Source organism: Ambystoma mexicanum, chromosome 14 (assembly GCF_040938575.1).
Source record: "Ambystoma mexicanum isolate Mex_15411 chromosome 14, UKY_AmexF1_1, whole genome shotgun sequence".
In the NCBI taxonomy this organism is placed as follows: Eukaryota; Metazoa; Chordata; class Amphibia; order Caudata; family Ambystomatidae; genus Ambystoma; species Ambystoma mexicanum.
The window spans coordinates 650668836-651744431 of NC_090940.1; the positions used below are offsets into that span (position 1 = coordinate 650668836).

At 48.6% G+C, this 1075596-nt stretch overlaps 3 protein-coding genes across 9 annotated transcripts; 1 reads left to right on the forward strand and 2 right to left on the reverse strand.

Annotated features, from left to right (window-relative positions):
• Window positions 1–39856: 39856 nt before the first annotated feature.
• On the reverse strand, window positions 39857–212327 carry XRCC3 (X-ray repair cross complementing 3). Of its 4 annotated transcripts, XM_069638190.1 has the most exons (9): window positions 212136–212327; window positions 192464–192535; window positions 191153–191260; window positions 149220–149357; window positions 148844–149056; window positions 95205–95359; window positions 51711–51923; window positions 40865–40911; window positions 39857–40170 (listed from the first exon to the last, which is right to left on the reverse strand). In XM_069638190.1, exons 3-9 carry the CDS (start codon window positions 191205–191207, stop codon window positions 39921–39923), a joined length of 1071 nt encoding a protein of 356 aa, XP_069494291.1. In that variant the 5' UTR covers window positions 191208–191260; window positions 192464–192535; window positions 212136–212327; the 3' UTR covers window positions 39857–39920. The 4 variants fall into 4 exon arrangements, with proteins under 4 accessions (XP_069494291.1, XP_069494288.1, XP_069494290.1 ...); XM_069638187.1 differs by lacking the exon at window positions 192464–192535; XM_069638189.1 differs by lacking the exons at window positions 192464–192535; window positions 212136–212327 and adding an exon at window positions 211977–212113.
• ZFYVE21 (zinc finger FYVE-type containing 21) lies at window positions 212270–283546 on the forward strand. Of its 2 annotated transcripts, XM_069638184.1 has the most exons (8): window positions 212270–212779; window positions 218898–218948; window positions 239943–240111; window positions 249961–250036; window positions 250167–250258; window positions 264681–264734; window positions 277430–277572; window positions 282610–283546. In XM_069638184.1, the coding sequence occupies exons 1-8, from the start codon at window positions 212285–212287 to the stop codon at window positions 282643–282645; spliced, it is 1116 nt and encodes a 371-aa protein (XP_069494285.1). In that variant the 5' UTR covers window positions 212270–212284; the 3' UTR covers window positions 282646–283546. The 2 variants fall into 2 exon arrangements, with proteins under 2 accessions (XP_069494285.1, XP_069494286.1); XM_069638185.1 differs by lacking the exon at window positions 264681–264734.
• Window positions 283547–283549: 3 nt separating this feature from the next.
• PPP1R13B (protein phosphatase 1 regulatory subunit 13B) lies at window positions 283550–736490 on the reverse strand. Of its 3 annotated transcripts, XM_069638181.1 has the most exons (17): window positions 736169–736490; window positions 654591–654738; window positions 651816–651935; window positions 615929–615999; window positions 538088–538189; window positions 535291–535465; window positions 528366–528562; window positions 512598–512762; window positions 498137–498317; window positions 385403–385554; window positions 368537–369032; window positions 352358–353106; window positions 322241–322378; window positions 322017–322150; window positions 288300–288466; window positions 286152–286351; window positions 283550–285364 (listed from the first exon to the last, which is right to left on the reverse strand). In XM_069638181.1, the coding sequence occupies exons 1-17, from the start codon at window positions 736175–736177 to the stop codon at window positions 285323–285325; spliced, it is 3246 nt and encodes a 1081-aa protein (XP_069494282.1). In that variant the 5' UTR covers window positions 736178–736490; the 3' UTR covers window positions 283550–285322. The 3 variants fall into 3 exon arrangements, with proteins under 3 accessions (XP_069494282.1, XP_069494283.1, XP_069494284.1); XM_069638182.1 differs by lacking the exons at window positions 615929–615999; window positions 651816–651935; window positions 654591–654738; window positions 736169–736490 and adding an exon at window positions 572074–572222; XM_069638183.1 differs by lacking the exons at window positions 615929–615999; window positions 651816–651935; window positions 654591–654738; window positions 736169–736490 and adding an exon at window positions 543535–543677.
• Between the last annotated feature and the right edge of the window lie 339106 nt (window positions 736491–1075596).

A 1075596-nucleotide genomic window follows, 5' to 3' on the forward strand; every position in this document is an offset into this window, starting at 1 on the left:
ACCAGGTGGGATTTTGGAAAGTTGATGGAGAATCCCAGGTCCGTGAGCAGCTGGACGGTCTTCGCAGTGTGCTCCACGGCGAGCTCCCTTGTCCTTGCCCGGATGAGCCAGTCGTCCAGGTAGGGGTAGACGTGGATCCCCTGTAGGCGCAGCCACACGTGCGAGGCACTTGGTGAACACCCTGGGTGCCGACTTCAATCCGAACGGGAGGGCCTTGAACTGGTAGTGCCGCCCTTGGACCACGAACCTGAGGAACTTTCGGTGTCTTTTTAGAATGGGGATGTGGAAGTATGCATCCTCCAAGCCCAACGACGACAGGAAATCGCCCTCCTCCAGCTGTCCCAGCACGTGCTGGAGGGTGATCATACGGAACTTCTGTGCCTTGATGTACTTGTTCAGTCGTCGTAGGTCCAGGATGGGGCGCCATCCTCCTGTCTTCTTTTTTACGAGGAAGTACCTTGAGTAAACTCCGGAGCCCCGAAGCCTCTTTGGGACGAGCTCGATGGCACCCTTCTTGAGCATCGCCCTTACTTCCAACAGTAGTTGAGGGACGTGATTTTCCTTCCTGGCCACGGGTGGAACACGAGGGCACTTCTTCTGAAACTCGAGGGCGTGCCCTTGGGCCAGGGTGTCCAGCACCCAACGGTCGGTGGAGATGGACTCCCACACACTGACGAACCTCGCCAGCCGGCCTCCCACCGGGGTGCTTAGGCAGGGGCCCGACCCCACGGTCGGTTCAATCTCGTTTGGAGGCCGCCTTGCCCCCTTGACCTCCTTGTCGACGACTACGGGCACCACCTGACTTGCCGCGTCCCCTGTAGGCTTCCTGGGACGAAGATCTTGCCGCTTGGCGGTAAGTGGAGGAGCCACTGCCGGATCCCTTGGAGGCACCTTGTCTGCCTCCGGAGCTCCGAAAGGACGGCCGTCGCCGTTGGAGCACTCCCAGTGCCCGGGCCGTCTCTGTGTCTGTCTTGATGGCCTGAAGGGACTCATCAACCGCCTTCCCAAACAGGTTGTTCCCGTCGAAGGGCATGTCCAAGAGCTTGGTTTGTACGTCCTGGCGGAAATCCGTGGCCTTGAGCCATCCTCGTCTCAGGCAAACGCCGTTGCCCAACTGACGGAAACCGGTGTCGGCGATGTCCGTTGCCACCGTGATGGCGTAGTCCGAAGCGATCTCCCCCTCCTGTAGGATTTCAAGGGCCTCAGCCCTTTTGGCGTCCGGAAGGAAGTCTAACAGAGGGGCGATTTTGAACCACAACTCCCTGTTGTAGCGGGCTACGATAGCCAGGGCATTGGCCGCCTTGATAGTCGTCGCTGCGGATGAGATGATCCGTCGCCTCATCGTGTACAACTTCCTGCCCTCGCCGTCCGGCGGGGAAGTTGATGTCGAGGCCGATGCCCCCCCAGCTTTCTTCTTTGCCGCCGCCGAGACGACCGAATCCGGGGTAGGTTGTGCCCGAAGGCACAAGGGGGCAGCGTCGGGGACCCGGTACTTCTTCTCGTACCGGTCCCTCTTTGCCCGCGCCGTGGCAGGGTTCTTGAGGAGGGCGAGCCCCTCATCCCAGATGTCATCAAGAAGCGGTACGGAGAGGACCGTCTTTCCTTTTAGCCTCACGCCGCTGGTAAAGGAACCCTTCTTTCTTCTTTTCTTCTAGGCAGAGCTGAAAAAGCTCGGAAGCCCTGGAAATCATGGCATGAAAGGATCCAATCTCGTCGGGCGGGGACGCCCGAGCAGGGGGCGACGTGGGACACGTCCCGTCGTCGCCTCCGTTGTCATCTGTACCTGTCGTAGCCGTGCCTGTATCATCCCCGTGGGTAGTAGACCGGGGGAAGGCAGAGCAGGCCGCAGGAGGTGGGAGAGGTGGCGTAGGATGTGTCCTCCTCCTCTTATGCGGTGGACTCTCCGAAGGTCCTGGCTCCGGTTCCTCCGTCGGGTCTGGCTCAGGTACCTCCGTCGGGGGAAGGCGCAACCTTGTCCTTATCTCCGAGCATAAGGACTGAATCGCTGACAAAATGGCCGCCGAGGTGTCCTGCAGCGCCGGAAACGACAGGTGCGAGGGCTCTTGAGGAGCCTTGTCGGCAACACCGTCGCTCTCGTCGTCGCCCTCGTCGGGATCCCTCCCGATGGGCTGGGCCTCTTCCACGACTTCGATGAGCTCTTCTTCAGAGGTCGTGTCCGTATCCACGATGGCCATCAGCCCCTCCCCCACCTTCTCCAACGAGGACTTCGTGGGGGTCTTCTCAATGGGCCTGAAAGACGACTCCCTCCGCGGTGGCAGAGAGACTCTGGGTCCTGAGGGCGCCTCCACTGGTCTAGCCTCCACAGGCTGAGCCAGGGCCGCGGCGACATTCTCAATCGAGGTCTTAGCAGGGTGAATTAAGGCCATCTCCACCTTCTGGACGCACGGGGCCTTCACCTTGGGGGGAGGGTCCGAGCCTCGCACCCCCTCTGCCAGAATCTTCGAGATCGACCGGGGCCTCTCCAGAAGCTTCGCCGGGTTCTCGGACTTCCTCTTACCCGAGCCAGAGCGTTGGCTCGTGGTTGATGGCGCCGGGGAGGATGCGCCCTGCCTGGCAGCCAAGGAGCCCGACCGTTCGGCGCTCCCGGTGCCCGCGGACTCGCGGTGCTTAGCCTTTTGTTGGTCCCCGGTCGCCGGGACTCCCTCACAGGACTTAGAAGACCGCTCTGACTTCTTTTTCTTCTTCTTCTTCTCGCCTGACGGGCTCTTCCCTTCCAGCCAGTTGGCGAGACGGAGGTGGCGATCCTTCATGGTCCGCTCCGACATGTTCCCACAAAACGCACAGTCCTTCTCCTTGTGCGTCTTGTCCTCATGGAGACAGTAGAGGTATAACGAATGCTCGTCCTCCTTGAAAACATTCTGAAGCTGGCATCCAGGGCAGGTCCTGAACAGCTTCCCGGGCGTCGAGCTTCCTTTCTCCTGGGCCATGTCCGAGGTAGGCCTTGGAAAATTCTGGAATCCTCCAAAAGCGTAACTCGACGAAATCTTCACCCTTGAGGGGCGTAGAAAACTCCGAAGTGGGTCCCCGTTGATCGGATGTAGAAACGGTGGAGCTTGAGGCTCTATTTAACCGAAAAATGAGAAATCTCCTGAAAATGCACGAGAACGCAGCAAAAGCACGACAGCTACAGCACGAGGACTCCCAACACTTGAATGTGCGGTCAAAATCTGAGGATGGCTGCCGGAGATGGTCTTCTCTTTTAGTGTTCCAAAATGGTCTGATATTGTCTACACAGTTTACTAGGGAGGAGGGTTCCCTTCCCCTAGTTTCTTCCCAGTATGTTCCACGTACAACCTGGCTCCTGTTTCTCCTTGGTATCACAGCCAACCCGGTACACTATGCTGCCAGGTACTGTAAGTATGAAAACTGCTTTAGCTCTCTCTTCATATGTGAGTGAGTTCCAGGCTTTGTCCTCTGTGTAATTTCAAATTGTGCATTATCATGCTTGACACTGCTGCTTTGCTGTTGAACCAGGAAGAAAAGGGTATACCCACCCGATCAATGCGCTGAAGCCAGTATTAATTTACTACCTGTTGTCGCACAGGATTTGAACGTGGTATGGAGTGCTCGTCTAGCCTTACATATAAATAAAATAAATAAACTGGTGTTGAAATCTCTAATGCGCCAATTGCCCAAATGCAGTGTTGCCTTCAATAAAATATCCATGGTTCAAAGATATATCAAAACCTCATTTATTCATGATTAAAGCCAGACTCTGGGGCATGGAACGAGCCAACACATGTTTGGAGAATTTGTTATCTTACTAGAGGCTCCCAAAATCATTCGTCAAAAATGATATTTTTATTCTTCAATAAAAATAACATATATTATGGCTTCTATCAACTACTGTGATGTTAGTATTGTGACCGGCTCTTATATAAATATTGTTATTACAGAGATTGGGTCCTATCTTTTCTAACACACATATAAGATGACCTAAGTACATTAACATCAATGATTTATCAATTTAAAAATGCATCCATGTCCATGAACAGTTGAGAAAAGGACAAACACAGAAAAAACATTTTTTTTTATTTAAGGTGGATCATATTGGTTATACATTTTGACCACCATGGTCTCCATGATAAAATGGAAAAAGCATATATCAAATGAAGAGGAAAGAAAAACGAAAAAAAAAAACACCGGAATAGATGAATGAATCAGAAAAGAAGCAAATCTTCGGACTTCGTACACCATGTGCAGACCAAGCCTGTAATAGGCCACTTTCCTAGTTCTTCCTTTACTCTTCAAGTTGCTTTTTCATCACTATTAAAAATTTAACCAGAGCCAAAGTTATCGATGTCTTCTCTCCTGCTAGCAAAATTTTCCACCAAACATCTCTTGTTCTCTGACCATATTTGGTGATCACCTCCTGCATTCATTTTCTTCTTTGTTGGTCCAAGGCTTTGCAGTCCATTACCAGATGATCAATAGATTCCTGTGAGTCTTTAGCCTTGCACAGTCGACAGATTAGTGACTTGCCATCTAATTTGCCCCAGTTTTTTCTCTTGTTCTGAAACAAGTTCAAACGGAATCGAAAAACTGATCTCTGAAAAACCAATATGGGAAGACTAGCAGGTATTTTGGAAGAATGTTCAGTTTCCTGCACTCGTCTAATGGTCTCCCATAGGTTTTATATTTCTGTCTTTCGGCCTGTGTCTGAAACCAATCCTGGATAAACAGTTTCTTCTTAGTTTTATCTGGATTGTCGACAAGGGATTGCGGCGATTCCTCAATGCTAGCTCAAAGCGTCTTGCATTCCATCACCCATTTTAGCAACATAGGCTCATTTTGTTCAGCTTGAGCTTTTTTTAAAACATATGAAGCCCCCTTTTCACCTCCTCTTAAATGCATTTCCTGAAGAAAGACAGTATTTTCCAATCGGCTATTGCCCTTAGTGAGGTGAGACAGAGTTTCATCCTTACTGCCTGGATTGGGGTACTTACGGGTATGTTCAATGCCCTTTTCCAAAAAGCACCTTCTATTTTTTCCCAATTCCCTGGGTTAAAATTAAGGTAACCTTCCGCTCCATATGCCGATACTTTGGAGCGGTAAAATCTAATCAGTGGAAGCATCGAGTAGCCACCATACTTTTTAAGTAAGATCTTTGGTTGGCCTGCCAGAGTCTGTGCTTTCCTTACAAGACTCTCCTGTCTCTGTGTTTCGTTGGTACTGGTATTTAGACAGACTCCCAAATAGGTAATAGAGGCCACCACTGGGATCTTTGTTCCGTTCAGGTTCCAAGCGTAATGTTTTGATTTCCCTTGCCGGCATCCTAATGGGATGACAAATGATTTTTTTGGGTTGATGATTAAACCATTTTTTTCAATGTATGATTGTAAGGCAACCAATTGTCTCTGTAACCCAATCTGGTTTGATCAATAAGCACCACATCATCAGCGTATAGCAATCTCCCTATTTCCATGTTGGCTATTTTTGGAGGAAAGCAAATAGTTTCATTCAATGTGGAGTCGATGTCCGAGATGAAGAGTTTGAATAGATCCGGGGCCAAAGTGCACCCCTGCTTCAGACCTTTATTTGTTGCATTTGCTTTGGTTAATAGCCCCGCTGCATTCAGTCTAACTTTGATCAATGTTTCGCTGTGCAGGTCTTTAATTGGGGCTAACAGTGAGTGCGGGCAGCTCCACTGATGTAATTTGGACCAAAGTGACGAGCGTCTCACTAGGTCAAATGCCTGCGTTAAATCTATAAATACGATATGCAGTTTCTTGGCACTGCTGTTTTCAATACGGGCTTTTAGCAAATTCATTAAAAAGATGTTAATACTTGTGCCCATACCCTTTTCAAAGCCGGACTGCCAGATGTCAATATGCCCCGAGGTAATAGCCCATCTTCTCAAAGGCTTCAATATTTAGGAGGCAAAGATTTTCCCCGGGACATCTATCAAGGCAATTGGGCGACAATTAGTCGGTCTGCTCTTGCTCCCTTCTTGTGGATTGGAATGATGATTAATTCCCTCCAAGAGGTTGGGATCTTCCTAGATTTAATTATTTGAACATCATTGACAGGGAAATCACCCATTGGTCTATGTCTTGTTTTAAAATAATGTTGCTCAAATCATCAGGGTCCAGAGCTCTTGAGTTGGAGGATTTGGAAATGATTTCCGCGATTGAATCTGGATCAGATTCAATCGTATCCCATTGCTCGTTTGTTGGTACACTCCAGTGCGTTCTGTTCAGATTTAAAATTGCTGCTTCCTGTGGGGAATCCTGTTGATGCATCACTCTCCACGTTTCAGATGCGTTCTTTGTGCTGAGCAAGGTTAACATTTTCTCTGCGTCATTCCTCATGATTACTTTTTTGTAGCGACTCAGCCAGTTGTGGTAATGTTGTTTTATCTTTTTCCGCTGGATATCTGCTATAAGCGGACTGACCTTTTTTAGGGAATCGATCTTTTTCCTCATATTCCTTTTCTCTTTGGCAACTGTTGCGTCGTAAGCATGCCGGTGTGTAATCCCTTCTTTGGTACATCTCCCTAGTTTAACCTCGAACAGATTAAATAGTCCCAGATAGTTTATGGGTCTTAGTTCTTCATTGGATTGGGCACAATCGATTGCATGTCTCAGTTGGTCAATTAGCACTGGGATTTTTTCCGGTGCGCTTTTAACTCTGTTTCTTCCGCTGGTTACTTCCACATCTGAGGGGTATAAGGCCCCCCAATTATACTGAACAGGAATCAACTTTGCAGACAGTAAGTTGTGGTCGCTTTCCTCTATATGAACCACCCTCAATCTGTTTGCGACGTCCACCATCTCTCCAGAGATGCATATATAATCAAGCACCTTACCCCCACTTCTTCCATTTCTTATAATCTTTGCCGGGATATTCCCAATGGTGTTTCCGTTCAACACTACAATGTCTAGGCATTCAATAGTTTCTTTCCATAAGATCCCCCTTTTTTCCGCTGCTGTAATTTTTATCGGCTGATGTAAAATTGGTGATCCAAAGTTATCCACACAGACTGCATTCAAGTCCCCACAGTTCACATACCAGGTATCTTTCCATTTTAGCCTACATTTTTCTATCAAATTTGTCACTTGAGTTGGGAAATTCATACTTGCTATACTTGCCGGATTCCAATACAAGTTAAGCAGGATTAGGATTTGTCCTTCTTTGTGAGTTTTCCAGTTTATTTTTCCCACCAATATTTGTATTAGCGGTGTCGGTAACAGCTCTTCAAGTACCGTAAATTGGAGTTTGTTTTTAATCAGTATAAGCAGACCTGACATAGGCCGGCCTTTTTCTCCTTTGGTCTCTGGATTAAGATGCGATGAATAGCCTTCTATAAATGGCAATGATCTCAACCATGTTTCCTGCAGACAGAATATATCATGTTCTTCAATCTTGTCACCTCCGGTGGTCAACAGGTGCTTGAAGCCCCTAGTGTTCCAACTTGCCACAGTAAGGGGTAGCGAGTCAATACTCTGTTGAATCTATGGCTTTTTTTTATCTTGTCTGCAACCATATTCATCAGCTATATCAGTTTTCTTAGAATCTGTGTACTCTTCCCCTCTATTCTTTTTTTCTTGATGTCATCCTTTCTTGGTCATTTCTCCTGTTATAGGGGGACCGTCTTTTGCTGTTCCTGCGATCCCAGTTATCCTCTCTCCGTGGAGTTCGTGGTTTTTGATCTCGCCGTCTACTCGGCGATCTTTCTTGTCGATACCTTTCCGTGGTCTTCCCTTGGTTTTCACCACCCCTTCTTGATCTCTCGGATCTCCAATCATCTTTTTGGCGTAACTGCGGTACTTTCGCTGGTTTAAGTATAATTTTTACTGTCAGATCTAACCCCAGCGGTCTTAATAGGGGTGCTTCTTGTTTCAATAATTGCGTTATGAGTGGAGTGGTAGGGTATATAATCACCCTATCTGTCCGTTCGTCATCCAAAAACTCCACTATTGCCAGGTCGTCAGATGTCAGAGGTCTTAGGGAACGCGATGTAATAATCTTAAAAAGTTTGCTCTATTGAGAATTAGTCCGTCTGATTCCCTGGTCATTTTTTCCAGCAGTAGTCCGTCTTGATAACCCCATATTCCATTTACCTCTGATCCTCCTCGATTTTTCCCCAATTTTCGGTCCTGGGAGTTTGATCTTCCCTCTCTTCCAGCAAAAGAGCACAGGAGTTTCAGAGGTGATATTTTGTAGGGTCTAACATCTTTATTCTGGTGGTCTTGTGCAGCTGGGCATTCACTTGAATTTACCATAGGTGGATTGGGAATGTCTAAGGGATCCTTGTCCTTTATTAATTCAGCTAGAATTGTTGATCTTCCCTTTTTTGTTATGGCATCTTGCTGAGGATTCTCCACTGACCATTGGCTTTTCGGTTTCTCTATTTGCAGACATATTGGTTCTTTGGGGACCTCAGACTGCTCTGATGAGTCGTCCATATTGTTTTTTTCTGATGTTTCATCCACAATACTTTCTTCTTCCCTCTCTGACTCATCATCCGTAGCGTAGTCTGAAATCGAGTAGGTTGTCATGTTCATTAAATCTTTATCTGGAGTTCTCTCTTCCTCTATAGTTTCACTCCCGTTTTCTTTACTGACTTGTACTCCATCTTGGTGACGAATTGGAGCTTGAATTTCCAACTGCGGGAGTCTGTTGATTTTCTCCAGAAAAAATATAGTTTTGGTGGTTGGCACTGTTATGTTGTTAATACATTTTTTAACCACCATCCCTCTCAGTTTAGCCGGGATCTTCTGATTTAGGGATGGCCTGCAATTTCTTGTTTTCCCTTTAAGGCAGGAGCCCCTTTACACTTGCAGCAGATTTCGGTGGTCTACTATCTTTCTGCTGAGTTGCCTGTTGACTCCTGTGATTTTTCGTAAAGATGGGGCATATTTGTTTCGACAAGGTATGTGAGGGAACCGAGTTCTTCCCTTGGTCCGTCTGCTTCTCGAGCGCTATAATAGCATCTGGTGCATTTTGTGCATTGATGTTTTTTTCCGCAGTAATTTTTGCTATACGCTCTTGAATTGGATCTTTTCACTCTGATCTCGTCTCCTCTCTTGATGGTATCACATATGGTTGATTAGAGCTACAAGCTTCTATTCCTCCAGCCCCCTCTCATATGGGGGGACTAATTTATTTTTCTTCAAATGGATAGTTGGATCCCTCAATAGTTTTTTCCTCACGGATGTTTATTTCCGAAAGATCAAACGTTCTTGACATCAGATGCATTTCCTTCTCCTTAATTAAGGGATCAAGGATTGTGTGAAGTAAACCAGTGACATTTGCCATACTTGAATATATGTCTTTTTATATTGCGGTTATAAAGGCTTCCACAAAAATCATTTTCGATGTCAACATGGCCAACATTGTCGTTTGGTCCTTCAGTTGATCCCCTACCTGTTCATTCAGCTTCATAAAAGGTGCCATTATAGCTGTTAATGTCCTTATTGTTGATGCCTCAGTGTCTTTCTGTTTTTTCAGGATTATCCCTCTTCTCATTCACATCCGTCTTATTTTGAATTGTTTGGCATTCAACTTCAACTCCCAGTTTGTTAGATGTATATGGTTTTGCAAGCTCCGATTTTTCCCCTAGGCAATTCTCCTTTGTGCCCTCCTTATTCAAAGATGTAAACTTATTAGATTTTTGGGTATAAGAATTACTCGTACCCGCATTGACCTCGTCCCCTTCAGCTGGTCTCGACATATGTTGGGTTGGAGGTTGCTTGGGGTGGTACGTGCATGATGAATCACACTCCAGTGTTGATGCAGATTCCAACAAGAGTTGATCTGGAATCTCCATCAGCTCCGGGTAAAAAAAAAAGTCTTTCCTGACCGTAAAATCAAATTTGGACAGACCTCTTGGCTTCCATATATTTATTTCCGGATGTTGGTAGGGCAGGGCTGCATGGTTCCTGGTAGGCGTTGATCGGATCTTTGTTTTGCTGACGTTCATGGACCAGTGTTTGGATTGTTGAGGGATCCCCGCCCCCCCCCCCTTTGAATTCAGATTGACAACAAGGATCAGTTGCCTGGACCCCCGTATTGATTGCCAATGGTACGCACTCGCCAACCCCTGCCGTCTGGTTTTCCCCTCTGAGATGTAGGTCAATGGGATTCGGTATTTCCATCTGAGGGATTACCGTATCAATGACACCCGCCCCCTTGCTAACTAGTGGTGCGGTTAAATAACCCGCTTCAACTAGTGGGACTTCGGGTGGCTTAGTCGTTATCAGTGCAGTCGGGACCGAGGGGGCTAATGATACTTCTTGAGAAAGCGTCCCCATTACCCCCGCCCCCACCAGCTTCAATGACCTCATTAGTAGGGGACTCTTGGTTCACAAGTTTTGGTTGGACTGGTCCAACTATTTCAAATTCTCCTGGGGGGGGGGGGGGTGTGAGTTCCTTAGCTGGTTCAATAGTCATACATTCTGCCATGTGGCTAGCCGTACTCGCTATGACTACCACGTTCACAGTGTTTATAGGGCATGGTAGGGATTTGCTCTTCTCACTCACCCCATCCGCCACTTCCATGGTGCTGCTGTGTTTTCCAAAGGCTCTCACACAGGCGTCTCTCGTGCTGGACAAGCTTTCCCGGTTCAGAGGTTTCCAGTTAGAACCTCATCGTTAGTTGATATCTTCAATCTGCCAGATGAAAAGTAATATGTTGCGAAGGCTAGACTGGGCTGCAGTAGCAGTGAATACTGTAACCGGGTCACTCTTCACCAAACACCTTGAGCCGAACACTCAGCCAAACACTCCACCACACTCCGCTTGTGGCGAGTGTTTTGTGCTGCAGGCTCCTCCTCCTCAGGCTCTCAATGGACAGAGCCAACAGACTGCAGGAACTGGAACAAAAAGAAAATAGTGGCCACACTCGGCCAAACACTCTGCCAAGCTCCGCTTGTGGCGAGTGTTTTGTGCTGCAGGTTCCTCCTCCTCAGGCTCTCAATGGACAGAGCCAACAGAGTGCAGGAACTAGAACAAAAAAAACATAGTGGCCAAACACTCCTTAAAAATGCATCCATGAACAGATGAGAGAAGGACAAACACAGAAAACAGAAAAAACAACAATTACATTGTACACATTGTCCCAGCGTCAGACAAAGGAAGAATATAGATTTATTTTTGCTGTGAGTGGGTATTTCCCCATGTGATCACCCAAAACCATTACAAAGTCGTATGCAAACGCAAATAGTACAGAACTGTTGCCGACCAATAAGCCAAGAATAGGTCTGGAAAGTAGATTGCTGGTGACAGTAAGTACAGATTCCTAAAACGTGAGCCTGAACCAAAGAATTTGAATGGGCACCTTAAACAGTGGGTCAAGTCTTGGTAAACATGCTCCAAACAGTGAGGGATAGCAGAGTATGGCGTCATTATTCGTGCACATACCTTGTATCTAAAAATGATGTATCAGACTGTGCGTGCTGCAAATGCAAATCACTTAGTTACTGACCAACAGAATTTAACAGTAAAGCGCAAGCATGAATAAATGCTCAAAGACTCATGCCGTTCTTACAGACGCAGTAAAGCTTGTTAGCGAGTTGGGTGCAGAGCATGCCTGGAGATTCGTCTTAATGGTGTGAAGCCGCACTTTTGCTGTACCGACTGTTGGCAAGATAGCCTGATCAAGCAAAGGATGGAACGGGTGAGCATCCTCTTTCCATATGCATCCATGCGATGAAAAGTGTGTTAGCCCGCCTGAAAATGTGGCACTGCAAGAAATGGAAATAAGTGTTGAGTAAAATGTTGAGCCAGAAGCATAGCCGTATGAGATAATCAGGTGGGTACTGCTCCTCGCCAACTGGAGCTCACACCCAATTCAACAACAGTTTGGGTACTTGCTGTCCTATCGTCAATGGAAGAACGTGCTAGCAGTGCAGGTGTGTTAAAAATGCTGTGTGGCGTCGTCCTGTAGATGCGTGCAGAGGAAAGCGAAGATGGACTGAATGCAAATAGATATTAGACTGACAGCCCGCAGAGCACCATATTGCACATACGTTCTACAGCACTGGATCTTTCATGGATTCACATGTTGTGAATATTCCCCATCGTCTGGCTGGGAATCCCCGGTTACTTGATTTTGTAATTTTCCTGTGGAAAACTTGACACCTTGAGTGCCCCATCAATGTAGTTGTGGGTGCTTTTGGTCCCCACCAATAGGACATTGAGTGTATAGAGCTCTGCCCCAGCAGCTTCCCCCAGATTTCAACAGTCTTTCAAGCTGGTGGGATTCCTCGAGTTCTTCTCTCCTGAGAGAAAATATAATTGCACACAAAATTGATATTTATTCAACTTATTCTCCAACCGGAGCAACCAACGACTCATCTACGGTCCCGTTTACGACCACAGAGACCGCTGGACTGAAAATGTCCTTGTTCAGGCCCTGTGACACTTGCGGCCTAAAAAACATGTACGAAGGTGACGGGCATGCAGATCGTCTATACTGCTTCTATCCTAACCATTCCCCGGGGGAATGTGAAATCTGCCAAGGTTTTTCACAGAAAACCCTTAAAGACAGAAACTGTCGCCTCATTTGTTGGCTTAATGAAGGAGCACACCCAGCGTCGGAAGCGGGTTAGTCAAGGAGTGGGAGAGCTACCACTCCCTCTGACTAGAGGTCGCCATCAGGTCACAGGTCCAAGTCTGAAGAACCTTTGGTAAAGAAACAGAAAGGTTAGCCAAAATAGTGCACGAGCCACGATAAGGCCAAACACTCTCCTGTTAAACAGCAGGTAGCGCTGAGGGGTCCCATTCTGGGTCTAAGCACTTGTCCAAAGTCCCGTCAACGAAGATGCCATCTGAAAAACTGGCGGATAAAGGCTCACGCCTGTCGACTAAAGCCACGTCTGACTCATCCAGAAGGTCCTCTCTGATGACGGACAAACACAAATCCAAGTCATCCACAAAGACCCTGCCTTCATCAGCAAAAAAGAAACACCATTTGTCCTCGGAGTCTTGCACTTCTAAGGAAGGTCACAGATCCTCTTCTGGACAAGAGTCGTCCACGAAGCACCCTCCGGCGACCAAATAGTCATCGACACCCACTCCGATGACAAAATCAACAACATCAGGACATCGCTCGTCAACAACCAAAAAAACACTAATAATCCAGGGGTAAGGCTGCACTGCCATCAACCACTACCACGACTGAAACCACGTAATTACCTATCCAACTATTTCAACAGGACAGTATATCATCCAGCAAAGAAATACTAAAAACCCTGACAAGGGATCCTGTAAACCACAGGCTTCTTCCTCTAGGAGTATCTCCTATAAGCTACCCCGACATCATGCCAGATGACATCTTAAAGTATGAAATCACTTCAGATTTTGAGCCTCCAGCAGAGGAGTGCCCAGGGGTCACGGAGTCCGATCCTGAGGAAGGCATGTCCCAACCTCATATTCAGGCAAACCCTCTGATCGCCTGCCATCAAGAGGAGAAGAAACGCCTCTAAGAATACAGAACATACCACCTACTCTACAATCAACACCTTTGGGAACGGGAGATATGACTCCACAATACCCCCTTTTAAACCCGCAATCCTTGCTCTCCCTGAAAGTGCTTTCCACTCTACAAATTGGGACAACTCAATGCCAGGCTTCCACCTCCTCAACTGCAGGCAGTTCATTTATACAAGAAATGCCAGGATACACCCGGTCAGCAGCAACAAAGGGATCCAGGGCATTCTTCCAGGGACCAAGACAAACGTCCAAGACCCCAATCTCCTCATAGACCTCCACAAAGGGATAGTCCATGAATATGCGAACAAGAAGAGGGGGAACTAATAGATACAGACCAAGACACAGATCCAAGGGACACAAGCTCTACCACCTCTTCATCTCCTCGCAGAGACGATCCGTGGGACACGGATGACCCAGATCAAGATACACAAGCTAGTCCTGCTCAATCCTTGCCTCCAGATGACATTGGGGCTTTCCACTCCATGGTATCTAAGACTTGACAGGAATTCGGTTTAACTCCTGCAGAAGAAAAGAGAGACCATTTTCTTTTTTACCACATGGGTAAGCGCAGAAAGGCTGTGTTTTCTATACCTATTTTAGATCATGTTTGGCAAGAAGGCCTACGTACTCTCAAACATCCATTCTCTGAACCAGTACTTAAAGGGAGATTGGACAAATAATTTAAGGCGCCAGACACAACACCAAAATGTCTCACCTTACAGCACTTTCCAGAGTCGGTTGTGTCAGCAGCAGCGGGTAGCAAGGCTCACACGCATTACAAATGCACCACTCCCCGAGATAACAAAGGCAGAAAAATCGATGACTTCCGTAAAACAGTGCTCATCATCGGGGCAACAACAGTCAAAGCGGCCAATGCCCTTGCAATATTTGCTCGCTACGATCGAGAAATGTGGTATTGCTTGGTTCCTTTTCTAGAGCACTTGCCAGAGCAATAGCGTAAAGAAGCCAAGACACTGGTGTGTGAAGGGGAGGAGGCCTCGGGATTAACATCGCAGTGGATCTCATAGAAACAGGATTCAAACAAATTGGTGATGGGTTCATCCTCCGAAGACAAGGGTGGCTACGTTGCACCGATTTCAGACAGGAGGTACAACACAAGGTGGTCGACATGCCGTTTGAGGGAGAGAACATTTTTGGTGACAGAAATCGATGAGACCTTCAAAATGATGAAAGCAGACTCCGATACTGCTAGGTCCCTAACATCCTTACAGGATAGAGGTCTTTTCGTTCCTTTTGAGGTGGCTCGGGTCACTATAGGTTCTCATCCTCAAGGGACAACAAAACCACAGCAGATCCGGGTACAACTACTAGGAATACAAGAGATACTACCAGTCGGTACAGCAGGGCATATCGCCAGGGACAGCGCAAAGGCGGATCATCAACCTCTCAAAGAGGTAGACAGAGCAAAGCCCAGCAATGACTGCCTCAGGGGCACGCGTGTGGGGGGAAATGTGGCGTTTCATCTCCACAAGTGGCAAGCAATCACAAAAGACAGATGGGTGCTAGATGCCATCTAGATGGCAACTTGTTGGAATTCAAACGCAAACAGAAACCGTTACCTCCCATAAAGGTATTGAATCCGCACTTTCCAATTTTACAACAGGAAGTGCGTCAAATGTTAAAGAAATTGGCAATCGAAAGAGTTCCTCATTCTTCAAAGGGAAAGGGAATATACTCCAGATATTTTGTCATCCAGAAACCAGACGGAAAGGGGTGTCCAATCCTGCACTTGCGAAAGTGAAACAAAAACATCAAAAAGCAAAAGTTCAAGATGGTCACGTTACAAGATGCCATAAAGGCGGTACAACCCTACGAATATCTAGCAGCGTTCGACCTAAAGGTGTCAGAACTCTATGATATTCCTGGTTGGAGTTCTGCTCTGGCAGTTGAACCCGTCGTGTAGCAGACGAGTTCATTCTGCCAATGTACCTCTCAGGGATGTATAAAAATCGCCTGAGAAGTCTATTGACCTAAAGATGGATGGACGCAACAGGATTCCACTGGCCTGCAAAGGAAAGTCAGGGTTAATACCAAAAAGTATTTATGTGAGCAGTAAACAAGGCAAGCGTGTGATCCTGAGCAAACAGTAGAGCAAATGAGGAGTTGTACCTTTGGACTAGCGGGTAGGGTCCCTGTAATAGGATCAGTAATCCTGATGTAAGTTAACTGGCGTATCCTATGAAGACAATAACAGAGTATTGGAAATTGATTATTTAACCAATCATTGCAGCAGTGGCATGAACAGTATGACAAATAAAGACAACACTCTTACCATATGCCCAAGAGTAGGGTTCCGTAGAATGTAATATCCAGAATTGGATTTGTTAGGGAATGATGTCGATACACCTACCAGCCGGAAAACAGTCCTTGTACAACAGACGTGAAGAAAATGCTCCTCCTATGACCTGCCGGCACGAGGACGCCTAGCAGAGTTCCCAGAAGGCAGTCCAAGTTCAACCGATGTGAAGAAACGCTCCTCCTAACACCCGCAGGCACGAGGACGCCTAACAGAGTTCCCAGAAGGCAGTCCAAGTTCAACCGATGTGAAGAAACGCTCCTCCTAACACCCGCCGGCACGAGGACGCCTAACAGAGTTCTAGGATACAGTCTGGATACATAAGAGGAAGGAAGTCTCGATAAAGTTAAGTGTAAGGAAACAAGCAAGCAAGGATTCCTAGGATGAATGCGGGAATGTTTTTTTTTTAATGCGTGCTATGGACAGCAAGTCCCCAGAGCAGGAATAGGAGTCAGGTGGGTTCCGAGTCGATAACAGAATGAAGTACAAAATCGGTAAACGTAGCAGGTCAAATAGCGTTCCAATGGTCATAACGTAGCTTTCTTGAAACAGACAGACATGGAGCAAGACAAAAGGATTCTGTAAGACGTAGCCGGGTAGGTAACCAAGAAAACAATATCACCAAATGCAGAAAGGCCGTAGAAAACAAATTCAGAAGCAGGAAATTCAAAACAGGCGGGGCATAAGTAGGAACCCTAAATCACATGACAAGGTGAAATTGAGCTAACGTGAAAAGACGCGTGACCTGATGAACGCAGAAGGACCTTGTTTCCATGGTAACTTCCAACGCCACCAAACAGATACACGGCGGATAGTCACAGTTTTGGGAATACGTGGAACAGATGCCTGACAGTGCGAACGTGAGGGGGAGCTAGGGAACGGACCCCTTGCTTGAATACAAGTTCTTAATTTCCCCAAATGTCTGGGCCGCTGCAGTTTCTGGACAGTATCCTCCCCCAATGGTGACAACCCCCCTAATTGACGAGAGGAAACGTGACATGAGTAGTGGGGCATGGATATTAGAGGCAGGGTCCCACGTCCGATCTGCTGGACCATAACCTTTCCAGTCCACCACAAACAACCTAGTACCCCTAGAAACCTTGGCATCAAGGAAGGCATTGACTTCGTATTCCTCTGTGCCCTGGACCATAACAGGGGAAGGGTGAATAGGTAACCTAGCATTCTCCGCACGGCTTGAGTAAAGATACGTGAAATGCATGATGTATTTTCCATGACCTGGACAACTCCAACCTGACAACCACTAGATTAACCAGTGCCTGTACAAAAAAAGGACCCAGAAAACAAGGCAACAGACACGTACGGACTGGGAGGCGGAGGTTTTTGGTGGACAACCATACCCTGGAACCAATGGAATACCGAGGGGCCTCCTGACGGTGTCACGGTGTCGATCAGCATAAGCCTGTCATGATCTCTGCTTCCAAAAGGTCAGGGTTTTCCCAACTCCCTTGGAAGCAGATCCATAACCCAGGTTCCGAGTGCCAACCAGTCCCAATTGGGACCTTTTGGACCCAGTGGCACCAGGCTCATAAATATGCCCAGTCCCAGCGCTGAAAGCGCCGGGCTCATAATGCTTGGGTGGACTTACCTGCAGCAGACGATGCTGCTTACTTGCCTGCCAGTTGAGCCTCTGATCCTCTTCTGTTTGGAACTACTTTTCCTGTTGGGTGGGGCAGGAGCCACTCCCTGGATTCAGAACACTGGAACTCTTCTGGAAAGTAGGAACTCTTTTCTTACCTAGGCGTGGCTGTGGAAGGAGACACCTAAGCACTACAGGAGGCTATTTAAACCACACCCGATGGATGAATCTTGCTTTGCGTTATTCTGCATCCTCTGCAGCAGAACGCTCATCGTGTCTTCTGCATCTGATCCTGGGCCTAAGGAAAAAGGCTTACCATCCTGAATCCAGTCTTCAGCAACACCTATAAAGACAAGAAAGAACAGGTTAGCATTACGGTCTTCAGTGACAGCTCTTCACTTACCTGGTCCATCGGCTGTCACCAACGCCTCGCGCTGCATTCCGGCATCTGAAAGACAAAGGCTTACCTACTCTTCGTGCGCTCCGGAGGTCTTCACACTGCATTCCGGCATCTGAAAGACAAAAGCTTACCAACTCTTCGCACGCTCCGGAGGCCTTCGGCGCTGCATCCCGCATCTGAAAGACAAAACAAGGTGCGTTTAAAGACATTGGGGAACTTTAATACTCACGTGCCATTACTCCTTTCCACATCTAACCCAGTGGGTATTCCGGCACCCTGCAGCCGCTCCGAACTTATACCTGCAAAATAAAAAGGCAGTTAGAGCGCATCGTGAAGCAGGCAACAAGCGCTTACTTACGTGCTTCCAGGCGCTTCTATTCATCACACGGGCTCAGTCTTCAACTCACTTCAGCCCGTCATCCGCCATCGCCGGAACCCTGCAAAACAAGAAACATCATTACTAAAGACTTTAAAGACATTAGAATTACTTGAAACTTACCGTTCGTGCAGTAAACAACGGACAGCAGTCCTCTGAAGTCAAGAGGCCTGCTCCCCTTATCCAGTGAAGAAACTGGTTACAGCACCCTGCCCCGAGGCAGATGGAGAGCACGGCGTTCACTTACCTAAGGTGAGAGCGTTAACCTTTGGGGTTCTACAGGAGAAGAGAAAGGGAAGAAGAGAGAGACATTCAATAGCCCAGTTCCTTAATCCCATATTTTCTATCTGCAGACATCTTACCCTTCGTGTCAGATATACCGTGCACAGAGGTCCAGCCCAAAGAGCCAGCCGTGTGTTACACATCACCTGTGAAGATACGGTATACGCCCAGTCAAGACCGGCGTATCTACGGAAATCAGGTGAGCGTTACAAAGCCTTCGATTTCTCTTGGGCCTCCGTCAAATGGAGACTAACTGCTTTATGCACAGCAGAAAGGTCCCGAAGGCAAGCGTGTACTGCAGGGTTGGTCATATCAGAAGTTAAGTCCATATGAATGGTCTGTGGGTTTTGGCCGTACATAGCATGGAATGGTGTGGTACCATTAGAGGCATGGACAGAGTTATTGTAAGCAAACTCAGGATGAACAAGAACCGAAAACCATGTTTCCTGGTATTGTAGAGTGAGACAACGCAAATACTGTTCTACGGTAGCATTAAGGCATTCAGTCTGCCCATCAGTTTGTGGATGATAGGCACTAGAATAGCGATTTTCAATACCAATGGAACTGGTGAGGTGTTTCCAGAAACGGGAGGTGAACTGCGTCCCCCGGTCCGAAACTATAACGCCTGGAAGACCAAACAAATGAAAAATGTTGTGCAGAAAAAGATCAGCGAGAGCAGGAGCGGTAGGTAGTTCCTTGCAGGGGACAAACAGGGCTAGTTTGGTAAAGTAGTCAACTACCACCCATATGGTGACATATCCCATGACTGGAGGGAGTACCACAATGTAATCCATTGAGATCATGTACCACGGACATTCAGGAAGAGGCTGTAAGAGTCCCTTTGGTTTAGCTGTAGTACCTTTACATTTGGCACATATGGAACAAGAGGATATGTAGGAGGACACATCCCGGTACATAGAGGGCCACCAGCACCAACGTTGCAAAAGTTCCAGAGTTTTGCGTTGAACAAGGTGAGCAGCCACCAATGAATCGTGACACCATTGTAAGGCCACGTGTCTCGTAACTTGATCGGGAATGTAGACATGGCCTTGAACGTAGGGCAAATTCTTGATCACATCCATGTTGTAATCCTTGATTTCGCTAGGTTCTTTAGCTACCCATTCCTGGGTCAAGGACTTCAACGTCGGTTCTAAGTGCATGAACAGACCACCTGGTTATCAAGGAGGATGGCACCATCCCATGTCCGGTGTGGAGAACCGTGAAGCTGTGAAAGAGCATCAGCTTTTGAGTTAAACTGACCTGGACGATAACTTAACACAAAGTTGTACATGGAGAAGAATTTGTGCCATCTGGCATGACGAGCCATGGTGCATTTCAAAGATTGCAAGGCAAGTAGGTTCTGATGGTCCGTGTACACTTGTACAGGAGAGGCAGTACCGAGTAGATTGTGTCTCCATACTATGAAAGTGTCCCTAACAGCTAGGAGTTCGCATTCAGTGACCGTATAGTTTTGTTCGTACTGAGTGAGTTTACGTGAGTGATAAGCCACTGGATGTAACAAACAGGTGTCATTGCATAATTGAGAAAGGACCACACCTACCACGACTTCTGAGGGAAGTCCGGGATCAGGGTGTTGCAGGACTGGGGCAGTCGTAAAAGCCATTTTCAATGCATCAAAAGCTTGTTGGGCCTCTTCACTCCATATAAACTGACGTTTGTTACTGGTTAATGCAGTCAATGGAGCAACAGTTTTCCGAAAAAGACCGGATAATCCTCCGATAAAAGTTTGCAAAGACAAGAAATGACTGCAAGGCCTTAACAGTGGTAGGGGTGGGCCACTCCAAAACGGCCTTAACTTTTGATATCACTCATCTTGATACCCATATTGGTGATGTCATACCCAAGAATCTCAACCTCCTTAACATGGAACAAACATTTCTCGAGCTTGTCATAGGCATACAGATGGTTTTCCCTTAAACGTTGTAGGACAGCGGACACGTGTTTGACGTGTTCTTTGTAGGAAGGGGAATATATTAGGATATCATCCAGATATACGACTACGTACCTATCCAACGTGTCACTCAGTACGTCATTGATGAATCTCTGGAAGGTGGCCGGGACATTACAAAGCCCAAATGGCATAACCAAGTATTCAAAAAGGCCCTATTTGGTCTTAAAGGCCGTCTTCCACTCATACCCTTCTTTTATTCTAACGAGATTGTAAGCACCCCGTAAGTCCAGTTTCGTAAAATATTCAGAGGTACCCAACTGATCTAATAAGACAGATATGAGTGGTATAGGGTATTGATTGCGTATGGTTATCGCATTGAGTTCCCGATAATCAATACATGGGCGCAGGTCCCCTTCCTTCTTGAGTACAAAGAAGAGAGGAGAGGCGGCCGGAGAATGGAAGTGACGTATGAAACTGTTCTAAGAGCTTTGTCCAGATATTCCTTCAGGACCGTATTCTCTTTTTGAGTAAGGGAATAAACCCTCCCTTAGGGAATCCTAGCCCCTTCAACGAGGTCAATGGGACAATCGTAAGGACGATGTGGTGGTAGTTTCTCTGCCCCTACCTTGTCAAAAACGTCCCGAAACGCTTCATACTTCTTAGGTAGAAGAACCGATGATATGCCTCCAATCACGGAAGCTGCATCTAACAGTGGAAAACATGGACTGGACACTTCGGACGTTGGGGCAAAGCAGCAGTTTTCACGGTGTTCAGAAGTGAACTTGACCATACCAGTTTGCCAGTCCACCAAAGGGTTATGCAACACTAGCCATGGTAAACCCAGTATGACCTTGAACTGAGGTGCTGCAATAACATCAAAATGTATCTCCTCCACATGCCCAGAGGAGAGGGTCATAACAAGGTTTACGGTACGTTCAGTGACCAGACCTGATAATAAAGTGGTACCGTCCACTGCGCTGACTAACTCTGGATGGTCTTTAGGTGTGACAGGGATGTTCCAGTCATGTACATACTGAGCATCAATGTAATTCCCTGTGGCGCCGAAGTCCAAACCCACCTGAACAGACCATGAATCCTTATAAGGACAGGTCAGTGTGGCATGTAAGACAAAAGGTACTGATAAGCAGGAACCCTGTTTATTCTTGCTCGGCAAAGGGGTTCCCTCTATTGCTGGGCCCTGGCATTTCCCTGCTTCTTAGGTTTTTTCAGGCATTCTCTTAGGAAATGTTCTGCGGAACCACAATAGAAAAATAAATTGTTCTTTTTACGGTGCACCCTTTCCTCGAGACAGAGGACCCCGAATTACCCTGATCTGCAGGGGTTCTCCATCACCTACGGATGAAGCACTTACAGGAGGTGGAGCAAGAAACACACCTCTTTTCTCCCCTTTCTTTTCCGACCTACGAGCGTCTCTTTGCAAGACTAGATCCACAAATTCTGGGAACGTGGATGGCACCACCGATACTGTGGTAAGGACATCCTTCAATGTGTCCGACAAACCTTTGTAAAACAGGGCAACCTTGTTTTCATCAGGCCACCCCGTCTCGGCCACCAACTGATTTAAACGGGCAAGATAAGCCAACAAAGGGGTGTCCCTTTGTTGCAAGGACAAGAGTTCCAAATCATTGGCCTGGCATTTGTATCTGGTATCGAATATACGTGACATAGCAGTGATTAATGCATCACAATCATGAAGCAATTGACTCCCTTGTTCCAACAACGGATTAGCCCAAACCGCCGCTGTACCACCTAAGTAGGACAAAATGAATGCAGATTTGGTGGTAGAATCTGGGAACGAGGATGGCCGACACAAAAAGTGTCGTTTACACTGATTGATGAAGGTACAAAAGTGTTTTGGATCACCATGGAAACGTTCCGGTGGAGCAAGAGGAAACTGAGCTGCCATGTACACAGGAGTACACTCCTGTCTGGTGGAAGAACCGCCTGAAGCGGAGCCCGATGCCACCCTGAGGTGCTCGCTCCACTAGGTTGCATGCTGGCATGAAATTTGTGAAGGTTTCATTGAGTGGCTTTGTGAGCGGCTGTCATGTCAGCCCTAAGGTCTGCCACTCTCTGAGCCAGCGTGGCCAACGGGTCACTAGTAGCGTCCATTCAGGAAAGAGGCTTCTGAATATGTCAGAACTCTATGATATTCCTGATTGGAGTTCTGCTCCGGCACTTGAACCCGTCGTGTAGCTGACGAGTTCTTTCTGCCAGTGTACCTCTCAGGGATGTATAAAAATCGCCTGAGAAGTCTATTGACCCAAAGATGGATGGACGCCACAGGATTCCGCTGACCTGCAAAGGAAAGTCAGGGTTAATACCAAAATGTATTTACGTGAGCAGTAAACAAGGCAAGATTGTGATCCTGAGCAAACAGTAGAGCAAATGAGGCGTTGTACCTTTGGACTGGTGGGTAGAGTCCCTGTAATAGGATCAGTAATCGTGATGTAAGGTTAACTGGCGTATCCTACGAAGAGGATAACAGAGTATTGGAAATTGATTATTTAACCAATCAGTGTAGCAGTGGCATGAACAGTATGACATATAAAGACAACACTCTTACCATATGCCCAAGAGTAGGGTTCCGTAGAATGTAATATCCAAAATTGGATTTGTTAGGGAATGATGTCGATGCACCTACCAGCCGGAAAACAGTCCTTGTACAACAGACATGAAGAAAATGCTCCTCCTATGACCTGCCGGCACGAGGACGCCTAGCAGAGTTCCCAGAAGGCAGTCCAAGTTCAACCGATGTGAAGAAACGCTCTTCCTAACACCCGCCGGCACAAGGCCGCCTAACTTGAGTTCCAGGATGCAGTCCGGATACACAAGAGGAAGGAAGTCTCGATAAAGGTAAGTGTAAGGAAGCGAGCAAGGATTCCTAGGATGAATGCAGGAATGTTTTTTTTTAATGCGTGCTATGGACTGCAAGTCCCCAAAGCAGAAATAGAAGTCAGGTGGGTTCCGAGTCGATAACCGTGCAGACAGAATGAGGTACAAAATCGGCAAACGTAGCAGGTCACATAGCGTTCCAATGATCATAACATAGCTTTCTTGAAACAGACAGACAGGAAGCAAGACAAAGGGACGTAGGTAACCAAGAAAACAATATCACCAAATGTAGAAAGGCCATAGAAAACGAATTTAGAAGCAGGGAATTCAAAACAGGCGGGGCATAATAAGAAACCCTGAATCACACGACAAGGTGGAATTGAGCTAACGTGATAAGACACGTGACCTGATGAACGTGGAAGGACCTCGTTTCCATGGTAACCTCAAACACCGCCAAACAGATAAATGGCGGATAGTCACCGCTTTGGGAATACGTGGAACAGATGCCTGACAGTGCAAACGTGAGGGAGAGCTAGGGAACGGACCCCTTGCTTGAATACAAGTTCTTAATTTCCCCGAATGTCTGGGCCGCCGCAGTTTCTTGACAAAAGGACGCATACTTCCACATCCAAGACACCGAAAGTATCTTAGATTCAAGGTCGGAGAAAATCATAACCAATTTTGAGTACTTCCATTCGGCCTCAAATCATCCCCCGGAACGTTTACCAAATGCTGGGCACCAGTGGCAGCTTTTCTCAGGAAACAGGGCCACCACGTCTATCCATACCTACACAACTGGTTGGTTAGAGGTCCAACATTCAACAAACCACGGTTTCTCTGAGCCAAACGGAAGCCCTTCTCCAACAATTCGGATTTGCAATCAATTATGCCAAATTGGTGGGGTGCTCACCTAGACAAGCACCAGGTCAAAGGCCTGTGGACCCATGAAGAATCCATCCTCCAAATAAGTGTGCTAGAGCTGCAGGCAGTAAATTGGGTCCTAAAGTCTTTCCTCTCTCTAATCAGGAATTAATTTGTGCGAGTCCTCACGAACAACACAACCGCAATGTGCTATCTGTGCAAACACCCTATCTCAAGAAGCGAAGACCATTTGGCAGTGGGCCATTCACAACATTCTGTTGTAAATCTTGCACCTCCCGGGAATACCCAACAAACAAGTGGACACTCTCAGCAGGGATTTGTCGCAGTCCCACAAATGACAACTACACAACCACCAAGTATCCTAAATCTTCTTGACATGGGGTCATCCTCCTCTGGACCTCTTTGCCACTCAGAGCAACAAGCACTGCAAGAAATTTGCAAGCAGGATTCCACATCCCGATTCTCAAGGGGACGCATTCTCGTTCCCATGGACCGACATGTTTGCATATCTGCCCCCCCCCATTCCCTCTCATCAGGAAAACAATCCAGATGATACGCAAATATCACTGCAAAATAATTCTGGTAACACCGTACTGGCCCAAAGAAACCTGGTTCTCGGACCTCCTTCAACTGACGGCGGATAGTCCAATCCATCTAGGATCTCACAGCAATCTCCTATCGCAGAACGACGGGGTTACTCTACATCACAACCCGGCTCCCTCAAATTAACAGTGTGGCTCCTGATCACACCAAATTCGGGCCACTTGAATATCCCGCAAGACTGCCAGGGCATTCTAGCTGCAGCTAGGGCTCCATCCACTAACATTTCCTACAACCACAAATGGAAAAGGGTCTGTACGTGGTGTGCACAGCAGCCCAACCTTCAACCACTGGCCAAAAAACCTCAACAGGTTCTTTCCTAAAAGAAGGTCTAGTGATCTCCCCTATAAAGGTACACTTGGCTGCAATCTCTAGATTCACAAGGAAGAGTATCACCTCCTCTCTACAGCGACAGGCTACTCAAACATTTCCTAAAAGAACTTTCGTACTTTTCCTACAAAGAAAAGAATTCCACCGGTATGAAGACTGAATGTGGTACTGGCCGGTCTCTTGAAAACTCCTTTCGAATCTCTATCAACAGCACACCTCAAGTTTGAGACCTGGAAAGTGGCATTCTTAATCGCTGTTACTTCCTCCAGATGAGTTTCGGAACTACAGGCTTTAGTGGTGGACCCTCCATATCTCCGATTCATGAAGGACAAAGTAATCCTTTGCACCAATCCTCACTTCATCCAAGAATGCAACCATAACCCTGCCTACATTCTTTCAACACGCCACTTCCCCAGTGGAGAGAGACCTACACACTCTGGACGTGAAAAGGGCGTTAAAATATTATCTGGACGGACAAAATCATTTAGAGCAACCAAACAGCTCTGTCGCCTTTGGCCCCTCAAACAAGGGTAAAGCCATAACAAAACAATGCATCGCAAGGTGGATATCCTCCTTGATTTCCTTCTGCTGCAAACTACTGCTAGAGCACATTCTACAAGGTCCACAGCCGCCTCAGCGGCTCTCTGGTCCGGAGTGCCCATCAAAAACATTTGCCAGGCGGCAACATGGGCAGTGCCTCACACATTTACCAGGCACTATGGCCTTCAACAGCAGCACGCGGAAGATGTGCAGATGGGACGGGCAGTCCTTTAATGGCTGTTCCACTAAGGTAAGCCCCACAGCTTCCATGGTATTTTCTTGTACTTACATATGTATACTTTTCGCATTAGCGCAGAAAAATGCAAAAGTTTCTAATCTTGGTTTGCCTGGTTTATCTCCCCGTAACATGTATACTGCTATACAATCTATTCACAGCATGTGAATCCATGAAAGATCCAATGCTGGAGAATGGAGTCATTTCTTACCTGTAACTCCATTTCTCCAGCGTTGTTATCTTTCATGGATTCACATGTGCCCTGCAGCCAGGCAAACATCCTCTACAGTGGGTTATCCTCCAGCTAGAGTGGTAAAAATCTGAGGGAAAGCTGCTGGGGCGGAGCTATACACTCTACATCCTGTTGGTGGGGACCAAAAGCACTCACAACAACGTCGATGGGACACTCAGGGTGTCAAGTTTTCCATAGGAAAATTACTAAATCAAAGTTACTGGGGAGTCCCAGCCTTACGATTGGGAATATTCACAGCATGTGAATCCATGAAAGATACCAATGCTGGAGAAATTGAGTTACAGGTAAGAAACTACTCCCTTCTATGTGATTCACTATAAAGTGAGGGGTGGCAAGAAATGTGAGTGGGACATAAGCATGTACTCCTATGTCATGTCCCCTTTCCTCCATACTGAATGGGCGTCCCTCGCTAGGGACGGGAGACAGAACCTTTTTCACCAGAAAAAAACCTTCTTCCCCTTTAAATTTAGAAGCGCAGCCTTGGCAGCATGCGTTACCCTGACTCAGCCCACCGGCACCACTCCTCAGTCCTCATTTCCGTGTCGACGGGAATTAACCGATTTCACCAGCACTTCTGGGTTTGGTTTCGGCTTTGTAATTCCACATGCTCTTCCCTGGATACTCTTTTTTTTTTTCCTTTGCCCTTCTAATCTTTAATCAGGTACTCGGTCCTCTGGTGCTGCGCTCCTTCCCAGCGCATGTCAATGTCCTTGGGCTTCAGCAGGTGTCCAGCCTGCGAGGGGCTCTTCCCCACGTCCGACCCCCACGCTCTGTGCCTCTGCTGCCTTGGCCCTGACCACGGCGACGCGCTTAGACTGTGCGCTCTGAAGAACAGGTTAGCTCGGTGGAGGGAGCTCTTTGAGAAGTTGCCTCCAGAGGACTTGAAGAACTTCATAAGGCACAAGTCAAGGTACAAGGTAGGGCCGCTTTTTTCCATTGCACCCGCAAGGGTGACTCCTTTTCTAGGGAAACGTCTGAGTGGGAGGGACCGTTCAGGTTCCCACACAAGCACAGTTACCGAGGCTCATTCAGCTACCGGCCGCCAGGCAGAGGGGTCGTTAGATACTTCCGGAGACAGTGCTGAGGGACCGCAAGGTTCTTCTACCAGGGTCCACGCGAGATGCTACGCCCTACTACCGGACAAATGTCTGAAGGGGCGCCTGTACGCAGCACTACCAGCGACTCAGCCGAGGGCACCACGCCTACCAGGCTTCAGCATGAGGTGCAGGATAGGCCTCAAGCTCCACCGCCAAAAGTTCAGGAGGAGGCTGGTGCCAGCGAGCCAGGCACCACGATGCAGGCACGTGGCATGCAGCTCGACAAAATGGCCGCCACGCCAGACAAGATGGCAGCTCGTCCGACACCATGCCCATTCGGGGAGCAGGTAGGAGATAGTGTCCAGGTGGGACTGGTCATCACCAAGTACGTGGCCTACAACTTATCCTTCAGCGTCACAGGGCAGATATCCTCCACAACCAGCAATGCAGAGTACGCACAGGCCCTAGCAGCCGCCCGCTACTCCCTCAATATCACCTGCCACGCCACCAGTCTGTGAGGACAGGTTTTTTGAGAAATTTCTCACATTGATGAGGTCCCCTCAGATGGGCTCCATCCTTCGGGGTGTGATCAGGGACATGCTGCCTCCAGTCCCTCCGCCAGCACCCATTGTCATTCCTCTTATGGCTCCGATGCCTCAGGCCCCTGTGCAGCCCAAGCTGCCCATGGCAGGCCCTTCGATTGTGGCTCCCACCCCTCCTACTGTTCAGGCGGTTCCACACCAGCGTCCACATTAGCCTCTGGCTCCGGTCACCACACCTCAGCCTTCGGCTCCCAGCACTCCTCCCCCGGCACCAGACCAGCCTGATACACTGGTGGACACCGATGAGGAGGAGGAGGACCCTGACACACCATCTTCAGCCAAGGCCTTCCATGAACGACTTGCAGGTTTGGCCGAATACTTGGGGCTTCCACAACCCGAAGTTGAACAACCTGAGGCGGGGGACCTGTCTGAGGTCATCACTCTACGCCCTGTGGCTAGAACGGGGATTCCGATGCAGAAGGACGTTGTCGCCTTGGCCAAAAAGGGATGGCTGAAACCCCATTCTGTGCAGCCCACCAACAGGTGCCTCAACGCCAAGTACAGGCAATTGGAGGGGGATACACTATTGTTAGCACACCCTCTTCCACACTCCTCGCTGATTGCTGTGGCCTCTAAAAGCCACAATCTTCTTTGGCCACCTCGTCCTCGGCTCTGCTAGGCAAGGTGGAGAAGATCTTGGAGGCATATGGAAAGAAGGTCTGTTCCAACGCCTCGCTGCACCTTCGTCAGTCTAATATGGATGCCATGCTCGCAGCCGTTAACCAGAGGCTTTGGCGGGAAATAGCCGACTTCCTTCCGGAACTTCCGGTACACAGTCAGGCAGGTTTCAAGGCGGGGCTGGCAGAAGCAAAGATGGTGGCTCAAGACATCATGGAGTCCACAGTGGCGTATATTGACACCTCAGGCCGGCCCATCTGCATCGCCATGGACATGACGGACTGCCTGGCTCTGGGCTACCAAGTTCAACCCAGACGTCCAGGAGCGCATATTGAACCTTCCATTCGAGGGTAGCGACCTCTTTCATTCCACCACCAATGAGGAACTTGATAAGAAGAACAGTTCACAAACTGCAAAATCCTTATCCATCCTCAAAGTCCATGCCCAAGACTTACAGTCAAACGCACCAGCGTTCCGACAAGGGGCGGGCCTTTCGTCTGGTTCTGGGGCTTCCAAGAACAACAGTCCAGGTAGCCGACCGATCTCCGAGTAAACATTGCTGCAAACAGCACAAGGCAGCCCCTCCTCAGCCTCAGAGGGGAAAAAAGCCATGACACTCCCCTCCGGGTCCACATGTATCCAGTGGGAGGCAGGCTTGCCCTCCACGCACAGAATTGGCATGCGAGGTTCACGGACCCTTGGATCCTATCAGTAGTCTCCATGGGCTACCACATACCGGTTCCTCCGTCTATTACCCTCCACTCACACATATTGGGAAAACTCTGTTGGTGGAAATTCGATCAGAGCCAGGTAGTGCAAGAAGTCCCAGCCTCCCACTGGGGTATGGGCTTCTACTCCAGGATTTTCACCATACACAAGAAGAACCAGGCTGGCCTGAGAGTTGTGTTGGACCTTTCTACCCTGAACCTTTCCCTTCCGCTTCAAAAGTTGAAGACGATTACCCCAGCGCTTATTCCAGAGACACTGTGCAAGGGAGACTGGATGTGCTCCCTGGATCTGAAGGACGCTCAACTACACGTCCCTATTTGGCAGCCCCATTGGTTCTTCCTGAGGTTCTGGATCATGTGCTTTCATTTCCAATACAAGGTTCTACCGATTGGCCTCAATTCCGCCCCCAGGGATTTTACTAGGCTTATGAATGCAGTGGCAGCCCTTCTCAGGGCCCAGAGTCACCATGTCTACCCTAACAACTGGCTTGTCAGGGCGAGATCCCCGGAGGCGGTCCATCATACCTCCTCCCCCCTCATGAATATGTTGCATGACTTGGGATTCTCCATCAATCTCAAGAAATCACAGCTGGAGCAGACGTAGTGTCTTAACATTCCTGAGCCTCATCTGAGAAACGAGATCCGAGAGAGTAGTTCCCTTGGAGGACAAGATCACAGCCATTAAGAGGGCCACAAGTCATTTTCTCAGCAGAGAGGTGACCTCAGCATGGTGGTCCCAGCACCTCCTGGGAATCATGGTGGCATGTCTTCTGGCAGTGCCTTACACAAGACTCAAAATGAGGAGAGTACAGCTGCACTTCGCAGCCTCATTGAATCAGGAGCAGGGTTCCCAGGCGGAACTCGTCAGCATTCCTCCCTTTCTCTACCAGGACCTAGTCTGGTGGAGCACGGACTGCAACCGGAGGATAGGCAGGCCCTTCCGACAACCAGCACCGCAGGTTACCATCACCACAGACTCGTCTTTGGAGGGCTAAGGAGCTACCCTGGACAACCACAGCGTCCGCAGAGTTTGGTCCTTTCAGGAACAGGAGGTCCATATCAATTGGCTACAGCTGAAGGCCATCTGGCTGGCTCTCAATGCCTTCCTACCACTCATCAGTAGCAAGATGATCCTCATTCAGACTGACAACTACACCAGCATGTATTACATATTACATGTTCGTTAGAGTGCCACAGTAGCCAATCAATTTATGGAATGTTACAAAAGTGAAGGCAATGATTTATTTTAAGTTGAATGCAAACTCTGCATCTGACAAATAATGTGGCTGTAATCTATATACTTGCATCTTGCCCCCTTAATTCTGTGCAAAATAGCAACCCGATGTTATGCTGCCTTCGAACGCTTCATCAAATGCTTGTTCAGCTGGTATTTCAAAGACCGTTTTGCAAACTATTTGCCCTTTTCTGTCCACCAGCTCCTTAACTTTTTAAAATAGTTCCGAATAAATGTTTCCACTTTTGCCTGACAGTAGTTACTATACCAGGGTAACAAACGTCTTATGAACAATTCCATGTATGGTTTATATCTGATAGAAGGGTTGTGGGCAAGAGTTAAATGTCCCATGTACATGCTTCTCAGCACTGCTTTTAAGGTGAGCCAGATTGTCATTGCTCCTAAATATCATCAATCTGTTTTCCTTCTCAACTTGTTGTGCTTTAGGAACTAATTTCCTTTCAATGTAAATTTGGTTGACTCTCGTAGAACGATGTTACTGTAACTTGAAGGCACTCAAGGAGTACTCATTTGTTTGGTCTAGTTGACAATATAGGCATTTAATACATTGACTGCTGGTAGCCGTCCCGCAATATGCTGTGGGATATTATTACACGTTCCTTAATGCCAATCATTTTTCTTGTACAGGCTCCCCCTCCCCCCCCAACCCGCGGTCTGGAGCCTGATTGTGCCCTTTAATTTGCAACAGTCTCAATCAAATTAGATACCCTTTGCAGCCTCTCTTAAAATACTCAGCACATTGCCAAAAAATCCTGCCTTTTGTGAGGATGTAAGAGTCGGACACAAGGGTGGCATGTTGATTTACGAAGACTTATTAATAACAAAACAAGAAAGAATGGCCAGGGCACCTTTTCCAAGCCATCTTGAGGGACCTAGACCATTGGTGGGCAGACACGAGTCCCAGGTATTGCGACTAGGAAGAATAGCCTAGTTTTCTCTCCCAAGCTGTGTTGAGAGTCCCTGACCCTTTTCTCAGTACCCGCTCCTTGGTCCACTCTCCTGCCAAGTAGGGTACTCCACGTTCTCCTCAGTTTTCTGTCTAACTTCACTTCCACCCACAACCTTGTTTTACTCTCCTGCCAGGGTCTCTTGAGTATCACCTGAACATGTAAGGTTTGCATTCTTCGCAATCATTGTTTGGGTGACATCACCGTAAGCCCCAGACTCCATGCACTTGGTTACTATTCTAGTTCTCTCTCAATTCTCCCTCCCCCCCACAGTCTTGGTTTAAACTCCTGCCAGGGTCTGTTAGTACCACTTGTAAAGTTCATATTCCTCTTTAGTACTGTTTGGGGTACACTTCCCCAGCGTGGGTCCCCAAACCCCCTTCACTTGGTTACTCTACCCGAGTTCTCTTTGTCTGACCTGTTTTCAAGCCACAGCCTCGGTTTACTCTCCTGCCAAGGTCTGTGAATATCATATGTATATGCAAAATATGTATTCCCCTTTATTACTGGTCTGAGTATTCCATCCAGATGTGACACCATTCACTTGGTTATTCACAACATTCACTTTGTGTGATCTCTCTTCATTCAACAGCCTTGGTTTACTCTCCCGTCAAGCTCTGTGAATATATTAATAGTTACTCACTGTAGTGACTAAAGTACTCTTAGTCCATAGTCCCCTTTCCTCCATATTGTATGGGCGTCCCTCGCGAGGGACGGGAGACAGAACCTTTTTCCAAAGAAAGAAAATCTTCTTCCCCTTGAAATTTAGAGGAATGCAGCCCTGGGAGCATGCGCTCGCCTGACTCCGCCCACCGGCGCCACTCCTCAGTCCCCATTGGCACGTTGACAATGATAGGCATTGCCTAATGACACCAGTATTATTAGGGCGAGGATGGTGGGAAGTATGGAGGAAAGGGTACTATGAACTAAGAGTATGTCAGTCACTACGGTGAGTAACTATTAATCACTCTTACGTCCTGTCCCCTTTCCTCCATACTGTATGGGCGATTACAACTGAATGTAGCCCCAGGGTGGAGAGGTGCCCCTCCTTAAGAAAACAGGTTTCTTAGAACCGCCTGCCCGAATGCCGCATCTGAGCTAGAGGCTGCGTCCAAACAGTAGTGTTTACAGAAAGCCAAAAGGGGTGGCCCAGGTAGCCGCCCTGCTGATGACCTGCCGCGGCACATGCCGTTGGAACGCGATGGATGTGGCCTTGGCTCTGACCGCATGGGCATGTAAGTTAGCTGGCACTGGTTAATGCTGCCCCTCATAGGCCTCCTTGATGGCCGTAACCATCAGCCTTGCTATAGAGGCCTGATAACCGGGCTTTGACCCCACTGAAAGTGACAAACAAGGCGTCCGACTTGCGGAAGTCCTTGGTTCTGTCCAGGTAGTATTTCAGCGCGCGTCCGACATCCAGACGGTGCAAGACCCTCTGAGGCTCGTCCTTGGGATTTGCGAAGAAAGTGGGTAAGACTATTTCCTCTTTGAGATGGAAGGAGGAGGTCACCTTGGGTAGGAAAGCAGACCTTGTCCCTGTGAAAAGTGGTGTACGGTTCTGATGCCACCAGAGCTTGGATCTCGCAGACTGCACGCTGAGGTGAGGCCCATGAGCAGAGCTGTCTTTATGGTGACCAGCCTGATGTCTGCGGACGCCATAGGCTCAAAAGGTTTGTGCGCCAAGGCGCCCAACACAACATTAAGGTCCCGCACCGGGTGTGGCTTCTTTATAGGCGGGTAAAGCCTGTGGAGGCCTGCCAGATGTCGCTTGACCACCGGGTTGGAGGAGAAGAGGCCCTCCTCCGAGTTCCTGTAAGCCCCTATGGCTGTTAGATAGGTGCGGCATGTATCCACCTGCGCACCGGAGTGGGCGAGGAGAGCACGTCGTCCAAGGTGTACTTAAGAGGGTCGATCTCCCTAGAGTCGGCTCAATGACAGAATCTAGACCATTTACGCTTATATTGGCTCCTAGTAGCCTTGCTTCTAGCGCCCTGGATTATCTCTAGGTTAGCCTGAGATAGGCTTAAGTGTTTCAGCGTGACCTGCTCAGGAACCACGCTGCGAGGGCTAGCTTGTGAGGAGCAGGGTGAAGTACCCTGCCCCCTTGCTGGACCAAGAGAGGAGCTGGGCCCAGCAAGAGGTGAATGGGTGGTCTGTCCGAAACGCTGAGGAGCTCAGAGATCCATGGTCTAGCCGGCCACCAGTGAGCTATCAAAATGATGGTAAGGTGCCGGGATTCCTTTATCTTGCAGATCACCCTCTGGACTAGGGGTGTGGGTGGGAAGGCATATGCCGTCATGTCGTTCCATTGGATCTGGAATGAGTCGCCCAGGGAGTCGGAGCCCTGCCCCTGCCAGGAGGCAAACCGTTGGCATTTCCTGTTGTCCCGGGAGGCAAAAAGATCCACCTGGAGATGCCCCCACCCGAAGAAGATCTCCTTCAGTACCAGGCCGTTCAATTGCCACTCGTAATTGTGTGCTTCCAGGTTGGATACCCCCAGGAGGTGGACAGCCATGAGGTAAATGTTCTCCAGAGCCCATTCCCACATGCTGACTGCTAGGTTGCACAGTGGAGGGGATCTGGTGCCTCCTGCTTGTTGACATAGTACATGCTGGTGAAGTTGTCTGTCTGGATAAGAACTGTCTTGCCCTCGATAAGAGGGAGAAAGGCCTTGAGAGCCAACCATATGGTCTTCAATTCCAGCCAATTGATGTGGGACTCCTGCCGAGTCCAGACTCCATGGATGCTGTGGTTGTCCAGGGTGGCTCCCCAGCCCTCTAGGGAAGAGTTCGTAGTAACTGTGAACTGAGGGGCCGGCTGCCAGAAGGGCTTTCCCCTCCTCAGGTCGAAGTCCGCGGACCACCAGTGGAGGTCCAAGAGGAGAAAGGTAGGAATGTTGACTGGCTCCTCTTGGAAGCCCTTCTCCCGATTCCATGAGGCTGCGAAGTGCAGCTGTAATCTCTGCATCCCGAGTCTTGTGTGGGGCAAAAGGACCGCTGCCATAAGCCCCAGTAGGTGTTAGTACCACCAGGCCGAGGTCACGGGCTTGGAGAGGAAGTGAGCTGTAGCTCTCTTGATGGCCACATCTTGTCCTCCGAGGAAAAGACTCTCATAAAGCTCATGTCCCAGAGGAGGCCCAAGAAGGCCAGGCTCTACGTGGGCTGCGGCAGAGACTTCTTGAGATCGATAGTGAACCCCAGGTCGTGGAGTGTGTTCATCATTGCAGAGGCAGTATGCTGAACTGCTTCCAGAGAGGTGGCCCAGACAAGCAGGTCGTCCAGGTATGGGTAAACGTAGTGGCCCTGAGGAGGGCTACCACTGCATTCATCAAACTGGCAAATACCCTGGGAGCCGAGTTGAGGCCGAAGGGTAGCACCTTTTATTGGAAATGGAAGCCCATGATCCTTAAGCACAGTAAGGAACGATGCAGCTGCCAAATCGGGACATGTAGGTAAGCGTCCTTCAGATCCAGGGAGCACATCCAGTCTCCCCTGTCCAGTGTTTTCGCAATAAGAGATGGCGTAACCATCTTGAATTTTGCGGAGGGAGGGAGAGATTGAGGGTGGAAAGGTCCAACACAACTCTCAGGCCAGCCTGGTTCTTTTTCTGTATGGCGAAAATCCTGGAATAAAAGCCTGAGCTTCGCTGGGAGGTTGGGACTTCTTCCACGGCCTGGCTCTCGACGAGCGACTGTATCTCTGCCAGTAGAATTGCTGTCCCAATCTGTGTCAGAGGAGGGGAGGAGGGAGGAGAGGAAGGTACCGGTAGGCAGTACCCTATGGAGACTACAGAGAGGATCCAGGGGTCAAAACAATTCTGGTATCAAAATTGCACGTTAAAGGCAAGCCTGCCCCCACCAGAGACACGTGGACCCGAAGGGGCATGTCATGCTTTTTTTCCCCTCTGAGGCTGTTGCGGAGGAGGGGGATTGGAAAAAACCCTTGCAACCCCCGCCCCATCCTTTTGTTGTTTCCTCCAATGCCGACTATGAGAACGGGCCGGTTGTCTGGACCTCTGTTTTTGGAAGCCTTGGAACCTGCCCCTTGTCGGAGCGTTGCTGCGACTGGGTGTAGGCCTTGGGTGTGGCCTTCGTAAGAATAAAGACTTTGCGGTTTGCGAGCTGTTTTTCTTTTCATCTAATTCCTCATGTCTGGTAGAGTGGAAGAGGTCACTGCCCTCGAAGGGAAGGTCCAATATGCGTTCCTGGACATCGGGATTAAACTTAGTAGCCGGAGCCAGGCCGTCCTTCTCATGTCCGTGGCAATGCAGATGGCCTGGGCAGAGGTATCGACGTGGGCCACGGACTCCATAATGTCCTGCACTACCAGCCTGGATTGTCCTAGTCCTGCCTTGAAGCGCTCTTGGCTCTGTGTCAGACGTTCTGGGAGGAAGTCCGCAATTTCCCGCCAAAACCTATGCTTAGCGGCTGGCAACATGTCATCTGCGTTGGCCTGCCGCAGGTGCAAGGAAGCGTTGGAGTGCAGCTTCTTCCTGTACGCCTCCAAGATCTTCTCCGAACTTGCCTAGCAGCGTCGAGGACGACTGAGGCTTGGAATAGAGTGACGCTGCAATTATCACAGAAGAGTGCAGTTGAGGATGTGCTGAAAGTAAGAGTGTCCCCCCGTCCATCTGCCTGTACTTGCTGTCAAGGCGCTGATTGACGGCTGGGCCGAGTGCAGCTTGAGCCACCCATTCTTGGCCAGTGCAACTACGTCTTTCTGCATAGAATCCCTGTTTTGTTAGGGGGTCTTAGGGTGAGGACCTCTGCTAAGACCCCCTCCTCAGGCTGCTCTACCTCGGGCTGAAGAAGGCCCATATACTCTGCCAAACCGGCAAGGCGTTCGTGGAAGGCCCTGGCTTTAGATGGCATGTCGGGGCCCTCCTGTCCATGTCCGCCAGGCTCGGGGGGTCCGGAGCTGGTGGAGAAGTGCTGGGCGCCGTGGGCTGCGGAATGGAGACTGGAGCCAGTGGCTGCTGCGGAGGTTGGTGTGGAAACGCCTGTACTGTGGGAGGCAGAGAAGCCGGAATCGGAGGAGCCGGCTGGGGCAGCGGCGCCTGCACTGGGGCCTGTGGCACCGGAGCCATCAGAGGAATGACTATGGGTGCGGGTGGGGTGACCTGAGGGAGCATGTCCCTGATGGCATCCCAGAGGATGACCCCCATCTGGTTAGTTTGCATCAGCCCTAGGAACCTTTAGAAGAACCTGTCTTCGGAGGCTTTAGAGGTGGCAGGTGTTATTGACGGAGGGGCCAAGGGCAGCTGGGGCGGGGGCACACTCTGCCTGGGGTGCAGGGGAAACCTAACCTGCCCTGCTGATGGATAAACTGTAGGCCATGCACCTGGTTGACACCAGCCCACCTTGTGACTCTTACCCCCTCTGGCAGAGCGGGTGGAGGAATCAGATGAGCGGCCATCTTGTCTGCCGCAGTGGGCATTTTGTCGAGCTGTGTGCCAAAGTCGTGGTGCCTGGCTCGCTAGAGCCAGCACCGTACAAGACGCTTGGTGCTGGAACGAAAGGCCTATCCCGCACCTAAGGCCGTGACCTGGAAGGCGTATTGCCCTTGGCAGAGCTGCTGGTAGTGCTGCGTGAAGACGCCGCCTCGGACATGATGCCGGTACTAGCGTGTTGCCCCTCGGGAGAAACCCTGGTAAAAGAACCTTGCAGTCCCTCAGCACTGACACCGGAAGGATCTGGAGACCCCTCGGCCGTGAGGCCGGTAGCTGGACTAGCCTTGGTACGTGTGCTGGTACTAGAACCCAACAGGTTCCTCCCGGTCAGGCGCTTCCTTAGGAAGGCGTCGCCCTTATGGGGTGCGATGGTGAATAGAGGCCTTTCCTTTGGCCTCGAGCTATGTTTGACGAATTCCTTTAGGTCCTCTGGAGGTGGCTTCTGGAAGAGCTCCCTCCACCTAGCTAGCCTGTTCTTCAGTGCCCGTGGAGTCAATCCGTCGCAAGCGGAACAACCTTCCCAGCCATAGTCGGGGCGAAGGCAGCGGAGGCATAGGGCATGGGGGTCAGTTGTAGGGAAGAGCCCCTCGCAGGCTGGACACCTGATGAAGTCGACATGTGCCGGGGAGGAGCGTCGCATCGGAGGACCAAGTACCTATTGAAAAGAAAAAAACGAAGATAGAAGAATATCCGGGGTAGAGCGCGTGGTACTACATGGCCGAAGCCAAACCCAGGAGGGCTGGTGAATTCGGCCCGTTCCAGTCAACGTGGAAAAGGGGACTGGGGAGTGGCGCCGGTTGGCATAGTCAGGCGAGTGCATGCTCCCAGGGCCGTGCCCAACGCGCCTCTAAATTTAAAGGGGGAAGAAGATTTTTTCTTGTGAAAAAGGTTCCGTCTCCCATCCCTTGTGAGGGACGCCCATACAGTTTGGAGGAAAGGGTACAGGACAGAAGAGTACATCTGTATATGCAAAATGTATGTTCCCCTTTATAACTGGTTGGGGTATGCCTTTCTGATATGGGTCACAGACACCCTTCACTAGATCACTCTGCCCCAGTGAGTATTCCTTCTGTTCTCTGTTTCAGGCCTTCAGTACTCTCTGGGTCTCCCGCAACTCTGGGACTAGCCACTGTTGCACATATAGGGCCTTGGCCGTCACCATCCGGTTGTTTCGCGGGGGCCTAGGAAGATCGTGGTTTTTGTTCTCCCTTGTTCTCCTCCCTTGCCTTGTCGCGCTCTGAAACACTTGTGTATGAGTGTGATACAAATAAAATATCAATATCCCAGGAGCTTCAGTGGCTTCTCTGGCTAACCAGTAACTTCACCTGTCTTCCATGCATCTCCTCTGCAGTTCGCCAGTGGTTTCCTTGCACTCCAGCGGCCTCCGTCACCAGCGGGTAAGTTTCCCCTTCTCCGGTCTGCCTTTTGCGTTGCGGAACTTCAGCGAGCGCGTCGCTCCCTCGGACACCGGCTGCCTCTCTGCCTTGCAGTTCTGCGCGTACCTGGGCACTTGCCCGGCTCCTGCTGAGCCGACAATGGAGATACCTTCTCTTCCCTCGCTGCCTTTGAATGACAGCTTGCCAATAGGATTGTTACAAAGGCTAGAACATGTACATTTGTTCTCATCAATGATCTCCATTACTTGTGGCCTCTTCCTCGTCCCAGTAGTTCTTGTCTGAGATGTATTACAAAAACACTTAGGGACAATGGCGAGTGTGAAATTGGAGGGGTTTTGAGAGCAGGTTAGAGGATCGAAGGAAAACCATGTTCTCCTGAGATGACACTGCTCTCAATGGGGTTCTTCCTCCCCATGAGATCCTCCTGCTGAGCACCACACCCAGGGGGACTATTGGGTAGCGGCCTCACCTCCTTGGGCTCATGGAAAGGGGCTACTCAATCTAAAGCAGTGACGATACCTCAGGATTCGTCAAACTTCTTTCTTTGAAGTATTAATATCTGTTTATTGACACCATTGTATTGCCTCTTCTCGTTTTAACATAGACCAAAACCTCTTGCATTTTATACAGCTCTACAAATAAAAAAAAGACTCAATTTCAAACATCTGATTTCGCCATTATTATCTTGTGCATTTTTCGATCAACAAGCCTTACCGAAAAATCTCTGTATCAAGTGTTTGTTCATGAGGGAAATGTTTCCTTAACTTTCAACGTTAATTTCGAGACTCTTCGCTCTCAGGATCATCAATCCATCCTGCACGCGACATTTCAGCCACGACATAGCAGTCCGAGGCATTTTAATGATAGGTCGAAACAGGGCAGTGAAGAAAATGTTGCTTTACAAGATCGAAACACAGAGCATTGGATACATAGGACAGCAATACCTGGCACATTGGATATATAATGGCATCATCTGGCAATTTAATGGCGATAACTGCACATTATGACAATCCCTGACCTTGAATGGCAATGCTGGGGCACATCAGGGCAGTACTTGGTACACAGTTTGAGAAATTGGACGTATGATGCGAATACCAGATATGCTATAAATAAATACCCAGGCATTTGTTGCCACTACCTGATCACTCGATGCAGTGCCCTGTGATGACTTTACTGGATCTGTGACGCCACCTGTGTATATGATAAGAAACATAGCCACCTGAGATGTTTTCCGATAACCTGGTCAGTGATTATGCTGCCCTCCTCCTGCATCTCTCCCCTGAGCTGTGTCCTGTGGTCCGTAATATGTTTTTTCCAGCTTCCACACTGCAAGCTCCCTCTTTTCATTGTGTCCATGTCTTCTTGCTTCCTGGCTTGGTCCTGCAGCCTCTGCCTGAAAACATTCCCACTATAAAACAGCAAAAACTACTGGCTTTGTCAATGTCTGTTTTGTATTCTGTCGGTGTTTTACATATGCGTTTGTGCATCTATTTTTGGCCAAAGTGTGCAAAAACATGTACATGCTTTGCACTGCAAAAACATTCCTAACTTCTGTGTAAGACACAACCTTTTCTCTGGGAAATCACAAAATGCAATCCTACAAAACCTTCAGTAACACCCTCTTTGGTGTGCAATCATTTCCCCACATTTATACAAAGTCGGAGATGTAATAAGCTGATAATTCTTCTTGGGCCGGAAATGCTCCCTTTACTTGATAGCAATACTGCACGCAATCCAACACACTTTCAAATGTAATTGCTTTAGAGAAAGAAAAACAGTCATGACAGAATGTTCGCAGATTTAATCCAGATGACCTCTTTAAAGCCAGGTCTGTGAGAATGCATTGAAAGTCAGCACATTTGCAGTTTATCCTGCACTCCCCTCACTCCTTCCAAACCAATGGTGTAGTAGCAAAACGTCTGAGGGAGATGTGGTGCGAAAACCACCTCTAGAGTGCGCACCACTTGGCTGCAAGACGCTAGCCCCTCTCCGGCACACGCCTCTTGCTCGTTGCTCCGGGTCCGAGTCACCATTAGCCTCATCAACAGCTGATTGGACCACGTGATTCCCAGCGCCGGGGCCACCTTTTTATCTAGTACACTAGTCAAGAGATGAAAAACATATATCCAAACATGAATCAAAAGAGCACAGCTCATTGACCTTTAAAATGAAAAACATGAACCATTACAAAAAATACTGGAATGCATTTCAATGTCAATAGAGCAAAATCCTGCTTCCTGGAGAGGCCCGTTGATGTTCCATGCATTGCCTAAGAAAGAGGTCAAAGTGCATGGAGGTATCTAAAGAGCAAGTAAAATGGCAGGCTTGATGGCCCGAGCAGTGTTCTTGATCTCTCGCAGTGATGGTCACCCAAGCTGCCAACATGGTTCACTTGTGCCATCCAGGATGGCACTACCCAGGTAGTACTGCCAACAGCCTCCACAAGTGACCTCAAAGTATCGGTACCAAGTGGCAACGACTTGTGATGAACACAAAGGTGGATTAGAAATGGTTACCTGGCAGTAAAAACACTTTGTTTTTAAACTCTGCCTTAGTGCTGAGCTATGCAGCCCTTCCTGTAATGCTTGGTATTCCCCATGCTGTTCTAATGTTTGTCAATGGAGTAATGTATATCTTATGAGAAATTAAAACAAAAACCCATACATTTACTGAATTAAAATACTCTTCAAAAGTTTCTCACCCATTCTCTGTCCCGCCACCCCAACAGGTACTGTTTAGTTTAAAATGTAAATGTATATATACACATGTGCTTACAATGCAAATTAAAACATACCCGACATGAGTCTGTCCAATAGCCTGGTCTCCCACTGCATCCGTGACCTGAAGAAGATTCAACGAAAAGATGTAAACTGGCCCAAATACACATGGACACTCATTTATCAAAGACACTATGGCTGGATGCAGGCCCATCTTTCTAGGGCTAGTCTGGTACTTTCAAGACCTAAGGCAGAGTCTAGGTCTTACATAGGGGGCACTCATACTCAATTTAAATACGGAACATGAGCTGGTAAAGCATCCTCGTGCAGCTTGAAAACCTACGACCCTATAAATGTTCCTGACCCTTCCCCCGTGACTCCTATACTGACTACCACACAGGTTTATTTGTTTGGCTTTAAACTTATTTCTTGCAGCAAAGAAAAAACATCTGAATCAAATGAACACCCCTTTTGTATGATCTTGGAACTGATGGACCGCGCGATACAGAGAGCGCATCCCCCGAGACGAGCCCGTGGGGGTGATGGTAGATGCACACCAGGGTGTGCTAACGGGGAAGGGATATGGGCAGCACTTGATCTGCACGCTGCGGGTGGAAAGGTACCGCCACTGAATAGCCCATTGTGAACCCACTCTTCCACACAAAACATAGGAGTGGTAAGTATAGCACTCCAGAGCATACAACTGGGGGGACACGAGCCACAGTCAAACAAAACAGTGAGCGTAGGATAGGGTACTGTCACTAACCAACCCTACTAAAAAAATCAAAACTCACCCTTCTCCATACACCTCTCACACAACCACACAACAAACCCCACGCACATTACTACAACACAACAATGAACCAAAATACACATAGCCTCGCACAAAAGCACATGCTGGCTATCAACCGAAAATCACACCTACGCTCAGCATATGGTGTAAACCAAACTGAAGCTGCCAACAACACATCACAGCTCCGTTGCTCTTTTCTCCCGCTCAGTCCTACTAACTTACACCCCTTATCCTCTTGCTTTACAGATCCGCCAGAGCGTCAAGGTACCATGCAGGTGGTGACAGTGCGCGGTAAGAACCTTTAACAGAACATGATTGAAATAGAGACCCTCGCGTCTTTCACTACGGTTGTCAGAGGACAGCAAGGCATGTTTGATTCCCAGGTTTTGGAATTCCAACCTTATACCATGCAGAAGATCCATGTGGTATCTCTTTAATGCTAGCAACCAACCGAGTGCCTGGCCCCTCACACACATTATATAGAAAGCACTTGCTAAAAGAACCCAACGTCTTCTACTCTTAGAACTTTATTTACTGTCAAATGTTATAAAGTATGAATTATTTTATGACATCTTAATTTATATTTTAAACATTGCCATCATTTTGTCATAGCTTTATTATCTAGGTATTTGTATCGTATCTGTTTTTTATATTCTATGGTATATGTATTTATGATGGAAACCCCAAAATAAGGTTTCTCATGATGACGTTGACTATTCCGCACTTGGACCTTATGACCAGCAAATTTCGGCCTGTGGCTGCATTTAGCCATTAGTAGGTAACATCGCGTTTCTCTACTTTGCCTTGCAAAAGGTTAACCGACTTATCCCTACACCCACTTGTTTTGTGTCTAGTAGTATTAGGAATAACCTGCAAGCACCAGGATTTCTGTAATCCATGGTGTTTTAGCAAGTGTGACTCAACCTTTGTAACCCAAATATCAGCTCAGATCTCTACTAGTTGGGCTTGTAACCTCATTCCAGGTTCAATATACATAAATATGGGTGTGTCGCGAGAACAAAGAAACGTCCTTCACAGCAACCCAGGCTCACACAGATAACCGGTCCAATTATAAGTAACACAGAAGCCTGAGTGAAATGATGTCTCCACTGCCGACTCCAGAGACATCCCTGCTGCTCTTAGGGGGTCGCCCATCAGTCTTGGTCTCAATTTTAGGGATGAGGGCTCATAGCAAATTTGTGTAGAACAACATCCACCCCCTCAACCCCCCCCCACCACCACCATAACAGAGACTGGGTGTCCTGATCCCACCGTTTCCTCCCATGGTTACTTGTAGATCCATTGCTGACAACTGCCCTCCCTCCCCGGCTCTTAGATCCCCACTCCCTAGTTTCTCTGCTCCCCAACCTTGTTCTTCCCCCTATGATTGTAAAGTGCTACGCTGCTTCCAAAGCTAGGTCTGCGCTCAATAAATATCCTAATCATAATAATAATAGGAGTCGCTTTGACTGTCTTTCTAAATAGAATTAAATAGTTCAATTAGAAAACCTATTGTTGATGCTGAAAGAATAAATGTAAAGAAAATGAATACAAATGTGTGATCACTCTTATTTTAATAGACACGTTACTTGTGATCCTGCAAATTAACAAACAAACGTTACTTGTAATCCTGCAAATTAACAAACAAACGTTACTTGTAATCCTGCAAATGAACAATCAAATGTTATGTGGATATTACATCTATTTAGGAAACAAGAAGAAGGATAGCTTCAAACTTTGGGAATGTATAAATAAAGAGTAGAATTGGCCATTTCAGCTAAGACGGCACACACACAGTGTCAGCCAGTAGCCATCAGTGGAAGTACAGCTGCAGGTCAGACCCACGCTAGAAGCCATTATGGCTATGCAAATAAGCAGAGAATCGTGCTTGCTGTTTTTGGGTCATTTACCTCATGATTGACGTTGCCCGTTTTATTTCCCAGTGTTGATCATATATTGGGGCACCTTAAGAAAGCAGTTGCATTGAGAGCCTATTCCCCAGGCATAGCAGCATGAAACAAAACAAGAGTGAGAAAACAGCTGGGCTGTGATTTGCCCTACATACAGTTAGGGAGTTTTTAAGACTCTCTACTTGGCAATACAGAGCTCCAACTTCTAGTATACGTCTGTACCACTCGAGGCTGAGGTAGAAATAGCAGAGCAGCCAGGCTTATCTTAGGAGGGAGAGAGGGCTGTAGCCTGCAAGAAGATACAAAGAACGTCTAGCATACATATAGAACAAAGAAAAACCTCTACATGTAAACATAAGGGCTTGTTTTATATATACAAAGACAATGAGAATTCTTTAGAAAGGTAAGTACAATCATAAGCAATAAATACAATACAAAATAAATACAATACTTCTTGTAAGTAAACCAAAGTGTAAAAGACTTATAGAATGGCAGTATGCCAGTCAAGGTAAGTAAAAACCACTTTGCAGAGAACCTTGTTATACTTTCTAGAATGGCAGCATGTAATCCAAAGGTTAGTAGTAACTTTCGAGAATAGAACAAACAATTCAAAGGTAAGTAAGAACTTGGTAATTACTTTTCAGAATGACAGTAGGTGATTCTAAGGCGAGTAATAACTTTGTCACACTTGTATAACTTATTCAGTTGCAGGAATAATGCAGCTACACTTGTAATACTTTTTTTAGAATAGTATACACAATTCAAAGGCAAGTAAGAACTTTGTTCAAAATCCTTATTACAGAAACAACAACAACACAAGGTACGTTACTTAGCAAACTTTTTAAAGAGCATAGGCTTCAAGAGTCCTTGCCTATCTAGTTCTGAGTCTTTTTCAGCATCAGATTGGAATTAAAAAAGGCAGGCACAAGCTGTATAAAAGTCAAGAGTTCTTGTGGAAATCTTCTGTAGCAGTTAATTAACAGTTATTGTTGGTAAGAGGGGTTCAGGGTCTTCGGAGAAGGATCCCTGAATGCATTTCAGCGTTAGGCCTAGGCCAACTTGGATGAGTGAACTCCCAACTACACGCATGACCCCCCCGTACCTTAGGAGCGATGAAGAAGATGAAGCTGGATGCCTTCACCCGGTCTTCTGTTCCTTGGTCGTGGTGATGAAAGGAGGGACTCTGGATGGGATTTCCAGCAAAGGATTATTTGTGCTCCAACGCAGATCTATGATTTTTGGCACCTTTTCAAAGACACTGGAACAGTTCTCGTCCGATCGATTTGCCCTGCTTGCTCGGTCCTGCACTCTAGTGAGGGGATTTGGGGAGTGGAATCTTGCTTCTGGAAGTCCGGCAGGAGTCCACCAAAGTTTTGGAAGAGTTAATTTATGGGAAGACGATGCACTGCAGGATGGTCGCAGGTTCCACAGTATTGGAGGTTTACAGCCCAGAAAGGTAGCTGGTTGTGGGAGGGCTCAAATTGCAGGTTTACGGACTGATTATGCCCACCAGTTCATGGGAGGAAGTCATCCTCTTCAGAGCTTTCCTGTTGATTCGAAAACGGGTTCAGGACAGTGTAACGCTCACCTGATTCCCGCAGAGGCGCCGGTCTTGACTGGGTGAATGCCGTATCTTCAAAGGTGATGTGTAACACACGGTTGGCTCTTTGAGCTGGACCTCTGTGCACTGTATGTCTGACTCGAAGAGTAAGATGTCTACAGATAGAAAATATGGGATTAATGAACTGGGGTTATTGGGTGCCTCTCTCCTCTTCCCTTTCTCTTCTCCTGTAGAACCCCAAAGGTTAACGCCCTCACCTTAGGTAAGTGAAAGCCGAGCTCTCCATCTGCCTCGGGGCAGGGTGCCGTAACCAGTTTCTTCACTGGATAAGGGTGCAGGCCTCTTGACCTCAGAGGACTGCTGTCTGTCGTTAACTGCACGAACGGTAAGTTCTGGGCACTTCAAATGTCCTAAAAGTCTTTTGTAATGATATCTCTTGTTTTGCAGGGTTCCGGCGATGGCGGATGGCGGGCTGATGAGAGTTGAGGATCGAACCCGCGTGAGGAATAGAAGCGCCTGGAAGCACGTAAGTAAGCGCTTGTAGCCTGCTTCACGATGCGCACTAACTGTCCCTTTTATCTTGCAGGTACAAGTTCGGAGCTTTAGAGAAGCTGAAGGGTGCTGGAATACCCACTGGATTCGGCGTGGGAAGGAGTAATGGCACGTGAGTAATAAAGTTGCCCAATGTCTTTAAACGCACCTTCTTTTGTCTTTCAGATGCGGGATGCAGTGCGAAGACCTCCGGAGCGTGCGAAGAGCTGGTAAGCTTTTGTCTTTCAGATGCCGGAATGCAGTGCGAAGACCTCCGGAGCATGCGAAGAGTAGGTAAGCCTTTGTCTTTCAGATGCCGGAATGCAGCGCGAGGCGTTGGTGACAGCCGATGGACCAGGTAAGAGATGCGCTGCCACTGAAGACAGTAGTGCTAACCTGTTCTTTCTTTGTCTTTACAGGTGCTGCTGAAGACTGGATTCCAGGATGGTAAGCCTTTGTTCCCTTAGGCCCAGGATCAGAAGCAGAAGACACGATGAGCGTTCTGCTGCAGAGAATGCAGAATAACACAAAGCAAGATTCATCCATCGGGTGTGGTTTAAATAGCCTCCTGTAGTGCTTAGGTGTCTCCTTCCACAGCCACACCTAGGTAAGAAAAGAGTTCCTGCTTTCCAGAAGAGTTCCAGTGTTCTGAACCTAGGGAGTGGCTCCTGCCCCACCCAACAGGAAAAGTAGTCCCAAACAGAAGAGGATCAGGGGTTCAACTGGCAGGTAAGTAAGCAGCATGGTCTGCTGCAGGTAAGTCCACCCAAGCATTATGAGCCCGGCGCTTCCAGCGCTGGGACTGGGCATCTTTATGAGCCTGGTGCCACTGGCGCCAGGACAGGGTCCAAAAGGTCCCAATTGGGACTGGCTGGCACTCGGAACCAGGGTTATGGGTCTGCTTCCAAGGGAGTCGGGCAAGTCCTGATCTTTTGGAAGCAGAGATCATGACAGACAGCAGCGGTCACTTCAGGAGGCTTCACTGGTTACTGGAAGGGGCTGCAGGTATCTCTGGTCGTTCATCTTCAGTTGCATTGGTCGACTTGTCTTCAGCTTCAGAATCTATGCCATTTATTCAGGAGCCCAGCCAATCGGCACTCATACTACATTCAAACTTTGGGAGGGGTGCCAATGTAGAAAAATACGAGTGAGAATGAACAAGCATAAATCCTGCATTAGGAATAAAAATGCTCTCCCAGAAGTAGCAAGACATTTTGTAGACAAAGGACACAGCATTACACAATAGAAATTAAGTATTAGAACACCCGCACAATTCGCAACAGAATACAAAAAAGAAAAGAGCCCAACGTGAAGCATTTTGGATAGACAGACTGAATTTTCTTTCCCCAAACAGGATGAATGAGGACTGGGGCCTAAATTGTTTCCTGTGAACAAGATGAAGCACCATTGATGAACTGATTGCATTCAGTTGTGAACTAGGACTACTTATTGTTCCAGACAGCATTTACATTTAAGTGAGAAAGTAGAAGCTTGGTCACTCGGCATGAACAGTTTCATCCACACCCCAAAAGCTCTTTGGCGCAAGGTCATTTTGCTTTGATGTGTTAGAGTGTGTCTTCTCCATGGATCATGGAGAATAATAAACCATAAAACCACATTACGGCTAGGTTTTAGGATCCGTTTTACCCTTTAGATTAGTACATTTAAGATAGTATTTCAAGCTCTTGATATGCCCGCGATGATTAATATCTCATCAGTAGGTTCATCACATTTTGTCGCAGACTTACAACGGACGGTGACCCCTTAACAGTAGCCACATAAATCGATAAAATGATCTTACTGGATCACCAGAGATTGTTCCATATGTTGCAGCCTCACAGCGAACATAGAAAGCTTAACACAAGGTTGCGCCACAGATCAATGAAATGATCTTACTAGATCACCAGATATTGATTCTCATGCTGACTGCAATAGCCGGCGGTCACCAGTATCTGAACAGCATCATACCGCATTAATTAAAGCGTATTTAGGTAAACATGACTCACAGAGTTTCAAATGCAGTTAAATTGTATTTTATACACCCGCTTGGAAAGGACAAGATAAGTATGTTTTTTAAGACACTATACAGATAGATTATCTGACCCTCTTACTTTTGATAAGAGAGATCGAGCCTGCATTTTAGCATTGATATTGATATTTTATTTCTATCGCGCTCGTACACAAGTGTTTCAGAGCGCGACAAGGCAAGGGAGGGGGAACAGGGGAGAACAAAACAACGATCTTACTTGGCCCAGTGACATTGAGAACGTGCAAGTGCATGGGAGAGGGGAGGGGAAAAGTGCATGGAAGGGGGGAGAAGTGGAAAGTGCGAAGCAGAGAAGAAACAGATAAATAAATAAATAATAAAGGCAACAAACAGTGGTAGTGCAGCTAGCAATTGGCAAGTGCTAGGTTTAAGGCAGCAGACAGGGTAGGTCTGATAAGTGCAGGAAGAAAAAGGGGGGGGGCTGTATGGTTACAGACACAGACCCCAGTTTAAGGGGTGGCCCGGAGGCAGTGCAGGAGGGTGGCAGGGTGAGCAGGTACCTGGGTCCGGAGGACAGAGGGTGGCTAGGTGCAGGGTGCCAAGAGAGAACAGATCAGCAGGGGAGAGGGGTGCGAAGACAGAAGAAAAGAGGAAGGTCTTGAGGTGCTTCCGGAACCGGACATGGTTCTCCTCAAGTTTTAGAGTGGCAGGGAGGCTGTTCCAGAGACAGAGATCTGCCCCCAGCTCATTTCTTTGAAAAACGACTGACCCTGAGGGAGTTAGAGGAGCGAAGAGCTCGAGAGCGGAGGTATTTGTGGAGGGATTGCTGAAGGTATTTTGGACCCAGGCCCCAGAAAGCCTTGTGGACAATGCAGGGGGTTTTGAATTTAATCCTTGCATCCACTGGGAGCCAATGAAGGGATTTCAGAGATGGAGAGATACAATCCCAGGGCTTGAGGCCAAGGACAAGTCTTGCAGTCCTGTTCTGGATTAGTTGCAGAGGGAGGACAGTAGAGGCAGGTAGATTTAGAAAGAGGCTGTTACAGTATGCAGGAACATATTCACAATAAGCCTTCTTGGTCTTTTAAGGTGGCCGCATTCTTTACCTCCGACTCATTCCGTTCTGTTGCAACCACTCACTTCCCCATCACCATGACAACTGGCGAGTTTATGCTAATTTGTACAGCAACGCCATCTGCGTTGCCTCCCCGATCCGCATTCAGCGATCAGAATCTTTTTCTCTCTAGATGTCCCGGCGCCGCTGCATACGGCGGTAAGCACCACTAAGGCACTTTAATCCACATGCATATGAACGCACGTTGTTGCTAGTTTTAGGACGTATGCTTTTATCCTACAGTTAGTCCGGATACTTCCTACTATTCTCTGACGCATATTAGAGGTGGGTTCCAACGGTAAGCTACACCGAGTAGAGATCTGATAAGGAGTACATTTTCTGCTATGATACGGCACACAGTAGCACGTGAGACAATTTAATTCCACACACATTACGATAGAGAGTGCCATTAAGCAAGATCAAATGCATGAATAGTAACACTTATAACCGTTTGGTTTGAATATAAATAATAACAGTATTCCTTATGTTTTATTCATGCTCCCTTATTTGTCTCATCTTTCTTATACGTTGTTTGTGTCGTGTTCATAATGTGGCCAATTGTCGTATTTTGATTCTCGATTGCCTTACTTTATATGGGTGTTGTTGATGATACCATGTGGCTTGCTATACAATTTGATATGCTGAACTAACTGTGTACACAACGTTTGTGGGTGGATGACTTTACATGATTGACTGATCTGTATTAGATGGGAGCTAATGGCCCTGAAGAAAGACTAATAATGTCCAAAATACATTGGTCTGATTAGCATCTGCACTATTGTTTCAATTATTAAAACATATAAGAAACTAGATTGCTGCCCATTTTGCTTTTTTTGAACTATCATGAAATCTATATAACTACTGCAAGAACTCCAATACTAGAGATTCAACCACATAGTGGATTTCAGGGAGCGCAACCTACACTGAAGGCTATCCAGCCTAGGTCCTTTCATTTATTGTCCTTTCAGGACAGCCAGCCTCCCAGTTGGCACTGGTAACAGGCAGGCATGCCAGAAGACAAAGGATTGCAGAGTTTCAGACTCCTCCCTCGTTTCCTGTCTTCAGACACTCTGGGGCCTTGGAGGGTTTCCCAAAGGATTCCTGATGAAGACAAAAGTCAAACTAGGGCCTCCCCCACCAAGGACGGCAGAAGGACCAAGAAAGGACAAGCACACAAGACATGGCGAAAAAACAATACAATAACAAACCAATAGGCCTGCAGGGCAAGGCGTAGTACATCTCTGGTGCCCTGTTTTGTCATGGAAAAACTGAGGAGAGAGGACGTTTAACTTTCATTTAGATAACCCGTGTCACTAGGTAAATGTCCCTGCACAGACTCCAACTGTCCCTGAGCATGGGCGTGCTATCCCTAGACTGCGGTGGTGGACCGCCTATCTAGCTGAAGGACGGAGAGGTACTGTCCCTATCTGTGCTACTTCTAAAAATACACTTGGTTCCATACTAGTCATTCATTTTTATTTTCCACCGTTAGACCAATAGCTTAAAAGAAATTAGTTTAAAAAAGGAAACTCTTTTTTTTTCTTGTGGCAAAATAGAAAAAAAGCAATTGGGGAGAGATTTCACTTGTAAATGTAATATCCCGATAATTTCACTAGGTGTGCGTTTTTGCCTTAACACATCCGGTTTGGCACTGGTTCCAGGCAGGCATGCCAGAAGACAAAGGACTCCTTCCTCATTGCCTGTCTTCACAGACACTGGACATTTGGAGGGTTTCCCAAAGGATTCCTACTGATGACAAAAGTCAAACCAGGCCCCCCTCCCCCGACCCAGGACAGCAGAAGGACAAGCACACAAGACATTGGCGAAAATCAAATACAGCCAAAGTTTTTGGGGTCAATTGTGACCATTCTGTGCATTACCGGAGCTGTGAACACAGGCTGCGGGTAAAAAATCACACAAAGGCCGATAGAACACGTCCACCGCCAGCAGCCATTGAGGTAGGCCTGTCACTGTAACAGAAATGTTACAGGAGCAGTGAGAAAGGGGTAACACCTCAGCACTCCACATAAGGTGGGGTGTGCTGAACGTAAAAGGGATAAAAAGTATCCCTCTACCCATGGGAACAGTAGTTCAGACAAGGAGAATAAAAGAAAATGCAAAGGGAAACCCAAAAGCCTCCCAGCAGCACTGCACAAAAGGTGCCGCCTACTACAGAAGTAAATTACAGATGCCTTATTTTGATGGAGTCTTGTATTACTCATATGTTAGAAGTACCAACATAATGAACTAGGGTTCCCGTAGACAGTAAAAGACGAGTGAGGAAAATGTTCCCTCTTACTCAGGAGAACAGACCAAAAAAAACATGAGTCCAGCAAAAAGTGCAGGGGGTCTCACAGGTAAATGAAACATCTACCCAACACATACACAACAAAATAAGGACTTTATGCCACATTTACTGGCATTGTGAGCAGGTCTCTAGGACCACACAGCTTAACAGATTCAAACATTAATTACAAAATGTGCTTTGAAGACTAAAATAAATCATGGAGAAATGCTTATATTTTCTCCATCTCTCTAGGTTTCAAAAACTACAACCCATCAATGGCACAGCTGTCGTGTTTGAAGGCAGATTTCATTATTCTGCAAAAGTCAGATGTTGTAGACGACTCATTGGAAACCGAGCCAGCGGGAGACTCCCAACTGATCATGAAAAGCACAGCTTTCTACGCTGCTACATAAACCCATGTCCCATTAACGGGTGGCAAGGCAGGACAAGTGCCAGCCTTTCAATTTGGACCCAAACCTTCAAGTTCCAGGGGCCACATGTTCAAATCAGGAACAGCATATTAGTGCACGCAGTTTTTAAACAAACGTATATTCATTCATGTTTTTGCAAAACGGCACCTTAAATCAAATCCCTTCTTTTGTGCATTGGTGTAAATAGTGGGCATGCATAATTCAAAGAAGCTTAACAGACTGCTTCGTACCAGTGTTGCAAAAAGCACACAGATTGTAGCGCGAGCTGTGTTGCTACTACTTGACAGGAACTGCTTCCTAGTTGAATACCTGGTTGATGCAGAAGACAGGAGTCATGAAGCGGCTGCTCAGGCTGTGAAGTTGTGCGGCCAACGTCTGAAGATGCTTGGCTTTGGCGACGGAGTCCTTGGCTGCAAATTCACACCGAAACAAAGCTGCGATCGAATCAATGACGATCAGCCGGACCAAGCCTCGCAGAAGCAAGATGGGCACTCTCTTGGCAATGCAGTTATTGAGGGTGTCCTGGAAGAAAGTGCAACACATCTGTTTAATGTACTGATTACCTCACCTCCCTGACCCCAGCTTTGAACTGCATCAAGTCAACATCATAACTGACTCAGAGGAATGAAAGAAACGTGACTTCAGTCTTGCTGGCACCTTGGCACCAACAGCACCCTCATCCCGTCCACCAATTCCCCAACCTACTCCTCACTGGGAAGAGCCGAGCCAAACTCCACCTTCTGACTCGCCCACGGACTACTCAACTCCTGCGGAAGAGAACCCTGGAGAAAGCAGGCGTCTTCCTCCTTGTGTTGGCTACTTGGCAACTCCTGCAACACGACTCTTGTGTCCCTCTTTCCAAGCCCAGCCAACCCCACCATCAAGAAGATGGTGCCTCGCTACCCCCTCCATTTCCCAAGTAGTTGCCTCTTGGCATTGGCTCATCAGGATTGTGGCCCCTTGGCTTACGTGATTATGATGCTCTCACCTCGTTGGTTTCTTCCTCCCACAACCCACCCAGCATTCGGCATGGATTAGCTTTACATGCTTGGACTGTATCAAAAAAGAAATTATTAAAAGAGACCAACCCTAACGATAACTGATGCAGATCAGAAATGCTCAGACTTGTAAATGGGCTGCTCTCTTCCTATTCCACAGAAAGTACTATGGTGTATTTTGGGCACCGCACTAGCGACACTTCTCTTCCGACACCATTACGAGTCAAGCAAATATCCCAGCAGTGCTTCCCTGAAGTAAGAAACATTTTAGTTTCCAATTCATGAAGCACAAGAGGCGCTCAGAAAGCAAATCGCCCCACTGAATTGCCGAAGGATCATTTGGAAAGTGTAGCAGCAAACCAAGCAGAGTCAAAATAGTGCCACACTCTCTCTCCCATGCAGTCAAACTGTAACACTTAAGAGATCAGAGGGACTCTATGAAAAAAGAGTCCAGACGCGCAAATATCTTTTTGACAAGCCCACAATGTTTCTGCTTTTCCAGTGCGAGTGCTGAAATGCGGAATGGAATGAGCCTTCAGAAGAAATGGCAGGATCCAGAATCCGAGTAACTAGGTATGTATGTATCCTCAGTCCAAAAGGCATTATCTTTGGTACGCTGCACTGTATTATGCACTATTCTGTGGTGGTTAGTCCGATGTTTTACTCTGTGCTAGATGTAAATGTGTTCTCTTTATAAATACGCATACATGCATACATACATACATACATACATACATATACAGTTTCTGCTTATGCCCTGCTCTGTGACGTCTCGTCTGAGCTAAACATATAACTACATACATGAAATTAAACTGGCACGGCACGCTCTGGCCAAAGCTTCCCTCTGATACTTAGCTCCGAAGGGATGTCTTATGCCGCTAAGTAGTGACAAGCAAACACTAATGTAAATAAGGATGATAGTCATCATTGAATACCCCAGAGGTGGCTCCCTTAAGACCCGCTATCGTATAGTGTAAGACGGGCATCGTATCAAGAGATGACACAGACAACAGATTGTGTACTCACAGATAGACTTTTTATTACGAATAACAATGGGTGTAATGCCTAATAACTGGCCCTATTGGTATGGTGGGGATTTCATTCACTAAAAAAACTAAGGAAAGTCTATGGGCCTCATTACGGGTCTGGCGTTAACCCTGCCGGTGCTACGGCCGGGTTGCCGCCAGACCAGTAATCATTTATTACGAGTCCGGTGGTACATTTGTGAATCCCCAATTCCCATGCAGTCCTACAGGACTCTATGGGAGTGGGGACACGGGAGCAACAGTGCCGGTGCTCCCGTGACAGGTCTGCCTACCGTGGCTGCTGCGCTCGGCAGGGTCAGACCTTTTCGGGCACAGAGGCTCCGGCAGGCAGACTTCTAATTTGCCGGTCTGGAAACAAGGGTGCCGGTGAGTTTACCGATGTTTCCGGACCAGCAAACTGGTCATGAGGCCCTATGTCCGTAAGTCCAAAACAAAAGTCTGTCTGTGTTAAAACCTATACTTGCCCTTATGTCGAATATAGAAATGTAGTGGAGGGTTAGTCCAAAATAAAGTCTGGAGCAGCCTCTAGCTCCCTTGGCAAGTTCAGGATACAGTTCCAACAATAATAGGTTTCAAATGTTCCTTCAGGACTTAGGGCTCCCTTCCCCAAGCTTCAACCACTGGTTCACAAAACAAGCTTGCACTATTCAGCGTGGTCTTGCTTCAGCGTTTCTTTCACAAGTCTCCTGAAGTTGTTGGGGCTTCGTGGTCTAGATGCAGTTCGTAGGCCACAAGTCCCACCCATAACAGGTCACGCAACCAGTTGCCCGTGTCCAGCTTTCTCCCACCTTGGCGGTTCACAAAGACTCACAAGTTCATATATTGATGGTTTTGCCTTCTTGCTACTACTTTAGCTCTCTTTTCCAAAATGTACTTCGTTGGCTTTCATTTACAACCTTCACTTTTGTTCAGCTCACTTTTGCCCGTTCAGCATTTTGATCACACTTCGCCGGCACGCCTCGGCTGATCATTCACAGCTTTCATTCGATTATTCACAGTATTCTGCTTTGTGTTACTTTCCCAATGTTCTTAGTTAATTAGAGACTTTTGAACACGTACCGCTCAAACGTGACCACTCTGATATAGTTTTTCTCCAAGAATCCCTTTTAAATATTTAAATCGGAGGCTTTTGAGAATGTGCCGATTGCATGCGATCACGCCAATACAATGCAATTCAGTCTCTTTCATATGCGCACCGGGTTTCTCGCATTCCTTTCAAACTCACTGGTCGCAGCGTTCTTTTCCTCAGTTTCCTCATTATGATGCTTTCTAAAATTTGAGGTCAGGGTCTCACCGCCAGCCCCTTAGGCACCCCTGAATTGGTACTTGCATTCAGGGGAACAAGCATTTATTGGCCATAGCGAAGGGACAGCCACTTTCCACAGTTCCCTTCTCCAGCTCCCACGAGACACGGCTCCCTCACCACGCAATAACACTCTGCCTGGTCCTGGAGTCTTTCAGCTTCTCAACTCTGGCTTCCTGCGGGTTGGGCTGGCCTTCCTGCTGCTCCCTCCAAGTTCTCTGGTGCCCCACCTTTTATACACCTGAGCTCCATGGGGTTTCAGGTGTGATTCACTTGCCTGGTTTGCCGGACTCCAATTAATGGGACATGCCAGACCTTCAGCCCTGTAGTCTTCAGGATCCCTCTTCTTCGTTCCAGTACTATAGAGGTGTTTCCTATAGGTAGCCTGTATTACTCTGTGAGGCATCCTCTTCTCATCAGTACTTTGTGTTGTTTCAGGGGGAAAATTAGGCTATGGACAGTAATATCCTACAAAGGCTGAGGGAGGGTAGGTTAAGTCAATGTCAGGAAAGGGGGAATACCGTGCCTCGACCCCTCAGGCACCCCCTCCCCAAGGAGCCTTCACTGAAGTGATCCTCCCTCTCTTGTCCACCTGCAGGGTCAGTATCCAAAAGAAGTGTCCCTTCCCTGGCCACCTGGGTAGAAGATCCATGGGGAGTAGTCGTGAGAGTGCCTTCAGGTTTCTCACAAAAGCCATAGAATGAAACCGCATGTAAGATCAATCCCACGCCTTCTGCAAGAAGGCAACCTTCAAAGAACAAGGACACAGGTATCACTTCACATTTAGTGGCTAGGCATAGCACATTTCTTTTATTCATTCTTTCTGTCTATTCGTTTTTCCTGCTTGCTGTGACCGACCGCATTCACTCTGTATGTCCTGCTCTTTCATTAGGCCGCCTTTGGGAATTTACTTGGAGGTACCATAAGTAGATACTTGAGGTATTTTAAGCCTACAAATCTACCAAGATTGCCCAAGCATGTTCTTGAGCCCCCTCATACATCAACAAACACTAAGCCATCTCTATATCTTATAATATTCCAAAACCATCTTGGCTTTCCGAGTCACCTCTCCATAGATAAGTCCATGTATAGAGGACTAACACGCATTCAGGCGAATACTAAATATTTCTCCTGGCCCTATTCCCTCCCTGTCTCTACAGCGCCTTACCCAGGTTTTCTTCCTCTTACATCACCCTTGCTCCTGGTGTTCTTTCCAGCAGACTGTGGTCTGGGTCCCCCAAGACGGATATAATGATGCCCCATCCTATGCATCTTCAGCTAAGAGAGAAAGAGGTTGGTGAGCTTGTGGGGTCATGGTCACTCCCCATTAAACACTGGTTTAGGTAGGGCGTTTTAGCATTGATCCATAGAGATTCTATGGATCTCATGACTAGCAAGCCTGGAACCTGCTGTAACAAGTGTTACAAAGAAGAAACCAGGGCCGGACTGTCCACCCCAAATATGTGTAGTAGGTTTAGTGAGCAGAGCTCAACAACAGTAAAAAATAGCCATCATTCAAACACATCTGCCTTCTAGCTGATTTTTTCCCCTCACCTCGAACCTGCTTCTGCCGGTCACTTTATCTGCCTCCACTCTAGCTCTTTATCCATCGTGGTCACATCCCTAACATAGTTGGCTGTCCCACCTACCTGCACTTCAACATATCTAATGTTGATTGGCCTTAATCTTTGTAAATCCACCCATGTATTGTGCCTGGTGATGTTTCCATGTACTCCCCTCCAAAACCTGGCCAGAATGTCACTCAAACGCAACCCACTATTAGAAGCTTCCCGTCGAATCTGATTTTTAATCTATTTTAGGTTCTTTTGTGATCCAAAGAGCATTGTCCGTTCCTTTACATAAATAAATAAACCAGTGTATCCACTCTGCTAGGGCTGCTGATAAAAAGAAGACATTTCCATCTCTGAAAGAGCTAAATAGAGCTGGCTGCATATATGCATTCAAATAATTAATAACAACAACAACAAAACATTCTGAAGAGACTGTATAGTAACATTTCCTAACTTCTAAATGTAAATGACCGAGATTGCTTGTGATGCTATGTTAATACCAAAAGCAATAAAAAGGCTGGGGCAAAATAAGAAACAGGATTTTCATTTTCTTCTTAAGCAGCACACCAAGTCGGCTAAGGACAGAATGCTTACTGATTCTGTGGCCACAAATTTAATAATTGCAGCCCTTATTCTCCTAATCCAAGGTCTCCATACATGCCCCACAAAGAATAAACCATACAGGTTTCCATAGCAAATATTTACACTGGTGAAGCTGGGACCCAGAAGTAGCTTTTTTAAAAAATATATATTTTTATGGATTTATACATATTACAACAAACATTGAACATTCCCTTCCCCAACCCCCTTCCCCTTTACCCTCCCTCCCCCGGAAAGGTCCATCAATTCCATAACCTTTTTGTTTCCATAAGCTTTTAATTGAATAAGTCTAGAATCCGTGGTGTAGCTTTAAACACACCCACCCAACCACCCCCCTCCAGCATCGCGCCTTGCACTCTTTTCGAGCCTTCTAGGCAGGGTAACTGGTAGGACCTAATCCACTTATTGGGCGTTGGAAGCGAGGTAATATGGTGGAAATGGGTCTATGAGAACAGTGGTCATGAATGAAAGTAACATGTACTTATTCTGAAGGATACTTATTCCTATGGATTATCCAGGCCGCTTTCCCCAATACTAAAGATTTCCAGACAGAGGGAGTAGGAGGAGAACTTAACTCTCTTAAGCAGACACATTTACAAGGACACACGGCGTAAACGAGCAGTGAGCCCATACACTGGCATCTCTGGAGTAAAGCCTGCAGAAGGCGAGACTCGCAGAGAAGACTGGCTACATATTCTCCAACATGTTGGTGAATTGCTCCGATTCTCCGAGCATGGAAACCCTTGGAGGAAGGAGCTTTTTGACTGTGCAGCACTGCAGGATACAAGGAACAAGGCATCAGAAGCCATGTGGCAGCGTTTTACTCATTGCTTTTAGAAACTGGAAGTAAAGGGATTTTTCTGGGTGTAAAAATGAAGATCATGAACAACAGGGATATTTTTCGACAATGAGAAATACATTCTTCATTTTAAAAACATAGGCCTTTTTGTTGCAACACATAGTTTCTTTGTGCCAAGTACTGTTTTTTAAAATGTTTAATTATGCCTTGTTCAGATCCGACAACAGTGGAACTGCTGAAGGGCTCCTTTGTGTGGCCTATACTGCTGAGGTCTAAACACATCACCCGGTGGGGCAAGCAAATGCAACTCTGTTACTCCTTTTTTGCTGCTCGCAGGGTTTGCCTACTTTTATGGAGTCAATTAGATAAGGTACACTCCCCTTATCAGAGGGGCTCCCAGTTTCAAAAGTTCAAATATAACAAGAGCATTCTAAGAGCCTGGTTCTTTACCTAGATCAAATTTCAGGGCCTTTTTCAGCTTCAAGGAGTATGGCCCAGGCACCAAAAAGGTCCCCTACAGTATGGCAGCACTGACACTTTGACCCAGCCACACCTTCACTGCATTAACTCTGCTGAACAGCATTTCACGTGACCTACTATCTGCTCACGTGTTTGTAAACCAAGTCCTTTGAAGTGTTCAGAAGGTGACATGCAGGTTTGGGTCTATTTGACCTAAAACATTTGACCTAATCACATTTGGTCGAATTTATTTGACCTTTTTCTAGGTCTAAAATACAGGAGGAGACCCCCTGCAACCTCCCCCACTTCCCCTCAAGCTAATCTATACCCTTACCCACATATATATCGTTCAAATGTTTTTAGGTCAATGATGCTAACACCGACATGGCATGGCTCCTTCTGAAATGCCACAAACAAATAGCGCATCAGAAAGGGGGATTACTGCAAATGGCAAAGAGACATTTCTTCCAGGTCAATGTAAGTTTTGGAGAGGTCGTTGGCCACAAGCCTAAGAAGGACAGCTGAAAAAGTGCTGGGTAAAAAAAGAAATAGAAAGACCAAAGGAATGATACTTGCTGGGAGGTCCAATCTGTCATTTTAAAAACACACTGTTATACTATTGACCAAAATCCGAAAAACAATTAGAAGTTAAAGAAAGTTTCATGTAAGCAGGCAAGGCCCACAGACGCATAGAAAGCTATATTTTCTAAATGTTCAATGTGTTTTACGGGCTATGTTTAAAGTTTCATGCACCTCGATGGGAACCAGGTGTATAATAGTGAGAGAAGGAATGCAGGGAAAACATAGGAAAACACATGGAATTGATTAACCCGGTAAACTTGCCTGTTTATTAAAATTCTTTCTGGAATTCCAGCACTAACTGCTCCAGCCTTTTCTGGTGCCAAGCGCCAGCCTGAAATGTTATTTTTTGGCTGCAAGGCCTTCCATCAGTTGGAGAGCGGAAGCCGTGGGGCACACCACGCTGAATCAGTAGGATAGACACCGTGTGCATTGCCACTTGCGAGATATTTCCCCGGCCTTTTCATTGGCCTCATATTTGGCTAAAACCTGATTTTACTTGGCATGGGGCAGCCGTGTTGCTGAAAACTGAACCCTTAAATAAGCATGCCCACCTTTAGTTTAACCCACGCACCCATTAAAATACTGGTTCGTAAACACCTTTAACCATCTATTTTTGAAAGGGCAAAATCACAAGTCCAGATCCCACTATATACTGTTCATAGTGATCGCCCCATGTCAAGCCACCGCCTTTTCGGCTGCTCCGATAATGCTGCACTTTTGCATGTGGGATTTTGGTCATGACGCACCTGTCTCTGTATGGGTTCCACACGCTTTTCTGTTGTAATCGGTGGGGGTCTAGCTCCGAGCTGGCCATACTGTGCCCGTTCTCTCCCTCCTACACTGCCCCAATCGATTCTAACAGTCTGTCTCCCGACCCTACCCCAGGACGCTGCACTGTCCACTTGACGCAGTTTTCCAACTTTACTCTCAGTTCCCCCTTGATGGTCCCATGGAACCCGCACACGTGTCTGTCTCATGCAGCCTCTGGGATCACTCGCCAGTTGCAGCACACACTCATGCATGGCTTGCAATGCTTTGCATGGAACATACTATGCTTGTGTTGGCCTTCCTGCTGAGCAGCATGTCCTTGTCACCCTTTTTTGAAAGCTTTCAGTTCATGTGTCATGTGTGTACAGGGTGTACTGGCAGTGCGACGGGAGTCAGCAGCTGCACCAGCCCACGCAGGGGGCACTAGAGGTGCAGCTCACACAGTGGGCCGCCCCTCTGGAAACCCCCTCCGTGGGCTGGCCCCTTCGAGGTGGGCGTAGTGCAGGTGCCCTCAGGGGTCCGGCCGGCCCCTCGAGGGACATAAATAGCCTGGGCTGAGAGTTGGGTGGGAGGGTGTTTGCTGCTGCCTGGGCTGGAAAAGAAACCTTGCTCTCTAAGCCCAGGCTATTTATGCCCCTCGAGGGGCCGGCTGTTTCTGACAGGACCCCCGAGGGCACCTGCACTACGCCCACCTTAGAGGAGTGGGGGGGGGGGGGGGCGAGCCCACGGAGGGGGTGGCCAGAGGGGTGACCCACTATGTGAGCTGGTCCGGCCAACGGTAAGCCTCCTATCAGACGCTCCCTCATAGACGTCCCTCCCCAGCCTCCTGCCTTATTGCCACAACCTAGCACCCTTACCTCTCCCGCTTGATATCTATCTAATATCGGCCACTCGTCCATGGGTCTCTTCCCTGCTGAGAACCCTATCTACTTTTCAGATCGGCTATCCAGCCTCCCTGGCACCCTTATCTGGGAGGACCAGTTTACAGCATTTTGAAGTCCACCCCTTAACTCAATTGGGCAAGACTCTGCTTCTTCTACAATTCTTCAACTAGGCTGTCATATCAAATTCTTTTGGCCCTTGACTCAACTAATTGACTCTCCTTTTCCTTGGTCTCCCTTGGTACATTGTCTCTTACTCTGTCTCAATTTTACTTTAACTGTAATTATACATCTTGTCATGCCTAAATGTAACTATCAACTGTTATATATTTTGCCCTGTTATTCACCCCGTCACCACCACTCATGATCACGGATTTTACTAATTACCAATCTGTTGGCACAATGTGCTTCCATTCCTCATTACTGAAACTATTAAATACATGCATATTGAATGGCAATATATATGTTATAAATAACAATGGGTATTACCATGTCACTTCACGGTGCACATCACATCACCACCAAATCACAGCCTTGAAAAAGACTTAGGTTGAAATGCGCGTCGGCTGTGTAGCGAGTTACCATGTCAAAAACTTGTCATTTATTTCTACAATGATGTTTTCTTTGGTGCTATAAATAAACAAAGTAATGACTATGACCTGACTGGACCATATAATTGATCTAATCGCTCAACTGCGACCATTGGACCACCACACCCTACCAGCGCCCAACTGATCCAGAGTTTGTCATCCCCACAATTCTTACAAATAAATGGGAACCCCAGAGTTGGTTCCTCGACAAACTAGGATCCAGGCTGCTGGTCAGATTCGGAGATAAGAAAAGAGGAGGTGCGCAGGAGAAAGGGAGTCCCGCCACGATTAACTCCACCCTTGCTAAAACTACATGTTTCCAATCAAGTGTATTATGTTTCCAACTTTCTATGTCGGATCTCTGATGCAACTGAGCCTTTCTACTGTGTTCCTTTGTTTGGAGGTGGAGTGAACAAGGACTTTAAAACACCATGCATAGCGCAGAGCGTGTACAGGCAGTGTTGCAGTTCAGCAAGGGAGCCAGACGTTTCAGACTCTTAAAACCAGAGAATATCAGAGACTATCAGTTAATCCTATCTCACATGTACGACCTGAGGAGTGGGGCTAAGGTTCAACCGCGCCATGAAGTCATGACCCAGGATTGCACAGTCACAGATAATGAGCTCCTGCAACTTGCTATCGATTTACTGCTTCCACCATCCCCCTTCTAGCGGTACGGCTGGTAAAGATTTCTGTTCCTCTCAGAGGGACGGTCCACCGCAAGTAACGAGCTGGTGGAAAAGTCTGGTGGGAAGATAACCACCTACTTCCAACCGGCGCGGGTGTCTGTTTAACAACGGCAGGTGGGGCTTTTACCCTCCTCTACTAATCAAAGACAAGGAGAGTCCATTATGCAGCATATGGAGGCTAGTGGAGATAGCCCAGAGACAGACCACTCGGTGGGGGTTTTGAGGATGTAGAAAAGTGGCTAAATGAGACCATGGCTCCCCGACCATAGCGAAATCTCGATCTATGATTCGGGGTCTTTCTTCTAATGCCTCAACTCTGGCCTTTCACGCTCCCCCAACCCCGCGCCTGTCGGCTATGCTACGACAGGTGGGTCCACGAGCGGAAGAAGGGGGCGGATAAGAGCCAACACTTGGTGCCAGAAGAAATTAACCAAGTGTTAAGCATTCTGGTTTCTTTGTATGAAGGACTCAAAGTAGACGTCAAAACCCAATCAACTCTGCTGGAGTCTATTGTTCAGATTTAATAATGTGGGAATCCAATATAAGCTTAAACATTTTTTTGCCAGTAAATCAAATAGCCAAAGATCATATCAAGAAGCCAGGTGTGCCGATTCCCTTAAGAAGGGTGTTTGTGACAATGGGACCTCGATTGATTCAGCCTGTGTTGTGCCTGGTTCAATGGCTAGTCCCCGGATCACGGCATACCGCAAGTACGGGCGCACAATGACGAGCAACGGACGATACTTGTCAATTACTGAAGGAGACTTTAACTAATGAGGAGGACATGCAGCTTCTAGCTGTTATTAATAATTCTGACCATTTGGTCATCTTGGCGGATGAGGGAAATGCCCCAGAACACTTCCCCGAACCAAGTGAACAAGAAACAGCCTGCAAAAAAGATATCTGCTTGTAAAAAGCAATGCGCCCCAGCTACTCGTCAAGATGATCCTATAAAGAAGTCATACACGAAAATTCTTATGAACTCAGCCATCTGCCGCAGCAGTACTTAGAAATCAGCAACCAAAATAGCATACGAAAGTTGGAAAAAGTACTGCGATAAGTTCCCAAAGTCACACACTCGGAACCAGCCCTCTCGGCAGTGCAAAGGAGCAGGAGCTCCTCGGACCAGATTCCACCCCTGCAGGAGCAGCGGGCACCTAACAGTAAGCTGCCCTGATCAATGCCACAATTAAGGCAAGCGCTAGACTGTAGCGCCTTACCGCAATTTATTCATCCCAAACGCCGCATCTGCTTCTGCTTTTGAAGCTTTTATTATTTGGAGCAAAGCCGGGCCAACGTGCTTTCTCAAAAGCACAAAATCGTCTGAATTTGCGCTCCCGCACCGGAATCGCCATTAGAGTACACGAGGTACTCGAAATTCAAAAATGCCCAGGACACTTCCCCAAGCTACACTGATAGGCTGTCCTGCCTATTTCATCCCCCATTGGCTGCCGGCAGGCGAAGCCGGCCCACATCCATCAAGGCCCACTACTACAAGACCAGCACCTGTTTGGTTCCTGTTTGTGCCTGTGTCTGCCATCTGCCAGACCCCCCATCTGTCACATACAAGGTAACACATATGCAACCATGACTTTGCCTTATCTAGCAGAATCACAAATGCATCTAGATTATTGATTTTGCCTTTTGACCACTCTAACTATTGCTTTTACTAGTGGATAAATTGACATTAGAATGCCTCTCAGCTACTGCATCCAAACTGCCTCAACCAGCATGTCCACTGCCTCTTTACGGCATATCTATCACCACATTTGCCCGGATTGCTAAAAATCGAATTCAGGTGACCCACTGCCTGTGCACCCTGCTAGCTACCCGTGTTGATGTTATGACTGCATTAGTGTTTTACCTGCCTGTGCTGGATTATTGCTGGATTATTGTACCTAGCCCATGATTGCATTTAGCCTGCCCATGATAGTTGCATCTAGCCTGCCTATGATGATTGCATTTAGCCCGCCCATGATAGGTGCATCTAGCCTGCCTTTAAAAGCTGAATTTTGAAAATTGCATTCAGCACGCCCAAAATAGTTGTATCTAGTCTGCCTATGATAGTTACATTTAGCCTGCCCTTGAAAGCTGTACTCTGAAAATTGAATTTAGCCTGCTTATGACAATTGCATTTTGCCTGCCCATGATAGCTGCCTTTATTTTTAGTCAATTGCTACTATCTCAAATAGGTGTTCCATCTAAGTCAATTGCCCCATTGCTTTGAGCCACATTGTACCTATGCGCTGCCTACTGCTTTTGAGTCAAATGTACTGCCCATCGTATTTTAGTCAACTGCCATCTCCTCAAACATAGGTGCCGTCTACTATACCTGAGTTACCTGTCTTATTCGCACATGCTCTAACCTTGATTAGGCTGGAATACACAGGTTTACTTTAGCTCAAACTGCCTACCCCTCCACGGCGACGTCACAAGATGCAAACATTACAAGCCACATTCGCCCTCCTCAAATTAACAACACTCCTAGTCTACACACTTAGACTCACTCCCACCATTGAACACACTACCCTTCAACGTTTAGCCCACTCCCCTGCCATGATGCAGACTCAACCCCAACCACTGATGAATCGTAATGACCAAACCGAAGAACCTCAACAATATAGGACCTTCGAATCTAAACCATGCAACACCAGATCCAGAAACGCTAGACTCCGAGCCAGACTCGCAAAACTATATGAACCACGCGCCAGAACGCTGACCGCATCTAACCGTAGCAAACCCACTCCTAATAGGGATATAGAAAGACCACATAGCCTAAACCTGAAGACACAGAATGCACGTATGCACACCTCTGTCACAACCCAAGAAAAGATATGCACATCTCCATCCACCATCCCACACCTAAAAGGTGCACTAATCAATGCTAGGTCCTTGATTGCTCATGCCATTGAGATTGCTGATCTCATCCAGACCGAAAACCTTGACTTCCTGGCCATCACGGAATCCTGGCTACATGCCGCCGCAGGACCAACCATCATGTTAGCAATCGCCAACGGCTACACCATCCTAAGAGCAGACAGAAGTGAAGCCCGGGGAGGTGGCATAGCCCTCATTGTCAAATCCAACTTATCCACCAGGCTTGCTCCCTCGAATGACACTAAATCTTGCAAAATCCTAACAGCCAAATTTGCTATTAACAATTCCCAAACCCTCACCATCCATCTTATTTATAGACCTCCAGGCCCTATTGGAACCTTCGAGGAAGATATCCCCACCATTCTATCGCATAACCTAAAACAATCATCACAAGTCATCCTGCTAGGGGATCTTAACCTAGGCTTTAATGACCAAAACGGCCCACAGGAAAGCAGAGTGGCTAACTTACTCTCTGAATTAGGCTTCTCACAAAAAGTACTTCACCCAACCCACAACAAGGGCAGAATACTTGATTGGGTGGCAGACCACAACTGTAATGCCTCCATCCTATCGATCTCCCCACTAATCTGGACAGACCACCACCTTATAACATTTGCTCTAGAAACGGTCAGACCTACGGCCACCGCAGTCCAACCAGCACCATCCATCCATCCATCCCAACCAGGAACAAGAAAAACATCACCCCAGATAACCTACTCCCGCTCATCCTACCCACACTTAATTCACTACCAGACAACCTGGACCCTGAAACTCTAGTGAATGAGTACAACAAAATTATGTCCTCTGCCTTGGACATAATTGCACCATTCAAAATAAGACGCAGCAAACCCAAAGCCCACCGCAACTCCTGGTACATCCCCCATCTAAATGCGAAGTCGCATGGAAACTACAACCATCGGAAGAAAATAAGAGCACTCTGAGAGACATATCTACCCTCTACAAAAAGGAAATACTGTCGGCTAAATGGGAAACCTACAACACTAGAATAGCCCAAGCCAACCCCAGCATGAAGGAACTCTTCATTATCCTAAAGGAAATAGAATCCCCCATCCCAGTGCCTAACAACTGTGTCAAAGACAAAATATGGTGCACTAACATTCAGCAAGCCCTAACTAACAAAGTGACAACTCTCCAATCTAAAATTGCCTCGAAAAAATCCTCGCTCAGTCTAGATACTAAGGCCAAAACAGCTATCACCCCTCCCAAAAATAACATCAACAACCCTCGCTTCAAGTTCACTAAAGTATCTATTATTGAGACAGAAAAAATCATACTGTCACTCAAACCATCTAACTGCCAGGGGGAGCAATGTCCAGCCCAACTGATAAAGGACGCAGCTAGAGACCTGGCTCCCTTTATCTCAAAACTCATTAACGCCTCATTCGCAACAGGTTCCATACCTAGAAACCTAAAAGAATCTTGGGTACTCCCATTGCTTAAAAAACAGACGCTAGACCCTGCCATACCCACAAACTACCGCCCAATCACTACTGTGCCATTCCTCTTAAAAATCATATACAAAGTGGCGTACTCACAAATACAGAACCACCTTGAATCCAACAATTTACAAGGAGTACGGCAGTCTGTCTTACGTCCCCAGCATGGGACCGAAACTGCCCTCTTAGACCTAAAGGCGCAAATTGATGAGCTAAGGGATCAAGGCAAACCAGCCTTACTCCTCCTCCTGGACTTATCAGCTGCATTTGACCTTGTTGACCACAAGGCCCTTTGTAGGCACTTGAATATAGCTGCGCACTTCTCAGAAGAAGCCACAAATTGGATCCAATCCTTGCTCAATAATAGGACCATGAGAGTTTTCTCCTCTACTGCGGCAGCAGACTCCATCCCCATAACATGTGGTGTGCCCCAGGGATCCTGTGTTTCTCCTACACTCTACAACATCTTCACTAAGCTCCTTTTCGATGATCTGGACCTTCTTGGTATCACCTACACTAATTATGCAGATGATACCCAGATTCTCCTACCACTTACCGGTGATTACGACAAGGATTTGGCCTTGGTGAACAGAGTGTATCTCATCATCCAGGCATGGATGGCCACTCACGGACTATGCCTGAATGATGACAAAACTGAAATCATCATCCTGGGCACACCCCCCACCCTCAAAAAACTGGGCCCCAACTACTCCTCTTTTAACATTCACAACAACCAAATTACAACCGCCCATGCGGTAAAAACCCTGGGCTTCTACCTGGACTCCACCCTCTCTTTCAACAAGCAGGTCAATGCGATGGCTTCCGCAACCGCCTATACCTGTAAATTGATAAGAGCAGGCAAACCCTTCCTATCGAACAACAGCTGCATCACTCTCGCGATTAGCAAAGCTGGACTACTGCAACTCGCTCTATATTGGGGATAATAAGGAAGTTATCAAAAGAATTCAAATTTTGCAGAACAACGCGCTTAGAGCAGCACTTAGTATTCCCAGGAGAGCCCACATCACCGAATTTAGACGAGCCAATAACTGGCTTTCTACTCAGGAGAAAATCCAACTAAAAGTCGCCTCTTTGGTCCACAAATGCCTAAACAACGCTGCATCGCAGTACCTCTCTGCGAGATTCACGAGATTAAAACCTACAAGACTCACCAGATCCGCTAACTCCAACAACATATCTATACCTAGAGTTAAACTGACTAAAGTTGGTGGCTGCAGCTCTCAGGTGAAAGCAGCTCAACTCTGGAACTCCCTACCACCCTCCCTGAAGACGGATCAACCCTTCCTCACTTTCCGACACAACCTCATAACGTGGATCAAAAATGAAGACACACAATAGATCATCCACTGCCTAGACTTATTTAATCCCTAGTAGCTTCTGATTAGGACCGTAAATACATGCATCCTCATTTTCGCCCGTTGTATATTCCTGTATATTTTGTATATTATTACTTTATATGTTTCCTGTTTGCTTTATTTGCCATGTGATCTTGTAACCAAGCTTTGAGTTGTCTTATAAAATGCGCCCGGTTACCCCTGGGTCTGGTGCGCAATATAAGTAATATAAACAAACCAACAAACAAACTAATAACAAGGTCGAAAGGGGCACTCAAGCACGCCTTCTCCTTGAGATCATCGATGCAGAAATATAAGATATACAAATTAGTAGGGGGACACAAAGCCTGCCTCTGCCGGCATCGGTAAATGGGTTCATCCCTACAGGTGTGCTGACAGTGGGTTTTCAACGGTGCACAAGTAATTCCTGTTCTTCAGACACAGTCCATAGGCAGGCACAACCAAGAAGGGGGAAATCCCTTGGGTAATATGTTGCATAGGGAAGATGGTCCCCCAATCTGCGTTAAAACCAATGCAGACTCATTTGTACTGCCCGCAGTATCGGTGCAGGTTGTGAGAACAGATGAATTGGAATATAGATCGTATAAGGACGGTTCAGCAACACGTTGCTCCCTCGGCCCCTCTCATACAAAATAGGGGTCCATTTAAGGAGCCCAACTTAAATGTCCATGGAGTAAATCAGAACGAACATAAATTGCATTGCATTCTGATGAGGGCAAGGGGCTCTGACTGCCCTTTTTCTGCAAAAGGAATTGCCACCAAGTGGTGGGCGGAAGGGATGGAAACATCTCCAGCTCACAAGCTGTTCATTCAGCCCCATCGACGGGGTGTAATGCCTGTTACCAGAATAACAGGAGGTGTCTTTAAAATCGATCAAACATTTTGAAACTCTTTGGTACTGTGTTGAATTTGAGTGCTCTTGCAACCAATAATATTGCATTGTCAGGTTCCCATTAAGTATCCCAGCTAAAAGGAAGCTGAGGGTATGGAAGAGGTGTGTTCTGCACAAGGGAAGTGCTTGATCTCAAGTCTCTTGCCTAGTGTGGGTATTTAGGGGCTGGACTACTTCTATTTTTCCTTAACAATACTTTTTTAGGATTCAGGAATAGTCCCAATTAAAGATGGTGGACTTGCTGAGCAGCAATGATTGGTTTAGAGGTCATTGTGAGGTAGTTTGGGTTCTAAAATGACTTTCATTCCTGTTAAGCTCAAGGTACATCACAGAATCCAGAGCTCCAGTATTAAACGATATAGAAAGCAGGTGGAGATATTTTCAGGAAAGCAGACGTTTTAGCGAGACCTCCGGTCATATGAGAAGAATCAGAAGTTCTCAGATAAGTGAAGTAGCAAACTAGAGAATCATTCTATGAAAGTCAAGTGTTTTTGAAAGTTAAATTGTACATAGTTTCCAAAATAACCTAACAAGTTGTTTGAAAATGCTAACTGAACTGTTATGAAAAACTCAGCTTCTAAAGAGGACTTGCGTATGAACTAAGACCTTTATTCAGTCTAAATTGAATTTACAGCCTCCGAAGTCAGTTGCAAGCTATTCCAGTAAAGGACCCTAAATTACGCACGTACTTCATGCGAGCAAGTCAGAAGATTTTGTTTATTGTAGAGTAAGCGTTTGGAGCAGCGCAGTGAGCCACTATCTGTGAGGGAGAGCAGAGCGCGTTGTTTCCAATAGGCGCTGTGTATGGAACATGCAAGGCACTCATGGAGGCAACAGTAAAGACCGACACAAGCGCGCACCGGGAAGCACAGTAAAGCGCTGTTTGCTGGCCAGTCAGGATAGTATATACAGTGCTCGTGAAGTCTCTTACTGGATTCACGAAGTATCGGGCCGGAGGACGTCTTTAGCAGTTGCACCACGCTGCCTGGAGTGTGCGTTGGTGGCTCCGCCTATTTTGTGCCTCGGGCACTTTTTCACTTCTACAAATTCCCATGGTGCAGCGCACTCGCGCGCGCACGGGGAAGCACAGTAAAGCGCTGTTTGCTGGCCAGTCAGGATCGTATATACAGTGCTCGTGAAGTCTCTTACTGAATTCACGAAGTATCGGGCCGGAGGACGTCTTTAGCAGTTGCACCACGCTGCCTGGAGGTGATTGAGCGTGTGAAACATTCCTCTTGGTCTTTTTTCTTTTCTCCTGGACTACAAACGGACTTTGCCATATGGACTTTGTCTTACATTGTATTTACAATTTCTTTTCTATTGTTTTTCTAGTATGCGTTGGTGGCTCCGCCTATTTTGTGCCTCGGGCACTTTTTCACTTCTACAAATTCCCATGGTGCAGCGCACTCGCGCGCGCACCGGGAAGCACAGTAAAGCGCTGTTTGCTGTTCGCGGTTTGTGTTTTTTGTTTTGCTAAATGACTTTGTTTTAGTTTTTAAATCTATATCCTAGGTGGTGCCAGGTTTTTGAAGCTTTCCTAATGAGAGTTGAATATTCTGTTGTGCAGGGGGAAAGTTTCAACTAATATCTAGACTTTAGTAGACTGTGATAGAAGATATCATTTCTTCCAACAATAATAGCGATATGGGTAAATTTAAATTAAACGCTCTCCGTAAAGATCATAGAGCGGATTTCTTTAATGCCGTCAGCACTCGCAGGGCCAGTTTAGCCCGTGCGGCTGCCCTACCCCTACCTGCCCCTTGTGTAGATGAGGAAGAAATGTTACAATGTGCGCAAGACTGCTCAGCAGAAATCAGAAACAATGATGGAAATCTGGACCCTTCCCAACCAATGTTTGATCATGAGATAGAAGGGATATGTGGCGAATTACAGCAAGGGGATGATATAACTGAAGAGACGCGTAGTAACACACTTAAAGAAAAAATCACTGATGGGATGGGCATTCTTGATCTAGACACTCCCGCCATCTTTATTTCGGACGATAACTTGCTGGATCCCATATATGACAAACTCTGGGGGTGTCAACGAATTTCCACATATGGAAGATACCATGACCATGTTGGGTATCTTTATTAGAGCAATTCTGGCTGAACTGAGGAAAAATAATGAATTGCTGACGACATTAGTATCAGCTTTTGACAAGATTCCAAAATCTATATCAGATGCCTTTACACCAATAGTGAAAAGTATAAAGGTATGACCTAAAGATTTATCTGATTTATTAATGCCCCTACTAAAAGGAGTCCATGACAATGAGGGCAGTCGAAGAGAAATGTTGGGGTAATGTGGAAGATGAAGGGCAGATGTCGAGTCCGTCTGATTCCTCCGAATTGTTGAAAAAAAAATAATACCCATGAATACTGAGAGAGTTCCCACTTTTTCGGATATTGTGGCAAAGAAGGCTGTAGCTATACCCAAAAACGACCCAAAGATCATAATTATAGACCCCGAGACGGGCAATACGCTATCCAGGGCAGCTAAAAAACAAGCCAAAAAAAATAATAATAAATCAAAAAAGGCTGACCTCAAGAATAAATCCTCAAGGAAATACTTAAGAGATCTGGATATGAGGCATATGATTGATGAGGAGGTAGAAGATGTAACTGCCGATATGGCCTTACAAAAGGGTGACAGGCATACGATTATGTTGGAAACTGGGAGAACCTCCTTAGATCAGGCGACCCAGAGTGAGTATGAAGAAGGAATGGATGGCATATATGAAGTGATGAAAAAGAAAAAACCAACGGATTTACTTGTGAAGAACAAGAGTCTGGAAAATGGGCTAAGTGACATTTTTAAGATTTTTAAAGTATCACCTACCATTGAGGGTAAGGGTGTAACTATACGAGAGACAGATGAAACTAACAAGATCTCTGAAAATAACTCTGGTACTGATCAAATTACTAAAAACCAACTATCTGGTGACCATGGTGAGTTAACTAAGCCCAGAACAAGGCCAATTGTTCACTCGGTAAATACTGGTTTATATCATAAAGATACTCTGAAAGATAACACTCTGTCATTTACAAGCAAAACGTCTGTTACTTCTGGTAACAAACTAGATGAAATATCCTCACTTCAATGTAATAAGGAAGGATTTCCCAACTCCAATCCCTCCCCAACAAAGATGCAGCTATATGTGGAGGATATTCTCAGAAACATGCAGGATTTGATGATTGAAAACAAAAGGTTGAAAGAAAAAAATGATGCTAATAATGTTAAGAGTGATATCCCATACACTAAAAGTGATGGACTGGTATCACAAACAGAGAAACCAACCAGGGTTGTATCGGATAAATTTAAATCAAATGAAGCTTTGACTGACATAACGAAAGATCATAAGGCTAATGAACGAGATCTAATTGGTGAACTGCTAAAAAATATGCAGGATATTGTGGAAGATAATAAAAGGTTGCGGAATAAAGATGCACCTCTTACATGTGAGAATAGAGAAAAGGTCTTGTCCTATGAAGAGAGGAACGAACGTGAATATCGCTCTTATGTAAGAGGGGAGGATAAATGGTACAACGAAAAACCTCCATATGATCAAAATCAGGTTCAAGAGTCTAGACCTTTGGCTTTTCCAACGATGCCGGGACTGATTCTATGCTCATTGTTTAAAGACGAGAGAAATCAACCATTGAATAGATCTTATATTCTTTCACTATTTGCGGGGGTACCTGAACTCAAACTTATCACTTCAGCTGATATTCATCTGGTTGATTTTATAGATAATGAAAGAATAGACTTTGTAAGGTTGGTAATTCCATCCCCTTTAGTTCGTTCAATGATTTTGAAGGAGGCAGAAGCACTGCAACGCATGGGGTTTGATCTTTTTCCCCTTCAATGACTTAGCAACCACTGAGCAAGCCCTAGATAGAGGAAGACCCTGAGTACAAGAAGGTTCTGAACAGGCAAAATACCCCCCGAAACAAAGTAATGATGAAGTTTTAGAAAAACAAGATTGGAGATGGCTGGCACTATCATTGCGTGATGCAATCTCCAACCTAAAAGAATTGGTTAAACCTGCATAGCTAGTAAACACAATTTGAAGCTGCTTTGCTGGAATTCGCGAGGCAACTTCAATCTTTTCAATAATGAACAACTGATGAGAGTTGCATGGTTTTGATTTCTTAATGTTACAGGAAACTTGGCTTACTTCGCGTGTAGGTTTGGTAGACTTTGTGGTGGACGACCTATGTGCCAAAAAGGGACCAAAAGGTAGACCAAAGGGTGGTATATTTACTGCATCTAAAGTTTCGTCAAGTATCTCGAAGATAAATTCTCAGAAACAAGGTCACTCCTTTCTCATTACGGAATATGTGGTTGGTGAGAAGTCGAACTGTTTCTCTTTACTGGTCATTAATGTATACTGGAATGCCAATGAATTAAGAGATCAACAGCTCGAAACTAACTTAATCGATCTAGGTATTATAATTGACCAGTGGACATTAACAAACTTTGATGGTCAGATTATTATAGCAGGTGACCTTAATGCTGATTGTAGCGTAGATAAACTGACAGGAGAACTTTTGTATCTCCAAGTAGCATCTAGTTTGTTTGGCAACCAGAAACTTGGAGGCTTTTTATGGCTTAAATATACTGAAATGTGGGGACTAAAGCAGATACCCAATGATCATTATACTTGGAATACGAGAGGTTGTGTGTCCACGATTGATTATATTTTTCTGAGTGCCAAACTGAGTTATTCAATGTCCAAATTAGAAGTAAGAAATGTGGCGACGAGTGACCATTGTATGCTGATAGTTGACTTCGAATCTACAATTTATGAGAAAACTAAACGAAGTTACAATAAGGAACTATTGGTCAATACTGCCAACAATAGAATAAAATGGTCTTTTAACACTACCAATAAATTTATATCGACTCTGGTTGCTGAATACGATAACACTAAGTTGGAACAACGTCTCCAAATGTTCTCTGTACTAGAAATCAATTCTACTATTGGAACCAAAATTAAAAGTGTAATGAAGTATGATAAAAAAAACTCAACCCATACTCCATAGACACTCTATGGATATAGAGGTCTATGAAAGAAAAAGAGAGCTGAATAGGGAGATCCGTAGACTACGCAAATTGAGTAGAATTGATGCCAGTGCCTGGATTGATATTAAACATCTGAAACAATCTTATACAAATTGGCTGATTAGCCATAAAGGTATCATTGCCCAACGCGATGGAGAAAGTATTTTGAATGCTATGAGGGGGGTGACATCCTCAAACGTTTGGCAATTAATGAACAATGTTGATTCATCTCAGGTGATGACAACGGTAAACCCAATTCCTGAAAGTACTTGGGTGGGTCATTTTGCAGAGCTATATAAATCCAATGAACAAAGTCAAGCATTTCTGAGATTGGGATCTTCTGAATGGTCTATGAGATGCGAGGTGGATATAATTAGGAGTCTTATAATGAAATCTAAAAACACGGGGGCCCCAGGCCTCAATAACTTAAGTAATAAGGTATTGAAATGTAACCCATTATTGTGGGCAAAAATATTATGTATTCTATTTAAGGATGTGTGTATGTCGAAAACTATCCCTCTTTCTTGGAGAGTCTCTGTGGTTATTCCGATATTTAAAAAAGGCTCAAGATTATTGCCCACCAACTACAGACCGATAGCGATTGCAGATTCGGACTCCAAAATATTTGCTTCTTTGGTTCTTATTGATATTCAGAGATGGATGGATCAGAATCAGATCTTGAGTATGAATCAAATTGGCTTTAGAAAAAATTGTGGTACTGACTGTGGTGGATTGATTTTGAAATGTCTGCAAAGTAAAACCTGGACTAAAGGTAAGGGCCAAACTTATGTTGCATCTATGGACCTTAGCCAGGCATTTGATCTTGTGGACAGACAAAGGGTATGGCACAAATTACAATCCTTAAAAATGCCAAACCATTTATTAGACATCGTTATAGAGTTGTACACGGACACAAGACTAGTGGTACGAATGAATGCGGGGGGAGATCTATCCACAGAGTTTGTAACCAATAACGGACTACGCCAAGGGTGCATGTTGGCACCGACAATCTTTAATCTGTATGTTAGTGGAGCCCAATTTGCTTTTGTAAATGGAGGTTTGATTTCGCCTAAATTGAATGGGAAGGAAATATCTTGGTTGGCTTATGCCAACGATTTCATTCTCATGGACAATACCAAGGTGGGCTTACAGCGACTGATTGTCATTTTTGAACAATTTATACGCAATTTGTTTTTGAAAATCAATCCTGATAAAACGACTATTATACGAATGGGACGAGTAAACAAGAAACAAGATTCTTACTCTTGGTTTTGTGAGGGTAAGCGAATTAAGATACAGAAAGCATTCAAGTTTCTTGGATACTGTTTTACAGGCGTAGAATCAGTCAGTTTACTCAAAAACCAATTGAAGACTAAAGCAGAGGTGGCCCTAAGACAGATGAGAATGCTAGAGAGAAGATTTGGGGGGTTTTCTTTGAAACCGATGAGAGTTTTATTTAAGAATGGTGGTCCCGCGGATCACTTATGGTTTGGAATTCTATCATGTAGGTATTGTAGACTTTCTGAAATCTCTGGAAAGTCTAATATGGAGGGGTCTATTATTCTTTCTGCCTAGCTGTATATCCTTTGAAGTGCTAAGGTATGAATTGGGTTTACAATCACTTCATTCACTTGTTGTAACCAAAAGATGCATGTTATGGAGAAAATGTAGGTTATTAGGCCCCACAAACTTTTATTTGGAAGCAGGCATCGACACTTCATGTCCTTTTATGCTTGACCTAAATAAATCCATTGAATCCACGATTGAGGACTGTGGTATAGCTAAATGCACGGTGATAAATAAAAATAACAAATGTAAAAGGATTTTAAAAGGGATGGATTGGTCTCTTACCAAATCAAAGGTATATGCTTCTAAATTGTATAATCAGGTACACTCTTTCTGGAAACTTGATATGGTTATGGAAAACTACTTAAACAAATATCCATCTAGAAAGTATAGAAATTCTTTTATGCGATTTAGACTTAATGTTATGTACACTCGTAGTATATTAAACTTAAGGAATCCTTTGGAAGAAAAGAGATGGTGTCGCTTTTGTAACATCTCAGAAATGGAAGAGACTTTAGAACATATTTTGGTGAAATGTTCCTATTTGCGTAAACAAAGATCAGATTATTTTATGGAGTTATTTGATAATGGTACTTGTAATGACCCTAAGTTCATATGGTATAGAATGAGAAATGGTTACTCATCGACTCTGATTATTCGATTAATTACGTTTTTAAAAACAGTATGTGATTTGAGTTAGAAATGTTTTTATCTTTTCTAAATGTGTACATGGTTCGGTTTCTGATGCTTTCGTTATGATTTTGATTGTAAATTCTTAACAGTGTTTTGTTCTTTTTTTTCTTTTCATTTTAAAAAAGTGTTATTTTGTAAGATCGATTTTGTAAAGGTTTGTTTAAACCAAGAACAAATAAACAAATTAAAAAAAAAAAGACCGACACAAGTGATCACAGCTCAAGGGTGTTTATTAAACTGTAAAGGTATGTTGGAAAAATGCCTAATCTAAACCTAAATCTAAGATGGGAGTAAGCATCGACCATGAAACAATAAGGCAGTCCTTGTGGCATCTTGTCAAAATAAAAGGGCATATACTAAGCAAAACCTATTGCCAATCCTTAGGCTAAATGCAAAACAAGTATGGGAATCTGTTCCTAAGAAAGAAGGGTGCACAAAGAATAGGTCAGGATGCAGTGGTTGGGATCTCCTTTCCCTGTGTTTTCAGCACGGGATAAGGTGAGACTGTGGAGCACAGCACACGCTCGAGCCTACCCAGCACGAGCCAACAGTTCCGCCCTCAGCAATCAGGGACTTTGACGGGTAAGTCCCTTTTCCGCAAAAAGAAGCCTCTTGCCTCCGAGGACCTGATGGAGTTTGAATCGATAAACAAAATGTTCCTTTCTACTTATAGTTTAGGTGATGCCTTGTCACCTCTGGATTTGCCCCTTTTCCGGGCTCAGATCCCTGGGAAGTTCTTCAACAATACCAGAATCCCTGAAAGTTGTTTTCTCCTGGTTTCAAGGATCTGTCAGGTTCAAAATTCATTAACAAAAGTTCCTTTCTACTGCGCATAATCTTTGGGTGATGGCCGTTCACCCCTTAGATCACCCTTGTTCGGGCTCAGAACCTTTTTGGCAATCAATGTCGCTTGTGGCCTTCAAAGGTTAGCTTCCCTTCGTTGGGTTCACTTTATCTTTTAACACCAGTTCATCAGTGATATTCACAAATCTTAATGTCTTTTCAACAGTTTACGGTGGACATCCCTCTGCCGGGTTCACTCTTGTCAACACACAGTTTTCGGGACTGTAGACCTCACCCCCCTTTTTGCCAATGTCCCTCGTTCGGGTTCACTTCTGCCAATCTTGTGAGTTACACAGTTTCTGCTTCAACTTTTGTGATGCAGGAGTCACTTCCCTTAACTTCACAATCATCTGTTGGTCAAAGACTTTCGACTATACAGAGGATTTTACAAGACCCCTGTATGGCCACTTTACCTGAAGCAGACGTCCTTGGGAAAGGCAAGAAGGGGGTCAGTTTCTACCTTCGGGTAATCGCCCAGAGGTTCTTGAGTGACCACCCACGTGGTGCCAGACTCCTCTGCTGCTGGTTCCCCCCCCCCTTCAATAAGAACAGTTCTTTGTTTGCTCAATGTTCAATACTCCCCTTGCTACTTTTCGTTCAACGCAGTTTCGTTTCTTATCAGTGCTCATCTCGATTCACCAGCTGTGATGAACCGTTCGGCTTTTCTTTTCTCTGGGGTCAAGGTCGGAACCTCTGAGACAAGTGTCTCTCCCAGGCTTGGTTATCAGCAGAGGAGGGTCTTGCGTACCATTGACATCTGCTACAACACACGCTGGCTATTGTTTGCAGCCTTATGCTTATTTCTGCAGAGGTTTCACAGGCCTGGCTCCGGAAGGGCAAGGTCGCTTCTCTCCTTGTCACCCTCTCACTGAGTTAGCCCTCTCGTCGTGCGTTCTGCCTTGCTCATACTGTGCTGTCGTGCTCCACCTTTTATCCCAGTGGGGAAGGGAAAGAACCGTCAGGTCTGTGTGCAATTCTGGTCAATTGCAGGACTTTGCCTAACCCTTGTGTTGGGATAAGTCAAGTAGATGGCTTGGGTGTTTGTCCGTCTTCTTTCGTGGTGCGCGAAAGTGTTCCTGTTAGAAAAGTGTAAAGAGGTTGAATGACCTATATAGTAGGATGGAGAAGAGGGGCTGACAGAAGGGGAATACCGCGTTTTAACCGTCAGCGTTCCCGTTCCACTCCCCAAGGAACACCTCCCTTCAGGTGATCCTCCCTCACTGGTCCATACCCAGGAACTATATCCAATAGCGATGGCCACCTGGATGACAGATCCCCAGGGATTAGATTGGGAGACACCTTCAGGTTTCTCAGAGACAGAAGAGGCGGAAGGAGAGCACCAACATTGCGCACAGGCGCTGAGGAAGAAGAAACTACCTACGAAGCGTGCAGCGGCATGAGCTGAGGAGCGGATTGTAAATAGTAGCAAAGTGCACAGGCATTCAAGCGTCTCCAATTTAAGTAGTAAAGTCCATCAAAGCAATCGCCACACAGATGCAATTTATACACTAGTTTGCGTTTTCAGTTTACCTGTGGAGAAAATAAAAGAGCTCTTCTATAAGCAACTTCAGCAAGAATAGATGAGTGAGTCAAGTCTTCCTGTCGCAGGACAAAAAAAGTATATTGAAGAAAAGTATCGCACAGACAAGCACAGTTAGGATACAGGACTGACAGCAATTGCTGGGAAAAAGGTATTTCTTGGAACAAACTCAAGGCACTAGCTGAAGAAGGTTTCTGTGGCAAAACTGGAAAGAGATAGTTCTTTCTCAAAGGAACCTTTCAGTCTTAGTGTTCCACTGGGAAAGCTACAGTTGTGAGTTGAAACAAGAACAGAGCACAACACAGCTCTTAAAAGAGACCTCAAAGCTTTTTGGCAGAGGAATACAGGTAATTAAAGGAGAGTGGGTATTGAATACATTTAGTGTGTAAGATGCAGAAATGTACTGTAACCACAAAGTGTGTTCATTTGCAAGTTTCCAAAAGGCAAGATGTTCAGCAGTCTGAGGGCTACTGACAGGGACCTGTTCTTTTTTTATTTTACCCACTTCCCCTTTCCCCCCGGGTTGGTCAGCTCTGTAGTCGTAACACAAAGATAGTTGGGTGGACCGGGCTAAGGGGTCTGGAGGACTCATCGTTTGCTCCTACAGGATTTTGGAACTAGGACCTTACATGCACGAGTTGATTTTTGTCTACCTTTTTTTTGTACTGATCGAGCTCTGCTGTATATTCATTTGAAGGTGGTTTTTGATCTTGTTATGCTGGAAACCTTCTCCTTATGTCAGGCAGGATTTGAAATAACACCTTATTCTCAGCCACAGGATAGGAAGGGACTTGAGATCTTGGACTCGGTCCCAATTCTTCAACCAAATTAACTGCTTGTATCCGCAAATGTGCATAGTACATGGTTACCCCCATCAATAACTGAAGCAATGGTGGGCAAGTAGAGCATGACTGGTCATGGGTTGGAGGCGCCTTAAATGGTCGAAGAAGGGAGCAATTGGATCAGTGTTCCCTTTAGTAAAAAGGGTTGCCGCTTTTGTCTTTTGGAATACCAGAGCCCACAATACATTGTTAAGTGATCCGGTGTTGGGGAAACATTTAAGACAATGGAGTGTTATCTGCAGCCGGAAACTTTGTTAAGATATGTTTGTGTCCCAATTAGCTATACCAATCTCTATAGGTCATACCGCATGTGGTTTACTCATTCTCCTAAAAATCAATATGGGAATGAAGGTTACATCTACAGACGCCTTAACTAGGGGCCTCCTGTGTGTTCACGTTGAATTGTCTGTGGGATGCCTTGTGGTAAATCTCCTATTGTTAAATGTTTACTGGCATCGGGAATTAGAGTTCTGGAAATTATGTTAAATGCTATTTTTTCCTGTGTGAATGGTTGGTGTGGGTCGAATCCAGGGGATCAGGGGGAATTTGTTGTACTTGTAGGAGATTTGAATTCTCCCCGCTTGGAAAATCCTATGGTCGGGGTCAGCCAAGAGCTGCCCTCCGATTAAAAATGAACATAGTCTGGCTGGCTGGAGATGGTGTGTTAGTTTGGCAGGACTAGGTCAGGGCATGCTAAACTGGTCTCCCCTACAGACCCGAGGAGCCATCCTTTTTTATTTATTCACATTTGTAGAGCACACAACAGCCTGCAGGCATCGTGGCGCTTGTTACAGTGGGTGATCATAGCTTAGTTACATAAAGACAACAGTCATGCATGCTTATGTACAATTGTATACAGCAGTTAGTGAAGCATGAAGATAGGGAAGCTGGTGGTGGAGGAGAGTATAGAGCGGTTAGTTGAACAGAGCAGTTTAAAGGTTTTTCCGAAAGGCATGGAGAGAGGTTTCAGCTTTGAGCGCAGTGGGGAGCGCATTCCATAGCTTCGGGGCAAGATATGGGAAGCCTATCCCTCCTGCCTTTGCCCTGTTGATGCACGGTACGGTGAGTTGGTTGGAGTAGCATGTTCTAGTAGGCCTGGTTGAGAGCGATCTGGATAGTGTGTCTGAAAGGTAGGATGGTGCTGTGTAGTTAATGCATTTGTGTGTGGTCGCGAGAATTTTGAACGTGATGCGGTCTTTGACTGGAAGCCAATGAACATTCTTTCTTGCTTGTGAGATGTGGTCTCTTTTTTGAATACTTAGGGCTGCTCTGAGTGAATTGTTTTGGGTAATTTGGAGTTTATGTTTTTTTTGGCGGTGCCGACTAGGAGCACATTGCAGTAATCAAGCTTAGCCCATATGGTAGCTCTGGCAATCGAGAGACAGTTGTCCTTTGTTAGGAAAGGTTTTATGGCGTTAATGAGTTTGGTGCTTAAGGCGGAGGCAGAGACGATAGCGCTGACTTGTTTGTTCATGGACAGTGTGGCATCTATGTGGACCCCTAAAGTTTTAACAGAGGATATGACTGGGATGACGCAGTTGTCGATGTGGAAGTTGCCGTAATGAGAGTCAAGATTAGCTAGAGTGGGCTTTTGGCCAAGAATAATAATCTTGGTCTTGTCCCCGTTTAGACAAAGGCCATTTGTGGCCATCCAAGATTGGATGTTGGAGTAAATTTGCCGTAGGGTTGTAGCGTCTTGGTGATAAATTCCTGTTCGAGGAAGGAGCACCTGGGTATCATCAGCATAGTTTGTGTATGTGATCCCAAGTGCATCCAGTTTATCAAAAAGGGGCTTTGTGAAGAGATTGTATAGCGTAGGGGCAGTACAGGATCCCTGGGGGACACCACAGTGAATGATGGTGGGAGCTGCATTTGCTATGTTAGAGAAGACTTTCATGGCCCTTCCTTCTAAGAAGGAGATCATCCGCGAAGTTGCTTGGTTGGAGAAGTGCGCAGCATGCGTGAGATGTTTGTTAAGGGTTTTGTGATCTACCAGATCGAACGCCGCTGAGAGGTCTAGGAGGAGGCGTAGGGCAGACTTGCCTTTGTCCAGAATATGGGTGATTTGAATCTTAGGTCTAGTAGGGCGGTTTCAGTTCCGTGCCCTTTGCGAAAACCAGACTTTTTCCTAGGATGGAGTTGGTTTCAAGGTTGGGTTGGATTTGGCTGTGGGCGGCCTTATATAATATTTTAAGGAGAAACGGGACGGTTGTTATGGGCTGGTAGTTATTAGGTTGGGAGGGGTCTAGATTAGGTGTTTTTTAAAAGGGGGCACGCCCAGGCCTCTTTAAGGCCATCAGGGACTATGCCTGATTTAAAAGAGGAGTTGATGAAGGCTGTCAGGAAAGGAACAAGTGGCTCTGCACACTCGTTGGTGATCTTGGGGTGGGGGGCACACATCGCCCTTACTTTGCGATGGTTTAAGATGCTTGAGGATGTCTATGGCCCTCATTACAACACCAGCGCTAAACCATGGCGCTATTAGCACCATGGTTGGTGCCGGTGTTGTAACGGGTCCACCATGGTTCAATGGGGAATTACCACCCCATTCCAAGGTTGGCGGGGCGGTAATTCCCCATTGAACCATGGCCCTTCCCCATCCCCATTTTCACCCCGTAGGGCTCTATGGGAATGGGGAAGGCGCTAAGTACGGTACCGCAAATTGCGGGCTACCGTACTTAGCACCAAGGTCCCTTTGCGGGTCCCTACTTTAACGGCTGGTGTAGACCAGCCGTTAAGGTCGGGTCCCGCAAAGGGACCTCGTAGTAAGGCGCTAAGTGTTTAACGGCGCCGCAGCCTTTTACGGCGCTGTTAAACACTTAGCGCCAGGGTCGTAATGAGGCCCTATGACTTTTGTTTCTGTGATTTCCTTAAATGAGAATTTGGGGAAGTTGATAGTTTTGCTGTTGGGCAGGGTCTGAATAGGTTGGTTCTGCTTTGGTAAGGCCTTAAAATGGTCAAGAATTGTGTTTTGTAGAAGGTCTATTTTTTTAGCATAGCAGCTTGTATGCTAGTGCACCAAGCTTCATCTTTAACAATCTCCTCAGTGCAGATGGGAGGATCTGTGAGTTCATTAAAGGTGGTAAAGAGTTCTTTGGATTGAGAGCTAGCATCGGATATGGCACAATAGCAATGCCAGTTCAACCATGGATTATATATTTATGGATGAGTGTTTCTGGGGACAATGCACACCTCTACTAATTACTAGAACCACCCTGAGTGACCATTCCCTCTTAAGCACAGAAATTAATTTGCTATTGGGTGAGCAGGTAGGGGGGTGGGTGGACACCAGGATATTGAGGTTAGCGGTCACTGAAATCTTATTTTTTGGAATACAAATAGAGTTTGCCAGGCAAATCAGGCGTTTGAGGAATGGTGCTGCTCTACTGCTGGGGACTGGATTTTTTTTTTAAACTGTTTATTCAATTTTGGAACATATTTAACAATACACTCCATTTTCCCTTCCCCAACCTCCAACCCAACCCCTTAACATTCGGTGCACATTGTATGCAGGATATTTAAACACAAAATCACTTAACAGCCTAAGCCATTGTGAAATACACTAAGGGTTCACATACCCAGAGGGGATACATTCACACGTTGTTCAGGAGAGTTGCATCCGCGTACACAGCTGGAACCCATATTAATGCCCCAGGCGGCGAAGCACCTGGAAATTAGACCAGAAATGATGGTATAGTACCTTGCAGGCCACACAGCACAAAAGGAGAGGGGGAGCCATAATGCCAAAGCCCCATTTCATGAGTCAGAAAATTCCACAGTCTTCAAAATATAGGTATGGAAGGGTGCCCAATAGTCTAGTGGTCTTCCACCCAGAGGGAGGGAGCAGGAGTAAACAGATTCACGCATTTCACACATTCTCATCAAGTTCACCCACTCCTTCAACAAGGGGGACCTCTGTCTCATATATGATTTGGCGATTACCGCTCTAGCAACCACTGATGCCATGGCGAGTAATTTCTTTTCAGATCTTGTTGAAGCGACAAAGAATGCTAGCAGCCAGGCTGCTGGGAGTCGTGTGGGCATCCAGGGACGATTGTTTTGTTTTCTTATACCAGACACCCTCTCCCAGTAGGACTGCATATGGCGGTAATTCCAAACCATATGTATGAAATCTGCATCGACAAATGTGCATCTTGGGCAGGCCAAGCTTCTCTCTGGATAAAATGTGTGCAGTAGTGCAGGGGAAAGGTAGGATTGATGTAGAAACTTGAACTGTATCAAGCCAAATTTGGCGTTCAAGGAAATTCCTCTAGTCATTCTACAGATTGAGTGCCACTGGTCCTCCCGTAGAGGTGAGCCTAGCACAGTGTCCCATTTAGCCCTAAACAACACCCGGGGAGCTGGACGCATAGTTTTTATCAGTTTGTATAGGGCTGAAACCATGTGAGTGCAACTGGAAGGGTTAGTCAAAAAATGCATCAAGGAGGAGGGGTCTGGGGCAACTGGAAAATCCCTGTAGTGTTTCCCTTAGTCTGTAGTAGAGGAAAAGGGAAACTGCGTTCCAAGGTCCCCAACTCTTTAGGAGATCCCACAGTACAAACTGCCCCTTATATGTGAAGTCTCCCAGGGTATGGATCCCCAGTTTCTGGAATTGTATTCTAAATGATTTTTCAGATGTGAGAGGGTAGCTGTGAACCGAGAACACAGCAAAGTCTGAGTGGTAATTGCCAGGAACGCCGGCCTCATCATTCACACAGTCCCATGCTCAGCGGGTCACTGCCATGGGCTCTATCTCACCCTTAGGGACACACTGGGGGTGTCCCCCAGAGCAAGCCTTTCAAATCATATGGGTGGGCGATCACCCTTTCCAGCCTGATATGATGGAGTTCCAACGTGGGGTGCCACCACCACACTGCATATTGCAGCTGGGCGGCGAGATAATAAACATACATATCGGGGTAATCCTGGCCCCCGGATGCATAAGGAAGAGATAGTGTATCAAGTGCTATCAAGTGCTATCCACGCGCGTTAATCCGCCCACACCAACTTAACCATCATAGCTCGCACACGCCTCCAGAACCAAGCTGGGGGGACCACCACCATTTTGGCCAGAGCTAACCGGGCAGCCTGGGACAGGGGAAGGCGGATCCAGATTTCCACCTTGCGCTACAGCTGTTGAAGGGCTGCAACATAATTATCCTCGTATGGGCGGGAGGGAGAAGTAGAAACAATTATTCCCAGATAGCTTATGCCCCGGGGGCACCAGCGAAAGTCGGTGCCAATATCAGCCGGGATCACTGAGGAGGTTAAAGTAGTATCTCAGACTTAGCCCAATTAATGCGCATTCCGGAGAATTCCCCGAACAATCAGATTTCATGTACCAGTGCCTAAAAATACTGTTTGGGACGTTTGACATACAGCAGGAGGTCGTCGGCATAAAAGGAAATGATTGGGACACACAAGTGTATCCGCACTCCTCTATGCAAATGAAATTCCCTGATGGCGCAGGCGAGAGGCTCCACCACCAGGGCAAAAAGGATAGGTGAGAGGGGGCAGCCCTGCCGCATACCTCTAGTAGGAAAGATGGCATCCGAAGTTTGCTGATTGGTAAGGATTAATGCTTGTAGAGAAGTGTATAACAGTCGTATCCAACTATGTAGTTAAGGCCCAGTTCAGATCTACGGAGGACCTTGAACAGGAAAGGCCACTAAGTCGAAGACCTTTTCTGCATCGAGTGCCACACCACGATAGGGATCTCCTCGTTAACATTGTGCATCTTGGAGAAAAGGCATCAAAGATTATTCTGTGTGAACCTACCTGGAATCAAGCCGCCAGGGCCCCCAAGTGGGGTCATAGTCTATCTGCGAGCAGTTTGGCAAGGATCTTATTGTCAGTATTAATAAGTGAAAGAGGCCTATATGAGGTGCAGTTGTGGGGATATTTATTTGATTTGGGCAACAGGGTGACTACAGCTGTCCTGGTGGACTCAGGGAGGAGACCGGCGTATAAAGCAGCCTCAAACATGCTACACAAATGAGGGGCAAGTATCTCAGCATATTCCTTATAGAACTCGGCTGAGATACCGTCCTGCCCTGGGGTCTTTCCATTGGGAAGTTCCCGTATAGCTTTGCATATCTCCTCTGTGGTGAATGGAGCATTCAGAAGGTCTGCTTGGGCGGGGTCTAGCCAGCCCAGGGCCATACGGTCCAGGTATAACCCGATAGCTTCTGGTGAAATGGTTAGTTGAGACGAATACAGTAGACTGTAGTAGTCTAGAAACACCTTTAAATTTCAGATGTATCGCGAACCAGTAGCCCATTGGGGTCTGCTACCTCGAGTATACCGCCCAGGCCCTTTTCACTCTGAACTGCCGAGGCGAGTGCATGGCTGAGTCTGCCACCCTCCGCGTAGTTTTTCGTGAGGGCAGGGTCCCCTAAAAATGTATCCTCCCGCTGCGCCAGTTCGGAGAACTCAAGGCACTTATCCCGCAGTTTCTCTGAGACCTATGGGTTCGTACTCAGAGCCTGTTCTCCCTTGAGTTCCCTTATCTCCCCCTCCAGACAACGAAGAGATGAGCTCAGGGATTTGAGAAATCTGCCCTCCCTGGAGATGCAACTACCCCTAATAACCACCTTAAATGCCTCCCAAATGGTCCAGTCTTCTGGGACGGAGCCAACAGTGATGTGAAAATAGTCAATAATATCATTACGTTGCTCCTTCTGGAAAACCACATTCTCAAGGGCCCAAGGACAGAAGCGCCACCGAGGGGGGTGGCACACCGCTGTCGCTATGGATATGACAGCTAAGACAGGGGAATGGTCGGATAATGTCCATGGCAACATGTTAGTAGTTTGCGTGGAGCGGGCAAGGGGGAGGGAGAGCATTATATAATCGATCCTAGAGGCTGTGCCGTGTACAACAAAGAAGAATGAAAATGTCCTTGTATCAAGGTGTGTCTGCCTCCATATATCCACCAGGCCCATTGACTCAGCTATGTCCCTCCAAGCGAGAACCCCTCTGGGGGGAGCAGTTTGAGCAGCGGTAGAGCGAACCACATCCAACGTCAGTGCCCTATTAAAGTCCCCAGCCCAGATAATCTCGTATGTAGAGAATTTATTTTTTACTGCAGTGCAAGTCCGAAAAAATTCAGGTGAGTCAGTATTGGGGGCGTAGACGTTGACAATCAGAACCTTCATACCCAAACATTCCCCCGCAACACACAAATAGCGCCCCTCAGGATCCATCACCTTATTGTGTAAGCAGAACTATAGGGATTGATGTAAATAAATTGCAACCCCCCTAAATTTGGATGAAAAGGAGGATCCATATCAGTGTACACCCCAACCCCTGGCCGCAGGGAGGGCACCATCCACCGGGAGGTGTGTCTCCTGTAGATATAATACATTGACTCCATGCAGTTTTGCGTGATTAAGCACCATTCTAAATTTCTTGCTGTTTGTGACCCCTTTAATATTCCAGGACATTATCGTTGGAAAACTACAGGACATTGCAATAAAAAACAGACAGCCAAACCATGATGTCCATTACAAACTTTAGCAACATGCTGTAGTTGTGCATTTCCGGATTAACAGTGTACACATTAGACAAAGTGACTGCTGACTCTGAGTTATGAACCTGTGCACACCTTATGAAAACTCCAACTTCCCCTAGCCCACCTCCCCCGTCTACGCCTGAAACATGAACTTACTGGCATCAAGCCCACCCCTCAAACAAAACAACAATATCTTATGCAGTGGCTGCGTATACGGGGTGGCGAGCGTGGCTGTAGCGCTCAAGTGTCCAGTGCCAGATAAATAAACCTTTAGGGCAAATATGTATCAAAAGCGGTCGCAGTCTGAGGACCCTGTCTGGAAGGCACACAGCATCATGGGAAGGCCGCAGGAGTGTTACCACTCAGCGGGCCTGGGCCCACCACGGGTATCGGGTAGTTCCGACACGAATTTGTCTCCTGAAGCTGGGGTGGTGAAGAACAAATTCTTCCCTTTGTGGGCTACTCTGAGCTTAGCAGGGAATAGCATTGTATATTTAATGTTCTTTTTCCTGAGGAGAATGTCCCTATCCCTGTAATTGAGGATCCTAGCTATGATTGGTCTGTCTGGGGCACCAACGGAGATGGGAGTGGGGGGCCTGGTAGCAAGGGAGCGATGCACATGCTCCTCCAGGAACATCGAGGACAGGGGGGGGGTGGCCGGGGGGGGGGGGGGGGGGAGTGACCAAGGATTATCAACAAGGAGTTTCTCAACAAACAGTTCCATATTGTCAATGTGCGTGGACTCTGGGACTCCCACAATGCGGATGATGTTGTGGCGTGATCTCCCCTCCAGATCATCATTCTACTCGACTGTGCCTTATGTAGCTCCGTAGAAAGATTGCACCCAGCAGCTCCCCCGACGGTCCGCCCACCTAGGAGCAAAGGGATGAAAGAAAGGACGTGAAAGGAGCCGTTAGAGCATCACTCCGTCCGCAGTGCTACCAATTCTGCTACAGCGGCGGGTGGTTGGGGCACAGCCAGGCCAGCATGTGGATCAGGCGCCCATGAATCCGACAGTGCTCTCCGCACCCCCGACACCAGAGCTGGTAACAGCAGGAAGGGGCCCCGGCCGCACCCGCATCTACAGCTAATGTGAGGTAGATATGTGTCAAGCAGCTCTCCCCGCATTCTGGGCCACACCAGGGACTAAGAGCCAAGGAGCCAAAAAGCTGACAGTGCCACTCTCTGCCTGCAGTTAAACAGTAGTGATAGGGGCCTGGGGCATGGTCAGACCAAAGAGCGGATCATGTGCCGCACAGCGGCCGGAAGAGCAGCGCCCACGTGGGGGGGACGGGGGGTTAGATAAAATGATTCAACGCGCCACTGAGGAGAAGGCTGCCCCCGCCGTCAGAGGGTAAGTGGCAGAGTCATGCTCCGTCCAGGTCCACAGCCGGCATTCGAGATGGAGTGTCAGCAAGCTAGGAGACGGATGGTGCGCAACAGCGCCAATGCTGTGAGACCACGGGGATCCAGGCCGCGGCTCCCCGTCAGTCCCAGGCCGAGCCGGTTTGAGCACTGCCACAGTCATCTGGATATCGGAAAAGAGACCAGAAGAAAGCTCTCAGTCTCTTGAAAGCAGCGCCGTTGTCCCCGTCTCTTTAGGAGGATGATAGAGCAGGATGTGAAAGGATTATTTTTTGGCACCAAGCGCGGGCTCTCTCAGGCAGCAGCCATCTTCCAGCCACGCAACAGTGCCCCCCACAGGGTATTGGATAGTTAATACTCTTGACGGTAGAATCCTTTAATCCTTTCGTTGAAAGGATACAATCCAATGTTTTCAGGCCTTGGTGTCCAACATCTAAGATTCTCACTTACATAAGTTTGATTGTGAAGTTGCTGAACGTAAAAAGAGGCTTGGAGCAGAAATTAAGGCTACTAATGTTGTGTTGGATACCCGTTCAACGAGGTGCAAGACAAGGCTACATTCTTGCCCCATACCTTTTTAATTTATATACTTTGGATGTTGGGGAGTACCTGAAGAGCGCAACATTCGCCTTCCCTAAACTGGCCCATTTTAGGGTAACATGGCTTTGTTGCTTGCTGTTTGACTGCACTGAACGGGGGCTTCAGTAATTTGGGATTCTCAGAAAACCATGCCAGGAAGGCGGGATAAAGGAAATCAAGTGAAATGGCCTATGCTAAGGGGAGCTAATGCCCTTGGTCCAATATTCAATCCCTATTCTAATTCACTCAGTGTCTGCACTGTTCAGATTACCACTCTTGTCGTAGGGGGCTTCCTTGGGTAGGATTTCCTCCCCCGGACCTGGGTTCTGATGCAGGCTGCCATAATTGCAACACTGTCAGCCCAGGGTGGCCCCCTAGCGCTAGACCCGACCGGTTATATGTGATTTTACCATCCACAATTACAGTGTGGTATATTTTATCAGGGGCAAAACACCGACATTTCTTTAATTTGGGAGGGTCCCCCATGATTTTCATACCCTTATAACGCCACCCCGACCCATTTTAACCACTTACCCCACTTCCCTTTATATATTTATTTAATCTTTTTTGTGATTTTCAGTGTTATTGTCCGCTCTGTTATATACCACTCTGTAATGTTTGCGATAACATTACTGGATACTGGCCCAATCAGCTCTTCTCAGGCTTTCAAGGTTGCCTTCTTCTTTGTAACTCTGGTAACTTTGCAGTTACCACTAGGATCTGGCTAGAGTTCCCAACTGAACACTTGCTCTCTTGCTCCTTCTCTTTATTATCCTCTGGCTTTTTCCAGCTTCCTGGTCAGGTTAAATAAGATCGCTCCCAAATATTGATTATGTTAACTATCAAATATTTATTCACATGAAATCAGATTTTTAACTGATGCGATGATCCTACTCTTTACATCAAATTACTAATTTATTATAATAAAAAAAAAATCAAATAAAAAGTTCCTTAATAAAGTGGGTTGAGACTTATCCATAAATTCTACTATAGTGTTCCTTGTACAGGTAATACATTATTGTAGACTTTCAAAATTATACAGTGCACATCTGCACGTTTCAACGTTGTACGAGTGCACACAATTATCCCTGCCCATTCCTCTCCAGGAAGCTTCTGGGCAGGCTATTTGCTCTATAGACTCCTGGAAGGATCGGTTATTTCACAGTGTGGCATCACAGACGGGGAGAAAAAACCAGAGGAGCACAAATTTGGCTGCAATAGGAATATTCTGGTGGTTTATTAAAGAGGAAGGATGGAGGTAACACAAAATCAAACAGGACAACTTGGTCAGTGACCTGGGTACTTCCTGAAGTTTCCCCAGCCTAAATGAACCGTTCACACACAGGCAAATTCCCGGATGAGCAATAGGAGGTCAATGGTTCGCCCTGACTTCGGCTAGGTCCTACCAAGGTCTCAGGATGGCCTAAAAGAGAAAGATATAACTCTTAGGATGTAAGTTAAGCAAGAACACCTCAGGGTAAATTGGTTCACTAAAGCGCCATGGAAATTGCCCTAAGCTAACTAACAGAAGGTCCAAAGTCAAGGTGGAAGGTGGTTCCAACCAAAAATGCCTAGGCATCAGCCCAAGACTGTAAGTACTCCATATGTCTCCAGTAGATTTAGGGGGGATGGTCTAGATGATGGATACTGCCACAATGGATCCCATATGTCATTTTTTTCCAGGACATCTTCTCATTCTGGAACATGGTTTCCCCCTCTGGCATGTTCCCATTTCTCAGGGTATGCTCTTAGATATTCTCTTTGGCTCAGGGCCTCCTGGTTTTCTGGGATTCCCTTTCCAACCTTCCCTTCATTTATACCTGTTCTATTCTTCTAACGGTTTGGTAGCCCTTTACCTCTCACATATTTTCTTAAATATTCTGCATTCATTGCTTTGACTGCCACACTTCCTACATTTCTTTCAGTGATGCCTCCACTCAATTTCCTCTCTTATGCACTTTCCGGCTCCCTTTTTTTCCCCCCAAATTCCTCTGCACCTCCTTGTCACTTCTGTGCTTTCAACTTCTATTCTTTTTCCATTTCCCTAGTGGTATCTTTCTCCCTTCCTTCATGTGCCTTTGCAATGTTCCATCTCCACTTCCCTGGTCTCGGGAGGATAGCTCAGGGGCAACGCACCCACCTTGGGAGCAAGACGACACGGAGCAACACAGGTTAGAACCCCGGGTCCGCGCTTAGAAAACTCTGGGTATTAGGCGCATTATAAATAACCTATCATCATCATCATACCTGTCCTCATCCTCTCTTCTGATTTCACCTGTTCTATCTTTGCTTCAATATCCTCACTCTTCTCCCTACAAGTTGTAACTCCTTTACTCTCACCTCCCTCACTGGGGAGTACCATCTGTTATCATACCTATGACCAGACCATTCAGAGACACCTTTGTCCAGAAATTCCCTCTGTGGCTCACTATGGAGTTTGGCTTAAGATGCCGATGAATATGTCTCGCCCTGTCTTCAAATGAAAGCCAATTGCCTGGAGAATTGGTTCTCAGCTGCGTGACTCCAAGCTTTAGGTCTCATCTTTTCATTTTGATATGAGACGGCCTATCTGGGGACATGCCTGTCATGTGTTGTTGATCCACTATGTCAGCATCTCTTCCCACCCCAAATCACTATGTTCATTTCTCAAAGCAGTGTTTGAGGGCCCCAGTCAACAACGGACCCGCCAACAGCAAGCTAGCTTCCCCCAAATTCAATAGGGGAAGACTTTAGCAACAGTCTCCAAGCCCCTGGTTATGAGAGAGTGTGAGAGAATGGTGGATAGAATGAGGGTTCACATTGGGGAGTTACAATTCTGCAGGTAACATGACATGAGAGTGGTATTATTTATTATTTTATTTTTACATTTTTAAAGAGCTCACACAGCCCGAGGGCATTGAGGCGCTGTTAGAGGAATTGTTTGTTTTTCAGTTACGTAATTGTTTTGTCTTAGTTGCGTATTTATAATGCGCTTAAATACCCAGAGGTTTCTACACGCGAACCCAGAGATCGAACCTGTGTTGCTTCGTGTCGTCTTGCATCCAAGGCTAGCACGTTGCCGCTGAGCTACCCTCCCGGGTAGGATTGTGCCCCCAAAGGGAAACTATAGCCTTCTGGTATGACTTTTCACCTTGAACTTTTCAAGCCCTAACCACTTTAGATTTTACTGAAGACACCTGAAGAACATGACATATGCCCTTCCCAGGTGCTGCTGAAACTACTGCTGAGAGATGGTGAGCTACTACAAAAGTTAACTCTTTGGGAACTGTGTACTTTACTCCTAAAGTCATGAATAAGTGTGTCCCAGTTTAATTTATTTTGCCAAATAGCAACAATTAAGAAAGGGCTATTGCTTAAGACTGGTCCATTTGGTTTTGAATGGGCCAGTCTAAAGCAAAGACCCCTGCCGGGCAGGGAGTAACCTCTCCAAAGCTTGCATGGTTTCCCCTGAGACCATCACATACAGCCTAGTACGGGCAGAGACAAAGCTTCATCCACATCAAGTCTCTGTCTCTTTATGAGATAACATGCAAAAGGCTTGTCCTGGCATCCCCAAGGCCTAGAAGTGCTAAAGGATGCAGAGTGGCTCAGCTGGAGCTCTTAACAGTAAACATCTTCACAGGTCCTTGACCTGTGCTACAAAGGTGTCCAGGAGCTTGGCCGACGGCCAGGAATGAACCACTCTATGGGTTATACTTTTCGCAAACTCCTCATCATTGAGTGGAGGAACGGAAACTGGACTTGGTGCCATTGATAAATGTAAAGAGGGCAAATAAAAGCCCTCCGGTAATAGACTGTGCATTGTATGAATGTGTGTAGTACATGTTAATACAAGTGGAACCCAAAGAATGGGTTTAAAGAAGGACAACGAGACAGAGAGTGGGGGTCCACAGTGGGACAAAAAAGAAACATCAGAATTTGGGAAGTACATGTTGAGTGGAGAAAACGGTGAACCTCCCCATCAGACTACCAAAAAATTGCCCCAGAAGGAAAGTGAAGTACTATGAACCATCAAAATCGGATTCCTCCAGGTCTAAAAGTACACATTGTCTGTCAAGCAGTATTGAGGATTTGGAACTGAAACTAGCACCTCACCAAACTTGGCAGAGGGACCACCAGGTACCAGAAGAGAAGAGATGCTCTAGTTTTTACTCTCCAAGCTTTTAATTCTTAGAAGAAAGAACTGTGGTAGGAGGCGGCTTTGGTACCGGAACTGGTACCAAAGTATTTAAAGATTGTTCTTTAAGGTAGGCTCGGATAGCAAATCATGTTGGTCATTTGTTAGGTCGGAAGAAGCCCAAGGAACAACCAATCTAGATGGTCTAGTATTAGGACCATGAGAGACAGTGATCTTGACTCACGGATGCCCAGAATCCACCAGAGCAGAAGACAGTTTCTGTACTAAAAGGCAGCTGATCAACTCAACAAAGGCCTGTGCTCGTATAACAGTTTGTCAAAGCTGGGGCTGCCATCTGCTGAACTTTTTTTATTAGTCATCCGGTACCACAGAACCCCAGTCCAAGAATGGAAAGGTTTCCCTTCCAATATTTATCAACCTGCAATTCTACCCAGGGTATCTCCCCTTAAATTAGGTGGACAACCTATCCGGACCGGAGGAGGCGATGATCTTACCAGCACTGAAAGAAACTGAAAAACATGGTCCAGGGCCTGGTACTAAACCTTCCTTACCCTAGTCAGAAAGTGTGTGACTTTCCCCCCCAAAAGGTTTGTAGCCTCAGGGATAGGTTCATTCCTGGACATTAATTGGAGCCTGGATCTCAAACACCTCAGAGCTAAACTGTAGCGGAAGGCACAGGTGCTCACTGCAAGGAGTTTACTAAGGGACGTCTAACAGGCTAGGTGGTTGTCCATCACAGGAAACTGCTTGGCACAACCAATATATCTCTTGAGTTTGGTCATACTCAGCATGCAGTGAGAGAGGCAAAGTAATTCACAGACTTGCGGGAGCCGAAGTTTAGCCAAATAACTTCACCCTTGCAGAGTGTGACCAAAATGGAGAGGTCGCAACTACAAAGCACTTCCTGCCTGTCCAACTAGGGCTAAACAGTGATGGTTTCATGCTCCGTTTATGGTGGGGGGGAGGGGGGTAGCAGTCTGTGTGCATTGGGATATGGTACTGTGGATCCTACACTAAAAGCAATAAAGTGGTAGCACATATTTTAGAAATGCTTTCAGATTGCCTGGCAGTGCAGGCATTCCAGCCAGGACAAGTAATGTACAGCATGATGATCTCGAAATACAGAATGTTGGAAAGCAGGGATGATCGTCCTAGGCCACCCAAGAGGTTCCGGATGAGGCAGAGGCATGTTGTAGGTGTTTGGGTAGGTTGCAGCGGGGTGTCAATAGAAGCTGCATCAGGGGCAGGTTATTATACGTTTGGGTGGGTGTAGATTGCACGGGGAGTGAAACGCCATCTTAGAAAACAGCAGCCTTTTCGAAATCTAGAACGGTGTCTAGTCAAAGGATCGAATCCAAAGGGTCGACAGGTCAAAGGATCGACACCAAAGGGTCGACAGGTCAAAGGATCGAATTTTCTTTTTTAATTATATATTTTTTTTGGGTTTTCGTTTAGGGACAAAAAGCGTTTTTTAGCAAAAGAAAGGGGGGTTAGGGGGGACCCCCCCCCCAAAAAATAAATTAAAAAAATAAAATAAAAAATAAAATCGATCCTTTGACCTCTCGACCCTTTTACTGTCGATCCTTTGACCTAGTGCTGTGCTGTAGCCAGGCCAGTAGGCCCGGGCTCAGAATATAGAGAAGTTTGTGCATGCAGGGTCGGGTTGAAACCTAGGCCACAGTGTGAAAGACCAAACCCACGGAGATTCATAAACCTCTCATTGTCTCATACTATTAGCACTCATATCTCAGAAGGAAGGCGCACTGCAAGGCCATGATGGGGCCGAGAGCTCCCTTTGAAAGCAGGAGGGCATGAGCCTCCCACCTTCACCAGTCCAAACCCTAAGTTATAGTGCTCAGGTGCCCCCATCCCAAGACCCCAACATTCCAGTGTACCAGCCAGCCCCAGACCACCGACCATAAAACTGTTAGATAGCCAATTTATCAGGAAAATCACAGCAGAAAGGCGGGTTCACCACATCCTGGAACCCTGTGATTTGTGCTGCCTAAAACCAGGGTGGGAAAATTTGGGAGGTAGGCGACATGTCTGGGATCGAGCTGGGGTTTGCAAGTTGTCGCGACTTCAAAAGTATCCTCTGCACCCATAACTGCAGTACCAGGTGCAGATTAGGCCACAGATAGGGAATGCAATGGTTTGTGTTGTTAATTGCCAATTAGGAGCTTTGCGCTTGATGACGTATAAAGAAGAATCCCACATGAAAGAAGACTGGCAGGAGAAGCCGGGACTAATGGCCTGGCATCAGTGGAGAAGCTGGCAGCATATGTATGGGGTCGCACCAACCAGCCACCTGCATCTGTAACCCATGTAATCTGCACCACTTATGACGCTGTGTGCCTTTATAACTTGTTACTTATGCTGTTTTCATCAGTGCGCTCTGTGTTAGCAGAGTTCTTGCTGACGTGTATTTTCCTTTGGCGTGATTAAACCTTGTTCTCCTTGCAAAAGGCATCTTGGGTGTTTTTCCCTAGCGGATTGTATTTTTTCTACATGTGTGCATTGGAGGTCTGCCATACAATGATAGAAAAGTTGAATGCCATTTATTGGAATTACCTGAAATGCGACTAAAAATAAGTCTGTATGTATATCATTTTGTGCCAAGCACAATTTGAATATTTGTTAATAGATTCACAACTTTCTTTATACAGGAGCTGAAAAGATTCCAACAGGTTTGCTGCTGTACAACAATCCAAATACACTAAATACATGCACGGTTGTGTGAGGACTTCGCAGTAAAAAAGTACAACTTACTATATCTGCTGCATGCTCAATGAAAATATTGTCTCCGAAGTTAATTTTCTTTATAACATCCTGGGAAACATCTGTTCTTAGTTTGTGCTGTAGGTCAATTAGTTGCTGCAAACGTTTATTTGGGAAGATATCTTCCGTACAGATGTAGACAGCGCCTACAAAAAAAGAAATCCAATGACTGTAAAAAAGTTACAAATTTCACATTTTGTCTTCATGATTCTCACAGCTAAAGGTCTAGTAAATTAAGGGATGGAAGGTTGTGTGGAATTGAGTATCTCAACCCTGTTTTTATTTTTTTCTATGCCATTTTTTATGTAAAATTTCACATGCCTTGTATGCAGACAGGTCTGGCACATATTCTCTTCGCCTTGGTAGAAGTATTTCAGGCCCATTGTGAATTCGGCCCACATTTCATGCTTTCAGTTAAAGAAAAGTCATTACAAAGTGCGGAAGCTGCAAATTCAAAGTGGAGGGATAATACTCAATGACATTGGGGGTCATTACGAGTTTGGTGGTATCCCGCCTGTAAATCCAGCGGGATACCACCAAATGGTAATACCGTTACCGGCACTTAGTCTGCCGGAATTAACGGCAGATTTCAAGTGCCGGTAAGGGTGGTAAATCACCATTCCATGGAGTCCTACAGGACTCCAGGGGGGGTTTGCTGGTATTATGGCACAAAATAATATTGGCTTTTTTTGCCTGTCGGGTGGCAGAATTACCTCCAGCTGTTAGCTGGAGGTAATTCCGCCGAGCCCACTGGCAAACTTGTAGTTTGCTGGTGCGGAAATGTGCCAGTAACTGTGATTACAGGCCTGTTATTTCCGCACCGGCAAACTTGTAATGAAGCTCAATATCTCCAAAATGTGATTGAAGCAGTTTATGTCCACCCTCAATAGTATTCACACAAAATACTGTGTGCAAAAATCTCCCACGCAGTATGTGAGTGCACACTGTCTTTTATCTGCAAATTCTGAATGCATAACAATGCAACACAAAAGACCTTTATAGCCATTTAACCACTAAACACATACACAAGTATACATATTACATGCAGCACCAACATAACAATGTTTAATGTAGATATCTAATAATGCACCCACCTATGGAAACATAACAGAGGCACATAAAAAAAATCCACCTAACAAAAACATAAACCTTTATTGTGATAACTGCGGCAGACGTGTCCCGCAATGCCATTCAACCAATATTCATGGAGGACACCACTGCCGAACAAGGCCCCAAAAGCTACCATGCACCAATTCAACTGCATCATGTAAACTAAAAAGCAAACACTGCACCTATCCATACACTGAACACACAAAAATAAGTAAACATCCACCTATCCCATTTGCTCCTTCGGAAGCACAAGGTCACAATCGTTGTTCAGCTGCACCAATAGGGCGGCAACAATCACCTTGAAAACAGCTAGATTTGAGTCAGACCATAATGATGCAGACGGATCAATGCCACAGAACAGACACCCAACAGTAACAGGTCAGGCAAACACCCAAATGACAGACAGTGTAGAGTGATTTTGAGCAGGGCCTCCGCACAAAAAGGTCTGCAAGAAAGAAAACATTTCTGTCGGCATATGTCTGAACACACAATCCCACACATACCAAAGCCAGAAATGCCAGACACTAAAAATGTGCTGCACTGCTAAATATACCTGCCAACACAGCGCACCTGCTCTACCGTACCAATGCGATCTGCCAATCCAGAAATAGGCAACACACTACCCACACGGAAATGCGCACATTATGAACACACACTTTTTGAGCATACTTTATTGTTTTACAAAAACAGCATGTGCAATCTAAAATGTAGACTTTAAATATTTATACACATTATCTATTACATACATTTAGTTTTTCAATGTTTTTGGTTATTATAATTCCAAATACTCATAAAATAATTAAATGCACGTAGATAAAATGAGTTTTCACTTCTGAAATATGCACCCGTTAAAATTATAATTCTGATAGTGGTAAATTAATAGAATACATGGGTCTTATCCATTGTATACAAAAGGACATTTACTTGTCCGTATGGTCTGCTCTTGAAGGAATTACGTTTGCCACATTTTTATTCAGGCATCGCAAAATCACACTAGACCTGCAGGGCAAGTTCCTTAGTTTACATACTCGACCTAAGAGAAATGTACTCAACCCATGGTGAAGGGTGACAAAATATTTACCAGTTATTCTGTGAAAGTGTGCATGTCACCATAAGAACACTTTATAGTTTGTCCAATACTACCTACCCAAAGACCAGCCTTGGACAGGGAATCTTGTAATTGTCTCTTACTACACACAAAATCTGTCTGAGGTAAATGTAAAATAAAGGTTTCAACCGTCCACATACTCACCACATGGTCGAGTACCATGAAAATTGTACTCGCCCTTCATAAAATCCCTTTGCCACTGCAAAAGGGCTAGTACATTTGCAAGTCCTTCTAAAAGAACAACCAAGTTGCTTAGATTTAACACCCCCCACAGAATAAATACAGAGAAGCAATATTTAGATAATTGAGCTGCCCGTACAGGTAGGCCGACGTAAGAATATTCATCATAAACACAGAAGCAGGATATGCTCATGAGATTTTCCCCCATTACTTACTTTGCTATTCTTCTAGTAAAAGACCCGTCCAGGCACCAAACATTTTGGTAGTTGAGATCCAATTCAAATTCATTAGCATAACACTCTACAGATCGATCTGTATATTACTCCCACAAGGTTAGGTGCACCAACCCTTCTAATTACAGAAGGCTGCCAAATATTCGCTCACTAATCTCTTGTTTTTCGGATAGATTAGATAGTTTTCAATTTTCTTTAACTATGTTTTTGAAAAAAACAGTCTTCTGTTTTAGGGTCTGTGCAACAGAATCACTTGGTCCTTTTGTACTCTTTCCTGAAACATCAGATTCCACATCTCATGCAAATCTTGTACAAGGAGAATTCCTGATTTACGTTAAAAAATTAAACTTCTTTCCATATTTTTAAAATTGATCAATATACCGAAGATTGAATTTTATTACAAAATGTAAGCCAATGATACATCATATGTCTTCAGTGACTAAAACTCATACCCTAAGTGGATAACTCCATATGGGTTCCTTTACTCAGACCCAAGCATAGCTTTGAAAGCCAAGCCCCCAAATGCTTGAGGGCAACCCTTTTCCCTCACGAGAGCCAGTTTTCTGACCTTACAGATCTTCAAAAGGAGGTCAGATTCGATCCCCAATATGGCAATATGAGCCACACGTGGCTCCGGAGTTAGTTACGCTGCCCAATTTGCAAAGGGCACAAGAATGATCTGACCCTGTTATGATTTTCTTTTGTGTGACTGCCCCAAATGGGGATGGAAATTCATTTTTCTTTTTTAGTTATTTCACGAGAAGGGCCTTTAACAGTCCGCCTCGGTGAAATACGCTCCCAGCAACCACTTCATTGCTGGGAGCTTGTCATATATTAGTGTAAGGAGTGTGGTCCCAGCACTAATGTACAGTAGGGGGTGGGACAGCGCATCTTTGTGCCACTGTCCAGTCCCTCCAGAAATGCTCCGGTCACATTTGACAGTTAAAATGAATACAGGAGTGTACTTTTCAGTTCTTAATTCTGTTACTTATCCACCAAAATACGATGCAGCATTTGTAGATCAAATTCAACAGCTTTGTGTTGAACTCCAATTTTTCTTTTTGGAGATTTTAATCTTCACTTGGATAACAAAAAGATTTAGGGTTTAGTCAGCGCTCACCTGGACCTGCACATGTAGCTGGACACCTTTTGGATCTAGAGTTGGATTTTAAAATCACGCTAAAAGCGGTAGCTATCTCATATCTATTGTGGACAGACCATGCTCCAATCACTTTTCACTGTGATACTAATTGACCAGTGCCTGTTCTAAATCCACGGATTAAGGAAATGCAATCTTTTCGTAGACTGCATCTGATCAACCCAGATGAATTACAACACTGTACGGTTCCTATCCACAATGTGATTTCTACCTATAATCAGACAATTTACTCAATCATTTTTATGAGAAGATTTTATGGTGTCTCGATTCTCTGGACTCTTTGATCCATAAAGAACAATAATGTAAGCATGGTCATGCTAATCCCTAGTTTACTCCGGAATTTAGCTCTCTTGAAAGAAAAGATCAACAATTAAGGCGCACATCGCACCTATGCTTAGAGAAGGAGATTTGCAAAAAACATTGTTTAACTTATAAGAAGGCTATCCAGGCTAAGAAAGCATATTTTCTAGAGCGTTTCTCTAATGCTTCTTCGGATAGTCAAGAGTTTTTTAACATTTATCGTGAACTCACAGGTTCACATAAAGCTCAATATTCCACTATTCAGTCCTAAGAGACGTGTGATAAGCTTGCATTATTCTTTGTGAACAAGTGGCTAAGCTATGAGAGTCTATTAAGTGTTTAAAAATGTTGACTTTTTGTTCAGGGCAGACATCATAAAGTTCATGGACTTATAGCCTCTGGTGCTTTCGTGGATCCTTTACCTTCCAAATTGATTAAAGAGCATGTAGTCCTGCTGGCGGAAGACCTGGCTAACCTCATAAACAAAGAGGCCATTATCCTTCTCTTCTGAAAGAGGTTCAAATATCTCTATTATTATTTAAAAAAGTCACATTTCGGTTTTATTTTTTAAGCAAGATCATAGAGGGGGTGGTTGCTAATCAACTATCTGACTTTTTGAAAAGGAACATTTATTTGCCAGTATGCAATCAGGTTTCCATCCACATCATGGCATAGAAACGATATGTTTTAATATTCGTGAAAAAGTTCTGGCGCTAAGGGAATGAGGAAATCCAGCTGCCCTGATCCCCCAAGATCTAGTTGCAGCACTTGAACCTGTGAAGCACAGTATCCCCTGGAACAGACAAAAGAGGTTATTAATATATCAGGCTCTGTGTAAGCGTGGCGGAGGTCTTTTCTTAAGGACCGACATCACAGAATCCAACAGGGCAATTTAGTTTCTTCACAGCAGCCGTTATCCAGTGGCGTGTCGCAGAGATTATCTCTATGACCCTTACTTTTTAATATTCCCTTTGGCTCAGTTAATTGAGAAGACAGGGCTGTTATGTCAGCCATATGCCGACAACACACACCTTCTGGTTGACCTTCACAGTAATGCGAATGATGGTCAAGAAGAGTGCCTAGGCTTTGTGCATAGGATGGACGCAAAATAACTTTCTTTGCCTGAATGGCGATAAACAGACATTCTACTGCTAGGCAGGATGGCACAATCAACTCTACCTTAAGTATGTCACGCTGGTCTTCAAATCCCTCCGATACCGATGAAGTTGGTCAGAAATGTGAGGGTAGCTTTTGACTATCAATTGTCATTTACGAAACAGGTAGATATGGTGGCCAATACAGCACATATCCATCTCTACAGTATTAGCAGATGTGCTAATCTGCGGGAGAAAAACCATGTAAAAATGCTGGTCCAATCGGTGGTGCTCTCTCGAGTGCAATACTGCCTATCAATTTACTTGGGAATTTCTAAGAAACTACGTGGGAAACTTGAGGGGGTTTTAAATCGTACAGTGCGGGTGATCTGTGGTCTAAGAAGGTTTCAGCATAGGTCTGAAGCAAGAAGATCCCTGCATTGGCTATTTATAGAGTTTCAAAGTGAGATGTTATGTTGACTTATACTGCGCACCGCTAGCACCCAGGGACGATCTCCAGGCTCTCACGTGCGCCTGCAAGAAAGAGGACATGGCTGGTTAGTGAGGGTAGAGTGAAAATATAGGTCCTGAACCAGAAGAAACTGGTGTCTGTGCGTGTTGGCTTGCAGATGGGTTGAATGCAGGCATTGGCTTGTATCCGTAAGTGTGAAGCCCAATGCCTGTGTTTGTTGTATGTGAATATTTGTTATCTTGGGTGTGTGTCTGTGTGTTTTATGTGTAGATTGGCTGGTATTTAAGGTAGTGGTTGTGCGCATTGGTTGTGGTATCACTAGGGGTATGATCTGGGGGTTAGGGAGGGTGTCTAGCCCAATTGGGCGTGTATAGTACTTGGGAGGTGTATTGAGCGGAGCAGGATGGTTAGTACATTGGGTAATGTCAAAGTTCTTCCAGGTGACTAATCTTCACAATTCTAGCCAAAGGCAACGCATTGGCCAATCCTCATAGATCCATCCAAGTGTGATGCAAGGCTGATGTTCACATATCTATCTAATGTGATGCATTGCCAATCTTCACAGATCTATCAAGGGATATGCATGATTGATTTCACAATTCTATCTAACTGTGGCGCATGGGTAAGCTTCACAATATATCTATTTTAACACATTTCCTGCCCCCACCAAACATACAAGTACATGAAGCAGATGGGCTAAATCCAACATATGGCTACCGTAAACAATTGGGCTAAATGCAAAATATGGCTACCTTGCACAATTGGGCTAAATTCAAAATATGGCTACCTAACACAATTGGACTAAATGTAACATATGGCTAACTAGCGCAGGTGGGCGGAATGCATGTAGGCATATCATATTAGGTTATTAGAGTGGTGGGGTTTTACTGGAGTTCATTGCTGGCTGTACCCTCCCGTCCACACCACACTTACCTTATCAGTCACTGTAGGATGTATGCATCAGGTGTCCCAGGCGAACACAGGCAAAAATGGGTTGGAGCTGCTTAGGAGGGAGCTGCGCTTTGCCTCTGACCCTTAGCCAATGGATACCCCAGCAAGGCTACCCATGGTCCTGCAGTGAAGAGGGTGTCTAAGGCTTCTAGGAGGTTCCATGTGTTAAAATCGCAGCAAAAATAGCCGTGGACACAAAATATCGTGGCAAAAAGGCTGCGGTTTTGCCACCGCAATCCATGTAAAGTATGCAGAGGACACCTCCCAAACCCCAGACCCATTATACCATTTAAGGGGAGCGGGGGACACCCCCGCAACCCCTGCTCCCCTTAAATGGTGTAATGGGGTACACCTTTAACGGGTCAAACCACAGCATTTTTGATCGTAGATGGAAGGTAGGAAGTAAAGGAGTCGGGGCAAAGAAATAAAGAAGGAAAAAGCGAGGCGAAAGCTCAGAAAGCAAGATGCAAGCGGCACTCGCCTGCGACGGAACAGCTGCAGCAGGGTCAGTTTACACAGGTCCACTGCAGATCTAAAAGACGCTCCATGCACTAGACTGGGGAAGCCAAGGTGTCCAGGAGCCAATTGGCAGAGGGAGGAGGCAGGAGGACAGAAGGGAGAAAAGGCCAGAGGACAGATCGAAAATGGAAGGAAGTAAAGGAGTCTGGGCAAACATAATGAAACAAGCAAAAAAAGCAAGGAGAAAGGCCAGAAAGCAAGAAGAAAGGGGCACTCACCTGCGACGGAACGGCAGCAGAAGGGCCCATTTACACAAGTCCTCTGCAGATGTAAAAGTTGCTCCGTGCACTAGACTGTGGAAGCCAAGGCTTCCAGGAGCCAATCTGAGGAGGCGGGAGGAAGGAGGGAGAAAAAGCCTGGGGGTGGGGGGATCAAAAATGGAAGGAAGGAAGAAAAGGAGTCGGGACAAAGGAACAAAGAGAGAAGGAACAAGCGAGGAGAAAGGCCAGAAAGCAAGATGGACGGGGCACTCACCTGCGACAGAGAGGCTGCAGATGAGAGCCTGAATACAGATATGGAAGATTGTTCATGGTATTTCACCTTCCTATCTGACCAACATTGCCTTACCCTACATTCCCACTCGATCCCTTCGGTCTAGTTTGTTGATTGTCAGGAAATACAATACTACTCATTTTGGGAGTAGACTGATGTGCACTCAGACTGTGCCTTATGGAACAAGCTCCCGTTAGCTATGTGAAACTGCTCCTCATTGGCAGCCTTTGAAAGTAGACTTAAACAACACATGTTGTCCATTGATGTTCCATTCCATTGAGTCGCTTGTCTAGGCTAGTTATGAGCTGGTTTCTTATTGTTTAAAATATTTTATGTTTATTTATTTTTGTGCCATTGTGTTTATGTATTATGTTTATATATGTTATTTGTATGCGCCTTGATACTGCTCACCCGGTGATAAATTATGCTTTATAAACACATTTTACTACTACTGTCACCTCAGGCTTTGGTCTTCCAGTACCCTTAACATGAGGGAGGGATTTTTAAAGCACCTTAATTAGCTTTTCATTCTTGGGACACAAGGCATGGATTACTACCACTTTCTTTCAAATGCTGACAGCGATGTTCCAGGTGGTTTTCCAGGGTGACCATGTGCGTCTTCTGTTAAGTTATGAATCCATTGGCTCCCCGTTGAGAAGCGTATGCTCTTCAAATCGCTCTGCATCATGCATCAAGCCTTTTACAAACTAGATGCAGAATATCTTCAGGCTAAATTCATTCTTTATGTTCTGTCTCATCTGCTCCGTTCTCAGTCTGCTCTTCTTATTCAGATACCGTGATTCAGACTTTCCCGCATGGGTGGCCGCGCCTTTTCCTTCGCTGCTGCCAGGGCCTGGAATTCTCTTCCTCATTCCCTTTGTGCCATTTATGAGCATCTGATCTTTCGTCGTTCTCTTAAAACATTCTTGTTGCGATTATCTACTTTCTTCTTTGCCGTTTTCGGTCTGCCGGTATAGCACCAGGATGCCCTAGGGTGAATGTGCACTTTATAAAGATCTATAACATAACAAACATAACACTATACTCCCATCCAAGGCTTGTAGGTCCAGGCTTCCAGATGTATAAATGGTGAAACTTCCTGACCAGTCAAGGAGCATATGAAGCCAGCTGTCACGCCTCTGGGTATCTGGAGGCTGTGGAATAAATATTGATGGGGCGGCCATTGAATGTTCCATCACATATTCGGTTAATGGTGTGGTGACGGTCTAGCTTTTTTATTTTTCTCTGACGCGCGGCTAGCTGGGAGGTACATTACATTCTTCCTCCCAGCTACCCGTGCGTTGCAATGTCAGAGTTACGCTTCTGCTTTCTCCCTCGTATTCGTTCAGCGCTTTTTTCAAATCTTCCCTCTCGGTGGTCCTTCCACTATTCCTTTCCTTCTGCCTTCCCCTTTCTATTTGTTTTCCCTCCTATCATTTTTGTGGTGAGTTTTCTATTCACTGCCCTCTACCTGCCGGTTCCCAGTAGTGACGGCGGTGCTTTTGGTAGTCAGTCTTTCCCGTGACTATGTTTCCCTTCCACTTACCTCTTTCCCTTTCTGCAGCGACCTTCCTCTCCCGGAGCGGCGGTCTTACAATCAGCCGCCAACTTGTCATCTGAAGCCGTCATCTGTTTCCGCTGCTATTCCGGAATTGAGACTGCACTGGGTTAGCGTCTTTCTCACGCTACCATCAATACAGAAGACTACAGTCTACAAATACATCTGGCAAGAGGTTTTTTTCTGCCTCTGGATTTTTCCCCAGACATTTTGCCTGTCTCGGTGAAGGAGTCACAGGGCTACAGCTCACAGGTGGCCACTGTGGCTTCATATCGAGGCAGGTTTACACCTCAACAGCCTATCAACAGATGCCAGTATAGAGAAATCCCAGTCCACTACAGATCATCAGGTGAGGAGACAGAGGAGGGCAGTGTGTCAGAAGAGATTAAACTGATTTGTGACACCAGCGTCCAGGTCTGGTCACAAGGATCGTAACCTTTCCAGTTTACTAAGTATTTTAGACAACCACATTGATATTGTGAAGCACAGATTTACCTGACCTCATATTCGTCGGTTTCACTGCCTGGAACTCTGAGGAGTCATCAGCAAGTTTGAGTTGCTGATGCACTGAATGGTTTTAATAAGGATGAAGGAAAGACGGCATGAATCCTCTTCCATGTGGCTGATAAACGTATTTAGTAGGCTACAGGGTCGATGCAGTCCTCTAAAATGAACGGTTCAAAATACTTGGGAGAAAACTCAGAGGGCACCAAATTCCTAGAGAGATGTCTAGAACCTAGCCACAACTTACTTGTTACAGGGTTGGTAAAAGGCGCATCATATCTTTTTTTCTCGGCATGCAGGTTGTCATAGGTCTTTGAGCCCTCAGCTACATACAGCATCTCGATGGGCATCGTGTAGTCTGTGTAGAGGAAATTCCAAGGAGGGGAGTAGGAGCTCCTTGCCAACTGCTATAAGAAAGGCCAGAGGATGGTAGAAGCAAGACAAAAAAAGGACTCCTCCTTAATGCAGTGTGGTTCGAATTCTTTTAGCAGATTTTGGCCATAGCCAGCAGAGATTCCCAATGTCCCTGAGGAATACTTGGGCCTAAACCTCACCTCATTTGAGGACGACCAATGAGGCTGAAACATGTCTTGGGTTGCTTGTGGTTTCATGCAGAAGGGATGTGACCAAACAGTTCAGGCTGGACTCCCCTTTTTAAATGGTACCAATCCTGATTTGGATATGGTCTTTCCCCTGTAATGGCAAGCGATGAACAATGGTCTTGAGGGTTGTCCACAGTGAAGCCAGTGGTTCAGATTAATTCTAAACCTTCCAGCCATCACCTCCTCTGTTTTCCTGAGGAATACTTGCGCCATTTTAATAGCTGTTGGGACCATTGGAAAAGTGTGCTAGCTTGTTGTAGGAGTCCACAGTTACAATTATTGCAGTAAAACCACTCTAACAGGGAATATCCACTATAAAGTCAGTGGATATGGTATGCCACGGTCCTACAATCACTCTTACTTGTTGGAGTTTAGCATGAGATAAATGATTAGGTGTTTAGACTGAGTACACACAACACGTGTGGATACATGGATTTATATATACTTGTGGACCATAATGCTGGACCTAGGCCCCCCCTTCTGTACCTCTAATTGTCTTCTGTTATGTGTGCATATTGAGGGCCATGGGCAAGATGCACGTTATAAAAACAGAATAATAATACCAAATATAATATTAAGTACTTCAGTACGTCTTTGGACCAGGAAGGACACCAGCAGCAATGTTCCATCAGTTTTCTTGTGCATAAGACCCCCATGATGTCCGGCAACAAGGTTGTCATGACATAGTTGCAGTACATGATTCCGTGGGGGCTATGTAGGAATCTACAATCTCTTTTGCAAGAACAGATACTCCTCCTCCTTTTGTAACTGAAACTGGTTGGCATCCTCAATTTCCTGAAATAGCTTGGAATCCACAGTGGCCTGGCAGACTTCAGACAGAAAGGACACTATGGTCCCAATAATCAGTTGTTTGGGTATGATGTGTTTTAAGGGAGACAAGGGATATGATCCGGATGTCAAGACAAGGCATCGGCCTGGAGGCTTTCAGATACAGGGATGCAAGTAATCCTAAAATTGTATTGAAGAAAAAAGTAATCCCATCGTGCTTGCAGGCTGTTGCGGCATTCAAATTGTTGCAACACCCATAGATTTCGGCGATCATTACTCCCTTCAAGGATATGAGATGAACCTGTTTGGGTATAGATGGATCTTTATCTCAATAGAAAGGAAAGATTCACGTTGTGTGCACCATATTAATGTTTTAAGAATGGATTTGATAGTTACAATGTTGAAGTTTTGCATGTATCTAGAATAGTTAAGGGTTGTGTTAAACCTTTAGTGTTATTTTGTACCAAGTATGATATATGTAGATGTGCAGACATGTAGCAACATAATGAAGATTGTGTGAACATAATATGGGAGCACATTGTGCAATTTAGCGCAATGAGATTTAAAGTTCAGAGCAGGCTTCAAGATGGCCGCCGTACCGATAACACCGTGAGGCGGTGCTCTGCGTCCTCGCATGATCTGAAAACCACAATAAAAAGCTGAATATCCCTTCCCCGGGACACAGCAGGCACATGGAAGGTGTACAAATGAAGTCCCGTTCAGGCTTGTCCCCTTGCGACCCAGGAAGTAAACATCAAAGGGGAAGAACAATACCTGACAAACTAAACCGGAGAGAGAAGGGAATGCAGGCTCCAGCACGCTACGAGCCACGAATGCAGCCCAGGGTCACTCAGGTGCAGAAACACCCACAAATACAAGCCAATGAGACCAGAGCCCCAAGTCAATGGAACCCGAGCCCCAACCTCGGAGTTAAAGACCCAGCAGAGGCGACCCAAGCACTGTAACGGACACCCCGCGAAGAGGTACGCTGGAGTGTCCCGCGAGGAAGGAGACACTAAAAGGAGCCGGGCTGGGAGGCAGTAGCCGGGGGGAGCAGAAGACACCGTCCAGTAGAAAAGCGGGTAAGACCCTCGCCTCCCACCCCCGACTGAAGCGCCCCCTGAGGAGCTCACACCACGCACTGACAAGACCTGTGACCCTAAACAGAAGGGAGGACTCCCGCTTGGCATCTCCTCCCCCCTCAACACAACAGAAGCGCAGTGGGCAAGCCCCCTACCCAACACGAGGTGCGGGGGTTGGGGGGACAACAAGAACTCATTCCGAGAAGGGATGTGCCAAGGCACCCCAGAAGGAGGGGGCACACAAAGCACTGGAAAGAGCAGGCACCAGTGGCTTCAATGAGAGCCAGCCGGGCCAACGCATAGGGGCAACCATCCACATACACAGGACAGGGACAACAGACCCTCCCTGATGATCAAAGAATTAAGAGGTAGTGGACCTACCACAAAGCCCTATAAGGAACAGAGGCACCCCAACTCGGCACCCCCTCCACCCTATGCGCCCTGACACAAGAGAAGTGAAGCAGGCGTGCCCTCTGCCAGTCGGGGACAAGGGTTCAAATCCAGAAAGGGGGTTGGGGGGTGTGAAGGCGCCCCAGAAGGAGGGAGCACACGAAACCACAGGGAACCAGCCGGCTCAAGGCACAGGGGCACCCATCACTACAATGAGCACAGGGACAACAGACAGATACCCCCTGGGAAAAGAAGAAGGGAAAAGGTAGGGACCTACAATGACGCCCCATCAGCAACAGGGTCCAGGCGGGAAAAGAATAACTGCAACCACACGAGAACGGTTCAGCTATCCAACTCTTTCAAGACCTATCCCAGGTCACGCTCACCAAGAGAAGGCTGATGCATCCAATAGTGCAGGAGCTGATGAAGAGAGAAATCAAATACAGATGGACCTTCCCCTTCGGCCTCCTGTTTGAGCTTGAAGGCAGGCAGAGGAGATCACAAACAGAGGAAGGAGCCTTGGGAAGAGAGTTCGACTCAACCAACAGTGAGGCCCAGGGACCACCGAAAGAGTAATTGAAAAGAAAGGCATGGGAATTAACCGCCCAAGAGTCAAAAAGGAAAGTGGGGAAAAAGAGGGGCCCAGGGTCACCACCAGAGATGGTCCGCGGTAAAAAGATCCCCAAAAAAATGGTACCTCCACCTAAACGCAGAACCATGGGACCAAAAAGGGAATACAAATTGAGTACCCGGGGAGGGAACACACACATTAACCACGGCGGGGAGGGGAAGAAGAGGGGGTCTCTTGGACTCAAGACATGGGTCGGGGGCAACCTGCAATGGGCAATGCTGGGGGAGGAAGTGAATTCAACCCCCAAAGAGGAGTTTTGGGAGGGGCTAGATGCCGGTTGAACCAACCCAGCGAGGGGTGGGTAAGAGAGGGAGAGGCTCGGGGGGCAACCGGGTCAAATCCAGCCAATCAAGGCCACAAATCAAAGCCTGGAACCATAAAAACCTCAATGGCTAAGGAGAAAATATTAAAAATCATATCACTAAACATCAAAGGCCTAAACTATCTGATAAAAAGGAAAACCTCAAGCACTACCTGTCGAGAGAAACCCCAGACCTGATAGCTGTGCAAGAAACCCATGTGCAGGGGAAAGACAAACACAAGATAACATTCAGAGGCTATAACCAGATACAACAATCGAATGACACGGCAAAAAGGGCGGGGTGAGTCTTAATAGCTATAAGGAACAACTCAAACCTAAAGACGTGAACAGAGACACCAACGAGAGATATGCAATTCAAAGGGGGGTTTGGGAGTCTCTCTACCAGCACAAACACAGCCCATTGACCTGTTCTTAGGTGGGTGGCCCCTGAGAGAGTCTCAACCAAGTCTTTAGCTCACTGTCCCTTTCACAGAGGAGAAATATCCCTGCATATCAGTCTTTGTCCTGCCCAGGGGTAGTCCAGCATCGAAATGCTAGGCAATTCTTCTCTGAGCAAGAGTACCAACAGCAACCCCAGACACGTGTTTCAGCCTAGTTGGGGCTTACCAGTGAGGTGGAGCTGTGCCTCTCTAAGAACAGTGAGCAAGGGGTCCACGTCTGGATTCCCCTGGTAACTTAGGGTGAGAACCAAAGTTACTTAATATGCAAATCAAAGGGGAATTCGGGAGTCTCTACCTGCACTGGGAGATACCTTGCCATTATTCTTCAGGTGACGGGAGAGACCACCACCCTTGCCCCCATATAAGCACCCAACACAGGGCAAGACCGATTCATCCAAGCATCATTAAATAAATTAGAGGCATTCGCGAAGGGAAGAATAATACTCACAGGCGACTTTAACCTAGCATGGCACCCTGAAAGGAACACAAGCGCTAGAATCTCTTACTCCCACAACAAACCCTTGAAGAAGCTGAGGGAAAAAATAGATAACCTATCGCTGGTAGACGCTTGGATGGAAAAGAGAGGCGACACTATGGAGTAGACATTCTACTCACACATTCACAGGTCAGCATCAAGGATAGACTACATCTGGGCCTCTTGATCCTTGCTAGGGCAGACAGAGGTGGGCGCAATAACGCTATCGGACCACGCCCGATCACTCTGAAACTTAGAAGGAAACCATACCTCCCGGGGCTATGGAAATGGAAATACCCAGTTTACATCTTTAAAGATGAGAACCTGAAAGGGGAACTACAGGAATGGGATAGAGAACTTCTGCCAAATCAATGACAGTCAGGAGACTAGCACACATATGATCTGGGACGCTTTCAAAGCCATGATTAGGGGGGAAATAATAGAAATAAAGACCAAAAGAGACAGAAAAAGCAGACTCTTCGAGGAGGAGCTAGAAGCGAAATTGAAAGTAGTCATGTTGAAGATGGCATTAAGGGCGACAGGTGAAACTAGAAGGGAATACAGAGCAATCAGGGGCCAGCTTGAAATTATACAAACTACCAGAGGAGAGCGCTCCTTAATGCACCCAAGACAGAGATACTACATGAAAGCAAAGAAAGCAGACAAACTCCTAGCAAGGATGTCGAGAAAAGAGGAAAGAGACAGAACCATTCTAAAGATCAGGACCCATGAGGGAATTTGTGAAATAATATTCGTCCCTATACAGGTCGGATGACCCAAGTAACCAGACCCAAACAGAATATCTGGAAAACTGTTCCCTTCCAAAAATATGAAACCAAGAAAGGGCAGCACTTGAGAAGGACATTACCATAGAGGAGGTCTGCAAAGCTATCTCAACACTCCCATCCAATAAAGCCCCGGGCCCAGACGGTTTCACGACTGACTTTAAACTATTCAGGGAAAGTCTGGCCCCTCGTCTAACCGCCCTATTTAACAAGTTCGGGCCAGGGGGAGGGATCTCACTTTCAATGGAATAGGCTAAAGCCGTATTGTTGCCCAAATCAGGGAAAGACCCGATACTGTGCGGCTCATACAGGCCGATAGCACTCATCAACACGGATGCTTAGATTTTCACTAAAATCCTTGCAGACCGCTTGGAGAGCATCCTGCCCGGACTGATAGCCCGTATCAGTCAGGCTTTATTAGAGGCAGACAGCTGCACAACACCACCCGTAGAATCACTCACTATGTCGAACAAGTCAATAAAACACACACGCCAGCCCTACTGGTGGCACTGGACGTAGAAAAAGAGTTCAATAGGGTAGAGTGGAAATGTATGCTTCACACCATGGTCAGAATGGGCTTTGGGGAGGACTTTATGGCCAAAATAGCCACAAACTACCGCAGGTCCTCCCTACGCCTGTTAATTAACAGAGATTTGTCAGACCCAATAGCAGTAACGAGAGGCACGAAACAAGGTTCTTCCCCTGTGCGGTAAAGCGCTCCAAGATAACCACTTTCCAGTCACCTGTTATGCTGATCGTCAGGAACCCACAATTTACACCGGGCTTGACAGGCAATGGGTTTGGCAATTGGCAGGATGGGGGATGCCACAAGATCCGGGATATGTTTGAAGGAGGGTAGATAAAAACCTTCCCCTAGTGCAAACAGGACTTCGGGGTGGGTGAGGGGGAGAGATGCCATTACGCTCAAATAAGACACTGGCTTGAGGACCCTAAGGTGAAAGAGACGGCAACAAGAGACCTGACCCCCTTCGACAAATACATCACCACCAACACAGGTGACAGGCACATAGTGGGGGCAATATATGGCCTAATTAAAGAAGGGGAGGAAACAGGCGAAAGATGCTTCATGGCCAACTGGGAAAGAGAGACTGAAAAACAAACAGACGTGGATCAATGAACAAGTCTATGGTTAAACCTCCCCAAAGTCGCACACTCATACAGATACAAGAAATCTGGATAAAAAAGATGTACCAATGGTACCTTACCCCTATTAAATTGTCTAGATTCTATCGGACCACATCCAGGCTCTGCTGGAGGGAATGCGGGGAAGAAGGGACTTTGGGGTACATCTGGTGGTCATGCCCGAAAGTCCAACCATTTTGACTAAAGATCCAGGAAGCAGCAAATGAAATACTAGTGGTGGGGAGAAGGGAAACCTTGGGCTGTTCATAATGGGCCTGGGATGGGCACTGGAGCACCTACCCATGAGAGCACAGAGCAAAGTCTACAGGATTCTGGTAATGGCAGGGGCCCTCCAAGTAGCCGGCAAATGGAAATCAAAGGCTGCACCCACAGAAAATGAATGGGTGGGGAAAGTTTGGGAATTTGTGGCCATGGAATGGGTGTCATACACTATCCGCGGGGGACCACCAGAGATTCCATATGGACTGGGATCTAGTGATGACATTTCTCAGGAAGGACTCCAGGAATGCATGGTGCCCGAGGAAAATGAAACTACTGGGAGTAATTTAAAACCTCAGCCCCTCCAGGGGGAAAGTCAATCTGGCAAACCAATGAGGGGCGAGGAGGGGGAAGGTGCGACAGCAACACAAACCTACGAGGAGAGGAGCGGGTACTCAAGGGAACACAACAGGAACAAACGAAACAAGCAAACGCAAGAAGAGAAAATGAACTGGAATTACCAAGACCCAGGAAGTGGAGAGGGAAGTTGGGTGGAGGGGAGTTTACTTTAAGTTTATTCTATGTTTTACTAAAATGCCAATAAAAAATTATATAAAAAAAGTTCAGAGATTCATACAAATGGAAAACGTCTCTTGAATGGCAAATCCATTATGAGGGAATACAGTCGTTTTGAGACACGCAAGCTGAGACCTGGTTTGTGCAATAGAAGTCTAGCTTGTTCAGAAGACTAGCTGGCTAAGGAGGAAAGAATCAATTGGCAGAGGAACAGCTGCAACAACATGGAAGCGGCTATTTAGAGCTGAAACAGAATGGGCTCAGGGTTTATTAGCTTGAAAATTGTTGTTTGAGTGGCCGAAGAAGCATCTGCCACTTGGAACTGTCAATCTAGGGTTAGTGGCTAAAACTGTAAAATTGGTGACTGGGAGAGGAGATGACCGCAGGCCTATGATAAAGTGGAAAAAGATTATAATTGGGAACGAAGGCCAGATGGATTGAACTGGTGGTCGCATAATAAAAGGGCACAAGAGGACACCAAAAATAAATATCCAGGGTGCAGAATTGTTTGGGAAAACGAGTTAGTGCCTGATCAAACGAGCCTTTTTGTTAGCCCTCTATAGCTTCATAAAGTGTCTATACATAGAACATGTATGTCAGATTTAGCATTGCAGGTCTATGAACAAGTGGAATCCCATGTTAGGGTTGTGTATCTTGCATGTCTAAGGGAATGGTGCCTCAGTGAAGTGTGAGACACCTAAAGGTGTCTCATCTGCTAGTCCCAGGGGATCTGTCATCCAGGTGGCCAGGACACGGCCATCACTATTGGATCCAGTTCCGGGGGGTGGACCAGTGCAGGAAAATCACCTGTATGGGGGGTCTTCGGGGAGTGGAAGTGGGACACAGAAGGACGAGATGCAGTATGCCCTTTTAATGACAACTTTTCCCCATCCTGCCTAGTAAGATATTTAGAAACTCTACCCTTCCCCCCTTTTCCAACACGAACACTTTCTTACACCGTGATCGACACCGGACTAATACCAGAGCCGTTTACCTGACATGTCCCACCACAACGGTCAGGCAGAGTGAGCAACTGCCGACAACTACACACACTGGACTGCCCCTTTCCCTTCCCCACAGGGATAAAAGGCAGAGCACGCAAGGCCGAACACATGAGGAAGCAGCTATTCCAGGACGGCAGTTAAATCGGAGAAAGGCGGCGAGACCTGAGAGGACATCAAGGAGGAAATTGCCCTTGCCCTTTTCAATCCAGAACCGCAAAACCTCAGACAAAAGAAACATAAGACCCGGAATCGCAGCTGGAGAATGGTGTGACGGATGTCAGCGGTACATGGAACCATCCTGCACCAACAGCCGGGACAGGGAGATGCGGTTACCATTGTGGTACCGCCCTTGACCCCAGCAGCAAAATAATTGCCAATGAGTACAACACAGCCGGTGAGTCGGAATAACCGGATAGTGGACCGGACTGTGTTAGGCTCAAGGTTATAGTGGCAACAGTAAGAAGATTAAGATACAAAGCTTTTTTGTGTGAACAAACTTGGTACCAGAGAGGAGTGGTCCGGGCCACGTGGGCGGTCATTCGAAGGTCTCTCACTGGTAACAAAGAAACTGTATTGAACTGAAAAGATATTGAAGCCCCAAGTACCAAAAGCCCATTGGGAAGTCCTGTGTGAGGTGTCAAGGTGGTCATACAAGGGTCGAGCCAAACCCCTTGTATAATTGAAAGTCCTTGACACGTTGTTGAAGTTTTGACGATTGTGAACCCGACTGAGGGAATTGTGAAACAGGCGTTTGCACCCGGCTGAGGGGAAGACAGCGTGAACTGTGATTTTGTGAAGCCCGCACTTGCCATAAGGTAACAAAGTGACCCCGCGAGATGAGATCACCCTACGGAGGTCTCTTTTTAAATTGGCAAGTGCTTTGGGAGATTGACGCTGAAAGAAGGGTCGGAGCCCGGCTGAGGGGGATCCAAGGCCGAAGGGTAATCACCCGATGTGAAGCTTAACAGAAGGAACTTTTGTTTTGGCATATCAGGCCCTCTGAAGCAAGAGACTTTGCATGAGAAGAGGCTTGGGCACAGAAGGCCCTGATACAGAGAAAAGGAACTGTAAGCTTGTGCCAGAGAAGCCCAGGAGTGTGCACTGCTCAAGAGTCCCACCTTGTCCCGAGCTAAAAACGTAGAGAAAGGAGAACCCGGCCATAACATCCTGACTTATTTTGTGAACACTTCTTTCTTTTCTTGTGAACATCTTCCCACACTATTTTGTAGCATAGCAGTAAGGATTGGAATTTATTTTTAGTATAGACCCTTTTTATTTGACTAGACTCTAAAGGGACTGTATTATTATTATTATTTGATGGTTGTAGCTTGCTCCCATCTTAGATTTAGGTTTAGATTAGGAGTTTATCTCACCCATTATACAGTTTAATAGGCACCCTTGCCTAAAGAAAGCAGCCAATGAGATTGCAGGAATTAGATTTCCTTGTATAGGGCCAACCCATTTATATTTTGGGTGATGACTTTGTACGGGGAGATGTGTGAGTGTGTTAACTGTTCTGGAAATGTATACATACAGTATCTGTTCTGTGGTTCCATCTCCATGGAGTTATTTAGCTTCTCTTCCAGTGGCCGTTGTGAAATAGACTTGGTTTAATGACAACGTGCATGCACTTCTTGAGATGTGGGCTATTTTAGAGCGCAGAGATACAAGGTCAGCCCTTACAAACCCACAGGAGAGATCTCCATCCAGCAAAAAGTATGATTCATGGCAAAAAGCTCTTTTTCAATCACCAAGTAATTGACTTCATATGGAGTATGTTTCTTAGACAGGTATGCTACCAGATATTCCAGTCCATCGTTGGCTGATCGAATCAAGGCTGCTTGTATGACTGCTATATCCAGTGCATCAGTTTCAAGAATGAAAGGTCTTGTGGCATCAGGATGTTGAAGAATAGGCGCAGCAGTAAACTGGGACTGTAGTTCACAAAAGGCTGTGCTGGCCTCTTTTCCACATGAGAATGGCTCTTTTGTCCTTTAAAGTGCATGTGATAGGAGCAGTGGTGTGTGAAAAACCGGGGATATACTTGCAGTAAAAGATCAAGAGCCCAAACATCCTTCCGAGTACATGGTTCCAGCCATCTTGTTATTGCAGAGATCTCCTTAGGGTCCATAAAGACACCATCAGGCGACAGACTGGAGCCCAAGTAAGAAATTGTCCCTGATCAAACAAACGCTTCTCAGGTTTTGCTAATAAGTGGTGGGAGCAGAGTCGATGCAACACTTTGCTGACATGGTTGGAATGGTCTTGTTGCGATGACGAATACACCAGGATGTCAACCTAGAAAACGATAATGGTGTGGTATAGTAAATCAAAAATGATGTCGTCCATGTATCGTTGGAAGAAAGCCCGGGCGCTCGTGAGGCCTAAAAGCATTACCCTATATTCATAATGCCTGTATGGAGTCCAGATGTCGGTCTTCCATTCGCAATCCTGTCGTATTCGACGCAAATGGTAAGCACCAAGTAGGCCCAATTTGGTAAAGATCTTGGCTTACAGGAAGGCTTCAAGAATGTTCATTAATGAGGACAACAAGTAATTGTCTTTCACTTTTATCTTGTGGAGTCTGCAGTAGTCTAAACAAGAACGCAGCCCAGTGGTGCCTTTCTTCGGCACAAAGAAAAGAGGTGCACAGGGGTGACTTGGATTTAGAAATAAGATCATTCTTTATTTTGGAATTCAACTAGTCTTTCAATGCACTCTTCTCAGGCTCTGGCAGTATAAACCTCCAGCAAAAAGACAGAGGAGAATCATGTAGTAACTCGATGGCACAATCCAATGGTCGATGTAGCAGAAGAGTTCTTTCTTTAGGATCTGAATAGATGTCGGAGGGAGCGCTTGGACTCTGCCTCCTTTTTCTGGAAAACAGTTGCATACTCAATATTCTGAACCTAAGAATAAGGTCTCAGATGTCCAATTCTGTAATGGCTGAGCTGGCACAACCCAGAGATGCCCAGCATGACAGGGAAATGTGCGGCCTTGATGAGATCGAAAGAGAGACCTTTTGTGTGTCATCGTCAGTTTGCGCGACCACTAACAACGAAACTAGGGGTTGTCCGTAGACTTCTATGGCTAATGCTTCTTCCTTCTGTAGCCTGGGAATCTGGTAACAATTTGCCCATAACATTTCCGGCAGCACAGGAATCGATCAGAGGCTGGAACCGAGTAAAGGATTGCATTTTCCCATTCTATTTGTATGCTGACTTGTAGGTTTAGGAGACTCCACTGGAGAGAAGGCATGGCGATGTCTGGGTTTGGAACTGTAGGGTTAGCACGATATTACAAGTATGACACTGACAACGGGTACAATTTGAACAAACCTTTATTGAAGCTTTGGGGTTTGGTAAAACTCCTACTTTGCCTTATAACTAAGATGGGAGTAGTCTTGGCCATCAAAATAATAAACAAAGCAGACCTAGTAGTCTGTCCAATGTAAATGGCCTATGCTAACAAAACCTAATGCCTGCCCTATCTCTTGTACAAAAAGTGTATAAAGGAGAAAGGTATACAAAGGAAAATAATCTGTGTTCAAATTAATAAAAAGGTAGCTAAATCAGCTCTCCTCCCCACGTTAGACCCCACGGAATGAGGCGGTCTTTGTAGGCAGGATGACACACTCTGGCTTGGAATCTTAGTACAATAAACATTTCCAAAATGTGGATCGAGGCTCACCTGGCCTTCCACATTAAAATTTCTCATTCTGACCTCCAAACAATGTTTCAACACAAAGTTCACGTAGGTCCCCCTCCGTCAGGCTCAGACCTCTTCAGACACAAAGTTCAACAAAACTTGCAAAGGGGGCTCCCGTCCCCAAGCTTATTACACTTCAGGTCTCCCTCAGCTGGGCTCAGACTACTTTCGGATGTCGAAGACTTTCAAATGTGCGTGGCTCATTTTGCAGACCTCCGCAGAACCACTTCGACTTATAGTTAAAGATTCAACTTCCACTCTTCCCTTCTCTAGGAGATAATTCTGCTTGCTTTGCTTTTGAACTTTACTTGCTTTATCGTTATAAAAAAATGTACCTTTCACAGAGACTTTCGAGTGGGCTACTTCCTTTCGCCGGACCACTCTGTTACTCAATATCGCTGATTCCACAACTGTCTTTTTACTTCCAAGTTCATTCACAGGTCTGCCTTTCTTTGCGTCTCATCCACAAGCTTTCAGCCTTCACTGGCGATATAATGTTGCCACTTCAAATTTTCTTTAACACACACCGGTCTCTCAGGTCACTTGCCAACTCACCGGCTATGTGCGTTTCTTTCTTGGTTCTATGTTATCCAATTCACGAGTCAAGGTTAGTGCCACAGGCTTGGCCTCGACTTCCTTACTCTGCCATTCACCCGGGAGGGTCCCTGGTGTCCTTGAAACACAATGGGGTCTTCACTTGCGGGATCTGGCCTTCCCCACGGGTCTTTCACTGCCTGTCGGAGGCAACAACCTCCAGTAGGGAACTCTCAGGGTTTTTCGACCTGCTGCTCTCATCCCCTGGTCCGTCACTCTGCTCCAGTAGGTTTGCCTTTGCCCCAGAAGTCCTGGTCATACTCATGTTCCACCTTGCTCAGAGTGTGTCTTTAGGGTGTGCCTTTTATCCGTGTGAGGAGAGCAAATTGGTATCAGTTATATGCACTTGAAGTCAAGTGCCTGACTTTGCCTGACCCGATTAATGGGACATGTCCAGTACAATGTATGAGAGCTAGTCTTGTTCCTCACAGTCACCCTCTTTCTCGACCCAGTGTTTGTGTAAAAATAGTGGGGGGCTGGGGGGTTGGGACCTCTGAGAATCCTCAAAAATTGGATGGGGTAGATGAACAAAAAAGGGGGGAAATACTGAGTCTTACCATCAGCTGCCTCGCCCCCACTCCCTGACGACCCCTCACCCAGGTGATCCCCCCCCACATTGGTCCACCCGCAGGACCAGTCCCAGTCCCTGAGGACCAGCGGGTGAGACACTCTTTGGTTTCTCACATAGCTTTCCCCTATGCAAGGTGGATGTTTGGCGGAAACCTGTGCAGTTCCCTCTGGGACCACTGCAAAAGATTTAGGACTACAGGCGTTGGCGGTGAACCCACTTAGTAGCAGTCTGTACCACACAGATTCACTTGGTAGCTGTGGCTGAGCAGTCAGACTTCTCTCAAGAAAAGTTGAGCAGTATGTGGAGTATACAAAATAGGGCAATTCTTCAAAGCAAGACAAGCAAACACGCAACGAGGCTTAGTGTAACGATATCAAGGTATTTATTTATAACACAACATCTATGGAAAACACTAAGCAAATCACGGCAAACAAATCAAACACAATTACTATACGAAGTAGAAAACGATCAATCCCCCTAGCAAAATATCGACAACTCTAGGTTCTACTGGTACCACTTATTTTCAGACAGAGGTGTATACCTGAACCTAGATGACACTTGACTATTAGTTAGGAAGGGAGAGAAAAAGATAGGCAGGTTATGACATCAACACAGTTCAATCCTACGCGGATAAAATGCAAGGCAGGAAGGCAAGAACCGCAATAGATCATAAAGTTCAGAGGCCAGGCCCACTCGGAGAGAGGCAAGGCGCGATGTCCCGAAAAGTCTCTAGTGGAGATGCATTCAAGTCTTTATAGCAAGTTGTTATCGGCAGATTGAACCAGTTCAGAACAAAGAGTGAGCAAAGCTTGGAGGCGACCCAGCGGAACGCAGAGGATTAAGACACCTCACTCGAACCGATCGAAAGGGAAGCCAGGCGGACACGGTACCTTGTTGTGGAGGGCAGCTCCGGCGGGGGCAGTTGTTCCTGGTGGTGGATGCACGTTGGGTCTTTGCCAAGAGTAGAGAGGTTCTCGTCGTCGAAGAAAAGTGAAGTCCGGTGCACCACCAGGGAAGAGACCAGCCGCGGAGTGCTCCGTCACAAGGCACCACCTTTTGGTCGCGGTACAGGGGTAGTGGCTATCCGGTTGCCGAGGTGCTCTGCACGGGCAATTCGACCACTGCGTCCTGAGGCGAATAAAAAGCAAAGGGGACTGGTTGTTCCCACCAGTCAGGGGAAGAGACTCTCCGGCAGGGAGATCTCCTCTGTCGTCGGGAAGTGGTGAGTCGGCTCAGCAGGGCTCCACCAGAGGTGTCGTCGTTGCAGGTCGGCTCAGCGTTACCCTCGTCGGATTCTTAGGTCCTGTGGCGACTTCTGAAGATCCAGTCCCAAAAGCCCTGCTTTTATGCAGAAGTCCCCCATTCATTCAGCCTAGCTGTCAATCAGCACATGCTAAGTGGTGAGCGGGAAGGCTCACCACCTGGGCCAATCACTCCAGAGTGCGACCGGAGTTGGCAAGGCAACTCGGTCCAGGGTGCCTAAACCCCCTCCCACACCCCTGTGGTAACCCAGACAGAATGGCACCACTTTGGAGAGTCTCTGTACAGAGGCCTGCCAAAAGTGGAACAAAGGGCTCGACCTTTGGTTTAGGAGTCACAGAGACAAACACAGACGCCATTTTACAAACCGAGTTCTGGCAGAAAATACCACTCGATAAACTTATTTAAGATAAGTAGATCGGTGGTACGTTAGAGATTAACGAGAAAAAGAGCCAATCTCCAACAATGGGACGAATCCCATAGGGTTATGTTCGGGGTCGAACATAACAAGTAGTTTCCACTGCCACCAGCCAAAACTCGACGAGGGGGGACGGGACAGTGCCCCCTCGAGTAACAGATCTAGGAGTAATCGAATTACCCCTACTGGTACGTCCACAATAAGATTGTTGGTACTAGTTCTGTTAGTAAATTTAGGTCTAGTAAAGCCAATGGTGACCTTACATGCCCGGGGAGACAGTAGTCAGTCCCCGGGTATGGAGTCTATGGTGGGGGACCCGCTAGGGCGCCCCCGTGTTACGGCACGTAGGGTGCGGTGTAACACACATAGAAAAACATATGAGACCCTATGGAGTAAAAGACCCCATAGCCCATCGAACACATTGACATTTCAAAGGAATTACACACATACATGTCCAAGAGTGGGAAAAATAAGAGTCTCACTCTTGGCAGGATGGAAAAAAAACAAACTCCAGAAATCCAGCAAAGCTGCTGGGGGACTCACTAGGTTAGGAAATTCAGCCTAAACAGAGAATTCTCCCTAACCCTCGCCCCCCACAGACTAAGGGACAGGAGGATTTAATCCACTCCTGGATGAATCTCATACCTCTAGTCGATGACATACATCCTAGAGAAACCATCAGCATTTTGGTGGTGACACCCTGACCTGTGCTCAATGGTGAAATCAAACCCTTGCAGGCAGATCGACCATCTCAATAGTTTTGGGTTTTCCCCTTTCATTTGCATTAACCATCTCAAGGGTTGGTGGTCAGTCTGAATAACAAAAGTAGAACCATACAAGTAAGGCCTAAACTTCTTCAGAGCCCACACAATAGCAAAGCACTCTCTTTCGATTGTTGCCCACCTTGTTTCAGGATCCTTCAGCTTGCGGCTGATGAAGCAAACGGGGTGCTCCCTACCTTTCCCATCCAGTTGACTGAGTACGGCACCTATCCCTACATTGGAAGCGTCTGTCTGCACAATGAAGTGTTGGCGGTAATCAGGAGCTCTGATTACTAGGGCTTGGCAAAGAGCCTGTTTCAGGTTTTCAAAAGCCTGATTGCACTCCTCGTTCCATTTAACCTTTTTAGGAAATTTGGCCGAGGAGATGACATTCAGTGGAGAAGCTATGGTCCCATAGTTCTCTATGAAATTCCTGTAATACCCAGTGAGGCCTAGGAAGGCTCTCACCTGGGTTGGAGTAGTCGGTGTTGTCCAATTTTGCACAGCTTCAATCTTACTGAGCAAAGGCCTTATTTCTCCACCGCCTACCTCATGCCCAAGATAGACTACCTTACTCTGTCCAATTTGGGATTTACTCGCCTTTATGGTCAGATTGGCTCGTCCAAGAGCCTGCAAAACATCTCTCAGGTGGGTTACATGTTCTTCCCAGGAATTGCTGAACACTGCGATGTCATCCAAGTATGCCATGCAGAAGTCCTCCATCCCATTCAGAACCCGGTTTACCATCCGTTGAAACGTAGCAGGTGCATTCTTCAGTCCGAAAGGCATTACCTTAAACTGGTATAAGCCAACGGGGGTAGAAAATGCAGTTTTCTCCTTGGCATGGTCTGTCAGGGCTATTTGCCAATAGCCTGACGTCAAGTCAAATGTGCTGAGGAACTTGGCGGCGCCAAGTTTATCCACCAACTCATCTGTTCTTGGCAAAGGGTGGGCATCAGTCTTGGTGACTGCATTAAGAGCTCTATAATCCACGCAGAATCTAAGTTCTTTAGATCCGGCCTTTGGTACTAACACAACTGGGCTAGACCATGGACTAGTAGAGGGCTCTATTACCCCGAGATCAAGCATCTTGCTGACCTCACCTTTGATGTGGGTTCGTACGTTTTCTGACATGCGGTATCCTCTGCTTTTGACTGGCAGACAGTCACCAGTGAGTATGTCGTGCTGGCCCCAAGGGGTCAAGCCTGGCGAAAGCGAGAACAGAGAGGCAAACTGATTCAACATAGATTTGCACTCTTCTTGTTGCTCGGGTGTCAGATTGGAGGAGAGATTCACTCCTTCAATTTTTTCATCTAAAGGTAAGCCTCTGAGGAGATCCGGAAGAGCTTCACTCTCTTCTTCTTCCTCTGATGATGCTAGAAGCAACGCTCCTACATCAGGTCGCGAGACATACGCTTTAAGTCGGTTGGTGTGAAAGACTGTCTGAGCCTCCTTGGGATTGCCCAAGTCCACCAGATAGTTAACCTCTCCGAGTTTACCCACTACTCGGTAGGGTCCCATCCACTTATCTTGCAAGGCCCTCTGCCTTGTTGGGATCATAACGAGAATGAGCTGGTCTTGAGCGAACTCAACCATGTTAGCCTTTTGATCGTGCCAGTGCTTGACCAATGCTTGTCCAGCTTTCAAGTTATCGCTTGCTTCCGTCATGTGCGACATTCTCCTCCGGAGACCTATCACGTAGTCAGTCACTCTGACTGGCTTGGGGGAAGGAGCACTCTCCAACCCCTCCTTAATCAGGGCCAATGGACCTCTGACGGGATGACCATAGAGTAGTTCGAAGGGAGAGTAACCTACTCCCTCCTGAGGGACCTCTCTATAAGCAAAGAGAAGGCATGGCAATAGAAGGTCCCACTTACGCTTAAGGGGTTCCTCTAAAGCACCTATCATGCTCTTCATGGTTCGGTTGAACCGTTCTACCAACCCATTGGTTTGTGGGTGGTAAGCCGTTGAGAACTTGTAAGTTACTCTGCAGGTTTTCCACATGGCTTTCATGTAGTGGGACATAAGGTTTGACCCCCTGTCAGAGATTCCTTCCTTAGGAAACCCGACCCTGGTAAAAATACCAAGGAGGGCATTAGCCACAGCCGGAGCTGTAACAGTCCTCATAGGAATTGCCTCAGGATACCTAGTAGCATGGTCTACTACAACAAGTATAAACCTGTTGCCTGAGGAGGTTGGAGGATCAAGGGGACCAACGATGTCAATCCCTACTCTCTCAAATGGGACTCCCACAACTGGGAGAGGCACTAACGGTGCCACATTCTTGGATCCAACCTTACCAGAGATCTGGCAGGTGTGGCAGCTCCTGCAGTGTTTTTCTACTTCGGCCCCCATCTTTGGCCAATAGAAGTAGAGCGAGAGCCTTTCCTTAGTCTTCTTGAAACTCAAGTGACCAGCCAAAGGAATCTCGTGGGCTAACTGCAAGAACTGTGGTCTGTTCTCTTGGGGTACTACAAGTCGTTTGTAGTCTCCAGGTGCAGACTCGGTCGGTTCACTGTAGAAGAGGGCATCTTCCCAGTGCAACCTGCATTTCCCAGGCTCTTGCCCTTCAGCCTGAGCTTCTGCCTGATGGCGAAGACCTTCCAGAGTTGGACATTCTCTCTGTCCCTTACTGAAGTCTGCCCTGCTGGGTCCACCTTCTGCCAGTAAAGACTGCAGCTCAGGATGGTCAACAGGATCCAGATCTCCAATGAGTTCCTGGCCTTCCATTAGCTCTTCCTCAGGGTCTAATTCTACCACGCAGGGTTGTACCTCCCTCTCAGCCTCGGCTGGAGGTGGAGTTACGGGTGTGACGTTGGACAACCGCGGGGAAGTCCGTGTCGGCTGCACTGGAATGCTGGCGGCTGGTTTCGGGATAGAAGTCTTAGGTCTCCCCTTCGCTTCTGATTTCTTGGAGACAGCGACCGACAATTCCAGTGGAGCAGGAGTGATTTCTCTCTTCATCATCTCCTGGAGAATACCGCGCATGGTCCTCTCTCTTGCGGGACTAGTTAGCTCCTGTAACCGTTTACTAGGAGGTCTGGGAGTATGCGATACAACTCCGAGAGTTTTCAAATCGTTACCCAACAGTACGCGTCCTGGTACCTCACTCTGTACGCTGACAGGTATCTTCACAGTCATGTTGTTACACTGGATGAGAACTGGTAATTGGGGAAGCATCTGCACAGGCCCTCCAGCTAACTTGGTGAGGCGTTTGGGTGCCTTAGCAACATCCTCAGCCTGAAAAAACGATTTATCTACCACAGTTATGCTGGCCCCAGTGTCCCTAATGGCAGGAGTCTCCTGACCATTCACCTGGACACTGTCCTTATAATACTCTTTAGTATTATCGGGGATAGAATTATAGACATCTAAATTCTGTTGTTCCCACAACCCCAGAGATACTAAAGAAACGCTGGCTGAGACTCCAATGGGTTCGTCAGCTAGCAGTAGAAAGTTTCCACTTGCCATTTGGACTTCCTCCTCTGGAGCGAAGGCTAAGAAGACAAGCTGGACCCCTGAAGGTTTACCCTTACATCTGGGATCTCCTTTCACGTGGTCAGTCGAGCCACAAACAAAGCATTTACCGAATGCTTTCTGGAATGGTGGCTTGTTCTGACCTCCTTCCGGTTTGGCACCAGAAGACACACTATTCTGCTGTGGTTTTCCCGATGGCTTACTCTTCTGGTTTGGTTTGGGGCCCTCTTTGGAATGTGAGTTATTGGAATTCTCGTTTGAGTTTTTTTAGGGTGTTTTCCCTCGTCCTTTTTCTGAGTTGCCCCAGAATCCTTATGAGTAGCCCTGTTGGCAACCCACAAGTAAGCAGCCTTAGCTAGTGCCCTGGAATCCAATTCCTTCGAATCAGCCAAGTGCTGTCTGAGCTCAGGAGAACAGGCATCATAAATAGACTCCAACATAAAAAGATTTCTCATACCTTCATAAGTGTTCACTTTGTAACCCTTGATCCATCCCTCTGAGTTTTTCAACCCTTCACTCACCCAGGTAGCCCAAGGGGTACCATCATGCTTTTTGAGGGTTTTAAACCTCTTAAGATACTGGGAAGGGGTCTTCTCGAATCTAGCTATCAAAGCTAGTTTCACACTTTCGTAATCCGTCTTATCCGCCTCCCCCAACTCCATTACCACATCAGTCGCAACAGGAGGGAGCCTAGAGAACAACCAGGGAAGCAACGCATTCCCGGTGATGTCCTGGAGCCCATGATTGTATTCAAACAGTTTCAGCCAATCCAACACATCCAATCTCGGTTCATACATACCCACTAATTCCTTCGGCATCCAGGGTCTTTTGGGACTGGAGCTCCTAGAGGAACGAGAGGAGAGAGAAGCATTTTCCATAGACAACTTTTTCATCTCTAATTCGTGATTAAGTTCTATTTCTCTGAGTCTCAACTCAGCTTGCTTCTGCTCAGCCTGTGCATTCATCCGTCTGAACTAGAGTTCTTGGTTTCGTTCAGATTGAGCCAAGAACCGTTTGTATTCTAGTTCGAGCTTCATTTTTTCAAGTTCAAAATAAGCAGGGTTACTTGTGGGACCTGGTATGGGCCCCGTAGGCACAGCTGGTAAGGCAGGTAGAGGAGCGGGGGAGACAGTTTCGTTAGCCTCTCCGTCCTCGTCAGCCTCTTCATCGCTATCATCAGAATTACGATTCAGATCAACACCATTACTGTCGTCTACATTCGCTGGGGAGATTGGTTCCTCTGAACCAGTACCCAGACTTTGGTTCGCCAGCAATCTCTCTATTAGTTCTAACTTCTTGCCTCTTACAGAAAGATTTGCTTGCCTACAGAGAGCTCGCAAACTCTCAGTATTTTCACCTGACAAAGACTCTTGACTGCAAGTTTCCATCGTAGACATGTTTTTGAAAGTTGCTTTTTGTGCAAAGTTTTGTGGTTAGTTATCCTACAGTGTCGAAAAGCACTCTAAACTGTATACTCGATACAAATCCCACCGCTGCCACCAGTGTTAGGCGGAAACCTGTGCAGTTCCCTCTGGGACCACTGCAAAAGATTTAGGACTACAGGCGTTGGCGGTGAACCCACTTGGTAGCAGTCTGTACCACACAGATTCACTTGGTAGCTGTGGCTGAGCAGTCAGACTTCTCTCAAGAAAAGTTGAGCAGTATGTGGAATATACAAAATAGGGCAATTCTTCACAGCAAGGCAAGCAAACACGCAACGAGGCTTAGTGTAACGATATCAAGGTATTTATTTATTTATAACACAACATCTATGGAAAACACTAAGCAAATCACGGCAAACAAATCAAACACAATTACTCTACGAAGTAGAAAACGATCAATCCCCCTAGCAAAATATCGACAACTCTAGGTTCTACTGGTACCACTTATTTTCAGACAGAGGTGTATACCTCAACCTAGATGACACTCGACTATTAGTTAGGAAGGGAGAGAAAAAGATAGGCAGGTTATGACATCAACACAGTTCAATCCTACGCGGATAAAATGCAAGGCAGGAAGGCAAGAACCGCAATAGATCATAAAGTTCAGAGGCCAGGCCCACTCGGAGAGAGGCAAGGCGCGATGTCCCGAAAAGTCTCTAGTGGAGATGCATTCAAGTCTTTATAGCAAATTGTTATTGGCAGATTGAACCAGTTCAGAACAAAGAGTGAGCAAAGCTTGGAGGCGACCCAGCGGAACGGAGAGGATTAAAACACCTCACTCGAACCGAACGAAAGGGAAGCCAGGCGGACACGGTACCTTGTTGTGGAGGGCAGCTCCGGCGGGGGCAGTTGTTCCTGGTGGTGGATGCACGTTGGGTCTTTGCCAAGAGTAGAGAGGTTCTCGTTGTCGAAGAAAAGTGAAGTCCGGTGCACCACCAGGGAAGAGACCAGCCGCGGAGTGCTCCATCACAAGGCACCACCTTTTGGTCGCGGTACAGGGGTAGTGGCTATCCGGTTGCCGAGGAGCTCTGCACGGGCAATTCGACCACTGCGTCCTGAGGCGAATAAAAAGCAAAGGGGACAGGTTGTTCCCACCAGTCAGGGGAAGAGACTCTCCGGCATGGAGATCTCCTCTGTCGTCGGGAAGTGGTGAGTCGGCTCAGCAGGGCTCCACCGGAGGTGTCGTCGTTGCAGGTCGGCTCAGCGTTACCCTCGTCGGATTCTTAGGTCCTGTGGCGACTTCTGAAGATCCAGTCCCAAAAGCCCTGCTTTTATGCAGAAGTCCCCCATTCATTCAGCCTAGCTGTCAATCAACACATGCTAAGTGGTGAGCGGGAAGGCTCACCACCTGGGCCAATCACTCCAGAGTGCGACCGGAGTTGGCAAGGCAACTCGGTCCAGGGTGCCTAAACCCCCTCCCACACCCCTGTGGTAACCCAGACAGAATGGCACCACTTTGGAGGGTCTCTGTACAGAGGCCCGCCAAAAGTGGAACAAAGGGCTCGACCTTTGGTTTAGGAGTCACAGAGACGAACACAGACGCCATTTTACAAACCGAGTTCTGGCAGAAAATACCACTCGATAAACTTATTTAAGATAAGTAGATCGGTGGTACGTTAGAGATTAACGAGAAAAAGAGCCAATCTCCAACAATGGGACGAATCCCATAGGGTTATGTTCGGGGTCGAACATAACAAGTAGTTTCCACTGCCACCAGCCAAAACTCGACGAGGGGGGACGGGACAGTGCCCCCTCGAGTAACAGATCTAGGAGTAATCGAATTACCCCTACTGGTACGTCCACAATAAGATGGTTGGTACTAGTTCTGTTAGTAAATTTAGGTCTAGTAAAGCCAATGGTGACTTTACATGCCCGGGGAGACAGTAGTCGGTCCCCGGGTATGGAGTCTATGGTGGGGGACCCACTAGGGCGCCCCCGTGTTACGGCACGTAGGGTGCGGTGTAACACACATAGAAAAACATATGAGACCCTATGGAGTAAAAGACCCCATAGCCCATCGAACACATTGACATTTCAAAGGAATTACACACATACATGTCCAAGAGTGGGAAAAAAAGAGTCTCACTCTTGGCAGGATGGAAAAAAACAAACTCCAGAAATCCAGCAAAGCTGCTGGGGGACTCACTAGGTTAGGAAATTCAGCCTAAACAGAGAATTCTCCCTAACAGTGGATAGGTTTGTTCTTCTCTGAAGTCCTGTCGCCTGAGGACTAGGAAGAGGACAAGTGGAAACTTTATCCCGGGACTCTCGCATATCCATGTAGTTTCTTTTTGACTGTGCTGATAGGGGCTGGATGTTAACCTTAGTTCCCTGTGAGTAGCTCATGCAATGGGATTGAGGAGATTTGATACAACTAATCTCTCTATGAGGGCCTGTTCCGTCCATTCCCATACCGGGGAGGTCTGGGAATAAAAATCAGATTGCCACCGATCTTGTGGTGTAAATTCTCTGGGTGGAAAAGGAGGCTCTTAAAGAAGGGTGGAAAATTCTGGAAAGTCTCTCCCTATCATAACGTCTTCCGGAAGTCCAGGGATAATGGCTGATGATACTAGCCGGGATTCCCCTCCGATATTAATGTACACTGGTACTCGGGGATAGATCTCGTTATTTCTGTGTACACAGGTGATTCTAACCATGGTTGCATGTTCTAGAGCTGAAGGTGCGGTTTAAGGGGGCAGTCTTGAGGGATGTCTGGAGGGTGTTGAGGGGGGAAGGAAGAGGGCTACACTTTTCTCTCAGACGTGCATAGAACCCAATCCAGAATTGATTATATCTGGGTCTCGGCGAGTCTGGTGGGAGGGGTAGAGCGGGTGGAGGCTGGCCCCATGGGAATCGCTGATCACAAGGTTGTGCAGATGAAAATGCAGTTGGGTAGGCGAAGGTCAGGGGTCTGGAGTTGGCACTTTCCCGGGGAACTCCTGAGAGACCAGGTGATCAGGGAGGAGATAGGCAACAACATTAAAGATTGTTAAACATGTTGTGTTTGAGTGCCCATTTCCAAATGCTCTGACCATTTGAATAGCCGTGGAGAGCGGGTGCCTCCCTGTTTGTTCAAGTAATACAAGGCCATAGTGCTGTCTGTAAGGACCAGTATGGTATTGCCTTGCAATTGTATCTGAAAGGCTTTCAGGGCTTTGAACACAGCAAGTAGCTCTAAATGGTTGATATGTTTGTTCGCAACTGATTGTGACCAGATTCTATGCACTCTCTGGTACAGAAGGTGTGCTGCCCACCCTAACAGGGACAGGGATACGTCTGTGGTGAAAAGTGGCTTCTGCTGAGGGGGTGGTGAATGATTTTCGCTTTAGAAGGTTCTCCTTCGACCACCACTGCAGAGACAGAACGAGGGCTGTCGAGACAACCACTAGATCGTCCCACTGACTGCTTCCTTGACACCATTGGCTCGAGAGACACTCCTGCATAGGATGCATGCGCAGATGGGCGTGTGGAAGCAGGAACATGCAGAATGCCATAATTCCTAACAGCCTCATAGCTTTCCATATGGTTATTCGACAACCGGCTACATACTGTGGGATCTGAAACATGTTTTGGACCCTCTCGTTGGAGGGGAAGACGAGCCTGTCTTCTGTTTGAATTAGAGCGCCCAGCAATAGTTTGACTTGGGATAATACTTTTTCTTGTTGATGGGGAACTCCAGGTTGAAAAGAAGAAACTATGGTCTTTTGGGTGTTCTCTAGGCACGTTTGGTGTGAGTATCGAGTTATGAGTCAGTCGTCTAGATAAGGGTATACCGGAACGGACTGTCTGCGCAGATGAGCTGCCGCCACTGCCAGTACCTTGGTAAATACCCTCGGGCTGAGGCAATTCTAAAAGGGGAGTACTTTAACCTTAGGTACTTCCTGTGCACTGGCAACATTGAAATATGAAAGTAAGCAGCTTTCATATCCAAAGTGGCCATGTAACCCCTTGCTTCCTGTAGCAGTGTTATCCTGAACTTTTGAGGCATACTTGTTCGCAGGTCTAATACAGGGCTGTGAGAAACCTGAAGGTGTCTCCCCAGCTAGTCCCCGGGGATCTGTCATCCAGGTGGCAAGGACATGGCCATCGCTATTGGATCCAGTTCCTGGGGGTGGACCAGTGAGGGAGGATCACCTGGATGGGGGTGGTCCTCGGGGAGTGGGACACCTATGGGTGAGACGCGGTATCCCCCTTCCTTTAACACTTTTTGCTCATATTCTTTCCTAGGACATTCCGAACCACTACCCCACCCCCTTTTCCAACACAAATACTTTCGCAACACAAGGGTCTAACGCCACAGCCGTTTACCTGACTGTCATGATCTCTGCTTCCAAAAGGTCAGGGTTTTCCCAACTCCCTTGGAAGCAGATCCATAACCCAGGTTCCGAGTGCCAACCAGTCCCAATTGGGACCTTTTGGACCCAGTCCTGGCGCCAGTGGCACCAGGCTCATAAATATGCCCAGTCCCAGCGCTGGAAGCGCCGGGCTCATAATGCTTGGGTGGACTTACCTGCAGCAGACCATGCTGCTTACTTGCCTGCCAGTTGAGCCTCTGATCCTCTTCTGTTTGGAACTACTTTTCCTGTTGGGTGGGGCAGGAGCCACTCCCTAGATTCAGAACACTGGAACTCTTCTGGAAAGCAGGAACTCTTTTCTTACCTAGGCGTGGCTGTGGAAGGAGACACCTAAGCACTACAGGAGGCTATTTAAACCACACCCGATGGATGAATCTTGCTTTGCGTTATTCTGCATCCTCTGCAGCAGAACGCTCATCGTGTCTTCTGCATCTGATCCTGGGCCTAAGGAAAAAGGCTTACCATCCTGAATCCAGTCTTCAGCAACACCTATAAAGACAAGAAAGAACAGGTTAGCATTACGGTCTTCAGTGACAACTCTTCACTTACCTGGTCCATCGGCTGTCACCAACGCCTCGCGCTGCATTCCGGCATCTGAAAGACAAAGGCTTACCTACTCTTCGTGCTCTCCGGAGGTCTTCACACTGCATTCCGGCATCTGAAAGACAAAAGCTTACCAACTCTTCGCACGCTCCGGAGGCCTTCGGCGCTGCATCCTGTATCGGAAAGACAAAACAAGGTGCGTTTAAAGACATTGGGGATCTTTAATACTCACGTGCCATTACTCCTTTCCACATCTAACCCAGTGGGTATTCCGGCACCCTGCAGCCGCTCCGAACTTGTACCTGCAAAATAAAAAGACAGTTAGAGCGCATCGTGAAGCAGGCAACAAGCGCTTACTTACGTGCTTCCAGGCGCTTCTATTCATCACACGGGCTCCATCTTCCACTCACTTCAGCCCGTCATCCGCCATCGCCGGAACCCTGCAAAACAAGAAACATCATTACTAAAGACTTTAAAGACATTAGAATTACTCGAAACTTACAGTTCGTGCAGTAAACGACGGACAGCAGTCCTCTGAAGTCAAGAGGCCTGCTCCCCTTATCCAGTGAAGAAACTGGTTACAGCACCCTGCCCCGAGGCAGATGGAGAGCACGGCGTTCACTTACCTAAGGTGAGAGCGTTAACCTTTGGGGTTCTACAGGAGAAGAGAAAGGGAAGAAGAGAGAGACATTCAATAACCCAGTTCCTTAATCCCATATTTTCTATCTGCAGACATCTTACCCTTCGCGTCAGACATACAGTGCACAGAGGTCCAGCCCAAAGAGCCAGCCGTGTGTTACACATCACCTTTGAAGATACGGTATACGCCCAGTCAAGACCGGCGCCTCTACGGGAATCAGGTGAGCGTTACAGAACGCAAAGCCCACCACAAAACTCCCGTCCAGGCGCTATGGAAACCTCGGATACCGACCAGCTAGCCCAGTTACTTGGGGAACTAAGGGCAGAAGTGCATGCAGCCCGTCAGGAAACGAACGCTCTAAGAAGGGAACTGATTTCCAAGGAGCGAACAGATGATCTCGCTAGACAATTGCTACAGTCACAAGCCGGACAGACCCCGTTACCCGCATCTGGGGGAAATCTTCCGTCTACATCCTCTATGAATCCAGTGCAGATCAACCTACCTGGGAATGTACCTCTGGCTCCGCCCGAACGATTTTCTGGTGACCCAAAGAGGTTTGCAGTATTTATCAATCAGTGCCGGTTGCATTTCTTATGCCGGCCAGCAGCCTTTCCAACTGATCAAGCTAAAGTAGCTTTCGTGCTTTCGTACCTTAGTGGCAATGCGGCAGACTGGTCGACCCCTCTAGTAAATCAAGATGATCCGGTCCTCCATGATTTTCAAAACCAGTTCCGTGACCTCGCATTTCGTGATACCTATGGTCCTCATTAGCCCTGATAATCCGGATCGATTACATGCAATTGAAGCTTACGTCGACAGCGGTGCCATCGGCAATTATGTGGATCATGAAATGGTTTTGAGGATGAATCTAACTCTTTGTCCCAAGGCTGTAAAGGACGTCATTACTACGGTGGATGGTACGGAGATAGCCTCCGGGCCAGTAACGCATACCACTCAAGAGGTGACGCTAGTAAGTCAAGATGGACACCATGAGAAGATCGTGTTCGATGTGATCAAGGCCCCTCAGTTTCAGATTATTCTAGGAATACCTTGGTTAGAGAAACACAATCCTCTGATCGATTGGCGAGCAAGAACGGTCCAGTTTCCAGAATGTGCCTCTACTTGTCACCCTCCACCTGGTGTTGCACTGGCAGCAATTTCTTCAGAGACTCCCCAGTTACCTCCCGAATACCTAGAATACCAAGATGTTTTCCGGAAGGATCAGGCTAACTCTCTACCTCCTCATAGGTCTTATGACTGCCAGATAGACCTGATACCTGGATCTACTCCTCCTTGTAGTAGAATTTATGCCCTCACCGAGCCTGAGAACCTTCACCTTCGACAATACCTGGATCAATACCTGGCAAATGGGTTTATTCGTCCTTCCAAGTCCCCTGCTTCTTCAGCTTTGTTCTTCGTTCCAAAAAAGGAAGGAGACCTTAGAACTTGTATAGATTATGCTCCCTGAACCAGATCACCGTTAAGAATAGATATCCGTTACCTTTGATCCCTGAACTCCTGGACCAAGTCAGAAAAGCATGCATATATACAAAGCTGGATCTTAGAGGAGCTTACCACTTGGTACGAGTAAAAGAGGGCGATGAATGGAAGACGGCCTTCCGCACCAAGTATGGGCTATTTGAATATCAGGTCATGCCCTTCGGACTTTGCAATGCCCCGGCCGCCTTTCAATTTTTTATGAACGATGTCCTCAGAGAGCTCATAGATGTGTGTGTTGTTGTTTACATTGACGACATCCTCGTTTATTCTTCATCGGAATCTGAACATCGGAAACACGTGAAAATGGTCCTCGAAAGATTGCGTCAACACAAACTTTTCGCTAAGTTGGAAAAATGTGTTTTCAACGTGACTGAAGTTGAATTCTTGGGATTCATATTATCACCTGGCGGAGTGCGTATGGACTCAAAGAAGGTCGATGCAGTTCTCAAATGGCCATCACCATCCTCCGTAAAAGGTGTGCAAAGCATGTTAGGCTTCGCTAACTTTTATCGCAGGTTTATCCCCGAATTCTCTCGAATAGTCCAGCCCATCACTGCCTTGTTAAAGAAAAACAAACGTTTTGAATGGTCTACCGAGGCGGAACAAGCTTTCCAGGATTTGAAGACTAAATTTATCTCTGCACCAATCTTAAAACACCCTCGCCCCGAACTCCCCTACATCGTGGAAACTGATGCTTCAAGCCTTGCCATGGGGGCAGTTCTATCACAAAAGGACCCGGTAACCAATCAGTTGCATCCCGTGGCATTTTGGTCCCGCAAATTCTCGCCTCCTGAAATCAATTACACGATTACTGACAAGGAACTTCTGGCTATCAAGTCTGCCTTTAAGGCTTGGCGGCATTATCTGCTGGGGGCCCGACACACCGTTACTGTGATTACGGATCACCGAAACCTGCAATATTTGAAAACCGCAAAAGCCCAATCCTCTAGACAACTCCGTTGGGCATTATTCTTTGCCGAGTTTGACTTCATAATTACCTATCGACCTGGTACAAAGAACGGTAAAGCTGATGCCCTTTCTCGGATGGGAGTGGAAGAACACTTGATCAACCCTAAACCTGTACCAATCATTCCCGAACAAAGAATTCTGGGTGTAATCGCCACAGAATCCATAGAGGAAGTTAAGGATAAAGCCAGGCAACTTGTAACTCCAGCAGACATACAGAATTGGCATCTGCAGGGAAAGGACTTTGCAGTAAAGGACAACTTATTGTATTTCCAAGAACGATTATACCTACCCAGCACAGATTTACAGAAAAAAGTAATCTCTTGTTATCACGATTCTTTAATGGAAGGACATCCCGGTATGGCCAAGACCTCAGAAAAGATCAAGCGCTACTTCTGGTGGCCGTCTTGGAAAAAAGATATCAGAGACTTTATAATGTCCTGTGGAGTATGCGCCCAAAACAAGAGTCAAAAGGAAAGACCAGCAGGCCTCTAACGCCCTATTGACATCCCACCTCGCCCTTGGCATACGCTTTCTATGGACTTCATCACCGATCTACCTCCATGCTCCGGATACAATACGATTCTAGTAATCGTGGACTTATTCTCCAAGATGGCGCATTTCATTCCGCTCAAAGGCTTGCCAACAGCAGCAACTCTGGCCCGAGAATTTCTCGAAAACATCGTCCGACTGCACGGTTTTCCTTCGGTTCTAATTTCGGATCGAGGTAGTCAATTTATTTCTCATTTTTGGCGAAGTTGCTGTCGGTCGGCTCAAATTGATGTGAGACTATCGACCAGTCACCACCCTCAGACCGACGGACAAACCGAGAGGACCAATCAAACTCTGGAACAGTATTTACGCTGCATGCTGCAACAAACTGAAAAAACTTGGAAAGACATCCTTTGGATAGCCGAATATGCCTATAATAACTCTGTCCATTCGGGAACTGGGAAAACCCCGTTTTTTCTTTTGTACGGCAGTCACCCTCGAACCTCGGAGTTGGATCCCCTCCAAGATCTTGAAACACCAGCAGTAGACTACCTGCATTCTACAATCACCCAAGCCTTTAAGGAAGCTGTTTCTCACCTTCAAAGGGCTAAAGAACAATACAAGAAAGGAGCAGATCAACATCGGAAGGAAGCCCCTCAATATCAAGTAGGGGATCAAGTCTGGTTATCCACCAAATATCTACCTCTAAAAGGGCCACGCACATTCAACCCAAGATACCTTGGTCCCTATTCCATCACTACCATAGTAAACCCAGTAGCGGTCAAGTTGGACTTGCCCCGCACATGAAGATACATCCGGTCTTCCACGTCTCTCTATTAAAACCCGTGCAACCTCAAACCCGACTAACTAAATCTCCAAAACCTATCCTAGTTGATGGAGAACTTGAGTTTGAAGTCAAAAGCATTCTGGACTCCAAGATCTCCAAATCTAAACTATTTTACCTAATTGACTGGAAAGGCTACGGCCCCCAAGAGAGATCCTGGGAACCTGCTGAATATGTCCACGCTCCTCGCCTAATCAAAAGATTTCACCGAACATTTCCTGACAAGCCAAATCCCCCGGAGAAGCCTGGTTTGGGAGGGGCCTTGAGGGGGGGTACTGTCATGATCTCTGCTTCCAAAAGGTCAGGGTTTTCCCAACTCCCTTGGAAGCAGATCCATAACCCAGGTTCCGAGTGCCAACCAGTCCCAATTGGGACCATTTGGACCCAGTCCTGGCGCCAGTGGCACCAGGCTCATAAATATGCCCAGTCCCAGCGCTGGAAGCGCCGGGCTCATAATGCTTGGGTGGACTTACCTGCAGCAGACCATGCTGCTTACTTGCCTGCCAGTTGAGCCTCTGATCCTCTTCTGTTTGGAACTACTTTTCCTGTTGGGTGGGGCAGGAGCCACTCCCTAGATTCAGAACACTGGAACTCTTCTGGAAAGCAGGAACTCTTTTCTTACCTAGGCGTGGCTGTGGAAGGAGACACCCAAGCACTACAGGAGGCTATTTAAACCACACCCGATGGATGAATCTTGCTTTGCGTTATTCTGCATCCTCTGCAGCAGAACGCTCATCGTGTCTTCTGCATCTGATCCTGGGCCTAAGGAAAAAGGCTTACCATCCTGAATCCAGTCTTCAGCAACACCTATAAAGACAAGAAAGAACAGGTTAGCATTACGGTCTTCAGTGACAACTCTTCACTTACCTGGTCCATCGGCTGTCACCAACGCCTCGCGCTGCATTCCGGCATCTGAAAGACAAAGGCTTACCTACTCTTCGTGCTCTCCGGAGGTCTTCACATTGCATTCCGGCATCTGAAAGACAAAAGCTTACCAACTCTTCGCACGCTCCGGAGGCCTTCGGCGCTGCATCCCGCATCGGAAAGACAAAACAAGGTGCGTTTAAAGACATTGGGGATCTTTAATACTCACGCGCCATTACTCCTTTCCACATCTAACCCAGTGGGTATTCCGGCACCCTGCAGCCGCTCCGAACTTGTACCTGCAAAATAAAAAGACAGTTAGAGCGCATCGTGAAGCAGGCAACAAGCGCTTACTTACGTGCTTCCAGGCGCTTCTATTCATCACACGGGCTCCATCTTCCACTCACTTCAGCCCGTCATCCGCCATCGCCGGAACCCTGTAAAACAAGAAACATCATTACTAAAGACGTTAAAGACATTAGAATTACTCGAAACTTACCGTTCGTGCAGTAAACGACGGACAGCAGTCCTCTGAAGTCAAGAGGCCTGCTCCCCTTATCCAGTGAAGAAACTGGTTACAGCACCCTGCCCCGAGGCAGATGGAGAGCACGGCGTTCACTTACCTAAGGTGAGAGCGTTAACCTTTGGGGTTCTACAGGAGAAGAGAAAGGGAAGAAGAGAGAGACATTCAATAACCCAGTTCCTTAATCCCATATTTTCTATCTGCAGACATCTTACCCTTCGCGTCAGACATACAGTGCACAGAGGTCCAGCCCAAAGAGCCAGCCGTGTGTTACACATCACCTTTGAAGATACGGTATACGCCCAGTCAAGACCGGCGCCTCTACGGGAATCAGGTGAGCGTTACACTGACATGTCCAAATACAAGAGTCAGGCAAAGTCAGACAATTGATCAAAATCACACACGCCTAACGGCCCTTTCCATTCCCCACAGGGATAAAAGGTTGAGCCAGAGAGCACAGTACGAGTAAGGCGAGCACGGCCGGCAGACAGCACGATGAGAGGGCTAAGCAGGCACAGCAGTTCAAAAGAAGGAGAAAGGCAGCAGGTATCGAGAGGGTGGCGAGGAGAGAAGTGACCTTGCCCTTTTCGTCACTGACCCGCAGAACCTTCGAGGAAGAAAGCCTAAGACTGTCAAGAATAGCAGGAGTGTCTTGTAACCGATGTCAACGGTACACGGGGCAAGCTTATGCCGATAAGCAGGACCGAGCGAAGCTTCCGCTCCCGTGGTACCGGCCTTGACCCAGAGAAAGCCAAAAGCCAAGCGGTTCATCACAGCCAGTGAGTCGAGGGGAGAATCGATAAGAACTGGGCTGTGTTGGGTGAGAGAATCGCAAAGTGGCAAGTTTGAACCAGGATTAATGCATTGTGTAAAGAACTGTAACAAGTATTTAAGGGGAGACCTGCTGCAGAGGGAAACCGGCACCACGTGGGTGCTAACTCGAGAGACTCTGGTCGACCCCATATGAGAGAAACCACAGATACCAGAAAGTCATAGGAGAGCCAGCAGAATAGGTCAAAAGGGTCATACTGAGGGTCAAACAAAATCCCTGTACAATCTAAAGACTTTGATCTATAAACTGTGTGATAGCAAGGGAAGTGAATCCCGCCAAATGAGAAAGCAAGGGAAGTGAATCCCGCAAATATAAGCGAAGGTGAAGTTGGCAAGAATGAACCCGTCAGAGGGATGCTGATGAAAAGGGGACAAGTCTAAAGTCCCAAGAAACAGTGTATTAACAGGGCGGAGGGATGCCCATTGAAACTGTTTGAAAAGACAATAATAAGATTTGCGAAAGAGCTATCTTGCGAGCAAATGAGAAGCCGTAGTGAACCCAGAGAAGGGAGGTTGAAAGTAAAGAAGGGTCAGCGCCCAGGGAGACCCAGGGGTGAACCCTTCACCCAGTGAACACTGGAAACAAACTTTCATTTGTTAAAGGAACTTTGCTTTGAACTGGAGAGGTCCTCGAAAGCGAGAAAGCATAGCCATCTGGGGTCTTGTTATCTTTAAACAACTTTCTAGGGATTTGCGCCCAGAAGAGGGGAATCCCGGGGTGAAAGTCGTCAGCCAAAGTCCATGGAAAAGATACGGTGTATTTGTTTTGTTAGTTGAACACATCAGGGCCTCAACGGCAAGAGACTTTCAAGAGAAACAAGATTTGGCCATCAACAGCCCTGATAGCTGAAAGCTCAAGAGTGTGTCCTGAGAGCTACCATTAGAACTGTCGTCTCATGATGTAGAAGCTCGAGACTGTACTATGCTCCAAGCTCCCATCTTACCCTGTGTCCAAAACATGGTGAAGGGAGTTCCAGGCTACTGTGAGAAACCTGAAGGTGTCTCCCTATCTAGTCCCCGGGGACCTGTCATCCAGGTGGCCAGGACATGGCAATCGCTATTGGATCCAGTTCCGGGGTGTGGACCAGTGAGGGAGGATCACCTGGATGGGGAGTGGGACACTGACGGGTGAGACGCTGTATTCCCCTACCTTTTACACCTTTTTCCCAGCCTCTCACAAAGGACATTCCAAACCACTGCCCCGGCCCCCCCTTTCTAACACTTTCGCACAACACAAAGGACAACAGACTAACACCAGAGCCATTTACCTAACATGTCCCAATACAAGGGGGTCAGGCAAAGTCAGGCAATTGATCAGAATCACAGACACACACGAGGCCCTTTCCCTTGCCCACAGGGATAAAAAGGTGGACCCAGAGAGCAAAGTACGAACAAGGCGAGCACGGCAGACAGCACGACGAGACGGCTACCACGCGGCAGTTGAAACGAAGGAGAAAGGCAGCAGGAATCAAGAGAGTGGCGAGGAGAGAAGTGACCTTGCCCTTTTTGTCCCAGGTCAGCGGAACCTTTGTAGAAGAGAGCCTAAACCACGAACAATAGCACAAGTGTCCTGCAGCAGATGTCAACGGTACACGGGGCAAGCCTATACCGATTAGCAGGAGCAACAGAATCTCCTGCGCCCATGGTACCGGCCGTGGCAACAGAGAAGCCAAAAGCCAAACGGTTCATTATAGCCAGTGAGTCGAGGGGAGAACCGATAAAAAACAGACTGTTGAGTGAGAATCGCCAAGTGGCAAGTTGTGAACTAAAGCAGCTGAACTTTGAATAAACTGTTGAAAGTGTGAACCGAGGGGAGACCAGCTGCAGAGGGAAAACGGCACCACGTGGGAGCTAATTCGAGAGACTCTGGTCCAGCCCCAAATTAGAGAAACTACAAGTACTAGAAGGCCAGAGGAAGGGCCGCAAAATAGGTCAAAGTGGTCATACACAGGGTCAAGCAAATTCCCTGTACAATCAAAAGACTTGGATCTACAAGCACTGTAAAAAGAAAGGGAAGTGAATCCCACAGCGAAAGTGAACATTGAGAAACCAAGGTAATTGAATCCCGTTAAAGGCAAGAGGGGTCCGTACCCAACCGAGGGAGATCCAGGGGTGAAGTCATCACCCAAAGTTGTTTGATATAAAATTGTGGTATTCAATTGAGAAGGGTCACCACTCAGAAGAGGGGGACCCAGTGGTGAATCTTCACCCAGTAAACATTGGAGAAGAACTTACATTTGCTAAAGGAACTTTTGTTTTTGTTGTTTGAACACGTCAGGTCCTCGAAGGCAAGAGACATTCAAGTGAAACGAGACTTGGCCATCAACGGCCCCGATAATTGAAGGCTCGAGGGATAAAAGCTGAACTATCATCTCATGCTAGGGAAGCCTGAGAGAGTATCCTGAGAGATGCCACTGGAACTGTCGTCTCATGCTGGAGAAACCCGAGACTGTACTGTGCTTCAAGCTCCCATTTTACCCAGTGTCCAGAACGTGGGAAAGGGGGACCCAGGTTACTGCATCCGGACATATTATTTGAGAACACTTCTTTCTTTTCTTGAGAATTATCCCACAACCCTTTTTGTATTAATTGTGAGGTTTGGCAATCAGTTTCTTAGTATAACCCTTTTATTTTGACACAACACCACTAGGACTGCCTTATATTTATTTGATGGTCGACATCTGTCTCCATCTTAGATTTAGGTTTAGATTAGGCATTTTTCCAACCCGCATACAACTTTAATTGTTCAATAAACACCCTTGAATTGTGATCACTTGTGTCTGTCTTACTTGTTGTTCCTCACACTACAGCATCCTGACATATAATTTGAGAACACCTCTTTCTTTGCTTGAGAATTATTCCACACACCTTTTTGTATTAGTTGTGAGGTTTGTCAATAGGTTTCTTTTAGGCCCTTTTTTTATGACAACGCCAGTAGGACTGCCTTATTTTTAATTTGCTGGTTGACGCTTGCTCCCATGTTAGATATAGGTTTCGATTAGGCTTTTTTCCAACCTGCATACAGCATTTATTGCTCAATAAACACCCTTGAACTGTGATCACTTGTGTCTGTCTTACTTGTTGTCACCATGGGTTTCTCACACATGGTGTTAGAGGTGGGATATGATTCAACTGATAAAAATTGAAACCCATGCTAATAATTGTGGTCCCACCGGAAGGGAAAAATAAAATAGTTGATCTCCTAGAGTCTGCCCGTATATCCCGCTTAAAATAGCTGTTGTCCTCTCAGTTACATATTCGCTCTAGTCAACTAGATCTGTTCTTTAAGACTCAAGTATTACTTGTTGTCTCCATGACTTTCTCACAGGGCCATGGTCAATAACCTTTTTGGGCACAAGGAAGTATATTTAATAAATACCCTAGTTTACCTGATGATCTGGGACGAGTTTGAGCACTCCCTTTTGCAGCAGGGTATCCACTTCTTCGGTAAGGATGAGGAGATGTTCGGGAGACAGTCTTCTGTTCTTTAGCAGTTGATATTGAGATGGAGGAAGAAACTTGATACAATAACAGTCGCCTACAGTCTTGAGCACCCACTGGTCTGAGGTTATCCCCACCCAAGCGTGGGTGAAGCATGTTAACCATCCTCCTACTGGAGAGGCATGGGAGGGGACCCGAATCGTAGAGTCATTTGCTGGCAGGTGTAAGGAATGCATGGTATCAAACAGTAAGACAGACACAAGTGATCACAGTTCAAGGTTGTTTATTGAACTTCAAAAAGGGTTTGAAAAATGCCTATCTAATCATACATCTACAGATCCAAGCAAGCTACGACCATCAAATAATAATAAACGCAGTCCTTGTAGTGTCTTGTCAAAATAAAAGGGCCTATACTAATAAACCTATTGCCAATCCCTAGCTCTACATACAAATAGTGTGGGAAATAATGTTGCAAAAAAGAAAGAAGTGTTCACAAAATCATATTTCAGGATGTTCAGGCTGTTGGCCTCCCTTCCTCATGTTTTCAGCACAGGACAAGGCGTTACACTCAAGGCGGTACACTCTAGCTTAGCGCTCTGGCTTCTCTAGCACGAGGATACAGTTCAATCATTCGCATCAGGGACTTCCGTGCCCAAGTATCTTTCCTTTTCAAAGTCGCTTCATTAAGAGGGCTTGATGTTATAAACAAATAAGATCCTAGGAGATTCAATATTCACCTCGGATCCCCCTCACTCGGGCTCCGATCTTTTCACGACAATGTTTGTACGTTATTTTTGCATAACGGTTCACCCCGGATCTCCTTTGGTCATGCTCAGATCTCGAATCCCCCTCGGTCAGGCTCCAATTCCTTTTAACACAATTTTCAAAACTTTACACAAAAAATTGCTTTTAGCTGATCTCCCTCCGCCGGGCTCGGACCAACTTTCTATATGATTTCATGAACCATCGAAGACTTTCGAATGTGCACAGGGATTTGCTTGACCCGTTGCAGGACCACTCCGACTTCACAATTCTTTATCACTCTTAACATTTGCCGCCTTCAGCTGGATACTTAACAGAGACTTTCAAATGAGCACCGACGTGGTGTCGAACCACTCTGTTTACGGTATTGTATCTTGACTTCAAAGTTCAATCACTCATCCGCTGATTACTTGTGTTTGCGTTGCTTGCCACATACACTTCATAACACTGTTTCCTTCAGTTTTCATTATACAATGTTGCCGCTTGCAACCATGGATTCAACACAGACCAATCTGGTATCAGTCTCCCCGACTCACTGGCTGTGCTGACTTCACTGGCACTGCTTTGTTGTAGGAGCAAAGGACAGTTCCACAGCGGCACACAATTCGCCCCACCTTGACTATCAACGGAGGAGAGCCCCGTGTACCTCTGACACACACAATGCAGCATTCTTCAGACTTGATTCCTGGTCTTACATTTCCTATTCTCGAAGGTTCTTGAAAGTAACAGTCTTTTGTTGAAAAGGTCAAGGACACTTCCCTCCTTGCAATCCTCTTTGACTTTGCCGTCTTTCGCCTTGTATTGAATTGCCATCTTGGAAATGTTGCTTCCTCGTGTGCTTTGCCTTGCTCAGAGTGTGCTTTCGTGCTCCGCCTTTTATCCATGTGGGGAAGTGTGATGGAAGTCAGGTGTAAGTAATGGTCAGGGATTGCCTGACCCTGCCTGACCATTGTATTGGGACATGTCAGGTATACGGCTCGGGTGTTAGTCCGTTTTCTCTCACAGTGAGCTGTCCGTGAGAAAGTGTTTGTGTTGAGAAAAGGGGGCAGGGTTTTGAATTCCTAAGTACCCTGTCTGGTAGGATGGGGTAACAGCGTTACAGTGAAGGGGATACCGCGTCTCGCCATCCAGTGTCCCACTTCCACTCCCCAAGGACCCCTCACCCAGGTGATCCTCCTGCACTGGTCCACCCCCAGGAATTGGATCCAAAAGTGATGGGCATGTCCTGGCCACCTGGTTGACAGATCCCAGAGACTAGTGGGAGAGACACCTTCCGGTATCTAACACAGGGCTGCCACTGGCTGCTGCATTTCTTCCCCTTCCTTTGCCATGCCGAAATCTCCACTGTTGTGGGGTTGGATAAGTGCTGGATGTTACTTGGCCAGAATACCAGGATGGACCGCCTGTACTATAGGCACCCTGATTGGTGCGGGAAAAGGATAGCCTGCGAAAAGACTGGCGGGTATTCAACACCCTGCCTTGTACATACAGTCTGCTAGAGATCTTATTAAGATATTTTGAAGTCTCATGATCTATCTTTGCTGTCTCAAGTCTGTCGTCCACCGCTATGCCAAACAGAGGACGGTTGATGAACAAGGCCTGTGTCTCAGATTTAAACCCGGGAATATTTAAGCCATGCATGGTGTTTTAAAAGAGTGCACTCAGCCAACACCCTACCTGCCGTTTCCGGGGCGTTGGGTGTTCAAGATGTTCTGTGTGACAGGACGTCCTTCCTGCACAATTGCAAGTAGTTGCAATTTTGTTGGTTCAGTCACATTTTGCAGACCCCACTGGACATCATTGAAGGTAGCAAGGAGAGTGGGATTGTAAGCGATGCAGGTACTGTAGGCCGCAGAAGAAGTGATTCTTTTGCCCAAGGCGCAGCGTTTCTTACAGTCTTCATCAGAGGGAGACTCCCATGAAGACAGGAGAACCTGCACGTTTTCTAGTCGTGGTAACGACCAGAGAGTCTGTGTCAGAATGGCACCAGATATAAAGTGGACCAGAGGATTCGCGCCCGAGTAAGGCAGGAGAATAAGCAAGGCGGGGGCAATGCACTTTTTAATGCAGTTAATAAGCGGGATACCCTGGCTAACTGGAACGTTTTCCTTGAGGAGGTCCTCTACGAAGTCAGAGTCAGCCACCGTCTCCTGAGTGACAATCTTAAAAAGCTTCTGAAAAATATTATTGAAGAGCATTTGATCATCAATAGAGGATGCCTTCCTTGGTTGGGATACAGAAGGGGCGTCCAAAAAGACTATCATGCTCTGAATCATAAGCAGGTGTAGTGGGCCAATTCCCCTGCTCCTCTGTAGGAATCCAAGCATCTGGGTCGTGAGAAATAGGGACCTGGGAGCCATCATCACGATACAGAAAATAGTAGATGTGATTGCCCTGATCATATTGATCATCCTAAAAAATTTCCTCAGAGGGATCGGGCAATTTGTGTCTAGAAGAAGCAGAGTGAGCCCCAGGGGAGTGAAGCCGAGGAGTCTTAGAGGGCCTAGGGCCTTCCTCAAAGGAACGGGAACGTTTAAGAATTTCATCGAATTTATCTGAAAACCCAATAAATTCAAATACTTTCTCCATGCTGTGTTCAAACATTTATCTAGTCCAGGAAGTAGATGTGGACATTTCTGGAAGCGGAAACGCTAGATCAGAAGGAGCTGGGTCTATCGGCTCTTGTAGAGACTGGAAGAAAGGAGATGAGGCCTGGGTATACCCTGAGGGCAGAGAATGGGCCTTTTGGGGTCCGGAACCATTGGAAGGGGTCTTTGAATGCTACTCCCTTAGTTTGGGAGGAGTGTTGACAAAAGAAGTGCATTTCGACGTGTCTTATGACGCATTGGATACATGCGTCAAAACTTTAGGGGGGGCACCCTGGTTACCGGAAGACTTGGGATCATGCGCCAACCATGACGGCAGAGGTGCAGCGGCCCCCGATACCCAGGGCCGTTGAAACTCAGCAGACTTGCGGGTGCGATGGTTCTCTCAAAGGAGGCCTACGGGTTGTGTGCTTGGCCTTGGGAAGAGAGTGTGTGCCCTTGTCGTCAAGGTGTGGTTTCCCTGCAGCAATGCACTCGGCATGCCTAGCGGGACTGGGGGCGGGCATGTGGGAGTTGGCTGACTCCACAATTATGTCTTCGGTCTCTGAAACTGAGCCGTGGCTGCTAGAGTAATCCTTGTCCGAGGCAAAGGCACCGGTGGGAGAATGACTCTCGGCCTGCATAGTGGATGCCACCCACCGCTTTGTGCACCCATCTTTAAGCGTCTTGGGCCTAAAGAGTCGACAGGCCTTGCAACGCCTCCTGTCATGGTCACGAGGTAGACAATTATTACACTCCCTATGAGCGTCCTTCCACAGAAACGTCCTGTTACAGGAAGGGCACAATTTAAATGGAGTTATCTCCATTTGAAAGTGCAAAAGGAGCAGCCAGACAAGTAAAGGAAAAGGAGGGAAAGCTAAGAAAAGGCATTCCCCAAAGTATTGAGAAAACAAGCCCACACTCACCTGACTGTAAGGCCGAAGGGACAAAGGCAAAGGCCGACGACAGCCGTTGAGTTGTATTTTTCAAAAGAAGATCCAGAGGACGCAAAGGGTAACAGTCATTGATGGATGGGTCAAAGACGCGTGGAACAGCAATAAATCTCATCAACAAGTGCTCTGAATAAAAGCGACCAACCAGAATGGCGGAATAAAACTATCTCGGGGGACCTTGGCATGCTAGGGATCTTGGGTACCCTACATGTCATGTTAGGGATAGTGTTACAGACACGTCCAGGTCGACGTCCCTTTTCACCACTAGATGTCAGACTATATGCACAGCATGATATTCTAAGCAGATTCACAAGCATCAGAAATATATATCCTTTTTACACTTTCAATTGGCCTGGTATACTTCCAGTGCTTTGCACACCCCTCCAAAATGTATAGTCTCTTGTTTTTGCTTTTTCACAGGTACAGTAAGAGTCTTCCTGCGTGAGTGATGCTGGCCCACCAGACCCCCACAAGTCTGCCCGCCCTATAGTCTCTTAGCTGAAATAACTACCTAACGGGCAAACCCGAAGGGAAAGGGGAAATGGGATAAAGTAACAAACACAGATCTTCACAGCACCCTCTGCTTCTGCATTGTTCTTGGACTGCATATGCTGGAGTCTATTCTCTGATTATCTCCCAGTGATACTGTGAGGACCTAAAAGCAATACAATAACTATTGCTACACTCATCTTCCAACAACTTTTACCTGCTCTTCTTGCCCTCACAGACCCTCCAATACCTGTAGCCTATGCTTGCTGGCTGATGGGCTTTCTTAATTCTTCTACTGAAGTTTCTAGCAAGTCTTTAACACATTTTAAACTCTGTGCATAAAACTTAAGTTGACCTGTAGTTTCTCTTCAGTTCTCTCAGACTCTCCATTCTGCCTTTTCTTAGGTTCTTGAGAGTTCTAGAGAGTCATAGAAATATTTGGCTAACTAAACTAAAAATGCTTCCAGGTATCTTTATTACTCTATTTCTAAGAGTCCACTCTGGAACTGCCTTGCCTGCTTGCATTGTTCTGCTTAATTGACGGCAGAGTTTTTACTAATGATAAATGTTACATCTGGAGTACTGAAACCTCGATTCTAACTGCCTCCTTCAAATTAAATTCTGCTTCTTTTTGTCTTTTCACCACAAGTTCACTGTTTGCATTTTATTTAACTGAACATCTTCCTAAACTGCTCCGTGAGGCAATCTTGTGAAGATAACTGCAAAGAGATGACCGCCTTTTAAAAAATCCCGACGGAAATATGCGGCTCTGCTCCTGCGTACGCATCAAGAGGTCCTTTACTCTAATCCGCCGCCCGAAAGGAAGGACACGACGCGCATTAAAGAAAAACTTATTTACAAAAGTAAGTTACTAAATTAGTAAATCCTTAGTTTATAGGTTAATAAATACATTGGCGCTTATATGCCTAGACCGCACGCCTCATAAAAAGGTTAGCATTCGTTTAACTCGAGCACAACAAAAACACGTGCACTGTAAAATCACACGCACCCTTCAGAAAACAAAACATTAGCCGCAATGTTGTTACAAACTGCTTGACTCTCATTTACTTCAATTGTATTAACTGTTACAAACTTCAACTCAAGCGTGTTCTTGATCTACATGCTTATTGCAAATGAAATGAAACAGTTCTACAGATAACTGGTTTTCATTTTCTGTTTTTTCTTGTAAATATTCACTGGCACTTATCTTGCTTCATCTGTTCACGACTTCCATTGTTCATCAGCATATTTTATTACTTCTTCAACTGCTTTGAAATCTTTGAGTCTCTCCTCTGAAATATAATCTCTAGACTTAACTATAAAACTCAAAACTCTGCTGAGCTATAAAACTGCGACCTGCTTCCCTGAATGCTTGAATGAAAGGCAGTTTAGAATTCTTAGTAGAATTCCAAACTATCTCACTGCAGTCTCCTCCAATCACTGCTGCTGCTGAGAGACTCCATCTTGCCTTGGGGAAACAAAGGCCTCCTGAAGACTTCATTAAGGGAAAGTTTCTTTGTTTTCAAGTCATTACCCATACAACTACAACCACCTGCAAACCCACACCATTGTACCTCCTCCAACTAGAGTGTTTCAGGCATGCATTTGTATATGTACTCCTAAAAGGACGACCTTTACAGTGAATGCCCTTATGTGAAAACCTTATTGTGTACCCTGGAACCCTGACATATGTGTATCGCATAAACTCACCAACAGGAAAGATATGTGTTTTCCTTCAGTTCTGTAAATATTCTCTCGCTCTTTCTCCCTCATATGGTTCATAAATACTCCTTCAGTGTTGACATGGCTGCCAATACGCCCCGGTGTCCCCTCTTCCTCTGGGTGGACTCAAAGCTCTGGCTGGCGAATTGCTCATTCTCCCACAGTAAGCCGGTAACAGTTGTTTGGCGTTTGCTCTTCTGATGCTGCATTCGTTACTTGGCTTCGCTTTATTCTGCTGTCATGGCTGGGCTCATCTGCTTTGTATCTTCAAGCTCCGGCAAGGCGAAGGCTGCTTCCAAACATCTACGAACGCCGGCAAGCCCTCTGTTGACTTCTGGCATTCCCGCAACGTGTTTCTTCTCGTGGTCAGCTTCTCTATCTCTGCTTCCCGAGCCGGTTCGCTCCACAGCCCTTTCTCCATCATCACAGTCTCTCAGCTCTGTTCGAGAGAAGCAGCTTTCTCTCTCTAGCAGTGCACCTCAGTCAGCTGCTTCACTTGTTTAAATCTCCTGGTCCCAGGTATGTGCTCGCAACAACTAGAGCACACCATGTATTTCTGGCCTTCCTGGATCTGCATTATTCCGTTCATCTTCCTCGTTGCAGTTTTCTGGTAGTTATGGAAATGGAAGTCTATTCTTAAAGTTTTACAGGTAAAGTTTGGATAATTTTTCTTTAAAGTTAAATCAGTTGTAGATGACTTGTAGGTAGAGGCGGAGAAGGTGTTTTCATTAATTTTAGAGGGTAAGTCAGATGTGATGTCTTATATACACTTCTCATTAGAAGATATTCAGCACCTTCCCTAGGTGTATGAGGGGAGGTGTTTCAGTAAGCCATTAATACTTTAGCCATGCTGGGGTATCGTCAAAAGAAGAAGGGGGATACCAGGTCTCATCCAATGGCACCATGATGTTGTCCCAGAGGTTGTGGCCCCCCCACCCCCATGTGATCCTACCTCATATAGCCACCCCCAAGGTCACTATCAGGTAGTGGCTGCCATCTCCTCGCCCCACATGGCGAAAGGTCACCGCCAGGAAAGGAGTGCTGACACCATCAGATTCATCACAGAGCCCACCACAACTACCCACATCTTACAAAAATCATCCCTCCCTTGAGTCTCTTCTAAATGCCATTATTGTAGAGGGAATGGACTACTTGACGTCTCTTATTCAATGGGAAAATAACCAAGAAGCGAACCTTCTTCATAGAATCAATCCGAGAGCACATATCACTTTTTGCAACCTAGCTTCACTAACTTCCAGTGACCATGCACAGTCATTTCAAGGGCCTCACGTGGCCCATTGGGCAGTCTTGGTTACAGGCTCAATCTTTTTGGAAAAGCACCTTTCCATCGCACTTGTGCTATTGGCAGCTTTGAGCCCTAATGCAAGAGCACCTAAATTAAAGAGGGCCAACATTTTTTTTTAAAGGGTCAGAGCAGGAGTTCGATCCACAGTGATGGCAGGGCCTGGGCTCGCTAGTTAACTCCCAGTAACAATCAGAAATGTAGAAACCCCCAGCCTTTTTTGGAAACATGCAAACGAATCTTTTCTGCAAAGAGCTTGCTTTTAAACTATTTCAACATTTCACAGAGTCGGTTGACCCACAAACTCTAAAGGAGCAAACTGAGCACAAGCTGCATAGAATCTATGTTTGCACAAAATAACATAACTTCAGGTGACACCGTCACTTGCACCAATGTAAGAGGGGACATACAGAACAAAACTAGAAATGTAAAGTCACATAGGACATACCTGCTTCTAATCCTCCCTGTTTGTATGGATACTGAACAGAAAGGCACAGTTGTATGCTTATTTGGGTCTTTCCGGCAGCACTTTCCCCACCAAGTTCTGTAATTCCCACCAAAGGTAGACCACCTTTTAGCAAGCGATCCAACACTGGGCATCCCAGGCTCAGTCTCTGATGCTGGGCGGCAAATAATTCCTTTTCACGGTACATCTGCAAAACTAAAAGATGGAAAACACATCATAAAACTGACTTTGCTGATGTGAAGCAAAACACGAGGGAAAGTTTCTATGACCGATTCATTAAAGTTTCTCTTTTTCTGAACTACCCAGTAATATCCCATTTCTAAAATATACTTAGAATATCAGTTACCAGACAGATTACCTGTGAGCACAGATGGTTTCTGCAGTGTTGCGGAGACTGCTACGATTAAGTGCTGTACATCAATGTTCGACAACTGTGTCAGTCTTTGCAACTCAAGGCCAGAGAAGTTCAAGATGTCTTTTGCTGACTTTATTTTAGCTGAAAGTGAGCAAAATGCACTTTGTTAAAGAGCAAAACATTCAAATGAGAAAAAAAATCTAATCATAGAACTTGAACAAGAGAGTCACCTTACGGCTCAATGCCTCTTAGATGATTTTGCAGATCTTAAAATACCTAAGTACAGCCGTAAACAGCACTGTATGCTAAGAAGAGGGTTTCAAATGTATGCCTGTTTCAAAATCCCATACAATAATCATTTAAATAGCCTGTTTAATTTCACTAATTGAAATCATTTTTTTTAAATTGTCTTCAATGATACGAAATATCATAGAAATGGATGAAAAGGGTTGCCATACATCCACAGTTATGGTTTTGACAGCAAAGGCCTCATAGCTCACGTAAAAGGATGTCAGTTTTGAGGCATCTGGACTTGAAAGAAGAGATTGGTACTGATGAAGCAGACAATTTCTTTATTCAGAACATCAATGATGCAGCATTTAACTTTGCTGCCAAATACAGCAATCGCTTTGTTATCAGGCACTCCCTTATTTAAAAAAAGCCCTATTAATCTGCACCTCTCCCTGCCATTAAAAGCAGCATACTGGATGATGACATGGCAGAAAAAGCAAAAACATCCTGCGAGGCAATGCAGTGCAGAAGAGATCCTGGGTGCTTTGTCATCCAGCACGTTTGCTCCATACCTGGGACTCATGGACAGACCAGCCCTGAAAAGTGCACTCAGGGAACCCTTGAGTACCTTATCTCTGGCGAGGAGACTGTCCAGATTTAGCCATGCAGACACACTTTACCAGGCGTCCAGAGAAAACAGAGAGTGGACACTTGCACCGAGCCAGGAGCAGTCACCATGTATACTTTAAATAGCAGGGGAGAGGTAGGGGCACCCATGGTGGGCCACCGATCCAGAGAGTGAGACAGGGATACCATACACACCAGGAAGTGAACAGCTAAGCCACCTACAGTCAGAGGGGAATCGCTTTGTTATCAGGCACTCCCTTATTTAAAAAAAGCCCTATTAATCTGCACCTCTCCCTGCCATTAAAAGCAGCATACTGGATGATGACATGGCAGAAAAAGCCCTGAAAAGTGCACTCAGGGAACCCTTGAGTACCTTATCTCTGGCGAGGAGACTGTCCAGATTTAGCCATGCAGACACACTTTACCAGGCGTCCAGAGAAAACAGAGAGTGGACACTTGCACCGAGCCAGGAGCAGTCACCATGTATACTTTAAATAGCAGGGGAGAGGTAGGGGCACCCATGGTGGGCCACCGATCCAGAGAGTGAGACAGGGATACCATACACACCAGGAAGTGAACAGCTAAGCCACCTACACTCAGAGGGGAATAGCACCTTGTATATAGAGAAAAGTTAAGTTGCAAATCGTCTATTGTAAGAAGGGAGGCAGGACCTTCGAAGAAAAATGTAGTTAAAGACTCAGCCCAATAGAATACCAGATGGGATGTCAAGGAGGAGGGGCAGATCAAGTAAGCAGCAAACACTAGAAAGCCCTATATAAGGAAGGGGAGACAGCGCCACATCAGCCTCCAAGTAGATTGCACAATTCAGTAATGGGTTTTACCAAGAACTGCTTCGCGGAGCTGATTCGAAGGAGAACTCCAATCGTCCGAGGAAAAAAAGGTGGACATGCTAATGCACTGGCCTTGGTTTGATAAGATAATAGGTTATCTCAAATTGAAATTGGGAGAAGAACAAACTGCCAACTGGTCAAATTCTGGTTTATAAAACAAAGTATTTAGTTAATGCAAGTTCTTTTTTTTAAAGCATTTTATTGATTTTGTGACATTTCAGGTTCCATCTTGGCAGACGGCCTACATCATTCCAACTTTGTTCCTCTGCCCCGCTTTATGTCACGTTTTCACCCCACATGCTCCCAGTTTGAATCACATAGTCCATACATTCCGCTCCAGCGGTGCACTTTTGGTACATTTCTATTACAGCTCGTGCTCCACAGGTGCCATATCCGTCGCTGATATTGTGGCCACCAAGTGTCTCCAGGCCGCCAGAGTTGCAGCCTCTTCCTCCTCCCCTCCCCCGCCGCCTCTTGCCATACTTCCGTTTCCACCTCTGCCCACCTCTGCAGATCCTGCCGCCATATGTGCGCTGACTGTTTTATGCATGCCTTCCAGTTCGTCACTATTCTGCGTTTGGCCAAAATGTATGCCAGGTCTTTGAACTTGCCTGCATGTTTCACCTTCTGCGGCCTCGGGTATCCCCCCCATAAGGCATCCCCAGGGGTTCTCTATGTCCAAGTTAATTTCCCATTTTTCCATTTGTCGGGCCACCTCCTCCCAAAACCTCTTAATTTCGGGGCATGCCCAGAACATATGTGTCATTCTTACGTTCTCGTCCCCACATTTCAGACAATACTGTGTGTCTGTTTGGTGGAACTTGGCCACCTTCTGAGGCGTCATATATGCTCTGTGGCTCATGTACAGCTGGATCTGTTGGAATCTGGCATTCCTCAACACCTTTTTGTGGTATCTTTGCAACCTTATCCACACCGCATCTTCCATTTGTGTCCCCACCGCCTCCTCCCAGTCTGTTCTCATTTGGGTAATCTCCTTTCCTACCTTGGACATCAAGAGCTCATAAATACGGGATACTTTGTGCCCTCCTTCCGACACGACACGTTGTACAAGGGTTCTACCACCACATCTTCCTGTCGGGTTAGCACTCTGTCGGGCCACATACTCTTAATGTTCCGTATTATCATAAAATATACTATGTACTGGCCTTTATGTAATCTCGCTGCCTCCGCCAGCCCCTCAAATTCCTTAGGCTGGCCTTCTGCCCACACATCTCCTATTGTCGCTACGCCCACTGGTACCAACATCCACCTTATGCTCTTCTGCATTTGTTCGTCCGTCCCCTGAAGCACCACCAGCGGAATTTGTGGGGACCATGGGTTTGGATTGTTCAATAACCGGCACACTCTGTGCCATACCCACCCCCACCCCCTCCAATGTTCAACAGGCTCCCTTTTTTCTCCCCCCTACTTTGTCTCACTACCCATATTCTCTCGTTTAAGAAGTATGGGGCCCCCACCTCTGCTAGTAATTTGGATTCCGCTGTTGGTGCCCCAGAGAGCCACCTAATTACGAATTGCAGCTGGCTAGCTAAGTAACACACTTCGGAATTTTGTAGTCTAATGCCTCCTTGTTCATATCAGTTTTGCAGTTTCCATAGCGCGACTCTGTTCCTAGAATTGTGCCATATGAATCTCCTACATATGCTGTTTAATTTAACGAAACATCGCCTGGGTATATCATAAGGCACATTTGTGAACCCTTGCAGTAGCCGTGGCAACACCACCATTTTTAACAGCGCCACCCTTCCCATCATAGATAGTTGTAGTTTGGCCCAGAACGTCATACTCCTTTCTATGTTCGACACCATCTTTTCCGTGTTCTGTTTGTCTTCCTCTGCTGCATGATGATACACCTATACGCCCAAGTATCAGAAATGCTCCGTCTCCCATCCTATTGGTAGTATTGGCAGCTTTTGTCTCGGAATGCCTACGTATCTCCCCAGAGGGAATGTCCTTGACTTGTGAGGATTTATTGTAATGCCCGATAGGATAGAGTATCGTGCCATCACCTCTAAAATATATTGCAAATTCTCCTCAGGGTACTTCAAATACAGCAGCATATCGTCCGCATATAGTGATATCAGCTGCTGCACCCCTGTGACTAATACCCACATCCCCATATTGTTGACGCAGGTATGCTGCCAGAGGTTCTAACGCCAAAATGAACATTGGTGACCATGGGTACCCATGCATGGTGCCCCTGCTCAGCTGCCACCTTTCTGAAATGCTTCCTCCCGTCTTGACTCGTGCCATCGGCTCACTGTATAGTAGACTAACCCACCTCAAGTATGTGGGTCCCAGTCTGTACTCCTTCTGCACTGCCAACAGCCAAAGCCACTTGACAGAGTCAAATGCTTTAACTGCGTCCAACAAGACTATTGCTACCTCCTACGTACTTTCTCTGGTGTAATCTATTACATGATGGATCCCCCTCAAGTTTTCAGTTATGTTCCTGTGTGGTACATACCCCGTCTGAGCCTCATGTATCAGTTTGTGTAACAGCGGTTTCAATCTGTTTGCCAGTATCGCCGTCAGGATCTTACTGTCCTGGTTGAGTAATGATAGGGGCCTATATGACCCACATTCCGTTTCCGGTTTAGAAGGCTTGCGGAGTTGGAGGATCATCGCCTCCTGAGGTGATTCTGGTAGTTTCCCTTTGTCTAGTGCCTCATTGAACATTGTCAGCATGGGGGGGTTTAAGTAGCTCGTTTTTATAGGTTTTATAGAATTCGCTCGGGAGCCCGTCTGACCCCAGAGCTTTGCTTGTGGGCAATTGCCTTATCACTAAGTCCAGTTCTTCCCCTGTTATCAGGGATTCTAGGCTCTCCCTATCAGATTCTACAAGCTTGGGGAGTGTGATTTCCTCCAGGGCCCCTTGTATGTCCATCTCTACCTCTTCCGGGGGATCTGCATATAGTTTTTTTTATAATATTCCAGAAAGCATTTGTTCACTCCCTCCTGTGCATCTAATATCCACCCATCCTCCCCTTGTACTGCCCTGATGGGCTGCTTAGAGGTTTCCCTTCTGTAGAGCCAAGCCAGTAGTCTGCCAGGTGTGTCCCCTTCCGCATGCTGTCTCTCCAAATACTTCCTGTAGTTCAAATTACTTAATCTCTCCCAATGATCTTTGCATTCTTTTTGCAGTGTGGTTCTACTCTCTGCTCCTTCTCTCTTTCCGACCTCTTTCCGCATTATCCTTTCTAGCTTCTGTTCCGCTTTCTGTAGGTCTCGCGTTCTAATATCTCGTAACCCTTTAGACTTCGCTATTGCTGCTCCCCTAACCACCATCTTGAAGGCCTCCCATATTCTTCCCCGCTGAGTCTACACTCCCCATATTCCTATCAAAATATTACTTAATATCATCCCTTGGGCTTTCCCTGAACCCAGCGTCTTTCAAAGCTTCAGTTCTCATTTTCCAAGTGGGGATCCTCGCTGTCGGCGGCCTGACCTGCCATGTAACTAGCAGAGGTGCGTGCTCCGACAACACCATCGCTTTGTAATCTATCTGTGTCACTTCTCGTGTTGTATCCGTCCCCATAAAGATATAGTCCAGCCTGGTGTGTAGGTTGTGCGGGCCGAGAAATGCGAATATCCTCTCGCCTGCGGGTGCCGCTCCCTCCATACATCTATCAGCCCAAAGGTTTGTATCAGGGAGGTCAGGGCTTTGGCCGCTGGGATCGGGTGTGTGAGTTTCGTGACTGACCTGTCCAGGAACAGATTCAGTGTGCAATTAAAATCCCCCACATACCACCATGCTGTCCATACATTGACTAATCTTAGTGTACCGGGATCCAAGATAAGCAGTAGTATCCTGGTTTGGTGCATACATGTTAATATATTTTTCTCTATTTTCCAACCACCCTCTGATCCACGCCAGCCTCCTGCCTCTGTCTACCTCTGATTTCAACAGCTTAAACGGAACATGGGGTGCTATCCAAATAATAACCCCCCTGGCGTACGCCAAAAATGTGGCCCCTATAGTTGTACCCATCCATTTGCGAGTCAACACCTCTAATTTATTTTTAGTTCAATGGCTTTCGTGTAATAATTCAATATCTATCCTTTGTCTGTTCAGGTACGTCATCACCCTGTGACGCTTGATATAGTTGTTCAGCCCCCTGACATTCCAGGATATTATCTTAATTTCTCCCATTTCCTCCGAGATGCCACCACCTCCGTCTCTGGTCTCTTAAGTCGCTCTTTACTGTTGGCCCCCCTCCCAACTTCCCCAACCCCCCCCCCCCCTCCATCCCCAACAACCCCCAACATTAGCCCAGCTCCTATACGGGTTCTAAGGCCTCCCCGCATCTCCCCCTTTTCCCGACCCTATGACGGTACTCAGAGCGCTGCAGGTGGATACCATACTACTTATATCCTCTCTCAACTCCCTGCTGGGGTGGTATCACTCCCTCTGTCGCTGTTACTGATGCTGCACGCGTCGCTCCCGTGCATTATTACCTCCCATAGGCTACTGAATGTAACACGCTAAAGGTCCAAGTGTCTCCTTCGCCTCCCCTTCTTTATCCCACCTCCACACCACTACCCATTTGCAATCCCCCTTCCCTTTTCACTTATCACTCTCCGCTTCTGCTCGGTCGCGCTGTTCTGATGGCATGTTCTGGGTGTCCATCCAGGCATTCACATCCTCCGGAGTCTCGAAAAAAAGAGCACAATCTTTGTGAAGCACCTTCATCTGAGCTGGATATAAGAGTTGAAACTTGAGGTGAGCCCCATTCAGCCGTCTTTTCACTGTGCCATTATCTATCCTTCTTTTCTGCACTTGCCAAGTATAGTCCGTATACGCGGTGATGGACGCTGACGCTCTATGGAGGGTGCCTCCTTTACAGAGGTATTCCAGTATTTTCTCCCTGTCTTTGTAATTCAAGATTTTGGCTATAATTGTCCTAGGTGGGGCGCCCGGCTGGGGTCTCCTCATCAGGGCTCTGTGTGCCCTCTCAACTGTGAAACCTTGGGTGAGGGTGCCCGCTCCTACTTTCATATCTTCGATTATAGTTGCTCGGGTTCTTGCCTTACTCACCTTCCAGCAGTCCGACTATGCGAACGTTGTTGCGCCTTGCGTGCCCTTCCGCTTCTTCTGCTCTGTTCTCCAGATTTTGGACTTGGTATTTCAAGGTGTTGATCTCTATAGCATGCTCTTTGCCGTTATTAGTATTGGCCGCAACATCCTTTTCCAATGCTCCAGTGCGTTCCGCCAGCGATCTAACATCCTTTCTCAGCAGGTTCACATTTATTTTCGTCAATCTTATGTTCTAGTGACGCCTTGAGGTCCGCTATTGCCCCCAGGATTTGTTGATCCATACACGGTTGTGTTTCCTCTTCCTCTGGGTTTATGGCCTGTGCTTTACTGCTCTCCATCACTTGTGTCGGCCTGGCGAATGTATCCAGGGACGTCTGTTTCCCTTTAGTGTTATTCCCCTTCTGCGACATTGCTTTTGCTGTGTCTCTGGCACTCCTCGTCCTTCCTGCCACCCGTGGGGGCGAGATCATGTTGCGTTGTGTCCTCGCCGTGGGGGTGCTCGGCATCTCTTCCTATGCACCTCCTCTGTGTGCATCCGTCTCTTACCCTGTTGTTTATACTCTTCTATCCGGAGCACAGGAGGTGGTCCTGCCCCATTTCTTTGCCCTCCTCTGCTGCAGCTGCCTCGGCTCTGTGTGCCCCCGTTATACCTTGCTGCCTCTTCAGCTTCTCCTGCTTGCTGCCGCTGGATTGCCCACACCCCCACTGTCCGCTTTCTCTCTGTATTCTGCACCACCCTCGGGGTGTTTCTGCTGAGCTCTAGTTGCCCCCCCTGTTGTGAGGCCCCCCCCCCCCGTTCGCGGTGCGTCTTCGCCTCCCCCTCTGCACCCTCTTTTCGGGGGGGGGGGTGTGGGTGTGTGTGTGTGTGTGTGTTTTTTTTCTCCTTTCTCTCTCCCCCCACCCTATGGGTGGTTTAATGCTGGAGGAGCTCATGAGCAAAGGAGACCGCTATCAGGAGGGAAAAGCAGTTTCAGTGTCCGAAGCAGAAGGCAGACAGCAGAACTCCTTCATCCGGCAGGCTGGAGCCTACGTAACGGAGGTGTGACCCCGTGGGGGTGGCCCAAGAGGTCCGACAACAACACCTACAGTGCTGTGCCAGGAGACACGAGAAGCCTTCGCAGAGCAGAGGAAGCGGGAAACACAAACTGCAACTGCAGAGCACATACTGAAATCCTGAGACTCCAGGAAGAACCGAAAATCGTTATTCCAACGTGGTAACTATAAGGAAAGCATGGTATCAAACAGTGAAGACAGACACAAGTGATCACAGTTCATGGGTGTTTATTGAACTTCAACTGGGTTTGAATAACGTCTATCTAATCCTAAATCTAAAGATGGGAGCAAGATACGACCAGCAAATAATAAAGAACGCAATCCTAGTAGAGTCTGGTCAAAATAACAGGGCCTATACTAATAAACCTATTGCCAATCCTTATTTCTAAATACAAATGATGTTGGAAACAGTTTTATACAAAAGAAAAGTGTGCAAGAAATGATATGTCAGGATGGTTGAGCCGTTAGCTTCCCTTCCCCACGTTTTCAGCACAGGACAAGGCAGCACACTCGAACTTAGCACATACTCTGGGTTTTCTAGCACGAGGATGCAGTTCAAAATCATATTATCAGGACCTTCTGTGCAAAAGTCTCTTTGCCATTCAAAGTCTTTTATTTCAGAGGACCTGATGCGACAAACAAACATTCAAAGTTCCTTCCTCTTCAGGATTCTCCTATGCACAACTTCTCTGGTGATTCACTGTTCACCCCGGGCTCCACTGCCCCAGGCTCAGACGACATTTATCTCATTTTCAAACGTTCTTTACTATGTCAAAATCTTAAGACTTTCAACTATGCCTCGGATTTTGCTTGACCAGTCACAGGACCACTTTGAGTCACAATTCTTTGTTCCCTTCACAATATATCCCTTTTAACATCTCAGCTTGACACCTTACAGTGACCTTCGATTGAGCACCCACGTGGTGCCGGACCACTCTGTCAAAGGCATCGTATCAAAGTCTCTTCAAAGTTCAAACACTCATCAGCAGTTCAACTTTACTTGCGTCTTTTATCACAAATGTTTTAACAATGTCCATTCCAGCGCTCGACAAACAATGTCGCTGCTTACAACCTTGGCTTCAACACAGAATGGTATTGTATTGGTCTCCCCAACTCACCAGCTGTGTTGATTTCACCGACGCTGCTTTGTTCTTGGAGGCAAGGACGGTACCATGGCGGCTGCTGCTTCTCCCCACCTTGATTAGTGACGCATAAGGTCCCTGCGTAGCTCTGACACACAATACAGGATTCTTCAGCTTGGTTTCCTGGTCTTATGCTTTCTAATCTTGAGGGCTCTTGAAACTAACTGCTTCTTGTCGGAAAGATAAAAGGGAGCTTCCATCCTTGTGATCCCCTCCTGTTTTGCTGTCTTTCTTCTCTCGTTCAGCTGCTGTCTCAAAACTGCTGTTTCCTTGTGTGCTTTGCCTCACTCAGTGTGCTTTCGTTCTCCGCCTTTTATCCGTGTGGGGAAGCTTAATGGAAGTCAGGTGTGAGTGATGGTCAGTAATTGCCTGACCTCGTCTGACCATTGTATTGGGACATGTCATGTATATTGCTCAGGTGTTTTCTACCAGAGCAGGCTGTCAGTGTGAAAGTGTTTTTGCAGGAAAAGGGGGCGGGGGATAAAGTTCCTACGTATCCTATCTGATAGGATAGGGTAAAGGTATTACAGGAAAGTGAGGAGTACCGTGTCTCACCATCCAGTGTCGCACTCCCACTCCCTAAGGACCCCTAACCCATGTGATCCTCCTGCACTGGTCCACACCCAGGGTCTGGATCCAAAGGTGAGGGCCGTGCCCTGTCCACCTGAGAGAGCGAGAGAGAGAGAGAGAGAGAGAGAGAGAGAGAGAGAGAGATCTACAGGGACTAGTGGGTGAGACACCTTCTGGTTTCTCACAGTAACAAACAAAGTGATCTTAAGCAGAAGAATACTTGGCAGTATAGTAAATCAAGTATTGGGAGAGGGAGCCGCCCTCAAGCCAGTAGGCAAGAAAACCCCACTGACCTCCAGAGAAGGGTCAGTGACCCCAAAAAAGAGCAAGGCATTGGAAGAATTCTTCTGCGTGTCAGTGGTGGAGTCATAACCACTGACCACCAGAGAAGAGTCACAAATCCCAAGAGTCATGAGGACTATTTGTGCATCAGAGGAAATCTTCCTTGTGTCACTGGAAGCAACAGAACCATTGATGATCAGAGAAACCCAGGTCGAGGATCAAAGCCCAAACAGAGACATGAGTCATCTTCCTCATGGCAGGATTTGGCAGGTTAGTGAACCAAGTCTGCAGACTCAAAGAAGAACGTGGGTCTGGGACCTAAGCACAATTGGAACTTTATCTAACACTGAACAGAAGGCACGCTGTAATATCCAGGGGGAAGGGAATCATTCCACCTGGGTCTAGTACGATTGGCATGTTGTAATGAGAAGCATCAGGAGGAGGGAGTCATCCCCCTGATAATAAGTAGAGGAAGTAAGGACAAGTTTCCAGCCAGGATAAGGGAGTCATTCCCCCTGGCCTTTTGACTACAATGTGTCAACAGAACCTTTCAATCAGGCGAAGGGATGTGTAGAGGAGCAGGTGGCTACCTCTCCTTTGGTCCCCGCCCCCTCACTGCTATCTTATTAGGAGTAGCAGACGAAGAGCTACAATTGGGAACCCATGCACGAGTTTATGCGACAAATCCATATTGCGTTGATTGTATGAAAGACGATATGCACTCAGACAGCCATTCAGAAGATACACTCATATTGAGACAGTGCAAGGATGCTACCAAGAAGGGTGTCCACTACCAAGATGCCAGAATGTGATTATAAGTAATGGATGAACTCTAAGTCAGAATGATATCACAAAAAAGATGTATGAACCTACGCCGAAACTATGTGAAAATACTTAAAAGCGACAATGTAACTGAAGCACAAAGAGAAAGATGTATAGAAAAACAAAGTAACCATGAATGAAAGAAGATGAAATAATGTGCTGATCAATAACTGTAAATACGCATAGAATGTTGCTATAAGGAGGTATATATTCACAACGTTTAGGACAGCCATTGAAAGAAAATGGACGATGGCCTGTGTTAAGAAACAACCCTGTTACCTCAAAAGACGAGCCTAGGATTACAAATTGAAGAACTGGTGAAGAAACGGTTTTCGTGGGCAGAATAAGGGAGTACCTTGGCCCGGGATCAAGAAGGCTATTTCGAGAGATGGGTCCAATGCACAAAGGGAGTCGAAGGAACGAACAATGTGCACAAGACATATTTCTGCTAAGATTAGGAGAGACAAGGACATTTGCAAGTGCCAAGTACTGAACAATCATGAGAGCAGAAGGACATTTAAGTTAAACGGACATTCTGACAGATCCCTTTTAGTCTTTAATTAAGGCAATGAAACCCTCATAGAAATAGGGACTGTTGGAGCCTTTTCCTTTCTTTTAAAGAATAAAAGTCTTTGCCAACCATCATGCCACCTTTGTGTCAGTCTCCTTCTGCACCCTTAAATGCCCTACAAAGAAATAAACCACATGTGCCTTCTCGTGAAGCCACTACTCACCATGGCAATCTCCTATCCTGGGGGTAGTGTGTAAAGCCATTGAGTAGAAGTGCCTCTGGTGGGTTCCCTTATTCATGTGGGGGTTCTTCTTTAGGTGTGAGCTGCTAGTAGGGTTCCCCTGTGCAGGGTGTTTACTTACTTCAATCAATTAACATAGGAATCAATGGGCCAATAGACATAACATTAGGACTTGGGGATAAATGTGTTCCTGAGGCCTGTGTGCCTCCCAAAAAGTGCAGATGAACTTCTGTGACCATTCTATAGTCCTCTGAGACCACTGTCTCTATTTTCTAACCATATTATGAAACATTATTTTACTGTGTTCTTACCTGTATATTTTGCAGTTATTTCACTTGTATAAAAATGTCCTTTTACAGATCAATTCTATGTCAAGACCGTAGGCTCCCATTATGCTTCTTTCTTTAATTTGAAATTAACCATAGAAGCTCAGCAGCTAGATTTTAGCATGTGAAGTTTCATACCAAAAACAACTTGCATAGGTGCTGAAATCCCAAAATCAAAAGTTCTAAAAAGAAAATTGTCCAAATAGTCCAAGGTATGTTAAGTTCCTTGAGACAGTGAACTAGTCACGAAACATGTGACCGTTTACAGCCAATGTACTGCAGTTAGCCCTTTCAAATAGCAGTAATCCTTGAACCACTTCCTCTTTCTTTGCGGCTCACAGCAAGAGATACATGGATTTTATTTACTTAATCTCTCAGAAAGTAATGTTATAAATTGATATTGCTAAACTTGTAAGAGCAGGAGCATCAACGCTCCTCTATCGGTTTTTTCCTTACTGAGAGGTGTTTTCACGTGACGGTCTCTCAGGAGAGTTCTGTCATCGTTTGAATTTGTATTACGCCTTGTACTCTGGGATCGTAGCATTTCACTGTGCCGGTTACCCAGCAACAGTGACAGTTGTCGACGCAGCCTCACAGCCGCGTTCTTTCCCGCCCCTCTGGCACCCACTTACTCCATTGGGGTGCCGGGGTCATCAGGAAGCCGCGCGTGGCTCATTAACTTCAGGCTCATTTATTTATATAATTCAGGCTCATTTATATAATGTATCTTTTTGATCGCGCTTAACGCTCAGCAGGGGACTTTCCTCTGTTCCTCCTTGACTCCGGCCCTCGCTGACGTGTTTCCTACTAATCAAACAGAGCCACCGCAGAGAAGGAGATTTAACCTTTTTTGAATAATACATACAAAAATAAAATCAAAGCAAAGGGGAGTGGGAAGGCTTGCTGGAAATACACACACTGCCCTTACTGGTAGGCAGTAATATACTGCTCCATACACCATTGCCCATAAGAATTAAATACTGAAGGGCAAACAGGCTATACATGGCTGTGGAATACACTCCTCAAACTGACCAGGAATGGTCAGAGGACGAGGAGAACACTTAGGAGCAGGATGTGGCTCTAGCAGCCATTTTCAAGAGAGTACTTGGCTCATCTGTTGAAACTACTATAAAAAATAAGCGGCAGCAGACATGCTAGTCCTGATCCAACTATGCCTTGATGACATGGAGGTGCACCTCAGGGGAGCCCCCATTAATATTAAGGAGAAAGCTCATAGAAGGAAGAGCGCTCCTGAAGGGGGGGGAGGGGAGTACACCGGCTTGAAAGAGAACTCTTTGACCCCCCCCCCCCGAAGACCTTGGGAGACAGCCACAACCTCAGCCACAGCTGCCACTATGGATGCCTTATCAAGGCTCAGGAAAGCCCTTCTGGGTAGGAAGGAGATCCCTTCCGTCTCAAGGCCCTCTGACCCGGAGGAGAATAAAATGGGTGACAGACCCTCAAGCCCGCAGGAACGTCAACAGTGCACAGATGATGACGATCATGAGAATGAGCAAACTCCTCAAACAACTAAGGACGAGGATGACCAAGATAAAGGGTCAAGGCCAAGCACACCCTATAATGCGGCAGTCCCCATTCCCAAATGACTACCTAACGCGCAACCTGCTTTAGAAGGAATGTTTGTCCCACAGGACTAAATTCACCCCATATCTTCAGACTGGGCCCTGTCATCCAGAGCTAAGGATTACATCAAGGACAGCCTGCGCCGGCCGCTAGATAAAGAGGTCCAAGCCAAGCTAAGAGCGGAATGTCCCCCGTCCAGATATCCCTGGGAAAGTAGTGCTCACACCAGAGCTTGACGCTAAAATGATCACCTTCCTTGGCATAAAAAGCAAGGATCCTTGTCCTCGATATTACCGGTCCTTTAGCAAAGATTATAAACCTCTCAGAAGAAGCCTTGGACACAGGGAAACCCATTGATCCAGTCACCCTGTCAGGGTGGTCGCAACAGGGTGGTAGCCCTCTGCCTGCTCGGTAACACGAATTGTGCTATCTCAACCGAGCAGAGGAAGGACATTCTTATGAAATAGATCCTAAAATAGCAGGGCTTGCCATCACCATCGGGCCCTGCCCGCCATTGCCGGCCATTTGGCGATCCCTCAGTCAAGGAAATGGCAATATTTGTGGGGACATTTACTGCTCTCGACAAGACACAAGCCTCGATAAAGAGGGTTTTCTCGACAAAGGTTTTTTCATGGGCCGGACGAGGCAGGGGCCGCTCCTCCGGACGTTATTACCTGGACAGACGGTCCCATCAATCACGAGACCATCACTCCTACTGGCAAGACAGAGCAGACACCTTCTTCCCCTCTAGAGGAAGAGGCAAGGGCCAAGGCTGTAGAAGAATAGCAAGGCACCAAGCACAGCAAACTGCAGGCGAGTGTCAAGCGTACAGCTCCAGCGCTGCAAGTCCCATAGAAGGCAGCAGAGCACTATTCGCGCAAGCATGGGACTGCTTATCATGAGATGCCTGGGTCAGAGACAACGCAAGGGGTTTTTACATCGACTTTTTCTCTCAACCCATCCAAGCACACCGCCCAGCACAGATAATGTTGCACACAGATTGACTAGCCTTAGACCACGAGGTTCGCAGGCTACACCTCAAGGGCGCTATACGTCCATGCACAGACCAGGGCGGATTCTTCAGCCCAATTTTCCTGGTACGCAGGAAACAAAAAGGTCCGTCCTGTGATGAATTTCAGAGCCATAAACAACTTTATTCTCTACCGCCATTTAAAAATGGAGGGAATAGACATGCTCAGGGATATTTTGAGACCGGGCGACTGGCAGATTTCCCTGGACCTAAAGGATACCTACCTAGCAGTGCCCGGTCAACAATATATAAAGTACCTGAGGTTCACATGGAGCGGTCAGGACTGGGAATGCACGGGCCTGGCCATCGGGCTCTCCTCAGCACCCTGGGATTTCACCAAGCTCATGTGGCCTGTAGTAGCCATCTCAGGGAAAGGGGAGTAAGGCTCATCGTATACCTCGACAACATCATCCTCATGTCACAGACCGAGGACCTGGCAAAGCATCAGGCTCGAATTGCCATAGACTTGTTCCACAACCTAGCATTTCTCATCAACTGGGAAAAGTCAGTACTAGTGCCCTCGAAGAGCATGGCATTCCTGGGCTTCATAGTAGACACCCAGGACTGTCGGCTCCGTCTACTGACATCCAAAGTACACTCTACTCGCCGCCAGATTTGGAGTGGGGATCTCTTACGCCTTTCCCCCCTTCACTAGGATAGCGAGGACCCTGGTGAAGGCCCATCAGGAGCAAACAGAGCTAGTCCTCGTAGCCCCAGTTTGGACCTCTCAAAGTTGGTATCCAGTTCTTCTGGAACTTTCTTCGGATTTTCCAATCCTACTACCCCAATATCAGATCTGCTGTCGGGTCAGAGAGGGGAATGTCATCCCCTCCTCCTTTGCGGGTCCTTGACCCTAGCAGCATGGAGGATTTCAGGGCGAGAACGAGGGTCCCAGGCATTTCACGCAAGGCTGTCACAGCCACATTGAGAGGTGGGCTCCCGTGACCTCCAAGAGATACGCAAACTCTTGGGGTGGATGGGTACGCTGGCGCTTGGAGGGGGGCCCCCATCCATTTTCAGCAGCGTATCAGAGATTTACATTTTTCTTGCTATCCTTGTAGAATGCAGTCTAGCTTACAGAACAGTGAACGCCTGCAGCTCAGCGATTTTGTCCGGGCATGACCTTGTGGATGGTTTGCCAGCTGGCAAGCATCATCTGGTATGCAGGATGCTTAGAGGAGTCCGTTTAACAGTACCACCTCCGGCATGCTACAACAAGCTTTGGGGCGTGAATACCGTACTTAACCTTTTTCTTTCCTGGCCACATACTGAGGAATTATAACGCACAGCTCTCTCAGGCAAGCTAACTACTCTGCTATGCCTAGTATCTTGCAGAAGAGTTTCTGATGTCACAGCCCTCGACTTACCAGGCAGGACTTTTTCCCCTGATGGAATAGCTTTCCACGTGTCCATAAGGACTAAATGCCACTCTGCCACTCGAGGGATTTCATATCTAGCCTTTAGCGAGCAGCCAAAACTATGTCTAGTGCAATGCCTAGAGGCTTACGAGGAGGTAACCTCCTCCTTCAGGGTCAACAATAGAGGTCAGCTACTGATGGCACTCCGCAAACTACACAAAGCGGTCTCCGCTCCTACCCTAGCTTGCTGGGTACGCTGGATCATCACGCAGGCTGGCATTGATACCAACCAGTTTGGTGCCCATTCAATGGGGGATGGCTATGGCGTCCAAAGCCTTTCAGGTAGGAGTTCGGCTACAGGACATCATGAGAATGGCCGACTGGGCAGGAGAGTCCGTTTTTAAGCAGTTTTACCTGAAGCCGGCGGAGCAACCTGCCACCGTAGTGGTAAGTAAGCTTTAAAGTAGCATAATGGGAGCCTCTGGTCTTGACATAGAATAAAGATTTTCCAGAATAACTTTAAGAAATATCTTGATTCTATTAAAGACACAGAGGCGAGCATTATCCCGGCCGACTAAAGAATTTAAAAGGCATGAAAAAAGGCAGGGCGTAGGGGTATTTTACCTAATCCATAACGTTATCGTTATTTATTTGCTAAGAATGTAAAGTTATTTTTTACCTTTGCTAATTTCTTTCCCTCGCGCACATCTGATATAGGGTTACCTTTCACACCCAGTAGACCTTTGATGTTTTTCTTTTTTCCGCAGGATGTCAGACAAGCCCTCTCGAAGGGAGAAGAGTTTCAACACAGCGGCAACAGCTGCCGAGCAGTCCCGCAACACGCGTTTGGTTACATATGGTTATCAAAAGAGGAAGTGGTTCAAGGATTACTGCTATTTGAAAGAGCTAACTGCACTACATTGGCTGGTAAGGTCACACCCATGGGAAACAGTTTTTTTTACTGAGGAGCTTTGGACTGTTTGGACAATTCTTTTTCAGAATTTTTGAATTCAGCATTTCAGCATCTATGCAAGTTGTTTATGTTATGAAACTTTACATGCTAAAATCTTGCTGCTGAACTTCTATGCTTAATTTTAAATTAAAGAAAGAGAAGCATAATGCTCGCCTGCGTGTCTTTAATAGAATCAAGACTATTCATAAAGTTATTCAGGAAAATCTTTATTGTGTGGACATTGCTTTATTGCAAATTTATCATAAGTAAACAGCTCACATCTTCCAGAGGGTTGCCCTGACTGCTCAAGCCATTCTACCAATTGGACCCCAGATAAAAAGTCAGTTTGCATCTGGGGCCTAAAATAGAGCCTACGAACGATCTAACACTGCAACACTGCCCCAGGCTGCAGATCTATGGGGAAATCGTATTGTCTGTGCAGTGGCAGGTCAACTGCCTCCTGATCGTTAAATACATTCTTCAATGCCCAGCTATTCACTAGGAATGGTAAAGCTGGCCAAGGCAGTAAAAGCCACCCAATGTAAATGGATGAATTGTGTTAATGTCTGTGGTGGCTCAGCTGTATGTAAACCATAGTATTAACAATAGATTCATTAAAATAAAACGGTCAGAGCAATTCAGTCTATGCAAGGATTATTTTGGACTAACCATGGAATCCTGAGTAACAACTTTAATTGAGGGGCATTAATTACATCTATTCAGAGATGTATGGAATTACTCATACACTGTATAACTAACAGGTGAGACTGAGGTTTCCAGATGAGAGTTCAGTTCAATCTACAGGACTAAGAGGTTCTGGGTCAGGCTTAAGCTGCTCATTTTGAAAAGTTGTATTTATTGTACATTAGTTAAATATCAAAACCTTCAGCACATATTACATAACAATAAATGACTTTTGTGCCAAGATGGACGAACAAACAAAAATACAGAAGGAAGTACATCCAACACAAGGGGACGAGGGAGAGGAGGAAGAAAAAAACGTGGAGGGGGCAATAAATTCAAACAGCAACCCCCCGCATCGGTCTCTGCACTCTGGCAAATGAATGACGTTGTGATACTAGCTATGAATAAACAACAAATCATCAATCTGTCTGATCACGTTTTAACAAATGAGGAAACTCAAATATTGAATTTGGGTCTGAATTTTTATCCATTGGCTAAATTTGATTACGTACAGACCAGAATAGATTTGGATAGCTTTATATGCAAACTATGACTCAAAAAATTCTTTGCCACCTCGTCATTTAAGAAAAGACCTAAAAAAACATTAGAGGGACGGACACAGAACACAATTGCAGAATTAGACACTTTAACCACCCTTGTTGAATTACAACAGGAAAGTTTTACAGCAACTCCAGAAGATACCATCGATCTCAGCACATTGGGCATCAGCACAGACAAGAATTCGACCAGCAAACTAAAGTGTAAATCGAAATTCAATCCGCTGAGTACACAAAACTGCCATATAGAGGCCTTCTCTAATGTAGTCATTGATGACTTAAAAAATGAAAGACGGAAAATCAAACGGCAACCAAAAAGCAATCTGTCAAGAAAACAGCAAAAAGTATTATCTGATGTTAGCAAATTGGACAAGTACATAATTAAAGCTGCTGATAAGGGTTGCAACATAGTCATTATGAATAAACAAGACTACATCCGAGAAGCTTACAGACAACTCAATGATGGGAATTGTTATGAAAGACTACCCACCAATCCCATCAAACATCTGCAAAGAGAGGTATCAGCCTTTCTAACTAAATGGCAGCATGCAGGTATCTTAGAGGAGGATATGGTCAAATGTTTAATGACCAAACATTCTGTAATTCTAACCATCTATTTTCTCCCCAAGGTTCATAAACATCCCACTAGACCTCCAGGGAGACCTATAGTGACCCTCAGTAGCTCCCTCCTTGAAAACATGTCCAAATTTGTGGACGAGGTACTCAGTACTTTCGTATCCTCCTTACCCTCAAATGTCAGAGATACCACAGATTTTTTATCCTGAATAGATGACCTTCCATGGGAACCCAAATATATACTAGCAACCATGGGTGTGGTATCCCTATACACAGCTATCCAACATAATGATGGAATACATGCTTGTCAAAATGTCCTTAATGATAGAGTTGTGCTTGAAAACAATATCTTTCTCTTTAACAATGAAGTGTTTCATCAAATTCAGGGGACTGCCATGGGTATGACTTTTGTGCCCTCATACGCTAATCTGCTGATGGGTCACTGGGAAAAAAAATACTGTCTGGGCAGAGACCAATGAAAAATATATGGAAAACATCATACTGTGGCTTCGCTACATAGATGATTTATTAATCACCTGGAATGAATCAATACAATCATGGTGTGAATTTGTAAAGCTGTTAAATGTTAACAATTTGAATTTGAAGTTCATTGAACACCATAGCAGATAATCCATAGTATTCCTGGATGTGAAAGTTAAAATTGTGGCTCAAAAGGTAGGGTGGGAACAACACAGAAAGGTAACAGAAGCCAACATTCCCCTACATGCCAACAGTGCACATCCGAAAGCTTTGCTGTGGAGCATTCCATATGGAGAATTTATCCGCATCAGATGGAATTGTAGTGAAATCTCCGATTTTGACTTAGCAAGTAAAGTTACGGTTCAAAACTTTCTTCAGCAACAATATCCGAAGAGAATAATAAAAAGGTCGTTTCTGAAAGTATGAGTCATGGACAGACAGAAATTGCTTAAAACGTCCAAGACAGACACAAAATATGGATGAGGAAAATATTAGATTGATTCTGACATTCGGAAGCCATTCGCAAATCATCAAACAAATAATAAAGAAATATTGGAAAGTACTTAAAGCTGATACGGACCTAGGCAGCTTACTGAATGATCATCCAGATATTACTTTTCGTAAAAGTACTTCTATCGAAGATTTGGTGGTTAGTAGCTATATGGCTCCAGTCAAATCTGATATATGTATCAATTGGTTGTCCACAACAGGAGATGGCTTTACAAAGTGCGGCAGATGTAAAATCTGTATGTACGCACAAAACTGCAAAAGTTATAGCCATCCCATTTTGAAACACTCCATGCTCATCCAGAGCTAAATCACATGCAAGTCTGACTTGGTCGTGTACGTTTTGACCTGTCCATGACTCAAGTGGTATGTCGGAAGTACTCAATGTAAACTTAAGGTACGCATACTACAACATGTCAGAGCCATCATCAACAAGCACTGCACATATCCCATGGCTCAACACTTTTCGGAAGTTCATGGTGGAGACCCCAAAAGCCTGACATTTTTTGGCATTTATAGAGTAGTCACTGGCCCGAGGGACAGAGACAGTGAAAAACTACTTCGACAGGTGATAACAAGGTTTATTATTGATTTTGAAAGTAAACATCCTATTGGCCATAATGTCGATGAGGAATTATACACATTGCTAGGAATGGGATATATATATATATATGAGAAGTAATATGTATAACCTCAGGGCTGCTATCTTTTGTTTCTCTGCTGTGCTTTATCCTTCAGGGTTTTATTCCCTTTTTATTCACTTGATTGTTATTTTGTCTTGTAAAAAATATGTGACTGTTAATATGGTAATACAAGATTTTATCTTTTTGGTCAAATCTGGTGCGCGCAGGCACAATTCAATTGAAGATATATATAGCGTGAGAGACAGGGCAGAATGTTGCTTTCTTGGCTCATTGATATCTTTCAGTTCTGATTAGCACTATGCACCTTCGATCTAAGTGCAGCATTTTAAAACACACTTTGCACTTTATTAAGGGTAATGTCGGGTCAAGAAAACATACAACTGATTATCAATTGGGAATAATTGAAGATTTCTTATTATATCAGATCTTAGACCATGTGGTTGTATTTACACCATGTACATTCTACATCAAATACATTTAAACCCATTGACAATTAAGAACTGCTCTTATGTTTGAATCATCTTAATGTCCAGCGTATGCTGTTTTTTTTAATGATAACGCATCATGCACTTTAATTGCCAGATCTTACTGATGACAATGGAAACATATATCTAATTTCATAGCACTATATCAATGGGAGTAAACTTTTCAGAGAAAGTTACATATATAGATTATGAGATACATTCAAGCTCTGACTCTGTTTTATTAACTCGTCCTTGCACTTGATCTGTCGCACCAGAAATTGACAACATAGGAAGGTTCTATGTATTATAATTGTCTCATGGGCATTCATTTTAGGGTACGCTTTGGAGTAAATGCACAAGTCATGCAAGTTATCATATGGAATTCCATTTAACAGTGTTTGGTTGTATTAGCAATCTGGTGAGATGGCTGTACTTGGGACACATAAAACTTTGGGAATATAATGTGCATTTTGCACTTTACTCTTCCCGAATTCAGTGTTTATTAATATTAACACGCTTTTCTTGTCCGGGAGTACAATCTGAAGGTCGTTTCAAAAACCTGCTATTTATTTATTTATTTTTGTACATAAATGCATGCATGACGAATGCCCTGCTCAGCATCATGCTCAACAAGAGAGACATTATATATATATATTCATTATATATATATATTATGTATACTTGTCATTATGACATGCTTGTTACTACAAATGGAGCCTGTACTTTCAAAGATGGCCGTTATAAATCCAATGTGCTATCAGTCACCTTTTGTATGTCTACTACTGTGTTTTTAAATTGGTTTCCCTGGAAAGGGAGGGGTTACTGTGATCAAGCCACAGGTGTGTGGTGAAACACGTCAGGCTGCCAGCCGGCATTGATGTGACTGGGAAAACCACATTTTAATTGCACAATTTTCAAATAAAGGTTGTTTTACTAATTCAACCCTTGCAGTTTGTACGTTGGCTTCTGCTTTGCTGCAATAACTTGAAAAGACAGTGATATTCACGCATGGGAGTGCTGCTCGCTGAAATGGCGTTTTTGCTGTTTATTTTTTTAAATACATTCTCAGGCCGATTCATGGAATAATTAGCGCGGCGCAAGTGGGCAAAAACGTGCGAATCGCAGTGGAATAGCGAAAATCGCAGTGCAAGTGCGAAAATCGCACGAAAAGCAGCGCACATCGATTCATGGAAGGCCGTGCGCGAGAAAACCATCGGATGTGCGATAAAAAGTGCGCGGCGCACGTTGGCGCACAGGCCATCTAACTGCGTGCGCCAGGTCACAGCGAAAATCGCACAAGCCACAGCGAAAATCGCACATAGCGCGGCGCACGCAACAAAAGTAGGCGGAACACGGGGCGTAACACTCGGAATGGGGAACAACTTGCCAAAATGTGGGCGTCACGGGGGAAGTACAGGGTACAAGTGCGCGGAACGCCCACACGCTCGCCTACAACACGTATTCATGGAATAGAATAGGGCAAAAAAGCGCACGCTCAAACCAGCGCACAGGCACAAACACGACCGCCACAAGAAAGCAGGCGGTAGCGCCTCTGCGCCTGGAAGAAATGTGCACCAAAAGGTGCGCCAACAAATAGCACCTATATACAGCCATGATGAATGTCCTATACTGTGGCCCTACAGGACAAATGACGTGCAAAGGGGTACCCACAAACACGGACACCCGCTGACAAAAAATATGTGTGCGTGTATACCGGGGTGCGCGGGAAGTCTGACACGCGATTTGGCAGGGTACGTGGATTTCAGGGGTGCGCGGGAAGTTCCACACGCGATTTGGCCGGGTACGTGCGCGGGAATTTCCACACGCGATTTGGCTGGGTACGTGGATCTCAGGGGTGTGCGGGAAGTCCCACACGCGATTTGGCAGGGTACGTGGATTTCAGGGGTGCGCGGGAAGTTGCACACGCGATTTGGCAGGGTACGTGCGTGGGAATTTCCACACGCGATTTGGCTGGGTACGTGGATCTCAGGGGTGCGCGGGAAGTCCCACACGCGATTTGGCAGGGTACGTGGATTTCAGGGGTGCGCAGGAAGTTGCCCACGCGATTTGGCCGGGTACGTGTGCGGGAATTTCCACACGCGATTTGGCTGGGTAAGTGGATCTCAGGGGTGCGCGGGAAGTCTCGCACGCGATTTGGAAGGGTACGTGGATTTCAGGGGTGCGCGGGAAGTTCCACACACGATTTGGCCGGGTACGTGCGTGGGAATTTGCATACGCGACTTGGCTGGGTACGTGGATCTCAGGGGTGCGCGGGAAGTCCCACACGTGATTTGGCCGGGTACGTGCGCGGGAATTTGCATACGCGATTTGGCTGGGTACGTGTATTTCAGGGGTACGCGGGAAATTCTACACGCGATTTGGCTGTGTGCTCCCAGGTATTCCCTGTATACCCTCCACGGCCCCTGCAGGCAGCCGACACCACAGGGGACTACCCTGCACACCTGCTCATGTCACCCAGCACCCCCACCCCCCAGCAGTGTGGGGCACCCTCCACCAGGCCCCCACTCATGGCCCCCATCACCCCACCCCCCAGCATCCAGGGGCACCCTCCACCAGGCCCCCACTCATGGCCCCTATCACCCCCACCCCCCAGCATCCAGGGGCACCCTCCACCAGGCCCCCACTCATGTCTCCCACCACCTCCATCCCACAGCAGTGCAGGGGCAGCACCACCAGGCCCCCACTCATGTCCAACTCATGTCTCCCACCACCCCCACCCCCCAGCAGTGTGGGGCACCCTCCACCAGGCCCCCACCCATGTCTCCCACCACCCCCACCCCTCAGCCACCATGGGCACCCTCCACCAGGCCCCCACCCATGTCTCCCACCCACCCCCACCCCCCAGCCACCATGGGCAGCCCCCACCAGGCCCCCACTCATGTCTCCCACCCACCCCCACCCACCCCCCAGCCACCATGGGCAGCCCCCACCAGGCCCCCACTCATGTCTCCCATCACCCCCACCACCCAGCAGTGTGGGGCACCCTCCACCAGGCCCCCACTCATGTCTCCCACCACCCCCACCCCCCAGTAGTGTGGGGCACCCTCCACCAGGCCCCCACTCATGGCCCCTATCACCCCCACCCCCCAGCATCTAGGAGCACCCTCCACCAGGCCCCCACTCATGTCTCCCACCACCTCCATCCCACAGCAGTGCAGGGGCACCCTCCACCAGGCCCCCACTCATGGCCCCTATCACCCCCACCCCCCAGCATCCAGGGGCACCCTCCACCAGGCCCCCACTCATGTCTCCCACCACCCCCACCCCCCAGCAGTGCAGGGGCACCCTCCACCAGGCCCCCACCCATGTCTCCCAGCACCCCCACCCCCCAGCAGTGCAGGGGCAGCACCACCAGGCCCCCACTCATGTCTCCCACCCACCCCCACCCCCTAGCCACCATGGGCAGCCCCCACCAGGCCCCCACTCATGTCTCCCATCAACCCCACCCCCCAGCAGTGTGGGGCACCCTCCACCAGGCCCCCACTCATGTCCAACTCATGTCTCCCACCACCCCCACCCCCCAGCAGTGTGGGGCACCCTCCACCAGGCCCCCACCCATGTCTCCCACCACCCCCACCCCCCAGCAGTGTGGGGTACCCTCCACCAGGCCCCCACCCATGTCTCCCACCACCCCCACCCCCCAGCCACCATGGGCAGCCTCCACCAGGCCCCCACTCATGTCTCCAACCCACCCCCACCCCCCAGCCACCATGGGCAGCCCCCACCAGGCCCCCACTCATGTCTCCCATCAACCCCACCCCCCAGCAGTGTGGGGCACCCTCCACCAGGCCCCCACTCATGTCCAACTCATGTCTCCCACCACCCCCACCCCCCCAGCAGTGTGGGGCAGCCCCCACCAGGCCCCCACTCATGTCCAACTCATGTCTCCCACCACCCCCACCCCCCAGCAGTGTGGGGCACCCTCCACCAGGCCCCCACCCATGTCTCCCACCACCCCCACCCCCCAGCCACCATGGGCAGCCTCCACCAGGCCCCCACTCATGTCTCCCACCGCCCCCACCCCCCAGCAGTGTGGGGCACCCTCCACCAGGCCCCCACCCATGTCTCCCACCACCCCCACCCACCAGCCACCATGGGCAGCCTCCACCAGGCCCCCACTCCTGTCTCCCACCCACCCCCACCCCCCAGCCACCATGGGCAGCCCCCACCAGGCCCCCACTCATTTCTCCCACCACCCCCACCCCCCCAGCAGTGCAGGGGCAGCACCACCAGGCCCCCACTCATGTCCCCCTGCACCCCCACCCCCCAGCAGTGTGGGGCACCCTCCACCAGGCCCCCACTCATGTCTCCCACCACCCCACCCCCCAGCAGTACAGGGGTAGCACCACCAGGCCCCCACTCATGTCCCCCTGCACCCCCACCCCCCAGCATCCAGGGGCACCCTCCACCAGGCCCCCACTCATGTCTCCCACCACCCCCACCCCCCAGCAGTGCAGGGGCACCCTCCACCAGGCCCCCACCCATGTCTCCCACCACCCCCACCAGTGTGGGGCACCCTCCACCAGGCCCCCACCCATGTCTCCCACCACCCCCACCCCCCAGCCACCATGGGCAGCCCCCACCAGGCCCCCACTCATGTCTCCCACCCACCCCCACCCCCCAGCCACCATGGGCACCCTCCACCAGGCCCCCACCCATGTCTCCCACCCACCCCCACACCCCCACCCCCCAGCCACCATGGGCAGCCCCCACCAGGCCCCCACTCATGTCTCCCACCCACCCCCACCCCCCAGCCACCATGGGCACCCTCCACCAGGCCCCCACTCATGGCCCCTATCACCCCCACCCCCCTGCATCCAGGGGCACCCTCCACCAGGCCCCCACTCATGTCTCCCACCACCCCCACCCCCCAGCAGTGCAGGGGCACCCTCCACCAGGCCCCCACCCATGTCTCCCAGCACCCCCACCCCCCAGCAGTGCAGGGGCAGCACCACCAGGCCCCCACTCATGTCCCCCTGCACCCCCACACCCCAGCCACCATGGGCAGCCCCCACCAGGCCCACACTCATGTCTCCCACCACCCCCACCCCCCCCCCCAGCAGTGCAGGGGCAGCACCACCAGGCCCCCACTCATGTCCCCCTGCACCCCCACCCCCCAGCAGTGTTGGGCACCCTCCACCAGGCCCCCACTCATGTCTCCCACCACCCCCACCCCCCAGCAGTGCAGGGGCAGCCTCCACCAGGCCCCCACTCATGTCTCCCACCCACCCCCACCCCCCAGCCACCATGGGCATCCCCCACCAGGCCCCCACTCATGTCTCCCACCACCCCCACCCCCCCAGCAGTGCAGGGGCAGCACCACCAGGCCCCCACTCATGTCCCCCTGCACCGCCACCCCCCAGCATCCAGGGGCACCCTCCACCAGGCCCCCACTCATGTCTCCCACCACCCCCACCCCCCAGCATCCAGGGGCACCCTCCACCAGGCCCCCACTCATGTCTCCCACCATCCCCACCCCCCAGCAGTGCAGGGGCACCCTCCACCAGGCCCCCACTCATGTCTCCCACCCACCCCCACCCCCCAGCCACCATGGGCACCCTCCACCAGGCCCCCACCCATGTCTCCCACCACCCCCACCCCCCAGCCACCATGGGCAGCCTCCACCAGGTCCTCACAATCCCCAATCATGTGCGTTATGGTCAGCCTCCACAGCCAAAAAGCCCTACCAAGTAACCCATTCACCCACATGGAAATGGAAATTACATGTTACACCCCCAATGTTCATAAAGCTAATGAACCCATGTCCGTCACACACAATGGTTGCAATTGAATGGGAAAACACCCAACATGACATGCATGAAACCAATGAGATGATACCACACAGTGAAGTATGAAAACAAAATTGTATTAAAAAAAAAAGAATGCAAAAGAAATGAAACAAACTACAATGGGAATGAAAAAAAGATAAGCTGCATGTCTGTTTAAAAAAATAAAAACACCAAATCCTAATCCAAAAAAATGTTGTCCAAAGTCAAATGAAAAATAAAATCAATCCAATGAAGAACTATGTACAAAACATCCAAGGGTCCATGAGCCCAACTGAACAAAGGAAACCTACAAAAAACCCTAACTAAAATGCAACTATATACAAAAAGTGGAGCAGTGTCCGTCGACTCCAAATCATAAGAACAAACAAAGGAAACCTAAAACTAAAGAACTATATACAAAGGCGGCGGGCAAGTCCAGCGGCTCACTCCGTGGTGTTCCGGGCCAGGGCAGCATCGAACTCCTGTTCGATGTCCCGGAGGCGGTCCTGTTCCATGGCCCCGAGGGTCCGCAGGGACGACGCCGTGTCCTCCTCCAACCCCCTGCGGATTGCCTCGAGGCACTCGGCCCGCCTCAGGGCCCTCCGCATGGAGTTCTCCGCCCTGACCATTGTGAGCCGCGCCTCTTCCGCCCGCCGCCGCTCCGCACCTATGGCGTGGCCCAACCGCTGCCACAGGGAAGACACTCTCTGTCCTGGGTCCTCCTGCCCTCCGGCCGATGCCTGCCCCTCCGATGTCGAAGGCCCGAGCCTTCATGGCTCCCACCATGTTGCTGCTGCTGCTCTGCCTCTGCCCGTGCACTGCCTCCTGCATATCCTCCGCCGGCTGGGGTGCAGTCGTAGATGTGGCCACCCCTGCTGGACGTCCGACTCCCGACTGTGGCAGGGATGCCTCCTCCACCAGCCTGGCCGCACCGTCAGAGGCAGCACCACAGGGCACCCAGGTGACTGATGGGTGGGAAGATGGCACAGAGGACGACTGGCGCGTAGGGGGTCCAGTTGAGGAGGGGGTCGGAGCAAGCCCCATCAGACGGAGGAATCCGGCCTGGGTGACCTGTCCCAGCAGGCTGACGTGGTCAACGAGCCATTCGAGATGACGTGCAGTCTCTCCATGAAAAGACTGCAGGTCACCTCGCATGGCCCGCTGACGCAACGCCACACCAGCCAGGACAGGCTCAACCCGGACCTGGATAGCCACGTCCGCAGGCAGAGGAAGGCCAGTTGACGTCAGCTCATCCCCTGCCTGAAAACGGGTCTGGACGTAGGCATCCCTGCTGGTGCAAGATGATGCAGGGACAGGATCGGGGACAGGATTGCACACAGGCACCTCCGCGGCGGCCTGTGCTGCCTCCTGTCCCTGGTCCTGCACTGCACCACTAGCACCAGTGGGATCCCCACCTCCAGACCCCGTCTCTGGTGCTTGCACGGCCTCCTCCTCCACCAAACCCCCCACCAACCTGGATGACTCCGTGCCATCTTCCCCTGTTGAGCCCTGTGGGGTCCCAGCTGCCCCTTCTGCTGCCGAGGAGTCCAACTCCAACCTCCGCCTCTTGGACCTCCCCCCGGCAGCTGCGGCCTGGTACGCGGCACCGGACTCCTCACTCCCCGACGAGATGACAACACGGGAGGGGAGCCGGGCCTTGCGTCTCCGGCTGGCGGTGGGATCCCCGCCGCTGTGCTCCACAGCACCTTCTCCGCCCTCTTCATCAGTTGACGCTGCAGACAGGGAGAAACAAAACACAGGCATCAGGGCACTGTACAATGGACACATACACACATGACAGTTGCACATGAGTGGCATTGGCAAACCTCAGACATGTCATCACAATCCCCAACACACATGTCATTACAACTCGCACACATGAGCCATACCACAGCCATATCGCAACTGCCACCACCATCCCTACACATACAACAGCATGAGCAGCCAAAGGTGAGCCAGACATCACATGCAACACAGGAAGTGCACCACACATGTACACACACCACCACACTTGCATGCATGTGTACACCTCTGCCAAGTGTTGCACTGTTCAGACGGTCATCCATGTCACATCTGCCAATCAGGCTTCCACATACCGCTGTCACATGCATCCATGTTGCATCACTGTTGCACCCTTGTCAAATACACACACATGCACATGTACACAGTGCTGATGCATGCAGCCGAAAACAACATACATGCGTGACATCACGGACATGTCTACTTACATACACATTCATCCAAACATGTGTGCCCACACAACTGCATTTGGCATGCAAGCCTACACACACAAGCACCATCCATGTCTCACACATTACAGCCCTCGCATGTGTCAGCCCCACGCCCTGTACACCCCCACCCATACTCGACCCCATACAAACAGATGTGCAACCTGCACACTACCGAATAATCACCACACGCACTGCTCACAATCAGGATGCATGTACACTCACCGCTCGACTCCAGACGGGTCTGCTTCTCTAGGACCTGGACGTGGAGCGCTGGGGATATGCGTTCCAGGACCCTCATCTGTTCTTCCGACAAGTGGCCCCGGCGCCCCTTGGCATCCGCTGCCTTCAAGAGGCGCCGGGCCTGGGCTGTGGAGCGATGGAATCTCAGTCGGGAGTCTTCGGTTCCAGCAGGGGTGGTCACAGCAACAGCACCCCTGGCTGATGTGCAGGCAGCAAATGGCAGTGCACGTGGGCAGCAGACAGTCAGGCAGCAGCAGATGGCAGGTGGGAGCGTGCTCGGGGCTCTGGGGGGCAGTAGTTCGGCCTTCTGGGCAGGAGCGTGGTCTTCCGTGTGCATACGCGTGGCCAGCTTGATACGGAGTGATTTGGCACGTGAAAAGTCTGCACGTCAGCGTGTAATTCGAGGAAAGGCCCTTAGCGCGTAAGCGCGTCTGCACGCATACGCATTTTCATTGGACAGAAGGCCCCGCAAGCGCCCCTGTGACGTGACGCGTACAGACGCGCATGCGCATTTCAGCGCGCGTGAAAAACTGCACGTCCGCGTGTAATACGTGGAAAGGGCCCATGCGCGTAAGCGCATGTGGAAACTGCATGTCCGCGTGTAATACGTGGAAAGGGCCCAAGGGTCCTGGAACGCATATCCCCAGCGCTCCACGTCCAGGTCCTAGAGAAGCAGACCCGTCTGGAGTCGAGCGGTGAGTGTACATGCATCCTGATTGTGAGCAGTGCGTGTGGTGATTATTCGGTAGTGTGCAGGTTGCACATCTGTTTGTATGGGGTCGAGTATGGGTGGGGGTGTACAGGGCCGTGGGGCTGACACATGCGAGGGCTGTAATGTGTGAGACATGGATGGTGCTTGTGTGTGTAGGCTTGCATGCCAAATGCAGTTGTGTGGGCACACATGTTTGGATGAATGTGTATGTAAGTAGACATGTCCGTGATGTCACGCATGTATGTTGTTTTCGGCTGCATGCATCAGCACTGTGTACATGTGCATGTGTGTGTATTTGACAAGGGTGCAACAGTGATGCAACATGGATGCATGTGACAGCGGTATGTGGAAGCCTGATTGGCAGATGTGACATGGATGCCCGTCTGAACAGTGCGACACTTGGCAGAGGTGTACACATGCATGCAAGTGTGGTGGTGTGTGTACATGTGTGGTGCACTTCCTGTGTTGCATGTGATGTCTGGCTCACCTTTGGCTGCTCATGCTGTTGTATGTGTAGGGATGGTGGTGGCAGTTGCGATATGGCTGTGGTATGGCTCATGTGTGCGAGTTGTAATGACATGTGTGTTGGGGATTGTGATGACATGTCTGAGGTTTGCCAATGCCACTCATGTGCAACTGTCATGTGTGTATGTGTCCATTGTACAGTGCCCTGATGCCTGTGTTTTGTTTCTCCCTGTCTGCAGCGTCAACTGATGAAGAGGGCGGAGAAGGTGCTGTGGAGCACAGCGGCGGGGATCCCACCGCCAGCCGGAGACGCAAGGCCCGGCTCCCCTCCCGTGTTGTCATCTCGTCGGGGAGTGAGGAGTCCGGTGCCGCGTACCAGGCCGCAGCTGCCGGGGGGAGGTCCAAGAGGCGGAGGTTGGAGTTGGACTCCTCGGCAGCAGAAGGGGCAGCTGGGACCCCACAGGGCCCAACAGGGGAAGATGGCACGGAGTCATCCAGGTTGGTGGGGGGTTTGGTGGAGGAGGAGGCCGTGCAAGCACCAGAGACGGGGTCTGGAGGTGGGGATCCCACTGGTGCTAGTGGTGCAGTGCAGGACCAGGGACAGGAGGCAGCACAGGCCGCCGCGGAGGTGCCTGTGTGCAATCCTGTCCCCGATCCTGTCCCTGCATCATCTTGCACCAGCAGGGATGCCTACGTCCAGACCCGTTTTCAGGCAGGGGATGAGCTGACGTCAACTGGCCTTCCTCTGCCTGAGGACGTGGCTATCCAGGTCCGGGTTGAGCCTGTCCTGGCTGGTGTGGCGTTGCGTCAACGGGCCATGCGAGGTGACCTGCAGTCTTTTCATGGAGAGACTGCACGTCATCTCGAATGGCTCGTTGACCACGTCAGCCTGCTGGGACAGGTCACCCAGGCCGGATTCCTCCGTCTGATGGGGCTTGCTCCGACCCCCTCCTCAACTGGACCCCCTACGCGCCAGTCGTCCTCTGTGCCATCTTCCCACCCATCAGTCACCTGGGTGCCCTGTGGTGCTGCCTCTGACGGTGCGGCCAGGCTGGTGGAGGAGGCATCCCTGCCACAGTCGGGAGTCGGACGTCCAGCAGGGGTGGCCACATCTACGACTGCACCCCAGCCGGCGGAGGATGTGCAGGCAGCAGGAGGCAGTGCACGGGCCGAGGCAGAGCAGCAGCAGCAACATGGTGGGAGCCATGAAGGCTCGGGGCCTTCGACATCGGAGGGGCAGGCATCGGCCGGAGGGCAGGAGGACCCAGGACAGAGAGTGTCTTCCCTGTGGCAGCGGTTGGGCCACGCCATAGGTGCGGAGCGTCGGCGGGCGGAAGAGGCGCGGCTCACAATGGTCAGGGCGGAGAACTCCATGCGGAGGGCCCTGAGGCGGGCCGAGTGCCTCGAGGCAATCCGCAGGGGGTTGGAGGAGGACACGGCGTCGTCCCTGCGGACCCTCGGGGCCATGGAACAGGACCGCCTCCGGGACATCGAACAGGAGTTCGATGATGCCCTGGCCCGGAACACCACGGAGTGAGCCGCTGGACTTGCCCGCCGCCTTTGTATACAGTTCTTTAGTTTTAGGTTTCCTTTGTTTGTTCTTATGATTTGGAGTCGACGGACACTGCTCCACTTTTTGTATATAGTTGCATTTTAGTTAGGGTTTTTTGTAGGTTTCCTTTGTTCAGTTGGGCTCATGGACCCTTGGATGTTTTGTACATAGTTCTTCATTGGATTGATTTTATTTTTCATTTGACTTTGGACAACATTTTTTTGGATTAGGATTTGGTGTTTTTATTTTTTTAAACGGACATGCAGCTTATCTTTTTTTCATTCCCATTGTAGTTTGTTTCATTTCTTTTGCATTCTTTTTTTTTTAATACAATTTTGTTTTCATACTTCACTGTGTGGTATCATCTCATTGGTTTCATGCATGTCATGTTGGGTGTTTTCCCATTCAATTGCAACCATTGTGTGTGACGGACATGGGTTCATTAGCTTTATGAACATTGGGGGTGTAACATGTAATTTCCATTTCCATGTGGGTGAATGGGTTACTTGGTAGGGCTTTTTGGCTGTGGAGGCTGACCATAACGCACATGATTGGGGATTGTGAGGACCTGGTGGAGGCTGCCCATGGTGGCTGGGGGGTGGGGGTGCAGGGGGACATGGGTGGGGGCCTGGTGGAGGCTGCCCCTGGATGCTGGGGGGTGGGGGTGGTGGGAGACATGGGTGGGGGCCTGGTGGAGGGTGCTCATGGTGGCTGGGGGGTGGGGGTGCTGGGAGACATGAGTGGGGGCCTGGTGGAGGGTGCCCCACACTGCTGGGGGGCTGGGGGTGGTGGGAGACATGAGTGGGGGCCTGGTGGAGGGTGCCCCACACTGCTGGGGGTGGGGGTGGTGGGAGACATGAGTGGGGGCCTGGTGGAAGGTGTCCCTGCACTGCTGGGGGGTGGGGGTGGTGGGAGACATGAGTGGGGGCCTGGTGGATGGTGCCCCTGGATGCTGGGGGGTGGGGGTGCAGGGGGACATGAGTGGGGGCCTGGTGGTGCTGCCCCTGCACTGCTGGGGGGTGGGGGTGGTGGGAGACATGAGTGGGGGCCTGGTGGAGGGTGCCCCTGGATGCTGGGGGGTGAGGGTGATAGGGGCCATGAGTGGGGGCCTGGTGGAGGGTGCCCCACACTGCTGGGGGGGTGGGGGTGGTGGGAGACATGAGTGGGGGCCTGGTGGAGGGTGCCCCTGCACTGCTGGGGGGTGGGGTGGTGGGAGACATGAGTGGGGGCCTGGTGGAGGGTGCCCCTGGAAGGTGGGGGATGGGGGTGCAGGGGGACATGAGTGGGGGCCTGGTGGTGCTGCCCCTGCACTGCTGGGGGGTGGGGGTGGTGGGAGACATGAGTGGGGGCCTGGTGGGGGATGCCCATGGTGGCTGGGGGGTGGGGGTGGGTGGGAGACATGAGTGGGGGCCTGGTGGAGGCTGCCCCTGCACTGCTGGGGGGTGGGGGTGGTGGGAGACATGAGTGGGGGCCTGGTGGAGGGTGCCCCTGGATGCTGGGGGGTGGGGGTGCTGGGAGATATGGGTGGGGGCCTGGTGGAGGGTGCCCCTGCACTGCTGGGGGGTGGGGGCGGTGGGAGACATGAGTGGGGGCCTGGTGGAGGGTGCCCCTGGATGCTGGGGGGTGGGGGTGATAGGGGCCATGAGTGGGGGCCTGGTGGAGGGTGCCCATGGTGGCTGGGGGGTGGGGGTGGGTGGGAGACATGAGTGGGGGCTGCCCATGGTGGCTGGGGGGGTGGGGGTGGGTGGGAGACATAAGTGGGGGCCTGGTGGAGGGTGCCCATGGTGGCTGGGGGGTGGGGGTGGGTGGGAGACATGAGTGGGGGCTGCCCATGGTGGCTGGGGGGGTGGGGGTGGGTGGGAGACATAAGTGGGGGCCTGGAGGGGGCTGCCCATGGTGGCTGGGGGTGGTGGGAGACATGGGTGGGGGCCTGGTGGAGGGTGCCCCACACTGCTGGGGGGTGGGGGTGGTGGGAGACATGGGTGGGGGCCTGGTGGAGGGTGCCCCTGCACTGCTGGGGGGTGGGGGTGGTGGTTGACATGAGTGGGGGCCTGGTGGAGGGTGCCCCTGGATGCTGGGGGGTCGGGGTGCAGGGGGACATGAGTGGGGGCCTGGTGGTGCTGCCCCTGCACTGCTGGGGGGTGGGGGTGGTGGGAGACATGAGTGGGGGCCTGGTGGAGGGTGCCCCTGGTTGCTGGGGGGTGGGGGTGCAAGGGAACATGAGTGGGGGCCTGGTGGTGCTGCCCCTGCACTGCTGGGGGGTGGGGGTGGTGGGAGACATGAGTGGGGCCTGGTGGGGGCTGCCCATGGTGGCTGGGGGGTGGGGGTGGGTGGGAGACATGAGTGGGGGCCTGGTGGAGGCTGCCCATGGTGGCTGGGGGGTGGGGGTGGTGGGAGACATGGGTGGGGGCCTGGTGGAGGGTGCCCCACACTGCTGGGGGGTGGGGGTGGTGGGAGACATGGGTGGGGGCCTGGAGGAGGGTGCCCCACACTGCTGGGGCGTGGGGGTGGTGGGAGACATGAGTTGGACATGAGTGGGGGCCTGGTGGAGGGTGCCCCACACTGCTGGGGGGGTGGGGGTGGTGGGAGACATGAGTTGGACATGAGTGGGGGCCTGGTGGAGGGTGCCCCACACTGCTGGGGGGTGGGGGTGGTGGGAGACATGAGTTGGACATGAGTGGGGGCCTGGTGGAGGGTGCCCCACACTGCTGGGGGGTGGGGGTGGTGGGAGACATGGGTGGGGGCCTGGTGGAGGGTGCCCCACACTGCTGGGGGGTGGGGGTGGTGGGAGACATGAGTTGGACATGAGTGGGGGCCTGGTGGAGGGTGCCCCACACTGCTGGGGGGTGGGGGTGGTGGGAGACATGAGTTGGACATGAGTGGGGGCCTGGTGGAGGCTGCCCCTGCACTGCTGGGGGGTGGGGGTGGTGGGAGATATGGGTGGGGGCCTGGTGGAGGGTGCCCCACACTGCTGGGGGGTGGGGGTGGTGGGAGACATGAGTGGGGGCCTGCTGGAGGGTGCCCATGGTGGCTGGGGGGTGGGGGTGGGTGGGAGACATGAGTGGGGGCCTGGTGGGGGCTGCCCATGGTGGCTGGGGGGTGGGGGTGGTGGGAGACATGAGTGGGGGCCTGGTGGAGGGTGCCCATGGTGGCTGGGGGGTGAGGGTGGGTGGGAGACATGAGTGGGGGCCTGGTGGGGGCTGCCCATGGTGGCTGGGGGGTGGGGGTGGGTGGGAGACATGAGTGGGGGCCTGGTGGGGGCTGCCCATGGTGGCTGGGGGGTGGGGGTGGTGGGAGACATGGGTGGGGGCCTGGTGGAGGGTGCCCCACACTGCTGGGGGGTGGGGGTGGTGGGAGACATGAGTGGGGGCCTGGTGGAGGCTGCCCCTGCACTGCTGGGGGGTGGGGGTGGTGGGAGACATGAGTGGGGGCCTGGTGGAGGGTGCCCCACACTGCTGGGGGGTGGGGGTGGTGGGAGACATGAGTGGGGGCCTGGTGGGGGCTGCCCATGGTGGCTGGGGGGTGGGGGTGCAGGGGGACATGAGTGGGGGCCTGGTGGTGCTGCCCCTGCAATGCTGGGGGGTGGGGGTGCTGGGAGACATGGGTGGGGGCCTGGTGGAGGGTGCCCCTGCACTGCTGGGGGGTGGGGGCGGTGGGAGACATGAGTGGGGGCCTGGTGGAGGGTGCCCCTGGATGCTGGGGGGTGGGGGTGATAGGGGCCATGAGTGGGGGCCTGGTGGAGGGTGCCCATGGTGGCTGGGGGGTGGGAGTGGGTTCTGGAGACATGAGTGGGAGCTGCCCATGGTGGCTGGGGGGGTGGGGGTGGGTGGGAGACATGAGTGGGGCCTGGTGGGGGCTGCCCATGGTGGCTGGGGGGTGGGGGTGGTGGGAGACATGGGTGGGGGCCTGGTGGAGGGTGCCCCACACTGCTGGGGGGTGGGGGTGGTGGGAGACATGGGTGGGGGCCTGGTGGAGGGTGCCCCTGCACTGCTGGGGGGTGGGGGGGTGGTTGACATGAGTGGGGGCCTGGTGGAGGGTGCCCCTGGATGCTGGGGGGTCGGGGTGCAGGGGGACATGAGTGGGGGCCTGGTGGTGCTGCCCCTGCACTGCTGGGGGGTGGGGGTGGTGGGAGACATGAGTGGGGGCCTGGTGGGGGCTGCCCATGGTGGCTGGGGGGTGGGGGTGGGTGGGAGACATGAGTGGGGGCCTGGTGGAGGCTGCCCATGGTGGCTGGGGGGTGGGGGAGGTGGGAGACATGGGTGGGGGCCTGGTGGAGGGTGCCCCACACTGCTGGGGGGTGGGGGTGGTGGGAGACATGGGTGGGGGCCTGGTGGAGGGTGCCCCACACTGCTGGGGCGTGGGGGTGGTGGGAGACATGAGTTGGACATGAGTGGGGGCCTGGTGGAGGGTGCCCCACACTGCTGGGGGGTGGGGGTGGTGGGAGACATGAGTGGGGGCCTGGTGGAGGCTGCCCCTGCACTGCTGGGGGGTGGGGGTGGTGGGAGACAGGGGTGGGGGCCTGGTGGAGGGTGCCCCACACTGCTGGGGGGTGGGGGTGGTGGGAGACATGAGTGGGGGCCTGGTGGAGGGTGCCCATGGTGGCTGGGGGGTGGGGGTGGGTGGGAGACATGAGTGGGGGCCTGGTGGGGGCTGCCCATGGTGGCTGGGGGGTGGGAGACATGAGTGGGGGCCTGGTGGGGGCTGCCCATGGTGGCTGGGGGTGGTGGGAGACATGGGTGGGGGCCTGGTGGAGGGTGCCCCACACTGCTGGGGGGTGGGGGTGGTGGGAGACATGAGTGGGGGCCTGGTGGAGGGTGCCCATGGTGGCTGGGGGGTGGGGTGGGTGGGAGACATGAGTGGGGGCCTGGTGGGGGCTGCCCATGGTGGCTGGTGGGTGGGGGTGGGTGGGTGGGAGACATGAGTGGAGGCCTGGTGGAGGGTGCCCATGGTGGCTGGGGGGTGGGGGTGGGTGGGAGACATGAGTGGGGGCCTGGTGGGGGCTGGCCATGGTGGCTGGGGGGTGGGGGTGCTGGGAGACATGGGTGGGGGCCTGGTGGAGGGTGCCCCTGCACTGCTGGGGGGTGGGGGTGGTGGGAGACATGAGTTGGACATGAGTGGGGGCCTGGTGGTGCTGCCCCTGCACTGCTGGGGGGTGGGGGTGGTGGGAGACATGAGTTGGACATGAGTGGGGGCCTGGTGGAGGGTGCCCCACACTGCTGGGGGGGTGGGGGTGGTGGGAGACATGAGTGGGGGCCTGGTGGGGGATGCCCATGGTGGCTGGGGGGTGGGGGTGGTGGTAGACATGGGTGGGGGCCTGGTGGAGGCTGCCCCTGCACTGCTGGGGGGTGGGGGTGGTGGGAGACATGCATTGCTGATCAGTAGTGCAAGGTGACATGTGGGTTGGCTGGGGGGCATGCCCATGGTGGATGGGCTGCCTGCGGGACATGAGCAGGGGTGCAGGGTAGTCCCCCGTGGTGTGGGCTGCCTGCAGGGCCGTGGAGGTTGTCGAGCGTATACCTGGGAGGACCCACACGGCCAATTCACGTGTAGTACTCCCCAGAACCCCTGAAATTCACATACCCTGCTGAAATCGCGTGTGGAACTTCCCGCGCACCCCTGAAATACACGTACCCTGTTGAAATCGCGTGTGGAACTTCCCGCGCACCCATGGAATACACGTACCCTGCTCGCACTGGGCCAATCGCGTGTGGAACTTCCCGCGCACCCCTGAAATACACGTACCCTGCTGAAATCGCGTGTGGATCTTCCCGTGCACCCCTGGAATACACGTACCCTCTGAAATCGCGTGTGGAACTTCCCGCGCACCCATGGAATACACGTACCCTGCTCGCACTGGGCCAATCGCGTGTGGGACTTCCCGCGCACCCCTGAAATACACGTACCCTGATGAAATCTCGTGTGGAACTTCCCGCGCACCCCTGAAATACACGTACCCTGCTTGCACGGGGCCAATCGCGTGTGGAACTTCTCGCGCACCCCTGTAATACACGTACCCTGATGAAATCGCGTGTGGAACTTCCCGCACACCCCTGTAATACACGTAGCCTGCTTGCACGGGGCCAATCGCGTGTGAAACTTCCCGCGCACCCCTGAAATACACGTACCCTGCTCGCACAGGGCCAATCGCGTGTGGGACTTCCCGCGCACCCCTGAAATACACGTACCCTGATGGAATCGCGTGTGGAACTTCCCGCGCACCCATGGAATACACGTACCCTGCTCGCACTGGGCCAATCGCGTGTGGAACTTCCCGCGCACCCCTGAAATACACGTACCCTGCTGAAATCGCGTGTGGAACTTCCCGCGCACCCATGGAATACACGTACCCTGCTCGCACTGGGCCAATCGCGTGTGGAACTTCCCGCGCACCCCTGAAATACACGTACCCTGCTGAAATCGCGTGTGGAACTTCCCGCGCACCCCTGGAATACACGTACCCTGCTCGCACGGGGCCAATCGCGTGTGGAACTTCCCGCGCACCCCTGAAATACACATACCCTGCTGTAATCGCGTGTGGAACTTCCCGCGAACCACTGAAATACACGTTCCCCGCTTGGCGTTTGCTGTTTGCCAGCCCGGTGAACTGGTCCAGGGTTAGCGCAGCCCTTTGCGATTATTTGGGGATTTTGAAGGCTTTTCCTTGCGCGAGGGCGTTCTTGGGGGCGTAACTGGCGCTGCTGCAGGGTCGCTGCGCCACAGCTGGTTTTGGATGCGAAAATCCATGAATGCGCTGTGCGCGGAAATCGATTTTAGCGCACGCGGCTGGCGCAGACAATCGCACGCGGACACTCTGCGCCAGCCGCTTGCGACACTTTTCTGCGAAATTCTATGAATTACCCTGTATATATATATATATATATATATATATATATAAATAAGAGAGAGAGAGAGAGAGAGAGAGAGAGAGAGAGAGAGAGAGAGAGAGAGAGAGAGAGAGAGAGAGAGAGAAATACGTAGTTAATTCAGCAAATTCATATACTGAATAAGGGTAAAATACAATCTAGAATGCAGACAAAAACATTAGTAAAATTATGATATTTTCCAATCATATACACTATGCCTATTCTATGTGAGCAAACGTAGGGCCTCTTTCCAGATTAAAAAAACGTCACTACTACTGAGAGGGCACAATAAATATTATTCCAAAATTGATCCGATTGGAAACATTCCAGATGTGTCCCAATAGAGTAGTATCCCTTCAAATAAGCTTCAGATAAGAGCGGGCAGCTGGTGAGAATGTGAAGGGCGTTTCAATAGCACTATGACATAAACAACATGTTCTGCCTTCGTACTAAGTCCCATTCCAACTGCCAGTATGTTCTCTGGTAGGAAGTATGTTAAATCTCAGTTAAACAATAACTCTTTTCAGCTACCTACTACAAGGTTTAGCCAAATACGAACAGGAAATATTGGGAGAAAAACATTGAGCAGAGAATATTCTATAAAACATTTTTAGAGTGAAGGCTACAAAGGCTAGTGTCGGTGTCCCAAACAGAAGTGTGGTTCTTCAATAGGTTCTCTGCAGTAGGGAATCAACTAAATACACCACCTATAGACCAATGTTATCAAGACGTTCTGTAAAGGTGATATGCAATTCCTGCAGGAATTAGTTGGTACGAGTTAGTAAGAACTGTTTAGCAATGAGGCCCAGTAGACTATCATTAGATGTTAAGGCAGCATACAAACATAATGCAAATTTGCAGCGCTGTACAGGCCATATGGACCTCAGGGACGAGCCACCAAGTTCAAGTCTAAAAGCTTCCACAGGTACAGAAGGAGGCACACTAAGAATAGATCTCACAGGTTTTCCTTCTAAGATTTCCAACCATTTCAGTTTAGACTCAGGTACAAAAATAATACCATATAAAATACCTGGTGTGATACTGGTATGATAAATAGGAATTCATCCTTCAATGTTAAAACCACTGTGTTTACAAACAACCTTTTTTTTTTAAAAAACCAACATTTTTTAAGACTCTTGGGTAACAAAATAAATCACAATAAAATGTGCAATTGGGGCGAAATGTAACAAGAACCCGAGGATAAATGTAGCTTTCCGACTATTTCAAGTGGAGTGCCTTCAGGTTTCCAGACAAAAGGGATCTTACTCTTCAGCCTGGCACCAGTCCTAACAATCTTAGTTTTACTAATATTGATGCTTAAGTTGTTCTGCTTAACGTAAAGGGACAAGACATGAATCAAATGTTGGAGACCAATCGGGGCGTGATCCAGTAAAACAACATCAGGATATTAAGCTGCTCAATAAGTTTTATTTCTGGAGCTTACTGGATATTGTATGGGTCTGGAAGGAGGAGACGGACACACAGGTGGCATGATTGTTGCTAAAGACTTGTATTCATAGTAAAATAAAGGAAAGATCCCATCTAACCTGATCACTAAGAGGGGTTGCCCTGCCTCAGTTCAATACTAAGGATGTGTCAGAATGTTCATACCGAAAAGTTCACTGTCCTGTGTCAAAACCTATTTCCTCCCTTACACTTATAACTAAAACTAAAAGGTTGGTGCATCTTCTTAATGCAGAAGAATGGTTTGCTCATTGTGTAGAGCGGACTACCAGGCCAGTAGTCTGGACGTACTATTTCCTTCCCTAGGTCGCAGTCCCTTTCAAAGGCGCCACACACCGTTCCAGATTGAAAAGTGTCAATTCACAAATAAAGCAAATGTCCAACTCAAAACCTTGGTAAGAAGAGAATGGCTGTCTTCGCTTGGTCTTTCTCGGGCTTCTCACAATGTTCACAAATAAAGCAATGTTCTTACTCCAAGACCTTGATGCCAAGAGAACGACTCCCTTCTCTTGGTCTTTCTCAGGCATCCTCTTGAGCCTCTCCAGCGGCTCAGTCAGGCAGACCTGGTACACGCTCCTGCTAGGTACTGCAATAAAGAAGATGCACTTGAGCCTCTCCAGGGAGTCAGTTGGGCGAAGCTGGTATACTCCCTGCCCCAAAGAGGATATACGCCTAAGGAACACCTCCTCGGTTATTGATGGGTCTCTGACCCTGTATTTATCAAACTGGGTTTCTTCCATTATTGCTGGTATCATTCTCTGCCGGGTATACTATATCCCCACTTGAGGGTTCTCGACCGTTACAATGGTTTTTCGTCTTTGGGTGCCAGACTACTTACACTGCTTTCTCGGATTCAGGTCCCAGACCCCTTTATACAAGTTTCTCTTGTGCCCCCGTAGGTTCCAGGCAGCCCCTGTACCTTCTATTTGGGCACCTGACTGCTCACCTCGCACTCAGGCTTCTACGCATCTTCTGACGGTTCTTTGTTGTGGTTTCCTGTTTGCACATTGCCATACGCGGTTTCCCAGCACTTCCCGGAAGCCGAGGGGCACGTACCTGTTGAGCCGTACAATTTTCTCTGTTCTTCTTGGTTTATGCCAACACCTCTCTACCTACTTTAATCTCAGCGTATAAAACTGGACTAGGGCAAGCCTCTCGCTCCAGTGAGACTGTCAGGTGGTGTCACATCTCGGCGATGCTCTGGGTGTCGTGATAGCTCTTTTTTCCTCTGCAGTGCTCGCTGTTTCACTCTCTGGCAGGTCAGTGTTCTTAATTACTGAATCTCCCCAGTGAAGGACTCTTGTCAGCTCGAGCTCTGCTTATCCGCAGTTCACTGGGTTTGTTCAGGACCCCACTTCTTCCAACAGATCACATTGACCGGAGTCTGCCTCTATTTTTGATATCCTTCAGTGTCTCATAATCAGAAGTATGACAATAACCATGAAAGAAAGAAAGCTGATTGCATTTCCCCACTGACCCCTCCTCTGGAACTCCTTATCTCCAGAAATGGGATTACAAGAAACTTTCAGCAAGTACAAAAATGCTCATAAACGGACCTGTTTAGACATGCCCTCCACTAATACGTCTTGAAACTGGTTTCTCAGGATAGAATTTGATCAGAAATGGTTAACTACTTCTAGTGCCATCACTTATTTGTCACTCTTTGTGTTTCAAGCACCAGCGGTTCTGTTTTAGGAATAAGACTTTGGTTATGCTGCAAATGTTTTGACTGCTGTTCTTTCTCGTCACGACCGTACTGTTAGCGGTCATACCCACCACCTTTGCCCCAAAACTACTCAACTCTGCCCACAGCCACCTATCACTCTATCCCCATCCTCCCCTACCTGAACCCTGAAGTGACTGGTACTTTACATAGAACTCAAAATAAGAATACCATTTACGTACCAGTGCTGTGTTTGTTATCACTATAGGAGGATCGACAGGGATCGGAAGGAAAAGCATAGAAATTAAGGGTATTATGATAGCAGGAAAGGGCTTACCCTTAGCCACCACACTATTTCATCAGATTGGTCAAAAAATAAGCCGAGATCAAGATGATCCATAAATACCTTTTTTAACAGCAGCTATCACTTTGGGATTTAGGTCCAACTCGTCCCAGTCCATTTCTTCCCACAGGGGATTTTTGGGGAGACTGAATTACATTGCAAAACTCCTTCCTGTCAGAATGAAAGAAAATATGCATAATTATAAACACAGTTTGCTTTAAGAAAGGGTGCATCTATAAACCTTTACAAATACCAAGCCATAAAATAGTTCATGTCAATTGAGGGTTGACCCATGAAAACCTTTATATTCAGCCTCATTACAAGTCCGGCGGTAGCCGTGCCGGAAAAAATGGCAGGCTGCTGCCGGACATGTTATACCATTCTGCCACCATTCTGCATCCGTGATTGCCGGAATCACCGGGTCATTACAACCCCGGTGACCCGGTAATTCTGGAGGCGAAATTCTGTAAATCCCCATTCCCATGGAGTCCCATAGGACCGTCTATGACAGAGCCGATGTTTCCATGTCCATCTGCAGGTGGGTAGTGTTACTCCCGCCAGGTCAGACCTGGCGGGAGTGACACCTCCCGTGTGCAGGACTCGGAATCAGCCCATTGTGATGAGGACTTGTAACGAGGCCCATTGTGTCCTTATCACGTTTTCTCGAAATTCATCAGGCTACGGTAGTGACCCCTTTCTCGCAGAAAGATGTGGAAGCAGAGATTTACAAGAAATATATTCATTGCAAACACAAGGATATGGAGCAAGCTCATTTCACCTCTGGCATCTGTATTGAGAACTAGTGACAGATTGACTACCCCTCTCTAGGTATCCTGTATGTACAACAAGGTGGGATGTGGTGAGACTACCTTATTAGTAGGTAGAACTAACACATGGATAGGGGCAATTATTTGAGCAGTAAGCTTTTCATGCAAAATAAATTTCTCTTTAATGGTTTTTCATAAAAGCATGTTAAAATCATCATTCATACGACAAGGATTTATACAATAACGGGGTAAATCAAATTTGGTCTTCTTCAAGCATAACAGTTGGTAATATATGCATGTATGACATAGGAAAAATACATTAGATTTCCCTTTTCAGTCGACATATGTTTCGGCCCTTGGAAATGTAACACACTTGACTGGGGTGGTCACTAGTCGGAGTGTTGGGCCATCTTCAGGACATAATTATTCATTCTGGAAGATCAGTTTTGTTCCCCATTAATAGATTCAGTGATCAATAAAAACACATAAAAAATGAAATGCGTATTGTAAAGAAAGTTATTGTGAAAAAAAGAGCATGTGCTCCCCGACTGGGTTATTTAAAGGTGACGACTCATTTTTTGTTTAGAGAATCGAACACCACACCCACCTGTTGTCCATATGCTGTAATTTAGGACATCTGAGCTAGGTATTTAAATTGTGATGTCCAGTATCCAGTTCCCTGAAATGATAGGGAAAGAGGGAAATAGTAAAAGTACCGTAATTTACTTGTTGAAAATAAAAATATAAATATATTATTGGTTCAGAGTTGATTTAAGAGAGATTTACAGGAATACACGTTATTAGGCTGTCTTTTCTTACGTGGGCGTCTCAGTCAAGTGGAGACCCAATTGGACATCCCCTGAGTTAGAGCGGCACTTCACAAATGATTGCTGTGATGATATCTGTAAGCAAGGTGGAATTGGGGATGTTTAAATGGACCCCCTTTTATGTGTTTTTTATAACGTTGTGTAACCAATTTACAAAATATACAGTGTTATTTATATATTGCCCTGCTGTCTAAAGGGCAACTGAAAGATATACAGAACGCTTATCTGAAATACCTTAGTCATGTTGGAGCAGTATCTATCTACTCTTGAGGACTATTTTTAGAAAGGCAAGGCAGCAAGTCTGCGCAACTTACCTTTTATCTCTTTAGTAGCAGGGATTTGTTCTCTGTGCACTAGCCGGTGCGTCCTGCGGGTGGTTTCTGAGAACGCTAGTCGTATTTGACTAACTTGTTCAATGTCACATGACTGTGGGTATGCAGTTTGTGACATTGTACGTGCCTGAATGCAAATTTGAAAGTCTCAGGGAAATGCGAGTACAATTTTGGATACCGGACGAGTACATCGTAATTTATTTTTGAATGGTATCGATTAAACAAAAATGCCCTTAATTTTTGAAAAAGCTAACTCGTTCGATGTCACGTGACTGTGTTTATGTGCTCACGTGGCATTTAGCCGAAAACAGTGCAAGTTTCAAGGTCAAATTAATTTTGCACCAGACAAAGACTAAAACATAGTTTGTGTACTGGAAGCATTGCCGCAACCATTAGCATAAAAATAGCAGACTGGATTGCTCGAATAATGTGCGGGCAGAGTCAGCGTGAAATTACTGTAATAAAGGTAATAGCTGTATCTATTTAATCGCTTGACGTATAGTAATGCTTTGTAATGATGGTTATCAAGGCTAACGTTACAAATCTCAAAGCTTTTCTGAGATGCTGAAATTCTCAGCCTTTGTATGGTCTAAAAGGGGTTTTACCACTTGACTACCGTATTGTAAGTAGTACGGGGTAAGTTGGTCTTCATTACAGGGCACGTGACGTGTTGTACACTTGTGATATTTATTGTTGTGTTGTCATGAGAATCATCCAGGATGTATTGTGAATAGAGTGCCTCTGATGTAATGGCCACTTGTTAAGTAAAAGTAAAAATGTGTCCTTGCAACAATGTTTATCTATAGACATAGCGCAGGTGCCTTTGACTGCTCAGCAGCATTGTGGGGTGAATGCAGGTGCTGAATGTCATATTGAAAAAGCAAAACAGCAATGTAGCAGTGATAACATTTTGTTTGACAAGACCCATCTCAGATTAGTTAAGAAGTGAAACTTGGTGCTGAAGTTATGAATAACAGCACTCAAAAGGACTGGACCTGCCTCAAAATGCAGCCATGTTCTACAACTAGCTGTTAAATGAATGCACTTCATTCTACGGCAATGTTAAGGCCGTACTTGACCGTATCAAGGTTATAGATCCACCTTTGTTCACATCTGGTGAGGTTGAGATCCCTATTGCCACCTCTTGGGGATTGCTTAATGACCTGGATCACGCACCACAACATGTTAGTACATTTATGCTGTTTGGCTATAAAGTGGGCCACTAGGGGTTTATTCTCTATTTTATTGCGGATACAAGATTTATGCTTGGAGATTCTTTGGCAAATTTGATGTTTGGTTTTCCCTATATATACAAGATCACAGGGGCATTTAACGGTGTACACTACCCATTGTGTAAGACAATTGGTAAAGGACGTAAATTGGACTACAGAGTCTCTCAGTTTGATGCTTTTCATGGTCGTGGTTTGTGCGCATAGCAAGCGTTTTCCACAACGATGGTGGCCTTCAACTGGAGGGAGACCCCACAAAGATGTTTGTAATGGTCTATCCCTAGTGGTGTTAGGGTACGTGTGTACAAGAGTATCTTTAATATTGCATAGCCTTTTGAAGGTAAAACGGGGTGTGGATGGATTGAAATCCTCTGTTTTTATCATATGCCAATGTTTTTGAATTATCTTTCTTAGTTGGCTACTGATAGGGCTATATGTACTCACACATGTCATTTTTTCCAGGTTCTGGCGCTGTGAGGGTTCTAAACAAGCGGCTCTATTGGTGTGTAGAGTCCTTTTATATGCCCGTTGCAGTCATTTTAGGGTACCCTCTGTCTTTTAGCCTAGATTTTAGTGTCTTTCCGTGTTCTTTGTATGTGTTTACTTGGGTACAGTTTCTGCAAATTCCTAAAAACTGACCGTATGGGAGCCCCTCCTTAAGACTGCGAGGGTAAAAACTATGGTAGTTAAGGAGTGTATTCTTATCCGTCGGTTTTCTGTAGAGGATAGTTTCTAAAACTCCGGGGTCTGTTTTCTGTATTTCCAGGTCTAGGAAAGGTATGTTGTTTGGATCAGAGTGTATTGTGAATTGAATAAAAGGATTTTGAAGATTAAGCCATTTGTGAAACAGAATAAGTTGTTCAGAAGTGCCGCTCCAAATCATGCAGATATCATCGATATAGCAGAGCCATATCTTAATGAAGTTGGAATGCGGGTTAGTGGGCCCGTAAGTTGATCGTTGTTCTAAATCATCCATGTACAGATTGGCGAGATCCGGTGCAAATGTTGCTCCCATGCTTGTACCTTTTAGCTGATTGTAAAAAAGGCCATTATACAGAAAGAAATGTTCCGTTAACGCCAGCCTGATACATTCCAAAATGAATGCGGTTGGAACTTCTGTAAGTGTTGTGGTTCGATTATCTAGGTATTTGGTCATCACCCTTAGGCAGTCGTGTTGAGGGATACTGGTGTATAGGCTCACCACATCTAAGGTCACTAAGATGTCGGTGGAATTTAGCCTGATGGTTTGCGAGAGTTTTTAGCATACTTGTGGTATCTTTCACATACAAAGTCATTTTTTGACGAAAGGTCTTAGGAACCAGTCGTCATAGATAGATAAAGGCTCTAAGATACAGTTTATAGCTGCCACAAAAGGTCTTCCTGGTGGTACTAGTGGGTCTTTATGTATTTTGGGGAGGATGTAAAAAGCGGGTATTGTTGGGTGTTCATTGATCAAGAATGCTTTTTCATCCAAATCTACCTATCCTTCTTCCACTGCATGCTTCATGAGACTTTGAATCTCCTCTTTTAGTCTAGGTGTAGAGTCTCGATCAAGTTGCTTGTATGCGGTTCAGTCATTAAGGTGTTTCATGACTTCAATTTCATATGCTCCTTTTTCCAACAAAACAATGCCTCCCCCTTTATCAGCGGACTTGATTATAAAAGTTCATTGCATTGTAAAGAGTGTAATGCTTCTCTCTCTGATTTAGTGAGGTTGTCTCTACTATTGTTCTTGGTTTTTAAGACTCCCTGGATTTCGTGGGATATTCGTTGTTCGAAGGCTAAAATAGCCGGGCTTACCATAGCGTTAGTAGGGGTAAATTTAGAAGGAGGTTTGAGGCCTGTGATAGTTGGTTCTTTTGTGGAAGATATAGGATTCCTGAAGTAGTATTTAAGGCATACTGTTCTGTAGAATTTCTGCAGTTCTACTTCCGTTTCGAAGGATCTAGCCCTGGTAGTCGGAACAAAAGACAGACCTTTGGATAAGACACTGATCTCTGTTTTTCAAAGTACTTATGATGTTTAATTGAAAATTGGAGCTACCAGTTTTGTTGAGGAGGGCCCTGCCAATTCCTGGTCTGCATTTGAGGTGGGCCCTGGTGTTTGTTGCGTCCTCGTTTGCCCTGTCCCTGAAAAAATTGGGGAGGTGGTCCTGTTGTTCCCGATTGGCCTGCATCAGAGCCGCTACTGGTAGATGCATTAGAGGAATTGGAGAAGTTAACAAATTGTTTCCTTCTATTACCCGTATTGTTCATTCTGCTTTGATTTCGTTTTTGTAGATCATCATAGTAAGTTTCTATGAGTAAGGGTAAGTTTTAGTCTCTTTGTACTGTTCAATGTCTTTCTTTAATTGCCAGATCTTTTTTCTAAAGTCAATTTCTTGAATTTAGTAATTTCTTCTTCTATCTTCTCCAGGGTATCTTTGATATCTTTAACAATATTTTCTGGGCAAAGCACAGATGAGAAGGTTTGATGTTGTGCTGAGTCTGGCTTTGGGAATGCTGTCGGCCTGGGTGGAAGTGCTCAGAACCTCGCTAAATGGGTGCAAAGTTCATTGAGGTAGTGCAGGCATGGCTCAGTGTGAGTATGCATTAACAAAGTATGCCTTAAAGTGTGCAGGACACACTTAGATCATCTTCCAAGAAATATACATCTCGACTTTGCTATCTGGATAGCCTCACTAACTACATTGTGAAACACCTAGGACAAGGCTCTGCAAGATATGGTTCTTCATGTGTTTTGGACTACAACTCCCTTTCAGTTGCAGACACCTGATCTAGGGTGCTGCAACAGAATTTACCATGTCCTTCTACTGACTAGATGAGCATACATAAACGATTTTTTTTTGGCATCCAATTACCTATTTTAGATCATACCCATGTGTTTTTGTATAACCTAATATACAGGCTACTAGAGGGACCCTTTGAATAGAATAGAATGAAGTCAATGAACAGAACTTTCAGTTTGTGACAAAAATAAAAATAATTATATCAATATAATGGTCATCACGCTGTAATGTGAGATTAATGTACCTCCTTTTTATATATGATGAATACTCTTAGCTATGATGTACAACACGCTTCATCTGGCAGAATCTTCATAGGTGGTTGGTTAGCTTTAACACATCCATTTCAATTGCCCTAATATCTTATTCACTATGTAAGGTTATTTCATAGAATAAAATTGCTGAGTGGTAAAATTACTTTTAGCAGTACAGTAGGTACATGTATGCTGAGGCGTAGCAGCTATACAGCGGATAAGTGTGGGTAGTGCGATATTGGAGGACAGCCCCCATTAAAAGAAGAAAAAAAATGAAAATACCACAAAATAATTTCGGCGATGTAAGTCAGCACTCAGTAATTTATATCTATGAAATCACGTGCAACTCCCCTGTGGTCACCACTACTATTTCAGGATATGGCACTTGGGCTTGGGCATACGGCTTGAGAAGAGAGGAAACGGGACACCGTCTTGATTCATTCACCTACTTTATTAATAATGTTGCATCTTCCTCCCTGATGCTTCTCCTCTTCCTCCCCTTCCAGCCTTGCCTCTTAACCCTTAAGGGTGCAGGCTCTTCCCTCGCAACACCTCCCCCTCACATATCTCCTTACATCCAGGTTACACTTCTTCAATGAGTTTGCAGGGCCTTTTGATAACCCGTCGAGGCCATCCTTCTGGATCCGCCTCTTAACGCCTCTCTCCTGGTACGTGTGTATCACCCACGCCTTCTCCTTTGTTTCGGTCTTGCATCATCAGTTCTTGTCCTGCTCGTTCTCCCTGGTGCGGTCTCCGTCTGGCACAAAATGTTTAAAGAATGGTGCATTCCTGGTGACCGCCCTGTAGGGTTTGCCGGCTGTCACCATCGTCCCCTTCACGCCAGTCACTCTGAGGGGTGTACGGTCATACCTTGCGTCAGTCTTCCTCTGTATTCATTGCTTCACAAGTACTTCGTCTCCTTCTTCGAACTCTTCGACTCGCCCCCCTCCCCCCCCCCTCTGTAGGGATGATAATGCGGCAGCCCCTCAACGTTACTCCTTGTTCTGACACTGCAAGCTCTGTGCTGATCTTTCACTGTGCATTCAAGTCCCTGCCTATTCACTCCCTCCTGGTGATGTAACATTCTCTTGCAGTACCCCCATTTGTTGGAGGCCATGTGCTCCTTCGACCCACCTAGAGTATGGGTCGGCCTGTAATGCTCTGGCCAGGTCCTGGACAGTGAAAGTGGGCGGTAAGGCCTGTTCTGTGATGTAGCATAGGTATTCTACGTTCCCTTCCCTGTGTGTCATGTCCCTTGTCGTCGGGTGGCGCAAGATGTAGTCCGTGGGGTTGCTGTCTCCCCCCTCATCTGTGCGTGATTTCATAGTCGTATTCATGTAGGCGGATGCCCCACCTTTCTATCCTTGGTGGCATCTTTGTTCTCGGGTTGCCAAATAGTGATAGGAGGGCAGGGTGGCCCTTTATGAGGGTGAATCTCTTCCCGATCATGAAGTGGTGGAAGTATTCGCAAGCCCACACCGCTGACAAGCTTTCCTTCTCTGCCTCCGAGCATGTGCTCTGCATCTGGGACAGAAATCTGCTTGCGTACGCCACCACACAGCTTGCACCCGCGTTCGGTCTCTTCCGCTGCGCAAGGATGGCCCCTAGGCCAACCGGGCTCGCGTCGACCACCAGTTCTGTGTGCCATTGTGGATTGAAATAGGCGAGATGGGTTGCATTTGCCAGTTTGGATTTAATGGTGTCAAATGCCTTCTGGCACTCATAGGATCAGGTGAACGGCTCATCTTTCTGTAGCGGGAGTCTTAGCAGTTCGGTGGTAACGGCGTACCGAGGTAGGTATCGAGCACAGTAGCCGGCCATCCCCAGGAATGATCTAACTTCACCCACGTGGGTGAGTATCTGGAGTTTGTTGATGGCTCATACTTTCTCTGGGTAAGACTGCATCCTCCTCAGAGGTATTTCTCCTTTTCTCTCCTTCCCCCAGAAGCTCACTGTCTCCAGAGCTATGGTTCTCTCTAGGCTGGACTATTGCAACAGCCTCTTTCTAAATCTGCCTGCTTCTACTCTCCGCCCTCTGCAACTCATCCAGAACCGGACTGCGAGACGTGTCCTTGGCCTCAAGCCTGGGGATCGAAATGAGCCAGGACTGAAATCTCTGCGCTGGCTCCCAGTGGCTGCGAGGTTTAAGTTCAAACCCCTCTGCATTGTCCACAACGCCCTCTGGGGCCTCAATACCTTCAACTCTCTCTTCCGAAATATCTTCCTTCTCAAGCTCTTCGCTCATCTGCCTCCAACTCCCTCAGGGTCAGTCGCTTCTCCAAGCAACAAGTTGGTGGTAGATCACTTTCTTTGGCTGGGGCCTCCCTCTGGAACAGCCTCCCTGCCCCCCTGAAACTTGAGGAGAACCAGCTCTGGTTCTGGAAGTACCTTAAAACATTTCTCTTTGCTTCTGCTTTTTCTCCTCCTCTCCCTTGCTGATTTCCTGGCTGATACCGAAACTGCACTGGTTTACCTGGCCACCCTCTGATCCCGGGCCCAGGTCCCCTCCTGCGCCAGTCGCACACCTGCACTGCCCTCCTGGCAACCCCCACACTTGGCGACTGTTTTCTGTATCCCTACAGTCCCACTATCAGCGCTTAACACCTGATACCTGCACTTCACTTACTCTTTGCCCTTGCCACCTGCTGGCAGTACTTTACTATTGTTATTTATTCCATTACCCCATGTACTGCACTGTCCCCTCCTCCTTCCCCCCTTCACTTTCCCCTTCCCATGCACTTGCGCGATCTGAATGACACCTGGCCTAGTAGGATCGCTGTCCGTCTTCCCTCTGTTCCCCCTCCCTTGCCTCGTCGCGCCTTGAAACACTTGTGTATAGGCGCGTTCTAAGTACCATATCATATATCCCTTTCCCCAAGAAGATGTGGCCGTAGAACCGGAGTCTGTCCTTGCTGATGTTGCATCTTTCAGGATGTTGCATACGTCGAGGAGGGCTTGGTCATGCTCTTCCTGGGGGGTGCCGTATATAAGAATGTCATCGGAATAAGTAAAAGCCAAGTGGGGGAAGCAGGTGTCTAATGGTCTTCTGAAAGATCTCTGCGGTGGAGGAGATTCCAAAGTTTAGCCGCTTGTAACGAAATAAGCAGTCATGGGTGGCAAAGGTGGTGATTCCCCTGGAGTCAGGGTGCAGTTCCAGCTGGTGGTACCCCTGGATGAGGCCTAGCTTGGAGAATTTTGTCGCACGGTTTAATTGCACAATCATGTCCTCCATCATTGGGCCCAGATGTCGTTCCCTCTCTATCGCAGTATTTGCCACTCTCATTTCGATGCATAATCGAAGTCTGTTTCCATCTTTGGGAACGACCACTAGGGTGCAATCCACGGCATCAGCCCGGTTGCAGTCTCTATGAAGTCGTTCTGTCGTTCTCCAGGAGCTGCCGTAGCTGTCGTGAGGCAGCTTCCTGCAGGTGGAATCCCACACTTCTAGGGTGTTGTAGGATGGGCTTTATTTTGTTGTTGATGTGCAGGCTGATCACCTTGCCTTTCAGCTTTCCCAGGCCCTTGAAGAGTTCAGGAAACATGGTCCCGATCATCTCTTCGTTCACTTGGGCTCCCTTCGTGCGACATATGGTTTAATTTCCGCACCGGTCTCCTCTGCATACCACCACGTCATTGTCCTGAAAGTGAATGTCTATGAGGCCAAGCTCCACCGTGATGCGATATCTCAGCAGGCACTTCATGTTGACTGGTCTTCTGAGCACATGAATGACGGTGTCGGCCGTCTTCCCTTTGAATGAGAGCGTCTTTCTGAATTGCCCCCGCCATGGCAGTGGCATGTTTATTACATTTCTATTGCGCAACCATAAACCCATGGGTGTGAGGGCGCAGACAAACAAGAAAGGTCAGGAAAAATGAGTAGATCCGAAAGCAGACGGAGAGATTAAGGATCATATACTACTACTTGAAAAGAAAGGTTTTTAGGTCCTTCTTGAAATTGCTCAGGGCTACAGAGAGTCTCAGCTGCAGTGGTAGGGTGTTCCAGATAGCTGGTGCCACAAAGGCGAAGGCACCCCATTGGGCTTTTTTGGTTTTAACTTTGGACTGATGGAGCAGGTTCTGATTGTTGGAGCGAAGATTTCTGCAAGCTGGCTCCCCATTGGAAGATTCTTACCCTTGATGTTACCAGATCCCGTCTGCTCACAGATAGCAGGAACTCCTCTTCTCCCATGATATTGACGGTGGCTCCTGTATCAATTAGGAAGAGGCGAGTGACTTCATCCATTTTCACCGTTACCTTCAGTGCTTCGCTGTAGTCTTGCTCCCCGTGTACTAAATTCATGAATTCATCAAGAAATTCTATCCTTGCCATATACAAATTCATCCTAGTTTATGTACGGGTCGGCCGGGTAGCCCTAATGATCTGTGAAGTAGTCTGGTTGTGGCAGCTGATCAAGTCTAGGCCCTGTTTCATCGTTCTTACCATTCTCTTTGGCTGCTGTGAGTGGAACTGCGGTTGTCTCCACTGTGTTGTTGTCGGGCTAAGCCTGTATGGCTGTCTGCAATTGCTTTGTGCTGCTTAAATATGTGGAGCTGGCGGGAATGGTCTCCCTTCTCGACAGACAGATTGAAAGTGGCCTTCTCTTCTGCACCTGGAGCATCGTTGGCTCATTGCTGGGCATGGGTCCATGTGAGGGAATATCTGGCCACATAGTAGTATAATCTCTGCAAGCGCAACCCTGGTCTCACTTGCGTGTATCCTTCCCTTGGTGATCCCCCTCAGCGGGTTCTGGTAGTCGAGTGACCCCCTTCCTGCATGTCTATCGGTATTAGTCTTTTTCTTGGGCGTCTCCAGGGCGGATGCTTGGATCTCCACCCTCTCGTGGACTCTCGCGGTTTCGATGACCTTGTCGATTGTCAGGGGATACTTCAGGAGTTGTTTTCGCAGTACAGATGACGTGCATCCTTCGATAACACAGAGTCAGAGTGCTTTGTCGTCTGAAAAGTCTGAGAATTGGCAATGGACCAGCTTTTGGTACTTATTGAACACATATCGTTCATAGTCCCTTTTCGGCTGTATGACCAGTTTCTTATCCAAGGCAGTCACAAGTGCGTTGTAGGCGATCCTGTCTTCTGCTGGGATGGTTTTAATGATGCTGTTGATTTCCGTACCAGCCATATTTGTGAATATGTCCTTGAACACTGGTGACTTTTCTTCACCTGCGGCCATGATGAAGCCATTGAAGTCTTCGACCCATACGGCCGTCGGGGCCTCTGTCCAGCTGAGGTTGGAGGATGAATGGGCACGGCTTCCTCAAGAACGCTGCGTTACTGGTGCTCGGTTGTGCTACTCCCTGTTCCCCTGCTGGGTCCACCATGGTGGTCGTCTGTGCGTTGGGCTCTTGTGGCTAGTAGGGGTGTTTGTTCTACGAGCCCATGCTGTTCCCTCCTTCTGCTGACATGGGTGGTATGCATTTATGTGCGCATGGCGGGGGAATCATTACTCTGTCCACCTCACTGTGTTGTTTGTGGGTGTTGTGTGCCCCTTCTGTTTCGCCTGGCTCTGTGGGTGGGCCATCAGGTGGTGAGGGACGTACTTTCTATTCTGTGGTGGTGCCTTCCCTTAGTGTCCTGGTCTTTGTAGGACTTTCCCTTTTGTGCCTCAGGTGCACCGCCCTTGTTCGTTCTATTACAGTGAAAACAGTCAAGTGTTACTCGTGGTTTCCCCTCTTGGTTTTTTCTCTCCAGGTGCTCACCTGTTACAGACTTTCCCGAGTGGTATCGGTCAGGTGGGATGACGTGTTTGGGCGGGTGAATCCTCCTCTTAGACTTGGGGTGGGCCGACAGTGTGTGAGCGTTGTGGCTCCTCTTCTGGTGATGGACGAGTAGACAGCTCAGGCTTGGCAGACACGCTCGCTGTGGGGTCGTGAAAGCGGTGCAAAAGAGGCTGTCCTCTCCGGGAACAAGAACGGGCGGACTGCCCCCAAGGAACGCTGGTCTCTCCAGCAACAAGGACGGGCGGATTTCCCCAAAGACTGCCAGAATCTCGTTGGGCGAGCCGCTGTGTGGCTCGCAACAGGACGGCCGCTCGGGCACGCCGGACAGGATGATGTTTTTTTATCCTTGTCGTCAGTTGTTGGGCTTGGGCATACGGCTTGAGAACAGGACACTTTCTTGATTCATTCATCTATTAATAATGTTGCCTCTTCCTCCCTGAAACTCCTCCTCTTCCTCCCCTTCCAGCATTGGCTCTTAACCCTTGAGGGTGCAGGCTCTTCCCTCGCAACAGCACTGCTGTAGGGCTAATCAGCACTAATGGCCTAAGCAGGCATTGCAGAGATAACAATTCAGGAAAACAAGCTAGAAGAGGTTATACATGCCAACCCTCCCGATTTAGGCAGGAGACTCCCGTTTTTTCCGTGAAATATATTGCTATTTTTCACGTCCTCCCGCCTTCAATACATCTTTGCCCAATGCATTCCTATGGCAACATTTTTGTCTCCCGATTTTTCTGATAAAATCTCCCTCCCTAGTGGGTTGGAATGTTGGCATGTATGAATGGTGTCTAGAAATGTGACAATATTACTCCACATTTAAGGGATTATAATTCTGCTGCTGCACTCAGCCTCGGCTACTGCCAGCGAATGTTCATTCTAAGGATGTGACAAGTCTCTGAGGGAGCAGAAGCAGGGGAGAACACACAGCGGTTTAATGTGCTTTCGCTAAACTCCCACAGCACCTTTGATGCAGCAGCATAGTACCGGAAGAGATTTACCATGGACAGTTTCTGCTGAAGTCAAGGTTGAAACTCCAGAGGTGCTTGACAAAGGAAGTATCAAAAAATTGAAATCAGTAGTCATGTCATGGTAGAAAGGGTGTACAGAAATAACACTAAAGTAGGAAAAACAAACTACCCTGCCTTGTTTCCCATTTCTGTGTGTGACACCTCAAGCCAGTCCTGTTTATTTGCTACCAATGGCATACCAGGACTTGTAGTTTTGTTTTTTCCGTTGAAAGGGTAGACCAACAAGTCCCAGCATGTAGTGCAGCAGGGGAAGTGGGTGACAGACAATATCAAAAGTTCTGCGTGGAACAGGGAAACTAGGCAACTATGAACTAAGCACACGGTGTACACATTTAACAAACCTCAATGAGGTGAATAAGAATGCTAAGGTCAGCCGATGCAATGGTCGACCAACCATACCTAAGGGTTTTTCCCTGAGACTCAGGGTTTTTAACCATTTCTCAGAGTCTCAGGGGAAGACCCTGGAATCTCAGGGTTTTTTATGCAGTTTCCAGGTCCTGTCCGATCCTCCATCCAATTGGCTGCAAAAAACTGCTGCTGGTGGCCAAGTTTGCCTTATGTTTTAGTCGCCCGAAATGGAAGGACAACTAAAACATAAGGCAAACTTGCCAAAAAGCAGGCTAAGCTGTGATGGAGACTGCCTGGAAGACATGGTGAGGCACTTCCCAAACCTTTTGAAGGCTAAGGAGGTAGACCAACTAGGTGCCGAATTCAGAGAATACCAGCTCATGCAACTCGTAGATGAGCAATTGCAAAGTGATAGACAAGACCGGTTATCAGACTGGATTTCAAAATTGGAAAGCTCTGGGACTGGCATACTTCTGTTACCACTCCAAGGCAAAGTTGCCAAGGCTGTTCTTATTCTACCACACAGCAATGCAGACTCTGAGAGGATTTTCAGCATGGTTAAGAAAAACAAGACCGAATTACGTGGCTCTCTGAATACTGATAGAAGCATAAACTTAGAGCTACAAGTTTTGTCCTTGGACATTCACATTTATTTAATTCCACTGTAAAGTGCAAACATGTTTCTAATGACAGCTACAACAACCGAGTTTACCTTTTTGACAGGTGGTCGGGGCATGTAGGCAGAACCGTGTGCAAATGGGCAGAATCTTGTGTGGGTGTGGGCAGGGCTTAAATCTCAGGGTTTTTGGTTTTCAAATGTAGGCAGGTATGTGACCAACCTGTTACGAAGTAATGTGAACATGCGCGGGCCGCAACGAGAACGCGCATGCGCTGTGAAATAAAGGAAGCCTGTGCTGGCAATTGCAGCCGGGACTCCTTAGTGACCAGACTTGTCTCAGTGTGTTCTTGCAGGTATGGGGGCAGGGGGCCTAACTACGGAGGAAACCCAGGGCTCTAATTAGCATTTAACACTGGCGACGAGGTCGTGCCTGGGTGGGGAGAGAATTTTGGGATCAATCACTCGATTCCAGAACATTTTTCTCGGCTCCCATTAGACGTGTTACCCGCACACGGTGCACGTGCGGTTGCTATTTTGTGCATAACGGTAGCGGACCCTCACAGGGTGCTCGTGCGCCGTTTTCTACTATTTTTGGAACCTTCACAGCTGTTATTCACTATTTCTATTCACTATTTTGGACAATTTTGATGTTGTGGTCCACTTCTACAGCCACCATCAAGAACATCCTGCTGTGGGGTGGACACTTCTGGGTGTTTTGGAATTTGTTTAACACTCACAGCCATAGTGTACTACAGGCTGCGTTCCTATTCAGGATTGTGTGCTGTTTTTGGACAGTTTGAAGCTTTGGCCCACTGGCACAGCCATCGTCGAGACATCCTGCTGTGGGGTGGACAGTTCAGTGGCCAACCCTGCTGCAGATCTGCATGGAAGCCTGTGATGGCACACTGACCCTTTCAGGGGTGAATTTCTGTGGGGCCATTGTCCTGGAGCATGCCGTTGAAGGGTGAGCACACCTCGCACTGGACCTGTGCGGACAAATATGTTGCTGGCGCTGACTTGCGGCCTCTGGAAGCATGAGAGGTGCCTGTGCAGTCTGCAGCCATGAACGACAACGGTGATGGCCAAGGGGTGGTAGCACCACCTGCTCCTGGGGCACTGCTCCCCGTCAGACCTGTGCCTCGACAACAAGGCACGCTGGCACCCATGCTAGAGTTTGACATAGCTGGACCTCCATTGAAGCTGGGCCCCAAATGTCTACTGTGGGTTAAGAAGCTTGAGATGTACTTTAGGGCCACCGGTGAGATGGAGGATGATGCGATGGTAGCTACCGGTTCCAATGTCCATCGGATATACGAATCACTGAACCCTCCGGCTACCATGTACCAGGCTGCCAAGGATGCCCTCAAAGAATACTTTTTTCCCCTGGCCAACCAGGACTTTGACCGCTTTGTGATGTGTGGGGAGAAGCAGCATGAGGATGAGTCACTGGACAGTTTCTGCGGGAGGCTGCAACACCTGGCAAGCACGTGCCAGTGGGTGAATGAGGAAGGCATGGTTAGAAATCAGCTCATTCAAGGTTGCAGTTCAGGCAAACTGTGGCGCCAAGTACTCCGTGAGCCAGGGCTCACGCTGACTCAGATTCTGGACATGGGGGGAGCACATGAGCTGGCGGACAGTCATGGCTCAAGGATGGACGCAGCGGTCAAGACCAGTAGAAGTGAGGAGGCGTATGCCGTCGGGCGCAATGTGAACTCTGTGCCGCAGCACCCAAGATGGACTCAAAGGAAATTTGAGCCACTGCAGAAGGGCGAGGTCCCCCAACAATGTCAGAAATGTGGATATGACCTCCCAAATTCCGGCGAATGCCCTGCAAAGACAAGGGTGTGTGGAGGATGTAGTATCATCGGCCATTTTACCAGGATGTGCTGGGCGGCCAACCCAGTGGCTGTCTCGAGGGGCCAAAGTAGAGCGAACAGCGGGGGCCTGTGCAAGCAGAAACGCATGGCCGCTGTCCAGCAAGACCTCTAAGAGCTGGACATTGCGGAGGAGGAAGAAGAAGAGGAGGAGGTATTCTTCATCTCGAACATTGATGCTGTTGCAAAGAAGCGCCGACAGCCCATGTATGAGGGCGACATTTGTGAGACTCTTACCCCAGTCCTCAGACACGGGTGCGTCAGTATGCGTGATGGCCTTGCGATACTATGAGGCACTGCCAGGACCGCCAGCGTTGGCCGAGTCCAAGGCCAAGATATACTCGTTTGAGGGGGATCACCCACTTCCCCTCCGAGAGGTTTTAACAACGTCAGTGAGGCATGCCAACCGATCCATCAAGGCCAAGTTCTTCATGACCGATGTAAGCCCGCACTTGCTGCTGAGCTGCGCAGCGTCAGAGGCTCTGGATATAGTGCACTTCGCACTATCCGTGTACCAGTCGGACATCCAGTGCCCCAACAAGCCGTTTGCAGGACTTTTTGAGGGTGTGGGCAAGCTCAAAGGAGAACCGATATGCCTGCACATTGATGAATCTGTGAGGCTGACGGCGCTTAAACACCGACGCATTCCCCTTCATCTAAGGGCGCAGGTGGAAGAGCTTCAGAATCTCATTGACCTGGACATCATTGAGAGAGTGAAAGGCCCTACCCCGTGGGTGTCTCCCATTGTTGTGGCAGCGAAACCCAAACAGCCTGGGGCCGTGCGCATCTGCGTGGACATGAGTTTGCCAAACATGGCCATCAAAAGGGAGCGACGCCTGACGCCAAAGCTAGACGATGTGGCTGGGGAGCTGCAGGGTGCCAAGGTGTCTCAAAGCTAGACCTGCGTTCAGGTTACCACCAGCTCGAAAAACATCCAGACTCCCGGTATATTACCACCTTTACCACCCAAAACGGTCTGTATCAATACAAGAGACTGAGGGCCTCATTACAACCCTGGCGTTGGACCATGGTGCTATTAGCACCATGGTCCATGCCGGATTCTGCCATGGTGGATGGCGGATTTACCGCCCCATTCCAAGGTTGGCGGGGGGGTAAATCCCCATTCACCATGGCCCCTTCCCCATTCCCATTTTTGGCCCATAGGGCTCAATGGGAATGGGGAAGGCGCTAATTACGGCACCGTAAATTACGGTGCCGTAATTAGCACCAAGGTCCCTTAGCGGGTTGGTCTTTAACACCTGCAAAAAGCAGGCGTTAAAGTGTGAATCTGGCGTTAAGGGTTTAACGGCGCCGTAACCCCTTAACGCCAGGGTTGTAATGAGGCCCTGAGTTTTGGAATATCCTCAGCCGCAGAAGTATTTCAAAATGTGATCAGGGGTGCCTTAGCCGGACTGGGCGGTTTGATCAATTTGAGTGATGACATCTTAGTGTATGCCTCCACGTAAAGAGAGCATTTGGCCAGGCTGGAGAAGGCACTGGACAGAATTTGCGACCTCGGCCTAACCTTACATTGTGAGAAATGTGAATTCTTGAAAAAGAGTATTGAATTCTTTGTGTTCATTTTTCACGCTGAATGAATTTCACCAGACCCCCAAAAGGTTAAGGACATTCAGGAGGCCAGGGCTCCAGACACTCCGTCCAAGGTGCGCAGCTTTCTGGGGGTAGTTAACTACTGTGGGAGGTTCATTAAGAACCTTGCCTCCCTCTCGGAACCACTCCGGGCCCTCACCAAAAAGGACGCTGCCTAGACATGGTCAGCGGTTGAGCAGAAGGCTTTCGACACCATCAAGGAGGCGCTCACTGGGGAGGAGACAATGGCATTCCTTTGACCCCAAGAAGGAGTCAGAACTGTTTGTGGATGCCAGCCTGGTGGGATTGGGGTGGTACTTCTTAAGCCGGACCCTCAAGGGCAGATGCGGCCCATAGCATATTCCAGCAAGGCTCTCACAGATACTGAGCAACGGTATTCAAAGATAGAGAGAGAAGCACTGGCCATTGTGTGGGGCTGCAAGCATTTTCGGCTGTACATACTGGGAAAGCCTGTTTCGGTTTTCACGGTCCATAAGCCCCAGATTCCCATCGTGACAGGTGCTTCATCCAAACCGCCCCTGAGGATTGAGAGGTGGATGCTTACCCTCATGGAATATGGGGTGAAGCTGCAGTACAGGCCTGGAACGAACAACCCAGCGGACTATCTGTCCCGCTATCCAAGGGGCCGTGATACACAGAGAGGTCAGCCTGGAGAGGACTGTGCCGAGGCGGTTCGGCAGGTAGTCGAGGCAGCCATGCCCATTGTACTGACACTGGAGACGGTGGCCAGAGCCTCGCGAGCAGATGAGTGTTTCCAGCTGGTTCAGTCAGTCATGGGCAGTGGGGACTGGAAGAGGCTCCTCGCTGACCTGTCCCGAAGAGGAACAGAGACAAAGCAAGATCTGCAGGTGCGGTGGCGAGTGCGGTACGAACTATCGGCATCCGAAGAAGGGCTGCTACTGAGGGGAAGGCAGATTGTGGTTCTGCGGTTATTGGTGGGCCGTGTAGTGGAACTCGCTCATAGCGGCCACCAGGGTATGGCCAAGACCAAAGCACGCCTGAGAGCCAGGGTCTGGTTCCCGGACCTGGAAAGATGGGTGGATGAACACGTACAACAGTGTGTCTGGCAGCCGCTCCAGTGTCCTGCATCAAGTCGATGGACAGGAGCGACCAGCCGTTGGGGACGGTGCACGCGGAATTTGGGTCCACCGGGAGGGGCATGCACTTCCTGGTCGTCATGGATCAGTGATCCCGCTACCCGGAGGTGAAACTGGTCGAGTCCACCTCCTGCGATCACACCATCCAGGCGCTGTAGAAAATCTTTGCCACCCACAGGTTTCCGCAAGAACTGTGTTCGGACGATGGTCCCCCGTTTGAGGGCCGCCAGTTTGCAGCATTCATGGAGGAATGCAGTGTCACCCACCAGAAGGTTACCCCTGGGTGGCTGTGAGCTAACAGGGAGGTGGAACATTTTATGCGGACCCTCAACAAGGTGTTTTGGATCACCCATGGCCAAAGGGGGAACTGCTGAGAAATCTATACCAGTTCCTCCAAGTGTATCGAGCCACACTCCACCAATCCACAGGGATGGCTCCACTCAAAGCCTTGTTCAGCCGGTGCCCACGTGGCCTGCTGCCAGAGCTGGGAGGTTGGACCGCTGGGGTCATCGATAACCAGGAGACTGTGGAGGCCAGGAGAGAGCGCAATGAACGTCAGAACGTCTGCCGGAATCTCATGCCGGTGAACATTGAAATAGGGGACACCGTCCTCGTTCGCACCCGACATCCAGAGGTGAAGCTGTCCCTCAACTACGAGCCCAAGCGCATGGGGGTGATCCACGGTGACGGTGTTGGACCGGGACAGTCACCGGGAACTCTTGCTTCTTCAAGAAAGTGGACCTCAGGGACAGCTCTGACAAACATCGTGGTGGTGGGGGGTCCACTCATGCCTCCAGTGCGGTACCTTGGCTGGAAGATGACCCTCGGGACCCAGTGCCGGTGGAGCCTCCTCGGGATGTGAGCAGAGAGGAGGGGTGATATCCCCGCCCGGGAAGGTCGGCGATGCCCAGTCCGTTTCAAGGACTATATTCTCATAGCTCTCAACTCACCCGCTTTTGGTGGGTGTCACCAGCCAAAAGCATCCAGACACCCGCCCACCCGCCAGCTCATCTGTTTCACCCGCCTTGGAGCCATGGACTAATTTTTGCCGGGACCCGATTTCGAAATTTCAAAATCCCGAAATCGGGTCCCGGCGCGACTCTTCCTGCCGAATGGGGGCTTGAAAAGCAAGTGAAGTGCTTTTCATCGCCCCATTTCCTACCCCTACCCATCCCCGGTGCTCTACTCCAATGAGAGGATTGTGCCTGGGAGCGCACCCCCCTGCAAAAGGTCAGCGACATAGACGTAGGACTACTGTTTTATTTGTTTTTACAGCAGTCGTAATTTTATGTTTATGGCCTGTCTTGGTTTTCTTTTTTTTTTTTTAAATCTGGTCACCCCAGTTTTCACCCGCCTTGGTGTCAAAAAAGGTTGAGAGCTATGTATTCTGGACCCAGCAACCTAATGGGCCAAAGCCTCAGGGACAGCCCCGACGAACATCGTGGTGGTGGGGGGTCCACTCATGCCTCCAGTGCAGCGCCTGGGCTGGAAGATGACCCGGGGGACCCAGTGCCGGTGGAGCCTCCTAGGCATGTGAGCAGAGAGGAGGGGTGATATCTACGCCCGAAAGGTCGACGATGCCCGGCTCGTTTCAAGGACTATATTCTGGACCCAGCAACCTAATGGGCCAAAGGGGACGGTCAGGGCCCAAGCCGGGCCTCCGCCAAGTTGTGTGTAATGTTTATCACTGTGTGTGTCCTGTTGACATTTCTCTGGTTATTTCACTGTTTGAGTTTATTTGTTTGTTATGAAAAAGGAGGGATGTTACGAAGTAATGTGCGCATGCGCGGGCCGCAACGAGGCCGCGCTTGCGCTGTGAAATAAAGTGAGCCTGTGTGGGCAGTTGCAGCCGGGACTCCGTAGCGACCAGACCTATCTCTGTGTGTTCTTGCAGGTACAGGGGCAGGCGGCCTAACTATGGAGGGACCCGGGGCTCTAATTAGCATTTAACACAACCCACGTTTCAATACAACTAAGGCAACACTGCACACATTTAGAGTTTGCACAGAAACTGAAAGAAAAGAGAGGCACGTTTCTGACTAGGCAACCACCTACCTCAACAACTTAAAAGAAGATTCGTCCTTCCCGCTCAAAGTCTACCAATGGGAAGCTGTATTCTTTGGCGTTGTGCACTGGGATTGGATGCACCAAACGGTTGCAGGCCCGGCGTCCCACCCACCTCAAGGCTGAATGAAAAGATTCGGCTTTTCCCGCCAATAATTTACCAATGGAAAGTCGTATTCTTTCCTGTTCTGAACTAGGAATGGAAATGATGAAATACTTTGCAAATACACATTACAGTCGTCCAGTGTGAGCACGGGGCGAACATTGCGGTAGGCAAACAGTCGGTGGACTATCCGACCTCCGGATATGTTACTTACCGAAATATGTAGCATTGCCAGGAAAGCTGAGATAACTGGAAAATCCAAGTAAACCTATGAGAATGCACGGCACTAAATAAAATATATACTATAAAATAACAAAACTAAAGCCATTACAAAAATAATATGTTTACATCGTTATTCTATGGTCCCACTCACCAGAATGCGTCTCACTACTAAAATGGCCGCCTGCTTGGCACCTACACCACACCTAATGTATGAATGAGAAGCGACCGTTGTCCGTCTTCTATATCGGGCAACCGTAAAAGGATTCTGGCTATGCACTTCTCTCAGGTCAACAGTCAAAGATGATGTTTAGATCTGTTATCTATATTTACAATCGCAAGCAACCAAAAGGCGTTCTTCCATTGGCTGTGCTAGCTGCCTCTCAATCACAAGTCCTGGCCTTAGCGCGAGTGCGGCGATTGGATGAAGAGTGGCGGGACAGTCCGCCTTATTGGCTGCTGAGACACAGAAGCGGAAAGGGCATTGGTTACTTTCTGACGGGACAGACCCCTCAGTTCCCCAGCTCAGCAGAAGTTACGGGTCCGTGCACAATGTTTGTGCCTGAGCGGGGTTCAGCCAATGGCAGCGCGGGCTCCGCCCTTGTGCCACCTATGAGGCCGGCCATTGGCTGGATCAGAGGGGCGGACATGGGGATGGCAGGAGGGGTGGGCCCAAAAATGTCTTCCGATGGGAAGAAACTGGTGCGCTCCCCTAGCGGGCTGCGCATGGTGCCCGAGAGCGGCGTCGGCTGCAGCCCGTTCTGCCTGGAAGAACCGCAGTGGGTGCCTGACAAGGAGGTGAGCCCGTGCGCGAGGCTCCCGCTGTAGGACTGGGTAGAAAGGCGTGGGGGGGCTAGCTGGGGAATGTAATGGGTCTTTGACAGGTTGCCCGACCCACTGATCACACTCTGGGGTGCACGCCCATCTATGGTTTCTACTGGATCCAGATGCTGGCATATATTGGGCTGTGAATGGCTCTTGCCCTGTTGCTGGCATATGTTGGGCTGGGAATTCCTATTGCATGTGTTTTCTACTGGATCCTGGTGCTGGCATATGCTGGGCCGGGAATATCTCTTGCCCAGTTGCATATTGTTTCTATTGGATCCAATTGCTGGCATATGCTGATTTGGGAATTCCTCTTACCGAGTTGCATATGGTTTCTACTGGACCCTTTTGCTGGCATATGCTGGGCTGGGCATTCCTCTTGCCCAGTTGCATGTGGTTTCTGCTGGGTCCTGTTGCTTGCCTATACTGGCTTGGGAATTCCTTTTGCCCAGTTGCATGTGGTTTCTGCTGGATCCTGTTGCTTGCTTATACTGGGCTGGTAATTCCTCTTGCCCAATTGCATGTGATTTCTACTGGATCCAGATGCTGGACAGGAAATTCCTCTTGCCCAGTTGCATGTGGTTTCTACTGGATCCTGTTGCTTATGTATGCTGGGCTGTGAATTCCTATTTACCAGTTGCTTATGGTTTCTACTGGATCATGTTGCTGGCAAATACCGGGCTGGAAATTCCTCTTGCCCAGTTGTGGTTTCTCCTGGATCCAGCAGATGCCATATATGTGTTTATAGAAAGGGAGTGTGCTGCTCTGGAGGAGTGAGCAGTGGACTAGGCTATGTCTTCGCCCGTCATTTTGTGGACAATATTGTGCATCAAAACCACGGCAGGCACAATATTTTTTTTGTGGGAGTGGGGCAGGTACGTTTGTCATTGATTGATTGCTTGCAAAGGAATGAACTAAGGCGAAGAAGCCTAAAAGAAGATGTAAAAGGGGTGTTTGCTGCAGGGGGTATGGGTGCAGGGTTCAGCGAGATGTCCCCTGAAAAACACCATGGGTGGGGTGCACTCCCCCCTTGAAAATGCGAGGATGGAAAAGCTCTGTGCAATGACGGAGAGTGGTACTGGGGATGCGTAAAACAAATAATCAACAGGAAAATGCTGCCTACAGGGGAAGAGGAGAGGCGATAACAGGTGGAAGCCAGAAGGACTGGTATCTGTAGAGACAGAGCGACCGGAAGTGAGTAGGCAGTGGGCCAAGGAAGCGGAAACCATGAATCTGGGTTCATGTTCTGCAGGAACAAGACCTGCAGAATCGTGACCATGATCAATTGGCATTTGGTGTCAGTTTCTTCTCTGATAGAAAACCAGACTAATATTGTGGATCCCCTGCAAACGTCAACTCATATAGTGGCCAGTCAGTTCTCAAACTGAACCTGCACCTCTCTGCGGTTAAGAGGTCACATTGCTCACTGACCCCATATATATTTACGGTGGAAGCGTACACCCTAAGGGCACACAAGGGGTAAAGATAATTGTTTTTGTTTATAATCTGGTTGGCTTCTGTTTTTGGAGATTGTCTTGTCCCCTTTTGGTGAGTCGCGGTACAGGCACTGATCTAAAGCGGCTCCTAAACCATGTTACTGGGATTTGTACCATGTTCCGCTGTACTTTGCGTGGTCCCTAGGAGCTTTGGAAGGGAAAGGCTTGGTTATTTACCTTGGACGTCGAATGTGAACTCTCAGTACTGCAGAGCTGCTACCAGGGGCGGGCTGGCCATTAATCTTCCTCTGCAAATGCCCAGTGCATACGTTCCTCCTGGGCTGGAACCTGATGATTTAGACCTGCATTGATAACTCCCCGCTCACACCCACCGTCACAAGGGCTATCTTAACCGATCACTGCCCCCGCTTCTCGTGGTACCCAGTCTGCATCGTGCTGGTTAAGGCTCTTCTGAAACCACTCAATGCTTGTAATATATAGTACGCCACAATCCATTCGCTTATAAATACTGCAAAAACGAAGGTTATCCAGTTTACAAAGCATAAAAAGAAGCCCACTTGCTAATGGAGGATGGGAAATGAGTCTGACTCGATAGGAAACCCTAATTTATCTTGGCTTTCATGTATGTAGTTTGCCTCGTAAACTATTGTACAGTAAAATATTGAAACTTAAAGCCCAACTGCTAGTGTCACAGATGATAAAGATTAATCTTCGATATGGCAGGTTCTCAATTAAACCAGTACTGTGTTTTTATGGATATAAAGTTATACCGAAATCGATTGATGGTCTTGAGCTATTTTGTCCTTGCGTGCTAGTAGTTTTAGACTCTATCAAAGCTTTTAATTTGACAATGTTTTTAAGAGTATCGAATGCGGTACCATTAGCTGCTATAATGTTTGAGCTATCTCTGAGACCTGTACAGGTCCGAGTTGGGTGGCTACTCATGACCTTGTACCGAAGCTTAATTCTCCACGTAAATGACACATTGTATGAGGTATTGGGTAGGGACATAGGGTGCATTAATGCCCTCACACTAAATTCTCTGAAAACCAGCAGAACTCCAGGCGCGGCCTGGAGCTGTGAAAACAGCACTTTATCGGGATGACTGGTGTTCTATTGTTGATGGATTCCACTAGTACCAGTCTCTTCTACATCTTCAGCTGGAGCATACCAAATATGGCGTGGTGGCCCAATATTTGAATATTTCCCCAAATCGCTGCTGCAGAGAAGAAATGATAAGGTTTAGGTGGAACCTTTTTCCCACTTGGGAGATCATGCTGAGAAGGAAGCAAATAACCAAGGAGAATTCCTTTTGTCGATTCTGTGGGGATGAGTTAGATCGAGACACTGAAACATCTTATGGTTGACTGTACCGCACTTTGAAAAGTTAAGGGGTGGGCGTGGTCTAGATGATACTGACACTTTAGGTTGGAGGTGCTTGGGTGGTTATCCCATGTCCGTGACGATAGCAGTTACCAGCTTTGTTAGAAGCCTAAAATTAACGACTTAAGCCGACAGTATGTTTTGATAGGTGTATTACGAATAAGAATTTTTGAGATTTTATATTTTTAATAGAAGTTTTTATTATTGCATTATGAACTTAAAAATTTGGTGTAATTGCTTGATCTCTGCATTTTGTAGAAGTAAACCATATTTTAGCAAATTGTTCTTTGTTAAGGTTGAACCTTGCTTTAGCCAAAAACAATAATACAAAAAAAGATTCTTCTTGGCAGTGTATGAAAAGGTGCAGGCTGTTAATAGAGGATGACGCTACTGTTCAGAAGACCAAAGGTCGCCTCAGGTTTGGTACCGCAAAAGCAGGGGTGCACAACTAGTTAAGCCTGAGGGCTGAATATACCACATTAGTCTCATACAATGGGCTGCACTGTCCATCCGGATGAAAGGTTGGTGGGGGAATGTGCGGGCAGGAGAGTGCATTACGTTTTGGGACTCAGGCATGCAGCGGAATTATACCCCATAAGGGCAGTACATGCAACAGACCACCCTGAGAGAGAGAGAGAAAGACATTTTGTTAAAGGAGCATTGGTATATATTGAAGAAGGTGGAGTGATCGTGGATTTGACAGAGCGAGGATATAACCCCATACGTTGAGGCAAGCTGCTGATTACCATTCCAAGTGATCAACTGTTGAACTGATGTGAACATCATAACATAGCTATCTGGAATGGAGTGGATCACCACGGCATGAAAAGTGTAGATGCATGATGCATCATGAATAAAGAAGCAAGGTACGCCATAAGAAATGTTACATTTTGTCTGGTATTTGCAGATGTACAACATCTCTCACGGTATTGTAGGTGCAGATGTGAACAATTGATTGTAAATTCTGAATAAAAAAAAATATATTCAGTCAAGGGGAAAACTAATTCCGCTATTCCGTTTGTGTTTTTGGTCTAATTCTAGGTCCTTGATTCAATAACGAGTGGCAGTTTTTACTGATGATTGTGGGATACGCAATTGAGAAAAGTACCATAATAAAGCTGTGTAGAGCACCTTTCTTGAGGTATCCGGAGCAGACCAGTTCTCCTGTCTTTTTAGTGACGTTAAGGGATACCAGCAAGACCCCTTGTAGCATGACATAGCATTTGATATCCTTTTTTACTTAGATAGTGGTTTGTTTAGGAATAGGAAAGTCTCTTCTTGCTATCCCTATTAGATAGGCGGCCCACCAGCGACAATCTGGGGGAGCTGGATCAAAGGACAGGAGAGTTTTTCTTCAGGGACAGATATAGTTTAGCATTATGGCTCTTTTTTTAAAGTCTTGCGATCGTCCACCCTTCTTTGTGATTATAAATACCCACCCTGTGGGTGGGCGACCCCAATTCTGTGTGGGGACAACATAACAATTAGGTTCCATGTGTTAATACCCCCGCAAAAATATTGCGATACAAAAACATCGCCATATTTTTGTGGCAATATTGATCCATGGGCCCTGCGGGGGACCCCCGTGCATTATTTTAAAATGTGTGGGGGACACCCCCGCAAGCCCCGCTCCCACAAATGATCCCCCCCCCCCCCCCAGAAATATCGCCTATAGCGAGACAAACGGCCATATGTACATCGATAATTTTGGTGGGGATATTTTGTAGGGATGCCAACAATTACTGACCTGTTGTATTGTAGCCAATTTAACTTTAACCTGTGTAATGTTTCCTTGTAATAACATTGGCACATTTGTTTTATGGGAATGACTTTCTGTTTTTAAATGGAAGTAAAACCTAAAGTTTCATAATGCAAAGACAAAAACTGGACCACAGAGGCTTCACTCCTGATATGACAGAGAGAGACTGACTTCAGGGCAGGCCACACTTCATTATGAACTTCATGTGGCCTGGTGGGCCATAAAATATGTTCTGATTTTGTGCACCGCTGCGCTAAATGATTTACATGATTGGTGGCTGCAAGACACCCAGATCTGACATTATATGAAGGTTTTTTTTAATATGGTTCACATAAAGTATTGGATTGAACACCTCTTCCTGGGAACACTTGCTGTCCGCTTAGGTCATGGTTTGATTTTTGGGTATTGTTTAGGTGGTATTTATTAAATGTCAATATGATAGTTTTCTAACAGTAGCACTTAGAAGGATATCAACACCTTTTGGGCACAGTCCTTTCTGCTAGTATGTACTTGATTGTGAAGGAAACTAACTTACTTGTGTGTGTGCCTAAAACCCAGACATACTCCATATTTAATTCCTAGTTTGCACAATTGCAGTATGGCAGATATTGGCATTGTGCTTGCACATCCAATGTTCTTGTTTGTACTATTAGTGGATCGTATATAATCTTGCTGTACCAACCCAATACATCCAGCATTGCCAGACTCCCCAATCCGATATAGTGTTTCTTCATAGATATTGATGCAATTGTAACACGGTCAACCAATATGGAGAGCCCAGGGACCGCAATGTGATGCATCATTTCAGGGTTTGTAAAATCCTTTTATCGACTTACTAAGAACCTTCCGAAGAAGGCTCAGTACATAACCTTAGGGTTGAAACATGCTAGGGTTACAATTTCCATTGGAAGAAGGAACGGCTGGCTAGAACTCCATGACAAAATGTACACTAATTACAATCTACCATCTATTCAATTTAATGTGTTTCTGGTTAAATGGAATTTCTATGTAAAACACGTATGTAGAATTGTGCACACACCCACAGAAGGACGTATGGAACAGTTCACATGTTTTTTGTACTGATAATACTCGCAAAATTCCCACTGAAAACTGTCCATAGAGAGAAAGACTAGCCTCCCCCCTCCAAAAGGGAAGAAACACTGCGGCTGCAAGGGCTATCCAAAGAATAAACCCCCGCCAAATAAATGGGACCATATTCAGTCTTGTGGGGTGGTCCATTTGAACAAGATGCAAGCAAAATAAAGTAGTTTTATCTGTGTAGCATTCCTGTAATGTTGTGGCCGAGTAAACGGAATCACTGGCGCAGGCTTCTGCATCGGCAGTATCCAAGGTTAGGTAAATGTAGAGGCAGAGTGTGTTGTAGTAAGTTGTCCATGAGTCGCAAAGGCTCGAGGATGGAGCTGATAACTTGCATTAGTCTTCGCTTCTCAAGGAATGTGCAGGCGGTTAAGAATGTGCCCTTTCTTTTCAGTGCCCCAGATGCATGCAGTGCGACGCCAAGTTCGACTTTCTAACTAGAAAGGTAAGGTAATGTGTAGTGCTGCCTTTTTTTTGTATATATTGACCACGACGCAAAGTGCCTCGGTCATCTTTAGCCCTATATAGAGTTCAGGGAAAAGTGTTTGGAACTTGCAGTCTTTCCCCAGGAAAGTGCTTTGTCTGAATTGTATGTCATGATTTATGGGGATTGTGTAACCCAGCTGCCCCTTTTTGACTAGAATGTATAGAACGTTTTGCACTTGATTGTAATCTGCCACTGATGCAGCCAGTAAAGTGAATGTACTTTAGGTCTGTGCATGTAGCCGCTTGGAATGCTGCCCTTTGGCCAGTCTTTTTTGCAGGTATCCTGCTCACCCTTCTTCAGTGAGTGCACCAGGGCCAGGGCATCTATCCTCTGGGGTCCTCGCCATACTGAGGTACATGCTTGAGAAACGCCTTTATCCTGTGCCAATGCTATGATAGCTGGACATTCAACACTCGGCAATGCATTTAACATTGTCTCTTAAAATCTAGGCCCCTCTTTTTCTCCATCCTCCCATACTACAAATACAGAAGCTCTTTCTGTTCTGCCTCCAGGTGTACTAGTGGGGCCCTCTAGCGGAATATTGTGTTCTTTCTCTGAACAATCCAGTGACTATATATTGTTAGGAAATGTCACCAGAAGATTGCAAATGTGACCTGCTAGAATTCCCACTTGATCTGAATTACAGAAGGGATATACCCTGCATGGACAGGAAATGGGGAGAACAACTAGTACACAGAAGGGGTGTTCTTACCAGTGGTCTAGTCAACATCTATTTAGCAATTCCTTTACATAATGGCATCTCATTCAAAAAATTGAGATTAAGTGTATTATTGGTGTCTTGATTTAATCGAGAATATTTGATTTTGAGCATAAGTCTCAATCACCATAGTGCATAATTTCACATTTTTTGAAAGCGCTCAACACAGATTTACACAAAGACAATATTCCTGGGGGAAGTACTGGGACAGAATGGACCCCTAACTACATTATATGTACATAATTCCGAGGGTGGAAAACACAGAGTGATTTAAAAGTTGCGAGTGATTTTCTGATGATGTCTTAAGAAACATCCAGATCTAAGGTTTTGAGCAAATTGTCCTGGGCCATGCAAATGTACAAAGTATTTGCTCCATTAGAAACGAATACACTGTTTCAGTAGCCACACGTGACCTAACTGCATATTATTGATGTATTAACACTGGTCATTCTCACCAGTCGGTCAGTAACAAGCACCTGTCCTAATACAGCTTCACCTCGTTCTTAAACAAATTGTGACACGCATAAAAAAGAAAAAGAATGTAACTAGACTGTAGCCGTCACCACTGTGAATTTGTCCACTCGGTGCATTACTGTTATAACACCACTGTGCATTACTGTTAAAACACCACTGTAGTCAATTTCAATTATCCAATGTGTAAAGCATGAATGTAATTATATTGTAGCCTTCGCTTTCAATTCAAAGGGGTTTCACTGCCGCCTCTGTTGCAATATCGCTGTATTTAATTCCATTCCTCTGGTTAATGTGAAAAGCATGGCAAGCAGGCTGCTGTCGGAGTGTCTCAGGAGACTGCCTCGTTTGTCTGCATGATCAAAAACCCCTTTCTTTCTTTACATTGTAAAACAAACTGATACTCATGCAGGGCCATCTTAAGTACTTTTGGGGCCCGGGGCATGGACACTTCTGGGGGCCCCCCTCGAAGAGACCAAAGGAATTCATGGATATAGAATATCTAGTGCGCCGCACCCTTTGTCACGATAACAACCCATAGCTTGATATGCTGCCTCGCAGAGATTAAAATAAGCATGATAAACTCCCATTCAGATACCTTACACTCTATCACTCGGATTACAACATGAATGAAAACAAGTAGCATTTCAAGGGCAACATTAGCAATCTACGCGAGGGTACTTATGGTCATGCATGGGCACAGCAAACGTGTCATCAATAGCGGCCACATGGATGTGTACTGGACATAGTTTTACTGGAGGACACAGATTGTATGACAAAGGTACACATAATCCAGAATAGTCTAAGATTAGCTGCCTCGGAGACAGCAAAAGTGCTCAAACATGGATACAAACGACCAATGGGAAGCAAGGATAAAACTACACATACCGTAGCATTGAGAGTGGATAAAGATTTGAAGCTACCAGGAAGGTGTCTGTATCCAGACTGACTGAGATTAGAATTGGGACATGGTTTTCAAGCAGTGTTGCCATTTGAGAGCAAAGAAACAGTTGGCTGTGGTGTGTAATATATCAATGCTCACTATCATTATAGAGGAAGCAACACTATATATAGCCAGTGAAACCATGAATGAGTCTTTCTTAAAGATCAAACCCTGAGAACAAAATCACTCTGAAGGGCTGACAATTTTGAAAGGTTTAGGGACTTGCAATCTTGACAGGTGAAGAAACACAATATTAAATGAGATATCCAGGGTCACACATTGATTAAGAGGTGAAGCTGAGATTTGTACCCACAATTTCTGCTCTTTACCAATTTATTTTCTAGTTTTTACCTTGAACTAAAATAATCCCATTTTACAGAACTGACTTGGATAATATGAAAATCACATACGCAATATAAATATTTAAAAAAACAAAACGTCATAAAAACACATTTTTCAAAATGGGAATGATTCTAGCTTCATTGTCTCCATCATCAAGGCAAGTATATAAATACCAGCATACTAACGGATGAGATCTTAAAAGATTTCAGATAGGTTTCCCTTTTGTATTGTAAAGCTTTAAATACACCTAAAACTCAAGTGTGTGCAATGGTATTTAAAAACATGCAGAAAAACCTTTGAATTGTACAAATAAGCAAACCGTTTTGTTGCCACATAAGCAGACCTTAAAATATGCTGGTAAAAATCCTGCAATATCTGGTCTCCTCTTCTGTCTAGAGTGCCTTCCACTCTACCAGCCTACATGATAGGAAAGATCAGGTAATTGGCCAAACAATGCCACTAGTATAAGACAAGAAAATCTTTCCATAGAATGCAGTACATTACTGACGATCTAAGATTTGCCCAGGATCACTGTATCGTGTGATACTTAATTTTGTTGACTTGGGAAACAGACTTTTAATTTTACTAAGGCTCCTTCTTGGGGCCCATGCCAGGTGGGGGCCCGAGGCAAGTGCCCCTTTTACCCTCCCATAAAGACATCTCTGTACTCCTGCAGGTGAATTCCAGGACAGTAAAAATCTACACACCAAATTATATTGGCGTGTTAATACAGGAACCTAATCATACATAAACGTAGGCAATGGCTGCAGCATGCACCATAGAAGTACAACATTTATAATCTTGTAATTTTGGATAGTAAAATAATGAATGCTGTCTTATCAGACTTTTGAGTAATGTTAAACATGTAATAACTAGCTAACAATTCAAGACTTACTACACACTTGTGCTAGTACAAACAATACATGTGAAGACCCACAATGCATACAGATCAGAGGCACATGCAGGGAGACTAAAGTAAGGAAGCAAGAAACGGCATCGCCAGGAAATGTTAACTGCATTAAAATGTATCTTCATGCATACAAATGAATTGTGTTTGAGGCCTGCTTAATGCCCCATGTATGTGCACCATGAGCTAAGACCAAACCCGTAGGAAAGTACTTTAAAACCTACAACAAGCTTAATGTCTAGGAATATAGCACCGTTTTGAATTTTAATATTCTGACTGTCGATGAACAAAACCACCTGGACTAGATATGTCAGTGAACAAAAACAAGTGGGCCAGATATGGATTTGTCATCAGTAATGTCATGAATGACATTTGTGATGTCATCCTTGATGTAGCAGTGCACTGTGGTGGCGCGAGTAATGGTTGCTTAGCTTACCATAACTGACGAATTTCTGTGGTTTTTCGGTTTTACTTGTAAACATAACTTCCCTTTTTTAACAAGTTTTTTTTCAGTGAATTTCATGGGTTTTTACCAGAGCATGCTAATTTACTAATATCATAATTACCCCAATATAGTAGAATTTGTGTCCAATATGTTTGCCCTAAAACTCTGTAATTTCCCACCTTCTAGCATCATTTAAAAAACTTCTGAGTACTTTGGACAGTGCCACGTGACCATGCGCTTGCTTGCAGCATGACGGGTCCGCACTTTGCGTTCGGGTCCTTGCTTTGCGGACAGTTCAGAACTGCATTTCCTACTGATCTAGGAATGTTCAAGCTCAAAATGTACCCTTGACTGCTCCTAGACCTATTCTTACTCATTATCCATTAACAATCTAGTACAAAGCGCATACTTAGAAGAATATTATCAAAACTGTTATTTATCTTAAAAATGGCATCAGCTATTGCCATCCCTCCTCCCCAAGAGCCACCATCACCACCAGCTGGAGGACCCACACAAAAAAAGGTGCAGTACTTCCAAAGACAAGGAAGAGGACCAAGAAGATGAGGTAGAGGAAGTGCCTACCTCTAGCACCCAGAGAGAATCACAGGGGTGGCAGCTCTTTACCACTGTTGGGAATGAACCAAAGGCTAAAGCTACCAAAGTGAAATGCACTTACTCAGTTGCAGATTACCTGGACAGTACTTCTACGGGACCACCTCTATGCGCCGCCACACCAAATCCAACAATTGCAATGCTATCAGAAAGGTTGTTCCTTTCTTAGCAAGTAGTAGACTGTCTTCCTCAACCAATACTGTAACCAAACAGCCTACTTCCCACCAGCTAGCTTGCAAGCAATAAAGGAGGCTGTTGATCCATATCTTTCGAACAACAGTCCTCTGTATATACTGCAACACACCACTCTGCAGGGGGAAGCAATTTCGAAGTTCTTTTGAAGCTATAACCAAGGAGCATGAGAAACACTGCCCACTACCTTTAGAAGTAACACATGCGCAACATTTTCCCCTGTCCACCTGCCCCTCCATATTAGTGCTTGGTGCCTCTTCCTTTATTTCCCTCCCCACCTTACGTTATAACCTCTGCTGCTGCAAAAAAAAATACTCAACAACAAAAGAAAAGTTCCTTTAGGAACCACCTTTCACAGTTAAAAAATAGAACAGAAAAATAATCTTAGTCTCAAGTACATAGACTCAATAAGATTTTCCAATATTTTGTGTTATGCTAATGGCCATAATGTGGCACCCATCCCCCGTTCCAGGGACAGGAATGGGGGATAACGGCACTGCAGCTCAAGGTATCGGCCGAAGCGAGGGCAGATAACGAGGGCTGCAGACTGTTATACTCCATTCCAGCCCCTGCATTGGGGGTTGATGGCCATTAGCACCCTGGGTTCCAAAGCAGTAACCCGGGGGTGCTAAAAAAAATGTCTTCCTACACCGGAACATGCACAGTGTTGGGAAGGAGCTACCACCTTCCTTCATTTCCACATGCTTTAGAATTAGGCAAGACTTCTTTTGACTGCTTCTAGGCGCTACAACAGACCAGGGGGGAGGAGGTGCGCTGAGAAATCTTTTTCATGCATACATCACACACAGACATGGACAGGCACTAAAAGAAGGCAGTCATTATTTAAATATAAGGTGCAAATAACTATTAGCTGAATACATTTGTAAATGTTAAATCCTATTTAGTTTTAAAAATCTGCCAAAAGGAATATGGCCTGCGCAAAAAATGGATCGCAGAGCTCATGCAGTGTTGCGTCACTGAGCTGAGCTCTGGCAAAGCACACAAGGTGGCTCACCAGTTGTCTGCTGTCTGTTAAAAGCCCACGCATGCTAAAAGGAGATTTTAACATACTCATCCACAACATACAGAATTATGAAAACCAGGTTTAAAATAAATTACAATTACAAGGCCAGATAAAAATGATCATAAAGGCAAAATGAAGCTACAGTGTATTTTTGCATAGGCTAGCAATAAAGTAGCATGTCCTAAAACAGACATCGCCGTCCGTGAAGGAAGGAAGGAAGGAAGGAAGGAAGGAAGGAAGGAAGGAAGGAAGGAAGGAAGACTGCAGCATTTCTTTTATGGAAGCAGGACGAGTTGGGGTAAAGCCATGCCCCTATGCAGAGATACCACTATAGCAAGTTATGAGTATAAAAGCTCCTGCTTGGCGCAGGAGAATGGGATGGTTGAGGGTCAGGCAGCAGAGTTCTTTGCTCCTATCCTCATTTCTGTAATGAACAAATGTGTTATCCTTGCAAGATAGACTCTTGGCCTTACTTCCCTATAGTGGCGTTCCTTACTCTGGTGTGAGCATGATTAGGGGTACCCATATAATTAACGGGTACCTCTGTAATTTCGGCTACCCTTGCAGCGGCGTCCCGTGGTAGGGAGGAAAATAATTTTTCAAGATGGTGACCATGGAAAGGGAAGGTGGTAAGTCCGTACATAGCCCTTCTTCCCTTTCCATGGGGGGCTGCAGAAGACTAAGAGAACCCTATGACCATATTACCACAAGCACTTTATTTTTATTTTTTCCCCTTTCAGACCTATGCCACTTTGGAATAACTTTACCACATAGCCAGTCCCTGGTGAACATGGCCACGTTAACCCCATTGTTCATCCCTCGTGGTCATGGTAGCCATATTGTCCAGGTCATGACCTTATGCCATGACCCAGACAATCCATACCTCGGTCAGCAAAGGCATATCACTATTTTCATTTTTTGTACCTACATTATGACACTTGTCAACAATAAACACAGGCAGATTTGCAAAACCATGCTTGTAGGTCCTTGCCAATGCTCCTTACACGAGTTTGCAGGAAATCCGCCCATGTTTTATTTTTTCAAAAGTGTCAAAATGTATGTACGTACAATAGTCATATAACTTGGCCCCCACTTGACAATCCATTCAGACTTTGTACAAACGTTCAAGGTTGGGTCTATAATCTTTCTGAAAACATTTGTCCACGTTCGTCAAACTGCAATAAGACATCCAGAAATGTTGTGACCCCCCCTCAAATTTAGCCCCTAAACTTTTTGGACACTTTTGTGCAGATTTGTCAAATGGCACCACATGTATAAGCTTTTACAATATTTTGGGCCCCCTCGCCCCCCCAACTCCCTGCCTCTAATTTTGTTCCCTCTTGACAAAACAGCACCACATTTTCCAAAACCATTCAGAATCAGGTCTTGAATACAATTAGAAAATGTCGTGCAGTTTCATTGAGTTGCGCAAAATTATAAGCCATCCGAAAACTGCTTTTCACCAACCCTGTAATGCAGAAATAGGCATAGATGTACCCGAACATCTGAAGTGTTTGCGTACTTCTGGGATGGAAAAACACCATTTTTCTTTTGGCTTCTTACGGCCATATCCGATCCCATCCTTCTCACCCCAGAAATTGTTTGATAAGTTTGACAAATTCAGTGTAGTATTTTTTAATATGTTTTTACTGCGGTGTTCGCGGACAACGACAGCTGTCCGCGAATCCAACATGGCGGGCGTTTCCAAAAATCTGACGCACTCCACTCTTTTTCAACTTCCAGTCAGTGGCGCGTCCGATGTCTGCGGACATCACGTAAACGGTCCGTCTGTGGACCGAACAGGGAAGTGAGTTTGTGGACCAAACCCAGATATCCCAATTATTATTTTTTTTAATCTACTTTTAGACTGTTTTAAAAAAAAATGAAAAAATACTGGACGGATTTACACCAAATCCATCCTTTTTGAAAACATTTTTTTTTTACATTGCATCTATGGGGAAAAACGCACATTTTGGGACCCCCCCTATAACTGCCCCTCGCCCCTGACGAAACCTCACCAAACTTCACTGGATCAATCTGACGGGGCAATATACTACATTTGCAAAGTTTCGTGAAGATTTGTTCAGGGAGGCAAAGTTATAAGCCACCCAAAAAGTGCTCTTCCTATGGGTTGAGCAACTTACCGCAGGCCCTCTAATATATACTGTACATATCAGGGCAGTTGCTCTCTGCATCCTGAGCGAACAGGATTACAGCATGCTGTTTCCAAACAACTGACTATTGGTAAGATAACCCAGTCTGTAGTTGTCTGGCAATATATATATATATATATATATATATATATATATATATATATATATATATATATATAATCATAAAGTTTGCTTCATTTACTCCTTTCCACTACCCCTGATGTAGAGATTAGATATCTCAACAATCTAAATTGACTTCACAGATTCCGTCCTAATTGTAAGAGGGATTTGTTTAATCTTAGTTCAAAACTTCAAATTGCATTGACGTCCTTCTCCCCAGCGGCATCCCTAAAAACTAGAGGTATGTCTCCCATTTATTTGTCTTGTACCTAGTCTCTTGACTTTTTCAGTGTATCAATTAGGGCGTAGGGACCAACCCTTAGCCTTACATGTTGTGTTCTTCATTTGGGTTTCTTTTGCAGAAGATGGCCCCTGTAATAACAGACTGAATGAGAATATAGATCACCTGCTGAGAATATGACTTACTGTAGACCGTTTCCGTAGATTTGAACCAGATTTGGTGAATTTTAGAATAGCAGCTTCATTATTGGCGCATCCGTCTGTATTAGGTGTTATTCATTTTTAAAGCATATTTTGATTTATTATTCTGTCTGTTCACCAGGGAGTCCTGTCCTCAAGAAGACAGAAAATGTTTTTTCGCCGAAACGCAGCTACTCTGCATCGACCCTGGACCACTCGCAAAAAATTTACTTTGCGACCAATGATCCAGATAAGATTTTGAAGTGGGAATATTTTATCCTTATTTTTTTAAGTTTGGAGTAAAATGATTTTTTTAAGGAGTAAAAACATGGATCTTGTTTCCAATGGAAGTATTTTATAAATGAGTACAAATATGTTCAACTGTAAAACTGACACTTTTGTGAGAAATACTTCTTTGCACCAAGTTATTCATGCACATTGAAAGAAAATTTGACCTCTTCTATAATTCTAGTCGGTTCTTCCTGTGGTACTACATGACCTACCGGTCCAAACGCATCCATGGATCTTTTGGGTGAAAGCAGGGGCATAAGGTCCTATGTATCATTTGCCTTTTTTTTATTGGAATTATTTTTACTGCCCATTTACATTTTTTGGGAGTATTTGCCTATTTTTAGGGAGTAAAATTGGCAGATCCACCCATTATATGTAGGGCTGTTTGCAAATTTTAATCACTTTGTGATTTCCACCTTAGGAATTCTGTACATACAATGTAGTCGGGAGTGCATTCTGTCCCAGCACTTTCCTGTGGAATATTGTGTTTGTGTAAATCTGTGTTGAACTCTTTTAAAAAAAAAATGTGAAATTGTGCACTATGATGATTGATACTTGTGCTCAAAATTTAAATATTCTTGATTTAATCAAGACACCAATAATGGTATTACCCAAATTGACCTTTTGCGCAATTGACCTTTATATTTTTGTTATTTTATATATGTGTTGGGTTGGTTTTGGATTATAAATAATATAAGGGGATTGGGTGGGGAGTTACATGGGGGTTTCCCCCCGCATATATGTCCTAGTTGACCTTCTAAATTAGGTTAATTCTCCCGAGGTCAATTGTGAAAAGGTTGTTAGGCAGCATCCTATGCAGTGCCCTTAGGGACCACTGCACACAATTAAGGCTACACGTGGTAATACAATTTCACCTTTGGTACAAGCCTGTACTACACTGTTAAAGTGGTAGCAATGGCTGAGCAGCCAGACTTATCTCAAGAGAAAATGAGCAGTAGTAGAGATTACACAAAGGACTACAATCACTGTGGCTCAAACACTGACTCAAGGCTTCTGGTTAAAAAAATATAAGTACATTTATTTTTAAACCATCTGTTCACAAAACACTTCACTTCTATTAAAATAAAACCACACTTCAAATACACCACACAACCAATTCCCCTTGTGCAGATCAATTCAAGGTAAGTACATTTGGATTTGACTGACCTGTGTTGTGAAACAAAGACATTACCGGGGGGGGGGGGTTAATACGCAATCACTTTTTGACAGTAATGACAGTTCGGTCTTACGAAAGAAAAGCGTACCCGTGGGAAGAACTGTAACCGCAGTCAAACACACTTGGCATATGAATTAACACAAGAGAATTGGGGATAAAAATCATAGGCAATACTTTTGTCAAGGTAGATAGAATCAGAGGGCACCTTCTAACAAGTAGATAAAAGTCAATAGGCCTACGCCAGTGTCAAATGTAACAGGACTCCTGCTGCTGAGGATCACACAGTTCGAACAGTTCTCGATTCGAGATTGCCAGGAGTACTTCGATATTGTCACAAAGGGAAGCAAAAGTTATAAGCGAGAAGGAAGAAAGGACAAGCCTTTGGTGAGGAAGAAGGGTTCACCCCAATTCCTCGAAGTCGGACACAGTACCTTCTTTGTTGAAGACAGCTGGTGCCACGGCAGTTGTTCCTGCAGACTCACGGTTCCTGTAGCTTCAGTTTTGGGGACAAGAAGGACAACGTCTGGAGTGATCTGCACTAACCAGGGATGAGGCCAGCAGCAGCAAAGCAACGGAGAATAAAAGGTGCGCTCCTTTAAAACCGGAGAGACTCTTCAGATGGCTAGCCGAACCACTAGAGCGGTGTGCAGCGATTTCGACCAAGAAAAGGATTCTCTGACTGTTGAAGGTGAGCTGGTTGATCCCACCAGGCTCAAGGGAAGAAGACTCTGGACTGGATCTTCTCTGTCGTTGAAGGATAGATAGCTCAGGACTGCAGCAGGGCTTCACCGGGACTTGGGAGTTGCAGCAGCTGTCTTATCCGCTTCTCCTCGGCTCTTGCAGTTCCAGTTGCGACTCTGACTTGCAGCCCAAGACTCCTGCTTTTTATGCCAAAATCCCCCAGTCACACAGCCTGGCTGTCAGTCACTCAGCAGGGGGTTGTCCGGCCCGTACAACCACCTTAGGCAATCTATACAAAGTGCAACTTGGGTCTCCAAGGAGACTAAACCCCTCCCTCACATTCAGCCCACCTAGACGCCAAGACGCCAAAGGAGGGCTTCTGGACCGAAGCTAGCCAAAGGATGGCGAACAAAGAAGGCAAACCTGGTTTGGCGCGAAAAGTAAAACACAAGAAGGACTTTAACAAAAAGAAATGGTGACTAAATGTTAAGGGGGCGAAACAAGGCTCCAAGAGGCACAGACAAAAAGGGGTAGGAAGTAACCCTTTCCAATACTCCATGTAAGATGGGGTGTAATGGGTCTGCAATTAAGTGACTATATAAAGTTAATGGCAACTTTACCTGTTTCTGGGGGGACAGTAGTCAGCCCCAGAAAAGCTGGAAGTCTCAAAGACAGCACTGAGGGTGCTGTGTAACACACACAACAAGTGGGGGGGTCATGGAGTGGTGTAGCTCCATGGCCCAAGATCACACAAACAGTAGAAATACACATGGCAAAACGCATGTAAGAGTGGGAAAAGGGCTCACACTTTTACCAGGTGGAAACAATAATACCCAGAAATCCAGCAAAGCTACTGAGGGACTCACTAGGTGAGGGAAATTGGCCATAAATTAGAATTCTCCCTAACAAAGGTCAATTAGTATGCAACCCCAATAATACCCCCTAACAATCTCACTTTTTTGAATGAGACTCCTTTATATATTAAATTAGTTTCATATAAAGAAATTGCTAAATAGATGTTGAATTGACCACTGGTAGGAACATCCCTTATGTGTACTAGAATTCCCACTTGGGACTTATTGTCGAACTGTATATGGCTGACAGCAATGGGTCACTTTGTTCCGTTATTTCTTCACACTTGTTTGTCCAAATGGCATGCGTCACCCAAAACTCCTGTGTTCAGTGCCGTTTTTCCATTGACTAGCTATTTCAAACCAATGCGACAAGGATACAACAGGGCCATGGAAGGGGTCAAATTAAAGTTGGAAGCCACTAGCCAGGGATAGAGTCCCCTCTCAGTTTTCCACATATACACCGTTTCCTACTCATCTAGTTATTATTTAAAATCCTGTATCTGTAGGTCAAAGCATTTGACATTGTCAACCCTTATCATCCACTGTCCCTAGCACCAATGCTTAGTTCCCTTCATAACCAGACCCTGGAGACTCGCCACTCAAGGAAATCACGTGTAGTAGGCAAATTGTAGCATCCTAGGAGTTCCACCGCTACTACAGGTTTCAGAAAACCTAAGGAGTTCTGCCCTTCCAGGCAGCAAGGCATCAAGAACCTGCCCCTCCTCCCAGAGTCTTACTACTTCAGGTGTTTGACCTGAGGAATCTGGTCGTTCCAGGAATCCTATTTAAGAGATTTTCAAATTTTTGGCCCTCCTGGAGTCCTACTGCTCACAGAATTTAAGTGGCACTGGAAAATGCAGCCGCTCTACTTAATTGCTGAACAGGGGTATTCATAAACCAGTGCTTATGCAGTTGTAGGACAGATAACACCGGTCTTGCATTATTCTGGGGTATTTTCAGCTATTTTGCGTAGAGGTCTGCTGTACAAACCTCTGGCATTGCTCTGGGCAACCCTCCAGACCATCTTTCTTCAGGCTGCCAAGCCATTACAGAAGGGGAAAGACCATATGCAAATCAGGCCTGGTCCCACCCCAAAAGGGGCAGTCCAGCCCAAACTGCTAGGCCACATCCCTTCTGCACAAGACCACAAGCATCCCCAGACATGTTTCTGCCTCATTGGGTGTCATCGGTGAGGAGTAGCTTGGGTCTCTAGGCTCAGCAGACTCGGGACCCATGTCTGGGCATACCTGTCCCACTCGGGGTGACCTACAAGGCTGAAACATGTCTGGGGTTGCTTGTGTTTCTGTGCAGAGGGGACCTGGCCTAGCAGTTCGGGCAGGGCTTGGGTGCTACCATTGGTGGCAGTACCTGACTGATTTGCATATGGCTTGACCCCTTTTTCAATGGCGTAGACGGGCGTGGAATGTTAACCAGAGCAGTGGTTCATATTCATTCAAAACCTTCCACCCATCACTTTTATGGTTGTTGTACATTGGATCCCATTCTGAACTTTGAAATTGGGACAGGGTTTTCAGGCCTTTGGGTGGTGAGCAGGACCAGCAATAGCTGCCTCTCCATGTCTCCCTTATGGTATGTTATCAGTCTGCCTTTTTTTTTTTTTTTTTACATTTTTTTTATTTATGGAGAGGTTGGCACCCTTGCTCCAGAGGCTTCCGTGATAATTAATTCTCTAATTTTGTGGGTCGGGGAGGGGGAATCGGCTACAAGTTGCAAGTCAATTCAGCACTACAAGGGGCTTCCCAAAGTATCTAGCATTCTTGCTGGGGGGCATTTGTTTTAGGAATAAGATGCCCATCTAGCCCTAGGAGGTAACAAACACATAAACAAATGGCACAATTTCAACAACACTTTTCAAAAGACGGAGGGGGCTAAGGTGCTTGTAAAAAGCAAACATGTTAAATGTATATTAAAACACGTTTCAGGGTTCGAAATTGAGGGAGAGGGGGGTTCTATCAACTCCTGATTGTAGCTTAGAAGAGCCTGGTTAGCTTGTCCCCAACAACTACCAGGAGCTACCTTTGGCTCCCCAGGCCAACTGATGTTGATCAAACGCACCTATGTGAATTTAACTCTGTGCATTTGGGGCAATCTACAAATAAGCATTAGGGCACATCTAGAAGACATATAAAGCAGTAGGGGTCCTAAATAACGGACGAAAGGATGGTTTAAGTTACTTGCCTGTAACTATTGTTCTCCAGCAGGGGTCTGGCATGGATTCACATGCTCATGAATATTCCCTGTCGTCAGGCTGGGAATCCTCAGTAATATTAAAGCTTGACAACTGAATTTCTCCTGCCCCTGTCGAATGACAGTCCTCTCCCTACGCTCCAACCCTGGTGTCCATCTTCAGATTGGGTAAGCACGTAAAAAGGCAGTATGAACCAAGAAGAGCCACAGAAGGGAGGGTTCGCATGTGAATCCATGTCAGACCCATGCTGGAGAACAAGAGTTACAGGTAAGTAATGGGGTCTGGCATGGATTCACATTCCCATGAATAACGATTACACAGCAGTACATATACATAACCACAGGAGGTGGCAAGGCTCAACAGAAGTAAAAACCCTCACCCCTGGAACGACTCACCTCAAGTGAACATGTTGCGTAGCACCACTTGGCCGACTCAGGACTCCTCCCTTGAATCCCTGTTGATGCAGTAGAACCTCGTGAAGGTGTGCGTGTGTCAGGAATTCAGCACAACAATAATGGAGGAATTGGAGAAAATGTCATTCACGTTACCAACGGTGGAATTCAAGATGGCGCCTTCTTGGCGTCATCTCGACAAACTACTTGCAGCTCTAGTCTTTTTCCAACATGGCAACTGCATTACCGTTCTATATCATTCCTCTCTATGATCGGGTAAGATGCATCGCTTCTGATCACTGCACAGAGCCTTGCCTGTGTTTTCCTTGCGTTCCAGCTACTTTTCTTAACTTGCCCAGTTACCTGTCTTCTTTGCCGCAAATCGACTGTACTGGTTCTTTTCTCGTCTAAACCTCTGCTCCTGTTCCCTTTCTACTTTCTTATTTTCTTCTGTTTCTGCTGCCTTCCTACATCGCAGCCTCCTCCTGAGAGTTTCCGTTTCCTTACCTTTTTTCTTTTTCTTTCCTTCCTTTCTTTACGCTTTTTACCCCCTTTTTTAAATTTTTTTTTTTTTTTAATTTCTCTTCTTTTTCACTCTTCCGACTGTTCTGTCTGTCATCCAGCACGTTTATCTGCCGGGCTCCTTCCAGTACCTGCTTGCAGCTACTCCTTGCTATGTGGGCTCACTCTCCCGCTAGCTTGATAATCAGGTGACTTTCTTCTGTTGTCTCCGCGCCTGGATCCAAGCCTCTTCATCTACGTTCTTCGGAACTTTCCTTCGTCTACTGCAGCGCATGTTGAGGTGTTGACTGGAATCACCATCTTCCAGGAATTACTATTGGGTTTTCTTCCCCACGAGGGTTTCCCAAGGGTGCGGCCCCCAAGGTGCACTGAGCCCAGTTTCTGGTCTCTGAACGCCTTGGGGGACGCATTCACTATCTCTGAACCATCTTCTACTGCATCTGCTGCTAAGGACAATCGTGAGTACTGTTGGATTGTAATAGCATGGACCTCCACGTAGCAGGAAGCACACCAGAGAGAAAGGCAGTTGTTGCCGCAATGGCTCTGGTGGAGTGGGCTCTTGGCCGGCCTGGAAGAGGTCTATAAGCCAGATGACAGTGCATGATGCAGCTCTGGAGAGCCACCTGGAAATGGAAGCCTTCGATAAGGCCTTCCCATGATTTATAGTTCGAAATTGACCAACTGAGAAGTCTTCCGAAACCCCTTTGTGCATGCCACGCAGAACTTCAAGGCATGAGCAACGTCCAGCGAATGCAAGGCACTCTCTGCTGGTGACAACTGATTCGGGAAGAAGTCTGGCAACACCAAAGGCTTGTTGAGGTGGAACTCCTTCAGCATAAAGCTTGGAAGGACAAGTATGGCTGCTTGCAACGGGGCCTGTATCTCCCAGACCTGTCTGGCAAATGTGATCGGCACAAGGAAAGCAGTCTTCCACGAGAGAAACCTGAGCAGGGCTTGATGCATCTGCTCAAAGGGTGCCCCCATGAGTTTAGTCAAGACTTCATTGAGTTCACAAACTGGGGCACGAGCCTTCGCCGGTGGAAAAGTCCTGAAAAGCCTTTGACAAACTCCTTGACGAGTCTGTGCGACCATAGGGAAGGCCTATGCTGTGTCCTGGTGTAATGGGATATGGCAGTCACGTGCACCTTGATCGAGACGTGAGCCAGTCCAGCCCTGGCCAAGGAAAGCAGGTATGGTAGGAGTGGCGGGGCTGTGACCCGTAGAGGAGTAATCTTCTGTCCGACATCACCCGGAGAAACGCTTAACTTGTGGCCGTAGTACGTCAATGAAGAGGCGCTGACCCTAGTCAGGATGTCCTTGCACTTTATAGACAGAGAATAATGGCCACATTTTTGGCTGCAGGAGCCAGGCCCTGTGGTTCAGCGGCACTGGGTTGTGGTGCAGAATGGTCCCTACCGCTGCAGAGCAGATCGGGAAGTAGTGGTGGTGTTGCCCGTGAAGATTCTCACCACCTTGCCCCTTAGCGATGGCAGGAAGGATCTGAGAGTCCAGAAGACGGCCCAAAGTTCCATGATGTCAATGTGGAGGGTCTTTTCTTCTGGCAGCCAGAGGCCTCTGGCGTGCAACCGTCCGGTGTGTGCTCCCCAACCTTCCAAGGACACATCTGTGATGACTGTCTGCAGGTAAGGAGGGACTTGGAATAGTGCCCCTTGTGTGAGACGAGAGTGTATGCCTCACCGATGTATTGCTCATCGGAACTCCTCGTTGAGCGAGGGCTTGTCTGTCCAGGACCCCGATACCCGCAATTACCTCGCTTCCAGAAACTCCTGGAGAGGCCTCATCCGTAGTCTGCAAAGGGGGACGAGGTTGATGCAGGACGATGTCATGCCTAGCAGCGACTTGATGGCTCGCATAGTAGCCAACCGCGCCGTCAACAGGTGCTGCACCTTCCCTAGGATGGCTAACCTCTGAGGGAGATGCCAGACAAGTTACTGTGTTGAGTTGGGCTCTCAGAAACGGAGCGTTCTGCAATGGCTCCAAGCAGGACTTTGGATAATTTATGTAGAATCTCACAACCGTCAGCAGACGCACGGTCCTTGCCGTGTGCTGACTCGACAGCACGTGGGAATGGAATTGGACGAGCCAATCGTCCAGGTAAGGGTAGACGTAGATGCCCTTGAGAGGACACTGCTACTGGAGCCAAGCTCTTTGCAAAGACCCTTGGGGACGATTTTAGGCCAAAGGGAAGGGTCTTGAACTGATAGTGTTGGCCCTGGACCACGAACCAAAGGAACCTGCGGTGCTTCCGGTGGATGGGAACATGAAAGTTGCCTTCCTCCAGCTGGCCGAGCACGTGCTGGTGACCATCCTGAATTTTTGGGACTTCAAGTATTGTTGAGATGTCTTGAGCCCAGGATCGGCCACCACCCTCCTGACTTCTTTCAGACCAGATGCTGGGGTACAGGTTCTATCGCCTCCCTTCTTTAAAATGGCGTGGGCCTCCTGCAGCGGCTGTGCCTCTTATTGTTCTTGTTGAGCCACCGGTGGAATACAAGGACACGTGTGCGGGAACTGCAAGGCGTGCCCCTGATAGTGGTCTCCCATGCGCTGACGCACCTTGCCAGCCTCCCACTGGGGTGTACAAGTGGGGGTTTGAACCCACATCCGATTTGGGCCTGTTTTGGGGACAGGGCTCTGCCCTGCGGGCGGCGCCGATGTTGTCCTCCACTGCCATATGCCAAGATGGAGGAGGTGGCAGTGGTGTTGGTTGACTCCTTGGATCAGCAGGGTCCTTTGACTTTTGCTTGCACTGGAGAGGGCTCTCGGGAAACCATCTTGGAGGACTCCTAGATGAAACGGGGATCTCTGTGGGTAGTAGTCTGTTGGATCTCTGATACAAGTGTGTGCAGCATGGTCAGATTGTCCAAGGCATGTCCCTGGGCTAATGCATGGAAGGAGCGAGAGGTGGGGGCGCCAAACTGGTGCACCTCTACTGGTGAGGTGGAAAGGGTTTGCCTCGTGGTGACCCATCTACAGACATAAGTCCCTGCTCCCCCACCCCTTCCCCCACTTGTGGTCAGCATAAGGTCTGAATAATAGTCCTCAGGCAGATCGTCATCACCCTCATCAGAGCTTGCATAAATCTGTACCAGTCTCAGTGGAGCTGTCCGTGGTGGTGTACCCTTCTTATGGTCCGCTGGAGTTTTGCTCTTGTCCCTCTCCAGAGACTTCTGGGGAGGAGTGGCTGCTGTCCCCATTCCAGAGGCCTTAGCCAGGGCCGCAACGGCTGCTTCACACCGTGGTGGTAGGGAAACCCATGGAGCGGCTGTCGGTGTGATGGACACCACCTGCGTGGCCAGCCCCCCTTTTGACGAAGAAGTAGTGATCGTCGTCTAGTTTATCAACCGAGTCGTCGACTGGGTGGTAACAGGAGCCTTCGTTGACATGGTCGTGATTGTTGACGACGAAGATGTTTTGGCCGGTTGTGCCGATGGTGTTGCCGACGAGGGCAGTGAAGGACCACCTTTAGATCTTGCCTTTGTCGCCTTGTCCACCGATGGCAAGCAGAGGTTTGTAGGAATCGAGGACTTTCTATAAGACTCCTCACGGCTAGGCTTGCCGTAGAAGCGGTTGTAGACGGCAACCTTGTCCTTCCCGAGCTGGAACCCGCCGTAGGGGCAAACCCAGTGGGATTAAATACGTGCAGCCTTGACTTCTTTTGGATCCCCCGAGTGCGGGTTGTCCTCAAAGGATCTCCACCTCTTTTCTGAGGGAGTTGCCGGTCCTTGGGGAAAACATGTCCCTGCCCAGAATCAGTCGCAGGCCTTGCCCAATTTGAGCCACGCCACCAGTCTGCTTTAGCGATCCTTCTTTGTCTTTTTAGAAAATCCACAGCCGACCTCGCATCCTTCCTCATGTCCTGGATGCAGGCAATACAGACTTTTATGGTGTCAATCTCGTCGTACACGGTCCTTAATCTGCATTTTGTGGAGAGTTTGAAGAGGCATCTCTTCTCCGTCATGGTGGAAAGGCGCGAAGTAGGCCTAAGCCTGGGCCTTCTCGAAACTCTATGAAAGATCCACGATGTAGTGTGATCTTTGCCGACAGCGGGTCTCAGCTGCCGGTAGTGGGTCTCAGCTGCCGGTAGTCTACCTCTGGTCAAACGATTAGACAACAATCAGTCAAAAACTTAATTTGTCAAACTTTAAATAGCTCAGAGCCCTAAGAGGACACCCAACACTGAAGCGTGCAGTAAAAATCCGAAGATGGCCACCAGGTGTGGAGCTTAGGGAGAGACTGTCATTGGATGTGGGCAGTATGACCTGAAGGACAGTGATTCGTTTAGAGGAGAAATACAGTTTTCAAGCTAAAGTGAAACTGTTTTTCCTTTACCGAGGATTCCCAGCCTGACTGGAGGAATATTCATGAGCATGTGAATCCATGCCAGGCCCCATGCTGGAGAAAGGTGTGTGTCTTATGTGGAAGTTGGAATTGCAGAACACCATTTGCTAGCTCATTTCCCCAGTGGTAGCTCCTGCTCACTGGTTGTTGCTCGATAATCGGGAGCTGCTTCTAGCTCCAGTTTACCCAATCTTAATTTGGGGCCCTGCATTTTAACTTTAAGCGTGAAGTCGTGGAACAGCTTATTACGTGGATGTTGTAGCAAATTCACAAGGCAATGAACTGGCTTAGATTGTTTGCTCTCACTGACATTGCAAGTGAGAGCTGACGTCTGCTGCGTTGAAGTCCAGTTATTTCCCCTGATGATCTCCTGCCCCTCTTTCTCTGACAGTGAATACTCTGTCCTGCCATCTTCACCATGCAACAGCTTCTAGGTCTGCAGTCTGGTCAAGCTCACTGACTGCATCTCCAAAACGCAGTGGCGAGGCCACTTACCTGTCTCGGTCACCGTAAACCCATCTAGCGAGCATGGTCTCTTCTTCTTTGGTTGCCTGTTGCATTACAAACCTAGTTGTACACCAGGGAATGCACTGTCAACCCCCAGAATGTCTCATCTCCAAATGTACTTTGTATGCCCTCGCATGAAGCTCCACTCTGCCCATGCATTAAGCATACAGGTCTCCATAGTCTGCTATAGAACTCCTTTAAGGTCGCTGCTCGCCATTAAATTCAGGAAGGAACTATTCCCTTCTGGAATGCACATTCTTCTTCTCGTTGACCCTCGTATTCCCCTCTTTTACTATTCCCCCTTGCATACTGAGGCCACCTGTGACATGTTTGCTCACTGCAAGTATGAACATTGAAATTGTAAAAGCTGTTTGGATATATGCAACATTTCATACTTCTTAGACGAAGGACAAAACCATTTTATGTGGGGTAATTAATCATAGTCTGTGGCAAGAGACAAACCAGGTTGTGATTAAAGACCGATGGATCTTATCTGCTTTGACTATGTTCAGTCATTATACGTTGGGTCTTGATACTGATATTAAAACGTTGTGTTTAGAGGAGGGCTAAGCAGAAAGAAAAGTGAACCAACAGGAGAAACCACGACTGTCCCCTGTGTAGGGTTCTGGAAGCGTGGTCCCGTGCAACATCCCAGACACCATTACTCACAAGTGAAACTTAAGAAGATAAAGTGAAGAATGTGTAATCATTTATTTGAAAAGTAACTTACAAATTATGCATTAAGACAGTAAAATATAAGGTCTAGTCGCTGGCAGGGATAAAAAAATAAATAAAAAAGATTTGATGTGCAGGAGCTAAATGCAGCTCCTCCTATATAAACACTCGCCAGTAAGCTTGGTACTCTTGCAGCACTATGCGGTATGATCCAACTCCTTGCCTTGTGTGCATGACCCATTACTCTCTAGATGTACCCTTCCCAAACAGAGTGCATGTCGCATAGGTGCGTGCAGCACCACTTGACACGGGGAGTTAAAAGTAGAACCAGCTGCCCCCAACACCCGCAGCCCCGGAATTTGATATTTTAAAAGGAATGCATTCAAATTGAAATATCATTGTACCAACACATTTTTATATAATTAAACACATGGGATTAAAACACACCAATCCTAATATCTTTTGACTGCTCGTATACTTTTCTAGACCCTGTCCTCATTAACCCCATTTCTGTTCAATTGCAATATTTATTTAGTAACACCACAGGAGATAACCACTTCCACCCCCCACAAAACATTTCTTGACTCGTTTCTGTAGTTGGATCTCTTGGAATTAATGTGCATGTTTACTGAGCATAGTTTCCTATTGTTCACAACATTTATACTCAAGTGAAATAGTATTTTGTTTTTACGTATTCATTCGCTTTTTCTTTCTATGCTCTCTTTACTATACGCTTCAAGTATGACAGTTCCTACCCTCTGCAATTCATAAATGATAGTCTAGCTCCAGTTAATACCACTCTTCCAATCCCCATGAAAAGGCTTGTAGGTAAATGTGTGAAGTGCAGCTTCCTTTCGCCTCTGAAGGTACATCCTCACAAGTCTCTCCTCCTGCTGAACACTTGATAACATTGTAAAACAGTTCTTTTCTTCTAGCATCATTGCCGGAGATGCGGGAAGTGTTTCTGCGACAAGTGTTGCAGTAAAAAAGTGACTCTGCCTCGGATGTGCTTCGTGGACCCTGTGCGCCAGTGTGCAGAATGTGCACTGATGTCCCAGAAGGAGACGGAATTCTATGAACGCCAGTTGAAGGTGCTCATTAATGGTAAGTGCGTTGGAGCGGCACCATGTCAAATCTCTGAATTATTTCCTGATGCCATAATTTACTGCACACCCACTAAAAATCCCAGAATAGTGGAAAAGGGACAAATACAGAGGCTGTTGTGACCGGTTTGTTGCGGCTGACTTCAAATCCTCAATCCAATAGTACAATTCTTTGGAATAGATGCAGCTGCACTTGTTTCTATGTACATTAGAAGTAAGGGTGTGTTTTTTTTACATGTATTTTTTGTTTTACAGGGCCTGCGGTAGAGTCCCTGCAGTTATGGTTCAGTTGCTCAATTTATTGAAAGGACCTTTTTAGCTGGCTTATAACTGCCCCCCGTGGATGAATCCTCCACAAACTTGCCAAGAAAAGTATATGACGCCCTCAGAATGATTGTATTAAGTTTTGGTGCAGTTTTGTGAGGGGGGTGGAGCAAAGTTATTGGCGGGGAGGGGGGGTCCCAAAATTTGGGGACATCCTCATAGACTCTTATACAGCCCAAACCACTGGATGCATTTTTACCAAATTTATGCCAGGAGCTGCGGCTTGGTCCCAAAGCAAGCTTTTGTAAATTTGGTGTAAATCCGCCCAGTAGTTTTGTAAACATTGAGCAAAAAGTAGGTTAAAAGTGTGGTATCTGGTTCCGGTGACCATTTCCTGATTAGGGGTCTGCCAACTCTTCTAGACCAATCAGGGTCTGGCATGATATCCGCAGACATTGTACGCACCCACTGATTGGTAAATTAAAAATGGGAGGTGCGCCCAAACTTTTGAAACTGACGCCATGTTGGATTCGTTAAACGCCATTTGTCTGCGGACATGGCAGTAAAACATATTAAAAAACACAACATTGCACTTGTCAAACAAATGAAGCAATCTCTTAGAGGTGATGGGATATGGCCATAAAAAGCCAAAAAATCGGGTGTTTTTCTTCTACGAAGTCCGCGAACATCTCAGATGTTCGGCAGCATCCATTCATATTTTGGCATTGCAGGGTCAGTAAAAATGTTTTTGGATGACTTCTAACTTTTGGTGGCACTCAATGAAACTGCATGAAATCTTCTATCACTTTAGACCTGACTCTGAATGGTTCTGGCTGTGGGTCTCAAAATATTTGAAAGGCTTATAAATTTAGTGCCATTTGACGAATCTACATAAAATTTTGCAAAAAGACAGTAGTCGCAGAAAAGATTACAGCCCTACGCGCAGGGAACATGACTCGCTTTCAGAACATCTGGGACCCATTCATGGACTTCGCAGAACAATTTCCAACCCTCTCCCGCAGGCCACACATCACAGCAGCAGAGCCACCCTCCCTACCACATCTCACCACGGACTAATCAGAGACACTGCCCAGCGCCCACCCACCCGGACTATTGAACATTTACATCACAAAGCTAACATGTGAACTGTTGTAATATGATTCTTGTGAAATGTCTGCTCTGTCTTGCGTTAAAATGCCAATAAAATGTTATATTGAAAAAAAAAGTTTGCAAAAAGATTTTAAATCCAGATTTGAATATTTTTGCAAAGTCTGAATGGATTTTGTCAAGACGGTGGGGGCAGGGGATCTCAATTTATAACTTTGTTGCTGTTTTACGAGTCGGCACAAACGTTTTCAGAAAGATTATAGATCCAACCTTGAATGTTTGTGCAAAGTCTGAATGGATTTGGACAAGTGGGGGTTAAGATACATAACCATTATTTTGTACATATATTTTGACAATTTAAAAAAAAAAATGGACAGATTTGTAGCAAACTCATGCAAGGAGCATTGGCAAGGACCCGAAAGCATAACTTTGGAAATGTTTGTTTTATTTTTTGAAAAGTGTCATGATGTAGGTACAACAAATAGTGATATACCCTTTGAGGACTGAGATATAGCAATAGCCTGCGACCAGATTATCTGGGTCATTGCCAAATCTAAATCGGGATAGGTTTGAATGGGGGGGAAATAAATTCTGCTTGTGGCTGCAGCCTGAAGTGCTGGACAGATTGCAGCAAACATGTTTGCGAGGAAAATCAGCAAGGACCTGAAAGCATGGTTTTGCAAATCTGTCCTGAGTTTTACTATTTTGAAAGTGTCAAAAAATAGTGATATAACTTTGCTAACTGGGCATTGGGCCTGGCCCACGGCCAGGACAAATGGCCTACTCTGATTTGCCTATTGGGGAATGCCGCATAGCCAAAGCCCATGCCTCATTGATTGTGGAGACTGGCCATTGGTCACATTATGAGGGTATAGTGGAAACTGAACTAGGATACAGGGTAGGTGCAGTGGATGACTGGGTGGTTTTGGGCGGGGGGGTGCTGGGGTCATGGTCAGGTTTCAAGCTACACTGGCAGCATTAGGTCATTGGTAGAATTAGCACCACTGACTAAATTCAGTAGCTCCATTAGAGGGTGACAGTCTTTTTTATACGAGTGGTTGACTAGGCTGACCCCAGAGCAAGTCAACCAGTGCTTCCATGTAGGGTTGAAATTCCTGAAGACTTAACCCCATGATCTACAATGCCAAGGAAAAACCAAATGTGATAAGCCGGCAGCCCCAGATTACTGCCAGGATGGCCTTGTCTTCTGTCCACTGAAGAAAGTCGTTGTTTCGCAACCACCTCTGTTTTTGTAGGGTGCTATGGAAGTAGCTTGAACCCCCCCCCCCCACATCTAAAGTAGGCTTCTTAGGTGCCAGGGTGAGCATGGAACTAAATGCACTATGAGGTGCTCCTGTTACCACAGAATGACTAATAATAAGCGCCCTGGGACCGTTCATGCCAAGGAGTGCTGGATTAGCATCTCCAAATCCCTATAAGGGAGAGAGTTAAGCATTTTACAGTCTGGTGTTGCAGGTTGAATGCCAGTTCTGCTCCTCTCTTGAACAGGGCAGTGGCAAGACAGAATGAGGGGAGACTGAGCTGTTTGGAAGAGTGCTACACTCAGTCTTGTGAGGTCTATCAAATCATTTTTCGCAAGATATTGCCCTATTTTAATTATTAAGAGCAGCTTTTAAATCGTACTGGTCGTTAAATGAGGAAGATTTTCTGCAGTAGCTGGGATTCATTTCTAAAAAGCAGCACGTACAAGAACGTGGGCGGTGCTTTGGCCCCTGGAAATTTGTATAGGGGCCTTGCAGGCTGGCATGCCTCTGCTTCTTTGGCAGGTTGCCTGTCAGTTGAGAACACCAGTGTGTAGCATATTGGGCTATAGGGGCCTTGCAGGCTGGCGTGCTTCTGCTTCTTTGGCAGGTTGCCTGTCAGTTGAGAACACCAGTGTGTAGCATAGTGGGCTATAGGGGCCTTGCAGGCTGGCGTGCCTCTGCTTCTTTGGCAGGTTGCCCGTCAGTTGAGAACACCAGTGTGTAGCATAGTGGGCTATAGGGGCCTTGCAGGCTGGCGTGCCTCTGCTTCTTTGGCAGGTTGCCTGTCAGTTGAGAACACCAGTGTGTAGCATAGTGGGCTATAGGGGCCTTGTAGGCTGGCGTGCCTCTGCTTCTTTGGCAGGTTGCCCGTCAGTTGAGAACACTAGTGTGTAGCATAGTGGGCTATAGGGGCCTTGCAGGCTGGCGTGCTTCTGCTTCTTTGGCAGGTTGCCCATCAGTTGAGAACACCAGTGTGTAGCATATTGGGCTATAGGGGCCTTGCAGGCTGGCGGGCTTCTGCTTCTTTGGCAGGTTGCCCGTCAGTTGAGAACACCAGTGTGTAGCATAGTGGGCTATAGGGGCCTTGCAGGCTGGCGGGCTTCTGCTTCTTTGGCAGGTTGCCCGTCAGTTGAGAACACCAGTGTGTAGCATAGTGGGCTATAGGGGCCTTGCAGGCTGGCGGGCTTCTGCTTCTTTGGCAGGTTGCCCGTCAGTTGAGAACACCAGTGTGTAGCATAGTGGGCTATAGGGGCCCTGCAGGCTCGTGTGCCTCTGCTTCTTTGGCAGGTTGCCAGTCAGTTGAGAACACTAGTGTGTAGAATAGGGGCCTTACAGGCTGGCGTGCCTCTGCTTCTTTGGCAGGTTGCCTGTCAGTTGAGAACACCAGTGTGTAGCATAGTGGGCTATAGGGGCCTTACAGGCTGGCGTGCCTCTGCTTCTTTGGCAGGTTGCCTGTCAGTTGAGAACACCAGTGTGTAGCATAGTGGGCTATAGGGGCCTTGCAGGCTGGCGTGCTTCTGCTTCTTTGGCAGGTTGCCTGTCAGTTGAGAACACCAGTGTGTAGCATAGTGGGCTATAGGGGCCTTGCAGGCTGGCGTGCTTCTTTGGCAGGTTGCCCGTCAGTTGAGAACACCAGTGTGTAGCATAGTGGGCTATAGGGGCCTTGCAGGCTGGCGTGCTTCTGCTTCTTTGGCAGGTTGCCCGTCAGTTGAGAACACCAGTGTGTAGCATAGTGGGCTATAGGGGCCTTGCAGGCTGGCATGCCTCTGCTTCTTTGGCAGGTTGCCTGTCAGTTGAGAACACCAGTGTGTAGCATAGTGGGCTATAGGGGCCTTGCAGGCTGGCGTGCTTCTGCTTCTTTGGCAGGTTGCCTGTCAGTTGAGAACACCAGTGTGTAGCATAGTGGGCTATAGGGGCCTTGCAGGCTGGCGTGCCTCTGCTTCTTTGGCAGGTTGCCTGTCAGTTGAGAACACCAGTGTGTAGCATAGTGGGCTATAGGGGCCTTGCAGGCTGGCGTGCTTCTGCTTCTTTGGCAGGTTGCCTGTCAGTTGAGAACACCAGTGTGTAGCATAGTGGGCTATAGGGGCCTTACAGGCTGGCGTGCCTCTGCTTCTTTGGCAGGTTGCCCGTCAGTTGAGAACACCAGTGTGTAGCATAGTGGGCTATAGGGGCCTTGCAGGCTGGCGGGCTTCTGCTTCTTTGGCAGGTTGCCCATTAGTTGAGAACACCAGTGTGTAGCATAGTGGGCTATAGGGGCCTTGTAGGCTGGCGTGCTTCTTTGGCAGGTTGCTCGTCGGTTGAGAACACCAGTGTGTAGCATAGTGGGCTATAGGGGCCTTGCAGGCTGGCGTGCCTCTGCTTCTTTGGCAGGTTGCCCGTCAGTTGAGAACACCAGTGTGTAGAATAGGGGCCTTACAGGCTGGCGTGCCTCTGCTTCTTTGGCAGGTTGCCCGTCAGTTCAGAACACTAGTGTGTAGCATAGTGGGCTATAGGGGCCTTGCAGGCTGGCGGGCTTCTGCTTCTTTGGCAGGTTGCCCGTCAGTTGAGAACACCAGTGTGTAGCATAGTGGGCTATAGGGGCCTTACAGGCTGGCGTGCCTCTGCTTCTTTGGCAGGTTGCCCGTCAGTTGAGAACACCAGTGTGTAGCATAGTGGGCTATAGGGGCCTTGCGGGCTTCTGCTTCTTTGGCAGGTTGCCCATTAGTTGAGAACACCAGTGTGTAGCATAGTGGGCTATAGGGGCCTTGTAGGCTGGCGTGCTTCTTTGGCAGGTTGCTCGTCGGTTGAGAACACCAGTGTGTAGCATAGTGGGCTATAGGGGCCTTGCAGGCTGGCGTGCCTCTGCTTCTTTGGCAGGTTGCCCGTCAGTTGAGAACACCAGTGTGTAGCATAGTGGGCTATAGGGGCCTTGCAGGCTGGCGGGCCTCTGCTTCTTTGGCAGGTTGCCCGTCAGTTGAGAACACCAGTGTGTAGCATAGTGGGCTATAGGGGCCTTACAGGCTGGCGTGCCTCTGCTTCTTTGGCAGGTTGCCTGTCAGTTGAGAACACCAGTGTGTGGCTTAGTGGGCTATAGGGGCCTTGCAGGCTGGCGTGCTTCTGCTTCTTTGGCAGGTTGCCTGTCAGTTGAGAACACCAGTGTGTAGCATAGTGGGCTATAGGGGCCTTGCAGGCTGGCGGGCTTCTGCTTCTTTGGCAGGTTGCCCGTCAGTTGAGAACACCAGTGTGTAGCATAGTGGGCTATAGGGGCCTTACAGGCTGGCGTGCCTCTGCTTCTTTGGCAGGTTGCCCGTCAGTTGAGAACACCAGTGTGTAGCATAGTGGGCTATAGGGGCCTTGCAGGCTGGCGGGCTTCTGCTTCTTTGGCAGGTTGCCCATTAGTTGAGAACACCAGTGTGTAGCATAGTGGGCTATAGGGGCCTTGTAGGCTGGCGTGCTTCTTTGGCAGGTTGCTTGTCGGTTGAGAACACCAGTGTGTAGCATAGTGGGCTATAGGGGCCTTGCAGGCTGGCGTGCTTCTGCTTCTTTGGCAGGTTGCCTGTCAGTTGAGAACACCAGTGTGTAGAATAGGGGCCTTACAGGCTGGCGTGCCTCTGCTTCTTTGGCAGGTTGCCCGTCAGTTGAGAAGACTAGTGTGTAGCATAGTGGGCTATAGGGGCCTTGCAGGCTGGCGTGCTTCTGCTTCTTTGGCAGGTTGCCCATCAGTTGAGAACACCAGTGTGTAGCATAGTGGGCTATAGGGGCCTTGCAGGCTGGCGGGCTTCTTTGGCAGGTTGCCCATTAGTTGAGAACACCAGTGTGTAGCATAGTGGGCTATAGGGGCCTTGCAGGCTGGCGTGCTTCTGCTTCTTTGGCAGGTTGCCTGTCAGTTGAGAACACCAGTGTGTAGCATAGTGGGCTATAGGGGCCTTGCAGGCTGGCGTGCTTCTGCTTCTTTGGCAGGTTGCCTGTCAGTTGAGAACACCAGTGTGTAGCATAGTGGGCTATAGGGGCCTTGCAGGCTGGCGTGCTTCTGCTTCTTTGGCAGGTTGCCTGTCAGTTGAGAACACCAGTGTGTAGCATAGTGGGCTATAGGGGCCTTGCAGGCTGGCGTGCTTCTTTGGCAGGTTGCCTGTCAGTTGAGAACACCAGTGTGTGGCATAGTGGGCTATAGGGGCCTTGTAGGCTGGCGTGCTTCTTTGGCAGGTTGCTTGTCGGTTGAGAACACCAGTGTGTAGCATAGTGGGCTATAGGGTCCTTGCAGGCTGGCGTGCCTCTGCTTCTTGGACAGGTTGCCCGTCAGTTGAGAACACTAGTGTGTAGAATAGGGGCCTTACAGGCTGGCGTGCCTCTGCTTCTTTGGCAGGTTGCCCGTCAGTTGAGAACACCAGTGTGTAGCATAGTGGGCTATAGGGGCCTTACAGGCTGGCGTGCCTCTGCTTCTTTGGCAGGTTGCCCGTCAGTTGAGAACACCAGTGTGTAGCATAGTGGGCTATAGGGGCCTTGCAGGCTGGCGGGCCTCTGCTTCTTTGGCAGGTTGCCCGTCAGTTGAGAACACCAGTGTGTAGCATAGGGGCTATAGGGGCCCTGCAGGCTCGTGTGCCTCTGCTTCTTTGGCAGGTTGCCTGTCAGTTGAGAACACCAGTGTGTAGCATAGTGGGCTATAGGGGCCTTACAGGCTGGCGTGCCTCTGCTTCTTTGGCAGGTTGCCCGTCAGTTGAGAACACTAGTGTGTAGCATAGTGGGCTATAGGGGCCTTACAGGCTGGCGTGCCTCTGCTTCTTTGGCAGGTTGCCCGTCAGTTGAGAACACTAGTGTGTAGCATAGTGGGCTATAGGGGCCTTGCAGGCTGGCGTGCTTCTTTGGCAGGTTGCCTGTCAGTTGAGAACACCAGTGTGTAGCATAGTGGGCTATAGGGGCCTTACAGGCTGGCGTGCTTCTGCTTCTTTGGCAGGTTGCCCGTCAGTTGAGAACACCAGTGTGTAGCATAGTGGGCTATAGGGGCCTTGCAGGCTCATGTGCTTCTGCTTCTTTGGCAGGTTGCCAGTCAGTTGAGAACACCAGTGTGTAGCATAGGGGCCTTGCAGGCTGGCGTGCCTCTGCTTCTTTGGCAGGTTGCCCGTCAGTTGAGAACACTAGTGTGTAGCATAGTGGGCTATAGGGGCCTTGCAGGCTGGCGTGCTTCTTTGGCAGGTTGCCTGTCAGTTGAGAACACCAGTGTGTAGCATAGTGGGCTATAGGGGCCTTGCAGGCTGGCGGGCCTCTGCTTCTTTGGCAGGTTGCCTGACAGTTGAGAACACCAGTGTGTAGCATAGTGGGCTATAGGGGCCTTGCAGGCTGGCGGGCCTCTGCTTCTTTGGCAGGTTGCCCGTCAGTTGAGAACACCAGTGTGTAGCATAGGGGCCCTGCAGGCTCGTGTGCCTCTGCTTCTTTGGCAGGTTGCCTGTCAGTTGAGAACACCAGTGTGTAGCATAGTGGGCTATAGGGGCCTTACAGGCTGGCGTGCCTCTGCTTCTTTGGCAGGTTGCCCGTCAGTTGAGAACACTAGTGTGTAGCATAGTGGGCTATAGGGGCCTTGCAGGCTGGCGTGCCTCTGCTTCTTTGGCAGGTTGCCCGTCAGTTGAGAACACCAGTGTGTAGCATAGTGGGCTATAGGGGCCTTGTAGGCTGGCGTGCTTCTTTGGCAGGTTGCTCGTCGGTTGAGAACACCAGTGTGTAGCATAGTGGGCTATAGGGGCCTTGCAGGCTGGCGGGCCTCTGCTTCTTTGGCAGGTTGCCCGTCAGTTGAGAACACCAGTGTGTAGCATAGTGGGCTATAGGGGCCTTGCAGGCTGGCGTGCTTCTGCTTCTTTGGCAGGTTGCCCGTCAGTTGAGAACAATAGTGTGTAGCATATTGGGCTATAGGGGCCTTGCAGGCTGGCGTGCCTCTGCTTCTTTGGCAGGTTGTCTGTCGGTTGAGAACACCAGTGTGTAGCATAGTGGGCTATAGGGGCCTTGCAGGCTGGCGTGCCTCTGCTTCTTTGGCAGGTTGTCTGTCGGTTGAGAACACCAGTGTGTAGCATAGTGGGCTATAGGGGCCTTGCAGGCTGGCGTGCTTCTGCTTCTTTGGCAGGTTGCCTGTCAGTTGAGAACACCAGTGTGTAGCATAGTGGGCTATAGGGGCCTTGCAGGCTGGCGGGCCTCTGCTTCTTTGGCAGGTTGCCCGTCAGTTGAGAACACCAGTGTGTAGCATAGTGGGCTATAGGGGCCTTGCAGGCTGGCGGGCCTCTGCTTCTTTGGCAGGTTGCCCGTCAGTTGAGAACACCAGTGTGTAGCATAGTGGGCTATAGGGGCCTTGCAGGCTGGCGTGCTTCTGCTTCTTTGGCAGGTTGCCTGTCAGTTGAGAACACCAGTGTGTAGCATAGTGGGCTATAGGGGCCTTGCAGGCTGGCGTGCTTCTGCTTCTTTGGCAGGTTGCCTGTCAGTTGAGAACACCAGTGTGTAGCATAGTGGGCTATAGGGGCCTTGCAGGCTGGCGTGCTTCTTTGGCAGGTTGCCTGTCAGTTGAGAACACCAGTGTGTAGCATAGTGGGCTATAGGGGCCTTGCAGGCTGGCGTGCTTCTGCTTCTTTGGCAGGTTGCCCGTCAGTTGAGAACACCAGTGTGTAGCATAGTGGGCTATAGGGGCCTTGCAGGCTGGCGTGCTTCTTTGGCAGGTTGCCAGTCAGTTGAGAACACCAGTGTGTAGCATAGGGGCCTTGTAGGCTGACGTGCTTCTTTGGCAGGTTGCCCGTCAGTTGAGAACACCAGTGTGTAGCATAGGGGCCTTGTAGGCTGACGTGCTTCTTTGGCAGGTTGCCCGTCAGTTGAGAACAGCAGTGTGTAGCATAGTGGGCTATGTCCAGCCTAAAGTGATTCCAAGAACCGTATGGACTAGCCCCACCTTCCCATGCATCCCAAGGAACCTTTTCCTGGGCGTCCCGAGTTGCCACATTTCGGTACAGGGCATCCTGTTCCGTCAGCGCCCAAAGATCTGGCACTTAGGTGGATTAGCCGCCATGCTTCTCCTCTTTCTACCATTCTCTCTATATTGCTAGCCACGCCTGCTGGGATGGAACCTCTTAAAGCTGCCTAGTGAGCATGATGTGCACGGACTGATGCACGTCTTGCCATTGGGGAGTATAACTGGCACTTTGGGGTGCATCCTGCACACTTTCAGCTTTATAATTCTGTGTTCTTCTCCCCCGCACCCACTTTAGGTGCCACGTTCATCGTATCTGCAGATGGGTCCGAGAAATCTGAGACTATGGTTTGTAGACTCTCCAACAACCACAGGTGAGATTCCAAGCACGCCTCCGGTGCTCCATGCAGTGTTCTCTCTAATCTGCTTTGTCATTTTCTCATGCCCTACCCAAAATGTACCCTTTAAGTCGCCTTTTGTGTGTTTGTTGCCCCTTTCGCAAAGGTATCTGTTTTTGGATGGAAACAGTCATCATGAAATAGAAGTGGCTCGGATTTCAAGCGTTCAAATCCTTACCGAAGGATTCACTCCTGGAGGTAAAGTGTGGGATGTGTTCTACAATGCATTCTAATGGGATGTTCATTTAGAAGTGGATTGGTTTGAAACGGTCTGGTCTCTTAGATTCCTAGCATATGGGTCCTAACCTGAAATGGGCTTGTGATTAGAGGCCGCTTTTCTATTTTGGAAACATGGCTGCAAATTCCGTCCTGGGCCAGCACTATCTAAATGGCTCCCAGTTGTGAGGAGAAATTGGGGAGCGTCAGACTGGATTCTTCAGTCGCCCCATCTTATACATTACCTGTTCTGCTTTGTGTTTGGCCTAAAAGCCATACAGCAGGCCACCACTCAGTAGTTGAACGGAAACCCTTAAAAATGCACCCAATGTTATTTTTAATCCGCACGGCTGCCTGCAAAGAATGAATGAATGAATGAATCTTGAGAGCTGAGACTGAACTCCAAACGTAAGTTGCGTTTAATGCCACTGTTCCACCTCCATGGTGTTGGGCAGCTCCTTTTCAGCACAAACGTTAGCATGGATGACTAACTCTTGAATACCTGATCAGGAGAGCATGCTAATCTACCTCCCAGTTCAACGTGTATGAAGGAAACTCTGATTCTTAAAAGCACGAAGCAGGCAGTGCTGCCAAGTTCACAAGAGTAAGGGATTTCTTATTTGAGGCACGGTGCACTGCCTCTAAATATCTAGCCTGCGTGTTATGGGTCCTCCGCAGCAACTGCCTGGCCATGGGTGCTGGTGGATGGGGTGAGTTTGGAAACTGGCAGCAGTTTGATGTTTGACCAACCTGAAGAACGCCACTCATTTCAAAATGAAGCCCTGTATCATTTAAATTGTGTTGCGGTCATATGTGGAAAAGAAGCTACAGAAGGGGCCCTTTTCCTTGCCTGGTGCCCCAATGCTTCCTTCCTCCCTTCCGTATGCTGTCTAAGCTATGGGTCTACTCTACAAACACGGAGCAGGAATCGAAGCAGCCCCCCTATTGAGAAAAGAATTCTCAAAATTCTCAGTTACTTTTTAAATAAGCTAAAGCATTTCTCAGGGCAACGGGTTGGCTAGTCTTAACTTTAAAAAATACTTCTGCCAACCCCCCTGCCCGCATGGCAAGTTGACCAGATCCCCGTAGTGTCATCAGGGTGTAGGTATTCTGAGCCCCTCCACATTACAGGAGCTCGGCAGCAGCTAAAGGTTGTTACATTGAAGATCTTACTTCCTACCCTTCAGGGCTCGGATTATGCTTCTCTTCTACTTTACTAGAGCAGCATTACAATAACATCAGTAGAACAATAAAGCGAGGAAAAAAGGACATGTTTATTTATCTGGTTTTTTTTATAAAGTGCCTAAAACCATACCCGAGTTCGGTTTCTAAGTGCGGATCCGGGATTCAAACCTCTGTTGCTCTGTGTGGTCTTGCTTCCGAGACCAGCGCTTTGCCGCTGTGCTAGCCTGCGTGTACATGTTGCATGAAAATCAAGCCTTTAGTAGTTCTCATGTTATTGGCCCTTAAACACACAGCCTTATTCCACCAGTTGCCCCTATGGCATCTGTAAAGTCTGTCCACCAGCTTAGAAACCTCCTCTTTCTTTGCTGCTCAGGCAGCCAGTTAAGTGCCAGTTTTGATTCCTAAAAGTAGAGGGTTGAATTGTATGTTGAAAAAGCAGCCCAGGCGTGAAAGCTTATTAGCGCGGGCGGAGCATCTCCGCATAGTGTTGGCGAAGAATTCAGTTGCATTTGGCGGTCGGGAAGCTCAGAGGAGACCTAGACCTAGACCTAGAGTAGAAAGAGTAGCTCGAGAGAGAACTTATTTCCCAGGCGAGCCGTGTCTACATGGTCGCCCGCAGCAACTCTCTTTTAAAGATGTTATTGTCCCTCAGCCCGACAGTGTTTAGTTGGGGGGAGTACTGAGAGTGGAGTGCAGTACGCGCAAGCGAAGCTGAAGCAGTGAGTTTGTTTTATGAACTGCCCGACGGAGCAGAACAGCATCACCTGGTGGCGAAGGAAATAGTTGCATAAAAGCAACGAATTGACGGGCACAGTCCCATGTAAAACCTGGTTGAGAAAAAAAATAAACCACATTTTGGACCACTGCGCACAGTGGTGTGTTGATTGTGACTGGTACAGGTCCAAGAAACCTGTGGGTATATACATATATATTTAGTTTGTGGCAAACACTTTTGAAGAGAAAGGTACAATGTCCCACGAAGAGGGTAGAGCACAAGTGAGCCAGAAAGGTGCCACCCAGGTATGGGTCAGATGATCAACAAGGCACTAGGGGCCAGTATGGGGGGTGGCACCCCACCAACTGGCTATTATGGAGGATTGGTTAAAACTGTCACAAGGTATGAGGAGCTCAGAAGGGCATGTGGGCATTGGACAGAAAGGGGGGAGAAAGAGGGGCCGTAAGGTTAATTAAAATATATATATATATTTTATTTATTTGCATTTTTAGTTTACATTAAACTTTTAGCAAAATCAGAAGGAATGAATCCAACGTATCTTCTCCTGCCATATATGTCACTAATCGATCCTGATAATGGCGGAGAGTTGGGTTATGACAGCTCGTAGAGGATCCTCCAAACAGCTCCTAAAATAGTTCACCATTGCAATTGTCACTGAAGTTTGCTTTCCTCATCAGGAATATCCATCAGTCCTCAGCTGATATGGTCCTAAATCTTTCCAAGAAATGGCCAAAGTATTGAGTTCCCCCCCGCACCCCCCCCCAGACCCTCTCCACCACCCAAGGCACACCACAGAAAAAAGTGAAAAAAAGCAGTGAGCTCCAAGAAGAGAGTGAATAGATGCAAAGACACCTCCTGGGAGAGCTCAGAAGAGTATGACGAGTGGCCAGAGCAGCCCTCCGAGGAGATGGAAGTGATATCGTCATCTAGTGAAGAGGGAGCTTCTAAGAAAAAGGAAGCAACAGACCTTGAGGAAGATGCCTGCGTTCTGCGGAATGGGAGCCATCGGCGAAATAGCCGCATATCTAAAGAGACGGCTGAGAACGCCTTTAACTAACGAGGCCAGGAACAAACTTAGGGCGGAATGCCCAAGACCACATCTTGCAGAGGGTTTATCAGAAACCCCTGAAATAGACGAAAAGATGGTAACATTTATGAGGAAGTATGGAAAGGACACATAAAAGGGGGCTAGATAGGTCCTGGTGGTCATGCCAGGACAAGATGCTAGACGTGGTTGGGGCCCTCTCACCAAGATTTTGCAAATAGTGGCAGAAAAACCAGGCCATAGACTCTACGATACTGACAGGATGGGTACAGAGGGCAGTCTGCCTTTTAGGAAAAGCAAACAGTGCGTCTGTGACAGGGAGACGCAAATCAGTCATAGTTAAAATAGATCTCAAACTCAGTGAGCTTGCCCCCTCTGAAGGAGTGGCAGCAGCGAAAGGAAAGCTCTTTGGTGACTCCTTTATAAAGGAGCTTACAAAATTCACGAACTCCAATGCAGCCATTGACGAGGCGCAAGTATCCCTTAAAAGGGTGTTTGGGAGGCACATTGTTGGACAGGCTGGCAGAGGCGGGGGCCGCTCAGCCAGCTGGTACACACACACACACACCACAGGTCCTTGAACGACAGAAGTCACTTGAGGCAAGATGACCAAAAAACCAACCTTTTCTCCCCATCAAGCTGAACTCAAGTGAGAGCAGTGAGTCAGAGATCCTGTGTGATAAGAGTGCCCGCAATGTGTAGAACACTGGAGTGATTTATCATCCGACACCTGGGTCATAAATACAGTTCATGGTTTTTGGATAGATGTACACTCCTATAATAAGCAAACAAGATGGTCAAACCAGTTGGTACAGAACACTGCAGACGGAGAACTACTAAACACAGAAATGAAGGCCTTGGTGCAAAAAGCAACCATAAGACAGATCAAACTGAAAGCTTCATAAGCAATATGTTTCTGGTGAAAGGGAAACACAAGCTGAGACCAGTTATACATTTAAGGGAACTGAGAAGCTTTGTGCTGTACAGACACTTCAGGATGGAGGGTATTCACCTCCTGAGAGACAATTGGCTAGTAAGGATAGATCTCAGGGACACATACCTGACTATTCCGTTTACTACAGAGCATGAGGACATTTCTAAGATTCAGGTGGAGGGGGCAGATATGGGAAGTCACATGTTTGCCCTTCGGGCTAGCATCATCCCATGGTGTTTCACAAAATGTATGAGACTAGTAGTAACGTATCTAAGGGAACGGGGGATACGCATGATTATCTATTGCGATGACATTTGCATAATGTGTCCAGATTGAAAGATGATCAAGCGGCCGCTGGACACCACTCTGGAGCTGGTAGGACAGCTGGGTTTCGTGGTGAACTGGGAACTGGGAAAAGTCCATTTGGAAACCAGAACAGTCCATGGAATTTCTGGGATTCTTGGTAAATCCACCCTCTGGGTACACTGAGTTTACTGGTTCACAAGGTAAACCACATCAAAAAGGAGATCAAGAACACTTTAGCAAGAGAAGCGATATCGATTTGAGAGAGAGCCAGGCCAGTGGGAGGATTAGTGTCATCGACTCAGGTGATTTCCCCCAGGTCTGCTCCATTACAGAGCCCTACAGAGATTAAAAATACAATATCTCAGGAGGGGCGCATCTTACGAACAAAAAAATACCTCTGTCAGGAGGGCAGCGAGGAGATGGAGTGGTGGCAACAAGACAGGAGGCATGGAATGGGAGGGCAACATTTGGCTCATCCCCAGACCTGATAATAGAGTTGGATGGCAGAAGATGGTGTTGGGGATCCCAGTGTGGAAATGTATCGACCGAAGAAATAATTGGATCTACATATCAACTGCTTGGAGCTTCTGGTAGGTTATTTATAGTGAAATGTTGGATACAGGAGAACGCTCAATGTTTCATTCTCCTCAAGATGGACATGTCCTCAGTGAGATGCCTAAACAGGTTAGGCGGCGCGAGATCCAAAATGCTAGTGGATGTAGCAAAGGAGTTCTGGCATTTATGTCTCCAGAGAAGGATATCAGTGACAGCAGAATACCTGCCGGGCAGTCTGAACTCCAGGTTCCTAAGAGATGCCTGCGATTGTAGCTGGATGGGACAGTGTTCCAAAGGCTATGGTGGAGGTGGGGCCTGTTTCAGAGGGACCTATTTGCATCAAGGCTGAACAGACAAATGCCTCCAATTATTTTTAAATGTTTATTTATTTATTTATTTTTCTAGCTGGAGAGCAAACGCAGAGGTGACTGATGCATTTCTGTAAATACGGGCTCAGGTTTGGACTACGCCTTCCTATCGTTATCAATGATAGCGAGAATCCTGGCGCAGGTGACAAGGCAACAGGTATCGATAATATTGGTGACGCCGGCATGGATCCCAGACCTACTGGAAATGGGATACGACAACCCAATTGCACTGCCGATGATCGGATCGATAATTCAGGACCCGGTAGTGGGGGGGGGGGGGGGGGGGGCCAGGGGCGACCATCCTCTAGTGGAATAAGGAAACATCATTGCGTGGGCAATCTCAGGGTGCCTGGGCTAGACAGGACCTTTTGAGCGAGGCTGAACACATCATTGAGGAATCCTGGGCTCTGGGGACCAGAAAGGCATGGTCGAAATGGCATAGCTTGTGTATGGAGAGGAACGTTCATCCAGCTAGAACAGATGTAGTGCATGCAGCATCTTTCTTGGCGTAGGGAAGGGCATACAGGACCACTAATACTGCCAGATCAGTGAGGCACATACAGTTAGATAGATGGGTGAGCAGTGCGGTGTTTGCAAGGATTAAAGAGGGATCACGAGAGCGTCGCTGGGTTTGCCCTTTGGGACCAGCTGTGGCTCTCTGTTCCTTCCACAATCTGAGCCAGCACAAGCAATACCCTGCTACTCCTGTGCAGAACACTGGGAGATATTGCGGTTCCCCTGTCTGCGTAAAAGAAGAAGCAACAGTAGATGCCGCAGCAGCAGCAGTAGCACCAGCGGCAGCACTGGCCTGAGTGCAGCCTTCCAGATCCAAGTGTTCTGGGCGATGGAGCCTGTGGGAGGCACAGACGGCGCTGAGTGCGGCTCGGGTTACAACCGCTATTAACTGCAGAGCATATTTTGTCTACAAAGAAGACAAGTCTACCCATCCGTTTAAAAGCATTCATTTAAAATGCAATTACGGTTATGTGAAGTACACCGCGAAGAAACAAGGATTTCTTTTATGGTGTTAAGTGTCGAGACCTGTGTCTGTTTGATAAATTGCTTATTTTTGCCTCTGAAGAAGTTCTTACATTTCTCCAGCATGGGGTCTGGCATGGATTCACATGCTCATGAATATTCCCCGTCGTCAGGCTGGGAATCCTCGGTAAAGAAAAAACCAGTATCAGTTTCGTTTCTGATCTGTCTTTCGTAGTAATAACCAATCACTGGTCTCTGCGTCATACTGACCACAGCCAATGACTGCCCTCTACCTAAGCACCGCCTCTGGCAGCCATCTTCAGATTTTTACCGCACGTTCATGTGTTGGGATCCTCGTGCTATTGCTCTCGAGCGTTAGTGCTATTTTTTCGCGCTTTTTACAAAAAACTTCGATTCTTTCGGTCAAAAGAGCCTCAAGCTCCACCGATCCTACATCCGATCAACGGGGACCCGTGTCGGATTCATCTGTGCCCCTCAAGGGTGAAGATTTCGTCGAGCTACACTTCGGAGGACTCCAGAAGCTTCTCAGGCCCTGTCTCGGAGATGGCCCAGGAGAAGGGAAGCTCGACGCCCGGAAAGCTGTTCAGGGTCTGCCCTGGATGCCAGCTGCAGAACGTCTTCAAGGAGGACGAACACTCTTTCTGCCTTTACTGCCTTCATGAGGACAAGACGCACGTGGAGAAGGACTGTGCGTTTTGCGGCAACATGTCGGAACGGACCATGAAGGACCGCCATCAACGTCTCGCCAACTGGCTGGAGGGTAAGAGCCCGTCTGGCGAGAAGAAGAAGAAATCCGAGCGGTCTTCTAAGACCTTTGAGGGCGCCCCGGCGACGGGGGCCCAACATAAGGCCAAGCACCGCGAGTCCGCTGGCACCGGGAGCGCCGAACGGTCGGGCTCTGCGGGCGCCAGGCAGGGCGCACCCTCCCCGGCACCATCAACCACGAGCCAACGCTCTGGGTCGGGTAAGAGGAAGGCCGAGCACCCGGCGAAGCTCCTGGAGAGGCCCCGGTCGAGCTCTAAGGCAGAGGAGCGTGGCAGTGCCCCCTCCCTCAAGGATAAGGCGGTGAGCGCACCTAAGGTGGTGAAGGCCTTGATCCATCCGGCCAAGCCCTCTATCGAAACGGTCGCGGCGGCCCTGGCTCAGCCTGTGGTGGCTGCACCAGTGGTGGCGACCTCAGGGCCCAGAATCTCCCTGCCTCCTCGGAGGGAGTCTTCCTTTGTGCCCATCGATAGGACCCCCGTGAAACCCTCCGTGGGGAAGAAGAAGGGGGGGCAGGGCGTCGTCGTAGAGTCGGCCTCAACCTCAGAAGAGGAACTGATCGAGGTCTTAAGCCACGGCCTAGGCGTGGAAGAAGGCCAGCCCGTCGGAATGGACCCCGACGCAGGTGACGACGACGACATCGTCGAGGATACCGACGGGGCCCCTGCTCGCCCGTCGGATTCCCCTCTGCCAGCGCCGCAAGACAACTCGGCGGCCATTTTGTTGGCCATACAGTCCTTATGCTCCGAGATAAGGACGAGGCTACCGTTACCGACGGAGGAACCTCTCCCGTCGGGGGATCCAGAACCGGGACCTTCTGGTGTTCCCCCTACCAAGAAAAGAAGGATCCATCCACCACCTCCTTTTCAACCGTCGCGCCCCTTCCAGCCCTCCTCCCCGTCCACCCGAGGGGATGATACGGGGACTGACACGGCAGCGACGGGTACGGACGACGAGGCATACGACGAGGATTTTCCGTCGTCGCCTCCCACCAGGGCCTCTCCGCCCGACGAGATCGGATCTTTCCACTCCATGATCTCCAGGGCTTCCGAGCTTTTCCAACTCTGCCCTGAGGAGAAGAAAAAGGAAGGCTTCCTTTATCAGCGGCGCGAGGCCAAGAGGAAGACGGTCCTCGCAGTGCCTCTGTTGGACGACATTTGGGATGAGGGCCTTTCCCTCCTCAAGAACCCTTCCACGACGCCAGCTAGAAGAGACCGGTACGAGAAAAAGTACCGGGTCCCGGACACGGCCCCCCTATGCCTCCGGGTGCAGCCTACCCCGGACTCCGTCGTCTCCGCGGCAGCCAGGAAGAAAGCGGGGGGGGTGCGGCCTCCACATCGACTTCCCCGCCGGATGGCGAGGGAAAGAAATTGGATACTATGGGGCGTAGAGTCATCTCGTCGGCAGCGACGACGATTAAAGCGGCCAACGCCTTGGCTATCGTGGCCCGCTACGACAGGGAGCTCTGGTACAAGATGGCTCCCCTGCTGGATTTTCTGCCGGACGACAAGAGGGCAGAGGCCCTTGAGATCCTGCAGGAAGGTGAGGTGGCCTCGGACCACGCCATCACCGTGGCGACGGACATCGCCGACACTGGATTCCGCCAGCTGGGCAACGGTGTTTGCCTTCGACGTCGTGGATGGCTCAAAGCTACGGACTTCCGGCAGGACGTCCAGACCAGAGTCCTGGACATGCCCTTCGACGGGAACAACCTGTTTGGCAAGACAGTGGACGATTCCCTTCAGGCCATCAAGGCGGATACTGAGACGGCCCGGGCCCTTGGAGTCCTGCAACGACGGACGCCCTTTCGGAGCGGCAGAGGCAAGGGCGCCTCCAAAGGTTCCGGCGGCGGTTTCGCTTCCTACCGTCAAGCGGCCCGCTCGTCGTCGCAAGAGGCCTACAGAGGACGAGGCAAGTCTAGCAGACCCCGCCGTCGTCGCCAAGGAGGTCAAGGCGGCAAGGCCGCGTCCAAGCAGGATTGAACCGGCCTTGGGGTCGGGCCCCCACCGAAGCACCCCGGTGGGAGGCCGGCTGGCGGGCTTCGTCAGCGTGTGGGAGTCCATCTCCACCGACCGTTGGGTGCTGGACGCCCTGGCCCGGGGCCACGCGCTCGAGTTTCAAAGAAGGTGCCCGCGCGTCCCCCCCGTGGCCAGGAAAGAACTTCACGTCCCTCAACTTCTCCTGGAGGTAAAGGCGATGCTCAGAAAGGGCGCCATCGAACTCGTCCCAAAGAGGCTTCGGGGCTCCGGAGTCTACTCGAGATACTTCCTCGTGAAGAAGAAGACGGGAGGATGGCGCCCCATCCTGGACCTGCGACGTCTGAACAAGTTCATCAAGGCGCAGAAGTTCCGGATGGTCACCCTCCAGCACGTCCTGGGTCAGCTGGAGGAAGGAGACTTCCTATCGTCATTGGATTTGGAGGATGCCTACTTCCACATTCCCATCCTAAAGGGGCACCGCAAATTCCTCAGATTCGTGGTCCAAGGGCGTCATTACCAGTTCAAAGCCCTTCCCTTCGGACTACGGTCGGCACCCAGGGTATTCACCAAGTGCCTTGCACCGGTGGCGGCGCAGCTGCGCCGCGAGGGGATCCACGTCTACCCCTACCTGGACGACTGGCTCATCCGCGCCAAGACGAGGGAGCTCGCCGTGGTCCACACGGCAAGGACCGTCCAACTCCTCACGGACCTGGGATTCTCCGTGAACTACGCCAAATCCAACCTGGTGCCCGCGCAAGTCGCACTGTTTCTGGGAGCGAGGCTCGACACAGTGTCCCTTCTGGCCTCCCCGTCGGAGGAGAGGACCAGGACCATCTTGGGCAAGGTGCAACGGATGTTGGTGGCCGACGCGGCCAAAGTGAGGTCCATCAAGTCCCTCCTCGGGATGATGTCTTCCTGCATCTACCTCATTCCCATGTGCAGGCTCCGGATGCGCCCGTTGCAAGAATTCCTGGATGCGCGCTGGATCCAGACGACGGGCAGCTTCGAGGAAAGGATCAAGCTCGACGAGAGTTTCCGACGAGCGATACGGTGGTGGGGCACCCGCGCGCATCTGACGGCGGGCATGGACTTCCAGACCCCAGCCCACCAGGAGACTGTGACCACGGATGCCTCCCTGGAAGGGTGGGGAGCGCACACCGAAAATCTGCACGCAAGGGGACTCTGGCTCCCGACGGAGAAGTCCCTACATATCAACGTCCTGGAGCTCCGTGCAGTGTTTTGGGCCCTCAGGTCCTTCCTTCCGTCCCTCAAGGGCAAGGTGGTGAGGATCTTCACCGACAACACCACCACCATGTTTTACATCAGGAAACAGGGCGGAACCAGGTCCCCAGCGCTGTCCAAGGAGGCGCAGGACCTGTGGCATTGGGCCGTCGCCCAAGGGATTTTTCTGGTGCCGTTTCATCTGGCAGGGATAAAAAAAACACCATCGCCGACTCACTCAGCAGGGAGCTGCGCTCGTGCCACGAGTGAGAACTACGGCAGGATCTGGTGGATCGCCTCTTCCGACGGTGGGGCACACCCCAGATCGACCTGTTCGCGACGGCGACGAACACCAAGTGCCGGAGGTTCGCCAGCAGGTTTCCCCAGACGAGGAGCATGGGCGATGCTTTCTCGTTCCCCTGGGAGGGCCTGTTCCTCTACGCGTTCCCTCCCTTGCCTCTGCTAATCCGGCTCGTCAACCAGCTCAAGAGGTCACGGTGCAGGATGATCCTCGTCGCACCTGCGTGGCCGAGGCAGATATGGTTCCCGGACCTTCTGGACTTGTCAGCGTCCCCGCCGATCAAGCTGCCGGCGGACGCGGATCTACTCTCCAGGGAAGGAGGCGCCATCCTCCACCACGACCCGAAGTCGCTGAACTTGCAGGCCTGGCTCCTGCAGCACTAGAGTTTGGAGGATACGACATACCGGCCGATTGCAGAGAGGTTCTTGCAAAGGCCAGGGCGTCCTCGACTCTTAAATGCTACGGACACAAATGGAAGAGGTTCTCTGTCTGGTGCCACGCACAGAAGATTAACCCTCTACGGATTACGGCTCCCCAAGTACTGCCGTACCTGCTGACGCTGGCCAAATCTGGTCTGGCACATGCGTCCATCAAGATTCATCTTGCTGCGATCTCCCGATACACCAGAACCACGGGCCGGACGTCCTTGTGGTCTCATCGTCTGGTGAAAGAGTTCATGAAGGGACTGTTCAGATCGTTCCCGCCGGTGAAGGCTCCGGCCCCGGCGTGGGAGCTCAACGTGGTGCTGACCAAGCTCATGGGACCTCCGTTCGAGCCTCTGCACTCGGCCCCGTTGAAGTTTCTATCGTGGAAAACAGCTTTTCTTGTGGCCATCACCTCCGCACGACGAGTGGGAGAGATCCAGGCCCTTTCCTGCAAGGCTCCGTACTTGACTTTCCACGACACGAGGGTAGTGCTCAGGACGCACCCCTCCTTCATGCCCAAGGTACCGTCGGACTTCCATCTCAACGAACCCTTGGTGTTACCTGTGTTCTTCCCGTCGCCTTCGTCGCCGGCTGAGAGGACTTTGCACTCGCTGGATGTAGCTAGAGCGCTGAAGTTCTACGTGGACCGCACGAAGGGTTTTCGGAAGACGTCACAACTCTTTGTGAACTTTGGACCTGTCAATCAGGGGAAGGCTCTCTCGAAGGCTTCCATCTCCAGATGGCTCTCCGGCTGTATCATGTGCTGTCACCGGTTGGCAAACCGACCGCTGCCTGGCCGTCCGAGAGCCCATTCCACCAGAGCGATCGCAGCTACCACGGCGTTCCTATCTGGTGTGCCCCTGCTGGACATATGCAGGGCTGCTACGTGGAGGTCGACGCACACCTTCACGAAATTCTACTGCGTCGACCGGGATTCCAGGGAGGAGTCCAGGGTCGGCCAAGCAGTGCTGCGCAACCTGTTCGCCTGAGGTGAGCCTGGTGAGGAGGTAAGATGCTTAATGTTGAGTTGATGTGATGCTTAATGTTGAGCCTTTGCCACCTCCCGTGGTTGTGCATGTGTGTACTGCTATGTATTCTTTATTCATGAGCATGTGAATCCATGCCAGACCCCATGCTGGAGAAGGAACAAGTTACTTACCTGTAACTGTTGTTCTCCAGCATGGGTCTGGCATGGATTCACATGCGAACCCTCCCGCCTACCCCTCTGCGGCTCTTCACTTGGTCATACTGCCACTTCACGTGCTTCCAAATCTGAAGATGGCTGCCAGAGGCGGTGCTTAGGTAGAGGGCAGTCATTGGCTGTGGTCAGTATGACGCAGAGACCAGTGATTGGTTATTACTACGAAAGACAGATCAGAAACGAAACTGATACTGGTTTTTTCTTTACCGAGGATTCCCAGCCTGACGACGGGGAATATTCATGAGCATGTGAATCCATGCCAGACCCATGCTGGAGAACAACAGTTACAGGTAAGTAACTTGTTCCTTCTTTAACTGTGGATAAAGAACGAAACATGTGGGGTTTTCTAATGTGTTGTACAACAGCCAACATTTAACAACGAGTTATTAAATTGATTAGAACCGCATGTCAGTACACATGCGGATTCCTTTATTAAGGGCATAAGGTGTTGTAAGAGAGTACCCTACAGGATAGGGACTGTCTTTTGTACAAGTTAGGAGTGTTTATTACTATACAGGGTCTTATATAGTATAGGAAACCAGTTTTTGACAATAGGTTGCGCTATAGGGTTTTATAGTTTAGGAATATTGATTTGATTGCACTTTATAATCTAAAAAATAGAAAACAAAATGTGTTTTTAATAGATAGGTACCAAGCACTGAATTTTTAAAATTATATGAATATGTTCATGAAATTGTCAATTTAATGAAGTATAATTATATGTACTACCTAAAGGTATAATTGTTTGGTTTGTCAAGGTAGTTTGAAGTGTGGTGCGTTTCATCCCAAAGGAGGCACAATATGGAGGCCACGAGATTCTCTAGCTTAGAAACTGTCTTAAGCCTTGCTAAGGGGACGAATCTTGGGGCTATCTAAAGTTTCCCCAGAGTCTTTTTTTTGTGTTATTTGGAGGAACACCCAGTGATATGCACACTACTGAAAGGTGTCGACTGATTAGACCTCCCAAAGGTAAAATACGACCAGTTATGGAATGTAGGTAGAGTATTAATAATAATAAGTTTTTCACAGCATGGCCGGACAACAGTGAGCTATTCACGAAGGAGTCATCAGCTAAGGTGACAATGCTATTATGTTAACTGTCATGCAAACTCTTATCTGATGTAGGATCATTAGAAGTCGATAAAACATTTACACCCACAGGTGTGACATTCTATATATCTAGGAGCACTAAAAACAAATCTGAGAACAATACATTATGCATCGTTCACGGGGCAACCAAAGTTTTATGTCCGGTACGGTGTGCGCAAGCATATATAAACAGGACAAAAGACCTGCAGCCTGCAGGGGTATTTCAGTTGCTCATTGCTCTGAGGAGACCTTTCAGGGCATTGGTGTCAGCCACTCGAGCTAGGCCGATGAGCTGGATGAGTCAGCCAGGTATTGCCATTACGTGTTATGATGTTCAATCATTTAGATGAGCAATGGCGTCCAAGGCTTTTAGTGTGGGTGCCCGACTGGAGCATATTAAAAGCAGCAGAATGGACAAATGAGTCCACATTCAAGACCTTTTATTTCAAACCAGTCAAAGGTAACCACATTGGTGGTGAGTAAGCTCTAAAGAGGCATAATCCGAGCCTCCGGGTCGTGACATAGAATTCAGATTTTCAACACATTCCTTAAAGAAAGTCATAATTCTATTAAAGACATGGAGGCAAAGGATTATCAAACCCTTTTAATCGTGAAAATGTATAATATGCTGTCATAATAGATGATGCAATGATGTGATGTATTTGTCATACAACACCATTACCCACCGCAGGAGACCAGAGATCTAAAATGTTTGTTATTTTCAGGTTCCATGGGAGAGAACAAGCAGACAGGAAAGTGATTGTCCGTGTGAAGTTTGATAAAGGTTAAGCGTTTACTGGTTGGGATGCAAAATGGATGACCAGCGGGAGGTTTCTAAGATGGTGGACAGACTTTATGGATGTGATCGGGGACTATTGGTGGAATAAAGTCACGTGTTTAAGGACCAATAACATGAGAACTACTAAAGACTCGCTTTTCATGGAACATGTAGTTTTTTTCTCGCTTTATTGTACAAATGGTTTGTTATTGTTATGCTGCACGAGTCAATAAAAGTATAAGGGTTTGATCATCATTTGCCTCAGTGTCTTTAATAGAATTATGACTTTCTTTAACGATGTGTTGAAAATCTGAATTTCCATATCCCCAATAAAGGCATGGAAGAAATAATTGGCTACACAACCCAGTATCTTCAAGGTTCTTATTAAATGTTAGAGATAAAACAATATGCCAATTGCTAGCATTAGCTGCAGGTGTTCATATTGTAGAATGTCTTGATGTAATGCTTTGTTTTGTGGAGTAATGCTCTTTTCACCCCCATACATGCTTTCCCGATGTAGCAAAAGATATTCACACTTACACCAGCCTCCTGGAGAGTCAGTACATTACAGAAGGTCAGAACTGTCGCTGTGAATGCTGCTTCCGAAGCCTGCGCTCACCTTCACAGGTTCAGCTCTTAAGAAGCTTGCCTTCTCTTAGTGTCCTGGATTATCCATACACGCAGATGGGGCATTGCAGCTCAACCCCCTTCCAGACGGGATTTCTTTTCCAACCAACGAAGTGTAAATCTAATGGTGCAGAAATCCACTGGCACAGTATTATAAATCAGCTTGTGCACAATACAAACTGGGACGCGTCTCTCCATGCTTGCTGCGCAGGGAGCAGAGCATGCACGTCCACGTGGATTTTAAAACGTAGGTCGCTTAATACCTCTCTACACTAATTCGACCCCCCCCCCTTTGCGTTTGCATATGCTAAATTCCTGTTGGGTGTCCCACAGTGCTATTCGGAAGGCAAGCTTTCTAGGCGCTGCAACATGTACTTTGTTGTTTGCTTGTATGTACTTTGCGTGGCCTGGTGCTAGATTAGAAAACCGTGCGTTGGTAGCAGACGTAGAGCAGTGCACTTCCGCCGTTGTCCCAGTGATGGTCCTAGAGCATGTTCGACAAGGGGCGTTAAATGTTGATGATTCGCTCTCCTTAACCACAGCCAGTTGCTGCTGAGGTTCCGGAGCCCTGAATACATTATTGCATTGTATGGCGCCATTGTTGGACTCGCTCGTTTGTCTAACCTTTCGTGGGAGAATTTGGTCTGCAAACTGTTTTTTTTCTGCTGTACCTCTGGTTGTCCATCCTTTATTTTGTACTACGGTTTCAGCATAAGTGATGCTTGTAAATACAGTTGCAAATGAAGCAATGTTGTTGTGCAAACCACCAATCTTTATCTAAGAGCCCACATGTCAGGACATTAAATGCTTCCATCTTGCTGTATGAGACATGTTCAGAATAAAAAGCAGCAGATCATGCAATCGCACTGAAAGGGCACCATCGTCCCCTACCTAATCGCACTGAAAGGGCACCATCGTCCCCTACCTAATCGCACTGAAAGGGCACCATCGTCCCCTACCTAATCGCACTGAAGAGGCACCATCGCCCCCTACACAATCGCACTGAAGGGGCAACATCGTCCCCTACCCAATCACACTGAAAGGGCACCATCGCCCCCTACGCAATCGCACTGAAAGGGCACCATCGCCCCCTACACAATCGCACTGAAAGGGTACCATCGCCCCCTACGCAATCGCACTGAAGGGGCACCATCGTCCCCTACGCAATCGCACTGAAGGGGCACCATCGTCCCCTACGCAATCGCACTGAAGAGGCACCATCGCCCCCTACACAATCGCACTGAAGGGGCAACATCGTCCCCTACCCAATCACACTGAAAGGGCACCATCGTCCCCTACGCAATCGCACTGAAAGGGTACCATCGCCCCCTACGCAATCGCACTGAAGGGGCACCATCGTCCCCTACGCAATCGCACTGAAGGGGCAACATCGTCCCCTACCCAATCACACTGAAAGGGCACCATCGCCCCCTACGCAATCGCACTGAAAGGGCACCATCGCCCCCTACACAATCGCACTGAAAGGGTACCATCGCCCCCTACGCAATCGCACTGAAGGGGCACCATCGTCCCCTACGCAATCGCACTGAAGGGGCACCATCGTCCCCTACGCAATCGCACTGAAGAGGCACCATCGCCCCCTACACAATCGCACTGAAGGGGCAACATCGTCCCCTACCCAATCACACTGAAAGGGCACCATCGTCTCCTACGCAATCGCACTGAAAGGGTACCATCGCCCCCTACGCAATCGCACTGAAGGGGCACCATCGTCCCCTACGCAATCGCACTGAAGGGGCACCATCGTCCCCTACGCAATCGCACTGAAAGGGCACCATCGTCCCCTACCCAATCGCACTGAAGGGGCACCATCGTCCCCTACGCAATCGCACTGAAGGGGCACCATCGTCCCCTACGCAATCGCACTGAAAGGGTACCATCGTCCCCTACATAATCGCACTGAAAGGGCACCATCGTCCCCTACATAATCGCACTGAAAGGGCACCATCGTCCCCTACCCAATCGCACTGAAGGGGCACCATCGTCCCCTACGCAATCGCACTGAAAGGGTACCATCGTCCCCTACATAATCGCACTGAAAGGGCACCATCGTCCCCTACCCAATCACACTGAAGGGGCACCATCGTCCCCTACGCAATCGCACTGAAAGGGCACCATCGTCCCCTACGCAATCGCACTGAAAGGGCACCATCGTCCCCTACGCAATCGCACTGAAAGGGCACCATCGCCCCCTACCCAATCGCACTGAAAGGGTACCATCGCCCCCTACGCAATCGCACTGAAAGGGGACCATCGTCCCCTACGCAATCGCACTGAAAGGGCACCATCGTCCCCTACGCAATCGCACTGAAAGGGTACCATCGCCCCCTACGCAATCGCACTGAAAGGGCACCATCGTCCCCTACGCAATCGCACTGAAAGGGCACCATCGCCCCCTACGCAATCGCACTGAAAGGGTACCATCGTCCCCTACATAATCGCACTGAAAGGGCACCATCATCCCCTACCCAATCACACTGAAGGGGCACCATCGTCCCCTACGCAATCGCACTGAAGGGGCACCATCGTCCCCTACGCAATCGCACTGAAAGGGTACCATCGTCCCCTACGCAATCGCACTGAAAGGGCACCATCGTCCCCTACCCAATCACACTGAAGGGGCACCATCGTCCCCTACGCAATCGCACTGAAGGGGCACCATCGTCCCCTACGCAATCGCACTGAAAGGGCACCATCGTCCCCTACGCAATCGCACTGAAAGGGTACCATCGCCCCCTACCCAATCGCACTGAAAGGGTACCATCGCCCCCTACGCAATCGCACTGAAAGGGCACCATCGTCCCCTACGCAATCGCACTGAAAGGGCACCATCGTCCCCTACGCAATCGCACTGAAAGGGTACCATCGCCCCCTACGCAATCGCACTGAAAGGGCACCATCGTCCCCTACGCAATCGCACTGAAAGGGCACCATCGTCCCCTACGCAATCGCACTGAAAAGGTACCATCGTCCCCTACACATGCCATACGACAACACCCGATACTCCACTGTAGTAGTATGGTCACCCACGGAGGTCCTACTTGACTCTAGACCCGGTCTACACGGAGACTGGCCTTGCTCTGCCTATTGCCAGAGTAGGCTATGTGAGGTGTATGGTATGTTGATGGGCACGTACTATCTCCCCTCACTTGCTCTCTGGCCATTCTGCACTCCCAGCCTGCAAGGAGTAAAGGACACCCTGATAATCTATTATCTTGGTGAGACTTTAGTGAACGCCTTCGTGGTTGTAGTCCACGTGCTTGGTTCTAACACATTAACGGTTGTTCCTAGGCATGCAAACCTTTATTTTACCCCAGAAAACTGCACATCATATTTTGAAATTCATCTGAAAGAACAATTGAACGTGAGTTCAAATACCTAGAGGTTGCCTTTTAACATGTATGTGGATAGTGACCTCCACTGCCAAAGTGAGGTTCGCGTATAGGGTGTTGTGGCTCTTTGCCAAGGGGCTTTCGTTTTAAGAAGCAGAATTTTTGACTTCTGTTAGAGTAGTTGAGTATTTTGACTCCCAAGACCAGTGTGATGAGTAGGACTGAACGTTACTAAAGGAGGTAGGTATATGTGTATCTTTCTTTAAGGAGCTGCACCGCTTATACATGCAGATTAAAATTGCTAGGAACACGTGGGCTAGCTTCCAGCTAGAACAGCGTAAGGGCCAAGACTTTTACTTTCAATGTACTATTTTGTAACCGTTTCTGTTCAAAACGTATTTTTACTACCCTGGCTAATTTTGTCTTCCTTTTTGCCAATATGATGGAGGAGCAGAATGCCCCCCAAGATTTTCCTTGGATCCATTTGAGAAAAATGGCAAAAAGTTGTGTGAGCAGGTGTTTGCTTATAAATTAGTACCCGGCAGGGGAGAGGACGTGTTGTGGCAGCCTCTCAGCCAATGAGGAGGCTCAGAACAAGGAAATTACCAGACAACAATGGCAGGCACTTGCAGCACTATGTTTGCTGTTACTGCTTGATAAAGCTAGTTCAAAGAGATCCTAGGAGGTTGGGCTTTGTTCGACAAGGGGGCAGGTAGTGGATGGAATGGCTGCATAGGGAGTAGCCTGGTCATGGCCAGTCAATGGGTTGGTAAATAACACCCACAAACTGTATGCACCACCACACATCCCATCTCACTAATAGCTTTACTTTACTGCAATCATTTCAGGTAATAAGTGGTGCTTCAGGGCCACTCAACGGCCGCAACTGAAGTTTATACAGAGGCTGCTGGGACAGTGGTGTCCCCAAGACATGGATGGGTGAGAAACCTGCTGTGGGCAAGTAACGTGTCGCAGCCAACCCAGGCCTTTGGGGTGCAATGAGGAGCATGGCAAGGTGTAACCACCCACTTACCTTCTGATATAGGAGATGCAGCAGTCTGCTCAAAGCACCCCTTTCCCGCACCCGCTCAAAGACCCTGCCCACCACCGGAGTGCTATTCTAGCAGAACAAAATCAAAAACAGGCCCTGCCCTAATGGTGCTAACGGCCATTAGAGACCCCACAATCTCTTGCATATTGCACAAGATGTATGGTGTACACCCTAGATACAGGATGCACTCTAATAAAACTGGCACAATTATCTGAACTGGCACCTCTAATCTATAAAGGCTAGGCCACCTGCTTTTAACTCAGATGACATATAAATAGGTTGGAAAATGAATGAGCCACTTCCTAATTAAAAACCTGAAGGAAGGCTTAGAACGTATAACTCGCGTGTTGCAGAGCCCTTGATCTTGCCTTCGTGATACATACCTACTGTACCAGACCTACAAACATGGTGCCAAATAAACCCATTTTATGAGTGAAAAGGAGTTCCCTGCGTCACTTTTGACATGATCAGAATGAAACGCGTCTGATTCTGGAACTGTTTCCGCCTGCTGTCGCCCCTCAAGGCTTGGGGGGGAAGGCAATACCTTGGTCCTTGAACATGTTGCACCGAAATAACTGCTGTGTGGAAGTGCATAGGACTATCATTGGCTCCTCTTACAAGTAATGGCGTAGATAGTTTATGGAGAATTTGATGCAGGTTGTGCCCAGTGATTGAACCGAGAATTACTTCGAGTCCACCTTTTAGCCTCATAATTGGCTAATGGATTGATAGTTTTTCCACCTGCATACAGTTGTTGTGGGTCTCCATCCTTGATAATCTAAGCTGTCAGAGGGTCACGAGCATTACACAGTTAGACATTGAATTTGACATGATCAATTTTGTAGCATGTGATGGCTCGCCACATACACAATACACATGTTATGATGAACATTTTCAGTATTCAATTAAAAACAAAAAATGAACGCCTTAGGCACCACAATTCTTAATAATTGGGATGCTTTCAAAGCACCGTTACGTGGTTTTTTTATACAATTTACCACTTTCAAGAAGAAACAAACTGGAAAAAAAAATTGCAAGAGCTTTTATGCTCATTAAATCATTGGAAACAGCTTATTTTAATAACCTTACAGATGATTTTCAAATCCATCCTTGCAAAACACATAGAATTTAATAATTACAACCCTATTAAAGCATGTTCATCCATGCTGAGATCTAAAGCAAAATTCTATGGTGGTTCCAATAAATTGGGTAAATAACTTGCTACATATCTGAAAAGGAAGAAGGAAAATCTATTTAACTTCTATCATTAACCAACATGGGATTATAGTTTCCAATCTGCAACACATCAAGGACACTTTCTTTGAACTTTACTCTGCTTTACTCAGCTGATCAAACCATTCTTAATGATATTACTATCTCCGTTCTAACAAGAACATTATTGATAATCCTGTAGATCTTTCCTTTTAGATGCACCCATTCCATTACAGGAAATTCAAAAATCTATCCTGGACCTTAAAATTGCTAAAGCCCCAGGACCTGATGGATTCCATGTTGATTTTTATCGCTCCTTTTCTACCTTTCTCTCCCCTAAAATCCTTGCCCTTTATAACCATTTCTTTATGTCAGGTTCCAGCACCGGAACCTTTGGAGAAGCCTTACTAATTCTGTTGCCCAAAAATGATCGTCCTATATCTTTAATCATTTCTGACTCTAAAATCCTAGCCAAAGTAATTGCTAATCGAGGAGGTGTGGCCAGCAGCCATGGTGTGAGGCTGCCTTAGGAGGAGCTCCTGCCGGTTTCTACCAAATCCGTCAAATTAAGCTGGAATGCAGAGCTAATGCACATTGGATTTACAGGAGGACATGTTTGAACATAGCAGTCAAGGATTCCTGATTTGTGGGACGTCTTAACACTGTATTCCACTGTGTATAAGCTTGCAGAGCAGCCCCACCAAAAAAAGGAAACAACATGGCGGCCTGAGTCGGGCTACTATGCGCAGCAGTAACAGCAGCCGAGTGCTACTGAAAGCACAAGCAATGCCATGGCAGTCCCCAGCACCAAGAGGTAACCCGTGGGGAGAAGCAAAAGAACAACAGCGAGATAAGCGCTACAGTGAAAGGCACTGGCAGTGCCTGGCGAAGAAGACACCCGGAGTAGTGGAGTTGAGCTATGCACAAGGTCGAGAAGGAGCAGCTGTTCCCTGGCGGCTTGCAATCATAAGCCGGGACACAGCAGCACGCCAGCCAGCGTTAGCTGGCGGGTAGACACAATGGTGGTGCGCCAGTCTCCTGCACGCCACTACAAGAAGGGCGAACTGTGCCAGGGTGCAGGCGGATTTCCTGCCGCTCTAGCCCAGATTCGCCCCAGCATACCCCCACAACGTACTGATATCCGCCAGGTCTTAAAGCAGAACTGTGCCTTCTTGGACTTCTGTTGGGATATAGGTAGGTCCGAGCAAGAGCTGCGGTTGGAGGCCACCAAGGGTCTGATCCGTTACCTGCGGTAGAGCAGGAAGAAAGATAAACTGAGGTACACCCTGAACCGCTTGATAGAACGACTGGCAGCAAATGGTGGAGGAGAGCGCGAGTGGGCAGTTAACTGTGGAGCGAGATGGCAACGCACCTGGAATATTAACACAGCAGTGATAACACTGCTACACCCCAACAAGCTGGATGCCTCCTAAAGCTGCCAAAGCGAAGAGCAGCCAAAAAACGTTGGATAATTATACCGTACATACACACAGATAAGATTGCTACGACTGATGACAATGGAAGGGATGCGGGAGAAGCTAGCAACCAGATCCTCAGGGCTATCGCGTAGTTGAAGACATCGCTTGACGCTAAAATGTACAAATTAATCGTTGACGTCGGGCTGCTACGACAGGATGTGAGGAAAGTATCGGAAAGGACCACAGAACTGGGGAACAAGTCAATGGCGCAGAATAATGACGCTGAGATCAACATTTTGCAACAGGAGGTTAATCTCCTGGAGAGTAGGTGAGAAGATGCGGAGGGGAGGCAAGAAGGAACAACGTCAGAGTGGTCGGCCTACCAGAGGAAGCAGTAGGCGCAGACCCCACCACTTACATTGAAAACCTTTTCCTGCAAGACATTGGGCCGGGGAACCTCTCCCAAGAATTCACAATAGAGAGGATGGACAGGGCTCTCATCAGGAAACCCCCACCCGGGGCCCCTCTATGTCTGATAATAGCAGAAGTTTTGAACTACAGAGAGAGGATCTCTGCCCACTCTAGGCAGGGCGGCACATGATATGATCGTTTATTTATATAGCGCCTATACACCATGTGTTTCAAAGAATTAAACAGAGCGTCTGTGAACTTAGCGGTATACCCAGACTACACCTTTCAGGTCCAGAAAAGCAGGGTGCTGTTTTCATTGGCTAAAGCCCGGCTGTGTAACGCTGGTCTGAAGTATATGCTAATGTACCCTGCGTGGCTCAAAGTCCTGTACAAAAACCACACCCTATTCTTTGATTTCCCCCCCCTGAAGAGGTGCCGGACAGACAATGCCACCTCAGCACATAAACGCAAGGACACCCCGAAAGCAGACACCAGCGGAACTTAAGGTCTGGGCGTGGGAGAGGGCACCTTTGGCCTACAGGCGCGGATGACGGAAACTGCACCAATGTTCCCAGGGCTGTGGATGCTAACCGAGTGGACTGTTTTCCCCCTTGGTCCACCAACACTGATGCACACCATAGCTGTATCCAGTAACCTTGAAGGAACAGATCTCTCTCTCTCTCTCTCCCAGGGCTGCTACTGACCCACCCAAGAAGGTTTTTTTTCCTTCTTTAGGGCCCTTGTTCTTGCACCCAATTGTTGCGCACAACCGAGGGAACTCTCCCGAAGGCAGTGGCGAAGAGCAGGCACGCTGGAGCATGGGCACTACTGCTGGACGGGGGGGGGGGGGGTTTACAAAGGAATTTGTGTTGCCAAAATTGTCTGAGTTACAGATTTCATATTTTGCTGGCGGTTCATGTTGCACGTGGTGTAAAGGACAGCGGGAGGAGGGGCCTGACTGACTTGTCTTCTATACGGCAATTGTTTGATGTTGGCTAGTGAGATACAATTGTTAACCTGAGATGTACATCAGATTTCAAAACCTATACTACCCTCGCTAAACTAAATTCCCAAAGCCATCCCTCATTATTCTCAAAAAGCACCTTCTAAATATATAGAATCAGTGGCATGCGCTCACCTTACCAAAGCTTCCAAACTTTACTCCATTCTTAACCAACCAAATGACAACGCTTCGAAACGTACTTACATTTTATAACAAATGGAATGTTTTCCATCGCTACCTGACACAATGTGTACTTCATTTATGATGGCATCATCCCCTCCTTTCTCCTTCCTTATTTGTTTCTAAGTGTGTCTCTTTCGTCATGCCGCTCCCCCGGCTCATCTTAATTCATTCAACAGATCTCATTATTAACCTATTCATATATATATTATATTTGATATATTGTTAATATCTGAAAGTATATACTAAGGGCAATGTTTTACTTGTTTCACTTTCTGATTTAATCAAATGCATAAATGTTTGTGTTGCCATTGTATTTATTAAACTTTCAATAAAAATCAGTTAACGGGGAGAAACAAAAAAAGAAATCTGAGTGGGAGACTTGTTTTACAAGAACGGGTGTATGTAAACCAGATTACTTCAGTCACACAAAGGTGACAAAACAGCAAAACAAAGCGGCACAGGGAATGGGGGGGGGGGGGCGAACGCGTGCAGGCTCCCACTCGTGTTCTCTGTCTCTTTGGGACTGCTGCTCCGGTCTGTATCCGGTGGAGATGTCTGTGGACATATAGCTAGCCGGGAGCAACAGTGGCACACTACCGACGGTGCCTGGAATCTACAGAGCAGTGTGAAACCAGCAGCTCTCACTCTCACATCACCCAGAGACTTGCCCAGCAGCTCCAGCGATCATTTCTTCAGAATTCCATGCTGAACTAAAATGGCTGCCCTTCCTACAGAAACACGGACTGCAGAACCAATGGCATCCTCCTGACATTATCTGCACAGCCAATCAGGTTGTGTTTACATCACGAGACACTAGAAACACCACCTACAAATCAGTATATGGAGAATTTGAAAGCCATTTTACAAAACCTGCATCTTTAACAAAACCTCTTTATTTTGAAATCCAAATGCATCAAAATATGTAACATAACTTAATAGATGCTGTAAATATTTGTTTAAAGCATCAATCAAGTCAAATAACGTTTTTATTACATATTTGGAAGTAAAAATATCAGATAAATTCACCACACAGTAGAAATTCAGCCAAGAGTGCAAAAAGAGGTGGGTTGAGGGTGGAAAAGCCTATTAATTTCACTTAGCGATGGATGGAACACAAAGCCAAACTACATAATATCCATCCTCGTATGTCAACCTACATTGAAAAGTATTACAGACCTGCATCCAAAGCCCCTATATTTCGAGCTCCCATGTTAAAGCTCTTATTTTAATGACTATAATTTCAGCTTTATAGGTAGCGCTTTCAGTACCACCTAATAGCCAAAACCAAAAAAGCTTTTAGTACCTTGGTTTTAAGAGCAGTGGTACTAATGGCAATATGCCCCTTGCAGGGAGGTATTGCGACTTCAGGTAATGCCCCGGGGCCTTCGTTAAGACACTTGCTTCGCTCGGGCCTATATCTATGGGCCCTGGGACATTAGCTGAAGTGGTAATGCACCCCCCCACCTCCCACGAGGGGCTTATTGCTTAAGTAATTTACTTGTGCTTTTTTCCACCATAGGTCGCCCCTCATTGTATCTTCCCAGCAAGGTTTCCCAAGCTAAAGGCTATCCTTGCATCCATTGGCACTGCATCTAGCCAAGTTTTTCAAAGCTTCGCCCCTTTCTCGCTCTCCATTTAAAAATGGTGATTCCTATTTCCAAGCATCTTACCCAGAAACTTGCACCAGTGTGTCTCCTGAACACGAGATCATTTCTGTAAAACCAGGGACTAGTACATGTTGCACGAAAACATTGTCTCCCATATTATTGCCCCTTTCCTTGTCTCAAGATCACTGACTGAGCCGTTATTTTAAATGTCATATTAACCCGATGGAATTCCGAGCGGCCACTCTGGGGTGCTCACTTAGGACGCAAGGCACAGAATTATTTAGCTTTTAGTAAGTGCTGTCCTCCACCCCCTTGGCGGCTCAAACTAATAGACCATAGGGAGTGAATTGTGCAAGATGTACCCCCTACCACCAGTTTGCAGCTCCCCTAAATCCTATCCAGCTGAACATACATAAAAGGAGCCACTGAAAGATGGCCATCTTGAGGGGTGACCTTCTCCGTGTCCAGGAAAGTGGACGCAGTACGTAGCTTCGCAGGGGAGGGCAAGAGCTGCATGAAAGAGATCCATCTTAACGGATGACCTTCTCCGTGTCCAGGAAGTGGACGCAGTCCGTGACTTCGGAGGGGAGGGCAAGGGCTGCATGAAGGATATCCATCTTAAGGATGACCTTCTCCGTGTCCAGGAGGTGGACACAGTGGCTTCGGAGGGGAGGGCAAGGGCTGCATGAAGTATATCCATCTTAAGGGATGACCTTCTCCGTGTCCAGGAAGTGGACGCAGTCCGTAGCTTCGGAGGGGAGGCCAAGGGCTGCATGAAAGAGATCCATCTTAAGGGATGACCTTCTCCGTGTCCAGGAAGTGGATGCAGTCCGTAGCTTCGCAGGGGAGGGCAAGGGCAGCATGAAAGAGATCCATCTTAAAGGATGACCTTCTCCGTGTCCAGGAAGTGGACGCAGTCCGTAGCTTCGGAGGGGAGGCCAAGGGCTGCATGAAAAAGATCCATCTTAAAGGATGACCTTCTCCGTGTCCAGGAAGTGGATGCAGTCCGTAGCTTCGCAGGGGAGGGCAAGGGCTGCATGAAGGATATCCATTTTAAGGGATGACCTTCTCCGTGTCCAGGAGGTGGGACACAGTCAGTGGCTTCGGAGGGGAGGGCAAGGGCTGTATGAAGGATATCCATCTTAAGGGATGACCTTCTCCGTGTCCAGGAAGTGGACGGCAGTCCGTGGCTTCAGAGGAGAGGACAAGGGCTGCATAAGTAGTTGAGGAGGCAGATCATCTTTTAATACAAAAAATGCTCACATCTATATCTAGTATCTACGCACCAAACCAAGGCCCGTGCCTATCTATAGATGCACGCACTTCATAAATCTCTGCCTAACACTGCACTTTCTTACATAAAGAACGGCGCTTCATACATGCCTTGCTCCGATCTAGGAAGAGGCCTACACTTCCAACATATGAAACCAAGTGTATCCCCCCCCCCTCTCCCTTACAAACTCTGATTCATAAGTGCACACAGAGGCTTCACAACAGCCTCACGTTAGAAAATGTATACTTTTAGCCACATACATTCTCTGCTTCCACCAGACCAGAGTTCATACACAACCGATATGGAGGTTAAAACCAGATTTCCCTGACCGAGAGCTACTCGCAAGCAGATTAAGTCCTACCACACTGTAACCTTATTCCGAGACCAGGGGTGTGGGTTGTTGGCACTATTGCACGTCACTTAATTGAAGGGCACCGCTGGATCGCCTCCATGGAAGGCAGAGGGGGCGTTCAAGATTCAGAGGACTGTGCACTGACCCTTGACCGCCCTACAACGCGCAAGGGACTGTGTTGTATCAAAAATGAATAAATGTGCCAGCCTGCCACACCTCGTCCATTGAGTGGTTGTTGTCAGAGACCTTCAACTACAGATGGATTTGAGGTCCTTGATTGGCCCCCTGGGCTCGCAACATTCCAGCAAATATGCCAATATTATGTACCATAAGATTCCACTTGGACAAAGGCAACTCTAGTTCCAACTACTTAGTGGGCACTCGAGACCGGGCCTAGTTTCACTTGGAGTGGACTGTCGCCTTCAGTGCAGCTGGCCAGCTGTGTACACTAGGATTGCACATATTAACTTGTACGCGTCTTTTAAAACAATACATTTCTTAAAGGTTTCAGCAGCTCCTCTTCCTACACTTGTGTAAATGGCTGACTCTGCAAAAGAAAATCCCCAGACTAAGTTTTTCCACACTGCGTCTTCAGGTGCATTCTGTTAACCGGACCATTATATTAAAAACCAAATCCTTAGTTTAATTTGGAGGAAGAAAAACACTAATCTGGATGGGTTAATATCACTGGAACTCAATCTGCCACAGTACAGCTTTTTTTAGATTGAAATCTGGACCCGTAATGTCTACTTAGATCTGCTACTCCATCTCTTGTGCAGGTGGGAATACCCGTGCTACAGGTATGCTGCTGCAGTACAAGCGCGCCGGCTCCGACGGCTTCCAGCAGATCAAATGTTCTTCATGTGAAGATGTTAATTGCAACAAAAAGCTCTCTGCATCCTGGCTCGCAGCTATGCACAAGGTAATACCCACACCCAATTCTCTATGTGATATGACAGTCTAAAGGGAAGCGCCAGAGCAGGTTGGGATTTTGAAAACGTAGAGCGTGCCACCCTTGGTATCCTCATTAGGGCTACACGTTAGTCCTACCCCTCCTCCCCCCCGTCCGCTTTGATGCAGATACACTCCGCCATCTTATTTCCTCTACACACCGTGGTGAGTTTTGAGAGAGAGAGAGAGAGAGAGAGAGAGAGAGAGAGAGAGAGAGAGAGAGAGAGAGAGAGAGAGAGAGAGAGAGAGAGAGAGAGAGAGAGAGAGAGAGAGAGAGAGAGAGAGAGAGAGAGAGAGAGAGAGAGAGAGAGAGAGAGAGAGAGAGAGAGAGAGAGAGAGAGAGAGAGAGAGAGAGAGAGAGAGAGAGAGAGAGAGAGAGAGATGTGTAGGCCTTGTGTTGTCTTGCTACCACATGAATGCTGTGCTTTGCAACAAGCCATGTTCTACCCTTCTGTTCCTGTGATCTGATCTCTGGGGAAAGGTTTATTTTAGTTTGTTACTGTTTGTGAGCTGCAACATGAAATCTTTTCTACTTGCTTTCAATGCAAATATTGTACTTTTTTTGCGTATGACACATCTGCTGATTTGGCCTGTGCTTATCTATAGAAAGGTCAGACAATGGTTTGATGGGATATTGAACCCGATTGATTGACAGCAACAAAAGTCTAAAAACCACTGTGCACCAGCAAAAACATGAATGGAATTCGCCAAAGATCTGAGTGTTCAGGTCCTGTCTAAGGAATGGAGGTGGACTTTCACCAGATGGGGGCTTTGATAAAGAATTGCTTGACAAAATGTCCAGCTCAATCAAACCGGACTTAAATTGGAAGGCTAGATCTTGTCTTTAAGATACAGTGGCATTAGACCATGGAAACGCTTAGACGTATGAAGACTGCTCCCTAGTCAATTGGATGCGAACATTGTCTCACTTCTTTTTGCCAAAGAATAGAAATGCAGGTACACTCTCGACCAACCCCCTTCGGCTGACTCCCACCCTGACACAGCCCTCTCCTTGCTCCACTCTGCTATATCTGATACTCTTGATATCCTTGCCCCTGTCATGAAAATCCGCCTGAAGCCCAAAGCCAAATGTAACTCCTGGTATGATTCGGATCTCGTCACCCTAAAACGCAAGTGCAGGGTGGCAGAGAGGAAATGGCGTGCTTCATGTTCATCCTCTGACAAGCTGGCCTGCCGCCTGCTCCAAAGGCAATACCGTCTCTCTGTTCTCACCAAGAAGAGAGCCCTTATCCAAGCCCGCATCTCTGCGGCATCTAACAACTCGGCTGAACTCTTTAAAATCTGCAAGGATCTTGCCAACCCTGCTGCAGTCTCTACCTCTCCTGTCCCCTCCCAGGCCCTCTGCACTGCACTGGCCTCCCACTTCATCTCTAAAACTCAGGACATCCTGTCCTCACTCTCCTCCTATCACCTCCCCCCCTCTCTTCCCTGCTCTTCCTCTGGCCCTTCTGCAGCCACCCCTCCTCCCTCCTTCTCTGCCTTTCCCCTTTTTTCTGCTGACAAGGTTTCCAGACAAGTCCGATCTATGAAAGTCTCGTCTAAACAGATTCACCCCTGTTCCTCCAAAACTATCAAGGACCACATCGACTCCCTGGCTGACTTTTGCAACCACTCCTTCGCCTCTGGAGTCTTCCCATCCCCCCTCAAGCACTCCCTTGTGCACCCTCTCCTTAAGAAACCCTCTGCCGACCCCTCCTGTCCGGCTATCTATCGCCCAATCTCCATCACTCCCTTCCTGGGCAAGCTCCTGGAGAAACTGGCCATCTCCCAGCTTAACCTCCATGCTGAAGCTGTTGATAGTCTCCATGACCATCAATCTGGCTTCAGAGCGGCCAGAAGCACGGAAACTGCTCTCCTGAACATCCGTGAGGACCTGCTCTTGAACCTCGACTCCAACACTCCGTATGTTCTCATTCTGCTCGATCTCTCTTCTGCCTTTGACACTGTCAACCATGCCATCCTGCTCAACCGTCTCCGTGATAACCTGGGTATCACTGGTCAGGCTCTGGCGTGGCTGACCTCTTTCCTTTCCAATCGACCCTCCCAGGTCCAACTTGGGTCCTTCCTCTCTGACATCTTTTTCTCCACCTGTGGCGTTCCCCAGGGATCTAATCTCTCTCCCTGGCTGTTCAACCAGTATCTGGCACTCCTTGCCCACCGCATCGCCGCCCTCTGCCCCAACTTCCAGTGCTATGCGGACGATACCCAGCTCATTTTCAGGCTACCCTCGGCCTCCTCCTCTCCCTCCCTCATCTCTGACTGTCTGTCTGCTATCCAGGAATGGTGTGCTGCCAATGACCTCTGCCTTAATGCTAGTAAGACTGAGATCCTACTCATCGGCACACCCACTCCCTCCTTCCCTGCAGCTCTCTGGCCGGCCTCTCTTGGCCCTCTTCCTGCTCCTACCTGCAAGGCAAAAAACCTCGGGGTCATCTTCGACTCCACACTCTCCTTCTCTCCTCATATATCTGACGTCTCTAAGAAGTCACATTACCAGCTGCACCTCCTCAGAGGTATTCTTCCCTTCCTCTCCTTCCCCCAGAAGCTCACTGTCTCCCGAGCCCTGGTTCTCTCGAAGCTGGACTACTGTAACAGCCTCTATCTTAATCTGCCTGCCTCCACTCTCCGCCCTCTGCAACTCATCCAGAACAGAACTGCGAGACTTGTCCTTGGCCTCAAGCCCAGGGACCGTATCTCTCCAGGACTGAAATCTCTACACTGGCTCCCAGTGGCTGCGAGGATTAAGTTCAAAACCCTCTGCATTGTCCACAAGGCCTTCTGGGGCCTGGGGCCTAAATACCTTCAACTCTCTCTTCCTAAATATCTTCCTTCCCGAGCCCTACGCTCATCCGTCTCCAACTCCCTCAGGGTCAGCCGCTTCTAGAAGCAACAAGCTGGGGGTAGATCTCTCTCCGCGGCAGGGGCCTCCCTCTGGAACAGCCTTCCTGCCTCCCTGAAACTTGAGGAGAACCATCTCCGGTTCCGGAAGCACCTCAAAACCTTCCTCTTCACTTCTGCTTTCTCTCTCCCTCTCCCCTGCTAAATTCTTCACCAAAACTGCACTGATTCTGCAACTGGGCCACTCTCACCGACCTCGGTCCTGGGCCCAGTCACTCTTCACTTGCACTGCCTCCCTGGCAACCCCTGCACTGCGGGACTGTCTCTGTATCCCTACAGCCCCCCCAGCCCCCAGCACTTGTCTGCACTTACCTTTGCACTTGCCACCAGCTGGCCCTATTTATTTATTATTTTATTTCTATTCTACTTATTTGTACTGCACTCCCCCCCCCTCCCACTTTTTCCCTTCCCCCTATCCCTGCACTTGCGCGGTCTGAATGACACCTGGCCTAGTAGGATCGTTGTCTGTCTTCCCCTTGTTCCCCCCTCCCTGCCTCGTCGCGCCTTGAAACACTTGTGTATAGGCGCGTTACAAATGCCATATCATAACTGAACTTGCTGCAGCTGGTGAGCAGCACGGTCCAATCCGAGAACTAAAATATTCAGCAACCTCATCCCTTCCCCATTCTGACCATCTGGGAACATGGAGAGCCTGATCGCAACCTGATCTAGGCTTATTGGAGTAGCGTCCGCGTGGGAATTCAGAGGAACGTTACCTCAAGTAATGCGAATTATTTGACTTACTTGAAAAAGATGGATTTAAGAGTTTGCTGGAGAGTTCTACATTCGTTAAGACTCTTTCTTGGTTCTATTCTGATTCAAACCACTGGGCTAAACCCCCTTTTTGAGGATCCCTGGAAGGCAAATTAATCCTGGACCCCGAGGACTCCAGTTGGCCTGTACTGGTGAAAAGTCCCAAATCTCTACAACCTGCCTTGTGATTTCCATCTGGGATCCCACCTTTACAAAGCTTAACCACCGAACAAAGGAGGATATTGTGCCAGTGTGAACAGCCATGGGGACGGAGAAAGCACTTCTATCTGTGTATGCATCAACCATTTTCAGGCTTTCTTCCCATCTTTTGTCCACTGAGATCAGATAAGATGACCTATTCTTAACCTCCATGTCAGGCACTGTGCTAATGGTGGCTCTAGGAGCTTGGGGATCACAGACTCGCCACAGGAAGAGAGGGTGCCTTTGATGCCCCACTACCTTGTATTGAGTCAACTGGCAGAGCGGCAGCAGTAGATAGCGGTAATCTATCCAGAATCATTTCCTTAAAGGACCCCGCAGGTTGGGCCTTGTCCTGAAGTTATGGAAGCGAGCCACAAACACTCATCGGGGCCGAATAGAGTTCTCTGCTTTATCCCCGCGGTCCATTGGATGTGAATGCAAGCACATCAGAGACAGTCTGCTTTGACCCGGAGGAGCACCAGCTCTGATTTTTGTACTCTGCTTGTCGCACAGTGCAGACTGGACTACCATCAATACGTTAGTTTCCTGCAGATGCACTGCCGGCTCTTCATAGTCTGAGATGCAACCCTGGGTAACGGAGCCCTGCCTTGTTAGTACTTCCTGAGGCCTTGTAGGGTGTTGCTTAGCCAAGTTGCACTGAGTATGAATACTAGGTGTGACCCTCATCGTGACAAGATGGAGCTGCAATAGACTGGGTGCATGTTTTCCGTGGTGCCATTGCGGAGTTAACCATTTTAGGCGATGTATGCCAGTGTTGTCCTCCAGATGTAGTGTAAAACCTGAGGCAGTGGGTCTCGGGAACAATCCTGGTAAAACGAGATCATTGTTCAGCTGGGGGGCTAGGGCCTTTTAACTGGTATGGGTTCCAGTGTAGGAACTCTTTGTAGAGGGTGTTTATCCCTCCCTTGTGTGTGTGTTGCGCATGGTATGTCGCGCGCATAAGCAGAAATGTACTTTTTTTTCAAAATTGCAACATACCCTCTGGAGTATACATTTAAAATTTAACACAATGCAAAATAGATATGTGTCAACTGCCCCATATGTATGTCTGGCACTGTGTATATAAAGTTTATTTACTCTTTGTTAACGTGTTTATTTCTCTTTGCAATTGCAGGCAGCAAAACTCCTCTATGAATCTCGGGACCAGTAGCCGCAGCTCTTTTGAAACCTAAAACCCACAAGACCAGCTCCAACAGTTGCCCTTGTCTGTGCTGTCATTTTGGAAAAAAGTGTTTAATGGATCTTCTATATTCCACCTAATAAATAGAATATGTCCGGAAGATGAGTACATTAGGCACAGTTCGTATTCACCTATTTAGTGTGCAATATTTATATATTCTATTAATGTTTAGGCCTCAAATATAAGGTTTTTGACCTTAAAACCGCTCTATTATCAAACTTATTCAAAACGTTAAGACGTGCACTACTGCTAAAACGTAGCACAGTGTATTTTAACCGTTGTGTAATTTGTGGTATTTGCGATAGTCATCGAGCAAGATTAAGGTTTTCAGAATGTCTCTCGGTTAGCAATCTCAGGTTCTTTCTCTTATGGGGGCGGGGGGCCGGGGGGGTATAGAAGTAGCTCTGTATGAAATTTGACTTAGAATCTTTTTTATAGACCTAATGTTTCCTTGGAATCCTATCGATGTCTACGACACTTCACCGCGTACTTCACACTAATGGAACTGAACCTGCATACGGGTGACTTCATTCCTAAAGAGGATTATGAAATATTCTTTTTGCTACCAGTTTGAATTTGAGTGTCACTTTAATATATTCTTTGAACATACAGTATTTTTATGTATAAATCAGAGTATGAACTTTTACAACTTTGTAGTGTTTAGTTACGTTGCATAACAAAGCTTGAGTCCAGTCACTGTATAGACATTTGGGAAAACAATAGCAGTTAACATGGACGTGTAATCTTAAAGATAAATCCTGATTTGCTACCTATTTATACAGAATACATTTTGGAATAAGCACTGGTGGCATGTCTGTTTTTCTAGATTCACAGTCCATATATTTTCAAATAAAACAAACCTGTAAGTAAACCGTTTTTTGCCTTGCCCATATTTTATTGTGCACCTTTGCATCAGCTGTGTCTTGTACAACAGGAACTCTTCACTTCCAGTTACCAATCCATGCTCACCTGCGGTACAAGGTGCAGCACTGCATAAATGAAATACACCGAATATAAATTACACGCGCAACATGTACATGAAAGTAACCAAATGGCCGACACGTGTTGGAGAAAACATTTCAAAACACAACTTTAGCCTGCAGCAATAACAAAAACGAAATACTTATGGTGTATAAAATCATATTGAGAAGTGCTTTTTTTTCTTTTTACATAAATTACAATGTCGTGGTTTATCCAACGAAAATAAATTATTGCATTCCTTGCGTTTTACAGCTATAAGCCACCGCCAATTCACGTATTCCTTCCCATCTTATCATCATGGTTTTTCTTTATCATTTACTCTCAAAGCAACTTATTTTTCACAGTTCTGAACATGTTTCTAGTCTTCAACTTAAACTACCCAATTGCACAATATTAGAGATTGCCTGCTTCCGTGTTTCAAACAAGTGGTGATGCTTGAGTCCCAATTTGACCCACCCATTACGCAGCAGGCCCGACCCACCCAGCCAGTTAGCAATTTTGCACACAGTCGCCAGTATTTTGATGGTCTCCTGCACACTGTGCTTTGCCTCCAGAAGGAATTGCTCTATGCAAAGGATGTAAAAGCGCCCAATGCACACAGCGACAGTCCGACAATACAAGGGGCATTTCCTCGAGCTGCAGATCCTGCACACCTTTTAGAATGATTGCATTTCTTTCTTGCAGTAATCCATCCCAGAGAAGGCCTTACACGCATGTCTGTAAATCAGCTTGCCAAATGTAAACATGTTGAATCGAGGATTACTTTTGAGGCCTGTGGTGAAACATTCCCAAATTCTGGCTCAGTTCCATTTGGCTTCTCTGCCTGATTTCAAAATAAAGGATTATGCCAGAAATTAGTAATTGTGGGCCTTCTTTGGCGTTCTGCGATTGTAAATTACATCCAAGTCCAGACTTGGATGTAATGTGCTTGATATATTACTAAACAGACGGGTAATGTGTTTTTCTTTGGTTTATCTTAAGTTGCAAGAGTTTCGTTTTAGTTGACTTCATAAACATTCACACCGTAAAAGTGAAACATTTTCAGTCCATCAGACACAAACTGCAATCCTTTTATGTAAAATAAATGCTTCAAACGCCCACCTTTCTCCACTAATACACTTACATTCATGCACATACAAACGCCCTTCTACGTTTTCAAAAACCTTTCTGTAAAAGCAAAACAAGTGTTGCATTTTCATTAGCAACAGAAATTGGAACTTGATACCTTTTTTTTTTTAAAGGCAGTTTTTTTGACACTCTTTGGGTAAGGGAACATTCCAAGAATATGGAATAACTTAAGCCAGTGTGCCCAGTTTTGCAAACAAGATCCTGCCAAAGGGATCTTTTTGCCCAATGTGTGCAAAGACACATAACGGGTGAAAGGTCTTGGAGAGTTGCTGTGGTAGTCAGTAGTCTTTCTAAACATACGTCGCATCTACCTGTGCTGCTATTTAGAATACTTGTGGGTTCTTCCAGAGTTGGCTTATGAAAAATAACGTGTAGACCGGAGAATGCAAGCATTGCTTCAATTTGCTCTTAAGTCTAACTGTCCAACTCCAATGACAGCTGGTGTCCTGAGAAGGACATGTTGCAGGGAGAGAGAATGTCCAGTGTACTCCTGCATCCGGTTACTGGCAACATATTGCACTGGAGATGAATCTGCAGATCATGCGAGGGTTCTCTGCCGAGGCTTTATCCTTGGGTAGAGCTGCAATCAATGGTAAAGAAACAGGCCATCAGCCAGGGAAGGAACACTACATGGGGGGCCACTCACACCACCTAGACTGGGAACACTACATGGGGGGCCACTCACACCACCACATGGACTGGGAACACTACATGGGGGGCCACTTATACCACCTGGACTGGGAACACTACATGCAGGGCAACTTACATCACCTGGACTGGGAACACTACATGGGGGGCCACTTACACCACCTGGACTGGGAACACTACATGGAGAGCCACTTACACCACCTGGACTGGGAACACTACATGGGGGGCCACTTACACCACCTGGACTGGGAACACTACATGGGGGGCCACTCACACCACCTGGACTGGGAACACTACATGGGGGGCCACTCACACCACCTGGACTGGGAACACTACATGGGGGCCACTTACACCACCTGGACTGGGAACACTACATGCAGGGCCACTTACATCACCTGGACTGGGAACACTACATGGGGGGCCACTAACATCACCTGGACTGGGAACACTACATGGGGGCCACTAACACCACCTGGATTTTTATAGAACATTAAACAAACAAAAGATGCTTTGGTGCCCTTGACTTGCTGAGAGAATTTTAAGGTTAAGCATTATTATAACATATTGGAGTCTCAATATTTCAAAATAGCTGAATTAGGATATTTGCACAGCTTCTTGGCACTTTACAGGCAGTATTTATTTTTTGTTAACTTTCAAAATAAATACTCTTCTTGTCTTTACCTAACGTAGCTCATCAATAACATGTAAAATGTGCTTACCCCCAAGAGATTTTTTGGCACATAGCCTTCTTTCTCATTGAGCCGGGCCCACCACCATTCTGTCTCGCTGTCGTCTTTGCGCCTTAGCACAGTTATGGCATCCCCTTCATGGCAAGATAACTCGTCGCTGTTCTGTGCCTCATAGTCCCAGAGGCAGTGCACCACGCCTTTGTTCATGACGCCCAACTTCTCTTGAACACCTTTTCCGCCCCAAACAGGTACACATTAATAACGTCCATCCAAAATGCATTGTACATAAAACAGAACAGATTTTACTTTTTTCAATAATGATCACTAGGACCAAAGATTAATGTATGTATCCAAAAAACAAATCTTGCAAATTCATTGGAACATTCTCCAAAGCTTTCACTGGTCACCAACAAGGTAATAGAAAGTGTGATGGTCTGTGCGTGCCAACTCGCCGCAGGTCCTCATAGCCAATGAACCCTGCACTCCCCCTCACACACAGCTTTCAATGGCGGGGGGGGGGGGAGCAAGAGGGAGGACTTGGCACTCATACCCCTCTTATGCTCAACTGCACCGGCCACTTCGCAACTTACCCCTTTTCTAGGCCATGCTTGCCAGTACAGTCATTCGACATGCAGCGGCCCGGGAGATCCAAATACTAACATACAAGTAATGTATTTTTATCCGTTTTCTGCATTTATACACACTGTCTTTCCCCCATGTGAGTCCAAGTTAACCAGAACCGCAGAGGCGCTACAGCCTTCAAACTCTGATTCCCAGTAAGTGTGCAATCATTTTGTCAAATTAAATGAAACAACTGAACCAGTGGCTCTAGTGCCATTTTTGTTTGCGTTCAGAAGAGCCAAATGTTTATTCCCTTCCCACTGCAACATTACGCTGTGTGGAGGCTGCAATAAAGTCACAAGGATGTGCCTTCTGCTTAGTATTGCCCAGTAATGCTGGAGGAAAACCTAAGGACTACTTGAAGGGTTCCGTGAGGCCATGGTCAGGTGGCAGTGCCAGCTGAGGGGGGCATGGAGCAAGACACTCCCTATCCGCTTCCTCTGGATAGCGTGTCCAAGCGAGAGTGCCATAAGTGAGGAAAGGATGCGTGGAAGGGACCAGGGAGGGTCCTCCACATGTTTCCATGGTTACCAGATGATGCCTTCACTCAACGCCCCCTCCCCCCCCACCGTTCTACACTACTGGGCCATGGCTACAACCTTTGGGGGATAAAGGGGCACGAGGGAGGGCATACTCAAAGTAAACTAGCACTTAAAATAAATAGAATGGTGGCACTTGGCACCTCCGGGCCCATGCTTCACTCTCCTTGTCACTTCAAACATCTCCATGGACGATGGTTAGGGGTGCTTATGTGCGTGTAATCACATTCTAGCAACAGTGCTCGAGCGGGGGCAAGGGGAGCGGAGGGTGGTGTGGGTTTGGTGGAAAGATCTGCAAACTATAGACCAGGAAGCCAATCTTTAGGAGGTTTTGCTTCTCTACAAAAATGGGAAATTAGTTATTTCTGTGACTTTATGTAGCAGAAGCTTAGCTCCAAGGAGCGGCGGCGCACATCAAGAACGCATATATTGCAAACCTCTCAACCGGAAGGAATTCCATACAGAGAACAGTATATATTGTTGGCTGGTTCGTCAGACCATTCTAAATTACAGACTGCAGAGGCAGCCTTTTTGGGATGCCTTTACTGAGACCAATGATTGTATATTGGTGAAGGCGAGCTGGACAGAGGATATTTACTAGTTCTGAGAGGACAATAAACATCTCCACATTTGGCTCATCTGTGGATCCTGCTGAATGAACGTTGCCCTCTAGAGATGGTCTCATCTAAGGAAGCATCCGTTTTTGGGGACTTTCTCGAGCACAAGATAGCTGTTTCCGGGACTGTTTGAGTGCCCTCCTTCGAGATGAGACTTCAAATAACCAATAGCTGACACTTGCCACATGGAAATGCAAAGGAGCGGTCTCCATGACACGTCAGAGGTGTGTGCACCAGCACAAGGAAAGCAATGTGGATGGCACGCTTCCCAGTCAAAGAACTGTTCCACAAACCAATGTAGAAGCACACGCACACTCCTTGCCGAGTGCCTAAAGGGAACATCCCTTAGTACAATGAGTGAACGGCAAACTTGTCAAATAATGCGAACATGCCCAACATACCGTAGAGAAATTGTGAACACTGCATGTAGCCTTCCTCCATCTCTTCACACTTCTCTGCAGCAGTTTCTATATCGCTGATAGTGGTGGCAAATATTGCGGCTCCCGACTCTACAAGCACTTTGCAAAGATGCACGCTGTTGCACGAGGCCGCGCAGTGCAAAGGAGTCCTGAAAAAGAGACAAACACACATTACCATCACTCTTGCATAGGAGTGTAAAGTAGGTCTAGGCCATTGCACGAGTCGCGTCATTTGTGTCCAAGCAAAGCAATGAGAAATAGAACATCTGCAGCAGATGACCTCAGCGCTCGTATCCAATATGCAGGCCTCTTGAGCCCAGCTGTGGGAACGCGGTCACCATCTGGGGGAGGCCAAAGCACTCAGAGATGCTAGTTGCGCAGCTACGGCGGAATGATGTGGAGAACTATCTACATTGAGTACAAGAATCGGGTCCCCCACGTTCATTTTGAATGTAGGTTCGACTGTCCCTCATTCCTATACATGCTGAAGGGCCCCCGGGTGAAGCAAAAGGGGCCAACATCTATGACTATGAAGGAGAGATTGACTGAGCATAAATTCACAATTAAGATAAAAGTTATGAAATCTGTCGGCATATCATGTTAATTTGTCAAAACATTCAGTTGCTCTATTCCCTTTATGGTTTTTGATCATACTCTTCAATGGTGACGCAATACTGACCACATATAGAGAATGCCCCGGCGGGAATCCCGCACAGTGCGCTTCATCCTTACTATACCCGCACGGCAGGATCAGCAGATACACCGATTGCTACATTTAAACATTAGTTTGGTCTGCATGGATTTTATGTTGCCAATCTAAGAAGTGCGCCTAACAGTTTAACGACTAGCGTATCGTGCTGGGGAGGGGAATCGGAGTCCTCCAATGAAGCAAATGTAAAATCATACGGTGATTTGGGTAATTTCCATTTCGTGAATCTCAAAGCATCTCACGAGGCATGTCCTAAATTGATATAATGCATAAGTTGGAGACTGATGAGGTTAAGTTTGTTTTTAGTACACAAAACATTATATATTGTCCAATATGGATAGTATTGAAACTGTGAAATACAAGTGGATACGTGGAGGAAACGTCCAATCGCTTTCCATTAATTGACAGACTTAATTACCAACAAGATGGAATGTGCATTCGGTATGAATGGAGCCTTTGCATTCCCTCTTCTCTTGCACCCATACAGTACCGAGATGTGCACGCCATCCAGGCGCAGAAGCATCGGTAGTACGTGAAATCCGATGGGCATGACCAACAGCTGTTCCTTCTGGTGGGCTTCCAATAGCTGTGGGGAACTTGTCTCGGGAGGATAGCTCAGGGGCAACGCGCTCGCCTTGGAAGCAAGACGACGCAGAGCAACACAGGTTCGATTCCCAGGTCCGCAGTTAGAAACTGTCATGATTCCTGCCCCTCATGTCCCCAGCCCTCCAAGATGTCAGGCTGGAGCCAGGCCACGATCACCTACATGGCCCTCAAGGGCCTCTCCGGCACTTCTGCCCATCATTCATCGCTCCTTCGGTTCTGCAGGCATCTTCGGCAGTGTCATTCCCATCCCGGCATGCCGCTTCCTAAGGAAAAGGGAAAAGAACAGAAAAAAGGCATTAGTAAGCATTCTGCAAATCTTCGCTTATTTTTAAAGACTGTACGAGCTTCAAACGCTTACCTGAATCCCAGCCGCTCTGGGGGAACTCTTGTCTCCGGAACTTCTCATCCATCTGCAAGAGGAAAAAGACACTCCAGGTTAGCGTGGAAACATCTAGAGGTGCCGCATACCGTGCTTATTCACCGCATTTCTTCTTCATAACCGGCATCCACGCTGAAAACATCGCGGCACCTAAAAGACACAGAAAAAGAACTCTGTTCAATACAAATACGAAAGGGTCGCATTGTGCTCTCACTCACCTTCAGCGCTACTCATCTCAGCAGCACATCGCCATCCCCGGACGCCGGCCATCATCTAAGGAAGGAAAGGAACGAAGTTAGAGAACTGTTCAAAAGACTCATTATACTTACCTGTCAGACTCTTGCCAGTGAAGTAACTAGGCAGCAACAAGCCTGCATCAATCAACGTGCCCCTGCGCTGAAAACAGGACGGAGAGCACACTTTCCAAGAAAACAAAGTGAGCTGTGGATCAAAGGGAAGGGTTGGACCCCGGGGAAGAAGGGGTTCAAGCACACAGAGACAATAGGGAGTTAAACTCTACCAATCCTGTGTTTCAGGCCCAGTCTCCAGTCGAGTAGACTCCAGGGAATGGTTCGAGGTCGTAAGAGGTCAGAACAGGCTGAGTGACGTCCCCGTGGATACCAGGTGAGCGTTACAGAACACAAAGCCTCACATCAAAATCCACCTGGGCGTCATGGAAACGACAAACCGACCAGTTAGCCCACATGTTGGGGCAGCTACGTTCCGAAGTACATGCAGCCAGGCAGGAGACCAACACCTTGAGGAGAGAGCTGATAGTAGCCAAAGAACGCACTGATGATTTAAGCCGGCAACTTCTCCAGTCACAAGCAGGGCATGCACCATTGCCAGGAAGCGTGCCCCCGATGCCAGCACCATCAGCCAATCCGTTCATATAACCCTTCCTGGGGCAGTTCCCTTGGCCCCGCCCGAACGATTTACGGGGATCCCAAGAGGTTTGCAATGTTCATGGGCCAGTGCCGCCTGCACTTCCTTTGCAGACCAGGGGCCTTTCTGAATGACCAATCACGGGTCGCTTTTGTGCTATCCTACCTGAGTGATAGTGCCGCGGACTAGTCTGTACCTTTTGTGGCCCAAGACGATCCTTTGCTGCATGACTTCAGGGGCTTTCAGCAGGAGATGGAAAAGCTGTTTGCCCGTCGTACTCATGGGCAGGCATTAGACAACGAACTTCTGTCCCTACGCCAAGGGAATCAAGACCTATTAACATACATAGCCACATTCAATAGACTCGTAGTTGAAGTAGAATGGCCAGTGGAGAAGAGAACCACGTTATTTCATCGAGGGTTGCGGGGGGAGCTGAAGGATGTTCTCACACAAGTAGTGAACCCCCCCCGAAAGACTGCTCAGAATTCATTGACCTTGTTGTTCAACTGGATCATAGGTTGCAGGACCGAAGAGCAGATCGAACCAGACCGGACCCTCGCCCTATGTATGTGCGTTCAAAGGACAATATTGCCTGCACAACGGAAGGTTCAGGAGAACCAATGCAAAGCGGGGGGGGGGGTCAGATCCCCCTTGACTAAAGCAGAAAGGGATAAAAGGAGACAGCAGCAGTAATGTCTGTACTGTGGAAGGTCAGGTCCTTTCCTTAAAGAGTGCCCTGTGAAGCCACCGAGGAGGATGGTAGGGGCCACAGACAAGGAAGATACCATCAAGGAATCGGAAAACTCCCTAGCCCGGCAAGTGTAGGGGTCCACTTGTCGAGCGAAGAAAGTGAACTACAGACCTCCCATTTTGCACTATCTGTGGTCTTGATGAATCACCAACAATCATCTCGGATGCACGCAGTAAGAGCGTACATTGACAGTGGAGCCGTTGGGAATTACATCGACCAGGATCTTGCGGCAAAGATGGGGCTTCCGTTACGCCCTAAATCAACCACCGACACTGTTACCACTGTCGACGGCACGGAAATAGCTTCTGGTCCAGTATCCCAATGCACTACAGCTTTAACCCTTCTGTGCCAGGATGGACACCAAGAATATATCGTTTTTGACCTAATTAAGGCACCACAGTTCCGGTTGATTTTGGGAATGCCATGGTTGGTAGCTCACATTCCTTGAATCGATTGGAGGGAAAAAGAATTGGCCTTTCCCGAGACTTGCGCCCACACATGTTATCGCCAAGAGAAACAACCAATAGACACCAGAAACTCCACACTTGCGACTGTGGCAATCGGCACCCTACCAAGTGAATACCAGGAGTTTCAAGATGTCTTTCAGAAAGAACAGGCTAATACCCTGCCACTGCATAGACCATACGATTGCCAAATCGACCTGATACCCGGCGCACAAATCCCTTGTGGGCGAATTTATGCACTCAGGGAACCAGAAAACCAGCACCTGAAGGCCTATCTTGACCAATACCCGGCCAACGGGTTCATCGTCCCTCGAAGTATCCAGCAGCCAGTCCTCTATTCTTCGTACCGAAAAAGGAGGGGGACTTGAGAACGTGCATTGACTATCGCGCACTGAACCAGATTACCGTAAAAAACGCTATCCCCTGCCACTGATCCCTGAATTGCTTGATGAAGTCAAAGATGCCCAAATCTACACAAAACTAGACCTGAGGGGGGCATATCACCTTGTTCGCGTAAAACAGGGGGACGAATGGAAAACCGCTTTTCGCGCCAAATACGGCTTGTACGAATAGCAAATAACGCCCTTTGGCCTTTGCAACGCGCCTGTAGCATTTCATTACTTCATGAACAATGTCCTACGGGAATTGATTGATGTCTGTGCTCTAGTGTACATCGACGATATTCTAGTATATTCCGCATCAAAGCAGGACCACGTTAAACGGGTCCGATCCGTATTGGACAAACTCCGTCAACACCTACTCTACGCCAAGCTCAAAGTGTTCATTCCAAGTCTGCGAGGTGGAATTCCTGGGCTTTATTCTCAGCCCGAATGGAATCTGAATGGATGTACATAAGGTAGATGCTATCCTGAACTGGCCATCCCCAAATTCATTCAAGGGGGTTCAAAGTATGCTGGGTTTGCAAACTTCTACCGCCGGTTCATCCCAGGATTTTCGCAAATCGTGCATCCCATCACGTCATTGCTAAGGAAAAGAAACAAAAAGTTCCAGTGGACAACAGAAGCCGAGGAAGCTTTCCAGGAACTCAAAGCAAGATTCACATCTGCCCCAATCTTACGCCACCCTCGCCCTGATCTCCCATACCTGGTGGAACCGGACGCCTCAAGCATGGCTATGGGAGCCGTCCTCTCACAAAAGGACCCCGAAATGGGCCAGTTACACCCTGTTGCCTTCTGGTTGCGTAAATTCACACCCCCTGAACTTAATTACGCTATCACAGACAAAGAACTCCTGGCCATTAAGTCAGCCTTTAAGGCATGGCGGCACTACCTCTTGGGCGCCAGACACACAATCACCGTAATAACTGACCACCGGAACCTCCAGTACCTAAAAACGGCAAAGGCCCAATCCTCGCGACAACTACGTTGGGCTCTTATTTTTGCTGAATATGATTACTTTATTACATTTCGACCAGGGGTGAAAAACGGGAAGGCAGATGCCCTTTCCTTATGGGGGTGGAAGAGCAAGGCTATCGGACCCCTGACCCAATAGCAATCATTCCGAGTGACAAGCTCCTAGGAATCACAGCAACCATAACTCGGAAAGAATTACATGAAGAAATCCAAAACCTGATGAGTCCGGAGCAATTACAAGCGTGGAGTGCACAAAGAGAACATTACACGATAATAGATCAGTCACCCTACTTCAGGAATCGTTTATTCTTACAAAACCAAGAACTACGAGAACAAGTCATGTCCGGTTATCATGATTCCTTGATCGAGGGCCACCCCGGAATCGCTAAAACCCTAGCCAAGGTAAAACAAAATTATTGGTGGCCCACGTGGCATAAAGACATTATCCAATTCATCCTATCTTGTGGAGTGTGTGCTCAAAACAAGTCATCCAAGCAGAAACCGGCTGGGCTATTACAACCATTGGAAATCCCACCAGCACCCTGGTACATGTTGTCCCTTGATTTTATTACTGACTTACCACTCAGTCAAGGGTTTAACACTATTCTTGTGGTCTTGGACCTATTTTCAAAAATGGCACATTTCATTCCTCTTAAGGGGCTCCCAAATGCTTCCACTCTGGCAAAGGTATTTCTTGAAGGCATCGTACGGCTCCATGGGTTTCCTTCAGTTTTAGTCTCAGACCGAGGTACTCAATTCGTATCTAACTTCTGGAGAAAATGCTGCTCTATGGCCCAGATCGACATCCGGCTATCCACCAGTCACCATCCCCAAACGGATGGTCAAACTGAGAGGACAAATCAGACGCTCGAGCAGTATCTGCGTTGCATGTTACACCAAGCTGAAGGAAGCTGGTTGAACCTATTATGGATAGCTGAATATGCTTATAATAATTCCCTACATACCAGCACTGGGCAGACACCCTTTTATACCATGTATGGCAGGCACCCACGTACTTCTGAGTTGGACGTTCCTACAACCCTGGAAATGCCAGCAGTCAAAACCTTGCACACAACCCTTTCTCAAACCTTTAAAAGGGCAGCTGAACACCTACTTCAAGCTAAGAATCGCCAAAAGAAGTTTGCTGATCAACACCGAGCAAAGGCCCCCAACTACCAAGTGGGAGACAGTCTGGCTGGCGTCTAAACACGTGTCCATTAAATGAACCCAAACTTTCCGTCCAAGATACCTGGGTCCATTCACTGTCACCTCCGTTATAAATCCTGTGGCGGTCCGGTCAGACTAGCTTTGCCATCAAACATGCAGATTCATCCTGTGTGCCACGTGTCTCTCCTTGAACCTGTTCAACCTGGGACCCGGGTAGCAACGCCACCGCAGCCAGTAGTAGTCACCAGGGAGCCAGAATTCGAAGTCAAGGACATCCTGGATTCAAAGTACGTCAGATCCAAATTATACTACTTAGCAGACTGCAAGGGGTATGGTCCACAAGACAGGACATGGGAGCCTTGTGAGTACATCCATGCACCTTGCTTGCTTAGACGATTTCATCAAAACCATCCAAACAAACCAGGACCAGACAGAAGAGCCACCTTGAGAGGGGCCTTGGGGGTGGAGTGCTTTCATGATTTATGCCCCTCATGTCCCCAGCCCTCCAAGATGTCAGGCTGGAGCCAGGCCACGATCACCTACATGGCCCTCAAGGGCTTCTCCATCCCTCCAAAGACCCACTTGGAGTCAGACTTGGCGCTTGTGGCACTAGACTCACTCACTCCCATAGGAAACATTGGGGATTGGACTTGTAGTGCATTGATGGGGACAAGAAGGAAGCCCCCACATATTTAGGTTCCCAGAACTGCATGTGCAGTCTAGTCCTTTGGGTGTGGTTCAGCCCAGAGACACCTGGGATACCCAGAGACTATTTAAGCCACACCCAGGCTGAGAAACATGCTTTGTGTTTTCTGCACCTGCAGCGTGACACTCACCGTGTTCGGATCGGTCTCCAGTAGGCCTGCATCTTTCTTCTGCGCTCAGCGCCTGCAAGAACAAGAACACCGTTAGGAACAGCCTTACCTTGCGGCGCTTCTGCCCATCATTCATCGCTCCTTCGGTTCTGCGGGCATCTTCGACTGTGTCATTCCCATCCCGGCACGCCGCTTCCTAAGGAAAAGGGAAAAGAACAGAAAAAAGGCATTTGTAAGCATTCAGCAAATCTTCGCTTATTTTTAAAGACTGTACGAGCTTCAAACGCTTACCTGAATCCCAGCTGCTCTGGGCGAACTCTGTCTCCGGAACTTCTCATCCATCTGCAAGAGGGAAAAGACACTCCAGGTTAGCTTGGAAACATCTAGAGGCGCTGCATACCGCGCTTACTCACTGCATTTCTTCTTCATAACCGGCATCCACACTGAAAACGTCGCGGCACCTAAAAGACACAGAAAAAGAACTCAGTTCAATACAAATACGAAAGGGTCGCATCGCGCTCTCATTCACCTTCAGCGCTACTCATCTCAGCAGCACGTCGCCATCCCCGGACGCCGGCCATCATCTAAGGAAGGAAAGGAACGAAGTTAGGGAACTGTTCAAAAGACTCATTATACTTACCTGTCGGACTCTTGCCAGTGAAGTAACTAGGCAGCAACGAGCCTGCATCAATCAACGCGCCCCTGCGCTGAAAGCAGGACGGAGAGCACACTTTCCAAGAAAACAAGGTGAGCTGTGGATCAAAGGGAAGGCTTGGACCCCTGGGAAGAAGGGGTTCAAGCACACAGAGACAATAGGGAGTTAAACTCTACCAATCTTGTGTTTCAGGCCCAGTCTCCAGTCGAGTAGACTCCAGGGAAGGGTTCGAGGTCGTAAGAGGTCAGAACATGCTGAGTGACGTCCCCGTGGATACCAGGTGAGCGTTACAGAAACCTCTGGGTATTAAGCGTGTCATAAATAAGCAATTACAATTTGATGCTGGTCTCAATATCTGGACAGTTTAAACTCCTTCCCGGGTCGGGAGCCTGATAAAGGCCACCACATGAATGCAAGAGGCCACGAGTCCCAGAATTTTGTGACTCCAAAGGCCTTGAATCATGTTTTTTTTGTTTTTTATTTGATTTTATTAGGTTTTCCAAATAAACATTCTTTTCCATAAGGAAACACAGAAAAACATTTACATACGTGAGCATAGTAGATACATACTTGGAGTGAGTTCTTTCTCCTAACCAAATAATATCATAGTACAGTGCATATGACCAAAAGTACGCACATAGGAGAACAAAAACAACAAAATAAACATCAATGCTTTTCTCAGTCCTTAAACAAATTCACACCTCCTCCCCCCCCCCCCCGGGAATGGAAGACTTGTCGCTTAGGGATTAAGGAGTCGTGGTCATACGATCATCTGCAGGGGCTGAAACTAGTTTGGTGTGGTGTGTTCAGAGGTTCATCATGAGGGGAGGTGTACCTACATCAGTAGAATAATGTGTGGTTAGCAACATGAGAAGAAGAATGGGCCAGAGAGGTGGAAGTCCGCGCTCAAGCAGAAGGTGACCAGATCCAACCCCCTCAGGGTGAGGGCTCATTATCGCTTGGGGTTGGGTTTGCATTAGACATATGTGAACTTAGGAAGTCAGACCATAAGAGCTCACATTGTGTTGCCCTACCGTGGAGTGATGCAGTGATTTTCTCCATAGTGCATATGTTTAGTACCACATTGATCCACTCCTTCTTAGACGGGGTCATGGGTGATTTCCATTTAGTGGCTAATAACGCCCTTGCGGCTAGTAGTAGGTGGGGTGTTAGGCCTTGGACCCTCGTCCATTCATCCTCTACCATTTCGAGATTAAACAGGACCAAATGCGGACTTGCAGTTCTCTGGATTCCATCTGTGTGCCTTATCCATCCCAAAACTTCATCCCAAAAAACCTTAACCTTGGGGCAGCCCCACCACATGTGCCAGTAGTCTGCGACCTGTCCACGTTCACGCCAGCAGAGGGGGGAGGAAGATTGGTACATCTTGGACAGCCTATACGGATCATATTGCCAGCGGTGTAGAAGTTTGATGGAATGGAGCTTATACTGGCATGATATCGAAGTACGTGTGGCCATGATACACATTTTGTCCCACACATCATCTTCAATTTCAACTCCCATATCCTTTTCCCATCGCGTTCGGAGAGTGAGCGAGGACCCACTACCTCCCTCTAGGAGTAACTTATATATTGGGGAAATCAAACCCTTCCTGTCGGTCTTAGAATCGAGCATTTTCTCAAAGGGGCTGAGATCCCTACTCAGTTTTTCCTTCCATGCTGTCCTCGTCAAGACCCCTTTGATTTGTAGATAGTGAAAAGTGGAGAGAACTCCTATGTTTAGGGCTTCCGTTAATTCTGGGAGGGTGATAAAAAAATCACTTTGAAGGAGCTGACCCACCCTTTCTCGTCCCGCCTCGTACCACGCCTGAAATCGCTCTACGTTAGGGATATGGTTATTGATGCCCGGCGACCATAGGTGGCTTAGCGGGGACGGCCATGATGTGATCCCTTTCATCTCTGGGCCATCTCTCCATATTTCCCATATCGCTGCAAAGAGCGGATGATCCCTCGTTTTCCTTAGCACCCACTTCCGCGGGGCCCATATCCATTCTCCAAGTGTCGCCGGATTTAGATAATGATTATCCATTGCCACCCATTGTGGCTCTCCATGGCTACGTAAATGAGGGACAAATACACGCAGCTGAGTAGCGGCGTAGTATTTCCTAATGTCAGGTAGGCCCACTCCTCCCTTATCTTTGGGCAACGTTAAGATGGGGTAAGCTATCCGGGTCTTCTTCCCCTGCCACAAGAATTTTAGAATTTCTCTTAACTTCTGTAAAATATCGTTCCGGTATTTTGATTGGGAGCATCTGAAAGGGAGAGAGAAACCGTGGGAGACAGGTCATTTTTATGGCATTGAGCCGACCTAGTCATGAAATCGACAATTTGTTCCACCTGGCCAGGTCCGTACGGAGCTTAGTTAGGAGCTGTGGAAAATTTGCTTCATATAGGGAGTCTAATTGTTTTGTGATTTGTATCCCTAAATATTGCATTGTATCATGTTCAATCGTCAATGCCAGGGAGGAATATTTAGCAATGTTTACCTCTGGGTCACCCTGAAGGGGAAAGAGTACGGATTTGGCACGATTGATCTTGAACCCCGATAGGCGACCATATTCCTCAAGGAGGAGCATGGCCCGAGGGGTGGAACTCTCTGGGTTAACTACATGTAGGAATATGTCGTCGGCATATAGGGCTAACTTATACTCTGTGCGTCCTAGATGTATACCTTCTATGCCAGGGTCCTTCCTGATATTGCGTGCCACCGGTTCAAGTGATAGGGCAAACAGAATGGCCGAGAGGGGGCATCCCTGTCTGGTACCTCGTGTCAATCGAAACCATCTAGAGTATTCCCCGTTCACAAATACCGATGCTGTGGGCGACAAATAAATCGCCTGGATTCCCTTTCTAAGGTTTGAGCCCAGTCCAATTCTCTGAAGGACCTCCATTAGGAAATCCCATTCTACCCTATCGAACGCCTTTTCTGCATCGATGGAAAGTAGTACAGGGTTGGTGTGCAGATTGTGGGAGGCATGCACCAAGTGTAGTGTCTTGCGCATGGTATATGCACCTTGGCGGCCGAGTATAAAACCTACTTGATCGGGGTGAAAAAGGCGGGGGATGAATGATTTAATCCTAGCCGCCAAGACCCTGGAGTATATTTTGGCGTCTATATTAAGTAATGAAATGGGACGGTACGAACCACATTTTTTGGGATCCCTCCCCTCTTTCGGAATAACCGTAATGAGTGTCTTTACAAATGAATCTGGGGGGTTCCCCGTCTCTAGGATTCGATTAAAAAGGTCAGTAAGGAAGGGAGTGAGTTGTGACGCAAATGTTTTGTAGAAACCCGCTGTATACCCATCTTCTCCTGGGTATTTTCCCAACGTGAGTCTCTTTATGGCTTCCTGAATCACTTCCCCCGTTATAGGGGCGTCTAGGGTTTCTGATTCAGTGTTTGTTAATTTGGGCATGTCTACATCGTCTAAGTAGGATTAGATGCTTGGTTTATCCGGATCCTTCTCTGGAATGTATAGAGCTTCATAGAAGTCTGCAAATATTTCTGGGATGGTGGATCGCCTCATATCCGGGGCAGATTCTCGATCAGATATTTTGTGCACCCTGCGGTCTGCCTGCTGCGCACGTAGTCTGGCCGCCAATAACGCATCCACTTTATCCCCTTTCTCATAAAACTTTTGTTTCAGGAGAGGAAGTTTGCGAGCTATTTGTTCATGTTCTAGGAGGCAGAGTTCTTCCCTTTTTTCCTGGCTTCTATGATTTGTTCAGAATCAATAACATCCCCTTTCCTTGCATCAATCTCTAGCTGGGTGATTTCCTTGCGGAGTCTGTTCTCAGTCAGGAGCCTCTCTCTTTTTTTGTTAGCCCCCTCCCTTATTAGAATTCCTCTCCACGTGGCCTTACCCGCCTCCCAGACCCCTTGTTTGGAGACCTCACCAGTGTCATTCAGTCGGAAGTATTCCTCAATTGCGGTTTCCATCTCTAACTTAAAGACGGGATCTTTCCACAATGACTCATTGCATCTCCATTTTCCGCCTCTAATTGGGAGGGACCCCCATACTAAGTCAGCACGCACCATATCATGATCCGACCATGAGATTGTAATGATTTCTGAGCGAGAGGCCGTGTCGTATAGATCTCTTGAAGAGTAGAAATAATCAATGCGGGTATGTGTATTGTGTGGAGCTGAGAAAAATAACGCCATACATCAACCAAACCATACAATTCCATCATTGTTTTAAATTGAACGTGGTCCCCAGTAACTTTGTCTCTGGTTTCTGGGTTACCAGGATGCCAGTCCAGGCTGGGGTCTACACAGATGTTGAAATCCCCACCTAGGATTACATGACCTGTCGCCTCCAGCATGATTTTGGGGATCGTTTTAGAAAGGAATCCGATCTGACCCACGTTGGGGGGAGTAAACCATGGCAACTGTAATGGACACTTTCCAATGGTCCCTGCGACAAGTAACGCTGGACCCTCCACATCTGACCAGACCTTCGTGACCTTGAGGTCTATTCCTTTCCTGATGAGTATTCCCACCCCTCCCTTCCTCAATGGGCCCGAACCCCAGAACTCTAACCCAGATCGCCTTCCCAGGATTACCCTTTCTTCACCTCTCACATACTTGGTCTCCTGTAGAAAAAGGATATCTAATCCCGACCTTCGGAATTCTCTATAGACAAGCGATCTCTTAGTGGGCGAATTGAGGCCTTTAACATTCAACGTACCCACCCTCATGGTACCCCCGGAACATGACAGCCATCCTCACAACGGTGGTTTTCCTGCCCATGTGGGCTCTTTGACCATTCCAACCCTTTCCCTCGATATTCAGGTGACCACGAGACTACCTTCCCTTGTCGAATACTCAACTGGATCTCTGATGCGACACTTGTCTTCATTCCCTTTCCCCTCCCATCCCCTCCCCTCCCTGAGTTCGGTGGCATCCGATTGAGCCGAGTTGGAAGCACTGGCCCATAACCGAACCACCAGTGGAGACCGTTACCTCACGGTCCCCTTGCATAGTAGACATCAAAAATATCTAAAGAGCCCCCTGAAACCTCCCCCCAGAGCAAATATATTGAAGGTAAACGGGTGGGATTCATAAGAACATGCTTTTAACATAACCCCTGGTCTTATTTGTCCCAGAGTATAGGTCAACCAAATTGTACCGTAGCCGGCTAGTGTCAACTGCCCCCTTCCGGGGAGCCATTTCCTCTGCGGTATTTTCTCGAGCCTTTCACCTTCCTCCTCTTCGGTCCCTGTATTCGCCACTCTCTCTCGTCGCCAGGTGCATGGTCACATAGATCTTCCTGAGCTTGCGCGCCGATTAGGTCAGAAATGCACGCTTTAATTTCCTGCTCAGAGTTCAACCTGATTCTTGAACCCTCATGTTCAAAGGAAAGAGAGAAAGGGTATCCCCATCTGTATCGCGGGATTTGAGCCATGTAGTAAGTGGTTTGCACATTTTCAAGGTCAGGGAGGAGAGGTCTTGATAAATAGTTATTTGGGACCCGCTCAGGGTGATGGCGCCTCCGCTCCTTGCTTTTTCCAGCACTCTCAACCTGTCTTGATAGCGATGAAATCATGCCAGAACCGATCGGGGTCCTCCAGGTGGTCCCGCGCCCTGTGGATGTGCTCTGTTTTGGGTTCGTCGATATTATCATCGGCGACGAGGAGTTTGATAATGTCATGTAGGGTCGTTTTCAGGTCCTCTTCCGTTTCCCCTTCTTTCTCTGGAATTCCGAAAAACCGCAAATTATTCCTCCTTTCTCGATTCTCCAAATCGTCCATCTTAAGTTTAACCTCTTGTTCTCTTCGTTTCAGCTCGGTTATCCTCAGTGTCAACTGCGATTCAAGAGTGTCGATTGAGGCCTGATTGTTCTCAATCCCCTCAACCCTGTCTTCAATACTGTCAAGACGTTGTGTGAGTTTGTCAATCTTTCCCCAAATGTTAGCACCCATGCTCCTTATTTCCGCAAGCAATCCTGCAATGTCTCCTTTAGTCGCTGCTGTATCAACATCGGGGGTTGGGGTTATCGAAGTCGCCATTTTAGGCTTGTCGAAGGGCTGGGGGGGATGAACCATAGGCGTAGATGGCTAATTGATGTTGGGGGTTCATGCGCCTGGGAGTGTACGTGCTGGAATTCGGACGGGTTCAGTTGTTGTAATTGCCGGCACCACAGCAGAGGCACACACCCCTCTCTCCGTATCGCCACCAGTATAGTACTCAGAGAGGACAATACTGCCTCAGGGGGCCTTTCCCTCAGTGGTGCAAGGAAGCCTGGTTTTTGAGCTGGGTAGAATGAATTGGCTGTAGGCGCAATCGCAAGATAAGTCAGGAGGGGCTCCGCTCCATCCCACAGTCGTTTCCCCGCAATCACATACGGTAACTTAACACAAACCGTGTATCTCAAGATCGAATCCAAGAGGCGGACCCAGAGGAGGTCAGGTCCTCTCTGCGGTCCAGGAAGCCCAGATGTATCACCTCTGGCGATTCGCACCGCCTCTCCCCACCACCAGCAGCCTCAGTGCAGAGTGATAATCATGCGTTCCCTGTGATCCCTTCTCCGGTGTCCAATGTGCAAGGACGGTGCCAGCCCACACACGTCCCGCAACCGCTGATGGGCAGCCGACCTCTCCTGCGCGACCAACACGGCAAGGTCCGTGACGGCGCAGAGGGATGTATCCGGGGTTATGCCGCCACTTCGTCGACCAAGCGTACCCTCAGGCCGTGGGCAGGGGAGCGAGCGAGGGATGTCCCTCAGGGCCAGGCTTCGCTTTTTCAGGCTGGTTAATTCCACTTGCGCAGCACGGATTCCTCACTGCGCCTAACACAGGGAAGTTGGATGACCAGCTTGCGAGGGCACGCTCTGGCACACCGTAATGTTGGGGCGAAACCGCCACAGTGACACGGGGACGGGGGGGGGGCAACCGAGAGGAAGCACTTACTTCTGTGCCCGGTGGCAAGCAGGTCATTGCTGTCGACCGCCCATGCGGTTGTGGAGTCTTCGGGACCGCTGAGCAGCGGAAGGAGAGGCACCGGGATCCCAGGCGCCACGCGCCCCCCAAGGGATCCGGTGTTGCAGGACTACAAGGGCTCACGCTGCCTTTTTCGTCGGGGCCAGCAAACCGCACCACACGTTGGGGCTTTGCTTTTGTGGGTGGCGGCGTATGAGCGCCCAGAAGCAGCCTCCAGGCCGTGCTTCAGAGTGCGTAGTCGTCGCTGCTGCCTCCGGCGCCCACTGCGTTGGATCGAAGCCGGCCTTGGTTTCGTTTTCAGCGCCAGGCGCCTATGTAAATATCTTTGGGAATCCGCGGCCGTTTTGAGTCAGGATTTTGGCTGCAAGTGGGGGCGACCCTCCTACACCTCCGTATTGAAATTCTAGTCCGGGGGGGGGTACCAAAAACGGGGCCTCAATACGTTTTTGGGGACCGCGGGACGGGAGCTCACGCAGGAGGTCTGCATCTGCGCGCCCCCTGGTGGCCAACCGAATCATGTTTTTTTGCCCCTGGAAAATGAAGACAGTCCTTGATGACAGTAACTCTGTTTGGGGCGAGGAAAGCGCATCCTGAATGAAGGGTTTGAGAGCTGAACAGAGAAGCGGGCTCCTGTCCACAGGAGAGAGAGTGCACTTTCTCTGGTTCACTGAAAACCTCCTTTGTACAGAGTGTTGCACACCTTTTGCAAACATTTCAAAATGGGAGTCCTGGAAGGAAATCTCATCAGCCAATCATCCCGGGATGACTGGCTGATGAGATGTCAAAGCCAAGGCACCCCCCCCCCCCCCTCCACCATGGCCACTCACAGGAAGCTTTAATGTTATTTCCTAATGGAGGAAGACGAAGTGAAAAAACGTCCAGAATCTCCATACAATGGGCGTCTGCCTGGGAACAGAAGGACGGCTGCAAGGTCCTCCATCTCATCTAGAGAAGAGTTGTTCAACCTCTAGCAGCTGTTCTGGAATCACACTTTGATGACCAGGTGGATCTCACTGAATCCCTAATGAAGAACCAGGTTTTATGAAATTTGAGACCCATTGCTTGAAAGCCCAAGTTATGTCCTAAATTGTCAAGTTAGGGGTCTGCAATTAACATGGGGTCTGCTTCCAGACCTGAAGGCTTTCACTCAAGTGGCATCCCAGCTAGGTTTCGCTCTTCATACAGCCCGTGCGTTTGTAGTGACTGTCAACGCTGCTTTTTTGGGGAACTGTTTGCAGAGTCTGATTTTGCCCACGGCAGATGCCTGGAAGTCTAGGCCTTGAATGCTTGTGAATAGGCTCAGCAGTTGCCATGATAGAAGATTTATGACCAAACCATGAGGAGGTCACACTTGCACTGCTGACGCACTCCATCCCTAGTAAGAGTACCAAGGGTCTTTTCATCATAATGCATGTCTAGTACTTTTCCCCTGGGCATCGGATTTGAAGTTGTATGCACAGTGCCTCATGATTACTCAGTGAGACAGACCTCGGGCGCCTGCCAGTCATACAGTATATCCCTGTGCAGCTGTAGAAAAAAGTTTCCTTTTCAAGACTAAGCAATTCATTAAAACTCTGCTGCATCCTGGAGCAAGTGCTCATTTACCTGGCATAACTCGTCCATGATTTGCCAAAAGTGCCCGGAAAGAATTTTGATGCAGTTTGTCTGCCACAATACCAAAGTGAGACCTTGGAGGCATAAGTGGGTCCCAGGACACACCTCCCCATACCTTTTACGCTGCTTCGACCATAGACATTTAGCCTTGCCTGATACTTGAAGATGTTGCTTTTCTGGCTGGTCAGCAGTGCCTTGAGGACTCAGGAATGTAATCCATGAGGAACAAACAAAATGTATTTTTGTGGTACTTGAGTTATCTGCTCCTTGTCTTTCGGTACCAAATGCATTTTCAAGAAACCTCCAGTGCCCATAACCTCTGATTTTCAATATCCAGCAGCTGCCTGGTTCTTTAGTGCCAGTTCAACCTCCCGCAACACAAGAACGTTTTTATCCTATTCATGTGGAATTAACTTGATCATCCTACCATTGCTCTATGGAGCAAGAAGAGGGAGCCAAACCCTCCTTGTGAGATGCTGTGTTGAGCTCTGAGAAGTTCCTGCAACTGATGGATGATTAGCTTGGGAGAAGTGTTGCTCTGTCTCAGTGCAGCTATCTGGGCCTGTTCCCATAGAGACTACCCCTGTCCTCCTCATGGCTATAGTGACAACTAAGCTCTTCCAAAGGGATCTGATGTAACTGACATTTGCTCCAAGGAGTCTGCTCCATCAAATTGATGGCAAAAACCTGCCTGGTACCTATGCCCCTGAGCACATCTTAAAGGAATGGCCTTCAGAAAGCTCACAACTTGGGAAAAGAACTTGCCAAATCACCCTCACCGAGCCCAGTAAAGAAACCGCCTCAACTACCTCCAAAACACGGGCATTCAGGATAAAATCCACCATCGTCTATAGTATTGGACTCCATTCTTTCACCTGCATCTGCTGAAGACTATTCCACAGGGACCGTGATGCGATAACCGCACAGAAGACAAAAGACTACACCAGATGTGGGTTTCCCAAGCACGTGAGAACGAACGCAAGCTCAAGATACACTTTAAATTCAGTGACATGTGATCCTAGTCATAAAAGTTGGTAAGCGAAAACATGATTTCAGGTTTGTTGAAAAGCAAGTCCCCCGTTTTTGCTCTGCATTTTGTAAATATGCAAATGCTGGCCTCATGCGTTTAATGTAATAATAAGAATAATTATGTCCTCTGTGTCTGTCCTGGGTATATGTCCCTACAAGGATCCCTTCACCACCTTCTATAGGCTATTCGATCCAACAATTCTCTTATGAAACGGCACCTACTCTAGGACCTCTTCTCTCAGTTACTGCCTACTTTGTATGTCGTTCTGTACTTTAATAACTACAAATACCCTTCACACTCCTTTCCTTGTTGTTGGAATGTATCCAGGTGCTTTTCTTGGCTTGTACTTGGAAGCATCGGCCAGTTTAATTTATTTCCCTGTGTGTGTGTGTATTTCTTCAATGAAGAGATATGCTCCTGCACTGTTAACCTCATCGACATCTGGGCTGCACGTGCTCCTAGAATGCAATGATCCCTGGCCAACGTTAGGGTCCTGCTCTGTATCTATTCTTCTGCTTGGTTTAGCCTCGGCGACATCTGGGCTGTGCGTGTTTTCCTAGGACGCAATGATACCGACCAACATTTGGATCCTGCTCTGTATTTATTTATTATTCATTTGTATGGCGCCTATACAGCAGAACGTGTTTCCAGACGCCACAAGACTAAGGGGAAAGAGGGGAACATAGCAGGATAAAAACAATATACGGCCTTTCTAGGCCTTACGACATTCAGATCGTGCAAGTGCAGCAAACATGAAGTGCATGGGGGGCAGGCCCAAGAGAATGGGCTGGGTAAGTGATATGGGGAGCCTGGAGGGCAAGTGCGCTGGGGGATGGGTTAAGGCTCCGCTAGTGCATGGGGGGGGGACGGATGGAGGGTAGTGGACCAAACTCGGCAGTCAAGTCAGGGAAGGGTGCGCAAAGGCAAGTGCTAGTAAGGAGGTGCAGAGCCAGACTGGTCGAGGGAGGGCCTGCCCCATGTATGACCCAGAAGGGACCAGGTAGCCAGTCGCAGCAGCAGGGGGGGCATTAGCAAGGGGAGAGGGAAGGAGAAAAGGTAAGTCTTGCAAAGCCTCCGGAACTTAAGGGGATCAGGCTCAAGTCTGAGAGGGGCAGGGAGGCCATTCCAGAGGGAGGCTCCTGCTCAAGAAAGATATACCCTTTGTTCTGCTTGGAGAAACGTCTGACCTGCAGAGTGTTAGAGCTAGAGGACCAAAGGGCTCTAGCAGGGGGGTATTTAGGGAGAGAAAGCTGGATGTAGCATGGACCTAGCCCCCAGAAAGCTTTGTGGACGATGCAGAGGGTCTTGAATTTGATCCTTGCAGCCACCAGAAAGAAGCCAGTGGAGAGATTTCAGGGCTGGAGAGATGCGGTTCCTGGGCTTGAGGCCAAGGAAAAGTCTTGCAGTCCTATTCTGGATTCGTTGAAGAGGGAGGAAAGAGGCAGATTGAGGATGAGGCTGTTGCAGTAGTCCCGCCCGGAGAGAACTAGAGCTCTAGAGACATTGAGTTTCTGGGGGAAGGTGGGGAAAGAGAAAATGCCTCTGAGGAGATGAAGTTGAAAGTGAGCCTTCTTGGCAAGGTCAGCGAAAGGCGGTGAGGAGAGTGAGGAATCTAAGATGACACCAAGGTTTTTTGCCTCACAAGAGGGTGAGGAGAGGGGTCTCAAGGAGGGTGGCCAGAGTAGGGGGGTGGGGCGGTGAGTTCCAATTAGAAGTATCTCAAGTCTTACCGGCGTTAAGACCGAGATCGTGAGTAGCACACCATGCCTCAATAGCAGTCAATCGGGAATGAGAGGAGGTAGAGGATGAAAGCTTAAAGGAGAGCTGAGTGTCATCCGCATAACACTACAATACTGGAAGTGAGGAGAGAAGGTGATCAGGTGGGTACGAGGGGCAAGGTAAATGTTAAAAAGCCACAGCGAGAGGGTCAAGCCCTGAGGGACACTGCAAGTAGAGAGTGAGTCCGTGATGCCAGAGTATCACAGAGTCAATTTAAGAGGGTGGTATGATTGACTGTGTCGAAGGCAGAAGACAGATCATGGAGGATGAGAACAGAAGGAGAGTTGGAGTCAAGGTTAGAGAGCAAGTCTTCAAGGGTGTTCAGGAGAGCAGTTTCCGTGCCTCTGGCTACTCTGTAGCCAGACTGGTGGTCGTGGAGACCGCCAACAGATTCAGTGTGATGGATTAATTGGGAGACAACCAACTTCTCCAATAGTTTGTCCAACAAGGGCGTAGTGGATATAGGGAGGTAGTTAGCCAGGCAGGAAGGGTCCGACGACATCTTACAGGGGTACACAAGGGAGTGCTCGAGAGGTAATGGAAAGGAACCAGTGGCTAAAGAGTGATTGCAGAACTCAGCCAAAGAGGGAGAGAGGGCAGCAATATTGTCATTGATAGTTCTAGAGTAGCACGGAAACACCTGTTTGGAGGAGACTTTCATAGACCAAACAGTCTTGGTGACCTCATCCGGTGCTATGGAGGAGGAGGAGGATGGATGGAGAGAGAGGGGCCAAGGGAAGCTTAAGTGCAGGTGGAGGAGGGAGAAGAGTGAGAACAGGATGTCCCGAGTTTTGGTTGTGAAGTCGGAGGCCAAAGCCGTGCTGAGGAAGGTAGAGGAGAATTAGAGACTGTGGTAGGATTGGCAAGTTCCTTACAGATTTTGAAAAGTTCAGTTCAGTCGTGTTGTTGGTAGCCCCAGAGATGCGTGCTTGAATATGGGCCCCCTTCTTGGACCAGTCTGTAGTGCCTGTGGAGCAGTCGACAGGCCAGTTTGTCAGAGGATGTGCGAGAAGCCAACCACTTCCATTCCGCAACTCTCTGCTTTTCAGCGACTGTTGCACTTGGAGGAAGGCTTCATGCAGATTCTCATGGCAGGGGCAAGGATGTCAATGATGTTGGAAATGGAGAGGTGAAGGTTAGCAAGGATTGAGTTAGAGTGAGTCAATAGCACGTGTGGAGGGGGGAATAAAAGAGGCAGCAAAGACGGCTGCTGACACTCGCTTTATCAGTCGGATGATCGAGAAGGAGACTGGCAGTGCAGGCAGAGGCTTAGCCAACGTGCTCCAGATTAGAGGAGGGAATGATCAGACCAAGAGAGAGGTTACTGAGAGGGTTAGAGGGCAGCTGAAATGAGCGCATCCAAAGTGTGCCCGGCTGAGTGAGTGGAACCAGAGGGAAGAAAGGTGAGGGAGAAAAGAGTCACAGAGGTTGCTGAAGGGTAAGGCTGCATCAGGAGAGTCAATATGAATATTGAAATCTCTGAGGAGGAGAAGCTTAGAAGTAGAAGTGAGGAGAGAAGAAGTGAGGTCAGCCCACTCCGATAGGAAGAATAAGACCGGCCCAGGGGTCCTGTAGATGGTATCGCGAGTGATCAACATGGTAGGAGAGATGCAGTGCTTGCTAACAAGACATTCAAAGGAGGTGTAGGATTGAACAGGTATGATAGAGGCAGGGGTCCATTCAGGAAGACTAGGGCCGAGTTAGGCCTAGACCTGAAGAGGAATGCGTAGCTCTCAGGAAGAAAAGTGTCAAAAGCAGTGACAGAGCTGGCATTGAACCACGTCTTGATGAGCGTGAGGAGATCAAAGTCTTCAAGGAGGTGACAGATGTCAGAGGAGTGTTTGACAGCAGAGCAAGAATCGAGGGTAGCTAAGTGAAGCTGGTTGCCAACTTTAAAGGTTTTACGAGGAGGGGTACAGAGACTAGGTACCACAGCCGGAGGGGGCGGGGAAGTAGGTAGGGGGGTGGAAGACAGAGGAGTGGCAGGAAGTTAATGAGAGACTGGAGCCGCCTATCAATAAGGAGGAGGTTGGGCTGAGACCCCTGGGCTGTGATAGTGCCGTTCAAGTAGACATTGATGATGCACGTGGATGATTGGAAGAGTGGTTCCAACATTAATGGATGAATAAGAGAAAGGGGAGAGGACAGAAACCATATGGGGAGTCCATAGGTCACGGGAGGGAACAGCAAGGTGTACATACAAAGCGTGATTCCAGATTCAGACAAAGCACTCAAATGCAGCAAGAAAACAGTGTGTAGGTTTAAAGCACATCTAATTTAGAGTTTCAAGCTGTACAGTAAATTCAGAAGTTAAATAGAGCTTCATGAATGAACCCAACATTCAGAACAGGTATTCAGGAGGAGAGCCATAAAGGTAATCGTGGGAGTAGTGGCGGGAAGAGCAAACAAGGGTGGAAGGCTCAAGGAAGGAGTAGCAAGTCCAGCAGCTGATAGTTATTGCGAAGAAAGTTTAGTGGAGCAGCGCACTGAGGATCATGAGCAGGGAGAATGCCTCAAGATTGTGCAGGATATGAGAGGAGGAGGCTTCCGACATGCAGGGAATCATTCGGTTCAGGTTGCAGGCTGAAGGAGACAGCGTGAGAGTTAGCGGCACCAGTGAAGGCGTGGAGTAAGGGGCGCCCAGGATGTCAAGTCAAGATAAAAGGCTGACCTGCAAACAGAGGGCGTGGGGGGTGCTGCAGTCCTGGAATAGAGTCGATAAGGCGCAGGCCGAGTGGGCATCAGGAAATTAGCGCCCGGCAGCTCTTCTTACCGTCAACAGCAGAGGATTGGGAGCGGGCAGGGAACACAGCAGACGGGAAGAGGGGGGAGCAACAACAGGCCCCTGCGGCCACAGTCAGAACAGGCCAGATAGGGGCCTCAGTGTGGGCCGGCTCAGCCTGCTGGCTACCTGGATTGGCCTTAAGAAGAAGGCATTAGCCTATCACGGCAACGGTTGGGCAGGGCTAACAAGGCACTCCGGTGCCTGTGATGGCAGCAGCCAAAAAGGAAAACGCCCCGGTGTTAACTCAGCTTGAATGGGCTAAGCAGATTACTTCAGGTATGCTCGATGCTTACTGAAAGTGCAAAGTCCAAAATAATAGTGTTGTGCATTTTTCAACCTGAATCCACCGATTACTTTGCATCCTTAATTTTGCCTGTCATACCTGCAACCACTGATTGCCTTTGCGCAGCCTTTGAAGTATCATACTTGTAAACCTTGATGTTGCATGGCCTAGTCTGATCATTTTAGTTGCTCGGCTTTGTTTTCCTCACCACCCTCTCCCCTTCCTTTTATGTTATAGCACTTGCACATTGTGAATGGTTGCAAGGCCTTTGAGTTTGTTTATTCTCCATGCTCTTCCTCTACTCTCTTCCTTCCCCCTCTCTCCTTCATTGCTTGCTCATTCGGAATGTCTCAAGGCCTAGTAAGAATGTTTTTGCTGTGTGTAGCTTCATCAGTGTGGTTCCTGGCTGAATAGTTTACAAATAGGTCTCAAGGATAGCACCCCTTTCAAGCGTTTGTCAGTTCATTGCATAATTGATGACATGCAATTCTCATGATGTTCTTTAAAGTATGAGTGAGCCATTTACTCTTCCATCAATATTGCTCTTCATTCTTCCCAATTTGTTGGCAAGCGTGCTCCTTCAAAACGTAAACTGCTTCAAAAAGACTGCACAATGCAGTTAAAGAAAATTGGAATTCAGAACCCCTGGTGTGCAAATCCTACATTACATGCCCATATAAAAAGGCCTCCAGCTGGCCAAATGCCATTCACAGTTTTTCTGCATACTGCTCGGAGAAGTGTTTCTTGCATCCTTCCCTATCAGTGTGTTTTTTCTAATTCTAACAGCCTATTTGTGAATATTTTTTTTCACAAGGATAGTGCTGTGGATTAAGCACTGCTTTCCATATGCTTGAGATGTGGAAACAGCAATGGCCTATTTTGCAAGGACCTGGTTTGGATCCATTCAAAACACCATCCACCATTCTGGGCAGGATTTATGGGAAAGGGCACTGGTGAATAGTGAAAAGGTCTAAGTAGGGTCAGCAAGGATTGCAGTTTGTTTCTTTGGAAAAAAGGAAGGTAGACTAACAGCCCCCCTCTGTAACCCCCCTGATCCCCACCCCCAACAACTTTCAGAAAATCTACTTATGGAAATCAACACTTTGCTTCAAATTAAAGCAGTGGGGACGATTCCTCCCTTGGACTGCCAAGGATGCTTTCACTTGTGAACAGAAGGAAAGACCGGGGGCACCACGTCGAATTACTTTTTGTCCATACAAATTATGGATTTCACCCAGAAACCTTGCATTGCACCACAAGGAAATGATACAAAGGCACGACGACAGGGCGATACTGGGAACATTCGGATATTTCTTGATTATTAACTATGCAACAAAAATATGTAAAAAATGCATGCGAGTGAGGACACCAGGGGGCACACAGAATATGCTAGCCTAACCGTGTGCTCTCATCCCATGAGGTCCGGAAAGTGACCTGAGCCCCCACTTCTGGACCCCCCCCACCCCACCGTGACATGCAACGCTGAGGGCAGGCAGTGGGAACCCCCCAGTCCCTCCGATAGGTGCCGTAGGGGAGGAATACGGGCCGGCCGCGCTGACAGCGGGAAGTGAAAGTACTTTCCCTGCCTCCAACAGAGTGCTGCACAGGAGCAAAGTGAGGTACTCCCCGCGGCGCAGAGGAGAGCTCCCCCTCCCCCATCCAGGACCAGGACACCACGAGCGGCAGGGACCCAGGTGAATTGCCCCCTGCCCACCACTCCCGACCACCAGAGAGGCCCAGAGCCTTTCTCCCAGAAGCCCCATCACGACCGGGGGCAGATCTGAGGGGTCCCCACCCACTGGAGAGGGACAACGGAGAGCGCAGGCCTGAGGGTGGGTGTGGGTGCGCAGCAAAAAGGTGGGTGTGAGCCCGCGACACGGGGGCATGTGCCCGCCCCCCTGGTGATAGTGGGCAACAAGGAGCCCCTCGCTCCAAGGCGAGACATATTGTGCAAAGGGAGACGTGTTGCAGGGGCCGGATCAACAAAAGGGCGGAGCGTGCTCCTGACGCACTCAGGGAATCCCCCTGCCCACCTGATACCCTGTGAGCTGCGGCCAACCCCCCCATAATCCCCCACAGAACAGGACAGAAGAGAGCTCCCCTCACCGGCCACCGCAGAGGCCCAGGGCCTCTCTTGCTGAGACCCCACCACAGTTGGGGCAGAATGGGAAGGGGCCCTGCAGGATCTACACGTGGTCCCCACACCCCCTGGAGAGAGGCAGTGGACAACGCAGGCCTGAGGCCCCTGGACCCAGGTACCAGCAGTGCATCAATACACAGGAGACAATAACAAGCTCCTCGAAGAGACAGAGAGTGCACAGAGGGACGCGCTGTAGGGGCCCTGAACAACAAATGTGGGAGCAGGGCCCTGGAGCATCAGAGGAGCACCGAACAGCCCTCCGGTACCATCTAAAGCAGAGAGGGAGTCCCCTCCAGGCACCCGGGCAACCCACCCTTCACCATGGCCCGGGGGAAGTATAAAGGCCCAAGAGGGAGCGGGCCCCCCCCCAGATCGGGGTGCGTACCTTCTTCAGAAGAAAGTACCCAGTGTGAACAGCCACAACCCAACGGCATATAGAGTGTCTCGTTATCGGCGCAGGCCCCACAGAACTTGCCTGCGGGGCGCAGGGGTCCTCCATACCTGGGACTGTCCCGGGAAGCCCAAGGGACTTATCTTCATCCTAGACACCCCCTAATAATGTGCCTCGCGGGTGATGGTGGCACATGGACTGGTCGCTCAAGCTCACCTGATATAGTTATACCTCGCAAACTGACCCAAGAACAGAGGGCTGCAGAGAGAACATGGCAGGGAAAGAGGAAGACACACTGGCAACAAAAAAAGATGTGGCCTCTACAATGGACGAAATCAGAAGCATGAGAGCAGACATAGGCAGGAAGGTGGCTAAGATCACCCAAAGGATTGACAAGATAGAGGAGAGACTGCAAGAGGTTGAACAAAACCAGTCCTCACTGGATATAATGGAAACCCAAATTGACGTACGGATGACTCAAATTGAGCAGAGAAGCCAAGATCTCCCTGACAATGAACGATTTTGAGAATAGAGCTAGAAGAAACAATCTCAAGATCTTTGGGATACCAGACAAGGAAGGAGAGACGGAGAGGGACCTGAAAAGGAATCTGTACCAAATCATAAAACTAATTTCTGGGAACGAATCCCTAGGCAAACCCAAAATCAAAAGGCTACAGAGAGCGGGTGGCACCCCTATGGGGCCCAGATCTATCCTGGTTCGCTTCCACAATTATCCAGACAAGGTCAAAATTCTTCAGAGGGCAAAGAAGGTGGGGCCCGTCACGTATGGCGAAGCCAGGATCACAATCTTTCAGGATTCATCATCTCGGACCCTCGCCAAGAGAAGTCTCTGCCGGCCCTTCACCAGGTGGCTCAACAAAAAAGATATCCTGTACAGATGGGGGTTCCCATTCTCAATTTCTTTCGAACTCGACGGTCACAGGCACACATTGGTCACTGAAGAGGAGGGGGCGCTGAGGCTTCTTCAGGGTCGCAGGAGACAGGTGCCAAGGGAAGTCAGTGGCAACTTAAGGGCCCGAGAAGGAAGCGGGTACTGGTGGCCCAGAAATACAGGAAACAGAGTACATCCCGGCAAGCCGGAACTTGAATTCTCCATGAACCGGGCACACAGATTTATGAATCAGCCCTAAGGTCAGGAGAGGGTGGGGTGGAAATGCCAAATCTGACTGCATTGTATTTACTGAGGGGGTCGAGTAGCGGGGGAAGAGGGAGGTTGGTGTGTTGAGGAGACTGCATGCAGTTGGTGTCAAACATAGAAATCGGGGGGCGGAGGGGGAGAGTGAGGCTCAAAGATGCTATTGGAAACGACCTGCATGATGGGTCAGGCTGGTGGTTCGGCCATATCCTAGGATGGATCTTGGGGGCGGGCCGAGCACCAAGGGGGTAGGGTAAGGTGGAGGTGGCGGGGGATGTTGGCTCTTAGTTATGTTGAAGGGTGGTTTGGTTCATGACAATGCGTGCACAATACAGCGGCATAGCAAGTGGAGTAGAGGGGGCATTGTCAGTGGGATAACGTGACAACGCCTGAGGGGCAGCAAATGGGCGGTAGGTACCCTGAACATAAAGGGCCTTAATTCCCCTACAAAGAGATCATTGGTGGCTGGGGAATTTAGTAGGTCAGGAATTGACGTCCTCTTCTTACAGGGGACGAAATTCATGAAGGGGGAAGAGAAGAAAATCCCGAATAGGGTGGTGGGAAACGAAATCTGGGGCTCTGGCCCCACCAGGAGAACAAACAGCAGTGTGCATACTGGTACGTACGACACTCAGAATCGTGGTCTAAAAGGTGTGGTCAGATGTGGATGGGCGGGCCCTTCTGGTATCAGGAAGCATCCAGAAAGTGAAATTTATGTTCGCCATGATCTACGCACCCAACCAGGGACAACTGAGATTTATGAAGGGTACACTCCCCAAGATACTGTGTGGGAGCTCGGGACACCTGGTTCTGGGAGGTGACTAACACCTGGGCCGATGTGGCAATGGACAGACTACACTACACATGAAAGAGGACAGGGGCTCCCAAGACCAGGCCCTATGGAGATTAGGGAGACCTTAGAATGGCATGGTCTGACAGACATATGGCATCACTCCCACCCGCAGGAGATGGACTACACGTTCTTCTCCCCACACCCTTCCATGGAACTTTCACAAGGATAGATTACCTGTACATTTCAAGAGATCTATGGGACGTCGCTCAGGGGTTAGAGATTCACTCAATTTCCTGGACTGATCATGAGCTAGTGGCGATGGAACTCGGTTGGCCAGGAAGGAACCCTAAGTGCTCGAGGTGGCAGTGCAATGAATCCTTAATTAAAGATCCAGTGTTCAGGGAGACTTTGCAAACAGAGATCAGGAAATTCTTTATCATAAACAATACGGGGGGAGGTAGCAAAGAATTGTATGTGAAACGGGGGAGGCAACAGGGCGTGGATTGAGGGAGCGTACCATTATTGAACGGGGATTGCAGGAGGAGATTCTCAGACTGGAGAAATAGGCACAGTCAGCAGCCGAGGGTAAGGAAGGATACCTCGCCGATGTAAGGGGTAAGAGGGAAGAGCTGAGAATGCTTGAGGAAGGTAAAATAATTCAGAATTTGCAACTCGTCAAGCAAAAATTCTATGAGAACGGGGGCAAGGCGGATGCACTGCTAGCGGCCAGGTTATGGGGACAACGAGCAGAGAGGTGGGTTTCTGAAGTAATCGGGAAGATAAGGTACTAGTTTCAATGCCAGAACAGATACTAGAGACTTTTGCCTCTGTTTACAAGACTCTCTATAAATTGGATTCTATGCAGGAGGAAAGGAGAATTGACACATACCTGGCAGACATCCAACTGCCCACACTATCCAGAGCAGGTAACTGGAGGCTCCCATAACGGGAGAGGAGATCAGGCGGACAGTGGCACGAATGCACCAGGGCAAGGCACCGGGTGAAGATGGGTTCTCAATAGGTTTTTACAAATCGTTCCTTGAAGTTCTTCTGCCCTTCATGATGGAACTCTACAATGATATACTTGAAACGGGGGTAGCCCCTGACTCGTTCTTGCAAACTCTCATTAAGGTAATACCCAAGGAGGGGAGAGATCCCAAGTCCTGTGGGTCCTATCGGCCCATCTCCCCTCTTAATATTGATGCCAAATATATGCTAGGGTTCTCATGGCCAGACTTGAAAAACATATGACTCGATTGATACACCCAGACCAAGTGGGTTTCATCAAAGGCCGACAGGGGGCGGACACGATGAGAAAGTCCCTGCACTTAGTACATGAGACAGCGGGTGATCCCGCCTTTCTCTCAGTGGACGCCAAAAAGGCATTTGATAGGGTAGAATGTGATTTCTTGAAAGCGGTCAAGGTCAAATTTGGCATGGGGGACAGGCGGGGGATTAGAGCAGTGTACTCATCACCAAGGGCATGCCTCACGGTTAACGGAGGGTACTCGCGTTGGTTTAGCCTGGGGAGAGCTAATTTTGTCCCATTGGTGGGCAAACTAAAAATAGATCTGGAGAAATGGAGCAAGCGCACAGTCTCCTGGCTGGGGCGACTGAACGCCCTCAAAATGGTTTCATCAAAGGCCGACAGGGGGCGGACACGATGAGAAAGTCCCTGCACTTAGTACATGAGACAGCGGGTGATCCCGCCTTTCTCTCAGTGGACGCCAAAAAGGCATTTGATAGGGTAGAATGTGATTTCTTGAAAGCGGTCAAGGTCAAATTTGGCATGGCGGACAGGCGGGGGATTAGAGCAGGGTAGTCATCACCAAGGGCATGCCTCACGGTTAACGGAGGGTACTTGCGTTGGTTTAGCCTTGGGAGAGGAACCAGACAGGGGTGTACTTTTTCACCAACCTTCTTCGTGCTTTCCCTAGAACCGCTTGCACAGAGGATCAGCGGGGAACCCAGAGTAGAGGGACTCTGTGTGGGGGACCAGGAGTATAAGGTAGCATTATATGCTGATGACATGTTATCACATGTGGTGAACCCCCTGACCTCAGTACCTATGGCGATCCAACTGATCGAACAATATGGCACCATATCAGTATTCAAGATTAAATCAGTCCAAGTCTGTCCTCCTCCCCTTAGACGAGACTGGAGACCGGAACGTAGCCAGATTCGCACCCCTGGGAGTGCAAGTCAGTCTGGGCCCCTTGAGTTACCTGGGGATTAATGTAACTAGGGACCTTGGAGAGCTTTTTGTGAGGCTAATTTTGCCCCATTGGTGGGCAAACTAAAAATAGATCTGGAGAAATGGAGCAAGCGCACAGTCTCCTGGCTGGGGTGTCTGAACGCCCTCAAAATGGTTCTCCTCCCAAAGATTCTTTACCTGTTCCAGATGCTGCCCATCCTGATCCCAGGCTCGTTCTTTGGGGATGTTAGGGGCACCATCTTGTGGCAGGGGAAAAAGCCAGGATCCCCACAGGGACCCTCAGCCTTCCTCATGAGAAAGGAGGGGTGGGCCTACCTGACGGTAAACTCTATTATAAGGCCGCTCAACTTAGAGTCCTGATACGCCACCTAAGAGCACAACGAGATCTCCAATGGATCGCCTTAGACAAAACACACATGCACCCGGCGACTGTCAGGGAATGGTTATGGGTCCTGAAAAATAAGATACCACGTAGGTTTCAGGAGCACCCGATTCTGGGAACAATCTGGCATGTTTGGAAGAAAGGTATGGAAATGGGAGGGGTCATGACATGGCCATCACCGCTAGGACATATCTGGGTACCAGGAGTGAATGACGCCATAGAGAATCCAGAGAGGTGTCAGTCCTGGTTTGAGGCGGGACTAAAGAGGATCGGACAGCTCTGGAGGGAGGGGAGATTCATTGCCATTCAAGAACTCAAAGAGGCTGTGAGCATTGGAAGACTCCCGGTCCTTCTCGATCTCCAATGTTAGGGGGTACTGATGAGGGAGCGCTGAAGGAAACGCATCCAAAGGGTCCTCGCCCCTTTTGAGAGGCTTATAGACACCCGGACCGAGGGGAAGGGGCTGATCTCAGCCATGTAGAGAGCTGTAGTGGAAGCGGGCAAGGGGTACACCAACCTCTCTGGGATAAACTCTGCAGGGGGGCCTCCCAGATCTCAATATCCTGCCAATATAAACTCCATGCAATCAAGCTCCTACACAGATGGTAGTATGACGGTTGCCAGACATTTGGTCGAAAAAAATTGGTCGACCAGACAAATGGTCGAACCAATTTGGTCGAAAACCAAATGGTCGAAATTTTTATTTTTTTTATTTTAACCCTTTTTTTTTATTTTTTGGGGGGGTCCCCCCCCAACCCCTTTTTTTTCTCTAAAAACCCCTTTTTTAACTAAACGAAAACCCGAAAAATAAATATATAAATAAAAAAAAAAATTCGACCATTTGGTTTTCGACCAAATTGCGTCGACCAAATTGCAGTCGACCAGTTTTTTTTCGACGAATTGACTGGACACCAGTATGACCCGGTTAGACACTCCAGGATTGGGATTCAGATTATTTTTGTGGCCTCAGAGGAGGCAGTTTGGTTGTACTGCTCTTGAAAAAATGTCAATAAAGTTTAATTTGAAGAAACAAAATGCACATTAGATAAGTGTGCTACAATTTAAAAAGCTTGACCCAAATTCAAGTTCTTCACCAAAGGATAGATCACAATATCCAGATCTGATGCATTTCGCCAAGAAAAGATCTGGCGTTGTACATGACCACATCTTGGTATGCAACGCTGGGAATGATCAAGGTTTTTTTTTTCTTCCAAGGAAACCCTCAGGGTGGTTGTTTTGACCTCTGGGACATGATCGGGTGTTAGTGCCATCTGAGTGTTGCAGACCACAATGTTGCTGGACAGAATGAAAGGCTTTAAATCCTATTTCTTCACAATAGTAAAGAAGAAGGACAAGCCCGGTCTTTGTAGGATTTTCAACCTTTCAGACATCAGCAACAATCTTTTGAGGGAGAAATGACAAGATGGTAAGGCCACCTCAGATCCTGGCAGCTCTTCAGCAGGGGGATTGGTTGTAAACACCAGATCTACAGCAGGATTACTTGCCCATTCCAGTACGGCCCGTCATCACATGAGTCGGAGGTTTCCAGCCTTATCTCATTAGGTCGAGGGTCTACCATTTGGTCCAAGCTCAGCTCCAGGGTCTTTCTTAGAGTCATGGCTTCAGTGACCGCTTCGCATTATCAAAAAGGTATACACCCTTTGCCAACAACTGGTGCATCCGAGCCGCCACTAATACAAAGGTCGTCAATCCCTCCAAGCAATTCGTGAGTTCGTTTTTCCTTGGGCCTATTAGTGAACGACAGAAAACCTTCAAGGACCCCCCAAGAGGCCCCCGCCTTACATTGGACTCCTGTGGGAAATGCAAAAAGGCAGGGATTTCCTCCATCAGAAAGGATTCAAGCCTTGCAGGTCACAGGTGTACGCATATTTAGTTCCAAAAATTGCATTCCAGAGGATTCTGGGGCTAATAATGTGCACTCGGGGTGCCAAATTTCATAGGAGAAATACACAGCTTCATGTATCTTCCAGTTTTAGTCAGGAATTCCAATACAAAACTATCAGAATCTCTATACCAAAACATGTCAAGGATGACATTCTCTGCAGAGCACCTAAAAGGACTTCAGTTTAGCCGACAGGACCATGCAACCGCCATAGTGACAGACAAAGCTTTCCAGATGTCTGATTATTCAGCGAGCCTGTGAGGCAAGTCGCAATAGGGTACATAACATTGTGGTGTCCCAATCTCGGAGAACTTGGATGAGTCTGCAAGCTATAAATGAAAGGGGGGAGGGCAATAAAGTTAATGCTTCGGGTGCACAAGGGTCGCAGAGTCATATGAGGTGAGGCTGGAGCGACTCATTTCCATGGAGGGCTTTAGAGACATGAACAAGCACTCTGAAGGGAGATCTGTGATAAGGAGCAGAGCCAATGGAGGGAGTGGAAAATAGGCTGTATGTGTGCTGGATGATTGGTACTGGTAATGCGTTTGTTGTCAACATTAAGCATTGGAGGGTGACTAACAGAAGAGAACAAATTAGCATGAACTTCACGGATAGTAAGGGGTGAGAGGGTAACGCCTACGTCCTTTGCAGAAATGGTCTAGGAGAAGATAATCTAATGATGAAAAATCAAATAAAGGATATATAGCACACTGAAGGCAGCACCTGCCAGGATCATGGAGAAGCACCAAATGCAGAAATTCAGCAGATGCTCTTCACCACTTGGAGCTTTGTACCCTCAAGAGGTACGAGAGCAAGTGTGACATGGCTAGCAAGGTTCCCTCAAGAGGTACGAGAGCAATGGTGACATGGCGAGCAAGGTTTCCTCAAGAGGTACGAGAGCAAGTGTGACATGGCTAGCAAGGTTTCCTCTAGAGGTACGAGAGCAATGGTGACATGGCGAGCAAGGTTTCCTCAAGAGGTACAAGAGCAAGTGTGATTTGGCTAGAAAGGTTTCCTCAAGAGGCACGAGCGCAAGTGCGACATGGCGAGCAAGTTTTCCTCAAGAGGTACGAGAGCAAGTGTGACATGGCTAGCAAGGTTTCCCCAAGAGGTACGAGAGCAAGTGTGACATGGCTAGCAAGGTTTCCTCTAGAGGTACGAGAGCAAGTGTGACATGGCGAGCAAGGTTTCCTCAAGAGGTACGAGAGCAAGTGTGACATGGCGAGCAAGTTTTCCTCAAGAGGTACGAGAGCAAGTGTGACATGGCTAGCAAGGTTTCCTCAAGAGGTACGAGAGCAAGTGTGACATGGCTAGCAAGGTTTCCTCAAGAGGTGCGAGAGCAATGGTGACATGGCGAGCAAGGTTTCTTCAAGAGGTACGAAGAGCAAGTGTGACATGGCGAGCAAGGTTTCCTCAGGTACGAGAGCAAGTGTGACATGGCTAGCAAGGTTTCCTCAAGAGGTACGAGAGCAAGTGGGACATGGCTAGCAAGGTTTCCTCAAGAGGTACGAGAGCAATGGTGACATGGCGAGCAAGGATTCCTCAAGAGGTATGAGAGCAAGTGTGACATGGCGAGCAAGGTTTCGTCAAGAGGTACGAGAGCAAGTGTGACATGGCTAGCAAGGTTTCCTCAAGAGGTACGAGAGCAAGGGTGACATGGCGAGTAAGGTTTTTTTAAAGATATTTGGTTCAAACAACAGAGCGAGGCAGTGTAGGGTAACTTCCCAGTCAACATTTAGGAAAACTTGCACAACCCAGACGGTCCGTAGGAAAACCATGGGAACCATCATGGGCTAACCATGTGCAGTCCAAGTTTGCTAATGATAGCTTCAATGGGGCAGTCCCAGAAGATAAAATGCAGAAAGATGCAGCAAAGTACAGAGATTATTTTACATTAATATACAAGAATACAAAGGCATGTGCCGTCATATTGATGAAAAAAGCCCTGCCCAGCATTTCTTCACAAAGTACTCTGAAAACCGTACATAAAGTAAAGTAAGTCTAAGTCCAGTAGATAAAAAATAAAAAAAGGCTAAGACTACAACAAAAGGAAACCGTGAGATGAGGGTTGGGGGGTATGCCCCATTTTTGGGACAAAGAAAACCAAAGTGATTCTTCAAATAATAAGGTGTCAAAAAAACCTATTTTAAACATTATTTAAAAATGGCATACTCATCATTTTGAAATGGAACTAAAACTGAGGTGTGCCAAAAACGTACCACATGTACGCAAGGGAAAATCAAAGTGCATGCTAAGATTTCATGCTATTTTTTGTTGTTTTTCTTTTTTAAAGGAGGGGTCTGGGATCCTGCCGTTGGAAGGTAGGACTGAGAAACGAGATCCGCAGAGCAAACCACAGGAATGAGCTGGTGAATAATTCTTTAAGCTTCTTTCTCCAGTATCGTTAAATAAGGCCCAAATGCCAAGCTTTTCTAAAACTAGGAGCAGAACCGTATGCTCACCATCCATCGCTGTCCGCAGCATTCACATTGACTCCAAAATCCAGCAGGAATTTGACAATATGGTGATGTCCAGCACACACTGCATTGTGGAGCGGGGTGATCCCTTCATCGTTGGGTTTGCTTGGATCATCGACCTACAGAGAGCAACTTGAGTGAGAATGAGCAGTTCCCTCTTTCCCTACAACGCAATCTAAAACATGCAATCAATTCACTGCCAAGCTCACCTCGTAGATGATCCTTTGCACCAGGTCGAACTCTCCTTCCAAGGAAGCATCGAGGAGGAGGGCCAACGGATTGAACTTCACCCTCAACCCATGGCCAGTGCGTTCTGAGTTTGGCTTCTTCAGATTGGTGCGTTTAGGCTATTTAAAAAAAAACACACACACATTTAAACAAAATGTTCAAGTTACATTTTGGCAACCAGATTACGCAGCAGTGGTGTTCTTTGCAATTCTCAGCTACTACTGTTTCCCGATTGGGACACAGGGAACTCTATACTGATCTGCATATGTACACAACCAAAAAGATAGCGCTATGACAAGGTACACTGTAGTTTTCTCTTGTGACAAACAAATGTGACATACTGGCATAGCAGGCCAGAACACTCACCACTGGCGGGTAAGGACATGGTGTGCTCTGTGCATATGGAGAATTGGCATTCATCTCCTAGGGTGAATGAGTTTGATACCCAGCTTACAGCTTGCAATTCATCACGCTGGGCAAAGCGGCGTTAAAACAGATTCAGCTAAGCGGCTAAATAGTTCTGAGACTTCCTTTTGAAATGACCTACTTTTTCCCAACATGTAATTTGAATATCACTCTATGAAGTATAATCCAACTCAGTATCCAGCTTCTTAAATGATGTTGAGTGGCACTGCCTTAATTTGTATTTGTATTAATTGGATTTTATATAGCGCTTTAAGCCAAAGCGCTTTACATGAAACAACAGGTAATACATAAGAAGCAATTTAAGACAAGTCGTGAGGCAAATAACCAAGAACAATATGCAGAACAATTTGCCAAGATCACTAGAGTAAAACATGAGTAGACTAGAGCAATAGAGGGAAATAGTAGAGAACTGTCAGGTGGGAGATTGGAGAAGGAAAGATGAGTAAGAGGTGATGGAGCGTTGAGGGAGAGAATTCCAGTGGAGTGGGGCAAGGACCTGGAAGGAGCGGAAGCGGGATGGTGCGCAAGGCACGGGAGGGACAGTGAGTAGGAAGTGATCAGCAGAATGGAGTGGGCGGGAGGGAGAGTAGAGTGAAAGGAGTGAGGAAAGGTTGGGAGAAGCGAGATCATAAAGAGATTTGAAGACGAGGCAGAGGAAGTTGAATTTGAGTTGAGAGTGAAAAGAGAGCCAGCTTAGTGAGGAAAAGATGGAGTCATGAGGAGAGAGAGAACAGAGAACGGATGGCAGAATGGTAGAGGGATTTAAGGGGGGCTAGATGTGAGGCTGGGAGGCCAAAGAGGAGAGTGGAACAGTAGAAGAGTCGAGAAAAGATTAGAGAAGATATTAGGAGTTTAGTGGCATGAAAGTTAAGGAAAGATCGGATTTTGCGAATATTGTAAAGATGGAAGCGACGAGCACGGGCGGTAAGAGAGAGATTGTGAGTGAAGGAGAGGTTTGAGTCAAAGTGGAGGCCAAGGTTGCGGGCAGAGGCTGAGATGGGGAGTTTAGAGGGGGGAAGAGAATGGAAGGAGGGGGAAGGAGGGTGTTGGCAGTAAGGAATAAAACTTCGGTTTTGTCAGCGTTTAGGGTGAGAAAGTGGGAGGACATCCAGGATTTGATAGCAGTGAGACAGGAGGAGAGTTTAAGGTGGATGTCGGGAGTGGAGAGGAAGAGTTGGATGTCATCGGAGTAGAAGTGGTGAGAGACACCAAAGGAAGAGATGATAGGGGTTAGGAGGGAGGTATATAGGGAGAAGAGAAAAGGGCCAAGCACAGAACCTTGGGAAACGCCGAAGTCGAGGGAGTGGGTGGGGGAGATGCGGCAGTCCCAGGAGACTGCAAAGGAGCACTTGGATAGGGAGAAGAACCAGCTGAGGACAGAGCGTTTGAGACCAAAGGAGGAAAGAGTGTCTAGAAGTAAGGGGTGATCAACAGTGTCAAAGGTGGCTGAGATGTCAAGGAGGATGAGAACAGAAGAGTGTTTGGAGTAGCGTGCAGTGAGGAGGGAGTTAAGTACAGAGGTGAGGGCAGATTCGGTAAAGTGTATGGGGCGAAATCCAGACTGAGTAGGGGGGAGGAGAGAGGTTGGAGACGAAAAACAGAGAGTTGGGAATAGACAAGATGTTCAAGGAGCTTGGAGAGGAAGGGTAAAAGACAGATGGGGCGATAGTTGGAAGCCAAGGGGGGGCTGGCAGAGGGTTTTTTCAGGATGGGGATGATAGTTGCGTGCTTGAAAGCTGAGGGAAAGGTTGCGGAAGTGAGAGAGATGTTGAAAAAGGAGGTGAGGTAAGGTAGGAGGTGAGGTAAGGTATGAGGAGAGGGTAGATTTTGGGTATCAGAGAGGTGGGGATAGGGCTAGAGGGGGCAGCCGTAGGGTGAGTTTTAGACAAGAGGAGGGAAACATGAGAGTCAGAGACTGGTGTGAAGTAAGACATGTAGGAAGATGGGGTAGTGGGAGATGGGGAAGGAGGAGAGTAGGAAGTGGACCGTAGAATGTTTTGGCGTAGGGCGAGTATCTTAGAGGAGAAGTTTGCGAAGTCAGAGTGTGATAGAGGAGAGGTAGCGGAGTGGTTGGGGAGAGAGAAGGCGGGTCAAAGTTTGGAAGATTCGGCGAGGGTGGGAAGATTGAGAGTGGAGGAGGTTAGAGAAGTAGGATCGTTTAGCCGAGTTGATGCAGGTGTCAGAGGGTGTGGTAACAGAAGTAGGAGGCTTGGTTTGTTGGTGTACTGTGTTTAAACCAGCGTCTTTCTAGGCGACGGAGAAGGCTTTGCATGGATAAAAGGTGCAAGTAGAGCCAGGGTTGGGTGGGTTTGTGGGAGGGGCGGAAGGCAGTGAGAGGATATAGTTGGTCAAGACTGGAGGATAGGGTGGGCAGGGCATCGTTTGCAGAGAGAGAAGAGAAGTGAGGAGGCGCAGATGTCCTGGAAGTGAGAGGGGTTAAAGTTGCTGAGGTCGCGTCGGGAGAAAGAGATGGGGAAGGCGAGACATGGGGAGTGAGGGAGAAGGAGAGTAATGGATGTAAAGTGCGCTGTGTGCCATCAGGTCTCAAAACTTGCGCTAGCCATTGGCTAGTGATAATTGACTCCTGGCGTGTGCGAAACGGTGTGCTGTGTGTATATGGATATTTCAGGGAGGGTCAAGTGAATTGTTACCCTTGGTTCCATGTTCACAGCCCATGTTGGAAACAGCCATATGCCTCTCTCCAGTTCGGGTTCTTTAGCAGTATTTAGACATTCACATGTGCGTTTGTTATCCAATTAACTATCTAAAAATGTCTAATGCAACATTTTGAGTTCACTGGAAAAACAAAATGGGTCTACCGTCTCTTCTAGCACAGAGGAATTGCTATTTAAAATCAACTAATCCAAAAGACCACCATAGGGCGTTGACGGTAATGGGCGCCTGAACGAGGCTCTGCAGCCCGCTGGTCATATCATGATGATATTGAGCATTAGTTGGTCGTCTTGGCCTGCAGAAGCCCGCATCAGGTGGGGGAACCAACTGGGCACCCAAGGATCGCCATAACGAGGAAGCAGTGAGGAGGTTCTAAGCCCTGTGAGGCCGGTGACAGCGAATCGCCACCAGAGTGAAACAGCATGGCGCAGATGAGACGGAGCATCCTCCATATGCTTCATTGGCCCTGCACAGTGAATGACTCCCCTGCCTCTGTGAACGAGGTCACTCCCCCTCAGACAGTATAAAGTGGGACAGAAGCAACGACGAGGCAAGGAGGAGCTGACACAGAGGGGGCTCAGAAGGAGAGGAAGAGCCAGCACGGGGACAGCAACAGGGACCCATGCAGGCCGGAGGGGCTGAGCCACAAGTAGACGGCAGAAGACGGCCTGTGCCCCCTGTGAGAAACCAAAGCATGTTTCACCTACTAGTACCCGAGGATCGCGCTCTCAGGTGGCCAGGGCACAGCCATCACCTTTGGATCCAGTCCCTGGGGGAGGACCAGTGCAGGAGGATCACCTGGGTAAGGGGTCTTCGGGGAGAGCGGGTGAGGCAACTGATGGTGAGACGCGGAATTACCCCCTTTCCCGTACCCATGCCCCATCCTATTTTGTTTTTTTTTAACTTTGTTTATTTTAAATCAAGGCAGGATGACAAGTACAAACATTATAAGCAGTGATTATTTAGGCATGTTGATCCCCAGTCCTTTATCCACCCCTGAGTTTCCCCCCTCCCCCATCCCTTTGGTTCATCTGGCCCTTAGGCATTGTAGGCGGACTCTTCCCTCCCGGGCTATCCGGTTTGCTCCTCAGCGTCTATGTATCTTCCTCCGGGATCTCCTGATTTTGTAAGATCCAGCGGGCCCCGGTAGGTTTATAGGTCAGGGCGGGGAAGCGCTGGTCGAATTCCAGCACTGGGGCCTAGATATTCTGGAAACGATGAAGAGTTCCCGCTTGTGCTGCCGTCACCTTCTCCGCTACCAGAATGTCCCAAAGTTTGGTCCACCATTGGGCTATGTGAGGGCCTTCCGGGGTTTTCCAAGCTCGGGCCACCACCGTTTTCCCTGCTAGTAGGCAGTGGGTTAGTAGTTTCGCTCTGGTCCCGGAGTGCGGGTAGGTCCCGGGAATTGGAGCTCCCAGCAAAACCGGTTCTGGTTCCAGGGGAATCGTTGTTCCGGTAATTTGTGTGATGGACCCCAGGCATGCTTTCCAGAATTGTTGGATCTTCGGGCAAGCCCACCACATGTGGAAGAAGGAGCCTGGGTGGCCGCATCCTCTCCAACAAGAATGATCCACCTGGGGGTTCATATGGTGAAGTCTGAGGGGCGGGTAGTACCACCGCAGCGTGATCTTGTACGCACATTCCCTATTGGTGATGCAGGTGGACGAGGTGTGTGTTCTGGTCCATATGTCCACCCAGGTTTGATCCTCTATCGGGTGACCCAGGTCCGCCTCCCATTGGGCCATGCAGCGGGTTTTTGTGGTCAGGAAGTCACTTAGGAAGCGCCTGTATAGGGTGGATACTCTGCCGCGGGTTGGAAGATCTCCCAGAGTGAGTTGTAGGGCAGTAGGAGGGCGTGTCGCTGCTTGCAGAGTTTGGGGATGTGAGCACCAGTGGCGTAATTGAATGTATGTGAATCTATCCCTTTCCTGGAGTTGGAATTTCTCCTTGCATTGGGCGAATGTGAGAGGTCTCCCCCACGTATACAGCTGGTCTATGGTCTCCAGCCCGCCTTTGATCCAGTTACGAAAATTGCGAGGATTCGTTCCCGGTGCGAACGTTGGATTATGGAAGACCGGGGAGCGTGGGCTCAGTCCTCTTGGCACTCCCTTTCGTTTTAGCGCCCAGTCCCAGGTGCTAAGGGTGTGTTTGGTTGATAGCAGGAGCTCTCCCCATTGGGTCCTGAGGGGGGGCGGGATGTGTGGTAGAAATCGTAAGGGTAGGGGCACTCGTGATTGTTCCAGCTCTACCCATCTAGGGCGGTTTGTCGTATTTTGCCAAGCCTGGACCTGGGCCAGTTGGGCTGCCACTCTGTAGGCCTGCAAGTCTGGGACCCCCAACCCTCCCAGTTTGGAACTCCCCAGCATAGTTCTGAGAGGGATTCTCGCTTTCTTACCTTTCCAGATAAAGTTCAGCATTTTTCTCTGGATCCCTCGAAGAGTTGGTGTGGGGATCGCTACTGGTAGGGAGGCACAGGCGTATAGGAATCTCGGAAGGAGGTTCATCTTGCATGCAGTGATGCGCCCGAGCAGTGAGATCTCTTGGGTCTCCCAGCGATTCAAGTTGGCTTCCAGTTCTTTAAAGAGTCAGGGGAAATTGGCTTTGTACGTGTCTCTTGGGTCAGCCGGGATGTGGACCCCTAGATAGGGGATGGCACTCTTTTCCCATGTTATCGGGCTCATCTTAGTCAGTGGTTCTCGTTCTGCTGGGGTGAGGCCGATACCCAGGGCGGATGATTTATCGAAGTTTATGGTGAGGCCTGAGACTTCGCCATAGCTGGCGATTTCACGTATCGCGTGTTTTAGAGATGAGTGGGCCTCCGAGATAGTGAGCAGAATGTCATCCGCGTATAGGGCGATTTTGTGATGCGTGGGGCCACTTTGTATGCCCTTGATTTGGTCATTTCGCCTGATCTTTTGTGCGAAGGGCTCCATGGTGAGTGCAAAGAGCAAGGGCGACAGTGGACAGCCTTGCCGGGTTCCGCACGATAAGGGGATTGGGGCCGAGTTATGTCCGTTGATTCTCAGGCTAGTTTTAGGGCTATTATAGTTGGCTAGAACCATCGTTTGGTAAGCTGGCTCGAAGCCGAAGGCCCCTAGGGTGTGTCTCATGAATGTCCAATCCACCCTATCAAATGCCTTAGCTGCGTCGAGAGCCACTAAGACTAGTTTTTGGGAGTTCCGGGAGGCAAGGTCCACCAGGTTCAGGGTTCTCCGGATGTTGTCACCTGCTGTCCGGTGTAGGATGAAACCTGCCTGGTCGGGGTGAATGATCTTCGGCAAGATGCGGTTTAAGCGGGTTGCTAGAATTTTTGAGTATATGTTCGCATCGATGTTTAAAAGTGCGATCGGTCTGTAGGACGTTATGCTTCTTGGATCTTTTCCATGTTTAGGCAGGAGGATGGTGGTTGATTCCTGCATCGATGGGGTCACCGCTCCAGTTTCCCTGAAGGAGTTGAATAGGGTAACCAGGTGGGGGGTCAGTTGTGCTCTGAATACTTTGTAAAACCTGGTTGAAAAGCCGTCTGGGCCGGGGGCCCGTGTTTTAAGTGATTTGATGGCTTCCTCAATTTCCTCCCCTGTAATGGGCTCCTCCAGTTCGTCTCTCGTTGCGTCGGCGAGACGGGGCACTGCTGCCTGCTGCAGGTATTCCTTCTGTTGTGGTAAGTTTCGTGGGGTTGCCTTCATGATTTGGGTCAGATAATCTATTGCGAGGCATTGCTTTTCGGGCTCTGAGTATAGTGTGACCCCGTTGGAATCACGCAGGCCCGTGATTGCGTTGACGCGTCTCTGCTTGGCTAGCTTGGCCACCAGGAACTTGTTCGCCTTGTTACCCTTCGCGTAGTATGACTGTTTGGCCTTCGCCATTAGGTGGGCGGTTTGTTCCGCATAGTGGGCTTCCAGTTTTTTCCGTGCCGTACGAATGATCCGTTGCGTTTTGGGGGACCAGCCTTTTTCCTTATGGAGTGCCTCGGCCTCTCTTAGTTCGTTCTCTAGAGCCGTCCGGGTCTGACGCCTGTCTCGGTGGTAGGCCGCACCTTGGGCTATCAGGGAGCCCCCGATAAATGCCTTCATGGCGTCCCAGTTGTTCGCTAATGAGGTGTCTGAGGCTGGGTTTTTGTTAAAGAAATTTCTTATTCCTGTTGCAATCTTGTCTCTGGTGGCCATGTCTTTAAGGATCGGGTCGTACAACATCCATTTACGTGGGTTATTGAGGTTAGGGTTCTGAACCCGGAGTTCCAGGAGCACTGGGGCGTGGTCGGATATCTATCTTGTGCCGATGGAGACTTCTTTGACTGAGGGGAACGTTTGCGGGGAGATCAGGAACAGGTCGATCCTTGAAAAGGTGCGATGGACGAAAGAGTAAAAAGAGAAATCTTTTTCGTCAGGGTGAAACACCCGCCATGAGTCTATTATCTCCAGGGTCCTGAAGAGTCGGAGGAGGCTAAGTGCTTGGGCGAAGTCGCTTGGAGTCGGGGGGTGTGACCGGTCTTTGGTGGGGTCGGGAACCCCATTGAAGTCCCCACCGACAATTGTTTGGCCATCCACAAAGCTAGCGAGAGATGTGCCCAAGGAGTCATAGAAGTGTGATTGTCCAGTGTTAGGGGCGTACACTGAGATGAGAGTATATAGGTCTCCCATTAGGAGGCATTTGACCGCTGTAAATCGGCCTTCTGGGCATATTTTCGTTTCCAGGATCTGTGGGTTCAAGTCTTTCCTGAAGAGGATCGCCGTACCTCCTTTTTTGTTTGTGCCAGAGGCGAAGAATTGGAGCGTGAATAACCGGGAACGAAGCCGGGTCACATCTGCCGGCAGTAGGTGAGTCTCTTGGAGCATGGCTATCGCTGCGTCTTCGTCCCGGAGTTTCAGTAGAATTGCCTTTCGCTTGTTAGGGGAGTTCAGGCCATTAACATTCAGGGAGAGGACCCAAAGCGTCTGGAGGTCCGCTGAAGACTCACTCTCCTTTCCTTGGGTTAGGGGGGGGGTCGTGGGGCGGTGATTCAACTGCCATGTCTGTTAGGGAATCTCTTGATATCATCCTGCACTTGAGGTTTTAACGCGGAACCCCAACGGGGGGCCGCAACTTTAACTGGGGGGTAGACCGACATTGTAAGTACGGTCGTACCCTCGGCCAACAGGGCCAACTGTCCCATCACGTATCGTGTACTGTGGGTTTCCAAGGAACAAAGGTTGGAAAGTATCCTTGGAGTGGGTATGAACCATGGGTATGGCCCGCCGCGACCGCCTTTAAGGTTCCTTAGCTCAAAACATAGGTGGCGGGTCCTACTTTAGGTAGGGGCATCTGCGTCCAGGCTCAATCGCTGATGGAACCTGGGACCGTGGAAGCGTCCTCGTTCATCTCTTTCTGTTGCTCCGCTGGGTTGACGACCATGACGTGCGTTTGGGCTTTGGGGAGGGAGGCGGTCCAGAGTCTTCGGTCCCCTCCGGGTTTGGCGTGGAAGGATCTCGGGGCGAGGCTGGATGTAAGATTTTCTCTGCGTCTTCCAAGTGGCTGATTCGGCGTAGGGTGCCATTATATGTAAACTGGAGAGCTGTCGGAAACAGCCACCTGTAACGGATCTGTTGCTCCGGAAGGAACACTGTCAGAGGCCGAAGTGCTCTTCTTTTCTGGAGAGTAAGTGGTGAGAGGTCCTGGTATATTTGAAGTGGGGTGCTCTGAAAAGTGATCTCATCGCTTTGGCGACTGATCGCTGATATTGCCTCTTTGGTCGTGAAGAAGTGGACCCTGGTAATAACATCTGGTGGGGGGGGGGGTCCAAATCTGTCCCACGGCGCGGGCGGAGTCTGTGGGTCCGGTCCAGCAGGAGCTGGGATTTGTCCAGGTCCGGGAGTAGGGCCTCAAAGAAGCTTCCCACGTAATCCGCTAACTTGTTGTCGGGGATAGAGGATGGGACGCCCCGAATGCGGAGGTTATTGCGACGTGCTCTATTTTCAAGGTCTTCATATTTGAACTCCAGGATCTCATATTTGTGGTGCAGGGAATCGATGGATTTTTGCACTTCCCCCCCAGTGTGGTAGTGTGATCCTGAGAATGGTCCTCGATTTCTCCGAGCCTCTGTTCGATTTCTGTGACCCTTTGGTCCGTCTGATCAATTTTAGCGGTGAGTTCCGAAAGGCAGGCGCGAAACTCCGATTTAATATCCGCCATGAAGGCTATCAGGTCTCCTTTGGTAGCGAGGGCGCCCCTGTCTTCTTGTGGCTTCTGTGGGGTCAGTTTAGGAGGATCCTGTTTCTTGGGTTTCTCCGGTGCACTAAACATGGCGGCGATATCTGTGCCCTTGCTCACCTTCGTTTGCCTCGACATACTGCTCGTATCAGGCGGTCTTGATTGAGAGAGTAGCAGCGGGGCCTAGGGCGGCGGGAGACTGCACTCGGGGTGTATATCGCACTCGACCTCCACTCTGGGCCAGATCTGGGCGAGTGGGCAGGGGCGCCCCAGGAAGTGTTGGTGTGGGGGAGGGTCTCCGTCGGGAACGGTGCAGGATGGCCAATTGTTGCATGAGGGGGGTATGTCGCTACGATGAGGCCCACAGGTTCAAGGCCTCTCTGGATGAAAGCAAGTCTTCCGCTGCTGCCCCGCCCCTCCTCCGGTTTCCATCGGTGGTCCCTCGCTGGTGGAGGTTCCAGGTCCCTCTATGAGCCTCTCGTGTGCGGCTCTGTGATGATGTCGGCTGTCGCTGAGCGGGGGTCCCGACACGTTCTGCGTAGCGGTGGAAGCCCGCTCTCCTGGTCCCTCTGAGTGTGTGCGCCGGGAACTCAGGCCCTAGTAGCCGAGGGTGCACACTGGTGTGTTCTGGGCCGCCTTGGTATGAATCGGATGGTCCTGTGCTAGAGTCCGCTCCCCCTCTCCAGCTCCCTCGGCGTTCTAGGGCCCCGCTACCACCAGGTGCGGAGTGTGCTGCTGGGTTCCGGCTTGGCAGCCACCTTGGTTTCTTCGGTTGGAGACGGGGGAGAAGTTTGGCTGCTGAATTCTGGTAGAAAGCCTCCTCGGTCGAAGGCTATGTTTGGCCAGGTTGTGCCATGTCGGTTCCGGTCGCCTTAGATGGCATTGGCGACGCGGAAACCCGCTTAGAACCGCCGGGATTTGACGGCGGCGGGCATCCCACAGGCGGCCTCAGAGGAGCAACCACATCGATGGCGCTCCAAGCCACGCCCCCCCATCCTATTTTATAGGATTCTCCAATGTCCCAACTCCCCCCACACCCTCTTTATGCCCAAACACTCGGTGCGAGGAGCAGGGCAACAGAGTAAAGAGGCTAACCCTTACATATCTCATTGGACATCTCCCGCTAATTGGGTCAGGCACTTGACTTTAATCACATACCTCCGATACCCATTAGCTCGCCCAACATGGATAAAAGGTGAAACATACTCTGATCAGGGTGGAACACGAGAAGGAGAAGATTTTCCGGGGCAAAGGCGAACCCACTGGAGCAGAACGACCGATCAAGAGACAAGAGAAAAGGGTAGGAGATCCCTGCAGGAGGTCATTGCCTCCAAAGAGCCGTAAATCCCAGACAAGAAGACTGCATTTTGTTTTCAGGACGCCAGCGACTCTCCCGGGTGAACAACCAAGTTGGGAAGGCGAGGCCAAGCCTGTGGGATTAACCTTGACTCGTGAATTAAAGCTGCAAATACAAGAAGAAAATGCACACAGCCGGTGAGTTAGCGAACGACATGAAAGGCTGGTGTGTGTTAAGGAAAGATTGAAGTTTTAACAGTATATCTCACAATTGAAGGCTGCGCGCGTGCTGATGATACGCAAAGGAAGGCAGACCAGTGGTGAACTTTAAATTACTGATAACTGTGGAGCCACTGATTGATTTGTTTGTTTATTTGGTAATGCGCACCAAACCCTCAGGTAGCTGGGCGCAGCAGTACAAGAATATTTAAAGCTTAGTTACAACATGAAAAGTACAGGCAATAGGCATGGCAGACAGGTTACATAATATGAATTTACAGTCAGACAAAAAGAATGGTACAAAAGAAGCAGGCAGATAGACCTAGGGTCAAAGAAAGGTGGGAGGAGTGGTAGAGCCGTTTCTCAGATGACCTTGGTTCGGAGCCAGCTAAACAAGGTACGTCTAAATGTAGAGTATGGCTGTTCCGTTCTGAATGCAGTCGGGAGTGCATTCCAGGAAAGGGCAGCTTTGACTGGAAATCTACCTCCGCCGGCTTTGGATTGTCTGAATCTAGGAATTTCTAAGCAGATGTGGTTTGATGATCTAGTGTAGTGAGTGGAGATTTTTCTGGTCAGTCTGGCAGATAGATAGGGAGGTGCAGCATTGATAAGGCATTTGAAAGTGAGGGATAACGTTTTGAGCAGTATTCTACTGCTAATTTTTAGCCAGTGCTGGTCTCTTCTGGTGTTGGAGATGTGCTCTCTGTGGGGTATGTTCAGAGCTGCTCTCAGGGCATTATTTTGTAGTATTTGCATTTTGTTCAGAATATTTTTGTTAGCCCCTATGTAGAGGGCATTACAATAATCTAACTTGGACAATATTAATGCATTGGCGAGCGTAATGCAGCTAGCTTTAGATAAGAAGGGTCTACACGCTCTAATCAGTTTACAGGTATAAGCTGTAGTTGAGACCATGGAGCGGACTTGTCTTTTTAGTGATAGTGTAGAATTGAGATAAAAGCCTAATGTTTTTACCTCGGTTACTACTTTGATTACGTTCCCATCGATGTTGAACGCATCGTAGCTGGGGCTGAGTTTTTTTTGGTTAGAGTCATAACCCAGAATCAAGATCTCAGTTTTGTCGTCATTCAGGCAGAGTGAGGAGGTATATCTTGTTTACCAAAGCTGTGTCTTCGGCGAAATTGCCTGACATGGGTATGAGGCTCTGGGTGTCATCAGCATAATTAGTGTGTGTGACATCCAACCTGTCAAGTTTGTCAAAGAGTGGCTTGGTAAAGATGTTATACATTGTCGGTGAGACGCATGAACCTTGTGGGACTCCACAGGTAATTTGGATTGGGTCTGCTGAGGCTGAAGGGTAGAACACTCATCGTACGGTTAGCTAGGAAGGATTGTACCCAGGTTATGGCATCACTTGAGAAATGTGCAGCTGATGCTAGGTGGTCGCATAACACTGCGTGATCCACCAGGTCAAATGCTGCCGATAGATCAAGGAGGAGTAGGATAGCTGTTTTACCTTTGCCCTTCAACTCGTCAATTTGTGTCTTTAAGTCAGTTAGAGCCGTTTCAGTCCTGTGTTGTGGTCGGAATCCAAATTGGCGCGATCCTAGTAGAAGGTTGGCCTCAAAGTAGTTTTGGATTTGGAGGTAGGCTACTCGATCAATGATCTTGAGGAAGAAAGGTACAGTTGTGATGGGTCGGTAAATGGTAGGGATGGCCGGATGTAGGGTCTGTTTCTTAAGGAGGGGTAGTACCCATGATTCTTTGAGGTTGATGGGGACAGTACGCAACTTAAATGAGGCGTTGATTAGTTTGGATATGAAGGGTGCTAAGTATCTAGCTGCGTCTCTGATTATTTGTGCTGGGCAACTATCACCCTGACAATTGGAGGGTTTTAGTGATAGTATAAGCTTTTCGGTTTCCAATATGGCAATATTGGTGAAACTGAATGGGGTAGCAATGTTGGGGGTAACCGAGGGTGGGGTGGTGTGTGACTCAGTGGAGTGCAAGGATGCTTTTTTATTAGCTTTTTTGGTCTGCAAAGTAGCTATTTTGTTGGCTAAAGCATTTTTGATGCTGGTGCACCATTGTTTATCTTTTGGGGTGTTATCCGTGGGTGGAATAGGGTTTTCCATTTCACACAAGATGGTAAGAAGCTCCTTGGTATTGGAGTTAGCTTTAGCGATTCTTTCATTGAATGTGTTCATTTTGGTGAGGATCATTTCTTTCTTATCCATATTTGCAAAATTGGTAAGAAGGGTTTTGTTCTCGACCGTGGGTGAGTGTCGCCAGATAGCTTGGAGTTTCCTTTTTTGTAATCGTAGTTCTTTAAGCTCGGGGGTGAGCCAAGTATTAAGATGGTATTTTTGTTTGCCTTTGCGCAATTTGATAAGCGCAATCGTATCAAGGGCCTTGGTCATAGTGTCATTAAAGGTCTGTACTAATGCGTTTGGGTCGGAGTTGTTGGTGATTGATTTTTTTTTTGCTTCTGGTCGGGAGTGGCGTGGCTATTTCGATGTTCCTCTGCTTTAGGTGTTCCATAGAGGAAGAGAAACTGATAAGGTGGTGGTATGTCCAATGGTGAGGGGTTATTTTGGTGATTGTGATAGTTCAGGTTGGCTACCCAGTCTAGTATTCGCCCTTTTGTGTGAGTAGGAGCGAGGACTTTTTGGGGTCAAACCATGTTCAGTCAGGAGGGTTTCAATCGATTGAGCATTTTTATCTTCGGGGTCGTTAAAGCTCAGGTTGATGTCTCCCAGCAAGAGGAGTTGTACGGTGTCTTTAATGTTATTGGTGAGGAGGCTGGAGAGGTTTTCCTAAAAGGTGCCTATGGGACCAGGAGGTCTATATACTAGAAGGATGGTTAATGTGCTATTATTAGAGATCGGGAGTTTAGCTGAGAGTAGTTCACAGGATTTGATTTAGGGGGGTGTGGTTAGTCTTAATGCTAGTTTGGTTTTGGCTATGACAGCGAGGCCGCCCACTCTGGTGTTGGTCCTGTCAACCCTGAATATTTGATAGTCATCTGGTATGGCTAACATGATGGCTGGGCCTGCTGCGTCGTGTAACCAGGATTCAGTGATGGCCAAGATGTCTAAGTTGTCAGAGGAGAGTAAGTCAGCGATTTCAGGGGTGTGGGCCATAAGTGATCTTGTGTTGATGAGGGCGCCTGATATAGTAGTCATTTTATTCTGCTTTTGGAGAGGTGGTGGTCGTTGTTTAGTGTGTTTAATTCTAGTGTGATTCCAGGGCGAGTGGGCAGTGATGTGGGTTTGAGTTTCTAAGGTGGGTGTGAGTGGAATGTAGTCATTGGCGAAGGTATTAAGACTGAGACTGGAGTCTGTGGGCCTAATTATATTAGTTTTAGGTTTGTGGATCCGGGGAAGTCTTACTCAGTCTCGAGTTTCTCTCCTGAGGGGTGCAGGGTCTGAGATTGATGCAGGCCATTATATTAAGGGCACAGAGAAGTACCAGTTGTAGGTTGGGCAATTGAAACTTTATGGTGTGCATAATTCTGTTCGATTAAAACAGTTGGTCTCAGTGCTCTAGGACCCAGGTGGTATCCTGACGGTAGAAGTACCTACAGGTCTGGTAGGCTCATTCCAGGGTTAGCATACTAATGTATGGGCAGATGGGTACATTTAGAGCAGGTAGCGGAGTCACGCATTAGCCAGATAGTAGTGTGGTCTGGAATAGGCTAGTTGCAGTGGCACAATATTCATGCGAGTAGGCTAGTCCCAATTATAGCAAGGTACTTAGCAGGGCTAGTGGGCAAATATCACAGTGGCACAATATTCATGCGAGTAGGCTAGTCCCAATTGTAGTAAAGTACTTAGCATTGATGCAGAGGAGCAGAGTGGTCCGGCGACAAGAAATAGCCCGCTCGAAAGTCTCTGCAAAATATGTGATGTTCGGTTATAAAGCGGCAAAGTGAATGAATTCTGAAATGTGTAATGGTCAAGATTAACCCTGGCAAAAGGGGAAGTGAAAAGGTGAAAGCTTGAAGAGAAAGATTTCTTTGAACTTTTGTGCTTATGGTACTGGGGCAAATAACTTAAGAGTGTGAGGCGAAGAGAAAGTTGAAGTGGTCCTGCGCAGGTCTAAGGTAAAAGCCTTGCACATTCGAGAGTCTTCAACATCAGTAACAGGTCCAAGCCCGACAGAGGGAGACCGGAAGTTTAATAAGATAGGGGAAGGGAACCCCTAATGAATGTGAATTAAGCTTGGGTAAGGGAACCTCTGCAAGTGCTGTGATTGTGAGGTCCGAGGCCGGCTCAGTGAGATCTGCGTTGAATCAGGCACTTGTTGATGGAGGTCCGAGCCCAACTGAGGGAGACCTATGTGAACTTTTTGTTGAACTGTGAGAGAACTGTTTGTGAACTGGAATAAGTGCTTTTAACATTGAAGGCCAAGCAGGCCTCGACCCACGTTTTGAACTGCCTTGTTTTGAGAGCCAGAGTGTGTCATCCTGTTTACGGGGGCCACCTTACTCCGTGCTGTCCAACGTGGGGAGGAGACCGGACTCAGCCACCTTGATCCTTTATGTTATAACACTGATTTTCCTTTGCATACATGGGGCCTCATTACGACTCTGCTGGTGCGGAAAGAACGGTGGTGGTAGATCCGCCACCACCGTTCTTTCCGGACCGGCTGATTAAGAGTCTTGCAGGCGGGAGGTGTAACTCCCGCCAGGTCTGACGAGGCGGGTTGAACACCACCCGCCTGCAGGCGGACATGGAAACACCGGCTCTGTCATAGATGGAGCCGGTGTTTCCATGGTCCCCATCCCCATGGAGTCCTATGGGACTCCATGGGAATGGGGATTTACCGATTTCCACCTCCAGAATTACCGGGTCACCGGAGTTGTAATGCCCCGGTGATTCCGGCAATCACGGAGGCGGAATGGTAATACGAGTCCGCGGTAACCTGCCGGAATTTCCGGCATGGTTACTGCCGGACTTGTAATGAGGCCAATAGTCTCCTTTACACACTTTTTGTATAAGCAGATAAGGCAGGCATTAGGTTTTGTTAGTATACGCCATTTTGATTTGACAAAGACTGGCTAGGACTGTTTTTGTTTATTATTTGATGGTAGAGACTACCTCCCATCATAGCTATAGGGTAAAGCAGGAGTTTTTCCAAACCCCAAAAATTTAATAAAGGTTTTGAAACTTGTATTTCTTGTATCAGTGTCATACTTGTGATGCCATACCTCGCTTACACCACGCAGACCCATCAGTGGACTAAGGTAGCAGGACTGAACGCTCTCCAGAATTGTGTGGGGCTGACCTCCCTCCAGGTCAGTGGTGGCAGGAATCTACTTAGCATTGCGGCCAGTGATAAAGAAGAGCCCCAGTCACAGGGTGTGCGGGTGAGGTCGCTGAAGGATTGGCCTTACTGGAGCAGGCAAGGTAGGGTTTGGCAGAGATAAAGGACGGGATCATGGCAGAAATAAAGACCCTCAGAACAGACATACAGACCTCTATCACCAACCTGAGGTGAAAGGTGGAGAAACTTGAAGAAAAGGTCGAGGGGCTGGAGAACTATCAGTTAAATGCAGATATGGAGGAGATGAAGTTAGACTCTCGAATGATGGACATGGAGTTGAGAGAAAAACTCAATCTGGAAAATTGAGAGTGAAGGAATAATATAAGGGTCCTCGGCATGGCAGAGAAGGACAGGGAGTCGCCCATACAGGTGGCACAGAAGATACAAGATATTCTGAACCTTCTTTTCTAGGCCGAAGGGGGGTAAAGGGCCCACAGAGGAGGTAGGGCATATGGAGGGGGGCCCCACTCTATCATTGTGAAATTCCTGCTCTACAAAGCAAAATCAGAGGTTTTGACGAGGAGGAAACAAGTGCATAAGCTTGAATTTCAGGGCTCCAAGGTGCGGCTCACCAGTATCTTTCAGGGCTTGTACTCACGTGCAAAAGAGATTGCTGCCTGCCGACACAATGGCTGATAGTAAAGGGTGTCAGATATCAATGTGCCTACCCATATGCGATGCATTTTGAAATAGACAATGAGAAATACAGAGTGACCAACGCCAAGGAAGTGGAGCAAGTGCTGGGACATCTGGAGGCTGATAGAGGCCCGAGGGCTGCAGCAGACTAACCCAACCACAAGCAAAGGGGGCCCTCAGGAAGGACTTCAGTGATGTAAACAGGACAAGGGGGGTAGAAAGTTCTTGAAGATGAGCGTCCCTTCCTTGTTAAACAATCATGAATAGAGCCAAACCAATGCTGGAAGCGCTGCCCTATTTTCACTAGGTTGTACCCGCAGGCCACGGCAACCGACAGATGATTTCCAGTGAGCAGGACTTGCCCTAAGGTGGCCCTCTGTATAAACAGGGCATCTCAGTTGCATGAATGTTTCCCATTTATAATACTGTTCCAAAGTTATTGTTTCGGTTAGAGGTTGGGGAATGGCACGGGACGTGTCTTTTCCCTTCTCTGTAAAATGAGCCCACAAGGGAGTTACTGAAGGGGAAGGTGTTGTGTAGGAGATATTGTGTGAGACAAAGATGGATCCGGGATGACAGTGAAGGTGATTGAGACGCGGGGGGTTGGTCACTGCTGAGGATAGGGACGCTTAACGTCAAGCGACTCAACTCCCCAACAAAACGATCCCTAGTGGTGAGAGAATGTCAGAGTGCGGGACTGGACGTCCTGTTTCTCCAAGAGACAAGGTTGGAAGCAGGGGGAAGAGAGCCAATTCAGATACAGAGGTACAGGATACGTTCTGGGCCTCTAACCCATGCAAGAAGGGAGGGGTGGGCATAGTGGTGCGCAGAAGCATCCGTTTGGCGTACTCACAGGAATCAGCCCTAATAGGTGGAAGACTGCTCCTGGTCCAATGCATGTTGGAAGGGACATGGGTTCTATTTGCGGCTTTCTCCAAATCAGGGTCTAAAGGCCTTCCATACACAGGCATCGGACACCATTTTGGGAATGGGTGGAGGATTGATTATTGTAGGGGGGAGATTTCAATTTGTGGGCAGACGCCACAGAAAGACCAGCTTTCGTTAAGAGATCCCGGGTAGGGCCTCACAGGGCAGTAGTGACGCATTTGGCAGGGCCCTCGACAGTAGAAACCTAGTTGATGTCTGGAGAGTGATGCACCCCCACCAGAAAGGATATACCGTCTACTCTAGGCTGTACGACACATCTACTTCGGAGTAAGGAACAAACATCCAGAGTACTGCACTGACTTTGTGTATATGACATTGTACCTTTTACAGGGCTGACGGAACTGGGTGGACTCCAGATGGAGGTGCAACTACTCCTTATGGAGAGATACACAATTCGAGCAGAGGTAAAATAATACTTCCAGCTTAATGACAAAGGGGAAGTAGACTTCAACACAGTGTGGCAGGCAAATAATGTGACATGGAGTGGTCACATAGTAAGTGAGGTGGCCCGCAGAAAAAGGGAACGTAGGTTGCTAGAGGACAGACGCTAACAAAATTGTAGCATTGGAGGAACCAATGCATAATGAGGGAGTTTACAAGGAACTGAAGAGGGTGATGTTACAGCAGAAAAGAGTGGCATTGAGGGTGATATGAGCAGGTAACACTATCAGAAAGCGGATGCCTTGTTTGTGGCAAGGCACAGAGCTGACCGAATGGTTGATGGGATTAAGGACTGTGCGGGACACTTGGAAACATCTCCTGCAGGGATTGCTGAATGCTTCACACAGTATAATAAAGTATTGTATGGGAATGAAGGAGGTACGCACAAGGCGGAGATGGCGGCTTATGCGGAAAGGCTACAATGTGGGGTTAAAGGGGTCGTGAGAGATTTCCATCCTAGAGGCGCCCTTCACAGGAGAGGAGGTGCTTGGAGCAATATGCAGACTACCTAGTAGGAAAGCACCAGGGGAAGATGGGTTTACGATAGAATTCTACAAGAGCTTTGCAGGGGTTGATTGATTGATTGATATTTAATTTCTATTGCGCTCGTACACAAGGGTTCTCATCCCGCGATTGGCGAAACTTTACAACAACATCTCAGAGGTTGTGATGGCACCGCCATCCTTTAGTAAGGTCCTGATTACAGTGATCCCCAAGGAAAGTAGCGACCCAGGCAGCTGCAAGTCTATCGCCCAATCTCCCTGTTAAATCTAGACGAAAAACGTTTTAACCGAATGTTAGCCACACGATTGAAGAGCCCCGTCTGATCCACCAGGAAAAAAAGCCGGTTTTATTATGGGCAGGCAAAGGGGGGACATTATGTGCAAAACTCTGGATGTGATGCAGTACTCGCGTATGGGGTGTGGGGGTGCTACTGAGCCTGGATGCCGAGAAGGCCTTTGATGGGGTGGAGTGGGACTTCCTATTTGCGGTTCTCCGGAAACAGGGATTCTAGGAACGGTTCATGAGTGGGGTGCAGGCACTCGACTGGGACCCAAAAGGGGGTGTGGTCATGAATGGCAAAACTTTGTGGAAATGTAACCTTGAAAGGGGCACTAGGCAGGGCTGCCTGCTCACCCCTTTCTCTTTGCACTATCTATAGAACATTTGTGAAGCCTGCTTATGAGTGAGGATAGTATACAGCAAATCGAAATAGGAGGGGAGGAATACAAACTAGACATGTATGCAGATAGCATGCTCCTCTACATGGCTAATCCCACTGCCTCAATACCGGCCACCCAGAGGGTGATGCAAACTTTGGGAAGGTTCTCTGTCTCAAAATGAATACAGATAAGTCTGTGCTTTTCCGATAAGTCTGTTTTTCCGATACGGTATAGAGGGGACAGATGAGGAAGAGGGTCTAGGTGGTCTGGGTATCCCAATGGCGAGCGAGGAGATAGACTCCCTGGGGGTAGGTTGGGGAGGTTACAAAAGATCTCAAAGATTTATATTGTGCACATTGTGCACCTCTGCTTGAAACCCTTTTCTCAGACTTGGATCGGTGGTCGAGGTTAACTCTGTCCTAGCTGGGCCGTCTAAACACGGTCAAGATGGCACTCCTTCCCAAAGTTCTCTACCAGATTCTCCCCAATGATATGCCTAGAGAGCACTTTGTAAAGTTAAACATAGAATTGATAGATTCTTGTGGCAGGGCCAGCAACTGAGAGTGGCATATGAGACCCAAATATTACCCAAGGAGAGCGGGGGAGTTGGACTCCCAGACATGTACAGTTACTACCGGGTGGCTCAGTTTCGGGCTCTGATACCACACCTGTGAACGGAAGCAGATAAGCAGTGGGCTCTGATTGAGAACTCCCTGCTGAGACTAGTGACAGGGCGGAATGGCTTTGGGCCCCAAAGGCAGTGGTACACTGAAGGGCACAACAACATAGTGGGATCCTTGTGGCCAATGTGGTGGACCAGAGCTGAAATTAAGTGAATGACTACATGGCCATTCCCACTCGGCTACATATGGGCCCCGCCGATAAGAGATGACATCCAAGACCTGCTCAGTTTCCAGGCATGGTTCTTAGCTGGGCTGGAGAGGCTAGGACAAGTGGTTAAGGGGGACACATTTCTTATAATCGAGCAGCTGGAAGAGGGCCTGCACTTTGATAAACTCTTGGTTTTTCAGTATGTCCAGCTGAAGGGAGTCCTAATGGCCGAGAATTGGAAAGACTGGGTCCAAAAGGGACATGACTGCAGTCAAAGTTATACTAAGCAATGCCACGTCCTCGAAGGGATTGATCTCAGGCTTATATAGGGGAATACTGGCAACGATGGGTAGAGTGTCAGATGCAATAAGGATGAAATGGGAGAGAGATCTAAAAAGGGAATGGGATGTCCATCAGTACGAACCCCTCTGTAAGAATGCACACAGGACCTCACTAGCTTGCCAATATAAGTCACACAGCTCTACATGCCTTAGCAGATGTTAATATGCCCCGGCCTGTCCCTCAAAATATTTTGTGGGAGTGGACGTGTTACGCTGGAGGATACGTGGTCAAAGAGCCGATTACTGGCACATGCGTTTGTCCTGTCCCAGGATACAGGACTATTGGAAGGAAGTGCTGGGGTGGATTAAGGATGTAGAAGGGATTGAAAGACCCAGAAATCCCTTATTGGTGATGTTTGGTGTTGAAAAGTATGAGGAGGAATGGACACACCTCCCCCACATGCCACATTTTCTCCTTTTGGCAGCAAGGCTATGTGTAGTAATCCGATGGAAATGCCCAGAGTTGCCGGGTGAGAAAATGTGGGCCCTCAAAGCGCTGGAGATCTATGAAATGGAAAACATCAAAGGTTCAATCAACGATTTACACCCCTCTAGAGAGTCGGAATGGGCAACCTTTCTTCAAAGGTACAACACTCAGTACCCAGCTGACTCAACTATGATCAGTTCAAAACAGCCATGTGTCCCACATGGGTTATCGTAAATTCCACACATATAGGCCAGGGGGTTTAAAGTCTGCAATGACACTAAAGGGACTCTTAGAAATGAGTGACTGAGTCAGGCAATGAGAACATCATCCTGTGCCCAGGGTTCAATAGATACTTGACCTGCCAGGGAGGGAGAGTAGGGGAGTTCATTTTGTTGTAAACAGTGACAACAATGCATGCACAATGACTTAAATGGGGAATAAGCAATTGTGTACTGTTAAAAGTTTTGTTTGTGCAAACAAGAAAGAAATTTATAAAACATCTAATCTGAGCAGCCTGTTGTAATAAGCCAATAATGGCTGCAACATGTTATCTTCCTTGTGGTTCCGATCACTTGCAATAATCCAGTGGAAAACTCCCTAGGAGCACTGGTGCGGATCGAGGGAACCTCAAGTCCAGAGAGAATCCAGTATCTGCTGCTCCTTGGGCACCACAGTCAGAATGTCTCTTGCAGAAGCCACGCATCATCTCACACAACTCTTTTGGGATCCAAGGAGGCCTCCAACCACTGCAATGAAAGGCCAGGACCATTTATTCCTCAGATCCCATTAGTCCCCTCTTCCCTCTTCTCTATTCCGGCACAGCTCAAAGGTTTACGCAACCTCTGCCCTGGTCTCCCTGAGCCTCTTTCTGATCACCCTAGCCCTGTATACATCACACATTAAAATAACGCCCATTCCAAGATGGCCACCAGCAGCGAGTACGGCTGCTACGTTATCCCGGGCCTGGTTTGTTGGCGGTTCCACCACCCAGAACCCCCCACATCCCTAGGACCAGGCTCAGGGGCTCCAGCCTCGGTGAGCGGAACATTGGAGGAGCGCAATAGAAGAGGTGCTCTGCTGCGTTTACCCCGTGGAAGGTGGCGCACGGCCACCAGTAAGGAGGCGCGGGTTCCACCCGCGCGAGAAGAACCGGATTCCCCCGGAGTCGTGCGGCGGAGTCGTGCGGCAGCCCAGGCGGGTGACTGTTGCGGTGCCGGTGCCCGCCCCCCCTCTGGGCGGGCCCACGAAGAGTGCGGCACCGGAGGGGTGCCCATCAGTCCAGACTGTGCAAAGTGGGGGCGGTGGAGTGCCTCGCCCCTCGCCCAACAGTGGAGTTGGCCCCCGCAAGAACAGTGAAGCGCAGGGAGTGGGAGGTGCAGGGGGAGCGGCCAGCCTGGGCCCCTGGAGTGAGAAGGGAGGTGTGGGCTGCCAGCGGAAGCGCGGAGTGGAGGCCCTGAGGCACAGAGCTCCCCCGGGGCACAATTACAGAAGAGCACCACCCTGAAGAAGCAATCTGAGTTGGCAGCGGCGGTTGGGGGAGAAGCACTGCCTTTTGGGTGCTCTCCCTTCCATCAGAAGCACTACCCAGGGGGACAAACCGAGTGGGTGGCCAGAGTCCAGAGTGACGGAATTGGCCTGAATTGGCCCTTGCCAGGAGAGAGGAGCAAGGAAGGAACTGGAGCTGCAAGGAGGTTGGGGCCAGACAACATTATCCACTGGCAGTTGGCAGGGACTTGAGACGAGGCTGCCCGTAGAGCGCTGGTCATTTAGGACAAACCTGCGCTGGTCGAGCATCCGCTGGAGGCAGCCCCATTTGACTGTGCCATAAGGGCCGGGCATCTGAGCGGACCCTTGGGGCCGAGGCGGTTGGGATAGCCCCAGGGCTTCCCCTTTGAAGGGGAGGCTGGTGCAGGTGATAACACATTAGGAGACCGGCCAACGGATCCGGAGAGGAAAGAACGCCCCCCTGGTGGAAGGAGCTTCATGGTTGGGGTGAGGTCGATCCCCCCCAGGAGCGGGGGGGGGGGGGGCTCGGCCGGGCCTGGAGGTGAGGGGTCTCAGGCTTCACAAGCAGCTACGAGGGACTCGGTCGCCGACCCAAACACGGCAGGGGCTGCAACCCGATAGATGTCTTCCAGGTCTAGGGGGAAATCTGGAAAGGCCAGCCACTCCATTAAAGAGCCCCAGGGAACACTGCCTACACACTGGCCCGCAATGGAGAACAAGGACTAACAAAACTGGCAGTGGCCATTCAAAGGAGCGAAGGGGCTCTGAGGCGAATGAGGAGGTGGCGCGGATGACGAGGCAAGGCTTCAGGGGGGAAATGCAGGCCCCGAGAGAATCTCTGGCTCAAACTTTTCAGGACAAGTTTCAATTTATGAGAACCGACCTCAATGTGGCACTGAGGGAAATCCGACAAGAAGTAGCTCAACTAGGGGAAAGGGCTGATTTGTTGGAAAGGGGCCTCCAGGAGAATAAGAGGGAAAGAATGGCTAATAGCGAGGCCATAGATCGGCTGGATACTGCGACAAGGAACATGGAGGCGATGCTCGATGACTTGGAAAACAGATCCCGTAGGATCAACATACGGATTAAGGCGCTGCCACAGGCAGTGATGGATCGACAACTGAAGGAGGAATGCCAGCGCATATTTGCGGAACCTTTGGGTGAAGGGGACCCGAGTTTGATAATACTGGATAGGGCCCACAGAGTCGGCCGGGTCACTGGTGGTCCTAACGCAAGACCTCGGTAAGTCGTGGTCGCCTTCGCCAGATACGGTCAGAAGGAAGCGGTGCTGTGGACGGCCAGACAAAGCGAGCCTTTCCTCTACAAAGGGCAGGAAATACTGTTCTTCCAGGACCTGGCTGCAAGCACACTGCTGAAAAGGGGTATAGGTCCGGTCCTGAAGGAGCTGTCCAAGAAGGGGATAAAATATAAGTGGACCTTCCCTTTTGGCTTAATGTTTGAGTGGGAGGGGATTCAGAAGCGGCCAACCACGCTCCAGGAGGCGGCCAACATTATACGTTTGGAGCTGGAGAAGGGGGGGGGCACGCGGGGGACCCTGCATCCCACGGGGGTTAAAGGGAGAGGAGTAGAACTTGGGAATGGGCAACTGTGGGGGAGCGGGGCAAGAGGAAGGGTGCATTGCGGGGCCCCGCGGTGGGGGTGAAAGCTCGGAGTGCTGAGGGGGAGGGAGGTCGTAATGTGGAGGGGGCCGGGTGACCTAACTGACTGGCACTTGGATAGTATATAGGGGTGGTGAACTCATGGGCTGCGTGATGGGCCTGGGAGGGACGAGTAGAAACAAGCAAGGACGGGACTGTCCGGGGGGAGCGGGGGAAGGACGCTGGAGACCCAGGGGGAGGGTGCGGTCTAGCCCAAAGTTTGGGTTTCTGGGCAGGGGGGGCTAGGGAGGGGTTGGGTAAGGGACAGGGAAAGGGCCACAGCACTTAACAAAGATGCTTTGGGTGTACTGGGGAGTAGGGGAGGGTTGGGGACGGAAGGGCAGCTTGCGGGAGCGGGGTATAACACTGTTTTCATTTTAGGCGGCTAACTCATAATGTGAGGGGATTAAATTCTCCCCTCAAGCGGGCCAAACTGGAACAATTCACTAGAACGCATGCGCCGGATGTTTTGGCCCTGTAGGAGACCTATCTGCTGCGCAAAGACCAGGGCCACCTGCGCCTGAAGGGTTTCCCACAGATCTTTTTTGCGTCCGGTCCCACAAAGAAAGGAGGGGTGGCGCTGGCATTTGGGAGAGGTATGGACTTCAGTATCCAAGATATCCTGAGGGACAAAAATTGGAGGTTCATCACGGTAAGGGGGGAGCATATGGGCGCTACTTAAACTATAGCCTCAGTTTACGGCCCAAATGTGGGACAGGATAAGTTCGTGAGGGAGACTTTGGGCATGTTGGAAGGGTTTGCGAGGGGGCGGGGGGAAGTCATCCTGATGGGGGACCTTAACTTGGCCTGGAACAAGCGGTTAGATCGGACAACACGCATGCGGAGGGGGGGGGGCGGCAGTGGCTTCCCCACAGCTGAAGGAGCGATTTAAAGGGGCAGGCTTGAGGGATGTGTGGAGGGAGTTGAAGAGGGAGGAAAGGGGCTACACGTTTCTTTCGGACGTGCATAGAACCCAATCCAGAAATGATTACATCTGGGTCTCAGCGAGTCTGGTGGGAGGGGTAGAGCGGGTGGAGACTGGCCCCATGGGAATCGCCGATCACAGGGTTGTGCAGATGAAAATGCATTTGGGTAGGCGAAGGCCAGGGGTTTGGAGTTGGCATTTTCCTGGGGAACTCCTGAGGGACCAGGTGATCAGAGAGGAGATAGGCAACAACATTAAAGCTTTCTTTGAAAGAAATAACGGCACAGATATGAGTCTCAGCACAAGGCGGGACGCGTTCAAGTTCACTCAGAGGGGAATTTATCGCCCTGAAGGCACAGAGGAATAAACAACTGCAGCTCTTGGATATCCAGCTAGAAGGGGAGGTGGAGGCTGCAAGGGTGAGGCTGAAGGAGGTCCCCACAAGGAAAGCTTATAGGGAGTATAGGTTGGCAGAGGGGCAACTGAGGATTTTGAGGACCAAAAAGGCAGAGGGAGCTATGTTAAAGGTCAGGCAGAAATTTTACACAAAAGCTAATAAGGCGGGCTCGATTATAGTGCGCCTACTGAGGGGTAGCCGGGAACAAAATACGGTCTTGGCCTTGAAGAATGAAAGGGGGAGACTCACCCGAACTGAGGAGATCAGGGAGCGACTAGCCAGATTCTACGAAGCCCTGTACACGTTCCAGGGCCCAGTCACCCAGCATCAGAAGGACTTCTTGGGAGCCTTGTCCCTACCGCGTCTCTCTAGGGAAATCGGGGAGGATTTGGGACGGGCCATCATGGAGGATGAGGTGCAGGCTGTCATCACGTCCCTTCCCAGCAATAAGACCCTGGGCCCTGACGGATACCCGGTCTACTTCTATAAAACCTTTTCCGCCATACTGACCCCACACTTTGCACAACTTTTTAACTCATTCTGCACCTCGGGCTGCATTACTCCTTCAATGGAGGAGGCCAAAATTACACTCATGCATAAGGCTGGCAAGGACCCGGAGGAATGCACCTCCTATAGACCCATTGCTCTTATAAAGTCATACGCAAAAATGTATACTAAAATCTTGGCGAGGCGCTTGGAGACGCACCTCCCTACGCTGATCCATCAGGATCAGACGGGGGTCGTACAAGGAAGACAAATGGCCGATATCAGACGGGTGGCTCACTTGGTTGAGAAAATGCAGAAGACCCCCACTCCGGCGATTCTCCTAGCTTTGGATGTCAAGAAGGCGTTCGACCGGGTGGAGTGGTCTTTTCTGTTTCTGGCCATGGAAAGAATGGGTGCAGGGTTCATCAGCATGGTGCAGGCGAATTATAGAGCCCCTACCTCGCACTTACTAGTGAACGGCGCAATGTCACAACCCATCAAGCTCGGACGCGGTACTAAGCAGGGGTGCCCCCTTTCTCTGCTTTTGTACGCTCTGTACTTAGAGCCCCTACTTGTGGCGATACGGGAGGCTGAGGATATCCAGGGCATTCCTTTCGGGGGACATCAGCATAAGGTGGCGGCATTCGCTGATGACATGCTGCTCAATCTGACAAGCCCAGGGGAGTCCATAGAGGCTGTATGGCACTATTGTCCAAGTTTGGGGAAATTTCTGGCCTGCGGGTGAACTTGCAAAAATCTGAAATAATGAATCTGTCGCTGAAGGGCGATGAGGCATGGGTTTTAAGGGCGTCCTCCCCATTTAAGTGGAGTCCGGGTGGAATACGATAACTTGGGATTAGGGTTACCTCTTAGCTGTCGGGCTTGTACGGGGAGAATTACACTCCCACGCTAGCAGCGATTAAAAAAGACCTCAGGAAGTGGAGCTCCCCAAGGATATTGTGGTTGGGAAGGGGTTCGGTGCTCAAAATGGTGGTCCTCCCACGGTTGCTTTACTTATTTCAGGCAGTTCTGTTGCCTGTCCCAGCTCCCTTCTTTAAGGAATTGGACAAGGCAGTTAAGGACTTTGTCTGGGAAGGCAAGAAGCCGTGCTTGGCCAAACGGCTATTGGCAGCATCTAAGTGGGGGGGGGGAGGGGAGCTTAGCCTTACCGAATTTTCACCGCTATTACGAGGCTGCGCAGCTCAGGGTAATCCAGGAATGGTTCTCAGCAGAATATAACAAACAGTGGGTTAAGATCGATAGAGCGGTAGCTCGGCACCACCTGGGAGAGGTACTCTGGCTCCCGCGCAGGTTAAGACCGGCACATCTATATATGAGCAACATAACAAAGGGGTTGGTTGAAATTTGGGAAGGGGCTGTGGAGACATTGGGGATTACTACCTTTCCGTCACCGTTCACCCCCATTTTCAATAATGGGGATTTCACCTCGGGGATGGAAAAGGGGGCATTCCTGAAGTGGGAGAGCTGGGGGGGTGCAGGGTCATCAGAGATTTGTTTCGAGGTCAGAATGTGAAATCCTTCGAAGAATGTAAACGGGAGTTCGGGGTAGGTGAGGGGGAACGGCTTAGATATTTTCAGCTCAGACATTGGGTGATGTCCACGGAGGTTCGGAGGGCGGCAACTCGTGAACTGACACAGTTTGAACGATACCTCCTGACGCACGAGGGATCCAGAGGGTTGATTTCGGATCTTTATAGGCTTCTGGAAAGTGCTGGTTCGACTATGAAATGGCCGTATATGTCCAGATGGGAGGGGCTGCTAGGGGCGGGAATGGAAAGAGAGGACTGGGAGAGGCTTTGGAAATTGACCCCAAAGGTGGCCAGGGCTGCCCAGCTTCAGGAGGCCTGGTACAAGTACCTATTCGGCTGGCATTACACCCCGGCCCGCCTTCATGCAATATTCCCAACAACACCCGGGGCATGCTGGAGGGGTTGTGGTGAAGAAGGCACTGAGGCTCATATTTGGTGGGATTGCCCGTTATTAGACCTTTCTGAAGGGATATTTCTCGGGTGCAAGACCAGGCGTTTGGGGGAGGCACGAGTTAGGACCCCCGCAAGATCCTATTGGGAAGGCGGCTAGAGTCGGGGGTGGATGGAGGGGGGGGGGCACTATATGGCAAGAGTTGTCTTCATACTAGCAGCAATGGCTCTCATTGCCCAAAGGTGGAAGAGCCCCAGGATTCCAACGGAGCAGGACTGGCTGAGGAAAAACTGTGAGATTGTATCATTGGAATGGGCTACGGTTGCGGTTAACTGCAATTTGGGGAACTTTGCTGAGGAATGGGGAGAGACCTTGGACTACTTAAAGGGGGAGTTCCGGGAGCAGTGGCGACCCCAAAGACTCAAACTGTTGGACCTCCATGTCTAATTCGCCGGAAGAGAAAGGGATGGGGGACGGGGGGGGGGGGGGGGGGACTGTGGGCATTATGCCAATATTGGAAGAGGGTGAGGGGGAGGGGCAAGTTTGTGGGTTTTGTTGTTTTTTCAAGTTATTAAAACAATAAAGAGAAGTTTAAAAACGCCTGCACTGAGCATGTGTAGCACTGCAAGCCAGCCACAAACGTGCAAATCAGCATCCACAGATATCAGACCGCCATGTTTACACGCAAAGGGTCACTTTTTCAAAACTGAATACATGAAGGTATCACACTAATGCTGCATTGATTAGGATGCAGATTGGGTGCAACCACCCCATCCACCTCTCGTCGGCTGTCAAAATGCTCGGCTTCCATCTCAATGCCACTCTCACACTGTCCCGTCACGTCAACGCCATTGCCTCTTTGACTAAATATGTGACCAAGCTCGTCAACTCTTTCTATCATCTGACAATTGCCTCAACATTGCCAGGGCCATTATTGGTTTAAAATTGGCTACTGTAATGCCCTCCTTGGAGGCACTTCAGAGCGAAACCTGAACAAGCTACAAATAATCCAGAATAACACTTTGAGAGCTGCACTGGGGCTAAACAAATAGGACCACATCACTGCAGCTAGGAGAGCAGCACACTGCCCCCCCCGGTCCGAGAATGGATCAAATTTAAAATCCTCAGCATAAGCCACAGCTGCCTAGACAACACCGCCCAGGGCTACTTGGCTGAGAGACTCTCCAAACCAGCCACGTCTAGGCCCACACTCACTGCTTATGCCAACCGCCTATATATTCCTAGGTTCAAGCATGCCAAAGCTGGAGGCTCCAACTTCCCTGTCTCCGAAGCTACGGTTTGGAACTCCCTTCCCGCTGCCTTGAGATCCGAGCCCTTCTACACCTTGTTCTGAAAGGGACTGGAACCCCACCTGTTTCCTTTAGCAGCCCTTGCCCTGCTATCTGTTTGTAGCGACCTAAGCTGTAACCAGCGCCTAGACGCCCACAGGCTAAACGACTAAACAAATGTATAAATAAAATACATACATTGATAGAAATACACTTTACAGAAACAGCAAGTCTCAAAATGTTGCAAGTAATTTTTCCATGCAGAGGAGCATCTCCACACACCCGCCCCACTGACAACAGATTTTGTCAAAATAAGGAGGGATACACATATATATCCATTTACATTTTCTATCAGAAAGCTGCTTCCTCTTGAACCTAGAGTTTGAACTGCACTTCCTGTTATGCTACCTATCACTTATATTGGCAATCAAGAAACCAGACTCACTTAAGCCTTTTCCATGCATGCAGGTTTAACAGACACCATGCTGTGCAGTTTTTAAGGCATACGTTTGGGTAAACCTTGACACTCTGTTTAAAAAAGATATGCCCCAGTCTATTACGTTTATACGTTTACATGACTGGAAAGAATCCAGCGTGCTAGTCCACTGAAAGAAATAAGAAAAGAGATGGAATTCAGGGCCAGATTGCATCACCATGAAGCGTACTTCTGGTTGGAAAGAGTCCACCAGTGGGGACAGAGTTTCTTTAGTAAATAACGCTTCGGGGTGAAATTTGGGCCTCTTCCCCCTCCATGCCCAACCCATTGTGTATGAAGGGGGATGCCCTTTCACGACGTGTTTTGAACAGGCTTGTAAAGCTCGAATGATGAAACCTTGCCCATTATACTTCCGCTGGTGTGGCAATCTTTATAATTCATTACCCCGGAACACACTTTCAAATAACGTCATAGCTTTCACATGTCTAGCAGATCAAAGACAACCCAAGAGTCAACAGCTACATCAGTTCACGTGCTACACTGCCAAATGGCCTTGAAGCCTCCGACCCAGAGCAGCTACTTACAAGAGGCGTAGGTGGAGGGACAGCAGGTGGTGGTGGCACGTGCTCTTCCACAGGAGTATCAACCTCTGGAATAGGGCTTGGCAGCTGATCTACGACGGGTGGACTAGGAGTAGGATTATTGTTACTGTCTTCGTTTTTTTCAGACTCCTGGTCGATAGTTTCAGTGTTGATCAATTCCTCAACTTTATAAGGAAGGAACTGGTTGTCATTAGCATCTGATGGTGGCACAGGCTCCTGGGGGAGGAGAGAGGCAGGTTGCACAGAAACCACCTCCTCGAGGTTGGTGTTGGCATTTCCATTGTCCACATCTGCCAAAATTCCCATGAAGTCCTCTGGGTTGCCACCTTGGCAATATGGCGGTGCCTCTATCCCACCAGCAAGTGTGTTGAAACGCTGATATAATAATTTCTGTATGTTGGGACCACTGGGGCCCTCAGGTTCTGTGATTGAACTGCGTTTCTTCAAAGGCCTCGGAGCATTTGCCAGCTTTCGCCGAAGGGCCTCCAGATCCGCATCACTTTGATAACGCATGGGTGAATGAACAATGGGGGTGAGTTTGGTAGGGCTGAGAGGGCGCGGAATGTTTTCCACATTACTGTTTTCACCAGACGAAGGAGTGGTTTCTGTATCTGTATCTTTTTCAGAGCCGTCACTCGGAAGATGTGGCGATTGCAACGGCAACGATCCGTGCATGAAAGGTAATGGAGATGAAGTGGCTGAGCCCGGCTGTAAGACAGGTTTTCCATACACTAGGCAATAGAGAAAAGATGGACCAGGTTAATTTTTTAATCACATTTTAACTATTTGCATTCAGGTCTCTTTCATTCATGCACAATCCCCGGCAGTATCGAATCACAAAAGCTGCACATGTGTGAAAGCGGTGTGAACCACCACGTGATGCACAGCTGTAAAATACATGCAACACCAATGGAAGCAGGTTTCTATGCCCCACAGGGCATAGTGCATGGTGCATCACTGCAGAACCTTTTTCTTGTTGACACCATTGGATTTAGATCTTGGCAGAGTTAAACAGAAACATACTGTTACCTCTGGTTATGTTATGAAAGCAGCAGGACACAGAACACGACACCGGAAAGGGAACGGGATAGGCAATCTCGGAAGAAGCAGAATCCCGCACTGGCTGCTCTGGGCGCTAGGCCATTCAAGAGGCAGGCTGTCTGGCCTCTGGAACAGTGGTATCATGATTCCAAGGTAATGTCTGAGGCAAGTTATGTTGTATGTTGCTTAAAGAAACACGAAACACAAACCATAAATTATAAGTCTACGTCGGATTTGGCAGAGGCCCAAAGTACATTTTATATAGCTCCAGAGATCAAGATTAAGATTCAATAAGAAGGAGCTAAATGCAGCTCTTGGTTATCCAGCATTAACCAGTGACCAGGAGCTACCACTGTGAACCAGGAACTAGAACAACAAGTTACTTTCTTACCTGGTAACGTTCCTTCGATGGGATGGTCCGACGATGTATTCCATATCTATGACAGGTAATGTCCACAGCTGTGCTGCTTCGGAAAATCTTTGGCGTCTGCGTCGATGACGTCGATGCGCCGTCCATGAGGACCTCCTACGATGGCCGACATCACCCGATGTGATAAGTAGGACGCACGACGCCCATAGCCTCAGTTATAGTTTTTTCTCAGAACGTGTGCCACCAGTTTTCTGCCAGTCAGACACACAAGGCCTTGCGGAACGCAAGCTGCAATCGCAAAAGAAATTCTGCAGCGGGGAATGCAGGGAGGGAGCGATATGGAATACGTCGTCGGACCATCCCATCGAAAGAACGTTACCAGGTAAGAAAGTAACTTGTTCTTCGAGGGGATTGGGTCCTCCGACGTATTCCATTTCTATGACAGACTCCCAAAGCAGTACCAAGCAAGGAGGTGGGAAAGAATTTAGAATACAAATTTAGCATGCCCAATCAAATTGCGGAATAGAGAACTGCCTTGCCAAAGGCCAGATCTTGCCCTCTGATGGAATCGAGGGAATAGTGACGTACAAAAGTATGTACTGAAGCCCAGGTGGCTGCATCACAGATGTGACGAATAGGAACTCCCCTTTGCAGGGCAGTAGATGCAGCCACTCCTCTGGTAGAATGGGCCCGCAAGCCAGCCGGAGGGTCCTTACCCGCCAAGCGGTAACACTCGGAGATAGCTAAAATAATCCAACGAGACAAAGTCTGTTTCGTCACAGCTTGTCCCAAACGCTTTCCAGCATAACCAATGAAAAGTTGATCGTCCACTCTGACCCGGGACATGCGCAAGATATAAAAGCTCAACGCTCTCCTAGGATCAAGCCTATGGAGCCTCTCCTCTTCCTTACCAGGATGTGGAGGAGGATAGAACGCCGGAAGAACAACCTTCTGGCTCAAATGAAATTCCGAAACCACCTTCGGAAGAAAAGAAGGACGAACTCCAAGGACAACCCTGTCCTTGTGAAACACAGTGAAGGGTGGCTTAACTGAAAGTGCCTGTAACTCACTCACTCTGCGAGCGGAAGTAACCGCAACTAAAAACACAGTTTTCAGAGTTAACAACCTCAAAGGGCAAGAATGTAAAGGCTCAAACGGAGCACCCATAAGAAACTTAAGAACAAGGTTCAAATCCCAACCTGGCACCAAAAAAGGTGACAGAGGGAACACATTAGTGAGCCCTTTCAAAAACTGCGAAATTAAAGGAATCTTAAAATAGGAACACTCTTCAGACGAGCGCTTAAATATGGACAGCGCCGCCAGGTAACCTTTAATGGTCCCCACTTGCAAGTCCCTGCGGGCCAAAGAAAGCAAAAAAGACAAAACCATGGGAATGTCGCATTCAAAAGGATCCACATTCTGAACTCTGCACCAGTCGCAGAAGATTCTCCAACGGCAACGGTACAGAGACTTAGTTGCCGGCCGCCTGGCCGAGAGCAACACCTCCTTCACGTCTTCAGGGAGGTCCCAATCCTTATACCTCAACCTTTCAGAAGCCAAGCGTGAAGATTGAGGGATCTGACCTCTGGATGGAGAACCTGACCCCCCTCCCGTGAGAGCAGATCGTCTCGGTAGGGAAGACGACGTGGAGGGCAGATGGACAAGTCTAGAAGGTCCGGGTACCACGTCCTCCGGGCCCACGCCGGATCAATGAGGATCATCCGGGAACCGAACCTCCGTAACCTCTGCAACACTTGCGGGATGACAGGGACTGGAGGAAACGCGTACAGCAGTGGGAATGACCACTCCTCCACGAACGCGTCTCCTAAGGCTCCTTTTGGAGGAAATTCCCGCGAGCAAAACCTTTCGCACTTCCGGTTGACACTGGAGGCGAAGAGATCCACTTGAGAGGTCCCCCAAAGGGCGAAGAGCTCCAGGAGAATCTCCTGAGCCAGCTCCCACTCGTGAGAGATCGTGCTCCCCCTGCTCAGAGCGTCCGCAGTCTCGTCGTTTTCTCCGGCCAGATGAACTGCCGAGATCGACACTTCCTGCTGGATGGCCCAGAACTCGAGCTGCATCGCCTCCGTGCACAGCGGAAGTGACCCTGCCCCCCCCCCCTTTTTGTTGAGGTAGTGCATGGCCACTGTGTTGTCCGTCAGAATCAGGACACTCTTCCGACGCACAGTCGGCAGAAAAGCCTTCAGGGCTAGCCTGACGGCCCTCAGCTCCAACAGATTGATATGGAGTCTGGACTCCGACAGAGACCAACGACCGCTGTCAGCTCGTTGGCATGAGCTCCCCATCCCGTGAGGGATGCGTCCGTCACGATCGTCACCTCTGGCCAGGGCAGCCAAAATGGGGCACCCTTCATCAGATTGCCCTCGACGGCCCACCACAGAAGGTCCCGGGCTACCGAGGGCGGCACCTGAACAGGGTCCGACAGCCTGCCGGAGGACAGACCACTGGAGCTTGAGCGCCCACTGCAAAGATCTCATCCGCAGACGAGCCTCTGGCACCAGAAGAATGCAGGATGCCATGAGGCCGAGCAGTCTCAAGAACTCAGACGCTGGGAGAGTCTGGGCAAACTGAAACTTGTGCACCATCTGCTGAATGTGAAGAGCCCTCACCTGAGGAGGAAAACACTGCCCCAGGGACGTGTCGAGCACTGCTCCGATGTACTGGAGCCGCTGCGTTGGTGTCAAATGGGACTTCTTTAAATTGAGGGAGAAGCCCAGCCTGTGAAGGGAGCGGCAGGTGACGGACAGATGATCCAGGACTTGCTCGGGAGAGCTCCCCCTGATCAACCAATCGTCCAGGTAGGGGTAGACGTGAATCCCCCTTTCCTGAGATGCGCTGCCACCACCACCATGAGCTTGGTGAAAACCCTCGGGGCGGAGGTCAATCCGAACGGCAGGACCCGAAACTGAAAGTGCGAGTCGCCAACCACGAACCTCAGGTACTTCTTGTGCTTGGGATGGATCGGCTCATGGAAGTAAGCATCCTTGAGGTCGAGAGACACCAACCAGTCATGAAGTTGAAGGGCCTGGAGGACTTGAGAAAGAGTCACCATCTTGAACTTGTCCTTCCTGAGGAGTTTGTTCAAACCGCGCAAGTCCATGATGGGTCTCAATCCCCCGTCTTTCTTTGAAATCAAAAAATAAGGGGAATACCATCTCTTGTTCCTCTCCGCTACAGGCACCAGTTCTATGGCGCCTTTCTCCAGCAGGGCTTGAATTTCCTGCGCAAGGAGCGGATCCAGACTCTTCAAAGAGAGGTTCCCTGGCGGATTGTCGTGAGGCCTCTGCCGAAAAGGAATACAGTAGCCGTGGGTTATGATCTCCAGAACCCACACATCCGAAGTAATGGCTTGCCACTCTACAAGATGCTGCGCCAGCCTTCCCCCAACCGGCGAACCATGGGACCTGGCCTCATGACTGAGTGGTAGCGGCTGCGGTGTTGCCTGAGGGCAAAAAGGCAACTGCCCGAGCGGCCTTGGCACCTCGAGTACCTCTGTTTCCACCTCTGGCACTCTTACGATGGCCTCTTTGACTGCTAGCTCCTCTCGCTTTACTGAAGGACGAGTAATAGCGAAAGGAACCTCCCCTCCATTGCTGTCCCCTAGGATGAAAAGGCGGAGGTTGGCGAACTGCAGCGCCCAACGACTTCGCTGCAGCTTTGGAGGTCTGCAACCTCTCAAGGCTCTCGTCAGCCTTGCTGCCTAAAAGGTGTTCACCGTCAAAGGGCATGTTGAGGAGACGGGACTGCATATCAGGAGCGAACCCAGACTTCCTCAACCACGCAAACCTGCGCATTACGGTACTTGCCGCCATGGACCGGCTGACACAATCTGCCAAGTCCACACCCGACTGAACGGCCTCACACATGGCATCCTTGCCATCCTGAACCATAAACCATAGCAAGGAAACCATCCCGTTCGTCCCCTCTGGGAATATGATCAGCCGCTAATGCAACACAGTTCCACAGAAAGTGTGTGAAACGAGACAATGCACATAAGGAGTTGGCCGCCTGAAGCGCCATAACCCCAGAAGAAAACACTTTCTTCGCCCAGCCGTCAAAATGTTGGTCGTCCCTATCCGGAGGGATGGTAGGATACGACGCCTGCTTTGCCGGGCCCGTAGCCGCCTGCACCACCAAACTCTCCGGGGTGAGGTGCCTAGACAAGTAGCAGGGGTCGCTACTGGCTGGACGGTATTTTCGCGACAAAGACTTGCCCACTGCCGGGAGACTCTCCGAAGCAGTCCAAGCCGCCGCCACCCTTCTCTGCAAAGCCATATGAAAAGGCAAAACCGGGTCAGTGGGTGGACCGAGATCAAGGATGTCCGTGAGATCATCCTGAACGAACTCCCCTGCGGGAGCTGACCATCCCAAGTACTCGGTAACCCGAGACATAAGGCGCCGATATGACGAATCGGCATGAGTGCCAGGCTCCGGCCGAAAAAACTCCACCTCCGGAGAGGTGTCCAGACCACTGGCATCATGCAGCGACTGCCTCAGGTCATCAAACTGGCTATGGCCCGAGATAAGGTCATCTGGAACCGTAACCGGAACCAGGCCGCCATCAGAGCCTTCATCACCCTCTGAAATGTACTCCAGGCGGGGAGAGGAAGACCTCTGCGGACCAAAGCAGTGCCGGACCTTAGCCATAGCCTTTCTAGGGGCAAACCCCGTGCCACGGGGCCCCTCCGACACCACCGCCTAGAAAGGCGTCGAGGGCGCCGAGCGAGTCGGCGTCGACCGAAAAGGCGTCGAGGGCGCCGACCGAAAAGGCGTCGACGTCGAGCGAATCAGCGTCGACGTCAGCTGCAACGCCTCCAACATCTGCGGGGTCGACACAGTCCTCGAAGCCGGAGCTCCGAGCGTGTCTCTCGACAACCTGGGCGCCGACGGCGTCGACGACCCCCTCGAAGACGGAAGCTCGAGAGCAATCGTCGATGACCTCAGCGCCACAGGCGTCGACGTCTTCTTCGAAGATGGCACAGGATCACGCGGTCTCGAGCGCGTCGAGGACCGGGAGCTGGAACGGGCATGGCGAGAACGGCTACCCTTGTCCGAGCGGGACCTCTCCCGCGAGCCGTGCCGACCACCCGAGCCCGAAGGCGTACGGGTGGTGTCTCTCGACCGGTGCCGACCGACCCCACTCAGAGGTGCAGATGGACCGGTGCCCTGCGATTCCAGAATCGCTTGCATCTGCTTCCCGAAGGAAGCCCATTCCTCCAGTGTCGCTTGCATGGAGGGATAAGCGACCCGCCGACGGGCGGAGTCCTCGGAAGAGGAGGGGAAGGCGACCTATGCTGGCGCTTCCTGGAATGCCTAGAAGAGGCGGAGGAGTGGCGAGACCGACTCCTGGAAGGAGACCCACCGGACTTCCGACGACGATGCAGAGAGTCACCCCTCGAGTCATCGGTCGAAAGCCCTGCAGACCTCGACTTCCGGGGCTTAGACACCCGACCTACCGACAGTTTCTTCTTGCGTTCTCGCAAGGCCTTCGCAGTGAGTGACTGGCAGTCGACACAGTTGTTCGTATCGTGGGCCTCCCCGAGGCACCAGAGGCAGGCGTCGTGCGAGTCCGGGACCGACATCTTGGACCCACAGTCCCCGCAGTTCTTGAAGCCCGGACGCGGGGTCGAAGATGAGAAAGACATCGCCACAAAATGGTCTTCACACCAACCGAACAGGTTTAACGAACCGAGAAAGAAAACAGCAACTCCAACGTTCGCGGAAAAAACGGAACTGAGGCTATGGGCGTTGTGCGTCCTACTTATCACATCAGGTGACGTCGGCCGTTGGAGGAGGTCCTCGGGGACGGCGCATCGACGTCATCGACGCAGGCGCCAAAGATTTTCCGAAGCAGCACAGCTGTGGACATTACCTGTCATAGATATGGAATACGTCGGAGGACCCAATCCCCTTGAACATAGAGTTCTGCAAATCTGACTTCCACATAAGATGTAAACCTATCACTTTGTCCATTAGTTATGACCTGTTATACTTAAATGTTTTATAGATGTGCCTAAATGTTTATTTATAGATTGCCCCAAATGCACAGATTTAAATTCACACAGGTGCGTTTGCTCGGCATCAGTTGGCCTGGGCAGCAAAATGTAGCTCATGGTAGCTGTTGGTGTCAAGCTAACCGGGCACTTCTAGGCTATAAGAAGAAGCTAAATAGCTCGCAGCGCCTCTCAATTTCAAACCCTGTAGCTTGAATATTTTTTTTCAAAGCAATGTGCTCAAACTCCAGTTCGATCACGGACTAGCTAGAACGAAGCCAAAAATGGTCTTGGGGAAAATATATCTGTTATTTTAAATAAAGTTCATACTGCACATACTGGAAGGCGGTGACCTAGGCCGTGCTGCTTGTTGGACTATTCTCTAAATATCTGTGCACATGCAGAGGAGGGCTGTAGATGTCTTGGCAGGGTACGCTTGAGGCATATGGGCTCATCTTGCACCGGAGGGATTCCGAGGTTGGGCCATGAATGCATTTGTAAATAGGGGAAGGCTTCAGGTGCTTTGATAGGAGGATCTGCTTGGGATATATTGGCTAATCCTGCCTTAGGGGAACTTCCAGGTCGCGTCATGAATGCATTTGAGAATAGGGGAAGGCCTTAGGCGCTTTGATAAGAGGATCTGCTTGGGGTATATTAGCTAATCCTGGCTCAGGGTGACTTCCAGGTTGAGTCAGGAATGCATTTGTGAAGGCTTTAGGTGCTTTGATCGAAGGATCTGCTTGGGGTATATTGGCTAATCCTAACTCTGGGTGACGTCCAGGTCGAGTCAGGAATGCATTTGTGAATAGGGTAAGGCCTCAGGTGCTTTGATCGGAGGATCTGCTTGGAGTGTAATGGCTAATCCTGACTTGGTGAGGCTTCCAGGTCGAGTCATGAATGCAGTTATGAATAGCAGAGGGCTGAGGGATTCTGAGGTTGGGCTATGAATACATTTATGAATGGGGGAAGGCTTTAGGTGCTTTGATAAGAGGATCTGCTTGGGGTACATTGGCTAATCTGATTTAGGAGAACTTCCAGGTCGAGTCAGGAATGCATTTGTGAACAGGGGAAGGCTTCAGGTGCTTTGATCGGAGGATCTGCTTGGGGCATATTGGCTAATCCTGCTTTAGGGGAACTTCCAGGTCGCGTCATGAATGCATTTGTGAATAGGGGAAGGCTTCAGGTGCTTTGATAAGAGGGGTATATTGGCTAATCCTAACTCGGGTGACTTCCAGGTCGAGTCAGGAATGCATTTGTGAATAGGAGAAGGCTTCAGGTGCTTTGATAAGAGGGGTATATTGGCTAATCCTAACTCGGGGTGACTTCCAGGTCGAGTCAGGAATGCATTTGTGAATAGGGGAAGGCTTCAGGTGCTTTGATCGGAGGATCTGCTTGGGGTGTATTGGCTAATCCTGACTTGGGGGGCTTCCAGGTCGAGTCATGAATGCAGTTATGAATAGCAGAGGGCTGAGGGATTCTGAGGTCGGGCTATGAATACATTTATGAATGGGGGGGCTTTATGGTGTGACGAGGATCTGCTTAGGGCATATGGGCTAATCTTGCCGTGGAGGCATTCCAAGGTTGGGCGATGGATTAATTTATAAACAAAACAGTATTTTAAGGTCACACGTGATTTAAGCTTGAGCCAACAGAGCTTCCTCTGGCTGTTTACACCCATTAGCAGAGTGTCACATATTATGCGCAGTGCCCCCACTGTTAACTTCATATTTTTGGGTTCAGGTCACACAAAATATTTGAGAAACACTTGTTTAGGGTGTCATGTCAGACACAGGGTGTACCAACAGAGCTGAAACCAGCACTTCCTGCAAGCCCTCGCTGTGTGAACGGCAAGGCTAATAAACCGCACCTTATAGCCATACGTCCAGACCACCTGTTCAGCCATCCTGTTATCAAAGACTGGTTTCTAGTTTTGGCTTGATCTCCAAAAGTCGTTTCAGTATCACACCCCAATCGTTACTGCTCTCCTTCTATAGACTCTTGGAAATACAACCTTCACCCTCTACCTTAATTTCTTCTTGAAGTTTTGAAGCACCTGTACAAATCAGTAATGATTAAGGTTCATTTTCACATAGAAATGTTATGTTAAAGGATATTTACACCGCGCACTTTCACCACCTTAATTATGTTATGGGTTCTTATATAGCGCACGGTCGCCCGAAGGCATCATGGCACTTAAGGAGAGAAAGAGCAGACGCCTAGGCAATTCAAAATAAATGAGTTTTAACCCTCTTTCTGAACTCAAGATAGTTAGAGGTTTTTTGATGGCCAATGCAAGACCATTCCATTCCTCAGTGGTCCCCTGGCACTCTGGCGTATCTGAAAAGCATGAGTGTAAGGTAAGTTGATCGGGACAAAAGCACAAGAGAGCTATGATGTGCTGTTGGCAGCTTTAGTTCGGTTTGCGCCCTTGAACTCCATGGCCCCCTTGGTCTTTTGCCTTCAATTCTAATGCCGTCTGTCTGTGGTTCAACTTCAAACGATCCTATCTCTCTCATTAGTTTCCGGTAGGGCCCTCTATGGGAACGGGTGCACCTGGGTCTCCCTCCCATTTGGAGGTCTCTCCACTTCCTTGCACTTCGCCGTGGTCTGGCCTAGTCCCCTGTTTTGCCATGTGTGTATTAATTCCGGAGTGTGGGTGTTGCTCATTAGTTTTAGTCCGGTTCTGAGTTGAAGAGTCAGGATTTTAGTGTTTTTCTGAATTTTAGATGGTCGTTCATGTTTTGTATTTCTCTCAGGAGGGAGTTCAAAATGTTAGCGGCTAGGCAAGAGAGTGATTATCCACAGGTTTTTTACTTTCCAGGCGGATGTCGTTGCTGGATCCGAGTGACCTGGTCGGCTGGTAAATGGTGTTTTTCTTTTGTAAGAATTCTGCTCCTTGGCTGTGGATTGCTCTGTGTTTTATGCACATTGTTTTGAATACAATTTGTTTTTTGACTGGAAGCCAATGTAGCCTATTTAGCGCTGGAGTGTGGTGGTCCCTTCGTGAGAATTTGAGGAGAAGTTTGGCCGCTGCGTTCTGTATACGTTGCAGTTTCTTCAGTAGATAATCCGGCATTCTGAGGTATAGGCTGTTTGTTTAGTGTATCCTGGACATAAGGGAGATGATGGCCAGTGTTTTGTGCGTGAAGGAGAGGAATGGAAGGATCCTTTTGATTGTGTGCAGGTGGAAAAACATTTGTAGATTATCGCATTAACTTGTGGTTCTAGGGTTTTCTCATTGTCCATTAGGATTCCAAGTTTTTTGACAATTTTGGATGGCGTGGGCACTGTTCCTAGTTATGTGGGCCATGGAATGTATTGTTGCTTCCTTGATTTTTGGATATAATCATGATTTCCGTCTTGCCCGGGTTGACTTTGAGGCTGTTTGTGTTCATCCTCTTGTAAAGTTCTTTGGGACAGTCTATTAGCCTTGTGGCCTTGTGTTTTCATTTACAATGTTGAATAGTTCTTTCTGGGGGTTGGTGGCTTGTGTGATTCGGTTGTCGTAGTATTTCTTTTTGGCTTTAAGAATTTCCTTTTTGTATGCTCAGATTTGTTTTTGACTGTTTCTTCTTTTTGCCTGGCCGTAGTTTTTCCTCCATTCTAGTTCAAGTTTCCAGTTTGTTTTTTCATTGTATTGAGGTGGGTTGTAAACCATTTTGCCACTGCTTTCTTTTGTGATGGAATTAAGGGGTTTTCCGGGGAGATGCAGTCTATTGTTTCAGCGATCCATTCTTGGATTAGGTCTGCTTTTTCGTCTAGGTCAGTTCCCATCGAGAATTGCGGTTGATGGTTTTGAGGATTCCAGTTCTTTAAAGTTACTGCTTTTAATGGTATTCCAGTTTCTTTTCCAGTTCGCAGAAACAATTTTGGGGCTGTTTAGGTGCTTTAGCTGGTAGTTGGATTACAATCTGTATTATTAGGTAGTCGCTCCATAGTATTTGTATTGGTGTTGCAGATGAGATCAGTTTTTTGCTGGCAAAGATTGAGTCGAGAGTGTGCCCTGCTGTGTGTGTTGCTCCTTCAACCATCTGGCATAGTTTCATTGTCTCGAGCTGCTTGATTAGTGATTTTTGTGATTTTGCGTTCTCTTCTTCAAACCATATGTTGAAGTCGCTGAGGACTATCGGGTGATAGTGTTTGATGGCCAGGTTCGTGATGGCTTCTATGAAGGTGTCTACGAAGGTTGCGTCGTAGGTTGGTGGTCTATAGAGGAGTATTAATGAGATATTTCTTTTGAGTTCACTGTTAGTTGATGGACGAGGGATTTGCAGTTTCTGATGTTCAGCGTGTCATCTGTTTTTATTTTCAGGTGTTCTTTGTGGGCTATTGCAAGTCCTCCTCTTTTTCTTTTTACATGTTTGCATTTGAAGTTGTCTGGCAGACAGCTGTGTGGTGGGACTTTGTAGATGACATCTAACCAGGTTTCTGTGACAAATACAATGTCTAGTCCACCGTTGTAAAGTAGATCGTAGATCTATATAGCATGTTTGGACATTGATCTTGCTTTGATTAGATTGCAGTGTATTTTTTAACAGTGCTTTGTTTTGTTCTTGGTTTCGTTTTATGGCAATCTTGTTCGGAGTTTCCTCGTTACTTTCAGGATGCGAGGTGTGTTCAGTAGGGTGTTTCGTCACTGAGTAGATCAGCAACGTTTCGTATTGGGTTCCTGACTTCTTCTGGTTCCTCTTCTGTATCTTGTTGCCATTGCCTTTGGTGCCCTAGAGTTTGGTGATATATAGAGTGAGGTTGTCGTTTTCCCTCTTGTTCCTTCCGGATGTTTCTGGTATTTTCATGTGCGATCCTGGTATCTTGCGGCAGTGTCTAGCATTGTTGGTGGTGGTAAATTGTTCTGGTGGGTAGTCTGTCGCGAGGTATGGCATTAGGTATAAAGATTTTTGCCTTCTTTTAGAGTTTGTTCTATTTTCGGTCATGCTTTAGGGTGTGTGTTCCATTGCTGTGTCCGTTTGCTGGTGTGGTTCCATTTGATTTATTTTTGCTCCTAGTTTTCTCTTGCATCATCCCGTTCTTTGTTCTGGCATATTGTGGTCCTTTGGAGTCTTCTAGTTTAATGAGTTTGCGTTACTGTGTTTGGGTCGCAGGGGCTCTTGCCCACCGGGAACACTTTCCTGAGTTGTGTCGTAGTTGTCCTTCGGCTTCTTAGTGGTTTTTAGTGGTTATGGACTTGGGGGCATGGTCCCGGGGAGGGGGGGGGGGGGTTATTACGGTCTGATCGCTAGCAGACTAGGTAGGGTAGGGGTTTGAAGGCAGAGGTGGATGGTGCCTCCTGGGTGCGCGCCTTAGGTGTCCTTATCCCTTGGGCTGTCTGTGTGAAGTCTACGTTACTTGGTTTATTAGCACGCTGTCAAATTGTGGCTGCCTTTGTCCTTCCCACTAACTATCCCTAGCTACCCCTAGATTCTGAGTATTGTGGGGGAGGTTGAGAGGGGAGCACCTAAGATTGCGGCCCCTTACTATGCAGAGACTTAGTTTTGCCGTTTCACTCATAACACAGCTATACCGCTAGAGTGCAGCTCGAGCTGGACCCAGCAAAGACAGTGGAGAACCTAGAGCTGGGAGCACGGTGCTGGGTGGAGAGACAAAGGGCCTTACATCAGAGCCTTAAGGAGGCCTTGTTCTTCCTCTCATGATAGGCATCCCTGCTCGGGGATATGCAATACCCTAATTTCCTAATAAACCTTTTTATCTTCGGACAGGGAGGCCACCAGGTACAGGGCACTTTCTCTAAAGCTAGTCTGACTTTGGTCAACCTTCTATGTGGATCATTCTAACAAGGTAGTAGTATTGAGGCTATTATTGAATGCATGCCACCCTTCCACTGGAGGAAAGCTAGTCTCACATTTTAATGGAATCGTACAAAAACGTCGCCCTCATTTGTGCGCCCCTGCAGTTACTGCAACTTTGGGGGCGCACAAAATGAGGGTGACATTTACTGCGCCCAAGCACAGCAGGGGTTGCGGGGGATGTCCCCCGCTCTGCCTGGGTGCTGTAATGGGAGTCGGGGGTATCCCCTGCTTACCATTTTGGTAAGCGGGGACACGAAAAAAAAAATAAAGAAAAGGACCCTGCGGCGTCCGCTCTAACCCATGTTAGTGGGAGGAGCGGACGCCGCAGGGATAGCACGGTGCAGGCGGCACACACAGAAGTGTGCCGCCGTAAAGGGTAAATTGGGGGTAGGGTGTGTGAATGGAAAAGCAGGCCGGGGAAGCAGGCACAGTGATCTATATGATCACTGCGCCGCGCCATAACTGCCGTTGGCATTTCGGCTGTCGCAGTTATGGGCGGCGCAGTGATCACATAGATCCATTTTAATGAGTCCAGGGTAGGACTGAGCACACAAATCGAGGTACCAGCACTAACAAAGTCCCTTCTTTCTCAGGGCAAGAAACAATAGCTACCATCAGACATTCAGATATCAAAGTTGTCATTGACATTCACGGGCAGCCTTTGCCTGTCACAATATAATGGCTTCACTTTTCAAGACAAGGTTTTTGATGTGACAGCTGCTACACTGGAGAAGGAACAAAGGACTCGAACCCCCAAAATTGAGTGAAACAATTTTATGTTATCATCATATAATCCACACTTCTTTGTGCAGTAAACCTCAAACCTGGTGTTCCCTAGGCAGTGGTGTAGGATGAACTAATTAATGTGTCGGGGTGTTTAAGGAGGTCCATAAGTCTGACACTCTTCGTGTTGAGATCCCTAGCCTCCTGGCAAGAAGGTGTCTTTAGACAGTCACTAGGACTGGAGGTCAAACTAGAAACCCGTGAGCGGATACGAAGGTATAGCAAGCCAAACTAAAGTGGAGATGCTTAGGAAAACAGTGGTATGATGAAGGAGTAACTTAAAATCAATGAAATGCTCAAGTCCTGTCCCCACTGTATTTCACACGTCTGGCACATCTACACTCAGGGAAGAGTACGTTGATACAGTCACAGACTCAGGGAAAAGTGCTGAGCACACTTGACTCTGGTCGAAGATCCCAGCGTTGTAGTCTCGGGATCCGTGTGTTGCACTTATAAGGGGGCAAGACCTTCTAGCGTTCCTGCTTTTGCCCTAGGGGACCTTGTAGATGCTTAACCAAGGCAAGCCCTTCTAATTTTCCCCTACCTGCCTGAGGGATTCTTCTCAGCAGAGTTTCCCATCCCCCTCTTCCCAACCTGGGTTCTTGTCAGGGTGCAGTAATTATAACCCTGCATGCCCGCCTCACTCTCCCAGGAAAGAGCAGCCCTACTTGACTATTAAGTGTCATATCCTGGTAGTGTATACTATGGACTGCCCTTTTAAGTGATGATGGTCTAGTAATGAGGGAGGGCCGATAAAGTCTGGGAGATGCTCCGTTACATCTATCTCCTCCAGATGTTGCATCATGTCTTGCCAGGGCTCCCCGTGATCCCCAGTGATCCCCAGTCCCCCCCGCCCTTTCATGTATAGGTGACCCTATCACACAGGACCAACAACTTTCTTCCCTCCTGTTAGCTACATGTGAGACTTTATAAAGCCATGGGGATATTTATGTCCCTTGATGAAATCTCTGGCACGCACACCCCGAGATCTTAAACCAGAACAGCCTTTTCAAAATGCCGGCTACTGTAGCTCGACGTAAAGCTCTCAAAGCTAAATAAAGGTGACAACAAATGCCAGGCCTTGTGGCAAGCCTAACACAACAATACCATGGCACCCAAACTCAGATCTCTCCCCTGGCTACCAATTGCCTTCAATATCTGGTTTGAGATTGCTTCCATCAAACAATCGGGCCTGCTTGTGCGGCCAAATATAGGCTTGGAATCAAGAGGACTCAGACCCCCTATCCTGGCCAAACCCTGTCATCTGGAAGTGGCCCCCCACAGAGGGGATGCTAACAACATTCATCATCTTGTGGGCTATAATGCGGACCTCCCTCTGCCCTTTTTAGCCTCTCTGTCCAATTCTATACAGAGCTGAGTTGCATGAGAACCAACGTATTTCTGGCCAGCCAGGTCTGGGCACCAGCTATATTTCTTCTGCAAAAGCTAAAACTCAATCTTGTGTTTTTCTGAGTCAAACTAATGGGCTCTGGGTTTTGCTTTAAGCTTCCCAGATAGAAAACACAGTGCTTGAAAACCATTTGGAGCAATCTGTGACAAAGAAAAGAAACTCCCTGCCCGCAAAGAAGAAGAGAGGTCACTGCAGCCTGCTCGATCCAAGTGAGGAAAAACACAGTTTTAAATTACGATCTCAGCCACAGGAACTGTCAGGAAGGTAGCAAACAGAGTTATGCAGATAGACACATTCTCTCACTTGCACAAAGCGTCCACAGATATGTTTGACTGGCAACAATTAGCCTTGGGATTTGAATAGTGCCAAGCTCTATGAATCCAAGTAATTTAGGACACTGTAATAGTTCAGATATTTCAGATTTTGTCACCAATTTCATGAAACAGCTCAAAGGCTCAGCTACGAAAATTGACTTGTTTAGGACACAAGAGTCCACTGCCTTGCAGGACACTGAAATATACCCACCCCTGGGGGCGTCCTTACGTACAGCAGTCTGTTGCTTCGCAGATAGGTGACACGCCTTGTCGACGTCCCCTTTTCGACTACGAAAAACAAAATGCAATACTCCGCAGTGACCACTGGATGTCGGACCTATGCACAGCATGTGATTCTAAGCAGATTAACAAACATCAGAAACAGACATACATACATATATCTATAGAGACATACATACAGTACCTGCTTTGACAGATTTATTCAGCGTGTTGTACACAGCTTGCTGGTAGTTCTTTGGCGGTGTGGACTGCTGAAGGTACATGGAATATATGGAGCTGGAATTCACAGTCTGAGGGCCCTTGCGAGGAGACTGTGGCCTGGAGGACTCTTTCTCAGCTAGAAAGGGTCTGATGGCCACAGTGATGGGAATGTCCGGTCGGGTGTCTCCGCTTGGGAAGAAGGGGGAAGCAGGAGAATGGTACGTCGGGCTCGGAGGGACAGAGATTCGCTGCTGTATTTGCTGAGATGTGCCAGGTTGATGCGTGCTGGTGGAAGGCGGTATTGGAAGAGGTCTTTGCCGATTCTGCAGTGTGGACCCCGGCCTTGGTAGGCTGCCGTCCTTCCTCCTTTCGAGTGAATTTGTAGAACCTACTCCTAGTGGAACAGGGCTTGGATAGGTTCCATAGTTGTGTGCCAACTGCTTACTTATGGGAGGCGATATTTTCCCCATTTCGGACCCCTAAACGAGGACATAAAGAAATCAAGGTAAGGCTTTGCAATCACACATTTCTAGGCCTACACATCTTCATCGAGAAACAATAGGTTTGAAGCTGGCAAAAAAGAAAAGTTTCCAGTTTAGACTTATAAAGGATGGCAGTGAATGAACAGATAAACAGAGACCTGCAGAAGGGCTTGAAAGAGTTCTAGAGCTGCTTTTATTTATATGCACCAGCCTCATTATCTACGGGGTGCAATAGGCAAGCAACAGGGTAGGAAAGAAAACTTAGAACCAGACAGCAGTCATGTGAACATAAAAGACAAACTAAAGCACCAAAGGGCATACACATGTAGGAGGAGGGGGGACAATATGCTGCATAACTGTGCCACTACCTGAAAGAATTAAGTAAAATACACATTAGTAGTTCACAACAGACAAATACACAAACAATATGGCTTCTATCAAGTCCTGTGCAGCTTCAGGTTTTATGTGCGAAAAGGCTCAAAAGACTGCTTACATGCCAAGGTCTCCCCACCACCAGGTTCAAATGGTGGTTATCCATTAAACTGAAAAGTACTGCGTGTAAATGTCATGCTTCACCGCCGCAATCCAGGGCTTGCAACATGGTCTCTATGGAGACGCTGGCGACGCTTCCCATACCATCATGTTGAGTCCTGTTGCATCCGCACGCTATGTGACGTCATGAAGTCACCCGTCCGGCAGGCGTTTGCAGCCTACTTGCAATATTCGTCCTCCATTGCAGGACGATGCGTTATCTTCTTTGCCTCCTTGCTTGTTGATTTCTGCTGCCTTCCCGGCGCTCTCCACTCTTCTGCTCTTTCCTGCTTGCTGGCCGGCCTCAGCCTTCCGTCCTCTCCTGCTTACCTCAGTTCTCTGCATTTCAGACTACCAACCTGGAGCCCTTTCCCTTCTGTCTGGAGCCTGCTTCATTGGGTTTTCACACCCCTCTGATTGAGAATGGATCAGAAGACTCTACTTAGGTTACCGTTGGCAGGTTCTTTCACTGAGAAGGGTCTTCCCACCCTTTACTTGGCTCTGCGTCCCCTAGGCAGGGCCAAGAACCAGTTCCCACTCCTGGGTCGCGGTGGCGGCCCAGGGGACTGGAAGCCGTGCTTGACAATAGACACTGTTACCAAGCTTAAAAGTTACGGTGTGATCTTGACGTTTTACCCAAGAAGTGCCTCAAAGACATTTAAATAGCAAATCTATTTGAAAAGACTCTTGAGAATGTTCACAAGTTGATATGAGGAAAATATGTTACAGGAGTAATCAAGTGAAATAAAGAACGTGAACACAGAGAATTGACTTTGCATCAGGAGTTCTGCATAGTTCACGTAATGAAGAAATGGGGAAGGTTATGCAATGAGACAATCTGAAAGGTGTTTAAATGATACAGTTTATGCATATCTTATTCATCGGCCGGTTTTACGGTAATGGAAGGCTGCCTTACTTTTTTTCCGGCATTGCTGCGCCCACTCCTCATCCACTGCACCAGGCCAAATGTTAAATCGTGCCAGCGATCACCTAACCAAGGCGACTTAGTGGGGATTTTAGGGAAAAAAGAGCCACCGACTGTTTGTGAGAGCATCAGGTTGTGGATACGCAGCCATGGAAGTGTGATGATCTTAAAACCCCCATCAAAGTCTAGGTTCTCCATCAAAGGCCTGCCTGACATTCTCCCATTTGGCTCTTCGCTAGAAAGCTCTACTGCCCTCATGCTAACCCAGTTGCACTCCCTAGTGCCAGCTGGGTGTTTCTGGGAACGTGCCACTGTTATGACTGATTTTCTAAACTCTGGACTGGTGGATAGATGTATAGAAGGCCAGCCTATATTGTGACAGGGACAACTCTGGGAGCTGTAGCCAAACCAGTTCAAGGTAACAGTGACGAGTGGTCTAGGCTAAGTCTCAAGAGGTGGTGAGCTTGTAAGGGGTCCACAATGAGCGCACACACAGCAAAGCAGTCAAGGAACACAATTCCGGCCAGCAAACACACATAGCCCTCTAGTAATCCACCAAAAGCCTCTGCTTTCCCAGGCACAGGAAGTGCCTGTAAGGATTTTCCTGGCCTCACAGGCCAGGAAGAAAGCTAAATTACAAGATGGCTGAAGTTGGTAGCCAAACGTGGTAAACGCAGTCAGGCTAAAACAAAATGCACCAAAAGATTGTAAAAAGTAACTGTTGCCACCAGCTTATCCATTTAACACACCTAGAGTAACCAACAACCCTCTGAGCTAGTCTAGGGCAAAACAGAAAGTGTAGCCCATTATACTGCATTGTAAGATATGCATTGTACAATGATAAAAAGTGACCACAAGTGATAACAAGTGACTAAAAGTAGTAACAAAGTAACTAGAGACAGCTTGAAGGACATGTCAGTTTCCCCAGAACAGATGAGCAAAAGACTGTGTAGCGAAGCTGAAGGCTTCACTGCAAAAAGAACAGGTCAGATTAAAAAATAAAAGCATAATGTTTGGGGGTCCATAGAAATGGAATGAAAGGTGCAGTAAAGAGGACTCTTTCCTAAGAGCCACCACCATTCCTTCTCTTCAGTAGTTCTCCAGGATGCAGACGGCTCATTCATGAAACTCCGTGCCTTGTTTTTGCATTAGGCCAGGGGAACCCCGTCCTCTAATGGCAGCCCAGCTAAGGAAGAATATTACAGGAGGCCGCCCCCAGGAAGGAGAATGCTGCTCAGCATTCTGGGCACTTTGCACAACCCAAGGCATTAGATCATCCACCTAAGGAGAATCGCCCTGAAGCCAGCCCACTTCCACCAGGGAGGAGAATCGCCATGAAGCCAGCCCACTTCCACCAGGGAGGAGAATCGCCCTGAAGCCAGCCCACTCCCACCAGGGAAGCCAGTCATCAGAACAGCAACTGCTTAAAGTATTAGTAAGCTGGCCAACCTTCCTGTGGCCTCTGAAGTGTTATTTTTTTAGCATTCCCAGTGCACACTCCTGCTGGCCAGGTAGTCATGGCATATTTTGGTGTCAGGGTTACAGCGCATCTGCTTTAGTTGATTTTTAGGACTATTACTTGCTCTGTAAAATGTATTCATTTACCTCCTAAAATAGAGGTGAATATGTTGCAAGCAAAAAGGATGTAGCATAAATTTCAGGCATGTGAACCTTTCCTAAGCAAAGAACAAACAGCATGTTAAGGCCCCCAGCTCTAGACGTCCTACTCACCTCCATCCATTTCTGTATTTCCTACTGGTACAATATGTGGCTGCTATATATGAAACAGACACCTTTCCAAGGGGTGAAATGTGATAGTATGTAAAAAAAAAAAGAAAATCACATATTACATTCCAATTGACTTTGTGAGGTAGGGTCTAACATAACACTTTAATTTCCAGAGGGTTCCTCTGGGTTGCCCCATCAGGTCAGGTGGAAGCACCTTTGCACTTAATCTGAACGAATTGCTGTTTCAGCACACACCTTGACCGGCTCAGAGAGGAGACCTGTGTGATGCCATTAGCATGTCTCCCGTTACCGCTCTGGTTGTGCCATGCTTTCTAATACGTTTGCTACTGAGGGCCGTTTAAACCTCACCATTGAGACTCAATAAAATGTGTCTTTCCATTACAAAAAATACATGACATGCAAAGTAGAGCCACATCCTGAGCTACAGTGATCTCCTCATGATAATCTGTCCTCAGTGGTGATTAAAGATTAGGAAAATAGCATCAGAAGATTCCACATTTAATGTACAGTCTACGCGGTTGGGATTTGTCCGTTTCAAGTAGATCGACGAAGCAAGTCCACCTTCTAATTTCAGGATATGATAAACCACATACGAAACGCCCAGGTCATGAAACAAGCACGATATATAAAATGTAAATGTTGAGCATCTTTTGTGATCTGCATCTTTCACCAGCTTTGGTCGTGCAGACTTCATCAATACTCCCAAGAGCATGAAGGAATGGGGACGGAATCCAGGAGTAAAAGGGATCTAGGTGCTGTCTCCTGCACCCAGATTCCTGAATCAAATTCCTCACAGAGCCAACCTCCCATTGACTAGGGATCACCAGGTCTCCATGACCAGCACATTCTTAAGGCTGTTAAGTGAGATTATGCCAAATTGTAATCTAGTTCCTTCCATCTTCGCATACTTTCGACGCCATGGCTTTCATATGATTCACCAAATTCAATGCCACCTTAAAAAATGTGTCTGTTCCTGATGCTTTGGAGCGACACCTTTTAATATCAAACAATAGCATGAAAGGCAGCAATAGTATTGAACTGAGTTATTACATTTCATGTGATATACAATGAGTAAAACATAGGTTTACAACTCCCTCAAGTTATAGAGGTTTCAGAAACGATGCCAGGTGCTCATTTACTACATAAATAGATTATTTTCAGTCCATTAAAATACGTTTCCTTTTGCTTCCTCCATTGTCCACGTAAGAGATAGAAAATTAGTATTTCACCAGATTGTGGCAGTGTTTCTTTTGTGGCAGTGTATTGCAAAATTCAATAGAGTGGCAATAAATAATCCAAGTGCAATCGCCATTCAGGAATCCAGTCTGAACACATGGAATTATTTGCATTTAATTCACCTGCTCTTGAAGATGCTACAAAAAAATGCCTCTTAAAGTTTTTTAGAAAAAGCATCTTGACGAGTGGTCATATGATTGGTTTAAGTGATCTGTCTACTTCCTGTGGGAAAAATTGGGATCAAAATGCCTCCTTTCCAGGAATACGGAATCATGTGAGCTGCGATTTCTTGTTTTACATAATGGTATTAAAATGCTTTTTTCCAGGAATCGTGGGTAAGCGGTCCATTTCTTGTTTTCAATGTTGGATAGCAATGCTTCTGACGTTTAACAGTCAAATGCAGAGAGGGCATTTAGGAATTTTTATAAGACCTTGATAACAACACCATTGATGGCTGAAAATGTAAAATGAAGGACTGGTTATATCCATATTTAATAGTCACGTTTCCGGTCTAGTGATGGCCTCAGGTCTGCGTCCTTCAGACTAAAGCATTGAAGCAATTTTAGTAGATTTGCTCCCCAAAAGCAGCGAGGGAAGAATTGTTGCATTTATCAGTTAAGACTTTATTTTCTCAACCCTATTACAGCCCTATACTTTTTATGGACAGATTTGATGAGAAATGTAAAGGCCGAACTCCAGCCCATCTTTAGGGAAGCCAGCGAATCCCGTGGAGGTCTTTCAGCGAGGTATTTTATCTCTGTATGTACTGTGAGACAGACAACAGATTTCAAGTTTCAAAGAATATTTTACTTAAATATTAGGATGGTGTAAGACCTAATTTGCCCTATAACTAAGGTAGGGATTTCTCCTGCCTAAAGAAAACTTAAGGAAGTCTGTGTCTGTAAGTCCAAACCAAAATGTCTGTCTTTGTCAAAAACCTATGCTTATCTTCACATTTGAAGAAAACGTGGTGTGGGATTTTAGCCAACAGAAAAATGTTCTAAAGTTAAGCCTCAGCTGTTCTTAGCTCAAAGTTCTTCTTGGGTTCTCGTGGTGCCCTTCCCCAGGTACAATACAATATAGTCTCGAGGTTCCCTTCACCAAGATAGCGTTTCTTAGTTCTTTCAACTCTCTGAGTTCCCTTCCCCAATATTGTATAGTTCACACAAAAGGATACCTTGAGGTCCCTTGCCCAGGATTTGGCTGCAGCACTTCTACTGCTTTTGTCCTTTTAATATTCAATACAAGAAAACAATAGGTCTACTTGACCCACCTTCTGACCTGCTTTGCCAAAGGTTTCACAGTTCCTCAGCAATAATTTTTAATGTCCTTTGCTTGATAATATGTGGGGTTCTCTGGTCTAGGCGCAGTTGTCAGACTGCACGGTCCACCCATCACAGGTTGCGCAACCATGAGTTTGCTTAACCTTGTTTGGCTCCCTTTTAGGCTATTCTGCCTCAGGCTTCTGATTGCACACACTTGCATCCACTTTGGTTATTGTGACACTCTTCTGTTAATGCAACACTGTTTTGTATCAGTCTTTTGCTTTACAATACACTTGTGGGCCTTTTACTCACACTGATAGCTAGAATACTCAAATGATAGTACAATATTCACAGTGATGTTTGTGCACAATCTGTCATTCAGTAGGTCTGTTTAACTCAAAGTTCAGTTAGCATTCAATGTATTGTGATCTTATCCAAATAGCACTTTTTATTCAGTTTGATGTTTTAAATATTTAGTTAATAGTTTCAATCCAGTTCGGTATTCAAGATGCACTCACAGGTGCTTTGTGGTTTCACAGCGGCTGCTCCTGTTGCTTTCATTCCCCTTCTCCGGAGCAGGAAAGCAGACCGCCACCTTTGTCGGCACATCCCGACTACTCTTCCCATATTCCCCGCCTGCTTACTTTGCCATAGATGCAGACTGAATCTCTTGTGCACCCTGTTGGCTTTGCAGCTCCAGCTGCCTACAGGTACCTGCACAGACAGAGTCTCCCTTTCTCTCAAAGGCATCCAAACTCTTGGGTCTCTTTCCAACACAGCGGCTCTCTCCAACACAGCGATTCTTCCTCCACAACACGGTGGGTCTTTTCCCCCAACACGGCTGGTTCCTTTCTCCTTCTCCAGTTTTATACACCTGTGCCCTATGAAGGGTCCTCAGCTGCGATTTGTTAGCGTGACTTGTCTGACCATACTTTGTCCACTCAACGGGACATCCCTGACTTTTAGTCTTGGGTGCCTTCATATCCCTCTTCTTCGTCTCAGTACCATAGGGATATTTGTAATGGGAAGTGTGTATTACTCCTCGTTCCTTCTTCCTCTTCTCAGTACTTGGTGAGTATTTACAGTGGGAAACAGGGCATGTATGGAAATACCCACCGTTGCCTCAACCTTTATGGGCTAAGTCAGTGTTTGAAAAGGGGGGCTACTAGGTCTCGCTGCCCGGGCCCCTCTCTCCAATTCCCAAGGACTCCTCACCCAGGTGATCCTCCCTTGCTTGTCTACTCCCAGGGACAGGATCCAAAAACAAAGGCCCTTCTCTGGCCACCTCAGCAGAAGATCCTCTGGGAGTGGTTGTGAGAGTGCCTTCAGGTTTCTCACAGCACAAGTCTTAAGGAGATTGTGAAAACATTCCTCTTAGTTGTCTTGCAGTTAGAAGGCAGAAAGCAAATACATTATATGACAGATTGCACATATCTCGATTGTGCCCAGGTGAACTTGACACATTCCCCTGGACTATGAGGCGATATTTGAAAATACCAACTCCATAACCCCAGCACATTCAGGAATATAAATGTTCAAACACAATAAAAACTAACTGGCAATGAATAAATCTTGAACCTGCGCTAGCAACCTGGGGCTATCAATGGTTTGGAGTTGCAGCTATGACTGGTGGGCACGTTTCCCTAACGTCACCCCAAAAGAAATAAGTGTACAAAACAACACTCCAAGTCTCAAAATGCGCCTCACTCCAACCAGTAGCAAATACTCACAAGCTTGTTATGGTAAACATTCAAAAGTGTATTAGGTGCAAAATATCATTAAAGAACACTATGGCTCGACAGAGCCAGAACACGATTCAGCTCTTAGCGGAGAATCACTTTGATCGGGTGGCTATCGCTACATATTTACATCATTTTATCCATCTGCAATGTTCATTGGGCTAGTACCTTTATCTATGCAGTTTATAATGTAAAATGACAGACTGCTATCATACTGCGCAAACATCACAGGACGTTAGGAGCTCTTTTACAAATCCTGTAACACGGCAAAGCAGCGATTAGTTAGGAAATATTCATATTTGCTGCAGGCCATGGTTTTGATCAGTAGACGGTGCCGCAACATGCTTATGCTTTTAATATCAAGGATATGACAAACGATTTAAGCTTTACCATCAGCTCCCACCAAAACCTATGCAAAACCCTGACAACTAGCCAGAGGTTACTCTGCTCCTTAGCAAACTTTCTAAATTTGGGCATTTTCTTCAATCTAATCATCTTAATCCTAATTCCCAACTGTTTTATCATAGCGCAAGTATCAAATTACACAAACCATTAAGACACAATGGGCCTCATTACAAATCAGGCGGTCCGGAAATAACGGTGGCGGTAAACCCGCCGCCACCGTTGTTTCCAGACCGCCTGATCCCGACTCCTGCAGGCGGGAGGTGATGTTCCCGCCAGGTTTGACCTGGCGAGTTTAACACCGCCCGCCTGCAGGCAGACGAGGAAACACCGGCAACATTACGAGATGCTGCCAGTGTTTCCATGATCCCCATTCCCATTGAGTCCCAGAGGACTCAATGGGAATGGGGATTAACACCATTCCGCCTCCGTGATTCCCGGGAAACCGGGGTTGTAATGCCCGGGTAATTCCGGGAATCAAGGAGGCGGAATGGTAATACGAGTCCGGCGGTAACCAGGCGCTTTTACCGCCTCGGTTACCGCCAGACTCGTAATGAGGCCCCATATCTTTTCTGTTTAGGGCCAGGTTTCTCAAAACACCAGGAATTAGGATCTAGGTAGGACCAAACAATATATATGGGGGTTTTCAAATAAATAACTGACTTCACAGATACACTGGTGCACACTGGTGCACTCGAGGCATGGTGTGTCATCATGCATGCCACTGGGGGAATCTTCAGAATCATCACTAACCTCCTCTCCTCCACTCTCCATCACCACATTTCATGAACAATATACGGTATGAGATGACAGCATGGAAATCGTCACAAGAGTATAGTCAACCCACTCATCTGTATTTCACAAAACCTACGGCAATCACTAAAAGAAGTTCATCAAATTAAAGTTACTCACTGTAGTGACTAGAGTACTCCTAGTCCTTAGGCCCTTTTCATCCATCCTTGTGGACGGCCCCCAACATGGGGACAGTACCGGAACCTTTGGCAGTGAAAAAGGGAGCTTCTAAATTTAGTCCCGCATGCAAGGGAAAGCTCCCCCCCCCACCACACACCTCCCTGAGGCCCTGCCCTCTGGCGCCTCACCTCAGTCCCCTTTTAACACATCAGACGCTTTGATGAGGTAGCAGGGCGCAAGAGCAACAAGAGGATTGTATAGCTTAGGTTACATAAGGCACTGTGGATGGAATCCAGCTAAGGTTACAGTCCTGGACACATCACAACATTAAAACAGAATACAGTAGGTCATATTTACATAAAATATACACGATTTACAAGTTTTGTATTATAGCTGAGCAAAGAGGATCAGGGATAAATACATTGTCATGTTCCTTAATCCAGGAGATAAGATTAGATCTAAATTGCAAGTAAGAGGTCTTCCCTTAGGGAGGGCAGTAAGGAGTTCCAATGCTGTGCTGCTTTTACAGGAAAGCTACTCCCCCCCCCCCCCAGTCGTAGTACGTTTGAATCTTGGCACCAGTAGAAGGTTGGGGTTAGCCTTTCTGGAGGGGCGGCAGGATGCTTGTCTAGTGAATCTCACTGTGAGGTATTGAGGGGTAGATTGGTGGAGACATTTGTGAGTCAGGGAGACAGATTTAAGGAAGATTTTGTCTGTCATGGAGAGCCAGTTGACAGATCTCCTGGTATCTGAAATGTGGGCTTTCTTCGGGAGACTTAAGGCTGCTCTTAAGGCATTATTTAGCAAGATTTTAATCTTATTCGTAATTTATTTGTTACTACCTACGTAGAGAGCATTACAATAGTCCAATTTGGACAGGATCAAGGCTCTAGCTAAGGTAATACAGTTGTTAGAAGAGAGGAAAGGTTTGGCTGCTCTGATAAGTTTGCAGGTGTAGGAGGTAGCGGAGGCCATAGCGTTTACTTGTTTTTTGAAAGTTAGTGTGGAGTCTAGATGGAAGCCAAGGGTTTTAACCTCCTTAGCCACGGCAATGATATTATCGATTTCGAATGAAGAATAGTTATGGCCTAGTTTGTTGAGACTGGATGTCGTGCCTAGGATGAGGAGTTCAGTTTTGTCATCATTCAGGCATAGACCGTGTGAGGCCATCCATGCCTGGATGATGAGGTACACTCTATTTACAAAGGCCAAATCCTTGTCATAATCCCCAGTCAGCGGGATGAGGATCTGAGTATCATCGACGTAGTTCGTGTAGGTGATACCCAGACCATCAAGATCGAAAAGGGGCTTTGTGAAGATGTTGTACAAAGTAGGAGAGACACAGGAGCCCTGTGGCCCACCAAAGGTAATAGGCATTGGGTCAGCAGCTGCTAACGGGGAGAAGACTCGCATTGTTCTGTTATTGAGAAAGGACTCAAATCCAGTCAATTGCCTCTTGGGAGAAGTGGGCTGCCGTCTCCAAGTGGTTGCAGAGGATCTTATAGTCAACCAGAATGAATGCTGCTGAGAGATCAAGGAGCAGCGTAGTGCCGTTTTACCCTCATCTCTCAGCTCATCTATTGGTGCCTTAAGGTCTATGAGTGCAGTCTCAGTTCCATGTTGGGGTCTGAAGCCTGACTGTCGGCTATACTGAATACTTTAGCCCCTCGCATACAAGCGGGGAAAGGTGGGTGGGATGTATGGAGGAAAGGGCTCTAAGCACTAGAAGTACTCTAGTCACTACAGTGAGTTACTTTAACTACTCATACCTCCCATCCCCTTTCCTCCATCCTTGTGGGCGATTCCACCAAACAAGACCATAGGGTGGTGCTGTGACAACCTGCCTCATATCTAGGACCAAGAAAAAAGGTTCTTGAGAACTGCCAGACCGAATTCTGCATCTCACCTGGAGCTGGTATCCTGGGAATAATGCTCACAGAACGCTGATCGAGTGGTCCAAATAGACGCCCTGCTGATGACATCCTAGGAAGCATGTCTCTGAAACGCAACGGCCGTGGCCTAAGCTATGACTGCATGGGCATGAATCCTCTCAGAAACCGGTTTGCTGATGGCTGTATACGCCTCCGAAATGGCCTGCACTATCCACCGGGGGATAGAAGCTTTGGAAGCCTGGGTGCCGGGAGATGTGCCCCAAACGTGATGAACAACACCTCAGACTTCCTGGAAGATTTTGTCTGAGATAGGTAGAACTTGAGGACTCTTGATGTCTAAGGAATGCTGGGTTTGGGAAGAACACCAGCAGACAGATTCCCTGTTTCAAATAGAATGGCGTGACCACCTTGGGCAGAACATTTTGTTGGGTGGGCAATATTACCATGACGCTGTGAAACGTGGTGAAAGGCTCACATGATGAGCCTGCAGCTCGCTGACTCTGCGCACCGATGTGAGCACCACCAGAAAAACTGCCTTTAGTGTTACCAACCTGATGTCCAGAGGCCATCAGCTTGAAGGGTTTGCGCTGCAAGGCCGCATGAACCACAATGCAGGTCCAAGACCAGATGATGCCTGTGAACCGAAGGAAAGAGCCTGGACAACCTCATGATATGTGCCTTAACCACCGGGTTGCCTGCTGAAAAAACGTGCACTGGGGAATTCTTGTATGCCCCAATTGCCACCAGATGGATGCGGAACATATCGACCTGAACGCCGGAAACGAGCTAGATATGTGAAAAAAGCCAGCACGTCCAAGTAACAGGTAAAAGGGTCAAGCGAGCCCAGTGGCAAAATCTGGTTGACTTGCTCTTGTACTGGGCATGCGTAGACAGCCTCCTGAATGATGTCACAGTTGTCCTCAGAGAACAGAGCATGGTTGAGTCTCAGCTGTTCAGGAACCAGATTGCCAGGGCCAGCCTGGCCAGGTCCGGGTGCTCCACCGCCCCACCCTGCTGCGTTAGGAAGCCCCTGCTGGGGATCAGAAGATGGACCGGTCACTGGGAGCACAACTACAGTAGATCCAAGAACCAAGCCCTCGACGGCCAGTGTGGGGCGATCAGGATGAGGCTGCAGCCCACCGATGTCCAGATCTTGCAGAGGGTCCGCTGGAGCAATGGTGGAGGAGGAAACGCATAGCACCTGCGCCCGTGCCAGTAGAGCTGAAACGCGTCCCCTAGAGACCTCTGACCCCGGCCCGCCCAAGAGGCAAATTGGGGACACTTGGAATTCAGAGGAGATGCAAATAATTCCAGAGCCGGAAACCCCCATCTCTGGAACAGGGGCAACAAGGAGTTGATGTGTAACTCGTAGGTGTTGAACCCCAAGTGGCTGAGTTGATCAGCTTCAGCATTGCTGTCTCCCGGGAGGAGGACCGAGGAAATCCAAATCCTTTCCCAAAGAGCCCATTCCCAGATCGCTGCTGTCTCCATGCACATGAAGGTTGGGGGTTGGGGGTTGGGGGGGGTCCTGACCAAAACCCCTGTGTACCTGAAGAGAGGCAGAAAAGCCCTGAGCACTAGGCCCACCGCTCAGAGTTCAAGCAGATTGATATGCAGGAGGGTCCCTACCTTGGTCCCAAATGGCCGCCAGGTGGAGCTTGAGGCATCTCATCTCGAGGCAAGCATGCTGGACCGTGAGCATGCAAGATGCCATCAGCCCGAGAAGGTGCTGGAACGACCATGCTGAGGTGGTTGAGATGGCCAGAAAGTGCACTATCGCCTTGTGGACGGAAAGGAATATCTCGGCCGGGGGGAACACCCACTGCACCGCCGTGTCCCAGCACACTCCAACGAACACCAGTTTCTGGGTGGGAGTCAGCTGCAACTTCTGCCAGCTGAGGGAAAAGCCCAGCTGGAGAAGAACTTCTGCCAGTCGTTGGCTGGAGTGCACCACCCCCTCGGGCGAGTTGGCCCTGACCAGTCAATCATCCACATAAGGGTATCAGTGGTGGACCTCTAGGCAGAAGAGACCGACCACCGTGTCATCAGCTTCGTGAACACACAAGGAGCCGAACTGAGGCTGAAAGACAGCACCTTATACTGGAAGTGGTAAGACAAAATCGTGAACCGCAGAAATTTCCGATACGGCTGGTAGATGGGGACATGAAGGTACGCATACTTGAGGTGTAGGGAACACATCCAGTCCCCTGCACACAGAGACTCTGCTTTGTGCGCATGAGTAATCACCTTCAAGCAGGCGGTGGAACCTGCTTGAAGATGAGCGGTAAATACAGGTTGAGAAATGACAGGTCCAGGACTACACTCAGGCAAGCCTGGTTGTTCTAGGGTACCGCAAACATCCTGGAGTAGAAGCCGGAGCCCCTCTCTGACTGAAGAACCGGATCCACCGCCTGCATATCCAAAAGAGAAAGGATCTCCCGTGAAAGGGCTGGGTACCCTATCTGACACAGAGGAGGAGAGGATGGTAGGGGAAAAGGAAGAGGAAGACTGAAGCCTGTGGAGACTATAGAAAGGATCCAAGGACTCTCCAAACAATGCTACCAGCTGTCCTGGAAGAGAGCCAACGGGCCCCTACAGGCGAGTCGTGTTCCCTGACAGTTACGTCACAACTTTTTGTCATCTGAGGCGGGAGCGGAGGAAAAAATCTTGCAAAGTTCTCTGTTGCTTCCTCCTGTGGTCACTGGGCGACCCGTCCGGCCTCTGTGCATCACAGTCTCCAAACCCCTTGAAGCCGGTGAAAGCACTGGGTTTGAAGTCAGTCCTGCCCAGAGACTGAGGAAAGTATTTCTGCCCTGGCTTAGTTAGGATGGCGAAGGACTTGGCGGTCTGTGTAGAGGTCTTCTTTGTCAACTCGTCATCGGTGGACGAATGAAAAAGATCTGAGCCAAGATCCGCTCTTGCACATATGAAGAGAATTTAGTAGCATGCATCCACGCCATCCGTCTCATCTAGACCCGCAGGCACAGCCCTCTGCTGGCTGTGTCGATGTGGGAGGCCGAAGACTCCATGAGGGTCGGCGCAACCGCCTGGGCATCCACCAGGCCGGCCTAAAGGAGGCCTTCTTCTTCAGAGGGAGATCAGGCAGAAACTGCCCAAGATCTCGTCACAGCTTCTGGTTCGCTGTGGCTAGGAGGGAGTCAGCATTAGCTTGCCAGAAATGCAGCCCTGAGATGACGTAGCAACATTTCCCAAAAGACTCAAGGACTTTGTCCTCCTTGGACAAACAACTGGAAGTGGCTCGCGCAGAGGATGATGACAAAGACAATGGGCCTCATTACGAGTATGGAGGTAGCCATGGTGCTATTAGCACCATGGCTACCCGCATACCGGGTCCGGGTTCCCTGAATGCGGACTTGCCGGGTCATTCGAACCTTGGAGGACCAGGTATTTTCTCATTCAGGGAACCCACTCCCATTGGAGCCCCCATAGGGTTCAATGGGAATGGGGAGGGAGCTAACAATGGGCCCATTACTAACAGGCCCGTTGTTAGCTCCCTGATCCTTTAGCGGCTCCCGCTAAGGGACTTCGTAATGCGGCGGTAAGGGGTTAACGGCACCGGCATCCTTACCGGCACCGTTAACCCCTTACCGCCGACCTCGTAATGAGGCCCAATGGTTTAGAATACAATGAGGCCGTGGGCACCACCAAAGCGTGAGGCTGGGGGTGGGAAGCCAGAAGGACTGGCTCCCCATCCAAAAGCCTGATCCGGCTGTCCAATTTCTTGTTTATCTTGGCGTTGGCCCTGGGCTTTTCCCAGACCTTACTCGCCACCTGCAGGACATTCTTATGAAGCGGAATGACTGAGCGGCTCGTGGTGCTCCTGGCCAAAACCTCTGCTAGCACTCACGACTCCTGGGAGGCCTCCTCTGGCTGTGGGACCCCCCCCCCGCCCCCAAGAACTCTGCACGGCCCTGAAGGGGGTCATGAAAAACCTTTACAGATGCCAAGGGTTCGTCATACTGGGCATCGTCCCTCCCCCCTTTTTCCAGACAAAGGGCACACCTGATCCTGACACGAAGATAGCTGTGGATTCAAAGGCTGTTGCGGGAGAAGCAACAGGCAATGGAGGCGCCGGAGCAACCGGTGGAGGGCCCAGAGGTGGAGGCTTAGGAGGCACGACCTGTGGGATCACTTCCTTGACTATACCCTTGAGAAGCCTGTCATCTGCGGGGAGCACGCACGATTAGGAGGAAGCGCTCGAAGAAATGATTCTCGCAAGCTGCAGAATCCCAAGGGGTCCAGCGTTCAGCAGCGATAGGTCTCCATTCCTGATCGAAGCACTGAGGCGCCTGTGGAGTATTGCCATAAGGCTGCAATGGGTAGATTCAGCCCTGCGGATACCAACTGCATGTACTGTAAAGTATGCTGCTGCTTCCCAAGGGAAAGGGACTGGAACCTTCTTGAATGGCCCACTCATGGGCGAGGGACCGGGTAGGCCATGGTCCGCATCCAAGACGGCCGCCGGTCTAGCAGGCACCGCCACATGCTTTTCCATGCTTGGGGTCTTGTGCCATGTCCTGTGCAGGAGGGCACTAAGGTCCTGTGCTGTATCAGACATGGGAGGACAATCCTTGGTGCTCGAACCTGAAACAGAAGTGTCAACCTCAAAGTTGGTCTGGTAGGCTCAGAGCCCTCAGCCTGCTGGCCGGTAGTCGAATCGCCCTGAACGACACCTCAGAGGTGCCTCTGGTAGGCTGTGCGCCCACAGCAACAGAGCTGGTAGTCGTGCTGGATCATGCTATGGACTGACACTTTGAGGTAGAACACAACAATCCCTTGCCCAGTGGGGCCGAAGAGGGCGAACTTGATCACTTGTCTGTGGACCACCGGAAGAGCCCCTGGGCCCCTCTGCTTGTGAGCAGGTAGCCTTAACAGCCTCTGGTCCGCCAGAACCAGAATCCAAAGTACCCTTTCCCGTACAGCCCCTGAGAAGGAGTCTCCGCACTGAGTAGCTGTACTAAACAAAGGTCCTAACTTGTCTTGTAGTGGGGCCCTGGAGACTAACTCTTTAAGATTACATGGAGGAGAAGCGTGGAAGATCTCCCCCTCCAGCGTGAAAGACGATTCTTCAATTAACCGGTGACCGAAAGCGCTGCAAGCTACGCACGCGTCCCAGTGGTGGTTGGGCCCCAGGCACTCAAGACAGAGCACATGGGGATCCGAGGCTGGGAATGCAGGATGCGCATCTCACAAATCCCCCCTGCAGCCGACATGTGCCGGGGGATGCAAGGCACCAAAGGGCCGTGAAGAAGATTACAAATAAAAATAATAACGGGGAGCAAGCGGAAAGTTAAAAAGTCTCTGCGCCTAGCTGCCACGTCGGACACTGTGCATGCAGAAAAAGGGACCGAGTTGAGGCGCCAGAGGGCGTGGCCTCGGGAGCGTGGCCGCACCCCCACACGCTGGCCTAAATGTAAAGAAGAAGCTCAATTTTTCACTGCCAATGGTTCCGGGACCGTCACCATGCTTTGCTACCCTACTGCAACAGCAGAAGCAATAGTGTAAAGGTCAAAGGCTTGTGGAACATTTCCAACTGCAATAGGAAGCTCTAAAAATCCAGAACAATTCAAGTGGTTAAAAAGGAAGCTGAACTGAAACGGTAGCATGCGTTTTCAAATGGCCTCTACCTAGCACAGAGGAACAGTCTAGAAAGGTTTCTTGCTTTGCAAAAGAGGATGTTGCTCAGAAAACGTACCAACTTCTCGTTGATCGAGACAGGTTGACTTGATATAGTGCCTGGTTTTAAACCGCAATCCATGCTAGACTCTTTCCAGTCTCCGCTTGAAAGCTGAGGGGTCTTCTGCATGGATGTACCTTGCTTCAGAGTTGGCCAGTTCCCATCAAGAGCTTAAAAAGAAGAAAAAAAAACATTCACCACAAAGGTATTTAGTATTATTGTTAAAGGTAACATGTAACAGACACACACTCTTATGATATTAAAAGGTATTAGGCCACAACTGCAGACAATCAGGGGAACCAAGTTTCTCACCACAGAGACTATTCCTACCCTAGTCGATAGTCCTCTTTCTCCATTCTTGGGGTATATCTTTCCAGACAAAACAGGGCCAGAACTATTTGCAACGAAAAACCTTGCAATGTTGTTGAAACAAAGCCAGTATGCATGCACAGGCCTCTGGACACACCCCACCATGATTCACCTTCCAGCTTTTACAACCGGCCAGGCCAGACCGAACCAACAGCCACATTTTACCAGAGTTGGGGGAGTGACAAAGGAAAGTGGACTATGAACAAGGAGTCAAGGAGTCATTGGGAGGAATTCGACCATCCGCTCGGTGGATGTCCACTCACCTGGGCTTTTTTGAAATTGTATTTGAAATCAACCACTGGAAAATGTGTAGGGCTAATCCATACATGTTTCCTTTCTTATCGCACAACAAGCACATAGACCTGTGTACTCTCGGTGGACTCAGCCTACAGGCGCAGTCCTCTCTGTCATATTTAGTTGGGATCTGACAGGTGGAGTACATGATGCATCTCAGAAGAGGAAGGGCCAACACCATCCTCCTGCCATGGCAAGCCTAATTAACTAGCAAAGACTCCATGGATCCACTTTGTCTGTTTACCCTCTGCATATGGTGGCAGCAATTAACATACTAATACAGTATATTTCAAACAGGTCCACATGGGGCCTGGCTGGAGACTTACAAAGGAAACAGGAAACCCCAACAACCTTTGATATGTGCTGTGTCAACCTGAAGCCAGTTCCTGCCTCTCAGTATCAAGGGCAGTGACCCTGTCATGTCTGGGACTATGTGTTTCCAGTAGGCAACACCAGCAGATGGACCCCATTCAGAGGGTAGGAGTATGTGATTTGATGTAGACAAAGTCTGTTCTCGCCATAACTTCAAGGGAGACTTGCTGCTTTAATCAGGAACCAGAGAGAGCTCAATTAAACAAACAGACCCTTTGATCCACAAACGACAGGAAGATAGGTAGGACTTAGTATTACATTTTTACACCCCTTGTTCTGTTGCAAAGCACTTTGGTTATGACCTCATGCATACAGGATATTATTGGTGGGGACCCAGGATTGGTTCATTAAGGTAGGCTTAGACTACACCAATCACTGTGGCCCATTTGGCTTTAAAAGAGAGTCGAGCCCCTCTTTTGGGCAGATCATCTAAAGACTATGCAAGGAGTAACAAGAACTCATTTGGACTCTGGCTGAAGATGCACTCTGCCTTACAGCTTGCTCCAGTGAAGGAAGGCCATGATTCCGAAAGCGGGAAGCAAGATCTCTCCCCCAAACATCTCCCAGGGAACAGAGGGAGATACTGAATCCAGAGGACCCTCCAGCAGCTCCAGGACCGGTACCCAGCCAGCACACAGCATGCCCTTCTAGGCTCTGCAAGTAAGCTTTCTAGGTTGGAAGTGCCAGAGAGTCTCCGAACCAAACCAAGGACAAGACTGTTGCCTGCAACTCTCCTCCGCTTTGTGCCATCCGCCTTAAAGGACGACCCAAGCTCAGTGAAGAAGCTAGGAGGAGTGCATCGACAAGCATCAACCAGCGTCCGCCTTAAAGGAAATTTTTGAGCCAGTCGAATCCCTCGAGCTGCAACCGACCGGACCGCTGACTGTTGTTACGCCGCAGTCGCTCACATCGTCCAAGATGCCTCGTCCAGTGCTTCAGACCGGCCGACCAGCATGGAGACAACGATTCCTGGCCCAGAGCCACCGTGAAGGTCAGTCGGCAGCCATCTGTCTAGCCTTGCTTGCCGAACTACCTTCCACCTGATACCACTCCCCTCTTGAACGCTGTTGCAGAAGCTGCAAAGCACCCTGAAACCGACTCGACCCTGTCAAACAACAAGAACTTCTACAAGCACAAGGTATATTGTGGTTCTGTCCGCCTGGTCCTTCTCCAAAGGCTTGTAGTGATATTTTACGGCCCATTGTCCCCTTTGTGTTGAAACCAAGTATCCTTGAACTATTGCGATTAATTACTTTATCAACTGTTAAGAAAGATTTCCCTTAGGTGCAATTTCCTTCGATTTATAGACTCACCCGTCCCCCCCAAAACTTTTTGCTTTTGTTTGGCTTACTTAATCTGACTTTTTCCAGTGGAGCACAGCCTTCAGCTGCACTCCTCTGGGCTTTTGCTAATTTGTTTTGGGCATGGGCATACTGACACGCCTGTCATGATGCCTACCCCCAGGCATCAGGACCAAGCCCATCAGCTCTGGGAGCAGGCATCCAGATACTTATTAAAACCCCAACAGCCCCGGCTGGGGGTTGTTTGGTTTCAGTCCTGGCGCCATAGGCGCCAGGCTCCTAGACTTTACTTACCTGATGCAGATCATGCTGCTAGTGAGTCCAAGCCAACGTGAGGCCTGGATGGGACTATTTTTCTACAGGGACTATTTTTTACTCGGGCGTGGTTCTAGGGAACTTCTTACCTGGAACTACTTTGGAGGCTATTTAAACCACGCCCGAACAACAGCACACGCTTCGCGTTATTCTGCATCCAGCAGCGTAACGCTCACCGTGCCTGCAGTCTGCATCCAGTCTTCTGCCACGCCCGCCTCGAATCTGGAGCTCCTAAAACCAAGAGGAAAGAAAAGGACAAGATTAGAAAACAAACTATTTCAAATTCCTCACCTGATTTGGGATCCATCTCGCCTCTGGACCTGGAAAGAACATCATTTCTGTACGCGTTGCATCTCCAGCTGCATCGCCGCGCCATACTCACCGGTCCTCGCAGCATCTTTCGATTCGCCGCTGCCTCCATCATTTCTTCGCCGAACTCCGGCACCTGAGGGACAAAAGAAAACAACAAGGTGAGCCGAGAAAACCAACAAAAAAAACTCTTATCATAGACTTACCCGATTACCACCAGAGGCATTATTCTATAACTCTCCATATCTTCATGTGCCGCACCTGCAAAGGGAGAGAAAACAACACGTTAAACACCGGCAACATTTACCGGACGGCGTCGGGTAATACAGACTCTTACCTGAGCGCCACCAACTGCCACGAGGGGTATCTTCTCACGATCTTAGTTGCAAGACAAGGAAGGAATGGGGGAACAAGAGTGAATCATCGGACAAATTGAACTCTATGAACTTGATACTTACCGAACCTTGCCAGGAACCTCAGAGTCAATACTCTCCGGAACTCTCATACGCCTTCAAACCAGTGAAGTAACTGGCATCAACGCGCCCCTGCAATCCACGCAGGATGGAGAGCTCATCACTTAAAAACAGCCTTCAGACCATACCAATGGTATATAAGGCGCTATATAAATGCAAAATAACAATAACAACAATAAGGTGAGGTTCCAAAAAGGGGATATGATATTGGAGGAGGTGACAAGAAGGGAGAACGAGAACAGTGGGAGGGGGCTATCACTCATATCCATGGGTGGCTAAATCCCTTTCTCTACTTGCAGGAGAATACTTCTACGGATCAGGCAGACGAGATTAGGCGGGCCAGCCAAGACAGTAATCTCGGCACTACGCATCACGTTGTTGGAGACCGCAACTGTCCGGGTCCGATCGACGCCCCTGTGGGAACCAGTTGAGCGTAACAACGCCCTTCAGGCTTACAGTACCGCGCACAGGGTCCTTTTGTTCTATGGCCATAGCCACCCTCTAAGAATTGTTTGCTGTTTGTACAACTGTGCCTCGGACGAACTGGTGGCAGCAGTTTACTTTTAAAGTATTTTTACTTTGTTTTTTATGGACCATATCGTGCTTACCGCGTTTGGCCCAAGACTGTGGCCAGTACCGAAAATGGCCATGCCACAAAGTCATTTTGTCCCTTTGCCTTCCCCCAGGTCGAGAGACCCGGGTATTCCTTATTTGGGCATGCAGCCTCCCGGGAAAAACCACATCTTTCACGGGCTCCTGCATGTCACGTGTGCTAGTGTCCAGGAAGAGGGTTGGGACTGTCTGGTCCCAATCCACACTACTGGTGCCAGTAAGTCTGGTATGCCTGAATGACTGGAACCACTGTGGGCCTTAATTGGCCCACGCCTGGCGTCCATGCAAGAGAGCAGATCTTCCACTGGCTATCCCAGATTTGAGCCCAAAACAAATCTTGGATAAGAGAAAGGGCTCTGCATCAATTCCAGGTCGATCAACTGAAGTTGACACCGAAGGAGCCATGTATCCTGAAACGAAAGAGCAGACCTGTGGAACCACTGGAGACGTGCTGGAAGGTTTGGCACCCTGACCCTGCTGTTGTCCCGTCGGATCCCTGCTTTTGTATCGAACCAAGAAGGCCTGCAAGCGCGCTTCGACCCTTTGAAGTAGTGGGACCAACTACTCTCGGCACCTCCTGCTTACCCCTGCAAAAAGCCTCTTCGGAAGTGTTCCTGGGCCATCCAGCGAACTGACCAGCTTGAACCTGGGGTACTGCACAGGAGCGCTGCCGTCCCCAGTTGAGACTCGAGACTCAGGGAATCACTTAATTGTAGTCCTGGGCCCTCTGTTGCCAAAACTCGTTGTTCTAGCTCCTCTGGGTCGTGATTTATGAGAGTGCACCACGCTGCGAGCATTTGCGGCCCCTGTGTTGCACCCCGCTTTGGTGACTGTTGCTGTAAGTGCCTGCAGACCTGCCCTCTAAGCCCCGGGACGTGCTGCATTGGAACGGTCTTCCCTTCTTCTTCGAGAGCAGAGAAAAGGTTACTGTTCCGCCACAGACGATCGTCCCGTCCCGCAGCCGCTGAGAGCCACAGTGACGTGTAACTGCAGGGGTTAAACCTACAAGCGATCTAGACTAGACTGACAAAGTTTGGCCCGGACTGTGTCGAGTGACGGTGAGTACTTGCATTACTTACCGGTAGCCCCTGGCACATCAATTTCCCCCTGTCGCAAACTGAATGAGTGAGTTTGTAAACTCACACCCAACAGACAGTCCACTGCTTTAGTAGCACTGCTACTTTGTGAGCGACTCCAATCTATGCAGTCAACAGGAGTGAGTGCCATTTTTTATTTTAACAACCCAATCAATATAGTCCATCTTTGCCCAGGCACCTCTCTTGGCTCAATTGAGATCATTATAGGTTCTACAGAAAGCCTCCAAGTGAACAAACCATTAGAATATGCAAAATAGCATCTACCGGGAGAGCCACTGCTCAATTTGTCGCAACCTCTCCACTGTTTTTGCACTTGCCATACTTTTTTTGAACAACCCCATTTTACATAGCCAATAGCACTAGCCATCATGTTATAACTATAATAACTTATGCAATCAATCACGGTCCAGGCACCTGATGTGTTGTGGGCAACATGGGTGTGTGAATCGCTGAAGAGCTTAGATAGGTGGATAGAAGACCACAAAGTGAGAATCCTTGATGGCATGAGAAGTCTGTTCATGCTAGAAAGCATTTTTGTTGCCTGTTCCCCTGAATTGAGACAACACCTTGCTGTCTCAGAAGAACTGAACCCCAAGACGCTAGCCCTAGCTGCTGACCTTTGGGTAGCCGACAGCCATTCATAAGTATTCTGGGACCCCTCACAAGAGCGAGGAGGACAAGCACAAGAAGGAAGAGTCCCCTAATATCCAATCCAGTGAGGCCTCCCAAAACAACCAAGACCAGAAATGCCATGGGAAGTTCAAAAAGAATAGGGACTTCTTTGGATCCAAACCAGAAGGAGGTTATAAAATAACTTCTACCAAACGTAAGTGTGTAGTTTGTGGGGCTAGTGATCATGTCAAGGGAGATCCCAAATGTAAAGGCAAGGCCTTGGGGACTCCCACTGTCTCTCAAGCGTTTCCTCAGGAGGAAGAAATGCCAGTGATAGGTTTGTTTTATCACTCCCTGTCCCAAGTACCCTATGGAGTTCAGGCAAGAGGTGCCTTGGTGGACCTTAGTTCCGAGAGTCAACCCAACCATTCCTCAATCCCAGAGAATAGTAGACAGTGGCCCTCATTACGACCTCGGCGGTAGCCATGCCGCTATTGGCGGCATGGCTGCTGCCGAAATCGCGTCCGGGTCCATGGAATGAGGAATTACCGGGCCATTCTGAGTATGGAAGGCCCAGTAATTCCTCCCTCCAAGGACCCGGACCCAGTCCTTCCCCATTCCAGCCCCTATAGGGCTGAATGGGAATGGGAGAGGGAGCAAACAACGGGCCATTACGAGTTGGCCCGTTGTTTGCTCCCTCTTCCCCTCACGGGACCCGGTAAGCATGCCTGGTTTCACTAGGTGTTACTAACCGGGACCCGCGAGGGGACCTCGTAATGAGGCGGTACGGGGTTAACGGCGCCGGCACCTTTTACGGCGCCGTTAATCCCGTACTGCCAGGGTCGTAATGAGGCCCAGTATATTACGGACAGTGTAATTATCAATGGACAGGGCACCCCTGCCATCAGAGACACTGGAGCCAGCATCTGAATGGTGGATGAGTCCCTACTCAACCCAGAGGCTCCATTGAGGCCTGTAAAATTAGCAGGAGGCCCGGTCCAAATGCTCCCTATAATGCCTGTCACCATACAATGTAACAACATGACTGTAAGAATACCAGTCAATGTACTGACAGAAGTGCCTGGTGCTGTGCTCCTGGACAATGACCTTAAAGCCTTGGGGGGTGTCTCAAGCACAGCAGAGCTCCCAAGTAAAAGGACAATGACCCTAAGGAAGCCAGAGAGGCCGCTCTTAAGGACCTCTCTCCAGAGACTAGGAACAAGTTCACCGTCTCTAGAGGGCAAACAGGCCTAAAGCCCCAAGCTTTCTCTAGGAATCCCAATCCTAGGCCCAAAGAGAAAGAGGTCATTCCAGTGACCCCGCCTTCAGCTGAGGCTCAGATGACTGAGCCCCTTGAAAATCCTCCTGCTGGCAAGGTGGAAGAGGTTCAACTAACTGGCAAGTTAGTCCCTCCTGTCAGTGCCCAAGAAAATGCCCCTAGCAGAATGCCATTACTGGGGTTCTTTAGAAAAGAGGCATATCTTTCGAGGTACCGGTCTTGTTTTGGGAGATGTAAGGGTAAACTCACCACCTTCATTGAATCCGTGTCCACAGTAGAACCTCTAGGCCCGAAAAGCTGACCAAACCACAGAGGAAGTAGAAGACTAGATCTTCCCCTAGAACACTCACACGTTAGGAGCTTATACTGAGGTCCCTGCTAAATAGCCTAGGGAAAAGAAAACTCAGAGGATCTTTTGAAACAGACCCCTGCCATTAACAATAAAATAAATATATATAACAACTCTTGTAGGTCTTATAGCCTACAGAGGCTCAGACTTAACCATAAAGGAATAGATCAGGAACCCAGACTAAAACTGCTGATGAACTCTCCAGTAGACATACACGACTGGAACACAAGAGATGGAACAAGTTACTTACCTGTAACTGTTGTTCTCCAGCATGGGTCTGGCATGGATTCACATGCTCATGAATATTCCCCGTCGTCAGGCTGGGAATCCTCGGTAAAGAAAAAACCAGTATCAGTTTCGTTTCTGATCTGTCTTTCGTAGTAATAACCAATCACTGGTCTCTGCGTCATACTGACCACAGCCAATGACTGCCCTCTACCTAAGCACCGCCTCTGGCAGCCATCTTCAGATTTGGAAGCACGTGAAGTGGCAGTATGACCAAGTGAAGAGCCGCAGAGGGGTAGGCGGGAGGGTTCGCATGTGAATCCATGCCTGACCCATGCTGGAGAACAACAGTTGCAGGTAAGTAACTTGTTCCTTCTCCAGCATGGGGTCTGGCATGGATTCACATGCTCATGAATAAAGAATACATAGCAGTACACACATGCACAACCACGGGAGGTGGCAAAGGCTCAACATTAAGCATTACATCAAACTCAACATTAAGCATCTTACCTCCTCACCAGGCTCACTTCAGGCGAACAGGTTGCGCAGCACTGCTTGGCCGACCCTGGACTCCTCCCTGGAATCCCGGTCGACGCAGTAGAATTTCGTGAAGGTGTGCGTCGACCTCCACGTAGCGGCCCTGCATATGTCCAGCAGGGGCACACCAGAAAGGAACGCCGTGGTAGCTGCGATCGCTCTGGTGGAATGGGCTCTCGGACGGCCAGGCAGCGGTCGGTTTGCCAACCGATGACAGTACATGATACAGCCGGAGAGCCATCTGGAAATGGAAGCCTTCGAGAGAGCCTTCCCCTGATTGACAGGTCCAAAGTTCACAAAGAGTTGTGACGTCTTCCGAAAACACTTCGTGCGGTCCACGTAGAACTTCAGCGCTCTAGCCACATCCAGCGAGTGCAAAGTCCTCTCAGCCGGCGACGAAGGCGACGGGAAGAACACAGGCAACACCAAGGGTTCGTTGAGATGGAAGTCCGACGGTACCTTGGGCATGAAGGAGGGGTGCGTCCTGAGCACTACCCTCGTGTCGTGAAAAGTCAAGTACGGGGCCTTGCATGAAAGGGCCTGGATCTCTCCCACCCGTCGTGCGGAGGTGATGGCCACAAGAAGCGCTGTTTTCCACGACAGAAACTTCAATGGGGCCGAGTGCAGAGGCTCGAAAGGAGGTCCCATGAGCTTGGTCAGCACCACGTTGAGCTCCCACGCCGGGGCCGGAGCCTTCACCGGCGGGAACGATCTGAACAGTCCCTTCATGAACTCTTTCACCAGACGATGAGACCACAAGGACGTCCGGCCCGTGGTTCTGGTGTATCGGGAGATCGCAGCAAGATGAATCTTGATGGACGCGTGTGCCAGTCCAGCTTTGGCCAGCGTCAGCAGGTATTGCAGTACCTGGGGAGCCGTAATCCGTAGAGGGTTAATCTTCTGTGCGTGGCACCAGACAGAGAACCTCTTCCATTTGTGTCCGTAGCATTTAAGAGTCGAGGACGCCCTGGCCTTTGCAAGAACCTCTCTGCAGTCGGCCGGTATGTCGTATCCTCCAAACTCTAGCGCTGCAGGAGCCAGGCCTGCAAGTTCAGCGATTTCGGGTCGTGGTGGAGGATGGCGCCTCCTTCCCTGGAGAGTAGATCCGCGTCCACCGGCAGCTTGATTGGCGGGGACGCTGACAAGTCCAGAAGGTCCGGGAACCATATCTGCCTCGGCCACGCAGGTGCGACGAGGATCATCCTGCACCGTGACCTCTTGAGCTGGTTGACGAGCCGGATTAGCAGTGGCAAAGGAGGGAACGCGTAGAGGAACAGGCCCTCCCAGGGGAACGAGAAAGCATCGCCCATGCTCCTCGCCTGGGGAAACCTGCTGGCGAACCTCCGGCACTTGGAGTTCGTCGCCGTCGCGAACAGGTCGATCTGGGGTGTGCCCCACCGTCGGAAGAGGCGATCCACTAGATCCTGCCGTAGTTCCCACTCGTGGCACGAGCGCAGCTCCCTGCTGAGTGAGTCGGCGATGGTGTTTTTTATCCCTGCCAGATGAAACGGCACCAGAAACATCCTTTGGGCGACGACCCAATGCCACAGGTCCTGCGCCTCCTTGGACAGTGCTGGGGACCTGGTTCCGCCCTGTTTCCTGATGTAAAACATGGTGGTGGTGTTGTCGGTGAAGATCCTCACCACCTTGCCCTTGAGGGACGGAAGGAAGGACCTGAGGGCCCAGAACACTGCACGGAGCTCCAGGACGTTGATATGGAGGGACTTCTCCGTCGGGAGCCAAAGGCCTCTCGCGTGCAGATTTTCGGTGTGCGCTCCCCACCCTTCCAGGGAGGCATCCGTGGTCACTGTCTCCTGGTGGTCTGGGGTCTGGAAGTCCATGCCCGCCGTCAGATGCACGCGGATGCCCCACCACCGGACCGCTCGGCGGAAACTCTCGTCGAGTGTGATCCTCTCCTCGAAGCCGCCCGTCGTTTGGATCCAGCGCGCGTCCAGGAACTCCTGCAACGGGCGCATCCGGAGCCTGCACAAGGGAATGAGGTAGATGCAAGAAGACATCATTCCGAGGAGGGACTTGATGGACCTCACCTTGGCCGCGTCGGAAACCAACATCCGCTGTACCTTGCCCAGGATGGACCTGGTCCTTTCCTCCGACGGGGAGGCCAGAAGGGACACTGTGTCGAGCTTCGCTCCCAGAAACAGTGCGTTTTGCGCGGGTACCAGGTGGGACTTGGCGTAGTTCACGGAGAATCCCAGGTCCGTGAGAAGTTGGACGGTCCTTGCCGTGTGATCCACGGCGAGCTCCCTCGTCTTGGCTCGGATGAGCCAGTCGTCCAGGTAGGGGTAGACGTGGATCCCCTCGCGGCGCAGCTGCGCCGCCACCGGTGCAAGGCACTTGGTGAATACCCTGGGTGCCGACCGTAGTCCGAAGGGGAGGGCTTTGAACTGGTAGTGACACCCTTGGACCACAAACCTGAGGAATTTTCGGTGCCCCTTTAGGATGGGAATATGGAAGTAGGCATCCTCCAAATCCAACGACGACAGGAAGTCTCCTTCCTCCAGCTGACCCAGGACGTGCTGGAGGGTGACCATCCGGAACTTTTGCGCCTTGATGAACTTGTTCAGACGTCGCAGGTCCAGGATGGGGCGCCATCCCCCCGTCTTCTTCTTCACGAGGAAGTATCTCGAGTAAACTCCGGAGCCCCGAAGCCTCTTTGGGACGAGTTCGATGGCGCCCTTCCTGAGCATCGCCTTTACCTCCAGGAGAAGTTGAGGGACGTGAAGTTCTTTCCTGGCCACGGGGGGGACGCGCGGACACCTTCTTTGAAACTCGAGCGCGTGGCCCCGGGCCAAGGCGTCCAGCACCCAACGGTCGGTGGAGATGGACTCCCACACGCTGACGAAGCTCGCCAGCCGGCCTCCCACCGGGGTGCTTCGGTGGGGGCCCGACCCCACGGCCGGTTCAATCCTGCTTCGACGAGGCTTTGCCGCCTTGACCTCCTTGGCGACGACGGCGGGGTCCGCCAGACTTGCCTCGTCCTCTGTAGGCCTCCTGAGCCGACGAGCGGGCCGCTTGACGGTAGGTGGAGAAACCGCCGCCGGAACTTTTGGAGGCGCCCTTGCCTCCGCTGCTCCGAAAGGGCGTCCGTCGTTGTTGCAGAACTCCAAGGGCCCGGGCCGTCTCGGTGTCCGCTTTAATGGCCTGAAGGGAATCGTCCACTGTTTTCCCGAACAGGTTGTTCCCATCGAAGGGCATGTCCAGGACTCTGGTCTGAACGTCTTGACGGAAGTCCGTAGCCTTGAGCCATCCACGCCGCCTAAGGCAAACGCCGTTGCCCAACTGGCGGAACCCAGTGTCGGCGATGTCCGTCGCAACGGTAATGGCGTGGTCCGAAGCCACCTCACCTTCCTGCAGGATCTCCAGGGCCTCTGCCCTCTTGTCGTCCGGCAAGAAGTCCAGCAGGGGAGCCAGTTTGTACCAGAGCTCCCTGTCGTAGCGGGCCACGATAGCCAAGGCGTTGGCCGATTTAATCGTCGTCGCCGCAGACGAGATGACTCTGCGTCCCATAGCGTCCAATTTCTTTCCCTCGCCGTCCGGTGGGGAAGTCGATGTGGAGGCCGCACCCCCCCCCGCTTTTTTCCTGGCTGCCGCGGAGACGACGGAGTCCGGGGTGGGCTGTGCCCGGAGGCACAGGGGGGCCGTGTCCGGGACCCGGTACTTCTTCTCGTACCGGTCTCTTCTAGCTGGCGTCGTGGAAGGGTTCTTGAGGAGGGTGAGGCCCTCATCCCAAATGTCGTCCAATAGAGGCACTGAGAGGACCGTCTTCCTCTTGGCCTCGCGCCGCTGATAAAGGAAGCCTTCCTTCTTCTTCTCCTCAGGGCAGAGTTGGAAAAGCTCGGATGCCCTGGTGATCATGGAGTGGAACGATCCAATCTCATCGGGCGGAGAAGCCCTGGTGGGAGGCGACGACGGCACATCCTCGTCGTATACCTCGTCGTCCGTACCCGTCGCTGCCGTGTCAGTCCCCGTATCATCCCCTCGGGTGGACGGGGAGGAGGGCTGGAAGGGGCGCGACGGCTGAAAAGGAGGCGGAGTGTGGATCCTTCTTTTCTTGGTAGGGGGAACACCAGAAGGTCCCGGTTCTGGGTCCCCCGACGGGAGAGGTTCCGTCGGCAACGGTAGTCTCGTCCTTATCTCTGAGCATAAGGACTGTATAGCCAACAAAATGGCCGCCGAGTTGTCTCGCGGCGCTGGCAGAGGGGAATCCGACGGGCGATCAGGGGCCCCGTCGGTACCCTCGACGATGTCGTCGTCACCTGCGTCGGGATCCATCCCGACGGGTCGGTCTTCTTCCACGCCGAGGCCGTGGCTTAAGACTTCGACCAGCTCCTCCTCCGAGGTTGAGGCCGAATCTACGACGACGCCCTGCCCCCCCTTTTTCTTCCCCACGGGGGATTTCACGGGGGTCCTATCGATGGGCACAAAAGAGGACTCCCTCCGAGGTGGCAGGGAGACTCTGAGCCCCGAGGTCGCCACCACTGGTGTAGCCTCCACAGGCTGAGCCAGGGCCGCCGCGACAGTTTCGATAGAGGGCTTGGCCGGATGGATTAAGGCCTTCACCATCTTAGGTTCGCTCACTGCCTTATCCTTGAGGGGGGGGGACACTGCCTCGCTCCCCCTCCGCCGTCGAGCTCGACCGGGGCCTCTCCAGGAGCTTTGCCGGGTGCTCGGCCTTCCTCTTACCCGACCCCGAGCGTTGGCTCGTGGTTGATGGTGCCGGGGAGGGTGCGCCCTGCCTGGCGCCCGTAGAGCCCGACCGTTCGGCGCTCCCGGTGCCAGTGGACTCGCGGTGCTTGGCCTTATGTTGGACCCCCGTCGCCGGGGCGTCCTCAAAGGTCTTAGAAGACCGCTCGGCTTTCTTCCTCTTCTTCTCGCCGGACGGGCTCTTCCCTTCCAGCCAGTTGGCGAGACGTTGATGGCGGTCCTTCATGGTCCGCTCCGACATGTTGCCGCAAAACGCACAGTCCTTCTCCACGTGCGTCTTGTCCTCATGTAGGCAGTAAAGACAAAAAGAGTGTTCGTCCTCCTTGAAGACGTTCTGCAGCTGGCATCCAGGGCAGTCCCTGAACAGCTTTCCGGGCGTCGAGCTTCCCTTCTCCTGGGCCATGACCGGGCCTGAGAAACTTCTGGAGTCCTCCAAAAGCGTAGCTCGACGAAATCTTCACCCTTGAGGGGCGCAGACGAATCCGACACGGGTCCCCGTTGATCGGATGGAGAATCGGTGGAGCTTGAGGCTCTTTTTGACCGAAAAAACGATGTTTTGAGAAAAAACGTGAAAAAAATAGCACTAACGCTCGAGAGCAATAGCACGAGGATCCCAACACATGAACGTGCGGTAAAAATCTGAAGATGGCTGCCAGAGGCAGTGCTTAGGTAGAGGGCAGTCATTGGCTGTGGTCAGTATGACGCAGAGACCAGTGATTGGTTATTACTACGAAAGACAGATCAGAAACAAAACTGATACTGGTTTTTTCTTTACCGAGGATTCCCAGCCTGACGACGGGGAATATTCATGAGCATGTGAATCCATGCCAGACCCCATGCTGGAGAACAAATCCTCCTGGCCCTTAGTCGGGTGGCAGGCGTGAGTTTTAGGTAGAATTTCCTTTTTGGGTGTAATTCTCCGCACTTGGAAGTCCCCCAGCACTTTTTGCTGGACTCTTGGATTTTTTACAGATCTCCCGAGTGAGCGTGAACCTTTTTCCACACTCACTCAGTCCTTTACTCTACTTTTGGGGACCCTTTTCAACCCTTTGGGTTGTATATTTTTGGGGTCATGCTTTCCTCCAACGTTTAAGGCACCTACAATGTATTATTGTATCACACAGCACTTTCTGTTAAGTGTTTCTTGGAGCTCCTTGAGCTGGCCTTTTATTTTCCATGCGATAACAAACGTTACCAAGGACAGGGGAATACTTTTGTGGCTGTGGATGATTTTCTACCAATTTTTCGGAAACTTAAATCGCAGGCTGTATTCGCCGGTGCGGTAAGGAACACATCCTGCACCCTTGTTCCAGAATCGTGCCTGTCTTCTTTTTTCCGCCAACTCACAACAACTTGTTCTTTCCTGAGGCTTTTTCTGCCGACCTGGATGGGTGCAGGCCAGTGTGGTGGGGAGGAAAGGAAACTGGGAGATCACTGAAACGCCTCAGGTCTTTGTATTCCTATGTGCTTGCTTGGATCCAGTTCTGACTGGGTGCATGGCTGTCCCCTTTGGACAGCCACCACCCAAGGTTTGAATGTAGCATGCATGCTGATTGGATGGGTTCCTGTATAAAAGGCAAGTGTCTTAATGCTGAAACCAAAGTCGACCACTGGAAGATCCATTCCGAAGAACGACTAGGCGGACTTTTGCAGCTACCTCCAGCGACAGCCAAAGCCGACTGAGTGACTGCTGCTGCTCCAGCCCTTTTCTCTGTGCGTCAGGGAAGATCCAAACGGGATGACTTCCTCACTTGCACTGATGGGCCTAGCCAGTCTTGAGATCTGCTTAAGTTCGAGCCATCCCACGATGAGCTGCAATCTTTCAGGCCTGCAACATCCGAATACCCTGAGACCTCTGGCACTGCTGCAGTGCATCGTCTCGTCACACAATGTTCAAGCTGCAAACTTGTGGGCATCTGTCAGACCCTATAGAGACTCCATTCCGACCATAGAAGTCCCCTCAGCTGAGTCGTGGACCGAGAGAAGGAAGAAAGTCTGGCGGGTGACAACCATTGCTGCTACAAAGCCTGTGTCGAGCCTACACAACCAAGTGCAGCAAAGATCGTCTGCTGGGCATCCCTGTGACCGAGTCTGACAGCCTGCTCCAGCCAAAAGTTCCTCCTACAGCCGCCAAAGCCAGAGACCCGAACCAGAGGTGCTGTGATCTTACCTTGGTGACATCGTTGTGCTACATCACTTAACTGGGCAGTTGTGTTGATGTTGATGCCTCCTGAGCTTGTAGAGTCACATTGGGGTGGACAACCCAACCAATGTTCTCCCAGGCCTTAGGACATCCGTCCTTTGGGCTGAAATTCTTCAAGCAGCCTTAATAGTCCCCCTGAGTCCCTTTAATTCAATTTCGCTACTTACTTACAACGAAAATCATCATCTGTGAATTTGACAACTTTGTCAGCGTCTCCATGTGACATTTGAGACTAATTTCCCAGATAGGGTTGGACTTTTAAATTAGGCCTACAGAAAGTTATCGAACAAACCAGTATTGCTATTTAGTAAACATTGGCTGATGAAAGATTTGCTTACCTAAAGCTACTCTTGATACATGTTTCTTATCTAAAAGTCTACTGTTGAACAGAGTATTGTTACAGCATGTCCTACTGTATATGTGTGTGAAACTTTCCTTACCTGGATTGCATTTTGAGTTTAACATTGTTGTAGTGTATATAATAAGTCTATTTTTATATAATTACAATGTGTAAGTGTTTCCTTGACTATATGTGTACCCAAAGGTCTTTGTACTCCAGTACAGCCCTTCTCCCCCCTAGACTAAGCCTGGCTGCTCGACCATCGCTACCAAACCTTTTGGGTAGTTCAGGCCAAACCTAAGAGTTGAAGCCCTGTACATCTATGAGTGAATCTTCGGAAGTCCTACCAGAGGTGGACTTTAGTAAAACTCCCTAATGACCTCAGATCAGACAATGTGAGATCCCTACAGGGCCCTCAGCGGTTGCATCCTGGTTATACTGGACAAAGGGTCCATTGGATAATCCTTCAAATGTGTGTAATGCCTTTGAAGATAGAGGTTCACCCACTCCCCTTTGTGCTGCCTAAGTCTGTAAAGCGACACCCGAGTAACAAACCCAGGTAATTCATCCCAGGAAACCCTCTTTGCAGGTGACATTAGTAAGTGTATGGGTGCTCTGAGTGGCCTCCAGTAAGGCAGGGGACAGCTGCCACAGAACAGCGCGAGTCACTGGGGCATAGGGGTGTTATAGTCCACTGATTAAATAGAATATTCCAACTGAATCTGGGACCCCAGAGTGAAAAAAAGAATCCCTCCTGTGCTACTCAACAAGTACCACCACGCTAGAGAAAAAGATGGGTGTGCAAAGCCAGAATGCCTACCTTGGTGGGGCTGTGCGCTGCGCCTGCACACAAGCGGATTGTCAATAAAATGGGAGTGTTCTGGCTGAGCAAATGCTTCCATTGCAGGCCCATCCCTTCTGGATAGATTATGTATGCAGGAAAGGGTATGGGGGATTCTTATAATACAAGAAGCAGTCTCACCTATTACAAAAGCAATAAACATTCAATCTTCACAAACGTGGCCACAAGGCATCCATGGCAGGACTACACTCCTCACACATTTCCAATGTGTAATCTACAAATATGTGTGAAGATTTAGCATAATCCTTAACAAGTTAACAAGTACCACAATGCAAATGAAGACACGGACACCAATTAGAAATAATATTTTTCTTTTAATATTTGAAATAACGAAGTGTTGACCGTCAAACTCTCAGTTTATGGGCTACCGCTTCAGAATTAGAATCAGCCCACAGTTGCACCCCAGATACCGACTAACGCACTCTCCTGCTGCACCGGTTAAGATGTTCTTTGGCTCACGCCCAACATTAAGAGTCCAATTTAAAATGAGATCAGAAAGGAAATTGGTACAAAATAATTCTAAGACTAAGGGCCTCATTACACGGAAGGCGGTGAGCCATGGCGCTATTAGCGCCATGGCTCATGCCGGTAAAATACCGGCACCGCCTTGGCGGAAAGGGGATTTACCGCCCCATTCCAAGGTTGGAGGGGCGGTAAATCCCCCTTTGCCTTTCCCATTTCTGCCCCATAGGGCTCTATGGGAATGGGGAAGGCGCTAATTACGGCACCGCAATTTTGCGGTGCCGTAATTAGCTCCGAGGTCCCTTAGCGGGTTGGTTTTTAACGCCTGCAAAAAGCAGGCGTTAAAGCACCAACCCGCAAAGGGACCTCGTAGTACGGCGGTAAGGGTTAACGGTCACCGTTGCCATTAACGGTGACCGTTAACCCTTACCGCCGTCCGTGTAATGAGGCCCTAACTCAGCCAACAGCCTAGTATGCTTGCTGTCACCAGAAAGGCCAGTGTCCATGCTGACCTGTATTTTGAATTGTTAATTGGTCCAAACAAGCAGCCAATGCATTCAAGTAAGCGTCAAAGGGATGTGTCTACAGACAGCCAAGCTTGTGCATTAGCAGCAGGGACAGCGCCGTAATGGATTCGAGAGAATGCTGGGCACGAGCCCCGCAAGTAAAAATAAATTCACGCCCTGGCTGATCGGTCCTCTCAGCAGATACAAGTGTCCAACCATCTTCTCAGTGCCACACAAAACCACATCTTGTAGTTTACCAGAAAAATGACTTATATGGTTTGTAATCACATCCATGGCATTCTACTTTTTAAAAATGTATTTGTATTCTTAACTTTGTTGATAACCCATAAAAGGCTCTTCAGATTAGGAACTGGGAGCAACGGGTATGAAAACATGGACGGACAAGTGAAATTCTCACCCTCGAAATGTAATAATCCAGGCAGGGCAGTGCCATTTGAGATCAAACCTCTGCAATTGTTGCAATCCAAGTGTGCCAATAATGGGGACGTGGGATATTGTAGTTTAGATTGACTAATCCAATTTCAATTAAATAATTGCTACTACTATCCGAGTAGCTGGTGGTGCTTAAGAAATGTTAACTGTGCAGACATCTTTTTTCATTTTAAAAAGCGCCTTTTATTCATAAAACGTTATGTTCAAGAACCTGCAATAAAATATTTCCCATAAATATCATGTCACTAGTTTGTGGCGATTAAAGAAAAAGGATAACAATTAAAATGTGTAGAAAGTTAACAATGCGATGTTTACCAAGAGGACCCATTGTGTGCAAGACATCACCCACTTTGCCAACTATGCCCTCATCCCAAACCTGGGATTCAATGCCCAACAGAGTAGGTGCAAAGAAGCTGAACCACCCTTCGATGGGGGCCAAGTTGGTTAACTGGGTATGGAGGTGTTGGAGTGATCGGTGCCATACGGCTGGCAAAATAAATGAGTGTTTGATGAAGTGGGTGCTGCCGGAATCAGCTCTCAGCCGCTGCCCTTGAACACACGAGTGATAATGCTGGGTAAGGAACGCCATTTCCCAAGTGAAAGATGTCCGAGATGGAGTTCTTAAATTAGTTTTTATTAAATTGGTCCATAATTGGAAGCGCATTAGTGAGTAGCTTGGGGATTCACTCTTTAACCTGATCAAAGGGAGGATAATAAGGAATTTCATCAGCAACATGTACTTTCCAATTTGCTGGATTTTTGACATCAGGTTAGTGTTGAAATCCTGCATGCACTGGTTTACTTCAATTCTAAACCTACGTTTGTAGTCCCACTCCAAGGAACAGGAGTACCAGCCAGGCCTTCTGGACTAAACGTTGCTCCAGAAAGGGTCATTCCTAGAGCGGAGCTTAGCCAGCGGCGAATTTGGCGCCAGTATCGGTTGATCGCTTTAGGAGAGTACTCCTGTGAAGACAACTTGCACTATCCAAAACAACCCCTTACTTTACAGAGCGCCTGATGACAAAGGGGGCCTTTCCTGTGTAACTTCCCGGGCAGGTGTAATCTAGGCGTGGAAACGTTTCCAGATTCACTTCTACAAACCCGGCTGGCAACGGTACCAGTTTGTGAAATTTTTTAACTTTATAGCCTAGCTTTTAAATTAGACATTTAAAAAATCCCAACTTAATTAAAAGTTTCATTTATAAAAGTGTGATCTGTATTTTCATTTGTACACAACAATTGGTTGCCGCCACGTATATAATTGAATTAAGCAATTATGTGTACACATGTTTTAGGAGGCATACGCGCTGGCTAGATGCTGGCTGCTGTGGGAGCAACGGTTGCCTATTTTATTTAAATCACATGGAATTATAAGTGTAGCCTTTGGCAGGCCTGGCACATCCAGCATGGCTCATACTACCAGTGAATGGTGGCACGGAGAGTGAAATATTTAGAAATGAATCGAGTAGAAGGAAATATGAATAAACTGGGACCATAGTATATAGGAGTATTACAACAGGTAGCTAATTGCACCCTGAAACAAATGCCCTGAGGACAACCTGGTGTCGAAACACATGTCGGCTATCATCAGGATGATGAATCCATGGCATAAATGTATTGATTTTGCGAATGTTTGCATGACAAAGGAGAATGGATTTTCTGGTGGTAAAGCGCAAGTCACCAACACAAGCATAATGACAGTACATTTTGAAAAGAGAGGTTAAGGGGAACACCTCCCAGTGCTGTCGTTGCAGCATACCACCAAGTAATAGTTGACGGCTACAGCGCACAAAATAACAGCTTTACCCCCACATATTTTCTAAACTAAAGATGATGTGTTTATATAATTTGAATTGGTTCAACATTTTAAGGTACTACACCCATGGAGAGAAAGCACCAGGTCCCCAGCAACCCCTATGATCCTTACTGTGAAGGTCTGAAATCGCAGAGAGTGGGTAGCAGCACACACAGGGTCTTAAAAGCAGTGCCTTTTTCTGCCCTACAAAGCATGTGTAGAGCAAGATACTCAATGCAGACAGGGACAGAAGGAACTCTGTGTGTCGTAAGGACAGGATGCCAGATTTTTCACCTTCTGTGCTATACCCTCTTCCCTAAGCAATCTTCTGTGCAAAGAGTTAGTGCTGCTCTATGGCACATGTTAAAATCTAATAAAAGGAGTCTGCAAGTCACATTAAGGAACAGTGTATACTTGTGTATGACACACTTGCATGAAAGAGCACCATACTGCCTTTTAATTGTTGGACTGTTACTATTACGAGTGCTCTCAGATATTCCCAGACCAGCAGCTAAAGCAAAGAACTCACATAAACCACACAAATTCCCAAGAACAGAAGACAAAGCAGGTGCGACAGAACGCCATCTAGGGAGGATGGGAAAGCCTGACATTTCTCATTTCTAATCATAAAATGAGACAGGTAATTGTTTCTGAAAGTGAGATCTATCTTCTAATCAGATCCCCCCACCGCCTAAAAGCAAAACCTGCATAAAAGACAATGGGCCTCATTACATGGTAGGCGGTAGGGGATTACCGGTAAGGGCACCGGTGCCGGTAATCCCCTACCGCCTTACTACGAGGTCCCTCAGCGGGTCCCGTCCTTAACGTGTGGCCTGCCCAGGCGTTATGGACGGTTCCCGCTGAGGGACCTCACAGCTAATAACAGTACTGCAAATTGCGGTACCGTTATTAGCTCCTTCCCCATTGAGCACTATGGGGGCTCAAATGGGAATGGGGAATGGTTCCCGGATTGGGGACTTACCGGTCCCGCAAAGGTCAGAATAAACCGGTAAGTCCCTATTCCGGGAACCTAGACTGCGGCGGCGGTAGGGGGTAGCCATGGTGCAAATAGCGCCATGGCTACCACCTACCGTGTAATGAGGCCCAATGTATTTTGCATGGAAGGCAGAGTCAACCACTGGACGAAGGACTCTGAAGAAGAACTTGGAAGAGATGCCTGCTGCAAATCCTGGACCGTTGGTTTGCCCGATGAAGCCCTGCTGCATTGCTGAAGCTCCGAATTTGCCTCGACTAGAGAAGCCCTGCAAAGGACGACTTCTCCCCTTGGGTTGGTGGGACCAATTGACCCCAAGACAAACTCATCTGGAAATCCTCTCCGAGCTGGCTGTACTTCCTGCTGCAGGAACCGATTGCCAGGCAGAGGAACACCAGAATCGAGAGTGTCATCTTTAAGTCGGACCCTAGCTCCAGGAAGATCCTCCGGACTCCCATGAAGCAGGACTGACCGAGCCTGAGCCACCTCAACAGTGCTGGACCCCATATGCGAGGACAGCTCAAGGTATCCGAGAACCGCGGTGGTGCTATTCGTGAGAAGCTGAAACTGCAAAGTGCTGCTGATCTGAAGTTTGCCCATTGCTGCCACCGACCTTCAATTCGTAGTGCACGAGTTCCCAGACGTCCTCCCTCTTGTCCCCATGACTGAAGCCCAGGAACAACAGGATCTGCCATACTACAACTGGAACAGAAGCCAGCTGGAACCTATTTCCTCAGACCCAAGGTACTGTAAACTAAGGGGTACTTACCTCTTGTTGTGTAGCCTTGCTAGCTCTCAGTTAAAACTTGGCTTGGTTGCCCTTTTGCAGAGTTGCTTGCAGTTTTGCCCCTCACAAGCCTCCCAGCTTGTGAACCAAAAGTAATTTCATTTTCTACAATGATTTCTAAAACATTGTGCAAGACTTTTTACTTACCTTCAAGAAGTGCTTCAGCGCCCCTAGACTTTTGCTCAATTGACTTGGACTGTCCTGGCTCCCTGAAAGACTCTTCTAACCTCTGTCTTTGTGCTTTCACTATCCCTCCAAAAAGTCACACATTCTATAACTTGTGTAGCTGGGTTAATCTACATTGCATTGGGGGGTTAAAAAGTACTTACCCATTTGTTAACCATTGTTTTATACCTGCAACCTTTCCTTTTTTTTTTTTTTAACTTTTCTTTATAGGCATGAAGAGAGAACAGACAACCAACGCAGTGCACAGGACATATACATTTGCAGATACATGAACAGCATTATACATGCATGAGGATGACAAGTAAATGGTAGGCATTCAGTTTTACGGTTCAGTGAGCCTCAACAATACCCAAGCTTACTTCATCTAGAGGGGGTGTGGGGGGATAACATTTCAATGTCCCCCTTACTGTTCAAATAGCTGCAAAACTCAGACCATACATTCTTGGGGCGAGAGGTCAATGGGAGGGTATTTATGTAGTCTTCCTCACATGTTTGAGTCCAGGTGAGGGCCCTCAGCCACATCTCAAATGAAGGGGGGAGCGGCGCTTCCAGCACATCAATATGCATTTTTTTGGCCACCATAGTGGCGATATTTAAAAACTTGGACATCTTTCTTGATTCAGGCTCATCCCACAGTCCGAACAGGACAGCCAGTGGTTCGGGAGATATGTGGGACGGTGTTATCTCAGAGAGGGCATATGACAGCTTTCCAGTATGGGCCCAGTGTTTCACAAGCCCACAACATGTGTATGTGGTCTGCATCTGTAGACTTACATCTAGGGCAATTATGAGCCTGGCTATGTGCAAATTTTCCACCCTGTGTGGTGTGTAGTATAGTCGATTCAGGAGCTTATATTGCATACACCTGTATCTGGCATTTAGAGAGGTCTTGCGGATGTGTATGCACATCTTACTCCATATTGCATCCGTGAGGGGCAGGCCCAGTTCACTGCTCCACATGTCGCGTGCCGACTGCCGAGCATCCTCAGGGTTAGTCAACAGCATTTTGTACAACAAGGATACTATGCCTCTAGCCCAAGCCGAGTTGGTTATATAGTGGATTTCAGGCGCGTCTGGGGTCTCGTCGGGGTAAGAGGGCCACCAGGCGTGGACTGCTGCCCTCAATCTGAAATACTGTAATAGTTCTAGCGCCGAGCCGGAGTGCCCAGGACGCCATGTCTGCAGGGTGATGAACTTCCCATCGGGGTATAAATCGGACAGGGCTCGATAGCCCAAGTCATCCAGTGTCTCATTAGGAGTTTGTCGTGTGTTGGGCTGAGGCCTGGGAATTACCAAATGGGCAGCCACTTGTAGTATGGGTGGTGGCCAGGTTGTGTTTGTAGTATTCGTTTCCACGCCATGGTTGTTGCTACTACGGGGTCAGCCAAGGCGTCAGCATGATAGTTGTGGTGGAGAATAAGAGAGAGGGTGTTGATTTCTTCACTTGCTAGCTTCTCAAGTTTCACATGCGGGGGAGGGTCGGTGAATGTGTACCAGTGTGTGGCATGGTGGGCTTGTACGGCGGTCCAGTATCTAGCGAAGTCAGGGGCGGTGAAGCCTCCCTTCTCATATGGAAGAGTCATATGCTGCCACTTCTTACAAACCGTACCGGAGTGCCACAGAAATTGGGCCCATGCAGTGTGTATGTTCTTGAAGTATCGGCTTTGAGAGGATATTGTATCAATAATTAAGAACGCAAAAAGCTCACGAGCACCGGGCCCTGATGGCCTTACCAATTTTACTATCAAACAACATCCTGAATTATGGGCATCCATATGTGTAGCCCTATTTGATAGAATAAGTAAGTGCAACAGGACCCCCAAATCTTGGAAATATGCTGTCATTGTCCCCATATTCAAAAAGGGAGACAGAACATGCCCAAAAAACTATCGCCCAGTGGCACTATTGGATGTTTTGGGGAAAATCTATGCAACAATATTGCAGCAAAAACTCGTGGCATGGGCAGTCGAGTCTAATCATGTCGACAAAAGGCAATCGGGATTTGTAAAGCAAGTGGGCTGCTCACTAAACCTGCTACTTCTGAATCTGATGAAGATGGAGGCTATAAAGTCTAATACAAAGGTCTATTTGGCCTTCATTGACTTTTCAAGTGCATTTGATACTATCGACAGGCCTCTTCTATGGTCAAAACTACAAAGTTGGGGATGTCCGGCTGACTTATTAGCAGCAATCCAAGATCTGCACTCTGAAACCTCCATACAAATCCGTTTGGATAGTTCTGGAACTTTATCAGCACCAATCAAAACCTATAAAGGGGTAAAACAAGGCTGTCCCCTAGCTGCCGCAATATTCAGCTTATTCATATCAGATATAGGTTTTGCGATTGATTCAATAAGCTCTTTTCCACCAAAAGTAGCAAAGTCCCATCTAAGCTGGCTGCTATACGCCGATGATTTGGTCCTGATGGACCTAACTCCTGTCGGCCTTCAGAGGAAGCTGAACGCGGTTGACCAATATGTTGCAACTAACCATCTGGTGATAAACACTAAAAAATGCGAAATCCTGATGTTACACAACCTGAACAGTAAAGGAGGTAAAAAATCTAGAAAACAGAGATGGTACCTGGGTCAAGAGACCATTCAGACAGCCGAGAGCGTAAAATACCTCGGCATGCTAATAAACTCGTCAATCAACGACGGTCCATGGGTCATTGAAACCAAAAGGAAATGCAAGCAACTGGCAAGTCAAGCTGTCATCATTCATAAGAAATTTGGAAAATTTTCATTAAAACCGGTGCTTGCTTTCTACCAGCAAAAGGTAATCCCGGTCTTACTATATGGCGCTGAAAACGCCTTGGGATGTAGCCACGACACTTGGGCATCGCTGGAGAATTGTTTCTCCCAAGGGGTATCCTGACATGTGTGAGATACGAACTGTCGCTCATTTCGCTCCATGCAAGGGTATGCTGGACTCTGGTGAGTCTGTTTCGCAAAACTCGCTGGCGCGAGCAAATACCGCAATTTGACATCTTTCACGATCTGACGCCAACAAATAACAGCATGGTGGCCCTGTGGGTCAGGAGATGCGAAGAGATTCTGAGTGAATTTGGAATCAGTCTGGACATGCTGCATAACGACCCGAACGCCGCCAAATTAAAAATCTGGCGTGCGGATTGGGATCAAACTTGCTCACAACGAGCTGCAGCAAAAATGTTGAGCGAGGCGCCGCTCGAAACACGGGCATTTAAATCTTCACAACGTTACATCGAGTTGTTTCCAGATCCTCAGGCTCGAAGAGTGTTTATGTCAATGCGCTTAAACATATTTAAAACCAAGGAGCGGTTGGCGTCATGGAAAAGTATGAATATCTCCAATCTAACGTGTAGACTATGCACTAAGGATAAGGAAACCCTTAAACATTTGGTGATATTTTGCACGGCACTTCGATCAGAAAGGACATATCACCTGGGCCCTTGGAGCCTAAATCACCCCTCCCTTTGTGCCGACGATTGGTGGGCCAATATGTTCCAAGGAACGGACATGAAATTGATACTACCATTGACTCGCTTTCTAATGATAATTGAAAATCGTTTGGATTCAGTGTTGGTTGACGAGCAATGAGGATTTTGATTCGACCCTCGGAAGAGAAAATGGGAGGGGTCTTCTTAAAGGACTGGGATACGTTGATGTGTTGTGTTTTGTGTTCTTTTGTAAATATTTTAAAGGTTTGTGTTAAACCGATAAAATTAAATTAAAAAAAAAAGTATCGACTTCCGGGCGAGATCGGCACATTGACAAAGATGTAGAGCAGCTTAGGGACAATTATCATCTTGATTAGGGACAGTCTGCCCGATAAGGAAAGCGGGAGGTTACGTCATTTCAACATCCGATCCTCCACAAGCTGCGCCGCAGCCACATAGTTTTCGGCCAATAGTGAAGGTTTAGCAAGGGATACTCGAACCCCGAGGTATCTGATGCCCTCTGGTGAACAACGTAGGGGGAATTCGCATGGTGGTTGGGAGGTTGCCACCGTGAGCGGGAAAATTTTAGATTTAGTATAATCTATGGTGAAGTATGAGAATGTACCAATTTTCGTTATGTCCCGTATAATCGGGTCCAAGTGGACAGCGGGGTCTCGGATGTAGAGTAGTACGTCGTCAGCATATAATTATATTATCTCTGGAATGTCACATAGGCGTATACTTTTTTGTGTATGCTTGTCTCTGACACTGTCAGCCATGGGTTCGATAGCAAGCACAAAGAGTATCAGGGAAAACTGACAGCCCTGGTGAGTGCCTCTATGGAGTGCGAAGGGGGCCGAGACCCTAAAGTTGACAAGGACTCTGGCTACGGGGTTTGTGTAGAGCAGTTTGATATATGATATCATGCGTGGGCCGATTCCCATTTTGTGAAGTACCGCCCACATGTATTGCCACAACACCATGTCAAATGCCTTTTGGGCATCAAGAGTGACAGCTACGGCGCTTGCGCTGGGGTCAATTCTAGACATGACACTGAATAATCGGCGGATATTGAGGGCTGTGGATCTGCCGGGTACAAAACTGCTTTGGTCGGGGTGAACTAGGTGGGTCATTATGGGGAGAAACCTACTCGCAATAATCTTGGCAAATATTTTCATGTCAGTGTTGATTAGAGACAGGGGTCTGTAGGAGCCGCATTCGGCGAGCGGTTTGCCCGGCTTAGGGAGCACAGTTATGACAGCTTCGCACATGGACTGGGGTAGGATATTCAGCTCAAGTGATTTGTTCCAAACTTTGAGGAGTCTGGGTGCTACGATGGCGACATGCTCCTGATAAAATCCTGAAGTAAGGCCGTCTGGGCCTGGTGCCTTGCCCTTCGGACAATTTGAGAAGGCTTCGGTTATCTCGTCGAGAGTGAATGGAGCATCTAGCTGATCACTTGTCGTGCGGGAGCGGAGGGTCATGGGAATTTGGTCCAGCAAAAGGTCTGTATCTAGTGGCCATAAAGGGTTGTGTAGAACGCAGTGAATGTCTCGAGGATGCGTTGGTCAGACTAGCACAGGGTACCACCCGCGTCTTCGACACAGTCAATACGAGTCCTGCCACCCTCTGCACAGACTAACCTGGACAGCGTCCTCCCCGGTCTGTCCCCCTAGCCATATTTATGGGCTGCCACAGGGCGGGCATGAAATTGTTATCTCCCTCCGGGCGTGGGTCTCAAAAGTTTCCAGTTCGGCTCTAATCAGTGCTAGTATGGTCGGGGAAGGGGCAGAGGTGTACTCCCCTTCAAGTTCTTTTAGCTTCGCTTCCGACCGCTGCAGGCTATTTCTTATGTCTTTGAGGACCCCGTCCTCTCTAGAGATACACATCCCCCGAATGAAGACCTTGAACGCCTCCCACCGTACACCATCAGTTGTATCCTGTCTGTTATTGCAGTCAAAGAAGGTGTTAATATCAGCCAGGATTTCAGCTCTGAAAACTATATCTCGGAGGGCCTCTGACTTGAATCGCCAGGCGGAGCGAGGAGGCTGGTAATGTCGCAGTGTAATGTACAGCGTTACCGGGGAGTGATCTGAAAGTGTGCGTTGCAATATCTGTATCTACGGTCTTGCCCACCATGCTACCTGATAAAAGGAACAGGCCTATCCTAGATAGGCTATCGTGTACCGATGAATAAAAGGTATGTTCTCTAGCATGCGGGTTGAGAACTCTCCACACGTCTTTGAGACCCAGTGTGTCCATGTGTGCATGTAGTTTATGGGCCGCATGTGATGTGGCTCTATGGGCGGTCCCAGACATATGAAGTTTGCTGTCCAAGATTAAGTTCATGCCCCCCCCCATATGATTGGAACACCAATGTATTTCAGAAGTATGGTGGTAATTGCATCAAAGAAATCCAGAGCATCGAAATTGGGGCCGTATGTGTTAACAAGGAGGCATTCCGTGTTGGCGAGTAGCCAGCGAAGGACCACATACCTGCCCTCTGGGTCAATATGACTGGTACGCAGTGAGAATTGTACAGATTTGTGAACTAAAGTGAGTACCCCCCTGGACTGGGTTGAATACTTTGTGTAGTACCTGTTAGTGCCCAAGGTCGGGCGAGGTATGTCGCTAGGTGCCCCAGGGCATGCGTTTCTTGAAAGAGAAGTACCTTAATTCCATGCCTCTGGCATAGGCGGTTATCCTGCGGGCTTTGGTGAAGTTGCTCAGCCCCCGGACATTCCACGTCATGATGTTAAGTGTCATAGTGCCGCCTTACGGAACATCCCTGCAGTAGTATTCATTACCATTCAGTACCTTGCACCCACCTGCTGTACAGGCAGATTGCGTGACAGTCATGTATCTCCCCTCCATGCCATTTTCCTTTAACTCACCCCCAATGTTACCTCCCCCAACCCTCACTGCCCAACCCCAACTTGCAGTGCAGCCCTCCCCACCCCAAACACAGGTGCCACCAAATGAACCGCCCCCCACTAGGAGGCGAAGGGCGGCGGGCCCAATCCAACATGGATACGCCCTTATCAAGGCCCAACGGGGGCCAAATAGTAGCAGAAACCAAGTGGAATTAAACATTGCAACTGCAGCAGGGTGCGCTGTTGCCGTGCGGCCGACATTTTAAGCATAATGTAGGGCAGCATATGCTGTCCGGGATATGTTACTGCGGTAAACGGATTATGTGATCGGCCCCTGGAACCAGAGAACACCCCCAGGCCAGCCAAGACCCCTGGAGGGGCTAGGACAAGTGGCTAGCTCCCGGCATCGAGAGAGAAGGAAGGCAAATGTTTACCATCCAGGAGCCAGTCCGTGCCCTAAATGCATGCAATAGGGGACCGAAATCGCTGAGTGAACAGAGCTACGTTGCCATCAACACATTATAAGTCAATGATTAGCGGATATGGTGGGTCTCCTTGAGCCGCGCTGCTCGAGATCAGTTGTCATTGGCGCGGTCGCCTCTCGGACTGTGGAGCAGTGTTTGCATCTCGATGAATTTCACCGCTTCATCTGGGACAGTGAAAAAGTACAGTTTGCCATTGTGGGTGATTTTGAGTCGTGCAGGGAACAGGATGGCATACGGGACGTTGCGCTCCCTGAGCAACTTCTTGACGCCAAGGAATTGACGCCTCTCCTGCTGTACCGCCACTGAGAAATCTGGATAGATTCTAATAGTATGGGCCTCTAGTCGTAGGTCTCCCTACTCACGCGACAGGCGGAGGATGAGGTCCCTGTCGCGGTAGTTGCGTATTTTGGCGATGATGGGCCTGGGGTTGTCCAAGGTTTAGGTTGTGGTGATAGGGCCCGATGAGCTCGCTCCACTGTAAAATATGGCGAGTGGTCCCGACCGTCCAGCAGGTCTTTGAGCAGTTTTTCTACCGGGTCCTCCATCCGCCCTTTGAGGGCGTTCTCGGGAACTCCGATGATGCGCAGGCTGTTTCTGCAGGAGCGAGACTCCAAGTCATCACATTTTGCCTTTACACTCTTCATGTCGCGCGACACGAAGGCCACAGTGTCTTGGAGCGTGTGTATTGCATCCTCGTTAGTGGAGATTCTATTTTCGGCCTCCGTGATTCTAGACCCTGCCTGGTCAACACGAGTTTTGAGTGAGGCTACATTTGCATTAATGTCATCTAGCTTTTCATGAAAGGAGGCGAAGTTTTTGGCCATTGATTCCATCAGCGTAGTAAGATCTGGCACCACAACCCCAGGATGAGGGTCAGTGTCAGGTTCCTCTTGTATGGATGACGTGTAGCCCGCCTCAGCCCGCGGGACCGCTTTAGCGAACTTGTCCATGGTGCCCACTTTGGCAGCTCCCTTGGAACGGCTCGACATTGCAGGAGGTAGGAGCCTGGGTGCGATGTGGGCACACTGGAGGGGAAGATGGTGGTATGGAGGGAGCAGGCCTCGGTGAGGTTAAAGGCTTCCAGCCAATTTCTCAATGTTGGTAGGCTGCACAGGCCGTAGCGGAGGTGAATGGCCACGGTGAGGCTGCAGCACAATATGCAGTAGGGTCACTCAGGGGCAGCCAAGGACAATTGTGGATTGTTGAATGCAGCTAATAGTGCGACAGAGTAATAATGGCCATAACGTATTGACCCCTCCCGTGCCTAAGCCGCCTGCATAGAGTCAGCCGAGTCGAGCAGGGTCCGCATTCATCAGCACTGGAGGTCTCCAGGGAGGGGGGGGGGGCGCACACCCGTATTCTGTATAGGCCAGATGAAGAGGGGCTATGCTGGAGCAGGGGGGGGGACAATGTGGAGTTGGACCTCGTGTTTCAAGCAGGCAGCTCGCACAGTGCAGGCAGGACAGGCCTATATAGACTAATGTTCAGATCCGGGGTAAGTAGGGCAGAGCAGCAGATGAGTCAACTGACCCGGCCCAGGGAGGGCTATGGATATGCTCAGGGATAGCCTCAAGGGTCGATGTCACTGGGTCCGTGCAGCCGGCAGTACTCTCAGACACACGCAACAGTGGCCACCAGCCAGAGGCACCCCCGTGCGCATCTCCCCACCCGCTCCTCACCTGGATGGCGTGAGCCTCCGAACCCCAGCAACCGAGCGGCATTCTGCCCGCGGCCGCGAGTGCGGCGCCGATCACGGCAGGCAAGCGCAGGTCCACAGCGCAGGAGGGGGCAGGCCGCGCTCCAGCGCAAGCCGTGGCCTGGGCAGCGCCGCCGCTCGCTCCAGGCGGCCCCAGAGCGTCAGGTCGCCGCAGCGTGATCAAGTTCTCCCACAACAGCTCCAACAGTGCCCCAGCAGGAGGGGATTTAGCACGGCCTCCTCAGTGGTCACAGCGACGGGCGCAGGAGAGGGGGCCAGGCGAGCCAGGCAGGGGCAAAGCCGGATGATAGGCGAGCGCCGGGGCCAGGGTAGACACACACGGACAGCCGGCGGCGGAGTTGTCACAGCCGGGACCCCGGGGGTCGTATCGGGCCCAAACTTGCACCATGCACGCCGTATAGTTCGTGAAGCAGCTCGGCAAAGGGATGGCATTAAAGAGAAAGGGAGACCGCAGATGTAGCCAGATTGGTGCCTAAGCCGCACAGGGCTGATGAGCTAGGCAGCCATTTTGGGCTGCTGCACAGCGCCACCTCCGCAACCTTTCCTTTTTGACACCAAACCCAGTATGGCTCTAAATGTACCAGTGATATATCCATGTCCACAGTGTCCTAGTTATTTAAGTCACCTCAGGGTGTAGGAAGTGTCTGTGTGCCATCCCAAATGGGTATCTACTGATTTATTGAAACTGAAAGTGTGTATTATTGAAGTATATTTTAAAGTGTTAAATATTTGCACCCTTCTAAAGAAGACCTATTCAACTATAAATTAATAAATAATTGTTTAATCAAGAAACCTTGCGTGTAAGTGTTTATTTGAATACGTGTCACTGTGAAACTATGTTATAACCCTACAGCTCACATCGACCCCTCTCGAGATAAGCCTGGCTGCTCAGTCACTCTACCAACTAGTGTAGTACATGCATATACCAAAGGTTGATTTAACTATTGCCAAGAGGACAAGGCTGGTGCAGTCTCCCACAGGGTACCGAATACAATCTTGCCTAACAGGATGTGAGAAGGAACACCGCTTAACCCACCTGAGAAACAGACCTAGAGTGTATATCTAGGAAATAGTGTTGTGTAAAGGTGTGTACAGAACCCCAGGTTGCTGCTTTACAAATGGACCCAAGAGGAACATTTGCAATGAATACTATGGTAGCCCCTGTTCCCCGAGTGTGCTCTAGGCGTGAAGGGCAGATCTCTCTTAGCAAGAGTGTAACACTGTGCGATGCAGTTTACGATCCACTTTGATATCGCTGATTTAGAGACAGGGTCCCTTTCTCTACCAGCTGCCACTGAAACAAAGAACTGGTTTGTTTTTCTTAGTGGCTTAATCTTGTCTAGATAACAGATAACTGCTCTCCTCACGAAGTGTGTGGCGGCTTATTTCTGCCAAGTTAGTGGGGTTTTGGAAAAAGGTAGGTAGTTCTATAGACTGGTTTACATGAAACCTTGAAATAAATGTAGGTGCAACACTTGGGCGAGTGTGCAGGACCACCTTATCTTTGGGAATCGTGATGAAAGGGTCTTGCATCGAAAGGGCCTGTAATTCGCTAACTCGCCTTATTGATGTGATCGCCACCAGGAAGGCAGTTTTGTAGGTGAGTGCTTTCAGGCTACCTTTGGGCATTGGTTCAAAGGGAGGCATCATTAACCTGGTAAGTACAACATTCAGGTCCCATCTGGTAGCTGGGTTTAAGATAGGGGGATGGATCCTCTTTACCCCCCCCCCCCCCATAAACACTTTAATCACTGGCATTTTCCACCACGAAACCTTGCTTTGGGACGTGGTGTACGCGGAAAGCGCAGCCAAGTGTACCTTTAGGGAATTGAAAACCAGACCTGAATCTAACAGGTAACTTAGGTACAGGACGATATGTTTTGGAGTGCAATCAACATGATTGATGCCCTTGTCATGACACCGGATAACAAAGCGTTTCCATTTAATGGAGTAGCAATGTCTGGTGTTAGGTTTCCGTGCTTCCCTAAGTATGTCCATACATATTTGAGGGAGTTGGAGGTGCCCAAACCCTATGACCTCAGGAGCCAAGGCAAGGATGTAGTGTCTATCCCCTGTCTTGAGATAGCATGTTGTAAGGGCATGGCAGTTTACTGGGAGGAGAGACTGACATCGGGCCCACCAGAATCATCCTGACTGGCTCTTGGTGCATCTTGTGCACCAGTCTGTTGAGTAGGGGAATCAGGGGGGGGGGGGAGGGGCGTAAACAAATTTCCCTGACCATGTTATCCAGAGACTGTTCCCCTTGGAGTGGTTCTGCAGGTACCTGGAGGCGTAATCTGGGTATTGTGCGTTCTCCAGAGTTGCAAACAAGTCTATTTCTGGGAAGCCCCAGTCTGCGAAGACGTTGAGTACAATGTCCTAGTGTAGTTGCCATTCGTACACTAAGGGAAGGGGGACGTCTCTTCTGAGTACAACTGCCAGAAGATTGAGTTCCCCTGGAACATGTTGTGACAGGAGGAACATCTTGTGTTTGAGAGCCCATTTCCATATGTTCTGTGACAGTTTGGATAGGCCTAGAGAGTGAGTGCCCCCTGTTTGTTCAGGTAATACATGGCCGTAGTACTGTCCGTGAGGACCAGAACGGTCTTCCCCTGGAGATGTGTCTGAAAGCTTTCAGGGCTTTGAACACTGCTAGCAATTCCAATAGGTCTATGTGGTTGGAAGCTATTCGGTCAGATAGCACAGCGAGTAGAGCGCTGTCTTTGACATCCGTGCAGAGCCTGCCGATGCAGGTTCGAATACCGGCAGGGCCAAACTCACCCTTTCATCCTTCTGCGGTCGATAAATGAGCACCACACACTGTGGGTAATAGTAAGCAGCACTCAGATACCTGAGAGTTTGTAGCGCTATATAAATGCAAATTATTATTACTACTGGGGATAACACGCTGTGTGCTGTCGGATGAAGGCGGTGAACCTCCGACCCTGTCCGCGATGCGTCTGTGTTAAGAGTGGCTTCTACTGCAGGGCTGGTGAAGGTCTTTTCCTGCAGAAGGTTTTCCATTGACCAGCACTGCAGAGACTGAACGAGGGCTGCCCTGACAACCACTAGATCATCCCATTGTCCACTGACCTGACATCATTGGCTCGAGAGCCACTCATGCATGGGGCGCATGCACAAACGACCGTGAGGAACTAGATAAATGCAGGAGGCCATCATTCCTAGCAATTGCATGGCTTTGCGTACGGTCACCTCGTGACTGGCTACATAGTGAGGTATCTGGAACAGCACGTTTTTAACCCTCTCGTCGGAGGGAAAGGCAAGCTCGTCGTTGGTCCGAATTAGAGCCCCTAAGAACTGTTTTACTTGGCTGGGGTCCGGACTGTACGTTATCGCAAAGCCTCGGCTGAAAAGGAGATCTATCGTCTTCTGGGTATTTCTTAGGCATGTTCCGAACGAATCCCCTGTTGTGAGCCAGTCGTCGAGGTAAGGATAGACTGGAATGGACTGCCTGCGCAGGTGAGCAGCTACTACCGCCAGTACCTTTGTGAACACCCTTGGAGCTGAGCCCATGCGTGAATGAATGATGTTGAGCAACCCCCGACCGGGGAAGCATGGGAGGGAACCCGGAATGGTGAGTCATTTGGATGTGGAGGCCGGGGAGACTCTTAGGGTAGAGTTTCTGCCTCTACGCTGTCCTCTTTACTGATACAGGCTATTGCCAGATGAGCCTTGTCCCGAGGACCATGGGGTATGTCCAGTGCCGTATTGACCGTGGGGAGAACGGGAGAATGACTGACCTCGAAAGAAACGCCGATAGTTTGAGCCTCCCCGCTGTTGAAAAGGCTTGGCTGTAATTTGGTTGAGCGATTTCAACGCCTCATGTTCCTTCTAAGCCATCTCTAAGGCGTCATCGACAGTTTACCAAAGAAGTTTGACTCTTCTACGTGCTTGTTTATCAGGGAGGCCTAAGTCTCCAGCTTGAAACCTGAATTATTTAGCAGGCATGTCTTTTGAGGAGAGTCCCTTGTGCCAGAGTACGTCCCGCTGTTTCAGCAGCGTCTAATGTGTTTTTGTTTAGAATATTATGGGTTACCTGTCTCCCCTCGGTGACGTCTGCCAGCAGGCGTGATCGTGTGGGTTCAGGGACCTCTTGGAGGCCATCTTGGAGTAGGCCTCGTTGTACACCGCTGTAACTAGCGATTCATGTGGAATAGGCCGCAGATGTGGTAATTCGTTTGCCCAGGGCATAGAGTTTTTTTGCAGTCTATCTGGGGGAGCCTCAGCCATGGACAGCGGCACCCCTGCCCTTTTCCTGGTGGGTGCGACAACCAGAGTCCAGTGTGGCGTGACCTCGAATATACATTGGGTCAGATGGGGAGGGGCGAAACTCAACCCGAGGGTTTACAGCCCTTGTGAGGGAAGGAGACAAAGAAGGAGCAAGGCGTTTCTTTATGAAGTTAAAAGCAGAGGAATAGCCCGACTAGAGAGAGGTTTTTCTTTTAGAATGTCCTCAACAAAGTCAAAGCCCTGGACTCCATCCTGTATAGCAATTTTAACGTTATCTGCGGCCCTCTTCACGATGGCATTAAATACCATTGGGTCATCTATTGACGATGACTGCCTCTTTTGAGGAGAAGGCGGCGGCTCTAGACAAATAATATCGGTATACAGTCTATATAACGAAAGAATTTATATCGAGAGTATTTTCACCGAAAAATGTTTATTGAAAGACTATCGAAAAAATCATTTTATTAATTATTGTTTTATCGAACGTATACTGTTTTCAACATAAAATATAATAATGTAACATTAACATTTTTTAAATATAACTTTATAATTTTTAAATGCAACCTTTTCGTGTAGTTATCTTTTTCGTCCACCTAGGGTCGCTGTTCTGTTCATTTTTTCCATTAATTTCTATTGACTTTCATACGTTTCGCCATTTTGGATTTCCTAATTTTGCGTTTGGGATGTTTTCTTCTGAGTTCCTGTTATGTTTTTTTTTCGACTGGTTCCTTTCCTATTTTTTAGGATTGTTGATGGATTATTCTGTGGATTCACTGGTTTGGCTGTTCTGTAGCTGGATATTTTCATGGTTTTCCGGATTTTTCTATGGATTTCTCCTTGGTTACTTTCTGGTTCTTCCTGTTTTTTATTTGGGATTTCTTAAGCATTTCGATTTTTGATGGCTTTTTTCGGTGGATTCACTGATTTGGCTGTTCCGTGGCTGTGGATTTCTTCCTGGATTTTCAACTTTTGTTGATTTTTCTATGGATTTCTCTGTGGTTCTCCAGGACTTCCTTTGTTTTTTTTTTTAAAGGATTTTCATTGGATTACCATTATTCCGTTTCATGGATGTGGATTTCGTGCTTGGGATTTCATGCTGGAGTCTTTCTTTAGTGGATTTTGGTTTCTTTTGCCGGTTCTCTTGAATATTTTTTGAGTTATCTTATTGATTTTTTCCCCGGATTATTGGATTTTCCGGTGTTGTGGATTTCCCGGGATGCTGATTTTCTTTTACTGGTTTTGAGGTTTCCTGAATACTGTGGTAAGTCAACTGTCCATTTTTTAACATTTTATATTGAAGGCTATACACTTTATGTAGAAGGCTATATATGTTCAACTATGTCATTTTCTCTTGGTTTTCGTATGATGAAACGCATTCTTTTAGTCTCTGTTGGGTATCTCGATAATTTTTCTGTTCTGTTTGTGTTTTTTCACGTGTGTTTACTTGAGCAATTTGCATTTTTTGGTGACTTTGTTAATTGTCTAATGAAGCTCCATTAGCTTGGATTGTACGTTTTAAAAGATTGTTTCAACCCTTTGTGGCAATCTTATAATTTATTGTTTGTTTTCACAATTCCATTTAGTACAGCATTGTAACAATTCAAAATGTAAGGGTTCTTTTCTTTGACCTCTCAATGTATCATCGAATCTGTGATCTTTTCGGTAAATGAGATTTGGTATATAAGCACTTTTCTTTTCATGAATATAAATTCGGTAAATCATTTTTCAGTGAAAATATTTCGGTGAAACATGCATTTGGTATATCATTTTCGTTGTAAAGACATGTAACCATAATGTCGGAGTCTGGGGTATGAGTGGGTGAGAGCCAATGCCCCTGATCTGTTGGCTGATCTTGTTCCCAGTCAGTAGTGTCCTGATCAAAAGGATTGTTCTCATATTTCCTCTGGTTCCGAAAACTCATAAACCTCCTCTTGATGGATTTGGGATTGGAAGCTTCTGCAGCTTTGGTGGAATGTGGCAGGAGTCCTCCTCCCTAGGCCTCTTGGGAGTAACGTACTTCTCTGAGAAATCCATGAATTGTGACATTTTATCCATTTAATTCTCAAATTTCTGCCTAGTCCACATGGATGAGGCAGAGGGGTCTGGAAGGGGGAGATTTCCCTGATAATGCCTTAGAGAGGGGTTGGGGGCTTTCAGAGGACTGCTCTCGATGAGGGGGGCGCTTCTGGGCTGTTCTGCTGCCAAAATAACAGCCGTGAGACTCTTGTGTATTTTCTGCTGCTGAGTAATTAGTTTTGACGTGCCTGCAGGCGTCGTCACAGTCATCTACTCCGCCAAAGCCTTAGGTGCAAGTGCGCCTTTGGACGATGTGTCGGTAGCCGTGTGCTTTTTTGTGGGGACGCCCTTGTGGGAGGAAAGCCCAGTCGCATGCCCAGAAGACTGTTGCAGGGAGGGCGCCTGGCCGCGAGGTTTGGCAGGCATGCACCGTCAGAGTCTTTGGCAGGCCTGTTGACATCTGTTGCTTCTTCAACGTGTCCGTCAAGGAAGCCTTGGGGGTTGTGCGTTTTGCCTTGGGTGGTGCGTGAGTGCCCCTGCCGCTGGAATGTGAACTCCCCATAACAGAACCGGTGGTCTGTCTGTCGGGGCCGGGGACAGGCATCTGGGAACCGGAGGGTTCCGTCAAAAGGTCTATGGCTTTCAGATCAGAGCCATGGCTGCTGCTGGAGTCCTAGTCATCCGAGACGACGGCGCCAATGGTGGTGGGGGGGAAACACCTTTCGGCCTGCATTGCGTAGGCCGCCCACTGCTTGTCTGCCTGTCCTTTAACGTCTTGGGATGAAAGAGTTTGCAGGACTTACAGGAACGCTCATCGTGGTCACGAGGTAAGCACCTATTGCATTTGCGATGGGTGTCTTTCCATGGGAATATTCTGTTGCACAACAGACAAAAATTAAATAGCGTACTCTTCATAGCAGAGGTAGAAGGCGGCAGCCAGCCCAAAGAGGGAAAGAGAAGAGAGAATGAAATGCATTCTCAAAAAGAATCAACCCATGGCCCCACTATCACTACTGTAAGGGCCTGGCCGGAGGGCCAAAGCCACACGGTCGACAGACATCGATCAATGCACCAGTCGCCGAAACAGCAGTGGATGTCCCGGCATAGGAGTCCACAAAGTAGTCATCGAAAAGAAGTAGCAAAGACTAGACGACCATCGATCGTGGGACAAAGAAGTAACGAGTAATATCAACTCTAATGAGCTCCACATAAGGCGACTAACTAGTTGGTGGCGGGTGCCAGGGGGTGGGGACAATCTGAGGGACCTCAACACGTGAGGGATGTTGGGTACACTATACATCACGTTAGGGAGAGTGTTACAGTCACACCCATGTCAACTTCCCCTTTCGATCTATGAAAGAGAGATGCAATACTCTGCAATTACTGTTGGACTATATGCACAGCATGTGATTCTAAGCAGATTAAAAAGCATCAGAATAACCAGGTTACTCACCGTAGTGACCACCTTACCCCTAGTCCATAGTCCCCTTTCCTCCATACTTATGGGACATCTCTCTGTCCTGTGGGACGGGACCAGAGCACTTTGTAAAAAGCATCCAAAAAATGTTCTCAAAATGTGTTCTTCCTCTCTTTCTTGCGCGGGGCCCGGCACGCGGCCGTAACCCTGCCCACCTTGGCTCCGCACCACGCATCGGCCATCAGTCCTTTTCTATCGCCAGGTCAGAGACCTATTAGCAATAACGGAGGAACCTTATTAGAGGGGACGGCGGGCGGGCGTATGGAGGAAAGGGGACTATGGACTAGGAGTAAGGTGGTCACTACTTTGAGTAACCTGGTTATACTCCTACGTCCTGTCCCCTTTCCTCCATACTTATGGGGGATTCCCAAGCACTCCTAACAGGAACTACGGGTGGATGGAAATACCCCTTACTGAAAAGGTTCTTCAGCACAGCCTGACCAAACTGAGCATCTGAGGCCCAAGTAGCTGCCCTAGCGATGGACTCCCAGGGGACATATTTCTGAAAAGCAACCGCGGCTGCCTTGCCCCGCACCAGGTGTGCATGAATACCTCTTGGAGGCTTCCGTCCTCTTGGACGGTGAAAGACTCCGTAATGCAGGTGGCGATCCACCGGGAAATAGTCGCCTTAGATGCCTGCTTACCATGAGGGATACCAAAAGTCACAAATAGTTGAGAAGAACTCCTAAGTTCAGATGTTCTGTCCAGATAGAACTTAAGAGCCCTCCTAACATCGGGACAATGCAGAACCCTTTCTGCCTCTGAGGCAGGGTTCGGAAAAAAGACTGGCAGGGAGATCGACTGATTCAGATGGAACTCAGATACCACCTTCGGCAGGAAAGCAGGATTTGTCCTTAGGACTACTTTATCCTTGTGAAAGACCAAAAAGGGGTGCTTGCTCCACCAACAAGGCCTGGACCTCACTCCCCCGCCTCGCTGACGTAACAGTGACCAAAAAGGACACTTTCCAGCATAGGCACTTGAGGTCCACCCTGGCCATTGGTTCAAAAGGCTTATGGCACAACGCCGTCAGGACGACATTTAGATCCCACGGCGGGTGCGGACTACGAATTGGAGGGTAGAGGCATGTCAAGCCTGCAAAATGGCTCTTAACCACTGGATTACACAGAGAATAAGAGCATTGGTCCGTAGAAAGGTAAGTGGAGACCGCTGAAATGTAAGTTCTGCATGACAGAACATGAACACCCGACTCTGCTAAGAAGCATACGAAGGACAGCACCGTGTCAATTGTAGCCCCCCTTGGGTCCAACTGTTTTTCCAAACACCAATGACAGAACCTGAGCCATTTACTTCTGTATTGGGATCTAGTCGAGGGTTTCCTGGCTGTCTGGATAATACGCATGTTATCCGCAGACAAGTTAAGATGTTCTAAAGACTTGAACTCAGGCACCATGCCACCAAGCTGAGCGATTGTGGGGAGGGGTGCCACAGCTGCTGTTCCCCCTGGTGAAGAAGATCGGGAGTCACTGGCAACCTCATCAGCAGAAATGCCGACAGGTGTTGAAGTTCTGAGAGCCAAAACCTGGCCGGCCACCAGGGGGCTATGAGTAGAAGGGAACAGTTCACAGAGTTCTTCAGCTTGCAAATTGCTCGGTGAACTAGAGGCAGAGGCGGGAAGGCGTAAGCTCTCATGTTGTGCCATGGGATCTCAAGAGCATCCCCCAGAGAGGAGACTCCCAGCCCCCCTCTGGAGGCATACCGAGGAAGCTTCTTGTTTACCGCCGTAGCAAAGAGGTCCACCTCCGGTGTGCCCCAACGCGAGAAAATCCATGAGAGGACTTCCGCCTTCAACTCCCACTCGTAGCAGACCACTGTCCGCCGGCTGAGGGCATCCGCTGTGACATTCAGCTGGCCAGGGATGTGCACTGCAAGCAGCCAAACACCATGAAGCACAGCCCACTCCCAAATCTGGATGGACAGATCCACGAGAGGGGGAGACTTGGTTCCCCCTTGCTTGTTGATGTAATACATCGACACCACATTGTCTGTGCGTATGCGGACCACCTTATTGGCTATGACCGGTCTTAACGCTCTGAGCGCTAGGAAGATCGCCAGAAGCTCTAAATGATTTATGTGGAGGAGCCTGTCCTGAGGCGACCAGAGATCCGAGACCTGAAGAGGATCCAACGTCGCACCCCACCCCAGGAGGGAGGAGTCTGTCGTGATCGTCACCATAGGGGCTGGGTCCTGAAACCCCGCACCCACCGACAGGTTGCTGAGAGATAACCACCACTCCAGGTCCACTCTCATGGAAGCCGGAATCACCATCAACTTGGAGCCCGGATCCACAGCCTGACGCCAAGAACTCCGAAGAGCCGTTTGGGTCCGCCTCATCTTGAGACGAGCAAGAGGAAGAGCCAACACGCACGAGGCCATGAGGCCCAGAAGCCTCTGGAACCACCAGGCCGACATGCTCTCCGACTGCGCAAACATCTGACACGTGGCTAACAGATCTGCCATTCTGTCCCCGGTCAGGTACACTCTGCAGTCGATCGTGTTCCAGCGTAAATCCAGGAAAATCAAGTCCTGCGAGACCGTCATGGAAGATTTCCGCCAGTTTACCGACAGCCCAAGATGGAATAGGAGCTGAAGGAAAGACTGAAGATTGCCCGCTGCTTTGAACGGGCGAGGACTGCGTAAGAGCCAGTCGTCCAAATACGGATACACATGGACACCCTGCAGACGAAGATAGGCTGCAATCACCGACATCATCTTCGTGAAGACACACGGCGCAGAGCTGAGGCCAAAAGGAAGCACTCGAAACTGGAAGTGCTCCTCTCCCAAAGAGAAACAGATATATCTCCGGTGTGGATTCCAAATCAGAATATGCATGTACGCATCCTGAAGATCCACCACGCTGAGCCAATCGCCCATCTGGCGTGATCATCTTGAATTTCTCTTGGGGTAGGAAAAGATTGAACTGGGAAAGGTCTAGGATGGTGCGCAGGCCAGCCTGGTTAGGTTTGGGCACCGTAAACAGCCGGGAGTAGAAGCCCTCCCCTCGTTCCCCGAGGAGAACGGGTTCCACAGCTCTGAGGTCCAGAAGTTTCTGAACCTCGGCTTTGAGGGAGGGTGAGCACGACAGCTGAAAAGGAGAGTTGAAGGGTGGGGTAGTGGGTAGGGGTAAGCGGAAGCCCGCCCGAGCGACTAACAAGACCCATCCGTCTTCGGTGATGGTCTGCCACGCCTCCCAATGAGATGCGATGCATCCTCCCACCTGGACCACGGAGAACCCTCATTTTGTAGGTTTTTCGGTGGTGTTGCCACCTGAACCTGAGGAGGAGGCTGAGGAGCGGGAGAAAAACTGAGTCTGTTGTTGCCTACGGCGGATATTCCCCGAAGGGGTATCCACTCTGCGAGATTTCGGGTCTAGGAAGCCCCTAAAGCCAGAGGAGGGTCGGCTTTGCGACAATGGTCTCTGGGTTTTGAAAGGAGTCTTAACAAGGACCGATAAGGACTTAGCTGTCTGAGTGCTATCCTTCGTCTTGGTGAGCTCTACATCTGTTGTAGAATGAAAGCGCTCCTTACCATCGAACGGAAGGTCCAACACCTTGTCCTGCACTTCTTTTGAGAATTTAGTGGCATGCAGCCACGCCTGTCGTGAGGTATCAACCCCCAGCATAAGGCCCCAAGCCGAGGTGTCTACGTGATGAGCCGCAGCCTCCAAGACATCCTGGGCCAAGACCCTGGCGTCGGATAATCCTCCTAAGTCTTCCAGCTTCTCGACCGGGATGAACTCCTCAAACTCCGACAGACCTTTCACATCCGCATATCAGCCCACGCTAACACCAGTTCGCCATTGGCCTGCCTGAGCTGCAAGGCCGAGTTGGCGAAAAATGTTCTCCCAAGGGAGTCAAGGAGCTTATCCTCCTTTCCCAGAACAGGAGTAGCCGTCGTGGAAGAGGATGCTGCAGGCCTGGACAAAGTGGCCGCAGTCACCACTGTGGAGGAGGGGGGCGGACAAGACGACAGGGCCACCTCGTCCGAAGAATGTAGCCTGTATCGCGCGCCAATTTTCTTATTGACGAAAAGTCCAGCGTGTGACTTTTCCCAGACCCTATGGACCTCGGCCAGAACATCCTTCTGCAAAAACAGGCCGGTACGCTCCAAAGGAGACAGGGTGAACGCCCCAGAAAGCACGCCCTCCTGAGGAGCGGATGCCTCGGGCACCGGAACATCTAAGAAGCACATCATGTCCAGTATCCGGTCATGAAAAGCTCTAATAGTGCGGGGCAGGTCCTAGTTGTCCTGATCGCCTTGCGCGTCATCCGACAGGTCAGGATCCTGCTGAGCCGCGTCTGGCACTGCCTTGTCCACGGGGGACAATGGGGGCAAAGGCGGAAGAGTCGGGGAAGGCACTGTAAGCAAGGGAGGCGCCAGCGGAACCACTGGGGGAACGGGAGGAGGCGCGGGCGGACACATCTCCCTTTGAAATATTCCCTCATGGGGTCGGTACGCATGAGCGTTTGAAATCTACCGAAAAAAGCATCCTCCGGGGACTGTTTTGGAACCAGAGGAGGCCTATCATGAGGAGGATAATTCCAGAGACGCAACGAGGAGGGGTGCCACACTGGCCCCTCCACCGACGAATCCACATAAATCAAAGGTGCCGACCCCGCAGGCAACAAAACATTGTGCGAAACGGGCACCCAGGGGTTCCAATCATAAACTGGCTGATAAGGATGCACACAAGGAACTTTATCTTCACCCACGGAACCAAGCCCTACACCTCAGGCGGATGGCGTAGTTGTAGGGGTAGCACCCAAAATGGCCGCCGCGGTCGTGGCGGGAATGGGTGCCATTTTGTCATCGCCTAAGGGGAACTGCAGCACGTGAGGAAGTGAGGCAGGGGTCCCCGTCGATGGATCAGGGGTCTTAACTTTAGCCTTAACATAAGGAACCTCAGCAGAGCCGGTACTATGCGGTCTGGAATGTTTCTGCGTCATACCATACCGAGTATTACACATGAAGTTTTTTGAAGTACGAAAAGGGACGTCAACTGGGTGTGAACATAATGCTATCCCTTGTGTGACATACCCTGCACCCATGATCCCTCAAGCAACAAGGTCATTTTTGCTTCTGATAAGAGGAAGTATGTTTTCCCAGCCACCTTCTACTTCAAGAGGGGAGAGAAAGGGTGGGCGCATGTGAATCCAAGCAGATACAAGCAACAGAAATACTATTACAGTGACTAATGTATCCCTTCTGAGGCTTGTGGATCTACTTAGGATCACATGTTTTGCATATATTAGTGAGCAGTACTAGTAGAAGGAGGTGGATTATTAGAAGGTAGCGCTGCAAAGAGATGTTTCAGCACTGCTTGTCCCACCTCTATATCACCCCTAGATTGTGTGTCTAGACAGTAGTGTTGGGTGAAAGTGTGTAATGAACTCAAAGTGGCAGTCTTGCAAATGGCATTTAGGGGTACATTTGCTATAAAGGCTAGAGTTGCTCCTGTGCTTCGAGTGGAATGCGCTCTAGGCTTCAATGGCAACATTCTCTTAGCAAGAGAATAACACAGTTGGATGCACTAGACAATCCATTTAGAAATTGCTGCTTTGGAGATGGAGTCCCCTTTTCTTCCAGCGGCTACAGACACGGAAAACGGTCTGTTTTTCTGATTGGTTTCATTTTTTTAAGGTAGAATATGACAGCTCTCTGTACATCCTGTGTATGAAGGCTTTTCTCTGCTGCGTTTGTGGGGTTTTGGAAAACCGCAGGCAGTTTTATCGTTAGATTTTCATCTAATTTTTATAAGATCTTCGGTGAGAATCTAGGATGTGTGAGTAGCACCACCTTGTCTTTGTGTATAACTACAGAGGGGTCTTGTACTGACAGAGCGTGTTGTTCACTCACTCTTCTGATGGGAGGTAACTGCTATAAGCAAGGTCAGTTTTGTATGTGAGATGCTTAAGGCTGGTCTTGTGCATAGGCTCAAAGGGGGACTCCCATGAGCCTTGCGAGTACGATATTGAGGTCCCAGCTGGGAATAGGATTAGAAATCGGAGGGTACCGTTTTTTGATGCCCTCCATGAAAGCCTCAACTACCTTCCACCACAACATTTTACTTTGAGATGTGGTGAAAGTGGAGAGAGGCTAGGTGTACTTTGAGTGAGTTAAAGACTAATCCGGAGTCGAGGATTGTCTGGGGAAATAAAACATCTAATACTAAACCGGTAGACTGTGGCGTCCCACAAGGAGCCAGTTTCTCCGCACTTCTTTTTAACCTTTACATGCACTGCCTCTGTACCTTGCTCTCCCAAATGGGTATATTCTTTACGAACTTTGCTGATGATACCAAGCTGGTCTTAGAACTTAGTGTGGATTACGACAAGGACAGTGACATGCTCTCATCTGTATATAACATCATAGAATGCTGGATGAAAGCAAATTGGATGTGTCTAAACGGCTCTAAAACAGAGCTCATGATATTCGGTTCCACACAGGCCAGAAGAAAATTGAGTCCACTCTACTCCTCATTTTCCATTAAAAACACCCAAATACCGATCTCTGAAAAAGTGAAGACCTTAGGAGTATACCTTCAAGCTTCATTAGGTGCAGAAGCCCACACAGCTTACCTAAAGAAAAAAACTGTCAATATCACCAGATATTACTAAAAAAAAAATCAGACCTTTATTAGACCAAAAGAATAGCACGACCATCGCTAGGGCCACAATCCTATCCAAATTGGATTATGGTAATGCCCTACTTCTAGGAGCAAACAGCAACTGCGTGAAGAAATGTCAAGTGATTCAAAATAACGCCATCAGGACCATCACAGGAAGAACTTGGAGGGAACACATCACTGGTGAAAGGAAGGCCCTCCACTGGTTGGCCATGAAAGAAAGAATCACGTTTAAATCTCTCACGATGGTTCACCGCTGCCTATACGGCAATGCGCCAGCCTACCTTAAGAAACATTTCAACTGGTATGCCCCAACTAGGCGGCTCAGATCCTCTAATACAGGCCAACTACAAACATATACAACAAAAAAGCAGCATGGACTTGGAAAAGCTTTTCCGACTAAGTATAAAAAAATGGAAAATACTTCCCAACTCACTGAAGCTCGAGTCCAACTACATTTCATTCCGTAAAAAATTGAAAACACTACTTTTCAATTAACTCTGCGGAACAGGCTAAATATCTTTGAGGAAATCAGTCAATCTACTTGTGTCCTGTTTATCACTATTCGTTGTCCTGTCTTCTTGTCAGCGCTCTGATGCCCGTGGGCTTTCAGCGCTTTACAAATAAATAAATAAATAAAAATAAATAAAGAAGATAGGGCTGGTAGTTCACTATATTGGACGGTGAACATTCAGTTGGATTAAGAGACTGTAGTCTGTACCATAACACAAAATGCTTCCGTTTGTTAAAACAGCAATCCCCTGTGTTAGGTTTGCATGCTTCTTACATATTTCCATGTACCTTTGGTCTAGGTGACCAAATTCTATGACCTGAGGAGCCAAGCTTCTGAGGGCATGGGTGCAGCGTTGTTCCCCGATCCTGGGTTGACAAGTTGTCCATGCAGGGTACTTTCATGGGCGGACACACGTCCATCATTTGAAGGTGGAAGAACCAGGTTTTGTCGTTCCCACTTCGGAGCTATCAGTATTAGCTTTACTTGTTCCCTTTGTAGCTTGTGGACGATCTTGTTGAGAAGGCGTGTAGGGGGAAAATGTATGCACATTTCCCTGACCAGTTCATCAGAACTGCATTCCCCTTGGATCCTTTCTGGGGAAAACCTAGACGCGTAATCTTGGCATTGTGCATTATCTAGGGTTGCGAAGAGGTCTATTTCTGGGAACCCCCAGTTTGAGAAGACGTTGTCTAGCAAGTTTGTGTTTAATTGCCACTCGTGCTCCGAGGGTAGCATTGTACTCCTGATTAGCACGTCTGCCAGAGAATTGAGTTCCCCTGGACAATGTTGTGCCACTAGGAACATGTGATGTAGTGCCCACAGACAGATGTTCTGGGCTAGTTTGGACAGCCCTGGAGAGAGTGTTCCGCTCTGTTTGTTTATGTAAAACAGGGCCATGGTACTGTACTTGAGGACTAGGACTGTTTTGTGCGCTTGAAGTGCTTTGAGTACTGCTAGTAGTTCCAGAAGGTTGATGTGTTTTCTGGTTAGCACCTGTGTCAACAGGACGTGCGAAGTGTGGTGAAGGAAGTGAGCACCCCACCCTGCCATTGACGCGTCTGTTGAGTGGCCTTCTGGTGTGTGGAAAGGCTTTCCCTTTAGCAGAATGTCCCTGTTCCACGACTGTAGCGATTATACCAGTTTGCGAAACGAACACTAGATTGTCCCACAACCCGCTTTCCTGCGACCATTGTTTTGCTAGCTACTCCTGCATTGGTGGACACATACGCAGCCTGGCATAAAGCACTAGGTAGATGCATGAAGCCATCATTCTCAGCAGGTGCATTGCCTTTCGTAGCATCACCTGACGACCAGACACATACTGAGGTGTTTGAAACATGTTTTTGACTCTTCGGAGGGGAAGACTAGTTTTGATTAGTGCCCCCAGAAATTGCTTTACTTGGCTGGGCACTAGACTGGACTTCTTTTCGTTTATGGAGAAGCCCAACTGGAACAGCAGATTGATTGTCTGCTGCATGTTTTGAAGGCACCTCTGGGGAGAATCCCCAGTACTTAGCCACTCGTCTATGTAAGGGTACACTGGAATGGAATGCTTTCGCAAGTGGTTGGCCACCACTGCTAGGACCTTTGTGATTACCCTGGGTGCTGATGCAATGCCGAAAGGTAGCAGCTTGGATTAGTAGTGCTTGTCTCACAAATTGAATCCAAGTTATTTTTTTGTGTGCTGGCAACATTGAGATGTTAATGTTAACGTTAAAGTATATTCACACCACGCACTATCATGAAAGTATGCATCTTTCATGTCCAATGTTGCATTGCAATCCCCTAGTTTTAGTAGTGGGATGAACTCCTGCAATGTTGTCATCCTGTCATCCTGAATTTCTGGGGTTTGACATGCGTGTTTGCATGGCGCAGGTCCAGCACTGGGCGCATTGTTAGATCTTTCTATGGAACAAGGAAGTACATTGAATAAATACATTGGCCCTCATTACGACCCTGGCGGAAATCGAAAAACGATGGCGGAAATGCAATACCGCCATCGAATAGCGCTCGGTGCGATTATGACCCGTCACCGTAAAGTACGATGCCATTAGCGACACCGTAGAGAACGCCAACGCTAACTGCACCAAGTACGCGCACGCGCGCCATGCCAAACCGTAATTACCACCATGGCGCAACGGTACGCGAATTCTGACCCTAGCGGACATGTACCTAACGCCATCAAGCATGGCGGAAAGTACCATTCCGCTATGGTGAGAAGTACGGCATCGCGAATCAACCGTAAACGGCCCTACTGAGTGCCTGTACACCACTCCCTGGCCACATTGCACAACTCCTCGTAGGTGCAATGAAGTCACACAATGCAAACAGTGAAATGTACAAGTCACCCATGCATGCCAACGAACAAATGAATCTAGGGGCTCCAAGTGCCTTGTGAGTGGCCATCCATATTTGCCATGGCACCATTGCCGTACTGATGCAGCACAGGCATGTGAAGGTTCAAGTCCAGCAACATGAGCAGAAAAATGAGACAAACAAAAACAGGCCCCCCCATCGACTGACACCAGTGTAAGGCAACATTCAAAGCAGTATCCTGAGGGAGACTGCACCAGCCCTGTACTCCTGCCAGTAAACAAACCAACCATCAGCATAAGCATGTACCACACAAGTTGGCAGAGTGACTGAGCAGCCAGGCTCATCTCAAGAGGGGCCAATGGGAGCTGCAGGGCACAGATGGCACGAATACAGAAGCTATTCCAATGGACATGACCTCAGTCTCCCTCCAAGAAACGCACGCAAACACAGGCACCTGTGACCATCCATATTCTGATAATCACATCATTCCACCAATCCACCTGGCTGACCGGCATCTGTTACACAAAAGCTAATCCCCGCCCCTGAGCATGACATCATTAAAACAGTCATAATGGTAGCCCCTATCCCTGACCACACTGGGCTTCTTAGGCAAACGCGCCCAGTACAGTACCACGCAACTATACTCAGAAGCCGGAACCCAATGCAGATCTTCTCACAATACATCGCTCCACAAATAGGAATATGCTACATTACTTGCAAAGAAGAACGCTACACGGTCAATATCAGAATAGAAATTTAATGCACCACAAAATCACCAAGCCCATACAGCCATTAGGTCATGAACTCCAAAATATATTTCATTATTGTGGGCTGCATCCGCAATAAATGACCAGCTTCTTCTTGTGTGACGCCCTGTTCCTTCATGGTACACAGGGGCTACATTCACGTTCAAAAAGCCAACATGGAAGCGCCTAGAACCGCAGGGCCGTCCCATTAGGTAGGCACTAGTCCAGCTGAAAGGTCGAAATGTTGCTCCTAGCCACTAGTACTGCGTAAGGGCATGTGGCCCATTGGCGATCGTCCCATAAGATCGTAATGGTGCTCCACTGATTAACTCGAAGCAGCAGGTGTCGGGAGTAAAAGCCATCTGCAGGAGTGGCATACAGATGGCAGCGGCAAAAGGGGAGGAGATACCTGTCACCCAAATGAAATGAAAAAGAATAGTATGGGCATCAGAACTTCATTTGTATTACTCACTTCAATGATCACACTAAATCTACAGCCATATGCATGCTAGCCCACTCCAAAGGATTATTCCCACCCAAAAATCACTTGCGAATCATAACTATAAAAATCGAGGTGAAAACACTATTACAAACGAGTGTTTGTGTGCATGCGTCTGTCAAAACAGAATCCATTTGGGATTAGTAACGTGCATAGACACAAGTGTTTGAAGGCGCGTCGAGACAGGGAGGGTTCAACAAGGGCAGATAGACGATGGTCCCACTATGGCAGCTCTGCATCACATAGCGCAGGGGAGGTGGATAGATTCCAAAAAGCCCTGTACATGGCAAACTCTCCATCAAATCATCTGTCCATGCATCCATACATCATTCCCTCATCCCGGTATGAAAACGCCTGATTAATTACTCACATAACATGTGAAATTTCCATTGAGTCTGTGCGTAATGCAGTCTGCAAAATCCACTGTGCTCCAGGCCGGAATTCCAGTGTTGTGAAGTAACATGTATTTGGGAACGTCCTGCCTTATCGTCCACTACGCTATTGCGCATCCCATACTATTCATATCAATCATTGCATTCTCGCCATGGCCCCTGTCCCAAGGACATTAAACAATAGAACGTTATATTTGCAGTCAGACCTGTGGGCGTCTCCTCGCCGCTAGCTGAAAACCGAAAGCGCCGTCCTTCGAATTCCTCATTTGCAACATCACGTCGAAAAGGCATCTGTGACCGCTTGAAATCACAAATTCATCCATGTAGTGCGGCAATGTGTGAAAATGCAAACTGGCTTCACTCACAAATGGGACGCCCCGCCCGTCGGTGAACCGAGGTACAGTACTGCATGAGGGTCCACCGTCAATCGAGTACTACATTCCACTGACCCTTCACAAGTTTGTTCGCAACTGCAAAGATAATATGTGAAACAATGGGACCATAGCAGAATGAACATATGAACCAATATTTCACTGCCATCGGGATCAAATACATGATTCTAATAGCAAGATGGCATGCGTCAAATTGCAGCGTTGTGTGCGGGACGTGCTCGCCCAAAGGGGATTGCAGCTTGCACAGGTGGAATGAATCACCACAGGTGGAGGCAATACAGCTTGAAAACACATAAATTGCACACCCAACCCCCTCCCACAACCACACCCACTCCAAAATGCTACCGGCAGGACTAGCGATGTTGGCCCTGGGGGACCTGATAGCACTGCAAGTACTCCAACTTCAAGAAGAAGACGAACACCAACTACTACAACAACCGGCCGCACAGAGGAGACGCAGGAGGAGGAGGAGGGCAAGGCAGGGCCAGCAAGGCCCGCCAGCACAGCCACTACCACCACGCAGGCAGCCCGCAATCCCACGCCTCCGAGCTCATCCGTTCAACCTCACTGATGAGCAGATCCACACCCTCTACCGTTTGGACCGGGACACCATAACCGCCATTGTGGACATGACACAGGCTGACCTTGTCAGCATGATAGATAGCCCAACCGCCATCCCACCCCTACTGAAGGTGGTGTCTGTACTCCACTTCCTGGCCACAGGCACCTACCAGCACACAGTCGGACAGTTGCATGGCATTTCACAGCCAGTGTTCTCACGGACACTATTGCAAGTGCTCGATGCCCTCCTGAAGCACGCAGACGACTACATCTCTCTACCACGCTCGGAGCAGGAAATTACGAACACAAAAGTGGGATTCCATGCACTTGGAGGCATACCGGGTTGCATTGGTGCCATCGACTGCACCCATGTGGAATTGGTCGTCCCACATGCCATGGAGGCCCAGTACCGCAACCGAAAACAATTTCATTCTCTTAATGTACAAATGGTGTGTGACTCCAACAGGATCATTACACATTGTTGTGCCCGATTTCCTGGATCAACCCATGATTCTATGGTCTTGAGGAACTCTACAATACCACGCTACATGGAGCGACACGCAGGGAACAGATCCTGGCTACTCGGTGAGTCTCATTTCATGCATGATAATGTGGGGTATGTGATGCGGCAATGACCTGGCAGGAAGGGGGGGGCGTACGTAGCAATGTCATTCCACAAACATCCTTTATTGTCCACATACAGGTGATGCCTGGTATCCACTGAAGAGATGGCTCCTTACACCACTCCGGAACCCACAGAACCAGCATGAGCAGGACTACAACCATGCCCACTCACGTACCCGTGTAGTCATAGAACAGGCATTCGGCCTACTGAAGACTCGTTTCCGCTGCCTCAGCAGGTCTGGCGGGGCACTCCTGTACCGCCATGAGAAGGTTGCAAAGATGGTCATGGCATGTGTCATGCTACACAACATGTGCGTACGTAGAAATGTGCCCATGCCCCCTGACGCAGAACTGCAAGCACCTGAAGATGGTCATGATGAGGGTGGGGATGTGGCAGCACCTCAAGGAGTCTGCGAGGCACAGGAGGGCCGTGACATTCGTCAGATTCTCATAGATTCATGCTTCTAGCACTCACGCCTGGTGGCTGATACATGGACACGGGACTTGTGGCACTTTGTGTGTCTGGAACATGCACAATATGGACTGTACGCCTATAAAGGCCTCGTACACAAAGATCAATGTCCACACATCTCATTGGATGATTGTGCAATGTTTATAGCATATGTGAAATTATGTTACACACCCCATCGACCCGCCACCCAAGTGAGCCCAACACACCCCCTCCACCCTCCTACCTCCCCCCCGAACACCAGTGTCCAAAGATGCTCATTGTCAGTGGGCAGACGCTATTGCAAGCCCCCTCTCCGGGTATCAGGGGCACCCCTGCCTGTAGAGCGCAGGTTCCTCCCAGATCTACGTTGGGGGCTGCCCTGGACGGAACTTGCTACGGATGATGTCTCTGCCTGCTCACGTCCATGCATGTCCCTAAGGGTTTGTGAGAGCTCAGTGAGCACACGGCGCACAGCGGCAAGTTCAGCACATACGTCTTTGGACGTCGCATGCAGTTCCCCCCTCAGGCTCTCGGTGCTTCTCTCCATTTGTACTCTCAGGCTCTCGGTGCTTCTCTCCATTTGTGCCCTTAGTGTCTCTGTACTTCTCTCCATTTCTGCCCTAAGTGTCTCAGTTGATGTTTCTATGGCTGCCTTAGTACCCCCACATTCATCAGCATGGTCCTTGAGGAGCGTGGCCAGTTGCTGCTGTTGCACGATCACCTGGTCGAGGGACTGTTGCCTCTGCTGTGCCATGGCCATTTGCGGTGGTGTCACAGAGGGGCTGGTCACCTCATGTTGCCTTGCCACAGGGCTTGTGGGGGATGGCCAGTCGTCGTCTTGTGGGTGCCCCTGCGTGGTATCCTCATGGTGTACGGGATGAAACAAACAGGGGGATTGAGACAGGTCATGGATGGATCTTACTTCGACATCCCCGTTTTCTGTGTCGGAGCATGCTGCCATTAATGCAGTGTCACCTATGGTGCTGCTGCCACCAGAAGCAGTGCCTTCTGTGGCATCCATTGGGGGGACCTGTGGTGGTGCTGTTGTGGGCATGCTGGCTGCTGGGGTGCCTGTTGAAGTTCCCTCCTGTGTGCTGCCACTTGATTTGTGCTGCTGCCGTGTCTTGATGCGTGCAGCTGAGGTGGAGGGTCTTTGGCCGTTGGTCTTGGCCCTCTTTGCAGGTGTGCTGGTAGGGGTGTCCTGGAGCTCGTCGTTTGAATCGGACCCTGTGGTGGAGTAAAGGAGGGCGAGCGTTATTAATGGGTCTGTGGAAATTGGAATGGCAATGTATCACATGCATTGGGGTGGTACCCGAGGGTGATTTGGGTCGGGGCCTTGGAGGTGGTTTCATTTTTGTGTGGATTGAGGATGCAGTTGTTTTGCAGCCTGCAGTTAGGGTGTGCCTGCTGCACGTGTAGAGGGTGTTTTTAGGATTTTTAATTATTTATGTATTTAATGTGAGTTTTAAAGTGCGCTATGAGGCCAATGTATGTGGACGTTCTCCTGGACATGTGTTACTGTTGCACTATGTGGACACATGGTACTTCACAGGATTGGACATTGTGGATTTAGCATTGTTTTCTTTGGCCCACCTACCTGATTCTTCGGATGTCTGCACTCCTTTCTCCATCCCTCCGACTCCCTCTATACTCTCCATTCCAATGGTGGAGGCACAGATTTCTTCCCAGGGGGTCAACTTGATGGGTGATTCCGATCCTCCCCCGGTAGCTGTGGCAATGTTACGGTTGGCGGATAGTATGCTCCGTACGCGTATCCGCAGGTCGTCCCATCGCTTTCTGCATTGCTGTGGGTTGCGGGGTGCGGTCCCCACCGCACTTACCCGCTGTGCCACCAGGGCCCATATGGCCTTCTTGTTCGCAAGTGCCGTCCTGGTCATTTGCGTCAAGAAGACTACGGCAGCATTCTCCTGGAGGGTCTCTGTGAGCACGGTGAGTTCCTCACGGGAGAAGTGGACCTGCCGCTTGCGGTCGCACGCTTTTTTCCCTACTTTTCCCATTTTTATTGCTTTCACTAGGGTGGATGACGGGTTGGGATGTGTCTCAGGGTAGTATTTTTTATGGTTGTGTGGGAATTCTGATTTTATAGGTGTACGGCGTGCTGTTTCCCGTTCCGGGACCATGTTTTTACTTCCGTTTCCGTATATTTGCGGTCACCGTACTTTCCGATTGCTGCTCATTACGGTGACCGCTAAGATGGGTGGCGGAATTGCACCTAGGGCGCCGTACGACGGCTGTGAGGGGCGTTTTGGGGACATTTCCGCCATCGCGGACTTTGCACTTCCGCCATGGCGTAGTGCTCGTGCCCGATGGGTCGGAATTAGCCGCACTTTGCTCCGTCGTGCAATGGCGGAAACGCTATTTACGCTATGGCGGTCAGGTCAGTCACTTTCCGCCAGGGTCGTAATGAGGGCCATTGATTCTGTTCCAGGAGTGGCACCAGTTTGATTATTCCTTTTGTAGTAGAACCTCGATTTCCTCCTGCAGGATGTTGAGGTGTTAGGAGGAAATCTTTCCTATTGGATGTGGATGGTGGCGAGGTGTTTCTAGGAATTTCACCGAGTATCCTTTGGCCACTAGAAGCCAGCCGTCTGACGTTATTCCCTCCCATTACTGAGCAAAGAGTGTTATGCAGTCCCCAGTCGGGAGGAGGGAAAGTGGATTAGCCTGTCATTTGGGGACAGGGGCTGCTGTGCCCATAGAGGCTGCAACTCTCCTTGTCCTTTTCCACATCAAAACCCACGCTGTTGTTACTGGTAAGATGATTGACTCTGGGGACTGTAGAAGGAGGCATTAGACGTGCTTGTGCAGGCTTGGCTTGACCTGCTGAATCGTTGTGCCTGGATGTTTTGGCGTGTGTTGAATACTGCCTTCTGTATGAAGGGTTTGTTAGATATCTGACCAAGGGTCTTGATGGTCTCATGCTAATTTTTTTGTAGTTTCCCGCTGATCGTCAACTACTTTACCAAAGAGGAGACCCTCCTTGATGGGCTTTTTGAGAAGGGCTGCGTGTGTTTCTGGCTTAAAGTAAGAGTCCCTAAGCCAAGTGTGTCTTTTTAGGAGGGTTCCCTCTGCAATGACTCTTCCTGAAGTGTCTGCAGAATCCAGAAAATGTTTCTAGATGTTTAGAGACACTCGTTTACCCTCGGTGACAACCTTGACAAGGTGTGAATGAGCAGGTTCTGGTATCGAGTCAAGATGTTTTATGACGTCATCCCACCGAGTGCTGCTGTAGCTGGCAAGCAAGGTAGTATTGTTTGCTATTCGTGTTAGGTACGCAGCAGAAGAACAAGTTACTTCTTACCTTGTAACGTTCTTTCGATGGGATGTTCCTCCGACGTATTCCTTATCTTTGATAGATCATCTCCCAGCTTGCTGGCCTCGGAAATAAAATTTTCAGTAGAGGGCGCTGCGCGTCGACGTCCCTCGAGCCGATATCCCGCGACAGCCTCTGTATCGGCGCTGACGTCATCACGTGTATAAATAGACTCACGCAGCGTCCGTTGCTAAGTTCCGTTTTGACGTTAACAGTTGTTTTACATGAATTGGTTATTGACTTTGAAGGAGCGTAAGCTGCAACCACAAGGGAAGTATTACTGCAGGGATGGATGGGAGGGGCGATAAGGAATACGTCGGAGGAACAGCCCATCGAAAGAATGTTACAAGGTAAGAAGTAACTTGTTCTTCGAAGGGATTGTGTCCTACGACGTATTCCTTATCTTTGATAGACTCCCATAGCAGTGGTGTGTAATTGAAGGTGGGAGTAAAACGCCATGTTTCCTTTTAGGAATGAACCGAATGTAATACGGCTTTGCCAAACCTAGTCTCTTGACTAGAGGAGGAATCCAGGTTGTAAAATCTTGTGAAGGTATGTGCGGACGACCATGTGGCAGCCGCACATATGTCTCGAACCGGAACCCCTCTTTGGAGGGCCGATGAGGCTGCGATACCCCTGGTTGAATGAGCCCTAAGATTTTGAGGAGGCTCTTTCCCTGCTAGTTTGTAACATTCCAGGTTGGCCAAAATAATCCATCTGGAAAGGGTTTGTTTTGTTATCGGTAGTCCTAATTTGTGCCCTGAGTAACCTACGAACAGTTGGCCTGCTTGCCTAATCCTAGCAAGTCTGCTGATGTAAAAGCTTAAAGCCCGCCTTGGGTCCATATGTAGCCTTTCTTCCTCTTTCCCCGGATTGGGAGGCGGATAGAATGAAGGTAAGGTAATTTTCTGAGAGATGTGGAATTCAGAAACCACCTTTGGGAGGAAATTAGGCTTCACCTGTAGGACAACTTTGTCTTTATGAAAAATTGTATGAGGGGGTTTACAAGATACAGCTTGTAATTCGCTCACCCTTCTAGCAGATGTTAAAGCCACTAATAAGACAGTTTTAAGGGTGAGAAATCTTAGCGAACAAGAGTGAAGTGGTTCGAAAGGAGTAACCATCAGGAAATTTAGGACTAAATTTAAGTCCCATAAAGGAACCTGGAAAGGTCTTGGAGGGTAGACATTAGTTAATCCCTTTAGAAATTGTATTACTAGGGGTAATTTGAAATACGAAGGCTCCTCTGCAGTGCGCTTAAAGATCGATAGCGCAGCGAGATAGCCCTTGATAGTGCCAACTTGAAGGCCTGAATTTGCCAAGTAGAGTAGAAAGGATAACACCGTTGGTGTACCACATGAAAAGGGGTCGATATTTTCTTCTCTACAACAGCTGCAAAATTTGTTCCAACGGCAGCGGTATAAGAACTTTGTTGCTGGCCTTCTGGCCGAAAGCAACACTTCCATGACATCATCAGGGAGGTCCCAATCCTTGTATTTCAACCTTTCAGAAGCCAGGCGTGAAGGTTGAGGGTTCTGATGTCTGGATGGAGAACCTGACCTCCCTTCTGTGAGAGAAGATTCTCCTTGAGTGGAAGACGAATTGGAGGGCAGATGGACATGTCCAGAAGGTCTGGGTACCACGTTCTCCTGGCCCAGTCTGGGGCAATTAGGATCATGGTCCTCTGGAATCTTCTCAACCTCCTGATCATTTGAGGAATGACAGGGACTGGTGGAAACGCGCACAGGAGTGGAAACTCCCAGTTCACTACGAACGCGTCCCCTAGAGCTCCTCTCGGGGAAATTCCCTTGAACAAAACAGATCGCACTTTCTGTTGGTACTGGTGGCAAACAGATCCACTTGAGGGGTTCCCCAAAGGGCAAAGATCTCCTGAAGGACTTCCTGAGCTAGTTCCCACTCGTAGGACACTGTGCCCTGCCTGCTCAGAGCATCCGCCGTAAAGTTCTTCTCTCCGGCTAGGTGAACTGCCGATAGAGAGATTCCTTCTTGAATTGCCCAAAACCAGAGCTGCATTGCCTCTCTGCACAGTGGCAGTGATCCTACGCCTCCTCTTTTGTTGAGGTAGTGCATGGCTACTGTGTTGTCCGTCATTATCAGGACATTTTTCCCCTGTACAGATGGCAGAAAAGCTTTCAGCGCTAGTCTGATTGCTCTCAGCTCTAACAGGTTGATATGTAGTCTGGACTCCGATGGAGACCAACTACCGCTGATGGTCAAGTCGTTGGTATGGGCTCCCCACCCCGTTAGTGAGGCATCTGTGACTACTGTTATCTCCGGCCATGGTTGCCAAAACAGTTCCCCCTTCAAGATGTTTTTCTGGCAGGCCCACCACTGAAGGTCTTGAGCCACCTTGTCCGGAACCTGAAGGAGAGTCTGTCATTGTCCCGGAGATATGCGACCACTGAGTTCTCAGTGCCCACTGAAGAGATCTCATTCTGAGGTGAGCCTCTGGCACAAGAAAGATGCAGGATGCCATGAGGCCTAGCAACCTCAAAAAGTCGAAGGCTGGGAGACGTTGGGCATTTTGAAACTTGGTGACCATCTGCAGAATATCTTGAGGCCTCACCTCTGGTGACGAGGCGTTTCCCAGGGAAGTGTCCAGGACCGCTCCAATGAACTGGAGTCTCTGTGATGGTTTCATCTGTGACTTCTTTAAATTGAGGGAGAAGCCCAGTTTGTGAAGGAAGTGGCAGACATAATCTAGCTGGATCTGAGCTTGTTCCGAAGATACAGCTCTGATCAGCCAATCGTCCAGGTAGGGGTAGACGTGGATCCCTTCCCTCCTTAGACTTGCAGCCACTACCGACATTAGCTTGGTGAAGACCCTCGGGGCGGAGGTCAGCCCACATGGCAGAACTCGAAATTGATAATGAGAGCCGCCAATTGCGAACCTCAGGTATTTCCTGTGTTTGAGATGGATTGGCACATGGAAATAAGCATCCTGGAGGTCCAGAGATAGCAGCCAGTCCTGGAGCTGGAGGGCCTGAAGGATCTGAGAGAGAGTTACCATCTTGAACTTGTCCTTCCTGTAAATCCAAGATAGGTCTCAGTCCTCCGTCTTTCTTCAGTATGAGAAAGTAGGGGGGAGTACCTGCCCTTGTTCCTCTCCGCTACAGGTACCGGTTCTATGGCACCTTTCTCTAGCAGGTCTACAATTTCCTGCAAGAGGAGCAGATCTGGAACTTTCAGAGAGCTGTTCCCCGGTGGATGACTCTGAAGGATGCGTAGAAAAGGCAGGCAGTAACCTTGGGAAACTGTCTCCAATGCCCAAGCATCTGACGTAATAGCCTGCCATTCCGTAAGATTTTGAGTTAACCTGCCCCCTACTGGTGTTTTGTGAAGAGAGTCCTCAGAGCGGTTTGGAGGCGGCTGATGCAGATGCCGAGGGTAAAGAGGCACCTGGTGCTGCTGCGGCTTTTGTATTTTTACCCCGTCCACCTCGGGTGAATTTTTTCTGACCCCTTTGAACCGGCTGTCCTCTGCCTTTTCCGAATGCGGAATAGAAGCGAAAGGACTTACCTCTCCAAGATGTTCCTGAGGGGCGATATGGTGTCTGACGGATTGCAGCTCCTAGGGATTTTGCTGCTGCCTTTGATGTTTGTAGTTTTTGTAAACTGTCATCCGCCTTCTTACCAAACAAAGAAGGGCCGTCACAGGGCATATTCAAGAGTCTGCTTTGCACATCTGGAGCAAAACCAGACTTTCGCAACCAAGCAAATCTCCGAGTTGTTGTACTTGCCGCCATGGCCCTGCTGATGCTGTCAGCAGAATCTATGCCAGTTTGAAGGGATTCGCGCATAGCGTCTTTACCATCCTTGATGATGTTTAGGAACGCTTCCCTTTCTTCTCCCTCTGGGAGGCAGTCAGCCGCTGATGAAGCACACTCCCAAAGTGTGTGGCTGAACCTTGCAAGCGTACAAGTAGCATTGATGGATTTCAATGCCATGCTACATGCGGAAAATACTTTTTTGGCCATAGAGTCATATCTCTTATCATCCCTGTCCTGTGGAACAGTAGGGTAAGCCGATTTATTACCTGCTGAAGTAGCTGCCTGAACAACCAGACTCTCCGGTGTTGGGTGTTTGGATAAATACTCAGGGTCAGCAGAAGACACCCTATATTTAGCTGATAATTTTTTGTTAACCGCCGGGATTACCTCAGGTGTTTCCCAGTTTGCCAATATTCTCCTTTGTAATGCTGCATGAAATGGTGCCACAGGATCCTCCTGTGGACCTTTGACCAAGATGTCTGTAAGGTCGTCTTGCTGAAAAGCAGGTGAGGGTGTGGACCACCCCATAAACTCTATTATCCTTGCCATCAAGGTTCTATAAGGGGTTTCAGCATGTTCCCCTGGGTCTGGTGTGGCACATTCCACTTCTGGGGAAGTGTCCAACCCACTTGCTTCCTGTAGGGATTCATGGAGTTCTTTCAGCCTACCTTCCTCAGATGTAAATTCCTCTGGTGCAGGAGTTGCAGATCCCTGCAACTCAAAAGGTCTTTCCTGATCCGAATCCTCCCCTTCTTCATAAATAGAAGATAAGACTCTGGAGTGGTCAGGTCTTGAAAATGGTATAAATCCCATTTCTAGAGCAGAAGGAGCCAAATTAGTCATGATTGGCTGAGAAAACGTCGACGTCGTCGACACGGACGTTAAAGGCTTCGAAGCCATCGAGGTTGCCGACGACATTATCGTGCTCGAGGCTCTGGGTATGGCCACTGGCTGTGAGGTGGCCGTGCGTTTATCCTTTCTCGGCATCGACGTCGAAGACGGCGTCGACTCGACTGACCTGTGCGTCGAAGAACCCTTCGATAACGGCGTTGATGACGCCGATCTATGTGTCGAAGGGATCCGCGACGATGGCGTCGAAGACGCAACTTTGCCTTTACTCAAGGGTTCGTGACGCTCTCGAGTGGCTTCTTTCGCCGGGTGCTGCGACTCGCGGCTTTTTGATTTTTTGGGTCTTTCACCCAGGGTATTCTCCTCAGCAGTTTTCGAGGGGGTCGAGGCCATTTTCTCGAAGACGCTTAGCATCTTTTTCCTGAATTCCTCCCACTCAGCCTGAGAGCTATGTTTTGTGGGGCAGGAGACCCTTTTTGGGGAAACGGAAGAAGACGAAGACGAAGAAGGGGATCTTCGACGTCTCTTTTTTGAATGCTTAGATCTCGAAGAGTGATGGGAACTGCTTCGAGACCTAGAACGAGAATGTCTTTTGTGATGGCAAGGAGATGAATGTCTCAACTCCGCCGAGGAAACTTTAGAAGAAGTTTTAACTGCCTTACCTCTCTCGAGCTTCCCCTTACGCTCCTTCAAGGCTTTCGCCGGCATGGACATGCAGTCCTCGCACTCCGAACAATGGTGCTCGATTCCCAGGCACCATAAACAGATCCTGTGAGGATCCGTCAACGACATTTTCTTTACACAGTCTCGACAATTTTTGAAGCCGGACCGTGGAGTCGTCGGTTCGGGTAAGGAAGCCATCGAGTACGAGTCGGTATTCACAAGGAATAATGATATATTTGACTGAAGAACTGAGCAATGATATTCCGAGGCCCCAAAAGCAGAAAAACAGAACTGAGCAACAGACGCTGCGCGAGTCTGTTTATACGCGTGATGACGTCGGCACCGAAACAGAGGCCGTCGAGGGACATCGACGCGCAGCGCCCTCTATTGAAATTTTTTTTTCCGAGGCCAGCAAGCTGGGAGATGATCTATCAAAGATAAGGAATACGCCGGAGGACACAATCCCTTCGAAGTAGTGATTTGCTTACCAAGCGTGTATAGTCTTTTGCACTCCTTGTTGGGAGGTGCCTCGGTGGTGGACAGTGGCACACCAATTTTCTTTCTAGTGGTGGTAACCACAAGAGAATCCGGCATGACATGACCTCTGATGTAAAGAGGATCGGATGGTAATGGCTTAAATATTTTCTCTACCTGTGGGTTGACAGCTCTGGTAAGGGAGGGGGTAGACAGGGATGGCGAGACCCTCTTTTTGATTAATTCCAGGAGAGGTATAGCCTGGCTAATGGGTTTTCTCTTGTTGAGGATGTCCTCAATGAAGTCAGTCCCTGCGGGACGAGATTCTTCCATTTCTATCCCAAAATGTTGTGCTGCCTTTTTAAGCATTTGTAGAGTAATTGGTCTGCAATAGGAGAGGTAAGACCGCTCTCCACTGCTGCGGGATGAAGATGAGATCTGGGTCATCTTGGTCTTTCAAATAGGTGTGATCACCATCTTGGCCGGGATCATCCTGGTGAACCACCCACATATCCTAGTCTGCTTGATTAAACTGCAGATCCCCCTAGTTGAGAGGAGGCGGGAGGGGGAGTTGGTTGAGTGGGTATCATGGGCCCTGCAGGCTGCACCACAGGTTTTTGTGGAGTGGGCAACCTGCTCATAAAGTCCACAATAAAATATATTTTACCCATTGTTTCTTCAAACTGAGTTTGGGTCCAAGAAGTTTCTTATAAAATAGTTTTTGCTGCCTCAGGAGTAACCCTGGGGTTTACTGGAGGTGCCTCTCTAGGAGAGTCGGCTTTGGGAGTGCCCTTGGGGCTGTCCCTGGGGTGCTTTTTTTTTGAGGGCAGATGATGTGGTAGAAGAATGGGGTAAATAGTCCTCAGGTGTACCAGGGGCCGGTTTACCATGAAACGGATGCTCCTTCGGGTGTTTTTCTGCATGCAAGTGAGATTTGTGCTTTTCTGACAGTTGTTTCGGCGCCTTCGCCTCAGCCGGCGAACAGTATTTATGCACGTCTTTCGCCGTAGTGCGAGCACGGGCGCCTTGTGGTAAACGCAGAGGCAGAACCACAGCGGGCTTGGTCGGCGGGCCCTGAGGCACCTACCGTCGGCCTGCAGCACTCCCACGACGGGTCGGTCGAGGAGTGGCTGGGAGTGTGTGCTTATGTGAAGAAGATGGTGTGTGTACGCCATTGTCACCAGAGGCCGTCCTCATAGCAGCATGCTGCGACTACCTTTCGAGGCTGACAGGCTTGCAGGAACTAGTTTGTTCCTCCATTATGTCTTTGAGCTCCGATTCAGGGTCTTGGCTGTCTCAGCCTTCGTGATCAGACTGGAAGATCCTTGCGGCGGTCTCCGACTCCGCCGACATGGCTTATGCTGCCTACCGCTTAGTCTGGCGCTCCTTGGGGGTTTTGGGCCTGAAGAGTTTGCACAATGTGCAGCGGGACTCCGAGTGATCATGTGGAAGGCAGTGGTTACACCCCTGTGTGTGTTCTATTGCACTTGGGGCAAAACTTGAGAGTGCGCTCCATAGTGGAAGGTGGACACAGAGGCAGCAAGACAAAGGCAGTAGGGGCAAGCATTCTCTAAAAGAAGAAAAGATCAGTTCCCCGCCCCCCCCCCCCCCGCTCTGCCTACTGATTAGGTCGAAGCCAGTCGTCAGAACAGACGTCCGATTCTGTGTCCAGAATCAGGCATCGAGATGCTCCGGACATCAGCAGTCGAAGAGTTCATCGATCGGTAGCCGACCAGAGAGGTTTGGATGAAATAAACTCTCAAAGTAGCTTTATGCTATGGACTCCGTGCAAATACAACTAGCCACGATGGAAGAAAAAAATTATCGGAGGGACCTTGATGGGTACAGGGTATGACACATACACACTGTCACACACACACGCACAGTCACACACACACGCACTCACAGTCGCACGCAGTCACACACACACACCTCACCGTAATTCTATTTCTGATGCTTGTATCTGCTTAGATTCACAGGCTGTGCATAGGCCGACATCTAGTGGATGCTGCACAGTATTACAGTTGTTGTTTTCGAAATTCGAAAAGGGACGTCGACAGGGCGTGCCAGTAATACTATCCCTAGAGGCTGCTATTGCATTGTGCACTTTATGAGTTAGTAGAAACGGATTGCAAATGTATTCTACATGTGGTGAGCGAAGGCAGATGGCCGGTTATCACATTTTGCACTTTATAAGATTCAGCAACCCATTCTGCAATGGCAACTGTGGTATGCATGCCGTTGAATGTAGCTGATGTATACCCAAATATACTGGTGACTGTTATATATATATATATATATACACACACACACACCTCATCTCTGATGGACATTGCACTGTACACTCCAACAGACCCAGCAAGCAATTATAATAATTATATTATGGTGGGTATCTGGGGACTGGATTCCAGGATGTTAAAAGCACTTGCACTTTACGGCCCCAACAAAGTACCAATATAATGTTTCAATAAGGATGTGCATTGTAGAATGCTTAGGATGTTGAAAGCTTTACGTAGTTTTCTAGACATTTGGATATCCGATTTGCTGACAACACATATAGATATATGTGCGAAGGATTGCTGGGCTGCTGCAGCATTTTGCACTTTAGTAGATCTAGTCACTTTGTATTGAAAGTGTGGTATAAAATGGAGGATGCAGGAGGATGAAAAAAGCACTATGCATTTTACGAAACGCCCTCTTGTGCAGATAAGACATATATTGTATGTGTGAAGTTTGTAAGTTAATATGGTTGATTTGTATATGTTTGTACTATGCACTTTGCATCGCAGATGAAAACAGGCAGCTAATGTACTTTGTAATTTAATACACTGTGAGGATGCAGAAAGCACTATGCACTTTATGAATGCCCTAATGAGATAAAAGGACATGTTAAACAGTCTGAGCACTTTCTTCCATGCATATGGTTGTAACCGGCTTATAAACGTAATGAGTGAGTTGGAATCCCCTCTGTATGGTTATTTCCATCAGAGGTAGCTAATCACGAACGATTGGACAGCAACTATGCAACAATTTGGAATTATGCGATGTAATGTCTTTGCAGTTCCATCATCAGCTCACTAAAAAAGCCATTATGGTTGATACATGAGGTTAAATAAGTATCTGGATGAAATAAGTACATATCAGTTCCTTCTACAACCGTATACAGATGATCAGTGCAAAGATGGCTGACACGTATTACTTTGGATGTGGCTAGCCTAAGCATTTGGTCCTCTCTCTACCTCTAACCACTTTTTGCTGCTTTTAAATGTGTTGTGTCAAGAAGGCTCGTTGTTGTGAACAAGCGGCAAGTAGCCGCGGAACGCGTGAATGCCTTGGCCAACCATATTGCCACACTTTGGGAGGATTATGCTATGATAATCTTGTGTGTGCCGTGATTTATCAGTTGTTTTCGAAACTCGAAAAGGAAAGTCGACATGGCATGCCAGTAATACTATCCCTAGTGTGACGTCTACTGTACCCATGGTCCTTCACGCATCAAGGTCCATCAGATTGTTTTGCTCAGACATGAGGTTGCATGAATTGAGTGAGAGTACAGTTGTATCCAAGCAGATACAGGCAGAAAGCTCACATAACATCTATGCACCTTTTCTCCGGCGAGGAAGGGTGGGCACATGTGAATCTAAGCAGATACAAGCATCCGAAATACGATTACGATGAGTAATGTATCACTTCTGAGGCTGGGGGAATCTGCTCAGATCACAGGCTATGCATAGATCAGTGTTAGGAGAAGGTGGTGGCTCATGAGAAGGAGTAGCGGCAAATAGATGTTTTAGAACCGCTTGTCCCACCTGTGCATCTGTCGTGGAATGTGTGTCATGTGCAGTAGTGCTGAGTAAAGGTGTGTACTGAGCTCCATGTAGCTGCTTTGCAAATGCTGTCTAATGGGACATTTGCGATAAAAACCAGCGTAGCTCCAGTGCTCCTTGTGGAGTGAGCTTTTGGTGTGAAAGGCAGTGTCTTGTTTGATAATGAATAGCACAATTGAATACATCTTGCTATCCATCTTGGGATGGCATTTTTAGAAATGCGGTCCCCTTCTCTGCCTGGTGCTATCGAGATAAACAATTGATCCGTTTTCGTGAGCGGTCTGGTCTTGTTTACTTCGTAAAGGATCACTCTCCTGACATCCAGTGTGTGGTGTTTTACCTCAGCTGAGCTAGTTGGTCTCTGAAAGAAAGCCGGAAGCTCAATAGATAAAACCTAGGATGAGTACGTAAAACTAATGTATCGTTATGTATGATAAAGAAAGGGTCCTGCACTGACAATGCTTGCAATTCACCAACTCTTCTTATGGAAGTAATAGCCACTAAGAAGGCAGTCTTGTATGTCGGGTGTTTAAAGCTTGACTTATGCATAGGCTAGAATGGGGGCCCCATGACCTTTGCTAGTACAACATTGAGATCCCCATCCCGGTAGTGGGTTTGAAATAGGAGGGTGGAGTCCCTTGAATGTTTGGGATATTTCTTCTCTGTGAAAGATAGTGAGCTAAAGACTCTGGGTAAGTCTCTCGTAACCAGGACTAATGTCTGGCAGAGGGACTCCCAGGACCCCCCTTGTTAATTTGTCTCTTGAATCCCTCCATGAAAGCCTTAATGACTGGAATTTTCCACCACAATACCTTACTCTGAGAGGTGGTACAAGCTGATAAAGCCACCAGATGAACCTTTATAGAGTTGAATACTAACCCTGAGTCTAACAAGTGGAGCATATAGTTGGGAATGTGTGAAGCAGTACATTCTATGGGGTTTGTTTGTTTAGACTGGCACCAAATTACAAATCTCCTCCACTTACCGAAATAACAGTGTCTAGTGTTAGGTTTTCTTGCCTCTTTGAGGATATCCATACACCGCTGTGGTAAATTAAGGTGTCCGAACTCTATGACTTCAGGAGCCATGCAGCCAAGTTCATGGAGTGTGGTAGAGGGTGCTGTAAAAGCCAGACTGCATCAGAGGCCATGGGACGCCATGCGAACACCAAATACCCGGAAACAACGGAGGGGCCCGCGGGAAGCAATGAATTGGACACTGGAGAAGCAAAACTCGAACCTGAACGTACGGGCCGAAAGGAGGAGGAGGAAGACACTGAAGGAAGCAGTCATTTGTGGTCGGGGGCAGACCTGGGTGCCATCCGCGAATTGTGTTTCCTGAATGCGGATAGTGGAAACCCTAACACACGGCCGGTAGCGGGGTTGAGAAGTGGCGTGGGTCCTACAGGCGAGGAACGCGGAAACCACGACACAGGCGACCAGACGGAGCAAGGGTCTGCCGGCGTGTGCCGCGTGTACTGCAGCACGAACAACCAACGGGGGGAGGTTGTTGGGCCAAGACGCCACAAACGGGGAACGGAGCAAAGAGAAGCAAAAGAACCGTATAACCTCACACTCGTAAAACAGAGAAAAGAACCAAGGATAGTAGAAGGACTTTATCCTTACCAAAGCTAGGGACCTCGGACTGTATAAACCCCAATCTTCACCTCGTGGCACATGGCGGGGAGACATAATGGCGACTGGGAGCACAGAAGGAAGGGGGCGGGGCTTGGGAGGGTTTTTATATCCTCGAACATAAGGAGAGACCTGATTGGGTCTAGAGTGGCCAGCCCCTATATAAAGCAAAGAGAGACAAAGGACTGATGGGGAGTTCTCTTTCTTCTTTCAGAATCGGTTTGGAAGCGAGGCGTCCACAAGTCCATACCAGTGGGCTTACGAAGATTAAACAGAGATTTCTGCCTTACACTCGCAGAAACCCCATCAGAGTCATCTCGGCTGGAAAGAGAACTGATACTTGAATTAATATTTATATTAATTTCTTAAAAAAAGTCAATAAAGACTGACCTTTGTTCAACTTACCTGCCTAGTCCGAGTGGTCTGTCACAGGTGCACTGTTCCCCTGTGTTGGGTTAACAGGTTAGTTAGGTATGGGAGTTTGCGCAGATGTGGATAAAACGGCTGTCTCGCCCACTTAGGAGCAAGTAGGATAAGCGTCAACTGTTCTCTGTGCATCTTGTTCACTATCCTGCTCATTAATGGAGTTGGGGGAAAAGCGTAAGCAAATTTCCTGACCAGTTCATCCATAGGGCATTCCCCTTGGAGTTTGGCTGGGGGAACCTGGACGCGAAGTCTGGGCATTGCTTGTTTTCTCCTGTAGCGAAGAAGTCTATTGTGAGGTAACCCCATTGAGAGAAGATGTGGTCTACGACGCCCGAGTCTAGCTGCCACTCGTGTTCCTGTGGTAGGGGATCTCTGCTCAGAGAGTCTGCTGGAGTGTTGAGTACCCATGGAACGTGTTGTGAGGATAGGTATATTCCTTGTCTGAGTGCCCATTTCCATATTTTCTGTGCCAGCTTGGACAGACTTGGAGAGTGTGTGCCCCCCCACCCCCCGTTTGTTGATGTAGAACATAGCAGTTGTGCTCTCCGTCAAGATCTGAGCTGACTGGTTGGTGAGTTGCACTTCGAATGGTTAGAGTGCTTTGATTACTGCTAGTAGTTCCAGCAGGTTGATATGGTTCTGTGCAGTGACTTGGATCCACAGACCATGTGCTGTGCGGTGAAGATAATGAGCCCCCCACCCGGAGAGTGACACATCTGTTGTGACAATCGCTTGCACTTCTGGATCGTGGAAGGGTTTTCCCCTTTTACAGATTTTCTTTTGACCACCAGCATAGGCTCTGTACTAGTGTTGGCGAAACGACTACTAGATTGGCCCACTGACCACTTGCCTGAGACCATTGTTTCACCAACCACCACCTGAATTGGTCGCATGCGCAGACGAGCGTGTGGGACCACAATGCCACCATGCCTAGCAAACGCATAGCTTTGCGTACGCTTAACTGAGACCGGCTTGATACTGGAGTATCAAGCCAAAGCATGTTCTGCACTCTTTCCATGGAAGGGAAGGCCAAGACTGTTCTTGTATCGAATACAGCTCCTAGGATCTGTTTTGATGTGTTTGGTACAAGACTTGATTTTTTCTCATTTATCGAGAAGTTCAATTGGAAGAGAAGATCTATTGTTCTTTGCGTGTTTAGTTTGCAAAGATGGGGAGTCTCTCCTGTGATCAGCCAGTCGTCCAGATAGGAGTAAACGGGTATTGCTTCGCTGCGCAAGTGCGCCGCCGCCGCCACCGCTAGTACGTTGGTGAATACCACTGGAGCTGATGCTATTCCAAAGGGCAGTACCTTGAATTGGTAGTGCTGGTTTGCTACTTTGAACCGCAAGAGCTTTCTGTGTGCTGGGAGCATTGAAATATGGAAATATGCATCTTTCATATCCAATGTTGCCATGTAATACCCCCATTTTAGCAGGGGAATTACTTCTTGTGGCGTTGTCATGCAGAACTTTTGTGGCTTTACATAAGTGTTTGCAGGGCGCAAGTCTAGTACTGGGCGCATTGTCAGATCTTTCTTTGGTACAAGGAAGTATGTTGAATAAATATCCTTATTTACCTCTTTGTATGGTACAATCTCGATGGCGTCCTTGAGGAGCAGCCGTTTAGCTCTTCTATTAAGATGAGTTGTTTTTCTTTTGATGTTTTCCGTTGGCGTGGAGGGCGGTTTGATGGTGTTCCTGGAAGCTCCACGCAATAACCTCCCGCTACTGTTGATAACACCCACTTGTCCGTGGTTATTCCCTTCCATGCGTGGGTGAAGTTTGAAATTCGTCCCCCTACTGGCGAGGTATGGGAGGGGACCAGTAGCGGGTTGTCATTGTTCGGAAGGCTCTACCCCGGCCTCAGCCCCTGCGTTTGCCTCTAGGATACCCTTGGACGCTTGACCATGGGTGCAGTTCCAAGAAGAATTCTGGTTTTGTCCATAGCCTGAGCCTCTTTGGGAGTTTTGTGCGTGAAAACAACGAAAATTGTTTGCGCCCCTTTGCCCAGTTTGTTTATTGGTAAGTTGGCTAAGAGAGCTGACTTTAGAGCATCCTACACTGCTTTGCTGAATAGTACATTTGGTTCCACTGGCATGTTGAGCAACATTGCCTGTGTCTCCAGCTTAAAACTGGATTGGCAAAGCCAAGCATGGCGCTTGAGAATGGTTCCTTCTGCAATTATGCGTCCGGCATTGTCTGCAGCGTCGAGGTTATTTTTTAGCAGACTGCTGGCAGTAGCTTTGCCTTCAGCTGCTACAAGGTTAAGTTTACTTCGTAGAGGTTCTGGAGCAGAATCACTAAGGGCGGCCGTAATTTCATCCCATTTATTGCAGTCATAGCTCGCCAACAGTGTGGAATTGTGTGGTGATCCTAGCTTGGTAAGCTACTGAAGTTACCACGATCCTACCCATGGTGTAGAGCTTCTTCCTCTCCTTGTGTGGAGGAGCTTCTGAAGAGGCTTGAGGTGTACCCGCCCTCTTCCGAGTAGTTGTGACTACTAGTGAATGTGGCTTAAGCTGTCCTCTGATATATAAGGGATCAGATGGTGCCGGCCGGAATAGTTTCTCTATTCCCGGATTGACTGCCCTAGTCTGATCGGCAGTTTCAAGTGAGGGTTGAATCCTCCTTTGAACTGACTTCAAAATGGGTCTAAACTGGGGGCCGCCTTTTTGTCTCCCAGGATATCCTCTGCAAAATCTTTGTCCTGCTGAGTTTCATGTGTCTCAATTCCGAAGTGTTCAGCTGCTCTGATTAAGAGATCATTAAAGACTGGCTGATTATCCACTGGGGAATCAGGTAAAGGGGAGTCTTGTGGAACAGGAGAGTCTATAGTGTAAACCTCCGACTCATCGTCATTCTTATCATCACCATGCCCATCATAGTATTCATCCTCCTCTGGATCTTCCTTAGTGTTTGCATGCATATCATAAAGGTCTGCAGTGCAAGACCTCTTAGTTGGCGGCTAGGAGGAAGACAGGGGCTGAATAGTGGAAGACCTGGGCTGAGATCTTGAGGCCTGATCAGTTGGAGGTGTATTTTGAAAACTTTCTAAAGCATTAGAATTCTTTTCAAAGAAATCTGCAAAGAAAGACATTCTAGACATAACTCTATCTATGTCTTCTGCTGACCACTTAGCTGAGCTGGGGAAGACCCCAGAGTAAGGTACAGTAATTGTTTGGGGTAGGTTTTTATTATGTAGGGCCTCACTTATTGTGCCCTCCTCCTCATCTTGTGAGACATACTCCCCCTACTCTTGTGGGGCAGTTACAGTGTCCTCCACCCTCGAAGACTTTTCCTTCTGGCTTTTTGTTTTCTTGGACTTATGATTTGGGCTCTTGGAGGAAGATTATTTTGGAAATAGAACCTCTAATAAGGATTTCTGGGACATGTTTTTGAATCAGGTGTGATAACCCTGAATCTTTAGGCTTCCCTAGCGGTTTCGGTGAAACGCGTCGAGTTTCGGCACTGGGAAGGACATCTGCCGTGTCAGCAGATGTTCAGCGTTCGGTTGAAGAAGTTTTATGGGCGGCGTCTTTTGTCTTATGCGGCCTGTCATGAGGCGACCTTGACTTGGAGAGCCCAGAGGACAGGGAATCCACTGATCTGCCCCTAGATGCCGAATCTCAGCGTTTGTCTGGCAGAGCCGACACATCGCAGCGGGTTGTGTGTTTAGTGTGGGAAGATGTAGTGCTCTTGCCGCTGGGTGCAGTCCCCACAACAGATCCGCCGTCCTGTCTCCCGGGGTAAGGGGCTAGCACTTGGGAACGTGACTGTTCCCCGCCACCCTCGCCGTCCGAAAAGGCGGCGTTGCTGCCGTTACTGGAGGCTCCCTCCACGTCAATGGCGGCCTCAGCCTGCATGGCGTGATGGACCCAGCACTTCATTCTGCGATCCTTAAGAGTCTTAGGTCGAAAGAGCTTACAAGCTTGACAGTGCCCCTCGTCGTAGCCGCGGTTTAAACAGGTTACAGACATTGTGTTTGTTGATCCACGGACATTTTTTATTACAATTTGGGCAGAATTTAAAGGGTGTCTTATCCATGTATGGGGAAGGCAGCCGGGCAATAAGGGAAAGGGGAGGAAAAATACATTGTATAATGACCGCCCCCCACTCTCCCTATTGTAAGGGCCTAGGCCCGTTGGGCCTTCCAACGCCGAAAGGGGTCAGTCGAAAGTTGACTTTGTCTGACGGAGGCTTGTCCTTTTTCTTGTTCTTCACTGTGTCGAGAGCACGGCGTTGTGCGTAAAATGACAGAAAGAGAAACTATCTTTTAAACTTTACAGAAGCAAATGGCGTTAGCTGAAACTGAACTCGGCTTAATGAGACCGCTCACAATGGTGGAAAAAAACAATCTGAGGGACCTCGAAGCGTGAAGGACCATGCGTACAGTGGACGTCACACTAGGGATAGTATTACTGGCACTTCCTGCACAAATGGTTGTTTAGACCTAGAGATGTTCCGCGCTCTGCTTGTAGACAAGACAATTTACAGTCAGCAAGATAGTTTTTCTGTTAAGGTTTTAAAACCGTTTTCAATCATAAAATGAACAGAGATATTGGTTTGTCTTAGCCTTTGTTTTATTCCAAAAGAAAATGTTTTGTTGAATTGTAAATTGCATTCAATTCAATAGTGTTACCTCACAGGAATTAATTATTCCCAGAACACATATTTGGTTGAATTATAAGTTTCATTCACTTGAGTACATATTTGTATTCAATTCAGTACTGTTTCTGCACAGTTTCAAACGTTTCTTAGTCTATACCAGGTTTCATTCAATTCAGTACTGTTACTGCACAGTTCCAATTTGTTCTTAGTCTGTAACCGACACGTGTTTCTCCGCCTTTCGTTTGGCGGTTCCTCCGGGGATTTTAGACTGTAACTTCATTCAAAATGGAAAAAATGGCTAATTCACTTTCATTTGTTGGGTTTGATCTTATTATGAATTGTGCAAGAGTGCCTAATAGGAATCAGAGAAAAAAAGAAAAAAGAAAAAATAATTGTTTTTACTGGCACTTCCTGTCAACGTCCCTTTTCGAGTTTCTAAAACAACAACTGTAATACTCTGCCGATTCCACTGGATGTCGGCCTATGCATAGCATGTGATCTAAGCAGATTCTACAAGCCTCAGAAATATATATACACACACTAGTGGAACAGCCTGTGTACACGGGCCAAAGAGTGTGAAGAAAGACATTTTCAGGATCTAGGACAAAGGCTAGGACAGCCAACGTTCCTCCAGATAGGCGTTATGCCTCCCCTATTCGGGCAGCATCTTTGAAAGCTGCACCCAAATGAAGACGATCTGCTTCCTCGACCGTAGACCTATACAAAGCTCATTTTGATGCACAGGATAGTGCATTTACTTTTTATAATCAACAAAGCTGGCTATTCCAAGATGGTCACCCCTGTAGCACCTTGCTAGGTGCTGTTTCCTGATCCGTTGTAGCCGCATACTGATTGGTTCACTTCACAGCCAAATTCGATTGGCTAAGCCGGCAGGCGGAAGCTGGTGTACCACAGCCGAAAGGCCGATGCAAAAAGGGCCTGCCTGCGCCTGTCCTCGTCAACTTGAGCCGTAGGGCCGGAATCCCTGCACGAGGCAATCCGCCCTCATAGAAACTGTCTGGTAAGACTACATGTCTGCAACAAGTCTTGTGCTGTTACTGCAGCTAAGCTCCTACCCCCGTTAGGCGTATCTTGTCTTGCTACAAACATCGTTGCCCCCCTGACCCTTAACATATTAACCCTCATGCCTCCTTACCCCATTATTATGTGACTAAAGAGCTCGCCAAACTCACATGCCCACTCAGCTAACTCAGACTACCTTACCGCCCATGCTCACCTAGCATGATCTGTGATTATAATGATTGTAATGATAGATTACCCACAACTCTTCTTGCTTTAGCCTGATATATTGCCGTCCACCATACCAGTCATCTATGCACCTATTGTGATTTCATCCCGAATGCGCCAGCATTACATGTTGGTCTGATTCTCATTATTGTTGTATAGTGGCCAAGTATATGCTTTTCTGTCTCTGCCCTCCAGAACAATGTTGATTGCTCAGCCACTGCAGGCTACTGATAGAGCTCTGTCCATGTAGGATTTATTTTAAATACTGCCTACGTTTGTCACTCATTCCATTTATGTTCGACCCACTCTAAACATTGCCTATGCTTGATAAAACATGTTTTTGCCTGCGCCAAGCCTGACAGCAAAACCTATTGCTATCTAGGCACCTGATAATATTACATGTACCACTTATATCGAGCTAGTGAATGCTGATAAAATTTAATCACTGCTTATGCCAAGTACAACTGAGCCAGCTCCACACTATGTTTGCCCCCAGGCCTTTGCTGGTAAAACTATTACTTACCCTAATAACACTGGCACTAGGGAGACTCTTATACACCCGTAATCATGACGACCATCCAAGAATAACCTAAACCTAAAACCTAAAGGGGTCTGGAAGGGGGAGATTTCCCTGATAATGCCTTAGAGAGGGGTTGGGGGCTTTCAGAGGACTGCTCTCGATGAGGGGGGCGCTTCTGGGCTGTTCTGCTGCCAAAATAACAGCCGTGAGACTCTTGTGTATTTTCTGCTGCTGAGTAATTAGTTTTGACGTGCCTGCAGGCGTCGTCACAGTCATCTACTCCGCCAAAGCCTTAGGTGCAAGTGCGCCTTTGGACGATGTGTCGGTAGCCGTGTGCTTTTTTGTGGGGACGCCCTTGTGGGAGGAAAGCCCAGTCGCATGCCCAGAAGACTGTTGCAGGGAGGGCGCCTGGCCGCGAGGTTTGGCAGGCATGCACCGTCAGAGTCTTTGGCAGGCCTGTTGACATCTGTTGCTTCTTCAACGTGTCCGTCAAGGAAGCCTTGGGGGTTGTGCGTTTTGCCTTGGGTGGTGCGTGAGTGCCCCTGCCGCTGGAATGTGAACTCCCCATAACAGAACCGGTGGTCTGTCTGTCGGGGCCGGGGACAGGCATCTGGGAACCGGAGGGTTCCGTCAAAAGGTCTATGGCTTTCAGATCAGAGCCATGGCTGCTGCTGGAGTCCTAGTCATCCGAGACGACGGCGCCAATGGTGGTGGGGGGGAAACACCTTTCGGCCTGCATTGCGTAGGCCGCCCACTGCTTGTCTGCCTGTCCTTTAACGTCTTGGGATGAAAGAGTTTGCAGGACTTACAGGAACGCTCATCGTGGTCACGAGGTAAGCACCTATTGCATTTGCGATGGGTGTCTTTCCATGGGAATATTCTGTTGCACAACAGACAAAAATTAAATAGCGTACTCTTCATAGCAGAGGTAGAAGGCGGCAGCCAGCCCAAAGAGGGAAAGAGAAGAGAGAATGAAATGCATTCTCAAAAAGAATCAACCCATGGCCCCACTATCACTACTGTAAGGGCCTGGCCGGAGGGCCAAAGCCACACGGTCGACAGACATCGATCAATGCACCAGTCGCCGAAACAGCAGTGGATGTCCCGGCATAGGAGTCCACAAAGTAGTCATCGAAAAGAAGTAGCAAAGACTAGACGACCATCGATCGTGGGACAAAGAAGTAACGAGTAATATCAACTCTAATGAGCTCCACATAAGGCGACTAACTAGTTGGTGGCGGGTGCCAGGGGGTGGGGACAATCTGAGGGACCTCAACACGTGAGGGATGTTGGGTACACTATACATCACGTTAGGGAGAGTGTTACAGTCACACCCATGTCAACTTCCCCTTTCGATCTATGAAAGAGAGATGCAATACTCTGCAATTACTGTTGGACTATATGCACAGCATGTGATTCTAAGCAGATTAAAAAGCATCAGAATAACCAGGTTACTCACCGTAGTGACCACCTTACCCCTAGTCCATAGTCCCCTTTCCTCCATACTTATGGGACATCTCTCTGTCCTGTGGGACGGGACCAGAGCACTTTGTAAAAAGCATCCAAAAAATGTTCTCAAAATGTGTTCTTCCTCTCTTTCTTGCGCGGGGCCCGGCACGCGGCCGTAACCCTGCCCACCTTGGCTCCGCACCACGCATCGGCCATCAGTCCTTTTCTATCGCCAGGTCAGAGACCTATTAGCAATAACGGAGGAACCTTATTAGAGGGGACGGCGGGCGGGCGTATGGAGGAAAGGGGACTATGGACTAGGAGTAAGGTGGTCACTACTTTGAGTAACCTGGTTATACTCCTACGTCCTGTCCCCTTTCCTCCATACTTATGGGGGATTCCCAAGCACTCCTAACAGGAACTACGGGTGGATGGAAATACCCCTTACTGAAAAGGTTCTTCAGCACAGCCTGACCAAACTGAGCATCTGAGGCCCAAGTAGCTGCCCTAGCGATGGACTCCCAGGGGACATATTTCTGAAAAGCAACCGCGGCTGCCTTGCCCCGCACCAGGTGTGCATGAATACCTCTTGGAGGCTTCCGTCCTCTTGGACGGTGAAAGACTCCGTAATGCAGGTGGCGATCCACCGGGAAATAGTCGCCTTAGATGCCTGCTTACCATGAGGGATACCAAAAGTCACAAATAGTTGAGAAGAACTCCTAAGTTCAGATGTTCTGTCCAGATAGAACTTAAGAGCCCTCCTAACATCGGGACAATGCAGAACCCTTTCTGCCTCTGAGGCAGGGTTCGGAAAAAAGACTGGCAGGGAGATCGACTGATTCAGATGGAACTCAGATACCACCTTCGGCAGGAAAGCAGGATTTGTCCTTAGGACTACTTTATCCTTGTGAAAGACCAAAAAGGGGTGCTTGCTCCACCAACAAGGCCTGGACCTCACTCCCCCGCCTCGCTGACGTAACAGTGACCAAAAAGGACACTTTCCAGCATAGGCACTTGAGGTCCACCCTGGCCATTGGTTCAAAAGGCTTATGGCACAACGCCGTCAGGACGACATTTAGATCCCACGGCGGGTGCGGACTACGAATTGGAGGGTAGAGGCATGTCAAGCCTGCAAAATGGCTCTTAACCACTGGATTACACAGAGAATAAGAGCATTGGTCCGTAGAAAGGTAAGTGGAGACCGCTGAAATGTAAGTTCTGCATGACAGAACATGAACACCCGACTCTGCTAAGAAGCATACGAAGGACAGCACCGTGTCAATTGTAGCCCCCCTTGGGTCCAACTGTTTTTCCAAACACCAATGACAGAACCTGAGCCATTTACTTCTGTATTGGGATCTAGTCGAGGGTTTCCTGGCTGTCTGGATAATACGCATGTTATCCGCAGACAAGTTAAGATGTTCTAAAGACTTGAACTCAGGCACCATGCCACCAAGCTGAGCGATTGTGGGGAGGGGTGCCACAGCTGCTGTTCCCCCTGGTGAAGAAGATCGGGAGTCACTGGCAACCTCATCAGCAGAAATGCCGACAGGTGTTGAAGTTCTGAGAGCCAAAACCTGGCCGGCCACCAGGGGGCTATGAGTAGAAGGGAACAGTTCACAGAGTTCTTCAGCTTGCAAATTGCTCGGTGAACTAGAGGCAGAGGCGGGAAGGCGTAAGCTCTCATGTTGTGCCATGGGATCTCAAGAGCATCCCCCAGAGAGGAGACTCCCAGCCCCCCTCTGGAGGCATACCGAGGAAGCTTCTTGTTTACCGCCGTAGCAAAGAGGTCCACCTCCGGTGTGCCCCAACGCGAGAAAATCCATGAGAGGACTTCCGCCTTCAACTCCCACTCGTAGCAGACCACTGTCCGCCGGCTGAGGGCATCCGCTGTGACATTCAGCTGGCCAGGGATGTGCACTGCAAGCAGCCAAACACCATGAAGCACAGCCCACTCCCAAATCTGGATGGACAGATCCACGAGAGGGGGAGACTTGGTTCCCCCTTGCTTGTTGATGTAATACATCGACACCACATTGTCTGTGCGTATGCGGACCACCTTATTGGCTATGACCGGTCTTAACGCTCTGAGCGCTAGGAAGATCGCCAGAAGCTCTAAATGATTTATGTGGAGGAGCCTGTCCTGAGGCGACCAGAGATCCGAGACCTGAAGAGGATCCAACGTCGCACCCCACCCCAGGAGGGAGGAGTCTGTCGTGATCGTCACCATAGGGGCTGGGTCCTGAAACCCCGCACCCACCGACAGGTTGCTGAGAGATAACCACCACTCCAGGTCCACTCTCATGGAAGCCGGAATCACCATCAACTTGGAGCCCGGATCCACAGCCTGACGCCAAGAACTCCGAAGAGCCGTTTGGGTCCGCCTCATCTTGAGACGAGCAAGAGGAAGAGCCAACACGCACGAGGCCATGAGGCCCAGAAGCCTCTGGAACCACCAGGCCGACATGCTCTCCGACTGCGCAAACATCTGACACGTGGCTAACAGATCCGCCATTCTGTCCCCGGTCAGGTACACTCTGCAGTCGATCGTGTTCCAGCGTAAATCCAGGAAAATCAAGTCCTGCGAGACCGTCATGGAAGATTTCCGCCAGTTTACCGACAGCCCAAGATGGAATAGGAGCTGAAGGAAAGACTGAAGATTGCCCGCTGCTTTGAACGGGCGAGGACTGCGTAAGAGCCAGTCGTCCAAATACGGATACACATGGACACCCTGCAGACGAAGATAGGCTGCAATCACCGACATCATCTTCGTGAAGACACGCGGCGCAGAGCTGAGGCCAAAAGGAAGCACTCGAAACTGGAAGTGCTCCTCTCCCAAAGAGAAACAGATATATCTCCGGTGTGGATTCCAAATCAGAATATGCATGTACGCATCCTGAAGATCCACCACGCTGAGCCAATCGCCCATCTGGCGTGATCATCTTGAATTTCTCTTGGGGTAGGAAAAGATTGAACTGGGAAAGGTCTAGGATGGTGCGCAGGCCAGCCTGGTTAGGTTTGGGCACCGTAAACAGCCGGGAGTAGAAGCCCTCCCCTCGTTCCCCGAGGAGAACGGGTTCCACAGCTCTGAGGTCCAGAAGTTTCTGAACCTCGGCTTTGAGGGAGGGTGAGCACGACAGCTGAAAAGGAGAGTTGAAGGGTGGGGTAGTGGGTAGGGGTAAGCGGAAGCCCGCCCGAGCGACTAACAAGACCCATCCGTCTTCGGTGATGGTCTGCCACGCCTCCCAATGAGATGCGATGCATCCTCCCACCTGGACCACGGAGAACCCTCATTTTGTAGGTTTTTCGGTGGTGTTGCCACCTGAACCTGAGGAGGAGGCTGAGGAGCGGGAGAAAAACTGAGTCTGTTGTTGCCTACGGCGGATATTCCCCGAAGGGGTATCCACTCTGCGAGATTTCGGGTCTAGGAAGCCCCTAAAGCCAGAGGAGGGTCGGCTTTGCGACAATGGTCTCTGGGTTTTGAAAGGAGTCTTAACAAGGACCGATAAGGACTTAGCTGTCTGAGTGCTATCCTTCGTCTTGGTGAGCTCTACATCTGTTGTAGAATGAAAGCGCTCCTTACCATCGAACGGAAGGTCCAACACCTTGTCCTGCACTTCTTTTGAGAATTTAGTGGCATGCAGCCACGCCTGTCGTGAGGTATCAACCCCCAGCATAAGGCCCCAAGCCGAGGTGTCTACGTGATGAGCCGCAGCCTCCAAGACATCCTGGGCCAAGACCCTGGCGTCGGATAATCCTCCTAAGTCTTCCAGCTTCTCGACCGGGATGAACTCCTCAAACTCCGACAGACCTTTCACATCCGCATATCAGCCCACGCTAACACCAGTTCGCCATTGGCCTGCCTGAGCTGCAAGGCCGAGTTGGCGAAAAATGTTCTCCCAAGGGAGTCAAGGAGCTTATCCTCCTTTCCCAGAACAGGAGTAGCCGTCGTGGAAGAGGATGCTGCAGGCCTGGACAAAGTGGCCGCAGTCACCACTGTGGAGGAGGGGGGCGGACAAGACGACAGGGCCACCTCGTCCGAAGAATGTAGCCTGTATCGCGCGCCAATTTTCTTATTGACGAAAAGTCCAGCGTGTGACTTTTCCCAGACCCTATGGACCTCGGCCAGAACATCCTTCTGCAAAAACAGGCCGGTACGCTCCAAAGGAGACAGGGTGAACGCCCCAGAAAGCACGCCCTCCTGAGGAGCGGATGCCTCGGGCACCGGAACATCTAAGAAGCACATCATGTCCAGTATCCGGTCATGAAAAGCTCTAATAGTGCGGGGCAGGTCCTCGTTGTCCTGATCGCCTTGCGCGTCATCCGACAGGTCAGGATCCTGCTGAGCCGCGTCTGGCACTGCCTTGTCCACGGGGGACAATGGGGGCAAAGGCGGAAGAGTCGGGGAAGGCACTGTAAGCAAGGGAGGCGCCAGCGGAACCACTGGGGGAACGGGAGGAGGCGCGGGCGGACACATCTCCCTTTGAAATATTCCCTCATGGGGTCGGTACGCATGAGCGTTTGAAATCTACCGAAAAAAGCATCCTCCGGGGACTGTTTTGGAACCAGAGGAGGCCTATCATGAGGAGGATAATTCCAGAGACGCAACGAGGAGGGGTGCCACACTGGCCCCTCCACCGACGAATCCACATAAATCAAAGGTGCCGACCCCGCAGGCAACAAAACATTGTGCGAAACGGGCACCCAGGGGTTCCAATCATAAACTGGCCGATAAGGATGCACACAAGGAACTTTATCTTCACCCACGGAACCAAGCCCTACACCTCAGGCGGATGGCGTAGTTGTAGGGGTAGCACCCAAAATGGCCGCCGCGGTCGTGGCGGGAATGGGTGCCATTTTGTCATCGCCTAAGGGGAACTGCAGCACGTGAGGAAGTGAGGCAGGGGTCCCCGTCGATGGATCAGGGGTCTTAACTTTAGCCTTAACATAAGGAACCTCAGCAGAGCCGGTACTATGCGGTCTGGAATGTTTCTGCGTCATACCATACCGAGTATTACACATGAAGTTTTTTGAAGTACGAAAAGGGACGTCAACTGGGTGTGAACATAATGCTATCCCTTGTGTGACATACCCTGCACCCATGATCCCTCAAGCAACAAGGTCATTTTTGCTTCTGATAAGAGGAAGTATGTTTTCCCAGCCACCTTCTACTTCAAGAGGGGAGAGAAAGGGTGGGCGCATGTGAATCCAAGCAGATACAAGCAACAGAAATACTATTACAGTGACTAATGTATCCCTTCTGAGGCTTGTGGATCTACTTAGGATCACATGTTTTGCATATATTAGTGAGCAGTACTAGTAGAAGGAGGTGGATTATTAGAAGGTAGCGCTGCAAAGAGATGTTTCAGCACTGCTTGTCCCACCTCTATATCACCCCTAGATTGTGTGTCTAGACAGTAGTGTTGGGTGAAAGTGTGTAATGAACTCAAAGTGGCAGTCTTGCAAATGGCATTTAGGGGTACATTTGCTATAAAGGCTAGAGTTGCTCCTGTGCTTCGAGTGGAATGCGCTCTAGGCTTCAATGGCAACATTCTCTTAGCAAGAGAATAACACAGTTGGATGCACTAGACAATCCATTTAGAAATTGCTGCTTTGGAGATGGAGTCCCCTTTTCTTCCAGCGGCTACAGACACGGAAAACGGTCTGTTTTTCTGATTGGTTTCATTTTTTTAAGGTAGAATATGACAGCTCTCTGTACATCCTGTGTATGAAGGCTTTTCTCTGCTGCGTTTGTGGGGTTTTGGAAAACCGCAGGCAGTTTTATCGTTAGATTTTCATCTAATTTTTATAAGATCTTCGGTGAGAATCTAGGATGTGTGAGTAGCACCACCTTGTCTTTGTGTATAACTACAGAGGGGTCTTGTACTGACAGAGCGTGTTGTTCACTCACTCTTCTGATGGGAGGTAACTGCTATAAGCAAGGTCAGTTTTGTATGTGAGATGCTTAAGGCTGGTCTTGTGCATAGGCTCAAAGGGGGACTCCCATGAGCCTTGCGAGTACGATATTGAGGTCCCAGCTGGGAATAGGATTAGAAATCGGAGGGTACCGTTTTTTGATGCCCTCCATGAAAGCCTCAACTACCTTCCACCACAACATTTTACTTTGAGATGTGGTGAAAGTGGAGAGAGGCTAGGTGTACTTTGAGTGAGTTAAAGACTAATCCGGAGTCGAGGATTGTCTGGGGAAATAAAACATCTAATACTAAACCGGTAGACTGTGGCGTCCCACAAGGAGCCAGTTTCTCCGCACTTCTTTTTAACCTTTACATGCACTGCCTCTGTACCTTGCTCTCCCAAATGGGTATATTCTTTACGAACTTTGCTGATGATACCAAGCTGGTCTTAGAACTTAGTGTGGATTACGACAAGGACAGTGACATGCTCTCATCTGTATATAACATCATAGAATGCTGGATGAAAGCAAATTGGATGTGTCTAAACGGCTCTAAAACAGAGCTCATGATATTCGGTTCCACACAGGCCAGAAGAAAATTGAGTCCACTCTACTCCTCATTTTCCATTAAAAACACCCAAATACCGATCTCTGAAAAAGTGAAGACCTTAGGAGTATACCTTCAAGCTTCATTAGGTGCAGAAGCCCACACAGCTTACCTAAAGAAAAAAACTGTCAATATCACCAGATATTACTAAAAAAAAAATCAGACCTTTATTAGACCAAAAGAATAGCACGACCATCGCTAGGGCCACAATCCTATCCAAATTGGATTATGGTAATGCCCTACTTCTAGGAGCAAACAGCAACTGCGTGAAGAAATGTCAAGTGATTCAAAATAACGCCATCAGGACCATCACAGGAAGAACTTGGAGGGAACACATCACTGGTGAAAGGAAGGCCCTCCACTGGTTGGCCATGAAAGAAAGAATCACGTTTAAATCTCTCACGATGGTTCACCGCTGCCTATACGGCAATGCGCCAGCCTACCTTAAGAAACATTTCAACTGGTATGCCCCAACTAGGCGGCTCAGATCCTCTAATACAGGCCAACTACAAACATATACAACAAAAAAGCAGCATGGACTTGGAAAAGCTTTTCCGACTAAGTATAAAAAAATGGAAAATACTTCCCAACTCACTGAAGCTCGAGTCCAACTACATTTCATTCCGTAAAAAATTGAAAACACTACTTTTCAATTAACTCTGCGGAACAGGCTAAATATCTTTGAGGAAATCAGTCAATCTACTTGTGTCCTGTTTATCACTATTCGTTGTCCTGTCTTCTTGTCAGCGCTCTGATGCCCGTGGGCTTTCAGCGCTTTACAAATAAATAAATAAATAAAAATAAATAAAGAAGATAGGGCTGGTAGTTCACTATATTGGACGGTGAACATTCAGTTGGATTAAGAGACTGTAGTCTGTACCATAACACAAAATGCTTCAGTTTGTTAAAACAGCAATCCCCTGTGTTAGGTTTGCATGCTTCTTACATATTTCCATGTACCTTTGGTCTAGGTGACCAAATTCTATGACCTGAGGAGCCAAGCTTCTGAGGGCATGGGTGCAGCGTTGTTCCCCGATCCTGGGTTGACAAGTTGTCCATGCAGGGTACTTTCATGGGCGGACACACGTCCATCATTTGAAGGTGGAAGAACCAGGTTTTGTCGTTCCCACTTCGGAGCTATCAGTATTAGCTTTACTTGTTCCCTTTGTAGCTTGTGGACGATCTTGTTGAGAAGGCGTGTAGGGGGAAAATGTATGCACATTTCCCTGACCAGTTCATCAGAACTGCATTCCCCTTGGATCCTTTCTGGGGAAAACCTAGACGCGTAATCTTGGCATTGTGCATTATCTAGGGTTGCGAAGAGGTCTATTTCTGGGAACCCCCAGTTTGAGAAGACGTTGTCTAGCAAGTTTGTGTTTAATTGCCACTCGTGCTCCGAGGGTAGCATTGTACTCCTGATTAGCACGTCTGCCAGAGAATTGAGTTCCCCTGGACAATGTTGTGCCACTAGGAACATGTGATGTAGTGCCCACAGACAGATGTTCTGGGCTAGTTTGGACAGCCCTGGAGAGAGTGTTCCGCTCTGTTTGTTTATGTAAAACAGGGCCATGGTACTGTACTTGAGGACTAGGACTGTTTTGTGCGCTTGAAGTGCTTTGAGTACTGCTAGTAGTTCCAGAAGGTTGATGTGTTTTCTGGTTAGCACCTGTGTCAACAGGACGTGCGAAGTGTGGTGAAGGAAGTGAGCACCCCACCCTGCCATTGACGCGTCTGTTGAGTGGCCTTCTGGTGTGTGGAAAGGCTTTCCCTTTAGCAGAATGTCCCTGTTCCACGACTGTAGCGATTATACCAGTTTGCGAAACGAACACTAGATTGTCCCACAACCCGCTTTCCTGCGACCATTGTTTTGCTAGCTACTCCTGCATTGGTGGACACATACGCAGCCTGGCATAAAGCACTAGGTAGATGCATGAAGCCATCATTCTCAGCAGGTGCATTGCCTTTCGTAGCATCACCTGACGACCAGACACATACTGAGGTGTTTGAAACATGTTTTTGACTCTTCGGAGGGGAAGACTAGTTTTGATTAGTGCCCCCAGAAATTGCTTTACTTGGCTGGGCACTAGACTGGACTTCTTTTCGTTTATGGAGAAGCCCAACTGGAACAGCAGATTGATTGTCTGCTGCATGTTTTGAAGGCACCTCTGGGGAGAATCCCCAGTACTTAGCCACTCGTCTATGTAAGGGTACACTGGAATGGAATGCTTTCGCAAGTGGTTGGCCACCACTGCTAGGACCTTTGTGATTACCCTGGGTGCTGATGCAATGCCGAAAGGTAGCAGCTTGGATTAGTAGTGCTTGTCTCACAAATTGAATCCAAGTTATTTTTTTGTGTGCTGGCAACATTGAGATGTTAATGTTAACGTTAAAGTATATTCACACCACGCACTATCATGAAAGTATGCATCTTTCATGTCCAATGTTGCATTGCAATCCCCTAGTTTTAGTAGTGGGATGAACTCCTGCAATGTTGTCATCCTGTCATCCTGAATTTCTGGGGTTTGACATGCGTGTTTGCATGGCGCAGGTCCAGCACTGGGCGCATTGTTAGATCTTTCTATGGAACAAGGAAGTACATTGAATAAATACATTGGCCCTCATTACGACCCTGGCGGAAATCGAAAAACGATGGCGGAAATGCAATACCGCCATCGAATAGCGCTCGGTGCGATTATGACCCGTCACCGTAAAGTACGATGCCATTAGCGACACCGTAGAGAACGCCAACGCTAACTGCACCAAGTACGCGCACGCGCGCCATGCCAAACCGTAATTACCACCATGGCGCAACGGTACGCGAATTCTGACCCTAGCGGACATGTACCTAACGCCATCAAGCATGGCGGAAAGTACCATTCCGCTATGGTGAGAAGTACGGCATCGCGAATCAACCGTAAACGGCCCTACTGAGTGCCTGTACACCACTCCCTGGCCACATTGCACAACTCCTCGTAGGTGCAATGAAGTCACACAATGCAAACAGTGAAATGTACAAGTCACCCATGCATGCCAACGAACAAATGAATCTAGGGGCTCCAAGTGCCTTGTGAGTGGCCATCCATATTTGCCATGGCACCATTGCCGTACTGATGCAGCACAGGCATGTGAAGGTTCAAGTCCAGCAACATGAGCAGAAAAATGAGACAAACAAAAACAGGCCCCCCCATCGACTGACACCAGTGTAAGGCAACATTCAAAGCAGTATCCTGAGGGAGACTGCACCAGCCCTGTACTCCTGCCAGTAAACAAACCAACCATCAGCATAAGCATGTACCACACAAGTTGGCAGAGTGACTGAGCAGCCAGGCTCATCTCAAGAGGGGCCAATGGGAGCTGCAGGGCACAGATGGCACGAATACAGAAGCTTTTCCAATGGACATGACCTCAGTCTCCCTCCAAGAAACGCACGCAAACACAGGCACCTGTGACCATCCATATTCTGATAATCACATCATTCCACCAATCCACCTGGCTGACCGGCATCTGTTACACAAAAGCTAATCCCCCGCCCCTGAGCATGACATCATTAAAACAGTCATAATGGTAGCCCCTATCCCTGACCACACTGGGCTTCTTAGGCAAACGCGCCCAGTACAGTACCACGCAACTATACTCAGAAGCCGGAACCCAATGCAGATCTTCTCACAATACATCGCTCCACAAATAGGAATATGCTACATTACTTGCAAAGAAGAACGCTACACGGTCAATATCAGAATAGAAATTTAATGCACCACAAAATCACCAAGCCCATACAGCCATTAGGTCATGAACTCCAAAATATATTTCATTATTGTGGGCTGCATCCGCAATAAATGACCAGCTTCTTCTTGTGTGACGCCCTGTTCCTTCATGGTACACAGGGGCTACATTCACGTTCAAAAAGCCAACATGGAAGCGCCTAGAACCGCAGGGCCGTCCCATTAGGTAGGCACTAGTCCAGCTGAAAGGTCGAAATGTTGCTCCTAGCCACTAGTACTGCGTAAGGGCATGTGGCCCATTGGCGATCGTCCCATAAGATCGTAATGGTGCTCCACTGATTAACTCGAAGCAGCAGGTGTCGGGAGTAAAAGCCATCTGCAGGAGTGGCATACAGATGGCAGCGGCAAAAGGGGAGGAGATACCTGTCACCCAAATGAAATGAAAAAGAATAGTATGGGCATCAGAACTTCATTTGTATTACTCACTTCAATGATCACACTAAATCTACAGCCATATGCATGCTAGCCCACTCCAAAGGATTATTCCCACCCAAAAATCACTTGCGAATCATAACTATAAAAATCGAGGTGAAAACACTATTACAAACGAGTGTTTGTGTGCATGCGTCTGTCAAAACAGAATCCATTTGGGATTAGTAACGTGCATAGACACAAGTGTTTGAAGGCGCGTCGAGACAGGGAGGGTTCAACAAGGGCAGATAGACGATGGTCCCACTATGGCAGCTCTGCATCACATAGCGCAGGGGAGGTGGATAGATTCCAAAAAGCCCTGTACATGGCAAACTCTCCATCAAATCATCTGTCCATGCATCCATACATCATTCCCTCATCCCGGTATGAAAACGCCTGATTAATTACTCACATAACATGTGAAATTTCCATTGAGTCTGTGCGTAATGCAGTCTGCAAAATCCACTGTGCTCCAGGCCGGAATTCCAGTGTTGTGAAGTAACATGTATTTGGGAACGTCCTGCCTTATCGTCCACTACGCTATTGCGCATCCCATACTATTCATATCAATCATTGCATTCTCGCCATGGCCCCTGTCCCAAGGACATTAAACAATAGAACGTTATATTTGCAGTCAGACCTGTGGGCGTCTCCTCGCCGCTAGCTGAAAACCGAAAGCGCCGTCCTTCGAATTCCTCATTTGCAACATCACGTCGAAAAGGCATCTGTGACCGCTTGAAATCACAAATTCATCCATGTAGTGCGGCAATGTGTGAAAATGCAAACTGGCTTCACTCACAAATGGGACGCCCCGCCCGTCGGTGAACCGAGGTACAGTACTGCATGAGGGTCCACCGTCAATCGAGTACTACATTCCACTGACCCTTCACAAGTTTGTTCGCAACTGCAAAGATAATATGTGAAACAATGGGACCATAGCAGAATGAACATATGAACCAATATTTCACTGCCATCGGGATCAAATACATGATTCTAATAGCAAGATGGCATGCGTCAAATTGCAGCGTTGTGTGCGGGACGTGCTCGCCCAAAGGGGATTGCAGCTTGCACAGGTGGAATGAATCACCACAGGTGGAGGCAATACAGCTTGAAAACACATAAATTGCACACCCAACCCCCTCCCACAACCACACCCACTCCAAAATGCTACCGGCAGGACTAGCGATGTTGGCCCTGGGGGACCTGATAGCACTGCAAGTACTCCAACTTCAAGAAGAAGACGAACACCAACTACTACAACAACCGGCCGCACAGAGGAGACGCAGGAGGAGGAGGAGGGCAAGGCAGGGCCAGCAAGGCCCGCCAGCACAGCCACTACCACCACGCAGGCAGCCCGCAATCCCACGCCTCCGAGCTCATCCGTTCAACCTCACTGATGAGCAGATCCACACCCTCTACCGTTTGGACCGGGACACCATAACCGCCATTGTGGACATGACACAGGCTGACCTTGTCAGCATGATAGATAGCCCAACCGCCATCCCACCCCTACTGAAGGTGGTGTCTGTACTCCACTTCCTGGCCACAGGCACCTACCAGCACACAGTCGGACAGTTGCATGGCATTTCACAGCCAGTGTTCTCACGGACACTATTGCAAGTGCTCGATGCCCTCCTGAAGCACGCAGACGACTACATCTCTCTACCACGCTCGGAGCAGGAAATTACGAACACAAAAGTGGGATTCCATGCACTTGGAGGCATACCGGGTTGCATTGGTGCCATCGACTGCACCCATGTGGAATTGGTCGTCCCACATGCCATGGAGGCCCAGTACCGCAACCGAAAACAATTTCATTCTCTTAATGTACAAATGGTGTGTGACTCCAACAGGATCATTACACATTGTTGTGCCCGATTTCCTGGATCAACCCATGATTCTATGGTCTTGAGGAACTCTACAATACCACGCTACATGGAGCGACACGCAGGGAACAGATCCTGGCTACTCGGTGAGTCTCATTTCATGCATGATAATGTGGGGTATGTGATGCGGCAATGACCTGGCAGGAAGGGGGGGGCGTACGTAGCAATGTCATTCCACAAACATCCTTTATTGTCCACATACAGGTGATGCCTGGTATCCACTGAAGAGATGGCTCCTTACACCACTCCGGAACCCACAGAACCAGCATGAGCAGGACTACAACCATGCCCACTCACGTACCCGTGTAGTCATAGAACAGGCATTCGGCCTACTGAAGACTCGTTTCCGCTGCCTCAGCAGGTCTGGCGGGGCACTCCTGTACCGCCATGAGAAGGTTGCAAAGATGGTCATGGCATGTGTCATGCTACACAACATGTGCGTACGTAGAAATGTGCCCATGCCCCCTGACGCAGAACTGCAAGCACCTGAAGATGGTCATGATGAGGGTGGGGATGTGGCAGCACCTCAAGGAGTCTGCGAGGCACAGGAGGGCCGTGACATTCGTCAGATTCTCATAGATTCATGCTTCTAGCACTCACGCCTGGTGGCTGATACATGGACACGGGACTTGTGGCACTTTGTGTGTCTGGAACATGCACAATATGGACTGTACGCCTATAAAGGCCTCGTACACAAAGATCAATGTCCACACATCTCATTGGATGATTGTGCAATGTTTATAGCATATGTGAAATTATGTTACACACCCCATCGACCCGCCACCCAAGTGAGCCCAACACACCCCCTCCACCCTCCTACCTCCCCCCCGAACACCAGTGTCCAAAGATGCTCATTGTCAGTGGGCAGACGCTATTGCAAGCCCCCTCTCCGGGTATCAGGGGCACCCCTGCCTGTAGAGCGCAGGTTCCTCCCAGATCTACGTTGGGGGCTGCCCTGGACGGAACTTGCTACGGATGATGTCTCTGCCTGCTCACGTCCATGCATGTCCCTAAGGGTTTGTGAGAGCTCAGTGAGCACACGGCGCACAGCGGCAAGTTCAGCACATACGTCTTTGGACGTCGCATGCAGTTCCCCCCTCAGGCTCTCGGTGCTTCTCTCCATTTGTACTCTCAGGCTCTCGGTGCTTCTCTCCATTTGTGCCCTTAGTGTCTCTGTACTTCTCTCCATTTCTGCCCTAAGTGTCTCAGTTGATGTTTCTATGGCTGCCTTAGTACCCCCACATTCATCAGCATGGTCCTTGAGGAGCGTGGCCAGTTGCTGCTGTTGCACGATCACCTGGTCGAGGGACTGTTGCCTCTGCTGTGCCATGGCCATTTGCGGTGGTGTCACAGAGGGGCTGGTCACCTCATGTTGCCTTGCCACAGGGCTTGTGGGGGATGGCCAGTCGTCGTCTTGTGGGTGCCCCTGCGTGGTATCCTCATGGTGTACGGGATGAAACAAACAGGGGGATTGAGACAGGTCATGGATGGATCTTACTTCGACATCCCCGTTTTCTGTGTCGGAGCATGCTGCCATTAATGCAGTGTCACCTATGGTGCTGCTGCCACCAGAAGCAGTGCCTTCTGTGGCATCCATTGGGGGGACCTGTGGTGGTGCTGTTGTGGGCATGCTGGCTGCTGGGGTGCCTGTTGAAGTTCCCTCCTGTGTGCTGCCACTTGATTTGTGCTGCTGCCGTGTCTTGATGCGTGCAGCTGAGGTGGAGGGTCTTTGGCCGTTGGTCTTGGCCCTCTTTGCAGGTGTGCTGGTAGGGGTGTCCTGGAGCTCGTCGTTTGAATCGGACCCTGTGGTGGAGTAAAGGAGGGCGAGCGTTATTAATGGGTCTGTGGAAATTGGAATGGCAATGTATCACATGCATTGGGGTGGTACCCGAGGGTGATTTGGGTCGGGGCCTTGGAGGTGGTTTCATTTTTGTGTGGATTGAGGATGCAGTTGTTTTGCAGCCTGCAGTTAGGGTGTGCCTGCTGCACGTGTAGAGGGTGTTTTTAGGATTTTTAATTATTTATGTATTTAATGTGAGTTTTAAAGTGCGCTATGAGGCCAATGTATGTGGACGTTCTCCTGGACATGTGTTACTGTTGCACTATGTGGACACATGGTACTTCACAGGATTGGACATTGTGGATTTAGCATTGTTTTCTTTGGCCCACCTACCTGATTCTTCGGATGTCTGCACTCCTTTCTCCATCCCTCCGACTCCCTCTATACTCTCCATTCCAATGGTGGAGGCACAGATTTCTTCCCAGGGGGTCAACTTGATGGGTGATTCCGATCCTCCCCCGGTAGCTGTGGCAATGTTACGGTTGGCGGATAGTATGCTCCGTACGCGTATCCGCAGGTCGTCCCATCGCTTTCTGCATTGCTGTGGGTTGCGGGGTGCGGTCCCCACCGCACTTACCCGCTGTGCCACCAGGGCCCATATGGCCTTCTTGTTCGCAAGTGCCGTCCTGGTCATTTGCGTCGAGAAGACTACGGCAGCATTCTCCTGGAGGGTCTCTGTGAGCACGGTGAGTTCCTCACGGGAGAAGTGGACCTGCCGCTTGCGGTCGCACGCTTTTTTCGCTACTTTTCCCATTTTTATTGCTTTCACTAGGGTGGATGACGGGTTGGGATGTGTCTCAGGGTAGTATTTTTTATGGTTGTGTGGGAATTCTGATTTTATAGGTGTACGGCGTGCTGTTTCCCGTTCCGGGACCATGTTTTTACTTCCGTTTCCGTATATTTGCGGTCACCGTACTTTCCGATTGCTGCTCATTACGGTGACCGCTAAGATGGGTGGCGGAATTGCACCTAGGGCGCCGTACGACGGCTGTGAGGGGCGTTTTGGGGACATTTCCGCCATCGCGGACTTTGCACTTCCGCCATGGCGTAGTGCTCGTGCCCGATGGGTCGGAATTAGCCGCACTTTGCTCCGTCGTGCAATGGCGGAAACGCTATTTACGCTATGGCGGTCAGGTCAGTCACTTTCCGCCAGGGTCGTAATGAGGGCCATTGATTCTGTTCCAGGAGTGGCACCAGTTTGATTATTCCTTTTGTAGTAGAACCTCGATTTCCTCCTGCAGGATGTTGAGGTGTTAGGAGGAAATCTTTCCTATTGGATGTGGATGGTGGCGAGGTGTTTCTAGGAATTTCACCGAGTATCCTTTGGCCACTAGAAGCCAGCCGTCTGACGTTATTCCCTCCCATTACTGAGCAAAGAGTGTTATGCAGTCCCCAGTCGGGAGGAGGGAAAGTGGATTAGCCTGTCATTTGGGGACAGGGGCTGCTGTGCCCATAGAGGCTGCAACTCTCCTTGTCCTTTTCCACATCAAAACCCACGCTGTTGTTACTGGTAAGATGATTGACTCTGGGGACTGTAGAAGGAGGCATTAGACGTGCTTGTGCAGGCTTGGCTTGACCTGCTGAATCGTTGTGCCTGGATGTTTTGGCGTGTGTTGAATACTGCCTTCTGTATGAAGGGTTTGTTAGATATCTGACCAAGGGTCTTGATGGTCTCATGCTAATTTTTTTGTAGTTTCCCGCTGATCGTCAACTACTTTACCAAAGAGGAGACCCTCCTTGATGGGCTTTTTGAGAAGGGCTGCGTGTGTTTCTGGCTTAAAGTAAGAGTCCCTAAGCCAAGTGTGTCTTTTTAGGAGGGTTCCCTCTGCAATGACTCTTCCTGAAGTGTCTGCAGAATCCAGAAAATGTTTCTAGATGTTTAGAGACACTCGTTTACCCTCGGTGACAACCTTGACAAGGTGTGAATGAGCAGGTTCTGGTATCGAGTCAAGATGTTTTATGACGTCATCCCACCGAGTGCTGCTGTAGCTGGCAAGCAAGGTAGTATTGTTTGCTATTCGTGTTAGGTACGCAGCAGAAGAACAAGTTACTTCTTACCTTGTAACGTTCTTTCGATGGGATGTTCCTCCGACGTATTCCTTATCTTTGATAGATCATCTCCCAGCTTGCTGGCCTCGGAAATAAAATTTTCAGTAGAGGGCGCTGCGCGTCGACGTCCCTCGAGCCGATATCCCGCGACAGCCTCTGTATCGGCGCTGACGTCATCACGTGTATAAATAGACTCACGCAGCGTCCGTTGCTAAGTTCCGTTTTGACGTTAACAGTTGTTTTACATGAATTGGTTATTGACTTTGAAGGAGCGTAAGCTGCAACCACAAGGGAAGTATTACTGCAGGGATGGATGGGAGGGGCGATAAGGAATACGTCGGAGGAACAGCCCATCGAAAGAATGTTACAAGGTAAGAAGTAACTTGTTCTTCGAAGGGATTGTGTCCTACGACGTATTCCTTATCTTTGATAGACTCCCATAGCAGTGGTGTGTAATTGAAGGTGGGAGTAAAACGCCATGTTTCCTTTTAGGAATGAACCGAATGTAATACGGCTTTGCCAAACCTAGTCTCTTGACTAGAGGAGGAATCCAGGTTGTAAAATCTTGTGAAGGTATGTGCGGACGACCATGTGGCAGCCGCACATATGTCTCGAACCGGAACCCCTCTTTGGAGGGCCGATGAGGCTGCGATACCCCTGGTTGAATGAGCCCTAAGATTTTGAGGAGGCTCTTTCCCTGCTAGTTTGTAACATTCCAGGTTGGCCAAAATAATCCATCTGGAAAGGGTTTGTTTTGTTATCGGTAGTCCTAATTTGTGCCCTGAGTAACCTACGAACAGTTGGCCTGCTTGCCTAATCCTAGCAAGTCTGCTGATGTAAAAGCTTAAAGCCCGCCTTGGGTCCATATGTAGCCTTTCTTCCTCTTTCCCCGGATTGGGAGGCGGATAGAATGAAGGTAAGGTAATTTTCTGAGAGATGTGGAATTCAGAAACCACCTTTGGGAGGAAATTAGGCTTCACCTGTAGGACAACTTTGTCTTTATGAAAAATTGTATGAGGGGGTTTACAAGATACAGCTTGTAATTCGCTCACCCTTCTAGCAGATGTTAAAGCCACTAATAAGACAGTTTTAAGGGTGAGAAATCTTAGCGAACAAGAGTGAAGTGGTTCGAAAGGAGTAACCATCAGGAAATTTAGGACTAAATTTAAGTCCCATAAAGGAACCTGGAAAGGTCTTGGAGGGTAGACATTAGTTAATCCCTTTAGAAATTGTATTACTAGGGGTAATTTGAAATACGAAGGCTCCTCTGCAGTGCGCTTAAAGATCGATAGCGCAGCGAGATAGCCCTTGATAGTGCCAACTTGAAGGCCTGAATTTGCCAAGTAGAGTAGAAAGGATAACACCGTTGGTGTACCACATGAAAAGGGGTCGATATTTTCTTCTCTACAACAGCTGCAAAATTTGTTCCAACGGCAGCGGTATAAGAACTTTGTTGCTGGCCTTCTGGCCGAAAGCAACACTTCCATGACATCATCAGGGAGGTCCCAATCCTTGTATTTCAACCTTTCAGAAGCCAGGCGTGAAGGTTGAGGGTTCTGATGTCTGGATGGAGAACCTGACCTCCCTTCTGTGAGAGAAGATTCTCCTTGAGTGGAAGACGAATTGGAGGGCAGATGGACATGTCCAGAAGGTCTGGGTACCACGTTCTCCTGGCCCAGTCTGGGGCAATTAGGATCATGGTCCTCTGGAATCTTCTCAACCTCCTGATCATTTGAGGAATGACAGGGACTGGTGGAAACGCGCACAGGAGTGGAAACTCCCAGTTCACTACGAACGCGTCCCCTAGAGCTCCTCTCGGGGAAATTCCCTTGAACAAAACAGATCGCACTTTCTGTTGGTACTGGTGGCAAACAGATCCACTTGAGGGGTTCCCCAAAGGGCAAAGATCTCCTGAAGGACTTCCTGAGCTAGTTCCCACTCGTAGGACACTGTGCCCTGCCTGCTCAGAGCATCCGCCGTAAAGTTCTTCTCTCCGGCTAGGTGAACTGCCGATAGAGAGATTCCTTCTTGAATTGCCCAAAACCAGAGCTGCATTGCCTCTCTGCACAGTGGCAGTGATCCTACGCCTCCTCTTTTGTTGAGGTAGTGCATGGCTACTGTGTTGTCCGTCATTATCAGGACATTTTTCCCCTGTACAGATGGCAGAAAAGCTTTCAGCGCTAGTCTGATTGCTCTCAGCTCTAACAGGTTGATATGTAGTCTGGACTCCGATGGAGACCAACTACCGCTGATGGTCAAGTCGTTGGTATGGGCTCCCCACCCCGTTAGTGAGGCATCTGTGACTACTGTTATCTCCGGCCATGGTTGCCAAAACAGTTCCCCCTTCAAGATGTTTTTCTGGCAGGCCCACCACTGAAGGTCTTGAGCCACCTTGTCCGGAACCTGAAGGAGAGTCTGTCATTGTCCCGGAGATATGCGACCACTGAGTTCTCAGTGCCCACTGAAGAGATCTCATTCTGAGGTGAGCCTCTGGCACAAGAAAGATGCAGGATGCCATGAGGCCTAGCAACCTCAAAAAGTCGAAGGCTGGGAGACGTTGGGCATTTTGAAACTTGGTGACCATCTGCAGAATATCTTGAGGCCTCACCTCTGGTGACGAGGCGTTTCCCAGGGAAGTGTCCAGGACCGCTCCAATGAACTGGAGTCTCTGTGATGGTTTCATCTGTGACTTCTTTAAATTGAGGGAGAAGCCCAGTTTGTGAAGGAAGTGGCAGACATAATCTAGCTGGATCTGAGCTTGTTCCGAAGATACAGCTCTGATCAGCCAATCGTCCAGGTAGGGGTAGACGTGGATCCCTTCCCTCCTTAGACTTGCAGCCACTACCGACATTAGCTTGGTGAAGACCCTCGGGGCGGAGGTCAGCCCACATGGCAGAACTCGAAATTGATAATGAGAGCCGCCAATTGCGAACCTCAGGTATTTCCTGTGTTTGAGATGGATTGGCACATGGAAATAAGCATCCTGGAGGTCCAGAGATAGCAGCCAGTCCTGGAGCTGGAGGGCCTGAAGGATCTGAGAGAGAGTTACCATCTTGAACTTGTCCTTCCTGTAAATCCAAGATAGGTCTCAGTCCTCCGTCTTTCTTCAGTATGAGAAAGTAGGGGGGAGTACCTGCCCTTGTTCCTCTCCGCTACAGGTACCGGTTCTATGGCACCTTTCTCTAGCAGGTCTACAATTTCCTGCAAGAGGAGCAGATCTGGAACTTTCAGAGAGCTGTTCCCCGGTGGATGACTCTGAAGGATGCGTAGAAAAGGCAGGCAGTAACCTTGGGAAACTGTCTCCAATGCCCAAGCATCTGACGTAATAGCCTGCCATTCCGTAAGATTTTGAGTTAACCTGCCCCCTACTGGTGTTTTGTGAAGAGAGTCCTCAGAGCGGTTTGGAGGCGGCTGATGCAGATGCCGAGGGTAAAGAGGCACCTGGTGCTGCTGCGGCTTTTGTATTTTTACCCCGTCCACCTCGGGTGAATTTTTTCTGACCCCTTTGAACCGGCTGTCCTCTGCCTTTTCCGAATGCGGAATAGAAGCGAAAGGACTTACCTCTCCAAGATGTTCCTGAGGGGCGATATGGTGTCTGACGGATTGCAGCTCCTAGGGATTTTGCTGCTGCCTTTGATGTTTGTAGTTTTTGTAAACTGTCATCCGCCTTCTTACCAAACAAAGAAGGGCCGTCACAGGGCATATTCAAGAGTCTGCTTTGCACATCTGGAGCAAAACCAGACTTTCGCAACCAAGCAAATCTCCGAGTTGTTGTACTTGCCGCCATGGCCCTGCTGATGCTGTCAGCAGAATCTATGCCAGTTTGAAGGGATTCGCGCATAGCGTCTTTACCATCCTTGATGATGTTTAGGAACGCTTCCCTTTCTTCTCCCTCTGGGAGGCAGTCAGCCGCTGATGAAGCACACTCCCAAAGTGTGTGGCTGAACCTTGCAAGCGTACAAGTAGCATTGATGGATTTCAATGCCATGCTACATGCGGAAAATACTTTTTTGGCCATAGAGTCATATCTCTTATCATCCCTGTCCTGTGGAACAGTAGGGTAAGCCGATTTATTACCTGCTGAAGTAGCTGCCTGAACAACCAGACTCTCCGGTGTTGGGTGTTTGGATAAATACTCAGGGTCAGCAGAAGACACCCTATATTTAGCTGATAATTTTTTGTTAACCGCCGGGATTACCTCAGGTGTTTCCCAGTTTGCCAATATTCTCCTTTGTAATGCTGCATGAAATGGTGCCACAGGATCCTCCTGTGGACCTTTGACCAAGATGTCTGTAAGGTCGTCTTGCTGAAAAGCAGGTGAGGGTGTGGACCACCCCATAAACTCTATTATCCTTGCCATCAAGGTTCTATAAGGGGTTTCAGCATGTTCCCCTGGGTCTGGTGTGGCACATTCCACTTCTGGGGAAGTGTCCAACCCACTTGCTTCCTGTAGGGATTCATGGAGTTCTTTCAGCCTACCTTCCTCAGATGTAAATTCCTCTGGTGCAGGAGTTGCAGATCCCTGCAACTCAAAAGGTCTTTCCTGATCCGAATCCTCCCCTTCTTCATAAATAGAAGATAAGACTCTGGAGTGGTCAGGTCTTGAAAATGGTATAAATCCCATTTCTAGAGCAGAAGGAGCCAAATTAGTCATGATTGGCTGAGAAAACGTCGATGTCGTCGACACGGACGTTAAAGGCTTCGAAGCCATCGAGGTTGCCGACGACATTATCGTGCTCGAGGCTCTGGGTATGGCCACTGGCTGTGAGGTGGCCGTGCGTTTATCCTTTCTCGGCATCGACGTCGAAGACGGCGTCGACTCGACTGACCTGTGCGTCGAAGAACCCTTCGATAACGGCGTTGATGACGCCGATCTATGTGTCGAAGGGATCCGCGACGATGGCGTCGAAGACGCAACTTTGCCTTTACTCAAGGGTTCGTGACGCTCTCGAGTGGCTTCTTTCGCCGGGTGCTGCGACTCGCGGCTTTTTGATTTTTTGGGTCTTTCACCCAGGGTATTCTCCTCAGCAGTTTTCGAGGGGGTCGAGGCCATTTTCTCGAAGACGCTTAGCATCTTTTTCCTGAATTCCTCCCACTCAGCCTGAGAGCTATGTTTTGTGGGGCAGGAGACCCTTTTTGGGGAAACGGAAGAAGACGAAGACGAAGAAGGGGATCTTCGACGTCTCTTTTTTGAATGCTTAGATCTCGAAGAGTGATGGGAACTGCTTCGAGACCTAGAACGAGAATGTCTTTTGTGATGGCAAGGAGATGAATGTCTCAACTCCGCCGAGGAAACTTTAGAAGAAGTTTTAACTGCCTTACCTCTCTCGAGCTTCCCCTTACGCTCCTTCAAGGCTTTCGCCGGCATGGACATGCAGTCCTCGCACTCCGAACAATGGTGCTCGATTCCCAGGCACCATAAACAGATCCTGTGAGGATCCGTCAACGACATTTTCTTTACACAGTCTCGACAATTTTTGAAGCCGGACCGTGGAGTCGTCGGTTCGGGTAAGGAAGCCATCGAGTACGAGTCGGTATTCACAAGGAATAATGATATATTTGACTGAAGAACTGAGCAATGATATTCCGAGGCCCCAAAAGCAGAAAAACAGAACTGAGCAACAGACGCTGCGCGAGTCTGTTTATACGCGTGATGACGTCGGCACCGAAACAGAGGCCGTCGAGGGACATCGACGCGCAGCGCCCTCTATTGAAATTTTTTTTTCCGAGGCCAGCAAGCTGGGAGATGATCTATCAAAGATAAGGAATACGCCGGAGGACACAATCCCTTCGAAGTAGTGATTTGCTTACCAAGCGTGTATAGTCTTTTGCACTCCTTGTTGGGAGGTGCCTCGGTGGTGGACAGTGGCACACCAATTTTCTTTCTAGTGGTGGTAACCACAAGAGAATCCGGCATGACATGACCTCTGATGTAAAGAGGATCGGATGGTAATGGCTTAAATATTTTCTCTACCTGTGGGTTGACAGCTCTGGTAAGGGAGGGGGTAGACAGGGATGGCGAGACCCTCTTTTTGATTAATTCCAGGAGAGGTATAGCCTGGCTAATGGGTTTTCTCTTGTTGAGGATGTCCTCAATGAAGTCAGTCCCTGCGGGACGAGATTCTTCCATTTCTATCCCAAAATGTTGTGCTGCCTTTTTAAGCATTTGTAGAGTAATTGGTCTGCAATAGGAGAGGTAAGACCGCTCTCCACTGCTGCGGGATGAAGATGAGATCTGGGTCATCTTGGTCTTTCAAATAGGTGTGATCACCATCTTGGCCGGGATCATCCTGGTGAACCACCCACATATCCTAGTCTGCTTGATTAAACTGCAGATCCCCCTAGTTGAGAGGAGGCGGGAGGGGGAGTTGGTTGAGTGGGTATCATGGGCCCTGCAGGCTGCACCACAGGTTTTTGTGGAGTGGGCAACCTGCTCATAAAGTCCACAATAAAATATATTTTACCCATTGTTTCTTCAAACTGAGTTTGGGTCCAAGAAGTTTCTTATAAAATAGTTTTTGCTGCCTCAGGAGTAACCCTGGGGTTTACTGGAGGTGCCTCTCTAGGAGAGTCGGCTTTGGGAGTGCCCTTGGGGCTGTCCCTGGGGTGCTTTTTTTTTGAGGGCAGATGATGTGGTAGAAGAATGGGGTAAATAGTCCTCAGGTGTACCAGGGGCCGGTTTACCATGAAACGGATGCTCCTTCGGGTGTTTTTCTGCATGCAAGTGAGATTTGTGCTTTTCTGACAGTTGTTTCGGCGCCTTCGCCTCAGCCGGCGAACAGTATTTATGCACGTCTTTCGCCGTAGTGCGAGCACGGGCGCCTTGTGGTAAACGCAGAGGCAGAACCACAGCGGGCTTGGTCGGCGGGCCCTGAGGCACCTACCGTCGGCATGCAGCACTCCCACGACGGGTCGGTCGAGGAGTGGCTGGGAGTGTGTGCTTATGTGAAGAAGATGGTGTGTGTACGCCATTGTCACCAGAGGCCGTCCTCATAGCAGCATGCTGCGACTACCTTTCGAGGCTGACAGGCTTGCAGGAACTAGTTTGTTCCTCCATTATGTCTTTGAGCTCCGATTCAGGGTCTTGGCTGTCTCAGCCTTCGTGATCAGACTGGAAGATCCTTGCGGCGGTCTCCGACTCCGCCGACATGGCTTATGCTGCCTACCGCTTAGTCTGGCGCTCCTTGGGGGTTTTGGGCCTGAAGAGTTTGCACAATGTGCAGCGGGACTCCGAGTGATCATGTGGAAGGCAGTGGTTACACCCCTGTGTGTGTTCTATTGCACTTGGGGCAAAACTTGAGAGTGCGCTCCATAGTGGAAGGTGGACACAGAGGCAGCAAGACAAAGGCAGTAGGGGCAAGCATTCTCTAAAAGAAGAAAAGATCAGTTCCCCGCCCCCCCCCCCCCCGCTCTGCCTACTGATTAGGTCGAAGCCAGTCGTCAGAACAGACGTCCGATTCTGTGTCCAGAATCAGGCATCGAGATGCTCCGGACATCAGCAGTCGAAGAGTTCATCGATCGGTAGCCGACCAGAGAGGTTTGGATGAAATAAACTCTCAAAGTAGCTTTATGCTATGGACTCCGTGCAAATACAACTAGCCACGATGGAAGAAAAAAATTATCGGAGGGACCTTGATGGGTACAGGGTATGACACATACACACTGTCACACACACACGCACAGTCACACACACACGCACTCACAGTCGCACGCAGTCACACACACACACCTCACCGTAATTCTATTTCTGATGCTTGTATCTGCTTAGATTCACAGGCTGTGCATAGGCCGACATCTAGTGGATGCTGCACAGTATTACAGTTGTTGTTTTCGAAATTCGAAAAGGGACGTCGACAGGGCGTGCCAGTAATACTATCCCTAGAGGCTGCTATTGCATTGTGCACTTTATGAGTTAGTAGAAACGGATTGCAAATGTATTCTACATGTGGTGAGCGAAGGCAGATGGCCGGTTATCACATTTTGCACTTTATAAGATTCAGCAACCCATTCTGCAATGGCAACTGTGGTATGCATGCCGTTGAATGTAGCTGATGTATACCCAAATATACTGGTGACTGTTATATATATATATATATATACACACACACACACCTCATCTCTGATGGACATTGCACTGTACACTCCAACAGACCCAGCAAGCAATTATAATAATTATATTATGGTGGGTATCTGGGGACTGGATTCCAGGATGTTAAAAGCACTTGCACTTTACGGCCCCAACAAAGTACCAATATAATGTTTCAATAAGGATGTGCATTGTAGAATGCTTAGGATGTTGAAAGCTTTACGTAGTTTTCTAGACATTTGGATATCCGATTTGCTGACAACACATATAGATATATGTGCGAAGGATTGCTGGGCTGCTGCAGCATTTTGCACTTTAGTAGATCTAGTCACTTTGTATTGAAAGTGTGGTATAAAATGGAGGATGCAGGAGGATGAAAAAAGCACTATGCATTTTACGAAACGCCCTCTTGTGCAGATAAGACATATATTGTATGTGTGAAGTTTGTAAGTTAATATGGTTGATTTGTATATGTTTGTACTATGCACTTTGCATCGCAGATGAAAACAGGCAGCTAATGTACTTTGTAATTTAATACACTGTGAGGATGCAGAAAGCACTATGCACTTTATGAATGCCCTAATGAGATAAAAGGACATGTTAAACAGTCTGAGCACTTTCTTCCATGCATATGGTTGTAACCGGCTTATAAACGTAATGAGTGAGTTGGAATCCCCTCTGTATGGTTATTTCCATCAGAGGTAGCTAATCACGAACGATTGGACAGCAACTATGCAACAATTTGGAATTATGCGATGTAATGTCTTTGCAGTTCCATCATCAGCTCACTAAAAAAGCCATTATGGTTGATACATGAGGTTAAATAAGTATCTGGATGAAATAAGTACATATCAGTTCCTTCTACAACCGTATACAGATGATCAGTGCAAAGATGGCTGACACGTATTACTTTGGATGTGGCTAGCCTAAGCATTTGGTCCTCTCTCTACCTCTAACCACTTTTTGCTGCTTTTAAATGTGTTGTGTCAAGAAGGCTCGTTGTTGTGAACAAGCGGCAAGTAGCCGCGGAACGCGTGAATGCCTTGGCCAACCATATTGCCACACTTTGGGAGGATTATGCTATGATAATCTTGTGTGTGCCGTGATTTATCAGTTGTTTTCGAAACTCGAAAAGGAAAGTCGACATGGCATGCCAGTAATACTATCCCTAGTGTGACGTCTACTGTACCCATGGTCCTTCACGCATCAAGGTCCATCAGATTGTTTTGCTCAGACATGAGGTTGCATGAATTGAGTGAGAGTACAGTTGTATCCAAGCAGATACAGGCAGAAAGCTCACATAACATCTATGCACCTTTTCTCCGGCGAGGAAGGGTGGGCACATGTGAATCTAAGCAGATACAAGCATCCGAAATACGATTACGATGAGTAATGTATCACTTCTGAGGCTGGGGGAATCTGCTCAGATCACAGGCTATGCATAGATCAGTGTTAGGAGAAGGTGGTGGCTCATGAGAAGGAGTAGCGGCAAATAGATGTTTTAGAACCGCTTGTCCCACCTGTGCATCTGTCGTGGAATGTGTGTCATGTGCAGTAGTGCTGAGTAAAGGTGTGTACTGAGCTCCATGTAGCTGCTTTGCAAATGCTGTCTAATGGGACATTTGCGATAAAAACCAGCGTAGCTCCAGTGCTCCTTGTGGAGTGAGCTTTTGGTGTGAAAGGCAGTGTCTTGTTTGATAATGAATAGCACAATTGAATACATCTTGCTATCCATCTTGGGATGGCATTTTTAGAAATGCGGTCCCCTTCTCTGCCTGGTGCTATCGAGATAAACAATTGATCCGTTTTCGTGAGCGGTCTGGTCTTGTTTACTTCGTAAAGGATCACTCTCCTGACATCCAGTGTGTGGTGTTTTACCTCAGCTGAGCTAGTTGGTCTCTGAAAGAAAGCCGGAAGCTCAATAGATAAAACCTAGGATGAGTACGTAAAACTAATGTATCGTTATGTATGATAAAGAAAGGGTCCTGCACTGACAATGCTTGCAATTCACCAACTCTTCTTATGGAAGTAATAGCCACTAAGAAGGCAGTCTTGTATGTCGGGTGTTTAAAGCTTGACTTATGCATAGGCTAGAATGGGGGCCCCATGACCTTTGCTAGTACAACATTGAGATCCCCATCCCGGTAGTGGGTTTGAAATAGGAGGGTGGAGTCCCTTGAATGTTTGGGATATTTCTTCTCTGTGAAAGATAGTGAGCTAAAGACTCTGGGTAAGTCTCTCGTAACCAGGACTAATGTCTGGCAGAGGGACTCCCAGGACCCCCCTTGTTAATTTGTCTCTTGAATCCCTCCATGAAAGCCTTAATGACTGGAATTTTCCACCACAATACCTTACTCTGAGAGGTGGTACAAGCTGATAAAGCCACCAGATGAACCTTTATAGAGTTGAATACTAACCCTGAGTCTAACAAGTGGAGCATATAGTTGGGAATGTGTGAAGCAGTACATTCTATGGGGTTTGTTTGTTTAGACTGGCACCAAATTACAAATCTCCTCCACTTACCGAAATAACAGTGTCTAGTGTTAGGTTTTCTTGCCTCTTTGAGGATATCCATACACCGCTGTGGTAAATTAAGGTGTCCGAACTCTATGACTTCAGGAGCCATGCAGCCAAGTTCATGGAGTGTGGTAGAGGGTGCTGTAAAAGCCAGACTGCATCAGAGGCCATGGGACGCCATGCGAACACCAAATACCCGGAAACAACGGAGGGGCCCGCGGGAAGCAATGAATTGGACACTGGAGAAGCAAAACTCGAACCTGAACGTACGGGCCGAAAGGAGGAGGAGGAAGACACTGAAGGAAGCAGTCATTTGTGGTCGGGGGCAGACCTGGGTGCCATCCGCGAATTGTGTTTCCTGAATGCGGATAGTGGAAACCCTAACACACGGCCGGTAGCGGGGTTGAGAAGTGGCGTGGGTCCTACAGGCGAGGAACGCGGAAACCACGACACAGGCGACCAGACGGAGCAAGGGTCTGCCGGCGTGTGCCGCGTGTACTGCAGCACGAACAACCAACGGGGGGAGGTTGTTGGGCCAAGACGCCACAAACGGGGAACGGAGCAAAGAGAAGCAAAAGAACCGTATAACCTCACACTCGTAAAACAGAGAAAAGAACCAAGGATAGTAGAAGGACTTTATCCTTACCAAAGCTAGGGACCTCGGACTGTATAAACCCCAATCTTCACCTCGTGGCACATGGCGGGGAGACATAATGGCGACTGGGAGCACAGAAGGAAGGGGGCGGGGCTTGGGAGGGTTTTTATATCCTCGAACATAAGGAGAGACCTGATTGGGTCTAGAGTGGCCAGCCCCTATATAAAGCAAAGAGAGACAAAGGACTGATGGGGAGTTCTCTTTCTTCTTTCAGAATCGGTTTGGAAGCGAGGCGTCCACAAGTCCATACCAGTGGGCTTACGAAGATTAAACAGAGATTTCTGCCTTACACTCGCAGAAACCCCATCAGAGTCATCTCGGCTGGAAAGAGAACTGATACTTGAATTAATATTTATATTCATTTCTTAAAAAAAGTCAATAAAGACTGACCTTTGTTCAACTTACCTGCCTAGTCCGAGTGGTCTGTCACAGGTGCACTGTTCCCCTGTGTTGGGTTAACAGGTTAGTTAGGTATGGGAGTTTGCGCAGATGTGGATAAAACGGCTGTCTCGCCCACTTAGGAGCAAGTAGGATAAGCGTCAACTGTTCTCTGTGCATCTTGTTCACTATCCTGCTCATTAATGGAGTTGGGGGAAAAGCGTAAGCAAATTTCCTGACCAGTTCATCCATAGGGCATTCCCCTTGGAGTTTGGCTGGGGGAACCTGGACGCGAAGTCTGGGCATTGCTTGTTTTCTCCTGTAGCGAAGAAGTCTATTGTGAGGTAACCCCATTGAGAGAAGATGTGGTCTACGACGCCCGAGTCTAGCTGCCACTCGTGTTCCTGTGGTAGGGGATCTCTGCTCAGAGAGTCTGCTGGAGTGTTGAGTACCCATGGAACGTGTTGTGAGGATAGGTATATTCCTTGTCTGAGTGCCCATTTCCATATTTTCTGTGCCAGCTTGGACAGACTTGGAGAGTGTGTGCCCCCCCACCCCCCGTTTGTTGATGTAGAACATAGCAGTTGTGCTCTCCGTCAAGATCTGAGCTGACTGGTTGGTGAGTTGCACTTCGAATGGTTAGAGTGCTTTGATTACTGCTAGTAGTTCCAGCAGGTTGATATGGTTCTGTGCAGTGACTTGGATCCACAGACCATGTGCTGTGCGGTGAAGATAATGAGCCCCCCACCCGGAGAGTGACACATCTGTTGTGACAATCGCTTGCACTTCTGGATCGTGGAAGGGTTTTCCCCTTTTACAGATTTTCTTTTGACCACCAGCATAGGCTCTGTACTAGTGTTGGCGAAACGACTACTAGATTGGCCCACTGACCACTTGCCTGAGACCATTGTTTCACCAACCACCACCTGAATTGGTCGCATGCGCAGACGAGCGTGTGGGACCACAATGCCACCATGCCTAGCAAACGCATAGCTTTGCGTACGCTTAACTGAGACCGGCTTGATACTGGAGTATCAAGCCAAAGCATGTTCTGCACTCTTTCCATGGAAGGGAAGGCCAAGACTGTTCTTGTATCGAATACAGCTCCTAGGATCTGTTTTGATGTGTTTGGTACAAGACTTGATTTTTTCTCATTTATCGAGAAGTTCAATTGGAAGAGAAGATCTATTGTTCTTTGCGTGTTTAGTTTGCAAAGATGGGGAGTCTCTCCTGTGATCAGCCAGTCGTCCAGATAGGAGTAAACGGGTATTGCTTCGCTGCGCAAGTGCGCCGCCGCCGCCACCGCTAGTACGTTGGTGAATACCACTGGAGCTGATGCTATTCCAAAGGGCAGTACCTTGAATTGGTAGTGCTGGTTTGCTACTTTGAACCGCAAGAGCTTTCTGTGTGCTGGGAGCATTGAAATATGGAAATATGCATCTTTCATATCCAATGTTGCCATGTAATACCCCCATTTTAGCAGGGGAATTACTTCTTGTGGCGTTGTCATGCAGAACTTTTGTGGCTTTACATAAGTGTTTGCAGGGCGCAAGTCTAGTACTGGGCGCATTGTCAGATCTTTCTTTGGTACAAGGAAGTATGTTGAATAAATATCCTTATTTACCTCTTTGTATGGTACAATCTCGATGGCGTCCTTGAGGAGCAGCCGTTTAGCTCTTCTATTAAGATGAGTTGTTTTTCTTTTGATGTTTTCCGTTGGCGTGGAGGGCGGTTTGATGGTGTTCCTGGAAGCTCCACGCAATAACCTCCCGCTACTGTTGATAACACCCACTTGTCCGTGGTTATTCCCTTCCATGCGTGGGTGAAGTTTGAAATTCGTCCCCCTACTGGCGAGGTATGGGAGGGGACCAGTAGCGGGTTGTCATTGTTCGGAAGGCTCTACCCCGGCCTCAGCCCCTGCGTTTGCCTCTAGGATACCCTTGGACGCTTGACCATGGGTGCAGTTCCAAGAAGAATTCTGGTTTTGTCCATAGCCTGAGCCTCTTTGGGAGTTTTGTGCGTGAAAACAACGAAAATTGTTTGCGCCCCTTTGCCCAGTTTGTTTATTGGTAAGTTGGCTAAGAGAGCTGACTTTAGAGCATCCTACACTGCTTTGCTGAATAGTACATTTGGTTCCACTGGCATGTTGAGCAACATTGCCTGTGTCTCCAGCTTAAAACTGGATTGGCAAAGCCAAGCATGGCGCTTGAGAATGGTTCCTTCTGCAATTATGCGTCCGGCATTGTCTGCAGCGTCGAGGTTATTTTTTAGCAGACTGCTGGCAGTAGCTTTGCCTTCAGCTGCTACAAGGTTAAGTTTACTTCGTAGAGGTTCTGGAGCAGAATCACTAAGGGCGGCCGTAATTTCATCCCATTTATTGCAGTCATAGCTCGCCAACAGTGTGGAATTGTGTGGTGATCCTAGCTTGGTAAGCTACTGAAGTTACCACGATCCTACCCATGGTGTAGAGCTTCTTCCTCTCCTTGTGTGGAGGAGCTTCTGAAGAGGCTTGAGGTGTACCCGCCCTCTTCCGAGTAGTTGTGACTACTAGTGAATGTGGCTTAAGCTGTCCTCTGATATATAAGGGATCAGATGGTGCCGGCCGGAATAGTTTCTCTATTCCCGGATTGACTGCCCTAGTCTGATCGGCAGTTTCAAGTGAGGGTTGAATCCTCCTTTGAACTGACTTCAAAATGGGTCTAAACTGGGGGCCGCCTTTTTGTCTCCCAGGATATCCTCTGCAAAATCTTTGTCCTGCTGAGTTTCATGTGTCTCAATTCCGAAGTGTTCAGCTGCTCTGATTAAGAGATCATTAAAGACTGGCTGATTATCCACTGGGGAATCAGGTAAAGGGGAGTCTTGTGGAACAGGAGAGTCTATAGTGTAAACCTCCGACTCATCGTCATTCTTATCATCACCATGCCCATCATAGTATTCATCCTCCTCTGGATCTTCCTTAGTGTTTGCATGCATATCATAAAGGTCTGCAGTGCAAGACCTCTTAGTTGGCGGCTAGGAGGAAGACAGGGGCTGAATAGTGGAAGACCTGGGCTGAGATCTTGAGGCCTGATCAGTTGGAGGTGTATTTTGAAAACTTTCTAAAGCATTAGAATTCTTTTCAAAGAAATCTGCAAAGAAAGACATTCTAGACATAACTCTATCTATGTCTTCTGCTGACCACTTAGCTGAGCTGGGGAAGACCCCAGAGTAAGGTACAGTAATTGTTTGGGGTAGGTTTTTATTATGTAGGGCCTCACTTATTGTGCCCTCCTCCTCATCTTGTGAGACATACTCCCCCTACTCTTGTGGGGCAGTTACAGTGTCCTCCACCCTCTAAGACTTTTCCTTCTGGCTTTTTGTTTTCTTGGACTTATGATTTGGGCTCTTGGAGGAAGATTATTTTGGAAATAGAACCTCTAATAAGGATTTCTGGGACATGTTTTTGAATCAGGTGTGATAACCCTGAATCTTTAGGCTTCCCTAGCGGTTTCGGTGAAACGCGTCGAGTTTCGGCACTGGGAAGGACATCTGCCGTGTCAGCAGATGTTCAGCGTTCGGTTGAAGAAGTTTTATGGGCGGCGTCTTTTGTCTTATGCGGCCTGTCATGAGGCGACCTTGACTTGGAGAGCCCAGAGGACAGGGAATCCACTGATCTGCCCCTAGATGCCGAATCTCAGCGTTTGTCTGGCAGAGCCGACACATCGCAGCGGGTTGTGTGTTTAGTGTGGGAAGATGTAGTGCTCTTGCCGCTGGGTGCAGTCCCCACAACAGATCCGCCGTCCTGTCTCCCGGGGTAAGGGGCTAGCACTTGGGAACGTGACTGTTCCCCGCCACCCTCGCCGTCCGAAAAGGCGGCGTTGCTGCCGTTACTGGAGGCTCCCTCCACGTCAATGGCGGCCTCAGCCTGCATGGCGTGATGGACCCAGCACTTCATTCTGCGATCCTTAAGAGTCTTAGGTCGAAAGAGCTTACAAGCTTGACAGTGCCCCTCGTCGTAGCCGCGGTTTAAACAGGTTACAGACATTGTGTTTGTTGATCCACGGACATTTTTTATTACAATTTGGGCAGAATTTAAAGGGTGTCTTATCCATGTATGGGGAAGGCAGCCGGGCAATAAGGGAAAGGGGAGGAAAAATACATTGTATAATGACCGCCCCCCACTCTCCCTATTGTAAGGGCCTAGGCCCGTTGGGCCTTCCAACGCCGAAAGGGGTCAGTCGAAAGTTGACTTTGTCTGACGGAGGCTTGTCCTTTTTCTTGTTCTTCACTGTGTCGAGAGCACGGCGTTGTGCGTAAAATGACAGAAAGAGAAACTATCTTTTAAACTTTACAGAAGCAAATGGCGTTAGCTGAAACTGAACTCGGCTTAATGAGACCGCTCACAATGGTGGAAAAAAACAATCTGAGGGACCTCGAAGCGTGAAGGACCATGCGTACAGTGGACGTCACACTAGGGATAGTATTACTGGCACTTCCTGCACAAATGGTTGTTTAGACCTAGAGATGTTCCGCGCTCTGCTTGTAGACAAGACAATTTACAGTCAGCAAGATAGTTTTTCTGTTAAGGTTTTAAAACCGTTTTCAATCATAAAATGAACAGAGATATTGGTTTGTCTTAGCCTTTGTTTTATTCCAAAAGAAAATGTTTTGTTGAATTGTAAATTGCATTCAATTCAATAGTGTTACCTCACAGGAATTAATTATTCCCAGAACACATATTTGGTTGAATTATAAGTTTCATTCACTTGAGTACATATTTGTATTCAATTCAGTACTGTTTCTGCACAGTTTCAAACGTTTCTTAGTCTATACCAGGTTTCATTCAATTCAGTACTGTTACTGCACAGTTCCAATTTGTTCTTAGTCTGTAACCGACACGTGTTTCTCCGCCTTTCGTTTGGCGGTTCCTCCGGGGATTTTAGACTGTAACTTCATTCAAAATGGAAAAAATGGCTAATTCACTTTCATTTGTTGGGTTTGATCTTATTATGAATTGTGCAAGAGTGCCTAATAGGAATCAGAGAAAAAAAGAAAAAAGAAAAAATAATTGTTTTTACTGGCACTTCCTGTCAACGTCCCTTTTCGAGTTTCTAAAACAACAACTGTAATACTCTGCCGATTCCACTGGATGTCGGCCTATGCATAGCATGTGATCTAAGCAGATTCTACAAGCCTCAGAAATATATATACACACACTAGTGGAACAGCCTGTGTACACGGGCCAAAGAGTGTGAAGAAAGACATTTTCAGGATCTAGGACAAAGGCTAGGACAGCCAACGTTCCTCCAGATAGGCGTTATGCCTCCCCTATTCGGGCAGCATCTTTGAAAGCTGCACCCAAATGAAGACGATCTGCTTCCTCGACCGTAGACCTATACAAAGCTCATTTTGATGCACAGGATAGTGCATTTACTTTTTATAATCAACAAAGCTGGCTATTCCAAGATGGTCACCCCTGTAGCACCTTGCTAGGTGCTGTTTCCTGATCCGTTGTAGCCGCATACTGATTGGTTCACTTCACAGCCAAATTCGATTGGCTAAGCCGGCAGGCGGAAGCTGGTGTACCACAGCCGAAAGGCCGCTGCAAAAAGGGCCTGCCTGCGCCTGTCCTCGTCAACTTGAGCCGTAGGGCCGGAATCCCTGCACGAGGCAATCCGCCCTCATAGAAACTGTCTGGTAAGACTACATGTCTGCAACAAGTCTTGTGCTGTTACTGCAGCTAAGCTCCTACCCCCGTTAGGCGTATCTTGTCTTGCTACAAACATCGTTGCCCCCCTGACCCTTAACATATTAACCCTCATGCCTCCTTACCCCATTATTATGTGACTAAAGAGCTCGCCAAACTCACATGCCCACTCAGCTAACTCAGACTACCTTACCGCCCATGCTCACCTAGCATGATCTGTGATTATAATGATTGTAATGATAGATTACCCACAACTCTTCTTGCTTTAGCCTGATATATTGCCGTCCACCATACCAGTCATCTATGCACCTATTGTGATTTCATCCCGAATGCGCCAGCATTACATGTTGGTCTGATTCTCATTATTGTTGTATAGTGGCCAAGTATATGCTTTTCTGTCTCTGCCCTCCAGAACAATGTTGATTGCTCAGCCACTGCAGGCTACTGATAGAGCTCTGTCCATGTAGGATTTATTTTAAATACTGCCTACGTTTGTCACTCATTCCATTTATGTTCGACCCACTCTAAACATTGCCTATGCTTGATAAAACATGTTTTTGCCTGCGCCAAGCCTGACAGCAAAACCTATTGCTATCTAGGCACCTGATAATATTACATGTACCACTTATATCGAGCTAGTGAATGCTGATAAAATTTAATCACTGCTTATGCCAAGTACAACTGAGCCAGCTCCACACTATGTTTGCCCCCAGGCCTTTGCTGGTAAAACTATTACTTACCCTAATAACACTGGCACTAGGGAGACTCTTATACACCCGTAATCATGACGACCATCCAAGAATAACCTAAACTAACAAAGATTACCAGCCCCACATAGTAGCTACCCTTTCTAGCCGCCATCAGCAGTTTAACTACACGCCTCTCCTACTCGGCCTCGTCCTCCCACGGCTATCCACCTTAGGCCAGATAGGAAACCCTACTAGCATGGCCTTGACGCATATGCCTCCCCCACTATGCATGACTGTTTATCCCCCCAACCCAACCTATCTACCCTGTATATTACCTACCAGAAACTCCTGACTCAGAGCCAGACTAACCAAATTATATGAATTACCTGCTAAAAGCACCACCCAATCTAGTCGCAGTCCCAATAGCAACAAATCTAAAACCAACACCGGCATTATAAAACCTGCTACTCTCGCCACTTACAAAAGTTGCCATTCCAGCCCACTAGATAATGCGAATGTCACCCCCCTTTCCCAACCGAAAACACCATCTAAGAATCCCCAAACACCTACCAAGGCCCCAGATATCAAGGGTGCCTTAATTAATGCCAGATCCCTAGTGGCACATCCCACAGAAATAGAAGATCTGATCACTAGTGAAAACTATGACTTTCTCGCGATCACAGAATCCTGGCTTCATGCCGCAGCCGGACCTGCCATCCTCCTAGCTGTACCTGATAATTACAAAATCCTCAGAGCAGACAGAACTGACTCCAGAGGTGGAGGTATTGCTCTTATAGCCAATTCTGACCTTGCTTTAAGAATTGCCGCCTCTCCTGCCACGAGTTCCTGCAAACTACTCACAGCCAAACTACAAACCACCAATAATGACACCCTAACTATCTATATTATATATAGACCCCTGGGTCCGACTGGCTCCTTTGAGGAAGACCTCTCCACCCTCCTTTCTGAGAACTCCAAACCCACTTCTAAAATTCTCCTGCTTGGAGACTTTAATCTAGGATTCAATGATCCTAATGATCGCCAAGCATTGACCATTGCCAATGCCCTGACAGCACAAAGACTTACCCAAAGAGTGACCCAAGCTACCCACAACAAGGGGAGAACCCTAGCGTGGGTAGCTGACCAGAACTGCACAACCTGCCATCTGCGCAATAACACCTCTAGCCTGGACGGACCATTGTCTGATAGCATTCACCCTACCCACCATTTCCTCTACCCGAAAGATCATTCCTATAGCACCTACAAGGAACAAAAAGATTATCACCGCAGATAAAATCATCCCGTTCATCATGCCCACCCTCAATCTTCTCCCCAACTGAACAAGCCCAGAGAACCTTGTAAACGCCTGTAACACCGCTATGATAAAAGCCCTTGATGTAATTGCACCACCTAAGTTGCGGAAAAGCAAACCCAAAGCCCATCTGAACTCATGGTACTTAAAAAACCTGAGAATCTCTGTGGAAATCTAGTCCCACTGAAGAAAACAAAACAAACCTAATCAATTCAGCAACCTCCTACAAAAAGGAGATTATACGAGCCAAACAAACTTTCTACAATGAACAAATCAATAAAGCCAGTTCAAATACCAGGGAACTGTTCACCATCCTAAGGGAATTGGTAGCTCCCATCCCACAAATAGGTAACTGCCTCAAAGACAAACCATGGTGTACAAGCATCCATAATGCCCTACAGAACACAATTGCCCTTCTCCAAAATAAGATTGCTTTGAAAAAAGCCATATTACCCATCTCAGTCAACCCCTCCCACCCCCCATTAGTGAAACCACCAACAAACCCTATGTACAATAAATTTTCTCAAGTCACAGTTCTCGAGGTGGAAAGAAATCATACTCACACTTAAAGCATCTAACTGCCAAGGAAACAATTTCCTGGCTCAAATTATTAAATATGCCATCAGAGACCTTGCACTATTCATAGCTAAATTAATCAACTCTTCATTTAACTCTGGCACTGTCCCCCGCAACCTTAAGGAGTCATGGGGTCCTACCCCCTCCTGAGAAAACAGGCATTAGATCCCTCAATCCCTACCAACTACAGACCTATTACCACTGTACCCTTCTTACTCAAGATTCTCAACAAAATGGCCTACATTCAAATTCAGGAGTACCTCGTGTCAAGCTATCTACTCGGTGCCCGACAATCTGGCTTTAGACCCCGCCATGGAACCGAGACTGCTCTTATAGATCTAAAAACACAGACTGACGAACTGAAGGACAAGGGCAGAACAGCCTTGTTATTACTCCTAGATTTGTCGGCCGCCTTTGACCTGGTGGACCACCAAGTACTCTGCAAACATTTGGCCACAGCTAAGCACTTTTCCCAAAGTGCCATTACTTGGGTCAAATCGTTGCACAACAATAGGACCACGAGAGTCTTCTCACCTCTCGTTCAGCTGATCCGAACCCCATAACATGTGGGGTGCCACAGGGCTCTTGTGTCTCCCCTACATAATATCTTCACAAAGCCACTGTCCGATGATCTAGATCATCTGGGTGTCACCTACACTAATTATGCAGATGACACCCATATCCTCATACTCCTCTCGGGCAAGTATGACAAGGACCTGGCTTCGGTGAACAAAATCTACCTTATCATCCAGGCCTGGATGGCTGAACATGGCCTATACCTGAACGATGATAAAACCGAACTTCTCAATACTTGGCTCTACATCCAACCTTAATAAATTAGGCTCTAACTACACCACCTTTAATATCGATGACAATGCTATTAAAGTGGCAAGTGAAGTAAAAACATTAGGTTTCCACCTCGACTGTACCTTCACTCTTAACAAACAAGTCAGTGCCATGTCATCAGCCACAGCTTACACCTGTAAGTTAATTAGAGCTTGTAGACACTTCATCTCTAAAGAAAGCTGCACTACCCTCGCTCGAGCTCCCATACTATCCAAGTTGGATTATTGTAATGCTCTAGATCTGGGAGCAAACAAATATATCCTCAAGAAAATCCAAATACTACAAAATAATGCGTTAAGATCAGCACACGGCATACCAACGAATGAACACATCTCACATCATAGAAGACTGGTCAAATGGCTTTCCACCAAAGACAAGATCATGCTAAAAACCCTAGCCAGCACGCACAAAAGCCTCAACCTCTCAGCACCTGTCTACCTAACAGAGAATCACCAGACAACCCTCCACACGTCCTACTAGGTCCATCCACTCTTCACGTCTAATTGCGCCCAGATTCAAAAAAGGCAGGTGGAACAAGTTTCCCTGTCATGGCAGCCCATGCATGGAACGCCCTACCTCCTGCATTAAGAGCTGAGCAACCATTTTGTGAATAACGATACCCAGGATCAGCCCTAGCACCCAACAAACCAGACCCAGACTACCCCCGTTGCCACTAACTAGACCCAGACCGACCAACAGTCACCTGCTCTAACGATATATATGTAAATATTTTCCTGTATTTGTATTTGATAAACTGAATATATTCTAATGTATTATATTCCTATTATTTGTATGATTGTAACTATAACCCAAGTATTCCAGAAATGTGTACTTATGCCTATTTACGCCTGTACCTAGAAGTTAGAACTTAACACTGCACCTCCCCACTACCATTTCTATTTTCTGAAATGATTGCAACTATGCCTAAAGTATTCTTGTAAATAATCTGCTAATATGTTTCATCTCTGTCAACTCCTGCAACTATGCCTAAAGTATTCTTGTAAATAATCTGCTAATATGTTTCATCTCTGTCAACTCCTGCAACTATGCCTAAAGTATTCTTGTAAATAATCTGCTAATATGTTTCATCTCTGTCAACTCCTGTAACTATGCCTAAAGTATTCTTGTAAATAATCTGCTAATATGTTTCATCTCTGTCAACTCCTGCAACTATGCCTAAAGTATTCTTGTAAATAATCTGCTAATATGTTTCATCTCTGTCAACTCCTGTAACTATGCCTAAAGTATTCTTTAAGCCCTTGTATGCAAGATGCCCAGTTACCCCCGGGTTGGGTGCACCATACAAATAAAATAAACAAACAAACAAACAAACAAATAAACAGAGTGTTAGTAGAGACATTGTGTAGGCATGATATGCTGAAAATAGGGTGAAGTAATTCATTTTGTTGGACAAATAGTGCTTAATCAAATGAATTTCTGTTTATATGTTTTTTTAATATATTTTTTTAGTGTTTGCAACTTGAAATATGCCGTTAAAGAGGTATCCCTGTCTTGGGCCTTTTCTGTAGCTAATTGTAGGCTATCATTGTTGTAATACACATTTTATTTGCCTGGAAGATGAACTTGAAGTCTTACTATTGTATGCATAAGACAACAGCTCCCTCTAACAATGGTAACGGGCGAAGCGGGCGCATGAACATACATCTAGCCATTTATTATATTGTTTATATGATATGTATCAGCAATTACAAAACAGAATGTCTTCAATGTTAAAAACAGCCTTGTCATATCATCTTATTTACGGTCTGTAATATACAAATTACATTTATCCAAACATTTTAATCTCCATTTTGATAAACACTAGGCATAAATAGGTTTTTAATTCCAGAAACGCCTACCAGATTTGGCTCTTCCAGGGATGGTGCTTGCAGCGATGGTAAGAGACTGGGGTTTCACTGGGTCTCCTGGTACAGCATAGCTGCCGGGGCTCGGAACTTGTATGTAAGGCCCTACAGCCGCCACTCTACCGGATGGGGTAAGAGTAGACTGGGGTGACGGGGTCCCATTAATACGATTCAACTGCAAGGAAAGCAGGCGCATGTGTTAGAACTCACAACTCAGCAGAGGCAAAACATGCAGGCCCTAATGTAGTCCTTCACTCCTGCAGATGGAGCAGAATCAAAGGCAGCACTCACCCCCCCACAGCACTCAGAATTCCTGTGATCAGCAGAACATAGCTTCCTGTTCGCTGCTAGAGGGAAACCTAATCTGGCTTTCTTTAGGAACACTCTAAAGGGGATTAATAGGGGCATTTAAAACATGTATACAAACCAATCATACATACCTAAGCAGTGGAGATGTATGGCAAAATGTTGGAAACCACATTTCGTTTTTAAATAGGAAGTCGCATCAAATAAGTAGTAGGTTCAATGATCCATTTAGTTTTAGCAGATAAATAAATGCGTTGCGTTCATACTGTGCCCGATGTATAGAAACATAGCTACAGCGGCAGGCCGATCTGATGATACTAAATACAAGATCCAGTACGTCCTTCGCTCTGGCCCATAGGTTCAGCTTCTGGGCACGTAAGAGGCGGTACTGCTCGCTGCACTGAGCCATAATGCATATTTAGAAAGAAGAACACAGGAGTGCAAACTATATCTCTTGAGTGAACTGAAGCACGTGATGTAGGGGAGGCATGAACCTCCTGGATGTATTCAAAATAAACCGGGTGCTATATTCTTCAGAAGCTGAACTGTAGCAAACAGGCAGGTGGGCGCTTTATCCCTGTGAAAGTGAAGCAGGTGGGAGTTTTATCCCTGTGAGGGTGTAGAAGGTGGGGGCTATATCCCTGTGAAGGTAAAGCAGGTGGGGGCTATATCCCTGTGAAGGTAAAGCAGGTGAGCGCTTTATCCCTATGAAGAAGCAGCAAGTGAGCGCTATATCCTTGGGTAGGCGAAGCAGGTGAGTGCAACATCCCCATCAAGGTGAAGGGGGCAGGTGCTATATCCGTGTGAAGGTTAAGCAGGCGGGTGCTATATCCCTGTGAAGGTTAAGCAGGTGGCTGCTATATCCCTCTGAAGGTTAAGCAGGTGGCTGCTATATCCCTCTGAAGGTTAAGCAGGTGGCTGCTATATCCCTCTGAAGGTTAAGCAGGTGGCTGCTATATCCCTCTGAAGGTTAAGCAGGTGGCTGCTATATCCCTCTGAAGGTTAAGCAGGTGGCTGCTATATCCCTCTGAAGGTTAAGCAGGTGGCTGCTATATCCCTCTGAAGGTTAAGCAGGTGGCTGCTATATCCCTGTGAAGGTTAAGCAGGTGGCTGCTATATCCCTGTGAAGGTTAAGCAGGTGGCTGCTATATCCCTGTGAAGGTTAAGCAGGTGGCTGCTATATCCCTCTGAAGGTTAAGCAGGTGGCTGCTATATCCCTGTGAAGGTTAAGCAGGTGGCTGCTATATCCCTGTGAAGGTTAAGCAGGTGGCTGCTATATCCCTGTGAAGGTTAAGCAGGTGGCTGCTATATCCCTGTGAAGGTTAAGCAGGTGGCTGCTATATCCCTGTGAAGGTTAAGCAGGTGGGTGCTATATCCCTGTGAAGGTTAAGCAGGTGGGTGTTATATCCCTGTGAAGGTTAAGCAGGTGGGTGCTTTATCCCTGTGAAGGTTAAGCAGGAGGGTGCTATATCGCTGTGAAGGTTAAGCAGGTGGGTGCTATATCCCTGTGAAGGTTAAGCAGGTGGGTGCTATATCCCTGTGAAGGTTAAGCAGATGGGCTTTATATCCCTGTGAAGGTTAATGCCAACAGCATAGCTCCTGCCATTCCCACTAGAAATTAAAATAACATTACTGCCAACAAACACATTCCTTTGATCCTCCCTACCTTGAATTCTCTTCCTGCCTTCACAGACCCATTCACCTTGGTTGAAGAGTACAACAAAGTAATGCTATCTGCTCTAGACAAAATAGCACCATTAAAAATCAGAAAGTGCAAACAGAAAAAACATGTCAATACATGGTTCTCTCCTCATCTAAAAGCCATTAGACTAGAGAAACGCAAGTGCGAACAAATATGGAGATTAGACCCGTCCGATACTTCCAAAAACACCCTCAATAAAGTAGCCTCCCTGTACAAAAAATAAATAATCCTTGCCAAACAAGAATCCTACAACCTGTGCATCACCCAAGCTAACTCTAATACAAAAGAATGGTTCACAATACTCAAAGAAAGAGAAACGCCCATCCAAGCCCCAGACACTGGCCTGAAGGACAAAAACGGGTGCACTAGCATTCAGAGTGCCCTTGCCAATAAGATAACGACCCTCCAGGCGAAAATTAACAATAAAAAAGAATCTCTCCTCCTTGCTTCCAATCCCAACAAAATCACTTCTCCTCTGCCCCGAAGCCCCTACCTCCTGCCCTTCCCACGCTACCCACACCTCTTTTCAACTTCAAGAAAGTATCCACCCTAGAAGTTGAAAAAGTCATTTTAACTCTCAAACCGTCCAACTGCCACGGCAACCCCTGCCCAGCACAAATCATAAAAGATGCTGCACGGGACCTTTCCCCTTTCATTACCAAGCTTAGAAATGCCTCATTCTCCACCGGCACCATTCCCAACAATCTGAAACAGTCGTGGGTCCTCCCACTCTAGAAAAACAAACCACTTGACCCGTCCAAACCCACCAACTATCTCCCCATTACTACAGTTCCGTTCCTGCTTAAAATCCTAGACAAGGTGGCGTACCTCCAAATCCAACAATATCTGGAAAGTAACCACCTTCTAGGAGTACGCCAGTCACGTTTTCGACCTCAACATGGAACGCAAACTACGCTGATCGACCTTAAAGCACAAAAAGAAACCCTGAGAGACAATGGTAAAACAGCACTACTATTGCTACTTGACCTCTCAGCGGCGTTCGACCTGGTCGATCACAAGACTCTCTGCTACCACCTAGATTCTGCCACTCACTTCTCACAAGAAGCCATAGAACTATGCAGGTTTTGTCACCCTCAGCAGCTGCTGACCCCATACCTACTACCTGTGGTGTTCCCCAGGGCTCCTGCGTCTCGCCTACTCTGTACAACATCTTTACAAAGCCCCTTTTTGATGATCTCGATGGCCTGGGTATCACCTAGACTAACTATGCGGATGATACACAGATCCTCATCCCGTTGACGGGGGATTATGACAAGGATTTGGCCTTTGTGAATAGAGTGTATCTCATCATCCAGGCATGGATGGCCTCTCATGGTCTATACCTGAATGATGACAAAAAACAGAACTCCTCATTGTCGGCACCATTGCCAACCTCAACAAACTAGGCCACCTCTACTTGAACTTCATAATAGACAATAACAACATCACAGTAGCCAAGGAAGTTAAAGCTCTTGGATTCTACTTAGACTCTACTCTTACCTTAAAAAAACAAGTAAACTCCATGGCCTCGGCCACCGCTTATACCTGCAAGCTAATCAGAGCAGCTAAGCCCTTCCTTTCACCTAATAACTGCATCACCTTAGCAAGGGCCATTGTATTATCCAAACTGGATTATTGTAATGCCTTATATCTAGGGAGTAACAAATACATCGCCAACAAGATCCATATACTACAAAATAGTGCCCTGAGAGCAGCCCTAACTATTCCCAAGAAAGCCCACATATCTGACCTTAGAAGATCTAATAACTGGCTCTCTATAAAGACAAATGGTAGGTGCTATATCCCTGTGAGGGTTAAGCAGGTGGTGGGTGCTATATCCCTGTGAGGGTTAAGCAGGTGGTGGGTGCTATATCCTTGTGAAGGTTAATCAGGTGGGTGCTATATCCCTGTGAAGGTTAATCAGGTGGGTGCTATATCCCTGTGAAGGTTAAGCAGGTGGGTGCTATATCCCTGTGAAGGTTAAGCAGGTGGGTGCTATATCCCTGTGAAGGTTAAGCAGGTGGTGGGTGCTATATCCCTGTGAAGGTTAAGCAGGTGGTGGGTGCTATATCCCTGTGAAGGTTAAGCAGGTGGGTGCTATATCCCTGTGAAGGTTAAGCAGGTGGGTGCTATATCCCTGTGAAGGTTAAGCAGGTGGTGGGTGCTATATCCCTGTAGAGGTTAAGCAGGTGGTGGGTGCTATATCCCTGTAGAGGTTAAGCAGGTGGGTGCTATATCCCTGTGAAGGTTAAGCAGGTGGTGGGTGCTATATTCATGTGAAGGTTAAGCAGGTGGTGGGTGCTATATCCCTGTGAAGGTTAAGCAGGTGGTGGGTGCTATATCCCTGTGAAGGTTAATCAGGTGGGTGCTATATCCCTGTGAAGGTTAAGCAGGTGGTGGGTGCTATATCCATGTGAAGGTTAAGCAGGTGGTGGGTGCTATATCCATGTGAAGGTTAAGCAGGTGGTGGGTGCTATATCCATGTGAGGGTTAAGCAGGTGGTGGGTGCTATATCCATGTGAGGGTTAAGCAGGTGGTGGGTGCTATATCCCTGTGAAGGTTAAGCAGGTGGGTGCTATATCCCTGTGAAGGTTAAGCAGGTGGGTGCTATATCCCTGTGACGGTTAAGCAGGTGGGTGCTATATCCCTGTGAAGGTTAAGCAGGTGGGTGCTATATCCCTGTGAAGGTTAAGCAGGTGGGTGCTATATCCCTGTGAAGGTTAAGCAGGTGGGTGCTATATCCCTGTGAAGGTTAAGCAGGTGGGTGCTATATCCCTGTGAAGGTTAAGCAGGTGGGTGATATATCCCTGTGAAGCTTAAGCAGGTGGGTGCTATATCCCTGTGAAGGTTAAGCAGGTGGTGGGTGCTATATCCCTGTGACGGTTAAGCAGGTGGTGGGTGCTATATCCCTGTGAAGGTTAAGCAGGTGGTGGGTGCTATATCCCTGTGAAGGTTAAGCAGGTGGTGGGTGCTATATCCCTGTGAAGGTTAAGCAGGTGGTGGGTGCTATATCCCTGTGAAGGTTAAGCAGGTGGTGGGTGCTATATCCCTGTGAAGGTTAAGCAGGTGGTGGGTGCTATATCCCTGTGAAGGTTAAGCAGGTGGTGGGTGCTATATCCCTGTGAAGGTTAAGCAGGTGGTGGGTGCTATATCCCTGTGAAGGTTAAGCAGGTGGTGGGTGCTATATCCCTGTGAAGGTTAAGCAGGTGGTGGGTGCTATATCCCTGTGAAGGTTAAGCAGGTGGGTGCTATATCCCCGTGAAGGTTAAGCAGGTGGGTGCTATATCCCTGTGAAGGTTAAGCAGGTGGGCTTTATATCTGAGTCAAGGTTAAGCAGGTGGCCTTTATATCTGAGTCAAGGTGAAGCAGGCAGGCACTATATATGCCTTTGAAGGTTAAAAATGCAGGCAACTAGATCCCTGTGAAGATGAAGCAGGTTGGTGCTATATCCCTGTGAATGTTAGGCGGGTGGGTGCTATATCCCTGTGAAGGTTAAGCAGGTGGGTGCTATATCCCTGTGAAGGTTAAGCAGGTGGGTGCTATATCCCTGTGAAGTTTAATCAGGTGGGTGCTATATCCCTGTGAAGGTTAATCAGGTGGGTGCTATATCCCTGTGAAGGTTAAGCAGGTGGTGGGTGCTATATCCTCGTGAAGGTTAAGCAGGTGGGTGCTATATCCCTGTGAGGGTTAAGCAGGTGGGTGCTATTTCCCTGTGAAGGTTAAGCAGGTGGGTGCTATATCCCTGTGAAGGTTAAGCAGGTGGGTGCTATATCCCTGTGAAGGTTAAGCAGGTGGTGGGTGCTATATCCTTGTGAAAGTTAATCAGGTGGGTGCTATATCCTTGTGAAAGTTAATCAGGTGGGTGCTATATCCTTGTGAAGGTTAAGCATGTGGGTGCTATATCCCTGTAAAGGTTAAGCAGGTGGCCTTTATATCTGAGTCAAGGTGAAGCAGGCAGGCACTAGATATGCCTTTGAAGGTTAAAAAGGCAGGCAACTAGATCCCTGTGAAGGTTAAGCAGGTGGGTGCTATATCCCTGTGAATGTTAGGCAGGTGGGCTTTATACCCATGTGAAGGTTAAGCAGGCAGGCACTATAGATTCCTGTGAAGATGAATGTCGGGTTACACCCCCGTTTCTCTCAAACTGACTTTTTCCTTCACAAGATGACGGCTGCTCTATGCCTTAATGGCCTTCACAAGATAGTGGCCAAATACTTCTGGTTCCGGTCATTGCATTCGAACACCGCAGCATATTATGGTGCACACACAACAGGAAGCCACTTACCCGTTAAGGAAGTGCATTGCAACTTGCGACTCTCTGTTGCCGGACGCTCATTTCCTCCTTTCCCTTTCTCCAGTGCCAGATCCCTTTTTCTGTAGTTCTAGGTCTCCTTCCTGCCTTCGTTCCCGTTTTCCCTGGCTCATGCATCTTACCTGCTATTGGCACTCGCTCTTCATCAGCTGTTGGCTCTTCCTACCTGCCTGCTGCTAGCCCTTGCGTTTTCCCTGCTAGTGGGCCCTGCTCCTTATTTGCTCCTGTCTTCCACTCTTTATCAATTGAGGTTCAGTCTTGAACTTTATTTCGATCTGCCGACCTGTCATTACTGTAATTAAAACTGCTCTTGGATTACTGCTGCTCTTCAACATCAGCCCGGTGGAGCAGGGGTGGATGTTCTCTGCAAGGGTTTTTTTCCCCAGAATTTAATGGTTCATCCTGAGGTGAGGCCCCCCGTGCCTTCCCGTACAACCTGGGGGGCAGTGTGGCTTCCCGACAGGATAGGCCCTAACTCCTTCCTGAACAGAAACACCAAAGGTCTCAGGGAAGCCGTGAACCTCAGAGTGAAGTGTCGAAGAACAGGATTGACACAAAGATGGCATGGTGTTAGTTATAGACATATTTCTGTGTGAAAAGGTCCTTACTATCCCTAACTTCTAAGAGGAGTTTCCCCGCTTCAAAACTAATACTGAAGGAGTCTGTCAGATTGCCCATCAATGTAAATTACACAGTACTGTGTCAAAAACCTACTTCTGTCCCTCACACTATAGAACTAAAAAGGTAAACTAATAAAAAGTTCCTTCTTTAAGGAGAATGGCTCCCTTCTCCTTCTTAGTAATATTTGTTTAAAAGATTTCTCTTAAGCCAAATTTACCAGGAGAATTGCTCACTTCTCTTGGTTCGGCTCCTTATGCTCTTCAATAGAACTAGGGGGAATGACCACCCCCCAAACCCCCACCCCCTTATCTCCACTCTCAGTTCAGGACCAAGAGAATGTCTCCCTTCTCTTGGTATGCTTTTTGGCACAGTTCAACAAGGCCAGGGGTGCTGGCTCTCGTCCCCTGGCAACTTTATCAGAACTCTGGATGTGGTACCAGGAGAATGACTTCCTTGCCCTGGTATGACTTGATATATGTCTTTCTCAATGCTTTCAACTTCACACACACTTTGCCACTTTGAGTGGTTCTCAACAAAGTCCCAGATCTGTAAAAGTCGGCCTTCTCTAGTGGTCGGTGGTTTTCCTTCTCCCACTGTAACGAGGAAGATTTCCTCTGATGCTTTCCGTTTTCAAGTGTGGTCCCAGACCCCTTGCCGGTATTCAGTGGTTTTAGGAGAGCCACTGGGACAGGGAAGCATTCCCCGGATGCTTCCCACGTCAGCTGTGCCCTTTGTGTCCCTACTGGGCCTCCCATGCCCCCCTTTACCTTCATGGGATGCAGGTGATTTAAGCGATAAGCATTCCAAAACACGTTTTTTACTTGCAATGTAACAAAAATGACTGTATACTTCTTTTTTAAGTAGAGAAATGATACATTTGGGAAAATGCAACACGCATTTATATATAATGGCCAATTACAAACATGCACAATCATAATGGGTTTCTATTATGTACTGATGTTTCAGTATATTTGTAGTCACTATTAACAGATTAATAGCATTGTAAATGTAGATACAGATCGGAAATAAAACAACTGTACTGAGAAGCATTACTTCTTTCCCCGTGAGCACATTCCAAAGGGTAACCTACACTGGGCAGAGCAACGTAAAACCCACCGAGACAGTCACCAGCATCAAGAGGACATGAAAAGGGCACATTTTGAGCTTTACAAATGCTGCTTGTCCCAGCAAAACTTCAAGGCCCTGCTTTGTTGCTGTATAGATCCCCACATAGAATGTATCTGAGGCTGCAGGGAGGTACACAATCAACAGTCCGGAGTGGAGGAATCGCACTGTAATGCAACCTTGTGATCTTGAGCAAACACAAAGGGCTTCATTCCGGAAAGGGTGGCATTCGTATTACCAATGGATATTCGGCTATCATATGCCCCAGAAAACCTTAACTGCGCTGCTTTTCTCCCAAATGACTGTGAACACCCACGGAACAAGCTATTTTAGGATCACCTGGTGTCTCACCGCGATAAGGAGAAAGCAGGCGTAAACTACTTGCTACCTGTGCCTAGAGAGACGCTGCACCTCTGCCAAACCTCCATGATGACGTCCAAGGAGGCGAAGCACATATCTGGCGTTGCTGTTGTTGGTGTCTTTGCTCAGGTGAGAAATGCCTGGCATTTCCTGGTGGGCATACCTTATGGGTGGCATCAGACTAATATGCAAATGGGTATTCTCTGCTGGCATGGCACAGAGAGCTGAAACGCCATTGGAGATATCTTGAGTGGGGTGCAGCCCATGGAACAGACTACTCTAACATTCATCTGTTCTAAGTGGAAGGCTTCTCATATCCTTGGGATATCATTAATTAACTTGTTTTTACTAATATGCTAAACCGTGTTAGCATACACTGCAAACTGATCAAACAGCTGTGCTTGTCTGACCGTTTCACATCTTGGCCAGCGTGAATATTCGAAAACGTTACATTTCGAATAGATCGATTTAAAAAAAGTTGAATTCGGTCATATTGCATTCGGTAGGATATACAGAAACAACCTTGACATGGTGTCGGGCACTGCTCTGCTGCTCCCAGGTGCCTTCTCCTTCGGCCGGCAACCTCCACAGTGTTCTCGCCGATCTCCCACCTTTGCGGTCTCTGCATCTCTGTGGGACCCACCTTTCCACCGGGCCAGGGTTCCACCACTGCTCTTCTTTCCAGGTCGGGCAGAGTGGTCTGAACCTCTAGGGTCCCTGTTTGACTCTTGCAACCTCTCGCCCGCGTCTGCTTCTCTGCCTGCTTCTGTCGTGATTCGATCTTCCAGGTTCCTCGCTCCTCGAGTCCCTCTTCAGTTTTCTTTATGTAGGGCTGGTCTTGCCTAACGTCAACACCTGCTGTGCATGAACGTGGGGCGCTCTTCATGATTCCGGTGAGCCACCTTGTGGCAGTACTTGAAGGTGTAATCTTCATACCTCTGGTTTTCTTCCTCGCCCTGTCCTTCCTACTTAGCTGGTGTCATCACTATGACAATAGTACACACGTTTGCTCTCTAAGGAAGGATTAGAGGCGGAGTGTAGGACTAGGGAATGTGTGCGGGTGATGGGATTTCCAAGGCTGCCCCACGGGGGGAGCCCCTCCCCATGAGGTCGTCCAGCATTAAACCGCCTCTAAGGGAACTATTGAGTAGGAGCCTCACTTCCCTAGCCTCATGAGATGGGGCTCACCCTTGGGGAGAAGTGACAACAACTTGTCAATCGTCACAGCACTACATCCCTGTCAAGGTGAAGCAGGTGAGAGCTATATCCCTTGGAAGCTGAAGCGGGGGGGGGATTGAGGTGGGGGGTAAGTGGCTATATCCCTGACAAGGTGAAGCAGTTGGGCGCTATATCCCTGTAAAGGTGAAGCAGATGGGCGCTATATCCCTGTAAAGGTGGAGCAGGCAGGCACTATATATCCCTGTGAAGGTGAAGCAAATGGGCACTATATTCCTGTAAAGGTGAAGCAGGCAGGTGCTACATCCCTGTAAAGGTGAAGCAGGCAGGTGCTACATCCCTGTAAAGGTGAAGCAGGCAGGTGCTACATCCCTGTCAAGGTGAAGCAGGCAGTGCTACATCCCTGTAGAGGTGAAGCAGGCAGGTGCTACTTCCCTATAAAGGTGAAGCAGGCAGGTGCTACTTCCCTATAAAGGTGAAGCAGGCAGGTGCTACATCCCTGTAAAGGTGAAGCAGGCAGGTGCTACATCCCTGTAAAGGTGAAGCAGGCAGGTGGCTACATCCCTGTAAAGGTGAAGCAGGCAGGTGGCTACATCCCTGTCAAGGTGAAGCAGGCAGGTGCTACTTCCCTGTAAAGGTGAAGCAGGCAGGTGCTACTTCCCTGTAAAGGTGACGCAGGCAGGTGCTACTTCCCTGTAAAGGTGACGCAGGCAGGTGCTACTTCCCTGTAAAGGTGACGCAGGCAGGTGCTACTTCCCTGTAAAGGTGAAGCAGGCAGGGTGAAGCAGGCAGGTGCTACATCCCTGTAAAGGTGAAGCAGGCAGGTGCTACTTCCCTGTAAAGGTGACGCAGGCAGGTGCTACTTCCCTGTAAAGGTGACGCAGGCAGGTGCTACTTCCCTGTAAAGGTGACGCAGGCAGGAGCTACTTCCCTGTAAAGGTGACGCAGGCAGGGTGAAGCAGGCAGGTGCTACATCCCTGTAAAGGTGAAGCAGGCAGGTGCTACTTCCCTGTAAAGGTGACGCAGGCAGGTGCTACTTCCCTGTAAAGGTGACGCAGGCAGGTGCTACTTCCCTGTAAAGGTGACGCAGGCAGGTGCTACATCCCTGTAAAGGTGAAGCAGGCAGGTGCTACTTCCCTGTAAAGGTGACGCAGGCAGGTGCTACTTCCCTGTAAAGGTGACGCAGGCAGGTGCTACTTCCCTGTAAAGGTGACGCAGGCAGGTGCTACTTCCCTGTAAAGGTGAAGCAGGCAGGGTGAAGCAGGCAGGTGCTACATCCCTGTAAAGGTGAAGCAGGCAGGTGCTACATCCCTGTAAAGGTGAAGCAGGCAGGTGCTACATCCCTGTAAAGGTGAAGCAGGCAGGTGCTACATCCCTGTCAAGGTGAAGCAGGCAGGTGCTACATCCCTGTCAAGGTAAAGCAGGCAGGTGCTACATCCCTGTCAAGGTGAAGCAGGCAGTGCTACATCCCTGTAAAGGTGAAGCAGGCAGGTGCTACTTCCCTGTAAAGGTGAAGCAGGCAGGTGCTACATCCCTGTAAAGGTGAAGCAGGCAGGTGCTACATCCCTATAAAGGTGAAGCAGGCAGGTGCTACATCCCTGTAAAGGTGAAGCAGGCAGGTGCTACATCCCTGTAAAGGTGAAGCAGAAAGGTGAAGCAGGCAGGTGCTACATCCCTGTCAAGGTGAAGCAGGCAGGTGCTACATCCCTGGAAGGTGAAGCAGGCAGGTGCTACATCCCTGGAAGGTGAAGCAGGCAGGTGCTACATCCCTGGAAGGTGAAGCAGGCAGGTGCTACATCCCTGGAAGGTGAAGCAGGCAGGTGCTACATCCCTGGAAGGTGAAGCAGGCAGGTGCTACATCCCTGGAAGGTGAAGCGGGCAGGTGCTACATCCCTGTAAAGGTGAAGCGGGCAGGTGCTACATCCCTGTAAAGGTGAAGCGGGCAGGTGCTACATCCCTGGAAGGTGAAGCAGGCAGGTGCTACATCCCTGGAAGGTGAAGCGGGCAGGTGCTACATCCCTGGAAGGTGAAGCAGGCAGGTGCTACATCCCTGGAAGGTGAAGCGGGCAGGTGCTACATCCCTGGAAGGTGAAGCAGGCAGGTGCTACATCCCTGTAAAGGTGAAGCAGGCAGGTGCTACATCCCTGGAAGGTGAAGCAGGCAGGTGCTACATCCCTGGAAGGTGAAGCAGGCAGGTGCTACATCCCTGGAAGGTGAAGCAGGCAGGTGCTACATCCCTGGAAGGTGAAGCGGGCAGGTGCTACATCCCTGGAAGGTGAAGCAGGCAGGTGCTACATCCCTGGAAGGTGAAGCAGGCAGGTGCTACATCCCTGGAAGGTGAAGCGGGTGGGTGAATTGTCTGTGCACTATAACCCTCAGACTTTGAACTGAGCTAAGAAGCAGCTGGGCACTACATCCCCGAGACTTCCGAGATAACCTTGGGGTGAAGCGGGGGCACCAGTATCCCCACTAGAGAGTAGATCCTGATACTTTACAATTTCGTCCATTCTGATACGGTTTGGCAGAGATTGTTGCCGGAGAGGATCTTACAGTTTAGTTACAGGTAAACCCTTCGTCCATATAGACATTTATCCGAACCATCCCTGACTTAGTACACCGAGGTTGAAACCTTTCTTTCGGGGTCACAGGTTTTGTGGGTCTGCCACACTAAACAGGCAGGGTCCGCCTTTATCCAACTGCCTATGACCCTGCCAACAGCCTCTCTCCATATCATTAGCCGCACCCATAATATTCTGGCCTCATTTGATCTATATTCGCTTTTGATAATGCTACATCCCCTTGTTGCACCCAGTGCTTTCCCAGCTGGGTTTGCGCTGTATGAAACCCAGGAAATACACATATCCATCCAGGAAGGCCATCGGTGACTGACCCGAGTGGCCATCTTCCTAGTGTTCACATCAAGTAGGTGAAATGAGGAGTGTGGGAGCTGGATTGCCTCCTACAGAGGGCTTATACATCAGCAGCATCACTACTATAATGGTGTCCGGTAGACGTTTCTCTGCGACTTGGTATCATCGGCTTAGATTCTCATAACCACCTTCTCTTTGGAGTGGTGTGCCACCAACGATCTTTGCCTTAATGCCAGTAAGATGGAGATTCTCCTCATCGGCACACCTGCAACCTCCTTTTCTGTCACTCTCTGGCCGGCCTCCCTTGGCCCTCTTCCTGCTCCCACCTGAGAGGCTAAGAACCTCAGGGTCATCTTCGACTCCACACTCTCCTTTTCTCCTCACATCTCTGACGTCTCTAAGAAGTCACACTACCAACTGCACCTCCTCAAAGGTATTCTTCCTTTCCTCGCTTTCCCACAGAAGTTCACCGTCTCTAGAGTTCTGGTTCTCTCTAGGCTTGACTACTGCAACAGCCTCTTTCTAAATCTGTCTGCTACTCTCCACCCTCTGCAACTCATCCAGAACAGGACTGCAAGACTGGTCCTTGTCCTCAAGTCCAGGGATTGTATCTCTCCGGCTCTTAAATCTCTGCATTGGCTCACAGTGGCTGCAAGGATTAAGTTCAAGACCCTCTGCATTGTCCACAAGGCGTTCTGGGGCCTGGGTCCTCAATACCTCCAACACTCTTTGCAAATGCCATCCTACTCTAGCTCTTCGCTCCTCCACCTCCAACTCCCTCAGGGTGAGGTGCTTCTCCAAGAACGAGTTGGGGGTATATCTCTTTCTTCAGCTGGGGCTCCCTCTGCAACAGCCTCCCTGGCTCTTGGAAACTTGAGGAGAACCATCTCCGGCAGCACCTCAATACCTTCCTCTTTGCCTCTGCTTTCTCTCTTCCTCTCCCCTGCTGATTTCCTGTCCGATACTGTAATGGTCACTTGGCTACCTTCTGATTTCGGGCCCAGGTCCCTGCCCACCCCGTTGCACACCCGCACTGCCTCCCGACAACCTTTGCACTTGGGTCTGTATATGTAACCCTCCAGTCCTCCTACATGCACTTTTGGACATCTGCTGTCTGCACTTACCCTTGCACCTACCACCTTCTGGCTGCACTTCTTGTTAATGTTTTGATCCCATGTAAAGCACTGCGCCCCCCCTTTCCCGTGGCACTTTTCCCCTCTCCCCTCCACTGCACTTGCGCAATCTCAATGTCACTTGGCCTAGAAAGTTTGTTGTCTCTGTCCTCCCTCTGTTACCCCTTCCTTGCCTCGTCGCGCCTTGAAACATTTGTGTATAGGCGCATTACAAATGCCATATCATATCGTTCAGATGCTGTCAGAGCATCTAGTCATTCTGGCCTACCTATTGTTGATCGCCTCTAGAAGAAGGTTTGTGAAGAGGGGAAAAAATGAGCATGTCGGGGATGGGGGGAAGCCCTCTCTTCCTGGGCTTGGAAATTCATGCCGGTTTGCCCCAAGGCCAAAGGGAAGACTATGGACATAGTCAAACATAGCATGTGTGCCAACTGACTGTGCTGAGAATTCTAGACTGTAGAAATAATCATAAAGGCTTTTGAATAAACAGCCACAAGGACAAGAAATCCCTGGGATTACAGCTACACAGGGAACTGAAAACAGCCTGCCTGCTCCGCTGTCCCAGCCAGTGCCAGAGACAGCCCTCTGGAATCCCCTCGCCCAGGACAAGAATACAGCCAGTGCCAGAGACAGCCCTCTGGAATCCCCTCGCCCAGGACAAGAATACAGCCAGTGCCAGAGACAGCCCTCTGGAATCCCCTCGCCCAGGACAAGAATACAGCCAGTGCCAGAGACAGCCCTCTGGAAAGGCCACTGTGGTGGTGATTTGCGCATGATCAAAACCACATGCATCACAGCAGCCACAAGTCTCGGCAGAACATAAAGCAGGCTCCTCAGAAGAGAAACTTACCGGAATGTTTTCCTTTTGACGCGCCTCCACCTTTTTCTTGTACAACCGCTCGCGGAGTTCACCGATGCGTTTGTCCATCATTGCCACCTCAGTGTTACGCTTGTTTAGAAGTTCTTTCTGTTGCTGAAGTTTGGAATTCTGCTCCTGGTTCAGGCGATTACGTATCTAAGGATCGAAATGTTAACACAGAATTAAGGAGAGCATATGCAATTAAAAAAAGTTTCAGACCTTCATGAATACATTTCTGAAGCACGCTTACTTCATGATTGCAAGACCAACCACAAACCTGAGTGAAAGAGGGTTCGATTTGGATCAATGAAAGGGCCATGGTGCCCTTATGCCCCTTCCTCTTTCCTCCAGGCTTTTCAGCCTTTGCCGCGGTGCCTGTGGGCGAGAAGTCACCGTCTCGGATGACACCACTCACCCATCTCTCGCTTTCTCACCTTCTTTTTGACAGGGGCTTCCTGTCTGCAAGTCATGCTGCCACAACTTGGCAGAGGCACGGCCACACGAGCACTGAAAGCCTTGGCCAGGGCCACCCATGTGACCCTGCTTAGCATGTACATCAAGCTCACAAGGTGCTCGATGTGTGCCATCTTCGGGAAGACTTCCTGGAGCCCCACTCTAGGATTGCTTTCCTGCTAAATAGCCCATGGTAAATCAGCACCATTGTATGCCTTCCTCGCATTAGAGAAGCCCTGTTGCTCACTTAGAAGGACATGACCTCGTAGAACACAGGTTTATACTGATTGCATTTATCCCAGAAGTTCCAGTGACATTTTGGAGAAGTCAAAACTTCTCCCTAATCCAGGCCGTCCTGCTATGGCAGGGCACATATTGGTTCTTTGGTCCAATTGAGTTAGGAATATGCACTCCCTTGCGGTTGTTAGGGAGAGCAAATGTACTGTTTTAGAAAGAGGCTGTGCTCCTGTCAATTCACGTCATTTAAACCAGTGTGTGGCCCTTATCGATCCCGTTCACACCTCAATCTCGGTGCTTGGTTGGCATCCATGTTCCTAATCTCATCCTGGGCTGTCAGAGGGCAAGGTGGAGGTCATTCAGCAGGCCAGGAGGGAAATAAGCTAGTGTCCTGGTCACCTAGAGGGAGGCCTATCCGGTCTATGAGGCCGGCCTGATCAGGCATCCAGCAGGGTTTGTGGTAGTTGCATCTTGTAGCCATAGGTGGGATCCTTCTCACTAGTGATTAAGGTGGTCAAGAAGCACTGCGATGGCCTGGCAATGTGCCACTTCAAAAATATGAATATGGTCATGGGCCAAAATTACTACTAAGCATGGGGTTTTCCCTACAACTACGCCACATGCACAATAGCCTTGCCCGCCATACCCAAAGACACTGCCAGCAACCATGTACTGGGCATGGCACAGGGCAATGCTCAGGTTGCACTACCTATGTCAGCAGTAACCAGAGAGGATAACGGGTGGGGCAAAGTCACAGGTCATGCTAAAGCCCTGTAATAGTGTCGTCATACCCACAATGCCCACAGGACACGGCCCAGGGATACATCATGTGGGTCCTGTACCTGGAGATGGCATACAGCCATACTCACGGCACAGTGCCGCTAGCCAGTTCCCACGGTAACCATATGGAGTGGATGGATTTCATGACGGAAGCATGTCACCTGACTGATCCCCAGCGCTTGCAATATGGCCACAGGGTATTGAGCACGCTGCGTTCTTGTTACACTGTGTGGCACCTGGAGTAGGGACGCTACATTGCACAAGAGGACCCCCTCAGATCATTTGCCACATGAAGAATCGCTCTTTGTAGACAAAGGTCTGCCTCGCAAGCATGACTGATATTATGAACCAAACCTCCGAGTATAAGACGTAAACCTGCAGATTGTTCTAATGCAAAGCCCCTGTAGCAGGAATTCTGGTCCCTCAACAAGCCTTCTCCAGTCCACCTGCAAAAACCGTCTCCCAACATTTCCATGAAAGCCTTCCCTCAGAGCAGAGCCGATTCCAGAACCCAGTTAAGGTCAGCCAGAGAGTGCATGGGACTGCATCCCCGCGGCTCACCCACTTGCGTGTAGCATGGAAGCAGTCTGTGCGCACACATCTTTCAGGATCTGCAATCCTGCATTTGTCTGTCCCCAGCAATTCCATGAAAGCCTTCCCTCAGAGTAGAGCCGATTCCAGAACCCAGTTAAGGTCAGCCAGAGAGTGCATGGGACTGCGTCCCCCCGGCTCACCCACTTGCGTGTAGCATGGAAGCAGTCTGTGCGCACACATCTTTCAGGATCTGCAATCCTGCATTTGTCTGTCCCCAGCACTTCCATGAAAGCCTTCCCTCAGAGCAGAGCCGATTCCAGAACCCAGTTAAGGTCAGCCAGAGACTGCATGGGACTGCATCCCGCGGCTCACCCACTTGCGTGTAGCATGGAAGCAGTCTGTGCGCACACATCTTTCAGGATCTGCAATCCTGCATTTGTCTGTCCCCAGCAGTTCCATGAAAGCCTTCCCTCAGAGCAGAGCCGATTCCAGAACCCAGTTAAGGTCAGCCAGAGACTGCATGGGACTGCATCCCGCGGCTCACCCACTTGCGTGTAGCATGGAAGCAGTCTGTGCGCACACATCTTTCAGGATCTGCAATCCTGCATTTGTCTGTCCCCAGCACTTCCATGAAAGCCTTCCCTCAGAGCAGAGCCGATTCCAGAACCCAGTTAAGGTCAGCCAGAGAGTGCATGGGACTGCGTCCCCCCGGCTCACCCACTTGCGTGTAGCATGGAAGCAGTCTGTGCGCACACATCTTTCAGGATCTGCAATCCTGCATTTGTCTGTCCCCAGCAATTCCATGAAAGCCTTCCCTCAGAGCAGAGCCGATTCCAGAACCCAGTTAAGGTCAGCCAGAGACTGCATGGGACTGCATCCCGCGGCTCACCCACTTGCGTGTAGCATGGAAGCAGTCTGTGCGCACACATCTTTCAGGATCTGCAATCCTGCATTTGTCTGTCCCCAGCACTTCCATGAAAGCCTTCCCTCAGAGCAGAGCCGATTCCAGAACCCAGTTAAGGTCAGCCAGAGAGTGCATGGGACTGCGTCCCCCCGGCTCACCCACTTGCGTGTAGCATGGAAGCAGTCTGTGCGCACACATCTTTCAGGATCTGCAATCCTGCATTTGTCTGTCCCCAGCAATTCCATGAAAGCCTTCCCTCAGAGCAGAGCCGATTCCAGAACCCAGTTAAGGTCAGCCAGAGACGCCATGGGACTGCATCCCGTGGCTCACCCACTTGCGTGTAGCATGGAAGCAGTCTGTGCGCACACATCTTTCAGGATCTGCAATCCTGCATTTGTCTGTCCCCAGCACTTCCATGAAAGCCTTCCCTCAGAGCAGAGCCGATTCCAGAACCCAGTTAAGGTCAGCCAGAGAGTGCATGGGACTGCGTCCCCCCGGCTCACCCACTTGCGTGTAGCATGGAAGCAGTCTGTGCGCACACATCTTTCAGGATCTGCAATCCTGCATTTGTCTGTCCCCAGCAATTCCATGAAAGCCTTCCCTCAGAGCAGAGCCGATTCCAGAACCCAGTTACGGTCAGCCAGAGACTGCATGGGACTGCATCCCCGCGGCTCACCCACTTGCGTGTAGCATGGAAGCAGTCTGTGCGCACACATCTTTCAGGATCTGCAATCCTGCATTTGTCTGTCCCCAGCACTTCCATGAAAGCCTTCCCTCAGAGCAGAGCCGATTCCAGAACCCAGTTAAGGTCAGCCAGAGAGTGCATGGGACTGCGTCCCCCCGGCTCACCCACTTGCGTGTCTGCACGCGTTTTCCCAGCTAGTAATTGATCTAATAGACAATTTGCTATTCAAATCGAAGGTTCCAATAAACTGCTCCAGGCTGGCGGCTCTTGCTAGCTACGAGATGGTCAGGCCTTTGGGAAAGCAGACTAATTAAACTCTGCGTAACCGTGGGGAGCCGTTTCTGCCGCACGGTCCTGAGAAGGCAATTTAGCGCTGCAGTAATGAGCACCTTTCACCGCAGCCCCCTGGCAAGCCTGCAATTGGGTGTCCTGCCAGCCTACTGTGGCATTAGCACAAAGACGTGATGGAATCAGAAAGGCATTTCTTTAAATAACAGCGAAACGACTTCACTGGTGCAAGCAATGTACTCCTCTTCTGGAGATCCCTAAAATAACGCGCACGGCACGTGGACTTGCCTTGGTTGGGCTGCATTCGTAGAGCAGTTGCAGCTACTTCCGTTTACATGAGCAGGCCTCACTGTGGCTGTGCTTTCTTCAAGTTACTCATGGATCCAGGATCCAACTTCCTTTCGGTGCATACTTATGGTGTGTTTCGGACTTGATTCCATGCCTCGGATCGGCAACACGGCTCCCGGCGCCACGGTGCGCTTGCAAGGCTGTTCCGGGACCTACAGTTCAATGCAATGGCTGACCCCTAAACCTGCAGAATCCAAGTTGGAAGCCGAGCTGAGGTTGAAGGGACAGATCCCAAGTAACCTCCCCCAAAGGCAGGCCTTTTCCCGAGTCCGGAGTCAGCGCAGGCGGAGGACGGGTGGAGGTGTAGTCCAAGTGCAGGGCGAAGCATGAGGTGGAGGAGTGGATACTGTAAAACATGGATGATCCAGAGCCGGGGTCGCTGCGAGAGCAAGGCGACTGCGCTCACAAAGCAGCGACTCATTGCAGGGGATGTCCTGAATGGAAGGGGGTGTCCCACCGGGCCAGGGGCAAACAAGTGTACACTGAGTAATGGGTCCCTAATTGAACCAAGGTGTAAAAAGCAGCAGGCGCTCTCACTGAGGGGGCCTAGTGCACAGAGAACCCATAGGGCATGTCGTTGATCGGGAGAGTCAAAATGTGGAAGGCCAGCGGCTCAAAAAGCAAAGCAGAGGCTGCCCGAGTGCTGCCGATAGCTCCAGTCCCATCCGAGGAATAGATGAGGACTGGCGGCTGAAGCTCAGAGCGTTTGAAGGCTAAGTGCTGCCGATAGCTCCAGTCCCATCCGAGGCAGAGATGAGGACTGGCGGTTGAAGCTCAGAGCGTGCCATTTGAAGGCTAAGTGCTGCCGATAGCTCCAGTCCCATCCGAGGCGGAGATGAGGACTGGCGGTTGAAGCTCAGAGCGTGCCATTTGAAGGCTAAGTGCTGCCGATAGCTCCAGTCCCATCCGAGGCGGAGATGAGGACTGGCGGTAGAAGCTCAGAGCGTGCCATTTGAAGGCTAAGTGCTGCCGATAGCTCCAGTCCCATCCGAGGCAGAGTTGAGGACTGGCGGTAGAAGCTCAGAGCGTGCCATTTGAAGGCTAAGTGCTGCCGATAGCTCCAGTCCCATCCGAGGCGGAGATGAGGACTGGCGGCTGAAGCTCAGAGCGTGCCATTTGAAGGCTAAGTGCTGCCGATAGCTCCAGTCCCATCCGAGGCGGAGATGAGGACTGGCGGCTGAAGCTCAGAGCGTGCCATTTGAAGGCTAAGTGCTGCCGATAGCTCCAGTCCCATCCGAGGCGGAGATGAGGACTGGCGGTAGAAGCTCAGAGCGTGCCATTTGAAGGCTAAGTGCTGCCGATAGCTCCAGTCCCATCCGAGGCAGAGTTGAGGACTGGCGGTAGAAGCTCAGAGCGTGCCATTTGAAGGCTAAGTGCTGCCGATAGCTCCAGTCCCATCCGAGGCAGAGATGAGGACTGGCGGCTGAAGCTCAGAGCGTGCCATTTGAAGGCTAAGTGCAAGTGGTGTAGTGCTGCCGATAGCTCCAGTCCCATCCGAGGCAGAGATGAGGACTGGCGGTAGAAGCTCAGAGCGTGCCATTTGAAGGCTAAGTGCTGCCGATAGCTCCAGTCCCATCCGAGGCGGAGATGAGGACTGGCGGTTGAAGCTCAGAGCGTGCCATTTGAAGGCTAAGTGCTGCCGATAGCTCCAGTCCCATCCGAGGCGGAGATGAGGACTGGCGGTAGAAGCTCAGAGCGTGCCATTTGAAGGCTAAGTGCTGCCGATAGCTCCAGTCCCATCCGAGGCAGAGTTGAGGACTGGCGGTAGAAGCTCAGAGCGTGCCATTTGAAGGCTAAGTGCTGCCGATAGCTCCAGTCCCATCCGAGGCAGAGATGAGGACTGGCGGCTGAAGCTCAGAGCGTGCCATTTGAAGGCTAAGTGCTGCCGATAGCTCCAGTCCCATCCGAGGCGGAGATGAGGACTGGCGGCTGAAGCTCAGAGCGTGCCATTTGAAGGCTAAGTGCTGCCGATAGCTCCAGTCCCATCCGAGGCGGAGATGAGGACTGGCGGTAGAAGCTCAGAGCGTGCCATTTGAAGGCTAAGTGCTGCCGATAGCTCCAGTCCCATCCGAGGCAGAGTTGAGGACTGGCGGTAGAAGCTCAGAGCGTGCCATTTGAAGGCTAAGTGCTGTCGATAGCTCCAGTCCCATCCGAGGCAGAGATGAGGACTGGCGGCTGAAGCTCAGAGCGTGCCATTTGAAGGCTAAGTGCAAGTGGTGTAGTGCTGCCGATAGCTCCAGTCCCATCCGAGGCAGAGATGAGGACTGGCGGTAGAAGCTCAGAGCGTGCCATTTGAAGGCTAAGTGCTGCCGATAGCTCCAGTCCCATCCGAGGCGGAGATGAGGACTGGCGGTTGAAGCTCAGAGCGTGCCATTTGAAGGCTAAGTGCTGCCGATAGCTCCAGTCCCATCCGAGGCGGAGATGAGGACTGGCGGTAGAAGCTCAGAGCGTGCCATTTGAAGGCTAAGTGCTGCCGATAGCTCCAGTCCCATCCGAGGCAGAGTTGAGGACTGGCGGTAGAAGCTCAGAGCGTGCCATTTGAAGGCTAAGTGCTGCCGATAGCTCCAGTCCCATCCGAGGCAGAGATGAGGACTGGCGGCTGAAGCTCAGAGCGTGCCATTTGAAGGCTAAGTGCTGCCGATAGCTCCAGTCCCATCCGAGGCGGAGATGAGGACTGGCGGCTGAAGCTCAGAGCGTGCCATTTGAAGGCTAAGTGCTGCCGATAGCTCCAGTCCCATCCGAGGCGGAGATGAGGACTGGCGGTAGAAGCTCAGAGCGTGCCATTTGAAGGCTAAGTGCTGCCGATAGCTCCAGTCCCATCCGAGGCAGAGTTGAGGACTGGCGGTAGAAGCTCAGAGCGTGCCATTTGAAGGCTAAGTGCTGCCGATAGCTCCAGTCCCATCCGAGGCAGAGAGGAGGACTGGCGGCTGAAGCTCAGAGCGTGCCATTTGAAGGCTAAGTGCAAGTGGTGTAGTGCTGCCGATAGCTCCAGTCCCATCCGAGGCAGAGATGAGGACTGGCGGTAGAAGCTCAGAGCGTGCCATTTGAAGGCTAAGTGCTGCCGATAGCTCCAGTCCCATCCGAGGCGGAGATGAGGACTGGCGGTTGAAGCTCAGAGCGTGCCATTTGAAGGCTAAGTGCTGCCGATAGCTCCAGTCCCATCCGAGGCGGAGATGAGGACTGGCGGTAGAAGCTCAGAGCGTGCCATTTGAAGGCTAAGTGCTGCCGATAGCTCCAGTCCCATCCGAGGCAGAGTTGAGGACTGGCGGTAGAAGCTCAGAGCGTGCCATTTGAAGGCTAAGTGCTGCCGATAGCTCCAGTCCCATCCGAGGCAGAGATGAGGACTGGCGGCTGAAGCTCAGAGCGTGCCATTTGAAGGCTAAGTGCAAGTGGTGTAGTGCTGCCGATAGCTCCAGTCCCATCCGAGGCAGAGATGAGGACTGGCGGTAGAAGCTCAGAGCGTGCCATTTGAAGGCTAAGTGCTGCCGATAGCTCCAGTCCCATCCGAGGCGGAGATGAGGACTGGCGGTTGAAGCTCAGAGCGTGCCATTTGAAGGCTAAGTGCTGCCGATAGCTCCATCCCATCCGAGGCAGAGATGAGGACTGGCGGCTGAAGCTCAGAGCGTTTGAAGGCTAAGTGCTGCCGATAGCTCCAGTCCCATCCGAGGCGGAGATGAGGACTGGCGGCTGAAGCTCAGAGCGTGCCATTTGAAGGCTAAGTGCTGCCGATAGCTCCAGTCCCATCCGAGGCGGAGATGAGGACTGGCGGCTGAAGCTCAGAGCGTGCCATTTGAAGGCTAAGTGCTGCCGATAGCTCCAGTCCCATCCGAGGCAGAGATGAGGACTGGCGGCTGAAGCTCAGAGCGTTTGAAGGCTAAGTGCTGCCGATAGCTCCAGTCCCATCCGAGGCGGAGATGAGGACTGGCGGTTGAAGCTCAGAGCGTGCCATTTGAAGGCTAAGTGCTGCCGATAGCTCCAGTCCCATCCGAGGCAGAGATGAGGACTGGCGGCTGAAGCTCAGAGCGTTTGAAGGCTAAGTGCTGCCGATAGCTCCAGTCCCATCCGAGGCGGAGATGAGGACTGGCGGTTGAAGCTCAGAGCGTGCCATTTGAAGGCTAAGTGCTGCCGATAGCTCCAGTCCCATCCGAGGCGGAGATGAGGACTGGCGGTTGAAGCTCAGAGCGTGCCATTTGAAGGCTAAGTGCTGCCGATAGCTCCAGTCCCATCCGAGGCGGAGATGAGGACTGGCGGTTGAAGCTCAGAGCGTGCCATTTGAAGGCTAAGTGCTGCCGATAGCTCCAGTCCCATCCGAGGCGGAGATGAGGACTGGCGGTTGAAGCTCAGAGCGTGCCATTTGAAGGCTAAGTGCTGCCGATAGCTCCAGTCCCATCCGAGGCAGAGATGAGGACTGGCGGTTGAAGCTCAGAGCGTTTGAAGGCTAAGTGCTGCCGATAGCTCCATCCCATCCGAGGCGGAGATGAGGACTGGCGGTTGAAGCTCAGAGCGTGCCATTTGAAGGCTAAGTGCTGCCGATAGCTCCAGTCCCATCCGAGGCAGAGATGAGGACTGGCGGTTGAAGCTCAGAGCGTGCCATTTGAAGGCTAAGTGCTGCCGATAGCTCCAGTCCCATCCGAGGCGGAGATGAGGACTGGCGGTTGAAGCTCAGAGCGTGCCATTTGAAGGCTAAGTGCTGCCGATAGCTCCAGTCCCATCCGAGGCAGAGATGAGGACTGGCGGCTGAAGCTCAGAGCGTGCCATTTGAAGGCTAAGTGAAAGTGGTGGAGTGCTGCCGATAGCTCCAGTCCCATCCGAGGCAGAGATGAGGACTGGCGGCTGAAGCTCAGAGCGTGCCATTTGAAGGCTAAGTGCAAGTGGTGTAGTGCTGCCGATAGCTCCAGTCCCATCCGAGGCGGAGATGAGGACTGGCGGTTGAAGCTCAGAGCGTGCCATTTGAAGGCTAAGTGCTGGCAATAGCTCCAGTCCCATCCGAGGCAGAGTTGAGGACTGGCGGTAGAAGCTCAGAGCGTGCCATTTGAAGGCTAAGTGCTGCCGATAGCTCCAGTCCCATCCGAGGCAGAGATGAGGACTGGCGGCTGAAGCTCAGAGCGTGCCATTTGAAGGCTAAGTGCAAGTGGTGTAGTGCTGCCGATAGCTCCAGTCCCATCCGAGGCGGAGATGAGGACTGGCGGTTGAAGCTCAGAGGGTGCCATTTGAAGGCTAAGTGCTGCCGATAGCTCCAGCCCCATCCGAGGCAGAGATGAGGACTGGCGGCTGAAGCTCAGAGCGTTCCATTTGAAGGCTAAGTGCAAGTGGTGGAGTGCTGCCGATAGCTCCAGTCCCATCCGAGGCAGAGATGAGGACTGGCGGTAGAAGCTCAGAGCGTGCCATTTGAAGGCTAAGTGCTGCCGATAGCTCCAGTCCCATCCGAGGCAGAGATGAGGACTGGCGGCTGAAGCTCAGAGCGTGCCATTTGAAGGCTAAGTGCTGCCGATAGCTCCAGTCCCATCCGAGGCGGAGAGGAGGACTGGCGGCTGAAGCTCAGAGCGTGCCATTTGAAGGCTAAGTGCTGGCGATAGCTCCAGTCCCATCCGAGGCAGAGTTGAGGACTGGCGGTAGAAGCTCAGAGCGTGCCATTTGAAGGCTAAGTGCTGCCGATAGCTCCAGTCCCATCCGAGGCAGAGATGAGGACTGGCGGCTGAAGCTCAGAGCGTGCCATTTGAAGGCTAAGTGCAAGTGGTGTAGTGCTGCCGATAGCTCCAGTCCCATCCGAGGCGGAGATGAGGACTGGCGGTTGAAGCTCAGAGCGTGCCATTTGAAGGCTAAGTGCTGCCGATAGCTCCAGTCCCATCCGAGGCAGAGATGAGGACTGGCGGCTGAAGCTCAGAGCGTGCCATTTGAAGGCTAAGTGCAAGTGGTGTAGTGCTGCCGATAGCTCCAGTCCCACCCGAGGCGGAGATGAGGACTGGCGGTTGAAGCTCAGAGCGTGCCATTTGAAGGCTAAGTGCTGCCGATAGCTCCAGTCCCATCCGAGGCAGAGTTGAGGACTGGCGGTAGAAGCTCAGAGCGTGCCATTTGAAGGCTAAGTGCTGCCGATAGCTCCAGTCCCATCCGAGGCAGAGATGAGGACTGGCGGCTGAAGCTCAGAGCGTGCCATTTGAAGGCTAAGTGCAAGTGGTGTAGTGCTGCCGATAGCTCCAGTCCCATCCGAGGCGGAGATGAGGACTGGCGGTTGAAGCTCAGAGGGTGCCATTTGAAGGCTAAGTGCAAGTGGTGTAGTGCTGCCGATAGCTCCAGTCCCATCCGAGGCAGAGATGAGGACTGGCGGCTGAAGCTCAGAGCGTTCCATTTGAAGGCTAAGTGCAAGTGGTGGAGTGCTGCCGATAGCTCCAGTCCCATCCGAGGCGGAGATGAGGACTGGCGGCTGAAGCTCAGAGCGTGCCATTTGAAGGCTAAGTGCTGCCGATAGCTCCAGTCCCATCCGAGGCGGAGATGAGGACTGGCGGTAGAAGCTCAGAGCGTGCCATTTGAAGGCTAAGTGCTGCCGATAGCTCCAGTCCCATCCGAGGCAGAGTTGAGGACTGGCGGTAGAAGCTCAGAGCGTGCCATTTGAAGGCTAAGTGCTGCCGATAGCTCCAGTCCCATCCGAGGCAGAGAGGAGGACTGGCGGCTGAAGCTCAGAGCGTGCCATTTGAAGGCTAAGTGCAAGTGGTGTAGTGCTGCCGATAGCTCCAGTCCCATCCGAGGCAGAGATGAGGACTGGCGGTAGAAGCTCAGAGCGTGCCATTTGAAGGCTAAGTGCTGCCGATAGCTCCAGTCCCATCCGAGGCGGAGATGAGGACTGGCGGTTGAAGCTCAGAGCGTGCCATTTGAAGGCTAAGTGCTGCCGATAGCTCCAGTCCCATCCGAGGCGGAGATGAGGACTGGCGGTAGAAGCTCAGAGCGTGCCATTTGAAGGCTAAGTGCTGCCGATAGCTCCAGTCCCATCCGAGGCAGAGTTGAGGACTGGCGGTAGAAGCTCAGAGCGTGCCATTTGAAGGCTAAGTGCTGCCGATAGCTCCAGTCCCATCCGAGGCAGAGATGAGGACTGGCGGCTGAAGCTCAGAGCGTGCCATTTGAAGGCTAAGTGCAAGTGGTGTAGTGCTGCCGATAGCTCCAGTCCCATCCGAGGCAGAGATGAGGACTGGCGGTAGAAGCTCAGAGCGTGCCATTTGAAGGCTAAGTGCTGCCGATAGCTCCAGTCCCATCCGAGGCGGAGATGAGGACTGGCGGTTGAAGCTCAGAGCGTGCCATTTGAAGGCTAAGTGCTGCCGATAGCTCCATCCCATCCGAGGCAGAGATGAGGACTGGCGGCTGAAGCTCAGAGCGTTTGAAGGCTAAGTGCTGCCGATAGCTCCAGTCCCATCCGAGGCGGAGATGAGGACTGGCGGCTGAAGCTCAGAGCGTGCCATTTGAAGGCTAAGTGCTGCCGATAGCTCCAGTCCCATCCGAGGCGGAGATGAGGACTGGCGGCTGAAGCTCAGAGCGTGCCATTTGAAGGCTAAGTGCTGCCGATAGCTCCAGTCCCATCCGAGGCAGAGATGAGGACTGGCGGCTGAAGCTCAGAGCGTTTGAAGGCTAAGTGCTGCCGATAGCTCCAGTCCCATCCGAGGCGGAGATGAGGACTGGCGGTTGAAGCTCAGAGCGTGCCATTTGAAGGCTAAGTGCTGCCGATAGCTCCAGTCCCATCCGAGGCAGAGATGAGGACTGGCGGCTGAAGCTCAGAGCGTTTGAAGGCTAAGTGCTGCCGATAGCTCCAGTCCCATCCGAGGCGGAGATGAGGACTGGCGGTTGAAGCTCAGAGCGTGCCATTTGAAGGCTAAGTGCTGCCGATAGCTCCAGTCCCATCCGAGGCGGAGATGAGGACTGGCGGTTGAAGCTCAGAGCGTGCCATTTGAAGGCTAAGTGCTGCCGATAGCTCCAGTCCCATCCGAGGCGGAGATGAGGACTGGCGGTTGAAGCTCAGAGCGTGCCATTTGAAGGCTAAGTGCTGCCGATAGCTCCAGTCCCATCCGAGGCGGAGATGAGGACTGGCGGTTGAAGCTCAGAGCGTGCCATTTGAAGGCTAAGTGCTGCCGATAGCTCCAGTCCCATCCGAGGCAGAGATGAGGACTGGCGGTTGAAGCTCAGAGCGTTTGAAGGCTAAGTGCTGCCGATAGCTCCATCCCATCCGAGGCGGAGATGAGGACTGGCGGTTGAAGCTCAGAGCGTGCCATTTGAAGGCTAAGTGCTGCCGATAGCTCCAGTCCCATCCGAGGCAGAGATGAGGACTGGCGGTTGAAGCTCAGAGCGTGCCATTTGAAGGCTAAGTGCTGCCGATAGCTCCAGTCCCATCCGAGGCGGAGATGAGGACTGGCGGTTGAAGCTCAGAGCGTGCCATTTGAAGGCTAAGTGCTGCCGATAGCTCCAGTCCCATCCGAGGCAGAGATGAGGACTGGCGGCTGAAGCTCAGAGCGTGCCATTTGAAGGCTAAGTGAAAGTGGTGGAGTGCTGCCGATAGCTCCAGTCCCATCCGAGGCAGAGATGAGGACTGGCGGCTGAAGCTCAGAGCGTGCCATTTGAAGGCTAAGTGCAAGTGGTGTAGTGCTGCCGATAGCTCCAGTCCCATCCGAGGCGGAGATGAGGACTGGCGGTTGAAGCTCAGAGCGTGCCATTTGAAGGCTAAGTGCTGGCAATAGCTCCAGTCCCATCCGAGGCAGAGTTGAGGACTGGCGGTAGAAGCTCAGAGCGTGCCATTTGAAGGCTAAGTGCTGCCGATAGCTCCAGTCCCATCCGAGGCAGAGATGAGGACTGGCGGCTGAAGCTCAGAGCGTGCCATTTGAAGGCTAAGTGCAAGTGGTGTAGTGCTGCCGATAGCTCCAGTCCCATCCGAGGCGGAGATGAGGACTGGCGGTTGAAGCTCAGAGGGTGCCATTTGAAGGCTAAGTGCTGCCGATAGCTCCAGCCCCATCCGAGGCAGAGATGAGGACTGGCGGCTGAAGCTCAGAGCGTTCCATTTGAAGGCTAAGTGCAAGTGGTGGAGTGCTGCCGATAGCTCCAGTCCCATCCGAGGCAGAGATGAGGACTGGCGGTAGAAGCTCAGAGCGTGCCATTTGAAGGCTAAGTGCTGCCGATAGCTCCAGTCCCATCCGAGGCAGAGATGAGGACTGGCGGCTGAAGCTCAGAGCGTGCCATTTGAAGGCTAAGTGCTGCCGATAGCTCCAGTCCCATCCGAGGCGGAGAGGAGGACTGGCGGCTGAAGCTCAGAGCGTGCCATTTGAAGGCTAAGTGCTGGCGATAGCTCCAGTCCCATCCGAGGCAGAGTTGAGGACTGGCGGTAGAAGCTCAGAGCGTGCCATTTGAAGGCTAAGTGCTGCCGATAGCTCCAGTCCCATCCGAGGCAGAGATGAGGACTGGCGGCTGAAGCTCAGAGCGTGCCATTTGAAGGCTAAGTGCAAGTGGTGTAGTGCTGCCGATAGCTCCAGTCCCATCCGAGGCGGAGATGAGGACTGGCGGTTGAAGCTCAGAGCGTGCCATTTGAAGGCTAAGTGCTGCCGATAGCTCCAGTCCCATCCGAGGCAGAGATGAGGACTGGCGGCTGAAGCTCAGAGCGTGCCATTTGAAGGCTAAGTGCAAGTGGTGTAGTGCTGCCGATAGCTCCAGTCCCACCCGAGGCGGAGATGAGGACTGGCGGTTGAAGCTCAGAGCGTGCCATTTGAAGGCTAAGTGCTGCCGATAGCTCCAGTCCCATCCGAGGCAGAGTTGAGGACTGGCGGTAGAAGCTCAGAGCGTGCCATTTGAAGGCTAAGTGCTGCCGATAGCTCCAGTCCCATCCGAGGCAGAGATGAGGACTGGCGGCTGAAGCTCAGAGCGTGCCATTTGAAGGCTAAGTGCAAGTGGTGTAGTGCTGCCGATAGCTCCAGTCCCATCCGAGGCGGAGATGAGGACTGGCGGTTGAAGCTCAGAGGGTGCCATTTGAAGGCTAAGTGCAAGTGGTGTAGTGCTGCCGATAGCTCCAGTCCCATCCGAGGCAGAGATGAGGACTGGCGGCTGAAGCTCAGAGCGTTCCATTTGAAGGCTAAGTGCAAGTGGTGGAGTGCTGCCGATAGCTCCAGTCCCATCCGAGGCAGAGATGAGGACTGGCGGTAGAAGCTCAGAGCGTGCCATTTGAAGGCTAAGTGCTGCCGATAGCTCCAGTCCCATCCGAGGCAGAGATGAGGACTGGCGGTAGAAGCTCAGAGCGTGCCATTTGAAGGCTAAGTGCTGCCGATAGCTCCAGTCCCATCCGAGGCAGAGATGAGGACTGGCGGCTGAAGCTCAGACCGTGCCATTTGAAGGCTAAGTGCTGCCGATAGCTCCAGTCCCATCCGAGGCAGAGATGAGGACTGGCGGCTGAAGCTCAGAGCATGCCATTTGAAGGCTAAGTGCTGCCGATAGCTCCAGTCCCATCCGAGGCAGAGATGAGGACTGGCGGCTGAAGCTCAGAGCGTGCCATTTGAAGGCTAAGTGCTGCCGATAGCTCCAGTCCCATCCGAGGCAGAGATGAGGACTGGCGGCTGAAGCTCAGAGCGTGCCATTTGAAGGCTAAGTGCAAGTGGTGGGCGCTATTTTTTTTCAAATAAAAAATGTCTCTCCCATTCACACAGCTCTGGCTCTGCTGCCTTAATGGGACATCATTCCACGGGTATTGAGGACGGAACACTAAGCCATTGACGACGACCTCTACCTACATAAAGAAAAAGTTTAACTCGAAATTAAAAGAAAGGACATTTTGGAGACACAAGGTGGAGTTGGTATTCCAGAACTCAAGGCATCCCTTGGCCTGGGATCCTAGAGTCGACCCAGCCTTCACTTTTCATCAAGTCATTGCGTTTCTCGCGTGGTCTCTGATCGACTCAGGATTCCCTGCGTCCTTGCTAGCCTCCAGATTTACACTATAGAGACGTAGCAAGGCTTTTCTAGATCGCTTTGCTGTCAATTGATCTGGAACTCTTCATGGCCAGTCTTTGGCCAGCGGAACCTGGGACAGTCACCCAATTCCCAATCCATTCAGCATCCACGCGACCAGACAAAATGACAAGTGTCACATTTCCAGATGAATGACAGACCAGACACACCCAATCGACATTTGAAAGCCTGAAATTGTCCAAAGAAACTGAACATATTGAAGGGACATCTCTAGAACCTGAAAACACAGTTCTGAAACCAATGGGCACAAGTTCAATCCCACATGAAAAGCATAAAAACAGTGCTGAGTGCTTGACAGTGATCAGTGGTCTGAAGCCATGTGTACTCGGGGGTCAAGATGTGCTCTAGGGCATTCCCACTGAGGACTGTTCGGGGTACAGCTCAAGGTGGCAGAAGATCCAGGCATGTGCCTAGAGAGACCACCTAAAGCCCATTCCACATATATTGTGCCCCCAAGAGTACGTGCCACAATGCAACTTGCGCACCCAAAGGTTGATGTCAACAAGCCAACAGAAATGCTGTAATAGAGGCATTCTTGGTGGATTACCTGCAACTCTTGATAGAGCTTCTTGAGCTCCAGCGCAGCGGGGCCCGTCATCTGCCCGTTGCAAGACTGGAAGCCGTTCAGCTTCCCTTTGCGCAGGTCCTGGAGCTGCTGCGTCAGCTGGTCCACCTTCAGCACGGCGGCCTGAAGCTCCTGCTGCTTCTCCTGGAACATGTCGCTGATGTGCTCGATCTCAGTGGCTGCAAGGGGGTACAAGAGGGATCAGTCACTCGGTGCAGAATAGCACAGACTCCTCAGGAGCATTGCCAATGACCAGAGGAGGCCCAACCAGCCCGCCTCGCTGGACACGCTGTGTCATTTCAAAGCGTAAACTAGGTACACAGAGAGACCCCGCAATAACTGCTGGTCTATACTTCCAGGAAAGACTGTACAGTGAAACGGCACATCATTCCCCATCTGCTGATGAGACCCAGCACCAAACAAGGATTTAGCCACTCACAACAGACAGCGCCATTTATATGAAAGGGGGCTTACTAGCAGATAACTTGGGGGGCGATGCGTACGATACAGGAAGACAACCTCTGGGTTCATTATAATGCAGAGTGCTTTGGAGAAGGTTACATTGGTGTAGGAGCAGGTGGGAGGAGGGGGCATTGAAGAAGGAGCCATGGGGAATTAAGTCATTAGTAGGGAGGACGGGACACTGATGTATGAGCGGTGAGGAATGAAGTCAGTAGTGGGAGGAGGGGACAGATATAAAGTCAGTAGTGGGAGGAGGGGCCACTGATATATGGGTGGTGAGGAATGAAGTCAGTAGTGGGAGGAGGGCACACTGATATATGGGTGGTGAGGAATGAAGTCAGTAGTGGGAGGAGGGCACACTGATATATGGGTAATGAGGAATGAAGTCAGTAGTGGGAGGAGGGGACATTGATATATGGGTGATGAGGAATGAAGTCAGTAGTGGGAGGAGGGGACATTGATATATGGGTGGTGAGGAATGAAGTCAGTAGTGGGAGGAGGGGACATTGATATATGGGTGGTGAGGAATGAAGTCAGTAGTGGGAGGAGGGGACATTGATATATGGGTGGTGAGGAATGAAGTCAGTAGTGGGAGGAGGGCACACTGATATATGGGTGATGAGGAATGAAGTCAGTAGTGGGAGGAGGGCACACTGATATATGGGTGATGAGGAATGAAGTCAGTAGTGGGAGGAGGGGACATTGATATATGGGTGGTGAGGAATGAAGTCAGTAGTGGGAGGAGGGCACACTGATATATGGGTGATGAGGAATGAAGTCAGTAGTGGGAGGAGGGCACACTGATATATGGGTGATGAGGAATGAAGTCAGTAGTGGGAGGAGGGCACACTGATATATGGGTGATGAGGAATGAAGTCAGTAGTGGGAGGAGGGGACATTGATATATGGGTGGTGAGGAATGAAGTCAGTAGTGGGAGGAGGGCACACTGATATATGGGTAATGAGGAATGAAGTCAGTAGTGGGAGGAGGGCACACTGATATATGGGTAATGAGGAATGAAGTCAGTAGTGGGAGGAGGGGACATTGATATATGGGTGATGAGGAATGAAGTCAGTAGTGGGAGGAGGGGACATTGATATATGGGTGGTGAGGAATGAAGTCAGTAGTGGGAGGAGGGCACACTGATATATGGGTGATGAGGAATGAAGTCAGTAGTGGGAGGAGGGGCCACTGATATATGGGTGATGAGGAATGAAGTCAGTAGTGGGAGGAGGGGCCACTGATATATGGGTGGTGAGGAATGAAGTCAGTAGTGGGAGGAGGGGACAGGAATAAAGTCAGTAGTGGGAGGAGGGGCCACTGATATATGGGTGGTGAGGAATGAAGTCAGTAGTGGGAGGAGGGACCACTGATATATGGGTGGTGAGGAATGAAGTCAGTAGTGGGAGGAGGGGCCACTGATATATGGGTGGTGAGGAATGAAGTCAGTAGTGGGAGGAGGGGCCACTGATATATGGGTGATGAGGAATGAAGTCAGTAGTGGGAGGAGGGCACACTGATATATGGGTAATGAGGAATGAAGTCAGTAGTGGGAGGAGGGGACACTGATATATGGGTGATGAGGAATGAAGTCAGTAGTGGGAGGAGGGCACACTGATATATGGGTGGTGAGGAATGAAGTCAGTAGTGGGAGGAGGGCACACTGATATATGGGTGATGAGGAATGAAGTCAGTAGTAGGAGGAGGGGCCACTGATATATGGGTAATGAGGAATGAAGTCAGTAGTAGGAGGAGGGGCCACTGATATATGGGTGGTGAGGAATGAAGTCAGTAGTGGGAGGAGGGGACAGGAATAAAGTCAGTAGTGGGAGGAGGGGCCACTGATATATGGGTGGTGAGGAATGAAGTCAGTAGTGGGAGGAGGGGCCACTGATATATGGGTGGTGAGGAATGAAGTCAGTAGTGGGAGGAGGGGCCACTGATATATGGGTAATGAGGAATGAAGTCAGTAGTGGGAGGAGGGCACACTGATATATGGGTGATGAGGAATGAAGTCAGTAGTAGGAGGAGGGGCCACTGATATATGGGTAATGAGGAATGAAGTCAGTAGTGGGAGGAGGGCACACTGATATATGGGTGATGAGGAATGAAGTCAGTAGTAGGAGGAGGGGCCACTGATATATGGGTAATGAGGAATGAAGTCAGTAGTGGGAGGAGGGTCCACTGATATATGGGTGATGAGGAATGAAGTCAGTAATGGGAGGAGAGGCCACTGATATATGGGTAATGAGGAATGAAGTCAGTAGTAGGAGGAGGGGCCACTGATATATGGGTAATGAGGAATGAAGTCAGTAGTGGGAGGAGGGCACACTGATATATGGGTGATGAGGAATGAAGTCAGTAGTAGGAGGAGGGGCCACTGATATATGGGTAATGAGGAATGAAGTCAGTAGTGGGAGGAGGGTCCACTGATATATGGGTGATGAGGAATGAAGTCAGTAATGGGAGGAGAGGCCACTGATATATGGGTAATGAGGAATGAAGTCAGTAGTAGGAGGAGGGGCCACTGATATATGGGTAATGAGGAATGAAGTCAGTAGTGGGAGGAGGGGACACTGATATATGGGTGATGAGGAATGAAGTCAGTAATGGGAGGAGAGGCCACTGATATATGGGTGATGAGGAATGAAGTCAGTAGTGGGAGGAGGGGACACTGATATATGGGTAATGAGGAATGAAGTCAGTAGTGGGAGGAGGGCACACTGATATATGGGTGGTGAGGAATGAAGTCAGTAGTGGGAGGAGGGGACACCGATATATGGGTGATGAGGAATGAAGTCAGTAGTGGGAGGAGGGCACACTGATATATGGGTGATGAGGAATGAAGTCAGTAGTAGGAGGAGGGGCCACTGATATATGGGTAATGAGGAATGAAGTCAGTAGTGGGAGGAGGGGACACTGATATATGGGTAATGAGGAATGAAGTCAGTAGTGGGAGGAGGGCACACTGATATATGGGTGATGAGGAATGAAGTCAGTAGTAGGAGGAGGGGCCACTGATATATGGGTAATGAGGAATGAAGTCAGTAGTGGGAGGAGGGGACACTGATATATGGGTAATGAGGAATGAAGTCAGTAGTGGGAGGAGGGTCCACTGATATATGGGTGATGAGGAATGAAGTCAGTAATGGGAGGAGAGGCCACTGATATATGGGTGATGAGGAATGAAGTCAGTAGTGGGAGGAGGGGACACTGATATATGGGTGATGAGGAATGAAGTCAGTAGTGGGAGGAGGGGCCACTGATATATGGGTGATGAGGAATGAAGTCAGTAGTGGGAGGAGGGCACACTGATATATGGGTGATGAGGAATGAAGTCAGTAGTAGGAGGAGGGGCCACTGATATATGGGTGATGAGGAATGAAGTCAGTAGTAGGAGGAGGGGACACTGATATATGGGTAATGAGGAATGAAGTCAGTAGTGGGAGGAGGGCACATTGATGTAGGGGTAATGAGGAATGAAGTCAGTAGTGGGAGGAGGGCACACTGATATATGGGTGATGAGGAATGAAGTCAGTAGTGGGAGGAGGGTCCACTGATATATGGGTGATGAGGAATGAAGTCAGTAGTGGGAGGAGGGCACACTGATATATGGGTGATGAGGAATGAAGTCAGTAGTGGGAGGAGGGCACACTGATATATGGGTAATGAGGAATGAAGTCAGTAGTGGGAGGAGGGCACACTGATATATGGGTAATGAGGAATGAAGTCAGTAGTGGGAGGAGGGCACACTGATATATGGGTGATGAGGAATGAAGTCAGTAGTGGGAGGAGGGCACACTGATATATGGGTGATGAGGAATGAAGTCAGTAGTGGGAGGAGAGGCCACTGATATATGGGTGGTGAGGAATGAAGTCAGTAGTGGGAGGAGGGGACACTGATATATCGGTGGTGAGGAATGAAGTCAGTAGTGGGAGGAGGGGACACACACGCATGAGCAGTGAGAAATCAAGTCATTAGTAGTGGGAGGAGGATGTGTGGCTATAGACACACCCTGGCCGATGCATGCATAGTCTGTGGGAGTCACTGAAGCCATTTGGAGTCCTCACACCACATTCTGAGGCTCTACTTCTGTGTTAGGCCCAACAGTGAAACAAACATTGCACTGAATCATGACAAATGACAGCAGAAGCCATCGAAAATGTGCTTGTCGGAATAAATGAACCCCCAACTAAGCGTAAATCTCTTTCTCAAATTCTGACAAAATCTTAAACAAGAGAAAATGAATGTACACATTTAACTAGAACCCACCTAACAAACCCCTCCCCACAACATGAAGGGCGCCTTGCCTATTTCCATAGGGCGATGAAAGGCGGGGAGAAGTAAATTAGCAGGTGTTCACCAACGTCAGAGTGGAATGTGAAATTGCCCCAGTTTGTCCTGGTCTATCTGTACTGCCCCAGCTCATGTCTATTTCACCCTGAAGGCCGCCTGGTTCAGTGCCCACCCTATGCAGGTTCTATGGTGAGGCCCGCCTGGGTCAGTTCCCACTATGCAGGTTCTATGGTGAGGCCCACCTGGGTCAGTTCCCACTATGCAGGTTCTATGGGGAGGCCCACCTGGTTCAGTTCACACCCTATGCAGGGTCTATTGGAGGTCCCCTGGTTCAGTGCCCACCATATGCAGGTTCTATGGTGAGGCCCACCTGGGTTAGTTCCCACTATGCAGGTTCTATGGTGAGGCCCGCCTGGTTCAGTTCCCACTATGCAGGTTCTAGGGTGAGGCCTGCCTGGTTCAGTGCCCACCCTTTGCAGGTTATATGGTGAGGCCCACCTGGTTCAGTTCCCACTATGCAGGTTCTAGGGTGAGGCCCACCTGGGTCAGTTCCCACCCTATGCAGATTCTAGGGTGAGGCCCACCTGGGTGCGGTTCCCACTATGCAGGTTCTAGGGTGAGGCCCACCTGGTTCAGTGCCCACCCTATGCAGGGTCTATTGGAGGTCTCCTGGTTTAGTTTCCACTATGCAGGTTCTATGGTGAGGCCCGCCTGGTTCAGTGCCCACCCTATGCAGGTTCTAGGGTGAGGCCCACCTGGTTCAGTGCCCACCCTATGCAGGGTCTATTGGAGGTCACCTGGTTCAGTGCCCACCCTATGCAGGTTGTAGTGCGAGGCCCACCTGGGTCAGTTCCCACCCTATGCAGGTTCTAGGGTGAGGCCCACCTGGGTCAGTTCCCACTATGCAGGTTCTAGGGTGAGGCCCACCTGGTTCAGTTCCCACCCTATGCAGGTTCTAGGGTGAGGCCCACCTGGGTCAGTTCCCACCCTATGCAGGTTCTAGGGTGAGGCCCACCTGGGTCAGTTCTCACTATGCAGGTTCTAGGGTGAGGCCCACCTGGGTCAGTTCTCACTATGCAGGTTCTAGGGTGAGGCCCACCTGGTTCAGTGCCCATCCTATGCAGGGTCTATTGGAGGTCACCTGGTTCAGTTTCCACTATGCAGGTACTATGGTGAGGCCCGCCTGGTTCAGTGCCCACCCTATGCAGGTTCTAGGGTGAGGCCCACCTGGTGCAGTGCCCACCCTATGCAGGTTCTATGGTGAGGCCCGCCTGGGTCAGTGCCCACCCTATGCAGGTTCTCTGGTGAGGCCCACCTGGGTCAGTTCCCACTATGCAGGTTGTATGGTGAGGCCCGCCTGGGTCAGTGCCCACCCTATGCAGGTTCTATTGGAGGTCTCCAGGTTCAGTGCCCACCCTATGCAGGTTCCTTTGGAGGTCCCCAGGTTCAGTGCCCACCCTATGAAGGTTCTATTGGAGGTCCCCTGCTTCAGTGCCCACCCTATGCAGGTTCTATTGGAGGTCCCCTGGTTCAGTGCCCACCCTATGCAGGTTCCTTTGGAGGTCCCCAGGTTCAGTGCCCACCCTATGCAGGTTCTATTGGAGGTCCCCTGGTTCATGTGCCCACCCTATGCAGGTTCTATGGTGAGGCCTGCCTGGTTCAGTGCCCACCCTATGCAGGTTCGATTGGAGGTCCCCTGCTTCAGTGCCCACCCTATGCAGGTTCTATTGGAGGTCCCCTGGTTCAGTGCCCACCCTATGCAGGTTCCTTTGGAGGTCCCCAGGTTCAGTGCCCACCCTATGCAGGTTCTATTGGAGGTCCCCTGGTTCATGTGCCCACCCTATGCAGGTTCTCTGGTGAGGCCCGCCTGGTTCAGTGCCCACCCTATGCAGGTTCGATTGGAGGTCCCCTGCTTCAGTGCCCACCCTATGCAGGTTCCTTTGGAGGTCCCCAGGTCCAGTGCCCACCCTATGCAGGTTCCTTTGGAGGTCCCCAGGTCCAGTGCCCACCCTATGCAGGTTCTATTGGAGGTCCCCTGCTTCAGTGCCCACCCTGTGCAGGTTCCTTTGGAGGTCACCTGGCAGCAACACTGCCCAGTCTAGCTTGCATAGCTCTGTGCGCGCTTCCTGTTATTGTAAAGTACGTACTCAGGTTGCCGTTCATGACTTTGCTGTAGTCCACTTGCCCCCGCATGGCCCGGATCTTCTTCAGCTTGCTCTCCTGGGCGTCCACGCGCTCCTTCAGCTTCTGCAGCTTCTCGGACTCCGAGACCGACTGCAGCTGCCGCCGCTCCTGCTGCTTCAGGTATCGCAGGCGCTGCTCCTGTCGGGTGGAGGGGGAGGGAACCCCGTTAATGTCGGGACAGTAGTGCAATGGACGCAGCCTCCCTTAAAAGGAGCAGCCCATCTGCTGGGCCACTTTAGCGCTGTAATGCGAGTCTGGTACATGTATCTTTGCTGTAACCAGCGCCCACTTTGGTCTAAAAAGGGTTTCTTCTCTACGGCACAATCACGGACACCACCCCACCCCCTCCCCAGCGTACACACTCCGGGAAAGACTCATTCCAGCACATCCGCAACACTTCCTATCACACTCATTTCCTGTTGCTAGCAGCACGCTTCCTGGCCATGAAAAATGCCTCCCAACACTGGGCCAAGAGGAAACAAACAACAGAGCAGCAAGGGGGGGGGGCAGGGGGGAAGTGGGGGAGGGTACATGTGATAGGGCCTACAGTGGCAGCATTTCAATTAGGATAAAGCTCCAGGACATGGCAGAGCAGCAAGGGATGGGCAGGGGGAGGGTACATGTGATCAGGCCTACAGTGGCAGCATTTCAATTAGGATCAAAGCGCCAGGACATGGCAGAGCAGCAAGGGATGGACGGGGGGAGGGTACATGTGATCAGGACCACAGTGGCAGCATTTCAATTAGGATCAAAGCGCCAGGACATGGCAGAGCAGCAAGGGATGGACAGGGGGAGGAGGGGTACATGTGATCAGGACCACAGTGGCAGCATTTCAATTAGGATAAAGCTCCAGGACATGGCAGAGCAGCAAGGGATGGACAGGGGGAGGGTAGGGTACATGTGATCAGGACCACAGTGGCAGCATTTCAATTAGGATCAAAGCGCCAGGACATGACAGAGCAGCAAGGGATGGACAGGGGGAGGGGAGGGTACATGTGATCAGGCCTACAGTGGCAGCATTTCAATTAGGATAAAGCTCCAGGACATGGCAGAGCAGCAAGGGATGGACAGGGGGAGGGTACATGTGATCAGGCCTACAGTGGCAGCATTTCAATTAGGATCAAAGCGCCAGGACATGGCAGAGCAGCAAGGGATGGACAGGGGGAGGGTACATGTGATCAGGCCTACAGTGGCAGCATTTCAATTAGGATCAAAGCGCCAGGACATGGCAGAGCAGCAAGGGATGGACAGGGGGAGGGGAGGGTACATGTGATCAGGCCTACAGTGGCAGCATTTCAATTAGGATAAAGCTCCAGGACATGGCAGAGCAGCAAGGGATGGACAGGGGGAGGGTACATGTGATCAGGCCTACAGTGGCAGCATTTCAATTAGGATCAAAGCGCCAGGACATGGCAGAGCAGCAAGGGATGGACGGGGGGAGGGGGCGAGGGTACATGTGATCAGGCCTACAGTGGCAGCATTTCAATTAGGAACAAAGCGCCAGGACATGGCAGAGCAGCAAGGGATGGACAGGGCAAGGGTACATGCAATCGTGCCTACAGTGGCAGCATTTCAATTAGGATAAAGCGCCAGGACATGACAGCAGCAAGGGATGGGACGGGGGGTACATGTGATCAGGCCTACAGTGGCAGCATTTCAATTAGGATCAAAATCGCCAGGACATGACAGAGCAGCAAGGGATGGGCAGGAGGAGGGTACATGTGATCAGGCCTAGAGTGGCAGCATTCCAATTAGGATAAAGCTCCAAAACATGACAGCAGCAAGGGGTGGAGGGGGGGGGAGGGTACATGTGATCAGGGCTACAGTGGCAGCATTTCAATTAGGATCAAAGCGCCAGGACATGACAGAGCAGGAAGGGATGGACAGAGGGAGGGTACATGCGATTAGGCCTACAGTGGCAGTATTTCCATTAGGATCACTATGATCAAAGCGCCAGGACATTACTTTCTCTTTCAGGTCCATTCTAGTACCATTCGAGCCAGACAGTGGCAGCTTCTGCGGTGGCATTCCTCCTTGATAAAGAGTGCCAAGGAGGCCAAGTGCTGTGTAGGTTCTCGGGGGGACAACTGTACATTTCCTACTGAACATTGCAGAGGATTTTTTTAGGGTTCAAGTCACCCTTGAGGTTGTTTGCAGTTAGACACCCCTGAGCCACAGACTGCAGCAGACTGATGAGTTCCAAACAGGGCTGAAAGAACCTGCGATTGCAGAAGATAACTGAGGGTTCTACGTCTAATAGAAGTCACCTTTAAACTAACTCTGCATTTAGATCAAGACAATTATGAGCTGCTTCTTGAAATCTTTGGTGCCAAAAGGTGGGCGCGGGGCACCTCTTTGGAAATATGCCCACCCACACCTTCCAAGTGTGCCCCGATTTTGGATGGGAGGGAAATTACTCACAAAAAGACCTGGCCTGTACAGTGGGGCGTATACATTTCGACGGAAACAGTATAGTTTCTCCTATACTTTTTAGGATCTGCTTGTCCTACTTTTTGCTCTTTGCCTCGTCATTAAGGTTGGGTGGTTTGCGGCCAGCCTTAGAGACGCAGCCTACTGCAGATAATGGATCATTTTAGGAATTCCCTGTATCATGGTATTAATAATGATCTTCACTGGGATCTGGGGGAGATCCCCAAAGCCACCCGATTCTGGACCGCTTCGCTGCATCATGAAAACACTCTCTAGAACTGAGGGGTGGATGTAAGGAGAGGGGAATCCTTGAGCTGCAACAGGCTGTACCTTGGCCACCAGGATCTGCTGCTGGTTTTCAATCTGTTGCTGCTGCCTCGTGGCCATGTCCTGTAGCTCTGCCAGGGTCAGCTCCACACGGGGGTTCCCCACCTGCACGGATGGAAAAGAATACGCCCGTTACTAGTGGCACACGTGGGAAGGTGGAGGGAAGCGCCACTACCAAGTCTGGACAATTCAACCAGATTCAATGCACTGTGGACTCGTCCCTACAGAAATGCAACCTCTACAGACACCACATAGAAAAGCGAGAACAAGCAGCCATCATCTTATTCAATACCTCGTCCAACAGGCCTTTGGATGAAAACTATTTAGCGCTCATCTTTAGATCTCTAGAATGGTTACTGAATATAGCGCTTTAGGGGATCCGGAGTCCAGCGAACCCAAGGGGGTGGCAACCCAACAAAAAGCTCCAACATTCGCTTTTAATAGCCAACTGGCCCAGTCTACTCTTCTATTCAAAAAGCAGTTTAGATCGCGTGGCTACCAACAGCACTGTGCAGGGAAAGGGAAAGGCCGCGCCCCGAGGGCTGCACAACCTTATGAGAAACACACTTCAGCAGATCTTCAGCAGTAAGTTGAAATGCATGCCCTGGGGCGGAGCCAGACCCAACATTTTGGAGGGGCGGGGGGGGCTGGATGGCAGTTTTGAAAACTGTGAGTGAGACTGGACATTAAACCTATTGCGCTACAGATTACCCCTCAACCCCCATCCTACCGCTCCCTCCCCAAGCCCATGAGGCTGAGTAGATATTACACCTTCCTTTGGCCCATTAGATCAATCTTTCACCCCAACTCCCCAGAGGCGAAGCCAGGATTCTGTACCAAGTGGGGCCTGGAGCTCGTGTAGTAGGAGGGTCCACACTAAGAAGAGCCCGCAGATGAAGGGCACATGTTCTGCCCCCAGCCAATGCACAGGAGGGGCAGAGCCTAGTGAGGGAGGGAGAACCAATCAAGGGGGGCTGTCCTCTTGAGAAACGCTTTTAAATAAAGGGCTAAAATAGTGCATTTTACAGTACACTTTCTCTGATAAATTAGGTAAAACGCCCGTTTTCAATCGGTTTTGCAGGTTAGACATGAAAAGTATGTTAGATGCCAAGCCACAAACAATGCACAAGAGCATTTTCAAGCACATTTTCATAATGCCTTTGCCCACTTTATGCCAGGACTCTGCAAGTGTAAAACGGCATTTTCATATCGATTGGGCTCACACATGTCCATTCTGGTGCACCTATATATGCCATAGGAAAACACTCATGTTTGCTTTGCCCACAATGGCAGTCAGGATACTATAACACAGCATGTTTATGCTGCTCTGCCAATGCATGCCAGTAGCCCCATGTAAGAGCATACTCCTGTGGGCTTTGCCCATAATGCCAGTCAGGATACTATAACACAGCATGTTTATGCTGCTCTGCCAATGCATGCCAGTAGCCCCATGTAAGAGCATACTCCTGTGGGCTTTGCCCATAATGCCAGTCAGGATACTATAACACAGCACGTTTATGCTGCTCTGCCAATGCATGCCAGTAGCCCCATGTAAGAACATACTCCTGTGGGCTTTGCCCATAATGCCAGTCAGGATAGTATAACACAGCATGTTTATGCTGCTCTGCCAATGCATGCCAGTAGCCCCATGTAAGAACATACTCCTGTGGGCTTTGCCCATAATGCCAGTCAGGATACTATAACACAGCATGTTTATGCTGCTCTGCCAATGCATGCCAGTAGCCCCATGTAAGAACATACTCCTGTGGGCTTTGCCCATAATGCCAGTCAGGATACTATAACACAGCATGTTTATGCTGCTCTGCCAATGCATGCCAGTAGCCCCATGTAAGAGCATACTCCTGTGGGCTTTGCCCATAATGCCAGTCAGGATAGTATAACAGCATGTTTATGCTGCTCTGCCAATGCATGCCAGTAGCCCCATGTAAGAACATACTCCTGTGGGCTTTGCCCATAATGCCAGTCAGGATACTATAACACAGCATGTTTGTGCTGCTCTGCCAATGCATGCCAGTAGCCCCATGTAAGAACATACTCCTGTGGGCTTTGCCCATAATGCCAGTCAGGATACTATAACACAGCATGTTTATGCTGCTCTGCCAATGCATGCCAGTAGCCCCATGTAAGAACATACTCCTGTGGGCTTTGCCCATAATGCCAGTCAGGATACTATAACACAGCATGTTTATGCTGCTCTGCCAATGCATGCCAGTAGCCCCATGTAAGAGCATACTCCTGTGGGCTTTGCCCATAATGCCAGTCAGGATAGTATAACAGCATGTTTATGCTGCTCTGCCAATGCATGCCAGTAGCCCCATGTAAGAACATACTCCTGTGGGCTTTGCCCATAATGCCAGTCAGGATACTATAACACAGCATGTTTGTGCTGCTCTGCCAATGCATGCCAGTAGCCCCATGTAAGAACATACTCCTGCGGGCTTTGCCTTAATGCCAGGGAAAAGAAGCCACGCCACAGGAAGAAAAGATATCCTTGCTGGCTACACAAATCCCCCACCCCAATGTAAGAATACTTATGTTGCCTTTGGCCTTAACACGAGAGATAAACTGCAATGCCACAGAAAGAAAACATGCTCTTGCTGGCTAGCCGGTAAAATAGCTCAGCGGGCTGAGCGCATGCTGTTGTAATCCGAGTGTGATTTGCAGGTTCAAATCCTGGCAAAGTCAACGCGGCCTTTCATACTTCAAAGTGACCTCCCTGATCTCTACCCTCCTCTATGGACCTTGTACTATTGTGTTGTTTTTGCACCTTGTTACCTCTCTCTTACTCTGTACTGTGTTTTCCTGCTCTCCAAGTTGTACCAGCGCCGCGATACTTGGGCGCTGTGAATACGTGCAATAAATAAATAAGGCTCAGTATATGGGTGCAACCTTCGGTTGGGTGATAGATTTTATGTTAATATATTCTTTCTACAGCGCTTTGGCGAAAGCGTTACATAAATAACATATTATCATTAAACAAATCCCCCCATTTAAGAACACTTACGTTGCACTCATCAGGTTGTATTCCCCCCCATGTAAGAATATTTATGTTGCCTTTGACCTTAACACCAGTTAAATAAAAAGCCAGGTCAAAATAAGGAAACATGCCCTCCCCATGTAAGAACACTCATGCTGGCTTTGCCCTTAATGGGAGTACAACATTCCATGCCACAGTAATACCCCACCAGGCCAGCCCCACTGTAGTATTTCTCCTTCCCCATCCAACCCCACCAGGCCAGCCCCACTGTAGTATCCCCCACCGCATCCAACCCCACCAGGCGAGCCCCACTGTAGTATTTCTCCTTCCCCATCCAACCCCACCAGGCCAGCCCCACTGTAGTATCCCCCACCGCATCCAACCCCACCAGGCGAGCCCACTGTAGTATCCCCCCCTCCCCATCCAACCCCACCAGGCCAGCCCCACTGTAGTATCCCCCCACCCCATCCAACCCCACCAGGCCAGCCCCACTGTAGTATCCCCCCTCCCCATCCAACCCCATCAGGCCAGCCCCACTGTAGTATCCCCCACCGCATCCAACCCCACCAGGCCAGCCCCACTGTAGTATCCCCCCTCCCCATCCAACCCCACCAGGCCAGCCCCACTGTAGTATCCCCCCCCTCCCCATCCAACCCCACCAGGCCAGCCCCACTGTAGTATCCCCCCCCTCCCCATCCAACCCCACCAGGCCAGCCCCACTGTAGTATCCCCCCCTCCCCATCCAACCCCACCAGGCCAGCCCCACTGTAGTATCCCCCCCACCCCATCCAACCCCACTAGGCGAGCCCCACTGTAGTATCCCCCCCACCCCATCCAACCCCACCAGGCCAGCCCCACTGTAGTATCCCCCCTCCCCATCCAACCCCACCAGGCGAGCCCCACTGTAGTATTTCTCCTTCCCCATCCAACCCCACCAGGCCAGCCCCACTGTAGTATCCCCCACCGCATCCAACCCCACCAGGCGAGCCCCACTGTAGTATCCCCCCCTCCCCATCCAACCCCACCAGGCCAGCCCCACTGTAGTATCCCCCCTCCCCATCCAACCCCACCAGGCCAGCCCCACTGTAGTATCCCCCCCACCCCATCCAACCCCACCAGGCGAGCCCCACTGTAGTATCCCCCCCACCCCATCCAACCCCACCAGGCCAGCCCCACTGTAGTATCCCCCCCACCCCATCCAACCCCACCAGGCCAGCCCCACTGTAGTATCCCCCCCTCCCCATCCAACCCCACCAGGCGAGCCCCACTGTAGTATTTCTCCTTCCCCATCCAACCCCACCAGGCCAGCCCCACTGTAGTATCCCCCACCGCATCCAACCCCACCAGGCGAGCCCCACTGTAGTATCCCCCCACCCCATCCAACCCCACCAGGCCAGCCCCACTGTAGTATCCCCCCTCCCCATCCAACCCCACCAGGCCAGCCCCACTGTAGTATCCCCCCCTCCCCATCCAACCCCACCAGGCCAGCCCCACTGTAGTATCCCCCCCTCCCCATCCAACCCCACCAGGCCAGCCCCACTGTAGTATCCCCCCCTCCCCATCCAACCACACCAGGCCAGCCCCACTGTAGTATCTCCCCCACCCCATCCAACCCCACCAGGCCAGCCCCACTGTAGTATCCCCCCCTCCCCATCCAACCCCACCAGGCCAGCCCCACTGTAGTATCCCCCCACCCCATCCAACCCCACTATCACATAAAAACACCCCTCAAGTTGCCGTATCTGTGCCCAAAAATGCCGTAACACATGTCATGCTTCTGTCAACAAAATGCTCGTGCTCCAATGCCCCTCCCCAGGCCCCACACGCACCCACACACAGATATGGACCCATTCAGACACACACACCCACACAGCTGATCTGCCATTCACACGAGCACCCGGAACATTTAGGCTGTGCGCTCATTAACACACGCGCAGTCACATCCATGCACACCGGTCACACTGCATGCATTCATAGGTGTGCGCTCGCAGACACCTCCTAGCATACATACAAACATACATCCACATGCATGCATACAATCCCTGCATGCACACAAATATACTTTTTTTGTTAACGGCAATTATTGAAAGCATAGGCCATGTGAAAGTTGGGCCAGCAGTTAAGCCTGCAGTTGCAACATGGGATGGGGGGGGGTACTGATTCCCCCTGGGCAGGCTTTCATCCTCTGCCTCTACCTTCACTCCAATGCCTGTCTCTCCCCCCCCCCCTTGCTTGCTTAAGTAAATACACTGCTCTCCGAGGTGAGAGATGTGACAGGTTCTTGCAGGCTGAGCCTGGGCTGGGCGTAATAGCAGAGTGATACCTGCTGCGTAAAAGTGTGTGTAGTGGGGGGGGGGGGCGGCTTTAGCCCTCCCAAGCCCATGCCTGGCGCCGCCCCTGTGCATGCCATTCTCTGCGTGGGACTAGTTCAAAGCACAAGAAAGGGACACACCTGTAACTTGACCCGCTGCAGTCTTCGTTTCCCCCACATCTTCTATCCAGATGCGCGGCGGGATTCAAGCGCCCCCAAAGTTTGTGGTGTCAAGAGCTCCTCTGTATGCTCAGCCAGGATAGTGACACCCAGGAAAGCAGGCAGCAGCGGAGGGCAGTGCTCGCAGGCTGCTGAAGTCAGCATCTCAAGGGATAGGATCCACCCCGCTCTCCTCAGCCTCCCACATCCCTCAGCCAGGATAGTGACACCCAGGACAGCACGTATCAGAGGAGGGCGGAGGGCAGTGCTCGCAGGCTGCTGAAGTCAGCATCTCAAGGGATAGGAGCCACCTAGCTCTCCTCAGACTCACACATCCCTCAGCCAGGATAGTGACACCCAGGAAAGCACGCATCAGAGGAGGGCGGAGGGCAGTGCTCACAGGCTGCTGAAGTCAGCATCACAAGGGATAGGAGCCACCTAGCTCTCCTCAGACTCCCACATCCCTCAGCCAGGATAGTGACACCCAGGACAGAACGCATCAGAGGAGGGCGGAGGGCAATGCTCACAGGCTGCTGAAGTCAGCATCTCAAGGGATAGGAGCTACCCCGCTCTCCTCAGCCTCCCACATCCCTCAGCCAGGATAGTGACACCCAGGACAGCACGCATCAGAGGAGGGCGTAGGGCAGTGCTCGCAGGCTGCTGAAGTCAGCATCTCAAGGGATAGGACCCACCCAGCTCTCCTCAGACTCCCACATCCCTCAGCCAGGATACTGACACCCAGGAAAGCACGCAGCAGGGGAGGGCGGAGGGCAGTGCTCGCAGGCTGCTGAAGTCAGCATCTCAAGGGATAGGAGCCACCTAGCTCTCCTCAGTTCCTCAGCCAGGACAGTGACACCCAGGAAAGCAGGCAGCAGCGGAGGGCAGTGCTCGCAGGCTGCTGAAGTCAGCATCTCAAGGGATAGGATCCACCCCGCTCTCCTCAGCCTCCCACATCCCTCAGCCAGGATAGTGACACCCAGGACAGCACGCATCAGAGGAGGGCGTAGGGCAGTGCTTGCAGGCTGCTGAAGTCAGCATCACAAGGGATAGGAGCCACCTAGCTCTCCTCAGCCTCCCACATCCCTCAGCCAGGATAGTGACACCCTGGAAAGCACGCAGGAGCAGAGGGCAGACTCGCAGGCTGCTGAAGTCAGCATCTGTAGGGATAGGTCCCACCCAGCTCTCCTCAGCCTCCCACATCTCTCTGCCAGGATAGTGACACCCTGGAAAGCACGCAGGAGCAGAGGGCAGTGCTCGCAGGCTGCTGAAGTCAGCATCACAAGGGATAGGATCCACCCAGCTCTCCTCAGCCTCCCACATCCCTCAGCCAGGATAGTGACACCCAGGAGAGGAGGGCGGAGGGCAGAGGGCAGTGCTCACATGCTGCTAAAGTCGGCATCTCAAGGGATAGGAGCCACACAGCTCTCCTCAGCCTCCCCCTTACTTAAAGAAGTACACTGAATGAATACCTTTGTTTAGCTGTAGAATAGGGACGACTTCTATGGCGTCCTTTCCTAGAAGGGTCTCCACCTCTAGCAGTAGGATATGCAGGAGGTCTTGATTTTGGCATTCTGAATTGGGGTGGTCAGGCAAATTCTATGCAGTACCCGTGGCCGACCGTCTTGAATACCCACTGGTCTGTTATCCACTCCCATGCAGTAAGGAAAGATGTTATATGCCCCCCGACCAGGGTGGCATGGGAGGGGACCTGGATCCGAAGGTCATTTTTGACCAGAGGCCAGGGCGCTTCTGGGGTTGGAACCTCAACCTCTACCTTTCACACGCGGCAGTACTCTGGGTGGATAAGTGTGGAGGTATTAGACCCTTGTCCCGAATTCCAGTTGTTTTCTGCATTATACTGGTTCTGGGAAAACTATATCGCCCACGAAAGGACCTGCGGGAGCCGCTTGGTGAAGCTTTGAAGTGTGAAACTTTATCACAAAGCCACAGAAGAGTGTCTGAAAGCCGAGCATTAGTGTTAGGTATTTATGCGTGACTGTCCCGTCGGTGCGGACGGTGGAAGCGGAAAGCCGAGCACCAGTGTAAAAGTATCTATGCAATAGGCGTTTGGAAGCATACACTCTTGGGCGGTCAGCTGGCACTCATCTTCACCGTATTCACGCGTTTTGAACTTCCAGCAATGCACGGGGCACCAGTGGTTTGTCGCCCATGGCTGCTGCTGTTGTTTGTGGGAATGCACTGGGCACCAGTGGTTTGTCGCCCATGGCTGCTGCTATTTGTGGGAATGCACTGGACACTGGGCACCAGTGGTTTGTCGCCCATGGCTGCTGCTATTTGTGGATATGCACTGGACACTGGGCACCAGTGGTTTGTCACCATTGGCTGCTGCTGTTATTTGTGGGAATGCACTGGGCACCAGTGGTTTGTCGCCCATGGCTGCTGCTGTTATTTGTGGGAATGCACTGGACACTGGGCACCAGTGGTTTGTCACCATTGGCTGCTGCTGTTATTTGTGGGAATGCACGGGGCACCAGTGGTTTGTCGCCCATGGCTGCTGCTGTTATTTGTGGGAATGCACGGGGCACCAGTGGTTTGTCGCCCATGGCTGCTGCTGTTATTTGTGGGAATGCACTGGACAGTGGGCACCAGTGGTTTGTCGCCCATGGCTGCTGCTGTTATTTGTGGGAATGCACTGGACACTGGGCACCAGTGGTTTGTCGCCCATGGCTGCTGCTGTTATTTGTGGGAATGCACTGGGCACCAGTGGTTTGTCGCCCATGGCTGCTGCTGTTATTTGTGGGAATGCACTGGACACTGGGCACCAGTGGTTTGTCACCATTGGCTGCTGCTGTTATTTGTGGGAATGCACTGGACACTGGGCACCAGTGGTTTGTCGCCCATGGCTGCTGCTGTTATTTGTGGGAATGCACGGGGCACCAGTGGTATGTCGCCCATGGCTGCTGCTGTTATTTGTGGGAATGCACTGGGCACCAGTGGTTTGTCGCCCATGGCTGCTGCTGTTATTTGTGGGAATGCACTGGGCACCAGTGGTTTGTCGCCCATGGCTGCTGCTGTTATTTGTGGGAATGCACTGGGCACCAGTGGTTTGTCGCCCATGGCTGCTGCTGTTATTTGTGGGAATGCACGGGCACCAATGGTTTGTCGCCCATGGCTGCTGCTGTTATTTGTGGGAATGCACTGGGCACCAGTGGTTTGTCGCCCATGGCTGCTGCTGTTATTTGTGGGAATGCACTGGGCACCAGTGGGTTGTCGCCCATGGCTGCTGCTGTTATTTGTGGGGATGCACGGGGCACCAGTGGTTTGTCGCCCATGGCTGCTGCTGTTATTTGTGGGGATGCACTGGGCACCAGTGGTTTGTCGCCCATGGCTGCTGCTGTTATTTGTGGGAATGCACTGGGCACCAGTGGTTTGTCGCCCATGGCTGCTGCTGTTATTTGTGGGGATGCACGGGGCACCAGTGGTTTGTCGCCCATGGCTGCTGCTGTTATTTGTGGGGATGCACTGGGCACCAGTGGTTTGTCGCCCATGGCTGCTGCTGTTATTTGGGGGTTCAGATCTAGCTCCACGCGTGAGACTGGGGGCTATAGGGGTGCACTGGAACAGCGCGAGGACACCGAGCTACAGGGAGACGTGGGGGCCCTCCTCCGGGGGAGGGCCCCTTATCAGCACGAGCACTTTTTAATTACACACACTTCCTTCCCCGGTGGAAGGGGGAGGTGAAAAATGTGCTACAGCTGCAGTTTCACGGCCAGCAGAAATGGCTGGCATCCTAGCAGCCCCCGGGGGCCAGGGCACGGAGGCTGGGCCAGGGCAGGAGCCAGAAAAACGCTAGCCCTGCTGTATAAAGTGGTGCAGCTGGTCACCCCGAGGGCCGCGTGGGCCCCCACGTAGGGTCCTTCCCATGTACAGTGGGGTCGCAGTCCTCCTCAGAATACACATGACCCCCTTCCTGAGAATGGGGGCTTCCCCCACGCAAAGCAGCTCAATCACCCGGGCCTGCGTCTACAACCAATAAAAAGGGAGGAGGCTGCATTTAAACAACGCCCAGTACAATGTTGTGTTTATCCGTGCCTTGATCCCAGCACGAGGCCGTAGATTGCCCGCAATAGTCATCGCTCCCACTCGGTGCACACCACGGGAACCGCAAGAAAACAAGGTGGCTGACGGGGACTGACCGCGAGGTGACTTACCTCCGCGCCTTAATCACAATGCAAACATCCTCCCAGAGCCGAGCAGGCATCAACAACATCGCCACAAGTTCTGACTGGTGCCACGAAGCGAGAGCCTTCACTCCAGGCGCCGAGAGGTTAGCAGTCCTGCCAGCCCTGCCGCGTGGAGGGACATGCAAAGCTCTCTGCGAATGAACCCCCATTCCACCAACTCACACCTTCTGTGCCATCGGAAAGGAGAACCACTATATGCACATCAGTCCTACTCCTGCCGCCGTGGGCCAACACCGGGGCAAACGCCCAGCCCACGAGGAACCCCAGACAGGTTTCAGCTGGAAGGACTTCCTCAGTGACAGACCAAGACCCCTCCACAAAAGGGCACAAGCAGGCAACGACCCCCCCACAGAAGGGCTGAAGCAACCCCAGACATGTTTTGGGCTCAATGGCCCTCCTCAGTGACAGGCCATGTCCTCTATGCACAGGGGCACGGGCAACCCCAGACATGTTGCAGGCTCATTGGCCCTCCTCAGTGACAGGCCCTGTCCCCTCCACACAGGGGCACAAGCAACCCCAGACATGTTTTGGGCTCAATGGCCCTCCTCAGTGACAGGCCATGTCCTCTATGCACAGGGGCACGAGCAACCCCAGACATGTTTTGGGCTCATTGGACCTACTCAGTGACAGACCACAACACCTCCACAAAAGGGCATGAGAAGACCACGACCCCTCCACAGAAGGGCTGAAGCAACCCCAGACATGTTGCAGGCTCATTGGCCCTCCTCAGTGACAGGCCACGTCCTCTATGTAGAGGGGCACGAGCAACCTCAGACATGTTGCAGGCTCATTGGCCCTCCTCAGTGACAGGGCACATCCTCTAGGTACAGGGGCATGAGCAGACCAATACCCCTCCACAGAAGGGCTGAAGCAACCCCAGACATGTTGCAGGCTCATTGGCCCTCCTCAGTGACAGGCCACAACCCCTCCACAAAAGGGCACGAGCAGAAGCAACCCCAGACATGTTGCAGGCGCATTGGCCCTCCTACATAGAGGACGTGGCCTGTCACTGAGAAGGGCATGAGCAGACCAATACCCCTCCACAGAAGGGCTGAAGCAACCCCAGACATGTTGCAGGCTCATTAGACATGCTCAGTGACAGACCACGACCCCTCCACAAAGGGGCACGAGCAGACCACAACCCCTCCACAGAAGGGCTGAAGCAACCCCAGACATGTTGCGGTTCATTGGCCCTCCTCAGTGGCAGGCCACGTCCACTATGTACAGGGACACGAGCAACCCAAGACATGTTTTAGGATCGATGGCCATCCTCCATGGCAGGCCACGCCCTCTATGTACAGGGGCACGAGCAACCCCAGAAAAGTTTCAGGATCAATGGCCCTCTTCCGTGACCGGCCCTGTCCCCTCCACACAGGGGCACAAGCAACCCCAGACATGTTTTGGGCTCAATGGCCCTCCTCAGTGACAGGCCATGTCCTCTATGCACAGGGGCACGAGCAACCCCAGACATGTTGCAGGCTCATTGGACCTGCTCAGTGACAGACCACGACACCTCCACAAAAGGGCATGAGAGGACCACAACCCCTCCACAGAAGGGCTGAAGCAACCTCAGACATGTTGCAGGCTCATTGGCCCTCCTCAGTGACAGGGCACTTCCTCTAGGTACAGGGGCATGAGCAGACCAATACCCCTCCACAGAAGGGCTGAAGCAACCCCAGACATGTTGCGGCCTCATTGGCCCTCCTCAGTGACAGGCCACGTCCTCTATGTACAGGGGCACGAGCAACCCCAGACATGTTGTGGGCTCATTGGTCCGCCTCAGTGACGGGGCACGTCCTCTAGGTACAGGGGCACGAGCAGACCAAGACCCCCCCCCCCACAGAAGGGCTGAAGCAAGCCAGACATGTTGCAGGCTCATTGGACCTGCTCAGTGACAGACCACAACCCCTCCACAAAAGGGCACGAGCAGAAGCAACCCCAGACATGTTGCAGGCGCATTGGCCCTCCTACATAGAGGACGTGGCCTGTCACTGAGAAGGGCATGAGCAGACCAATACCCCTCCACAGAAGGGCTGAAGCAACCCCAGACATGTTGCAGGCTCATTAGACATGTTCAGTGACAGACAACGACGCCTCCACAAAGGGGCACGAGCAGACCACGACCCCTCCACAGAAGGGCTGAAGCAACCCCAGACATGTTGCGGTTCATTGGCCCTCCTCAGTGGCAGGCCACGTCCACTATGTACAGGGACACGAGCAACCCAAGAAAAGTTTCAGGATCAATCGCCCTCTTCCGTGACCGGCCCTGTCCCCTCCACAAAGGGGCACAAGCAACCCCAGACATGTTTTGGGCTTGATGGCCCTCCCAGCAACAGGCCACGTTGCATCTGTACAGGGCACAAGCAACCCCAGACATGTTTCGGACGCATTGCGCCTCCTCAGCGACAGGCCATGTCCCTTCTAGACAGGGGCATTACCAACCCCAGACATGTTTCTAGCTCGATGTCACTCCCAGCAACAGGTCACGACCCCTCCATACAGGGCACGAGCAACCCCAGATATGTTTCTGGCTCGATGTACCTCCCAGCAACAGGTCACGACCCCTCCATACAGGGCACGAGCAACCCCGATATGTTTCTGGCTCAATGTCCCTCCCAACAACAGGTCACGACCCCTCCATGCAGGGGCACAAGCAACCCCAGACTTCTATGGGGCATGTTGGCCCACCCCAGTGAGGGGTAGATTTAGGTGAAGAGTAAGCACACTCAGGTCTCTCTTCTGGGCCCATCAGTGACAATTACAGTGCCTCACTAAGGTAAGCAAGAAAATGCTTTCTAACGGCAACCTGGAGGGCCACGTAGCACTTTATAGACGAGCAGGAAGACTTATCACGAAAGGCGAAGTTGCAGTCTCAAGCCCCTCACTTATCAATACGGAGTAAGTAATACAGGGAAAAAAATGGAAGGCCTTCATTGCTATTAATTTCCCCAAACGAATACAAAATTGCTCATCATTTAAAAAGGAAAGTGATGCAAGCAGATTCCAATGGTTCCCCACTTCCCCACCATTGGATCTTTCACTAAAGATAGGCTCATGGAACACCAGGGCTGCCATTCACTTATTCAAGGAAGACCACCTAAACCTCAAAGTATAGGACATCTTATGTTACCAAGAAACCTGGATGCGGAACAAACCAGCATGGCATAGATTCTCCATCTTTCTGAACGCTGCTCTTAAACACGTGAGAGGTCCACCCTTCTCAAGACTTTTAACCCCAGAGGATCACTGCCCCAATCCTTTCACACAAATGCTAGTCCTCAAAATGAAAAACCGGGTGACTAGTAAGGAAACACTATGAGTCTTATTCAACCTGTATTGGAATCCTCTCAAAACACGTCACAACTTTCCTCAACACAATAACAGCCTTGATAGATGACGCCTACTGCCCATTTCCAGATCCTAACAATCATTTGCTGAGACCTACACATTAGAAAAATAGACCTTAAATGTCTTCCCATCGATAAAAACAACCTCTGTAATAGAGCTATGATGTGGCATCACAAGATCAACAATCGCAGGTTAGTCACGCTGAAAAGCCAAATTCAAGGAGACATCCCATCAAATATGATATGATAGGATAGGATAGGTTATTTATAACACGCTTAATACACAGAGGTTTCTAAGCACAGTCCCGGGGATCAAACCTGTGGTGCTCCTTGTCTTGCCTCCTAGGCGAGCATGTTGCCCCTGAGCTATCCTCCCAAGACACATGGTGCCTTTCCTCGGCACATAAACATGGTGCGGAGGAACAAAACAAGCTCACCTGTATTATTGTTATGTATCATGAAACATAAGAACAGATCGACACAATGACTACCAACCGGCCAACATCAAGAGATCATCATCTACTGAGAATTGAGTGGAAAGCAGTTCAAAAACGTCATCAACGCATTCAACTCCCGCCAATACAAGTCTCTAATGGTGGCAATAGGCTCAAAATAAAACTGAATTATGTGTATTCAATCACGGAAAAATCGCGAAATTTGACGTCAGCAGAAGACCAATAGTAGATGATCTAGGAATCTGATCAGCCTATAGTGATAGTGAAAATTCAAAAGGAAAAGCAAAAGCCTTCCGAATAAGTGTGCACACCTTGGATAAAGACCCAGTACAACACAGAAAAACCTTTAGAGCCGATATACGCCGATATAATAAACTCCTAAGCTATCATGAGATCGAGCCAAAGAGAAGGAGACAACAATATAAAAACTGGATAATAGCCACCAAAGCCCTCAGAGCACAACATGACACAGAACAAATGTTCATGCTGCATCCAAAAAATCCTGGGATTTAAGGTCCATTTTGAACAACAATACCAGTCATCAAGAAGTGGCTCTATCCAACATGGTAAGAGAAACCAGTGGCAGGCACACTTCGCTGCATCATTTGCCCTATCCATTCCTAGAGCATATTCAGCCATCCAAGCACATGACCATCCTTGGAACATTCATCTTCACAAAGACATCATATTAATGATAATTAAAGAATTAAGCTCATCCTGAGCTCCGGGCCCAAATGGAATTACTAATGCAGTCATCAAAAAGTCCCCTGAAGCCTGGACTGAACTATGCATGTGTATATTCAATAGAGTACCCATAGCCAAGGAAATCCCAGACTCATGGGCAACCGCCCTATTAATTCCAAAATTAAAAAAGGAGACAAGAAAGATCCACGGAATTACCGTCCAATTGCTTTATGAGATGGCCTGGGAAGATATTTTGGCACAGTATTCCCAAGACATCTGAATACATGGGCGCCAACATCTGGCCGGTTTGAACCAAGACAATCGGGCTTTGGTAAGGGAATTGGTACCAACCTCAATGTATTGCTCTTGACGCTGACAAAACTCAAAGCAATCAAAACCAAATCCAAAGTCGATACAGTCTTTGTAGACTTACAACAAGTTTTTGATACCGTTGACAGAGAAAAGCTTCAGAACAAGTTGTTCTTGTGTGGATGTCCGTGGAACCTACTTGAAGCGATAAGAGCTCTATATTCATCTATATCAATTCAAGTAAGTGAGACTATCTAAGGAAAGCACCCTATTCAGCAAAATAAACATTTTCAGGGGTCCGGAACAAGGATGTACACTTGCGTCAGCTTTGTTTAACATTTACATATCAGATATGAGTTCTAGCCTAAAATCTGCCAGAGCCTTTTCACCCACAATTGGCCAAGTCGAATTACAATGGATTCTGTATGCAGACTGTTGGGGAGAATTTTCATTTCTGTGCTAAGTTCCTCCCACCTTAGAGACCCCCAGCTCTTTTGCTGGACTTAGGACTTTTTAATTTTAACTCCAGAGTGAGTAGGGCCTTTTTCTCACTCCCTCCTGTTTTTTTCTGACCTGGATTTTATGTTTTCCCAGTTTTTGGTGTCTGACAAACTAGATAGGCATCTGCTTTTGTATAGTCAGGTTAAAGGCTAGGCACGGGTAAACTGTGTCCTCTTGCGCTGCGGTGATATAATGTGTTGTGCAGCTGCGTGGTGAGAGGTGTGTGGTAAACCCTTATGCCACTAAACCTACAAGTTAGGTGAGATACCCCTCGTATTTCGCGCTTGGCCAATGCAGCATCTTTAGAAAAAGTTGTCCATAAAATTGTGTCCCAGACTCTTGTGTCAAATGTTAGTCCGGTTTATTTCCATAATCAATTACAAGGTATAAATGAACACAAAATAATACATGTTACGAGACATGGCATAAAACCAAATGTGTTAGCACGAGTACGTTTTTGAATTTTTTGGGTACATTTCCACAGGAAGCAGGATTCCAGATAGAGGAAAGAAAAATGTGCATATGAAATCAGTTATTGGTCATATTTATTATATACCAAATTAGGTGTGTTCACTGTATAGAGAATTGAGTGAGAGTTGTGGCTACACTCAACCTCTTATCCTTCTGGTCTACAGGACAAGTTTGAAAGTCCCCTTTTGGGTGGACATTTTTTACTTCACTGAACTCCAGCATAATGGCATCACCTCGGATTTAAGATTGAACCTTGGGTGACTCTTTGATTTCTTTTGTGTTCATTTATACCTTGTATTTGATTATGACAATTACTCAATGTTTAATGAATATCACTATGCATCTATTATTATTTAATCTGTTGATTTGATATGAACGCACAGCCCTGAGAAAGACAGCTAGTCAAAAAAAGTCTTGGTTTTTTACTACCAGGAAATAAACCAGACTAACATTTGACCCAATAGTCTTGGACACAATTTTATGGACAACCTTTTCTAAAGATACTGTATAACTGTATTGGCCAAGCGCGAAGTGCGAGGGGTATCTCACCTAGCTTTTTGTATAGTGACACACAGCACCCTCAGTGCAGCGTCACTGAGAGATCCCTTGGATTTCTCTTAGGGTTTAAATACCTTTTCTTGGGTGAATTACTGTTCCCATGAATAGTAAGGTGAAATTGATCTTACTTGCCTTTTTGCTTTGTAGGTCCAGCCCACACCATCTTATGTGGAGTGCTGGGGGGGTTGCCTAGTAGCCCCTTACCCTACTTTCTCATGTAAACATTTTTGTTACCCTTACTACTTTAAATGGCTGGTGGTAGTGGTTTACTTTTAACTACCAATGTGCTTTTTTACCACAGGTTAAACCCTCAGCTGCAGTACAGCACCCATGGGTGACCATTTTGTCAAAATGGCCACCGTCTTCTTTTTTGGCCATTTTCTGTTTGCGATGTCTTTCTTGGATTTTACTCTGTAAGTTGACAGGTTTGAGCCCTTTGTGTGTTTTGCCTTTGGCGGGCTTCAGCCCTGAAGCCTGCCCCTGGCTCCAGTTTGTCTGTAAGGACAGGAAGTGAGTGAAGGCCCCAAGACTTCCCTGTCCTTTGTCTCTAGGTGTGCCTGATCGAAACCAGTCCTGATTGGCCGGGATAATTGACAGCCTAGGGCTGTGAATGAATGCAAACAAGTTTAAAAAGGTGAGGTTCTATAGGCAGAGTTGACCACTGGAAGAAACATCCGAAGAAGAAATCGTGAAGAGAAGCCTGGTGCAACCTCCTGGACCTCGAAGTGCCCGGTGAAGCACTGCTGTTGTGCTGACCTCCTTTTTCGCATCGACAGAGAAACTCCAGACGGAACGACTTCTTCCCTTGGGCTGGTGGGACCAACTAGCCCCAAGACGACCACCACTTTGGCACAACCCCCAACTTGCTGTGCCTCTCCAGTGCTGCAGAAGCCTGGGGTCGAGTGTCCATTATCGAATGCAACGTCTTCCGCGTAACAAATCCAGCCAAAAGCTCCAGGACCCTCCTAAGGACAACCCAGAAGCAGGAAATCCTCATCCAGAGTCCCCACACCGGAGTCCAGGACCGAGGGAGCAAGGAAAGTCCAACCAGGGATATTCGTTATGCATCAGGGCTGTTCGCGAGGCGCTGAAACCACAAAGAGCTGCTGAATCTGTGATGAGTGGTGCACTTCAAACTCTTTCCCCCCCACAAGCACTCTCCTCACCTGAGCTGTCTGAGTTGGCGGTTTCTTGTAGACGTCGTCGTGCAAGATAGTCTCTTTCCTTCTTGTGATGAATGTGCTCGTCACGGAGGGAAGCCACAGTGACCGCTGGATAAACAGCTGTCCCGTGACTCCCTTTCCGGAACCAAGCCGGGATCAGGGAAAAACCCAAAAGGGAAAAAACCCTGCGAAGCAGTGTAGACTCTTCAATCCCAGAATAGTCGCTGAAGAGAGCAATGGAGCGAGGCTGATTGTTGAGCAGAAGAAGTCCAATCGTTGAGTCAGGAGAGACAGAGGCTCCTTGTGGCAGTTAGAATAAATAGCAATGGTTCCAGAAAGAGGAAAAATAAGTGTGCAGCAAGCCAGCTCGGAGGAGCCAACAGGAAGAGAGAAACGGCAAGGATTCCCGGAATCAGAAGAGAGAGAGAAATAGAAAATAGACACACCGGAGTACCGCCGAAGTAGCGGAAGGAAATAGTGGCGTTCCGAGGAAGGAAACAGGAAACACAGGAAAAAACAGTAAACCCTCTGGCAGATCCGGCAGAGGATCGGAGCGAGGAAACCCGGAAACAGGAAGTGTCCAAAGTGGGTTGCAACGCAGCGACTACCCGGAGGCGGGGAGTTTAAATACTTCCAGCGGCACTGCGTCACGTAACTGGGACTGGTAGCAAGAACACAGAGAAAGGACTAAAACACTCTACCTCTGTGTCTCCAGCTCCAACGCGGATACAACCGCCAATTACGGCAATGGCTGTGACGGCGGATGACAGAATCTTAGAAAATCTGTAGTTGACAAAGTCCTTGCCGAGTACTGCAGCAGGAGCCTGCCAGACGTCCTCCCTCTTGTCCCCATGACTGAGGCCCAGAAACAAGGGTCTGCTTGGCTGTAGCAAGACGAAATCCAGCAAGACAAAATACAGCTGGAACACTGTCTTCAAACCAGAGGTACTGTGGGGGCTTGGGATACTTACCATATTGCCATAAGTCATGCTTTCTCACTTGAGAAGTGCACTGGCTTACCTTTTGGAGTTGATTTCAACTCCCCTTGCACAGCCTGTGTGCTTTCAGTGATCTTTTTGAACTATCTGACTTTGTGAAAGATTTTATCCAAGAAGTGCATCAGAACTAGCGACTTGGTCCAATTGACTTTGGCTGTCCTGGCTCCTTTAAAGGGCCCCTTCTGATCTATTGACTTTGGCATTGCTTGTCCGTTCATAGGTTGTAATTTGTTGAACACTGTTACTGCCTGGAAAGGCTTACCTGAATTTCATTAGAGGATTCAAATTGTCTTCATGTTATAAGAAAGTATGTTCTAACGCTTCTATTTCTTTAACCTTTCCTTCCTGAGACGCAGAGTCTAAAAAGTATATTGGTGTTTAAGATACATGCAATACTATCCTTGTTATTGAAGTCACTTCAGAGTGTAGGAGAAATGTATTGGCATAACCAAAGAGTATTCACCAACTTTATTGACTTTGTAAAGTGATTCCAAAGTTTGCTTGACTGTTACAAACAATTGCCTTTTTAAAGAATGCTCAACTAAAACTAATGTGTAAATAAATAAATATATATTTATAACTGAAACCATGAGAGTCTAAGTGTTACTTGGTTACTTGTATTGACTGATTTCATGTGTACAGCTCTACAGCTCACATTTACCTCTCTTGAGATGCCTGGCTGCTCAGTCATACTACCAACTTGTGTAGTACAGACCTATACCGAACGGTGCATTACCTAATACGAAGCAGATAAGTCTTGTGTAGTCTCACACAGTGTCACTGCACCAATTTTTACCAAACACGGACAATCTCGTCATAATGGACCGAACCATAGTTGGACTACAGAGAAAACTCAACTGCTTGGAATCCTATATGAAAAAGAACCTGCGGGTTAACGTAAAAAAACTAAAATCATATTTGAAAGCGCCCAGTGCATAGCTCGACCATGTGAACCTGGCATCTGGGAAACCAGAAATTGGAGTGGAGTCTCTCTCTATAACCTACCTCAGTGCCCATATCAATTGCCATATTGGTGACAGTGGCTGGTTGCAACTGTTGAAATCGAAATGCAAAAATCTAGCCTCACAAGTAAGATTGATCAAAAGACAGTATTGCAAATCTACCATGTCACTATCATCACTTTCTATAACCAGAAAATAATTCCCATCTTGACATACGCTGCAGAATCAGCACTGAAGCTACCTTGGCAAGTTTGGGACCTATTGGAAGGTATATTCTTGAAGAAAATCTTGTGTCTTCCGAAATGTATCCCAATATCCTTGTTAATATTTGAATTGGGTCTACAATAACTTGAGTCGATAGTGTTATGGAAAACCATACCGCTGTACCGCAAATGTATTGTGTCTGATGACTTGCCTCCATTCGACATTTTGCAGACAACGTCGGAGAACAAAGTGGACTGACTCCTAACGAAATGGAAAATGACATGCCAAAGTTGGCAGCATATACTAGACGCAAACGAAGTAATGCTAATTTCCAACCCAAACAAAGTGAAATCAGCAATCCGGACATGGGACTAGATAAACACGCAGAATAAAAGATCTCAGTATTGTCTAGCAATACCATTGGAGCCAGAACGAAGAGCGATTGGAAAGCTTCCACTGTACTTGATCAAATTTCCTTCGTCTGATTTAAGAGGCTTATTCATGCGGATCCGATTAAATATATTACCAATGACACAGGTCCTGGGAACGTGAAACCAAACTCTGCGGTCGGACATGTTTTGTCGATTCTGCTCAAACCAAGACATCGTTGAGTCAAGAAAACACTTGCTGGTAGAATGTGAAGCTCTATGTTAAATAAGATCCGCCATGTTAGCGAATGCAAGCAAAAATGTGGACTCTTTTGAATGGTGGTCTTTATTTCTAATTGGACAAAAGGTCCCGTTAATTATACCAGGAACCAAATTTATGGCAACAATTCTTCAAATGAGCGAACCACATCAGAAAGAAATTAATTTGCAGTTGACATGAGATTACACTGGCCTAGAGGACCACATCCAACAACCTTTCCTCTCTCAAATACCCAGAGGTTATCTTCTATTGACTACAAGAAATCTAAAATCTTTTAGATGTTTTATGAAAAGTTTGTACTTAACTAATTCATAAATAAAACAAATAGTCACCACCAATGGTGGCCATCTTCATATATCTTACTGCACGTCAGTGTTGGGAGTACTCAAAAATCTCTCTCGATGGTTTCGACATATATATTGATATCAAATCTTCATCTTAACTTTATTCGACTAGCAAGTCTACATCCTTGTCTACGGCAATGGTATCGATCGTCCGGAGGCCCCACCGCCTACAGATTCCCATTCTCCAGCGTGCCTCTGCATTTTGGGCGTACCGAAATGGCTGAGACCAAGAGAAAGAGTCCCGTCGAAGCCTGCGCACAATGTGGTTCAAAAGCATCTTTGTGGAGGACCTGAACAATAACTGCCTGCACTGCCAATACCTGCACCATGTCATCAAGGATAGTAACACCTGTCAGTACTTTCCCGACAAAGCCCTGAGGGATCGTCACCACAGGTTGGTCGCGTGGCTCGTAAACGCCAGGGGGGCTTCCAACTCTGCCTCAGTACGGAGTCGTGCCTCGCTCAGGCAGGGTTGGCCTACCCAGCATACCACCTCTAGTAAGAGGTCAAGATTGCATGACAAGTCAGCCACGAGGAGCAGTAAAGAAGGCGCACAAAGACCCTTCCAAAGACAGGTCGAGGGCACAATCGAAATCTTCTGAAAAATTTTCAAGACCCTCACCAAGGTCCAAGACCAGTTGGCCATCCTCATCGTCCTCAAGGTATAAAGGTATTTCTCCCCCATCAACTGAACCACCGTCCACACCTTTGTGGACAACACCAGCAGGGCTGAAGTTACTTACGCAGTGGACGTCCATGAAGCTCTCATCGTTGTTGACGACGCAAAGTCATAGTTGTCAGCTGCCAAGACAACTCAGTTGATGAAACCTCAATTATAAACGGTCACAAAAATGTGTATGTCGGCATCCTTACCTACTATCAAGGTGGTGAGCGTCCCCCCTAGTCCCCTTTCCTCCTCCCGAATCCAAAGATTGTGCAACCCTCAGCGCTGGCAGCTCTTCCATGTCCGTCTCACCCCTTGGCGGTAGGAGTGTCTGCGAACCCGCATTCCCCTTCTGTGGTGACTCAACTGGATCCCGTACCTCTAGTACAGCTGACAGATTCTCTACCTATTTCCTCTTATGAGGAAGAGAGACAATTCTCATGCTCCATCCCTCCTCCTCCTGATGTGCCTCCTCCAAGGGTTGCACACACACCAATGCCCCAAGGGAGGCCAATGCCGGATAAGGGGCCCTTACCACCTACCAGGGTGTCACCCCCACCGACAGCTACAGAGATTTCTCTCTGGACATTCTGAATACACTAACCACTCTGGTGTCCACCCTGTAACAAAGGTTGCCAGCGCCACTGCCACCACCTGAATCCAGATGTCTGCTATCCGGGTCCGGTGGTCTTCCTGCACCCCCCCTCCACCCTACTAGAGAGTAACAGCAACTGCTACACACTTTGCAGTTGACAGACAGACACTGACACTGATCAGGACATTCAAGATGATCAAACTTCAGTCCACACTACCGACACGGATAAGTATGAAAATATCATCCGAGCAGATGGCGAACCATAGAAAATTCCTGCCTGCGACTCAACTCCCAATGAAATCGGGTCTTTTCATGCCCTAATGGACAGAGCGGCAAACATTTTTGGTCTCTCACCGGAGGAGCAAAGGAAGGACAGTCTCCTATACCAACGGAGGCAACAGCACAGAAAATGTATCTGGTCTATACCACTCTTAGACAATATTTGGGAAGAAGGTCTCATAACTATGACCCATCCTTGCGAGGCACTTGCCAAAAAACACAGGTTCGACAAAAATACAGGGTCGCCGACTCTGAGCCCGTCTGCCTACGCATGCAACACACACCCGATTCAGTGGTGTCTGCAGCAGCCTCCAAGCAGTCCGCCAACCCATCTTCCTCATGCTCTGTCACTACAGACAAGGACGGTAAGAGCTTAGATGCCTTCGGGAAGAAGGTCATCACCATGGCGGCCACCACCATCACGAGGCGGCAAACGCCTTGGCCATACTTACTCCTCAGATATGACAGCCAGTTGTGGTTCAAGTGGGGACCGCTTCTTGAATTCCTTCCTGAAGACAAGCGACAAGAGGTGCTGACAATCTTCCGCGAGGAGACCTCAGACCACGTCATATCAGTTTTACGTGGAGATCGGCAATACTGGATTTCACCAGCTCGGGAACAGGGCTGTGCTACAAAGACAGGGCTGGCTAAAAGAGACAAACTTCCAGCCAGAGGTGCAAACGAATGTGGTGGACATGCCATTCAATGCCGTAGATCTCTTAGGCAAAAAGGGTGGATGAAACCCTGGAATCTATAAAGACGGACACAGATACGGTCTGCTCTCTCCGCATGTTGCAACACAAGTGCCAGTCCTTTCAGACCTGGAAATCCTGCTTTAGCTTGACATCACAGAACGACCGTCCCACCCATCAATCTCTTACAAAACCGCTTCATATACGTCCACTGACTAGTACAGAGAAAAAACATAGTCTTACAGAGGTACTAAATGCTAGCCTGGCTCCTCACAATCCAGGGGCCAGTCCTCAAAGCATCCCTGACCCATCCAGGGCCCATCCCTCCCACTTCAGCACCCCAGCAGGATGCAGGCTGTCAGAATTCGTCCAGGAGTGGCTAAACATTACCTCTAATGAAGGGGTGCTATCCCTCGTCCAGCAGGGACATACGCTGGAGTTTGTGAAAACACAAACAAACATTCTTCCGCTATGCAAGGCAGAGAAGCTTCATCATCTGTTGCAGCAAGAGGGTCATGCATTGATGTCCAAGGGAGCAGTGGAGAAGGTCCCAGTAGCACAGCACGGATCGGGAGTCTACACCAGATACTTCCTGTAAGCAAAAAGTCAGAGGGTTGGAGGACCATTTTATCCCTAAGGATACTGAAAAAGTTCTTAAAAGCACAGCTTTTCGCATGGTTATGCTACCTACAGAAGGTCCTGTCTCAACTACAGCAGGGAGACTTCCTGGCGACCTATGAACTGGAGGAAACATAATTTCACATCCCTATTCACCGCTCACACTACCACTACCAGTGGTATACAGTGGCCGGAATCCATTATCAATTTAAGCCTTTCCCTTCTGTCTACAGTCAGCCCCACAAGTGTTTACCAAATGCCTCGCTCCAGTGGTGGCACATTTACGCTGAGCGTGCATTCACGTCTACCCATATCTTAAACGACTGGTTAGTGAGAGCGCCGTCGTACACTGTGGCGGCACACAGAAAGTCTTCAACCATCCGCTGTTTGCAGTCCCTCAGATTCTCAATCAACTTCCCAAAGTCTTGCCTCCTTCCTGCACAGAAGGCGTTCTACCTAGGTGTAAAACTGAACACACTATCCTGCTCAGCGACTCCGTCAGAGGAACCGGTGATCATCCTCCTCCACAAAGTGAACCAACTAGCCACTTCAGCGGCTGTTTCAGTCTGTAGTAGTAAGTCGCTAGTGGGCATGGTGTCCTTGCGCTTCTCCCTACTGAACCACTGCAGGCAGCGCAAGTGCCTTCTCCAGAGTTCCTAGACGCGCAATGGGTACAAGTCTGGTAGGACCATATCCCACATCAATTCAGGAACAGTCTCCACTGGTGGTCCATCAGAGCCCACCTTGTCGAAGGCGCAACCTTCGGCTACCCAATCACCCGGTCACCCTCACCATCGAGATCTCTCTGGAGGGCTGGGGAGCTCACTCGGGAAACCTTCATGCCAGGCGTCTATGGACGGAGGAAGAGAAACTTCTTTACATCAATCTCCTTTAGCTGCATGCTGTTTTCTGGGCACTCAAATTCTTCCTCACACGACTCTGCAGAAAGGTTGTGTGGATCTTCACGGACAACACAACCACCATGTTATACAACCACAAACAAGGTGGTACAATGTCTCCACACCCCTCCTCAGAGGCTCAGACCCTCTGGCACTGGGCACTGCAACACCAGATGTTCCTACTTCCCCTTCCAGGGATGCAAAACACTATGGCAGACTCCCTCAGCAGAGACCTCAGTTCATACCACGAGTGGGAACTACAGAATAGTCAACTTCACCAGGTGTTTCAATGCTGGGGCACACCGGAGATAGACCTCTTTGCAACCCACAGCAACAAAAGATGCAAGTCCTTCGCCAGCAGGTTTCCCCACCCGAGAGCCTGGGGGACGCCCTTGCAGTCCCATCAGAGGGGAAGCTTCTGTATGCGTTCCTACCCATCCCGCTAGTGGCAAGAGTGATAAGCATCTTCAGACTATATTGTTGCAAACTAATCTTAGTGGCCCCAGCACGGCTAAGACAGCTTTGACACTTGCACCTCCTCCTTCTCTCATAAGCAACTCCGATCAGAATGCACCCTCACCACGACCTGCTATCAAGGAACAGGGGAGAGATGAGGTTCATCACGACCCGGCCTCACTCCTGTGGTCCTAGAATTTGTTTCAATCCTGCTTCCTCAAGACTGTCGATAACGTGCATCTCATTCTGCCACCAACAAGCTGGCAGGCCTCTCCTAAGCTATCCCAGAGCACACTCTACCAGAGCTGTAGCCGCCATCACAGCTTTCCTTTCTGAGACCCCCCTGCTAGACATTTGCAGGACAGCCATGTGGAGGTTGGTGCACACAGGAATTCCAGTGTTGGCCAGTCTGTTCTTCTTAACCTGTTTGCATGAGGTTCGTAGCTTACAAGGAGCTTGCCTCCGCCAGTTATGGTTATGTGGTTCTGCTTTGTAATCTATTCACAGCGTGTGAATCTACGAGACAATCCAATGCTGGAGAGGGAATACGAGACTTACCTGTAACTCCTGTTCTCCAGCATTGGTATCTTTCATAGATTGACGTGCGACCCTACAACATACCCCGCTTGGATCGTGGCTCTTCTTGGCTCATACTGCCACTCACGTGCACTATGCCAAAATTTGAAGATTGCCACCATGGATGGAGGCAAGGAAACCTTTCAATTGGCTGTGTGCAGTATGACCCACAAATTACTATACTAGAGCACACAAGTGACTGAAATTTTAGTTTAAGTTTAAACTGCTCTACAGCAAGTGAATCTTTGAAAGATACCAATGCTGGAGAACATGAGTTACACGTAAGTAACTTATTCCATCGTTCACCTAAATTACCCGAGTGACAGTCCTTCCCCAGTCTATAATGCACTTGGGCCACACTCTTTTCACATTGTACGTGGTCACGCCCATTCAGTTTATAATATTCCTTCAATTAATTAAACAGCAACACATGCTCAGGTATCAGCGGATGGTGTTGGCATTATAGACTCCCTCATGCTGTCCATCCACTGCCACAGGATAGAGTCCCCTCATGCTGTCCATTGACTGCCCCAGGAAAGACTCCCCTGATGCGGTCCATTGACTGACCCAGGAAAGACCCCCCTGATGCGGTCCATAAGCTCCAAAGGGATAGACTCTTTCATGTCATTCATCCACTGCCCCAGGATACACTCCCTGATGCGGCCTATACACTACCCCAGGATAGACACCCTGATGCGGCCTATACGCTACCCCAGGGTAGACTCCCTGATGCGGCCTATACGTTACCCCAGGACAGACTCCCTCATGCTGTCCATCCACTGCCCCAGGATAGACTCCCTGATGCGGCTTATACGCTAACCCAGGATAGACTCCCTGATGCGGCCTATACGCTAACCCAGGATAGAATCCCTGATGCGGCCTATACGCTAACCCAGGATAGACTCCCTGATGCGGCCTATACGCTAACCCAGGATAGACTCCCTGATGCGGCCTATACGCTACCCCAGGATACACTCCCTGATGCGGCCTATACGCTAACCCAGGATAGAATCCCCGATGCGGCCTATACGCTACCCCACGATACACTCCCTGATGCGGCCTATACGCTACTCCAGGACAGACTCCCTCATGCTGTCCATCCACTGCCCCAGGATAGACTCAGAATGCCACATAAGCACAGGCCTGAAGATTTACAAGCACATCAGCCCTTGCCCTAAAGGAATTGTATGGTCAGAATGTACCTACAAATGCATATCCTCCTGCACTCCAGGGAGGAATTGAATCACCTACACCTTAAGCAATGCCTCATCCGACATTGATAGCCAAGCCACTATCTCCTTCCCTAGTCCCAGCACAAGTGACACAATGATATCCAAGAACCCACATCGTTTGCCACTTTCAAATGTCCTAAGCAAAACTGAAGATCTATGTTGGGATTAATCATATCCCCTGGCATTGCTCTGGGCAACCCTAAATACCATTGTCGTTCAGCCTGCCATGCCATCGGGGAAAGACCATTTGCAAATATTGCAAACACGAGGCTTTTTCCCACCACAATGGGGCAAGCCAGCCTAAACTGTGAGACCACAAACAACCCACGTCATGTTTCAGGCTCACAGGGCATCTTCGGTGAAGCATAGCTCGGGTCTCTGGTCACAGCATGCTTGGCTTTCACATCTGGTGGGAATATATAAAACCAATGGTGGATGGCTAATCATAACCACTGGCATTTTACTGAGAAAACGTGCAGGCCATAGCTTTTCAACCTATGCAAATCAGGTTTGGTCCCACCCCACTTTCAATTGTCCTGCAGAATTTCAGGAACACCGATCTAAGTAAGCGATTCACTTCACATTTGAGCAATCCAGCCCCTAACTTTATCTAGATGAAGGACTGTTTTGGATACCAAACATCGGTGCCTTCCCCCACCCCTCCAAAGCTTGCCCATTGAATTGATGCAATAATTCACTATGTAATAACCGCTTCTTAAAAGGAGCACTGGAATTCTGAAAGTTTAGCAGCTACACATGTATTTCACTTCAAACATTTGATGCAAAATCCGTATGTCTATCAATATATTCTCTCTCTTATGTTTCTGCAAGAATAGTCTATGGAGAGGGGAGGGGTGTGGTCTGTAAAGTGGCAGCCTTTCACGTGGCTCAACATCTTCTGTCTCCAGAATAATCCTGTGAGGTTAAGGAAGTAGAATCCCTGCCTTAGGTAGTACTTAAAGGCCATGTTTGCAGTGATGAGGTCACTGGATAACCTGAAACAAAGATAGCTTGGCGCCAATAAACAATAGCAGAACGAGGGCGCTGCTCGTGGAAATCACAAGAGTGCACCAGCTACTCAGAAAAGTTCACAGCTTTCCCTCAGTGTTAGGACAGTTTTTCTGAAGTCCAACTCTGGGATTAGTAAAACTCTGCAACTGAGAAGGTGCAAAACTCCACTCTTAGTATAAGGCTGTACCACCTGAGTATTTGGTAGCGTAGACAGAGCAGCCAGGGCTACAACCTAAAGTAGAACCTTATTAAGAATACAATCAGTAGTCATGGTAAGTCAAACCCATTACACATTACACATTCTGAATGCCATCAGCTATTCTTGGGGAGTAAAACCAGGTTATATATACTTTTTGAATACTGTCAGTATTTCTAGGGTAGTAGATCTGCCAGTCATGCATTAAGAAATCACATAACAAACCAACTCTGTTACAAGTATACTCCTTGCAACATTACGTTTTAGAACTCAGTTCAGAGTTCGTAAAACAACTCCTATACTTTCTGGAGGGGCCTTCAGCTACTCAGTGACAAGTATTAACACACACCAACTATTTTAAAATGTACTAAGAAAATCAATGACAGTAACACCCCATTACACTTTTAAGAAAGGCTCCAGTATTTGAAGGTATGTAATGGACCCTGCGCCTATTTTGGAAACGCTCTAAGCAGATTCAGTGGAGGCAGACCCCAGTGTTACAAGGATACTTTTCTGAATAGTGCAACGCAAATTCATGCAACAGTATAAACCTATAACAACATTCAGGATAACCCTCAGTTATACTAGGTGAGTAAGACGTAATGTTGTAATAAACGATTACAGTTGTTCATCAGATCAGTGGAACACAGACTAAGGTAATCAACTCTCCAACTTATTTTAGGATGATACAAGGCAGACCAAGGTAAGTAAAACCCACAATACACTTATTAAGAATGGCACACAGCTGTTCAAGGGAAGTAAGGACTAAGGCAGTTTTTATTCTAGACAGGCGTTATAGAGTTGATTGTATTTTATTATTTATATAGCGCTCTTTCCCCACTTGTGTGGCCTCAGTGCGCTTTTTCCTTGGTGGAACGCCCTTGGTGACCGTAGTTGAAGTGGTTAGAGATTCTAGGGGATGAGATTAGATGCGTGTGTGCATGTTTGCCATTCTAAGACTTGGGTGGCTGGCAAGGCTTGACTAGGCAGCCCAGTAGAGGTCAGACACGTCAGTGGGTGCTCTTTGGAGGTTAGCGATAGATTTCTTTTGTCGAGAGAGTCTATGTGAGGCCAGCTATACCGAGTATCTTTGGGGGGTGGTCGCTGTATGCTAGTGGCGGTGGTGTTGGGGTACGTCAGAGGTTTCAGTCTGGACGGTTATGTGTGAACTAGGCCGGGTGTGCTTAGCCGTAGACGTGTTATATCGTGCATGGGTGTTTACCCGTGCCTGCGGCAGTGTCCACGCTAATGGTGTGAGATATACATATCGTAGGCTGCAAGATTTGTTATACGTTCGAATCCAGAATTGAGAGTCCTGTAGCGATGGGCCTAGGTTCCATACTGTAGCCGGTATCAGAGTATAATAAACTGAGACGGAGTGGATACCTAGATTAGAGGATCCTGTACAGTGGGGTGAAGGCCTATGTTTCACAGTGCCAAAGCTATAAACATATGGTGGAGCTAGATCAAGGCAACACCTAGATTTGAGGAGTGCTGTAAAGGGGGAGAGGCCCGGGTATCCCCTTGCAGAGTGATTTGTTGTATAGTAAGCCAAGGAGGAGGCTACACCTAAACTGCGAATCCTCTGTAGTGGGCAGGCGACCCAGGTTTCACAGTGCAGGAGGTCTCCATACATAACTAACAAAAGGAGGGGGCTAGACCTTGAATTTGTGTAGGTGGGGGGGCCCAGGCTTGTACAGCCGTAGGTTTCAGCCTATTTTATAGTAAGTATCTGTGATGTAACAGTCATTGATGGCTTGTTGTGCCTATCTTGGGGAATAGGTTTATGGTGGGGGAATTGCTAGTGTTGGGATCTTCCCATGATGATTCCCAGGGTTTATATGAAAACTTACATTATACATGTTATATGAGAATTTACGTATGTGCATGTTGCATGATGTTCCAACAGGTTGGTGTACATAGTTAATCCATCCCAACACAGCCAAGCTGTACATAGAGTGTTACAATGACTGCATCTTAATAGTTGTATACATGCTTTACTCGTGCACTTCACTGTGGAGTTCTTCACAAGATGGATTCCATTATGGAGCTCGCCATGTGGGGAAGAATGTTTAGTTTGGCAGCAGTGGTGGTTGCTGGCCGTGGAAGGGGTTTGGGGCTGCATTACATGATGACTTATTTGGCATGAAGAAAATAAACCCCATTTGCCATTCACAATTTGGAATCTGAGCTTTTATTACAGCAGGTCAGGGGAAGCAAGACCCAGTTGGTAAACCTATACACTTAAATAATGAAAGAAACAGTTCGGTGAAGTCAACAGCATTACTTTTGGGAAGTGGGGCAACCAATTCACAGATGAGAAAAATAACTTTATATATACGCTTTCAGACAAAACACATTCAAAAGATAGTAGGAACTTGTTCAACTGCTCATTTTTCAGAGGGACATTTACCAATCAACTTTCACAAGCCAGTAACTTTTAAACACTTGCTATACTTCAAGGCAGAATCCTTCTCTTATCCAGTCCTTCCCTGGTCTACCTCAGGAGTTCTCTCAGATGCAGAAGAGGGACCCTAGTGGTGTAGGTGCCAGCTGTAGGCAGGGTGATATAGGGTTCAGTTGCCGAAAAAGTCAGAATTCCTGAATAAGTATCTTCAAAACAAGTAAGTAGTTCCCTTAAGAGTTAGAAAAGGTCCAGGGACTTCAGAGAAGACACCCTGGAGGGTTTCCAGCAATGGGCCTGGGTGAACGGGATGAGGGAACTCCCAATCACATGAATCACCCCCAAAGCTTCACAGGAATCACAAAAGGCTCAAGGTAAGTAATACCCCAGCAAACACAGTACCTTAGCACAGAAGGAGAGTTTGCAGCAGGACGTCTGCAGGATCTGCAGCCAAAAACCCAGTAGATGAATTCCTTGTTGTGAAGACAGAAGATGGCACACTGCAATGGAATTTGCAGCAGGTATCAATAGGGAAGGCTCCAGGCAAGAGTTACTTCGTGGCTGGTCACGGCTCTGTGGTTTTGTTGCCCTTTTCAGGAGCCAGGAGAAGACTGAATATTGCTTGGCAGATTCTTGTTGCTTATCTGGTCCAGCACTCTAGTGAAGGGACTTAAAGGACTCAAATCAAGTCTCTGGAGGTCCAGCAGGATGCCACTAAGGTTTCAGCAAGATTCACAATTCAGAAGACCATGCACTGCATAATGGCTCAAGGTCCCAGGGTATTGGGGGTATTGCAGCCCAGCAAGGTCACAACATGCAGTGGGATGGCTCAAAATGCACGTTTCTCAAGTCTAGTGGATCTCACCAGCCTCTGGATAGGAGTCATCGCGTTTGAACCCCCAGGTCGATTGGAAAGAAAGGTTACAGCAGGCTCTGGTTACAAAGCAGGCTCTCCAGTCGCTGGAAATCGCTACGGCCGTCGTCTCTTCATCTTCAGTTTTAGCTCCAGTGATCGACTTGTCAGCAGCTTCCAGTTTCGGGGTATTTAACAGGAACCAGGCCTCCAGATAAGGAGCGTACCAAACCTTTTTACGCATGAAAATCTTGGAAATACGACCGCTTGATTATTTTCCTGTGTACATTTACACACAAGTTTAGAGCACAGGGGAGTGCAAAGTTCAGGTTACTTGAGACAACCCAGACCGCCTCTTGATTTTTATATACATGGATGTTATTGCAAGCCATGCCAAGGATAAAAGCCTCTGAAACCGAATGTATTTCTCTGAAGCCTTTCAAAAAAAGAAACTGCACATTGCGATTAAAGGAATGGTTTATTTCCATGGAGCAAACAACACTGTGCATATTTATTTTCCTAGCATTTTAGGATTGTATAATTAATAAGATGGAAAACTAAGTTGCATTTGAGAATTAACAAATTATGCTCCTTTTCCAGTTTAAGCAAACCAGTATTTCACAATTGTATTTTTCAGAGTTCCTCTGCTGTGTGCATAAGCATGCAGAGGCAGATCATTTTTACACTTTTAATGTACACTCTAATTATAAAACCAGTGTGTAAAATGACTATGCATGGTCTAGTTTACATCCATTCAACCTTGCGATCAATGGGGCACATTACTGTAAATGGTCAGTGGCAGCAGAGTCTTTGCTCAAGGGTAAGTTATTGTCATTACACCAATCACAGTTGGTCTAACCTCTCCAATCTTCAAGACTACAATTACAAAATCCAAAACCTGACTCTCCAGGAAGTGCAAGCTCTGTTCAAAAACAAACAAATGAAAGTTACATTTGTAACTGAAATAGAAACTCAGCAAAACCTGTTGCGGTGATAATCCAGATAGGTATTTAACTTTATGTAGCGCTTCATAGATGGTTCATCCAACATCTAGGCACTGTGATTATTATACCTCAGTCAATACTCAGTTAACTGACCTCTGAAGGATGTTAGCCATTAAGATAGCTCAGCCGGTTGAGCACTCGTTGCTGCGATCTGTACCTGATCTGCCGGTTGCAGGTTTGAATCCCGCAAAAGGCCAACTCAGCCTTTTATCCTTTCGAGGTCGATAAAGGAGTACAGACTTTGGTTTGGTGATAATTGTGATAAATATGTTCTATGTACAGTGCTTTGCCAAATGCACTACATAAATAACTATTGGACTACAAGATTAGATATAGAATTTATCCTGGAGTCCTTGCCGCTCTGCACTGTAGTATCATAACATTGGCAAACCATTAGGTAGTAATAGCTCCAGGAAATGAGGACTTTCATTAAACATCAAAAGACAATTCTGCTATCATACCTCAAAACACACAATGCATTTCATGCTGGCTTTACTATGTGATTGGCTAGGTTTTTGTGTTTTCAACATTTAAATATATACAGGAGAGATCAAATGGCCAGACTTTAGAGATATAATGAAAGGTGTATTCGGTCACAATGCAGAAAGCTGCCGCATAGTAATGGTTTCCATAAAGTTTTTCTGCGCACGTCGGCTGAATGTCACATACATTTTACTCTCTTGCAAAGGAGAAAAGTCATTTTTACTCTCTTAAAATCACATTCACACTCAAAGTTTAAAAATAGGGAGTAAAATACTCCCACCTCAAAATCTTATCTGGAGCACTGACAGGAACTACAGCACAACTTCTGCATTATCTCCCTGCATTTTACAGAAAGGGGCAGTTTGGCTGTTCAATCAGGAAAGCCAGCCGCCCCCCCCTCTCACCCTCTCACCCCTCCCACCCACTAGGAGTTGCTTCCCTTCAGTTTCAGGCAATGGGAAAGAAGGGCTGCAAAGTTTTGGACTCTTCCCTTGCTACCTGCCTTCTCAGACACTCAGGAGCCTGGGCGGGGGATCCAGAGGATTCCTGCCGAAGACAACACTTCCACAGAGGTCGTTCCCACCTAGAATGGCAGGGGAAGACCTCAGAAACAGCAAGCACACAAGAAATGGCGAAAAAAAAGAACCAGCCCGCAATTTTAGCAAAATGGTGGTCCTTCTGTGCATTACAGAGGCTGAATTAACTGCCTGCAAATGATAATGACTAAAGGTCATGAAAGTAGTTGCACTGCCACCAGCCATTCAAGGAAACGTGCTATTGTAACAAACCGTTACCAGGTAAATAAGAAAGGGGATACATTGCATCCCCCCCAGCACTTCACATAGGGTGTGGTGTGCCGGCTCACTATATAAAATGTAAAGGGGGATGAAAACCCCTCTATACGACTTGGGAACAGTAGCTCACCCAAGTATATGAAAGAGAAATGAACAGGGGAGGCCAAAGGGGCACCCAGCCTAAGGCCAAAGGTTGTAGGAAACTATAACTTCAACCATACATTATGGAGAGATATAAAAAGGTCACCCATAAAAAGGGGGAAAAAGATTACTCGTCACCCAGGGACAAGGTACAATAGTTACCTAGTCAAAGCACAAAGTTCTGGGGTTGACAGCGGTCAGGAAGATTTATCATAAGTATAAAACTCTTACCCAACAATTGATGTCCCAGACAGTGTGAAATCTGCACCCAATTTCAGGAGCTTCGCTGCATGACATCAAACCGTCTAACCTGGAGAAAGGCAGTTGGGCCATTCTAGAAGGCTTTAACGGAACAATGAACATACTTAAAAGAAAACCGGAGGATCCAGCAATGAAAATCCTGAGACAACGCACGTAAAGGCCTGTAAAAAAAACATCTTTGCTACAAGGAATACATACCCCAATTGGAGCCTCAGATCTCAAACCTTAAAGAATAAAAGAACAGACGCAAAGGAAAACAGATCTAAATGTTAAACTGCGTCTGTACTGCCTCTGCACCAGTGAATAAACGCAATAAGCCCTTTATTAAACACAGTTTAATGTTTCCCACTGCTACAGATGTAAAGGCATCACTAGGTAGGTGGCCAAACACGTTCCTTACACTGAATTCCAATGAAAAGCTGCGATGCCGTGCCGCAGCTCCCATCTTGCCCTAGGGAAATGATTTAGGAGGCTTTTCCTGCTCAGGGTTCTGGGTGTGTTGAGGAGGGCCTACCTTCTGGCGGCTTTCCCAGATAAGAGAACAGGAGGAGGAGAAGTGGACCCCAGCGTTGAAGCTCCGCTGGCGCTCCATCCTTCTGGCCTCCACGAACAGCAAGTGTCCGCAACCCTCCAGCCCAGCCGGGATTAGCACTGCGCACTGCATGGGTGAGTGACCGGACGGAGTGCGGTGGATCTCCCTGTCTGTCCGCATCCATCATCCCGGCTCGGTGAGCACAAAAGGCGAGTGGATTCCGCCGGCGGGCAGCTTCGGCAGCTGTCGGCTCCCATCAGCTCGCTGCAGCGCACACTCCTCAATGTTACCCGAAGGGAATTTATTTATGTACGGTCCTCTTCCCGACTCCGTCTGGGGCTCAACCCTCCTTCACAACTTGTTGGGAAAGGACTGCTGCAGGATGCGCCAGAAAACCTCTCGACAGAATCAAGAACCCGGGGCGCGGACCCTTCATTACACAGCTGCATAGCTACCCTGTGTAAAAGTGCCCCCTCACCCCAAACACTGCTCTGATCTATGCTCCAGGGGGTGGCTGTATGCACCCAAATCCCCAGGAAGGCCCCTTTTGTTCATCTTTCATGCAATGGCTCTCCCTCCTATCCAGCGGCAGAGCCAGCACAACATGTGGCTTTGAAAGCTGGTAGGGAGTGGTCCATTAAACCCCTGTCGCTGTTGCTCGCCACCTGGAGCCAAGGAGGCCGAGTAGATATTACTCCTTCCTTTGGCCCATTAGATGCATCGTTCACGCCCAACTCACCAGGGGCGCTGCCAGGATTCTGTAACAAGTGGGGCCTGGAGCTCATGTAGTGGGGCCACCCGTAAGGGGGGTTCCAAGAGGGACCTGGGCTTGTTCTGCCGCCAGCTGAATCCGCAGGAGCTACCAAGCGAACCAACCGAGGTGGGTTCAGATGGGTCCCTCCCAGAGACAAATGGGTAAATGAGGGGTTGAAATGGTGCATTTTACAGTACACAGTTTGCAATCGGTTTGTAGGCTAAGACAAGATGCCAAGTCACCAACAATGCAGAGGAGCATTTCCAACACATGTACCTAAGGCCTTTTCCCACTGTATGCCAGTACTCGGCAAGTGTAAAAACATGTTCATACCGATTGGTGCACCTATATATGCCAGTATTCCCACATAAGAACATACATACTCACGATTGCTTTGCCCACGATGCCAGTATGCTGGATCTGCCAATATATGCCGTATGCCCACGTAAGAACACACGTATTGCCAGTAAAAAAGAAAGCCATGCCGCAGTAAGAAAACATGCCCTTTCTGGCTAGCTGGCACGATAGCTCAGCGCGTTGAGCCCTCGCTGCTGCAACGTGATCTGCAGGTCGCAGGTTCAAATCCCAGCAAGGGGAGCTCCGCCTTGCACAGTGCTTGACAAATCATTACACAAATCCCCCCTATAAGAACACTCGCCATGTTGCATTTGCTGCTAGTGCCAGTAAAACAGGTCATGCGGGCTGCACAAATGCTCCTCCCACCCCGCCTATGGAAGAACCCTTATCGTGTTGACTTCGACCTTAACTCCAGTAAACCAATGCCCTCCCTCCCCCATATAGGAGCACTCGCAAAGCTGGCTTTATCCTTAATGCGAGTAGGACCTCACCCGAGCACCCACAACATTCACACTGCATGTATTCATACGCGTGCACTTAAGACACCCCTCACATACAAACACACACACACCCCTTCAGATGCATACAATCCTTACATACAAGCAGAAACCCTTTTTTGTTCTCACCCGTTTCCCTCTGGGCCCTCTGGGCCCTCTGGGGCCCTCTCCTGTCTAAGCCTCCCCATCTCACAGGCCATTTAGTTAAACAAAGGAACGCTAATCGCTGGCTGCATGAGCCCAGCAGTTAAGCCATTAGCGTCCACACAGGGGGTCTATTGCTGTCACCCCCTGGGCAGGCTCCTGTCCTCGGCATGTCTCTGAATGTTTTCTCACCTCGGAGAACGGTTTAAAAGTAAAGTAAATACACCGCTCTACCTGGTGACATAGGCTGAGTAGTGTGGGTTCCCCCCCCTGCTCTTGACCCTGTTGTAATGTGCCCTGTCCCATAAATGATGACGCAATAGATCTGTTTGTGTGGAAAATTAAAAATGGCCGTAGGCCTTTATTATATACAAATAATGGCACTGTACACTGGTTATGACCGCTGTACAGTAATCAGCACTTTTTTGGGCACCTCGTGTCCAGGGGTTGGGATGCCCCCATTCCTTTGGCCTCCCTTTCGATATCCTGTGGCATCCTTTCCTGGACACGTGCCGCCGCCTACGACTTTTTCTTCTTCTACCGTGTACCGTCAGAAGTACTCGGCGTTCCTGTTCCGGTTTTCTTCTTCCCTTTTTTGTAGGGTGGGTTGGGTGGAAAACGAATCCTTTACCGCCTTTAACCAGGGGCTGGGAGCTTACCCGAGTGAGGTGAGCTCCTAACCTGGTTGTGTCTTGCTCCTTCTTCTCTGGGGTATTTATCCCCCTTCCGCCTTTTGTTGTGGTGATTTTGGGCCGCAGTGTCCCTTCCTGTCCCCCCACCCCCCTGATACTTTCACACCTTGCTTTTCCCTCCTTGTGTCTCCTTTTGGTCGCTCCGTGGGTGGGGGCGCCGCTCTGTCTGCCCCTCCCTTCTGCTTTCCCGCCTGTTGGGATCCCCCCCACCCTGCGCCTAACCCCCCAGGCCCTCTATCGTGCCGCACTTCGTGCAGCACGGGGCCTGGGGCATAGGCTGAGTAGTGTGGGTTCCCCCCCCTGCTCTTGACCCTGTTGTAATGTGCCCTGTCCCATAAATGATGACGCAATAGATCTGTTTGTGTGGAAAATTAAAAATGGCCGTAGGCCTTTATTATATACAAATAATGGCACTGTACACTGGTTATGACCGCTGTACAGTAATCAGCACTTTTTTGGGCACCTCGTGTCCAGGGGTTGGGATGCCCCCATTCCTTTGGCCTCCCTTTCGATGTCCTGTGGCATCCTTTCCTGGACACGTGCCGCCACACCTGAGGGGTTGCTTGGCTAAACCGCTCAGGTCCCCCCAAAACAGTGACCCTGCTGCCCTACCTATTTGTAACCCTGTGCCGCTAGCGCTGAAAAAATGTTGTCCGCAAATCTGCCCCAGCCTTGATCTGCCCAACCCTTTGTTGGATAAGTGCACCCCGTCCTGATGGAACCACTCGGGGTCATTTTGAGACAGCCCCTGTTTTATGAAGTGTAACCCCGTGCTCCTACAATATTTCCCTACAGCTATGTTTAGCTTTTCCCGTGCCGTCTCAATGGCCTGCCGTCAGCGTGCCCCATACCAAGTTCTGCGGGTAATTATTTCGGACATGAAAATTTCGGTATTCCACCGACATTGGGCTATTGCCCTTAATGACTCGCCTATGCTGCGCGTCAGCCCGCCCCTATTGGAATCCGAACCTTGCTTTTCGCCTGGCTCTCCCCATCTATCGTGTTACGGGCCATTAGTTCCCCTGCCCTGAAAAAACCCCATGGTATGACTCGGCCCAGCTTTTCTTTCTCCCTTTGGCCAATGCCTCTTCCCAACATTCAACCCCTTTTTGCCGAAATTACGCCCGCCTCCTGTGCTCCTGTTTTCGCCACTGCATTTATTACCTGCTTCTCGTACTGCTTACCTGTTTTGTACATTAGGGCGTTCCTTGCTCGCTTGTTTATGACCCGTCCTGTATCCTCTTTCCCTTTTGAGTTAACCTTTGTAGTCAACCGTACTTTCCTTTCCAGGTTTTTAATGGACTTATTCTCTTTCCTTTTGGCCAATGCCTCTTCCAAACCTTCACACACTTTCTCTGCACTTATTTCCAGAGCTTTTCTTTGACATTTCCACTTTTCCTTTTCCTTTTGGCCAATGCCCTTACCAAGCCTTCACATTTTTTTTTTTTTTTTTTTTTTTTTTTTTTTTCTTTTTGAGTTAACCTTTACAGTCAACCGTTCTTCCCTTTTCAGGGTTTTTGATGGGACCCATGCCTTCTTTGGCGTGGGCGTTTTTCTCCTTTCTGGTGCCCGGCCTTGGCTCCCTGCACCTCTCGCCACTGAAACTGCGCCAAGGTGACAGCTACAGTCTTACTACAGCTGGGCATGGTGCACCCCCTTTACTCGACCCGTGCACCACTGCCATGTTATCCGACTGCACCGCTATTTCTTTTTTATTCAGCACCCCTCCCGCTGCGCGTAATGCTACCCAGCTAGTGAACCATTCCCGCCGTATTTAGCTTTTCAGCTAATGCTTGCCGTTCTGTCACGGTGGCCTTGTTCCTCCCTTTTTGCAGACTGCCCCTTGCCGGACTGAACCTCCCCTCTATCCATATGCCGTGGGCTGGCACGCCCCATATGTAGACATATCTCCCTGAAATATTCCTCCTCCTCTTGCATACCTAGCCATTTCTGTGCTTCCTTTTTCCTGATCAACTCTTCTTTTACTATGTTAAATATGTCAGGTTCAAAAAAGTCCTATCCCATATCCGGAAAGCAATCCATTTCTCCTCTAAACTCGTGCTCCTGCTTCATTCCATGCATCCCCCCCGCATGCCTTGTATACTTTTAACGCCCACTGCTGATATGCTACCAATGCTATCCCGCCCTCTGGGAGTTTCTGTAATATAATTGTCGGCTTTTGTCTGAAAGGCAGTCATCCAGCTGTCGAAGCTCTTTACGACTGTTGCCCTCCTCAGTACCCCTTCCTGCCACTGGTACTGCTGTTGCTCCTATGGGTCCTATTGGCTGTGGGTTGGTACCTTGCGGTACCCCTCCTGAGTTTGGCACTATTGGTGCCCCCTGAAGTGTTGGGGCCATGTGCATGTTGCAGTTTTCCTCATTCCAACCTAAATCTGGGAAGCAAACCATTTCTTTCTTAAATTCGTGGTCCTATTTTTCCATGCTTCCCCCCCTAAATGCTTTGTACCTTCAATACTCTCTGCTGGTATTTCCCCAACGGTACCCCGTCCTCTGGGTATTTTTGCAGTATAATAGTGGACATTATTTGAAAAACCGCCATCTATTTTTAAAAAACTCTTTGGTACCTTAATACGCCTTTCTCATCCTCCCCCTATTGATGCATTCTGTCCTCTCTTTTGGCATTCCAGCAGGGCAAGACTGATGTTCTACCGACTGAGCTATCCGGGCCCTTCAAAGAAATATCTATAAACACTTTTCTCCCTATTTTCTCCTTTACCTTCTCCCTAATGTGCCATGACTGTGCCTTCATGGACTGGCCTTGGGTGTCCTTCCCAACCGTGGGCCCACCATACTGGGTCACCCTCCTTTCCTGCTGTGCCAGTGAGTGGCCCTGCTGGGACTATGACTGTCCCTTGTGTTGGTACATGGGTGAACCCTGCGGGTGCCACTGGTAAGCTGGGGTTCACCTCCTAGTGCTGGCTCCGACCTCGCTGTCCCGTTACTCCCTTTACCACCCCCTTGTGCCGTCGGGGATATGTTGCTCTGCCGCCCTCTCTACTCCGAGAATTCTGCTCCCTTGATCTGTCATATGGAGTCTCGTATCTCCTGTTGTACCTATACTCGTTACCGTAATCATTCTGAACATATTGTTTCCTATAATAGCTATACCATGCTTTGTGCCTTTAAGGACCGACCCTGTGCATCCTTGCCTATCGTTGGCCTACTTAGCCATAACTGAGGTAGGCTCTGTTATTTCACTACGGGCGGCTCTGTCGTAGTTACTGCTTCAATGGCAGGTGACCCCTGGGGACCCGTATTTTGTGGAGGCCCTTGTGTTATTGGATCCCCGCTGTCTGTTGGCCCTTGACCTCCTGCCCCCTGACCTACCCCTGCCTTATCCGCTTTCTGTTTTTCTTTACTTATTACCCCTTTTGTTTCCCCCCATGCCTGCAGGTGATCCCTCTCTTCATCTTCGCTACTATTTGCCTCGGATGGCAGCCCCTGCCCTATTTTTGTACTCCTTCCTTCTCCCCTTGTTGGCTCTGGGCGACTTATCCTGAGCCGTGATACCTGCATTTAACACTTTCATCATTTTTGTTAATATTGTTATTCAATTTTACGATACCTTTCGTGGTTCCTTTCTTCCGTTTTATCCTCGGGGTCTTGTGGCTCCCTTGCGATCTCTCTTAACCTCTTTTGGCCTTGTGGTACTGCAGCTTCTTCGTCGCTGCCAGCGGATTCCCCAAGCAGCAGAGGCGACATTGCCCTAGCCCTTTCTTCCGACTGTACCACATTCATTACCCACTGCGCTCCATATTCCTTCTCCGCCTTTTTGGCCCATGCACTGAATTCCTGTGCTCTTCTTGCTCTTTCTTCATGTCGCTCCCTTGAGATCTCTCTTCACCTCTTTTGACCTTGTGGTACTGCAGCTTCTTCGTCGCTGCCAGCGGATTCCTCAAGCAGCCGAGGCGACATTGCCTTAGCCCTTTCTTCCGACCTTACTGCTCCTTTCCTCTGCCATTTTACGTTTCCGCCTTTTGCTTTTCCTTCCAGATTATTGCCTTTGGGTCTCTTCGATATATGTTGAGTTTGATGCTGCCGGGATTCGAACCTGAGCTCGACCGGCTCTGTGCAGGACTCTGTGTTCTGCTCCATGTGCTATCGGCACCAACCGAGAATGACTTGCCCCACGGGTCTCTCAGCTGTGCTTAATACTGTTGCTTAATTTTAAGATACCCTTGTTTTTCTGCTTCTTCCTGGGCCTCTCCGGTTCTTGCAGCTCTTCCCCTGTTCCTTTTGCCCTCTTTTGGCCTTGGGGTACCGCTGCTTCCTCCTCGCTGTCTGTGGAATCCTCCAGCAGCAGGGGCGACATTGCCCTAGCCCTTTCCTCCTTCTGTATCACATCCAAGACCCATTTAGCTCCATAATCTTTCTCTGCCTTTTTGGCCCATGCGCTGAACTCCTGCGCTTTTCTTAGCTTTTCCTCCATTCCTCTCCTTTTCTTGCTTCTGGTGAAAATTTTTGTAATCTTTTTGGAGCTGTATGATTTACTTTCAGGGCCAATCCTGCCACTTACTGCCCGTGTCACAGCAACTGGCTTGGCTAAAACAAATCAATAATGCCGTTGGTTGATGGGTGTTTTTCCTGATCCGGAAGGGTGGCGGGCTGAGATTGCCCCTGCCGGGCTTCGAACCTGTGTTCGCAGGCACTGCCGCTGATGTGCGACTCGCGCCTTCACTCCCTGTGCCACCTGCCCCTCGTTGCTCTTTCGAAATTCCAGGATCCACCCCTGATGGGACTCGAACCCACGATCTCTGGTTTAAGTAGGCCACTGCCTTATCCATCAGGCCACTGGGGCCGCTCTCGCTTGGTGGTGTGCTGCCCCTTTAAGGCCCCCTCCTGTATGCCTTTATGCCCGCCTCCGATGCGTGACGTCGTCCTCCGCACCTTCCGCGGTCGCTTGCTTCCTCCTCTTCGGTGCTCCTGTTCCGCGATGCGCTTTCCCGGCTTCTCCTGCTCCTCGGCTCTTCCGCGGGCACCTAATTCCTCTTTCCTGTCTCTCCTCGCCGGCGATGGCGGGACCGCTTCTCCCGGCTTCGCCTGCTCCCGACCTCCGCCTCCGATGCAGTCTCTCCGAACCGTCGATGGCGGGACCGCTTCTCACGGCTTCTCCTGCTTCCGACCGCCGCCTCTGCTGCAGACTCTCCTAGCCGGCGATGGCGTGACTGCTTCTCCCGGCTTCTCCTGCTTCCGACCGCCGCCTCTGCTGCAGACTCTCCTAGCCGGCGATGGTGTGACTGCTTCTCACGGCTTCTCCTGCTTCCGACCGCCGCCTCTGCTGCAGACTCTCCTAGCCGGCGATGGCGTGACTGCTTCTCCCGGCTTCTCCTGCTTCCGACCGCCGCCTCTGCTGCAGACTCTCCTAGCCGGCGATGGCGTGACTGCTTCTCCCGGCTTCTCCTGCTTCCGACCGCCGCCTCCGATGCACTGGGTTTCCGGTCTTCTTGCTTCGTGGTCCCGTTCTCCGACCCGACGAGGTGAGTCTTCCTTCCTTCTGCTCCACCGGCGGTCTCTTTCTCAATAAAGCCCGTAGAGGCAAAACCAAGAGGAAGAACCGACACCACGCCGCTTAAGCCCGCAGAGGCGAAAGCGACCAAACGAATCCTTTACCGCCTTTAACCAGGGGCTGGGAGCTTACCCGAGTGAGGTGAGCTCCTAACCTGGTTGTGTCTTGCTCCTTCTTCTCTGGGGTATTTATCCCCCTTCCGCCTTTTGTTGTGGTGATTTTGGGCCGCAGTGTCCCTTCCTGTCCCCCCACCCCCCTGATACTTTCACACCTTGCTTTTCCCTCCTTGTGTCTCCTTTTGGTCGCTCCGTGGGTGGGGGCGCCGCTCTGTCTGCCCCTCCCTTCTGCTTTCCCGCCTGTTGGGATCCCCCCCACCCTGCGCCTAACCCCCCAGGCCCTCTATCGTGCCGCACTTCGTGCAGCACGGGGCCTGGGGCACATGTGACGGCTTCTTGCTGTCTGAGCCCCGAGCTGGGCGTCACAGCAGAGTGATGACTGCTGCCTCAAAGTGGGAGGGAATCGGCCCTCCCAACCACAAGCCTGGCACCGTCCATGCTTCTCTCCAACACGCTCCTTCAAGGTTTGCAGTCAAAAACCACGATGCAGGCTCTCTGGTTCCACAGAATTCTTGGCATCCACGCAACGCCCCTGGCGTGGGCCCGGAAGCCGGAAAAGCGTTGGTGCACCCTCAGAGAGAAGCCCAGGCAGTGTAGGGGGAGCGGTGTGTAGCCAGTGGGGTGCAGCCTGATCTTCAGAACCATCTACCTGCAGGCGAGCACTAGGGAGAAGCCCGGGCAGTGTAGGGGGAGCGGTGTGTAGCCAGTGGGGTGCAGCCTGATCTTCAGAACCATCTACCTGCAGGCGAGCACTAGGGAGAAGCCCGGGCAGTGTAGGGGGAGCGGTGTGTAGCCAGTGGGGTGCAGCCTGATCTTCAGAACCATCTACCTGCAGGCGAGCACTTGGGAGAAGCCCGGGCAGCGTAGGGGGAGCGGTGTGTAGCCAGTGGGGTGCAGCCTGATCTTCAGAACCATCTACCTGCAGGCGAGCACTAGGGAGAAGCCCGGGCAGCGTAGGGGGAGCGGTGTGTAGCCAGTGGGGTGCAGCCTGATTTTCAGAACCATCTACCTGCAGGCGAGCACTAGGGAGAAGCCCAGGCAGCGTAGGGGGAACGGCGTGTAGCCGGAGAGGTGCAGCCTGATAATGAGAACCAGCTACCTGCAGGCGAGCACTAGGGAGAAGCCCCGGCAGTGTAGGGGGGAGCGGTGTGTAGCCAGAGGGGTGCAGCCTGATAATGAGAACCAGCTACCTGCAGGCGAGCACTAGGGAGAAGCTCCGGCAGTGTAGGGGGAGCGGTGTGTAGCCGGAGGGGTGCAGCCTGATCTTGAGAACCATCTACCTGCAGGCGAGCACTAGGGAGAAGCCCCGGCAGTGTAGGGGGGAGCGGTGTGTAGCCAGAGGGGTGCAGCCTGATCTTGAGAACCATCTACCTGCAGGCGAGCACTAGGGAGAAGCCCGGGCAGCGTAGGGGGAGCGGTGTGTAGCCGGAGGGGTGCAGCCTGATCTTGAGAACCATCTACCTGCAGGCGAGCACTAGGGAGAAGCCCGGGCAGCGTAGGGGGAGCGGTGTGTAGCCGGAGGGGTGCAGCCTGATCTTGAGAACCATCTACTTGCAGGCGAGCACTAGGGAGAAGCCCGGTCAGCGTAGGGGGGAGCGGTGTGTAGCCGGAGGGGTGCAGCCTGATCTTGAGAACCATCTACCTGCAGGCGAGCACTAGGCAGAAGCCCGTGCAGCGTAGGGGGAGCGGTGTGTAGCCGGAGGGGTGCAGCCTGATCTTGAGAACCATCTACCTGCAGGCGAGCACTAGGGAAAAGCCCCGGCAGTGTAGGGGGAGCGGTGTGTAGTCAGAGGGGTGCAGCCTCTTGAGAACCATCTACCTGCAGGCGAGCACTAGGGAAAAGCCCCGGCAGTGTAGGGGGAGCGGTGTGTAGTCAGAGGGGTGCAGCCTCTTGAGAACCATCTACCTGCAGGCGAGCACTAGGGAGAAGCCCCGGCAGTGTAGGGGGAGCGGTGTGTAGCCAGAGGGGTGCAGCCTGATCTTGAGAACCATCTACCTGCAGGCGAGCACTAGGGAGAAGCCCGGGCAGTGTAGGGGGAGCGGTGTGTAGCCAGAGGGGTGCAGCCTGATCTTGAGAACCATCTACCTGCAGGCGAGCACTAGGGAGAAGCCCGGGCAGTGTAGGGGGAGCGGTGTGTAGCCGTAGGGGTGCAGCCTGATCTTCAGAACCGTCTACCTGCAGGTGAGCACTAGGGAGATGCCCGGGCAGTGTAGGGGGAGCAGTGTGTAGCCAGAGGGGTGCAGCCGGATCTTGAGAACCATCTACCTGCAGGCGAGCACTAGGGAGAAGCCCGGGCAGTTTAGGCGGGAGCGGTGTGTAGCCGGAGGAGTGCCGCCTGACCTTAAGAACCATCTACCTGCAGGCGAGCACTAGGGAGAAGCCCGGGCAGTTTAGGCGGGAGCGGTGTGTAGCCGGAGGAGTGCCGCCTGACCTTGAGAACCATCTACCTGCAGGCGAGCACGAGGGAGAAGCCCGGGCAGTGTAGGCGGGAGCAGTGTGTAGCCAGAGGGGTGCAGCCGGATCTTGAGAACCATCTACCAGCAGGCGAGTACTATGGAGAAGCCGGGGCAGTGTAGGGGGAACGGTGTGTAGCCGGAGGGGTGCAGCCTGATCTTGAGAACCATCTACCTTCAGGCTAGCACTAGGGAGAGGCCCGGGCAGTGTAGGGGGAGCGGTGTGTAGCCGGAGGGGTGCAGCCTGATCTTGAGATCCATCTACCTGCAGACGAGCACTAGGGAGAGGCCCGGGCAGTGTAGGGGGAGCGGTGTGTAGCCATAGGGGCGCAGCCTGATCTTGAGAACCAACTACCTGCAGGCGAGCACTAGGGAGAAGCCCAGACCCTGATCTTGAGAACCATCTACCTGCAGGCGAGCACTAGGGAAAGGCCCGGGCAGTGTAGGGGGAGCGGTGTGTAGCCGTAGGGGTTCAGCCTGACCTTAAGAACCATCTATTTGCAGGCGAGCACTAGGGAGAAGCCCAGACCCTGATCTTGAGAACCATCTACCTGCAGGCGAGCACTAGGGAGAGTCCCAGGCAGCATAGGGGGAGCGGTGTGCAGCCGTAGGGGTGCAGCCTGATCTTCAGAACCATCTACCTGCAGGCGAGCACTAGGGAGAAGCCCAGACCCTGATCTTGAGAACCATCTACCTGCAGGCGAGCACTAGGGAGAGGCCCGGGCAGCATAGGGGGAGCGGTGTGCAGCCATAGGGGTGCAGCCTGATCTTCAGAACCATCTACCTGCAGGCGAGCACTAGGGTGAAGCCCAGACCCTGATCTTGAGAACCATCTACCTGCAGGCGAGCACTAGGGAGAGGCCCGGGCAGCATAGGGGGAGCGGTGTGTAGCCGTAGGGGTGCAGCCTGATCTTGAGAACCATCTACCTGCAGGCGAGCACTAGGTAGAAGCCTGGGCAGTGTAGGGGGAGCGTTGTGTAGCCGGAGGGGTGCAGCCTGATCTTGAGATCCATCTACCGGCAGGCGAGCACTAGGGAGAAGCTCGGGCAAGTGTAGGGGGAGCTGTGTGTAGCCGGAGGGGTGTAGCCTGATCTTGAGAAACATCTACCTGCAGGCGAGCACTAGGGAGAAGCCCAGGCAGTGTAGGGGGAGTGGTGTGTAGCCAGAGGGGTGCAGCCTGATCTTGAGAATCATCTACCTGCAGGCGAGCACTAGGTAGAAGCCTGGGCAGTGTAGGGGGAGCGTTGTGTAGCCGGAGGGGTGCAGCCTGATCTTGAGAACCATCTACCTGCAGGCGAGCACTAGGGAGAAGCCCCGGCAGTGTAGGGGGAGCGGTGTGTAGCCGGAGGGGTGCAGCCAGATCTTGAGAACCATCTACCTGCAGGCGAGCACTAGGGAGAAGCCAGGGCAGTCTAGGGGGAACAGTGTGTAGTCGGAGGGGTGCAACCTGATCTTGAGAACCCTTTACCTTCAGGCTAGCAATAGGGAGAAGCCCAGGCAGTGTAGGGGGAGCGGTGTGTATCCGGAGGGGTGCAGCCTGATCTTGAGAACCATCTACTTGCAGGCGAGCACTAGGGAGAAATCCAGGCAGTGTAGGGGGAGTGGTGTGTAGCCGGAGGGGTGCAGCCTGATCTTGAGAACCATCTACCTGTAGGCAAGCACTAGGGAGAAGCCCGGGCAGCGTAGGGGGAGCGGTGTGTACCCAGAGGGGTGCAGCCTGATCTTGAGAACCATCTACCTGCAGGCAAGCACTAGGGAGAAGCCCGGGCAGTGTAGGGGGAGGGGTGTGTAGCCAGAGGTGTGCAGCCTGATCTTGAGAACCATCTACCTGCAGGCGAGCACTAGGGAGAGGCCTGGGCAGTGTAGGGGGAGCGGTGTGTAGCCAGAGGGGTGCAGCCTGATCTTGAGAACCATCTACCTGCAGGCGAGCACTTGGGAGAAGCCCGGGCAGTGTAGGGGGAGCGGTGTGTAGCCAGAGGGGTGCAGCCTGATCCTGAGAACCATCTACCTGCAGGCGAGCACTAGGGAGAAGCCCGGGCAGTGTAGGGGGAGCGGTGTGTAGCCGGAGGGGTGCAGCCTGATCTTGAGAACCATCTACCTGCAGGCGAGCACAAGGGAGAAGCCCGGGCAGTGTAGGGGGAGCGGTGTGTAGCCGGAGGGGTGCAGCCTGATCTTGAGAACCATCTACCTGCAGGCGAGCACTAGGGAGAAGCCCCGGCAGTGTAGGGGGAGCGGTGTGTAGCCGGAGGGGTGCAGCCTGATCTTGAGAACCATCTACCTGCAGGCGAGCACTGCTTAACAAATGCATTGCAACCACAAATGCAAATGCAACTTATGGCTGCTCAGCCCTTACAGAAGCATGGACCTCCTGCTTGACATCTTTCTCCAAAAACATATGATTCCAAGGGTTGGAGAAATCGCCCATGAAATGCTGGGCCAACCTGCAAATCTTTCAAATGCATACTCTGCCGATTGCATCCTTCCCCACCAATTTGCAAGACCTGGCCCAACAATAACCCCCCATATCAAAATACTTGATAGTACCTGGAGACTTCAACATCTGGGCAGATGATGCATGTATGGTCAGATATGCCGGATGATAGGACATCACTGGAGTTCTCACAACTGGTAACAGCCCCAGCATACGAATCCCACAGCATAGACCGCATTTACTAGCTAAGCCTTAACCTTATTTTGCCTGTTCATATCTTGTCTCATGGCCAGACCGCTTCCTGGCCACTTCAGCATTCTGGAGGGTGTGTGTGTGATGTTGGGGAGGGTGATGACGGGGGGGAGGGTGATGATGGGGGGAGGGTGATGATGGGGGGAGGGTGATGATGGGGGGGTAGGGGTGTTGGGGAGATTTATCTGTTTTATGCTTAATCCCCTCTCCTAGTGAGGCCTCCAGCACTTTTTACTGGACCTCTGGACCTTTTTCTTGTTCTACTGAAGGAGGGAAGTCTTTTTCCCCTCATTCAGTCTTTCTGCTCTGATCATGGGAACCCTGTTCTCTATGCTTTACTTTATTTTATGGTGTCCTGCTCTCCTCCATACCTTCTAAAGGCATCTGTGTTTCACTTTAGCAGCACACAGCACCATATGCGCAGTGTTGCGGGGAGCCCTTTGGGTTCACCTTTTTTATATTCTTTTATTTTCCTTAAGAACTACTGTTCTCAAGGATAAGGAGATACTTCTTTTCCTTTTGATAGATCAGCACACACCACCGTAAGAAGACTGCTGAGGGGATACCCAAATATACCCCTTCGCTCTGTTCCTGTCACGTTTCTGTTACAGTAACAACCCTATAGTTATGGCTGGTGGCAGTGGACGTGTTCTACCAACCCTTGGGCAATTTTCCACCACAGGCTGTATTCACAGCTGCGGCTATGCACAGGAGGATAACCCTTGTTTCTTATTTCACCATTTCTTGTGTGGTTGTTCTTTCTTGTTCCTTCTTCTGCCATCTTGGGGGAAGCGTTCTTGATGCGAGTTTTGTCTTTGTGTGTAGCCCCGCCGAGGCTCCAGTGTGTCTGTGAGGACAGGAAGCATAGGAGGATCCCGAAACTCTGATATCCTTTGTCTGCTGATGTGCTTGAAAGGAACCAGTTCCCACTAGGGGTCTAGCTGTTCCGACTGGACAGCCACCCGTCCATTTCTGTAAACTGCAGGGAGAGTTTGAAGAGGAGGAGTGTGAAATCCTGATAAAATGTGACTTTCCTGAGACAGAAGGCAAGTTGACCACTGGAACAGGAGATCCGAAGAAGACGACGACCAGAGACACCTGTATACCCTTTCAGTGACTGAAGAGTCCACTGCTGTCCTGACCCCGTTTTTGAATCGACAGAGGAGCGCCGAAGAGGATGACTCCTTCCTGTTGGCTGGTGGGACCATGTAGCCATAAGACGACCTGCAGAACGAGCCATCCCCTGACGTGCTGCAACCTTCCAAGGCAGCAAAAAGCCAATACCAGGGGACCTCTGACCCAATTGCAGTGCATCGTCTTCCTGGGAATGAATCCTCCCAGAGATTTGGTGTGCTCCAGTTGGACCTTCTGAGACAAGAACCCCCTCCTCAAAGTCCGCTCACCAGAGTGAAGGACGGGACAATCGAGGCGGATTGACTGGGTGGTAATCGTTCACCTGCAGAGCTTGTAAAAAGGTGCCAAAAACCACAGACGAAGTCCAAACCATGCAGGTGGAACAAAGACAAGTGATCAGGAGGGAGAGGAGGCAAGTTTGCACCAAGTAGCCACAAAGCGCCCCAACCAATAAAGAATAAAAAACAAGGCCCGGAAAGAAGAATCCATGCAAGAAGACCGGCAGAAGAGGACCAATACTAATGGCCATGTTTGCGATATGGAGGCCAGTGCCCTCCCCACCCCACTCCCTCACAGATAGGTAAAGTAGCCCAGACCATGGAAACTGTGGCGAGTGCAGTGAGCCGAAATTGAGAGCGGCTAGCATACGGAAGTGGTAAGAAGGCCAAGCCACAAAACGCAGTCCCAAAAAAGGGAAATGGCTGCAACCTATTTACTAGAAATCTAAATTGGCTCCGTAACTACAATTAAATCACTAGAATGAAAAAAAAAAAAACATGTTCCATGACCCCTTCAAAGAAACCCTCATGCTGTTCCCCAGCGCACCTCCACGAGGTTCACCTGTTGCAACCGCTGCGGTCAGCTCCAGAGTGTACCATAGAATGACTAACCATTCATAAAGGGCGAATCACAATTCCTAATTAACAAACTGGGCCTCATTACAAGTAGGGCGGTAAGGGTTAACGGTCACCGGTAACAAGACCGGTGCCGTTAAACCCTTACGGCCCTACTACGAGTTCCCTTTGCGAGTCCTTCCTTAACGCCTGCTTTTAGCAGCCGTTAACGACGGGACCCGCAAAGGGACTTTAGAGCTAATAACGGTACCGTAATTTACAGTACCTTTATTAGCGCCTTCCCCATTCTCATTGAGCCCTATGGGGGCTCAAATGGGAATGGGGAAGGGCCCTGGTGAATAGGGAATTACCAGTCCCGCCAACCTTGGAATGGAGCGGTAATTGCTCCATTCACCAGAGCGGAATCGGAACGAGTTTGGAGGCAGCCATGCCGCAAATAGCCGTGGTTACCTCCAAACTCGGAATGAGGCCCACTGACTTGATACTTCACTATTGGACACTTAAAATCAGCACGAGGGTTAAAACGAAGTGTTTGCCAACTTGGAATCGGAGGCGGGATGGCTCCTTTGCATCAGCAAAAATCTGCGGTGCTTGCTTCCATGGGTGATATGATATGATATAATAGTTTATTTATATAGCGCTTATACACAATGTGTTTCAAAGCACTTCAAGACAAGGGAGGGAACAAGGGAAAATACAATGAAATGACATTCTTACAGGCCATGAACAGTAAGGATGTGAAATTAACTATCATACTCGGCCTGACGACATTTCAGATAGTGCAAGAGCTAAGACATAGATAAGGAAGGGAGGGGGAGAGTGGGAAGGAAATGGAAACAGACAGGCGACTACCGTACTAAGCCTGACGACATTTCAGATAGTGCTGGAGGAGGGGTGGGGAGAAAAAAACAGTAATGGGAGGGTGGAGGAAACAGACGAGGTTGCTATCATATTAGGTCCAGGGACAATTCTGATAGAGTAAGTGCATAGAAGAAAGTAAGGGGAGGAGATAGGAAAAGGGAGAAGGGAAAGGAGGAGAGAACAGAGAGTAAGCAATCAAAAAGAGTGGAGAAGCAAGAGTGGAGAACTAATACAATTGCAGAACTCAGTAGTAACACATAACATTGCAAGTCAGGATACAAGATGAAGATGGGAACAGCATGATTCAGGGCCACCATGAGTACAAGATGCAAAGGAAGTGCAGCATGAGAGTTGAGAAAGAGTGACGCACCGTGAACCAATGAAGTCCATAAAGGTCAAGTCCAGCATTGGCCACAAGACGGTGATGGTGAAATCAGAATATATCAGGACAGACTCCTGCAGAAGTAGGCTGGAGGGGGGAGGGGGAGCAGGGTAGAAGAATCAAGCAAAACAGGCAACACCTGTGTGCGAGAAGGGGGGGCACAAGGGCACATCAGAGGGGGACCAGAGGGAGTGGGGACAGAGGGGGTAACACATGTTGGTGCATGCTTACCTGCTGTCTGAGCAGGGGGTCGGGCCCTGGGTCTTCCTGGTCTGAACAGGTCCAAACTGGAATTGCCCTTTTCTTCGTCTGCCCTTCACTGCAGACGCCCGGGCGAGAGACGCCGTTGAGCTAATAGTTAAGAGCAGGAAGGAAGAGGCAGGGCTAAGAAGGTGGGTGGTGCTTAGGCCAGGTGTCCTAGATCCACTTGCACCTGCTCCCCATCTGCAAAGGAAAAGAGGCTGGAGGGCTCCTTAAGTAGGGAAACAGAGCAGCAAGCAGGAAGGCACCAGGTGGGCGGGGCTTGCTAAGTGATGAAAAAGAGCGGCAAGCAGGGAGGCACCAGGTGGGCGGGGCTTGCTAAGTGGTGAAAAGGAGCAGCAAGCAGGGAGGCACCAGGTGGGCGGGGCTTGCTAAGTGGTGAAAAAGAGCGGCAAGCAGGGAGGCACCAGGTGGGCGGGGCTTGCTAAGTGGTGAAAAAGAGCGGCAAGCAGGGAGGCACCAGGTGGGCGGGGCTTGCTAAGTGGTGAAAAAGAGCGGCAAGCAGGGAGGCACCAGGTGGGCGGGGCTTACTAAGTGGTGAAAAGTAGCAAGCAGGGAGGCACCAGGTGGGAGGGGCTTGCTAAGTGGTGAAAAAGAGCGGAAAGCAGGAAGGCACCAGGTGGGCGGGGCTTGCTAAGTGGTGAAAAAGAGCAGCAAGCAGGGAGGCACCAGGTGGGCGGGGCTTGCTAAGTGGTGAAAAAGAGCAGCAAGCAGGGAGGCACCAGGTGGGCGGGGCTTGCTAAGTGGTGAAAAAGAGCGGCAAGCAGGAAGGCACCAGGTGGGCAGGGCTGGCTAAGTGGTGAAAAAGAGCGGCAGGCAGGAAGGCACCAGGTGGGCAGAGCTTAGGTCAGGTGACCTAGATCCACTTGCACCTGCTCCCCATCTGCCAAGGGTGGCGGTCTGATTTTTTGCAGGCCCCTCAAGACATGGGTGGCTCAGATATGTTGCCTTGGGGCGGGATGCTTCCCTTGCCGAATGGAAATGTCCCAAAACTCCCCTCTCCCATGTCTCTTTTGTGAATATAAAGACTTACCCTAAGGAGTTCTCTTTTCCCGACAGCCATCAAAAATGTTATTTATTACTGGAATAAAGCAACAAAAACATGGGGTACTCCTCTGGGTGGTTGACCTATATCACAAGTACTAAGTAACCTGACTTTAGACCTGGTATGGAGAGGGGGAGTGGGTAGTCAAAGGGTGCAAATCCGGGGGATTGGAGAATTTCAAAGGACTATATGAAGATGGACCTCCAGTAACTTGTATGGGATGAATAATGAAAAGGGCAGATTGCACTGCACACAGCGTGACACCGGCTCTCTAATCCACAAATCAAATCCAGGGGAACAAGAACCGTTAATGTTCTGGCGCTTACTCACCAGAATACCCACCCTATACAAGGTACTGGATAGTTTGGATCCCAACGAGGGTGAAATGGGAACAGGGCATTGGAATGAATATAGATGTGGAATCATGGGGGCGTATTTGGAAACGCATACAAGCTGCCTCTAGATGCGCCGCGAATCCAGAACGCCTGTTTAGGACGTGCTTTAGGTGGTACTTGCCCCCAATGAGACTTCATGCAATGAAGTCATCTTACGCCTCGCTGCGGAGAAGATGGCAGCCTAATACACATGTAGTGGGCGTCACAAATTAAATTGGTCAGTGGAATCCAATTGCCTATGTATTCACTGGTGGTGAGGATACCTCTCCGACATCTGGATATCTTGCACCCATCATCACTCGCGTCCTTGCTGCAGCCAAGATCACTGATGCACGCAACCGGAAGAACCCTGAGGGAGACTGGCCTGCAGGTGTGGTGGGGTACATTTTGGGACATTCTGCCAACCGAAAAAAATAAATCACTGCTTCATGTATGGGGCAATATTCTAAATATGCGACTGTATGGCTGCCTTTTATTAAATACGCATAAAATCATCCCCTGATGACAGAGTTTGTTGACACATTTTCCTTTATAGTGATCGAAATTGTACCATGTAAGACCTGAACGAGACATCATAGTGCGCTTTGATGTGGGCAGGGAAGCAGTGGAGGAATCGAATAGTAATACCCTCTATTACCCCTGTGCCTTAGAACTAATCGAGAACACCTGTTTGCATAGACATTGATGTCATGCGAGTAATTGACTCTTTGGTCTCATGTTGCAGCCTTAATTTTAAATGATAGGATCCCCAGAAACAACTTCCCCACAACTGCTAGTAAAACTGCCAGGCTATTATGCAAGTCTATGCAAAGGCGTTAAGAGTTCTACGCTTTACTTTCTTTACTCAAACGTTCAGAACCAAACTCAGATCAAACACCTGGGCTTTGCAGTAATTCTCTGAATTTGGAATACGTATTACACTTTCTGTAGCATGATGTTTATTGGATAACATATCTTACATATAATTATTAGTTATGAGAGCGGTATGTAACAGCTGATCAGCCTCATGATCAGACACCTGATCAGACACCTCCTTCTACCACTTAGCCGCAAAAACCCAGGACAACATCCCAAAAGAAATAATAAACACCAAATATCACCTAAAATTCAGTAAACTACTAAAAACCTGGCTCTTCAACACCACAGACTCAAACTGAAAACCGAAACGACAGAAAGGAAAAAGGTTGACTAAACTGGAGTGGACACTGACAGCTCCCAGAACCGACATGGAAGCTTCCACGGCACCTGGACGGGTGACACCGGAGTGGAACACAGGCGACACCCAGGGAGACGGAGTCAACAACCCCAGCCAATTCCACCCAACATCCTCACTCGCCCCTTAGTTGCTACCAGGTACCACCGTGTTGTGGAATTGTCGGGATATTGGTAATCACCACTCTAGCGGAGTTGTGGACATTTGCAGGTGCACTGGCCATATGAGTAGGAAGGGAGCACAGGTGGGGTTGTGAGGGAGGCTGGTGGAGGTGGGGGCCAGATGTGAAAGGGACCTTGAATGCCGGACGGGCCCAGATCAGGACAGAGGCGCAGGGGTGTTCCCGCACCCCATCTAGGGAGATTACGCAAACCCAAACGCCTCAATTCAGGATAAAGATGCCAACTAACCAATAGCAATAACAATTTCCCCCTCTGCATACACCTCTGAAACGCCAAACCAAACACAACCACAAACCTACAGCACAACAAACCGCACAAACTTCACTACATTGCAACAACAAAACAAAAACACACAGACTCGCACAACAGTACACAACGACTACCGGCCGAAAACACCCCAGGTCCAGCCAACAGACCCACCAGGCTGAGGCTGCCAACAGCACATCACTGCTCTCTTGCCTCCGGTGGTGATAGAGCACAGTACAAATGTCCTTTAACATTAAAATACTGTCGGGTGCTTATGTGGCTCGAAGGAAGGGATAACGAAAATAAAGAAGCTTTGGTGAAACTTTCCTAAAACCTAAATGAAACATTTGAGACATCTAGCGAGACTGAATCTGAACTTGTGATTTGAAGCACACCAACCTTAACAGGTGGTTATGTGTGTACAACAGAAAATCTAGAGATTAAGAGAAAGCTGGATCCGCTGCTTGCAAGAAGTGGACTAGCCTTGAAAGAAGTGCAATGTTAGCGCGTACCAATGTGGGCAGTGGAGGAATAAACTACTACGTTCTACCAGCATGTGTAAAAGAAATATACTATCACACGGTGGTGCATCGCCTAAGTAACATTTGTTTTGTATCTGTGATTTCCCCGTTTGGAGGAGGCCATAATCCAGGGAAGCAGCTACGGCCTGAGTGGTGAGCAGAGCTAGGGCCCGGGTGGCGAGCAGAGATAGGGCCCGGGTGGCGAGCAGAGATAGGGCCCGGGTGGCGAGCAGAGCTAGGGCCCGGGTGGCGAGCAGAGCTAGGGCCCGGGTGGCGAGCAGAGCTAGGGCCCCAGTGGTGAGCAGAGCTAGGGCCCGAGTGGTGAGCAGAGCTAGGGCCTGGGTGGTGAGCAGAGATAGATCCTTTCAGGTATTCAGGGATAAGGCGGGCGTGCGAGGATCACTATAGGTACACAGTACACCTCACTACCTGCACACAACACAATAGATCACAAGCTACAGGTTGAAAAATAGGCTATATTTAAACTGTGATACACACATATGGACTACACGGTCCATTATTCACAAAATCACAAGACAGCCTTTTACACTCTATTAGCACCAGAATGTCTGGCAGTGCCAATACTGGTTTTCCATTGCACTGGATTGAGCACTTTCTCTTCTCCTGACTGTTGAATGACCCAGCAAAGTGAGCTCACTTTTGCAGCCAATATACTTGCCATACATCAATTTAATGTCACAGAGCGCGGCAACAGTCTATGACGCATTACACAAATACATTCTCATCCAAGGGTTCTAGGTGAAAAGACCCAATTTTAAAGGTCTCATTTACAATGACCGATTTTCTATTGATCGTAAAACCAGCATTTTCTCGAGAGCTATAAATGCTTTTTTTATTTAAAATAAATATTCGGGTGATTTAACCCCCAATTTCCCCATTGTTTGGTTTTTTGATGGAAAGATCTTTAGAAAAAGATGTTTTCACCAGGAACGATCTAAAGAGGTCGACGGCAAAGGCGACCATTACAAACTTTAACACATATTGCAACCAACGACAAGGCCATAACTGCATAGAGAGCAAATCAAGCGCCAGCTCCCACCCGTACACTCTATAGCAATGGTTCTGAGACACTAGTTGATGCTGAAGCATCGGACATGCGCCAAAAATAAATAAACTCGAAATGGAACTTCCACAGGAAAATCCCTCATTTCTGATTGAAAAACTATATTTCTAATTATGGAGCATCAATCAATTGCCAAAAAACATTTGACTAAAAAACAGACAGTCTGCAACTGTGTGTGGGGGTCCCGGGGAGGTCTCGATAGTGTGGAGCCCCTGCAGGACAGAGCCGGCCATGCACACTGACTTCCAGTAGCAGGGCCTTCAGGGCACAGAGCGGCAGTTTTCATCCCTCTTGATACAATCCTTTTATCTCTTTCACTCCACCGAGAACCAACTGCCCTGTGACTGCCTGGAGCTCTTGTGCGGCGGAGGATACACTTGAACAAAAAGGCCATTTGTTGGTAAAGCAGCAAGCGGGCAGATTGCGACACAAACATGGCATGTTTTCTCAAACACAAAGCATTCTTCACAAAGACTGACAATGCAAAAGCGATACATCCTTTAGCCAATTAAAGGGAAAAACAGGTTTAACCAAGAATTTCATTCATGTGCTATGATAGATGTAAAACACCAGGATTACCCGCCACAAAGACAGGCTTATCGTGGATGTTCTTATATTTAACATTAGTAACAGTGGGTTCAGGGTTTGGCTTTTTCCATCCTGACCGTGCATTCTACAGGACTGACACGCAAGCCTAGATAAGTGGAGATGATGATGGTGTGGTTTGCTGCTTCGCCATAATCTCTTCCTCTCTGATGGGGGATGGCAAGGAGTAGAAATGGCCTTTACCGGGGCAGGCGCGTGTAGTAATGCCATGTTTCAATAGGGGATGGCGAGGAGTGTAAGGAACAAGTTACTTACCTGTAACTGTTGTTCTCCAGCATGGGTCTGGCATGGATTCACATGCTCATGAATATTCCCCGTCGTCAGGCTGGGAATCCTCGGTAAAGAAAAAAACCAGTATCAGTTTCGTTTCTGATCTGTCTTTCGTAGTAATAACCAATCACTGGTCTCTGCGTCATACTGACCACAGCCAATGACTGCCCTCTACCTAAGCACCGCCTCTGGCAGCCATCTTCAGATTTGGAAGCACGTGAAGTGGCAGTATGACCAAGTGAAGAGCCGCAGAGGGGTAGGCGGGAGGGTTCGCATGTGAATCCATGCCAGACCCATGCTGGAGAACAACAGTTACAGGTAAGTAACTTGTTCCTTCTCCAGCATGGGGTCTGGCATAGATTCACATGCTCATGAATAAAGAATACATAGCAGTACACACATGCACAACCACGGGAGGTGGCAAAGGCTCAACATTAAGCATTACATCAAACTCAACATTAAGCATCTTACCTCCTCACCAGGCTCACCTCAGGCGAACAGGTTGCGCAGCACTGCTTGGCCGACCCTGGACTCCTCCCTGGAATCCCGATCGACGCAGTAGAATTTCGTGAAGGTGTGCGTCGACCTCCACGTAGCAGCCCTACATATGTCCAGCAGGGGCACACCAGAAAGGAACGCCGTGGTAGCTGCGATCGCTCTGGTAGAATGGGCTCTCGGACGGCCAGGCAGCGGTCGGTTTGCCAACCGATGACAGTACATGATACAGCCGGAGAGCCATCTGGAAATGGAAGCCTTCGAGAGAGCCTTCCCCTGATTGACAGGTCCAAAGTTCACAAAGAGTTGTGACGTCTTCCGAAAACACTTTGTGCGGTCCACGTAGAACTTCAGCGCTCTAGCCACATCCAGCGAGTGCAAAGTCCTCTCAGCCGGCGACGAAGGCGACGGGAAGAACACAGGCAACACCAAGGGTTCGTTGAGATGGAAGTCCGACGGTACCTTGGGCATGAAGGAGGGGTGCGTCCTGAGTACTACCCTCGTGTCGTGAAAAGTCAAGTACGGGGCCTTGCAGGAAAGGGCCTGGATCTCTCCCACCCGTCGTGCGGAGGTGATGGCCACAAGAAACGCTGTTTTCCACGACAGAAACTTCAACGGGGCCGAGTGCAGAGGCTCGAACGGAGGTCCCATGAGCTTGGTCAGCACCACGTTGAGCTCCCACGCCGGGGCCGGAGCCTTCACCGGCGGGAACGATCTGAACAGTCCCTTCATGAACTCTTTCACCAGACGATGAGACCACAAGGACGTCCGCCCCGTGGTTCTGGTGTATCGGGAGATCGCAGCAAGATGAATATTGATGGACGCGTGTGCCAGTCCAGCTTTGGCCAGCGTCAGCAGGTACGGCAGTACCTGGGGAGCCGTAATCCGTAGAGGGTTAATCTTCTGTGCGTGGCACCAGACAGAGAACCTCTTCCATTTGTGTCCGTAGCATTTAAGAGTCGAGGACGCCCTGGCCTTTGCAAGAACCTCTCTGCAATCGGCCGGTATGTCGTATCCTCCAAACTCTAGCGCTGCAGGAGCCAGGCCTGCAAGTTCAGCGATTTCGGGTCGTGGTGGAGGATGGCGCCTCCTTCCCTGGAGAGTAGATCCGCGTCCACCGGCAGCTTGATTGGCGGGGACGCTGACAAGTCCAGAAGGTCCAGGAACCATATCTGCCTCGGCCACGCAGGTGCGACGAGGATCATCCTGCACCGTGACCTCTTGAGCTGGTTGACGAGCCGGATTAGCAGTGGCAAAGGAGGGAACGCGTAGAGGAACAGGCCCTCCCAGGGGAACGAGAAAGCATCGCCCATGCTCCGCGCCTGGGGAAACCTGCTGGCGAACCTCCGGCACTTGGAGTTCGTCGCCGTCGCGAACAGGTCGATCTGGGGTGTGCCCCACCGTCGGAAGAGGCGATCCACTAGATCCTGCCGTAGTTCCCACTCGTGGCACGAGCGCAGCTCCTTGCTGAGTGAGTCGGCGATGGTGTTTTTTATCCCTGCCAGATGAAACGGCACCAGAAACATCCTTTGGGCGACGGCCCAATGCCACAGGTCCTGCGCCTCCTTGGACAGTGCTGGGGACCTGGTTCCGCCCTGTTTCCTGATGTAAAACATGGTGGTGGTGTTGTCGGTGAAGATCCTCACCACCTTGCCCTTGAGGGACGGAAGGAAGGACCTGAGGGCCCAGAACACTGCACGGAGCTCCAGGACGTTGATATGGAGGGACTTCTCCGTCGGGAGCCAAAGGCCTCTCGCGTGCAGATTTTCGGTGTGCGCTCCCCACCCTTCCAGGGAGGCATCCGTGGTCACTGTCTCCTGGTGGTCTGGGGTCTGGAAGTCCATGCCCGCCGTCAGATGCGCGCGGGTGCCCCACCACCGGACCGCTCGGCGGAAACTCTCGTCGAGTGTGATCCTCTCCTCGAAGCCGCCCGTCGTTTGGATCCAGCGCGCGTCCAGGAACTCCTGCAACGGGCGCATCCGGAGCCTGCACATGGGAATGAGGTAGATGCAAGAAGACATCATTCCGAGGAGGGACTTGATGGACCTCACCTTGGCCGCGTCGGAAACCAACATCCGCTTTACCTTGCCCAGGATGGACCTGGTCCTTTCCTCCGACGGGGAGGCCAGAAGGGACACTGTGTCGAGCTTCGCTCCCAGAAACAGTGCGTTTTGCGCGGGTACCAGGTGGGACTTGGCGTAGTTCACGGAGAATCCCAGGTCCGTGAGAAGTTGGACGGTCCTTGCCGTGTGCTCCACGGCGAGCTCCCTCGTCTTGGCTCGGATGAGCCAGTTGTCCAGGTAGGGGTAGACGTGGATCCCCTCGCGGCGCAGCTGCGCCGCCACCGGTGCAAGGCACTTGGTGAATACCCTGGGTGCCGACCGTAGTCCGAAGGGGAGGGCTTTGAACTGGTAGGGACGCCCTTGGACCACAAACCTGAGGAATTTTCGGTGCCCCTTTAGGATGGGAATATGGAAGTAGGCATCCTCCAAATCCAACGACGACAGGAAGTCTCCTTCCTCCAGCTGACCCAGGACGTGCTGGAGGGTGACCATCCGGAACTTCTGCGCCTTGATGAACTTGTTCAGACGTCGCAGGCCTAGGATGGGGCGCCATCCTCCCGTCTTCTTCTTCACGAGGAAGTATCTCGAGTAAACTCCGGAGCCCCGAAGCCTCTTTGGGACGAGTTCGATGGCGCCCTTCCTGAGCATCGCCTTTACCTCCAGGAGAAGCTGAGGGACGTGAAGCTCTTTCCTGGCCACGGGGGGGACGCGCGGGCACCTTCTTTGAAACTCGAGCGCGTGGCCCCGGGCTAAGGCGTCCAGCACCCAACGGTCGGTGGAGATGGACTCCCACACGCTGACGAAGCTCGCCAGCCGGCCTCCCACCGGGGTGCTTCGGTGGGAGCCCGACCCCACGGCCGGTTCAATCCTGTTTCGACGAGGCTTTGCCGCCTTGACCTCCTTGGCGACGACGGCGGGGTCCGCCAGACTTGCCTCGTCCTCTGTAGGCCTCCTGAGACGACGAGCGGGCCGCTTGACGATAGGTGGAGAAACCGCCGCCGGAACCTTTGGAGGCGCCCTTGCCTCCGTTGCTCCGAAAGGGCGTCCGTCGTTGCTGCAGAACCCCAAGGGCCCGGGCCATCTCAGTGTCCGCTTTAATGGCCTGAAGGGAATCGTCCACTGTTTTCCCAAACAGGTTGTTCCCATCGAACGGCATGTCCAGGACTCTGGTCTGTACGTCTTGACGGAAGTCCGTAGCCTTGAGCCATCCACGCCGCCTAAGGCACACGCCGTTGCCCAACTGGCGAAACCCAGTGTCGGCGATGTCCGTCGCAATAGTGATGGCGTGGTCCGACGCCACCTCACCTTCCTGTAGGATCTCCAGGGCATCCGCCCTCTTGTCGTCCGGTAGGAAGTCCAGCAGGGGAGCCAGTTTGTACCATAGCTCCCTGTAGTAGCGGGCCACGATAGCACAGGCGTTGGCCGCTTTAATCGTCGTCGCTTCAGACGAGATGACCCTGCGTCCCATAGCGTCCAATTTCTTTCCCTCGCCGTCCGGTGGGGAAGTCGATGTGGAGGCCGCACCCCCCCCGCTTTCTTCCTGGCCGCCGCGGAGACGACGGAGTCCGGGGTAGGCTGCGCCCGGAGGCACAGGGGGGGTGAATCCTTCTTTTCTTGGGCGGGGGAACACCAGAAGGTCCCGGTTCAGGATCCCCCGACGGAAGAGGTTCCTCCGTCGGCAACGGTAGTCTCGTCCTTATCTCTGAGCATAAGGACTGTATAGCCAACAAAATGGCCGCCGAGTTGTCTTGCGGCGCTGGCAGAGGGGAATCCGACGGGCGATCAGGGGCCCCATCGGCACCCTCGACGATGTCGTCATCACCTGCGTCGGGATCCATCCCGACGGGCCGGTCTTCTTCCACGCCAAGGCCGTGGCTTAAGACCTCGATCAGCTCTTCCTCCGAGGTTGAAGCCGAATCTACGACGACGCCCTGCCCCCCTTTTTCTTCCCCGCCGGGGATTTCACGGGGGTCCTATCGATGGGCACAAAAGAGGACTCCCTCCGAGGTGGCAGGGAGACTCTGAGCCCCGAGGTCGCCACCACTGGTGTAGCCTCCACAGGCTGAGCCAGGGCCGCCGCGACAGTTTCGATAGAGGGCTTGGCCGGATGGATTAAGGCCTTCACCACCTTAGGTGCGCTCACCGCCTTATCCTTGAGGGGGGGGACACTGCCTCGCTCCCCCTCCGATGGGGCCTTCGAGCTCGACCAGGGCCTCTCCAGAAGCTTCGCCGGGTGCTCGCCCTTCCTCTTACCCGACCCAGAGCGTTGGCTCGTGGCTGAAGGTGCCGGGGAGGGTGTGCCCTGCCTGGCGCCCGTAGAGCCCGACCGTTCGGCGCTCCCGGTGCCAGCGGACTCGCGGTGCTTGGCCTTGTGTTGGACCCCCGTCGCCGGGGCGTCCTCAAAGGTCTTAGAAGACCGCTCGGATTTCTGGAAGGGTTCTTGAGGAGGGCGAGGCCCTCATCCCAAATGTCGCCTCTTCTTCTCGCCTGACGGGCTCTTCCCTTCCAGCCAGTTGGCGAGACGTTGATGGCGATCCTTCATGGTCCGCTCCGACATATTGCCGCAAAACGCAGTCCTTCTCCACGTGCGTCTTGTCCTCATGTAAGCAGTAGAGACAAAAGGAGTGTTCGTCCTCCTTAAAGACGTTCTGCAGCTGGCATCCAGGGCAGACCCTGAACAGCTTTCCGGGCGTCGAGCTTCCCTTCTCCTGGGCCATGTCTGGGCCTGAGAAGCTTCTGGAGTCCTCCAAAAGCGTAGCTCGACGAAATCTTCACCCTTGAGGGGCGCAGACGAATCCGACACGGGTCCCCGTTGATCGGATGGAGAGTCGGTGGAGCTTGAGGCTCTTTTGACCGAAAAAAACGAAGTTTTTGAGAAAAAACGTGAAAAAAATAGCACTAATGCTCGAGAGCAATAGCACGAGGATCCCAACCCATGAACGTGCGGTAAAAATCTGAAGATGGCTGCCAGAGGCGGTGCTTAGGTAGAGGGCAGTCATTGGCTGTGGTCAGTATGACGCAGAGACCAGTGATTGGTTATTACTACGAAAGACAGATCAGAAACGAAACTGATACTGGTTTTTTCTTTACCGAGGATTCCCAGCCTGACGACAGGGAATATTCATGAGCATGTGAATCCATGCCAGACCCCATGCTGGAGAAATGGCCTTTACAGGGGCAGAAGCGTGTACTAATGCCATGTTTCAATAGGGGATGGTGAGGAGTGTAAATGGCCTTTACAGGGGCAGGCGCGTGTAGTAATGCCATGTTTCAATAGGGGATGGTGAGGAGTGTAAATGGCCTTTACAGGGGCAGAAGCGTGTACTAATGCCATGTTTCAATAGGGGATGGTGAGGAGTGTAAATGGCCTTTACAGGGGCAGAAGCGTGTACTAATGCCATGTTTCAATAGGGGATGGTGAGGAGTGTAAATAGCCTTTACAGGAGCAGGAGCGTGTACTATTGCCATGTTTCGATAGGGGATGGTGAGGAGTGTAAATGGCCTTTACGGGGGCAGAAACGTGTACTAATGCCATGTTCCTTCCACTATGTTTGGATGAGCTGGAGTAGGAGTTTGAAAAGGATAGGCAAAGGATGCTGGCATCCGTTTAGATGAGAGCCTGGAGAAGCAACGAGCAGCAGGAAGTAAGAGAAGTTGCCCGGGCAGGCCCAGTGCTATTTAGCATGCTTGCTGTTGGCTTCAGCTCACCACAGATCCTTCTGTGAAGCAGGACAGGAACACAAATCTCGGATGAGCCACCTGCTAATATCTACAAGGGTAGGGCATACTGGAAAGCAAGGTTTAGCAAACTCTATAGGTAAAACTCTATAGGTAATACACCAATGCCCCTTGAGCCTTCACCTGCCTGAACAATGGCGACAAAGGGAGTCTGGCAAATTAAATTGATCATCACTATTGATAAATGACCCGTTCACTCCATACGAGATCAAAACCTCTTCCTTCGTGGATTATTAAAGATATATTTTTTGTAATAAACCAAAGTAATTCATAGGTATTTATTCACAAACAGTTTTCTCATTCCTCTGTTTAAAAAAAAACAAACTGAAAACCAATGAAAAATCAACACCAGTTTTCTGTGTTTTTCATGCTCCACAAAATAGTTCTTGCAACAATCAACATTACTCATGAATGACCACAATTCTGAATTGGTTACAGCTTGGTGTCGCACTACAAGCAGTCCCACACTTATGAGATCTAAGTTCCCTGGTGTGATGTTTATAAGTGACCCCTCACTACGCGTTTCGGGGCTGTCCGCCCCTTCTTCAGGTGAAGCGCTTACCACTGAATACCCTAATCAATATCTTAGTCCCACTGTCTCCCTCTAATTCTCACTGGACCAGTTGTATCCACTGAAACCTTGTAAATACAACCACCTTGTTATTGATGAGTCTCCTCTCAATCTTTAAGTTGCATAGCGTGATGCGGGAACAGGGACTGGCTGGCCATCACAATGCCGAGGGCAGCGTGCAAGACAATCACCTGAGCATCGTCAGCACTACACTGGGGGAAGCAGTCGGCAAGAAATAGGATGTCGACCACTGTAGCGATATCTGGTTGCCTGACTTCGTAGCTCTAGTTGTGACCACCAGAGGAGTTTGCATTAAACAAATGAATGCTGAGGCCACCAGGGGGCGCACAGGCAATGGCTGCCTGAGTGCACAGCTCCCGTCTTGACTGGGACATCGTAGGGGATTGAGCCCCCCCCCCCCATCAACCCCCCCGGCAGGCCTAACTCTACGGATCCACCTGGTGACCCCCCCGGGCATCCACCAGGCGAAAGAGCGGCGCTCGGGGTCCCCGGAGAACCGTGGATCGGGACCCAGGCCTTCCGAGCGACTTGCAGGGCGGCCGCGGAGCCAGAGCAGGGGCGGTCCCCCCACGCGCCCTTCTGCTACATTGAGTTGGCCCGTCCCCCTCCCGTGGCCGGCCCCCCTGGACGAGAGCGGAGACCCGGCCTGGGTAGAAACCGGACCCCCGAAGGCCTGGAGACACCGCGGCGGCCCGGGGGACAGGACCCCCCTGCCCCTCCCCCCGACCCAGACAGCACAACGCGAGGTCCCCTCAGAGAGGCGGAGGTCGGGGACTTTCTCAACACCGGAGGGCCCGGCACGGCGGGCCCGGTGCCCCCCCCCATCTACGGGGACAGCGCAGGTTTGCCCCCCCCCTCCGGGGACCTCGAGAGCGGGACGGCGCTGGAGTGATGTGGCGGCTGGGCCGCGGAGGGTCCGGGACCCCTGGAGGCCTTCGGTGGGGGCCGCAGGTCATCAGCGGAACGCGCTGCTCCCCCCCCCCCCCGGACACGGAAACTGGGCCACAGGCCCCTGGTGCTGCACGGGAGCGAGGCCCCCACCTGCGGAGGGTGGGGCGAGTGCCCGCCCGGAGGTGGTCCCCCCACCCCCCCACTTTCTGGAGAACCGCGGGCCAGAGGCGGGAGTTGAGGCGCCTTTCCCTCCCTGTCTGCTTGGACGCCCCCCCTTTTTTCCTGGAGATATGAAGCCAGCGCACCTCAACGTGGGGGACACCCGGGTGTGAGGCCCCCGCCGGCCGCAGGAGGGGCGTGTGCCCGCCCAGGGGTGGACCTCCCCCTCCCCCCACATCTTCAAATCTAGTGTCCGCGTGCTGGGGGTGGGACCCTCGGACCCTCACCCCCCCACCCAACGAGAAAAATCCGCCTGACCAGGCCACGGGGGCCCTCCACGGGCCATCGCCCCCCTCCCGGGGAGACCAGAGGAGGCCCAACCGGGCACAACGAACTTGACCAGGGTGTGAGGCCCCCGCCGGCAGACAGGCGGGGCGTGTGCCCGCTCCCCCGGACCACGAGACTCCCCAGGAGGCATCGGTGAAGACTTCAACCAGGTGAGGAGTGAACGGACCGCGCCTCCTCTTCCCCAGCAAGCCCCCCCAACCGGCCCGTGCGGGCTGCCAAGGACTGGTCCCCCCGCCCCCGCTCGGGACCGCGGAGCATTCGCCTGCAGAGCACAGGGAAGCGTCAGATGAGCTGGAGGGAAGCCCTGCAGGGATATCGCTTCCAGGACACCGCAGGGGGCAGCGGGGGCACGAGCCTCAAGAGGACCATGGCCCACTCAGAGGGTGCAGCCCCGTCCTCGGCTGCGATGGAAAGGTGCTTTGCCTCGATCTTACAGGAAATCAGGGACATGCGGTCCGACATAGCCCAGAAATTTGAGAACATGGACCAAAGGGTGGACAAGGTCGAGGACAGACTGCTGCAGGTCGAGACCAACCAATCGTCTTCAGCAGCCCAGGACGTACAAACATACATGAGGCTGGCGGCCCTGGAGAAGAGGGACAAGGAAAGAGCTCGGCAAATGGACGATTTCGAGAACAGGGAGAGGAGAAACAACCTCAGAATTTTCGGTGTGCCCGAGACAGAAGGGCAAACGGAGAGGGACATCACCCGAGTGGTGTGCGAGATAATCACCCTCTTGTTCGCAGAAGAGAGGACAACCGAACCCACCTTCGACAGGGAACACAGAGCGGGGGGCAGAGCGGGAGCCCCCAGATCGATTTTGGTCCGGTTCCACTACTATACAGAGAAAATGAAAGTGCTGGAGGAGGCCAGAAAGGCTAGGGAAATCACCTACAATAACGCCCAGGTCTCCATATACCAGGACCTCTCGGCCTACACGCTGGCTAAGCATAGAATGTGCCGCCGCCTCACGCAACTGCTCAAGGAAAAGGGCATACGCTATAGATGGGGCTATCCGTTCTCCCTAACTTTTGAATACATGGGCCAACGCTCGACCCTGATCACGGAAGAGGATATAAGGGTGGCTATTCAGGAGTACATAGTGTACTCGAACACCAGGAAGGGCCCAACGGGGCCGGAGCTTGGCAGACCTAATGGCCCGGGTCCGTCGGTGAAAGAAGAAAGCGCACCGGCGCGAGGAAATATAGGAAAATGAACACCCCCTCCCCAGCGAAAGACAGAGAATGGAAGGAATCAGAAGACTGAAACGGGGACGACAGATTGGGTCCTGGACATATGTGCGCAGATCCTGAGATTTCACTATTTACACCGTCCTACTGAACAGCAAGTATGATGGGTTCACACGCGGGACGCAGTGGAGGTGGGGTTCTGGGGGGCTCAAAGGAATGAGCATCTTACGTGGATTTCCTGGCCGAGGTGGGCAGGCTGGTGGTTCGGCCAAAAGCCAGTGATGGCGGAACTAATTGGCTGGACGCCGGAGGGGGTGTGGGGGGTACACAAAAGTTGGGGTTGTTCAGTTAGGGTTTGGGGAAGGGGGGCAGTTGGGGTGTCATTCTAGGCCCACCCGAGGGGTAGGGGAAGGGGGCGCAGGGGAACAAAACACTATCCAATGGGAGCATGCAGGGAAGAGCTATGGGAAGAAGTTGACCGAGAGAGAGGAAAGTCTAGATCATGGCTGATAGTCTGCCCGCCCTGGGGGTGGGCTCCCTAAACGTACGAGGCTTGAACACCCCTACGAAAAGATCCCTGGTTTGCAGGGAATTAAGACGGGCAAACCTCGATTTTCTCTTTGTTCAAGAGACCCAGTGGCCACGGGGGAAGGAGTCCAAGATGCGAGGAGGAGGGATCGGGGAGGTCTTCAGCGCTTCCCACAAATGTAAAAAGAGGGGGGTCGCCATCTTAGTAGCAAGGAACGTGGGCTTCGAGAACGAGGCCACTCTGAAAGACCCAGGCGGCCGCTATCTGGCAGTGCGTGGATCCCTGCAGGGGGCCCCACTCACCCTTGCCGTTATTTACGGCCCCAACGAGGGCCAAGCGCAATTCTGGGAGGAGGTGAGCGATAAACTCAAGCATTTTGTCCAGGGCACGGTAGTGGTGGGGGGAGACTTTAACATGGTCCTAGACCCTGTCCGAGATAGGAAACGCGCGGGACCCCAGCCTTCCAGAGCGGCAGACGAGATCATGGCTCGTAACTTCCAAAGGGTCAACTCAGAACTGGGCCTGATGGACACGATTCCGACCCCCAGAACAGACGCCCTCTCCTTCACATATTATTCAGCGGTCCACACGTCTTTTTCCAGGATAGACTACATTCTGGCAGACGAGATCCTGCACCCTTTCATCTCTGGTCACAGGGTTGACCCGGTCCCCTGGTCCGACCATGATCTGGTCCGCATCACTATAGCGAGGGGAGGGCTAAGCGATCGCAGGGGGAGGTGGAAGTGCAATGACTCCTTGTTGAAAGACGAGGTCCTAGCCCAGGAGGTTCTCGAGGCCATCACGGACTTCTTCGAAATCAACGATAATGGGGAGGTAGGTTCACATATCTTATGGGACGCCTTTAAGGCCACCCTTCGGGGAGTCCTGATCAAAATGGGAGCCCAGAAAAAAAGGGAAAGGGAGACCCAGGAAAAGGTCTTTAGGGCGAAGATTGCCCAGCTCCAACTGGGTGGCCCTCCCACGGCCCCATTGGACTGTGCTCAGATGGCCGTTCTGGCCGACTACAGGCTCCAGCTGAAGGACCTCCTCCTCCACAAGACGGAGAGAAGTCTCCAACTGGTCAAACAAAAGTATTACGAAAGGGGGGACAGGGCGGACAGGATCCTGGCCTGGAAACTGAGGGAGGTGCAGAGAAGTAGACTGGTGAAGGCAGTGAAGAACGAGGCAGGGGTGGTGGGCCACGATACGCCCCACATTGGCGAGGCCTTCCGCCGATACTACGAGACGTTATACTCTTCGGAATACAATGGGGGGAGGCAGAGATTGAGGGGTTCCTAAACACTTTACAGATCCCGGCCCTGTCCAGAGAGATGGCGGAGGGGTTGGAGGGTCCGGTGACTGAGGACGAGGTGGAACGGGCGATCCGAGGTATGAAAGTGGGCACTTCCCCGGGGGAGGACGGTTACTCGGTCTACTTCTATAAGCGGTTCCGCTCGACCCTTTCTCCCCACTTGGTGAAGGTGTTCAATGCGGTGCTAGAGGGGGGGACCCTCCCGGACTCCATGATGGAGGCAATCATAGTGGTTCTCCCCAAGGAGGGCAGGGACCCCGTGGAGTGTTCCTCTTACCGTCCAATTTCCTTGTTGAACACTGACATAAAAATCCTGGCCAAGGAGATAGGGGGGCGGTTGGAGGGGATCCTACCGAAACGGATACATGGTGACCATGTGGGGTGTATTAGGGGAAGACAGGGCTCGGATAACATCCGTAAAACTATCGATCTACTCCACTATGCCCAGGTGTCTGACCTAGATGCCAGCGTCCTGTCCCTCGACTCAGAAAAGGCGTTCGACAGGGTGGAGTGGAGATTCATGGAACTCACCCTCCGGAAAATGGGCTTTGGATCACACATTAGAGAATGGGTGGCAGCGTTATATAGGGCCCTAAGGGCTAGGGTCCAAGTGAACGGCAGGTTGTCAGAACCATTCCCCCTCTCGCGGGGAACAAGGCAAGGTTGCCCACTGTCCCCTTTGATCTACGTCCTCTCCATGGAACCCCTGGCCTTTGCGGTCAGAGCTCACCCGGACATAAGGGGGATAAGGCGAGGAGAAGTGGAATTCAAACTCTCCCTGTTCGCGGACGATATCCTGGCCTACCTGATGGACCCGGTGTCCTCGCTTCCCCCCCTCCTGTCCCTGATGGCAGCCTTTGGTCGCCTCTCAGGCCTTAAGATTAATGCCTCTAAATCGGTTCTGCTCCCCATGAGATCCCTGGACCCAGTTCTGGATCCGCTGGTCAGCCTGGAAGGGATAACAATAGGGAAGGTCTCCATTCTATACCTGGGAGTCCTTCTTACCCGGGACCTGTCCAACCTCGCCCAGGCCAATTATGATCCCGTTGTATCAAGGGTCACTGCAGATCTTAGGAGGTGGGGGGCAATGATTTTGTCGTGGTATGGTCGGATGACGGCGGTGAAGATGAACATACTCCCGCGCTTACTATACCTCTTTACCGCCCTCCCGACTAAAGTCCCCGACCAAACCTTCAGGGTCCTCCAGAACGCGATGCGGGAATTTATATGGCAGGGTAGGACCCCGAGAACCGCAAAGGCCGTTCTGACCTTGCCGAGGGAGGGTTTGGGCTGCCAGACTCAACTATACTTCCACGCTGCCCAGCTACGTGTACTTCTGGAACACATGAAAGAGGGGATGGGCACATACTGGTCGTACCTAGAGGACATGGATGCTCACCCGCTTAAGGTTCGGGACCTCCTATGGGCCCCAAGCAAGTTCATCCCGAGTAGACTCAAATCACACCCAACTTTGGGAGTCCTCTGGGCGATCTGGAAAGAAGGCCCCCAGACGGCCCACTTAACGACATGGCCGTCACCAATGTCCTTGCTCTGGGGTCATCCCCTCAAACTGGGAAGCAGGGGATTCCGCAACGCACAGTCCTGGTCCGACTCGGGGATGGAGTGGGCAGGGCAACTGTTTAGGGAAGGAGAGTTTCTGCCTTATGAGGATTTGAGGGAGGCCCTGGGGCAGAGGTCCCTCACCATATTTGAATATCTCCGCTTGAAGGGAATTCTATGCGATCAAACCTGGGGACAGAATTTGAAAAGACAGCTGACCCCCTTTGAGAAATTCCTGGATACAGCGACCACCAAGAGGGGGGCGGTCTCAGGGATGTACAGAATACTGAACACTTAACCCGGGGGAAAGGAGGAGATTCCGTGCCTTTTGGAATTACTTGGCAGGGGAGGAGATCTCTGAAGACGCCTGGGCAAGGATATTTAAAATAGCCTTCCATGGGAATCTATTCACAGCGGACATGGAACACAACCTTAAGATCCTTCAGGGGTGGCATAGAGACCCCGCAAAATTGTCAAAGATGTTCACGGGAGTGTCCCCCGTATGCCCGAGGGGGTGCGACAGGTCGGTACAAGAGGGCACATGTGGTGGCACTGCCCGAAAGCACAGGCGTACTGGGCGGAGGTTAGAGGCTGGATCGCGGAAGTCTCAGAGGAACTGCTCCCCCTAAACCCTCTAAAAATGCTACTGGGCCTCCCCCCTGAGGATGCGGACATAGCCAGATACCCAAGAATGTGGGAAACAATGCTGATGGCGGGAAGGGTGGCCCTGGCCCAGAAATGGAAGAGTCCGGAGACCCCCTCAAAGGAGGACTGGTTAAAAAAGGTCAAAAACATGTTCCTGATGGATAAACTTATGGGTATGATCAACAATGGTCTGGGCACATTCCAAGCCAACTGGTACGGGGTACATCAGACATGGGGATGGGACGTTCACTGATCCACAGGGTAGAGTCACAGAAGGAACGGGCGCCCATGCCCCGGGAGACGGCGGACAGTACACAGCCACACAAGCAGTCAACGCTCTGGCTCTTTCTCAAGCTCCGGATACATTGAGCCCTCTACGCGTCTCCTTAAAAGAAGCAGGCGTAAAGGGGACTAAGTTTGGTTGGGGGGGGTGGGTTCGCGGGGGGAGTGGTTGGGGGGGGGGGGGTTACCGGGCTTGTTACAAGTATAATTTGTTTATCTCTGCTGAAAAGGCTTCATGCCCGTTTGTTCTAATATGAAAATGCTAATAAAACAAAGTTTAAAAAAAAAAAAATGAATGCTAGGCTTGAAAGATTCGGCGTCATCCTCCCCCTTCGTTCTTGTTATGGGTAGGGACCTGGCGAGAAGTCCTAAGCACTTAGGACTGGAAAGAGACCTGTGGCAAAGCCTAAAACCCCAGGGTCTACGAGACCGACCTATTGTGAATCCTGAAAACCAAGATCGAGGATGGACCTAGAGGGAATCCTGAGAAAGTCTGTATCCAGGGCCCAGATGTCCAAACTTGGCTAGCCACGAGAGCTACGGAAAACCCAAAGTATGAAGGGCCAGGAGACCCCCAAAAGTGATTATAAACGAGGCTGTAAAGGGATACCAAACTGGCAGAACCTGCTATCTCGAAACTTCCTAAAGGAACAACCATTTGTTTGTTTCATACATGGATGGGCTTTTCTAGAGTAGGCTTATGGATTGTCATTTGGGCCAATCCTTGGAATTTCAGGTTATTAGTGTATGGTGGTCCAGAAGCTACAGACTTATAAGACGTCTTCTGTTGGCCATCTTGGTTGGATATTACTTTATAGATTGAGGTGGAGGAAGGGAGTCCCTGAAGGGGTGAGGGCTTCTTAGATCTTTATATTCTGTCATATAGGGAACCCCAGGAGAAGTAAGGGGTCACTTTTCAGTTTAACCCATCCAGAGACAGTCTTATTCAGATTCCTCCTTTAGTTGAAGAATCACCCCTACTGTAGAAAGGTGTTTATCTAACCCTAAACTTGACCATTTTGTTTTTGTATAAAGATCACCAGAAAGAGCCCAAGAAGCGGCGAGAAACAGTCATTGCTTGGATTGAGCGGCGCTTCGTTGTGGCAGCCTGAACCTCCTGTGAGGTACTGAGAAACCGAGGACTTGGGTTGCGCGAGTTGCTGGGGAAGTGGCGCGGTGCAGAAGACCATCACGCACTTGAAACAAGGGGATCTAATGGCACTTAGATCTAAAAGGTGACAATATGTGAACCCAGACATGGGCTAAGAAGGTGAGAACCTGCAACCTCTTGTACGCGATCACATGATGAAAAGTATTGGAAAGTACAAGAATCCTGACAAGCGAAAACCACTTGATGTCAGAGAGGTGGTGAAAATCAGAAAGCTCAGAGAAAGGTGCAGACAAAACATATAGGACTACATTGAAAAGTAGAGGCTGCACATCTTTTAGGATCCTGGGACCATAAAACCATTGGGTCTTCAACAAAAGACAGAACGTGAGAGACAGGCATGTTATCAAGAGAGACAAAGACTCAAAATTATTTGTTTTAAAACCGTTATTTAGTAAGGTTCCTAGGTTGGTGTAATTCCTGACTGGCCCCAACTGTAAAGGGATGGTTCCCTTAACTGATGTTTCTAATGGCAGTCGTCTAGTAGTCTAAAAATGAAGTTTGTTTGTGTTTAAACCTATGCTTGCCCTCACGCTGTACAAAACTGTGATAGGAAAATAGTGATGCAACAAACATGGGAAAACCAAAGTTGGTTTCAGGTGGTCTTCTGACCAGGTGCAATTTGGTCAATGTCACAAAGATGGGTTCACTCAGCAGGGCTGTTCGTAAGACCCTCTCCACAGGGCCCTTACAGTGATTTTAAATACCTTCAGTGTCAAAGTTCTTTAGGGTTCCCTTCCTGGAGCTTCAACTTATTCAAGTTTCAAACACCACAAAAGAAATGTAACAGTTCCTCTTGAAGACCCCTCTGGGATCCCTTCCCCACGCTTCAATCCTTTCAACACTAAAAAAGAAAACCAATAAGTCTACAACGTGGTTGGGCCTCTTAGGATTCCCTTCCCTAAGCTCAGTCCCCTTAAAGCTTTCAAAACACAAAGTCCGTTTTTATCAGGCTGCACTTTCCTTTCCTCAAAAGGCCTCTCAGGGCCACTCTCTCCAAACTCAGGCCTCTTCCAGCTTTCAACACAAAACACAATACATGACAGTTCCTTTTAGGTTTCTCAGGTGCCCTTCCTCAAGCTGAGGCCCCTCGAGTTCCAGACACAAATTCAACTGGTCAGGATGTGCCTTTTCCTTATAGTCTTTCTAACATAGCATCCTCTCATGGGGTAGAATCAGAGGCTTTTGAAAATGCCAGGCTCTTTCGTTTTCCTCAACGCGACCAATCTGACCCTTTGACCCTCTCTTGGTTTCTTACTCTTGCTTTCCTTTTATCTTCATGTGCTTCCTGCACCATCTTCATGTATTCCTTTGCCTTTGTTGTGCACACTTGCACGGTCCTTTATCCCTTCTCTCTGTTGTGCCACTTGCACGCTTCTTTCACTCTTCCGTGCACCTCTGCACTTGTTTCCTTCTTTCTGGGTCGCTCGTAGCCCTCTTTCTTACGCATTTCTAGTGTTACTTTGCATCGCGCTCTTCACAACCCGGCTCTGCAATGCTTTGAGACACACCGGGCTGACTTCTGTACTTCAGCTCTACAACGACTCTTCGTTCCGAGGTCAGGGTCTCACCGCCTACCCTTCGGACACTCCTGGGCGGTCTCACCGGCCCAGGGGAACGAGCATTCGCCTTCACAGGTTCTGCAGCGGACCAACACTCCTCTCGGCTCCCATGCACAGACTCCTCTCGGCTCCATGGAGACACGGCTCCCTCACCACACTTCTGCTCTTTCAAACTGCAGCTTCTCAGTGTCTCAGCATCACAGTCGCTGGCCTCCGGTCCTGGGCAGCTCTGGCGTCTCGGCTCTCCTCCCAACTTGCTCTCCTACTTGCTCGTCCATCTGTGCAAGACCACACCTTTTATAGTAAAAAGACAAGTCAAGTGGAGTCAGGGTGAATGGTTACTATTAAATGCCTGACCCTGGCAGACTCTATTAGTGGGATAACTTGAGTTCTTTCTAGGGTAGGTTGCCCTTATTTTCCCCATGTTATTCCTATGTACTGATCTTAGTTGCCTCTTCCTCATCTCAGTATTTGTTGGAAATGGGGAGGGGGAGATGGAGCGAGATGGGACTTGGCATTTTATCGGCTATATTATTACAAGGTGATTAGTAAAGAATAGGGTGAAGACCCCCCTAGTCCTAGTTTGGTAGACAAAAGGTGAATCGCTTTGTATTAAATTACTCCCTATGTTATCCACCCGAACATGCGAGCACAGGCCTGTATAACACTTCCCATGATCTGAACTGGGGAAAGACAAAGAAGCGTTGGAATTGAGATGAGATGTCTGTGTCTCACCTTGCTTGACCCTTTCCACTGGGTTGCTCTGGGATAATCGGTGTGTCTCTTTCTTTGGTTAGCGATAACAGGACCTGCATAAACCATAAAAGCATCTGGGATATCTCCACCTACTGCCCCATTGCAATACTGCCTTTCTCCTAGGTTATTCTCCTGAGGGAAGCCCCGATCTACCCTACCCAGGTGATCCTCCCTCACTTATCCACCCCCAGGTTTGGGATCCAAAATCGATGGCCCTCCCCATGCCACCTGGAGAGACGATTCTCGGGATCTACATGGGAGAATACCCCTAAGTTTCTCACGAAACCAAGAAAGAATGCACTGAGTTTATAACAGTAGGTACAAATTGAAAAGTCAGTAGCCTGAGGAGAGCTCTGTGAGTGGAAGAGGAAACCAGAAACCCTGATTTGGCACCTCTGGGACAAGGAAGAAGTAGACCACATGTTGCTCAATGGTCAGGCTCTAAGACGCAGTTTGAGCCTGATCAAACCGCAGACAACAGAGATCGATAATGCCGAGACACAAAATCCTGCCCGAAGGAGAAAAGCAGATGATAAAAATAAACTATCTACAATGAACATATTTTGTTTATCTAGTCGTCATTTGATTTAGAACACTTCCCCACACTTTGCTACAGGTACTGCATTTCCTACAGAGCAGGTCCTAGAACACTGAATAATACATTTATTTATTACACAGTATTAGGGTCAACAGAAAACCTTATATTCTTCTCCATCAATTATGCAATCGATAAAAGTACCACTATATTTAGAAAAACAATATACTAGCAATTTTGAAGGAGATCTGTTGACCACCCATGCTACAATTCCAAAGGGATTAAGTTAAAGAGTAGCTATCGACATTTCATTTAATTGATTTTATTGGGTTTTTTTTCTACACTTATCAAACACACCCTGTCTGTTGCCTTAAACCTAGCACTTGCCCCTTGCTGGGTGCACTACCATGGTTTTGTTGCTTTTTATTATATATTTTATTTATTTATTAGTATTCCTTTTCTCGGCACTTTCCACTTCTCCCCCCCATGCACTTTCCCCTTTCCCTCTCCCATGCACTTGCGCGTTCTCATTGTCACTGGGCCTAGTAAGATCGTAGTTTTGTTCTCCCTTGTTCCCCTCCCTTGCCTCGTTGCGCTCTGAAAGACTTGTGTACGAGTGCTGTACAAATGAAATATTAATATCAAGTCCACGCATTCAAATACTAAGTGCTTCACAGTATCTAAAATATCTTATTTCGACAATTCATTTCTTAGCCATCAAATGTCTTTTGTATAGCATATATAACTGAAAATCAATTAAAAACACCAGCATGTTTACAAAACAGTAAAGCAGCAATTGCCAAGGAGATCCGTCTAACATTCATGGCACATTTCCAAGAAAATTCTATTGATAAAGAATAGCTATCTCTTACAAATTTTGCAACCAATGTTTTACGAGTTTCATTCAAGTCATACGTTCAATTGCTAAATGTTTCAAAGTTAATTGTTTCCAAAATTAACACATTCTGTAGCTGTAAAGGTTTCCTAAATCTAGCACCCACAACTTCAACTGCTGGCAATAACCGTAGCTTACATTTAAAAACTAAAGCTTGATCCAGACATTTCTTGTCAACAGCTTCTGTTGATTTTCATATTTTAATGCGACTAAAGGTTTTTTACAAGTTGCAGTCGAGGTGGAGCAGACTCTTAGAAGAGGTCTACTTTTAAGAACTGTACGCAGTTCACAAAACATCCTAGGCAAATGTCTCCTTCAGTTGTGAAACTGCAAACCACACATAAAACAGAACCAAAAAGAATAACTCCAAGTAAGAAAAAAATACGACAGTACAGACTTCACACAGAAAAGTCAACCAAAGTATTAAGACCACTCCCAGAAGGGCATTGTTTTGGTAATAAGAATGAGTGGAGAATGGAAATTCAGGTGTCGCAATGAATGCAGTATGTATTCTATACTGATTTTATGTACTCTGAAACATAAGCAAGCATTCCTCCATGGGAATAACGAGACCATGTTCTTTTCTAGTCTTTAGAAATGTATAAATCAAATGAACTTAGACAGGGCTGTGTTACTGCACCTTATGTATTTAACTTATATTTGGGTGATTTTCTTGTAAGCTCTACTTTAATTTTTCTGATTGTTTATGCACAAAACATTTATTGGATAATTTATGCTGATATCCTTATATTTAATACCTCAAGAGTGGGAATTAATCAGTTAAGTTTGAATATAATGCGAATATTAATGAATTACCTATCAATGCAACAAAGTCGAATATGTCAGTGTTTAAAGCGGGGAAGAAACAGAAAATTGAAATGAAGCTGAATAAAGAACCATTGGAGGAAGTTACAGGATTGAAGTGCTTAAGCTTCCAAATATTTACAAGAATGAATAAGAAGTTCCTAAGAGACTTCTTTTATAATAAACCTATGCATTTATTACCCCAATTAAAGCACTTTTGAAATCAATATTGCACATTTTCAACACAGCCTGCTATCAAATTTTATGAGACCCAAATGATCCCTGCTCTAAGTTATGGCCTAGAGGTTCATCATCTGTTGCGGGGTTTTGATGCCTTTGCAGGCATCCTGTGGAGGAGTGTGCTAGGAGTTCCCAAGACCACCCCAATGGCCTGCATTAGATATTAACTAAGCTTGTATCTCTGAATGGGAAGATTCTTTGGAAACGGATAAAGCAAATGCGTTTAAAAATCCACCTGTGGCATTGGTATACGAATTCCTAAAATTGGGTACTGCTACAGTTGCAGTCAATAGATAAGATCTGTGACTTGCTATGGAAAAAGATGGGCTTTACTTGAGGAGGAGCCCAATAGTGATTCCATTCAGTGTAAAAGAAAATACGGAAGCAAGACTGCGTGAATACAGCGGGGAAAGTAAGTAGTTATAAAAGATATAGAAATCTAACGAGTGGTGCTCGAACTCAAGGCGCTCCTGCAAACTATTTAATGAAATTCCCCTCATGGAGATTTGCTTATACTATGTTGCAATTGTGCCTTAATTTGTTACCGACAGCGGCAAACATACATTTGTGGAAGAATTTAGAAATGTTAAACCCAAATCGTTGACATTGTGCAAATGACACAGAAACTCTATCTTTTGTTGGTGGAGTGTTCAGCAACATAGCCCCTGTGGGTAGAATGTTTTTTTAAAAGGTGTACAAAAGATTTCCGTATTGCGACTTGGGAATTTCTTTGGGAGAGATTTTTTATGGAATATTGCACTTTATCTTTACTAATTGCACTTGTGGTGTATTAATAGGGACATTTAGAAATGTGATAATTGTATATATGATTTCTGTGTTCTTATTGGAAATTATTTTAAGATGTTTTTAATGTATAGACAAATATAAAATTGTAATTTGTGAAGTAATTTGAATAATATATGTGTTTATGCTGTAAGGTTTGTGATGCAAACAATATGATATAATAAAAAAATAAGAAATGTATAAACTCTACGAATCAGAGGACAGTGCAAACCAAATATGTTTAACATTGGCCAGATGTTACCAAATGGTTGATGTACTGGTGAATGTTTTAATGTAATTATACATCCAGGAAATACCACAATAATTAAGCTCTTGTTACTGTTAATTACAGAAAACAAACCAGCTTCAAAATACACTTTTAAAAACTAAATATATTCTATTTTTCCGGAATTCCAAAATTCACAAAAACCCGCTACATTTACAATTACCGACATTTGGCAAAATCTGTTTTGCAAGACGTTAGTTGACACATTTTTTGTTGCTGTTTTATTAAACACTTTATTTCATTTTTATAATAAAAAGGTGCAGACTAAAGACACAGTTACAAAAACTCACACAAAAGTCTCAGCACTTGTGAGAGGGACTTGAATAGCTTAAGGTTTATAAATTAAGCAAAAGGGCTCCACACAGTTTGCTCTCTGTCACAAAAGCAAAATGTTTCGATATTGAAAAGGCCTAGCAATAAGAAGTGTTGCAATACTGAAACTATGCACGTCTGCTCCATTCCTGGTAACTCATTATGTGGGCAGTCAGATGTTTTGGACTTAAATTCCCAAGATCCCTAAACAGCATATTCCGGGTCAAAGTATCATGGAAGTTGCAGTCCAAAACATCCAGTCCAAAACATCTAAGGGCCATATGAGTAACCATGAATCATAAATAAGGCCTGAATTTGTGAAAAGTGGACAAGGGTGGCTTAAACACCATATTGATGTTATTTTCAATGGATAGGGACATCTTCATGCAATAAAGGTCTTTTCAAATCACATACCCCATTTTCAGTCCGCTTCTCTGATGACGATGTGCTTGATCCATTTCTCTGATTCTGTGCCTGTCGAACACCTACAATGAAAATCCAACAAAAAATGTTAAGAAAATCAAACTTGGTTGTAAAAAAAAATAAAAAGAAGAACTGTTAAATGTGTAAAAGAAATTAATAGGCATCCAAAAGGGATTTGTTTATGGTTTTGTATCTTACATAATTGACTTTTTCTTGCAATCAAAAAATACATTAAGGATGAACCAAGTAATTACCAGCATTCTGAAAGGATGAGTAACAAAATTGAATCACGTGTATTCTAATGTATACGCTGCGGCTTGAGACAATTGGGCTACTCCCTGCAGGCTCAATTTCCTCACATGCTCAAGTTAATTTGGCCATGTCTCCCATGCTAGGAGGGTCATCGCACAATATATGGAAGGCACTACAATTATAAAACATTTAATGGCAAGGACATTCCTTAAGAAATTGCATTGCTGAAGTTGTCGGCATTAGATATGCAACCATGGAGACCTCTGGGATCTAGTTCACAGGTGCAGCTGTCATTACGGAGGACAGTCCTTTCCTGCACAACATGCCTGGCTACGCCTTCACTGAGAGTTGCAAAGTTGGCCATGTTCACAGCATTCCATCAGACAGAGGATTATGGTCTCTTGAAGGTTAATGCTCAACAAACTGCACAATCCCTTTTGTTAGCAGGGCTGCATGAAGGGGTTAGGATAATATGTATGCACAGGGACACAGAATGCAATTTGCAAGGTTCTAGTCAACGTTACTGTGGCATTACCATGTTGCTCAAATGACAGAAAGACTGCTACCAACAGACCACCAGGAGGGCTTGTGTCTGCAACAAAGGGCACTCCACACCCTACAGAAGACCTCACAAGGCCTACCACTGTATTGCACTGTGTCTGTCATGACTGCGGACCGCAAAAAACCTCCACACCACACCCACTCTTGACTCCCCACATTAACAAAAGCTGTATAGAAAGAGGTGTATCCATACAGGACCCAACTTCTGCATCTCCTTCCCTTCTCCCCTCTTTGACCAAAGGATGAAACCCTCCATCCAGCCATAAGGCGAGGAAGCAAGTTCTACCTCTTCCGCCAGGCCTCGCATAGGACATTCCCCCAGTTTTCTTCCTCTCCCACACCTCCAATTGGGTGGCTTATTTCAGACAGCTTGGGGACCATAAGCAATGGAAATTAGCAAGTAATACGAAGTCCCTGTACCAAGACCCGCCCCAGAACACAGTCAAAGATGTAAAATGTGTTCTATGTCATGATATCCCTGAAAGGAAAAGGTCTGAAATATTTATTTCCTCATGCCGAAATGCACGTCACACTTTCTCGCAATGCGTTAATTTACTCATCTATCTCCAGTCCTAGAATATATGGGGAAAGTGCTGGAAAGTGATGACAGAGCAATTAGGATACACATTCCTTAACAAACTATAAAATATTCCACTAATATTATCAATATGTACCGCAAAATCCTGACGACAAAAGCATTAGACAAGTCCTTCCAATTTCAGAGAAATTAGAATTTCCAAAGTTGACCACAAAGCAAGTGGATTCCGCTGGTCACCAGAGCCACAGCTGGGTATAGATCAATGTGATTTTGTCACAGCAGGAAATTCATTTACAATAGTTTTATGGCTGCCTTAATGTATACCATAGTTCAGCATCAACGTTCTGAAACATGGCTGCTAAGATATGTACTGCGAGTCCATGATATGAACCTCTGCCTATTGCACACCCAAATTTCTTTCATTTGTAATAATCATGAGTAAAAACCAAGACTTGTCTTCTTTAACTCCACACAAGAGACTACGGCACTGATCATTTCGAGCAGCCTCCAAGGCCCATTAACTCTTTAGGAAACGAGCAATGACTTCAATTCCTGCCTGCACAAGTAGATTCCTCTTCTCCCGGTGAAAGTAGACGATATTGCTACCTTTCCCAAAACTTTCCCGGGCAGGTGGCAAGTGCTTCATGGAATCTCCTGAACCCTTGCTCCTTTGTCAGTATTTGCAAAAGTAATAGCACTGCTGCATTACGAACCAACAGAAAGCCAAGCAGTCCATCTTCAATAATACACGTCCTGAGGATGGCATTATCAAGTAATTTCTTGCCAAACTCTGCAGGATAGGTGGCGGGGGAGGAGTAAGACAGAGCATATCAAAGCTCAGATTCACCCAGTGTTAATCGCATGTCGTTGCTTCAAGCCCGATGCGACTATTCTCATGAATTGGACCATCTAAGGTTTACATCCCGGTCCGCTGGGCCTTATTAAAACGCCTGTTGGACACTTGTACTCATGCTGGTCCAGCTCACCAATAGATCTGTTTTGATGAAGTAATCCCAGCTTCCTTTACCCACTCCGTAAACGGTGTGGCCTTGATGTTGACCAGATCTTTAACGTTACCTGATCAGGAAGATTTTTGATAGGGTAGTGCCCCAACTGGAAAAATATTCAAAAGCGGATGGCTTCTCGCAGCCTTTTAGTCTGACTCAAGGGTTGGTCATGCAACAGGGTCTGCCTATACAAGTGTCCATTAACTTCCCATAGCTACAAACAGGGAAATCATTTTGGTCCTTGCCATGTTGGATATTTCAAAACCTTTTGGACCACTGATCTCTGCTGCTCCTGCCTTCGGAACCTGGCGAGGACTGGATTAGCCGTTCTTAAACGGTTCACCCCTATGTGTACACGGACAGACTCAGCAAGTGATCATGGGTGTGGTCATTTTCGAGGTCCCTCTGTGTCAGCCTTCTTCCCTGTTGCCGTTCAAAATATTTGTTGCTGGATATTTTCATCTAGATACATGGTCTGCAATAGTATCAGTAGGTTGCAGCCCCTTTAGAAGTAAGAGCTAAGGTAGCACTTGAAGCCATGGAGGATAATTGGCTGAAGACCATGGGGAAAAGGAAATGACGACTGAGCAAGGGTTGGTGTGAATAGGCCTTGGTTCATGGCATCCTCCCTATGCGCGCACCACAGGCCCTCGCTGATCACAGCCTTAACGTTTGGGAATAAGTGGGAACTCTTGCTAAAGCTAAGCATTTCCACCTTAGCACGATGAGTAGATTGTAGCACCCAACCTAGTATCAGTAGCAAGCCTTTTCTCAACATCCTTGGACTGCAAGATTGTGCTTTACGCAGCGACACCTGTAGTTCCAAAATAGAAGCCACACACCTGCTGTCCCAATGATGCACGTCTTGCCCTTCATTTTACCTCCCCCGTTTCGATAATCTCCATTGGCACCATATAATCTCCTTTGTTAAGTACAAGATGGCCATTATAGCCGGAAGAGATTTGCACTGAGCCAGAAACATGTATCTGCAGGTCGCGAGTAGTGCATCAGCGAGTGACTTCCCACTTCCAATGTGCCTGCGAGGTTGTCCAACTCGCTGTGCCAAGTTTTCGACATTCATGGATGAGTCTTCTTCAGTCCTGTTCCATAGTTCTGGGACCTGCCTGGTGCCGGCACTTAAATGCAGAACTTGGATGTCCTTATTGCGGATTTGTCACAATACACACTTTTTCCGTTAAGCCTCAAAAATGTGTGTGTTTCCATTTTTAGTTTTGCAGCGTCTTAAGAGTGTTATCCTGTAGTCTGCATTCTGAGTGGCTCAGCAGCAGGGGTGTTGCTAGGTCTGGAAAAGATCCGTGGCTATGCTAAATTTGGGACTGTCAGGACAGGGGGCTAGCTAGCCTTTTTGGTTATAACCCCTGAGCTTCTATCCGGGGCTACAACCAAATAGACCCCTTAGCCCAACCCCCCCCCCCCCCCATCAACGCCTCTGCTCAGCAGCGGTCTACAACGGCTGCTGGGCCTCAATTTAAATGAACGCCTTCTGGTGTCCAGATCCCATAGCAGTAATGTTTCCTCTCCTTAGAACTGCGGTCCTCGTTAGGTCACCAAACTTCACATTCAACCCTATCGCGACCCAAGCATCCACTGCAAAAGATCAGTACAACCCCATGTGCACCTTCCAGCAAACTTTCTACACACCAAAAAGTCAACCGCAGCTTTTGTGTACAATATAAAAAAAGAACAAAATGTCAAAACCAATCAACTACAATTGTTAATATTGCCAAACGATGATGCCCCAATGTATTCCAAATAGATATTGGAAGGTGGAGGTCACACTTCAAGTACTGAGAGCCTTCCATAATTATATTTCTAGGTGTACATAAGACACATCTATGGCTGCACGCAACGATTATTTCATTCAAGCCGTAAGCACCAAGTAGTAAGACAGCATACTGTGATACTCCCGCTTCATTATTGTTCACTATGACCCTGGCCATACGTAAGGGAAATGTGCTTAGCTTAAATATGCAACAACGGAACTCGATACAATCACTTAATGAGGTGGCAATGGCATGAGGGGTTGGCCGGTACTCACTATTAAAGGCCTGCAAGCTAAAAGGTAACAGTCAAGCAAAGTGAGGCCCATTTCCACGGCACCAGTGCAATTGCAAGCTGGTAAGGCCAGGCCCCAGATCTTTATTACCAATAGCTCGGCTATGAAGAGTGCAACCCTGATTCAAAAAAAGAAAGAAATCTACAACGTACAAAGATGGCGCCCATGTAAAAAGTGAATGTAGCTCTGCAAAGAACCCCTCTTCAATGTTCATGGTGTGAAAGGAAGAAGCAAAGCAGCAGATAAGTACTTTCATTTTGATTTGAGACTGGGGAAGAAGTAGAGTGAGCAGGAGACAGCGGCCATCATTCAGTACGGAAAGTGAGCTTATATATTACTGAAGCCTGTGTTCCGTGCTCACAGATTGTCTGGCTCATGGGCACCGGCATCATGCCGCAAAACAATTCCACATTCTTATCATTTACGTAAACGGGGCAAATGTACCCAAAACTGTGATGCAAACCTATTGTAGTTATTAAGAGTGTTTAGCATGCATATTTACAGACCCACATCAAACGTCCCTAGGTTAGTGCAGCAGAAGAGATGAAGACGATACAGCACAACTACACCCGGGAGTAATGCGTGCTTTGGTACCGGTGAAAGCTAAACTTAAGATTCACTTACAAGTGCATCCATCAGTGTACAAAGATCTCCCTCCCCCATCGATCGAACACGGCAAGCAGCGACAGTCCGCTGGCTTCCCCAAATTATGTGGTCTCAGACACCCCCATAAAGAGGTGTGAACTGCAGTGCATCCCCAATTCCAAAGCAATCTGATACTATGGTAGCACCGCTGTGAAACCTCTGCCTTTAAAAGCGATCATGTCATAGGAAAATGGATACGGGCAAAAAAACAGTGGTGTGGAAGGTTGCCCAGAGCAATGCCAGTGGTTCTGATTCATTCAAAACCTTCCACCCATCACTTTTGTGCTTACAGTTTGTCTCACTATGTGAGAGAGGGTATGCCCAGACGTGGGTCCCTTGCTTGCTGCGCCATAGGGAACCAAGCTGCACCTCACTGAGGAGGCCCAACCAGGCCAAAACATGTCTGGGGTTGCTTGTGTTTCCGTGCAGAGGGGACCTGGCCTAGCAGTTCGGGCTGGGCTGCTACCATTGGTGGCAGTAACTGACTGATTTGCATATGGCTGGACCCCTTTTGCAATGGCACAGACGGGCTAAAAAACTGTGGTGTGGAAGGTTGCCCAGAGCAATGCCAGTGGTTCCGATTCATTCAAAACCTTCCACCCATCACTTTTGTGCTTATAGGAAAATGGATAAGCAGTTTCCGGCACTCCAACCATCTCTTGGAATGTATTCATTCAGAAAGGTAATACTCCAATCCCGGTCTGGTTCTGCAAATGAAACCAGGCAGGTAAACTCCTCTCCTGATTTACTGGTGCTTACTGCAAGGAAGGCATGGTATCAAACAGTAAGACAGACACGTTATCACAGTACAAGGGTGTTTATTGAACTTCAATTGTGATTGAAAAAGGCCTATCTAATCCTAAATCTAAAGACGGGAGCAAGCTACGACCATCAAATAATAATAAAGCAGTCCTAGTCTAGTCTGACAAAATAAAAGGGCCTATACTAATAAACCTATTGCCAATCCTTACTTCTAAATACAAATAGTGTGGGAAACAATATTATGCAAATTAAAAGTGTTCAAGATGATATGTCAGGATATTCAAGCAGGTGGCTTCTCTTCCCCACGTTTTCAGCACAGGACAAGGCGGCACACTCTAGCTTAGCACACTCGGGCTTAGCACACTCTCTGGCATCTCTAGCACGAGGGTGCAGTTCAAAACCAACATCAGGGCCTTATGTGCCAAAGTCTTTGCCATTCAAAGTCTCTCATTTCAGAGGGCCTGATGCAATACAACAAACATTAAAGTTCCTTTCATCTTAGGATTTCACATATACAACTTCTTGGATGAATCTTCTACCACCATTTTGAATGCTACTGTGCCAATTGCTACTCCATGTGTGTCCACCACCTCTCCCTCGCTCCCCTCCCCCGCCTCTAGCTGTTACACAACCCCATCTCAAATGCGCCATGATCAACGCCAGGTCCATTAATGCCCACGCTCTGGACATCCATGACCTCAATCTCACATGATCTTGATCTGCTCATGATCTCAGAAACCTGGCTACATGAAGCCTCCGGCCCTGCACTCTCCCTTGCACTGCCCTCTGGTTACTCCATCACAAGACAAGATCGCCTCTCTAAAGGTGGAGGTGTAGCAATCATTGCCAGAGATTCTCTTTCCATTAGAAAGACAGAGAAATCCCTGCACAACAACAGTGACCACCTCCAAGTCAAAATCAACGCTCTCCCCACTGTACCATTGCTATTCACATTGTCTATCGCACTCCAGGCCCAATAGGTGACGTTCAAGCCTCTCTCATCTACCTCCTTTCAGACAACCTTAAAAATAACTCTAAAGCCGTTCTCCTTGGGGACGTCAACTTAGGCCTCCTAGACTGCAAGGACTCAGCAGCTAAATCCCTTGACTCAGCCCTCAAGGCACTAGGCTAAAAAAACACCATCTTCAGCCCTACACACACCCAGGGACAAACTCTCGATTGGATTGCACAGCACAACTGTGCACTCACCCTCACTGGTAACACGCCCACCCTGTGGTCTGACCACCATATCATCACCTTCCGCATCCCCACCACCAGCCCCTCTACCCCGGCACCCCAACCCTTGCCACCCTGCCTCGCAAGAAGCTCCCGTCAGCTCACGAAGAAAAGGCTACTGCCTTTCCTCCAAGACCCAGCCTTCAGACCTCCTTTCTCTTCAGACCCAGAAACACTCGCAACAGCCTATGATGCTGCCATCAAAGCAGCTATCAACTCCATTGCCCCTCTCAAACCCCGCAAATCCAAACCCACTACCCACTCCAACTCATGGTTCTCCCCGGACCTCCTTACTCTCCGCAATGAGAAAAAAGCCGCACTCACACAGTGGCAAACGTCCCACTCGGACAAAGATAAGATGATCTTCAAAGCCCTCTCTACCAAATACAAAAACACAAATCACTCAAGCAAAGGCCAAATCCTTCGAATCCAGAATCTCGGAGGCCCAATCTAGCACTAAAGAAATCTTTGCTATCTTCAGGGAACTAGAGACGCCCACTCCCTCCCCCCCAGAATTTCACCAAAGACAAAGCCTGGTGCGACGAAATACAAACTGCCTTGCAAGCCAAACTGAACCTCCTCCAAAAGAAAATATTAGCCACTAAACAAGCCATGCCTAACACACACATCCCTGTTCCCCCGCCAGCATCCGACCCCCCCCAACCCAACCTTTCTCTTTCAAACCCATACAGCAAAAAGACATCATCAACATATGAGGAACATCCAACCCTCTAACTGTAAAGGTGATGCATGCCCGGCTACCCTCATCAAGGACTGCACTGAAGCACTAGCTCCTTTCCTGACAGCCTTTGTCAATGCTTCCTTTGCCACGGGGAAAGTCCCTGCCTCCCTCAAAGAAGCCCTCTATTTAAAAAAACAACTCTTGATCCCACATCCCCTAACAAGTATAGACCCATCACCACTGTCCCATTCCTCCTCAAAATACTGGACAAAGCAGCCTATCTGCAGGTTCAGCACTTCATTGAAGAGAATAAAATCTTAGGTCTCTGACAATCTGGCTTCCGCCCCAAACACGGGAGTGAAACCGTGCTACTTGATTTGAAAAACCAGATGGACGACGCCAGAGACATGGGCAAACCAGCACTTCTCGACCTATCAGCGGCCTTTGACCTCGTAGACCATGACGTCCTATGCCACCACCTCTATGCCACCGCTAAATTCTCCCCTGAGGCCATAACATGGATCACATCCTTCCTACAAGACAGAACCATGCAAGTATTCTCTGACTTAGCCTCCGCCTCACCCACCATCATCCTCTGTGGTGTGCCACAAGGCTCCTGCCTCTCCTCCACTCTCTACAACATCTTCACACGACCCCTCTTCCTCATCCTCGACGCCATGGGTATCTCCTACACCAACTACGCTGACGATACCCAGATCCTCCTCACCCTCACTGGCAACTATGACACTGACTCACTGACCCTCAACAACCTCTACAACACCATCCAAGCCTGGATGGCAGACAATGGACTATGCCTCAACTCTGACAAGACCAAACTCCTCCTGGTAGGCTCCCCCGACACGCTAAAAAATCTAGACTCCCAATTCAGTCATTTCACCATTGACTTCATTAAAATACCTGTCTCAGACTCGGTCAAAACTCTTGGTGTCTACTTGGATTCCAACCTCTCCATGAACAGTCAATGCAATAGCCTCCTCAGCTGCGTACCACGCCAAACTGATCAAAGCAGTCAGACCCTTCCTCTCCAAAGAGAATTGCACAAACATAGCCAAAGCAATCACCGGCTCCAGGCTAGATTACTGCAATGTACTCTTCCTAGGAACCTCCAACAAAAACCTGGAAAGGCTACAAATCATACAGAACAATGCCCTCCGCGCTGCCCAAGGTATCATGAAAAGAGAACACATATCTGAGGCCAGAAACCTAGCCCATTGGCTACCAATAAGGGAAAGAATAATCTTCAAAGCTTTGGCACTGGCCCACAAGTGCATCCACCTCACCGCCCCGGTCTACCTCTCACAAAGAATCCGCCCCGTCTCCTCCTCAAGGCCAACCAGGTCACCATATAGTGGACCCGTTGTGTGGGAGGGGGAGTAGGACCCCAGGACAGGGTTGCCTCAGCAACCCATGTCGCATTCTGCCCTGATAGGCTGGAGGGTCTCCCGCCAGGATGACCACTCCACTGTGTGAGTGACATCTAGGCTGTATGAATGGGGATCTTTTTGCATAAAAGCCGATTCTGAGGACTGGAAGAGCAAGACGTCGCCACTGGAACTAAGAAGCCGAAGAGGAGAGAAGCCAAAGACATCTGCACCAACTGAACCACCGGTGAAGCCCTGCTGCAGCGTCTCACCACTTTTTTTCCACACGACGAGAGAAGATCCTCATCTGCAAGAGTCTTCTTCTCTTGAGCTGGTGGGGCCAACCAGTTTGCCAATCGCCTTCCAGGACCTGCCTTGGTCGAATCGCCAGTGCCCTGCACTCGGAGACCGGATAGCCAGGCACCCGTCCACCCGGACCGCGATTTAGAGGAGCGTACCTTTTATTTCGTTGGGCAGCACCGCGGCTGAGCTCATCCCTGGGCAGTACAGTAACTCGAACCTTCCTCCACGACGAGTCTCTTCCTCTGCTGGATCTCCAGAACTGCAGGAACTGCCAGGAACAACTGCCACCGCAGGAGCCTCATCTACATTCTAAGGTACTTTGTTCCGCCAGGCCTCCCTTTTCGTTTGGTAGCGCTAAAGGCGTTTTAAATTCTTTACCTACCTGTTGGGTTGGCCGCCCCTATCATCTAACATTGTCTTTCACCTTCTGCAACCACCTTTTCGAATCGTTTAACAAAGACTTGACTGCAGCTACAAGAACATTTTTGCTCCTAGGTACTTTGCCCTGTACAACTGATTCTGGCACAGGCCTATTGACTCTGGCTTAATTTGTTACAACTGCCTTCTCTAGATTGTTTCTCACCTAGAAATGTGTTGGTGCATCTAACTCTCATAACCACCTTTTCCATCCCACTTTTAAACTTGTGAAGTGCCATTTTGCTCGGTTTTCACCTAAGTATCATTCATGCTAAAGTACTGCCTTGACTAAACTGGTTCACAATCTTATTGGGAAGTGTTGCTAGGGTGCCTAAGAGTATATTCCTGTATAACTTGTCCTTTCCCTCCCTTGTGAGAAATTGATAAGAGTGCCATTTGTGTTTGGTTTTCACTGTGCCGTTTTGCTCAGTTTTCACTCTTGCTCAAACTTGTCTACAATTTAACCAGGGAGTTGTGTATACTTTTCTTGACTGATTTTAACTTGCTTTAATAACTATGATTAATGTGTTGAACTAGAAGTGTGTAAAATAAATACATATATTATTTTTAATACAAAGCTTTGGTCAGCGTTTCCTTGTACCATAGTATTGTAGCCCTATTGTGTAAACCCTGAATACTGCTCATCTCCCTCTTGAGATAAGTCTGACTGCTTAGCCGCAGCTACCAACTAAATCTTTGTAGTACAGACCGATACCAAAGGGGATTTATTGCTCATACCTGTAGTCTTAATCTTCTGTAGTGCTCCCTAAGGGAACTGCACAGGATTCTGCCTAACAACGAGCCAAGGAGCACTGGAAAGGTACTGGGAAAAGTCCAAGCTTCCCTCCAGTTGAAAGGCATGCCTCATTCACAACTCATATTGTAAACACTGACGACCACGGATATAAAACACTGTACTTCCAATAATGCATGCAGGCGAAGCCACAAAGGGCTTCTGCTCTATCGAGCAATTATCTGGTTCCTAACCACTGAAGTCTAACAATGCAGATAAAATATGTGGGAAATCCCAATGCGTTTCTTACAGAATCAAATGTGAGCACTATGGACTAACTTTGCATGCACCATTGCTAATTAGGAACCTTCTTGCAGTTCTCTCCCACTTGGCAGAATGAGGTGTCAAGTCACTGAAACAATACTTGTCATTGTTGGATGGCTGTAATGCCAACCTAGCAGCATTAGGTCTGCCAATCCCAGCCTCCTTATCACAGGGCAGTGAACATCTCTCTCCAGCATGGAGAAGTTCTACAGCAGGCTTGTCCAACCTTTCTGAATGTGGGACCGAAGCATTAACTTTTTGTCACCCGGTGGGCCGGCGAGCCAAAAGTAAACAACCTCACCCAAAGCAGTATTTTAAAAAGCGATGGTGTGTGACCTTTGACACAATAGCATCACAGGCAGCGATAGCCATGTAGTGCCAAAGATAGCTTTCGGTGTCAGGGGCAGTGATCAAAGGTTAGTTTCTCACGATTTCTTCCAGTGTGTATGTGTTGATTTATTTGAGAGTTTGAAGGAGGTCTCGACTCCCAGCCACCCCCACCCCCACCCCCAAGATTTCTTTACCAAATATGGGGCTGAAATTGTGCATTTTACAGCAGGAAAAGTGACCAGAAAGCGTAAGTTTACAATCAGTTCTAAAGGGGAACATGTACATTCCATGTCACCAACAGCAGACAAGAACATTGTAGAACACAACACATGTTAATGATCACTGTGTCCACAGTGTAAGACAGCACTGCCACTGATGTAACACATTGGCATGCTGGTTGTGCCCAAAATATGCCTCTGTAACAACATGTCTATGCTGGCTGTTCCCAATTTAGGCAAGCATTGTCCTGTACAAAGCATGATTGATGCTGCCTGAGCATGTGCAGTGTGCCCAATAAATATGCCAGCTTATCTCTGTAATACACATGCATTACTTCTGTGTTAATGGTGAAGCAACTGCTGCCACAACCCGATTAATGTATTTATTTCTGCAATGTTGGTCGGGTACCTGTATCCGGCCAACATTGCAGAAATAAATAAATTAATCGGTTGGGCCTCCCCACAGAGACCTGGGCTGAACAGAATTGCTCAAGCCTGCCCTTCGTGGCATACTGGGCCTGTAGTGCTGGTGAAAGGGCGAAATAAGTCTGAGGGTAAAACCTGGCAGAGGCAACTCTAGAAGATGTGGCCAGCACCTGGTAATGAAAGACTTCACAAGGCTGGCCTACGGCCACATGCCCCGTAAGAGGTACGGCCAGCCTCTGCTTACCCGACAATATTTAGGCCCAGGGTCCCCATGCCCAGCCTCCACGTGGCCAGGAAAGGGCATGGTTAAGTTTGCAGCAAACCGTGTTCGCAGTGTTCCCTCTTGGGATCTTTACCTGCGGTCAGGCTTCCAGTCGGCCAAACCACAACAGGCCATCTCCTTCCTCTATCCATGTAACGCGGATTGGCAAACGAGGCATAGTGTGTGGTTCACAACGGCTCCTCGCAGCCGACACGTGGGAATCAGGCACAAGACACGGGCCCGACAAACATTGCCAAAATAAATAAATAAAACGGACCGTGGCTGACTTCACCTGACCATAGTGGCGGCACATGTCAGGTACACTGCTCGAGTGCGAGTCTGTTTCTCCCAAAGTGGGTAGTGTTAGTGAAGGGAAAGGGAGGCGGGTGGGTAAAGTTCCCATGTATCCTACCTGGTAGGATGAGGTAAAGGTGTTACAGGGGCAGGGATACCGCATCTCGCGATCCGGTATCCCACTCGCACTCCCCGAAGACCCCTCACCCAGGTGACCCTCCCGCACTGGTCCACCCCCAGGCTCTGGATCCAAATGCGATGGCCATGCCCTGGCCACCTGAGCGAGAGAGAGAGAGAGATCCCTGGGGACTAGCGGGTGAGACACCTGGATTCTTACAGGGGTAACTGACCATTTTGATAGTGTCCGGGACATGACCCTCTCTGAAAGAGGCATTCACACACCTGGTCAGAAAAGGTGCGAATAGTTCCTTAAAGTCAAGGATTATTTTGGTGGGAGAATGTGCTCAAATCAAGCAGTCGGTCGCATGGAAGAAAGCATATTAAGGATGTCCTTCAAGGAAATTGGGGAGAAAGAAAAGGATTGGACGGGGGGTATGTGCAGTCGGTAGATCGTTAGACTTATTGATGGGGAAAGTGGAATTTTTTATTTTATCTCTTGCTTTATTGATTTTAGCATCACAGGCAGTCTTGACTATTATGCAGGCTTGTGTGGTAGGCGAAAAAGTGGTTTGAAGAGATTTAGGTTTTTCTAAGGATCTTAGAATTTCAAACAGTTTTCTAGTACTGTTTGTAGACTTGTCAATCAAGATGTTAAAGAAATTCCTTTTTGCCATGACTATTTCTTGTTTGTAAATTTTTTCCACCTCTTTTCAGGCAGTTCTCTTTTCATCAGTTTGATGTTTATGCCATAGAGTTTCTAGTTTATGTTTTTGTCCCTTTAATGTCTCAAGCTGAGACGTAAACCATTTCTGATGCCATGTATTGTCCCTTACCAGCATTGATCTAAAAGGAGCGATTTTCTTCAGCATCTGAGTAAAAAGGCTAGCAAAGGACCATACATGGTGTTCTGCCAAATCTGTGTTTGAGGTTTCTGCCTTGATAGAATTCAGGCACCCATGGAGATCTTGGGAAGAGATTTTCTTAAAGTTGCAGGTGGTGACTGATTTGGTGGCGTTAGCTAGTTTGGGTAGCGGATCATTAAGTACAATGTGAAAATCAACGATGTGATGATCAGACCATATACATGGTAGAGTGTGGTTAATAGTAACAGTAAGGTTTCTCGCCACGACCCAATCAAAGATGCTATTTTTCCGTGGTGGGTTCATTATTTTGAACGAGGAAGCCAATATAGTTTAGGGACGATTCCAGTTTGGTAGCCTCCTTGTCCAATGTATTAACACGCCAGCAATGTAGGTCCCCCAGAAACAGTGTTGCACTGTTAGGACAGGAAAGATTGCCAAGAAATGTAACAATGTCTTAGTTAAAGTGGCATCTGAGATGGAGGCCGGTAAATTGGAACAAAATGAAGACAGCTGTTTTTTGTTGGGGTCATTTTGACATGCAGGATTTTGCAGCCTTGGCGAAGGCACGTAGAGGAAAATAGCCCCAGGTCAGTCTTAGCAATAATTGCTACCCGCCCTCCCCCCGCTCCCTGACCCTGGGTTTGGTTTTTACAGAAAATCAAAAAGCCAGGGGGGGGGACTGCTAAGTGAATCATGGACCGCTTGTATCGTAAATCCAGGTCGCTGTAAGACACAGGATGTCCAGGTTGTTATCGATAACAAGGTCATGTATGTTGTGTGCATGATTGTTCGGTGATCTTGGGTTCAGGAGGGCTGTTTGTAAAATCTTCCTGTCATTATTTGATTATGAAAAATCCCACTGAGGGTATGGAAGGAGTCTACGGGGGGCATACCAGATCTATTTCCAAGGTACGAAACAGGTACTTCTAGAAGATATATCTCCAATTCCTTATCGGCTGAAAGATTCCCAAAGCAGCAGCACATCTGGATGGTGGGTAGATCGAGTAGCCACCTCTGCCAGGGAATTCAGAAAGTAATGCATCGAGAAACTGCAACAATGCTCAGATCGCCATCTGCACAGCCCTTAAACCTAGTGCCACTTCTTTAAAAAAGCCTGGCAGTTCAGAGGATGCATGCTGGAGAAAATAACTATCCAAAGCGCCTGGAAAATCAACAAACCAGCAGACTGGATTCAAGACTTACTGACCCTCTCTACATTTGAACGGATCATTTATAAATGTAGGGAAGACCTTGAGGCGTTTGAGGCACTCTGGAGTCCCTTTCTGGAGACATATGGCTGACCTGTTTTTGTGCAGCAGTCGCCCGAATATCACCCTCTAAGCCTTACACTGATACCCATTATTGCAGATCACCTTTTCATGTATCATCTGTCTAGGTAGTTCAATGCATATTGTTGTGATACTTTTGTTTTCTTTCCCTCCTTCCATATATAGGATACATTACTCACCGTAATCTTATTTCTGATGGGTGTATCTGCTTAGATTCACATGCTTTGCATAGGCCGACATCTAGTGGAAGCTGCGGAGTATTACAGTTGTTGTTTTCGAAATTCGAAAAGGGACGGCGACAGGGCATGCCAGTAATACTATCCCATGTGCGACATCCACTGTACCCATGGTCCTTCACGCGTCGGGGTCCCTCTGATTGTTTTGTTCTGACATGAGGTTGTATAAAGTGTAATGTGAGTACAGTTGTATCCAAGCAGATAAAGGCAGAAATCTCATAACATCTATGTATCTACTCCCAGGGGAGGAAGGGTGGGCGCATGTGAATCTAAGCAGATACACGCATCAGAAATCCGATTATGGTGAGTAATATATCCCTTCTGAGGCTTGTGGAATCTGCTTTGATCACATGCTATGCATAGATTAGCGAGCAGTGGTATGAGAAGGTGGTGGGTTGTGAGAAGGAGCAGCTGCAAATAGATGTTTTAGAACCGCTTGTCCCACCTGTGTATCTGCTTTGGAATGTGTGTCAATGCAGTAGTGCTGAGTGAAAGTGTGTACTGAGCTCCATGTAGCTGCTTTGCAAATGATGTCTAAGGGGACATTTGCGATAAAAGCCAGAGTAGCTCCTGTGCTCAGTATGGAGTGAGCTCTTGGCGTGAAAGGCAATGTTTTATTTGATAATAAATAGCATAGTTGTATACATCTGGCTATCCATCTGGAGATAGCATTATTGGAAATGTGGTCCTCTTCTCTGCCTGTTGCTATGCAGACAAACAGTTGATCTGTCTTTCTAAGCGGTCTGGTCTTTTCTACGTAATAGAGGACCGCTCTCATCACATATAGTGTGTGGAGTTTAACCTCAGCTGAGGTAGTTGGATTCTGAAAGAAAGCCAGGAGCTCAATAAATTGGTTTACGTGCAATTTAGAAATTAATTTAGGGGAAACCTAGGATGAGTACGTAAAACCAATTTATCTTTATGGACAATAACGAAAGGGTCCTGCACTGACAAGGCTTGTAATTCACTGACCCTTCTTATGGAAGTAATAACCACTAAGAAGGCAGTCTTGTAGGTCAGGTGTTTAAGACTCGACTGGTGCATAGACTTTAAAGGGGGTCCCATGAGCTTTGCTAGTATTACATTGAGATCCCATCCTGGCGGGGGATTAGACATTGGAGGGTGGAGCCTCTTTACTCCCTCCATAAATGCCTTAATGACTGGCACCTTCCACCATGAGACTTTACTTTGAGGTGGTATAGGCTGATAAAGCTACCACGTGGACATTTATAGAGTTGAATACTAACCCTGAATCTAACAAGTGGAGTAAATAATTCACAATGTGTGAAGGAGTACATTCTACAGGGTTTATTTGTTTTGATTGGCGCTAAATTACAAATCATCTCCACTTGTCGAAATAGCAGTATCTAGTGTTTGGTTTTTGTGCCTCCTGGAGGATATCCATATACCGCTGTGGTAAATTAAGGTGTCCGAACTCTATAACTTCAGGGGCCATGCTGCTAAGTTCATTGAGTGTGGCTGAGGATGTACCGTTGTTCCCCTGTGTTGGGTTAACAGGTTGGTTAGGTACAGGAGTTTGATGGGATCGCACATCGCCATTTTGCAGAGATGCGGATACCATGGTTGACTCGCCCACATGGGAGCAACTAGGACGAGCGTCATCTGTTCTCTGTGCATCTTGTTCACAATCCTGCTCATTAATGGTGTCGGGGGGGAAAAGCGTAAGCAAATATCCCTGACCAGTTCATCCATAGGGCGTTCTCCTTGGAGTCTGGCTGGGAGAACCTGGACACGAAGTCTGGGCATTGCTTGTTTTCTCTTGAAGCGAACAAGTCTAGTGTGGGATAACCCCATTGAGAGAAGATGTGGTCTATGACGCTTGGGTGTAGTTGCCACTTGTGTTCCTCTGGTAGGGGATGTCTGCTCGAAGAGTCTGCTAGAGTGTTAAGTACCCCTGCACCGTGTTGGGAGGATAGGGCTATCCCCCGTTTGAGTGCCAACCTCCATATTTTTTGCACCAACTTGGAGAGCGAGTGCCCCCCCCCCAGTTTGTTGATGTAGAACATGGCAGTTGTGCTGTCTGTTAGAATTAGAACCGACTGGTTTGCCAGTTGCATCTCGAATGCCTGGAGAGCTTTGAGTACTGCCAGTAGTTCTGCAGGTTGATATGGTTCTGTGCAGTGACCTGTGTCCACAGACCCTGTGCTGAAGGTAATGAGCCCCCCACCCGGAAAGTGACGCGTCTGTCGTGACAACCGCTTGCGCCTCCGGATCGTGGAAGGGTTTTCCCTTTAACAGATTTTCTCTTGACCACCAGCGTAGGTTTTTTACCAGTGTTGGTGAAACGACCACTAGATCGTCCCACTGACCACTTGCCTGAGACCATTGTTTCACCAACCACTCCTGCATTGGTCGCATGCGCAGACGTGCGTGTGGGACTAGAATGCACAATGCCATCATGCCTAGTAACCGCATTGCTTTGCGTACGCTTATCTGGAGACCGGCCCGATACTGATGTATTTGCCGAAGCATGTTTTGCACTCGTTCCATGGATGGAAAGGCTAAGCCTGTTTGGGTATCTAATACAGCTCCTAGGAACTGTTTCGATGAATTTGGTACAAGACTTGCCTTTTTCTCATTTATCGCAAAACCCAATTGGTAGAGGAGATTTATGGTTCTTTGCGTGTTTAGTTTGCAAAGCTGGGGAGTTGCTCCTGTGATCAGCCAGTCGTCCAGGTAGGGGTACACTGGGATTACCTCCCTGCGCAGGTGCGCTGCCACCACCGCCAGTACCTTGGCGAATGCCCTTAGAGCTGAGGCTATTCCAAAGGGTAGCACCTTGAATTGGTAGTGCTGGTTTGCTACTTTGAACCGCAAGAGTCTTCTGTGCGCTGGGAGCATTGAAATATGAAAATAAACATCTTTCATATCCAATGTTGCCATGTAATCCCCCCGTTTTAGCAGAGGGATTACTTCTTGTAGCGTAGTCATGCAGAACCTTTGTGGCTTGACATATTTGTTTGCAGGGCGCACGTCTAATACTTGGCGCATTGTTAGATCTTTCTTTGGTACAAGGAAGTACTTTGAATAGATACCCTTGTTTACCTCGTTGGACGGCACAATCTAGAAGGCATCTTTGGGAATAGCGCGTTGACTTCTTCTATCAAGATGAGTTGTCTTGACGTCTTCCTCTGGCGCGGTAGGAGGTTTGATGGTGTTGCGAGGAGCTCCACACAATAACCTCCTGCTACTGTTGATAACACCCACTTGTCTGCGGTTATGCCCTCCCATGCGTGGGTAAACATTTAAATCCGTCCCCCAACTGGGGAGACATGGGAGGGGACCTGTAGCGGGCGTTATTGTTTGGGTGGTGTTCCTCCACCTCTGCCAGTGGAGGGTCTCCCCCGGCCGCGACCTCTGCGATGGCCTCTAGGATAACCCTGGGATGCTGGGATGCTTGACCCTGGTTATAATTCCAAGATGTATTCTGGTTTTGTCCGTAACCGGAGCCTCTTCGATTTTGGCCGCAAAAACAGCGAAAATTGTTTCCCCCCCTTTGTCTGGTCTGTTTATTAGTAAGTTGGCCAAGGGACTTGAGTGTTTCGTACTCGTCTTTGGCAGACTTCAAAGCATCCTCCACTGCTTTGCCAAATAAAACATTAGGTTCTTTTGGCATTTTGAGCAAGGTTGCCTAGGTCTCTAGTTTAAAACCGGACTGTCGCAGCCAGGCATGGCATTTGAGGATAGTGCCCGCTGCGATGACGCTTCCGGCATTATCTGCAGCGTCAAGGTTGTTTTTAAGCAGACTGCTGGTGGTGGCTCTGCCTTCGGCTGCAACAAGGGCAAGTTTAGAATTCAGAGGTTCTGAAGCATAGTCAGCTAGGGCCGGAATTGTTGGAGATTCTTGCTTGGTAAGCTGCGGAAGTAGCCACTTTCCTACCCATGGTGAAGAGCTTCTTGCTCTTTGTCTGGTGGCGCATCAGAGTGGCCCAAGGGTGTACAGCTCTCTTCCGGGTAGTAATGACCACCAGTGAATCTGGCCTAAGCTGTCCTCTTATATATAAATATATATAAGGGATCAGACAGGCCGGGTGGAATAGCTTCTCTATTGTTGGGTTAACTGCCCTTTTTTGATTGGGCATTTCAAGTGAAGGCTGGATACTTCTTTGAACGGACTTCAAAAAAGGTATAAACTGGGTGGCAGCTTTCTTGTGCCCTAGGATGTTCGACAAAATCCTTGTCCTGCTGAGCCTCTTGAGTCTCAATGCCGAAGTGTTCAGCTGCTTTGACCAAAATTTCATTAAACGGGGGTTGATTATCCACTGGGGAATCAGGTAATGGGGAATCCTGTGGAACTGGAGAGTCCATAGCATAGACCTCCGCCTCATCGTCATCATTATTATCCCCCTCATCCTCTACGTCATACTATTGATCATCCTCTTGATATTCTTAGTTTTGGCACTGGGAAGGACCTTCGCCACGTCCTCTGATGATCAGCAGTCAGGAGGGGCTTCTGCCGCGTCTTGAGGAGAACCACCTCCGGTTCCGGAAGCACCTCAAAACCTTCCTCTTTGCTTCTGCTTTCTCTCTCCCTCTACCCTGCTGAACAGCTTTAATTCTTCACTGAATCTGCTCTGAATCTGCAACTGGGCCACTCTCAGTGACCTCGGTCCAGGGCCCAGCCACTCTCCACTTGCACTGCCTCCCTGGCACCCCCCTGCACTGCGGGACTGTCACTGTATCCTTACAGCCCCCCCTTCCCAGCACTTGTTCTGCATCTACCTTGCACTTGCCACCAGCTGGCCTTTTTTATTATTTTTTTTTTTTACGCTACTTACCTTGTACTGCACTCCCCCCCCCCCTTCCCCTTGCACTTTTTCCCTTCCCCCCCCCCCTGCACTTGCGCGATCTGAATGACACCTGGCCTAGTAGGATCGTTGTCTGTCTTCCCCTTGTCCCCCCCCCTGCCTCGCCGCGCCTTGAAACACTTGTGTATAGGCGCGTTACAAATGCCATATCATATCATATCATATCGGTAGACGAGGATTTAGTCTTATGGGGCCTGTCATGAGGCGACCGACTTTTGGAGTGCCCAGAGGACAGAGAATCCGCAGATCTGCCCCTAAACGCTGAATCTCGGTGTGTGCTTGACACATCGCAGCGGAGTATGCGTTTAGTGTGGGGAGATGGAGTGCTTTTGCCGCCGGGTGTAGTCCCCACAACAGAGCCGCCAGCCTGTCTTCCAGGGTCGGTGGCTATCACTGGGGAACGTGGAAGTTCCCCGTCACCCTCGCCGTCCAAAAGGACGACGTTGCTGCCGTAGCTGGAGGCACCCTCCACGTCCATTGCGGCCTCAGCCTGCATGGCATGATCGGCCCAGCGTTTCGTCCTACAATCTTTAAGGGTCGAAAGAGCTTGCAAGCCCAACAGTGGCCTTCGCCGTGGTCCCGATTAAGACACAGGTTACACACCTTGTGCTCATCGATCCAAAGAAACGTTTTATTACAGGATGGGCAAAATTTAAAAGGTGTCCTATCCATGGTTGGGGCAGACAGCAGGGCGACAAAGGAAAGGGGTGGAGAAATACATTGTGAAATTACCGCCCCCCACTCTCCCTACTGTAAGGGCCTAGGCCCATTGGGCCTTCCAAGGCCGAAAGGAATCCGAAGTTTTTTCGTCCGACGGTTCGTCTTGTCCTTGGATCGTTGATTCTTCACTGCATCGAGACACGGCGGTTAAAAAAAAAAGGGCAGGAAGAGTAACTATTTTTAAACTTTTATAAAGTAAATGGCTTTAGCTGAAATTGAACTCAGCGATAAGCGACCGCTCACGATGGTGAAAAGAAACAATTTAAGGGACCCCGACGCGTGAAGGACCATGGGTACAGTGGACGTCACACTAGGAATAGTATTACTGGCACGCCCTGTCGACGTCCCTTTTCGAATTTTGAAAACAACTGTAATACTCCGCAGCTTCCACTAGATGTCGGCCTATGCAAAGCATGTGATCTAAGCAGATTCCACAAGCCTCAGAAATAAATATATTTTGTTAGGAATCTGATTCTTCTATTATTCTGACTTGTTATTTGCATCGTATCTATGCTATGTATTTGTTATACCAATAAAATGTGTATGGAACTTTTTGCACACACAGCACTACCCAACAGGAAACCGTTAGTTTAGCGGTGGCCCTGTCCTTTATAGGGTCACGAGAGCAAGGGATGAATAACTGTATAATCAATGATGCTGCATTCAGGGGAATGGCAAACACCTGAAACTGAGGATTTGGTGCTATGGGGATCAATTGGTAAGGTGCACGCCCTTCTAACTCACAAGTTCAAGGAAAGCTACTAGAATCAAAACCGACTTTAGAGGTAGTAGCGAAGGGAGCCTGGAGATCTGAACATGGGAACTGGTTAGGAGAGGGGCAATGTACAAGAGGTGCACAGATTAAACAGAGCTTCTACTTCCCAGTGGGATTAAAATTACATTTCTTTTAAAAATGTACTTGGTTTCTTATATTGAGCTTCATGCCGGACTCCAACCTCTAAGCGCAGTCCTGGGACTGGGTACCGAACCCGTACTGCTCAGGGTAGTCTTGTTTACAAGAGCAGAGTGTTGCCCCTGAGAAATCCTTACTGGATAACATGAAAGAAGAAGCAGGAAAAACACAAAAGGTTTCAAATGCAAAGGTTTGATGCATTTAGTAGGTCACGTGTAATCACAGAGGTGACTACACCCGCATGTACACATATATGCCTAGGAACTAAGGGATTGGGAATGCCCAAAATATGTCTGAAGCAATTGGCAATCAAATCAGACTTATGCTATAGATACTTCATACAAAGCTAAATGTGCCCAGGCTACTGACATTTGTGGGGATTTGATGGTCTGAGGTGGAAGATGCAGATACATGGGAGCACATTTACAAGCCTTGGTCCCATCTCTTTACTTTACTAGAAGTACCCGGTGCTGTGCAGTGGACTGCATCCCAAAAGAAATAACTGAGATATAACTCACAGAATTAATAAATATGTAACGCAAAGCAGTGCCTACTCATCACCACAAACAAGTACATTTACTATACCTCTATCAGGTATTGCAATTTTGTCTTTGGTGTCAAGGCTGCCACAGAGATCCTTCCCCAGCAATCTGGCGCTAGCAACTCGCAACTTCATGCCACTGGTTATGGGGCAGCTATTTGGTCAATTGCTGCCATGAATCTGCTTTCGACTATCTGACCTGTCTGACACTGTCAACATGAGATTCGCTGATTACTATAAAAAGAAATTCTCATTGACTGTAAATGTCAGGAGGCAATATTTTGCAGTGTGCAGTAGCAGAGCTAACAAAAAAAGCCTAGGTCAGGGGTTTAAGAGTGTTGTCTTGGAATGTTGCCGGAATAGAAAAGCTTTTGATGGACAGTCATAATACACAGTTGCGAGATCGTATGTATCCAGGAAACCTGGGCCCTACTACCGGTTGAGGTACAGGGGTTTAAAGGCATTCAGGACTCCAGCGTCACCAGAGGGAGACCAAGGGTAGGGTGGGGGTGGGAGGGTTCCTAACCCTGGTAGCGGCAGGATCGAGGTGGGAAACAGAAATGAGTGACCTGAGCTCACCAGATGTATAACTAGAAACTGGCAAAAACAGAAAGGGGCATACTCTACTTATATTTAACATGTACAATAGACCATATGGGACCAACCCATTGGGGACATTAACACTCCTGCAGGAACTGATAACTAGCTGGGACCATAGGGTGTCTGGGAAATTGCACATCTAAATTGGGGGGAATTGTAATTTACAGTTCAAACCCCTCAAAGAACTGGAAGGGCTTTGGGACGAATTGGATTTGGTGTGGCAGATCCCAGCTCTAGAAGCAAGTTATCCTCCCCGGGCCCACAAACATGCGCTATACTAAGCTCGGATAATGCAGGGGCTTAACTTAAGGGCATGCTAGGGGTGCTGCAGTGATGATCGACTCGGAAGGGACACGTACCTTGGAATTGAATGTTGCACTAGGATCGATTATATCCTTGTGTTAACTAGTGACTGGGAACTTGTGGACAACTTCACTATCATTGATCGCAGACAAAGCGACCACAAGCCCCTCTCACTATTAATAAGATTAAAAGGTAAACTATACGAAACGCCAACGCCTGCTGGACCAGGATCTCTGGGAATGCCCAACGCACTATTAAATGGGACTAAATAGAGATGGCTGGGTAAAAATATCCTAACTACCAAAAGGCCTTGATGCACATTGAGAATATCTGTGGTTCCGATATTGGTGACAATGAATTTGATCACCTGGTAGCAGGCCTACACCACCCTCTATACACACGACCAGTAAATGAGATAAAGAAAGGAGTGGTGGGGACACCGGAGTGGTTTGATGATGACTGTAGGCTGGTAAAGAAAGATGTAATGCAATACCTGGCTATTGAAGGGAAGGTAAACAAAGATGAGCAACGATCACAGAAAATTAAATCAAGGAGAAAAAAAAAGGAACGGGATGCCTGTTTGGCGGCAGCCAGCAGGAAGGATGCTAAGGACTTTGGTGGAAGATAAAAAGGGAATAAATGTCAACAGTCTACACTGCCACATCCCCTGAAGACTGGCTTAACCACTTCAGTGGGCTCTATAAAGACGCCAGGGTCAATGCATGTGACAACACGAAGGGATCTCCAATAAAAGGCCTAGCATTAATTGAATGTTATAATGATTACCATAACTGTAGAAGAGGTAAAGCAAGCAATCCGGAACTCCAAGGACCAGAAAACCCTGGGTCACGATAGAGTACCAGTAGATTTATTAAAAGATTATCCAGATCAGGGACGACAGGGGCGTGCAGCAAAGCTGTGACCTTGCCCCGCTCCTGTTTTGCCTCTATATTAATGAGGTATGATATGATATGATATGATATGGTATTTGTAACGCGCCTATACACAGGTGTTTCAAGGCGCGACGAGGCAGGGAGGGGAGGGACAAGGGGAGACAGACAACGATCCTACTAGGCCAGGTGTCATTCAGATCGCGCAAGTGCAGGAGTGGGGGAGGGGGAAAAGTGCAAGGGGAAGGGGAGGGGGGGAAGTGCAGTACAAGGTAAGTGGCGTAAAGTAATAAATAAATAAATAGGGCCAGCTGGTGGCAAGTGCGAGGTAAGTGCAGAGCAAGTGCTGGGGAAAGGGGGGGGCTGTAGGGATACAGAGACAGTCCCGCAGTGCAAAGGGGTTCCAGGGCATCAGTGCAAGAGGAGAGTGGCTGGGCCCAGGACCGAGGCCGTTTAGAGTGGTCCAGTTGCAGGATAAGTGCAGTTTCAGTGAAGAATTAATTAGCTGTTCAGCAGGGGAGAGGGAGAGAGAAAGCAGAAGCAAAGAGGAAGGTTTTGAGGTGCTTCTGGAACCGGAGATGGTTCTCCTCAAGTTTCAGGGAGGCAGGAAGGCTGTTCCAGAGGGAGGCCCCTGCCGCGGAGAGAGATCTACCCCCAGCTCGTTGCTTCGAGAAGCGGCTAACCCTGAGGGAATTGGAGGCGGATGAGCGAAGGGCTCGGGAAGGAAGATATTTGGGAAGAGAGAGTTGAAGGTATTTAGGACCCAGGCCCCAGAAGGCCTTGTGGACAATGCAGAGGGTTTTGAACTTTATCCTCGCAGCCACTGGGAGCCAGTGTAGAGATTTCAGTCCTGGAGAGATACGGTCCCTGGGCTTGAGGCCAAGGACAAGTCTCGCAGTTCTGTTCTGGATGAGTTGCAGAGGGCGGAGAGTGGAGGCAGGCAGATTAAGATAGAGGCTGTTACAGTTGTCCAGCTTCGAGAGAACCAGGGCTCGGGAGACAGTGAGCTTCTGGAGGAAGGAGAGGAAGGGAAGAATACCTCTGAGGAGGTGCAGCTGGTAGTGTGACCTCTTGGCGACGTCAGAAATATGAGGAGAGAAGGAGAGTGTGGAGTCGAAGATGACCCCAAGGTTTTTTGCCTTGCAGGTAGGAGCAGGGAGGGGGCCAAGGGAGGCAGGCCAGAGAGCTGCAGGGAAGGAGGGAGTGGGAGTACCGATGAGTAGAATCTCAGTCTTACTGGCATTAAGGCAGAGGTCATTGGCGGCACACCATTCTTGGATAGCAGACAGACAGTCAGAGATGAGGGAAGGAGAGGGGGAGGCTGAGGGTAGCCTGAAAATGAGCTGGGTATCGTCCGCATAGCACTGGAAATTAGGGCAGAGAGCGGCGATGCGGTGGGCAAGGAGTGCCAGATACTGGTTGAACAGCCAGGGAGAGAGATTAGATCCCTGGGGGACACCACAGGTGGAGAAAAAGATGTCGGAGAGGAAGGACCCCAGTTGGACCTGGGAGGGTCGATTTGAAAGGAAAGAGGTCAGCCACGCCAGAGCCTGACCAGTGATACCCAGGTTTTCCCGGAGACGGTTGAGCAGGATGGCATGGTTGACAGTGTCAAAGGCAGAGGAGAGATCGAGCAGAATGAGAACACACGGAGTGTTGGAATCGAGGTTCAAGAGCAGGTCCTCACGGATGCTCAGGAGAGCAGTTTCCGTGCTTCTGGCAGCTCTGAAGCCAGATTGATGGTCATGAAGACTACCAACAGATTCAGCATGGAGGTTAAGCTGGGAGATGGCCAGGTTCTCCAGGAGCTTGCCCAGGAAGGGAGTGATGGAGATAGGGCGATAGTTAGCCGGGCAGGAGGGGTCGGAGGAGGGTTTCTTGAGAAGAGGGTGCACAAGGGAGTGCTTGAGGGGGGAAGGGAAGACTCCAGAGGCGAAGGAGTGGTTGCAAAAGTCAGCCAGGGCAGGAGCCAGGGAGTCGATGTGGTCCTTGATAGTTTTGGAGGAACAGGGGTGAACCTGTTTAGACGAGACTTTCATTGATCGGACTTGTCTGGAAACCTCGTCAGCAGAGAAAGGTGGAAAGGCAGAGAAAGAGGGAGGAGGGGTGACCGCAGAAGGGCCAGAAGAAGGGCCGAGTAGGGAGGGAGGGAGGGAGGTGAAAGGAGGAGAGCGAGGGCAGTGAGAGGCCAGTGCAGTGCAGAGGGCCTGGGAGGGGACAGGAGAGGTAGAGACTGCAACAGGGTTGGCCAGCTCCTTGCAGATTTTAAAGAGTTCGGCGGAGTTGTTTGATGCCGCAGTGATGCGGGCTTGGATAAGGGCTCTCTTCTTGGTGAGATGATCTTGGAACTGGTGGTTAGAAGTTCAGGGGGCAGGTTTGATCCCCTAAGGTTTGGCACCGACATCTTCCCGGCATTATATTTTGCTGACGATGCAGTGTTGTTGGCAACATCACCTATGGGGATCAGCAAAGGACCTCAACTGGGCCTGGCTCTGAATAAAAACAAGACCAAACATTGGTATTCAGACTGACGAGAACAAATCCCAGTGTATGCTCCTTTGTAGTGGATGGTGCTCATCTTGAGCAAGTTAAATAGGACTACCTGGGAGTAAGATCCACTGACACTGGGGCGTGGTCTGAGCAATCTCAAAAATCATAGGTCATCTTGGAGAAAAAAAAAAACTAGCGGTGGTTTGAGAAGACATTTTGTGGATCATGGAGAAAGAGCGGTTCCCCCTGTAATTAATATTTACAAGATACTTCTGCCTCAGCTGCGCTTTATGGAGCATTTTATGAGGCCATAGCAAATGTCTGAAAATGGGGATTATGGAGAGCACGTTTTTAAAATTGTTGTTTAGAGCTTCCCCAATTCCCCGCTATTGATTCAGTGGTGTCTAGAACCGATTGTCTCCACAATTGTTTGGAAACCTGTATTCTACTGGGTAAGACTCTGGAACTTGGGAAACACTGGGAGGCTTTCATTAGCCTACTGAGCCACCTAGGAGGTCATTGATTTCCATGGATTAAACACTTAAGGTAGAAACTAAGTCTATTGGGCTTGGACGATATTTGGCACAACCCACATAATTTGTCTATTTACACAAAAACGAGGTGAAGTCGGCTGTCTGACTGGTTGTGCATGAACATCTTGTAAGCTCCCGTCGGTGTCCAGTCATTAATTCGAAAACAAAAAGGATCGAATGCAATACATTCAAGACAAAAGAACCGGAAAAAAAAGACAATGCCTTTTTTTTATATATTTCTTTTTTTTTTGGTTTTGGTACAGGTAAAAATAATGGTTTTTGGCCAAAAAACAGGGTTTTGGGAGGGACCCCCCAAAAAAAAGTGCATTCGGTCTTTTTTTCCGGTCCTTTTGACTCGAATGTATTGTTATTCGAATCTTTGTATTCAAATCTTTGACCCTAAACCGCTCCCGTCTACAGTTAAAAACAGGGTTGGATTACCTGTCCCGGAAAACTGACCAAGGAGTTGAAATATACCTCAATCTGATATCACCGGCCTACCGACATACACTATTTATGGAATTTAGGTCTGGTACTGTGAAGGTTGCGAACTTGTGGTTGGAAAGCTTACGACTCAGAAACTTGCCCACTGTGCAATTCACGTTCTGAGACAGTCGCACATTTCTTGTTGCTTTGTGAGAACTACAAAAATCTGAGAAGATTGTATTTGCTACCACAGTTTAAGAAGGCTTGTGTCAACTGTGCTGCCGAACCCCTCAAACTACGCCAAAGCGACTGGAATTGTTAACAATATATATTTTGTGGCAAGATTCACCAATCAAACTTGGTCATGGAGGAGCTATTTGATTGGACAAGAAGAACAAGTTACTTCTTACCTGGTAACGTTCTTTCGATGGGATGTTCCTCCGACGTATTCCTTATCTTGATAGATTTACTTCCAGCTTGCTGGCCTCGGAATCTTTTTTCAATAGAGGGCGCTGCGCGTCGACGTCTCTCGAGTTGGTGTCCCTCGACAGCCTCCGTATCGGCGCCGACATCATCATGCGCATAATAAGACTTGCGTAGCGTCCGTTGCTTAGTTCCGTTTTGAAGCTTAAGAGTATCTGTGCATGAATGGGTTATTGACCTTGAAGGAGCGCAAGCTGCAACCACAAGGGAAGTTTTACTGAGGGGATGGATGGGGGGGGGGCGATAAGGAATACGTTGGAGCAACATCTCATCGAAAGAACGTTACCAGGTAAGAAGTAACTTTTTCTTCGAAGGGATTGTGTCCTCCGACGTATTCCTTATCTTGATAGACTCCCATAGCAGTGGTGTGTAAACGGAGGTGGGAGTAAAATTGCCATATTCCCCTTTAAGAATGAACAGAGTGTAACAAAGATTTGCCAAATCTAATCTCTTGGCTAGAGGAGGAATCCAGATTGTAGAATTTTGTAAAGGTATGTGCGGACAACCATGTGGCAGCCGCACATATGTCTCGAATCAGTACCCCTCTTTGGAGGGCTGAAGAGGCTACGATACCCCTGGTTGAATGAGCCCTAAGATTTTGAGGGGGCTCTTTCCCTGCCAGTTTGTAACATTCTAGAATGGCTAAAATAATCCATCTGGAAATGGTCTGTTTTGTGATTGGCAATCCTAACTTGTGCCCTGTGTAACCTATGAACAGTTGGTCTGCTTGCCGAATCCTTGCAAGTCTGCTGATATAAAAACTCAAGGCTCGCCTTGGATCCAGCCTATGTAGCCTCCCTTCCTCTTTCCCTGGATGGGGAGGAGGATAGAATGAGGGTAGGGTTATCTTCTGAGTGATGTGGAATTTCAGAAACCACCTTTGGGATGAAATTAGGCTTCACTTGTAGGACAACTTTGTCTTTGTGTAAAATTGTATGAGGGGGTTTACAAGATAGGGCTTGTAATTCGCTCACCCTCCTGGCAGATGTCAAAGCCACTAATAAGACAGTTTTAAGGGTGAGAAATCTTAATGAACAAGAGTGGAGTGGTTCAAAAGCAGTACCCATCAGGAAATTTAAGACTACATTTAAGTCCCATAAGGGAACTTGGAACGGTCTCGGGGGAGAGACATTAGTTAACCCCTTCAGATATTGTATTACAACGTGCAATTTGAAATATGATGGCTCCTCTGCAGTGCGCTTGAAGATCGATAGCGCTGTGAGGTGGCCCTTGATCGTACCAACTTGCAGACCTGAATTTGCCAAATAGAGTAGAAAGGATAACACCATTGATGTACCACATGAAAAGGGTTCAATATTCTTTTCTCTACACTAGCTGCAAAACTTGTTCCAACGGCAGCGGTATAAAGTCTTTGTTGCTGGCCTTCTGGCTGAAAGCAACACCTCCATGACGTCATCTGGGTGTTCCCAATCCTTGTATCTCAACCTTTCAGAAGCGAAGCATGAAGGTTGAGGGTTCTGATGTCTGGATAGAGATCCTGACCTCCCTTCTGCGAGAGAAGATCCTCCCTGTTTGGAAGACAAATCAGGGGGCATATGGACATGTCCAGAAGGTCCGGGTACCACGTTCTCCTGGCCCAGTCGGGCAATTAGGATCATAGTCTTCTGGAATCTTCTCAACCTCCTGATCATCTGAGGAATGACAGGGACTGGAGGAAACGCGTACGGAAGTGGAAACTCCCAGTCTACCACAAACGTGTCCCCTAGAGCTCCTCTCGGGGGAAATTCCCTTGAACAAAAGTGATCGCACTTCCTGTTGATACTGGTGGCAAACAGATCCACTTGAGGGGTTCCCCAAAGGGCGAAGATCTCTTGAAGGACTTCCTGAGCCATCTCCCACTCGTGAGAGACTGTGCTCTGCCTGCTCAGAGCGTCTGCTGTCAAGTTCTTCTCTCCGGCTAAGTGAACTGCCGATACAGAGATTCCTTCTTGAATTGCCCAAAACCAGAGCTGCATCGCCTCTCTGCACAGTGGCTGTGATCCTATGCCTCCTCTTTTGTTGAGGTAGTGCATGGCCACTGTATTGTCCCGTCATTATTAGGACATTTTTCCCCTGTACAGATGGCAGAAAAGCTTTCAGCGCTAGTCTGATAGCTCTCAGCTCCAACAGGTTGATATGTAGTCTGGACTCCCATGGAGACCAACGACCGCTGATGGTCAAGTCACTGGCATGGGCTCCCCACCCTGTGAGTGAGGCATCCGTGACTACTGTTATCTCCGGCCATGGTTGCCAAAACAGTTCGCCTTTCAAAATGTTCTCCCGACAGGCCCACCACTGAAGGTCTCGAGCCACTTTGTCCGGAACCAGGAGGAGATCTGTCATTCTTCCTGAGAATTGCGACCACTGAGATCTTGGTGCCCACTGGAGAGATCTCATTCTCAGGCGAGCCTCTGGCACAAGGAAGATGCAGGATGCCATGAGGCCTAGCAACCTCAAAAAGTCGAAGGCTGGGAGACGTTGGGCATTTTGAAACTTGGTGACCATCTGCAGAATATCTTGAGCCCTCACCTCTGGTGGCAAGGCTTTCCCCAGGGAAGTGTCCAGGACCGCTCCGATGAACCGGAGTCTCTGTGATGGTATCATCTGTGACTTCTTTAAATTGAGGGAGAAGCCCAGTTTGTGAAGGAAGTGGCAGACATAACCTAGCTGAATCTGAGCTTGTTCCGAAGATACAGCGCTGATCAACCATTCGTCTAGGTAGGGGTAGACGTGAATCCCTTCCCTCCTTAGACTTGCAGCCACCACCGACATTAGCTTGGTGAAGACCCTCGGGCGGAGGTCAGCCCAAATGGCAGAACTTGAAATTGATAATGAGAGTCGCCAATTGCGAACCTCCGGTATTTCCTGTGTTTGAGATGGATTGGCACATGGAAATAAGCATCCTGAAGGTCCAGAGATACCAGCCAGTCCTGAAGCTGGAGGGCCTGAAGGATCTGAGAAAGAGTTACCATCTTGAACTTGTCCTTCCTGAGGAACTTGTTCAATTCTCGTAAATCCAAGATAGGTCTCAGTCCTCTGTCCGTACCAACCCTTGTTCCTCTCCGCTACAGGTACCGGTTCTATGGCACCTTTCTCCAGCAGGTCTAGAATCTCCTGTGAAAGGAGCGGATCTGGAAACTTCAAAGAGTTGTTCCCCGGTGGATTACTGAGGAGTGCGTAGAAAAGGCAGGCAGTAACCTTGGGCAACTGTCTCCAATGCCCAAGCATCTGACGTAATAGCCTGCCATTCCGTCAGATGTCGAGTTAACCTGCCCCCTACTGGTGTCTTGTGAGGGGAGTCCTCAGAGTGGTTTAGAGGCGGCTGATGCAGAGGGTAAAGAGGCACCTGCTGCTGCTGCGGCTTTTGTACTTTCAACCCGTCCACCTCGGGTGAATTTCTTTTGGCCTCTTTGAGCCGGCTGTCCTCTGCCTTTTCCGAATGCAGAATAAAAACGAAAGGACCTACCTCTCCAAGAGGTTCCCGAGGGGCAATAGAGAGTTTGACGGATTGCAGCTCCAAGGGATTTTGCTGCTGCCTTGGATGTTTATAACTTCTCTAGGCTGTCATCAGCCTTCTTACCAAATAAAGAAGAGCCGTCAAAGGGCATATTCAAAAGTCTGGCCTGTACATCTGGAGCAAAACCAGACTTTCGCAACCACGCAAATCTGCGGATTATAGTACTTGCCGCCATGGCCCTGCTGATACTGTCAGTAGAATCAATGCCAGTTTGAAGGGATTCGCACATTGCGTCTTTACCATCTTTAATGATGTTCAGAAAAGCTTTCCTTTCTTCTCCTTCGGGGAGGCAGTCAGCCGCTGATGAAGCACACTCCCAAAGTGTATGGCTGAATCTTGCGAGCGTACAAGTAGCATTAATGGATTTAAGCGCCATGCTAAACGCAGAAAAAGCCTTTTTTAACATAGCGTCAAATCTCTCATCATCCCTGTCTTGTGGAACAGTAGGCTATGCAGACCTACTGTTCGATGAAGTTGTTGCAACCAGACTCTCTGGAGTTGGATGTTTGGACAAATATTCAGGGTCAGAAGCAGATAACAAAAAACTATCTGCCAAATATAGGGTAACTGCCGGGATAACCTCAGGAGTTTCCTAGTTGGCCGATATTTTCCTCTGTAATGCAGTATGAAATGGAACCACAGGATCTTCCTGTGGGCCTTTAATTAAAATGTCTTTAAGTTCATCTTGTTGAAAGGCAGGTGAAGGTGTAGACCAACCCATGAATTCTATTATTCTGGCCATTAAAGTTCTAGAAGGAGTCTCGGCATGTTCCCCTGGGTCTAGTTTGGCAAATTCTACTTCTGGGGAAGTATCTAACCCACTTGCATCATGCAAGGATTCTTGAAGGTCCTTCAACCTATTTTCTTCAGAGATAAATTCCTCTGGTACAGGTGTTGTAGTTCTCTGCAACCCAAAAATTATTTCCTGATCAGAATCCTCCCCTTCCTCATAAATAGAGGACAAGGCTCTGAAATAATCTGACCTTGGAAATGGCTTAAAACCCATTTCTAAAGCAGAAGGGGCCAAGCTTGTAGTAACCGGTTGAGAATAAGTCGACGTTGTCGACGTGGAAGTCAAAGGCTTCGAAAAGGTATGAAGAGACCTCGAAGAACTCGAGAGGATCGGAATCCTACTCAGAGTCATCGAGATTATCGACAACATCCTCGAGGTCATGGTGGAAGCCGTCGGTATGACTACTGACTGCGAAGTAGTGGCAGCCGTAGGTTTATCCTTTATGGGCGTTGACATTGGCGTCGAAGACGGCGTCGATTCGACCGGTCTATGCGCCGATGGGCCCTTCGAGAATAGCGTTGATGACGCAGATTTATGAGTCGAAGGGACCTTCGACGATGGCGTCGATGACGCGGTCTTACTGCCTTTGCTCGAGGGTTTGTGACGCTCTCGGGCAGTTTCTTTCGTCGGGTGCAACGACTTGCTGTGTTTCGATTTTTCAGGTCCTTCACCCAGGGTATGACCTTTAGCCGTCTCTGACGGAGTCGAGGCCGCTTTCTCGAAGACGCTAAGCATCTTTTTTCGGAATTCCTCCCACTTAGCTGGAGAGCTGTGTTTTGTGGGGCAGGTGACCCTTTTCGGGGAAACAGAAGAAGACGAAGAAGAGGGAGATCTTCAACGCCTCTTTTTCGAATGTTTGGATCTCGAAGAGAGATGGGAACTGCTTCGAGGCCTCGAACGAGAATGTTTCCTGTGACGGCGAGGAGACAAATGTCTCGACTCTGCCGAGGAAACTTTCGAAGGAGTAGAAGTTTTAACATTCTTACCTCTTTCGAGCTTCCCCTTACGCTCCTTCAAGGCTTTCGCCGACATGGACATGCAGTCCTCGCATTCTGAACAATGGTGCTGCGATCCCAGGCACCAGAAACAGATCCTGTGAGGATCCGTCAACAACATTTTCTTTCCACAATCTCGACACTTTTTGAAGCCGGACCGTGGGGTCGACGGTTCAGATGAGGAAGCCATCGAAAAGAGTAAGATATACTCGAGGAATAAGTAGAATCTACCTGAAGAACGAACTGAGCAACACGTTTCCGAGGCCCACGAAGCGCGGAAAAACGGAACTGAGCAACAGACGCTGCGTGAGTCTATTTATACGCATGATGACGTCAGCGCCGATACGGAGGCTGTCGAGGGACACCAACTCGAGGGACGTCGACGCGCAGCGCCCTCTACTGAAAAATGTTTCCGAGTCCAGCAAGCTGGAAGTAAATCTATCAAGAAAAGGAATACGTCGGAGGACACAATCCCTTCGAAATTCACAGTTTGACTGAACTGTAAGATGGGACGACGTCTCGGCGGTCCTATTTCTGAAATACAAAGGGCATTAGAATCTGCATAACTGAATGTAGTGACGAGGTGCAGGTCTCCATTTATTTACTTGTTTATAGGGCACCGAAAGCCCGCAGGCATCAGCACACTATCTTCCCTCTGTGGGATACGGATTTAGAAAGGGACCTTTCTAATGAAGACTTGGAAGGCAGGTGATCTGGCTCCAATCTGTTCGCAACACACGGAACCAGACTCTATAGTGATGTGCGGATGGCAGTGAATCCATACGAGAATACACAGGTAGAACATATGACATGTTGGAGCTGTGCATCAGAGGCCTCTCTATTGCTGGTCTTGTAATGCAGTTCAGGAACCCTGATTTGGTATTGCCTCAGCAGTTCAACTTATCTCATGCAAAGACATTTCTTGGGATCGCTCTGGAACACCCCCTGGACTGCCAACAGCGGAACATTCTTTCTATATAGCTTGTTGTGAAAATAAACGTTTATGGAATCTCATTCTTGCTGGGGAACTGACAGTAACAACTGTGCAGCGGCACCAGAATATACTAAGCAAAAACATCTGGATGGCGAGGCTATGGCCAAGCAAGATGTGGCTACGTGGCTGAGGGAAGGTGAGCGGGACAAAGCAGTGTGAAGGTAAACAGAGATGAGAAGGCTTTTCCTGCAAAGGGATTCTCAGCCACCATTCCTCATTATCTTCAAATATTCTCATGCCTCGGGCGAGATCAGAGGTCTGCAACCTTTGGCTCTGTAGTCGTTTCAGGCTACAACTCCCATCAGCCCTAGGCAGAATAGTCGATGGCAAGGGATCATGGGAACTATGGGCCAGAACAGCTGGAGAACCAAAGGATGCAGACTCTTGGTCTAAATGGTGCGCCATATTAAATGTTTGTCAACAATGACGTGATATGGTCCTTTGTTGATGGAGCCAAGTTCGCCCTCTGGAGGGCCCAAACCAGCCACAGCTGCTGTCTCGAGAGAGAGGACCAGAAATCCGGCATGCCTGGCCTTCAAGAACATCAGGTCAGGATCTGGGGTCTTGTGCTCAACCTCACCTATCCTTGATCCCTTTCCGGCTCAATGTGATCAATCTCTTCTGTCAACCCTGTTGAGGGTGGCTTTCCTAGAGGTGAATGATATCAAGCGGGCATGAGACACCAGTGGCTGCCCTACCATCGTCAGTGGAGGCAGTGCCCAGCACAGCGCTATCACTAGATTTACTGGCACCAGAGCAGAACGTTTGCAAGAGAGAGATGAATTTACATGAAACAAAGAATAAAACGCCACTAGTGACGAGACTATGCCCGTTCAAAAAAATCAATGAGGGTAGCAGGTTAATGCTGAACTATTTATGCACCTAAAAGGTGACTGCTGACATACACAAATGAGCGCAACCAAAAAGAGCTGCGGCCACTAGCCACTGTGACACAGTTCGAGTCCAGTCCTTGCGCCTCAGGCTATTTCAGGAGATGAGGAATCTGTGGGAGGAAGGTATGCATTAGAACTCTGCAGCCGGTCAGTTAGGACAATGAGCGGTAAAGACAGCTTTCTTACCTGTGTAATGTACACATAGTCATTTTATGATATGGCATTTATAATGCGCTTACAGACAAGTGTTTCAAGGCACGACAAGGCAAGGGAGAGGGAAAAAGAGGGAGGACAGATTTTACTAAGCCTAGTGACATTGAGATCACACAAGTGCAAGGGAGAGGGGAGGGGGAAATTGCCAGGGGAAGCGGAGGAAGGGAGAGTGCCATACAAGGGATCAAAAACAACAGGTGGCAAGTGCAAGGGTTAAAGTGCAGACAGCAGGTGTCCAATAAGTGCAGGTAAGGGGACTGTAGGGTTGCAGATGCAGATACAGACCCAAGTTCAAGGGTGACCAGGAGGCAGTGTGGGTGTGAAACTGGGAAGGCAGGGACCTGGGCCCGAATTCAGAGGGTAGCCAGGTGACCAGTGCAGTGTCAGATAGGAGATCAGCAGGGGAAAGGAAGAAAGGCAGAAGCAAAGAGGAAGGTCTTGAGGTGCTTCCATAACCAGAGATGGTTCTGCTCAAGTTTCAGAGAGGTAGGGAGGCTGTTCCAGTGGGAGTCGCCAGCTGGATAAAGGAGGTCTACCCTCAACTCGTTTCTTGGAGAGGTGATTGACCCTGATGGAGCTGCAGGTGGAGGAGCAGAGAGCTCCAGTAGGAAGGTATTTTCGAAGAAAGAGTTGGAGGTATTGCGGCCCCAGGCCCCAGAAAACCTTGTAGACAATGCAGATGGTCTTGAACTTGATCCTTGCAGCCACTGGGAGCCAATGGAGAGATTTCCTATTATATCCAACAAAACACAAAAATATTCCATGCAGCTTTTTGATCCTGTTCTCACCTTGCTCACTGTTATCAGTTGGCGACTCCTCATGCCGAAGGAAAAACTTCACCTCTTCTCTACGGGGCCCCCACTTCTGCAGATGTTCATACATCATATGATCAAATGGTATTGGGCGTTCTGGAGGGTAAATCAGAAGAATCCATTTAAACTCTCAGGCTTGAAAAACTCATGCACAGCAATTAATGCCAAAAGAAGCTCTATAAATACACCTCAATGCTTCATAATTACAGGTGTCGCAGGATTGCCTCATAATTGTATGTGGCCTGGAACCCACCAAAACATTCTCTGTAATTTTCTATTTACGGCCCGTTGTGGCTGCATTTATTCGATGACACCACGGGTAGTAAATTATAGAAAAATGTACCTTTTAAGTGGTTTTCGAGGGACCCAAATTCTTGGTAAACATTGGAAATGGAACTTGACTCGATTGTAAAGTCCTTCATTAGGTGGCAGGCACCAGCCAGTGAATAATGTGTAAAGGCAGTAAAGTTTGGAACTTCAGACATTGAACAGATCCAATGAGGTCAAGACTATTTCTGGCAAAAAAGAAAAACTTATGTCTGACATTGCGTCCAAGAGTTATCTTGGGAATGCCTCTTCAATGGAATAAGTCCATTGTAACACAAAACCTCAGCGCCACGGTGGCACGTCCTGCCCAGCCATGCCCAGGAGACAGTCACTAGCAGTCACGGTTACCAGAAGTGACTGTCTACTAGGGACTGGAGTTCTGTCTCCTCTGTGTAGAAGCAAAAGAAGGTGGGCTCTAGGCTACCACAACATTCCCCCTCCACTCTACGGCCAAAGGGTGGCTCCAATTAGCTGTTGATCAACGCTGTACTACTAAGCGATTGACAGAAGGAAAACAATGTATTAAGGGTATTTAATGAGCACTCCTCAGATGAAAAAGTGCATTTAATATTGGCTGAGAATGAAGAAATATGGAGAGGAGGCGAGGCAATGAAGGTTGGGCGGGAGGCAACTTTAGGGCAAGCGTTACCAAGCATGGTGTTATAGTCTCCAAGACAGTGGACCTTGAAGAGACCCTTTTTTAGTGGTCTCTGGAATATTAGTAGGTGGGGTGTAATCCTGATTTAGCTAGGTAAAGAGTTACACATCCTGTAGCTATAGTTTCGATGTCTAGATTCTGGGCTTAGAGAGAACCAGAAACTGCACTAGCAGCTCAGGTATGAACTGGGAGCTAACAGGGCCCTTTGCCCTAAATCTGCCACTGTTGGAGTGTAGAATGGTTAATTTTCTTAAACCGGTCATGGTGCGCGCGCAGACCCAGTTGAGAAGGTATTCCTTTACTAGCACTGGCTCAGCACCTGCCTCCCAATAGCCCACAGACACATGCAGGGGGACATATTCTGCCTCCTCATATGTCTCACAGACCAATCAAGAAAGAGTTAGGTTTTTGGTCGAAAGGTGGTAGTGCACCAGAAGAGAATTTTCAAAAATGTAAACATTCATAAAAAAGTGACAAAGTGGAAACGAAAGGAAAAGGTGCTGGGATGCCAACGCTTGAGAGGTGTTGCGGGGAGGCACTGGCAGAGTCTGCAAGACGGCGGTAAAAGAAGGCGCGTAACAGAGGCTAGGAATAGAAAGAGAAGAAAGAGCATAGTAAAGTATCCGGGTCACGCATCGAGGACAGCAGGGTCAGAAGACGTGGCAGGAAGACTGCGCGTTTCTTCTGACTGAAGTATCTCCAAGCAGCGGTGAATCAGAAGAGCTGCTCTTCTGAAGTTGACGCAGATACAGAAAGAAACGCAGCAGGAAAATAAGGAAAGGCCTTGTCAGATGATTTTGTTGAAGAAAAGCCTCCTCCTTTGACAACACAACAGACCTAATCACCCCGATAGATAGATGTGCAGGGTATCTGACTTTATAGCTCGGGGAGCAGGTTCCTAAAGAGCATAAAGGAATTACACTAGAGTCAAAAGGGATGAAAGAATTGTCAGAGCAGACTCATGATGTTGTGTGTCTCCTATTGAACATTTTGACTATAGCAGCAACAGCAGCAGCAGTTAGAAAATTTAACTGGGGTGGAGCGACAAGCAGCACACTTAAGGAAGATTAAGTTCTGGGCTCCGGCTGTCTCAGTGGACCCCGATCCTGCTACCCAGGACTTCATGTCTTATACAGCAGAACTCCCAATGTTCCTCCTCACCGGGATTCCTTCTGATCCCCCTTTACACCTGCAGCACCCAACACAAATCACAAAATGTCAATCACTGTGTAAATGTGCTCCGTACCTATGGTTTCAATAAGGAAAACCAATTTCATGCATCGGCTTGAGAAACGATTCTTGATGAGCAAAAGCCTCTGCGCCACCACGGTTAAAAAACAGCACCCATGTGATTACAGAGAACACATAACAGAGAATGCTTTTTCAGCAAAAACAATAACAGTGAGAAAATATCCATCTTTTTTTGGGGGAGGGTCCCCCGCAAACCCTCCGTTTCTCCATGTGCTTAAACCACTCCCACCGTTTTACACCACACCCATATCTATTTTATGAAAATGTCGTTCTTTTCTCTGTTTTTGTTTCTCTGTAATTGTATTCTCTATTATCACTGGATACCAAAAAATATTACGCTAAAAAAACACATTTGTTATAGGGCTTTGAAATGCCCCTTAGATGGCAGCACACAAGCCATTCTTTCTGCAGATGTGACTGAAATTGTGCAGTGATGAGCCATAACCAACAAAATGGTGCATTGGTGCAGAATTAAGCTTGTTGTGAAATCGCTGCCAGGAAGAAAGGGTTCTTACCATTTCCACGCCAGACTTCTGAAAGATGGCAACCACACTCGCCGGGCTCTTTACAAAACTCCACAACGTCTCTACAAGTGGTTTCTGGTGTAACCGGAACCTCCGTCAAAATATGTTCATTGTTACTCAGGAACACAGTTATGATCATCTGCAATGAAAGAAAATAGAAGCGTTATCCAACAGCACTTGACACCTCTAGCTGTGTGCAAGGTGCAACATATTACATGTGACAGCTAGCGACACCTGGCCTACACTCGCGGGGGACGGCAGAAGCACATGCTTCATGGCAATAGGCACAGCTACAGGGGACCAGTAAGAACCATCGGCCCACTGCAGTCTCCAGCTCAGCTGTTGCTTTCACAGGGCCCCATGACTGATTCTGCCCCATAGCTCCTGGCGGAGGAAGCCCTTCGCATTTCGCATGCCTTCTGCCGAGAAGGGCCTCCTAGCATGAAACCGAAGACGCGCCTCAACAAGTTGTGCTAAACACACCCCACCAGCTGTGTGTCCCTCTTCTCATCCCATCGCTCTCCTATCTTGGCTTCAAACATCAATACCTTTGGCTTATTGGCAGCACTTGCAGCCTGTAACAAAACCTCATTCGATGTTGATATATCTACAGTACCGTGGATGCCAGAATGGAGGCTGATGTTCATAAAAGAGAAAGAGCTGAAAAAGAGCAAACTGATTGACTAAAGGTCGACTCCACAGTGATGGACACATCTAGAGTAAGTTCTCTGCGAGGACCTTCACAGTCAGATTCTTTAAGCCCCCCCTCCTCCTCATTACCTTCTGTACAGACTCCCTCCCCAGCCCCTCTTCGGGTAAGCGGAAAGCCATGATCTAAAAAGCACACACAGCCTCCTGATTCAAAGCCCCCCAATGGCCGTACCTTTCTTGCTCCGTTGCAACTGCGCCCCCTTGTTTTAATGCTCTTTTCTAGTCTCCACTACTAGAATTCCCTCACTACCCTGCTCCATTAATCCTTTTAAAACTTGGCTGTAACCCCGATTTTAAAACCTTGTTTCTATTATGCGCAAAAGGAGAGCTATTAAAAGACGGTTTTGCATCAAAATCCCCAAATGTCATTGGGCTTAGATGATCCCGGTTCCCAAAGGTGGAGAATCGAGTTGCCATGGCTGCTAGTCCTGGGCAGTGTGGGGACGAGTTGGGAAAGGCTTGGAGCTCTGCAGAAGATCAGGCGTCGTAGATGATCCCGGTTCCCGAAGGTCGAGAATCGGGTTGCCATGGCTGCTGGTCCTAGGCAGTGTGGGGACGAGTTGGGAAAGGCTAAGAGCTTTGCAGAAGGCCAGGCCGTCGCAAAGAGATGGAGGTGGGGCCAAACCCTTGGTGCATGTTGTACGGTTCAAGAACTCGGGAGGAGCTCAAATCCTTCCTTAGTTCTATTATGTACCAGAGGGCTGGGCAACTGGAGTAGTGCAGAGCAACTCCTGAAATCCATTTAAGAGCTGGGACCAGAATAAAAGCCCAAGCACACTTTGATCAGATGGTGCAGTTATGTTAAATATCTTTCCAAAATGAATTTGTGAAATTGGCTTATCGAGTAATGAAAAGGGGATTGAAAGTATAGAGCGGTCTGATATGGAAAGATAGTCAGAGCTCAAAGTGAACATGTCTTGTTTCTATGGAATGCCCCAACTAAACATTTCCTTCCATTTTCTAGGTCACCTTGGTAACAAATGTGTAAAATAAAAACAGCAGCAAGTCCATTTGTCCCAAAGGATCTAGAGTGACCAGGACCTAGTCTATGTGTTTCCATTTCAGGGGGGTGGGGGGGATCAGTTCAGGAGTAGGTCACATAATGTACAGTCTTTGGGGAGCAGATATTGCTGGCCTCTTGAAGCACCAACACATGTACATTCAGGTGCCGCCTTGCAAATCCGTGACTGCAGTCCTTGCTAGGACTCCACTGTTGCTTGCTTCAGAGACTAGCCTTGGTCTCCAACGCACATGCAAAGGGTGACTGACTTCACATGGGAATACATGTAACCCGACAGGGGGAAAGAGAGCGCTCTATACCGCCTCCACTGAAGGAAGGGTTAAAGTTAGCCTTCACGTCAGCATCTAATCAACATAGATGGAAATGGAAGAGCAGACTGCAAGTCCTCTCCACTCTGTAGAACAGGAGACAGCGCCAGCGGAAAGACACAAGTACCTATATCCTCTACCGTGGTCTGAGCACCTGCTCAAGGCACATAACAGCTCAACGGGCAATCACACCGAGACTACCCTTTCGAGATCTTCAAATCCTAGAAGATGAGAAGTCAGTATTATTGTTTTTACTGAATGGGTTTTGCCCCTAAAGTACATAAAGTTTAAGAAGGAAGAGGTCAAGTCTACCTTCAGTGCACATGGAAAATAAAGTGCTAGCATGGACAGTTTACCAGACACTTGGCACTGCGCCATTTTAGTTCCTGGACTGCCATGGAGGCAGACCTATAGTAGCCTATTACTGCACGTCAGTGGAGCGGTCCAACTCTACCCCCCTACCCCGATATCATTCCGTACTTGCTTTCTCAGAAGATGCCATGAATTCAGGTGGGGTAGAGGAAGAACAGCACAGCATTAGACATTACGCACGCAATCCCCCAACTCACAGCGGATTACAAGAGGGATTACAGTGTCTCTTTCCCGGCACATTGAAAGATTCCATAAAGATCTGTGGTAGTTTCCCTCTTTATTAGTGGAAGGTTAACTCTGCCCCACCTTCAGCGTACACTCCGACCAGACCACCACTCGCCTCCTCTCAGCCAGGTCTACTGCATCTTTATCAGTGAATCGATCGCAGTGAAGCACCAATACCAGGCTGGCACAAATGCCATTGAGCCCTCTATTACACAAGAGTTCGATGAGAGCCTTCGACGGCATAGGACGCCGACCTCTATTCTACAGGCTCCAGCTCCAAAAGACATTATGCACACAAAAATGGCACAACAGGGCGACAGCAAAGACAGTAGGGTCAAACATACTACTCTATGGCCACACGCCCCCACAACTAACCCACACGCATGCAAACCTCTCGCATCTCAGGACCAGACAATCAATGGAATTGATCGCTGCAGGCTGGTCGCGCGACCAGGACAGAACTATTCCATTCCGGCAAATCAATGAGGACACAACCAAGGAGGATATGAAAAGCATACTCCTCCCCCAGAAACAATGGTCAGCAGGTGCCCTGTACAGAAATACTTGCTGTCCCTATTCCTGGGAGTGGCCCCAGGCCCAGGAGCATCCCTGCAAAGCCAATAAACGAGCAAAGTGTCTTTCAATGAGGGCTTCAATGAGCGACCTATGCCAGGGATGGAGTTTTCCTTTACAGATGAAACACAAATGTACCACTGCTAAGGGCGGCTTTACGCAGGTTTGGACAGGAAATAGCGTGCTCACAGTGGAAAGAACGTGTTACCTACTTTTTACTCAGGCCTAAAGGTCTTATGGTTCAAAAATATAAGACAGAAACTATAGCACACATTCATATAGGACAAGAGAAACAAATGACTTAGTTATTATATGCAGCGGCACAACCGTGCTTGCCCTAACATTTACCCTGCTGAGGTACGCAGGCAGCTGAGGGAGGCCCTAACATTTACCCTGCTGAGGTACGGAGGCAGCTGAGGGAGGCCCTAACATTTACCCTGCTGAGGTACGGAGGCAGCTGAGGGAGGCCCTAACATTTACCCTGCTGAGGTACGGAGGCAGCTGAGGGAGGCCCTAACATTTACCCTGCTGAGGTACGGAGGCGGGCAGAGCACATCAGTCCCTAAAAGGAATGGGACTGTAACCTAAGGGCACAATTAACCCAAGGCAGCAAGGACGTGAAGTATCTGAACGTTGTGCTGTGTTTTTGTTGTCATCACTCGTGTCAAGTCTGCACATGTATCACGCTATTGAAAACTAGAACAGTATAAGAAGGTAAATACATTAAGTGGTAATGACTTCTTTCCTTGCCGGGGTGATCTATTCCTCTATGAGTCAAGTTTAATGTGGGTTTACTGGTGTGATGAGGTCAGGTGATCTCACTGGGATCTCGACTGTGCACCGCTGCCATTTGCATACTCTCCAGGAACTATTGGTTCCAACCACATAGCATGAAAGAAGAATGGTCTTTCCTCTCTGTCGACCATCACACTACAGGAGGCTGCAACGGGTTACATGTGATATAGTCGCTGGAATAAACATTGGTGTTGCACGAAAATATCTTACATAAAATACAGAATGGTTTAAATGATCGGATTTTGGATGTACCAAAATTACATTCAGCCGAAAATGCCGAACATTTCCTTATAGCGAACAAGGGATACGGGGGTGTCCCCTGCACCCTTGTTCGCTATAATGGAATCGGGGGTAGCAGGGGTGTCCCCCACATCCAAAGCTATTTTTCCCCCCCAAAAAGGACCCTGCAGCAGCGGTTCCCATCCACGGAATTGAAGGGAACTAGCGCTGCAGGGACTCTGCGGCAGACAGAGGAGTGTGCCGCCAAAAGGTAAGTAAGGGGCTGAGGGGAGCGGTACTGCACGAAAATCCCATATTTCTGTAATGCGACCTGCTCGTCTACGATATTTACGTTTAGGAGCATTGAACATACATCTATAAACACTGAGGGTGACTTATTTTTTAAAGGCACTAAACACCCATCCCAACATATTTTAGGACTGGTGCAATTATTACATAAACAAACTCTAGTCCTAGAATATTTGGGGAAAGTGTTGGGTAGTGAGTCATCCTCGATGTTATTTTCCAGCGATTATATCACCGGATACCTGGATACCGCTGCAACATTGTAGCTGAAAGAGCAAACTAGATGCATGGAGACACTGTGGGGGGAGATGCAGCAGCTGCGAGGAGCATTAGAAGGGCAGCCATGACATACTCCAAACCAGCCAGGGCAAGAACCCAGAGCTCCCCCCCCCCCCCGCCCTCAGGATGCATTGCACGATTACCGCAAGGGAGAGCCCAAAGCCACTGTGCGTTATCCCAGAGACCAGCGCAGAGCGGCAGGCAAATGCTGCTGGGTAAATACCTGCATTCTAGAGCACCTTCAGTGAATGACGCACGCAAGACATCATGAAAGCGAATACAAGGAGCAAGGGCGCATGCTGGGACTTGGGCGTCACAGTTCCTAGAGCTTGTGCAGAGAAGGAATAATTGCAAACATTCCTTCACAAAGAACTTCTGGATATTGGAAAGTTGAGCCCACACTGTACATCAACTGCTGCAGGTCGGAACTTGGCAGTTCTACGGCAAGAAAGTGTGCTTGTCGGGAGGCCACATGAACACACACAGAGCTACTGTCTGGGGTAACCATGCCTCATAGCTCCACCAACCCACCTGAGAAAGTCCACTTGCACGGAACGGTTTCATGCTGAGACTTGCAGTTCCTGGTCCCAGACACTTCTTGAGAAGCAGAATTTGCAGTGAGCAGCTTCCGGATGGGACTTGGAATAAACATTCCTGAATCCCATTGAGAAAGGGCCTTGACCAACAACTGTTGCAACATGGAACTCAACGCTTTGAACTAGAAACATACAGAGGAGGAGCCCTGTAGCAGCCAAGAAGAGGCAGTACACAGTGTCCAACATCCTGACACTTTCTAAACCTGCTGGTCTGCATTATTTCCAATCCATATTTGTGCCAAACTGGCAAAGAGCTACTTTCAGAGTTGAGGCGAGCTGATAAGAACAGAGACATGGAGGGTGGTTGGGTGCTCCAGCAGCTATGGAGAATGGCAGACTGGATGAGCCAGGTGGTACTTTTCAGGCACTATGCAAGCACCCCAGAAGCTAGGTCCTCATGACATCACAACACACCCGAACTGCCTATTCTACTGCATTGCATGAGTTGCCTGACTCTTGTGCTCATTTTCCGTTTTTTTTTTTTTTTTTGTTTGCATTCGTAACTAAATGCTGCATTTTAGTTGTATGTCCGCAAATGTCATTGCAGTACCAGGCTTTAACAATCTTGCTGTTGTTTTGGTAATCCTTGTGTGCAACAGTGTTTCTCTAGTCTGTCAAAATGGCATCCTCCAGGTCTGTCCGCTAGGTCGATGGTCAGGTAAAAGTGGAGAAGAAACCATGATGAGTAATGTGGGCTGCCAGGTGGCGACAGCTTTCTGGGGCAAGCCCGATTAGCAGGGCACGGTGACAATTGTAAGGTCCCTCAGAGCTGAGGAGAAGGTGCCAGGGACAGTGCAGGCTGCCTAGGGAAGTGACCCCCGCAAGCCGCGAGGGACCAAGAGCCTGCGGGAGCAGAAGTGAGGTGCCGACAAGCAGTGTGAGGTGCTCGGTGAAGGGGGGCAATGCAAAAGTTGAGGAGAGTGACTGACAAACAGCGTCACAGAGTTGATACAACGCAAAGGAATGTAAACAAGAAACCTGCTGCACTTGCCATACATAAAGAATGGCAGAAATCCCTGTAGGGTTCCGCTGCATGAAGTCCAGCACCGAGACAGCCCACAGCAGCACCCAGCAGGAACCGGAACAGGAATCAGGTAAGCAGCACACACCTCAGAACAGAGTGCCGGAGCTGAAAGGAGAACACATGGCTGGTGGCAGACTATCCAGGTGTAGTCCAGGTGTAGAGTTGTGGACCAAGCGTCAGCCAATGAATGTGGAAGGCGGGACAGAGACCCACAAGACCAAAAGAAGATAGGGTACCGGGGAGGAAGGGGAATATGGGATACACTAGAGAACTAAAAGCACAAGAGAAGCACCAAGCCACATGGAGGAACCTGCAGTGAACATCCTCCAGTGCGCACAGCGTGCATAGAGAAATGGGAGATCTACTGCACTCCACCCTAGAACATGTAGCACCTATGCATGAGGAAATCAGGTCAAGCACAGATCAGTAGAATGCTGTGCCGGCACTGCACCTACTCACCCACCCACCCATGGCTTGCGTCAAACAGGACGCGGGCTATTCAAGCCTCCTTTAAGCATAGTGGGGGAAACAGGACAAAGAGTGGACCATGGAGATTGGATGAGGTCTGGACAGGGGCACAATGCAGGAGCAGGCAGGGAGTGAAGGGAGAACAATCTCCCCACCGCCCCCACAAAAAGAGACGGATGTGCTTGAGCTGGGGCAGGGTCAGGAACCGAGAACAAAAATATCAATGCTCATAGAAACAGGCCAGGGGAGAGGCCTGCGACGAGGAGCAAATCGCACTGCAAGGTTTTCATGGCCTGGCATGTCCCGTTTAGCACGGAAGTCCATTGATGGCGCAGCAACTTGCTTTAAGAGGAGCACTGCTAAGAGCGCTGTGTAAAGGCAGTCAGCAGAAACATGGCATTCAATCAAACGGCACCAAACCTTCCCAAGTGCAAAGCCACAACCAGCAAGAACTGAGAGGTGCTTATTAAGCTGTATTAATATTTCCAGCCACTTCACAAACCCTAGAGAGAATTACAAGAGCACCGCACACTGCACTTTGGGGGCATTCACAAGTGCACAACAATAATGAAACATTATCAAAAGAGAGAACATGTATATCCTGGACCCTGCAGTGAGGTTCATATTAGACAAACAACCTGCAACAATGGCTACTGGGGAACATTATAAGACGAAGGCTTGTAAACACGAGAAGGCGCGAGTCAAGACCCACCAGGGCAGTGCACTTGGAAGGCGCTTGAAATGGATGCCCCTAAACTTACCTGGAAATACTGCGGCTGAGTAAAGCAGGACCCGCATCTAAAGCCGACTGCAGTTATTTTAGATGTCCTTTAGCAAAGACTAATGATATTGCACAGGGGTCGCACAATAGGCAATTCCAGAAGCTAACACTTTCCAAACTTCAAGGGCTCAAGGCCATCATGAATCTATAACACCCCACTTTCCTCAAGAAACTATTCTGACCCACCAAAACAATGAACAAGTAGGGGCTCGTTGTGGGTCAACTTACTCACGACATACTTACAAAGTAAAAACGAATACTGTTATTTGAAGAAACATTAAGATACATAATTCCGGATTAATGAAGGGAGGTCCGATTAGGATCCACAGAGAACAAGCCAAGAACTCCATATTACAATTAGTCAAAATGCATGCACTAGTCGCAGTGGACGCAGTACTACGCAGCCACGCGACAGAGCTGTACGCTCCAGGGTGACAGATGTTACCCACAGCACAGCAAACCAAACAAGGATCCATTGCTGGTCTGACCAGGGCTGCGTATACTTACCTGGAGCACTGCAAATAATCCGTACAGTCTGCAATTCCAGCGCAGTTCACAAGCGAGAGCTGCTGCCCTTGTAGAAATCCACTATGAAAATGCCTCACCTTTTTGGCCAGAATTCTGTCCTTATTTCGGTTGCAGGAATTGATCAGGTATTTCTCCGGCAAGCCCAATTTCGCTTTGGACTTATTGGCGACGCTTTGAAGAATCATTGTCAAAATATTCCTCATGTGGAGCAGAGCAGAGCATGAAAGTCAAGCAAGAGGAGGAACCGTCCAGCCACAGAACGGAAGGGCTGGCAGCCCACTGGCCTAGGACTCTCCGGCCGGCGGCGATAGCAGGGATTCCAGGGAAGTAGCGCCGGGCACCGTGGCGACAGCTGGGAGATATGGGGAGCCAGTGCTTGCCTAATTAGGTAAACCTCAGGACAGCAACGCTCCGCGGGCACAACAACAGGCCGTCCCAACCCGGTCAAATACGAATTCCAAGGCTCTGATGAAAGGCAACTAAACACCAATTTATTTTCATTCAAGCAGTTTAGACGTGTTTAATGACGCTATAAAGACCACACTTTAAATATAAAAAACGCACGCTTATTGTGAAAGCCACGTTTGTTTGCCGTGAGCACAAACACAGAACCAAACAATACGATGAACACATGTACAGGGCATGGTCGAGAAGAGGACTCGACCCAAGACCCTTTCTTTCCTACACTGGCCACGCATATGTCAGTTCCCATTCTGAAACTTCAACACCACTTGTGTTCTCAGTCCGAGGCCAGTGCCAGGCATCACTAGGCAGAAGGCAGGTCCTTCATGTGCGCAATTCTGAAAAGGTCACGCAAAATTACTCACTCGGATTCAAAAAAGCATTGCCTCCCTCCCCTCCTCCAGGGACCACTGCTGGGCGGCGGCGGCGGCAGCCCGTATCCCCACAAATTACACATTTTACCTCTGTGGAGGGTGCCCGCTACCATGCCACGTGGGGATCCAACAGGCAATTTAAGCTTTTCCGGCATCTAACAATACTTCTGTAAACTTGCCTCCAACCTTGTCTTGAAGCATATGTCCCTAGACTACTTTTATCCACGTAACCCTCACTGACAGCATTACCTCCTCGTCCCCGTCCTTCTCTCCCGAGGCATCTACCTCCCTAGACAGGCAACCCTCTTGCTCTAACATCATTTTTATGTCCCTTATTCCCACCCTGGGGAGGGAATACGGTCACCAACTCACCAGCATTATGGCTGTTATTTCGTATCTTCATGATAATAAAACTCTTTATTCATTTATTTTTACATTTATAAAGCGCACGAAGCCCAGGGCCATCAAGGCGCTGTTGCAGTAAATACACAGATAACAACAAGATAGCCATTTCAGTTTCATGAGTAAGTTACAGTATATTGGAGAGGGCTGTTGTCCGACGCTAAGCGTGCCATCGGTAGGTGACAGTTAAGCGAACAGCAATGTTTTTAGTGCTTTACGAAAGGTCCAGTAAGAGCACTCCGCTCGCAGGGCAGGTGGCGGAAGGTTCCAGTGTTTGGCGGCACTGCAAGGGAACCTGGAGCCTCCAATGGTGGCCCTTTTGAATTTAGGCTGGGTAAGGCGGTAAGTGTAGGCTGTCATGCTTGGTCTAGAGGTCTGCGAGAGGTAGGCTGGCGCGTCCTGAGAGAGGCATCTGTGCGTAATAGAGAGTTTCGAAGAGAATTCGCTCCCGAAAAGGGAGCCAGTGGGCATTTTATCTTGCTGCCGCGAGATGCTCCAGTTTAGGAATGTTCAGGCACGCTCAGAGTGCGTTGTTTTGTATAGCCTGCATCTTTCTAATATTGTTAACAGAGGTGCCAGCGTAAAGCGCAATGCAATAGTCAAGCCTAGACCCTATTGTAGCTCTGACTATAGAGAGGCAACTGTCTGGAGAGGAAGGGTCTGGCTGCATTGGTTAGTTTGGTTGTATAGGCGTCTGAGGAGGCAATAGCAACTGCATTGTTTTTTTTCGTTCAAGGTAAATATCCTTGGTCTCTACAGAAGACAAACACTGTTCCTGCTAGCTCATGTATGTCCGTAACCATGCAGCAGATGGTGGTTAGCCCGCCCTCAAAGTGCCCTGCTTGACAGCCGCATTTCAACAGGGCATGTTTGCTCCCAATCACACATGTGGTCAAACAATGTCTCAATGCAGCAAGGCCTAAAAACAAAATTAGGGATTCAGGGAACAAGCAAATGGCAAGGGAGTGGCTTCTACGATCGGCGCAAGAGTAAGGCTAGGTGCAGAGCCAATGTTCAGAATAGAAGATGATGGCACACAGGTATGCCGGTAGGTCAGACACGATCGCTCCATTTTTGTCAATAAGAATTTTTTGTTAAAGCACTAAACAAATTGCACCTCTTCCTGAGAGGGTCTAAGAATCAGAGACCAATCCAAAGACCCTCTCAGCCGTCCCCTGAAAGAAGAGATGACCTGCGAAGCCGCAGGTCCCTTGCCCACTCCGGGGAAAGAAAGAGGTCAGGCATGGTAGCGAGGAACATCTCTCCAGATCACCCTCCCACAGGAGCAGCCCTAGGAGGAGGGATCCTGCTCTCCCAGGATCCAGCCTGCTGTCCTGCTCGGGCCCCTTCACAGGCCTACTCTCAACACCATACTTCCTGCAGCTTCCCAAAGGGCAAGGAGTACGGGCACCACAGAGAGGGCCACTGACACCAAGCTGCCTCAGGCTACAGTTCCCCTGGATCTCCTGTTTTTGGCAGAGGCTACACAACGTTTTTGGGTTTGGGTTGGGGCGGGACAGTTTACTGCAAATTCCCCCAGTTGGAAATTGTCCGATCCACAAGTTTAAAAAAAAATAATAATATCACAATAGATCTACAGCTAACAATCCAGTGACACCGTAGAGCCGATTTGAATCCTGGACACCAAAAACACGTTTCAAAAGGGCACAAACAGCTAGCAGTGCAACCCTTCTCTTCGATACGTCAAAACAACAAAGAGGCATCCCCTCCACATGCATAGGGTTGGTGTCCCAAGCTCAACCACCGAGATCCATTGAAATCTTTGGGGGGCGCCCAATAAATGGCAGGGTTCGATATTGAGGGGAGCTGGGAGTTATTTAGATCCTGCTTGTAGCGTACTAGCTTGACACCAACCGCTACCAGGAGCTACCTTTGGCTCCCCAGACCGATTCATGCCAAACAAACATACCTATGTAAATTTAACTTCATAAATAAACATTAGGACACATCTATATGACATTTAAAAGGATATGGGGTCATAAATAAAGGACACCATTTTGTTCGCATCGGATGTGGTTTTCTGTGGAATGCTATGTATGTACTAGCTCCTTGTTTTCCAGTGCTAAGGTTTTGGTCCCTGTTTAATGCGGGATACCCAAGAGCCACTTTTAGCTCCTGCTTATCCAACCTTAATTTCGATCCCTGAATGGGATTAGCCACATTCAACTTGTACAGGGTTCTTCCCAAGCAGAAGCTCAGGGTGTGAATCCTTTCCAGACATCCTAGTCACCCTGACTGGCACTGATGTTGGCCCATCAGACATCTGGAAATCCCAGGAAAGTGAGCGATAACCACATATGGATCTCCGACACCTTGTAGCAAGTACGCAGACTGCAAGGCCTTGTCCGAAAATCTAACAAATGCAGGAGGCCCTGTAGGTGCTTCTGCCGAAACGGTCCACACTGTAATCCCTGAAAGTATATGGCTGCCACCTCCACGGAGGCTGTACAGTTAGCTAGCCAAGGCAAAAAGTCTGCGGCATGCTCGCCAACCCCTGTGAATCTGGGATTCTCGAGTGGCCCGATAAACTGATGTGTCCTCGTCAAGCTCTGTGGTAGAGCTAGCCATTGGCTAGCGACACAGGACTCCTGGAGAGGAGGAAATGATGTGCTGTGTCTAGGAGTAGAACTGAAGTGGCAGGTGAATTTGTATGCCTGGCTAGTAGCTTGGCACTTCACATTTGACCCCTTGCTCTACCGTATTGGCTTGACAGGTGGAAAAGGATTGTCTGCAGGATTGCCTACAGCAATGCCAGTGCTTAAGATTCATTCAAAACCTCCTAGCCATTCCTCTTCAGTGTTGCTTAAAATCACTCAAATAGATGCCATCATTCAGGGATCAAAGAGTATTTGTTGAGAGGGAAGTAAAAACCGCTTCTGGTTATCCGGCACCATGCAGTAGGCAGGTGTACCTAGTGAGTTGCAAATCGAATTTTCATTTTTCATTTTCTAGACACATTCCCAAACAGCAAGAGTTCTGCAACATCGCAGCGGATGGCATCGAGCTAAAAGGGCTTGCAGGCTACAATGCAGCAGCCAACGTGTCCCCAAGCACCTGGCAATTTCAAACCTTGCATTCCAAAACATTGGTGGATTCAAAATAATCCTCACAGACGTCTAAGCATCAGTGTGACATATGTACCTGTATAACATGATTGCCTTGGAAGCAATACGACACGGAGCAACACAGGTTCGATCCCCAAGAAACCTCTGGGTATTAAGCGAAATAACATATCATAGCACCTCGAATCCTCCGAGACATAACAAGACACCCTGCCCACCACCAGTATTCAGCTCGAAGACCAGCCCAATTCTATAATCTAATACCACACCGTACTTTATATGGCCAATGAAAATCTCTTCATTGTAAATTAAATGCATTGGGCGCCAGCCAACATTAGAAACATGTCTATATACTTTTAGGAGGAAATAAACTATAATGCAGAGAAAATCAGTACAGTAAGAGGCATATACACAAGTACAGGATTGAATAAGTCATTGGTGGGTGAAGGGGGATTTTATAAAGTGGGCTAAAAAACAAGAATCTTACTCTTAAAAGGGGTGAAGTTGATCCATTGCTTTGCAAAATAACATCTGTTCAGCTCAGGGTCACAAGGCACATAGAAAAGGCAAGAACGGGACTGGGCGATCGCCAGGATAAACATGGCAGCCACTGGAAGCAAACACAAAGGTTCATGTTTGCAGTGACTCACCAGCTCACCCTCCAGCAGCCATTAAGTGCTTGCGGATCCACAGGCGGGAGGGAAAACCACACACTCCGGGCCTTCCTTGACAGCGCCACAGTGGGCCGTTTCTTCCCATCCACTGGCGGCAGACTCACTTTCCACAAGCCTATCACTTGCCCAACAACACGATCACTCACAAGCGCCGTGAGGTGGCAAAGGCTTCCGGCCACTACCAAGCTGGGCAAGATCTGAAGTCAAGCCGCACATTGCCACGCAAGGTCCTTCACGCGTCATCGCTGCGCGGATGGGTAGGACGCCAACTCGCCACTAGACCATCAACACCACTTGGCCATTAATGGTCCAAGAGCTCCAGCTCGGTCTAACTGGAAAGTAAACATGCTATCGAGCAATGGGATTGATTTATTAAAGGCCTTTACTTTACTGCTTAATGCCAAAGAGCAGGCTAGAAACTGTGGTGGTCTAACACAAACTGGCACAGTGTTGCAAGCCTTCTCCCCATTAGGTACACCTGTTCAATCAGAACTTCTGCCAGCGCCTGCTCATTAATGCATGTGAAATGACTTTGGTGGTTTCACCCCAACTTCTGTTCGCTGCACTACCTGTTGGGGTATTCTTATGTCCCACCAAATGCCCCACTGCGATAATCACACCAGCAAATTGAATAGGTTGGGCCTCAATGGTGTGGGTAACGAATAAAGGGGAAACCGCAAAGTTCTCTCTGTCGACCATGAAAGTGAAGATAGCAGGGCAAATATTGGGTTGGGGTTTACTTTCCACTGCCAGAAGCTATGTGGCCAGAACCTACACAGTATTATGAAAAGAGGTATAGCGCTTCTTAGTACTCAGCATCCGTCTCCTCTCTTCTGTGCACACAACAATCAAATTACAAACCAGGATGAGGACCAATTACTCTTTCCTCCTTTTGAACTGATCGGAAATTGACAGAAACGCAGTCAGACCTGTAAAAGCATCTCTACAAAGACCTCCTGGTGCCCCTACTCTTCGTGCTAGCATTACCCAGTGAATAGTGGGTCAACGACCAACAATCCACGTTCCTGTTGCTTTGCCTCGTGGCCGGTCAGGAAATCACATCGCGGCTGTTGACCTTCGTTACCTCTTTGTACTATGCCCTACCATGCAAGTCTTAATCGTAGATAGTTTTTCACGCCTCCTTTTCTGTATACCTTGCACAATAAACAATATATTGCTTGTTCCCAACACTTCTACATGGCTTACCCCTACCAAACCTGTGCAAGGGGGCTCAAACATCTGTTGCACGTGTACAGCTGACAAGCAATCACAAATGTCACTGAAGACTGGTGTGTCTGTGCTCTGGAAATGGCAATACAACAGAAAACAGTTCACAACCTGTCAAAAAGATGAGGGGGGGGCGGAGTTCCAAGATGGCCGCCGACTAACAGACAGCGCGGCTCCCGACCTCCCGGCTCTGCGAGGAACCTCTCGGCACCAGAAGCGGTTTTCCAGCAGCATCCAGCCCTCCCCGGCAATTTGATACTATGGGGCAGCGATTGGCGAGCCCCATTTGCACTGGAACCAGCGGGGAGTTCGCTGCAGAGGGATTCGGCGGGCCCGTGCCGCGCTCGGGAAACACCCGAGGTACGACAGCCGGCAGGCACCGGTCTCAGGAGGACTTCGCCCCGCAGACACCTTGCCAGGTACTGGCCCCCCTGTGTGATGGACCCCCATGCCACTAGCGGCGGCGCCTTGTCTGCTCTGGTTTCGGCATATGTCATCAGCCGGAGCTCTGCGGGGGGAGCGGCTTGACGGATAATCTCCTGCTGGGCGGTCCGAGGAGGTTTGGGGGCCCCGCGCTGCTGCTCTCCCACCGGCCCTTGCCTCGGCCTGATTAAGTGCAGTGCCTGCGGCGCCCCCCCCCCACTCCCACCCTGGTGCGGCCCCCAGTGTGCATCTCCATCGGGCATCAGTGGATCCGTTTTGAGGGGCCCGCCGCCGGCCGCACGTGTCTTGTGGAGGTGGGCACTTCCCACGGGTCTCCCGTGCGACATCGGCTGAGAGGAGACACTCACTCTTGGTGCCATCCTCTACGGCAGCCATAGAAGCGCCGTTGGGAGCTGTCTCTGTTCCCCCATATCTTTGCTGGAGTATATGGACAGGTCTAACACTCACCTTCTTGGAGGTTTTGAATTCGATTCCTGGGCTTAAGGATCCAGACTTCACCTGGGTCCCGGCACCCAACGTGGCCCTTACCAGGACTTTGGGAACTGTGTCCACCTGGCCACGGTTCCCCCCTTATCACCTCGGAGGAGGCAGGTGGGGGAGGAGGCACTCATCAAGCTGTCCCGAGGCTGTTATATCTTTCTCACGGTTCAGAGGCTCTGCCCCCCCCTCTGCTTAACGTTACAAGAGCGATCGGGTGTTTGGATGCCCTAGGCTTCTGACCCGTGATCCAACATGTCTAAGAACAGAGCGAAGGATCCACCCCAGGCCCTTAAGACGGCTAAGAGGACACAAGATGGCTCCCTGACTAAAATCTGGCCCAAGGACTCTGATCCAGTGGGGGATCGCTATGAGGACGATTGGGCGAGTGAGCAGGGATCGGACCCTTCGCAAGAACAGCAAGAGAGACCGCTCACCTACTCAGCTTTACAGTTATTCCTCAGCGAGGCGGTAGATAAAATAACGGCTGCCTCTCAGAAGCAGATGGACACATTGAGGGAAGACCTAGCTGAAGGAATAAGGGAAATCAAGCAGGACATTAACAAGGTGGAAGAAAGGGTGGACACCAACGAGCGGGCTATCTAAGAGTTCACAGAGGACGCGAGGAAAACAGAGAATCTCCTGGAAAACCTGGCACGGGCCAGCCGGAACCTGGAGCTACAGGCCAAAGAGCTGGAGAACCGCTCGTAGCGAGGCCGGGGAGGGCCCTTGCTAACTGAAGATATGGCGCCGATATAGGGTTTGGAAAGCATTCGTAATAATTACTGCAGAGAAGGGAGGGTTCCTTGGGATGGGATGGGGAAATCCTGCGTTGTTTAGACCCAAGCAGTTTATAGGATTCGGCTCTCGTACACGTGAAACGAGGGGGGCAAATTGCCAGCTGAGCCCGCCCAGGGGGACTTTGGGAAAGTTGAAGGGGGGGTGGTTGGGGAGGATTTTTGGGGAGGGGGCAGATTTCCAGGGGGGAAGAAGGAGCAGAGGTCCCTAGAGGTGAATGGTACAGCTCAGTCGTCATCATGGAAGCTTAGGCCAACTGAATATCAGGCAGACCGGGCTACGGGGTTCTTTTTTGCATTCATTCTTAATGTCAGCCCAATTTAAGATATTATCTTTAAACGTAAATGGCCTTAACTCGCCGGTCAAAAGGAAAAAAGTGGAGTTGTATATCCGGAAGAAAAACCACACATAGACACTCTACAAGAAACTCACATACAAACTCGAGATAGGCATAGGGTCAAGTTCTGGGGTTACACTAGACTATTCCAGGCCACGCAACACGTCAAAAAGGGGGGAGTGGTACTAGCAGTGCGAAATGGGTTGGATTTGGAGGTCAAGGCTACTCAGACGGATGATCAGGAAAGGTTTCTGGCGGTGGTGTTGGAGGGCGGAGTAGAGTGTTACACGGTAGCGACCATATATGCACCCAACATGGGCCAAGATGCCTTTGTTCAGAAGGCCATGACCGGGCTAGGCAAATTTGCGAAAGGACGCATCCTTCTATCAGGGGATTTTAATCTCGCCTGGGACCCAGTCAAGGATAGAAGCAGGGCAGTGTGGGGACGGCAGGGGGGACCCTCTGGAGACATGAAGAAGAAAATCCATGACCTGGCATTGGTGGATGCCTGGAGGGAGACCCAGGGGTCCGAGATAGGATTCACGTTTTATTCGCATGCGCACAAGACTCATTCGCGCATCGACTATATATGGGTGTCCTCCTCACTACTGGGGAACGCTGCCGAGATCACACTGGGACCCATTGCAATTTCGGACAACGCCCCTATTGCCCTGACGCCAACCAGACCACGGGGGGCACCTGGGTTATGGAAATGGCATTAACTGTCCCAACTTTTTAAGGACCCTATCTTGACCAAAGAAATTGATCAGGAGCTCGAGGACTTTGAGGGGAATAACCCTATAGGAGATACATCTCCACAAATCTGGTGGGACGCTTTAAAGGCCACGATAAGAGGCAAAATCATTGCAGTAAAGTCGAGAAGGGAAAGGGAAATAAGGCTAGAGGAAGATCAGCTAAGCAAAAAGCTTAAGGAGGCGACGGCACAAATGGCTGTGAAAAATACACTGGCACTAGCACGGGTGGTCATACGATGAGGAGCCAGCTGACTCTCCTACAGACCAGGGCGGCAGAACAGAACCTTCTCCGCTTACGTCAAAAGTACTACATCAAAGGAAATAAATCAGATTGCCTCCTAGGTAGGCTGCTGAGAAAGGAAGAGGGGGACAAAACTATCCTGAGAATTAGGGGGGAGGGAGGCACCCTGCATACTGGCAACCCGGAGATAATAAAGGAATTCCACCGATACTATTCCACTCTTTACTCCTCAAATAACCCAGACCCGTATGAACAAAAGCTATATTTAGATAAGCTGAGTATCAAGTCTCTGTCACAGGGGGAGCGGGAGCAATTGGGAGGGTGATTTAACCACAGACGAGGTTAGGAAGGCTATCTCGTCCCTCTCCCTAAATAAAGCGCCTGGTCCGGACGGCTATGTGGCCAAATTTTATAAACGCCATAAGGAATTCCTGGTCCCCCACCTTGCCAAATTATTTAATCACATTGGCTCCTCAGGGGTCCTACCAGGATCTATGGACGAAGCAAAGGTCATTCTTATACGTAAGAAGGGTAAGGATCCAGAGGAGTGTGGCTAATATCGTCCAATAGCGCTTATAAATGTGGACGCGAAAATACATACAAAGATCTTGGCGTCCAGACTAGACGCCATTGTGCCTAAACTAATATTTTCCGATCAATCGGGTTTTATCAAAGGTCGCCAGACGGCGGATAATGCTAGGAGAGTGGCCCACCTACTCAAGAAATCTCAGGGGATGCCCACCTTCATTTTAGCGTCGACGCTGAAAAGGCTTTTGATCGAGTGGAATGGGGGTTCCTTTTCACCACTATGTCTAAAATGGGGTTCGGCCCAAAATACTTGGCTCGGGTGGGGGCTAGCTACCGGTCCCTGACCCTCCGGCTATCTATCAATAGCCAAATATCAAGCCCCATGAGAGTGGAGAGAGGCACAAAACAGGGCTGCCCTCTTTCGCCACTGCTTTATGCACTTCATCTCGAGCCGTTTCTGGAGACCATTAGATTGGCCGAGACCATAAGAGGTATTCCATTTGGGGGGCGGGTCCATAAAGTGGCCGCTTTCGCGGACGACATGCTTCTTACACTGACCCACCCTGAGATATCTCTGCCAGCAACATGCGAGGAATTGGATAGCTTTGGACGTGTGGCTGGCCTGAAGGTGAATGCTAATAAATCGGAGATTCTTAGTCTCAATCTGCAAGCGTCTTCTGAACAATACGTCAAAGGGGCGTATACCTTCAAGTGGGCAAAAGCGAGCATCAAGTATATGGGGGTCCGGCTCACCAATACCATAGGTGAACTATACCGGGCAAATTATCCACCTCTTCTGGACAAGCTTAAATCAAAATTGGTTGATTGGGGTCCTCTTTGTATCTCATGGCTGGGGAGGATCAACGTCCTTAAAATGATTGTATTACCACAACTCCTATATCACCTTACGGCCCTCCCTTTAGAAGTTCCACGCCCCTTCTTCAAAGCCTTGCAGAAAGTTACTACCCGCTTCATCTGGAACTTTAAGCGCCCCAGAGTGGCGGCAGCCCTTATGAGAACGGCAGTCTCGCGGGGCGGCATGGGAGAGCCTGACTTCCGGGCCTACTATTTAGCAGCTCAATTAAAAGTTCTTAGGGACTGGCAGCGGGGAGATCGGGATAAACCATGGAGGTCTATGGAAAGGGTGGTAGTAGCGGAACATTTGGAGGGAGTGTTGTGGAAACCGAAGTCGGACAAGTCTTCCCAAATGTATACAAGTCAAATTCCTACAAATACGGGTGCAGCGTGGGATACGGCATCCTCTCGGGCGCAACTTACGTCCTTGCCCTCTCCCTTCACCCCCTTATTCAAAAACCCACAATTCACCCCAGGCTGTGAAACAGCAACCTTTGATGATTGGTTCCTGGGGGGATGTCGGATGGTCCGGAATATGTATACGGGGGGAAAGGTTAAAGAGTTTGAATAATGCAAATTAGATTTCGGCCTGGAGGAGAGACACAGATACGGGTATATCCAGCTGAGGCACTGGCTATCCCACCCTACTATGAAGCAGGCAGGCTTGCGGGCCCTAACACCATTTGAAAAATATTTAGACACACATGCAGGGGACAAGGGCCTGGTGGCAGCAATAAACAAGTAAATTAAAGGCGAGGGAACCACCGCCCACCCAAACATATATCGAGAATTGGGAGAGAGATACCGGTTCCGCTATTGACGAGAAGGAATGGCAATACTTGTGGGCCCAGATTCCGAAGTTGACTAGGTCCCTTCAGATCAGAGAGCCCTGGTTAAAGCTAATGTTTCAGTGGCATCTCACTCCAGTTAAACTGAAAAAGATGTTTCCTCGGACCTCTCAGGCTTGCTGGAGGGACTTTTGGGGTACGGGTACATGGGCTCACATATGGTGGGAATGTCCTAAACTAAACATGTTTTGGGGTCACATTCAGCAAGCCATAGAGAAGGTCCTTGGATCCAGGGGCGGTGGAAATAGGGGGCTCAATATGTTAGGCCTGAACCGGACTCTGCAGTATATTCCCTCCAAAGCTGACCGCAAGCTCTATGTCATAATGATGATGGCTGCAGCTATGGTATTGGCGAGATGATGGAGAAAGAAGGATCCCCCGCAAGAACACGAGTAGGTAGCGAAAGTCAGGTCAGTGATCGCCTTGGAATGGTTTTCTTACTCAATCCAGGGCCAACACATGCAATTTGTAACCGATTGGGCTTCCCTCCTAGCATAATTTAAGGAGGGGGCGCGTAAAGCTTGGTGCCCTAAGGCGATGACACTACTAGGAATTATTGCTCCCCAGGAGGAGTCTGAACTATGATAAGGGAGAAATGCACAGATGTTAAGGGGTAAAGCTTGTAAAGGTTCCATAAAGTGTAGCCTAATGGTTGTCTTATGGACATTCACCTCGGAGAGGAAAAGACAGCAGCGAAATCCTGGAATCTGAGGGAGGGGGGGGTGGGAGGGGTCTTGTTGAGTTTCTGCTGGTTGTTTGTTTAACTGTAAATTGTCAATAAAAACAAGTTTGAAAATAAAAAGATGAGGTGGTCTGATGCTGAGCATGCTACAGAACTAGCAAAACCCTCTGGGTTTCGGTGTCAAAATCACCACCCTGTTTTTTGGTCTTCAACCACCGGACATAAGGAGTTTCATTCGCAAGTACCTCCAGGCAGGAAAGCGGACGGATCAGAGACTGGGACCCTTTGGTTTTCTCAGGCATGTAAGAGCAAGCATGTAAAGCTTGCTACAGCAAACAAGGCAAATTTTAGGACAGCTTCAAACCAGAAGCCCCGCCACAAAAGGAAACAAAAAAGTGACAAAAGGAGCACAGAGGCTCAAAGCACAAATCTGGTCTCAGACTGGATTTGATGGGCAGTTGGCCTTCTAGGTTTGCCATCTCAAATTTTCCTTTCAGGACTTTCTGCTTACACAAAACCAATGGCTTGTTCAAAATGGAGTGTATCAGTGTATTGGGCTGGTTGGTCTAAAAAGGAACATGCCTTTTCCTCTACCTCGGGAGGTTGGTCCACCTCTATGGGTTCAACCTCTATGGAATCACTTATTCCTAAGGGGAAGTAAATTGTCGCGATTACTCCCGCTTTGCAAGGACTCGGCGGGCTTTCTAAGACTAGAGGTGATACCTATTCAGGGTTGTGAAGGTAGATCCATCTCAGCTCTAACCACCAGGCTTAATATACTATGTGATATTATGTTATAGTCTGATATTATGCAAGTATCTAGTAAGGGACGACCATTGAAGAGGAGCTTTTGATGATGGATGGGAAAAGCTAATTTTATCAAGATCTTTTCTTTAATACCAAAGATAGTTTCATGGGGCCTAACTTCAATTATGAAATCTTCTTCCTCTAGCTGTTGGAAGGTGACCTGCATTTAGGGTGTAAAGAATACTGTTTGCTAGTGGGTTCCCAGTGTGTGTCAATGGTTCAGCATCCCACTTCTCACACCATATGTGAGATGTCGGAAATGAGAGCCGGACACATGGTTGTCATGTTTTCATCTAAGATATTTATTAAATGAAAAAGGGTTGGGAAAATGCCTTTCTGTCCTTATACTAGAGGAGTTTCCCTACCTATAAAATAAAAATAAAGAATCTGTTTGTGTCAGGATGGCAATAACCGAAGAGCCGTTCTTGTGTCCAAAACATCCTATCCTGACCCTCACACTACAAACAAACAATAGAAATGTGCAAGGAAATATCTTCAACTTGATACTGGCAAAAAGTGGTCACAACTGAAATAAGAACAGTTCCAACAACAATGTTATCCAAGGTGGAAGCCTTTGGATCCAGATGGTGAACCAATCCCCCTGGATTCTTAAGTAGGATGGCAATGGTCTCTTTTACTAACAGTTCTGTTGTGTCTTGCTTTGAGTCACAAGGTTCCTGTTTAGGCAACAAGTTCTGCAATAGTCTTTCTTTATCACAACTTTCTCCTTGGTTTAGAAAACACTGTATTTTGTTAATACCAATCTTTCCTTGGTTCACAAAATATTTTTTTTTATCCCCAGTCTGGAAGCTTTGCAAATTGCCTGGTATACTCCCCTGCCAGGTCTCTTTATGCAGTGCCAACGGCCTGGTGTACTCGCCTGCCAGGTCTTCACTTACCTGCGACTTCTTATGTCCTGGAATTGCCTGGTGTCTTGCTTTGCATGGGCTTTTTATATGATTCACAGTTTCTTTGTATAACCAATACTGTATGTATTGCAACAGCCTTGTGTCTTGCTTGGCCAGGGCTTCCACTATGTTTCAACTGCCCGGTGTCTTGCATTGCCAGAGCTTCACATGTATTTCACGGTTTTTCTGCATCCCCATTACTATATGTATTGCTCTTGGCTTGGTATATACGTTTATGTAAGGTTTGTTCACAATGTGCCCCACATTTGCACTGTACATGTCAATAGCTCATTGGGGATTGTACTTTGACTTTTCTGCATTCAAACAATCTTCTCACTGTACTAACAATGTATTACGTTCAAATTGCTTTCGGTGCAGTCACCAGAATTCCCCGGAGTTCCCACTGGCTTCGGGTAAACTCACTGGCTGTCTCCAGCATCTCCGGTCCGGTTTGCGCTACTGCAGCATGTTGCTTTCACCCACTCTCCACATGTTCTTCTGGCTTCTTTCGCGGTTCCACAGTCACACGCCTGCTTCTCTTCAGGACCCGGAATGGAGCATGCCGCCTTCCCCGACCTGCCAAACGCCCAGGACCTCTCTCATGGCTTCCAGCATCTCCACGACAATCGTATCTCCGGCACAGCGTCTCGCCCTCCAAAATGGTAGCCTTCTCTGCTCTGCCACACCAGTATGTGACCTTTGCATTTTTTAGCTTTGGGACAGGAGCCAACCTCTTCTCTTGCACTGTCCCTCCGAATAGTGCGCTTGCTATGTTTAAATGTCTCACGCAGAGGTGATTTGGAAAACAACTAGACTGCATACTGTGTTTCAAGCTCTTGGTACCGTGCTCAAACTCCTGCATCCTCCTCGTCTCAGTACCAGAGGAATTCTGGAGTTGAAGTTCATTGGTGTCATTGGACACATGGTATTTGAATAGTTTTGCTCAGTGATTTTACACAAAGGTACTTTAGAAGAAAAGATGTGTTGGAGCTTTGTGTGTTTGAGTCATAGTTGAGTGTTTGACCAGAAAAATATGAAGAGGTTTCCTTACTTCTTCTACAAGGGGGAACAAGAGGCTGACAATACGACACTCTGGTCTTGGGTATTGGAGGATCGTCCTCATGGAAAAAGTTCTTGGGTATTAGAGGGTCTTCCTCATGGGAAAGGGGAAGATACTGCGTCTCGTCCATTAAAGTCATGACATCTCCCCGGTAGTTGTGTACTCCCATGTGGTCCTCCCTCATAAAGCTGCCCCCAGAGTCAGGATCAGGTAGCGACTGCTGTCCCCTCGCCACATGGGAGGTCACTGCCAGAGAATCCGTGATGACTCCATTGGATTCATCACAGTACATCAGTTCCATCTGAACTTTTGCCAGCGCCTGCTCTGTAATTCATGTAAAATGACTTTGGGGGTTTCACCCAAACTTCTGTTTGGTACACTACGTCACTCTACGCACAAGCCTAGGTGCACTACAATTACTACAGAGGATATTTAGCACGGTATAAAAGCAGTTCAGCATAATACAAACAGCACACTGAATAGGTTGGGCCTCAATGGTGAGGGTAAGGAATGAGGGAAAACAGCAGTGTTCGCTCGGTTGACCTTGAAAGTTAAGATAGCAGGACATATGGGGGGGGGGGTTACTTTCCACTGCCAGAAGCTATATGACCAGAACCTACAAACCTGGCACCTAGAAACACTTGTATACAGGAACGCTATAAATATCATATCATACACAGTTCTATTAGAAGATGTAACGCTTCCTAGTACTCAGCATCTGGCTCCTCTCATCTGTGCACCAACATTTTTTTTTAAAAACCTGGATGAAGACCAATTACTCTTTCCTCCTTTTAAACTGGTCGGAAATTGACAGCAAAACAGTCAAACCTGTAATAGCATCTCTAGAAAGACAGCGGCCACATTAAGATCTCGTGGTGCACCACTCTTCGTGCTGGCATCAACCAGTGAATAGTGGGTCAACGACCACCAATCCACGTTCTGGTTTCTTTGTCTCGTGGCAGGTCAGGGAATCACATCTCGGCTGTTGACCTTTGTTCCATCTCTGTACTATCCCCTACCATGCAAGTCTTTTTCAAATTTGACACTGGACATGCTACCTAACTAGCAAAATCCTCTGGCGTCGGTGTCAAAATCACCACCCTGTTTTTTGGTCTTCAACCACCGGATATAAGGAGTTTCATTCGCAATTACCTCCAGGCGGGAAAGCGCAACGTTCTTGAGACTGGAGACCCTTTGGTTTTCTCAGGAATTTAAGAGCAAGTATGCAATGCTTGCTACAGCAAGCAAGGTGAAATTTAAGACAGCTTTGACCCCACTGATAATATTCTCAGTACCAGAGCCCCACCACAAAAGGAAAATAAAAAAGTGACGAAAAGGAGTACAGAAGCTCAAAGCACATATCCTTTATCACAGATTAAAAACAATAGATCCTCCGAAAGTAGCCAATCCAATGAGGCCAATGATTAATTAGAGGCTGCTGCAGCACCAAGGGGCGCTAACCATCCTTTCCGACAAGAGAAACCATTGTTGACTCTTCCTAGTACTTCTCAGATAGAGACGGTGCACCATCACAGCAGGCAATTTCTCATCACAAGATCGGAAAACTGTTTCTCTAGACGGCCGACCCTCTAGGTGTAGTTCACCCCCTCCTTCCACTCCATTAACCTCTGTATTTTACAAATGTTCAGTTCCCATGACCAGATGTAAGCAACATGTATGATAGACATCCCCACACAATGCACAATACCAAATGACATGGGTCTCAGCTTCTGGACACATCTCCCATACAACTCAGGGACGTCTAGTCAGATTCTGCCGCTTCATTTAATGTACAGGAATCTGTGGAGAGGCCATGAAAGATATTTCTGCAGATGCTGTTGTCAGTCCAATTTTTGATAACTTTGTGGACCAAATTAGAGATCTCTTGAACCCTGTTAATTCTCCAGGGGTACCAATTGCTTCTCGGTTCCATCTGCACCACTGGTACCGTATTACGGTTCAAGCAGCTCCTCAAGATGAGCCAACACCACTCAAAAAAACAAAGTGGAAACAGATGCAGATCTGGGGGGGTGTGAAGGCATCATGAAGGACACAGATAGACTTAAAGACATTTATTGATTTAATGTCAGGATGGTTGAAGGCCTAACTTGCCCTATGCTATGGTAGGATTTCCCTAAGGGAACGAAACAAAGGAAAGTCTGAGTCAAAGAGTTCAACTTAATAGTCCGTCTGGGTCCAAAACCTATCCTTGCCCTCACAACTAGAACCAATAAATGTGTAGGGAAAACAAAGTCAAAAGAAACACTGTTCAACGCAAAGCTCTGAGCGTCTTCCTGCTCACAGTTTTCTTTCAGCTCCCCTTCCCAAAGCATATAAAAGTTCTCCACAAGCATAAGTTCCAGTAACATAAAGTCTCAAAGTTGACCTGCTCCAGTTCAAGGGATATACTTCAAAACAAATCCTTGGGGTTCCCTTACCCAAGCTTTAAGTTGCACAATCCAAGCAAAAATGATCTCGGGACTTGGTTCCCAAGAGAACAACTGTAATACCTCAAGCATCAGGATTCCCTTCCCTAAGACTTCACTTCCTTCAGTCTTTTTAAGTGTTGCAGTGGTTTTGTTGGGTTTGTTTCATGGTGTCCTTCGCTTTTCCCCCATTCAGGGCTCTCTGGTCTAGACAGAGTTATCAGACCGCACGGTCCACCCATCACAGGTCGCGCAACCAGGATCCCTGTGGCTCCTTAACCCACACGCAGGTTTCTTAGCACTGGCTCCTTTTATTGGCCTCTTAGTTTTAGGGTGTACTCTTATATTCCTCTGGCTTTTCCTTGGTTGCCTTGTGGCTCTGCCACCATGTATCACACACCCCTTGTCAAGTCGTAGCTGTGCCACACTGCACTCAATCATTACAGTTCATTGTTTAGGCTTCCTTCAGCCTTTAATATATTCAATTTTCAGATTAAATATAACTCGTGCAACAGATTTATTATGATTGAATTTTAAGTTCACAGTTCAAAAGTGGTTTTATGTTGCTTAATTATATTTGGTTTGAACTGTACATTTGTCAGCTTTAAAAGACAAACTATTAGGGAGTTCAAAATTCTATGTATTGGTTTCTCTCAATGTTAAATGTTCATATAGTTTGGTATTCAATATGCGCTCAATTGTTAAGGTTAATGGACCTTTATTCACTGGAGGTCCTTTAGCAGCTTCCCGGCGCTGGAGTGTCTCTCTGACAATCCCCAGACTCTGTTGTGTTCGCCTGATGGTTTCCACTGCCTTCTTTCAGCACCAGCAGCCATGAAACCCACCGGTCGGCCCTCACTCGCTCGCCGCATGGTTTCTCCTTAGCGCCGGCACCGCCAATGCTTGTTTGCAGACGCAGACCGTGCACTACAACAGCTTCTGCTGCTAGTGCCAAGCATTGGAGCCTCCCAGGCTCAGGGAAATTACAAGGCCCATTCACCTTAAGTCCCAGAAGTCTCTGGGTCTTTTGCCGGTGTCCTGGTTCTTCCTCCTGGACCACCACGGCTGCCTCCACACATGGGTCTCCTGCTCCTCCTCCACACTCAGGTTGCCCTCTGGGATTCACAGGTTTCTCCAGCTACAAGAGCACCTGTTCCAGGTATCCCTTAAAGGCAAGCATTCTACTCCCTGTACTTCCTGATGCATAAAAGGAACAGGGGACTGCAACCCTTTATGGACCCTTACAGCTGGAATCCGTACCTGAATCTGCAAACTATTCAAACGGTTACCCTGGCCCACATTTTGCAGCCGATAGAAAGCAGGATGTGCTTGGTGCTCTTTTCACATACTAATTCTTGAAAGGCACAGACAATGCCTTTGATTTAAAGCAGAAAGTGTTCATCAATGAACAACATTGGGGAAGAGGGCATAATTGGCCCCCGCTGTGAAAGCCTGACCCACCCGACTCTGTAGTTGGGTGGGTGGAAAGAAGCAGCAGGGCAGTGCTCACCGCCCAGGCTCTTGTAAGTGCAAGTGCTGGAGCAGTCGCAGGCCTCGGCCATACAAGAATTGCATTACAACAGGAGAAGGGCTTCCATTTTGGGACCGTGCTCTAAAACATCAGCCAGGTCAAGCGACCTACCACGTTCATGATTGTCTGGTGGAAGGGCACATTAACCTTACAGTTGACCAAGTCCAGGCCAGGAGCAGTAGCCAGGTCGCTGGCATCCCGAAGGTAGGAATCCATGCTGAGCAAGCCTTCATCATCCCTTCATCATGCCATAGTCCTCATGGCCTGCCCCATGCCCCCCACAACGGGGACAATGCCAAAAGCAGGGTGTAAACATTAAAGTTGTAAGCTACTAGCCACCTCAATGCTACATATACAAACAGCACATAATTTCTTACTCGACAAGATTCAATTATCAACAGCCAGTGGCAAGTGCACATTTTGCACCCTGCTAAAAGGAACGGGTTCATCTTCTTCATCAAAGACGTGCCCAAATCTGGACAGGAACCCCATCCTGGAGGATGTGGCAAATAATTTGCCAGTCTGTGCTTCTGTGGAGGGGCCGACACAGAGCAATGCAGATACTAGTGCCAAAGCGCTGTACCCCGAGGCTACCATGCTGGGGGATGTTGATTTGCAGCGATGAGTGGAGTCTTCTCCTAGTTTGGAGGCAAGGGCCGGTCCTGACGGAATGCGAAAACCAACCAAATAAGTGCCTCTTTCAGACTGAAAGGGCATAGTGGGCCCTGGCTCCACTGCTGTGCCGAGACTAAAGCTGCCAGGAGATGCAGCATTTCCAACCTGGAGGAGCTGGTGGGAAAAGGTACCTTCACTAGAGTATGTAGTGGTTGGTCAAAGTCAGGTGCGGACTCCCTGGGAGCAGGAGTGGCAATAGTGCCGCAATGAGGATACCACAAGAATGGCTTTGAAGGACAAGTCACTAGGAGACAGAACCTCCAGAGCCGTTTCTTCTTCTTATCCTTCTCCTCATCCTCCCGATACTCCTCCCAGTGGAGACAACTCACCAGTTCTATGGGGATTGTCGGTTGAATGATACTTCTCCTTTCATGCTGAAGGGTCTAATGAGAGCCGTGAAGACCTTGGCAACAGGCCCCTTTATGACCTTCTAATACATAGGGCCTCATTACGACCCTGGCGGAAATTGACTGACCGGACCGCAACAGCGTAAATAGCGTTTCCGCCATTGCACGAAGGAGCAAAGTGCGGCCAATCACGACCCATCGGGCACGAGCATTACGCCATGGCGGAATCCTAAAGGCTGCGATGGCGGAAATGACCCCAAAACGGCCCTTACCGCCGCCGTACGCTGCACCAGGTGCAATACCGCCACCCATCTTAGCGGTCACCGTAATGAGCGGTCACCGTAACGAGCGTGCACCGCAAATTACGGCCACCGTAAATATACGGAAACGGAAGTAAAAGCATGTGGCCGGAACGGGAAACAGCACGCCGCACAACTATAAAATCCGAATCCCAACACAACCATAAAAATCCGACCCTGACACACATCCCAACCCGTTAGCAACCCCAGTCAAAAAAATAAATATGGGAAAGGTAGCCAAGAAAGCGTGTGACCGCAAGCGGCAGGTACACTTCTCCCGAGAGGAACTGACCGTGCTCACCGAGACCCTCCAGGAAAATGCCGCCGTCGTCTTCTCCAGTCAAATGACCAGGACGGCCCTTGCCAACAAGAAGGCCATATGGGCCCTGGTGGCACAGCGCGTAAGTGCGGTGGGGACAACACCCCGCACGCCACAGCAATGTCGCAAGCGGTGGGACGACCTGCGGATCCGCGTACGCAGCATACTTTCTGCGAACAGGAACATCGCCACCGCTACCGGGGGGGGTTCAGAGTCGCCCATCAAGTTGACCCCCTGGGAGGAAATCTGCGCCTCCACCATAGGAATGGAGAGCATAGAGGGAGTCGGAGGGATGGAGAAAGGAGTGCCGACATCCGGAGAATCAGGTAGGTTGGCCAAGAGAAACAATGCGAAATCCACAAACCACGAACATGTGCAGTACCATGTGACCCCATAGTGCAATACATACTTTGCCCTGACAGCGCCCTCTAAAAGTCAGAATGAACAAACAAATCAATCAAGAAGCCATAAACAACCCCTACATGTGCAGCATGCACCCCCTAACTGCAGGCAGCCAAATGAATGCATCCTCAATCCACACGAAAATGAGACCACCTCCAAGGCCCAGTCCCAAATCAGCCTCATGTACCACCCCAATGCATTTGATACGTTGCCATTCCAAATCCGACAGACCCATAACTAACGCTCGCCCCTCTTTACTCCACCACAGGGTCCGATACCAACGACGAGCTGCAGGACACCCCTACCAGCACGCCTGCAAAGAGGGCCAGGACCAACGTCCCAAGAGCCTCCACCTCAGGTGCAAGGATCAAGACACGGCAGCAGCAGGAATCAAGTGGCAGCACACTGGAGGGGACTGCAACAGGCACCCCAGCAGCCAGCAAGTCCACAACCCCAGCACCACAGGTCCCCCCCAAGAACGTATCTGATGGCACTGCCTCTGGTGGTAGCAGCACCATAGGTGACACAGCTGTCATGCCAGCATGCTCCGACACGGAAAACAGTGCTGGCGACGTAGGTACCATCCATGACCTTTCCCAATCCCCCTGCATGTTCCATCCCCTACACCATGACGAAACCACGCAGGGGCACCCTGAAGACGACGACTGGCCAACCCCCACAAGTCCTGTGCCAAGGCAACATGTGTTGAGCAGCCCCCCTGTCACACCACCGCAAATGTCCATGGCCCAGCAGAGGCAACAGTCCCTCGACCTGCTGATCGAGCAACAGCAGGAAGCGTCCACGCTACTCAAGGACCATGCAAATGAATGCGGGGGTTCCAGGGCAGCCATGGAAACATCCACCGAGACACTCAGGGCACAAATAGAGAAAAGTAGTGAGAGCCTCAGGGGAGAAATGGAGAGAAGCACCGAGAGCCTGAGAGCACAAATGGAGAAAAGCACCGAGAGCCTGAGGGGGGAACTGCATGCGACGTCCAAAGACGTTTGTGCTGAACTTGCTGCTGTGCGCCGTGTGCTCTCGGAGCTCTCACAAACCCTCAGAGACATGCATGGACGCGAGCAGGCAGAGACATCATCCGTGGCAAGTTCCGTCCAGGGCAGCCCCCAACGCAGATCTGGCAGGAACCTGCGCTCCACGGGCAGGGGTGCCCCTGATACCCGTAGAGGGGGCTTGCAATAGCGTCTACCCACGGACAGCATGCATAATTGGACACTGGTGTTGGGGGGGGAGGTAGTAGGGTGGAGGGGGTGTGTTGGGCTTCACTGGGTGGCGGGTCCATAGGGTGTATAAATCAAATCACATTAACAATACAGCACCTCATTATCATCCAATGACATGTGTGGACATTGATATTTGCGTACGAGGCCTTCATAGGCGTACAGTCCACAATGTGCCTGTACTACACACACACAGTGCCACAGGTCCCCTTTCCGTGTAATAGGCACCATGCGTGGTTGCTAGAAGCATGCATCTATGATGCTCTGTCGGATTGCACGTACATCCTGTGCCTCATGGACTCCTTGAGGTGCCTCCACATCCCCACCCTCATCATCATCATCATCTTCAGGTGCATGCAGTACAGCGTCAGGGGGCATGGGCACATTCCTACGTATGCACATGTTGTGCAGCATGACACATGCCATGACCATCTTAGAAACCTTCTCATGGCTGTACATGAGTGCCCCGCCAGACCTGCTGAGGCTGCGGAAACGAGCCTTCAGTAGGCCGAATGCCTGTTCAATGACCACACGGGTACGTGAGTGGGCATGGTTGTAGTCCTCCTCATGCTCGTTCTGTGGGTTCCGGATTGGTGTAAGGAGCCATCTCTTCAGTGGATACCCGGCATCACCTGTATGAGACGAATAAAGGGTGTCAGTGGAATGATAGTGCTAAGTAGCCCCCCCCCCCCCTGCAAGGTCATTGACGCATCAAATGGGCCACGATGTCATGCATGGAATGAGACTCACCGAGTAGCCAGGATCTGTGCCCTGCGTGTCGCTCCATGTAGCGTGGTATTCTTGTGTTCCTCAGGACCATAGAATCATGGGTAGATCCTGGAAATCTGGCACAACAATGCGTAAAGATCTTGTTGGAGTCACACACCATTTGCACATTGATTGAATGAAATTGCTTCCGGTTGCGGTACTGGACCTCCATGGCATGTGGGACAACCAATTCAACATGGGTGCAGTCGATGGCACCAATGCAACCCGGGATGCCGCCAAGTGCATGGAATCCCACTTTAGCGTTGGTAATCTCCTGGTACGTGCGTGGTAGTGTGATGTGGTCGTCGGCGTGCTTCAGGAGGGCATCGTGCACTTGGAAGAGTGTCCGTGAGAACAGTGGCTGTGAAATGCCATGCAACTGTCCCACTGTGTGCTGGTAGGTGCCTGTGGCCAGGAAGTGGAGTGCAGACACCACCTTCAGTAGGGGTGGGATGGCGGTTGGGCTATCTATCATGCTCACGAGGTCAGCATGTGTCATGTCCACAATGGCGATTATGGTGTCCCGGTCCAAACGGTAGAGGGTGTGGATCTGCTCAGCAGTGAGGTTGAACGGATCGGCTCGGAGGCGTGGGATTGCGGGCCGCCTGCGTGGTGGTAGTGGCAGTGCTTGTGGGCCTTGCTGACCCTGCCTTGCCCTCCTCCTCCTCCTTCTCCTCCGTCTCCCCTGTGCGCCCGGTTGTTGTACCTGTTGTTGTTCGTCGTCTTCTTGTAGTTGTAGCACTTGCAGTGCTATCTGGTACCCCAGGCCCAACATCGCTAGTCCTGCCGGTAGCATTTTGGAGTGGGAGTGGTTGTGGGAGGGCTTTGGGTCTGCAATATATGTGCTGTCGGCCTGTATGGCCTCCACCTGTGCTGATTGAATGAATCTGTGGCAGATGCAATCCCTTCTGGCCGAGCACGTCCCGCACGTAAGGCTGCATTTGGCCGCATGGCATCTTGGGATTTGATTCATGTATCAAATCCCGATGGCAGTGTGATGTACTTTGACTGATCTTCATGCTATGCTCCCATTGTAACACATGCTATGATTGCAGCCGCTTACATACCTGTGAAGAGTCAGTGGTATGTAGGGCTCGATCGATGGCCGACCCTCATGCAGCACAGTAACGTACTTCACCGACGGGCGTGGCGTGCCATTTGTGATTGCAGCCAGTTAGCATCATGACACACAGCCGCACTACATTGATGTAATTGTGAATGCAAGCGTTCACAGAAGCCTTTTCGACGTAATGTTGCAAGTGAGGAATTCGAAGGCCAGCATTTTGGGTTTTGAAGTAGCGGCGAGGATCCGCCCACAGGTCTGGCTGGAAATGTAACGTTCTATTGTAGAATGTCCTTGGGACATGGCCCATAACGAGCAGGCAATGAATGATATGAATTGAATGGGATGCGCAATAGCGTAGTGGACGATAAGGCAGGACGTTCCCAAATCCATCTTGCTTCACAACACTACAGATCCGGCCAGGGGCACAGTGGTTTTTGCGGACTGCATTACGCACAGACGCGATGGAAGTTTCACATATTATGTGAGTGAATATTCATGCGTTTTCATTGCGGGATGAGGGAATGATGTGTGGATGCATGGACTGATGATTCCGTTTAGGGTCTGCCATGTACATGGGTTTTTTGATTCACTCCCCTTCCCCTGCGTTATGTGATGCAAGGCTGCCATAGTGGGACATACGTCTATCTGCCCTTGTCGGATCCTCCCTGTCTCGACGCGCCTTCATACACTTGTGTCTAGGCACGTTACTAATCCCATGTAATGGGTTCTATCTTGACGGACGCATGCACAGTAACCGACGTTGACAATGGTGTATTTAGCTCGATTGATTTCGTTATGATTCGATACTGATTTAGGGGTGTGTATATTCCTTTGGAGTGGGCTAGCATGCATATGGGTGTGGATTTGGTGTGTTGAATGAAGATTGTAATGCATCATGAGTCCCGTAATGCAATCGGTTGATTTGTGTTTCTTTTGGGTGACAGGTATCTCCTGCCCTATTGCAGATGCCATCTCTACGCCACTCCTCCAGATGGTTTTTACTCTCGACTCCTGCAGCTTCGGGTGAATCAGTGGAGCACCATTTCGATCATATGGGACGATCGCCAATGGGCCACATGCCCTTACGCTGTACTGGTGGCTAGGTGCAACATTTCGGCCTTTCAGCTCGACTAGTGCCTGCCTCATGGGACGGACCTGCGGTTCTTGCCGCTTCCATGTTGACTTTTGGAACGTTGATGTAGGCCCTGTGTGCCATGATGGTACAGGGCGTCACACAAGTGGAAGCCGGTCAATTATTGCAGATGCAGCCCTCGGTGATGATGGTTGTTTTGGTGGTATTTTGCAAATTGCTGTGGGGCCTTTGTCATTTGGATGTGCATTTAAATTGTATTCCGAAATTTGTCGTGTTGCGTTGTTCTTTGCAGGTGATGTGGCGATTTTCGCTTTGTGGCGGTATGTATTGCGTGATGATCTGCATAGTGTTCCGCCTTCTGAGTTGAGTTGTGTGGTACAGTACTGGCCGCGTTTGCCTACGTAGCACAGTATGGTCACGGATAGGGGCTGCCATTGTGACTGTTTACATGATGTGCTGTTCAGGGGCGGGGGATTGGCTTTTGGCCGACTGGTGCCTGTCAGCCAGGTCGATTGGTGGAATGATGGGTTGTTCAGAATGTGGCTGGTCACAGGTGACTGTGTTTGCGTGCGTTTGTTGGAGGGGGACTGGGGTCATGTCCATTGGAATAGCTTCTGTATTGATGCCATCTGTGCCCTGCAGCTCCCATCGGCCCCTCTTGGGATGAGCCTGGCTGCTCAGTCACTCTGCCGACTTGTGTGGTACATGCTTCTGCTGATGGTTGGTTTGTTTACTGGCATGAGTACAGGGCTGGTGCAATCCCCCTCAGGATGCTGTTTTGGATGTTGCCTTGCGCTGGTGGCAAGCGATGGGGGACTACTGTTGTTTTGTGTCATGTGTTCTTGATTTTCATTTTGATGTATTGTACCTTCACATGCCTGTGCTGCGTCAGTACGGCTATGGTGACATGCCGTAAATGGATGCCCACTCACGGGGCGCTTTGAGCCCCTGCATGCTTTTCTACGTTGGCATGCATGGGTGAATTGTGGATTTCACTGGTTGCATAGTGTGAGTACATTGCGCCTGCCAGGAGTTGTGCAATGAGGCCAGGGAGTGGAGTACTGGCACTCAGTGGGCCATTTACGGTTGGTTCGCGTTGCCGTATTTCTCGCCATGGCGGAATGGTACTTTACGACGTGCTTGATGGCGTTCAGTACATGTCCGCTAGGGTCAGAATTCGCGTACCGTTGCGCCATGGCGGTGATTCCGGTTTTGCAAGGCCCGCGTGCGCGTACTTGGTGCAGTTAGCGTTGCCGTTCACTGCGGTGTCGCTAATGGCATCGTACTTTACGGTGACGGGTCATGATCGCAACGAGCGGTGTTCGATGGCGGTATTGCATTTCCGCCATCATTTTTCCATTTCCGCAAGGGTCGTAATGAGGCCCATAGACTCATAGGAGCCTCACTGCACAATGTCATATCTGGACCCAAGTACAGACACAGCGCTTAAGCGAGTTAAACAGTGTCAAGGGCTTCTCTCAGGGCTTTAATGGCTCGAAGCCTGAGGCCTTTGAAGGAGACGTGATGCATATCTGAACATACAAAAGCATGGGAGAGCTCTCCAAGCAGCGTTCTGAACATATGGAATAAAGGGGCCAGGATCATGGGGCACCACCGGCTCCATATATACCCCCCCATGAAGTCCCATGCAGAGTCCTGGGCCCCCAATGACACAGAGCAGAGCCTTAGCGCACCCCATGGCAGCTAAAGAAAGTTCCTACAGCCAGACTTGTCCAAGGAAAGGAATCCATTAGAAATTGTGCTGTGTGTGCATGCCATGCCTGTGGGCGAGTGGCTTAAGACTACCTAGTAACTTGCAAACTAAAATGGACCATCCTGCAAAATGTGGGAGAGGGTGGAAGAGACAGAAGCTCCCCCACCTGGCTCAAATCCAGTGGCCATGATACAGACCCTACATTTGGTCATACCCCTTTGAATCGCTACAATTACGAAGGATCCAAAAATCACATGTGCCTCGACAAATCTCGCTCTATCCGTTGAACTGCATTTCATTCGTAACAAGGTACAAACGAAATTACTGGCCCAGCCAATGGGCTCTCCCCGAACACTTGAAAAGCAAAGCCGAAAGAAGGCGAACGGATAGAGCGGTTAGTCACATGCTTTTAAGTTACTCTGATCATTAGTGTGCGGCTGGAACTCCGTTTTGATTAGAGAGAGACTCTGGTGGTTTGTGCCCAGGATGAAAGCGAGTTTAGTTTCCTTTACAAGTCATGTATTGTATTTCTTGGCACCATCATTCTAACCCCATCCTTGGAGCCTGAGGTGTGTTGGCAGGAGGAGGAGGATGAAAGGAGATACGAAATGGTTTCATGCAACTTAAGTCTGCTTAAACACACACATGCAGACACACAATGCACATTTGTGTTTGTGTATTAGAGAATGGCTGCAGATCGCTTAGAAGGTTTGGTGTTCATTGTACATGAATGAAGTTGTAACGAGGGGCGGTGGAAGAGGTTTGGGCTATTTCTGAAGACATCTAGGGTGAGCCAGGAGTGATTTAGGGTGCAGTGTGAAAGCAAGCACATCTGTGGTAGAACCGGTGATGGGGCTTTGAAGGAAAGTCAATGTTGGAGCTAGGATCAGGGCCTAGATTGGGGGGACGTGGGGCAACGCACAGGCTGTTAAGGGTAATCCAGAGGCTAGAATGGGAGGAAACTTGAGATTGGGTCTAGTAAATGTCTCTCATACTCTCGAGAGATTATAAAGCAAGATAACCCAGATTGGGAAGTGGGAAGAGGACCCAAGCTGCTGAAACCAATAGGCTTCTGCAGGGCTGCTTGGCCAAACCGAGCATTTGTCAGAGAACAGGTTTCCAGAGAGTAATGCTTACAGAAAGCAGGCGGCGAGGTCCACATAGTAGCCCTGGCAATCACATCCCAGGAGGAAATACCGGCTGCCTTTGCCCTCACTTCATCAAGACCTCAAATGTATGAAGAGATCAAATTCCCACAGGGATAGGTCTCCAAAATGCAGGATCCGTTCCATCTACCAATAGCCGTTTTAGAAGCCCGGTGGCACCTGACACCCCTCCATAAAGAGACAAAGAGCCTCTCAGGGGATCTAAAGGATGGAGTCCTGTCCAGAAACAAACCCAGAGTGCCTTAAAAACATTCCAGCAGTGCAGACTGTGCTCCGCTTCTGATGAAGGATTTGGAAAAAAGTGAGTAAACATGAGTCCCATTTAATGTGAAAATCTGTGGCCACTTTGGGAATGGATGAGGGACGAGTACACAGCACCACCTTATCCTGTGTAAGGCTAACCTGTCGAAAGGGTCTGCAACTCCTTCACCCAGCAAGTCAACATTCCGAAGTCACATGGACCTAAGAGAATGCTGCATTTTGCAGTCTTCTTGGTATGTAATCGAAAGCCATTTTCCTGACCTCTGATGTGCTCTACGGTTCCCATATAGGTCATGCCATTACAGCCAATACCACAGAAGGCAGCAAGAAGGAAGCTGCTGTGTCGCCACAGGGAGCAATCAATGGCTTAACAGCCTTGAAGGGCCCCACCATTATGTTATCTCTTAGTTTGGCCCTGGGGGAAGGAGGTCCTTAGTCTTCCATCTGGTATTAGCGGGAAACCCAGGCAGGGGCCCCAAGTCCAGATTTTAGCTCTGGATCCCCCAGAATTAGCCCCAAGAGGAGGAATCTTGGGTTGCCTATGCTTTTAGCCTCAACCGTGGGAACCTCAGAGCCATCTCCAGAAGAACCACCAAGTTGGCACCACTCATATGGTGAAGCCCGAGACCCCATGGCCAGGTGCTCCTAAGGAAAAAACAACATATTACTTACCTTCAGCTTTTTTTTTTTAATACCAGAACTCTTTGAAAAGTCGGAGGAGGGTGGGAGAAGAGGTCTTCTTCCCAAGGACAGAACAGAGAGTGCGTCACAGCACTAACAATGGTCCTACTGGTGCTCGGGTGTCAAACACTCCAAAAAAACACAAAGAGTGCTGGTCCGAACCAGGAACTTGGCTGCCTCAGCTCACATATGAGGAGAAATGGGTTTATGGGTATACGCAAAGGGAGCGCAAACCACTGCACAGCCAGGGCACCAAAGGGAGGAATTCAAGAACAAAAACGAGGGAAGAAAAAGGAACTCAGCTAGATGCTCCACACAGTCCAGCTCGGAACAAGGACAGGCAGCGTGAGACCACCGGCGACACTGTCGCAGCATGACCGCGCAAGGCTGCGCAATCCAACTGAAGGAGATTTATAATTGTTTGCTCCCAGAAAGAGTGTGTTTCTAGTCTACTTGAGTGGGACCTCTCCCGAGCACAGACAAAGGGATATGGGTCTCTGGAGATTGGAAGTACCAGTCGCGCCACACTGTGTCCATCTCAGAGTACACCGTACCCCGTTACAGATAAACAGTGGCGAGTAAATGAAGGCGATTCGGGTGCGTTAAATGAAACCGGAGGAGCAAGTCACATATAACCTAGAATCATGGGGGCAGGTGAAGAATATAGGAGGTCCCCAACAATAAGCTCCTACGATAGTAGAGCGGTCTGCTGAGAGGGGGATCCAAATATGCCCAGGCAAGATGGAAAGTACTTCTCCATATCCAGGGTTACCCAGACACTGCACATCATGCCCCCGTTAGCTGTCAAAGACTTGTTTGATCAAACAGGCTTTTTGAAGGTTTATTGGTGAACAATTTGTTTGGCAGTGTTCTCAATGTTGGGTTGAGAGCGTTTCAGAAACTGGGATCCAGCAATTCGGAGGACATTCAAATGATGGATTGCTTGTACATTGCTTGATCTGAGGTCCCTTGTTTTGTAGTTGTGAGATTGCTTCTAACTTCAGCCGACCTTGCACATGGGCAAAGAGTATACAAGTGATGTGGGTTTAGCAATGTGGGGGGATTTTAGAAGGGTGGGCAATGGGCAGCTATTTCTGAAGAATACGGCAGAATCGCTGGAGGAAAAAGGTACAGTATAGCCCAATGAAAGGAGTTTGCCTGGTCTTTAGCAGGGACAGTGTGTGAAGTGGCTCCTGATACGTCAACAGACGATGGAGTTTGGTAGTTTGGGGGGGTTCAAGTTTGTTCCAAAGGTTTTGAAATTAAATTGGCCAGTCTTGCCGGGAAAGGATCCTCAGGATGACAATGATGAAGAGCAAACTCAGCTAAGAGTACAGGTATGCAGGAATAAATGAACAAGTAGACAGTATTTGTAGCTAGACTTTATCCAGTGGCGAAGATTAGTGAATAATAAGTACAATGTAAGGCAACTGAGATGAGAATGTTATTTTCACAAAGAACAAGACCTGATGGAATCATCCTCAGATGAATGGAGAAAGGAAACTGCTAAATCACACAGTTAAGAGGTACGAGCAGTGAATCCATACTAGTAAAAAACAAGTGATGTTGTGCAAGTCAGGCTATAGTCATACAGGATTACATCACATTCTAACAAAATTTAACCCCCTTCCAACTGGTACATGGACACAGAACGGTCACCAATCCATTGTGTATATGTACAAAACAGTTGAAAGAAAGAAAGGTGCATGCCCGCTTTTTTGCAGTACGCGGGAATCAGGGTTATGAATGTTTAGAAGTAGGATTTACTAAGAGAGTAGGAGAGCGCAGGCAAGTGTCCGTGCAGAGCGAATATATGCTGGGCACAGAAGGTGTGCTACAATGGCTAAGATATCCTACTACGGAGGATGGCGGCTGGGTCAGGTGTAAGGGCATTTTTAGGAAGGGCTGCTTCTCCATCTCCAGGCACCTCATCGCCTCAATTCCAGATGCAACCAATGCATGAAGAGCACAGTTTAGACTCAAGCTGTGTGAACTGGCAAACAGATATACCATTGGACCAAAAAAAGAATGTAAACTAATTAAAGTTCACGTTTTTACATCTAACCAAGTACAACAACCTCGGCTATCAAAGCCACCATTTTCCCAACTTCCAAGGTTTGATGCTTCTAGGCAACCCGAGGGCATTATCCCAATTTTGCGACCGCCACAGCTTTGAGTCTCATAAAGCAGCACCTCTTGTTTTGAGATGTGGAGCAGAGCAGTGGAGTATGTTGCAGACCGTCACAGTGTCTTTTCTTGTTTATATTTCCATGTGCGACACCCTGTACAACACTGCCCTGTACTCAAAAGGGCCCCCATTGTTCTTCGCCAACGCTATCCAGATATCATCGGGAAGCACAGCCCGCAGGAAAAAACCCACAAAGGCCCATTCACGAAAGAACAGTGGTTAACCCAACAGCCTATGAACCATATGGTGCACGTGCTCAACACAACTGTGTATTGAAACAATAACACAGCTTCTTTGTTCATCCATAGATCAGAGAGTGCCTATAACCTACACAAGATCACAGACAACGACACGAAAATAAATATGGTTGACTGCACAAATGAGACTTGGTGTGAACACAAATGTAATAAAGAAATATGGGGCCTTACCTTTTAGAAAGCCCTACACACAGATATGACACACACTCTATGCTACTGTATCACCCCACTGAGAATTCAAGGTGCACAATGTTTTGAGTTTCACAAAATGAACATACATCCGATAAAACAGAATGGCTCAAATGGGAGATGTATAGGACTACTTTTCATCCATACCGGGGACTTCAGTGAACATTAGCAATAGGGAAATCCAATTCAAGATAATTTAGTGCACATCTTATACCTCTGCCAGACTCTTTAGGATGGGTCTGGTATCCTCCCCCAGTTGTTGGCGTGGATGTACGGACTTTGGTGCTGGCGACAGATACATAAATAGGTGATCTCAAGCTTTCCAGAATCTGACCTCTCTCTACCCCCGATTCTAGGTTGTTTGGGGCCGGCCACAGAGACTGGCATTCCGATACACTCATTTGTAAGGTCATAGGCATCATGCTTTTCACCGCCTGCAAACTTCTGGTCATACATTGGAAATCGACCTCCAAATCACAGTGGACGGGTCTACTGGCCAAGATTTGCACACTGGAATGTGCCGCGTATCAACGGCAGAACCCAAAAAGTAACACGACAGACAAGCTCTGGGAACTGCTGGAGCCATTCACATAGGAATATTAGGAAGACTAAGCATGCATGACACTGGGGCGCCATCGGCAGCTGACTGGACCCTGTAACCGATTGGTGATACACCGGCACCATAGCCCCAATATCCCAACACCTGATGCCCTGGGCACAATAGTCATAGTGATGTCCATGCATAGCCCTTATCCAGATAGACAAACCCTAGTAATGAAGTGTGAACATGAGTAGTAGGTAGGGTATGCAGTCATGAAATTGCGGCAAAAATGTTGCCTATACAAACAATTAAGTGCTGTGGTTTGTCCCGGTAAAGGTAAACCCCGTTATTTAAGGGGAGATGGGGTTGTGGGGCTGTCCACCGCTCCCCTTAAATGGTATAATGGGTCCAGGGATTGCGGGGGTGTCTCCCGCATCCTTTACATGGATTGCGGCGGCAAAACCACAGCATATTTGCCGTGATATTTTTGTAACCACAGCCATTTTTGCCACGATTTTAACACATGGAACCGTAGGTAGGGGGGTTATGTTCTATTTATACTATTGTCACGAGGAGAATAAGCAATATTTCTAGCAGGAGGATAGCAACATGAACATGATGTGTGCATCTGCAATAAGAGACTGGGAGGACCCGTAGGCACCTTGATTTCAGAAGTTATTGTATGGCCTCTTTTTATAGAAATGTTTGTATGTTGAATGCTGGAAAATCAAACCGAATTTCCCCCCAAAAAAATAATGAATGGCTCAAAGCAGAAATCTCTCCGTTAGGCAGAACGGTTGGCGCCCAAATAAGCGACTGGTCATTGCAGTGCATCTATCAGTATATTCTGAAAAGCCAATAATAAACAGATCTCATGGTCCAAAGTCGGTCCTGCTCTCCTTGACCAGCATGCGGTATGCCATATATCCAGTACTAGTGTCTTTGGTTGACGATGTGGCGCAGATTGTAGACCGGGAGTGGGTGAGGGGGTTGGTGTTCCCCTCCTGGATCTCTCTGCTGCGTTTGACACCACAGAAAACGCCATCTTGATCCAGAGGCTCTCTCTCTTGGGCCTCTCTGGACAAGTTCTGGGTTGGTTTCTCTCTTTTCTTACTGATCGATCTCAATCCCTTTTTCTGTCCCTTTTCACATCGTCTGCTCTCTTCCTTTCCTGTGGTCCCTCAAGACTCTGTGCGGTCACCCCTTCGCATTAATGTTTACATCTATCCTCTCATTTCTCTTATTCACTCTTCCGGTCTCCACTGCTATTCTAACACTGATGACACTCAGATTTTGATGCGGCTGGACATTGCCCTTCCTGATACGGCCATTTGGTGCTGCTCCTGTTTCTCGCCCTCATCCAAACGCCTCTCTGTGGTCCATTATATGTTGGCCCCCTACCTCTCCCCTCGCTTGTTGTTAAGAACCTGTGTGTTAAATTATCTCTCTGTCTCTTCTCCCCCAGCTGAGTGCTGTCTGTCAATCTGTTCACTTTAAGCTTCGAGTTCTACAGAAGGCCCTTACTTTTCTTCCCTTTTCCCTTCATCCGACTGTCGTCTCTTCTCTCATTTCTGGTTCCTTGGATTACGGCAACTCTCTCTCTGTGTTACACCATCTCCAGATTCTTCAGAACTCTGCGGCCTGCCTGGCCTTAGGATCTCCTTGTTTGTCTTGTTCTGCAGATGCTCTTAGCGCGCATAATTGGCTTCCGATTGTCAGTAGAGTCAACTTTAAAGGCCTGTGCATTGTTCACCAGGCTGTTCTAGAAGGTGGCCCTGAATATCTTCATGCCACATTTTCTCAGTATGTTCATTCTCGACCTTTGCGGGCCGCTTCTAAACTTTGCATCTCTGTTCCGCGCATCCGGCGCTCTCGCTCCAGCGGCCGCTCCTTTTCAGTTTGTGCAGCCCGTTTGTGGAATTCCCTCCCACTCCCTCTATGCGCAGTACAAGATCATCTTACTTTTAGACATAGTTTAAAAACTCTTCTGTTCTCTATTTAATTGGCGTTTTAGCCCTGTTGGATCTGCTTACACTTTCCTTGTTTAGCACCTGATGCCCTCGCTGGTGGAGGTTGCGCTTTACACATTTCTATAACATAACATGTATGGCAAAGCGTGGCAGCAAACTCACTACTATATGCAGTAAATGTGGCTACTCGATGCCTGAAACACGGCGTATGCCTTTGACGGCTTGGAGTGCAGGCATTAACAGTGGTGTTGCTCAGTATTCGGAGCCATCCGACAGCTTCCCCACAACTCACAGTGTGTTAGTTAGTGAAGCTTGCTTCAGCCCCCCCTCCCGCTCCACCCCACCAGTGCAGCCTTCCCTCTCTGGGCAATCCTGGCAATGGAAAGAGGACTCCTCTATCTCGGGAGAAGCGGATTCTCATCTCCATGGTGGCCATCTAGGTGTGTGCTCTCTTGCAAAGAAAACTGTGTGAACTCACGAGAAAGGAGGATAGGAAAGGGAGAAAAGGCAGCTGCTATAGCCCATTGCTGCGCTCTAAGCTAAGTCGGCCTGCAGGATACATGTTAGCCAATCATAGGACTCCGAAAGCAAAGTGTATTGAAGCTGTGCTGGGGTCTTCTGCATTAGTGGAAGGGATTTTCATGTAAGGCTTTAAAATGTGGCCAGAGTGACACCAAACTTGAGCCTCCCTTCGAGGAACGCGCCAGACAGGACTCTTACAGAAGGTGACCTGGCCTTCCAAACAACGAAGCGGAATCCCCGGGAGGGCACTAGCACATCCGTGCCACCTGGATCAGGCACCGCACGTGGCCTGCATATACTGGAGGCATCTTGAACAGGGGGGTTGCAAACTGCGCTGGGGCACAGAACGGAGACTTGGAACCAGCCTGCATGGCCCTCAATAACTCACCGAAGACAGTCAGGGCTGCACTGAAGGGTGGCAGTGAGACAGAAAACTAAACAAAAAAATAGGCCCACACATGCCAAACCTTTTGCAACAGCACAAATGGTGAGTTTCTAGGAGCAGGACTGGGGGGAAATGTGGCAAAGCACACTGTGCCAGTAACATGGGTCAATAGTGCCAGCTGCAGAGCGCCCTCTGGCATTAAACTGGCCCACGTTGCCCCATCACTACAGACAAGACTGGCTTGTCGGGCTGGCACTTCTGGAATTGCCCCACATGCCAGCCAGGGCCTGCACTAGGGCCAGATAAGTGAGCGAATGCCTCGCCCACCGATCACTGTGGGAAGAAAATGACTCAGCGGCTGGGCTTGGTTGGGGCAGCTTTCAGAGTGGGCCGAAAATGGCTTCCTAACCCTCCCCAAACCGAGGGCACACGATGTTGTGTTGACACTAAGTGCTGCAGAGAGATGGAGCGATTCGGTCCTGGAGCACCAACAAAAGGCAGTCTGTTCTCCCGGACAGCCTAAAAGCTAGGCTGCAAATGACAAAAGGTGTGGTTTACAAAAGCCTCCTACAGAGCGCACCACCACCCCGGAGTGCCAGCAGGCTGCCAGCCTGCAAGCGGCTGCATGCACGAAAAATGGCCTCATTCTGCGACCTAAACACATTACAACCCTGGCTCATAGCGCACACGGTGTGCGTGTGCAGGTCACAGAAACTACTGGGCCACAGAGTTGAACAACTATCTTAAAATGAGCCCTTGGCGATTACAACTCGAGGGCAATGGGGTCGTTTCACTCGCAGAAGCAGGAGTGGCGTTCACACACTCCCTGCACAAACGCGCCAAACAAACCCAGTCACGTTAGGAGCATCCAGCGGCCCCACCGGGACCTGTGCGGTGTGTGGCCGCAGGCCTCAGGCCTCGGGACTCCACCAGACGCTTGCACTCAGAGTCCACATCCTCGGGGTCCCCCAAAGGTCCCCGAAATACAGCGGAGCATTTTCCTTAGGTCTGGGGTCCGGTGGTGCTTCGCGGGGAGAAGGGGGGCCAGGATAATGCTGTGCTGCCACATACAGCAATAACAACCACAGAAATGTGCATACCTAAAACAATAGGTGTACATTGATTAGGTTTTCAGCGGAGCTAAATACTAGGACGATGAAAGAACGCCTTAGGACTCCAGCAAGGTGGGAATGGAGGAAACGCAGGCCCCTGTTCTGGATTATTTCATGGTCAGAGCTGCCCACCGCTCGGAGAGGACACGCATGAGGGCACTGGTGCAGTGAGTTCATGCGATGATGAGTGGCACCCTCTGCATCGCTGCGAAGCCGATGCTCATGGATTGAGATCATGTTCTCTGGTCATACTAGAACGCAGCACACACGTGGGAACCGCCCCAATGTACCAGGCAGGGGGAAACAACACCTGCTTTTAAAAGCATCATTACGCGACGCCTCCTACACAATGGGGACTGATGCAACACTGCCGTCAGGGAGGACTGCTTCTGCGGCACAGTGCAGTAGACCCACTCAAAGACCCCTCTCTAACCAGCATTTTCACAAGCTGTGGCGGAGAGCGAAAGCTCTCTCGAGCCAGTCCTAAAAACACAGCAAAATACTAGCTTTCTCTCCCTTGCTGGGAGTGGGGACAACTCGTAAAGCTCAACCAGAAAGACCGCTGTGGTTTGTTGTCATTTCCCTGAAATTCATGCTCTAGGTTTTCATGACCTGGAATAAATCACCCCAGTACTACATGTATCTCCATCTAAAAAGCACACGAGGGCGCTGGGACTCTTGGGGGCTCACTCTTCCTTACAGCACCTTCTGTTCTCAGCATAGGCCACTGGCATATGGCAACGCTTCCTTCTTATCCCATTAGTTATGCCCCGACAAACTGGCGGTGCACGGTCAAGACGTGTACTTTTTCTAGGGAGTGGTTTCGTTTTAAAAAAATGTTTCCATAAACAATGTTTTAAGAACTTGGTCCAGAATAATCTGGTGTGCAGGAGGATGGCGATCCTTATTAGCAACTCAAATGTACACATGCAGTAATCAGCATATGCAGGAGACCGAATGCAAGTGCATGAGTAGAGCGGTTCCCCGCTGCCATTAAGGGGCAGCCTTTGAGCAGCTGGAGGGATTCACTTCTACAGCCAATCCACACAGGGCCATGCAGTAATCAACATATGCAGGTGACCGAATGCAAGTGCATGAGTAGAGCGGTTCTCTACTGCCATTAGGGGCAGCCTTTGAGCAGCTGGAGGGATTCCCGTCTACAGCCAATCCACACAGGGCCATGCAGTAATCAGCATATGCAGGAGACCGAACGCAAGTGCACGAGTAGACCGGTTCTCTACTGCCATTAGGGGCAGCCTTTGAGCAGCTGGAGGGATTCACTTCTACAGCCAATCCACACAGGGCCATGCAGTAATCGGCATATGCAGGTGACCGAACGCAAGTGCACGAGTAAACCGGTTCTCTACTGCCATTAGGGGCAGCCTTTGAGCAGCTGGAGGGATTCACTTCTACAGCCAATCCACACAGGGCCATGCAGTAATCGGCATATGCAGGAGACCGAATGCAAGTGCATGAGTAGACCGGTTCTCTACTGCCATTAGGGGCAGCCTTTGAGCAGCTGGAGGGATTCACTTCTACAGCCAATCCACAGAGGGCCATGCAGTAATCAACATATGCAGGAGACCGAATGCAAGTGCATGAGTAGAGCGGTTCTCTACTGCCATTAGGGGCAGCCTTTGAGCAGCTGGAGATATTCACTTCTACAGCCAATCCACACAGGGCCATGCAGTAATCAGCATATGCAGGAGACCGAATGCAAGTGCATGAGTAGAGCGGTTCTCTACTGCCATTAGGGGCAGCCTTTGAGCAGCTGGAGATATTCACTTCTACAGCCAATCCACACAGGGCCATGCAGTAATCAGCATATGCAGGAGACCGAATGCAAGTGCATGAGTAGAGCGGTTCTCTACTGCCATTAGGGGCAGCCTTTGAGCAGCTGGAGATATTCACTTCTACAGCCAATCCACACAGGGTCATGCAGTAATCAGCATATGCAGGAGACCGAATGCAAGTGCATGAGTAGAGCGGTTCTCTACTGCCATTAGGGGCAGCCTTTGAGCAGCTGGAGATATTCACTTCTACAGCCAATCCACACAGGGCCATGCAGTAATCAGCATATGCAGGAGACCGAATGCAAGTGCATGAGTAGAGCGGTTCTCTACTGCCATTAGGGGCAGCCTTTGAGCAGCTGGGGGGATTCACTTCTACAGCCAATCCACGCAGGGCCATGCAGTAATCAACATATGCAGGAGACCGAATGGAAGTGCATGAGTAGAGCGGTTCTCTACTACCATTAGGGGCAGCCTTTGAGCAGCTGGAGATATTCACTTCTACAGCCAATCCACACAGGGCCATGCAGTAATCAGCATATGCAGGAGACCGAACGCAAGTGCACGAGTAGACCGGTTCTCTACTGCCATTAGGGGCAGCCTTTGAGCAGCTGGAGATATTCACTTCTACAGCCAATCCACACAGGACCATAGCCAGAGGTGTTTTTTGTGCCAATGGGACATGCGAGGCTTGGTGGCAAGCAGGCTGGATAATGAAGCCGTTCTGTTCAGCCCAGGCAAGAGAGTTGGTCGCCCAATCGCGGAGTAACTTTGGAGAAAGCAATGAGCTTACCTGCTCGGACTGCTGTGACGAATCCATGGATGTCGTCACTTCTTCCATGGGGGGTTGGGGGCCCCTTCTCATGTGGCCAGGGCGGTGCAGCCACAGTCCAATAACCCCCCTGGAGGTGGTGCACCGCAGGAGGATCACCTAGGAGGGGAGACCCTCATGTGAATGAGCTGCGACAGCACTGTGAGAACACATTTTGCAGATGCCCCCTTAGAGAGACTCCCATATCCTCATACCCAGTCCCTACCTTCCTTATGTGCCATTGCAGCATAGACACATAACCCAGTCCCATACACTGAGACAAGGGAGAGCAGGAAGTTCCCAAGTGAAGATCAGACCTCGGCTACTGGGACAAAGCAGAGGTGCAGAGCAGCGGTGAGCACCGTGCAAGTCCCAAGAGTGCGGTCTAGCCAATTAAGACTAAGTATAAAGATGGAAGATGGACGTGAGAAGGAGAGAAGTCCTCCTCGGAGGAACCTGCTGAGTTCTTGCCGTGCTGTCGGCAAGCAGGAGGGAGAGTGGGATGTCGAACGAAACACCGAGAAGTCCAGAGCCGGTTGGAAGCAAAAGAGGGAGAAGGTAGTCTGGCCGGAGTACTCAAAAAGGGGGTCTTGTCCCTTCTAAAGCAAGGACGCTCACTGGCAGAAGTATGGTCTGGCAAAGCATCTGCAGATCCAGGAACGCGCGGCAGAGCCCAGCGAGTCCCACGAGTGCAGAGCGGAGCTGGAAGGGAACAGAAGCCCTGGCCGGCCCAAGAACAATGTACGCGAGTGAGCAGAAAGGATCCGTGCTCCAGAAGAGGTGGTGGCAGAGAGAGGAGGCACAGAATACCCCGAAGACAGGGTCTAGGATCCTGATAAGGAAACGTGGCCACAATTGGTTGTGAATGGTAGTGCTTGGCAGGTTAGTGCACCAAGCCTACCGAGAAGCAGAATCACAGAAATCAGGTAAGTCTGGGACTCGCACCCAAAGAGAAACAGCTAAACTCAATAGCCTGAAGATTTTAGAGAAAGTAGATTGTGTGGACATTCATCCCACTGGATACAGTACCTGGCAGGATAGCATACCAGTCTTACTGTGAGCGCAAGCAATAGAAAGAGAAAGAAAACCGTAACCTTGAGATTGAAGCCGAGAAGAAGAAACCAGAGAAAGCAAGTCTGGGACTCGCAACCATCTGAAGAGGAAAACCCCTCTGCATGGTCCCAGTACCTGACAGAACAGTATACCAGGGTGGCTGGGAAAGGAAACAAAAGAAAGGGGAAAGAAAGCACAGTACCCTTTAGAGCAAAGTGTCAATAATAAATATCCCCATACCTACCATGGAAGAGAAAAGGACACAAGGGGGGATTAGGGGAGTGGCTGGAATGAAATAAGGGAGAAGGGAAGCATACCCCTTGACTTGTGTGTAGTAAAGACATTTGACTGAGGAAAAGACAGTGGAGAAGCCCAGAAGAAGGGAAACAAATCCTGTGGGCTCAACTGGGAATATTGCAGAAAGCCAGGAGAAGAGGAAGCCCCTCGGTGTTGTGAGAAGCTGAAAACCTGTCAGAGTAAAGTTTTCCATCTGTTTTGTGCACCATTTTTGGGAACTTTACTTTGCAAACGAAAGCAGAATTTCTGAAGCCATTGAGAAGAAGCAGATCCCCTTGCATCTTAGTTTAAGTTATTGGTGTGAGGGACAGAAGCAGGATTTTGACACAACAATGGACTTATATTTGGGGAGAGAGGGGGAGAAAGGGGAGAAAGAGAGAGAGAGAAAGAGTGGGAGAAAGAGAAAGAGAGGGAGAGAGAGACGAAGATAGCTGCCACTGGTGTAGGTCCATTATATGGACCAGAAAAGGACTAGAAAATCAGAGAGAAAAAAGGAAAGCTCTATTATTAGGCAAAAGGGATGCACCAAGTCGGAAATGTTCAAGGGAGAAAAGACTGAAGGTTATTTCAGAAAAAAATAATCTTTGATCTTTTCTCCCTCAAACATTTCCATCACAGGATTCTAACCCCGATCCGCCTGAAGCAGGGGCAAGGTTAAAAGAGGAAGGGGGCCACCACGTTTGGCCTGCGGTAGGGAACCGCATGTAGTTCAGGATCTGTACATGGCCCTGGGGAACGGGCCTAGAAGTGGCCCTGACTAGGGGCAGAACTTGGGTGATAAACATATCCAAGAGTAGGTAAAACAACACCAAGATCAGGGGAAGAAACTCAGCCCTAAATGGGGGTCAAAATAAGGTTAAGGAGAGTTGAAGTGGGCAACGCAAGGCCTAGAGCATGGATGGGGGGCCAGGTCAATACAAGGCCCAAAGTTGGGTGGGGTGAAAAGGCTAGGCACAAAGCAGAGGCCCAACCAAGGTCCATGTCCAAGCAGAGACGCACATCAGGACTGGCTCACTAAATCTCTCACAGGGTCCCGTTCTTATATCGATTAAAGAATTGTCCCCATAACATGCCATATGCACATGCAGCCGAGAGATACACGGATTTAGGCTTGTCCTGAGAACACCATAGGTCAGTCGAGGAACATGTATCATTTGACAAGAAAAGAGGTTTATCCCAGCACCCTTCCTTCGAGCGTAGCCACCTCTCAAGACATCAAACCATCACAAAAACCTATGTTGTGGGACATCTTTGGGAGGTGGCCATCTTTGGCTCATAATGCTGAAACTGATACGGTCATGAAACCATCAAGTAATTCCTTACCTTGGAACGTCTTGCTAAAGAGTGGGAATTTGTCCTGCTGCGAGAACCCCTACCCACCGCGTAGCTAGATTCTGGTGCAAAATCCTACGATAAAGGGCTGCAAGTTGTCTCTGCGAGATTTTTTCGCCAGGCATGGTGGTCTCTTCTACTGCACATTTTAAGAAGATGTTTTCCATTGCAGGTCCTTGTCAGATCATTGCAGCATTTTAGTAAGAATAAGGATAGAAAGACTATCCCTGGGAGGAAAGACGGCAAAGGAAGGCAGTCTTGATACAGCACGTCGGTCGCTTTTGGGACGTGGTCATTATCTAGAGAGTCCCAAATGACAAGGAGCCGTTTTCAGAATTAGGAGAACATCATAGTTTATTTGCTAGGTACACACATACACCCGTACTAATGCGTATCCGTAAAACCTGCACCGAGACCAGTGAATGCCTTCAGTGCCCTTGGGATAGACATAGCACCTAAAATCATGCTTTAGGACATATATGAATCTCCTTAATGCAGGAAGTGCCTGGGACCTTCCGTGCATCGCCTCCATCTGGAAGTGACCTCAGGGCAAACATATGGCGAGGTCGCTGGCACAGGAAGGGTCGCACATGAACAAGGGCAAAGCTACTGGTTTCTTGGGTCATGAATTGAGCCATTCCTGGTGAATTAGCTCCAAGGTAAGGGACACCCTGCCAATGAGTACAATCTGCTTCAGACTGGAGCAGAAGTGCGGGGGTCTCTAGGGGGCACCGTCGACCACATGTTACACCCTGCACCCGAAACAAAACAGTCATTGATTGTCATTTAACTCTTTACATACACCATGATACATAAACGCTGAATTGACGCAATTCTACCAGGCCATACTATCAAAGCCTACGGGCTGTCATTTGAACAAGTGCAGTATATAAATTGGTGGCAACGGGCAGCTGCTGCAACTCCCACAAACCTCTGATCTCCATGGCATAGGAACCCCCTTGGATGTGCCGTTGGGTAACGGGTAATAGCAAGTACACAAACTGCTAAAATGGGCCGGTCCAAGGAGAAGCTTAAGTCCATTTGACTCGTAGGTATAACCTTGCAACAGGAGCAAAGCAGAGAGATCACGACCCATATCGCCAAGCAAGTGTGGGAAGCCGTGCGACCTAGGCATGATCTTAGGGCTTGGAGTTTTTATATTTATTGGTCATTTATACAGCGCCTGTACACAAACAAGCGTTTCAAAGCACTACAACGTAGGGGGGACAGGGGTGGGGGGATAATTAAGCAAGACCGAGTTACATTCTTAATAGGCATTGGAACATTCAGAATGTGCAAGTGCAATGCGTTTAGTGGTACAACATGGAACAAGAGGAAAACAAACACTGTGTACAACGTAGGACATGATTATTGTACATTCCTGACGGTCGTTTCAACAGTGCAAGAGCTTTACATGGAAAAAGGAGAGGGTAGGGTAAAGACAAACAAAGAATGAGACTATCGTATGAGCCCGACAGCGTCTCTGATAATGATAAGTGCATGGGATCTGTAGTAGGAGAAGAGTAAGGGTGGGAGTAGGTGAGAGAGGAAGAAGGGAGGGCTAAAAACAGAGAAAGGAATGAGGTAGAGATGGAAGGGAGCGGTGGGTGCAGAGAAATTAAAACACACCACAGTTCGGGCGTCCAGGAGCACACACAAATGTTGCAAAGTGGAGAGTGAGTTGCTAGAAGGAGCAGAAAGACCAGGGTAGGATATCACCAGAGCATCGACAGGAGGGAAGGAAGAGGGATGCAGTGTAATAAGATGGAACAGGAATCAGGTAGGAGGGACACAGGGCAAAAAAAGAGTGAGAGGGGGACACCGGTTGCCTGCTGGCTCTGGATTGGCTAATGATAATGATGCAGAGGCTGGCCAATCACGGCTAGCCTCCTCCGAGGTCCGGAAGAAAGAAACATCTGATCTAGTCACTGCGCAGCAATTATTGAAGGTCCCTCAGCGACCTGGAATCGGTGTGGGTGCACCTCAGTGTGCAGTGCAGATACGGAGAAGGTGACATTTAAGTTCAGTACTTAATGTGCCGTCTTCCTCCTACCGCCAGCCAGGCAATGCACCCAAACATTGTCTTGCGAGCCAAAGTGAACTAGGTTTCTCTTTCTCCCCCAGGTTACATGAAGTTCAGTGGCTGCAACACGATATATTTTGAACGTTCATTGTCGCGTCAAGCCGTACAGATGGAGCGGCTTGCGTTACATGGTGCCCGAAGGGACGCTTCCTTCTGTACTTGAAGAAGTTGAAAAAATTACACTCTGCTTTGTCAATTAAACCTGTGGCGTGACTTTTATGGGACAATGAAATTAGCACTTGCAGAAATATGCTTTTCAAAACTGCATGCTATTAAATAATAACCCTCGGGACAATATTGGATCACATTCTTCTAAGTACCAGAGTCTGGCCTACCTTTAAAGCAAACACCAAGGCACTGGATCCTAACGACGCATTCACTGCCAACCAGTTCAATCAACTCCATAGACCATTAGTTGAAACATGGCAGAATGTAGTACTCAGATCGCTGGAACTATCGATTTCCGGCCGGTGGTACTACAGGATGCTGAACCATCGGCGTCCCCTGTATTTACCCGAAAGCAGAGATTAGCAGTTTCCTCTGCATCTACGCTAACGACCACGGAATTAGCGTCCAGCCTCGGTTGCTTCGCAACCACCACGTGCATCGATCAACGCCACATAAGCCCACTAAACTACGCTCTCCATTGCACCAAAGGTTATTTACTGTTACTAACACCCAGAGTTTCATCCTCCATTAGCCTCCAAGCGTGGTTTCCTTCCACCATCCCAGACCACAAGAGGCATCGGCTGAGCACGTCGCACCTGAACAGCAGTGAAAGGGGTGCAAACCAAATAGTACGTCAAGCTACTACAAAGTAAGCAGATAGCAGCCTCCGAATGCCCTCAACGTGCAGATATAGAAGAAAACAGCTGGGGTGTCAACTCTGAGAAAGATCCCATAGGTACCAGCCCAGAGCCTTTAAAGACTGATAAAACCCCTAGAATGACAAATAGTATGGAGATCTGACTAACTAACCATTCCCAGAAAAACCCTACAAATACATTGAAAATATTCAATGTTTTCTGGACGTGGGAGGGAATGAAAGTGTCCCTTCCATAAACACTTTGGATCCTCGGTCTACGGCTGGATGCTCCTTCCTTCCACTTAGGCAGAAAGAGGAGCAGACATGCACTCAAGGATCTACAGCCGATTGTACCTGCTCCCACCCAAACTATGCACTAAGCAACATGGAGATGGTGAACATTGTAGTGAAATTTCCATGCTGCCTCTGGCATCGGCTTCCCCCCCAAAACAGTGGCAGATACTTCGGCCAACGTACATATGGACAAGCCGTGGACCTTCAGTTCATTGACCTTCTCCGGCTGCTTCTCGTTTTAAAGCCTCCAGCAAATGAACACAAGGTTGGCATTCACACCTTGACTGCAGAGCCGTTCGGAAACAGGATGTGGATTCATAGCTCTGCAAAGAGTGGATATAAAAGAAACTCCTGCCAAAGCAAATCCATATACACATCAAATCGCCGTCCAAGGTCCATTGAAATATTTATTTGCATATCCCTTGCATTGCACTATGAGTGGTTACAGGTGGCAGCAATGATGAAAGGGGGAGTGCTCTGCCCTCGACTGCACAGTTGAAGGATAACAACACCTTCACTTAGCACAGAAACACATGGATCAGGTTCCCCTTAGGACCCGCTATACAGCACTAGGTGGACGAAGCGCGACTGCACATAGGATACAGGATAGGGGAAGGCTTGGGCATCTATCCATGTGGGGGTGAAAAAAGAAAGATCGTTTTCTCTCAAACGGAAAAACCTGTTTGAAGAGGGTGGCTTCTTCTATGTCAGTCTGGCCTTAGAGCCCATCTCGGCACACAGTCCACCCTCGTCTGTGTGGTGGATGAATAATACCAGCCCCCACGGGTGGCGCTGTATTTTGGGTCCTGTCATGTCGGACCTCAATGAAGGGCTTTGTCACCATTGGTGAAGGGAGGCTGCTGGTCAGGCTCTCGGACTAGGGGATGGGGTTTAATTAGGGGAGTAGTTATTGGACGCCAGGACCCAGCAAGTTAGCATGAATAGGTCTCGCCAGTAGTTACTGTGCATTCAGGAGTCCCGCTGGATTCGGTCCTCTGCTCATTCATCAACCCATGGGCCAAGCCACTGAATCAGATAAACTTCAGGCAGTGCCTAGGAGATGGGGCTCAGTCATGTGGCTAACTCAAGATCAGTCTGAGTTTCAAAGACCAGAGCCTTACCCTGCTCTTTGAAACCAAAAATAAAAAAGGTAATTAGGAACAAATATAAAACTGCCAGTTTACATAAACTGGAGTCCTGTGGCGGACTAATAGCTGGTGCAGCTTCAGTGCTTAGCACTAATGACCTTTCCCTCGGCCAGAGTTGGTCAGTTTCAGGATTCCTGGGCTCCAAGTTGTCAGTTTCCTTGGTCTGACTAAGAGCCACTGTCTCCTTTGAAACTGACAGTGAAAGAGACCGAGAGGGCTATCTGAAGGGGCACGCCTCACAGCAGTCATTTTTAACACTTTCTGTGGAGATACAACCTACTAGTGCAGGGTTCGAAATGAAGGGGAGCTGGGAGCTATTTAGCACCCTGCTTGCAGCCAAGAAGAGCCTGGTTAGCTTGATGCCAACAGCTACCAGGAGCTTTGTTTGGCTCCCCAGGAACGCCAACAAACATACCTATGTGAATTTAACTATGTGCATTTGGGACAATCTATATTAAGACAAATCTATACAACATTTAAAGCAGAAGAGATGACAAATAATCAAGAATATGATACGTTTGCATCTTGTGTGGAAGTTAGCTTTGCAGAATGCTATGTACTAGCCACTCATTCCCCAGTGTTGGGTAGCTCCTGGTCACAGGTTAATGCTGGGTACCCAAGAGCTGCTTTGAGCTCCTGCTCATCCAATCTCAATTCCTGTTTCTCCAGCATAACTAGTTCTGTTATCACCAATTAATGTAATCCGTAGTCATTTAACACCCATCCTTTCAAATCACCTAGAATTTAATCTTGGAGGGCTTTTCGTAGCAGAGTGGAGACAACTTCAAAGACCTGGCAAGCGTTCTGGCTGAAGTTAGCACATGGATGAAGGAATTTGGCTGAAGCAGAATCAGGACAAGACTGAAATAATGAGAACAAAGATAAGGACGCTGGAGGGAAGCAGTGAACCAAAGAAAGAAAGGGGGGTTGCAAGCACACACCACCAGATCAGCCCTAGTTGAATCTTGTTCTATAACTCTACGTGAGTGCCAGTCACGACATCTGGACCTGAAGCGGTCTAATCTGGGAAGATTACTTTCAATCTGAAAAACCTGCTTCTGTAAACTAGCTAGAGCACCCAATGTCTTCCAGCTCAGTTTCAAGTGACGGGAAAATGTGATCTTTCAATTTTCTGAGCCGATAATCATCTAGTGGACATCCTCCTTTAGTCTAATGTGATGTCAATTTCAAAGAGATACTTTCCACAACGAGGCAATCTGAGCGACCATGTCCTGTCATCTTTTGAGCAGCGCAAAATTTAGTTTAACAGCAATTAGTGGAATGGAGTGCCTTTTGGATACTGAACTATGGAATGGTGTTCCAAATATTCTAAAAGGCACAGCACCTTTAACAGTGACTTAAGAGGTCACTCACCGACCGTGTGATTTCCTTGTTGATGAAGCCATCCTCTGAATGTGCTCTGCTCTTGCCCAGGTTAATTGAACCCCTACCACTCCCCCCCGTCCCCCTTTAGACCAAGCACCACCTTGCACTCCTACGATTTGGCAGATCACTGAAAACCCAATACATTCCAACAGGAGTTCCAGAACTTGCACAGAGCGATCTTCATGGTCACGCTTTTTATGGGCAGTTTCATGAATTATCACTCGTGGCAGAAACTCGCACTTCACGTGTGAGCTTTTAAGTTAATTTTGGCATGTGCCACAATAGATCAATTTGCCATGGTCCTTTCCTTCCGGTCCTCGGCTACGTTTATCCTTGGCCAGTAAGAGCTCAGATTGGGACACCGTGCCCACTGTTGAGGGTGGGGAGGTGCTAATCTCTGGTTCGCTTCAGCGTGCAGGTTTAGGTTTACACTTTAGCAAGGTGGAAGTACCGGGGGGGAGGAGACAGAGGGTGGGGACTATGACGCCCGGTAAATAAACATACAAAACAGCTAAAGTGCCTATTAAAGCAAGTGCTATATCTGGGCTTGCCATTGGCTTGTGATAATGTACTGTTGGCGGGTAAGACACGGCGTGCAGTCACTATGTGATCTGGCAAGTGACTTTACTGCGCATAGCAGCTCAAAACGTGAACGGTTTACCCCAGGCTAAACACAAACAACCAGTGGCACAGACACCAGTTCCGGCTTTTGTGTAGGTATGAAATCAGCTTTTCCAGGTACAGACATAATGGTACTGCTTGCCATAAAATGGCAAGCGCTGGAAAATGGTATTAGTAACAGGAAATATTACAGCTGTGCCTGGCAAATGTCTCCTATAAAATGAGCCCAAACTGCTGGCTTTGCCAATTCTTTTTTTAACAGAAATTCAGTGAAAGAACAGTTGCAAGGACATGCATTCTGCATATAAATCAAGTGGCTGAAGGCACGGTTGGCTAAGACACCCTTAATGCAGCATGAGCTGGTTTATAGCTACAATTAAGACATTAAGTTTCAGAAGTCTGTTCAGAAAGCATAGAGGTAGCTTAAAGAGACCCTGGGGCTGGAGGGAGTATGTTGCGTAGAGAGGGAGGAGGTAATGGGTAGAAATGGTCATAGCGACTAGCATGGCCATCAGCAGTCAATTAGAAGATAAAATACAAACATAAACGCATGCTGTGTACCCCTCCTCACAGCTCATCTACCCCATCTCCAATTCCCTTGGCAATAGCTTAGGGTTATAAACAGCAGTGCTTACATCACCACCTAACAGCCAAAACTAAAAACCTTTCTATCGCCACTGGGTTTTGCAATATTCCCAACACAGGTTTTTTTGTGTCGCAAGATAATTCTGTGGAACTTGTGAATGAAACCTTAAGTGAGTGTTCTCATACACCACAAAATCGCAATAGCAATCGGGTACCCCAAACCACATCCCAGGGTATGGTCCGGTCCAGTCTCGGTCCCGCTTTACATCAAGTACAGCGAAGGACGCCTTGGCAGACAGCACCATGGTTTGTCATGTTGCTCTGAAGTGTTACATATAGATGTATGTAATCAGGAGATGTTCATTCGTTTGGTTTGTTGTAGCCCAATCTAATCACCAAACCATGGATGCTGCAACCGGATCCAGTAGAAACCATTTGCTGAAATATCCACCAAGATTTTATCAAAATCAGGGAGGGAGGGAGGGGCCTTTCTTCAACCGACTGCATTTCAGGGGTGGTCGGCTACAGAGGCTCTCACGTAGAGTCCCTTGAATGATGGGAGACTTGGGTAAGTGGTCTATCTTCAGGGCATAAAGCAGCCCTTCTTGCAGTTGCACCCATCCTTCACACTCGCACTGCCTTCGTCCCGCCGGAGCATTTGCAGGATTCTTCCATAAACCATGTGAGAGAGCTTCTCCTGCAGCAACCTGCCAATAACATTGGCCGGCCAATCCTTACCAATGCTGAAGATTACTTTGAACCCTACTAATTCACGGGTTTAGAAGGCCCCAGTCGGATTCTTTGTCTCGGCACTAGGGTCGCATTCGGAGGTGCACCGGGTGAGCGCCCGTCCTCTCTACAGAGCCTCATCAAGGGTATATAGCACGGCTTATAGACAGTTAGGGCGCCTGGAGAGTCTCACGGCTCTCAAGCGACCCTCGATTTGAGAGACTGTCCTCCTTTGACCTTGGAGTAAATTCTGGCCAATCCGTTGCACCGAGTTTATTACTGGATCCAGTGGGTGGCATGTGGGTCTTTGGTCACCTTCTCCACTAGCAAGGAGACATAGTGTGGATTCCAATCCCAGGTAGGCATTGCTCACCTGTGTCCGATAGTGTTCATTGACTGACATTTCTTGCAAAAAATCACCTGTCCCTTGATTATTGGTTTGAACATGGCTTGGTTTCCTTTTACTGGCAGTCACAAAACAAAGCAAATACAAGAGCCCCGCTCAGAAACTCAAAGAAGAGTTACTGTGTCTCCTGCAGGCGGGATGCTGGGCCAGGGCAGGACATTTTAAGGGGCAGCAGGCCTCACCACACCCTGCAACAGCCATGCATAGCTCACCGCCTCCGACCGTCGTAGGTCAGTCAGTGGTACATTTTCAGATAAAGCAACGCTCCTCCAGGAGGGCAGCCGGGAATACGGAGGTGAAGTAAGGCAGCATGGAGGCAGGGAAATTGGCTCTATAGGACAGCATTATAAAAATGGGCAGAATGCCAGCGTGAAAGCTACGGCGTACAATTAAACATCTAGTCAAAGTATCTCAGATGCCTGTGTCAAATTGCTGATCAGTAAGCACGCCAATTACTGCAGCAACTCCGGGGCCAGGCAATTAATTCTGTGCAAAGAGGAGATGAGGTCAAGGGCACAGGGACTGCATAGGAGAACAGTCATCGTTGATGCTGGCCCAGAAATCCTACCTCTGGCACTGGACGTCAGAGGGATCCAGGCTCAAATTGAAACTCATTTTACATTGTATGGTTTTATGTTCCCTCCATCCAAATGAAAGAGCAACCCATTGCAATAGGCAGTGCTAAAGGGACCTTTCAAACATTAATAACCAAAGTACTCCAAGTTCAAATCTACTCTGAAAAAGATGAACGTGTGCAATGCAGGGGTACTGACAGGGAGACCAGCAGAGTGCAGACATTCGCCATCAGCCATCCTGAAAGCTCGGCTCAAAAGACTGTTAGGCAGAATCCTGTGCAGTTCCATTGGGGACCACTGCAAAAAGATTAAGACTACAGGAGTAAGCAGTAAACCCAATTGGTAGCAGTCTGCACCACCCAGATTTACCTGGTACCTGTGGCTGAGCAGTCAGACTTCTCTCAAGAAGAGTAAGGCAGTATATAGAGTATACACAATAGGGCCAAAAACACAGCGGAACAAGCAAACACTGACCAGAGCCTTGTATCAAAAGTATATAATTATTTATTTAACACACACTTTAGCAAATACACTAGCACTCGAAATCAAAAGCAAGTTAAAACACAGTCAGATAAAGTATAAACACCTCCCCTAGCAATTACTAGACAAGTCTAAGTTAAAACACCACTTTTTGTCAAAACAGAGGTGAGCGTGTAACTTAGATGGCACTCCAATAATTAGGTTAAAGGGAGAGAAAAAGGCAGAGCATAAAAATAAAACAATTCCCAACACTTGTCTAAGTCCAAAGCAAGTCAGTGAAGGCAGTATACACTGTAGAGCCAAAGTTCATAGGCTAGGCCCACTTTAAATGGAGCAAAGCGAAATGTGCCCAGGATCACACGGTTTAAAAATGCACTAAAATTCTTTGCAGAGTGTTCAAAAGAGGTTGGGGTGAATCGAGAAGTAAAGTTAGAAGGTCTGGAGCCAACCCAGTTGGAAAGCCAAGGATTTAAGGGTCACCTTTAGCAATCCGAAGAAAGGGAGGCCAGGTGGAACAAAGTACCTTGAAGAGAGAGGAAGCTCCAGCGGCGGCAGTTGTTCCTGGCAGTGGATGCAAGTCGTGGTTTCGACCAGGGGGAAGAGAAGGTCTCGTCGAGGAGGAAACTTGTAGTCGTTGCACTGCCCAGGGAAGAGACCAGCCGCGGAGTTCGTCGGTAAAAGGTGCGTTCCTTTTATTTGCGGTGAAAGTGGTGAAGCTTGGCTATCCGGTCGCCAGAGTGCTTGGCACGGGCGAGTCGACCAAGAGACATCTTTGGAAGGCAAAGTGGCGAACTGGTTGATCCCACCAGCTCAGAGGGAGAAGGCTCTTCCAGCAGAAGATCTCCTCTTGTCGTCGGGAAAGTGGTGAGGTCGTTGCAGCAGGGCTTCACCGGTGGTGTCGTCGTTGCAGATGGCTCAGCTTCTCCCCTCTTCGGATTTCTTAGGTCCTGTGGCGACTTGTGAAGTTCCAGTCCCAAAAGCCCTGCTTTTATGCTGAAAAAACCCTATTCAACAGCCTAGCTGTCACTCAAACATGCTAAGTGGTGAGACGGGCGGCTCACCACTGGGCCAATCAGAAGAGTGCGACTTGAGTTGCAAAGGCAACGCAGTCCAGGGTGCCAATTCCCCCACCCACACATCCTGTGGAACCCAGACAGAGTGGCACCATTTGGAGGGCTTCTGTGGAGAAGCCTGCCAAAAAGTGGAACAAAGGGGAGTTACAGAGACAGACACGAAAGCCATTTTAGAAAGAGTTCTGGCAAAAAGACCTAACCGTGGATTCAATATTAAATAAATAAACCGGCGGTATCTTTAACATTGCGCCAAAAAGTGGTGCGTTTAAAATCAATGGGAAAATCCCATAGGAAATATTCTGGTGGAATATTTTTGCGTGGTAACCACTGCCACCAGCCAGAAACTCGACAAGGGGGGACTGGACAGTGCCCCCGTGAAAACAGACCCAGGAGCAATATAATTAACCCCTTCCAGTACTTCCACAATATGATGGTTTGTACTGGTTCTGTTCACAATTTAGGACTAGTAAAGTCAATGGTGACTTTACATGCCTTGGGAGACAGTAGTCAGTCCCAGGGTATGGAGTCTTTGTTTGGGGGTCACTATGACACCTCCGTGTTACTGCACTGAGGGTGCTGTGTAACAAATACACAAAAAATAGATGATACCCTATGGAGTAAAGGACCCCATAGCCCACGAGCACACAAATAGTCAGAGACATACCTCAAATCATGCCTGAGAGTGGGAGTAAAAGAGTCTCACTCTTAGCAGGAGAAAAAAAATAAACCCCAGAAATCCAGCAAAGCCGCTGGGGGACTCACTAGGTTTGGGAAATTAGCTTTATAAGAGAATTGTCCCTAACAAAGACCAACTCAGTTAGCGAGCAACCGTCAGGCCGTGATTACACAGGGATTCTCCTTACATCGACTCTAAAGCAGGAAAGAGTTCAATAGAGCAGGGACCAGTAGCGACCAAGAGCGCCCCTCCTGGCCCCAACAGTGCTAAGTGGGAACTTCCATGAGAAGTTGCTTGGAAGAGCAAAGACTGGATGGGGTCATGCAAAAATGTGTTTTAATGAACAAAATTATGAACATACTCTGCACTCTTAACTACGCAGCAGAGCAAAGGTCAACGAAGTAAAAAAAGGCAAACTCCATCATTGGATGGAAGAGAATGTCCTGTAGGCATGTGCTTCTAGCCAAAACAGGAGGCGTTGCCCCCAGATGTGCCCCAGTGGCAACAAACAGGAAGAAACAGATAGGACTGCCCTGGGTATAAAGGGGGGCACGCTCCCTTTGACAGGGAAACGGGGTCTGCTGCATAATTGATAGATCTATCATCATTCAGGAAATGCACACTAAAAGCCGGGCCAGAAGGGCTTATAATGGATCTCTTAACGGAACACGGTATAGAAGTAGACTGCGGAATGGAAATGGAGGAGACCAGTTTGGAGCGGAGAGAGAAGGGCTAGACGCCGACCAATTATTCACTTGAAAATTGCTTAGAGGCCAATACAAAGGCAACTATTTTCGATTTATAACTTTGAAATTATGAGGTATTTTTTGAATACTAGCGATTTTCACTTGAACGTTGGCAGATTGCACTATTAGCCCTGAAGAGGACCTTGAAAGTGAAGCTCGAAACAAGTGTTGGCGTAGCCTACTTAAATCTTTGGAAAATGATATAATAAGACACCTATAAACTGTCTAAGTGGTTCTCAAATTGTAACACTAGAGTTTTGTTAAGTATCATTAAGGCACTGGCACAATTGGGACAAATTTACTTAACTATTTTAGATGATCGACCTTTCACTGAGCTTTTGAAATATGTTTTCATTTAGTTAGGTCATCCATTGTTACTATGGTGATCCCAAACGCCATGCAAGTTTTCTGTGCAGCACCATATAATGACATTTTATGATGCAGTGGTCATGTTTATATAAGTTATCAATCTAAACATTAATTCAGAGTCTTGTACTAACGAACACAAAAAGAAAAAAGAAAATTGACGCCCAGCATTTTTAAAGAAAGACCTCAAATCTTATGCTATGAAAAACATTATTGCATACGTTGTTTTATACCACGGGCCACTAAAAAGAAAACACTCCTTTTGTATCTTTAGGTGTTCACGCAACATAACAAGGGACAACTAAGTCCAGCTAGACGACCACGGGTACAAACCCATCTTTTCTCCTCTGGGACCCCTTGCACCATCAGAAAGTTCAGAGGAGGGTCACCATTACTTAAAATGGCGACAGGCTGCATAGGACTGTGCCACAGGAGGACTTTGTCAGGGTGCAGTTGGACTTTAAAAGCAATGCGCTGCCAACTTCCCAAGATATGGCTCTATCCCATTCATGAGGCCAGGCAGTTGACAAGTCACTACCAGGTATCTCACGAAAGAAGAAGCAACTCCATTCTTCTCCAAGGCATTCCCATACCCAAAGGACAATGCAGCTCCATTCTTCTCCAAGGCGTTCCCGTACACAAAGGACGATGCAGCTCCATTCATCTCCAAGGCATTCCCGTACACAAAGGACGATGCAACTCCATTGTTCTCCAAGGCATTCCCGTACACAAAGGGCGATGCAACTCCATTGTTCTCCAAGGCATTCCCGTACACAAAGGACGATGCAGCTCCATTCATCTCCAAGGCATTCCCGTACACGAAGGACAATGCAACTCCATTCTTCTCCAAGGTATTCTCGTACACAAAGGACAAAGCAACTCCATTCTTCTCCAGGGCATTCCCGTACACAAAGGACGATGCAGCTCCATTCTTCTCCAGGGCATTCCCGTACACAAAGGACGATGCAACTCCATTCTTCTCCAAGGCGTTCCCGTACACAAAGGACAATGCAACTCCATCCTTCTCCGAGGCGTTCCCGTACACAAAGGATAATGCAACTCCATCCTTCTCCAAGGCATGCATTCATTCCTGTACACGATGGACGATGCCCCACCCATTGTCCTCTATGGAATCCTAGCATAATCTCCCAATAAACAAACCATTTCCTATCCCAACAGATTCAATATGATTTTATTTGCAGCAATGGTGTGTGCATAGGGCATCACATAGATATAGTAGAAGGTAACATCACCCTATAGGACGGTCCTGGAAAAGTCATGAAAACATTTGCCATTTGATGAAACACCAACAGATGTCCAGAACCGCTTTCCAATAGGCGGTCACTGTAAACCATGCATGCAACTAATCCTACACCGGTCCTTTTCACTTTTGAAAGTTACGTATAACCTATACTAAATGCAGTGCTTTTAATTAAATATAAATTGATATTTCCAGCGGTAGACGTGTTCGCATAGTTGCAAACAGAACGCCAAAAAGCTATCTGTTCTAGCCGTTGATATTAATAACGTGTTCCCGGTAAATTCCCAGGGGAAGGAGTCCTGCAGCCATACAATAGATTGGAGAAGAAGCCTCAGAAATCCAGCAATGACAGCACACGGACAGAAGGAGATCCGAATGCGCACACACTGGCATAGGACAGTTAGCACGAGTCTACATATTGAAGGACCTAGCAAGATGCTTCTCGCCACTTTCCAGAAGGCGCGTGACGCGGTCGCCACATTGGAGAATTTGCAGTGCTAGCCAAATGTACGAGGGCCAGGTTTGCTCACACACACCGCCCTGCTCGGAACCTGCACCTAGCTGTCCACACTCTTTCCATGCACAATGGAGGGCTAGTCTCAGGCTTCACGCGCTGTTATCAAGCAGTATTGCAATGCATCGAAGGAACTCCTTAAAACTGAAAATATGCCTTAGGAAAACACACAATGAAAAGAGAAGAAAGAAAATGCAGAAAAGATAACAAACATATTACAACTTCAAAAGCCCAATTACTCCTTGGATTGCAAAAAGTAGAACAAGATATTGTTGCCAAGTAAAAGCAGTTCGTAAGGCAGGGAATGTTAGCTACATAAACCACAGCACACAGTTTCTGAATCTGCCCCTCTAAACTCCAGGAACATCGGGCAAGCACACTGAGGGGGGGAAGCACCACACAAGGTTTTTCCACTGCACGACGTGGCGCAGGACACACTCACTAAAATAATCACATGTTGCCAGGTCACAAAACGGATATGAGTCGCTTGTTATTCACATACCTCAGTGCACCACAAGTATCACAATCCAGGCGACAAGCTGCAGGCCGCAAGATTATAAAGCTTACTCCTGCAAACACCCTGGTCAGCCCTCCATCCCCCGAGGACACGCTTAAAAAGGCAATATGAAAACTGGCAAATGCGTGCAAAGAACCATGCTTACATATGCCAAAGGAATGTCAACATCCTAAGGTAGAAGAAAGGCGTAATGTGGCTGAGTGCACGTGAGCAGCACACAATCCATCATTAATTAATACGCCACGAAGATTCAGCTAATTGCAAGCGGCCATGCCTAGGACATGTGACTGTTTCACCACAAATGTCAATTAAACCCACAACCTGCACATGTAGACTGCTCACAGCAAACGACTTCAAGAAATATACTGTTGATTGGGTGGCATAAAAAAGCTGCTTCAGTAAACACAAGTTATCTATGCAAATAGTCCCAAAATATAGCAAGCAAGGCTCCGACTCAGGAGGTAGGCATTAGGCATCATTCACGGAAAAGATCCACCAATGAGAGTGCTCTGACCAGATCTGAAATTGATTGCAGAAAAGCTAATTTCTTTTAAAATCACAATGCCCATACAACATTAAAATGACAAGAGTTGTTCTATGATAAAAACAGAACAGAACCAACCATTAAAAACAAAAAAGTCTGTGAATTATAATTCATAAGAAAAATAAATACTAGCTACAAATAGTTCGATCACATAGCCTCCATCATTAGATTTTTCTTTGCTTTTGGGACAACATTGCATACTGATGGACGGTAGGAAAAGAAAAACCCGTCCACGTGTAAGGAATCCAGAAGCACAGCGCAAAGGAAGTAGATTGAAATTCTGACAAAGAACCAGAGTGTCCCCAGTGGCCGTGGGCTGCAAGAGATGCCTTCCTAACAGAACTCCTCATCCCTAGACTGGGCCAGTAAGGGAGTGTTAGGCAGAATCATATGCAGTACCCTTTGGCAACACCACACACAATTAAGACTACAAGTACAAGTACAAATTCACCTTTACTTTCGCCTGTACTACAAAGTAATCTGGTAGCGATGGCTGAGCAGCCGGACTTATCTCAAGAGTAAAGTGAGCAGTACCAGAAATTACACAAAGGACAGTAATTACTATGGGTCAAACAAACACTGACTCAAGGTTTCTGAGTAAAAGAATATACATTTATTTACACCATCAGTTGTGAAACAGTTCACCAATATAAAGCAGCAGAAAATCACAATCTTAATACACTACACACCACCAAATGAATTCTGGCAAAGTTAAGCTCAAAATGAAGTGCGAGCAAAATGGCACTCCAGCAATTTAAAAAGGGAGGGAAAGACAAGGTTATTCAAAATCAAGCAGCACCAACAAGTAAGTAGGAAGAGCAATCTAGAAAAGGATTACTACAACTAGGATTCAAATCAATAGGCCTGGGCCAATGTTAATGGTTCAGAGTCTTTGCAGAGAATCACAAAGTTCAGAGTAGTTTGCGGTTAAGTCTTTGCCAAGAGTTCGAAACGAAATTGGTCGGAAGAAAAGTTATTTAAAAGAGTAGAGAAGGACAAGCCCTCGGATTAGCGAAAGATTTCATACACTTTCACCGCGGTCGGACGGAACAAATGACCAGATTTGAACAGTACCTAAGTAGAAGAAGAATTCTGTAGCTAAGACAGAAGTTCCTGGCAGGTCCTGCAGGCTCACGGTTCCTGAAGCGAATGTCAGACTGACGAGGAGGAAGAAGACTGGAGTGTCCTGCACTGCCCAGGGAAGAAACCAGCAGCAGAGCAAAGCGACATATAAAAGGTGCGCTCCTTGAAATCAGGGTCCGGTCCTCCTGGCTATCCGGTTCACTGCAGCAATGCACAGCAAATTCGACCAGGGGAGGGAGGCCTTGCTTGGTGTTTGGCGAACTGGTTGGTCCCACCAGCTCAAGGGAAGATGATTCCTTGCAGATCTTCTCTGTCGTCGAAGTTTAGGAGATTCAGACCCAGAGCAGGGCTTCACCGGGTGGTTCAGTAGTTGCAGTCGTCCTCTTCCTTCAGCTTCTCTTCGGTTCTCTCGATCCATTGGCGACTCTGCCTTCCAAGTCCCAGAGACCTGCTTTTTATGCAGTTTTCCCCCATTCACACACCCTGGCTGTCAATCACACAGCAGGGTGGCTGTCCTGGCAGGACAGTCACCTAGCCAATCAAACAAGAGTGTGACTTGGGTCTCCAAGGAGACTATGCAAGGGGCCCAAAACCCCTCGCTCACATCCTGTCCACCCAGAAACTCAGGTGCCTAAGGAGAGCTTCTGTGCAGAAGCCCGCCAAAGGACGGCGAACAAAGAAACCTAACCTGGTTTGGCGCACAGAGTCAAACACAAGAAAGACCTTTACAAAAAGAAATGGTCAATAAACCCAGCCGGAACCAAATAAAATTAAAAGGGGTACAGCGGATTAAAGTTCGAGACTACCAACAGCCTAAAACAGTACCAAGGCTATTTTCATAGTCTGCGGTGGGGAAGAAAATGGTAGATACCACTGCCACCAGCCAAATCTTAAACAAAGGGGAACGAAATAATGTTCCATGAGAAACAGACAAAAGGGGATAGCTATTAACCCTTTCTAGTACTCTATGGAAGATAGTTTGTACTGGGTCTGTGAATTTAAAAAGACTAATAAAGTCAATGGCAACTTTACATGTTCTGGGAGACAGTAGTCAGTCCCAGAAAATGGAGTTTAAAGTGGGAAGCCTGAAAAAGACAACCCTGTGTCGCTGCACAGTCTATGAACACAAAAATGTAAGACACACAACAAAACACATGTAAGAGTGGGAAAAAAGGCTCACACTCTTACCAGGTGAAAAAAATGAATCCTAGAAATCCAGCAAAGCTGCTGATGGATTCAGTAGGTAAGCGAAATTAGCCATTCTGGAGAATTCTCCCTAACAGGGAACATCAGGGCATCCATCCGAAAGATCACCCAGAACGAAAGGGCACATCCTAGTATAGTATAAATGCAGGCAAATTCAGAGCCGAGAGAGAGCGGTCAAACAACCTGGTTCTTTGGGGCTCCATCCCAAAAGGTTTACAAGTACTAAGCTTCATTTCGCTAAGTTTAATCGTGGCAATTTGATCTTTTTTATTTCTTTGAATGAATGAATACTTTATTGACTCAGATTTCTCCATTAACAAAATTTAAAACCCAAATATCAAACATAAAATCAAATACAAAAATAACTTCATCCCATCTAATTAAAAGACAGAAAATACAAAAACAGGCAACCCACCCCCCCAGAACGAAGCCAACTAGCCCCCAGCCCAAAAATAGAAATCGTTTTTTCTTTAAAGGTTGGGGCCTATCCGTGCACTACGCCTTCCCCTTGCCCACCAGCTCCGCCTCGTTTTCCCTACCTCTACAAACGCCCACGCAAAGATGCAGCTAATTTATCACACGGGTGAACCTCATCATTTTCAAATTTCTGTGGGCAAAACTGCTCAATACAAAGTGACAGAAATAAGCTTTGCGCATGTGGATTTCACAGCTGTGGAAAATTTGCAGTGTGACTTGAGAGATCCAAAGCCTGTGCCAATGCAAAATGGTTGCCCCATAATTCACACCTTTTAGCAAATGACAGGACACACATGAAAGAGCACCCTCACTCCCGCCATCTCAATAAGTGCCTTTCTCGAGTCAGAAGAACTGCTCCGTGTCTCCTCCAATGCCACATGCAAAATAATGGCACCAATGGGTTCATCTTGTATTTTCTCGTAAATGCTTATACAGAGCACACCACAAAATGAATTGTTGGGTATGCAGTGATAAAATCGCGGCAAAAAAGTCGCCTGTACAAAAGTCGCCGCAAAAATGCTGTGGTTTGACCTGTTAAAGGTGTACCCCATTACACCATTTAAGGAGAGCGGGGTTTGCGGGGTGTCCCCCGCTCCCCTTAAATGGTATAATGGGTCTGGGGGTTGCGGGGGTGTCCCACGCATCCTTTACATGTATTGCGGCAGCAAAACCACGGCCTTTCTGCCGCGATACTTTGTGTCCACGTCCATTTTTGCAGCGATTTTAACAGATGGAACCAATTGTTGGTTGGCACTCGGATGATCAAAAAGGTGGGAAGCGGAAAAGGGGAAAATACGTCTGGAAATTGAGAAGCTTAGGAAGGCCAGATTTCAAGTAGTTTTCTGATCTAAAGGATGGAGTTTGCTTGGCTAACGAGGATGGGGAAACTGTTTTCCATGCCCAGTTTTTTCTTTTTTACGCAGATAAGGAGGTGGTGATGCATCATCTTCAGAAGGGAACTAAGGATCGGGAAGCCACGCCCAGCGACAGGCCCGGATGTATTGCAAGAATGCATGCTTGCTGAAGGTCGACCTGGTTTCCTAGAAGACTGCAGAGAATCTGCCTGGCAGACGCCTAGTGCCAATCCAAAAGGACAGGGGAAAAAAAGCTGCTACAATGACTGGCTTGTATTTATACTGCCCCCACAAACAATGATGGTCAGGGTTTTTGAAAATAGATATGTGTTTTAAAAAGAGTTCCGGTCGGGTGGCGTGCCGCCTCAAAAGTAAGTACTAGGAAGACGACAGGGCGGGTCTCCAATTTTTCACTGACCACTAATGATAATTGGCACAGAGAGTAAGGAATACTGTGGTGTACACATGTAGAGAACTGAAGGACTTTTATGACTGGCTAGGGGCTTGAATATTTTACCCCCGTTTCGGGAGGTAAAGGGTGCTACCAACTAGAGGGTGGACATGAGCCAATGCTTCTGTAAGAGCATTTCCTACTCCAAGATTTGAACGCTGCCTTTACAATTCCTGTATTACATAGATTGCTCTCAGCCAGTGGATGATGGCGAAGAGGGCCCCGACTACATCTGCTAACCAGTTTTCTTTCCCATTTATGATGTCTGGCTTCCGCCCTTGCAATTCCAGTCTATAAGAGGGTGCTAGCGTTGACAGTATATAGCCTCCTGGTGTGGCAGCTGCCCCTCCTTGTCACTTCTTGGTGGAAGCTGGAATGCACTGTGGCGCTTTCTGCAGAGCTTTGCAGTCTGGCTGCGCTGGCTGTACGCTCGGCGAAGTGGCCCTAATGGTGGATGGCTCCTGATGGTGCACACCACTTTGGAATGCTTGGGAGACCCTGCTACCCTAAGCATCAATTAAGTGGAATCTCTCCTTGTTTCAAGCTACCCAGTTCACCGACCTGCGACATCTCCGTCATCTGACTTGTCTGCAACTGTCTTGCTTACAGGCAGATTGTCACAAACAGCATCTTTGTCGCTCCCTCTCCATACCTATGGACTCCCCATATGGTCTCGGTCCTCTCCCCTTTCTCTTCATCGTCCAACAATGGCGGCACCAGATGGAAAGTACTCTTGGCAGGCTTCTCATCCTCTAAGTGCATCATTAATGTCTATCAGAATGGCACTGTCATGGCCTAGGGCTCTCAGCCCAACCTCCTCCTTCTTGATATGAGTCTTCCATCTCTCATCAACTTCCTCCCCTCCCCTGCCACTTTTCCTTCAGCCACCCCCCTTGCCCCTTCTACACCTCCAACAGATGTACCACTTCCCTTTACCCCTCCTCGGAAGACCTTCAAAATTGCCAACCAGCTTCACCTAGCTACCTTCAACTCTCACTCTGCTGTTAAACACTCCTCTGATATCGGTCTCCTTCTTGAAGACTTTGACCTTGACGTTGTCGCTCTCACTGAGAAGTGGTTCACTACCAGCTCTATCACTGCTTTTGACACACTCCTCCCAGAAGGCTACAAGATCCGCTCTAAGCCCAGGCCTAACCGTTCTGTAGGCGGAGTGGCCTTTTACTTCCCTGAATGGGTTCCAGCTACTGTCGTCCACACTCAGACCTACTCCTCCTTTGAATGCCTCGTCTGCTGGATTGGTGTCTCACCAACCCTCTCGTTGACTCTCGCCACCATCCACAGGGCCCCTGGTCCGGTCTCAGTCTTCCTCTCAGAGTGGCTGACCTCACTTGTTCTCTTCTTGCCTCCACCTCCAAGCTTCCCCTCTGAAACTTCAATATTCACCTGCACTCTCCCGCAGCCTCTGTGACTTTCTTACCCTCACCATTCATCCCTCCGGTCCAACGCACTCAGCCGGACATAACTTGGATGCTCTCACCTCAGCAGACACCCCCATCTCCAACCCTCTCGCTACAACTCTCTTCTGGTCGGACCATGCTCTCTTGTCCTCTAACCTTGCTATCACCAACACCCTGGACATCCTTGCACCTGTCATGAGGATCCGCATGAAGCCTGCCTCCAAGTGCACCACCTGGAATGACTCCGACATAGCCTCTATGAAAACCAAGTGCAGAGTTGCTGAGCGGAAGTAGCGGGCATCAGGCACATCCTCTGACAGACTGGCCTGCCGCCTGCTCCAAAGGCATTACCGAGTCTCCACCCATTTGACGAAGAGGGCCCATATCCGAGCCTGAATCTCTGGGGTCACTAACAACACTGGCGAACTCTTTAAAACCTGCAAGGAACTCGCCAATCCTACTGCAGTCCCACTTCTGCCCTGCCATCCCTGACTCTCCGTACTTCTCTGGCCTCCACTTCTTAACCAAAACTCAGGACATCCTGTCCTCGCTCTCCTCGGCTAGCTTCCCCCCTCCCTCCCCAGCTCTCAAACCTCCCTTGGCCCCCCCTGTCCCTTTCTACTCTCCTCTTTCGCTGATAGCACTGGATGAGGTCCCTAGACAAGTCCTCTCTAAGATAGTCTCCTCCAAACAGGTGCTCCCCTGCTCCTCCAGAACCATAAAGGGCAACATTTCCTCCCTTGCGCAAGCCTTGGACGATTTCTGTAATCACTCCTTTGCCACTGGCTCCTTCCTGTCCTCTAAGCACTCCCCTGTGCATCCTCTCCTAAAAAAGCCCTCTGCCGACCCTTCCTGTCTGGCAAACGACCGCCATTATCACATTCCGCCAGTTCCATGTGTTAATATCCCTGCAAAAATATCGCCATACAAAAATATCGCCATATTTTTGCGGCGATATTAAGGCATTGAACCCGCAACCCCTGCATTATTTTTAAAGGAGCGGGGGACACCGCCGCAACCCCCGCTCCATAGAACCCCAAGATATCACCTATGGTCGTTCCAGACGGCCATATATATGGTGATATTTTTGGTGGTGAGAATATGTAGTGATACCCATATTCCTGGGCAAACTCCTGAAGAAGTTAGCCATCTCACAACTGATCCAACACATGGAATCTGTTGGTTGTCTCCATGACTACCAGTCTGGCTTCAGAGCAGCCAGAGGCACAGAAACTGCTCTTCTGAACAGTTGCAATGACTTGCTCTCAAATCTCGATTCCAACTTTCCTTCCGTTCTTATCCTGCTGGATCTTGCCACTGCCTTCGACACGGTCAATGCCTCCACCCTGATAAAATCAGCTCTGTGACACCCTTGGCATCACGGGCCTGGAACTGGATTGGTGGACCTCTTTCCTTTCTGACCGACCCAGGTTCAACTGGGCCCTCTTCTCCCCCTATCACCCTCTCCACCTGCGGCATCCCATAAGGGTCTATCATCACTGTGGCTCTTCAACATCTACCTTGCCCCTCTGGCCCACCTGATCTCCTCCTTCTCTCCTCACTTCCTGTGTTATGCGGACAGCATGCAGCTCTCCTTCAAGCTTCCCTCTACCAGCTCCTCTTCCTCCTCCCTAATCCCTGACTGTTATTCAGGCATGGTGTGCTGCCAATTATCTCTGCCTTAATGCCAGTAAAACTGAGATCCTTCTCATTGGCACCCCAGCTCCCTCCTTCCCTCCTACCGCTGGGCCGCATTTTATGGGGCCCCTCCTCTCACCGACCTGTGAGGCAAAAAACCTTGGTGTCATCTTCGACTACCCTCTCTCCTTCTCCTCACATCGCGGACCTTGCCAAGAATACCAACTATCAAATGCACCTCCTCAGCTTCCTGGGGCCTGGGACCCCGCTACACCCAACTCACTCTCCCTAAATACCGCCCTGCTAGAACTCTCAGCAAACCAGACACTGCTCTAAGCAGAGAGTGGGGGGGTAGATCTATCGCCTCTGCAGGAGCCTCGCTCTGGAATGGTCTCCCTGCCCCTCTAAGGCTTGAGTCGGGTCTCCTTAATGTTCCGGAATCTCTTCAAGACCCTCCTCTTCTTCCTTCCCTCCCCTGCCCACACCCGTGTCTGCCGCAGTGACTGGCTGCCTGGTTCCCTATGAGTTCTCCAGTGCACCAGGCCTCCACGCCCAGTCCGTCCCCCGCCGTGCACTTATGGGTACCCTCCCCTGCACCCCTTGCAATCCCTGCCACTTGCCCTCCTGGCCTCGCCCTTAGCACTTTTCTAGCCCCTGCAGCCCTCTTCCCCCCTCCCTGTCCCACCTTCCCCTTCATTTGCACTCTCTTGTCTTTTCCTTGCACCTCCCTTCCTCCCTTGCACTTGCATTTCGCCCAGAGCAGCACGCCCCCCCTTTGTTTAACACCCTCCCACTTTTTGTTGTCTTGTGGCACCTTGAAACACCATTTGTTGTATTAGCGCCTTACAACTATCTAATAAATGAATAAATAGTCAGCTGCAATCACTGAAAAGGCCACTGAAGTAACAGCTTTGGAAGCAAACGTGCAAGAGAGCAATCGTTTCCTTCGAAAGCCACAACCCTTCAGTGTGGCAGCTGGATTAGTCAGCAGTAGGCTTTGTGGCCTCAAGGTTGGTGCAGTGGCCCGGGGCCTGGGGCTTGCTGCGTTACAAGGCACACACTATGCTGTCCTGGTAGGATCTAGCATTAGCTACGAGAGCCGTCACTCATGGGCTTGTTACTATTCTAGGAAGCAGGCCATACTTTTGCTGATGCCTTCATTGTTGTCCTCAGGCTGGGAGCTTCCCAATCCATTATAGTGGATGTGAACTTCCTTCCTGTCCGTCAGCAGGGGCAGGAAGCAAGACTCGTCACACCGGATCTGTTCTTCGCCAAAACCGATTGTTGCAAGGGTCCTTTAAATTGGATCGGGGAGGTGTCTGGTGGCTGCAGGATGCGTTTCCAATCAGCGCAGACTCTCTCCTCTTGGTTACTTGTTTACCGCTGCCTCTTCAGTGGTGGCACAGTGACATCCCAGATTGGGCACCCCTTTCTCTTCTCACCAGTAGGATAACTCTAAATGTTCACACAATCTGAAGGTAACTTGCATTCTAATCCACCAACTAGCACAGAACGAAGAATCCAAAGGATTCCCTAGTTATAGCCCTAGTGCCTGGAAGTGGATGATCCAGCCGCATGTGCTATTCAGGTAATGTGCAAAATGGCTGCTTTTGCGCAGTACGACGGGGGCTCCCATGCGCTATGTCTACTTCCCTGAGCTCCTGTCAAACTGTGTCTATTTTAGCAATCTGAACTTTCAAACAATATACTTCAGGTAGGTTGGCGAGTGTGAGCCTGAATAAAGGGAGTCCTAAATAAGCGGGACATGAAAAAACCAATCAAAGCGTGTGACCACGGTCGCTCCGCCTGACCTAGCCATGGTGGAAACCATTCTCTCTGATAAAGCTTCTCTGCTCCCAAATGTCGCTTAAGAAATGGAGATAAACCGGTCACGAGTACCACAGACCACGGTCACAATGGCCAACCATGCTCTCGCCCAACAGTATTCTGCCCAGGATCTGAGGCGGACGCAGGGACTTCTGTAGGTGTACTTACCCCCAGGGTAAACACTGGGGACAATCTCCTTAAGGACGGGCATTCCGGACTTCTTGGCGCATCGAAGAGGCATCAATTCTAAGAGCAGGTCGAAGTTCCAGAAGGCGCAGATGTGAACTGCCCAGAAACACGCAGATGAGTGATAACGGTTTACCGTCCCTCTTTTCAAGAGAAGCGACAAAGAAGTGTTTCTAGAAAAGGAACTGTAGTCTGACGACTAAACTAAGGCCTGTGGACACAGGGGAAGCTAGGTTCCCCCACCCGAGACCCTCCGACAATACTGCGCGAGTCTGGGCCGATCCATAGCTCCCTGTCCCTGGAGTCCAAAATCAGACAAAATGGAGAGCGCTTGCAAACGGGCGGAGTGCCCCCAATAAGAATGATATAAAATAAGTAGACCCTTCACAGGTTTGATACAAAAACATGTGTGAATTAATGACATAAAAAACAAGTACGCTTTCAGCTATGCATCTGGGAAACCTTACCAGATAACATTTACAAAGACGGTTATAGTAGGTTGCGGACGCCGTCGCACCAACAGCATTCTTGGCAAAATAACGAGAATTCGCAACATATCACTAACACACCAAACAAGAAGATTGCCTGGCACTGCTAAGCCTTCAAACCCTTTAATCAGGTAATAAGCGAGTGCATGCTCAGAGGAGTAGGCCTGACCAGGACCTACCCTCTTTACATAGATAACCCCAACATATCTGAAGTCGGTTGGCAGAAGTTGAAAAACATCCTTGCTCCCTCCTAAAGGGAATGTACCTTAGGTTTACAAAAGTGATGTGTTCATGTCTCACTTTAGTGATCTGACGCAGTGTGTGGTGCCCAGGTTGGTTACAGGTTTTGGAAATACTGAATGAGGTCTCTGTGAAGTCAACGTCACATACAATAATCTCTCCCTTCATTGCGCTGGCCAATATCACAAGTATGTTGGGCTAAATGGACAAATGCCTCGGGATTTTCATGCTCTAGGTGGACAGATATTTTGGACACAGGTCATCAGAACTACACATAAGCGGTGTACTGGCCACTTTTACTCCCTAAAAATAGGCAAATCCTCACAATAAATAAAAATAGGGAGTAAAAATACTCCCAACAAGGGACAGACATGTTAGGACCGTGTTCCTCTGCTTTCACCCACACAGCTCCATTGATATCTTTGGACTAGTAGTGCATGCAGTACCAAGAGGAAGAAATTACTATAATACTGCCTGATCGGAAGAAGTAAATATCTATCTTTTAATGTACATTAACTAGGTGCAACGAAATAATTATTAGAGAAACATTTCCGTTTTCCTGTTTAATCATATTTACAGGCTTATAAAATACTCCAGTTGAGAAACTGACTTAATTTTTACCCCCAAAAAAGATCATTTTACTCCAAACTTGAAAAAAAAAATAGGTAGTATTTCCCACTCCAAAATCTTATCTGGAGCACTGAGGGTAAAAGAATACTCCACTGATATGGCTAAAAGTAGCCACATTTGTGCTTAGGTCAAAAGGGGTCCTTTTAGAAACGCCTTAAAAATATATATATATATATATATATATATATATATATGGAGAATTCACATTTTTAAGCGTTTGTGGGGTCCGAAGACAGCTGTATGGTCACGGGTTAGAATCCAATCGAACTTTCATCCTACAAAAGATCGAATCCTAGGAACTCAGAGTTGGGTAATAAATTCGATCACAAAGAATCCAGTATGACGTGTGATTACATAACTCGGTATTAAAGTCATCATTTTACTGATAGATGAATTTCTAGGGATTTAAGCGTGCATTTTCTTCGTTGAATACACCATATGCAGGCAGCAACCATGTGAGAGGTGATGCAGGCCTGCGCCATATGCAGGCAGCAACCATGTGAGAGGTGATGCAAGCCTGCGCCATATGCATGTAGCAACCATGTGAGAGGCGATGCAGGCTTGCACCATATGCAGGCAGCGACCATGTGAGGTGATGCAGGCCTGCGCCATATGCAGGCAGCAACCATGTGAGAGGTGATGCAGGCCTGCGCCATATGCATGTAGCAACCATGTGAGAGGCGATGCAGGCTTGCGCCATATGCAGGCAGCAACCATGTGAGAGGTGATGCAGGCCTGCACAATATGCTTACAGCAACTATGTGTAAGATGAGACAGGCCTGCGCCATATGCAGGCAGCAACCATATGAGGTGATGCAGGCCTGTGCCATATGCAGGCAGCAACAATGTGAGAGGTGATGCAGGCCTGCACCGTATTCAGGCAGCAACCATATGAGAGGTGATGAGGCCTGCACCACATGCATGTAGCAGCCATGTGAGAGGCGATGCAGGCCTGCACCACATGCATGTAGCAGCCATGTGAGAGGCGATGCAGGCCTGCACCATATGCGTGTAGCAACCATGTGAGAGGTGATGCAGGCCTGCACCATATGCGTGTAGCAACCATGTGAGAGGTGATGGAGGCCTGCACCACATGCATGTAGCAGCCATGTGAGAGGTGATGCAGGCCTGCACCATATGCGTGTAGCAACCATGTGAGAGGTGATGGAGGCCTGCACCATATGCAGGCAGCAACCATATGAAATATGAGGTGATGCAGGCTTGCACCATATGCAGGCAGCAGCCATGTGAGGTGATGCAGGCCTGCACCATATGCAGGCAGAGACCATGTGAGGTGATGCAGGCAGTAACCATGTTATAGGTGCTGCAGGCCTGCACCATATGCATGTAGCAACCATGTTATAGGTGATGCAGACCTGCGCCATATAAAGGCAGCGACCATGTGAGGTGATGCAGACCTGCACCACATGCATGTAGCAATCTTGTGAGATGATGCAAGCAGCGAACATGTGAAGTGATGCAGGCCTGCAGCATATGCAGGCAGAAACCATGTGAGGTGATGCAGGCCTGCACCATATGCAGGCAGAGAACATGTGAGGTGATGCAGGCCTGCAGCATATGCAGGCAGCGACCATGTTATAGGTGATGCAGGTCTGCACCATATGCAGGCAGCGACCATGTGAGGGGATGCACGTCTGAACCATATGCAGGCAGCAACCATGTGAGGTGATGCACGTCTGCGCCATATGCAGGCAGCGACCATGTGAGGTGATGCAGGCCTGCGCCATATGCAGGCAGCGATCATGTGAGGTGATGCAGGCCTTCGCCATATGCAGGCAGCAACCATGTGAGGTGATGCAGGCCTGCGCCATATGCAGGCAGCAACCATGTGAGGTGATGCAGGCCTGCACCATATGCATGTAGCAACCATGTGAGGTGATGCAGGCCTGCGCCATATGCAGGCAGCGACACAGGCCTGTGCCATATGCAGGCAGCAACCATGCGAGAGGTGAGGCAGGCCTGCACCATATGTAGGCAGCGACCCTGTCAGGTGATGCAGGCCTGCTGGCAGCGTAACATCGTCCCTTCCACCCGGCCTCACTCAAAACCCCAACAAAGCCGGCTGTGGGGCCCGCCGTCAAGCCGCCCCCATCCAGAGAATTGGCCATTGTCCCTGGTCTCAATGGGGCCAGGACAGGCACGTGCTGGCTGCATGTTACTGGTGATGCCAGGGTGAAGGAACGGCACCACCCGCTTACCAGGCAACTCCCAGTGATGAAGCCAAGCGCTGCAGTGCGAGCCTGCCAGGGGAAGGGCTCTGTGCATGGCCATCAACGGTCCCAAAGACGGGTACCGGCACTTCACAGCAATATTCGACCAGTGCTGACAACCACGGCAATTACTGGCATTCTCTAACGTGCCAGCAATAGCCCTATTCCGGAATTACATTGCTCTGCCAGCGCTTCTCAGCAAGAAGCTGTTGCTCTGAAGCACCAGCATCAGCCAATCCCAAACCTTAATGGAGCACACCTGAACTCCTGAACGATGATGTGTCTGTATGTGTACCAGGACTGGGTAATATTAAGTAATGGCCCGGCACCGTTCCTTCTCAGCCAAGTCAACAAAGGCCTAAGCATTTGCACGGTTTAAAATAGACAGTACAGTGCCGTCTCCATTACCATAAGCCTCAGAAGCCAGACGTCTGTGCAAATTCAAAATATGACATTGTGGAGAAATGGCATTCTGTAATACACATACTGAAAGGCCTTCCCCAGTACTAATGCACTTATCAACAATGATGCTCTTCAATAGAGCAGTACCGCCCCACCCGGAACAATGCAATCATTTACTAGACCAGCACCTTCACTTGCCAGCAATGGTGGCCCTCTGTATTACTGCAATACTGGCCCTTCTCAACAACAACACCATTTAATAAACAAGTACCTCACAACTCAACGTTAATGGCATTTTGTTATGTCAAAGTACTGGCATTTTTTAGTACCAACATTCTATAATTCACCTTTGAACAATGTTTCTTAATGAACCAGTACACACATTCTGGACAGTAATCTCATTCTGTCATAGGCGAGTAGGGGCCCTTCTCAACAGTGTCATTTTAATGAAGCAGTACTTTGCTAAGCAACACGTATGATATTCTGTCATACACCAGTAGTGCTATTCTCTATAACAAGATTGTAGAATGACTTTCGGAACAATGGAATTCAGCAGAGCATTACTGGCACTCCCAACAATGCCACTATTTAATGAATAAGTATTGCACTTCTCAATATGAAATTCTGGTACACAGCACTACTGACAGGCCATTATCGGTACTCGTTTATCTTATTGCATGTACATATGTTCAATGTAAAGTGCTTAGGCGTAATCGCTACATAAATAACATATTATCATTATTGAGCCAGTACATTTATTTTTGGTGGCTATTTTCATTCAACAGGCCAGCACCAGCAACAAGTGCAGTAACTTGTAAACATCCATGGCATTTTACATTAGACAGTACTGGCACTTTCCAGCAATCTCGCTGTTTACCTCACAGTAGCCTAGTTCTAAACATCCAGGGCATTATTTTACACAGCAGTACTGGGCTTTCTCTGTACCATTATTCTAGAATTGCCGCTCTGCGCAATCACGGTATGTCATGCACCAGTACTTGACTGGTGAACAGTAATATCATTGCATGCATGAGCCTCTAATGCACCAGTGCATGCAGGAAGGGCAGGCCTTGTGTGAGCAGTACTGGCCCCAGCCCGGTATAGTAATGGACCGGCAGCAGCAGCTGCAGTACTGGCACCTGTCATCAGTACGTGCCCTGGCTGAATACTGGCACCTGTCATCAGTATTTGCCCTGGCTGAAGCAGCAGTACTGGCGCTGAAGCAGCAGTACGTGCCCAGTACTGGCGCTGAAGCAGCAGTACTGGCACCTGTCATCAGTGCGTGCCCTGGCTGAAGCAGCAGTACTGGCACCTGTCATCAGTGCGTGCCCTGGCTGAAGCAGCAGTACTGGCACCTGTCATCAGTACGTGCCCTGGCTGAGGCAGCAGTACTGGCGCTGAAAGAGCAGTACTGGCACCTGTCATCAGTACGTGCCCTGGCTGAGGCAGCAGTACTGGCGCTGAAGGAGCAGTACTGGCACCTGTCATCAGTACGTGCCCTGGCTGAGGCAGCAGTACTGGCGCTGAAGGAGCAGTACTGGCGCTGAAGGAGCAGTACTGGCGCTGAAGCAAGTGCCCTGGCTGAAGCAGCAGTACTGGTATCTGTCATCAGTACGTGCCCTGGCTGAGGCAGCAGTACTGGCGCTGAAGGAGCAGTACTGGCACCTGTCATCAGTACGTGCCCTGGCTGAGGCAGCAGTACTGGCACTGAAAGAGCAGTACTGGCGCTGAAGGAGCAGTACTGGCACCTGTCATCAGTGCGTGCCCTGGCTGAAGCAGCAGTACTGGCACCTGTCATTAGTACGTGCCCTGGCTGAGGCAGCAGTACTGGCGCTGAAGGAGCAGTACTGGCACCTGTCATCAGTGCGTGCCCTGGCTGAAGCAGCAGTACTGGCACCTGTCATTAGTACGTGCCCTGGCTGAGGCAGCAGTACTGGCGCTGAAAGAGCAGTACTGGCGCTGAAGGAGCAGTACTGGCACCTGTCATCAGTGCGTGCCCTGGCTGAAGCAGCAGTACTGGCACCTGTCATTAGTACGTGCCCTGGCTGAGGCAGCAGTACTGGCGCTGAAGGAGCAGTACTGGCACCTGTCATCAGTGCGTGCCCTGGCTGAAGCAGCAGTACTGGCACCTGTCATTAGTACGTGCCCTGGCTGAGGCAGCAGTACTGGCGCTGAAGGAGCAGTACTGGCACCTGTCATCAGTGCGTGCCCTGGCTGAAGCAGCAGTACTGGCACCTGTCATTAGTACGTGCCCTGGCTGAGGCAGCAGTACTGGCGCTGAAGGAGCAGTACTGGCACCTGTCATCAGTGCGTGCCCTGGCTGAAGCAGCAGTACTGGCACCTGTCATTAGTACGTGCCCTGGCTGAGGCAGCAGTACTGGCGCTGAAGGAGCAGTACTGGCACCTGTCATCAGTGCGTGCCCTGGCTGAAGCAGCAGTACTGGCACCTGTCATTAGTACGTGCCCTGGCTGAGGCAGCAGTACTGGCGCTGAAGGAGCAGTACTGGCACCTGTCATCAGTGCGTGCCCTGGCTGAAGCAGCAGTACTGGCACCTGTCATTAGTACGTGCCCTGGCTGAGGCAGCAGTACTGGCGCTGAAGGAGCAGTACTGGCGCTGAAGGAGCAGTACTGGCACCTGTCATTAGTACGTGCCCTGGCTGAGGCAGCAGTACTGGCGCTGAAGGAGCAGTACTGGCGCTGAAGGAGCAGTACTGGCACCTGTCATCAGTGCGTGCCCTGGCTGAAGCAGCAGTACTGGCACCTGTCATTAGTACGTGCCCTGGCTGAGGCAGCAGTACTGGCGCTGAAGGAGCAGTACTGGCACCTGTCATCAGTGCGTGCCCTGGCTGAAGCAGCAGTACTGGCACCTGTCATTAGTACGTGCCCTGGCTGAGGCAGCAGTACTGGCGCTGAAGGAGCAGTACTGGCACCTGTCATCAGTGCGTGCCCTGGCTGAAGCAGCAGTACTGGCACCTGTCATTAGTACGTGCCCTGGCTGAGGCAGCAGTACTGGCGCTGAAGGAGCAGTACTGGCACCTGTCATCAGTGCGTGCCCTGGCTGAAGCAGCAGTACTGGCACCTGTCATTAGTACGTGCCCTGGCTGAGGCAGCAGTACTGGCGCTGAAGGAGCAGTACTGGCACCTGTCATCAGTGCGTGCCCTGGCTGAAGCAGCAGTACTGGCACCTGTCATTAGTACGTGCCCTGGCTGAGGCAGCAGTACTGGCGCTGAAGGAGCAGTACTGGCACCTGTCATCAGTGCGTGCCCTGGCTGAAGCAGCAGTACTGGCACCTGTCATTAGTACGTGCCCTGGCTGAGGCAGCAGTACTGGCGCTGAAGGAGCAGTACTGGCACCTGTCATCAGTGCGTGCCCTGGCTGAAGCAGCAGTACTGGCACCTGTCATTAGTACGTGCCCTGGCTGAGGCAGCAGTACTGGCGCTGAAGGAGCAGTACTGGCACCTGTCATCAGTGCGTGCCCTGGCTGAAGCAGCAGTACTGGCACCTGTCATTAGTACGTGCCCTGGCTGAGGCAGCAGTACTGGCGCTGAAGGAGCAGTACTGGCACCTGTCATCAGTGCGTGCCCTGGCTGAAGCAGCAGTACTGGCACCTGTCATTAGTACGTGCCCTGGCTGAGGCAGCAGTACTGGCGCTGAAGGAGCAGTACTGGCACCTGTCATCAGTGCGTGCCCTGGCTGAAGCAGCAGTACTGGCACCTGTCATTAGTACGTGCCCTGGCTGAGGCAGCAGTACTGGCGCTGAAGGAGCAGAGTACTGGCGCTGGTGTTGACAGCTTGGGGGGAGTGGGCGGGGGGGGGTCCTATTCTGCAGGCCTCCGGGCTTCGCGGAATGCAGGCCTCGGCGTGGAATGGGGGTGCTCCGAGGTGTGGGGGGAATTGGGAAAGCACTGGGGGGGGGGGGGGGGGGCGCCGCTTTTCGCGCACAGATGATGGTGCCCGGGCCTGAAGGGCGACATCCCCACAGGGCAGGCCCCCTCCCTCCCTCAGGACACCAGCAGGCCCTCTTACCGGCATCATGGTGGAGGTGGAGGCCGAGCCCGCCGCGGCCTGTGCTCCCCCGGGCTCCGGCGAGACTCGCACACACCCCCTCCTGCTCCTTCCTTCCTCCTCGGGCCGGGATCAGCCTAATCTCAGCCCGGCTCAGTGTGCGCGGTCCCGCGCAGCCCGCGGTCACGGCAGCCCCGCCCTCGGGGGGCGGGGCCTAGCCGCGCGCCTCGCCCTGTTATCCATCCGGAGCCCGCGGACACGGCGGCCAGGCCGGAGGCGGGCCAAGGCAAGCCCCTCCCCCGGGGGCGGGCGAAGGCCGCGCGCCTCACGCTGCTAATGAACCCGGCGCCCGCGGTCACGGCGACCTGGCAGGGGCGGGGCCTGGGCTGGGCCGCGCGCCTCCCACTGCTAAGGCATTCGGAGGTCGTGGTCACGGTGGCCTGGCCGGGCAAGCTCCTCCCCCGGGGGCGTGGCCTGGGCAGGGCCGCGCGCCTCGCACTGCTAATGCATTCGGAGGTCGTGGTCACGGTGGCCTGGCCGGGCAAGCTCCTCCCCCGGGGGGCGTGGCCACGGCTGGGCTGGGCAGGGCCGCGCGCCTCGCACTGCTAATGCATAACCAGCCCATAGCCTGCCCCAATCCATGCAGGAGCTGGCAATCCCTGGGGCCCGGTTACTACCCTACAAGTACTGCCCAACGTCGTGTGCCAAAAGAGCACACCGCAGGGTAAACGTAGCCCACACGATGTAGGACTGTCTTGATTTCACAAACTAGAACAGCGGGCACAAATAGCTTCGTGCATACAATTTTTGCACACACCCACATAAAAGGGGGCATGCCCCGCGCCACCATCCCTAGGAACCTCTCTGTCAACCAACACGCCCTCATCCCATCTACTCACCATTTTCGCACCCACCTCCCTGTTGTGGGCTGCCTCCGGTCTCCGGGGCAGCCCACAGATGATGTCGGGCACACCGGTGGGCAACCAGCGAATCCTTAGTAGGGTGGCACCCTACGGCGCTCGGAACACCGAGCGCAATGTCAGTAGTGCGGGGGTGTCACCCCCCCTCACAAGCAGCCGCAGCTCCGAGGGCACTCGGGCCGCGCTGCACACACAAGGCCCCGACCAGGGGCAGGCCTCAGACACAAGGAACACAGACACGAGTTGCCACTTCCTGGGGCTTTGCTGCTCTGCCCTTGCAGCGCCCGCAGGGCCCCTTTTATTAAATGGGCACGTGGGCGCCATGACGCAGTCACGCCGCTCACGTTGCCAAACAACCAGACCCCCACACAACATCCCTCCTTTATTATAAACAAACAAAATCAAATGAAACCCCACCACAAACCTTTGGTGCATTCCAGTCCGCACACCACCTAACAGCTACTAAAACTCAAACATATTTGACACTGCAAAACAAACAGGTGTGTGTTAGGAAAGATTTCGTTATTGTAGGGAACTTTCCTTCCATGTGGCAACCCCTAAACTTTTTGCTATTGTTTTCAACCTGTTTTCTTGACTTTGCCAGAGAAGTACAGCCTTCTGCCGTACTCCTCTGGGCTTTCGCTCCTTTCTTACGGGGAAACTGACATGCCCTTAAGACAGTCAGTACCGGGGAACGCTGTTTCCCGTAGTTTCTTTTATCGTGTCGCCATTTTAGTGCAACACGACACAAGAGGGCACTGTAAGCTAAGTTACAGCTCTCTTGGGTCTCTAGCCTTCTACAGACCCTAGACACTCTTGTAGGATGGTTTTTGGATCGGTGCAAGTCATTCAGGGACTGGGCTGGTGGCAGCGATCATTTGGTTTATTTTGAGCTCCTTTTGCCGTTCTGAGCACCTTTTTGCCGCGAACACAAAAGGGTGGCCCGGCTACCCAAAATGGCCGGACCACGAGGCTCCTTTGTCTCGTCCACTGTCCGTCTTGCTCCCTTTACCTTCTCCCGGGTCAGGCGACCCGGGGCCTTCCTTATTTGGGCATGTAGTTTCCCGCGAAACACGGTTGCTTTCGCGGGCTTCTACATGTCGTTTGAGTGCCCCCAGGATGTGGGCTGGGCTGTCTGGTCCCAATACACATCCTGGGTGCCAGAGAGTCTAGGGTGGTGTGAATGCCTGGGACCACTGTGGTCCGTGATTGGTCCACGTATGGTATGTGTGTTGATGAGCGGATCTCCCATTGGCTCCCCTCCGTTTTGGCGCGAAGGGAACCGTGGATAAGAGGGAGCTGGAAACACCACTACCATGTCGATCTCCTGAGTTCTGACGAACCCAGGGATACAGGAGCCAAGTATCCTGCGAACACGAGGCTGGACCGAGGAATCGCTGGTGACCCCCTGAAGAACTTCTGCTCCTCATTGCTGTCTTCCGGTGAAGCCCTTTCCACCTAAGATCGAACAAGAAGGCCTGTACTGGCGCTTCGACCTATTGGAATAGCAGGACCAGCTATTCCCGGCACCTTCATCAACTCCTGCCGTAAGCCTTCGGAAGTGTCTCTGGGCCATCCAGTTGACTGACCAGCTTACTAAGGAGTCCTGCTCTGTAATCGCCGACAGGTTGAGTGGTATTCTGAGTCCGGGGCACGCTCACACGCTTCGTTTGCTTAGCAACCCTAAGCTAGAGGTGAGCAGTGCTCGTTTGGCTTGAATACACCCGGCCGTTCCGTTGCCCTGCTGTGGCGACAAAACTGTGCTTGTTTCTTCGATCGGGACGTCTTTTTACTCTGCACGACGACGAGACGTTCCCTGCTCTTCAGAACCTGCCAGAAGCTGCATCTATCGAGGAGAAGCTCGGGCCTGCTTGCTTCGGGGACCGGTGAGTAGATTAGCTAGGATCTGGTCGCCCTCCTGCAGTGCCCCTTGCTTTTCCCCGCTGTAAATACAGCTCCCCTTGTCCGTACTCGCGCCCTGCTTCTGCCTCACAGTGGAGGCTGCGCTAGAGTCGCGGACCGTGTCCTCCTTCATTAGGGCACCCTACAGAGCTGTCCAACGTCCTCCGAAGAGCTTCACCTTCTGCCCATTGGCACCGGCGTGTGCAGGTACTTTTGAGCGCTAGGCTCCACTCTTCGTAGGGATTGGACTACCATCTAGTTAGGGGCCTCAGAAGGCGGACATATCACACGCATTGGTTCGCACTGCCTGTTTTCCTTCCCCTGCAGGTGGATAACATATTTCGTGCTGCTAATGCCGTGAAACTGTGTATTCTGTATATATATTGGGTGGATAGTGTATGTGTTGGTTTAATATCGTTGTATATTGCTGCTTTTACTGTGGTTATTAGTTTCAAGGCCTTATAATAAATGTGTATCTATTTTTGATATAAACAACTGTTTGGAGTAGTTTGTAAGCGCTCTTGCTTTGTGTGCTCATTGCGGGCTTTCAGTCACCCTCACCCCTCTTGAGACCTAGGTGTGTTCCAGTCCTCACACCACGGGGCAAGCCTCTAACGGGCCCCTCCAACTCAGAAAATCCCGGGATCAAACTGGCCCCCAGCGCCGCTGCAGGACAAGAAGAATACATTCTCTTCGTACTCCTCTTCCCCCATATCATACAGTACTTCTCAGGGACTCTCCACCACCTGGACCGCCGCCACCTTGGGGGTATTTCTCCCCTTTGCCTCCCTCCCCCGTGATGCCCCCACCATACCGGCTGGGGCTGGAGCGAGACATACTCGTGCGAAGTGATCTCCTTTCCCGCACCTCCCACAGATTTGTCCTATCGCCGGGCAGTCCTGCGGGTGTGGAAGATCCCACCCACACTGATGACACATGGTGGCATTGGGGTCTCTCTTCGGCCAGTCTCCCCTCCTCATCACTCTTCCTCCTGGCCACCTGCCAACAGCGGCCACCTCCTCAACCTTCACCCGCTGCATGGGGGCCTCCATCTTTAGGTGGTGTCTAGAGGAGTCCATGACCAAGGCCCGCACCTCCGCCAGTTCCTGGGCCCGGCCAAGCTCCAGTATTCTATCGAGGGTCAGCGCTGGGTCCCTCAGAACCTGTTTGCGCAGTTTGGTGGAGCTGCAGCCATAGATGATTTGCGCCCGTATCTCGTCCTCCTCGAAAGTCCCCAGGTCACAAGACAGTGCAATACCGCGCAGCTTCCCATGGAATGCATCGAGGCTTTCCCCTTCCTCCTGCCTCGCACACCTCATCCTGAACCTCTCATAGTCCCTGTTGACCATGGGTCTGAAGTACTTTTTCAGGGCTGCGACGGCTGCACCGTACGATTGATCTCGGGGCCTTAATGTCTTGAACAGTCTCTGGACGGCCAGCCCGGCAGAGTACAGGAGTGTCGGGCGTTTGGCTGCATCTTTGATCTCCATTGCAGTGAAGTACAACTCCAGGTTCTCCACCCAGGCCACCCACCGGGCCCCCAGGCTAGCCGGCGCACCCAGGACATCAAAATGGGGTATTGGTGCCAGCTGTCCCCGACATACTCCGTCGTCCAACATGCTCGGTACAGGTGAGGACGTCATGTGCAAATCACCCGTGTTGATGGGCGCCTGCCGTGGCCGGTAACACATAGGGTGCCCCCACCACAACCTTCAACCCTCTTAGTGCCCACGTTCTTCCTGCCCAGGGGCGCACAAGCACTCCAGGTGGAGCCGCAACCCCTTGGGCCCTATTGGGTACTACTGTGGGGGTTTGGACGACACCCCTCTTCTTTGTCTACAGGGCTGGGCCAGTGCTGGGGCCACGCCCTTTACTTGTTGTTGGCCGCCGCTGGGCCAGGCCCCTTTTCCGGAGCAACCTCTGGTGTGTTCTCCGGCTGGGTATTTGCAAAAAGAAAAGAAAGGTAGTTTTTTTTTTTTTTTTCTTTTCTTGGTCCGGATGTTGATTGAGATCCCCGTTCACTGTGGACCACGGCAGGCTCCACCCCACCGCGGCCCTGATGCCGGAATGTTTCCCCCTTACCCCACGGGCGAGGCAGAGATGTAGCACCGCCCCGCTCCTTTTGTTTGGGGCCTCAGAGAGGGCACGCCCCTTTTCCGGGCTGATTTCTCGTGTCTATTCCGCCTGGGGCACACGTTGCGGGACTTCGCCCCGCCCCCTTTTTTGTTCAGGGGCCGGGGACTTGCGCTACTCTGCCGCAGTGTTTTTCTTCCACCGCCGGGCCGGGTCTGCATGGGCCACGCCCACCGCCCTTCCTTCAGGGCTGCGACGATCCTCCGTGGACACCAGGCAACCTGCGCCATTCAGCAGTGCCAGGTCCCTGGGCCACCCGCTACGCGGCGACCACCCAACACGTGGGTTCCTCGCCTCGCCTCCTCTGCACCAGCGCCGGAATCTCCTGCGGACTCGCACTCCAACATGCACGTGCGGCGAGTCCTCCTCGTCGCCAGTGTTGTGGGCTGCCCCCGGTCTCCGGGGCAGCCCACAGATGATGTCGGGATCACCCGACTGGATACCCACACCGGTGGGCAACCGGCGAATCCTTAATAGGGTGGCACCCTACGGCGCCCGGAACACCGAGCGCAATGTCAGTAGTGCGGGGGTGTCACCCCCGCTCACAAGCAGCCGCGGCTCCGAGGGCACTCGGGCCGTGCTGCACACACAAGGCCCCGACCAAGGGCAGGCCTCAGACACAAGGAACACAGACACGAGTTGCCACTTCCTGGGGCTTTGCTGCTCTGCCCTCGCAGCGCCCACAGGGCCCCTTTTATTAAATGGGCACGTGGGCGTCATGACGCAGTCACGGTGCTCACGTTGCCAAACAACTAGACCCCCACACAACACTCCCCAAATCTGTCATTCCCCATGTCCTCTCCCACTGGAAGTTGATTGATGGGCACTGTTTAGGTTTCTGATGGTTGTTACTGGTCTGCTTGGCGACTCCTCTATAATCGCTTAAAATTATCTCAAGCTTCTTATCTGTCTAAAATCACTGATCATCTATTGGTCACAATCTTGTCGCGTCTCAGTGGAGTATAGCGGCCAAAAGACGCTCGGACAGATAACAGGACAAATGCTCTTAGAGACCATGCGCCAAGTTAATTTCTATCACCAAACTTTAATGGAACGTCAAAGTGTGCCCTTCAGATGACACGTGTTTCGGCGGTTTGCCGTTATCAAATCAGAGCATATTTCTTCCTGTACACATTCAAAATGAAATATCAGTCTTCCACGAGGTAAAGCCAACACGTATGAACAAGATGCCGATACATCAGGATTTAACCCTTTAAATAAAAGTCGAAATTTAAGGACCATAGAAGACTGATGTTTCATTTTGAATTTGTACATGAAGTAACATGCCCTAATTTGATAAAGGCAAACCACCGAAACACGTGTCATCTGAAGGGCACACTTTGACGTACCATTACAATTTGGTGATGGAACTTAACTTGGGGCATTGTCTCTAAAAGTATTTGTCCTCTTAGGTTTCTGATGGGTCAGTACCGGCCGGACAAGCAGTGAACTGCAACCAAGCTGAAATACGTTTGATTACAGAGACGAATATGAGGGCCAGGCGTGGAGGATGCAGAAGGAATCGAAACATGCAAATGTAGTGGCTGTTACATCTTAACTGCCTCATTTGTTTAATTCTATTAAAAACAAAAATACAAAACGCTTTGGAGTATATTTTGAGTAATTATTTCAATAAAGAAGATATGTGTAAAATAAGGTGGTAACACAATGATATGATATGATGTGATATGGCATTTATAACGCGCCTATACAAAAGTGTTTCAAGGCGCGAAATACATAAATGTGAGAGACAATGCTTCAGACAGCAGGTCATTATTGATGATTTATCAGTCTACACCAGGGGTCTTCAACTCTAGCACTCCAGATGTTTTGGACTACAACTTCCATGACCCCCTACCATTCAATAGGCTGGCTGAGGCTCATGGGATTTGTAATCCAAAATATCTGGAGAACAAAAGGTTGCAGACCCCTGGTCTACACTATCAGCACTGGTCGTGTAAACCGTACAATATGCCACATGACTTCCCCCACCAATCCAGAGCAGACCACACAAGAGTCATCAGAGCCAAAATTTGGCGAAAAAGCCAGAGCACTTTCAAAATCCCACTCTCACGTAATATAACATTGCAGATTCAAGAAAGGATGTACTCTGGGATGCCACAGGAACTGCACCAGTTTGCCCTGCACTTCTTCTCACTTGTCGCTAAACAGGAGCAGAGAAGTGCAACACTGGGGTATACAGACCTGTGCCAACATTTCAAGCCCCCTGGTCAGCACCCTCATGCTTTGCGTGAAAAGTTTCCTTCATTTTTTTAAATGTTGGCTTTTGAAACATTTGAACTGTAAAAACAACATTTACAGTGACAGGTCCTTTAAGGCCCTTCACTGGGATGCGCACTCCGGCCATACATCAGTGCATGGGTCGAATGCACTGGATTTTTATTTTATTTATTTATTGGGTATTTGTAAAGCACCCACACATCAAATGGTGTGTCAAGGTGCCAAAAGAAAAAAAAAGGTGGCGGGGGGACAGGGAAGAAAACAACAATAACAGTCCAACTAGGCCTTGTGTCATTCGGATCGTGCAAGTGCAGTAACAAGAAGTGCAGGATGAAGGGGAGTATGGGAGGGAAGTGCCAGTCGGGCGGAAGGGATAATGCTAGGGAGGGTGGTAAGTGCAGGCAGATTGACAGCATACAGCGCGGGGGGGGGGGGTGAGGCCCCTGGGGCTAGGCAAGTGTAATTTGAGGCCAGGTGGGCAAGTGCCTAGGGGATGTAGGGAGTGTAGGGAGTGAGGACCACACACTAAGTGCGAGGACAGGGGTAGACAAGGCTCATTAGGGATGCCCACCCCGCCAGGCTAGTCAGGGGAAGGGGGTCCGGGAGGGCAAGTGCAGGTTAGGGGGGGAATCAGGGAGACCAGTGTGCTGGAGTAGACTGGGCGAGGAGGGCCTGGTACCCTGTAGGACTCAGAAGGGACCAAGCAGCCAGTCAATGCGGCAGAGGGGGGGCATTAGCAGTGGAGGGCAGAGTGAAGGAAGAAGAGAAAAGGAGTGTCTTGAGAAAGTTACAGAATTTAAGGAGAACCAGCCCAAGCCTGAGAGGGGCAGGGAGGCCATTCCAGAGCAAGGCTCCCGCCGAAGAGAGAGACGTACCCCCACCCTCTGCTTGGAAAAACGTCTGATCTGCAGAGAGTTGGCACTAGAAGATCGAAGAGATCTAGCAGGGATGTATTTGGGGAGAGAGAATTGTATGTTGCCGATGACATGCGCTTTGCTATTCATACTGGAGCGGCATATGGAACAGGTGACGCCTCATTAAATCAGGTGACTTGTGTACCCCTCAAATTCTGACTGAAGATCATAAGGAATTGCTGCAATCCATTCACTTGCCAATACACACTGTTTTTATTACCAGGAACCATGGCTGGCTGAAGATGTGTCAGGGCTTTTACATACCAAGCCACTCTCAATAGAGGCAGTACACCCCATGCCCCCAAACCCCGGCCAGGCTGGCGGCAAGGACTAAGCCGCAATGACTGCCCCGCGCGGCTGAGCTACTGCTATGCAGCGATTTTAACAAATTTAAAATAACAAGTGAAATTATAACGAACAAAATATCGAAAAATAAATCTATATGTGGTGGGGTAAGGGGTTAAAAGGGGTGGTAGAGGTTTGAAGTGGGGTTAGAAATGTGGGGAATGATGGGGGGGGGGGGGGGTTTGAGTCGGGTCTCTTCAGTGAAGCCAAAGCATGAAAGGCCTTTCATTTCGCGGCCTGTAGATTCTATGCATATTTTCGATTTCCTGCGCATGGCGCCCGTCTGTGGGACCGCAAAGGTTAAGAGGAGTTGTATTATTTAGGTCCTGGGCGCCTACTTTTCACAGGCACGTCTGGCAGGCGCCTGTTCTGCTTACATGTAGCATGTTATGTACTACCTCAGTGCATACGTTCGTCCTTGGGGCTCGAGACACAGTGTGAGGAGGAGGGAGGAAGGGAGGGCCTTGAGCGCGTGCCCCGTCACAGCTGCGGGACGTACCGCGGGCCGCAGCCGCCTCAGGGCGGCGCGTGTAAACACCAGGCCCTGGCGGACGGCCGCGGGGCTGCTGTCGACACCTTTTCCCGGGGCACGGTCCCAGGAGGCCTCGCGCTCCCTGTCAGGAGCGCGCGACGCCATCTTTTTTTTTTTTTTTTCTTTTGGTTCCAACGGCTCCTCCCGGCTGTGACGTCAAGGGCTCGTTGCGCACGTGCCCCCGCCGCGCGACGGCGATGCGTGTGTTTCGGAACGTGTGGAATGCGGGCTGAGAGAGGCCGGCCACGCCCACTGCTCCAGGCAACCGCCTCCCGCGCGCGCTTTCCTGGCCACAGGAAGCGCCACGTGCCCCTAACCCCCAAAGGATGGCACCGCCACTGTCAGGGAAAATGATGTAACCCGAGGAACGTCGACTCACCAACCTTCCAAAGTGGTGCTGCTGAGTCCACCCAATCTCAGCTCACTGTTCAACAGTAGACAGGAGGTTAGCTCCCAACCTTTTTTGTCAACAAGGCGGGTGAAAACACCCGATTTTCTTTTTGGCGGGTGAGAGGCCCATAGAAGTGAATGGGCGTATGAGGAGCTTGGCGGGTGATTCTTCAGCTTTCAAGACGGGTGTAAAGATCTGGGTTCCCAATGAGGACCCTGACATCTCTTGATGTTCCAGTTATTCCTTTACTGAGTTTCCAGTACATCTTTTATGATTCTTATGTTAAGTTCATCAGAGCTCAAGGCAACATGCACCAGCATCCTCCCAGGTGGGCTTCATCTCACCAACTCCCTCACTCAGAACTCTCAACCATGCAACAACATTCTCACCACCAAGATTCCACGTCACTCACTCAGCATTCTACTCATTCTGCAAAGACAACATGGAAACCTAAATCACTACAACGGGTGACACCCGCCAAAAGCGGGTGAGTTGAGAGCTATGGGTTGTTTAGAAGTGCAAAACTGGCTTTTTTTGACCAAAAGAAACATGCATGCCAACTTGCCCCAATGTCTGTGTTCTGTGTTTTATGCGAGGCTTTAAGTGGGCCATAGCCTAGACTAGGCAGTCGGGGAAAGGTGATTCTGAGCCAGGTTTCTGCTGGGCTCCCTAAATTCCCCTAGTAGCCCGAACTGGTCAGGCCGCTACAAACAAAGGGATTTTTTTTGTCTGCCGGTCAGCGCGTCAATGAAGTAACAAAATGAGAGGCGGGAGGTGGCCCTTAACTAAGCCGCATACCCCCTATTAGTTCATTTCCCTTGTCAGAGCTCGCATCAATTTCGCATCCCACTTAAACAACTGGTCTTATGGTCGTTCTCTTAAGTAATAAAAACATTCAGTTTATAGTCCCCAGGGATTTCGGCGTGACCACCCCTACCCTTATCTAACCAAACCATGTTCTCTGAGAATACGCAGGTTTTTTATGTACATGCGATTCAACATACTTCCTACGCGAGAACATTTGGGGCGTTGGCATAAATTACCTTGTGATGAACGGCTCTGCCGTCTTTGTAATTTGGCTCTAGAAACAGCTTGCCATCTCACAAAATGTCCAGCCTTGGAGCTCTGTTATGTAAGGAGTTACATGTGCCATGTCCCAATTGCTCAGTTTATTACTACAGATCAGTTCTGGAGCTCCATATTTGGGGCCGAATCAATTGTTATCTCGACAGCTGCCTTCCATGTTTGGAATGAAGCCATGAGACTAATAGCATCATTCAACAAATCATAACTGTGTTTTAAGCAACTCTATTGCTCTTTTATTTGCTACATATATTCATAATTTTATGGATTGTATGTATTGATTCATTTTTACATATGCACAATTTATAGATTATATATTTTGACCAATTTTATGTCATCATTTTAAATTAGACATTTTAACACTGTGCGAAAGGTTTTTATGTATAACCACACATGCAGTAAAAAAATATATATTGTCCTATCCAGTACTCCAGTCCAGGATTGCATAAAAAAAGAAAAATGACTTGACAACCATCCCCTGAATGTAATGGGGTATGTTAGCAAAGAAAGGAAAGAGCCCTTGATAAGGACCCTTGCGTCCCCTGCACAACCAGAATACTAAGAAAAGTCAAAATTGTTCTTGATTAAAACAAGAATAGCGTAAAGCCATAAAAATTGTCATCAAAAACAGTGATTCAAAGGCATTTGTCATTAAGATACTTTCAAAGAAAATTCAATCAAACAAACATTTAATGATGTGGTCAAAAAAACAATAATACAGAGCTCTACGCATTTCGGTTAGTCTCCTTCGTCAGGAGCTTGGATTAGGTAATCAGTTCAACAGTTTCAATCTTCCATTACTATAAGGTAAATACAGTGAGCCATATCAATGTTAAAATTTCAAACTTCATAAACACAAAGTGAAATAGTTCTAATCAATGGAGAATCTAACTTCCATATTAAGGGTCCCTATTCACCTGAATTCCAGTGGCGGACAATATCAGTGTCACGATTCTGCTCGCCTGCCTCCCAGCTCCTTTACATGTGCCTATTCCTTTATTTCCTTTTTTTACCGTTGCAGTTTTGGACTTATCTAATTGCATGTTCCATTACGGATTTTGGATTAACCAGCAGATGCATTCTCGGACATGTAGGCTGTCCAAAAGGCAGAGGGCTGGAGGAGGCATATTAAATACATTTGTTTGCAGCAAGCTAGTAAGAGCTTCAGAGGGCCCGATTGCATTCACCTGTTCCAAGCTACTGCAGGCTGGGCTGCAGAGAGCTGGAGAGCACTTGATTAGAATCCACTGCTACTGCTGCAGGCTACTGAAGCCAGGGCTGGACTTAATTGAACACAGCTGCCAGAGTCTGCAATCAGCTCCACCCTGCTGGCCTGCTGGCTGGGAGGGCCTTTATAAGCTCACTCTGAACAGAAGCAGTTGTCAGTCAACTGCTTTCTTTGGGAGATCGTGCTGGTGCTCCTGTTACCAGTTTTTGACCTTTCCTGGATATCCTGTTTTGGCCTTTTGATTCCTGTTGCTGTTGCTGTTGATGCTTGCAGCTCCCTCTCCATTCTGCTGCAGCCTTTTGCCCTGTTCCTTTGGGCTCCCGTCTGACGGCTCTGCCGCACTCCGCTGCCTTTCGCCCTGCTTGTCATGACCCATCGGACACGCCCCTTCTGGGCCTCCTGGTCCCTGTCACGTCGGGGCTTGCACTCAGTTGTACTACCAACATGGCCGCAAACACTGAACGCTACCTAGCAGCCTTCACGTTCATTGCAGCACGCTCGATAAAATAGCCACATCCCCGCGCTTCCGCGCGTCTCAAAGCTACTGTTAGCTGTGGCTAGACGTGTGCTCGTAGTTCACTTTCATAGAACTTTGTTGCCTTGCTGGTTCCCGGACCCTTGCTTCATTGTATCCCTTCTCCTTCTTACCCAACCTTCTCCCGGAATCCGTGCACCCGCCTCCGAGTGCTTCTTCCCCTTATTTTCTTCCTGGATTACCTGGAGTTTACTATCGATACCGGACAAGAAGTTGAACGAACACTGGAAGCCGAAGACGGCCGAGCGGGCTTGTACAAGACCCGAACCATAAGGAAGAAAACTTCTACAAGGGAATCCATCAAGCAGCGAAAACAGGTGAGAAAGGGGGAAACCTGTGACAGATTGAGACGCCACTTGACCGAAGTCGATACAGACATGGAGGCGGCCGTTCAGGATCTTATGCGCGGCATGCAGGAACTATCAAGCAGGAAGTACAAAACTTAAAGGCAGAGAATGCTGCGCTAAAGCAATTAGTTTTATCCCGCAATTCTGCCACGAAGGAGAGCGTACTATTGGGCGGCATTGTTGTCAAATACTATGGGTCAGCAAAGAACCTTTGTGGATTCCTAGATTCCTGTTTGGTCCACTTTAATTTTAAGCCCTATTACTTCTCCACCCTCAGTGCTAAAGTGGGCTTTATTATTTCACACCTTACCAGGAATGCATTAACCTGGGCCACACCATTAGTTAATGCCGGAGATGCCCTCCTGGATGATTATGACAGATTCATTCGAGCACTTAAGACCATGTTTGACCGCCCAGATCAGGTCTATAGTGCTCAGGAGCGCCTTCTCGATTTCCAGCAGGGCTCCCAGGATATGCTCACATATGTTACACGATTTAAGCAATTGGCTAAAGAAGCAGACTGGTCCTCTGAAGCCTGTTTCACTCTCTTTCGAAGTGGGTTAAACAAAGACATCAAGGATGAACTGGCCAGGGTGGCACGTCCAAGTTCATACCTGGCCCTTATGGATCTTGCTCTACAGATTGACTTTCGCATTGAGGAAAGGAAGGCAGAGAAAAAGAAAACCAAGCTATCCTTCCAGAGGAATCCCATAGAGACCCCCACGAAATCCAAAGACAGTTGTACCCTTTTAACCAACCTGAACCCATGCAATTAGGGGCCTTCCGTGGACCAATATCCCCCCAAGAAAGATTACGAAGGATCCATACCGGCTTATGCATGTATTGCGCATCGGACAAGCATTTAGTGAGAGAGTGTCCTAAAGCTCCTCCACGGCGTTTCGGGAAACGCCAGCTCCTGATCCTAGATGGAGCGCAGTTTCGGGAGAGAGATGTTGGCTCCACATCTATACCATCCTTGAACTCTCCTGGACAGAACAATCTGGTAATTCTACAGGCCTTTCTATCGCCATCCAAGAAGAACACCTACCCCATTCTGGCGTTAGTGGACTGTGGGGCCATGGGAATATTCATAGACCAAGAATGGGTCCTTAAACACCATATTCCCTACGAATCCCGGAATGTCATGCAACCTGTAGAAGCAATTGATAGGAGACACCTTTCTTCCAGACCAATAACCCTCCAGACTAAGGAAATCGAGCTAGCAATAAACCACCATCGAGAGAAGATAAGGTTTGACATCATAAAGTCCGCCCATTACCCATTGGTTTTGGGAATGCCCTGGCTACAAAGACACAATCCATACATCAATTGGGCAGCAGGCACCTGGTTCCTGGGTTCCAAATATTGCATGTCTCATTGCCTACCCCTGGGCCCGCTCCGACACCAGAGGAAGGACTTTCAGTAAACCATCTAGGTCCACTCTCGGTCTCAAACATCATCCAAGTCTATCAGGAATACTCTGACGTATTTTCTACTGCTATTGTTCAAGCCTTACCTCCTCGTAGACCAGAAGATTGTGCTATTGAAACCGAACCTTCAGCTGTGATTCTCTTTGGGAGGATGTTCATTCTATACGAACCTGAGAAAAAGGCCCTCCGTGAATACCTAGATACTAACCTTGAAAATGGCACCAAACGACCATCCAAATCTCCAGCAGGAGCATCACTGTTTTTTGTTCCGAAGAAAGACACCAATGAGCTCAGACCTTGCCTTGACTATCGAGGCCTAAATCAGTGCACCCTAAAGCATCGATATCCATTGCCCTTGATCTCAGATATCCTGGAAGCAGTAAGAGGAGCCGTGTTATTCACCAAACTGGATCTTAGAGGTGCCTATCATCTGATCTGCATTAGAGAAGGTGACGAATGTAAGACAGCCTTCAGGACACCCTTTGGTCATTATGAATACTTGGTCATGCCTTTCGGACTTGCCAACACCCCAGCGGTCTTCCAACGTTTCATGGATTGGGTGTTTTCGGATATATGCTGTTCCTTTTTGTCATCGTGTATCTGGACAACATCTTAATATTCTCGAAGGACCCACTCAAGCATGAGGAACATGTTAAGGCAGTGTTACAACGGCTACATAAACACAAGCTCCTGGCAAAACCCGAGAAGTGCCTCTTTCATGTCCCTACTGTCCACTATCTAGGATTTGTTCTTAGCCCAGAAGGTATTGGAATGGATCAATCCAAGGGGAAGGCTATACTATCCGGGCCAAGTCCGACCATCGTGAAACAGATCCAGTCCTTCCTGGGCTTAGCTAATTTCTATAGGAAATGTATACCTTCCTTTTCCGAGATAGTCCAACCAATTATTGCCTTGTTGAAGAAAGACGCTCCCTTTCATTGGGCAACAGCTCAGGAGGAAGCCTTCCAACGCTTGAAAACAGAGTTCACTCAAGCTCCCATCCTGGCTCAACCTGATATCAATCGGCCCTTCTTAGTGGAAATTGACGCCTCTAACTACGCCATTGGAGCAGTTCTGAAACAAGAATTCGATGACAGACTGGAACATCCCATTGCTTATCTTTCACGGACCTTAACTCCCAGTGAAACCCACTACTCTGTTTTAGAAAAGGAACTGTTAGCCATCTGTCAAGCCTTTACCGAGTGGCGTCATTTATTCTTAGGAGCAAAACATCCGGTCCAGGTTCGCACGACCATCAAAATCTTCAAGTTTTACAGGCCTTGGAATGTAGAAATAGCCGTCAAGCCCGTTGGGCCTTCTTCTTTGCCCAATACCAGTTCCAGATTCACCATGTCCCTAGAACGCAGAATATAATTGCTGATGCTCTATCTTGACGTCCTGATTACGAACCTCCTGAAGACCGGACATTCCCTAAGATGTTTCCCCATACGATATTTGTAGCTCAAGCAATCAGCCTCCTGGAAGAAATTCGCTTACAAACCCAGTCCTCTGAACTCTGGAAGAACATTTCAAGGAAGAATCAATGGGATCTGAAAACCAAGGACGGATATTTGTTCAAAGATAATGCCTTAGTCATTCCCACACAGAAACTACAACAAAGGATAATAAACCTTTGCCACGATACACTTCACTCTGGACATCGTGGCATTACCAATACTCTTCATCTCATACAAAGGCAATTCTGGTGGCCTACAATGAAGACTGACGTAAAGCTGTACGTCCAAGCCTGTTCTGTCTGTAGTCAGAACAAACATGATAACAAGAGACCGGCGGGTCTCCTACTGCAGCCTACACTACCAACAAGGCCCTGGGAATTTATCGCTACAGACTTCATTGTGGAATTGCCACCTTCCAGGGGATACACGACTATCATGGTCACCATTGACTTGTTCACTCATTTGGCTCATTTTACACCCCTGTATAAACTACCATCCTCATCAGAACTTGCTGGAATTTTCCTGGAACACATATTCCGGCTTCATGGTCTCCTTTCCAAGATAATATCGGATAGAGGACCCCAATACATTTCTCAGTTTTGGAAACACCTTTGTCGAATACTAGGAATTCTACGTGCTCTCTCCTCAGGATATCATCCCCAAACCAACGGAGCTACAGAACGTGTGAATCAAACCTTAGAACAATATCTTCAATGTTTTGCTACCAGGGTCCAGGATGATTGGTCCCTTTTAATACCTATGGCTGAATTCGCCTATAATAACTCGGATCACTCGGCTGTTAAAACCAGCCCTTTTTCTGTAGCCAGGGGTTCCACCGTTCGGTTCTACCTTCTGTCCTCCCCCATCCTACACCGGTTCCTACAGTCAATTCCTGGATTGAAACGCTTATCAATGTACAAAGAGAAGCCAAAGAACAGTTAGAAATAGCCCGGAATCAGACCAAACATTATGCGGACTCAAAGAGAAGACCAGGGCCCTCTTACGCAATAGGCGATAAAGTATGGTTATCCTCGAAACTAATGCCTAGACATCTACGGCCAAATAAACTGGCTCCTCGATATTATGGGCCTTTTCATATAAAAGAAATCATCAACCCAGTGGCCTTCCGCCTCAAATTGCCTGATTCCTGGAAGAAGATCTATCCAGTTTTTCATACATCTCTAATAAAACCATACATCCAGACCTCTCGGACTAACCTCAGACCTAGCCCTGTCCTTGTCAATGACCAACTGGAATATGAAGTCTCCCGAATATGTGACTCCAGATATAAACGTGGTCAGCTCCAGTACCTGGTGGAATGGAAAGGATATCCACCCAGTGAACGCACTTGGGAACCCGTCTCCAATTTGAATACCCACAGGTTACTTCGAAGGTTCCATCTCATACACCCGGGCAAATCTGGCGGGACGGGTTTTCGGAGGAGGCATGCTGTCATGACCCATCGGACACGCCCCTTCTGGGCCTCCTGGTCCCTGTCACGTCGGGGCTTGCACTCTGTTGTACTACCAACATGCCCGCAAACACTGAACGCTACCTACCAGCCTTCACGTTCATTGTAGCACGCTCGATAAAATAGCCACACCCCTGCGCTTCTGCGCGTCTCAACGCTACTGTTAGCTGTGGCTAGACATGTGCTCGTAGTTCGCTTTCACAGAACTTTGTTGCCTTCCTGGTTCCCAGGCCCTTGCTTCATTCTATCCCTTCTCCTTCTTACCCAACCTTCTCCCAGAATCCGTGCACCCGCCTCCGAGTGCTTCTTCCCCTTATTTTCTTCCTGGATTACCTGGAGTTTACTATCGATCTTGGACAAGAAGTTGAACGAACACTGGAAGCCGAAGACCGCCGAACGGGCTTGTACAAGACCCGAAACATAAGGAAGAAAACTTCTACAATGGAATCCATCGAGCAGCGAAAACAGATGAGAAAGGGGGAAACCTGTGACACTGCTCCTATGGGCTCCCGCCTGATGGCTCTGCCACACTCCGCTGCTTTCCGCCCTGCTCCTCTGGGCTTCCTTGCCTGGCAGCTTTGCCGCACTCCACGGTATTCTGCCATTCTCTTCTGGGCTTCCTTGCCTGGCAGCCTTGCCACAATCCTCTGCCTTCTGCTCTGTTCCTCTGGGCTCCTTGCCTTGCTTGCTGCCTGTTCCAACTTCTGATATCCTATCCTGTACCTGGTGATTTCTTTCAACACTGCTTTCTACTTGTATACATCTTGGTCCACTGTGGTGTCTCCACTTGAATCCGTTTTACAGTGTGACCCTGGGTTGGTCTCATTTCAGATCAGACAAGCAAAGACTTCTGTTGCCTTCACGTAGTCCGTTGAAGTCGTACCTGCCTCAGTATATGGTTTTTCAGTTTTACCCTTGTACTGAGTACAACAGTTTCCTCGGCACGCCCAAGTCATGACATTGCTGTATGACTGTTGTTAAGAGTAATCTGCTGGTACCTATCCCAAGGGCTTTCCTTAATCCCTGGAGACCCCTTATCATATTCCAGTACACCCTTATTTCTGATCAATCCAAGTTGCCCAGCGTACTTGCTTGTCTTTACCTTTTCTCTGTCTCTTTGTTTACAGCCTGCTCCTGCAGTTCCTGTGAATTCCTGTTTCAACTAACAGCTTGGTATGTACCTTTAATCTGTTATTTGCTAGCATTGTCTCCGGAATCTCCCTTAAATCTACTTGCATACAGGGAGCGATAGCCTCTGCCTTGTGCTCTCCGCCTAGACTTCTGAGAGATTGACTGACCAAAAAGAACATTTTGATTCTTGGGCCAATGCTTGTTCGATCCAAGATGCCTCTAAAGAAAAACAAGAACCCTTGGCGAGCCCCTACATCCTCCAAGCAAACTACCAGCACCCAGTTACTTGAGACTTTTACCCATAATGAAGCTACCGTCCTCAGAGACAATGGGTATCTCTGTGACAAATTGTTTTCCACATTTTTCTGCCAAACCAAGTACTCGGAGATGGAACTCTGTGTTTTCTGCTAATCCCGATTTGATGACCACAGAACAGTTACAGGGAGAAAATAGGTATTTGACTCAGTCCTTGGCATGCCCCTCCAAGTCAGCGGCTAGTTGGGAGGCTTCAACGTATACCTGTGTGAAAAGTCTTCCTACTATGTACTGTTCCAGTGAACCTGTAAAGTATTGTCCGGTCACTATTCAGTGAGTTAGGACTGTCATCATGAAGCAAGATTCTAAGATGCTTTATGTTGGTGGCATGCATTATCCTGACAAACACAATGCCACTCATGCCTCTAGACTTGGTTCTGTTCCACAGATTTGCTCTGAAACCTCAGAGTCTTAAGCTAAGATAACAGCAGATCCTGAGCCTTCTACCAATAAACATTATGTTAAAGAAAGACCAGCTAAGACCCTCGAGGATGTCTTTGATTTGGACAGTATCCAGAATCAGCTATTTGCTCTAAAGAGGCAATCCATGGGTTTAAATGACGACTATGGCATCCTGTATTGGCTAAACGTAAGAGAGGGATACATTTCATCTTCAGATAACCCATGTTACCCTGAACCATACATTCTCTCTCTAATTATTGATGACATTTGGGTTCCTAATGAGTTGCGTAAGCTAAAGGAAAGAACGTTGGGGCAAATAGAAAAATTGAAGCAGGAATATGCTTACCAGTTGCAGGTTAACTTGGAGTGCTCTTCTCTTTCTGTTCGAGATGCCCGCCAGGCTTTCCCCAACTACGGTTTATTAGGTGAAGACCTGTCCTCCTGTATCTCACTGGGTGACTCCTTGAAAAGACCTCTTCTGTCTCCGGCTGAGTCTACCTCAGACACTTCTGCAGACTCGGTTCAAGACATTTTCCAGGAGCCCAACCATAGTCTTACTCCAATGCTGTCCTCGACCCAAACTCCTTCCCTGGTTCCAACACCAGTATACAGCACTGCCTTGCACACAGACAGCAATACATTTGACCTTTCTAGGGTTTACAACCCCACAATTACTGCAGTATCCGAAACAATTGCCAGTCCAACAGCCCTCTTTTTTAAAGACTGTGTTTCAACATTTGCTCATGCCTGTGACCTGAATCAAGACTGTGCATCCATTCTTATCCCGGTGCCCACTTCATCACCCGCAGTAATCTAAATGCCTATAACTAAAATGAAACCACAAGAAATGAATGAGGATTACATTGAATGCAAAAGCATATCCTTCAGTGAAAAGGAAGATTCAGTAATGGATTTAGTATTTCAAGACCTTATTATCAGTACCATTGTTAGTGTTATGCTGCTTGAACATTTAAACCAGTGGAACGAGATACCTGCACTCCCTGTCAGTGTGTGACAGTTTAAATGCCTGGTCTCCCTTTTCTCCCCCTTCTGTCGAACTCTCCTCACCTGAACCGCCGGAATCGCTGTCGGGGTCCTGCAGATGCCGTCGGAGTAGATAATCCTTCTCCTTTTTCCGATGAGCTTGCTTGTCATGGAGGGAGGCCACCGTGACCGCTGAAGAGAACAGCTGTCCGAGGACCTCCCTTCCGGAACCAAGCCGAAATAGAGGAAAAAACCCTGAATGGGGAAAAACCCTTGGACTCCTCTGGTCTGTAGCCCGGAAGGCGTAGTTCCAGCAGAAAGTAGACTTTCAGATGGGTAGGAGGTAGATAGTAGACTGGATCCGTATGCGAAACTGAAGGCAACACTGCAGCGGAACAGGGGAGTCCTGTCGTGGGAGCCGGAACACCCACCAGCCAAGGCCGCAAGCGGGACAAGGACTGGAGGAGAGGTAAGCAAAGGAGAAAGGTGCCAGGCAAGTAGCGGAGAGAGAAAAGAAAAGCGCAGGGAAAGGGGCGGCACCTATCCGCGGGGACGGGGCCGCAAGAGAAGAGAAACAGAAACCGCCGAGGCGCGGCGGCAGCAGAGAAAACTGGAGGGGAGAGAAAGTAAGAAGAACACTCGCTGGAGGGCGCGAGTGACTGGAGCCTGGACAGAGCGAGGCAGGAGCGAAGAAACCCGGAAGAGCGAGAGCTTCCAAAGGATAGTTGCAACACAGGGACCGCTGGGCCGGGAGAGAAGATATACTCCCAGCGGCCCCGCGCTACAAGGAGGAAAAAGTAACGGACACAAAGGAGGGACTAGTACCTCCCGTACCTATGTCCCAAAACCCAGCGCGGAAGAAACCGCCAGTCGGAACGCCTGCGGGTGACAGTATGCCCCCTTCCAGTCCGCACCACCCCAGGCTTCCCCGGGTGCAGGCGGTGGAACCTGGCGAGCAAGCGAGGAGCATGCACCTGAGAAGCAGGTTCCCAAGAGTCCTCCGACTCCGGATAACCCTTCCAGGACAAAAGGTATTCCAACCTCCCTCGGTAGAACCTAGAGTCTCTAATGTTGGAGACCTCAAATTCTGCTTGATTGGGTGTCTGTGAGGGAGTGTGTCTGGGCACTGGTCTGTGATGAGAATCGGAATAGAAAGGTTTAAGGAGAGACGAATGAAATACAGGGTGAATGCGATTCAGAGAAGGAGGCAGCCGAAGACGGTAAGCCACAGGATTGATCTTGAGAAGAATGGGAAAGGAACCCAGAAAGCGAGGGGAGAGTTTAGAGGGCCTTGTCCATCTGGGTAAAAACCGAGTGGACAACCACACCTTGTCGCCTGGCTTCCAATCTGGACATTCTTTGCGGTGTTTATCTGCTCCGATCTTCGATCGTCTCCTGCTGTTCTCTAAACTCCGCAATGCCGTGGCATGGGCATCCTTGATCTGATCCAATACCTCTTCGGCCGCTGGGGAGTTGGTGAAACTGGGAACCTCAGGAAGAATGGACTTAGGGTGGACCCCATAAGTACAAAAGAATGGCGAGAGACCAATGGCAGCGTGCCTGGTATTGTTATACGAGAATTTTGCAGTAGGCAGTAGAGAAACCCGATTGTCTTGATGCTGAGTGACGTAACATCTCAGATATAGTTCGAGAGTGGCGTTCAGACGTTCCGTCATCCCGTTGGATTGGGGATGGAATCCCGAAGAGAGTGCTCTCTCAATCCCCAATCGGTTACACAGGGCTGTCCAGAATCTCGAGGTGTACTGACTACCCCGATCAGAGATGATCTTGTCAGGTAAACCGTGAAGTCTGAAGATGTCTCGTGCAAACACCTCAGCCATCTTGGTGGCTGTAGGAACACCAGAAAGAGGAGAGAAATGTGCCATCCTGGAGAACGCATCTACCGTGACCATGATGCAGGTACAGGATTCGGATACCGGTATGTCTACAATGAAATCCGTAGAAACCAACCCCCAGGGGCGAGTAGGCATCTCAACTTGGGTGGGTAACCCCAACGGTTTCCCTGTAGGATATTTAGACCGAGCACAAATAGGACAGGTCTTCACAAAGTCCAGGGTATCTCTTCTCACGGTGGGCCAGGAAAAATTCCTCGAGATGAGCTCCAGGGTGTTAATTCCCCCGCGGTGACCTGCAGGGCGAGAAGTGTGACACCAATCCAGAATCTTCTTCCGCAGCATGCCTTCCGGAACATACAGTCGTTTCTTGAAGAACAGCCAGCCGTCCTTCTCCTGGTAAGGAGAGTCGGAGTGTAGCGGTAATTGGGGAAGTTCCTGAACCACAGCGGCTTTAACCTCTTGTAGGAAAGAGCTAACAAGGGCCAATATCCGGTTGCGATGAAACATGGGTTCAGTGGATAACGAAGCCCTTTCCTTGCTGGAGTCCTTGCGGGATAGGGCATCTGCCAGACGGTTTAGTGACCCAGGAATGTAAGAAATCTGGTAATCATATTGCGAGAAAAGATAGGCCCAACGTGCTTGCCTGGAATTAGAACACTCCATTTCCTGGAGGGCTTTCAGGTTCTTGTGGTCAGTCCTGATAAGGAAGGGATGTGGGGCCCCCATGAGCAGATGGCGCCATTCGTCGCAAGCCAATTTCATTGCCAACAGCTCCTTTTCTAGGACAGAATAATTCAATTGACTGGGTGAGAGTGTCTTGGATAAGTAAGCTACCGGATGTTCCACTCCACCGACAGCCTGAAGTAGTACCGCTCCGATGGCAATTGCAGAGGCATCGGTCTCCAGGATGAAGGGCTGAGTTTGGTCCGGGTGTCGGAGAATCGGAGCTGAGCAGAAGAGATGTTTGAGCAACTTGAAACTGTTCTCGGTATCGGTTGACCAGCGGAACGGAGAGGCCTCCTTCTTGAGTAGGCGAGTGATGGGGTACACCACTTCCGAGAAGTTGGGGATGAACCTTCGGTAATAGTTGGAGAGTCCCAGGAACCTCTGCACCTCTCGGACAGAAGTGGGGGCGGGCCATTCGAGAATGGCCTGAACCTTCCTTTGATCCATGTCTATTCCTTCTTCCGATAACTTGTAACCCAGATACTGCACAGAAGGTACTGCAAATTTGCACTTCTCGGCTTTAACCAATAGCTCGTTCTTCTGTAGATGTTCAAGAACTTGAGTGACATGAACGATGTGTTCCTGTAAGTTTGAGGAGTAGACCAAGATATCATCCAAATAGATGATGACAGAAGTGGAAAGCATGTCGGAAAACATTCTGTCCATAAATCTTTGAAACGCTGCAGGAGCGTTAACCAGTCCAAATGGCATCACCTTGTACTCGTACAGGCCGAATGGAGTGTGGAATGCCGTCTTCCATTCGTCACCCTTGGAGATTCTGAGCAGATGGTATGCGTTTCTGAGGTCAAGTTTGGTAAAAATTCTGGCTCCTTGTACAGCCTCGATGATATCGGAGATCGATGGCATGGGATAACGATCTCGGATAGTCACCTTATTTAGACCTCTGTAGTCTATACAGGGTCTAAGTTCAGTGGAATCCCTTTTCTTGATGAAAAATAAGGGAGCCCCTGCAGGGGATTTCAAAGGCTGAATCAGCCCATTCGTCATATTTGTGTCCAAATAGTTACGTAACACAAGCTTCTCCGTAAGTGTTAAAGAGAACATTCTGCCGAAGGGAACTAGTGCATTGGGTACCAGATCTATGGTACAGTCCTCGGGCCGGTGGGGTGGCAGTTTGGAGTGAAGGCTTTCTTGGAATACTTCGGAGTATTTCAAACAAAAATTGGGTAGTGCAAAAACCCCCACACAGTTGGAGGTGTGAGCCGTAATAGATTGAAGGCCCTTCTGACTCTTCGGTGGAATACAGTGTTCGGTGCAGTATGCAGAACAGAAACTCAGCTGGTTCTTTGTCCAATCGATTTGGGAATTGTGTCTGCGAAGCCATGTGATTCCCAAAATTATTGGAAAATGTGCAGCCCGGATGATGTCGAACCTTATCACTTCCAAGTGCTGAAAAACTGTTAAGGATAGCTCTTCAGTGGTATGGGTGATGAGTCCGGATGATAGTGGAGAGCCGTCAACTCCTTCTATCTTCTGACCTTCCTTCCGGGGTATCCTGCGTAGACCGACCTTATCGGCCCATAGGGTATCAACGAAGTTTCCTGCTGCTCCGCAGTCCAATAATGCGAGAGTCTCCACCTTCTCGCCTTCTATCATGGTGATAGCTGAAACTACCATGAGTCTGGAATCTTCCTTGGAGTCAGAAGAAGAAACTGTTAGAGAAACATAGGGACGAGTAGACAGAACTGGAAACCCCTGGACACTAGTCCCTATTGATGCCGAGGGTGATCGTTTCCCTGCCTCTTGTTAGGCAGTTCTGTGCAGTCTTTTAGAAGTTGTTGATCCGACCCACAGTAAGCGCAAAGTCCTTTTTCTCTTCTTCGCCGTCTTTCGGCAGCAGTCAGAGGTGCTCTTGTGAAGCCAATCTGCATCGGTTCCTCTGAAGCGGCAGCGGGAGAACGACTAGGGGGAGAGTATGTCCGAGAATCCGGGAGGAATCCTGAGCCTCGTTGTTTGCGTCTTTCCATCTTCCTTTCCTGTAGGCGATACTCGATATGTAGTGCAGCAGTTAGCAGGTCCGAGAAAGTAGGTGAGCGAGTAGATCTGGCTAACTCATCCTTAATTTCCTCTTTTAGACCCCTCCTGAAAATGGCATACTGTGCCGGTTCTGGCCAGCCTGCGCCAGAAGCTACTGTTTTGAAAGCAGAGATATACGACAGGACGTCCAAAGAACCTTGCTTTACATCCAACAACTCTTCAGAAGCAGTAAATGACAACTCTGGGCGTTCGAAAGTCTGTCTCAGAGAATTTTGGAACGCTGCGTAATCTTGGAGAATGGCATTGTTGCTTGTGACAAGGGGAGTGGCCCAGGTCAGAGCGTTGCCTGTCATGTTCGAGATTAGGAAGCCGACCTTCGCTTGGTCTGTAGAGAAAGTGCGGGGTCGGAAAGTAAAGTAGACGGTACACGCCTCTAGGAATTCCTTCACTTTCTTGGGGGCACCATCAAATTTTCCCGAGGATAGTGTTGTAGGCGGTAGTTCTGGAGGAGGAGGTTCCCGGGCGGATACCATTTGTCTAAGGAGGGCGTTCTCAGCTTTGACTCCCTGAAGTTCCTGAGACATAGCTTGAATAGCCTTCCAAAGTTCTTGCACTTGCCCTTCGGCTGACATGGTGTCTTTCTTTGGCGTTGCAATCTGTGACAGTTTAAATGCCTGGTCTCCCTTTTCTCCCCCTTCTGTCGAACTCTCCTCACCTGAACCGCCGGAATTGCTGTCGGTGTCCTGCAGATGCCGTCGGAGTAGATAATCCTTCTCCTTTTTCCGATGAGCTTGCTTGTCACGGAGGGAGGCCACCGTGACCGCTGAAGAGAACAGCTGTCCGAGGACCTCCCTTCCGGAACCAAGCCGAAATAGGGGAAAAAACCCTGAATGGGGAAAAACCTTTGGACTCCTCTGGTCTGTAGCCCGGAAGGCGTAGTTCCAGCAGAAAGTAGACTTTCAGATGGGTAGGAGGTAGATAGTAGACTGGATCCGTATGCGAAACTGAAGGCAACACTGCAGCGGAACAGGGGAGTCCTGTCGTGGGAGCCGGAACACCCACCAGCCAAGGCCGCAAGCGGGACAAGGACCGGAGGAGAGGTAAGCAAAGGAGAAAGGTGCCAGGCAAGTAGCGGAGAGAGAAAAGAAAAGCGCAGGGAAAGGGGTGGCGCCTATCCGCAGGGACGGGCCGCAAGAGAAGAGAAACAGAAACCGCCGAGGCGCGGCGGCAGCAGAGAAAACTGGAGGGGAGAGAAAGTAAGAAGAACACTCGCTGTAGGGCGCGAGTGACTGGAGCCTGGACAGAGCGAGGCAGGAGCGAAGAAACCCGGAAGAGCGAGAGCTTCCAAAGGATAGTTGCAACGCAGGGACCGCTGGGCCGGGAGAGAAGATATACTCCCAGCAGCCCTGTGCTACAAGGAGGAAAAAGTAACGGACACAAAGGAGGGACTAGTACCTCCCGTACCTACGTCCCAAAACCCAGCGCGGAAGAAACCGCCAGTCGGAACGCCTGCGGGTGACACAGTGAAAGGATTTTGAACAAGCCTCTGCTTGCCCTGCAGTCAGCAGTATCTCCTTCCCAAGTACTTGAACACTCCGAGCCTGTAACCAATTACATGAGTGTGCTATCCACGGCTCAATACCAAAGTCCACCTATTGGATTAGTAATGCCATCAGAATATCAACTCTCTGTGACAAAGAATAAATTTACCCTTTCTGAAAGTCACCAAGATAATTCAGTCATGCCACAGCCATCTGAAGGTAAAACATTTTCTTTGCATTCACAACCGCTGCATCGAAAGAACAACCTGAAACCAGCAATTCCTGTGTCTGTGCCAGTCTCTATTGCTGTATCCTCTAAAGATCTTCAGTCTACAATTCTGTTTTCCTGCGCACCCACCTTACGTACTGATGTACCTTGCGAGTCGTTTGGTACGGTTGTGAAGAACAATCACCCCTTAGCATTTTCTGTTCAAAGTACTACACTGAAGGAATATAAAACATTTACCTGGGCATTGATTTTGACTTTAGTGATTCAACCCTTACTCTTCCTACTGCTTGAAAGACACAATGGACTATGGGCCTCATTACGACCCTGGCGTTAAGGGTTTAACGGCGCCGTAAAAGGTGTCGGCGCCGTTAAACCCTTAACGCCTGATTACGAGGTCCCTTTGCGGGGACCCGACCTTAACGGCTGGTTTTTCCAGCCGTTAAAGTAGGGACCCGCAAAGGGACTTTGGTGCTAATAACGGTACCGCAATTTGCAGTACCGTTATTAGCACCTTCCCCATTCCCATTGAGCCCTATGGGGCACAAATGGGAATGGGGAAGGGCCATAGCGGCATGGGGAATTACCGCCCCACCAACCTCGGAATGGGGTGGTAATTCCCCATTCCGCCATGGCGGACACCGGCAGTAATAGCACCATGGTCCTCCGCCTGGGTCATAATGAGGCCCTATGTCTTCTTTTGGTGCACCAGGTGGGGCCCTGTGAGGGGGGCATACTGTCACGATTCTGCTCGCCTGCCTCCCAGCTCCTTTACATGTGCCTATTCCTTTATTTCCTTTTTTTACCGTTGCAGTTTTGGACTTATCTAATTGCATGTTCCATTACGGATTTTGGATTAACCAGCAGATGCATTCTCGGACATGTAGGCTGTCCAAAAGGCAGAGGGCTGGAGGAGGCATATTAAATACATTTGTTTGCAGCAAGCTAGTAAGAGCTTCAGAGGGCCCGATTGCATTCACCTGTTCCAAGCTACTGCAGGCTCGGCTGCAGAGAGCTGGAGAGCACTTGATTAGAATCCACTGCTGCTACTGCTGCAGGCTACTGAAGCCAGGGCTGGACTTAATTGAACACAGCTGCCAGAGTCTGCAATCAGCTCCACCCTGCTGGCCTGCTGGCTGGGAGGGCCTTTAAAAGCTCACTCTGAACAGAAGCAGTTGTCAGTCAACTGCTTTCTCTGGGAGTTGGTGCTGGTGCTCCTGTTACCAGTTTTTGACCTTTCCTGGATATCCTCTTTTGGCCTTTTGATTCCTGTTGCTGTTGATGCTTGCAGCTCCCTCTCCATTCTGTTGCAGCCTTTTGCCCTGTTCCTTTAGGCTCCCGTCTGACGGCTCTGCCGCACTCCGCTGCCTTCCGCCCTGCTCCTCTGGGCTCCCGCCTGACGGCTCTGCCGCACTCTGCTGCTTTCCGCCCTGCTCCCTCCGAAGTCTAGGCGGAGAGCACAAGGCAGAGGCTATCTCTCCCTGTATGCAAGTAGATTTAAGGGATATTCCGGAGACAATGCTAGCAAATAACAGATTAAAGGTACATACCAAGCTGTTCGTTGAAACAGAAATTCACAGGAACTGCAGGAGCAGGCTGTAAACAAAGAGACAGAGAAAAGGCAAAGACAAGCAAGTACACTGGGCAACACGGATTGATCAGAAATAAGGGTGTACTGGAATATGATAAGGGGTCTCCAGGGATTAAGGAAATCCCTTGGGATAGGTACCAGCAGATTACTCTTAACAACAGTCATACAGCAACGTCATGACTTGGGCGTGCCGAGGAAACTGTTGTACTCAGTGCAAGGGTAAAACTGAAAGACCATATACTGAGGCAAGTACGACTTCAACGGACTACGTGAAGGCAACAGAAGTCTTCCCTTATCTGATTTGAACGGAGACCAACCCAGGGTCACACTCTAAAACAGATTCAAGTGGAGACACCACAGTGGACCAAGAAGTATACAAGTAGAAAGCAGTGTTGAAAGAAATAACCAGGTACTGGATAGAATATCAGAAGTTGGAACAGGCAGGAAGCAAGGCAAGGAGCCCAGAGGAACAGAGCAGAAGGCAGAGGAGTGTGGCAAGGCTGCCAGGCAAGGAAGCCCAGAGGAGAATGGCAGAAGACCGTGGAGTGCAGCAAAGCTGCCAGGCAAGGAAGCCCCGAGGAGAAGGGCAGAAGGTAGTGGAGTGTGGTAGAGCCGTCAGGCGGGAGTCCAAAGGAGCGGGGCATAAGGCAGCGGAGTGTGACAGAGCTGCCAGGTGGGAGCCCAGAGGAGCAGGGTGGAAGGCAGCGGAATGCGGCAGAGCCGTCAGGCGGGAGCCCAAAGGAGCAGGGCGTAAGGCAGCAGAGTGTGACAGACCCAAATCAGTTTGAATTTCTCTTCCGGGGGACTAAACTTCTTCATCAACTTCACATCACAAACTAGTACTATCTGCCGAAACATGAACATTATAGTCGGTGGAAATTCCAAAGTGAAAATGGGTAGCAAGTAGTTCAAGAGTGACAATTGTTCCTAAACAGACTAGGAGACAAAAGGCGTCCTTTCTTCCAAATTTAAGTTTGAGAGGTAAAATCGTCTGATCTCTACATTGAAATAAAACTCAATGTAAGTATTGTGCCCCAATAGGTCATCTAGTGTTTAAGGCAGCTACTAACCCAAAGGTCAGAGCTACGTGGCAAGAAAGCAAGAATTCCTACCTTGTGTAGGTTTGTCAAAAGTCTCCAAGGGTCAATGTGATGTCAGAATTCAGGACAGCAAGTAATGGCAGACAAGGTCTGTTATGCTGTAGATACAAAAGTGTTTAAGAACAAGGTCAATATTCTAATGTGTCTCTTGTAATCTCTAAAGGAATAGGGTATCAATTAAGAGAAACAGCCTGCTTACCGCCACCATAAGGTCTTGCGTCTCGTAAGAGTGTATCAAAGAATAAGCGCAGGACGCCCAGAATGTCCGCCTTTAAACAAATATTTACATGTGACATCATCGCATTCACGCGATGATGTCATAATGTAAAGAATGCGCCAACATGACACGTACAGACTATTATCCCGTCAGGCTGTATAAGCGGGTAAAGCACCCCAGTTACAACCACAGTTGGTCCTGGTGCATAATTATTACGATGTGGCTCACAATGCATCAGTGACGTACAGTTAAGGGCACAGGGTGAAACCGCCCTTGTGGAGGAAATATCCCAAAGGTACATGCCACTAAATCTGCAATCCAGTTGGGTACGGACCCATTAATACAGTCACAATCTAAGGGATCCCGTAACCATTCACATGGTCATTAGTTCATATATATGAATCTTACCAAAATACATTAACATTTTAGGAGAAATTGCTTAACTCACATTAGTGCTTCCAACTGTGGGGTGCATGTAATTTCAATTGGAGCTGCACAATCAATTGTTAACAACAAGTGACCACTAGTCAATAACTAATCAAGCAATGTACATATGGGTACAATTTAGGTTGATCACAAGATAGCCTAGAAGAAGGCTACCAAATAGAATCTTCATTCATCCCTGTTGGGTGAACACAATCCAATTTGTCAATCCATGATCCATGACAGGTCACGTTGTCTCAGTTTTTTGGACATATTCCCACCTCTCTGGGCCTTGTGTACCACCTCAAGCATTATACAGCGTTAGCTGTGCCACTGTATTTCTCCTCTCGAGGAAATGTCTAGCGACTGGTGACTTGGTGTTCGAAGTTCTAATGTTACTCTTGTGTTTGTTCCACCTTTCTTTAGCACGCCTCGTGGTCTGACCAACATAGAAGATGCCACATGGGCAGCTCAGTCCATAAATGACGTTACTTGAGTCGCATGTGGCAACATCTCTCAGTTTAATCTGCCCCTGTGCCGGGATGCCTCACATATGTGCCTTTTATTATGTTATTGCAATTGTTGCAACTTAGACAAGGGAAGCTGCCATTCTTACGTTTATGCAAAACGGTTTGGTCGTGAGTTTTGGTCTTTTCTACCTTTACCAGATGATCATGAAAGTTTTTGCCCCTTTTGTAGGCAATCATTGGTGGACTGAGAAACAGTTTATTAAGTTGTCTATCAAACTGGACAAGCCACCAGTTTTTCTTTATGATCCTAGCTATATGGTGACTCAGACTAGAATATCTCATGGTATATATAAACGGCACATCTCCAATCTTATGTTTTGGGGTCAACAGATCATCCCGTGTTCTGGCACTCGCTTTATTGCAAGCTTCTTGTAATATGCTGATTGAATAATTGTAATGGGGTATGTTGCCATGTATGGATAGTTTGACTTTCCAGAATAAGAGCATTCATGCCGCATCTTCAGGCAGACCAGCTTTCCTTGAACTCGAGGGCACCACCTTTCTTTTGCACATTTGTACAGCAGTAGCAAGGCACCCCCAGTCACCTTAGCAAGCCCTCTGTGCCAGGAGCACCTCATGCAGAGGTGCCTACGTTTGAAAAATGGAAATGCTTGAGATTTCTGTTGCCTGTGGCAAATGAGAGTACAAAAATTAGCCTTCTGCGTATTTCCACTGCCTACATAAAAAAAAAAATACCACTGGAAGGACTTTCATCATGTTTTTTTATTTTTTATTTTATTTGTATGAATCAAAATAAAAGATTGATTTTTACAAAGATCTTGTCACTGTCCATGTCTGTTAGATATCTTTTTGTTGGTTTTGTTTACGAGAGAAGCAAAATTGCTAGGATTTTCAGCCTTCAACGGCCTCTTCAAGCTGGTATTAGTGAGTGGAAGATATGGTTAGTTCTGATGTCTGTTCACTCGCAGCTGCTACCTCTGGGTTTCGCGAGATTGAGAGGGCAAACGTCGCGTCCTGGCTTGCTGCTGTCATTTCTGGAGAGGTCAAACTGTCCAGTTTTGCCATGATTTGGTGAACTATTTGCGTGGTAGCCGTTAGCCAAGTCGGTTTATCTCCACTAGTCATTCTTGACCACCAACAAAGTTCACTGTCTAAAGAAGGGTCCGATGAGAAGTGTCGCATGTAGGCGGTCCTGATTGATTTGGTTTCTGGGCAACCCAGTAGGAGATGTCGAACTGTCTCTTTTTCGTTTGTATTGTGGCATAATCTGCAGTGTGATAGATTTGACATACCCCTAATGGCTCTAATTTCATTTGTAGGCAACAAGTTCAATCTCACTCTTAGAATGCAGTTTCTTTCTTTTCTGTTGGGAAATTGTTTAATGTATCCCTGTAGTTCATTTAGTTTCTTTGTATTTGGTGGCAAGTGTTGAGTTAGCTTATTTTCTGAAGCTTTTGCCAGCGTCTTAATCCAGTCTAGCTCTTTAGTTTTTTTCAGGATTTTTCCCGGATTTGTGATCAAGTCATTCTCGTTGCATTCAATTTCTTTTAGTAGTCTTGAGATGTAGGCCTTCCAGGATTGTAGAATTTTGGTAGACTCGGCTGCTAGTTCGATTTTGACCAGTCTGTATAGCAATGGACTTTCAGGAAGTAAGATTTTTCTGTAAAGTCTTAGTGAATTACAGTTCAACGTCCCTTGCAAGGACAATAGACTCAGTTCTCTTCGAATTGATGCTACAGGCGTAGAAGTAGGAAGGCCGAGAACAGTTCGCCAATAATAGGCTTCGAGTTTTGGCCAAATTTCACGCGGCAGCAATATCATTGCTTCAATACCGTAGGTTAGAGCAGGAACCACCTTCACTTTGTAGAAATCGATTGCCGGGATCGTAGAAAAGTGACCCAGCTTTTGGTCGATAGCTTTTCCTTGTGAGGCAAGTTTCCTGGTTTTTGTTCTCAGATATTCTTGCATGGCTGTTTCTTTTTTGGTGTTGTCCAGCACAATGCCCAGGTACTTGAAGTTTTGGACTTTTTCGATCTCCTCTGATTGAAAAAACCACTTCAGTTTTTCAGTTTTCTTCGTTGATTTTCCCAAGGTAAGTATTTTTGTTTTGCTTTTGTTTACTTCCAGGTTATTTGCTGTAGTATACTCATACAGGTTGTCCAGTTGGCGCTGTAGACCTATGGGTGTTTGATCAATCAGTATAAGGTCATCGGCGTAGAAGACTCTGCTGATGGTCTGTTGACCCACCCGGGGTGGGAAGGCTCTCACAGAGGTTTATGAAGTTTGAAAATCACCAAGGTAGGCCAAGAAGAAGGAGGGAGCCAAGGGGCATCCCTGTTTAACACCTCTTTGGGTCGCTATTGGTTTTGATAGGCCTTGGTAGTTCAGTTTAACACGGACTGTCGTGTTCGTATGTAGTGCTTTAATGGGGTTCAGTATGGACTCATGGCAAGACCAGGTTTTCAGTTTCCTCCAAAGCACGGACCTGTCCACTCTGTCGAATGCTTGGGAAAAGTCTATGAAGGCCAGATGTAACCTAGGCCCTCCTTCGAGCTTTTTGATTTTTAGTATACTTATCAGAAGAATATTGGCTGTAGTTCCCAAGTTCTTTTTAAATCCAGATTGAAATGGATCATTGCATGCGGCGTTCAGGGCCCATTGTTGGAATCTTTTCAGTAGCAAAGCGCCGAATAGCTTTCGTATTGGATCAAGGAGCGCTATGGGGCGATAGTTCATTGGATCATTGATGTCTCCCTTCTTGTATATAGGTACAATCGTGGCTGTGGTCCAAGAAGCAGGAATTGATTTTGATTCCGCGCATCTTGAGAAGACTTGACTGATAAAAGAGGACCAAGCTTCTGGGTTGGATTTCAGGTCTATATTTGTAATACCTTCGGGGCCGGAAGCCCTTGAATTTTTCAGGTTGACGATTAGGTCGAAAATTTCTTCTTGATCGCTGATTTTTGCCCAGGGTAGTTCTTGACTCTCTAGTATAGCGGGTTTCAGGCCCCAAGGTAGACCAAAGGTTTTCTTTATGTATTTATCCCAGGTTACTTCTCCAATAGCGTTTTCAATACTTGCACTTCTGGTAGATGATTTGGAGTTTATTAATGACCAGAAATCTTTTGAGTTTTTTGTGCAGATGGCTCTCAAAATAGCTTCGGAGTCTTGTTGATATAGATTTCTTCGATGAGATTTTAGCCAGGAGCGGTAAGTGGACTTCGCTTTCCTTTTCTCCCTCTTTGCTTGGTTAACTTCAAGTTTTCCGGCAAGTCTAGTTGCTTTGCGGTATTCTCTTTGTTTTTCCACTAGCCGTATGTCATACGAGTGCTTTAACGCTAGGGGGAGAGATCTCGTAGTGCCAGGCTTCCTATATGTTGTTAGCAAGGGGCCGTAATCGGTCTCAAACTCCAGGTTACTTGTTTTGGCCTTACTGTACTTGTTGGATAGTTCTTTAATATCTTTCGCTGTAAGGCGTAATCTATTTCCCTGAGGATTTAGTTCCACCTGATAGTTCAACAATTCAACTGCTTTGTTGGAGCTTTGCCACGTTGTAATTAGAGGGTTGTTGTCACTTGCCGTTGTTTGTTTCACCTTGAAGTCTAAGATCAAGTTCAAGAAAGGGCGTGATACGAATATGTGGTCAATTGATGACTCGGAGACTCCATTTGACCAGGTCGATGGACGTGACTTGTCTGGAAAGACCGTGTCTAAATTCTGGAACTGTCTAGACTTCATAAGGTCGAGCCACTGACTTCCTCTAAAAACGGCAGGGGTTATAGCTTTTTTGGTTTTTGCTGGGGACATGCTGCATTTAAATCACCGCAAATTAGTATATGCGTCACTTGGTGAACTGTCAGAATCTCGTCAATTTCTAGTTCCATTTCTCTAAGGAAAGTAGTCTCTTCTGTTTTTGCTGTATTCCAGTATATGTTTAAAATGGCTAAAGATGTATTTTGATCTTTCTTGTCGTGATTGCGTTGTTGGGACCACTTTAGAAGGACTGCTAGAAGGTGTTGGTTGGCTCTTAAAACCTTTTCCAGTTGTAAGCCGTGCCCCATGCGGATGGCTGTCAAAAGGCCAGAAGATGGCCGGCCTTTCGTGCTTTTTAAAGCTGGCGCCAAGACAAGATCGTAGCCATCTAGAGTTGGTAATTTTGTTCGCCACGTTTCTTGTAAACATAGTATATCATAATCCCCTAGATGGATTTCGCCTGGGTTGGTCAAATGGTAGAAACCCCTCGTGTTCCAAGAACATAGACGGATTTCATGTCTACCCACCTCTGTTGTCTGGTGGTCTATATGGCTGTTATCCGAGGACTTGAGTTGCTATTGGAATTTCTTTAATGTTAGTGCTTTTGGAAGCCAAGCCCATAGGCTCGTTGCTGTAGACTTGGATAAGGTTCCAGTTTTGTCCAACGTTGAAGGTTGTTCCGGTTGGCTGAAGGTCTTGCATAAGTTTTCTCTAGATGTAGTGTTTGTAGAGGACATTCGCATATTCAGGTTCATTTTTGGTCCTGTTGCATCGGACTTCGAGATAGGTTTGACTTGCCCCTTTGGACCGGGTGAAGCATGGGTTTTAGTGTCGCTGTTCTCACTCTGCTCTATTCTGGCCATCGAACGTTCCCCGTTTCTTTGGAATGTTTGAGTACTTGAATTAGTTTTTGAGTAGTCGCCTTGGGAATTTCCGTTTCCCCTCGGGTTGAGGGGCTTAATGCGCGAATGGTCTCTACTGTTTGTTGATTCTGTGAGGTCGTATCCCATCTTCAGTAGATTTTTTGCTTCTCTTCTTAACAGGTCTTTGATTGTTGTTGAAGAAATGTGCAGATATGTTTGCGCCTTACCTTTCCTGTGGCTTGGATCAACAATCTTTAGGTCATCCGTATTAATTATCCTCAGCTTGGGCACATGGTTGAATAGTATTAGAACTGAGCTTCTATTCAAAATCACGTCGTCATGGTTTCCTGGAATTTGTTCCAGTTTGAGGACCCACAGTCGTTCTTGAGGGGCTTTGGAGATCTTTTTGTATTTTTCTGTTTTCGATCTGTAATGCAGAACCTCGATTTTTTGTTTTCGGTTACTTTGTTCAGGTCTTTCTTCGCTAGACTTTTTTTCTTGTGACTGCTCCTCTTTCGAGGCTTTGTGGCTCCGAGCGTGATGTCTTTGTGAGTCAAACCTTGAACTAGTGTCCCTCACCTTATAGGAGCTCGTTGTTGGTTTTTTTTTTGTTGGGTTGTTGGCTGAAGTTCTGTTGCTTTCGGTTCCAGCTTCTTTAAGTTTTGAATTGTTTTGTTACGACGTTCTTCTAATCTGAGGAAGGGTGCAAGTTGGTTTAAGCACACTTCTTCTAGGGTGGTGTCTAAGCTGAAATGATGGCCCTCTAGGATTTCTGTTTTTCCTTGCGATTCAACTACTTCCTCGATGGTATCTGATGGGTGGCATTCCTCTAAGTGCAGGCTAATATTCATCAAGATTCCCTGATCATGATGTCTTGAGTCGTTTTGGGAGAATGAGTGACTGTGTTCTGGGAAGTGGGAGTGCTCTGGGTTGCCGAGGAAATAGTCTCCACTCTAGCACTTTCTGGGTCGACTCTGTTCAGTTTAGTTCTGGGTTTAATTGAGGGTTCCTGTTGTTTCTTGGGGTTGGAAGGTTGGAAATCGCTCCTTTTGCTTTGGTCCTTATCCATTTTCTTTTGGTAAAGATCTTGAAGGCTTGTTCAGTGCTTTGGCTCTGGAAGGGGTATCCTGTGTCTGGGGGGAAGGTGTCGTCCACTACCAGCACAACTTTCTTTTTCTCATCTTGGCCTCTAGGTTTTGTTATTGAATTCGTTTGGATTGTGTCGGTTTGGGTTTGACAGTTTCTGATGGTAGTTTTCACTGTCAAATCTATGAACATGGAGGTTTGTTCTCCCACCTCTCTCGTGGTTTTGTTATGCGGTAAATCGGCAAGTGTTGAGATGGAGTAAAATAAAGGTTTTGATCTTTTGCTTGTTTCAGGCTCTCTTCGTGGGCCATCACGTAGCCCTCCAGAAAAATGAGTTTAGTGTACATCATCGCTTGAATTGAAGTGTGGTCCTTGAGAGTCTCATTTAAGGATTCGTAAAGTTTGGTGAATGGGGTGAGGCCTATTGAAATTGCGGACATGATGGAAAAAAATGTCTGTTTTTTTCTCTGATGGAATTTTTGAAGGCGATTTGGCTTGGTTGCTAGGACTTCTTTGAGGCGAAAAAACAGTGGAGGCCGTCTTGTAAGATTTATGATAATGTCTTGTGGAGGGATGGTCGAGAGAGTGTCTTCTGTGAGAAGGCCCAGCTGGTACTGTAGAAATTGATTTTGGGCTTTCCGTATCACGACCAGTACTTCTAAAATGTTCTTTGTCCACTGTAGAGGCGCTATTTGGCGTTAAAGGTTGGGCCAAATCCGCCGTCGGAATAGACTCATGCTTTTCCTGGTCTGGAGGAGGTCCAGAGCCTGGCCAAGAGGTTTGGGGAACGGGTTGAAAATCTTCCGATCTGGGAATTGTTAACACTTGCTCTTTTGTGGTCACCGGTGTAGAGTTCTTGACTGGTTCGTTTGTAATGATTGGTAGGCCAACGTCACGCTCCTTGTCATCGCTTTTACTGGATATTGCCCCGGGTGGTGCTTTTGGTTGTGCGGGTTGTTTTTTTTGGAGCTCTCTCCCCTTCACCATCTGGTGCTGGGATTTCTGGATTAACAGTGGTGGCGTAGCCTCTGAGGTGTCGGAATGTTGCACCTCCTTTTGGTGTAAAATAGCAGTAGCTAAAATCGCCAACGTTTGTGGGTGGTGAGTCAAATGAACAGTCTTCCTATATTTTAACGGTGGGGGGTTTTCCTCTAGTGCTTCCAAAATTTCAGTGTCCGTAAGCTCTGGTGTGCAGTGAGAGTATTGAGAAGTTTTTGGGTTGAAAAATCTGGTGAGCAGGTTTTGTGAGGCATTGTTTTGCATTGCCTTACCTGACCTTTTCGAATAAGCTGTTAGGCCGTTGTTAGTTATCTTTGTGACTAGGCCCTTATTTAAAAGCAGCCTTCATTTTTTGTTGTCTTTTTTCCCGCCTTTAAGGCGTTTCATTTCTGTTGTTTTATGGGCTGCCGGTGAGTGTCTAGGGCGTTTACTTTGTTTTGACCTGGGCGGCGTTGAAGTAGTGCACAATTTATCTGCCCTTGTTTGAGCAGTTCCTGGATTTTCCTGGTCATTGCAAACGAGTTCCCCATCCTGGTGGAGAAACTCAGGGAGAGTCCTCAATGCCGATGTAGATGACGGTAGGTCACGCCCCCGCGGGGCGGGGTCTTCTTTTCCAGCTGCCGTGTCGCTGTGTATGATGGCTGCAACTGCGACGCGATTGCAGGGTTCGACCACTCCAGGCTCGGTAATTGCTGGACCTTCTTTGTGCGGCCGACTTCGGTCTTTGCCGGTCCTCGAGGCTGCATCAGAGGCCTTGGCCTTGGACGACGGCAAAGTACAGCCTCGTGGGCCTGGATCCTCTCCCCTGGACGGCACGGACCTAGTATCTCCTCCGGGACCAGTAGGTGAGGGCGCCAGAGGGACAGTGATCACAGGGTCCACGAGACACCCGATGAATCGGGCCTCAAGATGCAAGTCCTCTGTGATTGATGTTGCAGAAACTCCTGGCTCTGGCTCCGGCGTCGTTTCTCGTTGTTTTTCTTCCGTCGAGAACGCTGAGGGGGCCGTAAGAGCAGCTGCTTTCCTCCGTTGCTGTTTATAATTGAGCAGTGTCGTTGCCGGCTTGTGAGTTATTCCTGTTTTTCCATTTGAGCTACAAGCTGTGGAAAAACAGTAGACTTGATTTTGTTTAGCGTTTGTCAGTTCTTCCAAAATAGAGGGAGGACGCGAACTGTGCATCCAGCGTTTTGCTTTCAAGTCAGTAAATGGAGAGGTTGGGGAGGTGGCAGTCCTCGCAGCCTCGCCTGCCATGACTGCAGGACTGCCACTCGCCGCCACTTCGCGTCCGCTCCACGGACTGTTGAGGTAGTTATAGAGTAGTTGAGAAATAGCTCCACCTCCTATGAAGACAGGGAAAGCAGACTCCACAGGCAAGGGATACTGCAGGACTGCCACTCGCCGCCACTCCGCGTCCGCTCCACGGACTGTTGAGGTAGTTATAGAGTAGTTGAGAAATAGCTCCACCTCCTATGAAGACAGGGAAAGCAGACTCCACAGGCAAGGGATACTGCAGGACTGCCACTCGCCGCCACTCCGCCTTTCATCATGTCATTTCATCCTAAATGTTATTTGTTTGGTGTTGTTGTGGAAAGAGGAAAGACAATTGCCACCACATCATCCCTTTCTCATCCCAGTCCCAACTGGTCAAGTCCATCCTCCTTCCCCAGACTCCTTTCGCTTAAGTCTCTGAAACCTTTTTATTTGTAGTCTCCCTCCCTCACATCATCCCCAGACGGTACAAAATGGCTGCTGCTAGATAACTAATCACATGAGAGAGCTTCTAAGGCTCGATTTCCTCACCTCCCTTTCTTTGCCTGTACGACATTCTGTGTTTTTGATTGGGGAGTGCCCCCCCCCTTTTCTTTCGTTTTTGTACTTTTCTTTATGGAAACATGTATGTTAGAAATGTGACTATGTATCATATGCCTTATACTTTTGTCGTTTTAATTTTTTCATATGTTGTCCCACATCTGAGTACCTCTGAATTTTGCATTTGATTTTGTAAATATTGCGTTTTGTGCTTTAGAGTTGTATCACAAGTGATTCACATTTCATTTATTTGATGTGCTTAATAATTTCATATTAAATAAATAATATCACAACGTTGTAGAGAATTTATTCCATTTAAATAATTAAATTACCATAGGAACCTTTGTTTTGTATTATATCTCTTAGCCACAGTATGTATTGGGATACTCAACTTTGTTGGAGATATCCAGAGGTCAAGATGGGCGGGAACTGAAGGTTACAACGTTCCCTTACTTTTCAGGGCAATCCATCATTGTTCCCTTACTTTATGTGACCTGGAGTACCGTTCCAGGATAACAATCTTAAAAACATTTCTATATTTTAAACTTCTCCCCTACTATCAGAGTCTGCAGAAGCCTCCCCCTGTGTCTCCTCACCTGTGACTTCCGGTGTAAGAATTATGGTAGAGTCTCTGTCTCTCCTTCTTTGTTTCCTGCGTACTTTAGGATTCTCTTCACTCCTCTCCGCCTTCTTTCCCTTCCTTCTTTCGTAGAGAAAAGGACGCTCTCCACCTGAGGCCACCTTGACAATGATTTGAGAATCGTCAGGCGGACCCAAGGGAGCTCGCCCCCAAATTCAGGGAAAAAGCCTGATAAGGCGCAAAAAACCCTGAGCGGAATCAGCATGCAGATGCAGGTCTTGCTTCAAAGGAAAGGTCCAAATCCTTAACTGGAGTATGCAGTGGGACCCAGGACAGCTACGGCGTAATGGCGTAATGACTGTGGCTCCAGGAAGAGGCACCATCCAGAGAGCACGGAGTCCAATAGGTTCTGATGGTAGGTTCCAACCAGGATGACAGGACAGCCAAGGAGCGAGGGCTGACAGAAAAGGTGGACGATAGGATAGGAAAGTAGTGTAAGGGAGATAGTATTAGAAGGCAAACCAGCAAGGTGCAAGAGTGGAGGAAGTAAAGAAAAGGAGAACAGAAGGGAAATAGACACATGAAAGCACGGAAAGAAGGAGGAAGGAAACGCTGGTGTGCGAAGCAGACACCAACGAGAGGGGAAAGAAAGAAGGAGAGGCTAACACGTTACGTGGAAAGGCGCTACCGTAAGAAGGAAAAAAAAATAGAATTAATATTCTTGACCGGAACGGGGGAAAACAAAAAAGGCAAGAAAAGAAGTAAGGTTGGGCAAGAGGGCACAAAGAGTAGGGTCGGAGAAAAAACCGCACGGAAGAAGCACCGGGCGGTCCGACACGGGCAGTTCGAAAGAGTTGCAGCGCGTCAGGTAAGGGGGCGTGTCAGCCTATGTAAACAAAGGCACGTTGAACACTAGTATGCAGCTGCTGATTCCGCGGTGGCCTAATGAAGCCGCCATTTATTCCATATCTTCCACGGTTGAACCGTGACACCTACTAGGGATTCGAACCTGACCCATGCCAATAACAAGCCAGTGTATTATTATCATTATTATTTATTATTTGTAGAGCGCCACCCGCCCATGGGCCTCTGAGTATAACTTCTCACTGCGCTATCTCAATGGTGCTGGATGTGTTTTGTTTCATTGAATAGACTGCTTGGGACTAAAACCTATTTCCAGGCAGCCAAAACGCCCAGCTTGGCAGCGATCTGCATATGAAAGGCTGTAGGTGCAGTGTTGTATGCAGGTAATGAGAGGGGTGTGTGTGTGTGCGTGTGGCTATCGTAAAGGAAATGTCCCTTAAGCAGTGCGAAGGGTGGGTGATCAGAAGAGGAGGCTGCATAAAGCTGCATGTTGTGGGGGATAATGATATACTAATGATAGTCATTTAAGTGCATTTTCTTTCACTGTGTTTTCTTCAGTCTTGCTACAACTGTTGTTAAACACAGCATTGTGGGGTGCAGTGGGTGAAAGGACAGATCCAGATATGGGGTTTGAATTGGGGGTGGCTGGGAGTGATAGTGATGGTAGAAAAAGGGGCGGGCCGAGGGAACATTGTTCCACTACTTTTTGTTTACACTTTGACCACCATTTTTTGTCTGCTTGTCTTGTCTAGCCATTCTGTGGTGGTCTCTTCCATGCTCGCTCCTCTGTCCGCGATCGTCACTTGACTGAAGGCTTCATCTTCCTTGTAAGAGTCTTGCCTGTTGCCTTTGGATTTCCAGACTATCTTTGGTTTCTGAGTCTTCTATTACCACTGGGCCTTCTCATGCCACCACCCTGCTGCTATAGTACGGTGCCTTGGCAGGTATGTGCCCTTTCTTTGAAGATCTCGTTATGCTTTTGGGTCGCCCGGATCCGGTTTCCTGGCTTGTATGTCTCGGCAGGGGATTGTTGGGGTGTTCTTGTCTCTGGTTTCTGCTCCTGCTCCTTTCTTCTTATGTGTATCTTCTTCTTTTTCTATGTGCTTGGGTCGAAGTCCTCATTGGTTGTGTCTTGCCGCTGGTCCTCATTGGCTTCAGTTCCCTGCTACTCCCTTCTTTCTTCTTTCTCTTTTGCTGGTTGGCATTGGATCTTTCTGCTCTAGCATATGCCCCGGCTGAGGCTGGGCATTGTCAGTACATATGCCCTCCTTCCCCATATGATATGATAGGTTATTTATAACGCGCTTAATACCCAGAGGTTTCTAAGCGCGGACCCGGGGATCGAACCTGTGTTGCTCCGTGATGTCTTGCTTCCAAGGCAAGCACTTTGCCCCTGAGCTATCCTCCCGAGACAACACAACCTGTGTGTCTTATTCCCACTGCCATGATGTACCTTGTGTACTGATCCTCTGCCGATTACGCTGAACCTCTGGAAACAGCACTTCTTTTTGTGGCCTTCTCATTTGCACTTCTTTCTGGTGATGGGTTGTCTCGGGTATCGTATCCTTCCGCAGTCTGCTCCCAGGCAGAAGATGGATGGATGGTGGGTGTTGCTGGCCATATATATTATGTTACCCAAAAGAAGGGACACTTACATCATCACTAAAACAACATGTTACCCTCAAACATTTAGAACCTCACTGACAGCCACTAAACCAATGTGGGCTGTGTGTACAAATAATTAATACCAATTACAAACTATTCACTAAAAAACATATTTTAATTCATTTACTTATTCATAGCACAATTATCAACAACATTAAAAAACATATACACCACATAAAAGTATACAATGTTAAAAAAGTAGTTTTTCCACCACACAGAATCAAGTACACAAATGCTTGATATAATCCGCAATAGCAACTTAATTTCTCTTGTTTTCTACTGCGTACACAATAGCCCAACTTATATAAGTTTCTGTTCTTGGTGTTGTTAATAACTGGACATTCTTCAGGGGCAGAAGTATGACTTGTGCTTTCTGTAGGCTTTTCTAGTCTCTACAATCCTGGTTCCTATAAATGAGGGTACATACAAACAACAACACATTACTACATGGGCATTTTTGGTTATTTTACTCAACCTAGTCAACCCTAATCACCTATAGGGTGCAACAACATATACTTTTCTTAATATACATGTGCAGAAAGAAACTTGTAACACTGAATGAATGTATTCAAGTTCATTAACAGTTATAATTCTTGTTAGTCACCTTTAAAGCGGTATAGAGAGTTCCCCTATATCTACAATCAATCCTTAAGTCATTTATTCACAGTTTCTTTGGCATGTCCAAAGATACCTAATAAAAAACACATGTCCCTCTTCACCCAAAGGGAAATAGGTATAGGGCTGTAGTTCTCACCTCTGTCTACAGGATGGATTTTCTCACTTTCAGAGGAGCTTATCAAGTTCTACTTAAAATTCTTTTTACAAAACGGCCAACACTGTACCCCCATCAAAAGGTGTGGATTGCTAGATCTTTTCCTCACCTAATGTAAAGTACATAAAGCTTCATCAGTTTCTTTACAATTCTGCAAACACCTACATATTAGCAGATATACCTAGGTACCCTTACCTCGATATAGGTCAAGCTGCATGAATTAAGCAGGACCTAGGACACCCACTCTTCCAGTCACGTGTACTGTAAAAGGGTCATCAACCATTTAGTAGGTCAATTGCATTACAATGTCAGGTCTGTAAGAAAAAAACTAAATGTCAGGCCTATAATACTAAACAGACCCATCATTGTTTATCTAAGGAGTCACTAATACTAGCTGTAAGAGTACAAGAAATGTCAACTATACTCGATCCAGCTCCAATCCCTCGCTTACCTCTATTAACGGGACAGCGTTCCCATATAATTACTCCAGTCCGTGAATCTGTGCTCCTGCCACACCCCGAGTGAGCAGCCCTTAAATACCTGCGGGATGTTCGTCTCGTTGGGAGTTAGTGACGTAATCACGTCCAACGTAACGTGATGACGTTTCCTTATGTCCCCAATCTCTCATCCGTCATCGTCTAGGTTCCTATGAGTACGGTCATGAAAAACAGACCTAAAACGACCCACACCTTTGATCATACTATTTAACATAGGATCGGCACAGCACTTAAATAAATGTTGCCCTTGTAGAGTACATCGTAACGTCCACAATGGGAATGACCATAGGAAGTGCAAGACTCTGCACCATATCAGTATTTAACCCGGTGATTGTGTAGATTAATTGTCATTTAACATTATGCCACTCAACATTCTCATGCAGCCCTGTCACATGGCTGTTGGTAAAAAAAATAAGTTTCTGTTCCAAATTAATTAATTTCCTATTGATTTCTTCCTGATTCTTCCCTCTGATCTTCTTCAAGATGCACCACTCAAATTCAATAAAGGAATGGCCCTCCTCGTCAAAATGTTTGACTAATGGGGATTTGTCAGTATGATTTTTTAGGCAGCTCTTATGTTCAATCATGCGTGTCTTGCATTTCCTATTGGTCTTCCCTATGTATAATAATGCACAGGGACATCTAATCATGTAAATTACATTATCTGTTTGACAATTATTGGGTATGATTTCTGGGTCCAAGTGTTGCTCCCGCATTCGTCGCCTTCCTTCTCGGTGCTATTGACTCCCTGGCTGTCTCCCCTGTTCCCTCCAGTTATACTGGGGATACTGCGAGGTTTAGCAAGGTTGCCCTTTCCTCTAGCAGGCGGTACTTCTTCCGGTTCCTGGGCCTGCCCTGCAAGCCTCTCCAGCTCTGTATGCAAGGTCTTCCCTAGCAGGCCCTGCTGCCTCTGCCCAGGACCTCCCTCTTTCCTGCCAGGCCTAAAGAAGAGGGTTAAACCTGCAAGCAACCAAGTCTGGATCTCTACCCCCGTACCAAAGTGCATTCTGGGTAAAATGTTAGAAAAGAATATGCTTAGCCCCATTCAATCCCTCTATGCACCAGAAATAATAGCCACAGATTTTAAGACTGCTCTGATAAAGATTCTATTTTTGATCTTCTCAAAAAGTAGCTTGTTTGCATTTTTCCTTAACTGGTTGCAGAGTTCAGGATTGTGGTTTTTGTTTTGGTTTGGTGTTTTGTTTCAAAAGCTAAACAACTTGCTCATTTAGCACAAGAGTTAAGTCTTCTGTCTGTTGTGAGGTAGGGTGTACTTCCTCCATTAGGGTCACAATGTTAACTCACACCTTTCTGCTCCCCCCTGCCCCCACACCTGCCATTGAGTACAAGTGGGAATCACAAGTGCCACAACCCTGCAACTGAATACTACTGTTTTGCAAATAGGCTTTGTGCAGTTGGAGTTTTTCCCATGAACGGCCTGTATCTTTAGCATAATTTATTCATCACACTAATTCTCTGAGAGGTCTGCCAAGGCGTGTATGGGGTTAGGTAGCTATATTATTGTGTTTAGTAGGTTTTAAAGGACTTTTTAACGTTGTAATTTGGCGGATGCATGCAGATTCTTGTTGGCTATGTTCTATTGCAAGGTAATTCTATGACAAGACAGGAGGCTCATATTATGCATTACAATCTTTACTCTGAAACCACAGCAGCAAAGAAAAAAACTTTTACAAACAAAAAAGTTGTAAAGAACAGAACTAAATAAGAGTTCAATGGCAATGTATGGGAGCTCCCCAATCCATCATGGAGGACAGGTCATGCCCTGCAGTCGACCAATGAGCAGGGACCCTTCCTCATATAAGTCCATTACTCCAATCCCAACCCCTCTTTCTTTGCTGCTGACACCACAGTTAAGTACACTCCTTTCAGTTTGTGTCTTACATGTTGTCAGTAGAAGTTAAACCTTAATTGGTTATATTATGGGAAAAATATTGTATGCTTGTAGCATTTCTTTGTGATACATTTAAGATATATATTAGTCCTTTATATTTTAAAGTACTGTTTGTTTAACTTTCCAACGCTCGCCGCCGCGCTGCTTTGCCTCTGGGCATTATGTTTAAGTGTGTACTGTTTTCTTTATCCCATGCGCACTGGTCTGAGTGGAATCTTTCTTTATGTAAAGATTTATTGGCTAACAGAAACTAATGCTTTGTGCAGGTGTGTGCGCGCACGAGCATTCTTGTGTTTATTTATGGTTTACGGCCAGACTGAAGCTGATAAGCTTCAAGGCCAGCGCACGCAAGCCTCTCTTTTGTTTGTTTAAGCCCTCCGTGTTTGTTACATTAGCTTCAGGGCCTGCACTGCTGGCGACCTGTGTATGAAGCCCTTTGGTGGGCTGCAGTGTTCCTTTGGATAACACAGCCTCCAGTGGCTCAACAGCTAAGTTCTTGGTGTTGAGAGGCTGGGTGCCAGGGTTCTAATACAATGTCCTAGAGCCCCAAATGGGAAAGCAGATTTAGGCAGAAACACAGCTGCATGTAAACACAACCGTGTTGTGATTCTGCCTGCCTTTGCTTTCACTTTGGGTCTCCGGTGCTCTCCTGGGGGAGCACCTGGGGGAGCACCGGAGACCCAAAGTGATAGCCACGGCAGGCAGGAACACAATGCGGTTGTGTTTGAAAATGCTGCGTTTTTTTTTCTGAGTTTCTCAGGCTCGTCCGAGCCTGAGAAACTTAGAAAGAAAAACCGCGTTGTGTTTCTGCTTAAATCTGCTTTCCCATTTGGGCTTTATGGCTCCCGACAGGGAGCCCTAGAGCCCCAAATGGGAAAGCAGATTTAGGCTGAAACACTGCAGCATTTAGCATTTCCCATTTGGGGGTCTCGGGCCCCCGTCGGGAGCCCGAGAGCCCCAAATGGGAAATCAGATTTAGACAGAAACACTGCGGCATGTAAACACAACCGCGTTGTGTTTCTGCCTGCCTTGGCTTTCACTTTGGATTTCCGGTGCTCCCATGGGGGAGCACCGGAGACCCAAAGTGATAGCCACGGCAGGCAGAAACACAACGCGGTTGTGTTTGAAAACGCTGCGGTTTTTCTTTCTGAGTTTCTCAGGCTCCTCCGAGCCGGAGGAGCCTGAGAAACTTAGAAAGAAAAACCGCAGCGTTTTCAAACACAATAACGTTGTATTTATGTTTGCGGTCGCTTCAAAAGCTACCGCAAACATAAATAAAACGTTTTTAAAGCTGCAGTTTTATTTCTAAGTTTTCCGGGCTCCTCCGAGATAGCACTTACCGAGATGCAGCTGCAGCTTTTCTGCCTGTAGTCTCCGGTCGCTGTCCTCTGCGTACAGCACCAATGAAGGAAAAGCCACCCAGTGGTAGCTTTTGTTTACTACAGCTGGCTGGCTTTTCCTTCATTAGTGCCGCAAATGCCAAAGCGAGCACAGCGGCGGGCATCCATTTCACAAAATGGATGCCCCCATGTGCTATCTTTGAGCTTGAATTGGTCAACATTTTACATAGGGACTTCGAGAAAAAAAAATGCCAATCGTTTTTTTTTTATATTGCCTATCTATTTTTGAAATAAAACATTTTGGGGAAACCATTCCTTTAATACCCAGAGGTTTCTAAGCGCGGACCCGGGGATCGAACCTGTGTTGCTCCGCGTGAATTGGCCGGCTTGGGAACCTCACCCTCTTCTAATTAAATGTGGTGGTTCTCTTTAATATTGCCATTTCCTGCCTACAACGCATGCAACGGGTCACCCCACTGGCCTCACACATCCTCTGCATGTGTGTGATTGTGTTTCTGAGTTGTGGCTCAGGAATCTTACTAGATCCATCCAATCTAGTGAAGGGCGGCGGGCGAGTCACCGAGTCCCAGTTTCTCTCGGTTCTTCATAAGATAAGTTTCCATGACTCCAGTACCGTTACTGCCCAATACACTCAAAGGAACCCCAGGGCGCGCTGCGGTGCCACATAACTTTTCTTTGCAAAACAATGCAGTGCAGGCTGGTGGAGAGCTACCAAGCCCAGCTATATTCTTTGCACCAACGCACTGTGTGCTTCACCGCATGACGTTTTGCTGGGAAGACCACGCGGGTGTGTTGCACGTGCGAGGATGATTAAAATGTCACACAATAGGCAGTCGTCATTCTAAAATGAAAATATGTTTAAGTAGTTGCTTAGTTTCACATAGAATGGGCATGGAAGAGCGAACGTTTTGGGACTTTCCTAGATGTAATCATTCTTCAATATCCTGACTTTATGTACGCAAGACATTCAGCAAAACATATGTAAACACGAAATGCACATTGCATGTTTAAAATAGACTAGGCTGCTTGACCTGCATATAGTGCATAGCTTGTTTTTCCAGGACACACACAACGGAGACTATAGAGAAGATGAAGGACTATTAGTGCAATATTATTGCACTAATAATATTCTGCATTGTGCACTGGTCAGCAAGGTGATTCGATGTACACGGGTGTCTGTGCCCTGAAGCCCTTTTTCTTTCCAGTTTTCCATTAGCCTGTGACACAGACACACATGTGTGCCCATGTATGCAACCTGAAAAGCCGTGTATATCTGCAGATGTGAATAATTTCATAGCTAAAGGGCCTGATTCTCAAAAGATGTGTATCCGAGTAAATGTGTTGATTAAGGTGGGCTTCTCTGATTTTCTGCTGCTGCTTAATACTGACTCACAAACTAAAACTGGAGCGGATCTCTTGCGGCCTTACTTTCTGCCCTTTGGCTGGACACATGTGAATGCCAGGGACTACATGAGCATTACTGGAAAACGGTACAATGCACGTCTATGTGCAGGCAACACAGCACCAGCTAGCTGTGCTCAACACAAGCTGCTTTAAAATACATCATTGCACTTTGACGCGCCCAAAATAATTCCTCATCATTTGTCCCTAAAACCTAACGCTTTTTAGGCAATGTTTGTGTGAATTTGGAAATTGCAGTTTGGAACACAATTTCAGATCACGATCAAACTCAACATGTCACACAGCCCTCCCAAATGCCCTTAAAGAAGGTCGGTCACAAATTCAGGCTCCAAAATGTACACGCTGCCACTTTCCAAAGTCTCCAGCCGCCACTGCCTCTGAGAGTGTGATATGCACAAATGCAATTCCATTATGGGAAAATTGCAAATCGGGCATTCGCACAACATGTGCAAAATAAGCAAACACATCCGGAAACAGATGTGGACAGTTTTAGGAGTATGCGCAGAACATAACAACCACACGTATCAATCATTACAACAATCTCACAATTTGGGAATGATTGCAATACACAAAGCACATTTATCAAATGGAACATACATCTGGAAACTGATCATTTGCACCCTTTTTGTAAACAAATATCCCACAACATGAAGCAAAAACAAGCTGCAACAGCAACTAATACACAGACAAAACAAGCTTTGGTAATACCAAATGTGTGGGCGTTTGTGTAGGCATGGGAAAGGCACTTGCCAGGCACTGCCGCAGTGGTATCAATTGGCCATAGATGGTAGCAGGAGCAAAATGGTGCGAACGCCTGGAAAAGGCCTAATACTTATACACAAGCTAAAACTGTTGGCTTTGTCAATGCTTTTTATCTTTGTACTTGATTTAAATAAAGGCACAATTCAATAAATTGTGATCAGTAACACACTCAAAGGCCAGTGGCTGTTTTGCTATAGCATTCATTCACCACAACAGAAAAAAGCACACGCCACAAGAACAGAAATTAAATGGTGTCTCACCGTTCCAGCAGCCAACAATGGGTCTGTTTTACCTTGGGCTGCATGTGGCATAACCCATAACTCCAGCGAACATTTGAGGCAGGAGCAAGGAATGCGTTTAGACATCCTTAATGTCTACCTAAATGGCACTGTCATGGGTCCAATGTCCTCAGGCCAATCTCCTCCTCTTCGATAGGCAAACGCCTATCTCACCTAACCTCATCAACTTCCTCTCATCTCCAGCTGTCCCCTCCTCTCACTCCTTGGCTACCTTGCCCACTTTTTCCTCCTCCTCTGCCACTCTTCAGGCTACCTCCACAACTCCGCAGGGCGTACCTCTGATTTGTACCCCTCCCCGGAAGGTCTTTAAGGTCGGCAACCTTCTTCATCTTGCCACTCTCAACTCTCGCTCTGCTGTCCAACACTCCTCTGACATCTGCCACCTCCTTGAAAAACTGGACTTGGATGTCCTTGGTCTTACGGAGACATGGTTCACGGCCAGCTCTGTCACAAGCTTTGACACTCTACCCCTGAGGGCTACAAGATCCTCTCCGCACCCAGATCCACTCAACCTGGAGGGGGCGTAGCCCTGATCTTTCCTGAGTGGATTCCCGCCACTATCATCCCGATTTAGATGTATTCCTCTTTTGAATGCCTTGTCTGCAGGCTCTCAATCTCTCCCAATCACTCCCTTACTGTTGCTACTCTCTACCGCCCCCCCCCCCGGGCAAATCACCTCTTTTCTCTCTGAGTGGGCTGACCTCTCCTCCTCCCTCCTGGCTTAAACCACTCAACTCCTCCTCCTTGGTGACCTCAACATCCACCTCGATTCTCCCTGTCCCTCATCTCTGCTCTTTCGCAACCTCTGCGATTCCCTCTCCCTCTCTATCCTCTCCTCTGGCCCGATGCACTCTGCAGGACACACACTTGTTCTCTTCCCCCCAAGCCAACCCCACCCCAATATTGCCACTTATTTTCTCGGACATCCGACCTATGAAGCGTGTGTCAGCTGAGGCTTTCACTGCCACCTTCTCTTCCCCTCCTCCTCCTCCTCTGGCTGACTCACACCCCGACACAACCCTGTCCCTTCTCTACTATTATATCTCTGATACTCTTGATGCTTTTGCTCCTGTCTTGAGGATCCGCTTGAAGTCCAAAGCCAAGTGTAGTTCCTGGTATGACTCCGACCTAGCTACACTTAAATATAGGGGTAGAGCACCAGATAGGAAATGGAGGGCTTCTTGTTCATCCTCTGACAAACCTACTTGTTGCCTGCTCCAAAGGCAATACCGACTCTCTGTCCGCACTAAGAAGAGAGCCCACATTCAAGCCCGTGTCTCTGCAGCATCTAACAACTCGGCCGAACTCTTTAAAATCTGCAAGGAGCTTGCCAACCTTGTGGCAGTCTCCACCCCTCCTCTCGTCTCCCAGGCTCTCTGCAATGCCCTTGCCTCGCACTTTATCTGAAAAACCTAGGACATTCTGTCCACCCTCTCCTCCCCTGCCCCTCCCATTCCCTCTCAGTCTGTGCTTGCAGACCCCCTTTAACCAATCCCCCCCAACGTCCTTCTCTGCCTTTCCCATTTTCTCCCCTGACGAAGTCGCTAGACAAGTCCGATCTATGAAAGCCTCGTCAAAACAGGTTCATCCCTGTTCCTCTAAAACCATCATGGACTAAATTGACATCCTCACTCCAGCCCTTGCCGATTTTTGCAACCACTCCTTTGCCTCAGGATCCTTCCCCTCCTCTGTGAAGCACTCCCTTGTGCATCCTCTTCTCAAGAAACCCACAGCTGATCCTTCCTGTCCGGCTAACTATCGCCCAATTTCCGCTACCCCCTTTCTGGGCAAACTGCTGGAAAAGCTGGCCATCTCTCAGCTTAACCTTCCTTCAGATTCTGTTGGCTGTCTCCATAACCACCAGTCTGGCTTGAGAGCGGCCAGAAGCACGGAAACTGCTCTACTGAACATCCGTGAAGATCTGCTCTCCAATCTGGACTCTAACATTCCCTCCTTAAACACAGCATTTGCCACTTGCTGGCTGCACTACTACTGTTTATTGCCTCCATTTTCTATTTATTTTTATTTATTATTATTTATCTGCTCTCCTCTTCTCCGCACTTTCCACTCTCCCTCTTCCATGCACTTTTCCCCTACCCCTCTCCCATGCACTTGCGCGTTTTCAATGTCACTGGGCCTAGTGAGATCTTTGTTGTTGTTGTTGTTGTGTTGTGTTCTCCCCTGTTCCCCTCCCTTGCCTAGTCGCGCTCTGAAACACTTGTGTACGAGTGCGATACAAATAAAATATCATATCATAAATTGGCGACTAGGGGGCTCTGCGTGCTGTACTATACGTAAACCAATGTTACTTTCTTTCAAAGTGTCAAGCTGATTGGCCCGAGAGGACCGCGTACCTGTAGTCTTGGTGGTTGGTCTCGCAGAGGTCGCCAGTCTGGAGTCCGGGAACTGATGAAATAGCGGCACGAGGAATCAGCCTCTCCACCACCCAAAAGAGGAACTGGGTGAAGGATGGACCAACCCCCAATGTCACGAAGGCACTCTCCCAGGTAAGCGTGACAAGAGGATTGTAGGCTCAGATGGATGGAACCATAGTCCAGGTGGAGCTTGTTGTCAAGACCGTGAATCTTCCAAGAACCTCAGTGCAGCGACAGTTGGTAGATAGACCAGTGTAGCAGAAAAGGTATTCGCAGTAGGCAAAAGGAGCTTGGCTGGTGCAGATGGTTCCAATGGTGCACAGGATGAGATTCGGAGTCAGGCAAGACAGGAAAGAGTGAGGTCAGTTGGAGCTAGCTGTCTGGCCAAATAGAGAACTGTAGGAACGTGCCCAAGATGGAACAGGGGAATGCAGGCTAGTGTAGGATAAGTCCCATCTACACAATGATGACTCAGGACAGAACTCCGGAATGGGCTGAGGGAAGGCTGACCCAGGGCGGAACCCAGGTAGTAGCTGGAGGCTGGCTGGCCCAGGGCCGGACCCAGGTGAGGATTGGAGGCAGGCAGGCCCAGGACAGGACCCGGGTAAGGACTGGAGTCAGGCTGGCCCGGGGCAGGCCACAGGTAAGGACTGGAGGCAGGCAGGCCCAGGACAGGCCACGGGTAAGGCAGGCCCAGAACAGGCCAGGTAAGGACTGGAGGCAGGCAGGCCCAGGACAGGCCACAGGTAAGGACTGGATGCAGGCAGGCCCAGGACAGGCCACAGGTAAGGACTGGATGCAGGCAGGCCCAGGACAGGCCACAGGTAAGGACTGGATGCAGGCAGGCCCAGGACAGGCCACAGGTAAGGACATAGGCAGGCCCAGGACAGGCCATAGGTAAGGGCAGGGCAGGAACAACGAGGTGAGCAAAGCGAACCGCGTTGAGACGCGACCCGCTTTGACTCGCGGCCTCTTTTATGGGCCGCCGGCGCCCGAGAGGCCTGGAACGCAAACCGTTCCGTTTCCGGGCGCCGGCGAACCCATAACGAGGCTTGGGAGGCAAGCCCCCACGGCGCATGCGCGGAACCGAGAGAGAGGGCCTCCGCGCATGCGCCGAAGGCCGCCGGCCCCGTAACCCGTCGCTCCCCTCCCGGCGAGTCCCCAGACGCGAACGCGCGGGTAGACTCGCCAGGAGGAAATGGGAGCGGCAGACCCCAGTCTCCCGCGTGACATGACACTATGCCCCCTCCCAGGAAGACCCGGGGCCCCAGGTTTCCAGGGAAACCGTACGTAGAACTCACGTATCAGCCGGGGAGCATGCACGTGCTGGCGCGGTTCCCATGTACGATCACAGGCTGGGTACCCCTTCCAGTCAACCAAATAGTGGAGCACCCCTCTACGGTAACGGGCATCACAGATCTCGTGTACCTCAAACTCAGGGACGCCCTGTACCAAAACAGAGGCCGGACGAGGAGAGGTGCGGCCGTAATCATCGACCACATAGGGCTTTAACAGGGACACGTGAAAAACGGGATGTACACGCCAGGAAGAGGGTAGGCCAAGACGGAAGGCTACAGAGGACAACCGTTTGGTGATAACAAAGGGTCCCAAATATCGAGGGGCCAGTTTGACGGGCAAATTGCGGAGAGGCAGGTTCTTTGAGGACAACCACACCTTGTCGCCCTCCTGGAAATTAGGTTCTGCACTCCTCTTCCTGTCTGCCTGTCTCTTCATCCGATCCTTGGCTTCACTTAAGATCTTGCGTGCAAGTTCTTGCTGTTCCCGGATGTGTAAGACCAGACCATCAGCAGAGGGAACAGTACTAGATGGAACCGGTTGAAAAGGCATTAACCGAGGATGTAGACCAGTGGAACAGAAGAATGGGCTGACTCCAATGGAAGCATGAACGGTGTTGTTGTAGGATACTTCGGCCAGATCCAACCCATCTTTCCAATTAGACTGTGTGGCATTGGCAAAACAGCGGAGGTACCCCTCCAAAGTCTGATTGGTCCTTTCGGTTAGCCCATTTGTCTGTGGGTGGTAGCCTGAGCTTAGAGCTCTATGTATTCCCAGATGACCACACACCTGACTCCAAAATGATGAAAGGAACTGGGTACCTCTATCCGATATGATTTTCTCCGGTAGGCCGTGCAACCGGTAGATGTCGTGCAGAAACGCTGAAGCCATTTGAGTAGCTGTAGGGATTTTCTGGAATGGGATGAAATGGTCCAGTTTGGTGAAGCTGTCCACAACCACCATTATACAGGTGTACCCTTCAGATGGAGGCAAATCCACAATGAAATCGGTGGCGATGGTATGCCATGGATAGGGAGCCACTTCGGTGGGCATTAACAAACCCAATGGTCGTCTTCTGGGAACCTTGCACTGGGCACAAATTGGACAGCTGTCGATGTACTTCTGGACCTCGGTCGCCCAACCAGGCCACCAGAACTGTCGGGATATCAAGTCTCGAGTGGCTCTGACCCCGCGATGTCCTCCTATGGGTGAATCATGGAATCCATGTAGAATGCCCCTTCTAACGGCTCCTCTAGGTATGTAGAGTCTTCTCTGAAAAAACAACAGTCCATCTCGTTCTGAAACCAATTGCCGACTAAGAAGGGTCGTTCTTTCTGGATCCGACCAAGTGGCCTCCGCGATGGACTTAAGGTGAGAGGACAAGGCCAGCAGAAAATGGCGAGGAGAAATCAGTGGCAGTTCTGGACAAGGCGTCCCATCTACGTTCTCCAGGGACCTGGAAAGCGCATCCGCCTTTGTATTGGAGGTTCCCGGGATATAAGTAACATGGAACTCAAACGGAGAGAAGAAGAAGGCCCACCGGGCTTGACGAGGAGTCCGACATTGCAGAGAGCGAAGATATTGCAGATTGCGATGGTCTGTCCGCACCTCCACAGAAAAGCGTGCTCCGAGGAGAAAATGTCTCCATTCCTCGAATGCGGTCTTGATGGCCAACAGTTCCCTTTCAATCACCGCGTAGTTTCGTTCGCTGGGACTCAACTTGCGAGAATAATAGGCCACTGGATGTTCTACTAACGTGGTTGGATCTTTCTGAAGAAGGACTGCTCCTACAGCGAAGCTGGAAGCATCGGCCTCCACTATGTAAGGCAACTCTTCCTGGGGATGGCGCAGGATCGGGGCAGCCATAAAGGCCGACTTCAATACGTCGAAAGCCTGAGAAGCCACGAGATCCCATTCGAACGTGATCTTGCTGCTGGTTAGCCTGGTGAGGGGCGCCGAGATCTGTGAGAACTGTGGGATAAAGCGCCTGTAAAAGTTTGCGAATCCCAGAAAGCGTTGGAGAGCCTTGATATCGTGTGGATGTTTCCATTCTTGTATGGCTCGCACCTTCTTGGGATCCATCCCAATACCTTCTTGATTGATAACAAATCCCAAGAACTCAATGCTGGGTTGGTGAAAGCTACATTTCTCCGCTTTGGCGAGCAGGTTATTGACGGACAGCCGATGAAGGACCTCACGAACGTGTTCCACATGCTCGTCTAAGGATTTAGAGAATATCAATATGTCGTCCAGATAAACCCAGACGGATAATCCTAACAGGTCACCAAAGATGTAGTCCATGAATCGTTGAAAAACAGCGGGGGCATTACATAAGCCGAAAGGCATAACCCTGTATTCAAAATGCCCAAAAGATGTCTTGAAAGCTGTCTTCCACTCGTCCCCACTCCTGATGCGCACCAAATGATAAGCTCCGCGGAGGTCCAATTTGGAGAAGATTTGCGCAGTATGCAGGGTTTCAAGGATACTGCGAATTAAGGGTAAAGGATACCGGTCCTTGGCTGTTATGTCATTCAACTGCCGGTAGTCGACACAGGGTCTCAATGTACCTTCTTTTTTCTTTACAAAAAACAGGGGAAATCCTGCAGGTGATTTTGACGGCACAATGTACCCCTTTTCTAGACTCTCTGACAAATACTCCTGAAGAACTAGCTTCTCGTCACGTGTCAAAGCATATAATTTCCCATGGGGAATAACGTGGTCCGGTAGCAGGTCAATGGAGCAATCAAAGGAACGGTGTGGAGGTAGGGGTATGTTGCCGGGTTCAGAAAACACATGTTTGAATTCGGAATATTCCTGTGGGACCAGAGACGTGGAACATAGATGAACCCCATTGCTGTCCGTTACTAGAGAAGTCGAAACGGTCCTGGTGGGAACCGGTAGCTTGCATTCTTGAGCACACCTTTCGGATGAAAAGGTCAAGGTCTGGGTTCTCCAGTCTATCAAAGGATTGTGGTGTTGCAACCAAGGTAATCCCAAGACCATCTTGTAGTTCGGTGACTTGATAACATCAAAGGCTAGTTCCTCGTAATGATCAGCAATCAGAAGAGCCAGTCCAACTGTGAACTGACTAACGGGTCCAGAAGACAAGGGAGTACCATCAATAAGCTCCACCGACAGAGGCGTGTGTCTGGAAACGAGTGGTATCTTATGTCTGGTGACGAACGTTTCGTCGATGTAATTGCCGGAAGCCCCACAGTCCAGTAGACCGGATACTTCCAGGTTCTTGTCTGGTAATTTAATTCGGACCTTCAGGGTCTGTAGCACCGCTGGTTGCATGGGCAGACGAATAGAACAAATAACAGAAGGGTCTGAGGAAGGAATGGGACCTGTCGTTGCCCTTCCTGTATACGACAGGTCTCCTAGTTTCCAGACTTCTTCTTCTGCGGACGCAAAGGACACGTACCCAAATAATGTCCAGCTGCTCCACAGTAAAGACACAAACGCAAAGACCTCCTTCGTTTCTTCTCTTCTTCCGTCAAAGGTCCCCTCATGGCTCCTACTTGCATGGGCTCAGGTCCGGACTCGGTCGACCCAAACGAACCAGCGGGTGTGTTGGTCGTCCGGGGACCGTTTCTGTCAAGCCGACGTCTCTCAGCCTTTCGTTCGGCTAGCCTTTGGTCAATACGGAGTACTTGATCAATCAAGAGTTGAAGGCTCTCTGGTTCAGGGATGTGAAGTAACTCATCCTTGTACTCCTCTCTCAGGCCTCGACGAAACAGTGTCTTCTGTGTAATTTCGGGCCACTGGGAGTCGGTAGCCAAAAGTCGGAAACGGCTGATGTAGGTGATGACGTCATTGCTTCCCTGTTTGTAGTCCATCAATTGATTCTGTGCAACGGAGGCCAGGTTCGGCGTCTGGAATACCTCAAGAAAGGCCTTTTCAAAGGCAGCAAAGTCATTCAAAATAGGACTGTTCGTAACCACAAACGGAGTTGCCCAAGCTAATGCGTTCCCAGTTAGGTTCCCCAAGATGTAACCAATCTTGGCCCTATCGTTGTTGAAGTAGGTAGACCTGAAGAGAAAGTGTATCCTGCAGTGGTTACAAAACTCTGCCACCCGTCTAGGGTCTCCGTCGAATTTGATGGGTGTTGTATGAGCCAATGATCCCTCTACTTGAGAGGTACTGGGTGCTCCTTGCGTTATCATTTGTCGTAATGTTTGATTCTCCTGACGCAGGGCGGTCATCTCGGCCCTGAGCGCTAGCAACTCGTTCCTCATGTCCTGCGATTCATCCATCTCTGAATCAGAAGGAAGGCGTCTCAATCTGTCAAGCTGATTGGCCCGAGAGGACCGCGTACCTGTAGTCTTGGTGGTTGGTCTCGCAGAGGTCGCCAGTCTGGAGTCCGGGAACTGATGAAATAGCGGCACGAGGAATCAGCCTCTCCACCACCCAAAAGAGGAACTGGGTGAAGGATGGACCAACCCCCAATGTCACGAAGGCACTCTCCCAGGTAAGCGTGACAAGAGGATTGTAGGCTCAGATGGATGGAACCATAGTCCAGGTGGAGCTTGTTGTCAAGACCGTGAATCTTCCAAGAACCTCAGTGCAGCGACAGTTGGTAGATAGACCAGTGTAGCAGAAAAGGTATTCGCAGTAGGCAAAAGGAGCTTGGCTGGTGCAGATGGTTCCAATGGTGCACAGGATGAGATTCGGAGTCAGGCAAGACAGGAAAGAGTGAGGTCAGTTGGAGCTAGCTGTCTGGCCAAATAGAGAACTGTAGGAACGTGCCCAAGATGGAACAGGGGAATGCAGGCTAGTGTAGGATAAGTCCCATCTACACAATGATGACTCAGGACAGAACTCCGGAATGGGCTGAGGGAAGGCTGACCCAGGGCGGAACCCAGGTAGTAGCTGGAGGCTGGCTGGCCCAGGGCCGGACCCAGGTGAGGATTGGAGGCAGACAGGCCCAGGACAGGACCCGGGTAAGGACTGGAGTCAGGCTGGCCCGGGGCAGGCCACAGGTAAGGACTGGAGGCAGGCAGGCCCAGGACAGGCCACAGGTAAGGCAGGCCCAGAACAGGCCAGGTAAGGACTGGAGGCAGGCAGGCCCAGGACAGGCCACAGGTAAGGACTGGATGCAGGCAGGCCCAGGACAGGCCACAGGTAAGGACTGGATGCAGGCAGGCCCAGGACAGGCCACAGGTAAGGACTGGATGCAGGCAGGCCCAGGACAGGCCACAGGTAAGGACGTAGGCAGGCCCAGGACAGGCCACAGGTAAGGGCAGGGCAGGAACAACGAGGTGAGCAAAGCGAACCGCGTTGAGACGCGACCCGCTTTGACTCGCGGCCTCTTTTATGGGCCGCCGGCGCCCGAGAGGCCTGGAACGCAAACCGTTCCGTTTCCGGGCGCCGGCGAACCCATAACGAGGCTTGGGAGGCAAGCCCCCACGGCGCATGCGCGGAACCGAGAGAGAGGGCCTCCGCGCATGCGCCGAAGGCCGCCGGCCCCGTAACCCGTCGCTCCCCTCCCGGCGAGTCCCCAGACGCGAACGCGCGGGTAGACTCGCCAGGAGGAAATGGGAGCGGCAGACCCCAGTCTCCCGCGTGACATGACACAAAGTAGTATGTGCATGTGCGACTGAACTGAAATAACATTCGTCGTTTTAGGGAGGAGTGGGTGTTTGTGTGGCAAACCATTTCTCTATCGAAACCCCTCTGTGAGGATATGTTAAGAATGCATGCACACAAGGTTCTGTAACCATGACAACATCTTCGTGTATGGTTCCAGAATGTTGATGAGACCATACACGAAGAAGTTAATGAAAAGAAGTTGGCCTCCTCGGGGGTTTCTCCAATTAAACTAAAGATCCCGATCTATACTTGAGACTTGTGGCGTAATTATGTATAGATGGAATACATAACAATTGGCGACGAGGATGGGATTTTCATGGAGAGAGCCCCCGGGCACAGCGTGAGGGTAATGCTCAGTCAATACCAAGACATAGGAAAAGGATGTGGAACCGTAAACAAGATTTTGTGTATTATTGAGAACTGGAAACTGAGAAGCTTAATGTGCAAAGGTGTGAAGTTTATTTGGTCTGAAGATTGTAGGAGTGAATTTGAGCAAATCAAAACATTGATCAATAAAGCACCAGTGTTAAAGTTGTTTGATTCAAGTGTCAAGACAAGAATATCAGTGGATGCAAGTAATATAGGATTGGGAGGTGTACTAGAACAAGTGCAAGCAGGTGAAATTGTTCCCATTGCTTTTGCCTCAAGGACATTAAGAGGTGCTGAAAGACATTATTCAACGATAGAGAAGGAAGCTCTTGGGGTTAAGTGGATATTAGAACATTTCAAAAGTTTAATTTGGGGCATCCCAGTGGACATTAGAACAGATCATAAACCACTTGTCCATGCTTTAAACTCAAAAAATCCTCACATGACATCTCCACGCATAAGGAGATGGACACTGATCATCATGCAGTTTAATGTGACCATAAAATACACTCCAGGAAAAAACAACGTAGTAGCGGATTGCTTTTCTCGCCTGCCGTGTGAGGAGTTTGCGGGTGATTGTGAGGACAAAGATGAATGCATGGAAGAAGAAAACATGGATTGCATTGTAGCTCAAGTACACCCGAGTTTCTCGAAGGAGGAATGGGTAAGAGCCAGAGAATGTGACCCGGAACAGGAAATGTTGAGAAGAGCCATTGAGAGTGGTTGGAAAGATATTGATGACAATGTAAAGTACTGGGAGAGATTTAAAGATGAGTTGTCTAGTGATAAGATGTGTATATCGAGGAGAACGTGTAATACCTCCGACAAACTTGAGGAAGAGGATTATGGACATTGCCCATGAAGGGCACGTGGGAAGAATGTTGACAAAAAGAAGAGTAAGGACAGCTTATTGGTGGCCTAATATGTGGGGTGAAATGGAATCTCTGGTTAGAGATTGTACTGCATGTGCAGTAAGTGACAAAAGTAAATTGATTAGGACAACCCCATTACAGCCGGTGAATATTCCCAGTACAGTATGGACAAAATTAGCTATTGATATAGCTGGACCATATGAAACTTTGGAATCACAAAAAATATTCCTCATAGTGTTGGTGGATTATATGTCCAAATGGGTGGAATGTGGTATTGTTGAGGACTCTGTGTCGGCTATCAAGGTTGTGAAGTTTTTGGAAGAAATCTTTAACAGAGAAGGAGAACCACAAGAGTTAGTGTCTGATAATGGAGCTCAATTCATATCTGTGGAATTGCAAAAGTTTCTGAAAGATAGAGCCATTAAACACAGCACAACGGCCTTATATCATCCAATGGGGAACGGTTTGGTGGAGAGGATGAATCGTTTCATAAAAGGCATTATCCAATTGGCCATTATAAATGGTTTACCATGGAAAGAGACACTCAAGGAGGCTCTCAACACATACAAAGTTACCCCACATTCAATAACTGAAGAAGTTCCATTCACATTGATGAGAGGAAGGATATCTACAAATAGACTTAAGCCAGCTTGGATGATGAACAAAAGAAACACAGAGATAAATTTGGAAGACATTGTCATCAGAGTAAGAAAAAAACAAGAAGAGTATAAAAGATACTATGACAAGCAAAAACATGTTCAAGAGAGTCAAATTGTGAAAGGTGATTGGGTAAGAGTGAGAGAACCAAAACGTGTAATGAAAGGAGAGTCAAGATATCGTCCTCTTCAAAGGGTGATGGAATGCTCAAAGAAATCCGGGATTTTAGAGGATGGCAAGAAATGGTCGTGTGATGATGTTGTTTTGGCAAAGGAGGAGGAGGTAATGAGAAGGGAAAGGGAATGGTATGGAGAAACATCTCAAGAGATGAATATCAAGGAAAAAAATGATGAGACAAGTGTGAAGAGCAAAGGAAGTACACAGGAAGAGAAAGTACAAGGAAATTCACATGAAGGAAGGAATGACAATGCTCAGTCAATACCAAGACATAGGAAAAGGATGTGGAACCGTAAACAAGATTTTGTGTATTATTGAGAACTGGAAACTGAGAAGTTGGACTGAGGAATTGGACCAGCTTATATGTTACAATCGTGGTAACATTAAGAGATGTATCCTTTATAATTTTGTAGAAGTTTAAAGTTGAGATTGATATATATAGTTATGTATGCACAGCATAGCAGAAATTGTATTTTAAGATATTCAAAAGTTTTCAAAATGTATTTATATTTATTTAGAAAGGGAGATGTGAGGATATGTTAAGAATGCATGCACACAAGGTTCTGTAACCATGACAACATCTTCGTGTATGGTTCCAGAATGTTGATGAGACCATACACGAAGATGTTAATGAAAAGAAGTTGGCCTCCTCGGGGGTTTCTCCAATTAAACTAAAGATCCCGATCTATACTTGAGACTTGTGGCGTAATTATGTATAGATGGAATACATAACACCCTCTCACTGTATGTACTTCATTCATGAATTGTGTCACAATGTGTGTAAAACAGAGCCTTTTCGGCTGCTGGAACAGTCAGACATGTTTTAATTTCTCAGTTGTGTAGTGTGTGTTGTAGGGGCCGGGGTGCCGGCCACACTTCTGAAGGCCTCTGCAGGGCAGGCCCTTTGCCCCCAGTGTGGCGCAGGCGCAGTGCTGCAAGAACACACAGAGGCAGGGGCTGGTGGTAATGGCTGCCGAGCGGGAAGCTGCTTGGCCCTTTATTGTGTTGGTCACATGGTGGTGTACCATGTGACATGGCACGAGCCCTCCACACAGGCTCTGGTTACAGCTTCCCATGCCAAGGGTAAATGTGAAAACAATGACATGATGAGACATTCTACATAGCGGCAAACATGTACATTACACATTTTTTTCTTTGACCACCTACAATTGTAAACACGTTAGGATCAGGCAGTTGGCCATAGGGCAGCAGACGCAAATCACATACATTTAGAAACACAGCAAGTGGGGCACTAGGCGTTTCTCACACCTGAAAAACTTCATTAGTCCAGGAAGAATAGTACACCATGATGTCCCTTCTAATGACATGATATGATAGGTTATTTATAACGCGCTTTATACCCAGCGGGTTCTAAGTGCGGACCAGAGATAGAACCTGTGTTGCTCCTCGTCGTCTTGCTTCTAAGGTGAGCACGTTGCCCCTGAGCTATCCTCCCGAGACAATGAGCCCAAATTAAGCTCACAGGCAGTTCACAAAATCACAGCTTCAGACTGACACTTCACTGTGTCCACTTTAAGTGTGCCAGCCATGCGCTGGAACAAAGCTTCAAAAGTACATTATAGGGCATTGGGCCACATACACATGGGCGATAACCCTTTACTTGTTCAAACCCGGGGAGAGGCTCCCCTCTGTCCACATGCAGGCAAAGCCAGACCCGGCGCCACCAGGGGAACATCTGCTGTGTGGATGCTAGTTGGTCCAGGCAGGGAGTTCGGTCACCTACTTCAGACATGGCATGCCAACATTCTGAGGCCCCTGAGAGGGAGATTTCAGCACCAAAATCGGGAGAATGCATTTTCCCCATAGGAATGCATTGAGGATATTGTTATTTTAGGCGGGAGGCAGTAAAAAATAGCACTGTTTTGAATGAAAAAATCGTGAGTCTCCCGCCTAAATCGGGAGGGTTGGCATGTATGCTACTTCAACGCGCCACCTTTACGGCTGCGGCTGAGGCAGCTCTGCTGATTGTCTCCCCCCAGACAAGATTCTTCATGGAGATGGTGGGGCAGGCTGGGTGTCCGGGCCACGTCTACATGCCCCCGCACAGCGCAAGTGGGCTGTCTTACTTAAATATGGAGACAGCATCCGTTCTCCTCAGCCGCACAAGCACCCTCTAAACAGAGGTCTGCGGCCAGAGTGCTGTTGCTGGCAGTGTACTGGGCCGTCCTCTCTCTACCTCTATCTCGCCCTCAGGCGGCAGATGTATTTATTGGCTGCGGCTGTGGCAGCAGCTGCTCACATTCACTCCCCCAGGTAGGAGTTTTCAGTCAGGTGAGGCGGCTGTTAGGGCAGCCACCCGCAGGCTCCCCCAGGCGGAAGATATGATGAAAACTGCAGCAGTGACAAAGGCTGCACTGCCATTGTACTCTCCCCCAGGCGGGAGTCTTCTTCCAGTAACGCATCACTGGCAGCGCGCCGCTTACACATCCCCCAGGCGGGAATTTTAAATAGGGGTTTGGTGCAGACAGGGCTCTGGTCTTGGTCGTGCCCTATCAGCGATCCCCCAGGCAGGAGTTTGTTCTGGCTGCGGGGAGGCCGCACCAACCGTCGTGGCCACAATTTCGGCCTTCAATGGCTCACCCTTTTCTGGAGCGGATCACATGAGGCGTCCTGGAGGCTGGCATCCGAGAGGGCTCAATGGCCCTGGGTGCCGCTCTAGCCAGCACCATGGCAGGGGGGTAGGCTGCGTCCCCTTTGGCCGGGTGCAAACTCTCCATGTGGGAGTGAGCTTCACCAATCTAGTCGCGTGGCAGGGCTGGCCGAGCCCCGTTATGTTCAGGATCAGTGGGGCGCTGTATCCCACCTTCGTCGCCAGATGTTGTGGGGCTCGGGAGTGCTGGGCCACGCTTCTGAAGGGCGCTGAAGGGTAGGCTCTCTACCCAGCGCTGCAAGAACGCACAGAGGCTGTGGCTGGTGGTAATGACTGCCGAGAGGGAAACCGCTCGCCCCTTTATTGTGTCAGTCACATGGTGGTATATCATGTGACATGGCACGAGCTGACATGGGCTCTGGTTAACATGGTGCAGGGCACCACACAGTCACCCATTTTACACAAGCAACTCGTGGCTTTTATTTGGGCTTTTTTGTTTGCATTCTGGGATTTGTAGTCCTCGATTTCTCCACAATCAATCTGGGATTTGAAGTCCTAGAAGGCAAAGGAAAAACGTGATTGGGTTAGCATCTCCCACAGGGAGTTGGGCATGTCAGCCTTACTTGGATGGGTAAGCAGTCTCTGATGTTAGTGATAATGGTTTGTCAGCTCCCTGGATCATTCTAAACTTCTGTCCAGATGGTGTAATCTTGGTTTTAAAACATCCTACATCTTTAATCATACGAGGGTAATAATAATAATAATAATTTGGCATTTATATAGCGCTACAAACCCTCAGGTATCTGAGCGCTGCTTATTATTACCCACAGTGTGTGGTGCTCATTTATCGATGTCGGAAGTATGAAAGGCTGAGTTTGGCCCCGCCGGGATCGAACCTGCCTCAGCAGGCTCTGCACGGACGTCAAAGCGACTCCCTGTGCCAATAGCCCTACATCTGAACAAAATGCTTCCTACAGGGGTGTGTGTGCTACAGAAGCCAGCAGCTAAATGTGTAACCAGAGTTCGATTGCATAAGTGCAACGTGTTCTTAGAGTATTTACAAGATGTAGCACACTTCATCGCTCTAAAAAACAATACCCTCCTCTGCACCTGGTTTCCGCCGCAGGCGTTGACTTCCGGTTCCCTGGTCGCTGGGATGGCGCTGCTCACCACGTGATCTCAGGCCCTGGCTCATCTTTATTAGTGACACACTGCTGAGCAATGTTACAGCTCACAGTCTAAACATTCACACACATTTGCAGAGCGACTCCGCCATGCCATTAATTGTATACACAGCTGATGCAGGACAATTTGCTAACATGTGCACGTGCCTTCCATCCCAGCAACACCCACATAATTGTTTAGATGGACAAGGGCCTCTTGTATCTTGAAAAGTATTGCCGAGGTGACTGGCTGGTAATAAACAGATGTGACCTTAAAATATTGATACTCACCTTGTAAACTATTAAATATTCATCCCATGACAAGCAGACATTCCTCTCAAGGCAATCCCTGACATCATTTCCTGGGAAGAGGATGACCAGGGCTGCTAAGCAGTGACTCCAAGTTACAGCATTACTGAACAAGCACTGACAACGCAAATAGGTTTGTCTCTGGTGTGGTGAAAATATTTTCTGAGTTCATGCACATGGACACACTTAGGCAGATAGCAGCTACATCGACGGGGAAGAAGTGGGGAGAGGGTGTGTAATGTTGGGAAATGTAGTCCGGGGCTAGGGAGTGCGGGACGAGGGAGTGGGAAGGCAAGTGACGTGGTGCAGGAAAGGGCAGACCCTGTAAGGGGAGATTGGAATAAAGACGTAGAGAGTTGGAGCTCCGTCTCTGTCTCTTCTTCCCGCGCAGCGGTACACGCGCCCAGGCTGCCCAATCACCAGAGGCCCAGTAATGAGAGGCAAGAGCCTACATTAAGCTGGCGACGAAGGACAGCCCACGTGTAGGGCAGAGATGCGGTGCAGAACTCCCGCACGGCAAGCGTGGCTAGGAGCCAGCGTAGCTCCGGAGCTAGGAGCACCTGGAGGCAGAACATGGCCTGGGAGGTGAACGGAACACTGAGGCTGCGACGGTGAGTGCTGGGCGGTTGTCAGGCACACAGGGGAGGGGCCCACCAATTAGCGGTGCTCGTGCCTTCTACAGGCGGCCGCTACACAGCGTTGCTGTGTGAAGGAACGAGACATAGGCCCAGCGGCCGTGGCAGTGAGAGCAGTCAGAGGAAAGGAACCGAGGGGAGGCCCCATGGAGCAGTGCTCGTGACTAAACCAGGCGGCCACCACACGATTCATATTAGAAATATCCAACACACCAGGAGATTCATAATCCTGGGACTCTCTCAAACAGTCCAAACTCTGTAGAACAAGCCACAGAGGGAGGGAGACCAGAAAACATAACATCAAGTAACGAAGCACATTCAGAATACAGTATATCAGACCAGGACATACCAGCCACAGTGCCAGTAACTCCACTGCCGTAGGGCCAACAAAGGGTGTCAAGAGTCCCTAACAGTACAATTAACAGGCATTTGTGACGTGGCGAACACCAGCAACATGGGACCGAGGTGGGCCCGGGACTTTGACTTATATCTGGGGGCGATTGGCCCAGTAGAAGACGCCCATCAGCAATGTCTATTGAAGCTAGCAGCAAGTCCGGACAAAAGGGACATCATTGATGAGTTCCATGCCGACTCCATTGACACGATTCAAAGCCTCAAGAACACTCTAGCCACCTATTTTACACCGTACACCTACGTGGATTACGACAGACATCTATTTCACACTACGAAACAAGCAAAAGGAGAAACCATGGATGCATTTGTAATGAGACTACACAGCAAAATGAAGCACTCTGACTTTAACAACTATTCCAACACAGAGGCGTTAAGATCTCAGATTATTGCAGGGTGTGAATACCAAAACTCCAGGAGTAAACTACTACAAAAGGCAGATTCTCATGCTGGCAAGTGCAGAAATGGCAGTTGACTCGCAAGTGGAATCTTCCGACAGCCCGAAAGGACACTCGACACACCCAGAGGGTGTATACGAGCTACTAGGTGCATCAAGATGACAAGGTGAGCCGTTCTGCTATTGATGTGGCTACGAATATCCGAACAAGAGGACATGCCCAGCTATTGGACAACGATGCTCGGACTGTGGTGAAGAAAACCATTTCAAGTCGGTATGTCTGGCCAGAGGTTAGGCCGAGACAACGACAGTGGCACGACCAGTAGGCTGCACCAGAGGCCCACCACCACGGCAACGCAAACCTCTCACGGCTCAGGGGATGAGAGACGACTAAGAGAACAGAAAGAGGACAGATCGGGGAGGGAAGGCAGACGATATCGCACGTTAACGACATGACCAGAACGTGGATCCTGCCGCCATGTACAATACTTAGTCGAACAGTCCCCGATGGACACGTAACCGAGTTCCTTGGTAGGGGAAAAAAGATGGAAGGGTTAGCTCTACGCTTTGGGAAACTAGCATGCGACCAAACACAGCCCAACCCTCCTCATGCATCTAAATGAAACACAAACTGAATTTCTCATAGACACGGGCACCACTGTAAATGTAATTAGTGAACAGGCTTACCAGGCGCTACCACAGGTACCCAGACTGCACCCAGGCGAGGTGTACATTTACCCTTACGCTCAAAGACCCTGCTAAAATGCCTGGCACAGTATGAAGCAAGGTTCTGCTACAAGACACAGACAATGAACATCCCGATACATGTAATCTCCACTTCCGCAGAATCTGGGTGCATCATGAGCTTCAAGATGACTGTCTAAATGGGACTCATTCATGTACTGTACAAACAAATGGTCCACAAATACATTGATACAGTGGAAAGTATAGACCAGATATACCCATCTTTGTTCAAACGAACTGCAAAACTCCATATCAACAAAAGTGTTCCGCCGATAGCCCAACACTATTGAGGAATTCTTGTAAATATCCGACGACAGGTGGAGGAGAAACTGCACAAGCTGCTAAGTCGGGACACCATAGAAGCAGCAACGGGGCCCACTCCTTGGGTGTCCCCCATAGTACCCATCCCGAAGAAAGGGTCTGATGCCACCCGGCTATGTGTGGACATGAGAGGACCAATTGAGGCCATCAAAAGGGAGCGAAATCTGGCCCCCTACATGGTGGACATCTCCTCAATGGGGCAAAACTATTTTTGAAGTTGGACCTAAATAAAGGGTTAACACACAACCAAGGAACAGTGCCCAACATTTTTATTAAAAATTGCAACTAAAATCACGCTGTTCCAATGGAAACCCTTGTGAGGGAACCAATATGGAAAACAGCAGGCGGTGCCCCAACTTGCAGCTTACATAGATAGAAAAGGGGGGACAGAAGGATAGAGTGAAGTTCTAACTACCCATGCCTGGTAACCCTCTAAAGCTAGGTTCCGCTGGTGTGCCGCTGATCTGCAATTGCTGACACACAGTAAAAAGCACACTAATTAATGCTGCACTCGCTGCTGAGAGTGAGTAGATGAGGACACAAGACTGAAGGGCCTGGCCACATCAACAATCTGCAGCCAAGAGAAGGGCGAGGTAGCACACGCAGCATTGGTCCTTACGTGCCGTGAGCGAGCACGGCGCAGACAAACAACACAAGCTGAGAGAGGCCCACCCTGTTACAAAACAGCGGCCGTGATGGAGGGACATAAATAATCATAAGTAAGGAACTCAGAGGAAATTGTGCGCAGACTGCAGAGGACACATAATAAACACAGCGCTCACTGCCAAGAGGTAGAAGGAGAGAACATTGGACTACAGGGTCTGGCCAAATAATAGTTTGATAACTAGGAGAAGGGGGATCCCTGCTGTGCAAGTGATGGCTGGACAACACCAATCAACATCAAGCAGCACACCCAGAGGCCCCCAAAATAACACAGTAAGTGGCCCAGGAGTAGCAACTACAGAACTGAAATAAGGCCGGCACGAAAGGAGACCAGGAAGCCGAATAGTGACAGAGGTGTAACAAATCCCTAAACAAGGCTAGAGATCTATGGTCGGACGCCGGAGCTTATGAGAGGGGGAGCAGCTGGCAGAGAGAGAGTCCAAAGGCCCAGAGACGGCAGACAGTGGAAAGATGGTGACCAAAGGGAATAAAATGAAAAATAAGCAGACTACGATTGAATCATTCGCGAAAGGACAAGCAAGCCCAACTGACACTGATAGCGAAGACAAAGATAGAGGATTCACCCAGCACCCTAAAGAAGCAAAGGACTCAGGGAATCAACCGATTCTGAATGCAATTGCAGCACTACAAGCAACATTGGAAGCCAAGATTGACGCAGTGGGATTTGATGTAGGCCTCCTGCGACAAGATGTAAGAGCCTTGGCAGACCGCATAGGGAAATAAGAAGAACAGGTCTGAGAAAACACCACAGTAAAACTGCAAACGTCCAAAGATGTTGATATTCTGCTACAGAAAGTCAAATTGCTAGAGGACTGAGCGGAATAGGTGGAGGGACGTGCGCGTAGGAAGAACATTAGTATAGTAGTGGATCGGCCCAAGGGAATGGAGGGGTCGGACCCCACCACTTATATTGAAAACGTGCTGCTGCAGGAAATAGGAGCAGGAGACCTAACACAGGGGTTTACCATTGAGCGGGCGCACCGTTTCCTGACCAGAAGACTGCCACCAGCCGCCCCACCCCCCAGGCCCATTATTGCAAAGGTCCTAAATTACAAGGACAGGGAAAAGATCCTCACCCTTTCCAGAACTGGGGGGACTACACAAAGAGCCTCATCAAAGATAACAATATTCCCAGACTACACCTTCCAGGAGCAAAAGAGGAGGGCACAATTTATCTCAACGAAAGTCAGACTTAAAAACGGAGGACTAAAATACATGCTGATATACCCAGCCAAACTGGTCCTACACACGTGCAAGGCCCTCTTCTTCGAAACACCATCTGAAGCGCAGGACTGGATGGATAGCGTACAGATCCCAGATGCTGAAGAGCAGGGCCTAAGAACTTAAAAGTTGAGTCGGAAGACACCAAGAAGAATTACTGGGAAAATGAGTTTGTAAGGAACATATCACACAAGCAGTGGTGACAAGATGTAAACCAGCCCGAGGATTTCCACCACTCGAGCGCATTGAGTGATGCTGCTGTTTGACCTAATATGTATTTGTATTTATAATGTTTATATAGCGCTTTACTCCAAAACGCTGCACATTTTAACAACAGGATACATATAACAATTAACAAACAACAGTAACAGTATTGTCAGGGATGGCACTCTATTAAGAGTGGCACAGGACACCCAGAAAGGGTTTGGGTGGTTGTGCCAAATAAAGTGGACAGATAAGAACACACACAGCGGAAAGGAAAGAGAGCGAAGAGTAGGCAAGAGTAGCAAGGGAAAAGATACAGAATGAATACCCTCTTGGGGTGTATGCAAATATAGGAAAAGAGTATTCCACGAACCTTGGAAATACTCTAGCCTTCTGCACAGTTTGCTATAACAGAGGCCCACGCTGTTTGCTCATGACTTGGAACAGCAGCTATGGGTGTCTGTAATGTAGAAACGAGACAAGGGAAGGGGCAGAGGTTGACTGATGGGAACCAACAGACAAGCTCTGTACAAAAGGGTCTACAAACAGTACAAGAGAAGATACTACAGACAAATCCAGGAAAGGAGGTGATAGCAAACTAGCAGAAGGAAATGAAGGGAAAGTCGTGTAACAGGATAGGATAGCAGAGGACAGTAAGGAACAAGGTTGAGAGCTCAGAGGAGCAGGAAAGCAATGAGTAAGCCCACAGGAGTAGGACTGTAAGGTAGAGAGCCCAGAGGAAAAGGGCTTAGGGCAGCAGAGTAAAGCAGACTGCACGGCAAGGATCCCAGAAGGGCCGGGCAGTAAGGAGTGAACCCTGAGGGGCAGGGCCGCTGAACGTAGAAGGTAGCAGAGGACTGTAGAGGGCTGCTAGGCCAAGAACCCAGCGGAAAAGGTAGGTAGCAGGCAGCGGAGCGTGATAAGCTGCAAAGTAGGAAGGCCCAGAGGACAAGGGCTGTAGGTAGCCGGAGTGAGGTAGGCTGCAGAGCAGGGAGCCCAGAGGACAAGGGCTAAGGCAGCCGGAGTGAGGCAGGCTGCAGAGCAGGGAGCCCAGAGGACAAGGGCTAAGGCAGCCGGAGTGAGGCAGGCTGCAGAGCAGGGAGCCCAGAGGACAAGGGCTGAAGGCAGCCGGAGTGAGGCAGGCTGCAGAGCAGGGAGCCCAGAGGACAAGGGCTGAGGCTGGAAAGCAGCAGAGCGTGATCAGCTGCAATGTAGAGAGCCCGCAGGGCAAGGGCGGAGGCTAGAAGGCAGCAGAGCGTGATCGGCTGCAATGTGGAGAGCCCGGCAGGGCAAGGGCGGAGGCTGGAAGACAGCAGAGCGTGATCGGCTGCAATGTGGAGAGCCCGGCAGGGCAAGGGCGGAGGCTGGAAAGCAGCAGAGCGTGATCAGCTGCAATGTAGAGAGCCCGCAGGGCAAGGGCGGAGGCTGGAAGGCAGCAGAGCGTGATCGGCTGCAATGTGGCGAGCCCGGCAGGGCAAGGGCGGAGGCTGGAAGGCAGCAGAGCGTGATCGGCTGCAATGTGGAGAGCCCGGCAGGGCAAGGGCGGAGGCTGGAAGGCAGCAGAGCGTGATCAGCTGCAATGTGGAGAGCCCAGAGGAGCAGGGCTGTGAGGCAGGGAGCCTGGAAGGCTATGGCTGGAGGCAGCAGGGTGGAGCAAGCAACAAGGCAGGTTCCAAGCAGGAGTGAAGGTAAACAGCATACAAAGATCCGTAGGAAGACGCGAAAGGTGGAGGAAGGACTCTCAATGCAAGAGGTTGAGCCACTGCAGGCAGCAGCCTTTTATACTGCCTAGCCCAGCACAGAGGCAGGCTAATTGGTTGCACCTGGCTAAGCACACCTGCAGACAATCGGCCACCTCCCTCTCTGTTCCTGAGCTGGTGGAAGCAGAGCATATCCCTAGGGCTTCTGGGGGGTGTAGTTCCTTTGATGACCAATAGGAACAGCCAGGAATCAATGCTTGTAGCCAGGTGCATTGTGGTATACGTAGTCTGTTGGAAAAAATAATAAAGCACCAAAGTCTCGCAAATGGGAAATAAAGTCCCCAAAGTAAATATAGATTGATCCAAGAGTCTGTTGTAAATAAATGATAAACAAATAGTCCATATTGAGCGTAAATGGATGCGCCCATGGCGCAAGCATGACAGTATGCCCCTCTCCAGGCCCCTCTCCAGGCTCCCTGAAGACCGACCTTCAGGAAGAATGTCTGTCACACCGTACAAGAGTCTTAATCCAAAAAGGCACATCATGAAGCACCAGAAACGGGTTGCAAGGTGAGAGTCTTGAATGACGGAGACAGCACCAATGTTCTGAACTTTTGATGTAGAAATCAGAAAAGACAAAGTCTTTGGAACACAGACCCCAACTGTGTGTGCATGAAGAGAGGAACTGCGAAAAACTGCTGCAGGCTCCATGATAGATTTTGCTTTGACGGGCAACAGTATGATGCTGGAAAGTGGAGCCATAGGTACAGCAGAATTGCTAGCTTTAGGAAGGTTTTCCAAGACATCCGGAGCAGCAATGACAACGTTAGGGTTAGCCGCAGGGAGTTCAGGAGTCACAGCAGCGGTTTCCCCATGATTAGTAGACAGTTCAGAGGTTACAGCAGAAGTGAGATCTTGAATGGCTGTAGAGAGTATCGAGGCTGTAGCAACTGGGTGTGTGGGTGCCATGAGAGAGCCGCGGGCTGGAACGCACCTGAGACGGGTAGAGTAGAGTCTGGCAGTCTTAGTGCTATAGATACACCAGCAGGAACAACTGAAGCAGTAGTCTTAACAGGAAAACCCTTCGCTGACTTTGCAACAGTTAGCATGGCGGATGTAGGATCAGGAAGAGAAGGTGCTGCGGGATCAGGTTGTGTAGCAGAGGATTCTGCTGCAGCGAGCACAGCTGCGAAGGGAGTAGAAATCTGGGCATCGGGAGCATCAGAATTAGCAGTAGCTTCAGGAATCACAGTAGCTATAGCAACCCCAAGATTTGCAGCAGGGACTTCAGGAGTCTCAAATGTGGCAGGGAGTTTAGGAGCCACAGCAGCAGGAAGATCATGGATTGCAGTTGGAGGTTCGGGTGCTGTAGCAGCTACTGACAGTTCAGGTGTTGCAACTACTGGTAGATCGGGTACCACAATCACTGGCGATTCAGGGGGTATCGAAGAAACTGAAGATGTTGATTGCTCAAGAGTGTTGTCTGATAGCACAGCCACACTTTGGCAAGCCCCGCTTGCCAACTCAGCATGCTTGGTGTGAACTGCGCCAGTCTCCTCAGCTGCCGTTGTCATTTCAGAGGTTGTAAGTGTGGGTACTGGACAATAGGCAAGGGTGAGGGCGGAACCATCCTTTGACTCAGAGGAATCTCCAATCAGAAGACCACCCTTGTTTTGTGGTGTTATGGCTGTCTGAGTGATTTGACCCACCGGAGGAGTTAATTCTTTTCTGTCAGTACAACAACCTGAGTTACTGTGGCTGGAAGGTGAAAGAGCTGTGTCAGTCTTTAGAAGGGATACATATGCTATATTTAGGTCTTCCATCTGCTTGGTATAAGTCTGTATACTTTTCTGCGTGGCAATTCCAGGTTTTATCATGTCGATCTCTAAAGATAAGATGTCAGGTGTTGGACATAGTGTCAGATGGTCTGGTAACTTGTGTCCCTTCATAAGATTCTTATAATGCAAATAAACAAAGTCATCATAGAGGTCTTCGGTCTCTTTTTTAAGGCGTAGAAGTTGTTCGTGTAGCAGGTAAGTATCATTAGTTTGATCTAAAGCTTCAGAAGCTGGTGTGGCAGAAAATTCGGTTGTAGCAATGGGAAGACTGACCTTAGGGTTTTTGTGGTTAGTAGATACTGTGGAAGCATTAAGACAACCGATGGTTAGTATAGGTCTTTTGTACCCAGGACCAGATGCACAAACCTCAGGATACTGACTGCCTTGTCCTGTCAAATAAGGGTTTTCAGCATTCTGGAGCGTGCCAAGCTGATCTTGCGCATATCACTCTGGCAACAGTGTATTCTGGTATAGATTCTCCCACAATGAGTGATATATCCTTAGCTGTTGCGGTGTTAGAAGGCTTGTCAGAAGACGCAGGAGAGTTTTTCACTGTTTGGTCTAACAAGATCTGTAAGAATTCATTATCTTGCTGTAGCTCTGCAACAGATAAGGACTGCGGATCATAGTCGCAAATGTCATAATAATTGTACATGGAAGAAGGGTCAGCTAGCCAGCGAGTATAGTACCGTGCTTGTAAATCTTTGTTTACTAAGGCGAGACTGTCCTTTAGACTAAGGTTCTTGTTTGCTGACTTTAGGGAAACCATAGGTTTATGCAAAGGTTTCTTAACTCGAAAGGAAAGCATCTTTGGTCTGTGTGTGCCTTTCCGGCCAATGGAACAAGACATTTTTGGCTCTTGCATTCTGTCCGGGATGGCACTCTATTAAGAGTGGCACAGGACACCCAGAAAGGGTTTGGGTGGTTGTGATAAATAAAGTGGACAGATAAGAACACACACAGCGGAAAGGAAAGAGAGTGAAGAGTAGGCAAGAGTAGAAAGGGAAAAGATACAGAATGAACACCCTCTTGGGGTGTATGCAGATATAGGAAAAGAGTATTCCACGAACCTTGGAAATACTCTAGCCTTCTGCACAGTTTGCTATAACAGAGGCCCACACTGTTTGCTCATGACTTGGAACAGCAGCTATGGGTGTCTGTAATGTAGAAACAAGACAAGGGAAGGGGCAGAGGTTGACTGATGGGAACCAACAGACAAGCTCTGTACAAAAGGGTCTACAAACAGTACAAGAGAAGATACTACAGACAAATCCAGGAAAGGAGGTGATAGCAAACTAGCAGAAGGAAATGAAGGGAAAGTCGTGTAACAGGATAGGATATCAGAGGACAGTAAGGAACAAGGTTGAGAGCTCAGAGGAGCAGGAAAGCAATGAGTATCCCCACAGGAGTAGGACTGTAAGGTAGAGAGCCCAGAGGAAAAGGGCTTAGGGCAGCAGAGTAAAGCAGACTGCATGGCAAGGATCCCAGAAGGGCCGGGCAGTAAGGAGTGAACCCTGAGGGGCAGGGCCGCTGAACGTAGAAGGTAGCAGAGGACTGTAGAGGGCTGCTAGGCCGAGAACCCAGCGGAAAAGGTAGGTAGCAGGCAGCGGAGCGTGATAAGCTGCAAAGTAGGAAGGCCCAGAGGACAAGGGCTGTAGGTAGCCGGAGTGAGGTAGGCTGCAGAGCAGGGAGCCCAGAGGACAAGGGCTAAGGCAGCCGGAGTGAGGCAGGCTGCAGAGCAGGGAGCCCAGAGGGCAAGGGCTAAGGCAGCCGGAGTGAGGCAGGCTGCAGAGCAGGGAGCCCAGAGGACAAGGGCTGAAGGCAGCCGGAGTGATGCAGGCTGCAGAGCAGGGAGCCCAGAGGACAAGGGCTGAGGCTGGAAAGCAGCAGAGCGTGATCAGCTGCAATGTAGAGAGCCCGCAGGGCAAGGGCGGAGGCTGGAAGGCAGCAGAGCGTGATCGGCTGCAATGTGGAGAGCCCGGCAGGGCAAGGGCGGAGGCTGGAAGACAGCAGAGCGTGATCGGCTGCAATGTGGAGATCCCGGCAGGGCAAGGGCGGAGGCTGGAAAGCAGCAGAGCGTGATCAGCTGCAATGTAGAGAGCCCGCAGGGCAAGGGCGGAGGCTGGAAGGCAGCAGAGCGTGATCGGCTGCAATGTGGAGAGCCCGGCAGGGCAAGGGCGGAGGCTGGAAGGCAGCAGAGCGTGATCGGCTGCAATGTGGAGAGCCCGGCAGGGCAAGGGCGGAGGCTGGAAGGCAGCAGAGCGTGATCAACTGCAATGTGGAGAGCCCAGAGGAGCAGGGCTGTGAGGCAGGGAGCCTGGAAGGCTATGGCTGGAGGCAGCAGGGTGGAGCAAGCAACAAGGCAGGTTCCAAGCAGGAGTGAAGGTAAACAGCATACAAAGATCCGTAGGAAGACGCGAAAGGTGGAGGAAGGACTCTCAATGCAAGAGGCTGAGCCACTGCAGGCAGCAGCCTTTTATACTGCCTAGCCCAGCACAGAGGAAGGCTAATTGGTTGCACCTGGCTAAGCACACCTGCAGACAATCGGCCACCTCCCTCTCTGTTCCTGAGCTGGTGGAAGCAGAGCATATCCCTAGGGCTTCTGGGGGGTGTAGTTCCTTTGATGACCAATAGGAACAGCCAGGAATCAATGCTTGTAGCTAGGTGCATTGTGGTATACGTAGTCTGTTGGAAAAAATAATAAAGCACCAAAGTCTCGCAAATGGGAAATAAAGTCCCCAAAGTAAATATAGATTGATCCAAGAGTCTGTTGTAAATAAATGATAAACAAATAGTCCATATTGAGCGTAAATGGATGCGCCCATGGCGCAAGCATGACAAGTATAAGCAATTTTACAATTATGAATCAGACCAACAACACAGTAATTAGAGCAATTAGACTGAAGGGAAGAGGGAGAGTAGTGCAATAGAACTGGGAGGGAGAGGGAGGGGTGGAGAGGAGGAGGAGGAGGGAAACAGAAGGGGTAAACGGGTGAGAATGGGGTGGAGGGGGGAGTGGAGGGAGATGATCATGGTGAAATAAGGGGGGGGAGCGGGAAGGGGAGGGGTTTCATGGCGGGGAATGGAGAAGGAGAGATTTAAGGGACGTGCGGAACGAGGAAAAAGGTGGGAATAGAGCAGATTGAGAGAGGTAAGGAGTTCCAGTGCAGGGGGGCTAGGAGTTGGAAGGAGCGGAAACGGGAGGAGGCACAAGGGGAAGGAGGAACAGTGAGAAGGAAGTGGTCAGCAGAGCTAAGGGAGCGAGAGGGAGTCTAGAAAGGGAGAAGGGAGGAGAGATAAGGGGGAGAAAGACCGTGGAGAGATTTAAAGACTAAGCAAAGAAAAAGAAATTTAAGTTGGGAGTGAAAGGGAAGCCAGCCAAGGGAGGAAAGGGAAGCAGAGATGGAATCACGGGAGGTGAGGAGACAGAGAGTACGGATGGCAGAATGGTAGATAGATTTTAGGGGGGCGAGATGAGAAATAGGTAGACCAAAGAGTAAGGAGGTGCAGTAGAAGAGGCGAGAGAAGATAAGGGAGGAGATTAAAAGTTTAGTAGCATGGAAAGTGAGAGAGGGGCGGACTTTGCGAATATTAAAGAGGTGGTAGCGACAGGCACGAGAGGTGAGAGAGATATGATGGGAAAAAGTGAGCGAGGAGTCAAAGTGAATGCTTACGTTGTGAGCGTGGACGGAGATAGGAAGATTAGAAGGAGGAAAATGAATGAAAGGAGGAGGAGAGGGAGGGGGAAGGTAGTTGGAGGGGAAGAAAACAACTTCAGTTTTATCACTGTTGAGGGAAAGAAAGCGAGAAGACATCCAGTTTTTAATGGCAGTAAGACAGGAAGAGAGTTTAAGGTGGAGGTCGGTAGAGAAGGAAGAGAAGGAAAGGAAGAGCTGCCTATCGTCAGCATAGAAATGGTGAGAGATGCCAAATGAGGAGATAACAGGGGCAAGGAGGGAGGTGTAGAGTGAGAAAAGGAAAGGGCCAAGCACCGAACCTTGGGGTACTCAGTATTCCAGAGGCTGGGTAGGAGAGGAGCGGCCTCCCAAGGAAACAGTAAAAGAGCCGGAGGAGAGGTAAGAGGATAGCCAGTTAAGAACAGAGCCTTTGAATCCAAAGGAAGAAAGAGTGTTGAGAAGAAGGGGGTGATTGACAGTGTCGAAGGCAGCAGAGAGGTCAAGAAGAATAAGGACAGAGGATTGCTTAGAGTGTCGAGCGGAGAGGAGGGAGTTAAGGATGTAAGTGAGGGCTGTTTCAGGAGAGTGTTTAGGATGGAAGCCAGATTGAGAGGGGGGAAGGAGAGAGAGAGAGAGAGAGAGAGAGAGAGAGAGAGAGAGATTAGTGACAAAGGTTGAGAGCTGTGAGTAGGCAAGGCACTCGAGTATTTTAGAGAGGAATGGGAGAAGTGAGATAGGACGGAAGTTAGAGGTGAGCAGGGGATCAGCTGAAGGTTTCTTCAGAATCGGAATGATAGTGGCATGCTTGAAAGCAGAGGGGAAGGTAGCCGAGGAAAGGCAGGTGTTGAAGAAGGAAGTCAGGTAGGGAATAAGAAGAGGGTAGATCTTAGGGATAAGAAGGGAGGGGAAAGGGTCAGTTGGAGCAGACGAGGGGTGGACTTTGGAGAGGAGGATGGAAACGTCAGAAGGGGAGACGGGAGAAGTCAGTCATGTAGGTTGAGGGGGAGAAGGGGAAGGGGGGAGTAAGAGGAGCAATTGATTTTTTGCCGAAGGGCAAGAATCTTGGAGGAGAAGAAGTTAGCAAAGTCAGAGGGAGAACGGGTGGAAGAGGTTGAGGGATCAGGGGTAGGAGGAGAGAGAAGACGAGGGAGAGTTTGGAAGATGCGGCGAGGGTTGGAGGCTTGGGATTAGAGTAGTAGGAGCGTTTTGCAGAGGAGAGGCAAGAGTCATAAAGAGAGTGGTAAGAGAAATATGAGGTTTGGTTGGAAAGCGAAGGAGATTTGAACCAGAGTCTCTCAAGACGTCGGAGGAGACATTGCATGGAGAGAAGTTGAGGAGAGAGCCACGGTAGTGTCATGTAGTAAGAGCATGACAGTATAGTTACGGAAGCCTAGTAGAGGGAACGAAATACGCAGTCGACTACTACTCCATACTATAGTTGTTCTAAGGGTATAAATAGTACCCGCCCATTGGGCACCAGGAGTCTAGTCCGGAGAATAGGTCTAATGGAGCAGACGCAGGGATGTTTTAGTGTGCGTATCATGACTAGACAGTTTCAGTTTGAGTGTGTTTTGTTGTTAGTTAAAGGGGGAAGAGGTCACGGGGGAGGGGAGAAGGAAGCCTGGTACAATTGCAAGTAGACTACACAAGATCTTGGTCAAAGCTCAGGGCAGTCCAACGACCCCACCAGAACCCATGAAAGTTAGATATGATGGCTGAAGAAGTTAAAATCACGACATGGAATATCAGGGGTCTGAATAACTATGTCAAACGTCAGAGGCTGATCAAGTACCTAAGGAGGCAACAAATTGTGCTAGCGCTATTACAGGAGACGCACTTAAATGAACAGAAACAAAGGAAGCTAGCCAGTGCATGGGGTTGGATAGTGGTGGGATCCACATATTCAACATACGCCATGGGAGTTCTTATATGGGTAGATCCAGCTATCCCACTTAAGGTAATGAATACCAAGATTGATGAGGAAGGGAGGATGGCTATAATATACGGCATGCTAGAGAATTGGGAGGTATGCATAGTGAACACCTACACACCCAATCATGACGCCACTGTGTTCTTTAAGTCACTATACGCAAGGTTTGAACCTATAGAAATGGAGTCATGATATGGGGCGGAGATTTCAATTGCATCCTAAACCCCACACTAGACAGGTCTGACACGAAACACAAAAGACCGGCCCCACCAGTTTTACACACCCTTTGAAATCATTTTCAGTTGATAGATATTTGGAGGTCACTCCATAGAGACAACCGACCTATTATTCAGCCCCACATAAAGTTCACACAAGACGAGATTATCTGTTCACAGTGGAAGATCACGTGATGGAATTTACAGAGGCTGAATACCTAGCTAGGGTTTTGTCAGACCACGCCTCGCTATTAACAAAATGGAGGATATCTGCCCCTAGACCACCCATACCTACCTGGAGACTGAGGAGTGAAAAATTACTGGATAAGGCATTTAACGAACACATCAGGAAAAGCATGTTAGATTTCATGGAAGTGAATGAGGGAAGCCTTAAGCAGGTTGGCACAATTTGGGAAACATATACAAGGTGGTCATTAGAGGGGAGATGATAGCTACAGCAGGAGGGTTCCAGAAAACCATCACTAACGACCTGAAGGAAACTGAAAGTAAATTATTGGAAATTGAGTGGCAGGTGGGCGAAGGGGAGGAGCACATAGAGGAGAAAATCAGATTAAGACAAGCATGCCTAACACAATGGGAGAGGCTGGGAAAGTTCAACTATGCAAAGTATTTAGAAAGGAGTCATGCACAAGGAGATAAACCAGGAAGTATGCTTGTCTGGTTGTACAAAAATAGGAACAAGAGAACCCCAATATTCTCCGTCCAAACCACAGAAGACAATGAGGGAAATACGCAAGTCGGCATTAACAGGGTTTTTTCAGCGTATTATAAGAACTTATACACAGATCTCCAGATAAAGAGAGATGACCAGCTGCAGGACGCTTTAGATCTCATCACCCTCCCTTGCTTAAACAAACAGCCTAGGAATTTGCTGGAAGAACCCATAACCCCAGAATAAGTCTTGGCCGCAATAAGAACATTACCCACGTTGAAGACCCCAGGTACAGATTGGCTGCTTGGGGAGCTTTATAAGGCATATGCTGACACATTGGTGCCGCTTCTAGCCAGAGTATATAACGTAGAATATGAATTGGACATTCTCCCAGACAGTATGAGGGAGGCAGTGATAATTTCACTACTCAAACCAAACAAAATAGAAATGGATTGCAGCTCCTACAGACCACGGTCATTATTGAACCAGGACAGCAAAATCCTTACGACTATCATAGCGGACAGACTAAGGAAAGTAATACCCAAGATAATAAATCAGAAGCAGACTGGATATTTTCCAGGTAGGAATATTTCTGGGAACCTGAGACGGTTACATCATGTCATCAATAGCAATAGACAGCGCGGAGCACTGCGCTGTTGCTTCGTTGGATGCAACTAAGGCGTTCGATTCTGTCCACTGGGACTGGTTATATGCCATAATGGTTAAGATGGGAATAGGTCTGCACTACATTAAGTGGGTGAAGTTACTATACACCCCACCGACAGCCAGCGTCAGGACAGGTACTACGTTTCCAGAGAAGTGTCAGCTGCAAAAGGGGACGAGACAGGGTTGCCCCCTGTCCCCAATGTTGTATATAATCGCAGCAGAGCCCATTGCAGCTCTCCTGAGACAGGAATATAGCGATGCTGGTATGGAAATAGACGGGGTCAGGCATATAGTATCAATGCCTGCTGATGACATGCTGCTGTACCTGAGCAACCCCGCTGAGAACCTGCCATATGTATTAGAGGTACTAGACAACTCTGCCATACTGACCGGAATTAGAATAAATAAAAGTAAATCATTCCTCTATCCGCTAGCAAAATTGGCGACTCTTTAAGGTGAAGAGCTACCAACTGTTCCCTTACCGTGGAGTAGGAACTCCTTCAGATACTTAGGGCTGAACATACATCACAATCCCAAACAAGAGCACAAATCCAATACATTACAGGCTAAAGAGAGCTTAATGAAATCGATGGAATTTTGGGGTAAGCTACTGTTGTCAAACGCAGGGGAGAGCGGCACTTTTAAAAAATGGTGGCACTACCGAGGCTCATGCACTGTTTTGGGAATATCCCGTACAACATCCCCAAGAAATTCTTCATAGAATTGGACAAAGTATGCAGGGGCTTCTTATCGCGAGGATGGAGGCACAAGGTGGCACTATTAGCAAGGAGGGTTGAAGATCCCTAATTTTGAGTTGTATTTCCTAGCGTGCCAGTTACAGTACGTAGTACAATGCATAGCAGATGACCCTACGGGGGAGACAATGCTCCTACAACCAGAAGTCAAAAGATTATATCTGAGAGATTTAATTTGGACCACCCAGCGAGAGTCGCATAGTCATCCACAACTAGTGAAGTTGGGAATCCAGATATGGCAGAGCACCTGAAAAACCATGGGGATTAGAGACCCAATTTTGCCGCAGACCCCAATAGCGGCAGTAATGGAGGAAATGCAGGGAAATAGAGCAAGGGTGCGGACACAGTGGGAGTCTTGCGGTATATCCACGATTGGGGATCTGAGAAATGATAATAGATTGCTAGAATTTAAAGAACTGCAAGATGCTACATGCATACATAAAGGTCCATTTCTTCTACATAGGACTATGCTAAGAAAAATAAAGGCTAGATGGCCGGCTGTCATGGAGGAAACAATAGGGTGCGAAGAAATAGAAGCACTAACAAATATCTCTGATGGAGGGCACGCTATGTCCAGAATATATGAGGTGTGGATAGATCGCAACTCGAGAGCTGAATTGAAGAGCAGAGGAAGATGGAAAAAGGAATTGGGGAAGTCATTTCAAGATAAAGAATGACAAGGCATAGACTGTACCATAACAAAGTCTCTAGAAAGGCCAGACTGTAGCTGATTCAACTCATAACAGCATATCTAACTCCAGCGACAGTAGCAAAGTTTAGGGGGGCGGGTAAACAGGCCTGTCTCAAATGTAAGGAAGAGAATTTCGGCATGATACACATGTTCTGGGAATGTCATGAGATACAAGAATTTTGGAAGGGTGTGGCAACTAAAGTGGCCCCAGGAAGCCTCAACCTAGATATCCAATCCCCAGAGGCATGTCTGTTAGGACTCTTTAAGAAAAGCACAAAGAATAAAATCATGGCTAAGATCAAAGACCTAATATATGTGCTGGCCACACACAGCATTGCCATGCAGTGGAAAGCCAGTGAGGCACCGAGCATTGATAGATGGTGGGAAGACCGGAGCAAACGGGCAACAGCAGATACAGGAGTGTGGGAAAAGGCACTTGGGGAGCAGAAACAAGAACTGGGAATGGACATTCTGCAGTGGATTGCAAAGTCAGGAAGAAAATGCGGTACGGACCACAAAAGACAGAGCTGACTAGAGAGGATCGAAAATGAGATATGAGACTGCAAAATATAAACAGGCAGTCAGGGGTGGGAAGTGGGAAGTTAAGGGGGAGAAAATGGAATTGAAACTTGAAGTATATGATTGTTTGTATCATTGCATTCAAACTGTTATAAATGTAAAAGGAATAAAGATATTTTTAAAACAAAAAACATGTCAACAAGACAGAATCAGAAAACAGTTACCATTGATGACAACCTTAGCGTCCTTCAGGCACTAGACATAGGGTCACTAACTAGTTGCTTTGTGAGTCCACTACTCATGCCTAACTACCCCCTGTCCCATCTCCGACTAAGCGCAGCTATCCCAAAGCGCATGACTGTAATCCAGAACAGTGGGCTCATAAGAATAAAACATCCATTCCAGACACTCGCCTCTTCTCTACTCTACACCGGCACACAATAGAGCGCAGCTACACCCCTCAACCAATTTCGGCCTAGCTGCTCACACAGGAACATTACTTCATGAACACCTCAACATCCTGCTAGAACGCAGCTACACACCACGAAGAAATCGGCCTAGCTGCACACATAAACGTTCTACACAGGCCTGATGCCACCAGAATGCAGTCTCGGAGACCAACCACCAGACTGCACACATTCAAATAATCTCTTGATACCAACACACCCAAGGTTAGGATGCAGCCACCATCAAGCAATCGCATTAGCGGTGCACATACTGAGTGCACCCAAGCACCCTATAAAACCCTTCTCTCTCGACTGACTTGGACTATGGTCCCTGAGGGCGTTCAACCCACAAGCGCTTTGAGGTCATACCAATGATATATAGAGCGCTATATAAATGCCAAATAACGTAACATATGATATAGTCTGCTTTTGTTGGACGGGATGTATTCTGTATTAGCCACTAATTATATGTTATTTCCTGTAGACCTTTCAGAGGTACTTTGTTTGTGTTAGAAATTGATCACAAAAAGAAAGTATTCCAGTTTAACAAAACATTTTCTAGAACTGCTGGTGTCAATTTGACATAATACGTTTTAACTAGTATTAGTGAATTCTACATAATATCCTTTACCTTTTAAATGGAAAAAGTACAAGCATGTCATGTTCTTATTTGATTTAATGACAATACATGGTAATTACGTGTTAGAGAAAAACACAATGGGCCTCATTACGAGTGTGCCGGTCCGGTAACAACAGTGCCGGTAAGCCTACCGTTGTTACCTGACCTGCACACTGTGAGTTTGCGGACAGCTGATGTCCCACCCGCCAGGCATGACCCAGCGGGGTGTGACGGCAGCCGCCCGCCAGACTTTCCGGGAAACACCAGCACCGTTATCAACAGTGCTGGTGCTTCAGTCCTCACCATTCCCATCACTGGCGTAACAGGGGCCCCCGCGGCCACATGTCCTCGGAGGGGGCCCCACTTGGAGTAAAACATTTTTTTTTAAATGTAGATTTTTTATTTATTTTTTTAATTCATTTTTAATTCACTCTGTATTTATAAAGAAATTATTTCTGTAACAGAAATAATTTCTTTATGAAGGCAAAGTGAATACAAAAAGAAACTTTATTTTTAAGTCCGGGGGCTACCCCCACTCTATGACATGAAGACCCTAGGCTGGAGGCCTCCATGTCATGGGGTGGGGGAAGCCCTATGACTTCAAAAATAAATTGTTTATTATTTCTGTTATGGTTCAGTCCTTAACGGAAATAATTTCTTTATGAAGTCAGAGTGACTTCAAAAAGAAACAATTTATTTTTGAAGTGTTATGTCTCCCCTCAACCCTATGACGTGTGCGTGTGTATGGTGAAAGAGTGCACACAAATGTATGGGTGGCTGGCTATGCGTGTGTGCGTGTACAGTGAAAGGGTGCACACTTAAATGTATGGGTGGCTGACTGGGTGTGCCGTATGGTGAAAGGGTGCACATTTAAATGTATGGGTAGCTGCCTGGGTGTGCCTGTATGGAGAAAGAGTGTGCACTTAAATGTATGGATGGCTGGGTATGCATGTGTATATATGGTGAATGGTGTGTGTGTGCTTGTGTTCAGGGGTGCAACAAAACCTACATTTCAGGGGGGCTAACCCTTCAAATGTTGATAGAGGCGCTAACTTCACGTGTGGTGGCGAGGGGCAAACTTATTTGTGTGGGGGCATCTAACTTCTTTACACATTTTAATGAGACTATTCTAGTGCCGCTTCAATGTTACAAGCAGTTAACTCTCTCATTTAAGTCTGAAAGCACCCACTTATGGACTGCTGTGAGAATGACTGGTCTCCTGTTCCCTCTCTACCCTTCCCCCGGCATGCAAGTACTAAACCCACATCACAATTTCAATTGCTTAAAAAATTTGGCATTTGAATGCCCGTACTTACAGTGAAATGCTGTACATTAGTAATTGCTGGCCCATGCCCTTGTTAACAGCAAAACCCAGGTGCCCTTTTAACATCTGTGTCCTTTTCTGTCCTGCAACTGCTCTGTAGGTCAGCCAGGCCAAGTCAACGTAACCCACAATTTCAGGGGGCGGGGGTGAGTGCTGATGCCCAGTCAGCTCAATGGTGCTGCACCACTACTTGTGTTTAATGCCTTGATTACTTATTGGTAATCTTCATTACTCCTAGCCCTATTCTTCCTCATCCCAGTACTTGTGTATGAGGCAGTACTTGTCTATGAGGCACTATGCCTCATACACAAGTACTGAGATGAGGTAGAGGTACATGAAGGTAATGCCTGACTTAGCTACCTGTAGTCTTCATTACTCCTAGTCCCACTCATCCTCATCCCAGTACTTACCTATGAGGCATGGAACCTCATACATAAGCACTGGGACAAGGAAGAGGGACGTGGAGGTAATTCTGGGCCAATTAGCTGATTTTGGAGGTTGGGGTAGGGAATGGGAGTGAGAGGGGATGTGTGGGGGTGAAATTGTGCAATAAATCCTAATGGTCGTCTATTTCCATGCCAAGCAGGCATGATATGTGGTATTAGTGGCATTTTGGTGCAGTCAGTCTAGTCATTCCTCAGTTTGGTATGTATTTTTTTAACTGGGCATTTCTGATAAAGCAGTCCTGCTAAGTGTAATTACCTGGCTAGACTGGCATTTGGGTTCTGCCAGTCTAGCCATTTCTTACTGCTGCGCTGTATATTTTTTTGGACATCTGTGATAAAATTATATATGATATGATATGGTAAGTCATATATAACAAGCCTGTACACAAGTGTTTTTAGGCACAAGACAAGACAAGGGAAGGAAAATAGAGGGAGGACAAGACAAATGATCTTACTAAGCCTTGTGTCATTCAGATCGTGCAAGTGCGAGAACAAGAAGTGCAAGGGGAAAGGGAGAGGGGAAGTGCAAGGGAGAGGGGAGGGGAAAACAGGGCAGCAATGCTCTGAGTAAGTGCAGCCAGGGCAGCGCGACTCTGGGTAGTTCAAGGAGAACAAGGGACTCTAGGGTTATAGTTACAGCCCCTAACTGCGTGGTAGGCCCGGAGGAAGTGCAAGGGTGACTGATCAAGAAAGAGCCTGGACTTGGTGAGACTGAGGGTAACCAAGCAACCAGTTGGTACAGCAGACAGGTAGGTCGCAGGGGAGGGAAAGAGAGAAAGAAGAAGAGGAGAAGATGAACGATTTGAGCTGCTACCGGAACTTCAGGTGGTCCGGCTCAAGTTTGGGAGGGGCAGGGAGGCCATTCCAGAGGGAGGCACCTGCAGCGGAGAGGGACCAACGCCCCACCCCCTCTCTCTGCCTGGAGAAGCATATAACCCTTAAGGCTCGAGGAGGAAGGTATTTTGGAAGAGACCGTTGGATGGAGTGTGGATCCCAGCCCCAGAAAGCCTTGTGGACAATGCAAAAGGTCTTGAACTTAACCATTGCAGCCACCGGGAGCCAGTGGAGAGATTTCATGGCTGGAGAGATACGGTCCTTGGTTTTGAGGCCAAGGATAAGTCTCACCGTCCTGTTCTGGATTAGTTGCAGAGGGCGGAGAATAGAGGAAGGCAGATTGAGAAAGTGGCTGTTGCAGTAGTCCATCCTAGATAGAACCATAGCTCTGGAGACAGTGAGCTTCTGGGGGAACGTGAGAAAGGGAAGAGTCCCTTTGAGGAGGTGCAGCTGGTAGTGGGACTTCTTGAGATGTGAAGAGAGAAAGAGAGAGTGGAGTTGAAGTTGGCACCAGGAATGAGCGAGAGAGGAGAGTAGGCTGAGGGGAGCCTGAATGAAAGCTGAGTGTCATCCGCATAACACTGAAAGTTAGAGGAGAAGGTAGAGATCAGGTGGGTCAAAGGGGCCAAGAAGAGGTTGAAAACCCAGGGTGAGAGGATAGAGCACTGGGGAACGCCACAGGTAGAGAGAGTTGGCAGAGTGAAAGGGACCAAGTTGGACCTGGGAGGGGCAGTCCAAGAGGAAGGAGATCAGCCACTCCAGGCCCTGATCCATGATGCTCAGGTTCTCACAGAGTCGATTGATCAGGATGGTGTGGTTGACCGTGTCGAAAACAGAGGAAAGTTCAAGGAGGATGAGGACAGAAGGAATGCTGGAATCATGGTTAGAGATCAGATCTTCACAGGTGTTCAGGAGAGCAGTTTCCGTGCCTCTGGCAGCTCTTAAGCCAGACTGATGTTCATGGAGACAACCAACAGATTCAGTGTGGAGAGTAAGCTGGCAGTTGGCCATCTTTTCCAAGAGTTTGGGAGAGGGGAAAGTTCCAGTGGCAAAAGAATGATTACAGAAATCACCCAAGGCTGGATCAAGGGTGTCAATGTGGTCCTTGATGGTTCTGGAGGAGCAGGCAAGCACCTGTTTTGACGACACTTCCATAGATGGGACTTGTCTAGAAACCTTGTCAGGTGTTAGAGAGAAAGAGGAGAAAGGAGGAGGAGAGGGAAAGATGACCAAAGGGGGGCCGAGAGAGGAAGAGGGAGAGGAAGAGGAGATAGTGGACAGGATGTCCTGAGTTTTAGCGGAGAAGCGAGAGGCCAAAGGCGTACAGAGGGCCTGTTGAGGGAACAGGAGTGGTTTAGACCGCAACAGGATTCGCCAGTTCCTTTCAGATTTTAAAGAGTGTGTCTGTGTTGTTATAGGCCGCAGAGACACAGGCTTGAATGTGTGCTCTCTTCTTGATGAGTGTTATTGTTTCTACTGGCATTTTGGTGCCACCAGTCTAGGTATTTCTAAATGTGGCCTGGCATGCTTTACTGTAATGTTATTACATGTCTACACTGGTCTACATTGTGCAGCCAGTTGGACATGTTTTCATTGTGGCATGGCATTTTAATAGCAAAGCACTCATGTTCTTGTGCACTGTTGGTGACTTGCATGTATTGGATTGGTGTTACCCTACAAAACAATAGCAAACGCTGTGGCTTTTTAGCAACTTTTTCTCAGAAAGTGTGCTGTATATTGCATTAAAACACATATTTATATCTTTCTGCTAGTGCAGTGTGTGGCAGACCCCTTCAGCAGCACGTTAGTATGTATTGTGCAAGCATGGTAATCTAGGCCGTCCCGAGAGTGGCGCGGCCCATGATTTGTTGCCGAGTTGGGGGGGCCCCCGCAGCATGGCTCGCATGGGGGCCCCCACATCTTGTGTTACGCCACTGATTCCCATTGAGTCCTATGGGACTCATATGGGAATGGGGATTAAAAAAATGTCAGCGCCTGGCACCACGGAAAAACCGGGGGATTACGACCCTGGTATTCCTGGAAGTCACGTGCCGAAAAATTGCTGGAAAAATACACAAGTCAGGCGACAGCCTGCCGGTTTTACCGGCACCGCTGCCGCCGGACTCGTAATGAGGCCCAATGTAATGGTCACTAGTACAAGGCTAATTTGATAATGAAGGTTGCAGTACCACCGGCTTTGACTAGAGGGCGCTGTGTAGCAGGGAATATGTGATATTAAGGGGTAGGCTACCTCAGGCTGTTAGTAGATATCACTTTGGAGCAAGGATTATCCTCATCGGCTACAGAAGGATGAAGGGCCAACGACTAAAGCAACAGGTCCCTGTAGATCAAGGCTGAGCTGAGTTATAAGGGTGCAGTACCACAGATTGATGCTAGAGATCCCTCTAGACCCAGGCTCATCTAATTTACAATTGTGCAGTACTCCAGGCCATAACTAGTGGTCGCTGTAGAGCAAGTTTCATCCGATATACAAGGGTTTAGTATCACAGCCTGTAAATCAGGCGTGGCTCATATATTACAGGTCACTGTGCAGCAAGACTCAGGCAATATAATAATAATATTGACGCTTTATATAGTGAACATCACAAACTGAACTGTCTCTTGGCAATCGCAACAGGTGTTATTATTTTACAACTTCATGGTATTAAAATTATTGACCGATGAAGGGCTGAGTCAAACTTCCTGGAATTCAAACCTCTGACTGCAGGCTGCACACAGATTCTAGAGGCAACTGCTTAACCTGCTGGGCTATCTCACAGGAAAATACAAGGACCCTGTATCACAGACTACAAATATTTTCATTTTGCATTTATTGCTATTAAATGAGTGTATGAGTCCGGTCTTGGAAGGCTTAAGGTGAAGAAAGTGTGAGGACATCTAAGACTGGACCGCAGTAAGGCAGGAGGACACCGAGGAGTGGAGAAAAACAGAGAGAGAAGAGAAGGAACAGAAGACCCATCTGTCATCAGCGTAGAAATGACGGAAAGGTTGCATTAATTAATCAGTGCAGAATGAGGGATAGTATAGAGAGAAACCCACAGAGGTCCAAGGACAGAACCTTGGGGAACACCACAGGGTAGTGGACGAGAAGAAGCGAGATGACTGGCCAATGAGACAGAGTAGGACCCATCACAGAGTTAAGACTGGAACCATCACAGAACAGAACCTGACAGGCCAAGGGTAGATAGGACAGAAGAGTAGAGTGATTGACAGAGTCCAAAGCAGCTGATTGGTCGAGAAGGATAAGAATAGAGGATAGCTTATTTTGTCGAGCAGAGAGAAGAGAGTTAGATACATGTACATGAGCTGTCTTTGAGGAATGCACTTGGCAAAATCCAGACTGTAAAGGGACAAGTAGAGGTTGCGTCGGAATAAGGCTTGTATGCTATAGAAAGGGGCATTGCCATGGGCCATTATTAGAGGTAGCTGTGGAGCTAGGCTCATATGATATACAGTGGTTGAAGTGGGCGGGAGCGGTTGGGAGCGGTGCTCCTCTACTTATTTTAATTAAGTTTTACCGTTCCTATACTTTTATATTTAAAAAGAAACCGTTCTGGAACGGTTTCGTTTTAAAACCAAAGTGTAGGAAGAAGTTGAAACTTGCACTTTCAGTGCTGTTGTGTCTTGACTGTCGTGTAGTCAGAAGAGTCCTCTGTCCACAAGTCCCGCACAGAGAGTCAAAAGTACTCCCTGTACAACCTTTGAGGCCACAGTTGGGAGATGATCTTCCGGAACTGCAGACCTCTGGGAACCCTAGACCACTGCAAAGAAAGCCCCGGTTAAGCTATAAAGCCCAAACAGCAATCACTAACCAGACAATAACAAATGGAACGGTCTTACCAACAGGGGCAGTGATGACTCTTCTGTACCTATAGTATGGATTCCGGGACCCACCAAGCGTCCTCTCAGCAGGGGACGTGTACCAATAGGTCAGGTGTTGTTTCGTGTACCGGGCCCACCTGATATCAGAGTCCGGGCAAGAAAACCAGAGAACGTAGTGCAAAAGGATTGAGCGAGCAGGAGTCCAAGAAACAGTCTGTGATCCGTAACGAGAAAATCAAACAAAACCAGAAGACAAAGCCAGGGAGGTCCGAGAGCAAATCCTTAATTCAATCCGAGGTCGGTTTCCCAATCCAAAAGTCAATATCCTTAGCGCCGCACCGTGTCTAAATTAAACAGCTGTGAAGCTGTTCCGATGCGGCAGTTTAAATACTAGCACTTCCTTCACTTCCTGGACACGTGACACATACGCGCATCACGTGAGCGTGTCCTTCCGGACACGTGACCTGCAATTACACCACGTATGCGTGTCCTTCAGATCCCGTGGATCGTGGCCGCATCACGTGGTTGACGAGCGTTGGTTGTGGCATGTGGAAGCGAAGCACAAAGCCTGTCCTGTAACCGCCAGGGAACTCACCACTGAAGTGGGCTACTCCGCGAACGGATTGTAGGTTGAAGCACACGTATTGACACACAGGAAATCGGGGAGGGCACATGTGAGTCCCTAAACCGGGCATAAGGACTGGGGGAATTAGGAGCAATGGAGGGGGTACTGGGATCCCTGGGAACCCTGAGGTGTAGGTGTGAGTGCGTGACAAGTGCACTGCACAGGACGTTTCCTTAAAGAGCAGGCGCATGTTTTTTGGGGTTTTTATTGTGCATGGGAGGGGGCACGGCAATGGGATCTGTGGGGAGCGGTGCAGGCCAGTAGGGAACATAGTTCCACTACTTCCTTTCGTACACTTCGACCACTGATGATATATGTGTGTGCTATAATAGGTAGGTAGTTACTAGAGGTCACACTGGACGGTGGCTTATTTTTATTTTCGAGTTTCTTTATTGGGGTTTATGTTATAAAACAGTTGCGTCACTGATCCAAACAATCACAGTGGTAGTAATTTGGAATACATCAAAATAGATCTTTTGTGAAGAAACAATTAAACAGAAATAACAAAACAATAACAACATTAACGAGTCTCCATAATGTCAATGATGTAAGCAACAAAAAGGGGGGGGTCTGGCCGCAGGAGAGCACAGGTTGGATACTGTGCCAGTGTTCCGTTTCAGGTATTGTGAGTCAACAGGGGGCTGATTGTTCAGGGGGGTTTATCGTCATTGGGGGGGTTAAGTAAGGCCCAGGTGAGTGTTTTCCAGGCAGCAAGTCCCAAGCTCGTGTCTTCGGGGGAAGTGGTAAGACCATTCTCCCAAGCTGAAGTTTCCGCCCCTATCCAGCGCTCAAGTTCGTTGTGCCATGCCTGGTATTGTGGGCCTCTGGGTCGCTTCCAAGCCATGGCAATGGTCCTTTTGACCAGAATGCATACCAGATCCATTAGTCTGACTGAGTGTTTGAACTTGGCCAGTCTGGGGTACGTTCCGAGGAGGCACTCTGACGGAGTCCATTCATATCTGGTCATGCCTGCCTCGCTGCAGAGGAGTTCAACTCTCGCCCAGAGTCTCCGGACCTGGACACATCCCCAGAACATGTGTAATAGATTGGCTTCATCTCTACCACACCATGGGCAGTTATGCTGGGGTAGGTTATATATTTTGGCTATTCTAAGCGGTGTCAAGTATGATCGATATAGCATGTTGAGTTGAATTAATTTAAATCTAGAGTTTCTGGATACCGCATTGGGGAACGCTAATGCTCTATTCCATTCAGCTTCGGACAGTTCGTGGCCCAAATCACTCTCCCACCTGGTTTTGAGGTCCTTGCTGCGGGGGTTAGGCCTGTCAATTAGGTGGCTATATATGCGGGACACAGGCCTCCACCCGTCTCCCAGGCTGTATAGGTGCGTTATGAAGGTGTCGGATTCGGGCTCCTCAGGCCACGTGTCCCATTTAGTTCTAGCCAAATTGCGGATCCTTGCGTACCAAAGGAATTGACCGGCTGGGACGCCATCATCGAGCTGCAAGGAGGAGAAGTCCCGGAAAGTGCCCTCACTGTATAGGTCCCCCCACGTGTATACTCCCAGCCTTTCCCAGTGTCGAATAGAGGCAAGGTCTACTGAGTTCTGGCATAGGTCAGCTAAGAGCGGTGTGTCTGGATTGTAACTGTGCTGTAGGCGGAGAAGACTTTTAACCCTTTGCCATACCTGACGACCCAGGGTAGCTAAGAAGGGTATCCCCCCCACAAGACGTTGAGGGGCCCAAATGAGTTCATTTAATCGGATTGGGGCCGTCGAGTGCTGTAAGAGCAGTGTTTCAGGGGTAACATCATCGGCTAGCCATTTAGCCACAAAGCTTAGTTGAGCAGCCAGATAGTAACGCTCCAGATCAGGGAGCCGGATGCCTCCCTGCTCGTAAGGGAGGGTCAGGGTGGATAATGCAAATTTGTGCCTACTAGTTCCCCACAGGAAGTCTGTAAGTCTCTTCCCTAAGAGACGGAAGAAGGGAGCCCTAATGTAATACGAAATGTTTTGGAAGCCATAGAGAAATCTGGGGAGGACGATCATCTTAATGATGGAAGCCCTGCCCATCATGGATAGGGGGAGGCGAGCCCAAAACCCGATTGACTTGCGCAAGGGGGGAAGTGCCGCTACCGTGTTGTTGGCGTGCATGAGTTCAGGCGTGTGGTAAATATTAATGCCTAGATAGCGGAACGTAGTGGGGCACCATCCTATACCCAGTGAGGGGAGGTCATCAACATGTGTGTCCCTGAGGGCACCCAGCGGAAACAGACAGGACTTGCGTTTGCTAAAGTGTATGCCTGACACCTTGGCAAAGTTGTCAAGGACCTCCAGCATAGTTGGGACATTCAGCTGCGGATCCCTCACGTAGAGGAGAACATCATCCGCGTACAGGGAAATTATATGGTCCACCCCATCAATCCTGATACCAGCATCAAAGAATTGTTTCCTGAAAAAAATGGCAATGGGTTCAAGCCCTATTATGTATAGCATGGGGGAGAGCGGACAGCCCTGCCGTGTGCCCCTTTGTATATCCCATGCCGTGGATATGAGTCGACCAGTCTTCACCCGTGCTCGCGGCTTGGTGTAGAGAATTATGATCCAGCGAATGAATCGTTCTCCGAAGCCAAACTCCCTGAGTACCGCAATCAGCCATTCCCAGAAAATTGAATCGAATGCCTTGATGGCGTCTAAAGAAAGTAATGTGTGGGCTTGCCCAGTGTGAGAGGGATGTGACAATATGTGTTGTAATCTGCGTAGGTTGGCAGTGGTGTTGCGGCCCGGCACAAAGCCACTCTGGTCGGGGTGCACCACTTCTCCGATCACCCTGGACAGCCGCTTGGCCAATATGGTTGTGAGAATTTTAACATCGTAATTGAGCATAGCGAGAGGGCGATAGGAGTCACAGTCATCCGCAGGCTTACCAGGCTTGAGGAGCGGAACCAATAAAGTCTCTCGCATGCTCTCGGGCAGGGTGCCCGACTCGTAGGCTTCTTGGAATACCTCGTGTAGCAGCGTGGACAGTTCCGGCTCATAGGCTTTGTAAAATTCAGCGGGCAGCCCGTCACTGCCCGGTGCCCTGCAGGTGGCCAGTGACTTAATGGCGTCTTTTATGTCCTCTATATCGATGTCAGCATCTAGAGCCTCCCTGTGTGGCAGGGGGAGAAGGGGCAAGCCAATTTCGTCCAGGGTGTTTGAGATGTCCTCGGGGGGTACCTCTTCAGCGTGGGAGTACAGCTGGGTGTAGAACAGCCTAAGGGTGTCGTTAATTCCCTGTTGGGACCTTTGTAGCGTGCCATCGGCATCTCTTAGGGCAGTGGTCGGGAACTTAGGGTGTTCTTTCTTACACAGCCAGGCGAGTAGTCTGCCAGGTTTGTCGGCATGGGCGTGCGTTCTGTTGGTTCTGGTGATATAATCAAATTTGGCCAATCTGTCCCAGGCTTCCTTGCAGGCGGCCCTAGAGCTGGCCAGCTTGACTTCCTGTGGTTGGAGGTCCAGGGTGTTGGATTCTAGCTGTTCTATTTCAGCTTCTAGTGATTCGAGTTCAGTTCTTAGGCGTTTCCTCATGCCTCCGGCCTTTGCTATGACCTCTCCCCTTACAACCACTTTGAGAGCATCCCAGACCGTGCTTAGGTGGGCTACACTGCCTTTATTCTCATTGATGTAGTTCTCTATGGTTTCTCTAAGGCTTTCCCTGAACTCGGGGTCTTTAAGTGCCTCAGTGGGCATCCTCCATGTGGGTATGGGGGATCTGGGTCCAGTGATGTTCCATTCAATTACAAGGGGAGAGTGGTCAGAGATGGTGCGGCCCAGGTAGTTGGAAGAGTCGATCTGGGGGAAGCTCTCTCTGCCAATGAAGAGGTAGTCGATTCTGGTGTAAAGATTATGCGGTGAGGAGTGGAAGGAATAGCCACGATCCTTGGGGTGCTGTTCCCGCCAGATGTCGACCAGGTCTAGGCGGTTCAGCATGGTGTTCAGGGCGGTGGTGGCAGTTGATGGGCCAGCCAAGGGGGGGGTCGACCTGTCGAGTGCAGGGTCACTGATGCAGTTAAAGTCGCCTCCCCAGATAAGGAATGCATCTCTGTAGGGCGCAATCTTTGTGCTTAACTTGGTGAGGTGCGCAGGGATGTTGTTGTTGGGGAGGTATGAGTTGACTATGCAGATCTCTGTTTGTTCAATGTGGCCCAGAATTATGACATACCTTCCATCGGGATCCTGTTCGATTTTGGTGAGCTGGAAGGGGATGTGAGGGCTGATCCAGGTGAACACCCCTCTGGCGAATTTGGAGTATGTGGACCCAAACCCTTGTCCACCCCAGTATGATTGGAGTGCTGCCATGGCTTCCTTGGTTAGATGTGTTTCTTGTAATAGGACCAACCCTATCTTCTTTCTGTGTAGATAGGATTTTATTCTGTTCCGGCGTAAGTAGGTACCTAAGCCCCTCACATTCCAGGTGGCGATTTTAAGGCGTGTGGGCATGATGATGGCAATGTGGCCAGGGCGCTGGCTCCACCCTCCTTGAGCCAGCTCTGTGTGCCGAGTGGTCGCCCCCAGGGTCTATGCTCTGCTTTCTTCCTGTTGGCCTTGATTGTTGCGTTGACGTGTTAATCGGAGACTTATAAACGAATTTAACTTCCACTCGAACAGGTGGATTGAACAAAAAAGTTAACTGTGTGTTGCTCCCAGCAGCTGTTCTGGGAGGACAACGCTCGGGGGCATCCGCTACCCATCGGCCTGTCCAGGTCATGTGGTGCGGTTGTGGTGTTGGCCTTGGGCCAGCCTTGCTTGGGGTGGGGTGGGTTGTGCCGATGTCTGTGGGGTGGTCCGCGGAACTCCCGTCCTTGAGAGAACTAATCAATCATTGTTGTATCGGATCTGTTTGGGTTTAGCCGTTGGGTGTCGAAACGTGGTCCTCTCCCTCGGCCAGGTTATTATGTTCCATCCACATAGTGGCTGCCGCCGGGGTCTCCATGTAGACGGCTTTACCTTTGTGTAGAATCTTGAGGCGCGAGGGGTACAGTAGCATGTATTTAAGGTCGAACTTCCGCAGTTGGGCTTTGATAGGTATGAACGAGTTCCTGGCTCGCTGGACTTGCGGGGTATAATCGGGATAGATTACAATCTTGGAGCCATCGCGTCTGATGTCACCTCCATCCCTCGAGAATTTGAGGATTGTTTCCCTGTCACGAAAGTTCAAGACCTTGGCAATCATTGGGCGAGGGTGTGATCCCGGAGGGGGCCGCTTTTGTAGGGCGCGGTGGGCTCTCTCGATGGAGAAGCCCTGTGTGAGTTTGCCAGCTCCGACTTCCTGCATTAGTAGGGACTCGATAAATTCTGTGGGGTCAGCGCCTTCCATCCCCTCCGGAACGCCCAGGACTCTGATGTTATTGCGGCGGGCTCTACCCTCTGCTTCTTCGGATCTCGCTTCAAGATGAGCCACTTGCCTCTCAAGTGTGATGACTTTCTGCTTTAAGTCCTTGGCAGTGTCCGTGGTGTCCCGGAGGTTTATTTCCACTTTGTTTATTCTTTCTGCCATGTTGCGGGCGTCTTGGCGGATTAGCTGCATGTCCACCTTGAGTTCGTCTATCCTGGTCTCCATGCACGTTTGGAGTGCTGCGATAGCTTGGAGCACTTGGGCGTTGCTGGGGTCGGTAGCAGTTGTTGGGGTTTCAGTCTGCGTGGGGATCTCATGTTGGTTGGGCTGTTTGGGTTTAGCCCCTGAGAATGAGTCCATGATTGTGGCACCCCTGTTCTTGTTGCGCGAAGTAGACATTTGTCCCACCTGGTAGTGTGGTAACAGGGATGAGCCCTCCGTCGGCCCCACAGGACGGCGTATTTCAGTGAAGAGCAGCGGTGTTCCTTGGCGACACGATGCAGGGTGTTCCCCCGGCAGTGCGACAGGGCGCTCAGCGATTTCCCGACACTCCGGGCCGTGGCCTCGCTGGGCCCCGTCGTCTATGGTACAGGCGAGTTCCGGCTCCCAAGCGCTAGGATAGGGTCTGCAGGCTTACCGGTGCGTTGGTGGGTAAACTGTTCACTCCTCCGTCCTCGGGCCGTCCGTTCGGGGGGAGAGGAGGAGGGCCCCGCGGCAGCTGGGGGCCTGTTTAGGTCTCCGCCGCTCCTTCGCACAGAGCTCCTCGCGGTCAGCAGATCGCGTCAGTGGGCTATGCACATCTCGTGTCCCCTCCGCAGTGGTCCCGGGGCGATGGATGTGACTCCGTCCGCTCCCCTTGGCAGTGTGGTGGTCTCCTCATGTGCTCGGTGGCATCCAGCGGCAGGACGAGTCCCGAGGAGCAGGGAAAAGCGAGGGTGTCCGGTCTTTCGGACGATGACTTTGCTGGGGTCTTTCCGCCACTTGCGTAGGGACAGGGGAGGCGAAGCCCGATGGAACCTCTTCCCTTCGCCTCGCAGCCCGCTCGGTCCGCCCCTCCGTCAGGCCTCGCTGTCGTCCGCCATCTTGTTTCGCTCGGGGGCGTCAGTTCCGAGGTTGCGTTTTCGGGGACGCTGGTTCCGATTCTTCTCGTTCCAGCGCCGAACGGGGTCAGAATCACTTCCCCCACTTGGGTATAAGTTTTGGCACACAATCGGGCCAGGAATAAGGGTCGAATAAAGGATCTAGGCCAGGATCGGGACGGGAGCTCCACACAGTCACGTCTTTACGCCATCAGCGTTGGCCACGCCCCCTGGACGGTGGCTTATATAGAACCAAGAGGGTCCCTGTAAAGCAGACTCAGGTCATATACAAGGGTGCACTACCACAGGCTGTAAATAGAGGGCTCTGCGGATCAAAACTGATCTAATGTACAAGCATGCAGGACCACATGCCATTGCCAGAGGTCACTGTGGAGCAAGGCCTAGCTAATATAGAAGCCTGCAGTACTACAGTAGGGGTGTAACGGTATACCGGTATAATTACAGTGAAAGCCTTCATTTAATCATAAAATCCATGGCCTTTTTTATACAGGTTCAGCGTTAAAATATTAGCATCTAAGCACAAAGTCTATTTAGAGGAAAGAACATGTTCAGATTTCCTTGTTTAGCAGGTGAATGCGAGGGAGTTGGGAGAACAGGCAGCAAAGCATAGACGCGCAGGGCTCCATACGCTGAGTCGAAGGCAGGGGTGGACTGGCCTGGAGGGAACTCAGGAGATATCCAGAGAGGCCTCTGCACCCTCGGCCTCTTTTGTGTGGGTACCTATTTTATTTCCACATTTTCTCATAGGAAAAGGGTTGGGTTTGCTGAAAATGTCTAATATGGGGCAAGTTTGACAATTATTTCCAGGGCCTCTTTTGGTTCCCAGTCCACCTCTGAACACTACTTTTTGTTACAAACATCTGCAGCTGCCTCACACCAACTTGTACTGCGTTTTCTCTATAAGATAAAAGTTCAAACAAAAAAGTAAACACTTTACGTGAAAGAAGCCTACATGAGCATTGCAGAAAGGGCCGTCACGAGGAGTGAGGACAACCGGATGGCAAATTCTGTTCGGAGTAGAGCTGTGTAAAGAGAGCATTTTATTTGTGTTCAATGTTTACTCCTACAGTAAAGTGAAATAACACATGATATCAGGGACAGAGGTGCCAGCAGGTATAGTAACGACTATGCCAGCAGCACCATAGGGTATCAATTTTGCCCAGCCCTGCAGTTCTACAGGTACCCATTACAAAAGATGGACTGGTTGTGCATTGCCAGGGCCAAGCTGCTTTTTATTTTGGGCACTGGTGGAAAAACAAAGGCCAGTGCACTGTGTCATCTTCGCCAGTGATCAGTGTGGATAGTTTGTCTGTATTAGTGAAAATGTCCTTTAATGAAAGTAGTTTGTGTTCCTCTTAATTAATCTGCTCCATACCTACCACTTTCCCTCCTTTACTTCCTCTTACAATCAATACTCACGTGCCTGTGGTTTTCCAAGGGCCTCCATTCGCTGTCTATCTACAAGTGGGGGCCTCCCCGTCGTGACCCTGACCGGCTCCGGCGAGCAGTTGAGTATTCGCAAAGCCAGGACCCACAAAGCCTTCCTCGTTGCGTACACATTTTCTGTTTGAATCTGATCAGCCGTAGGTGGTGGTCGGCCCTTCCGGGGAAGCCCTGGATCTCGCCGCAGTACGCGGGACGTCAAGGAATATCACATTGGATGGTCACCAAATGAAGGCACCCAATACCCGATACGGTATCTGAGACTCAGAATAATGGACACACCCCAGTAGGGAATGATACCAGGAGATTGTTCTACTTGCAATCTAAGTTTATATAAGATATATTGTGCACACAGAGAACTCTGCTGCCCAGAGAGCGCTCTGTCAAACATTACAAGGGCAGCACATTATAAGAGAGAAAATCGTCATTGATGACATCATGTTACAAGTACACAATTCTGTAATACAATTGGGTTGAGTCATCAGTACAGTATGGAAGTGGAGGCGCTAACCAAGTAGGATTGGCTGTTGCTTGGGTGTCACTCCTGCAGCACGTGGGTCGGCTGGGCTCATCTCTGTGAGGTGAAGGTTGTGCTAACAAAAATTACACTTTCCCTGACTAACTGATCTACAATGAAAGGATCTGAGAGCATGAGACAAATGACAATCATAACGTCTGGTAGGAATGTGGGTGCTTCCCAGAGTTCATAAACAAGTTATAGGTATGCATTTTACCCTCTGCACCCCGGTACCCATAAACCTAGAGTCCCCGACCCAGGTGCCCATCTTGGAAGTTTTGATCTACCCAATGCCTCATGATACGAATAGACAAGTGTTAGGATTAGAAAGAATATATGAGTGTCTGGTGTCAGGGTTCTCAGGGGTGTCTTCGTTTGGCCACTACGGGAGGTCAGATGTGTATCTGTATCAAAGAGCAGAGGGCCATGGGCCTGGTGGACTACAGCTTGGCTGTGTGGGGGTGTGAAGGGGCATGAGCAGGTTAGTGGAGATGAATGGGCACTCAGGCGGGGGCCTGGTTCTGGTATCACACAGCGCAGTGAGCTCATCTGTTCTGGGACGGTACTAAAGGTTGCAACAATGAACGGCTGAACTTCCGTGGGAACAGGGTTTGTGCAAAGCTGGCAGGAGGCTGTGGGGTGGGGGCCTGGGCTGGTGATGTTAGGCGAAGGGCAGAGGGAGAGACAGGCTTTTAGAGAAGATTTTCAGGCCTAGTAAAAGATGGCGTCTAGCAGATTACTTAAAATGTAGTCTTTGCACTTCGATAGGGCATGGTTACATGCTCTCCTTATTAGTAATTAGTAGGTGATTAACCCAGATTACAGTTGGCCAGGAAGTGGGGACGTCTCCCCCCTTCAGCACAAGTGAGATCCGTGCATGCGGCATGGTGAGTGGGGCGGAAAAGACCACCTCTCCCCCAACACCCTCTCAACCACGTCTTGCTTTGATAGGAAAGCAAATTCCTTAATTGCAACACTTGAACTTGTAGATTCTTCGCTCTTGCAGCCGGTGTCTCTTGCTCACCATTCCAGGGTGTTCCAACTCCTTGTAAGCAATGGATTTTCTTGGCCCAGCATGTACCTTCAGGCTTTACAGGACTTTACTTGGTTGTGGTTTCCCACCCTTCATGAGTGATTTAGGTTCTCAGCCCAGACTGGGCTCTTGCGTCCTTCCAACCTAGTGGTTCCCTGGTGGCTCTAGCCCTCCTTCAGGCCTTAGTTTCAGGTTCACCCCTACAGAGTGGTTCTATCTCCCTCAGGTATCTGGTAGCCTGATATGGACACTCAGCTTCTTCAGCCTGTCTTGTCTCCAGCCCCTCGTGGAGGACCTCAGAGCTCTCCCACCCTCCTCCCTCTGCTCTGGGATAACCGCATATCTGCTCTTCCATGGCATTCCACGTCGGTTGAGTGAGCTATTCCGGTAACTATGGAACCGTGCTTCTCGGGTCGTCGGTTCTCCGACAGCAGCGGTTAATTTGGGCATTGTGAGTCATGCATGCGGGTGTGCCGCATCTGCACCGATTCTGCCTCTCTCCTCTGGAGACCAGAGTCGTTTAGGTTCTCAGCCCACCTGGGCTCAGCAGCTTTCTGTGTCTACCAGGATTCCTCCATTGGCTCGGTGCTACAGCGTAGACTTCTGCATTGCCTTTCTCAGGCTGAGAATCCTGCAGCGGCTGTCTCCCTCTACGCAGGTAAGGGTCTCAGCCATTTTATGTTTCTCTCTGCAATGAGACATGCAAGTCCACTGATTCCTAGATTCTGTCAGCAAGGTGGGGTCAGTACCCAAATCAATACAATATTCAGTGATATTGTCACCAAGGAAAAGATTGCAAGGGGATGACCTTTACCCAAATTTGCACTCTGAAGGAAATCAAGTATTTTCCCCAAATATTGTAGGACTGGTGTTTAAATTAGTATTTTTATTATTTCTTTTTTATTGTGAGTTAGCCGAAATTTCAGCTTTATACATAGAAAAATACAGACATTAAAAACCTTTCCTTCCTAATACATTAAGAAGAGTTTAGGAAGAAGAAAAAAAAAAGAAAAAGAAACAAGAACAAGACCCAAATAGAATGAAATCACATACATCGACCAGCATATACATTCCACCAATCATAAAAATAAAAAAGGAAAAGAAAATCATTATATTCCAGGTTTTTAAATGTAATAAAACCCAAAGTTAGTAAAGCCTTTAAAAGTTCAAGAGTAAGGCATCTTTCATGGCCCGCTATTAACCTTTCCAAAAAGGAATTCATCGATAACCAGTCATATTAGGTACAAAGGTGCCCAGTAATTTCTCTCTGATTTCTTTTGTGCCCCTATAGACAATAAGGAGATGATACAGAGTTTGAGCAACATTTTCGCCTCAGAGAGCACATCCCATTGTTCTCATCCCAGACTTATCTCATATTGACTGAATCTCCCCTGTCTTAATCAGGTTCAGCCTTAGTTTTAGAAATTCAGATCTCATTGCTCTGTTCGGGAAACAGGTCAAGTAATTTGCAAGAAAACCTCTTGGCTTATCAAAAGATGATAAAGAGCTGGCAATATTCAATGCTCGCATTTGTGCAATAGTTACTATCCAATCTGCACGAGCCAAAGCCAGCTTCACCTCAACAGGATTGTCCATCAATTCCCGAATAGATCGATCACAAGTTTCCAGGAGTTGAACTCAATAGCAATGCAATTTTGAGAGAACACCAAACTAGTGTCACTATTTAATTCTATCAAAAGATCCTCATACATGGAGTTCTTAACCGGAGTCAATATTGATCTTAACAAGGTTAGAATTTTCAAATCCAGGGACATCTTTAACGATTGGAGTGCCAGTTCATACCTCTAACTAGCTATGGAACAGCTCATAGGTAAATGCAATACCGTTTCCATATTTTACACACATAACTCGTCCAGGTTATTTTATGTGAATGGTGAAACACTTCCACCCCGTATTGTAAGGACAGGATAACCTTTGTTTTATAGTAATCTATCAATGAGCGAATTGAAAATTTGTATTAGGTATTATAGATTTTCCTCATTTGTGCAATTAACAGAATCACTTTAAGATTTAAGACTACTTACAAAGCACTCTTTGTTTGAAATGGACGGAGCCTAAAGCCCAGATAGATCAGTTCAGTCATCGCCGGAATCACCTGGCCATTAAGCATCCATTTGTAACTGGTCCTGGCCTTACAATGTTTTTAGAAGATCCATATCTTCGATTTTGCTGGATTGACCTGGAGCTCATTAAGGTCAGCATACTGAACAAAAGCGAACAAGAGGCATTGCTATCCTCTTGGGGTATAGTCCAACAGTACAATATTGTCCGCGTAGGCTATCCAAGAAGTTGATTTCTAACCTATTTTCGGGCTGACAAGCGTGTGTCCTTCCATAACCTGGGCCAGATCCGCCAAGTAGAGGTTAAAGAGGCATGGGGCCAAAGTGCACCCCTGTCTCACACCTCTTTCAGCTAAAATTTAACTTGTCAGTTCCCCCTGGGCATTCGGCCGAACACGGAAAAGTCGAATCTTGATGTAACACCACTATTATAGCTAGTAGCCCTTTCGGTATACCCCACTAAAAGAGCTTGGCCCAGAGCCGTTTCCTTCTAATTGTATCAAAGGCTCTCGATAGATCCAACCAAGCGCCGTACAAGGTACGCTCATCTTTGCTCACCAATTTTCGAAATTAGTAAATTGGACTAACACCAGTCCTCGAATATGTTGGGGAAGGCTTTTTAAAGATCATGAAAAAAAAATACCTCACTGGCAACCTTTTCATGGTGCCATTTCCACATAGAACAGCCAAATCAAGCACATTTAAAGGCCCCTGTACATTAGTACCGTGTTTAGGCCACCCTGTATCCAACACAAAATTGAGACTCTTGGGATAAGGGGGGGGTCACCCCAAGTGAGATCCCACTTGCCCTTCCCCTATGGAGTTTGTTACGTAGTGGGCTCAGCTTCGTAGTCCCAAAGGGGGTGGCTCCCCCGTGAGGAGAAGGGACAAATTCCCTGGATTCGTCACACCATAGGAAAGGCAAAGTGGCACTATAACACGTCTTCGACACCAAGCACGTAGCTGTGGTTATAGAATCCTGCCCCTAGGCAGCATCTACATCCTTAACTCAGAGACTGGAATTGTTGCCCAAAACAACTCTGGCCAAAACACCATGCTGCTTTGTGTACACCAGCCGTGAAATCCCCCCAACCGATTGGTTTGATCCTTCATAGGCCATTTTATTGTTAGTTTTTAGGTCTTGCTGGAGTGAGCTTTGCCCGATATCAGAGGAAACTAATGAAGATGCGGACAAAAGAGGGTCTCCGGTGTCAGAACATGCTAGGACATGCTTAAACAATACATCCTGCCCAGTGGTCTGCTACAGCAGGGGCCATTTTGTAAGGGCTAATGGAGTGTTTTAAGCTGGTGAGAGGTTTGCTCAATGTTGCTTTACAAGGCTTCTTTTGTTTCCATGCGGCATGGACATGGAACGTCTGGGGAGGATAGCTCAGGGGCAACGCGCTCGTCTTGGAAGCAAGACGACGCAGAGCAACACAGGTTCAATCCAATTACAATTGATGCATTTCTTTGACTTGTATCCTGCGAGTGGAACCGTCTACCTTGCAGAGAGGTTTGCTGAATGATGCTTTTAAGAGCATGTTTTGTGTTCATGCTGGTTGTACAGTGGACTACCAGGCATTCCCAATAGATGGGGCTGTCCATTCTGCAAGTGCACCCGAGCTACCCTTGTGCCACTTTTGTCCTGGTGAAGCGTAGGTCTAGAGATCCCACCTTATTTTTCAAAACCTTTTTGCAGATCATGAATACATGTTCTACCCGGTGTGCAGTCATAATGTCGACATCAATAATGTCGACAGTCAAAATGTCGACAAATTAATGTCGAAAATCAATAATGTCGACATACAAAAATGTCGACATTTTACATTAATGTCGACATTTTTTCGAAATGTTGTATAAATAAATAAATATATATTTATTGTTGTGTTGTATGTGTTGAGTATGAGGGGTGGGGGGTGGCAGGGGGTATTGGGTGAGAGGGGTTGGGGGGGACATCCCCATAGTAAATGATATTCTTTTTATTTATTTGTTTATTTATTTATTGAATAATAAATAAATAAATAAATATATAATTACTATGTGTTGGGAATGAGGGTGAGAGGGTGGTTGGGGGGGTGTGGGGGGGTGTCAGGGGGGTGTTGGGTGAGGGGGGGTTGGGGGGGGACCCCCCCCATAGTAAATTAGACTCTTTTTGGTTATTTATTTATTGAAAAAATAAATAAATAAATAAATAAATAATTAGATTGTGTTGAGTATGAGGGGTGAGAGGGTGGTTAGGGGGTGTGGTGGGGTGGCAGGGGGGTGTTGGGTGAGGGTGGGTTGGGGGGGGACCCCCCCATAGTAAATGATACTTTTTGTTGGTTATTTATTTATTGAAAAAATAAATAAATAAATATATAAATAATTAGAATGTGTTGCATATGAGGGGTGGGAGGGTGGTGGTGTGGGGTGTGGGGGGGTTGCAGGAGGGTGTTGGGTGAGGTGTTGATAGTGTTAAGGGTTTATAGTCATATTGTCGAAAAAAAAATGTCGACATTTTTTTTTCGACATTATGACTTTTTACATTAAAAGTATAGAATGTCGACATTATTATTTTCGACATTATTTTTTCGACATTTTTGTCTGTCGACATTTTTTTGTCGACATTATGACTATAAACCGTTCTACCCATGTGCTCCATTCATATTTGAGTTGCAAAAGTGGCAGGGTGCACAGTGATACGTGGGTAAACCCTGACGCATATTATCTGTGTCCACAAAAATGATGCAACATGCCCCACTCTCCACCCCAAACTAGAAAAGCCAAAGGTTTTGTGGTGCATTAATATTTGTCAACCCATGTACTGCTATTATACATATTCATATTACTTTGTGAAGGGAGCAGGCTACTTCTTAATGCATGGCTCAGCACTGGCAAATATCTAACAAGGGGTAAGAGGGGCCGGTCTTATGTGAGGAGGTATGCCAACATTTTAATGTGCACACAATGGCATTGTGCAGTACCGTGGAGTTCGGCACTAGCAATGACTGTGTTACGTGCATTAGCACATGTTTTAATATGCAGCACTGTGCATTTGGCCACCAACACTGGAATTAAAGGAATAGTGCGGTCAGAAATATTATTGTCCCGAGGGTTCGGGCATGTGTTTTTAAGCATACGTTGATTGATCGTACAAACATTTCCTATGCACCTTACCGTAGTTTTCCTCTTTTGTACACATGCGAAATCACGCAGCAGGGCGCGGCCATTTTGTGATAATCTTATCCGTTGCTGCATCGCCCAGGCAGGACTGCCCTTGCGGCACTAAATCATATCCCCCACCCCTGAGCCTGACATCACTAGATGCGTACCGCCCATTTCACAACGCCAAAGCACGTCTCGTGTCAACATTCTCTGTGCTTCAGCTAATGACGTGTCGCCATGGAAATGGCAGGACGTCTCTTTCCTCAATAAGTATAAACAGATTGCTTTACGACAGACAACATGAGATTTTCTTTTCCATTCCTCTCACTATATTTCTTTGAGTATTCTGTGCCTCGTTTCTCTGCTCTGGTCAGCTACCTTCGTTGTTTGTATCCCGTGCGAACAGATACCAGTACCATTACTATAAATTATTTTCGTTTGTTTCCTACACAATGGCAACAATACTGCCCTACCAGTATGAGCCGGAGTATTCCGAGGCAGAATTACTCAAAAGAGAAAGATGCAGAAAAGATGGGGCTTTGGACGACAGTTGGGAGGACGATTCAACAGATGAAGAGCCTGGTCCTAGTCGCATGGACGGCGTTTCCACCTGGTGTACCTGCAATCGGTGCGCGCTAATGCCAACCGAGGAGGAGAACTGCTGCTGCTGAGAAAACTCTGGATGCTTGTCCTACATATCGCAAGGCGAGCCACGGCCGCAATGCGTTACTGAGCTGCCAGACTTCAGGGCAGCCTGCCTCACACGGTCCGTGTTGAGGATTTTGATGGTGCTTATGCACGAACTTCGTGCAACAGTTCGCCCTCGGAATCCAAGTAACGAGTAAGTATACTCTGGTTGTAATGTCACTTAGGCCACTACTATTTCATGGTTGTCTCCTATATTGTCGTAACTTCAATATATCATTGTCAAACCAATTTAGTCTTGCAATTCTCTAGTAATATTCGTATAATAGTTGTTGAATATTGTACAGTGTCTAGGTAGCATTTGTACTTGCAACAATGCCATTGGATACAAGAATTGTCATTGGGAACTAAGGTTTAATACACTTACTTTGGTAATTTAAAAGCAGTTTGTATCTTTCTCTTTCACAGGTGGTACAGGCTGGTGGCCTATCGTTCATACACATGGTGGCTTCATGGGAGGCTTGGACACCGTGTTCGACGAGTAATACCCGCCTGTGCCGTTGATGCCATCAGACACACATTCCCCATTGACAGCGGTCAATACAGAGGAATTTCCCTCACTGTGCTGCAACCTGAACTTTAAAATGTGTAGTACATTTGTGCCATAAAATTAAGAAACAAAATAAAGCACAACAGAACTTTTATCAATGGTTGTTTCAGTTTTTCAGTGAATGAAGTGTGTCTCCATTCAGCAGTGTTCCAGGCCTTGTCTGCACGCCTCAGGCCCGTCCATCCCCCCTCCATTATCAAAGGCAGTTGGCACCAGTGGATGTTCGCTGCCAAAGGGAGCTGGCAGGGGTGGGAACGGCAAAGGTGCCAAACACCATGTACACTTCAAAGGTATCTTCACATGGTACAATGTCCTTTCGTCGCGGGATGTTTTTTCGCAGGGCTTTTTACCGTGATTTTATTTCTCGAAAACACCCATTGAATTTTTTATAAAACGGGGGGTTTGGGGGGGAATGACCCCCCTTAAATAAAAAAAACGAATTCAATGGTTTTTTCGAGAAAAAAAATGACGGTAAAAAACCCTGTGATGAAATGACATGAAACTGTACACATGCCCTCCTCAGACCCCGTTTCTCCAGGCAGGATCCCCTGAAGTAGGCCATGCACCTGCAATCCACATAAGTGTGTCTCCAGCAGTGTTCCGGGCCTTGTCTGCACGCCTCAGGCCCGTCCATTAGCAAAGGCAGCTGGCACCAGTGGATGTGCGCTGCCAAAGGGGGCTGGCAGGGGCGGGAGCGGCCAAGGTGCCAAACACCATGTACACTTCAAAGGTATCTTACGGCCAGGGGCCATTGTACACATGCCCTCCTCAGACCCTGTGTCTCCAGGAAGGATCCACTGTAGTGGGCCGCGCCCCTGCAATCCACATCATTCCTTCACATACACACCCTCTTTTCTAATTCTTTATAAACCACTTGATATTTATCATGAGAACATCTTTGAGCACTGCAAGTCAACTCGTGAACGTGCTACCGGAGAACCTCGGTGACCACTTTGAATCTGCTCGTCGTCGTGCTACCTAAGAACTTCTGTGACCACTGCGAATCTGCTCATCGTCGTGCTACCTGTGAACATCTCCCTGTTCTCCTGCCACTAACTACCCTGCTTGCTGAATCTAACTGTTGGTCAAGGTAAGGGCATGTCTCCTAATCGTATCTCCTTGATCACTAAATTTCTATCTATTTCGAACGAACGTACCCAGTAGTGTTATGTTCATTTGTCTCATTACCATTGACTTCAGTTTAATTTGTTATGTTATCGATATATCAATTGTCATCAGTGTCAATTAGCATCCTTAGCGGACTGTGTCTATAATATAAGATGTTTTCCTTTTGATGCACAATAGTACATTCAAGGGACGAGTAACATGTTCTGATTTTCGTCACATCAAAGAATTTTTAATGAAAGTTATCCTATAATACACTGGTTTTGCTGTGGTGACCAAAACATACCTTGCATAGAAGAATGTATGGTATAATTCCTTCTTTCTCATGTTTTTATGCAAAGTAATTTTCGAATAATGTTGACCTTTTTTTGTGCAGAATTAACAACAATGCCACCAGCCTGTACCACCTGTGAAAGAGAACGATACAAACTGTTTTTAAATGTATTCCCAAAGACTGTAGATCGAATAAGAGAATGGGTCAGATATTGCGGATATGCGCCGACAGAGCTTGAAAGTAGAGTCAAACAAGTCTTGGAGGACAAGAGGTCTGATCGATTCCGCATCTGCAGCCTGCACTTTACCACGAATATGTACGACCCGGCCATTTTGTGATAATCTTATCCGTTGCTGCATCGCCCAGGCAGGACTGCCCTTGCGGCACTAAATCATATCCCCCACCCCTGAGCCTGACATCACTAGATGCGTACCGCCCATTTCACAACGCCAAAGCACGTCTCGTGTCAACATTCTCTGTGCTTCAGCTAATGACGTGTCGCCATGGAAATGGCAGGACGTCTCTTTCCTCAATAAGTATAAACAGATTGCTTTACGACAGACAACATGAGATTTTCTTTTCCATTCCTCTCACTATATTTCTTTGAGTATTCTGTGCCTCGTTTCTCTGCTCTGGTCAGCTACCTCCGTTGTTTGTATCCCGTGCGAACAGATACCAGTACCATTACTATAAATTATTTTCGTTTGTTTCCTACACAATGGCAACAATACTCCCCTACCAGTACGAGCCGGAGTATTCCGAGGCAGAATTACTCAAAAGAGAAAGATGCAGAAAAGATGGGGCTTTGGACGACAGTTGGGAGGACGATTCAACAGATGAAGAGCCTGGTCCTAGTCGCATGGACGGCATTTCCACCTGGTGTACCTGCAATCGGTGCGCGCTAATGCCAACCGAGGAGGAGAACTGCTGCTGCTGAGAAAACTCTGGATGCTTGTCCTACATATCGCAAGGCGAGCCACGGCCGCAATGCGTTACTGAGCTGCCAGACTTCAGGGCAGCCTGCCTCACACGGTCCGTGTTGAGGATTTTGATGGTGCTTATGCACGAACTTCGTGCAACAGTTCGCCCTCGGAATCCAAGTAACGAGTAAGTATACTCTGGTTGTAATGTCACTTAGGCCACTACTATTTCATGGTTGCCTCCTATATTGTCGTAACTTCAATATATCATTGTCAAACCAATTTAGTCTTGCAATTCTCTAGTAATATTCGTATAATAGTTGTTGAATATTGTACAGTGTCTAGGTAGCATTTGTACTTGCAACAATGCCATTGGATACAAGAATTGTCATTGGGAACTAAGGTTTAATACACTTACTTTGGTAATTTAAAAGCAGTTTGTATCTTTCTCTTTCACAGGTGGTACAGGCTGGTGGCCTATCGTTCATACACATGGTGGCTTCATGGGAGGCTTGGACACCGTGTTCGACGAGTAATACCCGCCTGTGCCGTTGATGCCATCAGACACACATTCCCCATTGACAGCGGTCATTACAGAGGAATTTCCCTCACTGTGCTGCAACCTGAACTTTAAAATGTGTAGTACATTTGTGCCATAAAATTAAGAAACAAAATAAAGCACAACAGAACTTTTATCAATGGTTGTTTCAGTTTTTCAGTGAATGAAGTGTGTCTCCATTCAGCAGTGTTCCAGGCCTTGTCTGCACGCCTCAGGCCCGTCCATCCCCCCTCCATTATCAAAGGCAGTTGGCACCAGTGGATGTTCGCTGCCAAAGGGAGCTGGCAGGGGTGGGAACGGCAAAGGTGCCAAACACCATGTACACTTCAAAGGTATCTTCACATGGTACAATGTCCTTTCGTCGCGGGATGTTTTTTCGCAGGGCTTTTTACCGTGATTTTATTTCTCGAAAACACCCATTGAATTTTTTATAAAACGGGGGGTTTGGGGGGGAATGACCCCCCTTAAATAAAAAAAACGAATTCAATGGTTTTTTCGAGAAAAAAAATGACGGTAAAAAACCCTGTGATGAAATGACATGAAACTGTACACATGCCCTCCTCAGACCCCGTTTCTCCAGGCAGGATCCCCTGAAGTAGGCCATGCACCTGCAATCCACATAAGTGTGTCTCCAGCAGTGTTCCGGGCCTTGTCTGCACGCCTCAGGCCCGTCCATTATCAAAGGCAGCTGGCACCAGTGGATGTGCGCTGCCAAAGGGGGCTGGCAGGGGCGGGAGCGGCCAAGGTGCCAAACACCATGTACACTTCAAAGGTATCTTACGCCCAGGGGCCATTGTACACATGCCCTCCTCAGACCCTGTGTCTCCAGGAAGGATCCACTGTAGTGGGCCGCGCCCCTGCAATCCACATCATTCCTTCACATACACACCCTCTTTTCTAATTCTTTATAAACCACTTGATATTTATCATGAGAACATCTTTGAGCACTGCAAGTCAACTCGTGAACGTGCTACCTGAGAACCTCGGTGACCACTTTGAATCTGCTCGTCGTCGTGCTACCTAAGAACTTCTGTGACCACTGCGAATCTGCTCATCGTCGTGCTACCTGTGAACATCTCCCTGTTCTCCTGCCACTAACTACCCTGCTTGCTGAATCTAACTGTTGGTCAAGGTAAGGGCATGTCTCCTAATCGTATCTCCTTGATCACTAAATTTCTATCTATTTCGAACGAACGTACCCAGTAGTGTTATGTTCATTTGTCTCATTACCATTGACTTCAGTTTAATTTGTTATGTTATCGATATATCAATTGTCATCAGTGTCAATTAGCATCCTTAGCGGACTGTGTCTATAATATAAGATTTTTTCCTTTTGATGCACAATAGTACATTCAAGGGACGAGTAACATGTTCTGATTTTCGTCACATCAAAGAATTTTTAATGAAAGTTATCCTATAATACACTGGTTTTGCTGTGGTGACCAAAACATACCTTGCATAGAAGAATGTATGGTATAATTCCTTCTTTCTCATGTTTTTATGCAAAGTAATTTTCGAATAATGTTGACCTTTTTTTGTGCAGAATTAACAACAATGCCACCAGCCTGTACCACCTGTGAAAGAGAACGATACAAACTGTTTTTAAATGTATTCCCAAAGACTGTAGATCGAATAAGAGAATGGGTCAGATATTGCGGATATGCGCCGACAGAGCTTGAAAGTAGAGTCAAACAAGTCTTGGAGGACAAGAGGTCTGATCGATTCCGCATCTGCAGCCTGCACTTTACCACGAATATGTACGACCCGTCCATGTAAACAAAGAAGAATCAACTCAGAACGACTTGAAAATTGCTCCCAAATGCAATTCCGACTCGATTCATTCACATGTCGTCTCGGGTGAGTCACGGTTCCGGATTTAGCTGTAGCCCTTGGGGTAGTGAACAGGTAACTAAATGGACGGATTGGTGTTTTAGGTGTAAATGTCCCTTTTAATACTTTTCATATTTATAAGATTGTATTGCTTTTTGAATAAAGACTATTTTGCTAAACATTTGTCCTTGGTTTTAGAAGCCTCATAGAAAATTAATTTATGTGCACAGATAACTATGCTATAGTGTCCTTTGAAATAAGCATAATGTTTTCGTAATCTGTCTCCTTACATGCCAATTTTTAAGATTAGCATTTCTGAATCAAATAATATTTTCTCTTTACAACTCCATGACTATGCACTGAATATGAAGGAGCAAGATTCAGCATCCCTGTCTTGCCTGGAGTCAACAACCTCTTTGAGCGCGTATTAGGTAGTCTTACTTAGCTATTCAGTTGTGAAATTGCTTTATGCATGGAATTTGAGATAATCTGATCATATTTACATATTGTGTCAATCGTTTACACAATGTTTCATTCGTGGTTTGCGACTGATATGTACCAATGTCTGCGTCATAATGTGTGTGTTCAGTTTCAATTGTTTCATCCATACTAATGCAAGTACTGTGTTTCAGGGAGATGCTGAAGCTTCGACTACAATTACATCATCCCTTGAAAGTGATTCATAGCTAGAGGTATGCGTACTGACAGTTCCCTTTGAATGAAAGACCGTCGGTCCAAGGTCTGATACTATTAGACAGTGACAATATTAGAAACAAGCTATTTTTGCAAATTACTTGCTTGCAACATTTCAAACAATTTGAGATAATCTGATCATATTTACATCTCGTGTCATTCGTTTACACGTTTAATTCGTGGTTTGCTATTGATAGGTACCAATGTATGCGTCACAATGTGTGTGTTCAGTTTCAATTGTTTCATCCATACTAATGCAAGTAAAGTGTTACAGGTAGATGATGAAGCTTCGACTACAATTACATCATCCCTTGTAGTTGATCCAGAGGTATGCGTACTGACAGTTCCCTCAAATGAAAGAAAGTCAGTCCTAGGTCTGATACTATTAGACAGTGACAATATTAGAAACAAGCAGTTTTTGAAAAGTGCTTGAGTGCAACATTTTCGAAGTGTGCGCTTCGGACAGTCAACTTTGATTGAGTAAACTAGTCATGAATCAGGTGAAATCCCAAATGTATATTTGGACTAAATGACGTACACGATGTATGAGTTTATCTGTGTAAGCCATGTGTGCGAAGGAATATTTGGATTTCTAATATAAATGACTTAACAAATGGATACTCTTTTCTAGGGATGTATACGAAATCCAGATATAGAAGAGGAGGCATGTGGATCCGAGTCAGTGGACCAGCTTGCTGTTGCTGACGTTACAGTAAAGAAAGTTTCAACGAAAAGCAAGAAAGATAAGGTAATTTAAGGTAAGGTAATTTATAAACATTTTCAATTTTTAAACAGTGTTTTGTGCTGGTGCCTTCATAATATGCTTTTTTTAAATGTAAATTGTCCAATACTGTGTGTTGGATTCACATTGAACATCCTTTTTCCTATCTGTCCTGTAGTTGCCCCATGGAGTACGGACTATGTAGACACAGACAGCGACACAAATGAGAGATGCTGCTTGCCAAACTGTTTTCACCATGGAGCAACTATTAATTGAGGCGCGGCGTGTTCAGACTCGAGATGCATTTGCCCAATGGCCAGAAAATGAATTTAATGTGACCGGCGAAGCCAGCAAAGTGTTGTTGGACCATTGCTACAATGCGACTGCTCCACCAGATGAAGATGAAAAGGAATGTTTTGAAGATGTTTTTGAATTAGTCGCAGACCACTTGACACAATCCACACCCGCCAAAAAAGGGCCACCCAATAACCAGTCGACATTGATGTTTTCTCCGATTCAGGTTCAAGTAACAGATGCTGAAATGACAGACTGAAGCATCAATACAATTGACCGAGGAACTAGACAAAGATCTCAACTACAGCATGTCCAGTTTGGCTGATATGTCAACCACAGTTCAGTCAGAAACAACATTAATGCAGGATGACAGTCTAATAAAGGAGGCCAAATACATAGTATTCAACAGCAGCTTGATGGAGATTAGAAAGATGCTGAAATGTGTGTATTCAGTGAGAGGGGAAGTATGTGGGAAGCCATTGGTGAATGTGACTCGTCTATCACAAGGCAGTAACCTCAGAATACATGCCACGTGTGAAATGTTCCATGAAAAATGTTCATGGTCCGCTCAACCAGTGCTGGGGAAACTGCCAGCTGGCAAGCTACTGTGTGCAGCAGCTTTACTTTTCAGTGGCTCTAGTTTCATTAAGTTGTCCAGTTTCTGTCAATTTGTGGGACTCCATTTCATTTCTAAAATGCAGTATTACAAATATCAACGTCAATTTCTATTCTCTGCCATTAGTGAAGCTTGAAAAATTGAACAATTGTCTGTTCAAAGTACATTCTCCGGAAAAACGGTTCTGGCTAGCTGGCGATGGACAGTGTGACAGCCCCAGATTTTCAGCAAAGTACTGCAAAAACCTCTTTCAGGACATGGAAAGTAAAAAAATTGTGAGTTTGGTGGTCGTGCAGGTGTCTGAATGTAAATCCTCAGTGGCCATGGAGAAACTTGGTTTTATAAAATCACTGGAAGATCTACAATAGAGGGCAATGTAAATCGACCTCATAGCCACAGACAGAAACGTTTCAATAGCCAAGACAATGAGAGAGCAGTTTCCAAATATTCACCATCAATTTGATGTATGGCACGTAGCCAAATCCATCAATAAAAAAATCTCAGCTGCAGGAAAAAAAAAAGTTCTGAAAGTATTTCACAGTGGTCCCAGTCTTTCATAACCATCTTTGGTGGAGCTCCAAAACATGTGGTGGGTCTGTGGAAATTTTACTAGAAAAATGGTGGTCACTAATGCACCACTGTTCCAACATTCACTCTTGGACAGAAAACCAACATTTCCACCAATGTGAACATGGCCCTTTATCGCCGGAGCAGGAACGGAAGAAGAAGTGGTTGATTCCATCTTCACCTCCACACAAAGCCCTTGAGAAGATTGTGTTTGATAAAACTATCAAGAGATCCTAAGGGACTCACAGAATTCTGTCACACGGGATATTTGGAGGTGTTCCACAATATGTGCCTAAAGTACAGGCCAAAGAGATTGCATTTCGGCATAGAAGGGATGAAATATAGGACATTACTAGCGGTAATAGTGCATAACGAGAATGTGGGCCATGAACAATCGAGGACTGTGGGAAATTTTGGGATGCTTCGCTACACTATGGCCTATACGAAAAGAAGCAAAAGATGGGTGGTCAAGCCAGTATATGAGGAAATGGAATTCGATTTTGTGAAAGATCTTATTATTAATGTTTTGGAGTTGCATAATCACGGAATTGCGCACGATTTTGTTACGAGTACACATACATTGCCACAAAACATTGCCAACGTGCCCCGTCCACCTAAAGCAGAGCTCGTGCAACAGTTCAAATCCAGGTACAAATGATGACCATCTGTTTTTTTGATCAACAATGTTTTTATGAAGTGTCCAAATAAAGTATCCAATTTGTCTTTTAAAATGTATCCTCTTTGTCCTTTTTTACTATTGCCATACAATGTAACGCTGTGCTTTCACAGTTCACAGTTTCCTCGAGCTACTGTGGGAACTTCACTGATTGTGGAAGGGCCAGATGGATAACAGTGTGAAAGAAACTTTGGGGTTCGCAGTTGCCTTACCATACAGTTGCCCAAATAGCTGAATAACTGCACGTCCCACAAAAGGGAGGAGACCTAGGCTACTTAAGATACTCGGCACGCAAGAAGTACTGACTGTGAACAAAACAGCGCATCAAAGTGCGTTGTTGATGAAAAAAGAAGCACTCTGACCAATATATTCATGGGGGCATGTGTTGGGGTCATTTCTAATGTAAGGAAGGGGTGGGTCGGTTGAGCCTCTGGCTAACATACATTATACATGAAAGTGGCATCCTGATCTTGCACCCGCGGTGGGCGCCTCTTTTGCCAATCTACTGCCATGAGGAAGGAGGCTGTGACATAAGAAAAGGTGGGGCTATTGCTAGACACACTGACTCCATTTTGTGTACCCTAGACTCCAATTTTGGAGTAGGGCGCATTCTGTCATTGCCAAGTTTCCCCTACCACTCAGCAGCGCAACGCATAGCGAGCAATGACAGCCTCCACATTTTTCCTCCTGTGCCTGTGCTTCACAATTCCAGTTCTCATGGATGCAGTGAGAAAAGATGTTGCAAACTAAGAATGTGTCTTCATTCTGAGTGAAGGTCACCAGCTTTGAATTTTTGCTTGTGAGCTGAGGAAGCCCACGCATCGCACACACAGTATAAGGTTCAATTGTTTTTTGACCTTGAGAGAAAGCGACCATTCCGAAAGGAATTGAATTAAAGGAGGGGTGTAATAACGTGAGATATGATCAGGTTCTCCATTCCAAAACTGGACTAAGGAACATGTAAATTCAGTTTATGAAAAATCGTTGATCTGAACGGAGTCTGCGTTACGCCAAGAGAATGGAAATGCTGAATATAATGTAAGTTTGAATTCTGACGTTTTTATACCCAAACGAGTCAACTTATCATTAGCTGAGTTACATTGTACTCGTTTGTTCTTTGTGGCATATTGCAATGAAACGCAAGTACAACCTTTGTGTGTACTGGTCTTTCTACCGGGCACATGGGCAGTCCAGCATCGAGATGCATGTAGACCACCACTCGGTTCCCCCAGGTTCAACGCTAATATTTCATTAAAATGCCATCTATGTGCACCTCGAATTGTAGTGTCAGCTTCCGCATCCCATTTTGAGCTGAACATACTGCATAGCACTATCCTCCGAAGCAAATTGTGGAGTACTTTCCACGTTGTTTTCTCTCTGTTCACATTGTTTCAAGTCTGTGCTAATCGTTAGTTTTAACTCGATGCCGAATTAATAAGTAAAATGATAAATTGTAATAAAGATCAGCTACTGAGACACATTTCTGTTATGTTTTCCAAGCAGGTACATCCTGCCATTCTGCGATTGTCATCGATTACAGATACCAACTGATGGCTTTTTCAACCGGCAGGTGCAGATACATGTCAATAACTGGATATATTTGACTCTTTTTTGGGACGATCACCAAGGGCCGATATGCCCTTAAGCGGTAGCAGCGATTAGGAGCAACATAACATCCTTTGCGGTGGTCTAGCACCAAGTTGATGCACAAGCCTTGCAATTCGCTGTGTGACCAAAGCGCTTCTTTTACCCAAAACGAACACCTTGTGTATCCAAAAGGAACACTGCGTGACTCACGATAAACATTTGCGGATCGAGAGCAAAGAAAAAAAATTCCAATTTGATTGAATATGGCAATAGCTGGATGTTCTCGGAGCGTTTAGTGTGAAATAAAAGTACTTTACAAATTGTAGTCTCGCGGTTTCCTTTTGAAGTACAGTTTTATATTCCGAATTGTGACGCGCTGTGTTGTGAGACGATGTGTGTTGATTTCCGGGTTCTGCGTCACGTCACGTAGGTGATGACTGGGAGTGTTTGGCTACACTGCCCAGTAACGTCACAGAGAAAGGTGGAGAATATCACTAGGTTTGGTGATGTCAGGCTCAGGGGCGGGGGATATGATTTAGTGCTGCAAGGGCAGTCCTGCTTGGGCGATGCGGCAACGGATAAGATTATCACAAAATGGCAGCGCCCTGCTGCCCGATTTCACATGCGTAAAAAAGAAGAAAACTACAGTAAGATGCATAGGAAATGTTTGCACGATCGATCAACGCATGCTTAAAAACACATGCCCGAACCCTCGGGACAATAATATTTCTGAGCGCACTATTCCTATAAGAGGTTGCAATAAGATAAGTGGTTAACTGGTGGTGCTGTTCATTCTTTCACAAATAGTGCACCTGCAGCCAAGCTAGACAAGTGTCACCTTTTTCCAGGTGAAACACAAAGCTATGAATCTTTGCTTCTTTATTTTTCACAGGTGTTTGCACGACCCTAGCTAGTCCCTTACTACTGCAGGCCTCGGAAACACCAATATTGAGTGCAATCGTGTCATGCACTACCACACACTGTCACTAGGTGGCAGTGTGCGTTTTGGGAGTGCAGACAAAGCTTGTCAATCTGAGCTTCCTTATTACAGGCTTTGGGGCGACCGTGGTTGCAGTTTTATTTAGACACGTCTTGTAGAATTGATGTCCTCTTCGAATACATCCACACAAACAGGTCTTGAAACGCACACATTCGTACCCATCAGGGTTGGCAACTTTTGAATTTGCTGGATTGGGAGGCTACCTCGAGTAATGATAATCTACAGCCTTCCCGCCACTTTTGTACTACAAAATGGCCTCCCAGATGGACGCAGCCACACTATACAAAACCCCTTCACATTGCACTGAATTACGTTCTTAAGTGTACACCGCTTCTCCTCCAGAAGTACATTTGTCATAAAGCAACCTTTATTTTTAACCTATCATCAAGAAGGTAAACCTACAGAATAGCTAAATTGGCAATAATATCTAAGGTACCTCAGCTAGTTTATGCACCTGCTGCGCCGCCCACCCCCCGGGCCAGCGTATCTAGTCTGATGTGAGAGTACTAAGAGTAAAATCAGGTTAGCGGGCGCAATACAGCCAATGCCCAGGCAAGCCCACTCACCAACCAAACGCTGTAGTACTTCATTTATTTTACTTTTCTGTTAGGAGGTCACCATGGCTCACAGGTGATGGTGCCATGATCAACGATTAAGCTCAGGGAGAATTCTGCATGGGATATGAACTACATACATGATACACACTATTATCCATGGAGCAAACACCATGTTCTGTTAAATCATGTATGAGCGGGGCCTTTTGTGTAGTTCACCCCTCACAGAATCACTTTTTGGGGATCCTAATTTTGGCAGCCTAAGAAACCAAGATCCATTTCGGTAGTGTGATGTGCCCAGGATCACACAGACTGGCCAAACGGGGAAGCCAATATTTTCCAATTGCACAGTTAAAATTTCTTTCAGTCATTTGTTATAGCGCCTTTCACCATAATTATAGTTCCAACGTGCTTTCGGCTGTATACCCTCGGCGGACCGGGGTCCAGAAATGTGAGAGGTGCTATTATTCATGTATTTATTTTATTTGCATTTTAAAATCACTCACACAGCCCACGGGCATCAAGGCGCTGTTACAGGAATTGTTTGTTTTTAGTTATGTATTTTTTGTCTTAGTTGCGTATTATAATGCGCTTAAATAACCAGAGGTTCCTAAGCGTGGACCCGGGGATCGAACCCATCGTGTCGTCTTGCTTCCAAGGCGAGCACGTTGCCACTGAGCTATCCTCCCGGGACAGCATGTGCTCATTACAGTTATGCGAGGGTGGCCAAGACGCCGGTAGTTACCCATGCCTTATAGATTGTGTATGGGCGCATCGGAGGAATGCTATGGACTAAGGGGTGTATTGTGTTTGAGGCGATAGAGACGGTACAGTGCAGATTTTTGTCGTTAAGAGTAGCTTCCTTCTTATGGCAGAGGTGATGTGCAAGAGCGTGCTGTAGGTATGTGGAGTGAAGCCGTACCTTCCACTAAGTTGCAAAGGTGCAGTGTGCGAGTGGAGAAATGGGTTAATTGTACAAACAATGACTAATTCCTGGGTTACGTACAAGGAGCGTTGCTGTGTATCACAGGTGATTTAAGTGGTTGATGGGTGCATTATATTCACCACAGAGAGGTTCTTAGAGCGAGATTGCTATCCCTAGTTCCTTCGAGTACGGAAACAAAGACCCCATTTCATTATAAAGTGTTGTGCTTGACCTACCATCCTGCGCTTTTAAAGATACCTGCTGTGCCAACCCTGAGCGACGGGTCTAAGGCACCCGGTCGTCGTCCTTCGGCACAATCACCTTGATATTCTCAAGGTGCAATTTTAAGTGTGATGCGTTGCTACCTTCCCAGCCCATATAGTTCCAATACGTGGACCACTGTCAAGGTTCATTCTTGCTGCAAGTTGCTGGAGCGACTACCTACGTCCTGCATGAGTGCTTGGCAATCCACAAGGAAGGATTGGATGCCAGAAGCAGGCTGACTGAGGAAGACCGGGCTATTGGCTGAGATGGGCAGTCAGAGTTTGATTAGGGAGTGCGGGGGGGGGCACTGCTGGCTGAAGCGGGTCTGCAATAGGCAAAGGGGGGAGGTGTGAGGTGGAAAGGAAAACAATTAGGTTTTAAGGACTTCCCTGAAGGCTAGGTTACCCTCTATTCGGCCGAGAGACTTCCAGAATGTGGGTGCGAGCACAGAGACGCTGGCACCTCCTAATCTGGAGAACTTGAAAGGAGGGACTACCAGAAGGTGTGCAGGTCGTGATCAGTGGTTTCTGGTGTGGTGGTAGTGGGAATTCCAGGCCTTTCTTGTGGATTGCACGATGGATAATGCACATGGCCCTGAAAGAGGCCCATCAACTGATAGTCGGCCAGTGGAGTGTCCTGAGCGCATGGGAGATGTGCTTTCTGGGTGAAAATGCAAGGAGGAGTAGCCTAACTGTAGAGTTTTGAACCCGGTGGAGCTTTCTCATTTGGTATGTGGACAAGCCTAGGTAGGAGGTTGTTAGAATAGTCTAGACGCGATTGGATGATGGCCATGACTGCAGAAACTCTATGGGGGTAGGAGAGATGAGGAACGATCCACTTGAGGATGCAGAGGTGGAAGCTGCACGATCTGGAGACACTAATGATGTGGTAGGTGAGGGTCGGGTCTGTCTAAAAGTGCATCCTAGGTTTTTGACAGAGGGATGCAGTAGTGGGGGGGTGTGGGGGGGGGGGGGGAGGGGCGGGACCTAATGAATGCAGCCACGATATAGGTTGGGCAAGGAGAGCCGTTTTTCCGCAGATTCGGGTTTTGGTTTTTCCGGGTCAATGTCTGAGAGGCAGGAAGCGAGGTCTGGTGGGGTGAGGAGGGAGAGTGGAGAATCTTGGGGACGATTGAGCTTTAATGCTTTGCAAATCGATTTATTTTTAAAACACTACTGACAAAGCCAATAATCATGGGTTTGTAAATGGAGAGAGTATGATTCTTTTTTAAAAAAAAAAAGTAACTTGAACAAAGAAAGGCTTATTCTATTCATTTGCAAACCCTGGCCTGTTGGATTTGCCAGTGCTTGTTTGGTTTGCAAGCAGTTTATATTAAATAGTTCACTTTTGAGACTTCAGGGACACGGCCATCAGACCACTTTATAACTTCCCGTAGAAGGGGAGGGGGGGGCAACGAGACAGGATGGGCCACATGCAAATCTTAAAGACACGCGTGCATGCTTCTAGACGACCTTAAATCCCTCTAGTGTTAAGGACATGCGTGTCCTTTACACATTTAACCATAAATGCAGTTAGCTAAAGCGTGAAGAACTTCCAAATTATAGCCACTCAAGATCTTCATCGAGACCAACCACACGACTTTGTGAATTAATGAGGCCGGCCTGCCCCATTCCCAGTATGCACAAAAGAAAAGAAACCATGTTTTTAAGATTCAATGTTTGTTTGTTTTGTAGAAATGTTGAAATTGTGGCAAACTGACACGTGATGACACGCGTGAAAACCAGAACATGTATAAAGACTGAGTGCCCTGAAGATAGCACCGACAGGATATACAGAGCTGATGTATTTCTATGTGTATTTGTATGTTTAAGATCTATGTTGGTTCTAGAAACACATTCTTGAAGTGTCGGCACAGCCTTTTTGCCCACAGAAATCAGGGAGGGCATTAGTAACAGTGGTGTTTGAAATATATAAATACCCCATATTTAGGCATAGACAAGGTTTTTGAAGTGTCAGCTTCTATGCCAATAGTGGAAAATGTATGCACAGATATATGTGGTTCACAATGAGTTTGGACCACAATGTGTTTTTTTTTAATTTATTGTGAATGTGAAGTGTTTTTTTGATAAATATTAAAATGTGTATATTTTTGATAAGTCCATGGTTTTTCGCCCCTTTTGTTTGGTTAAGAGGCGAGCATGAGCAAGTGTTTATGCATCTAGGGTGACTCACTCTGAACAGCAAGGGAAGGAAGCTGTATTGTGGGATCCTTTTGAATTTGCCAGAGAACCCTCCACTTGATGCACGTGCTAGAGTTGCTCAGTTAATTCAAGAGGCCGGCCTGTCCCATTCCCAGTAATTCCTTGTGGTAGCCATCCATCGATTGCCAGAGAACCCTCCACTTGATGCACGTGCTGGAGTTGCTCAGTTAATCCAAGAGGCCGGCCTGTCCCATTCCCAGTAATTCCTTGTGGTCGCCATCCATTGATTGCCAGAGAACCCTCCACTTGATGCACGTGCTAGAGTTGCTCAGTTAATTCAAGAGGCCGGCCTGTCCCATTCCCAGTAATTCCTTGTGGTAGCCATCCATCGATTGCCAGAGAACCCTCCACTTGGTGCACGTGCTAGAGTTGCTCAGTTAATTCAAGAGGCCGGCCTGTCCCATTCCCAGTAATTCCTTGTGGTAGCCATCCATCGATTGCCAGAGAACCCTCCACTTGATGCACATGCTGGGGTTGCTCAGTTAATCCAAGAGGCCGGCCTGTCCCATTCCCAGTAATTCCTTGTGGTCGCCATCCATTGATTGCCAGAGAACCCTCCACTTGATGCACGTGCTGGAGTTGCTCAGTTAATCCAAGAAGCCTGCCTGTCCCAGTAATTCCTTTTGGTCGCCATCCATTCATTGCCAGAGAACCCTCCACGTGGTGCACGTGCTGGAGTTGCTCAGTTAATCCAAGAAGCCTGCCTGTCCCAGTAATTCCCTGTGGTCGCCATCTATTGATTGCCAGAGAACACTCCACGTGATGGGAGTTGCTCAGTTCTGTTCCATCCATATTGTATGTCCATGTTCTGCTCACTGACATTCCTAGTGCATTGAACTACATTCCAGGCAGATTACCTGTGTGCGGGTGGGTGTCTCTGCATAGGGATTCCAAGTGCTGTCTGGGCAGGATAAGTCTTCTAGTACGGGTGGACTGCATAGATTAACTCCAAGTCTAGCGTTGCTAACGAACATATGGATCCCTGTGCACGCGTAAATCTGTACACGCATACAATTAGTTCCCTGGAACTATCGCACAGATTAGAATACATAGACTTTGGGGATTTAAAACATCGAAATGGGTTTTCCCAGCGGATATTAAAAGTGTTTGTGGGTTACACCAGTCCCAAGCAAGGGCCAGTGTTTGCCAAAAACAAAGCAGATAATTGAGATTATTAAAAAAATCAATCGAATGTATTTTTACACAAAACATTAATGAAACTGTGGCATCTGTGTTGAATGTGCCCCCTACATTTAGCAACCTTTCTTGGACAAGGAAAAGGCCAACATAGTAAAACCTTTTCTCGTCTTCCTGTCCCAAGTGGTGTTGGATGGAAATGAGTATACCCCACCCCCTGGGCACTCAGGGGAGAAGAATTGCATATGAAATTATATTTTTCTATATCGCACTCATACCTAGTGGTGCAAAGTAATGTAGTGTATAAGGGGGATGGGGAAGAAAACTGCACTATTAAACACCATGTAGAAGCAATAGAGCGCCAACAATAGATGCACAGCACTAGAAAACTTAGCACAAAACTTCATTTTGCAGTAGGCCATGAAACACAGGCTTGCATGATCACGTTGTACCCGCCAAACTCTATGAACCCAGCTCACTAGGCCCAAACCTCATTACGGCAGAATTAATCCATGTAACCCGTTCTCACGGAAATTCACAACCCCCTTGGCCCTTTACTGTTGCAAACATTGAGTATCTTTCAGACGAATGTGCCTTGCAAGTGTGTGAGACAACACCAGGCTCTGCGATGCGTCCATTCATCTGCACTAAACTGCCAGCAGCCCTTTAACCCCCACACAGCCTGTCTGGAGCCAGCCCCACACCATTGGTCTGACCACCCCCCCCCCCCCCCACCACCACTGCATTTCATGATAAGCAAGCGGCCCTCCCGTCCAAACACAAATCAAGTGTCCGTAAAAGATCCAGGTGTGCATGACTGTATTTCTTTGAGCATAAAATACATCTCTTGTAACACGAAGTACAGGGAGGGATAAATTAAAGATCAAACCATGGGTGGAGACCTGGAGTGCGGCATCAATGAAACCTTGAATGCGCGGGTCAGCAAGACTGCATTTTATCCTCCCTTCCCCCTGGCACCAACTCCCCAAGCTGTTGGTGCATGCCACAATAATATAGTAAGCAGACTTAGCATGTTTAGTTTAGGAAGCAACAATGTAGTATATGTGTGGCCCATCCTTAACCTCGAGGATGAGCCCAGCTGATCCACGTGGACCCTGATCAGCGTGAGAGAACCAGCCAATTGTTGCCTGGCATCCCCTATGGAGCAAGCCCATGTGTAGGGTGCCACCAGTTTGTACTGTACGTGAGGACACTTTTGGGGTTTTTAAGCTCTTGCTGGTATCAAGAAGGGCCAGCGCGCTCTCGAGCAGCGGAGTCCTTTGCTGATACTTGTATCCTGTAAAATTAAGCTTGTGTTATCCTTGAAACGCCATCTCCTGCCCCATTTCCCCTAGAGGGGTGTCTTTATTCTGGAGTGGGATTAAAAGGGACTTGTCACCAACTCCAGGTCGCACCACTAATTACTTCAGTGTCACCTAGAACCACAAGCGAAGGATAACCACAAATGCCATTCACCTGCGTGAAATATGCCACCCCTTGCAATCAGCAGCTGCAGTCTTGAGGTTCTTTTTCCACAAAGGCAGAGTAGCTGGCTGGAAAAATCCACTCAACCATTCGTTGTCCAGTGGGACAAGTTACTGCCATGTCTGCTTCTGTACACCTTCTTACCCGCCACGACGAGTGTGGGGATAGAAATCCACCCGTGTGCACTATAGACACCCCCTGCCCACAGACACTCCCCCGCAGGCATTATTCTACGCATCTCAACGCCCCACGCCGTATTAATTATCCTACCCATTGCTCTGACAAAATGCAGGCAATTAAAAGTGATACAAACAGGATCATAAACCACCCAATTTAGTTGGGAGGTCATTAGACTTTTTCTTCCTCAGGCAAAAGGTTATCTATTGAAAGAAAGGAGAGCAAAGCAGACTGAAGAAGTGCGTTTCGCCCAACGTTGTAGTCCGCACCATTTCGGGGAACACCACAAGACTACCCGAGAACAGGGTAATAGTGTACCAATGTACTGACGCAATGCCCGCATGATCAGACATGCAATCATGCTTCTGTCCTTTTACAGGTTTTTATACCTTTTTCTTGGGGCACCCGAGGCTGCACACGCGTGGTTGCACTTGACCATTTGGCGACTATGCCAAGCACACAGGGGCATTATTTTAGTATTTCAGGGTGATCTTGAGACGTGACCGCAAAAAGCTGGTCTTTGGTGCTTTCCAACTGACCACAACCTCATGTACTTGGACATCAGTCTCACTCATTTTCGACTATTTTGCACAATAACTGTTTTAAAGTGTTTTTAACCACTTCCTTGCCAGTTGTAATGTCTGCATTTATGTTTAGTTCAAAAAGGGTGGCCTGATCCAAGAAAACTGATTAATTCTGCACTTCAAAAGGTATTTCTTGCAGCCATTGGACCCTCTGCATACTCAACCGTCCTGCCAATCCTCCAATTTGATTTGTATAAAGCAATTTGCTTCATCACCCAATGGAAACAGACCCATCTGTTCATTGAAACTGACGTTTCCCAGGGCTGCATCTTGAGCGAGCGGAGAATACAGCAGTTCTGATGTTACGGTCCTGTTGTTGAGGGGTTTTGGGTAAGGTTTTCATATCAATGATAAATCTTCCTGATCTGTGTCAAATCCAGACCATTTTGATTTGACTAGGTAACTATTGCAGATAGTCCCCTAGGTGAGTATAGTGTATGGTTAAATTTATAATGTCCTACAACTTTTGGGCTCCCCTGTTAATTTCTTCTTCTTGTACGTGGGTGAATTACAGTTCCCAGTTCCTAAGTAGTAAAGAGGGATTATACACCCCCCCCCCCCTTTTACATTTTCTATAGTCAGCCAGCACACCCCACCTTATGTGGAGTGCTGGGAGGGTGGGGGGGGGGGGGAGGAGTACAATATATCCCCTTCTCTTACTTACCCATTAACATTGATACAATTGCAAATTTCCTTGAATGGCTGGTGGCAGTAACTACTTTTATGACTTTAGTCTTCATTACTCGCAGGCTAATTCTGCCTCGGTAATGCACAGAAGGACCACCATTTTGCTAAAATAGTGGTCTTTTTTTTTCCTCGCAATTTCTTGTGTGCTTGCTGTTGGTCTTCCTTTGCCATTCTAGGTGGAAACGACCTCAGTGGCTGTTTTGTCTTCTGCAAGAATCCTGTGGATTGCCCGCCCAGGCTCCAGTGTCTGGAAAGGCAGAAAGCGAGGGAGGAGTCAAACTCTGCAGCCCTTTGTCTTTCACCTTGCACGAAAGGAACAAACTCCCAGTACTGGGACAGCACCCAGCCCCTTGCTGTAAAATGCAGGGAGAGAATGCAGAAGTTGTGCTGTAGTTCCTGATAAAAACTGAGCCTGGAAGCTGCTGACAAGTCTACCCCTGGAGCTGAAACCGAAGAAACAACGGGGGTAGCAATTTCCACCTTCCAGAAAGCCTGCCGTTACCCTTCCTTCCAATTGACCTGGGGATCCCGGAAAGGACAACCCCGACCCACAGCCTGGTGCAATTCACTGGACTCAAGAAGACCTGCATTTCGACCCATCCCACGTCGTGCTGCGACCATGGGAGGCAGCAATACCCCAATATCCTGGGACCTCAAGCCATTGTGTGGTGCACGGTCTTCTGAATTCCGAATCTTGCTGAAACTTTGTGGGCATCCTGCTGGACCTCCAGAGACGTGAATAGAGTTTGAAAAACGTCCCCTCACCAGAGTCCTGGACCTTGCCAACAACGAGAATCCGACTAGCGATATTCAGTCTGCTTCTGGCTCCTGAAAGGGGCGCCAGAGCCGCATCCAGCCGTGAAGAAACTCTTGCCTGGAGCCTTCCCTGTTGATCCTCGCAAAGAAATCCCTTACAAAGTCCTGTCTTCCATCTTCATGACAAAGGAATCCAGCGACTGATATTTTGGTTGCAGATCCCAAAGTGTCCCCTGCTGCAACTCTTCTTCCATGCCGAGGTACTGTTGGCTGGGTGTAATGTGTGTCAAAACCTGCTGAAAAACGTGGCGCCAGTGCACTGCCATTCACTTCCAAACCGCAATGAAAGTCTACGTTTCTGTAAGCTCAGTTAGAAGGCTGGTATTAATTCTGCAACGGTTGAAAGATTATTTTATGAAACAAGATGAGCTCACTATGAAGGATAGTTGTATTATTCGCACAAGGACGAGCTCAGAGGGGAGTCGGAGGTGTGCAGGTGCAGTGATAAGGGGTGCTGGCAACGATGAGCACGCGGGAGACAAACTGGGGTTTTCCACTAACTGGATTTTTCCACTCTTTTCCTCCCATGCTTGCCGTCTGTCCTTCTGACAGGGGCGGGGATTTTTACCCCATAAGTGGAGAGGTATCCTGGTGGTAGACAGAATCAGAACCCCAGGTGATGAAGTCTCGCTGAGAGGGAGGACGCTCCGCCCCGGTCAATGTTAGTACGTGTGGTCTCTCTGCTACCTGCCTCGGGACTGGGTTGTGTTGGCGTGGCCAAGATGAAGTTTTCTCCTGCAACTACACTAACAGTGATGTAGACCTTCTGTAACTATCTTTGCTTGTGTGTTTATGTTTAACCAATTATATGCACGACTAATTGCATTTAATCTACTAGTTATTTGTATTCTTATAATGTGTGAATAAAGAGACAATTATATTACGATTGTTGGTCTAGGTGTGTATTATTGCCTTCCTGATTCCAAGAACTTTTATTCTGTGTAATAGAGTGAGTGGCTCTGTAGTCATTACACGTGTCAGAAAAGCAAAACACGTGGCTATCTACTTAACTTAAGCCTTTGTGATTTCTGTAAAGGTTTGGGGTGTTCCTTGTGATTGGGAGTCCTCTTATCCAGGTCACCCAGGGCCACTGCGGGAATCCTCCTAAGGTGTCTTCTCAGAAGTCCCTGGACCCTAACTAACTTTAAAGTGAACTACTTGTGTAAACAGTCTGCAACAGGAACTCTGACTTTTGCTGCAAAAGCACCTTATCTCACCCTGCCTACAGCTGGCTCCTAGACCACTAGGGTGCCTCCGAGTGAACTCATGCAATAGACGAGAGAAGGATTGGATAAGTAAAGGATTCTGTCTTGAAAAGAACAAGTATTTGAAAAGTACTTACTTGTGAAAGAGTTAGTTGGTAACTGTAAATCTGAGAGTGAACAGTTACAAAAGTTCTTACTTACCTTGAATGTGTGGTGTGCCATTCTGAAAAGTATATACCAGGCTATGTTACTCACCTGTGAATTGGTTGTGCTTCTTTCCCAAAAGGAATGTGGTTGGCTTCACCATTTCTTTCAAAGAATAGGTGCACAGGTTCCCCAACTGGATCTTCGTTCCTCTAACTTGCTGTATAACCTGTTTAGAATTAGTCTGCCTTAGGTTTTACCTACGTAGAATAACAAGGAGTCATTCATAAAGTGAAACATTGGGTTTTACTTTCCCTGGTCTGTTTTATACAGATGCTAAAACAGTCTGGATTTATACCTACTTTTGAGTTGCTCATAGCTCCTTTGAAAAGTATATAGGTTTCACTTACCTTGAGTTGGCTGTGCACCATTCTAAAATAAGTGAGTTATATTGCTTACCTCAATGTTTGGTCCACTGATCTGAAAAGCAACTGTAACAGTATATTACAACCTTAGGTTTTACCTGCCTAGAATAGCTGCGTGCCATTCTTATAAAGTGTTCTTTAGGTGTAGCTGACCTTAGTCGGCTGATGCAATCCTAAATTAATGTTAAGAGTTCTTGCTTATCTTAAACTGTATTCCACTGAGCTGAAAAGCAACTGTAATTGTATATTACATAAAAAGGTCTTACTCACCTAGTAGGACTGTGTTTTATCGTAAATGTAGTACTAGGTATATACTGTTCCTGCAATCTTTGTTCAACTATTGAGAAAAGTATCCTGGTAAGAGGGTTGGTTTACTATGAGATTTCTTTGCCGAGTGTCACTGCATAACTGACAGGGTCTACTACCCTTGACTTACTGTAATCTAAAAGTAAGTTATGGTTTTTGCTCCCCATGAATAGTGTGGCCTATACTAATTGCGTATGATAAGGTCAGACGCCCCTAGAATTACTGTTAGGTATTCTGAAGGTTTATGCTTTGGTCTGTGTACCTTCAAGCATTGTGTTGCGTTTATGACTCTGACCAGCACTTACCCCAAGACTTAACTTGGTCTGCTTGCATTTATAATAAACCTTTATTTTTTATAATTCTGGTTATGTTTCTATAGAATCTTTGGTATACTACAGGTTCTAGGTACTTTCCTACAGCCCTCCTCTCCCTCCTAAAATAAGCCTGGCTGCTCTGTCTACGCTACCATATACTCAGGTGGTACAGCCTTACAGAGTCCACAGCAATACTGTGCAATGCACAGTGTTTCTGAAGTGCTCAGGAGGACAGCATTTTTCAGGCTTTTTGTGTCCTCCATACTTGGCCACAAGTGGCAACTGTTTTCAGTGAACACTGCAGCTGCTCTGCAACACCACCAACTACCACTCTTTAGGAGGCAAAAGTACAGCATTATAGATTGAACTCGAGGTCTTTCCAAGTGTCTGCTCTGAATTGCCCAACACTAGCAAGCATCCAACTAAGGTTTCAAATCTACGTGGCATGCAGACCGAGTTAACAATTCCTGCTTTAGAAGACAAAAAAAATATATTGTACACAAAATTCCTAGTAGAAAGCAAACATATTTCACAAAAACTTTATTCGCTGAAACAGTCAGAACAGGGACAGAAGCAGAGTTCTAATGTACAAGAGTATGGTGCTCGGACATTTCCTTGGTCCATCTCCGAGATATACTTCAGAACGGCGAAGACATCCTTCAATGATGGCCAGGAGGTTCTACAAATAAAGAGATTCCAGGTTAGCTATCTGAAAAGCGAGCTTGGCATTCACTGGGTAATGCTTTCGAAACACAAACCTCCATTTATTCTACAACACATTTCTCTTTTATCCATCAACTCCCAAATTAAACCATGGCTCTTCTACCCTCTGCATTTGGCATTTGCTGTTCTTCCTCCCGACAGTTTGTCACCACATCCAATACTCCACTGCTAGTTCGGAGTTTGTGCCCAAACCCTGGCTTGGTTTTCCTGAAAATCTACAACTCTTATTTTCAGTTGCCCAGTTAACTCCATGCAGCTTCACTTTTAGTTTAAGTTTCATGCCACCATGGAGCTTTGATGCATTTTATTTTTTGGGACTAGCCCCCTTACCACCCCCCCCGCCCCCAAACCTTGGGTTGGCTGGATGACGTCAGTAGGCATCAGGGGGTGCCCTCTGGATCAGAACACATTCTTAGCATTTAGGGTACATGGGAGGAGGAAGAGAAGTCTAATTTCCTTACAGTAGCCACAGCTTGTTTGCAAAACGCCAGCCAAAGGCTTGACCAAATAGAGTTGGACAAATAAAAAAGGAAGGTGAGACAGGTAGGCAGTGTCTATTCTGCTCCATTAGCAATACCAAATTTACACAAAATTGTAACTATGGAAGACCAGCTTCCAAATGGCCAAAGGCTGGCGATGTTTGTCTTGTAGACATTTATGCATGTAACATTGGACTATGAGGACAATGTGTCAGGAATATAGATGAATTCATATTTGCTTGTTATTCACCATCAATAGACATCCGTAACCCTCATAAAGCCAAGTTAGACTGCAGCATGAAGCTTTATAGGATGCCCACAAATGTAGCTTTCCAAGAGGTGACAAGGGAGAAAACCAATACCCAGGGCAAGAAGCATGTGTAGCCAGCCATCCGTAGCCCTCAATTCTATGCTCAAGCACAGCAGGCCTAGGTTCAATAAGAGTAGTTCCTTGCCTTCGCGATGCCCATGAATGGGCCATGCGTTTTACACCTTCGCAATGTTATACAGTACAGGGAAAAATACTTCCTTGGTCCGAGGCCCTACTTGCCACAAAAATAGAAGCAGGAAAGGAAACCCACCTCTTTGCTAGATTTCTATAACACTTCCAGGTGTGCAATGCTATTGAGCTAAATGGGCTCCAGCCCCCGCTTCCCCCGAAAAGTGAACAGAGGATCCGCATATAGCTTTTAGTTAGAGGGCAGAGAAGCCTTTCCTGAAACAGGTGGCTTTGAAGTTCACCAATCTTTCTCATTGTGTGACAAGCCACCGGGGATAATAATGCGCTACCTGAAGTGCTCTCCTAGCCCTGGGTTTTCGAGCCGATTTCTTAAGATTCAGGTTGAATCTTCTGCCCACAAGAGAGATTCTGTACATCCGGCTTAAGGACCTATAAACTGATAACTTCTGTACACGCTGTGATAACCAGTGTGTTGAAAATCAGACAGGTCACGATTGAATGTGTGGGAACAAAGGAACCGAGGAGTCAAAAGGTTCGTGAAATGTGTCGCTAGGGACTGGTGGGTGGACTGTCATTTTGGGAACGCATGCATCTCAATCTGGTCCTGTGTGATTTTGTTAAAATTGTAATTACTGTATTTGCTTTGCAGGACGATGGTTTTGTGTGTTGTGTATGTTATTTGAAATTATTTTTTTAAAGGTCTACTTTTAAATGCTCTTTTATATAGATGTGAAAAGTCGAGTTTTACTGTCAGTAACATTAAATTAAAAAAAAGAAACCGGTGGCTTTAACGCGTTACATTTTTCTGCACAAACACAGTAGTTGCACGAACACCGCAAAGTTTTAAAGCTGCTAGTTTCAAGAAAGGCTTCAATCGCTGCTATGAATCAGAAAAATTGAAGCACACCTTAACCCCGTGCCCACGGACACAAGCGAACGTATAACATTCGGTTTTCTCTGAGGGGAGCGGGACTGATGTGCGCACCTGCTTTTTGTAAGGCAGAGAAGCCTTTCCTAACAGTGGCAGCGTTGTGTTGGTGCAGAAAAATGTATTAGCAACAAACGCAGCAAAACGTTAAAGCTGCTGGTTTCAAGAAAGGCTTCCATTGCCTCTCTACCTCAGAAAAATCAAATGTACACATCCGCCCCCTCCCCAAGCCAACATGACAATATTAAGTGTTTTCACACATCCAAGGGGCAGAGGCCAATGTGCAGACCTGCTTTTTGTTAGGCAGAGGCAAGAAAGCCTTTTCTGAAACTGTCAGTGTTAAAAGGGTGTTGCATGTTAGCTCATTATGAATGCAAGCATGTGTGCAAGGAGTGCATGGAATGTATTTGTGAATTAGTGTATGATGGACGGGGAGCTCGATGCGCATGTGAAGGAGCGAGTGTATGGGATGTTAAAATGAATGAGTGGAGATTCCAAGATGGCCGCCGGCACTGGGTAGACGTGCCGTCAGGGCTCCCCGGACCCATCTGCTAAAAGGTGCCCACCACCCCAGCAGCAACCGAGAGTCGGGTGGCCCAAGACCTTCGGGATCTGTGAGACAGCGACCCAAAGAGCGCTAAAGCTGGGCAGTCCCCTCAAGCAGTTTTCCGAGGGCCGCGGCGTGTTGGCCACGGAGGAGTGTCGGAGCGGAGGATCGGAGCGACAGGCCTGGTGTGTGACGCGGCCCGCCAGGGGTACCGGAGACATTGCGTCTAGCAGGAGCGAAATTGGCCGCGGCAGCGGGAGCTCGCTGGGAGGCTGCACTCCCTAGTGGACGGAGCCCGGCTTGGATCCGGGGGCGGAGAGAGCGCTGCAGCCCCGGTACGAGGAACAGCAACTGGCAACGGCAGCCCGGGATCGGCGAACCAGCGGAGCCTCACTCGCTTGCAGCGGTTATTAAAACACGGAGGAACGAGGAGGCGACTAGCGGCCGGAGCCGTGCAGCCCACTTGCACGGCTTGCCGGGGTACTGCGGCCGTGGAAGAGGAGTGAAGCGGAGGCTCGGTGGGAGGAGTGTGGAAGCGGCTGGTGGGGCGGTACACGTCCCACCAGTGGTCCCGCGGAGGTCTTGAGCCCATCGGGACTGGAGGCGGCCGCAGCAGCGGGTGCTTGTTGGGAGGCAGCCCGCCCTTGTTGGTGTAGTCCAGGTTGAATCCGGGGGCCGAGCGGTGCCGGAGCCCTAAAGCGAGGAGAAGCTGCCGGCAGCGGATGCCCGAGAACGGCAGGCCCGCGGACCCACACCTGCATGCAGCTGTGATCGAGCCACGGAGGGGTTGTTCGGCGATCGGGGGTGGACTGGAGTGTGTGACACCGGGCCACTGTGTGCAAGGTCCGCAGTCACAGCGTGTAGCTGGCACGGGCCCCGAGGGGACACAGAGTGGCTAGAGGAGCAGTCACTACGACACATAACTCGGAGCTGAGGTCACCCTTGTTTATTGAGCAGGGCCAGTCATTGAGTGGCAGACTCTGACTGAACATCTAAGGGAGCCCCTGGAGAGGCAAAGCCACCTGGGCCCGTGGTACAGAGGGAGCAGACCCGCTTTACAGAGAATCCCATTCGCTTGGTAGTGGAGAGTCCACGGCGGTGCGCAGTCGGCCCGCGACTCTGCAGGTGCGGCAACACGGCGTCAGAGAGAGGTGAGGCAGGCAAAATGTCCACAAATATCAAGGGGAGGGGGGGCAGGGCACCCCAGGCCCCAGGAGACAACCATGGCACCCTACACGAACTGGGGTCAGCACAGGCTTCGAAGGATGGACGCGATTCCCCTAGGGAGATGTTGGTAGACCGCACCTCCCAGGGGAATGCAGAGGACATGGCAATAATTCACAGGCAAGACTTCCTATGGGAGTTACAAGCCTTACAAAATAATCTAGCGAAGACTTTTCAGGAGCAATTCGAGTTGATGCGCGCAGATCTTAATGAAGCCCAAGGAGAAATGAAACAAGAAATGCGCCAACTGGGCGAACGAACAGATAGCCTAGAGGGAGGCCTCCAAGAAGTGGACAAGGACACCACTGCCAATAGCGAAGCGATTGAAAGATTGGACACCGCCACCAGAAATCTAGGAGGTGCAGATGGATAATTTAGAGAACCGATCCAGCAGAATTAACATCAGAGTGAAAATGTTGCGGGAAACGATACAGGACAAGAATTTAAAAGAGGTACTTCAAGGCATCTTTGCCGATATCTTGGGCGAGAGTGACCCGGGAAAGCTCGAGCTAGATCGGGTGCATAGAACGGGGCGGTTGACAAAGGGCCAACCAGCGAAACCGAGGGATGTCCTGGCAGCTTTCGCAAGATACGCTCCAGAGGCAGTTCTCAAGGCGGCACGATTAAAAGGAACCTATTATGTTCGAGGGTCAACAGATCGCGCTGTTTCAGGATCTGGCGAGAAGTACGCTCCTGAAGAGGAGGCAGATGGGGCCGCTACTGAAGATATTAAATGATAAAGCTATACGATATAAATGGACCTTTCCATTTGGTCTGCTTTTTGAATTGGAGGGGGCCCAGAAGCGGATTACATCACTTCAAGAAGGAGCCGACCTGCTGCGCGTGGACCTGGAGGATACACCTTCGAGCTCAAAGCCATGAAACAAAACTGGCCGAGCTAGATCGAGGTCTTGGGAGTGGTCGTCTGTGGGGGATAAACGAAGGAAAGAACCAAAGGATAAAAGTCTGCAGCACCCAGGAAGACCTGGCGAGGGGAGGGCACAAAAATGAATGAATCCCTATAAAAAATGGGCAGAGATAGGGGTGGTGGGCCTCTATAAGGTGGATGACAGCGTTGGGGTTACTGGCAGAGCAGCCATCTTGAGAAAGGAAAGGGAGAGATGCCCGAGTTAGGAGTGCAGAGAGTGCGGGAAGGTGTTATCCTTCAGGGGTGGGGTTGGGGGTGGGGGGCGGGGCAACGAGCTACCAACTGAGGGGAGGGGAAATAGGAGGTTACCAAATGTGGCGACTAAACATTGTCAGGAATTCGCTCAAGTGGCTAACGCATAACGTGAGGGGGCTGAATAGCCCTCTCAAAAGGAAGAAGCTGGAGCATTTTACGCAGAAGGAGGGGCCGGACATTATGGGGCTTCAGGAGACGCACTTGATTCACAGGGACCAGCGAAGATTCAAGTTGCGCGGCTTTGACCGGATCCTCCACGCCTCAGGCCCGAGTAAGGCAAGGGGGGTGGCCCTGGCCATTCGGAACACAGTGAACTTCAGAATTTGCGAAGTGATCAGTGACAAGGAAGGGAGGTATATAATAGTCAGGGGGAAATACCAAGAAGCCCAATACACAGCTGCAGTAGTGTATGCCCATAATTCGGGCCAGGAGCAATTTTTGCATCATCGAGTCCTGAAGGTATTCGAGGATGAAGCATGGGGTCAGATCGTCCTTATGGGCGACCTCAACATTGCATGGGACAGGAAAAGGGACGGGGGGGGGTCGGGGGGGGGGGGACAGCACACATACGGGGGAGGAGCAGTAATGTCTGCGGAGATGAAGGACAGGATTGGTAGGGTGGGGCTACGCAATGTCTGGAGGAAATGCAAGGGGGATGAGGAAGGCCATACCTTTTTGTCGGGGGTTCACGGTTCGCAGTCTAGAATCGATTACATTTGGGTCTCGGCAGGATTGGTGGGTAGTATTCGTGAGGTGCATACTGGGCCGATAGGAATAGCGGACCATAAAACGGCCTCTATGACCTTAGATATAGGTCAGAGGGCGAAAGGTCTGTGGGGTTGGAAATTCTCTGAGGCCATAGTGAGGGATATCGAAGAGAAGATCAATGTATTCTTCAACATTAATAAGAAAGAGGACACCGGGGAGGGGATTAGGTGGGATGCTTTTAAAGCCACTCTAAGAGGGGAATTGATTGCAACGGCGGCTCACCGAGCAAAGCTTTTGAAATCACTAGAAGCCCAGCTGGAGGACAAGGGCGGCAATGCGGGAGTACAGAAAAGCGGTGGGTCAGCTGAACTTTTGCACACTTAGAAGGCTGAGGGTGCACTACTGGCTGTGAGGCAAAAATACGACATGAAAGCCAATAAACCGGATGCACTTTTAGCTCGCTTATTGAGGGGTAATAGGGCAAGAAATGCGATCACAGCGCTGAAATTGGAGTCTGGTACCCAGGTTACAAGGCAAGAGGATAAGCAGGAGGCTTTTGCGGAATACTATGACTCCCTGTACACCTCCCAGGGCCCGCACCCAGAGCGAAAATCAGCAGGCATTCCTACAATAGGTGAAATTGGGGGAAATTAGTAGGAATACGCAGGAAGCCCTTAATCAAGAAAACTCGGAAGAGGAGGTGCGAAAGGTGATCAGGGCTCTACCGGCGCATAAAGCCCCCGGCCCAGACAGTTATACCGCTGCATTTTATAAATTGTTTATTACGCAGCTAGCCCCGCGCTTGACTTCCCTGTTTAACTCTTTTAGGCAAACGGGTAGGGTTACCCCCTCCATGGAGGAGGCAAAGGTCACCCTCATTCTCAAGCCCAATAAAAATCCAGAGGAAAGACCCTCATATCGTCCGATAGCCTTGATTAATGTTGACGCAAAGATTTACACTACGCTTCTGGCGAGCCGTCTAGAGTCCATCCTCCCGCACTGGATCCACCCCGACCAGACTGGGTTCATTAGAGGTAGAGAAACATCGGACAACATCAGGTGTGTGGCCCATATAAATCGAAAAAGTGAAAAAGACGAACACTCCCACGGTCTTGGTGGCGCTAGATGTGGAAAAGGCTTTTGACCGCGTCGAGTGTCTTTCCTCTTTCGAGTAATGGAAAGAATGGGCTTCGGGGGGGGGGGGGGGACTTTATGAAGATGGTTAGAGCGAATTATCAGGACCCCAACATCAAGGTGATGGTTAATGGGAAGGCTTCTAGGCGAATCAGTCTGCGGCGAGGAACTAAGCAAGGCTGCCCACTCTCCCCAATACTCTACGCGATCTACTTGGAACCTCTCCTCCAAGCGATCAGGGAGGCCAGGGAGGTTCAGGGCATCCCTTTCGGGGGAGAACAGCAGAAAGTCGCAGCGTTCGTGGACGATATGTTGTTGATGTTGACCGCACCAAGGGAATCGCTTCAAGCGAGCGTAACCTTGCTGGAAGCTTTTGGGGAGGCTTCGGGCTTGAAGATTAACACCAACAAGTCAGAAGTGCTGAATCTGACATTAAGGGCTGAGGAACGGGACAGGTTAAAGGAGGGTTTACAATTTATGTGGAGCCATGGAGGGGTCAGATACCTGGGGGTGAAAATCACAGCAGCTTTAACAGGATGGTATGCGACTAACCCCCCCCCCGCTCCTCAAAGCGGTAAAAAAGGACTTTCAAAAATGGAGAGAGCTACGGGTGTCTTGGGTGGGGCGGATTGCTGCGGTGAAGATGGTCACGTTGCCAAGGCTCCTTTATTTGTTTCAGGCGGTCCCACCGGCTATCCCGTCAACCTTTTTTAAAGAGTTAGATTTGCTCACCAAAGGGTTCATCTGGGAAGGGAAAAGGGCTAGAGTTGCCTTTAGGCTCCTGACGGCGACCAAGGGTGAGGGGGGGGGGTGGGAATGGTGCTGTCGAATTTTCAGTGGTATTATGAGGCTGCTCAGCTACGTGTCATTAGGGAATGGCTGTTGGGCGACGAGGGGTCGACAGATAAATTGTGGGTGAGGATGGACAGGGCGGTGGCGCATCGCAACCTAGCAGAAATTCTATGGCTTCCCAAATCGTTCAGGCCCCGGCATCTCTATGAGAGTGTTATCACTAAGCTTATGGCGGATACCTGAGATAAACTGATGGGCTCGGGGGGCACAACTACATTTCCCTATCCCTTCACTCCTATCTTTGGTAATGGGGACTTCACCCCGGGAATGGAAAAAGGGGCTTTTATTCAGTGGGAGGAAGGCGGTTGCAGGAAACTGGCGGATATGTTCAGGGAGGGGGAGCGGTTGTCTTTTCTAGACTGTAAGAGGGAATTCGCCATCCCTGAAAGTGAGAGGTTGCGGTACGCGCAAATTCGGCATTGGGTTATGCATTCAGGGGTTAAAAAAGCGGCCACCCGAGACCCAACGCTATTCGAGCGGTTTCTCCTCACTAATGATGGATCGAAAGGCCTAATCTCTAACATTTACAAAATTCTGAGCAGTGCGAATGCAGGCACCCAGTGGCCCTTTATGCGGGAATGGGAACGGGTCGTGGGGAGAGAGATTGATAGATCAGATTGGGAGAGTCTCTGGAGAAAGGTCCCTAAATTGGCCAAGGCATCTCAATTACAAGAACATTGGTACAAGATATTGTATGGGTGGCATTATACCCCCGCTCGGCCACATAGGATGTACCCCGCGGTATCGGAGAAATGTTGGAGGGGATGTGGCCTGGTAGGCACAGCGGAGCATATCTGGTGGTCATGCCCAAAGGTTGCACCATTTTGGGGGGGAGATACGGAAGGCACAAGATCTGGTCTTTGGCCCGGGGATGATAGAACACCGGTGCACATTCTCAGGCATCTGAACAAAAGAAGTGGCGGGTGAACCTAGAGGGAGGGAGAAAGCAAAGGTGATAATGACGTTGGCAGCTATGATGTTAATAGCGCAGAGGTGGAAGAGCGTTGAGGTCCCTATGTGCCAGGACTGGCTCCGGAAGATGTGGGAAATAGTGGCTCTGGAATGGGCAACTTACACCATTTTCAACAAACTACAAAGCTTTGCGGCGGACTGGGGCGAAATGTTGGGAGTTTCTTAAAGATGACTTTTGGGTGATATGGCGCCCGCAGCGCCTGAGATTGTTGGACCTACAATGATCTTGATATGTTTACCCAGTGGAATGGTGATTTGGGAAGTGGAGGCTCGATGTTGGGGCGGGGGGGGGGGGGGGAGACGGTTCTTGCTTTTCTGTTTCACTTGTTGCAAAATTCAATAAATAAAGTTTTCAAAAAAAAATTAAATGAGCGAATGTGTAATTTTGTGTGGGAGTGCAGCTTATGTGGAATGCTGGGATGAGGAGCTGATTCCAGAGGGTGGGGCCTGGTGGTTGGTGGGGAAAGGGGATCTCGCTAAACATAACATTTTAGTGGACATCCTTAATAAAGTAAACATTGTATGCGTTATGGGACTAGAAGAGAATGGCATTTTGGTGCAGCCAGTCTAGTCATTTACTACTGTGGCATAACTTTGTTTTACTGTGCATCTATAACAAAGTAGGCATGACGTGCGATTATGTGGCTAGACTGGCATTTTGGTATAGCAAGTCTAGATATTTCTTTGTGCGGCTTGACATTTTTTTTACTGGGATGGACATGTTTTCTTATAGTATCATTACTAACATTACGTGCAAAGCAAAACACGAGTATGTTCATATATGGGACTATTGGCATATTTTGGTGTAGCCAAAATGGAAATGTATGGGCACAGCCAACGTGGAAATGTTTATACTGGCATATAATAGTATAATGAACAGAAATGTATGCTTTGTATCTCATGTGGAAGTTGGATCAGTGGCACACTGTACTTCCGCTTGGTCCCTTGGTGGTCGATTTTGCTTAAAGGGCGGGGCTTTAGATATAAAAATTATCAAAGCAACTAAATGTGTATGTTATCTTTAAATCCAATCACTCATTCTCCCTGGCTTTAAAACTTATTAGATATTTGACCCAACGCCAGACAACCATTGGGGTAGAAAAGAGGGGGGCGGGACCTACAAGTTTGCCCCACCCAGTTTGTGAAGTGGCCCCTTCCCTCACCAGTTAGCCCCCAGTTTCATTGCGCGCCCCTGACAACTTCCCTGTCACAAACTGAGCAATGTTGTTGTAAATTACAAAATAAAGAAACTTGCAAGCCAATATAAAAACATTTCCGCAAACTCAAGTCGCCACTTAACAGAACTCTTATAAATGAAAATAAAAAGCATACTTACTAGCTGCCACTGCTTTTTTCTTACCTAGAAAGGAACGTGCAACACAATTATTATGGGACACCATTAAATTATACAAAAGCCTGTCAAAGTTCAGGAAAATTACCAAATTTTCTTACACTGCTATCAGTCCATGTATTAGAACACTGCCTTTCAAGAAAATAAAAACATTTTTTTTGTAAAGTTCGATAAAGATGCCTCAAATGTCCCCTTTTTGAGCCGCACTCAAACTCATCCATAGCTGCAAATAATCCATGGTCCTGATAAAGGCAACAATGCCTGCCTGCCACAATCATGCGCCTGCATGTACTGACCCGACCGCCCCCCACCCCCGTCCCATAATCCAGAGACTCCGGGCATAATACTGCCCCACCCGCAGAACTCTGACCCAATCAAAATCTTCTCCCTTCTGCTAGTCAACCCTCCAGTCACCCTGCTCACACCTACCCTAACCCTTCTGAACTACATGATGGTGGCACCTTACTCCCGCCCCCGCAGTAGGGCTCTGAAATGACCAACCCTAATGTCCTCGCTCACCCCGCAGATGTGGCCATTACAGAAATCTGGATCACTTGTCTCCTACCCCTCACCCAAGTCCTGCTAGGTTCTCCCATTCCCATCGCTTTACCAAGAATGAGAAAGGAGGTGGGGTGGAGTGGGACTACTGATCAGCAAACACTAAGGCCACCCCAAAATTCTTTTGAGTACATTGGGGGGTCACACCCTTGCTGCAACTCTTCTCGCCCTCATTCAAACTATTGTTGTCCACCACCTATGCCCCCAATTTTCATCTCTTCCCACTGAAGCCTAGGCCGTGCTCATGGGAGAATTCAACCTCCCAAAAAGGCCCATGCCCCATCCTCCAGCTGGACTACTCCCCTCTGCAAGCACAGGGTTGTGCCTCCACATCCAATTAACGACCACTTGTGTCAATTCACTGGGCCTTCATCTTTATTACTCATCTCTGTAGTCCTCACCTCCTCCACTGACCCTTCTTCCTTGATCATTTCATGCACTTCACTGTTATCAGAACCACCCCCTGCTCTGCTCCCACCCACACTACCAGGTTCCTCGTCTGAATAAAAAGTCAGAGGAGTTTGTCAACCAAAAAAACAATGTTCAGTGTGCAAATGAGGTGGCCTCTGGATACGGCTCAAAGCTTTTTGTATTCCGTGTAGTTGTTCAGATTCAGTGGCCATTTCGCAGAGCTGCTCACCATGTTCTGTGTTCGCATTCATTGACACTTTGTGCAATTCATTATAGACCTTTTACTATTTTGTGTTCATTTCACTGCACTTGTGATTTTATGTCCACCTCGTTTGTTCACTCCAATGTTGGTTTAAAGCATTGGCTACATTGCTTGTTGTATGCTGGGTATTCTTCCTCTTGATGTATATAATAGCAATACATGATTTTACGGATCTGCGTCTTAAATCGCTTTACTCATATATATATCTCTTGTACTGAACATTGTTAGGCATCATTGTGTGGTTTGGGGACTTCTTTTGATTTTTTCACATATTCTCGGTCCTCGTCTTATTTGCCATCTGCTGATTCTCTCTGGTCTAAATCAACTCTGGTCCTCTCCCTCCAGGAGCTCCGTCGACCTCTTGCGGACTTCACTCAGAAACCCATACATGACCTACACGCAACACTAGCTGCTCCATATGAGCGCCACAATCCGGCCCGGTCCTTGAAGCCTGAGAACATGTGCCCATACAGCTTTGCTGCGGTGGTTCCTGGCTCTCCTTGCGGTCAAGGAGTCTTCACGTGCCCTTCTCTGCCAAGTCTTCCTTCTACACCAAACACCATCGCTCCACACTCATCCCAGCAGCTATCCAAGCCCCAAAACCGCACCCACCCCGCAATATGTAAGCATCATAAGGCACACACCATTTTTTGAGTGAGCCCCCCAACCATTTCAAAGCAACATTGTGAAGAGAATATAAAGTCAAGTGACAGTAAAAAAACATGGAGTCACAACTAAGGAGCATGCAAATTCTGTAAATGCTATGGCAGGCCGATGAATAGTCTACCGTTTCAAACAAGCCTTACTAGATAGAAGGCATGTTTTCAGCTCAGGAAAATACCTAGAACTAATGGTCAGGGGTGGAATCAATGCTTACCCAATACAAGTGTAGTGAATAGAACAAGATATCTGAATCAGTCGGGGGAGGGATGAGGAAACCAGGTCATAGTACGTAGCCTTCACTTGCAGCTCGAGTAACAGGCGGGATGAAATGGGTAAAATGGACAGTCCTCGTCCGGCAACAAACTGTACGTGCCTTTGTACGTACTAGTGCAGCGTCTTCAACAATAGTGAGGTACGACCACGAAGTAGCCCAGCCCCCTCTGCTTTCCATAGAAATGCTGCATAACTCACTTTTTCCAGACAATTATGTTTCTGTTTGGCACTTATGGGCAGTTAAGAGGTCTAGGTGCAATGCCCTTTCGCACTGCCCCCAGGTCCAAGGATGAGGAGATATCAGAGAAGAACGAAGTAAACGGAGCAGTTCGAACCCTCCAGAGTTAATTCGGGAACATAGTAGCAGAAGAAATAACAGATACACAAGAAAAAGATAGTGTGCAAGGAGAAGGAGGAAACAGCTGAAACGTACCGCCATACGAGAGTTTGTAGTAAAATATGCCCATGATGCCAAGGCCGACCCACAACTCCTGATACGCCTGGGTGTAGTACGGCTTCAATGGGGACCACCACGCAGACAGGGCACGTGCTACCATCTAAAGAGATTTAGAAAAACAAACACGTTTTAACATTGGTGTGCAGGTTTCTGGCTCAGTCAAGGTCACACAAAGAAAAGTGGTTTCTAGCAAGAATCATGAAGAAACATGTTCTACAAATCTTGTTTTACTTAATGACAGAATATTCTACTCCATTCATATGCAGCACTACCCGAATCATGCCTAAGGCACAGCAGTGTTAAAAGTGCCCTCACACAGTAGAAGCGGACGTAGAGACACACTGGGCTGCCAAGTAGCAGGACACGTACAACCAGATACTAACAAAATAACATTTTAATTAAACACTCCGTAAAAGGTCAACAAATATTGTTTTACAGTAAGACCTATTGGAATAGCCTTTGGAGACTGAAACATGCAGTAGCAGAGTCAATATGTTTGACTTTTTGTTAAAAGGTCTATGTGCTAATGTAGATGAAGCATGACATGGCAGATGTGTTTCTTGTGGGGTTGGGGGGGGGGGTTAGCATTAAACTATGATCCATGAGTCATTTACAATAATTTTGTAAAAAGCTTGGGGGATATAACCAAACTCACTGTTGCGACATAGTGGCACCTTTAGGTGCATGTTCTAATTCCACACGTTAGGCACCGTGTTAGGCAGAATCCTGTGCAGTGCCCTTAGGGACCCCTACACACAATTAAGACTACAGGTGGCAATACAAGTTTTACCTTTGGTACAAGCCTGTACTACTATGTTGTAGTGGTAGCAGTAGCGGAGCAGCCAGGCTCATCTCAAGAGTATATGAGCAGTAGCAGAGATTACACAAAGGGACCACAATTACTGTGACTCAAGCAAACACCGACTCAAGGTTTCAGGTTTATTTTTAAACCGTTTGTTATAAAAACAACACTTCTATTAATTCAAAACCACACGTAAAATATACAACTAACCAATTCACTTTGTACGGTATAACTTCAAGGTAAGTACCCTGTGTTTTGACGGACCGGTGTTGTGAAACAAAGATGTTATCGGGAATACACTTGCGATCACTATTTGACAGTAACGACAGTTCGGTCTTACTAAAGAAACGTGTATCCGCGGCAAGAAATGTTACTGGGGCAAAAACACACTAAGCACCTGAGATACCCCGAGAGAGTTGGGGGCAAAAATCATAGGCAATACTTTTGGCAAGGCAAACAGAACCAGAGAACACTCAGACAGAAATTCAAGAGTCAATAGGCTGGAGCCAGTGTCAAGTGGAACCGGGTTCCTGTTGTCGAGGATCACAGTCTGACAGTTCACGATTCAACGTAGCCAGGAGTACTTAGATATTGTCAACAGAGGAAGCAAAAGTTATAAGAAGGAGGGAAGACATGGGCAAGCCTTGGAGGCGAAGACAAGGGATTCACCCTAATTCCCCAAGCAGAGCACAGTACCTTATTCAATGAAGAAGCTGGTGCCACGGTAGTTGTTCCTGGTAGTTTCCTGCAGACCCACGGTTCCTGGAGCATCGATACGAAGGAGGATGTCTGGAGGGGTCTGCACCACACAGGGCTGAAGCCGGCAGCAGCAAATGAATAAAAAGGTGTGCTCCTTAAAAACAGGAGACTCTTCAGATGGCTATCCGTACCACTACAGCAGTGTGCAGCAATTTCGACCACGAAGCGGATCCTCTGTCTATAGAAGATGAGCTGTTATCCCCACCAGGCTCAAGGGAAGAAGACTCCGGACTGGATCTTCTCTGGTCGTTGAAGGGTAGATAGTTTAGGACTGCAGCAGGGCTTCACCAGGAAGGGATAGTTGCAGCAGCCGACTTCTTCTCCGCTTCTCTTCGGTTCCTTGTAGTTCCAGTGGCGACTGACTTCTAGCCCAAGAGTCCTGCCTTTTATGTGAAAATCCCCAATTCACACATCCTGGCTGTCAATCACGCAGCAGGGGGGGTTGTCCAGCCTGGACAACCACCTCAGCCAATCATCGCAAAGTGCGACTTGGGTTTCCTAGGATACCCTGTGCAGGGGGGGGCACAGGGGACTACACCCCTCCCTCACATTCAGCCCACCTAGACACCCAGGCGCCTAGTGGAGGACTTCCTGACAGAAGCCCGCCAAAAGACAGTGAACAAAGAAGGCAAACCTGGTTTGCCGCGCAAAGTAAAACACAAGAAGGACTTTAACAAAAAGAAATGGTGAATAAACCCGACCAGAGCCAAAAGAAAAAGTATTTGGTTAAGCGGGTTTAAGTTCAAGGCTAATATAATAGCCTAAAACAATACCACGTTTATATAGTATAATCGCAGTAGAAAAGTTAGGGTAGTTACCACTGCTACCAGCCAAGTCTAAATGTTAAAAGAGCGAAACAATGCTCCAGGAGGTACAGATAAAAAGGGCTAAGGATTAACCCTTTCCAGTACTCCATGTAAAATGGGGTGTACTGGATCTGTGGTTAAATGACTAAGTAAAGTTACTGGCAACTTTACCCTTTTCTGGGGGACAGTAGTCAGCCTCAGAAATGGAGTCGGTGGGAAGTCTAAAAGACAACCCTGTGTCAATGCACTGAAGATGCTGTGTAACACACAAAAGAAGGGGGCCACTGAAGTGGTGTACTCCAGAGTCCACAATCACAAAAAGAGTAAAGACACATTGCAAAACACAAGTAAGAGTGGGAAAAAGGTGTACACTCTTACCAAGAGGAAAAACAAACTCCAGAAATCCAGCAAAGCTCCTGAGGGGCTCACTAGGTAAGGGAAATTAGCCATAGAATGAGAATTCTCCCTAACACACCGCGAGGCATATGACCAATCTCCCTGCAGACACACATTAAGCAATGCGAGGTGTGTGACTGCAGAGATACATCGGGCACCGCTAGGTATGTGACCCATCTCCCTGTAGACACACATCATGCACCCCAAGGTATAGGCTCATCTCCCTTAAGAGACACATTGAGCACTGTGGGGGCGACAGCCCCATCTCCCTGCAGTCACACATTAATCACTGTGAGGGATATAACCCGTCTCACTGCAGTCACATATTGCATTGTGGGGGCTACAGTCCAGCATCAGCTCGCCTAATATCTTCCCCGGGCTTATTTTAAATTATAGCCTGCACCCTACAGGGAACGAGAAGCAAATTTTGCTATGTTGATCAGCGCAACAGCAAAGTGCTATCCAGGTTATTCCCGCTCACCAACAGCATTTGAAAATGGCCGGCACAAAAGCAGCATATTCTGCGCTGTTGTGTCGCCTAGCAACAGACACCCTTTTCCTCCAATCCGCGCAGGTGGCAGGCAGACGTGATCCCACCGACGAAGGCCAGCGGGAAAAAAAAGGCCCGGTCTGCCCACATCCGACCCGTCAGAGCCAGAAATGCTGCCTTTCACACAGCAGTGAAAAGTGCAGAACCCCACCCCGCGCCCCCACTCAGCCGCCTCACTATAATCATCCCCGACCCAGAGTCATCCAGAGTACGACACTGCCTACTACCACCTAGACTGTAACAATAAGCACATTAGCCTTACATGCCATGCTCCTGCCCCAGCCTCACACTCATTACAGTAGACCAACTTTAATTTTTGCCATATACTGGCCTGACAAACTTGTTACAAAAGAACCCTTAGCTATAAACCTTACAGGTACGCCACATACTTGTGTGACTGCATTTTTATTTGGCAATACCACCTGACTTGATGTATATCCGCCTCATTATATAGCAACATAGCCTGTTTACTGTGTTTGCATGTGAAAGTCTAACTGAGCGCTACCGCTTCTGAAATGTGGCAGTGTTTTACTCTATTTTCACCCTATAGTGCTAATCGAATGGCATAATTATTTGGCAATACTGCTTCACTTGCTATATATCTGCCCAATTATATAGTAACATAGCCGGTTTACTGCGTTTCCAAGTAAAAGTTTAACTGATCGCTACCGCTTCTGAAATGTGGCAACGCCTCTACCCCAATTCAACCCTACAAGTGTCTGCCACCTCTCTGGACACGCGTTTCGGCATTCTCCTTGCATTCATTAGTACCAACCATTTAACCATTGCAGCCTTGCAAAACGAACCCAACACTAACAGGGCAGAACCTTCTAGTACCCGGACTATAGGCTATCCTACTAGTCAAGGGCTCTAGTGATTCTACAACCTGAAGACTGTAGCCTAATGCGAATGAAACGCCAGTATCTAATACTAGTTAAGCCTATATCAGTATAAACTGACCTGATCTACTTAGCCTGGCACATTGCTCTAACGCCTCAACACACACCTTCAATTTAAACTAAGACCTACTAGACATGCACATGCTTACTTTCATATCCGCATGCACTTTACTAGCATTCAGTGGACTCTCCATCCTCAACACGGCACCATAAACCTTAGCAGTTACTGCTAACACCGACAGGCACAGCATCCAGCAGGATCCTAATGTCCTTGCCTCCAGGCCTGGTAAACCCATGATCCTGCTAACAATGCCCATGACACTCCCACCTTCTGAGACTAGAACACCGATCAAATTCCTGACTCATCTCCAGCCATTCAAACAAGATACCACTACGACAACTTCAGCCAGTAACACACCAGCTCACACCCCTCCAGTGGATCCAGCTCTATGCTGCTCGACCTACACCAAACCAACCTTGTCCTACAAAAATTAGAAATTCCGGACTAGGGTCCAGACTTAAAAAGCTTACCTACTGCCAACTAAAGGCACAAATAAATCTAATACTAATACTCTAGCCTCTAAGAGAAATATACCAAAACTAGACATTGGCACAGACACCAATGGTCCCACTTTACTAGCCAATACCACCTTACCAATACGTCCTCTGAGCAGTCAACCCCCACTCATTAAAGGAGCACCCATAAATCAGGATCTCTGACAGCTCATGCTCTCGGTAGCTATAACTGAGACCTGGCTGCATGCCGCTGTAGGCCCGGCCCTCTCACTAGCCATACCAGACAACTACACCATCACCAGATTTGACAGAGAATCTTCCAGAGGTGGCGAGTCAGCTTTATTGCCAAAACCCAGATCAGTCTAAGGGCTCCAACTACTCAACCTTTCTGATCAGGTAAAATTCTGACACTTAAATTACCACTTACACCCAAGCAAACAATTCACCTCATATACAGACCCCCAGGCCCATTATTCACCTTTGAGGAAGACATCACACTACTGCTCACGACCAACACCAAACCTGGCTCCAAAATTCTACTAATGGGAGACCTTAATCTTGGCCCTTTTCATATAAAGGATGACAATGCCTAGCCTTATCCAACTCAATTACTGAACTAAGCTTCACTCACCCCATTATCAGGCCTACACACAACAAAGGGAGATTGGCTGGCCGACCTTAATTGTGATACCAATATACTATCCAATGCACCCTGCGCCTGGTCAGACCACCATAGCATTTCTTTCACCCTACAAGGTAGCATCCACCCTAACCACTGTAACACATTAGCACCACCTGCATTCACTAGAAACAACCGCAATATTACAGTCGACAAACTACTACCTCTACTTCAACTGATTATCAACTACCCTAACACTGACCCTGACTCACTAGTAGAGTTATAGAACCAAACGATACACCATGCCAACGACACAGTAGCGCCACTGAAAATGCACAAAGCCAAACCACACGCCCACTTAAATTGATAGTTCATCCCGAACCTTAAAATCATCTGCAACAATAAAAGAAGTGCTGAAACTAGATGGAAAAGACCCCTCTATGCCCAACAAAGAAATAATCCTAAAATTCTCCAACAGTAACTAAACGTGATATCTATCATGATTCAATAAAGCTCAGCCACGAGAGAACTATTTACTATACTCTGAGAATTGGAATCTCCCACACCACCATTGGAAACCTGCACCAAAGACACCACTTGGTGTACCAATATACAAAAAGCGCTCCTTGACAAAAATTGCACTTTTACAAGATAAAATTGAGTCTTATCTCAGACCCACACCCACCTGAATCCCAGAATCCTGACCCTAAACCAGATAACCTATTCAAGTTCTCCCCTCTGACCACAAAAAAGGTTGAGGGCATTATAACAAGCCTTAAGCCATCCAGATGCCAGGGGGACAACGCCTTGCAGCTATTATTAAAAAGGCAGTAAGGGACCTTGCCCGATTCATCACTACACTTATAAACGCATCATTGGAAACCAGCACGGTCCCAATTAATTAAAAAAGTTCTTGGGTACTCCCATTCTTTAAAAAGAAAAAAACTAGCCTCGACTTTAACATCCCCACGAATTATAGACTGATAACAACAGTACCTTTCCTATTGAAAATTCTAGACAGACAGAGCAGCTTACCTAAAGATGCAGGAACATCTCGAAAACAATCTCAGGCTTGTGGTAATCAGGCTTCAGACCAAGATATGTCATTGAGACATCCTTGTCAGACCTAAAAACTCAGGTGGACGACATAAAAGACAAAGGCAATCTAGCCCTCCTTTCACTAGATTTATCGGCCGCATTTGATTTAGTCAATCACATAGGCCTGTGCAAACACCTTTTGACAGCAGCCAGCTTCTCATCTAAAGCTACAGCATGGACACAATCCTTCTTGGACAATAGAACCATGAGGGTATACACACCAACTGAACCTGCTCCGGTCACTTGCAGAGTACCACAGGATTCATGCACATCCCCTACACTCTACAATATTTTTACAAAGCCCCTAGCCCCTCTTCAATAAACTTGACTATTTGGGTGTCACCTACACTAACTATGCAGATAACACCCTAATCCCCATTACGTGGGACTAGGACACTGACACAAAAATGCTTAACAAGATCTACCTAATCATTCCAAGAATGGATGGCCACACATGGCCCCTGTCTTAATGATGATAAGATGGAGCGCCTTCTCCTTAGTTCCCAGACTAGAGCCTTTCATATTGATGGCATCAATAGAAGTGTATGCAAGGATGTGAAAACACTTGGAATATATCTAAACTCCTCACTGACCTTGAGCAGATAAGTCAACACAATACCACCAGCCACAGCTTACACCTACAAACTAATTACCACTTGCAGACCCTTCCTGTCAAAAGGCAGCTACATGTCTTGGGCAAGGGCACTTATACTTATATATTTCTAAATTAAATTATTGCAATGTCCTTTACCTAGAAACTAACAAACGAAACCTAAAAAAAAGCCATAAACACTTCGAAATAGTGTGCCAAGAACCCACCATACCTCAATGACTAGACATAACAGCCACTGGCTCTCCGTCAAAAATAGAATTGCTTTCAAAACATTAGCGCTTAATCATAAGTGCCTCTCTAACACAGCTCCTAAACATCTAGCCTGTAAACTCACAAGAAATCTGACCAATAGACCCACAAGGTCTGCACAAATACACTGCGGCAAGGTTCCTAGATTTAAGCTAGTAAAAGCAGCGGAGACGGGGGGTAGCAGCTTCCCTGTACTTGCGGCGAAATCCTGGAACGCCCTTGCCCATTGCCTTAAGAGCTGAACCGCCCTCTTCAGGGGAAATGTTAAAACCTGGCTCATCTCTCAGGAGGCTCATCAAAATGTCTTGCTGCTCCTGCTAGTGCAATTAGACGTAAAGCATTTGTATACATCTGTATAGTCTTATCGATGGCTCTTGTACTGTATCATATCTGCCTGTCATGTAACTAAAGTGTGTAACCCTATGCAATGCGCCCAGATACCTGAGGGTTAGGTGCACGAAATAAATAAATAAAATACAAATTGGGCACCGTGGGGGACTACAACCCACCTCCCTGCTGCTGCGCATTGGGCAGCTGGTGGCCCAGGCACCTCTTGGCCCACTAGGGCTGATACCCCCCCCATGTCATCTGCAGGGAGGGGGGGAGCGTACCCCACCTCTAGCTGCAAAGAGCGATCAGAGTTAGCAAGCCCCTCTCCAGCAGTGGGTAGCTGCCCGGCCCACATCACTCTGCTCTGCACGGTGCCCACTCCCGGGCTCACCCACCTTGCGCTTCGGGCACCTGCAGCTGAAGGCTGAATACTGCGCGGCTCAGGAAGGTCAACGCTGCCCCAGCAAGAAGCACGCAAGGAACTCTGGGAAGGTCGAACTTCCGTGGGCACGTCACGCGATGACGGACCACAGCGCCTCTGGCGGTGACGTCCTGACGCAACCAGCGCCGGCATTACAAACACTAGAGCGCTGCTGCGAGGGGCGACGTCCGCCATGTCAGACGTGGCCGCGCCTCACACAATCATAGAGGTTAACGTGACAATGTGAAGGAACTAATAGGTAAAGAAGTAAAACTACAGACATAATATGGCAGCCATCTCACAGTGGTTGCGGATCCTATGAACAGAGAGGTATCACATCAAAATGATTTGTTACACATTTACTTTTTTTTCACAGGAACTGTTTTTTGAGGCAGTAAACTAACATTTGTTAGTAATTTAAATTCAGCGTTGTTACTTGTAGAGGAAGTTGATCAGATCACTCCATGTACACAAACCCCTTTTTCAATACCTGTTTTTTCAGCAGACATGCCAGCATGTCCCATCATGCCATTTGGGAGATGCTTGTTCAGTACTGTTTTTTGTCTTTCCATTCAGGGACTTGTAGACCTGGCTGGATGTATAGTGTGTCTTACAGGACTACAAATCCCAGAATACAAAGTAAAACAAAGGACTGGACTGGTAGCTTCATAATGGCTTGGGACATAAGGGCGTGGCCTAGTGCTCATGGAGTAAAGACGTGCCTAGCCTGGGCTCCCGTCTTGATCCTGCACAAGATCCTGCGTCGTTGAGGCAAGCAACGTATACTAATCCAAAATATCACTGCAGCAAAGAAGAAGCGACCCCGTACATGATCGCAACTAATTTGAAATGAATCGGAGCTTGCAATCCCTGGAAAGAGACCTCTGAACGGGTGCCCCCCCGACCAACAAAATGGCGGACGAAGGCGCGAACCTGCGGTGAAGACGTGGAGTTACCGAAGCCTGCTCCTCCAGACCAGCACCTCCTCCCCGGGCCTGCGGCAGGCACGCGTATGGTCTAACATCAAGCACGGCCGGGTAAGCAGAGCTGTGAGCCCACTGAGGTGCCGCGCGTGGGATGCGGCACACCCGGGGCTAGACGGAGAAAGACCAAGGCATCCCCAACTCGAGCTGGATGTGGGCTCCCTCGCCCTTGTCTGAACGAGCAGGCACCGAAGCCCGATCCACACAGATAAGTGAAGGCTCTGACGCTGGCTCAGACCCGCCGGCGGTGAAGGAGCTGCTGGACCCGCTAGCGGAGGAAACGAAAAGACTGCTGATGCGGCAGATGTGAAAAGCTGTGACGGGGAACCCGAGTGGCATCCAGCACATAAACAATATAAAGCACGCAACAACTTGGGCAGATCACAACACCCGTGGTCTACACGGCAGCCCGGCTCTATGGACTGTAGTCACTACGCGACCACGGAAGGACGACGGCCCCCAACAGTGGTGGCACGAAGGCCCCGTAATATGCTGGGCTTGTGACGGCCCGATCCCACTGGCCGAGTGTTGGATGAAGGTGCAACAGAGTCAGCGCATCACAGATCGCCGTACTGTTCCTCCAGACGTAGCGGAGGGATTAGAAGCTGCCAGCACAACAACACAGCGTGGGAGGTGAGACCCAGCACGTCATCCTCCTGCCGTGAATCCTGCACGTCCTGGTTCTACACTGCTGGTAACCGAGAACTCCCCAAGACCCACAAGACACGAGCGAAGTGAGTGCGTGTTGGAGCTCCCAGACTGGGAACGCATTTCTTTGCACGTGAGCACAAGAAGCCCCAAGGCGCCCAACTAGACACTATTTGCACACTTAGCCACGGCGCTGCTGTCGCCCTAGGAATTGGCTTTCTGCTCGGGGAGCTCCCCCGGCCCACGGAATAAAACAGGTCCAGGGCCTTGTGCGCCGTGAGGTGATTGGGTGCCTTACTACACGACCAGAAGACGCAGAACCCCGCTGGAGCGCACAGTCGGTGCAAGTTGTTTTTTCTTTCGGCGGAGTTTTGAACTTGAGACCACACTCTCTTATGCTCTTGGGTGGCAGTAGGTCTGATTGTGAGTTGGAGAGCTAGCTCCTATAACACGAAACTGTGGGCACTGAAAGCGCCGCCGGGGACTACCTTACACCATACTGGCCTGGGCTATTAACCGCTGGCATTACTCACGCAACGAGGGGCAAATGTCTACCTCACGGAATAAGAACAAAGGGGCAACAATCATGGACTCCTTCTCAGGGACAAAACCCAAACAGCCCCTTCAACATGAGATCCTTACGCAGACGGAACCTCCCACTTCCGTGGAAGACCCTAACAACGCCCAGGTGCTACAGGCTATTGCAGCATTCCAAACATTCATGGAAACCAAGATAGATGAACTTAGAGTTGATATACAACTCATTCGCCAAGATGCCCGCAACCTAACAGAGAGGGTAAACAAGGTAGAAGTTAACCTGCAAGATACTACAGACACTGCCACGAACTTTAAAATTAAAGTAAACACGCTTGAAAAACAGGTTGCTCAGCTGGAGGCGAGATCGGAGGAGGCAGAAGGCAGGGCCCGCCGCAGCAATATTCAAATTCTTTGCATTCCGGAGGAGATGGAGGGAACCAACCCAACAGAATTTGTAGAGTCCTTGATACTTCAGGAGATAGGGGCCGGCGAGCTCACGCAGGGATTCTCAGTTGAGAGGGCCCACCGCTCCTTACAAAAAAGACCCCCACCGGGATCGCACCCGCGCCCAATGATTGCGAAGATTCTAAATTTCCGGGACAGGGAAACAATACTTAAATTCTCCAGAGAAGGAGGTGAGATCAAGCGGAATGACTCTCGAATAGTCATGTATCCCAACTACACCCCCAAAGTGCATCAAGCCAGGAACTCCTTCATACCAATTAAAGCCCGTTTACGCAAGCTCAACCTCAAGTACATGCTCCTATTTCCCTCACGCCTCAAGATCCTTTACAAAGGGAAAACGGTCTTCATGGAGTCCCCAACTGCAGCCGCCATGTGGTTGGAGCACAACAACCTAGCGGAGGGCGATGACCAGGCCTCAGCAGCCGAAGATCCACGAAGAAATCACGATCGCCGAGAATGAAATTTCACTCAGTCGCGATATCTAGTCATTGCTTGCAAAGGTGATCCTCCTCGAAGAAGCAAATATGTTCTGTCGGACGGGAGCTCAGGCAGCCACACATGGGCACCGCCACAACCCACCCCATTACAATTAGTGTCGTCACGCTGGCACTACATCCGCATCTCATGACCTGGACAGGCCGACGAGACGCGGAAGCACCTGAGCGTTGCTCCCCTGAAGCAGCTGCTGGGGGTAGTTCACAGTTGTTCCACATTGTTAACCCACCATTTCGAGTGGAAGTTGAACTTGTTACCATGTCTCCACTTTCTAAAGCAATTCAGTCACTAAAGGCACGAGGGGGAATGATCCATGCATTAATATTAACCAGCCATGAAGGCTGCTGCTCGAAACATACATCTAACGGAGAGACGAGGTGGACTAGCATTGAGCGGGCTCGCGGGTTTTGCTTCTCACTATCCTGGCCACACGCATCAAGATTGTAACTTGGAACATGAGGGGTCTGGGCACCTACCTTCGTCGCAATAGAATTAAATCCTACCTCTGCAGAAAACGAGTGGGAATTGCCCTCCTGCAAGAAACCCACCTATCAAAGGAGTCCATTGCAACGCTTCAGACTCACTGGGGAGGGCAAGGGTTTGGATCTTCCTACTCTAAATATGCCAGAGGGGTGTTCACATGGATCAGCCCCCAAATCCCCTTCCAACTCAACAGAGCCGAACTAGACCCGGAGGGGAGGTATGTAATATTGTGGGGCAGCATCGAGCAAACGGAAATATGTATTGTAAATTCGTACCTCCCCAACAATAACATACCAGCACATTTGGGACAGATGTATGCCAAGGTCACACAGTATAGAAATGGATTTTTTGTTTGGGGGGCGATTTTAATTACGTCTGCAACACAGACCTTGACAGGTCCACCCCTCTCCCCGGCAGCCCACCGGCATCCACCGCAGCACTGAATACCATGCTGAACCGTTTGGACTTGGTGGACGTCTGGCATGAGCAACACCCGGAAGACCGGGGCTACTCCTTCTATTCCTCCCCACACAAACTCTACACCAGGATCGACCACATCTTCATTGGCAGAGAAAGTCTCCCTCTGATTGAAGCAGCGCAATATTTGGGCCGGACTATCTCTGATCACTCCCCCTTGGCAATAGAATGGTGCACCGCTGGGCCCAGATCTCCGATACCTACATGGAGAATGCCTATTGAAATGCTAAAAGACCCTGCATTCAAGGAGGATCTCCGTGAATCACTTGTGAACTATGTCCTGGAAAACATGAACAGTGTTAGCCACCTAAGCACTGTATGGGAGGCCCTGAAGGTAGTCACACGTGGAGAAATCATCTCAAAAGCGGGAGGCATCAGGAAGCACCTACGAATGGAACTAGAGCAACGGGAAGCTGAGATTGAACAGCTAGGATCTGGCACACGAGGATCACAACAGGTGGAGGAAGAGCTCAAGCAGTCTAGAACCGAATGCAAAAAGGCTTGGGACAGGCTAACCAAGTTCGACTACACCACCAGGACCATTAGGACCAACGCCCAGGCGGATAGGCCCGGCAGACTGCTAGCCTGGTTGTGCAGAAAGGAGCATCCACGGAACCCGACCACATCCTTGAGAGGCACTGATGGCACACTCCATCGAACCCAACAGGACATCAACGACTCTTTCAAATTATTCTACACCCAGCTGTATGCCCACGACATCCGGGTGTCTTCAGGCGAAATGTCAGACACCCTGGAAGAAATAGGACTGCCTAAAATACCGCTTGCATACAGAGAAGCACTGGATGCTGACATCACCAAGGACGACATAACCGAGGCAATCAAGTCCCTAGCTACGTGTAAGTCCCCGGGCAGCGACAGGCTTCCCACTGAATTTTACAAGACTTACGAGACCGAGTTAACCCCAATCTTGCATGGGGTATTTCTGGAGACCTACGAACTGGGGATCCTACCTGAGAGCATGCGTGAGACGTTGGTGATCCCAATGCTTAAGCCCAATAAACCGGCCGAGGATTGTGACTCCTACTGGCCACTCGCAATGCTCAATTATGATGTTAAGATTTTGACAAAGGTCCTAGCCAAACGACTTGCCAGAGTGATAGGGGAGGTGGTTCATCCTGACCAAAATGGATTTGTTCCGGGCCGTAACACTACTGCCAACCTGCGCAGGCTCCAGCACGTTCTGTCCCAAACCAATCTGGACAGAGGCTCCTACGCTGTGCTTTCATTAGATGCCATCACAGCATTTGATTCCATCTTCTAGGAGTGGATCCTGGCAGTGCTCCAAGAATTTGGCTTTGGAGAAAAATTCATCAGATGGGTCAAGGTCTTGTACACTAGGCCAAGAGCAAGAGTGAAATTGGACGGCTTATCTCTGCAGCATGGGACATACAAAGGGGCACTAGGCAGGGTTGCCCACTATCCCCGATGCTTTACATACTCGGGCTGGAGCCCATTGTCATCTATTTTAGGAAGCAATTTTTCGATGCTGGCATACGACTGGACGGAACAGATCATATAATATCCCTGTACGCAGATGATGTTCTTCTCTACATAAGAGACCCACACCTAAATGTCCCGACCATGATGGATGTCCTTAACAACTTTGCCAGAGTATCGGGCATACAGTTTAGTAGGAGTAAATCCTGGCATCCCACCACATTCCGCTATCTAGGAGTCAACATCTACCACACACCGGAACTCATGCACAAGAATAACACAGCGCCAGCATTGCTTCCTCTGTGCAAGTCAATAGGGTTATCGTCACGACTCCTCCTCTCCATGATGGGAAGAGCTTCCATCGTCAAAATGATTATACTTCCCAGATTTCTTTATGGGTTTCAAAATGTGTTTTACTATATTAAAGCCTCTTTCTTCCGACTACTAGAGACGCTGCTCAGGGACCTCTTATGGGGAAAAGGCAGACACAAGTTGGCATTATCCACGTTAGTCCTCCCGTACCGCCAGGGCGGCATCCAGCTCCCCGATCTTGAGAGGTACTATTTGGCGGCCCAGCTCAGCTTCATAGCTAAATGGTTGGCCGATGATGTCACTCCTGAAACGAAACTATTGCAACACTCAATCAACCCACTCTGGCTGAAAGAACTCATTTGGGCTCCCCGACACCTCACCGGCGAGGCCCCCTTTTTGGCCACACAAGGAATGCAGATATGGCACAGAACCAAGTCGCTCCTTCACCTGCAGAATGCATATGCCCCGGATATTCCACTCCTCTCCGACTTGTGTCAAAACAGTGTTGATTTGGCAGTCATTCGAAGCTGGGAACGGCTGGGGGTGTACACCTGGGGGGACTTGTATAACGAGGGTTCTTTCCGAGACTTCTCCTCCCTACAATTGGAAGATGGTATTCCCATTGGCCAATTCCTGTGGTATATGAGGACCCGGAAACTAGCGAGAACCAAATGGGACGTTTAGCCTGAGGAGCCAGAGGCCAGCCCCTTCGTGACACTTCTATATAACTTGGGAGAAGGGCAGAGACCAGTGTCCCAAATATACTGTCACCTTACAGACAAGCCTAACCCCTGCAGTCCTGACCTACGACTCAAATGGGAAAGAGACCTAGGTCGAGAGATGTCAGATGAAGAATGGGAAAGGGCACTGGCATTCCGTAAAGAGGTCTCCAGGAACTCCAGATTCAGGCCGATCCAGCTCAACTTACTGTACCGCTCATACTTAACACCATACAGGATAGCAAAAATCTATGAACGACCCCAACATAGCTGCCCTTGGTACAACAGAGACAACGCAGATCTCATCCACATGTTCTGGGATTGTACCAAGGCCCGACAACTCTGGGCCGCGGCCGAGGAGACCTGCAGGAGAGCCGGCATGACCAGGTGCGATTGGACTCCCGGAGAATGCCTCTTGGGAACTTATCCCAGACTAGCTAAAATAAAGCATACAGTGAAGCTTATGGATCTGGCCTGCATCCTCACCAAAAGGACTATTGCCATGGCCTGGAAGTCACCTGATGGGCCACGTTTCCATGTGTGGCGCAGCGAGCTGGAACGCTGGGTGGGGGCAGAGACTTCGGCCTGGGATGAAGGCATTGTCAACTCTCTCGAAGATGTGAGTCTAGCTTTTGAAGCTTGGAAGGAACTCACATGGGAACTGTTCCATCCTTCCAATGATGACAAACCTCCCTGAACAATTCACCCCCAGGTTCAGTAACCTACACATCGCCAAACTCTTGTATATACCACTGCCTTGAGATACTTGTGCTCCCCTCCCTTTCACTTCATGTCCCCCTCTCGTCCTCCCTTTCTTCTTTGTGCTCCTACTTCCCTCCCCGTGTCTACTCTTACAATGCAGTGTATTGCAGATTATTTGGAGACAACTGTTGTTCTTGTTATTGGTTTATGTTATAATTGCAATTTTTGTTTATTGAATCATTGGCATACTTGGACAATTTGTTTGTGTTGCAGTGGGCACTCTTATGCCATACTGCTGTTGTACCTATCATAAATGCCAATAAAAAGATTTAAAAATAAATAATGGATTGGGACATGTTGGCATGTTTCAGTCAACACACTTGCCAAGTCAACAAACTTTTACATTCTGGGCGTTGTTGAATTAAAGTGGTTGCATACGTCAATTGCTGTCTTTGTAAGAAGAAGCTTTACTTAAATATGCTTGTGGTTTGTTCTTTTTTCCCCAGTAGTGTTGATTTCTCTAAGACTTGGTTTGCCCAGTGAATCCATATCAGGAGAGATACCATATCCCAGTACTGGCCTCTCACTTCTCCATCAATTTCCTGCTGAGAGTTCTAGTGACCAGGTAAAAGCAAAGCCCAAGCCTAGAGTAGGGGGCCCCTCATGACATAGAATCCTCTAGCAACCGCAGTAGCAACTCAGAAACATATGTCTCCTAGTGTTCAGCCTTTTTCATGCTCCTTTTCTCTACTACTCACTCCCCCTTTCCCAGCACTAGTGGAGACACCACCAAACCCTGCACGCTTGCTGTGATTTAGCTGTGTAGATACTGAATTCATATTTTGTGCTTTCTTATGAGAACTGAGCTTGTAGCTTGTCGCAAACAGGGTGTCAGTCTAGAAAAATGGATACCTCTACTTTGTGACCGCAAACGTATTTTGGTGGCTGTGGGCCAACCGTCTCATGCACAATATGACAGAATATAGGTTTTCGAGTTTGCCAATGAACTGCCATTTTGATGTGACAAGAATCGCCATTTTGTTTTCTAACCATTGCTCATTGCTTTCTGTTCCTATTGCTTCGCGGTATATTTTCCGCTTACACTGCTCGACTGTAAAACATTGTTGTCTCAACGTAAAAAGGACAAGGCCGCAGGGGCGTGAGGATAACAAGAGTTTGTTGAAACACAAACGTAGGCAGCGCCAGAAAGAATGCCCGGCTCCCTCCCGAATGTAGCCTTGAAGCAGAGCTGCAGGGTATTCAATCATTTTGCAGCTTCCAGCCAGTCTCGTTATATGGTAGAATATGTTAGAATAATATAGCTAAAGGCTTGAATTATGCTTTTCTTATGGCCCCCCTTTGCTGAGCCCGCTAGAGCGTGTCGGCTCCCAGGACACGAATAGCACCTAATAGATAGCAAGGTTTGGAATGCAACTCTTCCCCCCGTATGTAGCTCGCTTCCAAGAACAGAAGCGCTGTGTTCTATTCAACAACTGAAAGATGCCTCTGCACTCACAAATTGCAAATTGTTACTAGAATAGATGTTTGAAGGTGTCATAGTTGTCGGAGATGTCCATCATCACACCAAGTTCAAAGAAACCCAATTAAAGGGTGGTGTTGAACATGTCATAGCGGATTGTTTGATATGCATTTTGTATATATGTAACTGATGTACGTAATTCACTCTCTTGCGTCCCTCGAGGTCTAGAGATACACGTCGCGGGGCGTGAGACCGAGTTGGCCAACTGAGACTTTTGCTTTGCAATAAACCCTAGCTTTGGGAATACAACCTTGTGTCAGGCGTATCTATCGTGTGTGGTGACTCGCCTTGTTTCCATAGACGTTAGGGACCCCTAGGGGCCCCATTCAAGATGGCACCCGAATAGGGACCCTCCCCCACTTGTTCCATCGCATAACATTGTAATTGACTAAGGCGGAGAACGGCGAGGACGGGACGATCGAGCCGGGATCAAGAGGTGTTCGGGGCGCTCTGTAAAAGTGACGAGAGACTCCTCTGCAGATCTGCACACATCTGATCCCTGATCGACGTGCCTGGCTAGAGAACAAAGAGGCGAGAGTCCCGAAACGAGGCGGAAGCCAAGAAACGCAGACACAACGTCATTTGGTGCGTCAGCATACAGACGACTTGATCTATCAGGTGAGTCATTCCCCGATTCAAAGTAAACCTGATATTGTTTGAGAGTTGACTTTGCAAAATCAAACGCCCTATGTAAGGTTGATTAACCAGGGGGAAGGTTGAAACATGCCTGGGGTATTGTCCACCTTAGCGGGGTTTTCCACTGTGGTAGACAATCTTTGGAAGATGGCCAAATTGTACCACCTGGGGGAACGCTGGCGTATGAGATGTATGTGAAGTATGGAGTGGGTGCGATAATATTCTGTGAGACTTGGCATAGGCAAACCAGAAAGCAACAAGACCATCAGTGGCCGATTAATGGTAGTTTTGAGATAGCGAGGATAGACAACCTGGAAAGGGTGTTGATAAGAAAGAAAGCGCGTCCTGCAGCATTTGAGACTATTAAAGACTGGAGAAAGGAAGCAATGCTCCGATTTAAAAGCAGAGCGAAGCATGCGTGCAGGCATAAATCGAAAGGTGAAGTAGCGGAAGAGAAAGAAGAGGAGGAGTGGACTGAGAGTCTAAGAAGGGCAGGTAGGCGAGACCAGTTGAATATAAAAAAGATATATCCACAACGGGAATTACACATAGCAGATGAATTGATAGAAAATATATTGACCCATACAAAACAAGGCCCAAGATCAGAAGTGAGGCCAGACACATGAGTAGTTACTGCCCAGACCCTGCTCGTAGCCCAAGCTCCCCCTCCGGTAGCTCAAGCCCTCCCACAGCCACAGACCGCGCACGTAACACTTCCTATTAGCCAACCAGGCCCACAACAGACACTCCCTGTTCCCATTGTCCCATCCGCACCTCCCGCCTCAGACACAGACTCGGTACCGTCCGTTCCTCCCAGGGTTGAAGTTGAAACCACGGGGGCAAGAGGCGGGACTGACCAATGGGGATGCACGAGGGTAACTCGCAGTGGGATCAGCAAAGAAAGGAAGGTGGAATTGCAGCAACAGGCAGAGATGTATATAGACGGGAATGATGGGACGGCAACATTGGCTTCGATGTATGACGTCCGAAGAAGCAACGAAAGACAGGTAGTGTTGGAATGCATGGGTGAATATTTGGTGGAGAAATGGAAACAGTTAATTGGGAAATTACCACTGCAGCGATTGTTAGATTTGAATGCATTAGCACGCTGTAGGGAGAGGGATGAAGAAGTGAGAGAACATATATATGGACTTTTTGAACTTAGAGATTAATTAGATAATGATTATGTCGAAATGTTTACTACACCTGGGTACAGGAGTAAGGATATCGGGAGACATCGGAAGGGGAAAAAGGGGTCACATAGTAAACAGCAGCAGTTACCATCACCGAGGCAGAAGGAGATGGTGGACGAATTATCGTTGCTAAAACAGATGAGGGCAGACTTGAAAGAATGTCTATTGAGAACACAGGTACTACTGCAGCAAGTAGTAGGACATAATAGTAGGACATAATTCGAATATGCATGGGGGAACAGTGGGACCAAATCAGTGTGCGTATTGTAAGGAGGAAGGACATTGGCGAGCGCAATGTCCGCATCTACAGAATAGAAATGGGTCTGGTCAGAGGAGACAGCATAGAGGACACCCAGGAGCGAATGGACCAAATAGGAATAGTATGCAGCAGCATCACAATAACGGAGGTAATCAAAACCAAAGCCAAAACCAAAATGCCCCAAACCAGAGTCAGGGACAGCAAAATCAACAATATGGAAACCAGAGTGGGGGAAATAGAGGAAAGAGTGGGAACGTTTTCGATACACAGCTAAACACGTATTACAGTAACAGTAATGATTACACATCAGACGATGTGTTATTTCCCCAATAGGACAGCCCAGGACAAGGGTCGGAACCAGTGTCTATTCCCGTGAATCAGAGAGGACCCTACGTAGAAATGAGAGTCGGGAATGAGGAGCACCGCTTTCTTGTAGATACAGGAGCGCAGAAGTGTTCAATAGACCACCACTTGGTTCCGGATATACCACTGTCAGGGCAAAAGAATGTTTCGGTAGGGTTCGCAAGTACACCAGTCATAAATCCAGTGTCCAAACCAGTCCCAGTTACAATAGGACCATTTACTGAACATAGTCCTTTCATTTTAACAGAAAATTGTGGGGAGAACTTGTTGGGATTAAATTTGTTGAAAAAATTAGGTTCCGTTATACATTGCACGGCAGACGGAGTGTTCCTAACGATTTGGCCACACGATGCCCCTGTGTCAGAATTCATGTGCGAAACTTTACCAGGGGAACTAAGTAAAGTACCAAACTGTATATGGGCAATGCATGACAATTATGTAGGATGTTTAAAGATAGAGCCAGTAAAGATCATTTTGAAAGAAGGTGTTACCCTACCGCGAATACCCCAATACAGAATTTTGGCTGAAGGTGAGAAAGGATTGAAGAGTATTGTTACAGATTTGGTGATATTAGGGGTAATTGAGGACATTACAGGCAGTACATGCAGCAGGCCGACTCTTCCAGTTTATAAAAAAGGAGGCAATGAGGTACCATACCGTTTTATAATTGATTTTCGCGCATTGAACAAGGTAGTAGATCCACAATTTCCTCTAGTGCCAGATGTCACTACAATATTGACAATGATACCTGTTTCAGCAGAATATTTTAGTGTAGTGGATTTGAAAAACGCGTTCTTCAGTATTCCAGTGGACAAGGACAGCAGATATTTGTTCGCGTTCACATTAGGAGGACGATCATTTACATTTACGCGGATTCCGCAAGGTTACACGGAAAGTCCAAGTATCTACAGTAGAGCATTAAAAAGCAGCTAGACATGCTTGAATTACCCGTGGGTTGTGTACTCTTGCAATACATAGACGATCTATTGCTAGCTGCAGACACAGAGGAGATTTGTAAAGAAAGCACTGTATTACTACTGTCACACCTAACGGCACATGGCCATAAAGCTAGTTTGAAGAAATTCCAATATAATCGAAAGGAGGTGGCCTATTTGGGCTACCTACTTTCGAAAGGAGCGAGAAGACTAACGCCAGAATGCATAGAAAGTATTTCTTGTATGCCTATTCCAAAGACACAAAAAGGAGTCAGAGCCATAATAGGCATGGCTTCATATTGCCGACAATGGATTGGTAATTTTGCGTTAATTGTGAAGCCGTTGGTGAATTTGACTAGAAAGGATGCAGTTATGCCTTTGCAGTGGGATGAGGAATATCAGAAAGCATTTGATGGATTGAAAACTGCATTATTCTCGGCTCCAGTTTTGGGTACGCCGAATTATGAGAACATTTTTAGACTATTTGTGGGTGAAAGTGAAGGATGTGCATTGGCGGTTTTGACACAGGAACAAGGTGGAAGAAATAGGCCCTGCGGCAATTTTTCTTCTGCGCTGGACCCTGTAGCGCGCACACTACCACAATGTTTGCGATATGTCGCGGCGGCTGCTGCGTCAGTGAAACAAACGGAAGGAATGGTATTGGGGCACACTTTCATTTTGATGGTGCAACATGCCATAGACATTCTATTAAATAGGACACAGACGCAACACCTCACCTCTGTTAGATTGACAAAATATAAGATTATCTTGTTCGCGCCCCATATCCAAATTTTGAGGTGTAGCGCTTTGAATCCTGCAGAATGAATGCCACCAACCATAAAAGAAATTGGGAAGGATGAATCAACCCCCCACGATTGCTTAATGGTCACTGAGGAAGAAACCAAGGGGAGAGTTGCTTTAAGTGACACCCCACAGCAAGAGCCAGATGGAGAGTTATTTTGTGCCGGCTCATGTTTTAAATTACCAGATGGCACGACAACTGCCGCATATGCTATCACTACCCTAGAGAGTGTTGTAGAAAGCAAAAGAATTCCCTACAATTCGGTACAGGCCACAGAGATAATAGGATTAACCAGAGCCTGCGAGACTTCTGACAATTTGAATGTGAATATATATACTGATAGCCAGTATGCCTTTGGAGTGGTTCATAACTTTGGTCGACTCTGGGCTGAGAGAGGGTTTTTGACATCACATGGCGCCAGAATTCAACTTGGCCCTTTGATTGTACGATTACTGTCTGCACTCACGCTTCCAAAGCGCCTAGCAATAGTGAAATGCGAGGCACACAAAAAGGTAACATGCAAAGTAGGAGAGGGAAACGCGTTTGCAGACAGAATTGCGAAACAAACTGCAACTGATTTAAATACCAAAATGATGACGGTTCAGACAGAGGAAGTACCCTGTATGATAGAAAATGGAGTTGCCACTGTCAAAGAAATGCAGGCCGAAGCTACGGCCGATTAAATACAGGGGTGGGCAGAGGGATCTGCTGAGTTGGATCTGGAGGATTGTTGGGTGGACAATGGAACTAGAAACTGGATGTTGCCAAATTCGTATGTGACTGCAATGGTCACAATGGCCCATATGCCTACTCACATCTGTGCGAAAAAGATAATACAGCACCTTTCTACAGTATAGCCGAATGTAAACATAAAAAAGAATGCAGAGAGGTTGGTGCAGAACTGTATCACGTGTTTGCAACACAATGTAGGAAAGGGAACAGTGACTCCAACAGGCAGTTTTGGCCCGCCCTCTATGCCATTTGAGGTGATCCATTTTGATTTCATAGAGATGGAGAGATGCCAAAACTTAAAATACGTCTTGGTTGTGATCTGTGCATTCAGTAAGTGGGTGGAGGCATATCCCTTGAAGGACTGCACAGCAATGAGCACGGCAAATGTAATGCTCAAGGAGTACTTTTCCAGATTTGGCTTGCCCCGTGTCCTATGGTCCAATAATGGACCACATTTTGTGGGTGCAGCGGTATTACAGATATGTGCTGGTCTTCAGATTGATAAGAGATTCCATAGTTCAAGGCATCCGAGTTCTGCCGGTCTTGTGGAGAGGCACAGCGGGATTCTTAAATCAAAGATTAGCAAGATTTGTGCGGGAAGCAAGCTGAGTTGGATGGATGCATTACCAATAGCACTATTACGCATGCGTACGTCTGTACAGGCTAAAACTGGGCTCTCCCGTACGAGATTGTAATGGGGAGGCCGGCAACTGTATGGTGCGCACCACAGCCAAAACGACTTAGTGAGGTAGAACATCCTGTGCTTAGTACTTATTGTGGCCTTTTAATGCAGAAATTGCGTTTGATTCATCAGCAGGTGCAAGAGGCATTACCAGTGAGATACACCGGTCCGGGGCACGCGCTGGAGCCAGGAGACTGAGTGCTGCTAAAAAAATGTGAAAAAAAGTCATCATTAGCACCCAGGTGGCGCGGGCCTTATCAAGTACTCTTGGCAACGCAGACGGCAATACGGGTGGATGGAAGGAAGTCGTGGATCCATGCCACCCACGTCAAGAAGATTCCAACTTCACTGAAAGACTTGCCTGACACTGATGACCGGAAAGAGACAGCGGTCCCAGTAACATAAGAAACAGTTGCCAGTAAACAGCCACCAAATCTGCCAAAACGAGAAGTGAAACTCGAAACAAAGCCTGAGACGATTGCCAAAGAGGGGGAAGGGCAAAGAGTGCCCCAACGTTGCCCTGCAGAATCGACATCACTGCTGACCGACACAAAATCTGCCTTGCAAATACCAGCAGAAACAAATCGCGTACCCCTTTGGTGCCCGCCAGCACTTGCCAACACGCCAAAGAACGGATCTGCATCATTGGCGCGGCGCACACCAGCACCTGCAGTAGCGCCACAGGCTGACTTTGAGCCTGAATCTGGAAGTGCACCGGCACTATTCACAGATCACACGATACCAGGAGTAAGGCGATACAACTTGCGGCCTCGAAAGACAAAGTGAGCCGCAGTTCTTTTTTAATGTTTATGTCAACCTCTGGTTCAGCTCATGGACGGAGAAGGAACTAGAGGTGTAGAGGAGAGAAGCGTGAGAATTGTGCAAGTCGGACAATTCAAGACTCGCGGCTCCTCGGTGCGATCATAAAAGTACATGTGTCAGGAACCAGAGCGGACAAGCTGGGCGCACATGGTACTAAGGCAATGAGATAACTGATTAGGGGTGTACAGAATAGTAAATTTACTATTCGGCCGAATGCCGAATAGAAGACCAAAGTATTCTGCCGGAGCCGAATAGTTACCGAATAGTAGATTACCACTGTGTCAAGGTATGCCTAACAAGCCAAAACTGTTGGCTTTGCCAATGCTTCTTTTACAGGGCTTCAGTGCAAGACATGCTTGTAAATGGATCATAGCTCTAGCTAAGCTTGTAACTAAGTTTTAGAAGGGGAGGACCCTGAAGAAAGAAAGAAAGAAAGAAAGAAAGAAAGAAAGAAAGAAAGAAAGAAAGAAAGAAAGAAAGAAAGAAAGAAAGAAAGAAAGAGAGAAAGAAACAAAGAGAGAAAGAAACAGAGAAGGAAAGAAAAAGAAAAAAGAGAAAGAAACAGAGAAAGAAAGAGAAAGAAAGAAACAGAAGGAATGAAAGACAGAGAAGGAAAGAAAGAAACAGAGAAAGAAACAAAGAGAGAAAGAAACAGAGAAGGAAAGAAAGAAAGAAAAAAGAGAAAGAAACAGAGAAAGAAAGAAAGAGAAAGAAACAGAAGGAAAGAAAGACCCAGAAGGAAAGAAAGAAAGAAAAAAGAGAAAGAAAGAAAGAAAGAAAAAAGAGAGAGGAAAGAGAAAGAATTGCAGTGTGCCGTCCTCCAGGGATAGGATTAAAGAGCACATCACTGCCGTGCTTTCTTAAGCCATTAGAGCTCCTCTCTAGCAGTCTTTGGGTTGGGGAATTCGATGGCTCCTCAACGAAGTGCCCGAGCCCTGGGTACAGCGGGAGGCCCTCCCTGCTCCAGAGGGTGCCTCCTTGGAATATAATAGCTGCTCTCGGCTGCCATGGAAGTGTTAATGGCAGTGAAACCAGAGAGCCTGGGAGACAGCTGCAGGCCCTGCCCCGGTATGTCTGGACAAGAATTCAGAGGCTACTCCCTCCCCAACCCCATGAGCCCCCAGCATGCACACATTGTCATGCAGTTTGGGAAATGATTTGAATATGTGACAGGCGGCCCCCCTTTAACTTTCCCACCTCCTCGCTGGCACACCTCCCCTGCCCCCACTCCTCATCTGTGCCACAGAAAGCAAACAGGGAAGCAGCCAGCGACGCATTCCATTGTTGAAATAACATCCACAGAACTCCTCACGCTCTGTACTGTACAGCGTTTTCTATCAGCTGTTTTTCTGATGCGCATGACTGTTTGGTGCTTACCTCGATGTACCAAGAGTTTTGTTGGTCTACGGAGGCTAAAGGGGGGCCTCTGGTGCACACACCATTATTTAAGTGGCCATTAACCCCAGACACGGCTGAATCTCGAGAGCCAAAGCACCACAGACGGAACGCTCGCTCGCTCCCTGTTCTATAATTGGATGGGCTGGGACCTCCTGGGTTTCCGCCTGCAATACGCGACAGCGTGCCTGCTTCCAGTGCTAACTGAAAGTAAATTGCCTTTCAGAACATCATTGGCAGTGGGTTCTTCTTCCGCCAATGTACAAAAAGCAAAGGCAGAGGAAATCGGGACAGAGGAGAGTTGACAAAACGCAAAGGGGAACCTATTTGGCTTCGAGTAATAATTAATTAATTATTCGGCCGGAGGCCGAATAGTTAATTTCAGCCGGAATTCGGCCGAATAATTACTCGAAGCCGAATTTCGGTACACCCCTATAACTGATCAAAGGTCCCCTGAGCAGTATGAGAAAGGACAAGTGATCTTTCCAAAAAAACGAATAAACAAATCCAGGCTAATAAGGACAGGCAGAACTGTACTGTGACAATTCTGTTGAACTTATTGACATCAGAGCAAGCGCGACAAAGAGAGATATCCACAACGAACTGTAATAAGGAAGAAGAAGGACGACGAGAAACATGCCGGGACCGGTTCCAGCCTCCTCCTGCACCACCACTGCTGAGAATGAGTCAATTATAAAGACTGTAAGCTATAAAAAAAAGCATGGTAAAATGAATTGTATGTTGGCACTGACAATAATAATGTGCTTTATGAGCGTGGTAGCACCACTATCGACAGCCCTAATATTATGGTATGTGGAAGCGATACACCCATTAGAAATGTTTTTACCAATAATTAATATATCCACTACTGAAAGCCCGGTTCAGGTGATTACCTATACCCTGCCCCCAATGGAAGAAAGACACAGGGAAGGTTTTGGGAATAATACATTGCTATTGATCATGAACATGACACATGCAATTTTGAAGAAAACAAATTGCTGGGTATGTGCCCATTTACCACAGCATGCTGGGAAAGGAATAGGGTGGTATGTACAGCCATTACCATTAAGTTCTGCATGTAGTGCATCTTTAGGTGCAATGTTTTATGGGAAATGGAATGAGAGTAGTACGGGTCAATTAGACAGAACCAACATGAATGAGTTTGAGGAGATAATAATGAAGCCTGTGGGTTGTTCCATTTTCCATAAAGCACAAGTAATAGCCCCAGAGCCCACGAGGAAAAGTACACAAAAGATAACACGACAAAATAGACGAGATAGATTGTCCCCACCAGAAAAGACATCTGTAATGACGTTTCGTGTAAGAACAGAAGGGGACAAAGACGCAAACCCCCCATCTTACATGGTGAATTATAGCCCAAGAACTGTCCCTTTTTGTCTAAAAAAGAAAGGCTCTTTTTCAGACGGAACATATACTGGATGCATGAATACAGTGGTATTAAAATGGGAAATAGAACCAGTTTATGTAGGTGATCCAGTTTATTTTATATGTGGAGAGAAAGCATATCCTTGGTTGCCCAGAAACTGGGGAGGTACATGTTACCTAGGTCTACTGTTCCCAGGAGTATTCCTCTTAGAAACAGCAGACATGGCCAGACTGGTGTCCAGTCATAATATCGAATACAAAATTTCGAATGTCAAAAAAGTCGAATCAAAAATGTCAACAAAAAAAGATGGCGAATTATTTTTTTTTTCGATATTTTTTTTTGGGAACTAGTTTATATAAAAAAAATAGGTAAAAACAAAAAAAAAAAGAAAAAACGGGGGTTGGGGGGGGAACCCCCCCCCCCCCCATTTCGAAAAAAAACGTCATAAAAAATAAATTCGACATTATTTTTTTCGACATTTTCTTTTCGACTTTTTGACTTTCGAAATGTTTGATTTCGAAATTATGTCTATAAACCGGCCAGACTATCCAGAACTAGAGGCAAAAGGACTGACAAGGGTGTTTTAATAGCAAATGATGTAGCAAAATCATTCATTCCATTCTTAGGGCAGATAGTGAACTCCTATAATATAAGGCAGCTGTCCAGAATCCTAAAAAATACCATAAACACAACAACAGATATACTATTTAACATGACGTTGCAAGAAAGAGGAATCAGGTTAATGACGCTGCAAAATAGAATGGCTCTCGATGTGATCCTGGTTGATCGTGGGGGAATTTGCAAAATAGTGGGATCAGCGTGTTGCGTTTATGTCGATGACTATTCCCCTACGATCTTTGAAGCAATAAAGAAAATGCATGTCCTAAGCTCTGAACTCCCTACTGGAGAAGGAAGCTGGGGAATAGGATCTTGGTTTTGGGGAATACTACGTTCTTGGGGATGGAAGTTGATCTCAATATTAGTAGTGGTGTTTGGAATATTCCTAACGTGCTGTTGTTGCATACATTGTCTACCCATAGTTTGCGCTGAGGTAACTGAGGGATGTACGGAAGGATGTATGCATATGATGACAAAGAAAAAACAACCTCATGATCGAACTGACCAAGACCCAAATGAGATGAGAGCAGTAAAAGAGTTGATGGCAATAGATATTGATGAAGACGATGATGTTTACGATAGCATGCAAAATTCAGACATAAGTACTTCAGACTCATCATAACTAGAGGAGGTTTCAATAAATAGATGAGACGTTTGGCATATGGCCAAAGGAGGGTTTGTCAGTCTAGAAAAATGGATACCTCTACTTTGTGACCGCAAACGTATTTTGGTGGCCGTGGGCCAACCATCTCATGCACGATATGACAGAATATAGGTTTTCGAGTTTGCCAATGAACGGCCATTTTGATGTAACAAGAATCGCCATTTTGTTTTCTAACCATTGCTCATTGCTTTCTGTTCCTATTGCTTCGCAGTATATTTTCCGCTTACACTGCTCGACTGTAAAACATTGTTGTCTGCACGTAAAAAGGAAAAGGCCGCAGGGCCGTGAGGATAACAAGAGTTTGTTGAAACACAAACGTAGGCAGCGCCAGGAAGAATTCCCGACTCCCTCCCGAATGTAGCCTTGAAGCAGAGCTGCAGGGCATTTAATCATTTCGCGGCTGCCAGCCGGTCTCGTTATATGGTAGAATATGTTAGAATAATATAGCTAAAGGCTTGAATTATGCTTTTCTTACGGCCCCCCCTTTGCTGAGCCCGCTAGAGCGTGTCGGCTCCCAGGACAGGAATAGCACCTAATAGATAGCAAGGTTTGGAATGCAACTCTTCCCCCCGTATGTAGCTCACTTCCAAGAACAGAAGCGCTGTGTTCGATTCAACAACTGAAAGATGCCTCCGCACTCACAAATTGCAAATTGTTACTAGAACAGATGTTTCAAGGTGTCATAGTTGTCGGAGATGTCCATCATCACACCAAGTTCAAAGAAACCCAATAAAAGGAGGGTGTTAAACATGTCATAGCTGATTGTTTGATATGCATTTTGTATATATGTAGCTGATGTACGTAATTCACTCTCTTGCGTCCCTCGAGGTCTAGAGATACATGTTGCGGGGCGTGAGACCGAGTTGGCCAACTGAGACTTTTGCTTTGCAATAAACCCTAGCTTTGGGAATACAACCTTGTGTCTGGCGTATCTATCGTGTGTGGTGACTCGCCTTGTTTCCATAGACGTTAGGGACCCCTAGGGGCCCCTTTCAAGAGCAGCATCATGGCCACGATTACTGATATGATGAGCTTCAGCCGCAAGAAAGCACAATTGGTTTGCACACATTGCATAAGACTTGAAAGCTTTGAGGCAGTGACATGAACCCCTTTTCAGAGGATATCCACGCCCACTTACGAAGTCAAGGGAGACATTGTATATGAAGGTAAGGCTTGAGTTCGCCTGAGAACTTGAGTGAATGTCACATGGAATATTAGTTACTATGCAGTGTCTGATTACTTATGTTGGAGCGATCCCCCGCAGGTGAAGATAGTGTCACATCATTAGGAAATGGAATTGCCCAAGCAGGCGATTGTAATGTGGTGGCCCTTTAATGCGTGATGACGTGCAGTCTCTTCACGCGGATAGAATAAAGATGGCCCGCGTCAGCACGAAAGAGTGCACGAGCGGGGGGCGTGAAACCCACAACTATGTCTCTGTCTCTGTTATCTGCAGGCCCTGCACCTGGGTACCGCCTGTCCCCAGAGGACATAACACTGGGGATGAGTGGGAAAGGAGGCAGCCCGGCATTCTGTGCTGTGAGGATCCATGCATTTGGTCGCCGCTGGCAGGTGCACAGTCTGCAGACGTGAATTCCGCACTGCCTCTGCTGTCCTTTTCATAAGCGGTATCCCAACGGTAAGAGTGCGAAGCCATACATGATGCCAACCCTCCCGATTTCGGCGGTAGACTCCCGATTTTTCTGTGAAGAATATTGTTATTTGTCACGTTCTCCCGCCGAAAATACATCTTTGCCCAATGCATTCCTATGGCACAAATGTTGTCTCCCGATTTTTCGGAGGAAATCTCCCTCCCAGGTGGGTCGGAATGTTGGCATGTGTGGAAGTATGACGCGGGAATCAAGGTGTTTTTGCTGAAAGTATATTTATTTTTAAATCAAGTGCCAAAGTCATTAACTGAAAAGTTCAAACGGTTTCCTTCACTGTAGGCTCTTCTCGACCTTGTGTACTCCTGAGAAAAGGGGACTGTCTCCTAATGCGTGAGGTCCGGATAGGCCCACCACTCTGGGTCGGCTCCACTCTCCGTCTCGGCGTCCTGTGGAAATGACAGACAGAGCTGGTTAGAATTCGCAGGTTTTTATCCTTCCCTGAGGTTTCAAAGCCCCACCAATCAGCAGGGTTTAGGACCTTCCCGGTTGTGATTGGCTGGGAAGCCGTTGGCCCGCCTCCCTTAAAGTCAGAACCCGCCCCGTTACTTCCGCCTGCCCTTGTAGCATAGTGGGAGGTCCTGTGGTGCCCCTGCCCGCGCCGACAAAGTGCTACCGGGACCCGAGCACATATGGGCGGGTTCGGGCGTTCGTGGCTCCTCCCGACCTCTCCCGCAGACTGTGGCGGCTAAGCGCGCTCTCCCGCTCCTGCACCCCGGCTCCGCTCGACCTCCGCCACTGGTCATGTTGGTCGCGGGGACCTCCCTGGTACTGCCTCCGCCCTTCTCCTGGCCCGGGCTGGTGAATCCGGAACGTTGCCTGCACTGCGCTGGAACACCCATACGGTAAGCAACCCTCCATGCTGCAGCTCGTCACTGCTGTTCCTTCGCTGGTCTTGCCTCCGTGTTGTTCCTCGTGTCCACCCGTTTCCCGGGAGTTGTTGGTTCCACCCCCCCTGTCCGTTGTAGGCACCTCCTCACAGCATGTATGCGAAGCTACTAACTGTCCTGAGAACTAAAATTTTGACATTATTCCTGGTATGCCACCATTTTTGGAACCTCCCCAGTGGAGGATATTTACATCTGCCACACAAGTGCTGTGGCCTACCCACAGTTTCTCTCGCCCTACATGTGCTGCATGATTGGAGCCCAAAACAGCCACGCAGATCCAGGGTTGCGCCTCCCTTTTTAGAGAGTGTACGTGCAATCTAGGGTTGAACTAGAGTCTTGATTTCGGTGGCTGCTGGAAAAAAAAACATTAGGGTTGCGGCTTCTGATGGAGGGCCTCTACGCCCTATAAACTGCAGTGCTGTCCATAAAATGCTGTTTTATGGACACTTTCGGGTGACACTGCCATATCTACACACATACACACTATTTCCGAAGATGAGGGACCAGCGGCCCGAAGAGGATGATTGCCTCGACAGCAAGGGTCCTCAGCTCCCATTATAATTATAATTATAACTTAAATGTCAGGTTGGCTGAAGGCCTAACTTGCCCTATTCTGAGGTGGGATTTCCCTACCTAAAGAAACTAAGGATAGTCTATAGCTCTCAACTCACCCGCTTTTGGGGGGTGTCACCCGCTAAATGTATCTAGACACCCACCTGCCTGCCCGTCAGATCATCTGTTTCACCTGCCCTGGAGCCACAGACACTGGTGCAACCTTACACAGGCTCAGTCTTACTAAATGAACCAGGGCAGCAGGCTGTGGGTACAGAAGAAAGCCAAACGGAAGTGTAGGGAGCAGACACAGAGACTCAAGTCTACCGAGTCAGCACTGATAAGCTTCCACTTTCTATGTTGTGTTTATTAAGCCTCATGTGACAGTATGTTGTAGTTTATAAATATAATACGAGATTAATTTGTAACAAAAATGTCACCCTCCTTACAATCAGCTGTCTCACTTGCCAAGCCCCCATACGCCGATTCACTTCAATGGGCTCTCACCCCACCACAAAAAAATTGGGTGTTTTCACCCGCCTTGGTATCAAAAAAGGTTGAGAACTATGATAGTCTGAGCCAGGAAGTTCAATTTAAAAGTCTGTCTGTATCCAAAACCTATACTTACCCTCACGACTGAAGCTAAACAATGTGTAGGGATGTCAGCAACAAAAGAAATAGTGTTCCCAATAAAGTTCTGAGCTTCTTCCAGCTCTGGGCTTACTTTCCAGCTCCCCTTCCCCAAGTTCACAACAGTTCCACAAAGTCTCAAAAATGAATCTCGGGGTTCCTTTCCGCAAGGAGACAACATGGTTCACAATGAGTCTCAGGATTCTCCTCTACCAAGAAACCAGCTTGCTTAGCTTGCCAACTTGTACTTTAAGACAGTCTCCTAATATTGAACACCAGTTCCAGGTCGACTTATACTCCTTGGCAGTTCATGTACATTACTTTTGTCTGCCTTACTTTAGCAATCTCCTTCAGGCACATGCAATTACATTCTATGCATTTCTTTGGAGTTCACGGATAGGGTACACCCGGTCTAGGCGCAGTTGTCGGACCTCATGGTACACCCATCACAGGTCACTCGACTGGTCACCCTGGGCATGCTTGGCCACACAGGTTCTTCTGTAGCGGCACTTGTGTTCTGACTCACACTCACTTGGCTCTCTCTTTGTCAGCCTTTTGGCTTTGCCACGTCTTTAACTGTTGGCCAGTCTCTGGACTTTGCCACCATGAGTACAGTTATACAGTTCAATTTGTGGTGCTCTTTTCCCTTCACCACACTTTCACACTGCTTTGCAATATTCCATTCTTGCTTTATATTGCATTTCATCAGATTTTCTCTTAACTTGTAATATATGATATTCGCTTTTCACACCAACTTGTCGTTTGCGCCTTGGTTTAGTCAAAGCTTTCATATGCTTACCAATAGCTTTCATTCAGTTCGGTATTCAATAGTTTCCAGTACTATTTGCTCATACTTTGCAGTAAACAACTTAAACCATTTACTTTGGTTCACCGTGTTTTGCGCCTTCATTCTTGTTAATTCAGCATTCCCCTTTTGCCACGTAACAGCCCCAGGAGTGCCCCTCATCGAGTGATTCCTGTTCCTCACTCAGTGGCCTCTGGCATCTCCTCTGGGCGGCTGTCACCTACTGCACGGCTTCGCATAAACTTGCACAGTGTTTGGTGAGCCGTGCTCGCAGTTCACTTCTCTCTCTCTGCATGGGTCGCCGGTAGCTCCGTTCGCATCCCGCCAATGCTGCCGCTGACGTACAAGGACTGGATTTTTTCTCCAGCCCGCAGCTCCCGATACATGCACTGACCTGCGTCACTCCCAATACTGTGGCCTTCGCACTGCCCCTCCTGGGCCCCACGCCACAGCTTCTTTTGTTTCTCGCTGGAGTCATGGCTTCCCGACAGAACCACCCACGGCTGCTTCGTATTCAGCAGGATTTCACAGGATATACACCCGCAACTGCTTAACAGATTGCAGGTGTGAGTCATTAGGCTCAATTGCCTGACCACAATTAGTGAAGCATTCTGGACATGCCTGACCCATACACCAGTCTGTAGGCTTCTTCCTCGTCTCGGTACTAGAATGGTGAAAGGATCTATTAGTGTGTTTTACTCCTAGTAGCCTCTTCTTCATCCCATTACTATAGTGGAATGAATGAGTGGAATTGAGGGGAGAGGATCTATAATAGCCTATAAAGGCAGCGGGAGGGTGATGGTGGTTCTTAATTGAAAAAAGGGGATACAATGTATTGCCTATTGATATCCTCTCCCCATTCCCCAAGGACCCTCCACCAAGGTGAACCTCCCTCGCATCTCCACCCCCTTGGTCAGGATCCAAAAGCGATGGCCTTTCCCTGGCCACCTGAGAAGAGGACCTAAGGGGAGTAGGTGTGAGGATGCCCTCAGGTTTCTCACAGACACCACGGGTGGACTCAGAGACCAGGCTCAGAAGTCCACGCTCATCTACTCTGCGGGCCCAGCAGTCAACAGGATCTTTAAGACACTACGCCCCACTGACGGCTTCTATGAAAAATGTATTTTGCGGTCGGCTACACAGAAAGCTAGCGAAGGTCTGGATGGTTTACACAGGCGTTTACGCCATCTTGACTCCACGTGTGCATGTACGGATGATGATGAGGAGGTGCGACTTCAGCTTATCTACAGGTGCCTGTCTGCGAAGTTGCAGAGGAAAATCCTCTGTGAGCTGGGCATAACCCTGCCTCACATATTAGAACTAGGGCGCTCACATGAGCTGGTGGACGTGAGGGCATCCCGAATGGGGTTAGCCCTCAAATCAGTAAAGTTGGAGGATGTATGTGCAGTGGCCAAAAAAGGATCAGCCTCATCCTCTCACCAATGCAGCATGCACCCAGTGTAGCTATGACCTACCCCATCAGAGTGACTGCCCAGCCAAAGGCCACACCTGCAGCAGATGTGGTATCCCGAACCATTTTGCTCACGTGTCCAGGGTGCAGGCACCTGCGACCCCTCGAGGGGGAAAGAACGCCTGAAAGTGCTGTTTCAATGCAGATGCTTGCAGGTCACGGAAGTGGAAGAGGCTCCACACGATGTAAACCAATTTCTGGAAGAGGAAGATGAAGAGGATGTTTTCTTCATTTCGTCAGTACTGACAGTCGGTGGCAAATGGAAGCAGCAGCCCAGATGTGTAGTGAAAGTGTTGAGCATGTTTGTTCCCATAGTTATTGACACCAGCACATCTGTTAATGTCATGGCTGATGCCCATTATCCAATGTTACAACCTCCCAAATCACTGAAGGAGACGAGAGTGCGTATATTCAAATTGGGGGGCAAATCCTGCTGCCACTGGAGGGTGTATTTGATATGAAAATATGTGTAACGCTCACCTGGTTCCCACGGGGGTGCTGGTCTAGTCTGGATTGCTGTGGCCTCTTCTTGCGTGATGCGCAGGACCCGGAACACCGATTGGACAGGACCTCCAAATCGTGCTTGCCTGGCCCGTAGGAATATCCTTCTGCAGATGAGAAAGGGGATTAACAGTCTGCAGAATAGTGTGCTAGCTCCCCCCTTTCCCCCTTCGTTCCTCTCTAACTTCCTCCAAACCCCGGTTTAAGCTCACCTTATGGTTTGGAAGGATGAACTCTCCATCCTGCTTCTGGTGCAGCGGCGCACGTTCGTCCAGTTACTTCACTGGTTTTCAGAATGGCGCTGGCAAAATCCACTTGACTTTCCTGAGCGATGCGCCGTAAGTATGAAAGTTCAAAGTTCAAGTGAGGCCCCCTTTATGTTGTCTTTCTAACCTGTGATCTGTCCTTTATTTCAGGTGCAGAATGAAGGCGATGCGTCGAGGGGTTAAACTGCCGAGGTGAGTAGTGATGAGGGCGATCCTTCTAAATGTCCTTATCATTCCCCAGAAATGTCTCTTGTCCTTTCCCCATAGGGGCCGGGGTACGGTACCTGCCAACGGGGCGGCGCCGACCCGAAATGTGGAAGAAAAGCCGTTAAGTATTATGGCTGTTAATCAGGCTTTCCTTCTGTGTTCCTTCTGCTCACCTTTTGTTTCTTCCTCTCTCCCCTAGGTGCAGAGATGTGGCGTCCGATGCTGACAGCCGCGATGGAGCCGGGAGATGTCTCGAGGACAGGTGAGTGAAGCGTGGCGCTGCAGCGAGCAACGCGATGCTTTTAAATGAAAGTCTTTCTTCAGGGATGCTGGCGAGAAGATTCCGGATGCAGGTAAGAAGTTTGAAATAGTCCTTGGTTTTCACCTTTCTCTTCTCTTCCTTCCTTGCAGGTCTTCCAAGTTCGAGGCGGGCGTGGCTGGAGTCCAGGAGCAGGAGCAGACACGGTGAGCGTTAAGCTGCAGGAAGCAGAACAACGCGAAGCATGAGCTGCTGTCTGGGCGTGGCTTAAATAGCCTCCAAAGAAGTCCCAGGTATGTATCCTTCCCCAACTAGGTATGTATCCTTCCCTGGCCACGCCCGAGTGAAAAAATAATCCCTATGAAAAAATAGTCTCTTTCAGGTCTCAGGGAGGCCTGAAGCGTGCAGCATGGTCTGCATCAGGTAAGTGCACAAAACACCTCCCTTTATGAGCCTGGCGCCTATGGCGCCAGGACTGATGTCCAACATGAGCCTGGCGCCAAAGGCGCCAGGACTGAGTCCAAAGAGCCCCTATAAGGGGCCGCTGGGCTTTTACCCGAGGGCATGATGCCTGCTTCCGGGGGTGCTGGGCCTGGCCTGGTGCTCCGGGGGTAGGCATCATGACAGCACTCCCCCCCAAGGCCTCTCCCAAGGTCGTTCCTTCTGGAGGTTTCGGTTTGTTTGGTAAATTCCGATGGAACCTTTTTACCAGCCGAGGTGCATGTACGTGATCACTGGGTTCCCAAGACCTTTCCTGAGGCCCGTACCCTTTCCAATCAATTAGATAGAAAAGTTTTGATTTTGAGATCTTAGAATCCAAAATGTTCTTCACCTCGAATTCAGGCTCCCCATCTATCTGAATCGGTTCTGGTGGCTTTGTTAATCTGGTTCCTGGGTGCACTGGTTTCAAAAGTGACACATGAAAAACGGGGTGAATCTGCATGTTAGCTGGTAGATCGAGCTTGACTGCCACTGGGTTGATTATAGCTTTGATCGAGTAAGGGCCTAAATACCTTGGATTAAAAGTTCGAGGCCCCTTGAGTGATAGGTGTTTGGTAGCCAACCATACTTGATCCCCTATTTGGTATGGAGGCGCCTCTCTTCGATGCAGATCCGCATTCTTTTTGTATTTCCCTTTCGCATGTTGCAAATGTGCAGTTGCATCCTTGAAGGCTTGAGTAATCGTAGAATGCAAATGGTCCACTGCGGGCATTCAAGGCTCAGAGGTGAGTCCAAGTCTGAAGTACGAGGGTGATGTCCATATAGGGTATAAAAGGGGCTCTGACCAGTTCCAGAGTGTATCGAGTTATTGTATGCATATTCAGCCACCCATAAAATGTCCTTCCAATTACCCTCCGATTGGTGCAACATGCATCGTAGATATTGTTCAAGGGTCTGGTTCGTTCTCTCCGTCTGACCATCGGTCTGTGGGTGGTAGCTGGTCGAGAGTCTTACGTCGATTTGTGCCAGTTGACAACACTTTTTCCAAAAATGAGAAATAAACTGGCTTCCCCGATCGGAGACTAGTATGGACGGGAATCCATGCAAACGGATGATATTTTCGAGGAATTCCTTGGCAAGAACAAAGGCTGAAGGTAATCCTTTCAACGGAATAAAGTGGGCCATTTTGGAAAATAAATCCACCACGACCAGAATAGTATTGTAACCATTACAAGAGGGCAGGTCCGTGATAAAATCTAGTGACAGGGTGTGCCAAGGTGCTGGTGGAATGTCTAAGGGCTGAAGAAGACCGGCGGGTCTTGTCTTTTGACCTTTGTTTTGGGCACAAACTCCACAGGACATCACGAAAGATTTAATATCCTTTTGCCAGGAAGGCCACCAGAATTGTCGTTTAACCTTTTCCTCTGTTTTGGCAATGCCAGGATGTCCTTCCATCAGGGTATCATGATGACGGGAAATAACCAGTTCTTGCAATTCCTTTTCTGGCAAAAATAAGCGTCCTTGGAAGTAAGGTAAGCCATCCTTGACTGAAAATTTAAACCCCCTTTTGATCCAATCCTGCAAGGCTGAAGAGTCCAGGAATTGTTTCACTCGTGCTTGAATGTCTTCAAGGGTTTGTAAAGTGGTTATCCCCAAAATTCTTTGTTCGGGAATTATCGGCACAGGTTCTGAGTTTGTGTCTATTTCTTCCATTCCAATTCGGGATAGAGCATCCGCCTTACCATTCTTATAGCCGGGGCGGTAGGTGATTACAAAATGGAACTCAGCAAAGAACAAAGCCCATCGGAGCTGTCGAGACGATTGAGCCTTGGCAGTTTTTAAATATTGTAAATTTCGGTGATCAGTGATCACGGTGATGGTATGCCGGGCGCCGAGGAGATAATGCTGCCAAGCCTTAAAGGCGGACTTAATGGCTAATAGTTCCTTATCGGTGATCGCATAATTTATCTCCGGCGGCGAGAACTTTCTGGACCAAAATGCTACGGGATGCAGTTGGTTGGTTTCAGGGTCTCTCTGAGACAGGACAGCTCCCATGGCTAAGCTGGACGCGTCGGTTTCGACTATATATGGGAGATCGGGACGCGGGTGCTTCAAAATAGGTGCGGACGTGAACTTAGCTTTCAACTCCTGAAAGGCCTGTTCGGCTTCCTCGGTCCATTCAAAGCGTTTATTTTTTCGCAAGAGTGCAGTGATGGGTTGCACCACACGTGAAAACTCCAGGATAGACCTGCGATAAAAGTTGGCAAAACCAAGCATGCTTTGGACACCTTTCACCCAACTAGGTGATGGCCATTTGAGGATGGCATCCACTTTCCGTGAATCCATTCGGACCCCTTTAGGTGTCAGGATGAATCCGAGAAACTCAACCTCGGTGGTATGGAAAACACATTTTTCCAGCTTGGCAAACAGTTTGTGCTGGCGCAGTTTCTCTAGGACGGCCCTGACATGCTTTCTGTGATCAGATTCCGAAGAGGAGTACACAAGAATGTCATCGATATACACGACAACACAGACATCGATGAGTTCCCGAAGGACATCGTTCATGAAGAATTGGAAGGCTGCAGGCGCGTTGCACAACCCGAAAGGCATCACCTGGTATTCGAATAGTCCATATTTTGTACGGAAGGCCGTTTTCCATTCGTCGCCTTCTTTTACTCGTACCAGATGATAAGCCCCCCGGAGATCTAACTTGGTGTATACGCAAGCGTCCTTCACCTGGTCAAGGAGTTCAGGGATCAGAGGCAGAGGGTAACGATTTTTAACAGTTATCTGGTTCAATGCGCGGTAATCGATACAAGTTCTAAGGTCGCCTTCTTTTTTAGGCACGAAGAACAAAGCTGAGGATGCCGGGGACTTTGACGGGCGAATGAAACCATTGGCGAGGTATTGATCTAAATATTGTCTCAAATGCAGATTCTCTGGTTCAGTAAGGGCGTAAATCCTGCTACAAGGGGGTTGTGCACCGGGCACCAGATCGATTTGGCAATAGTACAATCTGTGGGGAGGTAACGTGTTGGCCTGTTCCTTTTGGAAGATGTCCTGAAAGTCTTGGTACTCTGGAGGTAGTTGCACGGGGACAGAGGTTACTGATGCTAGATTAATCTTTGGATTTTCTGGGTAGCAGGTTTGTGCACAATCCGGGAAGGTTATTCTCTTCGCTCGCCAATCAATTCGAGGATTATGTGTCTCTAACCAAGGGATTCCGAGAATAAGATGAAACTGTGGAGTCTTGATTACATCAAACACAACTGCCTCCCGATGGCCATCCGGACCTACAAGTGTCACCTCAGCTGTGGAATGTGTTACCGGTCCAGAGGCAATTTCGGTTCCATCTACTGTGGTGATGACATCTTTGTTGGTTTTAGGATGCAGAGAGAGGTTTATCCTAGAGACCAATTCTCGATCCACATAGTTTCCTATAGCCCCGCTATCGATGTATGCCTTTATAGCATGCAACCGTTTAGGCTGTTCCGGATCTACGAGGACCATTGGCACAATGAAATGCGAGGTCTGAGAGTTCGTTTTCAAGCTCGGCAAGCGGACCCCTACGCTTGCCGGGCGTGGTCGTTTCCCGATACAGAGTTTCCATGGATTTTATCAGCGGCTCCTACCACCTTCTTGGGCGGCTTAACCGGGCAATGTCGTAGAAAGTGTCCAGAGGACCCACAATAAAGGCATAATTGCATCTGTCGTCTTCTTTCCCGTTCTTTTTGAGTTAGGGGTCCTTTAACCCCTCCGATTTGCATAGGCTCCGAGTCATCAGCCGCCTTGGGGTTAGCGTGGGTCTTGGCCAACACCCGGGTTTCAAACTTGGACCGATCTGCTTTTCTGTTTTGCAGCCTGTGATCCAATTGGACCACTAAGTCTATATATTCAGTGCATTCTTGGGGCGGATTTACAACTTGTGCCAGGACATCTTTAAGTTCTCCGCGTAGATCTCGATAGAATAACGTGATTCTTTTATTCTCTGGCCAACCAGTTTCCACAATTAGTCTATTGAAGGTTGCAATGTAGGATAGAAGGTCTTGATTGCCCTGTCGCAGAGATAAAAGTTCGTCATCCAGAGCCTGTCCCTGGGAGTGTCGAGCAAATAACCTTTCCATGCTTGTTTGAAATCCTTGAAAATCACGAAGAATCGGGTCATCTTGAGTTACCAGTGGGACTGACCAATCGGCAGCACAGCCGCTGAGATATGACAACACAAAGGCTACCTTGGTCTGATCATTAGGGAAGGCCCCAGGTCTGCATAGGAAGTGCAAACGACACTGATTCATGAATACGGCAAATCGTTTGGGGTCCCCAGCAAAGCGTTCAGGTGGGGCCAGCGGCATGTTTCCAGGTAGATTAATCTGCACCAGGTTACTGGAAACCACAGGAGCGGGGTTCCCCCCGGAACCGGGTAAAGGAGTTTGTCCAGCTTGACCTTGCAAGAGCTGTCTAGCCAGGTCATCAGCTCTATCCTTTATTACAATCACTTCCCTCCTGAGGGCACTAGTCTCTTGACGAGCGGCGTGTACTTCAGCCCGTAATTCCCCCAGTAATTGGGCCAACTGGTCAGTTTCGGAAGTTTCCATAGCGCCTGGGTGGGAATTTGTAGGAAGGCTTCGCGTTCTGTAACGCTCACCTGGTTCCCACGGGGGCGCTGGTCTAGTCTGGATTGCTGTGGCTTCTTCTTGCGTGATGCGTTGGTCCCGGAACACCGATTGGACAGGACCTCCAAATCGTGCTTGCCTGGCCCGTAGGAATATCCTTCTGCAGATGAGAAAGGGGATTAACAGTCTGCAGAATAGTGTGCTAGCTCCCCCCTTTCCCCCTTCGATCCTCTCTAACTTCCTCCAAACCCCGGTTTAAGCTCACCTTATGGTTTGGAAGGATGAACTCTCCATCCTGCTTCTGGTGCAGGGGCGCACGTTCGTCCAGTTACTTCACTGGTTTTCAGAATGGCGCTGGCAAAATCCACTTGACTTTCCTGAGCGATGCGCCGTAAGTATGAAAGTTCAAAGTTCAAGTGAGGCCCCCTTTATGTTGTCTTTCTAACCTGTGATCTGTCCTTTATTTCAGGTGCAGAATGAAGGCGATGCGTCGAGGGGTTAAACTGCCGAGGTGAGAAGTGATGAGGGCGATCCCTCTAAATGTCCTTATCATTCTCCAGAAATGTCTCTTGTCCTTTCCCCATAGGGGCCGGGGTACGGTACCTGCCAACGGGGCGGCGCCAACCCGAAATGTGGAAGAAAAGCCGGTAAGTATTATGGCTGTTAATCAGGCTTTCCTTCTGTGTTCCTTCTGCTCACATTTTGTTTCTTCCTCTCTCCCCTAGGTGCAGAGATGTGGCGTCCGATGCTGACAGCCGCGATGGAGCCGGGAGATGTCTCGAGGACAGGTGAGTGAAGCGTGGCGCTGCAGCGAGCAACGCGATGCTTTTAAATGGAAGTCTTTCTTCAGGGATGCTGGCGAGAAGATTCCGGATGCAGGTAAGAAGTTTGAAATAGTCCTTGGTTTTCACCTTTCTCTTCTCTTCCTTCCTTGCAGGTCTTCCAGGTTCGAGGCGGGCGTGGCTGGAGTCCAGGAGCAGGAGCAGACACGGTGAGCGTTAAGCTGCAGGAAGCAGAACAACGCGAAGCATGAGCTGCTGTCTGGGCGTGGCTTAAATAGCCTCCAAAGAGGTCCCAGGTATGTATCCTTCACCAACTAGGTATGTATCCTTCCCTGGCCATGCCCGAGTGAAAAAATAGTCCCTATGAAAAAATAGTCCCTTTCAGGTCTCAGGGAGGCCTGAAGCGTGCAGCATGGTCTGCATCAGGTAAGTGCACAAAACACCTCCCTTTATGAGCCTGGCGCCTATGGCGCCAGGACTGATGTCCAGTCCAAAGAGCCCCTATAAGGGGCCGCTGGGCTTTTACCCGAGGGCATGATGCCTGCTTCCGGGGGTGCTGGGCCTGGCCTGGTGCTCCGGGGGTAGGCATCATGACAATATGTCCATTAATGCATGATTTTTCAGATCCTGAGTAAGCAATAACACACTGCTCAGATGTGCCACCACTGAGGCTCTCAAACTAGTATAGTTTACATACAGAGTTTTTGTAGAAGATATGCAGACTCTGGTGGGACGTTTTCACAGGGATCGGACAAATGTTAGGTGACCCGGTGCGGCTTTGCAAAACCAGCCGCCCTTAGCAGGACCCGCTAAAGGACCTCGTAATGTGGGGGCAAGGGGTTAACGGCACCGGCACCTTTACCGGCGCCGTTAACCCCTTACTGCCAACCTTGTAATGACCCCTTTAGTCATTATTGAGCCGATGGAGGGCCCCACCCCATGGATCCCCCCGTTGTTATCGCCTGAAAGACCAAGCAGTGGACTCAATCCGAATTTCTGTGGATATGTGCCTTCCTAATAAGGCTATAAAAAGGAGCGTCACATTACACCCATGACTGATGACATTATCACCAACTTGCAAGGAGCCATGTTCTTCTCCAAGTTAGACTTTACAGCTGGTTACCATCAGCTGGTCCTGCACCCTGAGTGGAGGTATATCACCACCTTCTTGACTTCTTGACTCATAAAGGACTCTCTAGATAAAAGAGACTCAATTTTGGAATATCCTCGGCCACAGAGGTCTTCCAGAATGCCATTTGTGGTGCTCTGGCTAGTCTGTCAGGGGCACTCAACATCAGTGATGATATTTTGTTTTTTGCCCTGACTGAGCCTGAACACCTGGATCGCCTGAACTTGGTGTTTGGAATGAATCAGTGCTCTAGGTTTGACATTGCATGAGGAAAAGTGTGAGTTCTTAAAGAAACAAATCGAATTATTCGGCTTCATTTTTCAGGAATGGGGTGTCTCTGTTGACTTTGCAAAAGTACATGACATTTGCATGGTCAAAGCTCCGGAGACAATGTCTGAAGTGAGGAGTTTTCTCGAAATGGTCATCTATTGTGGCCGTTTCATTAAGGACCTGGCATCAATCTCAGAACCACTGAGCAGCCTCAGAAGGAAAGAATCGGCATGGCAATGGACGCCACTACAACAAAGGGGGTTTGACGACATCAAGGAAGCCCTGTGCGAGGAATGCACCCTAACATTTTTTTACCCTTGTCTGGAGACTGAATTGGTAGTAGACGCCAGACCGTTTAGCCCGGGGGCAGTTTTTATTCAGTTTACCCGACACAGTGATGTCCAGACGATTACATATGGAAAGAGGGCCCGAAGCACCACGGAACAATGCCACTCCCAAATTGAGAGTAATGCGTTAGATGTGTTGTGGGTTTGTCATCACCACCATTTGTACATTTTTGGTAAGTCAGTGCGCGTAGTAACAGATCAGAAGCCACTCATTCCCTTAATGACTTGAGCAATAGCAAAACCCCCAGCAAGGATAACAAAATGGCTTCTGGCACTGCAGGAGTATAGTGTGACCCTTGTGAACTGGCCAGGCACAGGAAACGCTGCTGACTACCTGTCCCGACACCCTGCTGATAACTCAACTGTCCAGAAGGAGGAAGCTGCAGAGAAAATTAAATTCACGGTTCAGTAGCACGCAGCAGTGGTTTTGGTTGTAGTTCATGGAGGGAGTACCACAAGGTAGTCAGAGGCCTAGATGACCAGGACCCTGTGCACCCGCGGGCAGCACCCTCAGGAAACCCTTAATGGGAAGAAAACACGGTTTCGGATGTCAGGATAATCAAGGTTTTCTGATGGAGTCTAGAGTATGAATTGCAGGATGAATGTGGTTGAATAAAGTAGTTTGACGTTCAGCACAGCTGTAATCCTAAAGGCAAAGAGTATCCAGGTAAGTAATGAATGGATAAGGATTATATTCCAGCAGCTAGCAGGTTAGAATGGAATTAGTTTAGACAGAAAGGACGGAGAGAAAAGGCAGGGGAAACACAGAACAGGAAATAAGAAAAAGTAAGTAGACAAAAGTGTGGAACAGAGAATAAGGTAATAAGATGGTGGCAATGACAGGAATAAGTGGAAGGCTCCGAGAGAGAATGCAGAAGGGAGGCAACAGAGGAGGAAGAAAGAAGGGGCGTAACGGAACATGAACAAGGAACGGGAGGAAACAATGTAGAATGAGAAGTAAGTAACTGCGATTGCGGTCACAGATAGAAGGGCTACAAGGAATGAATGAAGTTCACTGAAGCAGTGGAAACAACAGAGTGTTGTAGCAATGCACCCGACTGTTCTGTTTTCGGACATAAATAGAACACAGACGGAAGGCGAAGCACGCCATTTTGAGAAAGACTAAACTGCTGTAGGGAGTTAATATGAATGGCACTGAAGAAATTATATCTTGGAAGATGTCGGGAAAGATGATTAGGGTGCTTTTTCCATTTGAGCCACACGGATCGAGATGTATTCCTAACACAAAAAGGATAAAACCACCGTCACACATCTTTGGTGCATGAGACATGAACTAATGTTTATGGACGACATCCTCCTACTACGAGGATCCAGTATGGTGGTGCCGACATGGCTTGTGCAGAGAATCATACAGTTCACTCACCTGCACCAAGGAGTTGCAAAGACTAAGGCTGAACTCCACCTCAAGGTATGGTTCCCGGCCCTGGAAGAGGAAGTTGAGGAGTTTGTGAGGGCCAGCGTATGGTGCCAAGCAGGCGCCCCCAAACACGCTGCGCCCCGTATTTAGTGCATGGAGTGGAGCAAAGCAGCATGGGAGACGGTACATGTGGATTTTGGCTCCAGCTCACAGAGACTCCCACTGCATGGTCATGGTGGATCAGTGGTCCCGCTAGCTATAGGGAGAATCTGTGCCATTGACGGCCCTACAAGATGTAATACCTACACTGGAAAAGGTGTTTGCTACCCATGGATTCCCCAGCGTAGTGTGCTCTGACAATGCTCCCCTGTTTGAGAACAAGTGAGGTCCAAAGGTTGGACCCTCCGATCCCCTGCACACTTTAGAATGCTGACAATATAGCCACAATGATGTAAAGATAGATAACACCAATAGATACACAACAAAGTCATATTACAAAATATAGTTCTTTAATGACAAAAATGCCTTCTAAAGAATGGACGAGAGGTGCTGAGCAGGATATGAGAAGAGACCTGCAAGACAGTGGGCCTGATGAGGAGGACCAGTGGTGGCTGACACAGAATGCCACTGAGAGGATGGTGACTATGAGAATCCAGTGGCGCACCCCCAGGACCGTCAGAGGAAAGGAGATGTCTGACCTGTGAGTCCAGGCACCGGCCGGCGTACCTGGAGGACTATGTAAGAGATGAGTAACGTTATGGTGCAGGATGTTATGCATGCCCTAAATTGTTGTTATGTGTTTGTTATTCAATTATGAAAAAGGTGGCGTGTAATGTGGTGGCCCCTTAATGCGTGATGACGTGAAGCGTCATCACGTGGATAGAATAAAGACAGCTCTGTGTTAGCACAAAGACAGTGTACGAGCGAGGGCCGTGAGACACAAAACTCTGGAGGATAGCTCAGGGGCAAAGTGCTCGCCTTGGAAGCAAGACGACACTGAGCAACACAGGTTCGATCCCCGGGTCCGCGCTTAGAAACCTCTTGGTATTAAGAACATTATAATTAACATATCATATCATAACTGTGTCTCTGTCTCTGTTATTTACAGGCTCAGCGCCTGGATACTGCCTATCCCCAGCAGCCATAACAGCAACGTGGTGCTGTTGACCAGACGCTTAAGAGCAGCGGTTGTACTGCTTAAATGTAACTTACTAAAGGTATCCCACGGTCTAATTTGGGATTTGCATTGTGTAAAACTTCATAGAAACCTGACAAGTATGTGCTGAAGAGCCAATCTTCCAGCACGGCTATGCTTTGCCCGTCTTCCTATGTGTTGCTCTATAGCTCCAAAGAAATACATTTGTTTCTGCTAACCACTGCTCTACCGAATAACGTTTAGATTCATTTGCAGTTGTGATCACTATATCGCCTCCCCTTCCAGGGAAAGGAGGGTGGAGAAGTTCAGTAAATGTCTAGGGTTCATTGAGTTAAAAAATCTTGGTATTTTCTTTGTCCTGTTAAATCGTCACAGCTGGTTCCTCATTTTCCTTCTTTCCCCGCTGTTGTGCTTTTCTACTCTTGTTGTGATGGTTGGAAGTGCTTTTGTTCCCAGAGCTAATTTCCATCAGTGTCGCTGTGCACTTGCATTTGCCTATTCTTCTTCTGTGCCATTGCTTTCATTTGCAAGTCTCCCTCTGAGCGTTGTTCACGTCTCTGGCTCCTTTTGTATAGTACATGTCTTCCTACAATCCATGTTCTGCAATCACTGGTCCTCTCTTTATGATATGATATGATAGGTTATTTATAACGCGCGGTTTATAAGCGTGGACCTGGGGATCGAACCTGTGTTGCTTCTTATTGTCTTGCTTCCAAGGCGAGCATGTTGCCGCTGAGCTATCCTCCCGAGACAAATGCACAGTTACCAATTCCCCTGCTGTGGTCTTGAGTGGTTTCATTGCCCTTCTAACACCACAAAAACCGTTCTACTTAATTTTCTGTCTGTGCTACGGCCTTTAGCGCTTCATACATTGATGTAACTTAGATCATGATCCAAGACTTCTCCTTTGTAGTTGACTTTGCTGGCTGTTTTCATCTTTGGGATTTTTAAGGGGGTCAGTGTACACCACTAACTTCGTCTCAGACTAAGTGAATAGACCTTGTTTTCGAGTCCTGCATGGTGTGTCAGTAGATCACGAATTTGTCAATTTCGACCTGTTATTTATTGCTATTTGATTTAATCATGCTTGGTGTTACTACTCCTCTTTGCCTCTGGCGACCTTGTTGCTCCATCTTACTTGTACTTTCTGCACTCTTGATTGTCCAGTCCTTGGCACTTTCAGAAGTTTTCACTACTGCTTAATCTACAGGAAATGTGACCTTCGTTCATAGCTTATCCTGGTTAACTCCCTATTTTCTTTCAAATTATGTCTTACTGTGTCATCCTTAGTCTTTGTAAAACAGATATTATTTGTTCCTCGCAGGAAGCTGTTTTCTGCAGCATTTCTGATCTGCGCTCCTGGGTTGTCTATGAGGTTGTTTTGACACGATCCGACGTCCATCTTTTCCATCATGGCTGCTTTACTCAGGTTATAGTCTCTACTGCAGTAAGCTTCTATGCCACTCATCTACCTTGCATTTCAGCATACACACATTAGTTGAGCTTCATCTCACTTGTCTTCTCGGCATAGATGATTTCTTCACCTCTTTATACTTTATTACTTTGTTGCTTGGATTACACCTTCATTCTTTAAGTATTCTTATATCATTTCCGTGCATCATTGTGTCCTCCGTTTATGACGTCACTTTACTCTCATCTGTTTGCACTTACAGCACTTCTATGTCTAATGGTGTATGCCAATATCCTTCCACCTCTTCAGTGCGTGGGTACATTCAATACGGTTGTCTGAGTACATAACGTCTCTCATATCTTTGGTGTGGTATTGGGACGATACCTGGTGCCATGCACAGAGTTTTCCTGCTTTGCTTCCAGTATGACAGAGGTGAGTGGGCGGGCGCTAGAGATGATGTAATCTGCTCATCTACAGACCCATGTACATGCCAGCATCTCCCTTTCAATAAGGAAATAGTCCCATTCTCTTGGACGCAAACGCATTGGTTCTAACCATTCTTCTGTCTTTCTGCATGAGGGATGCCCTCTGCCCGTGCACACTGACATCAACTGACAAAATGATCTCCAATGGTAATCGAGTGCAGGCATGGTGCATTTAGTCCCCCATCCTCAATTTGCCCTTAGGTTGTTCTGAGGGGTCAGAAATGTGAGGCGGTCAACTTTTGGATGATTTCTCAAAATATTCCATTTTATGAAATCATAAATTGCATCAAATGCCTCACTACCCCTACCCTGACGAGTATTTCCCTGCCTATCAAAACTAAAGGAAAACACTCTAACATAGTATATCTGGCCTTCACACTTAAACATAAAATACACAAGAAAATATATATGGCAATTCACAACAATGTCAGCAATGGTATATTCACAGTCTCTCTTGGTAACCTGGCGAGTTCCCCTCCCCCAGGTTTCAAGTTAGATTCAGCTCCAATGTTCAACAAAAAGAAACAAGGAAATCTGAGTTCACAATAAAGTTTCAATTCAGTTCTTGGCTCCTCCGTTGTGTCAAAAGAAAGTTCAATGTTCAACCAACAGAAAGATTTATGTCCCTCCTTGAGTAATATGTTCCGCTTCATGAAACAGCATCAATGATGTTCTGGGTCACAATGCTTTGCCACAACTTAGAAATATCAAAGGAGAAATACAGTTCCTTGTTCGATTCAAAAGAAGTACAACTTATGGCAAGGTCAAAAAAACACAGCTTCTTGGTAGCACTTCTTAAGTCTCTCTTTACAACAATATTATATAGCACAGTTTATATCTTTGTCAGGATGACTTCAGAGTCTGGTTCCACTTAGGTGACTTTCATACCAGGTGAACCTCTATTCGCCTGCCCCATGGTGTTCCACATTCAACTGATTTCTGACGTTTTAAATCTACTGACAACCACATGTTCTACCACAACTTCCACAGTTACTTAATCAGTAATCTTTATACCACCTTCCTGGTGTATTTTCTGATACCGCCCCCTCCTGAATATGCAGGTTATGGTTCTTTTCATTTCTATCTCTAGTCATTTTTATTAAGACTGTGTTGTTTGGTACCTCGATGGTGACCCCCACGAGGTCTTCTACCTTCATAGCATTGGAATTACTTTCGCCTGAACCATGGCTCAATCACTTTGCTCCTGACTACCATTGTATCATATTTATATCTGTTTTTCTGTAATATCTACCTGGTGTTCTTTAGATTTATATATTGTTCTGTTTCTGTTTCTTTTAATTGTTCCAACTAGTCCAATTAGGCCATTTTGAAGAAGAGGGAATCCGTGAAACGTGTTGGCCACAACACAATTGGACATCGCTATTTGCATCATTTGTCTTTTTTTCGCATCTAAATATGGTGAATGTAACAAATCATTTCTTTTAATTGATAGTGCCTCTCTGCACATTTTTTCTATGCCAAATAAATTGTCATTTATAATTTACATGACATTTGTATGCCTCTATGTTTGAATGCCCTATGGGGCATCTGTAGTAAGTGTGCAGGGGACGGGAGGGTCCCAAATTTGGGTGCTCTTACCTTTCTCTTTACTGATTAAGGCTTTGTGCCAAGGCCTTTTTTCCTCCCCCGCACCTAAAAAACCCTTGAACCAGCATACGCTGGATTGAGTGTTACTTATTTAAGCCTTGATTTATTACTACTAGGTGTGCACTACTTATCTCCTCCTTTTGTCTTCCATGTATACTGGTTATCCAGTGTGGCACAAAACAAGTGATCAGCACCCATATAAAGACACCATCAATATAAAATGTCATTCTCTCGAATTAATGAGATTACAGATAAACACGCAACTACACTTGCATTTGATGCGGAGGAAGCCAAACGCATATTAGCACTCATAAAGGATACAGATAAATCTTTACAGAGTAAAGTCAGCCTGGATAAATTAATTTTCCAATTAGAAAAATTGATCAGACGTGAGATATCGCAAAAACTACATGCTAGCACCCTGGTCGAGTATCACAAATCACAGAGAATACCTAGAGGTTTGGGAGTCTAATTAAGACCAACCCTGTGCAGCAAAAGTAAAGCATTTATTGCTAAATGGGATCAGACTCTGAACAAGTGCTTGTTGGACCTTATCCTACTCACTATTGAAGAACTTTCCAAATCCTTGACATCTATCGAAAAGGAAATTTCAGCACTTACTACACAACTATCGGAATTTAAGTCAACCGAAGATCTGACACAACTCCTGGATGACATTAACTCCAAATTGAGTAACTACAAAGCAGACATAGAACAGAGAAAACTTTGCAAATTCAAATGAGACATGTTTGACTATTTGAACGATATTGTTTACACCTGCCAGATGGTACTATCATCGCAACCTTAATAGAGGCAGAACTAACAACCCCAATACATCTAACTCGGGCAGCGAGAGCAGCAACAGCAGTGTAGGTGAACCAATAACGAGAGATCAAACACAAGACCAAACTACAAATCGAGGAGAAACACCTGGCACCTCGACTTCCCACCCAACAGCATCACAAGTAGGGACAAAACAAGAGAAAAAGAAAAACACGACGAGGAAAGAAAAACACAAAAGGGAAGAAACAAATAAGTGAGAACTTGGTCATTAATCTATCAAGCAAAATTCTTACAAGCGGCCAACTTGAAATCCTTAACCGTGGTCTCTCTTTTGTACCTACCTGTAATACCTCACTTTTTGAGGTAAAAATCTACCTTCACCGATTACTGAGGAAACTCAGATTGAAGATGTTTTTCAAATCTGATTCTGAACAAGAATCCCAGATGTTAGATGACGACAACATGGAACTATGCCCTAAAAGCACCTTCGATCCATAGATCCAAAACTCAATTCTGGACCTTTTTGAGAAAAGTGTCAGTAATGATTTAAAGAAAGTGAATATTAGGAATAGTCAACTAGAACATGTGGAGCAGTTAGCAAAAGAAGAAGAAGTTACCATCAAACCTGCTGACAAGGGTGGGCAATTGTGATTATGGATACATCTTACTACACACAAAAATGTTTGGAACTACTTAACGACACTGTTACCTACACCAAACTGGATAGTGATTGTTAGGAAAGATTTCTTAATTGTTATGTTATGTTATGTTATTTTGCACTTATATAGCGCCTTATATACCATTGGTATGGTCTGAAGGCGCTGGTAGGTTGAACGCCCTTGGGAACCGCAGTTCAAATCAGTAGAGAGAGTAGAGAGAGTCAAAAAGGTGCGTGTGAGCACCAGGTATGTGTACAGCTCGTGCAGTATCGGTGTAATAGCTGCTTTCTAGCGGTAGGTGTGGTGGTTGAGAGGTCAGGGGTATGTGTTCGTTCTGGCAGGATTTATCCAGATCGGATGTGGCTGCGTTAGGCCTGAGGAGAACGCCTCGCTGGGGGGTGCGTAACCAGCAGTGATTACTTAGAGTGATGTGGGGTGAGCGGCAAATGTTGATATGAGAACAGTTATACCGAATGGTGTCATAGTATCTCTGTGTTCTATTTGAGTGATGGTGTAAGGAGAGAGTAAGCGTGTTGGTGAGATATGATGGGTTACATGGGGTACACTTCTATATTCAACTTTCCACGGGAGGCTCTTGGGCGTACTTGTGGGTAATTTTCCTTCCATGTGGCAACCCCTAAACTTTTTGCTGTTGTTTTCACCATGATCTAGACTTTGCCAGAGAAGTGCAGCCTTCTGCCACACTCCTCTGGGCTTTCACTCCATTCTTACAGGGAAACTGACATGTCCTTAAGACAGTCAGTACCAGGAAACATTGTTTTCCGTAGTTTTTTTATCATGTTGCAGCTTTCGCGCAACATGGCACAAGAGGGCACTGTAAACTAAGTTACTGCTCTCTTGGGTCTCTAGTCTTCTACAGGCCCTAGATACTCTCTTTGGATTGTAAATGAACGGTGCAAGTGAATCACGGACGGGATTGGTGGCAGCGATAGTTTCTTGTGTTTTTGAGCTCCTTTTGGCGTTTTAAGCGCGTTTCTCGCGCTTAGCCCAAAATGGTGGCCTGGCTTCCAAAATGGCTAGACCACGAGGCTCTTTGTCCTGTCTGCTGACCATCTTTCCCCCTTCACCTCCCCCAGGTCGAGCCGACCCAGGGCCTTCCTTATTTGGGCATGTACTTTCCCGCGAAACACAGATGCTTTCGCGGGCTGCTACAGGCCTTGTGTGTGCCTCCAGGATGGGGGCTGGGATGTCTGGTCCCAATACACATCCTGGGCGCCAGAGAGTCTAGGGTGGTGTGAATGCCTGGGACCCCCGTGGTCCGTGATAGGTCCACAAATGGTGTGAGTGTTTTATGAGCAGATCTCCCATTGGGTCCCCTCCATTTTGGCGCGAAGGGAACCGTGGATAAGAAGGGGCTGGAAACACCACTACCAGGTCGATCTCCTGAGTTCTCACGAACGAAGGAATACAGGAGCCAAGTATCCTGCAACCACGAGGCTGAACCGAGGAATCGCTGGTGATCCGCTGAAGGACTGCTCCTCCGCACTGCTGTAGCTTTGTGAAACCCTTTCTACCTCGGATCGAACGAGAAGGCCTGTACTGGTACTTCGACCCTTGGAATAGTGGGAACAACTATTCTCGGCATCTTCACCATCTCCTGAACGTAAACCTTCGGAAGTGTCTCTGGGCCATGCAGCAGACTGACCAGCATACCCAGGAGACTTGCTCTGTAACCGCCGTCAGGTTGTGTTGTATTACGAGTCCTTGTCACTCTCACACGATTCGTACACTTGGCATTCCCAGGTCTGAAGTGAGTAGTGTACATTGGGCTGAAATACACACAGCCGCTCCGTTGACCTGCTGTGGTAACAAACTGTGCGGGTTCACTGCGTTTGGGACATCCTCAACTCAACTTCTGCTGCTGCGGAATCTACACGACGCCGAGACGTCCCCTGCTCGTATCTGAACCTGCCAGCACTGAAACTGACGCGGAGAAGCCTGGGTCTGCCTGCATCGGGGACCGGTGAGTAGCATCGCTAGGAACTGGTCGCCCTCCTGCAGTGGCCCATCGCTTTTCCCCGCTGTGTCTAACAGCACGCCTTTCCGTACTCGCTCTCTGCTTCTGCCCCCAGTGGAGGCTGCGCTTGAGTCGCGGAGCTCTGTTCATCTTCATTTGTTCATCGAACTAAACTGCCTGATTCCCTCGAAGAGACTCCCCTTTTGCCCGTTGGCACCAGCGTGTGCAGGTACTTTTGAGGACAAGGCTCCACTCTTCATAGGGCTTGGACTTCCTTTTAGTTAGGTGCCTCTGAAGGCGGACTTGGTCTAAATATGATTCGCACTGCCTGTTTTCCTCCCCATCTAGGTGGTCTACACATTTCGTGCGTCTAACTCGTTAGACTCGTTTGTATTTGTATATATATTGTATTGGTTTGGTATGTGTTGGTTTACTTGAGTTTTATTGTGATTTCTCGCTACGGTCAATGTTACAAAGGCCTTGTAATAAATGTGTCTATATTTTTAATATAACACCTGCTTGGAGTAATTTGTAAGTGTCCTTGCTTTGTGTGCTCATTGCGGGCTTTCAGTCACCCTCACCCCTCTTGAGACCTAGTCTTGACCGCCGCGATCGCTACCCTGATTGGTCTGGCTTGTCCAGAGGTTACCCTGTTCCAAGAAACTAGGCTGGCCTTCTGAACCTCTGCCCCTCCAGGACAGAGTTCAGAAATCCATCTTAACAAATTGGTGTACAGCGGTGGGATACGACTGAAGGTATCCAGTGTTGGGCACGAGCGAAGGCATTTCAAGTTATTCCTACCAGGACACGTAGTGAATTGTCATAGTATAACTTTTAAAAGGCCATAGTCCTATCTATCAGTATGGAAACAAATACCCTGTTAACTTTAAATGCTTCTGAATCTGAAACATTGAAAAAGATGTGTGCGGAGAGAGGTGTCTCCTCTCAAGGCACCAAATTGGATATGATCCAAAGAATCGTGGCGTGGCAAGAAGTGCAGCTTGACGCTATAACTTCTGAGGACAGTGCGGAAGGAGGTGGGGCTGCTCTCATTGGTAGAACCAACGGTTCTGCTGCTGCACTGGTCCACCGCGACCACGAGGACAGGGAGGATGAGATGTCTAATGTTTCCTCTGCCAGTGTCGATGGGGAGGCCATGCTTGAATTCAAGAAGCAAGAGGTGCTGTTTAGGAAGAAGGCGCTTGAGTTCAATATGGCCAAACTACAGAAAGAGCTTGAGTTCAATAGGGTCAAGCTAAAAATCGAACAGGCAGAAAAACAGAAAGACAGGGATCACCAGTTGGAACTGGCCAAGCTTCAGGTTGCAAATGGATCCAAGGGTCCTGGACATGGGTCTGGGGCCGCCTCTCATCCACCGTTTCCAAAAGATCTGCTCAGTGTGTATGAGGAAAAGAATGACATTATGGACTGGCTGAATACGTTTGAGTATGCATGTGAAGTTCAACAAGTTGACAATGCTGATAAGATTTCCTGGTTACTCAGCAGACTGCCCCATTCTGGCTGTAGTGCCATTATGGAAATGTCGAAGGCTGAGCGAGCGGATTTCGCAATGTTAAAGCAAACTCTCATTTTAAAGTTCGGAAAGACTCCTGCCCAATATTTAAAATGATTCAGAGAGTATGAGAAAAAAGAAGGTGGTACTTTGGTATTTTATGTAACCGAATCCTTAAAAAACTTGACTGGCTGGGTCGAAGGTTATAAGGTTTCTACCTTTGAAGGCATGATAAGTCTTGTCATGCTGGAACATATTTTTGCATCTTCTTCCCCGGAGCTTAAGCAGCATTTGGCCGATTCGAAGGAGATAGATCCTAAGAAGCTTGCCATTGCCGCAGATTTATGGGTGTCACATTGAGTGTCCCATAAGGACAAAACTCATCCTGGTAAGCAGGAGGAAGGGAAAAAGTCCAAAGATAAGGAGGGTGGAGAATCTGATAAATCTTCTTCTCAAAAGGGCCACAAAAAGAAAAATAAGGGTAAGACACAAGAGAACTCACAGGGTAGTGGAGGTCAGCCTCCGAAAGAGAACTCTGGTTACAATAAGCCTCCCTATGTAAACAGACCCAATGGATCTTGTTTTGCTTGTGGAGCAACTGACCACGTGAAGGGGGATCCCCGGTGTAAGGTTAAACTTTTGGGGGTCCACTCCGCTAATCTGGCCTTCTCCTCCTACGAGGAAGAAGAGATTACAGGAGCATCCTTCTCCTCAGACTCCTTCCCCAGCTGGATAGAAGCTGAGGTAGTTTTAGTTTCCCTGGGTTCCTGGGAGCCTTAAGTCGCAGAGGCTTATGCTAGGATTCCAGATAATACCAAGCACTACTTTAAAGACAGTGTGCTGATCAATGGAGTGGATACTCCAGCTCTTAGGGATAGTGGGTGCAGTCGAACTGTAGTGGATTCTACCTTGGTAGACTCAGAGGAAGTTGCCAGAGCTACTCTGATGCCCACTAAGTTGGCTGACGGCCCACCTTGCATGTTTCCAGTAATACCTGTAAATCTTACTTTAAATGGTACAGCAGTCAGGATTCCAGTGAACATTCAGAGAAACGTCCCAGGAAAGGTCTTGTTAGGCAATGATCTCAGAGCTTTAGGGCTCGTAGGAGACACTGTCGACAGACCCTGCACACGGTCTCAAACACAGGCAGCATTGGCCAAGACCAATACGCTGCCCCAGCCGAAGGGGAAACCCAAGGCGAAAGGAGTAAGCAAGTCAAGACGAGGGAAAGAGAACCTTCCCCCGAACTCGCCTACTACTGCGGTGGAGGAAGATGGTCAATCGCCCAGGCCTGCTGAGGAGGTGGCGATGCCTGAAGTATTTGATCCCAACAACCATCCGGAACTAAAAGACTTGTTAGTAGACGGTGGTCCTGACAGGGAAGAATTCAGTAAAGGCCAACGTCAGTGCCCATCTCCGGAAGGCCTAAGGAGACAGGCCTGCTCCCAGCTTGAGGGTGAACCTCCTGGGATGCATCGGATTTATTGGGAAGGTGGACTCCTGTATAGTGAGCCCACAGAGTCTACAGAAGGAGACCATAGGAGGTTGGTGGTTCCCCTTGCTGTACGACCCTTCCTCCTGCAGCTGGCGCATGAAGTGCCCCTTGCTGGTCACCTTGGTATTAAGAGGACCAAGCAAAGGTTATCCATGCACTTCTACTGGCCCAAGATGGGGGTGCAAGTAGAAAGCCACTGCAGGAGTTGTGCCTCCTGCCAGTTATCTGGTAAGAGTGGCTCAACAATCCAAGCTCCATTGGTACCACTCCCAGTTGTGGGAATACCATTCGAAAGGGTAGGGATCGACATCGTTGGTCCCCTTGACCCGCAGACATCCTCAGGCAATAGGTTTACCTTGGTGCTAGTCGACTATGCTACCAGATATCCTGAGGCCATCCTATTGAAAACTGTAACTGCCAAGTCAGTTGCAAAAGCGTTACTTGGCATCTTTACTAGGGTTGGCTTCCCTAAAGAAGTTGTGTCTGACAGAGGCAGCAACTTTATGTCAAAGTATATGCAGGCTATGTGGAAAGAATGTGGGGTCACCTACAAGTTCTCTTCTGCATACCACCCCCAGACCAATAGTCTGGTGGAACGTTTCAACAGAACGTTAAAGAGCATGATTGGGGCTCTGGAAGAACCTCAGAGAAGAAAATGGGATCTTCTTTTACCATGCTTACTGTTTGCCTACCGAGAGGTACCACAGGAGGGTGTTGGCTTCAGCCCCTTCGAACTTCTGTTCGGTCATCCTGTACGGGGACCCTTAGCCATAGTCAAAGAGGGATGGGAGATGTCCACGCCCCCTGTTACTACCAACATAGTAGATTATGTGCTGGGGCTCAGAAAACGGATGGTACTTCTGATGGGCTTGGCTAATGATAAATTGAAGGCAGGACAAGCGCTGGTGAAACATTGGTACGACCAGAAAGCTTCCCTCATCAACTTTACACCTGGTCAGCAAGTCCTGATCATGAATCCCATAAGGCTTCGAGCTTTACAGGACAAATGGTCAGGCCCTTACACAGTGGTGGAGCCCCTGGGTGAGGTTAACTATTTAGTGGACCTTGGAAGGCCTGGACAGGCTCCAAAAGTGTTCCACGTAAATAGGCTGAAGGCTTTCGTCCCAAGAGTCGAAATCGCAGCACTGCTACTGGCTTCAGATGTTGAGGAAGAGGAGTCTGAACCTCTCCCCGACCTGTTCCAAAGCGGTCCTTCAGATAGCTCCTTTGAGGGTGTCCGAGTGGCCCCTCACCTGACTTCTGATCAGCAGGCTGAGGTGAAAAGTTTGCTTAGGCAGTTTTCCCCCCTGTTTTCACAGTCGCCTGGTTTGACACCTTGGTGCAAACATAACATAGACACAGGAGACAGTGTACCTACCAAAAGTAGGGGATACAGGATGTCAGACAAAGTACGGTCTTACATTAAGACCAAGGTCAATAAGATGTTAGACCTTGGGGTGATTGAACCCTCTAGTAGTCCTTGGTCCAGCCCTGTGGTTTTGGTTCCAAAGACAGGCACTTCTGAATTGAGGTTCTGCATGGATTACAGGGCTCTGAATGCTGTCATCAAGACAGATGTGCACCCCTTGCCTCGAACAGATGAGCTGGTGGATACCTTGGGTGCCTCCAAGTACCTCAGCACGTTTGACCTCACTGCCGGCATTGGCAAATAGCTTTAGCAGAACATGCCAAGGAGAAGACAGCGTTTTCTACTCCAGATGGCCTTTACCAATTCAGGGTAATGCCGTTCGGGTTGAAGAATGCACCTGCCACTTTCCAGAGGCTTGTGAATCATGTGTTGAATGGGTTGGACGAATTCTGTCTTGCATATCTGGATGATATAGCAGTTTTCAGTGCCACCTGGGAAGACCATGTGAAACACCTCGGGATTGTGCTCCAGGCTCTTCAGAAAGCACACTTGACCATAAAGGCTAGTAAATGCAAGATTGGACAAGGCTCAGTGGTTTACCTTGGACATGAAGTAGGTGGAGGGAGGATACAGCCTCTTCCCAGTAAAGTACAAGCAGTACAAGACTGGCCTACCCCCACTACACAGACCCAAGTGAGAGCCTTCTTAGGACTCACAGGGTATTACCGCAATTTCATGGCAGACTATGGCACCATAGCTGCCCCTCTGACTGCCCTCACTACTCCGAAGAAACCCAAGAAGGTAACTTGGACCGACGAGTGTGAGAAGGCCTTCAATGGCTTAAAAGACTCCTTATGCCAGGCCCCTGTCCTCAGGGCCCCTGATTATCAAAGACCTTTTATTGTGCAGACGGACGCCTCTGACACTGGGATAGGAGCTGTACTATCGCAAGTAGATGAGAAGGGTAAGGAACACCCTGGCCTATCGGTTGTATTAGTCGCCAGTTTAAGGACAGAGAGCTCAGATGGTCCATATTGGAGAAAGAATGTTTCTCTGTTGTGTGGGCCCTACGGAAGCTGAGGCCCCACCTCTATGGGACTCGCTTCACTGTGCAAACTGACCATAAGCCCTTAAAGTGGCTAATGAACCTGAAGGGAGAGAATCCAAAGTTGCTTAGGTGGTCCATAAGTCTACAACGCTTTGACTTCACTATTGAGCATAGGCCAGGTGTCCAACATAGCAATGCTGATGGGTTGTCCAGAATGTTTAACCGACCTGAACACGAGACTCATCCAGGGGTAGATTAGTTCCCCCTGTCCATAGTCTGGGAGGGGCGAGTGTTAGGAAAGATTTCTTAATTGTGGGTAATTTTCCTTCCATGTGGCAACCCCTAAACTTTTTGCTGTTGTTTTCACCATGATCTAGACTTTGCCAGAGAAGTGCAGCATTCTGCCGCACTCCTCTGGGCTTTCGCTCCATTCTTACAGGGAAACTGACATGCCCTTAAGACAGCCAGTACCGGGAAACGTTGTTTTCCGTAGTTTCTTTATCATGTTGCAGCTTTCGCGCAACATGGCACAAGAGGGCACTGTAAGCTAAGTTACTGCTCTCTTGGGTCTCTAGTCTTCTATAGGCCCTAGATACTCTCTTTGGATTGTAAATGAATGGTGCAAGTGAATCACGGACGGGATTGGTGGCAGCGATCGTTTCTTGTGTTTTTGAGCTCCTTTTGGCGTTTTAAGCGCGTTTCTCGCACTTAGCCCAAAATGGTGGCCTGGCTTCCAAAATGGCCAGACCACGAGGCTCTTTGTCCTGTCTGCTGATCGTCTTGCCCCCTTCACCTCCCCCAGGTCGAGCCGACCCGGGCCTTCCTTATTTGGGCATGTACTTTCCCACGAAACACAGATGCTTTCGCGGGCTGCTACAGGCCTTGTGTGTGCCTCCAGGATGGGGGCTGGGATGTCTGGTCCCAATACACATCCTGGGCGCCAGAGAGTATAGGGTGGTGTGAATGCCTGGGACCCCCGTGGTCCGTGATAGGTCCACATATGGTGTGAGCGTTTTATGGGCGGATCTCCCATTGGGTCCCCTCCATTTTGGCGCGAAGGGAACCGTGGATAAGAGGGGGCTGGAAACACCACTACCAGGTCGATCTCCTGAGTTCTCACGAACGAAGGAATACAGGAGCTAAGTATCCTGCAACCACGAGGCTGAACCGAGGAATCGCTGGTGACCAGCTGAAGGACTGCTCCTCCGCACTGCTGTCGCTTTGTGAAACCCTTTCTACCTCGGATCGAACGAGAAGGCCTGTACTGGTACTTCGACCCTTGGAATAGTGGGAACAACTATTCTCGGCATCTTCACCATCTCCTGCACGAAAGCCTTCGGAAGTGTCTCTGGGCCATCCAGCAGACTGACCAGCCTACCCAGGAGTCTTGCTCTGTAACCGCTGTCAGGTTGTGTTGTATTACGAGTCTTTGTCACTCTCACACGATTCGTACACTTAGCATTCCCAGGTCTGAAGTGAGTAGTGTACATGGGGCTGAAATACACACGGCCGCTCCGTTGCCCTGCTGTGGTAACAAACTGTGCGGGTTCACTGCGTTTGGGACATCCTCAACTCAACTTCTACTGCTGCGGAATCTACACGACGCCGAGACGTCCCCTGCTCGTATCTGAACCTGCCAGCACTGAAACTGACGCGGAGAAGCCTCGGTCTGCCTGCATCAGGGACCGGTGAGTAGCATCGCTAGGAACTGGACGCCCTCCTGCAGTAGCCCATCGCTTTTCCTTGCTGTCTCTAACAGCACGCCTTTCCTTACTCGCGCTCTGCTTCTGCCCCCAGTGGAGGCTGCGCTTGAGTCGCGGAGCTCTGTTCATCTTCATTTGTTCATCGAACTAAACTGCCTGATTCCCTCGAAGAGACTCCCCTTTTGCCCGTTCGCACCAGCGTGTGCAGGTACTTTTGAGCACAAGGCTCCACTCTTCATAGGGCTTGGACTTCCTTTTAGTTAGGTGCCACTGAAGGCGGACTGGGTCTAATTATTATTCGCACTGCCTGTTTTCCTCCCCATCTAGGTGGTCTACACATTTCGTGCGTCTAACTCGTTAGACTCGTTTGTATTTGTATATATATTGTATTGGTTTGGTATGTGTTGGTTTACTTGAGTTTTATTGTGATTTCTCGCTACGGTCAATGTTACAAAGGCCTTGTATTAAATGTGTCTATATTTTTAATATAACACCTGCTTGGAGTTTTTTGTAAGTGTCCTTGCTTTGTGTGCTCATTGCGGGCTTTCAGTCACCCTCACCCCTCTTGAGACCTAGTCTTGACTGTCGCGATCGCTACCCTGATTGGTCTGGCTTGTCCAGAGGTTTGTCACGCTCACCTGATTCCCACGGAGGCGCAGGTCTGGCTTCGAGTGCTGATGCTTCTTCAATGGTGAAGCGCAGGACTCTGATGATGGACAGGAAGGGCCCTCTACTCTGGCTTTTCTGGCTCGCAGGAATATTCCCCTGTGCGTGAAAAGGGAGTATTACCTACTGACGGAATTATGCTCAAGCCTCCCACTGCCTTCCAAACCTCCACGATACCCTTCCACGATTCCCCGTGAAGTCTCACCTTAGGGTCTGGAAGGATGAGTTCTCCATCCTGCTTCTGATGCAGGGGCGCGTTGAAACCCAGTTACTTCACTGGATTGAGGTTTGATGGGAGTTCAAAATAAGCTTGACTATTCAGGTGAGGCGCTGTAGGAGTTCTGTTGCAAGTTCAAAAGTTCAAGCTTAATAATAATGTTCATTGTCTTATTGCAGCAAGCGCTAATGCTTATGTCTTTTTCCCCTTAGGGGCCGGGGTTCGGAATGCCGGAGATATGGCGCCGACCCAAAGTGAAACGTGCAGTTCCAGTAAATAACAGGTAAATTCTGGATGAGCGCTCAGGTAATGTCTTTGCATTCGCTCATTCAATGTCTTTGTCTTTTTTCCCCATAGGGGCCGGGGTCCGGAATGCCAGGAAGCGGCAGGACCCGAAATGAAATGGGAATGACCCAACAGGTAAGTCTTAGAAGAAAACTGAGCTTTTCCTATTTCCCTTCCTTCTCTCACCTTGTTTTCTTGTCTTTTCTCTCTAGGCTCTGGGAAGTGGGTGCGGATCCGGATGATCGCTGCTGAAGATGGAGGCGCCCAGGAAAGGTGAGTGAAATGCAGCGCTGCAGCAATCGAAGCGAAATGCTTTTAAAATGATGTCTTCCCTTTCAGGATCGTCGGTGTGATGTCTCCGTGATGCAGCTTTAGCAGGTAAGGTCTTCTTTCTCTCCAATTCTCTCTTATCTCCCTTTGCAGGCGACCCAGGATGCTGACAGGTGTGGCTGAAGTCCAGATGCAGGAGCTGACACGGTGAGCGTCCAGCTGCGAGGAGCAGAACAATGCGAAGCGTGAGTTGCTGATCGGGCGTGGTTTAAATAGCTTTGGGAGAAGTTCCAGGTATGTATCCTTCCACCGATCAGGTATGTATCCTTCCCCGACCACACCCAGGTGGAAAGTAATCCCATAGGTAAAGTAGTTCCAGTCAGGCCTCAAGAGGGCCTGGATGTAGCAGCATGGTCTGCATCAGGTAAGTGCACATTAAAACACTTGAACACATGTCTAGCTTTATGAGCCTGGCGCCTATGGCGCCAGGACAGGGGTCCAACATGAGCCTGGCGCCTAAGGCGCCAGGACTGTGTCCAAAGGGCCCCAGCTTGGGCCCGCTGGCACTTCCCTGGGGGGAATGATGCCTGCCTCTGGGGTTGCTGGGTCGGACCTGGCTCCTTGGAGGTAGGCATCATGACAGTACCCCCCCTCAAGGCCCCTCCCAAGGTTGTTCCCTCCGTGGGTTTTGGCTTGTTCGGAAATCTCCGGTGGAACCTTTGTATTAATCGAGGTGCGTGAACATGGTTACTAGTCTCCCACGATCTCTCCTGAGGTCCATATCCCTTCCAGTCAACAAGATAGAAGAGTTTTGACTTTAACACCTTGGAGTCTAAAATGTCTTTAACTTCGAATTCTAATTCCCCTTCAATTTGAACTGGGTCTGGAGGCTTGGACAGTCGGGTCCCTGGTTGTACTGGCTTCAAAAGTCTTGCATGAAAAACTGGATGAATACGCATGTTAGACGGTAAATCCAGTTTAAAGGCCACTGGATTGATTATAGCCTTGATGGGATAAGGTCCTATGAATCTGGGATTGAAGGTTCGTGGGCCCTTGAGGGGTAAATGTTTCGTTGCTAGCCATACCTGGTCTCCTACTTGGTAATGAGGAGTTTTACTTCGGTGCAAATCAGCGTTTTCTTTATACTTTTTCTTGGCTTGCTGTAAATGAGTTGCAGCTTCTTTGAAGGCTCGGGTTATTGTGGAATGCAGATGATTTACTGCGGGCATTTCCAGGGTCAGAGGTGGATCTAGGTCAGAGGTCCGAGGATGGTGACCATACAAAGTATAAAAAGGAGTTTGTCCGGTTCCAGAATGCACTGAATTGTTGTATGCATATTCTGCGATCCAAAGGATGTCTTTCCAATTTAACTCGGATTGGTGTAACATGCACCGAAGATATTGCTCGAGAGTCTGATTGGTTCTCTCGGTTTGTCCGTCGGTCTGGGGGTGGTGGCTGGTGGATAACCGCACATCTATTTGTACTAGTTGGCAACACTTCTTCCAAAAATAGGAGATAAATTGACTTCCACGATCCGAGACTAATATGGAAGGAAAACCATGTATGCAAACTATATTCTCCAGAAATTCCTTGGCCAAGGTGGAAGCTGAAGGCAAACCTTTTAAAGGGATAAAGTGGGCCATTTTGGAGAATAGATCCACAATTACAAGGATAGTGTTGTAACCAGCACAAGGAGGCAGGTAAGTTATAAAGTCCATTGACAAGGAGTGCCATGGTGCCGGTGGAATATCCAAGGGTTGAAGTAGGCCGGCTGGCCTTTTCTTTTGACCCTTGTTTTGGGCTGGACGGATGATCCTTATGGAAGCGGGTCACCAGCCGAGGGGCGTTCAGATCCAAGGCGGAAACCCAGGAACGCTCCTCCGGGCCGTAACCCTTCCAATCCACCAGATATTGGAGCCTACCCCTAAACCATCGGGACCCTAAAATGGCCGACACCTCAAAGACATCAGGAGAGGACAGGGACACCGGTGCAACAGGGGTACGAAGGCGGACAGAATCGGGGCAAGGCTTGAGGAGGGACACATGGAAGACAGGATGGATACGCCAAGAACTAGGCAGCACCAGACGAAAAGCCACCGGATTCACTACCTGTGAGACTACATACGGGCCGACAAAACGAGGTAGCAGTTTCCGGCAACCCACTAGGCGAAGGTGACGTGACGACAACCAGACCCTAGAACCCACCACCAGAGGGGGAGCAGCCAGACGTTTGCCATCCACACGGGCCTTCATGGCAGTCTTCGCTTCCGTGAGATGCACCACAGTACTAGCATGTACAGCAGACAGATCCCTAAGACACGTCGTGGCCGCAGGATTCGAAGAACTAGAAGCATCAGGGACTGGCAAGACCACCTTGGGATGTTGGCCGTAGAGGGCATAGAAAGGAGAATAACCTGTAGCTGAATGAGCCGCGTTATTGTACGCGAACTCAGCAAGCCGCAAAGCGGCCAACCAGGAGGTCTGATGTTGCAATATAAGGCAGCGAAGATACTGCTCCATAGATTGATTCGTCCTTTCGGTCTGCCCATCGGTCTCAGGATGATATGCCGAAGAATACCTGGTATCAATGCCCAACAATTTAGTCAACGACCTCCAAAACCGAGAGGTGAACTGTGATCCTCGATCGGATATAATGACCGAAGGGAGGCCGAATAACATGAACACAAAAAACAAGTCCGCCAAGACCGGGGCCGAAGGAATACCTTTACAAGGGACAAAACGAGCCATTTTTGTAAACGTGTCCACCACTACCCAGACGGAGTCAAAGCCTCGTGATTTGGGGAGATCGGTAACGAAATCCATAGTCAGTGTATGCCAAGGCCTGGGAGGAACTGGAAGTGGAAGTAGCAACCCAACCGGTCGGCCTCTCCGATGTTTAGCCTGAGCACACACTGCACATGAATTGACATAGCAGTCTACATCGCGCCTCATAGAGGGCCACCAACACCAGCGCTTGAGGAGATCTAAAGTGCGCTCTTGACCGGGATGGGCATTAAAAGGGGCATCATGAGACCACTCAAGGGCCAGATTACGAGTGTCAGGTGTGGGAAGGAATAGACGTTCATGTACGAAAGGCAACCCATCAGAAAACACGGGGTCCCATTCTCGCAACTGGTCGGAGTGATTGCTAGTCCAAGATCGGACCGAGTCTAATAACGACAATGAAGGTGTACAAAGACAAATCACATGACTCTTTCCGAGAACAGTGTCAGGAAAGGTTGGCAACACGACCCCCCCTGGGGAACGTGACAAGGCGTCTGCTTTTCCATGTGCAGTGCCAGGACGATGCATGATACAAAAATCAAAAGAGGAAAAGAAAAGATGCCATCGGACCTGTCTGCTATTAATGCACTTCAATGAGGCCAGATCCTGCAAATTCCGGTGATCTGAGTAAACCGTGATGGGATGTTTGGCCCCCAGAAGATGATGGCGCCAAACACGAAAGGCATCCATGACAGCCAAGAGTTCTTTCTCCGTAACAGTGTAATGAGTCTCAGTACTGGAGAACTTACGGGAATGGTATGCCACTGGATGTAATTTGCCTGTTGTAGGACACGTTTGTGACAATACCGCACCAAGAGCAAAAGAAGAGGCATCTGCCTCTACTATGAATGGAAGATCAGGATTGGGGTGCTGGAGTACCGGTGCGGTAGTGAAAGCAGTTTTCAGAGTCTCAAAAGCCTCCTGATGTTCCCCGTGCCAATGGTAGGGTACCTGAGGACTAGTCAGAGCCGTGAGCGGCGCAACAATTGTGGAAAAAGAAGAAATGAAACGTCTATAAAAGTTAGCGAATCCCAAAAAGGCCTGCAAGGACTTGAGTGTTTGGGGTACTGGCCAATCTAATACTGCTTTGACCTTAGATTCGTTCATGGATAACGCCCCAGGGGTGATATGGAAACCCAGAAACTCAACAGAAGTTTTATGGAACTGACATTTCTCAGGTTTGGCAAATAAGGAATGTTCTCTCAAACGGGATAGTACTTCTCGAACATGCTTTACATGGTTATCAAGATCACGAGAAAAGATTAAGATGTCGTCCAAATACACAACCATGTAAACGTCCAGAATATCCCTGAATATGTCATTTATGAATCGTTGGAATGTGGCTGGGGCATTACATAGGCCAAAAGGCATGACTAAATATTCGTACAAGCCGTAACGAGTACAGAAAGCCATTTTCCACTCGTCTCCCTCGCGAACGCGTACTAAATTGTATGCGCCACGTAGGTCAAGCTTGGTGAAAACGGAAGCATGAGTTAAATGGTCCAGAAGTGGGGTGATTAACGGGATTGGATATCTATCCTTTTTTGTGATAGCGTTAAGACGCCGATAATCCACACAAGGGCGTAAATCCCCCTCCTTCTTGGGTACAAAGAATATGGGACTTGCTGCTGGTGAAGTGGAGGGACGGATGTGTCCTAAACGTAAGGCATTCTGTACATACACTTTCAATGCTTGTTCCTCCGAAGGGGACAAAGAATAGATCCTGCCCGAAGGGATAGCGGAATCAGAAAGTAATTCGATTGGGCAGTCATATGGTCTATGTGGAGGAAGTACCTCGGAAGAGCCCCGATCGAAAACCGATTCGAATGCATTGTACTCAGGAGGAATCCCAGACACCAACCCCCCAACAGTATGTGAATGAACAATCTCTGGATCATCAACAGTGAGTTGAGCTAATGCTCCTAAGGCCCGAGAAGGTGTGTCAGAGGCTTGATGGACCGGGAGACAGTTATTCTGACAGACTTCGGACTCGAAGAGTACAGTGCCTGACTGCCAATTGATCAGTGGGTTATGTTCACGTAACCATGGAATACCTAGTATGATACCAAATTGGGGAGTGGTAATTAAATCAAAACATATGGTTTCTGTGTGTGTTTCTTGTATGTTCAACAAGAGGGGTGCAGTTTGGTGTCTAACAGGACCAGAAACCAATGCAGAGCCGTCTACGGCTTGGACATGTTCCGGTCGTGTTTTTACCACTAAAGGTAGGTTGAGGGAATGGGCCAAATCGATATCTATGTAATTACCAGTGGCACCTGAATCAATGATGATATTGACTGCATGAAGAAGGCCTGTAGAGGGACATAGAGTAGCCTTTACAGAGACGGGTTGGACACGAGCAAAGGCAAGAGAGGTACCCGGAGATGATGACGGGACACTCGACCTGTTCTCCGGATCTAAGGTCGAGCCATCCGAAAAACCTGGCTCTTCTTGGGACGTCGAGGGCACTCTTTCACAATATGCCCAGTAGTGCCACAATAAAAGCATGCATTGTCCACCCTTCTACGTTCCCTCTCTGATGTTGTGATAGGACTACGTAAACCTCCCACTTGCATAGGTTCTTCTGTACTGGAAGCAGGAGTGCTAGCAAGAGTAGGATGGGAGGAGACCCCCAATTCAGCTCTACGCTCTGATCGTCGTGCATCTACCTGCAAGACGAGATCAACCAATTCCTGATACTGAGTAGGCATAGAAGGGATCACTGATAAAGCATCTTTCATGGTATTACTCAACCCCCTATAAAAGACCACCGCCCGCTTGTTTTCTGGCCATGATGTTTCTGCAACTAGCTGATTGAAACGGGTGATGTATTCTATCAAAGTCCTTCTACCCTGAGTCAGTTCCAAAAACTCCAAATCCCTAGACTGCGCCTTGTGTCGAGTATCGAATACTCGGGACATTTCTAGAACCAACAAATCAAAGTCGTAAAGGACTGGGCTATTATTCTCTAGCAGGGGATTAGCCCAAGCGGCAGCCGTTCCGGCTAAATGGGAGAGGGCGAAGGCGGCTTTAGTAGTGGCAGTAGGAAAAGCCAAAGGTCTGCATAAGAAGTGTAACTTGCACTGATTAACAAAGGTTCTGAATTTCTTGGGGTCACCTTGATAGCGTTCCGGAGCAGCCAGGGGGGAAGGAGATGGGAGGATCATTGGAGTTGGGACTGTAGAAGTAGCCAAGGGAGGGGGTGTAGTGAAGGAGCTGGCATCTCAAAACTCAGGGTCTGCAGGAAGGGAATGCTGAACACTTTGTATGGAATCCAACCTTTGGTGGATCACTGTGTTCGCGGCTGCCATATCTGCCCTTAATATTGTAATTGCCTGGACTAAAGCAGCTATGGGTTCTTCCGTGGATCCCTGCATCGTCAAACACGACTATACGGCTTCTCAGTCTGTTCTGACTTGAGTGTCGTGTAGACCGATGAGTCCTCTGTCCCCAAGTGACGCACAGGGGAACTTAATAGAAACCCGCTGTGCGACCTTTGAGGCCACAGGTGGGAGATGTCTTCCCAGATCCACGGAGCCTCTGGAACACCGATGCTGCTGTCGAGAAGGAACGGGGTTAAGTACCAGGCAATCACAACACAGTCAGATAAACAAAAGGATCTAAAATGTCTTACCTATCTGGTGTAAGGGTAACCCAGGTAACCTAGTAGAGAGGTTCGAGGCTCAGTTGATGCGGCGGTCCCTGGAATGGTAGAACCGCAGGTTAGCGTGGATGAAGGGCTAGCCACCTGTAGGAGAGAGGGCTTGACTTGAATCCCAAGGAGGGAAAGGGCGTAGAAGTTCAGCAAGGTAACCAGGGATGATCCAAAGGCAAGTCGAGGTGAAGTCCAAAATCCGGCAACAGGTCAACAGTTCCAAGCAAAGGTACAAAAGGGGTGTCCGAGGGAGTCCGAGGTAGAGTTCCGTGATCAAGATAGCAAGGAGCAAGTAGTAACGCCAAACAGGGTCTGAAGCCAGCTGAGAAGCAATGAGTGTTCTGTCTCTCAGACCTTTATACTGTGTGTCTGGGAGTCATGTGACGTCTCTGGATCATGTGACGTCCAACAAGGACACGTGACTCTGGATCACGTGACCGACGTGGTGACGTAACACCGCCCCTTCTGCCATACGCTCTCCAAGGCAATTGCCAATGCAGAAAGGGCTGCAATCGAGCCCGTACACCAAAGCTGGTACGGGGTTTCCGGTTCTTTGGGTTAACCGAATCACCTGAGCCTGGAACCGTGGGAGGGGATGGTGGAGATATGTGAGCAGTGTTCTGATTTGTAGCGAACTGGTGTGCAGAGGATCGTCTAACATGGGCGCAAATTCCGCAAGACAATACAAAAGACTTTATGTCTTTTCTCCAAGAAGGCCACCAGAAGTGGCGTTTGATTTTTTCCTCCGTTTTAGCGATACCAGGGTGTCCTTCCATTAATGATTCATGATTATGGGCAATAACAAGTTCTTGCAATTCTTTACTGGGCAGAAACAACCGCTCCTGGAAGTAGGGTAAATCATCCTTAACGGTGTAATGAGGACCCTTTTGACTCCATTCCAGTAAGGCTGAAGAATCTAGAAGTTGTTTTACTTGCGTTTGGATGTCCTCAATAGTTTGCAATGAAGTTAGGCCTAAGATTCTTTGTTCAGGTATGATTGGCACAGGTTCTAAACTTGAATTGGGTTCTTCCATGCCAATCCGGGATAAGGCGTCCGCTTTACCATTCTAGCAGCCAGGGCGATAGGTAATTACGAAATCAAATTCCGCAAAGAATAGAGCCCATCGGAGTTGTCGTGAAGATTGAGCTTTGGCCGTCTTTAAATACTGTAAATTTCTGTGGTCCGTAATTACGGTGATGGTGTGTCTTGCCCCGAGAAGGTAGTGACGCCAAGCCTTGAAAGCAGATTTAATAGCCAGTAACTCCTTGTCGGTAATTGCGTAGTTGATTTCAGGAGGAGAAAATTTCCTGGACCAAAAGGCCACAGGGTGTAGTTGGTTAGTTTCTGGGTCTCTTTGCGACAGGACAGCTCCCATGGCCGAACTGGATGCGTCGGTTTCCACAATGTAAGGGAGATCTGGGTGCGGGTGCTTCAATACAGGTGCAGAGGTGAATTTGGTTTTCAGGTCCTGAAAGGCTTGTTCGGCCTCAAGAGTCCATTCAAAGCATTTGTTTTTCTTTAGGAGAGCTGTGATGGGTTGGACTGTTCAGGAAAATTCCGGAATGAATCTTCGATAGAAATTGGCGAAGCCGAGCATGCTCTGAACTCCCTTCACCGAGCTAGGAGATGGCCATTTGAGGATGGCGTCCACCTTTCGCAAGTCCATTCGGACTCCTTGAGGTGTCAGGATGAATCCGAGAAACTCAACTTCTGTGGTATGAAAAACGCATTTTTCGAGCTTTGCAAATAGTCTGTGCTGGCGCAATTTCTCAAGAACTGCCCTAACATGTTTTCTGTGATCGGATTCTGAAGAAGAGTACACCAGGATGTCGTCAATATAAACAATGACACAGACATCGATAAGTTCCCGAATAACATCATTCATAAAGTACTGAAAGGCGGCAGGTGCATTGCACAAACTAAAGGGCATCACCTGATATTCGAAGAGCCCAAATTTGGTGCGGAATGCAGTCTTCCATTCGTCACCTTCTTTTATACGCACCAGGTGATAAGCTCCTCGGAGATCTAACTTGGTGTACACACAAGCGTCTTTCACCTGGTCGATAAGCTCAGGGATCAGGGGCAGAGGATAACGATTCTTAATCGTTATTTGATTTAGGGCGCGATAGTCTATACACGTTCTAAGGTCGCCCTCTTATTTCGGCACGAAGAACAGAGCTGAGGAGACAGGAGACTTGGACGGGCGAATAAAACCATTGGCTAGGTACTGATCTAAATACTGACGCAAATGCAGGTTCTCAGGTTCCGTAAGAGCATAAATCCTACTACAAGGTAGTTGAGCATTGGGTACCAGATCGATTTGGCAATCATAAGACCGATGGGGAGGTAACGTGTTAGCCTGTTCCTTCTGAAAAACATCTTGGAATTCTTGGTATTCTGACGGTAGCTGTACAGGGGTGGAAGTTGCTGAGGCTAGACCCATAACTGGATTTCTTGGATAACAAGTTGGTTCACAATCAGGAAAACTTATCTTCTTTGCTCGCCAGTCGATTCTGTGTTTCTAACCAAGGAATTCCAAGAATTACTTGAAATTGTGGGGCCTTGATCACATCAAACACGATTGCTTCCCGATGTCCATCCTGACCCACCAGTGTCATTTCAACAGTGGAATGCGTTACAGGCCCTGAGGCTATTTCGGTTCCATCTACTGTAGTAATGACATCTTGGGTTACTTTCGGTCGGAGAGGGAGCTTAATCCTGGAAGCCAATTCACGGTCTATGTAATTTCCAATAGCTCCACTGTCGATGTATGCTTTTACAGCATGCAACTGCTGAGGCTGTTTTGGGTCCACGAGCACCATTGGCATGACAAAATGCGAGGTCAAAGAGTTTGTTTTCAAGCTCGGCAAGCGGACCCCTACGCTTGTCGGGCTCGGTCGTTTCCCGAATCAGGTGTCAATAAATCGTTATCAGTGGCTCCAACCACCTTCTTAGGTGTTTTAACCGGACAATTTCGAAGAAAGTGACCGGAAGTCCCGCAATACAGACAAAGTTGCATTTGCCGCCTTCTCTCTCGTTCCTTCTGCGTTAATAGTCCTTTAACACCACCGATTTGCATAGGTTCGGATACGTCGGTACTCTTGGAGTTTGCGTGGGTTTTGATCGGTACTCGGGTTTCGTACTTGAACCGATCTGCTTTTCTATTTTGAAGTCTGTGATCAAGTTGAACCACCAAGTCTATGTAGTCTGCGCAGATCTGGGGTGGATCTACTATCTGAGTTAGAACATCCTTAAGCTCTCCGCGCAGGCCTCGATGAAACAATGTGATCCTTTTGTTTTCTGGCCATCCAGTTTCCACAACCAGTCTATTAAAGGTGGAAACGTAGGACAGGAGATCCTGATTACCTTGTCGTAAGGATAGCAGTTCGTTATCAAGGGCCTGTCCTTGCGAGTGTCGAGCAAACAATCTTTCCATGCTGGCCTGGAAGCCCTGAAAATCCTGGAGAATGGGATCATCCTGATTTACCAATCGAATAGACCAATCGGCAGCACTGCCACTGAGGTAAGATAGTATAAAGGCTACCTTGGTCTGGTCGTTAGGGAAGGCCCCGGGTCTGCATAGAAAGTGTAAACGACATTGGTTCATAAAGACGGCATATTTCTTGGGATCCCCCGCAAAACGTTCAGGCGGGGCCAAAGGCATGTGTCCAGGTAGATTAATTTGTACCGGGTTACTCAAACCCATTGATGTGGAAGTACCTCCGGAATTAGGTAAAGGAGTGTGCCCTGCCTGGGCCTGCAATAACCTTTTGGCCAGGTCATCAGTTCTTTCCTTGGATAGGATCAGTTCTCTTTTGAGAGCGTTAGTCTCCTGGCGGGCTGAGTGCACTTCTGCCCGTACTTCCCCCAAAAGCTGGCCCAGCTGATCTGTCTCGGAAGTCTCCATAGCCCCCGGGTGGGAAATTGTGGGTATGCTTCGCGTTCTGTCACGCTCACCTGATTCCCACGGAGGCGCAGGTCTGGCTTCGAGTGCTGATGCTTCTTCAATGGTGAAGCGCAGGACTCTGATGATGGACAGGAAGGGCCCCTCTACTCTGGCTTTTCTGGCTCGCAGGAATATTCCCCTGTGCGTGAAAAGAGAGTATTACCTACTGGCGGAATTATGCTCAAGCCTCCCACTCCCTTCCAACCCTCCACGATACCCTTCCACGATTCCCCGTGAAGTCTCACCTTAGGGTCTGGAAGGATGAGTTCTCCATCCTGCTTCTGATGCAGGGGCGCGTTGAAACCCAGTTACTTCACTGGATTGAGGTTTGATGGGAGTTCAAAATAAGCTTGACTATTCAGGTGAGGCGCTGTAAGAGTTCTGTTGCAAGTTCAAAAGTTCAAGCTTAATAATAATGTTCATTGTCTTATTGCAGCAAGCGCTAATGCTTATGTCTTTTTCCCCTTAGGGGCCGGGGTTCGGAATGCCGGAGATATGGCGCCGACCCGAAGTGAAACGTGCAGTTCCAGTAAATAACAGGTAAATTCTGGATGAGCGTTCAGGTAATGTCTTTGCATTCGCTCATTCAATGTCTTTGTCTTTTTTCCCCATAGGGGCCGGGGTCCGGAATGCCAGGAAGCGGCAGGACCCGAAATGAAATGGGAATGACCCAACAGGTAAGACTTAGAAGGAAACTGAGCTTTTCCTATTTCCCCTCCTTCTCTCACCTTGTTTTCTTGTCTTTTCTCTCTAGGCTCTGGAAAGTGGGTGCAGATCCGGATGATCGCTGCTGAAGATGGAGGTGCCCAGGAAAGGTGAGTGAAATGCAGCGCTGCAGCGATCGAAGCGAAATGCTTTTAAAATGATGTCTTCCCCTTCAGGATCGTCGGTGTGATGTCTCCGTGATGCAGCTTTAGCAGATAAGGTCTTCTTTCTCCCCAATTCTCTCTTATCTCCCTTTGCAGGCGACCCAGGATGCTGACAGGCGTGGCTGAAGTCCAGATGCAGGAGCTGACACGGTGAGCGTCCAGCCGCGAGAAGCAGAACAACGCGAAGTGTGAGTTGCTGATCGGGCGTGGTTTAAATAGCTTTGGGAGAAGTTCCAGGTATGTATCCTTCCACCGATCAGGTATGTATCCTTCCCCGACCACACCCAGGTGGAAAGTAGTCCCACACGTAAAGTAGTTCCATTCAGGCCTCAAGAGGGCCTGGATGTAGCAGCATGGTCTGCATCAGGTAAGTGCACATTAAAACACTTGAACACATGTCTAGCTTTATGAACCTTGCGCCTAAGGCGCCAGGACAGGGGTCCAACATGAGCCTGGCGCCTAAGGCGCCAGGACTGTGTCCAAAGGGCCCCAGCTTGGGCCCGCTGGCACTTCCCTGGGGGGAATGATGCCTGCCTCTGGGGTTGCTGGGTCGGACCTGGCTCCTTGGAGGTAGGCATCATGACAAGGTTGCCCTGTTCCAAGAAACTAGGCTGGCCTTCTGAACCTCTGCCTCTCCATCTTAACAGTGATCCACTACACAGAATCAAAGTCATCATTGAGAAAGCCATTCACAAAGCATTTGAAAATGATTGGATCAGCGAAAAAACGTGTCAGTTCCTAATAAATAAACACCCAATCACGCCTGTTTTCTATGGCCTACCAAAGGTCCACAAAGATAACAAAAATCCTCCCCTAAGACCTATTGTCAGGTTACTTGATTGTCGTGAAGAGTATTGAAACCTCCGTCCCCAAGTACCACAGAGAGAGAATACAAGATTACTCCCTATGCGATCATTGAGGCCACAGGTGGGTAGTTCTTGAAGCCCGGAACCACGGAAAATGTTGAAACCCAAGGCAGCTGCAAAGGAAAACCTTTATTAGCAATCAACTGAGCACAGTACAAGCAAACAAGCAGAATAAAGAGCAGGGCTTACTTAAGCTGATGGGTGAGGAAGCCGAAAATCCTATGGTGGTTGATAATTCCGTGGAGGGGCGCGTGAGCTGGTTTCCCCGATGACAGTAGGGAGAAGAACTGTAGGCTGGGTTATAACCCAACTTGCACTCCTGTAACTTGATGAAACAAAAGGACCAAAATCCAAAGTACTTGATAACGTAATGCAGCAAAGAGGAAAAAAATGCCAAGTCCAATTCAGGGTAATCCAAGACAGTCCAAAAGGCTTTCCGAGTTCGAGATGATCCAGCAAACAGAGCAAAAAGACGTGAGCAAAGCAAATCCGAAAATAGTCCAAGAGTCAAGAGCCGTGAAACACAAGGTATCCAAACGCCATACAGAGTCCTCCAAAGAACAGTTGTGAAGCGCGGACGTGCGGAAGTTCAACGCTTAAGTAGCGGAGGCTTCCGCGTCACCTGATCCGCGAGTAAGACGGATGAACGCGTCACGTGACCCTCAGACGCGACACATGAACGTTGTTTTGATCTCAATGGTCTCCATAATCGCGGAATTGACTTTCTGCGCGCAGCATCCTGTAGCCGGCGCCTGCAAGCTCCCTCCTGCAGACGCCATGGCAGACGCCAGTGAAGGAATGGGGAACCCTTGAGTCTGCATATGTGGCCCATGAGGGGACAGCGTGACAGAGCCCCCCCAAAGACCCACGACCCCGTGGGCACAACGGATTGTCCCTATGGAAACGGGAAACCAAACGAGGGGCATGAACATCACCCGCAGGAATCCATGAGCGCTCCTCCGGGCCATAACCCTTCCAATCCACTAGGTACTGCAAACCCCCTCAGGAGAGCGAGACAAAGCATCAGCCTTTTCATGAATGGTAGCAAGGCGATGCATGATCTGGAAATCGTAAGCGGCAAAAAACAGATGCCACCTAACATGTCTGCTATTTGAGCATTTTAGAGAAGCTGATCACGAAGATTCTGATGGTCCAAGAAGACCGTCACCCGATGTTTTGCACCCAGGAGATGGTGACGCCAGACTTGGAAAGCTCCTTTGACTGCCAGAAGTTCCTTTTCGATCACCGTATAGTGACTCTCTGTGGGTGTAAACTTCCGGGAATGAAAGGCGACTGGATGCAAGCGTCCAGTAGAGACACCCTCTTGAGATAGTATTGCCCCTAAGGCGAACGAGGACGCGTCCGCCTCAACTATAAAAGGGAGATCACTGTCAGGGTGTTGGAGGACAGGAGCAGTGGTAAACACAGTGTCATGCCTGCGCCATGGGCGCATCCATTTACGCTCAATTTGGACTATATGTTTATCATTTATTTACAACAGACTCTTGGATCTATCTATATTTACTTTGGAAACTTTATTTCCCATTTGCGAGACTTTGCTGCTTAATTATTATTTCCAACAAACTACGCATACCATAATGCACCTGGCTACAAGCATTGATTCCTGGCTGTTCCTATTGGTTATCAATGGAACTACACCCCCCAGAAGCCCTAGAGACTTGCCCTGCTTCCACCAGCCCAGGAACAGAAAGGGAGGTGGCCGATTGCCTGCAGGTGTGTTTAGCCAGGTGCAACCAATTAGCCTGCCTCTGTGCTGGGCTAGGCAGTATAAAGGCTGCTGCCTGCAGTGGCTCAGCCTCTTGCATCTGAGAGTTCTTCCTCCACCTTTTGGTTCTTTCTACGGATCTTGTATGCTGCTTACCTTCACTCCTGCTTGGACCCTGCCTTGTTGCTTGCTCCACCCTGCTGCCTCCAGCCATAGCCTTCCAGGCTCCCTGCCTCACAGCCCAGCTCCTCTGGGCTCTCCACACTGCAGCTGATCACGCTCTGCTGCCTTCCAGCCTTCGCCCTTGCCCTGCCGGGCTCTCCACACTGCAGCGGATCACGCTCTGCTGCCTTCCAGCCTTCGCCCTTGCCCTGCCGGGCTCTCCACAGTACAGCGGATCACGCTCTGCTGCCTTCCAGCCTTCGCCCTTGCCCTGCTGGGCTCTCCACATTGCAGCCGATCACGCTCTGCTGCCTTCCAGCCTCCGCCCTTGCCCTGCCGGGCTCTCCACATTGCAGCCGATCACGCTCTGCTGCCTTCCAGTCTCCGCCCTTGCCCTGCCGGGCTCTCCACATTGCAGCGGATCACGCTCTGCTGCCTTCCAGCCTTCGCCCTTGCCCTGCCGGGCTCTCCACATTGCAGCCGATCACGCTCTGCTGGCTTCCAGCCTCCGCCCTTGCCCTGCGTACCCTCTACATTGCAGCTGATCATGCTCTGCTGCTTCCCTGCCTCAGCCCTTGTCCTCTGGGCTCCCTGCCCTGCAGCCTGCCTCACTCCGGCTGCCTTCAGCCCTTGTCTTCTGGGCTCCCCTGCTCTGCAGCCTGCCTCACTCCGGCTGCCTTAGCCCTTGTCCTCTGGGGCTCCCTGCTCTGCAGCCTACCTCTCTCTGGCTACCTACAGCCCTTGTCCTCAGGGCCTTCCTACTTTGCAGTTTATCACGCTCCGCTGCCTACTACCTACCTTTTCCGCTGGGTTCTCGGCCTAGCAGCTCTCTACAGTCCTCTGCTACCTTCTACGTTCAGCGACCCTGTCCCTCAGGGTTCACTCCTTTCTGCCCGGCCCTTACGGGATCCTTGCCGTGCAGTCTGCTTTACTCTGCTGCCCTAAGCCCTTTTCCTCTGGGCGTTCTAGCTTACAGTCCTACCCCTGTGGGCTTACTCACTGCTTTCCTGCTCCTCTGAGCTCTCTACCTTGCTCCTTACTGTCCTCTGCTATCCTACCCTGTTACACGACTTTCCTTTCATTTCCTTCTGCTAGTTTGCTATCACCTCCTTTACTGGATTTGTCTGTAGTATCTTCTCTTGTACTGTTTGTAGACCCTTTTGTACAGAGCTTGTCTGTTGGTTCCCATCAGTCAACCTCTGCCCCTTCCCTTGTCCTGTTTCTACATTACAGACACCCAGAGCTGCTGTTCCAAGTCATGAGCAATCAGCATGGGCCTCTGTTATAGCAAACTGTGCAGAAGTCTAGAGTATTTCCAAGGTTCGTGGAATTCTCTTTTCCTATATCTGCATACACCCCAAGAGGGTATTCATTCTGTATCTTTTCCCTTGCTACTCTTGCTTACTCTTCGTTCTCTTTCCTTTCCGCTGTGTGTGTTCTTATCTGTCCACTTTATTTGGCACAACCACCCAAGCCCTTTCTGGGTGTCCTGTGCCACTCTTAATAGAGTGCCACTCCTGACACACAGCTTTTAGGGTATCAAATGCAAGCTGTTGATCATTGGACCAATTGAATGGAACTAGAGGCCTGGTCAAAAGAGTAAGAGGTGCTGCTATGGAGGAAAATCCAGAAATGAATCTTCTATAATAGTTTGCAAAACCCAAAAAAGACTGCAATGCTTTAAGGTTGGTGGGAACTGGCCACTCCAATACCGCCTTGACTTTGGCATGGTTCATAGTGAGACCATCAGGAGTGATGTGGAACCCTAAAAATTCAATGTTGTCAGTGTGGAATTGACATTTTTCGGGTTTTGCAAAAAGGGAGAACATGCGTAAACGTTTTAGTTCCTCCCTTACGTGTCAGATGTGTTCCTCTTGAGAACGTGAAAAAATGAGAATGTCATCCAGATAGACCACCATGAATACATCTATAATATCGCTAAATATTTCATTCATGAAGCGCTGGAATATAGCAGGCGCATTGCAAAGGCCGAAAGGCATGACCAAATATTCATATAACCCGTAACGAGTACAAAAGGCCGTTTTCCACTCATCACCCTTTCTCACACGTACTAGATTATACGCACCCCTGAGATCCAACTTAGTGTATACTGAAGCATGCGTGAGGCGATCTAATAGGGGTGTGATGAGAGGTATAGAATACCTGTCCTTTTTGGTGATGGCATTTAGGCGTCGGTAGTCAACACATGGGCGAAGGTCTCCCTCCTTCTTTGGGACAAAGAAGATGGGGCTGGCTGCTGGAGACAAAGATGGACGTATGTGACCCTTACGTAGGGACTCTTGAATGTAAGCTTTCAAGGCTTGTTCCTCAGTGGGAGATAGCGAATAAATACGACCCTTTGGGACTACAGAATCTGGTAGTAATTCAATAGGGCAATCGTACAACCTATGAGGTGGAAGGATTTCTGATGATCCCTTATCAAAGACGTCCAGGTAGTCCCGATAGGGCTCCGGAATTGTCTCTGCTACAAGACCAACAATGTGCGTGTCTGCCAAGGGGACGGAAGGAGGTTCCAAAGTGAGTTGTGAAACAGTACTGAGGAGTTGGGCTGGAGTGCTCTCAGTAGGAGGTGTAGTAAGGCAAAACTCCTGGCAAACTTCTGACTCAAAAAACACAGAACCGGTCTTCCAATTGATCAAAGGATTATGCAGACGCAACCAAGGGATGCCTAAAATAAGGCTGTATTGGGGCATGGAGATCAGGTCAAAGCTAATGGTTTTTTGTGGTTAGTTTGTATGACCAAAGTGAGAGGGGCTGTCTGCTGTTTAACTGGGCCAGAAACTAACGAACTCCCATCAATGGTCTGTACGGGTTCTGGTCGGGTCTTGGTGATAAGAGGGAGATTAAGTGTGTGGGCCATATTGATATCGATATGATTGCCAGTGGCACCAGATTCGATGATGACAGTTACTGAATGTGAGACCTCAATATTGGGTTGTAACTGTTCTGATCTTGATGGTCGTGCAGATTATTGAACCTCCGTCCCCAAGTACCGTACAGACAGAAAGGATACACTGTCTCTGCAATCTTTGAGGCCACAGGTGTGTTGAGCCGTCAATCAGGTAGCAGAAACGCTGGAAGGACCCCTGACCGTTGCAAGGCAATAGTTAATGGTTAAACAGGAGCAGTGCAATTGATACGGGTAGCGGGTAACAATCAGTATTAACAAGGCTTACCCAGGAGTGTTGCAAGTGGTGTCCTAAATATGGTAAGAGCCACAGATTGTTGGTCGTGAAAGAAGCGTTCTGCACCGCTTGAAGGTGGGACACACCTGGGTCTGATGTAGATGGACCAGTAAGGCAGGAAGTTCAAAAACCAAGTTCCAATATTCTAGATTCAGAGAGGATAATCCAAAAGCAGTCCAAGAGAGTTCCAAGGTCAAGGTGCCGGGGAAAACAAGGTGGAATCCAAATAACAGAAATCCGAGGAGCAGGCAAGACAAATCCAAAGTACAGTCCGAGGTCGCAAAATCCGTGATCAGAAACAGGTAAACCAAGGCGCTACACAATCCTCAAGAGATCAGCTGTGAAGCGCTGTACCCACGTTGCCAGGATGCTTTTAAACCACGTGATGTGTCTCACGGACGTGTGAGACGTGACGTGATCACGGAACGCTGGATGTTCGTTGCTGTGGGAGTCTCCGTGGGCGTGACCAGCCGTGAGCGCGCCTCCATGGTAACTGCCAGCGAAACAAAGGACGGTAGATGCCGGGGCTACAGGCTGGTGTCCTCCTACGCCAGGCAAACTGCTGGTTCTTTCTATGTGCAGGGACTGCTCTTGTTGTTAGGTGTGGTGTGGGGCTTGTGGTTGTGTGATTCTTAATGGGGCGAGCAACGGGAGACGTAACAGAGCCCCCCCCCAAAGGCCCACGACCCTGTGGGCTGGACGGGTTATCTCGATGAAAGCGAGCAACCAGACGTGGGGCATGGACGTCCCGGGAGGGAACCCAGGAGCGTTCTTCAGGGCCATACCCCAACCAGTCAACCAGATACTGGAGACGACCCCTGCAGAGACGAGAACCCAGAATAGCACTGATCTCATACGTATCCGGGGAGGACACAGAAACAGGGGCAGGAGATCGGACCATCCGGGTGGCAGAAAGACAGGGCTTGAGAAGGGAAGTGTGAAACACCGGGTGGATATGCCAGGAAGAAGGAATAGAGAGTCGTAAGGCTACTACTGGGTTCAGAACATGTGAAATCTTGTAGGGACCGACAAACCGGGGCAACAGTTTCCGGCAACCAGGAATCCGCAAATGACGAGTTGACAGCCAAACACGGTCCCCAACCTGATAAACAGGAGCCGCCACTCGTTTCTTGTCGGCCTTGGTTTTCATAGAGGCTTGGGCTTCCCGCAAATGAACCAATGTCTGGGCATGGATAGATTGCAGATCCCGCGCACAGAGAATGGCGGCGGGAGTGGAGGAGGAAGGAAAATCGGGAAGAGAGCGAGGATGCTGCCCATAGAGCGAATAGAAGGGGGAGAACCCGGTGGACGAATGCCAGGCATTGTTGTATGCAAATTCGGCCAAATGGAGTAGGTTCAACCATGTATCCTGGTACTGAAGGGTCAAGCATCGCAGGTACTGTTCGAGAGCCTGATTTACCCTCTCGGTCTGGCCATCGCTCTCCGGGTGGTAGGCTGAGGAGAAGCGTGCATCAATGCCAAGGATCTTGGTAAGGGCCTGCCAAAAATGGGATGTGAACTGTGTACCGCGATCGGATACAATGACTTGTGGAAGACCAAAGAGACAGAAGATCGACTTGAAGAATAGTTGGGCCAGTACAGGGGCTGAGGGAATCCCGTGGCAAGGAATGAAACGGGCCATCTTAGTATAGGAATCGACTACCACCCAGATGGAGTCGTACCCTTGTCTGCGAGGCAAATCTGTAATGAGGTCCATAGAGACTGTATGCCATGGTCTGGGAGGAATAGGTAGGGGCTGAAGGAGACCCACGGGATGACCCCTGCGTGTCTTGCACTGTGCACAGATGGAGCAAGTGTTTACGTAATGTTGCACGTCACGTCTCATAGATGGCCACCAACACCATCGCTTTTGTAACTCCGAAGTGCGATACTGTCAAGGGTGCCCATTGATGGCCGCATTGTGAGACCAAGCAAGTGCCTGGTTACGTACATCGCTAGTGGGGAGGAATAACTTATCCTGTATGAAGGGCAACCCTTCCTGAAGTACCAAATCCCATTCTGTTAGTACTTGTGGATTATGTGAAACCCACTGTCGGATGAGAGTTAGCATGGAGGGAGGAGGAGTGCAAATGCATATAACATGACCTTCGTTCAGAAGAGTATCTGGGTATAGGGGCAAAGAATCCCCTCCGGGCGAGCGAGATAAAGCATCGGCCTTACCATGTGAAAGTCCTGGTCTATGTTTTACCACAAAGTCATAGGCGGCAAAAAACAGGTGTCAACACACTTGTCTGCTGTTCAAACATTTAAGGGAGGCCAGGTCCTGCAGGTTTTTGTGATCTGTGTAAACCACGGTTTGATGTTTGGCCCCAATGAGATGATGTCGCCAGGTCAATAATGCATCCTTAATGGCCAGCAACTCCTTCTCGGTAACTGTGTAGTGGGACTCGGAAGGTGAAAATTTCCTTGAGTGGAATGCTACGGGATGCAACTGACCCGTGGAGGGACAGGGTTGGGAGAGCACTGCGCCTAATGCAAAGGAAGAGGCATCGGCCTCCACAACAAACGGGAGTTTGGGGTCGGGATGCTGTAGTACAGGAGCTGTGGTGAATCTAGCTTTGAGTGTCTCAAAAGAACGCTGATGTTCTGAGATCCAACAAAACTGGACCCGAGGACTGGTCAAGGCAGTCAGTGGTGAAACAATGGATGAAAAACCAGCAATGAAACGCCGATAAAAGTTGGCAAAGCCCAAAAATGACTGAAGCTGTTTGAGACAGGTTGGAGCGGGCCAGTCGATGATGGCACGGACTTTGGACATGTTCATGGATAGACCTCCAGGTGTAATAAGAAAGCCTAGGAACTCTACTTCCCTAGTATGAAATACACATTTCTCAGGTTTGGCGTACAAGGAATGTCTTTTTAGCCGAGTCATGACTTCTGTGACATGGCCTATGTGTTCCTCCAGTGAGGACGAAAATATCAATATGTCGTCTAGGTAGGCCACAACAAAAACGTCTAAGACGTCAGAGAACACCTCGTTAACAAAACGCTGAAACGTAGCGGGGGCATTGCAGAGACCGAAAGGCATTACAGTATACTCGAACAGCCCTTGTCGAGTACAAAATGCCGTTTTCAACTCGTCTCCGCTACGCATACGAACCAAGTTGTACGCCCCCCGAAGATCCAACTTAGTAAAGATGGATGCCTTGGTCAGTCGGTCTAATAGTGTGGAGATGAGGGGTAAAGGATACTGATTCTTGACGGTAACGGCGTTCAATCATCTGTAATCAACACAGGGACGTAAGTCACCCTCTTTCTTGGGCACAAAAAAGATCGGACTAGCAGCTGGAGAGCTAAAGGGTCGTATGTGACCTAAGCGTAGGGCTTGTTGGATGTATTCCTTGAGTGCTAACTCTTCCGATGGAGATAAGGAGTATGTTCTGCCCTTTGGTATAGTTGCCCCAGGAACCAAATCAATGGGGCAATCATAGGGTCAATGTGGTGGTAGGCCTTCTGCCGTGACTTTGTCAAAGACCTCTTGGAATTCATGATAGACAGTGGGAATCCCAGCTGTAATGGCCCCCACAGTGTGTGGGACGTTCATAGATGGATCTGTCTCCTCAAGGCTGGCGGAGGCCATAGCCCCAAGGACAGTGGCCGGGGATGAAATCGTAGCGGACTCGATCAAACAGAAGTGTTGGCAAACTTCAGATTCGAATGTGACCTGTCCACTGCCCCAATTAATCAAGGGATTGTGTTGTTTAAGCCATGGAATGCCTAAAATGATACCGAACTGTGGCGTGGAAATGAGGTCGAACGCTAACGCCTCTTGGTGCGTGCCCTGAATCAACACTAACATGGGAGCGGTCTGATACTCAATGGGACCAGAGACAAGTGAGGTACCATCGACTGCTTGTACCGGCTCTGGATACTTTTTCTTGATCAAGGGTAGATTAAGGTCATGAGCCAGCGAAATATCAATAAAGCAGCCAGTGGCCCCGGAGTCAATCACAATCTGTACTGAGTGTACCAAATCTCCGGCTGGCTTCAGCTGGGCCTGGACCGTATTCGGTCTGATGGGACCGAATACAGGTTCATTGGGGGTCAGAGAAGGACTCGCCCGTACCCCCATGCCTAGGGGCGAGCCTTCTGAAAACCCGAAGTTTTATTTTTAGGGCGGCGAGGACATTCTTTAACATAGTGCCCTAAAGTACCACAGTAGAAACAGGCGTTGTTGGTTCTACGACGTTCCCGTTCGGCCTGAGTGATGGGACTCCGGATCCCACCGATTTGCATGGGTTCCGGAACAGAGACGGATGGGGCTGGGAGTGTCTGATTGGAAAAAGCCGTCTGCTTTCCTCTCAGACCTGCGAGCATCCACCTGTAGGGCCAGATCCACTAACTCAGGGAAGACTGAGGGAAGAGCCGGCACTACAGAAAGAGCTTCTTTCATGTGGCTACAGAGACCACGGTAGAACACTATGGCTTTCTTTTCTTCAGGCCACGAGGTCACTGCAGCCAATTGATTGAAACGAGTGATGTAATCAATCAGAGTTTGTTTACCCTGTGTAAGATCAAGCAATTCCAGGTCTCGGGATTGTGCCTTATACCTGCTATCAAAAACCTTTGCCATTTCTGTCACCAGTAGATCGAAATTGTATAGAGCAGGGTGATCACTCTCTAATAATGGGTTCGCCCAAATGGCCGCTACACCTGACAGGTGAGAAAGAAGGAAAGCTGCTTTGGTAACAGAGTCAGGAAAAAGCTGGGGTCTACACAAGAAGTGAAGTTTGCACTGGTTGAGAAAGGTACGATATTTCCTGGGATCCCCCTGATAACGTTCGGGGGCAGCAAGAGGAAAGGAGGTTGGAAGGACCCATGGAGTGGGGACTGTGGATGCTGTGGACGGATGTGCAGACGGATCTGGGGGGGTGGGGTCGCCAAACTCGGCATCTGCGGGCAAGGGGGCACGTGTGCTTTGTAGGGCATCAAGTCTATGGTGGATAGCCGTTGTGGCTGCGGCCATGTCGGTCCTAAGGGCCGCAACCGCTTGCATTAGAGCGGCCACAGGGTCCCCGGAGGAGGTATCCATACTCTGGACGACCAGGAAGGCTTCACAGTCTGTTCTGATCTTGATGGTCGTGCAGATTATTGAACCTCCGTCCCCAAGTACCGCACAGACAGAAAGGATACACTGTCTGTGCAATCTTTGAGGCCACAGGTGTGTTGAGCCGTCAATCAGGTAGCAGAAACGCCGGAAGGACCCCTGACCGCTGCAAGGCAATAGTTAATGGTTAAACAGGAGCAGTGCAATTGATAGGGGTAGCAGGTAACAATCAGTATTAACAAGGCTTACCCAGGAGTGTTGCAAGTGGTGTCCTAAATGTGGTATGAGCCACAGATTGTTGGTGGTGAAAGAAGCGTTCTGCACGGCTCGAAGCTGGGACACACCTGGGTCTGATGTAGATGGACCAGTAAGGCAGGAAGTTCAAAAACCAAGTTCCAAGATTCTAGATTCAGAGAGGATAATCCAAAAGCAGTCCAAGAGAGTTCCAAGGTCAAGGTGCCGGGGAAAACAAGGTGGAATCCAAATAACAGAAATCCGAGGGGCAGGCAAGACAAATCCAAAGTACAGTCCGAGGTCGCAAAATCCGTGATCAGAAACAGGTAAACCAAGGCGCTACACAATCCTCAAGAGATCAGCTATGAAGCTCTGTACCCACATTGCCAGGATGCTTTTAAACTGATTAAGTAACCACGTGATGTGTCTCACGGACGTGTGAGACGTGACGTGATCACGTGGTCACGGAACGCTGGATGTTCGTTGCCGTGGGAGTGTCCGTGGGCGTGACCAGCCGTGAGCGTGCCTCCATGGTAACTGCCAGCGAAACAAAGGACGGTAGACGCCGGGGCTACAGGCTGGTGTCCTCCTATGCCAGGCAAACTGCTGGTTCTTTCTATGTACAGGGACTGCTCTTGTTGTTAGGTGTGGTGTGGGGCTTGTGGTTGTGTGATTCTTAATGGGGCGAGCAACGGGAGACGTAACAGTAACAATGCATGTACCATCACAGGTCTGATGGTGCCAAACGCAGGTACCTGGTCCGGGGAGTGACTTATAGCGCTCAAACCCACCCCCGGATCTATGGTCGAGCTGCCCGAAAACCCTGAGCTTTAGCCTTTGGGCGACGTGGACATTCTTTCACAAAGTGACCAATCAACCCACAATAATAGCAAGCATTGTCCACCCTTCTGCGCTCCCTTTCCGTGGAGGTTAAAGGACTACGTAGACCTCCCACTTGCATAGGTTCTGAAACAGACTCGAAATGAGAGGATCCTGCAGAAGGGATAGAACCAGAAAACCAGCTTCAGCTTTCCGTTCTGAGCGCCTGGCATCGACCTGGAGAGCCAGATCCACTAAATCGGGGAACGCTGTGGGCAAGGAAGGAACTACTGATAATGCATCTTTCATAGAGTTGTTCAGACCCTTGTAGAATACCACGGCCCTCTTGCTCTCAGGCCATGAAGTCTCGGCTGACAGTTGGTTGAATTTTGTGATATATTCAATGAGTGTTCCCCTGCCTTGATGTAATTCTAATAGTTCTAGGTCCCTGGATTGGGCTTTGTGGCGGGTGTCAAAGACACGTGACATTTCTGTCACCAGGAGGTCAAAGTCGTATAATGCCGGGTTATTGTTCTCAAGAAGTGGGTTGGCCCAAGCAGCGGCTGTACCAGATAAATGTGATAACAGAAAGGCAGCCTTAGAAGTAGCGCTGGTGAAGGGCTGTGGTGGCTGCAGCCATGTCCGCTCTTAGTACTGTGATCGCTTGAATCATAGCTGCCATGGGGTCGTCCGTGGCACCCTGCATACTCTGCACGACAAAGAATGGCTTCACAGTCTGTCAGGTTGCTTGATTGTCGTGAAGAGTATTGAAACCTCCGTCCCCAAGTACCACAGAGAGAGAATACAAGATTACTCCCTATGCGATCATTGAGGCCACAGGTGAGTAGTTCTTGAAGCCCGGAACTACGGAAAATGTTGAAACCCAAGGCAGCTGTAAAGGAAAACCTTTATTAGCAATCAACTGAGCACAGTACAAGCAAACAAGCAGAATAAAGAGCAGGGTTTACCTAAGCTGATGGGTGAGGAAGCCCAGAATCCTATGATGGTTGATAATTCCGTGGAGGGGCACGTCAGCTGGTTTCCCCGATGACAGTAGGGAGAAGAACTATAGGCTGGGTTATAACCCAACTTGCCCTCCTGTAACTTGATGAAACAAAAGGACCAAAATCCAAAGTACTTGATAACGTAATGCAGCAAAGAGGAAAAAAATGCCAAGTCCAATTCAGGGTAATCCGAGACAGCCCAAAAGGCGTTCCGAGTTCGAGATGATCCAGCAAACAGAGCAAAAAGACGTGAGCAAAGCAAATTCGAAAATAGTCCAAGAGTCAAGAGCCGTGAAACACAAGGTATCCAAACGCCGTACAGAGTCCTCCAAAGAACAGCTGTGAAGCGCGGACGTGCGGAAGTTCAACGCTTAAGTAGCGAGGCTTCCGCGTCACCTGATCCGCGATGAACGCGTCACGTGACCCGCAGACGCGACACGTGAGCGTTGTTTTGATCTCAATGGTCTCTATAATCGCGGAATTGACTTTCTGCGCACAGTGTCCTGTAGCCGGCGCCTGCGAGCTCCCTCCTGCAGACGCCATGGCAGACGCCAGTGAAGGAATGGGGAACCCTTGAGTCTGCATATGTGGCCCTTGGGGTAAACTCGCTCACGTGACACCCGTCCACTGTGAGTGACATGGAATGGAAACCTGACTGGGGTAACTGGTGTATTGTGAGTGTTGCCTGTCCTAGATAGAGTGTGAGTATTGTTTGACCTAGATGTTTGTGAAATAGGGACAGAATGAGGGGACAGCGTAACACCTGTAGTAGCAGGCACTGATGGCGTGTTTGATCCATTGGCTATATATGTGGATCGATTACTTCAACCCTTAATCCAGGAAATACCAACCTATCTAAAAGACACTACTGATTTTCTAAACTGCTTACAGGAGATTTTAGCTCTAGATACAAGCTGCATCCTTTTCAGCATGGATGTATGCAGCCTATACACCTCAATCCCCCATGCTGAAGGGATAAGTGCTAGGGAACAAGGAATTTGTCGTGGAATTATTGAAATAATACTGCATAACAGCTACTTCCGCGTTCAGGACAAATACTATACATAATCCTCAGGCACCTTCATGGGGTCAGGCCATGGCACCTGTGTATGCTAATACATACATGTATACATTTGAAAAGGAAAATGTATTGGATCATCCATATTGGTCATTGAAGATCATACTATGGAAATGATACATAGATGACATCTTCGGAATCTGGTGTGGGACGCGAGTTGAACTGGACCTCTTTAGGGAATATTTGAATTCAGTAAACAATACAATCAAATTCACCATGGAAATAGGAGAACCATCATTACATTTCCTAGATGTGAGTCTACTGATTAAGGAGGGTAACATCGACACTACGGTCTATCACAAACCAACAGACGTCAACAATCTTCTACACTTCAGTAGTTTTCATCCAAAATCTATGTTGAAAAGTCTCCCATATAGCCAAATGTTGAGACTCAAGAGAATCATCTCTGATCCAGCTGGTCTGGACTCAGAATGTTCACTTCTCATTGAACGATTAGAATCCAGGGGTAATCCAGAGACGGTCACAGGAGAAGCTCGCAATAGATCGGCCACTTTCACGAAGGAGCAACTTCGAATTCCGAGAGTCAAGGCTAAGTCAACACCACTACTATACATCTCCAAGTACTCACGCCAGAGTTTCCAAATCAGTAAAATGCTGCGAAAGCACTGGACCTTTCTGCATAATGATTGTGATCTCTTGAAATTATTCCCCAATGCGCCCATGATGGCCTTCAAACGTGGACGAAATTGAAAAGATAAACTTATGAGAGCAGAAAGACCTGCCAAAGACAAGCAACTTGTGTTGCGCACTAGGAAAAAAGGGACTTTCCCCTGCTTGAATTGCACTAAATGCAATAATGTGATCCAAGGTGAAACAATATGTCACCCCCAAACAGGCAAGAAATTTAAAATCAAGGATTTTGCCACCTGCCTTTCAACAGGAGTCATCTACTTGCTAAAATTCCCTTGTGGTAAATTGTACATATGCGGGTGCCAGCAAAACAGTCATAAAAAAATTGCAAATACTCCAGAACAATGCGCTAAGAGCAGCCCTGGACATACCCCGTAGAGCCCATATCTCTAACATTAGGAAAGACTACCAGTGGTTAAAAATTAGTGATAGAGTCCTCCTCAAGACGCTATCCCTCACCTACAAAGGCCTGAATAACACTGCACCCCCTTACATTGCGGCTAGACTGACTAGAAAATCTAATACTTACCATACTAGAGCTTCTAACCACCTACTACTTGAAACACCCAGATTTAGACTATCCAAAGCGGGTGGAATAACCTTCCCTGTTAAAGCTGCCCATGCCTGGAACCCACTGCTCTCTGCACTGAGAACTAATCTACCTTACACCAGATTCAGACGCAATGTGAAAAGTTGGCTTTGGACTAATGACGACTAACACTCAGCGCTGAGGCGCTAAGGCAGGTGCTACTACTAGCCGACTGCCCTGCTACTCAATAACAGTCCTTCTTACGCCCTGTATTCTTGTATCGCTGTTTATGTTCTGTATGTTTCCTATGCATGTAACTCAAGCTTAAATATTCTTGTATCTGCTGCGCCCGGCTACCCCTGGGTTTGGAGCGCATTATCAAATAATAAACTAAACTAAACTAAACTAAACTAAACATAAGTCAAACAACGTGACCTGTGAAAGAGAGATGTTCTGAACACAAATCCACCATCAGGTGTAAGAATCTTAGATCCCCTGTGGCGAGACACTTCATTGAACACCAACATACTATCGCCCAAATTAAATTTCAAGTGGTAGAAATTGTCAAATGACCACTAAGTTGCGGTAACTACCAATCTCTTCTATCACAACGAGAGAAATACTGGATACATACATTAGATACCCTACAACCTAAGGGTTTGAATGAGGAATTTTCCCTAAGCTGTTTCTTATAAATAAAGGGCACATTCAATGATGTGGCACACCAACCCATTTTGAATTTAGGCAACTTATCCTGACCAATCTTGACATGTTTTTGTATCTTAAAGACTTGATCTCGTAGATTTCCATGTGATCGAAAAGTGATCTATGTATGACTAATACATTTTTCAACTGCTTGAACTTGAAAGACCATTCTTGTTGACTTTTATATTGACACCGCAATTTACAAGTATTGCAATCTATACATATCTGTACCCAGTAATTGTTCAATCCCTTGACTTTGCAGCTCTAAGCATGTTTAGATAATTACATCAAAGAATATCTAGATTTGTGTCCCGTATCTGCTGTAGCTGTATCTGTTAATTGCCCGCTCCCTTGAATTTGCATCTCTAAGTATTCTTGTACAATCACATCATAGAACATCATGATTTATGTTCCTGTGCTATGTATTACTCTTCATTGGTGGCTACATCTATGAACCTCGCTGTTAATTACTTAACCATTATTGCAGTGAATTTGTCTGTATGTAAAATTATGCATTCTGATAAATATGGCTGTATGATATAATGCAGTGGTCAATAGTAAGCCATTGAGCCGCCTGGTATCTCTGCTAATCCGGTCAGCCCCGGTTCTACATAATCCCCCCTATATGTCCCCTTCTTTGTATGCATCACTGTCTTCTATTCTATTCTATTCTATTCTTCCATATTCATTTGGTTGAGCACTCCGTTCCTATTTTGGAGATCATTTTTGACATTACGTTCCTTACATTTTACAATTTTCTTTATTAATATCCTTCCGGGTGCTTTTGGGCCCCTTAATCGTTTTACTTACTTCTACCACTTAACCTTCTGGTTTGGTAGAATTCTTACACTACACCCTATGGGGTACATTACATCCTTCACCTTTCCAAGATGGAGGCTAGCGATGCGCAGCTAGTTGAATGCCCTCTTTTATTTCTATTTAACTACCATATCACTTTACAAATATGGCGGCCTGTAACTCCAGCGTAGATCGTCGCCCTGGTAATGATCGCGCAGAGATCCTGCTCGCCGATTCCTGCCCACAAGTACCGCGTCTGCAGATAAAATAGGGATGCGATAGTAAGCCTTTTAAGCCTTTTGAGGCCTAGTAGAAGTGGGTATTTCAATCCATATATTATCTGTCACAAGCTCAGTGTACTCTTTATATTTGCTCTACTTTGCAGTTACACTCCTGCTTTAGATAACTGCTAACGTTCGGCAGCCGCATTACACACGGGCGTCGCTGTCTCCAAGACAACTCCTTTCCAAGACGATCCTTGGACTTTAGAATCCTATGCACAGAGGTACTTGATTGACTCCCATTTACTCTAGTATAATGCAGTGTCTACATTTAGCCAATTTTAAAGTGTGGACATTTCCCCTTTGGACCTGTATCTTTTACACTTACATATCCCTGTGTATTCATTTGTCACAGTTTCCCTGACGTTCTCTGGATACTCTGACCTTGTCAGGACTACTCGAGAATTCGATTTTTGACACCATCTTCTACAGGACATCGAGACCATTTCTCTCCAATAGCTCCTTGATGAGGTAATGCACGCAGCATTTCAGATACTTGTTATTATACGTAGTTGTATTTACATATAAGTGCCGCATTGCACTGTTTTTTCGTGTCATAAGAGCCTATTTGGAATACAGTTGGTTAGTGCCAGTTTAGCACATCTGTTTAACCTCACTTCTAATGAGTTAGAGCGTAGATTAAGTCTATGGGATTGTCCATCCCGCACTACCTGTCACTACTATATGGACCTTGTTATCTCGTCTAACACCATACTGTTTTCCCACAGCACTCATTTGTCTTGCATGACATGGGTAATTGAAACCTTGTCCTTTCGACCGGACGCCATCATAGAATAGGCGTGGAATACTACAATGTTTAGCGGTGAGTTGTATTCCTATGTTACTTCATTTTGATCGCGTCCTTTATTTTATTTTTATTATTATTTTTATTTTATTTTGTCCACCCCCGTCTCCATGATCGGAATTGATCCATGAGCACTCATTAATCACTTTACTACCAACCTTAGTTCACTTAATCAGTAATCTTTATACCACCTTCCTGGTGTATTTTCTGATACCACCCCCTCCTGAATATGCGGGTTATGGTTCTCTTCATTTCTACCTCTAGTCATTTTTATTAAGACTGTGTTGTTTGGTACCTCGATGGTGACCCCCACAAGGTCTTCTACCTTCATAGCACTGGAATTACTTTCGCCTGAACCATGGCTCAATCGCTTTGCTCCTGACTACCGTTGTATCATATTTATATCTGTTTTTCTGTAATATCTACCTGCTGTTCTTTAGATTTATAGATTGTTCTGTTTCTGTTTCTTTTAATTGTTCAAACTAGTCCAATTAGGCCCTTTTGAAGAAGAGGGAATCCTCGAAACGCGTCGGCCACAACACAATTGGACATCGCTATTTGCGTCATTTGTCTTTTTTTCGCATCTAAATATGTTGAATGTAACAAATAATTTCTTTTAATTGATAGTGCCTCTCTGCACATTTTGTCTACGCCAAATAAATTGTCATTTATAATTTACATGACATTTGTATGGCTATATGTTTGAACGCCCTATGGGGCACCTGTAGTAAGTGTGCAGGGGACGGGAGGGTCCCAAGTTTGGGTCCTCTTACCTTTCTCACAACTTCCACAGTTTACAACTTTGTAGCTTTTATCAGTGTTCCAGAAAAGACAAGATTCACATGAGTGTTCCTTAACACCTTCATGTAGGCAAGGCACTCTTCCTCTGAACAGTCACCTTTCTGAAGGGCAGCCTTTTTGCCATTGGTGTTTCTGAAACATCAACATAAACTACAGCTTCAACAGTTTGCTTCTTTGTGACTTGGAACAACTTTTCAGAAAAGACAAGATGCACTTTAGTGCCCCTCAGCACTTCTAAGTAACCAAGGCATTCTTCCTCTGAACATTCACCTTTCAAAAGGGCAGCCTCTTTGCACTCTTGTAATGTAATGTAAATGTAATGTAATGGTTACATTTTAATGTGCCTACACACGTGTATGTCTCAAGGCATAACAAGGCAAGGGGATGGGGGAGAGGGAAACGATCCTACTAGGCCTTGTACATTCGGATTGTGCAAGTGCAGGTATTTATAGCGTGATCTTTTTTTTTTTTTTTACCGCGGATCCAGGTTTCAAACTAGTGTTGCTCAGCGTGGTCTTGCTTCCAAGACCTGCGCGTTGCCAATAAACTATCCTCCCTTCATATTATCTTTCTGCTGCATCAAAAACTAAAATGCCTTTAAGGATATAATTTTACCTTTCTCTTTGTGGCTTTGGCAATGTGAGTTACACCAAGCTTATCTCTCTCTCAATACGGATAAGACTGAAGTCTTATTCATTCCCTCCAACACGCTTCCTCCTCCCTCTCCCCCTCCTTCTAATCATTTTCCCCCTTCTAATCTCCCATCTCTCCCCATGCTCGTAATCTAGGCATTCACTTTGACTCTTCCCTCTCCTTTACCCACCATATTTCTCTTACCTCTCACGCATGTCGCTACCACCTTTTCAATATTCGTAAAGTCTGCTCTTCTCTCACTTTCCATGCTACCAAACTTTAAATTTCCTCCCTCATCTTCTCTTGTCTTTTCTATTGTGCTTTTCTCCTCTTCGAACTCCCTGTTTCCCATCTCGCCCCCTCAAATCCCTCTACCACTCCGCCATCCGTACTCTCTGTCTTCTCTCTCCTCATGACTTCATCTCCAATTCGCTATCTTACCTTGTCTGGCTTCCCTTTCACTCCTAACTTAAATTTCACTTCCTCTGCCTTGTCTTTAAATCTCTTCATGACCTTGCACCCCCATATCTCTCCTCTCTTCTTTCATTCTACACCCCCTACCCTCCCTCTGATCTGCCGCTCTCTTCCTACTTTCTGTTCCCCCGCCCCCTTGTGCCTCTTCTCGTTTCCGCTCCTCTCAGCTCCTTGCCCCATTTGAACTCTCTAGCTCTTCCTATCTGCTCCATCCCCACCTACTCCTCCTTCCGTGCCTCCTTGAAATCACTTCTTCTCCATTCCCCACCCTGACACTCTTATCCCCCTTTCACCCATCTCTCTCTCCCCTCTAGTTTCCCCATCATACTTCTCTTTATCTGCCCCGGTTTTCCAACATCGGAGCTCGGTGAGTGTGTCTAGAAGGTCTGCTGCCTTTTTCCCACCTTTTGGTGGCATCTGCGGTCCCCCAGACCCCCAGGTATCCCCCTTGTCCCCCTCTCCCTCCCCGATCCCATTTCCTGATTCCCGGCCCTCCCCACCTACAGCTCCTGCCCACCCTGCTCCCATTGGTCCATTGAGGCTGCCTAAGCGAGTCTAGCGACTCGTACACCCTCACCGGCTCCTTTCCACCACTGGAGCTCGGTGAGTGTGCCTAGAAGGTCTGCTGCCTTTTTCCCACCTTTTGGTGGCATCTGCGGTTCTCCAGCCCCCCCAGGTATCCCCCTTGTCCCCCTCTCCCTCCCCGATCCCATTTCCTGATTCCCGACCCTCCCCACCTCCAGCTCCCGCCCATCCCGCTCCCATTGGTCCATTGAGGCTGCCTAAGCGAGTCTAGCGACTCGTACACCCTCACCGGCTGCTTTCCACCATCGGACCTCGGTGAGTGTGCCTAGAAGGTCTGCTGCCTTTTTCCCACCTTTTGGTGGCATCTGCGGTCCCCCAGCCACCAGGTATCCCCCTTGTCCCCCTCTCCCTCCCCGATCCCATTTCCTGATTCCCGGCCCTCCCCACCTCCAGCTCCCGCCCACCCCGCTCCCATTGGTCCATTGAGGCTGCCTAAGCGAGTCTAGCGACTCGTACACCCTCACCGGCTCTTTTCCACCATCGGATAGAATTCTTGCACTACACCCTATGGGGTACATTACATCCTTCACCTTTCCAAGATGGAGGCTAGCGACGCGCAGCTAGTTGAGTGCCCTCATTTATTTCTATTTAAGTACCATATCACTTTACAAATATGGCGGCCTGTAACTCCAGCGTAGATCGTCTCGCTGGTAATGATCGCGCAGAGATCCTGCTCGCCGATTCCTGCCCACAAGTACCGCGTCTGCAGATAAAATAGGGATGCGATAGTAAGCCTTTTAAGCCTTTTGAGGCCTAGTAGAAGTGGGTATTTCAATCCACATATTATCTGTCACAAGCTCAGTGTACTCTTTATATCTGCTCTACTTTGCAGTTCCACTCCTGCTTTAGATAACTGCTAACGTTCGGCAGCCGCATTACACGCGAGCGTCGCTGTCTCCAAGGCAACTCCTTTCCGAGATGATCCTTGGACTTTAGAATCCTATGCACAGAGGTACTTGATTGACTCCCATTTACTTTAGTATATAGCAGTGTCTACATTTAGCCAATTTTAAAGTGTGGACATTTCCCCTTTGGACCCGTATCTTTTACACTTACATATCCCTGTGTATTCATTTGTCACAGTTTCCCTGACGTTCTCTGGATACTCTGACCTTGTCAGGACTACTCGAGAATTCGATTTTTGACACCATCTTCTACAGGACATCGAGACCATTTCTCTCCAATAGCTCCGTGATGAGCTAATGCATGCAGCATTTCAGATACTTGTTATTATACGTAGTTGTATTTACATATAAGTGCCACATTGCACTGTTTTTTTGTGTCATAAGAAACGATTCTACTAGGCCTTGTACATTCGGATTGTGCAAGTGCAGGTATTTATAGCGTGATCTTTTTTTTTATTTTTTACCGCGGATCCAGGTTTCAAACTAGTGTTGCTCAGCGTGGTCTTGCTTCCAAGACCTGCGCGTTGCCAATAAACTATCCTCCCTTCATATTATCTTTCTGCTGCATCAAAAACTAAAATGCCTTTAAGGATATAATTTTACCTTTCTCTTTGTGGCTTTGGCAATGTGAGTTACACCAAGCTTATCTCTCTCTCAATACGGATAAGACTGAAGTCTTATTCATTCCCTCCAACACGCTTCCTCCTCCCTCTCCCCCTCCTTCTATTCATTTTCCCCCTTCTAATCTCCCATCTCTCCCCATGCTCGTAATCTAGGCATTCACTTTCACTCTTCCCTCTCCTTTACCCACCATATTTCTCTTACCTCTCACGCATGTCGCTACCACCTTTTCAATATTCGTAAAGTCTGCTCTTCTCTCACTCTCCATGCTACCAAACTTTAAATTTCCTCCCTCATCTTCTCTTGTCTTTTCTATTGTGCTTTTCTCCTCTTCGAACTCCCTGCTTCCCATCTCGCCCCCTCAAATCCCTCTACCACTCCGCCATCCGTACTCTCTGTCTTCTCTCTCCTCATGACTTCATCTCCAATTCGCTATCTTACCTTGTCTGGCTTCCCTTTCACTCCTAACTTAAATTTCACTTCCTCTGCCTTGTCTTTAAATCTCTTCATGACCTTGCACCCCCATATCTCTCCTCTCTTCTTTCATTCTACACCCCCTACCCTCCCTCTGATCTGCCGCTCTCTTCCTACTTTCTGTTCCCCCGCCCCCTTGTGCCTCTTCTCGTTTCCGCTCCTCTCAGCTCCTTGCCCCCATTTGAACTCTCTACCTCTTCCTATCTGCTCCATCCCCACCTACTCCTCCTTCCGTGCCTCCTTGAAATCACTTCTTCTCCATTCCCCACCCTGACACTCTTATCCCCCTTTCACCCATCTCTCTCTCCCCTCTAGTTTCCCCATCATACTTCTCTTTATCTGCCCGGTTTTCCAACATCGGAGCTCGGTGAGTGTGCCTAGAAGGTCTGCTGCTTTTTCCTTCTTTTGGTGGCATCTGCAGTCCCCCAGACCCCCAGGTATCCCCCTTGTCCCCCTCTCCCTCCCCGATCCCATTTCCTGATTCCCGGACCTCCCCACCTCCCGCTCCCGCCCACCCTACTCCCATTGGTCCATTGAGGCTGCCTAAGCGAGTCTAGCGACTCGTACACCCTCACCGGCTCCTTTCCACCATCGGAGCTCGGTGAGTGTGTCTAGAAGGTCTGCTGCCTTTTTCCCACCTTTTGGTGGCATCTGCGGTCCCCCAGACCCCCAGGTATCCCCCTTGTCCCCCTCTCCCTCCCCGATCCCATTTCCTGATTCCCGGCCCTCCCCACCTACAGCTCCTGCCCACCCTGCTCCCATTGGTCCTTTGAGGCTGCCTAAGTGAGTCTAGCGACTCATACACCCTCACCGGCTCCTTTCCACCACTGGAGCTCGGTTAGTGTGCCTAGAAGGTCTGCTGCCTTTTTCCCACCTTTTGGTGGCATTTGCGGTTCTCCAGCCCCCCCAGGTATCCCCCTTGTCCCCCTCTCCCTCCCCGATCCCATTTCCTGATTCGCGGCCCTCCCCACCTCCAGCTCCCGCCCACCCCGCTCCCATTGGTCCATTGAGGCTGCCTAAGCGAGTCTAGCGACTCGTACACCCTCACCGGCTGCTTTCCACCATCGGACCTCGGTGAGTGTGCCTAGAAGGTCTGCTGCCTTTTTCCCACCTTTTGGTGGCATCTGTGGTCCCCCAGCCACCAGGTATCCCCCTTGTCCCCCTCTCCCTCCCCGATCCCATTTCCTGATTCCCGGCCCTCCCCACCTCCAGCTCCCGCCCACCCCGCTCCCATTGGTCCATTGAGGCTGCCTAAGCGAGTCTAGCGACTCGTACACCCTCACCGGCTCTTTTCCACCATCGGATAGAATTCTTGCACTACACCCTATGGGGTACATTACATCCTTCACCTTTCCAAGATGGAGGCTAGCGACGCGCAGTTAGTTGAGTGCCCTCATTTATTTCTATTTAACTACCATATCACTTTACAAATATGGCGGCCTGTAACTCCAGCGTAGATCGTCTCCCTGGTAATGATCGCGCAGAGATCCTGCTCGCCGATTCCTGCCCACAAGTACCGCGTCTGCAGATAAAATAGGGATGCGATAGTAAGCCTTTTAAGCCTTTTGAGGCCTAGTAGAAGTGGGTATTTCAATCCACATATTATCTGTCACAAGCTCAGTGTACTCTTTATATTTGCTCTACTTTGCAGTTCCACTCCTGCTTTAGATAACTGCTAACGTTCGGCAGCCGCATTACACGCGAGCGTCGCTGTCTCCAAGGCAACTCCTTTCCGAGGCGATCCTTGGACTTTAGAATCCTATGCACAGAGGTACTTGATTGACTCCCATTTACTTTAGTATATAGCAGTGTCTACATTTAGCCAATTTTAAAGTGTGGACATTTCCCCTTTGGACCCGTATCTTTTACACTTACATATCCCTGTGTATTCATTTGTCACAGTTTCCCTGACGTTCTCTGGATACTCTGACCTTGTCAGGACTACTCGAGAATTCGATTTTTGACACCATCTTCTACAGGACATCGAGACCATTTCTCTCCAATAGCTCCGTGATGAGTTAATGCATGCAGCATTTCAGATACTTGTTATTATACGTAGTTGTATTTACATATAAGTTCCACATTGCACTGTTTTTTCGTGTCATAAGAAACGATTCTACTAGGACTTGTACATTCGGATTGTGCAAGTGCAGGTATTTATAGCGTGATCTTTTTTTTAATTTTTTACCGCAGATCCAGGTTTCAAACTAGTGTTGACAGCGTGGTCTTGCTTCCAAGACCTGCGCGTTGCCAATAAACTATCCTCCCTTCATATTATCTTTCTGCTGCATCAAAAACTAAAATGCCTTTCAGGATATAATTTTACCTTTCTCTTTGTGGCTTTGGCAATGTGAGTTACACCAAGCTTATCTCTCTCTCAATACGGATAAGACTGAAGTCTTATTCATTCCCTCCAACACGCTTCCTCCTCCCTCTCCCCCTCCTTCTATTCATTTTCCCCCTTCTAATCTCCCATCTCTCCCCATGCTCGTAATCTAGGCATTCACTTTCATTCTTCCCTCTCCTTTACCCACCATATTTCTCTTACCTCTCACGCATGTCGCTACCACCTTTTCAATATTCGTAAAGTCTGCTCTTCTCTCACTTTCCATGCTACCAAACTTTAAATTTCCTCCCTCATCTTCTCTTGTCTTTTCTATTGTGCTTTTCTCCTCTTCGAAATCCCTGCTTCCCATCTCGCCCCCTCAAATCCCTCTACCACTCCGCCATCCGTACTCTCTGTTTTCTCTCTCCTCATGAGTTCATTTCCAATTCGCTATCTTACCTTGTCTGGCTTCCCTTTCACTCCTAACTTAAATTTCACTTCCTCTGCCTTGTCTTTAAATCTCTTCATGACCTTGCACCCCCATATCTCTCCTCTCTTCTTTCATTCTACACCCCCTACCCTCCCTCTGATCTGCCGTTCTCTTCCTACTTTCTGTTCCCCCGCCCCTTGTGCCTCTTCTCGTTTCCGCTCCTCTCATGTAACGCTCACCTGATTCCCGCAGAGGCGCCGGTCTTGCCGTATCTTCAAAGGTGATGTGTAACACACGGTTGGCTCTTTGGGCTGGACCTCTGTGCACTGTATGTCTGACTCGAAGAGTAAGATGTCTGCAGATAGAAAATATGGGATTAATGAACTGGGGTTATTGGGTGCCTCTCTCCTCTTCCCTTTCTCTTCTCCTGTAGAACCCCAAAGGTTAACACCCTCACCTTAGGTAAGTGAACGCCGATCTCTCCATCTGCCTCGGGGCAGGGTGCCGTAACCAGTTTCTTCACTGGATAAGGGTGCAGGCCTCTTGACCTCAGAGGACTGCTGTCCGTCATTAACTGCACGAACGGTAAGTTCTGGGCACTTCAAATGTCTTAAAAGTCTTTTGTAATGATATCTCTTGTTTTGCAGGGTTCCGGCGATGGCGGATGGCGGGCTGATGAGAGTTGAGGATCGAACCCGCGCGAGGAATAGAAGCGCCTGGAAGCACGTAAGTAAGCGCTTGTAGCCTGCTTCACGATGCGCACTAACTGTCCCTTTTATCTTGCAGGTACAAGTTCGGAGCTTTAGAGAAGCTGAAGGGTGCTGGAATACCCACTGGATTCGGCATGGGAAGGAGTAGTGGCACGTGAGTAATAAAGTTGCCCAATGTCTTTAAACGCACCTTCTTTTGTCTTTCAGATGCGGGATGCAGCGCCGAAGGCCTCCGGAGCGTGCGAAGAGCTGGTAAGCTTTTGTCTTTCAGATGCCGGAATGCAGTGCGAAGACCTCCGGAGCATGCGAAGAGTAGGTAAGCCTTTGTCTTTCAGATGCCGGAATGCAGCGCGAGGCGTTGGTGACAGCCGATGGACCAGGTAAGAGATGCGCTGCCACTGAAGACCGTAGTGCTAACCTGTTCTTTCTTTGTCTTTACAGGTGCTGCTGAAGACTGGATTCCAGGATGGTAAGCCTTTGTTCCCTTAGGCCCAGGATCAGAAGCAGAAGACACGATGAGCGTTCTGCTGCAGAGAATGCAGAATAACGCAAAGCAAGATTCATCCATCGGGTGTGGTTTAAATAGCCTCCTGTAGTGCTTAGATGTCTCCTTCCACAGCCACGCCTAGGTAAGAAAAGAGTTCCTGCTTTCCAGAAGAGTTCCAGTGTTCTGAACCTAGGGAGTGGCTCCTGCCCCACCCAACAGGAAAAGTAGTCCCAAACAGAAGAGGATCAGGGGTTCAACTGGCAGGTAAGTAAGCAGCATGGTCTGCTGCAGGTAAGTCCACCCAAGCATTATGAGCCTGGCGCTTCCAGCGCTGGAACTGGGCATCTTTATGAGCCTGGTGCCACTGGCGCCAGGACAGGGTCCAAAAGGTCCCAATTGGGACTGGCTGGCACTCGGAACCGGGGTTATGGGTCTGCTTCCAAGGGAGTCGGGCAAGTCCTGATCTTTTGGAAGCAGAGATCATGACAGCACCCCCCCTCAAGGCCCCTCCCAAACCGGGCTTCTCCGGGGGTTTGGGCTTGTTAGGAAACGTTCGATGAAATCTTTTGATTAGACGAGGCGCGTGGACATATTCTGCAGGTTCCCAGGATCTTTCTTGGGGACCGTAGCCTTTCCAGTCAATCAGGTAAAATAGTTTAGATTTGGAGATCTTGGAATCCAGCATGCTTTTGACTTCAAACTCGAGTTCTCCATCAACTAGAATAGGTTTTGGAGATGTAGTTAGTCGGGTTTGAGGTTGCACGGGTTTTAATAGAGAGACGTGGAAGACCGGATGTATCTTCATGTGAGGGGGCAAGTCCAACTTGACCGCTACTGGATTTACTATGGTAGTGATGGAATAGGGACCAAGGTATCTTGGGTTGAATGTGCGTGGTCCTTTTAGAGGTAGATATATGGTGGATAACCAGACTTGATCTCCTACTTGATATTGGGGGGCTTCCTTCCGATGTTGGTCTGCTCCTTTCTTGTATTGTTCTTTAGCCCTTTGAAGGTGAGAAACGGCTTCCTTAAAGGCTTGGGTGATTGTAGAATGCAGGTGGTCTGCTGCTGGTGTTCCAAGATCTTGGAGTGGATCCAACTCCGAGGTTCGAGGGTGACTACAGTATAAAAGAAAAAACGGGGTCTTCCCAGTTCCCGAGTGTACAGAGTTATTGTAGGCATATTCGGCTATCCAAAGGATATCTTTCCAAGTTTTTTCAGTTTGTTGTAGCATGCAGCGCAAATACTGTTCCAGAGTTTGATTGGTCCTCTCGGTTTGTCCGTCGGTTTGAGGGTGGTGGCTGGTCGAAAGTCTCAAATCAATTTGAGCTGACCGACAGCAACTTTGCCAAAAATGAGAAATAAATTGACTACCTCTATCCGAAATTAGAACTGAAGGAAAACCGTGCAGTCGGACGATGTTTTCGAGAAATTCTCGGGCCAGAGTTGCTGCTGTTGGTAAGCCTTTGAGTGGAATGAAATGCGCCATCTTGGAGAATAGGTCCACGATTACTAGGATCGTATTGTATCCGGAGCATGGAGGTAGATCGGTGATGAAGTCCATAGAAAGCGTATGCCAAGGGCGAGGCGGGATGTCAATAGGGCGTAAGAGGCCGGCTGGTTTTTCCTTTTGACTCTTGTTTTGGGCGCATACTCCACAGGACATTATAAAGTCTCTGATATCTCTTTTCCAAGACGGCCACCAGAAGTAGCGCTTGATCTTTTCCGAGGTCTTGGTCATACCGGGATGTCCTTCCAGTAAAGAATCGTGATAACAAGAGATTATCTTTTTCTGTAAATCTGTGCTGGGCAGGTATAACCGTTCTTGGAAATATAATAGGTTGTCCTTCACCGTAAAGTCCTTTCCCTGCAGATGCCAATTCTGTATGTCTGCTGGAGTTACCAGTAGCCTGGCTTTATCCTTAACTTCCTCTATGGATTGTGTGGCGATTACACCTAGAATTCTTTGTTCGGGAATGATAGGTACAGGTTTAGGATTGATCAAATGTTCTTCCACTCCCATCCGAGAAAGGGCATCAGCTTTACCGTTTTTTGTACCAGGTCGATAGGTAATTATGAAGTCAAACTCGGCAAAGAATAGTGCCCAACGGAGTTGCCTAGAGGATTGAGCTTTTGCGGTTTTCAAATATTGCAGGTTTCGGTGATCTGTAATCACAGTAACGGTGTGTCGGGTCCCCAGAAGATAATGCCGCCAAGCCTTAAAGGCGGACTTGATAGCTAGAAGTTCCTTATCAGTAATAGTGTAATTGATTTCAGGAGGCGAGAATTTGCGGGACCAAAATGCCACGGGATGCAACTGATTGGTTACTGGGTCCTTTTGTGATAGAACTGCCCCCATGGCAAGGCTCGAAGCATCAGTTTCAACGATGTAGGGGAGTTCTGGGCGAGGATGTTTTAAGATCGGTGCAGAGATAAATCTAGTCTTCAAATTCTGGAAAGCTTGTTCCGCCTCGGTAGACCATTCAAAACGTTTGTTTTTCTTTAACAAGGCGGTGATGGGCTGGACTATTCGAGAGAATTCAGGGATAAACCTGCGGTAAAAGTTAGCGAAGCCTAACATGCTTTGAACACCTTTTACGGAGGATGGCGATGGCCATTTGAGAATTGCATCGACCTTCTTTGAATCCATACGCACTCCGCTAGGTGATAGTATGAATCCCAAGAATTCAACTTCAGTCACGTTGAAAACACATTTTTCCAACTTAGCGAAAAGTTTGTGTTGACGCAATCTCTCGAGGACCATTTTCACGTGTTTCCGATGTTCAGTTTCCGATGAAGAATAAACGAGGATGTCGTCAATGTAAACAACAACACACACATCTATGAGCTCTCTGAGGACATCGTTCATAAAATATTGAAAGGCGGCATTGCAAAGTCCGAAGGGCATGACCTGATATTCAAATAGCGCATACTTGGTGCGGAAGGCCGTCTTCCATTCATCGCCCTCTTTTACTCGTACCAAGTGGTAGGCTCCTCTAAGATCCAGCTTTGTATATATGCATGCTTTTCTGACTTGGTCCAGGAGTTCAGGGATCAAAGGTAACGGATATCTATTCTTAACGGTGATCTGGTTCAGGGCGCGATAATCTATACAAGTTCTAAGGTCCCCTTCTTTTTTTGGAACGAAGAACAAAGCTGAGGAAGCAGGGGACTTGGAAGGACGAATAAACCCATTCGCTAGGTATTGATCCAGGTATTGTCGGAGGTGAAGATTCTCAGGCTCGGTGAGGGCATAAATTCTACTACAAGGAGGAGTAGATCCAGGTATCAGGTCTATCTGGCAGTCATAAGACCTATGAGGAGGTAGAGAGTTAGCCTGATCCTTCCGGAAAACATCTTGGAATTCTAGGTATTCAGGAGGTAACTGGGGAGCCTCCGAGGAAATTGCTGCCAGTGCAACACCAGGTCGAGGGTGACAAGTAGAGACACATTCTGGAAACTGAACCGTTCTTGCTCGCCAATCGATCTGAGGATTGTGCTTCTCTAACCAAGGAATTCCTAGAATAATCTGGAACTGAGGGGCCTTGATCACATCGAACACGATCTTCTCATGGTGTCCATCTTGACTTACTAGCGTCACTTCTTGGGTGGTATGCGTTACTGGTCCGGAGGCTATCTCCGTACCATCCACCGTAGTAATGACGTCCTTTACAGCCTTTGGACAAAGAGTCAGATTCATCCTCAAAACCATTTCATGATCCACATAATTGCCGATGGCACCGCTGTCGACGTAAGCTTCAATCGCATGTAATCGATCCGGATGTTCAGGGCTAATGAGGACCATAGGTATCACGAAATGCGAGGTCACGGAACTGGTTTTAACGCTCGGCAAGAGGACCTCTATTCTTGTCGGGCGAGGTTGTTTCCCTGCTCAGAGTTTGTGACCCTGGTAACTGCAGCTCCTACTGCCTTCTTGGCTGGTTTCACCGGACAGTCTCGAAGAAAGTGCCCCGAGTTTCCGCAATAGAGGCATAATTGCAGCTGTTTTCTCCTTTCCCACTCCTTTTGTGTTAGTGGTCCTTTCAGGCCCCCTATTTGCATGGGTTCCCCGGAGTCTACTCCTTTGGTAGGAGTTGGTGGTTTGGAAAATACTCGAGCATCAAACTTGGAACGATCGGCCTTCCTGTTCTGCAGTCTGTGGTCAATTTGAACGACTAAATCAATATAGTCCGAACAGTCTTGCGGGGGATTCACTACTTGGGCTAACACATCTTTGAGCTCTCCACGTAGACCTCTATAAAACAGCGTAATCCTTTTGTCCTCAGGCCATCGAGTTTCCACTATCAGTCTGTTGAAAGACGCAATATAAGCCAAAAGGTCTTGATTACCCTGTCGCAATGAAAGGAGCTCATTGTCCAAGGCCTGCCCCTGTGAATGTCTTGCAAACAGTTTTTCCATACTGAGCTGAAAAGCTTGAAAATCATGGAGAACCGGATCATCTTGATTAACTAGAGGGATCGACCAGTCTGCCGCATTGCCACTAAGGTACGAAAGCACGAAAGCTACCTTAGCTTGATCAGTTGGAAAGGCTGCTGGCCGGCATAAGAAGTGCAACCGGCACTGATTAATAAATACTGCAAACCTCTTTGGGTCACCAGAAAATCGTTCGGGCAGAGCCAGAGGTACATTCCCAGGTAGGTTGGTCTGCACTGGGTTCGTAGAGGATGTTGAAGGAAGATTTGCCCCTGATGAGGGTAACGGAGTTTGTCCGGCTTGTGACTGTAGCAACTGTCTAGCGAGATCGTCTGTTCGCTCCTTGGAAATAATCAGTTCCCTTCTTAGAGCATTCGTTTCCTGACGGGCTGCATGCACTTCTGCTCTTAGTTCCCCAAGTAACTGGGCTAGCTGGTCGGTATCCGAGGTTTCCATAGCGCCTGGGTGGGAGTTTTGCGATAGGCTTTGCGTTCTGTAACGCTCACCTGATTCCCGCAGAGGCGCCGGTCTTGCCGTATCTTCAAAGGTGATGTGTAACACACGGTTGGCTCTTTGGGCTGGACCTCTGTGCACTGTATGTCTGACTCGAAGAGTAAGATGTCTGCAGATAGAAAATATGGGATTAATGAACTGGGGTTATTGGGTGCCTCTCTCCTCTTCCCTTTCTCTTCTCCTGTAGAACCCCAAAGGTTAACACCCTCACCTTAGGTAAGTGAACGCCGAGCTCTCCATCTGCCTCGGGGCAGGGTGCCGTAACCAGTTTCTTCACTGGATAAGGGTGCAGGACTCTTGACCTCAGAGGACTGCTGTCCGTCGTTAACTGCACGAACGGTAAGTTCTGGGCACTTCAAATGTCTTAAAAGTCTTTTGTAATGATATCTCTTGTTTTGCAGGGTTCTGGCGATGGCGGATGGCGGGCTGATGAGAGTTGAGGATCGAACCCGCGTGAGGAATAGAAGCGCCTGGAAGCACGTTAGTAAGCGCTTGTAGCCTGCTTCACGATGCGCACTAACTGTCCCTTTTATCTTGCAGGTACAAATTCGGAGCTTTAGAGAAGCTGAAGGGTGCTGGAATACCCACTGGATTCGGCATGGGAAGGAGTAGTGGCACGTGAGTAATAAAGTTGCCTAATGTCTTTAAACGCACCTTCTTTTGTCTTTCAGATGCGGGATGCAGCGCCGAAGGCGTCCGGAGCGTGCGAAGTGCTGGTAAGCTTTTGTCTTTCAGATGCCGGAATGCAGTGCGAAGACCTCCGGAGCATGCGAAGAGTAGGTAAGCCTTTGTCTTTCAAATGCCGGAATGCAGCGCGAGGCGTTGGTGACAGCCGATGGACCAGGTAAGAGATGCGCTGCCACTGAAGACCGTAGTGCTAACCTGTTCTTTCTTTGTCTTTACAGGTGCTGCTGAAGACTGGATTCCAGGATGGTAAGCCTTTGTTCCCTTAGGCCCAGGATCAGAAGCAGAAGACACGATGAGCGTTCTGCTGCAGAGAATGCAGAATAACGCAAAGCAAGATTCATCCATCGGGTGTGGTTTGAATAGCCTCCTGTAGTTCTTAGGTGTCTCCTTCCACAGCCACGCCTAGGTAAGAAAAGAGTTCCTGCTTTCCAGAAGAGTTCCAGTGTTCTGAACCTAGGGAGTGGCTCCTGCCCCACCCAACAGGAAAAGTAGTCCCAAACAGAAGAGGATCAGGGGTTCAACTGGCAGGTAAGTAAGCAGCATGGTCTGCTGTAGGTAAGTCCACCCAAGCATTATGAGCCTGGCGCTTCCAGCGCTGGGACTGGGCATCTTTATGAGCCTGGTGCCACTGGCGCCAGGACAGGGTCCAAAAGGTCCCAATTGGGACTGGCTGGCACTCGGAACCGGGGTTATGGGTCTGCTTCCAAGGGAGTCGGGCAAGTCCTGATCTTTTGGAAGCAGAGATCATGACATCTCAGCTCCTTGCCCCCATTTGAACTCTCTACCTCTTCCTATCTGCTCCATCCCCACCTACTCCTCCTTCCGTGCCTCCTTGAAATCACTTCTTCTCCATTCCCCACCCTGACACTCATATCCCCCTTTCACCCATCTCTCTCTCCCCTCTAGTTTCCCCATCATACTTCTCTTTATCTGCCCCGGTTTTCCAACATCGGAGCTCGGTGAGTGTGCCTAGAAGGTCTGCTGCCTTTTTCCCACCTTTTGGTGGCATCTGCGGTCCCCCAGCCCCCCCAGATATCCCCCTTGTCCCCCGCTCCCTCCCCAATCCCATTTCCTGATTCCCGCCCCGCCCTACCTCCAGCTCCCGCCACAACACTCCCATTGGTCCATTGAGGCTGCCTAAGCGAGTCTAGCGACTTGTACACCCTCACCGGCTCCTTTCCACCATCGGAGCTCGGTGAAAGTGCCTAGAAGGTCTGCTGCTTTTTTCCTACCTTTTGGTGACATCTGCGGTCCCCCAGCCCCCCAGGTATTCCCCTTGTCCCCCTCTCCCTCCCCGATCCCATTTCCTGATTCCCGGCCCTCCCCACCTCCCGCTCCCGCCCACCCCGCTCCCATTGGTCCATTGAGGCTGCCTAAGCGAGTCTAGCAACTCGTACACCCTCACCGGCTCCTTTCCACCATCGGAACTCGGTGAGTGTGCCTAGAAGGTCTGCTGCCTTTTTCCCACCTTTTGGTGGCATCTGCGGTTCTCCAGCCCCCCCAGGTATCCCCCTTGTCCCCCTCTCCCTCCCCGATCCCATTTCCTGATTCCCGGCCCTCCCCACCTCCAGCTCCCGCCCACCCTGCTCCCATTGGTCCATTGAGGCTGCCTAAGCGAGTCTAGCGACTCGTACACCCTCACCGGCTCCTTTCCACCATCGGAGCTCGGTGAAAGTGCCTAGAAGGTCTGCTGCTTTTTTCCTACCTTTTGGTGACATCTGCGGTCCCCCAGCCCCCCAGGTATTCCCCTTGTCCCCCTCTCCCTCCCCGATCCCATTTCCTGATTCCCGGCCCTCCCCACCTCCCGCTCCCGCCCACCCCGCTCCCATTGGTCCATTGAGGCTGCCTAAGCGAGTCTAGCAACTCGTACACCCTCACCGGCTCCTTTCCACCATCGGAACTCGGTGAGTGTGCCTAGAAGGTCTGCTGCCTTTTTCCCACCTTTTGGTGGCATCTGCGGTTCTCCAGCCCCCCCAGGTATCCCCCTTGTCCCCCTCTCCCTCCCCGATCCCATTTCCTGATTCCCGGCCCTCCCCACCTCCAGCTCCCGCCCACCCTGCTCCCATTGGTCCATTGAGGCTGCCTAAGCGAGTCTAGCGACTCGTACACCCTCACCGGCTCCTTTCCACCATCAGAGCTCAGTGAGTGTGCCTAGAAGGTCTGCTGCCTTTTTCCCACCTTTTGGTGGCATCTGCAGTCCCCCAGCCCCTTCAGGTATTCCCCTTGTCCCCCGCTCCCTCCCCAATCCCATTTCCTGATTCCCTGCCCTCCCCACCTCCAGCTCCCACCCACCCCGCTCCCATTGGTCCATTGAGGCTGCCTAAGCGAGTCGAGCGATTCGTACACCCTCACCGGCTCCTTTCCACCATCGGAGCTCGGTGAGTGTGCCTAGAAGGTCTGCTGCCTTTTTCCCACCTTTTGGTGGCACCTGCGGTCCCCCAGGCCCCCAGGTATCCCCCTTGACCCCCTCTCACTCCCCGATCCCATTTCCTGATTCCCGGCCCTCCCCACTTCCAGCTCCCGGCCACCCCGCTCCCATTGGTCCATTGAGGCTGCTTAAGCGAGTCTAGCGACCCGTACACCCTCACGGTCTCCTTTCCACCATCGGAGCTCGGTCAGTGTGCCTAGAAGGTCTGCTGCCTTTTTGCCACCTTTTGGTGGCATCTGCTGTCTCCCAGCCCCCCATGTATCCCCCTTGTCCCCCTCTCCCTCCCCGATCCCATTTCCTGATTCCCGGCCCTCCCCACCTCCATTGCTGTATCCTCCTCTGACACACCTCCCCACTCTGATTGGTCCTGGCAAGGAGATCCCCCTCATTGCCAGTCCTCCCAGGGCAGCCCTCTGCCCGACAGCCCATCGACTAAGGACCCCGAGGCAAATGACGGCTCCTATTGCGACGGCTCCAAGCAGTATCTGCAGGTATCCGCAGGAGAAGGAAAAAGCGGACAACAAGTAAGTGTGGCAAGGGCGAGGCCAGAAGCAATTACTTCACGCCATACTATCCTACCACTCATCTAACAAAGCATCACCAGTCTAAACTCCTTATATTTGTAGTATACTTCCATTTGGAAACTATGCTATACATGTGCGAAGCTGAATTTAGAAGTGTGCCCAGTAGCCTCTGTGAATTTAGACGTGTGCCCAATAGCTTCTCTGTGATTTTAGAAGTGTGCCCAATAGCCTCTCTGTGATTTTAGAAGTGCGCCCAATAGCCTCTCTGTGATTTTAGAAGTGTGCCCAATTGCCTCTCTGTGATTTTAGAAGTGTACCCAATAGCCTCTCTGTGAATTTAGAAGTGTGCCCAATTGCCTCTCTGTGAAAGTTGCATTTAGAAGTGTGCCCAATAGCCTCTCTGTGAAAATTCGCATCTAGAAGTGTGCCCAATAGCCTCTCTGTGAAAAGTTGCATCTAGAAGTGTGCCCAATCGCCTCTCTGTGATAATGTGCATCTAGAAGTGTGTCCAATAGCCTCTCTGTGAAAAGTTGCATCTAGAAGTGTGCCCAATAGCCTCTCTGTGAAAAGTTGCATCTAGAAGTGTGCCTAATAGACTCTCTGTGAAAGTTGCATTTAGAAGTGTGCCCAATAGCCTCTCTGTGAATTTAGAAGTGTGCCCAATAGCCTCTCTGTGAAAAGTTGAATTTAGAAGTGTACCCAATAACCTCTCTGTGAACTTAGAAGTGTGCCCAATAGCCTCTCTGTAAAAGTTGAATTTAGAAGTTGAATTTAGAAATGTGCCAATAGCCTCTCTGTGAAAGTCGAACTTAGAAGTGCATCTAGTAAGAGAATCCAGCGGAAAATCAAGGGCCATCCAATACTGAGTACCATATGGACAATCTGGCAACCAAGCAAAGCAATGAACAAGATTACCACCTGGCCGTCTCCACTGAGCCATTTATGGTCCCCTGGTATGAATGACCGAATACTCGACGTAGGTAGATACCAATCCTGGTTTGAGGCGGGCCTTGAAAGAGTAGGGCAACTTCTGAAAAAAGACACTTTCATATCTCTTCCGGACCTAACAGAAGTCCTAGGAATAGGCCCACTATCCACTTTCCAATACATCCAGATAAAAGGAGTCCTTACGAAACCTGCGTGGAAGGAAAAGCTCCAGAGAGAACTCACCCCGTTCGAACGAATCCTGGACTCCAAGTCTGAACTAAAGGGTCTGATATCCTTGATGTACAGGGAACTCATCGAAGCAGGCAACGGATCCACGGAACATCTCAGAAGCCGATGGGGAAGAGACCTGGGAGAGGAGATAGACCCTGAACAATGGGAATTGATGTGTAGAGCAGCATCCAAAACATCCCTTTCTAGCCAATACAAAGCACATGCCATTAAACTCTTACACCGCTGGCAATACGACCCACTCAAGTTGTCCCGGATGTTCCAGACACTGAGCCCAAAATGCTGGAGGGAATGTGGAGAGACAGCCGACTACTGGCACATGTGGTGGAGCTGCCCACACATAAAGGTATTTTGGGAAGAAGTCCTGACATGGATCAAAGATGTAGATGGCATACAAAGAGATGCGGACCCACGCCTGATTCTCTTTGGACTAGAGAGGGACGAGGACGGATGGACTAGACTCAGAGGTCTTGCCCCACAGTTACTCCTCGCAGCCCGAGCGTTGCTTGTAACGAAATGGAAATCCAGAACAGTCCCAAGTAGGAAAGAATGGATCTGCCTGTCCACCAACATCTACACGATGGAGACGATCACTGCTTCACTACATAACAAAGCGCCACAATGCGAGACCCTATGGTCGGAATTCCGAAGTAAACATCTTTCTGAGACGACGGACTCCCAATCAGATAATGATACCGGACCATGAGTTAAAACAAAACCCAATGGCCTTCATTGAGAAACGGTGTTGACCCCAAAACCAGAGAGAACCACAGGATAAGTGGGTAAAACTCTATCCACTATGGTTATATTGATGGAAAAAGTGATGTCGCAAAAATGCACGTCCCAATGGGGGGGGGGGTGGAAGGGTACGGGTTATGTTATTTTTTCTGTTACAATCAAAGAACGGACTTGAATATAGCAGCGATCTACTGAAGAAAAAAAAAAATTCCAATGCTGTTTCTTTAATGTAACCATACGCTAATAGTGCTGTAACAAGTGAAATGTTTCATTGTTTTTTTTTCTTTTTTCTTTTTTTTTTTTCTTTCTCTTTATGTTGCCTTAAAACCAATAAAACCAAATTTAAAAAAAAAAAAGAAGTGCATCTAGAAGTTGAATTTAGAACTGCGCCCATTAGCCTCTCTGTGAAAGTTGAACTTAGAAGTACATTTAGAAGTTGAATTTAGAAGTGTGCCCAATAGCCTCTCTGTGAAAAGTTGCATTTAGAAGTGCGCCCAATAGCATACCATTGAAAGTTGAACTTAGAAGTGCACCCAATAGCATACCTGTAAAAGTTGAATTTAGAAGTGTGCCCAATAGCCTCTCTTTAAATCTAGAAGTGTGCCCAATAGCCTCTCTGTGAATCTAGAAGTGTGCCCAATAGCCTCTCTGTGAAAAGTTGAATTTAGAAGTGTGCCCAATAGTCTCTCTGTGAAAAGTCGAATTTAGAAGTGTGCCCAATAACCTCTCTTTGAACTTAGAAGTGTGCCCAATAGCCTCTCTGTGAACCTAGAAGTGTGCCCAATAGCCTCTCGGTGAAAGTTGAATTTAGAAGTGCATCTAGAAGTTGAATTTAGAAGTGTGCCCAATGGCCTCTCTGTGAAAGTTGAACATAGAAGTGCACTTAGAAGTTGAATTCAGAAGTGCTTTTAGAACTTGAATTCAGAAGTGCATTTAGAAGTTGAATTTAGAAGTGTGCCCAATAGCCTCTCTGTGAAAAGTTGAATTTAGAAGTGTACCCAATAACCTCTCTGTGAACTTAGAAGTGTGCCCAATAGCCTCTCTGTAAAAGTTGAATTTAGAAGTTGAATTTAGAAATGTGCCAATAGCCTCTCTGTGAAAGTTGAACTTAGAAGTGCATCTAGAAGTTGAATTTAGAACTGCCCCCATTAGCCTCTCTGTGAAAGTTGAACTTAGAAGTACATTTAGAAGTTGAATTTAGAAGTGTGCCCAATAGCCTCTCTGTGAAAAGTTGCATTTAGAAGTGCGCCCAATAGCATACCATTGAAAGTTGAACTTAGAAGTGCACCCAATAGCATACCTGTAAAAGTTGAATTTAGAAGTGTGCCCAATAGCCTCTCTTTAAATCTAGAAGTGTGCCCAATAGCCTCTCTGTGAATCTAGAAGTGTGCCCAATAGCCTCTAAGTAAAAACTGAATTTAGAAGTGCGCCCAACAGCCTCTGTGTGAAAGCTGAATTTAGATGTACGCACAATAGCATACCTGTGAAAGTTGAATTTAGAAGTTGAATTTAGAAGTTCGCCCAATAGCCTCTCTGTAAAAAGCTGAATTTAGAAGTGTGCCCAATAACCTCTCTGTGAATTTGAAATGCGCCCAATAACCTCTCTGTGAATTTAGAAGTGTGCCCAATAGCCTCCCTCCGAAAGTCGAATTTAGAAGTGCACCCAATATCCTAATAGTCTAATACCGTGCCTGGTTGAACCGACTAATCTCCCTAATAACCCCTCTGTGCAAGGTTGACTTTAGAATCATGCCGAAAACCCTCCCTGTATACAGTCAAATCTAGAAGTATACCTAATACTACCTAATAGCCTAATATCACCTCTGTGTACAGTTGAAGCAAGAAGTGCACCTAATAGTCTAATATCATCTCTGTGCAAATTGAATCTGGAAATGTGCCTAATAGCGTGCCCCCGCCGAATGTACACCTACATTTAGAAAGCCCTCCCAATCTCCACCTAAAGTCCAACTCAAACCATACCTAGACTGTTGCTACTTTCAACTTCTCCTTAATAGCTTACCTGTATTACTTGCTTACTAGAAGAAAACCTACCCAACAGCGTAACTGTGCTATAGTTTCAACTAAATAGGCCGCCTAATCTGCATATCCTAGGGCTAGCTACACTTCAAAACGGACTAATATCTGCAAGCTAGTACAAATAGTACACTAAAACCTAGAATAAGTGAATAATATCACCCGGCTTCTTAGCCAGGCTATTACCTGAATTCACCACTACTCACTGCCAGTGAGACAGCCGAACTTATAAAGTCCAATAAACTGTAAGCTGCACTTGAGACTACACCTAACAGCTCATACCAAACTTGAGTGCACCCACTCCACCAGAGTCAGTCGGAAACTACCACCATGAACCGCCCCCACTTCCCGATCTGCCTTCCCTCCCATCACCCCCTTCCCAAATCATCCCACACTCCTTTGCACTCGCTAACATTCGCCTTTCTAAACACCAAGCCAGAGGGGCACGATGGCGAGCCAACCACCCTAAGACCACTCCTTCCCCAAACTCCACCACCAACCAGCCTATGTTAACCATGCCCGCTCCCCTCACTATCATAGCGGGCTCACCCCGACCTGCAAGCATCCACCCCCCGCCATGCCCACAAACCCCCTCCTTCCCCCCAAACGTACCCTTTCCCTTCCCTAAAAACTGCACGCCTAGCCTTAGCAAGAACCGAAGCTGCATCCCTCTCCCCCTCTGACCCCCCTACCCTCTCCCACACTCCAATCGCAATAAAGAAACTAAAGAGGAATCGTACCTGGTCCCCCTCAATCTCTCAGCACTCTTCGCCTGCCCTGTCTCGACCCACCGCCTCCTTCCCCCAATCACCTCCTTCCCCCGTAGCTTCACCCTTCCTGAAACCCCTCTCCCTCGACTTCTCACCAACTGCAACTGAAACTCCTAACCGCCCACACCCCACCCTCAAATCCCCCGAGCCAAACCCAATCATCCTAACACACGGAGCCACTCAATCTCGCCCGAAACCGCCAATTCTTCTGCTCGCCCATTATTCCCATCGATCAGCTCCCGCCCCACCCCTTTCCCTACGCCACCACCCCCTTCCGCTCCTGCTCCGAGACCAACCTCGACCGCCGATGTGAACTGCATCCTATTTAATGCCCGATCCGTAGCAAAAAACAGATACTCCATCTTTGACCTCCTCGCCTCTGACAAACCAGATCTGGTTTTCATCACCAAAACTTGGTTCTCTGACAACTTCGCCCCAATCGCCAGCAAAGCCTTCCCTCCTGACTACTCCCTCATCCCACTGAACCGTCCCACTAGAGGAGGTGGAGTAGCATTCGTCTTCAAGTCTCTCTTCCACGCCTCAAACATCGACAACCAACCTTCCATTCCTGCCTGCAAATCACTCCTCGTTAAACTATCCCTCTCCCTGTCGCTCTTACACAGCTTCCTAATAATCTACAGGCCCCCTGGCTACGATAGACAATTCGCAAACAACCTCTGCGACTCTATTGCCACCTTTCAACTAAACCATCCCAACCTCACCCTTCTTGGAGACTTCAACATATGGCTCGACATCCCCCCAACCCTATGACTCACTCTCTGGTTGACGGTTTAGACGCAATTAACCTCCAACCCCACATAAATGGCCCGACTCACTATAAAGGACACACTCTTAATGCCATCTTTAGCTCCAACACCCGGATTCATCTAAACCCTCCCACCCCTATCATCTGGTCCGATCACTTCATTCTCTCTTTCGCCATTCGAACTTCCGACCCCTATCCCGTACTCGAATCTGAACCACTGAATCTACGCAAATGCTGGAAAAGACTAATATTCGTCCCAGACCTAGCGGACGCACTCCTCCAGTCTCCACCACCTACTTGCCAACTCAATAAACAACTAACCCCTGACGCCTTTGACTCATGGCTCAACGCATCTCTAATGCGGCTCACACTCTCTTGTAAACCGTCAACCCGCCGTGGCCTCTTCCCCAGATGGTTCACTCCTGAGTTGAAGACCACTAAACAACTATATAAATACCTAGAACGGGGGGTGCTGTTGCGCCGAAACAAGATGGCTGCCTGAGTGAAGGGCTCCGGACCTCGAGAGCGCAAATCCTTTGTTAATACCTCACAGCTGCAGCGGACCACTCCCCAAAAACTGTGGCGACTGACTGAGCCTGCACGTGACGTGCACACCAACTCCCGGGCCGGGGTACCCCCTGTGAGCCCCGCCACGGCCACCGAGGTTTGGGCGACGGACGCCCGACTCGCCTCCTGCCGCGGCTTCATCGAGTGCGGCGCCTCCTCGATACCCAGCTCCCTGGCTCGGACGGCCTTGTGGGGGAGGGGCATCTCGGCCTTGCGGCACGCCGGGCGGCAAGCACCCGGCAGGGACCACGCTGTGCTCCCCTACACTTGCCCTCTCTTACGACCATTGGCCTCCTGGTCGCCGCTCCCGAGGACTGCCCCGGACTGCCCCCGCCTGGAAACGGAGGCCTGCCGCTCCTGGTGGCCCTGCACTCTGGACCGATCGCCACTGGTGGTCCTCACGGCCGTGGCTGTCTCGGTGTGGATGGCGGCTTGCCTGCCCTTCTCCGCCTGCTCCTGCTCCCTCCCCCGATCGGCATCATCGGAGCCTCGTGGCAGGAGGGGGGGCTGAGGGGGAGGTGTGAGCTTTCGGCTCCCTCGGTGGCGGGGCTGCCGTGGACCTGCCCCGGTCCCCCCTCACCCGCCTGGGTGGGAGCCGCTGCGGGCGTCTTTGGAGCTCGATGCCCGCATTGTTGTAGCCATCACTTTCCCAGGTGCGCTGTGAGGCGGCCCGGGGCCTGAACACTGCGGCTCCCCCTCCCCAGGCTGCATACCCTGGAACTGCTCCAGCCCTCACTAGAGTACACCAACAGGGCTCACCTCCACTTGCTGCCCACCCATCCATGAGATCCGGGCTCGTGGGTGCTTTTTAACTCTGTTGCGGCCCGGTGGGGCAATCCCCCCCGGCACATCTCCACTGCTGGAGCAGCTGGTTGCTGCCCCCCCTGTCCATGGCCACTGGTCACTCATTGCCCATTGAACTGGGAATTCAACTCTGGGATTACTGTTTGTCATGGGCCGTACCCAGGGGCTGCAGGGTGACCACATTTAGCGCCGAATTGGACCCTCTTGGCGGGCGTGGTGATATCTGTACGATGCAGTAACTGGGGGCTCCATGTCCACCCGCTGGGGTTGTGACCCTACCTTTGATTACTAACTGCTACAACAGATTCTACCCTAAAGGATATATCACCCCGGCGGTCATGACCGCTGAACTATCCCACTGGTGAATCCCCCGCCCGCTCCGTCCCCGGGAAGGGCCAATCCTTACAAACTACTACTATGCCACGCGCATGCAGGTTTGTGGGTAGCCTGTGAGTGTGGCTTGAGCGGGAAATAGACTCAACATCCTGAAGCCCACGCCACCACTGTCCTTGATATCCCTGGGCATACTGCTGTTGCTCCGCCGCAGATCACCCGCACTCTTCCTAACTCTGGGGACCCTGCACCAGTCCTCGCCATGACTAAGGGAGCCGGCGCTGGGAAAAAGCAAAGTTCTTTAAACATGTTCACTAAAACGCCGTCCAAGTCGGCGCCTGATACCCCAGATGAGGCGGCCTCCACTTCGGCCCCCTCGCCCTCGGACGACTCACAAAAGATGTTGGAATACATTTGAGATGGGTTCACTACACTCCACTCCAAATTGGACGATATGAATGGGACCATCTCTTCTATAAAAGCCCATATCGAAAGAACAGACGGTCGAGTTGCCGAAATTGAAACTAGAGTGGGTGCACCCGAGGATGACCTGGGCTCTCTCCGTGCGGCAGTCTCCACACTTACCAACCGGGTGTCCGCGGTCAAGAAGAAAAATGATGATCTCGAATCCCGTTCGAGACAGAACAACCTACGTATCGTCGGAGTACCCAAAGACAATATCACGGAGCCCATGGAGAACTACGTGGAGCGCATCCTCATGACACTCCTGGATAACCCTCAACTCTCTCCGCAATTTGCAATAGAAAGAGCACACCGATCCTTGTCCGCAAAACCCAGACCTGGTGCTCCACCACAGCCCATTATAGCTAGGATCTTAAACTTCCGGGACCGTGATGCCCTTTTATGTGCGGCCAGGATCAAGGGAGAGCTCCTTATGGGGTCATCTAGGATCCAACTTTACCCTGACTACTCGATGGCGGTGCAGCGGGAGCATCAAACCTTCGTCGCCGTGAAGAATAGGCTCTGAGACTTGGGAGTCAAATACTCCAAGCTGTTCCCCGCAAAGTTAAGGGTCAAACACTCTAACAAAACCTTTTTCTTTACGATCCCGGAGGAGGCTTCCAAGTTTCTTGATGAACATTTCCCTGGCTGACCTCCTGACAACGTATTTGGGGTTTAGCCTGTTGCTAATCTGCATTAAGACAGCTCATGCCAGCGATGGACCGAAATTAGACTTGCTCGCAATATAGACTGTGCCGGTCATAACGGCTCTGGGTTCTGTTTTTTACAGTTTGTTGTTCCTTGTCGAACTGATCCTCTATTTTCTGGTCCTCCTATATCGAATGTTTCTATTGTGTTTAACAACTTCTGCCACCTTAATGCCGCCCCAGCACTTTGTGCACACGGTACTGTTTCATCAGATCCTGGACGGGATACCGGGGTCCTGATTAGAGCCTCATTTGGGCGGGGTCCCCTCTAGTCCGTACAGGAATGCATTCCCCGGTTGGTGTAGCCGTTGTTGACTCGCCCACCAGTCCTTGAGACGTACCTAGGATTTATTTTTAATTCAGCTGTAGTAATGACTACCTTATATGCTCTCCAGTCCGATGTGCCTCTACTAGGCCAGCTAACAGGCCCCAGGCGTAGATGCCGAAAAGTATGTGGTTGTTTTGGTTGGGTTGGGGTTTCATTCCTCAAGTTGGGGGAGGGATGTGGGTGGGGGTGGGAGGGGTGGGTGATAATGTTAAAAAAGACTTGACAACTGCCAGAGAGACCACACATGACACACTAACACATCGCAGAATTAGCAACAAGAGAACTCACATGCCCTGTTCAAGAGAACATGGCCCAACTCGCATACACAAGATAACACTCAAACATTCCTTCCACACTAATGGCGGTTAACAATGTGGTCTTCATGAGCTGGAATGTGAGGGGTCTGGGCAACTACAGAAAGATGCACCAAATACAACTCTATGCTGAACGCCATGGTGTTCAGGTCTTGTGCCTCCAGGAAACCCACGCCCGTTCGGAACAATGCGTGAGATTCGCTAAACAATGGGGACCCCAGAGGTACTATACGAATTACTCCACCCAAAGACGAGGTACTCTCACCCTGATTCACAGGAGCCTTAAGTTCTGCTGTTCCCATTCACAAGTAGACTCCCCTCGGGACATATATACTTATCATTGGCAAGCTGCAAAATCAAGAAGTAGCCATCCTAAATATTTACGGCCCTAATATTGACAACCCCGAATTCTACCTTCACTTGGCTTCGGTCCTAGAGAGTTACTCCCAGATCCCGATTGTATGGGGGGCGACTTCAACACGATCTTGGACGTTGACCTAGACAGATCTGGCTCCAGACCCCGCCAGCTCTCAAAAGCAGCTTACACGATTCTTACATCTCTCCCCCGACTGGCAGCGTTTGACACCTGGCGCTTAATGTACCCTGATTCACGCACGTATTCCTTCTATTCCTCTGTCCATGACTCGCATTCGAGGATTGACAGATGGCTCTTATCAGACGTCCTGATTAGGTGCCTTTCCCACTTGGCCATCCTCCCCAGGACACTTTCGGATCTATCCCCGGTGGTCGTATCGTTGAATTGGGGTCCCGACCTCGAAAAAAACGAGACAGTGGAGAATGAGCCCCCATGCTCTACTTAACCATACCTTCGCCTCCGAATTTGAATCCTCCATTCAGGAGTTCTTTGAGCTCAATATAGATTCGGTACCCTCACGTGCTACCCTCTGGGAATCATTCAAGGCCTTCACCAGGGGCATTGCTATAGCTAAAGGGTGTGGCATCCTGAAAAACATTCGGAGGGATATTGCAGAATGTGAATCATCCCTCGCTAACTTGGAATCCCGATATGCCCAGGGCCATTCCCCGTCACACTGGCTTCATTGGGCTCAGAGCTCGATAATTCCGCAGACTTGCGGAGCGAGAAGTAAAATTCCTAGATAGCCCCCACGCTGCTAGACAATACGGGGAGGGTGAGCGACCGGGTCGCATGCTTGCCAGGCTGACACACCGCGAGATTGGAGCCCCCAACATACCAGCAATAGAAAGAACTGACGGCACACTGGCTACCTCACCTCAAGATATCAATACTGAGTTCCTAACATTTTACACCTCCCTATACTCTAAGGCCATTGGTCCCCACGTTTCAGAAATCGACTCTTACCTGGATAACCTCCCTCTCTCGGTCCTCTCTGCTGACGCCTCCGCTTCCCTGGAAGCCCCTTCACCACTGAAGAGCTAACAGAGGCCATCAAGTCGCTTGCGGCTGGGAAGGCCCCTGGCCCTGATGGTCTCCCCATGGACTTCTACAAACGCTACAAATCCATCCTGGCCCCTCAATTATTGGCTCTCTGGGAGGTGTTAATATTAAGTAACTCACAATCACACTAACCTGGTCAGACGGCCAACACGGGAGCAGCAACTGCAGAAAGCAAGAATCTCCCGGAGGAGACCCCCACCGCAGCTCGAATACCCACAGAGGGGAGGCACGAACCCCAGGGAAACCCTCTGGGGGAAAAAACCCTGATGAAGCGGATGGAGGCTTCTCGGATGGATGGAATCCCTTCACATGTGCATCTTCAATGGGTTGAGGCACAAGCCCTACGGGTGAAAATAGGACAGGTAAGTGATGGATGATGGAGAGTGAGAAAACTATGAAAGGAGAGGAAAGGAGAATCCTTACGGGAGTCTGACCTGAACGGTCGTTAGTGATGGAGAGGGCGAGCGTGGAGTAAGGATCTGCTCGTGAGCCTGGTTCTCGAAGCGCCGGGGGGGGATCCTGAAAAGACTGAACGAGTAAGTATGGGAATGTGAGGAGAAACCCAAAACCCAAGAAAGAGACACTCACTGTATGAGAGGGGCTCTAAGTCCTTCTGAACACCGTACACTTGAACGAGCGTAACGGATAGGGGAGCGCGGGTGATGCCGGAAGAGTCTGGCGTGTTGGAGAATTGATAGTGAGAAAACCTGGAACAAAGTCTCTGGGAAGAGGGAAAGAAGAGAGAGAGTGAGCAACGAAAGACAGAAAGTTGGTCAGGAAAGGTTTAACCCTAGATTCGAACTTACGGAGCGTCTCTGGCAACAGTAGCGACACTTAGAGGCGAGTATAGATGATCCTTTAATAGGGTCACGTGACTCTCTGCCGGCGTGCGCTGACAGCGTGAATCAACTAGAGCGCTAAGGCTCATTCTGCCGGGTTCTGCAGCCCTCCGTCTTGTAGAATGAAGCATCTTTCTCCTATAGATCACGGACCAGCGTTGGAAAGGTGTAACAGTATGCCCCCTCCTCCTGGGTGGAGAACCCATCTTCCATGCTGCAACCGAAAAAACCGCCGCACCAGGAGGGGAGCATGAACCCCAGAGGCCGGTTCCCAAGTCCTTTCCGCTGGAGAATAACCCTTCCAGTCGATCAGGAATTGGAGGTGACCTGTATAATAACGTGAGTCGCAAATGTTGGCCACTTCGTATTCAGTCCCAGTATTAGTAACCACTGGGGGAGGTAATGGTTTGGAGGACCGTAAAAACCGGTCCCTAATGGCTAGATTTACTTGAGAAAAATGAAAAACTGGATGAATCTTAGACCACGAGGGTGGTAGGGCCAACCAAACCGCAGTAGATCCTACCATGGTTAATATTTTGAAGGGCCCAAAAAACCGAGGAGATAATTTGGAAGGAACCAAATGTCTTGGGAGGAATCGAGAGGACAACCAGACATAGTTCCCTACGTTCAATTCTGGCATATCACGGCGATGTTTGTCCGCATACCGTTTGGCCCGGTCTTGGGCATTTTGGAGAGCTAGACGGGCGAGACTATGTCCTTTCTGAATATCGGCTACGAAACCATCGGCACTGGGGAAACTAGATGAGGCTGAAGAGACAGTAGGCACAAAGGATGGGTGGTAGCCATATGAGCAGTAGAAGGGACTAGTCTTGAGGGAAGAGTGCTTAGCGTTATTGTAGGCAAACTCAACGAACGGTAACAGTTCCTTCCAATCATCTTGAGCTGCAGACACAAAACAGCGTAAGTAGCCTTCCAAGGTCTGATTGAGGCGTTCAGTCTGCCCGTTGGTCTGGGGATGGTATCCTGAAGTAAGGGCTTTCTTAATGCCAAGAACGTGACATACCCTCTTCCAAAACCGTGAGGTATATTGAGGTCCTCTGTCTGATACTATGACCTCAGGTAAACAGTGACGAGAAAACACTTCTGATAGAAATATTGAAGCCATCTGAACCTCTCCGGGAATCTTAACTAAAGGAGTGAAGTGCGCGAGTTTTGTCAAGTAGTCAATGGTGACCATAATGGCCGTGTACTGAGAGGAAGGTGGAAGATCGACTATGAAGTCAGTAGAAATCTTTTGCCAAGGTCTCTCTGGGATAGGCATTCGGGTGAGCAGCCCGTAAGGAGAGGATCGTGGGGTTTTGGACTGGATACAAGTAGTGCATGCTTTAACATAGTCTTGAACATCCAATTGAACTGTAGGCCACCAAAAATGTCTTTTCACGAGTTCTAGAGTGGACTGGACACCCCGATGTCCTGCAGCCTTAGAGTCATGGCACATTCGAAGCACTTCTGTTTGAAGGAGTGTTGATGGCACCAGAACTTGATCCGCGTGGAAGTATAATTCTTGATTCTTACTAAGGTGATGAGTAAGAGCGAGATCCTCGCATAGGCGTCGACTTCTGGTTGTTTCTTGTTTGAGAAGTTGTAGGAAATCGGAAATGACTGCGATAAAAGTTGCTCTGGGAAACATCTTTTCAGAACAAAACCGGGAAGAGTGAGGTCTCTTCCGAGACAAAGCATCCGCCCTCAAATTTTGATTCCCTGGCAGGAAGGTAAATTCAATCCGGTAAGGTAGAAAGAAATGGGCCCATCTTGCTTGTCTGCTATTAGTAGTTTGTGCATGTTTCAAGGCCTTAAGATTTTAATGATCCGTGCGAACTTCTATTGCGAAGGGGGACCCAAGCAACAGATGCCGCCATTCCTCAAAGGCCCTTTTAATAGCCAACAGTTCTTTCTCTAAAACTGAACAGTGTTCTTCAGCGGAAGAGAAAGTTTTCGATAGGTAGGCCACAGGTCGTTCTACTCCTTGTTCCGTTCTTTGCAGAAGAACGGCTCCCAATGTATGTTGAGAGGCATCCGTTTCTAAGATAAAGGGTTTGGATTGGTCTGGATTGAGCAGGATAGAGGCTGAGGTAAACAACTCTTTTAAGGTTTCGAAGGCTTGTTGCGCTGGTGGATCCCAAGAAAAGACTGTTCCTTTTTTAAGTAAACGGTAATGGGGAGTATAATTTCTGAGTAACAGGGGATACATTTACGATAAAAATTCGCGAACCCAAGGAATCTTTGTACCTCTTTGATTGTAGTTGGGGATGGCCACTCTAAGACTTCAGACACCTTTCGGGGGTCCATGGAAATTCCCTTCTTGGAAAGGACGAATCCTAGATACATGATTTGTGTTTGATGGAATTCGCATTTTTCTGCCTTACAGTATAACTGATTGTCTTGCAGACGCCTTAACACAAGGTTGACATGCTCGATGTGTTCCTTTAAAGTTGTGGAGAAAATAAGAATATCATCTAAGTACACGATGACAAAATGAAGAAGGAGATCAGAAAATAGATGGTCCATAAATCGCTGGAACACAGCAGGCGCATTAACCAGACCGAATGGCATTACGCGGTATTGGAAATGACCAAACGGGTTGCGAAAGGCAGTTTTCCATTCGTCGTTGGGAGCAATTCTGATGAGGTGATACGCCCCTCTGAGATCCAATTTAGTATAGAACGTAGCTCCCCGCACAGCTTCTAGAATGTCCTTTATTAAAGGCATAGGATATTTGTCTGGTATGGTGATCTTATTGAGTCCTCTGTAATCTATGCATGGTCTTAGTTCCTCTGTGTCCTTCTTCGGGATAAAGAATAAAGAGGCTCCAGCCGGGGATTTTGACTCAGTGATGAGACCATTTTGGAGGTTGGCTTGAGGATATTCCTTGAGCGCACTCTTCTCTCGTTGAGAAAGAACGTACATGCGTCCAAAAGGAATAGGTTGGTCAGGCAGAAGGTCTATGTGACAGTCGTCTCTACGATGGGGAGGAAGAGTCGGATACTGTGGTGTTGAGAAGACTCTATGAAATGATTGGTGACATTCTGGAACCTTCCCTAACTGACCTATGTAGGGTACAGCAGGAGTATCTGTAATCACAGCGGGAAGATGAAGACCTACAGTGTGTTGGAACATGCAATGGGAAACACAATATTCAGAGCCCATGTTTCTTGGTGGGAGGCAATCACACAAGTAACTGGTTGGGTTTGTTCCCGAATAGGTCCTGAACTCAAAGGAGAACCATCAACTCCTTGAATGGGGGTGGTAACTGTCTTAGTGATTCTAGCCAACCCATTTTTTGCTGCCCATTGATCATCGATGAAGTTACCTGCTGCTCCACTATCAAGCAAAGCAGGAACCCCTTGAATAGTTTGATCATGCAAGACAAGAGTCAAGGAAAGTACAATCATGGGGTGTTGGCTAGAAGATGGTTCAAGAGATGATTCGATTCTGATAGAGGAACCTTGATGCTGATCTCCTGCCGTGGTTCCCCTTACGGCAGGGATTTGCCGTTTCCCGACTGAGGCGGTCTGGACTTACAGGGAGGAACTATGGGACAATCTCGTAACACGTGGGAGGAAGACCCACAGTACATACACAGCCCTAAGGACCTTCTTCTCTCTCTTTCTGTAGCAGATAACGGTCCTCTGACAGAGCCTATATGCATGGGTTCTTCAGCTGAGCAAGGTTTACTAGGGATTGAAACCGGATCTAAATGCGAGCGATGTCCTTTACCCTTTCTCCTTTCTTGAGAGCGTTCTTTCAAACGATAATCGATTTGCATAGTTAGGGTTATCATCTCGGGCAAGTTAGCTGGTCGTGGAACCTTCGACACCTCATCTTTTAATTCCTCATTAAGCCCCTGTTGAAAGAGAGTCAGTAAACCGTCATCAGGCCAGCCTACTTCGGAGGACAATTGTTTGAACTGAGTAATGTATGTAATGAGATCCTTATTTCCCTGTTTAAGGTCCAGGAGTCTTTCCTGTGTGGATACCGAGATCTCTTGACGGCTAAACATTGATCTGAGACTATTAGAGAAAGCCTGGTATGAGTCTAAGATGGCATTTCCTGAAGTAACCAAAGGGGTAGCCCAAGCAAGGGCCAGACCTGTAAGATGAGAAATCAGAAACCCTACTTTGTCTTTATCAGTTGGAAAAAAGCGGGACTTAAATGTAAATTGGACTGTACAGCTGTCCAAAAATTCTTTCAGTTTGTGTGGGTCTCCGTCGAATTTGCCAGTAGGCAGGGCGACTGGGGGGGTTTCAGAAAACGCACGGGCAACTTGTAGTTTTAACTGAGCATTATCATGTTTGAGAGTCTGCATTGCTAAAGTCATAGCTTGCATCGCTGCCATGAGCTGCTGCATTTGCTGTTCCATGTTCGCGATCGTAACCAGGATTTTTTTACTGGCGTCGCTAACTGTTAATATTAAGTAACTCACAATCACACTAACCTGGTCAGATGGCCAACACGGGAGCAGCAACTGCAGAAAGCAAGAATCTCCAGGAGGAGCCTGCACCCCCACCGCAGCTCGAATACCCACGGAGGGGAGGCACGAACCCCAGGGAAACCCTCTGGGGGAAAAAACCCTGATGAAGCGGATGGAGGCTTCTCGGATGGATGGAATCCCTTCACATGTGCATCTTCAATGGGTTGAGGCACAAGCCCTACAGGAGAAAATAGGACAGGTAAGTGATGGATGAAGGAGAGTGAGAAAACTATGAAAGGAGAGGAAAGGAGAATCCTTACAGGAGTCTGACCTGAACGGTCGTTAGTGATGGAGAGGGTGAGCGTGGAGTAAGGATCTGCTCGTGAGCCTGGTTCTCGAAGCGCCGGGGGGGGGGATCCTGAAAAGACTGAACGAGTAAGTATGGGAATGTGAGGAGAAACCCGAAACCCAAGAAAGACACACTCACTGTATGAGAGGGGCTCTGAGTCCTACTGAACACCGTACACTTGAACGAGTGTAACGGATAGGGGAGCGCGGGTGATGCCGGAAGAGTCTGGCGTGTTGGAGAATTGATAGTGAGAAAACCTGGAACAAAGTCTCTGGGAAGAGGGAAACAAGAGAGAGAGTGAGTGTCATGATCTCTGCTTCCAAAAGGTCAGGGTTTTCCCAACTCCCTTGGAAGCAGATCCATAACCCAGGTTCCGAGTGCCAACCACTCCCAATTGGGACCTTTTGGACCCAGTCCTGGCGCCAGTGGCACCAGGCTCATAAATATGCCCAGTCCCAGCGCTGGAAGCGCCGGGCTCATAATGCTTGGGTGGACTTACCTGCAGCAGACCATGCTGCTTACTTGCCTGCCAGTTGAGCCTCTGATCCTCTTCTGTTTGGAACTACTTTTCCTGTTGGGTGGGGCAGGAGCCACTCCCTAGATTCAGAACACTGGAACTCTTCTGGAAAGCAGGAACTCTTTTCTTACCTAGGCGTGGCTGTGGAAGGAGACACCTAAGCACTACAGGAGGCTATTTAAACCACACCCGATGGATGAATCTTGCTTTGCGTTATTCTGCATCCTCTGCAGCAGAACGATCATCGTGTCTTCTGCATCTGATCCTGGGCCTAAGGAAAAAGGCTTACCATCCTGAATCCAGTCTTCAGCAACACCTATAAAGACAAGAAAGAGCAGGTTAGCATTACGGTCTTCAGTGACAGCTCTTCACTTACCTGGTCCATCGGCTGTCACCAACGCCTCGCGCTGCATTCCGGCATCTGAAAGACAAAGGCTTACCTACTCTTCGTGCGCTCCGGAGGTCTTCACACTGCATTCCGGCATCTGAAAGACAAAAGCTTACCAACTCTTCGCACGCTCCGGAGGCCTTCGGTGCTGCATCCCGCATCTGAAAGACAAAACAAGGTGCGTTTAAAGACATTGGGGAACTTTAATACTCACGTGCCATTACTCCTTTCCACATCTAACCCAGTGGGTATTCCGGCACCCTGCAGCCGCTCCGAATTTGTACCTGCAAAATAAAAAGACAGTTAGAGCGCATCGTGAAGCAGGCAACAAGCGCTTACTTACGTGCTTCCAGGCGCTTCTATTCATCACACGGGCTCCATCTTCAACTCACTTCAGCCCGTCATCCGCCATCGCCGGAACCCTGCAAAACAAGAGACATCATTACTAAAGACTTTAAAGACATTAGAATTACTTGAAACTTACCGTTCGTGCAGTAAACGACGGACAGCAGTCCTCTGAAGTCAAGAGGCCTGCTCCCCTTATCCAGTGAAGAAACTGGTTACAGCACCCTGCCCCGAGGCAGATGGAGAGCACAGCGTTCACTTACCTAAGGTGAGAGCGTTAACCTTTGGGGTTCTACAGGAGAAGAGAAAGGGAAGAAGAGAGAGACATTCAATAACCCAGTTCCTTAATCCCATATTTTCTATCTGCAGACATCTTACCCTTCGAGTCAGACATACAGCGCACAGAGGTCCAGCCCAAAGAGCCAGCCGTGTGTTACACATCACCTTTGAAGATACGGTATACGCCCAGTCAAGACCGGCGCCTCTACGGGAATCAGGTGAGCGTTACAGAACGCAAAGCCTACCAAAAAACTCCCGTCCAGGCGCTATGGAAACCTCGGATACCGACCAGCTAGCCCAGTTACTTGGGGAACTAAGGGCAGAAGTGCATGCAGCCCGTCAGGAAACGAACGCTCTAAGAAGGGAACTGATTATTTCCAAGGAGCGAACAGATGATCTCGCTAGACAATTGCTACAGTCACAAGCCGGACAGACCCCCTTACCCGCATCTGGGGGAAATCTTCCTTCTACATCCTCTATGAATCCAGTGCAGATCAACCTACCTGGGAATGTACTTCTGGCTCCGCCCGAACGATTTTCTGGTGACCCAAAGAGGTTTGCAGTATTTATCAATCAGTGCCGGTTGCATTTCTTATGCCGGCCAGCAGCCTTTCCAACTGATCAAGCTAAAGTAGCTTTCGTGCCTTCGTACCTTAGTGGCAATGCGGCAGACTGGTCGATCCCTCTAGTAAATCAACATGATCCGGTCCTCCATGATTTTCAAGCTTTTCAGCTCAGTATGGAAAAACTGTTCGCAAGACATTCACAGGGGCAGGCCTTGGACAATGAGCTTCTTTCGTTGCGACAAGGTAATCAAGACCTTTTGGCTTATATTGCGTCTTTCAACAGACTGATAGTGGAAACTCAATGGCCTGAGGACAAAAGGATTACGCTGTTTTATAGAGGTCTACGTGGAGAGCTCAAAGATGTGTTAGCCCAAGTAGTGAATCCCCCACAAGATTGTTCGGACTATATAGACTTAGTCGTTCAAATAGATCACAGACTGCAGAGCAGGAAGGCCGATCGTTCCAAGTTTGATGCTCGAGTATTTTCCAAACCGCCAACTCCTTCCAAAGGAGTAGACTCCGGGGAACCCATGCAAATAGGGGGTCTGAAAGGTCCTCTAACACAAAAGGAGCGGGAAAGGAGAAAACAGTTGCAATTATGCCTCTATTGCGGAAACTCAGGGCACTTTCTTCGAGACTGTCCGGTGAAACCTGCCAAGAAGGCAGTAGGAGCTGCAGTTACCAAAGTTACAAACTCTGAACAGGGAAACGACCTCGCCCGACAAGAATAGAGGTCCTCTTGCCGAGCGTGAAAACCAGTTCCGTGACCTCGCATTTCGTGATACCTATGGTCCTCATTAGCCCTGATAATCCGGATCGATTACATGCAATTGAAGCTTACGTCGACAGCGGTGCCATCAGCAATTATGTGGATCATGAAATGGTTTTGAGGATGAATCTGTTACACCTCGCCCTCGGCCGCGCCATGTTTCCAGGGTCCTGCCTCGTTGCTCTCGTACGAGCAAGAACAATCGGGGAATCTCGGGCAACACTAAAATAAGGGACAGGAAAGTGATCGCCCTTCATAAAGGGTTACGGCGCCGGCATGCGCCCTTCCTATCGCGCTGGCAGCTGCCATGGCAAATAACTACACAAACTACAACATCCAGAAAACCTGCTACGTTGTAGTGCTCGGTGTTGAGAGGGGAGCCTCATTTTCATATGATACGCCTCTTGTTGTTATTTATTCCACCGCGGCATACAGAACGCTGCTTCTGTTTAAAGTTACAACCGGCATACTTTCTGAAGTGCCCTCCCGGTATCTTGAATTGTGAAGTCCTTGTTTTCCCGTGTACCGACCCTGCCTGCACACGGACTCCTTATTCTGAATCCCCGATTGAACTGTTTTCTGACCACCCGTGTACCAGACCCCTTGCCTGCTTTCGGAACTCTTGGACACTGATTCTGCTGTGTTTCTGACCACCCGTGTACCAGACCCCTTGCTTGCTTTCGGAACTCTTGGACACTGATTCTGCTGTTTCGTGACCGCTCGTGTACCAGACCCCTGCCTGCTTCCTGGACTCTGAGACAGTAACTACTCCGGTAAGAGAAACTCTAATTGGAACACCATTTTTCTGTGGAATTCAACTCCCTAAGTGCATCTTCTGAACGCTTTGCTGTGGTGCACCATCCCGAAACCAGTGCGACCCTCGTTCCGTTCGGGGATAGCTACCTTACTAACCTCCCTATTTTTTATTTTATACTTTCGTTGTTTTCCAGGACTCTTTCTTCAATCCTATTTCCATCAGGGGTAAAGTATAGTTTTTCTTGGTTTTTCCATACTGCAGAATTATACGTTAGCCATATACTAAGACCTCTCTACTTTATAGGTTACTCCGGTTCCTTTGGCTTAAGGGGAGATTAAACCAGGTACTACTAAAGGGGAATAGTCTTGGGAATAAACCAGTTTCATTATTGGCAGATTATTTACTTGTTATCCTTTCCTTTACAGCCTGGGTTTGAGACGGTTGGTTCTCCCCGCTTTTTTGATCGATCGGTCCCCTTGTCTGTACAGTTCAGCAAGTGGTCATATCGGTTTAAAGAGCTCATTCCCTCACAGAGAGGAGGCTTGGGTAGGAGGCTCCAACCCTAGCTCCTTCAAGCAACTCCCCAGCAATAGAGGTCAGGCCTGTTTACGCACGCTCCATATCGGTGAGTAACAGAAACAGAAGCCATGGAAGAAGTTGATCCTTTAAACACCTTGGTCCGCCTGGTATCCGAACTTCGTTCTGATATGACAACCGCACATAGTGCTCTCCATCAAAGGATCGACAATTTGCAGAGTTTCCCAAGCCCCCACACCCTGGGGGTGGATACGTCTGCTGCTACGGCATCAGATTCAACCGGTCCCATACCCTCTGCCTCTGGCTTTACGACTACCCCGGTGCTTATGGCTACTCAATTCCCACTGGCCCCCCCAGAACGATTCTCCGGGGATCCTAAACATTATCGCACGTTTATCAACCAGTGCAAATTACATTTTCTCTGTCGGCCCACTGCTTTCCCTAATTCTACAACGAAGGCAGCTTTTGTTCTCTCTCATCTTGGGGGTACCGCAGCCGCTTGGGCTAATCCGTTACTGGAATCTAATAGTTACGTCCTATATGACTGCGATGCTCTCATCACGGCCATGAACAGAGTATTTGACACCCGCTATAAATCCCAGGCTACTGACCTGGAGTTCCTCAATCTGCGTCAAGGCACATCCTCTTTGTTTGCATACCTTACTAAATTCAATCAGTTGGCAGCTGAAACTGATTGGCCGGAGGAGAAAAAATCAGCCGTGTTTTACAAAGGGTTGTCAGAGGAATTGAAGGACGTTTTGGCCACAGTACCAGTGGTTCCAACCACTTTTGGTGAACTATTAGACCTGGTGTTACAAATAGATGCTAGAAGAACCGAAAGAAGGGGTGAACGCAAGTCACCAGCCCCTGTTTCTCTGCAGGTGGAACAGTCTTCTCCTTCTACTTCGCTTCCCGAACCTATGCAGATCGGGGCAGTAAGAGGTCCTTTGACTTCTGCACAACGGGATTATCGCAGAACGCATAATTTATGCATGTATTGCGGATCTGCTGAACACCTTCTGAAAGACTGCCCTAAGAGACCTGTCAAAAAGCCGGGAAACGCCAGAACCCGGCGATAGACAGGGTCCCTACGCCGGGGGTGCTTTCTTTGGACTCTCATGCTGCTGTTGCTATTCCTGTTAGCCTTCCTGTGGTATTTACCACTGATGATAGTACCTTTACTTCCTTGGCGATCATTGATTCCGGGGCCACCAGGAATTATATGGATTACGATTACGCCAGAAGTAAGAACGTTTCGGTTGTCTCTAAAGCCCAACCCGAGGCTGTTCATGCTGTGGACGGTACATCCTTGGTCTCTGGCCTAGTTACACAAAATACCTCCTTAATTCATATGCAAACCAGGGAAGGACATGCTGAGTCGATCTCCTTCGATCTCATTAAAGCCCCTCAATTCCAGGTCATCTTGGGCATCCCTTGGCTGCAACATCATAATCCAGCCATTGACTGGACAAGAAAAACGGTGCAGTTTCCTTCCACTGAGTGTAACGAAAAGTGTTTCCTAGACACTAGTGTGTCCTCTGAGTCTTCTTGTCAAGCCTTGGTAGCATCTATGTCCATGATTGGAGCCATTACTAAATCTCCCGAAACCGAAATCCCTCCTGAATACAAGTCTTTCTGTGATGTGTTTGACAAGGGAGGGGCAGACCACTTGCCACCTCATAGGCCTTACGACTGCCCAATCGATTTACTGCCAGGTGCTAAGGTCCCGGCGGGTAGGGTATATTCCCTCACGGTTCCAGAAGATAAAATATTAAAGGAGTATATTGACAAGGCATTGGCCACTGGGTTCATTAGACCTTCTAGGTCCCCTGCTGCTTCTCCGCTCTTTTTCGTTCCGAAAAAGGAGGGCGACCTCCGCCCCTGTATTGATTATCGGGCATTAAACGCGGTGACGGTAAAAAATCAATATCCCCTCCCGCTCATTTCAGTACTCTTAGATCAGCTTGGTTCTTCTGTAGTCTTTACCAAGCTGGATCTTAGGGGTGCATATAATCTCGTTCGAATGCGAAAAGGGGACGAGTGGAAGACCGCATTCAAAACACGCTACGGACTGTATGAATATCTGGTGATGCCGTTTGGTCTCTGTAATGCCCCGGCTACCTTCCAGGCATTCATGAATGATATTTTCCATGACTGTTTGGATCAGTTTGTTGTAGTATATTTGGACGATATCCTCATATATTCACCCTCCAGTGAGGAGCACACGAGGCACGTGCAAATAGTCTTGCAACGGTTGAGGGAAAACCACCTGTTTGTCAAAGCTGAAAAATGTGTCTTCAACTCCACTGAAGTGGAGTTTCTTGGCTACGACCTGACTAGTAGGGGTATAAGGATGAGTCGCTCTAAAGTCAGGGCTGTATTGGATTGGCCTGTTCCTACGACGATTAAAGCCTTGCAATCCTTTCTGGGGTTCTCGAACTTTTATAGGCGCTTCATCCGTTCTTTTTCTTCTATATCTGCGCCATTGACGGCTTTGACCAGCTCTAAGAAATCCTATCAATGGAACCAGGAGGCACAAAGAGCCTTTGACACTCTTAAGGCAGCTTTCACTTCCGCCCCAGTGTTACAGCACCCTAATCCGTTACTCCCATTTTTGGTGGAGACCGACGCCTCTGGCTCGGCTATTGGGGCGGTTCTATCTCAAAAGTGTCCGGATTCAGGGGAAGCCCATCCGATTGCATTCTTCTCAAGGAAATTGACGCCCTATGAGCGCAATTACCCAATCACAGAAAGGGAACTCCTAGCCATAAAAGACGCCTTTTCCGAATGGCGGCACCATCTTTTGGGGGCTCGACATCAGGTCACAGTTTTTTCGGATCATCGGAGCCTTTTGGCGTTTAAATCAATGAAATGTCTTACTGCACAACAGGCTCGCTGACATCTTTTCTTTTCTCAGTTTTATTTTACCATCACATATCGCCCGGCACGATTGAATACTTGTGCAGATGCTTTGTCACGTATTGCCTCCCATTCTGACAACAAAACCTCTGACAAACCGCTCTTGTTACCACGTAACGTTGTTTGTGCATGCACTCCTCAACCTAGCCTGCGGACTTTGGTTTCGGATTGGGTCTCCGAGCATAAAGAAGAATGTGAGAGACTCAATCTTGATGTGGTTCAAGGCCTACCCTACATCCAAGGACGCTTGTTTGTGCCTCCAGGACAGGCACGACTACGTGCTCTGGCCTGGTCTCATGATTCCCTATGTGCGGCTCATCCGGGTCAACAAAAGACGCTGGAGGGATTACGCCGTTGGTCCTGGTGGCCTACCATGTCAAGAGATGTGATTGACTATCTGGCATCCTGTTCTATATGTTCCCAATGCAAGGTCTCCCGCTCCAAATCTGTGGGTTTGTTACGCCCTCTCCCTGTGCCTCACAAACCATGGTACATGGTTTCCATGGACTTTATTGTGGATTTACCTCCTGTGAAAGGTTTTGACACCATCTGGGTAGTAATTGATTACTTCACCAAGATGGCGTTGTTCATTCCATGTACAGGTCTTCCTTCTGCCCCTGTGTTGGCTTCCCTTTTTCTCCAGAACGTTTTTCGGTTCTTTGGATTGCCTGCCATCCTGGTTTCGGATCGTGGTTCTCAATTTACGTCACGTTTCTGGAGGGCTTTGACTGCTTCATTGGGTATTGACGATCGGTTCAGTTCTGCTTATCATCCTCAGACGGACGGGCAAACCGAAAGGGTAAATGCCACCCTTGAACAATTTCTCCGGTGTCTCTGCCTTCGTTTCCAAGCATCCTGGTTGACGATGCTTCCCTCTGCCGAATTCGCTTACAACAATTCCATGCATACCGCCTCAGGGGTTTCCCCGTTTTTTGCCCTATACGGTTGCCATCCACGATCTTTACCGTTTGATCCTACGCTTCCCATTGATAACCCGGCGGCTCGGGACTGTGTAAGGGAATTGGTGACGACCCGTAGTACGGTTCGCTCTCATCTGCTTCTAGCTCAGGCCAGGGCAAAGAAAAATGCTGATCGTCACAGAAAACCGGCACCTACTTACAAGGTGGGCATGAAAGTTTGGTTGTCCACCCGTAATTTGCGGATTCCTGGCAAACGCTTGTTGTTACCTAAATTCGTGGGTCCTTTTCCCATTATTGAGATCATTAATCCAGTGGCTGTACGCCTTTCTTTACCTTCCTCGTGGAATCAACATCGGGTATTCCACGTATGTCTCCTGAAGCCTTGTCCACCCTCTGTTTGGCTACCCGATCGCCCTCCTCCGATTCAAGTGGATGGGGATGAGGAATACGAAGTGGCGGACATCCTGGATTTCCGTCTCCGTAGGGGGCGCCCCTTTTATTTGGTGGATTGGAAGGGTTACGGTCCCGAAGACAGGTCCTGGGAGCCCTTGTGCAATATACATACTCCGGCTCTCTTGCGCCGTTTCCATGCACGGAGGGGGTCTGCGCCGCCTTTGGGGGTGGATGCTGTTACACCTCGCCCTCGGCCGCGCCATGTTTCCAGGGTCCTGCCTCGTTGCTCTCGTACGAGCAAGAACAATCGGGGAATCTCGGGCAACACTAAAATAAGGGACAGGAAAGTGATCGCCCTTCATAAAGGGTTACGGCGCCGGCATGCGCCCTTCCTATCGCGCTGGCAGCTGCCATGGCAAATAACTACACAAACTACAACATCCAGAAAACCTGCTACGTTGTAGTGCTCGGTGTTGAGAGGGGAGCCTCATTTTCATACGATACGCCTCTTGTTGTTATTTATTCCACCGCGGCATACAGAACGCTGCTTCTGTTTAAAGTTACAACCGGCATACTTTCTGAAGTGCCCTCCCGGTATCTTGAATTGTGAAGTCCTTGTTTTCCCGTGTACCGACCCTGCCTGCACACGGACTCCTTATTCTGAATCCCCGATTGAACTGTTTTCTGACCACCCGTGTATCAGACCCCTTGCCTGCTTTCGGAACTCTTGGACACTGATTCTGCTGTGTTTCTGACCACCCGTGTACCAGACCCCTTGCTTGCTTTCGGAACTCTTGGACACTGATTCTGCTGTTTCGTGACCGCTCGTGTACCAGACCCCTGCCTGCTTCCTGGACTCTGAGACAGTAACTACTCCGGTAAGAGAAACTCTAATTGGAACACCATTTTTCTGTGGAATTCAACTCCCTAAGTGCATCTTCTGAACGCTTTGCTGTGGTGCACCATCCCGAAACCAGTGCGACACTCGTTCCGTTCGGGGATAGCTACCTTACTAACCTCCCTATTTTTTATTTTATACTTTCGTTGTTTTCCAGGACTCTTTCTTCAATCCTATTTCCATCAGGGGTAAAGTATAGTTTTTCTTGGTTTTTCCATACTGCAGAATTATACGTTAGCCATATACTAAGACCTCTCTACTTTATAGGTTACTCCGGTTCCTTTGGCTTAAGGGGAGATTAAACCAGGTACTACTAAAGGGGAATAGTCTTGGGAATAAACCAATTTCATTATTGGCAGATTATTTACTTGTTATCCTTTCCTTTACAGCCTGGGTTTGAGACGGTCGGTTCTCCCCGCTTTTTTGATCGATCGGTCCCCTTGTCTGTACAGTTCAGCAAGTGGTCATATCGGTTTAAAGAGCTCATTCCCTCACAGAGAGGAGGCTTGGGTAGGAGGCTCCAACCCTAGCTCCTTCAAGCAACTCCCCAGCAATAGAGGTCCGGCCTGTTTACGCACGCTCCATATCGGTGAGTAACAGAATCTAACTCTTTGTCCCAAGGCTGTAAAGGACGTCATTACTACGGTGGATGGTACGGAGATAGCCTCCGGGCCAGTAACGCATACCACTCAAGAGGTGACGCTAGTAAGTCAAGATGGACACCATGAGAAGATTGTGTTCGATGTGATCAAGGCCCCTCAGTTTCAGATTATTCTAGGAATACCTTGGTTAGAGAAACACAATCCTCTGATCGATTGGCGAGCAAGAACGGTCCAGTTTCCAGAATGTGTCTCTACTTGTCACCCTCCACCTGGTGTTGCACTGGCAGCAATTTCTTCAGAGACTCCCCAGTTACCTCCCGAATACCTAGAATACCAAGATGTTTTCCGGAAGGATCAGGCTAACTCTCTACCTCCTCATAGGTCTTATGACTGCCAGATAGACCTGATACCTGGATCTACTCCTCCTTGTAGTAGAATTTATGCCCTCACCGAGCCTGAGAACCTTCACCTTCGACAATACCTGGATCAATACCTGGCAAATGGGTTTATTCGTCCTTCCAAGTCCCCTGCTTCTTCAGCTTTGTTCTTCGTTCCAAAAAAGGAAGGAGACCTTAGAACTTGTATAGATTATCGCTCCCTGAACCAGATCACCGTTAAGAATAGATATCCGTTACCTTTGAACCCTGAACTCCTGGACCAAGTCAGAAAAGCATGCATATATACAAAGCTGGATCTTAGAGGAGCTTACCACTTGGTACGAGTAAAAGAGGGCGATGAATGGAAGACGGCCTTCCGCACCAAGTATGGGCTTTTGAATATCAGGTCATGCCCTTCGGACTTTGCAATGCCCCGGCCGCCTTTCAATATTTTATGAACGATGTCCTCAGAGAGCTCATAGATGTGTGTGTTGTTGTTTACATTGACGACATCCTCGTTTATTCTTCATCGGAATCTGAACATCGGAAACACGTGAAAATGGTCCTCGAAAGATTGCGTCAACACAAACTTTTCGCTAAGTTGGAAAAATGTGTTTTCAACGTGACTGAAGTTGAATTCTTGGGATTCATATTATCACCTGGCGGAGTGCGTATGGATTCAAAGAAGGTCGATGCAGTTCTCAAATGGCCATCACCATCCTCCGTAAAAGGTGTGCAAAGCATGTTAGGCTTCGCTAACTTTTACCGCAGGTTTATCCCCGAATTCTCTCGAATAGTCCAGCCCATCACTGCCTTGTTAAAGAAAAACAAACGTTTTGAATGGTCTACCGAGGCGGAACAAGCTTTCCCGGATTTGAAGACTAAATTTACCTCTGCACCAATCTTAAAACACCCTCGCCCCAAACTCCCCTACATCGTGGAAACTGATGCTTCAAGCCTTGCCATGGGGGCAGTTCTATCACAAAAGGACCCGGTAACCAATCAGTTGCATCCCGTGGCATTTTGGTCCCGCAAATTCTCACCTCCTGAAATCAATTACACGATTACTGACAAGGAACTTCTGGCTATCAAGTCTGCCTTTAAGGCTTGGCGGCATTATCTGCTGGGGGCCCGACACACCGTTACTGTGATTACGGATCACCGAAACCTGCAATATTTGAAAACCGCAAAAGCCCAATCCTCTAGACAACTCCGTTGGGCATTATTCTTTGCCGAGTTTGACTTCATAATTACCTATCGACCTGGTACAAAGAACGGTAAAGCTGATGCCCTTTCTCGGATGGGAGTGGAAGAACACTTGATCAACCCTAAACCTGTACCAATCATTCCCGAACAAAGAATTCTGGGTGTAATCGCCACAGAATCCATAGAGGAAGTTAAGGATAAAGCCAGGCAACTTGTAACTCCAGCAGACATACAGAATTGGCATCTGCAGGGAAAGGACTTTGCAGTAAAGGACAACTTATTGTATTTCCAGGAACGATTATACCTACCCAGCACAGATTTACAGAAAAAAGTAATCTCTTGTTATCACGATTCTTTAATGGAAGGACATCCCGGTATGGCCAAGACCTCAGAAAAGATCAAGCGCTACTTCTGGTGGCCGTCTTGGAAAAAAGATATCAGAGACTTTATAATGTCCTGTGGAGTATGCGCCCAAAACAAGAGTCAAAAGGAAAGACCAGCAGGCCTCTTACGCCCTATTGACATCCCACCTCGCCCTTGGCATATGCTTTCTATGGACTTCATCACCGATCTACCTCCATGCTCCGGATACAATACGATTCTAGTAATCGTGGACTTATTCTCCAAGATGGCGCATTTCATTCCGCTCAAAGGCTTGCCAACAGCAGCAACTCTGGCCCGAGAATTTCTCGAAAACATCGTCCGACTGCACGGTTTTCCTTCGGTTCTAATTTCGGATCGAGGTAGTCAATTTATTTCTCATTTTTGGCAAAGTTGCTGTCGGTCGTCTCAAATTGATGTGAGACTATCGACCAGTCACCACCCTCAGACCGACGGACAAACCGAGAGGACCAATCAAACTCTGGAACAGTATTTACGCTGCATGCTGCAACAAACTGAAAAAACTTGGAAAGACATCCTTTGGATAGCCGAATATGCCTACAATAACTCTGTCCATTCGGGAACTGGGAAAACCCTGTTTTTTCTTTTGTACGGCAGTCACCCTCGAACCTCGGAGTTGGATCCCCTCCAAGATCTTGAAACACCAGCAGTAGACTACCTGCATTCTACAATCACCCAAGCCTTTAAGGAAGCTGTTTCTCACCTTCAAAGGGCTAAAAAACAATACAAGAAAGGAGCAGATCAACATCGGAAGGAAGCCCCTCAATATCAAGTAGGGGATCAAGTCTGGTTATCCACCAAATATCTACCTCTAAAAGGGCCACGCACATTCAACCCAAGATACCTTGGTCCCTATTCCATCACTACCATAGTAAACCCAGTAGCGGTCAAGTTGGACTTGCCCCCGCACATGAAGATACATCCGGTCTTCCACGTCTCTCTATTAAAACCCGTGCAACCTCAAACCCGACTAACTAAATCTCCAAAACCTATCCTAGTTGATGGAGAGCTCGAGTTTGAAGTCAAAAGCATTCTGGACTCCAAGATCTCCAAATCTAAACTATTTTACCTAATTGACTGGAAAGGCTACGGCCCCCAAGAGAGATCCTGGGAACCTGCTGAATATGTCCACGCTCCTCGCCTAATCAAAAGATTTCACCGAACATTTCCTGACAAGCCAAAACCCCCGGAGAAGCCCGGTTTGGGAGGGGCCTTGAGGGGGGGTACTGTCATGATCTCTGCTTCCAAAAGGTCAGGGTTTTCCCAACTCCCTTGGAAGCAGATCCATAACCCAGGTTCCGAGTGCCAACCACTCCCAATTGGGACCTTTTGGACCCAGTCCTGGCGCCAGTGGCACCAGGCTCATAAATATGCCCAGTCCCAGCGCTGGAAGCCCCGGGCTCATAATGCTTGGGTGGACTTACCTGCAGCAGACCATGCTGCTTACTTGCCTGCCAGTTGAGCCTCTGATCCTCTTCTGTTTGGAACTACTTTTCCTGTTGGGTGGGGCAGGAGCCACTCCCTAGATTCAGAACACTGGAACACTTCTGGAAAGCAGGAACTCTTTTCTTACCTAGGCGTGGCTGTGGAAGGAAACACCTAAGCACTACAGGAGGCTATTTAAACCACACCCGATGGATGAATCTTGCTTTGCGTTATTCTGCATCCTCTGCAGCAGAACGCTCATCGTGTCTTCTGCCTCTGATCCTGGGCCTAAGGAAAAAGGCTTACCATCCTGAATCCAGTCTTCAGCAACACCTATAAAGACAAGAAAGAACAGGTTAGCATTACGGTCTTCAGTGACAGCTCTTCACTTACCTGGTCCATCGGCTGTCACCAACGCCTCGCGCTGCATTCCGGCATCTGAAAGACAAAGGCTTACCTACTCTTCGTGCGCTCCGGAGGTCTTCACACTGCATTCCGGCATCTGAAAGACAAAAGCTTACCAACTCTTCGCACGCTCCGGAGGCCTTCGGCGCTGCATCCCGCATCTGAAAGACAAAACAAGGTGCGTTTAAAGACATTGGGGAACTTTAATACTCACGTGCCATTACTCCTTTCCACATCTAACCCAGTGGGTATTCCGGCACCCTGCAGCCGCTCCGAATTTGTACCTGCAAAATAAAAAGACAGTTAGAGCGCATCGTGAAGCAGGCAACAAGCGCTTACTTACGTGCTTCCAGGCGCTTCTATTCATCACACGGGCTCCATCTTCAACTCACTTCAGCCCGTCATCCGCCATCGCCGGAACCCTGCAAAACAAGAGACATCATTACTAAAGACTTTAAAGACATTAGAATTACTCGAAACTTACCGTTCGTGCAGTAAACGACGGACAGCAGTCCTCTGAAGTCAAGAGGCCTGCTCCCCTTATCCAGTGAAGAAAATGGTTACAGCACCCTGCCCCGAGGCAGATGGAGAGCACAGCGTTCACTTACCTAAGGTGAGAGCGTTAACCTTTGGGGTTCTACAGGAGAAGAGAAAGGGAAGAAGAGAGAGACATTCAATAACCCAGTTCCTTAATCCCATATTTTCTATCTGCAGACATCTTACCCTTCGAGTCAGACATACAGCGCACAGAGGTCCAGCCCAAAGAGCCAGCCGTGTGTTACACATCACCTTTGAAGATACGGTATACGCCCAGTCAAGACCGGCGCCTCTACGGGAATCAGGTGAGCGTTACAGTGAGCAACGAAAAACAGAAAGTTGGTCAGGAAAGGTTTAACCCTAGATTCGAACTTACGGAGCGTCTCTGGCAACAGTAGCGACGCTTAGAGGCGAGTATAGACGATCCTTTAATAGGGTCACGTGACTCTCTGCCGGCGTGCGCTGACAGCGTGAATCAACTAGAGCGCTAAGGCTCATTCTGCCGGGTTCTGCAGCCCTCCGTCTTGTAGAATGAAGCATCTTTCTCCTATAGACCACGGACCAGCGTTGGAAAGGTGTAACAGGAGGAGGCAAGCGACACAGGTATACTCCCCCCATCCCTCCGCGAGGCTATGGTGACAGTCCTCCTGAAACCGGGTAAACCCCCCACCCAGTGTGGCTCCTACCGCCCCCTCTCGTTAATAAACTGTGATGTTAAAATGTACGCTAAAATACTGGCTAATCATCTAGCTCTGCTTATGCCGTATATTATTCACCCTGATCAGGCAGGTTTTGTCCCTGGTAGGTCCACGTCCCTAAACCTTAGAAGACTCTTTAATGTGATTAGTAGGATAAACCCCGATACGCAGGCAGTGGCAGCCACCTTAGACATGCAGAAAGCATTTGACTCAGTGTCCTGGGAGTATTTGTGGAGAGTCCTTGAGAAGTGTAAATTTGGCCCCAACTTCCGTACCTAATTTTTGCAATAGCTATGGAACCCTTTGTAGACATGATGCGCCAGTCGCACTCACACAGAGGCTTACGCATGGCAGGTCATGCTGATATAATCTCCTTATATGCCGACGATGCCCTCCTGTACATCCGCTCCCCCGAAACCAATCCTGCAAGATGTAGCTCGATTTGGGCATATTTCTGGGCTGAGAGTTAACTGTTCAAAATCGGCCCTATTCCCATTGACTGACACCACGCAGCCCCCATCAGACCTGTTGGGTTTCACTTGGGCTCAAACCAACTTTACCTACCTGGGGGTGCTGGTCTCCCGACACACAGAGAAGTTGCGTATTTACAATTATCAAAATTACCTCACTAACATGGCCATAAAAACCGCTAGTTGGATTAGACTTCCCATCTCCCTAGCTGGCAGAATCGTTCTACTTAAAATGGTAGTGCTGCCGCAACTCTTATACCGATTTACCAATCTCCCAATATGGCCGGGCAATTAATTCTTTAAGACACTACGCGGCATTACAAACACCTTTCTCTGGCATTCTGGTGCAGTCCGCTTCAAACTTACTACACTTACCGCCCCTAAGGAACTAGGTGGGGTCGGCGCCCCGACTTCTTCAGGTACTGGGCGGTTGCCCAATCCCAATTTGCATCCTATTGGTTCATCACCACGGACCCCCCCCCCACGTCTGTCTTGAGAAATTGAAGGTCAACGAGCGTGCGATTGGATCCATCATTCTTAAGCCGGTAGACCCCGTTATTAGCACTTCCCTAGCACTCACCAAAGTATGGGCAATGGTCACCACACCCCACCCGTTCCACGGGGACCTCCCGCTCTGGAATTTCCTCCCTGATGTTCCTTATATTCCTCAGTCCATTGTGTCCCGTTGGTCGGAGGCAGGTCTCTTGACACTACAAAATGCCTTTATACAGGGCAACTTCCTTGAGTGGTCTGACCTCCCTAGCGCCCTCAAGCGTAAACCATCAGCCTGGCTACAATACTCCTCACTTCACAAGAACCTTAAAGCCAGATACCCCGACTTCCCTACAGTTCCACCAGATGATCCCATAATTGCAGAACTCTGCTCTGTCGATTCCTTTAGGGGTAAGGTATCAAGGCTCTACAACCTACTACAGACCAGGGCCGCCCCCCCTTTTACTAAACTTAGACTTAAATGGGAGGAGGATCTCGGAGTCCAGATTACTGAAGAGCGCTGGGCCCGAATGTGCGCCCGCACCCATGAGGTTTCTTATAATTCTAGGTTTAAATTACTGCAATTTAAGGTTCTGCACAGATACCACCACACACCCACTAAACTACATCGTATGTTTCATGAACATTCGCCTAATTGCCCTAGATGTGGTGCGGACCAAGCTACCTACATACACATGATATGGCACTGTCCAAATCTGACGCAATACTGGTGCGAAATATGCTCCACAATATCTGACATACTAGACCATACCATAGAACCCTCTCCTGTGCGCTGCCTCTTCCACGATCTACCTGGGCTGAATCGGGACTCTAGGAAATTGGCAGGTCTATGTTTAGTGCTGGCAGTGTGCTGTATACTACTGTGTATACTACTGTGCTGGCTTCGCCGTAATCCACCCACGACTGCGCAGTGGCTTAGGGCAGTCACCTGGCCACATGACACGGAGGAAACCTGGGGGGCGTTACAACATTCGCATTACAGACCCAGGGACATTTGGCATCCCTTTTGTAACTACCTGTCCGCCCTATCCCCTAACTCAGACTCTGAGTCTGCTCCGCTCTCCTAATCCACTCGGTGGCCCCTCCTCCGAGCTGACCCCTCTCGCTAGCCTTGATCGCAATGCATCCTAAACCATCTACCCCATGTGTTCTATATTGGAATCCCGAATGCTACTGTAAATGACTCTTGGTATAACTGTAAATTGATGCCTTGTTGTGCCTCTCTCTGATCTGTTGTTCTGTGCGTTGTCAAGTCGAATAAATAAAGCTTTTTTTAAAAAATACCTAGAACGCAAATGGCAGAAAAACAAAACCAAAGAGAGCAGGGCCACCTTGGCCCGACACCTCTATCAGTACAAGGCCGAATCCAGAAAGCAAAAAAAGTCCACTATGACTCCCGAATCCTAAACTGCAAAAACCCAAGCAAAGAACTCCACAAAATCATCTCTGAATTCACTAAACCGGCTTGCACCGCGACCGCCCCGACCCCCTCACAATCACTGTGCGACTCACTCTCCCTCCACTTTTACACTACGGCTCTCGAAAGAACAAATACTCTAGCAACCAAACTGGCTCTCTTACAGCCACCAGGCAATACTCCCCCCATATCGGCAAGCCCACCAGCTGCGACCACTACGCAACCAACGTTCGAATCCTTCTTGACCTATCTGCCGCCTTTGACACAATCAATCACTCAATCCTCCTAGATCGCCTCCACTCCCTAGGAATTCGTGGAACCGCTCCCAAATGGATTGCTTCATTCCTCAAAGATAGGTACCAAATAACGATTCTCTCCACCTATACCTCACAATCCCGACCAGTCGACACGGGAGTCCCACAATGAGCATGCCTATCCGCCCTCCTGTTCAATCTCTACCTGATCACCCTGCCACCAATAATTTGTTCACACAACATCCTGTGTTACAACTACGCTGACGACGCTCAACTAATTCTAAAACTAATGAACTCAAAACCCAACTCCCGACCTGACCTGGCCTCCTGCCTCCTCGACATAGAACTCTGGATGACCCAAAGCCACCTCCTATTAAACCCCTCCAAAACCGAAATCATGGTATGTGGTAACGCCAAACTTCTTCTGCACCCACTACCCTGGCCACCCGCCATGGGCACCTCACTGACACCCTGCAACTCAGTGAAAAATCTTGGATGCACCCTTGACTCTGACCTAACACTCTCGTGCCAAGTCAACAATGTCTCAAAGTCCTGCCACTACCACCTTAAAACCCTTAGGCGCATCTTTCCATATCTCTCCTTTCCCAACAGACTCTCTGCGGTCCAATCAATTGTTACATCAAGACTGGACTACGCAAACCCCCTATACCTCGGAATACACGCGTACCAACTGAATAAACTTCAAAGGGCACAAAACGCTGCAGCCAAAATGCTACTTGCGCCCGGCCCAAGAGACCACATCTCCCCAGCCCTTAAGATGCTTCACTGGCTTCCAGTAGCCCGAAGGGTGACTTTCGAAACCTTATGCATCTCCCATCGAGCACTGCATAAAACCGGACCTCAATATCTTCAAGACAAGCTAAAACCTTATCACCCCCCACGCACCCTAAGATCAAGCTCAGCCGGCCTGCTAATCATACCTAAGACAAACTCAGTCAGGTTGGGCGGATCATCATTCTCAGCCTTGGCCCCCACCCTGTGGAACTCGCTACCACCCCATATCCGCCTAACTGAGGATTTAACGTCCTTCCTCAAACTGCTGAAAATCTGGCTTTTCCCCTAAAACCGACCGTTAGCAAACCAACCCGAACAGACTAACAGCATCTCAATGTCATCTATCCAACAAACTACCAGATACGAGAAATTGACAGCTAATAACCCCGAATATAAACTAGAAGGACAAACAGAATTTAACGAGTAACATAGATCAAAACAGTGAAGTGGATAATAAGAATAAATCATAGGGAAACAATAAAGAGATGTAAACTACTGAAAATGAACATAATGCATGAGGAGCGAACGAAGTGAATGGTGTGGATGAAATAGAATAGATGAAGCGTGTGGAACAGATGAATGCGCTGAATGGAAGAATGAATGAGTGGAAGAACAGATGACTATATAGATTGAATAAGTATGAGTAGATCAGATGAGTGTATAGAATGGATAAACATGTTAAGCGGTTGCGTGTGTAGAGCGGACGAGCGTGTGGTGAGGACGAGTGCTTAAATACAGAGAAGCGAATAGAACGCATGAGTGCGTAGAACAGATGAATGTACAGAATGGATGAGCGTAAACCGGATGAGTGTGTAGAGCGGATGAGTATGTAGACCAGATGAGTGTGGAATGAGTGTGGATAGCAAATGAGTACGGAAGTGAGGAGAGTGTGTAGATCGCTGGAGCAGATGAATGTGCAGACCTGGCGAATGTATAGAGCGGACGAGTGCATAGAGCAGACGAGGGCATAGAGCGGACGAGTGCTGGGAGCAGATGAGTGCGGAGAGATGACAAGTTGAATGCGTGGAAAGCACGAGTGCATAGTGAGGATGAGTACATAGAACAGATGAGTGCCGGGAACAGATGAGTACGGGGAGCGGATGTGTGAGGCGAGCGGATGAGTGAGGCGAGCCGACGAGTGCGAGGAGCGGTTGAGTTGAATGTGTGGAAAGCACGAGTGCATAAGAGCGGATGTGTACATTGAGTGGATGTGTACATGGAGCGGATGAGTGCATAGAGCGGATGAGTGCATAGAGCGGATGAGTGCATAGAGCGGATGAGTGCGTAGAGTGGATAAGTGCATAGAACGGATGAGCGCGTAGAGCGGATGAGTGCGTAGAGCGGATGAGTGCGGGGAGCGGAGGAGTGCGGAGAGCGGATGAGTGCGAAGAGCGGATGAGTGCGGGGAGCGGATGAGTGCGGGGAGCAGATGAGTGCATAGAGGGGAGGAGCACATAGAGGGGGAGGAGCACGTAGAGGGGGAGGAATGCGCAGAGGGGAGGAGTGCATAGAGGGGAGGAATGCGTAGAGGGGATGAGTGTGTAGAGGGGAGGAGTGTGTAGAGGGGAGGAGTGCGTAGAAGGGAGGAGTGCGTATAGGGGAGGAGTGCGTAGAGGGGATGAGTGCGCAGAGGGGATGAGTGCGTAGAGGGGATGAGTGCGTAGAGAGGATGAGTGCGTAGCGGGGACGAGTGCGTAGAGGGGACGGGTGTGTAGAGGGGATGAGTGCGTAGTGGGGATGAGTGCATAGAGGGGATGAGTGTGTAGATGGTATGAGTGCGTAGAGGGGACGAGTGCGTAGGGGGGACGAGTGTGTAGAGGGGACGAGTGCGTAGAGGGGATGAATGCGTAGAGGGGATGAATGCGTAGAGGGGATGAATGCGTAGAGGGGATGAGTGCGTAGAGGGGGTGAGTACGTAGAGGGGATGAGTGCGTAGAGGGGATGAGGGCGTAGAGGGGATGAGGGCGTGAAGTAAATAGAACAGCTTTGAGCGCGAGTGGCGGACAGGAGTGCGAGTAGCTGACAGGAGTGTGATTGGCGGACAGAAGTGCGAGTAGTGGACAGGAGTGCGAGTGGCGGACAGAAGTGCGAGTGGCGGAAAGGAGTACATGCATGAGCCTGACAGGAATGCATAAATGAGGTGGACAGGAGAGCATACATGGGACTGTCAGGAGTATTAGGGCGGACTGGAGCGCACGGGTGGACTGGAATGCATGAGTGCATTGTGCAGATTGGAGTGTGTGGAGCAGACTCAAGTGCATGGAATGAATAAAAGTGCATGGAACGGACTGGAGCGCATTGAACTGTGTGACGTACATAGTATGGTTTGGAATGCAGGGGGCCTGGCTACGAGAGCCATGTAGGAGGACGCGTTCCAGCGGAGCTCCCGAGATCCTGAACAGATCCGGGCAAATCAGTGCAGTACGACCGCTTATTGAATACCGACGATATGCATGCCAGCGTGTGAAGGTGCTACCGAAGTACTGTGAACTTTTGGAGGTCATAGCAGCTACGACGGCTAAGATCGGAGAAGAAAAGTCGAGAGACGCTGAGAACAAAGGGCGACTCAAAATGGCCGACATAGGCCCGAGACGGGATTGAAAAGAGTTGCGGGAAGACCTAACCAGATCAGCGTGCAGCGCGCCCACTCATCATTCGGTAGAACTGCACGTCCTCAGAACCATGTCCAGTAAGGCAGTGCGACCTAAGGCGAAACAGCCCACGCTGGACGACTTCACCAAAACGTCCCCGGGCCCGGACGCCACCAAGAATAAGGATGCACCGGCCGTGGGTAGCGCGACTACTTCGAGCTCTAACCGAGAAATCCTGGCAGCGATTGCGGACCTGAGAGCGGCCTGGGAGTCGAAATTGGAATTAGCTGTCTCTGAATTAAAAACGGCATTGGACCTCAAAGTTGGGGAGGTTCAGGAGGACGTCAATCTACTGAGACAAGACGTTAGGGTTCTGGCGGAGCGCACAGAGTCCCTGGAAAAAGAAGTCGGCCCGAATACGGCGGACTGCGCCACCCACAAGGCAAAACTGCACGCCCTAATCCAAAGGGTGGGCAACTTGGAAAGTAGAGTGGAGGAGGCGGAAGGACGGGCCCGTCGCAACAATATCCGCATTGTGGGCCTACTGGAGGGGACGGAGGGCCGTGACCCTACTGACTTTGTTGAGACTATGTTGCTGCAAGAGATATCCGGAGGGGCCTTGTCCCAAGGCTTTGCAGTAGAGAGAGCACATAGAGCCCTAACGAGGAGGCCGCCTCCCGGAAACCCGCCCAGACGCATCATTGCTAAAATTCTTAATTATCGTGATCGGGAAAAAATATTAGAACATTTTCGAAAAGGAGGCACGATCAAGAGAGGAGCAGCAAACATCACGGCGTATCCGGATTACACCCTAGCTGTGCAGCGGAGCCGCATGAACTTTGGGACGGTGAAACGGAGGCTGAGAGAGGCAGGTTACAAATATATGTTGCTTTACCCTGCGAGGCTGAAGGTCATACAGGCGCATAAAACTTTATTTTTCGAGACCCCAGAGGACGCCATGGAGTGGCTCGACGCACAGGGGTGCCCTCAAAAATCGGCGGACCGGCCCCAGAAGGACTCGGAGGAGCTGCGGAAGACGTAAAATGGCGCAAGATGGCGCGACTCATGGACCCTGAGACTTGATTATAGTCGGTTCGGAACCTTCGGTATGGAAGGTCAGTTGGTTGTACTGTTTGTCACAAACATTGAGATTATCATTGAACGGGAGCCCCATGGAGCGATACTCTCTCCCCACAATAGTTTAGGTTAGGTGGCCATTAGGGCGACCTCACCCTACTGGGCTCCGTGCACGGACCGGTGTTTGCGGAACCAGATGTGGGGGTGCCTGAGCTCTTTTGTTGAAGCTGGGCAACAGTTGGGGTGTGTGGTGTTGGGGGGAGGGTGGGAGAGAGAGGGGAAAGGGAGTTGGAGTTTGGTTGTGTGTGTGGTTAGTTTGGGAATGAGCTTATTCGCGGAGTGGCTGCAGTGGGACGCCTTCTGTGTCATGAGAACCGCTGGAGGTTCCCGTAGATGGGGTGGGAAGACACATAGCTGCCATGGGTGACCTCAAGATTGCCACCTGGAACGTCCGAGGCCTCAATAATTACCTGAAAAGAAATAAAGTCATGTTGTATCTTAAACGACAGAAAATCGACATTGCCCTACTACAAGAAACGCACCTGGCCCAACATAAACTAGACCTTGTAAAGAAAAAATGGGGTGGTACAGTAGTGGGCTCCCCGTACTCGGCCTATGCCAGAGGTGTGCTGATCTGGGTGGCCCCGCATGTCCCACTCAGAATTGTACGAGAGGAGGTAGACACGGAGGGTAGGCTGGTAATACTGAGGGTACTGATTGAGAACAGAGGACTGAGTATTATTAATACATATGCCCCCAATCAGAATACTGCTGTATACTTCAGGACTCTATGTACACGCCTGGGCCCGTGCGCAGGGGAACCGATCATCTGGGGGGGGACTTTAACTGTGTTCTTGACCCCAGGATAGATAGGTCCGACAGTAAAGTAGACAGGCCCACCCCAGCGGCCAGGGCTCTACGGGTACTATTAGACGACTATGGACTAGAAGATGTCTGGAGATTGAAACACCCCACGGCCTTGCAGTACTCTCATTATTCGGCCCCTCAACAGTTGCACACGAGACTAGATTACTTCTTTGCTATGCCAGAAGTGGCGATAACAACTACACAGGTTGAATACAGAGCGAGGGTCCTGTCGGACCATTTGCCCTTGGTGATGGCCTGGCAATATGGCCGCCCCAGAGGGCGGATTCCAACATGGCGCCTTCGGGCGGAGGCGCTCAGAGACCCGGTCTTTAGAGAAGATATTAGAGAGACGATTACAAGGTATTTTGAGGAGAACACGGGCAGTGTGGATTCGGCTGGGACACTTTGGGAGGCCTTCAAGGTGGTAGTGAGGGGCGACGCTATTTCTAAATCAAAGGGCCTTCAGGGGGGGGTTTTAGCTGAGCTGGAGAAAGTGGAGAAAGAATTGGAGCGTGAATGTACCAGAGGGGGAGGGGACACAGACCTAGTACTCGAATTACAACAACGATGCTCAGGGCTTTGGGAGCGGCTTTGTGACCTCAATTACAGGAAATACGTGGAGAGGCAACATGCAGGAGGTGACAAAACTGGTCGCCTACTGGCATGGCTTTATAAGAGGGAAACCCCCAGGGCCCCGGTCATGATGATAGAAAGGGAAGACGGAGAGGAGGCTCACACTCAGGAGGAGGTTAACGCTGCTTTCTTAGATTATTATAAAGCGCTGTATGAGGACAATGGGGAAGACAATCTGGATAAAATCAGGGACACACTGGAAGATATAGAACTGCCCAGGATTAGTGCAGAGGAAAGGGAGGAGTTAGATGGCCCCATTACGCTAGATGAACTGGAAGAAGTGGTGAAAAGGCTGCCTACTTGCAAGACCCCGGGCACTGACGGACTCCCGAGTGAGTTCTACAAAACGTATAGCGCAGAGATACTCCCCCCTATGCTGGAGATGTATAACGAATCATTCGAGGGAGGCCGATTGCCAGACACGCTCAGAGAAGCGCTGATCGTACCACTACCCAAGCCTAACAAGCCGAGACAACACTGTGGATCGTACAGACCGCTGTCGATGTTGAACCAAGACAGTAAGATCCTGACAGCGGTCTTGGCGGACAGGCTGCGCAAGGTCATCGGCAGACTGATACACTCGGATCAGACAGGATATGTCCCTGGCAGGAATATAACTCATAATCACAGGCGGCTCCACCGAGTGATAGAAGAAGGGAACAGAAGAGATGAGGAAATGGCAGTGATCTCCCTAGACGCAGTTAAGGCGTTTGATTCGGTGAGGTGGCCGTGGCTGTTTGCGGTCCTGAGGGAATATGGGTTTGGGCCAGGCTATATCAGATGGGCGAGACTACTGTATAGCCAGCCAACGGCTAGGGTGCGTACGGGATCAGTGATATCCGATAAGTGGCACCTAAGTAGGGGTACTAGGCAGGGATGTCCTTGGTCCCCGATGTTATACATATTGGCCTTGGAACCTTTAGCGGTATATCTTAGACAGCAATATGACCTGGTAGGCATCGAGGTGGGAGGAAAGAGCCATTTGATATCCTTATATGCCGATGACTTGCTGCTGTACTTAAAGTAACCGGAAGAGAACCTCCAGTATGTTTTAGAGGTCATGCGGAGGTATGCCGAATTGTCCGGCATAGCGGTTAATCCCGGCAAGTCGAGCATGTTCCCTCTAGGGTACTATTCGAGGGTCCCCACGGAACGCTTGCCGGTATTGCCCGTACCTTGGGCAGCCGAGTCCTTCCGATACCTCGGAATAGACATATATCACACTGTGGGAAACGAACATCTGCATAACACCGAGGTTGCTGTGGATAAAATCCGTGCAGCTATGCGATTTTGGGAAAAGCTGCCGCTAGCGATGATAGGGCGAGGGGCGTTGCTTAAAATGGTTGTCTTGCCTAGACTGCTGCATTTCTTCAACAACATACCATACTTAATAGCTAGGAAGTTCTTTACCAAACTCGACAGTATGTGCAGGGACTTCCTATGGCACGGCACTCGCAACCGAGTGGCGCTGTGGAAGCTACGAAACTTCTACGATAAAGGAGGGATTAAATTACCACATTTTGAGGCCTATTATGTAGCGAGCCAATTGCAATATGTTACACAGTGGCTCTCTGATGAGGAATCTCCCGAGTCCAGGTTGGTTGGGACAGATTGCACCCCGTTTTATTTGAAGGAGATCATCTGGGTCCCTAGACAAGACTTAAATCTTCGCCCTGGTATGCTATTACTTGGGTGGAAAATGTGGCGTAGAGCATGCCGGCTACTGGAAAGCCCGGATCCGTGTTCGCCGCAGGTGCCACTGGTTGCCTTGACTGCGGGGGATGGTCAACTTAGAAAAACGATCAGAATGTACTGGGAACCGGTTGGGTTGGCCACGTTAGGAGATATATGGCAAGATGGGGCCATCAAGGATTTTGCAGACCTAGAAGAAGAAGCTGGGTTACATGGGGGCCAATACGTTACATACCTCAGGTTGGTACGGATTATCCGAAAATCTTGGCCTGAGACGGTGTTAGCGGAGGATCCGGACACCCTGATTGATACAATATATGACATATCGGAGGGCGGACACGAGATCTCCAGATTGTATGAGGTGGTGATGTCCCGAGTGGGAAAGGACTTGACAGACTTGAGACTAGAATGGGAAATGGAGGTGGGGGTTCAGATGACTGATGGGATGTGGGAACGGGCTCTGGGATATCATAAAAAAGTGTCCAGAAATGCTAGATTACAGCAAATCCAACTATATATCACACACAGTGCGTATATGACCCCCAAGAGAATAGCTAAGTTTGCGAACTCGGGCAGGCAGGCATGCCCGAAATGTAACGAGGAGGACGCGGACATGACGCATATGTTCTGGTCCTGCCCAGTAATCGAAGTCTTCTGGAGAGAAGTGTCACAGAAGTTGGCTGACAAAGGGGTCCCGATAAGCATTGACACGACCTGGGCTTGCCTTCTAGGGGGGTTCCCCAGACCGAAGAACACCAGACATCTTGGGAAACTGAGAGACCTAGCGTATATACTCGCTAAGAGGAGGATAGCCATGAACTGGAAGCAACGCTACAAACCTAGGATAGAGATGTGGTGGAGGGATCTCCAAAAATGGGTGGAAGCCGAAACCATGGTCTGGCAAGAGGCATGCAGTAAATGCGGGGAGGAGGATGTGGGCAACCTAGTAGCCTGGAGGTCATTGGTCACTGGTCTGTTTGGGGTTCGAGGAGAACCTACTGCCTCGGAGGAGGAAGTCACCCGGCCACACCAGGTCGATACGGAACTACCCTGTGGATGAGCTCTTGGGGGGGAGGGAGGGAGTGTAGTGTTGTGTTTTGTTAAGTGTTTATTGTTTTATTGTATATAATGTTACAAGTTTGTTTATACTGTTTTCACTTAAAACAAAATAAAAATATATTTAAAAAAAAAAAAATGGTTTGGAATGCAGGGACGTTTGAAAGAGCATATAACCCCCATCATATCACATCACCACGCTTACTCTCCTCTTTACACCACCACTCAACTAGAACACAGAGATACTATGACACCATTCGGTATAACTGTCCTCATACCAACATCCACCGCTCACTCCCCATCATTCTAAGTAATCACTGCTGGTTACACCCCGCCCCCCAGCCAGGCGTTCTCCTCAGGCCTAACGCAGCCACATTCGGTCTGGATAAATCCTGCCAGAACAAACACATACTCCTGATCTCTCAACCACCACGCCTACCGCTAAAAAGAAGCTATTACACGAATACCGCACCAGCTGCACACATACCCGGTGCTCACATGCACCTTTGACTCTCTCTATTCTCTCTACTGACCTGAACTTCGGTTCCCAAGGGCGTTCAACCTACCAGCGCCTTCAGACCATACCAGTGGTATATAAGGCGCTGTATAAATGTAAAATAACATAACATTATGTCCTCCCCTCCTCTTGCTTCCTCACTCTATTCCCCATTCTGTCTCCCTTTTGCTTCCCCTTCTTCACCCCCTCCTTTTCTTGTTTATCCTCATAGGCTAATTGTTCTACATACTGTTTTACTGGTCTGATTCATGTATTGTAAATTGCTTCTACTGTTATCATTCTATGTATTCTTCTTGTTACATTGTAAAGCGCTTTGGAGTAAAGCGCTATATAAACCCAATAAATACAAATAATCACCATCAATAAGCTTCACCTTCCAGCCTTGCATTCACCCCCTTTCTTCTTGTCAACCAGAGTAGCTTAACTGTATGCTGTTTTGTTAGTCTCTTTTGGCTTTAGACAATGCTTGACCAACTCTTGGCTCGGGAAAAGTGTGTATCTCTCTTCGCCTTGGTCAAAACTTGCACCATTCTTTGGCTTTGGGAGTTACTTCATTCACTGTTAGCTTAGGTAATGCTTGTTTCACTCGAATATCCGTGATTTGACCGAGTGCCAACATTTTGAATTCGAAATTGCTGAATACGGCAATACCGAATTCGAAATGGTCTCTTCTGTCAAATCATCATCCCCCCATCCATCCACTCCCCTACTTACCGCGTTATGTGCTGCCCATTTCCACACCGGTTCACCCCTCTGCAATGCCGGTTCCTTTCACTTATGCAGAAGGGAACTGGCACTGCAAGGTAATTTTCTTTCTTTTTCTTTATTTAAAACTTTGTTTGTCCCCCACATTCCTTGTTATCGAAGCAGCGGACACCCCTGCAACTCCTCGAGTCCCATAACGATGATCAAGGAGAGTGGGGGACTCCCCCGCAAACCCTGCTCTCCTTGATCCTCATTATGGGACTGCAGTTATTTTTCCAATGCCGAATTCGGCATTTTTGTCAATTCGTTTTTTTGTTCATTCTTTTCTACGGAACCCGTTTCACTCTTGGCTTGGGCATTGCTTGTACCCTAAACTCACAATGAATAATGTTTAGTCACTTAACTTCAGTGTCACATTGATTTCGACTGCTTCATATTTGATTCTTAGGTTAACCTTTACCTTAGAATCAATTTTAGGCACACGCGACTAGTCTTTCATCTGTTATAGTTTTCAATAATTGTTCTTCAAAGCATTTTACCCTTACGCAAGTGAAATGAATGCTGTTCACTTATACGAGAGTGCTACTTTTCTGTCTTCTCACTGTCCGAAAATCAATGGTCGGTTTCCTATAGCTTTTACTCATACGCAAATTATTCTACTTAGATACCATTGCCTTCCTGTTACTCACCGGACAGTGAATGACCGAGGCAGGAGATCACGTCTGTTGCCCTGGGTTGTTGATTGAAGAGCTCAGGTTGGAGCCTCCACCCGAGCCTCCTCTATGTGAGGGAAAAAGATATTTTCTATGATATGTCTTCCTTACTGTATGTAATGACAAGTAAAGGAGACTGATCACCTAAAAGAGCGGGGAGAACGCATCGCCATGGAACCAGCTGTAAACACAGAACAGGCGACGAGAAACAGGTGGTATAAGAGTCTTAAAAATCCCAGAAACACTAAGGGAGTATACCTGAAATACTCTTTCAGACTTGTCACCAGGAACACAGAATTACTTCTTCATGTAAATACAGAGATTAGATAAGGAGACCTATCAAACAACCAGGAAGTGATTATGAGGAGAGGGGCTACTCTTACCACTAGTTGACTGGGATCAGCTTCAAGGAAAGAATCAAATCAACGACAGTACAAAACAACAAACAGGAAGGTTAGTGAAGGTACTAGTCCCGGTCGGCACGAGGCGCGCACTAGGTACGGGTTGGTGCACACCCTGCAAAGTGTTCCCCTGTGCACTCGAGGACACAGAGATGGTATGCAGTCCCAGTACAGATTTGTTGTTCAAATGCAGCAATCAGAAGTATGTTGTGCCCCAGGTAGTATGGTTCAGGGTTGATGGCAGTGGACAATATTGTGCCCCAGGGAGTAAAGTTCAGTAATGATGGCAGTGGATACTCCCAGCAGAGATAGGGTATTGAAACACCCAGACTGTTGTTCACAAGGGGACCATATGCAGAGCAGGTCGATGGACATCTCCCATATACACAAGCACTTTATCTGACTCACCGTGTTAGAGTGAAGATGACTAACTCACCAGGTAAGTCAGAAGCAGGAACGTCCGAGGAGAGGGAGGGAGGAGTCCGGCACGCAGGCAGACGGGAGAATGTTCGCCGGCAGACAGAAGGAGTCTGAACAGCGGGTAAGCCGTCTGGTACTCGGCTGGCAAATAATCAATACGAAACAAAAGGCTGAAGGAAACCGTTAACCAGGACTTAGTACACATTGGGAGGCCAAAGGAGTCTGTAAGGCAGGCAAAAGGAACTGGTACACAGACTAGCAGTCTGGTGTTGAAGCAGGAGACTAATGACAGTCTGTGAAACAGGCAATAGGATTTGGTACACAGAAATCAAAATAAGAATCAGCACAAAGACAGAACTCTGGGAAATCGGGTCAGCAACTTCATACAGAAGGAAGTACACAGCTGCTTTTATCAATGATGAACGGAGCAGACGTAACTAGGAAGTGAGTCAGTATCGCGTGATTGGTGGAGCAGATCACGTGACACGGAGCCTCATTGGAAATGTAGTCCATGCTATCCTTTTCTCCATGGCAACCTCCATTGCGTGTAGAACGGAGCGGTAAAGCACTGCACACGCTGACCGAGGGAAATTAATTTGTGTGCGTTCTGCAATGAACGAGTTTGCCTACCCAGACATGCGGAAGGACGCCGATGCGCAGGGAGCATGCGGCGAGGCGTGACACTGCCTTTCTTCACACAAGGGATCAGAACGCTCAGTAACACTCACCGGCTTCTGTCTTGCTGGTTTTGCGTGCTGCAGGGCTTGCAATGCTTCAGTCCTCCTCTGGACACACACCCCTTCTCAGTGAAGGTGTCTTCGGTCCCACCACGCAGTCAAGGATCTCCTCTTGCTCCAATGACCCAAGGCTGAATAATTCTCTTCAGCCACGGTCTCCGGCAAGCTTCCTGCTGCGCAATCTCTGCAATCAGGTTCACATGTGGAAAAGCAGTCTTTCTTCATGCCTTCTGCTGCGCAACTTCTGTACTTCAGACTTTAGGGAAACAGAACCCTCTCAGGGCAGGCAGCTGAAATCTGCTTGGTCAAAGTCCCGGCGTCCCTTCTGTTCACCCACTTCTGCTTGGATAGCTAACATTGTGCTCTGCTTCTGCTGCTGCTGCTGCTACTGCTGCAACCACTCCAGCTAAAGCTCCATCTGCATTTGCACCTGCATCTAATGGCCTGCACCCGAGGGGGCCTTTTAAGCTTCTCTGCTTTCCACAGGTGTGGGACATTATGCTTAACAGTCTGACTACTCCTGCAACATTGCTCTTGAGCCCTCTTTCTCGTCCCTGTACTTAGGGTATTATGGGACGTGTAGTCCCAATCACTAAAATTAGGCTTTTTAATCAGATTTTTAGTTTTAAATGTTGATTTATTTATATTCACATAAGGGGAAGTCACAAGAGTTTATTTGGAAAGAGGAAGGCAGTTTATTCAAGCCATCATTCATAGTTTTCCACTGTACCTCTGGGCGTAATAGGGATGTCTAGTCTTAAAATGTTCAAAAAGCTTTTCCTTTCTTGGGATGTTTGGAGGTTTCACACCAGCTTTACCCACATCCACAGGCTTAATGTCCGGTTCAGATACCTCATAAAGCCAATAGGCCATTATATGTCCTGGTTCTTTTAACAGGTTGTTCCCTTTAAAAGATAAATACCACGTCGCATCCCACAGGATCTCCTCACCATCCTGGGCCTTGTCTCCCCCATGGTGATCCTGCCACAGCACCACCCCACAAGGTCAGGATCGGGTAGCCGTGGGAGCCTGCCAGCGCGACCAATCTCGACCCCCCAGCCCCACCAGTGTGGACACCAGAGGTTCGGCAGAGGATCCACTCAAGGAGACCTGCGGTGCTGGGTGACGGCGCTGGAGCGAGGTGGGAGCCCCTCCCCCCAATCGGCAGTGATCCATCAAAGGCCCGGGCCCTGTCCAACTACGGGCCCGAACACAGAGACGAGCAATGAGGGCACCGTGACCCCGGCCCACTGTTCCTTGAGACGGCCATCTGAGCGGAGGCACTGCGGGCCTGGGCTCGCAGGCCCATCGGGGCCTGCATAGTTCCGGAAGGGGTGAATGACCCGCCCCCGGTCCACGCTCTGTTGCGGCCCCGGCTGGAAGACTCCTGGGCCCACGGAGCCCTGTCAGGTACGGGAAAGCTATCGGGGTGGCGCCACGGTTGCCGGGTCCTCGGCCCTCCCCCCACGGGGGCAATTGATGGGAAGAAAACCCTGCACTCATCAAGTGATAAGAAGTGAAGGGGTGGAGACCCTGCACCCAGAATCCACACAGGTGGTGGCCCCTGGTTACCAGCCCAGGGCGTGTGCCCGCCTGGTGGCGAATTGAGACGGGAGCACGGACAGCCGGAATAAGCCAGTGCAGCACGAGCGCTGGACCACCCCCCCCCGAGTGATTATCCCGTAGTTCTACCCAGGCAGACTCCATCAACCTTGCCACCCCCCGCCCCCGCATGAGTGATAGGAGGACTCGGATAGGGTGTGTGGCCCCCACCCGAGGTTGGTGGGGCATGTGCCCGTCCAGAGGCTGTCCACCAGAGGCGGTCAGGACAGAAGGAAAGAGGGTAGACTTTCAATTTGGTCCTCTCAGTCAGTCCCTGAGGGATACCAGCAGGAGAGAGGGGAAGGGGGGGCTGGTGAGCTGGCAAAAAACGCTCCAGGAATACCGATACCAGAAGACCAGAAGCGAGAACAGTGGCCTGGTCCGAAAGGGTGGAATGGCCCAGTCGGAGACTCCTCCCCCATCCACCATAACAATGGAAAAGGGTTTTGCCTCTGTCCTGCAGGAGATCAGGGACATGCGAGCGGACATTGCCCAGAAAATGGTAAAAATGGACCAAAGGGTGGACAAGGTTGAGGACAGACTGCTACAGCTGGAGACCAACCAATCGTCGTCAGCGACCCAAGAGATGGAAATGGACTTGAAACAGTTGGCCCTAGAAAAGAGGGACGAGGAAAGGGCCAGGCAAATGGACGATTTTGAAAATAGGGAACGAAGGAACAACCTCAGATTTGTTGGGGTTCCGGAGAGAGAGGGAGAAACGGAGAGAGATTTGGCCCGGGTGGTGAGAGACATTATCACCCTCCTCTTCTCGGATGAAATGACAACGGAACCAAAGTTTGACCGGGTTCCCGCAACAGAGAGGGAGGCAGAGCGGGGGGCCCCGGTCCATTTTGGTCCGGTTTCACTATTTCACGGAAAAAGCGAAGGTGCTGGAGGAGGCCGGAAGGCTCGGGATATTACATATAACAACGCACAGGTGTCCGTTTTTCAAGACCTCTTTTCGTACACACTGGCCAAACGCAGGATGTGCCACTCCCTAACACAGTTGCTAAAGGGGAAGGGGGTGCGCTACAGATGGTGTTACCCCTTTTCCCTCACATTTGAGTATATAGGTCAGCGGACGACCCTGGTCACGGAGGAGGACATAAGGGGAGCCATCCAAGACTATGTGACGGATCCGACCCCGCGGAGAGAACCCACAGGGATGGCCGCGGAAGGTGCAAGAGGACACGGGCCACAGGGAGACAGGAGAAAGAAGACAGGTTCAAGGAAATTCAAAAAATTGAACACGCCGTCCCCGGCGAAGGAAAGAGAGCGAAATGACCCTGAGTATGGTGGAGCCGGCCAGTCCGGCCCACGGGGGTCTGGGAGTTGAAATACATAATGGAAGAGAGGAGGGGACCCGGGGGTCCAGGCAAGAAACTTTGACCGAGGAAGAGAGGACCAACCTGGTCCGAAAGCAAGTTGGCATCACAGACCGTGGGGTCCAAGAACGCACAGGGTCCCCTTGAACAGCAAGTATAATGGGTAGCCGGGGGGTGGGGCTCAGGGGGGGCTCAAAGAGGAGTGAATTTCGATATCAGCCTAGCAGAAGGCGGTAGGCTGGTGGTCTGGCCAATTACCAGTAATGGTGGAACTATTTGGCTGGACGCACCCACCTGGGGGGGGGTAAAGGGGAACCGATTACAACTCAAACAGAGCTGGGAGGGAGCGGTGCTGGGAGGAGGCTAACCGAGAGAAAGGAGAATCTGGATAATGGCTGAAAACCTGACTGCCCTGGGTGTGGGTTCCCTTAATGTGCAGGGGCTGAACACCCCAACCAAGAGGTCCTTAGTCTGTAGGGAATTTAGGATGGCTAAACTTGACCTGCTCATTCTACAAGAGACGCACTGGGCACGGGGGAAGGAACCAAAAATGCGGGGGGGAGGGATCAGGGAGGTGTTTAGTGCATCGCACATGACCAAGAAAAGGGCGGTAGCCATATTGCAGGCAAGGGACATCGGTTTCGGAAAGGAGTCCATGTTGAAGGCCCCGGAGGGCCGATATCTGCTGGTGAAGGGCTCCCTGCGGGGCTCCCCTCTGACTCTCGTGGTGGTGTATAGCTCAAACAAAGGCCAAGCTCAATTCTGGGAAGAAGTGAGGGATAGATTGAAACTTTTTGTTCATGGTATGATGGTGGTGGGGGGGGGATTTCAACATGGTCCTGGACCCGGCCACTGATAGGAAACGCATGGGGCCCCAGCCCACTAGGTCGCGGACGAAGCCATGGCTCGAATTTTCCAAAAGGAACTGGGCCTGGTAGACACAATTCCGAGTCCCAGGACTGGAGCCCCCTCTTTCACATACTACTCAGCAATCCACACGTCGTACTCCCGAATAGACTATATCCTAGTTGATGAGCCCCTGCTCCCATATGTCTCTGGCCACAGGGTCGACCCAGACCCCTGGTCTGACCATGATCTGGTCCGTGCCACCATAGCGGGGGGATGGCGGAGTGTCAGCAGAGGGCGATGGAAATGCAATGACTCCTTGTTGAAAGACGAAATCCAGGAACAGGAAGTGCTAGACGCCATCACGGAATATTTCGAGCTAAATGACAATGGCGAGGTCGGCATGCATATACTGTGGGACGCCTTTAAAGCGACCATGCGAGGAGTCCTCATTAAGATGGGAGCCCAGAAAAAGAGGGAGAGGGAATCCCAGGAGAGGTCCTTGAGAGAAAAAATAGCCCAGCTCCAGCCAGGAGGTGCCCCAGAGGAGCCCCTAGATAGGGAGCAGATGGCCTCATTGGAAGACTATAAGCTTCAGTTGAAAGACCTCCTGCTGCATAAGACTGAGCGAAACTGGTGAAACAAAAGTTTTATGAGAAGGGGGACAGACCGGATAGAATTCTGGCCTGGAAGCTGAGGGAGGTTCAGAGAAGCAGGATGGTGAAGGCAGTGAGGAATGAACGGGGGTCGCTGGGTTATGACACCCCAAACATAGGAGCGGCCTTCCGTCGATACTACGAACAGTTATACTCGTCAGAATACAACAAGGATGACGCCCAGATTGAAGGATTCCTAGACTCCATACAGGTCCAAGCCTTGACAGGGGAAATGGCAAAGGGTCTGGAGGGCCCGGTGACAGAAGAGGAGGTTGAGCATGCGATTAGTGGGATGAAGGTGGGGACGTCCTGGAGAGGATGGCTTCTCAGTATACTTTTACAAGAGGTTTCGGTCCACCCTAGCTCCACACTTGGTGAGGGTGTTCAATGTGGTGTTAGAGGGGGGAACTCAACCGGAAACTATGATGAGGGCCATAATAGTGGTACTGCCCAAGGAGGGCAAAGATCCGACTGAATGCTCCTATCGCCCAATATCTCTTCTTAATATAGACGTCAAGATCCTGGCCAAGGTGGTGGGGAAGCGAATTGAAGGGATAATGACTAAGCTGGTTCAGGGGGATCAAGTGGGATTCATAGGGGGTAGGCAAGGCTCGGATAACATCAGAAAGACGATAGACCTAGTCCATCATGTCCAAGAGTCAGACCTCGAGGCAAGCCTGCTTTCTCTGGACTCCGAGAAAGCTTTTGACAGGGTCGAGTGGAGATACATGGAACTCCTCCTCCAAAAAATGAGTTTTGGGGTACACATCAGGAACTGGGTGTCCACCTTATATAGAGCCCCAACTGCAAGGGTACAGGTCAATGGGGAGTTGTCGGAATCATTCCCCCTCACGCGGGGGACAAGGCAGGGGTCACTCTCAGTCTTCGAATACCTGTGCCTAAAGGGCATCCTCTGCGACCAGTCATGGGGTCAGAACCTGCGGAGACAGCTGACCCCCTTTTGAAAAATTATTGGACACAGCTACAACAAGGAAGGGAGCAGTGTCTAAGATGTACAAAGTCTTGAACACCGAAAACTTAGAGGGGAGGAGAGGATTTCACAGGTTTTGGAACGACTTGGCGGGGGAGGCTCTTTCAGAGGACGCATGGTCCAGGACATTCAAAATAGCATTTCATGGGAACCTATTTACGTCGGACATGGAGCACAATTTTAAGATCTTGAAGGGATGGCATAGGGACCCGTTGAAACTGTCAAAGATGTTCCCAGGGGTGTCACCCAGATGCCCAAGAGGTTGTGGCCAAGTGGGAAAAAGGGGTCACATGTGGTGGTTCTGCCCAAGGGTTCAGAAGTTTTGGGAGAGCGTACGGGGGTGGATGGCGGAGGTCACCGAAGAACTACTCCCACAAAACTTGTTGACGATGTTGTTGGGCCTCCCACCGGAGGAGGCGGAAATATATAGGTACCCAAGAATGTGGGAAACAATATTGCGGGCGGGAAGTGGGGCCCTGGCGCAGAGATGGAATAGCCCGGAGACCCCCTCTCAGGAGGATTGGCTGAAAAAACTAAAGAACATGTTCCTCATGGACAAACTGACGGCTATGGTCAATAATGAGTCTGGCACTTTTCAAGCAAACTGGTATGGAGTACATCAGGCATGCGGGTGGGATGCCCATTGATACTATGTGGACACTCTGGCGTGGGAAGGGCAGGGCTCGAAATGAGTGGTATCCAAGGTCAACTGTGTGACCCACGGCCCGGGGGACAGCAGACGCAACACAGCCAACACAGATGCGGACGTATAGTACAGCTCCCAGGTACCGAGAGGAAGTGTTTAGATGAAGGCTCCCGTGGTCAAAGTTTTGATTGGACATTTATCAGGGGGGAGGGTCAGGGTTGGGGTAGGGGAATGAGGGGAGGAAGGGATCGGGTTCTGGGGTTTGATGATGGTGTTAAATCTGTATTCATAATTAACCCGTTTGTTATATTAAAAAAATGTGAATAAAACCAAAGTTTAAAAAAGAAAATGCACCAGGGACACCTTAAATGAAAAACGGTAAGTAGGCGTATGTGTCTCCTGGGACAGCCAACAGCTAGATTCAGCCTGTGAGTCCTGCCGCAGGTTGATGGCGAGGCCAGCGGGCAAGCTTCCTTCACATTTCTAGCCTTCTTGATGATGCAATTCTGCTCTGGCTTTAGTTTTTTGTGGGTGTCGCTGCAGACTCTGGCTGATGCTGGTAGTGCTCCCCAAGGGAGGGGCTGGGGAAGCTTTGTTCCTAGTGCAGCCGGTGGAGGTCTCACTATCTGGCAAAGGTTACTTGATGGCTGGCTAAATTAACTTGGTGAGCCCCTGAGTGCAATAGGCAGGGGTCCCATGCTGTCTGTTTATGCAGGTCTTCTTTGATTGCTTCTCACCTGCTCATGATGTCCACTGTAGGGTATTCTAAGTGAGAAAACAACACCCATGCAGTTCCCAACATTAGGAGCACAGTGGACATGCAACATGTTTTACTGAAAATACCTTCTTGTCGTGTGCTGGAGATGGTGTTAGGGCTACTGCTTACTTGTGAGTGTTCTTAATGGCAAAGAGCCGGAGAAGAGTACATTGTAGGGTGCTCGAGTGGCCGATGCAGAGGACGGGATGGGGGATTCATGGAGCAGCTTTGTTTATGGGAATTACAAAGGGTGGTCCCAACAGCCTGCCTAGGAACAAGGTGCGGGGAGGGTGCCCGAGGCAAGAGGCAGGCTCTCTCGTACTTCACACCGGCGGCAGAGAGGGTGGTATCCTAGGATTATAGTCTTTAATCCTCTGTTTTTCTCTTTAGATGCAGTGATAGCCAAAGGCTCTGGGAGGCCCAGGGCAAACACCCGGCTCACACCACCCATTCCCCATAACTTGTGGGGTAAGACGAGTTGTACCACAGGGCTTGTTTCTTCTGTTAGTGTCAAATGGCAGAAGGAACACACAGCTACTGATACCTGAATAAAGTTAAAGGGTTTTAATAAGCAAATGTGTCAGGATTTCCTACTTGTGGGCAGGTTGGAGAGACATGTTGTTCCGCAGTTTCCTACGACCCCATCTGGTACGTGGCAGTTGGCCATGACGTCTTCCTCTGGATGTGCTGCAGCAGTTTGTTGCATGCTCCACTCTTGTAGGTGATCTTAGCTGGCTCTGAAATGGAGGATCCTTGCATCGCAATGCTCGGCTGAGCTGTTCTGGGCTTCCTTTTTTTTCTATTGTTCCTTGTCCTTCTCTCTCTGTCGGTGTTACTGCTGTCCCTGCTGGACATTCTGTGGCCTTCCTGCTGTTCTCTTAGTCTTCTGTATCTCCTCCAACCCCGTCAGTCTCAGTCTCCTCCCTCTGGAGAACGTTGCTTTCCTTGGATGTGCCACAGTGCTACGAACATTCAGCTGTGGAGTATTTCAACTATTCAAGGGGTTGTTCCAGATTATTTCCCCCTGTACTGGGGACGTTACCTTAGTGGTCACCCAGTTTCCCTGTCAGGAATAGGGTTTGGGGCAAGCCCAGGAGACAGTATCTGAGAAAATGAGGGTAAAGACTACTGTTCCCAGCAAGTTTAGGAGTGGATTGTAGTCCATGGAGTTCATGCCGTGAGACAGCTGGCGCCCATCATGAGAGTATTTAGCCGTTGACCGCCAGGACGGCGTGAATGGGGCTCTGAAGGAACTGGCGGCGATCCAGGCAGTCACGGAGGTAAGATGGAGGGGTTTTGCCAGCCCGCGCCTGCAGATCTCTTCGGGCTACGGCGGTGACTCTTGAAAGTCAACACGGGCCACTTGGCAGCTTTCCCCGGGCAGCGGCGGTGCACCCTCTAAGCAGCTGCATTGTGCAGCGCCTCCAGGCTACGTGCGGCAGTGGCTACACGTGGCCACAGCGTTCCAAAGGCGGCATGTCCTGATGTCCGGGTGTACTCTCGAGTCACCCGGACCCTAAGATAAGTGCATTGAAGTATTTACGTTAGCGCATTGTGCATGGTGTTTAAGTTCTAAGTTCTGAGAGTACCTAATGAACTGCAGTAATGTGGCCAGCATGACAAAGTCTTGGTAACATGGTTTATACCTGGAGTATGAGGCAATACTTGCAGGAAAGAGTGGAATCTTTACTAAGTGGAAGGGGCAGAGTCTTCCAGGCAGACATCCACGGACAAGTCATGATTTATGTTTGCTTATGTTAAATGTCAGCCCAGTGGGCCATGTGGCTTGTTGAATTCATATAGGGAAGATTCCCTTATTTGTACCATACAGTTTGTGTTACTTCATGTTCGCTATGTGGTGTACATTACACGTACAGGGTCATTGGTATGGTACAATATAATTAAGATCAGTAGGTGCTACATTTATATGCTGAGGAGTAGGATAGGATAGGCAGTGTCGAGCATGGCGGGCATGAGTATGAAATTCCAGTATTAAGGTTATGTGTTAGATATGAATGTTTTCTCTTCCCTACCTTTCCTTTGTCATTCCACATCCTTTCCCTAACTCTGTCTTCCCCCCATTGGCTGCCACGTGGTTATCTATGTATTTACATTCAGATGCCTGTGCCAACCACGGTGGGAGGGTCGATCTCTTCGGCTTCTGTGGTTCGGGAGAGTGGGTTGAGACCCTTTTATCCCTCAGTAGACTTGACAGAATTATCAGCCCCCGATTTAGGTGTATTTGAACCACCCAAGCCAAATGGAGTCGAACCCTTCTTCTTTAGCAGAAGTGCTAAAGACACTGCAGGGGATTCAAGCAGAGTTAGCACATGCCAGACAGGAGTCCAGTCTAATACTATCAAAGCTCAAGTACAAGGGTTAGTTGCTCAGGGTACGCCCTTGGAGGGGGCGGGACCATCCACAGGGGCTACTACAGGAAGGACCTCTACAGTTATTGTACAAGCACTCAGTAGTGTTCCATTAGCGGCACCAGAAAGATTTGCGGGAGATCCTAGGAAGTATATGACATTTTTGACTCAATGTAGGTTGCATTTTTTGTGTAAACCCGCTGCATTTAAAACCATTCAAGCTAGGAAGCATTTGTGATTTCTTACCTAACAGGGGATGCAGAGGCGTGGGCCATGCCATTGGTATAAAAGGATGACCCATTGTTATACAATTGGGATATGTTTTTGACAGAATTCAGATGGCTAGTTGATCGGAGAGAAGCTTCATTAGCTCAGGACAAGGAATTGTTAGCATTAAAGCAAGGAACACGTGATTTAGTATCGTATGTTACGCAGTTCAACCGGTTGGTAATAGAGACAGATTGGCCAACAGACGGTATTGTTTTATCAGGGACTCAGGGAGAAATTGAAGGATGCGATGGCTCAGGTGGAACCCCAACCTAGTTCCTGTACTGCTATGATTGACCTAGCCTTGAGACTAGATCATCGTATGAATGAAAGAAAAGGGGACAGGAAGCGACCTGAGGTGCTACCTTTTGTAAGATTGGACAAGGGCCGGGGGGAAGAAATAGTGATGGAGAGCCAATGCAAATAGGTGGCGTAAGAGGGCCTTTGTCGGCGGTGGAGAAGAAGCAGCGCAAGGTTAATAACTTATGTTTATATTGTGGTCAACCAGGACATTATATACGAACATGCCCTAATATGCCAAAAAAAGGTTGTGAGAAGTGAAGGGAGCAAAGTGGAAGCGGGAAAAGGATTGGGCCGTCCTTAGGGGGAACTCAGGTTTCAGGGCCCGGTCTGAGTAGGTTCCCCAGCTGGGCAGCTAATACGATGGATAACAAGAATTCTGATTTGTATCTGTTGGTAACGTTATTATTTGCATGCACAAAACAAATGTTGTCAGCTATGGTGGATTCAGGTGCTACTGGAAATTTTTATTGACATTGGTTTGGCACGGAAGTTGGGATTACCTTTAAGAAACAAGGCACAGGTGGAAGGAGTACAGTCAGTGGATGGTTCTCCCTTAATCTCTGTTCCCATTTGTCAATAGACCCAACCAATTCAGATGAGGTGTGGATCAGGACATGTGGAGGAAATTGTGTTGGATCTGATAGCGGCACCTCAATTTGGCCTTATTTTGGGAATGCCTTGGTTGATCTTACATAACCCTAGTGTTGATTGGGTCACAAGGGAGGTATCATTTGAAAGGTCGGGGTGTGAAGGACATTTGGAGGAAGAGGTTGGACCGGCCCTATTTCTGGTGGATCAGGCAGGAGATTCACAAGTGGTGGGTGCTGTGGGGACTGGCATTCCTAAACAGTATGTTGATTTTGCAGGAGTATTTGACAAAAGGGGAGCAGAGAGGTTACCTCCACATCAATCTTATGACTGTGTGATTGAATTAGAACCTGAGGCCAAGTTACCATGCAGTTGTATTTATGCCCTAACCGAAAAAGAAAATCAACATCTAAAGGACTACTTGAATGAGATGTTGCAAAAGGGTTTCATTAGACATTCGACATCCCCAGTATCATCACCTTTGTTTTTTGTGCCGAAAATAGAAGGAACACTCAGAACCTGCATTGACTATAGAGCATTGAACAAGGTAACCATAAAGAATAGGTATCCCTTGCCTTTCATTTCTGTACTATTGGATCAAGTTAAATCAGCAGTGATATAAACTAAACTGGACTTGAGAGGGGCATACCACTTGATTTGTGTAAAAAACAGTACAGTGATGAGTGGAAGACTGGCTTCAGAACAAAATTTGGATTATTTGAATACTTAGTTATGCCATTTGGGCTGTATAATGCACCTGCAGCATTTCAGGACTTTATGCAGGAAGTGTTGAGGGAGTTTTTGGACATATTCGTCTTTGTATATATTGATGATATCTTGATTTATTCTGCTTCGAAGGACCAACACATAGATCATGTGCGAGCTGTGCTACAAAGACTACAGGAGCATGAATTGTGTGTAAAGTTGGAAAAATGTGAATTCCACACTACTAAGGTGGAATTTCTTGGATTCATACTCACAACTACTGGTATAGTAATGGATCAAAAGACAGTACAGGCCGTCATGGATTGGCCAGTGCCTCAATGTGTCAAGGATATTCAGTCCCTTTTGGGATTTGCCAACTTTTACAGAAGATTCATTTCAAATTTTTCACAAACTGTTGCGCCCATAACTAAGTTGTTAAGAAAATCCTTTGGGTTTAGTTGGAATCAAGAAGCAGAGCAAGCATTTAACGCACTTAAAGAGGCATTTACCTCTGCTCCTGTTTTGAGACATCCAGATCCAGAAAGACCTTTTCAAGTAGAGACCGATGCCTCCAATATAGCGGTGGGAGCGGTGCTGTCTCAAAAGGATGGGGAAGGTAGGTGTCATCCAGTGGCTTTCTATTCCCGGAAACTCACGAGTTGTGAGCAGAATTACTCTATTACAGACAAGGAATTATTGGCCATACAAGCAGCATTTCCGGAGTGGCGGCAGTATCTTCTGGGAGCAAGACATCAGGTGATGGTAGTAACTGACCATAAGAATCTACAGTACTTTAAAACTGCCCACAGTTTAAGTCTAAGACAGTTGTGGTGGTCACAATATTACAATGAATTTGACTTCCTGGTAACTTTCCGGCCAGGGAAAAATAACGGAAAGGCTGATGCATTATCCAGACAGCAAAATTTTGAAAATGTGGTGAAAGAGGTGAAGACTATTTTTCCGGTGGAAAGAGTGGTAGGAGCAGTAACCAACAGTCTGTTGAGACAGGTGAAGGAGGAAATGAAGAAACGAAAGAATGTGACATGGGGTACTAAGGGACCCTTAGAGACGATCAAGGATGGTCTTCCATAGTACGCAGGGAAATTATATTTACCTACTCAAGATTTACAAACAAAAGCATTGCATTGGTGTCATAACTCCCCCTTGGCAGGGCATGCAGGGAGAAAAAAGACACAGGAAATGTTGACAAGGTATTTCTGGTGGCCAACTTTAAGACAGGATACCATTGATTATATTCAAAAATGTGAAACATGCACACGGTGTAAGGCTGATCATGTACGGAAAGCAGGACTATTGCAGCCACTGCCTACTCGGGAAATTGTTTGGACTCACATTTCAAGGGACTTCATAACTGACTTGCCTCATGATTATCACTATGACACAATTTGGGTGGTAGTGGATTATTTCTCCAAACAAGCTCATTTTGTGCCTTATCAAGGCATCCCAGGGGCAGGAAAATTGGCAGAGCTCTTCTAACAGAACATTGTTCGGTTGCATGGGTTGCCACAAAGCATTGTGTCCGATAGGGGTCCCCAGTTTACATCTAAATTTTGGTGTGTCTTTTGTCAAATGCTGGGTATTGAGTGTGCTTTATCTACAAGTTATCACCCACAGACTATTGAACAGACTGAGCGTGTCAATCAGACTCTGGAACAATATTTACAATGTTATGTGCATGATGGTATGGATTCTTGGGTACAGGCTTTGTGGTTAGCAGAATTTACGTACAATAATACTGAACATGCTTCACTGGGGATGGCACCTAACGAATGTTTGTATGGACAAGGACAGAATATGTTGCCAGAACATTTACCCCCAGTGGAAACATTTCCAGCATTACAGGAAAGGAAAGAATGACTGTTGGCTACCAGACAAAAGGCTAGAGTGAATTTAGAACAAGCAAAGAAGGATTATAAGAAACAGGCAAATAAAGGAAGACGGGCAGCTCCTCATTATCAAGTGGGAGACAAAGTATGGTTATCTACACATAATTTACCATTGGCAGGATATTGTAAATTTGCCCCCAGACTTATTGGGCCGTATGAAGTTGTGACATGTATATCGCCAATAGCTGTTAAACTAAAGTTGCCTGATACGTTAAAAATACTTCCTGTGTTTCATGTGTCTCTCCTTAAACCCGCAGTTCCGGGAACACGTGTACAGAGACCGCCAGCCATCACCAAAGAAGGTCAAACGGAGTATGAAGTCAAGAAGCTATTGGATTCAAGACGCAGACAGCGGAACTTGTGGTATTTAATCCAATGGGCTGGTTATGGGCTGGAGGATTGTTCCTGGGAACCTGCCAGTTCAGTGCATGCACCAAGATTGGTAAGACAATTTAATTTACGTCATCAAGAAAAGGCAGGGCCAGGGAAGAGCCCTGGGAGAGGAGGTACTGTCAGGAATAGGGTTTGGGGCAAGCCCAGGCGACAGTATTTGAGAAAATGAGGGTAAAGACTTGTAATAATTACAGATTTAGAACAAGTTAGGTAACTGACAGGTTATCTCAATGACTCACCGATACTCCTCTTCCTCTCCCTTCTCTCTCTCTCTCCCTCTCTCTGGCTCGGATATCCTCCAACAGTGTCATGCCCGCGCCGCTGGCGCACGCATTGGCAACCATCATGGACTACTTGGTACTCATTTATCCTCCTAATACTCCTTGAACAACTCCTTTTCACGCCTTGGTCTTTTATTTCCATTTGCTCAACTTTGGTTCTTTCTTATTTTATTCAATTAACTACAGTTACCATAATGCACCTGGCTGCAGTCGTCAATTCCTGGCTATTCTCATTCATCGTTATTGGGACCACAATCCCCAGAAGCCCTAGCAGCCAATGCTGCTTCCACCTACTCAGGACCAGAGAGGGAGGAGGCAGATTGTCTTCAGGTGTGCTGCTACAGGTGCTGTCAAGTAGCCTGCCTCAGAACAGGGCAGGGCTGCATATAAGCAGCTGCCTGCAGGAGCACAGTGTCTTGCATCTTGAGGTCTCCCCGCTCCTGTTTGCCTTGACCCTTTACTTTGTATGCTGTTCCTGTTGCTGCATTATCCTGTTTTGTTCCAGTGCCCTTTCTGGGCTCCCTGCCTTGCAGCCGATCACGCTCCGCTGCCTTCTACCTACAGCCCTTGTCCTCTGGGCTTCCTGCCTTGCAGCCTATTACAGTCCTCTGCAGCCCTCTACAGTCAGCGGCCCTGCTCCTCTGGGCTCACTCCTTGCTGCCCTGCTCCTCTGGGCTCCTTGTCCTGCAGCCTGCCTCACTCTGGCTGCCTACAGTCCTTGTCCTCTGGGCTCCCTGGCCTGCAGCCTACCTCACTCTGGCTGCCTACAGTCCTAGTCCTCTGCAGCCCGCCTTGCAGCCTGCCTCACTCCGGCTGCCTACAATCCTAGTCCTCTGGGCTCCCTGCCCTGCAGCCTGCCTCACTCCGGCTGCCTACCGTCCTGGGCTCCCTGCTCTGCAACCTGCTTCACTCCGGCAGCTTACAGTCCTAGTCCTCTGCTGCCCGCCTTGCAGCCTGCCTCACTCCGGCTGCCTACAATCCTTGTCCTCTGGGCTCCCTGCCCTGCAGCCTGCCTCACTCCGGCTGCCTACCGTCCTTGTCCTCTGGGCTCCCTGCCCTGCAGCCTGCCTCACTCCGGCTGCCTACAGCCCTTGTCCTCTGGGCTCCCTACCGTGCAGCTTGCAACCTTCTGCTGTCTCCAAGCCCTTGTTCCCTGGGCTCCCTACCTTGAAGCCTGCACCTCTTTGCTGCCTACAGCCCTGCTCCTCTGGGCTCCCTACCTAGCGGCCCTATTCTTTTGGGCTCTCTGTCTATCACCTACTACTAATCTCTCTCTGTCCTGTTCTTCTGGACTCCCTGCTTTTCAGCCTACTACCGTCCTCCGCAGTCCAATACAGTTTGCCTGCACCTAGTGCCACTCTTGACTGCAGACCTGCTTCCTACTTTGCATCCTTCTGTTTTCCTGACTCCTGCTCCTTGTTCTCTTCCTTGAGTCCTCTGTACTCCACCTTAGGTTATCTATTTCAGTCTAACTGCCTTTCCTTCATTTCCTTCTGATAGATTGCTCATTGACTTCCTTTTCGCTGGATATTTCTGTTCTTGTCTTCTCATGTGTCTTATGTAATCCCTTTGTACAGAGCTTGCCTGTTGGTTTCCGGCAGGCAACCTCTGCCCCTTCCTTTGTCGCGTTTTCAGTGTTACAGACACCCACTGCTGTTGTTCCCAGCCATGAGCATACAGCGTGGGCCTCTGTTATAGCAATCTGTGCAGAAGGCTGGAGTTTCCTAAGGTTCGTGGAACACTCTTTCCCATTTCAGCATACACCCCAAGAGGGAATCCAGTTTGTTTGTACCTTTGTATCTTTTGCCCCTTTTGGCTCACAGCTACTGTTTCCTACTCTTCTTTCTTGTTGAACTTCCTGCTGTCTGTGCTTATCTGCTACCTTACCTCAGCACAGCCACCCAAACCCTACTTGGGTACCCTGTGCCACTCTTGACAGAGTGCCATTCCTGACAAACAGGGGGATGAGTACGAAAGCCTCCCTAAACCCTTTTCCCTACCTCCAGAAGACTAGAGGAGAGAAAAGGTCTCAGGGAAACCCTCTGGGGAAGAAAACCCTTTGTCAGCGACTGCAGGATCGATGTCGTCTGTTGCAGCAAAGATTCGGGCAAAGATTGGTGGAAGGCGGCCTTGACGGAGAAAGAAGAAGAGAGTTTGATAAGTATATGAGGGTAAGTGAGTGATAAAAAGTGGAGGTACGTATTCTCAAGTTTCCCTTAAAAAGGATTAGGAGGTGTATCACGCTGGAAGAGGAGATTTCTGGTTTCCACCTGATGAAGTACGGAATTTCGTTAGCATAGTACAGAGTATAGAGTGAGCAAGAGTGTACAGTAAGGGGTCTTTACCTTGCAAGTTGTGAGAGAGGAACTTGGGTGTATACCAGCAATAACAGGTTTTGAACAAACAGGTCTGAAGACTGAATTCGGAATCCCTAGATATTGGATAAGGGAAAGAAATGTGTCAACTACAGGTTACTGTTTGAATCAGGGGGTGTCTGTTACTGCTATCCTTCGTACCGATGAATTCTAACAGTCTGCTCGCTGGATTCCTGATTAGGTGTGAGCGAGAGGGAGCTGGAGTCTCTGTGGTCGGAGAGGAGGCGAGTAGAAATGCAGAGTCTGAAAGTCGGAAAGAACGAAGGACAGATTAAGTGCTATAAAGTTTTGGAAGTAAGCAAGACGTATTGGAAAGGTATCCCTAGATACGAACTTACGTAGCGTTGTCTGTGAAGAGTAGCAACGCATCCGTGCGTTGTCAACAGGGACAGATAAACTGAATCTCGAGTAGTAGGGCGGAGCTTCCCTGGTGCTGGGTTGTGCATTGTCTAGACCCACATCGTCTGTTGTGGTGGCCATCTTGGAAGGAAAAAGGGCCGAAATCCGTCGTCCATGGGACCAACGATGCCACAAAGACCAATGTCTCCGAAGAGGCGTGACAAGACTACTGTTCCCAGCATGCTTAGGAGTGGATTGTAGTCCTTGGACTTCGCGCCGTGAGACAGCTGGAGCCCATCATGAGAGTATTTAGCCGTTGACGGCGTGAATGGGGCTCTGGAGGAACTGACGGTGATCCAGGCAGTCACGGCGGTGAGAGGGAGGGGTTTTGCCGACCCGCGCCTGCAGATCTCTTCGGGCTACGGTGGTGACTCTTGAAAGGCAATACGGGTCACTTGGCAGCATTGCCCGGGCCGCGGCGGTGAACCCTCTAAGCAGCTGCATCGTGCAGCGCCTCCAGGCTATGCGCGGCAGTGGCTGCACGTGGCCACGGCATTCCAAAGGCGGTATGTCCTGATGTCCGGGTGTACTCTCGAGTCACCCGGACCCTAAGATAAGTGCATTGAAGTATTTACGTTAGCGCATTGTGCATGGTGTTTAAGTTCTAAGTTCTGAGAGTACCTAATGAACTACAGTAATGTGGCCAGCATGACAAAGTCTTGGTAACATGGTTTATACCTGGAGCATGAGGCAATACTTGCAGGAAAGAGTGGAATCTTTAATAAGTGGAAGGGGCAGAGTCTTCCAGGCAGACATCCACGGACAAGTCATGATTTATGTTTGCTTATGTTAAATGTCAGCCCAGTGGGCCATGTGTCTTGTTGAATTCATATAGGGAAGATTCCCTTGTTTGTGCCATACAGTTTGTGTTACTTCATGTTCGCTATGTGGTATACATTACACGTACAGGGTCATTGGTATGGTACAATATAATTAAGATCAGTAGGTGCTACATTTATATGCTCAGGAGTAGGATAGGATAGGCAGTATCGAGCATGGCGGGCATGAGTATGAAATTCCAGTATTAAGGTTATGTGTTAGATATGCATGTTTTCTCTTCCCTACCTTTTCTTTGTCATTCCACACCCTTTCCCTAACTCCGTCTTCCCCCCATTGGCTGCCACGTGGTTATCTGTGTATTTACATTCAGACGCCTGTGCCAACCACGGTGGGAGGGTCGATCTCTTCGGCTTCTGTGGTTCGGGAGAGGGGGGAGAGGGGGTTGAGACCCTTTCATCCCTCAGTAGACTTAACATTCCCTTTATTTCTTTCATCAAATGAAGGGTGACAGAGTGGCTACAGATAGGGTCCAGCCTTACCTGTCCACTTCTCGGTGGACACAGAAGGGTAAGGTAAAGTCACCCTATGATAACAATTAAAACATAAGACTATGGCATGGTTATTGCTTCAGGATGACTGTAACATAAAGGTTCTTGGGAAAGATTGTCCTTAAAGCAGGATTATATATGAAGGATGGCAAATAAAAAGACATACAGAAACTTCCAGACAGGAAGGTCTCCTGCTTAGTGATGTATTTTGGGGACCACAAGGCTTCAATGTCTCTCTTGGGATTTTAGAGCTTCCTTCCTTTGCCAAGTGTCCCAAAAGTCCTCCCATTCTTGGTGCTCTCCTTCTCTTCTTTACTTTCCTCTTCCTGGACAAGAGGATCCCCCCTTCTGCTGCACATCCCCTTTTCCGGGGATCAAAGTCCCTCTTCCTCTTACAGAATCAAAAGGTTGGGCTCCTGGTATGGAACCTATTCTACCCAGGAGGGTTAACTAGAAAACAAAGCATACAAATGAATATGTCCAAGGACACTATGCTCATAACAAAAACTCCAAAGGGATTGTGGACCTCTGCATTTATAAAGAAGGAACCACTCTTCAGTATTGTATTGTAGAGGAAAATCTATTTTTTTTTTGTATATTAGAGTTGTGTGAATCAAGATATAAATGCACAATTCAAGATAAATTAAGACATCAGAATGGTTTGCTGAACGAAAACAGAACAGACCGAAAAATATATGTTTACAACACATAGTACCAAAACATTTTTGGGACAATATCCAAATAGTCTGTATATAACAAACCCAACATCTATTAGGATTTGTCAAAAGTCACATAATACAGTGTACAAATTCGAAACAACATTGTAAAAAACACATAGACCATTATAGAGACACAAAATCGTTTAGCTTGTGTGAACAGCATTCATGTGCTGTGGTTTCAGGGGAGTAGTGCGTCTACACCAGGTGTTTCAGCCGTTTTGAGGTGGGCTAGTTATGCCTCATCTTTAACACAGCCTTCATCAGGACGGAGTTCTGTGCAAAGTGACGTCTGTGCTATGGGTTAATCAATTAGAATCATGTCTGGTCGGCATCATAACATCAGGAAAGTCATTAGGTATGTGACTAGTGTCACACTTTGCTGCTCTTTGTCCATCACCTTCGACTTTGGGCAATGCTCTGTCCAACACCTCTCACAGGGGCACTAGAGCCTGCTCCTCTAGACTATAACTATTTAACCCCTTTATGATGTCTCCTGTGCTGGTGGTTTGATGTTTTCTGGGTTATGTGGTTCATTATTATCTTCCTTAGGAAGTTTCATCAGCTCCAAGCACATGGATCTTCAGACATCCTTTACCACCACCTGGACACCATTGGCCTGGCACACTGGGTAGACAACCTCCTCTAATTGTGGGGGATATTCTGAACTTTTTGAATTTCCTAGAATCTCTTCTCGAGAGAGTTGTCCTTAGTCTCCCTTGTCCTTTACCATCAGCTGGACACAAGCCCTCGTCTGGTTTGGAGACTTTCTGAAGGAAAGTGTTTTCTTCTCTTAGTTCTTCTCTTCTTTGTTCTTCCTTTACCTCTTGGGGGGGGCACTGTATATGAGACCTTGTCATAGTGCAAATGGCCCCTCCACACCCCCTTACCATGTGGCACTTTCCCTTCCCCAGTCCTTGAGCTCTTATCTCCCTTGGCCCTCTCAAACCCTATTCCCTTCTCATTGCTTGTGACCCGCTCCTTCACTCAGTCCCTCTGGCCTGCCTTGTCCCTGTGACTGTGGCCCTCTCCTTCTCTTTTAGGATTCCACCAGTTGCCCAGTTTACATGATCTAGGGCGTCTCATCGCTCTTTCATGATGAGCTGTCATCCACGCTCTAACACTACACCTTTCCTCCGGTGTTGGAAGTTGCCATGGCAGCGTTGGAGGCCGTTACTGTCAGATTCTCCTTTGGTAGACTAAGTGGAGCGAGTTGACCCATAGTGTAGGAGACAAAGTCTTCCTAATAATGTACCCTTCTGGTTATAGAAAAGAACAACCAGAATGGTTAATTAACTGAAAGACAGGATGCAGGACGAGACACAGGTGCTGCAGGAGGAGACACTGGTGTTGCAGGATGCGACACTGGTGGCTGCAAGGAAAGTACAGCTATCAGTACCATATAAAGCATAGCAAAATGACAGGTAACAGTTGTGCATGCAAAGACCACTGACCTGGGGGGGTACAGAACCAGGAGACAGTCAGAAGTCAGAATGATGGAGATATGGTACAGGCCCCAGAGGTGTTCGCTGTAAGGAGAAACCCGAATATTGAGTACAAGAGCGTAATTGACTAGTGTTTAGAAACCCCAATGATTGATGAGCTTACCGTACGTGGATCCTGTCGGCTTGAAAAGGATGTTTTCCAGGTTCTGGGTTTATGTGGTCCATAGAATTCCCAAGGCAGCAGAAGAGAGTGACCAAATCTACCCCGACGGCACGCGGACGTCTCAGAGTCCAAGTACACTATGTCAGTCTCAGGTCTGTGCACTTGTTAATGCAAAACAAAAGTCCAATAAAGTCCAAGCCACGCGCACGTTTCCACAAGGCAATCCAAAACAGTCTGGGTCGAAATAGAAGCGGCCGGCGAGGTGCAGAGCGGCAAGAAGAATAGGATCCGTGTCAGGTAATGGGGCGGGCAGTAAGGTACACAACGTAGGCAAAGCAAGTCCGTAAGCAATCCGGGTTGTAGGAGGGAAGCAGTGATGTACAGAACGCAGGCAGAGCAGGTCCGTGGACAATCCAGGTCGTAGGAGGGAAGCAGCAAGTTACAATGAAGGGCGAGGCAAAGACTTGGTCCGGGGAAAACAGGAATACAAGGTCAAAACTCCAGAAACAGGAATACGTAGTTCGTGGAAAACGCCACCGAGAAACATTCAGAAGCATTGGCAGAATCAGGGGGAGGTGCTTAAGAAGACGGGGTCACATGATAGCATTCCGTGTAGTACGCGCCGGAGGCAAGATCAACAATGGTGCCTAGAATGCCAGTGTTGCCATGCCAACATCCATGCACCCTGCCTTAATCCCATCAATGGGCTGAACGCTCTCCGCTTTCTAGGAGCTCCAATACCAGGGAAGGCGCACCCATAACGTGACTGGGAACCCCTTACTTTACATAATGTGGGAGATCTAATAACTGAAGTGGTGACACAGGAGGGAAACCTGACAATTACACCTCCGACGTCACGCATCTGTGTACATGGTTGCCAAGGGGAACGGATGCGCACGCTCTCATGTGACACAGCAGAATGTAGCGTGCGTCGCCCCCTTTCAGATTTAACGCTGCATTCAACCTGAAACTAACGCTTCTGATTGAAGTTGCGTTCCTGCTTTTTGCTGCCCTTGCGTCCCTTGATTCCTTGCTTTCTGACTCGGCTTTGCATTACGTCTCTGGACAGCCCCTTGCTTGCTGTTTTGTTACCTCACTGCCCGCTCCACGCCGAACACTGTATCACGTCCCTGGACTGCCTTTGCCTACTGTTCGGAAGCCTTGCTGCCTGCACAACGCTGACCTCTGCATTACATCCCTGGACTGCCTTTGCTTACTGTTCGGAAACCTCGCTGCCTGCACAACGCTGACCTCTGCAACACGTCCCTGGACTGCCTTTGCTTACTGTTCGGAAACCTCGCTGCCTGCACAACGCCAACCTCTGCAACACGTCCCTGGACTACCTTTACTTACTGTTCGGAAACTTTGCGGCCTGCACAACGCTGACCTCTGCAACACGTCCCAGGATTGCCTTTCTTTGTTTTGATATTAACCTGCCGACCACCTTATCACTTACCGGACTGCTCTGCTGCTCATTCCTGAGCCTTTGTACGGACTGGAGATGCTTTCCAGTTATTGGTGCACCTACCCGGCCGACCAGGCATTCTGGTGCCTTCGGGAGTCGGGTCCCTACTACCCACCCTTCTCCTCCTGCGAACGTTGTTACCTTAATGGATTGTTGGAACTTATCCATCTCTGACTTCCTGCTACCCCAACCCTTCGGTAAGATATGCACTACTCCTATTCATATCCTTTATTCCTTCTGCCTACCACCTGATACCTTACTCCTGTTATGCTATTCTAGTGATCCCAGACCTTGGAGGAACCACTGGTCATCATTCCCACCACCAAAACCCTGATGGTACAACTCCACACAGGCAGTTCACTCTTACTTAAGAGGTTAGCAACTTTCTTTCTTGATCTGTCTAATTCAAGTTGCCTGTCCATCTCGCTAATGGCCGTTCTTTTCTAACCTACAGCTGGCATTGTTGGTGGTGCTTTTTTGCCCTGCTCTTCCAATTGATTAACTCTGCTGTTAGTACTACCATATCTGATAGAGGCGTGCATTGATAGGAAGTACACCCTCCTGGTGAGAAGAAACAGACTTCCTTTTTTCTTATGAAATCCTCGAGTTTCATAGTTATCATCTGCACCCGAATATGATTGATTCCGTCTGGTGCGCGTAATAAGTTACTCAAAATCAAAAAAATCAAAATCAAAAATCTTTCCTTGGATTCACTAACGTTTATAGACATTTATCTGCTCTTACTCTGCTCTGGTGGCTCCCCTGACGGCTCTCACTAGTAACAAGGTCAATTTTTCCTGGAATTCCGATGCCCAGAAAGTGTTCAATGCATTGAAGGCTGCATTTAATTCCACCCCGGTGTTGCAACGCCGCAACCCTTCTTTTCCATTTCTGGTAGAAGCCGAAGCGTCTGGCATCGCTATTGGTGCTATATTGTCTCAAGAAAGTCCAGACACTGGTGTCTTACACCTGGTGGCATTTCATTCCAGAAAACGGACTACATGCAAGCAGAATTATACCATCACAGAATAGAATTAAGTGCTGTTCGGGAGGCTTTCACTGAGTGGAGGCATCATCTGCTGGTTGCTAGTCATCTGATTCAAGTATTCGCTGACCACCACAATCTTTTGGCTCTCAACTCAATCAGGTGCTCCACAGCGAGACACGCCAGGTGGCATGCCTTCTTTTCCTTGTTCGATTTTACCATCACATACCATCCAGCTCGCCTGCACTCCAAGGCCGATGCCCTATCTCGCATGCACGGGAACCATCTCACGCCCAACCAGGACTGCTCTCTTCTACTCCCCAACCAGGCTGTGTGTGCCCGCACACCACAACCCTCGCTCCAGGATTCTATTTGTGAATGTGTTTCGGCAAAACCGCCTAAGGTGACCGAATACAACATGGGCATCCTCCAATCCCTACCCTATATCCAGGGGAGGATTTACATGCCCAATGCCGCAACCAGACAGACTGCCATGCAGTGGTGTCATGATTCTGTACTTGCTGCACATCTGGGGAGACAGAAGACCATGGATTTGCTACGCAGGTGGTGCTGGAACAAGTTGCGTAGCACTGCTTTGGCGACCCTGGACTCCTCCCTGGAGTCCCTGTCGACGCAGCAGAATCTTGTGAAGGCGTCCGTGGTACTCCACGTAGCAGCCCTGCAGAAGTCTAGCAGGAGCACACCAGAGAGCAACGCCGTTGTTGCAGCGATCGTTCTGCTTGAATGGGCTCTTGGACAGCGTGCAGCGGCCCTCCTGCAAACGCTGTTACCTTACTGTATTGTTGGAACTTATCCATCTCCGGCTTCCTGCTACCCCAACCCTTGATTAAGCCTTGCACTACTCCTATTCATATACTTTATTCCTTGTGCCTACCACCTGATACTTAACTCCTGTTCTGCTATTCTAGTCATCCTAGTCCTTGGAGGAACCACTGGTCATCATTCCCACCACCAAAACTCCACACAGGCAGTTCAATCTTACTTAAGAGGTTAGCTACTTTCTTTCTTGATCCATCTAATTCAAGTTGCCTGTCCATCTCGCTAACCGCTGTTCTTTTCTAACCTACAACTGACGTTGTTGGTGATGCTTTTTTGTCCTGCTCTTCCAATTGATTAACTCCTCTGTTAGTACTACCATAAAAGGGTGCATTGATGGGAAGAACACCCTCCTGGTGAGAAGAACCAGACATCCTTGTCTGGGTTCCAGTGACACGCCGTGAAGAGGAGCGGTTGATCAAGTCTGGCGAGTCGGTCGAGGTCTGATCTGGTGAGTCGCAACATTCTTCCAGGCCCGAGCCCCTGCCTTTCTTGACCCTCTTAGTCTCCTTCACCTGTGGCCTATATTTCTCCAAGCCCTTGTCCACTGGCCCTATCTGACCCTAGAATTCCCCTTTCAGTGCTTGTGGCACCCTCCTCTCTCACTCGTGCCCTCCTAGCCCACTTTCCCCATAGCCCTCAGTGCATGTGGCCCTCTCCCTTCATCATCCCATGTGCATGCATGCCAACATGATCCATTTTACGTGGGAGATGCTAGTGCAGCACGTGGCTCAGGCTAGGCAGGGTTACATGCTTGTCCCAAAGGAAATCTAGAAATAAAGGACACAGGCACCAGGGTGTAGGAACAAAATATGTGACATAGTGTTGTGTAGTGTTTGTGTTTTACTTAGTACTAGTGTAAGGTGAAGGCTTTCCTGATCTGATCCATCCAGCTCCCCATGGGGCTGGATGGAAGGATGACTGAGAAGCAAATGAAAATCAAAACAAACAGCTCCCCCTGCCCAAGAGTGGGATGGGCAGGGGATGGAACATTCTGAAGAGAAACCGTTGGAAGAAAGAAAAAACATTGGGAAGGAAAAGGGAAAGGAAGCAGAAAAAGATAGCTGTCTGGGGGGCATGGCCTTGAACAGCCCCACTCGGCCCACAGAAGGTTTCCAGCCGGGCTGCATGTCAGGGGTGACCCGGCGTTGTTACTGTGGGTCCAGGCTGCCGTGGTGGCTGTCGGCCCAGCCGGGGGCAAGAATGGACAGGCCCATTGTTCAAGTGCTGGACCATGTGCACAGGGAGGTCAAGGTGAAGAAAAGTGCCACCCACTTGTGGGAGGCAGCCCAAGGCGGGTAACCTAGCTGTGCCCCTTGTGGGCCTGCTTCTTGGCCATGCGAGAAGGGCTCCGAAGAGAAGTCCTCCCGTGATGTGTATACCAGGCGACCTGGGAGGTGATGAGGCAGTGGAGGAAGTTGGTTGCCAGGCATTTGGTCGAACCAATTTGGTCGAAAACCAAATGGTCGAATTTTTTTATTTTATTATTTTAACCCTTTTTTTTATTTTTTTGGGGGGGCCCCCCCCAACCCCCTTTTTTTCTCCAAAAACCCCTTTTTTTACTAAACGAAAACCCGAAAAATAAATATATAAATAAAAAAAAAAATTCGACCATTTGGTTTTCGACCAAATTGCGTCGACCAAATTGCAGTCGACCAGTTTTTTTTCGACCAATTGACTGGACACCGAGGAAGTTCCAAGCTGCCATGTTGAGCAACCTGTGTGAAGAGGAGAGAGGCCAGGAAGTGGTGAAAAAAAGTCCTGCATGCCACATTGGGCAGTCCGGTGAAAGTAGGGCGCTCTGGCAAACCAACTGGAGCTCTGAAAGGAGAGCGGCCTCCCCATTGCATCACTCATATGAAATAAAGGGAGGGGGTGGAACTGCAAGGCCTTGAGTGTGCCACATGCATGGTGGTTGTTGACATCTGCGTCCCCATAGCAACGGGGTTGCCGCCTTAAGAAGAAATGGTGGCAGGCTGTGGTGGTGATTATGGACTGCCTCCCAAGGCAAGGGGTCACGTAGGAGATGAGAAGGGGCAACAGGGATGCAGGGGTGATTATGGGCACCCTACAGGGCACTGGGCTGGCCAGGAAGATAACAACGGGCTGCCCGCTGTGGAGTTGACCGCAGGGGGCAAGATCTGGGGCAACCTGTAAAATGAACAAGGACTGCAAAAGTGGTACAGAGTACACCAGTGCCCCTCACGGCATGAGGGCTGCCTAGGGACTGTGTGTTTGTGTGACAGGGTGGCCCCACATGGTGGATGCGGCCAACCCGAATGAGCACAGTAGGGTGGGACAGCCCCTATTGTTATTAAGAGAAAGACTACCCCACCCACTACTGCAGCAGTTATCACTATATAAAATAATGTGTTTTATATGTTATTGTTTGTGACTATTTAAAACTATAGTTAAGTGTGTGTGTATAGTAATATTTTTGTTTATAGAAATAATTATGTAGTATGATAGTTTTGAGAGAGGGTGAATGTTAATAGTTAAGCAGGAGGAATGCATATAAAAGGAGTAGTTGTTTATAGAAAGGGGGAGGGAAATAAAGGTTGCTGTGTATAACCTGGCATGAGGCAGGTAAGCGAAGTGACGGCATGCCAGAGACCGCCTAGGGCGTGGGACCACCTACTGAGGTCATCCTCTGGCCTCCCTCTACTGTGGGTGGTGCCAGGTATATGTCTTGCTTCTGTTCTGTTGGGCCCACCTATGGGTCCCCCTGTTGCCTCTTTAAGAATGGGTGGGCTGACGATGAAGATCCCTTTAGAAAGAACTCACGCCAGAAGAATCTAGGAGGGAGATTAGCGGTAGTAAAGTAGGAACGTTTACTAAGAGTTGAAGTTGGCGTGATTTTTATAAATAAAGAGGGGTTCCTGTTGGGATCCCTCAAACATTCACCTTGTTGCCGGTCCCCGTTGGAGCAAGGTAAGGGCTCAGGGTGTAGCCCAGCTCCTGTTTAGCAGCGATTTTATTAGTAGGCTTTGCAGGAGACACCCAGGCTGCCTCTCTCTCTGTGCTCCATTCTACAGCCACCATTTTGTGGGAGGACCTACAAAAACTTAACCAGCACCGCAGAGCGGTCGCGGAGTTCGAGCAGAGTTGAGCAGTCTTTGCAGTCCTTCTCAGGACTGAAAGGCTGTCAGGCTGCAAAAAGAAATGAACCCAGAACCTGCGTACCCCGCTCAATCTTCGCAGGGTAGACCAACAACAGAGGTCGAAGAACCGGAAAAAATATATCTGAGGAGTACTGGCCCGGCTCCACCAATACTTCAAACCTCACAATCAACAAACCAACCAGCCACAAAACAAGCACCTAAAGCACGCTTACCAGCTCAAGCAAATCCTGGCCCTAAATCCCCCCCCCTACTCTCAACCACTTCAAGCGGGACTCCCAGCGGACGCTCAAACTGCATCTTTAACCCTGCAGCACCAAAAAAAGCCATGTCATTGGCTAAAGACTTTCAAAGCATTCAGTCGTCGCCTGTGACCGAAGCCGGCGTGACAGCGCGTCCCGGGAGGATAGCTCAGCGGCAGCGTGCGCGTCTTGGAAGCAAGGCGACACGAAGTAACAACAGGTTCGATTCCCGGGGCCGCGCTTAGAAACCTCGGGGTGTTTAAGCGCGTTATAAATAGTAACGAAGACAAAAGAACAAAAAAAAAAAAAAACACAATTACACAACTAGAAAAACAAACAATTCCTGTAACAGCGCCTCGATGCCTGCGGGCTGTGTGAACGCTTTATAAATGTAAAATAAATAAAAAAAGAAAGAAATAAATAATTCGGCCTCTCAGCCGCAAATCACAAAAGAATCAAATGCGGAGCCGAACGAAGACCCGACCTCGTGCCAACTCCCCCCCGCCGAGAGCAGCCCATTGCAGCAGGTCGGAGGACAGGCTGCGAGGGGCTTTGCCCCAGCGGGGGGAGAAACCGTGGATGAGCCCGCTCACAACAATAACACGAGCGCCGCAGGAAACCGAGAAATCTCACCGGCTCCTGTTAAGACGGATTTCTGAACTCTGTCCTGGTGGCGCAGAAGTTCAGAAGGCCAACCTAATTACTTGGAACAGGGTAACCTCTGGACGAGCCAGACCAATCAAGGTAGCGATCGCGGCGGTCAAGACTAGGTCTCAAGAGGGGTGAGGGTGACTGAAAGCCCGCAATGAGCACACAAAGCAAGATCACTTACAAACTACTCCAAACAGTTGTTATATTAAAAATATATACACATTTATTTCAAGGCCTTTAAAACAATGACCATAGCGAGTAAACCACAATATAACGATAGTAAACCAACACATACCATATCAACACAATATATATACAAATACGACAGTCTCAAGCGTTAGATGCACGAAATGGGTAGTCCACCTAAAAGGGAAGGAAGACAGGCAGTGCAAAATAATGCTTAGACCCAGTTCGCCTTCAGAGGCACCTAACTAGATGGAAGTCCGAGCCCTGCGAAGAGTGGAGCCTTGTGCTCAAAAGTACCTGCACGCGCTGGTGCCAACGGGCAAAAGGAGAAGCTCTTCGAGGGAAATCAGGCAGTTCAGTTTAGTGCACAAAAGAAGAAGAACAAGGTCCGCGACTCAAGCGCAGCCTCCACAGTGGGCAGAAGCAGAGCGCGAGTACGGACAAGGGTGCTGTTTTACACAGCGGGGAAAAGCAATGGGCTCCTGCAGGAGGGCGACCAGATCCTAGCTATGCTACTCACCGGTCCCCGATGCAAGCAGACCCAGGCTTCTCCGCGTCAGTTTCAGCAGCTGGCAAGTTCAGAAGAGCAGGGAACGCCTCGTCGTCGTGTTGAGTAAAAAGACGTCCCAATCGAAGAAACCCGCACAGTTTGTTACCACAGCAGGGCAACGGAGCGGCCGTGTGTATCTGAGCCAAATGTACACTACTCACTTCAGACCTGGGAACGCCAAGTGCACGAAGCGTGTGAGAGTGACAAGGACTCGAAATACTACACAACCTGGCGGCGGTTACAGAGCAAGACTCCCGTGTAAGCTGGTCAGTCAGCTGGATGGTCCAGAGACGCTTCCGAAGGCTTACTGGCAGGAGATGATGAAGATGCCGAGAATAGCTGTTCCCGCTATTCCAAGGGACGAAGCACCAGTACAGGCCTTCTGGTTCGATCAAAGGTGAAAAGGGTTTCACAAGGCGACAGCAGTGCAGAGCAGAAGTCCTTCAGCGGGTCACCAGCGATTCCTCGGTCCAGCCTCTTGTTTGCAGGATACTTGGCTCCTGTATTCCTTCGTTCGTGAGAACTCAGGAGATCGACATGGAAGTGGTGTTTCCAGCCCCCTCTTATCCACGGTTCCCTTCGCGCCAAAACGGAGGGGACCCAATGGGAGATCCGCTCATCAACACTCACACCATTCGTGGACCAATCACGGACCAAGGTGGTCCCAGGCATTCACACCACCCTAGACTCTCTGGCACCCAGGATGTGTATTGGGACCAGACATCCCAGCCCACATCCTGGAGGCACACACAAGACATGTAGAAGCCCGCGAAAGCATCCGTGTTTCGCGGGAAAGTACATGCCCAAATAAGGAAGGCCCCGGGTCGGCTCGACCTGGGGAAGGTGAAGGGAGCAAGACGGTCAGCGGACAGGACAAAGGAGCCTCGTGGTCTGGCCATTTTGGGAGCCAGGCCACCATTTTGGGTTAAGCGCGGAAAACGCGCTTAGAACGCCAAAAGGAGCTCAAAACACAAGAAAACGATCGCTGCCACCATTCCCGTCCCTGAATCACTTGCACCGATCAGATACAATCCTAAACGAATATCTAGGGCCTGTACAAGGCTAGAGACCCAAGAGAGCTGTAACTTAGCTTACAGTGCCCTCTTGTGTCATGTTGCACGAAAGCTGCAACATGATAAAAGAAACTACGGGAAACAGCGTTCCCCGGTACTGACTGTCTTAAGGGCATGTCAGTTTCCCCGTAATAAAGGAGCGAAAGCCCAGAGGAGTGCGGCAGAAGGCTGCACTTCTCTGGCAAAGTCAAGAACAAGGTGAAACACAACAGCAAAAAGTTTAGGGGTTGCCACATGGAAGGAAAATTACCTATAATTACGAAATCTTTCCTAACAGCTCCCAGCACCACCTGCGAAGGACGAACGCCGAGGCTTTCGACCAGGTCGCCGGCAGCTCCAGCTCCCGCGGAGAGACCGGCTCGCAGCACTGTCGCAGCTATGGTTCACGTGTCGGAGACCGCGGAGGAAGCAGCAGGAGCTGAGGGCGGGAGAATCACAGCACGCCTCCCCGGCCCCTCGCTCCAACACCCCCGCAGTCTGGAAGAGCGCCCCTAGAGGCGATCAACGGAACTCAACCAAACAGTGTTTGGGAAGAAATCGCTCCAGGCAAAAAAGTCACACTTGAAACAGACTCAGCACCCGGCACAGAAACTAACAAGAAAAAAAAATGTCTGACACAGCCTGCTCAAAAAACACTGAAAACCAAGCAGGCTAATGGCTGCCAGACAAAGAGAAAAACTAACAAAAACCGCAATCAGCAAAAAACGATAAAAGGGAAACAGGACCCCACAAATGAAGCACTACTAAAAACCACCTTCTGCAATTCCCTGAAAGACTTTTTCTCCAGACAGGGGAAACGTAAACACGATATTCTCAACGAATTAACCGACAACGAGATACTGGAGGCCCTAACTGACCCAGTGCCGACAACTAAAGCTCGCAAAACGACATCCAAGGCCCTAGACTTAGAGGAAAAAACGTTAGACATCGCCAAACAAGGTGAACAGCCTAGTCAAAACTCCAACAGCATAACACAGGACCCGACAACGCCAATTGGCAAACTCATGGACAAACCACCACCAAAAGCGGCAATCATAGACGAACACCCACAGCACTCTATCGACCCTCTGCCTCAAAAGGAAACCAAGTCACAGCTGGACGAAGATGCACCCTCCCAAGCCAATGGAACCCACTCAGAAGCAGAAACAAACATTGGATCCCAAACCAAGCCGCCGGAATCCCAAACTCCCAAAACAGCAACAAATAAAATCATTGATCAAAGACAAGACCCACCAGCTCCAGCAGTCGGAGCAGACTGGGAAATTTTGCTAACGCCCAGACCCATGAGAACAAGCACCCTAACAAGGGACCAAAGAGGAAGTTACCTGCCACACAATCAGACACAAGAAAGATCAAGATCTGAACAGCCCCAAACATCGCCGGCTAGACCCGGCAGAACAAGCCTCCCTCAAACAACAGAAACTCTGTCATGGAAACCAGACATGATGACCATAATGTCAGCGATAACCATAGCTCTAGCTCCTTTCGGCAAACTTTACGAGACCCTGAATGACACGCTAAAAGACAACACAACCCTAATTGCTCTCATGCACACGAAACTAATCTTTCTAGAAGGCTTCATCACGGCCAAGGAACAAGAAATAAAAACTAAAGACCATACTTTGAGAGCTGAAAAGGGAGAACAAAAACAGTACTCGACTGCAGAAACGCAAACAGAGCAACCAACAATGCGCCCAGATCTTCAGTTTCCGAAGCAGACTACCAGAAGAGCCCAAAATAAAGAAAATCCTGGGAACCAAAGGAAAAGAAACACGCAAGAAGAATCAGTCACCCAACCAACTCAACACAACAACAGATCTACCGACCCAATTCTCAGAAAAAAATACACTGGCAGAAAATCGCACAATGACCAAAGATTCAACTACCGATCGTGGCAGACCAGAAAAAATACTTCTTCCAAAACAAACTACTTCTACTAACCAGCAACCAAAATCACCCCCCACTCATCAACTGGGACAACAATCTATTCAAAAATCGCCAAGAACAACGGAAGACTTCTTGGCGGATACAAACTTAATGAACCTGTCCATACACTTAACGCCAGATCAAGATGCTGAAGAGGTCTCAACAATAAGCATCGACTCGACCCCACCAAAATCAAAGCAACAAACAAAAAGAAGACGAAAAAGCGCAAAACCACATCGCACCACCCCCAGAGTGAACTTACGATATCCGAAAGGACCGAACCTCTCCTCCCAACCAAAGCCAACCCTGCCAGTATCCCAAAAAAGTCAAGCCCTAGTCTTGGATGAAAGATGCAACATCAACAACAAAGACACCCCCAACATTGAAAGAAATAAAACCAGGAGGTCAAAGGAAAGAACCCCTCGACGCAGACCAATAAGCCGATCCCGATCAGGAAAAAAGGCCCCTTGGAATAAGCCCAGAAAAGAATGGACCTCTCGCGCATTAAAGAAAAAGAATGATGAAAACCGCCAGACAATAATCCTCAAAATGGAACAAACAGATCACAACTCTGAAGCAGTAACTCTAAATAGAGGAACGATAATGAACATTTTCAGAAACATCAAGTCCCTTAGACACCTGAAACCAGAAGACATCCCTCTAGTAGAACCATACCACAAAGCCCGCAAAGCAAAAGCATACATACACATAAAAAAGAATGCAAAAATCACCCAGCCTAAAGAAACGGACACAGATCTACGACAAATAGGCTATCTCCTGACGGAATACTGGACCGACAACCAACCACCCAACCAGCAGATCCAGTCCAGCCCGGACAACTTCCAGTCGCACCGCCTCAGAGCTAAGAGAAAAGGTGATAACACCACCAGAAACACCCCGCAAAAAACCTGTCATCTAACGCTGAAAACCAGTCGAGAAGGCGAGAAAGAAATACCCCATCAACTGAAACAGAGAGGACCCAGAAAGATAAACAACGACGCCGGCAACGAAACGACAGCAGAAAAGCTCCCAACACCAAGAATCAACCTTAAAGACAAAGAACAGAAAAGGACAACCGGACTCTCCCTTGGACCAATAAAACAGCTATGGTCCTGGTTTCCTAAAACAACCCCAAACAGGCCTACTAAATAGCAACGACCAACGAGAGCAGAGAAAGATTCACCCTTAGGAAAAACAACAAACCTGCTCTCAACGACAACAACTTTGAAAATGGCATTGTGGAACACCCGAGGATTCAAACACCTGATGAAAACAGGAAAAACGAATCTAGGAGACTTCGACATTCTAGCACTACAAGAAACCTGGCTTACAACCTCGTCAGCTTTAGACGGCTACGAACTGACAACCTCAAAAGCCGTAAGAGGAAAAACGGGCCGTCCAACTGGAGGCCTCCTGATCGCAGTTCGAACAGGAAGCGGTCTGGAAATAGACAAAGAGCTATCTTCCTCACAGAACCATCTAACAATTAAGGTGAAGTGGACCCGACAAAACACGATCACGAACAAAAGCTGGGAAACCCCGATCGTAATAATAACAACGTACTGGAACCCAGACAAAATCTCAGATGACGATTTTCTTCGTATAATTGAAACAGAAATAGACGAGACCCAAATAAACTCCGAAACCACCGAATTAATTATCTGTGGAGACCTGAACGCTAAATGTCCCCATAAAAGCTCTTACCCAACAGCACCCAACAGCGAGACAAGAGGAGACTCAAGAGGCAATAAATGGCTAAAATTAATGGACTCCAGAAACCTCCACAACACGGCATTGCTGTCAACAACAAAACCCCTAATTCCAACTTGGGAAAGAGCATCTCAAGCGGGAACAATCGACTATATATTCGCTTCAGAAGGTATGTTAGAACTCTTAACCTCATTTGAGGACCTACGCACAGAGGAAAGCGATCATAACATCCTTCTAATATCATGGACCACACAACGCCCAGTCAAACACGTAATGTCGGAAGAAGTGGACGTAACAACCCAAGGCAATCGCCTAAGACTGAACGCTGAAAGGATAAAAGATCTGGCACAAAACTACAAAAAGAAACTTGCCAAAGAGCCTAATCGGTGTAAAACTGAACCAGACTACCAACCCCTGTTAATTCAATACCAGACAAACCCCACAAGGGGTCAGAAAAAAGACAACCCCCAAAGACATCATAAGTACGATAAACTATTGGTACTCAAGCGCCGTGCACTAAGGAAACTAAAACGCCTTGCAGCAAAATCAAGATCGATACTTATGGAAAAAAAACTAAGAGAAGAAACAGCAAAATATAAAGCTTGGTTAAAATCTTACCGCATTCTACTATACCAACAAGACTCAGAAGAAATGCTCAAAAAGGTAATGGGAAGAAACTCCAGAGATTTCTGGTCACTCATAAAAAAGATAGACAGCAACCAGGCCAACAACCTAGCCAACACAGTGAGTGAAGAAAGATGGACGACCCACTTTTCCACCCTATTCCAAAACCCCAACGGACTACAAACCCTAAACATCGCCAACGACAATTCAAATTGGGAAGACATTTCTGACATTGAAGATATATAAGATGCACTCCGCAAACTAAAGCCTAGTCGTGCGCCCGGACCAGATGGAATAACAAATGTAGACTTAAAAAACAACCCAAAAGAATGGGCCGAGTTTATAAGCCTTGTTTTCGAAACAGTAACAACCTCAAAATTGATACCCCGCTCATGGACAAAGGCCACGGTAGTTCCGATCTTCAAAAAGGGCGACAGAACTGATCCCACTAACTACCGCCCAATAGCACTATTAGATACCATCGGGAAAATCTTTGGCTCACTGTTGCTAAAAGGGTTCCAAAGGTGGGCTTCAACCTCACCCAGCTGGGATCCCCTCCAATCAGGCTTTACGAAGAACACTGGCACACAAGTAAACATCATGATACTCAATATCATAAAGAACAAAACTCGAGCACAGCAACGTAAGGTCTTCATAGCCTTTGTGGACTTAACACAGGCCTTTGACAAAATCGACCGAAGCAGGCTATGGGCCAAACTGGAACAATGGAAATGCCCACCCCAATTACTAGAGCCTATAAAGGCACTGCATCAAGACACATCAATGAGGGTAAAACTAAACCACAGTAGAACTCTATCAAAAGAAATCACAATCAGCAGAGGCGTAAAGAAAGGATGCCCGTTGGCTCCAGCACTTTTTACGGCTTTCATTGGGGATTACAAAGACTCCGGTAAAGATCTCAGAACCTTCACACCAAAACTGGGTGATATCCCAACTCCAAGGCTTCTCTACGCAGATGATATTATACTCCTTGATCAAACCTCTGTTGGGCTGCAACGCCAACTAAACAACTTAGCAAACTATATTTCAGAAAACAACCTCGAAATAACAAGGAGAAAACTAAAATTCTGATCCTCGAGAAATCAACTGCTAGAAAAAAAAACATTCCACTGGTCAATCGAGAACACCAAAATCGAAGTGGTAAAAGAGTTCAAATATCTTGGAGTACTAATCGACAGCTCAGGCAACGAAGTAAGAATGCAACACAATCTTTGGGAAAAGACCAGAAAACTAACAGCCCAGGGTCGAGCAATGGACAGGAAATTTGGCCGCTTCTCTTTGCTCCCAATCATAAAGTTTTTCAAGGGCAAAGTGGTTCCAGCGCTGACATATGGTGGGGAAGCCTTCCTGACAATCCCAAAAACCATCTGGGACAAGTTGGAGGGCTACTTTTGGCGAGAAGTAATGCAATTCCCAAAATCAACAGCGATAGCGGCAATCCGAAGAGAACTAGGACTAACTTCATTGAAAGCGACAGTGGATGCAAATGAAATGTTGCTATACAGGAAAATAATCATGCCAGACGCTCCAAGTCAGTACAAACTAATCAATCAAGAAATTCAAAGAGGAAACTGCAAATCGTTATCCGCCTGGGCGAAAAAAAAGGAAAATACTCTGATAGAACTCGGTTTCACCAAAGAAGAACTTTTCCTCACCCCCAACAAAATCAAAAAGAAAATGGATCTAAAAGACTGGATACTCACGCAAGAAAAAGCAACAACGAATAAACTTCTCGCCCATTTGCCGCAACACACAAAAAAACTAAACGGTCACCCACTAATCGTGAGAATATTTCCTGACAAAACAACAAGACAACTGTTTTTAAGGGCACGACTAAACCTCTTACCAACAAATGAAATTAGAGCATTGAGAGGTCTGTCCAACGTGAGTACTTGCAGACTGTGCAAAGATCCCACACAAACCGAAACAATACGCCATCTTTTAATATCCTGCACAAAAACAATCAACCTAAGGCAAGCCTTTTTACTCCCGCTAGTAAAGCCCTCTGTTTTACGAGAAGAAGAAGTCTGGTGGAACCGACTCATAAGTGGAAACAAAACATCGTGGACGATTGCAGCAGCAAAGATCATAGACTTATCCTTGGCAAAATGCCTCAAAGAAGATAACCTCCAAGCATCTGTAAATCAAACGTGTTTACTCACAGAGTAACTCACTCCCAACACAAGACGAAGATCTTTCCTGCACAGACCGAGCAGCTTTTTGTAAAATCAAAGAAATTTGATAAACACAAAATAAAAAAGATTTAAAAAAATAAATAAAAAAAATTAGTAGGTCCAGCACCCCTCACCTCCAACTTTCCTGGGGTGTGAGTGTGGATGGCTCCTGTGGGGACTGCTCCTGGTCTGCCCTGCACCCTTGCCCCAGACCGGGCTGGGAAACAGGGGAACGTCTGGTCCTGGTTTTAACTTTGCATTCTGGGACTTGTAGTGCTGGATATATAACAGAGAAATCCCTTAATGCAGGTCCCGAAATGCAAAGTTAAAGCTAGAACTGGACTAGCATCTCCCAAATGGAATGGATAATGGTGGTATCTATGCCCATGTGCCCATCTCTTTTGGCCCTCGTAGACCCTAAACACCTTTTGGTGCCTGCTGCCCTCTTTCCTCTTGCCCTTGGCCCTCCTCGCCCCCTTTCCCTGTGGCTCTTTCTTTTTTCTAGTCCCTATCATGGCCCTCCTATATACCCTATGCCCACTCTTAGTGGCTCACCCAGACCCTACTCCCTCTCTTAGTGCTTTAGCTCCTCTCTTTTTCCTAGCCCCCCGTCCCCATGGCCCTCCTATACCCTATTCTCACTGTTAGTGCTTGAGCCCTTTGCTTTTCTCTTTCCCCCTATCTCCCATGGTGCTCCTATACCCTATTCCCACTCTTAGTGCTGGAACCCCTCTCTTTTCCCTAGCCCCACACCGCCCATGACCCTCCTACATCCCATTCCCACTGTTAGTGCTTTAGCTCCTCTCTTTTCCCTAGCCCCCCATGGCCCTCCTACATCCTATTCCCACTGTTAGTGCTTTAGCTCCTCTCTTTTCCCTAGCCCCTGCTCTCCCATGGCCCTCCTATACCCTATTCTCACTGTTAGTGCTTAATCCTTCGCTTTTCCCTAGCCCCCCCATCTCCCATGGCCCTCCTATATCCTATTCTCACTGTTAGTGCTTGAGCCCTTCGCTTTTCCCTAGCCCCCATCTCCCATGGCCCTCCTATACCCTATTCCCACTTTTAGTGCTTGAGCCCCTCTCTCATCCGTAGCCTCCAACATCTCCCATGGCCCTTCTATGCCCTAGTTCCCACTCTTAGTGATTGGGCCAGTGTTGCCAGGTCGGAAAGAAAGAAAAATGAATGCCCTTCCAAAACAAGCCCAAAACAAGCTGACTCACAATCAAATAAGCAGAAAAAACAAGCGCACACTTAAAATGCTGTGGATAGGTCTCAAAAATAAGAAACAAAGCACAATAGCATAAATATACATAGAGAGCACACAGACATCGTGTGTTAGAACAAAAATATGTTATTATAATTGCATTTTACTGACATTTAGTATCTCTTGTTTCCATTTCTTGTCTATATGTTATTTAAAAGTATATAATTGGCTTCTCTGATCCATCGCCCAACTGGTCCTTGGCGAATCTCTCTCCTTTGGTCCACGTCTTTTTGAGTCTGTCAGCCCTCTGGTCCTTGGCTCCTTGGCGAGTCGCTCTCCTTTGGTCCGCGTCTTCTTGAGTCTGTCAGCCCTCTGGTCCTTGGCTCCTTGGTGTGCCCTCTCCTTTGGTCCGCGTCTTCTTGAGTCTGTCAGCCCTCTGGTCCTTGGCTCCTTGGCGAGTCGCTCTCCTTTGGTCCGCGTCTTCTTGAGTCTGTCAGCCCTCTGGTCCTTGGCTCCTTGGTGTGCCCTCTCCTTTGGTCCGCGTCTTCTTGAGTCTGTCAGCCTTCTGGTCCTTGGCTCCTTGGCGAGTCGCTCTCCTTTGGTCCGCGTATTCTTGAGTCTGTCAGCCCTCTGGTCCTTGGCTCCTTGGTGTGCCCTCTCCTTTGGTCCGCGTCTTCTTGAGTCTGTCAGCCTTCTAGTCCCTGGCTCCCTTACATAGTTGCCAGGTAGCCCCATGTCATGTGTGACAGTATGGGCCAGTTTGGGCATCTCCTGTTGAATGCTGGACTGACATTTCAAGCTTCCTGTGATAGGTATGACCTACAAGTACCAACATGCACGTGAAAATCAAGCACTGGCTCATAACATCATGCATGAAACGGGCCACTGGGCAAGTATTCCTTTGTGAGCTGTGTGTTGCTCCTCTGGTCTGTCGCACACCTGGTCTTTGACTCCCTGGTGACTCATTCTCCTCTGGTCAGTCACCCTCTGGTCCTCCTCACCCTATCATCCTTGCAAGCTCATACTTTGAAAGCCTTTCTTCTGCATTACACACTTTTTTTTAACTTCTTTTTATTCGTTTTCAAAAAGCAAATACACATGCTCCAGATACAACTCCAAAATAACCCCCCCCCCCACACACACCCCTGGGGACTGTATGGGCATATGTCTGGTTGGGCCTAAAAATTCACTCAGCCATGTCAGCATAAATCCAATAATTTCAGGCATTGGGGGTACCATTGAACTCTGAAATCCTCCCATAGAAATATTAGGACCTCCCCCCAGTCTCTGGAGAAGCACAGTAGGATATTATTCATGGCATACGTTGCCCACTCCAGCATCACAAAATCCCAAACTTTCCAAACCCAATCTTGGAGCCTGGGGATGGCCTCACCATTCCACCTCTGTCCAATTAGCAGCATGGCGGCGAGAGTTAACATCGTCATTGCCTTACTGCGACCCCAACTCTCACCCACCTCTGTGCTATCATCTAACCCCAATAGGACCTTGTCCGGTGGTCTAGCCTCCTTGTTCCCAAAGGCCTGGACCTGAGTCTCCTGTACCTCCCTCCAAAAATGTTAAAGTTTAGGGCATCTCCACCAAATATGTGACCACGTACCCTCCCCCCGCACCCGCCCAACATTACACGTTTTTGAAAGTAATCCAAACATTCCTAATGTGAGTGCACGTTTCACTGATGTAAGGGCGGGAATCGGACCTGGGAAAGACAGGGAAAGTGCTTTGTCTGCAGGATAGCGCAATTGCAAAGCCTATTTACAGGAAAGGTACTGAGTCAGTCAGAGTGAGCAATTCTACAGGTCTTCAAATGTCATCAATAGGGCTCAAGTGCAGAAAAAAGTATGGGGGATCATTAACATAGGCATAGGGACTGAAACTATCCTAAAAAGAAATACGCATAATTCAGGAGGCCTTTTTTATAGAAGAAACTTCAAAATAGAAATGAGCGTTGCCTTTCACAAAATCATACCCGAAAAATAACAGCTAGAGGAGATTTTCCTAGAACACGCTGGCAAAGTATAAAAGGTGTGCACCTTTTATCCCAAAATGTATATTGAAATGTTCTATGGAAAGCAGCAAAATACCAATAGAAGACGTGTGCTTTGAAGATACTTTCATGTGGTTTTGTGGGTTCAGATCCTGGTGGGCGAAAACATGAGCAAACAAGCTTTTTTGCATGCTGGTCTCAAAAACACCCAATGGGGATGGAGTTGGCACTGTGAAAAAAGTGGGCGGACACTGGCAACCCACATGTAATCTCAACTTGTAACCTAAAAATCAGCACGGGGCCAGGTAGAGCATCTTCAGTCTAGCAACCTCTATTCCTACATCCATGGAACCGGGAAATCAACACAACAAATGTTCCCTCTGATCCTTTCCCCTACGCACCACGACGCTTCGCTTTTAACAATACTCTGTTTTATAAATCAGACTTGAAAAGTACACACGTCATAATTGAAGTACTGCAGCAATATAGGAATCCTTATAGAAATATGTTCCGCAAAAAGAGTACACATTTTGCCTTATTTTCAACCCATCTTGAAGTCTACAAATACCAGAATGCAATTCCACAACATTACCAAAAATGGCTTGTAAGCTGTCTTTCAAGACTCAATCATAACAAAAGATAATGTGAAATGATGACCTAAGGGTAAGTTGGTGCTCAGCAAATCACCCTCATTCGAGGACCCATGGGCATGGTTTCCAGGAGCCCTAGCCACAAAGAAAAGGAATTAGCTAAGCACAGACAGAAGAAGGACCCCTAAACTGCATACCCTCATCTCTTGGAATACTAGAGGATTCAGACACCTGACCCAGAGGGACTGCTTACCTTGGTCGAACCTGGATATCGTGTGCCTACAGGAGACCTGGCTGTTAGGGGGCCTTCTTTGGACGGTTTCACAGCCTTGGTTAACCCTGTTATTAGAGGACTATTTGGAAGACCCAGGGCAGGCCTTCTAACACTCATTAGTTTTAGGGCCGACCTTGAGATTATTGAAACTTGAAATCTGTCGCCCTATATCCAACATACAGTACTAAAGGAAGAGATACTATCTGGGACCAAAGGGGCCCTTATAATAAATCATCTTTCAATACTTAACATTTAATGGGATGATGCTGATGTTGATCCTGTTGGTATGTTGGACAAGATCGCTGATGCTATCGACGTGGGCCTGTCATTCGACCATCCATCTATCATTATCTGTGCGGATTTTAATATGCCTTCTTATGCCTCAATTGGCAGTTCCAAGACAAGCCTATCCATAATGTACATGAATAGGAAAACAAGGCTCTGGCGTCACTTTGTGAAAAATAGGGATTCTCATATGGCTAATGGTTACTTTGAATTTGACAAAGTTTGCCACCCGACGTGGAAAAGGGACACCCACAATCCATCCTCTACTATATTTTCGTTTCGAGAGACTTGGAGTCACTGATATCAAGTTTGGAGGTCATTGAACTGATAAAAGTAACCATAAGTGGCTAAAGCTATCCTGGAGAGCACCTTATGCAGCCTACCACTCGCTGCTTGGCATACAGGTAACGGCCGCGACCCAGGGAAATCGTGTTTGTTTGAATGCAGACAAAGTTGACCAGCTTGCGATGAATCTATCTACCACGTTTAAACTATCTAGAGCAGCTAATTAATCCATGATGGTAGACTATACACAGCTGTTGGCAAATTTAAAAGCAAAGACTGTACATGGCCAGGCCGTCCACAACATAAGCATAAACATAACTTTGATCCTGTTTTAGTTTTGAAAAGGAAAGAAATTAGGAAAGCTATTTGTGCTATAAAATATGCTACATCGAGCCACCAGGCATTGGAACCTAAATTAATTAAAGCCAATTATAGATCATGGAGTAAAATGCATAAAGCAGGTCTCTTGCAAAATGACGCAGAATGTATCCAGATAGCTATGAAGGACTAATCGTCACCCCGGTTGTGGACTCTGTTAAAATCTCCCGGGGACATCCAACGTCATTTACAAGCTAGTGGAGTATCAGAAACTGCTTGGGCAAAATATTACTCCAAGCTTTTTGAGGATCCAACCAAGACTGGTATCAGAGAACATATAACCCGAGTGGATTGGTCCCTACCCTACGATCTAGAAGATCTGATCGTAATGATCAAAAAATGAAAACCTTCTAGAGCACAAGGTCCTGACGGGATCTCTAACAATAGAGAAAACAAGGCATGGACCAGTGGATCAGGGTGACACAACTCACTATCTCAATTGGTACAAATGTTATTAAATAATTCACATATAAACATCAATCTGTATGTCTCCTTAAAAAACAACAAATTAATTTATTACAAAAGAGTCACAATTCTTTCACAACTCCATACTCTCCATCCATCATTCATGCATACGTACATAAAACCATAACGGCCTATTTTACATAGTGGAACAATACCAAATGTTACACAGATACTGTCATTTCACCATCCATTTTCTCTAACTCTCAGAGGACTATAAGGGTGTCTGGTATGGGCTAAAATTGGTTTGGCCTTTAAAATGAAAAAAGCAAAATAAGTATTTGAATCCATGGACCGATATCCTCGTGCCTGTAAAGATACATAATGCCGGAATATGGTGGGTGTTGTAGAAACAGGTAGTTGTGGGTTGGATTAATGTACATGGAAAGACAATGGTACTGTGGTGACCATATGCCCTCTCCCCCCGTAGAGAACCCGCAATAGGAAGTAAATAACAAACAGCTTTGATGATGTATAGTGACTGAAGGAAGTCATATTTTGGAAGTACTACCTACCGGGCTGAGACTCGCTTGAAAGGAGTCAGAAACAAAGGTTGCAAGTCTGTTATGAGAGGTGATTAAAAGACATCAATCCAGAGACGACTAGGTGGTTAGTCTGGACTTGTAAGTATGTTCGTGATATGACCAATTAATTGATCATCATTTTAATGAGGACAGATAATAAATTAGATTGTTTCTTTCCCATTGTAATTCACAGGACCTAGTTAAACAGGACACTAGGCACCAGAGAAGGATTTATTCCATTACATCTATCTGTATCCCCAGATTTACTACATGGGGGTGCGTAAGATGCGTTGCACCTACTGTGAAGATTGCATATATGACAATTATAGTCTTTGATTGAAGAAATGGGGTTGACACAAGACCTTGACAGGTTTTTATTTCTCTGTATGTTTTTAGATTTAAAATGGCTTACTCCGGTCCATGAGAGGCGGGACTATTAGATTTTGCCTCGCGTCCTGAGGAAGGTCTTGAGAAGAAAAGGACATCATTGGTGTCCATATGACCGAAACACGTGTCGACGACCACACAAACTGTTTGGAAATTATTAACAAACTGTATTTGACATCAGTAATAAGGACAGGGTCAGAGAAAATCGATGGTGAAGTGACAGTATCTGTGTAACATTTGGTATTGTTCTACTATGTAAAATAGGCCGTTATGGTTTTATGTAAGTATGTATGAATGATGGATGGAGAGTATGAAGTTGTGAAAGAATTGTGACTGTGTTTTGTAATAAATGAATTTGTTGTTTTTTAAGGAGACATACAGATTGATGTTTATATGTGAATTATTTAATAAAATGTGTGCCAATTGAGTATAGTGATTTGTGTCACCCTGATCCACAGGTCCATGCCTTGGTTTCTCTCTGTATTTTTCCTGAAGGACCATGGATTTTTTTGCAGGAAAACCCCTTTTGTATAGGGATCTCTAACAAAACATTGAAAGAACACCCAGAACAATGGGCAGGATGTTGGACATAATCGTTCAAGAAATCCTGAGGACAAAGCAGACGCCAAAATCATGGAAGAAGGCTAATGTAATTCCAATCTTTAAAAATGGAGGGTGGGCTGAACCATCTAATTATTGGCCCATAGCCCTCCTAGACGCCATGGGGAAAGTACATGCATCCTTACACTGAAAAGATTGATTAAATGGCTGGATCAGTCTGGTTTATAGGATCGATTTCAAGCAGGATTTGTAAAGGGCCTAGGGACCGTTCCACCAGCGTTTATTTTCTCAATGTTAAAAGCTAAAGCCCTGAATTCTAACACTAAAATACACCTGGCTTTTGTGGATTTCACAAAAGCGTTTGACAGTATCAGTAGAAATGAACTATGGGCTAAATTAAGAGCAAAAAACTAAGTGGAAGATCTACTAGAATAAATCGAGTGCCTCTACACCGAAACCTCTGTTAGAATGCGCCTTTCAACGGCTGGCGCATTGAGTGAAGACATTTCTACATTCAGAGGAGACAAGCAGGGCTGCGCCCTGGCCCCAGCTTTATATAACTTCCATATTTCAGATTTGGATGTGAACATGGCAAAGATACGTTCCTTCCCGCCCAAGTTGGGCAACACGATCATCACTCACTTTATGCTGATGACCTTGTCTTGCTGGACTGTACCGAAATAGGTTTGCAGCACCAGTTAACAAGCCTGCATAAATACGCTGTGACCAACCATCTACAGATTAACATCGCAAAGACAAAAATCTTAACCCTTAAAAAAGGACAGATGGGTAGAAAATCGAAGAAATTCAGTTGGTATTTGGACAAGGAAGAGGTGACAAGGGTCTAGTCCTTCAGATATTTGGGCATAATGATCTCTTCGAGTGGAACGGAATTGGAAGCAGTGGAACTCTTGAGTCTAAAAGTATGCACTCTGACAAGTCAAGCCCTGATTATTAAAAGGAGGTTTTGTAAATGTTCTCTGATACCTATCATTGAATTTAACAAATCCAAGGTTATCCTAAAACTTACATATGGGTCGGGAGCTCTTATGAACATCCCGAATAAGTGGTGGCTGCGATTAGAAGGCACATTTTGAAAAAAACTCTTGGTAGTTCCATCCTCTACACCAATTGAAGTGATTCGGAAAGAACTTGGCCTAAACTCCCTTTTGATGACAGTGCAATGGAAAAACCTTCCTTTTATGGAAAATGCTTGTGAGTTTCGGCAGTGCCTATGATAAAAGTTATTCAAGAGGAACTATACAGCAGATCCAATGCAAGGGTGAATGCATGGGGAAAAAGTCTGTACTGAGCTGAAATAGTCCTTTGAAATCCAGACAGATGACATGCTATATTCCCCAGCCTCAGTGAAAAAGAAACAGATTAGAAGACTGGATCAAAACAAATGATGAGATAGCTCAACTAAGTCTCTAGCAAGATCTGGTAACTGAGCCAGGAAAGGGGGGTTTCCCACCCGTACATCATCAAATGCCCAGATCCTGAAGTCAAGTGATGCTTCATGAGAATTTGTTTTAATCTTTGTTTAACTGGAGAGATCTTTGCAATAAGTGACCCAACACAAGGAAGGCCATCAGGTTGCATGTTCTGCATGGGGAATGACAGCAAAGAATCCCTTAAACATCTTTTTGTATCCTGCTCCTTCACAGAGCAAAGAACTCGCTATTTTGGCCGCTTCCTGGTTAAGTTTCAAACCATATCCTCGGACATGGGGTGGGCATATTTGCTGGTAGGCCATAACATTTCAGTCACTTTAGCGATGGGCACAAGGATGGAGTGGAAGTGGGTTTGCGCTGTTTGGAGTGCCAGAGGGCTCCCCTGGCTTGGGAGTTTGATAAAGGGCGTGGTGTATGGGTGGGGGGGTACCAGGTTGTTCTCAATAGATGTCAGAGGGAGAGTGGAAGTCGATGAGTTAGGGTGGGATGGGGGATAGGCACTTGAGGAGGCAGGTGTTTTGAGCGCCAGTGTGCTCCTCTGATCTTAGAGTTGGATGATGGATGATGGTAGGAGAGTGGGCGGGCGGTGTCAGGGTGCATTGATGTACGAGGGGAGGGGTCGTGGTTTGTGATAAGGTGGGGAATAAAGGGGGGCGTGTAGTTGGGTGCTAGAGTGCGTGCCATGCACTGTGAGCGCTGAGCGAAAGGAAAAAAAGCAGGAAAAAATGGAAACTGTGAGCTATAATATATCATCTCCTCTTAGTTCTTCTACCGGCCTAATAGATGGTGGTGGAATTTCCCGTGATTTGGTTTGTGCACACCTTCACAGTAAGATTTGATGTGCTCATACATGCCAACCCTCCCGATTTAGGCAGGAATCTCCTGATTTTTCCGTCAAAAATATTGCTATTTTTCACAGTCTCCCGCCTAAAATTACTGTAGCCCCAATGCATTCCTATGGGGAAATGTGTGTCTCCAGATTTCCCTGTGGAAATCTTCCACCCAGCGCGCCTGAATGTTGGCATGTATGTGTGCTGGAGGAATTGTCCGTGATCTGGTTCATGCGCATGTGCGCACTGTGACAGGATTGGTTTGGCTAAAAGTTTATCTGTAAACTACATAACTTTATAATTAAAATTAAAACAAAATTATGACCTTTTGCATTGTTTAACAAAGGCATGATTTATATGATGCTAGTAAAAGGTGACATTCTCCCCCTCCTCCCCCCCACCCCCTCCAATGCATTTAGCACACATAACACGGACATATGAATACTATTGAGCCAGTGCACAACTCTTTTTTTGTCAATGTATTTCATGGCAATCGTTTTTCTGTATGTGGTTTCAGTGCATAATGCGCCTTTCCAAGGCATTGTCCACAACACAGCTTCTTAAATGGAACATTACTTTTTTTTGAAAGCGTGTACCCCTATTAACTGGAAGGAAAGGAAATAGAGTCAAAGGCTACCCTAACCCAAAACGTGACAGGGGGTCATAACATTTGCAGCGAAGCTAGGTAGTAGCTAGCTTGAAAAGACACACACCTTAAAAAGGAAGAGTGTATCAAGAAAAAGGTTTATTAACACTAACACAATAGACATATTTTCAAAAACGAGACATATTTTCAAAAGAGTGCCATTGCACTAAAGGTGTGCATCATTGAGCACATAAATATCATCATTGAGCACATGAATATCTGCTTTTTCGTGGGTTAGTAGGCAGAGTGAAGAATTGATACATGTATTGCTTGGGATCACAATACGATCGTTTTGGCGACACAAAGACTGGTGTTTCTGGTTCGGTGTATTTGATGATATATTGCAGTGGCTGTACAGGGTGGAGCAGCACTGCTTGGATGTACCGAACGGTCTTCAGGACTGTAAATTGTAGTTGGAGCCTTGGTGGTGAAGTGCGTCCATCATGTTCGGGTAGTTGTACGTCTGGGTCAAAGTCCAATGTAATTTTATATTTGGACTGGCGGGCATCTGCGAATAAGTCAGATGTCAGGAGCTGGTGTTGTTCGGCTGGGGAGCTGTGCTGCGTCCGGCGCTCGGTCCTGTGGTCCCGTGGATAATGAGCTGCGTACCTCGAGGTCCTCGAGGGACCACGGGACCGAGCGCCGGACGCAGCACAGCTCCCCAGCCGAACAACACCAGCTCCTGACATCTGACTTATTCGCAGATGCCCGCCAGTCCAAATATAAAATTACATTGGACTTTGACCCAGACGTACAACTACCCGAACATGATGGACGCACTTCACCAGCATGGCTCCAACTACAATTTACAGTCCTGAAGACCGTTCGGTACATCCAAGCAGTGCTGCTCCACCCTGTACAGCCACTGCAATATATCATCAAATACACCGAACCAGAAACACCAGTCTTTGCATAGATCTCAACCATTTGTCTCGCAAAGGCGGGTGAAATCACCCGATTTTGTTTTTGGCGGGTGAGACGCCCATTGGAATTAATGGGCGTGCAGGAGGCTTGGCGGGTGAGTCAGCCCTT

Excerpts from the sequence above, each read along its gene's own strand:
- XRCC3 (XM_069638187.1), bottom strand. The coding sequence starts at position 191,207 with ATGGACTGGGACGAGTTGGACCTAAATCCCAAAGTGATAGCTGCTGTT. Across the intron at positions 149,358-191,152 it reads GATAGCTGCTGTTAAAAAAG|CTAAAATAAAGTCAGCAAAA; the intron begins GTATTTATGGAT and ends GCTCACTTTCAG. Across the intron at positions 40,171-40,864 it reads ATTGGACAGACTCATGTCGG|TGTACTAGATAAAAAGGTGG; the intron begins GTATGTTTTAAT and ends TCTCTTGACTAG.
- ZFYVE21 (XM_069638184.1), top strand. The coding sequence starts at position 212,285 with ATGATGTTTAGATCTGTTATCTATATTTACAATCGCAAGCAACCAAAA. Across the intron at positions 264,735-277,429 it reads GAGTCAGTACATTACAGAAG|GTGGGAATACCCGTGCTACA; the intron begins GTCAGAACTGTC and ends TCTCTTGTGCAG. Across the intron at positions 277,573-282,609 it reads GGCTCGCAGCTATGCACAAG|GCAGCAAAACTCCTCTATGA; the intron begins GTAATACCCACA and ends TTGCAATTGCAG.
- PPP1R13B (XM_069638181.1), bottom strand. Across the intron at positions 353,107-368,536 it reads GAATAAATCTGTCAAAGCAG|TGTATGGAAAACCTGTCTTA; the intron begins GTACTGTATGTA and ends TCTATTGCCTAG. Across the intron at positions 288,467-322,016 it reads GCTGCGGACAGCGATGGATG|GACTCCTTTGCACTGCGCGG; the intron begins GTGAGCATACGG and ends TCTCTTTTTCAG.